Genomic DNA, 919933 nt, shown 5'->3' on the forward strand with positions numbered 1-919933 from the left:
AATAGAAACCAGAACATGTTTGTACACAAATGGAAATGACCCAGCAGAAAAGGAGAAATTGATAAGGTAGGAGCAAGTAAGGATAATTGGTGGAGCAAAGCTCTCAAGGAGAGAAGAAAGGATCTAGAACACAAATGGAGAGATTGCCTTTAATAGTAGCAAGGCCACTTCACCATGAAGAGGAAGATGAGAAACTGAGAAGGCAAAATGCTGGACGGAAAATGTGGATGATATTTTGAAAAAGAAAGTGGCTGAGAAGTGACAAGAAAAGTGGAAGAAAGGCAGACAGTGAGCCAAGAAGGGGGAGTTACAGGGATCAGTAGGTGACAGCACCTTGGTGTAGTGGCAGTTGGCATTAACTATAAAAGAGCTTGGGTTTTTAAAGGATAAAGGAAGGGAAATGATTCGAAGACAACATGAAGAGCAGATTCAAAGATGAGAATATCTGTGAGAGGAAAAATAACCTCCTTACTTGAAAAGTTGCAAAGGGGGTAGTTTTGTCAGGTGATAAACCAGTTTTCAGTTGGAACAGGAAGTTGATGGGAAGATTTAGAGAACAGGTGAAGAATAAAGGGGAAACGGCTGATAACAGATGTTAAAATCTCAAGTGTGGAGTGAAATGGTTAGGATGGTTGGTTAGGATTGTAAAGCATGATGGAATTATCTTTTCATAATCTCTAAGTGGAGGGAGGGATGGTGGGTAAACTGTGTAAGATGAATTGGAGCTACATAAACTGTTCTCGCTTGCAAGTCTGGTGGTGTGGAGGCTACTGGATTAGAATTGCTAATATTTCACTTAGGATTTTTGCATTTACAGTCATGAAATATGGTCTATAGATTTCCTTCTAGTAGTATAATTGTAGGTTTTGATAACAGGATTATGATCCTCTTTGAAAACACCCTGGGATTTTTTCCAAGTATTTTCACACTCTGGAACCATCTGGTCTACTGCATTTTAGTGTAGGGGATATCTATGATTACACTTTTTAATTTAATTGATCTATTCAGATCTACATTTTGAGCTGATTTTGCTTATTTATATTTTTATTCATATAAGGATTTTTTTTTTCTATTTGTATTTCTTGTGTCAATTGTTTGTATGAACATTTTCCCATTCCCATTTCTGTACTAGTATCATTCCATTTGAAAATCTCGAAGGCTGTCTAGGAAAGGGCACACAGGAGAGTTGATGGTGAAGTGGCCAGAAACTGAAAAAGTGAACTTTAAACCGGTTCACTGAAGAACACTTGCCGCTGAGAAGATGCTAACCTGCCACTCTGAGGCTTATTTTAACTCCGTGGAACTCCGTGCAAAGGTTTTAGCGCTTAGATCGTAACCTACCGGGCGAAGAGGGGGGACGATAACCCGATTGTTAGACCACTGGAGAGCTTGGCAGTTTTTGTAAGTTATTTTCCAGTGATAACTGGAAGTACTGCCGCCAGAGAAGTACGATGCTGTACCCAGGGCTCGTCGGAAAAAATGCCACGTTTAACAGAAGCTGAACAGATCTGTTAAGAGTTAGTTAAAATATTCTGAGTCTCCGACATATCTAGTTATGTGAAACGACCCTGCGTAGCTGATGGAAATTCCCCAAGTTTTCTTAACAGCACAAACTGGATCCCCTCCCTCAACTCCCAGTCGGATACATCCCACCCGAATCCAGTTCAAGAGCGCCACGCTTTTTCCAGCCTGTTCACAAACGACCTTCCGAAAGGAGGTTTCCCGCCATTTCACTTCAAGGAAAGGAAGGTCTTTCCCCCCAGATTCTCCACACTCGTGGGAGGCCCGAAGCTACACAGCTTTCCCCGCAAGGCGACCGCGGGACGCCAAGGGCAGCAGGCTGCATTACGATCCCGGGGACTGAGCAAAATGTGACACCAGGTCGCTCGACAAACGCTCAGCATCTACCGAAAACACCCACTGCGAAGGGAAACCGAACACGCCTGAGCGCGGGCGCAGAGCCCGCTCCGAGGGATGAGAGCGCGGCCGTTGTAGGAGGAGCGAGGGTTGGTTTGGAGGGCGGTTCGCTCCAACTCCGCTCCGGATTGGCCAGACCCAGAGAGCCGAGTGACGACAGCGGGGGAGAACGTCTGATTTGTGTGGTGGGCGCGGGCAGGCGGGGGAAGCGTATTGCGCAGGCGCAGCTGCTCGGCTCCTCTCGCCCTAGCGCTCCGGCCCAGCTCTCGCGGACAAGTCCCGACATCGCGCGCCCCCCCCCTCCGGGACCGCCCCCTCCCCGCTCTCGGCGTCGTCGAAGATAAACAATAGTTGGCCGGCAAGCGCCGAGGCTGTCTCCCGCCGCCGGATTCGGCGGGCTGCGTGGGACCGGCGGGACCCCGGCCAGCCGGCCATGGCGGGGCTGTACTCGCTGGGAGTGAGCGTCTTCTCCGACCAGGGCGGGAGGAAGTACATGGAGGACGTTACTCAGATCGTGGTGGAGCCCGAGCCGACAGCCGAAGAAAAGCCGTCGCCGCCGCGGTCGCCTCCGCAGCCGTCACCACCGGCTCTTCCTGGCAGCGAAGTCCCGGGGAAAGGCCCAGCGGGGGCAGCTCGAGAAGCTCGCGACCCTCCGCCGGACGCCGGGGCCTCGCCGGGTCCCGGCCGCTGCTGCCGCCGCCGCTCCTCTGTGGCATTTTTCGCCGTGTGCGACGGGCACGGTGGGCGGGAGGCGGCACAGTTTGCCCGGGAGCACTTATGGGGTTTCATCAAGAAGCAGAAGGGGTTCACCTCGTCGGAGCCGGCGAAGGTTTGCGCTGCCATCCGCAAAGGCTTCCTCGCCTGTCACCTCGCCATGTGGAAGAAACTGGGTGAGTTTCCCGGGTAGTTGGGCGCCCGCCTCTTTTTCGGGCGGTTGGGGGCTTTGATAGCGCCGGCACCGCGTGAGCCCCCGGCGCGGAGAGCGCTATCAAAGTGGTCGTTGATGGCAGTGAAGACTTCTCGGTGTGATAGCGCCTTCCCCAGTGGAGGTCGGGCAAACAAAGTGGCCCTGGGAAAGATAGGATTGCTGTCCCCCTCCAACCGCTCCTCGCTTTATTTCCACCCTCTAAGGATCAATGGGAAGAAGTCTTGTCCATTCGTCGCTTCCCTTTGGTGGCAGCCGGCGAAAATGTCTTTGAAACCTGGCGCCAGATTTGGGTCAAGAGATGAATTGAAGATACGTTGCTACTTGGGCCGCGCAAAGGAAGCGGGAGATGGCAAAAATTAAAGTGTTTCCTTACTGTCAATTTTGCTCTTGAAGGACTTGTCCCTGTCGGTTGCCTCCTACCGGTGATGTCAGTGCTCCACATTGACCCCAGGTGACTGGTAGTTGGAGTAAAGTTGAAGCAAGCTAGTTTAGAAGGGCTAAAATGTAATCATCCAAGACTTAAAGTCTTGGAAGGAATTTGGTCGTGGGGATCATAAAATGTTTTTAGGATTTTAGTGCTTGTACTGCTTACGGAAAACAAATGCGCGGAGTGCGTTACCTCTTAAACTAGCCCCACGTTAGGGTTATGTGTTAAATTCTGTTACGGTTTTTTAAAACCCCCTCTTTTTGGGTATTTGCCTTAGCTAATTGCTGTCGGATAGTTCTCAACAGTTCCTAGTTAAAAGTACTTATGAGTTGTAACTGCCTGTCAGAGTGGCAAGAGATAAGGAATTACTGATATGCTAAAAGAGAATAGAGACTTTAATTTGTAAACATTCAGTGTAGTTGTAGTTTCATCTGAACTTTAAATGTTTTTTAAAGGAGCCAGTGTTTCTGTACCAACATATGTTATCATACAGGATTATAGTTGCTTATCCAGTGCTGTGAATGAATGGCATGAATCTTTTTTAGAGAAGATACTTCTGTCAAAAAAATCCTCTTGTTTATGGTAGCATAATGTTGCTTTATTTCCAGCAAAGGGGCAGAGACATAGAGAAAAGAATGTAAACATTGGTCAAACACAGAACATTTTAAAAAAATATATTGTCATAGAGTTATAGACTAGCATCTTTCAAAGTCTGTTTTCCATTTACTTGGCTTTCTGCCAAGAAGTATTTGATTGACTCATAGAACAACCAGTCTGCCTGTGGGAGGCGTTTCCCCTCCAATCCCAGAGGTCCCTATTATGGATTTGTTTTGTTTTTGTGTGGGCAGAGCAGAACTGAGAGCACTGCAGTATATTCCAGAAATATGTCATTTCATTGCCTGCAGGGCAGCTAGGAGTGGACAGCAAGACAACAAAATAGAGAAAGATAAGACGCAAAGAACTGTTTAGAGTCCTGTTTATTTTGCAGTATACTTGGAGCAATGTGTATTTGGTGTATGTTTGAATTAAAAGGATAAAGTATAAACCCTGTTACTTGAGCATTTTTTAATAAAGCAGGGGTCATCTATTAAATGTGAATATGTATGTTGTTTTACACATACGTACTTGTTGAATCAAACTTGCCCTCCTCTGAGGCGTGGCTTAGAGCCTTACACACAAAATGTTAAAGTTTGCTTTGTTCCACAGCTAAACTTCGTACTTCATCCTCAAAACTTGATTAAAAAAAGTATGCTGAATATATGGAAGTCTTGACACAGGAGATGCAAGTTTTTAAAAAAATTGTACTTCAGACCCAAATTCACTGATGGCTTCTCAATTTCTATAAAATAAACTTCAACCCTGCAGTTTATCTACAGGCCAAGCCCTTCCCAGTCCAACTTCAGACTACCTATTCAATTTTATCTGTTTACCCACATTTCTATCACATTAGTCTACTCACCTTTTTCCAGGGCATATTGAAATATTCCATTTTCTTGAATTCCCCTCCACCCCTCAAAAAGAGAAAACTGAAAAATATTCTCCTCAGTCTCCAAGTCAGTATACTTTCCTCTGTGAAGACTTCTGTTTCTTTTGGAGTTAAGCATCCTTTGTTTCTACTTTTGTAGTCCTTGTTGGGTTATAGCAGTGGTTGTCAACTTTTTGCTTTCGGAACCCTTTGTACTCTTAGATAATTGAGGACCCCAAAGAGCTTTTGTTTATGTGGGCTACATCTATCAATATTTGCTATATGAGAAATTAAAAAAAGTTTATTAATCTATTAAAAATAAACTTATTTGTTAATATATTTTTAAATGAAAAATCACTTTTTTCCAGACTAAATAATGAAATAAGAAATATTCTCATATCTACTTTTGCATCAGTCTGTTGTGCTATGTTGTTTGGTTGAAGTGTATAGAGAAAAGGCAGCCTCGTGCACAAATATACTAGGAAAAAGGAGGAATAGTTTATTAGCCTTTCAGATAATTGTGGATATTCTACAGCAAAGTGGTAGTTTCTTAAGGTTAGTCACAGTGGAATCTGAAACCTTATCAATGTACTTTTTGTATTCTTATATTAAGATGGGTTGGTCTCTCTTGCACTTTTTTTTTGTTTGTGTGAGGAAGATCAGCCCTGAGCTAACATCTGTGCCCATCTTGCTCCACTTTATATGGGATGCCACCACAGCATGGCCTGATAAGCCGTGCATTGGTGCGCGCCTGGGATCCGAACCCGGGCCGCAAGCAGTGGAGTGTGCGCACTTAACTGCTATGCCGCGGCCCCCTCTCTTGCACTTTGAATGAATCTTTTACCCATGTGTGATTTTGTGACACGATGCATTAGCCATTGGGAAAATAATAGTTCACTGAGTTAGGCAGATCTTCCAAATATTGATGCATTTTATTATACAGTATCAAAATATCACGTTTATTATCACTGATCTCATCAGAAAAATCTTAAGATTGGGCAGCTATCGGATTCACTGTAGTGGATACACGTTTTCCAAAATATGAATTTTTAAGCAGCAATTAGAAATTTATCACTGGCAACAAATATTGTCAGTTTTTCTTGAATTGAAAAACTCAGTTTGTTCATTTTGAAGAAAATGTATGCCAAATACCCAAGTCTTATTAGCATAGTTTATCAGTCTTTCACGTGAAAATGATAGTCCATGAAAAATGTGGCTAGTTCAGGGCTGGCCCAGTGGCGTAGCAGTTAAGTTCGTGCGCTCTGCTTTGGCACCCCGGGGGTCCGCAGGTTCGGATCCTGGGCGTGGACCTGACACACTGCTTATCAAGCCATGCCGCGGCAGCGTCCCATGTAAAGTAGAGGAAGATGGGCACAGATGTTAGCCCAGGGCCAATCTTCCTTAGCAAAAAGAGGAGGATTGGCATCAGATGTTAGCTCAGGGCTAATCTTCCTCACACACACACAAAAAATGTGGCTGGTTCATTTCGTAACTTGCGCAATCACAAGTACTTTTCCTCTAGACAGCCAGAGTATGCAACAGAAGCCTGTTGTGCATACTACCCTTTTTGTCATACAGAATAGTAAAAAGATGTGCATTCAGTGGAGGTTTAATAAAATTATCTTTGTTGCATCATCAAGGACATTGTTAAGTGAAACTGACTTGCCTTTTTTTTTTTTAAACTGTAAGTGGGTAGATATGGAGAATACAGTGACTACTACTTTAGTTTGGGGCCACTCCCTTGACTCCTACTAAGGCACCAGCAGTTTTACTCACCACTGCTTTTGAGCCATCAGTGCAAATGTCAACACAGCAAAAAGGGCAAATAAATTCTTAGCATTATTATGAAAAAAGTTTTGGCCTTGTGAAATCCCTGTAAAGATCACACAGACTGTTGTGAGATAACCACTGTTATCTGCCTCTCAGCTAAATCTTGAGCTCTTTAGGGGCAGAGATACTGCCTTACACATCTTATAGTTAATCTCTTAGGGCTGACCATGCAATTCCTTACCCAAAGTAGCTGCTAGTTTAGTTGAATTTCTGTGGGTGTAAAGATTAAATCGGCTTTCTTACATTTTTTTTAATTTAAAAAAATTTCCTCCCTTTAAAAATTGTAAAATATATGTAACATAAAATTTACCATTTTAGCCATTTTTAGGTATACAATTCAGTGGCATGAAGTACGTTCACAATATTGTGCAGTCATCACCACTGTCCATTTTCATAACTTGTTCATCGTTGGTCATCCCCAAATAGAAACTCTGTACCCGTGACACAATAATTACCCATTGCCCTCTTCTCCAGCCCCTGGTAACCTCTATTTTACTTATGTTGCTATGAATTTCCCTGTTCTAGGTACCTCATATAAGTGGAATCATACAATATTTGTCCTTCTGTGTTTGTCTTATTTCACTTAGCATAATATCTTTAAGGTTCATCCAAATTGTAGCAGGTATCAGAATTTCCTTCCTTTTTTGGGGCCGGCCCGGTGGCACAAGCGGTTAAGTGCGCGCGCTCTGCTGTGGTGGCCCAGGGTTTACCGGTTCGGATCCCAGGCGCGCACCGACGCACTGCTTGACAAGCCATGCTGTGGCGGCGTCCCATATAAAGTGGAGGAAGATGGGCATGGATGTTAGCCCAGGGCCAGTCTTCCTCAGCAAAAAGAGGAGGATTGGCAGATGTTAGCACAGGGCTGATCTTCCTCAAAAAAAAAAAAAAAAAAAGAATTTCCTTCCTTTTTAAGACTGAATAATAGTCCATTGTATGTATATATCGCATTTTGTTTATCCGTTCGTCTGTTGATGGACATTTGGGTTTTTTCCACCTTTTGGCTATTGTGAATAATGCTGCTGTGAACAGAGATGTACAACTATCTGTTTGATTCTCTGTTTTCAGTTATTTTGGGTGTAAAGCTAAAAGTGGAATTGCTGGATTACATGTTTAACTTTCTGAGGAATCACCAAATTGTTTCCACAGCAGCTGCACCATTTTAGATTGCCACTAGCAATGCCACAGGGGTTCTCATTTCTCCACATCTTCACCAACACTTGTTGTTTTCCCTTTTTTTAAATAATAGCCGTACAAATGGGTGTGAAGGACTTTGTTATATTTTTGAAGAACATCTCTGTCTTCCTAAGCCCTTCTTGATTCATTTAATTACCATTAAGCTTGACCTCTCTAGCGTCTTTCTAGTGCTTGTGTATCCTTTCCAGATTTACAAAGGAAAAATTAATTTATCTAAAGATTTTTAAGTGACTTATTTTTGTTTTGAGGCAGGAGAATTTGATGAATAGAGCATGGAATGAGAGAGTATATGAATATATCCTTTTTAAAAAGTCATTTTTCTTTTTCATATTACTTTATTTTCATTACTTCTTGATCTTAAGTTATTTATATGTATTCGCATGTATGGATTTACTGTTGTGTTATCCTTGCCTTCTAAGAAATAATGTTTTAAAGTTGGTGTGTGCTTTTTTAGGTTTATTCATATGAAATAATGTTCTTATTACCCCTTTCTTTTGATAGTTCAAAAAAGATAGTGAACAAAGGGCAGTTTTTTTCCTGTGTATCATAGTTCATTGACTTATGTTATGAAGAGAGCCATTAGAAAGATAACAACATTCTGTTGAAATAAGTGAAATGTGAACTATGATGTGATTATGGGAAATTTGCCACGATATTTGTAAAGGAAGGTAACATATGAGAGTTTTGTTTGTTAACTTAATTTGACTGAAGATCAGAGCATTTATTTTAAAGAAGATGACCAAAGGAATTATGAAGAAGCTGGTCTTAACCTAAATTGTTGGTTCTTGGTTTGGCAGATAGTTTTCATTACCTTAAATTTAAAATGGGAAAAAACAGAGATAGAGAGACAGAGACAGACTCAGAAGGAGAGTGGGAGGGGTAGAGGGAAAGTGAGATAGAACTAAATTTGAAGAAAATTTCTCTTAAATCATAGAATTTTATATTGGTATCTTTATTTTAGTTTGGTCTTTCTCAATTTTTACTGTCAAGGACCTTCATCCTCTCACACATCACATATTCTGAAAGAGTTGTTTGCCATATTTATGAAGTACCAATTTTTTCCGTTTTTGTTAATCATTACTTTTGATCAGTATTAGATAATCTCTACTACCACGTGTTATTGCATATATCAATAGTTCATTCCTTTTTATTACTGAGTGGTATTCCATCGTATAGATATACCACAATTTGTTTATCCGATCATCTATTGATGGACATTTGGGTTGTCTGCAGTTTTGGCTGTTACAAATAAAACTGATGTAAAGCTTTTCTTTACAGTACAATCTCCGCTATTAGGTGTAGAAGGAATGATAGAACTAGAAAATCACCTTTGGTAACCATCAGAATAATTGATTCATCCAAGAAACCTCAATGAATGCTAAAACTAGTCAGTGAAAATTTGAGGAATAGAATTATATTAGTTTCCTAGAGGTGCTGTAACAAATTAGCACAAATTGGGTGACTTAAAACAACAGAAATTTATTCTCTCATGGTTCTGGAGACCAGAAGTCTGAAATGAAGGTGTCAGCAGAGTTACTTCCTTTTTGGAGGCTCTGAGGGAGAATCTCTTCCATGCTTTCTCCTAGCTTCTGGTGGCTGCCAGCAATCCTTGACATTTCTTGGCTTGTAGATGCATCACCCGATCTCCACCATCTTTATATCACCTCCTCCGTGCCTTCTCCCCTTCTCTTCTTTTATGGACACTTGTCTTTGTATTTAGAGTCACCTCTAATCCAGGATGATCTCTTCTTGAAATCTGTAACCTGATTACATCTGTAAAGACCCTTTTCTCAAATAAGGTCACATTCACAGGTTCTGGGTGGACATATCTTTTATTGGGTGGGGGGCACCATTCAATCTACTACAAGGATATTTACATTGTCTCAGATTATCTCCCTATGAAATACTTATTAATTGCAAAAGGAAAAAGATTATAGTGGAGGAACCTGGTAGATACCACCTTAATCAAGTGATCAAAGATAGCATCACTTTTAAGGGGACAAACTGAAATTGTATACTGCCTGCAATGAGAAGATCGTATATAACCCTGTGATATTCCTGCGCCAAATGTATCATCTGAATACAGACATGAGGAAACATGAAACAAACCCAAATTGGGAAATGTTCTTGAAATGATTGGCCTAGTACCCCTAAAAAGCATCGAGGAAACACTGAAGAGTTGTTCCAGATTGAAAGACACAGGAGGGGCCGACTCGGTGGCACAGCGGTTAAGTGAGTGCGCTCTGCTGCAGTGGCCCGGGGTTCACAGGTTTGGATCCCGGGCATGCACCGACACACTGCTTGTCAAGCCATGCTGTGGCGGCGTCCCATATAAAGTAGAGGAAGATGGGCACAGATGTTAGCCCAGGGCCAGTCTTCCTCAGCAAAAAAAAAAAAAAAAAAAAAGAGGAGGATTGGCATCCGATGTTAGCTCAGGGCTGGTCTTCCTCACAAAAAAAGGAAAGAGAGAGACATGATAAGTAAATATAACAAGGGATCCTGAATTTTATCCTTTTATTGTAAAGCATGTTATTAGGATTATTGGTGAAATTTGAATGGATCAGATGGTAGTATGGTATCATTGTTAATTTCCTGATTTTGATGGTTGATTGTGGTTATGTAGGAGAATGCCCTTGTTTGTAGGAATTGGATACTATAATAGTATTTGAGAGTGATGGGATATCTTCTTGACAGTTTACTCTGTATTGGTTCAAGAAAAAAATTCTTTGAATTATTTATGCAAAAAAAAAAAAGTAAACCTGAAGAAACAAGTCTCAGAAAGATCGGAAACCTGGGTGCCTCCAGGAATCTAGGTAGCAATTCCATCAGGGCCCCACTGCTGGATGCAAACCAGATAGCCAAGCTGTGTTTGTTTGTTTTAGTAAAGAGAATAAATCAGAAACAGCAGCTGCATTTGGAATCACCATTTGATGATAATCCACTGTCATTGTCCGCGAGCTATCAGACTTTTGCAATGGTCAAACTATAGAATAGAATGTATAGGATCACCACCTGCTTACATCTTTTAATGGGGACACCAATCTTTGTGATTCTTTGAGAGTTGTGATAATGCTTTTAATTTACTCTTTTGGAGGAGATTATCATTGGTGGGGTGCTCCAAAGTCTTGTATTTGGCCTTTTCTACCATAATAGGCTCCCTGACCTGTCAATCAAGAGCTAGCAGGGGAAGCTGTTCGTTGCTGCGGTTATTTGGGGACTAAACTAGCTGTGGGATAGGTTTGGGATTCTTTTGGGTCTGAGGTAGACTGGATTCAAAATCCTGTTAGTGCTTGACCTCCGTGAGCCTTAGCTCTTGACCAGTGGATTGTGGTTGTGCTCTGTAGCTCCAGAATTATCATCTCAGAGCCATCATTCAGTAGTTAGTCAGTGTTGTGGGTGTTTTTCTTTCCTCGGTATACAGCTACATGTGAAAATGGCCACATATCACTTTGAAGAAAGTTGACAGTTCTCCTTTAACTAGACTTGGAAGGTTTTTTTGTTTTGTTTGTTTCTTGTTTTGTTTTATTTTTGGTTCTTTGAATCAAATAAGGCCTTGTGAGTGACCATTCTGGAGATCGAATTTTTCTTCTGCCTTGTTGTCAATTAGGTAACCCTCCCAACTTTGTTTTGGGTAATTAACTGCTCCTATCTGATCTCTGGCACCTCAGGGTTCTCCCAGCTCCACAGAGATTAGGGAAACCCATTTTAGTTGCAGCGTCTTTAATTAGTATTCCTTGCCTAGAGAGAAGAGTCAATAAAATGTTTAAAAGATTTTGGTGTCTACTTAATTGCTTCCTTAAGCATTAAATATGAAGAGAGAATCTTTTGAATCTTTCTTGAGGTGGTAAATGGGATGTATATGCGTATGAAAGATTTCATCTAAGATCCCCATTTCCCCAAATTTTGGGACTGTTTCCTCTATAGCATTGTATTCATTTTCTAGAGCTTCTGTAACAAAGTGCCAAAAATTGGTTGACTTAAAAACAACAGAAATTTATTGTCTCACTGTTCTGGAGGCCAGAAGTCCAAAATTAAGGTGTTGGCAGGGCCATGCTCTATAATCTGAAAGCTCTAAGGGAGAATCCTTCCTCACCTCTTCTAGTTTCTGGTGTTTACTGGCAAATCCCTGGCATTCCCTGGGTTGTATATGCATCACTCCAGTCACGTGGCCATCTTCTTCTGTGTCTTCATATCATCTTCCCTCTGTGTGTTTGTCTGTCTCTGTGTCCAAATTTTCCATTTTTATAAGAACATCAGTCATATTGGATTAGGGCCCACCCTAATGACCTTATTTTAACTTGATTACTTCTGTAAAGACCCTGTTTCCAAATAAGGTTACATTCTGAGGTACTAGGTGTTAGGACTTCAACATATCTTTTTTGGGGGGACACGATTCAAGTGTGACAGTCATATCAAACTATTTGTTGTTTCTCAGAGTCATATGGCACAGGCCAGAGTTGGGTCTATGTTTGCGTTAGCTGACCCAGAAAAGTTTTTCAACCACAGTTTTAAACTAATATGCTGACTACAGACTATCTGCTCACTGTTATATTCAACCCTATGTCATCACTGTATACCATGGGCTGTTTGGTTACCATTTGGAATGTGAATGAGAGTCAGTTGCCTGCAACCTACTCTGTGGTTCTGGTTTTGAATAACAGTTCTTTGAAAGTAGCACAAACTGACTCAGTCTACATTAAGGAGGGACAAGAACATGAGAATGTATTGGAAGGATATTAGGTAGCTCATAGAATCAAACTAAAGACTAAATCAGGTCTCAAAACCGACAGAACCAGGGTACCTCTGGGGCTCTAGGTGACAGGAACTAGTGGACACTCATTGAAAGTTTTTAGTCTTGGAGATGAATCAGCTCCAGCAGTTTTCCGGCTTTATGCCTTTCTGTCTAAGATGCAAATATCTGAAGAGTCTGACCTAGTTTGGGTTATTTGCCTACCCCTAGGCCAGGATCAACCAAGTTTTTCAGTTCTGCTAAAGATTGCATGCAGTGGAGGCTGTGTACTCCTGAACAAAATCAGGATGCTAGTACTTGAAGGGGGCATGGGTGCTGGACAGGTGTGCACTATATTTAATACTATAAATAAGGGCTAAAGTGAAAGCAGCATAGTTTGTTCCTTCATGTGGATTATTTCCTCAGAAAAAAATTCCTCAGAGCTGAATTATTTAGTTACAGAATGTATATCTTTTGATGGTTGTTGATACATGTTTTCAAATTGCTTTCCTGAAGGCTTTTACATCTCCATACTCCTTTGGTATTAGAATTCTGAAAGAACTCTTAGCATAGTGATAGCAGTATGTGCTCTAGAGTTGTATTGCCTGGGTTTGAATCCCACCTTCTCCAGTTACTACCTATGTGACCTTGGGTAAAATCTCTTTGTGCCAGGGTATCTTCATCTCTAAAATAGAAATAATGATAGTACCTACCTCCTGAGAGTTAAATGAGTCAGTACCTACCTCCTGAGAGTTAAATGAGTCAGTATACGTTAATTGGTACATGGTAAGTACATAAGTACCCCAAGTTTTAAATTTATCACAAAGAATGTATACATTCTATACTAATTTATAATAGCTTAGGGCCGGCGCCATGGCTTAGCAGTTAAGTGCGCGCGCTCCGCTGCTGGCGGCCCGGGCCGGATCCCGGGTGCGCACCGACGTACCACTTCTCTGGCCATGCTGAGGCCACGTCCCACATACAGCAACTAGAAGGATGTGCAGCTGTGATGTACAACTATCTAATGGGGCTTTGGGGGAAACAATAAATAAATAAAATTATAAAAAAAAAATTTATAATAGCTTTACTTTAAGAAATTTCATATTTTTATGTTATAAAATTTGTTATTCTTTGTTTTAATGACTCGTGCATATTTTCTTGTTTAAGAATACTTTCCTTAAGTCAGAGTTCATACACTCTGATACTGTCTTTTTTGATATGCTCCTAGTATTAAGTAATTTGTTTTTAAGTCCTTTTTTAAAAATTAAAAGACTAAAATGTAAAGTACAACACAGGAAAGACTGCAATTAAGGAAAACAAATTCTAAAGATGTCAATTCCTTAGTATATAAATTTACTGCAATTTCAGTCAGAACCTCAACAGGATTTGTTTTTTTAATTTTGCAAGTTGCTTCTAAAGTTCATCTGGAAAAATACTTAACAGAATTTTGAAAAAGAAGAATAACTGGAGGATACTAAAACTCCCAATTATTAAAAAATACCATTAGTAGAGTGGTAGGATGAGTCCAGAAATAGATCTGAGGCAAAACGTAGCATGTGATAAAAGGTGACATTTCAGATGAATAGGGAAAGCATGGATTATTCAGTATTTTTAGATCATTGCAGAATATCCCTTTGTACATATTAGTGCATTTGACCAAAATTGTGATTTAAATAATGTTAATATTGTATCTTTGAATACCCATTTATTTTTAGCTCTTTTCCTTCTTTTCCATTTTGTTTTAGGTGCTTTTTGCAGACAGCTGAATTACTTGTGTACTGTAGGTAAATTTTGTTTTCTGAGTATGCTTAAGAACCCTTCTTTCAGGCAGTTCACCTCATTCACATTTATTGTGATATTAGATTTTTTTTTTTTGGGTTCTTAGCTGCAGAAAACAATACATTCTAGCTTGTTTAAAAAGGAAAAATTTGGGGGCCGGCCCTGTGGCTTAGCAGTTAAGTGATCGCGCTCTGCTGCTGGCGGCCCGGGATTCCGGGCACACACCGATGCGCCGCTTGTCAGGCCATGCTGTGGTGGCGTCCCACATAAAGTGGAGGAAGGTGGGCACGGATGTTAGCTCAGGGCCAGTCTTCCTCAGCAAAAAGAGGAGGATTGGCATGGATGTTAGCTCAGGGCTAATCTTCCTCACACACACACACACACACACACACAAAAATTTTAGCAAGAGCTATCGTTGACCCACAAAATAAGTGAAAGGGCTCAAGAAACATACAGCATACTCTAGGCTGAGCTTCTAGGAATGATGTCTGTAACCAAACTGCAGAACTGGATGGGCTAGGGAGCTGTCTACTGTGATATATGCCTGCAAAATTGATGTCTTCTTCTTGCTTTTTTTTTTAAAAAAAACTTGAAAAAAATTGTGAAAGTTAACATAGCATACTTATAGAAAAAGCCATGATACATAAATCTACACTTTAATGAATAATTATAAAATGAACACCATCCAGTTAAGAAAGACAATATTGCCTGCACTCTAGAAGCCTCTGTATGTCCTTTCTGATCGCGTATTTGTGTCTTGCCCCAAGGGGTAATCACCATTTTGACTTTTGTGATGATAGTTCTGTAGTGATTTACTTATTTTTAATGGTTGTACCACTTATCTATAAACATGATAGTTTGTTTTTGAAGAAAATCATGCTGTATGTATTCTTATACTTGTGAGTTTCTTATGCATTATATGTAGTGTAGTCTATTGTCACGTTGAAGGACATTTGGGTTGTTGCTCATTTTTAGCCCATGTGAGCTATGAACATTCATATGTATTCTGTGTACATGTGTACATGTACATTAATTTATGATATGTACCTATGGGTGGTGAGTAGTCAAAGAGTATGTATATCTTCACCTTTAATAGATAATTCTTAGATGTTTTCTGAAGTGGTTTTACCAGTTTATACTCCCACCAATAGTTGATGATAGAACACGTTGCTCCACATTCTTAACCATACTGACTGTTGTCAGACTTTATGCAATCTGATAATTATGTAGTGGCATCTCATTGTGGTTTTTAATTTGTATTTTCCTGATGATTAAAGAAGCTGAGCACATTTGCAAGTTTTTTTGGCTGTTTGGATTTTGTCTTTTGTAAAAGGCCTGTTCAAGTCTTTTGTCCATTTTTCTATTGGGTAGTCTGTCTTAACTGATTTGATTTGTAGGAGCATTTTGTACTGGATACCATTCCTTGGGGGGGGGGGCGTGTATCTATATATATAATGTGTAATGTATATGCTCTTCCATTTTGTGAGTTGTCTTTTGACTCTAGTAATGGTATCTTCTGACAGAAATTGTTAATTTTGATGGTAGGACAACTTTGCAGTCATTTTCTTTATATGGCTAATCCATTGTCTTTAGGAAATCCAGCCCTATCCTGAGGTCATGAATGTACCTTCCTGTATATTTTCTAAGCATTTTAGCTTTGCTTTTTATGTTAGGTCTTTAATGTACTTGGAATTGATTTTTGTGTTTGGCATCGGGGACCCAAAGTTATTATTATTTTTTTTCTATTTTGTCCAGTTCCATTTGTTGAATGTCTGTCCTTTCTTCACTGTTCATATCTCAAGTGTCTAAATATGCATGGGTCTGTTTCTCTGCTCACTATTCTGTTCTCTTGGTCCACTGGTTTATAACTTTTCCATACAGATCTTGTTAGAGATTTGTTAGCATTGTTTCCAGATATAGTATACCCCTTGCTGCTATTGTAAATGGTATCTTTTTTAAAAAGTTACATTTTGTAATTTTTTGTTGGTGGTTTACCTAAATAGAATTGATATTTTATATAATAATATTTATATCCAGTAACCTTACTGAACTTTATCAATGCCAATAATCTGTCTATAGATTCTTTTGATTTTTCCACAAATGTTTTCTTGTGTTTGTTTTGTGTTTCCACAAAAAATTTTCTCTTTGTACACTTCTCGGTGCCTCTCAGGCTGTTTACTTTTCTTAAATAATGGTCATAACAACAAAAACTAACAATTGAGCACTTACTATGTGTCTGGTACTGTTGCAGGTGTTTTTACATATGTATATGTATATGTGTATATGTATGTCTATGAATTTCTACCTTCATCAGTGTTGGTAGCTGTTCTGCTTTCCCTCAGCAGTTGTGGAGGTCATTATTTCATATACTGCAAGCACCCTTCTGCTCTAAGTGACAGGGCACTCGGTAGGGTGGTTTCATCTGTGGGATGGGTTCGGGAAATACACTGTGGGGTTGAAGAGATGTCTTTGCAGTGTATATAATATTGAAAAAGAAAAAGGCCGGCCCGGTGGCTTGGCGGTTGGGTGCGCGTGCTCCGCTGCTGGCGGCCAGGGTTCGGATCCCGGGCATGCACTGACGCGCCGCTTCTCTGGCCATGCTGGGGCCGCGTCCCACATACAGCGGCTGGAAGGATGTGCAACTATGACATACAACTATCTACTGGGGCTTTGGGGGGAAAAAATAATAATAAAAAAAAAAGAAAAAAGAAAAAGAAAAGAAATAGCCTGAATATATTAGAGAAGCCTTGTGGCTATGAAAGTTGTGTGGCACCCTGTCCAGTTTTTTAGGCCCTATTTCTTCTCCCTCATGCCCTTTGAGACCCTGTTGTCCCTATCAACAGATGTACCACTTTCCTTAAAAGAAAGCGTTATAGTTAGTGCAGCTTAGGGAGCTTACTGTGAAGAGTTTAGGCTGTATTAAAACAGCTCCTGCAGTTTTAATAATCCACTAAGGGCTGGCCCTGTGGCTTAGCGGTTAAGTGCGCGTGCTCCTCTGCTAGCGGCCCGGGTTCGGATCCCGGGCGCGCACCGACGCACTGCTTCTCCGGCCATGCTGAGGCTGCGTCCCACATACAGCAACTAGGAGGATGTGCAGCTATGACATACAACTATCTACTGGGGCTTTGGGGGAAAAATAAATAAATAAAATTATTAAAAAAAAAAAAAAATAATAATCCACTAAGCTTCTATCATCCATTCCTGCCTTGAGCCTTTGCCCCTGACTCCGAGTATGAGCTTTTCTGGGGCTCTGTTAACAGGAAAAACTGACATACTGCCTCTTTTACTGACTCTGCTTTTTGCTTATGTTAGATTACAAGTTTTGCATTCTGATTTTTCTCTCAATATAATTCATTTGTTTAAAATACCAGGAATTCCTCAGATTTGCTTGTGACCCTTCTCTGTGTTTCATGACTGCTGTGGACTTTTTCTAATATTTATATTCTGTTTTGTCAGTAGGATTTTGATGAGGAGAATATGTTAGTGCTATCTTGAACTATGAGTTGTAGTTTAATGTTACAGAATATTTCAGAACTTTTAGGTGACAGTGAATTTAATTAGGGTTTGAAATTAAATATGTGGGATCTCTACCACTTAATATTTGAGTTATCTGGAGCAAGTTTCTTAACTAGTCAAAGTATTGATTTCTTTATCTGCAAAATGAAAATAATGGGAATAATCTTACCTATCTCATAGGCTTGTTGCAAGTATTATTTGAAATACATGTAAAGCTCTTAGCACAGAACCTGGTATATGGGGAGTGCTCAATAAATGTTATTTATTAGGTTATGAATATTCAAAATAGTTATTTCAAAAATAAATCAAGTAGCTTTTTCTGAAAATCTTTTCCAAGAGAGATTAATAAGCAGATGCTAAGCTACTGGACATATGGTATCAAAACTCTTAACACATCCCCACCACTAAATGTAGTTAGGACTGAGACTTATGTGGAACTGGTCTATCTATCCTGTAATATTTTTCTCCTAGGATTGGTTTGATGGTTTTAATATAATTGCATTGTTTATAAAATTAATTTATTAATATATTGATGAATGGATTAACACACGTCTTTCTTGAATAGCTTTCAAAGTATTTTTCTTAAATTTTTTCCTATGCTAATTCAAATTTTTCCGTGCTAATCCAGCATATGTTGCCATTTTTATTCTGATACAGTATTAATGTTTATACCTGGAAGAGTAAAATATTTTATTTCTTATTACAGCAGAATGGCCAAAGACTATGACAGGTCTTCCCAGCACGTCAGGGACAACTGCCAGTGTGGTCATCATACGGGGCATGAAGATGTATGTAGCTCACGTGGGTGACTCAGGGGTGGTTCTTGGAATTCAGGATGATCCGAAGGATGATTTTGTGAGAGCTGTGGAGGTGACACAGGACCATAAGCCAGAACTTCCCAAGGAAAGAGAACGAATCGAAGGACTTGGTGGGAGGTAATCATTGTGCTGTTTTGTCTTTCCTCTCTTGGTTCTATATGGTCCTTTTCTGCTTTACTAACCAAATTGACCTACTTCTCACTTTTGCTGAAGTTACTTTCTTAGTATTACAGGTTTTTAGTTTGCCTGATAAAGTACCCATGTGTATTCATAGTTATCTCATTATTTTGAATTGACTGTTTTACTTCTGATAATGGCTCCAAGGGAAATAATATATATATTTTTTTGGTGAGGAAGATCAGCTCTGGGCTAACATGTGTGCCTATCTTCCTCCACTTTATATGGGATGCCGCCACAGCATGGTCTGACAAGCGGAGCCTCGGCGCGCACCCAAGATCCAAACCCAGGCCGCCAGCAGTGGAGCGCGAGCACTTAACCGCTACGCCACGGGGCCGGCCCCAGGAAATAATATTTTGTTGGGACTCAAGTAATAATACATGCAAGGATTTATTGAAAACCTTTTACATAAATACTGATCAACATGACCTTCACAGCCTGGACAGAGCAGCTCTTAGAGTTCAGAGTAGAATAGTTTGAATCTGGCTTTGGGAATAGAATTTTGTTAGAATTAACCTTCAGCTTTTTTGACTTCTAAGTCATATGTGCTGCAAACTTTTCTTATTATTTTCTTTTCTCTGTTTCAACTTGTCTCAGTGTGTAGATAATTTGTAAACTATGAACTGAAATTGACTTCAGCATAATATTTTTATGATACAAACTAAAATGTAAGATTATTATAAAAGTCAGAAGAATGAATAACCTGAGGAAATTTAAAAATTATCGCAATACTAATTTTTAAAAATCACAGGTCCAAGTCAAGTTAAATAGAATCCAGTGGTTTCTAAATAATTATTCTAACTAAAGCCTTACCATGATATTATTACTTGCCTCCTCTTTCTTGCTTTTATTAAATCTAAATTGGTCTTTTTCATAGAAATAATAAACTGGGGAAAAGTATTAACATCCTTAAGCTATAAAGAGTTCAAAAAATCAGTAAGAAAAATGCCAAAACACTGCCACCCTCAGATAGGTGGGTAAAGGAGGAAGTTTGAAGAAGAACAATAATACAAAAGAGTAGTAAACATTTGAAAAAATGTTTAACATTATTGAAATGAAACTCTATTTCCTGCTATTGGGTTAGCAAAGATTAAAAAACCAGAGAGAATACTCCTCAATATTTTTATTGAGATGGATATCCTGTGGTAGGATTATAAATTGGTGTGATCTATATAGAATATAATACATAACACTAGCTTTAAATGTTTATAGACTCAGTAATTTCAGGAATCTACTCTAAAGAAGAAATCTGAAATGTGGACAAAAATGTCTGAACAGAGTTATTGATTGCAGCAATGTTTAATGACTTTCAAAGGGTGGAAGTAACTTGAAGGCCCAACAGCTGGAGAATGGTGAAGTATCTTATAATACATATTCATAACATTGAATATGATGTAGCCATTAAAAATAATGTTTATATAGCCAGCCCAGATGGCTTAGTGGTTAAAGTTTGACGCGCTCCACTTCGGCGGCCCGGGTTTGGTTCCCAGGTGCGAAACCACACCACTCGTCTGTCAGTAGCCATGCTGTGGTGGTGGCTCACATACAAGAACTAGAAGGACTGGGCCGGCCCTGTGGCTTAGCGGTTAAGTACGTGCACTCCGCTACTGGCGGCCCGGGTTTGGATCCCAGGTGCGCACCAACGCACTGCTTGTCCGGCCATGCTGAGGCCACGTCCCACATACAGCAACTAGAAGGATGTGCAACTACAACATACAACTATCTACTGAGGCTTTGGGGAAAAAAAAAGGAGGAAGATTGGCAATAGATGTTAGCTCAGGGCTGATCTTCCTTACAAAAAACAAAAAAAAAGAACTAGAAGAACTTACAACTAGGATATACAACCATGCACTGGGGCTTTGGGGAGGGAAAAAAAAAGAGAGAGGAAGATTGGCAACAGATGTTAGCTCAGGGCGAATCTTTCCCACCAAAAATAATAATAATAATAATAATGTTTATAGATAAATTTTTAAAAATCACAGTGTTGTAAAAATTTTCAAACGTAAGTAAAGATTGAAAGAGTAATATAATGAACTTCCATATATATGGGGAATTTTTAATAATATAGGAGAATGCTTATTGGTCACAAAAAAAAGCAGGGTATAAAATTATATTTGTAGTGTGATCTCAACCATGCAGAGAAATAGGAATAGAAATACACCAAATGTTAACAATTTTCTGAGTGATGATTTTTATGTATATATATATATTTAATGGTAATATTCATTTGGTTAAAAATAAGGTACTATAAAATGACGTACTGTAGACAGTCTCCCAACTACTGTCCCACAGGTTACCCAGTTCCCCTCCACCTACAAGAAACCAGTATTACTGTGTATCCTTCAATAGATATTCATACATGATCAAATATGAAGCTGTTCCATGTATGAATGTACCATCATTTATTTAACTAGTCTCCCTTTGAAGGATATTTATTACTAATTTTTTTGTTGTTATTTAAAATGAAAAATCTTACACATGCATCTTTTTGGTACAGTGCAAGTATATTTGTAGAAATTTCCCAAAAGTGAAATTGCTGGGCCAAAGAGGAGTATGTTTTGAATATTGATAAGGTTTGTATCCATGGAGGTTGTACCAGTTTATGCTTCTGTCAGCAGTGTATGTGGATGCCCTTGATAACACACTTACAGAACTTGCTGATCCTATCCAATTTTAGGTAAAAAAAAGGTATATTGGTGATGTTTTGATATGATTTTATGAGAAAGGTTGAACACCTTTTTATTTGTTTAAGAACTATTTATATTTCCTTTTCTGTGTGTTTCTGTTTATATTCTTTGTTCATTTGGTTAGGGGGAAGATTGTTAGCCTTTTTCGTATTAATGTGTAGAAGCCACTTACACATTAGAGAAATTAATCTAATGTATGTGATGTGAGTTTCAGATGGTTTCACAGTTTGTCTTCTGATTATGCACCTGGAATTTTTTTTTCCACATGGAAGTTTATTTTAATGTAGTTAAATTTATCAATCTCTTCTGTTATGACTTTTGTTTTTTGTACCGTACATACAATTCTCCCACTCTGAGGTTGTTAAAAAGTCTGCTATATTTTCTTCTAGTACAGCAGTTATGAATATTTTTCATCTTTGGAACCCTTTACAGTCTTCGAAATTGAGGACCTCAAAGAGCTTTGTGTTTATATGGGTTATATCTATTGATTTTAGGATTGAAAATGGAGACATTTTCAAATATTTGTTAATTCATTGAAAAAGAACAATATTAAACCCATTATGTGTTAACATAAAGAACTTTTTTTTGTGTGTGTGTGTGAGGAAGACTAGCCCGCTAACGTCCAATGCCAATCCTCCTCTTTTTTGCTGAGAAAGATTGGCCCTGGGCTAACATCTGTGTCCATCTTCCTCTACTTTATATGGGACGCCACCACAGCATGGCCTGACAAGCCGGGCGTCGGTGCGCGCCCAGAATCTGAACCTGCGAACCCTGGACCACCAAAGCAGAGCGCGTGCACTTAACCACTGCGCCACCAGGCAGGCCCCCATAAAGAACATTTTTTATGAAAAAATAGCTGTTTTCCAAAACAAGCATTTAGTGAGAGGATTGGTATTGTTTTATATTTTTGCAAGTCTCTTGATGTCTGGCTTAATTGGTAGCAGCTAGATCCTCATATCTGCTTCTGCGTTCAATCTGTTGTGATATGTTATTTTGGTTGCAGTATCTGAAGTAAAATCTGATCTTACATAGATATATAGTTGGAAAAGGGAGGAGTATTTCAGTAGCTTTCCCGTGTGTGAGGGATATTCTTCTTTGATACTATTCCAAAACTCAAGAAGAATTAGTTTCTTAAAGGTTAATAATAGTGTGGTATCTGAAATCATATCAATGATCTTTTCATACACATACGTTAAGAGCAATAGGTCTATCAATTAAGAGTCATTGGTTAAATGATTTTTTTATCCATGTATTTTTTTTAAATTTATTAATAGACTTTATTTTTTAGAGCAGTTTTAGGTTGACAGCAAAATTGAGCGGAAGTACAGAGAGTTGACAATATACTCCATGCACCCTCCTACTGGCACAGTCTCTCCCACTGTCAATACCCTGCACAAGAGTGGTACATTTGCTAGAGTTGGTGACCCTACGTGACACATCATTATCACCCCAAGTCCCTAGTTTACGTTATGGTTGCTCTAGATATTGTACATTCTGGGGTTTTGACAAGTGTATAATGATATGTATTTACCATAGAATAATTTCACTGACCTAAAAATCTTCTGTGCTTTCCCTATTTCTCCCTTCCTCCTGACAACCATTGGTCTTTTTATTGTCTCCATAGTTTTGCCTTTTCCAGGATGTCATATAGTTGGAATCATATAGTATGTAGCCCTCATGCATGATTTTGTAACATATGCATTGGTCATCTGTAAAATATTGGTTTGCTGAGTTATGTAGGTCATCCGAGTATTGACACATTTTATTATACAATATCATATCAAGTCATATAGCCTCTCAAAAACTCTACTGTATACACATGGTCTTAGTAGTATTATAAAAATAATTTTGACCTCACAGCCCCCCCCCCCCCTCCGAAAAGTTCTGGGAGATTCCCAGGGACTCCTGAACCGTATTTTGAGAACCACTTTTCTAGTACTTGTATGGTTTCATCTTTTACCTTTTAGTCTTCAGTCTCTCTGGAGTTTAAAATCTAAGCTGTGTGGTAGAGATAAAAGTTAATATTTTTTTCTTGATGGCTGTTAGTAGCCACTTGAACAATTATACATCTTTTCCTTACTGATTAGAAGGCTTACCAGGCTTAAAACCCTTCTTCAATGGGAAGATGACCTTGATTTTACCCTCTTCTAGCACTGTTTCTCTGGTTAAGACAATATGGAATGTCAGTTCTGTTTGTTATAAGGCAACATTGCTTATTGTAGAATGACCTTTGACTGGAACTGCATCTGGATAGGGAAGATTTTGAATGGACTGTCAATTTCTGTTGGGTAGCACAGACCTTAGCTGCCCTGTATACGTGCAGTTTGACTTGTGCAGGGACCAAGAACTCATGGGCTGTTATAAGACACTGATTGCTGTGGCATATGAATCTCCCTTGGAGGGGCTAGAAAATGGCTCCTGGATTTCTGTAAGGATCACTGCTGAAGACAACATGACTGAAGCTGCCATGGTGGCATATTGTTTCCTGTCCTGTATCCTACAAAGTTAAATGAGTCTGGTGTCATGGTATAGTCTGTCTGATCCTATGAGTGCGAAGGTCAGGCTATATCTGAGACCACTGCTGGTAGTCTTGCAAAGTGGCCTTTGCAATTATAAACTGAAATCTTGTGTATATTGGGGTCTTTTTCTGGGCTTTCTATTTTTTTATACTGCCCATGTGTCAGTGCTATATTTTTTTAAAATTGAGGCTTTATTATAATTTTTAATATTAGTAGGCCTGATCCCTTCTCATTAGTCTTTTAAAAAATATTTTTCTTGACTGTTCTTTCTTTATTTTTCTATATGAATTTTTAAATTATATTTTCTTTGATTTTAATAACTTTCTTTTAGGGTTTATGTTTTTTGTCTTATCACTTAAAATACCATTTGGATAGCTGGAGAGATGCTCTTTGCCATTTGGGAGCAAGTGTCTTTTTGCACAAATTGAGCTATTTTATTATAAATTATTTCCTTCTTTCCTCCATCTCACCCTAGGCAACTGGCCAGTGCTCTGTTTTTCCAGCCTTCTGTTGCTGCTCAGTCACCTCTCTGCATATCAGGCTGTTCCTTTGTGTATGCCTTTTAATCATACAGGACAATGTCAGAAAGTTCAATAACAGCATCTTTTATAACATCACTTGGGTTTTTTGAAAATGAATTTAAAACTTTGTTTTAACCAGTACCATTATTTTGTCTTTTGCTCCTCAGAAACACAGAGACCATAATCTCCTTGAATATTAAGTTATTAAGAGAGTTCCTAGTAGAGTAATATTGGAAGCAATTTGGGTAGCTACTGTAATTACTTAAGTATTAAGCCTTACTTTTTAGGGAGCAGCTTTAGGAAAGAGCAATAGGGCTTAAGGTGGTATGAAGGCAGAATGTTGTTGGTGTCTTGTCTCCTGTAAGTCTTAAGCTTCATAGATTTTGTGAATGGTAGATTTGGTCTTTATTCTCCTATTTGCTTTTTGAGGATCAGCACTGAAGAAAGCAAAAGATAACAAAAAGAGTGCCTTTGATATTCTAACTCTTGCTATGACTTAGAACAATGTTGCTTTCAGAATTGTGAATTAAACTGGTTTTCTCAAAAGGGATGGTAAACAAGGGAAAAAAAATGAGCAACTCTTGAATTTCTCTTCTATGTTATCGTCGACAGCGTTTTTTCTGATCATTCTGTACTTCATTCCTCCTCTGTGCGGTCCACTATAGTAGCCTCTAGCCGCATATAGCTGTTTAAATTTAAATGTAAATTAAATAAAATAAAAAATTCAATTTGTCATTTGCACTAGCCACGTTTACAATGTTCAGTAGCCACACATGGCTAGTGGCTACTGTACTGGACAGTGCAGAGTGCACATTTCCATCATTGCAGGAAATTTCATGAAACAGAGCTGCTCAAATCTGGCCTACCCTTGTCAGATGAGCTTGTTTTCTATTTTAGAAAGAAGATGGAGGCTATTCTTCTGCCCTCTTCATGTTTTTCTTGGCTCAGAGAAAGATTGGTCTTTTCTCATTTATAAGGTTTATGCCTTTATTTTGCTTATCTTAGCACTTTTATTCCGTTTGTTATCTCTGCTTTCTCTAGGATCTTCGTTCCTTTGAAGTTAGAGCAGAGATAGAAGAGCCATAGATGGAGGTTAACTGGCTGGCTGCTGCTGAGGTATAGGGTATTTTAAATTGACATTCCTTTGGAGGTGGTCACCATTATTGGTCCTCTCTTCAGCTTTCCATATCTTGAAGCCAGTTTAGTTTTAGTGTAGATGTATTCAGTGTTCATCAAATTTAGGGGGATAGAGTCATGCTACTCAGAGTCAACATAGTAAACTAGTAAGAGACTCATGTATACATCAGGATTATATAACAAGAAATAAAATAATGAGAAAACTCAATAATAAGAAAAATAACTGCCAAGAAGACCACATATTATTGTCGGCTGGCCTGCCTTAGATGGAATGAAATTTCAGGTATAATCAGAGGGTTTCTGGGTACATATGGGACCTAATGAGAAAACTTAATTAGATTATCTTTATGTCATCTGTTTTTGAGAGTGTTGAGAATCAACTTCTGTCTTATGCATATATCTGTTAGGTGGACCTAATATCAGGTAGGCTAATATTGTTTCTTGGAAATGTTCTTTGCCACTCTTCCCTCCACCTGTTATAGCCTTCCAGAGGAACATTTGTGTTCTGTTGATTTTTTTTTTTAATTCAGACAGATTATGAGTAAATTGATTTAATAGTCAGTTTCCCATTCCAGCCATACCAGGCAGAGGTTGAGAAACCATCTCTATTGTGTTTTGATTATTATTTTTTTTGCTCAAATGTTTGACCATATTTCCATGTTTTAGGCACCCTGCAGTGTACTAACTCCTCTGTGTACTAATTACAGATTTCTGTTGCTCCTCTGCTAAATTTTTAGGATGGTTTTCTTATTCTGTAACTTCAAATCTACATCTCTGCAGCTGATCTGTTTCTAAAGTCTAGTCTCATACCTCTAATTACGGAAATATCTACATACACAGATACATAGATACGTAGATATTTCTATTGAGATATTTCCTCTTAACTCTTCATATCAGAAATATTAAAACTCAAGTTCTACTGATTTCAGTACCCTCAAATCCTTTAAAAACTGTATAGCCATTCCTTTTCAATTTCTTTTATCACTATTTAATGCCTTTCCATTTATAATCTCTTCTTTCTCCCCTCAATTTTTTTAGTTATCAAGTTATCTTGTTTTTTTCCTTTGACGTAATAGCTACATTTTTCTTCCCATTACTTCCATTCCATTCTGTCTAGCCTACTTCAGTAATCTCCAAATTTTCCTTATTTTAGGCTACGCTATTTTGTCTTTCCTCTTTGAACAGGAACTTTAGTTTATGCATCTTTGTATTTGAAACAAATAAGTCATTATTTTGTGATAATATAGTCTGATTTTGTTATTTAACATATCGAGCTACCTTAGTTGTTATATTTTAATCATTTAGAGTATTTATGTGAACTCTCTTTTTTAGTGTGATGAACAAGTCTGGGGTGAATCGTGTAGTTTGGAAACGACCTCGGCTCACTCACAATGGACCTGTTAGAAGGAGCACAGTTATTGACCAGATTCCTTTTCTGGCAGTAGCAAGAGCGCTTGGTAAGTAGGACTTACATTTGGTGAAATCATACTGGATTTTCTACCATCTATGGTGGTAAAATAAAAGAGACTGAGAACTAAACCCTCATTTGAGCACATAGTGGGGGTAGAAATATGATGATGTTATATTAAATGCTTTAAAACTAATTGAGGGGAAGGTTAAAGTATGGATTTCAGTGCCAATTGCTCTTTGATCATGAATCATGTTCATTATTTTGGTAATTCCTGTTTATACTTAGGGAGGTATATGTATGCCTTGATGTTACCCTTAAAACTATTTCTAAATGTCCTTCTGTACTTCAGCCCTTCATATTTCTCTTAAGAGCCTTCAAAAGTCTTTATTTCTTTAGCTAGTGAAGTAAATTCTCCATGACAAAATAAAAATACTTATTTTCTGGTCTACCTGGTTTTGGAAGGAAGGCTAGAAGATTAAAGCTATAGGAATTTCTTACCTTGAATGTACTAATTAAGTTTTCTTTAGAAGAAAACACCAATTTTTTCCTTCTCTTCTTCTTTCCTCTAACAGACACTTGAGTACTAATTTGGTGCCAAGTACAGCGTTAGGCTTTAGAGAGAGAGTACAGATATACTCTGTCTGCTCTCATGGAGCAAGACTATGTAGTTGGGGAGACAGGCAATAAAGAAGTAAGCTTGTGAATGAAATAATAACAGATTAGGAAATATCATGAAAGAAAGAAATGGGGTCCTGTGATAAAGAATAATTTAGAAGGGAAAAACTATTTTAGATAGTATGATAGCAATGCTCCTTTTAGGAAGTGTTATTTTAGCTGAAATTTGGTGGCTGAGAAGGAGCTATTCTTGTGAAGAGCCTGTTGAAGAATATTCCAGGCATGGATCCTGAATTGGGAAAGAGCTTGGCATGTTCTAGGAATTATCAAAAGGCTGGAGTTAATGAGGAAGACATGGGCCACATCATGGCAGATATTTGCATTCTAATCTAAGTATACTGAGAAACATTGAAGGGTATCAAGCTAAAGAGTAACATCATCTGATTTGCATTTTCAAAACATCATTCTACCTACCATATTTTTCTCTCTTGTTCATCTTTGGTGATCAAATGCACATAGTCCCAATCTTCATGGAGCTTATAATCTAGTAGGGGTAATAGATAAGCAAACAAATGAGAAAATTATTCTAAAAAGTGTCATAAAGGAATTAAACAAGATGATGTGCCAGTATTTGGTGAGAGGGACAGTGGGTAGCAGGAGAGGGCTACTTTAGAGAGGATGATCAAGGACATTCTTTAAGAAGGTGACATTTGAGCAAGACCTGAAAGAGAAGAGTCCAAGGAAAATACTAGTCAAAGCAGAGCCATTGTGTTCACAAAGGCCGTTAGGCAATTAGTGGGCATAGGATTTGGGGGGTACGGGGGTGGGGGGTTATCCAGCATATATTCTCTTTTCCTGCTAAATAACATTCTGATTTCCTTTTGGGAAATTCTGTCTCCCCTAGGTGCAGTCTTAGTTTAGACATTCGTATTCAAGATCCAAAGCATATAAAAGGTCAGGCATGTGACTCTAGCTAGATCAGTCAGATTCTCTATTCCAGGATTTTGTTTTTTTTTTTTTTTTGAGGAAGATCAGCCCTCAGCTAACATCCATGCTAATCCTCCTCTTTTTGCTGAGGAAGACTGGCTCTGAGCTAACATCTATTGCCAGTCTTCCTCCATTTTTTCCCCAAAGCCCCAGCAGATAGTTGTGTGTCATAGTTGCACATCCATCTAGTTGCTGTATGTGGGATGCGGCCTCAGCATGGCCGGAGAAGCGGTGTGTCGGTGCGCGCCCGGATCCAACCCGGGCCGCCAGCAGCGGAGCGCGCGCACTTAACCACTAAGCCACGGGGCCGGCCCCGTATTCCAGGATTTTGAATTGTGAATTAAAAACAAAAAAAAACTGGTCGGAATGAATTTATGTTAGTGATACTGACCTCCTTTGGCAGTGCCCATTGATACGGTTGGGTTTTCCTGCCTGTTTGTTTGGAACTGCCATGTTTACATGCCTTGTTCTTCAGCTTCTTGTCTGTTGTGTGAGCTACTTGATTTTTTTCTGGGTTGCGTTTTTGGCCTAAGTAAATCTGAGCTGGAAATTATGGTTTGCAAACAAAGAATCCTCATGCAGGAAGGAAAGGGCTTGGTGTCTTTAAGGAACAGGAATGAAGCTGGTGTGAGAAAGAGGAGATAGAGATATAAAATGAAGATGGAGATGAGGACGCTTACCCCATTAAGAAGGGACATGCAGGCTAAGGTAAGGAGTTTGGTGAAGACGTGGGTGGTAGGCAAGAACTAAATCCTACACGACTTTGTAGACCATGATAAGGAATTTTATTTTAAATGCTTTTGGGAAGGGATTGAAGAGTAGGAGAGAAAGTATACCATAGTGGTTAAGAGATAGACTTTGGAGCCAAAATTCCTAGGTTCCAGTCCCACTGCTGTTACTTACTATGCAAACTTGGGCAAATTACTTAATATATTGTGACATGGTTTTGTCTGCTGTAAAGTGGGGCTGATAATGGTACTTACCTCATGCTGTTGTGAGTATTAGATGACTTAATATATATAAAGTGCTTAAAATAGCGCCTAGCCCATAGGAAGTGCTCTATAAATGTTAGCTGTTACTATTATTGTTGTTTATTGAAGTAGGGCAGCGACGTGATCCAGTTTGTTTTTCACGGATCATTTTGGCTACTATAATGACTAAAATTGTAGGGTAATAAATCTAGAGGCAAGGATAACATTTAGGGGCCTGTAGCAGTATTCTAGGCACTTTGCATATTTTATAGACTTTTGCAGAACTAGAAGGCTGTCTAAGTTACCTAGGTCATTCATTTATACATTCATAGTATAAGCATATGATACAATTGACCCTCCAGTTGTTAGTAAGGAAAAAGATAGGGGAAGATGATAGTGGCTATTTACATTTCAGGTAGATGGTAAATTTCAGGTTGACTACTGCTGTTTTTAACATTAATGAGCTTTGAAGAAGGGCGTCGGGGGCAAGGAATTAATAGTACTAGAGAATAAAGGGTTTTTTATGGGGAACACAACTCACTAGACTGAGGGCAAGGTCTTACTCCAGGTTCAAAAGTAAGGTGAGGGGTGGGTCCGGTGGCATAGTGGTTAAGTTCGCACGCTCCACTTCGGTGGCCTGGGGTTCACAGATTCGGATCCTGGGCGCAGACCTACACACCGCTCATCAAGCCACGCTGTGGCAGCGTCCCACATACAAAATAGAGAAAGACTGACACAGATATTAGCTCAGGGACAATCTTTCTCAAGCAAAAAGAGGAAAGATTGGCAACAGATGTTAGCTCAGGGCCAATCTTCCTCACCAAAAAAACAAAATTAAGGTGAACCTTCAGTTTGGAAAAGTAGATAGCAAGTTATTTTGTATATATGAATCGTGTGTGCAAAGCATCTCAAGTAAGCCTTGAAATCCTGAAGTAATTGTGTAAAGGAAGAGAAGGAACAAGTGAAGGACTGGCAGAAAGAGCAGGAAAACCAGCTGGTTTTTCTGTTTCAGGCATTCCTGCTGAGTTCAGAGATACCCTCTAGAGTAATTCAGACAAAAAATAATCCAACCCCTGCTTGAATATCTTCAGTAATCTTTACTTAATGTTTTAAAGTACAAACTCTTGCGTTATTGAACAACTCTGTTATTTTATTGTGAGTTAAAAAATCTGCCTTCTTGAATCTTTCAGACGTTGGCTCTAGTTTTGTGTGCTGAGATTAAAACAGGGCAGTGTACTTATTTTGCCTTTTGCATAATGACAGTTATTTACCTATTCAAAATTGGCTAGCTTGTTTCTCTTGTCTTTCCTCTAGACTAATTTCAGACCCATCGTTATTCTTGTCATATTCCTCTAGATGTTTCCTTCAACAAATGTGGTTCCAGAATTGAGGACACTGTGCAAAATGTGATCTGACCAGTTTAAAGTACAATGGAAATGTTCAGTTCCTGCTACCTGAGTGTTGTACTTCTAATAATGGAGTCCTGGAATCCCAACTGTCATTAGCTTTTAGTAATCATATCACGTTTGTTGGCTTATTAAACTCAGATCTCTAGATATTTTTCTTATGAACTACTGTCAGGTCATTTCTCTATTACATACCCTCTGTGTTGGTTTTATTGGGGTGTTGTGAGGGTGGGGAAATAGAGACTGAATAATAGCATTAGATGAGTTTCTTGCAGAATGTATTAATCTACACAAAAGATATTGATTAATAGATTGGTGTGTATTTGAAGAGAGAAAGATCTTGATTGATGTGATGCTGTGTTTTTTCCTCGGCTTGTTTCAACATTTGTTACTATAAGGAGAAGGAAATAGAGCGTATAGTCCTCGATTTTGTATATTGCACAAATGTTCAAAAGTACTTAGGCAGCAGGATATTAGTATTATTTTAAAGTGTCTTCCTACAGACTGCTTTTAATTGCAAGAGAGAAAAAATAGTGATTAGAGAGTAATCAGGCAATACCTGACTGAATGATCAAAATTACCATCATTAATGGGTAGTAGTTGGACAGTGTGTGCTTCCAGATGTGTGATATGCTGAGAGGGACACAATATCCCCTATGTAGTACTCTGGCCAAGAATGCATAACCTCAATCCAGATTAAAGGAGGCTAAAGAAAGGTTACAAGTAAATGCTATTCCTGATCCTAGGCTGGATCCTATAAAGGTTGTTATTAGGCCATCTGATAATTTGGAATATGGATGGTAGATGGTTGGTTATGTAAGAATTATATCAATAGGGGCCAGCCCGGTGGCGCAAGCCGTTAAGTGCGCGTGCTCCGCTGTGGCGGCCCCAGGGTTCGCTGGTTCGGATCCCGGGTGTGCACCAACTCACCGCTTGTCAAGCAATGCTGTGACGGCGTCCCATATAAAGTAGGGGAAGATGGGCGTGGATGTTAGCCCAGGACCAGTCTTCCTCAGCAAAAAGAGGCAGATTGGCAGATGTTAGCTCAGGGCCGATCCTCCTCACAAAAAAAAAAAAAAAAAAAAAGAATTATATCAATGTAAATTTATGAAGCTCATAACTCTGTGTGGTTATATAAGAAAGAGAATATCCATATTTGTAGAAATACAGGTTGAAGTATTTAGGGTAAAGGGCCGTGATTTAAAATATTTTATACATACACACAGAGTGTTTCTGTGTATATATAGATAGATAGAAAACAATAAAGCAAGTGGGGCAAAATGTCATCAATAGGTGAATCTGAGTAAAGAGTAAAAACGTATATGGGTGTTCTTTGTCCTGTTTTTATTTTTATAGCTTTGTACATTTAAAATGATCTCCAAATAAAATGTTTTTAAAAATAGGCTGACAGTAATAATGTGAAATTTAATAAGAAGAAATATAAAGTTCTAAGCTTAAGTTCAGAACATTATTTGGGAGACATCTGCTTTCTTCGCAACATTTCATATGAAAAAGAACTAGGGATATATTTTTTTAGTTGATTACTCATGAGCATAAGATAATCTAACAGTGTTAAGTGTAACTTAGCCATAAGAAATAATGCAGTCTTAGAATGCGATAATAGAATATCCAGAATAAGGGAACAGTTATGCCACTATGTTCTATACTTAAAAATATATCCAGAGGGCCAGCCCCGTGGTGTAGTGGTTAAGTGCGCGTGCTCTGCTGCTGGCGGCCCAGGTTCCGATCCCAGGCACGCACCGACACACCACTTGTCAGCCATGCTGTGGCAGCATCCCACATAAAGTGGAGGAAGATCGGCACAGATGTTAGCTCAGGGCCAGTCTTCCTCAGCAAAAAGAGGAGGATTGGCATGGATGTTAGCTCAGGGCCGATCTTCCTCACAAAAAAATATATATATCCAGAGAAGGGTGATCAAGTGGGAGATGGTTATAAGATCATATTATAATAGGAAGAAAATTAACAAATTGAGTATTTTTTTGTGTGCCAGGTACTATAGAAGTGCTTTACATGTTATTTCATTGTTACACTTTATAAAATGACAGGAAGGTGGGAATTGTTTCCAGTTCATCAGTTAAGAAACTGCCTTAGCAAATCTAGTAAATTGACCAAGTCCACATAGTTGGCATTTTGAGTATAGCTTTGTTCAACTTAAGAGTACAAGCTCTTTCCACTATATCATGCTGCTACTCTCCTAGACTTAAACAGGATAATTTGGCAAGATGTAGCCTGGAATAGAAATACTGAGGACAGTTATAGCTGGTTTAATGTTTGTAAAGTTCTGTCATCTAGAAGAGGAATTAGCCTGATTTAAAAAAAAAATACCTGTGGAGAGCTATAAAAAAGAGAAGCAGATTTTAGCTCAGTGAAACAAAAATCATTACAGCTGATAAAAAAATAAAAAGCATTATTTTGTGAACTGTAGTGAGCCTTTCCTTCACTAGGAGTGTTCAGGTGGCTAAATGGCTACCCATTGTGGTTAGCATGGATTTCTACATTGGCTAGGAAGCTAGAGAGTATAAGACTTTGTGAGTCTTGTATAGTTCTGAGAGTCGTGGTAATGTTAAAATTGTTGATCGTTGGGTAAGCCTTCTATCATAATCAAAAGATCTCTTTTCAGCTAGCAGTTTTCACTGGGCGTTGTTTTCGAGATTTATCCATGTTTCTAAATGTAGTTCTAATTCAATCATGAACTGTTGTATATTTAGTTTCAATAGTGTTTCTGGCTCATGGCCTCTCATATGGTTGCAATCAAGATGTCAGCTATGGCTGTGATCATCTGAAAGCTTGAATGGGGTTGGAGCACCTACTTCTAGGACGGCTTACTCACGTGGCTGTTGGCAGTGCCTTGTGCTGTGGGCCTCTCTGTAGGGCTGCTTGATGTGTTTTCATGACATGGAAGCTGGCTTCCCCAGAGCAAGTGATCCAAGACAGAGCAAGGTAATAGCCACAAATATTTATTAAATGCCTGCTATGTGCCAGGTACTGTTCTAGGTTCTGGGGTTTCCGCAGTGAACAAAAATTCCTAGACTCATGGAACTTACTTTCTGGTAGGGGGAAACAAATGATAAACTAAAATAACTAGAATGTATATTGTGTTATTTAGTGAAAAGTGCTACTAAGAAAAATAAAGCAGGGAATGTTGTGGGAGTGGTAATATAATTTTAAATGAGATAGTCAGAGGAGGTCTGAAAAGATGACATTTGAGTAAAGAGATGAGGCATTGAGACCTATGGATGTCTGGGGCAAGAGAATTTAGGCAGAAGGAACAACAAATGCAAATATCCTTATTACTTAGGTTTTTTTTTTTAACTAAGCAGCTGGAAAGGTAGAGTTGCCATTAACTGATACAGTAAAGACTGAAACATCCGTTTAAGGGGAAGTCACGAGTTCACTTTGGGGTAAGTTACCTTTGAGGTGCTTATCAGACTTGAAAATAGTGAGGTCCAGTTTTCTGGTTACAAGAATTGACTGTAGGTGAGGTCTAGGCTGGAGATATCAATTTGGGAGTCAGTGGCATAGAGATAGTGTTCAAAGGCTTGTGACTGAATGAGGTCACCAAGGGATTGAGCGTAGATAGAAAAGGGGAAAAGTACTCACTGTTAAGAGGTGGGGGTATGAATGGAGAAACAAGGCAAAACGAGACTGAGAAAGAGCTGCAAGTAAAATAGGAGGAAATTCAGGAGAGAGTGTCCTGAAAGCTAAGTGAAGAAAGTATTTCAAGAAGATAAGTATTTCGTTATATGTCAATTATAACTCAGTTAAAAAAAAAGTATTTCGAGTACTGTTGATAGTTCAGGTAAGGGGAAGACTGAGAAATGACCATTGGGTTTAGCAATTTGGAGGTCATTGGTGACCTTGACAAAGTAGCTTCTGGTGGGATACCATAATCATTATTGGAGTTGGTTCAAGAAAGAGTAAGAGGAGGAAAATTTGATAGAGGAAGTTTAGACACTCTTCCTAGGAGTTTTATAATAAGGGGAAGGAGAGAAATGGGGCTTTAGCTGGAGCGGAAAGTATAGGGTCAAAAGAGGGTTTGCTGTTGTTTTAAAAAAGGAAGAAATAGGGGCCGGCCCCATGGCTTAGTGGTTAGGTGTGCGCGCTCCGCTGCTGGTGGCCCGGGTTCGGATTCCAGGCGCGCACCGACGCACCGCTTCTCCGGCCATGCTGAGGCTGCGTCCCACATACAGCAACTAGAAGGATGTGCAGCTATGACGTACAACTATCTACTGGGGCTTTGGGGGAAAAATAAATAAATAAATAAAATTTTTTTAAAAAAAGGGGAAGAAATAATAGCAGTTGATGGGAAATATCCACTAGAACAGCGAAAACTGCATATAGGAGATAAAAGATAATTGCTGTAGTAATGTCAAACAACAGTTACTTTATTTTAACATAATTTTGTAAACAAATATATGGAAATGAGTGAATCTTGTGATATAAGAAGACTTATGTAGAGAGATGTAATTGTTTTAGTAATGAAAAATTTGTCTCTGTTGTTTCTCTTGATTTTCTATCACATATTTTCTCCTCCAAAATAATAGCTTTTTTGATTTGTCGCATTACTTTGCCAGCGCTTATTCTGGCACTTGGAAAAAAAATTTTTTTTAAAGAACTGTGGTCCTAATTTTCTTTTTCAAGTTTAACTTGTTAGATGGTGGTACTTATTGGCCTATAGTAAATTAAATGCTAGTATTTAGCACCATTCCTGTGGTTTATGGCCATTTTTCTTCCAGTTCTTTGGGCAAGAGAGGTTTCCTTATCAAAATTGGTATGATTTAGGTACTGATGATGATTGTAATTACTCGAGTACAAATGTAACAAAGGTGCCTTCTAGTGGCTGCTGATGGAATTGCATGTGAGTCTTGCAAATCATTTATTCATTGATATTTATTGACAGATATTTATTAAGTACAGTATGTGCCATGCATGTGGTCTTTGCCCTCATGGAAGCTTATGGTTTAGAGAAGAGGAGAGGCGTTCATCAAATGATCATAAAAGGAGCTGAAACATTTTAACTCTTGAGTACTTGTATATGTGCTAATGAGAACTTAAAATAGGGGTATTTTTCCTCACTGGAGCAGCCAGAGAAGTGATATTTGAGCTGAGGTCTGAAGAATTACTAGAAGTTGAGAGAGGAAGAAAGTATGTTCTAGGCAAAGGAACTGCATTGCAGATAGCTCTGTGATAGGAGGAAGCATGGTGAATAAAAGACACTCTGACAAAGGCCAGTGTAGCTGAAACAGAGATGTGGGAATAAAAGGCATAGATAAGGTGAGAAAATATTGCATTTTTGTAGGCTGTGGTTAAGAGTTGTGTTTTTGTCTTAAGAACAAGAGTAAACTGTTGCGGAGTTGGAGTGGGAAACATATAACTAGATTTGTGTGTGTGTGTGTGTGTGTGTTTAATTATGGTAAAATACATATAAAATTAACCATCTTAACCATTTTAAGTGTAAAGTTCGCGGGCCGGCTCCGTGGCTTAGCGGTTAAGTGCGCGCGCTCTGATGCTGGCGGCCCGGGTTCAGATCCCGGGCGCGCCCCAAGGCACCACTTCTCCGTCCAGCGCGAGGCCGAGTCCCACATACAGCAACTAGAAGGATGTGAACCTATGACATACAACTATCTGCTGGGACTTTGGGGGGAAAAAAATGAATAAATAAAATCTTTAAAAAAAAAAAGTGTAAAGTTCAGTGGTATTAAGTACATTTACATTGTTTTGCAGCCATCACCACCATCCGTCTTAAATTTGTGTTTTAAAGAGATGATTTTGGTTCAGTTTTGAGAATGGATTAGGTGAGGCAAAAGTTGCTAGAAAGCTCTCCATGGGAAGCCACCCACAGAGTGGGGGGGGTGGTGCTGAAATTCACTGAGGTAAGGACTACTGGGTGTTCTGCGCACTGCTGGCTGCCGTGTACCACAGGAGCAAGCAAGGCCTCTTTTCTCCTCTGGTGTCCCTCCAGTGCCCCTATTGAAGACAAAAGGGAAATGGCCATTGAGCAGGAAACCAACCACATCTGCCACAATGTCCAAGGCCCCTCCCTTCAGTATGTACAGGAATGACATTCTGTGATCCTATTTTGGTGTACCAACATTAAGCCAATAATAAAAACTCTTAGTTCAAGGTCCAGTTCCCATCCTTACTCATTTGATCTCAGGTAAAGCCATGTAGATTCCCTGAACTGGTAAATTAAGGGAACTGGCTATGTCATATGTTCCTAAATCTGGCTATGAATACAAATTGTCTGGCAAGTTTGTTAAAAATTCAAAATCTATGGACTTTTACTGGCAAATTTAAAGCAACTTGAGCATCAAAACAATAATAACAGGAATAAATTATAACACATTGAGGAAAAAAAGAATCTATAAATCCATACTGGTACTAAAAAGATAAAGAGGTAGAGAAAGGAATGGAAAGCTCTTCTTTAGAAAAGACAACTAATAAATGTAGTTAGAATGTTGTAATTCTGTCATCAGTTTATAGCCATTATAGTACCAATTGATTTGTGCAAGCGTCAACAGTGGATGCTAAAATATGGCATATTTTGGTGGAGAACAGGATATTTCACACAATCTCAAACTCACCCTACAGATTACTTAATAATTACAAAAAGAGAAAGGACCCTTTCCAGGTCTGGTAGATAGCACTTTAACCAAATCATCAAGCTTGGCATTGCCAATAATGAGACAGACACTTTGTGCCTCCTAATGTAGTAAACTGAGAAGAATACAACTTCAGCAATGTGGTGTTCTGGCCAAAAGAAGTTTAACCTGAACACAAACCTTTATTTCTAACATGAGAGCATGAGGAAACAATCAGACAAATACAAATTAAGAGTCACTCTGCAAAATAACTAGCTTGGGCTCTTCATAATTGTCAATGTCATAAATGACAAAAAACGAACCAAAAAACCCAGAGAACTGTTCTGGGTTAAAAACAATGAAAAAATATGACAATTTGGGGCTGGCCTGGTGGCGTGGTGGTTAAGTGTGCGCGCTCCGCTGCGGTGGCCTGGGATTTGGATCCCGGGCACATACCGATGCACCGCTTGTCAAGCCATGCTGTGGCAGCGTCCCATATAAAGTAGAAGAAGATGGGCATGGGTGTTAGCCCAGGGCCAATCTTCCTCATCAAAAATGAGGAGGATTGGCATCGGATGTTAGCTCAGGGCTGATTTTCCTCACAAAAAGAAAAACAATGATAATTAAATGCAGTGAATGATCCTTGAGTGGTCCTGGATATTAAAAAAGCATTATTGGGACAACTGGGGAAATTTGAACATGGAATTTATATTACACAATACTGGATAAATATGAAATTTCCTGAGTGTGGTTATATAGAAGAACATCTTTATGCTTAAGAGATAAATGCTGAATTATTAATATTTACAGGTGAAGTGTCTTGATGTCTATAACCTAATCTCAGATGGCTCAGCAAATAAATAAAACCATCTCATGAGGCAGGCCCAGTGGTGTAGTAGTTACTTTTGCACGCTCTGCTTCAGCAGCCTGGGGTTCGCAGGTTTGGATCCTGGGTGCAGACCTACACACCGCTCATTGTGGTGGCGTCCCATATACAAAATGAAGGAAGATTGGCACAGATGTTAGCTCAGGGACAGTCTTCCTCAAGCAAAAAGAGGAGGATTGGCGACACGTGTTAGCTCAGGGCCAATCTTCCTCATACACACGCACAAATAATAATTAAATAAATAAAACCATCTCTATCCAGTAATGGCAACACTGTTTATATAGAAAATCTCAAAGAAGCTCCAAAACAGCTACTAAAATTAGTAAGTGAATTCAGTAAGGTCACAAGATCCAAATTTTAGCATATACTGCCAATCATATTTTTATGTACTAAAAATGAATAATTCAAAATGGAAATTTAATTTAAGTATCATTTACAACTGCACCAAAAACATGAATACTTAGGTATAATTGTAATACAATATGTTTGAGATTTGTATGCTCAAAAGTGTAAAACACTGATGAAAGAAATCAAAGAAGACCTAATGTTCTTGGATTGGGAGAATCCCAATAACAATAACAATCTTGTTATTGTTAACATGGCATTTCTTTCCAAACTGATCTATAGATTCAGTGCAATCTCAATCAAAACCCAGAGTTTTAGAAATTCAGGTTAGGAGAAATAAGCCCTTCTTCTGGAAGGAAATGTATTGAGGTTTAGTGAGAATGAAAGAAATAGAAATTGGGAAGATATTAGGGACTAGTGATTTAGGATTTGTCACTAAAAGAGTAATTCTTACAATTACCAGCTTACCTCGAGAGAATGATTTCGCCAAAGGAGTGTACATATGTGCTTGACGTAGACATAAGAGCAATAGTTGTTCCCCCCCAGTGGAAAACTGGGAAGGAAGGGAGATTTTTTACTGTATATCTTTTTTGTATCTTTTGGTTTTTGTACCACGTCAATGTATTACCTATTCAAATAAACAAATAACTTATTTAAAAATATTTTCAAATTTATATAGATATTCTTTTTTTTTTTTTTCCCCTCCCCAAAGCCCCAGTACGTGGTTGTATATGCTGGTTGTAAGTCGTAGTTCTTCTATGTGAGCCACCACTACAGCATGGCAACTGACAGACAGGTGGTGTGGCTCCGCAACGAGGAAGCAAACCCAGGCCACTGATGCGGTGAATGCCAAACTTGAACCACTTGGCCATCAGGGCTGGCTCCAAATTTATATAGATATTAATGTTAGTTTATATGTGAGAAATTGTGACCCTTCTTCAAGGCCATGTAATCTGTGTTAGATTGAAAATTGTAGTTTCTTTTTTTACCTAGATTTTGAGTTTAGATATACTAGGGATTCTGCTTTCTATAAATTTATGTTCTTACTTGGAGTGTCAATATTAATCCCCAAAATGGGAAAAAAATGCTTTTGAAAGCTTTTAAAATCACTTAACGAATTGTGTAATTGCTACCTTAATATTTATCTTAACTATTTCCTTGTTCATTTTTTTTTTTGATGAATGTGATATATTTTTTTTATTGATGTTTAATAGTTTTTAACATTGTGAAATTTTGGGTTATAAATTTTTGTTTGTCCATCACCATATATATGTCTCCCTTCACCCCTTGTGCCCACCCCCCACCCCCATTGCCCCTGGTAACCACAATACAGTTTTCTCTGTCCATGTGTTGGTTTATATTCCACATATGAGTGAGATCATACAGTGTTTGTCTTTCTCTTTCTGGCTTACTTCACTTAACATAATACCCTCCAGGCCCATCCATGTTGTTGCAAATGGGACGATTTTGTTGTTTTTTATGGCTGAGTAGTATTCCATTGTATATATATATACACCACATTTTCTTGATCCAGTCGTCAGTCGAGGGACACTTAGGTTGCTTCCACTTCTTGGCTATAGTGAATAATGCTGCAATGAACATAGGGGTGCATAAGTCTCTTTGGATTGTTGATTTCAGGTTCGTTGGATAGATTCCCAGTAGTGTGATGGCTGGATCATAGGGCATCTCTATTTTTAGTTCTTTGAGAAATCTCCATACTCCTTGTTCATTTTTGTAATTTCATCAATCAGGGAGCTTTGTTTGGCTGGTATAAAGAAGTAAATTTGTCTTTTTAAGCCGACTTGGATTATGATTAGCTTTTGGTGGTCGATGTGTGTTCTCTTTTGCCACATTGAGGATGAATTGCCCCTTTCAAGGGGCAGATTTAGTGATGAATTTTGCTATTTTAGAGTGGAGTAATTGATTTGAATTATTCTTTCCTTGGACTCTGACCGTATTTGAATTAACCAGTATTTCTGATGGGTGGTAATGGGGAAGTTTAAATAAGGAAGGGAAAGGACAAAAGAGCTTCCTCATGTTGTTTAGCGAAAAGCCAGACCTGCTGAAAAGGGGCAAAAAATATTTGCCCTCTTGTCTGAAAGCTTTTAAAACTTTATTTTATGTTTATTTTTTTCCCCCAAAGCCCCAGTAGACAGTTGTATGTCATAGTTGCACATCCTTCTAGCTGCTGTATGTGGGACGCGGCCTCAGCATGGCCGGAGAAGTGGTGCGTCGGTGTGCACCCGGGATCCGAATCCGGGCCGCCAGTAGCGGAGCACGCGCACTTAACCGCTAAGCCATGGGGCCGGCCCGGAAAGCTTTTAATTTAGCCCTTTCCCCAAAGTACATCACAACAAACAAGAGAGGTAGAAATTAATGTTTTCTCCTTTCTGTCTTCTTCCCCAGTTTTTGGGAGCAAAAAAAGAGTTTATATTGTTCCACTTACTTTGTCTTATGTATCACAGAAGAATGGATGGTTTCAATTTTTTTTTTCTATTTCAGTTTTATTGATCTTTTTGATGGCCTGAGTCAACTAAAAGTTCTGTTGAACATTTTGAGATATATATCTAGTAGATCTAAAAGGCGGAAGTTTAGGCGTTGTTTTATGTGGAGCTAATTAAGGAGGAGGATAAGTATGTAAGAACTTTCTTTTTCTGGCTCTTTGAAAGGGTGAACTATTGATCTCCAAAGACTGGTCAGATGATAGATTAAGAGCATAAAAATACTTATTTTTTTATCTCTAGAATTTTCTTCCAGGTGACTGACACTCATTCTGTAAGTTTTGATGTAGGTAATTTCTTGACCTAGGGGTTAACAGGTTTTCAGATAGCCACTAAGACTCCCATTTGTAGAGCAAGTTCTCTCCCATTTTATCTTTTCTTTGCAATTACCTTGGTTAATCTTGGCTCTTGGCTCTTCCCTGTGCATTTTAGAATCAGCTTGTCAAATTCTACAAAAATCTTTTTGGGATTTTGATTGGAATTACATTGACTTTATAGGTTATTTTTGGAAGAATTAACATCTTTAAAATATTGTCTTCCTATCTATGAATATAGTTTATTTCTCTATTTATTTAGATAGTCTTTTTAATGTTTTGGAATCTAATTGTATAATCTTCTCCGTAAAAGACTTGCACACCTTTTGTTAAATTTATTTCTAAGCACCTTACATTTGGTTCACTGTTGTAAATGGAATTGTTTAAAATTTTAATTTTCTATCTCTTGCTGTTTATATAGAAATATAGTTGACTTATATATGGAGTTTGTATTTATCAACTTTACTAAATGTTCCTATTCTGATAATTTATCTAATTTCTTTTTAGTTTCTTATGTATAAATAAAATTATCTGCAAATAATGATAGTTTTAGTTTCTCCTTTCCAATTCATATATCTGATATATTTTTATTATCTTGCTATGCTGGGAAGGACTTCCAGTATAGTATTGGAAGAGAAGTAGTGATAGAAGGCATACTTTTATCAAGTTAAGGGAGTTACCTTTTATTTCTGGTTTGCTAGGGTTTTTTTTTAAATATATAGCGTGAATGGATTTTGAATGTTATCAAATGCTTTTCTGCGTTTATTAAGTTGAACATGTAGATTTTCTCATTTAATGTGTTCATGTGATATTACTAGCTTGGAAGTAATATTTCTTGCTTCTTCTGCTCCCTGCCCTCCAGGTGATTTGTGGAGCTATGATTTCTTCAGTGGTGAGTTTGTGGTGTCACCTGAACCAGACACAAGTGTTCACACTCTTGACCCCCAGAAGCACAAGTATATTATCCTGGGAAGTGATGGGCTTTGGAATATGATTCCACCTCAAGATGCCATCTCAATGTGCCAGGACCAAGAGGAGAAAAAATACCTGATGGTGAGAAGTGACTCAATAATTTGATATTGTTATCTATCCATCGTTCTAGTACTTTTGTCAGGGGTTTTGAATATGAACTATGGATAGTCACCTTTAGTAGATTTTTGCATTTGCCTGGCTCTAGAAGGAGGTAAAACATGGACTTTGCAGCTCATTAGGGAAATGAGAAAGGAAATAAGTAAATGAAATTAGATAAAAGAAACACAACAGGAAATAAGTAAATGAAATTAGATAACAAAAACACAACCACTGGCTTCATTATGAACAGCTGACTTTACTGACCTGTGAAACCTTGCCAATTCTTTTTTTTTTAAATTGAGATGTAATTCACATACCATAAAATTTAGCCTTTTAAAATTTATAATTTGGTGGTTCTTAAAGTATATTCTCAAAGTTATGCAACCATCACCACTATCTAATTCCAGAACATTTTCATCACTGTCCCTCGACAAAGTCTATAACCATTAGCAGTCCTTCAGTGTCTCCCACTACTGCCAGCTCCTGTCAATCGCTAATCTTTCTGTGTCTATTTATTTGCCTGTTTTGGGTATTTCATATAAATGAGATCATCCAATATGTGGCCTTTTGTGTCTGACTTCTTTCACTTAAGCATAATGTTTTTAAGGTTCATCCATGTTGCTTGTATGAGTACTTTATTCCTTTTTATGACTGAATAATTTTCCATTGATGGATATGCCACATTTTATTTATCTGTCTATTCATCACTTGGTGGATATTTGGCTCGTTTCCACTTTTTGGCTATTATGAATTGACACTACTATGAACATTCATATACAAGTTTTTGTGTGGAAGTATGTTTTCAGTACTCTTAGGTATATACCTAGGAGTGGAATTGCTGGGTCACGTGGTAACCCTATGTCACCTGTCCTTTTTTTTAATCAATTGCACACCTAGAAACAACCATCAGTGAGAAAATCCTTTTTTTTATTTTTTTATTTTTTTAATTTTTTTTGTGAGGAGGACTAGCCCTGAGCTAACATCCGATGCCAATCCTCCCTTTTTTCTTGAGGAAGATTGGCCCTGGGCTAACATCCCTGCCCATCGTCCTCTTCTTTATATGGGACGCCGCCACAGCATGGCTTAACAAGTGGTGCATTGCTGCGCACCTGGGATCCGAACCTGTGAACCCTGGGCTGCCTCAGCAGAGCACACGCACTTAACTGCGGCACTATCAGGCTGGTCCGGAGAAAATCCTTTTCTTTCCTTCCTGATTTGCTTGAAAATTGATTTCCTCTTTATTCTGAGCAATGACAAAGCAAGGAGAATTGGAAGAGTGCAGTGTTGTTGAGGGCAAGGAAGGAGAGTTTTGGGGTAGTACGAGCATAACCTCGTTTTATTGCACTGTGCTTTATTGCACTTCACGGATACTGCGGTTTTTACAAGACCCTCTACCAGCAAAAAGATTACAACTTGCTGAAGGCTCAGGTGATGGTTAACATTTTTAGCAATAAAATATTTTTTTTAATTGATGTCTTAATAGTTTATAACATTGTGATAACATTGTGAAATTTTGGTTGTACATTTTGTTTGTCAGTCACCATATAAATGCCTCCCTTCACCCCTTGTGCCCACCCCGCAACCCCTTGCCCCTGGTAACCACCATATAGTTCTCTCTGTCTGTGTGTTGGTTTATATTCCACATGAGTGAGATCATGCGGTGTTTGTCTTTCTCTCTCTGGCTTATTTTGCGTAACATAATACCCTCCAGGTCCGTCCATGTTGTTGCAAATGGGACAATTTTGTCTTTTTTTATGGCTGAGTAGTATTCCATTGTATATATATACCACATCTTCTTTATCCAATCATCAGTCAAGGGATACTTGGGTTGCTTCCACTTCTTGGCTATAGTGAATAATGCTGCAATAACATAGGGGTGCATAAGCCTCTTTGGATTGTTGATTTCAGGTTCGTTGGATAGTTTCCCTGTAGTGGGATAGCTGGATCATAGGGTATTTCTATTTTTAATTTTTTGAGGAATCTCCCTACTGTTTTCTATAGAGGCTGCACCAGTTTGCATTCCCACCAGCAGAGAATGAGGGTTCCTGTTTCTCCACAACCTCTCCAACCTTTGTTGTTTTTTGTCTTGGTGATTATAGCCATTCTAATGGGTGTAAGGTGATATCTTAGTGTAGTTTTGATGTGCATTTCCCTGATGATTAGTGACGTTGAACATCTTTTCATGTGCCTATTGGCCATCTGTATATCTTCCTTGGGAAAGTATCTTTTCATATCCTCTGCCCATTTTTTGATTGGGTTGTTTGTTTTTTTGTTGTTCGATTGTGTGAGTTCTTTATATATTATGGAGATTAACCCCTTGTCGGATATATGATTTGCATATATTTTTTCCCAGTTGATGGGTTGTCTTTTCATTTTGTTCCTGGTTTCCTTTGCCTTGCAGAAGCTCTTTAGTCTGATGAAATCCCATTTGTTTATTTTTTCTTTTGTTTCCCTTGCCTCAGTAGACATGGTATTTGATAAGAGACTGCTAAGACCCATGTCGAAGAGTGTACTGCCTGTATTTTCTTCTAAGAGTTTTAAGGTTTCAGGTCTTACATTTAAATCTTTAATCCATTTTCAGTTAGTTTTTGTTATGGTGCAAGATAATGGTCTGCTTTCATTCTTTTGCATGTGGCTGTCCGTTTTTCCCAGCACCATTTATTGAAGAGACTTTCCTTTCTCCATTGTATGTTCTTGGCTCCTTTGTCGAAGATTAGCTGTCCGTAGATGTGTGGTTTTATTTCTAGGCTTTCAATTCTGTTCCGTTGATCTGTGTGTCTGTTTTTGTACCAGTACCCTGCTGTTTTGTTTACTATTGCTTTGTAGTATGTTTTGAAGTCAGGGATTGTGATGCCTCAAGCTTTGTTCTTTTTTCTCAGGATTGCTTTAGCTATTCGGGGTCTTTTGCTGCCCCATCTGAATTTTAGTATTTGTTCTATTTCCATGAAGAATGTCATTGGGGTTTTGATTGGGATTGCATTGAATCTGTAAATTGCTTTAGGTAATATAGACATTTTAACTATATTTATTCTTCCAATCCAAGTGTACGGGATATCTTTCCATTTCTTTATGTCGTCATCGATTTCTTTCAATATTGTCTTATAGTTTTCATTGTATAGGTCTTTCACCTCCTTGGTTAGCTTTATTCCTAGATACTTTATTCTTTTTGTTGCGATTGTAAGTGGAATTATCTTTTTGAGTTCTCTTTCTGTTAGTTCGTTATTAGCATATGATTATTAGCATATGCAACTGATTTTTATAAGTTGATTTTGTACCCTGCAACTTTCCTATAGTTGTTGATTATTTCTAATAGTTTTCCAATGGTTTCTTTAGGGTTTTCTATATATAAAATCATATCATCTGCAAATAGTGAGAGTTTCACTTCTTCATTGCCTATTTGGATTCCTTTTACTCCTTTTTCTTGCCTGATTGCTCTGGCGAAAACCTCCAGTACTATGTTGAATAAGAGTGGCGAGGGCCGGCCCCGTGGCTTAGTGGTTAAGTGAGCGTGCTCCACTGCTGGCGACCCGGGTTCGGATCCCGGGCTCGCACCGACGCGCTGCTTCTCGGGCCATGCTGAGGCCGCGTCCCACATACAGCAACTAGAAGGATGTGCAGCTATGACACACAACTATCTACTGGGGCTTTGGGGGGTAAAATAAATAAATAAATAAAATCTTTAAAAAAAAAAAAAAAAGAGTGGCGAGAATGGGCACCCTTGTCTTGTTTTTGTTCTCAGAGGAATGGCTTTCAGATTTTCCCCATTGAGTATGATGTTGGCTATGGGTTTGTCATATATGGCCTTTATTATGTTGAGGTACTTTCCTTCTATACCCACTTTTTTGAGAGTTTTTATCATAAATGGATGTTGGATCTTGTCAAATGCCTTCTCTGCATCTATTGAGATGATCATGTGGTCTTTCTTCCTCGTTTTGTTAATATTGTGTGTCACGTTGATTGATTTGCGGATGTTGAACCATCCCTGCATCCCTGGTATAAATCCTAATTGGTCATGGTGTATGATCTTTTTAACATAGTGCTATATTCAGTTTGCCAGTATTTTGTTGAAGATTTTTGCATCTATGTTCGTTAGCGATATTGGCCTGTAGTTTTCTTTCTTTGTATTGTCCTGTCTGTCTTTGGTATCAGAGTGATGTTGGCCTCGTAGAATGTGTTAGGAAGTGTTCCATCTTCCTTTATTTTTTGGAATAGTTTGAGAAGAATAGGTATCAAATCTTCTTTGACTGTTTGGTAAAATTCTTCAGAGAAGCCATCTGGTCCTGGACTTCTATTTTTTGGGAGGTTTTTTTGATTACTGTTTCAATCTCTGTACTTGTGATTGGTCTATTCAGGTTCTCTATTTCTTCTTGGTTCAGTTTGGGGAGGTTGTATGAGTCTAAGAATTTATCTATTTCTTCCAGATTGTCCAATTTGTTGGCATATAGTATTCTCTTATAATCCTTTGTATTTCTGTGGTATCCATTGTAATTTCTCCTCTTTCATTTCTAATTTTATTTATTTGAGCCTTCTCTGTTTTTTTCTTAGTCTGGCTAAAGGTTTGTCAATTTTGTTTATCTTCTCAAAGAACCAACTCTTTGTTTCATTGATCCTTTTTACTGTTTTTTTGGTTTCAATTTCATTTATTTCTGCTCTAATTTTTATTATTTCTCTCCTTATGCTGACTTTGGGCTTTTTTTGTTCTTTTTCTAGTTCTGTTAGGTGTAGTTTAAAGTTGCTTATTTGGGATTTTTCTTGTTTGTTAAAGTGGGCCTGTATTGCTATGAGTTTCCCTCTCAGGACCGCTTTGGCTGCATCCCTTATGAGTTGTGAGTTTTCATTTTCATTTGTCTCCAGATATTTTTTGATTTCTCCTTAATTTCACTGATGATCCATTGGTTGTTCAGTAGCATGTTGTTTCATCTCTGCATCTTTGTCACTTTCTCAGTTATTTTCTTGTAGTTAATTTCTAGTTTCATTGTGTTATGGTCTGAAATGATGCTTGTTATGATTTCAGTCTTCTTAAATTTATAGAGGCTTGCCTTGTTTCCCAACATATGGTCTGTCCTTGAGAATGTTCCATGAGCGCCCAAGAATTAGTCACCTGTTTTTGGATGGAGTTCTCTGTATACGTCTGTTAAGTCCATCTTGTCTAGTTTTTCATTTAGGTCCACTATTTCCTTGTTGACTTTTTGTCTGGATGATCTATCCATTGATGTAAGTGGGGTATTGAGATCCCCTACTATTATCGTGTTGTTTTAATATCTCCTTTTAGGTTTGTTAATAGTTGCTTTATGTACTTTGGTGCTCCTATGTTGGGTGCATATATATTTATAATTGATATGTCTTCTTGGTGGACTGTCCCTTTTATCATTATATATTGTCCCTCTTTGTCTCTCATTACCTTTTTTATCTTGAAGTCTACTTTGTCTGATATAGGTATGGCAACACCTGCTTTCTTTTGTTTGCCGTTAGCTTTGAGTATTTGTCTTCCATCCTTTCACTCTGAGCCTGTGTTTGTCTTGAGAGCCGAGATGTGTTTCCTGGAGGCAGCATATTGTTGGGTCTTGCTTTTTAATCCATCCTGCCACTCTGTGTCTGTTAGTTGGAGAATTCAAGCCATTTACATTTAGAATGATTATTGATATATGAGGGATTAATGTTGCTATTTTATCACTTATTTTCCGATTCTTTTGCATTTTCTTTGTCATCCCGTGTGTTTTGGACCACCAGTTCATTTTAGTAGTTCTGTATGATGACTCTTTTAGTTTTCTCTTTATTTATCGTATGTGACTCTGTTCTGATTATTTGTTTAGTGGTTACCTTGAGGTTTGTATAAAAAATCTCGTGGATGAGATAGTCCATTTTTGGATGACCTCTTCTTTCCTTAGACTAAGTCAATTTGATCCCTTTCCTCTTCCCCTTCTAAGTTATTATTGTCACAACTTATTCCATCTTGTGTTGTGGGTGTGTGTGTAAAGTGATAAGATTATATTTATTTTTGGTGTTTTCTTTCCTTTCATCTTTGATTTTGGTATTTAAGTGTTTGGTAACCTTTTCTGATAGAGAGCTACTATTGTTCTGATTTTGTCCACCTATTTTTCTCCTTGCTCGAAGCTTTGTATGACCTTTCTCTTTTTTTTTCAGGCCTGAGTGCCTTCTTGAGCATTTCCTGTAGTGGGAGTCTTGTGGCTGTGAACTCCCATAGCTTTTATTTATCTGGGAAAGTTATTATTTCTCCATCATATTTGAAGGATTTTTGCTGGATAGAGTATTCTTGGCTGAAAGTTTTTGTCTTTCAGAATTTTGAATATATCATTCCAGTTTCTCCTAGCCTCTAAAGCTTCTCTTGAGAAATCTGCTGAGACTCGGATGGGAATTCCTTTGTACGTTATTTTTTGTTTTTGTCCAGCTGCCCTCAATGTTGTTTCTTTGTCATTGGCTTTTGCCAGCTTTACTACTATATGCCTTGGAGAGGCCCTTTTCCTGTTGATATATTTAGGTGATCTATTGGCTTCATTTACTGGTATTTCCAGCTCCTTCCCCAGATTTGGGAATTTCTCAGCTGTTATTTCCTTGAACAAGCTCTCTGTTCCTTTTTCCTTCACTTTTCCCTCAGGAATACCTATAATCCTTATGTTGCATTTCCTAATTGAGTGGGATATTTCTCGGAGAATTTCTTCATTTCTTTTTAGTCTTAGTTCTCTCTCCTCCTCCATCTGAAGCATTTCTGCATTCCTATTCTCAATAATGCTAATTCTTTCCTCCATATCATCAGCTCTGTTTTTTAAAGATTACAGATTTTTCTTTATCTCCTCCATTGTGTTTTTCATCTCCAACAATACTGATTGGTTTTTCTTTATGGTTTCAATCTCTTTTGTGAGGAAATTCCTGATATTGTTAAATTATTCATCTGTATTTTCTTTTAATTCATTGAGCTTTTTTATGATAGCTATTTTGAATTCTCTGTCGTTTAGATTATAAATTTCTCTGCTTCAGGGTTGATTTTTGGGTGCTTGTCGTTTTCCTTCTGGTCTGGAGATTTAATATATTTTTGCATCGTGCCTGCTGCAGTTGGCTTGTTTTTCCTCATCCTAACAGTATCTGGTTGCGGTTTCCACCTGCTGCCACTGGGTAAGGTACAAGGGCTGTGTATTCTAAGCCCACTGTGATCTGCGAGCGCTCTGGCCGACCAGCTGAACTGAAGTGCCGGCAAGGAGGGGCTCTCTCTTTTGCCTGCCTGATCCTGGGGGGCTTGTTCTTCCCTTGCTGTCTGCTCTCCTAGGGTGCTCAGATGTTGACAGCACCCCCGCAGCAGTTCAGGCTCCTCCATATGGGAATTTCCCACAGGCTGTGAGAAAACTTGGAGAGTGACAGTTTTCCCACAGAGGGCTGCCCCTCCCCCCTCTCTGGGAGCTGCGCAGACCCGGAGTCACTGATCGGATGGGGAGGGGGAGGGTTTGTCCTTGCCTCTCCCAACTTCCTCCTCTAGCTCCAGCATGTCCACTCTCAGATGTGCGGCTGCATGGGTCCCTCAGACGTCCTTTTGTGTTGTGTGAGTGTCCTTTGTTGGTATGTGAATGTCGTTTTTGTTGTATCTTATCCGGGGAGAGTTTACAGGAAAGCTCACTCGACCATGATGCTGACATCACTCTCCTGTGCCTTGATCTCTAATCTCAAAATTTTTATAAGTGCATCATGTTATTTTTATCCAATAACCAGACTTTCAAAAGATCAGGGGAGATAAATGAAATAATATGTATAAGATTCACTTGATTTCTTCCCTATTCTGGTGGTGATTTTTTTGCTAAGAGTTGACAGTGGGCAGATGATCCATTCAAAGGCAAAAAATAAACCACAGCCAGTCAAGTTGGTGTAATGATTATTACCTTCAAACCTAGGGCTTCGTCTCCCCTGTCGGGCCCAAGCCTGTGTCAAACAGACAAATGGCTGCAGCTCTACAATAAAGTATCTTTTAAGTGAGATATGTACCTTGTTTTTTTAGACATAATACTATTGCATACTTAATAGACTACAGTATAGTGTAAACCTAACTTTTATGTGCCCTGGGAAACCAAAAAATTCGTGTGACTCGGTTTATTATAATACTCGCTTTATTGCAGTTGTCTGGAACGGAACCTGTAATATCTCTGATGTATGTTTGTAGTCAGCAATGTCAAATTCTGCAAACAAGTGGAGGCAGAGGGATGAGAACAGGGGTTTTACAATTAGGACCTTCTCTTAGTGACTTTCAAGGATGAAGAGTTTGGGTAGAAGAGATGAGGGCATTAGTAGGTTGGAAGTGGTGACGGAAGAGTACTTTGTGAGCCCAGGAATAGATGTAGTGAGTGTTCAAGAAAACAAGGGAGTGTGCTATTGTTAGCTTGAAAAGATAGTGAGGGTCTTGAAAGTGGTTTTGTAGTCTTAAGAGAAAGATTGACAGTACAAGAGAAATAAGAGATATTGGTGGAATGAAGGTCCAGAGCACATGGAAGTAACTGGAATCAACAGCTCAAAGGGTAGGCTACCTTTGGAAAAGATGATCTTTCTCTAAGCTGGTAGGAATGGTAAGACTATATTTTGAGGCAAAAAGGAGGCCAAATAAAAGAACTTGTATTAAATTGCCTCCATTCATTCCCTCAACTAACATATTAGGTCCTAGGTACAGGGAATACAAAGGTAAATAGAATATGGTCTTTGCTCTGCATTTACCATATTATTACAAATAGGATATGTAAATCACTATCAATACCATTTGATCATGAGTTGTTTAAAGATAAGAGTTGTGTCTTGATTCATTTTTACAACCTTGAGGCTATTGTGTTGCATTTGGTCAGTGACATCAGATGTAAAAGGAAGATTAAATAAAATAAAGACTATTTTGGGGGCCAGCCTGGCGGTGCAAGCAGTTAAGTGTGCGTGCTCCGCTGTGGCGGGCCAGGGTTTGCCGGTTTGGATCCCAGGCGCTCACCAATACACCGCTTGGCAAGCCATGCTGTGGCGGCGTCTCATATAAAGTGGAGGAAGATGGGCACAGGTGTTAGCCCAGGGCCAGTCTTCTTCAGCAAAAAGAAAAGAGGAGGATTGGCAGATGTTAGCACAGGGCTGATCTTCCTCACACACACACAAAATAAAACCTTGGGCTGGCCCCATGGCTTAGCAGTTAAGTGCGTGCACTCCACTACTGGCGGCCCGGGTTCGGATCCCAGGCGCGCACCGACGCACCGCTTTTCTGGCCATGCTGAGGCCGCGTCCCACATACAGCAACTAGAAGGATGTGCAACTATGACATACAAGTATCTACTGGGGCTTTGGGGGGACAAAAAAAGGAGGAGGATTGGCAATAGATGTTAGCTCAGGGCTGATCTTCCTCACAAAAAAAAAAAAGACTACTTTGTGTATTAGATTTAAAATTCCTTAATGATGAGAAAGAGAAACATTTCAGTGGCAGGATGAGGACGAGGAAAAAAGCCAGTTCCTAGTGGATTGAGAGAATCTGTTCATAAACAGCAAAGTGTTTTTAGCATGTGTTTTTTTGTTGCTGAGGAAGATTTGCCCTGAGCTAACATCTGCTGCCAATCTTCTTCCTTTTGTATGTGAGCTGCCACTACAGCATGGCCACTGACAGACGAGTGGTGTAGGTCCATGCCCAGGAACTGAACCCCGGGCCGCCGAAGCAGAGCATGTTGAGCTTAACCACTAGGCCACCAGGGCTGGCCCTAGAATGAGTATTGAAGGAAGCATCATATAACAATAATTAGAACAAATGTTATGAGAACTGAGAGGGAGAAGTTAGGAAACTTGGGAAGACTGCATAAGGAAGTTTTATGGACAAGAGTGATATTTGAGCAAGTATTAAAGGTGGGATTGCATTTACCAGGTAAATAGATCAAGGGAGGAGAGAGAAACTTTCCAGGCAAAGGAATAGACTGTGTAAAGTCAAAGAGGAGAGACAAATATGACATATTCAGGTTTCACAAGTAGCTTGATGACTGGAAGATAGGATGCTTTGGAAGTGAAGGGAAATGGGGCAAAAAAGTTTTGAATTGTCTGTTAGGAAGTTGGGTCATTATAGCAGGCAGTGGAGCGTTATTGAAAAGCTGCATTTTAGATATGCATTTCAGGAAGCTTACTCATTGCAGGATGGAATATAAAATAGAGGGTAGATGATAATGGATGTGAGGTTATCTATTAGGATGTGTAGGAAAACCATCTATCCCCTTAACAAAAGTAAACTGATGCTAAGTTGGCAGTGAAAGAATGGGTGGCAGCAGTGATTAGTGAAGAATCCCCAAGAGAACGTGAATCTTGATGAGTGGAGTCATAGTTATAAGGTCTGTCTCCACCTCTTTTCACATGTTGATTCTTATTGCCAGTGTAACTGATTTGATTTTTATGAATGGGTCTATTAGGCTTCCTCTTTGGAGGCTGCTGTTATATTCTAAATGAGAAATTTTGTAAGCTTCATCTAAGGCAGCAATGGTAAAAAACAACAACGCACACACACACAAGAGCAAAAGAAATACGTGAGTGGTAGAATTGACAGAACTTGAGTTTTTAAGGAGGGAGAATATGATGACACCCAAATTTCTGACTGGTGACTGGTAGCTCTTATCAAGAGGAAAGAAACACATTATTTTGGGGGTAAGGGGAGGTAATTAGTTCAGATGTAGGCATGTTGAATTGGAGGTGCCTGTGGTTCATCTAGATAGATATTTTCAATAGGCAGTTTTAAATATTTGAGAGAGAAGCCTGGAAATACTAATTTGGGTGTTAACAGTGTTAGGTAAAGCTGTGACAGTTTATGAGATCACCTAGTGAGACTATGGTGGAAGAAAAGGACACAGTATTAGGGGGGCCCAAATCAGCAGAATGAGTGAGCTGAGGGAATAATGCAAGTGAGGCAGTGGAAATGGCTTATATAGATTTCTTTTTCATCGAGCTTTGCTGGGAAGAGAAACAGAGAGAGGCAGAATGAAAAAGTGAAAGGTAAAGGAGTCCTTCTGTGAGGTCTCAGTGAGCTGGTGTTTGGAGAGTGATGAAACATGTGCCTGGGAATGTGATAGATTCATAAATTAGAGATTAATGCTGCCGTTCATCAATTGTGAGGTGCAAATTTTTTCACCTTTTAGCATCTCTGAAATTGGATTGCTTTTTCTGATTGATGGCATAGTGTATTATAATTCAGTTGACAGTATTTTTTCTTTGTTTTGTGGCACATAAAGTGATATTTTCATAACCCAAGGCTTATGGTATTCTACATTAAAAAAAAATTCACTGCTGAAAAGCAAACTACCTAAGTAAATGATCCACTATAAAGAAAATGAGATAAGTGATCCACTCAACAAGTTATAAAAACAACATCAGAGTAAAACCCCAAATTAGGAGGATAAAAATGATAAAGAGCAGAAACTAATGACATAGAGAGATTTACAAAACCCAGAAGGTAGTTCTTTAAAAAGACAAATGAGTCTTAATCTTTCTAGAACAAGCAAAAAAGCACAAAAAGAAGTGGAGTGGCCATAGCTACACTTAAATAGAGATTTCTTTTACATCACAATAGTGTTAGAACAACTTCGTGGTGATTAATTTGATAAATGAGAAAAAAGATCCTTTAGGAAGGTATAAAATACTAATATTGACTCGTGAAGGAATAAAAAACTTTAATTATAAACATAAAATCAATTGAATTGGTTTTAAAATACACCTACAAAAACGAACATTAGGCACATTGTAGCTAACACTGAAGGAACAGATAAACCCCCATGTTATAAAACAGTTTCAGAAAATAGAAGATAGAAAGGCTTCCCCATGCTTTAATATGATTAGTACCTTTGTTTTATGACACTAGTAAATCTTGATAATAAAATTGGACAAAAACGAGAAAGGAAAAAAAAGCAATGCTAAAAAAACCATTACAAAGTGGTACTTGGTAATGCAAGGATGGCTTAATATTAGGGTTTTAAGCATAGCAGCTGAGAGGAGTTGTTTGTAGTTTGCCATCATTAATATGTTGGAATACTGTAATACACCCATGATCAGACAACCCCCAAAAAAGATATTCTCTTTTTTCCCAAGGAAAGGATGAAAAAGCTCCAGTTCTTTCTGCAGTTTGAATATATAAACTTCACAGGTATAGATGACAGCCAAATGGTTTATAGTACATTATGTATTTTGTGTGTGTGTGAGGAAGATCAGCCCTGAGCTAACATCTGTTGCCAATCCTCCTCTTTTTGCTGAGGAAGATTGGCCCTGGGCTAACATCCATGCCCATCTTCCTCTACTTTATATGGGATGCTGCCACAGCATGGCTTGACAAGCAGTGCATTGGTGTGTACCTGGGATCCAAACCTGTGAACCCTGGGCCATCCAACGGAGCACATGCACTTAACTGCTATGCCACCAGACCGGCCCCTATGTATTTTTTTATATAGTGCTTATAGTATTATAGTACGTTATATGTTATGGTTCTAGGTACTTTTGCCATAGACATCTTTCCCAGGTACATTTTTGCCACATAACTAATTGGCTGTAAGGCAATTTTGCAATAAAAATAAAATAACAAAAAATAAAAGAAGGACATTAAAAAGGACGTAATGAAAAATGAATAACAAAATTAAAAAGACTTTATTGTGAAATACAAAATATTTGAATACATTTAAAATGTGTGTAGATTTGTGGCAATACTGCGCAAATAACTGATTTTATTTTGTGAGTTGTGCCTAAGCACTTGTCTTTTTTTTTCCTTTTTGAGGAAGATTGGCCCTGAGCTAACATCTGTTGCCAGTCTTCCTCTTTTTCTTTTTTCTCCCCAAAGCCCCAGTACATAGTTGTATATCCTAGTTGTAGGTCCTTCTAGTTCTTCTGTGTGAGACACTGCCTCAGCATCGCTTGATTAGAGCAGTGCATAGGTCCGCGCCCAGGATGCAAACCGGCTGCCGAAGTGGAATGCACGAATTTAACTGCCATGCCACCTGGCCGGCCCCAGCACTTGTCTTTAACGTCTTTTGTTTATACTTCTTTTTGCTTGTTGATTCTCTCTTCATTTGGCATCCGTCGCACTTTTTTTCCTCCTAAAATTTCTTCCTTCATTAAGAGAGGTATCAGTTTCCAAATACTAGGATGCATATTTGTAACTGAGCTTTGTGTTGTCAAAAGCCTCCTGCACATGGTCCCCAACTCACTATTGTTCGACTTAGGTTTTTTTGACTTTATAATGGTGCGAAAGTGATACACTTTCAGTAGAAACTGTACTTCGAATTTTGAATTTTTATCTTTTCCTGGGCTAGCAATATGCAGTACGATACTGTCTCCTGATGTTGGGCAGCAGCAGCAGCAAGGTGCAACTCCCAGTCAGCTACACAATCACGAGAGTAAACAGTCTGTATGCTTACAACCATTCTGTACCCAGACAGCCATTCTGTTTCTCACTTTCTGTGTGGTATTCAATAAATTTCATGAGATATTCAACACTTTATTATAAAGTAGGCTTTGTGTTAGATGATTTTGCCCAACTGTAGGTTAATGTAAATGTTCTGAGCACATTTAAGGTAGGCTAGGCTGAGCTATGATGTTTGGTATGGTAAGTGTATTAAATGCATTTTTGAGTTACAATATTTTCAACTTACTATGGGTTTATCGGAATGTAACCCCATCATAAGTTGAGGAAGATCTTTATGCTATTGTTTGTTCTTGGCATATTGTCACATGTCTATTGATAGATAATCCAAAGTTCTATGGGAAATGTGGAGCTATGATTTATATACTATAAAAATGGGAGTACTTCATCAATGGAGAAACAAAACCAAACTGTCAACCAGTTATTTTATCTTTTACAGCAGAATTGCTTTATGGCCAATTAGTTATGCAACAAAAATATTTGCAGCAAAAATAGCAGACACGATATTATATAGTACACATTATAGTTCGTTAATATTTTTGTAGTTATAATACATTAGTGTTTTTTATCATATTACATAAAATAACAATTAAAAATTTTTTCCACTTATAGTTCATGATATATTTCTTTTTCAAACATTTCCACTCATTTTCATCATTCATTTATTTCTAGAGGTACTTTTTAAGACATGTAGCCTGTTTTCTGGAGCACATTATTTTCATTTCTGTTCTTTGAAACTTAGCAATTATTGAATCCATGCGTGATACTGAAAGTTCTATTCCAAGCTACATTTATTTGCATAACATGATATCATTTAAGTTTTTTTTTTAATGTTTCTGTTGGTATGTATTTGATATCTCTACCATAACCACTTACTTTTCTACATGTGAGTGACATTGACCATTTTTATATATATGTTTAAGAGCCATTTATATTTCCTTGTCTCTGAATTTTCTTCATATTCTTTGACAATTTTTATGTTGGATCATTGTCTTTGATTTGCAGAAGCTGTTATTTTAGGAGGAAATTGACCTTTTGCAATGAGTTTTTCTGTCATACCTGATTAACTCATTTGTGAATTATTTCTCTATAATAACTTGATGGTTACTTCCCTTTTTAGATAACTTCTATATAACTTTTCCTAATTAAGTGTACAGTGAAGACCAAGTTTCTTGCTATCAAAAAGATAAAAATACAGGTGAAATTTAACCACAGGTCAAGGCCTTGTTTTATTATTTTTTTAAATTTAGAGCAGTGCTATTTTAGCTTAGTTATGGGGACTGTGAATAATGTTAGTAATTTTGGAAATTTAATTTATTTAGGCCATATTAAACACCTGATTTTTAATTTGATACATATAGTAGTGACTTAATCTGAATTGTTACTTTCCTTCTCTTTGTTCTTTTAAATACAGGGTGAACATGGACAATCTTGTGCCAAAATGCTTGTGAATCGAGCACTAGGCCGCTGGAGGCAGCGTATGCTTCGAGCAGATAATACTAGTGCCATAGTAATCTGCATCTCTCCAGGAGTGGACAGTCAGGGAAATTTCACCAATGAAGACGAGCTCTATCTGAACCTGACTGATAGCCCTTCCTATAATAGTCAAGAAACCTGCATGATGACTCCTTCCCCATGTTCTACACCACCAGTCAAGGTATATAGTTCTATAGTATCTCAGTTGTTTTGATAGACAGAATTTCTTTGGTTCGTGTTGCCTGAAAACAGTTTTCAGATTCTTTATATAATAGGATTTTGGACTTGAGCTAGGTTCAAGAAAGTGGTGGATCTTTGTCATGTGATTTATTGTGAGCGAGCCATCCTCACGTTGGTACTAATCTGAATGCCAGCTGTGTGTACAGCACCTAATAGGAAGTTGATTAGATGTGGCTCCTGAAGAATATTAACAGTATTAATATTTGGAACTTACTGATCCTCTTCCAGTGCTATGAATATTTGTAAAGCATTTAAAAGTTTGTGAAGAACTTTCATATATGATATTTCATTTTAACTTCATAACCCGGAAAGGTAAATAGTTCAGATGTTATTCCTTTTTATAGGTAAGACTGAGAGAGTAAGCAGTTTGAACAGGATCATACAGAATCAACATTGAACTGGATCTTAGGATATCAGACCTTAGAACTGGTTGCATATTAGTACGGATAAGAAACATCATTCTTATTTCTTGTCCATGTTAATATTGAATAAGTTTAAGATATGCTTTGAAATAAACAAATTTAAATGGTACCATGTTTCCCTTTTTCTGATTTCATCCCAATTTTTTCCTACTAAAAATTTAGTAATATTGATAACTGCTTTGATATACCTGGCCTTCTGAGAATGTGCTTTCAGAAGACTGAGCATTAGGGCCGGCCCCATGGCTTAGCGGTTAAGTGTGCGCGCTCTGCTACTGGCGGCCCGGGTTCGGATCCCGGGCGCGCACCGACACACTGCTTGTCCGGCCATGCTGAGGCCGCGTCCCACATACAGCAACTAGAAGGCTGTGCAACTATGACATACAACTATCTACTGGGGCTTTTGGGGAGGGGGGGGAAAGGAGGAGGATTGGCAATAGATGTTAGCTCAGAGCCAGTCTTCCTCAGCAAAAAGAGGAGGATTAGCATGGATGTTAGCTCAGGGCTGATCTTCCTCACAAAATAAATAAATAAATAAATAAAACTGTTAAAAAAATAAATAAAATAAAATATAAAAATAAGACTGAGCATTAAAGTGGGAAATACAGTGGAACTTTATGTCATGTAGTCAGGCAATTTTTAAAGGTATTCAAAGTTACCTAGTACAAAGAATTTAATTAATTTTGGGTATTGTGATCCTATACTCAGTACTTGGAAATTTACTGTTTCTGCTTTGCTTTCTTTTACTTCACTTATGGCAACTTAATTTTCCTTACATGGATTCTTCATTTAGAAGTTGACAAATTAATATTTTATACTAATTTTTTAAAAGAATTTCTTATTAAAGCTTTCTTTTCTTTGAAAACTCCTGAATAATAATACAGATTGAAATCTTTTAAAGTCTCTTCATTCTCTTTTGAAAATTGTGAAGGAGCTTATCTTCATTTGAGTATTTGCCTGTTTCTGAATTTGAATGTATTCATTACTTTCATGTCCTAGTTTATTTGTATTTGAATAACTGACCTTTAGGCAGAATAGAGAAGGAGGCATTAGGGTGGAGGTAAGAGTGAGGGTACAGAGAATATTGTGATATGAATAAATACTCTTAATATTGATCCCAAGTAAAAATTACTGCAGTCTGCTGATGGGTGTTAGTAAAACTGTACATAAATTGCACATAAAATATGTTTTAAAATTATTTCTAAAATTCTGAGAAATAATGACCTAATAATAATACTAAAGGACAGATAAGGAGATTTATCTATGTACTAACTTATATGTAGGTATGGTTAATGTAGGTATGTTAACCAATTGGTCCTACCCAAATATGGGGAAATACTTTGAGCCATTCAGAATAATTAGTATTGTTGGCTCTGACCTAACAGATAAATAAAGGCAAATGATATAATGACATTTTGGTTAATTTTGAATGGTTTTTAAGACTTACACCCACATTTAGACTAGGCATTTGAGACGAGGTTTATCTGTCTATAAACATGTCAACTTCTGTTTGAATCCTAATGTAAATCAGTAGTCAGATCTTTGTTTTGGGATGGATAAAGTAGAAATACCTTTGTTTAAGTGATAGATTACTATGGCACACATTTGTTTCTCCATCTTTTCTTTAGGGCAAAACTAAATTTAGCTTTTTATTTTTTTTTATTTTTTTCCCCAAAGCCCCAGTAGATAGTTGCATGTCATAGTTGCACATCCTTCTAGTTGCTGTATGTGGGACGCGGCCTCAGCATGGCCGGAGAAGCGGTGTGTCGGTGTGCGCCTGGGATCCGAACCCGGGCCGCCAGTAGCGGAGCACGCGCACTTAACCGCTAAACCATGGGGCCGGCCCTAAATTTAGCCCTTTTTTTTACAAGCCAAGAGCTATAGGAAGGAGGATTGAGGATGAGAATTCTTTCAGAAAACTACACTTAGTTTCAGTTGTGTTCTAGGCACAATTTGTAATTAGTTATTTAATGTTGTATTGTAAGGTAGATAGAGCGAGAAGGTTGATCTCTGAAGTAGTAAAACTTTTAATGTGTTTTTAGGAGGTAACCTCTCAATATCACAAATATTTTATGAACACAGAAGGCTTACCAATACAAGTAATTAATGTGGATGAGTCTAAGAAGTCCGAGCAGTTGCCTGTGCTAACAGATGCAATGTGTTCTCACAGAATGCCAATAAAAAGAGAAGGAAAAGTTCAAGGAGAAAGTGGGGGAAGAAAAGCCAGCACTCCTGTAGTATCAGAATAATAGTCTGTGAATTTAAAAAGACACAGCACAACAGAAATTACAATAAATTGTGTTAACTCTGAAATTGTTCCATTGTTTTTCTTTTATAAAGGAATTCCATCTAACATCTAACATTGTTATACATACTACAGCAATATGGTCTATTCCTATAAATGGCTTCATTGGTACATTTTTTCTTGTGCCTAAATTAGTGATATGATTGTTTGGCAGTAGGAATCCTTCTGTCTGAGAACGCATCTACTGCCTGGTCTTGTTGTGTATCCTTTTTCTGTATTAAAGCAGGATGAACTCTTGGTCAGCAATTACTTATGACTAGATACAGTTTTCTGTGATCAGCCAGAACATACTTGTGACCAGGGTAGGCATTGGAATCAAGCTGATGCAGAAGGATAAACTCACATACACCTATTGTTGATATTATTGAAAGCCATACGTAAATATTCTAGAACAGAGACTCTTCTGTTATCCCTTCTGAACACTGGTACTGTGAAATAAGGTTGTTGCCCGACATCTAGTCAGTGTTAAAACAGATAAAAATTGGGCTTTCAATAAACCATGCAGTGTAAAATAAATAAATGAATCAATGACCCCAGAAAGAAAGAGTATATTCTTAATAAAAAAGAGAAGCAACCTATTTAGGGCAGTGCCAAATTAGGAACTAGGGTTTCTCATCTCCAGTCTTCACTGGACCTAGTCAATATATCCTTTTCAGTAAAGCATGTTCCTGTTTATGGTTAGACTGAAATACTTTTAGATGGCTTCAATTCCCTTTTCTTTTTACTTCTAGACACATTAAAGGAAACATTATAAATATACTTTATGTAAGACTTTTTTGAAAGGTGTTTATTCCTAGGGGATTTTATGTCAGAAGAAGACCAGATAATATGTCTTCATTTAGCATTTTACAAAAGAGTTTGCTTGGGCTTTCAGAATATATTAATATTTTAATGTTTGATTTAAGAGAGAAAATGATTGAGGGAAATGTTAGACACTTGAGGGAGAGAGGGTATTTATGCTTAAGCTCTGTCCTTGAGAAACTCTTAAGGCAATGATTTTATAAAATATTATTACAATGGAAGATTTGGGTTTAATAGGAAGAGTGTTCTTGCCTGCCTAGAGATGGGAGGGTATTCTGAGTATATGTAGATCTAAAGCACTACATCTCAAGGAGTTGTGCATATCTGAATCACCTGTGAAGCTTTTAAAACCAATACCTGCAAGTTTCCATATGATTCTTATTTGTTTCTTTAATTGAGAGTTGCCCTAGCCATGCTCAGTGTGGTTCCATATGTCCTGCTTTTCTCAAGTCACAGAACAGCATCTAGTATTTGGGAGATGGGTGCAAAGCAACAATCTGGGTTTCCATATGACATAGTTGCTTTAATGTTGCACTTCACATTTTCCATACTACTAAATATTCAGAAATTAGAATTTAGAAAGTAGGAAATGAAAAAAACAATTTTGTCACTTATTCTCATGAAACACCATCATCTCCCCAATGGTTAAGCTGAATTCTAGGATAAATTATTTCTTATTTGGTTTACCTTCTTGTTTTTCAGTCACTGGAGGAGGACCCATGGCCAAGGCTGAACTCTAAGGACCATATACCTGCCCTTGTTCGTAGTAATGCCTTCTCAGAGAATTATTTAGAAGTCCCAGCTGAGGTAGCTAGAGGGAGTGTCCAGGCTGCAGTCATACCCTCAAAAGATCCAGAGCCACTTGAAGAAAATTGCACTAAAGCCCTGACTTTAAGGATACATGATTCTTTGAGTAATAGCCTGTCAGTTGGCCTTGTGCCTACCAATTCAACAAACACCATCATGGACCAAAAAAATTTTAAATTGTCAACTCCAGGTCAAATGAAAGCCCAAGAAGTTGAAAGAACCCCTCCAGCAAATTTTAAAAGGACATTAGAAGAATCCAACTCTGGCCCTCTTGTGAAGAAGCATAGACGAAATGGCTTAAGTCGAGGTAGTGGTGCTCAGCCTGCAAGCCTCCCCTCAACCTCGCAGCGGAAGAATTCTGCTAAACTCACCATGCGACGCAGACTTAGGGGACAGAAGAAAATGGGAAACCCTTTACTTCACCAGCACAGAAAAACTGTTTGCGTTTGCTGAAATGTGTCTGGAAAATGATTTTTTCCCAAACTTAGGTTACAAGAGGGCTTTTTGAAGTTGGTGCCGAAGTTGAACTTTTTTTAAGGGGACAAAATAAAAATAATATACAGTCTAACTTTTTGGAATTCTACAGTTTTATTCTGGCCTTGTACTTGCTTGTATTATAAATGTGAATTTTATAGATATTAGGATATAAGTTGCTGTAAAATGTGTGTAAATTTGTATCCTTTACACAAACTCAGTTCCTTACTCTGATACACAGTAAATGTAACAGCAGGGCTAGATGTTTAAAAAAACTCAAAAGAATCTATTAGATTCTAGAAATACATTTAAACTTTTTAAAATGCTTATTAAGAAATTTGTCTAAGTTACTTGTGAAAACTACACAACTTTTTAAAGTAAATTATTAAGCAAACTGGAAAAGTGCTGTATTTTCATAGTGACCTGTGTTCCACTTAATGTTTCTTAGAGACAACTAGTGTCTTTTAAAAGTTATTTTTTATTTCTAATTTCATAATTCAGAACTAAATTTTTCATAGAAGCAGAAGTGTTGAGCCATGCTAAAGTAGCTGGGTGTTAGTCTTCTTGTCCTAATTAAAATACTTGCAGTATCTCTTATTTCAGTAGCATTTTTTAAAACATTAATCATCAGATATACTCACCAGATTTTTGGAGTAGAAGGAGGTATGTTTGCCTAAAAAGATGCTCTTCTGAATTATCCCAGACATTCAGTGGCATTATTAGTAGTTACCCTCTTCTAGTGTTTGCATAAAATATGTGAAATTTTTCTTGCTATTTCAATAATGGATGGTGCTGCTAATTCCCAACATTTCTTAAATTATTTTATATATCGTACAGTTTTCATTGATTATATGGATATATGTTTGTTCATCTAATAAATCAGTGAACTGTTCCTGATGTTGCTGGATTTTTGTGGTTGGTTTATTTTAATATATATTAACTTTTTGTTGGGCCTTGATCATGCTTTAAAGTATCAACTTAAAATGCATGTAATGTTCCATTTTTGCACTCTTGACTTTTTTTTTTTTTTTTTTTTGGTGAGGAAGATCAGCCCCGAGCTAACATCTGATGCCAATCCTCCTCTTTTTTGCCGATGAAGATTGGCCCTGGGCTAACATCCATGCCCATCTTCCTCTACTTTATATGGGACGCCGCCACAGCATGGCTTGATAAGCGGTGCGTTGGTGCGTGCCCAGGATCCGAACCTGCAAACCCTGGGTCACCAAAGTGGAGTGTGCACACTTAACCACTGTGCCACCCAGCTGGCCCCTTGACTTTTTAATTTTAATTTAGAACACATCAAAACAGGCAAACTGCCCAACAATAAGAATATGGTTGTCAGTTATGGCTTATAAGCATTTGATGAAATATTATGTAGCAATTAAAAATAGAACTGTGTACTTTGGTGATATAGGAAAAAACTAAAAGGAACTAATACTAAAACACTAAGAGTATGTCATTTTGGTGTGGTGAGTTGTTCTACAATGAGAAATTTTCAAAATTTATTCATTTAGAACAAGACCTCTCATTGAGAGATTGAAGAGTTAATTCATGAATTCAACATTTATTATACACCTACAATATGCTAGGAACTGCACGATTGGAAGCATACCAGTTTTCCATTAGAGGATTGAGAATCAGTCCAGGTAAAACATTAATTGTGGATAGTTTTCAAAAAAGCTTTTGGATACTGAAGAGTTTGTTTTTCAGATCTTTCCAAGATAGAAACATAGCAACTAGCAGACACTTTTGGAGTCAATTTATTGTGAAGAGTTTTTCCATCTTTTAGACCTGTGATGTTGTCCTAGCTGTACCAACTGGAAATTCGACATTGGAATGTATATTAAAGAAAAGAAAATCCATTCAGCTACTTTTCACTTTTTCTGTCAGTGGTTATAGAGAAAATAATCTAATCCTATATCTACGTGAAATTAAAATTTCCATTTGATTAATGGATTATGCAGTCTTTATTTTTCACATCAGTTGTATAATGTAAAAATGTCATACATTAATTTTTTCCTAGATCACATTATTTTTAGTGTAATAGAGTCCAGTAGCTGTCTAACACTGGAAACATTTTCGGTTTGAGATACATAAATGCAAATGCTAAAATTAGCTCTTTTCTGTATGTGTTCCTAGGGCTGTGTTTAGGCCTATTCTTTAAGGAGTTGATGTTATGCAATCACAAAAAATGTTTTAATGTTTCTATTGTTTTTATTTAAATTTTATTTGCCTATGCAACATATAGATAATAGTATAATGCATGATGGAAAATTCTTGTATAAAATGGTACATAATGAAAAAGGCCCCACGTCAGTCCCCAAGGGAGCCAACATTTCCCTCCTTTTTTGTGTGTTCTTTTGGTGATAATCTATGCATGGACATGCAGCTGTATATGTGTTTGTCTCTCAATCTTATATCTTGAAGATTTTTCCATATCATTACATCACAAAGCCTCCTCGTTCTTTAGTATTCTAGTCTATGGATATGTCATTTAACTATACCATTACTTAACCATGTCCACTGAAAGGAAAACACTTATTCTTCTACTCTCATACTCACAATACTTCTGACACCAGATGTGTAGATTTTCCTACACCAAGTAATTCTCCAGTTTTCTGCAGACACTGACTGGGTGTCCTACAATACAGTTTAGTTCTGACACTATCTCCCTGCAGTTATCAGATCCCACGAGTTAAGGGCTCAGTCTCACGAAAGAGAGACCACCTCCATTTCCAACACCAATCTCAAGTTCCAGGTTGTCACATATACATCTGACCAACTGGCTATAAATCAGAGTTCCCACAACCCCCTCCTCAGGTTTGATAATTTGCTAGAACAGGTCACAGAACTCAGGGAAACATATTTACTGGTTTATTATATAATAAAGGATATACATGAACAGCTAGATGAAGAGAAATATCAGGCAAGTACCAGAAGGCTCCCAAGCACAGGAGTTTCTGTCTCCATAGGTTTGGGGTGCACCACCCTCCCAACATGTGAGTGTGTTCATCAGCCTGGAAGTTCTCTGAACCCCCATAGTTCAGGGATTTTTGTGGAGGCTTCGTCACGTAGGCATTATCAATTATTAACTCATTCTCCAGCCTCTCCCCTGCTAGGAGGACATACGGGTGAGTCTGAAAGTTTCAAGCTAATCATGGCTTGTTCTTTCTGGTGACTGGCCGCTGTCCTGAAGCTATCCAGGAGCCCACCAAGAGTTGCCTTATTAGAACAGAAGTTGCTCCTATCAGAAAGTTCCAGGGGATTTAGGAGCTCTGTGTCAGGAACAGGGGTCACAGACCAAAAACAAAAGATGTGCTTAGCACCTTGATTGCTTAGGAAATTACAGAGATTTTAGCCAGGAGCCTGGGACAAAGACCAAAATATATATTTCTTGTTATATCACAATATCATGTTCACACACTGTTTCTTTTCAATATTTTGTAGAACAGATAATTCTTGATCTATTTATCTTGTGCCTCAAAGATTAAAATATATTAGTTATATATTGCTGCATAATAATACATCAAAATGTAGCAGCTTAAAACAACAAATGGGCCGGCCCCGTGGCGTAGCAGTTAAGTGCACCAGCTCCGCTGCTGGCGGCCTGGGGTTCAGATCCCAGGCACGCACTGATGCACCGCTTGTCAGGTCATGCTGTGGCGGAGTCCCATATAAAGTGGAGGAAGATAGGCACGGATATGTGCCCAGGGCCAGTCTTCCTCAGCAAAAAAAGAGGAGGATTGGCATGGATGTTAGCTCAGGGCTGATCTTCCTCACAAAAAAAGTATCATATCATCAATTCTGCTGTATTTTATTAGTTCACAGACCAAATCTGGTACAAGGTAAGAGGCAACTACATCTAGGAGTACTAGGAGGTGGGCATTATTAAGGGTCATGTTGGAGGCAGTCCATCACAATCTAGGAATTAAAAGCATTAATCATGTAAAATAAAAGCATTAATCATGTAAAATATAGGCTTTTTAGAATTGCTTTCATAAGCTGTGCACTAGGTTTGTTTTCGTAACATTAATGAACAATGTTATTTTCATCATCTTCCAGATATCAGGAAGATTGCTCTAATGGAGTAAAGCATTTTAGTGTATTTTTTTCCCCTAAAGATACTATGTCACTAGGAAAAGTTGAAAACTTAAATTTTAATCTTTGAGGCAAAATCTTTTGGCAGTATGAATGGTTGCATTAGAGATTACGATACACAAACTTTTATAGTCTACTTAAAATCAATATTTTACCACTTAAAGTGGAATGTTGAAAACACACCACTGTATTACCCACTCCTTTATGTTTTGGTTGTCTTATGCATTTCGACTATATACATTGAAAACCCCAATAGGCAATGTTATAATTTTTGCTATCAAAAATCAAACATTTTGGGGCCAGCCTGGTGGCATAGTGGTTTAAGTTTGTGTGCTCCGCTTTGGTGGCCCGGGGTTTGTGGGTTAGAATCCCAGGCGTGGACTATCGCACCACTTGTCAAGCCATGCTATGGCGGCATCCCATATAAAGTAGAGGAAGACGGGCACGGGATGTTAGCCCAGGGCTAATCTTCCTCAGCAAAAAGGAGGATTGGTGACAGATGTTAGCTCAGGGCTATTCTTCCTCACCAAAAAAAATCAAACATTTTAAAGAACTCAAGAAAAGAACAGTCTATAATATTTATCTAGATATTTACCATTTCTAGTGCTCTTTCTTCATTCCTGATATTCTAAGTTTCCTTCTAGTATTGTTTTCTTTTGTGTGTGTGTGTGTGGAAGATCAGCCCTGAGCTAATATCCATGCCAATCCTCTTCTTTTTGCTACGGAAGACCGGACCTGAGCTAACATCTATTGCCAATCCTCTGCCTTTTTCTCCCCAAAGCCCCAGTAGATAGTTGTATGTCATAGTTGCACATCCTTCTAGTTGCTGTATGTGGGACGCGGCCTAAGCATGGCCGGACAAGCAGTGCATCAGTGTGCGCCCGGGATCTGAAGCCGGGCCACCAGTAGTGGAGTGCGTGCTCTTAACTGCTAAGCCACAGGGCTGGCCCCTAGTATTGTTTTCTTTTAGCACTTTAAAAAATATGTCACTTCCTCTGGCCTCCATGGTTTCTGATGAAAAATCTTCAGTCATTCAAATTGTTCCCCTGTAGGTAATACATTGTTTTTTTCTCTCTTTAGTTTTCAGCAGTATGGTTATGATGTGTTTGCATATGGATTTCTTTGAGGTTTTCCTGCTTGGGGTTTGCTGAGCCTCTTGAATTTGTAGGTTTATGTCTTTCACCAGACTTAGGTTTTTCAGTCATTATTTCTTTTTTTTTGTGAGGAAGATTAGCCCTGAGCTAACATCTGTTGCCAATCCTCCTCTATTTGCTGAGGAAGATTGGCCCTGGGCTAACATCTGTGCCCATCTTCCTCTACTTTATATGTGGGATGCCTGCCACAGCATGGCTTAATAAGCAGTGCATAGGTCTGCACCTGGGATCCAAACCCATGAACGCCGGGCTGCCTAAGCAGAGTGCATGAACTTAACCACTCTGCCACTGGGCTGGCCCCTCAGCCATTATTTCTTTTTTTTTTTTTTTTTTTTAAAGATTTTATTTATTCAGTTTTTTCCCCCAAAGCCCCAGTAGATAGTTGTATGTCATAGGTTCACATCCTTCTAGTTGCTGTACGTGGGACTCGGCCTCACGTTGGACGGAGAAGTGGTGCCTCAGGGCGCTCCCGGGATCCGAACCCGGGCCGCCAGCATCAGAGCGCGTGCACTTAACCGCTAAGCCACGGAGCCGGCCCCATTATTTCTTAAAATATTTTTTCCAGCACCATTCTTTTTCTTCTTTCTTTTTTTTTATTTTTATCTTTTGTGAGGAAGATCAGCCCTGAGCTAACATCCATGCCAATCCTCGTTTTTTGCTGAGGAAGACTGGGCCTGGGCTAACATCCCTGCCCATCTTCCTCCACTTTATATGGGACGCCACCACAGCATGGCCTGGCAAGCGGTGCATCAGTATGTGCCTGGGATCCGAACCCAGGCCGCCAGCAGCAAAACACATGCACTTAACCACTATGCCACAGGGCGGGCCCGTCTTCTTTCTTTTTAATTCTTTGTCCTTTCGTTAGAACTTTTGTTATGTTTTTGAGTTCTAAAATTTCCATTTGGTTCTTCTTTATAACTTCTCCTTGTTGAGGTTTTCTATTTTTCCATTTATGTCAAGAGTGTTCACAATTGCTTGCAGGAGGATTTTTATAATATTGCTTTAAAGTGTTTGTCAGATAATCTGTGTCATTTAGGTATTGGCATCTGTTGATTGTTTTTTCCATGTGAATTCAGATTTTCCTGGTTCTTTGTAGACCATGTAATTTTGGATTATATCCTAGACATTTGAATATTATGTTATGACACTCTGGGTCTTATTTAGCTCTTATGGAGAACATTGATATTTTTGTTTTATTTTATTTATTTATTTATTTTTTGCTGAGGAAGATTAGCCCTGAGCTAACATCTGTTGCCACTCTTCTTCGTTTTTCGCTTAAAGAAGATTAGCCCTGAGCTAATGTCAGTGCCGGCCTTCCTCTACTTTATATGTGGGTCGCTGCCACAGTGTGGCTGATGAGTGGTGTAGGTCCGCACCTGGAATGCGAACCTGCAAACCCAGGTCACCGAAGCAGAACATGCTGAACTTAACCACTACACCACGGGGCTGGCCTCAATATTTTTGTTTTAATAGCCAATGTGTTTAAATCATGCTGCATGTTCCAACCCACCTTCTGTGCACTGTGGTTCCAATGTCAGTTCATTTTCCAAAGGCTCTGTTATTGTGCAATTTGATTTGTCCTGTTGTGCATAACCCAGTGGCTAGTTGGGGACCTGGGCAGTGATCTATCTGCTAGTTAAGTTCTCAAAGTCTTTGGTATGCTGATTAGGATCAGATCCATGCTTAGTGTACTCTGTGGGGTCACTTCCTAATCTCCTCCCTCTCTACAGTCTCCATTGTACTTTCCCCTTCCCCGGGGCTCCCATTTTCAGTTCTCTGGGCAGAAAGCTGGGACTTTAGGGACCATGCACTGCCACCACTGTGCTTGCATTTGGAGCTAAATGGTGCGGGGTATCAGAATTGGCAACCCCATAATATGTCTCTTTGGCTTGACTATTTTTAAAGACAAAAGACTCTGAAACAAACTTTGTCCCCCTAACTGCCTAAAAGAATTTAAGATAGAAAGCCTGTTCCAGGAAGGAGCCAATACCATAAGGTAACTATAGTATAATATAAACTACGTGTGATAGACAGGAGGGCACTAGCAAGCCCATTTTTATCCAAGTTCTGTCTCTCGGGTCACATTGTCTATAGATGGCCCAGCAAACACTTGTTTATCAAACATTTGCATTTCCATCTCCATGTAAATTGTCTTCCTCCCCTTTGAAGTCCCAAACCACCATTCTGGCAAGTTAATCAGTTTTCCTGGGTTTCTCCCATGTATACATGTTATTTATTTATTTATTTTATTTTATTTTTGTGAGGAAGATCAGCCCTGAGCTAACATCCATGCTAATCCTCCTCTTTTTGCTGAGGAAGACCGGCTCTGAGCTAACATCTATTGCCAATCCTCCTCCTTTTTTTCTTCCCCAAAGCCCCAGTAGATAGTTGTATGTCATAGTTGCACATCCTTCTAGTTGCTGTATGTGGGATGTGGCCTCAGCATGGCCAGAGAAGCGGTGCGTCGGTGCGTGCCCGGGATCCGAACCCAGGCTGCCAGTAGCAGAGCATGCGCACTTAACGGCTAAGCCACGGGGCCGGCCCTGTACATGTTATTAAACTTTGATTTTCTCCTGTTATTCTGTCTCATGTCAATTTAATTCTTAGACCAGCCAGAAGGACCTAGAGGGTAAAGGAATAGTTCTTCCTCCCCTACAATGGCTTAACATCTTTGTGTCTTGGTCCTCATCTGTAAAATGTGGATAATAATGCCACAATGACTGGCATATAGAGCACAATGAATATTAACTAATATTATTTTTATTAAATTTTTAGCTACTCAAAACTGTTACTACAGATTCAGTTTTCTCAGGTTTTAAAGCACTTTTTATCCAGGGTAATATATAAATGGGGAGGGCAGAGACAGCCCTCCTGGCCTAGCGGTTAAAGTTCAGTGCACTCCATTTAAGCGGCCCGGGGTTCAGTTCCCAGGCCTGGAACCACACCACTCATCTGTCAGTAGCCATGCTGTAGCAGCAGCTCACATACATACATAAAATATACAACTATGTACTTGGGGGGGTGCTTTGGGGAGGAAAAAAAGAGAGAGGAAGATTGGCAACAGATGTTAGCTCAGGGTGAATCTTTCCCACCCAAAAAAAAAAAAGAATCTTAAAAACAAACAAAGAAAATGGGGACGGTAAATAATGCCCTGGGCATCGTTAAACAGTTGATGAAACTAATTTTGATCTTTGTCAATAGTTTTACTTTCTAGTATCTTTAATTAAAAATACCAGTTCCAGATTGCAGTATAAATTGTTAGGGTTCTGACGTAATTTTTCCTGTTAGTGAATAGAGCATTATGTAGAATAGAAATGAAACAAATAATCCCTTCTGTTAAGGAGCTGACATTTTAGCTAAATAGACAATAGAATTATAATTATATATTATATATATTTTATGTTTTTTAATGTATTATCATATTTTAATGTATAATTATAATGTATGTTATAATTATACATTAATCAACTAGAAAACAGTTATAGACTAGTACTAAGATGTCAGAGATAAAGGGCAATCATATTTCATGGTTTGTCTGGGACAGTCCTCCTTTACCTTTTTTTTTTTGGTGTAATTATGAATAAAGCCTCATTTGGTTTCCTGGTTAGGATGATAAATTATATGGCCACTTTATAGATACTAGTTAGGTTCAAGGGAAGGAAAAAGTAAAGGAAAATAATCACTGTGCCTTCAGAAAGTTTGCTGGGCCTGAGAATAAGCAGAGTGAACTAAAGAGAGTGAGCAGAGTGGACTAAAGAAAGCTGTGGGCTAAGTTAAAGGGAGCCAACATAACAAACAAAGATAGAATTTTAAATAGAAATACGGGAAAATGCTGTTTTAGAAACAGTTATCTAGTAATATGCAGGACACACAAATGGCAGGCATTATTATAATTAAATAGATATGAGATGATATGACCTTGAATTTTGTTTATTTGACTGGAATTATGGGTTTTTTTCTACTTGTTTTTTCTTTTGGTGAGGAAGATTAGCCCTGAGCTAACATCTGTTGCCAATCCTCCTCTTTTTGCTGAGGAAGATTTGGCCCTGGGGTAACATCTGGGCCCATCTTCCTCTACTTTATATGTGGGATGCCTGCCACAGCATGGCTTGATAAGCAGTGTGTATGTCCATGCCCAGGCTCTGAACCTGCGAACCCTGGGCCTCCTTAGTGTCGCGCACGAACTTAACTGCTACACCATCAGGCTGGCCCCTGAAATATGGTTTTGCTAATCTACAAAGTTTGGAATTCTACTTGTTAGGAGATTACTACAAAAGGTAGTGTTCAAAAGTTTCAACCTAATAAATGCACCAAAAAAAGTCTATACCGTGAATAATTAATGTATTTTTATCTCGCAATTGGAGGATGTTAGAGAAATGTGATTTTTAATAGACTATTTTTTAGAGCAGTTTTAGGCTCACAGCAAAACTGAGCAGAAGGTACAGATTTCCTATACACACCCTGCCCCAACACATATATAGTCTCCCTTCATATCAATATCCCCAACCAGAGTGATACAATTGATGAACCTACATTTGATGATGGTTATTTTTTTAACCTCTTTGTTTTTCCTTTTACTTGACTGAAAATTAAAATATTAGTGTCCACCAAAGTTCTATGTGAAATAAGATTATTTCACCACTGCTTAAATCACATGATTATTATCCAAGTGTTTTTGTGGCCAGGGTAAGTGAGGCAATGGCTTGCTTGAGGCTAAAAAAATAATTCTAGAGGCCGGCCTGGTGGTGCAAGTGGTTAAGTGTGCGCGCTCCACTGCGGTGGCCTGGGGTTTGCTGGTTCGGATCCCGGGTGCGCGCCGAAGCACTGCTAGTCGAGCCATGCTGTGGCGGCGTCCCATGTAAAGTGGAGGAAGATGGGCGTGGATGTTAGCCCAGGGCCAGTCTTCCTCAGCAAAAAATAAAAGGGGAGGATTGGCAGATGTTAGCTCAGGGCCGATCCTCCTCACACACACACAAAATAATAATAATAATAATAATAATTCTAATCCTATCAAAACAAACACATAATAAAGTATAAATTGACCTTGAATTTTCATTTGCTTATGGATAGTTCCCTGACAGTTCTCTGGGGACTGTTGTTTTTGATCTGCAGGGCTATAGGAGAGGCAATTTTAGTCATTAGTGATTTATTATAATGGACCATTGTAGCAACTGGAACAATACAGAACTCTGGCTTGAAGTCACTCTTTTACACTAAAAATGAATTTCCTAGCTTGGATTGCTCCATTACAAGAACAGACTGTTGAAAAGTTTCACTATGTCTCAATACTCTGAAATGACTCCTGAGCTGGCAGTATGTACTAACCACCCACAAGTTACTTCTATTCAAAAAATGATCATTACAAATTTTATTTTCTCTCTATTTGAAGGCTCATGAGAGAATCTCACACCATCTTTGTGGAAAAAAAATGGAGTAATTAGAACTCGTTGGTTGATTAGTTAGTCTTTAGAACTAGTTTGGAGAAATTTCCAACTGGTTCTAAGAATTTTAAATGTACTTATTCCTCATAAAAATCCTATGAGGCTTGTATTATTCTTTCTACAACTTAAAAAGTGATACCAGGCTGGCCCCATGGAGTAGCAGTTAAGTGCACTCACTCCGGTGCTGGCAGCCTGGGTTCGGATCCCAGGTGCACACCGACTCACCGCTTGTCAGGCCATGCTGTGGTGGTGTCCCACATAAACTGGAGGAAGATGGGCATGAATGTTAGCTGAGGGCCAGTCTTCCTCGGCAAAAAGAGGAGGATTGGCATGGATGTTAGCTCAGGGCTGATCTTCCTCCAAAAAAAAAAAAGAAAGAAAAGTGATACCGAACCAAGTGGGCTCACCTCCTGGTGAGTTAAATAAGACTCTACACCAGTAGAAATTGTCTCACCAAGTAAAGTGTATTTGCAGCAAATAGGAGGCCATGAGGAATCATTTCCAAAGTCATGGCGTCCCCAAACAAGGGGAAGCAGGAACTTTTATTTCAGTTGGGGAATGAATATTCAAAAGGGAGAGGTGGTACACTGCAGATTATGTTAATGAGGCTTAATCTCCTCCTGAAGAGATCTTCACACTAAAAATAAGGCAAGGTCATGCACCTAGCTCTTGTAGGGAGGCTTGGTTAGCTTCAGGATGGTTGCTGGTTGTGTCTCCCTAACATAAAAAAACAACTTGGAAAAACATTTAAATGCTTCCAAACCTACCATTGAGTTCCTCAGGGCACTAGTTGATGACAAAAGGATGAAACTAAGGCACAGAAATTCACCCCCCTAAAAGATGTGTAACTTCACCAGTGTTCATCCTATCTGTAAATATTATCACTCAGTTGCTCAAGCCCAAAACACAGGCATCATCCTTGATTCTCTTTTCCTTCTATCCCACATCCAACCCATTATCAAGTTCTTTTAATTTTCTCTTTCAAAATATTCTGGAATTGACTACTTTTCACCTCTACGGCTTCTAGGCCCAGGGCTAGACTACATCTCCCAGCTGGTCTACTGAAATAGCCTCCCTACTTGACCCACTGCTTCCACTCTTGTCTCCTCTCTGATAATGGTTTCTTCTCTGTGTAGTAGACAGAATGATATTTTAGAAATGTAAATATGATCATGACTCTTTCTAGCTGAAAGTCTTCCTATAGATTCCTACCCTAGAATAAAATTGAAACTCCTTATGTTACCACATAAAATTGGGGTTCTCTGCCCGATGTGCATAAACAAGCTAATTAATTATGGCATCAGGCTTGGGGGAGAAATCAGCTTTTATTCTGTGAGATCCATTTGCAGGGAGAAAGGGGGCATGTGCCCTCAGATCTGTCTCTCCTCCCAATTCAGGATTTGGGGTGAAACTTAAGAGGTTAGGGAGAACAGGCTGGCAGGCAGAAATGCTGGTGGGACAGGTTTTGTTTGGTGGGCTTCCAGCATTTATGGTAAGGTTTTAAACATTTGAGAGGGTTCTAAAGATTTATGTTGGGGTTCTAAACAATTTTGATAGATGGGAAAGGAATTTTAACACCAGATCTTCCTGAATGAAGGTCCCCTCTCTTCTGATAGGAGTCCAACTTTCAAGTTCTGGTCGTATCCTTGGGTCCTTGGGTTCTATGGGGAGGAGGATCTTTAGTTCCCAGGTTGTTTCAGGTAACGATTTCTTCTTTTATGCATGCCCTGGCTACATGACTTTGCAGATTTTCTGAAAGGCAATTCTTAATCACTCTGTTGACGAGAGATGGGGTCAGTTGAACTGGTCCTGGAGGGCCTGCAGTTACACTTATAATTCTTTTTTTTGTGTGTGTGTATGTGTGTGAGGAAGATCAACCATGCTAATCCTCCTCTTTTTGCTGAGGAAGACCGGCTCTGAGCTAACATCTATTGCCAATCCTCCTCCTTTTTTTCCCCAAAACCCCAGTAGATAGTTGTATGTCATAGCTGCACATCCTTCTAGTTGCTGTATGTGGGACACGGCCTCAGCACGACCAGAGAAGCGGTGCATCGGTGGGCGCCCGGATCCGGACCCAGGGCCGCCAGTAGCGGAGCGGGCGCACTTAACCACTAAGCCACGGGGCCGGCCCTTACACTTATAATTCTATACAAGACCATATTCCATCTGGCCACTGCTTACCTCTCCTAACTAGTTTGCTATCACTTTCTACCTAGTTCACCTTACTTAAACCATACTGCTTTTCTCGTTCCTCCTCAAAATTCATTGCTTTCTTAGGGCCTTTGTATTTGTTGTTCCTTTTGTCTGCACTGCTTTTCTCCTCAGAGCGGCTTTGTCACAAACTCCATTGAGGTCTTTGTCCAAATGTCGTCTCCTGAGAGGCCTTCTCTGAACACACTACCTGAAATAAGCCATCTCCCACCTCTATTTATCTGGCTTATTTTTTTTCATAGCATTTTACACTACTCAAATTTCTCTGTGTATTTATTTCTGTCTTCCCATCAGAATGTAAATTTTCTGGCTGAGGACAAGCACATTGGTTGATTTATTTATTGCCGTATCTCCAGAGCATGGAGAATGCCTGACACTTAATAGGTACTCAGATACTGGTTGAATGAATGAATGAGTGAACTTGTGTACAAGGATATTCTTTATGATTTTTTGTTTCCTTGTTTTTTCCATAACTTTGTAGAGGAATAGTCAAAGAATTATGGAGTTTAACAATGATTATAAAACAACTATTTAAACCAAAAAACCTTACACAAAACTGCTTATCCCATTTGTGATTATTACCTATTGGTCTCTTCTGGATTTCCTCTTTATTCCTGCTCTGGATCCTGAACTGCATGAGAATAACAATTATTTAATTCAAATAAGCCTGAATTTTGAAATAGGTGTTGTGTTCAGGGCTGTTAGGTGTTAAGGGGAATTCAACAGTGTAAAAGCCTTAGTCTGCTAATGCCTAGAAGGAGTTTTAACTTTCTAGTTGGCGAAAATGAGATTCACACAAGAGAAACACCCAAAAAACATTTCAAAGACAAGGAAGGGAGCCAGTGATAGACAGCATAAGAGAGGAAGGAATTCAGAGTATTGGAATGATTTCTTCTTTAGTGGGTTTAATGTAGGAAACAAATCTTTTTTTTTTTTTTTTTTTTTTTAAAGATTTTATTTATTTTTTATTTTTTCCCCCCAAAGCCCCAGTAGATAGTTGTATGTCATAGCTGCACATCCTTCTAGTTGCTGTATGTGGGACTCGGCCTCAGGATGGACGGAGAAGTGGTGCCTGAATGCGCACCCGGGATCCGAACCCGGGCCACCAGCATTGCAGCGTGCGCACTTAACCACCAAGCCACAGGGCCGGCCCATAGGAAACAAATCTTAAAAGGCCGGTAGCGCTGGGAAGTTGTGTAGTGGAAGAAGATGAACGTTCAAAATCTTTTATTAGCCAACGTTCAAACACTAGCCTGATAAATAGCACTTTGGGTGTTCTATTACTGGCAGTGATTGACTGTCAAGAGCAAATGGGTGGTTTCTCGGCTAGATCTATTTTTCTCTAGCACCTGATTAACTGCATATTTCTGGGTAGGTAGTTTCTCTACTAAACTTTTCCCCTCCTCCACTGTGCTAAAACCTTTCTAAATTTTTTACTGCTGTATCAGCGGATTTGTCACAAACCTCATGCCTATGAATAAGCCATATCCTCCTAAGACTGTCGTATTAAATGTGATAATACTTATGAAGTGCTTAGGACTGCGCTGAGAGCTTGTTCAATAAATCAATAAATTATATCACTATTATAAAAGAAATGTAACTGACGGAATACACCGGCAAGACCTCGATCTCTTCCATACCGGAATTGGAAACAGGTAAGGAAGGAATCAGGCGTGGTCCCCAAACCTAGCTCAAATTGACAAGATTACCAGGCGCGCCCTTCATTCAACACCTCCTTGGCTCCAGGGCTGCCCACCAGCTCAAGCCAGTCTAGGCTCCCGGAAGGTAAACACATAGAAAAGGGTAGGGGAGAAGGCGGGTTCGGGAGGGGTGAGTGGCCAGCGAAAAGTGATTGTCAGCTGCCATGTCCACGTGCTCTGAGCTTCAGACTAGCTGTCGCGAGAATTCGATGTAAACAGACCAGTCCCCCTGTCCTCCGACTCCCAGCTGAGACGCTCCGGTGAGGTGGACAGGAGTCAGGGGCATGATGCTTTTTGACAAAGCCACGAAGGTGTTGTCTGCGAAGGAAAATAGACATGTTCCTAACTCCTCTCCACTTGCCTGCGTTCACAACCGAACCTGACACCTCGGCTTCACCCGAACTTACATACTGTTTTTGTTTTCCCTCGAGCCCCAGCGGATTGGATAAATTCAGGAGGCTGGTCCGCCTCTTTTCTACTTGCTGGTTGGAGAAGCTGACCTCCAAGGGCGGTGCCCGGCCGTAGTCATTTGCTGCTGGGATTGGCTAGAACGGTAGTTCCGCTGAGGCGTGGTAGGAAGTGATAGCCGTCAATCACGAGGGGAGACTCCAAACAGTGAGCCTGGAGCCGGAGAGCAGCGTTTACCGGCGGGGCGGCCGGTGAGAGGGCTGGTGGGGCTGTGGCTTTCGGGAGGCTTGGCGGGGACGAGGGGCAAGCAGCGTGAGGGGAGAGGGCATGGCTGGCAGGAATTCGACGGGGGAGAGCTGTCGAGATTGGAGGGGGAGGGGAAGAAGGGCAAGGGGCCAGAGGGCGGCCGGGGGCAGTGGTGGCTCCGCGTTGGAGGTTAAGTGGGTAGCTCTGTGCTAGTGTCTTTTAGGAGATCGGGGCCTCAGGGGCTGGCGAGGGTCGTCTTCAGGAGACGGGGCCCTGAAAGGACAGTTCTTGGGAGGCTGTGTTTCTGGAAATAAAGGGTGGAATGGAAATGAGAGGGCTGAGGGGCTGGAGGTGAAGGTACCCACCGATGAAAGGGTACCTGGGCTAGCTGGGGCAAAGAGTGTTTTGGTTGTAGCACATGGGATTCACCAGTTTGGGAGTTTTCAGATAAGGTGATAGAATGCTCTCTACTTAGAAGTGATGGTTTTAGAGGCTTTCAAGATTAGTTCCAGGCTGTGGGCTTTCCTGAGCCATGTAAGAAATCTTTAATATTGTTTTCAACCCTCTTTTAACCTTAACCAAGTACACTCCGTGCTCTGAAAACCTCCCCAGTGATTCAGATGCTTATTAGACATTCAAGGATCAGGATTTAGTGATGTGACAGGAAAGGATAAGGGGCTTCTAATGTTGTGTCAGTTTTTATTACTTATTGAGACTGTGATGATTAGGTTACAATAGCAGAGGGTTTACAAATGTGATTTAAAAAATCTTGTTAAATTATGATCATGCAGTCTTTTTTTTAAGATATAACTGACATATGACATTGTATTAGTTTCAGCTGTACAGCATAATGATTCAATATTTGTGTATATTATGAAATGATCACCGCAGTAAGTCTAGTTAACATCCATCACCATACATAGTTACAATATGCTGTCTTACTCATAGATTCCCAACAGTCTTAGTTGGAAAGTGTTACTTCATTGTTCCATTTGGTCTTGAAATATTGTACCATGTGTATTTTCACTATCTTAAGATTTCAGTAAGTTCTTTAATTTTGGTTCACAAAGGTAGCACATTTGTTTTTATAAAGTGATCCTGTGCTAGACTTCCCATCCCATGATCTGGTTCTCTGACCTTTCTGGTTTCTGTTAACAGTAGATCAAAGGGTCCAGCAGGAGTCAACTAGTTTTGTGGTTCTGAGGCTTTGTCCAAATACAAAAATCTCATGATAATTGAAAAAATTTTTAATCTACTTCCTCTCTCGCCCTCCCCTTTTCTGTATAATAGGAATTGCTGGGAAAGTTTCCTACATCTTAGGCATTTTTGACAAGGGCTCTCTAGTGAGCAACCATAAACCTTTCTCCTACCCCCAATGATAATCCATTTTTTTTCTATCTTTTTGTTTTGGAAACAGGTTTTGCGAATGAAGCTATGGCTACAGATTCCCCCAGAAGACCCAGTCGTTGTACTGGTGGAGTTGTGGTTCGCCCACAGGCTGTCACGTAAGCAAATTTCAGATACTCCTAATAGCTGAAGAAAAGATTACTCAGGATACTAGTAACTACCATTCAGGTTTCCTTTCTGAACAGTGCTTACTTTTGTAAAATCTATTTAACTTTGGCTTTACAGGATGATAAATATCATTGCCAAGGCCAAATAAAAGGAATAATTGGAGGGTCAAGTTGATGTATTCAGCACATTGCTAAATGAAAAGCACTATGCTAAATCCAAAGGAATAATGTTTTTTCAAACTCAGGATTTAACAGTTAGCGGGTCATTAAATCAGTTTAATGGGTCAGAACCACTATTTAAAAAATGAAATAGAATATAATAGAAAATATAGTTGGGAGTATTGTTTTGTAACACACGCATAGATATATTCATATATATGTATATATTTACTAAATTGTGATGTAAAATGCATCTCTTACTGTAGGTCTCAGTCAGAAAGTTTCGAAGTCAATATCATAAAGAGTACATTTCTATATTTTAAGCATTCTTTGACAAAGCATATCTATACTTTCTAGGAATATAAAATCTAATGTGGTTTTAAGATATGTATACTTCAAATCACTATAATCAATAAAAAAGATGCAGCAAAACATCATGAGAATTTAGAGGGAGTATTTTACATCCAAAAGTTTTTATTTTTTATTTATTTATTTATTTATTTATTTATTTTTTTAAATTTTATTTATTTTTATTTTTTTTCCCCCAAAGCCCCAGTAGATAGTTGTATGTCATAGCTGCACATCCTTCTAGCTGCTGTATGTGGGACGCGGCCTCGGCATGGCTGGAGAAGCAGTGCGTCAGTGCACGCCCAGGATCCGAACCCGGGCCGCCAGCAGTGGAGCGCGCGTACTTAACCGCTAAGCCACGGGGCCGGCCCATTTTTTTTTTTTTTTTAATAAATTTTTTTTTCCCCCAAAGCCCAGTAGATAGTTGTATGTCATAGTTGCACATCCTTCTAGTTGCTGTGTGTGGGACGCAGCCTCAGCATGGCCGGAGAAGCAGTGCATTGGTGCTCGCCCGGGATCCGAACCCGGGCTGCCAGCATTGGAGCACACGCACTTAACCGCTAAGCCATGGGGCCAGCCCAACCAAAAAGGTTTTATTAAGAAGCTAACATTGGGGGCCAGCCTGGTGGGGCAAGTGGTTAGGTGCACGTACTCTGCTTCAGTGGCCCAGGGTTTGCTGGTTTGGATCCCGGGCGTGCACTGACACACTGCTTGTCAAGCCATGCTGTGGTGGTGTCCCATATAAAGTAGAGGAAGATGGGTGCGGGTGTTAGCTCAGGGCCAATCTTCCTCAGCAAAAAAAAAAAAAAAAAGAAGAAGAGGACTGGCATCGGATGTTAGCTCAGGGCCAGTCTTCCTCAGCAAAAAAAAAAAAGAAGAAGATTGGCATCGGATGTTAGCTCAGGGCCAATCTTCCTCAGCAAAATAAAAAAAAAGAAGAGGATTGGCATCAGATGTTAGCTCAGGGCTGATCTTCCTCACAAAAAAAAATAAAAAGAAGCTAACATTTATAGTGTACTTTAAAGGCTGAATAGAGTTTGGGCAATTAGAATCAAGGGTCCATGTTAGGCAAAGGGAACAGAGTGAGCAGATGTGGGAAAGGCAAGCTATTTTCATAAATGAAATATAGGGAAGTTGATCTATTTAAAATAGGTTGGCAGTAACCAATTAAGACTCTTCAGGGGCCGGCCCGGTGGCTTAGCGGTTAAGTGCACTTGCTCTGCTGCTGGCGGCCCAGGTTCGGATCCCGGGCGCGCACTGACAAACCGCTTCTCTGGCCATGCTGAGGCCGCGTCCCACATAGAGCAACTAGAAGGATATGGAGCTATGACATACAACTATCTACTGGGGCTTTGGGGGAAAAAATAAATGAATAAATAAAAAAAAAAAAAAAAAAAAAGACTCTTCAATACCTGGCTAAGGAGATGAAGTTTGTCTTCTGCCTTTTAAAATGTTCATAAGGGAATTATAGCATTTTGGGTTATTCCCTTGGGCAGTTTAGCATGTTCCATAAAGATTGTCGTATATGTATAGTATGATATTTTACCATAATCCTTCCTTTTTCCCCGCTGCATTTCCCAGGGCTATATTTCTTTGCTAACTATGGACCATGTCAACAAGTTAAGCATATTATTAGCTGTGAGTTAGGTACTGTTTCAGTCTTCATTTTACAGATGAGGAATCCAAAGCAGAGAGAAATTAAGTAAATTGTCCTTGGCAACAGGCAAGAAGGGGAACCTGGATCAAACCTAGATAGTTTGTCTCCAGAGTCTGTTCACTTATGCAGTATTCTATGTCCCCTCACCATATGATATTGAACATATATTGCTCTTTTTGTTATGCAGTACGTAATTTCAGTGTTTTTTTAAAGAATCTTTGATTCATTTAGTATTCTTTTAACAGTGCTTGAACATCTACTCCATGCCTAAGTACTGGCTTATAGTAGGGGAAACAGTAAATAAGTAAAGTAATTACAGGGTCTGGTCAGTGCCCAGTAAGCTATGATAGAGGATGACAATGGGGAGTGTGATGTAAGGCTGACAAGGAAGGCCTGCCTGAGGAGGTGACGCGTAGGCTGGAGATCTGAAAGGGAGGCAGGAGTATGGGAAGGAATCCAGGCAGAAAGGAAGCTAGTTTAAAGGTCTTGATTCAAAGAAGAGCTTGGTGTACTCGAGGACTTGAAGATGCGTGTGACTGAAGCAGAGTAAGTTAGGAGAGTGGCGGAGAAATGAGGTTGGAAAGGTAGGCCTAATCAAATTGGTTTCTTTTTTAGGCCTGTTCAGTTTTTGTAGGTATCTAAGGCATATTGCTTTTTTATAGGAGGTAGGATAACTCACATTATTTTCTTCAAATGTAATTTTTCACATCTCTCTGAAATGAATTTGATTTGGTATTTGGAAGAAAACTTCTTTACTTGCTGATATCCCATATACTTCCCATTTAAAATATTGTAGTGTCCTCAACAGTATCATTTTTTCTTCACTTTTATGCATTTTTAATATTTTCCATATTTTGTCTATGCCAAAAGTTCTGTGAGGACTTCTTTTATTTTTTTTTTTGTGAGGAAGATCAGCCCTGAGCTAATATCCGTGCTCATCCTCCTCTTTTTGCTGAGGAAGACCGGCTCTGAGCTAACCTCTATTGCCAATCCTCCTCCTTTTTTTCCCCAAAGCCCCAGTAGATAGTTGTATGTTGTAGTTGTACATCCTTCTAGTTGCTGTATGTGGGACGCGGCCTCAGCATGGCCGGAGAAGTGGTGCATCGGTGCGCGCCCGGGATCCGAACCCGGGCCACCAGTAGCGGAGCGCGCGCACTTAACTGCTAAGCCACGGGGCTGGCCCTGTGAGGACTTCTTAATAACTCCTTCTAATGCCTACACCTGCAGCAAAATACAGATTCATTTTGCTATATACAGGTAAGGAACTAGGTTCATAACCAATTTAAAGAGAAGGTCACTAAATACTGAGTCATCAGCAACAATTTTTCTTGCTCTAACTAGGACATTCTTCTGCTCTGACTCAAGAGGCAGGTCTTGCCTTAGCCCAGTCTTCACTCCTTCAAATATGAGTTAGAAGTTATCTATGTCAAATTAAGAGAGCATGACTTTTAAGGAGATAATGTTTAAAAATGTTAAAATCTTATTTGCATTAAATAACATATACAAAGAAACTATAAAGCAGGTTAGTAGAACTATCGTCTTTTTTTAATATTATGAATGACTTTATTAGGGCTTGCAGAAAGAGGTCTTCCATGTCCTGTCTTAAGCTGTCATGATAAATTTTATCCATTTCACCCTTTTTCAGGGAGCAGTCCTACATGGAAAGTGTTGTGACTTTTCTACAAGATGTTGTGCCACAGGTAAGTGTCTATATGGTTTCAGAAATAGTAGGTTTTACCATTGACCAGGGAAGCTCTGAAATGTTCTGTTTCCTACAGTTGACACCAGTATCATCAACTTCAGAAAGACTTTTGATGTTTTAACATCCTGAGCATTGGTAGGGAAGAACCATACTTATTATTATTAGATATGCCTTAGTTTTGTGCTGACAGTGGGCCAACGATTATTCCTCAGGACTTGCTCTCCTAAGAGGAATCAAGGTGAGGTGTTAGTTGAGAGATGGGACTTGGGACTCTCTAGGTGGGTTCTACTTTCCAAAATCTTGTCTTAGTGAAATGTTGTCTGTCTGAAGTAAGAAAAGCAATATATGCTTTGCATTTCATTAGCTAGATATTATATTAACTAAATACTGTGCTGAGCACAAATCTACATCTCTTTCATATGGAGCAGTATTTTTATGCCAAGTAGAGGATGCCTTGTTACTCTGACTTATGAGAGGGTAAGCCCCTGACTGTTCCCTCTATAAATGTGAGAATAAAGAATGAGCAGCCCTCCTGGGAGCATCTCTAGTGCACAGTTGCCTGGACTTTACATAAGTATCACTTAGCATACTTGTTAAAAATAATAATTTCAAGGCCCCTCTCTAAGACAGTTTGACTCAGTGGAATTGAGGTGGCATCCAGTAACTTGTGTCTGTAGTAAGAATCTCAGATGATTTTTGTGAAACAGTAGCTGTGGGAAGCACTGTTTAGTGGAACTACTGAGGAGAAAGGTTTCTGTATCTTTTCCTTGTGGTGATGTCAGCGTTCCCTGACTGCCAAGGTATCTGAAACTGTGCGGTGCAAAAAGGACATTCATAGATCCAGTGTTCCAGCTTTATGAGAGGGTCTAGAAAAGTCTAAAATCTGGAATTCAATTGTATTAAAGAAATTGTATTCATCCAATAAAGGAAAGTACCAGGAAATGTTGGTATTCCTTTATGTTCAGTCAACTTTAATGAAAATAGGCCACAATGAGAAGGTCTGTGGGGCATGTAAGGAAAAATAAATGCTTTCCTTTCTTAAGGAACTTGGTAAATAAGAGAAGTGAAATTGCTTGAAACAACCAGAGATGATACAACATATCAGTAAGTGTTACACGTGATAGTACAGACTGAATGTTTAATTGCTAGGAGGATGGATAGCAAAGAAAGAGTCAAATTGCAAAGGGCACTGGGAGTAGCATTAGTTGAAATGAATGGAAAGGTTCGGTATTTGATGTTGAAGGAAACTGGCTAGCTGGGTATGGTGGGCTACAGAGTTGCTGTGGCTGTAAAGCATCTAGTACTCTGCACAGGATGCCAGGCTTAGACAGCAATCCGGGCGTGACATGCCACTTGGTCTTCTCAAAATTGCTCCTTTTTCTTAAGCCCTGAGCCCTGGCATGAGGCTACTTCCAAGTAAGGGACATTTAAAATTTTCTGTAATTTGCCTGCCCCTAGAGTGCCTCGTTATCAGATTTTTACAAAGGCACCTTTTGTGCTGGTGGAAACCCTGCATAGCAAGCAGTTTTTGTTGGCTAGAGGAGAGAGGCTGTGGTCAGAAGCTTTGAGGGACTAGTTGGAGAGTTTGCTAGAGAAACAAGAATACTAGATTGAGTAATAGATTGAAAATAGGGGGCTGCTAAAACAGATAGGGTGAAAATGCTGGAAGGTAGAAGATTAATTTAGTTTTTATGAGTATTATACATAAAGGGGATAATCTATGTAATTGTGAAGATTTGGATCAGTGAGGATTAAAGTTATAGTCATGGATCTAAGAATGAGAATATTCATTCAAGACATTTATGTTATGCAAGTCATTATTCTAGTTACTGTGGAAAGAAAGCAAACCTTCAGGCAGCAGATACTTGAGCACCCTCTGTGGATCAGGCACTGTGTTCAGCTGAGAGGATGCTCGGTGCCTGTCCTTGAGGTTTTACGGTCTAGTGCACCAGTTGGCAGACTTTTCCTGTAAAGGGCCAGATAAGCTTTGCAGTTCGTACAATCTCTGTCGCAACTGCTCAGCACTGCTTTTTCTGTAAAGGCAAGTGCGTGGCTGTGTTAAAATAAAACTTTATTTGTGAACACAGGTGGTGGGTCAGATTTGGTGGCCCATGGTCTCTTTTTCCACCCTTAATCCAGAATCCCCCATTGGTACTTTGTGGGCAGCCATTCGGAAAATGATATTTTTTGCTGGTGTTACGTTTCGCCTCCTGCTCTGTTCTGGGAATCATCAAATTCAGAGAGCCTGGAAATTATTCTCTGGGTCTCCAAATACCCCCAAAGGGAGAAAATATGTTGTTAGACTATCAACTTCCTCAGCTATCACAAATAGAGTGAATTCTCATTGTGTTCAGCAGATGTCATTGATGGCTGGTAGAAGTCCTTAACTGTGCCCTCTGATCTAATAATTATACTTAGGAAAATATATTTTAAAAGAATAATTTAACAAAGAAACAAGTTAAAGCTCCTAACTTTTCATTTCAGTGTGTATGAAGTTTTCACATTTTCAGTGAAAATTAGGAAAAAAGTTGTTGTCCTAAATGCAATGTGATAACCTAGATTGGATCCTGGAGCAGAGAAAGGACATTGGTGGAAAAACTGATGAAATCCAAATAAAGTCTGGGGCTCAATTAATAGTAATGTACCAACGTTAGTTTTGTAGTTTTGACAGAGGTACCATGGTAAGGTAAGAATTAGATAGTTAACATTTGGGGAAATGGCTGAGGGGTATATGAGAACTCTGTACTATGTTTAGTAATCTAAAATTATTCCAAAATAAAAAGTTTATTTTAAAAAAAGAGAGTTTTCCAGAATGAAAAGAGCAAGACCAAGGAAGAAGAGGAAGAAGAGATGGATGAGGTGGTTGAAGATAAAGTTGATGAATTAGTTGGTTTTAGTGCAGGTTTTCCTCTTCTCCAAAGGAATTAACTGCCCAGTACACATCTCACTTGTTTTTTTAAAAAAGACAGTTGAAATTGTAAGGATGTATAAGATAATTTTTTTGTATAGTAAACCTTCTATTAAAGTAACCCTGTCTTTTAACAATATTTTCAATGGCCGTTAACCTTGTGCGCTCAGTACGGGGCTGTAAATTGGGATGGGAATTTAAAGCAGGTCATGTATATGGAATTATATATGAGATGGTAGTTTGGTGTGCTTTTGATACAACTTAAACTAAATAGTTGTTCTGTGAACTGAGTACCACCTTATAATTGAAAATGTTGCAGCTCTTTTGTCAGCATTCTAAATGCTTGTAAGCATATACAACCTTTACAAAATTTTAAATAAAAACAATTGCTTTATGGAGAGATGACTCCCTTTGAATACTGATGGGTGCCAATGATACTTTTCCTATGACTTCATGGTAGTTTATGCTTATCTTTGTGACCCTTGCAGGCTTGCAGGAACTAGCTAATAGGGTGGGTCTAGAAGCCAGATAAGAGACTGAAAAAGTAATACTCCCCACCCCCACCCTCTGGCCCTCGCCTGTGCCCTCCACCCAGAACTGGAGGCAAGCAGAAAGTAATACTCTTGAAAGTTCTAGGTAGAGTGTAATTGCCTGATCATAAACACCTGGGAACTAAATAGATACCTGTGGTAGTTTTATTTCTTAAACCTTCTTGTTTGTTGACCAATATGGGGGATGATTTAGTTTTTTGAGTGCCTTTGAATTATAGTGATGCTTCCTAATAGACTATGATCATTGTATTTTAGGTTTCTGCAATTCTTTAATAGGTTAAAAACCCTTTTTTGAACAAGGTTATCAGACTCTTGGGTAACTTTCTTTAGGAGTAAAAATATTACAAAATGTGCTAGTCCTAAGATGTAGGATTGGTGAAGTTGGAGAGGGATAGGGATAGGGTATTTAAGTTATTCTTGGTTTTGAACATCGTTGATATTAGAGCTGTAAAACATTTTTATTCAAACATTTCTGTTTACTATGCAGGCTTACAGTGGAACACCTCTAACAGAAGAAAAGGAGAAAATAGTCTGGGTCAGATTTGAAAATGCAGATTTAAATGGTATGGTTTTAACTTTTTTGGGACATGTTAATTAAATGTTTTTTTGAGATTGACCTGATTCCAAAAAGAGAACCCTTACTTTAGCCAGGTTACTTTCTCTTACAGTAACTTTTTAGTTTTTAAAATAAATTTATTTTTAATATAAAAAGTAACATAACCACACTACAGGAACTTCATTAGAACTAATATTGTATTGTACAAGTCCGAAAGTAACTGTAACATATAGAGCCTAGCCTTAAACTTTAAGTCCAAGTGAGATAAAAATTTCTTAGAAAAGGAGTTATTAATTCAAGTTTGATCAGTTGTATAGAATTTATAACTGCAAAATAATCATTAGTGTTGAACTTTCTAGATTAGTTGGCCCAAAAATAATTAATTTTTAAAAGCATAGGTTCCTGTCAGCAGTAAAAAAGAAAATGATTTTAAAATCACAAAATTATGGGCCGGCCCCATGGCTTAGTGGTTAAGTGCGCGTGCTCTGCTGCCGGCAGCCCGGGTTCGGATCCCGGGCGCGCACCGACACACTGCTTCTCTGGCCATGCTGAGGCCGCGTCCCACATACAGCAACTAGAAGGAAGTGCAGCTATGACATACAACTATCTACTGGGGCTTTGGGGGAAAAAATAAATAAAATTATTTAAAAAATAAAATAAAATAAAATCACAAAATTAATGTTTACAAAATGTCATCAAAATAATCTTTACCTAGTTATGGTTTTCTGTTTGTTCTTTTTTTTAACAGCAAGTAAAAATTGCTGGGGTAATAGTCTATAAAGCCTTTGCTTTATTCAAGTAAAATGCATCTGGAAATGTAGATGGATCCTACTTGAAAATTATTTTAGTACTGTGTGTCCTGTTGAGCTTACAGTGGTTGTCCTTAACTTAGTATCTCATATCCCAGTTGATTTATTAAACTTTGAAATTTATACATCTTCCTCTTCAATACTTTAGCATGCTCACATATCCTTTGGTCTCTCCTTTCTATGTCATATTGATATTGTATGAAATTTTAGCCTGGGTTTTTATAGATATACTTTTTATAATCTCTGGCTCTAGGGGTTTGTGTGTATACTTATATATGTTTTAAGGCAATAATAAATATTACCAACATATTTATCCCCCTTACTTCCCCAGTCTCTTACAGCATTTCTTGAATTTGTCTCTTGTGTTCTTTCTTCAAGAATGTTTTTTGTTTAGGTATTTGTGTGGCAAGCCGTCTGAGATATTTACAATTGAAAGAAAATTTGGCTGTGGGAAAGAAAAAGTGGGATTCATTGGCTGCAAGTCCAGCATCTCCCTGAAGAAGGCTAATAAGGACTAACTTTTTCATTGCATTGGGGTTTCTTCATCAATCTGCCCTTCCCTGGTTGTGCCTGCTGCAGCTGGGATCAGTTCCGTGTTCATTGCCTTTTGTCTTTCATGATACTTAGGGGAGGTAGTGGAGGGGATTCTTCTGATCACAGCCATGCTAGCTTAGCATCTTGCTTCTTTGTAGAGCAGTTAGGGGTACCTGAGATTGTGTTAGGTATTCAGGCTTCTCTGCCAGATTTGGAGTTTTCTTGGCACAATAATTTAGAAGTCTATTAGCTGTCTATAGAGTTAAGTTATTTGATGTTATTAATGAAACTCTGTTAGCTGTTAATCAATTTAAATGTTACAGTGTTTGCCTGAACTCTACTCTGGTGATTGCTTTCTGCTCTGCTTTTCTGCTTGGAATTACAAAGCCGTGCCGGTTGGCCCCTGCCGCCAGGCTGCAGCCCATTGGATTATGGCTTATCATGGTTGAGGGTGGAGTAGGTAGCGACTAACAGGAGATACTTCTAAGGGACCCGGGTTACTGGGAGTCTCCAGTCCTGGATCCTCCTTGCGTCTCCATTCCTAATCAACGTACTGACTTGGCTTGATGTTAGGTGGAGACTGCTACTTTTGGAGCTCATTAGAGGGTGGGATTAAGGCCCTTTGTATCATGGTCACTGTGCTGTTTCTGCTTTCAGGCAGTCTGATTTCTACCTAAACTTGTTTTTCTTGAGGCACTGTACTGAAAAATATGTAAGAAATTGCCAAAGCAGTTTAATATCTTGACATTTGTCTATCAATTTCCCTAAAGGTGAGCATGCAGTTTGTGTTCCAAAACACATCAGGTTAACCCGCTGGTTTGCTAACGTATAACAAGAAGTGTCAACTTTCCAGCCTGTGAGGGGAAATTCTTACCCAAACTGACTTGGTCAATTCTAATATCAGTCTAGTACTATACTTAAGTATCAATTTGTATATTCACCAGGCCTTTTTTTCAGTCGCAAGTGATTAGTTTAGGGGAATGTAAAAAAAATTTTAATTGTGGTAAAATATACATAACATAAAATTTACCATCTTAACCATTTTTAAGTGTACAGTTCAGTAGTGTTAAGTACATTCATATTGTTATGCAACCAATCTCTGGAACTGTTTTCATCTTGTAAAACTGAAATTCTTTATACCCATTAAACAACAACTCCACATTCTCTACTTCCCCCTGGCTCTTGGCAACCACCATTCTACTTTATGTCTCTGTGAATTTGACTACTCAAGTTACGTCATAAGCGGTGTCATACAGCATTTGTCTTTATGTGACTGGCTTATTTCACTTAGCATAATGTCCATAAGGTTCATCTATATTGTAGCATGTGTTGGAATTTCCTTTCTTTTTAAGGCTGTATAATATTCCAATGTATGTGTATACCACATTTTGTTTATCCAGTCATCACTCGTCATTTGGGTTGCTTCCACCTTTTGATTTGTAAATAATGCTGCTATTAACATGCATGTACAGATATCTCTTTGAATCCTTGCTTTCAATTCTTTTTGAGTACATACCTGTAAATGGAATTGTTGGCTGATATGGTGATTTTGTTTTCAATTTTTTGAGGAGCCGTCCTACTGTTTTCCATAGAGGCATTTTTTTTTTTAACCTACTCATATAGGTGGGAAGGATAGTGGCTTGATACTTTTAGTTTTCCACTTCTTGTTACTACTCTCTAAATGCTCGCTTCTCTTCTTTGACTTCTCTATGAGGTTGGAGCAGTGATTGCTCAAAGCTCTCTGTTCATATCTTAATGATCATACTATATGATCAAAAAGGAAAATGTATTCTTTGGGTGATCTAGAACGCTCAGTCTGGATCACCTTCCAGTTACTGGAATGGTTGCAGTGGCTGAAGATGTAGTACTAGAATTGGCTCAGCTGGTCCTGTGCCTATCCCTGTGCTTGATGAGGGGGGGTAGGATCGGTTTCCAGAAAAGGAGGAGGCCTAGTGTAGGAAGTGTGTGAGGTATACCACAGATAGTAGCTGCCGCAGGCCTCTTTTGCTCTAGTGCGCTTGGTCCCTATTTCATCTGCCTTCTAGACGTCTTCACTTAAATGTCAAACTTGTATTCCTTTTCACGTCTAACTATGTCCCTTCAAAAGCTATGCTTCAACCCCACTTGCCTTTCAGGTCATTAAAGGCACAAAACTTTCCATGCCTCAGGATCTTTGCACAGGGGCCCTTATGGCTGAAATCTTCTTTTCTGCCTTCATCCTCATTCATCTATTAGCATCTACTAAAAATGATTTCCCAGTTTTTACACTGGGCATTGAGAGTGTTTTGCTGCTATTAGTACACACGTGGAATACAGAGGAAGCTGGTTTGGGAGGAAAGATTTAATTTCACTTTACACCTCAATTTTTGAGGTGAGCAGAAAACCCAATATTCCCCTCTCCCCTTCCCAGTTACAAACATTTCTTTAAGGAGGGAGAGTGTATTGAGTGCAGCGTTGGGGGAGGTTCACAGATAAGACTGAACAAGGTTTTGAAGGATGGGTGAATCAAAGGAGAACATTGTAGTTGGCTAAAACCACGAAGGAATGCTACCTGTCTCTATCGGAAAGACTGTAAAGTCCATATTTAGGGCTGAAATAAGAAAAAAGAAACCAGTAAAGAAGATAAAGATCAGTTATGGATAGAAGAACCAGTGGTGGTAAGATAGGGGATATAAAGATAAAGAAAAGTCAAAGAATAAGGATTACTTAAAACTATAACAATTCTAAAGAACAACATAAAGTTTTTACAAAATTAAGAGTTTCATTCAATAGTAATGAAGTCTGCTGTACCACCATCCAGAGAAAGAAAAATACCACAAGTGACTAAGCGGAATCTAAAATAAGAGAAAGGAGATTTTGTTCATATAATGACCCCACTGTTTTATATGTGGCGTTTGAGCCCTTCTAAAAGTAACAACCTGTGATCAGGGTGGTAGCTGTAGTAGAAAGATGGCTGAACTGAGTATCAAGAGTCCTGAGATTTCTCTTCAGCTTTGAGTAAATTATACCTCACTTGTTCTTGACAGTGATAACATGAAATTGGCTCATGCTCTGCTTGTAAAACAGGATTGTTGTGTGTCAGATTAGATGGTATATATACCAAAGCACATTGAAAATTATAAAAGACCATTTAAATGTTAGCTATAAAGAGAATTAATTATGCCCTAGGAAAATAAGTGTTATAATTCTGCATTTTGCTGGATATGGAATCATGTGCTATTAACTTTAAGCCAGTGAATTCCTTATAAAAGAAAATCAGGGGCCGGCCCCGTGGCTTAGCGCTTAAGTGCGTGTGCTCCGCTACTGGCGGCCCGGGTTCAGATCCCGGGCGTGCACCGACGCACTGCTTGTCCGGCTGTGGTGAGACAGTGTCCCACATACAGCAACTAGAAGGATGTGCAACTATGACATGCAACTATCTACTGGGGCTTTGGGGAAAAAGAGAAAAAAAGGAGGAGGATTGGCAGTAGATGTTAGCTCAGGGCTGGTCTTCCTCAGCAAAAAAAAAGAGGAGGATTGGCATGGATGTTAGCTCAGGGCTGATCTTCCTCACAAAAAAGAAAGAAAGAAAAAAGAAAATCAGCATTAAAAAATTACTGATTATAAGCTATGTTAAAGATTTTGATCTTTATATTTGAGCAACAGGAAATCACTAATGTAGAGGGTGGAGGTGAGGAGGTATGTCATTATTTGTGTTTTAAAAAGAGCACTCTGACTGTAGTGTGGGGTTTGGCTGGCAGTGGTGGGTGCAGGAAGCCGTTTATGCTTTTGGAGGAGATGTTGTAGTGGACGGTGGTAGTGGTGTAAGAAGAGAGGTGTTTAGGAAGACACAGGGATAGTGATAGGTTTATTGCTAGAGGGAAAGAAGAAGGCGGTTCCTGCCTTTGCCATCTGGATGGATAATCATGCTATTCACCAAAAGAGGGAACGCTGGAAGGGATCGGGTTTGGTGAGGAAATGGCCATCTTTGAATGGAATTTGATCCCCTATTGAGATATCCAAAACCTGTGTTGAGGAAGTCACTAGCAGATACGAACTGAAGCAATGGATGGAATGAGATCACTTGTGGAGGATATACTGTGAGAAGAAAAGGAAGTGTAGAAATTAGCCTTGAGTAACTCCAGTATTTAAAGAGTACGTAGAGGGCCGGCCCTGTGGCTTGGTGGTTAAGTGCGTGCGCTGCAATGCTGGTGGCCTGGGTTCGGATCCCGAGTGCGCATCGAGGCACCACTTCTCCCTCCATTCTGAGGCCGAGTCCCACATACAGCAACTAGAAGGATGTGCAGCTATGACATACAACTATCTACTGGGGCTTTGGGGGGGAAAAATAAAATAAATAAAATCTTTAAAAAAAAAAAAATAGTACGTAGAAAAGGATGAGGCAGCAGAGGAAATGGTGAAGGAGGGACTAGAGAGAAGTCTTACTTATTGTGCAAATATATCATGGTAAATAACCCAAAACAAAGGTATAGATCAATGAATGAACTTTTACAAATCCAACACTCCTGTAACTATCACCTAGGGTAAGAAATAGAATATTGCTACCTAGTGATTTTGAATTTCATATAAATAGAATTATTCAGTGTATAGTCTTTTGTGTCTGGTTTCTTTTGCTCATTATGTCTGCAAGGTTCATCCATTTTATGGTGCATGGTAGTAGTTCATTCTTTTTCTGTGCCAAATAGCATTCCATTATATCAAGATACCACTGTGCTTGTCCATTCTGCTGCTGCTGAACATGTGGATTGATCCTAGCTTTTGGCTCTTTACAAATGATGCTATGAATATTCATATGCATGGCTCTTGGTGTATGTGTGCTCATGCTTCTAGTGAGTATATATCTAGAGTGGAATTACTTGGTCAGAGGGTATGGTATCTTTTCAGGTGGCTAATTCTGATCCCCCACAGGATCCAAAGCACAGATAGAAGGATTTACTTTAGACAGAAGGAAAGACAACTGTTTGTAATAGAATAGAATGAGAGGAGGGTGGTACAGATGCACATAGGTCTTTGGCAACAGGAACTTGAGTATACATATATTTTTTTAATAATTTTATTTATTTATTCTTTTCCCCCAAAGCCCCAGTAGATAGTTGTATGTCATAGCTGCACATCCTTCTAGTTGCTGCATGTGGGACACGGCCTCAGCATGGCCAGAGAAGCGGTGCGTCAGTGCGCGCCCGGGATCCGAACCCGGGCCGCCAGCAGCGGAGCGCATGCACTTAACCGCTAAGCCACGGGGCTGGCCCTTGTGTATACATATATTATCAAACTGTTTTCCAAAGTGATTGTACTGATTACATTCAGTAGCAGTAAGTAACTAATCCCTTTGCTCCACGTTCTGCCAACGCTTGGTTTTGTCATTGTGGTTTTAATTAGCATTTTTTTTTTTAATTTTATTTATTTATTTATTTTTTCCCCCAAAACCCCAGTAGATAGTTGTATGTCACAGCTGCACATCCTTCTAGTTGCTGTATGTGGGACGTGGCCTCAGCATGGCCGGAGAAGCGGTGCATCGGCGCGTGCCCGGGATCCAAACCCGGGCCGCCAGCAGCAGAGCGCGTGCACTTAACCGCTAAGCCACGGGGCCGGCCCTTCATATTGATTTTTAATTGTTACATGTACAAGAAGAACCCCCGTGGGGTTGTAATTGTTGCAAGTCTCTTCTGCCATGCTGTGGCCTGCCTTTCAGTCTTCTGGTAAGGGTGGCTCATGATTAACAGAAGTTCTTCATTTTAATGTAATAAAAGATTGGAAAATTCTATTATATTATTTATGTTAAGAGTTTTTTGTGTCCTATTAAGAAGTCTTTGTCTATACTATGATCATGAAAATACGTTTCTACGTTATTCTCTAGTGTTTTATTAATTTTACCTTTGTCATTTATATCTAAAATTCCCTGTTACTGATTTATTTGAAATTTTCTAAGATAGGAGACACTTCAGCATGTTTAAATGCTCATTGAAAATATCCAGTAGATGGGCTGGCCCTGTGGCTTAGCGGTTAAGTGCACGCGCTCTGCTGCTGGCGGCCCGGGTTCGGATCCCAGGCGCGCACCGACGCACCACTTCTCTGGCCATGCTGAGGCCACGTCCCACATGCAGCAACTAGAAGGATGTGCAGCTATGACATACAACTATCTACTGGGGCTTTGGGGGAAAAATCAATCAATAAATAAAAATTATAAAAAAAAAAAAAAGAAAATATCCAGTAGCATGGAAGAAATGGAAGATATAGGAAAGGAATAATTGGAAAAAGGCTCCTGAGAATGTGGGGGAGGATGGGATTGTAGGGGAGAAAGAACTATTTCTCTGCCCTCTAGGTCCTTCTGGCTGGTCTAATAATTAAATTGCATGACACAGAATAACAGGAGAAAATGAAAGTTTAATAACACGTATACATGGGAGGAACCCAGGAAAATTGAGTAACTCACAAAAATGGCTGAAGCCACCACCTTAAATATCATCTTCAGCTGAAGACAAAGGAGGATCTTGGGGACAGTGGTTTGGGACTTCAAAGGGGAGGAAGGAAATTCACACGGAGGTGAAAAGCAAATATTTGGTAAACAAACGTTTGCTATATCTTGTGAAGACTATGGGTTATGGGGAGGACTTTGATTAAATGGGCCTTGCCTATGTTCCTCCGAGTCTACCACACCTAGTTTATTTTGTATTATAGTCATCTATGGTGATAGCTCCTTCCTGAAACAGGCCTTCTATCTTAAATTCTTTTATTTTATTTTACTTTATTTTTTTTTGGTGAGGGAGATTGGTCCTGAGCTAACATCTGTTGCCAATCCTCCTCTTTTTTGCTGAGGAAGATTGGCTCTGAGCTAACATCTGTGCCCATCTTCCTCTATTTTGTATGTGGGATGCCGCCACAGAATGGCTTGATGAGCAGTGCATCAGTCTGCGCCTGGGATTCAAACTTGGGAACCCTGGGCCGCTGAAGCGGAGCATGTGAACTTAACCACTACACCGACAGGCAGGCCCTATCTATCTTAAATTCTTTTAGACGGGGGAAGGTCAGAGTTTCTTCTTGAGTCCTTCATTCTTAAAAATAATCAAGCCAAAGAGGCACGTTTTGGAGTGGCAAATTCTGATCCCCCACAAGATCCAAAGCACAGATGGAGGGGTTTACTTTAGACAGAAGGAAAGACAACTGTTTGTAATAGGATTGAATGAGAGGAGGGTAGTACAGATGCACATAGGTCTTTGGCAACAGGAAGTTTCTAGTTTCCCTGTGCAGTATGAGACAGATTATTTGCTGAGTAAAGAGAGATTGGGTGGAGTCAGGACTAGGAGGTTTAAGAAAGTCACTGAAGAAACTGTTGAATAAGTTCCAGAAAATAGAGTAAATTTGCTGTGCACTTTTGAGGGTCCAGTTGAGGTTTTTGGAGATAAATTAGTTTATAGTGGTAGCAATTCTGTCTCACTGTATGGTTTTCTATAGCAGTACTTGGTTGCCATAGAACATACTAGGATAGTGGGTAGTTGGGTTCATCTACGATTGAGGTTTACTTGTTAGGTGCCGTGCAAAGATCCCACAAAAAGGGATAAGAGAGTGTAGATTATTGACAGGAGTCACGGAAATGATTGATTAAAGACAGTAAGACGGGAGGAGAGCAAATATAAGATGGGTCTGAGGAATAGGGAGATGGCAGGGCAGTGGATGGAGGTCCTAATGAAGTCCAAGAATGAAGCACAGTAGAAGTAGTTGAGCAGACTTGCTGGAAGATATGGTCGTGATCTGAGAATAGAATGCTTGAATTAGTGATTTTTGAGGTGTAATAGTTTTGTTTAATAAGGATATCTTTTATAATACTGGTATTATATAACAGATACTTAACATTCACTAAAGTGCATTGGAAAAGTTGATTACACAAGTACATCTAATTTTTTTGTAGTGGACCATATGCCCAGTGTCTTCAGATATATCAGGATTTAATTGTATACAGAAAGGAACATAATTTTTCTTCCATTGCTAAATTTACAAATATTAGAAATTCTAGATGATTACACTTCATATTTATATTTAGTTAATTATGGTAAAATATTTTTATTTATCATTTGCAGATGGTTTTATTCCTGTTATTAATATTCCTTAGTTCTCTAGTGAGAGTTTGATTTTTTTGTGTGTGTGAGGAAGATCGGCCCTGAGCTAACATCTGCCAATCCTCCTCTTTTTGCCGAGGAAGACTGGCCGTGGGCTAACATCCATGCCCATCTTCCTCCACTTTATATGGGACGCCGCCACAGCATGGCCTGCCAAGCGGTGCGTTGGTGTGCCCCCGGGATCTGAACCGGGGAACCCCGGGCCGCCTCAGCGGAGCGTGTGCGCTTAACCGCTTGTGCCACTGGGCCGGCCCTGAGAGTTTGATTTTTAAAACCTTACTTGTGCTGATAATTATAGGTATTGGTTTTAAAAAAAACTACTAGTTTTATAATTTCAGCTTCCTGTTCACTTTCTTTTAAATGATGTCTTCCAAATACTTCTGCACTTACTTTTTTTGTGTGTGTGTGAGGAAGACTGGCTCTGAGCTAACATCCATTGCCAATCCTCCTCTTTTTGTTGAGCTAACATCTGTGCCCATCGTCCTCTATTTCATATGTGGGATGCCGCCACATCATGGCTTGATGAGTGGTGTGTCAGTCCACACCTGGGATCCAAACCTGCGAACCCTGGGCTGCCGAAGTGAAGCTCGTGAACTTAACCACTACGCCACCATACTGGCCCCTGCAGTTACATTTTATTGAGAAACAATTTAAACAATAGTTGCACTAATAACATTAAAGAAGTGTAGTTGTTTTCTTGATTGACATTGTGTCTTTTTAATTTGCTTCTTTGTTACTTAATTCTAATGCAGATACATCAAGAAATCTGGAATTTCATGAAATACATAGCACTGGGAATGAACCGCCTTTGCTGATTATGATTGGCTACAGTGATGGAATGCAGGTCTGGAGCATCCCTGTAAGTATGAAGATGACTGAATCCCCAAAATATAATACTTTCCAGCATGCTAGCTGATGTGAAATCTGGCGATAATTTCTATAAGGTCTGATAGATTTATTTCACAAGCAGTTGCCAAGAGGCTGCTATGTGTGCCAAATCATACCAGACACAAGGAATAAGGGGCAAGTGGGAAATCAAAGATGCTGTAAATGATTTGTAATGTGGGTCAGGAATCGTGGGAATGACTTTACTTGCAAGATCTCATTTTTCATCATAGCAACTCTATTAAGTAGGTATTATTATCATCATTATTATTATTCCCCTCCCATTTTACAGAAGGGTAAACAGGCTTACAGAAGGCTTTTAGAAAAAATCAGCAATCATTTAAAAAAAAATTAATGTTTTGAATCAGTTAAAACATTCACAAAAACATTCACATAGTAAAAAATTCACAAAGTCTATGAGGGTAAAAAACTCCCTCCCACCATTCTCCCCCATTTCCCCTGCCTTGAGGCAACCAGGATCTGTAGTTTCTTAAGTATGCTTATAGCAATATTTTACACAAATAAAAAACATATATAATATATTTCTCCAACCTTGTCCTTCCCTAACAGATGGTAGCATATTATACAACTTAATCTATACCTTCATGTTTTTTACTCATAATGTCATATTCGGAGAGCTTCTTCATTGAATTTTTTTTGTGTTTGTGGAAGATCAGCCCTGAGCTAACATCCATGCTAATCCTCCTCTTTCTGCTGAGGAAGACCGGCTCTGAGCTAACATCTATTGCCAATCCTCCTCCTTTTTTTTCCCCAAAGCCCCAGTAGATAGTCGTATGTCATAGTTGCACATCCTTCTAGTTGCTGTGTGTGGGACGTGGCCTCAGCATGGCCGGAGAAGCGGTGCGTCCATGCGCACGCGGGATCTGAACCCGGGCCACCAGTAGCGGAGCGCGCGCACTTAACCGCTAAGCCACGGGGCTGGCCCTCTTCATTGAATTTTATAGCTGCATATAATTCCATTATTTGGATTTTCCTTAATATGTAACTTGTTCTCTATTATTGAAAAAGCTTGAATATCCCTTTATTTTTTGTTTTAGAAACAAAATAGGCTTGGTAGGATCACTGCTCAGTGAAGTGTGGTAGGGACTGCATACTTTGGCTTGTCCTTACATTCCAGTGTTTGTCATGGGATAAATGTTGTATCTCTCCGGTGGATGAGGGGAGGGGGGTAACTTCTACTGTGTGGTTCTTTTGCAGTTGGAGGCTTGGGGCCAATAGAATTTTAATTTGTATCTTTAATAAATGCATTCACCAAATTGTTTGAAGCCCCTGTATGTGTGTTTCAGCTACAATTTTTTCCCCCTTTTTGTGGTTCTTTTGGGTAATATGGTTACTTCTTAGAAGATTTATAAGCAAACATATATTACCTCAAATTTCATGGGGTTCGGGATGTTCTTGAGTATACAATTTGGCTTCAGTGGCGTAAGGATTATTAAGTAGTGAGCACGTGGGTCTTCATAATTCTTTAATAATTTAAAAAATTTATTCTTTGATAAATTACTTATGATGAACTTTGGTCTTCCATCTCATCATATAATTATGTATCATATTATTAGGTATTTAGGATTTGGGGTTTTAAATTTCTTGTTTTTAAAGATTGGCTTTATTTTGTAGATGTGGAAGAAGCCCGCTGGTATGTCATAGAATGAGTGTCCTCTTTCTCGTGCCTTTTGGCATATATAGTTGACATTTTTCACAGCCCTGCAATGTTGTTTGTAATTTAAGTGTCATGCCAAAGCATGGACAGAGGACTTAAAATGTGGCAGTTTTTTTTTTTTTTCCCTACCAAGAGAAATATTTCTAGGTTGTGATCAGTGGAAAGGATTTTGTAAATGTAATCTTTTCTTAATAATAGAGACTTCATTTTGATCCATTATGCTGTTTGTTGACAGGGCTTGAAGGCAAAGAGGAAGCTAGAGCCTTAACAAGGAGGTTGAGCCTTGTGATTAGGGGTGTTGACTGGATGGAGCACATTCCTTTGGTGGGGCTCAGGCTACCTACTTGTTTCGGTTATAATTAGAGGCATCACTTGTAATAGTTTTAAAGTTAACTTATGTTTAGCTCTGAGTAACTTAAAGGTCTTCTGAGTAATTTAAATTACTTCTTTAAAGTAATTCTTGTACCCAGATTGTATTTTGAGAGTTGAATAATCTTTCCTTCATGAAATTTTCATTGACTAGTTGTTTCCTATCACAGAAGTATAGCCCTGTGAAGACTGTTTCAAGAATTAGTGGGCAGTTTGGGAAAATAAGCTTCTTCTGTTGCATTGATTGAGCTCTATGTTCAGAGAGCTTTATGTACACATTATCTCATCTGCTGTATACTGTGAGGTAGGAGTTATCCTGTTTTACAGGTGGTAAGGTCACACTGCTTGTAAGAGAGAATTGGAGTTCAAACCCAGTTCTATCTGACTTCAAATTCAAAGCCCATGATCTAAGAGCTATACTTCATTACTTCCCAAATGTGATAGCAGAAGATATGTCATGTGAGTAGTTTGGCAGTTTAGTTTTAGTTTTCATTGTAAAAGGTTATGATGCACCTTCAAATGTTCATATTTTATAGACTACTGTGACTGTTACCCATTACTCTTACTACACCCTTCTGAAACTTGTTTATCACTAGTCAGTTACTCAATAATAATTTAAGTGTTACCATGTGCTAGACAGTGGGGAGCTTATGTTGGTCAACCTAGAAATAATTCTGGCTCTTGGGGATCTTTGCAGACTATAAATCATATTTGCTTTTGAGTAAGTGCGGGTGGGCATAAAGTCAATCCCTGTCCAAACCATAGCTCGGGTTTTGCTTCAGGTTTGTGCACAGGGTTCCCTTCTGTTGATTTTATATAACTGTTCCACCTGTGAGTCTCAGCTTACGAAAATAAACATAGCCTGGTTAAACGTTTTAAAAAATTGTCTATTTATGAAGTGTACAAATATGAATGAGGCTTAGTTGATGTCTAGGAATATAGTTAGGTAGAGTTAGCTCGAAGCGGAACTGTCGTACTTTCTCTGCTGCCCAATCCCCACCGCTTTGTATGTGAGATGGCTGCAGAAAAACACCAGCATTCCTAGCTTTCCCAAGCTGTCAGACCCCTTCTTTCAACACATCTGATGTAACATAAGAAAGAATGATTATTTGTTACGTTGATGTTCTGGATAAACAGGCCCTTTTCCCACCCATGCCCAGCTATGTCATTGCCTCTTTTTGGTAATGTAAATATAGGCTCTTCTGCATGAAATCCTTAATTTTTAAAAAGAAATTAAAGTTATACATGTACATGGACTAAAAACCAAACAGTTTTATGACATTAATATGAAAAAAAACAGCAGTTCCGTACTCTTCCTTTCTTAATTCCTTCAATTCTGTTAGCTGTTATTATCTTAGTATTTATTTCAGTTATCTTAAAATATCATACTTCCGTCCTTCATATTTTTTTCTCCCAGTGTTACACATAGATTGACTTTGGTGCAATGAGCTATGAGGATTTAAAAGGTGTTCATTTATTCAACACAAGTCTGGGCTAAAATATGTATTTTGAGCAAAATAAGTCTTTGCTGTAATGGGGCTAGTGGGAGAGATGAATTTAAATAAAAATAAATTCATATACAACTTAAATAGTGATATGAAGAAAAGAATAAGAGATTATAATAAGGAAGTGGCATAGAAAATTAATTAAGATTTAGTCAGGGTAAGATTGGAACAGCAAAGAGTGAAGTAAGCAGCTCTGAGGTGGAAATGTTCTTTTCTCTATAGTTGGACATTGATTTAGATTTCTTAAGTTTTTTTCTTCATAAAGAATATTGAGATAAATATCTTTATGATCATGTAATTTGGAGACATCAATAAAAGTAGATATACTAAGGGTCTTTATAGATTTGCCAAATTGCATTCTTGTAAAGCCATGCCATTTATACTTACCCCATTCATTTATTAGTTCATTCAATCAGCAAAGGTTTATTGATTGCCTTTTACATGCCAGACCCTGTTCAAGGTGCTGGGAAAACAACAATGAGCAAAACAAAATCATTCTTCTTGTGGAATGTCCGTGCTAGGTAGATGGGTTGGAGGGTAGGGAAGATGTTAATAAACATGTACCATGCTAGATGGTGATAAGTGTTATGGTGGGGTAGTTGCTGTTACTATGGGTTGCTATATTATGTAGGGTGGACTAGGAAAGCCTTTCTCAAAGACCTTTTGAGCAGAAGTGTGGAGGAGTGATCCTTGTGGGTATTTGAGGGAGGAGCACTCAAAACCAGTACTCTGTGGTAGGATTATATATTTCCTATATTCAAGAATAGCAGGGAGGCTGTTTATCTGGAGCTGAGTGGGCAGGGTGAAGAATGCTAGGAGATGATGTCTGAGAGGTAGTGGTGGGCTAGAGCGTTGTCCCCATTGTAAAGACTTCAAAAATTTTGAATATAGAGCAAAGTTGAAACAATTTCACAGTGAAAACATGTATATACCCACCACCTCAATTGTACCATTAAAATTTTACTCTACTTGCTTTATCTCATATTCATCTGTTATTTGACGCATTTCAAAGTAAATTGCAAACATCAGCATACTTTCCCTTGACTACTTTTGCATGCATATCATTAACTAGATAATAAAGTAAAATTTACACACAATTAAATACACAAATCTTAATATGTAAATTTCCTGAGCTTTGTCAAGAGTGTGCACTTAGGTAACCCAAGTCTCTGAACATGATTATCGTTCAAGAAATTTCCCTCATGCCTATTCCTAGTTAAGTTTTCCTCCACCCCATCCAGAAGCAACCACTATTCTCGTTTTTTTCCACTATAGATTAGTTTTGCCTGTTTTCAAACTTCTTGTGCTATTATGCAGTATGTGCTTTTTTTGTGTAAGGCTTCTTTCACTGAGCATAATGTTTGTGAGATTCACCCACGTTGTTTGTTCTTTTTTATTGCTGAATAGTACTCCAATGTGTGAATATACCATAGTTTATCCCTTCTCTTGATGGATAGCTGGGCTATTTATAGCTTTTGCTTGTTGTGAATAATGCTGCTGTGAAGATTCTTCTGTAGGTCTTTTTGTAAACGTGTGTTCATTTCTCTTAGGTAAATACCTACAAGTGGACTTGCTGCTTCGTAGGGTAGGAATGTGGTTAGTTTCATAAGAAACTTTGGAAAAGGTTGTAAAACCTTTTTCCAAAGTAGTTGTACCATTTTACATTTCCTCCAACAATGTATGAGTTGTTCCACATCGTTGCCAACATTTGGTGTTGTCCATCTTTGTAATTTCAGCCATTCTGATGAGTGATACCTCCTGGTTTTAGTTAGCATTTCCCTGATGACTAATAATGCTGAGCACTTTTTCATGTATTTGTTGGCCATTTGATCTTTTAGGAATTATCTGTACAATTTTTTTGCCCATTAAAAAAATATTGAGTTGTAGAAGCCCTTGGAGGACTTTGAACAAAGGTAGACAGTGATGCCTCTTATGAAAACAGGGAAGATATGATAAGGAGCATATTTGAGTGGAAAGATAGTGAGTTTGGTTTTAAGTTTGTGGACCTTGGACTGATGCTGGTCCACGAACTGGTGATAGTCAGTGAAGTGTTTGTTACTGTATGCAGCAAGATAAGTACAGAGAATGAGAGAAAGCTTTCAGAAACCTATAACTATTTGCTGGTTGCACATCATCCAAAATATATTTGTTGTTTACAGAAGTATCTGTTTGTCCCAGAATGGAAATTAAAAATAGAAAAATAAAAAAAGTAATTGAGTCTTCATAACGTGGTTTGACAAGCACTATCAACAGGGCATCTAGTTGAAGGAGTTTTTTATGAGGATGAGTAACTTTTAGACATTGTTCAATCATGTATTATTTTTTTTAACACAACGTCTCTCTGATTGTTTACGTTCATTTTAGTGGTTGCATGCTCTCCATGGACATGGAATGAGATATAAAAGTTTCAGGGAGGAGATTTGAATTGCAAGATGAAGATTTGGATTTATTAATCTTTCAGCCAGTATGAACTCATTAAAAATCTTTGAGTAACAGAGATGCATTCCAAAATCCATGTTTAATAAAGATTGATCTTGCAGTGACAGTGGGATGAATAGAGAATGAGGAGAAAAGAAAAGGTTAGGAGGCCAGTTAGGAGTCAGTTTCAACATTGTCTAAATGTGAAATGTTGAGGGCCGGCCCCGTGGCTTAGCGGTTAAGTGCGCGCGCTCCACTACTGGCGGCCCGGGTTCGGATCCCAGGCGCGCACTGACGCACTGCTTCTCCGGCCATGCTGAGGCCGCGTCCCACGTACAGCAACTAGAAGGATGTGCAGCTATGACATACAACTATCTACTGGGGCTTTGGGGGAAAAATAAATAAGTAAAATTATAAAAAAAAAAAAATGTGAAATGTTGAGAGCCTGAACTAAGTTTGTTGTTGTGGTAACTGATAAGATATTGAGAAGAGAAGAAAGAGTCAAAGAAGTTTGCAAGATTTGACCTGCCTGGTATGTAAGATGGCATAGTTTTAGAAGAAATAGAATTTGATTATGAGACTTAGACTTACATTATGTTAAAAATATTAGACAAAAATTGCATTATATAGTATAAGTAATAAAGGGTTCTCATTTAAAATTTTCAATGGATAAGAAACTGAAGATAGTATCTTTGTAGAAGTCCTGATAGTTTTCCATACTTTTTTGCTCTCTGTTTAAATGGTGATTTAGTGTTTCGTCCTCTTTTGAAATGCTTAATATCTTAAAAAATCTTGGGAATGTATTCATTACAGCAGCTAGAAGATGACAGTTGCATTGTATGAAGCAGTATGTTTTAGGTTCACGAAGTTAACATTTGGAGTGTTTTCTTGGAGCGTGGACTATACTTCAAAGATGTGACACTAGGTGTCGCTAACACATTGAGCTAAGAAAAGTGCAGCTGTTGGCCTTGAAATATTTGCCCTAAAGCTTTTGGTGTAGCTTTTACACTAAAGCTTTAGAGAAAACATGCAAGGGCATATTTGAGGTAAATACCAATTAGTCTGTTATTTATTAGGAGTTGGGTGCCAATAGACCTTGCCATGTCAAGATTGTTAGCCAGGAAACAATTTTTATGGATTTCACTTGGGAGCAGTATAAAGTCAGCGATTTGGGTAACTTGGCAAGCAGAGAAAGTTTGAATACGGACTCTTAATAAAAAAATTGCCTTTGTTGAGAACGTGGCCTTATTTTGTTTGGTCCAGTCTCTTATTACTGGAAAGAGAAGTTATGGATCAGGCTCTTTAGTCATCTGCGATGGAAGAACATTGGGTGTCGTGGAGTAAATAAAAGCAGAAATGAAGAATAATATTGAAATAACTTCTGAATCTACCTGTATTAATGGAGGAAAATATTTTTTCTTAGAGTATTCTTCTTAAGGTGTCACTTTCGAGAAGTCTTGCATTTGAAGTTTAATCTTTCTTTTTGTTTTAATAGTGGCTTTATGTGACTCATTGATTTGATATAAGCAATTGACTTTGAGTTTGAAATTTATTATTGTAAATTGGAATCTTTGAAATATTTTTGATGCTTTTCTACTCTAAGACGGAAAATATTCTTTGGACATAAGCTGACTTATGAGTTTGTGGAAGGCAATTTTTTTCTTTTGTTATAAATTTTATTGAATATATTAAATACAGTAAAGTACACATATCTTAGGTGTACAGATTGAATTTTTCTCTGTGTATATAACCTTCTGTACATCACTCAGATTAAGATATAGAACATTTCCAGCAGCTCAGAAGAGTCCCATCATGCTACTTCCCTATCATATACTGTCTTCCTTGTACCTCCAAGTAATCACTATTCTGACTTCTATCACCAGAGATTAGTTTCTTTTCTTTGTGAGGAGATCAGCCCTATGCTAACATCTGCCAATCCTCCTCTTTTTTTTTTTTTTTTTTTTTTGCTGAGGAAGACTGGCCCTGGGCTAACTTCTGTGCCCATCTTCCTCCACTTTATATGGGATGCTGCCACAGCATGGCTTGCCAGGCGGTGTGTTGGTGTGTGCCCGGGATCCGAACGGTGAACCACGGGCTGCCACAGCGGAACGCGCGCACTTAACTACTTGCACCACCGGGCCGGCCCAAGAAATTAGCTTTTTCTGTTCTTGAATGTCGTTAAAAGAAATATGGTCATAGATAATACAATCTGTATCCTTTTGTGTCTGGCTTCTTTCTTCTAACAGTTTGACTATGAGATTCTCATGTTATTGTGTGTAGCAGTAATTTGTTCTTATTTTTGCTGTGTAGTATTCTATCTTTAATACGTACAACACGTTTTTAAAAGTCCATTATACAACTGATAGACATTTTTGTTGTTTCCAGTTTTGGGGTATTATGATTAAAGCTGCTTTGAAGGTTCTTGTATATGTTTCTTGGTGGACATATGTTGCACACATTTCTCTTGGATATAGAAGTAGGGTGGATTTGCTGTGTCAAAGTGTAGGTGTATGTTTACCTTTAGGAGATATTGCCAAACAGTTTTCCAGAGTGGTTTTACCAATACATACACCCACCAGCAATGTGTGAAAGTTTAATTTGCTCCACATTCTCATTGTGGTATTATCAGTCTTTTTAATTTTGACCATTCTGGTAGGTATGTGTTGGTATCTCTTGGTGGGGTTTTAAAGATGCTTTTTATTTTGCAATATTTTCAGACTTCCAGAAAATTTTATAACTAGTACAAGGAGCTCCTGTTACCCATTACCCAGATTTACCAGTTATGAACATTGTGCCCCATTTGCTTTATCATTCTCTCAATTTTTTTATTTGTGCAGATTTTTTTTCTGAACCGTTTATGAGTAGGAGAAATCATGCCCCCTTTTCCCATAAATAATTCAGTGTATATTTCCTAAGAATAAGCACATTGTCTTATATAGCCATAGCACTATTATAAAAACCACGACATTTAAATTTGATACAATACTGTTACGTAATCCACAGTCCATTTTCTGATTTCATCATTTGTCCTAATAGTCTCCTTTACAGGTATTCTTACATTTTCACTTTCTAAATGTCTTTTGATGAAAGAAATCCAGGTCAGGATTTAAGTGGTTTACTCTATTGTTAATGCTTTTTGTATCCTTGTTTTCTCTAAGGCCATGAAGATATTCTCCTGTGTTTTGTGTTAGAAAGTTGTTGTTATTACCTTTAGGTTTATGATCCATTTGCAAATTTTTGTGTATGTATGAGATAGGGGTCATGGCTTTTTTTAATTTAAAAATTAAAAAAAAAAAAGATACCTAATTGGCACCATTTCCTGGAAAGACCATTCTTTCTCCACTTGATTGCAATAACACCATATATGTGCAGGTAATTTTTGCTCTCTTTATGTTTTTTGCTTTGGGTTTTTTTTTTCCCCCTTCTATTTTTGAATTGATTTTTAAAATATTTTTATTTTGAAATAATTATAGACTCATAGGAAGTTGGAGAATATTATTTAGAGTCCTGTGTACCCTTTACCCAGCTTCCCGCAAAGGGTGACATCTTATATAAACTGTAGCATAATATCAAAACCAGGAAATAGACATTTACATTGATTTTTTAAAAATCTTGTACTTTTTCTTTTCTAGTTTTACTTAGATGTAATTGACCTACGACATTGATTTTTTTGTGTGTGTGAAGAAGATCAGCCCTGAGCTAACATCCATGCCAATCCTCCTCTTTTTGCTGAGGAAGACTGGCCCTGAGCTAACATCTGTGCCGATCTTCCTCCACTTTATGTGGGACGCCACCACAGCATGGCCTCTGAACCGGCGAACTCCGGGCCACTGCCGCGGGAGTGTGTGCACTTAACCGCTTGCACCACCAGGCCAGCCCCATTTTTGAGAATCTTGATTTTACATTAGCAACTGGGAGAATTCTTTGTAAGCCTCTCTAGAACTGTGATCATGTCTTAATGGTGTTTGGATCTCCGGTGCCAAGTACATTGTCTGGCAGTTAGTAGGATATGTCTATATGTATATGTATATTTATGTTATATATTCATATATACATGTGTATGTGTATATATGTTTAATAAATGTTTCAAGATTTCAACCTTTTGCTGAAAATTTTCTTCAAAGTGTGCTAGAAACTCAGTTTCAGAAAGATCCAAACTAAATTTCATAATCACTTGCTGTTTGCTCTCATTCCATTTCCAATCTATCCCTTCTTCCTAAAGTCTCTCTTCTTATTAATTAATAGCACCGTACTTTTTCCATTCAACCACACTGAAACTTTAGGTTCCATGCCAGGTCTTAGGAGATACAAATGTAACTAAAAGCTGAGCCCTGCCTTGAGGAGATTATATTCTACTTGAGTGAGATGTTGCTACATAATTGCAGTCTGTGTCAGCGCTTCCCAAATGGGAGTGATTTTGCCCCCAAGGAGTCATTTGGCAATGTTTGCAGACATTTTTAATTGTCGCTATTGGGAGTTGCTACTGGCTTCTAGTGGGTAAAAGCCAGAGATGCTGCTAAACAATCCTACGGGTTACAGGACAACGTCCCACAGCAAACTGTCCAGTCCAAAATGTCAGTAGTGCTGAGGCTGAGAAACCCTGGTCTGTGAGATTAGTGTGATGATGGAGGTATGAATATGGTATGGAACACTGAATAGTGATGGGTTGCCGGGGGGAGTTTTGACACTTGTGCTGCCTAGATAAGTTTCATAATATTCATATAAATAATAACATATATAATTTTGAATAATCAGAATGTCCCACACATTATTTTGGGCACGTTGTCTCTATTGTCTATTATCCTGTCAATTTTACTAGTTAGCGTTATTCTCATTTTACAGATGAAAAAATTATAGCTCATATTTAACCAACTCAGCTTCTTTGATAGATACCTTTTTTAAAAGAAATAGACTTTATTTTTTAGAGCAGTTTTAAGGTTCATGGCAAAATTGAAAATACAGAGATTTCCCATATACCTCCTGTTCTCACAAATGCCCACCCTCCCACTGTCAACATTCCACATCAGAGTGGTACATTTGTTACAATCGATGAACCTACACTGATACATCATTGTCACTCAAAGTCTACTTTAGTGTTCACTTTTGGTGTTGTACTTTCTATGGGTTTTGATAAATGTATAATGACATGTATCCACCATTGTAGTATCATAGAGAATAGTCTTACTGCCCTAAAGATACTCTGTGCTCTAACTATTCACTGCTCTAAAGATCCTCTGTACTCCCTGCCTGGCAACCACTGATCTTTTTACTGTCTATATAGTTTTGCCTTTCCAGAATGTTGTAAAGTTGGAATCATACAGTAGGTAGCCATTTCAAATTGGCTTCTTTTGCTTAATATTATGCATTTAAGTTTACCTCATGTCTTTTCATGACTTGAAAGCTCATTTCTTTTTAGTGCTGAATAATATTCCATTGTCTGTATGTATCACATGTATCACAGTTTATTTATGATATCTTTTTAAAAATTGAGATATAACATACATACCATAAAATGTACAAATCTCAATTTTATAGTTTGATGACTGTGTGTGTGCATTTATATGTATTTTGTGTGTGTGTGTGTGTGTGTGTGTGTGTGTGTGTGAGGAAGATTGGCCCTGAGCTAACATCTATTGCCAATCTTCCTCTTTTTGCTTGAAGAAGATTGTCCCTGAGCTAACATCTATGCCAGTCTTCCTCTATTTTTGTATGTGGGATGCCGCCACAGTGTGGCTGATGAGCAGTGTGTAGGTCCGCGCCTGGGGTCTGAACCCAAGAACCCTGGGCTGCCAAAGTGGAACGCACGAACTTAGCCACTACACCACCGGGCCGGCCCCTGTATGTATGTTTATGTAAGTTTGTATATATGTACATGTGTACACACACATAAATAAATGAAACTACCATTGAGAACAAAATGTAGAACATTTTTCTTATTCAGAAAGTTCTTCAGTCAGTATTTCCCTTCCCCCCAGATAAGGTAATCATTATTCTGATCATAGACTAGTTTCACCTGTATTGAACTTAATGTAAATAGAGGTACACAGGATGTATTCCGTTGTCTGTCTTTTTTGCTCAGTATATGTTTTTAGATTCATTCATGTTTTTACCTGTTGCAGTAGTTTGTATTTTTAATTTTTGTTTTATTACTGTTTTATTCCACTGATTAGATATACCACAGTTTACTTAGCTATTAGAAATTACCTAAAGTTTTCCAAAGAGGTTGTATCATTATACACTTCCATCTGCAATACCTGAGAGTTCTCGTTGCTCCACGTCTGGCTCCCATTAGTGTTATCAGTCATTTTTGATCATCTTATCAATCTTACAAGTTCGCATGATAATCTATTTTAAAGAAGAAAAACCTTAGACTTCTGTTCAATATAATCAGTTTCCCCTTGGTTAGATATCTATTGCAAAACTATCTTCAATCCACAGATTATATCAGGATAGGTTTACAATACCAATAAAATACGACAAACTCAGTCTTTTAAAAGTGGAGAAAGGCTATAAGGCAAATTGGCTTATCTGTAGCACTGTTTTCCCTTTCTCTTTTCAATTGGACGTGTATTAAGCACAAAATAAAATAATGAGTTAAAGGGAATCCAGTTTGTGTGTCTGAGTGTTTATGAAGTGTTTATGACAGCTGCTAGGCTGACACTCTCTGTAATGGTGTTACATTGACTTCTGAACACCTTCCAGTCTGCCTCCAGGCTTGTGTGTCTGTGTAGTCTGAGTGGTTTTACATTAACATCTACCCTGAGTAAGATCTTTTGACTACAGAAGTGTTACTTGCAAATGGGAGATACCATTAGGGCTGCTTCAAAGCTCTGGAATGGTATTTGGGTTGGTGGTGCTGAAGTAATGGCTGGGGTTTTGAAGTGTAATGTCTAAATCTGTATTGCATAACTGGAGGAACGTGTGAGTTTAAACTGCTTTTCTTTGATCTTCTTTTCAAAAATCAGGCTGAAGGTGAAAGGTTAAAGTCGCCTTAAAATACCCTCTCTGTGCAGAAATTTGGAAGTAGTATGAAAATATGCTTACAAGTTCCATTCATTATCTGTGTTCTGCGGTTTTCATATTGTTCTTGAAACTCACTTCCCTCTTGCTTCGAGTTTTATATTTTGAATTTAGTGTCAAGACCAAAATAGAGACTCAGTTGCTGTCTGCTTTATGTGGTTAGCAAATATCTGTTCTATAAGTTGTTAGTCCTCACAAATATGCGTTTTAGGTGGTTTTTGTGGTTGGTATTCTTTTTCTTGATGTGTACAGAGTAGTTTACAGGGATACTGGAGCTCTAACATGAACTGAATCATTTGTGGTTAGGTAGTCAAAATAAAACAAGAAACTTGTCCCCTTCTTCCTCCTAATTTTAGGAGCTTTCAAAAGAATTACTTTTTACTATTAGGAATACTTTCCTCAAACTGTGCTATCTTAAGTTTTTGAAATTGTTGGAGCAGAGCTGTAACACATAAAAATAACCTCCTGGCAGTGACTTGGAGAAAAAAGGCCTGAGTTTAAAAACTATTTTGAATACAGTGTATTAATATGAGATTCTGATGCCTGTTTGATCTGGTCCTTTTTTGGGAATATTTTTCTATGTTTCATTATGTCTAAAATGAAACTATATCATCAAATTGGCTCACAGGGTGATTCCAGAGAGAGACTGTCAACTCTTATTAGAGATTGCTTCGTAGCTGTAATAGCCACTCATGTAGCTAGGTGCCGTCTTTTGTCGCTTAGTAGTTGAATACCTTAGAATAAGATGATACCTGCCACTCCTTCCCCCATCTCTCTTTATAGTTTTACCTTTTCTACCTAATTAAAAAAATGTTATTATGACTAAGTTAAAAAAACTGTCATGAAACAATTTCCTTTTTTCTTTCTTTTTTATTTTGTGAGGAAGATCAGCCCTGAGCTAACATCCATGCCAATCCTCCTCTTTTTGCTGAGGAAGACTGGCACTGAGCTAACATCTATTGCCAATCTTCCTCCTTTTTTTTTTTTTTCCCCAAAGCCCCAGTAGATAGTTGTATGTCATAGTTGCACATCCTTCTAGTTGCTGTATGTGGGATGTGGCCTCAGCATGGCTGGAGAAGCGGTGCGTTGGTGCATGCCCGGGATCCGAACCCGGGCCACCAGTAGCAGAGTGCGCACACTTAACCGCTAAGCCACGGGGCCGGCCCAAACAATTTTCTTTTTAAGGAACTTCATCAGGTTATTTGTGTTGTCTGTATGAATAGCACATGTGAAACAATTAGCAAAATGATAAGTATACACCTGTGTATTTAAATAGGCTGAGGTCCTTTTTTTGCTTTAGGAACTGAATTCCTTAGTATAAGACCTCATCACTTCTTTGTTTTCACCATCTCTCTATATTTTTGCCTTTTATCCCTATTTTTTGGGGGGGAGATATCAGGGAAAGTTAAAATTTATTTGTAGAATTTTCACATTTATCCATATGTATAAGTAAAAATTAATAAACTGTATTTTTTTGGAGCAGTTTTAGGTTTATATAAAAATTGAGCAGAAAGTACAGAGAATTCCCGTGTGTCCCCTCACCCTCCCATTTTCCCCTATTAACATCTTGTATTAGTGAGAACTGACATTGACACATTATTAATAACTGAAATAACGTCATTTCAGTTGTGTCCATATGGTTGATATGCGAAAAGATTGATACATTATAAAAGATTGATTACATTAGTATTTTTAAATCGGCTGTTTTTACATTGCTGGTGGTAAGAAAAGCTGTTACAGGTAAAAACATGGTATAAACACATAAAGGTTGTGATGAGTGTGGGATATTTGCGAGAGAGGGTGGAAACTGCCTTAATCTTGAGCTGGAGTGTGAAGACTAGTGTAATAAAAACTGCTGCATAGATGGGGTGCTGCTTACCACGTGTGGGAGTCCTTTTGTCGATAGCTGTAAAGCATAGGAAGTAATTTGCCAGTAGGTTCAAGAGTGAGTTGTATCAAAATGTGTTTTATGATATGGCATTATAACAAATTTCCAGGTATTAAATATTAATAATGTGCTTTGAGAAGAGTGGGGCAAAGTCAAATTATGCTAAATACCATTAAGATTGAATAATGAGGCTGATATAGACTCTGTTATTTATTCATTAATTCATTCATTCAGCAAGCATCTTCTTGAGTTACTATCTTTTTTTTTGGTGAGGAAGATCAGCCCTGAGCTAACATCCAATGCCTATCCTCCTCTTTTTTTTTTTTTTTTTTTTTCCAAGGAAGATTGGCCCTGGGCTAACATCCATGCCCATCTTCCTCTGCTTTATATGGGATGCTGCCACAGCATGGCGTGACACGCGGTGTGTTGGTGCGTGCCTGGGATCCGAACCCGTGAACCCTGGGCTGCTGAAGCAGAGCACCACACTTAACCGCTTGCGCCACCAGGCAGGCCCCTTGAGTTACTATCTTTTGAGAGCTAACTATGTGTTACATATATTAAATACACAATTTAATCATCACAGTTACCTTCTTAGGTAGATATGTCATCACCCTTATTTTAAAGCCAAACTCAGATTTAGTAAGTTTCTATACAGCTAGTAAACACAAGTCTAATTTATCTTCTACTAAAATAAACTGTTGGAATCATTGGTGCTGTTGATGTGTAATATTTGTAATTAATGATCTAGCATATTGTGCATGCTTGGCGTTGTTGCTGTAGGCCATGATTTTGGGGAAAAAATAAAACTTCCAGGATCCCAGCTATTTTCTGCTTTTATTTCCTCAGACTTCCCAGGTGGAACCAGAGCCATTACTTGTCCGGAGAACTCTGACATGAAAGAGATTTTTATTTTTGACTGATAGTCAGGATGTGCTTGAGATAAACACGAGGAATTCTTTTTCTATTGTTTTTCATGTCTGATGGCTTGGTCTTTTAATTAATATTTTCAGCCTAGAAATGATCTGCTATATATGCTGTAGCCATTTTGAAACGTAGGTAAATTAATACCTCTTTTTAATTTTTTTATTTTAAGGATTAAAGCTTGTTAAAGTATTTATGAAGAAAAAGAACTACTAATCGTTACCTTTTGTGTTTGAACTGCTTGAGTTATAGGAAAATATATAGTAATTTTTGTATGTCTGCCATCTTTAGCAGGGACTGAATTTGCTTTGAATATTTCTATGAATTTTTACAAGTCAGCATTTTTCCACTTCAAGGGATGGATATCATGTTGCTATAACCCAACCATTGTACCTTAGTTGAGGGGAAAGATTGCTCATTACTGGATTTGAAATTAAGATATGAATTTGATTAGGTGCAAAAAACTCTTACCTTTTTCCAGAGCTGCTGAAGTGAGTTCTTGAATCTCATTTATATTCTGTCCTGTTTATCGCACATACCTCTGGACATCAAGAGTCCTTCAGGACAAGTCTTAAATCATTTGCCCTGATTTTGCATTTGCAGGGCCACTGTAACAAAGACTGTTTATATATTTACTTTGAGGCAGCATTGCTTTTCCAGAGGAGACTAATTTATGCATTTCATTCACTGTGCATAATAGATTTAAATCTATAATTTCTTAAAATCGGGCACCTGTAGTGGCAAGAGAATTTCACAGTCATTCATGAAATAGTATAACTGAATTCCAGTAAGCATATGAAAAGGTGTTTGATCAACCTCCTCAGTCATGAAGAAAATACAAATTAAAACCACAGTGAGAATCCCACTGAACACCCACCAGAATGGCTGACATAAACTGTTGGCAAGGATGTGGAGCAGGTAAAACTCCCTTACGTTGCTGGTGGAAGTGTAAATTGGTACAATCACTAGAAAACTATTTTGTTAAAATCTACAAAATAGGCATATATGCCTAATATAGAAGCAATTCCACTAGTAAGTATATACCCCAAAGAAATACATGTATATGTTCACTAACAAAATGTGCAGGAATACTCATATCAGTATTCTTTACAACATTATTTTAAAAATGGTAAAATCATGACACTCATGGAACTGTAAAATGGACATGTTTCATAGATTTTAACTCATTAATTAATAAGATATTTGACAAGTTGTTACAGCTGGTTCAAAATAGAATCTCAAGAACAGATATAGGCAGTTAGGAATGCTGAAATGAGCTTAAGACATGTAAACCCGGGTAATGTCCTATTGGGACTAAAATGTACGGCTTGGAATCATCTTTTTTACGGAGTGAAATGCAGTTGTATTTCTACCAGACAAAATTCATTTGCATTTCTGTGGACAAGAGTCACTTGCATTACTATCAGTTTTCTACAACTAACAGTATTGTGAAATAGCCCGGTCAAGACAAAGGGGTAGATCCCAATAGAATCAAATAACCCCAAAGAGTCCGCTAGACAATTCTTGGTAATCCATTGAAAGAACACACTGCAATCATTTTCCCATTTGAAAGTTTTTTGCGATTTTTCTTGATATCTTAAGAGCCCAAAACTAGAAACAACCCAGAATTCCATCAACAGTAGAATGGTTAAGCTGTAATATTTTCATACAGTGCACATCTACATGGCAACAAGAATAAAAAGCTACAGTCATATGCAGCAGCATGAATAAATTTCATAAGCATGTAATATGCGAAAGAAGCCATTCACGAAGAGTACATACCATGTGATTCCATTTACATGAAATTGAACAGGTAAAACTTATTTAAGATATTAGAATTTAGGATAGTGGTTATGGCTATTCTTGAGAATAACCAAGAATGCCCTTCGGGAAGGGGCATGGAGGGACCTTTTGAGTGTCCATAATGTTCTGATTCTTGATGTCTGTGCTGGTAACAGAGGTGTATTAACATTGAAAATTCATTAGGCTGTACATATACATATGATTTATGTATTATTTCTATGTCTGTTATTTTTCAATAAAGTATACTAAAAAGAATGAATTGCAGACCAAAATTCTCCATTTGACCAGTGTCTAAAAGGGAAGTTGGGGGTGTAAATTATGTACTCCTGTCCTAATTCTGTGCCATTGTAGAGCATTATTAATATTGTCCTTGATATTTGATTGAATGTTCTATTTTGTAGTCAGATAGCTTTGAAAAGTCATCAGAATTTCAGAAACAAGTTTGATTCTGAGGGTTAGATGACCTTCATTTGCTTTTAGAATTCTCTAAAAGCGCTTAGAAAGCTCTCCCACAACTTTTATAGCCTTTTCTCTGTGTGTACTATTGTCTCGGCTGTTATAATTTCCTTTTGCCTTAGATTGAGTTGTGAGATTCTAAACTTGTGCTCTCCCCCCTCTTTTTTGGTTTGGTATGTAATTTGCATATTTTCACCATCCGAAAGCTATTTTCTATGGTTGGAAAAGATTTTTTTCCTACAGTGTGAACAAATCATTCTTTGTTCTCCTTATTGTGCCTCCAAACTGGTACGTCCGGTTTATGCCCCAAACAACAAAAGTCTGTCATCAGAAATTAAAATGCCAGGAAGAACAAAGGCAGAGACCCATGAGGAGCGATTGGAGAGGTTTCCTCCTTGTTTGTTCCTCTCCCCAACTTCCCGCAGTTGCCTGGAAGTTGGAACGTTGCTTGCTACACTCCTTCCTTGTAGTTCTATGCTTGTATTTATTGTTATTGTCGGTTTCAAAGTGAACTTAGAGCTCCTGGTAGTTCTTGTTAGGATCTATAAAATCCTCATCTCTGAGATTCTTTGCCATTTGCAATGAGCTCTTTTTAAGAAACGTAAAAATCACTTTGAAATCCTTTAAAAAAACTTCATCAGTTTTGACACTCATTTATTTGAGAGCAAAATTACCAGTGAACATACCGTGTAAGATTATTAGAGGCAACTGAAAATGGCAGCTAAAGCAGAGCCTGTAAGGAGATATCCATCCTATCTATGTCCTTTTTAAAATGTGCACATCTTGGACCGGCCCCGCGGCTTAGCGATTAAGTGCTCGCGCTCCGCTACTGGTGGCCCAGGTTCGGATCCTGGGCGCGCACCGACGCACTGCTTCTCCAGCCATGCTGAGGCCGAGTCCCACATACAGCAACTAGAAGGATGTGCAACTATGACATACAACTATCTACTGGGGCTTTGGGGGGAAAAATAAATAAATGAAGTTAAAAAAAAAGTTAAAATGTGCACATCTTATCTGTATACACTTTGTCAGCGCTGTCTCTGTTCTGAAATAGTATTTCAGTGTAGAATTTGCACATACTTCAGCGAGTTCTCTCCTCTGGGAAGTTTGACATTTGTGGCTCACTTAGGATACTGTGGAATTACGCTTCTAACAGTCTTGATTTCAACATATTCACAAATACCTATAAATAGTGACAGAATGTTTCTCTCCCCTCCCTTCCCTTATGTTATTAGTTAAACAAAGATTCTAGGACCCTAACTTAGAGGTAATGAAGGATGGGTAATGAATGTGGGGATGCATTTTGTAATCAGTCCTAATGTTTTTTCTTACCTGTTGCTGTGCATTTAAAGAGGGATTTACAGTAGAAGCTTAGAATAGAATAGAGCATTTAGGTTTGTTTTGAAAGCCGTTACACTGGAAAACATGGTATGTTCAGATTTCAAAATGTTTTTCTGTGTCAAATTGAGCTCTTGTATGTTAAATCCAGTGATAACAAATGTTTATCATATTGTGAGTATGCCAAGACAGATTTGTTTTATTATTTATTATTTAGTGTAATTTAGTACAGCAGCTCAGTTAAATATGATTAGACTTTCTTTTTTTTTTTAATTTAAGGCTTTATTTGATAGAACCAAAAGCTGAATACTAGACCTATGGCATATGGAAATAATAGTATAGGGCAGTAGGTTTTGTGAGAGAATACTATGATTTGTTATAGGTATAAACCTATATTTGTTATAGTGAGAAGTGTTTTTCATTACTCTGAATTATAATTTCAATGCAAGTTCTACAGTATTGTTTTATAATTTATTTTTCATTTCCTTATTAATAGAAATAGAATATGTGTTGAAAAATATTATTTATCCATTGCCCAATAAACCATTTATTTTCAAAAAATGAATGACTCGGAAGCTTTGGTCGAGACAGCCAATAGTGCATCTATAATATAACTGGATTACATTAGTGATATGCTTTTCAGTGAAAGTGGGCTTATAATTTTTAGGTTTCAGAGAATGTGTGATTACTGCATTGGATGGGAGGTTGAACAAAATGACCTTTTAAGTCTTTTTCTAAATTTTAAATTCCATTTTATAATAATGTACTATGGACTTAAGAGCTGCAGTGTATAATGGCCATGGTTTTCATTTAGAAAATTAGTGTTCCCAAAGGAATTTGTAGAGAGGTAAATTCTTATAGTTTGCTATTCTGAGTTTATGGCTTTTGTGTGTTTAATTGGTGGTAGGTGGTGCTATTGTTGCATAGTTAGTGCAAAGAGCCTGGCGTTCCTTATATCTTCTGCGTAGAGAGAATTGCCATTGCAGCCACTAAATAAGTTGTAATAATTTTTATAAGCAAAATGAATATGATGGCTCTTTAGACATTACCATGATTTAACATGATTTAACATTTATAAGAAATAAAAATATTTATAGTTTGCAGCTCTTAAATTCAGATAGAAGAGAAGCTGAAGATCTAAAAAAGTAGTTAATCTGAAAGGCAGCTCTGCAGATTTATAGTTTAATATTGGAATATTTATGTCATAGTTGCACATCCTTCCAGTTGCTGTATGTGGGACGCCACCTCAGCATGGCCGGACAAGCGGTGCGTTGGTGCGCGCCCGGGATCCGAACCCGGGCCACCAGTAGCGGAGGGCGCGCACTTAACCGCTAAGCCACAGGGCTAGCCCATATTCGAAGATTTATAAGCCTTTATTTTATAATGTATACACTGTTGATATTTTAAACTGCTTGTTTGGCAGGACTATTAAAAGAAAAATCAGCATGTTTCCTCCATTGAATATTTATCATTATTACATCTGTTGTAAGTTCTTGGGTATTTAGAACTAGTTTTATAATGTTTACCATTTTCCGTGTTTGATATTACATATTCCATCAAACACTTGACAGTTATGAAAATGTATTAGGAACTACATCACCACTTAAAGTAGTCTGGAAAGCCTTTCTTAACTAATTGTAATTTAATCTGCCCAGTACTTCAATTAGCAGCAAACTGTTCTCTTGAACCACTAATTTTGAAAAGCATTCATTTTCACACTTGGCATGTATATTGGGATACCCCGTTTACTAACCTTCAGATTAATAGAATACCATACTTTTATATCTGAGGAATAAATTTGATATGACTCAATGAACGAATATTCATACACTGTTTGATCTATATGTATAATAAAAATGATGACATTTAAAGATGCTTACATATTACTTTTTTTATTCATAGAATGTTGAAATTGAAACTATGTTTGAGGTTGTTTAGCACCTTTACCTTCTTAGTTTATAAATGCAAAAGAATATGGGCTTAAAGGAGGTGGGGGGAATGGGAAGATCTTGGTCAAAGGGTACAAAGTTGTAGTTATGTAGGATGAATAAGTCTAGAGAGCTAATGTTCAGGCATGAAGACTCTAGTTAAATATACTGTATTGAATCCTGGAAAAACACTAAGAAAGTAGATTTCAGGGGCTCCCATCACACAAAAAAGGTAACTCTGAGGAGATGGCTGCAGTAATCATTTCACTATGTATATGGATATCAAATCATCACGTTGTACACCTGATTAAATATATACAATTTTGGCCGGCCCCGTGGCTTAGCGGTTAAGTGCGCATGCTCCGCTGCTGGCGGCCTGGGTTTGGATCCCGGGCACGCACCGACACACTGCTTCTCTGCCCATACTGAGGCCAGGTCCCACATACAGCAACTAGAAGGATGTGCAGCTATGACATGCAACTATCTACTGGGGCTTTGGGGGAAAAAAATAAATAAAATTATTAAAAGAAATATATATATATATACAATTTTTATTCAAAATATATTTAAAAAGAAAAAAATTATAGGTTTATAGAGGTTAAATAATTTACTCAGTATGGTTAACAGCTAGTTAGTTGCAGAACTGTAACTGGTACCTGGGTCATTCACATTCCACTTTAGTGTTCTTTGCAGTATGTTTTGCTTTTTCTCATTTACAACATATTTGTGAAAGTTACTGCAACATTTTCGTTGTGCTTTTCAGAATATTATGAATATTTACTTTTTTTCTTACATGGAAAACTGAATACTAATTTAAAAAGTCACAGTTGCTTTGCTCTAAAATGGAAGGCAATCATGCAGAAACTGAGCTGACTTATAGTAGTTTATTAAAGATAAAAATTATAGCCTTCCGGAACAGACCATTTATTTTCCTATTCATATCAAATGCTTGCTCTTATAATTTTCTAAAAATATTTATGATAATTGAGGATATGAATATACTTAATGTGTATGATCAACCATAGATGTATGTGAGTGCGTGTGTGTACATATATTATGTTTCAGATAAAAAATGATGATAAAATTTAGATCTTGTTTTCATATAATAATGTGCTGACCTGTGTTTTCATTTACTGAAATTGTTTCTGTCCTGTCCTGCAGATCAGTGGGGAAGCACAGGAGCTCTTTTCTGTTCGGCATGGCCCAATTCGAGCGGCTAGAATCTTGCCAACTCCACAGTTTGGTGAGTGTAGCCCTTAAGAAGAAACACATCATTCAGAAAGAGTTTCTCTTTTATTGGTCTTGGACTACAGACAGCAAGAATGATAACTGAAGTCTGTTTTCCTCCAAGTGACCATACCCCTTCCCCTCCTCCCCTGAAGATAAACTCTTAGTTCTGTCAGTTGAGATGGAAATAGGTAATCTTAACCAATTCAATATGGCCATTCCCTTTCTCCCATGGTTTTGATTTATCTTCATCCTCTTTGATCTCGATTTAGCCTCTGACTTCGCCGGCTTTCTTGAAGCCCTCTTCTCTCTTGGTTTTCATGACATCTCTCTTCCCAGATCCCTCCCTTGCTGACCGTGCTGCTTTTGTTATGTTTCTGGCTTAGCTTTCTTCTGTGGATATTCCCCAAGTCTCTGTTGTTCTCATGTCTTTGCTCTTCTTCTCAGTTATACTTACTGCCTTGGAGAGCTTGGTTTTCACCATTATCTCGATTGTAGATGAGTCTGCTGTCTGCATTTCCAGCTATGTCAGAAGTACAGTTTCAGGCTTTTGACCGTGGATCTCTGCTTTAATAACAAATACTTCGTAATGTTGTATTTAAATATTATGTATGTTTTATATTTATGTTTAAAAAAATTAAATATATGTTTAAATTAAACCTGCTATTTGGATGCCTAAGTAACTGCTGACTCTTTAATGATCTGAGTTTTCTAAACGTTGTATTTTCTCGTTAACTTGCCTGTGCTCACTCAGTAATATTTTTGCTTGTGCACTAAAAACACAATCATAACAATCTTGTTTGTGTACTTTAAAATCTTTTTTAAAGATGATATTAAAAATATTTTAATTTTATTATATTTTAAAAGTTTATCCAGAAGTTGAGAAATCTTCCTTGTAATGGTTTTTTTTTAGCAGTTAATTCTCTAAATTTGTGAGAATGGTGTTTGTTAAAACTTACTACCATGTGCATTATGCACTTAGCAAATGCATAAGTAATGTTAGGAATTAATTTAGTGATTAAATCTGCTTAATTGTAATGGGAAGTGTGAAGGTAACAAGACAACAATCTCCTGCAGTCATGTGGAGATTTTTCTCTTTGTTTTTGAACTATATGGCATATACGAATTTCAGCTCTGTCTCTCTCTGTATTTCCTTTGTACTCCCTCTCACTCTCTCTTGCTCTGTTGTCTGTTGTGTTTGTGTTTTGGTGAAATCTTTCGACAAAGAATATCGTAGAACATCTTTTTCTGGAAGGTTTTTGGAATAGCCAGCTTTCTCTTTGGATAGTTGGAATCAAGTACCTTATTAGTAAAGGACTCTGCTATGTCTTTGTTTCTTTTGTATATAATTCACAGAGACAGATTTTTCTCCTTTCATTTCATATTTGTGAAGCTCTTTTGTTCATGCCCATTATTAATGTTCAGCTTTTCTCAACTTTTACTTTGGGCAGAAATATTTCATGAGAGAGTATAAAGCTATAAAAGTTAATATTGCTAGTAGAATTTGAGTATGTTTAATTTACTTTGTCTAATTAAAAAAGATTTCTTCATCTACTATAATATACTTACCTTTAAAAATATAATATTAGATTTATTTATTTATTTATTATTATTTTTTTTTTTGTGAGGAAGATCAGCCCTGAGCTAACATCCAGGCCAGTCCTCCTCTTTTTGCTGAGGAAGACCAGCTCTGAGCTAACATCTATTGCCAATCCTCCTTTTTTTTCCCCAAAGCCCCAGTAGATAGTTGTATGTCATAGTTGTACATCCTTCTAGTTGCTGTATGTGGGACGTCGCCTCAGCATGGCTGGAGAAGCGGTGCGTCAGTGCGCGCCCGGGATCCGAACCCGGTCCACCAGCAGCAGAGCACGCACACTTAACTGCTAAGCCACGGGGCTGGCCCCAAATATTAGATTGAAAATGTAATTTCACATAGCTCAATGTTCTGTTATGATTTGCAAAAAATTATGTGTCACTTTTATTGTATTTGATTGATTTTTTAGGTTTGTTTTCATCAAAGTAATACATGCAACTGATCACATAAAATTTGTAATGGAAAATAGATTACCCCATCCCTCTCTTTTGCCCATTTTGTTTTGTGTGCTCAGTTTTTTTTGTTTTCGTTTTTGTTTTTTGCTGAGGAAGATTAGCCCTAAGCTAACATCCATGCCAGTCTTCCTCCATTTTGTATGTGGGTCTCTGCCACAGCATGGCTGATGAGTGGTGTGGTACATGCCCGGGATCCAAACCTGCAAACCTGGGCCACTGAAGCAGAGCATGCTGAACTTAACCACTATGCCATGGGGCTGGCTCCAATTATGTGCTCATTTTGTTGGAATAAGTTCTTTAGTAGCTTCCTGAAAAAGGATGTATGGCAGATCTTGTTTGTCTGAAGATGTCTTTATTCTTCCTTAATCTTGATAGATAATTTGGCTGGGTAACAAATGCTTGTTTGTAAATAATATTACTTTAGAGTTCTGAAGGCATTGGTCTAGTGTTATGGTTGAAGAGTCTGAACACATTTTGATATCTTTTTCTTTGTGTGTGGCTTGTTTTTCTCTCTGGGAGCTAGTAGAATGTTGGCTTTGTTCCCAGTGTTCTGAAACTTTGCAGTGTTGTTTCTTGGTTCATACGTTGTCCTGGGCCCCTTTAATGTGAAAAGACAAGTAGTGTAGCTTTGAGAAAATTTCGTAAATTATTATTTTGCTGATTTCTTTCCTAAGTTTTCTTTGTTCTCTCTTTCTGGTACTTGTATTATTTGGCGATGACACCTCCTAGAATGATTAATTAAAAAAAATAATTTCTTTCCTGTTCTTTTTAGGAGATTCTCTCACTGTCAGTTACTGACTCTCGTATTGAATTATTCTTTCTGCTATCATGTTTTTTTTAATCTCATCTTCTCATACCCTCTCCCTCCCTCCTTCCCTCTTCTTCCCTCCCTTACTCCTCCTCTTTCCCCTCCCTCTCCCCCCCTCTTTCTTTCTTGGTGTAATTTACATTTAAATATTACCAAATAGAATCTAATGATATATAAAAAGAATTATATATTAGGACCAAGAAAGGGATATTTCAGGAATACAAGGTTCGTCAACAAGCAGTGTAATTCACCATATTAATAAAATGAAGAAGAAAACCCATAGGGTCATCTCAGTAGAAGTGGAAAAAAACCTTTGACAAAATTCAGTAGCCATTTATGATAAAAAAAATTTTTTTCCAGCAAATTAAGAGTAAAAAGAAACATCTTCAGTATGATAAAGAAAAAATCTATAGCCAACATCATTCTCAATAGTGATATATTAAATATTCTCCTGCTGAGTTTGGGATGGCTTCTATCACAACTTCTATTTACAGTTGAATACAGGTCCTAGCCATTACAGTAGGGCAAGAAAATTAAATACAAAGTGTAAATATGAGAATGAAAGATGTAAAATTGTCTTTATTCATAGATAAGTTGATTGTGTATGTAGAAAATACACAAGAATCTACAGACTGTTAGAATTGATGAGTGAATTTAGCAAAGCTAAATTCAGGTTCATTAGATGTTTGGTGAACTGATGCCCTCACTCTGTACTTTTCCAGCATCGTTTTTGGCCATCCTTGACCGGTGTGCCCTGTCTCCTCCTTCCTCTTTCCAACAACACTCCTTTGTGATGGTTGTACTGAACTACTTTCCTTTCCTCAAATGATCCATACCCTTTTCTTTCAGGCCTTTTCATTTGCTATTTCCTCTTCTAGAATACTCATGTTCTTTTAACTCGTCTTGCTTCTTGTCCAATGTCAGTGGTATGTACTGATTTTTTATTTTAGTTGCTCAGTTGCGTCTTGCTTGCTAGATTTGTAGGCTGTTTTCATATCTTTAGTACCTCACAGAGCACTTGATACAAGGTGTTAATAAATATTTGTTGAATGTTGCTGCATGGTATAGTCTTTTAAAAGTTATGACCTAGAAGAAAAGCAAGTTCCTTTTCTGCAGGTGTTTCTGTGGAAGGTCTCGTCCCTAACTACAAGTGAAAAACTGAAGGATTTGGATGTCCTCTTATCCCACAGAAGGTCATCATTGTATTTAATAGCCATTTACTTATATTGGCATAGTTTAGGAGCCGGCCCCATGGCGTAGTGGTTGAGTTCCGTGTGCTGTGCTTTGGCGGCCTGCATTTGCAGGTTTGGGTCCCAGGTGCAGACCTACACCACTTGTTGGCCATGCCCTGGCGGTGACCCACATGCAAAGTAGAGGAAGGCTGGCACAGATGTTAGCTCAGGGCTAATCCTCCTCAAGCAGAAAAAGAGGAAGATTGGCAACAGATATTAGCTCAGGGCAAATCTTCCTCAGCAAAACAAAAAACAAAACAACAAAAAAACATAGTTTATGCATCCCTACTTTTTCATGGTCCCTTTTATACTTCCCTACTTTTTCACTTCACTATCAATAATTGATGACTTTCTTAATGAGCCTACACCTGCATTAGAATTTTTTTCAGTACATTGTTCAGAAACCTATGACCAATCAATTGGTTTTCTTATATCAGATAAAAACTGTTATTTATTATCTTTCAAATCTTTCTAGAATTTAATTCCAAGTAAAGTACATAAATTTTTCTTGTTCATTACTCTCAGTAATCATTATGGGTTTTAGTATCTCAATACCTCACTTGTGAAATAAAATATATCAATATGTATGTTTTAATATACAAGTTAAAAATTTTCTAGGGTTATAGACTTTATGCTAATAATGGTTACTTCCAAGGAGTAGGGTCAGAGGACCCTTTTGCAGTAATATGTTTTTAATTTCTTAAAATAAAAACCATATAATTCTAACCAGTTAAAATATTCATTGTAAAAATTCAAGGAATACTGAAATGTAGAAAGTGAAAATTCACAGGATCCTATGTTATCAGAGGTAAACCCAGGTTACCTCTTTCCTTCTTTTTTTCCTTCCCCCAGATACTAAGCATGTATTAACAGCTTAGGGTATACATTTCCTGATTTTTTTTCCCTCAGCTATTCACACATGCATGAAATTAACTTGCAGTAGTATATCCAGGGCCTAATTCAAGTGCTTTACATGTATTACATGTCTTGGCTCTTGGGTTTGTGTATGTAGGTTTTTTCATAATAGCTTATATTGTGAACACCTTTCCATTTCAAAACTATGAATTCCTTTCAGCATTGCTAAAAATTATATATCATTCCACTTTATGAACATTTATATTAATTTTAACTTTCCCCTCTAACAGGTTATGTTGTTATATACTTCTGTATATGTACATTTAAAAAATATACCAGGAATTATTTTCTTAGGATAACTTCTAGAAGAGGAATTACTGGGTCAAAGAATATGTACATGAAAAATTTTGATACATGTAAAATTGCTTCTCAGAGAGAGTATACTGACATCTATATGTGAGAATTCCTTTTTTTCCCAGTTCTGTCCTCTACTGGCTATAATGAATCTTTTCAGTCTTTGCCTATGTGATGGAGGAAAATCCTCTTTACTTGTAATTTTTTGGTCTTTGAGTGTTAGAGAGTATGAGAAATCTTCATATTTTTGCTGTTTATTCTAATTAATACCATGCTTGTTTGTACTCTTTTGCTCTTATTGATTTGAGCTCTTTGCTAGATTGTTATTAGTGGTGTATTATTATGGATATGTGTCCTATATACTTCATATATAGTTTGCCATTTGTCTTGTTATTTGGTGAAATGTATCCGTTTCTTATGTTATATGTCTTTAGTTTCATGCAAAGAAAATCTTTGCATATTTTACCATGTTTAATTTAAATCGTGACTCTCATTGAAAGTTGAATTCAAATTTTTTCATTTTGTTATTTTTCTTTTTCTTTTATATTTTCTTGATTATTCCTTGCTAACCTCTGATTTTCATAGGTTTTTCAGGAAATTTCTCCTTTATTGTGGTCTTTCCCCTCCTATAATATATTTCTTTGGAGTCAGAGGAATAGTGATTTACTACAAATCATTGCATTCTCTGCAGTGTGGAATATGAGTGGTGCCCCAAAATGAATTTATTCAATATTTTACAAAAGAAAAGCTAGAACTCTACTTTTGTAAAGTATTTTTTATCATTTGTCAGTAACCAAATGGATATCACTGTTTTTGACTCTAGTAGAACTTGTAACTCTCTTAGGAATTATATTAGCCTTGTGCTCGTGCTGTTTTCTTATTGCTGATGGCCTTGGACCTGAACCAGATTTCTTAGAAATGTGGATTCAACTTTATTCGTTATCCTTAGGAGTCCAATATACTGAGTACCTGAACTTTCTCCATATAAGAATGTTTTAGAACAAATTCTTATAAGTGAGGACCTTTATTCTGAGAACAGATGGACTCTTTGGGGCTGTAGTTTCCTCAGGTGTCTATGAGCCAAATTTCTGGTACTCGTCCAAAACATCCAGTGGCCAACTTGGCTTATATTTCTTCTAGATTATTCCATTATTACTTACTGCTGAGAAGGTACTATTATTGTTCATTCTGCTATGCGAGGAATTCACAATTTCACATCTCAAAATATTAAAAAGTTTTTTAAAAAAACCTAAGATCCAACCTATTTTTTCCTACTGGCATATAAATGCCAAGTATTTTCTGAAGCTTGTAATATTGTAAACAGGCCACCCATGCAGCCAAAAATACTAATCGTTGCTATTTTTTTATGATATGAATGGGTAAAGTTATTCTTCTAGAAACAAACATGAGCAGAACAACTTTAGAGTTGTTAGTTAAACTTTTTCTCATTTACTTATTTTTTGTAAATTCTCAAATAGAGTGCGCTTTCTAGGTGTCAAGTTTTCATTATTTTTCTTAAGGTACAACTACCTATTTCATCCTTTTCAAACAACTTAAATGTGGTTTTTATCACGTTCAAAGAAGAGCTGTTTGATTTGTTCAGCTGTGTGAATTCAGAAATTCTTATTAACTTCTCCAGAAGGGTTTGCCGTAACTTTGTTGTTGTTGTAAAATTTTAATGATGGGTTAAACAAGTAAATCCTATAAATACACACACACACACACACACAGAGTCTGTTCAACCAAAACATTAGCAACCTTCCAAAAGTAGGCCAACTGACATTTGCTTACAGTCATCACCAGTATTTTGCAAAGAGGAAACAGGCTTATTGACATTTTAAATGGCCAAACTATGAGATTTAGGGCTTCCCTAATGTTTTCTGCTCTAATTACTTCTCAGTTTGCCTTGTGCGTTTTTTCCTTAACACCTAGTCTTTGTCACTGGGGCCTTTGCTACTTGGGATCATTTTGGTTTTTACATAATTTTGCTAAGCCTGTGATTTAGGTAAATTACAACTGGGGAAATTATGTTGTGTTCGTCTTAAATTTCTAATGTTTTTGGTCAAAGAAACAGTGTTTCTAGGGGAGAATGTCTGTTTTAGAAGTGCTGCTTTTTTAGTTTTTTAGTTTTGTGATGCCGTGGGGTTGAATTTGAAAAACTGATCTGAGAGTATTCTCAGTTTATGCCTATTTGAACCCTGTACTTAGGGACTTTTCCTATGAGGGCTACAGTGAGAGGGAAGTATACTGAACAGAAAAGAGGGGAAGCAAGTTTATAAATCAAGTGAATAATAGTGCTTGATACTGTTCAGATGAAATTCTAGGTTATTATATACATTATCACTCCATTACCATTATTCTGCCAGGTGAGTACCATTATCCTATTTTACAGGTGAGGAGACTTAAATCTCAGAGAGTTAAGTGACTGGCATAAAGACATGTAGTTGATAAGTGGTGGGGCTGGAATTTGAACTTTAAAGCTTGCCTCTTAATCACTTAGGCCTCGCTGTCTCCCAGTATATGAATTTTCCATTATTACAGGGAGACACTTTTACCAAATCCAGGTGTTTCTAGGCTGTCTCTCTGACTGCAGAAATCAAACAGTTGTGTATTCATTGGAATATGTAAAATGTAGCTCTGTTTCTCTATATTTTCTTCCATTTTGAAGGTCTAAAATATCTTCAGTTGTCTTAGTGTCCTCATTATGTTTGGAGTTCTTGGTTATTTAGTCTGAGGGTGAAGGGCAATGAAAATAGTCAACATGGGGACCAATATATAGGAAATCCATTATTCTACATAGCTACATTTTAAATTTTAAGCTGTCAGGATAAAGTATGTCACAAAGACAGCTGTAGTCTATTCAAGTTACGTTCACCCTAAATTGAATCAACTCTTTAAAAGAAATGTTGGTTCCCTTTTACAGGACTTGGTATAAACTATTAAAAGTACATCAAAAGGGTTAGTGATGGATATCTCGAATCAGATAAAAACAAAGGTGTAACATGAAGCAACTAAATTACATGTGAGCTTAATGATTCTGACCCAAATAAACAGACTTGTAATGGAGATGCTGATTAGTATCAGTACAGCGTAAATGCTTTTTACTGTAGAACTGTAAAGAAGAATGTGGGTGTCTTAGTGAATTGGACAAGTTATGGTCTTGGAAACCTGTGTTCATTTATCATAACACATTCCTAGGTGTGAAAATAAAAACTTATAATTTTCTAAGTAATAGTTATTTTAAAGTAAGCCTTTAAAAAATTCATCTTTATTGAGAAATAATTTGCACACAATGAAACTCATCAATTTTAATTACACAATTTGATAAGTTTTGATAGATGGAGCCAGTAATGTAACTGCTACCGCAGTCTAAATACCAAGCCTTTCTATCACCGCACAAAGTCCCCTTGTCCACTTCACACTTACTAAAATGGCTTGTTCTAAAATTAATTGTGGTGATAGTTGCACAACTCTGTAAATATACTAGAAACCATTGAATTGTACACGTTAAATTGGTGAAATGTATTTATGGGAATTATATTTTAATAAAGTTGTTTAAAATAAAAGTTCCCTTGTGTCCTTACCTTCTGACGCCTGGAACACCAGCAACCACTAATATGATTTATGTCACTATTGTTTCTGCCTTTCTAGAATTTGAAAAAATGGAATGTATAACATTTCTGTGCACTTGGCTTCTTTTGCTTCACATAATGCTTTTGAGAATCATCTATGTAGTTGTGTGTTTCTGTTGTTCATTCCTTTTTTTTTTTCTTTCTAAGTAGTATTCCGCTGTCTGGATATACTATAATTTGTTTTTCCTTTCACCAATGAATGGACATTTGGATTGTTTCCAGTTTTGTCTCTTATGTATAAAACTGCTCTGAATAGTTGCTTGTGGATATGTTTTCATTTCTCTTGGATCAGTATTTAGGAGTGATATTACTGGGCCATATAATAAGTGTAGATTTAACTTTATAAGAAATTATCAAACTGTTTTCCAAAGTGGCTGTACTGTTTTGCGTTCCCGCCAGCAATGTTCCAACTTCCCTAATGACTAATGATATTGATCATCTTTTCTTGTGCTTGTCATTTTATTGTTTTTATAAACTGTTTAAATCTATTGCCCATTTTTAATAACATTGTTTTATTATTGAGTTGTAAGAGTTCTGTATATATTCTAGATACAAGTCCTTTGTTAGATATATGTAAAATATGTACAAAAATTTGTCCCTTCCTGTGACTTGCCATAATAGCCTTTTTTTCTTTTTAAATAGACTTTACCTTTTAGAGCAGCTTTAGATTCACAGCAAAATTGAGCAGTAGGTACAGAGATTTCCCTTATACCTTCCCAGCCTCACATGTGCATATCCTCCCCTATTATCGACATCCTACCAAAGAGAGTATGTTTAGGCTTTTTAAGAGCAAATGTTTTTAATTTTCAAAAGTTTTTACATTTTAATTTTTAAATTAATTTTTAATTTCCAATTTGCTGAGTTTTTTTTCCTTTTATAGTTTGTGATTTTTGTGTTTCTTTTTTCATTCAGTTCAACACGTTTTCTAGGTTACCTTGTGATTTTTGTCCTTGACTTATGGGTTATTTAAAAGGATGTTATTTTGTTTCTAAATTTTGAGAGATTTTCCTGATAGCTTTCTGTTATTAATTTAATCCCATTGTTATCAGAAGACATAGTTTATATGATTCCAATCCTGTTAAGTGTTTTGAAATTAGTTTTATGGCCCAGAATATGGTCTATCTTGTTCCATTCTTCTGTATCCTACGGGTTGTCTTTCTGCTTATTCTATCGGTTATAGAGACAAGGTTTTTGACGTCTTCCATAATAATTGTTTGTGTATTCTTCTTGTAATTTTATCAGTTTTTGCTTTATGTATTTTGCCACTCTGTTATTGGGAGCAAAAAACATTTAGGATAGTAAAGTCTTCTTCATGAATTAATCCATTTGCTGTTAATGAAATCCCTGGTAATATTCCTTGCTCTGAAACCTACTTTTTCTATTAGTATAGATACTCTTGCTTTCTTTTGACTAGTGTTGGCATGATATATCTTTAGTGATCTTTTTATTTATTGATTTTATTTTTATTTATTTATTTTTTTGCTGAGGAAGATTTGCCCTGAGCTAACATCCACTGCCAGTCTTCCTCTTGTTTGTATGCGAGCCGCCACCACAGCATGGCCACTGACAGGCTGTGTAAATAGAGGACCTGGTGTAGGTCTGTGCCTGGGAACTGAACCCGGGCTGCCGAAGCGGAGCGTGCCACAGTTAACCACTAGGCTACCTGGGCTGGCCCAGATCTTTTTATTTTTAACCTTTTATTTTATTTATGTGTGAAATGCATTTCTTGTAGGCAGCATATAATTGGGTCTTGCTTTTTTTTTTTTTTTTTTCCTTGAGGAAGATTAGTCCTGAGCTAACATCTGTGCCAATCTTCCTCTATTTATATGTGGGTCACTGCCTCAGCATGGCTGACAAGTGGTGTAGGTCCGTGCCTGGGATCCGAACCTGTGAACCCAGGCCACCGAAGCGGAATGTGCTGAACTTAACCACTATGCCTTGGGGCCGGCCCGGGTCTTGCTTTTTTATCCAGTATTTCACTCTGTCTTTTAATTGTGTCTTTAGACCATTTATATTCACTGTGTGTCTTAATGGGAATTGATTTAAATCTACCATTTTACTGTTTTGTTTTTCCCATGTGTTCATTGTTGCCTTTCCCTACTTTTTCTGCCTTCTTTTGGACTGAGTGTTTTTGTGCTTCCACCTTATCTCCTTTATTGTGTCTATTAACTATATCTCTTTGTTTTGTTTTTTAGTGATTCTTTATGATTTACAGTCTATATATTTAACTTAGCACAGCCTACTTTCAATTAATATTATAGCATTTCACATATTGTATAAAAATCTCAAAACACTCAACTGCAAAAACACCCAAACAACCTGATTTAAAAGTGGGCAAAAGACTTGAATAGATATTTCTCCAAAGAAGTTATACAGTTGTCTCATAAGGACATGAAAAGATGCTCAACATCCTTATTAGGGAAATGCAAATCAAAACCTCGATGAGATACCACTGCATACCCATTAGGATGGCTATTATTAAAAAACCAGAAAATAACTAGCTTTGGTGAGAATGTGGAAAAATTGGAGCTTTGCTTTGCTAGTGTAGCAAATAGTGTAGCTAATGTGGAAAGTTGGTATGGTGGTTTCTCAAAAATAGTGGATTTATGAAAAATTTTGGTTGTTATTTATTCAAATATTTTTTAAAAATAGAATATATATATTTAAATAGGCTTTACTTTTTAGAGCTGTTTTAGGTTCACAGAGAAGTTGAGCAGAAAGTACAGAGACTTCCCATATATTCCCTGAAATGAGAGTTCCTGTTGCTCCACATCCTCGTCGGCATTTGATGTTGCCCGTGTTCTGGATTTTGGCCATTCTAGCAGCTGTGTAGTGGTATCTCCTTGTTTCAATTTGTTTTTCCCTAATAACATATGGTGTGGAGCATCTTTTCATATGCTTATTTGCCATTCTGTATATCTTCTTTGGTGAGGTATCTGTCAGGTCCTTAGCTCAGGTTATTTTCTTATTGTTGAGTTTTGAGAGTGCTTTGTATATTTCAGTTAACAGTCCTTTATCAGATGTGTGTGTGTGTATATATATATATATTTTTTTTTTGCAAATATTTTTTCCCAGTCTGTGGCTTGTCTTATTCTCTTGACAGTGTATTTCGTAGAGCATATTCAAATATTTTTTCTTTCCTTCTCTACGTGTATTGTAATCCACTTGATGCTGTTTCACAACTCACTGATGCTCTTTTCAGTTTTTTCAATCTTTTTTCCCCTTTTGTGTTTCTAATAGTTTGTATTGCTGCCTCTTCACGTTTCTAATCTTTTCTTCTGCAGTATCTAATAAATCATTAACCTATCCAGTGTATTTTTCATCTCAGGTGCTGCGTTTTTCATTTTTAGGAGTTTGCTTGTGTCTATGTGTATAGAGAGATTTCCCATGTCTTTTTAACATGCTCACACTCTCCTCTACTTTCTTGAATAAATGGAGTGTTTATCATAGCAGTTTAAATGGCATTCTGTTGTATTGATTATCTCCTTATTATGGATCATATTTTCTTGCTTATTTGCATGCCTTGAAATATTTGTTTGGATGCCACACATTGTGAATTGTATGTTGCTCAGGGCTGGTATTTTGTATTTCTTTAAATATTTTTGGGGTTTGTTCTGGAATACAGTTAAATTACTTGACTTTTTGTTTAGTATGCCTGGAACAGCCTTTAGTCTAAGGCAGGGATGTGCAAACATTTTCTTTAAGGACCAGATAGGAAATACTTCAGGCTTGTGGGACATATAGTATCTGTCACTACGTTCACCTCTGCTATCATAGTGGAAAAGCAGCCATTGACAATACTTAAAAAAATAGATGAGTAGTATGTTGGGGCATTGATAGGGCTCACATCAATTGTTTCCCTTGTCTCAAGTGTCACTGTCCTGTGCTGCCTGTAGTTCAGCGTCTGGAAACTGTCTTTTCATACATTTTATCTATTAAAGTTTTCCAGCAGGAGGGTAAATCCAATCCCTGTTACTCCATTATGGCTGGATGTGGAAGTTCAGCATTTTTTTTTAATTCCAAGTTTTGGCTAATTTACTTTAAGATTGCTTAGAACAGCACCTAGTACATAGTAAAAGTTCTGTATGAAGTTTTATAAATGAAGAAAAGAAATAAATTGGGATTGGATTTTGTTTGTAGGATTATTTAAAATTTAACGTGTCTTTGGAGAAGTTGAGTCTCAGATTCTTTAAAAAGTACAACTGTGCTTTTTTCTCTCTGGTGCTAGATGGAGTAGCAAAAGAAAATGATAAAAACACCAAGGGATTCCTTTATTTCTTTTGATATCATGAATAGGTAAAGGAGGCTTAGACTTTCTCTCCGCTCTTATTATCATCAAGGGACTACTATGGTTCTTGCCTTTCAGAGAATGGCTTTTTTTTTCTTCTTTGCCTGTGATGCTTTTAGTCTTAAAAACAAGAGGCCTGGGCCTCAGTTGTTATCATTTGAAGTGTCTTCTTGGCACCTACTGTTTAACCTAGTTTTCATTGAAATTTTCACTCTTGTTGCTGTTACTGTGCCTTGCCATTTTTATGTATATATGGGTTTACTTTGGGAATATTTTAGAATTTCCATTATTTTCAGTTCTGGAACATGGAAAGAATTTAATTTGAGGCCAACTGAGTTTATATAACTTTATAGTCGACAGCAACAACCAGACACATGAACTAATCAAAACTCTAATTTTAAATGTGAAAAATAAAAATACAACTGTGTGTGTGTGTGTGTCTGTGTGTATGTGTGTCTGCAAAGCACAAAATTTAGGAGAGTGGCTACCTGGTAGTAGGTGGGTGACAGGCTTTAGGATGTATGAGTCTATGTAAGTAAATGGGAGTTATTGGTAATGTTTTACTTCTCATCTTGGGTGATGGGTTTATAGGTGTTTATTATGTTATTAAGATATAAAGAAGAGGTCCAAGCATTCACCATTGAAGAGAAATGAAACAAAGATTATTAATGGTCTGATTCTTTGTACTCAGTGCCCTAGATAGAGAGGAGAAAGACGCAAGCAAGAGAAGCTGAATATAGCAGTCTTTACTGGTCAGAAATGGAAATCAGAAATGAGAATTAGAAGTGTAGAGTGAGGAAATAAAAGGGAGGGACATTTCTCTCTGTATGTATTTTGCCTTGAGAGATTTTTTTGTATAAAGATGTACTCTTTAGTTTGTTAATGTTTTAAATTTAACAGTATTAAATCAGTTCTGCATTTTTAAAGTACTGCATATCTATATATTTTTTCTCTAACTAGAACAATGACTGCATGTATAGAGCTAACATCTGCTCTTGGTATTTTTATTCGTATTATTGAAAGGACCACTATATTATGATCTCTAGTTAGTCATCTAACTTTGTATACCATAGTTTTATGGTTTTTCAAATGTAATTAGTATCATTCTTTAACCTACCTCACAGAACTATCATGAGGACAAATGAAGTAAACTGTAATTTTTTTTTGAAATTTTCTCTGATAAAGTGGCTAAAGTGAGCAGATGTCAAGAGGGAGCTCCATGACCTTCGCTCCACCATGGGCAGGAGGGAAGAAGTGGCTCCAGAATTCTTGCCGCCTCTCTCATCACCGTCTCCCTCTACCCTTCTCACGCTGTCCTCAGAGTGTTGCCGTCACTATTTTGAGACCATGAGGACTAAATTCCTTATGTTCTTTGTCCTTGTTTATCTCAATCACCGTAAGAAGCCCAAAGGTCATCTCTCATCTTTACACTCTCCTCCATATAGCATTCACTTGTCAGACTTTTCAAATCTCTCTATTAATACCCCTATAGTTACCCCAACTCCTGAATCCTTTTGACTGGGCTCTCTGGAAGTCACTGTCTGTCCTCTGCAAAATCCTCTATATCTTCAACCTCTTCTGGAATGTTCTTTTCCTTTCTCCTTCTCCTTCTCTTTCTTAGTTATTACCTTTGAGTTTTTAAAGATTAGATTTTTATCTCATGGTTTTCTGTAGTACCACTCCTTGCACAATTCCTAATAGCTGATGATGTTGAACTTCTTGCATGTGCTGTTTGAAATCCCTGTATCCTCTTTGGTGATATGTCTATTCATGTTTTTGCCAATTACTGTTGAATTTAGAGAGTTTTTTACATATGCTGGATTCAAGTCCTTTGTTGGATATATGATTTGCAAATATTTTTTTTTCTGTCCATGGCTTATCTTTTCATCTCAATTTAAATGAAGTCCAATTAATCATTTTATTTTCAAATAAGAGGGTTATTTCCTCAGAAATATTTTGCCACAAAGTAGTAGAGATCCACTATACATTATTAACTTCGATACTCTGTGTTTGGTTCTTATTTCTCAGATATTGTAATACTTGGGGAAATTGTTGCTTACTCAGTAAGAACTTTGTGTTATTCAGCAAAATTTACTACTCTGCAATCTGTAAATCTTTAAAGGAACTGAACAAATCTCCAAAGTTTACTAGTTGATATAGTTGATCCTTGGGTGTCATAAGAGGTTTTACATCTCTTTATTAGGGGATATAATTACCTATCTTGTAAACAGACCAACCCTAGCATTTGACCACGCAGTAGCGTTCTTTAGGCTAGAATTGAGTGGTTTATGCATGTGTGTCGGGTGTATGCTGTAAGTAGCATATGGTTGTGTGGACTGATAAACTGTGGGTTATGTACATGTTAACACATATTTATTGTAAAATTTCCTAGTGTCTGAAGTAGTTTTTTCCTGGGCAGATACTGAATAAACAGCTAAATATAATTTTTTGCAGTATACTTTTTGGTTAATACAGTATTAATGTTTTTAATTTGTCTTAATGCTGCCTTGATTCTAACCACATTATTCTGCCACTCACTGAGCTTTTCTAAATCATGCAAGGGTGGTGGATTATCTTTAAAAAGTATTCAATTATTGATAGTGACCATGAAAAAGTAGGGAAGCATAAACTATGTTTTTTTGTTGTTTTGTTTTTTTGCTGAGGAAGAGTCTCCCTGAGCTAACATCTGTTGCCAATCTTCCTCTTTTTTACTTGATGAAGATTTGCCCTGAGCTAACATCTGTGCCAGTCCTCCTCTATCTTGTACGTGGGTTGCCCCTGCAGCAAGGCCACCGACAAGCGGTGTAGGTCTGCGCTCGGGAACTGAACCTGGACCGCTGAAGTGGAGCGTGCAGAACTCAACCGCTACACCATGGGGCCGGCCCCTAAAAAGTATTCTTGTTGGCTATTTAATACATAGGCTCTGACATGGTTACTGGAACCTTGTATATTATAGTATTTTTGGAAAAATAACCATATGTTTAAAAAATTTAACATTTGTCATTTCAGCACCTTAGGTAGCTTCTCATACACAGACATTTATTGATGCCAAAAATAGGGCTTTTAATAATAATTTCTGATAATTTATTCAGAATATAGTTCCTCTTAGCCTCTATGTTCTAGAGCTTCCTATTATAAGTTATACTAGCCGCTCAGAGCATTAAAGGATTGTATATAACTGTGATGGGAGTGTATTAGGAGCTTTGTTGCTTCTAATTTCCAGGTTGAGGTCCTTTATATCTTTCTTAGAGTTGTGGCTAATGTAATATTGCATTTTTTGAGATACTCTCCTAAGCTACTTATAGGGTGTCTGTAGACATTTTGTTAGACATAATGGAAATAGTGTAAATGTTGGTTGGCCCTTTAAGATAATTTTACTACCATGTTTTTTTGTTTTTTGTTTTATTTTAAACCACCTTTCTCAAAGAGTTTTCCTTCTTCTCCTTGTTTTTCTTCTTCAATTTAGTCTATCTTATACCTTCTTGGATTATATTTCCTCCTATTTTCTCTGTCTTATTCCCACATTTCTTTTCCTAGTCTTTAAAACAAGTTTTTATAAAAATGAATTATATATATGTGTACAGGTATATTTCTTTTAATATGTTAGCAGTTGGTGTATATTTTCCAGACTTTTTTCTAGGTGTGAATTTGTTTTTATTCTACTAGAGATTCATCAAGTTTCTTGGATCACAGGGTTTCTGTCTTTATATAATTCTAGAAAATTCTCTGCCATTTATCTCTTTGAATATCATATTTTTAATTCTTTCTGTCCTCCTTCTATCATTGCCTTCACCATGCTCCACATAGAACTTTCTGTCAGAAATTCTACACCAGATGAATAACCTAGCTAGCAAACAGACTAACCTTTACAAAAGGAAAAGAAACCCACACCAACTGCTCTGTTTTTTTTTTGTCTTAGATAAGAATTGAAAATTAAGGATGAGCAGCATATGAGAACAACCAATAGTTTAAAGGACAAATACACTGTTATAAGTCTTACATTATACATGAAATACTATATTATTGGAAGATAGTATAATAACTTAGATGCATACTGCAAACTCGAGAGCAACCAATAAAAAAAAAGAAACAAACAACAACAAAACCCAAATAGGTATAGTTCATAAGCCAATACAAGGGATAAAATAGAATATTAAAAAAGACTCAGTTAATCCAAAAGAAGACAAGACCCAATTATATGCTGTCTGTAACAAGTATATGTTCAATATAAAAATACCAATATATTTAAAGTAATAAAATAGTAAATTTACACCATGTAAATACTAATCATAGGAAAGCTGGAATGGCTCTATTAATATTGGGTCAAGACTGTAGAGCAAGTATTACCAGGGTTAAAGAGGGACATTTCATAATGGTAAAAACATCAGTTCATCGGAGGACAGGACAATCCTAAATGTGTATTCATTTAACAACAGAGGTTCCTTTTTATTGAAATCTGTTTTATTTTTTATAAATCACTCATGTGCATAGTTTTAAATGTCAACTAACCTCTCAGGACTTTATGACAAAAATTAGTCATCCTCTATTTTATAGGCAGAGTGCAAAGGCCCGGAGGAGGGAGAACACTTGGCATATTTTTGGTCATGGCAAGGAGGAGGCCAGTGAGGCTGAAGTGAAATGGGTACGGGCGTATTAGAGATAGGTGAGAGAGAACTAAATGATGAGCCAGAGGCTGGAGGGCTTGTAAGCCGTGATAAATATTTTGGCTTTTACTTTCCATCTGTGAATGAGATAGGAAGCCACTGGAGGGTTTTGAGAAGAGGAGAGGTCAGTCAGACTTACATTTTTATAGCATCATGCTGTCTGCTGTGTGGAGAACAGAGGGTGGGGTAGAAGGGCTTGATGTCCTTCAGTTTTGGAAGATTCTTATAAGGTATTATTATTTTATTATTTATAAATTTCCTTCCTTCTATTTTCTTCATTCTCTCTTTTTAGAACTCTTCTCAGTTAGGTATTGGACATCTATAACGTTCTTATTTAGTTTTTTGGTTTTTTTTTTAGATTTTATTTATTTATTTATTTTCCCCCCAAAGCCCCAGTAGATAGTTGTATGTCCTAGCTGCACATCCTTCTAGTTGCTGTATGTGGGACGCGGCCTCAGCACGGCCGGAGAAGTGGTGTGTCGGTGCGCGCCCGGGATCTGAACCCCGGGTCGCCAGCAGCGGAGTGCGCGCACTTAACCGCTAAGGCACGGGGCCGGCCCTTATTTAGTTTTGTTATCTTCCATTTTCTATTTGTTCTGTTTTTGGGAAAATTTCTTAAGTTTATCTTCCATTCTGTCACATTTAACTTACATAGTATTTGGTTTATCATTATTTGTAAATTATAATAGCTTTAGAAAAGTGCATATAACAAATATATATCTTAACAAAGTGTGAAATGAATACCTGTTCAACCACATCTACAATAAGAAATACAATATTGTTGCAATCCAGAAAGCCCCCAAGTGACCTATCCCAAAATATCCCAATCACTGTCTCCTTTCCTTCCCCTAAATGTAATCACCATCCTAATTTTTGTGGTAAATACTTCCTTTCTTTATTAACCTACTGCATAAATATGCATCCCCTCAACACTATAGTTCAGTTTTATCTGTTTCTGAACTTTATTTACATGGAATCATAGTGTATATATTCTTTTGTATATGGCTTCTTATCTAAACATTATGTTTTTTCAAATGCATTCATGTTTTTTGAAGCTGTAGTTTACTAATTTCCATCACTGTGGAGCAGGGATTCCTAGCCTTGGCACTATTGACATATTTACCAGATAATTCTTTGTTGTGGGGGTTTTTCTTGTGTAATTTTAGGTGTCTAGCAGCATCCCTGGCCTCTACCCATTAGATGTTACTACCACCCCCCGCCCCCTCCAGCCCGTTGTGACCGCCACTGTAATATAGACATTGACACTGAGCAGGGGTTGGCAAAGATGGCCACAGCTGGCTCCCTGTTTTTTCAAATACAATTTAGTGGAACACAGCCATGCCTGTTTGTTTACATATTGTTTAAGGCTGCTTTTGTACTAAGTGGGCAAAGTTGAGTAGTTGTATGAGGGATCTTATGACCTGCAAGCCTGAAGTATTTATTATCTGTTCCATTAAGAAAAAATGTGATGACCCTGTAGAGGTTACCCACTGTATGAATATATTGTAATTTGTCTGCTTTACTGTTAATGGGCATTTCAGTTTTTTCTAATTTGAGACTGTAATGAATAATGTTCTCCCTACCCCTAGTCATGACAATCAGAAATGTCTCCAGACATTGACAGAGTGCCCCCAGTTGAGAACCACTGGATTAGAGGCCTCAATATAGTTAACATGTCAGATCTCGCCAAATTAATTTGTCGATTCGGCAAAATCCCAGTCAAAACCCGTTGGAAGAAATTGACAAGTTGATTCTAGAATTTATGTGAAACTGCAGAGGACTTAGAGAAAAATAACTAAGTTTGAGTTCTCCATCCCGCTCCCTAAATATCTCAGGTTTATCTTTGTCAACTATATCCTGAATAATGCTGCTGGTCCATTCCTCTCTAAACAATAGTTTTATTTATTTATATATTTGATAAAGACTTCTTGTTGTTGATCGCCTTTAATTGCAAACTGGCTCTTTTTTAGGATCAAAATTTGGTCCAGCCCGACCTCGTCAACTTTACTTTCTATTAGTTAATTGAATAAGCCCTTCTCCAGTTAGACTACACATACTTTGTCTGGACTTGAATGTTACATTAGTTCATTTGTATTTTCTTGTCTCCATGTTTTATTTTTTTCCTCTCTTTATCCAGATATTCTTATCCTCCATGGACCCCTAATTCCAATTTGACATTCTCCATGAAACCTTTCTGATCAACCAAGCAAAGATGATCTATATGAGCTTTTAGGGTGTTTCAGAAGAGGACCTAATGCCTATCATTTACTTTTCTTCTTCTTGTTTCATGTTTACTAGTTTTCTGAGTAGTTGAGTAGTTCCTACTGAGGAGGGATGACTTTAATACTACTTTTGTTTATCTGTTGTATCCTTTCAAATAGCTCATAGCACTGTGTGAGGCTTATAATTGTTTCTTAATAATTGCCTGCTATGTTTAGTTTATGGTTTAAGATTTGTGTTATTTTACCAACTTTTTAACACTAGTTCTCTTCCAGAATTCCTTCATTTTATCTGAGTTTATTATAATAGCTACCATTTATTAAGCACTTGCTACGTGCAAGTTGGGTAAAATCTCTAGTTTAAAGACGTGGTGACTACAGTTCAGAATTAAGGTTATAAACCAAATAGTTGCAGAAACAAGTTGTGAAGTCCATGTGTGTCTGACTTCAAATGCCATGCTCTTTCTGTTTACTATATTACTCATGTTCAAATGAAATTTTGTGATTAGAAAACGTTAGTTAGTTTTTGAACATTCTAAATTAAAGCATAACACGTTATGCTAATTAAATATCGAGTCCTTAAGTGCATGCATATGTATATATATCTTTTTTTGTGTGAGGAAGACCTGAGCTAACATGTGATGCCAATCCTCCTTTTTTTTTTTTTTTTTTTTTTGCTGAGGAAGATTGGCCCTGGGCTAACATTCGTGCCCATCTTCCTCTACTTTATATGGGACGCCCCCCCAGCATGGCTTGACAAGCGGTGTGTCAGTGTGCACCTGGGTTCTGAACCTGTGAACCCTGGGCCGCTGAAGCGGAATGCATGCACTTAACCGCTGCACCACCGGCCAGCCCCTGCATATGTATATTTACATATTTGTATACATAAATATAGATGATTCCGAAGCATCTTAAGGTTTTTGGTAATACAATTTTGCTTCTTCTATTCTCATAATAGCTAGGTAATAGATTTCTCATCCTGAACGCCCTCTTTTTTTTTTTTTTTTGTGAGGAAGATCAGCCCTGAGCTAACATCCGTGCCGATCTTCCTCCACTTTATGTGGGACACTGCCACAGCATAGTCTGACAAGTGGTGCATCGGTCCGCACCCGGGATCTGAACCCAGGCCGCCAGCAGTGGAGCGCGTGCACTTAACCACTATGCCACAGGGCCGGCCCCTGAACACCCTCTTTACCTGGGCATATTTGTTCTAAACTAAATGTACTTTCTTTTCCTAGTATATATATAGTGTTTTCATATTAATATAAACTGTGAGATAATGCCACATATATGATTTGAGACTAATTCTGCTTTTTAATGCTTCTCATTTTATAATATATGACTTCTCTAGATTTATTTTTGGGCAGCTATATTGTATAATGAGAATTGGGCCGTGTAAAGTTTGCTCAAATATGGGCAAGGTGGAAGAGATGTGACTGCACAAACATAGAAATGGAGTATAATATAAAGTATGACCCTTTTGTAGAATTGGTGTCAGGAATGTATATAAACATCTGGAACACGGTCAGAATTCTATATTATGTAGCACAATCAACATATGTAGTAAGCCTAATTAAAAAACTCATTCCTTGAAGATGTTAAACCTCGTATTTAAAAGGCTGTAGCATTTACAATTTAGGAATATAGTGGAAAGTAAGTATCCACATTATAAGATTACCAATTTTTTTTAAGTAAGTAGTAATACTTAGTATTGGCGAGAGTAAAATAGAGGAAGATTGGCACAGATGTTAGCTCAGGGCTAATCTTCCTCAAGCAAAAAAAGAGAAAGATTGGTAACAGATGTTAGCTTAGAGCGAATCTTCCTCACCAAAAAAAAAAAGCATTTTTGGAAAGTAATAGAGCAAACAATATTTATTAAATTACATGCATATGGCAATCCCACATGTGTCCTTTGACTTAGCCGTTGCATGTTCGAAAGTCTACTTCATAGGAACAGAAGTGTTCGTCTGTAAGAATGTGTTTACAAGAACGTTTATAGCAGCAGCTTGGATGCACGTCAGTAGGAATAGTCAAATAAATTGCGTTGTAGGCACACCAAGGAATATTATGAAGCTATTAAAAAGTGTGTTAGATGTGTATTTGTTGACCTGGAAGTATATACATGATGCGTTGAGTAAGAAAAATAAGATGAAGAATAATTATTATGATCCCATTTTGTAAAACAAATATCTTTAAAAAACATGCTGTTTTTAACTATATATACGTTTTATTTGAAATGTGAAATATAAAATATGTGTATAAGATGAGTGTAAATATGTAAGGATTTCAATATACTCATGAGCAAGACTCACGAACACTTATAAACATTATTTGACTTTGGTATGGGATTGTGCACGATCGTGTTCATGCTTGCAGTTCAGCAATTAGAATGAGAGAGAGATCAGTTATCCCTTATGCTTATGCTGAGGTTGTTTTGTTTTTTTCAGGCAATCTTTCTCTAAAAAGGTTAAGGTAAAACTTGTTGAACCTTTATGTTGTAGTATTGGCAGTCACTTCTAAAGTAATTAACGTTTTGAATGAAATAGATTACTTTTTATTCTAATGCATATATATTTCAACTTCTTATTTTGAAAAACATCAGACCCCCAGAAAGGTAGAAAGAGTAGGATAATAAACTCCTGTATACCTTTCCCTTAGACTAATTATTAATATTTTGGTCACATTTTAGATAAAAAAAAGAGGAAAAAGCTCACCTCTAACCTTACCACTCTAATCAGCCACTATCAGTGTCATGCACATGCACACAGTTTATTTCCTTTGCCACTGAACATCTTGTTTACTTCAATTTTTTAATGCGGGTGTAATTTACAGTAGAGAAATGCAGAGATTTACGTGTTACAGTTTGAGTTTTGACAAATGCATACACTCCTGTAACCCATACTTCTATAAAGATAGAGATCATTTCTGTCACCCCAGAAAGTTTTCACATGCCCTTCGCCAGTCACCCTTCTCTCCTCCGGAAGCATCTACCCTTCTGATTTCTTTCACTTCTGAGGGAGCTGTTTTCCCTGTTCTTCATGATGTTGCATGTATCAATATATATTTTTTATTGTTGAGCAGTATTCCATTGTATGAATATACTAAATTATCCATTTTTCTGTTTATGGAATTTGAGTTGAATATGGTTTTGAGCTATTATAAATAAAGCTGTTGTAAATATTCTTGTATAAATCTTATTGTGTTGTGGAGTTTGAGTCACCATTTGAGTGTGCTGAGACAGATAAATAAATCAATATAACATGTATAATAAGAGCCTCTGTTAAGTGCTTTGAAGAAAAAAAATCATGGTAAGGAGCTAGAGCATGATGGAGGATGATCTTTCTGATTGGAATATATTTTAGTGTCACCCAAAAAAAGGTGTACAAGTGAACTATGCAGATAATTAGGCCATAACTGGGTATTTCCAGGCAGAGAGCACAAAATGCAGCATTCCGGAGGCAGAAGTGTGCTTGGCATATTCCGGTGTGGGTGAGCAAAGTGGAGAGAGTTAAGTCAAAGGGACATTGGCACCATGGTAGAAGAGCGAGAGAGGAGCCAAGGATGTGAACAGTATATATATAGTTTTTTTTACCAGAAAAGTAGATGAATGGATTCACCATACTAGAGTTGCCAGCAACAGTAGTAATTGTGTAAAGTTTATTGAGTTCTTACGTGTTGCAGCACCTTGCTTAGTGCATTGCATTAATTATCATTTTAAATTCTCACAACAGTCCTCCGTGGAGGTATTGGTCCCCACTTATCCCCACTTTACAGACGAGAGAATTAAGCCACAAAGCGAATAAATACATTAGCCTTTATCAGTAATTTTGTTTGTTTTTCAGCTGAGAAATTGATTGTAATTTTCTGACAGTAGCTTTTTTTTTTTTTTTTGACGGTAGCTTCTTTCACTGAGCAAGGGTAGCAGAGGAGAGAGTTCTGGGCTTTCAGGTTCACATGTGGAATCTCGTACCACAACAACTTGGACAAGTTATTTAACCTCTCTTGATATCATTTTACTTGTCTGCCAAACGGATGGTTTGTACTTTGTGCTTGTTCAAGGCTGATGAGTCTAATGTGTGAAAGAGCGCAGGGGGCCTGAGCACCAAGTGAAATAATATGATGCCACTGAATGTTAAGGGATACTTCACATACTGAACATTTATTTTAATTTATGGAGGAAGGTAATAATGCTAGCAATAATGAAAAAATGTTGCCTTTAATATTTTACATTTGTTGAAGTCATTGTGGAGGCTGAACTGTATACGCATATTTTGGATATTTGAGGCAAAGAGCAAAGATGTCTTTGGTGATCATGTTTAGGTAATATGGTTTCTCGCCTGTTTCTTTTTCTTGTGCTTGGTTGATGGTACCTGCAGCCTGTGTATCTATTTTCCTATTTCTCCCTCCTCATTTATCTTACACTTCATCTCTGTCTTAAAAAATTCCTCACATTTTTCTCTGTTTTGGTAAGAAATAAATATGAGGATTATCAAGTTCATAATGGAGATTATTTTGTAAAATAAATAAAAGTAGAAAATAAAAGTAGAAAACTTTGTAAGAAAATAGAGCTTTTTAGTGGGAAAAAATGCCAACAGAATCTAAAATTACACACAATAAATTTATTGACTATAAATTGACAATAGAATCATACTTTCTAGCTAAAATTTAGATCTGCAATGTATGACTACAACTTGAAGCTCACATTGAGAAAATCTATAAGGAAAACTGGACGTGGAAAGGCTGATTGAATTAAATCTTTTCCCAAAGGAGATTATTTTGGTAAAACAAAAAATGAAATGGAAGACTTGGAAATGGTTTAACTGATAAAATGAATTAAATTGTTCAATGAAATCTTTCTACAAAAGACTTTTTCAGTTAAAACTCATTAATATTAGCATACTTTTGTGTAAAATATTTATATTCAAGACATCATCCTCAACATCAAAAGAGTAGTAGTAGTTGGAATATTTCATGATCAGTTGGATTTTTCTTTGCCTCTGATTGTGCTTTGGGATCCTCACAGAAGTGGTTTCTATTTGATATCTTGAAATCTTTAAGGCTGATTTATGAGCTTAAACTTGGTTTAAATGAGTTTACAATAGTGTGTATGGTGGGGGATATTATTTAACATTTTCTGTCATGCAAACTGTCTTGAATTTTGTTGAGGGGGAGAGGAGTTCTGACTTGGTGGGCAAACCCATTTTCATTACTTTAATTGTGTGATTTATTAGGATTTTAAGCTTTTTATAAATGTTTTAGTGTTATAGGACAGAATTAAAAGGATTTAGAATAAAAGGAGTTTAACAAAAGGACTTTGCAACAGGATTGCAATAGTTTTTATATTTGATGGATTTAGCTAGCCGCTTTTCATTTCAATCATCATGCTACATTCTGTTAAATGCTGTAGAACAGGTGTGTATAACGTCATTGTCTCTATTGTACATGCAAATAAACACAATTTTATATATAAAAAGTTAATCCTCTACAATTTGGAGGATTACATTATGGGAGAGTGATGACTCCATTAGGCATCGTGGAGAGTAAATGCTACTGTTTATACTGCATGAAAAATCAGGTTAATAGCTACAGTGTTCATGAGATTTTGTAGAATTTTTATACTAACACTTTAAAAATTGTATTTATTCAAACCATTCACAATGAAATTATTTAAAGCAGAGTTAAGGTTTTGTTACTAGTTTTCCAATTCTGAAATTAGATTTTTTTTTTTTAACTCAAGAGCTTGCCTCAAATCAATTTGGAGGTTTTGTTGTTATTTGCTTGCTTGTTGTAGGCTCTAGTCCTTTCTACTTGCATGGTGTTATTAGTAGGTGCTTCTAGGTGCTTCAGGAATTATGCTGTTCTCAAGTTAGGGCTTTATTTTGCAGTTTAAAATTTTTGCTTGGCTGCCTTCTCTGAATATCTTTGGAGAGTGTAACTCTTTAGCAAGTGTCAGGTGGCTGACCTATAGAGCCAAGTCAGCAGTACTGATGTAACTCATTAGATCAGCTGAAACCAATGGAGTCGTTCAGTTCCGGTTTGAGAAATGCAAAACAATCTAACCATTCTTGTCAGTATTATTTGCATTTTAAAGACATGATGTTTCATTCCTCAAAATATCAAATTGGTATGTATAATACAGGTACAAACCGTGAAGACCTTGTAGACACCAGGAAGCAGAAGGAAAATAGTTATTGTTAAAGGTGAAGGTGAAATATGTAGGAGTGAAAAATTGGGCTTGTATAGATGAAGTTCAGTTTTAATTAATTTGGAACATAAATATTGTGGGCTTTGGACCAGTTAATTTTTAATTTGTGTTTCGTTCAAGTCATATTGTTTATTGTGAAATCTGATTTATTTGTTTAGCAGGGGTAACAGCACACAATCCATAGTAAATTAATGATGTGTAAAGACTTAAACACTGATTGTTATAAGCTCCTGAAAATTTTAAATAGTTATAAAGAACTCTATTCGTAAACATTAATTGTGTTTTTAGTTTTGATCCATGATAATATAGCCTGGCAAGGGATGATAGAACTTGTCTTAATTTATTTTATATAATTATTATATTCACAATTTAAAAGTATCATATTATGTCATGTCACAATCTAAATGTGTAACCATTAGCCTGTCTCCTCTGGATTAAACCTCATTATTTTTGAAGGGATCTGTTAACATGGATTCTTAACATTACAGTTGCCTTTTACCATCCAGTGAAGAAATGAAACGTTAAGAGAGTGCTGATATCCCCTGGCTACCTCTCCCAAACATTATCTCCATCCTAAACCCCTAAGAGGTATATCCCTATCTTTACATTGGTGTTTATCTTTATATGTTTATGCATTTAGTACTTAATGTAACTAAATATCTATGTATGTATGTATATGTCTAATTACACACACCCATGTGCGTGCACACACAACTTATTTCTACCTTTTTCAAAATATTTAATTGTGGTAAAAATCACATAAGATAGCATTTACCATCTTTAAATCTTTACAAAATTTTAAATGTACAGTTTAATAGTGTTAAGTATATTCACAGATCTCTAGAACTTTTTCACCTTGTAAAACTGAAACTCTGTACCCATTGAATAGCAGCTCTCCATTTCTCCCTCCATCCCCAGCACCTGGCAATCAAATTTTACTTTGTTTCTGTGAGTGTGACTATTTTAGATGCCTCATATAGGTGGAATAATGGAGTATTTGTCTTTTTGTGACTGGCTTATTACACTTAGCATAATGTCCTCAAGATTCATCCATGTGTAGCGTGTGACAGGGTTTCCTTCTTTTTAAAAGCTAGATAATATTCCATCATGTGTAAATACCACATTTTCTTGATTTCTTCATCCATCAGTGGGCCTTTGGGTTGCTTCCATATTTTGGCTATTGTGAATAATACTACAATGAACCTGAGTGTTCAAGAGCTTGGTACATCTTTTTTTTTGTTGAGGAAGATTTGCACTGAGCCAACATCCATTGCCAGTCTTCCACTTTTTGCTTGACAAAGATTGGCCCCGAGCTAACATCTGTGCCAGTCTTCCTTTATTTTGTATGTGGGTCCCCGCCATAGCATGGCTGCTGCCAAGTGCTGTAAGTCTGCCCTTAGGAACTGAACCTGGGCTGCCAAAGCGGAACGCACCAAACTTAACCACTAGGCCACAGGGCTGGCCCTGGTACATCTTTTTTAAATTAATATTTTAAGAGCACGTTTGGTTATACAGCGAAATTGAGTGGAAAGCACAGCGGGTTCCCATACACCCCCAGTCCCCACACATACATAACCTCTCCCACTATCCACATCCTTCCCCATTAGTACCTACATTGACACATCATCACCCAAAGTCCATGGTTTACATTACTCTTCCCTATTGGTGTGGTACATTCTATGGGTTTTGACAAATGAATAATGCCATGTACTCACCATTGTAGTATCATACAGAGTAGTGTCACTGCCCTAAACATCATCAGTGTTCTACCTATTAATCCTTCCTTCCCCCCAAACCCCTGACAACCACTGATCTTTTTACTTTCTCCACAGTTTTGCCTTTTCCAGAATGTCTCATAGTCGGAGTCACACAGTGGGTAACTTTTTCAGATTGGCTACTTTCACTGAGCAATGTATTTAAGTTTCCCCCATGTTTTTTCATGGCTTGAAAGCTTATTTGGTTTTAGTCTTGAATAATATTCCATTGCCTGGATGTACTACAGTTTATTTATCCACTCACCTACTGAAGGACGTTTTAATTGCTTCCAAGTTTTGGCAACTATGAACAAAGTTGCTGTAAACATCTGTGTGCAGGTTTTTGTGTGGACAAAAGTTTTCAGCTCCTTTGGGTAAATACCAAGGAGTGTGATTGCTGGATCATATGGTAGGAGTTTGTTTAGTTTTGTAAGAAACTGCCAAACTGTCTTCCACTGTGGCTGTATCATTTTGCATTCCTACTAGCAATGAATGAGAGTTCCTGTTGCTCCAAATCCTTGCCAGCAGTTGGTATTGTCATTGTTTTGGATTTTGGCCATTCTAGTAAGTGTGTAGTGGTATCTCGTTGTTGTAATTTGAACTTCTTTGATGACATATGATGTACAGCATCTTTTCAAGTGTTTATCTGCCATCTGTTTATCATCTGTGGTTAGGTGTCTGTTCAGATCTTTTTCCCATTTTTTAAATTGGTTGTTTGTTTAATTGTTCAGTTTTAAGAGTTCTTTGTATATTTTGGATAGCAGTCCTTTATCAGATGTGTCTTTTGAAATATTTCTCCCAATCTGTGGCTTGTCTTCTCATTCTTTTGACATGTGTACCTTTTTTTTTTTTAATAATTTTATTTATTTTTTTTTCCCCCTAAAGCTCCAGGAGGTAGTTGTATGTTATAGCTGCACGTCCTTCTAGTTGTTGTATGTGGGACGTGGCCTCATCATGGTCGGAGAAGCGGTGCGTCGGTGTGCGCCCGGGATCCGAACCCGGGCCACCAGCAGCGGAGCGCACACACTTAACCACTAAGCCACGGGGCTGGCCTGACGTGTACCTTTTTAAAGAACAAAACTCAAAGTATTTAATGTTATAGAAAAACATTTATAAAGCAGTCCTAGCAAGGAGTAATTTCCTCTTTATTCTATCTGCCATTTTAAAAATACTTGATTCTGAAATATTACACATTTACAGGAAGTTGCAAAAATACTACAGAGAGGTCCTGTGTACCCTTCACCCAGCTTTTCCCAGTGTTTATATCTCATATAAGTTTAGAACAGTATAAAAACTAGGAAATCAGCATTGGTGGAATGTGTGCACATAGTTCTGTGCCATTTTATCACGTGTATGGATTGGTGTAACCACCACCACAATCAAGATACAGATCTATTTCATCACTACAGTGATTCCCTCATGCTGTTTCCTTTCACCATACCTAACTGTTCTCCATCTCTATAATAATTTTGTCGTTTCAAGATTGTTACATAACTGGAATTACGTAGCATATGAAGTTCTGAGACTGGGTTTTTTACTTAGCACATTATTGTTTTGGTATATCCAAGTTGTTTAGTGTATTGGCAGTTCTCTTTTAGTGTTGATTAGTATTACATGGTATGGAGATATCATTTATCTGTTGAAGAACATCTGGGATGATTTCACTTTTTGGCTATTACGAATAAACCTGCTATGAACATCTGTGTACAAGTTTGTGTGCACAGGTTTTTATTTCTCTGGGGTAATTGCCTATTATTGTGATTGCTGGGATGTATGGTAAGTGTATGTTTAGTTTTTTTGTTTGTTTCCTTAAAGAAACTCCCAAACTCTTTTCTAGAGAGGCTGTACTATTTTACATTTCAACCAGGAATGTATGAAAGATCTAGTTTCTCTACATCTTTGCCAGCATTTGCTGTTGTTATGATTTTTTGTTTTTCTGTTTTAATAGGTGTGTAATGATATCTCATTGCAGTCTTAATTTACATTTTCTTGATGGCTAGTCATATTGAAAATCTTTTCATTTGTATATTTGCCATCTATATCTTCTTTTCAGTGAAATATCTCTTCGTGTCCTTTGCCCATTTTCTAATTGGACTGTGTGGGTTTTTTTAGTGTTGAGTTTGAGTTTACTTATATATTGTAGAGATGAGTGCTTTATCAGATATGTATTTTGCAAGTATTTTTCCCCAATGTATAGCTTGTTTTAAATTTTAATTAAACCCAATTTATTGATTTTTTTTTTTGTTGTTTTATGTATCATACTTTTTGGTATCATGTCTGAGACCTCTTCACCAAACCCTAGGTCCTGCAGGTTTTCTTCTAAAAGTTATATAATTTTACATTTAAATCTGTGATCCATTTTGAATTAATTTTGGATAAGGTGTGAGGTTTAGGTCCAATTTTGGTTTTTTTCCTGTGGATATCCAGTTGCTCCACGACCATTTGTTGAAAAGACTACTCTTCTTCCGTTTAATTGCTTTTACATGTTTGTCAAAAATCAGCTGGCCATATTTGTGTGGGTCTATTTGTGGGTTCTCTTCTGTTTCTTTAATCTATGTGTCTTATATCAATTATCTGTCTCCATTTATTTAGATTTTCTTTCATTTTTTTATCAGCATTTTGTAGCTTTCAGTATACAAATCCTGTACATATTTTATTAGGTTTATACCTGAGTTTTTAATTTTCTTTAGAGCAATTATAAATGGTATTGTATTTTTAATCTTGGTTTACATATGTTCATTGCTAGTATATATAACATATGTTCATTGCTAGTATATGTAAATACAATTGATTTTTGTATGTTGAACTTGTCTCCTGTGACCTTGCTCAACTAACTTATCAGCTCTAGGTGTTTTTTTTTTTTTGGTGGTTGTTGATTTCTTGGGATTTCCTATGTGTCAGTCATGTTATCTGCAAATAGGGAGTGATGAGAGGGGCCATCCATATCTTGTGCCTGACCTTAGGGGGAAAGAATTCAGTCTGTATGATGTTAGCTGTAGGTTTTTGTGATAAGTTATGTAATACCTAGAGCAATCACTTGAATTCCGGATGCTGTAAACAGCCAATTTTTTTCTCCATGGAGGCTTGTGGAAACTTCTTGTTCCCACTGTCCTGAAACAATGCACCTTGTGGTTGGTCTGTTGAATCCAAGGTGCTAGACCCTCAAGGAGCTTATAAACTCATATTCTTTTGTTCTGCGAAATTGTTTTGAAATATTTCATGGATGATTTCTTGCTCTCTATTTTCTCTGTTCTCTCATTTTGGAGCTCCTATCTATGTATTGGACCTTTGAGACTGTTCCTTTAACATTTCGTGTGTGTGTGTGTGTGTGTGTGTGTGTGTGTGTGTAGGTGAAAGCTGTTTTTCTCTTTTTTTGTTTTTGCTCTACTCTTTGGGAAATTTTCTTGATTTTACCTCTGACCCTTGCATTGAGTTTATTAAATAATATCTACCTTAGTTTTTAATTTCTAAGAGCTCTCTTTTATTCTGAGTCCATTTTTCATTGCATTCTTATATTGTTCCATGCCTGAAATATCTTCTATCTTGGAAAATATTAATGAATGTTTTTTATTTTTGATGTTTTTCTTCCTGTGTAGAGTTAGCCTCTTTGGCAGATGATTGTTAGTTCTTGGTTGTCTGCACATATTTCTAAGTGGTAAACTAAAAAGCTGATTGAAAGTTCTGTGTTTGTGTTTGTCAACTTTTAACTTTATGGTTTGGTGCTTTGGTTGTGCTGTTTGTTGTAGCCTTCTGATTGACAGTGTCTTTCTTCATGGACTGACTTATTAAATTCTCCAGAGAAGACTTACAAGCTCCTAACTTTACGAAGATAAATCTCAGGAATACCTGGTATCATCAGGTGTCGAGTAGTTTGAGTCTTATGTTTCATTTTTCCCAGGACTGGCTTGAACTTTTACTTAGGGCTCCTAACATAGTCATCATTCATCTGTTTTCAAAATTTGTTGGCATTATTATACATTTTTTAACCCTATTTGATTTAATATATCTATACCGGAATTTTCAGAAGGGATAAAATGAAATGCATATCTTCAATCTACCAGCTTATCTCAGAAGTTGAAACAACCACTTACTTGCGTCTTCTGGCATTGGCCTCCCTTTTAAAAACAAATCAAAATTTTGGAGGAATTAATGTATTCATATGATTTGAAAACTAAGAAGTATAATATATATATGCAATGAAAACTTCGCTCCCATTTTTGTTCCTTATCTTGTGCTTTTTCCATTCTCCCTATCAGAAGTAATCGTTAGTTAAGATTTTGTATGTATCCTCGCAGAGTGTGTGTGGGTAGGTATCTATACAGATAAGCCTCTCTTTCTCCTTGTTACACAAAAGATGGGATATTATTTTGTGTCTTCTTATTATTGTATATCTTCCTTTTTTTCATTCTATATTTTGGATCTCATTCCATGTTTTTATAGAGCATGTCTTCATTCTTTTATAGGTGTAGGAAATACTTATATTTGGATTTTATTAGTCTTTTGCTGTTACAAGCAATAGTATAGTGAATAATCATATATACAGGTTATTTTCCTCATGGCTGAGTATATGTGTAGGATGAAATTTTAGCAGTGATATTTCTCTATTAATGGGTATTTGTGTTTATAATTCTTATTGATATGGCCAGACAATTTTAACAGAACTTTTGGATTTTTTGAGAAACTTTTAGGTAAAGGTCAGTGTATGTCAATATAGTTAAAATTTTTTAAATGGAAAATTTCTAATTTACTCAGAAGTAGTGAAAATAGTATAACGATCTCTAAGAACCCATCACCCATCATTTTCTGGCTATTCTTGTTTCATTAACATCTGCTCCACTCCTTCCAGAATATTTTGAACCACATCCCAGGTATCATATGGGTTTATTGGTTCATATTTCATATTTAATTCTAAGAGATAAGGAATCTTAAAAATGTAACTGTAGTACCATTATCACTTCTAAAAAATGAGCAAGTTTCAATGCAGTTTTTCAATATAGTTTTAAGTGGAATTTCTCTCACATGTTAGGTTGAGCATCTTTTTTTGTGGTTCAGAGCCATTTATATTTCCTGACTCCATTTTTCTGCTTATTGCTGCTCTTATATTGGTTTCATATCGAGTAGTATTGTTGGGTTCACCTATTATTATCTTGACTAGGACTTCCAGTATAGGTTGAATAGGAGCAGTTACACTGGGCGTCCTTGTGTTATTACTGATTTTAATTGGAATGCTCTGAAGCATTACCTATGATATTTGATATAGATCTTTTGTAGGTAACCATTATTGGGATAAGAAAACTTACTTGGCTCAATCCAATTTGGTTATAAGATTTTATTTTTTTCTAATACATTGCTATTCAGTTTAGTAATTTTTTTTTTTTAGGATTTTTGCATTTATGTATATTGAGAATGGTCTATAATTTTATAATTTTCCTGTCCTGACCTACTTTTATTTAATTTTTACATCAAGATTATATACTAGTCTTAGGTAATTAATTGCTGGAGTTGGGGATGGTTTTCTGATCCCATGGAGACTGTGTATAAGATGCAGTTGGTGCCAGTTTTTAAAAAAAGGTATTTTAAATGCTGGTTCAATTTTTAAAAATAGTTATAGGTTTACTTATAGCTTTTCCATTTTTTGTTCAGTCAAGTGTATAAGTTATATCAATTTATAATGAATGTTTGCTATCTTTTCAACTGCAAATTTTTTTGAGAGCATGAAAATAATGGGAAATATACAGGAATACTTCTCAAAGTTTTGTTTTACATTTTATTTTGTTTCCTTGTCAGGTGCTCAAAAGTGTGACAACTTTGCTGAAAAAAGGCCCCTCCTTGGTGTTTGTAAAAGCACTGGATCTTCAGGGTAAGGAAATTAAAAAAATTCTTTTAACCACTATTAAAAATTTGTTTTGTTATTCCAGAGGGGGATCTTTGATTTCTTAAAATCTTTGTTACCATAAGACTATGCTCTTATAAGACAGAAAGGAAAGGAAGAAAAAACATTTAGGGTTTCCTGTGACTCAGGCCTTGTTATTTCTCTGCTGTTTTGTCATATGCAGGGGGATAGCAAGAGAGAAAAGAAAGCCAGTAATAGGTCAGAATTCAGTCTTGAAATAAAAGATTAGCACCATTAAGAAAAATGTTTTTCAGTTTATTTGTTTTTTAATGTTGTCACTTTTATGATGGCCTTCTACAGTGGATTAGAAGTTACTATTAGCTGATAATAATAATAACCATCATTAACTATCACTAACATTTGTTGTTGCTGCAGCATGTGCCTGGTGCTGTTTTAAGGGCATTGCATGAATTTTCTCTTTTATTCCTTACAGCAACACTATGAAATAGAGACCATTCTTTTTTTTTTTTTTTTTTTTGATAATTTTATTTATTTATTTATTTTTTCCCCCAAAGCCCCAGTAGATAGTTGTATGTCATAGCTGCACATCCTTCTAGTTGCTGTATGTGGGACGCAGCCTCAGCGTGGCCGGAGAAGCGGTGCGTCGGTGTGCGCTGGGGATCTGAACCCCGGGCCGCCAGCAGCAGAGCACGCGCACTTAACCGCTAAGCCACGGGGCAGGCCCTAGAGACCATTCTTAATCCTGTTTTACAGTTTAGAAAAACTGAGGCACTGAGTTCACTGAGCAGAGCCATGGATTCGAACCCAAGCAGGCATGCTCTTAATTCCATGTTGGTTACATTTGTAACAAGGAGAAGGCTGTGGATTAATTGTTATTACTCATAAAGTCAGCTGTTTTCTCCACTTTGTCCATATATTAAATGAGAATAATGTTCTTTTCAATGGCTTATAATGATTTAGTTATCAGGTTGTAGTGACCTTTTCAGTATATAATTCCAATTAGGAATTATGTTTAGCTGCTGGTAAAGTTACAGTGGCCTGCACAAATCATGTTATTAAGTGGGTACACAGTCCAGGGCTAGTGAAATGTTTCTATAATGTCATTAGCGACCTAGGTTCTTTCCAGCTTTGCCATCTTTAGAATGTGACCCCTTTCCCTAATGATCTCAAAATGGCTGCTGTCTTTTCAGTTAGTGCATCTTTTCAACTTGAACTCCTAGCTGCAAGGAAAGCTGGGAAATAATTATGGTTTTGTTAGTAAGGAAGATGATCAAAATGGATATTAGACTTGGCAACCAGCAGTCCTTATCACATGCTTTTAGCCCATAGTGTGCACTTTAGGTGATGAGTGCAGTGGAGAAGGAAGAATGTGCTAATGATATAACATGATTACATCTTGGAGTCTTAATTGTTGCTTTCTAGGGATATGGTTTGACAGCATGTGTTACAAGGCAGGTTTCTTCCAGTGTAAATTTCTGGTAGAAGTAGGCAAAAATTTACTGTTTACTCAGCACTGTGCCAGGTGTGGGATAAGGATACAAAAGCATGAAAAACCAATTCCTTGTCCCAAAGACTTGAGGATGTGGCTGAAGAATAAAAAGCATAAACACACAAAATAATTATGAGATAATGATGTATAATAGGAATTCAGAGAAGGTAAAGATCAGTGTGCATGGATTAACGGGAGAAGGCCTCATAAAGAAGGTGCAGTATATGCTGGATCTAAAGGAATGAAAAGTTTTGTAGTACATGTGGAAGAGTAAGGACTTCCAAAGTAGATTATAAAGCTATAGCAGTGGAACAGAACTTGGTATAAATACACTTAGGAATGATGGAGGTTTGTGACTTAGAACTAAGGTCATCTGCAAAACAGGTAAAAACAACCATCTCAGTGCTCTGGAACTCAGTCAGAGGCTTACAACAATCTGAAAAGTGTTTATGTTTGAGAAACTGGTTAACTCTGAGTAATAATAACGGGAATCTGTGGCATTCATGCCTGGAGCTGTTCCCATCACACTCCACCCTTTTCCCCTTCCAGCTTGGTTGATTCTTCTAGGGTGGGGAAGTTTATGAGGAGTAGCACTTTTGTTGCTATGGTTGGAAGATGCTCATTCATCTTGGAAAGGCAGGTTTGCCCATGCCCAGTGGCATTGTCCATGGAAGTTCTGGTCTTGGGGCATATGAGTTGGAGAGCCGGCGGCTCTTTTAGCCTCAAGTCATGGTTAGCTGAGACTTCCTGTATGTGCAGAGGAACCATGAAAGGGTCCAGGGGGAACTAAAATCTGGGGAGACTTGAAAATGTTCTGAATGTTGAATGTGTTCCCCTACCCACACACAGATCCTTTTTGAAAGGATGGCAACTTTTATTGAGTATTTGAGTAAAGGATGACAACCTGTATTGAGTATTTGAGCATATTCTCTATTGTATCATTGGCTAACCACTAAGCTACATAGACACAGGGGCAATCTCCAGGAAACCAGGCTTTAAAATAAAAAAAAGAATTAAAGTAAAACTGAGCAGAGACATTAGTAACTGCACATTGTAGAGGAAGGCAGATTTGCAGAGTTGTTATACCATATTATATTTATAAAATTTTAATGTCTAGTTCTCGATATATGGTTATGACACATGCCAGGAAACAGGAAAGTGTAGCATATTGAGAAAAAAAGGCAGACAATAGAAACTGTTCGTGATTGTTGTCAGGTGTTAAATTTTGCTGACAGAGATTTAAAGCAGCTATTATAAATATGTTCTAAGAACTAAATAAACCATATTTCTAGAATTAAAGGAAAGTATGATAACAATGACTCGACAAATAGAGAGTCTCAATAAGGAGTTAGAAAAACCAAATGGAAAATCTGGAGTTGAAAAGATACAAAAAGTGAAGTACTAAACTTGCTAGAGGAGCTCAGCACTATATTCAAATCACCACCAGAATCAGGGAACAGATGTGTTGACAAGGGTGCTGAAAGATAGGAACCACAGAGAAGAGGGTAAGCTACTATGGTGGTGGGAAACTTTGTTGACTTCACTTTTCCTGATGTTGAGCCCTCTGTAATTCAGGTGCATGCAGACCTGTGGAAGCCCCGTGAAAAGATGTGTTTGTGGAAGGCATTCAGCTACCTGCTGAATTTGGTTTGCAGTTTTTGAAAGATTTTTCATTCATTATCAACTCTGCGAACTATGTGATTAAGGAGATTGTTTTTGTTTTTACTGGATTCATTTCTTGAGGTATCACTTTATCAAGAAATAAGGTAGGGGCCTGCCCGATGGCGTGGTGGTTAAGTTTGCATGCTCCACTTCGGCGGCCTGGGGTTCGCGGCTTTGGGTCCTGGGCATGGACCTGCACACCGCTCATCAAGCCATGCTGTGATGGCATCCCACATACAAAATAGAGGAAGATTGGCACAGATGTTAGCTCAGGGACAGTCTTCCTCCAGTAAAAAGAGGAAGATTGGCAATGGATGTTAGCTCAGGGACAATCTTCCTCACCAAAAAAAAATAATAATAATAAAATTTAAAAAGTAAGGTAAAAAAGGAAGGGTAAGGTGATTATATATAGTTGGTAATAAGATCATTTATTGAGGGATGAATTTGATGGTATGGGGGTATATAGTTGGTAAGAAGATCATTTATTGAGGGATGAATTTGATGGTATGAGGGTTATATGAGTCAGGGTTCTCCATAGAAACAGAACCAGTAGGATCTGGGCTATATGTGTGTATGTGTATGGGGAGAGAGACAGATTTTGAGAAGTTGGCTCAATGATTGTGAAAGCTGGCAAGTCCAAAATCTGGAGACTGAGGGAAGACTTGTAATTCCAGTCTAAAGATAGAATTCCCTCTTCCTCCAAGGAGGTCAATTTTTAATCTTTTTCTGTTATGGCTTTCAACTGATTAGATGAGTCCCACTCAGATAATGGAGCATAATATGCTTTACTCAAACTCTACTGATTTAGGGGGCTAGCTGGGTGGTGTAGTGGTTAAGTTCACGCGCTCCACTTTGGCAGCCTAGGGTTCATGGGTTCGGATCCCGGGCATGGACCTACGCACTGCTTATCAAGCCATGCTGTGGCAGGCATCCCACATAAAATAGAGGAAGATGAGCACAGATGTTAGCTCAGGGCCAATCTTCCTCAGCAAAATAGAGGAAGATTGGCACCGGATGTTAGCTCAGGGCTAACCTTCCTCACCAAAAATTATCTAAACTATACTGATTTAAATGTTAATCTCACCTAAAAAATGCCTTCACAGAAACATCTAGAATAGTATTTGACCAAATCTGGTTATTGTCGCCAACCAAGTTGATACATAAAATTAATCACCACAAGGGCAATGAAGATAGTGCTGATTAAAATAGCATTTGCCTGTTTGAAAAAATCTATTGTAGATATTCATTTTCTGTCTCCCATTTTTGCTCCTTAATTTATTTTATAGCAGAGGAATCATTCTGGTAAGAGCCTCCTTATGTCTGTATCATTTGCTGCATTAAGAATGATTATTGATGAATAAATGCAAAGAAACTTTTGAATTAAGTTCATAAGTCATTTCATGGACTGTAAGGTCTAGGATAATGTATTCTGTTATTACTGTATATAATCTCTCTCTTCCTGCGTGCTCTCTTTTTTCTCTCTTGTTTTATATCTATCTCTCTACTGCAAGAGGCTGGTGAGAAATACTCATTTTGTTTTTACTTAGTTATTTGCTGATCTGATTACAGTAAACTAAACTGTTGGGTGTAGCATCTTTGTCAGAATGTTTATAATCTTAAGAAAGACATGTTGTAATAGGATTGTGTTATGTTTCTTGCAAGTGTTATATTACAGTTGTTGATACATAGAATTTTCTGTCTGTTCTGAGCTAGTGTTTTGTGAGTATGTATATATTTTAAGTGTTAAGTATTTGCGGTAAGTTAGCCGATGGTGATGTTGAATATACTGGACAGTTTCTAGTAACTCCAAAGTTGAGTATAATAACAGAGAAATCTAGTTATAGGTGAGTTCTTTTAGAATCTGTTTCCCAGATTCTGGGATTTTTGAAAGAAGCTGTAACCCAAATTTTTTATAAGGAATATGCTTGTTGACTATGATATTATAGCACGGGGAAATGGAAAGCAAATATTGAATGTGTACTGTGTATCAAATCTGTTGAATATTTTCCATTATGTAACATCATTTAATTTACAGCAAGCCTATGAGGGAGATTGTATTCTCATTTTATACATGAGGAGACTGAAGCTAAGAGAGGTTCAGTCACAGTTAGTTGTGGATGCAGGCCTTTGCCTCACCTGCCAGGTCTGTAGATGGAACATGCCTTTGCATTTAGGGAGCCCTAACCTCATGTTTGTGTATTCCACTTACTTTTCTGTTTTCGGACCAGTTATTTCAGAGGTAGTAAAGAATTTAAAAATGTAGCAAGTAAGTCGCAGTTACGTATTTAAACAGTAACTCCTGAGGAGAGTTTTTGTGTACATATTTTGTCTCAGTATTTCTGCAGAAGTGGAATATATTTTTGTTGTTGTTTTTACTTTTATTGTTTTAATCAGTGTGATGCATACTCCTACATAGCTACTTAGCTGGAATTTTTCAGGGTGTAAAGGGACCTCCCTGATCTGTTTTTTCTTTATTTTAATACATTGTTTAGTAAACACAAAAGGGATATTATCCTTTACGTGATAGCAGTAATATACAAAGGACATGAACTTTGAAAAATAGAAGTAGCTAATTTAAGAAACACTCTTATTTAATGAAGTGCAGTGCCAACTTATGTCAAAGTAATTTCAAGACAGGGCAGATTCTCTCCCCTCCTTCCAATTTTTAAATAAGGTAACAAAATGTGGGAGGCCCTTGAAGGAGTAGTAGAGGATATGAATGCATTCAAAGTAGTTTCAAGTAAAGAGACTCAAGTTCATGGACGTAAAGGTAGGTGATATGAAGAACCGTTGAGGGAGGAAAGGAAAGAACTAAAATAATGGGAAGAGTAGGAGAGTAATTAAAAGAGAAGTGGCTGAGTCAAATGGAGATGGAGAAAGCCACACAATCGTGTGGTGGTGGCTTGGCAATATTGTCTAATGTCACATGTACCTCGAGAACGCTGACTTTATCTTGTTCATCTTGATTTCCTTCTTGATTTTAAGCACAGTGTCTTTTATCTAGTAGGCCCTCAAAAATATTTATTTTTTCTAAATGAATTTTAATGTTTGCTTTACAAACAGTCATACTAGTCCTTTATTTGAATATTAGTAACTCCAAAATATATAAATAATTTTTTTATGATTGAGAAAATCTCTTAATTTGAGGAACCATGTGTACTGAACCTGGATGTTGACATCTTCTTCAAAGCCAGTGGTGCATAAAATCTTAGGACCTTCTTCCCCCTTTGGAGAGGTTCAAAACATCTCTGTTGCCATTCATTTCACTGGCAAATGCTATATTGAGCACTGGGTGCTTTGCACATTGTCGGTTGCTTATATTCATAATTAATACTGCTTATTAAATTATTCTTGGGAAAAGTCAATAAAATTTTCTTTTGATGTACAATTTTTCGTTTTTCTAAGTTTATAGTGCCTTTTCAAATAAGGGGGGGAATTGCTATGGAAATAATCCCAGTCCCTCCTCGTATTTTATCCTTTAGATATAAACACATTGTGCTTAGCCTACAGTTTAAAATACTGGCTCTTATTGCACTCATGACAGTCATTAAAATGCCATTTATTTTGATATTCTAGTGATGTTTTCTTTCTTTTTTGTGTGTGTATGTGTGTGTTTGAGAGACTATTCCATAATCATTCCAGATGAGCCATTTAAGGTCTTGGAGGGAGATAATGTTTATTGTGCTACTGATCCAGGGATTAAGTCAGTGCCTTGTATAATAATGTGAGGGAGGGAGGGGAAGTACGGACAGTATACTAAGGAATATACACTCTTAGGAAACCAAAGTTCATTGTGTATTATATGCTAAACAGTTCCCAGAATGTGGCCGTGTGTGGTTAGGATCTTATTGGGTATTATGAATAATAGCAAAAGAGTAACATTATTCAACAGCTGACTGCAGACTTTGAAGAATTTTTAGTCCAATATACTGTCATCACTTTACACACATTAGGTGGAGTGAAGATGTGACCTTTACATAGAGAGAATCATAGAATATTGGAAGTGGAAAGAACCTTGAAGATCATGTAATTAAAATGCCTCATGATACAGATAAAGAAAGTCTTGTCCAGAGACTCTCATCATATATCCATTTGGTGGTGGGACATTCTTGAAGGAGGGAGAAAATTTCTTTATTTCAGTTGGTTAGGAATCCGTCATCTCTTGTTAAATAGACACTCTATGGCTATATTTCCAAGATTGGATTTTAATAATCAGAAAAATTAAAATTTTGGCAACCAAGGACATATAAAAAACAAAAATGTTATCGTCTTAAATTTACCTTGAAAAAGCAAAGTAATTTTAATAGCTTAGTAGAAATAAAGCCTTCATTTCAGAATTAAGGACTGTTTATTAAATACAGTACAATTAGTTCACACTATTAATATTTTTGCAGTTTTGTTGCAAACTGCCAAAAAGGTCATCTTGGATTGGTGGAATTCCATGGGACTGGTGTTTGGTAGCCACTGCCCTAAAGCAGTAGTTATTTAGGTGGAGATTAAGCACAGTTTATGGTCCTGAAGTGTTACTGAAGAGACTTTATTTCAACTTGTGTCTAAAGTAAATAAGAGTTATGTGACCATCAACAGATGAATGGATGAGAAAGATGTGGTATATATATACAACGGAATACTACTCAGCCATAAAAAAAGACAAAATCCTGCCATTTGTGACAACATGGATGGACCTTGAGGGTATTATGTTAAGCAAAATGTCAGAGAAAGACAAATACCATATGATTTCACTCATATGTGGAAGATAAACAAACAAATGCATAGATAGGGAGAACAGATTGGTGGTTACCAGAGGGGAAAGTGGTAAGGGGAGGGCGAAAGGGATAAAGGGGCACATATGTATAGTGACGGATAAGAACTAGACTATTGGTGGTGAATATGATACCGTCTGCGCAGAAACTGAAATAGAATAACGTACACCTGAAGTTTACACAATGTTATAAGCCAATATGACCTCAATAAAATAATTAAAAAATAAATTAAAAAAGGGTCACGTTAATTAGAACTAAAAGAGAGACGTTTGGGATAATAGGTATGCGATGTTTCTTTTTGTTATGAAATGTCACAGATCCCTTACATATGGTACTAACTATTTTCAATTTTGACTGATTTTCATTCTCTTTTGTTTGTGGGGTCTGATGGAATCGCAGTTGGGGCTGGTATTACTTCTGCAGATACAAAAAAGAGATTTATGCTATTCTTCCAGTCTTCAGTGCTCTAATACATGGGCTGTTCCAGCAGTTCCTTGGCCTTCCTTTAAGCACCAAGTCTTTCACTTGCCGGTGTCTCTGGTATTTTTCACTTGTGTGGGTGTTCTGCATTTTCTTTTAGCTCTCCGCCTGGCTCTCTGGCTCTCTGTACTGCTTTCAAAGAATGGGCTTTCACATCTTTGATATACCGTTTTTGCTGAGAGCTGCCACATTGGCATAGAGGTTTGTTTTTTTTTTTTTTTATAATTTTATTTATTTATGTTTTCCCCAAAGCCCCAGTAGATAGTTGTATGTCATAGTTGCACATCCTTCTAGTTGCTGTATGTGGGACGCGGCCTCAGCATGGCCGGAGAAGCGGTGCGTTGGTGCGCGCCGGGGATCCGAACCCGGGCCGCCAGCAGCGGAATGCGCGCACTTAACCGCTAAGCCACGGGGCCAGCCCTGGCATAGAGGTTTTAATGAGATGAGTCAGCATACTAGGGTATCCAATATCATGGGTGGTTCATGGGCCTCTGGACTTCAGTATTATCTGGAGCATGCCCTGTTCATCTGATTATGGATGTAATGAAATCTTAAGGAAATAAGATGACATTACTGTTACTTCGTAACTGCCTTCTCTCATGTGGCTTAGAGATGTACTTTATATATCTTGAAATGTTACACTGCCTTTAGTAAGCAAGAGTCACTAGCATGAATGTTAATTATGCAACATTTACCAAGTTCACTTACTCACTTAAAGCAAATTTTTAGTTTTCCTTAGAGGTAAGGCAGAAAGCCAGGATATTACACACTTGACTCACGTCTATACAGTTTTAAAACACACGCTGGACAAATCTGTAAACTGGTAACACATATTATGTAAAATTTTAACCAGAGAAAGTTGTATTTTAATGTATTTATTTTAAAAAATGGTATCTAAACTATGGACACTTCCTGGGTGGTGTGTTGAAAGATCATATTTACAGACATTTTTGTATATTTCCTTGTGATCCTGAAATTGGTACAAATCTCAAATGGCCTACCAAATGGTTATATGTAGGTGACCAAACCAAAGGAATGTTGGCTTAATTTTTTAAAGAATTGCCTTACTTGCTATTGTATGATATATGTGTGAATACCTGTGCTGTTAGGGTCTCGGATGAAAACAGATGACATACTCAAACTGGGTAATTTGAGGAGAGTTAAAGTGAAACAAGTGGGAGCTGAGACCCTTTACTGTTTCTAAGCAAGGGGAGAGAGCCATTAGCAGAACCTGCAAAGAGAGCCATATCAAGAGGGTCACCTTACAGGAACTGTGTCCTCTGGTAGAGTGATTCAGTTTACCTGCAATAACCTGACAGCGGAGCAGCCAAGGGTGTTCCAGCCTTACTCTCATTTCTCCATATGGCCCCCTCGGGCTCACCCAGCCAAAAGCCAGAGGCTGGGTTCTGAAGGTTCAAGGAGTCCACTGACGCAATCTGTATGATATGGGTCAGTCTGCCAAGGCAAGGAGCATGGTGCAGAGAATGCAGAGTGTATTTGGAGGGGCAGCACGCTTATATTCTGCAAAATTGCACACTAAAACTGAGATTATGGTGAAAACAGGTGTGGAGGAAATTTATGCAATGTTGTAATCGGAGCAATAATCCTGATTAAAAATAAGAACATTTAAAAAGAAATGTTAATGCTAATAAAAAATTACTAATAAATAAGGAATTTTTCCTAAAAGAGAAGGTGAAGGTACCTTGATGGAATGGGAGCGTAAGGAAGAGTTGAGGCTAAGTTGTGGAGAAAAGAACACAATGGGCAAAGACCAGGTAGAAACAAGCTATAAGTACACGGTAGCCTGAGCATATGGTCAAACTGAGTGTGAAGAACCTGCATCCTCCTGGTTTTCTGCATTCAGTGGAGCTAGTGTAATTTATATTCAATATCTGTAGCACAAAAGATTAAAATGCTGTCAGTTTTATTTTAATACAACTTCTTTGATATACTGACATCACTTCCCATTCAGAATCATAAATTGTAGCAGAAAAGACTGTAATATGTGTGAGTACACACTTTTAACAGCTTTATTGAGGTATAATTGACATACAATAAACTATATACTTGAAGCGTACAATATTATGTGTTTGGCATATGTATACACCTAGGAAACCATGACCACAAAAAAGAGAAGGAACATGTCTATCACCCCCGAAAGATTCCTCATGTCCCTTTATAATTCTTCCCTCCCAGCTCATTTTCCTCAGATAACTACTGATCTACTTTCTGTCACTATACATTAGTTTGCATTTTTGTAGAGTTTTACATAAATGGAATGATACAGTATGCACTTTTTCTTTGGTTTGGCTTCTGTTATGCAGCATATTTAATTTGAGATTCATCCGTGTTGTTGCATTTATCAATAGTTCATTCATTTTTATTGCTGACTATATCATATTACCTCAATTTGATTATCCATTCACCTGTTGATGGATATTTTGGTTGTTTCTGGGTTTTGGCTTTTACAAATAATGCTGCTATGAATATAATGTTCAAGTCTTTGTATAGATATGTGCTTTCTTTTCTCTTGGACAAATACCTATGAGTAGAATGGCTGAACCACATGTTAGATGTATGTTTTTCAAAGTGGTTGTCCCATTTTGCATTCCTACCAGCAATGTGTGAGATTTCCAGTTCGTCTACTTCATCACCAAAACTTGGCTTTATCAGTCTTTTGATTTTAGCCATTCTAATAAATATATCATGATTTCTCATTATGGTTTTAATTTGCACATTCCTAACTTTTTTTTTGATTCTCAGCCCTCAATTCAGTTAACTCCTCTTTTGCATCTTCTTCTTCTTTGACCATTCTGAATTTGTGAATATCTGATTCATAGTGTTGTGTCATATCTGTAATTGCTTCTTTAGTTACAAACTTACCTTACATAATGGCTCTTTAAAAGCCATACAACTTTAGAGGAGTGATGTCAGCATCATGGTGGAGTGAGCTTTCCCGTGAACTCTTCCCCCGATAAGATACAACAAAAGGAACAGTCACAGACCAACAACGGAATCCCAGACAGTGAAAAGCAAGATCAGAAAGATCCACACTGTTGCACGTCTGAGAGTGGAACATGCTGGGCCCCCCGGAGGAAGTGAGGAGAGGTAAGGAGAACTCCTCTCCCTCCCCATCAGATCAGCCATCGCGGTCTGTGTGGCTCCCAGAGAGGGGGGAGGGGCGGCCCTCTGTGGGGAAACTGTAGCTCTTTGGGCTCTCTCAGCCAGTGGGAAACTCCCACACAGAAGACTCAGAAGAGTCACAGGGCTACCATCAGCATCTGAGCACCCCAGAGAGCGGATAACGAGGGGCGAATGAGAAGCCCCCCACACCAGGGACCCAGAGGGCAAAGGAGAGAGCCCCCCCTCCCCGAAAACCAGACCTTGCAGCTCTGCTGACCAGACTAGACCAAGTGATCTGACCCGCAGATCGCAGGGGCTCAGATTACACAGCCCTTTACCACCACACAGTGGCCGCGGGTGGAAATTGCAACCAGAGATTTCCAGGAGGAGGAAAAACAAAGCCAACACAGGAACCACAATGCAAAGATACATGAAATCACCAGACCAGAAGGAAAATGGCAAACACCCAGAAACCAACCCTGAAGACACAGAAATCCATAACCTAAATGACAGAGATTTCAAAATAGCTATGATAAAAACACTCAACGAAATACGAGACAACACAGACAAACAATTCAATGAGATTAGGAGTTTCTTCACAAAAGAGATTGAAATCATAAAGAAAAACCAATCAGTGCTGATGGAGATGAAGAACACAATGGAGGAGATAAAGGAGAATCTGGAATCTTTAAAGAACAGAGCTGACAATATGGAGGAAAGAATTAGCATTTTAGAGTATAGGAATACAGATATGCTCCAGATGGAAGAGGAGAGAGAATTAAGACTAAAAAGAAATGAAGAAAGTCTCCGAGAAATATCTGACTCTATTAGGAAATGTAACATAAGAATTATAGGTATTCCTGAGGGAAAAGAGAGGGAAAGAGGAACAGAGAGCCTATTCAAGGAAATAAAGCTGAGAATTTCCCAAGTCTGGGGAAGGAGCAGGAAATACCACTAAGTGAAGCCAACAGGTCACCTAAATATGTCAACAGGCAAAGGCCCTCTCCACAACACCTAGTGGTAAGGCTAGCCAGAGTCAATGACAAAGAAACAATATTAAGGGCAGCTAGACAAAAACAAAAAATAACGTACAAAGGAACTCCCATCAGGCTCTCAGCGGATTTCTCAACAGAAACTTTACAGGCTAGGAGAGACTGGAATGATATATTCAAAATACTGAAAGACAAAAACTTTCAGCCAAGAATACTCTATCCAGCAAAAATATCCTTCAAATATGATGGAGAAATAGTAACTCTCCCAGGTAAACAAAAGCTAAGGAGTTCATGGCCACGAGACCCCCACTACAAGAAATACTCAAGAAGGCCCTCAGGCCTGAAAAAAAGAAGAGAAAGGGAATACAAAGCTTGGAGTAAGGAGAAAAATAGGTATATAAACTCAGAAAAATAGTAGATCTTTACCGGAATAGGTTAGCAACCACTTAATACTAAAATCAAAGATCAAAGGAAGGAATTCACCAAAAATAAATTTAACCTCATCACTGTAAACACACAGCCACAACACAAGATAGAATAAGGTATAACAAGAATGACTTAGAAGGGGAAGAGGAAAGTGATTGAATTGACTTAGTATAAGGAAATAGGAGGCCATCAGATAATGGACTATCTCATACACAAGATTTTTACACAAACCTCAAGGTAACCACTAAACAAATAATCAAAACAAAATCACATATGATAAACAAAGAGAAAACTAGAAGAGTCATAAGACAGAATAACCAAACTGAATTGGCAGTCCGAAACAAATGGGTCAAGAAACAAAGGAAACGCAAAAGAACCAGAAAATAAGAGACAAAACAGCAACATTAAGCCCTCATATATCAATAATTACCCTAAATGTAAATGGATTAAACTCTCCAATCAAAAGATACAGAGTGGCAGGATGGATTAAAAAGCAAGACCCAACAATATGCTGCCTCCAGGAAACACATCTCAGCACTAAAGACAAGCAGAGGCTCAGAGTGAAAGGATGGAAGACAATACTCCAAACTAATGGCAAACAAAAGAAAGCAGGTGTTGCCATACTCATATCAGACAAAGTAGACTTCAAGATAAAACAGGTTAAGAAAGACAAAGAAGGGAAATATATAATGATAAAAGGGACACTCCACCAAGAAGGCATATCACTTATAAATATATATGCACCCAACATAGGAGCACCAATGTACATAAAGCAACTATTAACAAACCTAAAAGGAGACATTAACAACAACACAATAATAGTAGGGGATCTTAATACCCCACTTACATCAATGGATAGATCATCCAGACAAAAGTCAATAAAGAAATAGTAGACTTAAATGAAAAACTGGACGAAATGGACCTAGTAGACATATACAGAGCACTCCATCCAAAAACAGCTGACTACACATGGAACATTCTCAAGGATAGACCATATGTTGGGAAACAAAGCAAGCCTCAATAAATTTAAGAAGATTGAAATCATAACAAGCATCTTTTCAGACCATAATGCTATGAAACTGGAAATGAACCATGAAAAAAAATCTGGGAAAGTGACAAAAATGTGGAGATTAAACAACATGCTACTGAACAACCATTGGATCATTGATGAAATTAAAGGAGAAATCAAAAACTATCTGGAAACAAACGAAAATGAAGATATGCCATACCAAACCATATGGGATGCAGCAAAAGTGGTCCTGAGAGGGAAATGCATAGCGATACAAGCCCACCTTAACCAACAAGAAAAAGCCCAAATAAGCAACCTTAAATTACACCTAACAGAACTAGAAAAAGAACACACAAAGCCCAAAGTCAGCAGAAGGAGAGAAATAATAAAAATCAGAGCAGAAATAAATGAAATTGAGACCAAAACAACAGTAGAAAGGATTAATGAAACAAAGAGTTGGTTCTTTGAGAAGATAAACAAAATCGAAAAACCCTTAGCCAGACTTACTAAGAAAAAAAGAGAAAAGCCTCAAGTAAATAAAATTAGAAATGAAAGAGGAGAAATTACAACGGATACCACGGAAATACAGAGGATTATAAGAGAATACTATGAGAAATTATACCAACAAATTGGACAATCTAGAAGAAATGGATAAATTCTTAGACTCATGCACCCTCCCAAAACTGAACCAAGAAGAAATGGAGAATCTGAATAGACTCATCACAAGTAAAGAGATTGAAATAGTAATCAAAAACCTCCCAAAAAATAAAAGTCCAGGACCAGATGGCTTCTCCGGTGAATTTTACCAAACATTCAAAGACGATTTAATACCCATCCTTCTCAAACTATTCCAAAAATAGAGGAAGATGGAACACTTCCTAAATCATTCTAGGAGGCCAACATCACCCTGATACCAAAGCCAGACAAAGACAATACAAAGAAAGAAAATTACAGGCCAATATCGCTGATGAACATAGATGCAAAAATCCTCAACAAAATATTGGCAAACCAAATACAGCAATACATTAAAAAGATCATACACCATGATTAAGTGGGGTTTATACCAGGGACACAGGAATGGTTCAACATCCGCAAATCAATCAACGTGATACATCACATCAACAAAACAAAGAATAAAAACCACATGGTCATCTCAATAGACGCAGAGAAGGCATTTGACAAGACACAACATCCATTTATGATAAAAACTCTCAACAAAATGGGAATAGAAGGAAAGTACCTCAACATAATAAAGGCTATTTATGACAAACCCACGGCCAACATCATACTCAATGGGGAAAGGCTGAAAGCCATTTCTCTGAGAACAGGAACAAGGCAGGGCTGCCCACTCTCACCACTCCTGTTCAACATAGTACTGGAGGTTTTGGCCAGAGCAATTAGGCAAGAAAAAGGAATAAAAGGAATGCAAATAGGTAACGAAGAAGTGAAACTCTCACTATTTGCAGATGACATGATTTTATATATAGAAAACCCTAAAGAATCTGTTGGAAAACTATCAGAAATAATCAACAATTGGGCCGGCCCCGTGGCTTACCGGTTAAGTGTGCGCGCTCCACTGCTGGCGGCCTGGGTTCGATCCCGGGCACACACCAAGGCACTGCTTCTCCGGCTATGCTGAGGCTGCATCCCACATACAGCAACTAGAAGGATGTGCAGCTATGACCTACAACTATCTGCTGGGGCTTTGGGGGAAAAAAATAAATAAATAAAATTATAAAAATAAAAAAGAAATAATCATCAACTATAGCAAAGTTGCAGGGTAGAAAATCAGTCTACAAAAATCAGTTGCATGTCTGTATGCTAATAATGAACTAACAGAAAGAGAGCTCAAAAAGATAATACCATTTAAAATTGCATCAAAAAGAATAAAATACCTAGGAATAAATCTTACCAAGGAGGTGAATGACCTATACAATGAGAACTACAAGACATTATTGAAAGAAATCAATGATGACATAAAGAAATGGAAAGATATCCCATGCACGTGGATTGGAAGGATAAACATAGTTAAAATGTCTATATTACCTAAAGCAATCCCAATTGGGGTTCAATGCAATCCCAATCAGAATCCCAATGACATTCTTCACAGAAATAGAAAAAAGAATACTAAAATTTTTATGGAGCAACAAAAGACCCCAAATAGCTAAAGCAATCCTAAGAAAAGAGAACAAAGCGGGAGGCATCACAATACCTGACTTCAAAACATACTACAAAGCAATAGTAATCAAAACAGCATGGTACTGGTACAAAAACAGACACTCAGATCAATGGAATGGAATTGAAAGCCCAGAGATAAAACTACACATATACGGACAGCTAATTTTTGACAAAGGAGCTAAGAACATACAGTGGAGAAAGGAAAGTCTCTTCAATAAATGGTGTTGGGAAAACTGGACAGCCACATGCAAAAGAATGAAAGTGGCCCATCTGCTATCGCCATTCACACAGATTAACTCAAAATGGATCAAAGACCTGAAGGTGATACCTGAAACTATAAAAGTCATAGAAGAAAATATAGGCATCACACTATTTGACATTTGTCATAAAGGAATCTTTTTGGATGACATGCCTACCCAGACTAGGGAAACTAAAGAAAAAATAAACAAGTGGGACTTTATCAGATTAAAGAGCTTGTATAAGACAGACGAAACTAGAATCAAGGTGAACAGACAATCCACCAGCTGGGAGAGAACATTTGCAAAACATACATCTGACAAGGGGTTGATCTCTATAATATATAAAGAACTCACACAACAGAACAACAAAAAAACAAACAACCCAATCAAAAAATGGGCGGAGGAAATGAACAGACACTTCTCCAAAGAAGACGTACAGATGGCCAATAGGCACATGAAAAGATGTTCAACATCATTAATCATCAGGGAAATGCAAATCAAAACAACACTAAGATATCACCTCATGCCTGTTAGAATGGCTATAATCACCAAGACAAAAAACAACAAATGTTGGCGAGGATGTGAAGAAACAGGAACCCTCATACACAGCTGGTGGGAATGCAAACTGGTGCAGCCTCTATGGAAAACGGTATGGAGATTCCTCAAAGAATTAAAAATAAAGATGCCCTATGATCCAGCCATCCCACTATTGGGAATCTATCCAATGAACCTGAAATCAGCAATCCAAAGAGACTTATGCACCCCTATGTTCATTGCAGCATTATTCACTATAGCCAAGAAGTGGAAGCAACCTAAGTGTCCCTCGACTGACGATTGGATCAAGAAGATGTGGTATATATATACAATGAAATACTACTCAGCCATAAAAAAAGACAAAATCGTCCCATTTGCAACAACACGGATGGGCCTGGAATGTATTATGTTAAGTGAAGTAAGCCAGAAGGAGAAAGACAAACACTGTATGATCTCACTCATGTGGAATGTAAACCAACACATGGACAGAGAAAACTGTATTGTGGTTACCAGGGGCAATGGGGGTTGGGGGTGGGCACAAGGGGTGAAGGGAGACATATATATGGTGATGGACAAACAAAAATGTACAACCCAAAATTTCACAATGTTAAAAACTATTAAAACATCAATAAAAAAAAAGCCATACAACTTTATACCTTTTCTTCTTCTTGGTATAATGAAGTTTTCGCAAAAAATACAGTAATAACATATGAATTTAGACTAATATTTCTACATATGATTTCAGGCAAAGTTACCATCGCCAGTTTAATTAAAACAATAGTTTCTAGTCAGAGAATATTATATCAAAGAACTTTGAAATGTACACTACTTCCAGTTATTACACTGATGACTTTTTTTTTCTTTAATCACAGTGCTATCCCCCATTTACTCTGATTCTTCTGAAAGATGCTACCTTTGAGTTTCTTTCTCCATGTACTAGTGAATCACTGAGTGCAGCATACGAGGCCCCCCCCCTTTTTTTTTGAGGAAGATTGGCCCTGAGCTGACATCCGTTGCCAATCCTCCTCTTTTTGCTGAGGAAGACTAGCCTTGAGCTAATGTCTGCGCCCATCTTCCTCCATTTTGTACATGGGATGCTGCCACAGCATGGCTTGATGAGCGGTGTGTAGGTCTGCATCTGGGATCCGAACCCATGAACCCCAGGCTGCCAAAGCAGAGCGCATGAACTTAACCGCTATGCCACTGGGCCGGCCCCTACATTGATGTCTTTCAATGAATCATACTTCCCAATCACATCTCTCAATGTTCTTTGTCATTCCCTCCTACTTGAATCTGAGCTTGTTTGTGTGACTTACTTTAACCAATAATATATCAATAAACATACCACAAATGTAGGCTTGATAAATGTTTGTCTACTGGGGCTTGTTATGTTACGCCACCATCGTCAACATCATGTGAGGGCTAAAGTCCACAGGGAAAGAGAGATCTAACCATCCTCACTTTCCCAACTGAGCCCAACCCTCAGCCAACTCCGTAGAATATGAGCCCAGGAGAGTATAACAGAACCACCACCTACGCAATCCACAGAATCGTGGGAAATAAAGTGGTTATTGTTCTAAACCAGCATGATTTCTAGTGGCTTATCATGTAGCAGTAGGCACATGAACCATATTAACCATTATTTTGTATACCTGGTGAGAAGGATGATGGGGTAGCACCTTCATGACTAGTCTCTTCTTTATAGTCACTACTTCCATGTGTTTCAGAGCACTCTTTTATTTTATTGAGGTCACATTGGTTTATAACGTTATGTAAATTAGAGCACTTTTGATTTTAGCTTTTAATTGATCCCAATCAGCTTTTCTCTGCTGTAACTTTAGTTTAATTTGTGACTTGAGTGCAGGAAATTCATAAGTCCCAAAAAGTTGAAAAATTGGTGAAGAGAATGTTGTACAGACAAGAGAAGTAAAGGAAAAATGCTTTAATCATTAAGCAAAAGATGGTCTTATAAAGAGGATTGAAAATGGACATAGAATAAAAAAAGTGTATTTTCTTTAGAGTTCACTCACTCCACTGAACTAGTTGTATGTTCTAGGAAATTACATCGTGTTGTGAGAAGTGGTAATGATATTTGAGAAACTTAAGATGTTTGTAATACATTAAATGGAGAGTGAAAACGTGATGGATTAATATTGTCAAACTAGGAGAAAGCAGTCTTCCACTTTGTACTTTTTTTCATGCAAAGAGTCCTCTTTTATGGCTATGTCAGGGTTTTTAAGATTTTAGTATTATGGTGTCAAGGAAAAGATCATTCCTATTAAACTTGTCTGAGTCTGATATTGAATGTCACCTGAAAGCAGATTTACCTTCTAAGAAATGACTCCCTGAAACCCTTCTTTATTAACAGCCACTTATAATCAAGTCTGTCCACATTGACTAGTATCATAAACTTCTATTATTTTATATAATTAAATTGCAATCTATATTTACTTTTAAATTAATGTTTGTCATGTAGACTCATTTGTAGTATTCAGTTAACATATTTCTCTCTGTGAAGATATGGATTGACGTAGAACTCATTACAGTTTTTCTCATTAAAATTAAGGGAAGTGATTTTCCATTTAATGCCTTTTCATTTAGCGGCAGAATTTTCAGGAACAAATTAAAGTCCCTAAGTGAGACATGCATGTTTGGGCAATTATATTGTACTATTGTGTTACAGTTTTCCATTTTGTGGGATTTGGGGAGGATATTTTCATTAAGATAAAATTCTGTTTTTTTTCTTGTAGTAGTTTTGTGTGAATGTTATTATTCATTTTTTTGTTCGTCATAAATTCAGTGTGATTTTTCTGGGGCAGCTTTAACAATCAGTTTTATAGAGGTTAGGGGTTGTGGTTGGAGGGGTTTGGGTGCTTTACCTGGTTTCCTAGTGGGGGTGTGTCTTTTTCTGTGTGTGTAGTGAGGTATAGGGTTTCTTTAACAAATGGCACCTTGGGGCAGTGGCTTCAATCCTTCCTCTGGTTTTCTCATAAGACCTTTACCTCCAGCTGCTTTCTTCCATCTTTCCTTTGCCACTAAGTTCCCAAGGACACATACCATGTCTGATGTGATTCCTCTCTGATGCTTTCCTTCTGACTGGCATCTCTGGTCCTGCACGTGTTCTCATTCCCTTTCTTTTGGTTCATTAGTAGCCGAGGCTTTGGTCCAACTGATGTCAGACCTGTTTTCAGCATTTCCCTACTCAGGGTGAGACTCCTTGCTTCTGGGAGTAAATCTGAGGTGATTTTATCTGTGCTCTGCCACTAGTAGAGCCATTACACTCTCCTTGTTTTTCAAGTAATCCCTGCTCAGCTCTGGGCCAGCTCAGGAGAAGGTTCTTTTACTTTGAATATTTCTCATCCCCGCTTGTAAATGTTATTTAAAGTTGTTGGTTTTTCTCTCTCTTAGTTATGCTGTAGTGTGATTTAGGGGTGATTTCATTTGCTGTCTTTGTTGATATGTGTTGTTTGAAGATGTTTGGAGATTCAGAGTTAGGCGACCATATATACATGCACAAACACATTTGTAAACATATTTGGGTTGTATTATTCTTATGTGCACCTTGCTTGTTTTTGCCTCTTATTAATATATAATGGTGTGTTTTTATTTAACAATGAATATTGATGCTACTTTATTATGTACATTATCCCATCATATACATATTCTATTAATGTACCTATTTTAAAATATTGATCATAAGTAGAAAGAGCTTAAAGCTTGAAATAGGCCATCGTGTGATGTCACCAGATCTAAGGATCTCATGTGCAGCTTTGTAAGATTTGGGGTCAGAGCATGCTGGTAAGGCGAAGAAGAAAGCGTTTATGAAAGGTTTGTTTCCTATACTGTCTGACTTGAAACTTGTTGAAAACAAAAATTAGCCACAAATTTTGTTAAAACGGGACCATCTCTCCTGCCATTTTACTACAGTATATGTATGTAGTAGCAGCTTTGCAAAGAGGTATATTTTCTAAGAGCTGCATCTAATTCTTGTCATGTGGTGCTACCTGATTTTAATAGAAGTCCTTGGGGAACAAATCCACACCAGTTTTTGAACCTTTATTCAGAAAATAAGTACTGAAATCCCATCATTAACAAGGAGTTGAGAGAATGTTCTCTCTTTTCTTGGATGTGTTTCATGTGTTACTGCTTTTCCTTGGGATCTGTACACCTAAGTATTAGCTGGCAGGACATTCTCTTCATGTACTGTTCAAGCAGATTGGCCATTGAGCAATCGAAACATGATTGGTGTAAACTGAGATGTTAATATTGTGGATATGTTATGTTAAAATATATTAAAATTAATTGCACCTATTTATTTCTACTTTTGTTTAATGTGGCTACTAGAAAATTTAAAACTACATATGTAGCTCACTTTATCTTTTTATTGAACTGTGATGCTCTAACCCTGCTTTGGTCTATAGGTATACATTTGGACTCTTTCTGACTACCTCTGTGTGGAAAACCATCACAGTTTCTTGTTACATGGACAAATCTATAGATTCATCTCTCCCGAGCTATTAGCCAGGAAAATTTACTAGGCTTTCCTGGAAATCTGACATAAGGAAAGATCGCCAGAAGATAGTTGAAGAAAGAAGCCTTCAAAACAAATCTTGACATTATGATGTTCTGGATGTTATTGGGCTTTCAGTGGCAGCTTTTGTAGTATTAGTCCAACAGGAACTGTACCTATAGTGATATTGATGTTTAAAACATCTGGTTTTCATTTTGGGTTCGATAATTTTCTTGCTGTATGCATTTAGCCTAAGGTTGGTACTCTGTGATATTCATTGATACTCCTTAATCCATGGAAAGAAGTATAGAATAATGGAAAGAACAAAGATTTTAGAGTCACATAGATCTAGATATGAATTATTAGCTGTATAAACTAGAGTAAATTCTTCAACAGTCTCAGGCTCAGTTTCTTATTTGTAGAGTGGTGCTCATATGTAACTACTGTTCTTGGTTCTTGTGGAGATTAAATAAGGTAATGTTTTCAAGTATTTAGTACAGTGTCAGACCCATATTAGGCATACCTCATATTATTTGGGTCAGAAAGATATGAAGGGTAGCCAGGGAACACTCTTTACCAGGAATTTCTTTATATATATATATATGAAGAACAAATGTATACATAAATATGTATTTATAACAAAAATATGTATATAAAATATGTTTTTTGAAAGCTTTGCCTGTATGACTACTGGAGAAACGTGGCTGTGCCCAGCTCATCCACCGCTTCTGCTGCGGGTCTGTTAGGCTTCGTGTCCTAGCCCAGTACTGTATCTAGTTGTACGTCTAATGAATAGGGGCCCTTTACTTTCATTGGAAAATGGTAATTTGCTTATATTCCCCAAAGAAGCTCATGTTATATTTATATATTTATATCTTTATTGAGGCATAATTGAAACACGACAAAATGCACATATTTAAAGTGTACAGTATGATAAATTTTGACATATGTATATACCCATGAAACCATCACTCCAGGCAAGATAATGAGCATATCCATCACCCACAATAGTTTTCTCATGCCGCTTTATAATGCATCCCTGCTGCCTCTCCTGGTGCTCAGAAGAAGCACATTTCCATGTAATAAGATGGAGTATCAGTGAGGTCTTTTTTTGGGAGATACTTGGCTGTCATGTACTTTAAGGTGACTTCAGTATGTAGTTAAAAATATAAAGGTGGGAGTCTTGAATTCAAAGTTGTTTTTTCTTCTGTGGTACATCTTAAAGGCCTTTTAAAAGTAAAACTTTCCGTCTAGCACCAGTTCATAAAACTACTAAAGGGCTTGCAGTTTCTCTGTATAATCATTTCAAAACAACAGTTTTTTCAGCCACCAAAAGGATGCAGTCTTGACATATAAATAGAAAACACATTGAGTTTTTGGCTGATATTGCTATACTGGTTTAAATGTTGGTTCAGTCAACTTCAGGCTTAGATTACAAGATTTGCAAATTAAAGGAAAACCAAAAGGAAAAGAACATCTGCATAGATTTTGACTTTGTGGAATTCCATACAGGCACGCTTACTTTATTTCTGGTGGAACAGGGCATGTGCACAGTGAATAAGCTTGAGAATAGATCACTGTTGCGTTGTGATTATCCTAAAGACAAAACTGATGATGAAAATTAAGTAATTCATTATGGAGAACCATGACAGTTTCCAAATCAAGTTGTATTCCACAATTTTGGGGGGAAAATATTGTGTTGTTATAGCTATATGGTATTTAGCCAGAATAAAATCTTGCTAAATCTCACTAATTGTGTTATTTGATGATTTTATTGAATCAAAGTATTGGGATTTGAGAAAGGTAATTTGCTTTAACTAAGACTTAAATATGTTTTAATCAAAGACTATGTCAATATAATTGACAGTAAATTATGGCATTCTTCAGTGAGATGTAAGGAATCTTTGCTTGCTAGTGGATAAATCATACCCTGTGTGTATGATTTTAAAAATTTTGCTATAGATTACCTATGCTGCCATCTCAAGAAATGCTTTATTTTAATGTTTTTTTCCCCCTGTGTTCTAAGAAGGGACTTCATATTCTTTCAAGAAATATTTATGGGTATCTACTACATTTCAGCTACTCTGATAGTATCTGGGAATTCAGCAGTAGTGTTTTTGTTTTTTTAAAAAAATTTTTTTTTTTTTTTTGAGGAAGATCAGCCCTGAGCTAACATCCATGCCAATCTTCCTATTTTTGCTGAGGAAGACTGGCTCTGAGCTAACACCTATTGCCAATTCTCCTCCGTTTTTTTTTTTTCCCTTTTTCTCCCCAAAGCCCCTGTAGATAGTTGTATGTTATAGTTGCACATCCTGCTAGTTGCTGTATGTGAGATGCCGCCTCAGCATGACCCAACAAGCAGTGCATTGGTGTGCGCCCTGGGATCCGAACCGGGCCGCCAGTAGCAGAGCACGCGCACTTAACCACTAAGCCACGGGGCCAGCCCCCAAGGTAGTGGTTTTTAACTGAGAGGGAGAAGGGAGGGGTGATTTTGATCCACAGGGGACACTTGACAGTGCCTGGTGACAAATTTGGTTGTCACAACTTGGGGCACGGAGGTGCCATTGGTATCTAGGGGGTAGAGTCAAGGATGCTGCTAAATGTCCTATAATGTACAGATTAGCCAACCCCCGACAACAAAGAATTATCCAGCTTATAATGTCCACAGGGCTGAGGCTGAGAAACTTGGATGTAAGGAGACAAAAATTTATGTGCTGATTAAGCTGGCATTCTAGCACAGAGAGAGAAACTAATAAGTAAAATATTATAGTATGGTGATAAGTGAAAAATACTAGAGAAGGTGGTTAGAAAATGTTAGGGCAGTGTTATGTGTTATTGTTGGATATTTGGATAATTTGCTGTTTTGGGCTATTGTGAATAGTGCTGATTCACATCAGCATCACTTATGTATGTGTGTACATTTTTTGGTGTACATTTCTATTCCTAGAAGTAGAACTGCTAAGTCATAAGTTATGCTTTGTGAGATATTACCAGGCGGTTTTCTAAAGTGTTGTACAAGTTTACCTTCCTACCAGTGGTACAGAAGGCTTCCAGTTGCAGACTTCTTGTGAAAACTTGGCATGGACAGTCTTCATTTTAGCCATTCTGGTGTGTATGCATGGGTATCTTATGTGGTTTTAATTTTCATTTTACTGATAGCTAATGAATTTGAATACTTTTCCATATGTTTGTTAGCTATTTCAGTATCCTCTGAAGTGCCTGTCCAAGTCTCTTGCCCGTTTTTCTTTTGTGTTGTGTCTTTTTCTTATTCATTTGTTGGAGTCCTTTTAATGTGAACTCCCTATCTGTGCTTTTATGATTAGTGCTTTTTACATCCTGTTTACTCCAGGGTCATGAAGCTGACTCCAAAATGTATATGATTATCAATACAGAGGTCCAAGAATAGCCAAGATAGTTTTGAAGAGCAAAGTTGGTGGGGTTACACCACTTGATATGGATTTGCAAAGCGACAGAAAATAAGTTGCATTGGCGTGAGGAGGGACCGTTAGATTAGTGCAACACAGAGAGAGTCCAGAAACAGATTCATGTATTTTTATGATAAAGATGGCACTGCAGTACAGAGAGGATTCATGTGTGGTTCTGGGTCATTTGGATATTTATATGAAAAACAAAAAAACTTGTCCCCTATCTCATATCATGCCCAAACCAACTTAAGATGTATTGTAGACCTAAATGTGAGAGAAAAAAACAAAATATTTTGAAGATAAAGAAAATATCTTCATGACTTTAAGACAGGCAGATATACCCTAAACAGAATGTAATATGAACTGACCATAGTGGAAAAGATTTCTGTTCTTTTGGTTCAATATTATATAGAAAATTGCTTCTTTTGGTGGTATATCACTTATATATGTTATGCAAATACAATGAAAAGCTAGGATTTTATTATTCCATGAACATTTATTTAATGTCAGTATATGGAATTATCATATAATCAGAGCAGTATAGTAAATGTGCATCATTTCCTATGTTCGTGATACCATGGGTCCTATAAGGTTGCATTAAAAAATTGAGATTTGAAATCTTGGGTTTGTTTTTTCTCCATTTATAGTCATTAAAAACTTCCTTTATTTAATTTCTCTTCCTAGTATTCCAATTATTGAACACCTTTGAAGAGCATTTCTTTATGTTTGAGAAATGTAAATCCAAATGTAATGGTACAAAAGATGTTGTTGCACAAGTCTATTGGAAAACTTCCCTGAAAGATGGCAGAAATCCTTGATGCCATCCAGATCATGAGGGGGAAAAAAAGACAGATAGGAAGCACTGGATAGTTACTTAGTGGGAAAGGTCACACTAAGTGAAATGGTAGAGGAAATTTGTTGGTTTTTTTCTTAATGCTGTATTCTGTGCAGGATGGTACAGAGGGCCACAGTTTTCTTGTTTATTTCCACATGTAAAGCTGTTAGTCATACCTTAGGATGCAGAGAACCCAATACTTGAAGAGAATTTGTAAAGATATAGAAAAACTCCTTTTGGACTTAACGCTTTGCTGAAAAACTTAAGAAAATTACAAATGATTTGGAGTATTTTTATATTTATAAACAGATTATTGTTGTTTTAAAAATAAACTTTCTGGCATCAATAAGGTAGTTATCACAACCAATGTGGTATCCTAGAGGCAAAATTTTATTTTTATTGTTTTTAAAAAAAAAAAATCTTTTCAGTGTGTTGTATCTTAATGTTAACTGATTTTATCCTTTGTTAGAAACAATTTTTATAGCAAGTGGGTTTTCTTGGCATTCAAATAATTTTATTAACATCTTGTTTTACTAAACACAATATCCAAAGAAGATTAAAACAGTTATTGTGAGATAACTGGCATATTAATTAGCGCCTCCTGGGCTGGCTGTGGGCGTGGGTGTGGGTGTGGATGAATGTGCTTGTGAAGAGGAATGAAGACAGGGATATAGAACAAGAGACAGGACTTTGAGTGCCCCATGGAGTTTTGTTTTTTTTATTTTATTTTTAAACTTGTAAATGCTTAGACATGTGGTGTATTTAGGTTTTATCACTCATCCAAATATAGCAGTTCATATTTCTCTCTGTGGAAACAATGAAATATAATAAATTTGTATGTTGTAACATTTCCTGTTTTGTTTTAAACGCTATGTTCTTATTAGTCTTTTTTATTTCCTTGAAAAATTTCAAAGAACATATTCTGAATGTGTTTTGTCTGTCCATCTTGTCCGTGCACCTTTCTCAAAGAAGGACATAAAATGTAAGACCAGAGAGCTTGATGAAAACAGCTGCAGTGCATACTTCTGAGTCACTTGTCAAATGAAGCAGCCATATAGGAAAAATGATAATGCAGCCCTCCGCTCTTAAAGACAAAACTGCTGCGATTGGGGCCGTTTTAAATTATTAAACACTGTAAACGCTATAACGTTAATTAGAAGAGGAACAAACTCCACAAAGATAAATGTGTTTTCAATATGATTCTTAGGGAGGGTACAGTAGAAACCAGTGAATAGAAAGGAAATTTATTTCTGGCAGGACTCTAGACATGGAACTGTGGCTGAACTTTTTACCCTAATTACCTCCTGCTAATGCCTGCAGCGGTCTGGAATCAAAGTGGTGCTTCGGGCCCTGGAAATTCTCTGATGTGGCAAACGTTTGTTGTGTGAGGAGGGTTTCTTAAGAAAAAGCAGAATATTGTGACAGGATTTTAAAAAAATTTCTCAGTTACCACCCACCTCACTTGTTGCCTACAAAAATAGAGTAATTGTTTGCATCTGTGTGTGCTTTTTTCCCCTTAAGAAATAACTGTTATAAATCAATGTGACATAGATCCAGTGAACTGAGGCTTGCCCGAGGTAGGCTTTTTTTTTTTTTTTGTAAGTTTCTCCTTTATTTTAAAATTTGGGTTCAAAATGTAAAGAAGTTATTTTTGATACGTGAGAAGAAACATTCTACCTATTTCTTAGGAGAATTTGGATGGTAAAGTATGCTTTTCAAGATGAAGTCTAACCACTTTCGTACTATCAAACTGATAACTATTAAATTGTTGAATCCTGGAAGTAGCCATGGGAATTTCCAGCTTCCATTTTTAGCTCTCTGTCTGACTGGGACTAGAACCTTAGAGACGTTTCCCTTTAATTTCTCTGAAACTTGACATCCTCCCGTTTTTCTGTCATGAAATCTCTGGCTTCTCGTACACATTTTTGAAATAAAAAGAAAAAGTTTTCTGAAAACCACCTGCTTTTCATCTTTTGCCTTTAAAGTAAGTGTTTCTATACTACATATAGGGTAAATACATTGACCTTACATTTTATATATTCTAAGACAATCCAAATTTCAGTTAGTCTGCCCTTGTGTCATATGAACTTCTGTGCTAACTTGTCTCTCCAGCTTCAACCCTTTACTAGTCTTCCTAAATACCTTTTAGATAATGCTTGAAGAGCAGTAATCACACTGTTGTTTTGTAATGCAAATAAATTCGTAGTTTCTTTTCGGTAGAAATTTGTTTTGGCGGTGTTTTATTTAGGTGTTATATAGAAATGGCTTTAATTTTTAAAGGTAGTATGTTATTGGTTTTCTTGATCCTGAGCGATCAAGTTTTTATTCCTTATAATACAATCTAAAATTTCTTATAAGGTTTTGTCAGAAATTCACATCTTGCTGTGGTTAGATTGTGGCTACAAATTGCTTCAATATAACCTTAGTATTTTGCGTTTTGTATAGATATACTTTTGCATTGCATCTGTGACCATTCATATAGTAGTTTTATTTGTGAATTTTGAATGAGGGTTATTTCTTTGAATTACCAAGTTTCAAAATGACGTTACAAACAATTTATTTTTATTTTGTTCAGTATATATGTTTATAAAAACTTTATAATAAGTGGAAGGCAAGTATACAGTTCACTTATAATTTGTTGTTTCAAAATTATGAATATCCACATTGGATGTAATATATGTATTTTACACCTTTGCTTTGTTCTTTGATTTCCCTTGATTTTTTTCCTCCCTATTGCCCCTACCTTTATAAGAGCAGCGAGATAAGAAAAACATTTTTCTTCTAACAACTATGAAAAGTAATCTTTTATGGTAATAATACTGTTAAAACTGGAAAACTACTTATGTTTAAACCATATCTGTATCTTTAGGCATTTGGTGCTGTTGCAATTTAATTTATACTTCACTATAAAATAACTTTGTATATTATGAGAAGTATTTAAAGTCTCATCTGCTTTTTTCTAAATCTGATACCACAGGAAAGAGAAATGATAATGATATGGCTTTATCACATATTGTGGAATGTAAAAACATTTGGCCAAACTGAATGTAATAGTCCTCTCAACTTTCAAATATACTTTGTAGTGTACAAATAATGATTTTCTTGTACTTTAAAGTCTAATTAGAAGAATTGATTGAGAATAATATATTTAGTTGTCCTCTGAAAAAATATAAGCAAATATACATATTTTCTATTGTCATTTTAATTATTGAGAAGGGAAATAATAGAAGTAATAGATTTTTACACATATCCTTTTCTAAAACATCTTTTGGTCCATTTTGGTATTCCTTGATTTTGAGAAGTAGATTTCATATAATGTGAACTTCAGCTTTCCTACATTTCTCAGTGTGTCTCAAATGCTGTGAAGATCTGTTGGTTTCTTTGACATGTTTAATAAGTTGCTTTGTATTGATTTCATACATGTACTCAAACTTCATACACATTGGTAAAGTTTTTAGAGTAACACTGAAGTAGTAAAAACACGTATGCTTTTACACAGTATAGTGTATTTGGCCTCTGCTCGCTTGGCAGAAGTTGGTGTAATTAACATCTTATTTGAATTGAGCCAGGCTTCAGTGTTCTCACTTCAAGTATCCCATCTTTTTCAGTTAAACTGTGTTTATACGTATCTGTTGATATGTAAAATGATTCTGTATATACTTGGTTTATCACAACAGATAAGCAGTTATAAATTAACTTGCTTTTTTAGGGAAATAAATCCAAGCAAGATTTTGCTTTGTTTTGTTGGAGTGTTATTGCTTTTACCATAAACAGCACATAAATTCTCCTTAGTATATTCTTTGCTATCAAAATTTCTTTTTAATATGACTCAAAATTAACTGTATATGTTTTTTAGGGAACTTTATTTATGATGTATTTCTTAAGCATTAAGTACAATTTTATTTTTAACTTGTTTTTTGCTTCTGCTCTTCTGCATCCCTCTGACAGTGGTTTCCCTTATTCTGGAGGAAAATGTTGTCCATGAAAAGGAAGTGATAAATAGAAGTTACGATAGAAGTTTCTACAGACTCACTAAATTCATATATCTTCCAAAATTATAAAACAGTGAACAATTTATTAACATTTCTGCTATGTCAATAAAAACTCATTTTTCTTTTACAGAGGGATTTACACAGTGAGATTTTAGTATCCTGAATTATTACTTTCAAAGAATACACTGGTATAACAGTTATAGTATAGTTATGGCTAATTATCGTATTTACTTTGTGAATACCAGAGGCAGATTTGTTAGATTCCTTTTTGATTATTTGGAAACCTGATGCTAGTGAAGGCAAGGTTGCAGCTTTCAATCTTTGTTCTCTTCTATGTCTATAAATCACTTACCTAATCAATCAGTAAATGAATATCAGCAACTGATGATGTTAAATATTCAGTATTTGAAATCTTTGCTTTTGATAGAAGCATTTTCCCATATTTTATTGTTGACTATTAAAAAACTTTTTTTTAAATGAGTCAAATGTTCAAAGAAAAGCTTTTTTCTATAAAATTTTGCATACATCATAGGATCATCATAAAGGTTAAGTGAAATAATAGATGTAAAGTCTTTATAACAATGGCTGGTATTTATGAAATGCACAATAATCATGATTCTCTTGATGAAAGTATAAAGATTATACAACAGCCACAGACATGGACTTATTATTAGAAAAGTAAGATTCACAAAAAGACAGAATGTCAAACATTTTCATATCTTTTTTTCAGAAATAGAATTTTGCCAAGTAGTCTTTAATCCTTTTTTTAAAATAGACTTTATTTTGTAGAGCAGTTTTAGGTTCACAGCAAAGTTGAGCAAAAGCCACAAACATTTTCTGTTTATTCTCTTCTCCATACATACATAGCCTCCGCCATTTTCAACGTCCACCACCAGAGGGGTACATTTGTTACACTTGAACCTGCATTGACATATTGTTATCTCCCGAAGTCCATAGTTTATATTAGGTTTTACTGCTGGTGTTGTACATTCTGCGCATTTGGACAAATGTGTAATGACATGTACTCACCATTATAGTATCATACAGAGTAGTTAATTGATAACAAGCAGTTAACATTGATGAATTAATTCTTAATTCTCACTTGATTGTTTTAACAAATAGTACTATGTTCAACATACAACAATAAACAAGACATAGTCTCTGCCCTCCAGAAGCTTATATAGTTCTTTTGAGTGAAAAAGCTTATAAATCTGTGAAATGTACAGATGACATTAACTAGATTTGTTTAGTTACTTTGTTTGCATTCCTTCATTAATAATATTTTAATATCTCCAAATGATTTTTTAAAATGCATGAAAAGTAGCCTGGGAGGATTGGTAGACAGTTCTTTTCCTTATTTGTTAGAATAAACTCATTGTTTGTTTTAAATTCTACTTTCATTGTCTTTGGAAGTGTTAGAATTTTTTAATAATATGGATCATTAATGTTGTTTACAAATATATTACATGTATATTATTATGAATTGTCATGTATTATTTTTAGATGGAGTTATGTCCTTGTAATAGCTTTGAAATAAAATGTTTCCTATGCGTTGGGGTTTTAGTTATGATAACCTCAACATACTTATGTACTGCTTCAAGTTAGACAGGTAATGTAGAAAAGTAATTAGAATATGTCTCACTTACACCTCATTGGTCTAATTAAAACCAGTTGGGAGATTTTAAAGTGTGCTAATTCTTATTGATAATTGTGGATTAATTTATTTGGGGAGGGCAGATCCCTGGATTTTTAATTTAGGAGAGATATTTGACAGGCTGACAAACTTGTACTTTATGTTGTTGGGAAATGAGACTTGGTAGTTTCTTGGAGACTTGGAACATTTTGCTGTATTCTCAAATGATTGTACTTTAACTTTGGTTTCCTTTTATTTAGTAGAAATTTTACTTTTCTTAGCAAACATCAGAAAAGTTAAACTTAGATTTGGATGGTAAAACTTATATTAGTAGGTATGTATTTAATAAATAGATCTAACGAAAGATTGCAAACTAGCTGTTCCAAATATTCATAACTTTGTTTAAGCCCTTTTACATTCATCAGATTACCATGCCTCCTACTTCACTAGAACTTTAATCCAATCTATTTGGAATTGCCTTAGATTCTTTCTCCTCTACCTTTCAACTTACCTATACCTATATTACAAAGGAATACGTACTCGTGTAGTAACCAAATATTTATTTCTTAAGGGAAGATGATGGGCAAGCATATATTCTTCCTTGAATATCTTCAGTCTTTTTTTAAAAAAATGACCATTCAAATATGTGCTTCAAAGTGTATGAATTTTCAAAACACGTGAAGCAATATTACAGCTGAAAGGAAATTAGAGAAATCAACAATTAAAGTTAGAGACTAATACTCCTCTTTTAGTAACTGATGGAACCAGTAGACAGGAAATCAGTCAGGATATAGAAGACATGAACTGCAATATCAACTTGACTCAACTGATATTTATAGAATACTATATCCACATACTTTTAAGTGCACATAGAACATTCACCAAGGGCCGGCCCTGTGGCTTAGCGGTTAAGTGCGTGCTCTCTGATGCTGGCGGCCCGGGTTCGGATCCCGGGCGCACACCGACGCACCGCTTTTCCGGCCACGCTGAGGCCGTGTCCCACATACGGCAACTAGGAAGCTGTGCAACTATGACATACAACTATCTACTGGGGCTTTGGGGCGAAAATAAATAAATAAATCTTTAAAAAAAAAAAAAAAAAAAAGAACATTCACCAAGACTGATCATGTGCTGGGTGATAAAGCAAGGCTCAATAATAGAGTATGTTTTACAACCACAGTGCAATTAAATTAGAAATCAATAACAAATATCTCTCTGGAAAATCTCTGCAATGTTTGGAAATGGGTCAAGCAGAAATCACGAGAAAATAGATCAGATTTTGAACTGAATGATTAAAAAAACAGCACATCAAAATGTAGGATGCAACTAAAGCAGAGACAGAGCAATACTTATAGCACTAAATGCTCACATGTGAGAAGAAAGATCTAAAACCTTTCACCTTAAGAATCTAAAGAAGAGAAGCAAGTTCACTTAAAATAAGAAAAAGGACGACAATAACAAATGGAAATCAATGAAAGAAAATGGACAAACAACAGAGAAAATCAATTAAGCCAAAAGCTAGTTCTTTGAAAACATCAATAAAATTGATAACCCATTAGTGAGACTGATTGGGACAAACATTACCAATATCAAGAATGAAGGAAGGAGCATCACTACAGATCTTATGGTCATTAAAGGATAATAAGCAATATTAGGAACAACTTTATCTTTGAAAACTTACTGAACTGGACAAGTGGAAAACCTAACTCAGTGAAAAGTTATTGGTAAGTGAAGAATAATCAGAATTGTTTTTCTGTGGAGCAGTTGAAAATGGTAAACTAATATTTCACAATTATCTAATTTAATAAACTAATTTTCTCTAGGAAGGAAGAGCACAAAACAGAAATAAAAGACTCAGAGAAGACAGGGTGAGATAGTAAGAGAGATAATGACCTATAGAAAGAAATAGAAGGGGGAAAAAACCCCACAAATTCACCACAGGATTGATGAAGAAATTGGAAGGCACAGAGGGGAGAAGAGTTAGAAAACTGAATTAAATGAGAGAGAGCTTAAACAAAATGGGAATAAAATTAGAACATTTGCATAGTTCCCAAGTAAGAGAAGCAAAATAATGCAATGGAGGAAATGTCAAATATCAGAATGGTTAATCCCAAGATACATCATTGTAGAGTTCCTGTATTTCAGGAACTTGCGCCCATCTCGTATTCCTCTGCAACAACTGACGCAAATACCATAAGACCTCTGAGACAGACAGTGTAAAGCAGAAATATGCTAGAAATCAAAAACTGTAAATCAGGGGTCAGTAAAGTTTTTCTTTTGCTAGATAGGAAATGTTTTAAAGCTCAGCAGACCATATGGTCTCTGTGGCAACTACTGAACTCAGCCGTAGAAAAGAAAGAAAGAAACGGGTGTGGCTGTGTTCCAGTGAAACTAGCAGTCGGGGTTGGATTTGGGACATACTTTGCTGATCTTTACTATACACTAAATATTTTGAAAATTTTTCCTAAATAAAATTTTAAGTGCTGTACTTAATGGTTTTTAGTGGACAAAGACTGTGTAGGCATAGTGGAAAATAGTATCATACATATATAAATTATATATATGTTTGTATTATTCATATATGGATATATGAAGTAAACTGCAGACTTTTCTTATTCCCTGTAACATCTCTTCCGTAATTTGAATCTCCGTTGCATTTCTTTTCATTGTGGCGTATTAAACATATTTTCTTGTATTATAACTTTCTTTTCTTTTTTTTTTTTCTTTTTGTGAGGAAGATCAGCCCTGAGCTAACATCCATGCTAATCCTCCTCTTTTTGCTGAGGAAGATCGGCTCTCAGCTAACATCTACTGCCAATCCTGCTTCCCCCCTCTCCCCCCAAAGCCTCAGTAGATAGTTGTATGTCATAGTTGCACATCCTTCTAGTTGCTGTATGTGGGACGCCGCCTCAGCATGGCCTGACAAGTGGTGTGTTGATGCGTGCCAGGACCTGAACCCTGGGCCGCCAGTAGTGGAGCACGTGCACTCAACCGCTAAGCCACGGGGCTGGCCCCCTATTTTCTATTTTTTTTTTTTTAAAGAAATAGCTAATTATTTTGACATCTTGAAGGTAGAGTGTTTCCAACTCATCTTTGTATTTAATTGCAATTAATAGAAATTTATTTAAAAAAATATAATGTATTATGTCTTTGGATGCCTCTCATGTAGTACATGAGATGAGAAACCCTATTGAATATCATCTGATTCCAACCCCAATTTTAACATTACCTCGTATTTTTATGTGGAGATTTTACTTACTCCTTCCTGCCTTCTTACCTCCCCATGTAAAAGTATCATTAATACCACTCTCTCAATTTGTGGTAGTGTTGGAAGGTTTAATTACGCAGTGTTTATTCAGAACTTTGTAGAAGAAAAATGTTGTTATTGACTAGGCAAATCACAAATTTAGCTTTTAATATGGTTAAGTTTACATTTTCTTTTTAATTACTTAATAAAAAACGCAACCAACTGGCTTTTGTTCTTTAGGAGCTGAATAAGAATACAAATAATGTAATACTATCAAAAATTTTCCTCTTATATTTAAAGGATTAGATTCAGTAACACATATTGAAGGTTGTGCAGCTTTTTCCTATTTAAAAATAAGTGTTTCCATGCTTCTTGCAATTTGTGGTAGATTTAAAATGTCTTTGCTATTTTGTATTTCACTTGTATGTGCACATTCTTGGAAAATGTCACTTTCTCAAATACTTTGTTCCGCTTTTCCTAATTTTGGTTCAATCTGTTAAATATCATAAGTGAAAATAATAAAAGTCTTTGTAAAAGAAAATGATATTAGTGTTTAGAATTTTCAAATCGTAAAAGTCATATTTCACATTGCTTTAACGTGATGCTCATTGTATTGCATTACAAAAAAACTATTTTGAAAATATTGTCCAGGGTAAGAAATGGCTATGATTCTAATAAAATACATGAATATGAAGAAAAAACATACTGTTATAAAAATAAAAAGTAAACTCTGAGACTCAATTTAAGTGTTTTTGATAGTTATAAATTTGAGGTTAGGAGTTTAATATTGTATTATTTGTAATTCTTGTTTTCCATCAATAATAACAGATAGTGTTGCATCTAATACACCATTTTTAGGCGGTGTTTAAATTTCAAAGATAAAGTGTAAGGTCACCATCATCATTCCTTTATGAATTATCAAAAAAAAAAAAAACCCAACACTAAAGTAGTCAACAATCATACCAAGTCTTCACAAAAACCCCAAGATACCTAGGTCATTTCTCATTCTCTAGATGCTGGTAACCTAGTTTTTGACATAGAAAAGGAATTATTGATTCTTCCATGGAAAGATGTACTTCAACAGGAATACTTAACTGTACTTACCTAAAAATCTTATTTAGTTCCTATTCCAATTCATGCTCCTTTTAGTTGTTCATTTGCCTGGGCCTCACTGTGGTGTTGACTTTTTCCTTAAGAAGTAATTTTTGGATCTGAAACAGACTGTCAGAATATTTTCCCATGTTTACAACATGTATAGTATCATTTGTACATGAAATGATTCTGGAGTAATGGAATGAGAGTTCTGATAGTCACTCCGCCATATGATGGGGTTATGTACATTTCGTCAAATCTTTTAACTGCGTAACTGCAATTCATTAACAACAAATTACCAGTGTGACTTATGAAAACTAAAATAACTTTTTGATTAAAAGTACTTAATGCTCGGGGCTGGCCCCGTGGAGTAGTGGTTAAGTTTGTGCACTCCGCTTTGGCGGCCTAGGGTTCGCAGGTTCGAATCCCGGATGTGGACCGACACACTGCTCATCAAGCCATGTTGAAGTGACTTCCCACATACAAAATAGAGGTAGATGGGCACAGATGTTAGCTTAGAGCCAATCTTCTGCAGCAAAAATAGGAAGATTGGCAACAGATGTTAGCTCAGGGCCAATCTTTCTCACCAAAAAAAAGAAAAAACAAGTCCTTAATGGTCAGTAGTTTTTCAGTGTTATTATTTTGGAAATTGTCTCTATTGTCTTAATAAAAGTAAGTTAGGATACCAACAATGTTAAGTGTGTTACTGAAGAACCCGAGAAGTAGAAACCCACTCAGAGTTGTTTCAGAATAGTTTATATTGGTAAAATTTAAAAATTTTATTTAAAAGTGTATTCGTTTAGGGCCGGCCCCGTGGCTTAGCGGTTAAGTGCGTGCGTGCCGCTGCTGGTGGCCCGGGGTTCGGATCCCGGGCGCGCACCGATGCACCACTTCTCTGGCCACGCTGAGGCCGCGTCCCATATACAGCAACTAGAAGGATGTGCAGCTATGACATACAACTATCTACTGGGGCTTTGGGGGAAAAAATAAACAAATAAAATTGTTAAATAAATAAATAAGTAAAATTAAAAAAAAAAGTGTATTCGTTTAACACAGTTGTCCATATACTACTTTAAGGAAAGAAATTAATTTGATAGATTAAAATAGTAAACAGTAAATCATAACTTTAGTTACAATGCTGAAATTTAATCTTCAAATATAGTAAGTGAAAAGGCAAGTGATATTATTTTGAAGTAGTAAATGTCAGAAGGATTTAAACTTTTATACTTCCATTAGAAAATCCTCCTGGTCTTTGGGATTGCACTGAATCTCAAGATCATTGTGTGCAAAAGAGAGAAAATGTATATTGGTTATCTATTGCTGTGTAATAAATTAGGACAGACTTAAGACAACAGACATTTATTATCTCATAGTTTCTATGGGTAAGCAGTCCAGGCACAGTTTTAACTGGGTCCTTAGCTTAGGATCTTACAAGGTGCTGTCAAGGTGTCAGCCGAATTGTTTTCTGCAGGCTTGACTGAGGGAGGATCCACATGTAAACTTACTCAGGCTCATTTCTTTGTGGATTTAGGGTTGAGGGTTGTGGTGTACTGCTGGCTGTGTGCTGGAGACCGGCTGCAGTGCCTGAATGTGGGGGCATCCTCCACACAGCTGCTTGCTTAATCAGGCCACCAGTCTCTAGGGATGACCTTGAGGGAGGTCGAGGACTAGTGAATGCAAGACGGCATGAGGAGCATTTCTGAGATACTGGAAATGTATTTTTCTATCTGAGTGGAGTTACATATCTACCTTAAAATTCATCAAAGTGTTTACCTTAGATGTGTACACTCTTCTTTATGTATAGTTTACTTCAGTATATCTTTATTTAAAAATAATTACAAAATGTAAAACAACTGCCAATGACTTTTAGATTTTTCAATGTGTACTTTTCTACTTTGGAATTAATTCTCATCAATATCACTCATTAACAGAAGCGAGTGATAGATATATCCTGTCATTGTTCAATCACAGATCATTGGATAATAACCTTTTAAAAAAGGAGATCTTTTGATTACAATGGAATTTCAGTTTCTTGGTAGTGGACAACCATGCTACATTTGGTAAATTCATTAGGAAACTCGTAATCATTGATAATATAAGGCTACTACTTCATAATGCATCATATGTAGTGGTATGGACCTGTATTACTCTGGTGTTAACTTCTGGGGCCGAGATACCACCTGCCTATATGACGATAGAAAATAGAAAATGTGCTAAAACAAAATTTTTAGCTTTCTATTTAGAGCCCTGAGCATAGCTAGTTCCAAGCCCTTTCCTTCTATTTCCCAGTTTTCCACACACTCTGTGGAATTTGATCCTTTGTGACTCCTCATGGTGGGACGTAGTTCCTTCCTCCACTTTTCTGATTTCTCATCTCAGTAGTGTCCTCTTCCTCTCTCTCTTTTTCCTCCCTACTCTGGTATCCAGTTTCTAGGCTCTTTCTTTTATTTCTTTGGATTCCACCCTGGTATTGAAAATAAATTCCCCTTTATCTAAGGCTGGCTTTCTTTCAAAAGACAAAATTTCCTAATAATACTCCCTTAATTTGGTATTTGCATTGTCTTAGCTTTGTTAATTTTTCTGTGCTTTTTTTGATTGTTGTTTTGTTTTATGTAGTATTTGCATATATATATTTTTAAATTGGCTTAAAATATATTACTCCCCTTTCCCTAACATCTATATCACTGTTTGATGAGGTTAAGAGGAAGTCCCATCTCCATGCTCTCTGATCTTCTCCCTGCACTCATAGTCACACTGCCGTTATGTACCTTGTGACCATCGTGACCGATTGTGCACTTCTTATAGGTTTATATCAGTCACCAAAAGAAACCAGTACTCCCGGGTCTTTTCTAATTCGTCCTCTCTCACCCTCGTATGATCTGTGGGCCGTGATGCATGTCCTTTTATCCTCTGCACTTATCCTTTTTCCCTATTGAATTTTTCTTTGTTCATATTATTCACCAATGCCTATTATTTGATTTACTACACTTATTTATGTGTTTATATTTGTCCTCACATTCGAGAATATGCCCAGTGAGGGGAAGAATTTTGGCCTCTTTTGTTCAGAGTGCCCAGCACAGAGAAAACAACTAATAAAAATTTATCAAATGAATAAATCAATGATAAGATAAAAAGCAATAATTTTTTTCCATCATTTTGAGAGTAAAGCTTAATTTTGGCTTTTGATTTTTTCTTCCTTGTTTAGTTCCATATTGCTCTATAATTTTATTGCTCTTTATGTAACCATTTTAGATACGTGATATACGAGGTGTTAGGATATACCAGCATCACCGATAATCTTCTATCCTCCGAATATAGTTAGTTTTTCTTTTCTTTTCTTTTTTTAGTACTTCCTGCCAACATGTAAATTGCTTGTCCTTGCGTCCAGTACCTCCTCTGGTCTGACTAAGGGGAGGGCCTTTGTAGTGAAGAGCATGGCCTTTTAAGACGGCTGATTCATCATGGGATGGTGACTAGGACATTTCTCATTAAGTTGATTATGGCTGGCAGATCCTTTTATTGACTTGATGGGTAAAAGTATCAAGAGATTTCTAAGGAATAAACAAGTACTTGAAGCTGGAGAGATATCATTGTAGTCAGTCTGAAAAATTGTTGAGATTTAGATGTGTGGAGATAGGGGTGGAATAGAGGCAGGCAGATAGAGGGCCGTGAGTGAAAAAGGCCGTGAGTGAAAAAGGCACTAAGAGTGTATGGGCTAGAGTACAAGTTGTATGAAAGAAGAAAATGTAAACTAAATGTTAAAAAAAAAAAATTGAGTTCATTTCACGGAGGGCTTTATTTGCTTAGATGAAAGTTTGAACTTTTTTCTATGGCAATGAGGTGTCATTGATAGTTTCTGAAACAGGAATAAATGATCAAAGCTATCGTTTAGGAATATTACCAACAAGGTAGTACTACTCACTACTAACTGCTAACAAGGTAGATAGATTTTTGTTTGTAACTTTTGAGTGTGATATAATGAAATAGATCACAAGTCCCCACACTTATGATTCTTATAATTCTCAATTTTGGGCACTGCTCATTACACCCTGTTTCTGAAAATATTGTTTTTCCTTCAGCTGCTCTGATTACTCCTTCATTAAAAAATATTTATTGATGCTATACTACTGTGTTCTAGGCACATGCCCAGGGCATGAAAATTGAATGATATGATATGAAAAAATGAGTGATTTTAGTGGCTTACACAAGATCACAGTTTATTGGAGACTTGAAAATAAATACTTTTAATAAAGCATAAAAATATTGTAATATTTTTTAAAATGTCTTTGTTTCCCAAGGTTTCATCCTCTGTTCTGTTCTCTTGGTTACATATTTCCTTTCTACTTATTTATCAGCTTTTTCTATCAGTGATTTGAATATATATACACAGATGCCCTCAGTGACTATTTTGTTTAATAGTATCATCATGTTTCTCAGACTGGATAATGACATGTATTCTTCATTATTGTATCATGCAGAGTATTTTCATTGTCCTAAAAATCCTCTGCGCTTTCCCTATTCATCCCTCACTCTTCCCCTAACCCCTGGCAAGCAATGATTTTTTTATTGTCTCCATAGATTTGTCTTTTCCAGAGTGTCATATAGTTGGAACTTCGTTCCTTTTTAAGGCCAAATAAAATTACATTGTATGTGTATACTACAATTTGTTTATGCATTCATCAGTTGAGAGACATATGGGTTGTTTCCACTTTGTGGTTATTATGAATAATGCTGATATGAATGTTAATGTACATGTTTTTGTGTGGACATATGCTTTCATTTTTCGTGAGTATTCACTTAGGAGTGGAATTGCTGGGTCATATGGTATTTCTATGTTTAGATTTTTGAGAAGCCACCAAGCTGTTTTCCATAGTGGCTGCACCCTTTCCCATTCCCACCAGGGTTCTACTTTTTCTACATCCTTGCCAACACTTTGTCTTCTTTAGTTGTTTTATTATGACCACCTAGTGGGCGTGCAGTGGTATCTCACTGTGGTTTTGATATGCATTTCCCTAATGACTAATGATGTTGAGCGTCTTTTCATATGCTTGTTGGCCATTTGTATATATCCTTTGGAGAAAAGTCTATTTATGTCCTTTGCCCATTTTTTAATTGGGTTGTTTGTCTTCTCGTTGAATAGTAAGAGTTCTTGGTATATTCTGGATACTAGACCCTTATCTGATATATGACTTGCAGATATTTTCTCACATTTTTTAAGGTTGTCTTTCACTTTTTTCATAATGCCCTTGGATGCCTGAAAGTTTTTAATATTGACGGAATCCAGTTTTTCTATTTTTTCTTTTGTTGCTTGTACTTTTGGTGTCATATCTAAGAATATTGCCAAATCCAAGATCATGAAGATTTACCCCTATATTTTCTTCGAAGAGTTTTTTCTTTTTACCTCTTATGTTTAGGTCTTTAATCTATTTTTTTTTTACTTTTTTTTTTAGGAAGATTGGCCCTATGCTAACATCTGTTGCCAATCTTCTTCTTTTTTATTTTTTCTCCCCAAAGCCCCAGTACATAGTTCTGTATCATAGTTGTAGAGTTGTAGCTCTTCTTTGTGGGGTGCTGCCTCAGCATGGCTTGATGAGCGGTGAGTAGGTCCGCAACCAGGATCTGAACCGGTGAACCCCGGGCTGCCGCAGTGGAACGCGAAAACTTAACTACTATGCCACCAGACCGGCCCCCTTTAATCCGTTTTGAGTTAATTTTTATATATGATGTAAGATAAGAGTCCCATTTCATTCTTTTGCATGTGGACTTCCAGTTTTCCCAGCATCATTTGTTGAAGATACTATTCTTTTCCCATTGAATGGACTTGACACCTTTTTCAAAAATTAATTAATCGTAGATGTATGGGTTTATTTCTGGACTCTGAATTCTATTGCATTCATTTATATGTCTAATGTTATGTCAGTATTACAGTGTTTTGATTAATGTAGCTTTGTTGTAAGTTTTGAAATGAGGAAATGTGAGTCCTCCAAGTTTGTATTTTTTCAATATTGTTTGCTTATTTGGGGCCTCTTGGAATTCCATTTACTTGTAGGTTGACTTTTGACTTTTGCAAAAAAAGCCATTGGAATTTTGATAGAGATTGTATTGCTATTTAAATGAAACTGGTTTCTTAATTTCTCTTTTGGATTAATAATTTCTGGTTTATGCATGTTGATCTTATACCCTGCAGCTTTCCTGAATTTATAAGTTCTAGTACTATTTTGTGGATTCTCTGGGATTTCTTTTTTTTTTTTTTTTTTTTTTTTTTTTTTTTAATTTTTGTTTATTGCAGTAACATTGGTTTATAACATTGTAAAAATTTCAGGTGTACATCATTGTACTTCTATTTCTGCATGGACCACATCATGTTCACCACCAAAATACTAATTACAACCCATCACCACACACATGCACCGAATTATCCCTTTCATCCTCCTCCCTCCCCCCTCCCCTCTGGCAACCACCAATCCAATCTCTGTCCCTATGTATCCGTCCATTGTTGTCACTATCTACTACTTAATGAAGGAAATCATACGGTATTTGACCTTCTCCCTCTGACTTATTTCACTTTGCATTATACCCTCAATGTCCATCCATGTTGTCACAAATGGCTGGATTTCGTTGTTTCTTATGGCTGAGTAGTATTCCATTGTGTATATATACCACAGCTTCTTTATCCATTCGTCCCTTGATGGGCACTTAGGTTGCTTCCAAGTCTTGGCTATCGTGAATAAGGCTGCAATGAACACAGGGGTGCATGTACCTTTGCAAATTGGTGTTTTCAAGTTCTTTGGATAAATACCCAACAGTGGAATAGCTGGATCATATGGTAGTTCTATCGTTGATTTTTTGAGGAATCTCCATACTGTTTTCCATAGTGGCTGCACCAGTTTGCACTCCCACCAGCAGTGTATGAGAGTTCCCTTCTCTCCACATCCTCTCCAACACATGATTAACAAGACAGGAAACAACATGTGTTGGGATTTCTATATATAGGATTATGTTATCTGTGAATAGAGATAGTTTTACTTCTTCTTTTCCAATTTAGAAGCTTTTTATTTCTTTTTCTCGCCCAATTGCTTTGGCTAGATCTTTCCATACAATGTTAAATAGCAAGATTGAGCGTGGGCAACCTTGTCTTGTTCTTGATCTTAGGGGGAAAACATTCAGTCTTTTACCATTGAGTATAATGTTAGCTGTGGGTGTTTCATAAAAGCTCTTTCATCATATTTGGAAATTTCTCTTCTATTCTTAGTTTCCTATGTGTTTTTTATCATGAAAGGATGTTGCATTTTGGCAAATGCTTTTTCTGTATCAGTTGAGATGATCTTTCTTTTTCTTTCGCTTCATTCTGTTAATGTGGTGTGGATTTTTTAAGAATTTATTTAATGCCACAAATTTGTGACCTGATGATTGTTTGAGGTTATTGTTTAATTCCACTTGTTTGTGAGTTTCCAATTTTCCTCCTGTTTTTGATTCATAATTTCATTCTAATTTGGTTTAAGAGATTGTTTTCATTGTTTTTAAATTTACTGAGACTTGTTTTCTCGCTAACAATTTGTATATCCTGTAGAATGTTCCATGGGCACTTCAAAAGACTGTGTATTCTGCTGTTGTTAGGTAGAGCCTTCTGTAAGTCGGTTACTTTAGTTGATTTATAGTGTTGATCTTAAGGGCTGGCCCCATGGCTTAGTGGTTAAGTGAGCGTGTACTTTTTAGTTCTATTATTTCTATGTGGTTCCTTTTTCATAATTTCTAAGTTAATTTGTTAATTCATCTTTTTCCTTTAGTTTTTTTCTATAGTTTCTTTTAGCTCTTTGAGCATATTTAAGACAGTTGATCTAAATTCTTTGTATAGTAAGTCCAATGTCTGGGTTTCCTCAGTGTCAGTTTCTGTTGGTTTATTTTTGTTTTATGAACGAGCTATACTTTCCTGTTTCTTGCAATTTTTTGTTGAACAGTGAACATTTTGAATATTATAATGTGGCAACTCTGAACATCAGATTGTCCCCCCTCCCTAGGGTATGCTCTTTTTGCTTGTTGAGGCCTGTAGCCACACATTGTTTAGTGACTTTTCCAAACTTTTTGTAAAGACTATTTGTTGTTTTGTGTGATTATTGATATCTCTGTTATCTCAGCAATCAGCCAGTGACCTAACAGAGATTTTCTTAAACACCAGGAGCCAAAAAGAAAAATGAAATACTCTAACTTTTGCAAATTGGCTCTGAGCTGGGATAGTCCTTGAGTGTGTAGTGGTGACATCTGCAACTCTGCCTTAGCCTTCACCTCCGGCTTGTGTGAAGTCAAAGACTCAGCCAGAGATGCAAGCTTAGTGTCCTCGCAGTTCTTTGTTGAGCAATTGCTTGGCTCTAAGCATGTGTGTTGTACTCTCTGTTCTCCAGTATTTCATTCAGTGTACACATACACCATGCGCACACGCACGCGCACACGCACACTCACACACGATTTTTATTTCAAGGAATTGTCTTATGTGATTGTGGGGCTGGCAGGTAGGAAATAGGGTAGGCTGGCAGGCTAGAAACTATCAGGCTGATACTGCAGTCTTGAGGCAGAATTTCTTCAGTAATATGTATTTTCATAAATTGATTCTCTATGTTCAGTTCTTTTTGTCTGCTGTCTTCCGTTTAATCTCTTTTATTCATTTACTCTTCCTTCTGGAAATGTTTCTGTGATTTGTCCTATACTTCACAGATTCAATTTTCTGAATAAAAGTTGGACTTCATTAAAATTAAATATTTCTGGGGGCCGGCCCTGTGGTGTAATGGTTAAGTGTGTGCGCTCCGCTGCTGGCGGCCCGGGTTTGGATCCCAGGTGCGCACCGACGCACCGCTTGTCAGGCCATGCTGTGGCGGCATCCCATATAAGGTGGAGGAAGATAGGCACAGATGTTAGCCCAGGGCCAGTCTTCCTCAGCAAAAAGAGGAAGATTGGCATGGATATTAGCTCAGGGCTGATCTTCCTCACGAAAAAAACCCCCAAAATTAAGTATTTCTGCTTTTCAAAAATACCCTCAAGAGAATGAGAATACAAGCCACCAATCGGGAGAAAACACTTGCAAAACATATATGTGATAAAAGACTGCTATCCAAAATATACAAAGAGCTTTTCTTAAAACTCAACAATAAGAAAATGAACAACTTGATTAAAAATTGGGCAAAAGACCTCACCCCAGAGACAGTATACAGATATCAAATAAGCATTTGAAAAATTCTGTACATCATATGTCATCAGGGAAATTCAAATTAAAACAACAGTGAGATACCTATATACCTATTAGAATGACCAAAATCCAGAACACTGACATCAAATACTGATAAAGATGTGGAGCAACAGGAACTCTCATTTGTTTCTGGTAGGAATGCAAAATGGTAAAACCACTTTGGAAGACAGTTTGGCAGTTTCATACAAAACTAAACATATTCTTACCATACAATTCAGCAACTCCCCTGCTTGATATTTACCTAGAGGAGTTGAAAACTTACATCTGCACAAGAAACTCCACGTGGTATTTATAGCAGCTTTATTCATAATTGCTAGAACCTGGAAGCAACCAAGATGTCCTTCAGTAGATGAATGGACAAATAAACCGTCGTACATCCAGATAATGGAATATTATTCAGGACTAAAGTTAAATGAGCTATTAAGCCATGAAGAGAAATGGGTGAAACCTAAACACGTTACCAAGTGAAAGAAGCCAGTCAGCAAAGGCTACATACTGTATGGTTCCAACTATACAACATTCTGGAAAAGGCAAAACTATGGAGATAGTAAAACGACCAGTGTTTGCCAAGGGTTAAGGGTGAAGTAGGGATGAATGGGCACAGCACACAGGATTTTTAGGGTAGTGAGACTATTCTGTATGATACTATAACGTTAGATACATGTCATTCTAAGTTTATCCAGACCCATAGAATGTACAACACTGAGTGAACCCCAATATAAACTATGGACTTTGGGTGATCATGATGTTGTCATTGTAGATTCATCGACTGTAGCAAACATTCCACTCTGGGGGGTGATGTTGATAATGGTGTAGACTATGCATGAATGGGGGGAGGGGGTATATGGAAAATCTCTGTACCTTCTGCTCAATTTTGCTGTGAACCTAAAACTGCTCTAAAAAATAAAGTATATTAAAAAAAAGAAATTTAAAATGTGATGCAAAGGCTTACAGAGAAACTAAGAAATGCTGAAAATAGGCAACATATTTAGATGAAAATGTTTAGTGTTTTGTTGGTGGTGTTTATCTTCTATATTTATATTTTCAGTATTTTTCCCTTTAAGAAATTCATTTTAACTATTTTGTTTTATAGTTCATAATTGCTTAATTTAACCATTTAATTTTCAATGATGGAAGCTTTTTAAAAATTTTGCTCTTTAAATAGTTGTAGTCAACCCTCTCCAATGAAATGAATGAACTGTGTAAATTCCAGACCCTTGGCTGTGGGAGGACTTTTCCCTCTATAATAAAAGCTTAATAACTTCCTTTATGGATGTAGGTCACATGTACAGTAGATAACAGATTGTTCCAATATAAAATTTTTCAACATACGTCCTCGGTACTCACTATAAAACAAGTTACTTTGGCAAAGAAAAGGTCAGTTAAGGAGAATTTGCATTTGCTTCTATTTTGTATTTATCATGAAAAGTACAAAATAACTTTATATTATGCATGTTAATATCTTATGTATTGGGAAAACAAAGGTGCCTGGGCACAATTGAGAGTTAACTAACTATTTAATGATACAAATTGCATCATTCTGTCTTTTCTTCCAGCCTCTGGTGTTTGCTTGCAATGGATTCAATTACATTCTAAATTTGGCTCTCAACATTTCTATATGAAACTTTTTTCCCTTCAAGTATTAGGTTTATCTTAAAGCGAAGCTTTATGTTTAGATGTCAGACACAAACCTATAAAAATGTTAACCCATTTGAGCTCTAGAAATCTAATGAAGACTCATTCTATATACAACTTTCTTGTGGCACTGTTTGGTATATACTAGAGTACAAAATAAAAGCTTGTTTCATGTCCGTACCTTTTAGTATAACACGCCTGCTTTCTGTTATGGGGCATGCATGCTGCTGATGTTATGGAAAGCTTTCTCATCAGCCTACCCATGAGGAAAATTAAGATTGTCTTGCTGTGTCTCAGGGAAATGGTCAAGGCTTTTAAAAAGAGAAAAAATAGAGAACAAAAGGATATGTCAGGCGTGTACACAACTGTGTTATATTGGCAGATAGCGTGACTCCTTTATGAATGTGTGACTTTGTGAAAGCGATTATTTTAAAGAATTATCTTTTTCTTTTAGGCATTGAGTAAGGGTTTTTTTCCGTATATAAATAGAAGTTTTAGTTCTAGCAAGTCTTGTTCGGTCAATTCTAAACTGAACCTTCATAGCGTTTGTTTTGTCTACTTCTACTGAAGGCTTTCTTCAGGAAGAATCTCAGTTGTGACATTGTATGGATGCCAGTGAAATGATCAGAATTCAAGTTTCTATTGTACCGTAGCTATAATGAGCTGCTAATTGAAGGTGACAAGCTGTTTTTTCCTTCCCAGTTGGTCTAGCAAAATGTTAGATTTCATTCATTATTAACTCATTGCTTCTCAGCAGAGGACTGGATTAATTAGTTGGGAACATTAAGAAAAAAATTTCTGCCTTGTGTCAGTTTTAGAAATTGAAGTTCAGCTTTTACTAGATTCTCCCCCACTTCTAGTTTTGCCAATTGTATACAGTTGTGTAAGTACCCACCATAATTAAGACACAGCAATGTTTCCATCACCCCCAAAAGTTTCTCATGCCACTGTATACGCTACAGTTTCCCTCCTTCTCTGGCCCCTGGCAACCACTGATCTGCTTCCTATTATTATAGTTTTGCCTTTCTAGCTTTTCATTGAAAGGGACTCATACAGTATGTAGATTTTTATGTTTGGCCTTTTTTTTCACGTCATAATGGTTTTGAGATTCATCTATGTTGTTGTATGGATAATTTGTTCTTTTAAATTGCTGAGTAATATTCCGTTGCATCAATATATCACAATATATTTATCCATTCTCCTATTGATCAACATTTAACTGTTTTTGTTATTATGAATAACAAATTACTTAGGCATGACATATGGTAAGGGTATGTTTACTTTATAAAAGCTGCTAAACTATTTTTCAAATTAACTGTACCATTTTGCATTCTCAACAGCAGTGTATGTGAGTTTCAATTACTTTGCATTCTTGTATTACCAGTCTTTTAAATTTTAGCCATTCTATTGAATATAGTGGTATCCCTTAGTGATTTTAATTTGCATTTCCCTGATGATTAGTGATGTTTAATATCTATTCAAGCGTTTAGTTGCTATTTCTATATCTTTCTTGGTGAATTGTCTTTTAAAATATTATGGCTATTTAAAAAAATATGTTGTATGTATCATTATTATTGAGTGATAAGATTTCTTTTTATATTCCGGATACAAACCCTTTGTCAAATATCTTTTGAAAGTATTTTCTCGCAATATGGGGCTTGCTTTTTCATTTTCTTATATCTGTGTTAAAAAGTAAAAGTTTTAAATTTTGATGAATTCTGTGTTGTCAGTTATATCTATACATTCATGCTTTTTCTTATTTAAGAAATAGATTTTTCTGCTATGTTTTGTTCTAGAAGCTGTATAGATCTGGTTCTTATGTTTTTAGATCCATGAACTATTTTGAGTTAATTTTTGTATGTAATATAAGTTAGGGGGCAACTTAATTTTTTCCGTGCAAATATCTAGTTCTTTTAGCAACATTTGTTCAAAAGACTATCCTTTCATCATTTAATTATATGGTACCTTTGCTGAAAATCAGTTGGCCATGTGTGTGAGTTTATTTATGGACTCTCTATTCTGTTCCCTTGATCTGTATGTGTATGCTCAGGCCATCGTACTATAACATTATATTAGTGATTTGATATTTGTATATATTGCAAAATGATCACTGCATTAAGTCTGGTTAACATCCATCACTACACCCACGCTTAGTTACAATTTTTTTCCTAGTGATGAGGACTTTTAAGATCTCTCTTAGTAACTTTTAAATATGTAATACAGTGTTGTTAACTATAATCACCATGCTGTACATTACATCCCCAGGACTTATTGATCTCATATATATATATATGTATGTACATACACCTCACATTTTCTTTATCCGTTCATCTACTGATGCACAGTTAGGTTGCTTCCACGTCTTGGCTACTGTAAATAAGCCGCAGTGGATGTGGTGGTGTATATATCTTTTTTTGAGTTAGTCCTTTCATTTCTTTTGGATAAATACCCAGAAGTGGAATTGCTGGATCGTACATATGATAGTTCTATTTTTAATTTTTTGAGGAACCCTCATTCTGTTTTCCATAATGGTCGCACCAATTTACATTCCCACAAACAGCGCCTAAGCGTTCTCTTTTCTCCACATCCAACACTTATTTCTTATCTTTTTGGTAATAGCCATTCTAATAGGTGTGAGATCCTATCTCACACTATTCTAATTATTGTAGCTTAATAATAAGTCTCATTTATGTAAAGTCCCCCAATCACATTTTGTAAATTTTCATAAGGATTTTAAAATTAGCTTGTCATTGTTAAATAGGAGTGATAAGAGCAGACAGTTTTACCTTGTTCATGATCTTTTGGGAAAAATGTTTATTCTTACATCTGTGGGGTTTTTTGCAGATGCCCTTCATCAGGTTGAAGAAGTTCTCTTTTATTCAATAACCTTTCGTTCCTGAGCTAAACCTCATCTGGTTTTGTATTGCTGGATTTGACTTGTTAATATTTTGTTGAGAAAGTTTTGATGTATAGTCAGGAGACATAGAGATATATAAGTGTATCTGTAGTTTCTTTTCTTGTGAAGTATGTTTAGTTTTCAGGTGTTACTGGCCCCATAAAATAAGTTGGGAAGTGACTGCTCTTCTACCTTCTGAAAGAATTTGTGTAGGATATCTAAACTTTTTTGTTTAAGTGATTGATAGAATTTACAAATTTTTGAGGATTTCTTTAGGAGAAGTTTTAAATTATGAGTTTAATTTCTTTCATAGATACTGGAATCTTCAAATTATGTTTCTTTTTAGATTGGTTTAGTTTGCTTTCAAAGAACTAGGTTTTAGTTTCATTGATTTTTTTTCTTTTGCTTACTCAAGTTTTATCTCATTGATTTCTTGTTGTATTTTGTTAATTCTGTCATTCTACTTTCATGGGATTTAACTTGCTCTTCTTTTCCTACTTTCTTAAGGTGGAAATGTCGATCTCTTCATCTGTTTTAGTGTCAAGAACAGAATGTCTTGACTACTATACCTTGACAATATAAGTTTTGTCATGTGGAATGTATATCCATATACATTTTAGAATGAAGTCTCATTCCTGGTAGATTTTTTTTTTTAGTGGGGAGCAAGGTTAGCCCTAAGCTAACATCTGTTGCCAATCCTCCTCTTTTTGCCGAGAAAGATTGGCCCTGGGCTAACATCCGTGCCCATCTTCCTCTACTTTATATGGGACGCTGCCACAGCATGGCTTGAGTAAGTCTGCGCCCGGGATCCCAACCTGCAAACCCTGGGCTGCCAAAGTGCAGTGCACAAACTTAACTGCTACGCCACCCCCTGGTAGATATTTCATTAGAGTTGAACTATATCAGTTTAGAAAGTCTCTCAGCTTATGATATATACTTCCATTTATTTTGGTCTTGTTTTATTTTTGTGTAATTATATTGAAATCTTTCCTTAGATTTAATCCAATTTGTTCAATATATTCATATATCCATCATATGATACTGTTTTAAAATTTTACTTTATAATTGTTTGTCCTTAACTTATAAAAATACAGGTGCTGTTATCTAGTGACTTTGGTAAATCCACATATTTATTTCTAATGGTTTGTCTCTATTGTTGGGTTGTCTGTATATATATTGCTACTTAGAGATTTGTATTATTGGGTTTTATACTTATACAGTCAAGTTCTCAGCAAATAATAACAGCTTTATTTCTTCCTTGTAGTAATTTCTTTTCTTGCCTTATGCACAGAATCTTCCATACTCTGTTGAACAGAAGTGGTAATAATGAGTATTCTTGTCTAGTTCCTGATTTTAGGCGAAAACTTTCAGTATTTTACCATTATATGTGATTGCTTGTTTTTGTTTGTTAGTTTTAAGATTGGTATCCTTTATCAGGTTAATGAAATATTTCTTATCATGAATTGGATTTTATTTTATTTTTTTTTTTTTTTTTTTAAAGATTGAAGTGTCTTTTCTTTTTTTTTTTTTTTTTTTTAAAGATTTTATTTATTTATTTTTTCCCCCCAAAGCCCCAGTAGATAGTTGTGTGTCATAGTTGCACATCCTTCTAGTTGCTGTATGTGGGACGCGGCCTCAGCATGGCCGGAGAAGCAGCGCGTCGGTGCGAGCCCGGGATCCGAACCCGGGTCGCCAGCAGTGGAGCGCACTCACCCAACCACCAAGCCACGGGGCCGGCCCCTGGATTTTAATTTTATCAAATTCTTTTCTGCATTTATTGAGATAATCTTATGATTTTTCTTTTGTATATTACTAATTTGATGAATGAGTTTCATTTTTTATTCTTTCCCTAAGTTTGCATTCCTGAAATGAGTTGATCGGGATATGTTATGATCCTTTTTTATAGTTCAAATCAACTTGCTTTTATTATGTTAATAAGGGCTTTTAAGATTATGTTAATAAGAAAATGTAGAGTTTACACGCCCTCCTACCTATTTAAAAATAATGGCTTTTGTCTCTTTTTTAGAACAAGTCCGCCCTACTGTTGTGTGGATCTGTATTCACTTCGTACTGGGGAGATGGTCAAATCTATTCAGTTTAAAACACCTATCTACGATCTCCACTGCAACAAGCGGTAAGCATTTTTTCATGTATTTCTGGTACAGGGTAACATACCTCTTGGCACGTAGAGCTCTACCAATATCATTGACTATCTTTGATTTATTTTAAAAAAAGTCACAAAAACACCTTCTGAATTCTGCCAACTAGAGTAGCCCCCCCCCCTTTTTTTTTTTTTGGTGAGGAAGATCAGCCCTGAACTAACATCCATGCTAATCCTCCTCTTTTTTTAAAGATTTTTATTTATTTATTTTTCCCCCAAAGCCCCAGTACATAGTTGTCTGTCATAGCTGCACATCCTTCTAGTTGCTGTATGTGGGACGCGGCCTCAGCATGGCTGGAGGACTGGTGCCTCAGTGCGCACCCGGGATCCGAACCCGGGCCGCCGGCAGCGAAGCGCACGCACTTAACCGCTAAGCCACGGGGCCGGCCCTAATCCTCCTCTTTTTGCTGAGGAAGACTGGCCCTGAGCTAACATCTATTGCCCATCCTCCTCTTATTTGTTTTTTTCCCCTTTTTCTCCCCAAAGCCCCAGTAAATAGTTGTATGTCATAGTTGCATATCCTTCTAGTTGCTGTATGTGGGACGTGGCCTCAACATGGCCGGACAAGTGGTGCATCGGTATGCGCCCAGATCCGAACCCGGGCTGCCAGTAGCGGAGCGCATGCACTGAACTGCTAAGCCACGGGGCCGGCCCTAGAGTAGCTCTTAAGATTTCTTAATGTTTTCAGACTTCCAGTCTTGAGCCTTTAGTGAATTGTGAGTTAAGTTCATTGAGTCATAACCAGCGTTTAAAAAATGAAATGGAAAAGAATAGAAAGTATCTGAGCAAACATACAAAGGTTAAGTATTGCTTTGAGGAACCTTTTCATATGTATCCTATAACTTTTTAATATATATAATGTATGTACTCCTATGTGGTTACTGATTTATGATGTGAAATGTAATTTTCCTGTTAGCATTCATCAAAACACAGCATATTTCTGAATTGCAAAAAAGGCTTTTAAATATTCTTAATCCTTAAGTCTTCACAGTGGAACTAACATAGGCACTAGAAGATTTTCCTTCTTTGAAATCTATTTTGTTAAAATCTCTAGGAAAATATTCAGACCTGGGTTGAACTTCTACCCGACCTAGTGATAATGAAGAATTAATTTATATAACCACAGAACATTAGAGGAGAAAGGGACCTAAAGAATCTTCTATTACTCAACACTTTCCTTTTACATTTGAGAAAAGTGAAGTCCTACGATGGTAAATGTCTTGATTAAGCTTGTGAATGCAAACTATAAATCCTTTATCTCATCAGAAGGCAGACACATGGAAGATGGAAAATGAAATTTTTTATGCTGTGTCAATATAAAATACATTTTATAATAAAAGACTCTCAGGTTAGATTTTAAAGGGATATTTCAAAAAGTGACTCAGGTAGGTTGAATGTAATCAGAAGGGTGAAGACATAGCTGACAAATACAAACTAAAACTAAAACTAAACACATGGGCTATGATACTAAGGATAAAAGTATTTGAATTCAAGTACAAAAACATTAAACAGGACAAAGAAGAGGATAGTGTGTAATTCATAATGAAGATCTAATTATTATACTTATTTATACTTCAAATAGTATGAAACTCAAAATTATAGAAAATAGGAGAAACACTCATATTATTGCTGGGATAATGTAATTATCCAATGACACATCCAATTATTCAAAGTCAGCATTATCAAATGGATGGATCCAGCAGGTAATATATTTAACTTGGAAAACTGTAATGATAGTTCTCCTTCAAGTGTTTTTTTGTGCTGTCATAAAGTAAATTACATATTATTTAGCCAAAGAGAAACTTTAACACATTTGAAAAGGGAGATAAGTACAAATAGATTTTTAGATCACAATTTACCTGTTTACAAATACATAAATATACTAGAAAACAGAATAACATGTTAAATTTTTTAAAAAGTATTTCTTATTTATTTTTTTGAATTGTTGAACAAAGGCTATGAAGGGAAAAATTGGTTTTTCCCTCAACTTTGCACTTGTTCCAAGTACTGTGTTTCTGGACGATGCACATGAAATATAGTTAGGATTTACTTTTCTTACAACAAATATTTATGTGTTTATTTCTTTTCATTTTGGCCATGAAATAATGAAATTATTCAATATTTTAATAGATATAAATCACCTTGAAAATTGACAGTTTATTTTTTCATAGTCATCAGTGTGCTCATCATAAGTAATTAATGATTATTAAACTTGTGAGTAGGAATAAAAGCAGATAGAAGAGTGATTTATGAATATGAAATGTCATCAATGAAAAGTAGAAATGAAATTCTCTGGATATTTGGTTGATGTAGCAAAGATTCATATTCTGTTTCTATCTTTTTTTTAAAGAAAAACTATGTGAAAATATGTTCCAACAAAAAATCTATTGATTTGGATACATTATATAATTTTTTTTTTTGGAATTGACTTTCCAGTTAGAAATTGTATGAGTTCAAATGTGGCAAACGTTAGAGGGACAGCTATCACGTAGATTTCAGGATACTGCATAGACTTGGCTCTGTAAGATGTCAAGCCTGATTCACTAGGTCTTTCCCTGGTTGATTTTGCATTTGTTTTTGCAAATCAGCCATATGGCATAATTAGTCTTTTGAACCCAGCCCATATTCATAATAAATTAAACCTTCCTTGTGGAAATCATTTTGTGTTACTGTGTTTTTGAGGAGGGACTGCTGCATTATATAAAAACTTCATCTCTGATTTGTCTTTTCTGCATTTGCTCTTATTTGAGTTTGTCATCTTCTTACTATGGATTCCCTAAGCCCTTTAACCTGGGTCTGATGATTGGTTGGTTTCTTATGTTAAGTGCCATGACGGAATCATTTATTATGTGTTGTCAGCTGTGTTAAGGATTTTGTTCTGCATCAGTAAATGAACAAGATTAATAAAGCATGCATGTTAAATACAACGTTTTTTTCCCCTACCCACTATTAACATCTGTTACTCACATTTACCTTCCCCAAATTTTGAAAAATATACGTTAAATATTTAACAACAATTATAATCTTTTATTTATTGTTTAAAATAACTTTGAAACTTGGCTATTTATACTAATGTCCTGGAAGAAGCAGTACTCTAAAATGTAGTTTATAAAATAACTTCATTTCAGATGTGTTTTAGGAATTTGGTTTTTAAGAAATTTCATAACTAAATTATTTTCCTAATTTGTATAAATCTCAGGTTCTAAGAGAAATATAGTTTATACAGATTCTGATTAAATTTTAATATACTGAGTCAATCGGAAACAACTCATTTACACTGAATAATAGTTGTCTGAGTTTTCTTTCTTCCTTTTTTTTTTTTGCTCTCGTGTTGGAAAATTCAGCAATCATTTTAAGTGACAGGTTACATAAATCCATTTTATGTTTAATTCCATGACTTTGAGGCAGCACTGGAAAAACACTTTTAGTAAATAGCCAGCAGTTTATTGATCTCATACAGTCTTAATGAAGATAGATTTATTTGATTTATAATGAATGAAAATAAAATTTTATTTAGAGGAAAATAATTTTTTAAGGTATAATTTGTTCTCCTGTCACTTTTCTTCCTCTATCATTTCTATCTTGATTATATTGTGGATTTTGTGGTTATATTTTTACATTTTAAGAGGCACATGTTTCTAGTCTAAATGTTGTAAGAAATGTTTGATTTTTAAAATTGCATTGGTAGATACTTGTTTAAATCTAGATGATTTAACTTATTTATGATTCAATTTATAGAATTTCACATTCACATTTTCTTTTATTTTTTTTCCCCTCTAATTTTAGGATCCTCGTTGTTGTCTTGCAGGAGAAAATTGCTGCCTTTGATAGCTGTACTTTCACAAAAAAATTTTTTGTCACAAGTATGTACCAACTTGATTTATTTCCTATCATATGCATATGAGTTTATACTATTTACTTGACAGAATCAGCAAACTAATTGTAGTTGTATAACATCAGTATTTCATGGGTATTCAGTTATTAGGACATTCCTGTGTTTCTGTGGATGTCTTATTTAGTACTATAATATGGTATGTATTTTCAATCCACAAAACATTTTCTTCATATTACTGAGCAAGCTTTGTACTATATTGCCTGAGTTTCTCCTTATGTATCCTGCTTGAGTAGTTGTGATTAATTTAGGTTCATATAGCTACGTTATACTTTCAAAGCAGTTGTTAAATTACTTAATTAACATAACATACTTGAGGAAGTAGCTGGATTATCATACACGAAGGATTTGAAACTCAGTGAAATGTGTCAGTCTCTCTCTTTCTCTCCCTCCTCCTTTCCCCCACCTCCGACAATTTCTGCTACTGCCGAGAAGTGCAGAAATAAGCCTAGAATCTGGATGCACACACAAGGAGAAAGAAAGAGATTGATTTTTTTTTTTTTTTTTTAAGGCATTGACTCATGCAATTGTGGGGGCTGGCAAGTCCAAGATTAGTAGGGCAGGCCAGACGGATGGAAATTCCAGCAGGAGCTGAGTCCGAAGGAAGTCTGGAGTCAGAATTTTTTTTTCCACTACAGTCTAGTAAAACAATAATTTTCACTCTTGTCTTCTATGTTTTAAGTTCTACAATTCACCATCCATGCTACAGCTATTTTCCCAGAAAGTCTGATATGTATATGCTGCAGAAATAGTTCTGTTGGAAGAGATCTCAGTTTTGCTATGACTAGGGAATCCCGATCATATTGCTGCATCTCCTGAAATAGCACAACTATTTTCACACTTATTCATCAGATATTTACCTAGTATCTACCATGTATTAAGCAGTGGGTAGTAGACATTATTTCTTGCTGATAAGAGCTCGTGTTCTTGATATAATCAATACATTATAGTCTATATGTAATTGCATATATTATATACTACATGTTATACTATATATAACAGAATATAATAATTAATTCATTTTGTAGACTATGAAGAAGAGAACGATGACTCATCTCCTTGAGCTTATAATGGTTTCACTCAGAGATCTACAAAGATAATAACAGATATCCTGTTCACTGAGATTTTTTTTGTTGTATCACAAAACCTCATGTACACCATTTACAAATTTACATTAGTATATCCAGCACCTAGGGCATTGGCTGGCACAATGTAACTCTCATTAAATATTTCTTGAATGAATGAGTACATGAACCGAGTTATCAGTCATTTATTTTGTGCCAATCAGAAATTTATTGGTGCTTTAATAATTATTAAATGTCGATAACTAGACAAGATCTTTTATTGTTATATCTATATGTTAGATAAATTAAAAGTTTTGGGGAGCATATATTTGTTAATAACATCTTCATTCACAAAGGTAGTATATACATAATATGGGAAGCTTTGGGTATTACATGGCCTGTTTTTCATATTAATTCTTTGTTCTTTTTTTTTTTTTTTTTTGGTGAGGAAGATTAGCCCTGAGGTAACGTCTGTTGCCAATCCTCCTCTTTTTGCTGAGGAAGATTGGCCCTGGGCTAACATCCGTTCCCATCTTCCTTTACTTTATATGTGGGACGCCTGCCACAGCATGGCTTGGTAAGCGGTGTGTAGGTCTGCACCCAGGATCCGAACCTGCAAACCCTGGGCCGCTGAAGCAGAGCTCGTGAACATAACCACTATGCCACTGGGCCCGCCCCTTAATTCTTTGTTCTTATACAGGTCTTTTGCATTAATATATTACATTATATTTCTATTAATTCTTATTATAATTAAAATAATTAGAGAAATAGAGCCTATCTAAGGAACCATGTGTGAATCTATCTGTGTCTTCCAAGTCTGTGGGCTGCGGAGGAGTGAATGAACAGAGGGTGAACATTTCAGCCAGATTCAGATGCTGCATTTCCTGAGCATTTTCTTTGCATCTTATGAATAGTCTTCTGCTCTTCCTCATTAACCACAGAGGTGTGTCTTGGCTTCTGCGAAGTCAGACATCTCTGTCGTGACTCCATTTTCATTTTACACTCAGAGCCTATATTTCTTGGTAGCCACTTTCACTTTTTAAAATCAGGTCAGGAGCATACAGCTACATTTTTTTTCTTCTTCTTCTTCTTCTTTTTTTTTTTTGGTGAGGAAGATTGGCCCTAAGCTAACATCTGTTGCCAATCTTCCTCTTTTTGCTTGAGGAAGATTGTTGCTGAGCTAACATCTGTTCCAGTCTTCCTCTGTTTTGTATGTGGGACGCTGCCACAGCATGGCTTGATGAGTGGTGTGTAGTTCCACGCCCGGGATCTGAACCTGTGAACCCCGGGCTGCTGAAGTGGAGCACGTGAACTTCACCACTACACCACCGGGCCGGCCGCTACTTTTATTTTCTTTTTAAAAAATGAAGATAGTTCTGGCTGCCTCAACTGAGTGTTAAATTGGGGGAAAAAATCCTAAATCATTATTTGTTGAGTTAGTTTATTTAAATTGCAATGTACGTTTTGAAATTTAAACCTTATTTAAATGTTAGGCTCTACTGGACTGTGTATGTTGAAAGTAATATTACACTTGCCAATAGATGTCAGTTTCTTTCTTTGTAATAAATGCTAGGGTATGACTTCAGTTGTCACAGTGACTAAAGAGTAGTTAGTAAATATAAGTTAATAATGGAGATATTGGGGCCGGCCCCGTGGCTTAGCGGTTGAGTGCTCAAGCTCTGCTGCTGGCGGCCCGGGTTCAGATCCCGGGCGTGCACCGACGCACCACTTCTCCGGCCATGCTGAGGCCGCGTCCCACATACAGCAACTAGAAGGATGTGCAACTATGACATACAACTATCTACTGGAGCTTTGGGGGAAAATAAATAAATAAAATTATAAAATAAATAAATAAATAATGGAGATATTGTCTTATAGAGCCTATTTACATTGTAGTTTTTTTAGGGGATAACTAAAAATAGGTTTTCAATAATTCAGTATAGAATTTTAAAACAAAAATTAAACTTAATAGTAATTTTTCAGCTTAGATGGTCTAATAAGATTTTGCATAAAATGATGCAGATATAGCTTATATCTTTAATTGTATACCTCTACATGAGTGAAAGTCGTTTCTAGTAACATGAATGTCTGTCATTTAACTAAGAAGTGATAGAAATGTATTTGTTTCAAATAAAGACCTACATATAAGAAGAATTTTTTTAAAAACCTGCGGTACTGTAGGCTATAAATACAATTTATTTAAAAAATGCTTGTTTTTGTTCCTTGATGATATTTGCAGCTTTCCTGGAGGAGTATTTTGCAATAGAATAATTTGTTTGTGGAATGTCCTGCCTTGCAATCAACTTGCAGATTTTTCTGTCTGGCAGTAAAGAAAAAAAAGTAAATATGTAAAGCTTTTGAATAAATTGGCACAATCAATATAGAAACTGGCACATTTTCAAAAAAAGCAATTAAATTTTATATTTTTCTGTGATTTTACAATAATTTCTCAATGAAGCCATTTATAGTGAAAATACCTTTAAACAGAAGAAGAGAGACTAAAGTATGTATTGTTCTTAGTTTTCATTCTTACTTGAAATTATGAAGTTCTGGCAGAAAGGTGAATTTTTACTTCCTTAAAATGGTTAAATGTACCTTTGATTTTCAGTAATTTTGCTTATTTGATAAACATGTAGTCATTTAGTGGTATAGCTAAAATATTGTATTTTGTTAAATTACTAACTCCACAGAAATACCATTTCATCTCCTATGAATGTCATTTTTTAAAAAAGTTTTATTTTGGGAAATATATATGATTATTTAAAGAAAGTAGTAATAACAAACCACCGTGTACTTATCATCTAGTTTCAGCAATCATCAACTCATGGACAATCTTTTTCATTTATACCCTTCCCCAATTATTTTGAAGCATAACCCAGACGTTATAGAATTTAATCTGCACATACTATTGTCTATATCTAAATGATAAGAACTTACAAAATCATGTTTTATGTATTGCCGAATGATCATATAATTTATCTTCTAAACTGAAGTCTTTTGATTTGAATAAATGTGACATTTGATTTAACTCTGGTCAACAAGTGTAAACTAGAAATGTCCTGGGACAACAGGGCCATGGAGTCGTTTTGTACATTTCCTACCAACTGAACTCCCAAGGTTTTTGGCATACAAAAACTTTCTTTATCAAAATCCAATATCCTTGCTGAATCTTTGTTTCTGTAACTCATTTTCATGCTGCTTGTTTTACATTTCCTTTCAACCACTCGCTATTCTCGCTTCTTTGCAGATGTTGCCTTGTTTTCCTGCTTGAAATGGTCTTTCGCTGGAACCCTCTCTCCCCACAATGTCTTAATTCTGCGTCTTTATAGGCCCAGTGTAGATATTGGTTCTTATATGAAATATTTCCTGACCCCCGTAGCATAAAGCAGCCTCTCCTTTTCTAAATCCCCAAAGATACCAATTCCCAAAGTCTGTCCACAGAACACTAGACCTTCAACAAGCTGTGCAAATCAGGATGGCCTGGCCAAATATACTTAGGAAATGCTGCCTTCTATTGGAGAATGGCAATGGTGATTAGCATTTTAATCTGTTTAATTTTATTTACTACATTTCTATATTGCCCAGATTGATTTGACCTCTTATGTTACCCAACACCTTTTGGGAAGGCTTTTATAACATCAAATCTCTGCCTCTGTTAAAATACTTTCTATCTCGTTGTATGCGTTTTCTGTCTACTTGTTCTGTCTTTCCCACTAGACAATAATCTCTTTGAGATCAAAGTTATTCAGCTTTATTTGGATTAAGGAAGTAAGGTCCATCATGGAAAGTATAATATATCCATTATGTTCTAGCTAACTTAAAAATATCACTGATGTTTATTTTTGCTTCTTGTAATAAGAAAACTCAGTTCACTAAAGATGAAAACATTTATCACGACTATTTTCTGGTTTCAAAGCATCAGTGGTACTTTTCCAAGTCGTTTAGTTAGCCATAATGCTTGAGAATGTAATGCAATTCCATCAAAAGTTATCAGTTGAGGAAAAAAATTATTCATATAGGATCAGTACTGATCTCTAGGGAAAATGATATAGGTCTGAGCTGAAAATTAACAAGTAAGTGTTTGGTGGATATTTAAAGGAATGAATATATGTATGCATATATGAGCGAAGTTTCTCTCTTATGTATCATGTTGGAGTAAATCCAGAAATTTTCTAAAGTGAATTTATTTGAAAATTATATCTTTATAGTCATTAACTCTTGAGTATCTCTCCAGTATCTGAGTATTTTTTCCCCTTTTGGAGTAGGAGCTTCTTTTTTATGAGCTTTTAGCAAGCTCAAAATATCAATTAAGTTTGATAAAAGTGAATGGGAGATTGAGTTATTACTCTTTCTTAATGCCTTTGTTTTTTCTTTTTTTAGTACATATCCTTTTGGAACGTCTTTGCCGTGTATTTTTAAATGCTTCCCTCCACATTACTGGACCCAATGAATAATCAAAACAAATATTATTATTATTATTTTTTTTTTTTTAAAGATTTTATTTATTTATTTTTTCCCCCAAAGCCCCAGTAGATAGTTGTATGTCATAGTTGCACATCCTTCTAGTTGCTGTATGTGGGACGCGGCCTCAGCATGGCCGGAGAAGCAGCGCGTCGGTGCGAGCCCGGGATCCGAACCCGGGTCGCCAGCAGTGGAGCGCGCTCACTTAACCACTAAGCCACGGGGCCGGCCCAAAACAAATATTATTAAAGTATTAGTCTCTCTTGCATTCTGTGAATTGTTCACGATAGGAAGAAGACATCTGGAAGGATCAACAGTGTTTCTGGTATTGCAGTCAGGTGCTTTATAAGTGGCATGCAGCTTATAAGTAAGTCCTGGTCAAGTGGCTTGAGGCCCCCAGTAGTGAATTTTCAGTAATTCCTGATCCATTAGGATTATCACTTATTCTCTCAGAGTAGTGTTTGTAAAATGGCTGTCATGGTTTGGGGATGCCATACAGTCTATTTAGTCTGTATTTCATTAAAGCTGAAATGTATGATACTTAAAATATTGAAAAATGGGGTAGTATAGTCAGTCATGTGTCACTTAACAATAGGGATACATTCTGAGAAATGCGTCATTAGGCGATGTCGTCATTGTGAGAACATCATAGAGTGTTCTAAAGGAGAACAAAATTTGCACCTGAAAATGTGTCTCTTTAACATGAGGATTATTTTAGGCTGATTATTTATTTTTGTGTGTGTGTGATTTATTTATTTTTTTCCCCCCAAAGCCCCAGTAGATAGTTGTATGTCATAGCTGCACATCCTTCTAGTTGCTGTATGTGGGACGCGGCCTCAGCATGGCCGGAGAAGTGGTGCGTCGGTGCGCGCCCGGGATCCGAACCCGGGCCGCCAGCAGCGGAGCGTGCGCACTTAACTGCTAAGCCATGGGGCCAGCGCTAGGCTGATTATTTTTAAGAAACAAAAGACTCAGAAGGTTTTTCTTGTTACTGCCCCCTTAACTGCCTAAAAGAATTCAGGTTAAAAAAACCTGTCTTAGGAAGTGAGCTATTACCTTAGCATAACGTGACCTATGTGGTAGACAGCGAGGAACCTAGAAAACCTGTTTGTTGGGCTCCCCTCTGTGTTCTTGTGTTTCTGTGTGCCCAAACACTTGTTTTCCACATGTTTGCTCCTTTTCACCTACCTGTGAATTGCCTTCCTTCCCTTTGAAGTCCCTGACTCTCCCCACCCCCAACAATTCTTTTGTCTTTAGCTGAGGATGGTATTTAAGGTGAGGGCTTCAGCCGTTTTGGTAAGTTACTTTTTCTGGGTTTCTCCCATGTATACATGTTATTAAACTTTTGTTTATTTTTCTTCTGTTTATCTGTCTCATGTCAATTTAATTCGTAGACCAGCCAGAAGAACGTGGAAGGGTAGAGAAAATTTCTTCCTCCCCTACAGTACTTATGCAAACCTAGATGGTATAGCCTACTACACACCTAGGCTATATGGTGCTAGTCTTATGGGACCACTGTTGTATATGCAGTCTATCATTGACCAAAATGTCATTATGTGGCACATGACTATATAAATGTACAACTGTCGTTTCTGGGGATAAATGATGGAATAAGTGTAATGAACTGTGTATTAAAACCCAGTGATATATTTTGATGACAGATGTTTAGTATAGTTGTCAGAAGGTGGGATAGTGCCTAACCTTGGGAGACTAGGACTGGAAGAGGGTGTGAGAGGGAGCTTTTGGGATTCTGTGATGTTCTATTTTCTGTTTTGGATGCTGCTTATATATGTGTATATGTTTACTTTGTTGATTTGGGTACTTCTATGTGTATGTTGTATTTAAATACATAGTTTACATTTAAAAAGTTCAGAGGAGCTGGCCTCATGGCGTAGTGGTTAAGTTTGGCGCGTTCCGCTTTGGCGGCCCAGGTTTGCAGGTTTGGATCCTGGGTGTGGACCTACACCACTCATCAGCCACACTGTGGCAGCAACCCACATAGAAAGTAGAGGAAGATTGGCAACAGATGTTAGCTCAGGGCTAATCTTCCTCAGCAAAAAAAATACAAAGTTCAGAAAGCATCAACAGCAACAAAAGTTTGTGATTTCTCTCCTCATACTCTGAATACTGTTTATTGTAGAATTTCACAAGTCTGCCCAACCTCTTCATCTGTGAATACCCTGACTAATAATAGTAATATATCTCATTTCATACTTCCATTAAGAAGTGTTTCATTCCTAGTTACATGTTATTTTACTTAACTCCAAAACCCTAGAGAACAGATTTATGTGAGTGATGTTAGGTTGGTAAGATTGACGATATTTGGCAAATATGTGTATGAAGGAATTTAGCTTCTTTTCTTTGAAATACAGCTTCACCTAAAGTAATTTATATCAACATTTCAAACAAAATTTAGCATGACCTAATATTTAAAATCAAGGGAAAAATGGAGCCATTTCCTAACTTGCAAGAAGCTTACTTTCCTCTAATCTCTGGATCTTCTCTCCCATTCCTTTACACAGACTGAAATTTTTGGCTGGTGGAAGGAGGCATGGTATAGATTATATGTGCATCTCTCAATTTGGGTTATTCCATGCATATAAGCCAGTTTTGCCTAGGGCACTGAGAAGATGCAGGATATAGGGATTGGAAGACAGGGGAGCCAGTGGGCATACTGAGAATAGCATTTGTGGTAGTCCATTTTGCCATGCCACATAGTTTTTTTCCATTGATTGATTTCTAGTTCTTAAAGAAGTAGGACCAAATCACACGTAGAATGACAAATTCTTCACCTAATGAGAATATTGTTTTGATCATGCAAGCATTTAATTTCTAAAATAGTTTGAAAAGGTCTTGTATAATACAATTGTGAGTGCCTTAGTTATGTATGAATACAATGATGGGACTGTAAAATAAGTAGAGACAGCTGTGTCCATCAGAGAAAGCGTCATGGGAATTTGTACCAAAGGGTGGAAGGATGAGGTAAAGAGAGCTGACAGAGAACTGGAAAGGGAATGCAGCCAATATGATGAGAAAGGAGACCCCTTTGTATTTGGCTGTACGGAAAAGGTGGCCTTGAGCAGCTGTTTGATGTGGAAATCCAAAACCCATGTATGGTTAAGAAAACAAAAGGCAAAGACTGATAGATGTCATTAACAGTCATTTCCAGTGTGCTTAAATTAAGAGATAGCTATGAAGTCTCCAGAGAGACCAAAGGATTGTATAGAAAGTAACTCTTTCCATTGGCCTCTGTTTTTACTTTGAAAAGGAAAATTTATTGCTTACAATCCTAATGTTATTTCTTAGTGTTAGTATGTGTGTTCTTCATTTATGTTAATGATGAATAACAAATGTAAGGAACGAATTTAAAGAATCTTTAAAATGCAAAATTATTTTCAATTTTGGAAAGAGGAGCTTTCCTTTTTATGTTCAGAAGCAAATTTGTAACAATTATAAGAAGGGATTGGCAGGTTAATGTGAGATCTAAGCCCAGTTCAAGTTAAAAGTCAAATCTATCCCTGTTCTTTTGTGTCCCCATGTGTATATGATGGACTAGGCCACCATGATGTTTTCACAGCTTAGGCAGGTGCCCAGTACATAGCGGACGTTCAGTGAATATGTGTGCAATGAACTAACTTGTGACTTTCCTACTCTCTGCGTGTAATTCCTACCCATTGAATCTTACAATGGCAGTACTCTTAAATTCGTAACGTTTCATATACATGAAAAATAAAGCAAAAACAAATCAGAAGTTTTAAATTCAAAGCTCATGGAACCTTAAGAGTGTCGTTAACCAGCTGTTAGATGGTCAAATAAATCTCTGAAGTGGTATTTAGTATTTTATGTGCTTATGTCTTTCTGGAGAGGGTGTTCATAGATTTTTCTGGACTTCATAGAGTATATGGTCTTTTGTGCCTGGTGTCTTTCTCTGAACATAGATGTAATCATAGTTCATCCATGTTGTAGGATCTATTAGGTTTTATTCTTTTTGTATTCTTTTTCTTTTTTAATGACTTAATTTTTTTAGAGCAGTTTTAGGTTCACAGCAAAATTGAGCAGAAACTACAGAGATTTCCCATATAACTCCATCCCCACACATGCATAGCCTCCTCCATTATTAACGTTATTCACTCGAGTGGTGCATTTGTTACAATGGATGAACCTACATTAACATATCATTATCACCCAGAGTTCATAGTTTACCTTAGGGTTCACTCTTGGTGTTGTACATTATGTGGATTTGGATAAATGTATGATGACATATATCCATCATTGTAATATCATAGAGAGTATTTTCCCTGCCCTAGAAAACCTCTGTGCTCTACCTATTCGTCTCTGCCCTCCCCATTCCCCTTTGTAACTACTGATCTTTTTATTATCTCCATAGTTTTGCGTTTCCTAGAATGTCATATAGTTTGAATCATATAGTATACAGCCTCCTCAGATTAGCTTCTTTCATTTAGTAATATGCATTCAAGTTTCCTCCATGTCACTACCCAGCTTCAAGATTTATTATAAAGCAACAATAATCAAGACAGTATGGTATTGGCAAAAGAATAGAGAAATAGATCAACGGAACAGAATAGAGAGCTCAGAAATAGATCTTTGACAAAGGAACAAAGATAGTACAATGGAGCAAAGATATTCTCTTCAACAAATGGTGCTGGAACAACTGGACATTCACAGGCAAAAAAAATGAATCTAGACATAGCCCATACATCCTTTGCAAAAATTAACTCAAAATGGATTATAAATTTAAATGTAATACACAAAAGTATAAAATTTGTAGAAAATAACATAGGAGAAAACCTAGATGACCTTGGATATGATGATGACTTTTTGGATACAACACCAAAGGCAGAATTTATGAAAGAAATAATTGATAAGATGGACTTCATTAAAATTAGAAAACTTCTGCTCTGCAAAAGACAATGTCAAGAGATTGAGAAGACGAGCCACAGACTGGGAGAAAATATATGTGAGACACATCTAATAAAGCGCTGTTATCCAAAATATACAAAGAACTCTTAAAATTCAACAAGAAGAAAACAACCTGATTAAAAAATTGGCCAAAGACCTTAACAGATACCTCACCAAAGAAGATATACAGATGGCAGATAAGCATATGAAAAGATACTCCACATCATGTGTCATCAGGGAAATTCAAATTAAAACAGCAGTGAGATACCACCACACCCCTATTAGACTGATGAAAATCAAGAACACTGACAGCACCAAATGCTGGCAAAGATGTGTGGAGCAACTAGAACTCTCATACATTGCTGGTGGGAATGCAAAATTGGAGAGTGTTTGGAGAAGAGTTTGGTAGTTTTTTACAAAACTAAATATACTCTTATCATATTATCCATACAATCATACTCCTTGGTATTTACCCAAAGGAACTGAAAACTTATGTCCAATGTAAAAACCTGCCCACAGATGTTGATAGCAGTTTTATTCCCATTGCCAAAACGTGGAAGCAACCAAGATGTTCTTCAGTGGGTAAATGGATGAATAAACTGTGGTATATCAGACAATGGTTATTATAGTCTTCATTTCTTTTTATTGCCGAGTAATATTCCACTGTATGGATAATAGCACATTTTATCTATTCATCAGGTGCTGGACATTTAGTTTGTTTCCATTTTTTGGGCTATTAGGAATAATGCTTTCATGAATGAAAGTTTTTATGATGATATATATTTTCACTTCTCTTAGGTATAGTATTTGTGTGGAAATATGTTTTCATTTCTCACGTGTACGTACCTGGGAGTCAAATTGCTGGGTCACACGATAATTCTATCCTTAACTATTTGAGGAGTTGCTAGGCAGAGTGACTGCACCATTTTACATTCCCACCAGCAGTGTATGAGGGTTCCGGTTTTTCCATCTTCTCGCCAATGATTGTTGTTATCTTTCTTTGATTATAGCCATCCTATTGGTATCTCATGAAGTGGTATCTGATTATAGTTTTGATTTTCATTTCCCTGATGGCTAATGATGTTGAGAATCTTTTCATGTGCTTATTTGTTGTCCAATATCTTCTTTGTCAAATTTTATATTGTTATTTGTCTTTTCATTATTAAGTAGTAATAGTTCTGTTTATATTCTCGATACAAGTCAGTTATCAGATGTATGTTTTGCAAAATTCTCATTCTGTGAGTTGTCTTTTCTGTTTCTTGATGTCCTTTGAAGCACAAAAGTTTTAGTTTTGATGAAGTCCGATTTGTCTGTTTTTTCTTTTATCACTTGTACTTTTGGTGTCATACGTAAGAAAGCATTGCATAATCTAAGGTTATGAAGATTTAACCTCTTTACTTTTAACTTTTTCATTTAAGTTTTTGACTTATTTCATGTTAAGTTTTGTATGCTGTGTGAGGTCAGGGTTTAGTTTCATTCTTTTGCCTATGGATATCCAGTTAACCCTTCATCATTTGTTGAAAAGACTGTTTTTCCTCATTGACTTGTCTTGGTACCCTTGTTGAAAGACAATCCGACCTTAAATGCAGACATCTGTTTTTTTCAAAAAGATCTGAAATCTTTTGAATTGTTCTTACTGAGAAAGATAAGGCAGAATGTTACAAAGAGTAGTTAAATCCTTTATTTTTCAAAATAAGTTCAGGTCACCTCCCCGTTAGGACCAACTTTCTGGGAAGATGACATCTAAAATTGCCTGCATCTCATGTGCCTTTTAAATTACGTCTTTAGAATGGAAGAATCTTCATTCAGTGTGCTTTTCTTGGATTTTACCTTTATTTAAATTTGGAAATCTGAGTTTTTTAATGTCCAGTTGTCTTTTACTTTGTTCACAAACATTATAAACATGTTAGAATTAGTCCTGGTATTATGGAAGTTTGGGTTTTTTTTCCTTCACTTGTTTTCAAAGTTTAGCTGGAGGCAATGGTTAATCTTTAAAGGAGTCATGCTTATAAAGTGGGGATAGTGCTGAGTGGCCAATGTTCTGCTGATTCCAGCTGTAAAATGTTTTTTGAAGAGCAGAAAAACAGTTTGTTTTCATTCCAATACACTGTAATTCTTGAGGTCCACTGAGTTTCTAAAAACATTGACTCAAAAAGTGAAGTGAAGAATTGTAAACTACTTTTTTCTTTAGTATCCTTTAGTATTTGGAAAGGAGAATATACTTATTAGGATCTTTTGCAGCAAAATGGTTATCAGAATTGATTGAGAGTTAGATTATGTGACTTTAAAGTTCAGGAGATTAGCTACCTTAATTTAATGCTGCGTTTCACAGCTATTTATTTCTGTTTTCCAGTTGGTTCCTTTTTTTCATCACTTTTTACAAGGGGGAAACGTTCTTATAGAGTATATTTATACTCATTTCTCCAGCTCTGAAAATATCTATGGAATATGTGTTGCACATATATGAAAGTACATTTTTGTATGAATAAGATTAGTTTACTCAATGGGAGTGTAATAATGAAATCTATTACATAAATATTGCAAAATATATGTTAAAGTGTGTTGTCTTTGTACTATTTTAGTGGGCCTTTCTCCTGTGTATGTATCCATGGTATGGGTTCATAATATGCATTCACTGGATATAATAATGTCACAGTTACCCAGAAGTCAATTTTCCAAAACCCCAAAACATCCCAAACACACCTCTTCAAACGTTGAAGTGAACAAAAAGTTTTTTTAAATGATGAGCAGAAAAAAAAAAGCTTATACCTTTTCTTTCATATGACATATGGGCTTTCTCTTAGGGTCATTATCTTCTTTGTAAGTTCTTTATCTTCTTTAAAAATGAAAACTCAAAGTAGATGGTAGTAGGGCCGGCCCTGTGGCTTAACGGTTAAGTGCGTGCGCTCGGCTGCCGGCGGCCCGGGTTCGGATCCCGGGTGTGAACCGACGCACCGCTCCTCCCACCATGCTGAGGCTGCGTCCCACATACAGCAACTAGAAGGATGTGCAGCTATGACAGACAACTATCTACTGGGGCTTTGGGGGAAAAATAAATAAATAAAATCTTTAAAAAAAAAAAAAAAGTAGATGGTAGTTGAAAGAGCTGAAATGAAAACTATTGTGTAATGGAAGCAACAGCAATGTGTGCTTCTAGTGCTGGTGAAACAGCAACGCTAACATTTCAGAGTGATGACCATTGCTACTCAAAAGGCTTTCTGAATTTAGGGAAGCATGTAATATACATTCAAGAAAGATTTCTATTAAAAAATGGCTTTATTTTTTTTTTCCCCCAAAGCCCCGGTAGATAGGTGTGTGTCATAGTTGCACATCCTTCTAGTTGCTGTATGTGGGACGCGGCCTCAGCATGGCCCGAGAAGCGGTGCGTCGGTGCGTGCCCGGGATCTGAACCCAGGCCACCAGTAGCGGAGTGCGCGCATTTAACCGCTAAGCTACGGGGCCGGCCCTAAAAAATGGCTTTAAAATGAAATCTGGCTCTTAGCCGAACACACTATCTGAATATTTGAAAATTTTTCTTGTGTAGATGACTTTTTTGCCAGTGCCTTATAAGTATGCTTTGATTAATTTAAGTGCATTGTTTAAATTATTTAAACATCTTTATTAAGCTATTTTTCAGATATTATTCTAGGCAGGGGAGATTCAGCAGTGAACAAAACAGACACAAATTCTTGACCTTACATATTCCTCTAGTCAAGAGGGAAGAAGATAGAAAATAAACAAACAAAAAAATAAATAAATATATCACAGAACATATAAGTTTTTATTTTTGACAGTAAATGTCAAAGTAGTTAATTATTGTTCTTTTTCTTATTAATAAGTATGCTTTTGAATAAAAGACTGTCATACATTGATGACAATAACATAGACTGGGACTTTCAGCTGGGTAGGGTATTGTCAGGTGTGCAGTTTACAATTCAGATCATGCTATTTTTTGCTATTATGCTTATGTGTTTCATGTAATTTAGCTATTTTTTGCCATGGCTTCCCATGACAAAGTTTATTGGTTATTGTTATAAAATTTTGTCTGTCTCATGATTGTATAAATTTAGATTCCAAATCTAGACCGAAAGTATGAACTAGATAACCTCAGTTTGATCCTCTTGTGTACATTTTAGAGAAAAACATTTGTGAAAATATTAACCAGATACTTGTGGAGTGATAAACCAGGAGTTCTTTAGGTTAGGCCTTTTGTGTTCTTTGATTCTCCAGTCTTCTTTGAGTAGTCCCTTTAAAGCAGTTTTGTGAGACAGTGGAATTTATTTTGCATAGTTGACAGATGAGGGTGTTAGACTCAGGGACCTTATTGTCATAGCCAAGAGGGGAGAGGCTGTAGGATGACTGACATCTTGACTGAACTGTGTTGTGTCTTGGTTAGTAGAGTTCAGGAAGATGGCCTTGACGTTTCTTTGCATGGATGGTATCCACCACTGTTAGGAATATTTATTCTTGTTGAAAGGAGAGAACTGCAAAATAATCCTTCCTACTAGTTTGTTATTGGCTGGGCTGAAAGTAAGAAAAATGAAGTTGAGTACTTAATGTGAACACATAGGGTTATGTAAATTAGTTCCCCAACATTTTTCTACTGAGGCACACTTTGTGGATTACTTCTCATTGGCTCCATACTTAAGTGCTTGTTTTTTTTTCCTACCATGGTATTGTCATTTCCTTTTAGATGTATGTCTTCTTTATCTTCTGACCTTAAATTCTTGAACCAATTGTATCCTTTCTCTTTCCTCTCTAAACATTCTTGTTTGACTTATGAAGTTGTAGACTTATGAACTTAAAATGTTCCTCTTAGCTTCTTGTTCTAGGAATAACTGCATAAAATGCCCAATTTTTCTAAAAGTGATTACCAGTTCTTCCCAGATTTGTCTCTTATTGGAACAGAGTCAAAACCAAAAGGAAACTGTAGAGGAGAAAAAAATGAACCTCATTTAGCTATTAAAATAATGACTAATATTATGGGAATTTAATGTGAGACTTGAAAAAAGAAAAGCATTTGATTATTTTGTTCTTGTGGCATCAAAATATGATGCACAATGGGAAATTTATTACAAAATTTCTCAATATTGCCATTTGAAATTTTTCAGGCTGCTATCCTTGTCCAGGGCCCAACATGAATCCTGTTGCTCTTGGGAGCCGCTGGCTGGCTTATGCAGAAAACAAGGTAAGGCATGGCCCGTATTTTGATTATTTGTAATGGAGCAAGTGTTGAAGAATTTTCCAAAGGTGATTACTGACCAATAACTTATGGTTTAACTTACTAGTTTGCTTTGTTTGGTTTGGTGTTGGTTTTAATTGGGCACCCAGTAATTGTCCTATCTCCTTTCTTGTATGGAATCAGTATTTGGGCTCAACTATAATTTTCTAGGCTTAGTTTTATATGGAGAACTTTACTCCATTAATCTTAGAGCACAGCATTGATATTACCACAGTAGTTCCTGTGGAGCTAGAAATCAGGAGGCAGGAATGACTTCTGTTTTTATTGGTAGATTGGAAACCTGAGGCATAGAATAATTTAATTGACTTTAGCTATATGCCTACAACTAAATCTAAACAAGGATTCAGCCATTTGTCTTAACAGTTAAATCAAAGATGTTCACATTTTGTTGAATTTTCCAGTTATTTATCAATTTCATTTATCTAGTAAGGTCATCATAGTGAATGAACATATTATGTTTATACACTGAAAGTTTTATTTATGTCCAATTCAAATCAAAAGGCAAATTTGAATTTTCAGAAAGAAAAAGTGAAATCCTTTTTAAGCCATTTAGTGCCCTGCATGTGAATATAGAATGAAATCTAAAAAACACTACAGATCTAAAATAAGATTTTCATTTTTTGTTTCATTTTTGCTTGTTTGTATAGTTATTGTGTATTGAGAATAATTTGAAATAATGTTTAGTGAAGAGTTCTTAGCACAAGTCTGGATATGGTAAGTACAGTTATTATTTGTTGAAACCACAGAGGACGTAAATCCCTAGCCTCTGGAATTCACAAAATCCGGAAACTACTAAAGAAAGTTATTTTTCTAGATGAATTCTTTGATGCTTTTTCCAAAATTCTGTCTGCTACAGGTAGATATTTTGCATCTTACTGAATGCCGTATTGATGCTCCATCCTGTTCTTTCTTTTGATTTCTTGATTCTCTTTTCAAAAAAGACAAGAGGCATACAATTCACTGCGGTGACGTAATGGTATCTTCTAATGTTTACACCTGTAATAGATTTCCTTGAGTACTGGAGACATCCAAGAAGATGCATAAATTGTCCTTTGGCTCTTGTAGATGTATTCTCACGTGGTAAACTACCCATTTAGAATTGTAGGTGTTATACAAATAGTTACATATTGTTTTCTAGCAGAAGGAGCTCCCTTCATAGATGCATAGCCTGGATGTATGCCACTTGTCTTGCCTTTGTGGAGATATGTGTCAATAATATCTAGTGTTACATACAGAGACCAGAAAGTTTAAAGAGTTTACTAATCAGATGGTTGTACCATCCTTTGGAAGAATTATTTCCAGATAAATGTCTTTCCATAGTATTTACATAAGAGCTAGTGTTAATTAACAGTTTCTGATTGTTTTGGCTTTTGGGCGGAGTGTGGAATTGCAAAATTTAAATTTTGAAGTAACAGTCTCTTTAGTGAAAATGCTCTTTAACAAAAATTTTAAGTAAGAGGCCAAATATCTTGATTGGGTTTGTTTTTCAATGCCCCTTTTTAATATACTTTTAACTCGGAAAACTTACAGAAAACTTGCAAGAATCAATATAGTACAAATAGCACAAAGCACACTCATGTACCCTTTACTCAGATTGACCTCTGAACCACTTCAGAGTAAGTTGCATGTATCACATTACCCCTAAATTCTTAAGTTATCGGCCAATTTAATATTGATAAAGTACTTTTATCTAATTTACAATCCATATACCAGTTTTGTTAATTAACCATATCATGTCATTTGTAGAAATTTTTTTTTCCTGTAGTGGAGGATCCAATCTAGGATCAGATATGATATTTTGTTGGAATGTCTCTTTCGACTCTTTTCATATAGAACGTTACACAGTCTTCCTTCGTCTTTTACAACATTGATAATTTTGTACAATGCAACCCCCTATCTCTACCCTCTACTCTTTTTTTTTTAATAGGATGATTTTTGAGTTTTTGATGTTTTCTCTTGATTATATTCAGGTTATGTATTTCTGGCTGGAATACTACATGAGGATTGTTCTGTGCTTCTCACGGCATCACATCTGGAGGCACATGATATACATCTGTCCTTTATTGGTGATGCTAATTTTGTTAAGGTCTTGTCCAATTTCTGCACTGAATAATCACTATTTTTTCCCCTTGTAACTAGTAAGTAATTTGGAAAGACTGTGCACATATCCTGCTTTTCATCAACATTTTAGCCTAATTTTAGCATCCATTGATGATTCTTGCCTAAACCAGTCTTTACTAAGAGGATTGCAAAATAATGATTTTCCACCTTCACTCTCTACTTTTACCAGTAAGCACTTGACTTGCTATTATAATCAAGAACTTTCCCTTCTTTTCTATTTTTCTATATCTACATTTTTGACATGGACTTACGGATTTCTGTTTTTTCAATGGCTTTTCATTTTTTTTCTGTCTTTATTTTGTTTTTAAATTGTCCCAGAGCTGATCAGTGAGAGCCCCTTTAGGCTGGTTCTTGTGATGTTGTGACATGCCTTCCTCAAAATTTTTTTTTTTTTTTTTACTATTTCCGTACTTGCTATCGTAAAACATGTCCAAGTTCATCTTGTACTTGCCCTGTTTCAGCCCTGGAGATCTGCTACTTCTGATTCTCCTGGTTCCTTTTAGTGGGCAATAGTATTAGATAGTAAGCTTTGTCTGGTAGGTGTGCTCATTGTTACTGGGATGTTTTTGCTTCTAGACCCTTTCAATGAAGAAAGTTTGGAAATGTATGCATATTATATATACACATACACTTCTATATACACATAAATACTACACATATATATATATATACACACACACATTATATATATACTTGTGTACCTATATATACACATATACACATACATGTTTTGGAAATGAAGAATTTACATTGATCCTTCCACAGGATTCTTTCTTTTCATCCCCATTTCCTATTTAATATGTACCGTGTTTTTGCATAGGAGGCCCTGACATCAGCACATTCACTTCATTTGTTCAATCCTATAATACAGAAAGTAGTGGCAGAATTGCTTGCTCATACCACTACAAAAATCAAACCAAATAAAAAGAGTTCAGGATTTTCTTGCAATTCTCTTCTGTCCCATCTGTGCCTAAAACTGAAGGTGTGCAGTCAAATGCTGTATTCATACATTATTTTGATTAGTTTGTCCTCATTGCTCTCTTTTTGCCTTCCTTTATTGTTGTTAAAGTTTTCATTTGAAACATAATGCATTTGGTTTTATATTTGTTTTATTTTTATGCATATATATTTCATTATATGTTATATATATTTCCCTTTATTTTCCGAAAGATAATGTAATATATATGCTATTTTATACATTGCTTTTTTCACTTACCAATATTTCCTGGAAATTAGTCCATTTGATAGAGTTTTGCGCTACAGGAATTTTTGATTTATCTTTAATTTTGATGAACTGAGATGCAAATGTCATTTTCTAATGAGTCTAAGTTTTAAACAAAAGTTTCTGTCTTAGTTATGTTTATGTAAAAATGCTGATGCAGTTTTAGTTGAATTGAGAAAGTAATAGTATTGCTTTTTTCACATATTTATCCTTGATTATTTTAATTACCTGAAGCAGTGTAAAGATGATAGTATTTCTAAGATAACATCTTGTCTTGCACGTGCAGCAGAAGGCAGCAGGGGGATAATTTGCATAACTCTTTGAATGTGTGTTTGTGAATGAATGAGTGAGTGAGTGATTGAGAGAGATTATTTTTATTAGTGAAAATGCACTTTTCAAACTCCCTATTTTCCCCTATGTGAAACTACCTTTGTTGATCCTATGCCATTCGGAAAATTCCTCACCACTGACCTTGAAATCTACTTAAGCAACCCTTCAGTGTGGCAGCTTGACATCTCATATCTGACTTACAGATATTCCATTATAGCATATTATCATTATTGGACGGATTGTCTTTTAATTCCATGTCAGTGATGGAAAAAATTTTGATTTTAGAATAAAAAATGAAAGATTTACGTATTAATTTTTATCAAATGACCTGGTTTTAAATTATACAAGGCATTTTTTTTTTATGTTTTGGGAGAGGTAGATTTTTTTTCTGAATTCTATAGGCTTTTAATAGTTTATATCACAATAGAGCTGTTCTAATACTCTACTGACGTTTTATTTTAAAAAAATTTTAAATGTAAAAGTCTGGCTAATGATTTTTTTTTAAACTAAATTTAGGAAATGTAGGAGCAGTGGAGAATTTAATCCTGGTTTCTTGCTCAGCACATGAGAGAATCATGCGTGTCAAACTAGTGACTCACTTTGACAATTGGCAGGTTGATTTATTTATGTCAGGCATGAATAAGGGCATGTCTTTTTCATTCTAATGGTGAAACTAGTAAGCCCTCTGAAGTGGACAGCTACTATATGTGTCATAGTTATTTTATGCATAATTTGTACCACTTTTCCACTGACACAATTGAAAATGGAAATATGGCAAATTCTTTTGTGTATTTTGTTTCCTTTTACAATCTTTATGTAGGAATTAAGAGGACAAAACCTCCAATTTGCTAGCATGTTAAATATTTAATGTTAGGAAGTCATGTCTAAATCCTTTGATTATGTTTTTAAAATTTATTTGTGGAAAGGCTGCCAGATCCCAAATCCTACCATTTCAGAGTTTATGAATTCTTAAAGACTGTTCATCTTGTAATTAAAAATCGTATTTGAGCACGAAACTGCCTGAGTGGCACCAACAGATTATAAAAAGGGGAAAAAGTGTCTCAGCAGGGCTTTTAGCTGTTTGTCTGCAATACACTAATGCAAACATTCCCACCTACCACCATCATTATGCATGGTAAATAAGCTCTATCCTAATAGCCTGTAGAGTTAAACAGTTTAATAGAAATGACTTTCTGGTTTCTCTCTCTCTCTGTCTCTCTTTTTCCAGTTGATTCGATGTCATCAGTCCCGTGGTGGAGCCTGTGGAGACAACATTCAGTCTTATACTGCCACAGTCATTAGTGCGGCTAAAGTGAGTATCCGGTAGTCTCTGAGGCTTGTGATTATGTGCAGTAATTATCAAGTTTCTCTCCTGTATTGTATTGAGATTGTCCCTTCCCTTTCCATTCACAAATGTGGGATAAACTTAAGAAATCAGTCAGAATTATTTTGTCACTCATGAGAATTCGTGACTAAATGATTAGGTATTTAATCTCTTAAGATTCATAAATAATATTTTATATTGTAATGATTATAGGGTTTGTATTTATCCAATTTTAAATATTTAAGTCGGTTATTGAGATTCAAGTCTGTTATCTAATTAATACCACTTTCAAAAGAAGGTTTACATGGTTTAAGTAGTGACTTCTGGTTTCTTTTTCTGTGATTTGCATTGTTCTACCTATACTGACAGCCCTTTGCATCTTTGGACATTTATGAATCTTCTTGACATAAAAAGAATATTATTCCTTAAGAAAACTCGAGTCAAACCCCTGGCACATTCAAAGATTCTTTCATGTCACGGGGCTGCCCCCTGCATGTTTGTCAAGTGAGTTCTTTTTGTGTGTGTGAGAGGGTTATTTTGATGATGGCTGGTAAACTTTATGCTGATTATAAGGTATTCTTATAATCACTATCCTTTTGAATTGTGAAGTATACAACGAAACAATTCCAATAATAGAGATGACATAGTGAATCTAAATGACGCCATGTAATGGAAAGCACAACTATTCAGAAAAGAACAACAGTTTAAAGCAAACCACAGGGAGGGAATCAAAGGTCACATTGTTTTATGTAAAAGAAATACAAAAATACTTCAAGATTGATCACAAATGATGTGCTTTAGAATGTGTTCCTTGGTTTGATGAGCGAAGTATTACATATTTTTCACTCAAGGGAAATACTGAATGTCTTTATGCTTACAACACTATATTTTAGAATTAGAAATCTTTATAAAAATTGCTTAATTTTCTCCATTGTGTATGCAAAAATTATGATGGTTATTTCAGTGAAGAGAAAGCTGAGACAGAGTAATTAGGCAGCATTGTGTTATTATTCAGTTAGTTTATAATAGATCCACAAAATATACCAATGAGACCTAGTTCTCAAGTATTAGATTCCTTTTAGACTTATCTGTGTTATACACTTTCGTCAAGCTAGCTCATTGTATTATCATTTGAATAATTTTCAGATATGTGATGGAGGAAAATTTTTCAGCTCTTCTGTGCTATAATTAATTATGTGTTTGTGTGCCTGCATAAAAGGAAAGTGACCTGCTTCATTCGGTAACTGTTTAGCTGTTTTAACTGATAACTGAAAGTGGACATGCTGGGATGAGGCTCAACTTAATATGCTTTGAAAAGAACAAATCCGAACTCCTCACTTTTCTGTACCACAGTATTGTGAACTGTTAGGAATATACTTGTCTTCCACATTTAAACTCGAAGACATTATGTTGATGACAACCCCCTAATCCAGTCAATTTCCAATAGTCCATTGGTTACCAATGGAATTGGTATTGATTGAAATTCATTGTTAGCTGTGGCAATATATAAAATTCTGCCATTAACTCTGGAATAAAGTGGTTAATGTTTAATTTTTGTTTAATTGTTTTTGCCTGATTTTAATGCTGATTCCTGTTCTTGTTTATAAATTTATAAAATGAAGGAAAAATATAACCATGAATATAAAAGTCACCTGTTTCTTGATAGTTTTAACACGTTTAATCCAATCATATATTGTACCCTGCTCTTTTAACTTATACTTAATTTAAATGTCATGAAGTGTTTTTGAAATACTTTTCTTATATTTATATAATGTTTGTGTACTTATGGACTCCTGAGTTAGAGAGCATGAATATTTTGAGATTCTTTTAAAATACTCTCATTATTTTCCTAAAATCCTTCCAGAAGGAGAATGATCCTTGATCTCACTTCAAAGGTGTGGGTATTTTATATAGAAAAGATTGGAAAGTTGGGATGCTTTTCCTCCCCAAATGATAATTTCTCCTAGTAAGTTATTGGATATTAGAAACTTTGTGGGTAAATTAGCCTTTTGAGGTATAAAGCAGTTGCAGTTTTCCATGGTAAGTACATCAAAATGACTTCTCTAATTAAGTAGGATAATTATGAATATATTCTTTTGTCTTTGTTACTATTGCATTATGGATTATACTCCTATTAGTGTGTTCACTTGTGAAAATTCATTATGATATACACTTATAATTCCTGTACTTTGTTGTATAAGGGAGTATAAAAGTTTACTAAGAAAAGAAAAATCTCATAAAGATATCTTCAGACCTAGAAACCTTCTCCAGAGAATTCTAACATTTAAGAATAAACAATGGCAATATTACAAAGACTCTTCCATAGAATAAAAAAGAGTCAGATTATGCCTAATCTTGTTTTATGATGCAAGATCACCTTGATACTGAAACTTGATAAGAGCTTTATGAAAAAAGAAAACTGTAGTCCTATCTTACTCATGAACGTAGATATGAAAAATCCTAAACAAAATACTGATAGATAAAAATGGAACAATATATAGTAAGGATAATGTGTCACAATCCAGTTGGGATAATTCCACAATATGGCTGGTTTATTACTCAAAATCAGTGAGTGTAATTTGCCACATTAACAGAATAAAGGAGAAAAATGGTATGATTTTCTCGATATATGCACAAAAAAGGTTTGATAAAATTGAACATATATGCATTGATATAATCTTTTAGTAAATAGTGATAGTTTATGGTTCTCTAGAATTCCATTTTTCTCAACTTACCAAACTGTTTAAACACAGTAAAGATAATAGTTTTAAAGTCTGTTTCTGATAACTTCAATATCTGGCTCCCTTTTGGGTCTGTTTTTGTTGTTTGTTGTTTTTTTGTTGTTTGTTGTTTCTGCTGGTTCTCATTTATGATGTTTGACTCCTTTTTGGCCAGAATTTATTTAAAAAATCTTTGGTGGGGCCGGCCTTGTGGCATAGTGGTTGAGTTTGGCACACTCCACTTCAGTGGCCTGGGTTCGTGTGTTCAGATCCCGGGCGCAGACCTACACCACTCATCAGCCATGCTGTGGTGGCACCCGACATACAAAATAGAGGAAGATTGGCACAGATGTTAGCTCAGGGCTAATCTTCCTCAAGCAAAAGAAGAGGAAGATTGACAACCGATATTAGCTCAGGGCAAATCTTCTTCAGCAAAAAAAAAAAATCTTTAGAAATGATTTTGAATTTGAGATGATACCAGAGTTCTGGGGCACTGTCAGTCTTGGATCATTTTAATTCAATTTCAGGAACTGAGATTAAATAATTTAAATAAAGTTCACCTGAAATAGCTGTGAGAGCCTGATTACTACAGGTTCACTCTTATTTCTATTGTCTCTCTCTGTATGTTTCAACTCAAAGCATTGAAGGAAAGTCACCAGGTAGGCCCCCTTAAACATGACCACCTAGTTCCACGAGTCTATCAGAAGCATCGTTCAGGCTCTTAGAAGCCCTCTCTAGGATCATCAAATGCATCTAGGCCTAAATACCCACCTCACATGTCTGAATTTCCTTGTTTTCTTGGATTTGGACCTAGTAATCTTTATTATCATTAAATATTCAATACCTTCAGCAGAATTAAAAAAAAAATTCTCCCCAGTTTTCCCACTTGTTTTCATTGGTAGGATTGATCTGATTTACCTAGCCTGTCACTATTGAAAATAGAAAATAAAATTACTTATTATTTCTTACCATTTTATCATTTCTAGGTAATATATTTTTTGAGATATAACATGGAAAATACTTAAAAAGCCATGTAGTATGTGCTCCTTAAGAAAATACTGATCTTAAAATAAATTCACATGTATTTCATTGCTAAATCATTTTCTCTGAAAGAGTAACATTAATATTTTTCCTTCTCGGGTGATAGCTTACGTGGCTTCATAGAGGTTAACTACTTTGTTATACAGAAGATTAATTATTAAATTTTTTATTCTTTTTCTATCTCAGTATACAGGTTTCAGTATAAATATATTGATTGTGTATGTACTTGGATCTCCTTAGAGGAAATAATCTTTTTTACAATTTCTGGATTTTCAAATAGCACTTAAAATTAATTTCTATACTTTTTCCCCTTGATTTTCCAAATAATTTATTTGGCATTCCTTATAAAGAATATAATAGTGATGAATTCTCTGGTAGTGACAACGGAAAAATTTAACGTTGAAATTGTTCAAATTGGATTATTTTGACACATTTGTAAAATCTTGGTCCATATTTTCTAGTTACCTTATAACTGTCCTATTTGATTCTTCCTTTTAATGTGTTTTAACCCCAGTGTGGTAAATTGATTTAATAAAAATGCCTGTGTTTTCTCTTGTTATCTGATAACTTCTTAATGACAACTAACAGCTTTTGTGAGAGTAGCACCATTAGCACTAATGGATAGGGAGGACAACTGATATGGCATGAGAAAGGTTAAAGATGACTAGTGACCCTTTGGCAAATCTGTCTGCAATAGAACAGAATAAGTACCATGCTCATTTGAATTTTTGGTCATAATGGATTATCAGACACATTTGTTATAGTCTGATGTTCAGCTCTCTTATTGACACAGTTTAGTTCTGTGAATACTCTTGTTAAGATTAGTTGGAAATATAGTGAACTTTTTAATTTAGATATCTCAGATTGTGAGGACAGTCAGTCTAATTTAACATCTCCAATTGGCCAAATTAGATTTTTTTTTCCTAATTTTTGCTTAGCCTTCATCCTTTTTGTATGTATTTGAGGAAATCATCAGGTATGCACATACCCTTTCTACTAAAATCTAGTGAAAGGACTGATTACTGTGAGGTGATTTAGGTATCTAAATGTGGTATGTGAAAACTATTAGATAACACCATTATACATTACTTCTGGACAACTGTGCTCATCAATATGTTTGATTTTAAACGTGGAAACAAATTTCTTCTAGAAGCTTCACTAATGCCGAAAACTTCCAGCTCCCCTACCACCCCCTGCTTAGACCTTATTTTGAAAGTTAATGAGCTGGGATAGATAATATGATCTTGTCACTTATTACACGATCTTGTCACTTATTACACAAAGTACAGATTTGATAATTGTTAAATTTTGGGTTTAGGTTTTTGTCCATCCTAATAAGATGACCCCACCAATAGTCTGAAGGTTTTTTTTACGAGAAATATCACTAACTCTTCATGTAATGTGAACCTTGGACTATGAAATATGCTACTCTGTTTTCCACCTCTTTCTGGAGTTTTTTCCTAGTTCTCTTAGAGTAACTTTCCCCTTTATCTTGTGGTTTGCTTTGGTACATGACTTCCCGCTTTCTGTGTGCTCCAATTATTTCAGTTTTATTCCTATTCATTGGTATAAGAGCATGAAATAATAGGCTCAAGGGCAAATGGGGAGAATATACAACCGAAGACTTTAAACCTGAAAGGCACTCCTGTGATGAAGGGATAGCTCTGTTTAAGTGGGAGCATCTCCATTAGCATTAATGGAGTAAGAACATCAGCTGAGGCATCTCAGAGGTTAATCAGGCTTCCTGGCCAGCTTTTGACATCAATACACTGTGGCGCCTGATTTTGTTGGTCCTTCAGAGGCTTTCTTGACAACACTCTAGCAGACTTGTTGTAAGTCATTTCTTGTGAATTATTGAAACAAATGTTTGGCTGCTAATTGAGGAACGCTAATGTGTTTTATAATCACTGCAGTTTGAGTTTTTAGCACTAAACAAAACAGTTACAATTGATTTGTGGTTTTTTCTTGGTTTCAATCAGCTGTAAGTTACATCTTTTTGCTTGAATTCAGCAAATGACTTTGCTCGTCATTTTATTTATTAGGATACACTATTATGGCCTTCATTTTTCCTCCCCCCCCCCCCCGTATACATCTGTGTTCTGAATTCATGAAGTGTGACATCACAAGTAGTAACAGGAAGAGATTACAAGGCAATACTGGATAGTGGTTAAAATCAGCCTTTGGCGATAGACAGTCCTAGTTTTGAATTCTGGCTTTGTCTCGGCTAGCTGTTTTAGCTGCTGTTTTACTTAACTTCTGTAGCATCAATTTTCTCTTCTATAAACTGCTGAGGTGTTTGAGGACATCTATAGAGATCATTTATGTTAAGATCTTGACCAATCTTGAGTTCATAGTAAAGGTTCCAGGGAACATAGCTACAGTAAAATAATATATGTATCACTAGTGTTAGTTATATGGCATTTTAATGAAAAATTTCTTTGGAAAATACTTTCCTTTTTTAAATTTCAACTTAATTGCTCAAATCACATTTAGGTCTTTATAAACAACATTCTTTGTCTACCATTTATAAATTAATATTTGAAATGCTGTGTATATAATAATTTACATTTTAAAATTTAGCTATAGCATATGCCAGAATATAGGTGAGCATATTTTCCCGTAATTATTTTAAAAAGAGAGAGTCACCTTACTGAAGATTAATTTGAAATATTTTAATAAAAACTTTTCCTCATAGTATGAGAATTCAAAAAAATTATTTCTGAATGTGTGTCTGTTATATTATATATAATTTTTGATGTGTCCATGTAATCTAGACTACTTATTTTGAGGCTCTGATGATTAGATCTTTTTTCAATGTTTATGAATCACATAATTTTCTCTTTGTCTTAAGCTTTCTTCCCTTTCAGACAAAAAAAAGTTACTTTAACATTATTGTTTGTTAATGCAAATGAGAATAATCAGATAATGAGATTCACATAAAAGAAAAAGTACACGTGAGTTAGTTTTATCTATTTGCTTTGAATGAAATGGAACTAAAATGTAATTATAAAATTACATTTAAGTTGTCTTTAATTGAAATAGTATATTAGAAGCATTACATTGAATTGTTTTCTATAACCGAAGAGAAAAGAACCTTTTTAGCTAGTTTTATATGGTATTTCATTCACCTAGTAATAAGTGTCTTGGATGGAGACTGTATTTTCCACATGCCAAATCTTGATGTACAGTATTACATAACAGCATATTATAGATTTACTTTGGAAGCATAGTCTTTTTCACATAGGGATTCTTCCAGTGTCTTGTCTTTTTTTTGTGTGAGGAAGATCAGCCCTGAGCTAACATCTGTGCTAATCCTCCTCTTTTTGCTGAGGAAGACAGGCTCTGAGCTAACATCTATTGCCAGTCCTCCTCCTTTTTTTTTCTCCAAAGCCCCAGTAGGTAGTTGTATGTCATAGTTACACATCCTTCTAGTTGCTGTATGTGGGATGCGGCCTCAGCATGGCCGGAGAAGCGGTGCGTCAGTGCACGCCCAGGATCCGAGCCCGGGCCGCCAGTAGCGGAGCACGTGCACTTAACCGATAAGCCACCAGGGCCGGCCCCAGTGTCTTGTCTTTTTCGTGCTAAAAAACAGATTTAAAATTCGATTTATAATATTTCAAAAAATAGAACATCACATAGTTCCTACTTCTTACTGTCACATATTTTAAGTTATATGCATTAAGGAGAGGGGAAAAAGGAAATATTTTTAATAAAAATATAATCATACCTTCATGTGAAACAAAGATCTTTAATTATTTGTCTATAGCTTTACTCTCATCATGCTGACTTTGAGGACTCTACTGATTCCATTTACACAAACTAATACTGATTTTCTAACTAAAATTTAAGGTCATATGAAAAGTCAGACTGAATTTCTGTGGCAGTTCACTGTTACATATAAGCTTGTAAAAGAATAGAGAATTTAATGGGTAGGAGACTTAACAAAATGCATTATTTCTGTTTAGAATCCGAAAACTAATGTGAAGTCACACATTTTACCTTTCGTTGCATAGACATTGAAAACTGGCCTGACAATGGTTGGGAAAGTGGTGACTCAGCTGACAGGCACGCTGCCCTCAGGTGTGACAGAAGATGATGTTGCTGTGCATAGTAATTCAAGGCGAAGTCCTTTGGTCCCAGGCATCATCACAGTAATCGACACTGAAACAGTTGGAGAGGGCCAGGTAAGAAGAACTTGTGATGCATGTAATGTCCTTTTTCTGCAGAGGATGGGCAGACTAAGAATATATTTGTGATCAAGATCAGCCAAAATGTACTTAGCCTTAGAGGTTGTTAATTTGGAATTCTAGAAATTGAGGTTATTTCAGGTTAATTTTTTTTTTCAAAAAAACAATGAGTAACTTGTTAAAACCTGTTAATTCAAACATTATTCATGTATCAAACCTGAAGGGAAAATTGAGGTTCTAAGGAATTCTCTTGTTATCTCTTAATCAACATGTTTGATAAGTAAATGATATATTTCTTTATACTGTTCTGTTCATAATATGTTTCTTTTTTTAAATGACATTTGTTATAACCTAAATTAGAAGATTAATAATTTCTTTTTAAGGCAGAGGCTTGCTCGTAGAAGGAATCAACAGGACTTTACATATTTGGGGAAATTTAAAAAAATTTATTGACTATGATGGTTACAAGTGACAATAATGTGAATAATATCAAATTTTATTAATATTTTCTTATAAATATGAAAAATACAGGAAATCTCAAAGTATATATTAGAATATATACATGGTAATAGCTTATTATAAAATCCTGTTATCTTCAGATAAATCAGATTTTTAAAAGTCTACATTCATAAACATTTAGAAGGAGTGATTATAAACGTGGAAAAATATGTTACACTTGCATGCAAATCTTGCTGGTAGGAAACCAACTGGGTTTTGGTTTTTTCCCCCATGCATTTATAAATATTATTTTCTTTTGTATTATAGTCTTGAATGTTAAAATATATTTCTGAAAAGAAGGTAATTTTTAAATTTTAGTAGTTTATAATCATTACTATAAAAATACAATCACAAATCAGTTACTAGAATAAGGTAGGAATAGAGCAACATTTGTGGAATAGAAATTATTTTAATTTTATATAAAATATATGTTTCTGTTTTCAGAACATAATGTTTAGAAACTATGTGACCTTTTAAACTATTAACCCTAAATAGTACAATTGTTTTTGGAGAAAATGTGCTTTCAGTGTATGTGGTTCTACATCTTGATGAAAGATGACATTTGGCTGCTACTCGTGTACTAATCCTATAGTAAGATCAAGTGGCATTTCAAAAATGGACTCTACTGCAATTAAAAGACAAAAAAATCTGTGAAATTCTGGGTTATTGAATTCGGCTATTGTGTTTTATTTGAAATCTGAAGAATAATAATTCTCCACCTCTCCTATCTTAACTTGGTGGTTAACTAAATATATTACAGGCTTGTATTCTTGTTTAAAACTCTTTTTAATGAGTGCTAACAAACTTTTCAGTTGATTGTAATGATTTTTTTTAAGTTGTGTTAATGAGCTGAAGTTGATAGACACATACAGATGTGTTCTCTCTTTTAATAGTAATTAAACATATGAACCCTTAGTGTTTTATGAGTGTTAAAAGTAAAAAATATTTTCTTTTATCCTTTGATTCTTAATTAATTCACCTCTAAGGCCACCCACATTTACTGAGTAGTAACAACCCTCCTCAACATTATCTAGTTTGATGAGTATAAGTAAGTCTGTTAAATATCTAGCATTCATTGACAGATAGATTTGTGGTCATTTGAAAGTAGAAAATGTTATCTCTTATTATTTCTGATGAAATAGTGGTGTAACTCATTTTAATTTATTTTATTTACGTATAGGAACATGTAAAAAGAAAAACTTAAAGTAATTATGTAAAAAGTATAGCATTAGGCCTTATGTTTTCAAATACAATTTCCCCCCAACCCTAGTTCTTTATTAACTTTTTATAATTTTAAAATGGAATTCTCAGATTTGGAATATGGAAATAGACTGTAGATTGTGGAATTGTAAAAGTTCATTTTTCTGTAATAAATGCATTGTTAACACTTGAAACAACTAAATTTATTAGAAAATAAGAAACATAGAAATGTTAGCTTTTAAAAGTTAAAAAGTATTGTTCAACCTAAAAATTTTTGTCTTTTCTGTTATTTCTTGGGGGCGTAATCTCTTTTCATTCCCACTTATATTCTGAAATTTTAATTTGATTTAAAAATTCAATTATAAGGCAGGAAATAAATTGATGTTCAATAAATGGTAAGTTGCTATGTCCATTTTGAAAGAATTATAAATATTTTTTAAAGCAACAAGATTTCCCCAGTATAATACTGTCCTTCTTTCTTTTATTACCATGAATCTGTTTTTTGTCAAGAAGACATTTCTGTCTCTGATAAATAGTTCAGTTGGAGTACAGGGCTGTTTTTAGGTTATGCTGGATTGTATTAAAAAGACTGCAGTGGTTAATGTCATAGATTTATCACTTTTAGCCCTTTCCCACTGATGTTTGACCTTAGCTGTAATATTTTTCCTTTTCCATGTACATCTTGGTAACTAAAGCTGACATTTCGTTCACTTTTGCTGTTTACATCCATTGAGCCTTTAATAAAGATATTTTCATGTTTGTAGTGGCAGTGGTATAAAATTTGGTTCACCATCTTTCTGAAGCTAAATTGATTATTTTGATTTTAAGGTGACGAGATCATTGTGTGGTAACTGCACTAAGAAGGAATGAGTTTCATTGACTTTGTCCATTTTTATCTGTGTTACTTTCATGTTTTATTTAAAAGCATTTTGTAGCTAGTATAAGTTAAGTGGTATAATTTGCTTTTACATATTTATATAATTGAAGTTAGCAATGTGCCAAATTGTCTAATCAAAAAAAAATGCCCCAGAATGATGATGTAAACTTGAGCTATTTCTTGCCCTGAGTACAAGTGTTATTCATAATAACTTAATGGTTCCTGGTGTTTTGTCTATCTTTTTATTCATGTGATAAAGCCTTATCTACCTTGTGTCAATTAAAGTGCTTTGCTTTGTTTTAATATGGTCAGGTTGTTACTAACATATACTAAAGGGTTCAGCCTGCTTATTTAAGCGATGAGTAAAAAGTACATGTTTTAGGACAATTTTATTGGGATATCTCTGGTATTATTGATTTGATGTTTTAGGCAAGGTGCTAATGCAATTGAGAGAATCCTTCCAAAAGTATCTGGTTGTTATATTTGTGAAGCTCAAAGAATTTTATATAGTGGTATGAGGTTTTGCTATGCACCAAGATTAATGTGCATTTTTGCTAGGTGGCTTCTGTATTAGAACCATCAAATAGAGTACTCAATACTAATTGTGTTGGAAAGAGAGGTCTAGGGTTATAACATACGAAAGGAAAGAGAATCTTGTAAGATTGAGTTAAAATAGAAAAATAGGCAAAAGACAAATATTTCATAGAAAAAATAAAATATATGCGATTGTATAAAATCTATCTCCATGACTTCACTTGTTATAAGAGAAAGACAAATTAAAACTACACTGAGACACTATTTATCACTTATCAGAATGAGATAAATTCAAAAGCCTGCAGTATACTCTACATTTTTAATTTTTTTTTTTTTTGCAGGGGAAGATTCGCCCTAAGCTAACATCTGTTGCCAATCTTCCTCCTTTTTTTTTTTCCCCTTCCTTCTCACTCCCCGCAAAGCCCCCCAGTACATAGTTGTGCATCGTAATTTCTTCTGGTTCTTCCATGTGAGCCACTGCCACAGCATGGCTACTGATAGACGAGTGGTGTGGTTCCACACCTGGGAACCAAACTCAGGCTGCTGAAGTGGAATGCGCCGAACTTTAACTGCTAGCCCATCAGGGCTGGCTTATTAAACTTTTAATTTTGAAATAGTTGTAAACTGTCAGTAAGTTGCAGATATATCCGTGTGCCTTTCACTCAGGTTCCTGTAACTTCCCCTGAATGGTGACATCTTATATAGCTGTACTCCAGTATCAAAACCAGGAAATTGACAATGGCACATTGCTGTTAACTAGGCTACAGACCTTATTCAGCTCTCACTGTTTTATCTGCATTCATTTGTTTATGTATGTGGGTGTATATACTTCTATGAAATTTTATTCCATGTATAGATTAATATAATCACCACCAAAATTAAGATACAAGACCATTCAACACATACCTCTTTGTAGTCATGTCATCCTTCAGCCTACCCCTATCCCTTACTCTTGACAACCACCACTCTGTTCTCCATCTCTATAATTTTGTGATTTGTGGAATGTTTATAAGTGAAATCACATAGTATGTAACATTTTAAGATTGACTTTTTTCAAGCCAGCCCTGATGGCCTAGTGGTTAAAGTTCGGCACTCACTGCTGTGTCGGCCTGGGTTTGCTTTCTGGTCGCGGAACCACACCACCCGTCTGTCAGTTGCCGTGCTGGAACTGGAACGACTTACAACTAGGATATACAACTACGCACTGTGGCTTTGGGGAGGGGAAAAAAAAAGGAAGACTGTCAAGAGATGTTAGCTCAGCACGAATCTTTCCCTGCAAAAAAAGATTGGCTTTTTCCACTAAATATGATATCCTTGAAGTTTATTTAGTTTGTTGCATGTAATTCATTCTTTATTATTCCTCTGTTGTATTCCTGTGTGTGATGTATCTGTTCGTTCAACCATTCACCCTTTGAATGACATTTGAGTTGTTTCTAGCATTTTGCTGTTGCGCATAGAGCTGCTATGAACATTTGTGTAAAGGCTTTTGTGTGATTTGTATAGAGTTTTCATTTCTGTATATTAAATGCCCAAGAGTGATTGATGAGTTTTGTAAGTGTACATTTAGTTTTGTCAGCAACTGCTCAGTTATTTTCCAGAGGGACTGTACTGTTTTACATTCCCTCCAGTAATGTATGATAGGCAGCAGATTTCTCATCAGAATCTGTGTGATATGGCGGAAGTGGTACAACATCTTTATAATAGTGAAATAAAAGAACTGTTAAACCTAACCTCCATATTTAATGAAAAGATCTTTCAGGAATGAAGGGGAAATAAAGACATTCTTTTAAAAAGGGGAAACTAAGAGAAATTTGTCACTTGCAGATCTACTCTTAAAGAATGGCTAAATAAAGTTTTCTAAAAAAAATTATAACAAAAGAAGGCTTGGAACTTCAGAAAGTGGAGAACAATGGAATGGGTAAAAATAAAAGTATATATATTATTCTTCTCATGAGTTTTATAAACTATAGTGGTTGAGGCAAAAATTATAACATCATCTGATATGATGATCAACATATGTATAAGAAGTATTTAAGATTTATATTTTAAAAAAGGGGGAAGTAAATTAAACTTAATAAAAATTTAACAATTTTGTGCTACATATTGCACCATCAAGAAAGTTTAAAGACAACCCACTAAAGGGGAGAAAATATTTGGAAATTATATTTTTGATAAGAGACTGGTATCAAGGATATAGAAAGAACTCCTACAGCTGAATAATAAAAACATAATTTTAAATTGAGTAAATGATTTGAATAGACATTTTTCCAAAAAAGATATACCAATGGCCAGTAAGCAGAAATGAGAGCCCTCATACACTGCTGGTGGGAATGTAAAATTGTGCAGCTGCTCTGGAAGGAGTTACCATATGACTCAGCGATTTATCTCCTAGGTATATACCCAAAAGAAATGAAAATACGTGTTCACATTAAAACTTGTACGTGAATGTGCATAGCAGCATTATTCATAACAGCCAAAAAGTAGGAGTAACCCAAATATGCATCAACTGATCAATGGATAGATAAATAAAATGAGGTCTATACATACAATGTAATAATATTTAGCAATAAAAAGAAATGAAGTGCTGATTCGTGCTACGATATGGATGAACCTTGAAAATATTATACATAGTGAAAGAAGCCAGAACGAACACATAGTGTATGATTCTATTTATACGAAATGTCCAGAATAGGCAAATCTATAGAAGAGAAAATAGATTATTGATTGCTTAGGGCTGGGAGTTTGGAGAGAATGGGGACATGGAAGATGCCTGTTAATGGTTTTGGAGTTTCTTTTGGGTGATGAAAATCTTCTAAATTTCATTGTGGTGATGGTTGCACAACTCTGTAAATATACCATATATCCTAAAGAAGACCCTTGGTATATTTAGCAAAGTTGGCTTAACACACTTTCCCAGAGACTCCTCCTAAAAGACTTCTTTTCTTTTTCTTGTTTTTCTTACCTAACATTTTTGAAAGTCAAATGGAACAATGAAAAAGAAAGTTGAGAAAAATAACTTATAATGCATGTTTTCCCCCCAAGTGTAGTAAAATATATGTAACATAAAATTTGCCATTTAGCCATTTTCAAGTTTACAATTCAGTGGCATGAAGTACATTCACAGTGTTGTACAGCCATCACTATTATCCATGTCTTTTTCATCATCTATACCCATTATGCAATAACTCCATATCCCCCTTTCCCACAGTCCCTGGTGACCACCATTCTAATTTCTGTCTCCAATAGATTGCCCATAATTAAAGACACACAATACAAACTGTTGGAAAAGATGTGGAGAAATTGGAAATCTTATATTTTACTGATGGAAATATAAAATGATATAGATACTTTGGAAAACAGTTTGTCAGTTTCTTAAAAAGTTCAGCATACATTTACCATATGACTGAGCAAATCCACTTTTAGGTATCTCTCCATGAGAAATAAAAACATGTTCACAAAAAATATGTGTATGTGGATATTCATAACAGCACTGTGCATAGTAACGATCAACTGGAAATAATCCAAATTGCCAAGAATTGGTGGGCAAACTCAGATGTTGTGATACCTCCATACAATGGAATATAACTCAGCAATATAAAGAAATGAATGGTATCTGAAACATGGTTGAACTAAAAAAATTATATAAATGAAAGAAAATAGAAGATAAATTGCATGATTTATTTATTTGAGAAATTTCCAAAATATTTAGAAAAGGTAAAAGCGATAGAATATACATTAGGGATTGCTTGGGGCTTGGGGTTGGAGATCTACTGTAAAGTTATCATGAAGAAATTTATGGAGTAATGGAAGTATTCTAAGTCTAGAATATGGTAATGGTTACACAACTGTATAAATTCACTAAGCTTTATCCACTTACATATTTAAAATGGGTTATTTGTATGTATAAACTTACTGATGATTGGGGAATGACTCTCAACTGTGGTGAAGTGAAGAGGTAAGCAAATCCTCTCCCTAGAAAATAAGTACATTACTGGACAGAATTTTCAAAAATAACTCTTTGGGGACTCTGGAAATTGACCAAAAGCTAAGAATGAAGTGATAAGCATGTATTCATGAAAAGATGCTGGAACTTGGATAACAAGAATAGGAGACCATGACCTTCTTGCCTGAGGCTGCTCTACTTGGTAGGTGATGAATAGAGATAATGTACAGCTCTGGTAGCCTGAGGTTGCAGTTCAGTTTGGGGCCAATTTGAAGAACAGAGAGGAATAATATTGATGAAATATAAACAGAGCCTCAGAGACCTTTGGGACAACATGAGGAATATCAACATATGTGTAATTAGAATCTCAGAAAGAGAGGTGAGGAAGGGGCAGAAAATATTTGAAGAAATAAAATACATAAATATGATCTTTCTCTTCCTTTTAATTTCTTTAAAAGGTAGAAGATTGTTTTAGGGAATATAGCATGTTTCTCAGTTGGTTACACATATGACAACAATAGCACAAAGGAAAGGGGAGGAAAGGCTGCTATATTGGAGCAAGGAGCTATAATTTATTGCAATTAAGTCTGGAATTAACCTGTAATCTTATAATCTATACAGCACCTTGTAACCTATACATCAACCACTAAGAAATTACTCTAAAAAATTAACAGGAATTAAAATAGTAACATTAAAAATAATGGTTTAACACAAAAGAAGAGGATCAGAGGAACAATAAATACCTGAGACATAAAAGTAAATAGCAAAACGGCAGACCTAAATCCAATTATGTGCATAATCATAAACTATAAATGCACTCAAATTAAAAGATAGTGATTGTCAGATCAGAATCACTTTAGATTCAAAGACATAATTCGTTGACGTAAAAGGATGGAAGAAATATACCATGCAAACAATAACCATAATAGAATTGGAGTGGCTATGTTAATATCAGACGAAAGACTTTGTCAAGAAATATTGTCAGAGAAAAGGAGGGACATTTAATAATGATAAGAGGGTCAATGTAATAGGTAGATAAAACAATTCTTTATGTATAAACACATAACAGCATAGCCCAACAAATATTAAGCAAAATCTGACAGATTGAAAGGAGAAATTATAGCTAACATATACAGCTTGGTATTTAAATGCTGTGCTTTCAATAATTGATAGAAAAACTAGACAGAGAATTTGTAAAGATATAGAAGAATTGATTAACACTATCAACCAGCATGATCTAACACTCCCCCAAAAACCTGCAGAATTCACATTCTTTTCAAGAACATCTGTAACATTCTCCAAGATAGACCATATGATTGGCCATAAAACAAATCTAGATAACTTTAAAAGGATTAAAATCATGCAAAGTATGTGAACAATGGAAATCAATAACAGAATGAAATTATGGAAATCTCCAAATATTGGGAAATAAAACAACACAACTCATGGGTCAGAGAAAGAATCTTAAGGAAATTAGAAAATATTTTGAATAGAATGAAATTAAGAATGGAGCATATCAGAATTTATGAAGTACAGTTATGGTATTGCATTGAGGGAAATTTATAGCTTTAAATGCTTATAGTAGTAAAGAAAAGTGGTCTGAAATTAATAATCTTAGCTTTTCTCTTAAGAGATTAGAAAAAGAGCCAATTATAACCAAAGCAAGACAAATGAAGTAAATAATAAAGATATGAACAGAAGTTGACAAAATAGCAAACATTGAAATATTGGGGGAAATCCAAAATTGGTTCTTTGAAGAGATTAACAAAATTGATAAATCTGATCGTATAGCAAATGGAATTGTTTTCTTAATTTTCTTTTTGAATTGGTCATTGTTAGTGTATAGAAATGAAACTGATTTTTGAGTGTTGATTTTGTATCCTGCAACTTTGATGAATTCATTTATTAGTTCTAACTCTTTTTTTGTGTGTGGAATCTTTAGGGTCTTCTGTAAGATCATGTTATCTGTGAACTTAGGTAATTTTGCTTCTTTTCCAATTTGTATGCCTCTTATTTCTTTTTTGTGTGTAGATGCTATGGTTAGACCTTCCAGTACTATGTTGATAGTGCTGAGAGTGGGCATCCTTGCCTTCTTACTGATCCTAGAGGAAAACCTTTGTGTCTTTCCCCATTGTGTATTATGTTAGCTTTGGATTTTGCATATATGATTTTTATTATATTGAGTTAGTTTTCTTGTATTCCTAGTTTGTTGAGTGTTTTTATCATGAAAGTTGTTGAATTTTGTCAAATGCTTTTTCTGCGTTGATTGAGATAATCATGTGGTTTTTGTCCTTCAGTTTGTTAATGTGGTGAATTACATTAATTGATTTTTGTATGTTGAACCATCCTTACATTCCAAGTATAAATCCCACTTGGTCATGGTATATGACCTTTTAAGGTGTTGTTGAATTTAGTTTGCTCTTTTTTTTGTTTTGGATTTTTGCATCAATATTCAACAGGGATATTGATCTGCAGTTTTCATTTTGTGTTTCTGTGGTTTTGTCTCAGGGCAAGGAGGACCTCATAAAATAAATTTGGGAGTGTTTCCTTTTCTTTGTTTATTTGGAGGATTTTGAGGGTTGGTGTTAATTCTTCTTTAAATGTTTGGTAGACTTCTCCAGTGAAGCCATCTAGTCCTTGGCTTTTCTTTATTGAGAGGTTTTTGATTACTGCTTCAATATCCTCACTAGTTATATAGTTCTGTTCAGATTCTTTATTTCTGAATGATTCAGTCTTGGTAGGTTATATGTTTCTAGGAATTTATCCATTTCTTCTAGGTTTTCAAATTTTTTGGTGTGTAATTGTTCATAAAAGTACCTTATAATCCTTTTTATTTCTGTGACATCAATTATAATGGCTCCTCTTTCATTTCTTTTTTTTTTTTAAGATTTGATTTGTTTATTTATTTATTTTCCCCCCCAAAGCCCCAGTAGATAGTTGTATGTCATAGCTGCACATCCTTCTAGTTGCTGTATGTGGGACGCGGCCTCAGCATGGTCGGAGAAGTGCTGCATCGGTGCGTGCCCGGGATCCGAACCCGGGCCGCCAGCAGCAGAGCGCAAGCACTTAACCGCTAAGCCATGGGGCCGACCCTCCTCTTTCATTTCTAATTTTAGCTATTTGAGTTTTCTCTCTTTTTTTGTTAGTCTAATTAAGGGTTTTTGATATTGTTGGTCTTTTTTTTGTAAAACGAACTCTTAGGAATAAATTTAGCCAAGGAGTTGAAAGACTTATACACTGAAAACTATCAAACATTGCTAAGGGAAGTCAAAGAAGGTACAGATAAATGGAAAGACATCTCGTGCTATATTTTAAGACTTAATGTTGTTAAAATAGCCATGCCACTCAAAGTGATGTACACATCAAATGCAATCTCCATCAAAATCCCAATGAAATAGAAAAAACCCATCCTAAAATTCTTAGGGAATCTGCAGGAACCCTGAAAAGCCAAAACAATCTTGAGAAAGAACATGATCAGAGCACTCACACTTCCTGATTTCAAATCACACTACAAAGCAATGGTAATTAAGATGATGTGCATAAATATGTAGACCAATGGAACGAAATAGAGAGTGTAGGAATAAATCCATGCATATATGGCCAAAAGATTGTCGACAAAGGTGCCAACACTACACAATGGGGAAAGGACAATCTCTTCAACAAATAGCATTGGCAAAACTGGATAGCCACATGCAAAAGAATGAAATTAGGCCCTTACCTCACACCATATCCAAAAATTAATTCAAATGGATTGTTGACCTAACCATAAGACCTAAAACTATTAAACTCCTAGAAGAAAACATAGGAGAAAAGCTTCAGGATATTGGATTGGGCAATGATTTCTTGGATATAATGCCAAAAGCACAGGTAACAAAATAAAAAAACAGACCAATGGAACTACATCAAACTTAAAATCTTCTGTGTGTCAAAGGGAACAATCAACAGAGTGAAAAGGCAACCAACAGAGTGGGAAAATATAATTGTAAATAATATATCTGATAAGGAGTTAATATATAGTATATATAAGGAATTTCTACAACTTGACAACAAAAAAATAACTCAATTAACAAATGGGCATAGGACTTGAATAGACATTTCTCCAGAGAAGATGTAGAGATGGCCAATAAGCATTTAAAAAGATGCTGAATATCATTAATCATTAGGGAATTGCAAATCAAAAGCACAATGAGATATCACCTCCCACCTATCAGGGTGACCACTATCAAAAGAACAGAAAATAGTGTGGTGGTGATGATGTGGAGAAGTTGGAACCCTTGTATCTATTTAGTGGGAATGTAAAATGATGCAGCCATTATGGAAACCAGTATGAAAGTTCCTCAAAAAATTAAAAATATAATTACCATGTGATCCAGCAATCCCACTTCTAGGTTTAAATGCAAAAGAATTCAAAGCAGGATCTCAAAGAGATATTTACATACCCATGTTCATTGCAGCATTATTCACAATATCTAGGAGGTGGAAGCAATCTAAATGTCCATCATTAGATGAATGGATAAAGAAAAATGTGGTATATACATACAATGTAATAATAATATATAGCCTTAAAAAAGAGGGAAATTGTGCACATGTTACATCATGGATGAACCTTGAGGACATTGTGCTAAGGGAAATAAGTCAGAAAATGACAAATACTATATTCTTCCACTTATTTTGACTATCGAAAGTAGTCAAAATCATAGAAACAGAAAGTAGAGAGGTGGTTACCAAGGGCTGGGGGGAGGCAAAAGGAAGAATTAATGTTTAGTGGGTATAGAGTTTTAATGTTGCAAGATGAAAAAGTTCTAGAAATCTGTTACACATCAATGTGGATATACTTAATAGTACTGAATTGAACACTTAAAAATGGTGAGATGGTAATAAAAAACAATCTAGGGCCGGCTCCGTGGCTTAGCGGTTAAGGGCGTGCGCTCTGATGCTGGCGGCCCGGGTTCGGATCCCGGGCGCGCCCCAAGGCACCACTTCTCCGTCCAACGCGAGGCCGAGTCCCACGTACAGCAACTAGAAGGATGTGAACCTATGACATACAACTGTCTACTGGGGCTTTGGGGGGAAAAAAATGAATAAATAAAATCTTAAAAAAAAAAAAAAACAAAACAATCTACACACAAGAAAATTGATAAATCTGTAGCTTGACTAAATTACAGGTTCGTGCCAGAGGAATAAGGCAAGAAAATTAAAGCTTTAAGATAGGAAAGGATGACAAATCAGCTATTTTTATAGAGTGAATGGTTGTAACAGTTATAGTACTATATAAAATCATTGAATTGTAAACATAAAATAGGTGACCTGTATGGTATGTAAATTATACCTCTGTAAATCTTTCACACTAAAAGAAAAATTAACATTGCCCATGTAGGACTATTTCCTGGGTTACTTCGGATTAAATTCTTTATGTCTCAATATCGTGATCCAATATTGATGTAGTAGGTTTGGAACATTACGTATGTAAAACTTTTTTGTTTCTTGAGTTAATTACTTGCTTTGTAAAATAAATACATGTTAATTTAAAACTTTTTTCCCCTAAGAATCATTGAACAGTGCACTCACAGTGGGAAAATTGTGTGGAGTGTAAACTATATTTCACTATGCTGATAAGAAAATTAATGGGAATAAATTAGAGATGCAAAACGCCCTGTTCTAATATACTTCTGCTTTTATGACTTGGTAATATTTTCAAAGAAGTGATGTGTCCATCTAAAAACTATGAGTTAAAGACCACAACTTTTTTTTTTTTATTGATGTTTTAATGGTTTTTAACATGGTGAAATTTTGGGTTGTACATTTTTGTTTGTCCATCACCATATATATGACTCCCTTCACCCCTTGTGCCCACCCCCCACCCCCACTGCCCCTGGTAACCGCAGTACAGTTTTAAAGACCACAACTTTTGTACTTCAAGTAAAAACTTTGTGGGTAATTCCTCTAATACATCGCTTTTTATTTGTGTTTAACTTATGTTGTTTTCCCCTGTTCTGTTCTAATCATGGGCAAGAATTTTCCAGCAGGCCATAACACAATAAGAACTGTATGTTCCTGTCATTGGATAAAACTCTACATAGCTGATTTTATAGTTGCTTTTTTTTGTTTCTGAACCTACACTTTAAGAAATTATTATCTCTATCATCTACAGTCAAGTCAACCAACTGTTTTTAGAGTTTATATGATTGATCTGCTGGGGTATATATGTTTGTTTTCCTCATTCCTTACATGGCATTCTCACCTTATATTGACAAGAATAATCTTCCAGTGTAGTGGAAGCATGTTATTTGGTCAGGAATATTGTGGTGTAGCAGTGTATATCTTCAGCTCAGTAATTGGAGAGTAAAGATTTAACTTCCATTTGCCTTCTTTCTTTTTGTAAAGGTGCTTCTGAGCGAGGATTCTGACAGTGATGGTATCGTGGCCCACTTCCCTGCGCATGAAAAACCAGTGTGTTGTATGGCTTTTAATACAAGTGGTACGTCCTTTTTTTTTTTTTTTGCCATTTTTGTCATGGGTTTTCCAACAGATTTTTTTGGAAATGGAGAATAAAAACTATGGAATCTGACCTTTTATATGTGCCAGTGTATATCAGAAAAGTAAGTAGTTTTCAGTAAGTGGTTGTTGAATGAATGAATTTATAAAAATTCGGAAACCCTCTAAATATTAGTTTTACTCTCAATAAAGTGGTGATTGAATAGCAGCAATAGGTAAACAGTGCTGTTGAGTTGCATTAATTTCTGTATTATAATTAAGCCAAGAATTTCAGTATTCCAAACTACATATTAATGTAAGTGAACGCCATTTTCTTTGTAACTTCAAGTTTCTCTTACATTTGTAGCATTTTATAAACTAGTTTACTTGTATTTTTCTCTTTTTTTGGTGGTGGTTTTTGTTTTTTTGGTTGTTCTTAAGGCATTTGATAAGGAGAGACATTATAGCAAGGTGGAATGCCCCATTAGTTTTCATTTTTTCTCCAAACTTTTTATTATGAAAAGTTTCAAACATAAAAGATTTAAGGGCCGGCCTGGTGGCATAGTGGTTAAGTTCACACGTTCCACTTCAGTGGCCCAGGGTTCGCCGGTTCGGATTCTAGGCACGGACCTACTCACTGCTCATCAAGCCATGCTGAGGCAGTGTCCTGCATAGAAGAACTAGAAGGACCTACAACTAGGATATACAATTATGTACTAGGGGTCTTTGGGGAGAAAAAAGGATTAAAAAAAACAAAAAAAAGAGGAAGATTGGCAACAGATGTTAGCTCAGGGCCAATCTGCCTCAAAAAAAAAAAATAAAAAAAATATTTGAAAGATAGTATAGTAATGACTCATATACCACCACCTCAAGCAGGTGTTCACATTTTAATATATATTACATATATATATAGGTATAGGTGTGTGGATTTTGCTGAACCATTTGAATGTAAGTTCCATATGTGATGACATTTCACCCACTACAAATTAACCATCCATTTCCTAAGAATAAAGACCTTCACCTACGTAACCAAATACATTGTAGTAAAGAAAATTAACACATTATATTATCTAATATCCAAGCCATTATTTAAAATTGCCCAATTGCCTCAAAAATGTGTTTTCTAACTGCTTCAAACCATGTCTAATTAAAGTTTCCTTGTTACATTTTATGTCTCTTTAGTTCCTTTTAATCCAACTTATTATGACTTCCAACTTTTCTTTTTTGCAGTGTCCTGACCAGTTATCTTGCACCAAATGCACCAAATTCTGCATTTGTCATATTTTTTCACTATAATAATGTTTTTCTTTATTCCCTAAAGAGGCTTTTAAATACATTCAGGCTAAGGATTTTTTTTTAACTTCATAGGTCTTGCTGTCTACCTCATTTCATCCTAGCAGGAGACACGTTATTTCAGGTTGTCTTGCAATTTATGATACTGTGTTGGATAACCTGGATAAATTAGTGACTCGTCAGTTGTCTACATATTGGAAATAGGTTTTTCTTGTGGAGATTAGCAAGTAATCTGCAGTGTGTTATTTTGGCCTCATTTCTGAAACAAGTTTTTACTTAATGGTTTTATTACATTGAAGGCTGCAGAATGGTGGTTTTCTAGTTCTGTGTTTTCTGCATTGATTAACTGCTATTCTTCTATAAAAAGAGTTTTTCTCTCATGAGCCAGGACTGAGCCACAGTTCTCTTATATGTAAAAGACAGGATAAATGCTTAATTTTTATCTTTAATTACCAATTTTCATAGTTAGGAGTTGGTTTAATACTTCCAGTGGTGGACTTCCACTCCAGTGGAGTTATTTTTAAAATACTTTGTCTCTAAATAAAAGATAAAATTTCTCTTTTGCTTTCAGAGCTGAAATAGTCCTCATAATCTTAGAATCTTTTCAGATCTTATCTCTTTGGTTGATGGGTCTAAAGAGACTGCCATTTTTATCTTACCCTCCAGAAATGATCCTATTAGTTAAAATTGATAGAAAGACCCATCTTTTTTCCCTTTTTTTCATTTCAAATAAAGAATGATGGTAAGAGTATAATATAGAGTACTTTGAATAATCTTCCTTCTAATATCTTAATTAGTCATTTCTTGATAGAGAGGAAGATTTTTATAGTGGCTGTTGATCAGTAGGATTGATTTAATTAATGAAGACAAAGATTTATTGAAATGCTCTGAAAGTTGTGGGAATTAAGTTAAATTTGAAGAAAGAGTCTGGAAGTTATGTCACTTACAGCGCTTCATTTGGAGTAACCAGTATGACTCATTTTGATAGTCCATCTGTTATGTCAAATCTCCTTTGTATTAATGTTTATTTCATATTACCATAGTTAGAGTGCTTCAGACATTGGGAACTGTATTTTTTCCTGTCTATGACTTTCCATTATAATAAGAACAAGTTATATAACTTAAAAAATGTTGTAGTTTTTTCTGTCATTGTCCAGCAATTAGTTCTAGAGAACCATAGTCTTCTATGGTTTCATAATTTTGATCTACATTTGCCATTTGATTTCTGTTTAAACTCCCAAATTTGTTTTTATATTTATACCTACATTTTTGTGTTCCTAGATCACTAGTTATGATATAATTTGTCTTTCAGTAATCATTTCTTTAAATATTTATTTGCTTAGCTAACCTTTGAGTTCCGGTTTACGTTTGAGTTCACTCTTGGTGTTGTACATTCTATGGGTTTTGACAAATGTGTAATGATATATATCTACCATTATAGTACTATACAGAATAGTTTTACTGCCCTAAAAATCCCTTTTGCTCTGCCTGTTCATTCCTTCCTCTTTCAACCCCTGACAACCACTGATCTTGTTACTGTTTCCATAGTTTCAGTTTTTCCAGAATGTTGTATAGTTGGAATCTTATGGTATATAGCCATTTCAGATTGGCTTCTTTCACTTACTAATATGCATTTAAGTCTCCTCCGTTTCTTTTCATGCCTTGACTGCTCTTTTTTTTTTTTATTGCTGAATAATATTCCATTGTATGGACATACCATATTTATTCTCTATCTGTATGTCTTCTTTGTTGAGGTGTCTGTTCAGCTCTTTTGTCTATTTTGTTGTTGTTGAGTTTTAAGATTTTTTTGTATATTTTGGATAACAGTCCTGTATCAGATATGTGTTTTGTAAATATTTTCTCCCAGTCTGTGACTTGTCTTCTCATTCTCTTGAAAGTGTTTCTGAAGTCAGATCAGAAATATTTAATTTTAATGAAGTCCAACTTACCAGTTATTTCTTTAATGGATCTTTCCTTTGGTGTGTATGTAACATATGACATTCTTCTACTGTCATATTCTTAATTCAAACTCATGCTGAATCTTATAATTTCTCAGAGGGAAGATCATTTTATGAGAACTATTTTATGAGTTTTAGAATCCTTTACATTTCTTCTTGAATCTAAGACAAGGCTTCTTAAACTGTGTCCAAGATCTGGGAGGTCCATGGATGGAATTCAGAGAGTATGTGAACTTACAAAGGAAAAAAATTACATTCTTTATTTTTTCTAATCTTTAATGAAAATTTCCTTCTCATGAATATGTACAGTAAACCATTGAAATATTAGCTGTACCTGTGAGTTTGTGAGCAATAAAAATAATAATAATAAAAATAATAATTTTCACATTATTTCTGTTATTTCTAAAATTGTCTAAATATTCTTTTTTTTTAATTTTTTTTGTGAGGAAGATCAGCCCTGAGCTAACATCCATCCTAGTCCTCCTCTTTTTGCTGAGGAAGACTGGCTCTGAGCTCACATCTATTGCCAATCCTCCTCCTTTTTTTTTTTTTCTCCCCAAAGCCCCAGTAGATAGTTGTATGTCATAGTTGCACATCCTGCTAGTTGCTGTATGTGGGATGCGGCCTCAGCGTGGCCGGACAAGCGGTGCGTCGGTGCGCGCCTGGGATCTGAACCCCAGGCCGCCAGTAGCGGAGCATGCGCACTTAACCGCTAAGCCATGGGACCGGCCCTAAATATTCTTATGGTTCAAAATTATGGTAGAGCCCATATTTTAATATATTAACAAAAAGCACATATTTTAATATATTAACAAAAAGTACGTACACTAAAAGACTAAGTATTTTACTTTGTCTTTTAAAAAATGTTATTCTGGGCCGGCCTCGTGGCTTAGCGGTTAAGTGTGCGCGCTCCGCTACTGGTGGCCCGGGTTCGGATCCCTGGCGCACACCGACGCACCGCTTCTCCCACCATGCTGAGGCCGTGTCCCACATACCCCGACTAGAAGGATGTGCAGCTATGACGTACAGCTATCTATTGGGGCTTTGGGGAAAAAAAAAAAAAGGAGGAGGACTGGCAATAGATGTTAGCTCAGAGCCAGTCTTCCTCAGCAAAAAGAGGAGGATTAGCACTGATGTTAGCTCAAGGCTGATCTTCCTCACAAAACAACAGCAAAACAAAACAAAACAAAACAAAATAAAATAAAATAAAATAAAATAAAATAATAAAATAAAATAAAATAAAATGAAGTGAAATAAAAATATTGTTCTGGGGCCCGCCCCGTGGCATAGTGGTTAAGTGCATGCGCTCCGCTGCTGGCAGCCCAGGTTCGGATCCTGGATGTGCACCGACACTGCTTGCCGGGCCATGCTGTGGCAGCGTCCCATATAAAGAGGAGGAAGATGGGCATGGATGTTAGCTCAGGGCCAGTGTTCCTCAGCAAAAAGAGGAGGATTGGCATGAATGTTAGCTCAGAGCTGATCTTCCTCTCGCACACACACACACACACACACACACACACACACGCACACACGCTAAATAAATAAATTCTAAAAAATATTATTCTGAGGGGCGGCCCGGTGGTGCAAGCGGTTAAGTGCGTGCGCTCTGCTGCGGCGGCCCGGGGTTCACTTGTTCGGATCCCGGGCGCACACCGACGGACTGCTTGTCAAGTCATGCTGTGGTGGCGTCTCATATCAAGTAGAGGAAGATGGGCATGGATGTTAGCCCAGGGCCAGTCTTCCCCAGCAAAAAACAGAGGAGGATTGGCAGATGTTAGCTCAGGGCCGATCTTGCTCACAAAAAAAAAAAAAATATATATATATATATATATATATATAATTCTGAGAAAGAGTTTCCTTGGCTTCACCATATTACTAAAAAGGTTCATGGCACTAAAATGTTTAAGAGCCTGTTATCAAAAATGTTGATGCTTGGAATGATTTCACCTGTTTCAACTAAACACATTGGAAGCTAGCTCTGGCACTATTGACTCCATTCACGTTGCCTAGCTCAGTCTTAGTGATTCAGTTAACGAGAGATAGACCCTACTCAGGGAGTGTGTGATAGGGACTTAAAACAAGGAAGGAAAATTGTTTGTGGAGTAAGGACAGAGTACTAGCGAGGTGAATATTGGTCTTCGACCGCTGGGGAAAGTTGTTCAAAAGGATATCAGTTCTAAACTGAAACCTAAAAGATGTTTAGCTAGGAAATAATGATGCAGTGCCTGGTATATAAATAAATAGTAGTTGAATGAATAAGGCAAGAAAAATATGGCACATTTGACATAGATTGTGAAGTAGAGTCTATACAGGAGACTCATCAGTTTATTATGTGACAGATATATTTTTCAATGTGTCATCTTTTCTGCAACATTTTATAAATGCTTTGTACCTGTTTAAATATTTGAATTAAATGAAGGGTTCATAATTCAGCAACCACTCACAAAATTGGTTTGCAAAATCTTTTGCAGAAGCTGGTAGACAGATTTCATGCAGTTGCTTACAGTTTCATCTTGTTTACTATTCAGCTCTGAGTATTTTTGCTATTCACAATATGACTATTATTGCTTGAGTATGAACAAATGTATATATAAAGTATTCGATTCTCAATGCTTTGAAAGTCTTGATTTTTTCTTTTTAGCTGATTAGTAGCTGAAGAGCTTTTTAGAGAAAGGCATTGGGGTCAGCTATGGCTGCTAACTATTATTCAGCTCCTATCATTAGGTGACATTTTATTTTGCTTGTCTAGTTTCTGTGTCATATTTCTTGTTTTACCCTAACTCTCTTGGATTGAGACATACATAGATACATATGAAATGTTTGAGGCAAGAGGCTGCATTGCCATTTGTAAATGCATAGGTACCTTAGTAGTTTGGTTTTTTTTAATTATCTATGTTATAGTTAAAAAAATATTTTGGGGAGATCAAATAATGTATTTTCTATCAATCTTTGTTTATGTCCTCTATAAATTTACTTACGTTGTAAAATGAGTCAGTTTTCTGTTCTCTGGCTGAATTATTTTTGTTAGCTTCTGAACTTTTATTAATTGGTATTTTGTACAAAGGTATGTAATTTAATCAGCCTTAACATAGTACTTGTGATTTTTTATTTAAATTGGCCGTTTTCAAAATATAACTTGTAGATCCTCCAATAACACCCTCCAGCTTTTCTTTACATGTACTCATACATATTTCTAAATTTAGTTATATCAATAAGTTTTAACTTATATCAGTAAGTTTTGACCCTCTAATAATTCTCTATTTGGTTAAAGACTTTTCATGGGGTATGTAGTGTGGCCAATAATAAGAATGGTGCTTGTTAGAATACTTTTTACAAGTTTAGGGAAGTTCATTTTAAAAAAATAAGCAAAACAAAGTGTACAAAAAAAGTTGATTGTGTTTTTTGTTTTTAAACCTGATTTTCCTCTAACCAGTTTACCTGTATATATCACTATTATACTCAAGAATATAAATAAATTTCTTAGTCTTTTTTTTTAGAGAGAGGTATTTTTAGATGACAGAATTATTAAAATGTCCTGGATATCAAAATTCAATAACAGAGGCCAGCCCGGTGGTGTAGTGGTTAAGTTCTCACGTTCCACTTCGGCGGCCCAGGGTTCGCTGGTTCGGATCCTCGGCGGGGACCTACTCCCCACTCATAGAGCCATGCTGTGGTGGCGTTCCACATAGAGGAGCTACACCTCTACAACTATGTTGTGGGACTTTGGGGAGAAAAATTAAAAAAAAAGAAAGGAAGATTGGCAACAGATGTTAGTGCAGGGCCAATCTTCCTCAAAAAAAAAAAAAAGAATTCAAGAACAAACCAGACCTGTTGTCTACCTCCTGAGAAATTTTAGAAACATTGTAAAATGTATGTGATGGAATAACACTGCAAAGTGAATTAAGGAGAAAATGTAGGTTGTTTGACTGGGTGGCATACAGTTGGTCTTATATGGGACCTATTCACTAAAGAAATTAAGGAATGCTGTTAAATAGAGTTGTGAAACTTCTAGTTCAGCAGCTAAATTCAGTTTGTTTTTCAATTTCTCTTTCCTATTCTGGTTTATTAGCTGTGACTCCCAATCCCGAATTAAAACAAATATTTTAATGGCAACATTTATGATTGGGTTAGAAGTGCCAGAGAGCCCTTCATGCTTAGATCTGGGCAGAGTCAATATGGGTGGTGTAAGTTTGTTGCTTTCAATGATTTAGATACACAATGAGTAACATTTTCCAGGAAACTTTTTTTTAATTAATGAATTTTATTTTTTTAGAGCAGTTTTAGGCGTTCACAGCAAAATTGAGTAGAAAGTACAGAGAACTCTTGTATAACACTCCCCTACACACACATAAAACTTCCCACACTATGGACATTCCACGCCACAGTGGTAGTTTTGTTAAATTGATGAACTTTTATTGACACATTATTATCAACCAAAGTTCATAGCTTACATTAGGGTTCACTCTTGGTGGTGTATATTCTATAGTTTTTGACGAATCAATATTTACATGTATCTGCCATTGTTGTATCATACAGAATAGTTTCACTGCCCTAAATGTTTTTCATCAAATTGGGGACTTCTCAGTCATTATTTCTTTAAACATTCTTTCTGCCTCTTTTTCCCTCTTCTCTCCTTGTGGGACTCCCGTTACTTATAGATTCATCTCCTTGATGGTGTTCCACAGGTCTCAGAGGCTCTGTTCATTTTTCTTCATTCTTTTTTTCTCAAGCTGAATAATCTCAATTAATTTTTGCTGCCAGTTCAAATCTTCTATTTGAGCCCCTCTTTTGAAATTTTCATTTCAGTTATTGTACTTTTCAACTCCAGAATTTCTATTTGTTTCTTTTTTATAATGTTATCTCTTTATTGACATCCTGTACTTGGTGTGAGACATTGTTCTCATACTTTCCTTTAATCCTCTAGACACGGTTTCTCTGCATCCTTGCCACTGTTTGGTATTCTCACCATTTTTTATTTTGTATATACTAGATATGGGTCCTCTGTAAGATATGTGATTTGGAAATCTTTTTTTCCCAGTGAGAAGTTTGTCTTTTTATCTTTTTAACAGGATCTTTTGCAGAGCAAAATTTTTTACTTTTTGTCAAATCCAATTTTTTTTTCTTCTATCAGTTGTGTTTTTGTGTTCATGCCTAAGAAATGCTCATTAATCTGGGGCCCCAAGATTTTTTCCTATGTAATTTTCTAACAGTTTTCTAGTTTTACGTTTAAATCTATGATCCATTTTGTGTTAGTTTTTGTATAACATATCAGTTTTAGGTCATGGTTCGTTTTTTTGCTTATGGATCCAATTGCTACTTCATTTTTTCCAATGCTATTCTTCCTCCTTTGAATTCCTTTTGTACTTTTCTCAGTAAAGCAACATCCTTTTGTGGGATATTTCTTGGAGCTCTGATGAAGATGACTTCTTTTAGCTTTTTTCTGTCTGGGAATAACTGTATTTCGCCCATAATTTTGAAGAATGTTTCAACTAGATGTGATAGTTTAGTTTGACAGTCATTTTTTCTTTTAGCAACTGTCAGCTCCCTTTCTTTCTTCTCAGCTTTTGGCATTATTAATGTCAACCCTCTTGATCAGTTGGGTACAGAGTTGCACTTTTCCGAGGGCAGCTTTCTAACCTGTGGTTTCAGCTCAAGTGGAGCCATTGAAAGTTTTTTGAAAGTTGCTGTGTCCTATCGTGGATTCCTCTTCTTCCTGCTGTTCTGCCTGAGGTGAGAGCAAGTTCCTTTTTTTTTAGGTTTTTTTGTATTGAACTTTCAAATAGATTTTTACAAAACTTTGATGTTGTCTATCAGTTTGTTTTTGTTATAGGGCAGGAACAGCAGCCTCTTGTGATTTCACAAGCTCAACCCAAAAGCCTCTTCATTCGTCCTTTGAGCATGTAAAATGTTCTCTGGCACGTTAGGTTTGGACAATAACCTGTCTACGTGTATTGGTCAGCTTGGGCCGCCGTAACAAAATAACGTAGACTTTGGTGGCTTAAACAACAGATATTTATTTTCTTACAGACATGGATATTAGAGGTCCAAGATCCAGGTTCTAGCTGATTCGGTTTGTAGTGAGGTCTTTCTTCACGGCTAACAAATGGCTCCTTTCTCAGTGTATCCTCACATGACCTTTCCTTGGTGCAAGGCAGCAGGGAGAGAGAGAGAGAAAGAGAGCGTGCTTTGTGGTGTTTCTTCTAATAAACATACTAATACTATCAAATCAGGGCCCCACCCTTATGACCTCATTTAAACTTAATTAGTTCCTTAGAGGCCCCATCTCCGGATATAGCCACATTGGGTTTTTAGAATTTCCATATAGGAATTTAGGGGCTACACATTCAATCCATAATGGTACCTCTGAGAATTATTCAGTTACTGTTAATTTTTAAAAAATGTTATTTGATCACAGCCCAATTCTGGGTTATTCTGTTTAAATATGTTGTATCATACTTACTCCACTTGTTTACTTCCATTTTAAAATATTCAAATATTTTGTAAGAAATATTAATGTTAACCATACTTCCATCTTTCTACAACTTCCTTTTTGCTCTGAGTGTATTGTCCAAAAGTACCACAACCTGGCACAAGTTTACTACTTCTACCTGATCTGCATTTTCCCTCCAACATTTAGCCATACTAGATATTTTTCAGCTCCTTAAACATGTTAACATCATTTTCCCTCTGCCTGGAATCCTCTTTTATCTGGCTAACTCTTACTTATCTCTTGAGTCCCATCTTAAGTATCATTTTGGGAAGACTTACCTGACCGTATAAAATGTGATGTCCCCTCCTCACCTTCCACTTTATTGGGCAAGTTACCTAGTCTGTTTGGATCACTCCCAGTACTTCAGTTTCCTCATCGATAAAATGAGCGCTAATAATGGTATCTAAAACAATACCTAAACATAGCTGTTGTTTTCATTATTATTAACCTCCCTCATCCTAGCTTTTAATTTATTTATACCCATCAAGAGTATGCTCTCAACATGTTTTCTGCTAGAGGTAAGCTTTTATCTTGTCTCCAGGTGTTAGCCTGGTAATTTTCACATAGTTGATAGTGAGTAAGTATACATTGAATAATTACCTTAATTCATTTTTTTTTCCTATCGTTATAATCATGGAAGAACTATGGCAGGGCAGAGATAAGGCATTAATTCAATGTAATTAGTCGTTTGTTGAGTAAAACCAACTTATTTCTAATTTGTGGTTTGAATAAGAATTGTCTCCCTCCCTAAATTGTGAGAGTGATCCTTGATGGGAAATTATATTAAATTAAGACACATATCACATATAATTAAGATTGAAATATATAATAGATATTTATTAAAAATATCTTGTGGAAACTACATCATATTTGCATAACTAATTACACTAGATGGACATATTATTAATTATATTGCCTGTGACATCAAAGAAGATAAGTATTTTTTATTAATTAAATTAGAAATTAGAGACAGAAGGAGGAAATTCTCAATTCTTTGCAGTAAACCTGACATTTCTGAAACAGACCTGTTGTCTTTAATTTGGTAAATAATTGATCTGCTTTCCAGAGGCGTTATTTCTGCCAGCTGAGTAGCTGAGAGCTGTGAAGTGCAACACATCTACATTTTAAATAATTACCCTTCCTTGGCAGGGAAATTACTTTTCCATCCATTAATAAGAGGAAAATGAATGTTAGGTCTCTAGTAAAATAGGTTAAACATAGATCCCTTTGGATGCTTGACTGCGTCTTTAACAGACTTGAAATTTTTCTGGTTAGTTAAATGCTGTATATTGAAAGGTGATGGTGGCCTTGGGTTAATCATTAAAAAAGTTTAAGTTGGATATTTTTATTTTTTACAGTTTTTCCTATTGATCACAGCAAGTCATCAGAAAAATACTTTGTCTTGATTTTTGTTAACATCTATAATGCCTCACAGATTTACAGAATTATGTGGCTTCAGATTTTTCCTCTCATCTGACAGCGTCTGGTTTATCACTGTTAGTCACTTATACTATGTCACTAACAATGCAAAGGCAGCTTGAAGAGTTTATTGCTTTTTTTTTTCCCCCCTAAGATGGGGATGTTTCCATTATAGGTTTGTAGTTACCCTCCTCTTTTGCTGCCTTGTAAAATGATGTGTTTTACTCAAGTAATGGATTACTCCCTGAAGAATTCGTTCTCTTTGCTCTATGTTTATTGTGGCCCTGGATTTGGATGAGAGTCAGAGGGAACTTTGCAGGTTTGACTTACCATAAAGTACAGTAGGCACCATGCCTAGGGCCCACAATACTTTTAGGGTCCCACCTAAATGTTTAATTCTTTTAAAGCAAAAAATATATAAAGTTTTAAGTTAATGGAATTCTTTAATATAAGTTTAAAACCAACAGCCATGGTCATAAAGTATAATTTTAAATATTTTTCATGGAGGAGGGGGCCCATGAAGGCAAAAATGTTCAGGGCCTGTGAAAACCCTAATGCAGCCCTGGAACCTGGATGTTTACCAGTAAGGAGGAACCCTGCTCCTTCCCCACCACCACTGCCGCAGCACTCCTAGTTAACTGAAATACTGAAAGAACTAATGAAAGATGCAGATGCATACATTGGCATAGTATGTAAAAATGTGAAGTAACCATATATACCTGTAACTATAGCTATCTATAACAGATATAACTACAATATGTAAACACAGTATTAAATTTTGAAGAAGGTAAAGAAGAATATCTATAACCAAGTATATACGTACGAGGTAGCCAAGATTGAATTAAACTTTTGCTTGCCAGGACAGCCTTCCTGGTTGTTCAACAGTGAAGTACTTGAGTATTAGCTATCTCTTTCCCTTTCCTCGCCTCTAGAATTCTCTGGCTCTCCTCCAGCTTCAGGCGTGTTTCACCGTCTTCATTCAGATTGGTCTCTACTCTTGCCATACGTTAAATATTTTGAACGTTACTCTGAAAATAGTCCAAGTATTTCTTAAAGATAACATGTATTTCAAAGGACATATTACATTCAATGGGGTGGGTGGTACTTATGATAGGAAAGGATGAGAGTGGGAAATGGGTGCAGGAATGGAAGATGAAAAGAAAAATGTAAAAACAGTAGTCCATATTAAGGAGAGTTCAGAATTAATGAATATAATCTTGACAAAGTCTTAAAGTACCAACGGTATAGAAGAAAATAAAATTATTTAATTAAAATGAATGAATCTTTTGGTTTTCTCTTTGTTTCTTTGATTCTTTCATGGGAAGTTTTTGATGGTTTTTGTTGTTTTTGTTGGTCTCTCTCTGTTTTCAAATCATGTTTTTTTGATGGGCTAAGAAGCTATTATATTTATCTATATAAATATAGATATATATACTTTGGTTGTACAAAGAATGCCTACTTGCTCGCTAATCTTTGTTGTATGTCAGCAATTGTTCTTATACATAATCTTTCTGGAACATAATTAAAGAGTCATGCTTTGAAACAGTTCAGATAGGTGATCAAACCTAATTTCCAGAGATACTTGGTAATTTGCTCATATTGGCTACATTTGCAACTATATGCAAAATTAAAGTGCTAAGTGATGAAAAACTTTATCTTCCATCTAATCATTATTTGTTACATAGTTTCTGATCTCCCCTGCTAGAACCCTGATTGAAGTGTGTTGTATTTTCATATATGTACTATGGACTACGTGATTCATGGTGCTTTGACCACCCATTTGGCCAAGCTGCACATCTGAGACTCATTGACCTCTTTCTTGACCCCTCATGTATCTGTATTTCTTATACATCGCTCTCTGACTGCTGTGTTTTTAGGTTTTATTGTGTTTTTTTCTCCCATAGGGATAGGGTTTTAACTTTCTAACTACCCTGTTTAGCATCTTGTCTTTTTCCGTTCTCCATTCACTCTCTATAAAACCACCAATTTTATCTTGTTCCATCACCCTTGTTTTTGTTTTTGTTTGTCTTGATTTTTATTGAACTGTAGTTTACACAATGTAGATTGCACAGATCTTAAGTGTATAGCTTGGTGGATTTTTATGTACACACACAGTTGTATAAGCTTTACCCAGAAAATTTGTAGAAGTTTTATTTCACACATCTCTGAAGTACTTTGGAATGGCATTCCTTTGGAAACTTCTAAATTTCCTAATTTACCTTTGAAATTATATTTTGTAGTCCTAATACATAAAATATCTGTTCCAAGCAGGCTGATCTGCATCATATCCTCTTCTTTATTTCTCCTTCCTGTCTTCTGCTGTTCATGGTATTTCACTTTCTTGTGCCTTCTCTCTGTCTACCAAATTACTGTTAACCTCAATTCAAAATGTATTTTATTATGAACTTTTAGCAATGATTGTGACATTAATTTAGTACTAGTTGTGTGTATGTGTGTGTGTGTATCTGTGTATATAATTTTTCTTCGAGGCCAGTAGCATTGTGTTGCTGCATAATAATAGATAACACAAGCTAACACACTAAAGATTAAGCTAAAGATTTATCTTTAGACTTTTAAATTTAGATTTCTCACTGTCTGTGGGTTTCAGTTATCATATCTGTTAATTGAAATCAGATACATTGTTTCTGAGGCCCTTAGAGTTATAAAACTCTGAAATTGTATGATATGCTCTTTTCAGGAATAGAGTTATGAGTCAAATTAATCTTCCCAAACCATACTTCCTTATCTTCCCAATTCTCCTAGTTTATCTAAAAATTTCACATTTTTGTCATCCTAGTGACCCTCCATGTTGTGATGTTACAATATGATATGGTAAGAAAAATAATTCAATTATGATAGAAAACCATACTTCCATAAAAATGTTTTATCACCTTTATGCCTTGATATCCTATTAGTGTTTTGTGTTAATTCGTTCAGTAATAGTTAACTTCATTAAAAGTGAATGTTTAAACCAAAAGTAATCAACACAAGGTTATTCTAAAATTATGTGGAAATTCAAAGGATCTAAAATAGCCAAATCAATATTGAAAAAGATGCATAAATTTTGAAAACTGAAGCTACCTAAATTTATGACTTACTCTAAATTTACAGTAATCCAAGAAAAGATGGTTTGGAGTAAATATAGCCATAGAGGGATGAAATAGAATCCAGAAATTGATCAAACTCTTATGGTGGTTTGATTTTCCACCAAAGTGTCAAGTAATTCAATAGAGATAGTATAATTGACTCAACAAATGGGGCTGGAACAACTAGGATATCTCTTTGGGAAAAAATAAACTTTTACTTAACACCATACACAAAAATTAACTCTAAATCGATCGTAGATTAAAAAGCTAAAACTGTAAACCTTCAAAAAGCAGGCATAAGGATTACATTATTGTGACCCAGGAGGGATAGAGAAAGATTTCTTAGATAGGACACCAAAAACACACAAACCATAAAATTGGTCTTCATTAAAATTAACAACCTATTGGGAAAGGTATAGTTAAGAAAATGAAATGGGATGCAATACACTGGGAGAAAATCTATCTGATTGATATATATATAAGATAAAAAGAGAAAACAATTTAAAATGGGCAAAAGATTTGAACAATCATGTCACAAAAGAAAATATGCAAATAGCCATTTAGCACATGGAAAGCTGATCAGCATCACTGATCACCAAGGGATATGGCATATTAAAACCATAAGAAGTCACCAAATACTCACTGGCATGATTAAAATTTAAAAAGACTGACAATACCAAATGTTGACGAGATTATATCATGGGAAAGTAAAATGATACAGCCACTTTGGAGAAACATTTTTGCATTTTCTTACAAAGTTAAACATGCATATGACCCAGCAATTCCACTCCTAAATATTCATCTAAGAAAAATAAAAACGTATGTCCACATAGAAACTTGTACTTGAATCTTCATGAGAGTTTGATTCACAGTAGCTAAAAAGTAGAAACAACTGCTGAATGGATACATAAATTGTCATGCTATGTCCATATAGTGGAACAGTACTCAGTAATATAAGTAAATGAATGGACTACTGTTACCCGAAGCAAATAGGTTTAGCAAAATATTGTGTGAATCCATTTACGTGAAATTCTAAAGCAGGTAATATTAATTCATAATGACAGAAAGCCAATCAGTGGTTGCCTGGGGCAGGCGATGGGGAGAGGATGGACTGCAAGTGGACACAAGGGAATTTTTTTGCACATTGTCTACCTTGCTTATGGTAGTAGTTGCATAGGTGTGTATACTTGTCAGAGTCATCAAAGTGTACACTTAAAATGAGTGCATTTATTGTATATAAATTATACATTAATAAAGTTAATAAAGTTTTAAAAAATATTCTGGCACCTGACAAGAATACATTCAACCACTTGGAAAAATAAGAATACACATAGATGGGGCCGGCCTGGTGGCACAGTGGTTAAGTGCTCGAGCTCCACTTTGGTGGCTCGGGGTTTGCAGGTTCGGATCCCAGGCAGACACTGATGCACCTCTTGTCAAGCCATGCTGTGGCAGTGTCTCATATAAAGTAGAGGAAGATGGGCATGGATGTTAGCACAGGGCCAATCTTCCTCAGCAAAAAGAGGGGGACTGGCACTGGATGTTAGCTCAGGGCAGATCTTCCTCACCAAAAAAAAAATAATAATAATAATACACATAGACATTTACCACTTTCCTGTATATCTGTTGGATGAATAGACCGTTAAAAATAATGAATATTAGAATATTTGATATGAAAACCCATTGGATATGGCCAAAGATGTCTTCAGAACCCTAAAAATTTTGTGAAGCTAAGTGAAAAGAAGAAATCAAATTAATTATTCAAATAAAGACAGTAGGACATTTAACTTCAAGCTCCTAAAAATGCAGGAGGATGGAAATAATAAGTTATAAAATAAGTGAGCTAGAAAACCAATTGTTGCTTTTAGACTTTTCCATGTGGAACCAAATGAGTAAGAGCCATATCAGAGATTTTGTTCTAATTTATGTTGGTTATGGATATATGCAGCTTTAGGAAAGGATCAAATGAATCATGTCCTTTGTTTGTTTTATCGTGTTTACTTCAGTGCCTTTAACAGTGTTATCGAGCATCAATTGACCAAAGATTTAATATATCCTGGGCCACAAAAAGGAAGAATACAATGATGAGTTTGATTATCTGCATCTTTTTTTTTTCTTTCTTTCTTTTTTTTTTTGCTGAGGAAGATTAGCCCTGAGCAAACATCCCCTGCCAATCTTCCTCTTTTTTATATGTGAGCCACCACCACAGCATGGCCTCTGACAGACGAGTGGTGTAGGTCCACACCTGGAAACCAAACCTGGGCTGCCAAGCTGAGCATGCCAAACTTAACCACTAGGCCACTGGGCCTGGCCCTGACTATCAGTAACTTTTTTTCTTTTTTTTTTAATTTTTTTTTTGGATTTATTTATTTTTTCCCCCAAAGCCCCAGTAGATAGTTGCATGTCATAGCTGCACATCCTTCCAGCCGCTGTATGTGGGATGCGGCCTCAGCATGGCCGTAGAAGCGGTGTGTTGGTGCGCACCCGGGATCCGAACCCGGGCCACCAGCAGCGGAGCTCCAGCACCTAACCGCTAAGCCACCGGGCCGGCCCTGATTATCAGCATCTTGAAGCACCTTAAGAAATGTGCTAACATTGGTGTTGCCCATAGAGAAACTTTGAGACCGTCGTTTTCACATATTCATATTCAATTGAAAGGTTTTATTAATCAGACTTTAAAAAGCTATGATATTATTATGGTTTTGTGTAATTTAGAGACATACAAGATTTTGGTCGGTTCCAGGATTCTGTTTCTTTGATTTTATGTTTACAAATTTGACTAGTAACTATAAAAAATAATTAATCCATAAGTTTCAGTCTGTACAGGTATTGATGGGGAAGTATTAAATTCACAAGAATTAATACCCAAACATAAAATTATTTTATGAGTTATATAATCTGAATTCCTGTAAAGATTTCTATTTGAACCAGCACGTCAATATTTATGTCTCTTTTTGAAGGAGAGTGTGAATAGCTGGTAATTTGTCTTCCAATTCATATGTATGCACGTGATAAAGAACCATACAATTAGGTAGGTGTTATAAATAGGATATGGCAAAAAAGACATACCTACTCATGTTTCCAAGATTTTATAGCACATGCCCAGTGGAGGTTTGCTACTCTTTAATTTTTCCTTTTGGGCTAACCAGCTGACGCCCAGTTGAAAAGACTTATGTTCTTATGAGGCCACAAAAGCCTTAATGTTCAGTCTCTAGCTGCCTCAGATTTTGGAGAACGCCATGTACCATCGGGAGCTTCAGTCCCTACCCTCTAATGCTAACGCTCATCTATCAAACTTGAGGCTGAGAGTGAGGGAAAGGAAGCTTCCAGATAAACATACAGCAGCGCCTAAACAGCTAATCACTCTAGGCTTCCGCTTCCAGGCCCTATAATTAGAAGTCCTTCTTTTCCTTGTATTCCCAGATGACGCAAATGCTTTTTGTGGCTTGGCACCTCATTTGGGGCGTGGGTTTAGTTTATGGCCAGGCTAGAGTCTGGTTTAGTCTTCTGATGCTGCATAAATAGTTCTCAAGCCACAGTCTTGTACTCTGTACGAGTTTTTCCTTTTATGTATATCTGCTTTTTAACTTGTTTTCTAGAAAAAAAAAAAAAAGCTTGTCATTTCTCCCAGCAGAATGTGTGCAAAAGAGGAAATTATAAATTAAAAGAAAGCACATGATTGTATAGTACTATGCTAGCTATTTCTTCCTTTTCTCTCTCCTCTTTCCATTTTTTTATTATTTTAAAGTTTTGTCAAAAAAAGTAAGCTCATTGCTATATTATAGAAGCCACATTTGCATGGAGAAGTGGAAAAAGAAAACTTTTAAGATAGGATACACAAAAGATAATAATGATACATTTTCAATGGGCTATTTCTCTAAAAATTTGAATTTGTCTTACATATTACAAACTAAAAGATATTAATGTCAGTGTGAAAAGCTAGGAACATATTGAAAACTGTGATTATCACTCATATGCAAAATAGTCTTGATTTGGTAATAGAGACTTTTATTTGAATGCTCATTATGAGTAAAATATTGATATGATTCTAAAAGAAATGAAGTTTATCTTTAGTAGGTGGGTAATATATTTGTGTTATTTAGTAAGTTCATCATATTTCCTGTCAGAGTGATGTTTCCATTGAATTATTTGTCAAGTGCAGAAAATAATTTTGTTATGAGAAGGTAGAATGAGAACATAGTAGTGGAATTGTGATAATTCAGACTTACTATAACTCAGCAAAAAGTAGGAAGAGTGAAGAAACACTGTCCACAAAAGGATAACAAAGCATTCATCCCTACTTTTGAAATTTGTAGTTTGAATAACGGTAACAATAAGGAAAGAATATAAAGTATGTCAAAGACCTCATGACCATAACAAAGAGTGGGAGGCAGTGTTACATAAACTGTTACAGACTTGAAGATCTTAATAAATGACACTTTTCACCATCTAAAATGTGTTCTTTTGGAAATAGCCAGAACACTAGCATCTAGTATGGTACTTTTAATCTAATATAGTGACTAGAGCTATACCTTATATTAGCCAAGTAAATAGCAAACTCAAATATACTTCATCTTTCCATTTAAATGCCTACCTATCTTCCCACAAGTGCTTAATATTCTTTCATATTTTTTCTTTCAACAAAGAAAAGGTTTTTTTTGTGTGTGAGGAAGATCAGCTCTGAGCTAACATCCATGCCAATCCTCCTCTTTTTGCTGAGGAAGACTGGCCCTGGGCTAACATCTGTGCCCATCTTCCTCTACTTTGTATGAGATGCCGCCACAGCATGGCCTGACAAGCGGTGTGTCGGTGCGCGCCTGGGATCTGAACCCGGGCCGCCGCAGTGGAGCACGCACACTTAACTGCTATGCCACAGGCTGGCCCCCAAAGAAAAGTTTTAAGAGTTGAAAAATGTGATTCTGCTTCTGGCATAGTGGGGTAAGCTAATAAACCATTCTTCTCACGGAAAACAAATGTAAATTCTGGACGAAATATAAACACACACAAATTCAGATATGTGTATTATAATCCCTGGAACAACCAATAAAAACACAAAGAGAGATATCCAAAAGGCCAACAGATAAATTAAAATTGGGTGTTAGAAATAATGGAATTATCCAAGAAAGCGAAAGAAGCAAGAGCAGAGAAACAAACAAAAACAAAACAAGGAGATAATCAGAAAAATATTTAAAAAATAGTAAAATAGTAGATGTAAATTCAACCCTACCAATAAGTTATGCTAAATGTGAACACACTACAAACACCAATTAAAAGTGCAAGATTGGATTTAAAAAGCCCCAATACTAGACCCCAATTATTGTCTAAAACAAAGTCATAATAAATACAATCATATTGATTGTAAAAGTAAAAGAATGGAAAAGTATATCCCATGTATGCACCAATTAAAACAAAGCTGGAGTGGTGACATCAATAACAAAAAAAGTAGACTTCAGATCAAGGAAAATACCAGGGATAAAATGGGACATCATGATAAGAAGTGATTCACCAAGAAATCATAACAAGCCTAAAAGTGTATGAACCAAAAAAAATGAGATTTAAAATTTAGGGAGCTTATATAACTGAGAAAAAATAACCATGCTCACTATTATACTTGGAGATGTTAACTTTTCTACTCAGAAATAGAACAAGAAAACAGGCAGTCATTCAGTAAGGATATAGAAGATCCAAATAACACTACCAATTAACTTGAGTTAATTGACATTTATAGAACACTCCAGGTGTTCAAGTGTATGTGGAACAGTTACCAAGATATATCAAATTCTGAGACGTAAAACAAAATTTAACAAATTTCTTGTCAAAGTGGAATTAAACTAGATATTAATATATGAAAAATACCTGGAAAATAGCCAAATATTTGTGAACTAAGCAACATATCTGTAAATATCCCATGAGTAAAAGAGGAAGTCTCTAGAAAACGTTTACAACTGAGTGTAGAAGAAAATGGAGCGTATCAAAATTTGTGGAATTCCTCTGAAGCAGGCTGATGGGGAAATTTATACCAATATATGCTTCCTCTGAAAAAGAAAAATGTTCCTAACACAGTAATCTAAGCTTCTACCTTAAGAAACTTGAAAAAAGAAAGAGCAAATAAAACTAAAGCAAGGAGAATGAAGGAAATAGTAGCAAAAGATAGTAAATAGCAGAAGAAGGAAGATAGTAGGAGAAATCAATGAAATTAAAAAGAGAAAATCAATGACACCAAAATAGTTTCCTTGAAAAGATCTAGCTGACTGACCAATAAAAAAAAATTGAGAAGACACAAATTATTGATATCCTGAATGAAAAAGTAGACATCACTAAAGACCCTACAGATATTAATAAGGGTCATTTCCATGAGTTACAGAAAGTAATTCACCCCAGAAGAAAATTTAGATTAAAAAAATAATAACAAAATTTTACTTTTTTTTTTTTTTTTGGTGAGGAAGATCAGCCCTGAGCTAACATCCATGCTAATCGTCCTCTTTTTGCTGAGGAAGACTGGCTCTGAGCCAACATCCATTGCCAATCCTCCTCCTTTTTTTCCCCCCAAAACCCCAGTAGATAGTTGTACGTCATAGTTGCACATCCTTCTAGTTGCTGTATGTGGGATGTGGCCTCAGCATGGCCAGAGAAGCAGTGCATGGGTGTGCATCCGGGATCCGAACCCAGGCCACCAGTAGCGGAGCGTGCGCACTTAACCACTAAGCCACGGGGCCAGCCCACAAAATTTTACATTTTAAGTTAACAAAATTTAAATTAAAAATAAATTAAAATAAAAAGATTTTTAAAACTTCCAAAAAAGGCCCACATAGTTTTACTGGCAAATTCTACCAAACATTTAAGTAAGAAATAATAGTAGTTTTCCTCAATCTCTACTAAATATATATATATATATATAATATAAGGAACATTTCACAATGAAACCAGCTTTATCCTGATAGCAAAAGCACACAAACACATTGTTAGAAAAGAAAACTACAAACTAATATCCCTCAGGATCACTGTCATGAAAATCTTCAACAAAATATTAGCTAATTGAATCCAGCAGCATATAATAAAGGATTTTGACCAAGTGGAGCTTCTCCCAGGAATGCAAGGTTTGTTCAACGTTTGGTAATCATTCATTATTAAAATTCACCATGTTAATTGACTAAAGAAGAAAAACCACATAATCATTTCATAGGTGCAGAAAAGCACTTGACAAAATTCAACATTTGTTCATCATACAAACTCTCAACAAATTAGGAGTAGAAAGGATGCCCTGAACTTGATAAAGGGCATTTACAAAAAAACCTACAGCTAACATCATACTTAAAGATTGAATACTTTCTCCTAAAACTTGGAACAAGCCATGAATATTGCTTCTCACCACTCCTGTTTACCTGAGCAAATGTAGTAAGTCAAGAAGAAGAAAGAAAAGGCACGGAGTTTGGAAATGAAGAAATCATACTTTATTCATATGCTACATGATTATGAAGAAAATTCCATGTAATCTACATAAAAATTCCTAGAACTTGCAGAATATGTAGTCAATATAAAAAATGTCAATTATGTCTCATTATACCAGCAAGGAAAAATTGATAATTGAAATAAAATAAAGAGTACCATTTGTAATAGATCTAAGAAAATATATTTGTAGTCTATGTGCTGAGCAAAAAGAAAAAGAAGTCAAAGAAGACATATATCAAGAAACACGCTGTGGCCGTCCTGGTGGCATAGCTTAAGTTAAGTTGGCGCGCTCCACTTCGGCAGCCTGGGGTTTGCTGGTTCAGATCCTGGGTGCGGACCTACTCACCACTCATCAAGCCATGCTGAGGTGGTGTCCCACATAGAGCAACTAGAAGCATGTACACCTATGACATACAACCGCCTACTGGGGCTTTGGGGAGAAAAAAAGAAAAAAAGGAGGAAGATTGGCAACAGATGTTAGCTCAGGGCCAATCTTCCTCAAAAAATAAAGTACAGATGTAAAAAAAAAAAAAAAAGAAATATGCTGTATTGTAGATCAGAAGACTCAGTGTTGTTAAACATGTCCGTTATCCCCAAATTGACTTATAAACTTAATACAATCCCCCCCGCAAAAATCCTAGGAATGTTTTTTTGCAGATATCAAAGGCCCGATTCTGTATTTGAAAAGGCAAATAATGTTGAAAAAGGTCAGAAAAAGAGGACTCATTTTACCTGATTTCAGGATTCCTATAAAGTTACAGTAATCAAGAAAGTGTGGTATTAATGAAAGTATAGACACAGAAATGGGTGGAATAGAATAGTACTTCCAGCAAAAGACCTATGCAAATATGGCCAGTTGAGCTTTGGCAAGTTGACAGTGGATAAAGAATTCAATGGATAAAGAATAGTCTGTTCGAGAAATCTTGCTGGAACATTTGGACATCATTTGCAAAAGTGTTAATTTGTCTGATACCTCACACTTTATACAAAAATTAACTCAACGTGGATGTTAGACCTAAATGTAAAATATAAAACTATGAAACTTTGACAAGAAAACATAGAGTTTTTGTGACCTTTGATTAAGCAAAGAATTCTTAGCTATGACATCTCATCCAAACTATAAATTTGCTCCCTGAAAGACACTGTAGGCAGTTTTAATAAATATTATGCCAGGGTAGAGACAAATTTTAAACTGGTAAATTAAGTAGGTATTAGTGGTCGTAATAGTAGATAAATTGGAACTTAGAATTCAGGTTTTGAGAAACAGCAAAAAGTAGGAGTGGGTTTTTGGAGATAAGTTCTTTTCACATTCTTTGTTATCATATTTGCTATTTTAAAATGCTTCTGAGGGGTGGCCCAATGGCATAGTGGTTAAGTTTGGCACGCTCCACTTCGGGGCCCCGGGTTCGTGAGTTCGGATCCTGGGTGTGGACCTCCACCACTCGTCAAGCCACGCTGTGGCGGTGACCCATATATACAGTAGAGGAAGATTGGCACAGATGTTAGTTCAGAGCCAATCTTCCTCACAAAAAGAAAAAAAAAATGCTTGTGAAATCTCTGTAAATTCAGGCATATAAAATTTTCTCTACTAGTTGTATGGGAACATCATAAAACATTTGCATTTTAGGGGGCCAGCCCAGTGGCATAGTGGTTAAGTTGGCCTGCTTCACTTCGGTGGCCTGGGGTTTGCCAGTTTGGATCCTGGGCGTGGGCCCATGCACCGCTCATCAAGCCATACTGAGGCGGCATCCCACATAGAGCAACTAGAAGGATGTACAACTATGACATACAACTATCTACTGGGGCTTTGGGGAGACAAAAGGAAAAAAGGGGGAAGGTGGGCAACAGACGTTAGCTCAGGGCCAATCTTCCTCAAAAAAACAAAAAAACCCTTTGTATTTTAGTCTCCTCGCTATGCTTGAATACTGATGTGGCATTAAAGTTTTGTATTCACATAGGAAAAAGATTCTGTGTTTTTATTTTTGTATTGTGGGAAGTTTCTTATACCTTTGGTAATTTTTTTCCTTTGGTAATATTTTTTCTGTGGTAATATTTTAAAGTATGATGAGTACTTTGTGAAAATATTTCATCCACATACATAATCGTTTTTATTTTTACCCCTTTTTTCCTGTGTCCTTCAGGAATGCTTCTAGTCACAACAGACACTCTTGGCCATGACTTTCATGTCTTCCAAATTCTGACTCATCCTTGGTCCTCATCACAAAGTGCAGTCCATCATCTGTATACTCTTCACAGGGGAGAAACTGAAGCCAAAGTAAGTTGTATATTGTTCATAAGGTGTTTTCTTTGCATAATATGACATCTAATCTAGCTGATTATTTATACCATATTGGAGCTTAATGTTAATGTTAGTGAGAACATATTGTTCTTGGTAATAGAGTGGGTCAGATAATTGATAAAAAATATTTATCCTATTTTGAGCCAATAAATATGTAAGCAGTAGGTGAACGATATAGTGAATGTTGATAAGACGAAAGTTCATTTATCCTTCTCCTCCTACTCTGATACCATTTCTTGCCCCAGAGAAAACCCTGTCATCAATTTGGTATTCATCTCTCCAAACCTTTTTATAGGCATTTTGATTCTATATACATGCATACATACACACACACACACGTACATGTAAACACATACATATTCACATATACACAAAAATAATTGTGTTTTATAATGTATCTGACTATATGGATAATACTCAGTGCTACATACTGGAGCTAGCTCACAATGGCTAGTAAGAATCAGTTATGCACATCTGTCCCCAATCCTGCAGGTAGTCACATTACGTTGGTAGTGTGAAATCATCCACGGTAGGAGTGTTTACATAATGGAAATCATCAAACACTACAAATCAGAGCTATTTTTTTCCTTAAGGAGCCAGTGTTTAACATTTACCAGCACATCACTGCAAGTACATGCATGAGTGCATGATCACACACACACACACACACACACACATATCCATGTATATAACTTACTGAGCATTTGTGTTAGGCACCATGCTAAATGCTTTACATGTATTTAATATTCTTAATATGACTTGGTAGATACTGAGATATTATCTTAATTGCCTAAAATCCCCAATACTCTTTTGTTTCCCAGAGCCTGTGGTTAAGCTCTGTATATACTTTATTCTGAGAGAGAGCTCATTGACCCAACACCATTTATTGACTAATCTATCCTTTCCCAATAGTCTAAAATGTTGTTTATCATAAGTTTCCATTAAAAATTTCTGTAATAGAATGAAACATCTTAAATATATAGAAACCCATAAGTATATAATGATATTAAAAAGGAAGCATTGGGCATTACTGTAGGTTGTTTACTAATATTATTCTGAAAATTAATAATTAAAAGGAAAGTATCCAGCATTTACCCAGCCTTTGTTGTATCAATTTAATAAGATAACCAAGTAGTTGATGAGGGAAAGCTTTTCTTTATTGGAATTCCCCTATAAAAAATTTTAGAATTTAGACTTATTGTGGTGCTCAGTTTGCAGTATATATGATATCGAATCATTATGTTGTACACCTGAAACTAATATAATGTTGTATGTCAATTATACCTCAATTAAAACAAAAGTTAGAATTGCTATCCCTAATGAAACAGTGGACCCAGGCAATAATCATCTGTGTTTCGTTTTAGCATTACAAAGTGGGACAATCAGAGGTCCCAGTGAGTGCTTCCCAATATGATGCAATAGGATGTATACAACATCATGTAGGAAATACTTCTGCCCAGCCCTGTAAATTAAACCTGAGTCTAATTCAGCCCCTAGATAATAGTGACACTTTAAACAAAATACAGAGTTAGAGGGACAAGTTAATACCATGAGAATGCAACTAGCCAACTCTCAAGTGTGGGAAGTTCTTCATTATAAATGTGACCTGCTTTTTACAATAAGTAATTGTAATGGGAAAATAAAAGTGGGTATGTGGCGTGGGTTAAAATTAATTTAAGAGAATAATATCTAAGTAGAAAATGTGGACCTAGTTTGAATCCTGTTTCATACAAATCAAGTATAAAAGCATATTTTTCATACCAATGGTGAGATTAGAACATTTGGCTGGGTAGATATTATTAAAGAATTTAATGTCATTTTTTTGTGATACATACAAAAGTATTTACAGATGTATGGAATTTGCTTTAAAATATTTAGCAGTACAGGAGTGTTGGTTAGATAAAGAACAAATAAATGACGCTGAAAATAGGGGGATGGTTATGTTGATTATGAGAATCTTAAGAGACACATCAAGTAAATGTAATGTGTGAACTTTTTTTGAAGCTTGATTTAAACAAAGAATAAAGAGACATTTTTGAGACAGTTAGAGAAAATTGACCTGAACTGGTATTAATCAGTTGATTTTGCTGGGTCTGTAATTGTGTTGTGGTTATTTTTTTTTTGAAGTCTTTATCTATTAGGCACATATCCTGAAGTCATACTGAAGTAGCTGCGGGTGAAACAGTAAGGTATCTCTAATTTGCTTTTAAATATTCTGGCGAAACAAAACAAACAAACAAAGAGATAGATTTAACGAGATTTGCAACGTGTTAATCATTATTGAAGCAGGGTGATGTCGATGGTGTTGGTTCATTATAGCAATCTCTATACTTTGTGTATGTTCAGAAATTTCTCTAATAGAAAGTAAAAATAAAACAATACCTTTCACCAACATTATGCTGTTTTACTTACTTTAGCTTTATAGCATAATTTATTGTTCATTTTCAAAAACTTTCCCAGCTAATCTTGGGCATTTTCTCATTGAGAAGCATTTTAGAGTGACCCTTTTAAGTTATATAAAGAATCTTTTGGAGGTTTTTATTTGTATTGCATTGAAATTATATTTTAATACAGTTAGAATTGACAGCTTTACAATATGTAAATTTTTCGTCTAGGAATTATTACGTTTTAAAATTAGTTATTGCTGTGGTATGACAAAAACATTGATTGTTTTCTATCAAATTTGTATCTTCCTGCTTTGCTAGACTCTATTGTAAGATGAAATAGTTTTTCAGTCAATTTTCTTGGATTTTGTAAGTAGAACATATGTTCTGAAAATCATGAAAATTTTTACTTTTTTCAGTTTTGTTTGTTTCTTATTGTATTGACTAGGAACTCTCAAACAATATGTAACTGTAGTAGTGATAGCTGTAGTCTTTTCTTTGTTAATAATACGTTCTACTTTCTTGTTTTGCTTTATTTCTAGCATCTGTTTTTTATGCCAATACTATACTCTTTTGATTACTGTAGCTTTGTAATATAGTTTGAAATTAGGAAGCATGATGCCTCCAACTTTATTCTTCTTTCTCAAGATTGTTTTGGCTATTCAAGGTCTTTTGTGGTTCCACGTAAATTTTAGGATTGTTTGTTCTATTTCTGTGAAAAATGCCATTGGAATTTTGATAGGGATTGCATTAACACTGTAGATTGTTTTAGACAGTAGGGACATTTTAACAATATTAATTCTTCCAATTCAGGAGCATGAGATAATCTTTCCCTTTATTTGTATCTTCAATTTCTTTCTCAATGTCTTACAGTTTTGAGTGCATGGGTCTTTCACCTCCTTGGTTAAATTTTCTTAGGTATTTTATTCTTTTTGATGCAGCTGTAAATGGGATTGTTTTCTTAATTTCTCTTTCTGATTTTCATTATTATTGTATAGAAACACAACTGATTTTTGTAACTTTGATTTTGTATCCTGCAGCTTTACTGAGTTCATTTATTAGTTCTAACAGTTTTTTGGTGGTGCCTTTAAGGTTTTCTGTATATAAAATCATGTGATCTTCAAATAGAGACAGTTTGACTTCTTCCTTTCCAATTTGGGTGTCTTTTATTTCATTTTCTTGCCTAATTGCTCTGGCTAGGACTTCTAGTACTATGTTTAATAAAAGAGGTGAGAGTGGGCATCTTTGTCTTGTTCCTGTTCTTAGAGGAAAAGCTTTTAACTTTTCGCCATTGAGTATGATGTTAGGTGTGGGTTGTCATATATGGCCTTTATTATGTTGTGGTGCAGTCCATCTATACCCACTTTGTTGAGAGTTTTTATCATGAATGGATGTTGAATTTTTTCAAATTCTTTTACTGCATCTATTGGTATGATCATATAATTTTTATCCTTCATTTTCTTAATGTGATGTGGATCTCAGTCAGCACCTAGATGCAGGCTGATTGGAAGCTGATCCCTTGGGCATCAGCTTTTACAGTATACACATCTACTTCTCTCAGGGGAAGACTGGAAGATGGGCATTTCAATCTGCTGCCTCTTGTGCTGTGCCCTGGGTAGATAGCAGGTTAAGAGAAGTCATTTTAAACTATGTAAATATCCCATTCCTCATCAAACTTTGTATTACTTCTTTTATTTACATATCATTTGGTTTAATAGGTTCCTATTTTACTCAGTGGGTTATATTCATTCAGTAATTATTTTAATGCTCAAAATATCCCAGGTTTGGCCAGTTTGAGCCTATTAACTTGACCTCTGTGTCCTTTTGACATATCTCTATTATTCTCTGACAATATCCTTACTTTCCAGCACAACTGACTTGCTTACTCTTATGTTTAGTTACCATTTGGTTTTGTTTCTTTTGTATGGAAATTTTCAATTAGATAGCATTTTAGGTAAAGATTTAATATTTCAGTGTGCTGCTGGGCACATTTTATTTCTTAACTCTGGTTTTATAATCCCGGTCCTGCCCTCACTAGTCACTGCTATGCTCTACCTCAGCTGTATCCTCCTAGAATTTGAATATTTTAAACACTTATGCCTTTTTATTTTTACTTGCATCTATTTTTGACATTTCTTTTGCATTAGCATTATTATTAATTTTTTTTTGATAAGGAAGATTCACCCTGAGCTAACATATGTGCCAGTCTTCCTCTATTTTTCATGTAGGATGCCACCACAGCATGGCTTGATGAGTGGTGTGTAGGTCTGTGCCCAGGATCCAAACCCACAAATCCAGGGCTGTGGCAGCGGATCGCATGAACTTAACTGCTACACCCCTGTGCCAGCCCCCACTAACATTATTTGTCATTTAATTTACCTATACATCCAACCTGGAAATAGAGATCATGTTTAAGCTTCTTGGTATCTCATCCTTACAACAGTGCCTTGAACATGGACAAATGTTTGTGGGTGCAAATGTTTGCTACTGCCAGTGCTATTCCTATTTAACAGGTAGGAAAACCAAATAGAAATTATTAATGTTATTTTGTTCTATGTCATATCCTGTAATTTAGTAGATTGGAGGGGCCGACCCCGTGGCGTAGCGGTTAAGTGTGCGTGATCCGCTGCTGGCGGCCCGGGTTCGGATCCCGGGCGTGCACTGGCGCACTGCTTGTCAGGCCATGCTGTGGCGGCATCCCACATAAAGTGGAGGAAGATCGGCATGGATGTTAGCTCAGGGCCAGTCTTCCTCAGCAAAAAGAGGAGATTGGCATGGATGTTAGCTCAGGGCTATCTCACCTTGTGAGAGCAGTGCTGCAAAATGGTATGAATAGTATGTTTAATTCACAAGGGGGAAAGAACCTAGCTATTTAATATTATAAATTGATAGTATTTGATGGTCAGTTCAGCTAAAAACAAGTAATTTTGATATGAGTATGTCCCAAATACTGCCCACTTATGCTTATACCAAAGTTCGAATTTTACTAGACTTTCAATATTTTTATTTGCTAAACTTGGCAACCCTATGCATAACCCTCTGGTCATGATTTTTGTCAATTTTTTCCCCAAAAAACTTCAGCTTTGTTGAGATACAATTCTCATAATATAAAATTCATTTTTGGGCCGGCCCGGTGGTGCAAGAGGTTAAGTGCACGTGCTCAGCTGCGGCGGCCCGGGGTTCACCGGTTCAGATCCCGGGCGCGCACTGACGCACTGTTTGGCAAGCCATGCTGTGGCAGCATCCCATATAAAGTGGAGGAAGATGGGCACGGATGTTAGCACAGGGCCAATCTTCCTCAGCAAAAAAGGAGGAGGATTGGCAGATGTTAGCACCGGGCTGATCTTCCTCACACACACACAAAAATTCATTTTTTAAATGTATAACGCAATGATTTTTTAGTATATTCACACGGTTATGCAACCATCACCAGTATCTACTTTCAGAACATTTTCATAACCCTTAAAATAAAGTCTTTACCCATTAGCAGTCACTCCCCATTCCCCATCTCCTCAGCCTCCATATATACTTGGATGCTGCTTAGTAATTATATAATCCTGGACCAGTTATCTGCTTTTCTTAAGATTCAATTTAGTCATCTGTAAAATGGGGCCAATACTTACTTCATAGGGTTTATTTCAGGAAGTATCAGAAATAATAAATGTAAAATGCTTAGTAAAATACCTGGCTTAGTAAATGACAAGTAAAGAGTCAGTGTTAGGATCTCCACTTTTAGCCGCTATATAGGGACTGGATTTACCCTCCTACCTGCAACAACTAAAGAACAAACAGTGGTTTTCTAAACGCTGTACATTAGGCCGTGAAGGATGGTGTTCCTTGAGAGATGGGAAACAAATGAGAAGAGCCCTATGATTACCCCAGCTTACTGCCTTGAAAGAGTTTCTAGCCCATGGTGCAGGAAGAGGGAACCTAAGTGGAGCCTGGTAGCCTCCCTTTGTTGATGAGCTATTGCTAAGAGTACAGGGACATGAAAGTCATAGAGTTCTCAGGACAGAGTGCCAGCGAGATGAAAGGTGCAAAGAGAGACCCTCCTGTGATCTGTAGAGGAAATCTGAGACTACGGAAAGAACCGCCATCATACCAGAAAGAAAGAAATAAAACAATATTTATTTAAAGATGACATGATTGTCTATGTATAAAATCTAATGGATTCTACAAAAAGTTAGAACTAATAAGTGATTTTTAACAAGGTTTCAGGATACTATATACTGGTAACAAACAATAGGTAATTGATAATTTTTAAAAAATGAATTAAAAGTGAAAAATAGTGACTGTACCATGTGCAAGACCTATACTCTGAAAACTATAAAAACATTGCTGAGAGTAAAGACCTAATAAATGGAGAGTTAAACCCTGTTCTTGGCCTGGAATACTTAATATTGTTAGGATATATTTCTCTCCAAGTTGATCTGTATATTCAATGCAATCTCAAAATCCCAGCAGTATTTTTTTTTTGGTAGAAATCGACAAACTAATTCTAAAATTCACATGGAAATACATAGAACTTATAATGGGCAAAATAACACTGAAAAAGAAAAACAAAAGTTGTAGGGATATCACTACCTGATATCAAGACTTATTAAAGCTACGTAATCAGTAGAGAATCCAGCAACATTACCATACGTATGGACAATTGAATTTTTTTGTGTGTGTGTGTGAGGAAAATCAGCCCTGAGCTAACATCCATGCCAATCCTCCCTTTTGCTGAGGAAGACTGGCCCTGGGCTAATATCTGTGCCCATCTTCCTCCACTTTATATGGGATACCACCACAGCATGGCCTGACAAGCAGTGCATCGGTGCACACCCAGGATCCGAACCCGGGCCGCCAGCAGCGGAGTGCATGTACTTAACCGCTATGCCATGGGGCCGGCCCTGGACAATTGATTTTTGACAAAGGTGAAAAATGGAGAAAGGTTAGTCTTTTCAACAATGGTGATGGACCAGTTGGGTATTTATGTGCAAAAAAAAAAACAACCGTCAATCCATACTTCCCATATTCAAAAATTAACTCAAATTGGATCATAGATTTAAATTAATACCTACAATTATAAAGCTTAAGAAGAAAACGTAGGAGAAACTCTTTGTGACTTGGGTTAGACACAGATTTCTTAGGTGTGATGCTAATAGCAAAGTCCATTAAAGAAAAATTGACAAATTAGAGTTCATTAAAATAAAACACATCTGCTCTTTGAAAAACACTGTTAATAGAATGACAAGGCACAAGTTGTCTTGTATCTGCAACACGTTTTTTTTGTGTGTCTGTGAGGGAGATCAGCCCTGAGCTAACATGCGTGCTAATCCTCCTCTTTTTGCTGAGGAAGACTGGCTCTGAGCAAGCATCTATTGCCAATCCTCCTCCTTTTTTTCTTCCCCAAAACCCCAGTAGATAGTTGTATGTCATAGTTGCACACCCTTCTAGTTGCTGTATATGGGACGCCGCCTCAGCATGGCCGGAGAAGTGGTGCGTTGGTGCACGCCCGGGATCTGAACCCGGGCCGCCAGTACGGAGCGTGAGCACTTAATCGCTAAGCCACCGGGCCGGCCCTGCAACACCTTTTAAGGAACTCGCAAAAGTCAGGGAGTGGAGGAACTGGATCTCATACATTGCTATTGGGAGGGTAAAATTGTACAGTCACTCTGGAAAACAATTTGGCAGTTTTTTAAAATCTTAATATACACTTCCCATACCACCCAGCAACCTCAGTCCTGGGCAGTCCATGACATAAAATTCACATTATTCTGGATGATGTCCAGATTTACTGCTTATTTCTTTACTGTGGTTGTCATAACAAATGACCATGAACTTGGGGGCTTAAAATAATGGAAATTTATTCTCTCACAGTTCTGAAAGACAAAAGTCCAACATCAAGGTGTCGGCAAGGCCACTCTCCCTCTAGATCCTTTAAGGAAGAATTTGTTCTTTGCCTTTTCCAGCTTCTGGCGACTGTCAGCATTCCTTGCCTTATGGCCACATCACTCCAGTCTCTGCCTCTGTGGTCTCATTTCCTCCTCTTCTTTTCTGTGTCTTCTCCTCTTCTCTCTATTATATAAAGTATACATGCATTTAGTACCAACACTGATAATCCAGGATAAATTCTCAAGATCCATAAATTAATCACATATGCAGTCATATAAGATAATAGTTGCTCTTTGGGTCTGTAATGTACTAAATGCAGGTTCAGGGATTAGGATCTGGATACGTCTTTTTTTTGAGCCACTATTTACCTTGCTACAGTCCACCCTCAGGCCCCTCAAATTCAAGATCATCCCACGTGCAAATTACATTTACCCATACCAACATCCCTAAGAGTCTCAATCCATTACAGCAGCAACTCTAACTCTAAATCTCTGTAAAATATCATCAGCCCAAAAGGTCCAATCTCATCAAATCAAGTACGATTGAGACTCTGCATATGATCCATCCTGGGACAAAATTCCTCTCCATCTGTGTAGAAGGAGAAGAGAGAAGGAGGCAGAAAAAAACAGAAAAAATAAAGATAGAAAACCTCCCAAATTTGTTGAAAGACATAAATTTAAATCTTCAAAAAGACAAGCAAACAACAAATACGTTCGAATACGGCAAAACCAAAGTTTAAGAACATCATAGTCAACTTTCTGAAAATCAAAGTAAAGAGCAAATCTTGAAAGTAACCAGAGGAAAATATCATATTACATACAGGGAAATAACATTTCAACAAAGTATTGACTTTTCCTCAGAAACCATGGAAGTCAGAGGGCAGTGGAATAACATGTTTAAAGGATTGAAAGAGGGGCCTGCCCTGTGGCGTAGTGGTTAAGTGCGCGCGCTCCGCTGCTGGTGGCCCGGGTTCGGATCCCTGGCGCTCACCGATGCACCGCTTGTCAGGCCATGCTGTGGCAGCGTCCCATATAAAGTAGAGGAAGATGGGCATGGATGTTAGCCCAGGGCCAGTCTTCCTCAGCAAAAAGAGGAGGATTGGAGTGGATGTTAGCTCAGAGCTGATCTTCTTCACCAAAAAAAAAAAAAAAGGACTGAAAGAAAAAGACACTAATGATTAAAAACTCCCCATCCAGCAATAGTATCATTAAAGAATGAAGCAGCAAGCAATAGAGCCTGCACACTAGAAATCGTGCTAAAGGGAAATGACACCAAAGCAAATGTGGATCTTTTGGAAGTAATGAAATATTGGAGACAATGGTAAATTTCTTATTAGAGACGATGATTTTTTCCCTTTTCCTAATTTGTTTATAATATATAGGAATGTTAAAATTATAATATTTATATATAAGAAATTTTAATGTTATTTTCTGGGGCTTATATTGTGTGTACATGTAATGCATATGATAACTATAGCATCACGGACCAGTGGTGCTGGGGTGGGAGCAGGTGTATGGAGCTATACTATTTCAAGGTTCAACATGTTATACCTAAGAAGGCAATACTTCACTTACAATGAAATTCTAAAAAAATGTTCAGTTAATTCAAAAGTAGGCAGAAAAGAACAAGTAGAAGCATGAGCAACAGAGAGGATAAACAGAAAACAAATATTAAATGGTACACCAAAATTTAACCATGTAAATAATTATATTAAATATCAATGTATTCCAATCAAAAGAACTCCAATCTAAAAGAAGAAATTGCCTATTAGAGATTCACTTTGAATATAGAGACATTAATATGATAGTAAAAGCATGTTAAAAGATATGTAAATAATAAATATAAGACTATTGAAAATTTGGCTGTGTTAATATCAAGTAAAATAGAGGTTAAGAGAAAGCCTATTAACAGAGATATTTCATAATGTTCAAGAGCCAAATTATCAGGAAGGTTTAAATGTGTATGCACCTAAAACTGAGTTTAACAACACTTTCTCAACATTTGATAGAACAAATAGGGGAAAAAAAGACAAGTCTCTGAGCAGCCCTATCAACTACATTGTCCTAATGGTTAAACAGCTAACCCCAACGCCTGTAGTATATTTATGCTTTTCAATTATGACGTCGTATATACGAGTGGATCCACACATTCGATGGATATGAAATAGTGGATAACTGATGGGACTTAAACCCCAGATGAACATTTATTATTGATAGATTTAGATGGAAATCACTGGGCAGTGCAGGCCTGATCAGTAGCTTGATTCCAGTCACTTTCATCAGCACAGGAAATCTTACCTTGGGCATGAGTGGCTCATATTGTTCCGTTACCAACCACGATTTGTTTGTGCTGCTCATGGCCCTTACAGAGGCACCTGCAATCTGCCAGTATGTAGTCTTCCTTATGGCAAACCAGACCTTGGCCAGGCCATTGGCAACTTCCCAAGCGTTGTTATAAATGTAACATTTTCAGTCCTTAGGAGTATTGTCTAAAGCAGGGGTCAGCAAACTTTTTCCATAAAGGGCCAGGTAATAAATATTTTAAACTCTGTATTCTGTATGTTCTCTATATCACCTCTGCCATTGTAGCATAAATATATCCATAGACAATACATAAACGAATGGGCATGTTTGGCACACAGTTATAATGACTCATCAATTAAAGCAGAGGTGACAGCTTTCCATTATCCTGCTGTGCTAATTGGTCCTTACATTTGTCCCTACAGGGTTTTTGTTAGGGTTCTACAGCTGCCTTGGGCCAGGGGACACCATCACCTTTCATCTTAGCCAAGCCATCAGTGAGTCAGGCATTTAAAGGAAGCTCTGTGAATCAAGGGCCTCTTGAGCCAGTGGCATTGCTTCAGGCAGTGGAATAGGTGATAAAGTAACTGTGAAAACAAGATGCTGCTAGGGCCAGGCTGGAACATATCCTGGAACATACCGTTTCCATTTGACTAGCAAGCCCCAGGCTCTACCCACCATGTTCATCATCAAATTGAGTTGACCCATCCCCTTGTGGGTCTGAGAAATCACAAGGCCTCCATAGGTCAGTTGTTCAGTTACAAGAACTTAGTAGCAGGTGAGTAGCTGTGTCTAAAAAAGGGAGTGTACTTGGTTGCTGGATCAGGCAGGTGGCGATGTTGTACTGGGATAACACCTTTGAGTACTTCAGCAGCCATTAAGTCTTTACCTAAACTTTTTCCTACTGGGATTCTGTTGTTTCTATTTTATAACATGGAAAGGAACCAGAAGCCTAGTAGATAGGCTGTTGTGCACTTGTCCCACTATCACCTCTGTCTACGTGGCAGAAGATACCCTCTGACACTTAAAAGCATGTAAGTACAATCAATTAAGCCATTAATACCAGTTATACATTCAACAGAAGCTACAACAATAGTATGCCCACAAGATCACTTCGCTTCTTTTCTCTACTGTGAACTTTGTTTTCACTCCATTCCAGAGTATTTTTCCCTCTATGAGGACGTGAATTATTTACTCCTACATGAGAACATGGACTAATGTGTTTAATGTGCATGTCAGTTGTTCCAGTGACAACTCCCAGGCGATCACATTATCCCCTATCTTGGTGGCAGGGGAAGCTAGCCTGCAGATACCACGGGGGCAGCCAGGAGTGTTGGGCTTTTTTCTCGCTTTGCCCAGTGTTGGTTCCCTAGTGTTGGTGCCACTTATTTCCCCAAGAGCAGTGGTGCTACTTGCTAGTGTCCAGGCACAACAGCCCCTTTCTTTCTGTCCCCACTCCCAACATTGCAACGTTTCACCCTGCAGTCCTTGGCATTTTTGGCCACCCGTCATCCTCGTCTCCACTCAAGTTCAGGCTACTGCAGGAGCCAGCTACATTAGCACTGCTGGCTCTGTGGTGTTTGCAAGGGGTCACATTCCCTTTTTTTTTAGTTCCGATTTTTATTGATAATTGTAGATTCATATGCACTTGTAAGAAATGGTACCGAGAGATCCCCTGTACACTTTACCCAGTTTATCCCAGTGGTAACGTTTTGTAAAACAACAGCATATCGCAAATGGAATATTGACCTTGATACAATCCACCACTGATCTTTCCCAGATTGTGTCTGTGTGTGTGTGTGTGTGTGTGTGTGTATGTGTGTATGTTTAGGTCTATACAATTTAATCACGTGTAGGTTTGTGTGTGTATCCACCACCACTGTCAAGATACTGAACAGTTCTCTCATGTTGCCCTTTTATAAGTGGACCTAGCTCCCACAGTTGATTTAAACATTCACCTGGATTATTTACAGTTGGAGGCTATTATGAATATGTTATGTGAACGTAGTTTTCATTTCTCTGGCGTAGATGACCAAGAGTGTAGTTGTTGGTTCAGATGATAATTGCATGCTGCTTATTTTAGCTCATTTTCAAATTTCTGGCACCTAGAGGAGTGCAAAATATGTCATAGGCTTTCCATAAATATTTATTTAATAAATAAATGAATATGAAGAATTAATAGGGGGAGGGAGTAGGGAGATGGGATAAAGAATATGCATGGAGTATCCATCTTTACCACGTTTCCATTCTAAGTAACTTCTTCCCAAGCAAACTTGTATTGCCATTAACCTTGTTAGGATAGTCAGTTACAGCATTTTTAGTGAAAGTATATTTATCAATTTTGAAGGATAAAAATTATTGAAGTGTTGCATTGAGAATGTCTCTAGAACTTGTATATTAATTATTATGCAAATAGCTTCTTTTTTTATATTTTCCTGTAAGTTTTTATTAAACAGAACCTCATCTGATGGCTTGGACCTTGGCTCGTTAGTTTTGCTCTATGGGACTTGTCTTTATGGCTTTGATTGCCATTCTTACAAGCTTCTCAAAGTATAGTACTCTCAGATTTGAGACTTTTTATCCAAGTACTCTCTGCTTTTTTCTTTTCTTTTCTTTTTTCTTTTCTTTTTTTTTTTTTTGTAAGATTAGCCCTGAGCTAACATCTGTTGCCAATCCTCCTTTTTGTTGAGGAAGATTAGCCCTGGGCTAACATCCATGCCCATCTTCCTCTACTTTATATGGGATGCTGCCACAGCATGGCTTGACAAGTGGTGTGTCGGTCTGTGCCCGGGATCCAAACCCGCAAACCCCGGGCGCAGAAGTGGAATGCTCGAACTTAACTGCTATGCCACTGGGCCGGCCCCAACTCTTTTTTTTTAAGAGAGTTGGAAAGCGGACTTGGTATTTGAATCACTAGACATGTGTTTGGCTACAGAAACAAAATCACATTTAACAATGGTTTTAAAAAATCAGGATTTATTTTTCTCATGTTACAAGAAGGCTGCGCTGGTTTTGGAACAATTGCTCAACGATGTCTTTGTGACTTTTTTGCTCTTTCTCTCATGATTGCTTTATAGTTGCCACTCCCATGGGCATCATTTCTGAATCCAAGGCAGTAAGATGGGGAGTAAGGGCAGCATCAGTGATGTTAATTCCTTTTATCAGGAAAGTGGGTACTTTCCCAGAATCCTGCAATCGCATCCTGCTTTTGTCTGACTGATCATAAATATGTCAACACTTGCTGTGAGAGAGGCTAGGCAAGCACACATGAAACATCTGTAGTGGTGTCAGGTGAGGGAGTGAAGGTTGGAGATGGGTGTTCAATTTGCCATCCACTAGTTACATCTATATAACTATCACCACAATCAAGATAAAGAACCTTTTCATCATCCCAGAAAGTTTCCTCCTGCCCTTTTCAGTCAGTCTTCTGCCCCACTCATGCCATAGGCAATCATTGCTATTACTTTATTTTTTTTTAGGTATCTTTTATATTATTTCTAAGGTTTGGTATGAGGTTAGGGGGACTACCATTTCTCGTCACTTTATTTTCTAACTCTGTGTTACAGACTTTAGGTCAGTATCAGAGTCATTTTCTGAGCATTCTAAAACTGCAGATTTCTTGGTCATATCTCCTCTACTTCCCAGTACCTATTGAATCATAATTCTGAAGGTAGGACCAAAGGATCTGCATTTCTTACAAATCATCTAAGTGCTTCTTGTCACACTAAAGTTTGAGAATCTCTGCTTTAAATTTAGGATGTTAAAATAACCCTAAATTTTTTTTATCACTGTAGCTAGTTAATTGGGTTATTGGGGTGAATTTGCGGCACAAATTTGGAGCCTTATAAGATGCTGATTTTTATATCTTAGATATTTAAATGTAGTAACACTTCATTCTAGTGCTCAAAATACTCATTTTATATGTTATTTGAATTCAACCTGTTTTGTGAATTAAATATACATTTGGGGTTTGGGGTTTTTTTTTGGTTTTCATACAGTGTTGGACATAATTGTTCCATGTGAGTGTATGTCAGCCATATTAGATTTTAGTTGCCCCAAATATTATTGTTTTGGGTTATTAACTCAATGAAATATTTAAAAATGGATAATTCAGATTGCTGAAAAAATATTTGTATAAATTAGAATTACTGAACTATAGCTACAGTATGTTTTTTTTTTTTTATAATTTTATTTATTTATTTGTTTTCCCCCCAAAGCCCCAGTAGATAGTTGTATGTCATAGCTGCACATCCTTCTAGTTGCTGTATGTGGGACGTGGCCTTAGCATGGCCGGAGAAGCGGTGCGTCGGTGCGCGCCCGGGATCCGAACCCGGGCCCAGCGGAGCGCGCACACTTAACCGCTAAGCCACGAGGCCAGCCCTGCTACAGTATGTCTTAAGGAACAAATATATTAGCTTTCTATAGGCCTAATTGATTTCTGATAGCCAAATTTTACATCATTACAATAAAAAACAAATGTGAGATGTTATAAATATACCAAATAATACAGAAACTATTTAAAGAATAAATTATAAACCTAATATAAATTTGCAGAACATTTAATTAAGCACTGTGTACTTTGTATCTTGTTAGTTAAGAATTCTAACATTTGTGTATTTGAAAGCTCTAAATTGATAAGAACGAATGTCCTAATGGGGATTCCCAGACTAAATTAGATACTCTTGGCTTGATTTTTTTTCTATCTTTTTATGCCACTCTTTTATGCTGAATGGAGGGAAACTTAATAAGACCATCTGGTTACATCTTTTACTCACATTATATTGAAGTCATTTGTTTAATCCAACCCCAGATGTGAAGTGATCCAAGATGGGCACAGATAAAATGCTAGCTTAGGCTTCCTAGCAGCTGCTTGTCTTCCTTGGAGCGTAGGAAAACAGAGACATCTCTAAGAACTGAGGGGCAGTTAAATGAAACCACAAACTATAAAAAGAAGCATAGAATTTGCCTTTCAACAAACTAGCTAGTTAGTCCTTTCATTTTTTTTTTGTAACAGCTTTATTGAAACATAATTCACATACATAAAGTTCACCCTTTTAAAGTGTACAATTTATTGGTTTTTAGTATAGTCGCAGAGTTATACATAGATCACTACTGTCTTGTTCCAGAACATTTTTATCACCCCAAAAAGAAACCTGGTACCCGTTAGCAGCCCTCCATTCCCTTCCTCCTGGCCCTTGGCAATTGCTAATCTATTTTCTGTCTCTATGGATTTGCTTATTCTGTACATTTCATGTAAATGGAATCATATAATATGTAGCCTTTCTGTCTAACTTCTTTCATTTTGCATAATGTTTTCAAAGTTCATTCATGTTGTAACATGTATCAGAACTTTATTCCTTTTTATGGCTGAATAATAGTCCCTTGTATGGATATACCACAGTTTGTCCATTCAGTAGTTGAAAGGCATTTGGGTGGTTTCCACTTTTGAGCTCTAAAGAATATTTCTGTGAACATTAGTGTACAGGTTTTTGTTTGAACGTATGTTCTCAGTTCTCTTGGGTATCTAAGAATGAAACTGCTGAGTTATATGGTAAATCTACGTTGAACTTTCAGAGGAATTTTCTAAGTGGCTACACCATTTACATTCCCCCAGGCAATGTATGATGGTTTCAATTTCTCCACATCTTCATCAACACTTGTGATTTTATTTGTCTTTTTATTTATAGCCATTCTTTTCCGTATGAAATGGTATCTCATTGTGGCTTTTATTTGCATTTCCCTAATGACTAATGACATTGAGCATCTTTTCATGTGCTTAGTGGCCATTTGTATGTCTTCTTTGGAAAAATGTCTATTCAAATCCTTTGCTTATTTTTAATTGGATTATTTGTCTTTATGTTGTTGAGTTGAAAGACTTCTTTATATATTCTAGATGCTGGACCTTTATCAGACATATTATTTGCAAATATTTTCTCACATTCTGTGAGTTGTCTTTTTACTTTTTTGATGCACAGCTTTTAATTTTGAAGAAGTACAATTTATCTGCTTTATTGGGCTGGCCCCATGGCTTAGCGGTTAAGTGTGCGCGCTCTGCTGCTGGCAGCCCGGGTTCGGATTCCGGGTGCACACTGACGCACCGCTTCTCCAGCCATGCTGAGGCCACGTTCCACATACAGCAACTAGAAGGATGTGCAGCTGTGACATACAACTATCTACTGGGGCTTTGGGGGGGAAAAATAAATAAATAAAATTTAAGAAACGAATTTTATCTGCTTTGTCTTTTGTTGCTTGTAGGTGGTCTCAATTAAGAGTCCAGTTAAGAGTCTAGTGTAATAACCTGGTGGAGGGATGATAGTGATTGTCTAGATTGGTAGTAGTGAAACAGAGACATTCGGACAGAGTAGGGGTAGGTATATTTTTATGGTAATTATGATAATAATAGCAAACATCTTTTTCAGTGCTTATTATGTGCTAGGCACTGTTCTAAGTGCTTTACATGTTCATTCATTAAACCTTAAATCCTATGAGATTTGCATTATTATTCCCATTTTGCAAATGAAGAACCAGAAGGCACAGAGTTGTTAACTAACTTTTCCATGGCCATGTAGCTAGTAAGTGGTAGATATATTTACTATGATGTTACCTCTAGGTAAAGCCTATAATGACATGTAAAAGCTTTATATCTGTAGTGCTATTTCCGTGTGTTTTCACTACCTTTTATAATATTAAATTTTAAAGATTATTTTACGTTTCAAGTTGGTTACTCATCCAATGTAAAATTATATATGTGTGTGCATGCACATGTGTATATGTATCTGTATTTGTATTTATGTGAATACATATATACACATAAATATATACATAAATACATATCCACTTATGCCTTAAGAGATATCTGGAAGAATGTGTTCCAAGATAATAAGAAATAGTTGTCTCTGGGTTGTGGGATTTATGTGAGTATGTGTGTGTGAATTTTTTTTAACTAAAATGATTTTATCCAATAATTATGTGTTATTATTGAATTGAAACGGCTATATTCACCTTGAAGACAAAACAAAATATCTCCTTGCTATTGAATTTAGAAAAGAACCTTAATCTCATTGGTCTCATGTTCCTAACTCCTATCTTGTATTGCTTTCTCTTATAGGAAGGCTTTCTGTACAGTTTTCCCTCTCTGTACGCTGGAGTATCTTGTAAACTATAGGAATAATACTTACTGACCTGAGGGTCTTACCTTGCTTTTGACTTTGACTTTAGATTTCTGAGGTTCTTTGTGCTTTGAGGTCCATGATGCTCCCACAAGAATACATTTACCACCATGATGGTGGTACAAAACAGGTCAGCAAACGGGTTCATGGGCCATATATGGCCTTCTGTCTGTTTTTGTACATCTCATGAGTTAAGAATTGTTTTTATAGATGAGATTGGAATCTATTTGATGATACTAATACTAGCTTAGAACCCCAAATAAGCAAAATATTGCTTCTGTATAAAAGGATTCCATTCTTCTCATTAGTAGACCTATCTTACAAAAAAGTTATATTCAGTAAAAATTTTGTCAAAATTTGTTTTCTTTCGTGTTGCTATAAGTACCTGCATGGTGTCCTTGGTTTTGCTTCTTTTCCTTCAAAGCCTAAAATGTTATTATCTGACCCTTTACAGAAAATCTTTGCCGAACCCTGTTGTAAAAGAAACCTGCGCTTGTCTCATGTCCGTATTTATTCTCTGCTTCAGTTAATAGCATTTTGAAATGCTACCTTGGAGCCACACAGTGTATCCCTTGCTGTCCAAATCTGATTGGATTGGTCAGTTTCTGAGTTCAGGATAGTGAATAGTCAATGTTTTTAAAAAAATTATCTAAATATGTTTGCTCCCTAAATTTGAGAGTAGGTTTGGATAGTGCTTGTTTGGTGCCTGTACTTGTTTAACTTCTGTTTATAACAGTTGCCTGATCTGTACATGGTAAATGTTATTTGCCATGATATTTAGTACTGTGGAGCTAAATCAGAGATACAGCTCCCATCTAGCTCTCCTGTTTCGTGATGCGAAAATATTAACTAGAAATATCATTCCAAAATTGAGGCCCCCAAATCATGCAGATGATGTCATATTTTTTTTATTACTAGTTTGCCATTATGTAAGGTCTTTCTTTTTTTAAATAATGTATGAAAAACCACCCAATTTGTTTGATAATACCAACAGTTATATCGTTTTGTATTTTGTGGGTAGGCGACTTGTTATCCTCTGTAATGTCATTTAAAGGATTAAACTTTCTCTACTCTCTTGACAGCTAATATCTTTAGCAACTGTTCTCTGCTCATTTGTGTATCCTGATGTGTCTTCAAGGTCACAGAGCAGAATCACTTCTCTAATAGCAGTTTTCTAAGTAAGCATTTAGGTGGAATTCTGTCTTCCTGCCTTGATACTGATTGTTAGCACCACCTCATATCAGAAGTAGTCTTAAAATGAAAGACGGAAACTCCTTTTCATTGACAGACCAGGAAGTGGTCTTGATTATAAGTGTTTTGGAAAAAAGTTTTAGATAACATGGTTTAGTTCCACTGTGGATGGAACATAAATTTCTCAATAAGCCTTGAGATGTTTTTCTTTACATATTTGATTCTGGCATGTGTTAATGCATTTGATATTATGATATTAAATTCATCTGGTCCTGAGTTGGTTTTCTCTTGCTTCTGCTATTTACACATTTCTTTGTCCTGCCCTTTCTCTTTCTCTTGCTTTTCTATAGGTCTGTTTTGCTGAAAGTTATTGTAGGCAGAGTACAGGGGTAAAACACTTGTAGAATGACTTTTTATTCGTAATTCTAGAATCCCTGGGAGTTAAATTTGTCAGCCTTAAGGAGATTCTTTAATTATAACATTAATGTCTTTTGGTTATGTCACAGTAATTGAAATCGGCAGGCATGTGGTTGAATTTTGGGTTTATTCATGTATGGATAATTTTTGTCTAGCAGTATCTAGCAATGATGTGTCTCATCTTGATATAAATTTTTTATTTCAAAGGTTCCAGGCTCCTTTACAGACTTGTACTTTGATGAATACTTATCACTTTTGTTTGTGGAGTGTTTCTGGAATATTAGTCAAGATTTTAATCTGAGTTTAGTCTTATTTGAAGATCTAGTATATTGGAAAGGTTTCTTCTCTGAGTGCTTGAGGAGTTTTACTTAGCTCATGTTGTTATGGTAGCTAATGTGCCTCGTATCCATATATATGTATACACACATATATATACATTTTTCATGTTAAATCGCGCTCAAATATCTTATCTTTAGGGGCTGGCCCAGTGGCGCAAGCGGTTAAGTGTGCGGGCTCTGCTGCAGTGGCCCTGGGTTCACCAGTTCGGATCCCGGGTGCGCGCCGACACACTGCTTGGCAAGCCATGCTGTGGCGATGTCCCACATAAAGTGGAGGAAGATGGGCACGATGTTAGCCCAGGGCCAGTCTTCCTCAGCTAAAAAAGAGGAGGATGGGCAAAAAAAATGTTATCTTTAGTCTACCATACTTTTACCTTGTCTAGATTCCCTTTTTTTAATGCACTGTTAGATGATTGTTTTATATGGTGGAAAATTATTTCATTTAGTCGATGTAGAAAATCTTTCTTAAGTACCTGTGACTTGCCTTCTTTTTAGAGGCTATGCTTAAAAATGGTTAGAACAATGTTGAATTTTACTTGGCTTTCTTTTTTGTTTTTTGTGAGGAAGATCAGCCCTGAGCTAACATCCATGCCAATCTTCCTCTTTTTGCTGAGAAGGACTGGCCCTGAGCTAACATCTATTGCCAATCCACCTCCTTTTTTTCCCTTTGTCTCCCCAGTGCCCCAGTAGATAGTTGTATGTCGTAGTTGCACATCCTTCTAGTTGCTGTATGTGGGATGCCGCCACAGCGTGGCCCGACAAGTGGTGTGTCGGTGCGGGCCCGGGATCCGAACCCGGCTTGCCAGTAGCGGAGCGCACACACTTAACCGCTTAGCCACGGGGGCTGGCCCCTTGGCTTTCTTTTTTAAGTATTAAAGTATTAAAGTAACTGGAGACATTTTTGTTCAAGTCATCACCATTAGACTGATAGCAAGATAAAAGTAGTAAATTCAGTTTGTTAATTTGAAAATACTGGAACGTCTATATTCAGTGCCTAATAAGTGTCCTACAAATTAGTGACTAGCTTTCCCTAGAGCAAATCTGTGGACAGCTACTTGTTTTTGTAAGTAAAGTTTTTTTTTGAATATAGCTGCACTCATTGATTTACATATTTTCCATGGCTACTTTCACACTAGAAGGGCAGAGTTGAGTAGTTGGCAACAGCCAACAGAGACCATATGGCCTGCAATGTTTGCTAACCACAACAGATATGTAAGTTTTTTGTTTTGTTTTCTTGTCATTAGAGTTTTTTTTTAATTGAATAAATTTGATGTGTAACATTGCATAAATTTAAGGTGTATAGCATGTGACTTTATATTGTAACATGATTGCTGTTGTAGTCATAATTTGTCACATTACATAGTTATAGTACAAGATTATTTTCTGTATTCATTATACTGTACATTAGATCTCTATGGCTTATTTACCACTCATTACAAGTTTATACCCTTAAACACTATCTTAGCCCCCAACACCCCATCCCCTGGTAACTACCATTTTACTCTCTGTTTTTTACGTTTGACTTTTTTAGATGCCACATAGAGGTGATATGACACCATACTTGTCTTTCTCTGTCTGACTGTCTCGCTTAGCATAATGTGCTCAAGATCCATCCATGTTGTCACAAATGACAGGGTATCTTCCTTTCTTGTGGCTAAATAATATTCCATTGTGTAAATATTAGCACATCTTCTTAATCCGTTCATCCATTGATGGGCATTTGGGTTGTCATTACAGTGTTTTGAGGCCTTTTCTCCTCTGCATCCCACCTCTTTCAGGGTCCTATATCTCTGACCATTGAAGGAACTTCTACCTAATTTTCCTTCAACTACTCTCATCCCCACTACAAATCTAGTGCCCTACATTTTACTCTCAGAATCATCCTTCCAAAATTGAAATCTCGACTCCACTATGTCTTAAATGAAATCCTAACACCTCTTGCTCTGGCTTTTGCTGACTCTCATGTTGTGTCTAACATACTGAACTACTTGCCCATCATTTCTATCTATCTATGCATTTATATCTAAAATGGAATATTTGAATATATCTAAATTAGAATGTCTTTCTCTTCTTTCTTTGTAAGTATATTCTACTTCAAAACTCAATTCCAGGGCCGGCCCCGTGGCTTAGCGGTTAAGTGCGGGCGCTCCGCAGCTGGCGGCCCCGGGGTTCAGATCCTGGGCGTGCACCGACGCACCGCTTCTCCGGCCATGCTGAGGCCGCGTCCCACATACAGCAACTAGAAGGATGTGCAGCTATGACATACAACTATCTAGTGGGGCTTTGGGGGGAAAAAATAAAAAAATAAATAAAATCTTAAAAAAAAAAACAAAACTCAATTCCAGAATCCGGGCCTATACAGATAATGTTTTTTGGGCCACTCCTAACCCTTCACCTTTACCATCTCCTATTTACCTCTCATAAGAGATTTCATATTTTTCTTCCTTTTTGTTACCACTGTGCCTTATGCATAAGACAGTTATTTCACTTTTATGTATTATGTTTTCACAAATTTCTTACATGTCTTTTCCTCCTGTTAGGCTGTGAGCCCAAGGATTAGTTCTTATTCACCTCTTTGTTCCTAGTGCTTATTAGCATGGTATCCAGTGAATATTTGTTAAGTGAATGATTGGATCAATAACTTCACCTACATTGTATAATGTGTTTTTTATTTTTATTATTCTATGCTTTTTAGAAGGCAAATTCATTTAGAGAAATAAAGCTGACTTATATATCTTCTCTTATAGCTGTATAGGGTGAAACTGCCTAGGTCCCGTTTTCTGACTTGGCATTCTATGCAGCAAGGGACAGAATTCCCTACTCTAAATCTTACCAAATGCCTTATATGGAGTTTTTATCAGTATTCACCATGAAACTCATCTGTAGAATAAAATTTTTTATTTATAACCTGACCTTAGATAAATTTGGTTATGAGGCAAGCATAACCAAATGTGAATTTCTATTCACATTTGGTGATATATGTGTGATGCCCTTAGAGAAATCCAAATAGTATCAATCATTTCTGTGTTTTTCCGTATCTCATTTCTAGGTACAAGACATCTGCTTCAGCCATGACTGTCGCTGGGTTGTGGTCAGTACACTCCGGGGGACTTCCCATGTTTTCCCAATCAATCCTTATGGTGGCCAGCCTTGTGTTCGAACACACTTGTCACCACGAGTCGTGAATCGTATGAGCCGTTTCCAGAAAAGTGCTGGGCTGGAAGAGATTGAACAAGAACTGACGTCTAAGCAAGGAGGTCGCTGTAGCCCTGTTCCAGGTCTATCAAGCAGCCCTTCTGGATCACCTCTACATGGTAAACCTGATTTTCTCTCTCTCCACTGAACTCTATAATCCTTCTTCCCCTTATACTTAACTTTTGAGATCTGGGATAAAATAAAACCATTTTTCTAATCTGTTCATGCAAAGATAAGATCTTAGGCTCATTTGGGGACATTATTAATTTTTTATATTATTTAATAAATTGAAGTCAATATGGTAATGGTGATCTTTACCATGCTACTTTAACTCCCTAACTTTTTCAATATATAAGGGATACTTTGTGTCATATATGAGGAATATGAAGTTCAAGACTATTTTCATAAATTTAGAGATTGAATCTCATATCTATAGGTCTTTTCCAGAAAACTCTGTCTTAAATCAGAGTCAGTACTGTAGTTTATTAAGAAATATTCACTGTTGGAGAAAATAGTCATGAGTCATATGTATTTTAGAGCAGCATTTGCATTTTATTTTAAAATATATCTCTGTGGGATTTCTATGAATATGTTGCAGGAAAAACAAAACAAAATAAACATATAGCTCAATAATTTATCTTAGAGCAAATAGTCGTGTAACCATCACCCTAACCAATAAATGAAACATTACCAGAAGTCCCCTTTCGTTCCCCTTTCCCGTAAAAGTAAACCGTGATTCTGGCTTTTATGGTAATCACTTCCTTACTTTTTAAAAATAGTTTTACTCTTAGGTAAGTTATCCTTAAGCACTGTTGTATGTATATAGATGGAATTATGGAGTATATTGTGGTATATTCAGCTTCTTTAACATTATGTTTGTGAGATTAATTCATGTTCTCTGTAGGTTTACTTCATTTATTTCCATTTCTCTTACATATTCCATTTGACAAATATGCTTCTACTTATTTATCCTTTCTACTACTGTTGATGTATATTTGAGTGATTTCCGGTGTGGGGTTATTGTGTATAATGATGCGATGAAAATTTTTGTAGTTGTTTCTTGGTGCAAATGTGTACTCATTTTTGAGTGGAAATGCTGAGTTATAACATATGCAAATCTTGACCTTGGTGGGTTATACCAGAGTGGTTGTACCATTTCATTCCCATCAGAATGACAGAAAATATTTGTTGACGTCAGATGACACTTCTTCTAGAACATTGCAGATACTCCCTGACAGATGACCAATTTAGGTTTTTAAGCATAGAGAATTTTATAGAGAGAGATTATGGTTACTCCAGAAAACAATCCTTATTTATTTAATTGATCTGAAATTCATATAACATAAAATTAACCATTTAAATGTTAACAATTTAGTGGCATTTAGTACATGCACAATATTGTGCAGCCACCGTTTCTGTCTAGTTCCAAAAACATTTTCTTTACCCCAAAAGACAACTGCATATTCTTTAAGCGGTTACTTCCCATTTCTCTTTCCCCACACCCTTAGCAACCACCAATCTGCTTTCCATCTCTATGGATTTACCTGTTATGGATATATCATATAACTGCAATCATAAAATATGTGACTTTTTGTTTCTGGCTTCTTTTGTGTAGTATAATGTTTTTGAGGTACAGCGTGTATCAGTACTTCATTCCTTTTTATGGCTGAATAATATTCCATTGTATATATATACTACAGTTTTTTATCCCTTCATCCATTGATGGACATTTGGTTGTTTCAACCTTTTAGCTATTGTGAATGGTGCTGTTATGAACATGTATGTACAAGTATTTGCTTGAATACCTCTTTGCAATTCTTTTGGCTATATACCTATCCTTATTTGTTTTAGCTTCTGCTTGAACACATATTATTTTGTAATACCTAATCCATTCTAGATATGTATTTTCTGTAGGAAGTTTTAAGATAGATTGAAAAAATAGATAGGTAAATGGAATCCTGGGGAGAAATTCTGTAACTCAAAAAAATTTGAGGGGCGGCCGCATGGCCTAGTGGTTGGGTTTGGCACACTCCACTTTGGCTGCCGGGGTTCACAGGTTTGGATCCTGGGTGCTGACCTACACCACTCATTGGCCATGCTGTGGTGGTGACCCACATACAAAAAATAGAGGAAGATTGGCAAAGATGTTAGCTCGGGGCGAATCTTCCTTGAGCTAAAGGAGGAAGATTGGCAACAGATGTTAGCTCAGGGTGAATCTTCCTCAGGGGGAAAAAAAAAAATTCAGGACCTCTGTTTTCTCCTTAGATGATGCTTTATGCTTTGGCCCTATTATTTTTATGAGAACAGTTGTTATTCATGTATATTTAACTTAACTAGTGACCCATGATCTTCAAGGATGAAAATCTTTTAGAACTAGTCCTAAGTGAAAACAGTCATTTAAAAAAGTATTTAGAATTAAAAAAAAATGTTTAGAAAGCTATGAGATATTCATATTTTCAGTCATTTGCAAGAAATTTTACTTCAGAAATAAGTACTTACATTTTAGGTGTAAATATTTTGTCATATAATTAGGTGGTGGTATAGGTTCTTTGAGGACCTTTGTGTTTGTGTTGAATATTTTTCTTAACTTAAATTTCACCAAACACTTCATGGAGAGAGATTCAGAGTGCATGTGGGGCAGCTAGGTTGACCAGAGAACTAGATGTACTAGTAGAAAAATTAGGAAGGATTTATAGTCCTTCTGTTTATACATCTTCAGAGAGTATTCTTTTGAGCTTCTTTTTTCTTCTTAGTTTTCCTTCTGTATTAAGTATACCACATATCAGGTTCTGTGCTAGGCTTTGGGCATAATGTGCACAAAATATTAAGGTCATCTCTGCCTTCGTGTGTCTTCTACTCCAAGGAAAGCAACAGATATTAAATGACTGAACAGTTACCTTTCAATATATTTTTGCTAATGGGTGTAAAATGCCAATCAATTAAGGATTTGTCATTTGTAAAACAACAAATAGTTGAAGAGCAATACTTGATTTCTGAGTCAAAATATACTATTTTCTCTCAGCTTCATTGCTTCACAGCTCTCTTCATATTTTTTCACAAAGCTAACAGAAGATATCTGAGAGAGGAGATTATAGACTGTTTAACAATGCTGTTGTACTTAACATTCCCTTTGAAAGCAAGGAATTTCAGGAGGCATTTTCCTCCTGATAACATGTTAAAACTTTATTATGTTGGAATTTCACCCCATTACACTGTGTAGTTTTTCTCATTTTTAAAGCGCGGCCATTAGAGCACTGGTCATTTTTCTTCATCTTCTTTTTGGATCTTACATGTCAAAACAAAATGGGCATTGTTGTTGGTTAGTTCTAAAAATGATGTATTTACAGTTTGTGTGGATAAACAGTCTGATGCTGGTCAAAAACAATGTAAACCTTTGAACAGGGAGGGATTCATCTTGAAAATGAATCATGCTTTGGCGGTATTACCGTTGTTTGTCTGTGCTCTTTTTAGCAAAGTAAAGGAAACTGTTAAATAACAGTTGATATAGGGATATTTCCTTTTTACTCTCTGGAGTCAATCCAGTTTAGGTTAGGATTATTTTATCTATTCGCCTTTTTTTTTTTTTTTAGCTAACAGAGGATGTTTATTTATTTGAAATATATTCTCTGTAAATATCTCTTTCATTTCCGATCTCGTTGCCTGCACCTTAGTCTATGTGAAGGATTCTTAATTTAAGATCCATAAACATGAATAGGAAAAAAATTACATCTTAGGTTTACTATCCTCTAACCAAAAATTTAAGAAATTATAGACGACACACGACAGTAATATTAGCAGTACTTGTGACATTGTCACCAATAAAAATGCATATGTTTTCAGTCACATCTATGTGAAATATATATATCTTGAAGTGTTTTGAATTACTGAAATATATTTTGAAATATTGTTTATATTTGTCATTGCTTTGAAACTATATATTATTATGTAATAATACTGATTTTAGTATTTATTACATATATTACTATAGCAGAACTTAATTTTTAAAATATATTGATAACTATACTTCAAAATATTAGGTTTCCTTTGTAATTCTACGTATTTTATTCCATGCATTTATAAACATTATTCTGAGAAAGAGTCCACAGGCTTTCCCAGACTATTCAAGTAGTGCATGACACAAAAATGATGAAGAACCCCTGATCATCATTTCTTACTTCATCTGTTTCAATAGCCTGCAGCCTTTTTTTTTTTTTACTATCACAAGCATTTCCCTTGTTACCTATAAATATGATTTTCCACTTTTCTACTTAAAATCTTTGTGTCTCGCCATACTTTGAGAATGTTAGAGAAGGTCCCATTTTATTTCCAGCTTCCTGTCTCACCACACCTAGATTTCTGTACCCTTGCCTGCATATGCCACATAAATTCATTTCGTGGTACCTTTCCTTTTTGCATACTTTTCTCTACTTGAAATAATTGTTACCCCCTTGAATGCCTACTAAAACTCTACTTCATTATGATCTAGATAAAAATATCACTTCATCTCTCTCTCTCTTTTCTTTTGTGAGGAAGATTAGCCTTGAGCTAACATCTGTTGCTAATCCTCCTCTTTTTGCTGAGGAAGATTGGCCCTGGGCCAACATATGTGCCAGTCTGCCTCGACTTTATATGTGGGATGCCTGCCACAGCATGGCTCGACAAGCGATGGGTAGGTCTGCGCCCAGGATCCGAACCTGCAATCCCTAGGCCGCTGAAGCGCAGCACACAAACTTAACCACTAGGCCACTGGGCCAGCCCCTCACTTCATCTCTTAAGCCTCTCTTAATCATCTCTTGATGTTGTGTCATCTGTATCAGCCTTGATATTGGCCCTCTGAACATACTTCCATTATAATATGTTAATTGTTCACTGACATGCCTTTGTCTCCCATTAGACTGACCTCCATGAAGACAGAGGCTTTTTGTTATTTCTATTTGTATCTTGGCACCTCACATAGTATTTGGTAAAATATAGACTCTCACGCTTTGAGCCAAAGTTTTCAAACATCTTTAGAAGTTCTTCTAATAAAAACAATTTAGATTTAAATTATTACTTGTCAGAATGAATAGCTTTTCATTCATGGTAACATTGCTTTTCATTTTAACTTCTGTAAGATACATTCATTTATTCAACAACTATTAATTAGTGTTCACTACGTCCAGGCACTGTTCTTGAGCTCTAGGAGTATAGCAGTGAGCAAAAGAGGAAATCCTCCCTGTTCTCATGGAGCTGACTTTCTAGTGGAGTGGTATGAATGATAAACAGGATAGATAGAGAGATAGAGATAGTTTTAGTGCTATGGAGAAAAATAAAGGATGGAAAGGGAATAGAGATTGCCTGGAGAAGATTGCAATTTGAAATTAGAATGCTTCCTGCAGGCCTTACTGAGATGATGACATTTGAACAAAGATCTGATGGAAGTGTGGGAGAAAGTCATGCAGACATCTGAGGAACATGTTCCAGGCAGAAGGAACAGCGAGTGTGAACTCCCTGAGCTAAGAATGTGCCTGGATTTGTTCAGAGAAGGGAAAGGAGGCCAGTGTGGCTGAAGCACGGCTTGCAGGGTACATGGTGGAAGATGAGGTCAGAGAGGACATGTGGCCAGGTCATGTCAGCCTTTGACTTATACTCAGAGTGGGATGGAGAAGCTGCGGAGAGTTTCGAGAATAACAGTGACATGATAAGACTGTGTTTTCAGCAGGAGAGGAATGGAGATCTGTACTGAGAATGCACAGTCTGTAGGTTGACAAGGGTAGAAGCGTAGTGAGTTGTGATTTCAGCAGGAGAGGAATGGAGATCTGTACTGAGAATGCACAGTCTGTAGGTTGACAAGGGTAGAAGCGTAGTGAGACCAGTTAGGAGAATATTGCAGAAATCCAGGTGAGAGAAGACAAGACTTGGACCGAATTGTTTATAGTGGATATGGTGAATAGAAATTGGATTCTTGATACGTTTTCATGGTAGGGATATCAGGATTTCTGGTATATTTTATGTCAAGTATGAGAGAAGAGAGAAGAGAGGAGTCACGGTGACTAGTTAGGCATTTGGCCTGAGCAGCTGGAAGGGTGGGGTCTCCATCAAATGAAATAAGGAGCACAGGGTTAAAGCGGGTTTGGGGATAGGGACAGGATCAGGAGTTTTGGACATGTTTAGTGTAAGATGTGTCTTTGACCTCCTGGTGATATTAAGGAGGAAGTTGGTTTTATGAGTCTGGAGTTCAGTTGAAAGGACTAGGCTGAGGATAGATGTTTGGAAGGCATAGTAAAGCCAAAAGCTGGATGAGATTACCTAGTATTAAAAAAAGAGAAGATGGGGGCCGGCCAGGTGGCATAGCGGTTAAGTGTGCGTGCTCCATTTCGGCGGCTCGGGGTTCACAGGTTCAGATCCTGTGACAGGATCCTGTGACAGTGTGCACTGACACACTGCTTGTCAAGCCATGCTGTGGCAGCGTCACATATAAAGTAGAGGAAGATGGGCACGGATGTTAGCCCAGGGCCAATCTTCCTCAGCAAAAAAGAGGAGGATTGGGGCCAGCCCTGTGGCTTGGCTGTTAAGTGCGCTTGGCGGTTAAGTGCATGCACTCTGCTACTGGCAGCCCGGGTTCGGATCCTGGGCGCAAAGCGACGCACCACTTGTCCGGCCATGCTGAGGCGGCGTCCCACATACAGCAACTAGCAGGATATGCAACTACGACATGCATCTACTGGGGCTTTCGGGAGAAAAAGGGAAAGAAAGGAGGAGGATTGGCAATAGATGTTAGCTCAGGGCCGATCTTCCTCAGCAGAAAGAGGAGGATTGGCCTGGATGTTAGCTCCGAGCTGATCTTCCTCACAACAAAAAAAAAAGAGAGAGAGAAGGTGAACAGGTCCCAGGCCTGAGCCCTGGGGCCCTTCAACATTAAGGAGCCAGTTGACATAGAAGGGAAAAGAAATCCTAGGCAGCCAAATGAAGAAATTTTTTTCTGAGAAAAGGAAGTGATTAATGTGTTAAATTCTGCTGATAGGTCAATTAAGATAAAGCCTGAGAAAAAGATAGAATACCATCAAATTTAATAATGTAGAAGACATGTGACTTTGATAAGAGCAGTTTTGGTGGAATGGTTGGGGCCTGTTAGGAGTGGGTTTTAATAAGAACAGGAAGAGAGAAATTGGAGATTAGTATTGACAAGTCTTTCAAGGATCATTCATGTAAAGGGGAGCAGGGAAATGTGGCAAAGTTAAAGGGGAAAGAGGAGATCGCTTCTGTTTTCTCATGGAAATAGGAATTGAAGATGGTTGCAGGTATTGGGAGCTTTGAGGAGAAAGGCAAAGGTGGGAAAATAGTCCTCTGGGAGAACAGGGATTCCTTTTACCAGTTAGTAAATTTTTGCTGAACAAAGAAACCGTTTCTTCCACTATTATTTATGCCCTAAGCAAATTCAGTTACTTGCCTTCGCTTTCCAGGTTCAACACCTTGTTCCTACGCCTGAATTGCTTTCCGCTTATTTCTTCAGGTACACGTTGAATGCATCCTTCAAGCTCAGCTTCTCTCGGCTTATGATACACTTCCTGCCTCTTAACATATAGTGTCAAACTTTATGTATTTCCTCCCTCTGTGTGCTCTTTGTCTGTACTTACTGCTTACTACTTCCTACCTATTATTTTTGGTGATCTCCATGACTAAGTTGTAACTTGCTTGGAGAGGCTGTTAGAGGACCTGGAGTCCGACTACCTGTGGTAGAATCTATCCTCCATGACTTCCTAACTCTGTAATCTTAGACAAATTACTTAATTTTCCTGTGTGCCTTAATTTTCTATCTGTAAAATGGGGATAATAATATTACCTACCTTAGAGAGTTACTGTGAGGATCAAAGCACTTCGAGTAGAGTTTGGCACATACCAAATAATCTTTGAAAGATTGGCTGCTGTGATTAGTATCATTCTTGATACTGTTTATTATTGAGGAGTTATGTAGGACTGATTCATTTTTCATATTTTTGTATAGTGCTTTTTATCCAGAAACAGAATAAATGAGTAATTCACTGGATAATGAGTGAAGGAAATATAATTGTGAGCTTATTGTGTACCGGGTTTTATAGCATTATTGAACTGAGTATTGATAAATTGACTTCTGAAACGAAGGGAGACAGCAACACAAAACTGAAAGTGAAGGTAGTAGTACTTTTTCATCTGTTTTTGCTCATTTTATTATTGTACACGAGGAAATATAGTTTGGTAAATTAGTCCACCTATTCTTGAGCCTTTGCATTTCTTTATTTTGCAAATTAGTTTTCCAATTTAGGTTCAAGGATATGGCATTCACTGTGTGATAGGGCATTTAAGGAGTTTAGTTTTTTCCTGCTATTTCCATTGAATTAACAGAGGGATTTTGGATTCACTTCTACAGTTCTCCAGAGTTCCTGGAAGTGTCTGCTTTCCCGTTAACTCATTGGTCTTCAGGAAAGGAGTCATCTTTGAGTCACAGCTTTTGGCATCTGAATTCCAGATTCTATTTCTTCCAAATGGAAGTAGTTGATGAGACTCTGAGACCTTTGGAGTGGGCCTCTGATTTCTTGGACTTGAAGCCTCCATAGTTTAGTAAAATGCTTTTAAATAACTGGCAGCATCACTTTTCTTCTTAGCATCTGTGTGATGCATTCTTTTTACCACTCTGAGACTCTGTTTATAGCCGTCATTTGATGGTTTATTGTAATTACTTACTTTTCTTGATCAGTAGTTTTCTTGATACAGACCACATCACAATTGTAAATACAAAGCAACCACACATTTCAGCCTTATATAGTTTCACCTACTTAAGACAATCAATAATAATGTGATGTTTCTTGACTTCTCTTTCCACATCACTGTTTACTTGTGGATTAAAGTTTCCATTTGTATGTTTTAATTTTTGCCAAGAAAAATCAATCGTGCACTGTAGCTCTGCTTTAAATTTTATGCCTCATATGACATAGAGTGTATATATATATATATATAGTATATACATGTTAAATGGATAAAAATCTTCTTTTAGGCTGTCTTAGTTTAGTACCTGGGTTTTTACTGGTTATACGTACTTGATTGTTTTAGTTCAGATGAAGTTTTGTTTCTAATTTGTTATTTTCAAATCTAATAAAGTTTTCCTAGTGAATTTTTTCGTATAAGTTTTTTTTATCATCCTTTTAAAAATGTTGCTATGACATTATGGTAGTTTTGACATTTACCATCCACCAAAATCATACGTATTTTAAATATTTTCATTGTTTCTCAGAGAGAGCCAGATGAGTTCTTTAGGGAGAGTGGATTGAAAAGAGGCTCCTCATAATTAATACCTTCCGGAAAACAAGGTGCTTTCATTTCAGAAGCACTAATTGAAGAAACCATCTATTAACTAAAGATAGCATAATTTTTTAATAGACTTTATTTTATAGAGCAGTTTTAGGTTCACAGCAAAATTGAGAGGAAGTTTCAGATAGCACAGTTTTTGAGGAAAATAAAATTGCCTGTGGAGTGTATTTAAAAATTATTATATTGTCTCTAAATTATACTTTAAAATTTCGTGCTATAAAAACTGATGAAACTGTATTTGAATATTTTATCTTTTTGTCTATTTCATTTGGAATATGCCATATTTTTTTCTCTCTGAAAGTTTTCCCTTAACATAAAGGCCAGATAAGGTAGTTAGCAATTGAAACTCAGAATTTCTTGTTTTGCTTTTTACTGCTCATGAAATATTTTGTATTTTCTCTATATTTTTTACTTTGGCAAATCATAGACCCCTGGTTTCAATAGTTTTGTTTTTAAATGGTTGATAAGAAATGACTCTAGAGGGCGATCTTTTCTAAACTTTCATATGATTGTAATTATGGCAACCCTGGCATGAACTTGGTGTACAATGGATGTTGATGTCTTATAAGATCTTATAATAACCCAGCTTCCTTTTTATTATGTTTTCTATGATTTATTCCTCAAAGTCTTCTTAGAGAATAGGACTTTTTAAATACATTACAATCAATTAATATCCATTTTTAGTACTCCATCCAGATACCTCGCTCCTATGAATGAATTTAGGTAGTTGAATGAAGGCAAATTTTTTAGTTAATCATTTGAGTAAGTAGTGTCTGTATGTTTTAAAAATGCCTTTCTTTGATTCTCTATATATTGCTATTCAAGGACTTATCTCTGTACTTTATGGGACTAGAGTAATTAAACTCCACTATTGAGGCATTAGGGCTTATAGTTCATCTCTGCTTCTCTTTTCTGTTAACATTCATTGGAGCTTTATTGTTTTTGTTTACCTATTTAATATTTTTTTTTAATCAAAGTAATACATGCATTTATTGTAAAAGTCAAATAATACCCCTGAAAAGTGGCACTCTCCTGCCCTGCTCTTCCCCACTCTCAGGTGTCATTCCCCAGAGGCTTCTTCTTTTAGTTCTTCATAGTTTCTTCCTTACTGTTTTCTTTTTTGCCCCTTTCTGGAAATCGTGTTGGATAATGGATCTCTTACATTGAACCCCTAACTTTCTATCTCTTTTGTCTTCTTGTTTTTCTTTATTGAGAGTATCTCCAGCTTTATCTTCTAACCTTCTTATTGCATTTTTATTTCTGCAACGTGTTTTTAATATCCTTTTCTCTGAATGTTTCTTTCATTAGCACATTTTTTCTTATTTTGTAGATGTAATATTGTTTATCTCTTTGAGAGAGAGTTATAATGTTTGAAGAATTTTTTTGCTCCTTGCATTATCTCTATTTCTTCTGAATTCCTCTTTCAGTTTTTTTGTTGTGATCATTATCTTTCATATTAGAGCAGTGGTTCTTGACCCTGATTGCACATTATAATTTACCTGGGTAGATGAAAAAACTGATGCCAAGGCCCAGTCTCAGACTGATTAAACCAAAATACTGACCTGAATGTCTATGAATCTTTGGCTGATCATTCTTATTTTTATTTTGTTTAAAATTTTTATTATTTATTAATTTATTTCATTTTTATTCGCAAATCAACAAACCTGTGCTGAGGAACTGATTGGAAGCTCTTTGCGCATGAGTAGTCATACTAGCTTGTAGGTTCCACTAGTCCATCGGGGGGACTGGACGTTTTATTAGGGTACCCCTAATCGGTACTATTTGTAGATCTTTTCACAGTTTCCCCATAAAGCAATCCTCCGTTCGGAGTGGGGTTGAGGTGTTAGAGACTTTCTGGCAATAAACTTAGAAGTTAGTTTTCAGGGAGTTGAAGAAGTTACGTTATTTTAGTCTAGTGATTAGAATAACAACCAGAGGATTTGGCATTATCTATTTGCATGTTACCATTGCCTTACTTTTCCAGTGAGTAAGTACTTTTATAATTACGGAAGAAAATTCTGGTCAGGTTCCATTGAGATATTTTTTCAAAATTTGGTTTTAGAAAAATTGGAGAGGGAAAAGAGAGTAAGAATTAGGTTTCTTAGGATACATAATGACCAGGATCTGATTGACTGACCCAAATAAACAGATTTACAAATTATCAAACTTGGGAGTAGCAGCCATGAGTAGTCTTAAACTTAAAATCTGAGCAGAAAGTAAAACTCTGGGTGCTGAATCATATTTTGTAAACTACAAAAGAGTTAGGACAGTGGGGTCAGGGCTGTGCCAGGGTTACACTTACTGAGAAATAGAAACGATTATGGTTCTTAGCGTAAGATGACTTTTAAAATTTGGAGGAGGGTGAGAAAAGGAAAGGGATTTAAGGTTCATTGAAAGAGTTATTAACATTGGATGATGTGTTTTTGCAGGTGAGAAAATTGAAGCTAGAATGAGGCACAAGAGTGAAACTATCTCAGAATGGATAGGGTGGAATTAATGTGGGCATTGTTGTTGGCAGCTTCTGAAGAGACAGGTCATTCCATTTGCAGTGTTCAGAACCATCCTTAATAGAGAACGCTTAATAAATGTTCAATAATATTTCACTCTTGTCTAATTTTGGAGTGGATTGAAATGTGTCCACATTTGATAAAATCATGGATGAGAGAAAATATAAAAAGACAGTATTGATAAATGAATATGGTGTTCTGGCAATGATGCAGCTGATTAAGAAAAAGTGTTTCTGCTAAGACAGAAGAATTACAGGGAAGGAAGTAGAGTCATCATTTCCCAGGTGCCCAGATGTGGTCATGGTATCACTCCTCTTTGTGGTTCTCACTTTCAAGGACTTTCTGTCAGAGGAGTTTCTAACATACACAAGTAAATTCATGGTTTTGCTTTTAGAAAAATAAGTTTAGAAGACAAGGACTTGAACTATTTATTAATATTTATATGGTGTGCTTTGATTTCTTTTTTTTGGTGAACAATTCTCTTTCACAAATTGTTGATAATTTAGGCAGCTAAATTGGTTATGGGTTTCCTGTTTTCTACTTGAGCAGAACATGTAAGCATATTTTGATAGAAAGATATTTAAATGTTTTTAAGCTGGAAATAAAATATATGTGAATATAAAAGGTTTTATCTTTCCTGCTGTCAAAAATGCTGATTTGGCCTTTTTGCACTGTACTCCCATCTTTGTATGGTTGTTAAAATCTGTTGCTCTTTCCCATCTGAAGGAAATGCATCTTTGACACTTCTCATGACCTGAGTCATGATGCTGAAATAGAGCCAGAAAATATCCTTAACAGTCATGGGTAAAAAGAAGGAAGGCTTCCGTGGGGTGGGGGTAGGGTAGCGGGAAGGAGGTTGTGGGGAGAAGGGCATCTTTGCTATTGCTATTTTGGTTTATATCTTTTCAATTATTAGGAAAGTTGCTTACATTTTGCTGCTATAGTTGTTATTCAACAGAAAATACTTTGATTTTAATATTTAATTTTTCCTTAAGTATACAATGTTCAATATATTTGAAAAAGACAAGTTCTATAAATGTCAAATTAAATCATTTTGAGTCTTCTAAGTCTAAAAAAAAACACCTTAAATCTTGCAATGTATTTAATATTTTATCTTGTTACAGTGTTTGTTTTTATTTCAAAACCAGCTTCCAATTCTTCCACATCGTATATGTTCAACAGTTTAAGTAATAAAGTTGTATTTGTTGAATGATGCAGATAAGTTTCCATATATTTTTCCTTGAACAGTGAAGTGCTTCTGTTTGCTCTGTTGACATGATACAAAATGCATTGTGAGATAAGCATGGGAGATATGGGTATAGAGTATTTTCAAAAAAGAATTTCAATGAAGATTTATTTATACTTTGGGAAGCTCATTTAATCCCAAATTTGGTCGAAGTGATGCTAGACTATGGGGTTTTTAATTCTGGGGATTTTTCAGTAGGGTTAAAAGTCTTTACTTCTGAGCACTTAGTCCCAAACTTCTGAGCACGATTCCGAATACTGGGAAATTTTGAGGGTGCTTAACTATGTTAGATTTAGGAATAACTTGCATCTTAAAGTAAAAGGCCCAAGATGTTTTTCTTTTATTCTTCTTATTTATATAAAGAATTTGCTTTGTCCCTGCTAGTGTTAAATATGGTCTATTTACTGTTTTGTTTGATTTTAAACAAGAGTGGCAAACTACAATCCTAATATTTAAAATTAATTAAAAATTGCTAAAATTTCTTAAATATTAAGAATTCCAGCTCTTATAAATTTTCTTCATCCCAAATCTTGGAGTGCTCTAAGAATAATAAACTAAGGTAATAAACTTCCCACTTATGGGGGGAGATTTTTTAAGTTTATTTTATAAATTTGGGTTGGCTGTGTGATCGAGACTAAATTATGCCACAAGTATAGTGGAGAGGAAATGTAGCTAAAAGATTTTCCTACAATATATTTCATTGCCTGTCCCCATACACCTTTTATCTCTGAAACTTTTTGGATGTGTTTCTTATGTTTTCCCCCGTTTGTATTCTTGCATCTTACAAATGTTGTTTCTAACTCTTGATCTCATCTCCCTTTCTAGGCTTATTTTTGCATCCCAAGGCTCCTTGTTCTAAGCCCACTTTAGTATCCTTTTAGAGTAATGCAGGCTGCCCTTGCCCTATATATAGTTTTAGCAACAGTTAGTTCCTTTTGACTCTTAATTTTTTTGTGTATAAACTTTCTAAATTTATTGAGTTTATTTTAGATTTAAGGAAAGCAAAATACTCATATTTACATGTAATAGTTGTGAGCACATAAAGTAAAATTAACTAGTGAAAATGTATTCAGACTAGAAAAGAAAATTTTCCTTTTCACCCTGCAAATTGTTTAATTATTTATAAATTTAGTAAATAAATAAATATATAAATTTATAAATAATTACTTAATAATGAGTGCAGTTTCAATTCTCCAGAATGTGAAATTACTATTCAACTGACATTTAATAAGCCCCAGTGCAAAGCTCCATGCAGGCTAGTTGGTGTGTAGTGGAAAGAAGTGATGACAACATCATTAAAAACCTCAATCCCATCTTGCAAAAAAAAGATTGGATTCTTGTTTTCAAGTCGATTTTGTGGGAGATGTCTCTTATCTTCCTACCTTCCTACCCTCCCCAAAGTACCTATAGTAATGTCTATGGTGCCGTGAACTGTTTACTTGAAAAAGCAACAAGTGTTTTTGCTTGAAATGCAGAAAGGTTTGCAGTATTTTTACTTCACCATCTATCGCTTTCAAAAAAAGTTATAGGGAGAAACAAGTCAGTGCTCAGTCAGAATTGTCCTTGAACTCTTTCTGTCTTGAACTTTTGTCACCTAAACTGTTTGGTTGTTGTGTTAACAGTCTTTTAAAAAATATGTATATATTATTCATTTTCGTTTAAATGTGTGTTCTACTCTCCTTGGCTCCTGTGAACAGGCATTGCTTCTGCCAACTTTGGTATGGGGGTCAGAAGGCGCTGTTTCTCACCAGGGTACTGCTGTTTCCTCTTCCTACTTGAGTAGATTACAGATTATACTGGAATACGCCTGAGAAAAGGTCAAAAAGGAGGGTGAAAATCCTGGAACTGCAGCTGGGAAGCTTGTCATTCTCATCTAGGAAAGGGAAAAAAGAGAGAGAGAAAGAAAGAGAGAGAAATAGAGACTCTCATCCCAACCAAAAACAACCCACATTCAGGAAATTTTCTCATTTGCACAGGATACTTTTTATTCTGAAAGGATTTTATTTGGTTTTGATTAAATAATTATCGAGTGTTTGGCTGAGAAAGCTTTAATGTTAAATTAGATGGCAAGCAAGAGCTAAGCAGTGTTTTTAACTTTCAGAGCCCAGATTTCCAGTGATTGTTTCAAAACAAGCTACCATTGTACTCTTTTTGACAGAGTCAAGAAGTCGGGAGCTTTTTAACTCCAGAGTTAACTTAGTTAAACTCATTGGTATATTTTGAATTTTTATTCCTGTCAATTTCACAGCAGGATATTAAAAGCAGACCAAAAGTTTTGGTCTTCTGTGGAAAGCAAAAAGCACAAAAAAAGCCTCATACTAACTCATTACCCGGTTTTTACTTTGGAAAGATACGATGTAGGGAATAGAACGTCTGCATGAGGTCTTAGAGCAGGGAAATTGTTGGAAAGTGGACAAAAATAATGGGATATTTGGGGATAGGACTTTTCCTATAGAATTGGCTTCTCAGGAGTGCCAGGTTGTCACATCAACATTGGCTTTAGGTGGGCCTCGTTAATCCAATTTCAGAATGTAAATGTTCAAAATAGTAGCAGAGCAAGGACACTGACAGGATCCCAGAGTGGATCTTATGGAAACATGTGGGAGAAGTGATGAGAACAGAATTTGATACTATGGTAGGAGTCTAATGTATAGGCAGGTTTCTATTGTAAACCTTCAGAAAAATGGAGTGCCTAAAGTGAATAAGGTCTGCGTCCACGATAAGGATCAAAAAGTAAGAGGATAATGCGGACCTTCTAATAACAGTGCTCCCCTATAGGGCACTGTCAGCACTGCTTGGCGTCCTTTTGGTTTTTTACAAATGAATCTTTGCCGTTTTTTCATTTATCCCTGCATCCGTACTGAAAACAAAAGACAATGCTCCTTTATCCTCTAAACGCTCCATTTGGTCCACCGTATTCCATTTTAGTTGTTAGTTTCTTATACCTTCTGTTCCTAGAATCTTCCTTTGACCCCCGTTAGCAACAATCTGTCGTTTGTGCTTCTAGAAACTTATAATAAAAAATTTTCTCTTTCTCACTGATTAATACTGTTTTAAGATACTTTCTGATCTACAGCTCTGATCCCTTGATTGCTTGATGTTATTTTAATTACTTTTATTCCCCTTGATTCACAGTATAGTAGGATAGGGAAATTTTTTAAAGGGGGAGGAGGAGACATAATTACATTTGTGTCTTATTTTTCCTCTTCTTGTTTGCATTTAAGAAGAAATGCATGCACACACACAGATACACTGATGTTAACTTTAATAGCATAATCTGAAATGATCAACAATTTCAGGATCTTGCTGGCTTCAGAAATTTCTTGTAGCTGGCAGTTTGCCACATTCACATGTTCTCACATCACTGCATTCAGAAGCTAAGAATACCAACCTGGCAGCTTCTGCAGAGAGGGTAAAGATAAAACAGAAAGGAGTCTAGCTTTGCAGCCACATTACCTGGGAGTTGTTGCTGATGTCTTTTCCACAAATGTTCAAGTTTGTCAAAGCCCAGTAAATCTTGGAAAGTTTATTTTCCTTGTAGCATCTGTGTTTTATAATGGGTCTTTTAATTTGTTTTTACTTTGTCTGCAGGGATTTCTTTTGTCCGGAGTTTTCAGACTCTGTCTTTTTTTTTTTTCCTGTGGAAGTGAGTCCGTTAATGATGACTGGTTTGGGAATATGCCTCTGTGCAAAGTGACCTGACAAGCTGTTCCTCCAGTGCAGCAACAAAGCCCATTGTTATTTTCTCTCTTTACTTTTATCCTCAACTTAATCCATTTTTCCTCTGTGTTTTTATAGTATAGAATGTCTGGGAAAACATACTTTGGGACAATACATAAATGATAAGATGCCATTTTGAAGTTAGCAAAACTTTTAGTAAACAGATTGTATCATGTCAACCACTCACACAGACAGTGATACTGTGTTAATATGGAGCTTGAGAGTTCCTTTCCCCCAAAGTATAAGGTACCTGCGGGTATTCTTCATCCAAAAGGTAGAAGAAAAAAAAAGAGCACATGAGGTTGTTTTCATAATTCCTTTTTTCAAAAATGCAAACTAATTCAAGTAAACACAGAAAGTCAGTGGTTAAACCCCAATGTGAACCATTCTGGTTTAGTGCTTTGTATTGTAACATTAAAAACAATAATAACTGTAAACAAATAAGCAACTGAAAACAAAACAAAATATCTTAGCTTTAAACATCAAGGGATGTTTTATAAATGCTGATTTTTAAATGATTTTCTATTCCCAAATAACAATTCCTGCTTGAATTTATTGAGAAAACATTTTATTGGAACTTGGGAATTTTTCCCCCAAGAGAACTCCATCTATCTTGGGGACTGGTAAACCTCTAAAGGATCAAAGCTCTCGTGGATTTGGATAAAGACTCAAAAGCTCGAAGGCTTATGGAAGTTTATCTACATAGAGTAAGCCCAAAAAACTGGGATGAGAGTCTTAGAAGAGCTTATTTTCTCATGAGATTTTTGGGACTTCCTCTGTTTGGATGTGCCAGAAATACTGTGAGAATATCCATTCTCATGGCATTTGTCACTTACAGGTCTTGTCCCAGCTGGAATTTGAAAGTATAGTGGTGTGTGAAATATCACATGTATTTTAAGGTTTTACGAAGCCCACTACCAAAACAGCAATTAAGCAGCCTCTGCTATTTTTATTATGCTCATACAATAAAGAAAAAAGAGAAGAGTAGAGAACAGTTAGTGAAGGTGACATGTAGCATTTATGTAGTGACTCTTCATTGATCTCAGAAATTTTTAATTTTACTGTTACTGTCATATATATGATATCATATGATGTATGATATGTATATGCCTGAGAAGTAGAGAGCAAAGAAATAGTGCTACTGTCCCTCTCCAAAGGGAAATTGAAGCATAAAATAGAGGGACAGAATTAATCCATCTCCAAGACTTGGGATACTGCGTGTCTTCCTGCTGAACCTCGTTATATTAAGAGGCTTCAGGCTTAATGAAAAGTCTGGCTTGGAAATTCAGGCTTAATATGACCAAAAGGAAGTGTCTTAAGATCTATTCTTAGAGTTATCAAGTCTAGTCTCCTGGCCTAGTCAACATGAGACTAAGCAGAATAGTGAAAGCCATGGATTCCAGCATCTGGCTATCTTCTGAAGTACTTTGAGTCCCCTCCAAAATTAATTTTTTTCTATAGATCATAGGGCAATATTTTCCTGTACTTCCTGGATGTGGGAAAAAATATATTTCCTTCATTCATTCAGCAAACATTTATTGAGCTGTCAACGATTAGTAAGACATTACCCCTACTCGAGGACTCTCTAGTTTTTGTGGAGGATAAATCTGGAGGTTTGTTAAATTCTAGCTGCATTTTGAAAGAAAATCCATGACACAAGAGATAGTGAAAAATCATTTTTAACCAAAGACTTTGAACAATAGAAAAGAGAAGAAAGGATCATTATACTATTTTTGTGCATTTGATTTATTGAGTATGAACTTTCATTTTAAAATTTGGTGTTTTTTAATGTATATTTTTTACATGTAGATCATTTGTCAGCTAATGAAATTTCTTGTCTAAGCTAGTTCCCTCATTTTACTAATTCCTGATATAATTGTTCACACATCTCTCATCTTATCCTTTATTTTCTGTTAGAAAAGTAAGGGTAAGAAGATACAAGTTCCTTCCTCTATGCTCAAAATTTGTATACCTTATCTCCCTTTTTACGTTGTCCCTCTCAACAACAGTAATAAAAATGTTTCCTTCCTTTTTGTTCCTGAGACATTTTGCAGATACCTTTATAAGAATGTTTTCTCCCATTTCAAATTGTTTGTTTATATATCTTTCTGTCTCATTATGTTATGAACTCTTTAGGAGTCCCTTGGGCTTATTCATCCAGGACTAGAACGGGGCCTCATACCAGTAAGGCTCAAAAAGTGTGAAGTGAAAGAGTGAATGTTGAATGAAACCTTTGTTTGGTACAGTATCTCATCTTGTTAATGTCTTCTTTTCAGCTCCAAAATCCTTAAATCTGTGTTCTATATCTATTACCTTGATCATTCCCTATCAATGTTCCCTTTACTTATCCCTTTCTATCTGACTTTTCCACCTCTTTACTGAAATTACCCTATTGAAGATTACCAGAGTTAGTAGCTTTCTGTCTGAATTTGTCTTCCTGAGCTGTGTGATTGTTGACCATTTTATTAACACATTTATTCTTTCATTAAAACTATTTTTTTTTTTTTTTGCTGAGGAAGATTTGCCCTGAGCTAATGTCCATTGCCAATTTTCCTCTTTTTTTTTGCTTGACAAAGATTAGCCATGAGCTAACATCTGTGGCAGTCTACCTCTATTTTGTATGTGGGTCGCCACCACAGCATGGCTGATGAGTGGTGTAGGTCCGCATCCGGGATCTGAACTCTCGAACCTGGGCCGCTGAAGCAGAGCCCACTGAACTTAACCACTAGGCCATGGGGCAAGCGCCCTCCTTAAAGCTATTTTTATAAATTGCTTACCATAACCAGTAAAATATAAGACAGACACTACCCCTATTCTTATGAACATAAAATCTACCCAACTTGACTCTTTCAAATGGGGTGGGTTTCAGAGGCTGCATCATCAACACCGACACCAAGAGTAAAAGCCCATAAACACTTGGGTGTTGCTTGATAATACAGTAGCAGGCTGAGAGAGATAGGTCTGAAGTTCCTTGTATGCTATTCTGAGGTGGTCCTTTATCCTGGTGAGCCAGTGAAGGGTTTTAAGTCATGGCTAAACCACAAGAGTTAGAGCTTCTCAGTACATTACTTCATTTTTCTAGGCCACTCATCCTATCTGTAAAGTTCAGTGATCTCAAAATCTGTACGGTTCCCTTACTGAAGAACTTACCTAAGTTCCTACTCCTCTGCCTCATTTGAAAGGTTCTTCTAAAAATGAAATCATTTCATCTTCCTACTGCTTTCAATTATAACCCTGTCCTCTAGTTAGAGATTCTTTTCTGTTGCTCACTTATGTGGCATTCTTTTATACCATCTGCTCTTCATGTTATCCTTCATGCTCAGAATATTTCTTCTCTCGTACTCTTACCCATATTTTGCCCATCTTTCAAAGCCTAGATCATATCCCATCTGCTCCATGATCTCTTCTTCAAATAATTGATCCTATGTGTACTTATCTTTAGTATTAGGCAATTAGCACTTAATTATTCCAGTTTCACGCATATTTGACTATAAACTTCATGATAACAGAGAATTCAGTCCTCACAATGTGTAATCTTAGGCTAAGGCACTCAACAAATATTTGACCACTAGTTATGAAATGTGTGTGTTATACACAGTCCTTGAATTTCATTAGCTTGTGACATATTTAATGTTGTGGTCTGATTTCAGATCCAAATTAGTATTACCATAGTTGTGTAATGGTGAGTCTTGCAACTATTTACATCTAAGTTGGTCTTAAGAGTGTCATAATAAATCACTTTGAATGACTTAACTATAAAACAGTTTTTCTGTTATTCCTCCACAAATATCAAATATTGTAATGGAATTCTACTCTTCATGCTACCTATAAGGTTCTGTGTTGTGTGAGTATAGATATTATTGTATAGTTTATTAAAAGGCCTAATGCATTTTGTGCACATTCTGAATCTTGTCTTTTGTTATCCCTACACTGGATGTGGGTTGCTTCACTTAACTGTAATGTGGATTCTGATTTGGAAATTGGGGGGATAGAAAGATAAATATTTATTTTATTTGTGTGAATTTCTTATCTTTCTCCTTATTTTTCTAAAGAGACATTTATAAGTATTTAACTTGATAATTTCATGGATTTGTATCCAAGAAAGAAGTCGATTTGGTTAAGCCCTGATCCTAATTCTGAAGATACCTTCATCTTGTAATGATTTTTTAAAAGGAACCTCTTACCTTTTCACTACCTCTGAAACTACCGTTAGATATGGTGTGGTAGTTCTCCCTCTCTTCTGAATCCATGCTATTTTAAGAGTGAATGTCTTTCAGGATGTCTTTTAGAAATAAGATATTAGTTAGGACCTTTTTGAGGGGGATTCTTTTGTTTTCTATATAAATTTGTCGTCTTAATTCAAATTAGTAAAAAAAATTATATGTGTGTGTTTACTGTTTCTATTATTTATAAAATACCATATTTATTGCTAACTGTATAACTGGGGCAGATACTTTTTATGAAAATTCAAGAACAATGATTTGAAAATAACACTGAGTAAATAAAGTGTTTTCTGTATGGAAGAGTTGTTGGCTTATAAACACTGGATTTATTTTTATAACATAGAAAATGTGGTGAATTTTTATAAAGTTTCTGTGTAAGTGCATGAATTACTAAGAAAGACTATAAACCTACAGTAATCAAGAAAGTGTGGTATTGGTGAAAGGATAGCCACATGGATCAATGGAACAGAATTTGTAAATAGACCCACACATATATGGTCAATTGATTTTTGACAAAGGTGGAAAGGCAATTCAATGGAGAAAGGATAATCTTTTTAGCAAATGGTGATGAAACAAGTGGACAACCATTTTCAAAGCAATGAGCACAATGAACCTTAACTCATACCTCACTCCATATACAAAAATTAACACAAAATGAATCATAGTCTGCTCTTGCCACTTCTGTTCAATATTGTATTAGAAATTGTAACCAGGGCTATTAGGCAATAAAAGAAATAGAAGGCATCTGGACTGGAAAGGAAGAAGTAAAACTCTCTTCTTTGAGGATGACATCGTGTATATAGAAAATCCTGAGGAATCTAAAAGAAACTATTAGAGGTAAGAAACAAGTTCAACAAGGTTATAGGATACAAGGTCAATGTACAAAAATTAATTGTATTTCTCTACACTAGCAATGAACAATCTGAAAAGTGAAATTAAGAAAACAATTCTATTTACAAGTTGCATCAAAAAGAATAAAATAGGAATAAATGTAACCAAAAATATGTAAAACTTGTACCCTAAAATCTACAAAACAATATTCAAAGAAATTAAAGAATACCTAAATAAGTAGAAAGACATCCCATGTTTTTGGCTTGGAAGACTGAATATTGTTGAGATGGCACTACTACCTAAACTGACCTACAGATTCAGTGCATTCCGTATCAAAATCCCAGCTGGCGTTTTGGCAGATACTGACAAGGTGTAGGTGGAAGCAGCATGTTTTGTTGGCTATAACAACCCATCAAAGAAGGGCAACAAACCACTGACTGTCTTTAGAAAGAAAAGGAATTCAATATGATTTCTCTCTATTATTTTGCTATCTTTTGTCCCTCTGCAAAACTGTTATTTACTGTGACAGAGATGCCTCGCAATTATTATTTTTCCTTGGAAAAAGATGACTAAACGGGTTGTAAGAGTTTTGAAATTTAAAGTATCGTCTTCAGTGAGTTCTGTGTGTATTTGGGCAGGGGTTTGTGTAATGTCTATTTTAGAAGTCATCAACTGTTTAGGAACCTAGTTCTCAATATGACAGCATTTCAAAACATTGTGGAAATTCAGAACCAAGTAAAATGATCAACATTTTCTAATTCCATGTGGCTTATATCTAAAGAGGACTTTGATAATGTAATAATAATTTTCACCTTTATATTTCATACTCTTCTCTCTGTGAGACTTGTAACTTATTTGAATTTTGTAGCTGTAGGCTGCAAGATAGTGACACCAAATAATATAGAAATAATAGGGCCGGCCCCGTGGCTTAGTGGTTAAGTGCGCGCACTCCACTGCTGGCGGCCCGGGCCTGGATCCTGGGCGCACACCGACGCACCGCCTCTCCGGCCATGCTGAGGCTGTGTCCCACATACAGCAACTAGAAGGATGTGCAGCTGTGACATACAACTATCTACTGGGGCTTTGGGGGAAAAATAAATAATAAGTTAAAAAATTAAAAAAAAAAAAAAAAGAAATAAGAAATGTCCAAGTGGGTTCTTCTGCTCCAGAATATAGTATGTTCCCTTCTGATATTCTAGCCTGTTTCTTTTCCGTGACTATATGTGATTTCTGTTTATGTTAAGAAAGCAGACAAATTGGCATAACACTTCAGCTCAACAAAATTTAGCTCAAAATTTGTCATTAGGCCAGTATATCAGTTAAATGGAAAAAATGAAAGAGATCATGGATCTGACCTTGCCTCGGGCTTCAAGTATCACAGTAGTGGAGTAATAGACGTTATAAGTAATATTTTGAGGGCACTGGTTAAAAAACAAACAGAAAATCCTAAACTCGTATTTGTCAGGTTGTGGTAAACTTCAGCTAAACTTTAGAGATTTTTGTTTTATTTGCTTTCATTTGTTTCATTTCATTTCATTATTATATTTTTTAAAAGTCACATCTCATACCTTACAAAAAATTAACTATATCATATCATTTAAATGATACAAACCACGTATATAAATGTAAGATATAAAACTTAAAAATTTTTAGATTGACTTTTTTGTGACCTCAGTTTAGGCAAATAGTTCATCAGTAGTTCATCAGTTCAACACCATGTGTACAAAACAAACGTGGACTTTATGAAAAACAATCTTTGCTTGTTCAAAGATCTGTAAGAGAATATAAAGACAAGTCACAGGATGTTAGAAAGTATTAGAAAATTGTACATCTTACAAAAGACTTATATCTAGATTATATAAAGAACTTTTAAAATTTGAGAATAAGATCCATAAATCCTTACATTTGTAGTCATTTGATTTTCAGCAAGGGGGCTGGGACAATCCATTGACATGGAAAGAATAGTCTTTTCAACAAATGGTGCTGAAACAAGTGGATATCCAACATTCAAAAGAATGAAGTCAAACCCGTACTTTACACCATTTATAAAAATTAATTAAAAATGGATCAGAGACTTAAATGTCAGAGCTAAAAATATAAAACTCTTAGAAGAAAACATAGGCGTAAATCTTTGCGTCCTTGGATTAGGGAATGGTCTCTCAGATATAACAACAAAAGCAGAAGCAACTAATGAAAAAATCAATAAATTCGACTTCATCAAAATTAAAAACTTTTATGCTTCAAAGCACACCATGAAGAAAGTGAAAAGACAGCACGTGGAATGGGAGAAAAGATTTGCAAATCGTGTTTGGTAAGAGACTTGTATCCAGAGAATATAATTAACTCTTATGACTGAACAATAAAAAGACAACCCAATTTTTAAATGGGCAAAGGTTTTGGATAGACATTTCTCCAAAGAAGATATACAAATTACTAAAATGCACATGAAAAAGATGTTTAACATCACTGGTCATTAGGGAAATGCAAATCAAAACTACAGTGAAATACCACTTCACACCCACGAGGATGGCTAAAATAAAAAAGATAGACAATAACAAGTGTTGTTGAGGATGTGGAGAAGTTGGAGCCCTTACATATTGGTGCAGCCATAGTTTGGCAGTTCCTCAAAAGGTTAAATATAGACCCAACAATTCTACTCCTAGGTGTATATACCTCCCAAAATTGAAAATACCTGTGTACATAAAAACCTATGCACTAATGTTCATAGAAGCATTATTCATAATAGTCTGAAAGTGGAAATTACCCAAATATTCATCGACTGATGAACAGATAAATAAAATGCATTATATTCATACAATGGAATATTATTCAGCTATAAAAAGGAATGAACTGATACATGGCACAATGTAGATGAACCTTGAAAACATACTAAGTGAAAGAGGCAGTCACAAAAGGCCATATTGTATGATTCCGTTTATATGAAATATCCAGAATAGGAAAATCCATAGAAACAGAAAGGAGATTCCTGGTTGTCAAAAGCTGTGAGGGGTGGGGCAGAGGAAGAGTGACTGCTAATGTGTATGGTCTTTCTTTTTAGGTGATGAAAATGTTATGAAATTAGATAGTGATCATGATTGTAGTGCCCTGTAGAACATACTAAACACCACAGAACTGTACAGTTTAAAAGGGTGAATTTCATAGTCTATGAATTATATCTCAGCAAAAATATTAACCCAGTTTTTAAAATGGACAAAAGATTCGAAAAGACCGTTTACCAAAGAAGAAATATGGATGACAAATAAGTACATGAACAACAAAAAAAGCTAAACATTGGTCATTAGAGAAATCCAAATAAAAGCCAGAATAGCTAAAATCAAAAAAAGGGACAAGAACAAATTCTGGTGAGAAAGCGGAAGAACTGGAACTGTCATCCTTTGTTGGTGGGAATGTGAAATGGTTCAACTACTTTGTCAAACTGTTTGGCATTTTCTCATAACCTGAAACATACAATTATTATGTCCATGCAAACATTCAATTACTATGACCAGCAATTCCGTTCCTACATTATTTGTCCAAAAAAAAAAGAAACTTACATTCATAACAAAGACCTGTACACAAATGTTTATAGCAGCTTTATTCATAGAAGCCAAAAGCTGGAAACAAACCAAATGTCCTTTTTCTAATAACTGGATAAACAAATTGAAGTAATTCCGTACAATGGGATCATACTCAGGAATAAAAAAGAAAAGAGCTATTGACCCATGCAGGAAAACGTAGAGTGGATGAATCTCAGATGCTTATTGGCAAGTGGAAGAAGCTAGACCCAATAAGCTACATATTTGGTGGTTTCATGTATAGGACATTCTGGAAAATGCAAAACCATGAGGAGGGAGAAAAGATAAGTGCATAAGAAGAGTTTGGCCTACTGGCGAGCTGAGAGTAATTACTCTCTCAGCAGATCAGATTTTATTTCACATATTAAATTTAAAATTTAATAAATTAAAATTTTTTTTATTTATTTATTTTTTTCCTGGTTATTAGTAACTCATAATGACTATTCTTTTTGTTTTTGATATTAATGCCCAGCATAAAATAAAGGGAAACATGTCGATATATTTTTTAATTTTATAGTGGGGAGTGGTAGATATTGGGAGGAAGGCGATGTTTTTGCCTATGACTTTGGTCAGTCTCGTCCTGTGTCTCTGATGCTACTCTCTATGGATACTCATCCTTATGACTCATGTTTCTTGTGCCCTCCGAGCCTTCACAGGCTGCCATGGCTGGAATATTCCCCCTCTTACTCTCAAGCCTGTTTAGGGAAATGCTCCATACTTCCTCCAGACTCATTTAGATCTTTTATTTTCTCTTACTATCCTATATTTCTTTATAATGCTGTAAAATTATAATTAAATTTTATACTAATTATTTGTATAACCATTTAACCTCTATCCAATTCTGTATCCTCCATTCCTCCATCTCCAAAGACTCAAGTCTCTGTTTATAATCAAGTCACACTTGGTATTACCAGTATCTTTTGGTTTTTTCCCCCATCCATATAACCATGATTCTTTTAGAATCAATTCTGTCTTTGATAACTTTCTTAAATGATTAGTAGAGTCACTGCAAACCCTATCACAGAAGGAAACTTCTCTTGGTGATGCTTTTCTTTATTTTTCTCTTTGTAGGGAAACTGAACAGCCAAGACTCCTACAATAATTTTGCCAACAACAACCCTGGGAACCCTCGGCTCTCTCCTCTCCCCAGCTTGATGGTGTTGATGCCTCTTGCACAAATCAAGCAGCCAGTGACACTGGGGACCATCACCAAACGAACAGGGTAAGGCCTCAGGCTTGATACCTTTTTAATAGCAGTTTTAGGGGATTGAATACATAAAAATAAAACATACTTTTTCTTTGGGTGGTTTTGATTATGTTCTTCATTTCCAGCCTCACACACAACCATGTACACACACATTCACAGAAAAAACAAGGCAGTGACAAGTTGTGAAAACTAGTATTGTCTAATAAAAACCAGATCCATCTACTCAGTCTTATACTTGCTACCTTGTGGCTTTGTCTGAAAGTACAGTTTCATTTTCTTGCTTTTTTTGGACACAATTTGGATTTATAATGATTCCCAAATTTTGACTGACACAAATACTAAGGAGAGAACTTTAGACGACAACCATGTTTCTAATACTTTTTAAAAATCTTCTATATTGAGTTATAATTCACATATAATAATCTGTTGTTAGTGTCAGGACAATGTGATATTATGGGTAGTTTTCAAAAGCCAGAGTCCTAAGATTTGGACTTTACTCAATATTCGTCATTAACATCCTCAAAGATTTTTGATGGCTCACTTGATATCTTTATGCTTATTTTAGCTATTTAAAATTTTTTTAGATTCCTACCTATTAGATATATAAAATTATCACTTCTTGGGTTCCTGAAAATAAAGTGCTATGTCTAAGATATCATTAGATATTCAATTGTATAATAACTCTGAAATTCCATTTTGTACCGTAAAATATATATGTCTATAAGCAAATTACCTATTTTTATCAATAAGCAATCCTGAAGTTTAACCTAATTTGAAATGGAACAACTGTCTTAAAATTCTGTAGTCAGGAGAAAACCCCATCTTGGCTTCCAATAGTCTTAAGGATTTTCCCAACAAAACGAATAGATTAAATTATTTGGCTGCTATATCATGTGCCTTAATATTGTTATGCTAGGTGGTGAAGTGTATGCAGAAGTCACTTTTGTGAGAAGAAATACTCATTCTCAAGGAGGAGGCCTTTGAGCTCCAGATTTCACCAAAACACAGAAATTGACCCTCTACCTAGTGGAGTGGTGTTTGTATGCAAAGTGATCCTATTGCTGAATGCAGAAACAAAATTGAGTATCTAGTATATTAAGGGAAAAAAAGAGGAAAAGTTACAGAAAATCTAGGCCCCAAATCAGACGTTTTGTGATAACAGATCATTTGGCCTGCATTTCTTTTAATTGATTTCAGCTTTTTAACTCTTTATGTTCAGTAGTAGTGTAATTTAAATAGAATTTTGACTTCCCTTTCCTCTGTTAGTTTCCTTAAAATAAATGCGTGGCTATGAATAGTAAAGGAGTTGTGAACTTATGTATACTATTAGCTCCTTTTTTTGTTCATATGATGTTATATTTCTGGGATGTAGAATTAAATAAAAATGGGACTAAATCTTGAATCATAATTTTAAAGTTAGTTTTTCACTCACAGAAGTGAGTCAATACATAATTGTACCTTCTTGATTCAACCCAGCACTGTACAGTTCTACAAAGTACTTATCAGTTTTTGTCTGTCTTTCCTAAGTGAAAGAATATTCAAAATTATTCTTCTTATATTTAATTTTAGTTTTGTTTCTGGTGTTTGTTGTTGTTGTTTTTAAGACTTAAGAGCTATGCTGTTTTTTTTTTTTTTTTTTTTTTTTTAAAGATTTTATTTATTTTTGCCCCCAAAGCCCCAGTAGATAGTTGTATGTCACAGCTGCACACCCTTCTAGTTGCTGTATGTGGGACTCGGCCTCAGGATGGACAGAGAAGTGGTGCCTCGATGCGCACCCGGGATCCGAACCCGGGCCGCCAGCATCGCAGCGCGCGCACTTAACCACCAAGCCACAGGGCCGGCCCAGAGCTATGCTGTTTTTATGATGCAAAGAATTAACTCTCTTTTTTGAATAAGCTTCTCCAAATACATCTCTAAGATAGTGACTGAAGTTCTAAGCATGAAATCATATGTTAGAGTTTAATTCAAAATATTTGTGGGGAGGGTTGGAAAGTGAGTCTACTTTTGTATATATTTGACATTTTCCGTAATAAAAAGATAAAATCTCTCCCTCACTCTCTTTCACTCTCTCACTACTCTCTTTCTCTTTGCTCTTAGATGGGTAGAAACTATTAATCATCTGGTGTCTTCCAATGCTACCCTACTTTATGAACTTAGATAAATTCTGTGTTTCCTTTTCTTTTTAAAAACTTGGTCACAAAATCCTAAAATTTTAGAGCATGTATATTATTCTCCCTTATATTATAGACAATTTAATAATTATTTAGTAATGAATTAAGTGATATGATTTTGAATTATATGCTTTGAAATTAATATTAGTTCAAGATACATGCATCATATGTTGACTAGGCTTTTTATCTCAATTGTCCAACCATTTTAGTTTTGCCAAGTTTTAACCTTATTTTTAGCATGTCCTGTATTGAAATGTTTAGAGAGAATAATAAATATTTGTCCCATAATGAGTACTTGGTTTCTAATTTTTTAAATTTTTATATAGATTCAGACTTATAAAAAAAGTTATAAGACCAGTAAAAGGAATTCTTGTATACCCATATTTCCCAAATGTTAACAGTTTTAACATATTTGCCTTAGCATTCGTGTGCACATGCGTGCCCACACACACACAGGTTTTTCCTAAATTGTTTCAGAGTGATTTTTAGACTTAGTAACCCCTTATTCCTACATAATTTCAATATGTAATTTCTAAGACCAGAATATTCTCTTATATAACCATAGTACAATTATCAAAAGAACAGATTTTTTAAGTCATTTTATTAGGTTTTGTTTTGTTTTTGTGAGGAAGATTGTCCTTGAGCTAGTATCTGTGCCAATCTTCTTCTATCTTACATATTTGATGCCGCCACAGCATGGGTTGATGAGCAGTGTGTAGGTCCGCGCCCAGGATCCAAACCTGCAAACCTCAGGCCGCCAAAGTGGAGTGCGCAAACTTAACCACTACACCACTGGGCCAGCCCCTAGTTTTTTTAATATAGTTGTTGTCTGTAACGAATTCTCTACTTGTAGCAAAACTTTAGTGCACCACAAATTACCCCACCTACTGTTTTCTTCCCTCCCTACCTACTATTCTTTTTTTCCCCTCCCCTCCTACTATTTTTTCATTCCCTTCCTATTAACACAGATTACAGTGACCTATCAACACTTTGATGATAGTATTCATAACTTACACTTGGCTCTTGCTAGATGATAAGACTTAACACCCTTAAGCCACCTTCTGGAGGGTTTGTTAATTATGTTCAGAAATTGCTATTATGACTTTCCTTATAATTCTTTTACTATAAGTCACCCAAACATTTGGTCATAGAATTTTCAGAATGTAAGTTGTGGTTTTATTATCTTAAAATTTAGCATTTTCATTGAAATACATGTATTTTGCCTTACCAAAAGTAATATTTATTTTGTGAGAACAAAATATATTCCCTGAATTTCCATTTTTGACGTACACTGAGATTTGAAGCAAATTCTAGACATTTCATATTAGATTCATCCCTTTAGATTTTAAAGGCTATATTTATTTCATTTTTATTTTTAAAATTTTTACTATGACCAATTCTCAAGACTGAAGTTAGCTAATTTGCCTTATATCTATTAGATTTTGTTATATTTACTGAGAATTTTGATTGTCACATTAAGGTCAACAGAGTGATGAGCAAAGGGGCTTTTCATTTTCCAGGTCTCTTTTCATTCTGGAAATTCTAATTTACTCTAACTTTGCTTCTATGAAATGCCTTTCTTAGCATTTTAAAAATAAAATTAACAAGAAATATTTGACATGGATTATAGAAAGAGGACACAGAGCTGGCTCATTTATAGACATGTAAATTCTATGACTACTTCCAATATACCTGATAATATATCTAGTAAAATTATATATTTACTTAGGTTAGAGCAACATTTATTTGTTCCATGTCCTAGATATTTGGCATAAAGGCATAAAATAAACATAAAGAGTTGTATTTCTAGCACACAGATTTCCAAGGATTGCCTAGGATCCTATATTTAAATAACCAAATTGAGATGGAAGCCTCAACTCAAACCTTGAGGGGATAAAACGTGTGCTTACCATATTTCACATCTGCCCTCTTATTTTTGGAAATATATATCCCTGAAAGCCTGTGCAATGTCAGGGACCATCTGTCTTACTCCAAGACATGCACAAGGCCAATAGAACTACAAATGGCAAAAGACAGATGTATTTACACCTTCATGTTCTGTACCTTGAAGCAGCCCTTGGAGGAAATAAGGCCTCTTTTGGCAACAGCTGTTGCTTAACCCTACTACGATATACATTGATGAAGGCAAAAGATGTGCTAGAAATCATTGGGTTCAACAGTCACTCATTCAGACAGCATTTGTTTTTTTCCAGTCTAAGACTAGAGGATTGGAAAGACCTCCATCATGTTTTTATCATATGTAAATAAGAACAGTTCTCTTCATCTATTAAAAGTGAAACTCCTTGCTCCTTGTTTTAGCATGTCAAGTTTTTGTAGTAGGGATTTATTATGTAGCATTTCATAGATGTTTGGTTGAATTAATGAATCAAGTAAGTAATAAAGTTTTTTTAATGCTTTCTATGTAAAAATTTACTAAATAGATAATTTTTCATCAGTGTGCTTAATTTTATGTGCATTAAATCTAAAATTATTAATATGTACACATCATTTTGTGAGCACAAGCAGGAGAACGGTGAATTCCAAAAAGAGATCAGAGGGCTGGCCCGGTGGCGCAAGCGGTTAAGTGCGCACCGCTCCGCTGCAGCGTCCCGGGGTTCGCCGGTTCGGATCCCAGGCGTGCACTGACGCACTGCTTGGCAAGCCATGCTGTGGTGGTGTCCCATATAAAGTGGAGGAAGATGGGCACGGATGTTAGCCCAGGGCCAGTCTTCCTCAGCAAAAAAAAAAAAAAAAAAAGAGGAGGATTGGCAGATGTTAGCACAGGGCTCATCTCCTTACACACACACACACAACAACAAACAAACAAACAAACAAAGAGATGAGAGTAATTTCGTGGGAATAAAAAATATAGAAATTGGGAATGAAATTACTTCCCTGCTCTTAACTGGCCGATCATTTTTCATGAAGTAAACATGAGATGATTTGTTGTCTTTCATAGATTTCCTTTTCCTTAAATGGAGCAGCTTCCTGCTCCTTTCCTCTCCCCCCATCTTGACATTTATTCCTTTCTTTGTGAGCAATTGGAGGTAGGTTTTAGGAACCTTGGCCCCAACCCTGTAGAAGTAGGTTAGGTAATGTAGTGGAAGAATATTGACTTAGGAGTCTGAAGCCCTGGCTTCTCATCTTGGTTCTGCCACCTGGTACCAGTATGTCCTAGGTAAGTTTCTTCATCTGAAAAGTAAAAGTTTATATATATGGATTATAATCTTTCAGCCTTACGTGTATGAGTTCCCACCAGGTTGTTGATCTCATTACCTAATTTATGAGCCTCACTCACTGTTGAGCCCTAGGCCAGTGCTGAGCAAGAGCTCCATTTAGAAGATGTAGATGATTTTTCTTATTTAGAAATGCAAGCATTTATTAACATTTATTTGATTATCTCTAGTTGAAATTTGTAGACCAAATCTGCCATCAGAGCTTGCTAAGTGAGTAGATGACATTGGCATATAGTAGGCTTTGAAGAAAGTCTATTCCTTCTTCTAATTAAATTAGGTCTATCCTTGGCTTATCTAGACAGTTTGGCCTGGCCCCAAACCTTATAGGCGAAGTTCTGAGAATTAAATGGGAAAGATATGGAGAAAGACTCAACAGATACAATAGCAGATGTTAATTCTCCACTTCCCAGTCCTGTCTTATCTAGGTATTAGTTCTTGATAGCTAAGCTATGAATATTGGGTTCCAGATATAAAATAATGGACAATGTATTTTCATTAGAATGGATGTGGATGTATCTACATGTGCATTATACTTACCATAGTTTGAGTTTCCAATTTTGGTGCTAAATCAGTAGAGTACTTAAACCACACCATTGTTTGTTCCATTTTACCGTAAATCTGTGGATTTTTTTTTTTTTGGATGAAATCTACTGTATACTGTATTACAAGTCAGGAGGCATAACTTTCTACAGAAATTTGACAATCTATTTATGCTATTCTAGTCTCTCTTCTGCTACATTTGGCAGAATTTGTACAATATCAAATGTTTTTCTCATGAAAATCTTGAGTTTGTAATTTAAATTTGCATGTTGAATAGATCTCAAATTAGACAGTTTACCTGTCAACGTCAGCTTCAGTTGCCTTACAGATCAATAATTTGAAAGCCTACAGTGCTGTAGGTCTCTTTGGTAGGGAACTGTTAAAATTAAATTAATGAAAAATTAAAAGTAACACTTGAAAATGACATGAGGACTAATTTGCTCATATGCATGTGGGAAATGTGAGTCCATTTCAGTTACTGATTAACTAGGGGCGCACAGAATGTAGCAGAGTCATTAGAGTTCCTAGAATATATTGTTAGAGAATTGGGCTTTACTTTCCAATTTTACACATAATGTTTTTATCTAGCCTTTTCTCTACTTTTTCTCTATTTAGTACATTTAATATTTATATGAGCTCATTCTGCTGTCTAATTGATAATACCTGAATTCTTGTAGGACATGATCGATTGAAAAATAGGACTTTCAGAGTATGTTTATAGAATTTTTCTCTTAGACTCCACCTATGTCTTTAACTGTGGTGATGATTGAACCTAATCATTATTAATACCTTTTAGCACTAGAGTCAAGTTATAGAGAATTTCAGCAAATCAAATCCAGTTTTACTTTTTCCTTACGTTTAAAAAATCTTCACATTTACCTTGTTTTCAGCTAGTAAAACCAAAGCTTTTGTGGTACTATGTAGCATTCAACAAAATGAGCCAGAGTTTAAAGACTTACATAGCATTAATGATATAAAACACAGTTCCTTCCTGTCTTCTGAGAGTCTCCAGAAGAAACCCTTTGAGAACCAAAGGCCAAGTCATTTCACGCTGGACTATAAATAAGTCTATAATAAATATTTCTGGATTTTTAGTCTCTTGGCCAATCTTGATGTTTTTCAATGAGAATTAAGCTTAAAAAGGACATAAGCATGACAAAGTGAATAGGTTTTTTATGGCAGGATTGTTAAACCTTCTGAAACTTCATAGTGTTTGAAAAACACAAATTCTTAATATCTGAATATGATCATTTGAGTTGCATATGTCAGTGCAGACAATTTTAACTCAACATACACTCCCACTCACATGCTCTTTTCCTCCTTCCATCCCCCCCATATAAAACTACAACTGTGGGATTTTGGAGGAGGAGGGGAAGTCATAGGTGAAGACAGCTGGAGCACGGACTTGTCCTTTGTGACTTTATATTTTCATTCTTTTGCTACTGAGGAAAGATGAAGCGGGCACATTTCAAAAGAACAGCTGACGCTACCCGTACAAAGTCAGTAATTACATCAGTCACTCTAATTCTTTGGAGTTTGTGGCTCTACTTCTACACGTATGTGGCAGAGGTCCAGTTTGTGGGAGTGGGTAAGCAGTGGGTGAGTCTAGATTGGAAGCATGCCAAGTGTACATACTAAAGCGGGTCCTCATCCTGTTTCCCTAGCCTGTTTTCTCCTTGAGCTGTGTGAGCCAGTAGATCCTTATTTGATTGAAGAACGATAACTTTTTAACTCACACAACTGGGTTATGTCGTGAGCAGTGAGAACGGTATTGTCTTTAAACTTGACAGTGCTGCTGTTTATATTTAGTACAGGCCGGTTTACTACAGTGTCTGGAGAATTAACACTGCATTTTGGGATTGTGGGGAAGGAACTAGCTGTAGAAATCTTGTTCGTAACACGCTGCTATTGCCTGGAAAGGAAAATCTAGGAGATTTTTTTTTAAGCTTGTGTTTAGTTTATTTGGCTAATATATGTTTTCTTTTTATATATAAGGAAACCTAACCCTGAAAAAAGCTATCTCCTGGCTCTATAGGTGGGGAACATCAGCTGGTTTTTTGAAATGTAGAAACATTAAGGTTTTGTTTCATTTTTGTTTGGTTGGTGTTTGGGGTCAATAGAGAAGCTGTTTAAGACATAAAGGACTAAGATAAAACTTTCAAATTCTTTACAACGAATCAGCTGTATTCTGATATTTGGAATGAGATAGGAGACTGTCCAGAATTGATATAATATACACTAAAGAGCAACTCATGCCTAGATGTTCCAGAATGCAAGCGCTTCTGTTAGAATCATTCGAACTATTTGATTATTTCAGGTGTCCTGTCTAATGAAGAAAATTAAAGGAATTTGAATACTGTGTGCCAACAATAACCTCTTCATTTTGGAAGTGTTTGTGGGCATATGGAAACGTATCAAACCTTCCATTTGCTGATCATTTCTGCATGGCATCACTATGCTGTTGAGAGACTGGAGTCTTTAAGTGGTCTCAGTTATTTAAATCAGTGTTTGTCCAAGTGCAGGGTGACCTCCAGTAACATTTTGTTTCTGATGTAATTAGTGAATCATGAAATCAGATAAGGAGATTGTCACTAATTTTTTCATTAATGAAATAGAATAGAATAACATGCATGTTTGCTACTGGTTCTGCAAACAAGCAGCTTTGACATTGCCTGGGAGCTTGTTAGAAATATAGACCTAGCCAGACCTACCCTGTTAGAATATGCGTTAATTTTTATTGTAACTAAATGCCAACATTAACGTTTACAAAACATTGAAATAGAAAATAATTAAGTTGATTACAAACAAAACCACGTTCATTAAGTGGCTGTTTCAATTTGTATGTTCATGACACACCAGCTTGCACCTTAAAATATATTTCTATGGGTCACAGTCAAAAAAAGTTTAAAATCCACTGTTTTAAATGTAGATGATGACATCATATCTCTGCTTGTGGTCTTATCATTAACTGTGAGATGGAGATTTCCTTGCTTTGCATCGACACCATCTCTAAAGTTTCTTTCCTTTTCTTTCTTTCTTTTTTTCCCCCCAATATCTCTGTTTTTCCATCTTACTCATTCTTCTAATTAGTATCTCTTTTCTGTTCCTTTCTTTGTATCTTCTGTGCTTCAGTCCTCAGAAATGCACTCAGTGTTGTGAAAACATTTTCCTCAAGTTTCAGTTTGTGGTCACATATACTCAATTCACTGGGAGATTAATGCTAGTTAGCAGGATTTTTTTTTTTTTAAATGTTCCTAGCACCAAAGTTGAAGAACAGAATACCCAAGTTTTGCCAGTGTGCTTTCCTTCTAGATTTATTTGTGTCTTGCTTCCAAATGTCAGATGCTACAGTACTATTTGGTTGTGGATATAATGAAATCAGTCAATCTTCTTTGCGTGCAAATATGCATAGCATGTCTTAAATGCTGTGAACAGAACATTAAGAAGCAATGTGTGTAACGTTGAAGTCTGACTGTATCTCCAGTTGTATTTAAAACAAGCAATTGTGGCTTTGTTTACTGTGTTCCAGACTAGCCCAATGCAGGCCAGGTAGAGGAAGCTAGCCTCTTATATTGCTGTTAAGAGAAAGGCTAATTTCCTGGAATATGACCCTACATGGAAATAAATCATACTACTTGTATTTAGTGTTTATTCCTTTGGCCAGCAATGTGCAGTTCAACTTACTGTAAATAAGTAGCTTAGAAAATATATGCTTGCTTTCTATGCTTCTGAGACTGCAACCGGTGAACAGCAAACAATGCTTATCCGATTTTTTATTGAGTTATCTTTGGCTAGTTTTAAACATTTCGTGTCACACAACCACACATCTGTTGCTACTGATCCCACTCTTTTCTCCATCCGATTATTCCATTTAACTTGTACTTTGTTTTAAAGGGCCTCAGTAGTGAACTTTATTTTATTTTACCTTAGGAACCCTAAGGGGTGCTCCAGAAAAGGGGGAGAAAGAGAACATTTTGAAATATCTAACCCTGTGAAAATTAAGGGACTTGTTACCACAGAGCATTCTGTTTATTGCTTATATCAGACTCGTGAGTATCTACAGCAGAATTGCAAATGATTACTAATTTTTTCAGTTATTTTATCCATACTCGATCACAGTATGATATACATGTATTTGTTAATGTTAAATGAGTTTTCTTCTAATTTTTTGTGCATTTTCCCCCCTTTTCCATGAAGGCCTTATCTGTTTGGAGCGGGGTGTTTTTCCATAAAAGCTCCATGGTGAGTCCCAGTTCAGTCCCGCATGCCTACTTCATTTGCTGTACTCTCCAAAAGTAACTCTGTTTTGTACTTTTGTTTTCAATTGCATGGCCTGATCACAGATAGATGCACCAAATTACTGAATAATTTGTAAATGGGACATGAATGTTGTTATTTAAGCTTCAAAAGAGCAGTTTTCTTGGTTTCACTTCATTTCTTGAAAAGTCAAATAAAAAAAAATCACAGATTAATATTTAAAAAAAGAAATTAGAAGAATTCTCTCATACTGCTAGTGTATATTAAAAGACAAGCCTAACACCCAAGTTTAAAGCTTTGAGTATTATAGTGATAGAAGCTCAAATGTTCAAAAGCTGAACATTTGAAGACATCATTTATTTTGAAATACAAATATATTTAAGGTATACTAAAAATACTCTATAAATTTTTGCTGTATTTTATTTGGTGCCAAAGGAATAAGAGTCAGTTCTATTTTGAATTGTTTAGTTATTTAAGGAGCTACATGATGAGGAAATTTGTGTTTCACATAAAAACTCTAAATAATTTATTATTTTGAGTTATTAGTACCTACTCACGTTGTTTGTTTAGTAAATTCTTATATAACAGTACATAAACTACAACTTTGTCAGTCTTAGACATTATGATCATTGAAAAGAAACAGAGTATATTTAATGTAATTTTATGTAAAGATGTGAAGTAGAATGTCTTTAGAACCTGGTATAGTATGTTTAACATAATAGTTTTAAGAGTCGGGGCTCAGAATCAGACTGCCTAGGTCTTAAATCCCAGCTCACACATTTACCACCTGTATGATCTTGGGTAATTTTATAAAACCCTTTTTTTTTCTTGGTTTCCTTACCTATTAAATGGAGTTACCAGTAGCACCTACCTCATAGGTTCATTGTGAGGATTAAATGAACTGACAACATAAATTGCTTAGAACGGTGCCTGGCACATATTCAGAGCTCAGTAAATGCTAACTGCTACTGCTACTATTTCTTTTCTTGTTTAAGGGGAAAATACTATTGTTGAAAAGAAGCTTCTTTAAATCAGATCATGTTTTTTGCTTTTAAGGATAAGTAAGCCAAAAGGAAGTTTTGGAGAATGTATATCAATTTTACAAATTTAGTCAGAATACTTAAAAGAGTTCTGCACATACATGTGTAGTTCTCCTAACTGCTACTGGGAATTGTACATACGGTCCCACTACACTAGAAAAAACCCTTCCAATCTTTTTTCTCTTGGACAAAAAGAAGCTTAAGGTACAGTATAACTTGACACAAACTAATTTCAGCGTTCATATGCCACAGGAACATCTGAAAATTTCATCATCATGTAAGAATAGGGTGACAAATCATTATAAAAACTTCCTCCTTGAAATACAGCATCAAAATTAGGACACAGATTGTGAAACCATTCGAGACAAATTCAGGGTATAAAGGAGTACAAATTCTGTGAAAGTCAATCTGTATTCTTTTTGTTAACCAGATTTCTTCCAAAAACAAGTAAGATACTTGGATCTTCCTTAGGAGCTTATAGTGAGCAGTCAGTTTTTAAATACCAGATTCAACATATGACAACATTTCTTTGTAGCCTAAACTTAGAATTAAATTCCATCTTAGGGTAAATTTCTCATTCTAAGTACAAAGAAAAGAGTTTTAGTATGTTAATAAAGATTGAAGTTTTAGCATAGAAGTAAAAATGGAGTAACAAATATTGTATGTTAAATAAGAAAAGTCCATTCCTTCAACAGCTTATGTGCTCCTCAAATTTAAGCAAAGGCACTTGTCAACCAGAAATGATTTGAGGTTGAAACAAGATTAAAAGAGCCAGATTAAAGAAAGGGATATATGAAATATAGTAGACTTTTAAATCATTGCCTGTCTTTTAGAAGACTGCTTTGTGGTTTGTTTGATGCCATCGTTAGCTCACAAGAAACTCGTTTTTAGTCACTTATACTAGCCTAAAAGATCCTCCTTTAAAATACATTCCTTTACTAGTGGTGCATGTTTTTCCCATTAAGATCTTAATGAAACCTCAAATTAAGGCAGCAAAATGAATATAAATTTGACAACTTCTTCCATGTTCTTTATAAGAGCTTCTTTGTTTTAACAGTTTTTGCTATTTTTCCGTGGTATTTAGCATTCAACCTGAGAATGTTTTTATTTATTATTCGGGAATAAAACATTATGCTAAATAGATATTTTTATAGTACTTCCAGTTGTAGGGTCATATTTGTATTTTGGAAGAATATGAAATTTTTGCAGTTCTTCTTAAAACGTCATGCAAATTTCATACAAATTTTATGCAGTTTCAGATGACTTCGTTTAAAATAATGTCTTTCTCTTTGATGACAAAATGAGCTTGTTGGAGAGTTAACTGTGCAGGCCATCTTCGACATGTTAGCCATTTTATACATTCCAGGGATCACACGTCCTCCAGGATATCTGAGTTTGAATGACTGTATAAAATAATGTAGGCCGGCCCCGTGGCTTGGCGGTTGAGTGCGCGCGCTCTGATGCTGGCGGCCCGGGTTCGGATCCCGGGAGCGCCCCGAGGCACCACTTCTCCGTCCAGCGCGGGGCCGAGTCCCACGTACAGCAACTAGAGGGATGTGAACCTATGGCGTACAACTATCTACTGGGGCTTTGGGGGGAAAAACTGAATAAATAAAATCTTTAAAAAAAAAAAATAAATAAAATAAAATAAAATAATGTAAAAGAATCACACATGATATATTTTTAATACAGAAATTTTAAGAGAAATAAGCATCGTAAATTTTTAAAAATGAATTTTGCTTTCAATATCATAAATAACAAGTATTTATTGAGCTCCTAATGTGCCTGTAGTATTGTGTTTAAGCTACCGGTATTTTTGAATTGCTTATCAAAAGAAAAAGTATATACATAGTGTGCACAAAAGGTAGTCAATTTGAATATATCCCTTAATTATAACCTGTCTTTGTATTATATAAGGTTAATTTTAAAGAAGAATTAAAACTTACGTATCAAATTATGTTTAAAGTTTTAATTGGCACTTGCTGAGAGTATTCAATCTGTATATAAATAGGTCACTTAAACTAATCTTGTTCTTAATATTAAAAAATTTATAATTTCATTTTTGGAAGGAAAGATTTATATGGAGAGGAGAATCTTTTCTCTGCAGAGTTTACATAAATCTATTAGATCTTTAAGAATAATCTATGAGGGCCGGCCCCGTGGCTTAGGGGTTAAGTGCGCACGCTCCGCTGCTGGCAGCCCGGGTTTGGATCCCAGGCGCGCACCAACGTACCGCTTCTCCTGCCGTGCTGAGGCCGCGTCCCTCATACAGCAACTAGAAGGATGTGCAACTATGACATACAGCTATCTACTGGGGCTTTGGGGGAAAAAATAAATAAATAAATAAAATTATTATCATGGTAGTGGTTTTAAAAAAAAAGAAGAATCTATGATAGGATAATTTTAGATATATTATTAATATCTTTATTTAAAATAAAGTTCTTTCAATTTCCCTCTTAGTTCTTATTTTAGAAAAATAAAATTGAGAGTGAGAGAAAACTTCTAAATTCCTTTTAAAAGTTTAATCACAGTGAGGAATATAAAAATTTTTTTTTCTTCTTTAACGCAAAGACATTATACCACTTGTAATTGTTACATTAATATTGTGTCTGACATGTAAACTGCAATGTTGACTCTACCCTTGTGTTTTAGAAAAGGAGAGAAATGGTGCTTCTATCTCAGTTTAGCTCTTTCTATGCTTGTGTCCTGAACAAGGCGCTGGGCTTCACTGCTGCTTTCATCCCATCCACAGACACACCACTCGTATCCTGTTCTGTAGGGTACAGTAAAAGTCTCCAGGTGGACATCATTTTCCTATAATTTTAAAGCAGATATCGTTAGAGTTTTGCTTTTTTTTTTTCTCTTTGCAGTGGAGTGTGGAGAAAAAAAACAGGCAAGAGAAATTCAATATGTTAATCTGACTGGATTACATAATACTGTAAAAGCCAATGGGTAACTTCAGTAGTCTTGTAAATATCTTTAAAGATGTCGTAATCTTGATGTCCCCAGAACTTCTGATGGCAGTAAAAATGATTCTTGTTCTATGGTTAGACGGTTAAGTCTCCCAGAAGAAATGACAAAGTTAAACTCCTGAGTTTTAATTTCGCACCTTGTTTGTTTGTTTTGGTTTTTTGTTTCTTGGTATGTTTATTGTACTTTTGATTATGTTGTTCTCTTGTATCAAGTTTAGTAAATATGATGTTTTATGATCATTATTTTGCCGGATATGGTGAAAGCTGAATTTATTCCATTTTTCCTTTACATTTTGCTCACAAGTTAAGCCAAATTTTTCTTTCTAATTTTTGAACATGGGTTATTTTGGTGGGCTCAAGGGGGTAAAAAGCAGGAGTACTCAGTAGAAAGGAGTCCATCAGCACTGTGTGTTTTGTTCTCATTTATAACCATAATCAACACAATTGAATTTCTGGACACCCATATACATTGATATTTTATTGTTTACATTGTATTATTAATTTAATAAATTAATAAATAAATGAGAGAAGGCCTCCAGACACCCAGCAGTATTATTTTTAACTTGCAAACATTTCGTAATGGGATTTATTAAGTCTCTTTCAGAGAGGAAGAAAGAAAAAAAAGCTAGTATTGGAATGCTTTCCTAAAATGGTTGGGTCACCAATCTGTAAGTGAACATGATTTACAAGGCTAGATCTTTTTTCTTTTATTCCTTTCACATATGTATCATTTTTCAATATTTTATCTTTCTGCCAACAAAAGATCATTTTAGGATTGGAATATTCTGGATCGTTGTGAAGAAGTTCAGTTCTGCTTCCACCCAACGTTCCTGGTCTTGGTCTTTTTAAATATTAGGATGGAGGGCGAATTGAGTCAAAGTTAAATTTTCTCCATTTGGATATATCACATAGAAAATACTTTATTAATAGTAATCTTTTCTTTAGATTATTTCTTTTTATTTTTTTGAAAGTCTTACACACATATTTTTATGTTCTCTTTTGCTTAAATACTAGTCATTCCAATTATAGATTGATGATAGAAGTAACTCGTTATGAATGTGTTCACCAAATATGCTTCATACCCAGTACACAGCACTACGTCACGTAGGAGGTAGCAGATTATTTTCACTGATGAAAACTTTTTTGATTGCTCATTAAACACGAACTTTTACTAATGTGATTTATTAAGGCCCTAGCAGAGGGAAAAGAAGAAATAATGAAGAAAGAATAAAATGACTATTCTTTACATAATTTTAAGGATACTTTTACCGTAAGATCTTTATTCTCTGCAGGAAATAATGAGTTTATGTAAAATGATACTGTGTTGATGCTTTTTAGTTGTATGTTTAGAAGCTGAGTTATGTGTAACATTATAAAAGTATAAGAGACTTTAGCTTTTGACATTGGCTGATTAAACTATAAGCTAATAAACACACAGAATATATTTTTGCATGACCAAAGACTAAGCCAATGTCCTATCTTGTTTCTCCTTTTTATTATTATGTTATAAAGGTAGCTATCCAGCCCAGCAGCAACCATTTTTAAATCTCTTTAGGATGTGTACTTTGGATGTACCATAGTCTCTCTTAAAAAGTGGCATGCTCACTTGTTTTCTATTTTGTTGCTTACCACATGATTTAAAAACAAAAAAAATAGCATTTGGTAATTTGCAAAGAGCTTTGAACTTGTCCCTGTGAAGCTTATTTGTACATTGTGGTCTTATTGTTCCCTGATGGTGATTCTAGTAAAAACGTATAATCACACAATTGGAAACACCTTTCAAAAAATTCCGGAATGGTTTTTTCTCTCTCCTCCTCCCTCCAACCTCCCAAAACTCCTAAGGGTTAAAAATGACCAATGGAACTTAAAAGATGCTGGTTACAGGATAGTAGTTTGGTGATGGAAATAAAGGCATTGAAGGGAAATTTACATTCTAAGGTAGTACAACAGAGAGCATCATAACCTGAAAGAGCAATGCTGATGCCGGTTATCCAGATACCAAGGGAAGGGGCATGTTTGTTCAGGTGTAGGTGGAGGGGAGTCTTCTTTTCTGTCAGTAGGTTATTGCAATTGCGGCAAATGCAACAAGGAGGACGTGAATCTGTTTATAGAACCAGATTCATTTCCTCACAGAAACTTTTTTAAAAACTATGTTTTATTCCCTGTCAGTGAAGGTCTGACTGGGAGGGGTGTTGGTATTTTAGGCATGGATGTGATTTTTATGGGTATTGATATGAAATGTTTAAGAAATGGTAATGATGGAAAGAAGAGGCCTCTTCGTTTAAGCAATGTGCATTACCATGAATTTGGTACAAAAGGAGAGACCAAAAAGACCCATCACGGTGGCCTCTGATCCAGACATTTTGCTCTCCCTAGCGGGAAGTTGTAAAGACAGAAGCCTTGTGACATAGAATGTGTGAGAGACTATTTCAAGTAGCATAAGGACCTGGAAACTGAGAATGCCACAGCAAAGTCTGATTTTTGAAAATTAGGTGAAGGCTGTGTGCTGTATAGAAGAGAGTTGACATTGTTGAGTACTACATGGGAGGGCACAGCCCTGAGAGCCTTATGTACTTTACCTAATACAGTGGTTAAACCTGAGCAGGCACCAGAATCTCCTGGAGGGCTTGTTAAAAAACAGATTGTTAGGCTCCACCCGCAGAGTTTCTGATTTGGTAGGTCTAGGGTGTGGCCTGATAAATATTTGCATGTCTAAGAAGTTCCCAGGTGGTACTACTAACCAGGGACCACGCTTTAAGAACAAATATAATAATCCTTAAAATAACCCTGTGAGGTAGGCATTATTATTTTTATTTTATATATTAGTAGTCTGAGCTCTGAGAGGTTAAATAACTTAACTAAAAGACACACAGCTAATAAGGGGCAGCGTTGGGATTCAGATTAAAGTTTCTTCCTGACTCCAAACACTAATCTTTCTCCATCCAACCACACTTTATTAAAAGATAAAGGGATAAAGGATAGTGAGCAAAAGAAGGTAGAAATAATGTCGTTTGACATTGGAGACTGACTAGCAGAGTAGGAGCGTCAGAGCTCTGTTATTCTTGTGCCCCAGCTGTGCTGTGGTCTTGACCAGTGTACAGTGAGGGTATTTTCTGGTCTATGAATTAGAGCAAATAACACCACCATTTATCTAAGGTCGTTGGCAAAATTGCTCATGAGTTTTGGGGACGCCTTTGACAAATGAAAAGGGAAAAGGGATTTGAAAGAAGATGAAAGGTTGATATTAGAAGTTGATGGTATGAAAGCTGATTTGCAGGAAACAAAGAGGAGAGCAAGTACTTTTTTATGGTAGTTATGTGAAGTAGCAGCAGTTACTTACTGTGTCCTCAAACAGATGAGAAACAGAACAAAAATAGACACATCATTTTCACAGATCCACCAAGAAAAAGTAAACGACAAATAGGAAGATCAGTGAATATAATTGCATTAGATCATTAGATCTTCTCCCCATACATTGTCTAACTCTGCGTAGCATTGCGGCCAAGAGCATTTTCGGGGTTTCATTCTCTATCATCTTGTTATTTCACACATGCTGTCTCCATTCACCTGTATTGTCAATCCCACATCTTATATATCCAAATGAAATGAGAAACTATTTTGTAATTGTAAGATGTTTTTGCTGGTTCTATTGTTCCACTTTGAAATCTCCAGGGAAATGTTATCCATCTGAAAAGAAGTCACTTGGATTTTACCAGCATATCCTTCAGAAAGGAGTTAATTTTTGTTGTCTTATAAGTTGCTATTCTGATAAGACTCTGGAACTTGGAACTAATTTTACTTTCACTGCAGAACACAGTCTCACACCACCGTTATCACTTAAGGCAAAATGCATGTCCACATTGGAGGGTTTGAATACATAGGGGTAGAATTCTAAGGAAAATACATCATTGTCTCGAGGACTGTGATTTCATCATGGTAATTTTTTTACTCTCATTTTATTTTTTAAGCAAAGTTAAACCACCTCCACAAATTTCACCCAGCAAATCGATGGGCGGAGAATTTTGTGTGGCTGCAATGTTTGGGACATCCAGATCATGGTTTGCAAATAATGCAGGTCTGAAAAGGGAAAAAGGTACGTATTTTTACTGAAGCTTAAACTTGCAATTTGTAATTTTTGTTTCTTAAGGAAAATTCCTAGCAATTCTCCTTGAATAATCTTGAACCCAATATTCTAGAAACCAGTTTTTCCATTTAATTAGCATGTCTCTCCTTAACTACTCAAGCCTAGTCAAGAAGGAAGGCTATTCTCTCACTATAAATGTGAAAAAATTGCTCATTGAGGGTTTTTATTTTGTTCTATTGGTGTTCTTAACACTGTCAATGCCTGCCAGTATATGTTGCTTTTAACGTTTTTGGCAAGCTAATTTCATGCCATTTTTAGAGATGAAGAATTTGAGATCAGTGAGTTAAAAGCTAAATAATATCTTAGCTAAAAGCACTAGTTAGTAGGTGATGGTATCAGAGTTTGAACCCAGGTTTTCTAATGCTAAATCTTACCAAAAGCAACAGCTCTGCCATGTTATAAATTCAAAGATAAAAACAAGCTCTTCCTCAGAAATAACGGTCATCTTTTATGGTAACCATTGCTCGTTCAAATTTATATAGTTTTTTTCTTAATCACTGCTTTGATCGCCAGGATCAATATCTAAAATGTTTATGTAATTACTGTTTTAGTATGTGATTCCTTTTTGTTTCTGTGTAGAAGAGAATGCCCACACTCGTGGACCAAGTATTTAATTTTGAATGTTAAGACTTTCTCCTTATTATTTTAGTCTATTAAAGTAGGTCACAAACTGCGTTGTTAGCGAGGCACTTCTCGGACTAGTTCCACAGGCTGTATTGGTCTTGGCAAAATGGCTCTCCTTTACGCTTACTGCTGGCAGTCAGACATCAGCCCTTTCCCTTGTTATCGCCTTTCAGTGAACCTTTCCTTGGAAATAGGATCTCAGGCACAGCAGGTTCCTTACCTAAGTGGGAGAGGATACAGTATAAAGTGTGCAAGCCTTCCATTTTCTTATCTCATCTTTATTTTTTTGTTACCTCCTTAGCTTTAATGATGCTATCGAAATGACTTTTTGTTACTAGTTAAAACCCTCTGTGAAGCTCGATTTCAAATGCATCTCCCTTCTGTTCTAATTACCCTTTTAACTTGCTACTCCTTTATGTTCCACTGCCTGGTCGTTAGCCATTTTCTCAAATCAGCTGTAATTGATTCCTCTGGCACTGAGATAAGGTGACCCACCCAGCATTCATGAGTGGTTTTATATGCTCCTAAGTTTACTGTAAAACCCAAGATAGAGGACTAAACCTGTTTTGGTAGTGAGGACATGTGTACTCCTTATAAAGTCATTTGATTAGATCCATATTCAGCACCTGACCTCAAAGTATTACTGGTCTTCATTTACCATGGGGGCCAGTGATCCCATTGAGAGAAGAGAAGAGGATTTGGGAGAGGAGGATGTGTGTGTTTTTCATTTGTTTGTTTGTTTTAATCTAGAAATTTAGAAGAGAAGGTTTTCTGAGAGAAAATAAATGAGAAGTTAGGCTGATTTAGGCATACAAAGAGCCTGTCATGCAGTTGAGTTGGTCCATCTGGAGTAACTAAATCTTTGTCCATACAGTGTTCCTTTTCAGTCGTTCCTTCCCTGTCCCACCTGATATCACTCATTTTTCATAATGTGGGATGAATTACATTGCACACAAATACAAAAGACTTCGTAAAATATTGTTTCACTGTTTTAGAACTTTGAGTATATTTATATCGTTCTTGAAATACATTGCCTAAGATTTAAAGAAGTTTTGATAGCATAGAGATTTTCACATTCAATAGCATCTACTTATAAGAGGCAACCTTTAGGCAAGGAGCAGGCACCATGTGAAAAAATTCCTGCCTTCTTCTTTTCTCTCAGCAGTCTTGAGACTGAAATAAAAAAGGTCAATAACTTGTAAAAATTATGCTGTGCTCCTTTTAAGCCATTATCACACGTCTAGGTTCTGTTTTTCTGTTTGTAGATCAGTCCAAACAAGTTGTAGTTGAATCTCTCTACATTATTAGCTGCTATGGGACCTTAGTGGAGCACATGATGGAGCCCCGACCGCTCAGCACTGCCCCCAAGATTAGCGATGACACCCCACTGGAAATGGTGACATCACCTCGAGCCAGCTGGACTCTGGTTAGGTAGTACTTCGTTTCATTATTTTTTAACAGCTTTATTGAGGTATAAAATATTAAAAGTATGCGATTTGAATAAGGTTTGACTTACGTAGCTGTGAAGCCATCACCATAATTAACATTATAAATATATCCATCGCCTGCGAGTGTTTTCCTGTGCCTCTTTGTAATCTCTCCCTCCTGTCCCTCTTTATCCCTGCCTCACCCACTGAGCCCCAGGCAACCACTGATCTGCTCTCTGTCACTACAGATTAGTTTACGATTTCTACAATTTTGTATAAATGGCATTGTAGAGTGTATACTCTTTTTTATCTTGCTTCTTTCACCTAGCAAAATTATTTTGCTTCATCACTGTTGTTGTGTGTATCAATAATTAATTTCTTTTTTAACTGAGATATAATTTACATATAATGCAATTCATCCATTTTAAAGTGAATTTCCACTAGGTTGTGCACCCATCACCACAATCCATTTTAATCACCCCCAAAAGAAACCTGTACCCGCTAGCAGTCACTCCCCGTTTTCTCCCAACCCTTCAGTCCTAGGCAAGCGTCAGTTTACTTTCTATCTCTATGGATTTGCCTACTCTGGACATTTTATCTAAATGGAATCATACAAAATGTGACCTTTTGCATCTGACTTCCTTCACTTAGCATAATATTTTCAAGGTCTAGTCACGTTGTAGTATGTATCAGAACTTCATTTTTATGGCCAAATAATAATCCATTGTGTGGATATACCCCATATTGTTTATTCATTCCTCAGTTGGTAGACATTCCCACTTTTTAGCTGTCATGAATTATGTTGCTAAGAACATTCATGTACAAATTTTTGTGTAGTCACATGTTTTCACTTGTCTTCGGTATATGCCTTGGAGAATACCTCTTTTTGAACTCCTTTCTCCTTGCCTCTTTGTGTTACCTTTTCTAGGACCTGGTTTTTTTTCTATCCTATATATAGAACTTTAGTGCTTCCCCTATATCCAAGTCTCATGCTCACTGAAAATAGAGAGTTCATTGAGACAGCCTTTAAGGGGAACAGAAACTGATATAAATAGATTGGAGGGCCGGCCCTGTGGCTTGGTGGTTAAGTGCGCGCGCTGCGATGCTGGTGGCCCGGGTTCGGATCCCGGGTGCGCATCGAGGCACCACTTCTCCGTTCATCCTGAGGCCGAGTCCCACATACAGCAACTAGAAGGATGTGCAGCTACGACGTACAACTACCCACTGGGGCTTTGGGGGGAAAAAATAAAATAAATAAAATCTTTAAAAAAAAAAAAATAGATTGGAAAGTTTCCTTTGATGTAATTCCCCACGATATAATGGTTAAACACAGTAGAAACGCTTATTAAGAATCAGAGGTCTGAAGCCAACCCTGTGGCCTAGAAGTCGAGTTCAGCATGCTCCACATCGGTGGCCTGGGTTTAGTTCCCAAGCGTGGACCTACACCACTTGTTGGTGGCCATGCTGTGGCGGCGACCCACGTACAAAATAGAGGAAGGTTGGCACAAATGTTAGCTCAGAGCAAATCTTCCTCAGCAAAAAGAAGAAAAGAAAAGAATCAGAGATCTTCTCAAAAATACGTAATCATTAGAATATTTATAAGCTAGACAAAGAGGGAGAAATAAACTCTAGAATAAAACCGGTTCAATATAGTAAACAGTGGTACAGGAGAGACAGAAAAAATTAGTCCTGACATGTATGGACAGAAAAAGACAAAAATGGATATGAAAATGATCCCTCTCCTTTTGACATTTTAAAATATTCTTATATTGATTTTTGGAGGCTCCAGCATTCTTTACAACTACTTTACTGTACTGGATTGATCTGATCAATAGCTTATTTATCAAGCTATTTATGAGCAGGCAGATCTAATTAAAATTACAGCACCATCATTGTTGAAATAAGTGGCTTATTTTGGAACTCAGATGCTAATTAGGTCTAGAATAAGTCAATCATTAACACAACTGTGGGTTTTTTTTTTTTTAAACCATTTTTACCTGCTTTATTTTGTTTTAAAATATACACATATTCTAAGAATAGAGAGTACTAACAATTGTTAGAAATTAGGTGAAATTCTAACTGCTTAGTTGTGACATTTGAATTCTGCCCTTCCTCTCTGTCCAGTGTTTTGAATGTCTTGTCTATCCTGTTGGAGGGTCTTCTGCTATTAAACTAATGTTGGCTCTATGTAATCTGTGCAACTCACTGCCACCTTTTGTTCTTTTTAAGAAGATGGCCTTTTGTTTCAGGTTCCAGCACTCTGACAAGTTCATTTTGATGATTACAAAGATAGTGTGAGTTTATATCAATGTCTGTAAGTGGTGACAGTGATAGTGATTTACCACGTATCTTTTAAGCTTAAATATTAATATTCTTCTGCTGTTCCTTAGAACTCCTCAATGGAATGAATTGCAACCACCATTTAATGCAAACCACCCTCTGCTCCTCGCTGCAGATGCAGTACAGTATTATCAGTTCCTGCTTGCTGGCCGTAAGTAGTTCTTATTGTTTTTTTCCTTTGATACAGTATTTTGAGATTTCATCTTGAAATCCTGACTTTTAATGCAACCATGCATATTACCACTGGTCCATAGGCTATAGGCCTTAAACAATCATACTGAGGCAAGTAAGATATTTAATATAAATGTAAGCCATAAACCTTAGCATACATTAAGTCTGCCTCTGGCTGTTCATATTCCCTGGCTGTGAGATATACCCCTGCAATTATATAAGTTAATGGTGAATATCTGGTGGGCTCAAAAGCTTAAAAAAAAATGATACTAGGATATAATAAACTTGCATACAATTTGGTATCTATTTCTGACATGAAAAAAAATTAAGACTTTTCACTGTGAAAGCTGTATCAGCAGGTTTTTCTTTTTGTAGAATTTTGCTTGCAATAATGAAGTAACTCCATTGGGTTTTTGTTTGTTTGTTTGCTTACTGTCATATCTAAGCCCCGACATTTGTAGAGATTGATCTGGGTTTTTTTTTTTTTTTAACTTAAGGAGAAAGTGTGCCCTGAGCTAGAAACAGCCTTTTTTGTAGGGGAGGCATGAAAAGACAATTTAACATTTATTATCCAGTTTATAGTCATAGAATTAGAAATTCTTTACAATTTTGTAGAATTGACTGGATCCTTAATTTAACTTGATGGCTCTGAGCACTGCATGTTTTTAAGAAACTTCCTAAAAATCAACACTGACATGTTTTTAATGGAGTTTTGTTGTATCAAACTTATTATCTTGCCTGGTTGTGTTATATAGCATGAAGTAAAATATTTCTAAAACTGTTTTATTTTATGTTTATAATGTGTTACATATTTTATTGGAAACAGAGAAAATTTATTGACTTTTCTCTAAAGTTATGAAACTCCCTAATTGTAACAAATAGTTGGCAGTCTTGCTCTCTTATGTAATTGAACTCCCTGATTCCTCCAGCTAAGGGACTTCTATGTGTCAGGCGCTTGTGATTTAAATGTGAATAGTCTGCTGCTTCTATCCTCAATGAATTCACTATCTAATTCAGGAGACGGACGTTTAATAAAAAACTAAAATAAAGTGAGATGGGTGCCTCAGTGAAGGATTATGCATTGGACCATGAGAGCAATGACTTAAGTTGCCAAAGCCTTCGCAGAGGGGTAATATAAAAAGGGTTTTCTGGTTCAAGAAGTAGAGAGTTGTTAGATTCTAGGTTATTGAAGCATATATGTAACTCTTATCATATGAATTAGAAAAAACATGGCATTTATATAATATCAAATTAAAATCATGAGAACATTTTCCCCTATCTCTCAACAGGGGTCAAAATAACTGTGGAATTAAGTATAGTTGACTTTTTCATAATTTATATTGTTTTTTTTTGTTTGTTTTGTTATTGTGATAGGTCTGTTTAGTAGACGAACAGTAGTGAGTCCCAAATATGTAAGAAAACGATATGGGCAAAAACGAAATGCAATCTCCATTCTTTATTCCTTAATTTTTTTGTTCTGGTGAATTAAGCTGATTGACATTACTTGATTTTAGCAGCTCTAAATACCTTTGTTCAATTCTTAGAACTACAAAGTTGTTCGGTGGTACAGTTGTACGGTTTAGGAACCATCACTGTAGGCAACAGCAAGCCATCCAGTGTTTTCAAGCATTGGAATGACACCATCAGAATTGCATTTTTAGGAGGATCACTCTAACAGTGTTATGATAGGAGGTTCAGAGGAGGGGGGGGAGTAGAGGCTCGGTGATCCTGGAGCAAGATGAGAGGGCTTTAATTAAGGCTGTATTACGGAGAAGACAGGACAAACCTGTGAAGTGTCACAGAGTTGGAATAGAAAAGAATTAGAGACAATTTGAAAGAAAGTGGTCACTGATGATTCTACAGTTTCTAATTAAAATATGGAATATAATGCATTTCATGTTAGACCTTTTGAATTCCAGATGGACTAGCATTGGAATAAGGAAAAGGCCCGGGTTCCAGTTCCAAACCACCTCTCAATAACTTGATAAATATAAAATATCAATAATAGTACTTGCTTTTATAAAGATGTTATTATGGTCAATGAAGTGATGCTCAAGTCCTTGGAAAATTGTAAAACAATACATACATGTAAGCATCATTCTGTCCTTTTGTTTCTTATCTCAAAAGTGCATATTTTCAAGCAATAGACTTCAGGGATTTAATAATGGAATACCTCTTCTATGTGATTTTGACTATGTTGTAATATCTATATCTAAGTGACAGACATAATTAGTATATTTTCTCTTATCTTGTGAAATGTTACTGTAGATATAATTTAATAGGTAAAAAAATACCTAAGAAACAGGTAATTCTGTAATAATTATTATATTTCTTCTTTACATTGAGAGTAGAGGCACAGGATTAGCCTGGATTTTAAAGTCACGTTTTCTTACATAAAGAAAGGCTATTTGATTGAGAGTCCTGGACATGCCAGTTTATTACATGACTGAAGCAATTAAATATGCACAACACGAACATCTGTGTCAGAGGAGTAAAAGCCTGAAATAGCATTGGTGAGAGCAGTGCTGGAGCCCATTTCGAGGGAATGCCTTTACCTGCCTGTCTGTTGAGCCCTTCATACAAGTTAGAGCCTCACTAAGAAAACTCGCTTATTATCCTCTTGCTTTCTCTCCACTTCTTACTGAAGCCATTCAAAAAGATGTTGTGACCTCTTAAAACACAGGTATACCATACCTGATGCCAGGAAGTTTTTTGTTTTACTTAACCATGTTGATAAATATACTACTAGAAGTTTTTTCACATATAACCATTTGGAGTAAAACTCTAATGCAAACTTCACAAATGTCACAAACATTTGTATTTGGTTGTATTTGGATCTGTGGACCAAGTGAAGCAGACTTGTACAAACTCCGGAAATCATAATAATAGTAGACAAAGAATGATGTAAATGGAAATGGGAAAGAGACTTTGTCTCAGGGAGAAGAGAGTAGGAGAGCAGGATGTTTAGCAAGGAATCCCCACTCGCCTTCCAGCCATGTAATCATAATAAATACACTGCTAGTTGGTAAACAGAGTTCTGCATATGTGGTTAAAGGGTAGCTGGTGGGGGAGGGAAGGAGAAACCTGTCTGGAATACTCAAGACTTCTCACCTAACTTTAAGGTGAAGTCAGTAAAAACTCAATTCTGTATTCTTTTTTTTTTTTTTTAATAATTTTACTTATTTATTTTTTCCCCCAAAGCCCCAGTAGATAGTTGTATGTCATAGTTGCACATCCTTCTAGTTGCTGTATGTGGGACGCGGCTTCAGCATGGCCGGAGAAGCGGTACGTCGGTGCACGCCCGGGATCCGAACCCGGGCCACCAGCAGCGGAGTGCGCACACTTAACTGCTAAGCCACAGGGCCGGCCCTCAATTCTGTATTCTTAACTGTAGTCACATTGCCTACATATATCAATTGAATGGAATGATACAAAATTGAGGAATTTTGGTGTATCATAAATTGAATCATACTAGAATGCTCGTTACAGAGGTCGCTGTGGAGGTGGAAAGGACTCTTTGTTATTAGGTTGAACCATAAAAAATTGCCATTTTGAGTAAGTAAAAACAAGTCAAATATCAGCAAATTTATATGGTTTAATTTAATAGATTGATTAATTTATATGTGCAAAGTATATTCACAGATGGTAATATAATCTTTCTATAAAGCTCAGTAAAAGTAAAAGTCAAGAATCTAATATCAAAAAAATGTTTTGCCTTGATCATAAGAGATCTTGGGAATAGATTATAAAATGATTATCGCAGAGGAGATTAGTGATTTTTGTGTTAACTCTATTTTTTCTTCCTTCAAAAAAAATTACATACTGTAATTACCTTTTCTAAAATAGGTGTTTTATTTCAGTGTGTTGTTTTACCAAAACAAAGATAAACACTAGAAGAGACTAACAAATATCAACCGGCTTTGACTATGATCCCAAAGTAGACAATAATTCTTTAGTCTGCTTCAGAGCTTCCCAATTTGTAAATTAAAAAACAGCGTTTACTGAGTTGACTTGGGAGAGTTTTATTTAGGGAAAAAATAATGTTTCCTCCTTTTCTTTCAGGTAATTTGGCAGCAGCAGTATTTTTAAGTTGCTGACATTAACTAGCTTTGTTGGGGGAGGTTAGACTTTGAACTTCTTCCTAAAATAATCCGTGGGTATGCGAGAAGTTCTTCCATAAGCTTACCGAGTTTTCTTTGTTAAATGGTAACAAAAGACCATTCAGTAGCAATGTAGCTTTTTTTTGTGTGTGTGAGGAAGATCAGCCCTGAGCTAACATCCATGCTAATCCTCCTCTTTTTTTGCTGAGGAAGACTGGCTCTGAGCTAACATCTGTTGCCAATCCTCCTCCTTTTTTTTTTTTCCTCCCACAAAACCCCAGTAGATAGTTGTATGTCATAGTTGCACATCCTTCTAGTTGCTGTATGTGGGACGCGGCCTCAGCATGGCTGGAGAAGTGGTGCATCGATGCGTGCCCGAGATCTGAACCTGGGCCACCAGTAGTGGAGCGCGCGCACTTAACTGCTAAGCCACGGGGCCGGCCCAGAAATGTAGCTTTGATACACAGTAGAAAGGTACCTGGGATCCACAGAACCTCCGTATGTTTAATTGGGAATATAATTGTTTTCCTCTGCCTTTAAAGGCATTATTGGAAAGGTGGGGAGAGCCTTTGATAGCAGATGGAAAGGAGAAAAACACTGAAAATGGTTGAAACATATATGTGTTTGCTTTGGTAGTTATTTGTCTCTTTGAAATAAAATTCACTGTTAACACAAAAATAGTGTCAATGTACTATGGTTTTTAAAACACATGTATATTTATATAATGTCATGTAATGTATGACAACAGTAGCATAAAGGCCAAGGGTGTGGGAAATGGAACTATACTCTTGTAAGGTTTTTCTTTTTTTTTCTGTAAGGTTTTTTATAGTATATGTGAGTGGTATAATATCCCTTGAAGATAAACTGTGATGTTAAAAGATATGTATAATGAAATCAAAAGCAACCTATGCCAAGAAAGGAAATAAAATGGCCAGAAATAGGCAACCTGATGTAACCTAAGCATATCAGTACTCACATTAGTTATAAATGGTCTAAACATCCTAATAAAAAGTGAGAGATTGTCAAATTAGATTAAAAAAATAGGCCCCAACTATATGCTGCTTAGGAGAAACACACTCTAAACCCTGAGTTGCTACATTAATATCAGACTAAGTAGAACACTCTACCCAACAGCAGTAGAATACACATTCTTTTCAAGTGCACAGGGAACATTGACCAGTATAGACCATCTTCTGGGCCATAAAACAAGTCTTAATAAATTTAAAAGCTTTCAAGTCATACAAAGCATATTCTCTGACCACGATGGAATTCAAAAAGAAATGAACAACAGATCTCTGGAAAAATCCACAAATATTTGGAAACTAAACAACATACTTCTAAATAATACATGGGTCACAGAAGAAATCAAGAGGGAAATTAGAAATTATTTTGAACTAAATGAAAATGAAGACAACATACATCCATATCTTAGAATACTATTCAGAAAAAAATTAAAAAGTAGATTGAAGTATACATACATGCACAAGTTGGATGAATCTCAAGGATATGCTGAGTGAAAAAGCCAATCTCAAGTTTGCATACTAGACGTCTCAAAAGCATCAAGAGAAAAAAAGATTCCATTTATATAACGTTCTCAAAATGACAAAATTGTAGAGATGAATAACAGATTAGTATTGCCCAGGGCTTATAGACAGAGTAGGAGGGAGGGTGTTGAATGTGACTATAAAGAGTTAAGTAGATCTTTGTGGTGATGGAAGCGTTCTGTATCTTGATAGTAGCAGAGGTTATACAGATGAACGCATGATAGAATTGAATAGCACTATACACACATACACACAGTCTCTCTCCCACAAAATGAATGTATGTAAAACTGATGAAATCCAAATAGGGTCTGTGGATTGTACCAATTGCTATTTCCGGGTTTTAAAGCTAGATGCAGGCTATACAAGACTTCTCTGTACTATTTGGCAGCTTCTTATGAACCTATAATCATTTCAAAATAAAAAGTTTAAAGAAAAATAGAAAAACTTGTGGGATGGCACTAAATCAGCACCCAAAGGGAAATTTATCGGACTAAATGCCTGTGTTATAAAAGAGAAAGTTCTGAAATCAGGGACCTCAGCTTCCACATTCAGAAACTAGAAAAAGTAGAGCAAATTAAAGCAAAACAAAGGAAATAATAAAGATCAGAGTGGAAATCAGTAAAATAGAAAATATAGGAAAAAATAGAAATAAAATAGAAAAAAATCAATTAAACCATAATGTCATGTGTGGTTTTCTTCTGCTTGGGGTTTGTGAGATTCTTGGATCTGTGGATTTATAGTTTTCATCAAATATGAAAATTTTTATGCAGTTATATCTTCAAATATTTTTTCTGTCACTCTTCTTCTCTCCTTTAGTGACTCCAATTATATGTATGTTGACCACTTGGTATTTTCCCAGCTCACTGATTCTTTTTTCAATTTTTCAATTTCTTTTTTTCTCTATTTGATTTTGTTTAGTTTGTATTTCTACGTATTTAAATATATCAGGTCTTCTGCTCTATCTGCAATTAATTTTATTCAACATATTTTTCCTTTCAGATACTATATTTTTCATCTCTAGAAGTTCCATTTGGATCTTTTTTATATCTGTCATTTCTTTCCTCATCATGTTTGTGTTTGAATGTATGGAACATTTATTTTATAATAGCTGTTTTAGGGTCCCTGCATGCTAATTCTTTTCGCCCTGATATTTCTTGAGGATTTTTCTATTGATTGATTTTTCTTCTTGGTATGGGTTGTGTTTTCCTTCTTCTTTATGTGCCTAGTGATTTTTGATAGGATGCTGGGCATTTTCAATTTCATGTTGGTAAGTGGTAGATTGTTGTGTATTCCTAGGATGCAGTCAAATTACTTGGAATAAATTTGATTGTTTCTATGTTTATTTTTAAGCTTTGTTATGGAGGGTTCAAAACAACCTTTTGCTTACGGCTAATTAATTATTTTAGGAGATAATGTAAATCTAGTCTCTCACATGTGGCCAGTAGTGGAAGTGTGTGATCATAATCTTTTTTTTTTGTTGTTGAGGAAGATCAGCCCTGAGCTAACATCCGTGCCAATCCTCCTCTCCTTGCCAAGGAAGACCAGTTCTGAGCCAACATCCACTGCCAATCCTCCTCCTTTTTTTCTTTTTCCCAAAGCCCCATTAGATAGTTGTATGTCACAGTTGCACATCCTTCTAGTTGCTGTATGTGGGACGCGGCCTCAGCATGGCCGGAGAAGCAGTGCGTCAGTGCGCGCCCAGATCCGAACCTGGGCTGCCAGCAGCGGAGTGCGCGCACCCAACCGCCAAGCTATGGGGCTGGCCCCATAATCATTTTTTAAACTTCAGATGCTTAAATCCTATGTATTATCTTTATCTTATATTAAACCAGTTGTTCTGCTGACTTTACTTTTGACTCATTACCCTAACAGAAATACAAATAAGAAGCATGTATATGAGCATCTATGACACATTGTGATAAGTGCTATGTTAATAGCATGAATTAATTGGTATAGAAATTCAAGGAAGGAAGAAGTTAATTATTAGTGGGGATAATTTCCATGGGGATGGAGAGAAAAGGCTGAGTCGCAGAGAAATTGAGGAGGTTGCATCTGTAGGATTTGGGACTACATGAGGTGACTGAAGAAAGGATGACTGGCTTGGGCAATAGGTTATGCCATTCACTGAAACATTAAGAGAAATATGTTGCCTAGAGTAGGAGACAGAATTGGGGATTGCAGTGTTGCCTCTGTTTTGGTGCAAGTAGTATATGTCCTGGTAGTGTTGTTCAGGAGGCTCTTGGAAATAACCCAAAAACTTCCGTATGTGTATCTACAGTTTTGAGCTCCCTTCTGAGATTTTTTGGTTATGTAATTGGTAATTGATGTAAGCTTTCCATGAAATAATTTTATCCCAGAGAGAATATAGAGAAACAAGATGAGGTTACATTATGATAACCTAGACATCATGACATGTAAGAAGGCAGTATTAATCATTCTAAAAGCTCCAACTGGAACCCTACTTTGAAGTATTAATGCTGCTTTGACAAAAATCTTAGTTTTTCTTGAGGCCTGCTGGTGGCATAGCGGTTAAGTGCATGCGCTCTGCTGCAGCGGCCGGGGGCTCGCAGGTTCGGATCCCAGGCATGCACCGACACACCGCTTGTCGAGCCATGCTGTGGCGGCATCCCATATAAAGTAGAGGAAGATGGGCACAGATGTTAGCCCAGGGCCAGTCTTCCTCAGCAAAAGGAGGAGGATTGGCAACGGATGTTAGCTCAGGGCTAATCTTCCTCACCAAAAAAATAAAAAATAAAAAATAAAAATTAAAAAAAATCTCAGTTTTTATTATACTAAAGAGAGCTAAGTCAATTCTGGATTTCTTTTGAATAGCTGGGCTGTCTATTGATATATCTGCTTTTTAAAAATGTTATTGCTGTAGTAATCTCTTGGACTTCACTAGCACTTTCATTTTAGTCTTTATGTATAATGAAGTAGACAGTACCTAAAGCTAGTATTGAGATTTGTCTTACATATGGAAGTATGAAAATCACGTCAGCAGCATAATGAAAGTTAAATCTAGAGATCTTGATTGCCAACTAAATCTTGTGTTGCTAGCCTACCAGCTACAACCGTGAGAACAGAAGTGGCAATTATTTTTCCTTGTAATATAAAGTCACACTTTTGGATTTAGAATGAAATCATTTTGGAATATTTTGCTATCTTATTGTTTTGTTGGTTTTATAATACAATGGTGATATATTTTGAACATACTGATTCAAAAAGGAAAAAAATTATTGGTCTTCTCTACCATGGTCATTGTCAGTGCCCTGGAAAAGCAATTAAATATGCAGCCATTTTCTGAGCTACTCTTTCTCTAATGTCACATTAGATTTAACCTAACATCCTGGATTGCATCGCTGTTGTGGTATGTACCAAGTATGATGGAGGTACTCAACAATATTTCCTTGCATTGTCCATAATAAATATTTGCCCAAGATTGGGTAGGGTGGAAGGGGAAGAAAGAAATGTTTTTCTCTTGTAAAGGAAACTTGTAATGTAGGACTTATTTAAAGAGTATTTATAGTCCATTGTTGGCCATTGGGTGTGTCACACTGTTCTATCCAGGTCTGAGTATCTGAGGTAGTTAAGAAATCACTTCAGATTGAATTATATTTGATGATGTCTCTTATTTATACTTAGTTTTATCAACTGATATATGTCCTTCCGTAGAGAAATGATTTTAGTGAAATGAGTGGTGTGTCTCTTCAATAAACTAAAAATTTGAAACATATTGACCCTGAATTTAGCCATATGTATGTTGTATAACTTGAGAAACATTAAAGAAATTAAAATACATTTTCTTCTTCAATGAAAAGAGGTAAAATAGGTAAGTGAAAGTACCATCAACAATCTGCAAGCTTTTTAAATGATGGATTGAAAAGTTTGGATTAGATTACCCTTTTTCCCTTCTTTCCCTTTGCGTTTATGGGATACATGCTTCTTATTGATACTCATATCTTTACATAGATCTTCACACCTCTGGAGTAGTTCATTGGGTTTTTCTGTCATTGCTGATTTATTATTGAGATGTTTCAACTTCAGAAGTCCTTTCTATTACAACATAATGACCTATACTCCATTCTGAAGTAAATCTTGGCATTTCTGTCCTTTGCTTTTGTATTTACCATTTGGGGAAAAAAAATAGTTTACATGTCAACCCACCTTCCTGTCATCATTGTTCTTAAAGTTGAAATGAAACAAAAGGAAAATTTTTCTAAGGGGCTGTTTCATCCTTTTCAATGTCTTTATTTTACAAAAGAAAGCTTAATGTTCCTTGAGGTTGCTTTGTGACCTGCTTTTTTTAAGGTATAGTTGAGAGTGTACATTCTTTTCCGTTGATACTATTAATACTTACTGCCATCAGATTGACAGATTTGCCTGGGATAGGACATTGATTCTGATAAATTAAAGAAAAATAATCTGTTGGTTATAAAGCCTCTACCCCATGAGTACCTCTGCTTCTGATGTCTTTTGCTCTATCCAACCAGAGTTTAAGGTTGTTATATTCAGATACTGCTATCCCTGAATGTGCATTTTGTGAGTTGGGTAGTGGGGCTATAGGATGGAGGGTATGGGGATATCTGCCCTTTTCTCCAAAAATAAGGAGCTAAAATAGAATGGTCTGTGTCTGCTTACCTGCGGTAATATAATGGATTGATATTGGCAGGAGCTTGTGGTTTGATGTGCCATCACTTCCATCAGTAAGGTTAATTGCCAACAAATGACTAAATGGGAATTTGGGGGGAATGCTACAGCTGTCTACTGTGTTAGTGGTAACAGGAGTTCTGGCGCCATTTCAGGGTCACTATTTGTATCTGTCTATCAGAGTTAGAATACAGTTGTTTCTCTCAGTTTCAGCCTTCTCTATAGAATTTCTGTCAATTGTTTGACTCCATTAAGTGTGCAGAGGAAATAAAAGCCTGAATGACCAATCCACCAGGGGCTATGGATAGACCCTTTCTTTGTCCATACTCAGAGCACTGCATTAGGTCTCATTATCCATTTATAATAAGTGACCTCTGCCCCCTGGGTCATTGAAAAATATTCAGTGTGCTTTTCTGACACATAGGGCACCTTTCTCAGCAGACACATGAAACAATGAGACGTCTGGTAGTCTGGAGGAGTAGTACACATTGCAGGTTTTTAAATACACAGCCTTGTGCCAAATGACTCTGGCAAATTTTTTTTTCTTTGCTCTTGCATGGTTCATAAATAGGCTGAGGGGAGCCTAATGTCTGGAATATTAATGTAGTGTTCCTTTTCTCTTCTTTCTTTTTCTTCTAATTCAAAAAAAATTTTTTTGCCATGTTTTGCAGTTTTGTTTTCTAGAAAGGATTTGCCTTCATCTCTGCTTTTGCATTTCCTGATAGAGAAAGATAGAAAGATTTGGATATAGTGAATGGAGAGAGCCATCATCTTTGGAAAGTTTTTGCCACATATGCCCAGGGTGGCTCTAGAGGTTATCTATGACATGTTAAAAACGTGTCTTCTAGTCCCCTGCTCTGCGTAAACTGGTAGTGGTTCAATCTTTCACTGAAAAGTTTGGGAAAGGATTTACACTTGCTTGGTCACTATATTTCTTCTGTGATATAAATTTGGACCACTTACCAGAAATCCTGGCACATCTAGTGGTTCTGTCTCCAGCTCCCAGTGCATAGGTAGACTTGGGAAAAGATGGAGATGGCACAGTGGTTAGTGGATGAAATATATTTACAGAGTAAGAAAACTGTCATGTCCAGAACTTCACACTGTGTTAACTGAAGGTCAGCCTTCCAAGAGTCTTGACTACCAGTGACTGTGTGGCCTTAGAATAGGGCCTGTGTGAGGTACTCATAGGAGTCAGTCATTGACCTGAAGTATGTTGGGATAGGAAAAGTGAAAGCACGAGAGAGACTTCTTTAGCAGTTCATATGAAGAAACTTTGAGAATAAGGGAAAATGTTTATAATTAAGTTTAAGATGCATATATTTCATTAGTAAAGCCCTGTTCCTCTCTTAGAAGCTTACTTATTTTGCATTTAGTGTCCCATGTGTTTGTATGCTCACTTTATTAAAATTATTTGAGGCACATCGAGATTCCAAGAAACCCAGTTTATTACAGTGAATTAGCAGCCACACTGTCCAATAGAACCCAGGTCTTTATTTCAGCAAAGTAGTTTTCCTATTAAGTGATGTATTATGGCATGCCCTCAGATATTGGAACACAGAGGTGTTATCTCCGAAGAATGACCATTGAGTCCCAGCACAGATTTTTCTCTCCAAACCAGTAATGGAAAACCATATAGTTGTCAGAACTCTCTCCATGACAAGAATTAATATATTAACTGGATTATAGCACCATTTGACAAATTGCTTACTAAATACATCAAAATTGATTGGACGTTCTGTATTTGAATTGACAAATGGCTGCATTAGGAGAAGGAGGGAAATCCATTAATTATAGCTGCTCTCAACCATAGGAAATATAATCATATAAATATGGATTTTGTTAAAACAAAAATCTCTACTTTATGGTAGTGTTGCTTATATGTGTACCTACACCTCTTTGCCATTAGTAGAAGGGCTGCTCTTAGCCACCGTTCTTTAAATAATAAAAAAATAATAATTTCTGCTGTTATATGTTTCAGGCTTTCCTGACTGCTTAATAGTTTTTAGTTATTATTCCAGAAAAGTAGAAAATGCCAGGGAAACTCTGTAGTTCAGCCTTTCTGCTCAATTCTCAGCTGCACCTCTATTTGTCCATCTTGCACTTGCATTCTCATATTACTAAGACCAAAGCTTTACTTTTGCTTTGATGGTGTATAAGCTTTTTTTTTTTGTCTCCTTTTTAGAAAAAGAAAATTTTCTCATGATCTTACTTGGTAAAGGTAACCAGCCCAGTGACTGAGGCATAAGGGAGGTGGGTGAATGCCGTAGATTGTCTCTCTGCAGTTTGAATCTCCTTATTGTTGTCATATGACAGGAGGCTTTTCGCCACGTGATTCTGTGGAACTTGGTGGAGAGATGAGCAACACTGAATTGCCTTCATTGCTTTTATACCATCAACTTCTTGCCTCTTCTACTATGCTTTCTTTGTATTTTATGACCACATGAAGAGCATCAGAACCACCCAGATATGATGTCAAGTCTGGGTCAGAGCTGAGATTTATAAGGGATATTTTGAGGCTAGTGTTTTTTTTCTGCTTTTGGGCACTCTGCTGCCTTCCAAGGCTATTTTCCAGGTGCCAGTGGTCTTTCCAGGGTTATGTCCTAAATACTTTTAAATATGAAACCAAATCAATATTTTCTAAAATGAAATCTTCTAATTCCTCAGGCGTATTATAGAGAATGTAAAGTTGTGGCCCAAACTACTTTCTTTGTTTCTATCACTACATATAAAGCTTCCTTGCATGTCTGTAACTTCCTTGTGTTGTGACTTCTAGTCAAAGTACTTTTTCTCCAGTGTTGAATAGCTTTATATGATATCTCTGATCAGGACACATGGTGTTTATTAAGAAGAGAAAAATGAGTATCTTAAATAAAGGAGATATGGAATACAGAAATCCTGGAGACTCTAAATCAATGATACAATTAATATTTGGGGGAAAACATCTCTTGCATGCTTCATGTGAGAATTTTGATTTAAAATAATGAACTTACTAGGTAAAGACATGATGAATTGAGGCAGTTTATACTTCAGATTAAGAACATGGTCTTTGGAGTCTGAAGTTCTAAATTCCATTTCTGCTATTTGCTAGCCAGATGACTTGGGGCAAATAACTTAACCTCCCTGGGCTTTAGTTTACCTGCCTCTAAAATGGGAATTAATAATACCTACCTAACAGGATTGTTGTTAGATTAAGTGAGATTATTCGTCCAAAAAGCTTCGTACATTATCTTGGATAGAACAGAACTCACTAAAGACACTGTTGGTTGTAGGTAGTGTTAATAGGAATAGTATCCTTGTTATCCTTTGAGGTCTTTCTTGCCTCTCTCAATTCCAAGTGCTTCATGACTAAGATACTACCAGATGGTACATCTAAAGATGCTTCGTTGTTAACAAACAAGAGTGAAGAGAAGACATTTGGCTAGATCATGTCTCTTCTGTTCTTAAGTGGTCATTGGGCAAGTATGCCTCTGTCCTAATGTGTGCTTTTTCGACACTCTAGAAAGAAATTTTACTTAGCAATTCTAATTTATTGCTGCAAATTGAAAGTTTCTCTTAGACTTATTTGTTTTGAGCATCTTCATTCCCTTTGTAGGGAGTGAGATTTTTCTTAGTGTCCACTGCTTTCTGAAAGATTTTACCCTGGGAGTTCTTTTTATAGTTGCCTTAAGACTCTGAAACTTTTACCTAAAAAAGTAAGACTCTCAACCTTAAGACTTCTGAAATGCCAGAAGAACATTTGATTTTCTGAGGTTATCATTGGAATCATTGTTCACTATTCAAGTGAGCCTTTCATTTTTTACTCCATGTTCTTTGAAGTTTATAATAAACATGCGTTCATATAACATTAATTAGGTGGTTTACAAAACAATGTTTTAGAAAACAATGAGAGAGGAATAAAGAGAAGGGAGGGAGGAAAGAGGACGGAAGGAAAAGAAAGAAGGAAGGGAAAGAAGGGAGGAAGGAAGGATGGACTATTTCAGTTTGTTGTAGAGAATAGAAATTAAATGTTGTACAGTAAACCAGAGCTAAAGATATTTACATGGATGATTCTCAAACATAGTGCTGTGTGAAAACAACATAGTCCTAAAGACTTCACGTATCTCATATCCTAGCTAAGAAAAGAATCAAGATGACTCTGTGTCACTCTGCAGATCGAGGAATGTGTGCTCAGTTTTTTTCAAACACTCATGAAACAGTCTTTTTAAAATATTTATTATGGAAATGTTCAAACATACACAGAAGTACAGTGAATAATATAATGAATGTACCTATTACCTAGCTTCAACAATTAACAACATTCTGCCACTCTTGTTTCTTCCGTTCCTTTAAAATCTTTTTTCTTTAAATGTATGGTGGATAAAGTATTATGAGAAAGCCACTCACTATTGTATCTTTTTACTCATGAATACTTTAGTATATATCTAATGATAAGCACTTTAAAAAAAGAACAACATAACTACCATGCGGTTACATAATACATAGGTGACATAGTGGCAACAATTTGTAGAGATAACTCTTTGGTAGTTTTACATTGTGGAGCAGTAGAGGGGTGAGCAAGCCTTGGAAAATGTTCTCTTGTATTTGGAAAGAGAGAAAACTCTACAGTGCTTCTGGGCTAGTATTCTCTAACTCTTTCTTTCCCTATCCGCTTGGTTCTGTGAATTTTCTGATTTAGAGGTAAAATCTTGAACATTTAGTTTCTCTGTTATGTGGAACACATCATGGATCCTTGATTGTTTCGAAAGATTTTAAATTATGTTCTTAAGTATAGGTTGAAAATGTTGATGTCTTCCACATCTAAAAGCTTTTAACTCTCCATGCCAAGAGAACTTTGCCTCTTTTGCTTAGGCAAGAGAAAATCTGTACTTAATTCTTCCTGCTGTATAATCATCTGGACTTATCTAGTATGTAACTAGATAATAAATAAGTGAAGCATGGAAGAAGCTGCATTAACTCTTTGCAAAAAATGATTTTTGCCATTTTTACATTTACGAACAATTCCCTCCCCTTTATTCTTGTTTGTCATACTTTATTGTGGATGCTGGACTGAGTACATTAGACTCTCTGCTCTTCAACTATGTCATTGCAGATGGAATCAAAAACATTAAGTTTACAATAACTGGCCTGTTACCTACTTGTACAAATTGGTACATTGATGACTGAACGCAGTTTAATGATCAAAAACAGTGATTTCTTACCTTCAAGACATCAATTCACAATAGTTTCTCATATCCTCTACTCATCTTAGTCTTTTATAGAGGATATTATATTTTAAAGTGTTCCCTGCTTTTAGAATGGAGAATTAATTATTCTTGAAAGAAATGCATCTAACATACAGGGTTAGCTGTGAGAATACAGTTGCCACTATTGAAGGATTACAGCTCCTAATTCTACATAGAATTAGCACTAGGAGGGTCTAGCTTCCCTTAACAAAAACACACACTGTCATGTATACTTGAGCAGTTGGTAAAAGCTGGTCCTATATTTGATCTCTCTGTGTATAAATACAGAGATGATGATAAATGGATATTTATGGAGTGAGAGAGAGCGTGTATATAAGCACTTCCACCCCTCCTTTTAAAGAAAATATCACTAAACCTAAGAAAATAGGGGGAAAAAGTGCATGACAGTATGCAGTAAGCTCCACTTTTGTTTCATGCCTCAGTTTCCACCTTTCATTATGTGCATCTGATTTCTTTGTTTTCCTTTCTTGATTTCTTGGATTGACTGCACTAACCGTGTCAATTGTAGTGTGCTTGTTCCACAACTTTTTAAAAATATATATTTTTAAATAGGTATATGGTATACACAATTTAAAAGGTATCAAGGAACATATGGTGGAAAATAAGTCATCACTGTCCCCAGCTATCCTCATAGCTCATGCCTTGTATTCTACACTTCTGGAAAGGTGAGCTTTGATAAGAATGGTTTTGTTGGGCCGGCCCCGTGGCTTAGCAGTTAAGTGCTCGCGCTCCGCTGCTGGCGGCCCAGGTTCGGATCCCGGGCGCACACCAAGGCACCGCTTCTCCGACCATGCTGAGGCCGCGTCCCACATACAGCAACTAGAAGGATGTGCAGCTATGACATACAACTATCTACTGGGGCTTTGGGGGGAAAAAATAAATTTAAAAAATCTTTAAAAAAAAAAAAAGAATGATTTTGTTGTTATTTAGACTTGCGGTAGTTCCCCCTTATCCATGGGGGATACGTTACAAGACCCCCAGTGGATGCCTGGAACTGTAGATAGTACCAAACCCTATGTATACTGTTTTTTCCTATACATACATACCTAGGATAAAGTTTAATTTATATTAGGCACAGTAAGAGATTAACAACAATAACTAATAAAATAGAACAATTATAACAATATACTGTAATAAAAGGTAAGTGAATGTGGTCTCTCTCTTTTACTCTAAACCTATTCCTGAATATGTGTAACCGTCCCTTACTTGCAGTAAATGGCTTGGCATGAGTCGTTTCAGAGGATCCCTTGCTGAAGTCTTCGTATGTGCTCAGTGCTTTCTGGTGCAACATGCTGCCTTCAGTCGGAACATGTTTTCTGTTCGTGTCTTCCACCCAAATTTAGTGCCTTTTTCATGAAAGTGAAATCCCAGATAAGGGGGGACCACTGTATATGTCTGGGTAGATTATATAACCCATGGTGAGATAAAGCTGTTATCCATAAGCTATAAGCAAGATATTATACAGTTATAATATGATCCTTTAAAATAGTAAGGGTGGACTTACTTTTCTAGCTATCCTGCTGTTGTTTTAATGTATATATAATGTAGTTGTGCTATGAATTGAGTTGCCATAATATACATTAAATAGGAATTGTGTACATCTTTCCAGGTAAATAAACTCCAGCTTGACCTCAATTTTGAAGAGATTGTTTCAGTCTATTCAGTTCTCAGAAGTATATTGGGTTAGTTTGAAATTTTTAGTGGAGTAGCTGATCTTGCTAATAGCATGAAGCCATTATGTTTTATTCTTTCTCTTCATTTTATGATATTTAGGGTTACGTTGAAGAGCTAAACTAAGTTGTGAACCCTTTCAGACTACCTCCAGGTATAACTTGTCCAGATGCTAAATGTCAACTGGCCATTATGGCAGCAGGAACAACAAGTGAAAGCTCCTTAGTTTATGCCTTCCGTGGGAATATTATATGATACTTTGGGGGTAGGGAAGAGGAGACAGAGCAGAGCGGGGAGGAGATATATACAGTGTTGTCAGTTATCCGGTCAAATCTATTATCTCATAGGCAATGAGGATATGTCATTTTTCTAATTATATATTGCCTGTGACTGTTCTTCTGGGAACGTGGAATAAAAGGAAAGTGAAACCAGAGATGTACAATGACTGACTGTTAGAAAACTTTAATAATTAATTAGAAAACATCTATGGTACTGCAGGGTCAGGGTGCAAGGAAGATCATTGATCTGTTTAATATATAACGTAGGTAAAGCTGTTCCCTTTCATGTATTGTAACACTTGAACTGTTGTTGCACTGGTACAAGAAATGGCTCCTAATAAACAGAATAGCCAGTAATATATAGTGCTATTGCTTAAGTACTCTGTGAAGAAAATTCAGTGAATTCCTTTACATTTAAGTTGAAACGTTTATAAATCAGAGAGAAAACTTCTTTCTAGACTTCAATAGAAATAGAGTTGCTCCCTTAATAAGAATGCTACCCATTTCTTAAGGTAGTTAGGTGTGTTATTTTTGACCTGAGAGCCTTTTTCCTTTTTAAAAAGTTATTTTTAAAAAGACCAGGGTTTGATTTTTGCCAGTTTGATAGTAGGAAAGCATAACTTGTTTAAATTTGCAAGTCTCTGATTACTACTCTTTACAAATGTTTGGCTGCTGTGTTTCCTCTTTTGTGAATCGTTTGTTCATGGGGAAATGCCTTAGACCATTTTGCTTTTGGATTATTTGTCTTTTGAGCCTTTCTTTTTAAAAGGCGAATTTTATTTTCTGTACTAAGGAACTGCATTTCCAAGAAGAATTTCTTCCTCAGATCCTGAGTGCTTTCTGATCAGAAACAGAGTTTGGTAAAGAGCCCTCTCATTGTATGGCTGTTATATAAACGCTGTTTTTAATAAGTACCAAAAATATATTGAAGTTTGTCCTTGGATGAGAGTTTATCACTGTTGGCCTTTGGGTGAACTTTGAGCCTGAGCTGTTTCATTCAAGGCAGCATGATGTCATTTAACTCACAAATTTCTCTGTTGCTAGAAAAAGGAATGTTGTTCCCCTAAATAACCTAAAGGACTGAATAATGCTGGCACGACATTATTCACCTCTCCGGTCTCCGCTAAAGAGTTCAGCATGGGAAGGGTTTTATTGTTTGTGGAGGATTGGTGGGGATGTGGCAGAGAGCAGGGAAAGCAAAGGCTGTGTGTCTGGTCCTGAATCCGAAGAATATTTTATTCCATTGCCCACTCAGCTGCCAGGGTGACCCAGCTCCCACTCGCCTCTCCAAATAAAAACCTTTGGATGCATCTTTGTTTCTTCATGTTAAACGACTCGAAGTTTCTTTCTAGACCTATATATTCAGCATATGATCATATTTTGGGTTTTTTAATAGAAGCCAAAGCAGAGATCTATGTCTCACATAAAAAACTAGATACCATTTGGATCCGCATTTTCCCCCTTATTTGAGAAGCAGCTTTCCCTGTTTCCAATACCATTGAGATTCATTTCAGGGAGGAGAACAGCTTTTAACATCTCCCAAAGTTGGGAGCATGGAGTTCACTAGCAGCAGAACCTGTGGTTGATTAGCCATGTCCTCTGAAGCTTCCAGAACTCCAGCTAAGAGAATTTATTACTGGGAGTTCAAGAAATGTAGGGAAGAACAGAACAGAACCAAATAGATTTTCCCTTCATTGGTTTCATAAATAAGCACTGCTCATTGTTCGGTATTATGCTTTGTGTAGTTAGTTTATGCAAAAAGGATGCTTATAACCCGTATGTAGTTAGTCTTTTAGCTTAGAAATGCATTGTCAAATCTTTTTTCTTTCATTGCTTTAAAAGCGAACAGGGCTGGGAGCAAATAATTATTCCTTTTATTCTTTCACCTTAAGGGGACACCTAGACCCTATGTACCCTGTTGTAAACTCCATAGATGGAAGATCTGATTTTCTCCCAAATATCTAAACCATGCCCAATACACTTTTTAACCAGTGTTAAAAGAAGATTTCAGAGTGTCACTTTAGATGTCTGTTAATAAAATGTTTATAACTCTTTAATTTACCAATTATTATTTGAAAAGCTTAATACTTTGTACCTGTAGTTTAACAGCATCTAAATCAATACTTTTAACTTTCTCTAACTTATAAATACTTATTTTATATGGGTAATTTGTAAAAATTCTATACCCATTGATCCTTACATTATGGTACAGAAGGCATCTAAAAATTCAAAACCAGAGAACTCATGCAAGCTATTTATAGATTTGAGAAGTTACATTATGAATTGATATTTTCCATTTTGGAATATTGAGAATTTTGTTATGTGGGATTCAGACTTAGAGACATTGTCAAAGGACCATTTAATCTTTCTGTTCATAATTTTACTTATGTTGTTCTACTGACTTGGAACTTTCTTGGGTTTAGATTAACAGGGCTAATTTGCAAAGGTCGGCACTGAAGCAGATTTGTTTTTGTTTGCTTTTCATATAAACACATGTAAAAAATACATATATAGAAACACACACATACGTACACACACACCCCCCCATATATCACTATAAGACAGCAAAATACACTTAGTGATTTTTTTAGCTTTTATTTACTCACTAGAAGCATGATCTGCTTTCCTGAGAACACAATATAAACAAAGTCTGGCTCACAGTTACCTCATAATGATCTGCCTATCCTGCCCTTGCTTGTTGATCTATACTTATCAAATGCCTGTGTGGAGAAGCAGTACTTTTGAAGTTGTATTCTCTAAAGTAAATTGACGGTGTATCCTTTTTAGTTAGATGGATAGACTTGTGTTAAATTACTGTACTAAAGGTAGGGATGGAACATGGCAGAGATTTTTATTTCAAAATTCCATATTCTTTTCCTGTCCAAAGTTTATTAATTATCTAAGAACAGTTGATAAATGTAAAAGATACTGAACATTTTTCTTTAGGTAAAAGATATGTATGTTGGTTCATTAAACTCAGGCTTGCAAGATATGTAACTTAATTTTTCTCTAAATAAACTCTCTTAAGTTCTCTTTGGTGCCTCCATTCTAACAAATGTGGAAAAATTAATACCAATCAATTATAAACCCCTTCAAAATTGCATCTAATTTCTATAGGGTTTACAGAGTGCAAAGGTCTGAAATGGGAGAGTTGGGGACATTTTATTCTCCTTGTTAACCACTGAGATGTTCCAGTCTACTCCCTGATCATTGGTTACTGGTTCATGTAGGTCTCTACAGCATCCATTCTTGTTTCTACTTCAAAGTCTTTTCAAAGCCTGTCAGTTCTCTGGACCTTATCCATATTACTCTTGGACACATAATAAATATCATTGTCATCTGCTCCAGGGGGAACTTGGAGAGGTTGTCACAGACTTGGCTGTGCAGACGCACTATATACACACCTCTTCTACCCTTGTACTATGTGGGATCTCTTGCTACTTCCTTGAACTCTACCCAAGAATGAAGATATGATTTTTCATAGCTGTTCATCTCTAAAACTCCTGGGATTCTGTCATTTCCTACCCTACCCTTCTTTTTTCCTCTTTCTGTTTATGGTTGCTCCAGTCTCGGAATATCTTTCCTAATAATTGGCTGGTTAGAGAGCATGGAAGCTTTGCTCTTAATGATCATACTTTCAAGCCTTTTTTCCTATCCCAGGGTTAAGGTTTTGAATTCTTTTTTCATATAGACCTGGTATGTCATTGCTTCCCCAAAGCAGTGAGCATGGGATGTTCTTCCTACTTGGATTGGGGAAAAATTTTAAATGTAAAGAAATGTGAGGGAGAGGGAAGGATATTTATTCTATGTTGCAAACTATTATCCCACCAGACCTGTATTTTTATATTGTGAATCTTCTGAATGCTTCAAAGCATTCTTAATTGGAAAACTATTTTTTAGTAAACTTAAGGTATAGAAACTCTTCTTACAATCTCTATTTAGGAATTCAGAGTTCAGATTTAATGTTTCATAGATGTATGTTTGGTATTTTTACCACTTTCTTTGGAAAGCAGAGAATGGCTAGGAGGAGGAGGATTCTTTTTTAACTTTTCACTATGGGAAATTCCAAATATACACAAAATTAGAAAACAATAGTATGATGACTCTCCATGTACCTATCATACAGCTTCAACAGTGATCAATCAACTCATGAAACTAATCTTATTTCATCTATAGTGCTATTCCTTACCCCCTCTTTGCCACTGGATTATTTTTAAGTTTATCCCATTTTGATGATGGATAAATAAATGTCCAGCTGTTCTGGTGTTATTGCGTAGTCCAATAGCACCATCAAGTGCTAGTTAGTTACACAAAGGTATAAGTTCTCACTTCTCTTTAATTTTACTTATTTATTTATTTATTTTCCCCCAAAGCCCCAGTAGATAGTTGTATGTCATAGCTGCACATCCTTCTAGTTGCTGTATGTGGGACGCGGCCTCAGCATGGCCAGAGAAGCGGTGTGTCGGTGCGCGCCCGGGATCTGAACCCCGGGCCGTCAGCAGCGGACTGCGAGCACTTAACGGCTAAGCCACGGGGCTGGCCCCTCATTTCTCTTTAAAACTTTCCAGTATCTTTCCATCACATTACCCTAGCTTTGTTTAAAAAAAAAAACAAAAAACAAAAAAACCCTTTCTCAGGAAAGCAGATCATGCTTCTCGTGAGTAAATAAAAGCTAAAAAAAATCACTAAGTGTATTTTGCTGTTTTACAGTGATATATGGGAGGGGTATATGTATGTGTGTGTTTCTGTGTATATATTTTATATGTGTTTATGTGAAGGATCTGCTGGTTTATATGGTTTTTATGTTTTTTATATGGTTTATATGAAGGATCTGTTTATATGAAGGATCTTCTGGTTCTCCCTCCTTGCCTCCTTTGCCTTCCTGACTCATCTTTCACTCTCAACCTGCCTCACCACACCCAACCACACGGGCCTTCTGATATTACTGAAACATTTCCTTTATGTTTCCACTTCGAAATCTTTTTATGTGATACTCTCTTTGTAACATTTTCCCCATAGATATCTGCATGGCCTATTCTCTCATCTCGCTAAAATCTTCTCTGCCCTCGGCTGCTTTCCAAAGTATGTCCTGACCTCTAGATATTTGTCCTTAGTCACCTTCTTGACTTGTATTTAGGGGATGGGGGTTTGAGGGATCATCTTGCTCTGTTCTACATTAAGAATTTAAAGTAAAATTTATTTATTAAAAAGTTAACAAATGGTTTGGGAACAACTCAGCTTTTAGCAAACATAAATTTACTTATCAGTTTTGCAGTATACACCAAAACTATTTCCAAGAGGATGCTTAAGTATTAATTAGATAATTATTATGGTATTCTTTTGTTCATAATATCATTCAAAATCACAGAAAAATTAGGCATTATGCTTTGGTGATCATTTGTGTTTTGTGCCAAATGCCAGCATGCGTCTCAGCTGTAGAACTATGATTTGAAGAACCAGTAGCTAATAATCTTAACCACTGCAAATCTTATACTTTAATGCTATTTATCCCCCTCTGATGAGAAATTGACTGGCTTAGGTACCATTTCTCGTCTCTCAGCGAGTTAAGATAAGGTTTTTGTGAGTTTGTGTCCTTTAAAATCTTGCCCTAGATTCTACTCTGTTTACTTCATTTGTGTATGTTTCATTAAGATTTAGTTCTTCAGAATACGTTGTTCTAGCAAGAGTGCAGTGAGATTAACATTCTCAGTCACTGCTCATGGAAGTCTATAACTCTTCCTGGGAATATGCATTAAGAAATGTAAATATGTTCATATCCTTTGATTTCATTTTTAAGAATGTAGCCTAAGGAAAATGCAGATGTAGAAGTATATACATATATCTCTGGGTGGTGGAAATTATGAGATTATTTTCTGTTTCTCATTCTTTTCTATTTCTTCTGTTTGTTCAGTACCCATCTACTTTTCCTCCTTCTTCTTCTCTCTCTCTCTCTTTTTTTTTTTTTTTGCTGAGGAAGATTCGTCCTGAGCTAACATCTGTGCCAGTCTTCCTCTATTTTGTATGTGGATCACTGCCACAGCATGGCCACCAACGAGTGGTGTAGGTCCACGCCTGGGAACTGAACCCTGGCCGCTGAAGCAGAGTGCACCAAACTTAACCACTAGGCCATGGGGCTGGCCCCTCCTTCTTTTGTCTCTTCTTTTTCTTTTCTCTATTCGCCCCAGTACTTCATTGCTTTGTTTCTCTTAGTATTAAAATGGTATATGGAGGCTAAGAATATATGGGAAATCTCTGTATCTTCTGCTCAGTTTTGCTGTGAACCTAAAATTGTTCTAAAAAGTAAAGGCTATTTTATAATAAAAATAAGCAAATAAATAGTATGGGACTTTAAAAAAAAGAAGCCAAGTTTTTGTTGGGATAATAGTAAGAACTTTTGTTGGTTCATAGTAGGAAGTCAATAAATGTTTGTTGAATCATTTTATTGCTTTGACTAAGCGCAAGTTCTTCTTTGTATGAGAAAGTAGGCCATTTGTATTTTAAGCCTACGTCCTACCACTTAAGAATCAGGGAAACTACTGAAGTATCCAAGAAAATGAAATATTTCTTTGAAGAAATGAAATGTTTCAGGAACTAAAAGTGTTTTTAAATTAAAAATGCATTTTTATGTCTTTCATTTATATGAAACTATTAAATAAATTCTCAAAGAATCTTATTATTTTACACTATTTTAAAAATTCCTTCCCAAATTGTAGGAACTGCATCAAATTAATTTCTTTGTTAATTGGAGGTGATTGGAGTATCCTAAATCCTGAAGACTAGGAAATACACTGGTGCACGTGTAAGGGAATTCTCATTGCTCCTTAGTGTACTCGTGCTGTTAAGATGCAGTTGGTTGTTTCTTTCTTTTTACAGTAATATATGTCATGACTAAATTCCTGTAGATATTTTTTAAAGTGTATTCTTAATTGGAGATCTTTCTTATTCCTAAGAAATTCAGTGTTTCTTATTCATTAATTACTTGAATTGCCTTCGTGCATTAAATGTCATATTTTATCTTATAAAGTACCGCAGTATCCAGGATGGTTGTGCCCACGTTCATTTTTCCACCTCATAGATTGAAGTTGTTTAACTGTGTCTTCTTTCTCCTCTAGTGGTTCCCCCTGGAAGTCCTGGGCCCATTGCTCGGCATGGGTCCTATGACAGTTTAGCTTCTGACCATAGTGGACAGGAAGATGAAGAATGGCTTTCTCAGGTAAAGCTCTGAAATATTTGGCCTATTAAAGTGATAGAAAACAGAAATCCATTTTCTGTTTTTATTCTTAAATTTTAAAAACTTTTTCCTTAGAGGAAAATGGGCAGAATTGGCAACTCTTTTTAGGATCACCAATAATTAATCAGTTGTCTTTCCATATTAAGAATTTCTCGTAAATACTGCTGCAGGGATACATATACATATATTTTATACACACTTTTATATATACAGATACACACGTATATATGTGTGTACATTAGCTTTCATACAGAGGGCATAAAATATGCATATCTTTCAAACAATCCATTGATATCCCTTAGGACTTTGGATTTTAGATGCACTCTTTAAAATAAGAATTGGCCTTGTTAAAACAGTGAAGCCGTTCAACAATCTTTGGGATTTGTTTTGTGGAGCCAACATTTTCTGTAGATTGAGCTTATACTTTGATTAGGAAAGTTCAGCATTCTCGTCCACACAAGTCCTGATTATGCCCGACTGGGTTTCCTTTCCTAAACTCATGCAATGCTGCTTCCAGTGGTCTCTAAACCAGCCCTGTAACAGCTTCAACTGACGCTTCCTCCCCTTGCCAGGTGAAGCTGTTTTCATCTCAAGGGCTTTGAAATAAAAGATACTTGGGCAGATTTCAAAATGATGAGATTACAGATGACTTCATTACACATGCTGTTATGTCTGCCTCAAGTCTGACATCATTTGGTGAAGTTAATGACCTGTCTCAGATTACCAGTCCAGTGGCTTTTCATCAGACAGGTGCCTCAGTGGAGCCCGGCTGCAGTTTCGTTGCTTTCTCAGGGAGGGTAGCTGAAAAACGAAAAGGAATCTGGAAACTGGAGAATCAAATTGTTTCTAGGTGACATACATTTTATCACACCTAAAATACTCACAGGAAGCTCCTTGAAGGAGGGTTGATGCTTCAGTTCCTGGCATATGGAGGTACATCCTTTCTTGAGCATACCACGATATAGGAAAAAAAAAAAAAAAAAAAGAATACTGGCAAAGAGACTATTGTCCTTCACTTTAACTTTTCAATTAGAAAAAGAGGTAATGTGTGCTGTCAGTGTGAAAGTATATACAATATGTTTGTACTGCACACAACAGGAGAGTGACTAGGAACATCTGGCCATCGCCTCAGTGAAATCGCACAGGCATCTGTTTACCTCTCGGCTCTGTGACACTGATGGTTTTGAGCTTAAAATACACAGAATGCTTTATCTGTGGCCTAATTTACATTGCTGAAGACAACTACTTGAATGAGAAATCACTGTCCTAAATCTGAGTAGTTTTCTCCCTGTGATTAGTGGGAATGTGGATATTGTTCCAAGACCATGATGCTTTTGCCCTTTAGGACTTACAAACACAGAGCCGCACTCCACGAACTTTTTCAGTTATGTTTTGTTAAGAATTAATCACTGCAATCAGAGAAATATGATTAAATATAAAAGAACTCAGGGCAAAAATAAGGCACATGGGAAGTCAGTTCCATAAAGTGTGTGTACCAGACGTGGATGTAGCAATTACAAGACATTGAGAAATAGCCTTTCATCAAAGTTTTCCATGTTTAGTCTCTTATTCAAGTTGCTCATTTGTAAAATCATGTAATATGTTTATTTTTAGGTTTTACCCAGTGTCATCTATTCTCTACTTTGTCTCTAACATGTTTAATATAATATTGGCAACATTCTCTACCGCCTCCATAGAGTGTGAAATTAATAAAGCATTTTGGTATTATTGTTTTACATCACTTAAAATACCTGTGTCCATGTTCATGGTAGTTGAGAAAACACTCTAGTTAAGTAATGGTATTTTTAAGACAAATCTAGTTTGAGAGAAAATGTGTAATACTCTCTTCATGTAAAAGTGGATTTTGGGGGACTTTGAGGGCAGTATAGTAAATATTATAATATTTAATTGTGGGAAAAAAACTGGCTTTGGGTGTTGAAAATTATTTCAGACCTTCTCTTTTCCTTGGATAGTTCAAGAACAACTTCAAGTTTGTCATGAGCTTGATCCTCAGTGAAGGAATTACTTTTAATCTGTGGTTTGATAGGTGTAGTATTCCGTGCATGCCTACGAAGTGGTAAGTACCGTCTAGAATGGATGTAAAAGGTAGTCCCTAGGGAGCTGACACTAGTTGTATGAGGCAGACAACTGGTCCGTTCACTCTCATATGGTTTTTGTGTTGTATATGTATGTGTTGTGTATGTTGTGTGTGTTTACATTCATACGCACACACACACAATGAAATTTTTGTTTATTTTGGTGGAAACCAGTAGAGGGATGTAGTGAATGTCTATATCGGTTGTGATTATCATTGCCTTTTGATTGTGGATGCCCTGTCCCTCTCCCACTTGGTTAAGATGGGCTTCTTAGAGAATGTGGGTGTTCAGAGACAGGATGAGAGGATCATGAAAGGCTCTCAAAGGAAGGTCATAATACATTTAAATCATGATTCCTAATCTGTTCCAGGTAGAAATTGTAACGCACACTGGACCCCACAGACGTCTGTGGATGGGTCCACAGTTCCAGTTCAAAACCATCCATCCCTCAGGCCAGACCACAGTCATATCATCCAGTTCATCTGTGTTGCAGTCTCATGGTCCAAGTGATACTCCACAGCCCCTTTTGGATTTTGATACAGATGATCTTGATCTCAACAGTCTCAGGTAAGAAATAAGAGGTAGGGAGTGATTTGACTGGATTAACATGTTCATTTGTAATGAACATTTTAGGTAATATTTACATTTCCCCTTTTGGCACAGCATCATGTTGCAGAATACACGCACTGTAACTTGTGATTCATTATTATTGCTGGAGATCTTATGTGGGATTACATCATATCCAATAAATATTTGTGTTTCGGATTGTATTTCTCTAAATCTAGTATTCAGTAAAATTTTTAAGCCATCTCATTTTATGATGCCCTACTCATCTTTCTAACTGCTTAAAATCTGATGATATTCTCCTTTCTTATCTTTCTGATGTTTCATCTTTCAACTAAACTTCATCTATCCTAATTTGGCATATTCCTTCTTTTAGGCTTTAAAAAGTTTTGGATGAGAAAGTATTGATATAAATTCAATTATAGTTTATCATCTATATAAGGATGAGAATATATAGTTTTTTTAATGATATTCTCTGATCCACACTTATAAGAATCATAATACAAGGTTTACAAAGTATACTTTTTATGATTAGTGTCTTTTTTTAATGCAACTGAGGACTTCTTGAATTTTGCAATCTCGGGTTTGTGTAGTAGTTTAATTTGTTACACTAAGACTTGACACATTAGGGTAGGAGAGACAATGAAGGGCTCAGACTAATGCAATACTGTAATCTCCCTTTCCTTGTCTTCTCTTTTAAAAAGTTATATAATGTGTCTTTATTTGAATCTAAAATAGCCCTCTGACTTTTTTCTTGCATCTCTTTTTAAAAATTGTGGGAAAATATGTCCCAATCATATGGTAGATATATGTTTTTATCTACCTCTTTGTCAACATTAATAAAAAGTCTTTATAACAAAGCAAAAGCTGATGCAGGTTGATGAAGCTTGATGTTTCATCTTTAAGAGTAACTCATAATGAAACATGTCTGTTTTAATACCTTCTGTAGTGTTTTAGTTTTCCGTTTATGTAGTTTGCTTTGTATTTTATTTCTTTCTTCCATGCATTTTTGCTTTTTTTGTCTAACATATTTTCTTCAGCTTTCTAGAAATGGCACTTTTCCTCAAGATGTCAGGCAGTAGTGACAATACAGTGGATGCTAGATCAGTTTTCACTGGTACCACTTGTAAAATATGATCTAGTCAATCCATGTTCAGGAAGTCAAGTTGAGTCAGTCCTCAGCTTAGTGATTCAACACGTAGTCATGCATGTTTATAAGTCACTCAGTTACTTAAATGTTAATAATAAGGCATTTAAAATAGACAACCCATAAAGCTATGTTTATTCTCGTTACTGAACTATTCATAAGACCTTATTTCTTTTTTTTCTGATGACTGTCACTCACTGCTGTAGTAAGAAAGACCCTGTCCCTTTTTTTTTTTTCTTTTTTTTTGTGAGGAAGATCGGCCCTGTGCTAACATCTGCCAATCCTCCTCTTTTTTTGCTGAGGAAGACTGGCCCTGGGCTAACATCCATGCCCATCTTCCCCTTCTTTATATGGGACGCCGCCACAGCATGGCTTGACAAGCAGCGCGTTGGTGTGTGCCCGGGATCCGAACCGGCGAACCCTGGGCCACTGCAGCAGAGCCCGTGCACCTAACCGCTTGCGCCACCAGGCTGGCCCTGACCCTGTCCCTTTTCTTTGGAGGACATCTCTAGCTCCTGTATATACAGCTCTGTTCTTTTGTTTTGTAACCTCTTCCAGCTTTCTTAGTTACTCATTACTTCAGACATAATCCTTTGTCTAAGAGCTCTCTAACTTGCTTCTTCAGACAAAGCTACGTTCCTGAAATCCTTCCAGAATTTTCCTTAGGGACTTTCCTTTTCCTTATACTAAAGAGCTCCTTGTATTTGTTATCTAAGGGACTTTAAATTGTTTACATTTGATTAGAATTTTGTCCTGTTTATTGGACACATATAAACTTTAGAAACCTTTATATTGGGTCTTAGGTTTATAAATTTCTTTTGATTGCACTTGTAATTTATATTTAAAAATTTGAGCATATAGTCACTTGGTTAAGCCCTCGACCCCCATTAGAACACAATTTTGATGGGAAATTCAGATATGACTCACAGCATTTCGATTACAAGTATCCTGTTTAGTACCGATACCCACCCAGCATCCAATTAGAAATCCAACCATTTATATTCCCCTCATTCCTGTTTACCATCACTCTATCCCAGCTCCTCGCCCCTCTTCCTTCTATATTTCTTTAGGCTTATGCACAATGGCACTATGGCTGTTGGCCTTACTTTCTCCTTTAAATTGTGAAGCCTTTGTTTAGATTTTTTTGGCTCAACTGACCCTTTACACCCAGTACCCTGTCCTGTACCCCATAAGAGATTACTCAGAATTGTGTGCTGCTGTGAGAGTCTGGCTCCTTGTATCCTAACCAAAATGAGGAGCAGGCAGGTGTAATGTTGACTGCCATATCCACATGGGAATCAGGCATGGCTTAACCTCATAGGAGCTCCTTACGTGGAGCAGGGTTTAAAAATGTAAAAAAGGTCAATGAAATATTTATTAATAGACCTGAGAAATACATAATGTAAAAGAAACTGAAATTCTTTTTTTTTTTAATTTTTTGTTTATTGCAGTAACATTGGTTTATAACATTGTGTAAATTTCAGATGTACATCATTATACTTCTATTTCTGCATAGATTACATCATGTTCACCACCCAAATACTAATTACAATCCATCACCACACACATGTGCCGAATTATCCCTTTGGCCCTCCTTCCTTCCCCTCTCGTACCCACCAGTCCAATCTCTGTCTCTATGTGTTTGTTTGTTGTTGTTATTATCTACTACTTAATGAGGGAAATCATATGGTATTTGACCTTCTCCCTCTGACTTATTTCACTTTGCATAATACCCTCAATGTCCATCCATGTTGTCACAAATGGCTGGATTTCATCGTTTCTCATGGCTGAGTAGTATTGCATTGTGTATATATACCACATCTTCTTTATCCATTCGTCCCTTGATGGGCACTTAGGTTGCTTCCAGGTCTTGGCTATTGTGAATAACGCTGCAGTGAACACAGGGGTGCATGTATCTTTACACACTGGTGTTTTCAAGTTCTTTGGATAAATACCCAGCAGTGGAATAGCTGAATCATATGGTAGTTCTATCCTTAATCTTTTGAGGAATCTCCATACTGTTTTCCATAGTGGCTGCACCAGTTTGCACTCCCACCAGCTGTGTACGAGAGTTCCCTTCTCTCCACATCCTCTCCAACACATGTTGTTTCCTGTCTTGTTAGTTATAGCCATTCTGACGAGCGTAAGGTGATACCTCATTGTAGTTTTGATTTGCATTTCCCTGATAGTTAATGATTTTGAACATCTTTTCATGTGTCTGTTGGCCATCTGTATATCTTCTTTGGAGAAATGTCTGTTCAGGTCTTTTGCCCATTTTTTAATTGGGTTGTTAGTTTTTTTGTTGTTGAGATGCATCAGTTCTTTATAAATTTTGGAGATTAAGCCCTTATCAGATGTATGGTTTGCAAATATCTTCTCCCAGTTGTTAGGTTGTCTTTTTGTTTTATTGATGGTTTCCTTTGCTGTGCAGAAGCTTTTTAGTTTGATGTAGTCCCACTTGTTTATTTTTTCTATTGTTTCTCTTGCCCGGTCAGACATGGTGCTTGAAAATATGTTGCTAAGACCGATGTCGAAGAGCGTACTGCCTGTTTTCTTCTAGAATTTTCATAGTTTCAGGTCTTACATTCAAGTCTTTAATCCATTTTAATGAGTTAATTTTTGTGTATGGTGTAATGTAAGGGTCTACTTTCATTTTTTTGCATGTGGCTATCCAGTTTTCCCAGCACCATTTGTTGAAGAGACTTTCTTTTCTCCATTGTATGTTCTTGGCTCCTTTGTCAAAGATTAGCTGTCCATAGATGTGTGGGTTTATTTCTGGGCTTTCGATTCTATTCCATTGATCTGTGTGTCTGTTTTTGTGCCAGTACCATGCTGTTTTGGTTACTATAGCTTTGTAGTATATTTTGAAATCAGGGAGTGTGATACCTCCAGCTTTGTTCTTTTTTCTCAGGATTCCTTTAGCTATTCGGGGTCTTCTGTTGTTCCATATAAATTTTAGGATTCTTTGTTCTATTTCTGTGAAAAATGTTGTTGGAACTTTGATAGGGATTGCATTCAATCTATAGATGACTTTAGGAAGTATGGACATCTTAACTATGTTAATTCTTCCAATCCAAGAGCACAGAATATCTTTCCATTTCTTTGTGTCTTCTTCAATTTCTTTCAGCAATGTTTTATAGTTTTCAGTGTACAGATTTTTCACCTATTTGGTTAAGTTTATTCGTAGGTATTTTATTCTTTTTGTTGCAATTGTAAATGGGATGGTATTCTTAATTTCTCTTTCTGCTACTTCGTTGTTAGTGTATAGAAATGCAACTGATTTTTGTATGTTGATTTTGTATCCTGCAACTTTACCATATTCATTTATTACTTCTAAAAGTTTTTTGGTAGATTCTTTAGGGTTTTCTATATATAAAATCATGTTATCTGCAAATAGTGAGAGTTTCACTTCTTCCTTTCCAATTTGGATTCCTTTTATTTCTTTTTCTTGCCTGATTGCTCTGGCTAGGACTTCCAGTACTGTGTTAAATAGGAGTGGTGACAGTGGGCATCCTTGTCTGGTTCCTGTTCTTAGAGGGATAGCTTTCAGTTTTTCACCATTGAGGTTGATATTAGCTGTGGGTTTGTCATATATGGCCTTTATTATGTTGAGGTACTTTCCTTCTATACCCATTTTATTCAGAGTTTTTATCATAAATGGATGCTGTATCTTGTCAAATGCTTTCTCTGCATCTATTGAGATGATCATGTGATTTTTATTCTTCATTTTATTAATGTGGTGTATTACGTTGATTGATTTGCTAGTGTTGAACCATCCCTGCATACCTGGAATAAATCCCACTTGATCATGGTGTATAATCTTTTTAATGTATTGTTGTATGCGATTTGCTAGTATTTTGTTGATGATTTTTGCATCAATGTTCATCAGTGATATTGGCCTTTAATTTTCTTTTTTTGTGTTGTCCTTGTCTGGTTTTGGTATCAGGGTAATGTCAGCTTCGTAGAATGAGTTAGGGAGCTTACCCTCCTCCTCAATTTTTTGGAAGAGTTTGAGAAGGATAGGTATTAAGTCTTCTTTGAATGTTTGGTAGAATTCACCAGGGAAGCCATCTGGTCCTGGACTTTTATTTTTGGGGAGGTTGTTGATTACTGTTTCAGTCTCCTTACTGGTGATTGGTCTGTTCAAATTCTCTATTTCTTCTTGATCCAGTTTTGGAAGGTTATATGATTCTAAGAATTTATCCATTTCTTCCAGATTGTCAAATTCGTTGGCATATAGCTTTTCATAGTATTCTCTTATAATCTTGTGTATTTCTGAGGTGTCTGTTGTAATTTCTCCTCTTTCATTTCTGATTTTACTTATTTGTGCCTTCTCTCTTTTTTTCTTGGTGAGTCTAGCTAAAGGTTTGTCAATTTTGTTTATCTGTTCAAAGAACCAGCTCTTGGTTTTATTAATTTTTTCTATTTTTTTTTTAGTCTATTTGATTTATTTCTGCTCTGATTTTTATTATTTCCCTTCTTCTACTGATTTTGGGCTTTGTTTGTTCTTCCTTTTCCAGTTCCTTTAGGTGCATTGTTAGATTGTTTATTTGAGATTTTTCTTGTTTGTTGAGATAGGCCTGTATTGCTATAAACTTCCCTCTTAGAACCGCTTTTGCTGTATCCCATAAATTCTGGCATGTCGTATTTTCATTTTCATTTGTCTCCAGGTATTTTTTGATTTCTCCTTTGATTTCTTCGTTGACCCAGTCGTTGTTCAGTAGCATTTTGTTTAATCTCCATGTATTTGTGGCTTTTCTGATTTTCTTCCTATAGTTGATTTCTAGTTTCATACCGTTGTGGTCAGAAAAGATGCTTGGTATTATTTCAATCTTCTTAAATTTATGGAGACTTGTTTTGTGGCCTCATTTGTGATCAATCCTGGAGAATGTTCCATGTGCATTTGAAAAGAACGTGTATTCTTCGGTTTTTGGATGGAATGCTCTGTATATATCTACTAGGTCCATCTGTTCTAGTGTGTTATTTAAGGCCAATGTTTCCTTATTGATCTTCTGTTTGGATGATCTATCCGTTGGTGTAAGTGGAGTGTTAAAGTCCCCTACTATTATTGTGTTACTGTCTATTTCTCTTTTTATGTCTGTTAATAATTGCTTTATATATTTAGGTGCACCTACATTGGGTGCGTAGATATTTACAAGTGTTATATCCTCTTGTTGGATTGTTCCCGTGATCATTTTGTAATGCCCTTCTTTGTCTCTTTTTGCAGTTTTTGTTTTAAAGTCTATTTTGTCTGATATGAGTATTGCTACCCCAGCTTTCTTTTCATTGCCATTTGCATGGAGTATCTTTTTCCATCCCTTCACTTTCAGTTTGTGAGTGTCTTTAGGTCTGAAGTGTGTCTCTTGTATGCAGCATATATATGGGTCTTGTTGTTTTATCCAGTCAGCCACCCTATGCCTTTTAATTGGAGCATTTAGTCCATTGACGTTTAAAGTAGCTATTGATAAGTATGTACTTACTGCCATTTTTTAACTTTTTTTTTTTCCTCAGTGTTTTAGTAGTCCCTCTCTGTTTCTTTCTACTTCTATACAGAATTGATGGTCTCTTTAGTTTGACCTCTGTCTGAAAGCTCTACTCTTTAACTCCCCTCCTCCCTCCTTTTATGTTTTTGATATCATATCTAACCTCTTTTTTGTGCATTTGTATCCATTACGTTCTTATCATGGAAATAGATACTTTTTCCTATTTGTGGTCTTCTTTTTTCCCCTTAAATCAGTCCCTTTAACATTTCTTGTAGCACTGATTTCTTGTTGACAAACTCCTTTAATTTTTGCTTGTCTGGGAAAATTTTGATCTCTCCTTCCATTTTGAATGATAACCTTGCTGGGTAGAGTATTCTTGGCTGTAAGTTTTTTCCTTTTAGCACTTTAAATATATCGTGCCACTCTCTTCTAGCCTGTAAGGTTTCTGCTGAGAAGTCAGCTGATAGCCTTATGGGGTTTCCTTTGTATGTAACTTGTCTTTCTCTTGCAGCTTTTAGGATTCTCTCTTTATCTTTAATTCTGGACATTTTCATTATGATGTGTCTTGGTGTGGGCCTCTTTGGGTTTATCTTGTTTGGGGCTCTCTGTGCTTCCTGTACCTGGATGTCTGTTTCCTTCCTTAGGTTAGGGAAGTTTTCATCTATTATTTCTTGAAATAGATTCTCTGCCCCTTTGTCTCGCTCTTCTCCTTCCGGGACACCTATAACACAGATGTTAGTGCGCTTGATGTTGTCCCAGAGGTCCCTCAACTGTCCCCACTCTTTTTAATTCTTTTCTCTTTTACCTGTTCAGCTTGGTTTATTTCTTCTAGTCTTTCGTCCAGCTCGTAGATCCGTTCTTCTGTATCCTCTACTCTGCTTTTGAGTCCATCTAGTCAATTTTTCATTTCCAGTATTGTATTCTTCATTTCTGATTGGTTCTTTTTTCTATCTTCCATTTCTTTGTTGACATTCTCACTGAGTTCATCTATTCTTCTCCCCAGGTCAGTGAGCATCCTTAACACTGTTTGTTTGAACTCTCTGTTGGGTAGGTTGCTCATTTCTGTTTCACTTAGTTCCTTTTCTGAAGTTTTGTCCTGTTCTCTTACTTGGAATGTATTCCTTTGCCTCCTCATTTTGCCTCTTTCCCTGTGCTTGTGTCTACGTATTAGGTAGGTCAGCTACGTCTCCAAACTGAAATTCTAAATCTAGTTTTCCACTCAAGCTTAGCTCCTGAGAAATTGGTTATGTTTTATTTTATTTTATTTTTTCATCTAATTAACACATTCATCAGCTCACATATTTTATATATAATATGTTTTGATTTTTTTATGTGAAAACATTTAAGTTCTACTCTTTTAGCAACTTTCAATTATACAATACAGTGTTATCAACTGTAGTCACCATGTGATACATTAGGTCCTCAGACCTTATTCATGTTGCTTTGTTTTAATTGATATATAATTCATATAACATAAAATTCACTGTACAATTCATCGGTTTTTAGTTTCTTCACTATGTTGTACAACATCCTCACTGTCTAATTCCAAAACGTTTCCATCACTTCTACCAGTTTGTTTTTATTTTACTCTTTTTTAAATTATGGAAAAATTTCAAACATATGCAAATATGTAGTTAAGAGAATAATAGAATAAACCTCCGTGTATCTGTTGCCCAGCTTCAATGCGTCAATTCATGGGCAGCCTTGTTTCATCTATAGCCCCATCCACACCCCACCCACAACTCTGGATTATTTGGAAACCCTAATATACACTGAATTAATAATAGGAAATTTATTAGCCCACATAAGTTGTTTAGACCGGGGGGGGCCTTGACTTTGGATGAACTGACCATATCTCACAGGCTAGCTTCTTGTTTCTCTTAAGCACCAGAAAACATGTTTTCCAGAAACTTCAAATGAAGTACTCCTCTTTTCTCACTGGCCCAAATTTGCCTAGCCCATCCCAGAGCTAATTAATCTCTGCATGAGATGATGGGATTACCATGAGTGGCTTAGAAAAATAAGCTGAGGTAGAATGAATATTGGGTAGTACACCATATTGTCCACTATAGCAGTGATCAGTATTTGTGTATCAGCATTTCCAGGGCCGGCCCCATGGCTTAGCAGGTAAGTGCACGCGCTCTGCTACTGGCGGCCCGAGTTCGGATCCTGGGCGTGCACCGACGCACCGCTTCTCCGGCCATGCTGAGGCCGCGTCCCACATACAGCAACTAGAAGGATGTGCAGCTATGACATACCACTATCTACTGGGGCTTTGGGGAAGGAAAAAAAAAAAAGGAGGAGGATTGGCAATACTTGTTAGCTCAGAGCCGGTCTTCCTCAGCAAAAAGAGGAGGATTAGCATGGATGTTAGCTCAGGGCTGATCTCCTTCACCAAAAAAAAAAAAAAAAAATTTCCAACTTCCAGTACTAGATCAAATGCATCATTGTTCTTCTCCCTCCCGTTTCTTTCTTTCACACAACAAATACACGTACATTCAAAGGTGCTTTCAATAACCGCTCTTTTTCTGCATCCATACTTGGCACTTCAGGCTTCTAAAATCTGTCCCGTGGTGCTTATCAACCTCTTATCTTACACCAATATCCACTATGAGCTCTCTGCTTCAGCCAAATCACGCTTCTTAAGATGTCCTGCGTTTATCATGCTCAGTCACAAATCCAAGTGTTCTCTTGTTCTACTTCTCTGCTTAAAGGGCACTTCTTGCTCCTCTGCTTAATATCCTATTACTGTATACAGATCCAATTCCTGTTCCAGCTCCACAAGATCTTCTCAATCTTCTGTGGACCATGCATTCATTCCTCCATTTCCTCATTCTGAGCTTTTCTTGCCTATTTCATTCATTTTCACACTTAAGTTTTCTTCTGCATCAGTCATGAATGTGCTAAACCATATATCCATACATAGACCTTGTACTTCCATGTTTTTTGTTTCTGCTTGTTCCTAGAATAATACTGACACACGATTAATATTCAGCAAATACTTATTGAATGAATGAATTACCAAAAATGCTTGCTTATATTGTCATAACAAGTTTTTATTTCTTTAAGTTGCCTGGGACTCTCAAATCTTTTAGTCATACAGATATTTTTATGTTAATAGTATTAATTTAATACAGCTGGAAACAGACTCTTGGCATTTATATATTTATCATTCTTAAGCAACTTGAAATTGTATGTGTTAAATTGCAGTTTTGCTCAGACTCTAATTGATTCTTATATGCTAATTGGTAATTTTATAGAAGTAACTTGGTTAGATAGTAGCAATCCTAGCTAAAACCCTGGCAGCTACATCCCAACACAGCTGTGTTATCCCATGCTTGTTGTCAAATATAAAGTAACTTGCATTAAGGATTTTAAGGGAGTTACTCAAAATTTTGTATCTAGTATTGCTGCCTTTTATGGAAGGCATTAGTAGTTATGGTGCTATTCATGAATTTGAAGATTCTGAAAACTTTTCATTTCCGTCCTTTGCAAACGCTAAAGGTTTCAGTATAAAGTATTTTGTTTCCTCTCCTATTTTACTTAATTTATCCCTTTAAATTACCATTAATTTTTCAATCCCTTATTTAAAATCTGTTGAATAACATGCAAAGAGAAGAAGGAGTATGGAGCATAGGGAATGTTGGCTGTGCTTTAGCCTTGTGCAAGAATTAGGGACTACAGCTCCTCTGTTTGCCCTGTTTTAGAATGAATGGTTCTTTAATGGATTGGGCTATTCCAGCATTCCTGATTTAAGGTCTGTTGTAGTGAGCGACAGTTTGGATGCCAGTAACATATGTGAATTAAATTAAATTGCATTGCAGGATCCAACCGGTCCGCTCTGACCCAGTCAGCATGCCAGGGTCATCCCGTCCAGTCTCTGATCGAAGGGGAATTTCCACCGTGATTGATGCTGCCTCAGGTAGAAAACCATCTCCAAAATGTTTCCTGGGTAGTTCTGTGCAGTTTTTGTTTCTTTTCTTGCACAATGTAGAGAACGATTTTTTTTTGCCTTCCTTTTTGTTTTTTGTTTGTCTGTGGATATGTGTGCATGTGTGTGTACGTGTGTGTGTGTGTGTGTGTCTGTGTGGTGTGTGTTAAAACCATGCTGTGCCTGCATTTGTTGCTAAACAATGCCATGCATTTAAATATTGTTAAGGTTGGTGAATGATGCAGTGGAGTTGGCACTTGATTAAATGTAATGAACACAGTATTGAAGGCTACAGGGTTGATGACTGTTTTGCCTTTGATCTCTCAAATGTGGAGAAGCAACCTTGACAGAGAACGTAAATACAATATATGGATTCAATTTACTCAACCTGTTGAGTATCAAAGTGCCTGATGTGTGGAAGTAGAGAGTCCAAATGCTATAGCTTAAATGGTTTTATTATTGAAAGCATAAAGTTTAGAAATTCATTAACTTAACTGTGGTCTATCTGTCACAGTTATTAACTTCCTATCCTTGGAACCAAGCCATGAATATGTATCATTAGTACCTGGAAGTAGATCTTTGCTTTGTAGGTGGTAGTGACTAAATTAGTATTATAGTGTAACTGTTTTCTGCCAGATCTGCCAAATAATAGAACTGTTTATAATAATACATTTTCTCATTTCTAAATGCAGTGATAAAGAAAATAAAGACAGTGATGCTTTATATTATGGTGCAGCTGCGGAGCATCTGAAGATAGCATACAGCAGGGTTTCATCAAAAATAGTATCTTACAAGTAGAATTATTAAATACTTGGCATTAGTCAAACAGTTGAGTCAGACAGGATTTTAATCTATAGCAGTTTCAAAATCCCTAGAGACTACTGATTTGATTGAGGCTTAAACTGTGAAAGAAAATGGAAACAAACACAAAACTGATTTGTGAAGGTCACTTTTAAAAAACCAAAGCTTCTGTTTCTGATTCTGTCGCTGGATGTATTTTGAAGTTTGAAAGCGAACGGGTTTTGTACGTTTTCTTAGCTTTCTGATTTTTTTTTGGCAGTGGATTGTGTCTGGTGTCTGACTGAGCTGTCCACATCTCGGGCCGTGTCTTCATTTTTAATGTAGACTCTTAACTTGAGGACTCATACTCATTCCTCTGCTATGACTTGGCAACCATGGTTGTCCCCTGGAAACAAGCACAGAAATGTGTCGAGTCTCTGTCCTTGCTTCCCTGCATTGAATGAGATATTGAGATAGGTGAATTAAACAGTAAATCTTTTTGGTAGTTTCAATCTGAGAATGCTAACAGATCCTGCTCATATGGAATTATCACTTACAATTGTGAATCCTGGAAATGATGTCTTTTAACCTGAAGTATTTTATTCAAGATTACAATAGTAGGTGGTGTTAGGGATTTTTAACATTTGTAAACTGCCATATTATTGATGTTTTAGAGTCAAGTGACTAGCTACCACTCAAATGAAATGCATGTTACTAAAGCAGTTACCATGTGTGTTATTAAAAGTTGCCATATTCAATGTTATAGTCTGAGGTAATACTCCATGTTTATCATGTAGCAGTTTTACCTCTTTGTAAAGTTATCTCATGAAACCGAGAGGAGCCTCCATGAAATATTGCAACCATAGTTTTGTTTAACTCTGTTACAAGGAGTTTTGAAGTTGATGTTTGAATAAGGAATTAGATCTTTGCTCTTGATTTCCTGGCATTTCCATCAGAGACACATCGTAGGAATTTCTAGGATATTGTTCTACAGCTATGAGCATTTACCTGAAAATACCAGTCTTTTGAGAAGAGAAAGGACTTCTTGGTGACTAAGCTCTATTGTTGTTTTTCTAGGCCTGTTTTCATTCCATAAAGCCCTAGTTTCTTTCTGAAAACAGCCAGAGCAATGAAATGTGTGTGCTGCTGTCTCTTTGAGCTAAAGAAATCCCATAGATGAGGAAATGGACTTTTATGAATAATTCTCTACCTCTCAAATGGTTTGGTTCCCTTTCATTCAATACATTTTTTAAGTGAGTGCCTAATATTTTGTTGGGGAAACTTTATCTAATGGGACCACTGTTGTAACAGACTTATTTATCTATTGATGTTTAACAAGATAGAGGCTAAATGGTTTGGGTTCTTTATGGAAAGAAGTTTATAGGAAAATTCTCTTTTAGAGTCTTCTGTTAAAAAGAGTCTAATAAATTTTTATAATTGCTCCTGAATCAGGAAGTGCTTCTCTGATTATGACCCATGCGTTGAAGTTAGCTGCATATTGTGAAAATGCTTATCTGGAGTATTGATTGCCCTTGCTTAGAGATATGACCAATGTGACGCCTCCTCTTATCGGGCTTTATTGCTTTGTCTTACCTTCAAGCAATTTATACAACTACGTGTGTTGTCTTTTTAATTGTTCCTATGTTATAGCTGTCCCTCTATTTTATTTTTATTTTTTTATTTTATTTTATTTATTTTTCCCCCAAAGCCTCAGTAGATAGTTGTATGTCATAGCTGCACATCCTTCTAGCTTCTGTATGTGGGACGCGGCCTCAGCATGGCCGGAGAAGTGGTGCGTCGGTGCGCGCCCGGGATCCGAACCTGGGCCGCCAGCAATGGAGCGCGCGCACTTAACCAATAAGCCACGGGGCTGGCCCAACTGTCCCTCTATTTTAGTGACAGCTTTTTCTCTGTCTAAACTAGTGGTGGTATAATTATTTTTCATATTATATTTCATTTTCAGAGGCATAGAATTGAAAACTTTAATGTGATATGTTTAAATCTTTTGACGGTTGCTACAGTTTTCAAAGTGAAAATATTTTATGTAAACCTTCGGTCTGCTTGTTATGTTTTAGATATCTACCTATTAATCTGACAGTGTTATTCTGTTGAAACTAAAAGAGGTCAGGAGAGCATTGTGCCACTTTTGCTAGGAAATTTTTTTTTCACAATTTCTTGATCATCTAGTATATCTGTGCTTCACTCCTTTACATAAAAACACATTTCCTAAAATACATGTTTTTTGCTTATTAACTTTGGTGATTTAGGTACAGTGTAATTACATTCTATGCCTTTAAATACCTGTGAACCAGCTTCTTACAGTCTCTATATAAATATGTGTATTTTAGACTCAGCAGATCTATAACTGCTTTATATGTAGTGCTATTCTCATATCATGTTTCGCCTGATCTTTGGTGATTCAAAAGACGTTATTCTACCTAAGATTTTGAGTTTAGATAATTGTCTTCTTGACTAAGGAGAAGACCATTCTGGAAGTGGACTTGATAGGAATTTACCCTTACACACAGGCTACCCAGACCAAAAGGGATTTGAAAGAATTGTTCCATTTTCCCATGTCCAATTAATTAACATAATTGTGTCTGAATCACAGACAGCATTTCCAGACAAAACTCTGCATGGCTTACTTACCTTTTTTTTCCTCTCTGTACATTTCTTCTGGTTAGGTACCTAAGAACTTCTTCCCATTGTTTGTCCTTTATAACATGTGTCCTTCTTTTGATAAAGTTATACGATCTAAAGAAAAAATAGAAAGATAGTCGTCGATGTCCTGTTCAAACTTTGCTTCCCACATTGGTGACTGATGTTCTTGTTCCAAGTCTTGTAGGCTGTACCTGTTGGATAACTTAATAACAACTCTAGTGTGATGCTTTTGAGTCATCCACACAAATCGCCTAGAAAGATCTGGTTCATCCTAAGTTTGTTTGTCCTGGTTTGTAGTTTTACCATGGAAATTGATGTTTACCAAGAAAGAACTCAAAGCAACTGAGATTTAAAGACTAACTAATGTGTGGCTCGTATGAAGAGCAGACATCTTTGTCAAACTCTGCTAAAGTAAACATTTTATAGAGAAAATGTTATTAGAAGTGGTGGGAGCAGCATTTCTGTATATTCTTGAGGAAGATGACAGTAGGAGAAGGAAAATTGTGACAGATAAGTAAGATCAGTTCTTATCCTTTAGAGTAGGCATTGACACATAAGGTATTAGTGTTACATAGAGCATTTCAATAAATAGTGAGAAAGTTGCAGACCTGGTGTTTGTTATTGTTCTTGACTCACAAGCAATATTATTTTTGTTGTACAATTGAAGTAATCTAAATAAATTTCTAGGAAATTAATTAATTCAGGAGACAATTTTTCAGCACCCAGTTTTTCCCAACATCAAAATAATTTGTTTGGGGCTGGCCCCATGGCGCAGTGGTTAAGTGCGCGTGCTCCGCTGCTGGTGGCTGGGGTTCATATCCCAGGCGCGCACTGACACACCGCTTGTCAGGCCATGCTGTGGCGGCGTCCCACATAAAGTGGAGGAAGATGGGCACGGATGTTAGCTCGGGGCCAGTCTTCCTCAGCAAAAAGAGGAGGATTTGCATGGATGTTAGCTCAGGGCTGACCTTCCTCACACACACAAAAATAATAATAATAATAATTTGTTTGCAGCAGAAAATGATACACTTAAAAACCCAAACTTGTTTGATTTCGTTGATTTTATAATCATCCTTTGTATCTGCTTTGTGTATTTGGTATTTGGTGCATCGCCTTTAAAAAAACGAATAATACTTATTAGAGAAGTATGATTGGGTAGGCAACAAGGAGATTATTTGAGCAGTCAAATCTCTGCAGGAGGCACATTCTTATAGAGGATGCTTTTATCTTACAGAGATTTTTCTGATGCTGAGAGAAGAATATTCCTAAGGATTATATTTCATTGTGTCTACCGTTGTCATTGCAGTCTGAGGCAGACAAACTTAGTCATTGTATCTTAAAGCCATCAGAGGCACAAGAAATGCTGGTGGTAAGAAGCAAAGAGATTTGTAAGAAACATCATTCAGTCTACCATGGTGAGGCCACTTAGCTCTGTGATTTTAAAACTAGAGCTGAGTGACAGAAGCCATGACATTATAATCATGCTCTTGAACTTTTCCTGAAACCTTCAACAAGTCATATTTCCTACCTAGCCATTCTTCTCTGCATCTGTAAAAAGACTTTAAGGTTCCCTATGCAAAAATGTTTCGTCTTTTTTGGCAGGGAGGTTTTCAAATTGTTTTCTAAAATAATTCCCAGATATAAAGAATATAACATTCTTTAGAAATATTGAGATATTTCTTTGAATAAATGACGTGGTTTTCATTTAATAGAGTTCCAGATATTCTTTGTGATTATAAGGTGACGAAAACTCCAGGCATGCTTGTTCCTTGGGTATTCAAAGCCTATGTGGGATCAGTAAGAGGATTATGGATGAGGGTGAAATTAAAAGAAGGCTTAGTCCTGACCTGTGAACAGTCCCTCAGAGGGGAAAAAAGAGGTCAGTAAGTTTACTTTGACACTATTTATACTTGAAACAGTTAGTAAATATTCAAACTCAGATATTAAGATTGGCTTTTTTGTTAGAAATGAGGACATTTATGCATTATTTCAACTCTAATCTAATGGTGTACCTGCTGTCTGTATAGAACAAAAGTAAGTTTTAGAGATTAACAACAAAAGGAAAAGACCTGGTTTGCCCATCAGGAAAGTGCTCAGCCGCATCTCTCTCCTTCTGATTTAAATATTCCTCTCGTTCTTCTTTCTAATATTTATAGGATGTTAGAAGATGAAATTCAAGTTAACAGTGTGGAAAAATTCAGCACAATTAAGAAAAAAATGAGTGTCCCACTTGAGGATGAAGAAACTGTAAACAGAAGCAGAAGAAGCTGTTGGGAAAGTTTTTTCTGATGACACATTGCTTCTTTGAATAAATCTTTGTGTCAACTAAAAGCTTGCCTTTGCTTTCTCTACTGCAAGCACCACGTCCTTGACATGACTTTAGGTCTTTCCTAAGCATTTTGAGAAGGAATTGATGGAATTCTCCCTACTGTTGATATATCAGAGTACCACGTATTTACATGAGACTTTTTGGCGAAAAGACCCAACTTTTCTTTTTTGTACCTTTATTACTCCATCTTTAATACAAGGCTGGACTGTTTATGTAGTCTGTTGCCTGAGACTGTGGTGTCAGAGGGACAATATTGGGGGCAGTATTAGAATTTGTTTAAGTCTGAACCGGGAATTCCATTTGTCTTAGTGACATTAGTGTCAAACTGTTAATGCCACACTATTTTAAATTGTGTCCAAGAGCCTGAGAGGCTTATGCTTATAGGTGCCATCTATAAACTTAGAAACAAACAAAAGAGCCTCTCTCCATTGAATATGTAAGCCTACTGAGCAATTAAAAAGCAGCCTGGGACCTCACCCGGGCAACTAGTCGGAACCAGAGCTTGTGATATTCCCCTGGATATTGCTGAAAACTGTCAGAGAAAAGCTAAAGCAAATAATCAAAGTGAAAATAATCGTTCCCCGGGAAAAGTTTTGCTTGAGAAGCTTGGTGTAGTGGAAAGAATAGTGACTAGTAACTTATGAATCTTTGGTTCTAGTCTCAGCTCTGCCGGTAACTACCTGTTTGGCAAACTGCTTCAAAACCCCAGGCTTTCTTCCATAAAATGAGGGAATTAAGGGAGGTTATTTACAAAGTCCCTTCCAGCTTAAAAAAATGATAAATCTGTACTTTGAATCACCTTTGAAGAATTTTTTTAAATTAGAATATAATTTACATATAGAAAAAATGCACATATCTTAATCATGCAGCTTGATGAATTTTTATACCCATGTAATCACCACTCAGATCAAAATTAGAATATTTACATCGTTCCAGAAAGTTCCCTGATGCCCCTTATAGTCAATACTACCTTTGACCTAGAGATTACCACTGTGACTTTTATCATCATTTATTAGCTTTGTCTATATTGAACTTTAGGTAAATGGAATCATTCTGTACCTCCTCTTTTGTGTCTGGCTTCTTTTACTCAACTTCATGTTTTGGAGATTCATCCAGATGTTACATGTGTCACTACTTCCTTCTTTACCTTGTAGTGTAGTATGAATATACCACAGTTTATGTATCCGTTATCCTGTTGTTTTCAGCTTTTGGCTTATTATGAATAAATCAGTTATAAACTTTCCTGTAGAAGTCTTTTTTTTGTTTTGACATACGCATTTTTTGACATATGCATTCATATCTTTTGGGCCTATACCTAAGACTGGAATTGCTGGCTCACTAGGTAGGCGTGCGTTTAACTTTATTAGGAACTGCCAGGAAAGTATTCCAAAACGACTATACTATTTTTCATTCTTAACAGCAATGTATGAGCCATTCTAGTGAATGTAAACTGTGGTTTTAATTTGCTTTTCTCTGATGAATACTCATATTTAGCACCTTGAATATACTTACTGACCATTTGAATATCTTCTTTTGTAATGTACTTGTGAAGACTTTCGCCAGTTTTTATTAGGTCTATTCTCTTTATTGAATTTCAGGAGTTCTTTAAAGATTTTGGATGTAGGTCTTTTGTCAGATATTTTTAAATAAGTTCTTTCAAGTTTATTGCCTTTTCACTTTCTTATTGGTGTTTCTTGACAAGCAGAAATCTAACTTTTCCATTATTTTTATGTTTTGCTCAAAAAATTTTCCCTTTCTGACAGTCTTGAAGTGATGCTCTTCTCTAGTAATTATATAGTTTTGGCCTTTGCATTTAGGTCTTTGATCATTTTCAAATTATTTTTTATTACGTTATGAGTCAAGGATCAGGGTTCAGGTTCTTCCATACAGATACCAGTTGCTCCAGCACTGTTTATCAAAAAGATATGCCTTTCCCCCAATGAATTTCATTGATGCCTTTTTAAGAAATCATATTTTTCCTGTATTCTCTATTCTATTCCATTGATATATATCTTTCTATATATATCTATATATCTGTCTTTACACTGCTATCATACTATCTTAATTCCTGTAGCTTTTTAGTAAGTTTTGAAATCTAACAGTTTGTCTTCACTTTTGTTTTTCATGTATATCTTGGCTCTTCTAGGTTCTTCGCGTTTCCATACACATGCATGTGCACGTAAATACCAGTGGTTCACAGTGTGGTCCGTGGACCTCTGGAAGTCCCCATGACACTTTCATGGTGTCTGTTAGTGAAAACTATTTTTATAATAACATGAAATCATTATTTGCCTTTCGTTTCTATACCGTGTTGACGTTTAGTAGACGTGGTAGAGAAGCAATAGGAGATAAAACTGACGACATTTTAGCGTAGTAAAAGCAGTGTGTGAGACTGTGTTTGAAGCCAATGCTATCCACTCAGTTTTTTTTAAAGAAACGTATAATTACTTAAGAATGTCTTTGATACAGTAAAAATCATTAATTTTATTAAGTTTTGATGCTTGCGCCTTCTTGTTAATACTGTACGTATCACAGTGGAATTAATGCACCATAGTTGTCTTGAGGAGGCGCACTTGTGTGATTGTTGTGAACTGAACTAGCAACTGTTTTCATGGAGTACCATTTTGCTTGAAAGAACAACTGACAACCTGTTTATTCAGACATGAGTATTGGCAGAAATTTTCTCAAAAATAAGCAAAGTAAGCCTGTCATTTCAAAGAAAACACCTGACAATATTTATTACCAATGGTAAAATTTTAGTCTCCAGGTGGACATTTAAAAACCATGTATCCAAGGTTTCCACCACTGTCTGCTTAACAGGCTCTCAATACTTAAAGACATTTCTGATGAGGTAGGTGGTGATATTAACTAGTGTGATATGTTTACATTGTATAATAAAATAAATCAACATTTGGAAGATCTGCAGTATTTTCCAAATGACCGATTTTGTGTTATTACAAAATTATGTATGGATAATGGACTCTTTCCAAGTGTAAGATAGGACAAAGGATTTTTAACAGAGTACAGAAGTTAATTGATATGGTTTCAGATATCATTGCAACTAACTTGTTAAGTGTCGTATTAAAGAAGAATATCCCCAGAATCTGAAAAGGCTCAGAATCTCAACAAGCTCCATCTTTTTCCAATTACATTTTTGAATGAGGCCAACTTGTCTTCATACACTTCAACCAAAACAATATATCATAACAAATTGAATGCATAAGCTAATATGAGAATCCACCTGTTGTCTATTATAAAGGTTTCTCCCCAAAAAAGTAAAAATGTCACTCTTCTCACTATTATTTTTTAGTCTGGAGATTATTTTTAATAAAAATGTCATTTATATTAATACATAAAGGGTTTCTTGTTTTTTAATGAGTTAATACATAAATATTTTCAATGTTGATAGATATAATACACATAAACAAAAGCTCTTTAGAATTCTCAATTTTAAGAGCACAAAGGGGTCCTGATTCGAAAAATGTTTGAAAACCACTGATATATATATGCCTTCACACACATACACATATACATTAAATAGGTATTCATCTCTACAGCAATTTAGATAATATTTGATTGGAATTTCATTGACTGTATGGATCAAATTTGGGAGAATTGACATCTTTTTTTTTTTTTTTTTAATAATTTTATTTATTTATTTATTTTTCCCCAAAGCCCCAGCAGATAGTTGTATGTTGTAGTTGCACATCCTTCTAGTTGCTGTATGTGGGACGCAGCCTCAGCATGGCCGGAGAAGTGGTGGGTCGATGCACGCCCGGGATCCGAACCCAGGCCACCAGCAGCGGAGCGCGCGCACTTAACCGCTAAGCCACGGGGCCAGCCCAAGAATTGACATCTTAAAAATATTGAATCTTCCAATACATGAACCTTTTATAGCTATCCATTTATTTAGGCCTTCTTTAATTACTCTTAATATTTGTTAGATTTCAAAGTAGAAGTCTTACAAATATTTTATGAAATTTACTTCAATTATTTGAGTTTTTGATGCTATTATAAATAGCATGTTTTATTTCATTTTTCAGATTTTTTTCATAGTATATAGAATACAGTAATTCTTTTTGTATGTTGAACTTCTATCCAGAAACCTTTCTAAATTCATGTATTAATTCTAGTAGATTCCTTTGGATTTTCTACTATGCAGTTATGTCATCTGTGAATAAAGATGGTTTTAATTCCTTCCAATCTTTATACCTTTTATTTGTTTTTCCCCCTTATCATACTTGCTTAGACCTCCAGTACAGTGTTGAATAAAAGGGATGATATTGAACATTCTTGTCTTCTTAATCTTAGTGGGAAACGTTTAATATTCCACTATTAATAATATGTTATATGTAGGTGTTTTGTTTTTAATGAAAACCTACATTCTTATATTGTATCATTCCTATATTGGAACGCCTACATTTTTATATTGTATCATTCCTTTATTAGAATGAGGAAAAGATAGACAAAATCCATAAAAGAACCAAACTGACATTCTAAAACTGAAAAATATAATGTCTTAAATAGTTCATTGAATGGGCTTAATAGCTGACTGGATGCAGAAAAGAAGAAAGGATCAGGGAATCAAAATCAAGTCAAAAATGATCAAAACTGAAGCAGAGAGAGAAGAAAATAATGAAATAAAACAGAACTCAGTGTGAGAAATGTGTGGATAATGCTAGACTGTCTAACATAGGAGTAAGTGTTACACATGGATGACAAGAAGGAGAGAATAGGGCAAAGGAAATAAATGAAGGGCTGAGAATTTTCTGAAATTAAAGACATCAGCTCAAAGTTTCAAGAAATTCAGTGTACCCCAAGTAGAATAAATAGAAAGAAAACCAAACCTAGGCGTCAGAGTCAAACTGTTGACATCCAAAAGTCATGAAGCAATTTTAATAAGCCTACTGTGTTTCTTTATTTCTTACGTTCATATTTGGGTGAGGGTTTAGAGTTTTGACAAAATTAGGGTGATTTTTAAGTTTCTTTGGCAGTATGAGGTCCCTGTCTCCCAGTGATCTATGAGGAATCTTCAGGATATTTGCTGTTAGATAGAAGTAAAAGATATGAGAATCCAGTAGTTATTGATAGATAGCCATGTGCCCAACGCTGTGCTAGATGTTTTCACATGACTTATCTCATTTAATCATATTTAATTAGGATCACGGGTCCATTTCAGAAATACGCAAAGAGTGGGACTTAAGACACCTAGCTCCTGATACTTAGAATTACTTGAAGTGCATTATGGTGACACCTCAGATAAGTCCAAACCTCTTTTTACCCTGCCTGATCAAATATTCATTTCAAAACACTGTATGCTGAAATGAGCCATGTGGGAGTTGAAGAGAATCAACTATTCAGGTGGTGAAAATGTGTGAATGCAGCTGGCAGATGAAGTTCCGGTATGATGGACTCCCAGCTTGTCCTTATTGCTTCAGGCAACAACTGACAGAGCTGACTCGTCATTGGCTTTCCATTTCTGGCATTGATAGGACTGAAAATTCTCAGTGTCACAGATACTTAAAAGCTGTCCCTGTTATAGTGGATACAAATAGTGCTGGAGGGTCCTTATTGCATAGAGATGTAATCAATATGGTCTAGAGTTCTTGACCTGAACCTATAATTATCTGGATGTTATAAAGGTAGCTTGTTGTTACAGAATGCTTATATTCAGAACTTTGGGGCTATGTTGTGAATGGAGGGAAGAAAAATAGAGGCTTTGTCCCTCTTTCCATACTTCACAGTATTCAAGAGGCTATCGTAATTATCACTAAACAGGGTATTCTTATAGGATTAGACCATTGTATCTTTGGGATTTGGGGTGCTGAAGTTTAAATCTCACCTCTGATGCGATTGGATACCCTGCAAAAGTTGTGACTTTAATATTATGCAGCTTGTAACTGGTTTTTCGAATACCAAAATAGAATTTTTTTCGTTGATCCAAATACCTGGATTTGAAGTGCAACTTGAAATGATAACACATTTGAGTTTGATCTTTGCCTGCAGCTAAATGTATGCTGAAAAAAGAAATTGGGTAAGCAGATATTGTGGCATCCATGATCCGTGGGCAAGAGGGAGTAGAAGGAGATGACACTGGTAGCAATTCTTAAGTCACTATTTGTACCGGTGCATTTAAGTATATTGTGATTGAGATTACTTTGTCATGTTGGATGGCATTATTATTGGATTACCCCATGGGTAGGAAGCATTGAAAAAGGGGGAGGAAAGTAATGCCTTGTCATAGAGGGCTCTTTGAGAACAGGGGGCTCTTTGTATTTCCACATGCCTGATATTGGTGCCTGCCACAGAGCAGATAATCAATATTTGTTGCATTGTTGATTTCTGATAAAACATAGCACTTTAAATATACCATAAAGTGATTATAATTTAATAATGCTGCATCTTTATACCTCCATTACCTCACGTAAACCTAGAAAATATAATTTTAACCCAGAGCCCTTCATTAGGGTTGCCCTTAGGTTTATGATCATTGTTCCTTTGTCTGGGCCTTTGGTAAACTGTGTGATCAGTTGAAATATTTTGCAGAGCGTTTCAAATTATCTTTTATGTCATTTTTTTAAAGTAGCATTATGTTTAAGTAGTATGTTTCTCATCTTTGATAGCTTTTACATAACCAGATAATAAAAATAAAGGAATTATGGCTGTCAACTCAATTGTGCTTTGGTCTTATTAGGCTAGCATGGAAATTTGTGTTTGAAGGTCATCTTTATAAAGCATTAACTGCGGCAAATTCCTGCTTTCTGGGATCTGTTGTCAAGCCTGGCAAACATCCCCTGAAAGGAATGGATTTGCTTTTGTCTTCTGGTTATATGACGCTAACTTGCAGACATATCACTGTATAGATACGGGGGCTTCTAAGCTAGCCCATCTTAGACGTGGGCCCAGCATATTGGTATGTAGGCCTCTGATCTAAGTTCCATTAAGCCAAAAAGTTTTTTTGAAGAATTGCCACTGTTTTGGCAATGTCGTTGCAGTTCAGTGACTTGTTCTTATGCTTTAGGCAGCCCTATGAGACATGGCATTTTGAGTCTTAAACCTATTTTTATGCTCTAAGAATATTGGAAAGACCATGATTATTCTGTAAATGATCAGTGTTGAGATTGTAGAGAATACCAAAAGTTGTGCTTGCAACTTTAATTGAACTCCCCGGTTAGTAATCTCTTTTCTAGATGAGTTTATATAGTTTTCAAATAAAGAATGTTTGCATGATTGGAAAGAGAAAAGATTCACCCTCCGTTTCTCTCTACCTAAAGCGGACACTTCCAGCATCCACAGTCAACCCTTCGACATTCTCCTATCAAGCTGACTTTTCCTTTGTCAGAAATTGTTAGCCATGAGAGAATACCTCTAAGTAGAGTTTTTATAGCCATGCTTGGGTCCCAATTCCTGAATCAGAGGAGTAAGCCAGAGAGACCTTAGTAAAATTTTGGTACGGTGCCCGAAACTTTTCATTTGCCTTGAAACCTGTTCTTAATTTTACTCTTTATTCCAATTCACCCCTTGATTAAATTAATTACTTTCTCCTCTGTTCTTAAACTTTTACTGTTGTGTTTATCACCTCATATTAAAGTTAGTTGGGAACCATTTCCCATTCTAAACTGTGAGCTCATCTTTGTACTCCCCACAGCACCCTGAATGGTTCTGACACATAATAGGCACTCAGTAAATGTTAATGAATTCAACATTTCAGCATGGAATATTGAAACCAAATTTTTGCATTTGTCTAGACGCAGTAGTTGCCTCCTAGGAGGGGGCTGAGTCGCTAGGGAACAGAAATAAGGAGACTTTCTTTTCACTGTAGTCTTTTAGAACATGTGCATGCAATATCCATGCAAAACACGAATGAAACTCTCCTTTCAATGCCTAACATATTTTCGGAATTTGACAGGTTACCATTGCAAGTTATTATTGTTTGTTTGTTTGTTTATACAAATGAAGAACCTGAGGTTAAGGGATGTTAAATAACTTGTCTATTGTCGCATAGCTAGTAGGTGCTAGAGCAAAGATATGAATCTGTGAAACCTTCATTTTTTCCAGGATATTGAACAGCATCTTGGCCACAATAGCCTACCTTGATTTTCTTCATACAATCAGCAGGTGGCAGGGTGTGTATCTGACCTAGGAACTATCCTTATTTATTCTTTATATCATAAACTATGTGCATCATAGAAGTCGCAGAAATACAGCACCTCCACTTTTGAGTGGCACCTCTATTTTAAGGGGCCATTGGCAAAACCTCTTTGATAAGATTTTGATGATTGAAGACTGTTGTACTCCTGGCTCACCTAGGTATCCCTGCAGCTCACAGAGAGACTCTTACCCTTTAAGCAGTAAACATTTATTTTCAGCTAGGAAAGCTGCTCTCAGTCAGGTAATGTTTTCTCAAGCTGAAAAATGCTTTCACTAAAGAATGGTGATTGCCCAAGGTCACATTTCTTTTTCATCTACTTGTGGGAAAATGCAAACTGAAGGAATACTAGTGTTTGAAACTTACAATTTATTGTATATTTGGAGGCAGGGGAGAGGGAGGCAAAGTGATTATATTTCTCTTAAAAATATTGTTAATTGCTTTTTCAAAATATGGATTAAAGCATAAAAGAAGCCAAAAAAGCTCTAGTTCTAAATGGACGTGACACCTTGATCTTCTATCATGGCATAGCATATGAGTGGGATTCCCAGTGGACCTTTGTACACTACAATATTAATACTATAAACATCTCAGAGTTCTTAGCTGCTTTGAAAGTTGTAAGAGCTGTTCAGATCCCATCCACTGGACTTGTTTGGTCACGTGTTAAAATTATTCTGGTTTGTATAGTTTATTCAGAAATAACCTCCCACCTCAAATTCTCAATAATAATATTTAGCTTTTCAATAAACTTGAAAAGAACAGCTCCTATAGGAAAGTGTACCTGAGAGAGAAATGTTTTTGCTTTGTTTTTCTTGCCCATTAATGCTTAGGAACTACAAGGTCTTTAACTGGCCCATTTCATGCCTCTGTTTTTTCATCTGCAAAATGGCGACTAAATTTTGCCTTCTATTTGTTTGATATGGTCAAAATACTAATAAAGTGACAGGCTCTGGGGTGATACTTCTGTTGGCTTCTGCTATTGATGGTGGAATTTTCACTGTAGTTTGCTTTAACACTGTGGTTTCAAGAATAAACAATATAGTTTATTTATTTTGGTTTATTATGGTTTATTTTTAACAATATGATTTTAAGAACAAAAGAAATTACTTAAAGAACTTCAATAAATATAGTACCATTAACGTTCACAAAAATAGCTATATGCAAATTAGTAGATGTCCTTGGCTGAGATAAAATTATTTTGAGGTTGTAATAATGAAAATTAATGTAAGTTAATGTAATTTTGAATTATGTACTTCCTTCCTTATGAAGGAAACCTGACTGCACTATGTGTTCATGGAAAGTTATGGAATTAAAAGGAAATAAATAGGATATTTAACATCTCTACTTAAATCTTGAGTTATATTTCGCCAATACAGTTTCTGTGCTGCATATTAAATTCTATATATGATGAATAATATAATTTTGATTGCTTAATATACTGTGCTAAGCGTTTCACGTATAATACCTTCTTTATTCTTCACAAAAATCCTGTGAGGTAAAGACATTGTTATACTATCCTTTTTTAGAATAAGGAGCTATGGCTCAGAGAAATGATGTACACTATCTACTTACCACTTTGACAGTGCCATCTGAAGTTCTTTCTAACTGTTTGTTCTCTCCTTGTTACTTTATTTCAATAATAATAAGAATAATAGCTTACACTATATCTCAAAGTGTTTTTTTGCTGTTTATGTATATCTTATTTATTCCTCCTGACCACCCTGTGGAGAATGGTTATACTATTGTCCTCATTCTATAATTGAGGAAACAGACTTAGAGAAGTGGTAGGTCCCAGGTTGGATGCCAGGCAGTCTCATTCCAGAGTTTGTATTCTTAGCTAACAGATGATGTTCTTTGAGGGTATGTTCAATAACGATAGATTAGATTCTGATATTTCAGACAATGGTCTAAATCTCAGAAATTATTATCTCACCCTCCTTCTCCACCATCCAGTTCTTCCATTTTTAGGCTGTGCCAGCATGACAATTCGTTTCCTGACCCTCAGTTGATTCCTACAATAAGTTTGTTAGATTAGATGTTCAAAGACCCTTCTGATTCTAAAATCTGTGATCCTATACTGTTTGGATACATTTGCAGTATTCTGAGGCAGCTCTGACAGTGCTTTAATGGAAAGGTATTCATCACTATGGCTTAGTGAGGAATATATTGACTTCTATACTTAAATGCAATTAACTATTTTAGGGAGTTTTGGTGGGGACTACAAAATGGGAACTAACTCCTCAAGCCTCTTCATCTCCTTAAAAAAGAAGAACCTCAAAATAGTTCTGCCCACATGGATTTGACTCTAGTCATATTTGTTTTTGCGTGTAAATACATTTTGCTCAGCCTACAAAAGATGAAGAAATGGAGCCACTTTTTTTTGCCAGAGGAGCAATCTCTCTCCATGTTAGACCAGCTGTTTACATTGTTTTTGGACTCTCTCTTGGTCTGTCATTGTCTCTCTTTCATTCCTTTTTCCTCCCTTTCTCTATTTCAGTTTGTCTTCTGTCCCTATTTCTCCCTATTAGCTGCTGTCTTCCTATTTTGATAATTCTGTTTTATTTCTGTAAGTGAAAGACTCTCCCAAGGATGCTGAATATGTCATTATTTCTATATCACTCCTTTTAGGCACAGAAGATTTTAGGTTGGCTGTAAAACTTGTTCTTGGCATAAATTTGGCAGAGAGTTTTTAGCCTGAGTGAGACTTTTCACTGGGATCATGAAAGTGTTGGGCCGTCCCTGCCCTCCACTCTTCCTTCTTCAAGTATGACATTAGTGGTTTTAGCTCTTGTTGACCCTTCTTTAAACCAAAGCTTTATAGCCTATTAGGGTACAGTGTGGATTTTTCTTATATGATATGTTGGAGGGAAATAAAAATCTCCTCTAAAGTTACAAATGGTTTCATTTACCAAAATGACTATTTCTCTTGGAAAGTTTTGTCTTTTCTTTAAAATTTCCAGGAGTTGGGTGGGCTTGATGTCGTCTCTCCTCCGCCACCTCCCCACCCACACATTCACGTTGGCAGGGACGCTGAGAACTTTAAACATAATTCCAGGCTTCTAGGAGGCAAATCGTTGACCAAGGAGTAACCAAGACACACTTTTCTGCTGTTATTTTAAAGAAATTTTTTCAGTTAAAGTGGAAATAAGGACAAAATATTACAGGCTTGTTTTTTACTGTTTCATTTGTAGAACATAGGACAAATGCTTTGGAACATCAGTAATTACTATTTCAAGCAATAGGGATTGACATCTATGCTTTTCAAATCTGCATTTAATCTCATCCTTCATCATTTATTGGCTTAGATAACTGTCTCATTTACTTAGGGATCCATGTCAGCACCTTGAGCTCCAAATCAGGTATTACGTGTCACCCCGTGAGAGAATCTCTGCATTGCCCCATCTATTCCTGCTTCATTAAAGGACTTTATGTAAGCATCTTTGTTTTTCCAAGATATCTGAAGGCCTTAATGAAATGAAAAATATTTGCCCTCTGTGTAGAAATAATACTTAAAACTTTTATCTTACGTTTGCTTATCAGAGTAACTTTGCCCAGCCCTGGAGCAGGGCATTCTTAATGTGGGCTGAATAGATCTAAGCCTCTGATGGGTCCACAAAGAACCACTGAAGAAACTTAAAGGTTCCCTAGCTGAAGTCAGTAGTGTCCTTCAGTAGGATACTAGATTATATCATAAATCTAGGCATAGCTGAGAAAAGGAAAAGTTGTGAATTTTTTATCATCACAAGCTGTATAATGCATATTTCAGGTAACCTCCGTGGGTTTCCTCCCTGCTGTTGGCTCAGCTGTGGCTTTTAATGGAGCCATATCTGCACCTCCACTCTTTCATCCCTCCATTTTTATGAGAATTAAAAAGTAAATGGGGTGCTATTTAAATATTCCCTACTTATGTTTATTGAAAACTACCCTGCCACAGGGCATAGCACTTTGAAAAACTGCCTTACACCAGCCCAGTTTTCCACCCACATGGTTTACGCCAAAACCTGGACTTTGCTTGCCTCAGACCTTTAATTTCTTTAAACCAAATGATCACAGAAAAACTTAGGAGGAGCCTAGTTTCATTGGTGAGGTTTTCAATAAAAGTTAAGTGGAGTGTGGCTAGAAAACCAGACCCGTTAAAAGCCATGACTGTGCTGACACTAGAGGAAAAACCTACAGAATTCTTAAAGTTCTTGCTTTCAGTGTTGGAGAGAGAGGAAAAAACAAGGGAAGTGGAAGGGCTGCAGCACTCCACTTCGGGAAAGAAGAGCGAGGGGAGTTCGATTGAGCTCATTTGTCACTTATTGGTGTTTTATTTAAAAGTGTGTCCTGCTTATATGTATATGTTCTTTCTAGAAATTTTTGAAAATATAAAGAATAAAATATAACAGTCATTTCATTCCACAGATATAATTATTTTTAACATTTTGGTGTATAAATTCTTAGTGTCTACTCCTTTTTTACTAATAATATTTTTTAAATTGACAGTATATTCAACAGTGTTTTGTAACTTGCTTCATTTATTATTATCAGCAAATTTCCTTCAAGTCGTGAGATATTTTTCAAAACATAGATATTTTAGTGGTTATATTCTCTGAGTCATTTACTTGTCTAGTCTTCTATCATTAAACTTTTTGGTTTCTAATTTCTTTACCATACTAAAGAAGAGTAAATAAAATTCCTATATATAAGTCTTTGGTTTATGGTTTCCAAACATTTAAAGAAGAATTAATACCAATACTTCTCAAACTCTTCCACAAAATAGAAGAGGGAGGAACACTTCCAAACTCATTTTATGAAGCTGGCATTCCCCTGATACCTAAACCACATAGGTTTAGGACATTACAGGAAAAGAAAATTACAGGCCAATATCCCTGATGAACATAGATACCAAAATTCTCAACAAAATATTAGCAAACCGAATTCAACAATACATTAAAAGGATCATATACCATGATCAAGTGGGATTCATTCCAGGGATGCTAGGATGGTTCACCATCTGCAAATCGATCCCTGTGGTACACCACATTAACAAAATGAAGGATAAAAATCATATGATCATCTCAATAGATGCAGAAAAAGCATTTGAAAAAATTCAACATCCATTCATGATAAAAACTCTCAACAAAGTGGGTATAGAGGGAAACCTCAATATAATAGAGACCATATATGACAAGTGCACAGTTAACATCATATCCAGTGGTGAAAAGCTGAAAGATTTTCCTCCAAGATCAGGAACAAGACAAGGATGCCCAATCTCACCACTTTTATTCAACATAGTACTGGAAGTCCTAGCCAGAGCAATTAGGCAAGACAAAGAAATAAAAGGCATCCAAATCGGAAAGGAAGGAATAAAACTGTCACTATTTACAGATGACATGATCTTATATATAGAAAACCCTAAAGACTCTACCAAAATACTATTGGAACTAATAAATTCAGTAAAGTTGCAGGATCCAAAATTAATATACGAAAGTGAGTTGCATTTCTATACACTAGTAATGAACTATCAGAGAAATTAATAAAACAATCCCATTTACAATTGCATCATAAAGAATAAAATACCTAGGTATAAATTTAACCAGGGAGGTAAAAGACCTGTACACTGAAAACTATAAGACATTAATGAAAGAAATTGAAGAAGATACAAATAAATGGAAAGATATTCCATGCTCATGGATTGGAAGATTTCATATTGTTAAAATGTTCATACTACCCAAATCAATCTACAGATTCAGTGCAATCCCTGTCAAAATCCCAATGGCATTTTTTCACAGAAATAGAGCAAACAATCCCAAAATTTGTATGGAACCACAAAAGACCCAGAATAGCCAAAGCAATCTTGAGAAAGATCCAAACTGGAAGCATTGTGCTTCCTGATTTCAAACCATATTACAAAGCTATAGTAATCAATATAATGTAGTGTTGGCATAAAAATGGAACAGAATAGAGAGCCCAGAAATAATCCCATGCATATATAGTCAATTAATTTATGACAAAGGAGCCAAGAATACACAATGGGGAAAAGATAGTCTCTCTAATAAATGGTGTTGGGAAAACTAGACCACTATCTTACACCATACACAAAAATCAACTCAAAATGGATTTAAGACTTAAACATAAGACCTGAAATCATAAAACTCCTAGAAGAAAACATAGATGGTAAGCTCCTTGACATCAGTCGTGGCGATGATATTTTGGATTTGATACCAAAAGCAAAGGCAACAAAAGCAAAAATAAACATTAGGACTACATCAAACTAAAAAGTTTCTGTACAGCACAAGAAACCATCAACACAATGAAAAGGTAACCTACAGAATGGGTGAAAATATTCGTAAATCATCTATCTGATAAGGGATTAATATCCAAAATATATGAAGAACTCGTACAATTCAACAGAAATTTTTGTGGTTTAACAATTTGATTAAAAAATGGGCAGAGGTTCTGAAGAGACATTTTCCACAGAAGACATACAAATGGCCGACAGGTACATAAAAAGGTGCTCAGCATCACTAATCATCAGAGAAACGCAAATTGAAGCGACAATGAAATATCGCCTCACACCTGTTGGAATGTCTGTTATCAAAAAGACAAGAAATAGCAAGTGTTGGCAAGGATGTAGAGAAAAGGGAACCTTTGTGCACTGTAAATTGGAATTGTGGAATGTAAATTGGTACAGCCAGTTTACATTGTGTAAAACAGTATGGAGGTTCCTGAAAAAATTAAAAATATAACTATCTTATGATCCAACAATTCCACTTTTGGGTATTTATCCAAAGGAAATGAAAACACTAGCTGGAAAAGATATCTATCTGAGATTCTGTTAATTTTTTAGTCTATTTTCTCTTTTTTTTTAAGGAAGATTGGCCCTGTGCTAATGTCTGTTGCCAATCTTCCTCTTTTTCTTTTTTTTTTTTTCTCCCCACAGCCCCAGTACCTAGTTGTATATCATAGTTGTAGAGTTGTAGAGTTGTAGCTCTTCTAGATGGGACGCCCCCTCAGCATGGCTTGATGAGCAGTGAGTAGGTCTGTGCCTAGGATCCGAACTGGCGAACCCCGGACCGCCAAAGCGGAACACGCGAACTCAACCGCTATGCCTCCGGGCCGTCCCCTCTATATTGTTCTGATTGGGTAATTTCTATTGTTCTTTTACCGTTTACTGATTCTTTCCCACAGTCCCTCCGTTCTGCTATTGAATGCATCCACTGAACTTTTAATTTTGTTTATTGTATTTTTAAGTTCTAAAATTTCCAGTTGATTCTTCCTTATATCTTCTACTTCTTTGCTAAGAGTTTCTGTTTCTTTGCTGAGGCTTTCTATTGTTTCATTTGTTCTAGCAGGTTTATAATTGCTCTTTGAAACGTTTTTATCATGGCATTTTAAACACCTTTGTCAGATAATTTTAACAGCTTTGTCATCTTGATGTTGATGTCTATTGATTGTCTTTTCTTCATTCAGTTTGATATCTTCCTAGTTCTTGGTGTGTTGAGTGATTTTCACTTGAAACCTGGACACATTCCTAAGATTTGAATCTTATTTAAATCTTTTGTTTTAACTGGCTTTCTCACACACCACTATGGAAGTGGAATGTTGTGCCTTGCTTTTGCCAGGTGGTGGTAGAAGTCCTGCTTGGGCAGCATTACTGCCCAAGGTCAGGGTTCTGTTGGGCAGAGATGGGAGTTCCAGCTCCCCATGTGGTCTCTGCTGACAATGCAGTAAAGTGGTTTCATTACTGCTGGACGATGACAAAAGTCCTAACTCGCCCCTAGGCCTGTTCTGACAGCACGAGAGTGGAGAGGAGCAGGGGCGCCTCTTTCCTGCCGGGAGGGGGTGGAAGTCCACGCTCCCTATTTGTTCTGCACTGACACTGCGTATGTGTGTTGGGAGGTGGTTCTTGTTAACAGCTGTGGGGAATTAAAGTCCTGACTCCCTACTTAGCCTCTTTTGACACCACCCTGCTGGGGTTGTTGGCATCTTGTTATAGCCTCATGACAGTGGAAAGGGTGGAAATCTAGGCTCCCCACTTGGCCTCTGCTGGCATTAGTGGTGGTAGAGCCACAGTTTTCTCTGCGGTGTTTGGCTAGAGTAAAGCAGTTATTTCCTAAAAGTTTCTATCTTGCGAGACTGCCCCTTCCCTATTCCTTTGGCTAGAGAGCTCAGGCTTTTGTTCAGACTTGTTTTTGTCCTAGTCCGTTGGCATTTGGCTTCTTCAGCTCCAAGGCTGGGATATTTGAGGCAAAAAGAATACCCAGAGACTTATCTTCCCTGTGTCATTTCTTGTGTCCTGAACAAATGTTCTAGCTGGTCTGCCTTCTTTTCTCCACCTTTCAGAGTCTTCTTATGTTTGTTTTGTACATAATGTCCAGGGGTTTGGGTTGTACTTAGCTGGAGAAACATACATCTACTCTATTTTCCCTTAAGTGGAATCAGCTTGTGCAATTAACTCAAATCTTTCAGCAAAAATATATATGTATATATCTGTCTGTCTGTATATGAAAAAATAATACATCTTATAAATGAACAGTTTGTCCCTGATTTGGTCAGTATCAGGAGGCAACACGCTTATTCTCTAAAGAGCCAGGCAGTAAATATTTTAGACTTTGAAGGCCGTACTATAATGGTAGGTACATTTGAATTTTTCATTTCTTCCTTGCTTCCTTTTACTTTACCAGTATTTTAGAGCATCATGTTCAGTATTACACAAATTTAAAACCAAGCTAGACATTTCATGTACATTAAAGTAAGCTAAGGTTTGCCAACACTATTTTTCTTTTTGAGATATGTTGGAAAAAACCGGGAAGGAAAAACGTTGAAACCGTGATGGCCATAGAATGTGCCTTGACTGAGTATGAGATTGGCTTTGTGTGTGGAGTCTTGAGTCTTGCTAAGTATGGCCACAGCTTTGCTTCCTCCCTCCTTTATCTGGCTTCATTTTTTACAAATAGAGTTTGTAGATGAGTCTCTTTTCTGCTAGAGACCTTACTGGTAAACCTGCAGAGATCTCCAACTCAGGTTTCTCTGGAGCTGGTGTCTACGGAAAGAGCTAGAGATGAGCACCTAGCTCAGTAAGCTGGTATTGCCTCTCATATGGTAGGTGGTTTGAGTTACTGTCTGCATTGAGTTATCCATTCCTTTGTACTCTGGATATCTTGCAATTGAAATTTCATTACTCAGGGATGTTTGTAAAATAAAGAATCTATCCCAAAGACCAAAGTATTTTCTTTCTCCAGGTCACTATGTAGATTCTATCATAAATTGGTAGAATCTTGTTGCAAATTAGTACTGAGTCTAAGGACTCCAGTGAACTATAGAAATGTTCGATAACATTTACCAAAGTAGGGACTAATTTCTCAGGATTCTGGTGCTACTATTTGAAATGCATATTGTTTGTTTCTTTCTAACACGGCTTTCTTATTATTCCATATTGACACTGCAAAAAAGAAATGCGTTATAGTTTTTAAATTATCTTCCAAAAAGTTGACCGTTCTTCTGTTTGTCAATTACTTTAATATTCTATATATTTTTAAATGGTTGCTTGGTAGGGAGTCTCTAGACACAACACTTCACACTAAGTGAGGCTGACAGTTAAGTGATGTGGAAGCCATTATCTCACCTTTGTGCTTGCAGGCTGTGGCCTCCTGCCTTTTCCTATTTCATAATAAATAGCATTAGCATTCAGGAACTTTTTAACACCTATTGAGGACAGGATTTTTCTAATCCCCTATAAGAGAGGATTTTAAAAATGAATGACTAAAACCTAACAGACATAACATACAAAAAAGAGAACTATGCATCACTCTTACATTTGAATATAGATTCACAAATCTCAAGTAAAATACCAACAAACCAAGTTGAACATTACAATAAAAGAATAATCTACTGTGACCAAATATGATTTATCACATATTAGAAAATCTTGTGCTGTAATGTATAATATTAATTATTCCAATAAGTAAACCTTGATAATCTCACTAGTTGCTGAAAGGGCATTTGATAAAATTCAGCATTTATTTATGAGATTTATTCTGAGATAACTAGGAATAGATAGATACATTCTTTAAATAATAAAGAACAGCTGTCTTAAACCAAATACCAGCATCATATTTAGTGTGGAATACTATTGACATTCCTTCTAAAATCATGAAAAAGGCAATCATGACCATTACACAATTACTCTGAAAATTCCAGACATTGCAGTAATATATAAAACATAAAGAAGAGATATAATTGCAGAATCATCTTTTACAGACAATATAATTTTTTTGATCTGGAAAGTTCAAGAGCATCAACTTTTAAAGAACTTATACTGATCAGATACTTGGTTAATATGCAAAATATCCATACTATTTTTATAAACCAGTAGAACCTAATTAGATGATCTAATTTTTTAAAAAGATTTCACTCATGATAGTACCAGAAAACATAAAATACTTAGGAAAAACCCTAAGAGTTATGGAAAACCTACATAAAGAAAACCATGAAACTCTTCAGAGTGATATAGATTATTTACATAAATTAATTATCATCTTTCTGAATAAGGAAACTGAGTATTGTAAAAATTGCAGGTATTCCAAAATTAATTCAGAACTTTCATGCGATTCCAATCAAAATACTAGTGGATTTTATTTGAGTCTTGATGAAATTATTGTTTAGTGCATTTGAAAGTATAAACAGGCAAGAATTGCTAAGATAATTTTTTAACTTGGCAATGAGTAGGAACTTCACAACTTTTTATTATGAAAAATTTCTGACTTATAGAAAAATTTTAAATACATAATACAGCAAATATCTAAACACTCTCACTAGATTCAACAATTCCTAACATTTGTGGTATCTCTCTATGCAGAATAGAACTTTAAATAAAAATGGATGAACCATGGGGTCTGTTTTAAAAGCAATATCAACTACAGACCCATTTCTTTCCTTTCCTTTAAAGCATAGCTCCTCAAAAGAATCATCTGTACTTGGTATCATCAGTTTCTGTGTATGTGTGTCTGTACACGTGTACACTCACACACACATGCTCTGTCTTCTCTTTAACTCCTTATTATAAAAAATTTCAAATATATGAAAACATAGAAAGAATAGCATGACGAACCCCTAACAATCAGGTAGCTTCAACAATTAAGAACTCATGGCGAAACTAGTTTTATATCTTACCCCACTGCCCCACCATATTATTTTGGAGCAAATTTCAGACATCATGTTATTTCTTTTTTTTTTCCCCCCCAAAGCCCCAGTAGATAGTTGTATGTCATAGCTGCACATCCTTCTAGTTGCTGTATGTGGGACTCAGCCTCAGCATGGCCGGAGAAGCGGTGCGTTGGTGCGCGCCCGGGGATCCGAACCCGGGCCGCCAGCAACAGAGCGTGCACACTTAACCGCTAAGCCACGGGCCGGCCTAAGACATCATGTTATTTCATCTATAAATATTTCAGCACATATCTCCAAAAAATAAAGACTCTTTTTTTTAAAGCAAAGTATTATCATGCTGAAAAAATTAACAATTCTTTAATATCAAATCTCCAGTCCATGTTAAATTCTCTGATTATCTCATTTAAAAAAATCATGTTCCAAGTAAGACCCAACATTGCAAGTGATTGATATATCTCATAAGACTCTGTTAATATATAGGTTTCTCTTCCATCTCCTTTTGTCAATTCCTTACAGTTTTTTAAGAAACCGGGCCATTTATCCTGTAGTGTTTCCCTTCTCACAAACAGGATTTTGCTGATTGCATCCCCATGGTGTTCTTTTGTCTCTGAAATTTCCCGTAAATTGTTGATTAGATCTAGAAGATTAGATCACATGTTATTTTTTGGCAAAAATACTTATTTTTTGTGAATTTATGTTATGGGCATTTGAAAAAAGGGTATATTCTCCATTTTCAAGATATAAAGTTACATTTTATATCAGTTAGATTTACCTCATTAATTATGTTCATGTGTCTTCTAGTGCCGTATATATCCTGTCATGGACTTAGAAAGCTGAATTAAAATCTCATGCTACTGGGGGGCCAGCCCGGTGGCGCAAGCAGTTAAGTGCGCGTGCTCCGCTGCGGCGGCCTGGGGTTCGCCGGTTCGGATCCTGGGCGTGCACCGGTGCACCACTTGTCGGGCCATGCTGTGGCGGCGTCCCATATAAAGTGGAGGAGGATGGGCACGGATGTTGGCCCAGGGCCAGTCTTCCTCGGCAGAAAAGAGGAGGATTGGCATTGGATGTTAGCTCAGGGCTGGTCCTCCTCACAAAAAAAAAAAAAAAAAAAAAAATCTCATGCTACTGGGGCCAGCCTGGTGGCGCAAGCGGTTAAGTGCGCGAGCTCCGCTGCAGCGGCCTGGGGTTTGCCAGCCGGAACCCGGGCGCGCACCACCGCACCGCTTGGCAAGCCATGCTGTGGCGGCGTCCCATATAAAGTGGAGGAAGATGGACACGAATGTTAGCCCACAGCCAATCTTCCTCAGCAAAAAGAGGAGGAGTGGCAGATGTTAGCTCAGGGCCGATCTTCCTCAAAAAAAAAAAAAAATTTCATGCTACTAATATTTTTCTCTTTATTTCTCCTTATATTTCTGTAGTTTTGCTATATAATGTCACTGTTGTATTGTATGATATGTAGATATTCATAACTGTTAGGGCTTCATTGCACAATATAATATACCTAGGTATCCTTTTTAACATTTGTGTCCTTTTTTTTGTTGTTGTTTAATGCTGTTTTGTCTAATTAAGATTGCAACCACTGCTTTTCTTTTTGCCATTATAAATGTAGAAGGATACAAAACCATATAAAGTTTTATGTAAAAAAAAATGTAGTAGGGGGCCAGGTTGGTGGTGTAGTGGTTAAGTTTGTGTGCACCACTTCAGCAGCCCGGAGTTCGCAGGTTCAGATCCCGGGGGCGGACCTAGTCACTGCTTGTCAAGCCATGCTGTGGCAGGCGTCCCACGTATAAAGTAGAGGAAGATGGGCACAGATGTTAGCCTAGGGCCAATCTTCCTCACCAAAAAAAAAAAAAATGTAGTTATGTATATACACAATGTTATATAGGCATTTGTGTGTGTATATCTATATATATTTGAGAAACTAGAAGGAAACAGACCAAAATGTAGTGTTTAATCTCTGAGTGATGGGATTACGGGCAGTTTAAATTTTCTTCTTTAAAGTTTTTTTACAGTGAGCGTGTGTCATTTTTATAAGGCTTAAAAACTATTATTTTTACAGGAGAAAATCTTAAAGAAAGTATGCAAAGGTGGTTTGATTTTGTTAATGTTTTCAACTTTTTTTTTTATTATTATTGAGTATACATAGTTTTTCGCCACAGCCTAGATAATGAACTAGGGACAGTATTCAACAGATCCCCAGCCCCATTTTAATCACGACTAAAGTCATACACATTGCCTCTTCCAGTGATGAGTTTGAAATGGGAAAATTTGATTGCTAAGAATTGTTACATGAGTGAGGAAAAATTTCCCAGAGTCTTTGATATAACTTGACGACTGGGAGTGGAACGTGGGAGGCCTCCTGAAAATCTGTCTAACATTCGCTGAGGCCCCTCTGGGTTTTGAGCCAAATAACAAACCCTGCAGTTGAATTTTTCTGTCCAGACACTGGCTTAAATGAAGGTATACTTAACTTGGAAACATCGGTTCAGCGTTTGGCTGGAATAGCTGTTGTAGAGGAGCGTCTTGAGATGTGAGGCCGTGAGGGAGTTCTCTGAGTACATGCATTTTCACACATCTGCTAATGCAAAAGCCCCAGTGTGAGCATTAGTACTCAGGAATGTGATGTGGATTTGAGATGATCTCCCCAGGATTTTGGCAGGTCAGGACAAACATTATCTTGCTCCCATATGTTTTTGTAGGCTCTTGAAAGGGAAATCATATACATTTCCTTAAAATGACATGCTGAATTTTCCCACATACACCCAAAAACCCTCTCAGCAAAAATAAATTCAGGAATATGTATATATGACACTCATATAGTTAGCGTCTGTTGTCAATACAACAATAGGAGCTGATGGCTATTGGGAATCACATAGAGTTTGCATTTACTTTGATTTATGTTTACATGGCTTATTTCAGAAAACCTGGCCCAACAGATAAAAACTATGGAGGATCCCACATTTTGAGTAAGTCCTTTTTCTTTCTTTCTACGCTGCTTTTTGTTAGGTGCTACAGTGTACCTGGCTGGGGTCCCTCATTTTCACTGCTTCCCCATTGACGGCTGTTCCTCCACGTGGGCACCTCTCCTGACAGTTTTTTGTATCTGATGTATATCTGACATATTCAGTATAAAAACAACCAGGGAACCCTTGTGAAGCGAAGAAATTCAAATATAATAATAATGATAACATACTGTGTACAAAGACCATGTCTGTTTTTTATCACCCTTGAGCAAACCCAGTCCTGTTTCATATGGGGTTTCACAAACAGTAGGCACTCATTAAATGTTGACTAACCCTTTTCCTAAGTCTTTTCATTCTCCAGTCTTTGGTCCCTCTAGAGAATGATATATAATCTGCCCAGGAGTTTGGCTCCTTTTCTCTGCAAGTATAATATTAAAAGTTAAATAAAGATAGCGTGAGTTTTCGGCTACGTAACGGCCCCATGTGCCAAGGATAGCACGTTGGTTGATTCTCATCGGCACACCAGCTGAGAGATTTGGTCTTATGTCATTCTGTATTACAACTAGGCCCTCCTGTAGGACTGAACCTAATTCTGAGAAAGTAATAATATCTAATCACTATTTGTTTTCACGTTTTGTAAATGAGTTTTGTCGCTGCCGTGTCATGTGCCTAATCAAATCAGGCCTCCAGTTCTTTTATCTGCTGATACCACATAGTTTTCAGGCTATCAAATGTTATTTAAAACTAGCATCTAGGGTAGATTTCTTTTTTTCCCCCCCACATTTGGAGAGGTCAGATATCTTTGACCTCATTTCTTTTACTTTTATTTTGTGTTTATTTACCACCAATGGTTTCATGTTGGATTATTTAGCTGGAAAAATGATTTCTACATGGAAGCAAGACCTGGGATTCTGCTCCACAAAGGGAAACACAGGAAGGCAATATTATCAATTGACTGTATTAACAAATAACTCGTCTTGGGTTCTTTTCCCGGTGTCTTGATGAACTACTGAGGTCATGTAGCTTTACTTGGTCTGAATTTATCAGTCTGAAAAGTAGAGATTGTAATAATGTATTTTGCTTATTTAGTTTGTTGACTACATACTATTCTAGAAGTTATGTTATTTTTAAGATCTTGTGATCCATAGAACTACTGGTATTATTGTATCAGTTTTTATTTCATAGCATGCTGGTACTTTGGCATTAGTTCTTCATCCATTGTTGGTTTTTAGGGGGAAAAACATGGAAAAGTTTCTGTTGGGTTTTTTCCCACTAATTTTCCTTGGTGAGTTATACAGTTAATTATATAAAAATGTTCTTCTGTTCTAAAATATGTGAGATTTTCAGTCCTTTGAAAAAATGGTTATACTCCATTTTCCATATATTACTCAACGTTAGAGATCTGCCTGCCAAATGATCCCAGGTATGGGATTGCAGCAGGTAATTTCCTGAGCTGTATGGTACAGATGATTTTCTGTGTTAGAAGATGCTATCGGCTCACCTGGCCTCTTAGTGACAGAGAAATCCTTTGTTTATTCATTTAGTAGGCAGATTAACCCTAATGAATATTGGCTTCCTGGAAATAGATACAGGTGACAATGGCAAAGTGAGGAGCGGGGAGAAGGAAGACAAATTCCCTTTTCTTTCTTCACTTATAAATAATGGTGGCTTTCATTGGAGAGTGTTTTAAATCGGAAAGGAATGCAAAATATTTTAATTTAAAAGCTAGATTTAAATAATCAACCTTTAATTTTATAGTTTTGAATGTGTATATATGTATACTCTTTTCAGAAGAACTAAAGATTTTCTGATTTTGGCAAACAAGTTAAAAGTTTTGTGCCTTTCAAATTACAGTTAAATGAAAATATTTAATTAAATATTTCATGCTGCTTTGGGTGGAACCAGTCATTTGAACAGGAAAATGCAATCCTAATATGTCCTTGCACTCAGTTAAAATTTTGTGAATTAAAAAAGTATATCATTCATCGGCCTCTCCTAGCACATGAAAGACAATGTGCATTGTGCTGTGTTCATTTCTATAATCTGTTCATACTGTGTTCTATACATTTCTATAATGTGTTCATACGTATTTATTTGTTTTCTTAGGAGCAAAGATGAAGGACTACTATAGCCATTAGAAAATTATTCAGAGAATTATACTATAACTTCTAAGAAACTTATAGAATTAAACTATTTTAAATTCTTTATATTGTTATAACTTTTAGTAATATTGGCAAAAATCATTTTTATGAATCTCATTATGGATATTTGATGTAACTCTCAACAACATATGATGAAATGAAATGTTTTTGATTGCAACTCCTAAGCTTTGCTCACTGAAGGAAGGAGTACTTTACAACATTTTTCTATGAATGGTTTTGGAGATACATTATTCCCAAGACATGAATGTATAGACACAGATGTGAAAATCTCGTAACATTCAACCAGACTTTTCCAGATCTTACAGCTATAATTTATTCTGCACCTCTCCAAAGACTCCCAAAATGTCTTCTTTTACATAACTTTATCCATTGGAGAAAAAGTTAAAATTCTTCCCCTCCACATGCTAAATGTTGAAGATAGGCTTTTCATGATGCATTTTGTAGTTGACTATAAAAGCTCTAGAATTTCCAGGGAGAAGTGAAAAAGCAGAGTTTATCTTTCTATGAAGATTTAAAATTTATGATTTCTCCTAGCTAGGGTTGAGATTCTCCTTGAATTGTGTTACGGAGAGTTCTGAATAATGTGAGATATATATGAATCAGGGGCAGTAATAAATTCTGAATGAATCTTTTGGTTTTTACTTAAGATTGTTTTATCCTTAAAACTAATGTTTCTATAACCTCTGACCGAATACAGAAGATCCAAAGTACTTCCAAGGGCGAGAAATTTTTCCTGGCCTCGTGTGAGTAGTTTAATTCTTTCCAATTGTGTGGTACAGTATGGCATGTGGTGTGAGTACATCAGAGATATATTTGCAGATTCTTAATTTACATATTACTTTGCCAAAATATGAGGTAATCCTTTACTGAATTGTCAGTAATATTTATTTTCAAAGATATTGGAAAAAGAGAAAGCAATGTGTATGTATCATATTATCTTCACATGAACCACTGCCTATGTTAACTGGATTTTTCTTTCCTTTTAGTGAAAAACCAAAGGACAACAGTCATTATACGATTTTGTATTTTAAGTATTTTCATAATCCAACATAAATTGGCCCACCCAAGGATTATGTCTGTCTTATAAAGATGTGTTTACATAGTCATTGGGTGAAAGATTGCAGAAGTTGAACCACTAGTTTTGAAAGTTGAGCCAGACCAGGAAAAATCAGGATACAATTTGGCACTTATGGAGACGAAATGATTTCCTTTTTAGCTGCTGATTTCTACTGGGAAATGTATCCTTGGACTGAAAATTGCATCCGGAAAAATGTTTATGTAGTGTTTTTCAAATGACTGATTATTCTTCTAACCTTTAACATGAACTGTGTCTAATTTTGGTCTATTTTAACTCTTTCACGACTAGGGGATTTTTTTCTTTGTGGGAAAAATATTACCAACAAACATATCTTTACTCCTTTGAATACAAGAATGTCTTCCGTGGCAACAACATAAAATGTGTTAAGATTTCTTCTTGAGTTTTTCTTCCAATCAGGTAGTACAGTGTCCTATGTTCTCCACCCTTTAAGACAGGCACTTAATTTTTTTATATTACGATACATCTTTAGAGAATAGTTTTAGTCTGCCTGAGCAGCTCCATATCCCCCCCTTATTCCATCACCACCTGCACGTGTGAAGTAGGAGCTTCTTAACATTTTCATGGGTAATATTTGACCCATAAAGTCTTCACAAAGATCAATACTTGCTATACATATTTTTTTGTACATTTTGTGACTTTTCTGGCTAAATTATTCTCCATCACAGCTTGCAAGAGTCTCTGTTCCATGCTGTCACCGCTTCACCATTAAATTATTGCAGGTGACCATGGCAGGGAGAAGGAGACACTGGAGGTCTCAAACTGGTCATTTCTGCTCACAATTCATGGGTTAGAACTGTGCTATCCAATATGATAGCCATTAGCAACATTTGGTAATCTAAATTTAAATTAATGAAAATTAAATAAAATTTTTTAATTTGGTTCCTTAGTTGTACTAGCCACATTACAAGTCTACCATATTGGATAACACAAAATACAGAACATTTCCATTATCACAGAAAGTTCTCTTTGAACTTTAAGAGGATGGGAAAGTATAATCCTCTTATGAGCCCAGAGGTGGGGAAGAAGGAAATATTACCAAACTGCAATAATGTCTAACACCATTAGTAAACTATATGCTTGCAAATACTCCTCAGATGCTGTATATCCTTTTTTAGGGGGGCGTGGGGCTAGGTAAAAAGTGAGGAGGATGATATAAATAAATACATACATACATGCAAACATACATACACACATACCGCTTCGAGCTGTGTGAAAAAAAAGACTTAAGAAGCATATACTTGAAACTAACATTTTGCTAAGGAGGAGTCTTTGTGTTAGATATCCTTTTGAAGGAAGCATCTGTACGGCATTCATGTGGCCCTGGAGAAGATACTCAGGAAAGAAACACCACAATTCCCATTGAACTCAGAAAATGTGATTAAGGAATTTGAATGTAATTACCCAAAGTTTGGCTTTTCTTTTAAGGAACCCATTCGTTTTGGAGATTCCTTGATACTGTAAATCTGACAACTAAATCTGGTTTTTTTTGGAAGACTTCCACCAAGAATAGTGTGAGTCAAGGATGAGCACATCAAAAGGAAGCCCATGCGGCAAGGACAGTCTGAGCAATATTATGTTTTGACTTGATTTTATCTATGGCTGATATTCAGAGGGGATATTTAGTGGAATGTGCAGAGATTTGTTCAAGATTCATATCTTATTTGATTGGTGTACAAGGTTATTTAAATGCAAAGTGGGGCAACAATAAATATACATTCAAGCAAATCACACTACAGTTATTCTTGAACACAGTAATAATAATAGATTTGGAAAATTTTCTGTTTTCAAAGACAGAGTCCTTTTTACCCATAGTTGATGGATTAGAATTTGACAAGTGATAGACAAATCTCCGTTTCTTCTCTATCCTAAATGGTTTGACAGCTGTGTAAAACCCCCAGAAAGCAAGTAACCCAGCAGAGTTTGTGACAGAAACTGTGAACCGTCCTTTTTGGTGTTTCTGCCCTGTCTTGTCAAACATCTGGAAATCAGCATGTCTGCAGTCATCTCACAACATGATTTTGCATTTACATCATTGGGCTAGCTGGTAGAAGTTGTTTTTTTCTTTTTTTTAAGGAAAAAAAATCAGCAACTTTTGGTCTGTCACAAGGTCAAGTGATGATTAGTGATGCAGTCTATCCTAAACACATGTTTAGCCCAGAAAAGTTAAATCAGTTTCCAAAAATTTGGTAACCATTAGGGTACTTCCTAAGTCACTTCCGATGTTAAGCTTAAGGTGGAGGGGGGACAGGGCTATATTGAGTTCTCTGCAGTTTTCTACCAAAGGGACTTAATTTGGCAGCTGATCCAGCCAAGGAAACACTCACGCAATGGCAGAACTAGACAGGAAACACTCTTGAAAGCACTGTTTTGATAGAGGATCATGAGATCAGGCAAAGAGCTGTGAACTTTATATGTAGCCCAGGCCCTGTAGCACCAGGTTGGCCACCTGAGGGTATAGAAAAGAAAGGAAATTAAAGGAGGAGGGCCATATAACTTATGTGCAGCTTTCTTTCCTCAAAAGAGGAATGCGAAAAATTATGAAATTCTTTGAAGTAGAGGAACATAATCAATGAATTTTGTTGTTATTGTTTCCTGTTTTGGGTAAAACATTCCACCATCATTATTCACCTTTACATTTTTAACATGATTGTTAGCATAGACTACACACACTAACCTCATCAATTCTAACCCCCTTTTTATAGCTCTCAGAAGAGCTGTCTTCCAAGGAAAACATTGCATTGAGCAAAGGTTGTACTTTTGGAAGATGGACGTTTTATAATGATAAGTTTTGACAACTTGCTCTGGTCGCCATGTGTCTCCCAGGCCTGCCGGTGGGTGGGTATTTGTCAGGAATGAGAATATGTCTGAGAGGGGCGGCTTTATAGCAACGAGACTTCATTCTCAACTTCCAGGGCTTTGAGCCTCCTTAGAGCACTCTGGAAACAGAAGAGGAGCTGCCCTTGTGTGTGACATTGGAGGAGACCTTGAGTGTCCTTTTAAGGGAGGTGCAGATCCTCAGTTTTAGAGCCTTTGTTTGACAGCTTTCATTCTCCCGTGAACTTCTCTGTGTTCTTCTGTGTCAATATTTAGAAACTACAATTTGATTTATTTCTTCTGTCAAGCCACTCTACAGCTCTACAGAAGCCATTTTTGTGTATAAGGCAGACTTACTCATTTCTCACAGCAGATCATTAAATTATATCTGGCTTAATTGCAACATTTAAAAGAAAAATAAAATCCATATCTGTATTTTAAAAATGCTGCCAAGAGGGCCAGCCCAGTGGCATAGTGGGTTAAGTTCACACGCTCTGCTTTGTCGGCCCGGGGTTCGCGGTATCAGATGCTGGGCGCGGACCTACCACCCACTGCTCATCAGGCCATGCTGTGGTGGCATCCCACATACAGAATAGAGGCAGATGGGCACAGATGTTAGCTCAGAAACAATCTTCCTCAAGCGAAAAGAGGAAGATTGGCAACAGATGTTAGCTCAGGGCCACTTTTCCTCAGCTAAAAAAAAATACTGCCAACGCTTTTTTCTAGACCAAGAGTGATTCCTAGTTTGTTGTTGTTTGTAAAGGTAACATTGTATTCCACAGCGTTATCTCCCGCTCTCTGCTTCTGTGGCTCAGACACCTGGCAGGTCCCAGATAGAGCATATGGATGTTGTGCTAATAGCATCTGTCCAGTTGTTCTAATCACGTTTGGTAGACTGCTGAAAGACCCGCGTTCAACTCTACTAAGTTTATATGACTAATTCTAAATTTACTGTAAACACTTCTTTTTCTAAAGCTCTTTCAAATGGTTATTAATACTAAATAATAATTGCATAAGTATTTCTCTCAATTCTAACTTCTAAAGCTCCTTAAAAATCAACAAATAAAATATCTTCCCAATTAATTATGAGAAACTAATCTGCACAATTTCCTTATTATTGTTAATTATCATATCGAAAAGAATAATCATTACAGCCCAAGGAACCCCATTCATCAGAATGACCACAGAACTGATTCTTAACTGCCTCTGGCCCAGAGCACTGCAGCAGTGTCCAAATTGGTCCCACAAACATCAGTCTGTCTGACCCTGCCACCTCCCCCAGTTTATCCTGCCTAACACTGAGAGAATCTTCTTCCTCAAATACTGCTTTTATCGTGTCACTCCTTTTTTCAAGAATGTTTGATTGTGTCCCATTTTACAATGTGAAGTCTAAATATTTTGCATGAAGTCTCAAAGTTCTAACTATGCTTCTTGTATATCCCTTCTATAAGCACCTGCACTCTAGTCAAGTTGACGTTTTTTTTGGTTCATTCGGGCTCCAAGCAGTTCAGACCCTAGCTCCTGAAGTCAGTATCAAGAAATGTTTCTCCTGAGGTCTTATGATACTTTTTCTTCATAAAGTCAGTGACAGACAAGGGTTCTGGTTGAAACGGGAAAAGCAGGAGGCTGTTTTATGCAGTTAAATTCAGGAAGTGTTCATCACTTTGATGGATGCTAGTTCCTTAGTTATATTTTATAGTTATATTTTAATAATATTGGAGTGGAGGAAAACTAGCGTTTTTGGATAGATGTGATTCTGCCTCAGAGGGGGGCTCCTCTGTGTAAGGACAAGGTCCATTTCTGTCAAGCTGTGGTGAGATAACATTATCATGCCATCAACTTTCACAGCCAACAAGCAAGAAAATGCCAACAAAGTCGGAACAGCAGTAGGTCTTGGCTTCTAGGCAGGTGTGTTGCTTTTACTGCCATATAGCATCATATATTTGGCTGTCAACCATGATTTCTTTCTGGAGTCCATGCCATACACACTCTGTCATAGGCAGATAGATATAAAGTAGGTTTTAGGTTTGTCATTAGAAAAGTTAGCGTCAGTTTTTGAAGCCCTGGACTCACCTCTTTGCTTGCTAATTTGCATGCCAGGCTGTGGTCTGATTTTGTATCTCAGGAGTGATTTCATATCTAAGCTTGTATCCAAGAGTCTTGGAAGTATTTGCCGTAATCTGGATCTATCTTCCTATGAAAAGTGAGTTTTCTCTGTTTTATGTGAATCCTGTTAGCTCTTCAGCCCATTAATGTTCTCAGAAAAATTATTTATAATAATACCTTGAAATTATGGGGAGTTGGAGCAACCCTATAATATCTTCAGGAAAGATGTGAACCCCATTTTACAGAAGAGGAAATAGAGACTCATTTAGCCAGGGTAAACCAGTAATTGGTGGACACAGGACTGGAGCCCACATTTCCTGACTCATATTCTGTTGTTCTCTTCACTTTGCTCTCTCTCTGTAAGTGGTGTTATTTCAGTATTTGACTCATGCATGAGATCTCTAGTTGTGTCAGATGTTTGCAATCCTAGGTTCTAGAGTAAACTCTGCTGCTAACTAGCTATGCTGACTTTTAGCAAGTCCATTTAATCTTTCTCTTGGATTATTTCTAAGATCCTTACCAGTGAAAAAATAACGATGTGTTTAAATTTTATGATTGTAATTCCATTTAAGCAAAGTAAGAGTCATATCATAGACATTAGAGAGTTCTCACCTTTTTTATTTCTTAATGACATGTGAAACAAGAGGTGAGAAGAAGAGTTTCTGACTTTGATTGTTTTAATTATTTTAATTTCTTTCCTGTCCCTCTGCTTTGGTCTTACTAAGTTTTGAATTAGGTATCAAAATTGTTAAGCGGGGAGTACAAATTATAATCCATTAAGCAAACTCATAATCTATCTTACATTGTTAAAATGAAATTATATTCCAAACTCATAATTCAGTGTGAACAATTTGTGTTTGAGATTTTAAAATAAATCCTAAACATTGGAATCCTATTCCACCTTCACTAACTTATTATTTCTACATAAAGGCCTTTCTTCCTTGAGGCCTATGAGCCCCCAGGCCCTGTCAACGTAGTGGTCTGCACTTCTCTGTTTTTCTTTCCCTGGGAGTGCTGATTAGTGACTTGCGGTGTGGATTCTGATTTATCGCAGACCAGAGCTGCCCCTTAGGGGCTGAGCAGAAACACTCATGAAGGAGCCCTGATTAAAAAGAGTGGTAATGAAGACAAATGTTTCAGAGGGAGTTGAGAGAAAACCAGTCCTTGGCATTCCCCGTAGCTCCTCTGAGCTTTTGAAAAGGAGGTAGTGGTAGCCAAAGGAAATATTTCTCCTTTGTTGTTTATTTCTCATGGCACTGGAAACATTTTTCTTTTCCTCCTGGGTGTTCTAATTCTCACTTGTTAACTGCTTTTCGTGCAGAGCTGCAATTAACCCCTGGCAGATTCCTCACCAGGTTCCCCTTATAGCCACTCTATCCCCAAATAAGTTTTTAATGCTTTGACCTATAACCATTTTTAAATTCTTCAGACTTGACACTTTTGCCTAATTTCTCAGATCATTAAATCACACTTCTGGGTTTTTTCCCAATGATTTTTACTAAATTTGATGTTAGGTGCCTATAATCACCTTCCCTTCTTCTTTTTACAAGACAGAATGCCAGTAGAAAAAAACAAATTCCCATTCACTTAGTAATTTTAATCACAACTAGGTCAAAAGTTTCAAATCTAGTGTTATGTCCATAACTAAAGACCCCATTTCAGAATTATTTAAGTCTAGGTGGGAACTTTGCAGATAAGTATCATTGCTTGATCTGGGTCTTTGGGCATCTACCAAACCAGTAGTCCCACTGTCTGTGGCCACGTGAGCTATAATTCACTACCCTGGTCAAACCTAACCAAAATTCTGTTTTCTTTCAGAAGATTTCTAACATTGGAATTAATGCTAAAGATATAGATTGTTTGTGACAGGCTTGCACAATGAGTCTCTGAACTACATTGAATGGTCAAAATATGATATCCAGAACACTTAGGGAAGGAGAAAGAAAAAGTACCGTGGAAGCTATGAAGTATTCGGGTGAACAAGAGCAAACCAGTATGCATGTACCTGGTTAGGGTGCTGCATACTTTGTTCAATGCTGACGAGGCAGCGTGGAGAGAAGGAAAGATAAGAAATTGTGGAGCCCACCCCCGCCCCTGTCAATAAGAAGCTCCTTAGCAGATTTACGTGGATTAGCAGGAAAATATCATAGAATCCAAGCAAAGTTCAGAAAATGCCACCACCGCTGATTGATCTGACCTACTGAAACATTTGATTTCCAGAGGCTGGTAGTGGTTTCTGATCCAACCAAGTGGATTCCTTTTTGTGGACAGTGTACTTAGAGAACTGTCATCAAATATGCAAGGTTAAAGGAAAATTTAAATCTAATCCAATCAGATGGACAAAGCTGATAAAAAGACTCATGAGTGTGAGAGGAGCCTTTAAAGTTATCCTTATGGCCTTTCTGGCATTTTTACTTCTGTCTTAAAGCAAAATTAAAACAAACAACAACAATAACAAATTAGGAGCTTAATGTTTCTCAGATATAAGGGAGAATTTGAAGTTATCCCATTCTGATGAACATATGAGATTAAAGATCAACATTAGAGATTAAAGAGCACTCAGTGAGAGAGGACTTGGGTAAAACCTTTCACACTTAGGTTGTTTCTGTTGAGATTTGGTCCCTCTGAACTCTTCCTCCACTATAAAGGCAAGGTCAAGATCTGAGTCTAGGCTAAATGATGTCAAGTACAAGGGCTGTAGGAAAGGCCAAAAATTACTGCAGCTCCTCTGGAAACAGATGAAGATTTAGGCTGCTGGACGAATTGCCAAGTTTGTAGGATTACTGCAGGAGCACGCTTCAGGGTAGTAGAATTCCATGCAAATTTGAGCTGTTTGACATTACTTCCCTGTTAACTGGGAAAGAATGACTCTTTTAGTCATTTCCAAGACTGAACCCAATTCCCCCTCAAATACTGATGGACTCTTCCTGGTCTTAAATATTGGCATACTGTTCTTTGTTTTTTCTGGCTTCAAACATACATATTAAGATTTCATGGATATCTGAATCTTTCTTTGAGTATCTGGGAACACATCAGAGAAACCAGATAGAAAAGAGGGAAAAGGAAATAGGTTATTTCCTTAGCCTTTTGAAGCAAATGAATTGGGAGGGTGCTTTCTGTGAAGTTCACTGGCCCACAACTGCCCAGAATCTCCGAAAATACTGTCTTTTGTTCCTTATTGTGTAATCTTTCACAAAATATTTGTCAAAGACATATTTAGCACGATTTTCACATATGTATTCCCGGGATCCATGGAGCAGAACTGGAGAGATTGAACCATTGGAAGACTATAAAGTAATTTGAGATTGAGGGATATACTAACAAGGGAATCAGACACAGAAAGGAGGAGGTAGAGTTTGCCTGATTTGGAAAATAAATATTTTAAATAGTCTTCTTCAGTCCAGTGTGGCCAGTATGGCTGGCCAGTATGGTTAGATGGGAGTCAAATTCAGAACAAACACAGGAGCAGTTTACACATATTTCTTCCAAAGATGAACAGAGGAAGTATAATTTCATAATAGGAAGATTAAGATCCATAATAATAGTGAACATTTATTGATTTTTAAAAATATCTGTTAGGCACTGTGCTAAGTACTTTATGAGCATTATCTCATTTAATCCCCATTCCATAAATTAGGAAATTGAGGTTTCGGCAGAATTAACTCAGCTGACAGGCTGGTTGAGCCAGGACTCAAAACCAGGCATGTCCAACTCCAGAGCCCTCACTATTTATGCCAAGCTGTACTATCTCCCTGTGTGACTTTGGTCAGTCAGTCCATTTACATAACGTGAGAGTTGGACTGTGCAATTTCCAGATTCTTTTGGTTCTTGAATTTTAGAAACGTATTATAAAGTTGGGAGAACTCTGTCATGCTGAGACATTGAGAAGGAAACTGAAGTAGTGATTATAATGACATTTCAAATTACTGACACCTAACATCGATTTAGCAAATGCTCTATACCATGCACTACGTAATGGCTGGTGGTCTAATGATTAAGATTCGGCGCTCTCACCACCTCGTCTCTGGTTCATTCCCCGGTCATGGAACCACAACACCTGTCTGCCGGTTGTTACACTGTGGCGGCTGCATGTTGCTGTGATGCTGAAAGCTATGCCACCAGTATTTCATATACCAGCAGGACCCCCCTGGTGGACAGTTCCACCAGGAAGTGGAGCTTCTAGGCTAATAGAGACCAGGAAGAAGGACCTGGCCACTTACTTTGGGAGAATTGGCCATGAAAACCCTATGATTAGCAGCAGAGCATTGTCTGATATAGCGCTGGAAGGTGAGAGGATGGCACAAAAAGACCTGGCAGGGTTCAGCTCTGCTTTCGCTAAGAGTTGGAATCAACTCCATGGCACTAAACACAATGTAATTAAATTACAAACAGATCAATTAATCCTCAAAACAGTCTTTTGGCATATGTTTATTGTCCCTAAGAAAGATCATAATTATTCCTAATGAGTCACCACATCAAAAATGTAAGACAGTTGTTTAGATTTCAAAGGGCATTAGTTATAATACTATATACCATTGTGGCTCTTAAAAGTAATAAAAAATTGGAATCATGAAGCAACAAGATTTTTTTGTGTGTGTGAGGAAGATTATCCCTGAGCTAATATCCGTTGCCAATCTTCCTCTTTTCGCTTGAGGAAGATTGTCCCTGAGCTAACATCTGTGCCAGTCTTCCTCTATTTTATATATGGGACACCACCACAGCATGGCTTGATGAGCTGTGTGTATGTCCGTGCCTAGGATCCAAACCCGTGAACCCTGGGCTGCTGAAGCAAAGCGCACAAACTTGACTACTATGCCACCGGGCCAGCCCCAGCAACAAGTTTTTTAAAAGAAATGTTTCTTCAGATTAGTACTCTGTACTTTCTCTTATACAGTTTTTTTTAATAAAACGTTTTAATTTTTTTTAATTTTATTTTTTAAAATTTTTTATTTGGGTCATGCTCAAGAGAAGTCTGCTCCTCCTCTTGTTTCCAGTTTCTAGAAATTTTTTTTGTGTGTGTGAGGAAGATCAGCCCTGAGCTAACATCCATGCCAATCCTCCTCTTTTTGCTGAGGAAGACTGGCCCTTGGCTAACATCTAGTGCCCAACTTCCTCCACTTTATATGGGCCACCACCACAGCATGGCCTGACAAGCAGTGCCTCAGTGCGCGCCTGGGATCCGAACCTGGGCCTCCAGCAGCGGAGTGCACGCACTTAACCACTACACCACAGGGCTAGCCCGTAATAAAATGTTTTTAAAATTTAGTAAAAGTGATATATTGTTTTTATAATTTGGATTCACGTTAGCACACTTCTTTCTTGAAAATAGTTCCAAATTAAAGGTAGGAGGTTTCCAGTAGCTCGAAGTTTCCAGAATCCAACTTGGGATAATATCAGGACTATCTGAGCTAGCGAGAATACCTAACCTATGTGTCCAGCACCCTGTTTCATATGTCTCATATTGACACTATGAGATACTTGGTATTATCTTCATTATAGCACATTATTATAAATACAGAGTTGTTTCTTATTAGCTGTTACTTTTTGTCACTTAGTCCTAACTTGCTTAATTCAAGGCCATACTCTGTTAGTACTGGGGAGCTAGTTTGAGGATAACTTTGCAGCAGTAATCAGATTACATTAGTGTCAAGTGCCCACTAATTATGAAGAAATTTATATCTGCATTAGGTAAATGTCATTTCACAACAGTAGCCTGAAATGAGGCTGTATTCCTTTAGTTAGCATATCATCTCATTTTAAGTATTACAAGCAAGCTCTTGACAAAATTTAGGCCCAAGTCCATTTGTTCTTGAGCAGAAATAGCTAGAAGATGGTCAGTACTTCCAGAGATCTGAAGAGAAATGCCCTGCTTCATTTTTTATCTAACCAGCTAATTTGTCACCTTGAAGTCCTGTGTATTCACTACAGCAGGGCTTGGCAAACTGTCACCACCTGTTTATGTACAGCCCACGGGTGAAGAATTTTTTTCACAGTTTTAAATGGTAGAAAAAAATAAAAAGAAGACTATTCTATTAAACTTGAAAATTATATGAAATTCAAATTTTAGTGTCCATAAATAAAGGTTTAATGGAACCCAGCCATGTTCATTCATTTATGTATTGTCTATGGCTGCTTTCTCCCTATGATCGCAGAGTTGAGTATTTGTAAGAGGCTATGGCCTAAAGATGCTTTCTACCTGGCTCATTACAGAAAATGTTTGCTGACCACTGATTTTAAGATCAAGTCCAAACTCCTTCCCAGTGTGGCATATAAAACCTTTATGATCTGGCTCCTGTGTACCTCTCCCACTTCATCTTCTACACTCCCTTTCTCTCTGATAAGCAGCCTGAGCTCTAACTATTCTGAACTAACCATTCTGAACTACTAGAACATCTTAGACTCCGATATGCTTTCTACGTATCTTCCCATGTTATTCCCTCTACATGAAATCATTCCTTTCCATCTCAAGTACCCTTGGCAGATTCCTGTTTGTCTTCCAGTATTTTGGCTTAAGCATCCCTTCTTCTCTGTAACCCTATTTCCACCTTGCACTCCTTCACCAGACAGTAAGCTCTTAGAAGACAGATACTGTCTCTTGTTCCTCTTTACATCCCTAGAACAAGGTATCTCAACCTAAGCACTATTGGCATTTTGGACATTTTGGATAATTCTTTGTTGTGGGGGCTGTCCTGTGCACTGTAGGATGTTTAGCAGCTTCCCAGGCCTCTATCCATTAAATACTAGTAGCCTCCCCACCATCATGACAATAAAAAAATGTCTCCAAACATTACCAAATGTCCCCCCCAAATGTGCAAAATTATCCCTATTTTAGAACCACTGCCCTATGGGCAGGCCCGATGGCGCAAGCGGTTAAGTGCACGCGCTCTGTTGCAGTGGCCTGGGGTTCGCTGGTTCGGATCCTGGGCGCGCACCGACACACCGCTTGGCAAGCCATGCTGTGGCGGCGTCCCATATAAAGTGGGGGAAGATGGGCACGGCAGTTAGCCCAGGGCCAGTCTTCCTCAGCAAAAAAAGAGGAGGATTGGCAGATGTTAGCACAGGGCTGATCTTCCTCACACATGCAAAAAAGAACCACTGCCTTAGAACCTTGCATACTCACTAGCCTATAGTGGATACTGAGTAAATGTTGAATTACATATTAAAAGACTTAATGATTCACATTGAATTGAACACTTCAAATGGATGATTTGCATGATGTGTTAATTATATCTCAATAAAACTTTTTTTTTTTTTTGGTGAGGAAGATTGGCCCTGAGCTAACATCTGTTGCCAATCTTCCTCTTTTTTTTTTTTTGCTTGAGGAAGATTGTCCCTGAGCTAACGTCCATGCCAATCTTCCTCTGTTTTGTCTATGGGACACCACCACAGCATGGCTTGATGAGCAGTGTGTAAGTCTGCGCCCAGGATCCGAACCTGCGAACCCTGGGCCGCGAAAGCAGACCGCGCGAACTTAACCACTACACCACTAGGCCGGCCCCTCAATAAAACTGTTTTTTAATAAAAAGATTTGGTTTACTAATAGCTATTATTAGTGGCATTATTATTGTGATTGTGTCACATACTGTATTAGTTGATGCCAAATATACATTATCTTATTTAATAGTGACTTCAAGCCTGGGAAGCTGACCTGATATTTACTTCTTTCTTTTCTGGTAAATACAAACACAAAAAGATTGAGTAACTTGCTCACAAGTCACGTAACTAGTGAGTGTGTATGAAGGGATACAGGACTCAGCTCTTGTCTGGTTTCCAAACCTGTGTTCACACCACTTGACCATGTTGCTTCCACAAGTCAGATGTTAGCCACAAGAAGCCTGACTCCTTGGTTAAGTGAAAATGTATGTACCTACCAAAGATAATATATGTATATAGCAGATAGGAGCAATTTCTAAATAATGGGAGCATTATTCTTTTTCAAAATGTGAAACACTGAGTTTCTTATCAGTAGAACAGCCCACAGGCTCTATGGATGATGCTAGGTTTTTGTTTTGATGTAGTTGTAGTTGGTTGGTTGGTTGGTTTTCTTTGAATCTACCAAGGGGCCACTTTTTTTTCTTCCATGTCTTTAGATCTTGAGGTGGTGGGGAATTTATTCTGAAATATCATAAAGATCTAATGTTCAGCTTAAAAAAAAAAGCAAAAGAAAATTAATAGGTGGCATTATCAGTTCTTTGCCTTGAAGCAATGGCACTAAAGCAAATATGACTAAAGCAAATATGACCTGTACAAAAGAACTTTCTGCAATGGTGGAAATGTGCTAGATCTGCACTGTCCAATATGATAGCCACATGTAGCTATTGAGCACTGGAAATGTGACTCATGTAACTGAGGAATTGAATTTTTAATTTAATTTTAATTCATTGAAGTTTAAATAGCCATATGTGTCTAGTGGCTATCATATTGGACAGCACAGCTTTGGAAGTCATAGCTTTGTTAAAACCACAAACCTAAGCTTAACTTCAGCAAATATCTTAGGGGTCAGAAACCCCAGTTTCAGACTGAATAAATTACCAGTGTTGAATACACATGAAGAGTATAGGAATATCTGCTTTCACAGTTTACCTCAAAAGGTTACTGTTATACCTCAGCTATGTGATTTGTAGAAGGACAGAATTACCCTGTAGGGGGTAAACTCACATTGCAGTGTTACTTCAACATTTACGAACATATTCTAGTAAGCAATTTTGCATTTTTCTGTTGACTTGATTGTTATAGAGATAAAATACATTGTTCTTTTAGGGGCAATGTTGAGATGTTGGGGAATAAAATGGATAATGTGATATATTTGATTGTTTTAGGTATTTAAGAATTATCGTTGGAGTAAGAGGCTTTTGCTTTATTGAAATTCTAGAATTTTTTACTAGAACACTTGTATGTTGCTCTTGGTCCAAATGACAGCTACATTTAGGAAACTAACAAAATTTTTCTTCTTTGGGTATATTACTGAGTATTTTCAGAAGATGCAATGTTTTGGAATATTCCTTTCATACCCATAATATTTTAATTATGATGAGAATAAAAATGATATTAAATTGATATATTTTCATCAGCAATACATTCTTAAAAAGGAGAAAAATACTTTGTTTCAAATGCCGTCTTAAATGAGCTGTAATCTTTGGTAAGTTATATTTAAACCCATTTTATGCCTTTGCTTGTGAGTGTTCATTAAATCTATTTGATCTAGGGCTGGCCCCGTGGCTTAGTGGTTAAGTGCGCGTGCTCCACTACTGGCGGCCCGGGTTCGGACCCCAGGTGCGCACCGACGCACCGCTTCTCTGGCCATGCTGAGGCCGCATCCCACATACAACAACTAGAAGGATGTGCAACTGTGACATACCGTCTACTGGGGCTTTGGGGGGGGTGGAACAGGAGGAGGATTGGCAATGAATGTTAGCTCAGAGCCGGTCTTCCTCAACAAAAAGAGGAGGATTAGCACGGATGTTAGCTCAGGGCTGATCTTCCTCACACACACACAAAAAAATCTATTTGATCTAGAAAAAAAACAACTCAATTATAATGGAGAGAGAGATGAGTTTTATTATTCTTGGATTTTCAAGAGTTATTGTTAATTTTTTATTTGTATTTATTTTGCCCCAGCACCTACCTTGTATTCATTGCTGGTGACTGAAGTTTTGAAATATAGATGCATTCTTCACTTGATCTTAGCTAAAAGCCCGAGAAGTGATAAATGTATTCTTAAAGATTATACATTATTCTCCTTAGGGTTAAGGTGATCTAATCTTAAAATTTGGAAAACTTTTAAAAAAAGTAAGTTTAAAGATATTTTTTCCCTTCCCCATTTCCTAACTTGCTCCTTTTAAAGAAGTATGATGAGGTTAAAGATGTCTATGACCTGGCTGAAAGAAGTTCATAAATACTGTTTCCATATTTGTGGTTTTAGTGTTTCCTCTTACACGTGTCTTCTTTCTTCAGTTTCTTACTCTGTCAAGAGAGAATTGGCCTCTCCATTTGTTTACTGTGCATATATCAGATGGGTTCAGTGGAGCCTTTGTCTGTAGCAGAAACCATAATGTCCAGGAATTGGTGAGCTAATTAAGAAATTTCCTTCAAAGGATTCCTTGTGTGGACTGCTTATCAGAAAAGATGTAAATGCTACTACTGACAGTTTCCTAGATCTCAAATATACAGCACAGTTAAAAGTCTCCATGCCCCATGCTCTAAGGGGTACAAAAAAATGAAAAAGGCATGCTCCCTGACCCCCAGAAACTTGGAATTCAGGTGATAAAAATAAAACTCTAGTGACCATAGTACAAGGCAGATCAGTCCTCTTAGAGTACAAAGGAGAGAAAGATTAGTTCTAACTGGGGTGATCTGAGAAAGTTGTGTGGAAGAAAATGCCATTTGAGCTAGAATTTGAGGAATAGGTAGAATTTTGATAAGTGAAGATTGAGGAAAGGGACTCCTATTGGCAAGAAACAAAGGCGCCAGGGCATACATATACTGGACTGATTTGAGGACAAACTGGAATCTGCTTTGAATATATAGGAAAGGATATGTGAAGGGAAGTTGTGGAAGATCCAACTATGTAGGGAGGTCAGGACCAGACTGGGAAAGGAAAGTGCTGTGGAAGAGTTGAAATGGCACAAGGAACCAGAGCTTTTTGAGGTGGGTAAGTGATGAGTTTAGGAAGATTATTCTAGCAGCAGGATTGACTAGATGTGGGAAAAACTAAAGAAAAGTAACCCTGTTATGTGGTTATCACAATCAAACATTTACCGGTTAATCACACCAACAGAGCCTTGATTTTAAAGCCACATAAAAGTTGCTAATCTTTCCTTTTTTTTTTTTTCCTGGAGAAATAGTGCTCTGGCATTTGCCGGCCTTAGCATAACCTTTACATAGCTTTGGAATGCAAAACAAAGAGAGAGAAAAAAATACTCTCATTACAAAGTCAGTGAAAAGCTTCTAGTTTGTGATTTTTAAATTAATAAATAGATAGTTCTTACATAAAACTTTGATGTCAGTTCTTTTCCTTCTGAAATGATGGTATGATACTGGGCACATTACAGATTGTAATGTAGTGGTTTGATAGTGCATGATTTAAGATATGTTTTGTCCTAATCTGCAAGTGTCCTGACAAATATTAAGTAAGCAAAAAGCATGCCTCCCCATGCCCTTTTGTTCATTGGAGTGATTTTTTTTAAATGTATAAAACTGAAATGATGCCAGCATGAAGTGAAGTAAGAGACCCACGGCCGCTGCTGCTGCTGTTCATTCTCAGTGCTATCACTTCTCCTTGCTTTACTCCGGTTCACCTGTACGAATGGACTGGGCTGCTTCACTTAGACAAGGTGGTGAGCGCTCATCCCCCTCTACCCTGAGTCCTTACACCGGTGTATAAACATTACCTTCTTCAACCGAGGCCCTTAAGTTTGTGTATGGGACATTTGATTTTTTTAAGGATCGACAGTTAAAAACAGGTTGAAGGACCTATGTTTTAGATTATGAGCTTACTGAAAGTTCCCATTAAACAATTATACTGAGATACTCAAGTTCTTACAAGAAGTTAGTTGAGGGTACAATTAATAAAAAATGGAGCATTTTTACCCCCATGTCCTCCTTCACTTCCTCCTCTCCACCCTATATATACCCCCTTCTCATTATTGATATTTATCACATGTAAGATTCTCTTGCTTAATTTTTAAAAACGAGCTACCATTTATTATTAAGGTTCTTGGCTAAGCACTCTGTACACATGATTTCATTTAATCTTCTCGACAATTCTGTGACATAGTTATTGTTATTCCAGTTTTAGAGATGAGGAGACGGAGACTCAGAGAGGTTAAGGAACTCGCCCAAGGACACCAAGTTAGTAATTAGCGGGGGCAAATTTAAAACCAGATCTCTATGACTGAAGTGGATGTCTTAACCACTATGCTTCCTTAGCCACTATGCCTTCCTTGGTGCCAGATGATGTGAGCCCAATTTTGGTAATGGAGGAACACTGGTCCAAAGTGGATGTTTGCACTGAGGAGTCATAGACTTTTAAGAATGCAAGGGTATGTGGAAGTCATCAGCCCTCATGTAAAAGAAAAGTCCTGTGTAACTGAGAAGTGCTCTCTATTTAACAAGATTCATATAGTGCCCTGGGTAGTAATAGTACTAGTAACAACATCCTAGTGGGGAGTGGGGGTGGTTATCATTAGAAAAAATTGATTTTTGGGTGGAGGTGAAGACAGAAAGAGGCAGTCAGTGTGGAATAACATACTTGGAGGGTCTCTGTTTTTTCATGTACTGTGTCTGATTTGATGACATCTGGGATTTGCTTCAAAATAATACAGAAGGAGGGAAGTGGATGTGGATGGGGCAGGTTTGGCCATGGTTTGATGGTTGTCAGGTTGTGTGATGGATGCTTGGGTTTCATTATATTTTTCTGTCTATACTGGTGTATGTTCAAAATTCTCCATAATAAAATGTTCTTAAAAAATTAATTTTAAAGCACTGTTTTCATGATTTTGTAGTGGTTAGATTATGTATATGTTTTCTTATCCAAAATTCTCTTGGATGTTTTAGTCAAAAGAAGCATTTTTTTCCTAGCATTGGTTCCCTCTTAGAATCTCCTTCATCTCTTTTTCTAATTATTTGTTAGAGAAGGAACTCAACTTTTCCATTGCTGAAAGTGAAGTGAACTATCAGCTGCCTATATGGCTGCAGTATTCGGATAATTTATCTAATTTCTCTTATGAGGAACTTCTCTTTGACATTATTTCTGAACTCAAAGGCTTGCTTGCATTGTTCTTGTTAGTAAAAAAAAATCGCTAGGATGTACTTAGTAATTGGAGTCAGCTGCACTTAAGACTGTTCAGCCAGACTGTTATTTTAGCCTTCACTAGTAGGGTTTTTAACACCAGTTTGACCTTACTTTGAAACATTCTCAAAATACCATACTTTAATATCAATTTAGATACTTTCATATTAAGGGAGGGCAGGGTCCCTGGGGAAAAAAATAATGAAACGCTTACTTCCCACAAATACAGGAATAAAGGTAGATTTTATGATTTTGTTTTTTAAAGAAAAATAGGGAACGACTTGGGGTAAAGTTTTCCTTTGGTTAGGGCATAATGCTTGCAAATGCATTCTAAGAACACAAGTGACAGAAAGAAAGGATACCTGCAAATCAGGTGGGCTGATTCCTTTGGCCTACATGCCTTACTACTGCTTGCGGATAGAGACTGAATCTTCACAGAGTAGATGCTCAATGAATTTGTTTCTGAATGCTAAATACCACATTCCCATAACTTCATGCCAATTATATTTTAGGCAAATAAAGCTCAAGTTTTATAAAATTTTTCTGAAAATAAGTTCCATGTTTTTGTTCATTCCGGTGGAGGACTGTTTTCTGATTCCTTTCTTCTCTTTGCTTTTTGCCATTGTCCCTATTTTTTGGCCACTGGTAAACTCTCATGTAGTAGCATGTCATAGGCAGAGTAAATTTAGGAGTGTAGATATTCTTTTTTAAAGTAGATTGAGAGGATTATAGTATTCTCAGGACTTTAGTTCTTTCTCTGAAGATACAACTATCAGCAAATCCATATAAGGCAACTGGTCTCCCTCTTCATCTCTTCTGAGCCTTCCATGCATATGTCTAGATACCATGATAGATCCAGTGCTTGTGAAGACCTGGAACATTTCAGACAATAACTCAGACTTATTTTCTTATGCTATATATAGGAGTTGAGCAAGTGCTTTATAATGAAATATCCCTCCAGGCATTCTATATCTTCCGGTGATGCAAAACCCTCGGACACCCAGTAAGCAGTCTTTTTTAAGTTTAAAGTGTTGGCTACTTTATTTCTATTACTTTTCTGAAAGGTTTGGCCCAATATTTTTCATAAAATAATGAAATCTGTGAAAGATTAAAATTTTATAATGGTTGATCCTCAATAGCTAAAAAGCTAGTTATTTAGCAATGCAGCAATTTCTCTGCATTTTCTTGAGCTTTAAGTTCTTGAGCTTTTAAGTTTGATTTCATTAACCCTTTATTTGCTTGATTTCTTCAAGTCAACGAAAGGAATTGTTTCTGAGTTGCTGAGGAAGCTGAAGGTTAAAGATAGTTTCTTAGTAAGTTGATTTATATCAAAGAATTACTTCATATAGATTAACTGAAATAATGATACTAGTAAGGTTTCCAGACCAGGATCATTACAGCATTTTGAGTAGGCCCTCAGTGACAAATTGCTCTAACCTGTTTGGCTCACCACTGTAAGGTTTAAAACACAAAAATATAAAAGTGTTTAAAATTTTCTGTTTCCTTATCAGAAATGTTCATTTAGACCATAACAACTGTTAGAACAAGATAACAACTCCAGGCCAGCTGTCAAATGTTTACCATTATCAAAACTCTCCCTGGAGGGAGATGCAACTTTGGCTCGCCTCACCGGCAGTAATTTAATTTTTCCTTCATTCTGACTCGGAAATGGCAGCATTTTTCAAAGCTTCCTCCCACTGATGGCTGAAATTTTCCTTGTGAAATGATTTCCACCAGTCTTGAATCTTTCTTGTTTCTGCCGTCTTCACCTTTGCTGATGGTTCTGCAACTCATCACCAGCTATGCAAACTGACAGTTCACATCCTGGGGCAGCAGCGGGGTCTGGCCTGCAGAAAGGAGCAGCCTGACCAAATTTACGCTCACAACATCTCTTAATTCACAAAAGCATTTGCTCTAGTTCCTGTTCTCTGCTGCAGGGGCTACAGAGAGGGAGTGGGGGCTGGGGCAGGACCATTGGGAGAATGTTCTGAAGAGAAGAGAGGCTCTCTTCACACTCTACTGAGTACACAGACTTTGGAGATGAAAAACAGACGGAGAGAGGCATTTCCAACCATCTTGCTGATCTGTGCGGGAGTTCATTGAACTGTACAGCATAGCACCAGACCCTCGTGTCATTTAATGTTACTTTTTAAAATTGTTCTTAAATGCTCAGCACAAATATCCCTCCTCCTTTTACTTAAGTTGACAAAGAATATAAAAATTAAAAAGAAATAAAAAGCTAAATATTGCAATGAGAATGACCAGAAATGCTTTCCTCTCAGGAGAGTTCTGTTTAATATGAAAGTCCTCTTAACAAGAGTGGACAGAGGAAGTTTTAGGTTTGATTTGAACTTCATGTACATGACATATTTCATTTTTTTTCTTCCCTCACAAATTTCAACCCAGGCCACTTGTTTGCAGAAAGTGCCGAATCTTCCCTGGCTGCTTCTCAGATACTCCTGGAATCTGAGGTTGCCTTGTATCTTCTTCTTGGTAGAGACATACTTTTGTCCTTTTCCCTGCAGCCCTTCGACTCCTCTGCAGAGGACTCATCCCTCTCTACCCCAGACGGACAGCTGGCACGTTACTGTTTTGTAGTGCAAGGTCAATTATGTACGTGTGTACCAGTTTGGGTCAGTCTGAAAATTGCTTTTGAACACAGATTGTTTAAAATGACCCCCTAGGCGTATTTTCTACCCACTCCCTCCCCAGATGTCTAAAACGACCTAATCAAATTGGTAGGTTGTTTTCATGGCTTTGAAAGTGGAACTGTAATTAAAGTAAAAATGATAGAATCCTGAGCTGGAGAGGCAGATTTGAATTCCAGGCTTTGCTCTTCCGCTGACTGTGTCCTTCAGTTTCTTTTCTTGTAACCCTCACAATCACAGTAAAAGGATGGGATTATGGGTGATAACACAATCAAGTCCCTAATTTGGATCCCCCTAATTCAGAATGTATGATTGTGCTAAACTGAAGGTGATCTTTGAACTGTGAGTGAAGTTTGCTATGCAAATTGGTATGTTAAATAATATTTCAGAGGAGATTATTCACTAGCTGAAGAAAATGAAAACATTTCAAACACTTCTACTCATACAGTTAGTTGTAGACAACAATCCTAATTACAGGTATTTCTTATATCAAAATAGATCTCAGAGACTTCTACCTCTGAACGAGTATGCTTAAGTATAACTCACCTATTTCCTTGTTTGAGACTGGCCATTTCCCTAATTGCCTGAATTAGAGGTATTTTTATATTTTCAACAAGCCTTCCCGAATACTTACTTGAGGAGCTTACAAGTTGGTTGGGGATGCAAATACCAATACAAGATAGTATGTGCTAAATTCCAGAAGCAGTGTTATGAAAAGTAAATGTGTAGGAATTTTAGATCAGTAGAAGTATTTGGAAGGTTTAGAAAACAACATATATATATAAATACATATATATGTTGTTTTCTAAACCTTCCAAATATATATAAACAAACACATGAAAGTTTTTTTATTATTTCCAGAGCTTGATATATTCTCTGCCATATAAAATGTTTAACTGATGTATATATATGAAACCTCCCTCAATTTTGGAATCAACTGATTTTATTTGATGTAGTAGTTCTTCTTATAATAACTACCTTTCGTTGAGTACTTACCATGTACCAAACATTTTGTGCCAGATGCTGTGACAAACTGTGTTTTAAACTATTCATGGAGAATTCAAGAGCTCAGATGCTCCTCTGGCCAGGTTTAAGTGGGGGGGGGGCTATAGCAAATTAGCTGCGTTTAAGTTGCTGCCGCTACTCCACTCCATGCCACCATTGCAGAAATGTGGGCTTGGCGTTGCCAGACCTTCCATTTAGTCAAGAGAGACAGGAAATTCACATTTTTATGGATATTTCCTGATTTTTAAAACAGTACATGCCAAATAAAAGTTTGTGACTTTTACATTGTATATTGAACCCCATTTTATCCTCACAACATGCCTTCAAGATAGGAATAATAATTTGTACTTGCCCGCTTTCAACACAGCTAAGTGGCAAAAGTGGAATTCTACCCCAGGTCTGTCTCACTCCAAAAACTACGGTGTTACTGTGCTTCCTCCTCTCTCCCCTAGACTCCTGGGAGGGGTGCTGCGGATAGTATTGGCAGCAGAAGAGTGCTGTTTGGTTAAAGCCAGGCCCTAAACAAAATTATCACATCGTGTGGTACTGTACTGTAGAGTGTCATCTTCCAGAGAAGAGTTATTTATAGCTTTTGGGGGAATTAACTATAACATAAAGGTATTGGTGATTGTAAATATCAAAGAAACGCTTTTTGCTGCAAATTTATTATTTCAACCTCATGGAACTTCTATAAAAGCTACACAAATACTCAAATCATTTGTAAAGTTCTAAGTTTCACAAAGAGTGGCACAAGTATTACGGCAATTTTACAAGGCCTGACCTTGCCAGAGAGAGAGGAGAAATTCTTAGGGTCTACTAAATATTTAACCACTTTTGTTAAAATTCTAAATGAACTTGGTGTCCTGAAGGAGTTAACACACCTCCACAAACCTGCCTTCAGCTGGTAAGATCAGGCCCATTATTATTATTATATACAGCTGTAAAAAGCTGATTACATAGCATAAATTGCATTGAAACGCTTATGCCACAAGATTACTCAAGAAGAATTGTATTGCTTGTTCAGTCATATATTTTGATCTTTATTGCTAGTAGTTTATTCTCATGAGAGTTGGGGATTAGCCTTGCTTTTAATGTAAAAAGTGTATCTATGAGGGTAAAAATATAAAATGAAAATAGATTTTTAATGGCAACTTTGGTTCTTAACATTAATTTTACATGCATTTTTCATTCTGAACTTTTAAACAGTTTTGAGAAACATATGAGAGATTTGTGAACAGGGGCAAGAGAGGGTCAAATGTATCAAATCCTTGGATTCCAGCAAATGCAGGATTTGTGGAAGTGCAGAGAAGCACACATGTGTTGGGAATGTAAATTAAAATAAAACCTCACTTTGTGCAGACGTTGAGAAGTGAGTGGACCACGTTATGACAAATGTCTGAGGCATCTGTCTCCTTAATAAATTAACCAAATATTAAAATAAACATTAATTTTATCAGTCTGCATTTTTTCCTCTCTGGATGAAAGTGATTCAGGAAAAATCATAAAAGAATCTATGGTAGCTCAGCGAGGTTAAACTCAACAGTTGTTTTCTTTGAAGTCTCTGGCCATGAGGTTAATTGCCAAAACTGCTTGTGGAAAAGGTGGTAACAATTTAACAAGACTGTACAACTGCAGAGACTTAGATGAATATCAGGTGTTTGCAGATGTTTTTTCCTAACAGGAAAGGGGGTGGGGAAGAGAGGAGGACCAGAATGAGAAACAGGGGAAGAGCGAGGCCTGAATAAAGTCCCAACTAAACAGCCAATAATTCTTTGTTTGCTTAGCCAATCATCCTGTAATTGGCCAGGAGGTTAATAGGAGTCTATTGATTGGTCGGGAGGAGTGCTTACCATGGCTGTTTTTACAGTATGCTCCCAGACAGGAGGCTGCAATTACTGGAGCTCTCATTCCCACTCTTTAGGGCCATTGCTGCCCTGATTTATGAAACCCGATCAGGTTGCTGTTGGCAGTTTATGTTTTAAGTGTTGCCTTCTGGGTCTTCGCTGCTTATGGGTCAGTGTGTTATTTCTCATCATTTATTGTGGTCATTTGAATAGGTAAGCTTATTTATGACTTACTGAAGTAAGGATACATTAAAAATAATAGCCACCGCCCACGTGGACTGAAAAGTGGGGACAATCATACAAGATGTGTGATAGAGCCCTACCTGCTCTAGAAATAGAAATTCTGCTACCACCACAGTTTACCATAGATCAAGAAATAAAATAATGTAGTCCTTTATCTGCCTTCGACAGACATGTTTCTCAACTCTCCTCATTAATTCGCACTAACTGATTACACTTAGATTTCCTTTGTATAACTTCTAATAATTAGATTTGGCCGCTGATATTTTAGTTAAGGAAACTGAGGCCATGTTTAAAATGTCTTTAGCCGTCCAGACTGCTTCTGGGGCTTGTGACAGGGCTCGTCTGTCTTAACCCATCCTGACCTGGTCCTGACCTTAGCGTTACTAATAAGGTACTTACCTCATCGTTTCATTTCTCACTTGCTAAACTTGACTATAAATCCTTCCATTACTCAAGATCTTGGTTTTCCACCCTTGCTCAAACCTTCTTTTGTAGTTCAGAGTTCCCTGGGAGCCCAGTTGAAGGGGAGTAAATCTCTACTGATGATAAGGCCCTTGAGCCACAGATTTCTGTGTAGCCACATCTAGACAACTGGATTTCACCTACACTTCCAGCTTGTCACTTAAGGCTATAATGACCACAACTACTGATGCTGCTACTGCTGCTACTATGTCCTCCTGTTTCTCCCACTTCTTTAATTTTACTACTACTACTTCCAAAAAAAACGTATTAAGGACTTCTGCAAATTCTCTCATTGCTTCTTAAGATCTCCATCATTCAGCATCCATGTCTTGAATGACTGCTGTATTCCAGGCACTCTTGGAAGTGCTGTGGATGCAGTGGTGATGTGCTGATAGGCCACAGCTGTCCGTGCTGATTGCGTGCCCGCAAACATGGTGAACGTTCCTAAAACTCTCCAAACTTTCCGTAAGAAGTGTGGCGGGGCCGGCTCGGTGGCACAAGCGGCTAAGTGCGCGCGCTCCGCTGCAGCGGCCCGGGGTTCGCTGGTTCAGATCCCGGGCGTGCACTGACGCACTGCTTGTCAAGCCATGCTGTGGCAGCGTCCCATATAAAGTAGAGGAAGATGGGCACGGATGTTAGCTCAGGGCTGTCTTCCTCACAAAAAAAAAAAAAAAAAAAAGTGTGGCAAGCACCAACTCCACAAAGTGACACAGTACAAGAAGGGCAAGGCTCCTCTGTATGCCCATGGAAAGCAGCATTATAACAGGAAGCAGAGTGGCTGTGGTGGGTAGACTAAGTCAATTTTCCCAAAAAAGGCTAAATCTGCCAAGATGGTGCTGAGGTTTGAATGTCTTGAGCCCAGCTGCAGATCTCAGAGAATGTTGGCTAGTAAGAGATGCAAGCATTTTGAACTGGGAGGAGATAAGAGAAAGGGCCATCTGATCCAGTTCAAAGTTTCATGCTTCATTTTGTTAATGAAGAGTATAAAATCTTGAGGTTGTTTAAAAAAACAAAAAAACCTCACACTTATCCCAGTGCTGCAGACGCCTGGTCATTTTTCTTTTGGCCAGAAAGGGGCCCTCTAGTGTGGTGGGTACACCTCCCTCTACAAAGCAATGTGAGATATGATTGCCCAACCTGGGATAAAGTTTCTACAAACAGCCTCCCAGAGATCATTTTCCTGTAAGGGAACCACTGATTACTGAACTGTTATTTGTGTTCTCTGGACAGTGCAGGAGATAATGCTTTTCCTTATTCCTTCTTTAAAATTTTTTTTTCTATCATCCTATTCTAACTCACAATTTTTCTCATCCTACTGAACTCACTAGAGTTCAAAAGAACCTTAATAGTTTTCTCCCCTGTCAATTGTACATGGAACTCTCTCTCTTCCTGTTGCTTCTGCAAATGAGTGGCCTTTGCCTGCTCTCCCCTCTCATTACCTCACTCTAGAAGTCCGCTCTGACTGTGATTCCATCTTTTCTGAGAGTCTTTCCAACTATTCTGACTAACCTATTGTTACTGTAATGTTATGATGTAGAAGAGTGTTAATCTGACCTGTCCCTCAGTGTGGTAATTATAGTTCAAGTAAAGCATAGTGTTGCTAGGTAAATCTCCTGTAGGGTGGCGTGCCACCAGGTCCACTAGACTCCGAGAATATCACTCTTGCTTTTCTCTCTGTTTCGTATCTAGGCAAGATTACCTTTTCTCTCTGTTGTCTTGCTATGGTGGTGTTTTTGCTGTGAATATCAGAGGGAAGGAGATGAGTCTCCGTGCTTAAAAGATCTGAGCCCCCGAGAAAGGTCCCTGAAATACATTCTCTCCACCACTGTATGCCTTTAGAATCCTTGTATCAGTTTCCTCTTTTCTTGTTTTTTGCTGAGCTTCATTGTTTACCTCATTATCAACTTTTATATCAGAACTCAACAGTACTTATAAGATGCTTTAGGAACACAGCGATGTCTGAACTTTTACCTTCCCATTTGTGGGTAGAATCTGTTACTGTTTTCCAAAGGAATTAACAACCAACCAAGAACAACAAAAATTTGAACAATCCATGTTCTGAAACTAGCCAGTTTAAAGGTCTCATCATTTTAGTATCCTTTTGCTGTCGATAAAGGAATTAAGAGAAAGGAAAATAAACAGACAACAGTCCATTCTTTTAGAGAAGGGAAGCAAGGGCTGAGTAAGTAAGTGTAGTGTTCATGCTCTAGGACCACTTTGTTCTCTTAAAGGACCTTTCCTTTAGGTATTTGTTGCATTGCCTTCCTTCACTTTTGTTTTGTTTTCCTTTGTTTTGTTTTGAGCCAGCCATGCCCTTTGCCCGATGACCATGTACAAAAAGGAGGGAAGGAGGGAAGGAAGGAGAAGAACACAACTCATGTAATAAAGCAGAGATTGTGAACTTGAGAGTTGGAGCAAATGCAATATTTGGAGATATAACTATTTATAAACTTCGGGCACTGACTCAGCCATGACACGTTCACCTCTTTGGGAGAACTCAGGGAGATTTTTGGCAAAATTCTGTGATTTTGTTTTCATAGTTCCGAGACAAAACTGCCACCATAGACTTTCACATTCTTGAGAAACTAAAACAGGACTTTGGTTAATTACCGGAATATTTATTATTTAATGCGTTTAATATAAAAAGGAATAACATTTATTGTGAATGAAAGTACTGGCACTAAAGATAATTTATTTTTAAAATGTAAATTTGAAGTATTCTTTTGATTGAATGCAACTGTTTTTTTTTGTTGTTTTTGGCTTGCAAAAGACAAAAGAAATCATTTCAGCAATGTGTTCCTGTCTGCACTTTTCCTTGAAATTGTCTTTTGAGTATTGAAAAGGGACCAGTAAACAATACAGAGAATTTTTAGTGAGACATTTCAGGCATCATGGAAGGTTTGAGTGCTTCACTCGTGTGAGATGACCTCAATAAGCTCATATGCCTATACAATGAAAAAAAGTGTAAGAAGCTTACATATGATAAAAATGTTTCTCCATCCGAGAGCATGGATTAAAAGAAACTTTGACAGAGTAAAAAATTAATAAACATAATTTGATATGAATTTTGGTGAAAGTTATTAGAGACAAATAGTGGTGGGCCAACGTAATTGATATCTTTATAGGAAAACTTGAATTGAGGCAGTAAATATGTCCTGAGGCTTTGGTGGCATCATAAAATTTTTGTGCTTTATTCTTTGTGACTTAGTGCTTTATCAACAGAAGTGAGTGTTTGTGTTCAGAAATGGATAATTCACACTTCAATCTTGTTTTTCTCTATTTAATCCAGCCTAAATCACAGGTTAAGAGTGGTGGCAAAAAAAAACAAAACCACTACACACTGCAGAAAAAGTGTAATATTCATCTTGAATCTTAATTTAAATTTGCCACCCAGTGCTGAGCATTTACATCTGTCTAGGGGCAAACACCTCTGGTATTTGTCAATAAGCAAAAGAAAAATATTGGCTTTCAGATAACAGGCATTTGGTGAACTGGCGACAGTCATGCAAGCGAGAATGTTCAAATGACTTCAGCTCTTTCTAGCTTCATTGTGTCAGGCTGGCAGATCACATATGGCATTATGGAAATAAGCAAATGAAAACCATATTGATCAGCATTGAGAACAAATGTAAAAAAGGTGGTCTCGAGGAGGAGCCGAGGAGAAGAATGCCTTCCCGGTCAACCTGATAGGCCCTTGTTAAGGCCTTTTAATCATTTATTAACGTAACCCTCCTTCTTCCCTTTCCACTCAGATTACCTCAGCCACAGAGCATCCTGCTCCATTTATCTTTTAATGTTTCCTTTATTTAATTTATTTTTAAGCTCTAAGTTATACTCTTATTTCAGAATTGAGTTTTACTTTTCATGGGATTGTTTTAAGTGACTTAAATGACTTTTCCCAAGCTCACGAGGCATTCAAAGGAAGAGAAGCCTTTGCTGAGATTCACCTATCAGCAAATAATTTACTTGGTATGCACCACAACCAAAGGCAGAGAGACAGAGACAGTCAGCCAGACACATTAAAAAAAAGAGTAAAATCTGAGTTGTTCCTATGCCTAATTCTCTGGTTAAGGTTTGGGTCAATGTTTCAATTTTAGTCTTTTTTCAGAGTTTGGAATTTAGCCTGGTAAAATTACTTCAGGTCTGAAACTGGAATCTCAGTCACCTTTCCTTTCCCTCTTCTCTCTGTGACTTGAGTAGAAAGCTGGAGTTTTCTTTTACTTTGTTGCTTTGGGAAGAAAGAGCAATATTCGGTCTGCCTAACTGAGATAGAGAAATGGAAGACTGTGGTTTGTGGAAGATTTTGTTTTCCTTAAAGTTTCCTCACCTGAAATGCATCTTGGGTTTTGTAGGTTTGCTGCTTTTCCTAAGTGACATTCAAACCCAGGGTTGCACGAGCCTGCTTCTCTCCGCGCCTCCTCCCTCCCTCTCTTGCACCCCCGCCGCCAGCTCCTGCCTCCCCCTTACATTTTTATGCCCAGGTTCATCACTTGGTAAGAAATTTCCGAGGTGTTTTCTTTCATATGGAACTATGTCCTTTTGTAGTTGATGAGTAACCTGTGAATGTGATTCTTTGGAATACTAATTGGCATATGACAATAATTGTTTCTACCCCACTTTGGAGCATATATCACTCCTAAAAAAGATTCATACACACAAAAGAAACCTGGAATATGGATGTAAGTGAATGCCCTTAAACTGCTGCATACAAACCAACTCTGTGATGGACTTTTTCACGTGTTATTTAGCTAATTGACAAAACTGAAAAACTCTTCAATATTGAACAACAGAAGTATCACTTTCCTATAAATTCAGCATTGGATTCTGAAATAGGTATTCATAAAAAAACAAAAAATGTGGTTAATTTCTGGGTGCCGTGGGTGATCAAATTGTTGAACTTTCTTTTTGCTCTGGACTCCTGGTCTGTGGCCGTTTTGTCATGATGATTTTTAACTTTGCTTTCCTGTGCATCTTGGGGGAATATCTCTGATGGATTTGGATATCAAAAGATGCACAGTGTGTAGATCTAATTTATCTAAACAGAATCAGGAATTTTATTTTATTTTGGTTCTCCCTTGGGACTCCAAAGATATATTCAATAATATATTTGAAAAATCCATGTATAAAATCTATTTTATCTTTTCTTCTTGCATCCTCATTGATTTCTAAGTGCTTTTCCTCATAGACTCACATTACTAGCCCACTTTCCTCTCTGGGCTCTACATCAAACAGTGTAGGAATTACAGCAGGAGTGCTATCTGTGCAAGACTTGCTCTCCTTGTTTGTTGCAGAAGAGCAGAACATGAAACAGTGAGTGGACTATGCAGAAACGCTCTCCCTCTCCGGCTCTTTTTTTTCTCCCTCCCTCCCTCCCTTCCTCTTTTTTCCACTCTTCCCTCTCCTTCTCTTCCTCTCTTTCTCTCTCTCTCCCCATTCCCAATGGGAGTGTTGTTTATAGAGCATTATAATTTATAACTGAAGAGAGTGGATTTAATTTCAGTGGAGAGGCTCGCCAGCAGGGCGCCAGCCTGCAATCATATGAATCAGCAAGCTGCAAACTCTATTGAATGGAAAGTATTATCGCTGGCCACAAACGGACACTGTTTCTCCTAAACAACTCCCTTGGTGCAGGAAGACCTTGTCTTCATTCATCTATTTTACATATCTACTTCTGTTTTAATTTTGCCATTTCCTAAAAGTGTTTTCTCTTTAGACTGTGTCTTTTATCTAACTACCTTATTTCCTGACCCAACATTGGAAACTGCTATTGTATATTTTTGGCTGATTTGGTATTTCTTCTATCTCCATCCTTACTATGTATGACTTTAGTTTTCCCTTTGCTTCTCCTTCCTGCATATGAGTCTTTTTTTTTTTTTTAATGGGAGCTGTTAAACATGCAAACAAGACTAGGATGAACCATTAGCATTAATATTGTAAAATGCTAGTCAATTTCAATCACCTAAAGTTTTATTTAATCATGGATATTTTGTTTATACTTGGATATTTTTTCTACATTCATGGAAAGATTTACTTGTCCTTCAGACATCTGGAAGATGATTTCTTATTCTTTACATGACCCATCAAATCTCTTGTAACTTGAGTACCGGTACCTTTATGCCAAGTTTTTTTAGTGTTTCAGTCATTTTTTTAGAAAGAGTGCTAGAATATGTGCAGGACTTTTTGTGGTTGGTATTTGTTTTAATCCAACATTGGCAGCTTTCATGTAGTTAAGCTAAATCTTTGAGTCATTTAAAAAATCAAGTTAGACCTATAAAGCTGGTACCTTTTTCCAAAGTGTTTTACTGAATTCTTGTAGCTATTATAATTGTTGGTAATTTTGGTAGTGAATCTTTAACTGAGATTAGACGGGTAGCATTAATATTGCATTAAATATCAGGCTCTCTTCATCCAGTCTTTTGAATAATTTCAACACTCATGTCTTAATGAAATTCAAGTTGCACAAATAGCTGGTTGACTGATAACTGATATTCACTTAAAGGAAGAGAGGCAGTAAGGACGCTCCAGTTAAGGAATTCTATTTAGACGTCAGTGGAAAAGCCAGAGTAGTCTGACTGCATTGGTTTAAAATAAAGGTCTTATATATTTAAAAAATACTAACAAATACAAAAGTTAGCAAATAACTAAAATGCTAAAAGCTCAGAAATTTGATGCGAAGTACATATCTGTTATTTTCAGAAATGTATTTTACTTGTGTGTGTATAAGGGGAAATTATTTCTATATCAGCTTGCATATTTTCTTGACACAATTTAACATCAACAAATCAAAATATATGTAACCATCATTTTTCTCATTTAAAGCACAAACTTATGAATCCATATGTATTCATAAATTTTCTCCTTTAAAGCCTGAGAATAGAGTTATAGTCTTCACTGTCTCAGCTAGCAATTTTTTTTTGCCTTTGATTACTCAATAAGAATTACACATAGGAACAGAAAATCAATATGTTTACTTCTGCTTATTTTCAAAATTGAATGTGGCTGTGGTTTAATATCAGAGAAGGTATACCCAGTGTCAGCTTAAAGAGGTTTCGTTTGGTTTAGTTTTAAATTCCTTGCAGTGGTAGTTGTTACTTCTAACAGCAATTAACTGTCAACAAAAGTAAAGTTTTTTATCACTCTGTTTTTATTCCAAGAAGTAGTATGTGAAATGAAGAAGAAAATTGTGAGGTGATTGCAGGTGAATGTATTTCTAAATCCTTTTATTTCTGACTTAAAACCAGTTGGTAAGCCTGACTCATGATGCGTGGATTTTTATTGAACTAAGTTTAGAAAAAGTACAGGCAGCTCTGTAATGAATATCTTTGTACAGAAATCTTGAGCATTTTTAATATCCTTGAGGAGGTGGGAATACTATAGTGAAGCGCAAACATTTGAGTAAGGGTGGAATGACTTCACAGTGAAAAGGCCCTCGACTACATCCCTTTCTTTTCGGAGACGGGGAAAGGGAGAGCCTGTGTCTTTTCACTTGAGTTGTGTGGGCTTAGTTATTGTGTTTGGTTTGTTTGTTGTATTTTTACCTGAAAGATGTCTCTTTCTCGACCTGTAATGTAACGTACGGTTCAAGACAAACATGGTTTATTTGTGCCTTATTCTGATTAGTTCCTATTTAAAAAAAATTCTACCATAAGAACTCTCAAAACTCAATCCTGGAACAGATAAGTTCTGTTTGCTTGTATGTGATATGGAAAGGATTAGTTTCTTTAAATTAGTACCCATAGTTAATTCCTTTAAGACTTTTCTGCAATTGAAGTAGAAGAAAAAATGTGGTAGTTATCTTTGATTTAAACAAATATATATATTGAAAATACAATCATCTTTAAATGCGTTTGTCCCAAATCATTGTATGTTACTGGATTCAAAAACATAAATCAAGTGCAAGGAAGTACAGTTCACTAAAATGTTGTTTTTTATCGTCTAAAGCAGAGTGGTTGTTTTTTGTTTTGTTTTTTGCACAACTCATGCATGTTACAGTGACCTGACTTTTAACACAGTATCTGGTTCCTTGATCGGAAAAACTTTATAAATTGTCTGAGTGGATTTTTAAAATGTTACTAGATGACCTTGTAGAAGTCCCTCCCCTGGTTGTGTAGAGAATATGTGGCATTGACACAATTGCCATTGGCTTCCTTGACTGTTCGTGTCCAGAGTTTTCAAGCGCTGCTTTAATAAAACGCGTTCGGGCATCGAGGCTGACAGCTACGTTTCCCCTCCCTGCAGCTCTGCTTCTGGACCGTGTGCTTGGCCGATTTAGCAAAGCTTAGAAGTCAGCTGCATCTGTGTGAGCCAACTCTGCTTTGACTGGGAGCAATTGAGTACACCATTTGTTTTCTTTTCTAAATATCACAAAAGTTTTATTTTCCATTCACTAGGGCTTTCTTTTTTAATTGCCTTGGGCTAAGGGTTTACCAATTTTTCTAACATCTATACTTCCAAAATATAAAAAAGGTCATGGCCTCATCACTGATTGTAGTGGATAACACTGTTCTCGCTCGAGTTAAAACTGTGACCTTGGTGGGGGATGGGGAAAGGCCCTACTGGTGGCTGCTTTCCTCACTTTTTGGAGCTTTGATGTGTTCCTGCAATTGATAGAAATGCAGGGGGGTTCAGGGAGAGGCAGCTGGCTGGCAGCGACAGATTAAAATATTTCTGACCCACAAAAGTAACCAAATGCCCATATTTCTTCATTTAACATAATTAATACCTTGTATTTCCATTGACTTTGATAAAGTGGCCTTCCTCCTCCCACCCCACCCCCCTTCCCTCTGACAACTTTGGGAAGACTGCAAGAGATCTGTAGTTAAAATACTCTGCAGATGATGAAGGATGGCATGTCTTAAAAAAAGCTAACATCAAAAGTCTCAATTAGGTTGCTGCCTAGCAGGAAGCTTATAACCACATTAAAATGGAAAAGTTATTTCATTTTTAGTATACTGTATTTCAGCAACAAAGGATGCAATCTAAGAGCAGTATGAAACATTTTGGTTTAGCTGCCAAGTAAATCCACATTTTGTTATAAATGTGTAATTACAGGAAATATAGGAAAAGAAAAGTGTTAAAACATTTCTTATCAAATATTGTGAAAGAGGAATTTGGTGCATTTGGAATTTAGGAAAAGCCTGGGATGGATTTTGGTCATGTTGCAAGGTCTACTTGTTGCATTTAATTTAAAGAAGTTGTCTTTATTATCACAAAGTTTTTTCAATTTATTCTTTAAAAGACAGGGACAGTGGCACAAAATATGCCTATAGGTTTAGGCGATATTTGATCAGTCACATGATTATATCAGTGTCTTTTTTCTTTCGTTTTGCGCCTCAATGTACACATTTTTGAGTGAAAAGACAGACGATGTCTTTATTTTAAACAACCTAAGTAATGGTTGACCAAGCCATCTGGAAAGATGATGTCAGCCGAGGGCAAGGGTGGTTGGTTGCTGGTTGAGGGTAGTCGTCTGCCCCTTCCCCCTAACACTCTCACCAGCCTCCACAAATCCAGTTTCATGGTGCCTGAGTTGCTGTCTGGTTGGTTGAACTCATTCTCCTCAGCTTATATTTAACTAGTAACTTGTGCTAGAAAAGTATCGGCACTGCCTTCTCTGGACTTTACAAACATGATTGCTGGACAAAGATGAGCAGCACTGATCTGTTATGATGGACAGAATTCAATTATGTTACTCTCGGAGGGGAAAAATGCACAAGTTTAATGTCATAACTAAATTGGATTCCTTCCTCTAAGAAATCCTAAATTTGTGTTTAATAGCCAGATAAATTTAGAGCTAATTTACATTTACAGGCTGATTGTAGATTTGGTTGATAGTCCATCGAGTTTGGTCTGTATGTGGATGGTTTTATTACTCCAAATGATATGTATGTATCCTGGTCCTGCACTATTTTTTTCTTAAGTAAAAATTGAAGATGTCTTATTGGAAAATGCCCTGGGTAAGTACACAGACAGTGACTGCAGTGTGTATGGAGCCACTGTTCTTACAGAAGTGTGTATGGTTCATATAAGAAGGGAAGCCCCATCAATATTCTTACTCTCTGTGGGATGGGGGTAAGGAGAGGATCATTTCACGAGGGAGGGCTCGCGATGGAAGTGCAGAAGTGCTCCTGACAGCTGGGTTTCTTTTTATTTCCAACAAATAGATGTTTCATATGCATTTGCCTCCAAAGGGAGGGGAATTTTTTTCATATTATATGGCCACAGAGAAAGGATAAATACACACACCATATTTTGTTTGGAGACGTCCTGACAGAATTCCTCATTACGTTTTTCCATGCTACACAGTCTGTTGTACAGCAGCAAGACCAAGATGATCCCAGTAATAAACCTTAATGGTATGGTTCACTGATTTTTTTGGACTCTGCATTTATTTTAGCAGACTTCTCTGATAGCTTTTTGCAGTTTTCAGCTTTTTGTTGTTGAAAACAAAAATAATAAGTAAACCAGTTCAGAGATATATTTCTTTTCCTGAAACTGATTCCACGTCATTGTGCCCTCCTTGGGGAGGAGCTATGTTTGTAGCCAAGGCTGGAACCTGAGGAACCACTCCTGATGGAATATGAGAAAGAACAGGGTATTATTTACTTTCTTAATGTTCCTGCCTTTTCTTATTATTTGAGACATTCAAGAGGACCAACACGGTGTTAGAATTTTTTCCTTAAAAAAATATATACTTACATATCTTCTTCAAGTTTTATACATAATTCTATAAGTTTAGTCTTACTTTGTGAAAGATCAGAACAACATTTTATTCACATTTATTCAACAAATTTTTGTTGAACACCTATTGTGTGATATAATAGTGACTACCTAGAATGTATTTACCAGAAGTTGATGTTGTTCCCATTTTATGAGTGAAGCACTACAGCACACATGATAAATATTCTTGAATAAGATGTTTCTTCTACACTAAAATTTAAGGGATCACTCTTCTCAACTATCAGGAGATGGGGTAGTTTCTTTTCTCTTAACACTTGACCAAGATATTTTAGGTTTGAAGGAATAGCTACAATATGTTATTCCAATTCAGAGCTGCCCAGATTCTTTATTGAGTTTAGATTAAAGGTTTCATCCCAGAGTACCTTCTGGAATATAGGTTAAGAAGTGGTAATATTCCATTTATCCAGAAGTCAAAGAAACAAACAAAACTCAAACTGAAGATTTAATTGAAGTGACCATATTGTTAGGCACTGAAATCAATGATAAGGATGTGACTTTTTTTATTTTTGGAGACATCAATACTGGGAAATTTATAAAACCCTTAATAGTTTTTATAGCAATAAAAGTACCATAGAATCGTGTGTAGTCATTCTGAAACAGTGGCACGATATTGAGCTATCTTCTAAATCATCAAAGAAATATGAAATTATATTCAGTATAGTTTTTGTATTAGGCATGTTTCATAATTTTCTAGTTCCTTATAAGTTAGTATCTACATATGATAGATATGATACCTCTTCATTAATAAGAATGTTCTGTTAACCCCAACATGTTATTTCCTGTTTGGACCACTTTCATGGTCTGTTTTGAGAATGCTGAACCGAATAAACCCTACCGTGGGCATTCAGATTGAAAGGTGATGATCCTAGTTGATTCTCCGTAGAAGTGTCTGTCCAAGAAGCAGAGTACTGAGCAGGCCTGCCTGGGAGAATGCGTGCCGTGACAGTTTCTACCCATTAGATTCTTACTCCTTTTGATGCCCTTTTCTCTCCTTCGAGTTTCTTCAGTTATCTGACATGTTTCAAAAGAAGCCCTGTTAGGGCCCAGAGTACTTAGAGACTTTTCTTGCAAAGGAAACCCTGAGATCCAAAGGAATTAGAACGAATTCACCTAAGAACTCGGATGCTCTCCAGGAAATAACTTATGCTTACTGCCCACCATTATTTAGTTTTGCCACATCTACCTTTTTTTTTTTTTAAGTTAAAAAAATTTAATGAAATTCTTTGCAAAAAGAATTAAGGTTTAGTAAAGGAAACAAAGTATATACAGATGAGTAAATACTGTGAATATAATCAAATACAATAAAACTTTAAGTGGTCAAATCCCTAAATTATTTGGCTCTTCTGGCTCACAGTACTTTCGGAATGGTGTATAGGTCCCGGTCTAATGCTCCAATACATGACCAGTGTTCTCAATGTGAAGTGATTTTTGTCCCTCAGCGGACATTTGGCAATGTCTGGAGACACTTCTGGTTGTCACAACTGGGGAGGTGCTACTGGCATCTAGTGGGTAGAGGCCATGGATGCTGCTAAACATCCTACAATGCACAGGACACCCCCTCAAAGAATTATGCAGCTCAGAATGTCAATAGTGCCAAAGTTGAGAAATCCTGGAATAAATGATTAAAATAAGATGGAATTACCCACTGTCCTCATGTTTAAATTAGCATCAAGATGAGAGTAGGAAAAGCCTAGTGACGTGAACTCTGAGGGCATTTATGTGATTTTTGAAAAATTATTCTAATTTATAGATAATTCTTCACTTACATTGCCTCAGTCCTTGAAAGAACTCAGGCAGGAATTATTATTTTATATTTTACAGATGAGTAAACTGAGGCCTAAGGACGTTAAGTAATTTCAGCATAGTGACTAAGTGTTAGAGCTGTGAGTCAAACTGAGGTTCTGTAAATCGGAATACTGTCTTTTCACCATGTAATACTGCCTAATTCTTTGTGATGGTAATGATCGTAGCTAAAGTAGGTAATAGCTACTTTCAGCTTCTCAATGAATAAAGGAAACTAAGTCTTTTGATAAGTTTTCCCCATTATTGCTAGTTTAGGAGATGCCCCTGCTCAGTTCCTTTTCATCCTTGTAAAACAAAACACCTTCTCCAGGAGCTCCTTTTGGCAGATTATCAACAAGCAAAAGCCTTGAATTCTTTTATGGCATATTTTTGTCCTGTAAAGTAGCTTATATAACCAATAGCTTCCTCAGTTCTTCCCTCCCAACTACTTCTAGTTAAAAGGCAATTTGCAATAGGGTCTCAAAATGCTAGGTTTACAGCTCTATGAGCCTTTGCTTATTTTGTGAAATAGGTAGATATTTATTGAATCCTTACTAGGTTCTTAGCAGTTTGGGAGATGAGAAAACGTTGTTCCTTTCTCAATTCAAGGAGCTTTAGTTGGGAAAGATGAGGCATAAATGCATTTGAATTACTTAAAAGATGAAGAAATACCATAAGACATTATATGAGCAATTGCAAAATTAATGGTGTAGATAGTAAATGCTTTGTGTTCGGGGAAGGGAGACCCATAGTTTTAGAACTGTAACACTGATAGAGTCCTTAGCTAGTCCTACCCCTTAAGAGAAGGTAGAACTCAGCAAGATTAATATACAGGCTTACATATATACAGCCAGATATTGCTATATCTGGAATTCATATTCAGATCTTTTCGTTGCCAGTCTCTTGCCTGAACTACACCCTCTCCCTGCCTATAGTCACTTAGATTTTTGAGAGAGAAATGAAATCTTACCATCGGTATTTTTAAGCTTCCGTCAGGTAGTTTTTAAGCAGGTATCTGTTGAGCACCCTGATGTGTCCTGGGCATGAGGTACTAGGTACTATAAAAGATGGTCCCTAACTCAAGTAGTTTACAATCTAATGGGGTAGAAATATATACAGTTAACTGGACTACAAGGTGAACTTAAGTAAGTGCCACAAAAGAGCTTATATATAGAGAGAGCTGTGGGAACCCCGGGATGAGGGGAGAAATCTTATTTATGGGGACTGCAGCTTCTTGTAGGGGATACGTTTGAACGGGTGGCAGTGTTTGGAAGGGCATTCTGTGCAAAGAAGAGTGCTATGATTTACTTTCTGTTTTTAGTGCTTTCACAATGAGCTCCTATTTTCCTTTACTCTTTCAAATCTCATCTCTGGTCCCCATTTTTCACCCTCTTAGCCACCTCCACATGGGGTTTTGCCTTGCTGCTAAAACCTACTTTTTGGCATTTGCTGTCACTATAGGTTTACTTTCTCTCCTCTTAGGTAAAATATGGCACTGCCTGTCTCTTGATTCTAGAAATAATTTGATTTCTCCATTGGTTTTTATCATTCATTGGAAACAACTAAAATTTATGCCCATTGACAAAATTCAACATTAGTTTATTTCATTTACTGGGTCAAGCTTGATTTTTCTTTCTTCTGATCTGTCTCCTTCTTTCTGTCTTTCATTACTCTAACTTGATGCTTTTTTCTATCCCTCCACAGTTTTTCTTTTGTAACTTTTACACTCTGGAAGATCTTCTTGATGACTCTTAGACACCAACTCCTTATCTATTTACACCTATCATATGGAGCTGTTTTATCCCTTGAGCCTTTTATATTTCTCCCTTCTCCTACATTTCGTGTTTAACATTTAACTACCAAGCTGCAAAATGGTTTGACATCATTTTGTGGCGGGGAAAAAAAAGCAAGCAAGCAAATAAAAGTTAATTTTGAATAGCAACTTTGAATCATTAATGACTACATGGAGATTTAGGTCATAATTTTCTCACCTTATTCAAATATTTATCTCTAATTTTTCTTCTGCCAAAGTCTAGAATTCCAAAGTGTCTTTCCTCAGTAATTTAATTGGGCCACAAGTTTGAGGCTTAATGATGGATCAAAAAATGTATGATATGCTTGAGAGATCAAGACAGCAAATTGATTACTGTTGTAGCAAAGGTTGGCAAATGTGGGAGAGGGAGCAGGTACTGCCCTGTGCTGCAGGATCTGAGTCAATGATCAAGGTCAGCCTCAGTTCATTAACTTCTTCTGAAGGCTTATGGTCGTTGTAAATATAACTTCTCATACCTTATATTCTAATTACAATATAGTACGGTTTTGGAATGACTTATGTTTACTTCAGTAACATCCTAGAGTAATATAGGATGTTGAAAGGTCTAGGGTTGTGTAAGCTGATTTCTGGTCATTTTGCCTAGTTTCTTAGTGACCACAAATGGAAAATCTCACCCCTCAAGATATCTGTGGATAAATATGTTCCCATCCATGGGCACATTAGTCAGAGGCCTATTCTTAACCTAATCATCTGAAACCATCATCTGTTTTAAGGAGCAATTTATGGGGATTCTCATTGTGTGCTCAGCTAACACTATTAAAAATTGGAATGTACGTCATGCTAATGTTTAAGACCTCACTGTCAAGAAATATGTTTTCTCAACAATTCTAATACCCATTTCATGCCTATGTTTAGATAGCACCATAAGTTGTTTTGACCATAAATTGCTAATAAGACTACTTTTAGATGACTTTTAAAGTATTTCACTTGGAGAAAATGGTAAATCACTTTAAACTTAACATGTTATCTTCATTCTAGATTTCATAAAAATTGTTACATGTCCAGTCCTTTGCACAGAAGTATAATAACTTGGTTTGGGGTTTTGTACATGGATAACTTAACTGCGTTATGAGACAGGATTCTTTTGTTTAAGGATTCCTCAGTGCATTTAGAAACTCTCAACATCAGCCTTCGTAAATAAACACAAAATCAGAAAAATCGATATACTTTTTCATTTGTTATATAGATGTTAAAGACCATTTGAGAAGCAGACACTGGTGTTGGTGATAAGATAATAAATTGGAGTTTTTTTAAGCTAAGGATATTTGACAATTTTTTACTAATCTCATTTAAAATAGATTTTGTTCCTTTCAATTTCTATAAGTTGATTTTAATAAAGGGAAAATAATTAACATTCATATTCTAAGCATTAATTGGATACTCCATACATAAAATTTTACAAGGCTTTCAATGAATGCAGGCACCAGACTTATCCTTTCACCTGAAACAAAAAAACTGGACAATTATATGATACAGTGGTTTTCAAGGTATTGGGTATCAGGCAGTTAAGGACAGTGATCCATGAGAGATGAGAAACAAATGAAGTGAGTCCTACAATTGTCCTGGCTCATTGCCGGTACATATTGTAGGGAGGTGGAATCCAGGTGGAGCAGAGCAGTCTCTTGGAAGAGGTGAAGCTAGGAGTTTGGGGAGGCCAAGGTGTCTGATGTTCTCAGGGCAGAGTACCAGAGAGGAGAGAGCTGCATGGATAGCTCTAGAGATCTGCACAGGATATCCTGCAAGCCTTCAGCTGAGTACTGAACAGCATACAGAAACTACTCAAGACCCGGGAAAGAACTACCTAAAAAGATTAGAGGGAACATTCACTGGAGCTCCCACAGGGCTGGGAATAGTTTCTGTTCCCATCAGCCAGAGTGGAAAATCTCATAATTTACAGCCAAATGGGGAGAATACTCAGAAGGCCTTTGCCTCCACAACAGGGCAAAATTTCTCCTAGATTATCCTGCTCCAGTCCTGCCTAACAAAGCTTAAAAGCAAGACCCAAGGCACATCATAATCAAATTACTTAAAGCGAGTGATGAAGAGAAAAATATTGTAAGCTTTTTACACTATGCATGAAGTGTTATAATATTCTTTAAGGGTAGACTTTGATAAGTTACAAATATATGATATAAACTCTAAAGCAACCACAAAAATAACAAAGATTTATGTAGCTAATAAGCCAACAAATGAGATAAAATGGAATCCTAAAAATATTCAATTAATTCAAAAGAAGTCAGAGAAGAAAAGGAAAAAAGAGACCAAAAAACATATGGACAAATAAAAAAACATATAGCAAGATGGTAGATTTAAACCCAGCCATTTCAAAAATCATATTAAATGTAAATGGGCTAAACACCCAATTAAGAGAAATTGTCAGATTGGATAAAAAAGGAAGGTTCAAGAAACCCACTTAAATATAAAGACACAAATAGGATAAAAGTAAAGGTATGGAAATAACAATATACTATGTTAACACTAATCAATAGAAAGCAGCAATGGTTATATTAATAGACAAAGTAGACTTCAGAAGAAAGAATATCATTACAGGATAAAGGGACACTCATAATGTTAAGGGTGTTAATTCATAAAGAGGACCTATCAATTATAAATGTTTAAATGCCTGATTACAGAGCTTAAAACATATGAAACAAAAATGAACTGCAACCAGAATTAGGTAAACACACAATTGTAGTTGGAGATTTCAGCATGCCTCTCTCGATAATTGATGGAATAATAGACAAAGAATCATCAAGGATATAGGAGACTTGAATAACACTAATAACCAACTTAATTTCATTGATATTTATATGTACTGTCATGTGTCACTTAACGATGGGGATACATTCTGTGAAACGCGTTGTTAGGCAATTTTGTTGTTGTGCAAATATCATAGAATGTACTTACACAAACCTAGATGGTATAGTCTACTACACACCTAGGCTATATGGTACTAATCTTATGGGACCACCATCATATATATGGTCCATCATTGACTGAAACATTGCAGGGCATGACTGCATATATATACATATAAACCTCCACCACCACCAGCAGACCCACCTTCTTTTCAAGTGCACACAAAATATTTACTATGATAATTCATATTCTGGACCATAATGCAAGCCTCAATAAATTTAAAGGATTTAAATCCTACAAAATGTGTTCTCTGACCACAATGCAGTTAAATTAGAAATAAATAACCAGAAAATAGTTGGAAACTAACACTTCTGAATAACTCATGGATCTAAGAGGAAATAAAAATAAAAATTAGAAATTTTTTTGAACTGAATGAAAATTCAGACACAACATATTAAAATTTGTGGGATGCACTAAAGCAGTACTTAGAGGGAAATTTATAGCACTAAATGCTTATATCAGAAAAGAAGAGGGGCCAGCCCTGTGGCTTGGTGGTTAAGTGCGCGCGCTGCAATGCTGGCGGCCCGGGTTCGGATCCCGGGTGCGCATCGAGGCACCACTTCTCCGTCCATCCTGAGGCCGAGTCCCACATACAGCAACTAGAAGGATGTGCAGCTATGACATGCAACTATCTGCTGGGGCTTTGGGGGGAAAAAATAAAATAAATAAAATCTTTAAAAAAAAGAAAAGAAGAAAGGTCTCAAATCAATGACCTCAGCTCCCATCTTAACAAACTATAATAAGGATTAAAGTGGAAATCAATTAAATAAAAACAGAAAAACAATAAAGAAAATCAATGAAAGTTTAGTTTCTTAGTTTTGACACCAAAAGTGTGGTCCATAAAAGAAAAAATCAATATATTGGACTTCATCAAAATTAAAAATGTCTATTCTTATAATGATACTTCTAATGGAATGCCACACATTGGGAGAAAATATTTCCAAATCACATATCTGATAAAGGACTTGTATCCAGAAGTAAATATATAAAAGCTCAATGATAAGAAAACAAACAGGGCCGGCTCCGTGGCTTAGCGGTTAAGTGCGCGCGCTCTGATGCTGGCGGCCCGGGTTCGGATCCCGGGAGCACCCCGAGGCACCACTTCTCCGTCCAATGTGAGGCCGAGTCCCACGTACAGCAAGTAGAAGGATGTGAACCTATGACATACAACTATCTACTGGGGCTTTGGGGGGAAAAAACTGAATAAATAAAAAATCTTTAAAAAGAAAACAAACAACCAAGTAAAAAATTGGGCAAGTGATTTGAACAGATTTCGAAGAAGAAATACAGATGGCAAATAAGCACATGCAAAGATGTTCAACATCGTTGGTCATTAGGGAATTGCAAATTAAAACCATAATGAGATACTACTACACACTAGGTTGTCTAATATTAAAAATACTGACCGGGGTCAGCCCTGTGGCCTAGTGGTTAAGTTTGGCATGCTCCGCTTTGGCAGCCCAGGTTCGGTTCCTGGGCGTGGACCTACACCACTCGTCAGTGGCCATGCTGTGGCATCCCACATACAAAACAGAGGAAAATTCGCACAGATGTTAGCTCAGGGCGACTCTTCCTCAGCAGAAAAAAAAAAATTCTGACCGTACCAAGTCTTCGCAAGGACATAGAGCACATGGAGTTTTCATACACTGCTGTTGGAAATACAGAATTGTACAAACACTTTGGAAAACAATTTGGCAGTTTCTTAAGACATTAAACATTAATCTACCATATGACCTTGCCATTCTACTCCTAAGTATTTAACCAAGAGAAATGAAAGCATGTGTGCATGCAGAGACTTGTACATCAGAATTTGACTGCAGCTATATTTGTTGTAGCCGAGAACTGGAAACAACTCAAATGACCATCACTAAGAAAATGGATAAACTGGTGTTCATTCATAAAATGGAATACTACTCAGCAATAAAAAGAATAAATTTTTGATAAATGCAATAACGTGTGCATTTCAAAATAATTAAGTGAAAGGAACCAGACCAAACAAATACATACTGTATGGTTTCATTTATATAAAATTCTAGAAAATTTTAGAAAATACATTTAATAAATAAATAAAATTTTAAAAATAGAAAATGCTAACAAATCTATGGTAATAGAAAACCAATGAATGGTTTCCTGGATAAAGATGTGGGGCGAGGGGAGAGATGGATTACAAAGGGGCATGAGGAAACCTTTGGCAGTGATGGATATGTTCATTATCTTGATTGTGGTGATGGTTTCATGAATGTATACATATATCAAGACTACAAATTATACACTTTAAATATGCACAGTTGCTTGTATGTCAAACTATTAAGTTCTCAAGGATAGCAATGTATACCCTCATTCTAAATTCTGTTCAGTAATGCTATTTTGAGATTTTTGGTTTAGTGTTGCAGTTAATCCAGTAGGTCTTTCACCTGGAAGTTAAACATTATCTAGCCATTGTACCTGCCTTGTTTTCAAACCCATCACTATTTAATGAGAACACCAAATCCAGAGCATTTTGATTCTGTACGAAACCAATAGAATGAATATGTTACATGAGAACTCATGTAACAGCTACTAAATGGATAATCTTTTGTCTTATATGTCTATATCATGTAATAAAATGAACATTAGACACTTATGTCTTTGAATGTTTAGGTTAGTGTTTTGCGTTTAGATCCAAAAACAGGCTCAAATCCAAAACTTTTTTTTTTTAATTATCTCCTGGATTCACAGGTTCTGCCTCTTGTATGTTTGGTGGGCTGTACACACCCAGTCTGCCATCTTATTCCATAGAAGTCCTGCTTGGACATTATATTTCGAAATCTGTATTACAAAGTCTTTTATCCTTTATTAGTTTAGTACTTTAAGCCTTAGACATAAGAAAGAAGACTATCAGTGAAAATCAATTGAAATGCAGTTAGATAAAGATCTGTTGTACTAGGCAAAAGGCTTAGTTGCAGCACAATATAATCAATTAGGACCCTCCAGCTGCATACAGAGTTTTACTCAGCCAATCACTTTTCACACGTTTCCTCCATTAGCTTGACTAGAGTCCTTTCTTTTTTTTTTTTTTAATGTGAATTATGATGAATGAGATTGTTGTTATGAATATAGAGATGGGTCATTACCCTACAGAAACCAGACTGTGCTGGCATTTAGTGATTAGGGCTTTCTGCTCCTGCTATCAATAAAGTATAAATTTATCTGTCTCAAACTATAATTGGGAAGCTGTAGTCATTGTTATCTAATTCATTTAACAATGTTATAATCGTAAATTGTTTTTGTTCATCTGGATAATTTACATAACTTTTAAGTTAGTTGTGAGAGTGAAGTAATATAATTTATCAAATAGCGGTGGGAAATTTTTCACGGCTGAAAATCAAATAAATATCCCTCAGGAATTAGTACTTCCAAATTTAACAACCTGGGTCTAGCCCTTCAGGATGTCAAAAAGTAGGAATTATGAAAGAAGCTTACATACACTACATGAAGATGCTGGAGGTTTGCAAAGTAATGAGCATTAGCTTATTACAGAAGTCCTACAGTTGTTAAATTTTAAAAATTATGTGACTTTTTTCTGGGCTTGGGTTGGGGAATTCAAGAGGGAAAAAGGAGTTGTTAGGTTTGGTTTAATGCACTAAGTGACTGAGATGCATGGCTGGTAAATTGGGCCAGTCAGCCTAATGTTAGCATGTTTTATGAAAAAAAATATCAATCCTTAGAACACCTCCACTGGGGTAGTTTAGTAGACTATAAACTATTGAATTATAATCAAATTTGGTCTTTTTTCTTTTCCTCTTAAAATTGTTTTTTTGTTTTGTTTTATTGTTATTTTAAGTTTTTCCTATTCCAGTCTCCTATTGTCACAGAAAAAGGCTTTTTTTTTTTTTTTTTTTTTTGTATCTAGAATATAGTGCCTACAATACTCGGCCCTCACAGATGTCAGTGCATGGATAGAAAATTTCATTGTCTGCAGGCATGAATAATTTTAACGTTACATGGAAAAGCAGGAACTGTTGCCTGATTGTGGTGGATACCAAAGAAAACTCCAATGGAGAAGCTGTTCTTGGAGGTTTAAAGTTAAAGCAGGCCAGCCTTTGGGGTCCATTGATGAAAAGACCTTTGTGTTTTATGACATGAGGATGGGGGAGGAGTGCTCAGCTCTAGAAGAGTTAATAAACGCCAAGGGCTGTGCTCATCTTGTAGCTTTAGTAAGCTTTAATCTGTAAGCTTGATTACCTCTAACCCTCTATCTCTTGCCTCCCCCTTCAAGCACTGCGGGGGCTTTATGGTGGTATTAGTGGCATTTTGCCCAACATTGGCTTTAGTGAAATCATTCTACAAGAAAGAAAAGCAGAAAGACTGGATCTGTCTGCTGTGTGAGGTCATTAAGACAAGAACAACCTCATGAGCTCCAGAGGGCAGGAGAGAATGTCTGTCCTTACTAGAAATTTGCAGGTCCTTTTCTTGCAGCCCAACTTCTTCCAGGCCTAGTGGCATCCATCATCTAGAAGAACCCACTTCAAGTAATTTCAGCAGGATATTTACTTGTATATCATGGAGAGCCCTTTGTGTTTGCTGTGACATTTCATAAAAATGTTTGCAAGCTGTAGCTATCTGGGATTTTTTTTAGACACGTACTTGCACAGAGTTGCTATGTAATTAATTCTCAGTATTGAAAATATTCTAGTGTCTGAGACCAGATTCAGTGCTCCCTATTTTGCCAAACATCATTAAGTCATTAGTGTAGGGGACTTGTTGTGAAGGACCGATTAAAAGCTCAGAGAAGCCCTTGTACATTTTTATATTAATCCCAAGAGCTTTACAATATACTCTTTTCTCTTTCTAATGAGTAGTCTGAGAAGATATATATTATTAAATTTAAAAAATCTTGGAAGATAAACCAAGACAGAAAATGATTATGGCCACAGATAAGAGATTAAACTATTCAGCCAACAAGCTGTAATAAATAAATACTAAGCCAATATACTGTTAAACTGGGAGCCACTGGGTAGAAATAATGTGGCTTAAATTTTGACCTTGTGTTGTCAGAGGATGTGAGAGAAACAGTGAAAGTTGTCACTTGCCCCCAGCATATCCCAGAGTTGGTTGTCAGGTCACCTGAAGAACAGGTGTGCCTTCCAAGTATGAGGAAACAACTCAGGGGAACTGTTATAGCCAGTGATGGGCCTTGAGAGCAAGTGTTGGCTGTTGCTTGCTGCCTTTATCAGAGAGCATTGATTCCATGCTGTGTGTCTGTGCAGTGAGCAAAAAACAGCAGTCCAACCTCATGGATGGTTTTGCCTGCAGTAGGCTTTGTTTTTTAGGCACAGAATAAAATTATCCTAGCCATGCAGCATTTGAACTGAGGGGGCAGTAAGATGACCACATAGAGCCCAAGGTTAGAACACAAGCTCCTTGAGGCCAGGACTTATCTTCTGTCATTGAATTCCCAGCAGTTGGAAGAGTCCCTGGCAGAAAATGGCAATTTGATATAAGATTTTAATTAATTATTTGGGATGACTGGTGAGGGACAAGAGATGATTAGATCCTGGCCTGAGCCCATGCTTATATGGTAAGGCCTGAAATACTGCAGTCCCCTGGATGTGGTCAAATGAAGGATTCTAAGCAGATTGGAACAAAGTATGGAGTTGCCATGAGATAATTCTCATGGCAACTAAGAGAACTGAGAAGCTACTCCTGGGCTGGCCCCGTGGCTTGGCGGTTAAGTGCAAGTGCTCCGCTGCTGGCAGCCCGGGTTCGGATCCCGGGCGCGCACCGACGCACCGCTTCTCCGGCCATGCTGAGGCCACGTCCCACATACAGCAACTAGAAGGATGTGCAACTATGACATACAACTATCTACTGGGGCTTTGGGGGGAAAAAATAAATAAATAAAATCTTTAAAAAAAAAAAAAAAGAAGCTACTCCTTGCTATAGGTGATATTATCTTTGAACCTTTGCTCAACCATGTATGAATCAGTACATCCAGAAACAACCTTTTGTGTACTATCACAGCCCAAAAACTTAAATATTCCAGTCATTTCCTTATGATGGTCTAAAGTAATTTCTTTTCTCTTTGGAAAAAACATTTCCAAATTGCTGTTTCTTTCTGTTTTGCCAAATGATGGTCAAGCTAGGAGTTACAGTATGAGTTCAGTGAAGTCTTCTTATTGCCGGTCTGGGATGCTGGTTGCTTAAGTCATGTTATTTGCTCACTGAGAGGGGACCCACTGTGATAGCAGACTGCTCATCCATAGACTTGAGAAGATGCCAGGAGAGATAACTGAAACATAAAATTTGAAAAAAGTTTCAGGGCATAGGTTGAGAAGGTGAAGGAAAAAATGATATAAAGAGTGAGATATGACTTAGAAGATTGTTAAGAGGGAAAGGACTGATGCTCAATTAATTGGCTTCCCTTATAACCCTTAAGGATGAATCCTGCTCCCACTGCCAACCCTAGGCAGTGAGTGATCTGATTTCTGTCTCTATATATTTGTCTTTTCTGGATGCTTCATATAAATAGAATCATATAATATGTTGTCTTTTGAGTCTGGCTGGTTAGCATAATGTTTTTCAGGTTCATCCATGTTGTAGAATGTATCAGTACTTTGTTCCTTTAACTTTTTAAGATATTTTTCTTGTGGCTGTGGACCCCTTCATTTCAGGTTTATTGTCCTTTATCTTGGCTTGAATTTGTGGGCTCTGTGCTGAACACCAACTTCCACTGTTACTTTCAGTGTCATCTTTGAGGGAAAGGAGGTTGGTTTGTTTTTGTTTTTATTTTAGTGAACTGACCTTTCCTGAGTGTTCATACTGGTTGTAACTTGTTGAAGGAAATGTTTCCTTAATAGAAGAACCTTCTTTCAAGGTCCTCCTACTCCTCTTCTCAACTATTGAATGCCATTTGAAAAATTTTGCTATTATAGTTTTCCATGAGGAAATTCCTTTTCATTTAAAAATTTATAGTTTCTTGTTTTAGAAAAGAAAACAGGACTTTAAAATTTGCTGCTTCACGTGTCAGTTGTCAAAGTGTCCACTATAAGAAAATTCATTGTCAAGAGCTCATAAGAACAAAGACCTAAACCTGGTCTCAAGTGCAGTTTTTAGACCAATGTGTTTTCAATATGTTGTTTCAAGTTAGTAAGAAATTTCTCCTTATCGCCTTAGTTCAAAATAAATATATAATTTTAATTTAATTATTTATATTTATTATATTTAATTAAAATGTTATTTTAATTCATGTGCTTCAAGCTAAATATTGTATAGCAGACTCATAAACATATATTTGTTATTTTTCTACATGAGGTTTGCTAAGATTAATAATTAAAAAGTCATTTGCGCCTAGGAAATCATAAAGTTATACAGAAATTAATTCTAAACGGCATCATAAATCTAAACAGTAAGAGCTAAAACTGTAAAGCTTTAAAAAGGAAAAAAAAATAGGAGCATATCTTTTTGTTCTTAAATTAAGCAGAGATTTTTAAATAGGATTCAAAACCTTAAACCAGTAAAACTTATTGATACATTGGACTAAATCAAAATTTTAAATGTTTTCTTTTGGAAAACCACTGTTAAGAAATTGAAAATGTAAGCCACAGACTGGAAAAAAAAATCTTTGCAGAACGTATACAGTTGATCTTCTTATTCACAGATTCCATATGTGCGAATTCACCTACTCACCCATAATTGATACTTGCTGTGTTTCGTGAGCAGACATGGGCGCAGCTGCAAAAAAATGTCGGTTGCCCATCACGATTTTCCCAACTGACTTCGAACAAGGCAACACTCGCTCTGCCTTGTTTAAGATCTCATTCTGTAAACAAGTGTCCTTTTTGTGATCTATTTAGTGTCACGTTTTTCGCATTTTTGTGCTTTTTGTTGGTGGTTTTGCTGTTTAAAATGGCCCCCAAGCATAGTGCTGAAGTGCTGTCTAGTGTTCCTAAATGCAAGAGGGCTGTGATGTGCTTTATGGAAAAAAATAGGTGTTTTTACATAAGCTTAGTTCACGTATGAGTTTAGTACTGTTGGCCGTGAGTGCAATGATAATGGATCAAGAATACGGTATATACAGAAAAAGGAAGAGGAAACTCGCTGATCAGTACATGAGGTGCTCTGGAAAATGCTAGAGTAACATCTCTAGCGCGTGATAAAGCTATGGAAAAGCAGCTAAATTTGTGGACTTGGGAGATGACAACTGATAAAAATTGTAGTGGGTAGTATTGTTATGAGGCTGCAAGCCAAAAACTTCACAGTCATATTACCCAGGGTCAGGAAAACGTTATACCCTTCTGGCTAGTGCTGGTGGCTTGCACATTTCAAAAGACAATAAAATATGAAAAATGCTAAATTTGCAATCAAGGTAGGTTCTACACATCAGGAGGTTGTGGAAGAATTTTAAAAATATCTGCTAAGTGTTAGGAAAAGAGTTATGTAGATGAGCAGGTTTTCAACGCTTTTGCGATTAGTTTTCAATGCTGATGCGACATTGCCAAATGAACCATATAATGTAAGTGGTGTTTTATTTGACAAAAATGTTATGACCAGAGGTTCACAGGAACCTCACTCTGTTTTTCCCCTAGGAAATTTCAGTATTCACTAATTCAGTGTTCGTGATGACTTTATAGAACATAAAAGTACTGCAAGTAACAGGAATTGACTCTATTTGATAAAAGAATTGTGCAAAATATGTAAAGGACTAACTCAATAATGAGAAAAACAACTCAATTAAAACATGGTCATTCGAATAGAAACTTCACCAAAGAAGACAAAAAAGTGACAAGTATATGAGAAGATGCTCAGACATTAGTCTTTAGGGAAATGATACTATACACTAACAGAATTAAAATTTAAAAGACTAATAATACCAAGTGTTGACGAGGATATGGAGAAACTGCTGAATCCTTATACACTATTGTTGGAAATGCAAGATGGTATAGCCGCTTTTTAAAATAGTTTGGTAGTTTCTTATAAAGTTAAACATACATCTACCATATGATCCTACTATTCCAGTCATAAGTATTTACCCAAGAGAAATGAAAACATATTTTTATACAAAGATTTATACTCGACTGTTCATTGCAACTTCATTCATAATAGCCAAAACCTTGAAACAAACCAAATATTCATCATTTCTTGATGACATAAAAAAATTGTGTTATATCCCTACCTTAGCAATAAAAGGAAAGAAACTACTGATTGATACATGCAGCAACATGGATGCATCGCAAAAGCATTATGCTAAGTGAAAAAAGACAGACGTAAAACACTACATAATGCATGATTCCATTTCTATGAAATTCTATTCTAGAAAAGGCAAAAAACTACAGAGATAGAATACAGATAAGTGATTGCCAGGAGCCAGGAGTTGGGGGAAAGGGATTGATTTCCAAGAGGCATGAGCGGACTTTTTGGAGTGATAGAAATGTTCTATATCTTGATTGTGGTGATGATTATATACTATATACATTAAAAAAAAAAAAGCCTCGTCAAACTCAACACTTAAAATGGGTAGGTTTAATTGAAGGTAAATGAATGCCTCTATAAAGCTAATTAGAACAACATCAACAAAACTCCTTATCAAAACTTATAAGGCCCAGCATAATAAAATTTGTGCCTACATTTTCAACTTAAAAAAATAAGTTTTATTGTATTTGAATTTATAGGCCTTTAGTGCAATAAAAGCTACTAGTGGGGTTATCTCCATATAAACTGGTAATAATTAAAATTTTTCTTTCTTTGAATGGCTAATGGGCTAATACTTTAAATACTTATCTATATTCTAATATGTTCTTCTCTTCCATGACCATGCTGTGACCTCTCAAAACAAAAGTTAGAGATCGGAAGTAACTAACTGACAATTACAGTGGTTGATACACTCCAGTTTAAATAGAAATGTCCTCAGTTAAAATATGGTTCATTCATCGGTCAAACTGTCCTTATTTCCTTTAATTGAATTAAGATGGACAAATGAGAGATGAGTGCAAGACAGGAAAAAAATCCTTTCACAAATCACTGTTATCCTCCTTCTGAGTGTAAAACGAATCAATTAAAAGCATGTCAAAGCATCTTTTACTCTTGAACAACTTTAAAGCAGAAAACATTTTATAAAAGTAAAAATTTGAGGAATGGAGAAACTAGTTACCTTTTACAGTTAAACATAATTTAATTTTCTCCCTGAGAATTGTGGATTATATTATTTTACATGCTCTTGTTTGGCTACAAATTATAGCTTTATGCTAAAAAGCCTTTATTTTTCATTTTATCTTCAAGTTGGAAATACCTAATGAGAAGAAAATACAAAACATAAGAAAATATACAATTCACAATTGTGTATATAGTTTGGTTTCATCTGTACATTTACTACTAAATAGTATTCCTTGGGGAGAGGTGTGGGAGTAGGATGGAAAGTGAAATACAATTTTTCTTTTTCCACCTAATAGCCAGCTACTTTGAAAAATGTAGTGTCCTTTCTCTTTCTACTCCATTAATTTATTATTTTTTTGTACTATATGTTATGTGTGGATTCATACATATTCTATAAAATAATTTTTAACCTGTGTATTAAGGTTTATTTTATTAAAATTAGTTACCTGTCCCTATATCTTACCTCTATTTTCACTGGTAAACACATGAAATTTGTACTGCTTAACTCAGAGCCTGCTTCCTGTTTGTAATTTATATCTTTTCATACTTGAATATGTTTTTTCCTGCTTTCTGAATTTGGTCATAGATAATGCTCATAATTTGTGTTGTGTTGTTTGCATGTTTGTTTTATTTTTAATATTTTTTATTTTTAATAGGTTCAAAATTCAAAACATACAAAAGAGTACATAGTGAACAATCTTTCTTCTACCCCTGCCCCCCAGGCACTCAGTTCCTTTCTTTGGAGGCCAGCAATATTATCAGTCTCTTTATCCTTCCAGAAATGTTTTATGCAGTATATATTTAGAAGGGGAAAAAAAGCTGAAGCAAACCTTATTTATAATTTGGGGTGTTCAAAATTTGAAAAATGTTGAAGTACTATCAGTTTCTACGTGTTGATTTATTTATAGAATCAACTTGCCAACATCAACCAAATCTGAGATTTTAAGTGTTATCAGGGGCATCAAGATAGACCCTTCACTAAGAGATTTTAAGAACTTAACTCAAAATGCTCTATCAGGCTTTTAGAATTTCCTATCTCTGGACTTTATGTCTCTGACATGTGTTCTAGGCTAGAATTCCGGTATGTCTGTGAAACTCCTTTCTTATCATTTGTCTTTTAGTATGGACCATGCCAGTGAAAGACAGCATGGATATGAATTATTGAGTAGTGCTAATCAACAACACATCTACCCATGTGGTTTTTCCCTCATTTTTATAGTCTTCACGTTAAAAAATTTCCTTCTAAAATACCCAGAGCTGAGAATAATAATTTTACCCTCTTTCTTCCATAATAAATAAGTAAATAACAATTTAAAAACACAGAACAGGAAACTAAAGTCCAGAAGAATATTAGGCAGACATGTTTCAGGTTATTTATTGATGGTGTTGCTCACTGGCAGTATAAAGTGTGTGTCACTTGTCATTAGCAGTAACAATTTCAGCACGTTATGTTCTCTTTTTATTTACTCTGGTGGCAACATGTTTCTGAACAGGGCCACTGGCTGTGGGTCAAGAGGTCAGTCTTTGAGGTTAAGAGTGGACGGGGTCATTTGCTATTAACCTGAGATTAACAGCTAAGTTTCTTTTCTTTTTTTTCTTTTAGCAGATTTCTTCCTATTTGTGTAACATGCCAAATTAATCTTGCCCAATTTTAGAAGAATTTCTCCTTTCGGATCTAAATTTTGTTTACATTTTAATAACGGTGTTTTTTGTTCTATTCAGATCTCTTCCTAGCCCCTTTTCCTAGTCCATGAAGCAATATGAACTTTTTCTAAGATTTAAAATATTTCATATCTTGAATATCCATTTCCCAATGTACAAATGCAGCTATTTTCTATGGTTCTGAACTTTTAAGCATTTTTCCCCCACATGTTTACATTCCAAACTAACCAATACACAGGAGAATTTTAGGATTTCAGGGATGCGTTCTCCCCTGAGACAGTCTTTCTCTTAGCTATTCTTGCTATTAAACAATGTCCAACTCCTAAACTAGCAAGTTTTCTTGTTGTTGTTATTATTGTTTAACTTTAGGAATCTATTTAGTTGGTACCCTGATATCTGCAACCTTCTTTTTCTCTCTACTCGTCAGCAAAAAGAATCACCTGTTATAATGTAGTTTCATCAGTCATCATGTAACTAGTGTTCTCTGTGGCGTTTCCCCATGCGCATTTCCACACAATTCCTAGTTTATATTCTGCTGTAAACCACAGCCTGCTCTAGGAGCTAAGATAGTGTTAGGTCTTTTATACCAAAGTTGTTTCTCTTACGTCTTGGCTTATTTGATTACTAGAAGCAGATTTTACTTGCCTTTAAAAAACTTTGTTGCTATTGATGATTTGCTTTCTTTCTCTCCATAATCTTAGCAATAGGTCTTAGCCTGTGAATAAGCACATAATGAGCACACTGTGGGTGCAGGGTACAACAAGAAGGGAAAGGTCCTTAATGCAGACTTCTCAATGCAGTGTGGAGCTTAATGAGTTAAAAAAAAAGGAGAGGAAAGGAAAGATAATATATATTTACTTCAAATATATTAAACCTATGATAAAAGAGAGACTAAAATCAACTGGATTTCTAATAATATTATACTGTAAAGAACAGCAAACTTCAAAGGGTCTGGTCTTTGTTGCTAAGTTCCTTTCCATGCTTGGAATTGATGAAGGTAGAGAATATTTAAGGAAAGCTTTCTAGAGATATGACACCCAGGAGGAGGGAGGAGTTGCTTCGGTAGCAATCCAGATGGAGAATATAGCATAAGTGAAGGTAGAGAGGCAAGAAAAGCCATGGTATGTTCAAATGGTTCATATAAGGAGGTTGATGTCATAATATAAATTCCTAGGCAGGGAGTTGTAAGAGATGAATCCAGAACAGTGTATGTGTTCGTTTAAGGAGTTTAGATTTTATCTTGTAAGGAATGGAGATGGGTTTTAAGCAAAAGAGGAGTAATATAGTCAGACTTGCATTTTATTTTTTTTTTTATTTATTCATTTTTTAAAATTTCATTTATTTATTTTTTTCCCCCAAAGCCCCAGTAGATAGTTGTATGTCATAGCTGCACATCCTTCTAGTTGCTGTATGTGGGACGCGGCCTCAGCATGGCCCGAGAAGCGGTGCGTCGGTGCGCGCCGGGGATCTGGGCCTGGGCCGCCAGCAGCGGGAGCGCACGCACTTAACCGCTACGCAACGGGGCCTGCCCGCAGACTTGCATTTTAAATGCGATTTGGTAGCAGTAGAGAAGGCGGATTTGAAGAAAGATTGAGACTGGAGTCAGGGAGACCTCTTATAGTGTTGCCCTGACCCAGGGCATTGGTAAATGGAAATGAATGGAGAGGAGTAGAAAGTTGAGAAGTGTTTAGGAGTAAAAATTGTCAGGCATGGTGATTGGATATCAGGCATGAGGAAGGGGGAGGAGTTTAATATGCATCCCAGGTGTCTATCTGTGCTAACTGAATGGAAGAGAGGTTATAAGGGGAGAAACAGTTTTATGGGGAACTTAATACTTTTAATTTTAGGAATGTTGAAATTGATGTACCTATGAGACAGCCAAGGCAGACCACCTGGCCCTGAGTAAAAATTTGGAAGTTATCAGTGTAGATGAAAGAGAATGTGTATGAAGTGAGAAAAATAGTGAGTCAAGGGCAGTTCCTAAAAATCAGCAAAATATTACAGGCCTGTAAGGATGATTTGTTCAGAAGGGGCTGTCAAAGAAACAAGACTAGAACCCAAAAGTCATGGGGGTGGGTGGGGTGGCTGGATTTCAGTCAGCAATGTTGTTAAATATAGGATAGCACAATGGTCCTGGATGATAAAGATAGAAATATATATTGAATTTAGCAATTAGCAAATCATTAGAGGCATCGGCAAGAACAGTTTGAGTATAGCAGTCAAGATGAGAGCCGTACTACCACTACCGCAAATTATGGAGTGAATAGAAATGAGTAGGCGGTGAGAAAATAGGATATGGGATGTCTCTTCTTTGATGTCATTTTCAAGGGAGGATTTTTTTTTTTTCTTTTAAAAAACGTGAGCATATTTATGGTCTGAAGGGAAGAATACAGAAATGAGGGATGAACTAGAAATGGAAGAGAGATTGGATGCTTGACAGAGCAAGATCCCAAGCAAGCAGAAGTAGATTGGGTTCGAGGTTTTGTAAAGAAGGAAGGATGGGCCGGCCCGGTGGCTTAGTGGTTAAGTGTGCACACTCCACTACTGGTGGCCTGGGTTCGGATCCCGGGCGTGCACCGACGCACTGCTTCTCCGGCCATGCTGAGGCCGCGTCCCACGTACAGCAACTGGAAGGATGTGCAACTATGACATACAACTATCTACTGGGGTTTTGGGGGAAAAAAGGAGGAGGATTGGCAATCGATGTTAGCTCAGAGCCGGTCTTCCTCAGCAAAAAAAAGAGGAGGATTAGCATGGATGTTAGCTCAGGGCTGATCTTCCTCACACACACAAAAAAAACAATTTGAAAAAAAAAAGAAGGAAGGAAAGCTCAGATTTATGTAATAGGAAGAAATAGCTCTAGGTTGATGGGGATATATTTGCATTTATAGACAGTCAGTTGAGGGATTAAGGTGGTTGGCCTCAAGCTAATATTATCTCCCTTCTCTTGCCTTCTGTGCGTTTAAGAGTAATTAGTCCCCTCACCTCTGCTTAATTTTTACTCTTTACAGAGAAATACCTACATAGTTCTTGTAGCAGTAAGGATTTTAATACCATAACTATAAAAAAAGAAAATATAGTTTACCCATTAACGTACTTCCAGAGTTAACATTTTGGTATAACCTTTCACCTCTCTTCTGTGTATATGGGTGTATTTTTAAAGTGACTATGTAGTATTCTGTAATTTATTTAACCAGTCTCATGTTAATGAATATTTTGTTTGTTCCTTTGCTTTTGTTTTGTTTTGCTATTGTTTGGCTTTTTGTTTTTAGCTTTTATAAACAATGAATTCCTTGAGCATTTTGGTACATTTATGTTATTATTTCCTCGAGATAAATTTCTAGAAGTAGAATTGCTAATCCGTTGAGTACGTGTTCTTTTAGGGCTTTTGATGTATATTGGCCAAATCACTTTCCAAATGGATTGTCAGGTTTGCACTGCCATGTAAGTGTAAGAGAATGATTTCTCTTTATTCTCTTAACTCTGTTAACTCTAGCTGTTTGCTAACCCAGTATGCAAAAGTGGTATCTTTTTTCTTTAAATTTGCATTTCTTTGATGTTAAATATTTTTCATTTGTTTTGATCATTTAAGAGAGTATATTTTAATTTGGATGTTTTTCACTTAGTACTTTCAATTAAGAATGTAAGAAATTAATTACAATTATAAACTATAAATCATTTGAGGGTAGAAATTTTCAGCATGACTTGCATATGTAAGTATCTGTGACATAATAATAAGGCCCTTTTGGCTTAGAGGAAAATCAAAATGTGAATGACTTAGAGAAACCACTAAAAAGTTGGTTGCGGGAACTCTTTCAGTAAAGTTGATATTATAAGTCTATACCTTGGTAATAAACTACTGGAAAGATAAAAGGAAAAAAAAAAACAGGAAAGAAAATTTAGAAGACATGACAAAGCTTAAAAATAAGACAAACATCTCCATAGACCAAAATCATAACAGAAATGCAAGGGGCCGAGAGGTGGAGACTATGGGTGTTAGTGAATGAAAGATGGCTCAAGTGGTAGGAGTTAGGCTTCTGCAGAGTGCTCCATTTGGGGCCATGTAGTGTCTTCAACAGGATACTAATGAAAGCTGCTGCTGACTGCTGCCAAGAGCTGTGGCCTGTTTGAAACTGCATGTCTAGGGAAATAGGAAGACAAAGACAGCCTTAGGAACTAAGCTAAGCTTTCCACTGACTCATTTTCTGGTTTGGATTTTCCCCAATATTGCCAAGGGATCGGATCCCTTAATTGCCCAATATAAGATCACATTCTGGACTGGAGTTCTAAGGCTTCCATGGAGGCAGCCATTAAATTGCAAGATAGGGAGTGGTGCATTCATAGACAAAGTGAAAAGAATTCACTGTAACTCCCACTTAAGATGAGCCTACAGATCGAATGTCAAAATCCATAAAATAAAGTAGTACATTAATACCAAGAAAGATAATAAAGTCAGCAAATAGGAGATAAATTCACTCAGAGGAAAGGAAAATAATAGAACAATCTGATTTATCTTTCAGATCCTCGAAAGTATAAGGAATGGCTTTATAAAATAAGATATTATAAAACAAAAGCCAGCAGAAATGAAATAGGACAAGAACAGGTGGATATAAAAAAGTATCACTTTAAAATATTAGCAATGAAATAATAAAGACATTGAAATTTTAAAACTCAGTAACAATTTTAGACAGTAATTTTGGATAGTAGTTCTCAGAAAGCAGTACAGAGGTATAAAAATGTTAAAGAGTAGTTATGAAACAAGGAGTTTAGAAATGTCGATATATATCTAATAAGCATTCCAAAATAATGATAGAACGGATGACCAAGAAGTGATGTTCATATTATAAAAAGTAAGAATTTTCCAGAATTGAAGAGATTTAGTCCTCAGATTGAAAGTATAAATTGAGTGTTGAGCAGAATATATAAATAAATTCATATCTACATAATTTATAGTAAAATTGAAGACCCTTGATTTTTAAAAAGCTAGCAGAGAGAAAAGACATATTGCCTACACAAGTATGAAAATTAGATAGTAGACTTCTGTTTGGTGACATTAGATGCCAGAAGACAGTGGAGTAACACACCAAAGTACTGAGCAAAAATAATTCTTAAATTACAATTCTATACCCAGCTAAAATTATCATTTAGTACTTTTACACAGTGGTAAGTTTACCATTGTCTTGTTCTTGTTGAAAAAAAAAATCCTTTCACTACGAAAATGTGAATACAGAGGGAAAGAGTAATATGCAAGATACAGAATTATGTTGGTAATTAACTTTGAATGTTATAATAAGAATATGATAATAATACTTTTCATGTTATAATTTATTTGTATGAACTAAAACTCCAGACAGTAATGACAATGAAGATGTAGGGGATGTTCAGTGGCAATTAAAGCAAATATATTTAGGACAAATATTGTGATATTGAGTAACTTAGGGAAATTTATGGTTACATCTAGTATGATAAAATTAAGGGCAAACCATTAATAGAATCTATAGCTTCCAAACATATAGAGAAAAAATGTTTATAGAAAACCAACAGTGTAACGGAAGGCAGAGAACAGATCACACAAAATAATTGGTAAAAATAAGCCCCAATACATCAATAATCAAAATAAATATAAAAGGCAGGGGATATAATATTCAATTTTTAAAAATCTAATTATATTCTGCTTATTAAAAAACGTATATCTGGAGATTGTGCCATTAGTTTGTACCAATGGTGTGAAATTTTCAGTCAGACTCTGCTGTAAGCAACAAATGGCTTCATTTTCTTTTCCTCGTTGTTACAAATACATTTGCATCAGAGAAAGAAAGAAAATATTGCCTTGTAATTTCACAGATTTTGTCATTAGTTAATCAGAGTTCATAGAAGCTTGAAAGATCCCATCAGTTAATTCCCCCAGCACTTGAAATTTTCATTGTGCTAAAGCTGATTGAAATTCTGAGCTGCCTTTAAAGCAATTCCAGACCTCAAGCTTCTGAGGATTTTTAAAAGATATACTAAATATGTGACGCTTAAATTCATAGGCTAAATTTCCTTTTGGATTGTTTTTCTAAGACTGAAAATGCGTATGTCAGGAAATATTTTCTCTTTCCATCTCCTGGCTTCCCTGTTTGTCAACTATTCTATTCTGACCTCTAAGATGGGGTTCACATTTTAATTACAGTTATGTATGGCAGTCTCCATCTGCCATAGCCAGCCAGCCTGCAGGCTTGAAGAGGAGAGAACCTAATATAGGACCTCTTTTTGACAAGCTATCTTGCTACTTTCCCTTTACAATTAGACTCTCTAAATAATAATCTGTTGCAATGACTGAATGATCCTGTAAATTATCAACTATTAGAAATCTTCAGTTTTGGTGGGTGTATAACTTTAAGTATTAACAGTCAATTTCTTGTTAATTAAATTTCTTCATTCTTCACATATGCCATTTGTGCTTATGGCCAGAAGGACTTAATACAATTTATGAAAGTTGCAAAAATTTGCCATTTATTTTCTTATTCCCATTTAACTTCAGGTGAAATAGTGATTGTTCAGGATAAATTGTCCTTAATGGAATATTCTTTCCTCCCATTCCTGTGGGTCCCCCTCCCCCGACTATATTCTCCCTAAGAATATTTTTAAACTTTCTAGTTCACTGTGCCTGCAGTTATCCACAGATTAAACATAGATTTATTGTGCTCAGTAATGAGCATAAGAAATGATCTGATTGGATCTTTAGGAATGATTATTGGTAGGCTGTAGTAATGATCAAGAGCCCAAACTGATTTTTATCTTTTTCTCCTGTTAAGGTACAAGTATATAAATTTGTAAATTTATGGACATTAACATCAGAAGCATATATACATATTTTAAAACTGAAAATATAGCTTCTTTTTACCTGTCCTATAACTGTAGAGACAGTTGCTTCTGCAGATCTATCTAGAGAACTTTTCAGATTCATACATGTACAGGGAAAACTCATTTGTTGCTGCTAATAAGTTCTTGGTCTGACCCTAGCAGAAATGACTGCAGTTTGAATTACTTGAAGAGAAGCTATTCCATAACACAGTGAATCTCAGAATTTATTTTTTCAACTGATACTTCCAGCTCTGGATTCTGTGACATTTGCCCAAAGGGAAACACCGGTCCCTTGGATTACACTGTGCGTCCATTGTCTGAACTGTCACAGCAATAGCGCGTAAAGCTGTTTGCATAGCGTGCTAACTCTATCAGGGTCAGTTCCAGTCTGTGGCCGCTAAAAATGAAAACCATGCCCCAACCGGGACAAGAGCAGGGTCAACAGCTGGCAAAGGATATGGCAATCATTTATATAAATATGCTTTCTCAAGCCCACAAAAACAAAAAACCCCAATCCAACAGCTGGGAAGGGTTGGAAGTAGCCCCAAGGCTGGTTAGTCCCCTTCCAGATGGGGAGGTTAGACTGGGGCTAGCCAGACTGCTCCACATAGACTTCCGATTCGCATTAGAAATGAAAAGAGGAGAGGAAAGGGAAAAGGAAGAAAGGCTACAAGCATGACTGCTCTGTTTTTCACCTAACTTAATCAAATAAGTGAAGACTTTCCGAGACGGAAGGCTTGCATTTATCGGTATTCACGCTCCGTTTTTTCTGTTTATCGTAGTGTCTAATACACTTCTTAACTGCTTAAACAGAAAGCATATATGCTCTAAAATATAGTTTATATATAATGTCATGGTTATTTGTAGACAGATTGAAGAACCGATCTCAGATTTATGCCCTGTTTACATCTTCCAAACACTTATGTAGAACATTCAATGCTAGACAAGATAATAATTGTGGTGTTGGCTCACTCCCAGAACTTTATGCAAGGGATAGGGTTCATTTTTGTAATTTGATTTACTTTATAATACATCGTTATTGCACATCTAATATATCCAACCGAATAACGAATACCATTTTCCTGAGTTCATCTTAAGGTTGCATACCATGAGACAAAGTATTATTTTTATAACCTGTTGATGCTACAAGAGGCAGAGGTGGAGAGTATATGACTTTCAGACTCTTCCAGAGTGACATAGTGAAATAAAAGATACCACAAGGATGATGAAAAATTTGTTCTCATTATCTAGAAATGGGCAGCCTCCTCCTAATAATGGAAAGTTCTGCTGAAGCCAAATTGAATGGCAAACAGCACTTTCCTCCTCTCCAGCCTTGTATTTGCTTAAGGGAAAGCTTACATAATGAATACATTTTTTAGGTGTAGGATGAGCTCATGATAGTGGAATCCATCAAGAGACATAAATTAGGGTCTTTTGCCAAAATTGAAACATTGTCTTAGAGAATGTGCTGGTCTGACACAGAAGTTAAATAATGCTTTTTCCTTCTTGTAATGATCTGCCTGAAGCAAACATTTTAGCTTTACTCGTAGAATGTCGTAACTGGAAAGAACTTAGTGATCATCTCAGATAGCGCCTCTCGTCTTACCGCCAGAGTAGTGGAGATCACAGACGTAGAATGTGCAGCTGGAGGATGCTGTAGACCCCTGATCAGGTGTGTATTTTCCAGCTGCCTACGTACAGAGGACCGTGTCCTGAGCAAGAGTAGCAATAAGCCAAGCTGGACAAAGACCTACAGAAGACTAAAATTATTAGCGCTATCTTCTGATCCCAGATATACCCAGATTTACTATGTAATTGTACTTACTTCCCACTTTACTTTATTCTGTGGCCCTATAGTTATCAAAGCAAGCGTTGCTCAAGCATCAACGTTTTCTTAGGTACTCTGATGGTTTCTAGATTATGTTTTAGTCAGATATTTCCGTGGATAAGTAATAAGGTGTGTGTGTTAGGCGTGTGTTAGGAGTCTATCCCCTCTATCTATGTAATACTAGATTTTAAGCATTTTGAAGGCAAGAAAGCTAGGTCTTACTCATGTTTGTATCCACTGAGTCTTGCACATGAGTATCTAGTCAATGTTTGCTGATGTGAAATTAAAATAAAGTGCAGGAAATGCTGATTTTTAAATCATTCACTCACATAAATGTTTTCTTCTATAATACCTATAGTCATTTTATGCTAAATTTTTCTGGGGAGGGAGGTGCTTTTTATTATTTTAATTTACATAATAGATCAGTTATGTTTTGCAGGAGAGTAAGAGTAGGGCAGAGGTGTTTCTGCCAAGTTGTCATTGCTATCCTGCTGTCTTCTGTTCTGTTACTCAGCCCTTTTTTAGTTTCTGTGCACTTTTGGTTAATCTATTTGATTTGAATACACTGTTCAATTTGTCTCAAAGATTTTCTTAGCGTTTATCTACAAACATTAAGTATAAAAGCAAGACAGAGGCTTAGAGGTGTGCTCAGAATTTAAGAACCAGTGGTTTAATTTCCTGACTCTGAAAGTCTAAATGTTTCCTTAGATTGATGCAGATTAGTTTAACATAATTGGAAGTTTGAAAGGTGCATGTTTCTAAAGCTTTTAAGATAATGATACTTAGAAATCACTGATTCCTCCCTGATGACTAATGTCTTTAATATATGTTTACAAGCTCCAAAGACTTTTAATATATTTTACCATACTCTGATTACTAGTAATATATAACTGAAACAAACATTTTCTCTATTTTGTAATTCTTCGTGAAAAAAAGTATTCGGTAGAGGCTGTCCTTCCTGAATTTTGTTAAAGCAGCTCTGTATCTTATTTTTATGTTTCTTAAAACTCTCCCAATCCGTAATACATTATGGTCTTACTGGGATATACCAGGAAGATATTTCTTCCTTCTATTTCCTTTCCCTCTTTTAGCCATTTGTATACTATGTACAACCACATAATACGTATGTTTTTATCTGATCTATTGGGTGGAATGTATCTGACACCAGCCAGCCTTACACTTTCCTCTCCACATAATACATATGTTTTTATCTGATCTATTGGGTGGAATGTATATGACACCAGCCAGCCTTACACTTTCCTCTCCACACTGCCACAGCTACAACTACTCGCCTTGCAAACAGGAAAACAGAGGGAAGAAACCAGCATGGGGTGTTACATTAATGACATCTTGACATCATACTGACTGCAACTTTCCTCTCTTAGTTTAAAAGCAATAGTACCTATCACAACCAAGTTTAGGATGTGATTGATACCACTGTTTAGATGTGCCTGTGATTCAATATGGTTATCTAATTATACATATTTTTCCTTTGAATTTGTGACCTGACTGTGCTTTGCCAAAGGTTTAGGACTGAGATAGTAACTGTGATGAACAAGTCAAAAGAAAAATACTTTCAGGTTGGACAAATGTTGATTTTAAACAGTGAACGCAAAGGGTAATGAATTACTAATACTATAGCTCCTTTCTCAAACAACAGTGACAGGTTAATTTTGATGGGATCCCTATGATCTTTCTAAGTGTATTCATGCCAGTAATGTTGTCCTAAGCATTAGATCCTATCTCTGTCCCCTTTCAAAAAGCCCCATAGAGTTAGTTGTTTAAAAGTACCTGAAAACATCTTTCTAGACTTGCACCTTGCTTCAGGGCCCTGAGGTCATAACCTCTTAACCTTACAGGTTATAGGTCTTTTGCTTTTTTGATCTTTCTTGGTTCCTTAGTTTTTGCCTACTTCCTCCACAACATTCAAGCCTTGTTATATAAGGAAATTGGAAACACCAATTTGGATGAGATAAGAGTTACCCTCTCTCCCAGAATAATGCAAAAAGATGATTTTAAATAGAAACACGCATGGGAAAAATTTAACAAAACTAACTGTAGTATCCTGTTTAAGCCAGTTTGAAGTAGAGCCCCTTCATTTCTTATCCTCTCTTTCAAAAAAAAGCAACTTAGAACTTACTGTTGTCTTAAGGATAATATTTTTATTTAGGTCACAACAGTTTGCTTGAGACATCAGAGGGAGTCAAAGTGGATTGAGTGAATGAGAAGTGGAGTAATAAAATTAGTTGGTTAGCTTACTATTCTTGCTCTACTGGTTGGTATGCTGTTTGATAATAGTAACAACTAACATCCATATGGCACTTACTGTTGACAAAGCATCATCATGTTTATCATTTTACAGCCATCTCAACTTAGTGAGAGACATTATCTTCATTTCACAGTAGGGGACCCTGAGCTCCAGAAAAGGTCCTTGAATTGCCCAAGGCCAGATAGAAAATAAAAGGCAGAGCTGGTGTGGAATGTTAGCCTCCTCGATCTTGATCCTTTGCAGCCAACCATTGCTATTGGAGAGGTTTTAGAAATGGAGCGAATTTCTTTTAATTCTCGACTGGGGTGGTGGTATGTTATCTTCAGTTGTTTGGCTGACTGGCTGGCTTGCTCATTACATTAATATCTTTTTACTATTATCTTGCTTATGTTTCAGCCAATATTTGGGGTTTGTTTCTTTGCCACACCCATAGGGCCAGGTACGGTTATAATTCACTAAATGAAGAAACTTCTCTGAGCCTAATAATCAAGTACTGAAATTTCAAATAGAATTGGAAAATTTACTTTTTTGATGGAATACCTCTCCCCACCTCTGCCTCAGCCCCAAAATATTCCCATTAGAAAGAAAAAAAAACGCTCATATACGATTTTATAGCCAAGTTAGAAACTTTGAGTCATTTTTAGCAGGACAGGTATTTGTCTTTGATCCTTACACAGGAAGTAAAGATCTGTTACCCATCCGCTAGACAGAGGAAAAGAAGATAAATGGTAAAAAAAATTATAGGTCATTATTCAGTTGTCTTTTAGTCCCATTAAAATTATGAAATTTTGCTTTTAAAACACATTAAGATAGGGGCTGGCCCAGTGGCACAAGAGGTTAAGTGCGCGCACTCCTCTGTGGCGTCCCGGGGTTCGCCAGTTCGGGTCCCAGGCGCGCACCGCTTGCCAGGTCATGCTGTGGCAGCGTCCCATATAAAGTAGAGGAAGATGGGCACAGATGTTAGCCCAGGGCCAGTCTTCCTCAGCAAAAAAAGGAGGAGGATTGGCAGATGTTAGCACAGGGCTGATCTCCTCTCACACACACACACACACACACACACACACACACACACGCACAAAAACACAATAAGATAAATGTTAACCCAAAGCTAAAATGAAACAATGTCAGGAATATTTTTTCTCAAATGCAGACTACCTGACATTCACAAAGGTCCACTAGTAGCAAAATCAGAACTGGGAGGCCTGTGAATGATAATCATACTTTCATTTTGTATTAATCACCTACTTGTCTGACTTCCAATAGCACTGAAGTATGTGTGTGTGTTTGTTCTGAATTTATTTTTATTTTATCTGGCTTGCCAGCTGAATAAGGGGGCAAAGAATGTAATGTGGAAACCATCCATTGCCACTGGAGAAGGGATCCAAGAGGAATTCCTCAAGCTGAGAACATGAGCTGTGAGCAACATGTTTAAATTGCTAACTATCCAAAGTTTGAGTCAAGTCCATTTATTTTGGGGGGGTCACACTTTTCTTTGAGGCTTAAAGGGTCCTTTTGACTTACACTATAACAAATGTGGTTCTCAAGTTGGTGAGAGACTTGAAGCCCTAGAGAGTTTGCCCAGGTTGTGGGGAACGGTGAGGGAGAGTGGTGTGGCTCCTTTCGTGAAGTGCATTATGTGTTCAATCTGAAAAAGCCATGGACTTTTAAAGAAAGACTTTTTCGGGGCCAGCCCCGTGGCTTAGCGGTTAAGTGCGTGCGCTCCGCTGCTGGCAGCCCGGGTTTGGATCCCGGGTGCGCACCGACGCACCGCTTCTCCGGCCATGCTGAGGCTGCGTCCCACATACAGCAACTAGAAGGATGTGCAGCTATGACGTACAACTATCTACTGGGGCTTTGGGGGAAAAAATAAATAAATAAATAAATAAAATTATAAAAAAAAATTTTTTTCGTATACTCCAGTGAAATGAGGGGAAAGGTGGGGGAAAGAAAGCTAACATTTTTGAGTACTTTTTATGTGTCGGATGCCATTCCAGGTACTTGCAGAAATATCACATTTAGTTCTGTTAGCACTCCTAGTAGGTAGTGATTTTTATCCCTATTTTGCAGATGAGGACTGATGATATCTGAGATGACTTGCCCAGTCTAACACGGCTAATAAAGTTGGGGTCAGGATTTGATCCCAGATCTGGCTCCAAAGCCCATGCTTTCCTCAATTGCCTTGAAGCATTACTCAAAGCATTAACTAGAGCTCTCAACAAAGAGTTTACTTTCCTCCTGATTTTCCTTGTTTTTCTGCTGTAAGCTGTCTGAGCTAATTACTCCGTTAGTTAGAGTAAGAATGCACTGGGCCCAAAATCTTGTTTGATCTCTGGATAGGCCAAGTTAATTTTTTACAAAGCAAAGCTGAGAATTATATGGCGTCACTGTTGGCCTGCCATTGTGACAGAAGTGTGAGAGATGAGCTAAGAGTGTGTCTGACTCAAGGCCAACCCAGAAAAACAACTCAAAAGCCCATGCCCTGTTGCTCTCACATGGTCTGAGTATTCAAAGGGAATAAAAGTAATGCATCAGTAGTAGAAATAAACAGGCTAACTTGTACTAAGTCAGTAGCTTTTTACCAGTGAAGCTTGCTCTTATGTATCGGTCCTATTTCAATTTAGGTTATCAAGGGTACTGCATTTTCTCTAAGCAGGCTTATAGTATCAGCATTGTGACTAAGGTGGTCTTAGTCCTCTGTTGTGAATCAGGGCTCATAGTAACTTACATATGATTGCTGGAGAAGTTTGCCAGTGCTTGTGCTTATTACCTCTCTCTTCAAAAAAAATTTTTTTTGTACCTTCTACATCTAAGAGGGAAGAGATTTTCTTACAATTTCAAGACTTCTTTTTCCTGTTTCTTTTGTTTTTAATGTAAGCACCTTACTGTGTCTATCTTTGGTCTCTGCTGGTTGTTATCAGCGGGTACATGCTTTTGTCTGTTCCACCTTTTTTTCATTCAATATTTTAAAAATAAACATTTTCATCTATCACCATACTTCTCATTTTAAGAAAAATTTCAAGCCATTAATAATAATCCTTCATTCATACCAGAGTTTAAGTGCATAGTAACATTCTCTGTGTGGGCAGATTGACTCTGGTGTAGAGAAAGAATATGCAGTTTAAAAAAAATCATTTTTGGAGAGTAAAGATTAATGAAGATAACTAAATGTAAACCCAGTCAGGAAGAACCTTCTGCCTAGAGTAGTTGAGAAGAATGTTCCAAAGTGCATCCTCCCTTCTCTCTACCTTGGCAGTTCTTCATTACTATTTTTATTCTATTTTATTTTTGTCTTCCTGACTTCTGGGGACAGTGGGGCACAGAAGAGACAGTTTATGAAGAACTTAACAGTTTCCATATTGCCATCTGTGTAAAATCAGGAAAAGAATAATTAACAGATGTATCATAGAATAGTTAGGGAGAATAGTGATCAAAAAGGGCTTAAAAAGATATTTCAAAATTCATGGAAACTTCCAGCCACGTATTTTGCCTTCTGTTCATCTTTGTAAACTTTTTTTTTTTTTTTCAGGTTGAGTGTGATTCTTTCTTCCCAGCTGGAACTTTCAGCTTTGTCCCTAGGACCAAAGGCTCAATCAGTATCACTCTACAGAGAACATTTTCAGGGGACTGGTGTCCTCACCTTGGCACTCAATAGGGGATAGTCAGCACTGCCCTGTGGCCCAGAGCTAATTAATTGCATAGCCATCAGAGCTCTAAAGTGACACGAGGGGAAAGGGCAGAGAATAGAACCAAGAGATCATTCAAAATGGGGTTCAAGCTGTGAAGCAGTGCCTGGCCCCCTTCTTTCACAGCTGGGGTTTTGGCTGCATGTCCCTCGAGTTGTTCAGCATGGTGACCCTGGCTGCCTGTGATTTACTAACTGTTTTACAAACATTTCCTCACTCTGGGAGGTTTGATATACTCTTCATCCTCCTCGGCTCACCAGAGTCACTCAGTGTCTGAGCCAAACCTGCCTTTGTTTACAACTTTTCCGGAAATTTTCACAGAGGGGGGAAAAAAGTCCTCCCTCCTCTTCCAGTGTTTTATTTTTAAGTCAACACTTTCCCCCAAGTTTATTTGTGCTAAACCAAATTCTCCTACAAGGTATTGCTCTATATTCAAATGGGAATTGCTGCATTTCTATAAATAGAATGAAGGTCATGTGAACGAGTTCAGAAGAATCTAGATATCACATTTTACTGGACCTTTACATTTAGTTCACTATTTTTTGAAAATAATATTCCATGTTTGGGTTTGTCTTTTTTTCCCACATTCATATTAGACTGACCATTATGTGAAACACTGAATTTGGGAAACACTGAGTGGAATCTTTTTAAACTAAAATACCCATGTTAAAAATAACAAAATTTGTTGTTGTTTCATCACTGTAACTTTCTTAAAAACAGAGTTTACAGCTCTCACGTTAAATATTTCTAGAATACAATTACCTTTGAAAACACAGTGCCAGGGCTTTTTTAAAAAAATCTAATTCTCATTGTATTGTTCAGTCTTTACATTGGCTGAGATTGAAAAAAAATGCCTTGGAACTTATTAAACATCAAGAATAATTTGAAGAGTGATAGGATAAAAATTAGGAAGTCCAATTCCATCTGAAATCAAAGGCTGGAGACCGGCCCCATGGCTTAGCGGTTAAGTGCGTGTGCTCCGCTACTGGCGGCCTGGGTTTGGATCCTGGGCACGCACCGACGCACCGCTTCTCCGGCCATGCTGAGGCCGCGTCCCACATACAGCAACTAGAAGGATGTGCAACTATGACATACAACTATCTACTGGGACTTTGGGGAGAAAAAGAGGACGATTGGCAATAGATGTTAGCTCAGAGCTGGCCTTCCTCAGCAAAAAGAGGAGGATTGGCATGGATGTTAGCTCAGGGCTGATCTTCCTCACAAAAAAAAAAAAAAAGAAATCAAAGGCTAACTTCTGCTTCACGCTAAGAAGAAATTAAGTAGCGAGTTCTGACAAATATGCGATGGATTACCCCTGTTCTGTTAATTTTCTTAGCCCACTGTTAAAATAGAGGTAGAGTTGTAAGACTCTCTTATAAGAAAAAAAAAATGACTTTCTTTGGAACTTTTCTCCCTGGGAAATGCAAGAAGTATTATTTTGGCTTTTCTACCTGTCAAAAAAAGGTTGAAACTGAAAGAAAAAAGCCAAACAGGTATTTCTTTGGTCCTTTTGTGTCTTCTAGAGCCAGAACAGAGTGTATCCTAAGTTGAATACAGCCAGAGACCAGTTTCCTGATAAAATGTGTTTTAGGAAGGAAAAATTGTTTTATTTCAACAAATCCAGCTGGACTTCCTGGTGGGCCTCCCACATTGTCAGCATCAATAGCATTTATTTGTTGACCCGCAGAAGACCACCAGAATGAGATAGTTCCATTTCTGCATGTTTCTAAGTCTACAGGAAAGATAGCTGTTAAGAGAGCTAGTATGAAGGAAATGGCAAACAAACACCATAGGTGATCCTGTGTGACATTCAGGAACTATTGCAGACTTCCAGGGCTCAAGACAGTCTCCTCAGCCATAATGTCATTGACCTTGACATGCTCAGAACAAATTGGTCTTTGTGATTGCTACCACATGCTGTAGTGGTAGCCCTTCTAACCCTGCCATTGGTCTCGAGTGAAGGGGACAGGAGAAAGGGCTACTCATCAGAGAATATGCTTCTTTTATGTTCTTTAGACCCTTGCCCAGCATACTCTTCCCACTCTGGTTAGTCTTAAAATGGCTAATTTAAAGTTGCCTAAGCTTTGTAGGACCTGTGGAGTGTACCTGGTTTCATCCAAGTACTTAATAGATGAATAGTCTTTGTATTCTTAGGGTGTGAACTCTTTCAGGAACAGAGTTTAAGGCAGACACAATCAGAAAGGCAGACTTTATGCTCAGTTAGACAGATAATTTTTGCCCCAAAACTCTACTGTTTGTACACATCAGACCAGTAGAATCTGAGCTTTTAAGGGAAAAACAGTGATATCTTTCTCACCTGAAGAGTCAACTGAGATAAGCATATTCCTGAATTATACTTCTCTTTTACTTCTGTAGGTTTTTCATTTATCTGGGGAACACAGGTTTTAGCCAGTAAAAGTTTGTATAGGCTCCTCTGTTTTGAGCACTGTAGTTATAGGTACTTAATAAATGTTGAATGAATGAATAATGAGTGAATCCTGCACAATTCAAGATGTGTGGGGTAAGTCATAATCTTAGCAAAAGCGTTACTTAACACAAACAAATCATTGCCTTTGAAACAAGACCTTAAACCCTACCTTTGATTTTTAGCCTAAAATTGATACATTAACTTTTGTGATATTGTTTAAATCGGCATATAGACCAGAGTGTGACTGCGTGTCGGAACAGCCAACATGCTCAGGGCATCCTGGAGCGTGCTTTGTTCATCATGTCTGCAGTTTCCCCATATTCTGAATCAGAGCTGTCTAGATGATTCCTGAGTGTTAGAAATAACTTTATATTTTGCAGTAAGTAAGGCCATATTTTATCCTTAGTTTGTGTGTGTGTATGTATATCTGTAAATTATGCTAGCTCTTTGTGGCACTATGAATAACTATAATATTAAGTAAAATTGCATTTTTATATTAGAAAATTGTAGGGAGGTTTTTCCCTGCGAATGTGCCAGTTTTTACTTTGATTCTATCTACTTCTTTTTTTAACTTTAAGAATTCTATATAGGTCTAAAATAATTTTATTTTGAAAGAAGAGAGGTATTAGGGGAACAACTGACATGTAAGCTACAAAAGGAATATGTTTTTTGAGTATCTCTTTATTTGAAGATACAGTATTACTATTTGTTCTTAGCACCTTTTCCAAATTTTCTGTACATAAACTCTTGCAGTGTGCCAAAGATAAGAGAGATGTTCCTTAAACTTTTATCTGCTACGTGTATAAAAGAACAGAAATTCAGATTTTCCTTCCCTGTCCCTGTACTATATCTGCTGTTCTCCAGCCTGTGTTTTTCTCTCACCAATTTATGTAATAGATATCATCTCCCTGTCAGGACATATTGTACATATAGATCTACCTTATTCTTTTTACTGTCTGCATATTAATAATAATGGTAATATTTCTAGAGGCAGATTTGTATTCATTCATTTAATCTTTACCATAACTTTAGGATACAGGTATTGATAGATGAGGAAACTGAATTAAAGAAAGATTTCAAACGTGTCCAAGGTTACAGAGATAGTAAAAGCCAAGGCTGGATTCAAACCAAAATGCTCCATCTCCTTAGCCTGTGCTCCTAGTCACAAAGCTCTTTCCAATAGCATTCTGTTGTATGGAGGAATTATAATTTATTAAACTGCTTCCCTATGGTGGTTGTTTAAAAATTTTTGCTTTTACAAACAAAGCTGCAGTGAACATTTGTACATATTTCCTTGTGCACTGGGCAGCATCTTAAAAGCGTGGGTATAACTGCCTTCTCCACCCAGTCCTACCCCCAGCAATCCCTGTGTTGCTCTAGAACCCAGAAGAGGAGAAAATTTGCCCTCTCACCTGGCTCAAGAAAATTCAGCCGGCAGAGGGGCCATTTTTCAACATTTTTTGGAGCTGTGAGATTTAAACTAAGACAGAAATAATTATACACACATTTGTATCTTTTTTGGTAGGAAGTGGTGAGAGGGATAACGTTTTTGGTTTTGCTGAGATTTTATTAGTAACATGGTTGAAAACATTGGCTTTGTAAAATTCTCTGTTGGATACTTGCACTTAAATGGAATCAGAGAAAGAAAAGTATTATTAGTATTATTAACCTTACTTTCATAGAAGAGCCTGGACGGAGGAAAAAAACTTAGGAGGTAATATTGATCACCTCTTTAAGTTATCTTCAAAGTTTATAGTAGTGATAATAAGTAGGGCTATTTTTTAAAATCCTCTTCGAGAAATATATACAGCCACATATGCAGAAACTTATAAAGACTGGGACATTTAGAAACTCAAAAACAAGTTCAAAGTAATGCCCCTCTGAATCTAGGGTAGGGATAACCTGTTCTCACCTAGTTTTACCTCTTACCCTATTATATCTTGATAAATGACTCTCATTTAATATTTTAGAAAATGGCCTATAAAAAATTTATTGACTTCAACTTACTATTCAAATCTAAATTCAAACTGGGGAGGTTTCGTGGCCTCTCCTACTTTCCAGAGGCTGGTGGCTTCGTATTCCACTTCCCTGTGCTTGGTATTTTAGTTATTGTATCGCCTACTTACGTATATTTGACTTTTCATTGTATTGCACTTTTTTCTAAAGCTGAGCTCTCTTCTTCTTCCAGGAATGAGAGAATTTTCTTCTCGATGCTCTGCTCACGGCTTACTAATGCTCTGACTCAGCCTGACTTTAAATCCATAGTTTCGTTTTCTAACATTATTAATGATTAATATTGGAGTGATCGTTTCTATTAGAGAGCTGAGATAGTAAGTTTCATGAAAAGTTTTTCTGTTTAGGATGTTTTTTATCCTCTGCTTGAGTTTAACTGGAATCTCATTAGCCCAGCTTAACTTGAGGATGTTGTGAAAAGGAAGAGGCAGAGACAAAGTGCCTGGTTATCCTAAATGCTAATTTCAGAGACTCTTCTTTTATAAATCTATTAGGTCTGTGTTTCTATGAGGAAAGCAGGTATCCATGTTGTTGATGCTCCCCAGAGAGGGCCTCAGACACATTTTGTTCCCAAACAGAATTAGAAGGAAAAAGTCTGCTTAGCTGTCTTTTCCTGTTTAAAATACAGCTGCCCCCGAAGCAGAGCCGTCATCAGCTCGCCAGCGCTCTCTGCAACCTTGTGGTATAAGTCTATGATATAAGTGGCGTGGAGTGGTTTTGTCGCTAAGGGAAAAGTGCTAAAAAAAAAAAAGAAAAAGAGGAGGGGGCCGTATCTCTTGTATAGCTCAGATCCTTTGGGTATTTAATGTACAGTTTCAACAAAGTACACTCAGAATTATACCTCTGGTTCAAAATTGCTTAAATGTTGAAACATATGGTCTCATGTTCCATCCGTTAGGAAACAACCAGCTGTTCTCAGCCTGCCAAATCCAAGTAAACATCCACTGTGTGGAAGAGTAAATCTGAAGTGGTTCAGTAAAAACATAAAAGCTGTTTTTGCTGAAGAAGAAAAAAAAAGAAAAGAAAAAAAGGGCCACCCCGAAACAACAGCTAGTGAAGAAAAAAGAAATCCTGTTCTGATAACATATTTTCCCTGGCTTGCTTGTAGTAGACTGTGGAGCGGGAAGGGCTCTGGAGATGTTTCAATTAAAAAAGATTTGTAGGCATCCTTGTTGTCATCTGTTGGTGAAAATCATGTGATTGTCTCAGTTACAGTGATTATTTTAATAAAATGCAATTTTCTGAATAATTAATTCATTTGGCTACTCTACTGTGTCCTCCATTCACAGAGGCCAAAATGTCAAAGATCAAGTAGATTGGGAGAATAGGGAAATTCTCATTATAAAGGCGAAGGGAGGAGGGAAAGGATGAAATATTTGGAATTTCAGTGCAGTGGTTTCTATTTATCCGAAATGTCAAGGGCAGTGTAAAATGTATTTTTAAAATGTGTTTCTGTATGGTTTGTGCCCATTCTTGGCGTGGCTGTGGCTCTACAGAGGCCATTGTTCTTTGAAGAGTATGAGGGGGTGTCTTTGTCCAAAGTGACAAAAAGAAGACTTGGAAGACTGGGCTTCCTTTGTTCCTGTGCGATGCTGTAAAATTTGGTTTGAAATTAGGACCTCAGGGAAGGACCTTCAATAGCGAGCTTTCATTTCCTGCCAGCATTTTAATCACTCTGGGGTTTAAAGTGGATGGCCGGCCAGCATAATGGCCCTATGTTTAATAGAACAGCTCGTATCTTGAAGGCCAGTTAAGAGATCTGTCATCCGCCCAATATTCGTCTTTTCTGTTTCCTGTCCATTTATGAAGATCACCCACCCTTTTAGGTGGCTTCCCTAGACCGTTTTGTAGGATAGCTGTTGCCACTGCTTCTTGAAGAGGCTGAACAGAAACCCGGTTGAATGTTGTCCAGTCTTCAGCCTATACAGGAAAGGTCTGGAGAGTGCTTTAATTAGACATGAAATTCACCAGGTTTGGGGGTTGATTCCATCAGTTGCAGAGAGGAAGTGTCAGTTTTCACAAAAGTATAGAATATGAGGAAGGTTAAAATTGATCCACATCTCCTCAGGAATATTGGCATCTACTTACCTGGTGCGTGATTACAACATCACTGCCCTGGAAGTTAGTGTCGTCCCATCAGGCAGAGGAGTAATTTATCCCTGGGAGGTGAAGTAACCCAATGGATATGATTCTGTTGTATAATAAGGAAATTTGTAGTTTTTGTAATAGAGTGGCTTTTTAACTCTGAAGGCTCCCTTTGGAATCATTTAGAAATTTACCTTTACAGTTTATTAAATCATATCCAGAACTCCTAAAGGAGTGAATATTGGAGTCAAGTCTTGAAAGATAGGGCCAGGATTAAGAAGTAGGGGTTCTAATTTTGTTCCCTGATTCACACCTAGTGGCCAGGAGTAACATAATATCAGTGAAAGCCTCAGATTCACTAAATCCTAATCTAGGACCTATCACTGCAATTGCTCTGTGACTGGGTGCTAAGCATAGAATTCTCCCCATGCAGTGGTAATAATAGTGAACTACTTAGCAGAGGCAATTTCAGGGGTAGCTATTAAATAGGATCACAAAGTGTTTCCCTAACTCTCAGTGATAACATACATGAATGAGGAGTGAAAAGAAAGGGACTTTTTCAGCTACTAACACACTAACCCATCTTGCAGTCAGGAGTACCACAAAAGAAACAGGGAATCCAGTTTTCACGGGCATTTTCTTCTTTGCAGGTAGGTATAGGTTATCGTGGGGAAATAAAGGAAGGCATAAACCTCATTCAGCAGAACCGAAAGGATTTTCTCTCCAATCTTTCTCAGGCCAAGCTTGACCCACACCCCCAGAGATGATGGAAGTGAGCCAAAGTCTTAGCTGCCCACAGCCTTCTCTGAGCCAGAGTCCTGGCCTTGGGTGGAGGATAGGAGAAAAGGCGTGGGTGTGGGGGTGGGGAGACTGTTGTGGAGAGGATTCTCACTTCATCAGAAGAAATAGAATGACCCTAAAGTTCTCCCCCACCAAAAAAAATTGCTAGAACCAGCTCTCCTCTCCTTCACTTTTTCCCTCTATAATCAGTGATCATAGTCTGGTTAGTTCCTGTGATAGCCCCGGTTGGCCACCAAGTGGTTCTGCTTCCTTACTGACTGTACTTGTGCCCTGGAAGACTTTTCCAACAAGGATTTAAACATCCAGAGACTTTCCTGCCTGTTTGAGAGCCACCTTCCCACTGTGTCCCTTCTGACCTCTTTTACCATGTCTCTAGCCACGGATTTCTTAGCTGCCCAATTTGAGCCTTTTTCAGTTGTCCTCCCTTGGATGAATAGCTGTTTGAAAGCTGATTTAAAGTGAGTGTTGCTCCACGTAAGAGCTATTGGCTGAAAAGAGCACTATCCAGAGCATCAGACGTGGCCGCAGAAGGTAGGCAGGCTCTCCTGAGGCTGGTTTTGCAGATGTGCATGGGCCCAGTAGGAATTATGCATCATTAGACTCAGGATCTTTTCTTTGCATCCAGATCGTTTCTCCATCAAAAAATGCCTCTGACATTTCAGCCAAGGAACCATCATTGAACTTATATCAGTCTATTCCCACACATGAAATGACTCAAATCACCACTCAACAGCTCCTCTGAAGGTCTAGAGTCTGCTTATTGGGTAAAGTTTCTCAGGCGTAGATTTGGAGGGAAAGCTGCCCACCAGAGCAGGGCCTTAGCATAAAGTTAATATCGTCAAAGATCTGACTATAATCTCCTTCATTCACTGTTGCTGTTTGCTGTGTGGGTGTATCCACAATGTGGGAACCTCATTTCATTGAAGAATCTGAATATTTTGTAAGGATGTGAAGAGTTGCAAATAATCTTTTCTGTAAGGCTATGAGGTGGAACAAAGCAGCTAATGTTAGAAAGAACTGGTACACTATTGTTTGCTGTCATTTGTAAAACTCAATAAGAATATTCTAGACTTGACGGATTTATATCCTCAACTTGTTGCTCCTTGAAGACTATACATATCCTGTCTACAAAAAGCATACCTGTGAAAAGATCTGTTCCACTGGAAGGATATTTTTGAAGCTCCAGTAGTTTTAAAATATAATGATATATGTAATAAACCCCTAAATTCTGTCTATAGCAAATAATTTGTCTATACCTGCAAAGACCTATCTAAATCTGCTATATTAGCAAAAGACAAGACATAGACAAAGGTTTTTATATACACACACATTTTAGTTTTATATATGCACTTAAATATATAAAAATTATATATAATATAGTACAATAATATATGTATAAATAAAATATTATATATATAAGTTTATAAAATATAAGTTTGTGTATATATTCAAATCAAGGAGTTAGCCAAGAAGCCTTCATTTTTGCTGTGTTTTAGGCAGCGAGACTACACCAGCCTAAACTGTAAAAGGCAATTATTAGACTCACTGGTGCTCACTTCCAATTTCCATTTCTCAGCATCTCTTGGAAATCACACTAGAAAATGAAGTGGCCTTTGTGGATGCCCCATTTTTAGGCAATAGCATTCAGTTAGCAGTTCTTATGGGCTCCCTTGGGAAATTTTGCCTATATCTATGTATCCTTCTGGTCTTGCCTTCCAAAAGCCTTTCCTGAGAGTACATCCCTTATTTTGTTAATGCTTATTTTATTATATTGTGTGAAAATGCTCTTATGTTTTAGAATTGAATCCCAATCAGATAGTTAACTTCTTTGAGGCAGGACCCATGTCACACTTTTTCTGTGTTCCTCAGAACATAGCAAACTGTTCACTGTACAAATAGGTGTTAGTTTCCTTTCCTTGTTTAATTGTTATCCATAAATTTTCCATATGAGAATTTTATTATTTGTATAGTTGACAGGAAATTTAAAGCAAAAGTAGTACAATAACCCACTTGCCTCAAGTTCCTAGAAGGATTATCTCTTTTTGCCGTTCCTCTATGTTGCAGTTCATCTCTTTTTTTGTCTTATATTTGCATGTTTTATAAAAAATCACAATTGTTTTTGAAAGTTGTGAAAGAAAGATGGAGGATAAATGGACAGACAGATGGACAGATAGACATTTGTGGCAGAGACTGGATTAGAACTCTCAAATTTTGAGTTTTCTGGATGTGGTTGAGTACATCATGAATACCAAACCATAGCAGCTCCCAGTGTGTGATTGTAAGGGAGGCAGGCAGGGAAGAATTGAAGGAGATATTAAACTCTACCTTCTGCCCTTTTGTAATTGTCTCAGGATAGCAGAGAAAGGTCTATGGTAATGTAGTGCAAAGGGATGAGGGAGGAATTCTGGCAGCCACATGCCTCCTAAAATGAAAGGCAAGAGAATAATTGCTGCGAGTGATTACTTGATTTAACAGTAGACTAGGGATCCTAACTAACCTCACAGGACTCCTTGCATGACTGATTTCAAAGCTCATTCCAACTACAGGAATATTTTGATGGAACTACTCCTTGGAATTAACAGTAGCTTTTCTGGGAGATACTGAAAGATAACTATTCAAAAGAGTGTGCCCTGGCTATGAATATACTATGCAGATAGTAAACAATATTTAGCAATAACAAGTGTCTTATTGGTTTCATCTCAGAAAATTTACCACTGGCCTATACTTAATGCACAGGCTACCCTCTAAGAAACAGAAATACAGCCTGCTTGTCTCTTACACCCACTAGATAAAATTTAAGGAACGAATCAGGATCTCTTTTGATAGCTGGAGCAGATGATCAGGAAATACAGCTAACTAGAATTAATTTCACATATTACCTATTATTAGAGTTTTTCTCAATCTACTCCTTGGCTGGATATAATTTTTTTCAGTTCAGGAAGCTAGCTTCTTGAAAATGGAGGACAAAGATACGTTACACCTATGTCTAATGCTTTAACTCTTTCGAGAGGGCAACAAATGTCTTTTGAAACCCATTGGTTAGAGAAAATATTTCAGAAGTCACTGGTATCATAGTACCAGAGAAAAGAACTTGCTTAGTTGACTCTCCTTGCTCTGGATGAGGAATCTGGAAGTCTGGGTTTTTACTTGACTCTGCTACTAACTAGCTCTCTGTTTTTTTGACACTTCACTTCTCTGTACTTGAGTTTCATATTTTGTGAAGCATCTAAACTAGATGACTCTTGACCTCTCTTCTAGATCTGTGATAATTCTATTGATATATCACTTGAGATATGCAGGCACCATTTGAATGTAAGTCTCCAAACACCTGCATGTGTTGTTTTCCCTGCATAGAGTGGGAACCAGTGTCCATTATGCTGCTGACTCTAGAATACAGAGGAACATATTTTTATGTGTTTTTAAAGCTACTTAAGCTCAAATTGTTATAATTAAAAGAAGTGTGGAAGATTAACATTATCCTCTCCCAATTTCCATCTCTTTCACATTCACCTCCTTAATTTGGTAACTTTAGTTCACAATGTGCAGGCTCCATTAGATGTGAACACCAACCCCTCTTGGTGTAGTGGTTCTCCACCGTGGCTGCACATTAGAATTCCTTGGGAACCTTTTAAAAATCCCTATGCCCAGGCCACACCGGAGCAGTTGAAGTTGGAGCGCAGGTATCAAATCAGTATTTTTAAACTCCCTGCGTGATTCCAATGTACAGCCAAATTTGAAAGCCTCTGTCTGAGATTGGATTGGTGGTTACCAGAGGGGAAGGGGGGAGGGAGGAGGGTGAAAGGGATAATTGGGTACATGTGTGTGGTGATGGGTTCTAATTAGTATTTTGGTGGTGAACATGATGTAATCTATGCAGAAATAGAAGTACAATGATGTACACCTGAAATTTTTACAATGTTATAAACCAATGTTACTGCAATAAACAAAAAATTTAAAAAAAAATAAAATTGGAAAAAAAAAAAAAAAAAAAAAAGAAAGCCTCTGTCTTAATTGGATCTCTTTGCTTTTCAGAGCATAATGTGTAAGCCCATGTTTCTAATATATTAAAATATATATTTAAAGTGGTTCCCCCAGTAGTAAGTCTCTTATATTCAGAACATTTTGCTGAATATTTTACTGAGTGTATATTTTTATTCCATACTAATCTCTCTGATAGCCATTTCCCTTCCTTTGGAGGTATAGCGTCATTTCAAATTAGCACAATGTGAATTTTCTAGTCCCATTTCCAATGATTAAACTCTAAGCTAAGAGGGAGATTCCTTAGTGTATCATGGGATGTCTAGAAATTGAGCATAGCCTGAGCCACATGAGTGGATTTAGAGTGGTATCGATATGTATTTATTTACAACAGAAGATGCTACTATTGGGATTTATGTCACTGTTTTATCATATTTGCCTTAACTCAAGTATACGAGGTCTTGAAGGGGCAGCTTTTTTCTTCCAGAATTGGCTCTACCCTTAACAGAAGTTTAAAGTAAATAAACTTAAGAGTTCAGAAATGAGATACCAAATTAAAACACCTGTAGGATTATAGCATATATCATGCTACCTGTGAACTAGGCAATTCAATGAATAGTTTTTTATTTTATATGAAGTAAAATAATTTTCAAATACACTGTTTCACCAGGGTACAGAATTTAATGTGCATTTGTTCGCAATGAATCTGTACACTCTCATGCAGATTTTCCTTTGTCTAAATGCCAGGTCCTCAATCTGCAAATTTGTTTGCCTACCACGTATAGTTTAAAGTTAGTGCTGGTTTTAAAGTGTCCTCTGCATTTTGTGATAGTGAAAACAAATCTGGATTCCTGAAAAGAGTAGATTCTTTTCCCACCTCGATGATTTCCAGTCCTTACAATGGTTGGGAAGCATTTGGTAAGCATATTGTGACCCAGAAATCATTGTGGCTTAGTTTGGCTTGCCTTAGTAATGTAAATTATAGGAAATCTTTCTTAAAAAAGATAAACAGGAACTCAGCAGAGTGCTTTTTCCCCTGTTGTGGTTATTTGGTGCTATTGAAGGAATGGACAAATAAATGAAGGATGTATTCCCAGGACCTAGGCACCCTCCAAAATTCCCCCATTTTTATCCCAAGTTAGGTTTTACAGACCTGCTGTCATTAGGCAGAGTCCTCTGACTTGTTGATTTGCTTGAGAAATATTTTTCTTGATCATGTAGCATCCCACACTGCTTAGCCTCTGCTCCTTCTTTCTCCCTTCCTCAAAGCGATTCAAGAAAAAAATTCCTTGTGCCAGGCACAAAATAAACAATACAAGAAAAGTGTCAGACTTCCTCTAAAATAGTCTTGGTTGCTGAGTTATTGCTCCTCTGAGAGGCCTTCATGCTTTTGAATGAACATTGCTATAATTGGCCACTGATAATTTAGGTGAACTAGTGGCTGCCAGAATTCCTGGATTATCTGATCTTCGCCAAGTAGTTCTCCACTTAATATTGCTATGCTTACAATCTGGTTAAGCTGTCACGATCTTGCGCCAGCCATAATGAAGAGAACTGAGATGGTTCAAGGAAGACATGCAAAATATTGGATTGTGAGAAATTAAATTGAGCACCTCCTTACCTGTTCTTCGTGGAGCTGGCTGCCCTGACTTTCTCCATCTGAAGTCTCCTCCCTACTACACATCGCTAGGCTGCTATGAGTCCATTATCACAGTGATTAGAAGCATCCAGAAGGTTAGTTAGTACTCCTTTCCCTAAAAGACTTTCCCTGCAAGACTACAGTCTGAATTCTTCTTAGGTTGTTGGGATTACCTTAAATTTTTCTCTCCTATCGAAGTGGAAAATGCCCAGACTGTGTTCTGTCTGTCCTTAGAGCCAGAGAAAGGGCCCTGAGACCAGCATACTCTTGGCTTCAGGTAATTTTCATGGAAATGTGTTGCCAGCTGTCCTAGGACCCTGCATGTAAAGTTGCAACGGGTAATTGCAACTGCCTTGTAATCACTTTGGTAACGACTCCTTCCTCTCACTAAGGAGTCAGGGCCAGGTCTGCACAGTTGTCTGAGTGAGAACTGTGGATCAAATAGCCTGATGTTTGTTGTTAGGCAAGCAAGACATCCAGCTGGTGGGCTAAGCATCTCCATTCCATCCTGCTGTTAGTTCTGTGAGGAAATAGCCACTTATTCATTTCCTATCTCATCACATAACTTTTCAGGTCTCGGTTTGCTGGGAGGTCTTAGCTAGGGTGACCATAGATCCTGATTTGCCAGGTCCCATTTTCACTTGTACCAGTTTAATCATCAGCGGTGCTCATTTCACCCTCAAAAGTGTACCAATTTGGATGACAGTCACCCTAGTTATCACCCTATGTTAGATTTAGGGGAGCCAAGAGAAAGAGCTACTAAATGGAATGATAACAGGATCTGTGCTTCTAAAACATTAGAATTAGCCTGTATAACCTATTGTTTTCAACCCGAATCCAAAAAAGTCATAAGATATCTTCTTTATGTTTGGCTGAGAAAAGAAGGCGCTCTGAAATTGGAATTCTGGTCTCCGTAACTAATATTTTCGTAGGGAATCAGAAACAGAGCAGTAAAGTATGAAATCAGGCAAGTTCTATAGCCTTTTCAAATTTGACTCTCCTCATGGGGGACACATGTGGATAGACGATGGTGGAGCAAGTTGTCATCTTAATATATAACCTCTGAGAAAGGAATCTTATCCGGAAATCCCATGTCTCAAGTGGTGCCCAGTGGTGCCCTGGAGAGGAACATTCCATTAATTCCTTTCTGGGCAAATTTCCTAGGAGAAGTATTGAGAGTTGAGCAATGTGTAGGTTCAGGACTTTTGGGCCAGATTGGAACATAAAGGCCTTTCTCTCCTCAAGGTGGTCCATTGGCTTGGTCTCTGTGTGCCCACATTACCAGTACTGCCAGCTCAGGGAATTTATGAAATTTTGATGTAGAAATTAGGTTGTTGCTTATCTTCTACCTTCTTGCTCATAGTATTGACAGTACCACTGAATTGCTTGAGGCAGATAGCATCTCAGCTATCACTGTGCTATTTCAGCTCTCTGCTGCTGACAACATCAGAAGTGTTTTAACAGGGTTTTAATGGGCAGCCTCTGTAGCTCCTTGGAGGGTTGCAAATAGCTGCCGTGAGAAACCCTCTCTGCTGCACTGGGCTGACATGCCCTCTTTTCTCATCCAGCTGCTGCTTGTTTAGATGGCCGCCTTCCTGGTGACAAGCACTTCTTATTTGGGCTGAGCAGTACTAGGACTTGAATTCCAGAGATGAGATTGTGTAATATAAAAAAGGAAAGGTCTCCTAAGGACGTTTTCTTCCCATCCTGTTGGGGGCAGGAAAAACAAGACGGGTTGCGGGGGTTAGGCAAGAGAGAGGGTCTAACCAGGAATAAGTCTGCCATTCCCAGAACCTTTCAGAGAAAATTCCTGGTGCGTTGTTAAAACTAGTGTTCTCATTTGATGGAGTCACAAGAATCTATTTGGAGAATGCCATGCCCAAAGTCCCTGTTTTCTAGCTTTCCCACATTTTAGAGTTTTATTTAGTGGCTGACAGGCACACAAAAGAGGAAAACACCTTTCTTCACATGAAGATAATTTTTGACTATTTCATGATACCCTAAGATTTTGTGAAATACATCTCGAGTTAAAGCACAATGAATTAATGCTGTTTCATCTGCTTTGGTTCCATTACTTGATCTTCAGATGCAGCAAAGTGAATGAATTCCCAACTAGTAACTTAAAACCTCAAATCTTAGGATGAAAGGGGATGGATATCCACTCTTCCTAGAATTCTCTTTGCTAAGACAATGAGGTAGTGAAATGAGGTGAAAAATGATGTTACATTGACCTCCGAGCTGTGGTGCCAAAGACAATTGTTGATATCTGTGCCCAGGGTCAGCAGGGTACCCAAAGGCAACTGGTGATAAGAATGGAAGAAAAAAAATGGTGGCTGAAATAATAAAGTTTTTGGTGTGATACAAGAATTCAGTCTAATCAGGAGGACCCCCCTGAAGAAACTGTGTCTGTATGCCATTTAGAAAGTGTAGTTCATACTAGAATCCCAGTGTTTGGAAGTATCAGTGTAGACAGCAGCTGCTATAGTTGTTTCTCTCCATCAATTTCCCTTCTCAGGGACATAGAAACAGTGGTTTGCTCGGGCTCTCTTTAAACGAGATCTAAGAATATATCCTTCTAATGTCAGAGAGAAACTGCCTTCACTTCCAGCTCTGCCTACTTAGAATTGGGTTTTATCATTATCACTCTTCACACTTTTTTCAGGCTGCCTGAGAAAAGTCTCCTATCAGACACTTAAGGCCGTTTCACAGCCTTTTCTTCCCAAACCAAATTGATAGTACTAGGTTATCATCTGTCCTTCAGAGATTTAAGATTCTTAACTTCTTGTCACCAGCAGAGGCATGACTTTAGCTATTAAGGGATGAATCTGATTATCAAGGTTGGAAGAAAAGAAAAGCCAGTACACCTCTGGGACACATTCAGAAATGGATTCTTGGGAAGGCCCAAGCCTATTTACCCTTTGCTTTCTTACAGCTGGGTACCTTTCCTAAAGCTACCGCTGCTCTGCTTTCTGTTGGGACTGTTACCCCAACTAAGATCATAAAACGGCTTTATTAAATATGCCTGTGTTTGTAGTCTTCTGCAAGGCACTGAATAAAGAAAACTGCAGGAGGCTGCATAATATAAAGGAAAACCCACAAAAATATGGCCTGTGGGAGAGTATAATGGTGAAGAGTATAAATCCTAGAATTACGGAGAAAGCTAACCACATCTCTAACTAGTAAGTGGATTTACCTCCCTCTGCCTCAGCTTCCTCATTTATAAAATGAAAATTATAAAGAGAACTATAACCTGCTCATAAGATTGTTGGAGAGTAAATAAGAAAATGCATTATAGCACGTAGTTAAGTGCTTGTTAACAGGGTCTGATATTACTATTTCTGTTAAGATTACACATGCCTGGTGCTCAATAAATGTATATATATAATCCCTCCATGTGTTCAAAGTGCCTAATTGAGGGAATTTATTAGCAGTCCTACTGACACAGATACAAGTATAGAGAAGTACCATGGCAGGATAAAATCAGTTAACCGAGATATGAAAGAATTATGGGGAGCTGTAAATAAAAGATAAAAATAAAGATTTAGCATAAACCTTTGAAAGAAAGAGCATCCCTAGGCTTGTCAAACCACAAATTTCAATTTTGAGAATCTGTACTCTCTTTTACAGTCTAAAATCAAGAAATCTAGGCTTGACTACCTACTTGACCAACTACTGTGTCTTGCATGGTCCTTCCTTTCTTCAAGGCCTCAGTTTTCTCTGTAAAAGGAGGGGGTTGGAGTAGACGTCTCCAGAGTACCTTCTGGTCTAAAATTGTATAAGTCTCTTGGAAAAGAAAACAAGGTAGTAGCATTCCTCTTTTCACAATTGCTCAGCTGTATTTTCCCTGAGGTAAAGAGGTTTTGTGGATCTGTCCTGATATATCTTTCTGTGAAATTTCAGACTCCTGTCTTATGTGCCTATAGCTTACCAGTAAGGTAACTTGGTTAATATATTCTGTTTTAGGGCTGATTGGGTGAGTCACATCATGTGGGGAGTGGGAATTCTTTATTTTCGTGGTCTTTTATCTTTGTTCAGTGACCATGGTCTTGGTCAAGGCGGGCCATGGCTGGTCTGCAACTCCGGGTTGATTTGTGCCTGCTGGCTTTTGGGTTTTGCTCTGAAGTGCCCTTTTGCCTCAGTCAGCTGCCTTGAGTAAAATTTCTTGCTGCTCCCCTGGGCTTGTAGTGGCCTCTACTCTCATGTTTGCTCCCTCTCAGAATGATGGGGGTGTAATTTCTTAGCTGCATAGGAGCTAGCCTTTTAGGCTTCCCTCAGTAATAGTGTTACTCCACACTGAACTTTTCTCATTTCCCACTTTGGTTGTTCCCAAATTCAGTAGTTTAATTCTCCAAATTTGAAGAAACACCAATGCAATAATTCTGTTTCCTGAATCATAACTACAGGTGGTAATTGTGGAATGGATTTCCTACAAATATTAATTTTGCTTTCAATATGTGACACAATTCAGAGCTATTTTTTTTTTTTAAAGATTTTATTTATTCAGTTTTTTCCCCCCAAAGCCCCAGTAGATAGTTGTATGTCATAGGTTCACATCCTTCTAGTTGCTGTACGTGGGACTCGGCCTCGTGTTGGAGGGAGAAGTGGTGCCTTGGGGCGCTCCCGGGATCCGAACCCGGGTCGCCAGCATCAGAGCGCGCGCACTTAACCGCCAAGCCACAGAGCCGGCCCTATTTTTTTTTTTTTTAAAGATTTTATTTATTCATTTTTTTCCCCCCAAAGCCCCAGCAGATAGTTGTATGTCATAGGTTCACATCCTTCTAGTTGCTGTACGTGGGACTCGGCCTCACGTTGGACGGAGAAGTGGTGCCTCGGGGCGCGCCTGGGACCCGAACCCGGGCCGCCAGCATCAGAGCGCGCGCACTTAACCGCTAAGCCACGGAGCCGGCCCTTCAGAGCTATTTTTTATAAATATTCAAAACAATTAAAAAGTTGGTGGAGACACCTCTCATCAGGTCCTGCAAGCCTTGCAAGCTGCCTGATCTAGTCATTTTCCTATCTGCCCTTGGGTCCTGTCTCTCTTCATGCTCATGCATTTCCTCATTTTAGATACCAGCTGCCAATATCTAGCTAAAAGATGTCTTTAACCATGAGTCATTGTAAACGGCTGCATAGTATCTTTTCACGATATAAAGTTTTTAAAATTTAAAACTAGCAATTCGGATACACTTGAGAGGAGGAATATCTTGATTTCTTAGAACACCTGAGCAATTTATATTTGCGTCTCTGAGGGCCTTTGGTGAGGTGGCCATGTAATGAAAGACTCAGCTCAGGTATTTTCAAAACAGCTGATTTCCTAAACCTGGATTCCTGTGGTCTGTAAAGTTGTTGCTACAGATGTCAACCAGGCAGTATAGCTGGAACTCAATTATAGCCTGATCATGTCTGAAGGATGTCTGCTCAGTATCATCATGTGCTAGGATTTGAATAGAAGGAGGTGGGTGAGAGTGAAGTTGTCATTCTTCAATTCTCTTCAACTGCCTCTAAGTGTGGGCAAAAAAGCATTTGCTTTATATCGATTCGATAGTCCATCTTTCCTCCTGTACTGGATTATAAGCCTATTGAGGATAGAAAGCAGTTTTTATTTTTATCTTGTATCTTTATTATTTCCTCATTCATTTATAAAAGAATTTTTGAGCACCTATCTGTGCTAGGAGCCATAGTGATCTAAAGATGTACAAAGCAAAGTTCTTCTTAGCAGGAAGATAGACTAAGTACACCTATGATTATAAAGTAACACCGGAAGTACAGTTGAAGTAGTGGGGACATTCAGAGGAAAGGGAAGTTGGTTTCCACTGAAAGTTCAGGAAAGTCTGCAGGGAAGAGGTATCATTTGAGCTGAGTTTTGTTATGTGGAAATAGGAAAGGGAAGTCATTCCAGGCAGGGAGAACAGTGCTTAGAAATGGTGTACATATGGGGAAAGCAGGTGGTTTCATTTGCCTGTAGGACAGAGTGTGACAAGGAGAGGAGAAGGAGAGAACATCTGAAAAGTAAGTTAGACTAGAGAGTATAGGGCTTTGAGTATGTGATATTTCATATATCTCTGGAGTCAGCTGGTCAGTTGGGATTTGAATCTTGCTTCCATTGCTTCTTACCTCTGTGACCTTGGGCATATTCCTTATCATCTCTGCACTTCAGTTTCCTGGTCTGAAACTAACAGGGGAAATAAATTTTAATATATGTTTTATTTAACCTAGTATATCTAAAATACCATTTCAAGATTTAATCAGTATAAAAATTATTAGTGGAATATTTTACATTGTTTTTTTCCATACTAAGTCTTTGAAATCTGCTGTATATTTTATACTTACAGCACATCTCAGTTCTGACTAGCCGTATTTCAAATGCTCAACAGCTACGTTGGCACATTGGCAGCACAGATCTCCAACAATCAGAGCCCATTCTTCTACTCTACTGCCTTAGGTTTTATGAACACGAAGAGAGAAACATTCGAATTGAACTCAAAAGTCATTCCATGTTGATATCCATAGTACTACTTACAGATTTATTTTTTTATTTTATTTATTTATTTTTTCCCCCAAAGCCCCAGTAGATAGTTGTATGTCATAGTTGCACATCCTTCTAGTTGCTGTATGTGGGACGCAGCCTCAGCATGGCTGGAGAAGCGGTGCGTTGGTGCGCGCCCGGGATCCGAACCTGGGCCGCCAGCAGCGGAGAGTGCGCACTTAACCGCTAAGCCACGGGGCCGACCCCTTACAGATGTTTTTCACATGATAGAAGACATTAATCCAAATAAATTTTGTTCTCAGTTGGCCACAGGAGATTTGTCAGCGATTATCTAGAATAAAAGCAATCATTGGTAGCATCCTGGTGGACTTGTAAGTTTTGCTCTGGTATTTTTTTAGAGAAATAAGACTCATCTCTCCTTTTATTTTTTCGTGACCAAGCCTGCGTTCGTATTCAGGTCTAACAACCTTTGAAGAACACAGATTATGTGCTAAATATAATAGTTACCTTTTTTCACTTAATAAGTGGCCGTCTGAATTCCTGGCACTGATCTAATTCCAATTGCTTCTGAAGTTTACCTTTTACACTTGTGTTGGTTTTAGCCAGTGGCCGCTGTGTCAAAGGTCATGAACTTGTACTTTTTCTCCCCAAAGATTCACTGTATCAGTGCTCAGTTTGTAGGGACCCTTCTAGTTTAGTTTATTTAATTTTGCCCCCATTAATTAATTCGTAAAATCATAAGGCATTTTTTTCTTCTTTCAAGTGGATGGCAAATGGGTGATAAAGAAGGAGAGGGAAAAGGAATGGAATTCATCAGTTTCCTCGGCATCGTAATTATCTTAAAGTTCTTCTATAAGTGTGTCTTTATGGATGTAGTTTTACAGGCTTAAAGCATCTAATTGAAACCAGATCCTTAAATCTCTTTGGATCAAGGAGCAGTAATAAGCCCAGAGCATCTTATCCCTACAATCCAGAAACACTTATATGTGCTTGTACTTGATGCATGTGTAATCAGTTTACTCTCCCAGCTTCTTTTTCCACCTAAGACCTTAGCATGATCTAGGATAGTGATGGAGGGGATATTTATTCCTATTTTAAACAGGTGCAACCAAAGAAGGGAGGATGGGAGCTTAATTATTAGTGATTGTTCAAAGGATCTATTTTCTTATAGGATTATAGCGACTACCCATGTATTTTCAGCTACAGAATATGATTGTACTTTTGCAAATTAAGGTTCACTTTTTTCTCTCACGTGCTAATTCTGATTTGATACTTCTTGTACGTTCAGAAATACAGCATGGTTTCTAAAATGCCTGCTGGCCACAATAGTGTCTATCATATACATTTTAACATTCTTGCTGTTATGTCCAAAATCCTCTCTGTAGCGAATTCTGGAAATATTTGTCCTGTGATACCTACTTTTCAGGTAACTCCAGCTTTTCCGAAAAAAGATTGGCAATATTTGAAGCACTTAGATTAGCACTTTGTCTTTTCCTGCGTAATTGGAGAAGAAAGTGTTCAGATAATTATTTTAAATGTTTTAACCCTTTGTATGGAGATCTTTCTCAAGTGGATTTCATGCCTGCTTACTTCTTGAATACACTTTGATATAGTACAGGGCTTCACCATAATAGGCATGCAGTTCTTATTGGTTGAATTGTGTTGAATGACTCATTGTTATAAGCATACAATATTGTACTGGGTCTTAGATCTTAAAGGTTGAGGTTTTTTTAATGTCATATTCTTTGCTCAGATGCAAAATAGCTCCGGTACTCGTGTATTTCCTGTAACTTATCTTTCTTTTTTGCCATCAAGACTGACAACCTTATCTCTTAGAGAAAGAAAGAGAGAGAGAAAGAGAGCAAGACAGAAATCTTTTATTGACTCTGTAATGTGTACCAGATGCACATACCTTTACATGGGACACTTCATTTAATCCTCACAGCAGCCCTATGAGATAGCTGTTACTGTATCGGTTTTACATGTGAGGGAACTGAGGTTTACAGAGGTGAAGTTTTTTCTTATTGCTATCAGTCCGCCTACCCATATCATCCCTTTCCTTTTTAATTTGTTGCTTCTAGTTCTGAAGACCGGAAGTCTGGATAACTAGTTTATGCATAGAATAAATATGCTCTGGTGGGTCTTCCTGATGTGATTCTCTTGGGAAAGAATGATGAAGACTGGGCGAGGGGTTCCAGGTTGGGTGTGCATAAGATGTTTTATCTCGGGCCGGCCCGGTGGCGCAAGCGGTTAAGTGCGCGCGCTCCACTGCGGCGGCCCGGGGTTCGCTGGTTCGGATCCCGGGCGCGCACCGACGCACTGCTTGGCAAGCCATGCTGTGGCGGCGTCCCATATAAAGTGGAGGAAGATGGGCACAGATGTTAGCCCAGGGCCCTCTTCCTCAGCAAAAAAAAAAAAAAAAAGAGGATGATGGGCGGATGTTAGCACAAGGCTGATCTCCTCACACACACACACAAAAAAGATGTTTTATCTGTGTGCTAATACCCCTTTCATGTAGGTTATGGTTACTCTGTAGTTAAGCTAATGTTATACTGTTAGCCAGGATAGATTTTGGCTAGACCATTTTTTCATCTTGGGATACTGGAATTACCTGAATGAGTTCTCACAGACTGTTCCAGAGGGGTGCATGTTCCATAGCTTAAGTCTGGAAAGGCTAAGTCAGTGGTTCCTAATATTTTGGGGTCACAGACTGCTCTGAGAAGCTAGTGAAATTTATGAATCCTCTGCAGAAAAAATGTGCAGAGACTCACATACACACAACGTTGCATATGCTTTCAGGGATTTCAGGACCCCTCTGAAATCCATCCCTGGACCCCAGATTAAGATAATTCATTTGGCCTCTGAGGGTGGGTGTTAGTCACTAACGCTGTTATAACCTAAACATGTCCCTCAGACCAGAAACTATAATTGAGGACAGAGGAACCCTAGGGACTGTGGGAGATTTGAAACAGAAAAGGGCTTTAGCTTTGGGGGGAATTTGTATTTGCCCTTGAATAAGGTGAGATGAACAAGTAGACAGTAGAGCCAGTCCTGGATGCTGGGGAGACCTTGTGTGCCCTGAGGTCACGTGGCTGAGAGAAGGGCCAGAAGCTAAGAAAGAAGAAATCAGGCAAAGGTCCTGCAGAGTTATGCCAGTGCATCAGGTTAGAGCACACTGGCCTAAACTCAGGAAAGTTCTTGATACTCTGAGGAGAGATTTTCAGAACTAGGAACCTGTACTTAGGAAACATAACTTTTTATGCTGTTTATATTTCCTGTAATTATTTTCTTTTGCTCGCTCCATGGTTTTATGTAAAATTTGCACTAAGGTCAAACACAGAAAGGGAGTTCTGCAAATAAATCCTTGAGCCGTTATGAAGGAAGGAACAGCTCATGCAGTGGTGTTAGCAGCAATTTTCTTCTTTCTTGTAAGTGATCCCCCAGGGAAATAAAGTGCCAAGGCCTGACCACAGGTGTAGCCCTAGCCTCCCGTCCCACCTGGAGACTCTCCTTTCAGATTTTCAACCCTGAAGCCTTTTGCATCTTGTTTAAGTAAGAATGCCCCTTGCTTTACACTCATTTCTGCATATTCTTGCTTCACCCCCCAGGCCCAGTAGAAACAGGCAGTAGGACCTTCCTCATTTTGGCAAGTGTGACTCCTGTTTGTAGGACCAGTCAGCTGGCTCTTAATTGAAGCCTTGAACAGTTTCAGAGATAGGAAAATCCTTTATTATTTTGCTTGAGATTCTTTTAAGTCCCAGTAGTGTTGAGAAATTAAAAGGAGACTGTAGACACATTGAAATCTTTAACCAGAGAAGCTGCCTTAACAGGAAACCATAATTTATGGTGTATTTTAAAAGGATTTAAAAGCACTATAGTAATAGGTCCGATAAGTACAGTATTTTCCAAAATCATTGGATGTTATCCTAAAGAATGAAAGCTGTCACCTTTTAGTCACAGACCAATTTTCTGTGTCTAAATACAATAATTTTTCTTCTAGGCAGACCCAGTCTAAGTTGGTGAACCACATTCTTGTGCTTCCAAAACTTCTTCATTGAAGTACCTAGAATAGCAGAGGAGGGATGCTTATGTCTCCCCTGCCCAATCCCCAATTCTGGAGCCACAACCTTGTCTGCTACCAGTTTAAAATTTTTCTTGAAGCTAGGGTTTTGTCTTAAAATTAGTGTTCATGTTATATTCTCCTCCACAATGTATATGTTTGTTTTAATATATAAATTGTCTGTCAAATTACTTTTTTCCCTAAAATTTTCGAGGAAAACAGCTCTCCTTGGCCCACCAGTACATACCCTCAGAAATACTGCAATAACACAAACATTGGTAGAGGTTATATTTTTTTATTGCTCTCTTTTGTTTCCATTTTATAGATAAGAAACAGGTTTGGTAAAGTTCAGGCACTTGCTCAAGGTCATAGACTCATTAAGTAGCAAAGCTGTTTCTAACCCGTCTTTCTTAAGTTCCTAATCTATAATACAAAACCATGCTGGGTATTAAGGAGTCCTTTCTTCAAAAGATATAAGAAGGTAGGTTTAAAAATATTCCACAAAGTTAATGACTATGTGATATTTATGTACAATGTGCTTTGTTTCCCAGATGGGTTGGAAACAGTTAATTTTGGATAAGCATGCATGTTTTATGTAACTGTAGATACTGGTGGTAATGTTTCATAACTAGATGCATTTTGGCAAGAAAGAGTGGGGGGCTAATTTTCCCCCAAATCGTTATCTGGCAGGGTGGGGAGGGGTTGTTTTTCTTTTATGGACAGAGAAAGAGTCTCAAATAGGAATCTTCATTGCATGTATGGCGGTTTGGTAGACCCTTGAATATAACCAATTTCATCACCCGTTTGCTAGTCCTGCCCTGAAAACTCGCTTGCTTGTGAAGACAAGCTTTAAAAAGCTTAAGTCCCTGAGTTTCATCGTGAGGATCCAGGACCAACTTCCTCTTTTTTTGAAAGGAAAAAGAACCAAACTGGTGGGAAATTCTTTGCAAGTCCTATTTTATTCTCACTTGTTCTCTCTTCTCCCTTGCTGCTTTATTGGCATGTTCAGTCCTGGTGATTATGCATATTGGAAATAATTATTATTAGCATTATTAAAATAACTAGTTTCTTTATTACTGTTTTAAAGTCATATCTATTTAGCAGACCACAGCAGCTAGCCTGAGCTAGTATTGTGAGATGCAAAATTATGTTGCCTACATCAGTTGGGAATTTCATGGAATTTGCTTCTATTTGACTGTATTTCCAGATGGAACCATGTGCCTCAGTGTTTGTTTTAGGCCTCCAAGAAGTCATTCCTTTGTAATGATCTGTAGCCAGACTGCTCTCCCTTGGGACTAACCTGTGTGACTAATTTGAGTAGGAGTGTGATAAACTTTGTCACCACTTAAGAAGAGGCTAAAAATACTTCTTTTGTTTGTTTGTTTGTTTGTTTTTGCTCCATATTATCTAGCAACACTCTTGGAGGGATAATGGAAAGGGGGTGGTGAAGATGAGAGCTGATTGGGAGGGTTCTGAGTGCCCAAGCTTCATTTCGGAAGCTTCACACCTTTGAGCCCCAGGGAAGAGTTTTGACCCCGAGCTTTTACAGGTTTTGTTGTAAAATCTGAGCTGCCCAGAACACTTTGTGGCTAATGGCTTTAGCAGACGTGATTTTTACAACTAAAGATGGCCATCAACCAAGCTTGTCTTAGTTCCTTGTCCAGATCTAAAAATGATTGTTAATTTGACTTATTATGCCAGTTAAATATTTCTAAGAAGTGTTTCTTTTTAGGTTGCAGTCTTGTGATCAAAACACAGTGAATGGAGGGTTTCCCTAAAAGGTGGAGCAGACAGACATGGTTTGGAGATGAAGCGTATAGACAATCTGGAAGGCTGGAGAGGGACTCTTATCTTAACACTGTCTTCGACTCACTGAAGGACCTTGGACAAGTCACAACTTCCCTGTCTTGTGTTTCTTTAGGTTTAAAATGAAAGGATTGGACCAGCTCTTTGGTTTTCAAACCTCCCTCTTAAGCCTTCCTCCCAAACAGCAGAGCCTTTTTTCCTAGTGAAATTTTATGCAGTTTTATATATAAAACAGATACAAATGGAGATGTTTCATTAATGGAGGGTACAGGGAAAATCCCTCTCTGGCCTCAGTTCTGGCCCTGGAGGCACTTCTACTTTATTTGATCTTTCTTTAAGAGCTCTTCCAGCTGTGGCATTCTATAGTTCTAATTAATGTGAATTGAGCATTATTAATATCAGTGGGTTTTTTTTTTTTCACTCAGTACCCACATCAGGGAGAAAAAACAGTCTTAAATTTCAGTATGATTTAAGTTAGTAGAAAATATAATTCATTGATATTAAACATAGAACTATTAGAAGTTGTGGAAATTCACAATAGAAACTCTCTTCGTTTACTCCAGCATGCATGGAGCAAGAATGGAGAGAAGCAGATAGGTGATAAACCTTCAACCATTAGACCTCACTTCCTATACATTTCCCATTAATTACTAGTGTTCAGCTCCCTCTTTTTTCTTCCTTTCCTCTCTCAATCCTGGATTACTGCATGGTTTGGAATTTTGGTTCCAGAAGGGCTTTTCTTGGTTCCCTGTGTCTCTCTCTCCAACTAGAGCCAGGTCTGAAGTATTCTGATTTCTACCTGTCATCTCAGCTAAGACCTTGCGGATTCATTACCAAATTGTCGTATAGGATTAAATTCTGAGCCTTCCAGGAAAAAATTCAGAAAGTGTTCCTTTGCTGTTGTTAACTGCAAAATAAACAGATCTCCCTCCCAGGGAGCAGAGCTTCCTTCTCCTTTGGTGGGCTTCCCTCTAGCAGTTCAGGAGCTGCTGGGACCAGATTTACACCTACAATTTCAGACCAGTTTGGAGCGCCTACTTCAGTTTCCCAGTTTGCAGCATTTCACCAACCCATGTACCAATGGCTAATCATTCCAGTCTTTTCTGAGCCATGGTTTTTCCTAGCCAGCAGTTTTTCCACTGATTGTTAGAACTGTACCTCTGAGTCAAGATTTCTCCCAAAGAATGGTAATAGCAAATACTGTTTAGCATTTTCTGTCAGCCAGGCACTGTCCTAAGCACTTTAAATGTGTTAACTCATTTGGGCTCTCTGAGAATGGCCAGACCAAGGCCCAAGTGACAGGATAGGTGCAGAGTTTCCAGAATCCTTCTTGCCTAGTTATAGCCAAATGACTTGCCAGCAGGCAGGCTGAACAGATCCCAAATGAGTGTCTCTCATTTAAAATGTACAATTTTGGGCCGGCCCTGTGGCTTAGCGGTTAAGTGCGCGCTCTCCGCTGCTGGCGGCCCGGGTTCGGATCCCGGGTGCGCACCGACGCACCACTTCTCCGGCCATGCTGAGGCCGCGTCCCACATACAGCAACTAGAAGGATGTGCAACTATGACATACGACTATCTACTGGGGCTTTGGGGGGAAGATAAATAAATAAATAAAATCTTAAAAAAATAAAATAAAATAATAAAATGTACAATTTTGTGAATTTGGATTTTTTAACAAACAAATGAGCCACTTGAGTTGCTTATGTATGAAATGATTGTTTGGCAGGTGGAGTTATTATTATTCTATTATGTTAAAAATTATTAACAAGGGCTTAATTTCATTCCAAACAGATTGTGTCAAGGCGACTGGGCGCTGCAGAAGTACAGTGAAATATGAGATTCTTGAGCCTTTAGTAGAGGCTGAGCTAAGAGACCCCAGTTAGTCCTACCCCTTTCTAAACAGCCATAGCCATGAAACTTTCTTGACCTTTTCACCTTTAAACTTTGTTTGAACTTGGAAAGAAGACTTGTGAATTATAAAAAAAAAAAGAAGATGAAGAAAAAAGAAAGACAGGAGAAAAAAGGTTGGGGGAGGCTGTGGAAGAGATGTGGAGACTGGGGGAAAAGGGCTGATTATATGTTAGCGTAACAGTAATGCTAGGAAAATAATCCTCCTCTTGTGTATGAGTTTCTGCTACTGGGAGCCACAGGGTAATCAGCTCACATGACATACCCAGAGGCTAATGCTAGCCTGTGCTGTTTTTGAACATATTCAAACAAAGGCTGATTATCCAAACAAGAATTTGGACTGCAGCAGTCGGACCAGTTAAATTATAGTTAGTAAAACTTGGCGCCTTATGAGCTTGGAATGTTACAATTGCAGCTGGATCTTCGTTTGTCAGGCAGCCTCACTAAACAATAAAACCAGAGATTTTTATCTCCTGGGACTCAGTTTAACTCCTTGGATACAAAGAGAAAAGTGCCAGCTATCACAGCTCGGACTCCTGGCGACTTGCATCTCTCAACGGGCCAGAGTTAACGAGGCAGTGGCGTTTTCCTCCTGTTCTGTAGGGGTGGGAGGGTGAAGGCAAGTTATTCATTTTCTTAGATTTATATTGGAGAGATAATAATTGTTATTCGTTTATTCCTTTAACCTACAGTTATTAAGTGCTACTATGGGCAAAGCCCTGTGCTAGATACTCTATTTATATACAAATAGGTATAATAGAGGACATAAAATAGGCAATTGTCAAAAGGTTAGAAAATATTATGAGTAATTTAGTGAAGAGGAGATGGGGAAAGAAAGGCTTTTTGGAGAAGTATCATTTGAACTAATTTGAGGGAAGGTGGGCTTGAATCTTTAAAGGTGGCTCTTAATGTGATTTTATGCAGAAGGAACAGCACATATAAAGGAGTAGTGGCAGGAAAGTTGGATAGTGGACGTGAAGGGAAGTAGTGGAAGTGAAGTCTGAAAAAGTAGATTGAGACTAAAAGTAAATTGAGAATGCCAGATTTAAGAGAGTAGCTTTCATTTGGTAAATCAAGAAGCGGTTAAAAGTTATCTTTTGGGGCCGGCCCCGTGGCTTGGTGGTTAAGTGAGTGCGCTCCACTGCTGGCGACCCGAGTTCGGATCCCGGGCTCCCACCGGCGCGCTGCTTCTCCGGCCATGCTGAGGCCGCGTCCCACATACAGCAACTAGAAGGATGTGCAGCTGTGACACACAACTATCTACTGGGGCTTTGGGGGGAAAAAATAAATAAATAAAATCTTTAAAAGTTATCTTTTGTTTTTACAGAGCTGTCTTAAATAGTAATAAGTTAACGTGTATTGAAAGTTTACCATCTATCGGGACATTGAGTCCTCATAATAATTCTCTGAGAAAACTGAGATTCAGAGAAACTAGGTAACTTTCCCAAGATCACACAGCCCAGAAGTGGCAGAACCAGGATTCAAACCCAGACTGACTATCGACCCCCAGCTCTTAAGCACTTTTCTGTTCTACTCTGCATGTCTTTTAAATTTGCTGACCTTATGATCGTAATGCAGAATGGATTAGGCATATTTTTATATGGAGGCGAGAAGCCTGATTCTAATGGATTTTCACTATTCTTGAATTGGATGGTTATAGTGAAGAGAATTATTTTACATGAATGATTTTTATATTGGAGATCAATATACAGTTACTGTGATCACCACTCAGTTGGTTTACGCATATGTGTTGTAATAAGTTCATGTGAACAAGAGTATTTCTTCTTGACCATTTCCATCATGAAACAATCTGCTCTGCTAGTTACTTGTGACAGTGATTTTATGGTAGTACAGAGCTGACTTTGGCAGTTAAGGTCTTATGCGTTTATGACGTTGCCTTTTCTGAGAAACGCATTTGATAACATTAGTGTATGGCTCCCCACTTCCCGGTTTCCACAGGGCATCTTCACCGTATTCGTATCCTCTGCTGACCCTGCCACTGTCTTGTTTTCTTTCCTGTCCTCTTTGATATACTATGTTATTGTAAGTCATGCTTGTGGCTTCTGGGAGGGGTGATTGGCAGGGTCAGTCAGACAGAAGCCCTGAAACGTGTGTCCCAGAGGTAGAAGCCAGATTTCCTCTCAGGGCCCTGAGGCCAACTCCTGTGATGGCTTCATGGCTAGAAATAGCAAAAATCGAAATGGCTATTGCAGATAGTCCAGACAAGCAAATAAGAAATCCAAATACTTGGATACTTCAGATTTTTTAATTTATTAATGGATATTTTTAACAATAGAAGCAATATAGCATATCTTTGTGTCAGTTTTTCCTATGTATGGCATATAGGTTAAGTTTACAGTTCTTAAGGGAAGATCACTGATTTAGTGAGCTTATTTTTGAAAAGCAAGAGTGAATAAAATAGCAGGTTACCATATTATAGATAGTGGGAGTTAGTCGGTACCAACATCCTTATTTAGCTTGGGTTAAAACAACTTTTCTGCATAGTGAATTTGGAGAGGAGATACTAGCTTGAATGGCATTACCATCAAGGATAGTTACATACCCAAGAGGAAAGTCCGGGTTTCAGATACTGACTGCTGCTGTACATATTTTCAGGGGTTTTTATTTGTTTGCTTTGTTTTGGTTTTTTTAAATTCAGTTTGCAAGGCCTCTAGCAGATAACTGAAACCTTTGGTGAAACTGTTGAAATTCTAGAGATGAGTTTTCTATAACTTATGATGCTTTTGGAAATTAGGGTGGCCTAACGATGAGCAGTTTTTCCCTTCTGATGTTATTAGTTATTTTCATTTTATCAGTCGCTCTAAAATTCATATAAAAAGGGACCCTCATTTACTGTGGGTGATCATGTTTCAATGTGTTAATGTTTCAGGAGTAGCAGAGGATAACATGCTACTGTTAAGATCTAGATCATGCTAAAAGTATTAAACTTGGCTTCTGGAGATTAGGTTTTCCCTACTTAAAATTAAGAACTTAAAGATTTTAATCAAGATAATCTTAAATGTCTTAAGGTGCAACTTATTCTGGGGGTGATATCACTTAGAATAGTAAAGACCAAAGGAAAAATTTTGAGTTAATGTTTACTCTTTTATTACTATTTTAATCAAATGGCTTTACAACTTGACCTTTTAAATGTGAATATGTTTTTTTAAAAGAACACTCAGGTATGTGAAGGCATAACTGCTGTGTTGGAAGTTCACAAGCCTAAAAGTCTTATAGTTGAGTTTTAAATATGTATATGGTAAACATATTTTGATTTGTGTTTTCTATGAGGGCAGTTACATTGTCCTGGTGACAGGTATTTTGGTGTAGGTAAAAGCATCTTTTGGATATTTGGGAACTGTAACCATGTCACCTCAAATAATAATAATGATGATGGTGAAAATAGCAGGAGCTACCATTTATTGAATGCCTGTGCTGTGATAGGCACTCCTGGAGGCACTTTATATGCATAATTTCTTATCCTCACAACTATCCTACCAGATAGAATATTATTTTTATTTCACAGATAAGAGAACTAAGCCTAAGAGAAGAAGACAGGCTTTGAACCCAGGTTTCTCCAACTCCAAAGTCCATATTCTTTCCACTACATCATGATATTAAAAAGGAATGAGTTGTACCTGATGCTCATTTAAAACTTATCAGTTTTAGCACACATACCCTAAGAAGTGCAAAACAGATCTTATCTTATTCAGTAGACCAAATTCATTTACGGATGTCATTGAGCCCTATGACTAAAGGGCTCATTTCTTTTAAATTAACCTCAAACACACTGAAGTATATCTTAACTAAAACTTCCCCCAAAAGAAGCATTCTTAAAAGGTACTTAAAAGGGTTGTTATTCTTGAAATGATTTTGATGAATTCAAGGGCAAAAATAGGTTATGCATTTGATTAGATTTCAATATGCCACTGTTACGTGGGAATTTTCCTTTGTTTGGGCATGAAAGAATTCTTGCCATGAGAAACCTTTTGCTTCCGCCCCCTCAACTCTCACCCTCCATCTCTCACCCTTCGAAAGAATTCAACCCAAAATTACTATCCAATTAGGCTTTCTTTTGGGACCCTCAATCCAGTAGACACACTGAGTCCCTAGATTTGACTTTAGAGGTTTGACTATTTGAAAGTGACTCCAAAAGTCAATGAGGAATTTGCTATTATTACTGATTTGTAGATTGGGGTATAGGAGCAAGTGGCAAAACTGGTGGGTCAGCCGGTTTGACCACCCAGCACCACATCTCCCTTTGGCTCTGTTCTCTACTTGTTCTCTCATGCCATGATTTAACACACACACACACAACTAAGCCATCTCTTTATGCTAATGACAGAAGAGAGGAGAAAGTAAATAAGCCTAATAAAATAATAGTTCTGAGGTAAAAACCAGTTTAAGAATTGTACTTTTTCCCCCTACTGACAATGTTGAACACACAGGTGTTAAAAAAAGTTTGTTGAATAAATGCTTAATTTTTTATCATGAGAGCCCTCATGATAATGGAATAAGATTCAGGGTGTGTATGTGTTCTAATTAAAGGGATTCCAGGGATAAGTGTATCCAGGACCAGAATGGCTGTTGGTATCCAAGAGGAAGAAGCCAAGAACATGAGGAAGACAGTATAAATATCAGAATCTGACCCAAAAGAGACCCTTAGATATGTCCTGGTTAGCCCTTTGACAAATCACTATACCTTAAAACACATAAAGACAGTTATAGTGGTGTTTTAGTAACTTGCACCCCTCTTTTGAACTCAATCCATATTTGGTTAATGTTGCTTGGCCCAGACTCTAGCTCTCCTCTCTTTGTCTTTGATGCTTTAGACATGACAGGAACTTCCTCACTGTCTAACCTGTGATGTTAGACCCTTCTTCCAATTAGAGGGACATCTCTGAATGCAAATTAGTGCAAAGAGCTGTGGCAGAACCTATAGTTACAATCTCATGAGATGCAAAGAGCCTGGAATTCAGGAAGCTAAAGGGAAAATTCACGTTCATATCCTCTCTTCTACCAGTCAACCTGCTTTTTTGCAGAGAGGTTTATCCCACTTTTTCTGAGCCAATGTTGTGTAGAAGGAATAGTGTTGACCACAGTTCTCTACAAATTATTGTGCCCCTCACTGCCTTTACAAACTAACCCCAATTTCTTCCAAACAGATTCTTGAGAACTTCATTTATAATCTCATATAATGGGTACGTACTATTCCATCATTGGATATATGAGGATTCATTTTACCAATTCTTTAGAAAGTAGTGTCTTTAAAAGACAAAGAAGTAGGTTTTCCATAGGTTAAAAAAAAAAAAAGAAAACTTAAGGAAAGTCCATTCACTCTATGGAAATAACATGAGCAAAGGCATGAGTTTGGAAACAGGGGGACTAGAAGTTAGCAAAAATACATGTCATGAAAGAATAACAATAGGTAAAATTCAGAAGATTATTTTGCTTTAGTGTTAAAATTGGCTAGTGCTCACAGACTTCATTTATTCTACATTTTACAAAATGAAATATACAGGGAAGGAGCAAAGTTTTTTAAGACAACTACAATTGCATAGTAGTTTGGGATTTCACTATTCATCTCTAAATGCAGTGTAATAGGCTGTAATTTTAGGCAGTATTTAAGCAAATATTATTGATCTGTATAAAATTGCTTATTTTAAAAAGTGAAAAAGTTGTTCCAAAGAAGCTGATGCTGATCAGTTTTTCTCTCTGGTAGAAAAATTTAATATGTGCAAATCGAAGTTGTAGAAGTACTTCTTTGCCTAGTATTCAGTGGTTTCAGATGATAAGCTTTAACGTAACAACTGTGAGATGTTGGGTGATCATAAATAAATTTATGACCCACAAATTTTTCACGGAATGATGCATGTCAGAAAGTAGCAGTTAAATTAATATACACTATACTTAAAAAATTAAACACTTGGGAAATAACCTTTTGAGCCACTGGAAAATGAAAACGTCTAAAATATTTCAATCAAGTTAATTTCAGTACTAAAGCAACGCATTTTTCCCACTAGAAACTATATGCAAAAACAAATTAACCAAAATTTGTTCCTAAGGGAACACCTAAATTTAGTACTTCTTTTTAATGGTAGTGAAGGTCTCATTGAAAGAAAAAACAAGAGATTGTTAGGTACCTGTTACTGCCTAGTGCAAAGTTATAAGGGCCATGGAGCTGATGGGGCAGCTCTTTAGGGTCTAGAGACCTGTTCTTTGTGGACTCAATGTAATGTTAAAGCTGGAAGGGCTCTTCCTTTGACATGTGAAAAAAATGAAACTGAGAGTACAAGTGATTTACCCAAGTTTCCGTAGTGAATGAGAAGACTGACACTTAGAATACCGGCCTTCTCACACCTGGATTTGGCCTGCCTCACGTGCTGACTAGGGATGCTTTTCTGTCCTGGGAGAGCCCTATACCTATCATGATCCCAGACCTGATCTGTCTAAAGTAGCATTCTGGAGATGATTGAGTCAGGAATAAGTTTAAAATAGATTGAAATTGGTCCTTGGGTCTCTCCCTCTGCTTCCCAAACTATCTAAAGATGTTTGAGGAGCCCCAGTGGTCAAGGGGTAGACTTACACATTGGGATAGCATATCCAATAACATTTTGGACATGGCTCACCTGACATGACCTCGCTGGAGCCTGTGTACCTGAATTATGCCAGTTGTTGCAGTTCAGCTCTCTTAGTTGGTAAGAGAATTTCTTTTTCCTTTTTAAAATGCAAGTCATGCTTTCATTTTAATACAATATCAACCATTCAGCCTTGACATGATTTAAAATGAATGTGGCCACTTTTGCCTTTGAGTGTGTGTGTGTGTAGAATAACCTAATTGACAAGCAATCATGAAGTTCTCTTTGAGCCTGATGTTATCCCATCATTCAGAGACCCATTTTGGTTAATTTGTTTTTTCATATAGTTTCTGGTGGGAAAAATGCATTGCTTTAGTACCGAAATTAACTTGATTGAAATATCTTAGACTTTGTCATTTTCCAGTGGCTTAAAAGGTTATTTCCCAAGTGTTTAATTTTTTAAGTATAGTGTATATTAATTTAACTGCTACTTTCTGACATGCATCATTCCATGAAAAACTATTATAACTGCATGCATTGAACAAATTTTTATTTACACTCCAAATTCCCATTCAATGTAGAGTTATTTAACTTTGAAAGTATCATGCAAATTTGATAAAGATGGGGTTTTTAAAAACTTGAACCATTTATTGATTTGCTAAATATAATTTTCACATTTTCTTTATAGTATTCTATAATATATCTTTCTGAAGGAAACACTTAAAGACTAATGCAATCTACAGGAACTGTTCAATCAGAAATAATGAGTAGAGAGGTCACTTGTCAAGAACATATTGTTTGAAATACTTACATTTAAGGGTTTCCAGTCTTTGAGGTATAAAATTCTGCTGTGAAAAATATGGACTGCCTGGGCTTCTGAATTCTGTACAACATGTCGCGATTTTTGCTCCTGGGCTAAAGATAGAAAGTAAAATAAAATGTTCTTTGTCCATTTAGTTATCCTTGACTCCATGAAATTCTCCAAAGTAATTACTGGTGACCACAATACCACCTACCAGCAAGAGCAGCATTGACCCTGTGCCAATTGCCTTATTGCTGACCACAGCTGCTCTTGACTAGAGCAGATGTTTCTCCTTTTGCCTTGCCAGTAAAATTTTATTGAGCAGTTTTGCAAATGTAGAGCAGTATCCTCTGCCTGATGAGCGGCCGGAGGTCTTAGCCTCCTTGTGCAATACGGTTAATTTCTCCTTTCTACTATGAGGCCCTCACTCCTCGGTTCCACGCATCTTTCCTCCCAGGCCTCAGGACTTGTAAACTGCAGTCCTCTTGGGTTTGCTTCCCTACCCACCCATGTAATTTTCCCAAAGAAAATAATGTTGGAAGAGCAATCACACTTGTGGTTGCAACTTGCTGCTTTAAAAGGCTGTCACATTGGAACTTTGCTCCTACCAGTTGTGGGTTTGCAAAAAGGAGTTAGGGTACTTAGTTGGGATGTTTTGTTAGGATGCTTTTCTGAATTTTTCCACATCTTTTTGGTTTGGATGTTGACTTGGAAATCTCTTTGGAATTGGCTTCTTTTGGAGAGCTTTCTGCGTTCCTGAGCACTTCTTGAATCCTTTCCCCATCAAGGCAGCCAAGGGAACTTCTTCTGATCCCACCTCTTTGTACCTGTCACTGAAATAGTAAATAGTACCTTATTTGAGTCTGAAAATTGAAGCACTTTAAAGGCTTGTTTTTGCTTTTGAGTTGGATTGGATGATTTAATATAATTTTTCTGTGTGTTCCTTGTCCAGACATAAAGGAATAGATTTTCTAGTTATGGCTGATACTACTTTTTTTTTTTTTAATGGAAATCTAAAGGACTACTCACGTCAATGATTACAGCCTATTCCCCAGGACCTTGCAAAGAAAACAACTCATAAAAATAATGGCAATTGAGGGTCTAAGCCCTAGCCTGGCATGAATTCCCACTGAGCTTTGGGCCTGAGGAGGACAGGTAGATCAGAGGGCAAAGGCCATCTGTTGAGAATTTGCCTGCCTTGTGCTTCTTCATCAGGGAGGAAGTAGCAGTCGCCTGAGTCCCTCAATGGTCATTCCAGGAGTATGTCACTGTGGGAATTTATCTAGCCAGCGTTGTGGCAGATGACCAATTCTGATAGCCTGATTTTAAGGCTTCTAACATATATGATACCAGGACTTCATTGACTATTCTATTTAGTCCATACTAGGATACATAGGACAAGGTGAGTGACTACTTTAGATAGGTCAAGGAGTTTGAAGCAGTATATTCACTTTTAATACTTTGAACCACTTGGAGTAGTTTAAAGTAGCAGTGTACTAAAACTTCATTCTTTTTTGATCTTAAAGAGAAGGACTTGTTTAGATTAATGTACATATTCTTTCCCTACTTCCTCTACTACTCCTGCAAAAATTTATTTTTAGTATAAGAACCTTGAAAGCAATAGCAGCACTACTAGACTGGGTATTTGGCTCAGGACCGGGGCCTTTTTTTTTTTTTTTTGATGTTCCCAGAGCAGAGCACTCCTTAAACTAGGATGAGAAAAGTTAATTTTAATCCTCCAAAGGCTTATTTGCTAGCACAAAAGGTCATGAAACACACCCAAAAACTCTATTGCTGAAATCTTAAGGAGAAAGATCTCAGCAGCACAGATGGACTCTGGTGTCCCAACATAGAACTGTGTCCCTGGCGGAGGAAACGGTTTGTTTAGGAGCACCAATTAATACAAAAGCTGCCAAATGGAAGGGCTTTCCCTTAACCTGTCGAAGGGAGAACTCTTTGTTCACGTTGTTTCAGGTACCTCAGAAGAGAATTCTTTCGAAGTGGTTGTAAAATGGTGGCAGAAGGAGTTATTTCCAAGGATGTTTAAGTGGCTGTTCCCTGCCCAATATTTTTATAATTACCACTCCTTAATCTGTGATCTGTCAAAAGGGAGAAAGACTTGCTGTATCTAGCTGATAGGCCAGTGGAATACAAAAATGTGATGACTCAATTCTTTAAAGCTTTCTTGGGAGCTGATTTCTTAGGGTATTAAAGTGTCACCGTCCCCAAAGATTTAAGAATCAGAAATTGAATGAGGCAGGCTTGAAGGAGATCAAATACAAGGTACTGAATAACAGCAGCCATTGTGCTACCAGAGAAGGCTGTGAAATGGACCTGCTTTTCTGTAGGGAAGGTCTTTTCCTTGGGTTTGTTTGGTGGACGTTTTAGGAAATTTCATACCCTGGCCCCAGTAGAGAGCTTTGCCTTATGATTCTCTGTATGCAGTAAGACCCCAATATTCTTAGTTCATTTATCCTCCTCAGCACATAGATGAAGTCAAAGGGAGAGTAGGGAATAAAACCCAATTTAAAATTCAAGTTTTGATAATCTTAAAGGTAAGAAGTAGATTTATAAACAACTACTCCTTCACACAGTGTGAATTCTGAAGTATTGTGAAAGTAGGATCTGCTGAGCCATTGGAAGAATTCTCAATATATTGTGCAAGTTTTGATGGCAAGAAGACTGAGAGAAAGGCTTGTTTTTCTTAAAAAATCGCTTTAGAAACTAAGGTTGTAACTGAGCACCGCTCTGTACTGTATCAGGCCATAAGATCCAGTGAGTCATGAAGGCATTAGGGAAACACTGGAGACGTCGTGAGAAACGACTGAGTTAATGTTTGAGATAAAGAAGATGACTATCTCTGAAAAGAAACTGCAATTAAAGGGCACAGGCTCCCATTTTTGGACAACAAAAGGAACTCCTTTCAGAGATGCTTCCTTTCCTTACTGATGGACATCTTGTAAGTGGTGAAGAGCCAGGGTGGAGAACCAGAAACGAGGCTTCTAAGCTCACCTAGGCCACTGGACCTTGGGCAAGTTACTGTCTATCTCGGCTTCAGTTTCCTCACCTGAAAATGAGCGATGAACCAGATCATCTCTATGGGCCCTTTTGGTCCAAGGAGTCTATGAATCTGGTTTTTGAACATTATCCTACATTGGATAATCCCAGAAAGGTTTTCTCATTTGTGGCTGCCGCTGTGGTGCTTTGTATCACTGTATACTTAATGCTTGGACCACTCAGGAGGCCAATATCCACTTCTGTTTCCTCCTAGACAGTAATCCAGATGACAGAATACCCTCATCCCCCGGCCCTGTCCCAAGAAACCTTTAGCTCAGAAAGGTCATTTCATTTCCTCTGAGCCTGTGATTCAGTCTTATATCACTGATCCAAGAACTGGCCCCTGTTTGCCCAACCAGAAGGTAAGACAGTGGAGGCCTCAGCCCCTGCAGTCTGTCAAGTGACCTGGTCTTCCAGGCATTTGTCAGCCTGATGAAAAGCTGGTGGAGAGTCCAAACCCTCTGTTAACTTCAGGTCTGATTCTAATGAATTTGGGATTCCTTGCTGAAAGAAAGACTGGATCCTGGCGTGTCCAAGACTCTGCCCTTGAAACTCTGGGTTGGTGACTGATATGTTAGTCTCTTGGGACAGGGCTGTACAGTTGAGAAAAGTAGCAAGAGCATCAGATCTCTGTAGGTCATCTGGCCCCCATAAAAAAGCAATAGCAACTGGGAAAAGGCTAGACTGCTAGGTTCCCAGCTATACTGGGTTATGAGACAAAGCCACCCACTCCATCTTTGTTTATAGAACTCATTTTCAGGAACAAGTGTTTTATAGTGAGGTGGAGGTTGTTAAGAAGCTATTTATAATGAAGATCTCAAATATGTAAGCCCTATATCACGCTTGATCTGAAGGAACTTTGCATGGGTGGCAGTTTAGGAGAAAAAGGGAGAAAAGGATAAGGAAAAAAAACTAATAAAAATAGCTGAGATCACTCAACAGTTATCAAGAAACAGATACTACAGTTTTATAACACTAAGTACTAAAAGTATATGCACTCTTAAAAGGCAATTAAAACGTATGCTCTGAAACTATAAAACATTTTCTTTTCATCTGCAACATAGAGGGCAGATTACAACACATTAATAACGTTTTGTTTAGAGTTCAGTTTCTGATGGTTTCCAAATGTAGTCTGTGTAGATTAACCAGAAGGAGTCCAGTTCCCTTTTTTAAGAGCGCTTGTAAAGGAAAGCAATGTGGTAAGATTGTTATGAAAAGAGAGTGTATTTAGGAAATAGCACTTAGCAGGGTCTCTCTGAATGGCTGCCAGGTCAGGAAGCTGAAGTGCAAGGCTTGGCCCTTGTTCAGCCCCCCCAGTTCCAGCTCCTTGACCACACAGTACGTCAGGAACATGTCACACGCCAGCCAGGAAGACTCAGCCCCGCCCATGGGCCAGCTTGGCACGGCTGCTTTCACATAACCCAGGGCTCCAGAGGGGCCGGAGGCAGGCATTCCAGGGCCACGGGAACATGCAATTTTTTAAAATAGAAATGAAGAACTTAAAAAAAAAAAGCCTGGGAATCAAACAGTTGCTGAGTCCTTATGGAACATGGTCCCTCATGGAGAATGTCAGAGCTGAAAAGGGCCTTAAAGGTTATCGCATCCCCTGCCCTTGTCTAACAGGCAGGGAAACTGACCTGCCTACAGCTTAGTGGCAGAGCCAATAGTGGAAGCTGTATCTGTCGGTTCTCAGTCTACTAAATCCACTGGCTTCCACCTCAGTGAACTAATAAGCCTTCTGTCTTAGGAGCTCTGTTCTGTCCTTAGCATCCTACTATTCCGTTTGGGAATTCTGTGGACCCCCTGCCCCTTGGATTTTGGCTATCCAATGATTTGTTGCTATACCATTGGCTCCTACTGCTTCCAACCATTCTAGGTCTCACTCTCAGTTTCTTCAACTGCAAAATGGAGATAATATCAGTGTTAAGTCCTCATAGAATTGTTATAAGGATTGACTGAATAAATACATGTAACAATTACAGTGCCTGGCCCTTAGTAAGGGCTCAATAATGTGAGCCATTATTATCATTAATAATAGCATTTGTTGGCATTATTATTTTCATTTGTGTTGCATTATTATTACTACTATTGTTTCTATCGTTGCTACATCAACAGTCACCCTCAGGAATTTGGGCTGGCGGGATGTGGCATCAGCTCTGTCGCTAGGAGACTGTCACACCCAGGACCGAAGGGCAGAGTAAAGGGGATGATGAGTCACGAACACCTCTGGGCCATTGCCTCCTGCAGTCCTGTCATCAGATTCCAGCTGAGGAGCAGAGGTTTAGAAGTGTTTTTTGTTGTTGTTCCCTTTTGTTTTGAGAGGGGTTTGCTTTTCTAACTTTGTTATGTAATTTTAGTTAAAAGGGACTTTAGAGATGATTGAGTAATTATATATTATAGTTCAGTCTCCTCAGTTCATACGTGGGAAGATGAGGCACAGAAAGATGAAGTGATTTGCCTTCTGTCTTACTGCCCTCACTTCACTGGCTGGAGCTCTTGTCTTCTTTATATGTAAAAGGAGAACCAGAGGAGAAAGAGCCTTAGGATAATACCTACAAGACCTAAGTCTTAGCCTTTCTTCTACATCAGCCCCACTGCGACCCTATTTAAAACCCCCAGTTTCAACCTCATTCTTTTTGTGTGTGTGTGTGTGTGAGGAAGATCAGCCCCGAGCTAACATCCATGCTAATCCTGCTCTTTTTGCTGAGGAAGACCAGCTCTGAGCCAACATCCATTGCCAATCCTCCTCCTTTTTTTTCCCCCAAAGCCCCAGAAGATAGTTGCATGTCATAGTTGCACACCCTTCTAGTTGCTGTATGTGGGACGCGGCCTCAGCATGGCCCGAGAAGCGGTGCGTCGGTGCGCGCCCGGGATCTGAACCTGGGCCGCCAGTAGCGGAGCACGTGCACTCAACCACTAAGCCACGGGGCCGGCCCCAACCTCATTCTTTAGTCAGCATAGAAACAACCATGAGGAAAAATTCAAGAGAGCCAGCCCCTTCCTTAGGTATTATTAGAGAACAACTCCCTGTAAAAGTGGATGTTGTTTTTTATTTAAAACCTTGAAGAGAGTTAACCCTGTTGGGCTGCTCCTGCCTCACCACAGCAGTGTGCTTTGAGGCCTCACATAATACTACTTGAAAGAAGTCTTACCTTCAGGTTGCTTTAAAAGCTATGACAAGCACATTTCTTTGCTTAATATAAGGCTTACTGGTTTAGAAAGTAAAATGACATTCTTAGTTTATGCCTCAATTGTCATTTCTCTGAGCTTTTATTTCTCCTTTGTCCTAGTGTCAAATCAGTTTTCTTGTTTTTTCTAAAATGTTTGATCAAGTAGTTGGTAAGATTAGAAAATTTAACTATTCTGCTTTAAATAGCAGATAAGTATGGTATTTGGTTGCTGGAAAGGTCTTGCATCCTTACCAACAACATCAACCATTATTTACCTAGAAAAATCCACCATAAATTCATCCCAACCTTCAATGAGAACATTTTAGCTTTTCTCTTTCAAGGTTTTTAAGTTCTGGGTTTGCCTAGTTACATTGAAATAGCCATATTATGTCATCCCACTCTCTCTTTCCTGGTACCTTCCTCTTTGGGATTCTCTTTGGTTTCATTAATCTAAATTTGTTCTGAAGGCACTAAAGCAGATTTTCAAAGAGCTGTAGTTGTCACAGAAAGAGCACAATGACTTATTGAAGTTTCAGATTTTGCTCTGTTTGGAAATGCTAAAGATTGGAACAGATTCTCCATTCTCATCTCTACCCCAGAGTTGGATGAAAATATCAAAGTTTTCCTTTCTCTGGTGCTTGTCAAAAATACCCTTCTGAACTATCGTATTCCTAATTTTCCAAAGAGCAAAACCAAAGCTCAAGAAGTAACTACTCATCTCAAGGTCACCTGACAAGGTAAGAAGAGAGCTTGGATGAGTGCACCCAAGTTTCTTTCCCTTACAGCCTCCAAAAGACCTCCAGAATACACTTTCTTTAGTTTCCACATTCCACTTTCCTACATTTCTTCTTAGCTTGACAATATCTGGAAAGCATCATAGGAAACTAGTGGTGACTACCAATGGGCAGAGACTTTTGAACATTATCAGTACCCATAAGTCTTCCCAGCCCTCTCTGGAACCACACTGGGCACATCCTCACACCCTGTGGTGTTAGTGTGAGTCTTGAAATCAGAGTAGACTTGGCTTTGTGCTTCCATCTCAGTAGTTGGCTTAAGTGCCAACTGTATATATTGAGAGAAGCTTTTCCATCAGAATACTCATTCTTTGGAAGACTTTTATAAATACTTTTTTGTTTGACCATAAGGTGTGTAGGATTTGGGGACTAAAACTTTCCTGATAGAGCTGCTCATGTGGAGAACCTTACCACAGCTTTCTTTTCCCCAAGCTATTTGTAGTCAAGTTCTGGCAATTTGTTTAGGTGTTCAGTGAGTAACACCTAATAAAATAATAACTGGTTGGGGTTTGACTCTAAAGAAGTTTGGGGCCTTGATGATTTTCTTGTCACACTACTCTCTGCAACTTTGCTCCTAGACTTTAGGGATGGGAGATGCCAACCTATCCTTTTTCCCCTGAAAAGTGAGTCTCATCAAACTGAGAGATTATTTTCTGAAACTCCAAGTCACAAGTATATCATATTTATTTTCTGACTTTGATCTTTACTTTTTACAGTTAGTAAATGTTTCCTACCCACTGTCAGCCTCTACTGATAGTCATCAAATAAATGGGCCAATGGCTCGTTATATAATTGAGGCTAGGCTTCCTTTTTAATATGAAAGTGCTATGTTTCAAAATGCCTTCAAAGTGAACTTGAGCTGGACCAGACTACATGGGGTCGTCAAGCCTTCCATCTTCAAGCCAAGAGGTAGTTCTTTTTTGTTGATTTTTTAAAAATTTAATGTTTTTGTCCATGGAGTGCTATGCATCCAAGGTTGGTGCCCATTTCTTGCCTTTAAAACTATCGAGTCTTGTGGGGCTGGCCTGGTGGCGTAGTGGTTAAGTTTCGCGCTCCGCTTCAGTGGCCCAGGGTTCGCGGGTTCAAATTCCGGGCACAGACCTATGCACTGCTTATCAAGCCATGCTGTGGCAGGCTTCCCACATATAAAGTAGAGGAAGATAAGCATAGATGTTAGCCTGGGCCAATCTTCCTCAGCAAAAAGAGGAGGATTGGCAACAGATGTTAGCTCAGGGTTAATCTTCCTCACTAAAAACAAACAAACAAATGAAAAAACCCTTAAAAACTATTGAGTCTTGGGGCCAGAGAGGGATGAGTAGGATACGCACGTGAACAGGAGACGGAGCCACACAAAAATAACCATTTCAAAAGGGACCTAAGGGTTTCAGGATTGTTTGTATCCTGTGGCACAGAAACCCAAAGTAATTTCCTCAGCCTCAACCCGAACCCTTGCAGATGGTCTTTGAGCAACCTACTAATAAGGGGTGGACCTTATTACTGCATATAAGTATGTCTCTAAGCAATTCCTGGGGGTGAACTCAGGTTCCATTTGTGGTATTTTCTCTATCAAATCAGGAATTTTGGATTTTTAAAAAATTTATATTATGCTTTATTCTTATAGAACATTTCTACCCATATTATATCTTTTTGAATCTAAGCCTGTGAGATAGATAAGGCATAGAGAAAGAAACTCATCTAAAATCACATTGCTAATAAAAGACAAAACTCTTTGGGGCCAGCCCCGTGGCTTAGCAGTTAAGTGCGTGTGCTCCGCTACTGGCGGCCTGGGTTCAGATCCTGGGCGCACACTGACGCACCGCTTCTCTGGCCATGCTGAGGCCGCATCCCACATACAGCAACTAGAAGGATGTGCAACTATGACATACAACTATCTACCGGGGCTTTGGGGGAAAAAAAAAAAAAGGGAGGAGGATTGGCAATAGATGTTAGCTCAGAGCCGGTCTTCCTCAGCAAAATAGAGGAGGATTAGCAGGGATGTTAGCTCAGGGCTGATCTTCCTCACTAAATAAATAAATAAATAAAAGACAAAACTCTGACATATGACCCATGTCCTCAGTCATTCCTTCAAGAATACTTCTTACCAAATTACCTTCCTTTGAGTGGAATACTTCAGTGGCCCCAGGAGAATCTTTATTTATCCCAAAATAGCAAATGTTTTGATCATGTCAAAATATTTTTTCCTCAAAAAGTTAATGATGTGCTGCTGCCTTCAGATAATAGAAATCCAAATTCATTAATTTTTCGTTTAAGGTAACATAGTGTAGTGGGAGGAACATGGAATTTGGGAGCCACCAAGTAATTCAAAATATGACTCTGTTCTGCAGTAAAAATGTGGGCCCTTCACTTAGCCTGTTTTCTCTTCTATACACATGTGAACAGCAAACCACCGCAGTGGAGTCTGATGAGCCTAACTGAAATGACACAGCACGGTGCCAAGCATTAATAATAACAAACTCAAGTTTCCCTTCCCATTTCCACTTTGGTTCAAACCAATCTTTTCTACTTTACTTCCCACTTCTTCCTTAGATGAACCCTTTGCTTATGCCAAATTTCATCGTTTATCATCTCTTGAGCATGCTTCTAGCTTCCCACCGTCATATTTTTGTGCACACACTCCCCTTTCCTGAAAAGCCCTCCTCATCAGTGTCCCCTCATACACTCCTTTTTAGCCACCTATAGACTTTCTACTCATTTCAAGATTTAGATCAAATACTACTCCTGCCTGTAGCCTTTTCTGATCATTCCAATCAGAAATTGTGTCTCTTTCTCTGACTGTGTCTTTAAGAATCACTGCCCTCATGTGGCACTTATCATGTTTTGTCTTATCTTGATTATCTTTTTCTCAGACTTTAAACTCATTGTGAAAAGGAGTTGAAACTTCTTGCCTCTAGATATCCAACATGATATGTAGCATGGTTCCTGGGAGGTAGCATGGTATGGTGAAAAGCACACAAATTTTAGAGGCAGGCTTATCTGGGTTGAATCCTGGGTCTGCCGCTTCCTTACTACCTGTTGATCTTAGACAAGTTACTTCACCCTCTGAAGCTCTGTAAAAGGTAAATAATCATACCTACTTCATGGTATCATTGTATAGATTAAATGAAATAACATTTAGAGTGTCCAGCCCAAATAGGTACTTAATAAATCTTAGATTCTTTCTCTTGATCATAATAAAAAATGGATTAAGTAGGATGATGCTCACACCTTATGCCATGATTTTCTGAACAGGGGATTTATTGATGATAATTTTAGTAGACTCATCTAATATAATGGGGACTGGCATACACTGTCTGTAGTTTATTTGGGAAGCCAGGTGTTACTCTGTGGAAGAATCACAGAACACTAGCTAAATATTGACAACTGACTATTCCATCCCATTCCAGCATATGGTTTTGTATTTGTAATTCCCCCTAGATAAGATTTTACCATCCCTCTTAATTTTATTAATCCATTCTAAACTGACAGATGTTGTGGTGAGCCTTGAGCTCTTGGGGATTCTTTTTTTTTTTTTTTTTAAAGATTTTATTTATTTATTTTTTCCCCCAAAGCCCCAGTAGATAGTTGTGTGTCATAGCTGCACATCCTTCTAGTTGCTGTATGTGGGACGCGGCCTCAGCATGGCCGGAGAAGCAGCGCGCCGGTGGGAGCCCGGGATCCGAACTCGGGTCGCCAGCAGTGGAGCGCGCTCACTCAACCACCAAGCCACGGGGCCGGCCCTCTTGGGGATTCTTATTTCATTTCTGATTAAAAGATGAGTTTCCTTCTTAAACCCAAGGCTCTAAGTATACACTGCCCTTCTCTCCTAAACAGCTTATTGGAATGTCAGAAGTAAACTTGTTATTCTCTGTTGGATACTAAAGAAGCTTTCTAGTATCTGAGCCCCTTCTAAAATGTTTCCTTCTAGTAGGCAGAAGAGTGGTATGGGGATAGATTAGCAGTAGTACCTGCTACTTTGTAGTTGCTTAGTAAATAGTACTATGATCTTTACTTTCTATTTACTTTTTTATTTTTGGGAGAGGCTGGGGATAGTAAGCAGAACTCACATAACTAATCAATTTTGATCTCTCTTCTTCTCAAGGGCACGTAGAATTTGAGAACACTGAAATTCAGCCAGATAATGACCCAGAGTTATGGTTGATGTTCCAGTATGATTTGTACTTTGTTATTATTAGAGTCCGGCTCTGACTTTAATAGCACGATTGTCAGTTCCTATCCATAGAGGTTGAGAACATCAGATCTGTTTAACACCGGAGAAGCTGAGGTTGCTTAAGTCGTGGTCCATTCTTAGGTTACTGGCTACTATGTGAACTGCTACTCCAGAAAGCAAGTTGGTCTGCATCCGAATTTTAATGAAGCCATTTAAGTTTTCCACCCACGGGAGCTGGTTCTCTTGTTTTTTTCCCTTTCATCAGCCTGCCTCCAAGAAGAGGCTCATGTTCTTTCCCAGGGCACCAGCCTTGGAGTGGGCAGTTGTCCATTACTGGCCTAGAACAATCATGCTGGAGATCTCCCTAGACACCAGACACTTGCTATCACTTCTGCTCTCCTGTTGGCTGATCCTCCTAGTGCTTTTAGGGGCACTGAGGTCATCTTTTTCCTTAGGGGGTGTCACTCTGTGGCATCTTTACTGAATAGAACTGTGGATTTGCTTGCTATCACTTCGGACTGGCAGCAGCTACTATTTATTGAACTTCTGTGTGAGTTAAGCACTGTGCCGATTGTTTACCATAAATTGTCATTAATCCTCCCAACAACCCTTTCAAGTGGATATCAGTACACCCATTTTACAGATATGTATTGGAGAAATTAAGTAACTTGCCCAAATTACTAAATGCCAAAGCCAAGACTTAACTTCAAAGCCTTATTTTTCCACTCTGTTTATAGAAAGCTCGAAATGTTCCTGAAACTCTGAAATCACTGTGGTATTTCACACTAACATTACCAGAAATTCCCAAGACATTAATGCAGTGATCAGAGTTGAATGTGTAGAGGCTTTAGCCAATTTGAAAATAGTAGATTTCCAGTTTTACAAGAAAACCCAGAGAAGCCCAAGTATGTTAGACAAATTGGAATTGAAAAGCTTAAGTAAAAATATTCACTTTAAAGTCATCTGTTTATACTGACACGAGGTCTATGGAAAATGAGGGAGCCGGCATCATGTTTCTGAAATATGCAATTTTACAATGGGAACGTGTTATAAAACGCCCTGCCACTGTTGTTTTCCTTGGGATTTAGAGTGAGAGACATGAAGGCTGACAACTCTCTTCCTGTTATAGGTCAGAGCTTCAAGGAACTCTGTAATCTTCCCACCAGCTTTATTCTCTCCTGGAACTCACGGGTAAAATTAGATGCTGGCTGGACTTCAGTAGTTGAGTTGAAAGCTTTCAGAGGCCAAGTCAGACAACTGTAGCAGACTGCTTTCTCACAGTACCACTTTGAGAGACACTTTGTACAGACTAACATAGTTTGGTAAACTGATGAGTGTCTGACAATTCTGCCATAAAACACCATTAATAACAATGCCCATAGGAGCAGGAGAAAATTATCTTTGTGTGGTTAATCTCCTTGGAAACAGGATAAGGCTTTGTCTTCTTTTTACCAATATGCTGCATTTACCTCTTGATGTTGCTGTACTATATGTGTACTGTTAAAGTTAAAAAAAAAAAAAGAAAAGAAAACCTTTCTATTTGAGGATTTAGATTCTCTCAAGTTGGAATTCTTTTATTATACACATTCTAATTGACTCTGGAAGGCAAACATGGTGAAAAGGGTGTGGGAAGAAATCATTTAGAGAATGAGAGCTCTCCCAAACCAGCATCGAACACATTTATCTAATTTGACACATTTTGCCTGGAAGTCATAGAAAGAGACTGAGGTGCCCCCATCAGAATAGAGAGCCAGAGACTAAAACCAGACTAAAAAGGGCCGACCCATTAGGGAAGTACCTCCCTGGGGAGCGGGTGGGCAGGGAAAGGAGGTTAGATGGCAGTTATTAAACACTGAATCAAGAATATGTTCAGAGAGGCTGCTACCCAGGAAAATCCTCCTTCCCAGACTTAGCTGGGCAGGGGACAGTTAAGGAAAAGGAGTTCTGCTTATTCTCTGCTGCAGGATGCTACCCCCTGACCCTTTATAAGTCAGCCTTGCTTGATTACTTCTTTTAATTCAAGACTCAAAACAGCTTGTAAAGTTTTTTTTATCATTCCTTTCCAGATTGTGTGGGCCACACTGTAGCATGCGCTTTCCCTTTGTCCACATCTGTTTTCCAACCTCATTACTCTTCTGTTATTACATTCATTAAAAAAAAAAAGAAGAGAGAGCTGTTTATTTCTTTTCTGCTTGTTTTCTCCCAGTTTCAAAAGCTAAAATGGTAAATCATGTGATGTTTGATGTGACCATCTCCACGATTTCTAGTATATGAACTGATGGTTGCTTATACAGGAATTGGTTGAACCTTATTGTTTAAATTAGCTATACCCAAAGCCAAAGCTCACAACTCACATAGTGCTGTTTCAGATTGTCACAATTGTGACAATCACAGTCATTGTGACTGTCGTTGTGATGATTGTCGTTCCTATATTAGAATGGGAATTATTAATGATATTGTGATTGTCGTTCCTATATTAGAATGTTACATCATACTCTCCAGGGCACACAGTAGTAACGTGAATTTTTTGGCTAATGTGACTCCTGAGCACTTTAATTTGAATATAATTATTTAATGGCAAATCGAGACTCGGAGGCATAGCTTTAGGATTTACGGTGGTTTTACTTCGTGAAGAGAAAGCTAAGGACCGGCCCTGTGGCTTAGCGGTTAAGTGCGCGCGCTCCGCTGCTGGCGGCCCGGGTTTGGATCCCGGGCGCGCACTGACACACTGCTTCTCCGGCCATGCTGAGGCCGCCTCCCACATACAGCAGCTAGAAGGATGTGCAGCTATGACATACAACTATCTACTGGGGCTTTGGGGGAAAAAATAAATAAGTAAAATTTTAAAAAAATTAAAAAAAAAAAGCTAAGAGAAATGAGACAAGGATGCCCATTAACACCACTCCTATTCAACATTGTATGGAAGTGCTAGCCAATGCAATGAAGTAAGAACAAGAGAGAAGAGATATTAGAATTGGAAAGAAAGAGACATAGCTAACATTATTTGCAGATGATATGGTTTGCTACATAGAAAATCCAGGAGAATCAACAAACTATTAGAATTAATAAAAGAGTTCAGCAAGGTTGCTGGATACAGAAATTGATGGTATTCCTACATACCAGCAATAGCCAATTAGAAGAAAGATCCTATTTGCAATAACAATCAAAAGCACAAAGAAGCCAGGAATAATCCTTAGAAAAGATATGCAAAACATTTACGGAAAATGTATAAAAGTAAATTGAAGGGATGAAAGAAGGCTTAAATAAATGGATATAACATGTTCATTGATAAGACTCAGTATATTAAATTTGTCAATTGTCCTCAAATCAAGAAATTAAATGAAATTCTAATCAAAATCATAATAGGTTTTTAATCAGTCAAAGGCCTGGCAGGAAACCAATGGCACACACAGAAGTCTTTACTGAAGAGGGTGAATGAAGGGCCTATTTACAAAGGTTTGGACAAAGCTTAGGGAAACCAAGAACCCTACAGAGGAAGGCAAAGCACCCTAAGCTATCAAAAGCAAGAAGCCTTTTTCACCCCTGGGCCTGAGACAGCAAGGGGTAGAGCAGCTGTCAGAACCCAGAGAGTGCTGTGGCTGAGGCTTTAGGAAAAGCCCACCTGCCAGGCCTTCAGTAGAAGAACAGCCACTGCTAACCTGGGCCCCGTGGCAAGAAAGCTGAGGGGGGAAGATATCTTGACCTATTTTTCCTCTTACTCTTCGTTTTCCTGCCATTGACTCTCATTGACTGAATCTAGGATGAAGGGACCCAGTTGATGCTGTCCATCTGGAGGACAGCCTCGTGGGATAGAGGAAGGTAGAGGAAAGTGGAAAGCAGATCTGAAGGAGCAATCAGAGAATATCTAGTACAGGTTTTTTTTCCATAAAATTTTTCAAGGTGATCTTGAACTTCATGTGGAAGACCAAAGGGTCAAAAATAGCAAAGAACAATTTTTGGAGAACAACAGACCTATTATGATTTTCATTAGAATCTCATTTAATTTGTCCTACCAGATATTAAAATGTATTATAAACTGTAATAATTAAGACAGGTGGTATTGTTACAGAGATAGATAAACAGTAGAATGGAATCCACGTGTATGTGGAAACTTGAAATATGGTAGAGATGGCATAACAAATCAGTGCTGTGAGATGGACTAAATGGTCAATAAATTATGCTGGGACAAATGGTTATCCATATAGGAAAAAGTTAGTACTTTATATTGGGATACCAAAATTAAAAACTTTGACCACATGCGTTGGCAAGGATGCAGACACTCGTACACTAATGGTGGAAGTATAAATTGATGTAATCCTTTTGGAAGGTAATTTGCAATGTCTAGTCAAGTTGCATAGATTCTAGAGCCAGAGTAAAATAGAGATAATAACAGAATCCTCATAAAGTCATCGTGAAAATTAAATGGGTTAATATATATAAACCACTTAGAACAATGTTTGGCACAAAATAAGCACAATTTAAGTGTCAGTTATTGTCATTGTTATTATTTCTAGGATCCTGCAGTTGCACCCCTAGGTATGTAACCCAGAGAAAGTTCTGACTTTTATAAAAGAAGATTCGTATGATAATGTTCGTTGTAGTTGAACAAAAGGATGGATTTTTTAAAAATCATGATATGATAGATTCCTTATATAGCGTAAGAATCAATGAACTAAAGCTATATGTAGCAACATAGATAAATGTTAAAAACATGTTGAGAAAAAAACAGATTGCAGAGGAATAAGAATAATATGATACTGGGTAGAAGGAGAAATGGGGCTGGGGTAAGGTACACAAAGATTTCAGCTATATCTGTAATATTTTATATCTTTAAAAATATTTTTTAAAATCTGAACCAAAAAGAGAGCTAAGCAGTAAGTTATAGTCAGGTTTTAAAAATATGAAAGGGATATTAGACGTATGATAGAAAGAAACTACCTTGTAGAGGGAAGAGTATAGTCTTTGGAGGCAGATGTCCCTGGGTTCCATTCCACTTCCTTTTTTTAATGAGCTGTGTAACCTTACGTAAGGTTCTTAACTTTAGTTACCTCACTGGGAGATTTTAAGGATTAAACAAGATACTGTATATAACAAAGTATAGTGTCTGATACACAATAGATATTCATTAATTGTTCCATTCTTTTCCCTTTTGTACAAGGAAGAAAAAATCTAATCAACATTTTCCTTGGAAAATATTCTAGACCAAATTTCTGCTTCTGTGGGCCTGGTTTCTACAATCCTGTCTTGGCTTCAATTCATGTTGACTTTAAGTAAGGATTGCCAGTTCATGCCCAAATTTAGTGAAACAAGCTCATTTGATAAAGAAATGAACTTCAGGATCTTACTGCATAAAATCATCAGTCTTTTTTTTCATTAAGTAGTATATTTCCCAGTGTTTGAGTGTGTAGTGCTGTCTTGGGTTTTGTGTAAGAAAGAGCAAATGACCATGGTCCTTACTGTTATCCTAAAAAATCTTTGACTATACTATTTTTGTAATAAGCACTTGTAAACTTTCACCTTCTCTTGCTAACTGAGCTGGGGACTGGTTATTCTTCCCCCCCCCCCATAAAAGATAAGTGTCTTTATTTTGTGAAAACCTAGTGTCGCCTTTTCATGGATACTAAACTGTTTCCCTTCCTCATCTCTAATGGTTGCTGTTTGATCATTGTTTTTATAAAGATATGAAATCCATATGAAAGCCCATGTAGTCAGGGTCAGTTTCTAGATGGGGGAAACTTGTCCTTACTTTCATTAAAATTATATCTATTCTAGGCAGACCCTTTTTGATCATTAATAAGCAATTTGATGTTTTTCGTATGAATACCTCTGTAACAACCAAGATAGAAAATTAATGATTGTGATTTGGGATATAATCTCCTTTTTACTCCAGTATTTGGGGAGTTAGATATGACCTTCAGTGCTAAGAAGAGAAGCTATACAATAGGTATAGGAGACAGATGGCTTTAAAAACAGAGAGAGGGAGAGAGACCTAAGCCCATTAGTGGACAGAGAATATGACTGGTGTGTGGATTTTTAAAGGAGATCTTCCTTCTTGCATGCTTCTCACGAGAAAGCTCACCATGAGCAATGCCATTTAAGGAAAGGTTTGGGAAAGGAGAACTAGTTTCCAAAGGAAAGTGTGAGAAGCACCTTGAGCTTGAATGATTTAACACTAAACTAAGACCTGGTATCTGAGAAGCTATATCTAAGGGTGGAGAGATGAAACAAGAGGCCTAGGAAAATTTTCCTGTCTAGTGTCCCTAGGGTTTACCAAGATGATCTTGCATGTAGATACTGTTTTCTGAAACTGACATATTTAGGAAATCTTTTAAATGATCTAACTACAATAAGTATGACTCATAGCCCTTTGCACCTTCTGTTGTTGTGGAGTCCATCCTGTGCCGTGTCAGAAATTTTCTGTAATCTAAGCCTATTTAGTCTATTTTCTCCCACTTTGTAAACACCCTTTTTGCATAGTTGCAAATGTCTCCACCATTATTTGTTTCGATTTGTAAATTGCAGAAAGGCTAGAATAAACAGTGTCCTCACACACGCACATCATCCATTGCCAGAGATTAACTATCTCCGGCCAGAGATACATTCAAATGGGGACACTCCATATTTTCTTTACAAAGCCAGAATTCCGAAAGCAAGGTTCTTTTCTCCTTGATTCCTCTCTACTAGCATAGGAAAGTTAATTTTTAAATTGCCGCAGTGATTGGTAACTTAAAAGATGGTAAGTAGTGATGTCCAGGCTTTTATTTCTTTGGTAACTTAAACAAGAGATTGACTGGTCCCTCAGAAATGTTCAAGGCCCATACCAACAGCTATAATGGTGGGGACCATGTCTTATTTGTCTTTGAATTCCCAACACTTAGCCGTGGTTGGTGGGTGAGTGAGTGAATAAATGAATGAATGCCATCTTGCCAAAAAGTGTTATCCTTGGCAAGAAGCATGGGCTAGGCACAGGCTTATAGTCTGATTCTGAACTCAAAGAGGGAGGTGGCAAGGAGGAGAAACATGAAATTTTCCAGAGCATAGCCAGGAAGGGCTATGTAAGAAAGGACTGACCTGAAACGTGACCAGAGGGTAAAAGACTCTGCTCTCCTTTCTTTTGTTCTCCTACGTGTCCATGAACCTGTCCTATGTAGGTCTGTGTATGCTCAGAGCTCACTGAAAACCCAACACCCCCACCCCCCAAAAAACTAGGTCATGTATCTCTTGAATATTTAATATCATGTCCTACATTTTGTGCCTGGAGAGAAACTGTTACTCACTTGTAGATGTCACTCAGGCTGCAGATCTTCTGTCATTCGCTGAAGATTCAGTATCCCTAGTCATATTTGATCTTGGGGACTGTTTGCACCTTTGCTTGTTCCATCCTTGCCTGTTTTGCATTCATTCATTCATTCATTCAGTGCTTTTATTAATTAAAGATTCTCTTGACTACTCAGACATGAAAATAAATAAGACATAGACCCTATCTTCAAGGTATAGCCTCATTGCAGTTGGGAAGACAGAATTATATAGTAAACGATAGTGTGTGTGTGTCTGTCTGTCTGTCTATCCCTCTCCTTTTTTATCACCACCACCAAACCCCACCACCACCACATTTTTTAGTTTTCTTTTGCTTTCCCTTTACCAGATTCAAATTATTATTATTATTTTTTTATTGTGAAATTTTTGTTGCACATTATTGTTTATCAGTCACCATATAAGTGCATCCCTCCACCCCTTGTGCCCACCCCCCACTCAAATTATTATTTTTTGTGGTAAAAAACACATAACATAAAATTTATCATCTTAACCATTTTTAAGTGAACAGTACATTAGTGTTGACTTTATGCATATTATTTTGCAATGGTTCTCTAGAAATTTTTCATCTTGCAAAACTGAAACTGTGTACCCATTGAACAACAACTTCCCATGTCCCCCTTTCCCCTAGCCCCTGGTAACCACATTCTACTTTCTATTTCTGAGTTTGACTACTTTAGATACTTCATATAAGTGTAATCATGCAGTATTTATCCTTTTTAAAAATTTTGTTTATATTTTGAATAGATAATTTTTTAGAGCAGTTTTAGGTTCACAGAAAAATTGAGTGGACAGTACAGAGAGCTCTCATATACCCCCTGTTCTGACAAACGTTCAATCTCCCCTCACTATCAACATCCCGCACCAGAGTGGGATCATTTATAATAACATAAATAGCACAGATTTTGATCATAGAAGCAGAATCTCTGGTATAGAATAAGGGATTGATTATAGAGATTAGACCTATGTGTGACCTTCTATGATTGTGGTAGCTGTTGAAGAAGTCTGTTGCCTTTGAATCTCATGGAGGGCCTGGATGTAGATCAGGGCTGATGCTGGGAGGAAAACTCAATGTGAAGTTGAGGCAACCCTTGAGGCAAACTGAAACCCGTGTCTGTTTCTCAGTGCTGTTAGCCTTGATGAAACGGGTGACCTGCAGCAGGCGTTGGCTCTCTTCACTACAGAGCTGCATATGCACTTGGCCCAGGACTCAGAGAATCTGAAGGAGGATATCTGGTGAGAGCTGGGAGAAATGCAGGCCTGGTAGGTTGGCCAGCACATTAGCAGTAGCATGCACAAGCTGCCACACGTCCGTGTGCCCAACATTTAACCTTCAGAGTATAATGATGGCTGCTGCATGTCCACCTTCTGAATCGCACATAAATTTTTCTTATAGCCAACCCTAACTCATGATCATACAGGGAAGGAAATTCTGGGAAATGTAGTTCCAGCTTGGCTAAGTTGATTCAGTAAAAAGTCACCACAATAATTGTTTTTTAAGGGCCTCAGGAACAAAACGTTTAAAAAGGCAACCCCTTCAGCAAGGATGCAGGATATAAGAACAACATACAAAAATCACTTGTATTTCAATACAGTAGTAATTTTGCTCGAGCAAACAAAAAATGAAAGTAATAAAACAATTCCATTTATAATAGCATCAAAAACATTAAAATATTTAGGAATAAATTTAACAAAAGGAATGCAAACTTTATACTCTGAAAAATACAGTGTTGAAAGAAATTACAGAAGACCTAAATAAATGGAAAGACGTCTTATGTTATGGATTGGAAGACAACGTTGTTAAGATGGCAGTATTCCCCAAATTGATCTACGTATTCAATGAAATCCCTATAAAAATTCCAGCTGGCTTCTTTGCAGAAATTAACAAGCAGGTCCTAAAATTCATGTATAAATTCAAGGGATGCAGAATAGCGAAAACAATCTTGAAAAAGGAGAACAAGTTTATAGGCTTCAACTTCCCAATTTCAAAATTTACTACTAAGTTATAGTAATCAAGACAGTGTGGTACTGGCATAAGGATAGATATATAGATCACTGGAATAGGATTGAGAGTCCTTACATTTATGGTCAATTGATTTTCAGCAAGGGCGCCAAGATAATTCTTTGGGAGAAGAATAGTCTTTTCAACAAATGGTAATGGGACGGTTATATATCCACATGCCAAAGAATGAAGTTGGACACCTACCTCACACCGTATACAAAACTTAACTCAAGATGGATCAAAGACTAAATATAAGAGCTAAAGCTATAACACTCTTAGAAGAAAACATAGGTGTATATCTTTGTGACCTTGGTTTAGGCAATGGTTTCTTAGATATGACACCAAAAGCACAAACAAAATAAAAAGTAGATAAGCTGGACAGCATTAGAATTAAAAACTTTTGTGCTTCCAAGGACAGTGTCACAAAAGTGAAAAGACAACAGAATGGAAGAAAATTTTTGCAAATCATATATGTGATAATGGACTTACATATAGACTGTATAAATAACTATTACAACTCAATAATAAAATGACAGATAACCCAATTTAAAAATGGGGACAGGATCTGAATAGACAGTTCTCCAAAGAAGATATACAAATGGCCAATAATCACATGAAAAGATGCTCAGCATTATTAACCATCTGAGAAGTACGACTCAAAACCACGAGATACCACTCTGCACCTATTAGGATGGCTATAACCAAAAAGATGGATGATAATAAGTGTTAATAAGGATGTAGAGAAATTGGAAACCTCATACACTGCCTTTGGGAATGTAAAATAGTGCAGCTCCTTTGGCAAACTGTCTGGCAGTTCCTCAAATGGTTTAACATAGAACTATCATATGATTCAGCAATTCTACACCTAGGTATATACCCAAGAGAAATGAAAACATGTCCACACAAAAACTTCTACACAAATGTTCAATGTAGCGTAAATCCCAAATAATAATTAATAGCCATTAATAGCCAAGAAGTGAAAACAACTATCAACTGATGAATGGATATACCCAAAGTAACTGAAAGCAGAAACTCAGACAGATGCTTGTATGCCAATGTTCATTGCAGCATTATTCATGATAGCTAAAAGATGGAAACAACCCAAGTGTCCATCAACAGATTAATGGATAAACAAAATGTAGTATGTCCATACAATGGAGTATTATTCAACCATAAAAAGAAATGAAGTTCTTATACATGCTACAACATAGGAGAACCTTGAAAACATTTGTGACTGAACGAAGGCAGTCACCAAGGACCACAGATTGTATGGTTCCATTTATATGAAATGTCCAGAATAGGCAAATCTAGAGAGATAGAAAGTAGAGTAGTGGTTGCCCAGGGCTGGGGGGATGGGAAGTTTGGGAAGTAATGACTAAGAGGTACGGGGTTTCTTTTGGAGTAATTAGAATGTTCTAAAATAGATTGTGGTGATGGTTGCACATTCTGTGAATATACTAAAAGCCATTGAATTGTACCCTTTAAATGAGTGAAATGTATAGTAGGTGAATTATATTTCAATATAGCTGTTATTGTTTTAAAAAGGGGGACAACCTAGGACCGACACACTTTACAGAATAGAAACTCTTGCTTATTCTCTTTTCCTCAGTCAGCAATTCATTTTGTGGACAGATGTGTGAGCAGATGGGAAGTTCCATTCCATTCCTTATCATTTGGGTTCTTCTTGAATGGCAGCTTCTGCCTAGCCTGTTGTGGCTAAGAGATTCACTAGGCATTGTTTGTATTTTGAAGACTTTTCCCTGAGACCTTGCAGAGGATATTTTTAGAAAAATTTTAGGTCTAAGGTTGATGTGGCCCAAGGTCTGTTCACTTGGCCCCCTCACTGCCATTGGGATAAGCATATTTACATTCGATCTTAATCCCTTGGAGGACACATAGTTGTTCAATCCATCCTGGTATGGACCACAAACCATGTTTAAAATAGTGTGCCAAGCCATTGGGCCTCCATAGTGAGGTAGCGTTGATTCCTCTGCTTGAGTGAAAGAATGCCAGACAGGTAACCACAAGCCACGTTGGGCTTGGCTGCTCCAGGCTGGCTGGGTGACTATGACCTTGCAAGTTTTGCTAAGCCTCCTTTGGCTCATTTTCTCTCTCCCAGCCTCTCTTTCTACGTTAACTCTTTATTTAGCTTGGCTCCAGAGCTATTAGTACTTTTTTTTTTAAATTAAATGTTCATCCCTGGGGTAATTCTCTCCCCACTGTCAGCAGAACTCAAGAAATCCTCTATTCATTGAAGAGTAAAGTTGTAAGGGATCACAGAATTCTTAAAGTCCAAGCTCCCTACTTTACACTTGAGCACCATGGATGCCCAGAGAAAGGCAGTTATAGTTTGGTAAAGTACAGGAGGGTTTTGGATGCCACTGAATCCAGGGAGTTGTATAGGCAAAATAAATCCTTCATAGATTTTAATTGGCACTCCTTCGGGATGGAGGAGTAGTCACAGATTTATCTTTGGAAGGGAATGTGAGATAATTTGCATGGTAGAAAGAATATCTAATTTGGAATTAGGGATCTAGGTTTGAATCACAGCTCTGCCACTTAAATATTTTGCATCTGGGACGAGTAACTTAAGTTTTCTGAGCTTCAATGTACAGATCTCATAATAGGAAGGAATAAAAGTAACTTCCTTGGAACATGTAAAGATTTGATAAAATGATGGATATAGAAGCTTCTTGTAACTTGGAACAAAAGGTGTCTTCACATGAAAAGATTGGCACTGTTTGTGTGTGTATGTGTGTTTGTGCATGTGCCCAGCAAGAAGTGGCCCCTCAAGTACATTTTTTTGACAGATTAGTGTTCACATGGGCAGTACCAGAGCCCAGGGTTCTGCCAGCTCTCCTCACACATGCCTGCTCATTTGGGCAGCAGAGATGGAGCCATATGGGTATATCTGGACCTTGAACAGATCAAAGGCTTTTTCTAGCAAGTCTCAACTCGTTGGCCTACTTTATTCCCGTGGTGTCTCAGGTTTTTGAATAGGAATTACATATCACATGATTAAAAGAAAATTAGGCGCAAATGGTATATAGTGAAAAGTCTCCCACCCCTGTCTCCCAGTCTTTCCCCAGAGGTAATCACTGCTCCCAGTTTCTTGTGTGTCATTCCAAGAACATTCTGTGCACATACAAACATCCTTTTTCCTTTCATCAAAAGGACACTCTACTATGCACACTCTTCTGTACTTTAGTTTTATCATATGTCAATGTATCTTGGAGATTTTTCCTTTTTTTAGTATTTATGGAATTTCCTTACTATTTTCAAAGACAACATAGTTTTTCATTGCAATGATTTACCATAATTTACTTAAAACCCTTATTGTTAGACATACAGATGGTTTTCAATCTTCTGTCATTATAAACAATGCTAAAGTAAATATCCTTTTATGTCTTTGAGCATTTGTGTAATTGTAGCTGTACAATTAGATCCTAGAGGTAAAATTCCCAAGTTAAAGGGTATATGCATTTGTAATTTTATTATCTAATGCCAAATTTTCCATCACAGTTGCTATACTAACTTATTCTCCCACCAACAACATATGAGAGTGCTTATTACTCTATATAGCATGTTATCAGGTTGAGTTTTGCCTATCAGATAGATTCAATGTGCTATTTCATTGTAATTTTAATTTGCATTTCTCTTAGACTGGCATTGAGCATCTTTTCTCTTATTTAAATTCTATATTTTTTTATTCTCTGTTCATGTTCTTTGCTCATTTTTCCATGGTTATTAGGTTGGTTATTCATCTTATTCGTATTGTTTAGAGAAGCTTTCTCCATACTAAGCAAATTAGCACTTGGTCCTATGTATTATAAATATTTTTCCCAGTTTGTCAATATCTTTTACCATGGTTGTGATACTTTTTGCCAAACAATATTTGAAATTTTTGTGTGTTTAAATTTGTCAGTAATTTTTAATGGTTTCTGGGGTTTGCATCATACTTAGAATATTGATTAAAAAGTTCTCCTATGTTTCCATGGTAACTCTTTAACTTTCTTGTCTCTGTTGCTTCCGTTTTACCAGAAGGTGGCACGCATAATAGATGCTCAAGAACTTTTTTCGTAATCAGTGATTTCAATTTAGACTGTTTCATGTAGTGGAAGAAACACTGAATTTGGATTCGAAGACCTCATTGACTAACTGTAACATATACTTACCAGTTATCTACTGTGTACTTGCCTCTTGGATTTTTGTGAATATTTAATAAGATCAAATGAAATAATATATGGGAAGTGCTTTTAAAACTGTAAAAGAATTATTTGAGATAGTTTCTCACTGAACACATTCATACATGCTTTGGTTGGGGGTGTAGGTCAGGGTAGAGCATTTGACTGCATACATGCTTTTGTTTTCTCCGTAATTAGTCTCAGGTTTGAAATAAAATTTGTCTCTAAGAAAAAGCAAACCTCATAAATGTGAACTTTCCTTTATTGCTTCTTTGAGAATATCTTACCGATGTGAAGTCTTTACTGAGCCTCCTGATTGGGAGCTGAAAAAGGAGGTGGGGGGGATTGGGCCTTTAGTGAGAGGTTCTCCCCAAGTATCCAGACTAGTAACTTCTAAGAGTTGGATGGTTGGAAAAAGTGGACAGTGCCTTTTGGTTAATATGCAAGGACAGAGAACCCAGTTCATTTGGGTTGTGCTGAAAGAATCCAAAGGAAGAATCTTTTGGGAACTAAAGTTGGTTTACTCTTAGACAGATGAGACTTCCTGTGTCAGCAAGGGAAAATTCCCTAGCTTGATCTATGAAGGCTCCAAGGACATGTTAAATGTCCAAGTTATAGAAGATTATGTTTGGATTGGTCCTTGCTAATAAAATAGAAGAGTTGAATGAAAAAGAAAGAAGCCTGTTAACACAGACTACTGTAGACCAAACCCTTCTAGAAGTTTCTATACCTCAGTTTGACAAGAATTGAACACTATTATTTTTGTTTCCATCCTGGTTTAACGAGTTGGTCAGATTATATCGTCCCTTTATCTACATAAAATGTGAATTTTTAAACATTTTTTGTTGAGGTAAATTTCTCATACAGTGAAATGCACAGATCTTAAGTGTGTAATTAAATGAATTTTAACAATTGGAAATATTTATATATATATATATATATATTTGTGATTTTCCTCCTTTAAAAATAAAGCAGTCCATGGCATCTTTTTTCCCCCCCCATAGCCCCAGGAGATAGTTGTATGTCATAGTTGCACATCCTTCTAGTTGCTGTATGTGGGACGCGGCCTCAGCATGGCCTGAGAAGCGGTGCATCGGTGCGCGCCCGGGATCTGAACCCAGGCCACCAGCAGCAGAGCGCGCGCACTTAACCGCTAAGCCACCGGGCTGGCCCCATGGCATCTTATATTTAAATGATACTATGATGTTGTGATGTTGTAATACTAGAAGTTGTGATGGTTACTTCACTCTGTTTTGCTCCTTTATGTGTTGAAAACAATTGGGCCACCAGGACATTCGATGGTGCTGCCCAGTCCTTTCAGAGATTTTACTATTTTATTTATTTTTTAGTACAAATGGTACCATTTGTGCTGGAAAAGTACCAATGAATCTAATTAGTCTTGGTTTCCTACGTTTGATCCACTAGACATTTATTAAGTACCCATTCTGTGCCAGACACTTCATACTGTATTTGTTTCATTCTCCCTCTCTGGCGCTACTTGGGAGGAGGCAGAGGTGACAAAGGGATGGCCAAGTGAATTTAGAAGGGATTTGTACCAAAATAAGTTTCAAAAGTAAATAGATTTTTCAGCAGTTAGAACTTGAGAACTATAGTTCAAGTTAGAACTTGAACTCTCTCACCGGGGCAGCTCTAATCATGCCTTTGGTATTATGATCTGAAGCCTTGTTGACCTCTGCTGCCTCTGGGCTCCTTGCAATTCACAGTGCAGTCCACAGCTGCATTTCTTTTCTCTGCTTTTTTTTTTCTTTCTCCAGCTGAGTTTTAGGGGATGCTGTTTAGTCTTTACTCTACCGGTTGTTCCACCTGCCTGGCCATTTTTGTTCCTATAAGGCCATGCCAGTTGTAAACTGGAGAGGAGGAAGCCTCAGATGAGCCATCAGAGTCTCTGCTGGAGGGCCCTGCATCTCCTTGCTCACCAGTGAAGTGAAGGGATTTGCTCAAGCATGGCAGGGCATTGCACAGTGACCTGAGGCCTCCTCAGAAAGGGCAGCAGAAGCTTCCCCAGCGCCTAGCTTATGCCTATTACCTATTCATTGAATGGACGGGCGAGTGACATTCTCAAGCAGTTGTCACCAAGGCCATCTCCTGGCTGTCTGGTCTATGGGCTCTGGAAGCCTCGTTGCCCTAAATTCCTGTTCTCAGTCCTTACTCAGACTAAGCTGCTCTCTCCTGGCCTCCTGCCTGTCTCTGACCTTGGAGCCTCTTCTGCCCGCTCCTGACTCAAACCAGCTACGGCTGAACCTGCCTCCACCTCAGGAGACCAGGGACCACATGAACCCGAGAAATGAAGAGTATCACCCGAGAGTTGAATTTGGTCCTTTTCTTCCCCATCGTCCTAAGTTGTGGTTTATCTTGCTAAAATACAGAAAAGGGAGAGAAACAAATACGCTATTTAGGGCCTGGCAGAGTAGGTGCTAATAAACGTGTAAAAGAGAGAACGAGGTGCTGCCTGTCCAGCCCAGAGTAGCCCCCAGGTCTGAATACTTATCTTTGTTTTCTGCTGATTTCCAACAGGTGTCAGTTACGCTTTCTTGGCCATAATGTGAGGAGCTCTGTGTGCTTGGTTCAGTTTACCCATAGGCTCTAGACTAGACTGGAGGATTGACTCAGTGAAAATGTTTACTTCTCTAATTAAGCAGAATTAAGGTCTGGACTCAAAACTGTCTTGGGCTGTGCTAGGCATAATTGAGATGCATGGGTTTGTGTAAATAATGTACTTCTAATTGGCTTTGATTAAGTGCAAATTAGGATCACACTTCACTCCAGTGTGATTTACATTCCTAAGCCCTTTTACTAACTGAAGTAGTGTGGGTGGCCGATAAGGCTTGTTTATCCCGGGTGCGGAGAGAGAGCTAAGAGCCGGAGGTCTGCAGTTTTCCAAAGGTAAAGAGCCTGCAGCTGACACACCCGGTTCTGACAGCTCCCTTCCCATTTCTGGTCCCTACTTTGGGCGAATCAGTGTAGTCTAAATTCTAGAGCTCTACTAACTTTTTGATTTTCAAGACTTGGGAAGCTTGTCTTTAAAAAAAAAGTCAAGTGAATATTGCAGTTTGCCTTGTGGAACCTCAGACCAAAAACCAGCACCAGGCTTTGGCTGTCAGAATATTCTGACACCTTTGTTACTTCTTGACCAGAAATGTTTCATAAAAGGAAACAACTGGTGGGAAGTTTTCTCCAAAGAGTTCCCAGTGTGTGGGTGTGAGTCAACAGACTGCTACCAAGCAGCTTAACCCTACACACATCTTCCTCAGGGATTGCTTTGCAGTATTCAAAGAGAAGGGCTTTGCAACCGGCCCTTGCTGAGCCTGGATGGGGTGTTGACACATTTCTTCTTGCTCATAAATTCTCTGAATCTGCATTTGAAAGTCATCATGATGAGATGAAGCAGCAGTATTTGGGTTTGTATTGATGTCAGCAGCTCCTCCTCCTGGGCTGGTGAAGTCTGGCCAGGCCTCTGTGGAAAGGCCTCTGGTTAGTGTGAGCCTAGTAAATGGGCCACCAGAGCAAGACTGTGACATGGTGTTTATGACCCTGTAGACCATGACAATTCGACCTGGAAGGGGTTTCTCCGGATTTTCTCACATTAGCATGCTGCTGCTTGGTGCAGGACCAAAAAATAACATGACAATATAGGGATTTTCACACTAACAGAGAGCACTAACAGTGTGCCAGGATCTGTGGGAATGCTGTTAAGAGGTGCGATGTGTTAAATACTTCACACCCTGGTGAAAGAGTTGCCCAGAGCATCACAGGGACTCCTTGAGCATGTCACCTTCAGAGAAGGTTGGACTATAAATATGTTTGGTATCTAAACTCTGCCCTGGGCCTGCTCAAGTGAGAAGGCAGCATATTTAGACAAGTTACACTCTAGAAATTCTGGCCAGAGTGAGGAAAGACAGAGAAGGCTTTCTAGCCTCTTTAAACTACATTCATTCATTCATTCAGTAAATGTCTGTGGGCCACCTACTGAGCCAGACACTGGAGATGTGACTAGGAATAAGCCATGGACTCTACCCCAAAGGAGCCCTATCTAGTTGGGGAACAGATCGGTATAGAGTTAAATTACAACCAAATGTGGTGTGTGCTGCGGGAGAAATGAAGCATATGGCGGCGGGCTGTCATGGGGAAAATCGCCTGCCGTCCTGCATTGGTTCAGAGCCGCTTGGACTCAGCTTGAGGTCCGTGTGCTGTTCCCAAAAAGTGCACTTGTTATCCTTTTCACTTGAGTGGGACCAACACATGAATTTCTGAAGAAAAAATAGTAACAACAACAACAACAATACGATAATTCAGAACATTTGTTCAGGACGCACTGTGTGCCAGGTACCGTTCTAAGGGCTTTTGCTCATTTTCTCAATCAAATCTTCACAGCATTAGATAGGTACAATTATTATTTCCATTTTAAGAGGAGTAAACTGATGCTTGGAGATTAAGTAACTTGCCAAAGATAGGAACCAGGACTCAAGCGTGGGTCTGACATCTCTATAGCGTGAGCTCCTATCCACTATTACTCTGCATCGAGGGGTAGTGGATGGTGAGTCAAAAGTTGTGGGCTCTGGTGCGTACTTTCTCACCAGCTGTGAGCTCTGAGCAAGTTGCTTTCTGTCTCTGCTTCAATTCCCTCCCCAGCCCTACCATCGAATGAGGCGCTCTACCAGCTTCCTGAATCACAGAAAACACATGGGTGTGGCTGGGGAAAGAGAAAGGTCTTTTGCTGCTGGCTGTTGCCACTATCAGCTGTGAATTTTGTGACCTTGACTTGCCATCTGCCAGCCCTGAAGTAAGTGATATTGATCTTTGTCAGTCTTCTTGACCTGTGTACTTGAATCCAGAAAGCCTCTTCAAGTAGGGCTTTGTATCTTGCTTTGTTAGGAGTGGCCCAGGCAGCAGGGGCCCAAGGTTATCAAGTACAAGGGCTCTGTCCCAGGGCCATCTCTGCTGCGGATTGTCCTAGCTTTAGATTGGCATGTACTGTCTGCTTCAGATCCGCAGTCAGGCATTGTTGGCATATGCGGTGCTCTGATCTTGTAAAAGGTGCAGTTCAGCCCAAGACCTTGACTCAAGTAAGTTCTCCTTTACTCCTGGTGGGTTAGGAGGAGGGCTTCCTTGTCTGAGTGATAGAGACAAGGAACCATGTCTGAGGCAACTACAAAATATGGCCTGACAGAGGGCCGAGAAGTTTCCCTGCCAGTTTTTAAGGCAGAGATGCCTAGAAGGGAGCTATCACCTCACCTGCCAATCTTCTCAAGAGGCATTGTACCCAGCCCTGGGGCGAAGTGCTATGCTGAGAACCACCAAATCCTGCTTAGGCCCAGTTAGTGGCTGGTGTTTTGCAGGTACCTTGGTGATAAAGGGAGCCTTGGACCAGAAGATTTTGGTTTTGGAGGATAGGGGTACAGGGTGAGGAAATATGCTCATAGGGTTTCTCTATCAACCAATAAAATGTTTAAAATTACTAGTGTCAGCTTCATTGCATCAATCCTTCAGTCCCTCCCATTCCAGAAGGACCACACAGACCCAGTTGCCCTGTCTGTGCACATTTCCTCTTGGGCAGGGCCCAGTACAAGTGCACTCTCCTTACCACCCCTTAGTCCATTTGTTGGAACAACTTGCTTCAGACTCTTAATGTTGTCTGATTGTTCTAATCATATTCTGGAACTTTGACTTTGACCTTGAGTTATATTTCCAAGTACATTACATAGAAGAGAATGCAGCCACCGTGACTCAGCTGGCTCACTCAAACTGGTGGGGGTAGGGTGGGGGTACCGACCGACTAAATTCTTATTCGCTCACGAAAAGGGGCTTCTGTTTTGCCACTTCCAGACGTCTTCAAACGAGCCCAATTTGGTTTTTAGCTTCTTTTTTGCTCTTTGCTTATAATTTCCCAGCATCAGACGTAGATGTTTACCTCCATGTGCATTACTGCAATATGAAACCACTCTATCCTCTGAAAGCAAATAAACTGGCTTTAATGGGTGTGCTAACCCTAGCAGCTAAAGGGTTAAAAGTTTTAGCAGGCAGACTGGCCAGCAGGAGTTAGTGGTGTGGAGTAAGAGGGACGCCAGGCTGTCTCTAAACTTTTTGGCCCTCCCCAAGTACAGAGATGAAGGAAGAGCCTCTATAAATCACTGGAGATTAGAGACCCTGTTCTTGCCGACTCCGCAGGGTTGCACTGCTTAATGTCAAAGCCTCACGTATTACTTTAACAGCACTCCTTTTCTTTATTAAATCCACTTGGAAATAAAAAAAAAAAAAATGATGATCTTTCCAGTAAGGGGGAGAAGGCTAAAAGGATTTAGAAAGTATCTGCTATGTTACATTACAGAGACTAATAACTGTTTAGGGAGTAAGTAACATTTTTGCACCATCTTAAGCCATAAAAATGAAAAGATATATAAAGGTCTGTTCCTTAAAATCAATTTGTTCGAGCATTTATTTTGCCCTGCGTCCTTGCCTTCAGGTTCCTTCAAAGTGTGAGCGCAGAAACTGGGAACGGGAGGTGCGAGTGCTAATAACCAAAAGTCTGGGAACGCGGTCTTAACGAAATTGTTCCAAAACGAGGGCATTTACTTGGGGGGGGGTGTGTGTGTGTGTGTGTGTGAAGGGAGCATGGGAGGGAGTGTGGTGGTGGAAAGAGTTCTTTTATACTTAAAAGAAAAAATGCAAACTTTGACTGTGTTCCGTTGGAGGCCGAGACTGAGCGTATCTTTTCATCTGACTTTAATGAAGACATATTTTAAGCAGCTGCACCCATGTCAAATGTCATATTTTGGCTCAAAACTTCCACCTTCTGAGTGGGAGGTTTCTCAAAACTAAAAAGTTGGTAGTCATTATAAACTAATTGGGGAGCTCTGGGCAAAAGTCTGATTGTCACAAAACTTAAATTAAAAATTAATTTATATAGATGAAAGAAAAGTGGCCATGAATTGATAATCGTTAAAGCTGGTGATGGGTATATGGGGTTCATAATATATTTCAGTTTTTTTCATAACAGAAAATGAATAAATCAGTTTTAATAAAATGCTTAGCACTCAGTACAAAACACACAAACCAGTGTGAGCTAAAATGTTATATCACCAATTACAGCATTTTTATTTATGCTTTCAGAGAGATCTCAAGATAAAGAAAAGCTGCACGGAGAATTTGGGCGCCTCTGATTTGTTTACTACCCATTAGAGCTTGAAGCTTCTTTCTGGTTTTTCATCTTTAGTCAAATGGCCATTACTTAAATAGAATTATTTCAAGAAGGTAGAATTCCCTCATTAAAAGCCCAGCAAGAAAGCCTTCAAAATCTTGGAACAAATGTGATCAAGGGACTTTTTCAGTTTGCCTGTTTTAGCCAAGCACCCACAAGCCAAGTCCACTTTGTTTTCAGGGTTTTGTTTATTCAGCAAACGTTTTCTGAACAACTACTATATCCCCAGCACATTTTGCGAGCTGCCGTGATAAAACGCTGAATAACCGGGGCTCCCGCTCTTGAGAAGCTGGCAGTCTTAAATGGGAATATGAAAATGCAGATTAAATATAGTGCAGATTTAAAATATAGATTAAAAACAAAGGCCACTTTTAAGTGTTGCTATACTTGATATGGGAAAAGGAATCGTGCTTTCTTTCTGGGGCTCCCAGGTCATGACGTGGAGAAGGCCTGTGAGATTTGAGATGAGCAAGGAACCCTCTTTGAGCTGATTCCTGGATTGGTATGCGGTGTTTCCATCTTCGTTTTGAAGTTTGGAAGGAGTTCACACCTTGAAAATATGGTTCATATTTGCCAGGAAAAAATGGTTTGTTTTGCAGGGCTTCCCATCCAAAAGCTGACAAGTCACAGCTTTCGATTCTGAAAAACAGCTTGAAGGTGTCACCTCTGCAGGCTCCTGACACAATGAATTGCGGTTCTTCATTTATGGCCGCTTGTGCTTCGCGTATGCTTTCATGTGTTTAGGACGGTTGCCCAGTTTTAAAGTAGCAGCTCTTAAAATAGCTGGAAATGGATGTGGAGTTCAGGTTTGGTTGAAATGGGGTCGGTGGTGCCTGCGTGTAGGTTTGTGTGTGCACATTTTCAAGCCTGTGCATGCCTGTGCCGCTGTAAGTCAGGGCTCAAGCCATTTACACAGGGGTCCATTGTGACCAGAAAAGAAAAGGCATGCAGGGTGAGGAGGAAGAAGGAGGGAGGATTGCATCTAGCGATCCTGGAACAGTTGCTCAGCCCAGCATTTAGTGTTTTATTAGGAGAGAACAACTCTATAAAAGGAACAAGAGGTTCAATCATTATAGAGTGGGGCGACAGGAGGCAGCTGCCAGCATGACTTTGAAAACCCTTTCAGATCCTAAAAGAGTTGCCACATATAACGTGCTGCAGCTGCTGGGATCATTTAGGAGAAATGCAGCTCTTGGCACCCACTCACCTCTCCAGGGGATAGGATTCTAAGATCACCCCAATGTTTTCTTTAGATGAATTCCAACCCCGCTCACCTCCCACTTTCCTTCTTTGCCACTGAACCTTCTCACAGTAGTTCTTGCATTTCTCATTTTTTTAAAGGTAGGTTTGCAGAGAATTAAGGGAAAAGGGTAGTTTCCCAGTTTGACTGAAAAGAAATTGGGGAGGGGGATGTCCTGCATGCTTGGGAATTGGGTAGATGAGGCCAGGTTGGGAGAGTAGAGAGGGTCCCCTAATTGCACACTCAGTATTTCTACTTGATGAACGAGTTACCATAGCCTTGCAAACTATCGCTTACATGATGTCATGTAAGTAACAAAGTATGTGGATTTCATTTTTTAAAATCTGCCTGGGGATGTCTGTTTTTCATCAGTACATACAGAATATTTTCAGAGTTGAACCCTTGGTGATTAAAAATCTACAATTAAATCGTATAAACTTAAGCAATAACCTGTGATCATATGCACCAGAAAAAAATCATTTATGGGAAGTTATTTTTGACAAGTGTATTATTTGATATATGTATAAGATTTTTGATAAAGATTTCTGAAAGTATAAATGCCAGTTACTGCTAAAATTTGGCAACCAGAAGAGTTTCTGTGAACTCACATTCTGTGAGCAAGCTCAGAGACCACCAGTATGTTAGCAAAAAATATTACTGATGTAATCTTGAAAGCAATGTGCCTTCAACCTCACTGGGGAACAAAGGAAGAGAAAATTAGGGGATGGTGGGGTGTGGAGGTAGCCAGAGTTTCATATTTAGAAATCCTTTAGGCTGGAAATCTCACTTATAATTTGAGAAAATCCTCTTGCCCTCCCATCCAAGAGATTTGGATAACTTCTTTTCTTTCTTACCTTCCCCACCCCAATTTAAAAATCGTTCCCACTCTTACTGGGAGAGATGCATATCTCTCAGATATGTTGAGATGGAGAAAAAAAAGTTAAGAACCATTAATTTAAGCTTCCTGACTAATTTTTAAGATGAGAAAACCAAGGTTCAGAGAGCTCCCAAAGAAGAAAACAGAACAAGGTCTTCTTATTCTGTCACAACCCAAACTAGGCATTTCTAAGACATCAAGTCACAACCCTCATGTAGATGCCAGGTGACCAGTGGTCAACAATGGTCAAGTACGAAACAGAAAAAGACCATGTTGCTGGTGAGATGATACGAGGAACTACGTATGCTCATCAGCTTAAATTCCATTAGGTGCAGCAGCATTCAAGCGATCTACTTGAAGTAGCAACTCGTTTTGCTGGAAAGTAGGTTGTTGTGTCTGTGGTCAAAGTAGTTAAGTAATAGATTAGAACATTTCGTTCTTGTATCTTTCAGTCACCAAAATAAGTTATTAAAGAAGAAAATAAATGTATAGAAGAGGTGCCCAACTACTATAGTTAAACTCATAATGGAGTTACTCATTATGAAAAGAGACCTGAAATGTAATATCTTATGTTTTTGTTCTGGGCCCACAGATAGTTAGTAGCACTATCATGTCCCCACACGCACAGGTGCTTCAGCTCTTTATATGAGGGACGTGGAACTTCTCACCAGCCTGAGAAGAATCACCCATCCTAAGTATCTTTAAATGTTTGATTAAGCCATACAAGGAGCAAGCAGAGTTATGCTACCCACAGCATGGTATTTGGAATTCCTTTTGTTATTAAAAAATTCCATACTGGTAGTATGAATTCAGGAAGCCTGAGAAGAGATAAGAAATAGAGAGCTTTTGTCTAGTGCTATTTTAATGCACTGCTTCAGGTGTTGATGAGCAAACTGGCTTTGAAAGGCCTTGAGTCATTAACACTGTTGAATTTCAAGCCTAGGCTGGGTGGCAGAAATGCCTGATCCCGTCGGGTATTCCTCTGCTCAATCTCTCTTGTCCCTATATTTGTCAGAATCCTCAAGACAGTGTTGTCACTTAAACACAATTAGGCAACTCCCTTCCTTTCTGCCAGGCTCCATCCAATTCCAGTCGCTTGGATTTAGCCTGCATTTGATGCAACTGGGCTTGGGGATAAGATCAGTCTTTTCCAAATGTCATAAGACAGTTTCTCTTGGGACTTCTGGTTCATTTCTTACTCTTGAGGTCTTTGCCCCTAGGACAGTTCTCTCTGCTCCTATGGTCCTCTCAGTATGGCAGGTCAGTTAAGCATTTAGCCACCTCAGTAATTCAGAAAACAAAGACTGCCTTCACTCACATGACCAAAGCCTTTGATGACATCACTACTCAAGATTGTGGCTGACGGGAAGGTCTTGGTGTCACTTTATGGAGGAGACAAGCTGAGAAGCCCAGCTTCTAAATAGCCCCTGGTGGGTGATGAAGTCTTGATTGGGGAATGCGCTCCCCCTGAGACTTATCTCTAAACCTTTGGAGGGCACGCTCCCTAATAAGCTTCCTGAGATGGGCAATCCAGACAAGGAACTCCCTTTAAGTGAGTCACAACATCTGGAATGATGGTGCTGGATTACTAGGCAGCCTAGCTAGCAACTCCTTTCTTCCTTCCTAAAACTGAATTCTCAAGTGAAGTGGTTTATAAGGAGCAGGTGATGGCGGCAAGGAGGTGTTGGTGATAGAGACTTCTGTGAGAGCAGTCTGGCTCCTGGGGGAGGAGGGGGTAGAGGACCTCTATCTCTGAGACTAACAATGCCCAGCATTATCCCCACGGCAGAGGACAGACTGAGAGAGTCTTTTCAGAAGAGTAGCTTTCTGTCTCTAAGGTAGCGGAGGGCGTGCATTTTCTGTGAGATTGCTGCCACCAAGAGCCGAGGCAGTGGCTTCTAGGTGAAGGTTTTTTTGTCCAATTCTTTACATGCTTATGGTAAAGCCCGTTTTTGCTACCACTCAGTTCAAGACTAGTTTTATTGAGATGTCTGTTGTTGGCTTTTGAAATTTCCGAAGATCATCACAATGTTGAACATAACAGTTGCTCAGACAGCTCCTACACTGGCCCAAGAGGGTCATGAAAAGTTTCTCTTTCTTCTCTGAAAATGAGTTTTGTTTTGCTGATGATATTTAGTAAAATGTTCCCCCAATTTTTTTCCTAGGGACACAGAGTCTAAATATATATCATCACCATAAGAGGCAGAATATATCTCATTCCTCCAATCGGGTTGAACAGCCTCCACCCAGAGGTCATTGAGGTTCTCTGAATTCCTCGTGGTTCCCTTGACTTAGACTTCATGACAATTTGACAGGATAATTGCTGGTAAAATCAGTAAAGGCGAATAGCGTGATCACTATGATTCGATGGTTCCAAGGCAGGCAATTATGTTATTGTTCCAAGCTTTAGGTCTTCTGTGGAAAGACTGTTCTTTGGGATTCTATCTCACTTTTGAAAAGGCAATTCTGACAAAGATACCTGAAACAGGGTGCTTCTGCCCAAGCCAAGATATTGACATCACCCTCAGCCAAAGTTCACATTCACCATCCCACATTCTTTCCTTTTCCTTTGCAGTTATTACTATGCTTCTATAGGAAAGAGATGTGTTTACTAGAACATGTTTCTACCATATCGTTTGGTTTATTCATTTATTCAACAAATTTATTAAGCACCAACCATGTGCCAGGGGAAGCTTCCTGAAGAAATGATTGCTTGAACCAAGTCTTGAAGACCAAGGTGGAATTAGCCAGGGAGCAGTGGAGATGGAAGAGCATGGACAAAGTCCATAGACGAAAGAGGTCAGAACACAAGCAGAGCGTTATTTAGTTCAGGAGGGCGTGGATATAGGGCATAAGTAAGAGATGAGGTGGGAGAGAGAGAAGGCTGATCAGGAGGAGTTTAGGTGTCATGGTAGATAGCCTGAAGGCTTTGGGGAGCTCCTATGGAATTTTAAGCAAGGTAATATGATCAGATATGTGTTTCAGAAAAACCAGTTGGGCTACAGTGTGGAAAATGCATTGAAATGGCATGAGACTAGATCCAGGAAAACCATCAAATACTAACTCTCTTAATCTAAATGATAAGCGATAAATGCCTGGAGTAAGGTAGTGATAGTAGGAATGGAAAGGAGGTGCAAAATGTGAAAGAAAGTTCGGGAGCTCTAGGAAAGTTAATGGCATATTGCGTCCAGAAGGTAATCAAGAGGGAGGAGTCCAGGATGATACTCAAGGTCTGGGTAGACAACTGAGTAGAAAGCAGTACCATTCATAGAGAAAGAGGGTGGGGACGGAGGAGAGCAGATATGTTTACTTTGTAACAACTGAGTTTAAGGAGCCCAAGGAACAACCAGGAGAAATAGGAGCTAATGCCCTACTCCTTGACTTTCTCTTTCTTGGCCTAGACTGTCTCACTGTCCTTGGTGATTTGTTCGTGTGTGTAAGTATGGGGGAGGAGAGGAGAGGGGGCATGTGGAAACTCTCAACATCCAAGAGAAGTTAGCATAAACCCTCCTGTTGAGATTATTTCCAAAATTTGACCAGATGTTTAAGCAAATTAACAAATGATTAAAGCGGCACTCAGCAAAGACCTAGACCCCTGTAGGGATAGGCAAAGGAGCAAGGCTAGAGAAAGCCAAGCCCAGGTGTTCTTGCTGAAAAGGTCAGTGTGATGTGGGTCCCCAGTGGTTGATGGACAGAGATAAAACAAGGCAAGCCGAGTCTGATGGAGAGGGTGAAATAGGGAGTCTAGAAAAAGTACAGATGTTTGTGTTCATTCTGAGAATAATTTCTGCCCGATGGCTAGGCTTTCAAGAATGTTTTATTCTATCCATTGTTAGTAACACATTCCACTTTTTTCTACAGTCAAGTGTTTCATCCCTTAAAAAGCCTGTTTCTAAATAGTCCAGAGAGAACAGTATCAAACAAGGACCGTTGGGTAGCGTTTTGCCATAGTATGCACACTAGACCAGCAGTCTGGAGACTGCCTTGGGTATGCCCTCCCACTTCATCAGTAGCTCACTATGGAGCCTTGAGCAACTCACTTACCCTCTCTGGACCTTAGCTTTCTCCTCCATAAAGTTAAGGAACATATCTAGCAGGTTTCTAGGATCACTTCTAGCACTATCATTCTATGTCTGTGTCCATTTCTCATTTGAAAAGGCCACAAGTCTTGCTTAGAATGGCAGAGTCTTCTCACCACCAAGGACCCAGGCCTGGACATCAGCAAAAATACTTCAGTAAAGTGTACTTCCCAGACACTTTGTGCCTGGTATGTAGCAGGGCTGGAAAATTGCCACAGAGACACTCACTGCAGCCCTTAACCCATCAAGGGTCATTTAGAATGACAGATTTAAAAATCAACTATCTATGCCACCACCCCCTCGGCCCCACCACAAAAAAAAAGTCAGCTTCCTAAGCTAGCCTCATATAGAGGCTGCATTCCTTATTGGTTGTCAAATAAAAACAAAATAAAACGAAAAAGATGTTAAGCTCTAGTATCTGAAAACTCTCCCAAATGTCCTGATCTTTCCATCCATTGCTGACACTGGCTCTCTTCAGCATCTTCATCCTTCAAGTAAGTTGATTCTCCAGCTCAAATTCTCTATCCTGAGAGTAATGATGAAACAGATCGTTGATGATTATCCCACTGCCTTTCAGAATTACTTCCAAAAAGGAGTCAGATCCAGGCCTCCAAAGGGGGTGTCCCACAACCTAGGAGGTGGCACTCACACTCCTTCCGTTTCTGGGTCTCAGGCTGCATCCTCCCATGTTTCCCCTCATCCCTCTCACCCCTTCTATGGGAACAGAGATTTCAGTGCCCTCAAATGTGGGCTACCTTCCAGTTGAAAGCAGTCACGTATCATAGTTCAACACGTACATTGCAAAAGATGGGATTCTGATTAAACTTGGGATAAGTATTTGAATTAATTAATTCTTGACAATTTCACGGCAATTTCATAGCATTCTTCAGAGGGCTTGGGGTTCTTTGCCGTAAGAATCTTATTAATACTTGCACCACTTATGTTAGGCAGTTAACATGCATCAAAATGTTTATTTCACACACAGATATCAGAGAGCCAGAGAGGTTTAGTTACCTGCCTCTGGTCACAGCAGGTGAGTGATCAGCAAGGATTAGGAACAATCCAGGTGATAATGAAACTGAAATGTTTTGGCTCTGACAGAATAGTTCAGCAAAAGGATGTTGGTCCTAAGATGGGAGTGCAGCTTAGCCTCAAAGTCCCATTGCTATCCCAGGAGAACTGTATTTTCTACTCTCCTGAATTCTATTATGACAGGTTTTTAAAAATGATTTGAAATTTATGTGTATGTATGTGCATGAAAATATGTAGCTGCTCACAGATACATACATATATAGAAGATGAAAGAGAAAAATGGACAACTTATAATTACAGATATTTTTGTTCATCTGGTATCCAGATGATCTCCCTTGATTCTGACAGTTTTGACAAATCAGTTTATTAAAATTGTAAATGTAACCCAGAGCTGTTTAGTATAGTACTAAGCAGAAGGTACTTTCTCCTCACATTTTATTTTGCTGTTGCGTTATTAGAAGTAAATACGGCTTATATTTAAAAGACAAAACAGCCTGTCTTCTATGAGAAAGACGTGACCTGCCACATATATTCCCAGTTTGTTTCACTGTTCCGGGACCCTAAGGATATTTCCATAGAGCTTTGACCTTGATCAGGCACAGACCCCCTGTCCCCTCCTCCCCTTCAATTCCTCCATCCCTTCAACTTCAGGTTTCTGAATCAAACATTCTGAAAAGAAAACTTGCTTCCTAATATCACAGAAGGCCTTATTCAGCTGAGATTTGGGGAAGAAAGTCATCGGAAGGCAAGTTTCAATTTGGAGTATATAAGCCCATTGTCCTTAAGTAACAGATTTGCACTGGAAGCTCTTCAGAAAAATGTGTGGCAGCAAGAAGTAATGGCATGGGAAGGCAAGATGGGAATAGTGAGTGCTGTCGTAAACAAAGAGAGAAGAAATGTACAAAAAGTGGAACTCTCTTTATGCAGTAGCTGAAAATAGGGAAAAGAATTCCTTTTTTCCATGAACTGCCATAGAAAGTCCGGGGAGGTTTGGTGGCCTAGTGGTTAAGTTTGGCACACTCCGCTTGGGTGGCCCGGGTTCAGTTGCTGGGTATGGACCTACACCACTCGCCTATCAGTGGCCATGTGATGGCAGTGGCTCATGTACAAAAAGATCAAAAAGAGGAGGATTGGCAGCGGATGTTAGCTCAGGGCTAATCTCCCTCAGGAAAAAAAAAAAAAAAATCCAGGGAGGTTTTTATTTCATATCTGCTTAGCATCAAGTGACAATGTCTTCTTCCACTCTGATTTTCTTTCTCCAGCTTTCCTCTTCCCCATCACTTCTGGTCTCTGCCCAGAGCCATTTGTAAAAAAGCACGTACATCTGTGACAAGGCATCGTAATCTTTCTGCCGTGGACTATTGGTAATCTGGTAAAGCCTGTGGACTCCTTCTCAGAATACTTTTTAATGCATAAAATAAAATATATAGGAACATCATTATTAAAATATTTTATGTGCCCGCACGTGTATGATACAGTAATACATACTTGTTTTTTCACATTAAATAACCAGAACTAATCACTACTCTAATTTCAAAGTCATCATGTGTGTATACCAGGGTCAGCCAACTGCAGCCCTCAGACTGTTTTTGTAAATAAAGTTTTATTGGAACACAGCCATGTTCGTTCTTTTACATATCATCTCTGCCTGCTTTCTTGCTACAACAGCAGACTTGAAGAGTTGGACTGAGATCATATGGCCCTCAAAGTCTAAAATATTTGCCATCTGGCCCCTAACAGAAAAAGTTTCCCAGTCTCTGGTGTAACTTGCAACAACAGTAATGTGCAATAAAAATGCTGATTTCTCTTTTTTTTTGCTGGGGAAGATTTGCCCTGAGCTAACATCTGTGCCAATCTTCCTCTGTTTTGTATGTGGGTCGCCGCCACAGCATGGCTTGATGAGTGCTGTAGGTCTGCACCTGGGAACCGAACCCACGAACCCCAGGCCGCAAAAGCGGAACATGCCAAACTCAACCGCTACACCATGGGGCTGGCCCCAAAATGCTGATTTCTATTGATGACAGCCACAGGTCCTGCTAACTACTGTTTGTTGCCTACATTCATAATTGATATAAGTGCTAAATTTCAATTCGAGATTAGCAAAAATATAGGTGGAATTTTTTTTCCAGCCAAATCCACAGACCAGCTAAGTTCTATCCATGGATCCCTTGGGGACCTGTGGACCCCAGGTTAGTAACCTCTAAATGGGATTACAATTTAAAGGACCTTTCAGCAGAAAGAAATAATTCTTTTACAGTGTGAAAAATCTGCTCCCTCTCTACCCCTCTCACAAATTTATATATTTCAATTTCACATTTTCATATAAGAGATTTTTAAGTGGTTAATGAAAAAGAAGTCAGATCATCCCTAGAATTAGGTGAATCAGAGCCATTTTGGACTCTTACTACCATCCTACAAAGATCCAGTGTCTTGCTGGGGAAAGGGTAAGTTCTGTCAGCTAATGCTAAGAAAAATTGGAGGTTCTTTACACATACAATCGGCTTATTACCACTGCCTCATACCACTCTTGTCCTGCTAGGAGAAAGAGCCAGAATTTCCCCCTCCTCCACTCTCAGGCTTCTCCTGTCCTCTCTAGTGTATAACTTGACTTTTCTCATCTTGTCTCTTAATGTCAAAGCAAGGCATACCACGGGATCTGACTACCATTTATGTGGCTGTGACGTCTAATTCTCCAGAGACGGCTTCAAGTATTCAGCAATAACTCATGTCCACTTAATGTGAAAATTGGTACCATCTAATAGAATCTTCAACATGCTAACCACACCATTCCAATAATGAAATGCAAATATTTCTGCTTTTTTCAGTATGGTCATTTTTAGACTCTTGAGGAATGGAACATCCTTTTTTATTATGAATTAAGAACTGAAAATAAAGATACAGAATTTTCTTACACTAATTTTAAATAGTCTCTTTACTTAGAGCCTGAGGATATCATGTTTAATCTTTACAACAGATTCAGAAGGTCCATATCATTGTTACTCCCCTTTAACTGCTAAGAAAACTAAGACAGAGAATTTAGGTTACATTGATAAGTGACAGGATTCCAAAATTCATGTATTTTTTTCTAGCTTTGAGAGAAAAGACAACCTTACTTTCTATAACTGTTCGTTTACGGGATCAGCTATAGCCCCTGGGTATGCTTCCATCTAAGAGAATCCTGTAGGAGTTCAAACTTCGTAGAGAAAGATGGTGAAATGGAATAGTTCTGACTGTAGACTCAGGGGATCTAGGATCTGGATCATTTCCCAAGTTTCTCATCTGTGCAGTAAGGGCTTTGAGAGAGAAGACTGTCTGTAAGGCCCCGTCCAGTGCCATCTAACCATCTGAGGTTCTGGAGTATTCAAAGCAAAGGATGGTTGAGGAAGCCCAACTTGTGATGAGCTCCCAGCCCGCCTTTCAGGCTGGCCATTAAAGGCGAAGGCTGGCCCAGCCATGGGAGCTCTGAGATGGATCAGCCAGCACTGCAGCCGTCGTCCTGTGTGCCTAATAGCTCTGCTGATACAGCAAAGCCAGGGATATTATTGATTTTTCAAGTAATATTTAAATGTCATCTTATGGAGACAAAATGAAGAGGATTTATGGGGAACCAGAGTGGCACACTACTTCAGGAGACCCAGTCTATGGGCATCTTCTGAGCTGCCTGAAAAAAAGAAAAAGTCTGTCATCTGTGAGACGGGAAGGAATGTAAACAAGTGCCTATGTGTGGGGACACAGCAGCAGCCTGGAACTTCTGAACTGCCAGAGAAACATCCAGTGGGTGAGAAGGAACACATGGGCTTCACTGAGCAATTAGTGCCATGGGTTTAATAGAGTTTGAACGCTGATCTCGGTTCAGCCCCATCTCTGCTGGGCTTCCGGGATGGAGATTTGAGCTGACAGCCTTACCACCTGTTGTTAATTGGACTTTGGTGTTTTCTCCTCCTGCTGTCATTTCTCATTATTGTCCTTGACTTCTTTTTAGGGGCATAGGTACAGTGGGGAGTAACCAGTCCCAAGGAAGAGGGCCCAGGTACATGTTGGTGCTCACCCTCTCTTCCATTGCCCATCTCTGGCTCTGCATGGCTTCAAGCAGGATCAGTGTTTCCTTGTCCTCTTTATTCCCTCTATATTGAGCACTTATCACACCATGCTGGAGTTCTCTGCTAACATTTCTGACTCCCTTCTGGAGTGTAAGCTCCTGAACAGCAGAGGCTGAAAAGTCATCTCTGTGACCCCAGCACCATGTTCTGTGGCTGGCACTTAGTAGGTGCTCAGATTTGTTGGATGGATGCAATGTAGACATAATTTTGCTCTGCTTCCAACAATGCCATTGTCATTATTTTCTGATCTGAGCTTGTAGCAGCACTGTCCACCCTGTCAGCAAAACTGGAAATATGAGAGTCATCCTCACCAGTGCCTCTTTCTCTTTCACTTCTCCACACAAAGAAATCACCAACTCCTGCTGTTTTCTTCTCTAAATAGTTCTCAAATTTGTCCTTTCTCCTTTTCCTTCCTATTACCACTACCTAGTTCATTGCCTCATTATTGCAATGATCTGGTCTTCTTACCTTCGCCTTGGCTTCCACTTATCTGCGGCATTGCTGCTCTGACCTTGTCACTACCCTGTCTACAGTCTTTCAGAGGCTCCCTGTTTGCTCACAGCAAAAAGCCCAAGCTTCTTAGCATGGTCAACAAAGCCTTTCCTTGGTCTGGCTTCTGCCTGCCTCTATATCTACAGCTCTGACCACTTCCTGCCTTGAATTTTATGTTTCAGCATCATCAGACTTTTTATAGTACATCATATTAGTCATACTGTTTGATACCTAGAATGACCCTCTCAGTTTTGCTTTTTTATTCTCAGTTATGCTATGAGACTCAGCACATATGTCACTTCTTCTAGGAAGCCTCATCTGAAGGAAGGAAGGAAGAGTGGGGGTAGGGAGGGCGAGTAAGTAGATAGGTTACATCTCCTCTGGGCTTTCATAGAACTCTGTACATACCTCAAGGTACCTGACACAAGTAGATACTTCCATAGGTATTGAACTTCTAACATGTCTCTTCCAGTTGCCTAATACCCTCAAATTCTCTCCATTTTCCTTCCCAATCCTTTTCCAAAGTGTTTATTCTATTGGAATAAAAGTAACAGGTGTGTATGACCTTTCTTAGGAGGATTACCATTTTTATAGGGCCATGTTCCTCTAAAGATGGAATACTGGCCTTAGTCAATGAATGAGGAAGCATCTCCTGTGGTTGCTAGATGATGCAGCAGAGCACCATTCACACACTGCGAAGTGGGGCAATGAGCTGAAAGTAGCGCTGTGCCCAGCCAGAAGAACAACCTAGAAAGAGCATGGTGTACTAGACAGAGCATAGGCTTTGAAAGATTGACAAACCTGAGTTCAAATCTATCATTTGCCACTTTACTGTATAAACTTGAGCAAGTTCCTTACACTCCCTCCTCATCTGTTAAACATGCATAATACCTTACACACTGAATTAAATGATGTGATTTATGTAATAGGTTTAGAAGAGTCACTGGCATATTGTTATTTTCCCTGTTTCAATTCCACTAGAAGGAGGTTGTTGTGCAGTGAAAATGAGAAAATCCCTAAGGTCTGTGTGTATCCCTCCTGCTTAACTGTATTTGGCTTATCCCCCAAGTCCACCTCAGTGCCCTAAACCAGAGTTCTGGATGGTTTCTGTCTTAGGAGGCCTCCTATGTGTTTCCGGTTTTTAAACTGTTCCCGAAAGCCTGTATGAGGACCAGCAGTGTGGTATAAAAAAGGTGGTAGACCTGAGTCCTGGTCCTGGTTTCTCTTCTTGGCAGCTGCGTGACCGTAGGTACATACCTTAGAGTCTCTGCACCTGAGTTGTAAAGTCCCGTGAAGTTAACAAATATATGGAACTTTCTATTATTGGATGTGCTTTTTTATTTCCTTATGGACACTTTGCTTACAGTGAATGTACTTTCACACTATTGGTTAGAACTATTTGGTAGTCAGACTTCAGCCTTAAATATAGCTTCTAGCTAGAGGGGCCGGCCCAGTGGATTGCCCAGGCATGGACCTGTGGACTGCTTATCAAGCCATGCTTTGGCAGGTGTCCCTCATATAAAATGGAGGAGGATGGGCAGATGTTAGCCCGGGGCTGGTCTTCCTCAGCAAAAAGAGGAGGATTGGCAACAGATGTTAGCTCAGGGCTAATCTTCCTCACCAAAAAAACAAAAAAAACCCCATATATATATGTATATATAGCTATTAGAGATTAGCAGCCTTTGTTTTATTTTTAGATGAAAACAAAACTTACCTTAAGAATTGGAACCTAATCAGTATCACCAAATATTAATTTTCAAAAATAATTCAAGAAGCTCTTGTCTTTAAAATACTTCTTTGAAAATAAGCCCATAGGTCTTCACTATAATTAATCATTCCTTAATGGAACTTTGGATTTTTCCCCAGGCTTAAGTAGAACAGTTATTTCTAACTCTGTTATTTCCTGGCGTCACACCTTTCTAGGAACAGCTCTGGGTCGCTTGGCCAATTTGGCATCAGAGCCTCTGGGCTCATTTCCTCAGCTTCTGTGATTCTCTCAAAGGTCTAGACAGTGTTCATCAGAGAGTCATTCCCGCTGAGTGCTTGCGGTTTTCTTTTACTTCTTTCCTCGTAAGCCACAGAATTAGAAGAGGAGGGATGGAGCTAAGGGCCTAGCACAGTGGCAGGCTTGGTTGGCACTTGGTGAATGCTGGTTCCCATCCCTACAGTCGTGGAGAGTACACTGCAGTCTTCCTCAGCTGCGAAATTCCTCTGGGACTGCTCGCAGAAGGAAAATTTTCTGTCAGCTTTTAGTTTGCTTTTTGGGGAGCAAAGAATACTACCTGTAATTTTCCCCATATTTTCCTCTACTTTTGCTAGCATTTATTAGAGTTTTACTCAAGTTCCTTGAGAGTAATCTCGGGGAAGAATCTAACCCATCCTTTCTTTCTCCCATTGCATTTCCCACAGCTGTAAGTACAATATATGTTGAATTAACTCTCTTTAGCCTCTGGCCAACATGTAAGCAGCCCCTTTAATTTTATTTCCAGTTTTATTGTGATCTAGTTGACATATAACATTTTTTGTTTAAGATGTACAGCATAATGATTTGATATATGTATATATTGCTAAATTATTACCACAGTTAATTAACATCCATCACCTCACATAGTTACAATTTTTTTCTCTTGTGATGAGAACTTTTAAGATCTACTCTCTTAGCAACTTTCAAATATACAATACAGTATAGTTAACTATAGTCATCATGTGATACATTTAAACTTCATCTTCTGTATTTGGCATCTACCTGTGTAAAATAGGAATAATCCCAATCTTTCTCAATGGGATTTTGTCCAAAAATATTAGTATTCAGAAACAAAAGGATCTAAATAAATCCCAGATACTACAGAAAGGCCTCCAACTAATTTTGTGTCCCAAGTGCTCTACATTGAATTACTTTTTTTCACGTAAACAGTGTTCTAGAAGGGGTTACGTTCCTAACTAAGGACTTAATGTTTGACTTGTTGGGAAATAACCAAACAAAAAGTATTTAATTCCAACTTTTAACTAATTTTTTTGGAACACCTTCTTTAGGCACTTCCATATGACCTATTTGTAAAGTGCAGAGCAAAGCATCTGATACGTAGTCACAAATGTAACAGTTACATGAACAGCTCCACATGACGTACCTTATACTGTTGAGACTTAAATTTTCCAAACTCTAATTAAATAGGGCAGATAATACCTATTTCATCCACTTACCTTCTGTTTTATCTGTTTAGTTGTGTGTGGGCCTCCTAAAAAGGGACCTGGGAACTAGGGTCAGAAAGTAGACTGGCCAGGCGGTGGAGTTGATGCATCACAGTGTTGTAAACAGCAGTGTGGGTACAATTGGTCAAGCGCTGTGAGTGTGGCTGAGTATGTGGGGACTCCCAGTGTTGTTGTTTATGCCATTTGGCAAATATTTCTCCTCAAGCCCTCAGCTAGTTTATAGCATTTCATTTTACAGCCCATCATGATGATAGTAACCAACCCCAGGAAAACATCAACAAGCCGTTAGAAACCATAGTGTGGGGAGATGAATGTGACCCCAGAGACCTCCATTCTAGCCACCCCCCATCCCATCCCACCCCCGCTCGCCCCCTTTAGTGTCCAGTGAATTTCTTTCGCCAAAGTGGTTGCCATGGTTCTTGGGTCAGAAGGAGGATATTTGGAGGAATTTTTCTAAACACATGCATATAAATGTTGAGAAATAGGACTCTAAAAAGTAGGAGTCATACCCAGACCCCCAGCCTCTCTCAGTGAGTAAGACAAAAGGCAGCGTGATCTATAAATACGGTAAATGCCTTCAACCGACGGGCGGTGGGGAGTGCTCTGTGACACCGAGCGTGCCTTCTACTCCCTCCAAACACAGTCTCATAAGACATTTTCCATTTTTGAACAAGGAAACAACAATTACATTTTAAGTTGCATTGGTTAAGAACAGAAAAATATAACTTGGCACGAGTTCCCATACTGGCCTTTTAGAACGGGTTGGTCTGTAACACCATGCTAAGTCTGTTTTCTATCAGTGATTCCTAGCCAGCTTATTAAACAGATTTATACAATGAAAGAATCTAATAACAGAAACATTCACCTCCTTTATTACTTGGCATTATTTATGGTTTGAGTTTTTTCAGCTACTTTTTTTGTGCACCAGAATCTGGCAACATTGTACTTATAAAGTTTATGTACCAAAGTATAAGTAGATGGGGGGAGTAGTTATCCGTATGTGTCCCCTCTATCCGGCCATGTGGACTCCTCCAGCAGAGACCCCGAGGACCTGTCTGTCCCATCCTCCGAGTGTTTTCAGCATGAAATTCTGTTTCCTTTTGGAGTCCATGATTCTTGGCCCAAACTAGGGTTAATTTCTGCCCCCCCCCCCCCAAGGAGAAATGTTCCTTTCAGCCCTGGGTTTAGACAGGCGAAAAAAAGAACCTCAGCCTGTGTGAGAATGTTTATAGGGGAATTAGATAATTCTCTACTGACTTGCAAGCATCTCTCAAAATTTTTAAGATGGAAAAGATATCCAGCGTCTCCTTTTCTCCTCCCCATTCCTTCCAGGATAGTGAGGGAGTATGGAGAAATAGTGGAAATTTTTTGAAGAAACTGATGTGGGGAGGACACTGGAGTACTCGACTCTATAGCATCATTCCCCAGATTGCCCTCTTGCAGGAGAGGTAGCAGGGAGCCACTTAGAGGGACATAACTGGACCTGAAGTGATGTCAGATGGGCTCTGGCTTGGCCAGTGTGGCCCTGACGCTTCCCTGCCTCACTTACCCTCTGCTTTCCAGCTTCATCAGAGCATGAAAGAATATATTGATTTGGTTGTTTTCCCTGAGAAAGAAGAGTTCCCACCTCATATAGGTGTTGCCTCCTCTTCCCGAAGTGCGCCCTCCCTCCGAAAGAAAACATATACGTAAGGCACTCTGGGCAAAGTCTGGAGCTAGAGAGGTGACCGCAGGTGCTTTTGGAATGTGACACAGCCGCTGTGGGAAAGTGGTGGCCTGTTTATGGGCTTACGGGTTGAGGAGGAAGGACATGATGGCAAGGGGGAGACCAGGAGCCTCCCACAAATATACACATCTCCCAAGAAGTGCATTAAGTCAAATGGTAATTTGTAAAAGGAAGCCGTGAACTCTGGCAAATGAGAATGTCGGCGGTTAAAAATGAAGGTATAAAATTAAAGGGAAAGCTTATGCTTAAAGCAATTTTCCTTATAAAAACTACAGCATTTAGGGGCCGGCCCGGTGGCGCAAGCGGTTAAGTGAGCACGCTCCGCTGCTGGCAGCCCGGGGTTCGCCGGTTTGGATCCCAGGCGCGCACCGACGCACCGCTTGGCAAGCCATGCTGTGGCGGCATCGCATATAAAGTGGAGGAAGATGGGCACGGATGTTAGCCCAGGGCCAGTCTTCCTCAGCGAAAAAAGAGGAGGATTGGCAGATGTTAGCACAGGGCTGATCTTCTTCACACACGCACAAAAAAACTACAGCATTTAGGCTACCTCGTGTTTCCTTAACAAGGAAGCCATATTCCAGCCATGTGGCAGGAATTAGTTGTTGCTGTCTATGTGGTTAATAATAATAAATATAAGAATTCAGAACAGGTTAATGAACCTGGTTCTGGTTCTCAATTAACAGTGGGAATTGCCATGGGTTTGCCAGGTGAATGGATCAAAAGAGATCACATTTCTTCCTTCTCCCAGCTTCCAGATTTCCAGCCCTTCCTCCCAGTTATGCATATGAGCTTCCATATCTTTGACCCACTAATCCCTATTTTGAAGAGTTATTTGAATAATTAGGAAGGAGACCATCTAAAGAACTCTCAAATCCTTCTTGCCTGCATGTGAACCATCTCTCAGAAACCAGTATTTCCTCTGACCCCAGTTATTAAGCCAAGCTATGAACCAGAAGTTAGAGGTGTGAGAGGTATGACAAGGAACAGGCCTCCGTGCCCTGCCCTGCAAGGACTCCCAGTCTCCTTCTGTATAAAAAGATCATTCTAGTTGCAAATATTGTGAGAGAAAAAGGACTCCAATTCTGTTGGCCTGTGTGCGAGTGTTTTGGGGGCGGCAGCTGGGAGAAGGTAGAATGCAGAAGAAGGAAAGGTATGTTCCAAATGGCTTCTGAGGATCTTCTAGGACAGTAGTGGCATTTTAGCTCGGTAGATTAGAACATGGACTCTGGAACAGCCCATGTTAACTTCAGTTCCCAGCTCTGCCTCTTACTAGCTGTGTCACATTGGGCAAGTTTCTTAACTCCTCTGTGCCTCATTTCTTCATCCTTAAAATAGTTTACCTACATCCTAGGATTGTTGTGAGGATTCAGTGAGTTAATATGTGCAGAACACTTAAAATACTGCCTGCCCATCACAGAAAAAATACTGCATGACAGTAAATGCTGTGTAAGTATTTGCTGTTATTATTATTTTTTGCTGTTATTATTATTATTTTCATGTATTTTATGTGAATGTATATAAATGTGATATATGTATATCTATCCTTTTTTTCCTATTTGAGCTCATACTAACTTGATTTCCATATCAGCACATACAGGTTTATCTTATGACATTGATTTAAAATCAACTTTCTTTTGAGAAATTTTGTAACTAACCCATTTTGTAACTCCCATCAGAGATTGGAGATTCTGTGTGATGGCACCTCCCCAAGATTGGATCTTGCTTTGGTTGATGGAGTTTCATCCTTCAAATTCCAAGTTTGGGATCTCTATTCAGGCTATTTGGTTTGAGAATATTTTAGATATTTGTTTTTAAAATTTATTTCAGGACACATTATTCACTGTTTAGAGAAATCAGTGTGTACTAATTTCTAGGCTGCTTAAAGAACTCGTAGATAAATTGTTGCTCTTAAATCCCCCTGAAATATAAGGCAGAAGGGAACTTGGCATCCTGTGTTTAAAAGAGACATTTTTAAGTCAAGTGTTAAGGTAAATAGGTCACTTCCCATCTCACCCTCATAAGACTCATACGTCTCCAGATTACTGTGGTTTCTGGGAGTTCCGTTAGAAACAAAGCAGAGGGATCTTTTACTCTCTTGCCCCTTAAATGTGGGCCCTGGGTCATCATTAAGAGGTGCTGGCCCTGGCAAGTGTTCATCCCTAGGAAGAGTGGATCCGAATCAAGTTACGGGTTCTACAATGTGTAGTTATTTGGTGTCTGTGGTGGTATCCATTAGACAGATCTGTCCATGAAAATGGAAGGGAGCAAGGAGAAAGGTGGCGTCAGCCCAGATGGGCAAGCGAGTCTGGTGGATGCCAGTTCTCCCACAAGGCAGATACCCTGTATAATTCACATCTGGTACTGAAGAGGCTGGAGTGTTGCCACACCCCAAAATGACACTGACTTTGGCCATGCTGTTGGGGTAATTGGACTTTCAAGATGAACTCCCTGAACAATCTCACCACTGTGGCTGGCACAAACAGGCTTTTCTTTAGCAGCAGACGTTCATGTCTTCTTGCTCCAACTTTTTTTTCTTGAACAAACATATGTATTGTGGCCAATGCAAGGAAAATCCCACTCATCATTTTGTTCTGAGTTGTTTCTGTCCTGGAACAATAGTCTAGTGTACCAAGAGCCCTCAAAAATCTGGTTTTCATGCCCGGGGCTAGTTTTGTGAATCTCCTTGGAAGACCGTAAGGCCAGGAAGCCATTGGTGTTACTGAAGGCCTCCTACCACCGTCAGTGACATCAGTGGCTTTGTATCTGATTGGCTTCTTTTTCCATTGCTAGAGAGTGAGCTTCAGCAATAGCTTCAAGGTCGGCACTGGTTATATTGGAAAATATGCCCAAATCAAAGAGCTGTCTAAGTGCCTGTCTTTTCTCCCACGAGGTGGCCTCTTCGTTACTTAAATGGACATAACCAAGGACTTGTATTCTTCTTCAAGCACCCACTTCACTCAGGTAGAAGGAATGTGTCTGCAAGCACTGCGGACTAGTGAGTAAGCACTTTCCAAGTGCCAGATCCGAGGGTTGGTGCTTCGCATCTTTAGTCTCGTTGTTCTCCTCAAAATCCTGTGAGGATTTTAATCACTGACTCAGTTTGTCTTAACTGAGAAACCTACTCTGTGTTAGGCATAGACTACATAATGATGAGCAAATCAGACAGTCTTGGTACTCATGGAGGTTACCGCTGAGTAGAGGAAGTGGAGGCTGTTATTTCCATAGAAGAGGAAACTGAGGTTCAAAGAATCAATGCTTTCTCAAGGCCGTATAGCTATAAAGTGTGGAGCCACAATTCAGACGCCTGTCTGGCTCCTTCCACTGTGCCATACTGCCTTCCTACAGGAAGCTTAATCTGTGGTTCCACTTAAAATATGAGGAAACATCTGGAATATTAGTTTTCAACCACATTTCAGACACGGAAAGTGGAGCCTAAGGAATAGCCCAGTTGGCTCCTCACGGAGAGTGGGTAAGAGTAGAAAAGAATTGCTGATCTCAAGCATTTTGTTACCAGAATCACCCCACAGGAGAGGCCCGGCTGAACTGGGATTTGTGTGGGCCAGACAGTGTAGGGGATTTATTTCCAAGTTTGGAGGACAGAACTTGAATTCTAGTCCAGCTCTGCATCCTCCCTCGAGTCTTGCTTGCTGAAGACACGCAGCATCTGGATGAGGACTTGCCGGCTGGGGTAGGGCTCCACAGTGCCGAGGCAGTTAACGATTAAACAAGAAGCAGCCTTTGGCTACAAACCTAATGGTTTGGGTTCCAGGGCGCGGGATAAAAATATACAACTGGAAAGGCAAGCTCCCAATTAAGTGGAAGAGCTCGAGCAAGAGATGTTTCAATACAGTGTCGCCAGTGACCACACGCGGGCCTGCTGTCTCCTCAGACGGCCCCACTCTCCCCGCCCCATACTTAGTGTTGGCTCCAGAATCTTGTGGGGGACGTCAGCTGGCAGCACACAAGCTTTTTCTCTTTTCCATTCAAAGAAAAACTTGCTTGCCTTCAGCCCAACGATTTATCTTATTTGGCGTCTTAGAAGAGGAGAAGGTCAGAACTAGAAAGGCCCTGAGTGATCGTCTAGTCTAGTCCAGCTCCCTGGTTTAATGCCATGGAAACTGAGGCCCAGACAGGGGAAGTGACTGACCAAATTCACTTTGTCAGTTAGGTCAGTGGCAGGGAGGAGATTAAAGTTTAGGTCTTCTGATGTCCATATTAACGCCCTCCCTCCCATGTGTACTAAGCCAGCGCCATTTGGCAAACTGCTGGTCACACTTCTTTCATTTTCTCCCCAAACATAAGAGTGCTCAGCCCTCCTTTTCTTTTACAGGAGAGGATGCTAAGGCAGGGAGTGTAAGCAATGCCCACAGAACTGACAAGAACGGATGCCAGAAAGGCAACCACAGAATCCCAACTAGCAGGCCTGGGCCTTCACCATCTGACCACATTCCCTCTCTAAGAACATGTTGTGGGAGGACCAAATTTGGCCTCCTCTGAGCTCCAAGCCTGCAACAGCCCTCCTAATGGCTCTGCAGTTCCTGGCTTCCTCTTGCCACTGGCTTTTCCCTCTCCTGCTGCCTGGGACAACCTTACAACTACAGTGACTTTGAGTCTTGCCAAGACAAGCCCAATAGTTACTTTCAGACTCCAGTTCTTGCCAAGCCTGAAATAGTAATTGCCTGAAGGATTCCAAAAAGCTGGGCTTTATCTGCAGCAGAGACTCAGTAAATCAAAACACAGGTCTTATCTCTCCATTCTCTCCTCTCTGTTGTGTGGTCTCCTAAATGAAAAATGTTACCTAATTGCCTAAAACAGCTGGCCTGATGTTTGATTATTTCGGCTTGCTAACCTGATATTCTGGGCCAATAAATTGTACATAGGGAGTGGATAATGCTCTTTACAGATCAGACTTGTCCAGGTTTCCTTTGTGAGAAATGTTGATTTCAGCCACCAGAGGGAATTCCGGATTTGAATGCTATTAGCAATAACTGCATTTGTCCGGTGTTGGAACTCCTCTTCACCCATCTGAGGGACAGTTCGCTTAGAAAATGCCTTTAATCCTCTCCCAAACATTCCAGTGGCGTGCCCTTCTGCACTCCTGCACAGCTCAGCCTGCACTCCTTGTTCTGAGGCACTGGAGGGCCTACAGAACAGCCTCAAATCTGACCCTCGGCCTTGGCGCCTTTGCTCTTCCCTCAGAGAGCAGAGAAGCCTGTGGAAGAGGCGGCACAGTGTCGCTGGTTAATGACAGAGTCAGGATTACAAGCCAGTGAACTCCGACAATTCTCCCTAACCCCGAGCACTCTCCAGCCTCACCCCTCAACCCTCCCCTAGGTGGGTCTGGATTCTGACCAGGTCAAGTGGCTTGTAGTTCCCTGACCCCTGTCTCATGCCCCTTTGCCTTTGCTCATACAAGTCCCTGAGATGTCCTCTTACACCTTCACCTCACCTCCTCTTCCCTTCCATCTGCCAGCTGCCAGCTGCTTCTCCTTCAAGAGTCATCTCAAGTGGCAGCGCCTCTGCACAGCCTTCTCCTTCACCCCGTGGTAGGTTTGGAGGTTCCCATGGCTGATAGCTTTACCTCCATTGTTCACATGTCTGTTTCTCCATTTCGCTGAGCTTTTCAGGTCCAGGATTTCGTCTTTTCATCTGTGATTCTCCAGTGCTTAGAATAGTGTCTGCTATATAGCAGGTGCTTAGCAAATATGTGCTGAGTGAGGGATGTATTTTGAGGGAAAACCTAAGATGTCATTCTTAGAGTAGCAGAAGATATGATCATAGCCTGTATGTAATTAGTGTCTGATAAAGAAAGAAAAGGAGGGAAGGATGGAGAAGGAGGAAAAAAATAGAAAGAAGAGGTGAATTCTTCAGAAAAGAAATCCACGCTCTCTGAATGGTGTGGCCCCCTTCTCTTCTTAGTCCAACACCTTCTCAGTCTTGCATGCAAGACTGTGTGTGCTGTGCTAGATTCCTCAGGGTAATATACAACAATTCCTGCCATTTAGGTTTATTAGATTAACAGTTTCAACTTAAATTATGTTTAGCTGTTTTCCCCTAAGGAATTCCTCATGTATTCAATCGATTGGTGCAAGAAGCTAACTCCAGCCACTGCCAGTGCTTTTGTGAAACTGCTACTATTGGGTCCAAAATTCCTTTTTCACCTCAGACACTGATGATACCATTCCAGTTTGGGAAACACATATACAATTCTGAGATGGGGTTAGCATATATAAAAATTGCTTTCACTACTTTATTTTCTTAAAAATTTCAGGTTTCCAAAGTGTAGTGTCTTCTCTCTAAATTTAATATATTTATATATTATATCCATTATATTATATTTAGCTGTTTTCCACCAGGTATTTGATCCCACCAGGTATTTGATCGATTGGTGCATTTTGTTGCCAGGCTTTTAAGAAGCTTCTGCTCCACATCTTCCTGCCACCCTCACCAGCTCAGGACAAATCCAACAAGCCAGTGAGAGAAGGGACTCTTCTCTAGAGCCCCCTCCCGGGATGCCATATATAACAGGATGTAATAAAACAGTGTAAAGGCAACATTTCCTAAATAATAGGTCACATGCTTTTATTCTTTTATTCCTTCGTCTACTGATGGTGTTATTTTCACCATCAGCAAAAAGTCTTTCTCAGAGACCTGCTTGTTTGTGGCCCTCTGCTGAGAGTTGGGCCCAATGAACTAGACAGTTCCTGGTGTTTGGGCCATGGACCAGGGAGGTGCTGTTCCTGGCCTCATGGAATGATGAGGACTCTAGGAAACGGCCCTGTGCAGGCATCTGGGCTGGCAGGGTAGTAGCAGCATTAGGGGCAGCTGGCAACGGGGCCTCAACTGCATGTTGAGAATCCAGCAAGACTCTTTTGGGTGGGGTAGGGAGAGTGGTGGTTGACAAGGTAATGCACGATCTTGTTCCTAGACGACTGAAGCTGATCAAGGCAGGAATTAATGCACAACTTGGGGACTTGTCCCCAGGGATAGGACAAAAGCCTAGTTATTAGAGCGGAGGCACACTATCAGAGTCAGCAGGTAGATGCCATGGGGGACCTGATGCTGAATCTCCTCCCCTCTACCCGCCTAAGGGCTGACTTGGATAAACAACCTGGGTGAGATCTGAGGGTGCAGAGGAGCCAGGCAGAGCATGCCAGAATGCCCTGACTAAGGCCAGAATGCCATGACTGAGTCGGCTCTGCAGGCCTGACGTGTCAAACCACGTGGCACAGGGACAGCAAGGGCAGTGTTTGTGCTGCAGGCGTCCCAGGATGTGCAGGGAGTAGGGGCAGACACTCCTCTGCTGCAGAACTCTGTCCCACCCCTCTGTTCCTCTCCTTCCACGGTCACACTGGGGATCATGCTCCTGGCTAGAAGGGACTAGAACCTACTAAAAAATGTCTAGGAGAATTTCCCTGCTAGGTGGAATTAATCTTTCGTTTAAGATGGTGGCTGTGGCCATAAGTTAGTAAGTGAATTCTACAGGTGAATTCTGCCCCTTTTTTGAGGCAAGGAGTAGAGATTCCAGGATTAACTGACTTTTCGAAATTGGAACCTCCCCTCACAGGCTCCAGGCTCACGTATGCAGTGTCCAGTCTGTGCTCCTTGGTGGCAACCGAACAGCAGCCACCTATCTCCTCTTTTCCTTTCCTGTTTTTGTAGCAAAATACAGTCTTTCTTGAAGCCCGCCAGGGCAGCACCATCTCCCTCTCCTATTGACCACCTGCAGCCACGCCATACTCCCCTCCCCCAAATGGCAAACGTGGCCATGTCTAAGTGTCTTGTAGCATTAACAAGGGATGGATGGCTTAATAACATGTTGAAGCACAAAGAGACGAAAGGTTATTTCCCATATTTCTCCCCACCCTGTGGTGAGGCAGCAGCCTTGTGTGGGGTTTCTGAAGACCACTCCTGCTCTGAAGATGTGTGCTATTTCCAGCTGGAGTTGTCCACCTGCAACTTTCTGCTGGTGTTAGCAGTTTCATCTCCCATTATTAGAGTCCAGCTGGAGTGCCTTTGAAGTTGGTCCCATAATGTTAAATGTTAACTATAATTTCTCTTGGCCCTTGCTGGAGAGTGCATTCCTTCTGTTGGTATGATAATAGCCACAGTTATATTGGCTGTGTTCTAGCTGACCACCCAGCAATTGCTTTCTTTCCTGTAGTGACATAGAGCTTGGTACCATGCATTGTGAAACTTGGGTTTTGACTTCTCCTCCCAAGAAGACATGTGACCTTGAGCAAGTCCATTCTCTTCTCTGATCCTCATTTTCCTGCTCTGTGAAATGATGGGTAAGGGCTACAGGGTCTCTCAAGTCCTTCCACCTCTAAGTCTGAAATTCCAAGATACAGAGAATGCAGTTATTCTCAAGGGCCCACTTCCCTCCCCACAGTGCTTCTCTGTGTACATATCCCAGTGGTTTGCCATGGTCTGGGAATACTAGCAATATGTAGAGAACCTAGGGTCATTCTGAGCATTTGAACCTGAAATCCTCAGAGAGCTTTTTATTCTAATAAAAAGGCATAATATTGGTGAAATGACACCCCCTACATCAAACTCTGTCATATTAAGGAAACCTTAGAACTCAGATCTACAGTCTGGCCTGATAATTTACAATTCTGCTGGGATTAGTATGAGGAATAATTATATTTATTTATTTATTCCACTGTCAGAATGTTGACGCTAGGTTTTCATATTGTCTCTGTCACTAAAGATTATAATTAAATAATATGTCAAATGTATTGATCATATTCTTATAAATTTGCTTGATATGCTGTAGAGGCCTTTTGTTGTTACAGTATATCATAAGATTAAATTCAAAAGTTTGCCAGCCCATCTAGGTCTGTTTAGGAGACCTTTTTTTTTCTTAATAACCACAAAATTTTGATGGCTTGTCATTTGACATTGTCTAAAGTAATTTCTTTTTCCTCTCCAGTGCAGTACTGTATCTCTTTAAGCCTTTAGTCTGACTAAATAGCTATAATTCTATTAAAATGAAAACAAATGTATCTTTGAAGGTGGATTTTAAATGTCTTTTTCTGTATAAACGCATAGTTTTCAGAGAACAGTTTCTTTTTCTATACATTTATTATGAGAAATTTTCCAAAGGAAAAAGTATATCTTTACAATTATTCTAGCCTTCAGTTCCATTCTTTTAATATAGAAATAGCAAATAAGCATACATTTATTAGTCAACTACTATATTTCTAAGAATGCTAAAAAGTAGACCCAGTCCATCTAGGGAGATGAGCTCTAATAGGATGATAAATAAGCAAGATGGGATTTGAGAGGAGAGGCATTTCTGGATTAAATTATGAGAACAGGTATGGCAGCAAAGGTGTGAGCAGAACTGTCCAAGAGTACAGAAGGCCAAGGATGGCAGCAGTAGGAATGGGAAATGAGAGACAGATGGGAAAACATCTGAGATGCACAAGACGCACCTATATCTCTGACGTTTACCTATCCAGAATCATTCTGAAATGCTTGTTATGCCCTTGTTATACTAAAGCTGTCTATTATTTTCACTCCAAGGAAAGATGTTGCCAAAAGAAGGAAAAACCAAGGCGTTTTCTACTTAGTGGGCCAGGAAAAAAAAAATTGGCCTTTTTTGTACATCTATTCTTTGCCTTAGATGCCTAGAGAAACAATTAGCAAATGAAATTTAAAAATCCACGTAATATGCTTACGATACCTGCACAGGGAAATTTCAGACATAGCGAACTGAGAAAAGGGGTAAATTGATTGAGAAAACAAATTGTACCCTATAACTGATATTTATTGATCTTTTATTATATGCCTGGCATTCTAGAGTTTTTCATAGTTTATTTCTTATAGTCTTTAGATAAACTATATATAGTTTAACCTATATATATAGGTTAGATAAACTATATATAGTATACCCAGGAGAGTATAATCTGGGTATAAGATGAGGAAACTTAGGCTGTTACCTACCCGAGGTCTCACAGCTCATAACCCAGGTCTTCAAAACCTGGGTTTTCCAGCTACCATACTATTGTCTTTAGATTGTTTCTCTCCTATCTATTTCAGCAAGCCACTAGAATTTTATGAGATTTTAGAATATATAAGATGTAAGATCACTTACAATGAACATCTGCTATATTGCAGTCGCTTTATATGCATAATCCAAATCCTTATAGCAACTCTGCACAGAAGTTTTCATTCCCATTTTTCAGATATAGAAACTGAGGCTCAAGGAGGTTAGGTAACTTGCTTCAGGTGCATAGCTGGTAACTGGCAGGGTCAGAATTTGAACTCAGGTCTCTTTGACTCTAAAACCCAGTTTTTTCTTCTATATCAGGCAGTCTCTTCCTAGACAGCTGCACTTGGAAAAGACGAGGTTCCTCGCTTCTCCCTGGAACTCTCAGCCGGAAAACACCGGTGAAACAAAATATCGGGCTCCAAGCTCTTTGTCCAGCCCAGTTCGCATTTGCTTTTCTTAAGTCACAAAACATTTACCTGCTTCCGTGACAGGACCAGAGGGTATAATTAGACATTTTCTAATATTTGCTTTGGATGTTTCACATGTTTTCTTAATAGGCAAAGAGGATTTCTTCAGTCTGCCTGAAATATGTGTAATAAGCTCTTCAGTCATAATCATAATAATATATCACGTGTGTATAGTGCTTTAATATTTACAAAGGCCTGTCATATACCTTATCTCAGATGATCCTTAAAGCATGCTGTGATCTAGGCAGGGATTATTACTGATAGTTCATTTTACAGATTTTTAAAAAAGAGGCCCAGAGAATTTAAGATTTTTCCATATTGTGCAATTGGTCAGTTGTAAAGTGGAGACTAGAACTCATGTCTTCTGAATCCTTAATCTAGTGTCTTTTAGCTTCCTATCCTTTTGCTAATGAGCTTTACACACATAAGTAAAAATGTGGTATCTCCAATTTCCCTTCTTTGCTCATTTGTTTAAACTAGGCTCTCAGTTTCCTTCGAGCATCCGGTCTTCTAGATAGGTGGGGCATGAGATAAAATGGCCACACTGTACTAACCTAAGGAAGGACAGAACAGCAGCAGATCAAGAAAGATGCTGGTTATATTTGACTCAGAGAGAGACTCACACCCTTCCCTCCCCACCCTCATCTCCCTGTACCTGTCCATCTTTGGGCTTCTTGGGGAGCTCAGGACCTCCGGTTTCAAAGAGCTTGGTTGTGGTCCTGGGTCAGGAGGAAACACACGAGCAAAAGCAGTGAGAGTGAGTGACTGCTGACCCCCAAGAAGAGGTCATTTGGCCTAGGGGGGTAGGAGGTTGTGGCCAGGAAGCCCTTTTCTCCTTAGGGTCATCTGGATAGCCCTGCAGACCACTAGGCTCCCTGTGTTTTCAAGGAACCTTGCTCTGCTGAGTTTCACTGAGCCTGGTATTTGGGCCTTGTCATCAGGAATTCTTCACACTGGAGCAAGCCCTGGGAAGAACAATGAGCAAATTTTGCTCGTGCTCTAGACTCTGAGAATCAAGCTGGCCTAATGTTCTCCATTCTGGCCCACGTTTTGGCCAGAAGACGAGCGAGAAGTGGGAAAAGCCCTGGAGGGCTGGATTTTAGGCCTTGCGGTCTGTATGACCTTGGGCAAGTTATTTGATCTCTCTGAACTTGAGCTTAGTTTCTTCATTAGTAAGACGTGGATAATAACACCTATTCCCACTTATTTCCTCAGGTTATTATTATGAGGCAAGAATGAGCTCCAGTGTGAAGACACTGCTCATTCTGAAGTGCCCTCAAATGCAAGGGACTCACTCTGAGGGAGGGTGCTAGTCTCTGGAAGATTGTGTTCAGGGGAGCTGCCAAATTGAGCAGTTTTTAAGAACAGAAAGAATTCTTTTCTCTCCCTACTCTTGGTGAGGACCAGTCCTGCCTGCTGGGTTACACTCATCCCTTCAAGTCTTCTGCCATCCTCCTAGGAGTGAAGTTGTCCCTCAACCACCATTCAGCTGGGACATTTCTCAGGCCTGAGGCTTGGCCAAGAACATGGCCTCGCCACGCCTCCCCCTCTTCTTTCCTTTCTCCCCCCTCTCTCCGGCCTCCACTGCATTTCAAACAAGTGAGTTGTGTTGGTTAGTTTTTTAATGAGTTTTTTCCAGCCTCTTGTTTTTTTGTCCTTGACCATAAAGAACTTCCAGTTACTCAAAGCTGAAAATAAAATTTGGCCAGAAGTAAGCTGTGAGTATAGTCTCATTATTGCTGTTGGTATTTTTAAGTCTCTCTCTATTAAAAAAAAAAAAGGCTTTGGGAAAAAGGGGGATTTGTCATGGGATGAATATCTGTTTGAGTACCCTAGAGTGAGGACTTGACATCTTTTCCTGAAAACAAGGCGCCTTCCTTTTTTTCAGGGAGAGTTGTGGCTATTTTGATGCCTTTTGAAAGCACCACAATTAATTTGATTGAGCTGCTAAGCGGTTGGTTTAAAAAAAAGAAAAAGGATAATGGTCACATGGATTTAGCATCACATGGGGAAATTCGCTGTAACCCAGCGGTCTTTTAGACAGCTGATGACCACGGGCCAGATTGTTCATTTCACAAAAGGGAGTCTTTTAAAGATGAGAAGACTTTTGTCTAGAGCCCAAACTTCCCCAGGGGGAAGGACTCATTTATAACCCTCTTAAATTTTTTTTCCTCTTAAATCTCGCTGATTAAATATGAATATATGTGGAGCACTCAGCTACAACATGGAAGTAAGTCGTGCAATGAGAAATTGGCCTAAGGGACTTCTAGCCCTGGGTTCCAGTCTCAGCTCTGACACTCCTTAGAAAGCTGAAGAGTTACAGGAGTGGCCCTCAACTGCCTTGCGGTTTAGTTTTCTACTCTGTAAAATGAAGCAGTACAAGTAATCCTTCCCACCCTGGAGGATTGGTGTGGAAGAGAAAATTAGTGGGTAATGTAAAAGTGCTTTAAGAAATATCCTAGATGTTCTCAAAATTCTAAACTTGAGGATGTGCGGGGAGTGTGAATTTGGGTAGGGAATTGGTGATCAGGCTCTCCAGTTCCTTCCTCCATATGGCATCTCAGTCAAAAGGTGGGTCTCTGTTTCCTTAGGAGGCCCCACCTCCATCCGAGGACTCAGAGACTATTCATCACTGCGGTGCAGAATCCCCGGGAAGCAGCAACCTGTCTGCTGTGCTCCACTGCCTGTAAGCTATCCGGCAGAAGCAGGCAGCCTCACTTATCCTTGGGCCCCTTGGGCTCCTTGGGCCATGTGGGGTTAGTTGGTTCTTTGTTTCTTCTCTTTCCCAGATCACTTCTTCCCTCCTCATTTGTACATTCTTCCTGGAGGAGAATGATAACTCATTGTCAAAGGTTGTGAGGGAGACGAGATCAGAACTGTTAGTGTCTGTGAGGTGTTTGGGGTCTTTTCATCATGTTCACCCTAGCTTCCAGCTGGAATCCTAGTACTTCTTGGCTGGGGCCTCCTTCCTCTGTGTTCCCAGGACACTCTGTGGAAGCCTCTGCTAGAGCATTTAGCACACGGGGCATGCTGGCTCTCTCTTCCTAGCAGGCTGAGGACTCCTCCAGAGGCAGGGACCATGTCTTTCTGTGTCTCTGTATCCCCAGTGCCTGACACATGCTAAGCACTCAAAAATGTTTTGATGAATGAATGAATGAGAGATGAAAGGGACCTTGGAGTACTTACAGCCAAACCTCTTTCATTGTACACATTGAGGAAACTGAAGCCCACAACAGCCATGTGAATTGATCACGCAGAGAAAACTAGAACTGGGATTAAATATATGTATTGTATATATTTATATAGTATGTTTTATATATTTTCATATTATATTATATTATATTATATTATATTATATTATATATAAATAATCCCAGTTCTAGTATATCTTGACTCAATATATCTGTGTATATCCTGACTCAGGGTTACTGTGTGTTAAAAAGCAAACTGAAATAGCCCGGGAAGGAAAGCAGCACCGAATAGTAAGACAAGAGCAGGCTTGGAGTCAGCAGCCTGGCTTCCAGCCCTGTCAGGGACATTTTTAAACTAAGTTAAAGAATTACTGGAAAGGAGGTTTTTTATTAAAGATACTAAAGATACTAAAAATTCTTATCTTCAAAACCATTTCCATGAGGGTCCCATCGTGAGCACTTCACCTGTGCTGGAGAAGCACCCCTGCCCTCCTCCGCAACCGCCAGCTGAGTTAGTGGTTGGGGCTTGTGAGTGTTTGACTGTGTGTCTCCAGGGACCACAGACTAGACACCATGGCAAGGAACTCTCAGCCAGACAAACAGCAACCTGACTTTTTCATATCTCAACCTCCACCCTCTCCCACACATATTCAGGCAGCCTCGCCCTGCCCTGAACAATTCTCAGGCCTCCCAGGGGTGGGAAGAGTGACCCTCTGCCTCAATGTGCTGGGCACTACCCAGAAGGCAGTGAGCTGTTCCTGGGAAGACCTGCGTTGGCTGTCCCTGAGGGCTTTGCAAGCAGCAGAGCTACACACCAATTTGTTCTTGGTCAGTGGCAGGCACATTTCACACTGAATTCCACCCCATGGGGCTGTGTCTAATTGGACAAATTTGAACAGCAGGCAGCATAGCCACTGCAGCAAGGAACATTGATATATGGCCCAAGCAAGTGACTGAAATCTTAAAGTGACAGGGGTTCTTTTTCAAAAAATGACTGGCTGAATTCCAGGAGTAACACGCCTGACTAGCAAGAGATAGATAGGCCACCTTTACAAAGCAGGGGCTCTTTTAAGGAGGTGTTTTTGAAATGAGTGTCTCCATTTCTCCTAGTACTTGTGGCAGGATAAACAGTATAGGGTGGTCCCTGGGGACTGTCATCTGGGAACCAGTTGTGCTGAATGCTTCTCCCAACAAAAAACTCACAGTATCTGATTAAATCTGGCTAAAATATCCAGCAGGGAAGAATTGACAGAAAAAAGTTGAAAAATCTTGTTGTCATACATTACTGAGCACCTACCATTCATTAGTTCAACATCCATCAAATATCTGTTAAATGCTACTATGTGTGCTATTAAATGCACTATGCTTGGTCACAATGGAGCTTGTGAAGTCTATGGTCTAGGGAGGGAAAAAGACATTAATCAAATAATCTCACAAATAAACATAATGACAAATTGTGTGAAGTATTATGAAGGAAAAATTCTACATGGTATGAGAGCACCTGAAAGGAGTATTCAGGGAGAGTTTTCGTGAGGATGTCACGTTTAAGCTCAATTCTAAGGGGTGAGTTAAGTCAGCAAAGGGGGCAGAGGTCAGGGAGGTGAGGGGAATGGTCAAGTTGAAAGGGGGCCTGTGTGGCTGGAGCTCAGTGCCCAAGAGGGAGAAGAGCATGGGGTGAGGCTATGGGGCCTTGCTGCTCACATGAAGGATTTTAGTCTTATCCTAAAAGCAAGGGGAAGCATGTTTTTAGCAGAGAGTGATATGATCATATTTGAGTTTTGAAAAGATCACTCTGGAAGATAGACTGCTCCAGAACGCTAGTAGGAAATGAGGGAATGGATTAGGCTGGTATCTGTAGCAGACAGAATTGGACAGAAACAAGTGATAGTTAGAAGGTAGAATCAACAGGACTTTGTGATGGAATCAATATGGGTAAGAGAGGAAATGCTAAGGATGGTCCCCAGTTTTCTGACTTATTTTACTTCATTCACTGAGAGTTGCCAGTCCTGTGAAGCAGGAGGCGTGGGCACGTTGAGTTTCCATGGTGATGTTAAGATGTTGACTCTACAGTTAGATCTGGGGGTCTTCAGCACAGAAGAGATGGTTGGGCTAACTGTTTCCTTGGAGAAAGATGGAGAGAGAGGAATGAGAGATGATAAAAAGATGGTTAGACACCTTCTCTCCCTTTAGGGATCCCAAAATCTATTTGGAGAAGCAATGAGAACACAGAGTCAATGAGATATTTACAAATGAATATAATAAATGTAAATAGTCATGATTTTATAGACATGTGATGAGACTGTATTGAGAGTTAGATGACAGCCAAGTGTGTGTGGTAAAAGTACTAAGGTATAGGGAAAAGCACTATCGTAAGAACAAAGAAGAAAAAAGAAATAATCCAGTTGTCAATCAGTAGAGGAGTGGGTAACAGTAAATTTTAGTATGTACATATCATGGAATAGCATGTAGCTATGAAAAAGAACATTTTTAAGTTTTTAAAAAAGCAATGTGTATAATATGATTCTGTAGCAAAAAAATAGGTACTTGCATAAGCAGAAAACTCAGTTAATACTGGTTATATCTGGTGAAGTAAAAAAGATAAAAACAGGGAATTCTCACTCTTGTGTGGTTTTATATAGTTAAAATATTTTGCAATTAACATATTACTTTTCTAATCAGAAATAACAATACTTTTAAAAAGAGAACACAAGAGCGGGCAGGAATAGCTACTGGCTGTAGAATAGCTCTTCTGGATGATTGTGAGGAGGAGGGGAAAGGGCTTACACGCGCCTTACTTTCGTCTCCTCCTCCTCCTCCTCCTCCTCCTCCTCCTCTATGCTACGTACGAGACTCAGCCGCACTTACTTATGGTTCCTGCAAGACCATGGTCAAAGGCCATCTCTTCCAGGACACTGTTCCTGATGATCGAATTCAGAGTGTTGCTTTAATGAGCATTTGTTGAGAATTTCCTTTTCTCAGGCATTGTTAGGTACTGGAGATACAAAAGTGAATAAGATATGGTCCCTGCCCCAAAGAAGCTTACTGTTGAGTGGGAGAAATTGCCAAGTAAACAAATGATTGGAGTACAGAGTTTAGTCTAGATGTCTTGAGGTCTCTTCTGAGTTGAAAAGCCTTCAGTTCAATGCAGAATGTCCCTGAAATTTCTGGCTTCTTTTCGCAGGCTGGGAGGAAGGCTCTGCGAGCAGTTCCTTACTTTCCCAAATATTCATCCCTGAATCGGCCTGGGCCCCCAAATGCAGGCCTTAATTCACTGGGCAGCAAGCTATTCTTCTCAGTGGAAGGTTTTATGGAGGAGGCAGACATGTGAGTCTGTGGCCAGTTGGCTAATGTGATGACCTGAGAGCTTCTCAGACCTCAGCCCCCCGAGAGTCCCCCAGCCTACCTGGTGATCCCTCAGCATCACATGCCGGTGAGCACACAGGGGACACCTGAGGTGCACAGAGAACTCTCCAGGAGGGATAGCGCTAATCCCAGCACTGTCACTCTGCTCATGACCTGGGACAAATTACTTTCCCTCTCTGGGCCTCAGTGTCCTCATTTGCAAAGTCAGCAGATGATGCTGAGTGCTCTCCACCAGCTTTGACATCCTACAATCATGGTGAACCAATTCTGCCATCTCCCTGATGGGTCAGGTGAAGCCGCTTCCCAAAGGGCCTCTCTCTGGGTGAGCAGTGTGCACTGTTGTCCTGTCAGGAGTGCCTAGCACAGTGCCAGGCCATAATAGGTGTTCAACACACGTTTGTTGTTGACAGCCTCCTACAGGTGCTGGATGTGGTAGAGGTGAGAGAAGCCTATAAGACTTTGTCCTGCCTTCCAGGAGCTTCCAGTCTTTTCTGAAAGGCAAGAGAAATATTTGTGAAACAGTAGTAACCCCTAGAACTCTCAGGACTAAGGGTGGAGAGATGGAGATGGCAGAGGCTGGGAGTGAGAGGTGGGTCCTTTGGCTGGTCGGTTTCCAAAGGTTCCTGCTGATCTTCAGAGAATTTGCCCTTTTATAAGGCATGTGGCAAGCCCTTTTGGCTTGTTTCACTCCAGACATCCTGTTCTCTGAATCATCTTCTGACAGAGTATGAGCTTCAGCAATTTCCTTAGGAGTGTGGAGGGTTGGAATGCAGCTGGATGCCCCCTCTGTTTATTCTAGAGGACTGCTGCCCACCTGGGCAGAAAGAAAAAGGCCCAAAAAGTGTAACCCTTCTTACATCCCACTCCTGGGGGTAAGGGAAAGTGAAAGGGGGATTCTTGTCCAGAAAACCCATGAACGGAGAACACATTTCAGTGCCATTTCTGTCATTTCCACCTGGTGTGGCCTTGTCGGTGTGTACTCAGCCCATAGCAGGTGTACAACTTGTGCTTGTTGGCCTAAAGTGACTACCCTTCTGAACCCTGAGCCTATCACTGGGGCTGACAAGAGCTTTATCTGCCCATAATTGAGCCCATGATGGGTTTGGGCAGTGTACTTTTTTTGGTTTGTACCAAACCATCCTTTTCCATGTGTCATCCTGTGCTGGTCTGTCTCTTTTGCATGTTGGGCTAATCTTCTCCATATGTGTGTCTGGTTTGGCATGTGCATCCCGACCTCCCATGAGTAGGGCAAAGCTGTCTCAGACAAGTGCGGAGAGTTGCCGCCCAGCCCACCAGGCTCTGGAGCTGGCCCACTGGCTGGCTCTCTGAAGAGGACAGCTCCCCTTGAGGCCTCCTCTGTCTGTAAAGGCTTTGTGGAGAGGCACACAGATGGGCTTCTTTGGGGTTTAGTGGGGCACGTTGTTTGAACAGCTACTGCCTGGTAACCGACCTAGAGTAGAGTCTCACTAGGAAAGTGGGCCTGAGGTGTGCCCAGCTGTTAGCCAAGCAATGTGTGGCTCTCAGGTAAGGAGTCCTCTAGGCCTTGAACTTCCTGCTCTGACTACCAATGTCCTCTTCTCCCCTCCCTTCACCATCCTAGGGATCAGCTTCCTTCCCCAGCAGGATAGAGCCCTTGCCCACCAGGTTTGTGAGGAGCAAATAAATTGATAGGGTTTATGGCTGCAGATTGAAAGGAGGGGAACAACTTGACAGCAAAAAAAGAAAGCTCATGTGAAGAGTATGTTACAATTTTACAAGTTCTTTCAAATTCTTTACTTGTATTAATCCCCACAACCACCCTGTGAAGTAGGAATTATTCTCCCCAAGGCTCAGAGAAGCCATGTTGCAAGTAAGAGGCAGAGAGAGCCAGGACTATATCCTGGCTCCCTGATTCCAAGTTCAGTGCTCTTTCTAGAATACTGCCCTCCCCAAACTTACACTGCTGCTGCCGAGTGGCTCCTCAAGCCCTTTCACATAGACCCCATCAAGGGTCTTTTTCAGGGGCTCTTCTGTCTCCCTGGTGCCACCTCAAACCTATCTCTGGACCTTGGTTGGCATGTGGGTCGGGGGCCTAAGTGAGCATACAAATGAAATCTCTGTGAGAGGAACAATGCAGTGACTGCACAGGGAGCAGCTGGCCCCTCAGACTCTGTGCTCCTGTGGCTGTTGCTCTTGGAAAAGCTCCATCTTCTGAGGGGTTTGTGCACGGCCGCTGAACTTCACCTATCATCTTCAGAGGGCACCAGTTCTCATCATGACCGCAAGCCAGGCCCAGGACAAAATGGAGGCATTTTGTGAGCCAGGCGGGCCTCTGCCTCATTATCACCAATAGCCTACCTTCCTCTCAGCCCACATTCTGCCACCATTAGCCCTAGCCAGTCCCACGCATACCAGACAGTTGTGCCAGCCCTTGCTTCCTCCTGAGCATAAGAGCCCCTTTTTTGCCTACTAGACTAGCTATATACCTTTATCATGTTCCTGAACCTTTCTGGTCCTTTGTTTCTCTGATTAAGAGATGAGGTCAGCATGCATGCATGCATTCATCATTCATTGATTTATATTAATTCAACATATAATTTGAGGAGCCCGCAAGACTGATTCAAGGGCCCAAAGCCCTAGACATTCAGAAAGGTAATCAGACACAATCCTCTGCTCTCCAGATGTTCATAGTCTAGCAAGGGAGACAAATGTGTAAACAGATGATCATGATACAGTAGGAACATCAACTTTGTTGATCTTCCTCAACTAAGTCCCAGCTCATGTCAAAGCTATCTCCATTGAAAGCTGTTAAGGGAAGGAGAATGTGGGGATCATTCCTTAGAAGTCATGGAAAAGCATGTAGGAGGCAAGGATGAGCTGGATGACCTTGGGCAAGTTATGTAACTTCTCTGAGGCTCAATTTCCCTGTCTATAAAATGGGATGATAAAGCCTATGTTACAGAGTTTTATTGTTAGGATAATACAGAATGTATTCAAGCATTGAGCCAATGCCTTACACATAATAGGTCGTAGAGAGCAAAGGCACCACAAAGACTACTGAATTGTAAGTTTTTGGAAAAATAAGTATCATAGGGACAGCTCATTATAACAGCAGCTAGTATTGATTATGGGCCTTGGCCCAGGACCTGAGGCTGAGACCTCTAGTGCAGGCTGGGCTTCCTGGGCAGAAGTTGGTCTCTGGGTAGAAAGAAGCTGAGCCTGCATCAGTGCAAGACCTCAGCCACTCGAGGATAAAGCTCTAATGGCCCTGGCACTATTGTTACCCCAGGGGCACCTAGAACGGGCCAAGGAGTTCTTCCTCAGGCACATCACTGCCCCCTCCCCTCACAGCCTTGCATCATTTTCAGCCCATTTCTTTTTCTCACCAAGTCAACAGAGGCACACCTCTCCGTAGGAGGCCCCATTTTAGTCAAGTCTTCTTCCATGAAAATCCTAAGGCCTTGTATGTGCTCTGTAAATTCAGAGCAGCAGATTCCTTCCAGAGGTGGAGAGGGGTTGCATTCCCTCTGGCCGAGCACGCTGAGTCCTGCTTCCCAGGGCTGATTTACGATATGTCCTTAGTCAAGGCACCTGATTTTTTGGGAATACCTCTTCTACTCCTCTCATCCAAAACAGCTGTTTTTGGCCCACATCCTTAACATAGTAAGAAATGAGCAGAATAGACTCTGCTATTCAGTCATTTGACAGATATTTCTTGAGTTGCTTCTGTGAACCCCTCACTATGAGAAATGCAAAGATGCGAGGTGTAGGGACCATCTGAGCAGCCACGTTCCCACAAATGGAGTTCTTTGGCCAATTAATTAATGTTGACACACTGAAGGAAGTTTAATGAAATGATTATTTGCCCTCTGGGCCTCAGTGTCCTCATCTGGGAAATGGGGGTAGTATTAATAAAGCTTTGTTAAGGATTAAACATTGTGCCTGGATGAGTACCCCAGCACATACTAGGTGCTCAGTTCCTGGTAGTTCTCATTCATTTGCCCTTTCAGCTACCAAATATTTATTGGGGGCCTCCTGTGGACTAGATGCTGCAGTGGGCCCTGGGGATACCAGGGTGGAGAGAGCTAAGCAATCAGAAAGATTTTAGCCCAGTCTAGTAGGGGAAACAGACATGAAACAAATAATCACATAAATAAATACGTAATTACAAATTTCCCTTCTCTTACTCTTCAGGGATTAGGGCATATTGCATCAAGACAGTTTTGGGTGGAGGAGAGAGGAGAGAAATGGCTATATTTCTAGACTAGCTCAGTGCCGAAATAAAGGAGAGGCTGGGGTCTGCTGGGTCTGACCAAAAGGTCTGGCCGCTCTTCTCCAGTTATACGACTCTGAGCAGTGACCACAGGATGCCCCTCTGCCATTGCTCCTTCAGGGCTGCTCCAGACTCAGAAGCAGCAGGGAGGCAGGGTCCCTGTGAGCCTGCTATGCTGGAGAGCATCCACCATGAGAATTCATGGCCCTTCATAGTGACTGGAAAAAAGGGAGGAAAAGCAACTTTGGGCTGGTTTTTCTACTCAGAAATCCACAAACTCCAGTCTGGCCAAAGCCTGGGCTGGAGAGTGGGCACCTGAGAGGGCACAGCTTAGCCTGGCAGCGGTGGCGGCCTACCAGATTGACGACTGTCTCCAGACCCCGCCCCAGAGGGCTGCCCAGACTGCCTGCCTCCTCGGAGAGCCGCTCTGTAGGCCTCCTCTCTGTATTCTGCTCAGATGTAGGGTTTGTCAACTTTCCTGATGTAAGTGAAGCTCCAGAGGCCCTGCCCCAACGGTGCTGCTCTGGATCAAGGCCTTGCTAAACTCCCAGCTCCCTGGTTTGCAAAGCAAACTTCAGCCTTGTACTATTTACCTTGGCAAGTCCAGGACCAGATTGATGATCTGTAAAGTGGATTTGTTATTTGGCTGTTTGCTTTGGCAGCTCTTGAAAGCGCTTTGCTGATTACAGTCCCAGATGTCATTGCATACATTACCCTGCTCTATAACGGGGCTTTGAACACTTTAATTTGAACTACAAATACTATTAAGCTTTTTGCACCTCTTCTGCCTTTAGTTCGTGGATATTAAATATCAGAACAGACAGCCTGCATTCCCTTAGGCTTTTTTCCCATTGTCTTTGTCAGCCTCTTCCCATAGAGAGCTTCTGGCTTTCCTCCTATTCTCTATGGGTCTTTCTAGAAACCTTACCCACCTATGTCCACCCCCAGTGCAGCTACCCTGGTAGCAGCCTTACCAATTTTTCCCTAACAGGTAATCTAGCTTTCCAGTTGGGAGGTGCAACGTGTTCATTCCAAGCCTGGCTTCCCCACACTCCCAGGCCTGAGTACTTTGTCCTACTGCTCTGTCTCACTCACCCACAAAGATTTCTCTCTATCCATTTTTTGTTTGTTTTAATGTTACCAACAGAATTCTTTTGGGGAAGCTAGATTTGGGTCATGAATGAATGTGTCATGTCATTTTGCCCATAGAAGACCAGGGTCTCACAAAAAAGGCAGCGGCAGAACCAAAAATAACTTGATACCTTGCCCAACTCAAAGCCAGGTGTTGCTGCCTGCCCAGGCTCCCCTTCTCATGCTTTATTTAAAATCACCTCACCAGAGTGGAGTGGGGAGGAGAGCGACAGCAGTGTCTTTGAATGGGGGCAGTTGCTGGTTCATATATCTTTGGGGGTTATTGGTGGAGAGTGCCGGTGTTCCTGGCTAATGGTGAGGTATAGACTCAGTGTTCTCTGAGGTAATTGCTTCTTCCTGTTGTAAATAAACCATTAGCAGGGTCCTCGCCTCAGGAAGCAATTTAAGGCCCAAGGGAGGTAGCTGAGGAAGCCAGCTTGTAGCGTCCTGGATGGGAGGCTCAGCTTTGCCTGGTGCCCTCAGCCCCGGGTCTTCCCCTTGGAGCAACAGAATGCTTCTGTCATTGGTCTGCCAAGCTCCTGACAGGTTTCCCTCGGCCTTTGATTTGCCAAACTCCTGTGAACTGCCTGTTTTTGTTATTCTCCAAAGAAAATGACTATTTCTAGTCCACCTAAACTGAATCGGTGGGATTTTGTTGTTGTTGTTATTTTTTCTTTTTTGCTGTCACTCCTTAAGGGTCATTTTTTGTCTATTCCCTCTCCTCTGGCCTTAAATATCCACCAGGTTCTTAACTGAAGCCTTTCAGCATTTCACAGGGCTTTAGAGATGGACAAAGTCTCCTTAGTATCAACAATTGGTGGAGTGCCTATGTATAGTTCTGTTAACTCTTATACCAACCCTGCAAGAAAGATACTTCTATCCCCATTTTATAGTTGAGGAAACCGAGGCTCAGTAAGGGCCTTATCTAGTGTCACACAGCTCCAGCAGGGCTAAGATTTAAGCAGCCAGCTGCTCACCTTCATCCTTCCTTCTAGGGAAGGTCTGATTCTAACTTAGAACTACAGTATCCCTTCTATGGTATAAGCACCTCAAAGGTAGGTTGAATGTCATGCTTAATTTTGTATCCTGGTGACTAGTACTGGACCTGGCCTGTCTTGGGGACCCAATAAATGTTTGTTGAATGAAAAACCACAAATCCACTCAAGTGGTTCTGATTTTAAGCGACCATATCTTCCCTGTGGCCAGTCTCTGTGTTGGGCAGTGTGGGGGACTTTCAACTTTGAAATACTTCAGTTGAAGAAGTTAATTCACTTTGTGAGTTTACTTTAGGAATAGAGATTATTGCAGTATTTTTGGCCACCACTCTCAAATTCTTCTAAACCTTTACTATAATAAGCAAATTGAGCAGATTAAGGACGTGCTTAACTGCCAAATGGTGTTCTGAACTGTGTAAAGTTACCCAGGTTTTTTTTTCCCCCCTATATAAAAGATTGTGTGGGTTCTGTGAACTTCTCTGCTTTTTTTAGCTCTTCCTGTTTTATTGTGTTTGAAGTATCTTTGTGGTGACTTGTTGGGGTAGGATTCTTCCATATGGAAGTGTTTCTTTAACTTTTTAATCATTTCTTTTGGGAAGTGGAGTAGGGGTAGCAGATGTTTTTCTGGCGTTGTTTGCTGAGTGGAGGTAGGGGCCTTTGGAGCTGTGAGTCAGGCTAAACCCAGCCTGGAAGGAGAAGGCCCATCCCAGGGGTAGGAGGCAGCCCCACACCATTGGATCTGGCAGACCAGGCCTGTGTGGGAGTAGATCCTTCTGCCCTCACCCTGACTAATGCCTTTTCCATTTCCCAGGAAGAATACATTTTCCCCTGTGACACTGAGAAAAGTTATTTTTTTCAGTGTCCCAAGGCAAGTCCTTATCAGTCCTCAAATGGGAAGCCTTTCTGGTGCCCTTACCAGAAAAAAAAAGGAAAAATAACAAATAAAATGAACCCTTGTTTCTCTCCTTCATGGCAGTCACGTCCCTCCTCGTACTCTATTTCTCAGTGAGCCAAAGTTGAACATCTCGGTCTAAAAAAAAAAGTTGTGAAAACCCATCTGATTCTCCCATTTTCTCAAGTTCTTTTGGACTGTTAATCAGCCTATTCAAGAGGCGACACGTGACCTTCTGGGAAGATTGTTCTGTGGAGATTATAGGAGCTGATGGTTGTCAATCACATTCCATAGCTCTCAGCCTGATCACTGATTCTGACAGTGGTAGTTGCCCCTCGCCTTTGTTAGGTTTTACCGTCTCACCCTTGGTGTCCACCTCTCCTTCGTCCCCAGGTCACTCCTGAAAAGCCGATGAAGAAAAGGTTTTGGTTCAGTGGTGAGGGCCCCCAGGCACTGGTGCACTTCAGACCCAGGCGATAAAGATAAGGATACAATGGGAGGACAGGAAGGGGGGCCTGAAGGAGCTCAAACAACAACTTCCCTTGGCACTCTAATCCTTTCTTCACCAGACCATGGCTTTGCACGTAAACTTGGGAGTCTGAACATCTAGAGGTTGAGGAGATGAGCAAAAGAGTCAGCCGAAGAGTCTGAGAAGTAGCAGCTAGAAAGATGGGAGCAAAACCAGGTGAGTGTGGAGTCCTGGAAGCCAAGTGAAGAGAGGAGTCACCTGTGTCAGATGCACACTTGACCTGCGGATAGGTCAGGCCAGGTGAATACTGAGAAATGGCCTTGGGATTTAGTAATGTGTAGGTCACTAACTTTGGAAGAACAGTTTCAGTGGAGAGGTGGGTGGACACCCTGACTGGAATGGATTCAAAGAGAGAAAGAGAGAAAGGAAATTGTAGACAGCAAGTCCAGACATCTCTTTCAAGGAGTTTTAAGGGAAGGAGAGAAATGCAGTGGTAGCTAGGGGAGCAAGTGAGGTCAAGAGGTTCTTTTTCTTTTTTTTAATGGAAGAAATACTAGCATAATGATGACAAGAGGGTATGGGATCTAGTGTATGGGTGGAGGGATTGGCCTTGGTCGAGGGAAGGAGAGTGTATGTAGTCAGATGCAGGTGAGGGGGTAGATGCAGCAGTGGGACTTTAAATTCCCTTCTGATTGCTTCAGTTTTCTTGGTGAAGTAACACTCGAAGTCCTCAGCTGAATGTGAGAGTGGAGGAGAAGGTATTGAGAGTTTGAGGATAGAAGAGCAAATATGAAGTCTTCATCTAGGACAGTGGGAGAGCAAATGGACTGAGGAAATGTGATTAGAGGGCAGGATTAGAGGCCCATATGAAGTTAGTGATCATAAATTTAAAGTAAGACCAGTTAGCATGCTGTGCTTTTTTTCCAGCTATAGTAATTGCCTGGGGACAGGGAGTAGGCAGAGAGTTGGATTTAACGAGGTTGTAGTTTCACCAGATGAGTATAGCAAAGGGGAAGAAGGGTGGGGAAGTTGAGGGTGTGATTATTGTAGGAGAAGAGGACACAGGAGTAGGGGGTAAGGGACAATGAAAAGCAGGCAGGATCAACAGATTATAGACGTGTGGAGGGTTGAAGGATTGTTGGAGTTGGGGTACTAGAGGGAGAGAACCAGAAAGATAAGAGGTGGTGGTCAGAGTAGGATATTTCTAAGTGAGATTGTGACAGTGTTTGTGGTGGTGGTTAATTATATCAAGGAATGGCCAAGGCAGTGAGTGGTGGAGGTAAACTAGAAGTGAGGAGGTTCAGGAAGTAAGAAGCCAGGTTGTTGGAAGGATCATCTATGTGACTTAAGACAGGACTCATGTTGGAAAGAGTGACAGTGAATCAGGAGCTAAAATCTTTGAGGAGTGTGGGGGGGGCGGTGACAGGAGGGGGAGTGGACAAGGAAGGGTAGGGGGCAGTATAGTCTATGACACTAGAGTCAAAGCTGGAGCTTTTATGAAACAAAGAGAAGTCTGCAACTGTGAGGAGCAAGAAGGATATCAGCTCCACCCCAAGGTCTAAGGGATGTGGGAGAGAATCAGCCACCACAGGAGAGGACTGCTGGACAGGCAGTGTCCTCAGAGGAGAACCTGGCATTTCTCAAAATACGTCACTTTAGAGTTCACAGAGAGAGTGAATGTATATACACTTCCTATTTTATTTGATTCTTTCAACAGCTCTCCAAGTAGGGAGGGCAGTATCTTATCCTCATTTTATACATGAGGACACTGAGGCTTACAGAGGTGAGGTATTTGTGAGTGACACTTGGCTAGTTGGCAGTGGATCCAGGCCTTCTGATTCCAAGTCCAGTGCTTTTTCCACCACACAATACCGCCTTCCTTTAGGAGACCAGCAGTCCTTCCAAAGAACCCATGAAAACACATTTGATCCAAAGTGGTAACTGTTGTCATGCTGCCTCCATAGCATGAGATTCAGCACCCAAAGACACATTCAGAGAAGTGGTGATCATCTGGCTATTCTCTGCCCTCTCAGATCCACTATGTTAATGACCATTCTCTGTAGTACCCAAAATATCTTAAACTTAGCAGGCAGCAGTGGGACACAAGTGGACATTCCCTTTCAAGGATGACTTGGATAACAATTCTTAAATAGAAATAATATGGTATTTTAGTTTTAAGGAATTTAGGTGTCCTGGAACATGCCTAGATGACAGCTTTCTAGCAATGATTGACAGAAAAGTGATTATGAGATGTAGACAGGCAATTGGCCATGATGGAAATCATGAACTTAGGGTGGTAGTTCAGGGCTCGGTTCTTAAAAATGTTTCCTTGTTGAGTCTCAGGCACAGTGAGTGGGGCAGTATGGCAGTCTGGGAATCTCCTAACTGCCAAATTACCCCATCCCTCCTTCCTCATTGGGCCAGCCACTCACATAGGCAGAGAGCCCAAGCATGAAGATGGGCTCAGTTGTTCATTCACTTAACCAGTATGTGTTGATCACCTGTTACAGTACTGGGCACACAGAGATCGACGCTACAGAAATAGATGCAACGAAGGGCTAGAGGTTTCTATCCATGCACTGCATGAAAAGATTTTCTTTTAAAGGAAAATGAGAATATTCCTGCCTACTCCAGAAAGTAACCTCCTCTTAGCCACCTCATCCTGGTTTCCCAGCTTGCTGGGCCACTGAGGAGGGTCGATTCGTGAAGGGTTGGCACCAGACGCCTCCATCAGTCCTCGCTGCCGTGGTCCTTCATGAGCACATTGGCCAGGGCTGTTGCCACACAGGGTGGCAATGGTAATGTTTCTAGAAATGCCATCTGGCGCAGCAGCACAAGCCCTTCGATTGAGCACCCTGTTGCATATGGTGCCGGCTGGTCTCTGAGTAGAGAGAATTACATAGGTGTGGGCCTGATCGCTAAGTACTAATGGTCTCAGGCAGACACGCTGACCTAGACAGGAGCAGAGCTCTGGTCACGGTTTATAGCAACAGAGAGTGCCTCAGAGTTACCTGGGGAACTTTTTACAGATGCAGATGCCCACGCCTCAATCTTATGCCCCAGAAATTCTGATTATGATCTGGGATGGGACTTGCACCCCCATATATTTGAAAAGCTCCCTAGTGGATTCCGATGGGTAGCCCCAGCTGAGAAGCACTGGTTGAAGAAGAATATGCAGAGGTTTGCACCAAACAGCTGGATGGCAAGATAACCAGCATCCCACTGCCATTCCTCTACCAGGTCTGAGTGTGATCACATATCTCTCCTGACAGTTCTCTTCTCAATATTATCCTCCAAAAACTTGTGATTATTCTCAGTTTAAGTCAAAAGCAGCTTAATTCCTCTGCAAACAGTGTCAGTTGGGCATTTTGCCTGGAACGAGAGAAGCGGATCTATGGCAGGATTTTTTGCTCAGTTCAGCTCTGCAGCCTCCGTGGGGCATCCTCTCTGCACTGTCTCCCCCCTCTCTCTTCCTGCCACAAAGTCCAGTGCTTTGTTAGGTGCTGGTAGGTGAAGTCAGCTCATTCCAGCAGGACTGGGGGCCTGGCTAGATGCAGGCTTCTGTTTAGCTGCCCAGATGAAATCTGGTTGGCAAGAAGGTCCTGGGGGGCTAAGACAGGCAAGTGTCAGTAATAAGATCAGAGAGCAGGAGACTAGGGCCAGGAGCCTAGAGAGCAGGCTGAGGATGCAGGCCAGACCAGCACAAAACTGCAATCCAAGAGAGCACTGCAGTCGAGTCCGCGAGTCTCATTGATACCCATAAGGAGCAGGAACACGTGAACCCTCATTACTTGGAAGAACCTGAGTTCACCTGCCTGCGTCATCCTTGACATTAAATCCCCTTGGTCTTAAAGGACCAACCTCTTAGCATTTGCTTCTACTTTGTCAGAGACACGTGCCTCTGGGTCTTCTTGTCGAGACTGATTCCCTCTTAGGTCCAGCTTCATCTTCAATGGGAGTTCTTCCCTCTGTGCACTGATATTAGTGTTCTGTCCACATCTAAAACGCTTGATTCTCTGGGACCAGTATAGAGACATTAGAGAAGGTGGGTCCTAAGTTTTGAGGATACCGTGGAGAACAAGACAGATGATATCTCTGCCCTCATGGGGCTTATAGTCCAGAAGAGGAAACAGATAAACTAGCAGTAGCCGTGAAGTGGACTGTAGCCGTGAAGTGGACTGTGATGAGTGATAAGGTGGGCTCAGGGGGCTCTGCTGTGGGAGGACACAGCAGGGGCCCCTCACCTAGTCTAGGGGAGGATCAGGGAAAGCTTCCCAGAAGAAGTTCTGTTTAAGCTGTCATCAAGGGATGCGCAAAGCAAAGATGTAAAGGCCCGGAGGTGAAAGGGAGCACAGTACACTGGAGGAACTGAAAGAGGTTCATTATGCTTAATGCAAGGGACCAGGAGGGAGTGGGAGAGATGAGCCTGGAGAAGTGAGTGGGGCCAGGTCATCCGGGAACTTGGCAGCTGTGGGAAGGAGTTGAGGTGTCACTATAGCACCTTGTTGGCCACCTTGGGCAGGTATTTTCTGACTCCTGGGATGACTCTGAAATAGATACACACACACATGCAAATCTCACAGGAGTGATTACTGCTCTGCTCCTTCTCATTTGGAGGCAGCACAGGGTAATCTGGATTATAGACCATCCGCCTGGGGCAGGGGTTCGCTCGCCTGCTATAATCATCTTTTTCTTCCACCTTAGGATACCACTCAGCCTCACACAGCACCCGCTATCTGATGAAGAATAGAAGTGACAAGGGCAAAATCAAAAACTCTCCAGAATGTATTCAGTGGGACACTAAAGGCGGGAAGAGCTGTTCTCTTGTTCCCAGCCGACACCCCTACTCTTGCTTTCTCTTATCAGAGGAGATTCTGCTTCCACCATGCCTGACTGGCTGGCTGGGCGATTCTTCAGGGGCTGTGTTTCGTGCTTGTCACTCCTACACTGGGTCGCTTTTAAGATGCGTGGACTTCTGAATCTTTAAAAGAAAGAACTAAAAAGGAAATCCCAAAGGCAGTTAGTTGGCAGGTCATCGGCTGAGAATGAGGGAGAGAGTTGTGACAGGTTTGGGGAGCTTGAGAAGAGGGGGAAATACAGGAGGGAACTGACCAGGAACAAATGGAAAAAAAAAAGTTGAGTAGCAGGGAGAGCCTGGCTGATAAATTTGTCATGGTGCGGGTTGACACAAGTGTGTGGTTTTCTCCAGCGCAGCTCAGCAGCCCAGGAGCAGGAACAGAGGAATTAGGGTTGGATGGATCATTCTAGATGTGTCTGGCAAAGCAGGAGTGGCAGATAGACCAGGAGGAGCAGTGATGGGGGTTGGTGAGGGTGTCTTGGACCTATGAGCCCTGAACACTGGAATGGACAGTAAAGAAGTGTCACCAGTGGATTGGGTTGACAGGAAGGGCTACAGGGGCTGGCAGGCTCAATGAGGTTAAAGAGCATCATTAGTAAGAATAAGGAAGTGAGAGAGATAGACAAATCGGAAGTTTCATGATCAAAATATGGGATTTCTTGGGGCCAGCCCGGTGGCATAGCGGTTAAGTGCGCGTGCTCTGCTTCGGCGGCCTGGAGGTTCGGATCCCAGACGCACACCGACGCACCGCTTGTCAAGCCATGCTATGGCGGTGTCCCATATAAAGTAGAGGAAGATGGGCACGGATGTTAGCCCAGGGCCGATTTTTCTCGGCAAAAAAAGAGGAGGATTGGCATCGGATGTTAGCTCAGGGCTGATCTTCCTCACACATACACACACACACACAATGTGGGATTTCTTGCTTAAGATACTAGAAGTACCAATTGCAAGATCCAAGTGAGTGAGTTGCTGGAATGAAGGTGCAAGTCCTTGGGGTGTGGAAGTCAGTGAATTGCAAGATCAAGGGTGTTGGTTTGGTCATGCACCTGAATATCACATTTTCTCAGCATTTGACAGGAGTTGTTGTTGAGAAGGTGACAGTGGTGTAGTGCCACAATCCTTTCTGAAGTCAAGGGATTGACTTAGAAGGTCTATAGAGTCCAGTGGCAAGGATGGGGAGCACTGTTCTAGACAGATTTTCTGAGCTCTGAGCTTCTCTTCTGATTGATAAGATAATTCCTTTGGAAGAGGTGATGTAATTCACAAAGAACATTTGTATTCCCTTGGAGAAGAAAGTACTTCCTTTTATTGTCAGACCATTTTAGCATGATGAAAAATCAGGGAGAAAACTATTTTAAAATGCCTGAAAGGAATACTATATGAGATGTTTAAAATCCTGGCCCTGGGGTCCAGCTCCGTGGCCTAATGCAAAGTCTCTTTATACTACAGCTTCTTTCTGAAACAGAAGAACTTCACGGGTCATCCTGAGGATCAATGGGATGGTAGTACATTTAAGCATTTACTAGGTATCAGACACTGTGCTGAGCACATTTGTTTAAGCCTTAATATTTTTTATTATTCCCATTTTATAGATGTATAAATTGAACTAGGAGAGGTAACTAAGTTTGCCCAATGTTATGCAACTATTAAATGACAGAACAAGGGCCCTCAGGAGCCTTTAACCATTTCCTGTACTGCCTCTTTTAGGCTCTGTGAATACAAAAATAAGACAAAACTCTCACAGTGCTAAGCTGAGAAGACATGAAAACAGATCGCTTCATCACAGTCCCTTACCCACCATGTTAGATGGTGTGCGGGTGCTGTGGGGATGCAGCAGGGGACCCGTCCCTGCCCGGGTGACGCCCAGAAGGCCTCATGGAGGGTCTTGAGCTTGAGTCGGCTGTAGGAGACAGCTTGTCGTGTCAGTTGGCGTGTCTTCCCGTGTTGGTCTGAAATGTGGCAGCTCATTGTCTTCTCTCTGTGTGTCCTGTTTTGCCCCTTGGGGCCACACACAAAAAAACCCCATCTATTCCCTTTTCATAAAAGGGACACAGCTCCCTCATTCTCTTCTCCAGGTTAAACAACCTCAGTTTCTTCCCCCTCTTCTTGCCTTCCTGCTAGGTGCCAGGAACTGAGGCACTGTGCTGTGCAGTTAGGATACAGAGATTTACAAAAAAAGGAAAGAAAAAGGAGCAGCAGGTGCTGCCCTCCAGGAATTTACAGTTTAATGAGAAAGGTCGAGCAGAAAATACTTTATTGTTCTTTTTTGTAGTCTGTCTCTTTTACTACAGTTCCCCGCACCCAGCATAGTGGCTGGACCCTAATAGATACCCAAGAAGTGGCTGTTGTTGAATTACCTACACCATGGTGCTGTGCATTCCCAGAAGGGGAATGGCAGTCTTCCCCAGCTGATCTAAGTCTTTCAGGAAGAATAGGACTTAACTAGGGAAGAGAATTCCAAGCAGAGATAACAGCAGATGCAGAGGCACAGGGGGCAAGATGCAAGGGGTGTGGTGTGCAGAGAGCTGGGGCCGGATGAGAGACAGTCATGCTAAGATTGGGCTTTATCCTGAGGACAGATGAGTACAGTGTTCAGATTTGCATTGTAGAAAAGGTCACTCTGGTGGCACTAAGAAGAATTGAATGAAGGGAAGCTATATCAATGGGCAGAAAGACTAGTTTAAAGATTGTTGCGGGGCCGCCCCAGTGGCGCAAGCAGTTAAGTGCGCGCGCTCCGCTGTGGCGGCCCGGGGTTCGCCGGTTCGGATCCCGGGCAGGCACCGACACACTGGCAAGCCATGCTGTGGCGGTGTCCCATATAAAGTGGAGGAAGATGGGCATGGATCTTAGCCCAGGGCCAGTCTTCCTTGGCAAAAAAAAAAGAGGAGGATTGGCAGATGTTAGCACAGGGCTGATCTCCTCACAAAAAAAATAAATAAATAAAGATTGTTGCAATAATCTCATTGAGAACGAATAAGGGCCTAAGCCCAGTGGCTATGGAGAGTAGGAGACAGATCCAAGAGGGCTTAGGAAGTGAAATCCACAGGACTTCCGGATCAGCTGGCTGTGGAGTGAGGAAGGAGAGGAGTGTGGCTGGGGCCGCTGAGAAGCCGGTGTTGCCATTCACTTAGGTCGGGAAGAGAGAAGGAAGAACAGGTTTTGGAGAAGTAAGGTAATGAATTTGTCTTGGACCTGTTGAGTTGGAGGAGCCTGTGGGACATGTTTGGTCTGACAAATGAATTTGGAGGCCAGGAGAGAACTGAGTTGGAAGTGCGGTTTTGGAATAGCACGTTGGTGGTGGTTAACTATGAGAGTGGGTGAGCTCACCCAGGCAAAGTGTACAGAGAAAGAAGAGAAGGCTAAGGGGAGAACCCTTAGAAGCACCAAAATTGGAGGAGCAGAAGGAGCAAAGCGAGGCCTTGGGAGAGAGTTGGGAGTGGTCGGAGAGAGAGGAGTAAAACCAGAGGAAACTAAGGAAGGATGGGAGTAGTCAGTAATAACCCAATGCAGTCAGCTTTCCTTTACAGCATCTGGGTTGCCACAGGGGACCACATGGTTATACCTAAGCTACCATGAACATGAGAGATCAGTTATATGCTTGTTCAATCTTGAGAGATCCTTAAGGCTGGATTTGAGAATCTGCTGCTCTAGAGCAGTAGTTCCCAAAATTCCCAGGTAAGAATCCAATCCTATCCTGAAACCACTGCATGGGAATGTCTTGGAGAAGCGCCTGAGAATCGGTTTGTTCAATAAGCACCCCATGTGATTCTTCTCTTTAGGGAAGTCTGGGAATGATGCTTCAGACCAGCAGTTGTTCCATAATAACCTGGGCGCTCTTGCCCACTACACAAATCATACCCCCACCTGCCCACCCTACACACAGACAGATTCCGACCTAAAGTTCTGGAGAATCCCCATAGCTATAAGCCACTGGTGAGTGGCTGGTGAAACTGCTCAGATGTGTAGAGCTGGAAATGTTAACCCACTGATCTAAAGGAGAGTTTCTGAGCAACTGTCTGAGTATTCGGGAATCCAATGGAAATCCTGCATTTAGATAGATATTTGGTCCAGCACTACCTCTCTGAAAGCATTTAGACTAGAGCACTCTCACTGCCCTCTGGTGTAGACAGTCTGCTTGCCTACTCCATTTTGTGGAATAATGGATCTGAATGTAATCCAGTATTTAAAAAAAAAAACCCACCATATGTTAAAAAGCTGACTATTGAAGAAGTTTGGAAGAGGCACCATGTATAGACAAAGAAGACATTTTTAGGTTATTGCCATGGCAGGAGCTGGCTCTACTTGTTTATATGTTTAAGACCTAACACTGCTTACTGTTCCAGCAGTGAAATTCATGCAGTATGCTTAACACATCTATTCTCAGAGGCAATTATGTAAATAAGGCCTTTGTCTCTACTAAAGTTATTTATTAGGCACAGAAGTGGTTCAGAAGGCGTGTGCCCCTTGTGTGAAATTGCAAATCTATGAAATTCAAACATTGTCATTAATAAATAGTCAAGATAAATAACCTTTCCTAAACAGTTGGCTTTGAGGGCTGGCCCCGTGGGCTTAGCGGTTAAGTGCACGCGCTCTGCTGCTGGCGGCCCGGGTTCAGGTCCCGGGCGCGCACCGACTCACTGCTTCTTCTGCCATGCTGAGGCCGCGTCCCACATACAGCAACTAGAAGGATGTGCAACTACGACATACAACTATCTACTGGGGCTTTGGGGGGAAAAATAAATAAAAAAAAAAACCAAAAAACAAAAAAACAGTCGGCTTTGAGACATTATCTTTCCAGGATAAGTTGAGATATTAGTTAGATTTATTTTAATATTGCAGGGAGAATGTACCTGCTGGGTAGAATACTCAGGAGTCCACCTCTAAGGAGCATAGGGACCTCTCCTTTCTGGAATTATTTTAGAACGAGAGATTTAAGGAGGTGGGAGGGTGGCTGAGAAATGCCTTCATGAGCTCCCTTCAGACCCGTGATACATACTTCAGATCAAAATACTGTGAAGGTTTGTTCTTTCATCCATTCAGTCAGTAAACATTTATTGGGCACCTATTATGTGACAAGGTCTGTGCTGCGGGCTGTTGGTTCTTAGATAGCTTTGGGATATCAGAATACTGGGTGAGCTCCATTTGATCCTGGAGGGCAGCAGTTGAGTTTCTTGTGTAATATTAAAGCTACAGTAAAGTCATTATTGGTGGCTTCACATTCCCAGTTTAGGAATGAGCAGTGTGCTGACCTCTGTGGATATTCCCACTCTTCCAGAAGCCACACAGCTTGGACATTATCCTTACCTCTCAAAGAATCTGGAGGAAAGTGGTGAAGGCACCAACCTAAGGCTCTCTGGCCTCTAAGAGTAAAATCAGTACTTTACATACCAATTACACGTTATAGTCTTGATGGTTCTATCACGTTCATTGTCATTTGAATCTTGCATAATTTTGAGAATTATGAATAACTAGCAGTAGTAACTAGAGGAATTTTATTATTCGGGAGAAAACTGATGTTCCAGGAAGTTAAGTGACTTGCACAAGGTCACACAGCTAGAACCTACCAGAGCATTTCCCACTCTTAACCCAGTGCTCTTTCTACCAACGGAGAGCTCAGTGACCTTATAACCACCTCATCTGTCCCAAGAATCTGCCCCCCACCCTCATCCCACGGTGGTTTAAAAAATGAGATATAAGAAGGTGCTAAATGAAGAGATTGCATCTTGAGTCAGAGGTACAGGCAACTGCTGCTGGGCTTGAAGGTGGACACCGCGGGACGGAGAAGGGATGGTTCACCCAGTAAAGGGTACCACCACCGGTTTTGGATCTTGAGAGCAGGCGAGTCACTTCCTACATTAGAAGATTACGGAGCTCATATTCAGGCCTCTTCTTTTTAAAGGGAGACCCAGAAAGGGTTAGTGACTGCCCAGGAGAGATTTGGTGAATTTGCAAGTTCATTGAGCTGTTTGGTAGATGTTTCTACAACAAACGTGGCTTGTGTTTTATTTATTTACTTTTTTCTTTTTTAATAGTCTGAGGAATATGGGAACGCTATTCTAGCAGCTTTTCAACCCTAAAGGCCTTTCTAAAGCTCAAATGAAGCACAATGAGAAATTAATTCTTTCCTTCAGCTGTTACCCCTAACTCAGGGTTAGATGACAGGTCCGTGTCTGTCTGACATAGTAGCGTAATGTCTCCAGGCCCCATGGCGCCTTGGCTTTTCTCTCTCTCTCTCCGTATGGATGACTCTGATCTTCCTCTAATCCATTATGTACCCTAGGTCCAAAGATAAAAAGATAGGTTTCTGCACACACACAAGCACACTCGTTCTGGGCTGACTCTGTAAACCTTGCATGAGTGTGGGAGAAACAACGTATGTTGTTTCCTCCTCCTGGGAGGGATTGGCACTTCTTACCCAGGGAGGGTAGAGGAGGCTCCACTGGCCTTTTTGAACTTGCTTCTCAGCTCCGGAAATGAGTAACATCCTGATTGGCCTCAGTGGAGTAGAAGTGGGGGCAATCCTGGCCCCAGGCTCCAGCCACGGCCTAGGAATCGCTTTCCCCACAGGCGCTAGATTTGGCACACAGCAAGGCCAATGCGTGGAGGGGAAATCATTACCAGATTAACACACTTATTGGGGCATTTTCACACTTCCTAATGAAGTGAGCATTTTCTGAAGCCTATGTAGAGTCTCCTTCACAGCAAGCAAGGATTCCCCAGCCCTCTCCTGTAGGCAGTACAACCAGAGGCGAAAGGGCAGAGACAACCCTAGCTCCGCAGAGAAGGCCGCCAAGTGCCCCACACTCCGACTGGCTCCTGGGCTGTTAGCAGGAGGTATGAACTTCTCTGTTTGCTTTAATAGAGTGTTAACCCCAAGCCCTAGAACTTTTGTTAACACTTAACGCAAGGCTGGAACTGAGGGGAGAGGCCGAGGGATGGGCAGCTGAGGGCGTTTGAGGGTTGAACCGTGGGGTGGGGAGGGAGGAGGAAAGGGAAGGCAGACAGCCGTTGAATGTCAGCTGGATAAAATCACTGGATGTGATGGACTCAGGACTGATTTGCAAGACCAAGGTTCTGTCCTGCTTCTGTCACAGGCCTGTCCCCTCCCTCGGCCTCAATTTCCTTGTCTTTAAATGAGTCAATAGAACCAGATACATGTACTCTGAGGGACCAACAGCTGAAAAATGCTCTGAAGGACAGGACGGGGTCAGGGGAGTGCCGTGTAAGCAGCACTCTCCGACTTGAGTGTGCACACAGCCCCCTGGTGATCTGATGTACATGCAGATTCTGATTTATTAAGTCTGGGGCCGGCCTGAGAGGCACATTTCTAACAGGCTTCCAGGTGCTGCTGCTGCTGCTGGCCGGCGGCCCACACTTTGAGTAGCGAAGGTGTAGAGCGCAGGATTAGGTTCTCCAATCCAGGCTCTGCCCCTCACTTAACTCCCTGCACTTACTTCCTCAGCAGTGACAGGGGGACTGGTAACAGTTGCCTTGCCTTCCTCCCTAGGGGTGTTGTGAGGATTAAGGGGGAAAGGGCCTGTGAAAGCACCTTATAAAGGGCAAAGCAGTGTTCAGTGAAGGGATTATTGTCATTGTTAAGATTTCTACGCCTCATTGCTCCCCCTGTGTGTTCCTGTAGCTTCTCAGCTTTTCCTTCCATCCTCCCTGGTTTCCATGCCTGGGCTGCTGAGTCAGTGTGACCGGCCAAGGCTGAACAAATACTTCGACATGTCAAGACAGGAAATGACAGTTCCCAGGCACCCCACTGTTTATGTGTGGAACAAGTCCCAAACACACCTTGTGCGATCAATTCAAGATATACCAAGCTGAGCCCCACCCCACCCCCACAGGCTGCAAGACCAGGAAATGAGGCCGAAAGTCAAGGAAGTCCCTGTAGGACAAGGGGCCTGAGCAAGCACTAGTCAAGTTTTCAGCAAGGTAAATCACCACTGCAGCCCGCGATCCCGCTGCCGCGCCCACCTCAGGCGGCCATGATATTTCTGTAGTGTGTTAGTTTGTTCACTGAGGACCTTCACAGATGGTTCCACAACTGCCCTGTGAGGCAAGAAACTAAGGTGGCTGAGGCAAATTGTTTGTCCACCCTGAACCTCAGTATCATCATCTATAAAATGGAGTCAACAGTGTCTGTCGTGCCTATGGTACAAATTGCTGTGATCCCACAATCAAAATGAATTAATTATGTGAAAATACACAGAGATTCTGTGAAACAATGTGAGGTATTATTCTCCGTGAGAGACCTCCTGCTCCAGTGGACTCGACTCACTGTCCCTGCGTGAGGAACATCCCTGCCTTTGTGTTTGTGCTCAGAGCCCCCCACACCCCCATGGAATGTCGCCCACCAACCTCAGACCTCCACGGCTGATGGAAACTGTCCCCAGCCACCCAGCTCCAGTGGGTGTCCCCCATTGTCCAAACTGCTGTTTCTCATCTTGCTCTTCTCAGGCCCTGAGGCCAGGTCTTTGCTGAACAGCTTCGTTGTAAGGGCCTGGAAAGTAGAGATCCTGTTATGTAATATACCCCGTGTCAGAATGGCAGGCCAGGCCCAGATCTTCATCCCAAGACCCCTGCGGCAGAAAATCTGGTTCAGGTTTGCCCCTTGGAGTGAGAGCTGATGGGTTTTGACGGCAGAGAGAGGTGGAAGGCTGACCACACACTACAAATGGAAATGCTTATTGCCCAAGCTGGGAGCACCACTTTAAAGCCCACACAGTTAGGTGACTACCAAAATAACAAAGCCAAAAATAGGCAGGATGTCAATCCAGTCAACTCCAGAACCCCCAGGCACATCCCGGACCCCCCTTCAGTGCAGCATGAGTTTCTCCCTTCCTTTCCCCACAGCTGCTGCCCTGGGGACTTCGAGGAGCGGAAGGCAGTGGGAGCCAGTTTGCCCACCCATCCCTCCCTGGCCTTTGAAATTCCTGAGGCCAGCAGGGGTCCAGGCCTGCAGAGTTGGGCCTCCATACCTCCACCAGCCTGGGAAGCAGTGAGGTCTCATCTGAGGAAATGCAGATCCTCAGGGAGGATCAAAAATAACCCAGAAGGGGGCTGGCCCAGTGGCGTAGTGGTTAAGTTTGCGCGCTCCACTTTGGCGGCCCGGAGTTCGTGGGTTCAGATCCCTGGCGCGGACCTACACACTGCTCATCAAGCCATGCCGTGGTGGCATCCCACATACAAAATAGAGGAAGGCTGGCACAAATGTTAGCTCAGGGACAATCTTCCTGAAGCAAAAAGTGGAAGATTGGCAGCAGATGTTAGCTCAGGGCCAATCTTCCTCACCAAAAAAAAAAAAAAAAAAAGGACAAGCCATGCACATGTCTGTGTGTATATTGGGTTTCACATCTGAAATCCAGTTGCGATAAATCTGATGGTTTTGAAACATCTTCTAATTTTAATTAATAAAAACAGAGGACTTCTTAGCCCCAGGTTTCAGGCTTCAAAGTTCTTAGTTGAAAACCTCAAATTTGGCTTACTTTTGGAGTACTGAAATCTCGTTTAAGACACACACAGGATTTTAGTGGGGTTGTTGCCCCTGCCCCCCGCAATGCCCAAGTGCAAGAACCACTTTAAAATTCTGGAATAGGAAGACTGAGCTGAAAACCCCCCTACTTGTGCTGCAGCCCTATTTTCAAAATACAAATTCAACGTGGATTTTAGTGGGGAAAGTATAGGCTTTGGAGCCCAATGATGTAGAATCAGAATCCTGACTGTGCCCTTGATATTGTCATCTTGAGCTAAAATTTTACTTCTCTCTGCCTCAGTTTCTTGATCTGTAAAATGGGTATATTAGCACCAACCTCATAGACTTGCTGGGGTGATTTCAGTGAGGTAACATATGTAAGGGGCTATGCCTGGCACAAAATAGACACTCTCAAACGTTCTCTTTCCTTTCATGATATCTGATCTGATCACAGAACTAATTATTTGGAATCAGGACTGTCCTAGAAAACCCAGTTTGTGTGCTTACTTGTCTGCGAGATACAGTTCCATGAAGTTTTTCCATCCAAGGAGTTGTTAGGTTTCCGAGGATACAGTTTGTCTCGCTGTATATTCTGAGCCTGGCTGTAGGAATCCGTTAACAAGGTGCTCTGTGTACATTGTCTCTCCACCCTCGGAAGCAGGCGAGAGCATCCTGAAGGGGATATTTTCATTGCAGTCTGGCTGCAAAATGATTCTTCTCTTCCTGCTTGGAGGAGTAGAATTCTTGACGGTGCCCGATTTAAAGCAGAGGAGGAAAGGGTCTCTGGGATCCTGTCTGGGAAATGCCCGTGTCAGCCTGACTTGGAAAGCTCTCTTGTTCTCTGAGGCACTTCCAGGTCTGGTCTGACTGTGGAGCCACCAGATTCTAAGGGATTCTCCTTCCTGGGACCTGCAGTGATGACTGATCTCTTGGGCTCCCAGGCAAAAGGCAGGGGTCCTGCTGAGTGACCTAATGATGTGTGAGGGACTCAGACATTCCTTGACAAGCATGAAAGGGTGTCTCCCAGGGAGCTGTCTCCTGTTTATCCAAAGGATAGTGGGGCTGTGGGGAGGGGTACAGGGTGGGGACAAAGTGACAGGTAAAGGGACTTGATTTAAAAATCTGCTTCTCCCAGAGTTGTTCTTCTGGCCCTGTCTGATCTGATGTGTAAAATCTGTACAGAGGTGGAATTGTTTCTGCCATTTTTCACCCACAAGTTGGTGCACATTTCTGATAACGAATTAAAAAGAAATCTGTCACATGTACACAGGAATGAGTCAACATTGCGTGTAGCCAGCCACGGCCCCTGGGAGAAGAGTCCAACACGAGCCGTGGAGCTGCAGGCTCACCTGCCCCAGCTGAGTCAGGACCAAGCACAGCGTGGAGGCAACTCACCAAAGGCAGGCCCTCCCCTCAAATGCTCCTCACGGACCTACTGTCTAGGTCCCGGCAGGAGTGCTACTGTCACAGGGCGTTTTCTTCTCTCTCAACTTTTTGTTAGTGTTTTTTTGTTTGTTTGTTAGTTTTATACTGATTACAAAAGTTATAGGACACATGTAGAAAGGTATAAAGTAATGGAAGAGTGCCCTATTGCCCAACTACTCAGAGGCAACCATGCTTAACATTTGGTTATGAATCATTTAAAATGTTTTTCTATGCTTCCTTTGCATTGCTTAGTCATACTAACTGTACAATTTTGTTTTTCTTTTTTAATTTAACATTAGCTCTTAAAGAATTTCCCCTGTTATAAACATCATTTTTCATGACTACCTAATATTCTCCTGCAAGAATGAAGTATAATTTATTTAACAAATACCCTGGTGTACGGCTATGTTAAGGTGACAATGAGCATCTTCATGCATGAAGGTTTGTTGACATCTTAGGTTATTGATTTGGGCTAGATTTTTGGAAGTGGTATCTCTAGGTCAGTAGTTAGGCATGTTTTTAAAAGGCTCTTAATACATATTGCCAAATTGCCCTTCATATAGTTTATACTAGTAATACTCCTGTCTCATTTCATCCTTACCCATGTTGAGTATGATTCTGTTTGTTCATTAAACAGTTTAGGGAGCTGAGACGTCCTATCCTCACCCTCAGATGTGGGGAGAGCAGGGGATATAAGGGACCTAACCTCAGAGCTAACAGCCTACTTCCCCTGCTCCCCTGTGCCCCCTGGAGGCATCCTCAGAGAAGTGGGGGACACATACCCCCTTAGATACTGTGACTGCGCATCAAAGGCCCTTGCTGTGTAACGACGCAGAGCCACTCAGCTTTAATAAGGGAGTTGCCCAGACTAGGAGCTGATGTGACTGTTCCTCATCCAGAATTGCTCCTCTAGCTGCTTGTCTAGAGGTGTCCTCAATCACTTTCTTCACTTTCTAAGCCTTTCACAGAATCCCACTGCCCCTCAGAAGAGCTGCTCGCAGAGCCCCGGGGTAGTCCTCTAAGTTTGAGTGGCCCTGTGCAGTTTACAAAGTACTCTTTCATGTGCTATCTGATCTGATGCTCACCACAGCCCTAGAAGGCAAATATTTACTTCCCTATTTCATAGGTGTATTATTTTCCTAGGGCTACTGTAACAAATAACCACAAACTTGGTGACTTAAGACAACAGAAATTTATTCTCTCATATTTCTGGAGGCCAGAAGTTCAAAATCAAGGTGTCAGCAGAGTCACGCTCCCTCCAAAGGCTTCAGGGAAGTATCCTTCCTTGCCTCTTCCAGCTTCTGGTGGCTCCTGGTGTTCTGCAGCTTGTCACAGCATAAGTCTAGTCTGCCTCTGTCTTCACATGGCCTTCTTCCCTCTGTGTCTATGATCCTCCTCTCTTTTCTCTTTTAAGGATACCAGTCATTGGATTTAGGACCCATCCTAAATCTAGGATGCTCACATCTTGAGATCCTTAATTACATCTGCAAAGACCCTGTTTCCAAATAAGGTCACATTCTGAGATGGACATATCTTTTGGGTGGACTAGATTCAGCCCACTACAGAGGGTGAGGAAACCAAGGTTCAGAGAGGCTAAATGACTTTCCCGAGGTCCTACAGTGAGAACATAACAGGAGATGGCATTTGAACCCAGATCTTATGCTTCCCATATGCTTTTAATTAAGTTAAAAAAAAAAGACTCTTATGATGTGACTGCTTGGTTATGTTATCTGGTTCATAGAAAATGAAATTTGGTACCTTTTACCCTAGGATACCTCAAACATCATTTCACCATTACTCTGTTAGTGTATTATTGTTAATTACATTGAAACTATTAGTGCCAATGTCATGTAGCCCTTAAATGGGAGTCAGTCATTTATTCTCCAAGTGGGGAAATTAAGACCCAGAGTAACCAGAATAATTAATTAGAGAATACCACTTATAACCCAGATGTCTTGATTTGTAATCTCTATTCTAACTTTTAAAGTATGAGTTGTGATCATGTATTGCAGTTGTGAAAGTAGCCTCATTGTCAAAACGACTACTCTATGTTACATTGCAAGGAAATTTTTGGTGTCTCAATTACTGTAGAACTCCTCTGCCCTGGCTCAGGACCCTTTGATCTGTTGGCCACATGGCAGTCTGTGCATGGACCTCTGATGAACAATGAATAATCCCTGCCCACCAGTGGCCCCAAGGGCCTCTGAGAACAGATGTGCATGCCATCACCACATCTGGCCCATCAGCATCTCCTGGCTTGCCAACATTAGCTAAGGCATTTCTTTGCTTTGCTGGTACCTTTCCTTTCTCTTGCTCAGTTCACTTCTGAACTGGAGCAGTAGATCCTTTAAAAATGACCTAATCCCCAAATCCAAACCCCACAGCCAAATGGGTGAATATGGGATGAACACGGTACATTGTCACAAGTTTGGTGAGCATTAGATAATCTGAGTCATAAAAGATTGCTGGAGTCTAGGCCTTTTGCTCTGTACCACGTCTGTGGGGTGTGGGATTGAGAGGGATAGATGGGATCCTCATAGTGTCTCACCCTACCTTCCCTCCCACAGTGAACCAATCTCTATTAGTCATGACAGAGTGCATATTGACATAGTAAAATATGCCTGTGGACACATCCAGTGACCAGGTAAACCTAAGTCAGCCTGTGCTTATATGAACCAAACCATAGTGTAGAGAAAGGAGCTCTCTCCACAGCATTAGTCCGAAGCTCAGTCTGGTGAGCCAGTTTGGAGAGTGGGCAAGGAGGCTCTCCAATGGTTGCCTTCATCATGCCCAGGATCATTTGATAGTTATCCTGGGCATCATTAGTATCATAAGCTCTCACTCGGAAGGGCTTATGTCTTGAAGAGCATTGTTTAATGACAGGTTTTGCTGTTGGTGTTCCTGGCTTCCCTGGTGGCTGGAAATCTGATCAACGGGCTCTCAGCAAACTCCAAATCCTGCACCGAACCTAACTGATGCAAAGTAGAGGCTGTGCCACAGTCTCCTAAATAGCAAGGGTGTGATTAGACATTATCAGCTCAGAGGAACATCCCACCTCCCCCCACGCCACCTCCACCCCCGGGGCTTCCTTGCCCCTCAACAATGGTACACGAAAGGCAGAGCACGTGTTCCCCTATCCTCCCCAGGAGCTGCCGGCTTACCAGCTGTCACAGCATGCCGTTAATGGGTTTGTGAAACCCAAGAACCTGACCCATTTCTCCTCTGGGGAGAGAGTGTAACACAGGATGCCAAGCTGGCAAGCAGGGTTCGGGAGGCTCACCTGTATTAGACCAGCTCTCTATGCCATCCCAGGCAGATTGTTTTGGTTCTTCCAGTTCTCAGAATCTCAAATCTGAGTAAGTGCACAGAAGGCAGTAGAGTGATATTGTGACATTGTTTTCTGCTCACTATCTTCTTCCTTCCTCTTATTTAATTTTAGCTCCCTTTTCTGCCTACCTCTATCTCATTCCTCCCAATCCTGGACCTACGTTTAGGCTCTGGGACCCCACCTAAAGGGTTTTGATTCTGAAGTGACTGTCAAATTTCTCAGATGGTTATAATCAGTCAATAAACAAACATGGTTTGAGCAAGCACAATGTGCAAAGTCCTGTGCTATTACTATTATGGAAGAATTCATGCCCTCAAGGAGCTTCTAAACTAGGTTGGAAAGCAGATCATCAGAATATTATAAGGCAGCATAGGAATAATGCTGAGACTGATCTAATTAACCTGGGCTCCAAGGATGGGCTTCAGAGGCATCCATAAATACTCTGAAGTTGCTTACGTAATTTTACGTGTGCAAACACACATTTTTGGGGTAAGTTCATAGCTTTTATCAGCTTCACCCCAAAAGGTGAAGAACCTTCCGTACAATCAGAGTTTATAGAAGACTGCTCATTGTACCTTGGGTAGTCAGTCAAGGTGTCATTGAGCAGGTGAGACTTGAACCGAATCTTAGAAAATGGTGTCCAAAGAATAGCAGGGTGGGAGGCAGCCCAGAGGAAGGGATTCCCAGCAGGTGTCACAGGAAGACTATTACACTGAAAACCAGTGACTTTAAGTTACCTCACCTCCTTCAGCCTCAGTAAAACATAAATCTGTAAAATGGTGACAATTGCTGCTTCCCAAAGTTTTGTGAAGGATCATGAGCATCTTTTTTTTTGGCTCATCCTGTATCCCTGTGCCTCAGTACAGTGCCTGACTCATATCATAGTGGACACTAATCAATATTTGATGAATGTGTGAGTTAACTGAACAACGTGAGAGGGCTTTGTAAACAGCAGAGCATTGCTTCAGTAAGAGATCTTTGTCGCTAAGTACGCATATTTTGTACTTTGCAAACAGCCTGCACTAAGTGTCTTCTCTCCCTTGAAACTGACCCTTTCTCCCGTAATGGGACTCAAAGGGCCAGCCCATCTGATGGAGTGTCTCTGGGCCAGCCAGATGAGTGATAGCTGTGTCGACAACGCTGACAAGATGTGCAGTTTCCTAAGAACCCAGAGGTGACCTCACCCTCCAAGGGCTTGGCCTCCTAACCCCACGCACTGCTGACATGCACACACCTGCAGCCCTTCTCTCCCTCCAGGACTGGGAGACTCCATGAGTTCCTTTGCTGTCCTCATCTGCACTGGGAGAGATGGACGGGAAGGACAAGGAAGGGGGCATTGCAGAGCCTCTGTTGGGACTCCTTCTAGCACGATAAGCAGGACCACTGTTGTATCCTCCCTGTGACTTCTCAGGACTGTAGAAACCATTGAATGCTCCTTTGCTGAACACTGTATCCTCAACCTCCTACCCCCAACTTCCTAGCAGTTCTCATGATGAGAGAACAGATTAGATCTTCCATCAATTTTTTTTTTCTCTTGTGTGCCATCCGATAGCCGGATGACTCATCAGCATTAGCATGATACTCCAAGGAACTTGGGCTGGTTGGGCATGGGAACGATTTTTAAAAGGCATTGTTTGAAGGTGACAGGAGTTCTCAGAACAAGTTAGGAAAGATAAAGGTGATTTCTCCATTTAACAGTTCTCCACTGCAAGATGCAGCTAAGGGAAGCACTGTGTGAGCTGAGAGCATGAGCTCCAAGCTAAGAATTAGGGAGCGGGTGTTCCAGATCTGTCACTTAGAGACTTTGAGCATGTCACTTCATCTCTCTGAGCTCCCAGCTCCTCTCCCATACATTGGAGTGGTACCTGTACTACCTCTCAGGATCATTGTGATCATCAAAATTTATGAGGATGCTTCAAGTGGTGTAAAGTAATACATATCTGTTATTAACATATACATGAGCACACCCATTATGTGCGAGCACTCACTATGTGCCAGGTGCTTTTACATTTATCTAATGCAATCCTCACAACAGCCCTGTAGGATTGTACTGTTTTTCCATTTTCATGGATGAGGAATCAGAGGCTCAGAAAGGTAAAGAACTTGCCCAGAGCCATGCAGGCTAGTATGTGTTGGAGCCGATATTTCATCCAGGCCTATTTCCATTCTCCACTAGTTCATGATTCTTGTTTCCTGAATACTGTTGCTTTGTCACTTAAAATATTGCATACTCCTCTGGCATTTCCCCTCTGTGATGGACGGGCGCTCCCTCTTACCTGCACCCTTCTTGCTATCACATCTTGCTGGGTTGTTTTGTTTTCTTCCTGATTTAGCTTCTGATATTCCTCTTGGCCCTGCTATCAGCTTATCTGCCCTGACCTCTAGGCGCAGTCAGCACAAACACTGACGGAGCGCCTTCCTAGAGGCAGGCACCCTGCTCCTGGGAAGTGAGGAGAATTGTCATTCCCTTCCCCTCCCCAGGCTCTGGGACGTCTCTGTCCATAAGAAAGCTGCCACCCCAGCCCTGAGTGTATGGGGAGGAGGAGTGCCCATGTTTTATTGTTGTTAATCCCTCTTCTGGAAATCACTAAGCATAGATGTCCCAGGCAGACCCTTCAGGGAAACAATGATGCTTTAGCTCTTGATCTTGTCAGCTAAGAGTGGAGCAGCAGAGAGGAGAGCATAGACTCCTGGCAGGAACCTCACTTAATCTCTTCACTCCTTTGACACAGGGAAAAGAGTTATTAGTTCCACTTCAAAGATGGGAAAAGGAGATAGAGGGACTTGCCTAACCTTACTTAGTGAGTGGGTCATAGAATCAAAAATATAACTTATGCATGTCCTTGGGGACTGACACCTTCGGGTTGTTGCTAATGCTGCTTGAGTGTTGGCTCTGGGCTTGGCACTACCAGTGCATGACTCCAACACAGTTCAGGCCCTTGGAGGAATGCTGACACTCAGGGCACCCCACCCCTGCTGTCCAGCGCCTCACTCCCCAGACCCACATCCTGACCCTACTTGATGGAGAGAGAAGGTGGTATAGGGCAGCTCCCCACTCCTGAGTCCTACCCAACAAGCTGATCCCCAACAACCAACTCCCAAGGCGGGCCTCTTCTTGGGGAGATGCATTTATAGATGCTGCCCATTCTCCCAGCACTGGGAATCTAGCCTACAATTAGGCAAGAGATAAATCAAAGCCAAACTTGGCTGATGACATTCAGGAGCCAGTAGTGACCCTTGCCACACATATAAATCCCAGCGGGCTGGCCAGGGGCCTTTGTCTGGTCAGGAGAGCTCAGGATTATCTGGCCCTCTTTGCTGATGTATGGAGTCACCGGCTGTCGGAGTGTTTACTAACGGTTATCACCTCAATGCTTTGGCCATTATCAGAGGCAGGGCCGCCTGCCGGGGCTGGGGCTCGCACCCTCTCTATTACCACCTGTCATTGGCAGAGAGTGTGTGCTGATGCTGCCCAGTCCTGACTGCCTAGAGAAGATAGTTTCTGACGGCTGATCAAAGAGGAGCAGCAAGGCCTGATAAAGAGTGTGTGTTGCGTGTACTTTTAACTTTGGGAAACACTGGCATTTGCATTTTTTCCCCATCTTCCTGGTCCTGGCAGGAACCAAGCCCAATAAATGCAGTGGATTCCGTTACCTAATCGCTGGGGAAATGGTATGTGCTTAAAGCAACAGAGCATGACCATAATCTCCTTCCAAGAGAGTGTGGATGAAATAAGCTTTCACAGAAGACTTGCTGTATAACAAAGTAGAATAATTTAAATTTAGGCTTTGAAGTGATCTTGCATGTAAAATCTAATCTTAGCATTCAGCAGAGCACCATGTACTTTTTGGAATTGAGGAGCAGCTTCAGATTAAGGAAAGATCTTTGCTGAAGATGCTATCGCGCAGCTCTATTGCTGGCATCCCCAAAATGGTGCCCTGGTTGTGCACTTGTCCATGGGCAGCTGGCAGACTGTATGTGGTTGGAGCTAAATGAGTTCTAGACTGAGGCTTCTGGAGATCTGAGTTCTTAAACCAAGTCTGCCACAAACTTGCTGTTGGCTCTTGGGCCATAACTTCTCTCAGCTTCAAATGTAAAATGAAGAGGTTTGGTGTAGATTATAGGATGTAGTGATTTAGAAAGCTTTTTTTAAAAAATGTAAGCTATGTAACCCCTTTCTAAAATGAATTTTTAGGTGAAGCCCTATTGTGTCCAACAGAGAAAAATAGAGATGTTTTGCTTGAACCCGGGAAGGAGGTTCTCTGCCCTTGACTTAGTTCTGGACGCAGTGTCTGAAGCCTTCAGAGGAACCCTGTAGCTCCTCAGAACACAGTTTACAAACCACTAGTCCAAAGACGTGGAGGTCATTTTCCAGAGGTCTACACTCTCTGATCCAGTGGTGTGAGCTGTTTCCTTCTGCCCTGTTTCGTGATGTTGTCTCCCTCATCCATCCTGTAGAAGAGCTAGAATGGACCCTGGGCGGGGAGGAGGTTTGTGGTAGGTGGACAGAAAGAGCGGCCTGCTCTCTGAACGCATGGACTCAATGTCAGATGCCCCATGTGTGCTGCAGGTACCTTTGACCGGAGCGTGACCCTGCTGGAGGTGTGTGGGAGCTGGCCGGAGGGCTTTGGGCTGCGACACATGTCCTCCATGGAGCACACGGAGGAGGGCCTGCGGGAGCGGCTCGCGGACGCCATGGCCGAGTCGCCAAGCCGGGATGTTGTGGGATCCGGAACAGGTAAAGGTGGCGTCACACTTGTAGCCTGACGTGGTTGTGACTGGCACCTGCTGGTGTGGAGCTTCTTTGGTGGGACAGGGTGTTTGTTTGTTTTAACCATTTGTTTCTCTAGTTAGCACTCTGATTGCTGTCCATTTTGGAAGCCTCTGGAATTGAGAAACCCTGTGTAAAGGGGAGTTCCCAGTGGAACTGACCCCTTCTACATGGAATAATGCATACAAAAATGCTGTGATGAACACAGTTGTATTGTATAAGTGGCTCCTAGAAGGACACCTTCCCCAGGGAAGGGACAACTTTGGAGTCCCTAAAGTTTTTTTTTTTTTTTAAAGATTTTATTTATTCATTTTTTTCCCCCCAAAGCCCCAGTAGACAGTTGTATGTCATAGGTTCACATCCTTCTAGTTGCTGTACATGGGACTCGGCCTCGCATTGGACGGAGAAGTGGTGCCTTGGGGCGTGCCCGGGATCCGAACCCGGGCCGCCAGCATCAGAGCGCGCGCACTTAACCGCTAAGCCACGGAGCCGGCCCATGGAGTCCCTAAAGTTTTCAGCAGCCTTTTGGCACTGAGTGTAAGGCAAGGCAGCACTCCTTCTGTCATGTTTGAGGCTTTATAAATTGGCAGGTATCAGTGGGGGCTGCCAGCCTGGGAGGGAGCATGCATGAAGCAGGCAGGGCTGGTTTGAGCTCCCCAGACCACTTTTTCTTATGCTGCCTTTTGCCCTTGAACTATTGCCTCTGAGAGGGCCCAGCAAGTGGGGACGGGGGCAGCTTCTCACGTCCATAGAGCAGTCAGAGAAATCGTTAGATGATGGGTGAGCTCTGCCCTGGCAAGCAGTGTACATATGCATGCACACACACACACACACACACACACACATGCACTTAGGACAGACCACAATCCTTCCAGCTCCACACAATTACAATACACCCTGCTGCTCCTTTTTTCCAAATCACCTCTTCATTCTAGATGTCGGGGCTGTTAGTGACTGCTCTCACCCGGCTTTTCTGCCTGAGAAAAACTGCCCCAGCAGGCCTCTTCCCAGCTCGCTGAGGTCAACAGGAACTTTGTACAGGGTCAAGCAGATCCTGGCTGCAGGCCTTCCCGCTCTTGCTTGCCTGAGTCCTCTCAAGACTATTATTCTTTACTGGGAACTGCTCCTTCCCTACTCCACGTGCCTGCCTGGACAGAGGATCCCCGTGAGGGGAAACTTACAACCCTGGGCCAAGAATCAGGACAGCAAGATTTAGGGCGTCAAAGCATTTCTGGCAGGGCTTGAAATGCCTGACATTATCACACAGTCTCACTTCCCTGCGGTTCCTCCAGGTCTTTTAGATATTTGGGTTTAGCAGTTAAGCTTTTCCCTCTCTTCTTCCTCATCCTGTTCAGTCCTTCTGTTCCTACACTAAGAAGATAGAGACGTATCATGCTCATCTCTACCTCCACAGCCCTAGCTTCCTGCCTGCCCATAGACCTTGCGTAATAATTAGCAAATGAACCAAATAGATGCAAGAGAGGGAGAGAAGGAGTTTGGCTAGAAATAGATCAGTGTCTTATCGGGCCATAGAAGGCAGCCACCTCTGAGGACCAGCCCCCTCCACACCCACTTCTACCCTGGAAAGAAAGGAGATGCAGACCTTGGAAGCTACAGCAAGCCATGTCCCACTCCCTTGTGCACACACATGCACAGACACGTGTACACCACCACTCCACCCCCATCATAGAGCCCTCCATCTCGTGGATGGTAGGCCATCATGCCATTGTTCTCCCACCTGGGTCCGGAGATGAGGAGCAGCTCTGCCATTTAGTGGGGCTCTAACCCTATTTTCCTTGGAAGCTGGCTGAAGAGGGGAAAGCGTTTCCCTTTCTGAACCTCACTCGTAACACAGCTCCCCTCCATCTGTGGGGCCCCTGGGCAGCCCCAGCTCGCATAAACCTGGGCCTCATGTCACCAGACTCACTCCCCAGGAGCTGCCCTTTCAGGGGCTGGAGCACCTCAGCGTCACTCGGCAGGCAGATCTGAAGGTGCATTCGGTCAGAGCTGGGGAACTTGAGCAAACCTGGCAGTGATTCATCTGCCTGACAGCTGAGGGATTCAGGAGAGTCTTTGCGGCCTTAAGCAGGTTCATGAAATTTAAAAAAGAAAAAAATGAGAGAGGAAATTAAAACTGCATGACCCACAGGTCAGAAAATAGGAGATGCCCTCTTTGAGCAGAAGGATTTCATTTTCCTCCCCAAACTGTCACCAAAAAGGATTCATTTGGTTTTCTTTGACCATATTAAATGTATATTTTATTTTTTTAAAAAACTCTGCCTCAATTTTAAAGGCCAATAAATAGATATTATGGAAGTTAACCGTGTCCTTCTGCCGTTGTTGAGAATCACTTTTCACATTTTACAACTCCAGGTAGAGTATCAGCCTGGTGGTGCAGCCCAGGGCCTTGAAAGGGCAGCCGAGCACACCCAGGCCAGAGTCGGCCGGCTGCCCAGAGACAGCCAGGGAAACACGGGGCGATGTGGATGAGAATTTCCAGCAAGTCACCCTTTGCCTGTGGCAGCCTCTCAGTCCCTCTCTCTCTTCCCACAACCCTGCTTCTCTGGGTGGCTCATAGGACATACAGATAGGGTGACATCAGTGTTTGCCTCTGTCAGGTACTCTGAGGCACCAGAGATGATCAGTCCCTGTAATGCCTTCCAGCAGGCACTTGGTTTAGTAGAGCAACCTCCTGATGGCCCCTTTATCAAGGTCTGAGTGGAGTACACTCTCGTGTCCCCTGACCCTGAAGCCCATTATATGGCATGCCTCACTGTTATACAGGTTTCGCTAGTGATATGCTGGTAAATGTTTAACAACCAGCTCTCCAAAGGGAAGCAGGGAAGCCCTGAATTGTAGCATTTGGACATTTCCATAGAATAAAGTGTCCCATTATGGCCAACTTCAGGCTATCAACATGATGTCAGTCGGCTAGCAGAATTCCTGAAAATGTAACAGTCAGGGTCTGGCTCGGCGGCGCAGTGGTTAAGTGCACGCGCTCCGCTTTGGCGGCCTGGGGTTCACAGGTTTGGATCCCGGGCACGCACCGAGGCACCGCTTGTCAAGCCATGCTGTGGCAGCGTCCCATATAAAGTAGAGGAAGATGGGCACAGATGTTAGCCCAGGGCCAATCTTCCTCAGCAAAAAAGAGGAGGATTGGCATCGGATGTTAGCTCAGGGCTGATCTTCCTCACAAAAAAAAAAAAGAAAAAGGAAATGTAACAGTCAGCAAACTCCAGCCCCCCACTGGTAAGCTGTACCATAAGGCAAATCAAAGTAAAACAAAACCTTTTAAAACCTTACTATTCAAAGAGTGATCTGCAAACCAGCCGCACCATCCAAACCTGGGAGCTGATTAGAAATGCAGAATCTCAGGCCCCACCCAGCCCTGCTGAATCAGCACCTGCATTTGAACAAGATCTCTATGCACTTTTGAGAAGGTCTGTTTTAAAACATGGTTAACCTATGAAGCAGGTGTTAGTTCTGTCCTCCATGAGGTCTGCTGACCAATGAGTCCAATTAGATCACATGTGTGATTTGCAAGTCCAGCTCTAAAATAATTGGCTGAATTGCTTTCTTGCTAATATTATCACGCCCCTTGCCCCTGTTACCCTTCCATTGTCCCCATTCAGCAAAACTCCAAGTCCGGGTCAGTCCAACTCTGCTCTTCACTTAGGTTGCTGAAGAAAAATCACCGATTGTTCGGATCAGTGCCTCTACAACTTTATGGACTCCACTCGCCAGTGAGCCCTGGCGGTCTGTCTGTGTTTTCCTAGGGCCCCCTTCTCCTCTTCTCAGTTTGCACTCATCTTCTGCAGCAGAATCCAGGGCCTAGAACAGTGTCTGGCAGGTGATAGGCACACAGTAACTATTTACCGAGTGAATGAATTCTACATTCCGTCTAGATGTTAGCAGTTCTGCTGCACGCCCTGCTTGCTGCTGTGGCTTCTGGCCTGTTTTTATTCTCTTAGAGATTCCACAGATCTCCAGTCCTCTAAGTTTATATTTCATTTTAGGTATTCTCCCCCCATTTTTGCTATGTATTTAGTATGAATTAGTATGCTATTTATTTAGTATGGTACACGTGCTCAGTCCATCATCTTGAAATCAGTCTCCTCCTTTCTTCGTGGAAAGTACTTCAGACTTCCCTATTCTCTTCAAATCTCTTACCCCACCGTCTTATCTCTCACGCTCAGAGAGAAAATGGTGGTCATCATTCCAGAAATCTCTTGACTTCATGCACCCAGACCCTAAACGTCCCTGCAGCAACCTTCCCCTCTCCTCCTGCCGCAGAGGAGGAGCAGTCCCTGCCCGCAGCCTGCCCAACCACAACAACTGTTCTCCCCAAAGTTGCCACTGGACACTCTCTTTACCTCAACACCAGCCCTGTGAACCGCGCCCTGCCATCTTGAAGATCTCCCCTGTGGCTCCTGATTCACCACACTCTCCTGGTTTTTCTCCTGCCTCTGGCTACTTCTCAATCCCTTTTCTGGGTTTTCCTTCTCTGTCGGCCTTAAGTGTATTTCTCAAGGCCCTGTCTTGGCCCTCTTTCTTCTCCCTCAGTCAGTACAGGGCAATCTCCTCTGCTTCTGTGGCCTCAATTACTATCCACAAACTATTTCCAAATAATTTCCACGTTGGCTTTCTCTCTTGATCTCTAGAACCACTTATCTCATCACCTACTGACTTTTCCACATGTCTAAAAACTGAACTCCTCTCTCCTCAACCCTGTCCTTCTCCTGGGTTCACCTTATGTCACTGTGTACAGAACCCCTCATGACCAGCCGCTGCCCTCTCTCCAGACTCCTCTCTGGCTGCTCTGTGCAAGCTCCAGCCAAGCTGAACTCCCCGGAGGGTCCCTAAGCACACGTGCTCTCTCTGCCTGCCAGGCCTCTGCACATATTTCTCCTTCTGCCTGGAATGCTGTCTCCCACAGCCCCCTCCTCTCTCTCTCACCAACCCCCCCCCAAATAACTTGACTAATTCCTGCCTAGCAGACATTCCTTTCAATATTGCCTTTTTGAGAAAAATAGAATTTTTAAAATAAGCAAAACATTTACTTATTCCAATTGTTTTATGTCTAGGTAAAGATACAACCTGATACAAAAAAAAATTTTAATGAACACCTGGATACATATTAAGTACATTTTCTCTTTAGACTTGAACTCTTTCAGTCTTTAGCTAAACCTCGTCTTTCGTTTTTGCTTTCTCCCACATCTAATAGCAAAAACCCAGGCCTAATTCACAGGCACCGATTGGCTGTTTAAAGTATTGTTGACACATCTCTGTTGCAGGCGGCCTGCTTTTGCTGCTGTTGACTCCTAAGAGCTCACTAGGTCAGCTCTCAAGTTCAAGAGGGACTGTCTCTTCCCTGTGACTGTGGCTTCCTGCAGTCCTGGGAACACTGTTTCATTGTCCTTTACAATCACAGCACTAAAGGTAGGAAAGAGGCTTCATCTTTTTCCGTCTACCGTCTCTTTAACAGACTCTGTTCTAGTCTAGAAGCAGTTACTCTTGGGGATCACACTGTGGGCTCAATCTTTGCCTCTTACCTTCTGTCGGAAATAGATTTACTTCCTTACCCAAATATACAAAACTTCCACAAAACAATATTATAGGCAATGCATTCTAGTACTTTCTATTTTATTTCTTTTTTTAAAAATGCGAACATGACCCAGTAAATTGATTTCACAATACATCAGTGAATTGCGATCTACAGTTTGGAAACCAGCGTTCTAGTTTATTCTGTTAAATCCTCTGAGTTTTCCTGTATGTATATTAATTACTTAATAGAAAAGCCCGTAACATTATTTTCATCAGAGATTTCTGTCAGAAACTACTGTTACTTATTGAAAGGGCTATGACTTTTTTCCTTCTTAACATGAAAAGCACATTTTGAACATCATACACAATTTTTAAATGGTCACAGGAAGGTGTCAATATGTTAATTAACAAATATCTGATGACTGCCGACGTTTTGCAAAAGATGAATGAAAAGCACTATTTTTGTGCGTGTGTGCTAATAACATCTTTCATTTCAGGACTGTAGAAATTAAGCTCTCAATAAATGTTAGCTGTTGTTACTGGAATTGCCCAGATGTGTACCCCAAACAAATCACCCAGTATGTCGGACCCTCTATCCTCCCTCTAGGATTAGCTCTTCCAGTGGGCCGTGGAACTCCTGCTTGCCCCACTGCTGAGGACTGGGAACATTTTCTTACTAAGGCTGCATTTCCGATAGGAGCCATATTAGCCCCCTCCCATCTCAAGGTGCCACATGATCAGGTGACAATAATTGCAGGCATGGGTGCAGTAAATTAATTCTCTTATCTTTTAGACATTCCTACTCTCAGACGAACACTATCATTCAAGCAACTTAGCCAGTCACTTAGGTCCTTTCCTCTGCTTTACCTAACCGGGCCATGGAATTTTCCTCCTACCATGCCTTTACAAAATGCTTCTGGTGCCTTCTCTCAACGACCTCCTCAATGGGCCAGCACATTCTCTCCATGGTTGCAGCAGGCAGGTAGGCTCTCTGTGGAAACATCTGCTGGTGTCTCCACACTAGGCTGGGCACTGTAGGGAAGAAAAAATAAGACATGGTTCCTACCCTCAAAGAGATTCAAGCCCTAGAAGAGGCAACAGTGCTGAACTGCGGGTCGGTTCCTCTCTGGCTCCTGTCCCCAGCTACCCACCAGGGCCCACCTAACTGAGCGGCACCAAGCAGAAGTCCAGATTGGTCCCCTGCCCACAGGTCATGGGCTTTCCAGGATGTGAAGACAAAACTTCAAACTCCCCAGTAACAGATGCCATAATTGCTGACGGTGGGGAGAAGACAGTCAGCCCCCAAGGGCACGGGAGCAGCCAGACGTAGAGCCCAGTGCCATGAGCAAGCCACAAGCACCCCTGCTTGGGGTGGAAGGGAGCAGCTGCTGCCAGTGAGACTGGGGGGCAGTGGGTGGCTGCAGCAGGGGTAGCGTTGTTGATGTTGCTATTTGAGTCTCAGTCAGTGTCAGATTGCCTGTTCCTAGCTACTTTCCACTGGTAGGAAAGGTCAAATCTGAGAGTCCTTTTAGTTCCCAGCACCTAGCTACTGCCACTGGGAAGAATGTTTGTTTTCTCTTTTCTGCGGCGTTGGGAAGTCCTCATCAAGAAATGAGGGAAGCCAGTGACCTTGGGCAGGTTCCTTTCCTATTCTTGGTTCAATTTCTTCTCTAACACCATGGGAGAGGGAAACCAGAAATGTAGTAAACATTTGCCTACTGCACCTATTATGTCCTGGCCACTGTACCGCTGTGCTAAGCACTTTGCATATATCAGCTCATTGACTCCTCTCAACAACAGTAACGGCCACCGCCTCCCAAACAGCTTCTTGGCTTCAGACTCTGTTCTAGCCACATCAGTGTCCTCTAATCAGTGTCCTCTAATCGTTGCAGCACTACCAGGGAGATATTCCTCTCTTCCATTTACAAAGGAGGAAAAACGAAGGACTTAAAGGAAGATCATAACTAAAAGATGTGGGATTAAAATGAGGTCTCTAGGAAGAGTTTTCAGTTCTTAAGATCCTGTCAGTCTCACCTGGTCAGAAGGGTATTTCAGTTACTCCCTTTATTCAAAATGAGAGAGCATCCCCAGGAGAGCAAGGGGGGGTCTCACTTTCAGGGCCTGCTCTGTCATTCTCTTTTCCTACTCACAAAGTGCCAGGCAGGCCCACGCATTACAGCCTGGGCTCCTTGCCGTGATATTTCAAGTCTCTTACAGGCCTTCCCCACTTTCCTTTCCAATGTGATCTCCCACTTCCCCTTCCACAATAGCCCCTCATTCATATTTCACCACCGCCACCACCTTCATGCAAACATACTCACCTGTCAAAACGATCCCATCATCCCCAGCGCATGCCCTGCCCTGCTCACCTGGCTGTACAAGGGCCCGCTGCCCTTCCTCTCTGCCCGGTTACCTTTTTAGACCAAGCTCAAACCTCACCTCCTCTGTGACGCTTTCTCTCACCACGTAGCCAAATATCCTTTCTCTCTCCTCTGAACTTCTGCACCACCTACTCACTGGACACGGGGCCCTGGACAAGTAGTATATGTTGCCTTTTCCATTAACTAGCAATGGCCAGTTCCCTTCTACATGCCACTGGGGGAAGGCTCAGCTCTGGTGGTCCCTTCAGCCCCTCCCTCAGCCATACTGCCCATACTGCGTGTCTTAACCCAATTCCAGTTCCTTGGACCGAGTCTAATTCATCTTTGTTACCTCTGACCACCAGCCTTCTCCCTGCCCAGCATCCAGCACTGGGACGAGAGCCAAGCTGAGCCCCAGTTAATGTTTGTTGAATGACTGGATGGGTTTTTGTGGCTCCTGAGAGGTAAATGAAAGCCAGCCAGAGCAAAGGGAAAAATTATTGTGTTTAAAAGACACACTTGTTAGTTTCTGGCCAGTTCTCAAATCTGATTCTAGGTAGATAGTTTCTCTCTCTGTCTCTGTGGCTCTCTCCCCAACTCTTCCTCTCCCTGCCTTCCCCTTTCTCCTCCCCACTCTTTCCCTCTCCCTTCCCCTCCCTTAGGGAGGAGCCTTCTCTGTTAAGGCTGCTGGAAGCCCCAGGCGCAGGCAGAACTGTAATGGAAGTTTAGGGCTGAGAAGTTCCTCTGCACATTTCTCAGTTGCCCAAAGTCTACTTTGAATTCTTCAACCAAAGCACACTGATTCGTATCAACAAGGAGGAGGTGCCAGTGTGACCTCATTGGTGAACCTTCAATGTGCCCTTTCCAGGTGTTGCCCCAACATGGAAGCAGGAACTCCTGTGGAAAACGTACTGGCTTGGACAAGAGGGTGGGGAAGGGCAGTTGGACCCCCAGACAAAGGCCCCCCTCTGGAGATATTAATGTAGGTAAATGGTTAACAAAAGGGAGGATTTCTCTCTGTTCTTCCTCCTCTGCACGAAAATTCACCTTTAACCATTGACCTTTCTGTGAGGTGTGAGATCTGAACAAAGTTAAATACAGTCATGGATGGTTAAATACCTATCTTTCCCTTTTGCCTCTGCCCCTCTGCCTCCTCGGAAGATGGTCTGCGTAAGTGGACCACCCCCTAGGTTTGATGGCTGGTAACAGAGGAAATACACACAGAAAATGCAAGTTGGAAATGACCCTCTGACCCTTTGGGAATCCCGAGCTTCACTGTACCAAGAGGCCAAACCATGCCAATCTGATTGAATTTAACAGAAGGGGGCATTTCCGAGTACCCATACCAGAATCAGCTGTCTAACCTCTAACATTTGGTGATTTCTTCCTGCCCACTTCTCTTTGAACCACCGCCCTGCCCTCAGGGACCTGCAGGCCCACTGCATAAGACGTTTTAAAATTTGCTGGCAGAATCCCCCAGCACCAGGCTTCACAGACCTCCCCCGATTTTCCCCCGACACGTTTTATTTAGTGTAGCTCCATAGCTTGCAATTCCACCCCTCTGTGTACTTAATTGAGTTTGGGGAGAATCAACATGCAGTTGCTTCATTTGTTTAGGATGACTTTTTCCATTCTGTGCCCCCCCCCCCGCCCCGCCCGTGCTCGTTTTACCAGCATGTTCCCATCACCTCCAGGCTCCAGTTGGCCAGGACCAGCGCGCCGTCTCCACTTTGATGTGCGTGACTGGTGCTGGCCTTCGGGGTGGGTTGGGGGAGTGTGGGCTAAGTCTGCCAGGGTTCCGCCTCCATCTGGGCATGGACTGGGTCCTTGGAAGGCTTGGAGATTCTTTGGTTTCATACTTTATTCATCTCCAAGCCACTGAGAGCTGAATATGAGCATCCACTTCATGCATTTGAGCATGTCTCCATGATCCTTCTCTAAGCAGCCCGGCCACACTGCCAGGCAGCTTTGAACTTCAGACCATGGAGCCCGAGAGGAGGAAGAAAACCCTTGAGGGGCTACCCAAGATGCTGCCTTTACCTTCACATCCTTCTCTGCTCTCAGCCCCACACGGCAGGCAGGAATATAGGCACTTAGCAGGCAGGACTGGGGAGGAGGAAAAGATGGAAGGATGATACCAAGTTAGGCTAGTGAGAAATATGTAAAACTCTAGATGTGCTGTGCCTCGGAGCAGACCACGAACACCCCCTGCAAAGCTCTCAGGGGTCAAACCGATTTTGATATCTACTTCCTTTGATCTCAGCTCTTGCCGCTTTCATAAAGGTCCATCTTGTGATCCTCTTTAAAGAAATATTTTATTTTCAATACAGACACAGCCCTTGACGTGGCAGTAAAAACCATCACCCCTGAGAGACACACGGCTGTGAAGTGTGTTGGTATGTAACTTCCTGTCTTTGCCTTCACGCAGGAGTTTGTCCCACTGCACTTCTTGTCCCGCAAGAGGTTGCTCCCCTTCCCCCTGGTGCTCAGGCTTCAGGAGGCATGGGAGTGAGGGCAAGAGGTCAGCTCAGACAGGAGGTACCTTCTGGCAACGGACTGGTTTGGGATGGGGAGTAGTTGCCGTTCTTCACCCAACAAGAGTTTCTTTGAGAACCTCACTCCCTGCCCCCCACTTTTAAGATGGAAGTCAAATTTTCGGATTCTGCTGTGCAGAGCAGAGAGGTCACTAGGCTCTAATGCATTTACCATTGACTGCCCCTCTTGTAGTGCGTCTATTAGTGAGTAATTTGATTTGTACCTATTCATTTGCAGTCCCTGCAGGAGCCTGGAGCTGGCCCCTAGTATAATTGGTGCTGTCTCTATTTTTACATCATTAGATTAGCCCCGACTCCTGGCCACTTGTTGTCTGCGCTTGTCTGTCCATTTATACAACCTAATGTAACACAAAATTCATTACTGATCACATTACTTTCAACTCTGAAGCCAGCCTTGTGATAAACATTTGGTTAACCCCTTCCTACCCTCAGGAGGGCTGACAGAACAAATGCACTTCCACTCGACAGGCAAATCAATATCTTAATACACCAAAGTGGAATTGCATTTCTAGATTTGTTATTCCTCCTGGAGGAGCAAATGGAAAGGCTCGTCTGAGCTAGCTGAATTGAATAATGAATAGAGCTCCGGCACCAGCAGCCAGTCTGTGAACAGAGCACAAAGGCAAACCCGGCATCCGCCCAGCTTTTTCATCTGGACAGGCGGCACCACAGCAATTAATTGAGACTTGTGCTTCTTTCCCAGCCACAGACTGTGGGTTCCAGAGAACGGACCCGACCCTAACGAGGGCAACAAAGACCTTGGCCCCACTGCCATTCTCTTTGCTAGGCTTGGCTTAGGACAACTGGACCAAGAACTGGGTTAGTTGGGGGCCTGCCCAGTGGTGCAAGTGGTTAGGTGCACATGCTCCGCTTCAGCAGCCTGGGGTTCGCGGGTTCAAATCCCGGGCGCACACTGATGCACTGCTTATCAAGCCATGCTGTGGTGGCTTCCCATATAAAGTAGAGGAAGATGGGCACGGATGTTAGCCCAGGGCCAATCTTCCTCAGCAAAAAAAAAAGAGGAGGATTGGCATCAGATGTTAGCTTAGGGCTGATCTTCCTCACAAAAAAAAAAAAAAAAGAAGAACTGGGTTAGTTTCCTTAAAACCTTCTTCACTGATATGAAGGCATCAGACACATGGCTTTGGCACTAATGCTACCAAGAAACTAAATTAAACCCATTACTAAAGTTTACCATTTGGAAACAAATACACAAAATTATTCCTATTTAGAGCCAGGTCAGCGATGCTGGGGTTGGTTGGTTCACACTAACTTTTGTATGTGTGCGCGCCTGTCCCCGGGGTGAGCATTCTTTGGCATGGGAACGCCATGTGCACCTGAGAGTGGTCCTAATTCTCTGATAGGGATGTTGGTGAGCAGCATGGGGGACTCGAGCACAGGAGCTGGCCAAGAGTCTGAAAGAGATCTCCACACAGCTCTATTTAATCTAGAAGATTCTCCCCTACCCCTCCCTGGTTATCCTCTCCCGAGCCCCCATCTGTCTCTGGGTAGCATCCACACCCACTGTAAGTCATTAACTTGCAGGACAATTTGTTTCAAAAGGAAAAATACCCTGACTTATTAAGAAACTCGTAAAGCCTGTAGCACAAAGATTACAAAAATAGGCGTAGAGGAAGTAGAATGGAACCTATTACTGTGAAAGTCATAAATCCCTAAGTAAAAAGAAGCCGTAAACTGAAGATACTCAGTTGGGAAGGGCAGCAGCTCATCTAGGGGACATTCTGCCTGAATTTGGGGAAGTCCTGAATGGGAGGCTGGGGAAAGGCACTGAAGCCTTGAGTTTGTGGGCCTTCTTTCTGTTGAGCAGGCCCCCCTCCTTCTCCGAAGACTGTGCCTTGGACCCTGCTGCCCGTTAACCTGTTCAGAGCCTTGACAGGCCAGAAAGCCTGTGAGCAAAGCTTGTGAGACATGGGGGTCCTGGGGATTCCTTAAGAGGGCTCCTATGCTGCTCTTGCCATTCTCCGTTCCGCCAGCATTTCTCCTGCCTCCCCTCCTTCGTGCGTGGGGGAGCGCAGGGGGCAGGGGGTCTCCTTGCAGCAGTCCCTAGGCTGCAGGGTGAGAGGTGAGGGGCAGGAGGGATGGCCTCACACTACCCTGACTGTGGGAAGCTCCATTTCCCACAGAGGAGCTGTAGACCAGACCAGAGACTCCAGAATCTTAACTCTCAAGTGCTTCCTATTATGAGGAACTACAAAGAAAGGATCCCTTGGCAGAGTATCACAAGGTACCTCACATCTAGGCAGTGGAAGGAGGACACTGGTGTGTCACTGAGGCCAGCCTGGGTGTGGCAGCTGTGTGCTGGGGGCCGCTCACCTCCCCATCCCCACCCAACCCACAGTGCACTGACTTGCTCAGTCTCCAGCCTGCTGCTTTGGCCTCAGCTGTTAATCCTCTCAGGTGGGTAAGTGGGACAGTGGGGGAGGGCGGCTCCTTGTACCCCACACTGGCCCCAGCCCCATTAGCTCTAGAAAACAGATCAGAGCCTGGACCTTGGCCTCTGCAGAATAGGACAGACTGGTGGCAGGGAGGAGAGTGGGTCAGCCAGTGGAATGAGAGACTGTGATTTCTTAACCTTGATGGAAAAGGGGGAAAGCCACATCTTACCAAACTCTTCCGCTGCATCGGAGAGAATTTAATTACGTTTGGACATTTGAATGAGAACCAGATGTGGCTCTAGCCTGTCAGGCCAGCAGCATTCAAGGAGCAGCGTCTCTCCTGTGGTCTGCAGGCCCCTGTGCTGTCTCGTAGCCCTGGAAGGCAGCTCAGGAAGACCCCGCCTGGGCGCTCAGTGGGATCTTCTGAGCTTCGAGGCTGGACTTTAGGAGACAGGCAGGTCCAGGCCAGCTGCCAGACACCTGGTTCCATGGGAGAGTTTCCAAGCCCTGTCTCCTCCTCATAGCCATGCTGAGTGGGCATGTTTGCAGGGCCCTCATGAGCACCCACATCCGCCCCACACGCAGACGCACACCAAGAAGTCACGTCACAGCACCTGGCTGGCCATTCTCTACCACCAAAGACGTGCCGCTGGGCTGCCCAGCCCTGAGTCTACCTTAGATGGCATCTGCCGAGGCTCTGCCCCCGGTGTCGTGCCAAGGACCTGCAGCTAGGAGGGCATTTCAGGCCCTCCTGGGTGAGGAGCACTTCTCCAGGGGCCTCAGCCTGCTGAAACACCAGAGATGGCAACGCTGGTTTTCTAACCAGGACACCACTGCAATAATAGTGGTCTCTCACGTGTTCAGTGTGTGTTCTGCTTCTTAAAGCCCCATCACATCCTTTCTCTTTAGAACCTCGCACGCCCAGGGAGGTTGCCCGAGCAGCCCCTCCCCTCCTGCCTGACAGATGATGAAGCAGATGAGAAGTGAAGTGACTTGCCCAGGTCATTCAGCACGTCTCTGGCAGAACTGGGGCTAGAGGAAGCTCTCAGCCTCCTACTACAGGACCCCTCCTTCCTGCCATCCAAGGGAGTTTCAGCTCAGGGCTGCTCCTACATCTGGCTGATCTTAAGCATGGCTTCAGCCAGATTTATCAAATACCTCAAAACCAGGGAAACATGAGCCAGGTCAGCTCAGCCTCTGCTGTCCCCGTGTATAACATGTTGTGACAGGACATGCTCTGCCTTGGTCAGGATTTAAAGTTATACTAATATAGTGGCACTGAGAGGGTCACTGCACGTGGGGGACTGGTCGAGGTGGCCTGGGTGGGGGATCCTGTGATCTTCTCCTTTGAAGCCAAGACTTGGGAGGGCTTGGGTAACATGGGCTTCCTGGGAGTGGGGTGTAGCAGCATTTTTGGTTCGAGTCTTTCTCTGCCTGGGACTGGTGCTGCATCATAGCTGTTATATGAGGGAGCTGGGGAAAGGCTCCAGCCCCCACCAGGCCAGCATACCTTCTGGCTAAGACCCCATCTACCATCGTTGCTCATCCGCTGTTCAAAGGCTGTGAAGGAATCTGAGGCTGGGCTGTGAGCTGCTCTACCTAGAACTCAAATGCTCTGCTCCCAGCCCAACACACACACACACACACACACATACCTGGCTCCAGCAGAAAGGGGGTGGAGGATGCGGTAAGAAAGAGGCCTTTTGAACATGGGTCCTCCCTCCTGAGTCCTCCTCATTCCTCAGGCCTCCCTCTGCCTTTTGTTTCTACTTCTATTCTCCCTTCCCCAACATTCCAGCATGCTCATCTGCTGTCATTACACCTCTGTCTGAAGGAGGATCTGAGGTCTTCCCTAGGCTCAGGTCTCCCCACAAACGCTGAGGTTATTAGGCACATGCATGGCCCCAGTGGCCAAGGGAGGCAGTTCATGGTACCCTGAGCCAGGAGCACCAGGTATTTACCCTCACTGTGTGGGACTGGGGGCTGGGGGGCAGGGCAGGCCATGTGGCCTTGGCCTCATCCTGTGACATTCTGAGTCTCAGTACCTGCGGGGGTCAGGAACAAGAGCTGGGCCAGGAGGATAGAAGCGCCTTTGTGGGAGCCCTGGGGGTTGAAAGAGACTCCAGCCAGGAAGAAAGGCACGTGCCTACCCAGGGGCTGCAGGCCTCGGGCCAATGGCTCAAGCTCTCAGGAACGTCAGGCTGTGTGTGCACGCTAAGATCACCAGCAGTTATGTGGCGTCAGTGAGCCAGGGCTCTGTGCTCAGACATAGGTGTTAAGCCCGGAGATAAGCAGGCCAGAGTGAGCCCTGCTTCTCATCTATTCCTGGATTCCATCAGCCCAAACCAGGATTCCTATTATCTGAACACAGAGGAGCCTTTTCATCCTCAGCCCCTCAGCTTCGAGAAGCTGCCCTCCCTTCTGCAAGCATGCCTGGGAAGGGAACAAAAATCCCTGCTAGAAGGAAAAGGTGGTCCCTTCTCAGTCTCCCCCAGCCCCCATCCTCCCAAGACCTCCGTGCTAGACAAAGAGTATCCCTGGTCTGTTGGTATCTCTGCAACCTAGCTCTGCAGCCTGAGAGAGGGGCCTGAGGGTGAGAGGAACGGACCCGCAGAGTGGAGCTGGGAGAGGTGCCCGAGGAGAGAAGGTGTAGGGGAGCAGGGCATCCTCGAAGGTGGGCGTGTCTGAGTGTGAAGACAAGCAGGGCCTCCCTACAGGCTGCCTCCTTTAACTGCTGCCCTTTTAACCTCCTAGAAAGTGCTCTGGGGCTGAGGCTGGCTCCAACCCAGAGTGTGGTCTCTGACAGGGCTCTCAGGGTTTCTAGAATCATTCTCAGCCAACTCCATCTCTGTCTCCCTGAAGCGATCTCTGCTTCCCTCAGCCACACTCTGCAGGAGAGAGCAGTAGTTTCCAGGCCCAGGACTGGTGTAAGACAAGCAGCCCATAGCTGTGTCCACTAGGGCCACCTCCTAGTTGGCATCTGGGCCATCTCTGCGGGTTCCAGCAGCAGGAAGCTGCCAATCCAGCTGAGCCCAGGATGCATTCAAGTCCCCCACTTCGTTAGCCCTTTTCTCTCCAAGCCCCAGTTTGCATGGTTGGTCCCAGGCCCTGCTGGCAGGCCCCTTGCTGACAAAGTTGATTGCTTGAGGCAGACCCCATTTGGATCCGTTTGCTAAACTTGCAGCAGTCCTGTGGTCCCCTGGTCTCCTCTCCACATATCCTATCCAGGGAAGATGCTGAAAATCCCTAACCTAGTCAAAGGACACCCCCCTCCACCGACCTCACTCTCCAGCCAAGAACCATCACAGCAGAAGGTGATTGGAACTGTTTCTGTTTGCAGATCTCCTCTGAGCTGGGCACTGGGCAAGATAGGGCAGTTTGGCTGGCTGCTCTGTGCTCTGGGGCCTCCTATTCCCCTGGGCTACCACTAAGCCCGTCCCAGGCCAGGGGCTTCACCACAGGCCCTGCTGATGGGGGAGAACTGGGAGGTGGACGCAGGAGGGAAAAATCGATGCATGTCAACAGAGTTGGAAATTTATTTTCCAGCTTGGAAGAGGGTATTTACAAAGAGGCAAGGAGGGAAATGAAAAGCTGTAAACACATATCTGCCATCTTCCTCCGTGGGCCATTTCTTGATTAAAAAGAAAGAATCCTTCCCAAGCTCCAGCAAGGGGCGAGCTGGTGGGAGCCTGGATGGCAGAGACACCTGCTGGGGAGGGAAGATGGAGAGGGACCCTGAGGTCCCACAGATAATCACAATCACTAATACAATTGCAACAATAATAGTAACTCACATTTGCTGACTGGAAGCTTTAAGCATTCTGTGATGCACTCTACATGCATTATTTAATTTAATTCTTACAACCACGCTATGAAACAGACATTGTTATCCTCATGGCAGGAAACTGAGGCACAGAGCTATTGAGTAACTTGCCCAAAGTCTCCCAGGTTGCAGAGCGCCTGTGCTCTTAACCGCTTTCCTAAACTGCCCTAAACTGGGCAGACCCCGCGCCTCCCCCATCTCAGGTCCTGGAGGCTGTGGGGTAGGGTTGTGGGGAGCATTCTCCCTTCTTACTGCCAGAAAAGGGCAGGCTGTGGGTGCAGGGTAAGAGTGGCCCTGAGGTCTAATCCTACTCCCACCAGGCTGCTTGGGTGGTTAGTTTGGAACTGGGGTGTGTGGCTGCAGCCAGGGCCCAATAAAAGTGCTCTGCTAATCCCTTTAATGAGCAGCATCATGAGGCTCTAAGTGTACAGAGCAGGGCTGGCTGGAGCCTCTGAGCACTGGAGGGGCCGGGCGTAGATGCTGCTCCTTTTGTGGTGGGGGAAGAGCCGGGGCTGCCTGGAGGCTGAACCAGGGGTCCCAGGCATCCTCTTCCCAAACACACACACACACACACACCCCACTGCCCTCCTAGGTCCCAGAAACAGGTCCCAGAAACAGGCCTCCTTCTGAGTCCTGAGACTTGGGTTCTCTACAACACTACCCTCCTCACTACGCTCCTCCACCCCTCAGAAGCCGAAGGGGCTTCCCTCAGGGTCTCTGATTGGCCATCTGCCCCCACTGCCATCCAGCCTAGAAGAGGCCTGGAGAAGGTCAAGCCCAAAGCAGGACTTCACTCCTGACCCTCCGCTGGGGTCCCCACCCACCTGGGCTTCCCCAGCTCTCTCTGAGGCTCCTTAGCCCCTCAGCATTTCAACCCCTCCCCAGGGAATGGGGGAACCGAGACCATGGTGCTTAGTAAAGTGACCAATGTGTGAAAAGAGGCCTCGGTCCAGTCTGTCCCCAGAAGTCCCTGCCTTGCCAGGCATGGGGTGACCTTGAGGGAGGGAAGAGTTTGTACCCAGGGGAGAGGACAGCCTCAGGGAGAACCTTGAGAGTGAAGCAGTCTTGGGGACCAGCACTCCAGAGGGAAAGACCATAGACAGAGGCATCCTCATGCCCTGTCCCCAGATGCCATCTCTGGCGCTGTGTGAGATAGTCATGGGTCTGCCTCCATCCTCTGCCTCTCCCCAGGCGGAGCCCTGAACTGCTCATCAGCACCCACCCACAGCTCCCAGGAGCCAGTCTCTGCTGCTCTGCCTTTGCAAAGGGGCCGCAGTATCCCACTGTGGGATGAGGGGGCAGGGGTCACAGTGGAGTCATGGTGGAGTCATGGTGGAGTGAACTACTGCAAAGAGGCTCCCTCATTCTGCATGGCCCCCAGCTCAGGAGTGGGGCGATGTCTGTGGGCAGCCGTGCTCCTGCCTCCTCCTTGGCAGCTGGGTCTCCCTTGGCATACACGCCCAGGTAACCAGTTGCTTCTCCCTAACAAGGTCAGCCACCTCGCTGCCCCCTCTGACACCTTTGAATTTTGCCAGACTCCATATAGAGTGGGGGCAACAGGAGGATCGAGCTTTCTCTTTCCTTTGCTTATTTCATGAGAGCCGAGGCTCCTCCCTTTCAGTTACGGCTCATTCCAAGTCCCTGTGGCTTGCCCATCCCGGCACATGGCATAGAGGGGCATCTGTGGGTAGCAGGCCCATTTTCCAACAAGAACCAGCAGGGAATGGGTGGACATAGCCAGTGTCCAGGGTTTTGGGAGCCAGTCTTAGTGATGCTGGAGTTGTCAACATCTCCATCCTGGTGCCTGCACCAGCATCAGTTCTCTCTCAAGGGCACTGCCTACCCAGGGCCAGTGACTTCCTACTCTTCCTTGGTTTTGCTATTTGCAAGATGGGGAGACCAGCACCCATCTCCCAGGTGCACAAAGTCGCTGGAGAATGTGAGGTCACAATGAGATTATCGTCTGTCTGAGTCCAGCCACTGACTGGGAGCTCCTCCCCATCCCCCACCTTGCTCTGTAACCTGGAGAACAGCCTCCCTTAGAGCTAGCTTTTCCCCACCAGCCAGAATCTACATACTTCTCCTAAGTGGAGGGCTGCTGCGGATGCTTTCTTAGTTCCCCACCACAGAGCCCCCAGCTCTCTCTCCTATGGCCCTGGCAGGTTGCTGGTGGACTTCCCCACAAGTACCCCTCAGCTGCAGGAGAGCTGTCCAGACCTGGGGGTGTTGGGAGTGGGGGAAGAGGACGGCAGCCGGAAGCTGGGCCACTGAGTCAAAACGTCAGGAGGCATCCCTGAAAACTCTGCAGCCTGTCTCTGTCTCCTCGCCCTCTCCCAGCAACCCGCCTGCATGGGGCACCATCCGGCACTGCATGGGCCAGAGGCCCCTTCTCTCTCCTTCCCACAGCTGCTCCTCATGCTCTGTGTGCGGCCCCTCTCCCCCCACCCCCACACTGAAAAGGGTCTCGGCTCTTGTCACAACAGTTCCATCTCTGGAACCCCCAAGACTGGTTGGTCCCCAACCCCCTACACACGTATGTCACTGTCCTCCTTGACTGCAGAATTCTGCTGCAAGCTTGCCCTCCTCCCAGTGTGACGCCTCCACACCTCCTATGTCCTCTCCACCTGCTTACAGAGATCAGTGTACTTCTCAATCGTTGTCCATATCTTTTCCAAAAAGATTCCTCAATGCTTTTCTTTTCAAAAGGGAAAAAAAAAGGAAAAAAAAAACAATGCCAACAGCCCAGCGTCCGTGAGCAACCCAACAGTAACAAAGCATGTGTTCGGGATGGAGGAAGGTAAGGCCACCCATTTCCATTTGCCGCTTGCTCCTAGGGCTGGGCGGCTGGGGTGACTTGAAGGGGGAACATGTGTGCGCCCCTCCTCCGCTTCCACGTCCCCACACGCTCGTGGTTCTGTCTCAGTGAGGAGAAGAGAGAAGGGGTTTAACAGAAGGCATGTAGAAAAGTGCCCAGGACCAGCCAGGCTCCTGGTTCTTTTACTAGTAATCCGTGCTGAGGAAGAAGCCCTGCCTCCCCTTAACACATCATTCATTTATTTATTCATCGATTCATTCGTTCAAGAAATATTTTTTGAGCACGAGCTATTTTCCAGGCCCTGTGGTTGGCACTAGGGATACAGAGATATCTGGCCCCTGAGGGGCTCTCCACCTGGATGGGGACACACATGTGAGCAGACAGTGCACAGTGTTAGAGGGCCTGGGGCAGGAGTCAATACAGAGCATGGCAGAGCCTGGGTAGGGCAACAGGACAGGCCTATGGAGGAGTGGGCACTTGTGCTAAGCTTTGGAAGATGAGTAGGTGTTCTGGGAGCTGAGAGAGCCTGGGAAGGGCTTTTCAATCAGACCGAGTTGCATGAGCACAGGCCCAGAGGCCTAAAGCAGCCTGGAGAGATCCAAAAACTGCATAAGTTCATCACTTTGGTTCCTCAAGTCCAATAACAGGTGACACTAGTGAGGTAGGGTCTGGGGGCCAGGTCATGGAAGGCCATTTTGTAGTGCTGAGGAGTTGAGACCTTATCCCAAGAACTGTTAGGAGTCAATGAAGGTTTTTAAGCAGAGGAAAAGCAAGATGAGGTTTGTGCTATAGACAGACCACTCTGCTTTGATAGTGGGGTGGGTCAGAGAGGGGGCTCTGGAGATCAGGAGACCAGTAGGGAGCTCTTAAAATTATCCAGGTGGGAAGCTCAGGCCTAACCAGACAGTGGCAGTGGAAAGGGAGAGGAAGAGGCTCGGGGAGGTGTACGGGAGTTAACCTTAGCAAATCCTGGTCACCCTGGGCTGTGGGGGCAAGGGAGAAGCCTGTCCACTCCCATCTTACCCTGGGCCTAATTGCTGAAGAGAAAATATGAGCAAGGCAGCTCAGGCTATACCTGGCCCCCAAGAGCAGCAAACTCATCTTGTAAATCCCTTTGGCAACTGCCCCTGCACTGTCACATGATAGGATGAGGTGCGTCCACTCAGACTCGTGGGGTGGGGTCACTGAGGCTGCTGAGGGGGTTGCTGTGGGCCTGTGCCGAGGGGCAGTGGGGGTGCCGCGCTTGGTCCTGGGCTCCGGTCTCCGCAGCTTCCTTGGCACTGTGGATGTGTTTGCACTTTGCATCAAGAGCATTGGGCCTGTCCCCTAGCTCTGGAAAGGAGCCAGCCTTCCCCAGACTAGTGGCCTTTGCTGCTCCTTCATCTGGGGCTTTCTTCCTTGGGCCTGCTGTCCAGATCCTAAGGAAGCCCCTGCTTTTCTTGCTCCTGCCCGTGCTCCTCTCTCCTGCCCTCCTGGCCCTGCTGTCAGCGCCCCCTAGTGCCGGGACCGCCATGCATGAGGGCAGGGGCCTCTGAAATCAAGTAGGGCCTCAGATCTCCCACAACCTCCTCGGCTTGCTTATGGGGAAAGAAGGGAATTGAAGGAGCTTTCTTGGAATCTGAAGCTTCCATATAGAAATCGCAGGGTCTACTCTTTTGCTTTCCCATCCTCTCCTTCTCTTGGCACAATGGCCTGTACTCTCAAATTAGGCTGAAACTGAGGAACGAGCCCACACCACAGCCTTGTTTTCTGTCCATATCTAGATAACTCGACTTATCCCAGGGTCAGGTCCAACAGGGCAGCCAGTGTCTCTTGGAGACCAGGGACCATTGTCAGGCCCGCAGCTTGTGTTCACAGCCTTCTCCTTCCACTGCCCCCATCCGCTGAGAGATTCTGGTGTCCGGGCATACCCTTTCAGCCTGGGCTCAGGCCCCAGACATGGCTGGTGCAGCTTAAGGGCCCCTCCTGCCTGGGCCCTGGTGCCTGCTGTGAAGGAGGGCAGCACAACTCCCCCAATCCATTCTGTGGCTGCTGCTACTGGGCAGCCTCAGTGCTTTGGGGGTGGCCTGCAGGGAGTGAGGGTCAGTGGTTAGTTCCTGGCTGGCTAGTGATGGTCAGCCCAGGAGTAAAGGCCATGACTCACTCCCTAACCAAAGCCAGCTGTGCTGCATGTGTATGGTGGCAGGGAGCCTGGGAGCGGGTGCAGGCTGGAAATAAAGGTCTCAAGCCAGACCAGATAAGTGTAACATTCGAGTACACCTTGCTGTTTCAGATGACTGCTTTGAGGTCCTGAGCCCCTGAGGTGGACAGGCAAGACCCCCTCAGTTCCAGGCAGGCATACTTGGAGAAGGAGAGATTGCAGGTCACCACATCTTGGCTTAGGGCAGACTCCCAGAGTCTGCCCCGGGATTCATGTGCCCACATCTCAGAGCCCACTATGAGGGACTGAAAGGGGATAGCAACTGGCCACTTTCAAAAAGGAAGAAGTAATTCCTTCTTCCTTGCATTCAGCATGCAAGGAAGTCTATTCCTAACCCACCTACCCCAGTACCTGTTTTGAGTTAAGAGATGGTAGGCAGTTAAGTAAGATGCCTACAGCTGAATGAGATGGGGCCAGGCGCCATATCCAAGATGGCAGCATGGCTGTGCTGGGGCCAGGGAAGGGGTGGAGGAGGTCGATTCTGAGCATGTACATTCTGGGGGCCTCTAGGAGACTTGGGGGCTAAGAGGGAGAAAGGAGGCACTCCAAAAGCAGGGACCCCCTCTCCATTGGAGTAGGCCCCTCTCAAACCAGGCATTCCCTCCTGCAGGGAAACAGCACACTTTCCAGGAGGTGCCAAAGATGAACCAGGGCCTGGCCAGCAGGCGGATTGTGTGGGTGAGAATGAGTGAGCAAGTGAGTGGCTGAGACGGGGTGGAAGCTCCAGGGCAGATGAGGCAGGGGAGGAGAGGTAGGGACAGTTCAGGCAAGGAAGCTGAGGTCCTTCCTGTGTCCTGACTTCTCCCCTCCTGCCTGACCTGTGGATCCAGGACAGGAGCCACTCGTGGAGTTGGGGGAGCATGCTGGCTGAGCTTGAGTATGTGTGCAGATGTGGGCACGTGCCCCACGCATGGCAGTGTGGTCCAGACAAATCATCAGGGTGGCCGTACTTCTGGCCTAAAGGGGTTCCCACAATGAGGGAACAACTGGAGCCTGCCAGCCAAGGGAGCTTCTTCCTCCTCTGGCTGTGCCTCCCTGTGACCCGAGCTGCCCCCTGGCCCAGAAGGATGTAAATGGACCCAGACTGGTGTCTCAAGGCAGGCAGCCCGGCCCAGGATGTGTCCCCACCCCCCAGACCACACTCTGACCCGGCCTGGCCTTCTCCTCTGTCTTACAGAACTACAGCGAGAGGGAAGCATCGAGACTCTGAGTAACAGCTCAGGTTCCACCAGCGGCAGCATCCCAAGAAACTTTGATGGCTACCGATCTCCGCTGCCCACCAATGAGAGTCAGCCCCTCAGCCTCTTCCCTACCGGCCTCCTGTAGGTACCAACAGCCTGCTTCTGACTGGCCGGCCCACTCACCTGCTGGAGGGAGCGGGAGAAGCCCCCCTCTGGTCCTGCCCTTCAGTCTCTGCTCCTCTTTCACCAACCGTCTTCCCCAAGCTTAGTGACAACAGCCACCCACCCTCCTTGGATCGAGAAGAGACCCTTCTCCAAAGCACCGCAGCGCACTCTGACCTCTGCCCCCCATCAGCGGGGCTGTGGCCTAGAGAGACTCTGCAGAAGCTCCGTCCCCTCTTCTGTTTGCACATGATGTCCTGCATTGGATCCGCTTTTGTATTTTCTAACCACACCCACAGGGGGCCTGGGTGGGGAAAGTGTGGATGGCCGGCCGGGGATTTTGGCCCTGAGCGGACAGCCCCAGCCCACTCCTGGCTGTGGCACACATGGTCCATCTTCCCTTGGCCAACTTTCCTCTGGCATGGGGTGAACTGAGGCCCAGAGTATTAGAGAAGGAGGAAGGAAGGAGAAGCCCCCCTTCCTCTTTTCTTTCCCCTTCAGCTCCTGGGAAGGATTTGTCTTTCTTGTCTCTAAGCCCTTTACCCTGGTTCTGTACTGTTCAGTGAAGGAAACTGTGGTTACTGAGGCCCTGTCAAAAAGTGCACGTCTTGTCCAATAAATCATGCTGCAATTGGTGTCCATCCCTGAGTTGCTGGGGTCAGGGTCTTTTCTAAGCGCTGAGCAGAGTCCTGGGGGCCCGACCATGTGCCCCTGCTCCCAACACCCCCCGCCCCGACATGCGCAACTGAGCAGGGAGTCAGTGAGGGGGTAGGAAGGAGAAGGAGAATGTTTGCTCTGGAATTTGGGTGGGGCCTGATTTAAATCCATTCTCTAACCTTCTTGCCTGTTACCAGAGCCAGTGAGTTCTGGGGGCACCACAGGCCCGAACCCTCCCTGGCTGTGGCAGTCAGGGCCAGTCAGGTCCTTGGCGTGTGCTGGTGGGCTACTGTGGGAAGGAGAGCCTGATGAAGACTCTGGCCTAATCTTTAGAACAGGTACCTTGTAATTGCCTCTCTTTTCAAACTCAGAAGGTGGAAGAATGGTCAGGTGAAGGTGGGTCTCTCATGAAACCTGGCTGGAACCTTGGATGACAAATTTCTGATTTTGTTGCCCACCCTCCTCCCAATTCTGGACCTAAAGTGAATGGCAGGAAGGAGACAGGAGCAGCGGGAGCAAAAATGGGTGTTGAGCAGGAAGGAGACTAATGCTAGCCCCAGTCCCCCTTCCCTGAGCCCGGGGGGAGGCCTGGGAGGATTGAAGGAAACCCACTGAGCCAGGTGTGGTTTGGGGTGAAGTTTAATGTAACAGCCACAGAAGAGTTGAGTTCACAAACAAGCAGACCTTCCCATCCACCTGTCTAGCTGGAGCTGGGGCAGCTCCTGGGGTACCTGCCCCCTTCACATGCACCCCATCCAACCCTGGCACATGAGATTTAATCTTCAGTTCCCTCCAACCCATCAGTTGTGCATGTTGGGAGAAGGGGGACCTAAATCACATTAGACTCTGTAGGCTGAGTAGATGGCCCTGCAGAGGGTAGCTGAAGCCAAGTCCTTCCTGCCTGGGAACTTGTAGGGTAAAAAAATCACATGCCAGAGTGAAGCATGCTGGGAACGTGAGGGGACCTGGGCACAGCCAGTGGGGGCTGCCCAACGAGCAGCAACTTTTCTCCATTTTGGCTGAATTGGAGACATTGATGTGCCTGGCACAGCCCCCACATGCAGCCGGAGCAGTGTTTCAGTCAAAAGAGGACAGGGAGGGGGGTGACACCAGGCTGCCTATGCACATTGCCCATGACCTGGCTCCCCGGGAATGGGTTCAGAGCTCTTGGAAGGGTGAGCCCCTCTGAACCCAGACTAGGGCACGTGGATGGGGCAAAGATGGAGAGCCAGGACCTCTCTCCAACCATGCAGGGAACCGGCGGGCAGCTTAGAGTCAAGAGTCCTTCCTGGCTCAGCCCTTTCCCTCCAGGGGGTGCAAAACAGCTGTGGCCACCTCCAGTCGGGGAAAGTGGTGGGTGTAGGGCTGGACTTCCCGGCTGAGCTTGCAGGACAATCTGGTTATTCATCTGCTCACAGCCAGGACAACTCTTTGAGTATGTGGGGGAAGGGGGAGGATAAGAGAGGCCAGATAAGCTGGCCCCATGGCGGCTGCCACTGGAGCTCGGGTTATCAGAGAGGCCTTGGGCCTGGCCCCCGGCTAATTGGGAAGGTTATGGGCCCTGCCACAGCCTGTAATCAGCTGGAAGTGAGAGCTGGGCCACAGGGTGGGAGACCTTACTGCCCACTGGCCCTGGAGCAGCCAGCCTCCTATCCTCTAGAGATAACACCCAGGCAATCTCCGCCTCACCCACTGCGGCCCCAGCAGACTGCCATGATGGCAGCACTCAGGAGACCATCAGAACATGCATCTAATTGGGGCCTGACCGGGTACATTGAGGAAGCCATGTGATCTCCCAGATTCTCATAGCACTACCTGCTCAACAGGCAAATTACTATGGACTTTCAGTTTAACGGAGGAAAAAAATACCTTTACCGTCTGCGAGGAGGCTAATAGGAGCTGGGGCTGCAGCTCAAGGAGGGAGGGCACTGTCTGGGATTGATTTGAGAAAAGGCCCAGTGGTCCCAAGGCAAATTCAGGCGCACAGGCACTCTATCAAACACTGGTGTCAGCTCCTCTGGAAGCAGGCAGAGGCAGAGCAGGCAGCTGCCGGTTGGGGACTGGAAATGGTTTCTCAGTGCTGATTTTTCTGATTTTCACAGATCAGAGAATCTAAACTAGAAGGAAGCTAAGAGTGCACTGTTCGGTCCTCATTTTGCAGATGAAAAGCCTGAGCCCCAGAGGAGGCCAGGGCTTTGCCCAACGTTACAAAGTCACACAGCTAATCTGCTGACCCCTGTCTGCACTTCGCTGCCTCACATGCCCTGGCCAGTTCCATTTGAGGCCCCAATTCTGCCCTGACCTCCCTGTCCTGTGCCCCCACACAATCCAAGACTCTGATCTCCCTCACCCCCATCCCCTACCCCTACGAGCTTCCAGCCCCAGGCCCCCACTGACTCTGAAGCTGCTCCCTTGTCCTTGTGTAACTGAGAAGCCTGCCCCCTCCTGCAGACCTAGAGCTGGAAACTCCAGGGCAAAGGGAGAGAGCATCTTGTAATGCCTTGTATTCAAAGCAAGAGCCCAGCCTTAGGGTGGGGCACTGGAGTCTCATTATTGCCCTTGCTGTATGAGAAGGGGTAGCTAGTGGGACAGCAATGACATCACCACCTTCTAAGGAGTGGATTCCACCTTACTCTCTTTGCAGGTCCCAGGGTCCCATCCCTGCTCTGCCACCGGGTAGCTGTGTGGCCTCGAGTAAATTACTGCACCTCTGGGCTTCAGAGTCCTCATCTCTAAAGTGGGGGGAGGGGAGCACGCCCTGACGAGGGGAGCAAATAGGCTGAAGCAGGCAAAGAGGAAGCTGCAGGTCAAAAGGCAAAAGGTTGGTTCGAGGCCAGGAGGCTGACTGGACAGCCAGGTAGCTCTTCCGCGGGGAGAGGGAGGGCGCGTGCGGAGCAGCTGGGGCCCGGATTGTAGCGCGCTGTCCCCGAAGCTGCTCCAGGGAATCCCGGCCCCGCTCCCTGTGAAAGCGTTTCTAAAAGCGAATCAAGAGTCTGGTGAGCGCGCGCAGGCCAGCCCCGCCCTTCTCTCGCAGGTGGGCCGGTCCTAGGGGTCCTTCCTGCGCTTTTCCCTCACTTTCAAGCCACATAGCTTCGTGGCCTGTTCATGCTGCCGCCATCCTAGGCAGCTACACCCATGATCTCACACCCGTGCACGTCCACGCACACGCAGCTTCACAGATGTGCACCTCACTTTTGCCGAACCCGGGGTCCCAAGTGGACAGCTGTGACTCGCGGACCTCGACGCCAAAGCAGAAAATATTCTGGAGCTTCCGGGGTTACGGGATTCCCAAAACTCTGGGGAAGTCGTCCAAAGTCCGGCGGGGACGCGTCCTTGGTTGCTGGCCGTGTGACTTCGCTCTCAGGTGCAGAGCGACGCCCCTTGAGGGCCAGTTCTGTCCCGGGCCACAGCGGCCAGGCTGGGCCTCGCCTTCGCATCAGCCTGGAAGACTGGGGACTGACCTCAAAAGCCATGGTTGCCCAGGCACTTTGCGGGACCTAACCGGAAGAAGCGGCCCCGCCGCCCGTCCCGGCGCAAGACCGGGGCCACAATGTGGCCGAGAAGAAGTCGCGCCTCCCACTCTCCCCGCGCCCCCCGCCCCATCCCAGCCACTTGGCCCGACCCTGCGCGGGGTAATTGGGTCGGGAGGGAGGCGACGGGCGGGCGGCGACTCCAGAGAGACTGCGTGCCTGTCAGCCGCAATTTGTCTAAGTGGAAGGGACAGGCCGGGCCGCTGCGGGCCGGGGTCATCGAGGCCGCGGCCCCCACCCCAGCCAGACCCGGGACCGCGGGGGAGCCGGGCCCGGCCGCTAAACGGGGCTGGCTGGCGCCAAGGCTCTGGGAGGCGCGGGTCCGGCCGGGAAGCCAGAGATGAGAAGCAACTCTGTCTGTCTGCCCCACCCCCCTGCATACACACACAACACGCCAAGACCGGGACCGACGCACCCAGTTGCACCTCCACTGCTGGTCACACGCGTAGGGCCACACTCGTCACCCGAGCTTAGCCCGGACACACTCATACACGACCGTGCACTTAGTACCAGTATCACGCCAGCGCCCGGTTACCCGGACGTACGTCCCTTCTGCCATACATCCCCAAGCCATGCCCGCGGGCGCACGCAGATCACGCTTAGTCACACCGACCAAAGACACCGGCGGGGACCAACCCAGGAAAGGTCTCAGCAGTGGCTCTTGACCCCGCGAAAGGTTACGGGGCCAAGGACGGACCAGCAGCCCAGCCAGGCTCAGGACGGCGGCCCCACCCGGCCCCCGCCGCCCCCGCCCAATTTCCTTGTTGCGGGAAGCGCGGAGCGTACTGAGCGCGCGCAACGGGCCGGAGGCCGGGAGGCCTGCGCCCGCCCGACGCCCGCGCCCAGGACCGCCTGGGAGAGGGAGGGGCGGCTGAGCGCGCGTCCCCCGCCCGTCTGCGGGGCCCGGCCGATGCGAAGTGACAGGGGCCGGAGCTTTGTTGTGGGGCCTCGGCCGCCTGGCGCCAGCCGCCCCCGCCCGTGCCCTCCCCCTCCAGCTCCCGGCGGCTCGCGAGGCGCCCCCCGGGGCCTCTTAAAGAGACACGCACTCTCAGCCCCGGGGACCCCCCAGGGGCGCCTGTTCCTGCGAAGGGGAAGAGGGGTAGACCCAGGTGGGGGAGGGGCCAAGAGGGAACTAGGCGCCGCACGGCGCCGCTCCGGGGCCGCCTGGGCCTCCCCTGCGCGGGTTTTCCGTGAACCATGGATTTTCCTCGCTGGAGAGTTTGGCTGGGGAGTAGACTCAAAGTCTTGAGAGCAGCTGTTGCAGGACCTTGCGGGACAGCGGCGCAGACGGTGGGGGCCCGGCCCGGAAAGAGCCTGTGGCCACCGGAGGGCAGGTCCGTGGCCCACTGGCTGTGGCCAGGTGGGATCGTGGGCCCCAAATGCAGCCGCTGCACCGTCGCCGCCGGGTTTCTTGGGCAAACAACCCAGGCCCGCGTGTTTCAAACTCTCCGGGCCTTGGACCCCTGGACCAGATACGGACGTTCCCCAGGAAAATATCCAAATTGCACACACACAGGTATACATACATTTTTACTAGTCCGAAAGTATGTGTACACACGACTCTGCAAATATATTCACGGATTCCCAGGCCCGTACCCGGATTCCCGGCTAAGGAACACCGCTCTGGCTATTTTCTGGTCACCTCACAGACTGAGCAAACCTGTCCGCACACGCCCCTCCCCGAGGGGCCACATCCTGCCTAAGATGGAGCCGGCAAGACTTTGCCTGTGCACAGCTGCAACGGATCTTGCCTCGGCCGCGTAGACTGCGCAGCGCGGAGCCGAAAATTCGTTCTGGACAGAGAGGAGGCACTAAGAGAGGAGCGACCCAGTCAAGAGCGAGGTCGCGAAGACCTCGTGGGGGCGGCGCCCATTTGCGCGCTGGGTAGGGGAGTTTCGAGAGCGCCGGGGCGGCTAGGAAAAGTAGAAAAAAGGTCCCGGAGGCCAAACCGCTCCGGCCAGTCCCGAACTCGCACTGCCCGGGGCGATCAGGCTTTACATGCCAGGTCCGAGCGTGCAGCGACAAGGTGCCCTGCGACTGGGTGTACGCAGCGGATGGGCAAGGTTGCCTGGGTCACTGTTGGATGTGGGCTGTACGCGCCCACCACGCGGGCACACGGCCCGCACCGGCCGAACTCACTCGCACTTTATTGGTTGTGCGGGCAAGAGTGCCACCCGTGTCTAGTGCGTGGTCCGTCTTGTCCTTCGGAACGCGACCGCCAGAAATCAGTCCGAGTGTCGGCGCCGGAGCCCGATTCAAGGCAGGTGTGTGGCCGCTTCACTCTAAGGACGTACGCCTTAAGTTGCAGCTCCCGCTGCGCAGAGAGAGCACCACCACACTGGGCACGAAGCACACACGCGCGCGCACACACACACACACTGCGGGGGGTGAAGGGGGTAATAAAGGGGCTGCTGGAGAACCAAGACTGATTGAGGAGAGTGGGGTAGGGGCGTTCAGCTACAGGTGCGCACAGACACTCCGACCCCCACACTCATTACTCGGCAGTACTGAACTTGGAGGACGTGCGCTTCCGAGAGTCGCAAACAAACTCTAGGAAAGTGGCGGAGAGAGGATGCCGCTGTTTAGGATGAGGAAGGCTTATGTCTCCGGTACCGGTACCGGATGCGGCGAAAATTCGTTGGGTCGCGGGTCAAGAATCTGAGGGCCGGGATCAGCCCGCGCCGTGCCGCCCTGTGCTCGGCGGAAGGTGCGCACACCTTCCTAGCCCAAGGACCGGCTCTCCAGACCGTCGGAGGGCTCAGGGCTGGGTCGGGGACGCAGACGGTTACTGGGCTGAATCCAAAGCTTGCCCGGAACTCCAGGTTCCTCCTGAGTCTTCCTGTGAGGGGAGGCGCGGGCTAGGGGGTCCCCGCGTTTCCCGAGTGCAAGGCCGCGTCCCGCTCCCGCCCACGCCGACCCCACAGGGCTCTGTCACGGCTCCACTCACCGGCTCCCGCCACCTGGGTTCCACTCCGGGACCTCGGCCGCCCGCGCCTCCCGACTCGCCAGCCCACCGGCCTCTCTTTCCAGCACCCGCAGCCTCCCTCCGGAGTGCAGGGGCCCCGGGCGGCACCGCGGCCGGGAGCGGGGTCGGAGGCCAAGCTGGGGCGCGGGCCAGAGCGGCCGGGCGGCAAGGCGCGGGAGAGGGAGGGCGCCCCCTCTCCTCTCGGGGCCGTGTCAGTGCTTTGCACTTGGGGCCGGCGTGCGGCTGGGGGTCCTTCCCCAGGGCCCTGGGACCCGGGCGCCCCCGCCTCAGGCCCTTTCGGCGGGTCGGGTCGGCCCGCCGAGCTTTCGCGTCCCGGCGCAGGCAGCCGCGGGCGCGGGCGGCGAGGTGGGGGCCGGGGCAGGGGGAGGGGTCTCGGGGCCCGCTGGCCCGTCATTGGTTAATATTTTATTCTGTTGACATGTTTTCTTACTGCTGAGGCTTCCGACACCTTCTCCCCGGCCCCCCCTCCCGGCCAGAGCTTGGCCTGAGCTGTCAAAACCCCGCCCCCGGAGACCCACAATTGGTCCAAAAAGCGTAAAATCAGCAATCAAGGGGGGCCTGGCTCGTTAGCGCAGGGGATCCGAGCAGGGCAGGACATGTGAGATAGTCACAGTTTTCCAGAGATCACGACAAGATCTAACCAGTCGCGCGTGGTCCCCGGCGCCGGAGCGGGCCAGCCCAGCCCAGCCCAGCCCAGCGCAGAGCCCCCGCCGCCCCCGCGCCCAGAGCCGCGCGCCCCTCGCCGTGCGCCGGACAGGGAGCCGGGAGGAGCCGCCGCCGCGCTCGCCACCCGGGTCGCCCTTCCTCCGCGCGCGCCGCCACCCGGGCCGGGGGTCCGAGCCGCGCGCCCCCGGCCCCGGTCCCCGGGCGCCTGGGCCGGATGTCCCGATGAGAGAGCCGGCGCTGGCGGCCAGCGCCATGGCTTACCACCCCTTCCACGCGCCACGGCCGGCCGACTTCCCCATGTCTGCCTTCCTGGCGGCGGCGCAGCCCTCCTTCTTCCCGGCGCTCGCACTGCCGCCCGGCGCGCTGGCCAAGCCGCTGCCCGACCCGGGCCTGGCGGGGGCGGCGGCCGCGGCGGCGGCGGCGGCGGCGGGCGCGGCCGAGGCGGGGCTGCACGTCTCGGCGCTCGGCCCGCACCCGCCCGCCGCGCATCTGCGCTCGCTTAAGAGCCTGGAGCCCGAGGACGAGGTGGAGGACGACCCCAAGGTGACGCTGGAGGCCAAGGAGCTGTGGGACCAGTTCCACAAGCTGGGCACCGAGATGGTCATCACCAAGTCCGGGAGGTAGGGCGGTCGGCTGGCCGGCGGGCGCGCGGGAGATGGGGAAGCTGGGCTGGGGGACCCAACAGCACCGACCAGCGCCGAGCCCGCCGCTCGCGGCTCCCGGCTCCGGCCCTCGCGCCACGCTTAGATCCCACAGACAACCAAGTTGGTTTTCTCATTTGGCATCGAGTGATTTTTTTTAAAACTAAAACATCAAAATCTCCCGAATGAAGTAAAACGGAAACATGCTCTTAAAGAATAGTCTCAACCGTTGAATGTCCCAAAGCCGAGGAGGCCCCGTGGCTCGGCCCTGGAGGGTCTCGGAGGTTTCCACTGCAACTCCAAAGCCCCGCGGCCTCGCTCCTGCCTCTCGGTCTGACTCGGAGCCCCGGGAAGGATGCAGCGTCCCCGGACTCTCCTCCGAGCCTGGCGCCCAGAATGGGACTCGCACTCTGCTAGGCCCAGGCTGGCCTGCTGCTTCCCGCTGGCCGCTCTGTTCCGGCAGCGAGCCCCGAGCCGGCCCAGCCGCAGCCGGACTGGGCCGGGATCCTTGTCCTGGCCGAGGAGCGAGGAGCTCCGGACGCACATGCCGTTCCAAGCCTTAAAGCCAGAAGAAAACCACAGTCCCCAAACCCTCCATCCTTCGACTCAGCCACTGAGAATCCAGGCCTCAGGCTCACCCTCTTCCCCCGAACTTCATGGTCAGGGTCTTGTTCGGCGCTGTAACCCAGTTCCCCAAACAAATATCCTCCGAATTTTATTTCTGGGAGTCGGTCTTAAGTGGGCATGTCCCCTAAACGATTTTTGGGGAGATTCAAGGGAAGCGGGTGTATTTCTAGAGAGCCTGGATTTCTTTCCTGGACACCGGCTTTCATCTCAGATTAGGGAGAAAGAGGGTCACCAGATCTGAGCATGGAGCCAATGAGAAGCCTTATAATAAGAGAGGGTCTGACAGGCAGAAACGGTATCTCCCAGGAGTAACAACCACGAGTGGGGTCTCCCGGGCAGAAATAAGGGGGCAAAGCAGCAACAACAGGGAAACACAGATGGGGAAGCTCCAGGCAGTGGTGTGTGTCGGGGCAGACCGCGCTCCGATAGAGAGCCAGGTTCCAGGGCGGGGCAGACTGCCCTCCGATACAGAGCCGGGTTCCATGGCGTCTCCGCCTTTCCCTTCCTCGCAGGCGGATGTTTCCTCCCTTCAAGGTGCGAGTCAGCGGCCTGGACAAGAAGGCCAAATACATCCTGCTGATGGACATTGTGGCCGCTGATGATTGCCGGTATAAATTCCATAACTCGCGCTGGATGGTGGCGGGCAAGGCCGACCCCGAGATGCCCAAACGCATGTACATCCACCCAGACAGCCCGGCCACGGGAGAGCAGTGGATGGCTAAGCCTGTGGCCTTCCACAAGCTAAAGCTGACCAACAACATTTCCGACAAGCATGGCTTCGTGAGTGCGGGGCCGGCGTGGGGATGGGAGTGGGAGACACAGCACCTGGCACTGCTGGGGTTGGGGGGGGGCCGGAGAGCAAGGCGGCGGGCATCGCGGGCCAAACCCCCAGAGTGACCCTGGCCAGGTCACTGCCCTGTGGCATATGCCGGCTGGGCCTGGACCCAGAGGGCTCTGCTCTGCAAGCTTGGGGAACGGCGGGGTCGGGGGCTGGTAAGCTCCAGGCTGTTCACAATCTCGGCTTTGAAGGCCTTCGAAGGCCCTTCCTAGAGTCCAGTGGGAGGCAGGTGCGGCCAGGACTCCATCGTGCAGCCACTGGTCTTTAGATGCTGAGCTTGGAAGACCTGCCCACTATGTCAGCTTGTCCTCACCCTTGTGTCCCCATCCGTGTCCCCATCCCTTTTCCCAAACTAGGAGATATAAAAATTAAACTAGCCCCCTCCACACCCTCTCTGAGGCTCCTTTCCCTCCTCCCACAGGCAGATGCCCCACCAGGAGGAGGGAGTTTGGGGGTTCTCTCCCTTTCTGCCTGAGCCAGGGCCCTAAAGAATCTGAGGGGGGAGTTCATGGGGCAAAAGGGACTGCCCATTTGGAGGTAGGGCAGTCGGTGAGCCCCCCTCAGGTCCCAATCATTTCTCCATGGGGTTACTAGGGGCTTAAGCAATGAGCCCAAGCAGAGAGATTAAGAGTGCAGTTGCAGGGGTTTTTATTTTGTCTTATTTCTGTTTTCAACTGGGGTTATTTTTTTTTTAATGGAGAGAGAAACTTTGATTAAAAAAAATTGAGAAAGAAAAATAGAAGAAAAAGAAATATAGGTGAGAAAAAGAGTAGAGAAGACAGGAGAAAATAGCAGAGGGTGGGGGGTGGAGAAGGCAGAAACTGTGAGAGAGATGGAAAGAGGTCAGGTCCCCAGAGAGTAGAAATGCTCGGGCCAAAGGCTGGGGGCTGCCGGCTGACCCACGCCCTCCCCGCAGACCATCCTGAACTCCATGCACAAGTACCAACCGCGCTTCCACATCGTGCGAGCCAACGACATCCTGAAGCTGCCCTACAGCACCTTCCGCACCTACGTGTTCCCCGAGACCGACTTCATCGCGGTCACTGCCTACCAGAACGACAAGGTGCGCGGGGCGGGCGGCGGGCCCAGCCTCTGCACGGACGCCCTCCCACAAGTGCAGGCTCCAACCCCGCACTCACACCCTCCCGCAGCCCCCCGCACGCACTCCGCGCCCTCACAGCCCATCTCGAGCACCAAGTCTCGCATCTGTAAGCTAAGCGCAGCACCCACCGAAATCCCCCAGGCTCCCCCCCGAAGTCTGCGACACGTACACACACGCTCCCCGGGGAGCGCGAACAGCTGGGCGCTCTTTGGGGTGGGGATGTTTACTTAGCAATTAGCAGAGACTCCGGGCCCCGCGCTGACATTTTTACATTTTATTCGTTTATTTCTTGGCTCGGGGATGGGAATTTAAATGAAGACAGGGCGCCCGAGGCAATCTGCCCAGGCTCTCCCGACGCTAGGAACCCACCCTAGGAACCCGGGCCCGGTTTTTACTTTCCTGGGGGAGCCAGAGGGCGGGACAGGTGACACAGCCCCCCAAAGCATCCCCTTCTGGGTCTGTCCAGGCCCGGGACCATTTGGGAGGTGCTTAGAGACTTTTCCTTAAAGCGAAAGGGTTTTTTTTCTGCTTGCTGCCTTTCTACACTCTCCCTAGGGGGTCAGAGCACCACCCCCACTGGGCCTGTGCCCCTGTGTAACACTCTCCGGCGAAGGAGAGTGTCCGAGTGTCCTGACGGTCGTTCTTTCGGTCTTTGTGAACCGATATGTCCGGGCGGGAATGCGTGCACCATTTGGGTGCCTTGGATACGTGTGGAGGCGTGTGAATTCGTTTGGTTCAGTGAGCACTTGTTTGTTTTGTCTGTGTGTACTGGCGTGTGCGCGGGCCCGTGAGTGTGGTTTGTCTTTGCGTGTGTCTGCGGACCTGCGTGTGCTCTGCTGTCTCTGTGCGCGCCTGCTCAGGTGCCGGGTTTGTTTACCCCGAGTGACCGCATGGGCCTGTGTGCACGCTTGGGCAGATTTCGATTCTGTGCGCACAGCTTTGGGCCTGTGTGTACAAGTTGAGGGATTATGCCTCGAATAAAGTTTTTGGAGGAGGAGAGACCCTGTCGCTTTCCGCGAGGCCCGCCCGCCGGCCTCACCTCGCCTTCCGGCTCGGAGCGTCCCATCCCAGGCGGCGGGTACCAAGTGGACACATCCGGGGCTCTCCTCTGGGCCGGCAGCCGCTGACCTCGGGGTGCCCCAGGCCAGGCTGGAAGAGTCTCATCTTGACCTGGCGCCGCCCCCTCGCTCCCCGCAGATCACTCAGCTGAAGATTGACAACAACCCGTTTGCCAAGGGTTTCCGGGACACCGGGAACGGCCGGCGAGAGAAAAGGTGAGGGGCGCGCGGGACCGCCCTGTGGCGGGTGCCTGGGGGAGCAGGACGTGGGGGGGGGTGCGCTCCCCTCTAACCCGCTCCCTCCGTTCATCCTCAGGAAGCAGCTGACGCTGCCGTCTCTGCGCTTGTACGAGGAGCACTGCAAGCCGGAGCGCGACGGCGCCGAGTCGGATGCCTCGTCTTGCGACCCTCCCCCCGCGCGGGAGCCGCCACTCTCCCCCGGGGCAGCGCCTAGTCCCCTGCGCGTGCACCGGACCCGAGGTGAGGGTCGGGCATTCGGACCAAGGGTAGGGGGAAGGGAGAGGGGAGAGTCTGCTCAGGGCGCCGAGCTGGCTTTTTGCTCAGCGTCCGGCAATTCTTAAGGCCTGGGGGAAGCTACAGCAGTGTGTCTGGGACCAGCCTTCCAACCCGGGACCCCCGTGTGAGGGCGGTCCCTGGTAGCCAGAAGACTCGGCTGGACTCCGAGCTAGGTCCCTGGCTCTGTGACTCTGTGGCAGTAGTTTCTTTACAGGGCTCAGTTTCTCCCACTGTAAAAAAGCGGTCTTCGATTAGGCGACCTGCAGCTGACCCTAGCCCGACGAGGATCTAGAAGCTCCTCCGACTTGGGATCCCCGAGAGCAGGCCTTCCCAAGTCTCTCTGACGCGGCGCAGACAGCGGGAGAGGCCTCGCGTCTGTCCCTTCCTGGGCCCCTGTAACTCCGCGCGTCCCCTCTCCCCGCAGCCGAGGAGAAGTCGTGTGCCGCGGACAGCGACCCAGAGCCCGAGAGGCTGAGCGAGGAGCGCGCGGGGCCGGCGCTAGGCCGCAGCCCGGCCCTGGACGGCGGCAGCTCCCCTCGCTTGACCGAACCTGAGCGCGCCCGGGAGCGGCGCAGCCCCGAGAGGGGCAAGGAGCCGGCCGAGAGCAGCGGGGACGGCCCCTTTGGCCTGCGGAGCCTAGAGAAAGAGCGCGCCGAAGGCCGGCGGAAGGACGAGGGGCGCAAGGAGGCGGGCGAGGGCAAGGATCCCGGCCTGGCGCCACTGGTGGTGCAGACAGACAGTGCATCCCCCCTGGGCGCCGGACACCTGCCGGGCCTGGCTTTCTCGGGCCACCTGCATGGGCAGCAGTTCTTCGGGCCGCTGGGGGCCGGCCAGCCGCTCTTTCTGCACCCGGGACAGTTCGCCATGGGCCCCGGAGCGTTCTCCGCCATGGGCATGGGTCACCTGCTGGCCTCGGTGGCGGGCGGCGGCGGCAATGGCGGAGGCGGCGGGCCCGGGACCGCCACCGGGCTGGACGCAGCTGGGCTGGGCCCCGCGGCCAGCGCGGCAACCACCGCCGCGCCTTTCCCGTTCCATCTCTCCCAGCACATGCTGGCATCTCAGGTAAGGCCTGTGATCTGGTGGGAGCACAACGGAGGGAGGAGGAGTGAGGTGGGCGGCTGAGGCGGGCATAGGGTTTGAGGGTGGCATAGGCGCTCAGAGCTTCTAGCGGGGAAAGACTCATCCCAGGGAGACTTGATGGACACTCTACACTACACCTAGGTTCAGGGAGACTAAGACTGTTAAGTCCAAGGTCTGGCCAGAGCGCTGCTTCTGACTGCTGTATGACCTTGGGCAAGTCCGTGACCCTTTTGGGGCCTGTTTCCTTCCCTATAACCCCAGCATAGAGTGAGGCACCCATTAGACTCTTCTGCTCTGACAGATTGGGGCTGCTCCTGGCTTTTGTGAAGTCCACTTTCTTGGCCTTAGGATATTTTTCTTGGGAACACCTTAAAGGCCAAGGTGGCTGGACAAAGGGAGTAGGAAAATTTGCAATATTTTCTGGACAATTGACCACCAAAATGACCCACCTCCCAGATGCATCTGGTCCCTTTTAGGCCCTCCAGGAAGTCATCAGACCTGACAAAGGACAGGACTGTTCCTTCCCCCACCTTAGGTCTCCCAACTCCCCCAGCCAAACATCTCAGGGAAGAGGGGCTCAGTTCCCCAGGCTCAGGCTGAAATTCTGAGCTCTCAGGGGAGAGTTTATGAGACTATGGCCAGCAGCAAAATAAGGAGATCTGACGGGGAGAGTGGCATCTTTGGTTGCTTGGGTGGAATATTCCCTGTGGAAAGATTTGGAATCTCTTCATTCATTTTCTTCCCTCTGAGGTTTCTGGCAAATTGAACCCTTGAGATCTTATCTTAAGGGAAGGAAAATAGGAGTTCAGGTCTCAGAAGCCTCCTTTGGTTTAGAAACAAATATTTTTAAAGTGTGGGAGGGGGTTCTGAAACAAGTTTTAAACAGAGCTCAGTGTCGGGGGTGAGTGGAGTGAGTGTTCGAGGCACTAACATCACATGTCTGGGGCTCTGAGCTGGAAGGAAGCCTCTGGAAGATGGAGTTCAGGGCCTGGAGGCTTAATCTGCACCCTTGATTCTGTGTGTATGTGAATGCCTTCTCCTCAGACAAATTCTGGTAATAAGCAGGGGCATCAGAGAGGTCATGGGGAAGTCAGGGCTTCTAGACACAGCCTGGTCAGCAGGTGCAAGGCCAGAGCGAGAGTACCTAGTGCTCAGGAGGCATCACTTGGTATACTGCTAGTGGTAAAGTTCCCAAGCCAGAGTAGCCCGCCCCTGGCCATCAGGTAGAGCCAAATCCTGGGATATCTGAAGCCTCCCTCCTTCCTCCCGATCTGAGATGCCAGGTCTGAATGCCCAGTAGGGCTTGACCTTCTCAGGAAGGATATTTTCTCATTCCTGACTAAGCTACTTCTTTCCTTCTCCCTGCCTGAGCCAGGCCTGAGGCATGGAAGCCCAGCACAGTCAGTTCCCTGCCCTCCTCCCCATACCCACATACTCTGGGGAGTGAGCCATTATCTCAAAGGTCAGATGATCCAAAAGTCGGGCTTCATGGACTCAGGCGGTGTTTATCCAGGGTTTCCTGGCTACTGTGCTCTCCACAGGCAAAGACTTTGCATTCCTTCCTCAGCTGCCACTGAAGTGCTGCCAGGAGTTCTTTGTAGAATAGTCAGGCCAGTTTATAACTGATTGGCATCTGTGCCCTTCTCCTGGTCCAGGCAGGAGACCGCTGAGCAGGTGGGCAGGTAGAGGGAGAATTTACAAAGCTTCTCCCTCGGCCTGTGCTTCCTCAGTCCTTCTGGGCACCTGTAGAAAGAAGGCCTGGGGAAGACACTGTTCTAAGTGAGCAGAACCTCCCAAGACAGCCAACACTGCCTGCTTGCCACCTGGCCCTATGCCTGCCTGTTTCCTCCCTCTAGTCCTTTGCCCATGCTAGTTCAGCCACCTGGAATGTCCTTTCTTTACTCCTACTGTAATACCTGGCACAGAGCTTGATGGCGCCAGGCCTGTGTATCATAACCTGAAGTGAGCTTCCCTTTTACTGGGTTTGCCCATAGACATACTGGCTTATGCCTATCTCTGCTGCTTGGGGTTATAGTTATGTGAGCTCTGGTCTTATATTCCTAAAACGGTACAGCAAGGATTCCCAGTTATAGCACCACCCCCAGCACCCAGCCCATCCTCAGGAACACCTCAGATGGATGCCTAACCCTGGTCTTGTTCTGTTTCTTCCAGGGAATCCCAATGCCCACTTTCGGAGGCCTCTTCCCCTACCCCTACACCTACATGGCAGCTGCTGCGGCAGCAGCCTCTGCTTTGCCAGCTACCAGTGCTGCGGCTGCAGCCGCTGCCGCTGCTGGCTCCCTATCCCGGAGCCCCTTTCTGGGCAGTGCCCGGCCCCGCCTGCGCTTCAGCCCCTACCAGATCCCGGTCGCCATCCCGCCTAGCACTAGCCTCCTCAGCACTGGGCTGGCGGCCGAGGGCTCCAAGGCTGCAGGCGGCAACAGCCGGGAGCCCAGCCCGCTGCCCGAGCTGGCTCTCCGCAAAGTGGGGGTCCCGCCCCGCGGTGCCCTATCGCCCAGCGGCTCAGCCAAAGAGGCGGCCAGTGAACTGCAGAGCATCCAGAGACTGGTGAGTGGGCTGGAGAGCCAGCGAGCCCTCTCTCCCAGCAGGGAGTCGCCCAAATGAGGGGGCTGCCCAGCTGCTCTGCTGCCACGCAGGCCTCCTGTGCTGCCTGCCTCTGCTGCTTGGGACGTGTACAGCACAGAATGGGTATTTATTTAAACAAAGGAGCAAAAACGGGCTGCAGCAGCCGGAATAGAGCCCAGATCAGCCAGCAGGGGCCTGGGACACTTCCCTGGGCCTCACAAGGAATCCGGCTGCTGGGAACACAGTCGCTTTGGAGCCACTGGACTCGGTCCAGATCTGCTCCAGTGTCAAGGTGTCCTCTCTGGGTCCTGCAGCGCTGTGGGGAGGTCTCACCCCTGGCCCAGCGGTCTCTTCGGGAGCCAGAAGGTGCAGTGGTCAGGGCTGGGAGTTTCGGAGGGAGCCCCAGAGCTCCTAGCCTCGGGCCTGGACCGCTTGAGAATCTGGGGTGAGGGATGCTGGAGTCCGTGAAGACTGGTCAGTGTAGACTTGAGCAGGGAGGGACCTGTTCTTTTAGTCCTCCCACCTCTTCCCCCAAGAGACAGGCGCCCCTCCCACCCCTGGGTCAGTGGAGGGAGTGGCACTTTTGCCTTGAGTCCCCAGGGAAAAAAAGATATTTATGAAATAAATGGTAATTTGTGTAAATAAGCTTTAAGGTTCCCAGAATACGCAAATTGGTATTAATTTATTCAAAGGTGTACATTGCTGTGTACATAATATTTAGAGATTAACTCATAGCATTTAATTTTTTTTTTCATTTTACATGAGCATCTATATTGTACAGGGCTTGGGGGGTTCCTTGGCTGCGGGAGAAGGCCCCGCCCCCCAGAGGAGCTACCACCCTGCCCGCCCCTCGGCCCCTCCGCCCGGGCTTTGCTCGCCCGGCCCGCGGGCTCCACCTCAGGTTTTCACTTTTCGCTTCGGAGCGAGACGAAACGACAAAAACGCGAGAAAACAATAAAACGCTGCAATGCGAAGTGACCCGCGCTGTGCGCTCTGTGGGCTGCGCGGGGCTGGGGCGCAGCAAGCGCGCAAGGAGGACAGGAGGCGGGGACAAAAGGTTGGGCGCCCCCTGCTCGGCGGCAGCCGCACCTCGGGGGTCGCAGCACGGCTCGGGCCGCGGGCGGAGCTGCGAGGCCGGGCGCCGCCGGCGCGGACGGCGGACTGGGCCAGGAGGCGCCGAGCCACCTCGAGTCCCCCGCGCTCCCAACGCGGGCCGCGTCCCAGGCCTGGGGCCGGGCTCCCTCTACTGGCCACTCGGCTCAGGCGGCCGCTCCAGCCACTTCGCGCCTGGACTCCAGGCTCCCTTTCTGGAGCACCATAGTGGAAACGAACCCCCTTTAGCGCCTCTGGGTAGGTGGGGCTGGTAAGATGGGTGCTCCCTGCTCCCTCTCTCCCTTCCGAGGAGCGGTTTGGCCGTCGTCCCCCAAATACCAGGGATCCTAGAATCCTTTTCCATCTCTCTGCCTCCTGGACCTCAAAAAGAAACCTTCTCTCCGTGTCAGGGCTGTTGACTTAGAGTGGCAAAGTCTAGCCTGAAAGTTCTCCGGTGTAACGCATCTAAATCTCTCTTGTGGTTGTGGGGAGTGTGGGTCAATAGGCTATTTCCTTTCCCGCCTCAGTTTCCCCCGTATAATAATGGGCTCGGTTGGAGGGTCTCTCTGGGAGTCCCACTGTGTCAGTCTCCATTAGGCCTGTCTTTCCCCGCGGCCCAGTCCTGTAAGGACAGCTGCTTCCTGCCCCCTTCCTGTGAGTTCTGAGGGGGCATCTCTCTCCTCTTCACCCAGCCAACAGGTGTCTCCAGACCCAAATCCTAGAAGTGGGAAGGGGTGGGAGATGGAGGTCACTCCTTCAATCCTCCTGGGTCTGTGGTCACTGAGCTGCCCACCACCTTCCCAGTTCTCTCCTCTTTATGCCTTGGGGATCCGTGACGCTCCGGGCCATGCATACTGCCCACCTTGGGCACTTTAGGGGGCGGGAGGTGCTGGCCTCCAGTTCACCAGGGATACCAGGAACGGTGAGATGGAGAAAGGGCAAAGGTGGAGGTGGAATTGACAGTATCCGGGCCTCCAAGCGCCCGGAACACATTCTTGGGCCAACTCGTTTGCAAGGAAAGAGAACCATGTCCGCCTGTTCCAGGGAGGGAGCTGGCCCCAGGCCACGCTGAATTCGGCGAGGTGCTCAGCCAGTGAACGAGTGGGAGGGCGCAGAAGACTCTGTCCCAGCCCGGGGAGGTTAGGCTTCGGCTTCCCTGCCTCTGATCTTGGGGCGGGCAGGACAGTGAAGGGGCAGTCCAGGAACCAGGTGGGGCAGCGAGGCCCCTTTCTCAGTTCAAATAGAACACCTCGTGGACAGTATGCTTATTCGAGGTCGCTTTGGGCTAAAAACCCTTCTAAAATTTGAAGAGCAGGGGCGCTTCTCTGGTTTCTCACTGTCAGCACGTCTAGGAAGGAGAGGGGAAGAGGCTGCGGGTTTACGGCAGCCTGCGGAGCGGGCTGCTGACACCAGGGGGCAGCACCGACCTGGGGAGGGGCCGCGGGCAGAGGGGCAACCCGAGGAGGGCAGCTGCAAAGGCCAGGCAGGGTGTTCTTGCTGAAGCACGCCGGGTGGGGTGGAGTGATGCTCCAGGGCCTCGAGATGCCCCGGGCCCTGAGCACATCTCGGAGAGTCGTCCCCCTTTCCCCCGCCTCCTGTCGCACACGTCCCCTCCCGGAGTCGCCCTCGCAGCGCTCCTCTAGGTCCCAGCTGCGAGCCTGAGTTCGGCTGCAGGAACCGCGCGGCCAGCGGCAGGGCCTTGTCCCAGACAAAGGCCAGGCCGTTCCTTGGCCCAATTAAGCCACTGTCCTCCCAGCACTCATTGTTCCCGGGGCCGCCAATTAGCCCAGGCGCCCCGCGTCCCGCCGCTCCGGTGCTCCAAGGCCTCCTTAACCCTTCAGGGCCTGGAATCTGGGGCCCTAGATGCGAGAATCGCCAACGCGCGGACGTGTGTGCAGGGCATGTTTGGGGGTGATGGGGATTGAGGGGTCGCTGAGGCTCGTTGGTGATCTGGCGTGTCGCCGCGGGATCCTGTGCATTGGGACTGTGGGGTCGGACAGGGAATCGTGCATGTCGGTGTGGGATTGTGAGTGTGACTCACAGGGGAGCTTGGAGACGGGGGGGTGGTTTGGGGGGGGCTCCGTGAGACCCCTAGCGGCTAGACAGCATGGATTGCGAGACCTAGGGACCTCATTTCCTCCCCTCAAGTCATTCCTCCCCTTCCTCCCCTCAAAATGCTGCCGGAGAGGAAATCTTGAGCGTTAGTGGCTCTAACTTCCCGTAGGGCGGAGAACTGGGCCCGCCCCCCACCCTGGGTTACTGCAAACGCCCTCGCAAGGCACCCCTGGGCGCTGGAGGGGTGCGTTCAGCTTGATGCTCCCCAGGACGCCTACAGGTGAACGCCCTAGCTCGAGGTCCCCACCCCACCGTCCCCCCATTTCCCGGGTATAGGACGGTTCAAGGGGCACAGTCTCGATGAGACTGAGGTTTAAACAGAGCCTGCCTTTCTCCCTCGCTTTGGGAAGTGCCAAAAATCCAATCCCACTCTGTCTCCTCTTTCGCCATTCTCGACCCCAAAGTTCGGAGCACCAGCCCGGCAGGCAGGGTCAGGCGAGGGGCCGAGCGCTCCGTGCCCTAGGGGTGGGCAGCAGATGGGAGACCCGTGCGCACCCGGGGAAAGGGGCAAAGGGAAAGGAGCCTCAGCTCCGGGTCTTCTCTGGGCACTCCCCGGGGAGAGCCCTGGGGAGTGCAGCCTGGTCACCCCTCACTGAATGCGTTGATGCCTCTGTCCGAACGCGCCTGGGACTCTGATTTGCCCTTGGAACTGCTTTTGGGCTCTCTGGGGGCGCAGATCCGCTCGCCCCACCCCGCACCTACTTCCGAAGCACCGGGTTCCCAGAGCCTATGGCCGCCCGGATCCCGGACCCTCCTCCGGGTACCTTCCGCAGCTCCGGGCCGGGAGCGAACTTGGAGCTTGCCCTGTCCGCGGGCCGCGGCAACTCCCCAAGTGCCCACGAGATGGCGCTCCAGGCCAGGGGCCGGGCTGCAGTCAGACGGTTGGCCCCGGGCTAGAGCCAGAGGTAGACCGACCCGCAGCGAGATGGGCACGGAGACAAGAGCCGCAGACGGACGAAGATCCAGACCCAGAGACGGGCACAGGCAGCCGAGGGACAGAGCTGCTCCGCGGAGCCCGAATAGGGCTCTGGACGGGGCTGTAGGAACATGGGCGGGAGCGCCCGAGGCTCGGAGTGGCGGCTCCTTCCCTTCTCCTTGGGGCCGCTCTCCCGAGCCAGCTCCCCGACCTACGAGACCCCGGCTGCAAACACCGCGCGGCGGCCTTCTGTGTGCCCGAGTGGGCTAGGGCCCTCGCGATCCCTCTTGGGACAGGAGGCCGCCTAACTCCGGCCTCCCGGGCCTCTCAGAAGCGGGGCTATGGGCTGGGGTCCGCCGAGCTCCCCAAGAACGGCTTTGGCCCGCGGGGCCGACGCGACGGTGCAGGGATGGGGGGATAGGAGGTTGAGGCGGCTCCGTGGCCGATGGGCGGGATCCAGTGCTCCTCCCGACGGTGGGTCAGCTTGAGCTCCTTCCTCCAGTTCGCACCTCCCCCACCTCGGTCTTCAAGGTCGAGGTAGGGCTTGCAGGATGGACCCTCCCTGGGGCAGCCCTGCGGAGCTGCTCACCTGGGGTCCTGCCTCCGTAGGCCCCGGGTGCCAGAACCCCCGGGAGGCTTTGGGTCTGCGTTGTCCCAGTGGGAGGTGGTGGGGAATGGGGAGGGCACAGGGGTCAGCCTGAGAATCTCTCCTTTGGGTTAAAAGCCACCAAGGTTCTGGGTCAGGTTTAAATGGGGAAGGGGGAGGTGTGAGGCCCGGTGGCCAGATCACCAGTTTGATTTGGGGGCGAGATTTGGAAGCCTGATTCCAGCGGACCCTTAAGGATCCCACATGGGCTCTGGCACTCCCAGAGATTGTCTCTCTTATTATTAACTAAGGGCACACAGCCCGAAAGCAGCCCAGTGAACACCAGTTTAGCACAGTCACCAGCTTGTTGTGTGACACTAGCCAGGTGTCTTCCCTGCACTAGGCTTCCAGCTCTTTCCCTTTCAGTGTGTAACGCAGGATATGATCAAATCTTTGGTAATGTAGTAGTTATCTACACCTCCATCTACTGCTGAAGCATGGGAGATAGGTACAAGGTCAAGCTTTGGCTCTAGCTGTATGACCTTGAGACATGTGACTCTTTTCTTTGGGTCCCAGAATCCTCCTCCTGAAAATAAGCGGTTTGGACTAAAATCAAGTTGATCTGTGAGTGACCAGTCGACCTTGGTCCAGTTCCCAGTGACCCACAGCCTCAACTTCTCCAAATAAGTGGCAGGGACTACCATTTAATGTTTGAGGAACCTAAGCCTGGGGGACAGGCGCAGTCATCCACAGGCCTGGGCTATTGTTGCTGAGATTCTCGGGGTGAGGGCAGGGCTGGTGGCCAGGATGAAGTTACTGTAGGAAATCACCTCAGGGAACCAGCCAGCTCCAGCTGCCTCCAAACCTTGTGGGGTGTGGTTATCCCCTCACCCCCACTGCTCTCCACCGTGGAGCAAACTGCAGGAGAGGTACAGACTGGTGGGGGGTGACTTTGGCACCTAGCACCACAATTTATTGTTGTTGACTGATTGTGACTTCTTTCCAAAGACAGAAGAGGATACTGATGGAGGACTTTCAGGTGTTTAAGGGTGCCCCCAGACCTGAGGTACCCAATGGGCTAATTCTTTGCCTGTGTGGAAGGCTTTGTAGCATTCAAAGCACTTTCACATATGGGGTCTCACTGAACACTCACTGGCAGGGTGTTGATTATGAATCCCCATTTCATGATGATGACATTGAGGTTCAGAGAAACAAGTGAAGTGCCCCAGGCCATCCGATAAATAAAGGAAGAGCTCTTTCACAATCCCATGGGCCTGGGCCTGGGAAATGTTAGCTGATGGAGTGATAATGGGTGAGAGTCAGCCTCCAGGCTGGGAAAGGACAAAGGGGCTGGGCGAGTGTCCTCTGTGGCCCGCCAGGGGGCATGTCCAAAGGAGAAGCAGCCTGACTCAGAGCCCAAGTCCAGGAGGAGGGAAGAAAGAGGGCCTCCTCGCTTCCTGTCAGCCCAGCAAGGTCCACCAGGGACCCCTGGTGGGTGGAGGGGCTTCTCCTGTGTAAAACAACAGCAAGGGTGTTGACAGGCCACCTGAGATGTCATGTGGCAAGTGCTTAGCTCTGGGGGCTCATGTTTGCTCGCCTTGTTGATTTCCATCCCAAAGAGAACACCATATCCTTTGGCCCCATGGCGCCTTCTCCTCGGCCTGACAGGAGGAGCTGTGGAACACCCACTGCGTGCTTAGCATACATTGTCTTATTTAATTCTCATTAGTGGGCAGTGCTTATGATTATCTCCATTTTACAGAGGAGAAAATCAAGACTTAGACCTGCCCAAGGTTATGCAGCGGTAAGAAGCAGGTCCCAGGTCACACCAAGGTCTGGCCAACCCCAAGCCTGGGCTCTTTCCTGGAGTCCTGAGACTTCCTGCTCTACAGCCCTGGGCCTCCGAGTCCCACTGGCGTTTGGCCCAGCCCCCTGTGGCAGGCTCTTGTGGGACTAGTTCTTATTTAGCTCTAGACTGGCTGGTTGGTTCCTTCACCTTGCCCCAACTTTGGGTCTTATTCCCTTCTCAAAGGGACTGTCCACCTTTCCAGCTTTGGGCCTCCCACAAATGTCCCAGTGTGCCCACAGCCGTTCTAGTTTTAGTATTGATATCTCACGTTCTGAGAAACCCCTAGTTCTGAGCAAGTCACCCAAAGGTTACCCTACTACTCACACACAGATACCCACACACAGAATCCCCCCATAGACACACATGCACACACGCACATGGAGACCCATACACAGCATGCTAACACCCACCCACACACGGACACACAGATATATACATATATGGACCCTCCCACCACACAGAGGCACACTCGCTTAACAACCACATACAAACACACGGACACACATACAAACACACACAGACAGGCAGACACAGAGATGTGCACATACAGAGAAGCACACTTAGACACACAAATGCACACCTATAGACACACACGTGTACCTACCACACAGACACACACATGCAAACACACAGAGACATACCCGCAAGAAGATCCTTGGTGGGGGTGGTATTCCAGGAAGAAACCAGCTCCCCAGCCTCTCCGAGGCGCTGAGGCCCCCCCTGCCCCCCCCCCCCCCCCCCCGTTTGCTGGGGCCAAGCCCTTTCCCACCCCACCCCTTTGCATTGCCACATCTCCTCTGGGAGCAGATGTGTTTGTTTAAGATCTCGGTTTCCTAGGAGATCATTGGCTCCCTCAAAGCGGGGCTGGTGTCTGTTTTGCTCATTGCTGGGTCCCCAGACCTAAAACTGCTTAACGTATGGCAGGGCTGCAAAAAGCATTTGCTGAATGAGTGAGCGAATGAATGAATGAATGAATGAAAGAAATATTCCCTTCAGAAGCAGGGCCTACACCTGGTCCCTCCAGGATATGCTTACCCAGGCCCTGGATCAGAAGCTCCAAGTCCACTTGGAATCAGCCGCAGAGAGCCCCTGACCTCAGTACCGGCCAATGATGGGGCCTCCTCTCCCTCCTGAGAAACCGAGGCTCAGGAGGGTGCATATCTGCCTGAGGACTTGCCTCTACAGGAGAAGGGTCCGGGCTGCTGTGGTCTGAATGTTTGTGTTCCACCCTCTCCCCAAATTCATATGTTGAAACCTAACTCCCAAGATGATGGTGTTAGATAGTGGGACCTTTAGAAGGTGATTAGGTCATTAGGATGGATCCCTCGGTGAATGGGATTAGTACTGTTATAAAAGAGACCTCTTCCCCCTTCTACCACATGAGGATACAAGGAGACAGCTGTGACCTGGAAGAGTATCCTCACCCGACCATGCTGGCACCCTGACTAGGACTTCCGGCCTCCAGAACTGTGAGAAATAAATGTCTGTTGTTTATAAGCTACCCAGTCTGTGGTATTTTGTTATAGCAGCCTGAATGGACTAAGACACAAGCCATCCACACAAGGCCCTCCAGTCCTCAAACCCTGTTTCTCTAGGATTCTCTGTTCCCTAGGGGCTCTGGTGTCCTCTGGCCTCTGGGCCTTTGCTGCTGCCTGGAGCCCCTGCCTGGAGCAACAACCTTGCCTCCTACCCCTCCTCCCGACTCGAGGGCAAGCCTCTCCACCTGGGACCCTTGGGTGCCTCCCAGCATGTCTGCTGGCCTGTCTTTCCTGCCAGCGAGGACTTTCCTGAAATGCAGATGAGATGAGGTCGCTGCCCTGTTTAAAGCCCTCCGAAGTCTCTTGGGGTCAAGTCCAGACTCCTTAACCTGCCATTGGCGACTGTGTGAGTCCTGCCTACTCCCTCCCACCCCCAGGCTCCACTCCCGCTGTCCCCTGCCCAGGTTACTCTTGTTGACCTTGCCTCGGGGCCTTCTCACACTCACGTGCTCTTCTGTTGCCTGGAATCTCTTCCTGTCTTCCTTCAAAACTCAGGCCCATTGGCCCCTTCTCCGGAAGCTTCCCTTCTGCCTACTCCCTTCTGAGTGAGGCGCCCACGCAGATGGTTTCATAGTTAGCATTCGATGAATGTGTGACAGGGGCAAATTATCTTACCCCTCCCCCATCACTTCTTCAAAATGGAGATAACAGTACCTAGTTTATGGAGTTGTTTGAGGATTAAGCGAGATGCCATTTATAACAGTGCCTGGCACAGAGAGTGGCACAGTGGATGGATGCTGTTTTCCTGCCCCTCCTGAAGAGGCCTTGCCCCACAGGAGGAGCCTGAGGATGGGGGCCTGGGGACCGTCTGGGGACAGGGCAAATTCTCCTCTGCCCTGGAAAGCAGCCAGGGTTGAGCCCACCAGAGCTGGGTTATCCCTCCTGCCCTTGAGGCCAGCGCAGGCCAATGAAACCCTGCTGTCTGGGGTGACAGGCTGCCAAGCCCCTGAGCCTGGGGAATCTAGCCTAGATTTGGGGGCTTAGCCTAGGGGGTGGCCTGAGAGGCCTGTGTGTTGGGATTTTGCAGCTGAGGACAGAAAAGGAGACTAGGTTGCTGCAGAGAAATCCTGAGGGCAAGGAACCCCAGTGTGCATGCCCACTCATGGGGCCTCCTCTCTCTTCTGAAGAACGCAGGCCCAGAGAGGCGCGTTTCTTGCTGGAGGGAGTATTGGTGGTGACCTGGGGGCATCAGTGTCCCTATGAGCTGCCCGGGCAGTGTGGCAGTAGCTCCATCTTACCACTAGGTGGGGATCTGGAGTCGTCCAGCCCTGGATCTGGGGCTTCTGCTTGGACCTGGAGCCCCTGCCCCTCCTGCCTCAGGTGTGTTTCAGGTCGTGGGTTCCCAGCCGGCCTGGCTGTCACCTCTGGGGGATCCAGGCCTACTCTCTGTGCCTCCATTCTAATTTCTGGCTAGGTCTTGCTGCCAGGCAGTGACAATGAGGGAAGTGAATACAAGCATGGACTTTGTGCAGCCAGAGACCTGAGTTCAAATCCCAGCTGTGCTTCTATTTCTGGCTTTGACCCCTTGAGCCTCAAGTGTCCTCTAAAATAGACTCATTTCTACTTATTTTGCAAAGGGCAAGAGTAAATGTGGCCACCCTGATCTCCACACAGAGTGGCGGGAATGGGCAGCATTCTGACAGCTCTTGCTCAAGTAGGACAAGCTGACCCAGGAGGAGGAGCTGAAGCTGGGGCAGTGCCATTTGTCCCATCCAACACTCTCCCAGAGCTCCTTGCTCTCAGGGTTCTGTGGGGTCCCGAGGAACTATGGCCCAGTCCCCTCTCTCAGGTTGCCCACAGACAAACATGGGATAGAGCATGATGTGTCCACAGGGAGGTGGGAATAAAGGGCTTTGGGCTGTTCATCCTCTAAGACAGGGTAAACTCCGCCTTCCTTCTGTCAGGAATGCCCTTTTGCCCCTCCTGTGCTGAGTTCAAATCCCAGCTGTGCCTCCGGGAAGTAAATGCTTCATTATTTTCCTAGGCTCCGGTCAAAAGTCCTTTACCTCATCATACCTTGTCTGGCTCCTCCCCGCTCCAATCCTAGGCTCCCACAGTCCTGGTATGTCCCTCTCTGCTGGATCCAGTTCACTGGGTCAGAGATTCGGGGCTGGGTTCGGGCTTCTGGCACAGAGGAGATGCTTAATGCACATACGAGAACGTTGCCAGAAGATGAGGAAGGCTTCCTAGAGAGGTGGCCCAAAAAGATGAGAGGAGCGTTCCAAAGGCCCGGGGGCAGGATACTGGGGTTATGTGGAGAAATAGGGCACCATCCCCAGCTCAGAAAAAGATGTGAGCTCTGCTCAGGGCAAGCAGCTCTGAGAGGAAGGCCCTGAAGGCAGGTCCAGGAGGGTGGAGGTGGCTGGGAGACCAGGTGAGGAGAGGAACTGGCTCCTTAGAGGGTAGACTTGGAGCTCCAAATCCCAAACCTGCAGCTTACCTGGCCACATGGTGGGGCCAGGGCCCGGGACTAGTCCAGCTTCTCCCTGGGGGTCATGGCACCATCCCTATGCCCTCCCCACACCCCACGTCCCATCTCCCCCTCAGCCACCACCTCGGGGGTAATCAGTGGAGCCAAACCCTGTGATGGGGCTGGGAACCCAGGTGGCTCCCTGTGTGCCCTGCTGGGGGCAGTTTTCAAATCTTTCCCTGGCTCGGTTTTCCCAGGGGGCAGAGTAGGAAGAGCTTGGACTGTAGGGTCAGACGGACCTGACTTCCAACTGGGTCTGCTACCTCTCAGCTGGGTCACCTTGGGTGAGTAGCTCCACCTCTCTGAGCAGAGCTGGTTTCCTCACCTATGAAATGGTAATGAGAACACTCCCTCGCCCCGCAGGTTGTTGGGAGGTTTAAGGAGCCAATGTGTTTTACCACAGACGGTTGTGCCCTTTCTCCTCCCTTGAGGGCCTGGGAGTAGACTACATTTGATGCATCTGTGCCCTTGACAGTGCCCCCCACAATGTCTCCCCCAGTGGTCACCAGTTTCCCCTCCACTGTGCCCCTGCATAGCACCATCTGCATGAGAGCAGCTAAGCTGCACGCTAACTTGCTTTTCTCACATGGAGATGGGGCATGGCTCCTGGCCAGCCTGAGTCTCAGGTTGGTTTGTGGCATTGTCTTCAGGACTCCTCCCGTGGCCCTGCACACTGACCTGCTAACTGCCCAGGGCTCCCCTGGCACCTGTCTTTCTGGACAGTGCCCTGTTTTCCAAACCTTCCCCACTTTCCCACCTCACTGGTGGAAACTTACCCTTCCCGGAGCTCCCTCCCTCAGGACCATGCTGGGTGAGGGCCTTACTGTGCTCCCTCCCCCAGGTGCCATGCTTGCAGCTTCCATCAGCACCTGGGGATCAGACTCTGACCTGGGTCCCAGGGCATCATTTCAGAAGCTGAGAAGTCCCCTCCCCATCACACAAAGGGACTGACCCCTCTACCTCCATCAGACCTGGGCCAAGGCCAAGGGTTAATTTCCGTCTTCCCCCATTGACAGGCAGGAAAAGCGAGGTTCAGAGAGCCCCGCGCAGGTTCCACAAGTGGGAAAAAGTGAAGGACGGGCCCAGGAAAGCAGAACATGGAGCTTGGGATTGTTCCTTCGAAGTCACCTGTCTTTCTTGGTTCAGGTGCCTCTCCTCCCCAGAGCTCATCTATCTCTCCCCTGAAGGAGGAGGGATTTGAGTGAGGATCTTCACCTGTTCAGACACCAGAACTAGCCACGCTCGGAGGGAGCTGCTTTCCCCAACTCTCCCACTTTGGCAGCCTGAGGTCTCTTCCCTCTTCCCCACGGTGAAAAGGCAGAGGCTATGAAGGGGTTAATTCTTCTCGCTTTCCCATCCCTTCAATGAATACTGCACTGAGCAATTCTATGCTGTTTTGTGCTGGGCACCCTGACCCCCTCTCTCAGAGGCACTGGTCCCCCTTGTTTGCTTCTTCCCTTTTAAATATTGAGATATAATTCACATGCCATAAAATTCATCCTTCTAAAGTGTACAAGTCAGTGGTTTTTAGCATATTCACAAGGTTGTGCAACCATCACCACTAATTCCAGAAAATTTTCATCACCCTAGAAAGAAACCCTGACCTCTTAACAGTCATTGCCCCTGCCTCCAGCCCTTGGCGCCCACTCATCTATTTTCTGTCTCTATGGATTTGCCTATTCTGGACATTTCCTATAAATGGAATCATACAACATGTGTTTGTTTTGTGACTTGCTTCTTTTACTTAGCATAATATATATATATTTTTTGTGAGGAAGATCAGCCCTGAGCTAACATCCATACTAATCCTCCTCTTTTTGCTGAGGAAGACTGGCTCTAAGCTAACATCTATTGCCAATCCTCCCCCTTTTTCTCCCCAAAGCCCCAGTAGATAGTTGTACGTCATAGTTGCACATCCTTCTAGTTGCTGTATGTGGGACGCAGCCTCAGCATGGCCAGAGAAGCGGTGCGTCGGTGCGCACCCGGGATCCGAACCCGGGCCGCCAGTAGCGGAGTGCCCACTTAACTGCTAAGCCACGGGGCCGGCCCTAGCATAATATTTTTAAGGCTCATCCATGTTGTAGCAGGTATCAGTACTTTTATTCCTTTGTATTGCTGAATAATATTCCACTGTGTGGATATTCCACATTTTGTTCATTCATTCAACTGTTGACGGACATTTGAGTTGTTTCCATTTCTTGACTATTATGAATAATGCTGCTATGGACATTCATGTACAAGTCTTTGTGTGGACATATGTTCTCATTTCTCTTGGGTCTATGCCTAGGAGTGGAATTTCTGGGTCAAATGATAACTGTTTCACTTTCTGAGGACCTGCCAAACTGTTTTCCGAAGTGGCTGTACCAGTTTACATTCCCACCAGCAATTCCTTGCAATTTCCAGAACATGCCAGGCATGCTCCCCCTCGCTCCCCAACTTCTTTTTTGGAGAGGCCATCCTTGGCCACCCTATATACAATAGTAACCTATCTTCACCCTCCCCACTCTCTTCTTCCCGTCCTCTGGTTTTCGTTGGTGGTGTTATTAACATCTGACACACTATGTGTATTTTACTTATTTTGTTTATTGTCTCCCCTCACTAGAGTGTGAGCTTTGTTTTGTTCACTGTTGCACCATTGTTTCTAGAACAGTGCCTGGCACGAGCATCCACTCATTAAATGTTTGTTGAGTGACACATGATGAAGACATGGAGGGCGCTGTGCTGAGTAGAACATGGTGAGTCCACGGGATGATGGAATGAGTGTCGCTGAGGCCATAGGAAGGTGGACTAAGTTTCAAAGAGGCCTCAGAGGGGTGCCTCTAGCATCACCGAGGCCTCGTGCCTGCGTGTTTCTGCACCTGTCAAATCCACCATGGAGGCTCAGCCCAGACCACACATGCTCTCACCCTCACCAACCAGGGGTGAAGGGGAACCAAACCTCCTCCCTAAACCAGGCAGGAGGTGGGGGAGGCAAGTTTGTTAGCTGTACAGTCATTGCAACAGGCCCATCTTTTGGATAGGACACCGTTCATAGACAAGGCAACAGTTTAGTCAAAGGATTTGAAAGGTGGCAGTTGGAGAGGGTGTTTGATTGTGACATCTGTGCCCTGCATCAGCCCTGTCTGTCCCCCTCCAGGACTCGGTCTGCCTCGGACACCGCATGTAAGAGCTTCTTGACAGGAAAGCCTGTTGGCCTTTCCCATGCCAGGAATGAGGGACAGACGTTCCCAGCTGCCGAGCCGACCCACTGGGTCTTTTATGGCTTCACCTCAGCCGGCCTCTAGGCACATTAGTCAGGAATCCTTCAGTGCCAAGGGACAGAAATCCAGCTTACGCTGAAGAAAAAGAGCAGATCGGATCACGTGGTACCTGGAAGTTCAGGGGAGGGGAGAGCTGGCCTTTGGAATGCTGGGGGCCGGGGACACAAATGTCCCCGGGCTCTCTCCCTCTCTGCCTTCTCTCTCATTTTTTTTATTTGTGTGTTGGTGTCATTCTCTTCTACCACAGATGGGCTTCTTCATAGGACAGGGAGCTTGGCTGTAGGCAGCTGTGGGTTACAGAAATCCAGCTCAGTGGCCCAAGAGGAAAGTAAGTTACTCTACTTCTCTCTTCAGAACAACCCAGGGAAACCCTCTGATTGGCCCAGCTGGGATCACATGCTCACTTCCCTCATACGCCCGCTCCCATCAGCCACTGCTGTCTGTTGTGGGTACACCAGAAAACCAGGCTTGCTGGTCTCTCACAAAATGCCTGTTACATGCCATGTACTTCACAACATGATTTCTTTTAATCCACACAGCTGCCCTGCAGAAAGACGTACTGGTCAGGGCTCTTTTGGTTCCTACTGACAGAAGCCCAACTCAAATTAGCTTAAGCCAAAAAGGGAATTGATTGCTCACATAATAGGTAAAAACAGGAGTGGACTTTAGGCATAGCTGAATCCAGGGAGTCAGATTGGTCTGGGCTGTCTGTCATTCTCTCCAGCTCTTAGCCTGACTCCCCTCTGTATTGGCTCAGGTCTCACGCACATTCTCCCCGCACAGCAGGAAAGACACCCAAGGCAGCCAAGGCCCAGGTGGCCTTTAGAGCCCTGGATCCCAGGGAAGAGAGGGCCACTCTCTGTGCATAGAGCAAACTGCCTCAGGAGACTCTGACTGGCTTCTCTGGGGGTCATATATCTACTCAGTGGACAGGGGAAAAGCAATCATAATTGTGGGCCAAGTCACAGGCCCATCCTTGCAGCAAGAGGATGGGACAGAGCTGTGGGGAGTGGTGCCATCAGAACCTGGAGGGAGCAGAGAGATTGCATGTGGGCACCTGTAGTTGGTATAACTTTCCCATTGTACAGATTAGGAAACTGAGGCTTGGAGAGGTTAGGCAACTTGCCAGGGCCATATAGCTAGAGATACAGCTGGGATTCAAACCTACATCTGTCAGCTCTTCCCAGACCATCACCTTATCTCCCTTTAAAGTGATGATAAAACGTCACTTGAAGAAATAGATTCTTGTTGGCAGCCATGTCATTCTCAGCGCCCCTTGCAGCAGCTGGCACAGAGGATGCCCTGGGAAGAGGGAGTAACCACACTGGACAAGATCTTTCACAAACCCTGCTTCATAATTGAGTCTCTGAGGTCATCGACTCCTGTTGTCATACTGAAACGGTGATCCATCCTTGGCCTCTGTTTGGACACTGCCCATGACAGGGGACTCCCCACTCTGTCGAGGTGGTGAGTAGGGAGCTTGTTCCACTTTGAACTGGTCTAATGGTTAGAAACATCAGCAATGGCTAGAAACAGGGCAGTGTGAGCTGGCTGCTGATCATTTGTTTTCATTCATCTGTAGGGAAGCTTTTGCTTTATAAATAGAAGAGAAGAGAGAAAGGTTGGGTAGAGGATGGGGCCATCCAAATATTTGAAAGTTATCATGCACCCCCTTCCTCTAGCTGCACCCAGTCATCCCCCAATTTCCTCAACTAACAAGGTTTATGCACTATATATTATTGCTTCCCTGGGGATAGCATCTATGGCCTCAAGAGCCCTCTAGAAAAATGTGGGCCTCAATGGATAGAGCGTAGGAGACAAGGACCTCTCTCCTCCTTCACCATTTTTTTTTTTTTGGTGAGGAAGATCGGCCCTGAGCTAACATCTGTTGCCAATCTTCTTCTTTTTGCTGAGGAAGATTGGCTCTGATCTAACATCTGTGCCCATCTTCCTCCATTTTATATGTGGGAGGCAGCCACAGCATGGTTTGATGAGCAGTGTGTCAGTCAGTGCCTGGGATTCGAACCTGCGAACCCCAGGCCACCAAAGCAGAGCGTGTGAACTTAACCACTACACCACTGGACTGGCCCATCCTTTACTGGTTTAAACAGAGCCCTACAGCTCTGTTTTCGACAGCTACAAAGCACTGTTGGCTCAAATTGGCTCAACGGAGTCTACTGCTAGCCAGATCCCCTCACCACCGTGGACAGGTTACACTGATTTTTTTTAATCAAAAGTGATGAGTCCATGATGTTTTTTTCAGAAATAGAAAAACCCATTTTAAAATTCATATAGAATTTCAAGGAACCCTAAATAGCCAAAAACAACCTTAAAAAAGAATAAGACACACATTTCTAAATTTAAGACATACTGCAAAACTATAGTAATCAAAACAATGTGGTATTGGCATTAGGATAGATACACAGACCAATGGAATAGAATTGAGAGCCTGGAAATAAACCTTCACATCTATGATCAACTGATTTCCCACAAAGGTGCCAATATCATTCAATGGGGAAAGGACAGTCTTTCAACAAATGGTGCTGGGAAAATTGGATATCTATGTACAAAAAAATGAAGCTAGACTCTTACCTTACACCATATATTAAAATTACTCAAAATGGATGAAAGACCTAAATTTAAGAGCTAAAACTGCAAAACTCTTAGAAGAAATCATAGGGGAAAATCTTCATGACCTTAGACTTGGCAATGGTTTCTTAAGTATGATACCACAGTACAAGTGACAAAAGAGAAAAAACAGGTAAATTGGACTTCACAAAATTAAATACTTTTGTGCATCAAAAGACACTATCAAGAGAGTGAAAAAATAACCACACAATGAAAAAAAATATTTGCAAATCATACATATAATAAGGGTTTATATACAAGGAACTTCTACAACAGAAAGACAAACAACCAGATTAAAAAATGGGCAAATGACCTTGAACAGACATTTCTCCAAAGAAGATATACAAATAACCAATAAGCGTGTGAAAAGATGCTCAATATTATCAGTCATTAAGGAAATACAAATCAAAACAGCAATTAGATACCACTTCACATCCACTAGGATGGCTAGAATTAAAAATCAAAATAAAACAAACAAAATAAAACCAAATGTTGGCAAGGCTGAGGAGAAATTGGAAGTGTTGTACATCCTTTTGGGATCTAAAATGGTGCAGCTGCTGTGGAAAACAGTTTGACAGTTCCTCAAAGAGCTAAACATAGACTTACCATATGACCCAGCAATTCCCCTCCTAGGTTTATAGCCCTGAGAATTGAAAACGGGGACTCAAACAGATACTTGTACACCAATATTTATTGCAGCATTATTCACAGTAGTCAAAAGATGGATACAACCCAAGTGTCCATCAACAGATGAATGGATAAATAAATTGTAGTATATACGTATAAGAGAATATTATTCAGCCGTAAAAAGGAATGATGTTCTGATATATGCTACAACATGGATAAAACTTGAAGACATTATGCGACGTGCAATAAGCTAGACACAAAAGGACAAATATTGTATGATTCTGTTTATATAAAATATCTAGACTAGGCAAATTCTTAGAGAAAGAAAGCAGACTAGAGGTTACCAGGGGCTGAAGGGAGGGGGACATGGGGAGTTATTGCTTAATGGGTATAGTTTCTGTTTAGGGTGATGAAAATGCTTTGAAAATAGATATTGCTGATGGTTGCACAACAATGTTGAATATATTAATGCCACTGAACTGCACAATGAAGTATTATTGAAATGGTAAATTTTATGTTATGTATGTTTTACCACAATTATTATTATTATTTTTTGTGAGGAAGATCAGCCCTGAGCTAACATCCATGCCACTCCTCCTCTTTTTGCTGAGGAAGACTGGCCCTGGGCTAACATCTGTGCCTATATTCCTCTATTTTATATGGGACGCCGCCACAGCATGGCCTAACAAGTGGTGCATTGGTGCATGCCCGGTATCCGAACCCGGGCTGCCAGCAGCGGAGTGTGCACACTTAACTGCTACGCCATGGGGCCGGCCCCGTGTTTTACCACAATTAAAATTTTTTTTTAAAAACTACAATGAGATATCACCTTACACCTGTCAGAATGGCTATAATAAACAAGACAAGAAGTAACAAATGTTGGAGAGGATGTGGAGAAAAGGGAACTCTCATACACTGCTGGTGGGAATGCAAACTGGTGCAGCCACTATAGAAAACAATGTGGAGATTTTTCAAAAAATTAAAAATAGAAATACCATCTGATTCAGGTATTCTGCTGCTGGGTATTTAGCCAAAGAACATGAAATCAACAATTCAAAGAGATTTATGCACCCCTATGTTCACTGCAGCATTATTCACAATAGAGAAGATGTGTAAGCAACCCAAGTGCCCATCAACGGATGAATGGATAGAGAAGATGTGGTCTGTATACAATGGAATACTACTCGAAGCCATTAAAAAAAGACAAAATTGTACCATTTGCAACAACATGGATGGGCCTTGAGGGTATTATGCTAAGTGAAATAAGTCAGACAGAGAAAGAAAAACACCATATGATTTCACTCATATGTGGAAGATTAACAAACACATGGATAAGGAGAACAGATTAGTGGTTACCGGGGAGAAGGGGATGGGGGGAGGGTGAACGTGGTAAAGGGGCACATATGTATGGTGATGAATGAAAACTAGACTATTGATGGTGAGCACGATGCAGTCTATACAGAAACTGATGTATAATAGTGTACACCTGAAATTACACGATGTTATATACCAAGATGACCTTAATAAATTAATTTTAAGAATTTTTTGTTAATGATTAAAATGGCAAATTTTATGTTATATATATTTTACCACAATAAAAAAAAGTAATGGGTTAGCACTGCTGCAAAAACTCCCTTCAATGTGAACTTTATTTTTCTTTTTTTTGTGAGGAAGATCAGCCCTGAACTAACATCCATGCCAATCCTCCTCTTTTTTGCTGAGGAAGACCAGCCCTGAGCTAACATCTATTGCCAATCCTCCTCCTTTTTTTCTCTTTTTCTCCCCAAAGCCCCAGTAGATAGTTGTATGTCATAGTTGCACATCCTTCTTAGTTGCTGTATGTGGGAAGCCGCCTCAACACGGCGGGACCAGCGGTGCGTCCGTGCACCACCAGATCTGAACCCGGGCCGCCAGTAGCGGAGCGCGTGAGCTTAACTGCTAAGCCACAGGGCCGGCCCCTCAATGTGAACTTTAAAACAGCTCCTCTTCTTCTGGGTGGAATTGAGGGGAGTGCCAGCTGAATTTCAGCCTCCTTTGGGCCCTCAACTCAAAAGATGCACTCAGTAGCGAACAGTCTACAGAACCATGCATGGTGACCATGTGCTGGATTTTATATTTATGTCTGTTTCTGCTTGGTCAAAATCATGTTGGGTCCTCATTCTGTTATCCAATGTATTTGCCATCTCCCCAGCTTTGTGATACCTACTGAGCTGATACTATGCCATCTTCCACACCATTGATTCAAAAGTTAAACTGGGCAGAACCCTGTAGCTCCTCAGTGGAGACCTCCTGCCCGATTTGTATTGTCTTGTTAACCAACACTTTTAGGGTGTGACTGTTCAAACTGCCATTGGTCCTACTTGTGCCTCTGGAATGACTCATTGTCATGCCGTGTCCTGCCTCCTTCCTCACCGATCTTCTCCACATTTCCCACATTGTCCTCAAAGATTTCATGAGAACTAGATCAAAGGTTTTACTTAACTCCAGAGAGAGGGTATTTCCTTTGTCTGCCAGTCTGGACATCCTATTATAAAAGAAAATGAGAGTACTTTGACCTGCCTTGATCTTTGAGGGTAGGACAATGCAGAGCAGTGGTTTTCAAGCTTGAGCATGCCTCAGAATCTCTTGCAGTGTGGCTGCTGGTCTCTGCCCAAAGAGCTTCAGATCCAGGACGTCTGGGTGGGGCCCCAGCACTTGCCTTTCTGGTCGGTGGCCAGGCGATGCTGAGGCCACTGGTCCAGGGACCACATTTTAAGAACAACTGATGTATGTGGATAAGAGTGAACACTTTGGAGTCAACCTGTTTGAACCTCAATTTCTTTCAGATAGAGATAATAATCCCACCTCACAGGGTAGCTGTGGATTGAAAAGGTAATGCATAGAAACACTCAGCTCGGTGCGCAGCACTTAAGCAATCAAAAAACATTGACTCTTCTATTAATATGCCTAGTAATGAATCTGTGCTGGCTACTTTTCTAAACTGCTCACAGACCACTGTTGAATAATCCATCTACACTCTGGAGCAGGCCTCAGCTTTTCTTGGGTTGATCTGGGTAATGGGTAGGTTTCAAAATTGATTACCTGAAGAAAGTAGATGGATTAACTAAGAAAGAATGGGGAGAACAAATCCTTCACGTGGGAGGAAGGAGGACCGACTGAATGGGGAGATGACCCCTCTGTCCACTTCTTCCCCTTTGCCTCTTATCAGGTCATCTGTGGTGCTGTCAGAATTTTACTTTCCACAGCCCATTCCTCTACACCAAGCCAAGAAGATGGGTGCCAGGCCCAGCCTGACTCCCAGGCAGGGCAAACCTCTGCCCCAGATGGTTAGGACTCCCTAAGCAGCCCCCAGCTACAGGTCGGCCTCACGCCGAGTACCCTTTTTCCTGCCACTCCTCAGACGCTGGGCATCCTGCCCTACCCTTGAGATACAGTTTTCAAAACTGAGATGTTGCCTCAGCTTCTATTCCCAAGATTCCGTGTTCGTTCCTCCTGGTCCTTCTGCCTCAACGGCTGCCCGAGGCTCAAGGGTTGAAGAGGACTCGTGGACAGAGCCAGCTGGGCAGCAGATTCACCCCCCTACCTCTGCCTCCTTCCCAAGCCCACAGGTCTAGGCTCTGCGAGGTCCCTCCCACCCCTTACACCTCTCCTCAACTCCCCCAGACTCTGAAAGGAGAAAGATGTCCAAGCCTCCAAGAACTCCAGGGGCAGAGCCTGCACTGGAATGCACTCTCCTCAACACCTGCCGCAGGTAAAATGATGCAGTGGTTCTGAGGCTGAACGGCTTGTTTGTTGGCTGTGCAACCTTGGACATGTTAACGAAGCTCCTGGTACCACCATTTCCCCTTTTGTCAAGTTGGAGCTAATGACCTCACCTACCTCAGAACTGCTGAGAGGATTAAATGGGATAATTTGAAATGGGATAATTTTATTACTATTAACTTCTGGGCCAGAGTTTTTTAAACTCATGGTAGTTCACCTTCTGTGGTGAGTTGGATTGTATCCCCCACAAAAGATGTAGCCACGTGCTAACCCCTGGTACCTGTGAACGTGACCGTATTTTGATAGAGTCTTTGCAGATGTAATCAGTTAAGGATCTCAAGGTGACATCATCCTGGATTTAGAGTGGGCCCTAAATCTAATGGCTGGTGTCCTTATAAGAGAAAGGACACAAAGACAGACACACACAGGGAAGACGGCCATGTGAAGACTGAGGCAGGGATTAGAGTTGTCTGCCACAAGCCAAAGAACTCATGGAGCCACCAGAAGCTGGAAGGAGAAAGGAAGGATTCTCCTTAGAACCTTCTGAAGGCCCTACTGGCACCTTGAATCCAAACTCCAGTCTGCAGTTCTGTGAGAGAATCAATGTCTGTTGTGTAAGGTGCCAAGTTTGTGATAATTTGTTAGGGCAGCCCTGGGAAACGAATACACCTTTCTCTCTGATTGTCCAGAGACCCTGCCCAGGCTCACTCTCTCTGGAAGGGTCTGTCCACAGGCCCACATTTCTCTCTTCTCCCCGTGGAAACTCCCATCCCTCGGAAATTTACCTTGGTGTTAAGTGGAAAAAAGTATGATAATTTAGTTAAAAAGTCTTTCCCTCTGAGCCATTAAAAACTTTCCCTCACACATCTGCATTCCAAATGAAGCCTTCTCGGTGGAATGTGGTCTGAAGATTTTTGAGGCCCTCTTGGCCTCTCTGGCCAGGCTGGCCCGCTCCACAGAGGGCACTTCTGCCACGATGCTGACCACACCGAAAGGTCATGAGAGCCCTCTTTGTCCTGGCTTTCTTAGCCTGTAGTGCAGGCTTGGCACATCATTGCCCTAATAAATGTTTATTGACTTCATAGATGAGGGAGGAGTTTTTCTGATGTCCCCACTCCTGGCTACCTCTACCCCCGTCCCAGAAAATTCCATGAGAAACGAAAACATATGTCCACACAAAGACTTGTACATGAATGTTTACAGAGGTTCTATTTACAATAGCCAAATCTGGAAACAATGTAAATGCCCATCAACAGGTTAATGAGTAAACAAACTGTGGTAATATCGATAGAATGGAATACTACTCAGCAATAAAAAGGACTGATCTACCCACCAATATGGATAAATCTCAAAATCATTATGCTAAATGAAAGAAGCCAGACACAAAATACATACTGTACGACGTACAGGTAATTCTAGAGAGTGCAAATTAATCTATAGCGACAGGAAGAAGACCAGAAGTTGCCTAGGGCTGGGGTGGAGGGGAGATTGACTGCAAAGGGACAGGAGAGGACTCTGTATCTTGATCGTAGTTGTGGTTACACTGATGTACACATTTGTCAGAACTCATCCAATTGATACTTTAAATGGGTGCAGTTTATGGTATGTAAGTTATACCCAATAAAGTTGATTAAAAAGAAAATTCTGTGACGCTGTCGACCCTAAATACTGCATCCTCTACTTCAATAACAATAGGATATAAGTCTTGCATGTGGAGACATCTATTTGAGACTTATTTAGTCCACAAATATTTATTGAACACCAACTCAGTGCAGGCACCTGGTTGGCCCTGGGAGGTTGATATGCAGTTTGCACCCTCAGGAGGCCCAGGGCTGGAACAGGGTTCTCAGAGAGAGAGAAGCTGGATGAAAAACATATGCCAAGAGCAAAGAATATGAATTTGCCTCCTCAGTGTTGCCAAACTTGTCTGAGGTGCTTGTTACAAGTATTAAAAACATCTAGGGGGCCCGCGGGTGGCGTAGTGGTTAAGTTCGCGTGCTCCAATTCGGCAGCCCGGGGTTCACAGGTTCCGATCCCAGGCGCAGACCTACACATTGCTTATCAAGCCATGCTATGGTGGCGTCGCGTATATAAAGTAGAGGAAGATGGGCACGAATGTTAGCCCAGGGCCAATCTTCCTCAGCAAAAAGAGGAGGATTGGCAACAATGTTAGCTCAGGGCCGATCTTCCTCACAAAACAACAACAACAACAAAAAACATCTGGGCTCTGTCCCTGACCTACTGAGTCAGAATCACGGAAAGGGCCCAGGAATCTTTATTTTTAACAAGTGCCCCAGGTAAATCTGCAGATCACGTAACTTTAGAGAAAGTGCTTGACTGGATCTCCATTTCGGGCCTGGGTGGGAGTCGCTGTCCACAGCCAGTTAGAGGACTTCGAACTAGAGGGGAGTGTGAAGAGTCACCCGCCCACCCCCTGGTTCTGCCCAGTGAGCATCCACCAGCTCCTCCTTTCCTTCCATTCCTAGAGCCTCACGCCCTGTCTGCAGGAGGTCCCCTGTCTAGTTAACTCCCTTCCCCCTCAGAAGCTCTCGACCTTTTGGTCCATCCTGGGAAAAACAGAAAATCAGATCCCCCTCTCCCAATACCACCATCTTTCAGGAGGGTAAAGGTTTTATTAAGTGGTTCTGCAACTTGGACCAAACATATCAGTGCTTAGATTAAACAGTGTTTCTGCTCCTCTGGCCTGAGAACTCAGTGCTAACCTAGGAAACCTAGTGAACACACTCCCCATGCTGAATGTGGTATGAAGGCGGGTGTGACGGTGGGTGGGGGGGACTTCTGTCCTCTACTTACTCAGGCCACAGGGAGACGCGGTCACCATGCCCAGGAGCACTCTCTACTGCAGGCAGCCATTTTGTTTTCATGGGCAAAGCCCCAGCAACCAAGAGGATGTGTGGTGGCAGTGGAGACACAACATTCAGAAAGGTCTGTATCACAGCCAGAGATCACCCAGGACCTCAGAGTCAGCAGCTAGACCCCTTCCCAAAGCTGGCCACATTCCTCCCCAGAAGGCCAGGGCTTTGGGCAGAGGGCAAGAGTTCAGGTCTTAGCTGCTCTCCTTCCCCCCAGAATAGGATAACTGTCCTCTCTTTGAGAACATGCCATGACGACCATATTTTAAAATCCCAAATCAGGACATCGTGCTTCATAAAATATTTGTGGATTGATAGATGTGAACTCCTTTAAAGGTATACAAATCAAGCCACAGTTGGTTACATATTGAACAAATTATATTTCTGGAAAAGAATGCAGTTAAGGCAGACACTGTCCTGAAAGATCTTGTCCAGTGGTTCTAAACGGGGACAATTTTGACCCCCCAGGGACATATGGTAATGTCTGGAGACATTTTTGGTTTTCTTAGCCTGGAGTGGGGATGCTACTGGCATCTATTGGGTAGAGGCCAGGGATGCTGCTGAACATCCTACAATGCACAGGACAGCCCCATGACAAACAGTTATCCAGCCCAAAATGTGAATAGTGCCAAGGTTGAGAAACCCTGGTCTGGGCTCTTGGTGCTGTACCTGTGGACCCCGCGGTGTCGGCCCCGGCACTGGTTTTTCCTTCTGCCTACTTTGGTCCTGGCCTTGATGCTATTGTCAGAGGGGAGAGGCTTGGGACTGCTCAGCTCTCTGCTGCTTCCTCTTTTGTTGGCAGATGCAAGGCGACAACTGCCTTTGAAGAGGTGCCCAGGCACCAACCCAAGCACAGCGAGAGGCAGGCAAGGCCTTGGGTCAGTATCTCCCACGGAAGCGTGTCCAGAGCAGAGACCAGCTGCAGCAAGGGGATAGGAAGGAACACTGGATTCAGAGGGAGACGCTTGGGTTCTAGCTCTGCCTGAGGCTGCTTCTGACTTGGTCACTTAACCGCGGTTCCTCAGTTCCTGCTCTGGGTGCAGGCTCTTCTCCTTGCCTTCCTCACAGGGTTGTTGTGAAGGTCAGGGGAGATAAAGGACGTGACAGGGTTTTGGAAAGCACAAAGGTCAGGCAGCACCAAACCATGGAGCTCCCGCGGGTGTGTGGATATAGGACTTATTCAGGCAGTCGGCAGGTGTGGGGAGGGTAACTCTGGGCAGAGACCGGCGTGTGCAACCTGTGAGAGTGCAAACCAGAGGTCATGACTGGGCATCGAGGAGGAGGAGGAGGAGGAGGAGAAGGAGAGGATAGGGGAGCGGCCAGCACCATCGTGCTGGGCAGCAAGTGGAACGTTCCTTTGAGGATCCTTCTTTCTCTTGTAGCTCTCAGACAGAGGGAGCAGGAGTCGGGAAGTGGACCTAGGCCGCAAGTGCTGTAGGAGGATAGTGCAGGGACAGAGGCCCTGGGGCAGACGGGCTCCTTGTAGTTGGCCCAAAGCATGGCCTTGGAAGTGATGAACACTTACAAGGACAGCTGTTTTTGAAAGTATTTGCATTTTTAGCTCCTTGTCAAATGGTTTTGCAACCTTTAGATGTCTTTAAGCGCTTCTGTCCATCTTTTCAAGGTATTTTTAAATCTACTTTTTTTTTTTTTTTTTTTTTGGTGAGGAAGATCAGCCCTGAGCTAACATCCAATGCCGATCCTCCTCTTTTTTGCTGACGACGACCAGCCCTGGGCTAACATCCGTGCCCATCTTCCTCCACTTTATACGGGACGCCGCTACAACATGGCTTGACAAGTGGTGCGTCGGTGCGCGCCTGGGATCTGAACCTGTGAACCCCGGGCCGCCGAAGTGGAGCGCACGCACTTAACTGCTGCGCCACAGGGCCAGCCCCTTAAATCTACTTTTTAATTTCTAATTCTTTGGTAGCTAATTCTTTCTTCTCTATGTTGTGTATATTAGCAAAAATTTGGAATAACTGAAATGTCCAACAATAAAGTATTTATTGGAACAAAATTAAATATCTAACAACAAGGATTTGTGGGAACAAACTAGATATTCACACACACACACACACACACACACACACACACACAGAGGCATGAAAATGAAATCATAGCCAAAGATTATGGGTTAAGAGAAATTAGAAAAATTCTGTAAGTAGGGCAAAATTTATCCAAACTCCTAAATTCCTGAAAACATATCTATGCATATGTATTATGCGTGTGTATAATTTTTTTTAGAGAAGACAATGGAGTATAGTGGTCGTACTTGCTGCCCAGAAGATAGAAAGAGGCCCCTATTTACAGCAGTGACCCATGGGCTATTGCTCATCCTCTCTGAACTTCAGTTTTTTCATCTGTAAAAGGTGAATAATAATAATTGTATGTCAAAGAGACACAGGAGCCAGCTGAAAGAGCTCCCCACAGCCAAAACCAGAACAATTTGAGTGACACAATAGCATAGTACTGAATTATAACCCAAAGTATAAAATAAATATGTGTGAGGTTATACTGATACAAATAAGTGATTGAATAAATAAATAAATTGAGGAGAGATAAATCTATCTGAGAATTCCAAATAATTTATGTAGATACTCTTCCCTCAAGGAGGGGAGCGGAACTCCCTGCTCCTGAAGCGTGGGCTGTGCACAGTGACTTCTGCCCAACTACAACAGTATGGAAAGACGGGGGAGAAAGGAGTAACTTTATAGTAGAACATGGCAAACACTACTTCAGCCAGGTGAGCAAGGTCAACATCATTAGTGATAAGTCTTCTTGATAATAGACACCTTTGAAAGGAGGTGATGAGAAGGGCGCTTCACCTATGAGGCCTTCCTCCCCCAAACCCATAATGCCAGTCTAATCATGAGAAAAACGTCAGACAACCCCAATCAAGGGGCATTCTACAAAATACTTTACCAGACTCCTTAAAACTGTCAAGGTCATCAAAAACAAGGAAAGTTGGAGAAACTATCACAGCCAAGAGGAGCCTAAGGAGACATGATGACTAAATGTAATCTAGTATCCTGGCTGGGATCTTGGAGCAGAAAAAGGACGTTAGGTAAAAACTAAGGAAATCTGAATAAAGTATGGATGGACTTTAGTTAATAATATTGTATCCATATTTGTCCACTAGTTGTGACAAACACAACATATTAATGTAAGATGTTACCAATAGAAGAAACTGGATGTGAACTATATGGGAAATCTATGTACCATCTCTGCAACTTTTCTAGAAATCTATTCTGAAATAAAAAGTTTATTTTAAAAAGTAGATAATAGTGTCTATGTTATATTGTTGCATTCAGTAAGGGAATTTATATCAAGCATCTAGCACACTGGCATATGGTAAGTGTTTAAGGTTAGCTATTATTTATCATTATTGTTCCTATTTCTATTTTCCTTATTAAAATAGCAATACATACTCGTTACAGAAAAATTTACAGACAAGCCAAAGAAAAACATAAGCCAAAAAAGAACAAAGAAGAACACCCACAATCTACTGTCTGAGACAACTACCCGTCACCACTTGCTGTGGATCCCCGCAGAGATATAATTAATTTTTTTATAAAACTTGGATCACACCGTACACACAATTTGGTAAGTGGCCATAAATTAATTAAGTAACATTTCCGTGGTTCCAACTCTTTGCTCTTACAAGTAGTCAAGAGCACAAGTAATGGACTAAATATTAATTAGGAAGAAAAAAGAAAATCCTAAAAACCAGACACCAATGCTTAAATATACACAAAGGGTGCTCAATGGTTCATCAAAGTGACCCTCATCTGAAAAGTCAATGACTGACTTTTCAAGATGTATTTTATTTTCTGATTTAAAACATGTTTTTTAAAAATAAAGAAAAAAACAAGAAAAGAAGGGAATCTGGCAAAATGTTGACGGTGCTTATCTCTTTTGTTTCCTTTGCCCCTGTTGTGCTCGCCAGATTCTCTACGAGGAGGAGATTTTGCTCATATGCAGCAGCAACACCTTGGACAACAAGGGACTAGGTCTAGTCCTTTTCAACCAGGCGCAGTTTTGACTAAATCACTGGGTTCACTGATTTGCTTTCAAGTAAATCTATTTACTTTGCTGTGTTCTAAATGCTTCCCAAATATTTAATGGCCTGATGAAGTAAACGAGTATACTTTTCTCATTTTACAGATGAGGAAACTGAGGCCCAGAAAGGCTAAGTTGCCCAAGGTAATACCTAAGCCATATGGATCCAGAGGCCAAGCTCTTAACCACTGCACCATGCTGCCCCCCAAACTCCTCTGGGCCAAATTGCATGTAGCCAATAGCCTGCCCTGTGCTGACGAGCAGGCGACAATTGCACTCAGCTTCACGATTTTGGGGCTTGGCATCTGGAAGCCATCAGACTCCAGAAGTCTGCAGAAGTCACTTCCTAGTTGTGTGGGCTTTGGAAAGTCCCTTTACTTCCCTGAGCCTCAGTTTCCTTATTTGTAAAATAGGCGTAATAATATCACCTGCATCCTTTCCTACTCCTCAGGGCTGTCATGGGCTCAGGTATGTGAAGATGCTTCGGAAACTGTAAAGTGGGAGTGTAGGCAGGAAATCAAAGGAGAGAAGGGGGTGCCGTGTGAACAAAGGTGCAGAAACAGGCCTGTGACGGCCATTGTGAGGAAGCAGTGTGCAAGGGACTTTGGTTCCTGAGACGTGGGATTGGGGTGAAAGAGGTTTTGGTGTTAAATCTTGGAGGCCTTTACTATCAGATGACAGGCCGGATGAGTTTGGACGTTAGTGACAGTGGGGTGGGAAAGGAGGGCTGTGAAGGAGAGTCCACCGCAGGAATCCAGGAGGATGGCGGGGTTGTCTTCTGCCTCTCAGCTGGGGCCCTGGGCTCCTAAATGAGTTTGAGACAGAAGACCCCAGGACAGGCCCTCTGGGTGGGTGAGTCCTCCAGTGGTGCATAGGGATTTGCTGGCAAACTTTAGTCAATGTCCTTCAGAGGGAAGGATGGTACAGGAGGCAAGCACTATTGCTTTTGCCAGAAGCCCAGGGAAATCAGAGTTCGAGCCTCTCTCATTTGGTGGCCCCTCCCAATTTACCAGAGCCAGCTCATTTGATCTTCCAACAGTCTGAGAAGTAGGCAGACTATTCTCTCCCCTGCACTCAATCTGCTCTTCCTAACGTCCCCAGTGACCTCTAATTGTGCCCCTCCCCTAATCATTTACCTTCTCCTCCTTGACATTCTTGTTAGTATTTTACACTGCTGACCTCTCTCTTGCTTTGAAAAAGTTCTTCGTCTGCCAGGACTGCATTTTCTCTTGGTTAGCTCTGTAACTGATTCTCCTTGGGTGGCTTTGCTGGTTTCTTCTTTTCCACATCCTCCAGATTTTCTTCTTGGTCTCCTTCTTTTCTCTTTCTCTGAATTTTCCTTTAGTGGCCTCATCAGCTATCACTATGAACCCCCACCACACACTGATGTGTTCCCAATCATCAGTCCCCATATTTCCAACTGCAGTCTCATCATGACTAAAATTAATTTATCTCTGCCCACACTCACTGCCTCTTCTCTCACTTAATATCATCACCACCAGATAGGGTTCTGTTGTCAAAGCTGTTGAAATGTACCAGGTTGGCTTAAGCAGAGGGATTTATTGGAAGGACGGAGCAACTCACCAACTAGAAGGAAGGGCTGAAGATCCAGGCTCAGAAATGATGGAGGCTGGAGCAGCTCTGGGAGCTGAGCAGTGGGTGCTGGTGAACGGCTCCTTCAGGGCATGAAGACTGAAGAATGTAGTATAAGAATGTTACCTACCATGTAGTGTCTGCTGAATCTTAAATGAACTGTACAGTAAGGAAGCTGAGGCCCAAAGAGGATGATTCAACTCCCTTCATTCTTTCTGCCATTATGTGCAAGGTCAGAATTCTAGGAAGAGAGCATCTAACATGGTCTTGGCTGGGGGTGGGCAGAGCCCTTCACTGACAATCCCACCAAACTGTACCTAATGAGAATGATTCTTTCCCCCAAAACTTAACTGGGATTCTGAACCTGAAAAAGGAGAGTGGACACTGGGGGTACAAAATCACATATGTCTATGATCATATTCCTGCCCAGACACATCCTTAACTCCTGCCTCTTTCCTACTCTACTTCTCCTAAATACCATTCTAATAATTTCCCTGCCTTCAAAACTGGTCTCCTTGCTGCTACTCCTCACCCCAAAATCTTCCTACCTCACCACCAGTCATCTTCTAAAACACAAATCTGATCAGTCCAGCCCTGTTCCTTGCTAAAAACCCTTTATGGCTTCCCAGTGCCCTTTGATAAAGGTTTTTTGTTTTTTGTTTTTTTTTTTCCATCTCAATTCAACATTTATTACCCACGTCATATACAGGGTGTGCAGACAAAAGCTTTTTATCATCTAACTATATGAAAAAATAAACACTGTAATAATTTGCATGATTCAAAATGGGCAAAAGCAAAAGACTAGCTTTCCCTCAAGAAGAAAAATTTCAAACCTGTGAAAAGGACAACAATACTAATAAAAAATTGTATTTACTTGGAAGCATTCAGAATGTCAAAATAGCTGCAACTTTTTTTTTTTTTGCAATTATAGAGTGGTATTCAGTTAACAGAACAATAATTATTTTGTATAAGCTGCACCAGAGACAACTGAAGATGAAAAAACTACCACCCCCACACACAACTAATTTGTGCTGTGCACCAAAAAGAACATGCTTTAAATTTCCACGCCAATTTACGATCCCTATGTTGTACTAGGCAAAGTTAGCGGCTATTGAAAATACCACCAGGACAGGGCTATCTCAAGACATTCGGCAGTGTATTAACTATGCAAAAAAAGACATCATACAGTTTAAAACCAAACCTTACACAGCCTTGCATTTCAAGTTTTTTCTTTGAAAGGAGTGAGTTGCATACAGGGGCGTTAAATGCTTTATAGACAAGAAAAAAACTGCACTCAAACCAACTTATTCAACATCATCTTCTTCACTTTCCTCCTTCTCCTCTTCATCTTCCTCCTTTTTCTTGCTTCTTGCAGCCTTGACGACTGCCTTTTTGCCACATCAGCTCTCCTTTAGGCTGGTATGTAGGAATATCTTTTTCGTATTTTTCCTTCAGCTTAGCAGCCTTCTTTTCGTAAGGCTGCTTGTCATCCGCAGCAGTGTTATTCCACATCTCTCCCAGCTTCTTTGCCACATCACCAATGGGTAGACTGCGATATTATCTGTTGATTTTGGGGCAATACTCAGAACAAAACAAGAAAAAGGTCGAAGGAGGTACATTGGGATCTGTGAACTTCTTTTGTGTTTCTCCTTCAGGAGGGATACAGGTTTTCATGTCTCTTTCATAACAGGCCTTGTCTGCCTTTGCCATGTCTTCAACTTTTCCTTTCTCTTCGCCAGACATGGTCTTCCACCTCTCTGAGCACTTCTTCTTTTCTTTTCTTTTTTTTTTTTTTTGAGGAAGATTGGCCCTCAGCTAACATCTGTTGCCAATCTCCCTCTTTTTTCTCCCCAAAGCCCCAGTACATAGTTGTATATCCTAGTTGTAGGTTCTTCTATGTGGGATGCCACCTCAGCATGGCTTGATAAGCAGTAAGTAGGTCCATACCCGGGATTCGAACTGGCAATCCCCAGGCTGACAAAGCAGAACACTGGAACTTAACCACCAGGCCGACCCCTCTGAGCACTTAGAAAACTCTGAGAAGTTGACTGAAGCATCTGGGTGCTTCTTCTTGTGCTCCTCCCGGCAAGTTTGCACAATGAAAGCATACGATGACATTTTGCCTCTCGGCTTCTTTGGATCTCCTTTGCCCATGTTTAATTATTTTCCTCAGGGAGGCTCAGAATCGCCCAGTGCCTGTCCGGCTCTTGGTTGCCCTGGTGCTGTCTCTATGGAGCTCAATGGACTGCAATGGCTGTCTAGATAAAGTTATTAACATGGTTTACAAGGCTGAGCCCTGCCCAAACTTAAACCTTCCACAAAGCTTTGTTTTCCACCACTGCTGTCCCACTGCTCCTCAAATATGCCCTCTGTGCCTTTGTACATGTTCTTCTATTCTCCTGGGATGCCCTTCTCACATCATCTATCTCTCGGGATCCCATACATATTCCTCTTTCACAAATGGACTCAGGTGTCATCTCCTCATGGAACCTTTCTCAACAAGGCAGGGTGAGTTGGTTATTCCCCCTTTTGTACTGTCATCACACTCAATATGGACTTATATTATAGCCCTGAGCACGTTTTATTACTGCATTTGTTTTCACATTTGTCTCCCCCACTAGACTGGGAGCTCCTTTAAAGTAGGGCCTGAGTTTTCCTTGGCTTCATTCCCCTAGTGCTCAGCACTGCACCTAGCATGTAGTGCCTGGTGAATCTTAGCTACACAGATAAGGAAACTGAAGCCCAGAAGGTTAAGTCACACACCTAGAACAAGTAACCAATATGATGGAAATGGATTTGGAGAGAGATATGATAAATCGGATTGTGCTGTTAACAGTCTAGGCAGTTGCTAAAGATGGTTCCCCAGCACCCCCCACCCCCCCACACCCCCCAAAGGCTGGTAACCACCTATTTATGCTCTTTGGGAAAATAGGGCTCAAACTCAAACAGTCAGGAGAGAGTTAAGTTAAGGAAGAGGAAGGCCTTCTTGTTCCTGGGTTCTTGTAGACAAAAAAGTGAGCTGACTCAGAATGTACGGACTTCGCCTCCAGAGGCTTTTAAAAGCAAGAGACAGTTTATCAAGACCAAGTTAGAAGTCCTGTTAGAGGTAGACAAATGGCTGAGCTGACACCTGAAGAGGCTGCCCCTTGAGGAGGCCCATGAGCAGAGGAACCAGCCAGAGGCCTCCAGTGTCTCCAACCATGTTCCCATAGAGCTCAAGGATGTTTGGGGGAGGGGAGACGCATGAGGGAGCCCTCGCTAATTAAGCCTCTACCCATGAGCGAATGTGAGGCTAATAAGGCGGCCCCATTCCAAGGCACCTCCACACCAAGCCAGCCAGTCTGCCTGTTTATTGCCCGTATGGAGATCATTAATGCCTCCTGACACTGGGGTCACTCTTGGGGTCAATCCCTGAGCCCGTTCTGCAGAACAAGGGGAAATGAACTTCCCAGCACATGTGGCTCAGGCTTGGCAGGGAGGGGGACTCGTGTCACCCCACACCTCAGCTCTGGGAGAGATCAGCACCCCAGGCTGTCGGACCCCCAACACAATCCCCCCTGTCCAAGCTGGACTCTGGGAGAGTGGTCCTGGGGAAGGGCAAAGGGGAGGCCCTCGTCTGGGCTGGGACAACCCCCACTGAGGCTGTCCCAACCGACAGACGGACACTAATCCCCTGGCGACGGGCTGGGGTGGTGTCTGGGAGCTGCAGCTGCAGCTCGACAGGGGCCAGGCTCCAGCCACAGGTGGCGGGAAGGCGCAAGCCCGGCGGCCACGTGGGCACGAGCTGAGGACTGGGCCCCACCCTCATCCGCTTCCCCTTTGGTGATTGGGCCCCTTCCCCTCCGGAATCCAAGATGGCGGAGGGGGGCGGGGTTTCAGGCTAAGCGAAGCTGCGATTGGTGAAACACAGGCTCTTTGAGCTGAAGGATGGTGTCGGTAGCCACTCAGGGAGCTCCTGGCGGTGGTGGCGGACGCTCGGCCGTCTTACCTCACACTTAAGCAACTGAGGCCGCCTCAGGAATCGGTCTGGCAGCTTGGGAAGGGCCAAGGTGGGAACGAGGAACCCCCAGATGGTCCTCTGGACAGGCCCTTACCAGTCTGGGGCCTCTTCGTCGGTAATGACCAGAACCGGGAATCAGCCCCTACCACCCCAGGAAGAAGTCGAGAAAACCTCCAACTAGCTTGGAGGAAATCAATAGGATTATAAGGTTAATGCCAGAGCAGGCTGACTGACAGTTACCAAATAAATGATCCCAGGAGGACATGGCTGAGGTTAAATGAGGCCCAATAAATAAAGGAACGTGTTCAAAGGAGAAACTTCAGAAAACGCAGGGATGTGGGGGTCGGGCCTGGGAACTCCTTCCTGCCCTCCCCTTCTAGGACCTGTTGAATTCTGGAGGAGCCACAGCCTCGGGCCTGCCTCCCAGGAATGCACAGACTGGGGTCTGTGCCCTTTTCAGTGCCAGTGTTGGCATAGTTCCTGGGCTCAGGGCTCCTTCCACAGCCCATCCACCCAGCTTCGAGGGATGAATGAGGGAATGGAAACTCTTACTGCGGAGCGCTGACCAGTTAACTGAGGCCCAGAGTGCCTCTGATTCCTTAGAGACAGAGAAAGGACCAACTACAGCAAGAGGAGTGGGAGCTAGATGTTAGGAGGCACTTCCCAAACATTAGATAGATAGAGGGAGCTTACGGATCTTGGAGAAAAGCCTGTAGAGGATTTTATTCCAGATGAAAGCACATTTATCCTTATCCTCATTTGTGCCTGAGTTAGTCAAGCATTTGCCTTTTCTTTGGCTAAGATGATGTTACCAGCTAGGAAGGGCCATCAGCATTGTCTTTGCGCATGAAAAGCTTGCCGTAGAATCTGTGTATACAGTGTTCTCTATTCCGCCACCAGCATGTTTTGGTGAATGAGCAGCCCACTCCTATGGGTCATGCTGACTCTTCCAGTGGTCACCTTGATGGGGTCAGCCGGAGACTGAGTATGATGTTCTTGGGACCATGAAGGATGTACTATGTCTCTCTTTTGGGAGTTTAAAGAGAGAGATGATGAAGTCTTTGGTCTCTAGGTCGGTATTTTATTTTTTTGTAAAATGAACAATAAGAATAGTTAAGATCTTGGGCTCTGGAGTCTTATGGGTCCAATGACCTCTGTTCTTACTGTGAGACCTGGGGCAAGTCCTGTTTACAATAATGATACTAGTGTTACTCTGTGTCAGGCAGTATTTTACCCTCTTACAACAACCCTGTGGGGGAGGTACTGTTATCCTTGTTTAACAAATGAAACCAGCTTAGGTTAAGTGATCGTACAGCAGTATATTTAAAAGCATGGGCTGAAGATCGAGACTAATTGGGTTCAAATCCTGACTTCATTTCCTGGTTGTATAACCTTGGGCAAATTACCCAATTTCTTCATCTGTGGAATGGGGATTGTGATAGTACCCACCTGATCGGGTGGTAAGGTTGAAATGAGAGAATGCACATAAAGCTCTTAGAATCCTGCCAGGCACATTGTAGGTGCTCAATAAATGTTAGCTATTATTGTGAGCCCTTAAAGCACTTTGGTCTGTGACATCACTCCATCCTTTCTACTACCCTGTGAGGAGGCTGTTATTACTAAATTCATTTTACAGATGAGGAAACAGGCTTAAAGCTGATCACATGCTAGGTTTCTCTGTAAACAGCCTGCTGAGGACCTGAATTCAGGTTTTTCTTTTTTTTGAGGAAGATTGGCCTGGTGCTAACATCTGTTGCCAATCTTCCTCTTTTTCTTTTTTTCTCCCCAAAGCCCCAGTACATAGTTGTGTATCGTAGTTGTAGAGTTGTAGCTCTTCTATGTGGGACGCTGCCTCAGCATGGTTTGGTGAGTGGTGAGTAGGTCCGCGCCCAGGATCCGAACTGGTGAACCCTGGGCTGCTGAAGTAGAACGTGTGAACTTAACTACTACAACACCCAGCAGGCCCCATGAATTCAGGATTTTTAGTTCAAATTCCAAAGGCTTTCTGATAGCCCACAAACTCTCTCATTCTTGAATTCTAATTTGTTTCAGCCCCTCGTTCAAAAAAATCCTTGAGGATCCAAATTAAAAGCCAGTTTTGGATGATCCATGCTTAGGAAAAATGGAGGGGAGAAAGAGGAGGAAAGAAGAGTGGGGTTGGATAATTAAATAATTTCTCTGACTTAGGAATTTTCTTTTTTGTGTGTGTGTGAGGGAGGTCAGCCCTGAGCTAACATCCAGTGCTGAGCCTCCTCCTTTTTTATTTTTTTTTTGGCCGAGGAAGATTGGCCTTGAGCTAACAGCTGTGCCCATCTTCCTCTACTTTGTATGGGACGCTGCGACAGCATGGCTTGACAAGCAGTGCGTCGGTGTGTGCCCGGGATCCGAACCCGCGAACCCCAGGCCACCGAAGCGGAGCTCGCGCACTTAACCGCTTGCGCCACCAGGCTGGCCCCAGGAACTTTTACCTAACAACCCTAGCAGATACACCTGCCTCAGGCAGTAAAATAAGTATGTATTTCGGAGTCATCTTACTGGAGGAAAGGAAAGAAGTGGAAGTTCAGGAGCATGGAATATAATGGGGGAGAAAGTCTGATCTTCTGCAGAGAACCCACCTACAGATAAGGACTCTGGAACAGAAGGTCTAGATTGCTAGTCCTGACTACGCAAAACCCAGATTTGGTCACTCGTTCCCTGTCTCTGTAGTGCCTCAAGAGAGAGTTATAGGAGGGACCCACCTGTGCTGTTGGTGAATCACTGCCTCTGCCCTCAGTCCTGAGGGGGATCAGACCAACCTACCTCACCCAGGTCAGAGAGCAGGCCAGTCCAGTCCTCAGTTCCTTCTAACTGGAAGTTTCCTAATTCTTTTTGTGGGAGAAGGCCTGGGAGGCCATGGTGAGAGGTCAGGTGAGCAGACGTGCACCTGCGTTATGAGGGGAAGCACCTGCAGCAGCAGCTGCCCTCTACTGCCCATCCTCCTTGCTCAATCCTCCAATTTCCAGAATGAGAAAAAGCTCCTGCCCCCACCCCAGTTGTCCTGAGCTTGATAATCCCAATGGGATGTGGGCTGGGGAGTCTGGAACCAAGATTTGGGGCTACTGGGTAAGAATAAAGCCACAGGGGATGGGTAAATTCCCTGCTGCCTCACCCATCCTTTCCCTTTTGGGAGCTTAATAAGGATCCCAGGCCTTAGGTCATAGCACACACAGAATAACATGGTTGAGAAGCTAGTGTGGAGGGATTCTGTTTCCTGGATTTGAATGGGAAGGTATGTGTACATGTACAAGGAGATACACAGACACTCAGATATGTGTCTTTTATTATGGAGTACCTAAGGAGTCAGCACTGAGTGGGGACATTTACATATGTCTCAGGAGTGTATTTGGCTGTAAGTAACGGAGACCCAGACTAACAGTGATGTAAAGAAATAGGGTTTTTCTCACATTACAAGCAGCAGGCTGGCATTGGTTTACCTTCCCAGCGATGCCATCACAAACCCAGGCTCTTTCTTTTTGCTCTGATATCCTTAGCATATTGGCCTTCATGCTTCTTGCCTCAGGTCTCTAGAGGGTGAGAACTCCAAGGATCTCATCCACAGGGGAAAAGACTGTGTTTTCCCCTTTATCAAGAAAGCAAAAAATTCCCCCCAACCTTCCTCCCCTCCAGTCTTCTGCTTAGGCCTCATTGGCCGACACTGGATCACATGACCATTCCTAGCTACAAGGGAGACTGGGAGAGCAGGGAATGGGACTTCCATGATCGGCATAGAGCAGTGGTTCTCAACCTTGGCCCTATTCTCAGGTTTCTGGCTCAGTTGATCTGGGGTGGGGCTTGACATTGGTATTTATTAAATGCTCCAAAAACCTAGGTTTTAAAAAAATTGTAATTGTTTTTCACTACACTATGGTGCCAGCTCAGGTAGTCATCTTCAACCAAACTCACCTGAGGCTCTGGGCAAACCACCTCACTGCACTGGCCGGGATTCTCCAGCTTATCCTGCAGCCCCTGCTCCCTTTGGGATTGAATATTTAGGTGATTAATTAGTTGTTTGCAGGTCATTCATTAGTGAATTTGCAGTTAGTAACTGGTTAGCCAATCAGTTGAGTAAGTAATAGAATGGTTAGTTGGCCTTTCTTCTTGTTTATGTGTCTGGCACATAGTATGCACTTGATAAATATTTCTTTGGATGAACGAATCCATAAAATGAAGTTAATACAGCATCAAACAAGATGGTAGCTGTTAAACCATTTTGTAAATGGTAAGACACTATACACTTATGAGAATAAAAATTTACATGAGAAACTACTTTAAAATTTAGGGCCAGGACAAAGTTCGTTCCCCTGCCCTTCCACATGTCTGACATGGAGAACTACCATTCTCCCCTGCTGCCGCTAAGCCAGATTCTGCTATCAGTTATAGCAACTTTCTCAACACTTAGAAATGGTATTCTTTCTCCTTTTTCCTTGATCCTATTTTGTCTTTCTACTTGCATTTTTATTAGCTTATTTTGGTTATAAACCCAAGCCTTTTTGGGAAAGAGGTGGGATAAAATAAATTTTAAAACTACTTGGGAACTAACCTTTATTAACTACCTACCACATGCCAGGCATTTACGTGCATTCACTTAGCCAAACCTCGCAATAAGCTAGTAGGTTTGTGTGACTGTCCTCATTTTATGTAGGTGTTAAGGGACTTGCCCAAGGTCACACAGCTGCTAAATGGTGAGCCAGAATTCAGAGCCAGGTTTCAAAACCAAGGTCAGTCTGACAGCAAGGCTGACAGCTTTCCCCTAGGCCAACCCAAGTTGGTGTGATAGATGCTTGGTTATGGTCAACTATTTGCTTAGTTAGTTGAGGAGAGTTTTTGTACTTTGAACTTCTCAAATCAGTTTTGAGGGGGAAAAATGGTCTTTTTCTTTTCTCCATAGGCCGTTTATCAGCAAATATAATACTTCATCAATGGTAAGCTACTCTATTATTTTGTGTACCACTAAGAAGAAAAAACACTAATTAAACTATGACACACCATTGATTTTAAGATACATCCCAATTTCAGAGATGTCAAAATGTGAAAAATGTGTATCTTAGAATCAATGAAATAAGGTATTCCATTCTAATAATGGAGAATGTGTGTACATAACCTCCCTTTCTTTCTTACTTGCTTGCTGGTTTGCCCCCTTTTCATCACCAAAACCTTGCCTGTCCCTTCTGTATCTCATTTTTCTATGTCCTCATGAACTAGTTGATATTGATTTGGACTATCTTCCATGAGTCTCCTTGCACTTATAGAGAGGCTCTGCTCTATTTTCTTTAAAGAGCTATACTACATGGTCTCATTATGAACTTCCTCCAATGACTGTCAACAAATTCTTTCCAGAGTCTGTTCTAACTCTAGTCTTCCCATGGTACCTGGTGATTCACTGCCCTCCCTGTTCACCATTCCACACAGTAGTTGGTTGGTTAGTCTATACACTACTTATTTGCAAGGGATTTCCCTACAGGCTGTTGGAGAGGGTATGGGAGGGAGCTTGGGAGCAGAAGCCCAGGCTTGTCATCCAGTTCTCCCTAACACAGGAAACATGACTCCCCAGGCATCTCCTGAAACACCAGGGCCTTCCCTTTCTCCACTCCAGGAGGAGGCAGGATTGGGGGAGGATTAAGCTTCTCCACCTCTCTTAGAGCTTACTTCCTCTTCCTGGTTTGGGCTCCATGAGACAGGTTGTGAAGGGAAGATGGGGTAGTAGGATCTGGTACTGCTGGCCGTGATAGGGATTCTTGAGCAGTGGGCCCATTGTGGAGCCGGGTTACAGGCTCCTGACAGCAGCAGCTGGCTTTTCTGAGTTGGTGTTTTGCTTCATCTTTTGAGTGCAGGGGCATGCGGGAGGTGCTGATGCTGGCTTTCCATTTCCTAGCATTAGAAAGGGACAGATCCATCCAGGGAAGGAATTTTCCTGTCCTGTTCCCTTCAATCTGATTTTGAGGTCAGAATCTGGAAAGGAACAGAGGCTGATTGGAGAGTTTGGGGGTACATCCACTGATTGAGAGTGGAGGAAGGGGTACATCCATGTTGAGAACGGAGGGGCTAATCTGGGAACCCTATTGACAGAGGATTCTGGAGCCTTTGCAGATGGGTGGGCAGGCCTATTCTTGCCCCAGTATTCTGGGCATGTGACAGGCTGTGAGGTGGGCATGGGCTGAGGTCAACAAGGGTCTGTGGGGAGGTATAGACAGACATAGAGAAATAGAGGTAAGAGGAGATAGAGGGAGAAGAGAGTCAGAGGCTGGGCAGGGAGGTCAAGGCGGCTGCCTCACTTGCTGAGGCACAGAGGCCGGCTGGCTCAGAGTGAAGCCGTTTCCTAGACTAGCAGCCTCCTAAACTGGAGCAGACAGTGGGCTTCCTCTTCGGCTCTCCGGGATCTTGGGGAGCTGCTGGCGGAGTCCTGGCCCTCGGCCGCAATTTCCCCAAGAGGCTCTGCCAGGCCCTGGCACCTGGGAGCCTGGGCCTCTGCTCGGATTCAGAGGCCGGCCCAGCACCGACCCGCTGCCGCCGCTCCATCCCCGGCCGCCGGACCTCCTCCCCGCCCGAGCGCAGGGCCTGCCCTCACCCGTGACCTCCCGGCCGACTCTGAGCGCGCCAGGCCAGGGCCAGCGCCCGCTGCCCGCTGGGCCCGGACGAGCAGGGGCCAGGGAGCAGAGGCACAGACAAGGCCGGTGCGGGCGCTGGCAGGAGCGAGCGCGGGCCGGAGCGTGTAGGTGTGCGAGTGTGGTGGGCAAGGTCGGTAGACCGAGTGCGGGACTGCGGGCGCGTGGGCGCCTGGGTCCAGGGCAGTGGGCTCACGAATCAAGTGCGTGCACCGAGCGAGTGGGGCTCGGACAGGCGGGAGCCCGCGGCCTGGGGCCTGGCGGAGAGCAGCCGTCTGGAAGTGGGCCCCGGCCCCGCCAGGCCCGGCCGTGCAGCGCCCCAGCGTGCGGGCCGCTCGGGGCTGCGGGCGTGCCGTCCTGGTTATCGAGCCTCGGGAGGGGCCGCGCGGCGCGGCCAGGCCGCTCGCCCTCTCTTCCCGCCCCTCTAATCTAAACCATGCGGGGCTTCCCAGCCTGGCCCGGCCGGCGGGGCCCGAGGGCCGCGGGGAGGGCACCGGCCGCGCGGCGGGGGAGCGGGCGGCCAGCTCGGGGCTCGGGGTCCTGGGCCCGCGGAGCCAGGGGACCCTAGAGCTCCCCTCCCCGGGGGGCGGCGGGCGCGGACTGATTGACAGCGGCGACGTCAGCGCGGGGGGGGGGGCGGCCCCGGAGGGAAGGAGGGAAGAGGAGGGAGCTGAGGCCCCAAAGTGCAGCCTCGGAGATCAAGGGCCCGCTCCAGAGCCGGGATGTGTCCGGCCCCGAGGGCGCGGCGGGCAGCGGGACGCTGACCCAGCGGCCCCGAGTCGGAGCCCCGGCTGTCCGGTGCTCCTCGGACCCGAGCCTGCAGTGGACCTCGGGTCGCAGGCGCCTCCGCATGCGGCAGCGCAGTTAGGGTGAGTGTGGTTGCGGCGGGGACGGCGGTGAGCCGGGCGTGCGGGACAGGGGCCCCCCGGAGCCCAGGGTTAGGCTGCAGGGTCGAGAAGGATGAGCTGGAAAGGGGGCGAGTAACGGGACCGGGGTAAGAACCTCGGGACGGTCAAGGCGGCAGGAGGGCGGTGCCAAGTGCCTCGGATCCTTCTGCCGCCTCGGCCCCACTCCCAGCAGTAACCACCGAGTAACCGGACGAATTGGGTCTAGGGACCCAAGAGCATAGAAACCACAGCGCCAGCGTCAGAAGAACGAGCTTAAGCCGCGACAGGCGGGGCAGTGGCCTTGAAATTGGTGTTTGCAGAGTAAGATAGGCCAAGGAAGAGGGCCCGGGTACTTGCGGCGAATATCGCTGTAGAGTATGTGTGATCGGAACACTGAACTTCAGAGCCTTTGATGCAACAGGCTCGTCAAAATTAAAGCAAGGAGCATTCTATATAAATAATACTTGATGATCGAGAATTATCAGAATGTGAACAATTACCAAAGAAACAGGGCTAAGCGACATAACTCAAAGAGTACTTGAACTTTAAAACAACAATAAAATAAGTCACTTTTCAGAACCAAGTGAAAATTGTAATCACAAATTTAAAAGGATTGTAGACGAAGTAACTCCAAATATAGGAACAATGTGATAAGAACCATTGTATTAAAATCAATAGCAATAGTATAAGAAATAGTAACAGGGTAACAAATGATAAAACTGTTGGAAAAAGATGAACAATTAAAAATACTATTAAGGGAAATACTAATGTTAGTAGTATTGACAGAATACTATCATATAGTTTATTATTGATACTATAGTGAATTATTAAAATAAATATTAACCAAAATCTTAAGAGCAGTGGTAATATAAATAAAGACAGCAACAAGAATTGCTGGAGTAATATGGCAATTTATGACCAAGGTATTATTAGTCACAACAACATTATAAATAATGATAGAGTAATAAGAAGTATTTTACCAATGTGATGAAAAATAATCACAGTATTAAGAGCTACAGCAATATTACAAATTATGACAGAGTAACAAGAAGTAATGATGTGATGAAAAATAACTAGCAAATTAAGATGGGTAACTTTACAAATAATGACAGAGTAACAAGATATTGTAATGATGTGATGAAGAATACCTGAAGTATAATAAACAATCCTAACAAAACAAATAATGGTAAAATAACAAGAAATATTATAAAGATGTGAAGAAAATTAACATGAATATTGAGAACAATAATATCACAAGTTATAGTAAATAAGTTATTGAAACTGTGACAAAGCACAGAGACTGAGGAGCGAGCAACGGAAACATTTTAGGATACAGAGTAAAAATACAAAAAGATACATTAACATGACCTCTTGGAATACTGTATCTAATAATTACCTAGATATTATTAATAGTATTACAAGTGTGCCAGGAGGCCCCGGGACGGTGGAGCAGTGACAGGAAAGCAACAACAACATATTTAATAATGATGAATTAACAAATCAAGCCAGTAATTTAACCATACAGTATTAAAAGTACTCATATTTTATGACAGGATAAATATTCTTAATGTTATTGAACTGACCAGAATACTCTCTGATAATAGAGATAATTAAAATAGTACAAAATATTAACAATTCCCCCAGTGCAAGAAAAATATCACCAGTAATCGAGAGGGAAAAGAGAAATGCTGTTCTTCGAAAACGAGGCGGCTGAAGGCGACGGACCGAGCGCAAGGGTGCGGAGCCGGCCGGCCGCGCCCGCAGAGGGTCCACCAGGAGGACGAGCGCTGAGGCTGCAGCGGCGAGCGCGGGCCGCGGACCTGGACTGGGTGCGGGGCCTGGTCGTGCTAGTGTCCCAGCGCGCCGGGGCTCGGGGTCCGAGGGGACCGCGGGGACTGCTGCTCTGGGCCAGCCTGGAGGGAAGAAAAGGAAATTAGAGGGGAGCTCCAGCGACAGCGAGCTGTCGCGATGTCAGAATGGCTCCGTGGTCGAGAGAAAAGGAACCCAGAGGAGGGGAAGGAGCGCACGGAGCAGACCCCGTCCCGACTGGAAGCGGCGGGACTGGCGTCAGGGGCCGCGGGCCGCGGACGTGCTGCATCCGCAGGACTGAGAGCGCGGGGCGCGAGTCTGACCGTGTCGCTGCACGGCTCCGGGTGTGACAAGTGACCCGCAGAGGACCTAGTGGCCAAGACAGCATCGCGCCAGGCGGCCTCTCCTGGCCCCGCGGGCCGCTGCACCTGGGACCAGCCGATCGCCGGCGCCCATCCCGGCTGACCCCAGATATAGTCTCAACCCCCGTCTTGGGCCAGAGCGCACAACGACCCTTGTCGCGCAGTGTCCCCTTGCCTGGGGGCTCCTGGGTTTCTGAGGCTCGGCCTCGGAACCTGCACGTGGGCCAAGGTGGGTGCTGGCACTGGCCATGCCAGTGAGCCTTGCTCCCTGCTGTCTGTGGCCGGAGGACCGGCCTGGCTGTCAGCCTTATCTTTATGGGCTTTTCCCAGCCCCAGCTGGCCCCAGCCCCTTTTTATCTCCTCGGTTGCACTTGGCTTGTTTACTTTGTGAGGCCCTGGGAGCAGACGTCTAGGCCCTGGATGAGGAGGCCAGTGGATAGGATGGGTGTGGGGCTTGGGCCTTGGGATGCCCGGGGAGATCCAGGGGAGAACAGAAAGAAGGTAGGAGGAGAAAGGGAGAACACTTAGCTACGAGAGAGGCATCCAGACATATAGAAAGCACCACCAGAACTTGCCCAGATCTAGAAGAAGGGAGAAGAGCGGGGAGGTGGAAAGGAGCAGCAGAGATAATGCAGGGTTGCACCGAGGATGGAGGCAGGGCTGGCAGGTCCTTGCAGGCTGAGCTCCCATCTTGATACCCCAGGATCAGCCTCCAGAAGGGAGCAGGCGCATGGGCAGGCAGGTGAAAAGCCCTGGACACTTGGGGAAGCGTAGCTGTGGCTGTGAACTGGACCCACCCAACTGGCCTGGTCCTTAGCTGGGAAGGGTCTGGGTCCTTTGCCCCAAAGCAGAGCCCTTTGGAGCTAAAATGTGAGTGAGTGAGCGAGTGAGCGAGCCAGCCAATGTGAATGTGTGGGCAAGGCTGGGGCGGCCTCTGGCTGAGTTTAGGGCCTGAATCAGAGCAGCCCTAGGAGAGTGCGGTTGCTTGGATGACTAGGAGGCTGTGTGAGGGTGCTGTGTCTGGATGTGAGGATGTGTGTCCCAGCGTGGGTGACACACAGGGTGGCAGTGGGAATGTGCAGGAGTGAAAGCCTTTGGTTCAGGAAGTCTCCACCTGACTGCTGTCTGAGGGAGTGGGTGAGGGCAGATGGGTGAGCAGGAGCCTGAGGGGCCACCCAGCTCTAGGCCCTCTCTGCAGGTGTGGAGCCCCAGCAGCCTGGGCCCTGCCTTCCTGGCCTGGCTCTCCTCTCCTCCCTGCCCCGGAAGTGTCCTGGCTGCCCTGGGCCAAGAGTGAGGCTGGACCTCAGTTATTAGGGAACAGCTGAAAATGGCCCAGGCCTCAGGCTCCACTGGAGCCCAGCAGGAGGGAGGGACTGGGGGTGCTGCTGGGGCAATGCCGAGAGGGCGGTCCTTCCCCCCGACCTACTCATCACACAACCCCACACGCAGGGGCAGGCAGACCTTGAACCGCATGCAGACCCTCCCGGGTCCAGAACCCAAAGGGAGGAAGCCAGGGTCCTGCCCTCCGAATATTCTCCCTCCCCCAGCTCAGGAGGGGGCGGGGTCCTCGTGCGCCCTCCCGGCTCGGCTCGAGAGGGCTGCGGGACCTCTGGCGAGTGTGGAGCTGGGCAGGTGACGCGGTGTGTGCTGTGCCCGCAGGAGATGCTGCAGGATAAGGGCCTGTCGGAGAGCGAAGAGGCCTTCCGGGCCCCGGGCTCGGCGCTCGGCGAGGCCAGCGCCGCCAACGCCGCCAGCGTCCCCGAGCCCGCGCTGGCCGCGCCGGGCCTCAGCGGAGCCGCGCTCGGCAGCCCCCCGGGCCCGGGCATCGACATCGCCGCCGCCGCCGAGCAGGTAGGGCCACGCCAGCCGTCGGGTAGAGGTCGGGCGTCGGTCTGTCTGCAGGGCCGCCTGTGTCTGTCAATCCACTGCGGGCAGGACTCGCTTCCCGGAGACCGTGGCTGCGTCCTGGACCGTCTGCCTGTCCATGCTTCCCTGGTCAGGGCTCTCTCTCTCTGCCTTTCGTCCCTCTTCGACTTGGAGCCCTCGGGGCTCATCTGGGACAGGCGGGGGAAGGGACCCCTGCGGCAGCGGAGCGAGTCCCGGCCAAGGGTCCAGCTCCGACGACCCTGAGAGGGTAGGGGCGAAAGCCTGGGACCGGGCGGGAAGAGCGGACCCCGGCCAGGTGCGTGCGGGAGCCGCCGCAGAGCTCCGAGGCCACGGAGACGTCACCAAGCGGGTCGCGGTGATAACCTGATGATCACAGTGAACGGAATCCAGCCGTGCACGCACTCGGCCTGGATCTGCAGGCAGTGTCTGCGGGTGCGCGCTTCTGGCCGGAGGTGTGTGTGTCCCTCCTGTGTGTGCGTCTGCCCGCAAGCCTGTGGCCACGTCCGCCCACGAGGAGTGTTGATGTTTGTGGAGGAGTGTGTCATCTGCCCTGGCACGGTCAGTTTATGTGTCCTCTCTGGGCCCATCTATAGGCGCAGCTCCGAAGGAGGGTGTTTCAGCCACTGATTAAATTTTTTAAAATTCATCAATGTTACAGAATAATTTTGAGAAACGAAAACTCGAGGCGTGGGCTCCCGGGGCTGGCAGTGTTCTGCATAGTTCCTTGGGTCTGTGCTCTCCGTTCTGAGGGCTCCACGTGGAGTCGTGGGCCAGGCCGACATAAGTCCCCCTCCCTCCCATCCCTAGACCATCGAGAACATCAAGGTGGGCCTGCATGAGAAGGAGCTCTGGAAGAGGTTCCACGAGGCGGGCACCGAGATGATCATCACCAAGGCGGGCAGGTCAGCGCGGGAGCTTTACTTCTGGGGGATGACGGGTGGGAGCAATGGGGATCCCCAGGGGCTCCCTTAGCAGTCCTCTCGGTCTCCAGCCTGGGGACGACGGAGTCCTTTCCGCCACTCTGGCCTTAGCCCCACTTCTTGCCACAGCTTCCAACAGGCTGGCGAAGCTTGCGGGGAAGCTGCCCAGCACCGAGCCGCGCGGGATGGAAAGAGGGGAGGGGCAGCACTATGCAAATGAAATGCAAATAAGGATTGCGGCGCTGGAGGTCCCAGCTCCAGCACTTTTGGCCCCCTGGGGGGCTGCTTTGTCCTCCTCCTTCTGGGGACCTTCTGGGTTTCTCAGGATTGCATTGACTGGGGCCCCGGGGATGCCCCTCAACAGATAGAGGAAGGGGACAGGACCGTGTTTTCCTATTTTTGTAACTTTTCGGTGGCAGCATGAACCCCAAGTCTCTCATCCCACAGGTGCTGCTTCTCTGTTGCCAGCCCCCTCCCTGGCCGAAGGGAAGGCACCGCTGGGTCCTGTGTGTGTGTTGTTTGGGGAGCAGCTCTCTGGTGGCTGCCAGAGAGGGATGATTTATAAAGTGGAAACATCTTTAAAATGCGCTGGTGTCTGTGGGAGAGAACCGAGAGGAGAGGTTGAGAGGCGGAAGAGGCAGATTGGGCATGAGGGAGAGAGTCTCTGGGGCTGCGCATCTCAGGTGCGGCGGGAATGGCAAGGAGAGCGGTTGTCAGGTGAAGGGAGATTGCTGCAGACAGAGAAGCTGGGAAGTTCAGGTTCAGGAACCCCCCACCCTTGGTCCTCCATGTACTCACACTTGATTTTGGTCCCTAGGGGACAGATTAGGTGTGAAATGTCACTTTGCCTGGCTGTGGTCCCATAATTGGGTTTTCTGAGGAGTAAGATGGTGAAGCATCAAGGACCAGGGATCTGGGAGTCAGACCGCAGGGGCTTCCAGTTCCAGCTCAGCTACTTTCGTCTATGCAACCCACAGGCAAGGTCCTTTAGGGTCTCGCCCTCTCCTCATCTCTGTCTGTAAGCTAACAGGTCCTTCTTCATACAGTTGTATGTAGAGCACTTAGCACAGCTCCTGACACATGTAAGCACAGAATAAATGCTAGCTCATAATAATCATAATTAGAGAAAGGTCTGGCGTCCACTCAGCATTTTTCTCCTACTTTTTAGAGAACTCTGCTGAACTGCTTAGGGAATGGTGGGCTAGTCAAAGGAAACAAAAAGCTGGCGGTTTGCTGTGTGTAGTGTAGGGGTGCTGTGGTCCTTCCTGTCTGCTCACTGGCAAGTCTTGCAAGGTTTCCTTTGTTTTGTTGGGGGTGGGGGTCTGGGCACTTGGCTACCCTCTGCCTAAGTCAGGGAGGTGGCATGGCCACAGGGGACCTCTATCAGCGGAGGGAGCAGGGAGATGTCAGGGCCTGAGTTCACTGCATTTTGGGGCTGGGGAAGGAGGATGCATTAGAGGGCCCTGGCAGAGGGTGCCACATGGAGCGGTCATTGAGGACAATGGTGGGGGGCAGGTGTCACAAGCCCTGCCTTTCACTAGCTGAGTGCACTTGGACAAGTCCCTAAACTTCCTATGGCTCCGTAGTGTTGGGCAAAACAGAGATGATGGCTACAGACCCACCTGCCATCCTTCCTTTTTTGGTTACTGAGACTCAAACGGGGGATCACGTGAGCAGCACTTGGTAAATTGTTGAGTGGATTACAGGTGTGAAGAGGAGGGATTTATTTCTTGTCACTGTTGGGGTGTAGGGAAGGAAAGAAAAAAGAAAGATCCAGAATTTCCATTTTTAGGCGGCAGAAATAACCTTGTCTCTTGAAAATAAGTGGCCAGCATGTTCTTTGGGCATGCCTGGCCTCTGCCATTTTAAACAAAAGGCATTTGTGATTCTCCTCAGTGGGGTTTCCTGCACCTGCGTGGGTCCTCCTCCCTCCCTCCTTCTAACACATACACTACACACACACACACTCACACTCACACACACGCGCTTCCAGAGGTGACCCGCTTCAGGCAGATGTTTGTGCCTGATCCTAGTGGAGGCTTAGGGATGGGCCTCAGGGAATGATGATAATAATTTAAAAATGGCTGTGATGATGTTGGCCAATTATGGATTTATCACAGTCTTTCGTTTCTCTGGCAGAAAGTTATCCTTGCACCGGGTCTAGTCCTTAAGAAAGTCATTAGCCTCATCCTCCCTCCCCAGGGTCTCACAGACCCTTTCTCCTCCTGCAGAGCTGCCCACTGACTTCCGAGACCACTTTCACCACTCCAATCTCTGCGTCTCCCTCCTCCTCACCGGCTCCCTCCCGGCAGCCTTGGGAGGCAGTGTGCTTTGCTTGGGCTTGAGGCTCTTCAGCATCCAGTCCAGCCTCTCTCCCTGTTCTCCTCTTTGTGTCTCTACTAGCACCCTTCCTGGGACACTTCCATTCTCAGCAGATGCATGAACCCTTCTCCTGAACCTTGAATCATAGGTTCCTAGACTGCTAGAGCTGGAGGAGAACCGAAAAAACCTGGACCCAGAGAAGAGAAGGCACTTGGCTCCTGTAGATAGAAGCAGAGTTAGGCAGTTGCCAGATCTACACAAAGCCAAGCAGATGATACTCCACCCCCAGAACAAAACCCCAATTTTGAGAAATTCCCTTGATTGTTTATTTAAGGGGACCCATTCAATGTGGGGTTGTTCCTCTGCCCTAGAGACCCTGGCTAGTTAGGGACATGATAATTGCTGTCTGGTTGAGGGAGGGGCAGGCCCTGGAGAACAGAAGCAAGAATGTTCTCAAGCCAGTTTGAGTCCTTGAGTCACAAGCCTATTGCCTTAAGCCCTTGAAGGTCTGACGGCCAAAGGAGAGACTAGTCCCCTTCATTGGATAGTGACTTTGAATTCTCAAACAATTTGATCTGGTGAATAAAATGCCAACCACAGTGCAAGACATCAGTTTCTGAATGCTCAGAAACCCCTGATGTCAGGTGTAAAATGGAGCCAGACTCTCCCCAGCCAGTCTCTGTCCCTCTCAAGCCCCTGCACCCAGAGAGTTTATGCTGGTAACTGCAGGGAGCAGACCCCTCTCTCCGCCTCCTCACATCCCTGCCAAGCTTGATACATGTGAGAAACTGCATTTTCCCCCAAACACAGATAAAAGTGAGCTCCACAAAAATTTAAATATAAACCTCCCAAAAATGAAAATTTCCTAACTGTCTGACTGCTCTACTTGTAGGTCATGGTTTTGCCACCAGATAAATCTCCACTATCAGCCTTCATAGCCTGTTGAGTTCAATGTTGCTTGTGTTAGTGACAGTGAATTTGCGTTTGAAAAATGAACTACCGATGAGAACTCCTGTTGAACCTGTATTGTTTGTTATTCTGAGGCAAGGATTTGGCCCGGCTTAATCCGGGGCTTCAAAGCCAATTGCCCTCATTCTGTATACAGACCGTCAGAGCCCAGTGGCGTGGGTGATAAGAGAAGTAAGGGTTGAAGACACTGGGAAAGTGGGTTGGGGAGAGAGTGCTTTGATCTCTTTCTAAAGTATTTTCTGAAAGCAAAAGTCTATCAGAAGGAAGTGTCTTAAAAAAAATCTAAGAGAAGCAACTGACCTTCCAAAACAGCATCTATTCCACACACCCTCATTCCTGCCCCCCAGCTCAGGGAAAATATTTCTTAAAAATGCTTTGATTGGATTAGAAACTCTGTGTGTGTGTATGTGTGTGTGTGTGTGTGAGAAAAGTGGAAATAAATTGCGTAGCTTTGTCAGTGCTCTCAGAAATCACTTGGCTACAAAAAGTTAGGTCTCAGCATAGGTGGAAACAGTATCCCACCTCCCACCCCTGCCCTCTAAATTCAGCCTTGGTTTGCTGGGCCCTGGCCTTCTCCCAACATACCCAGAATTCTTTCCTCTAGACCCCCAGACGCTAGGGATAGAAAGACGGGTGGGATTTTCTGTGGACCCCTACCCTTTTCCTGCAGCCGGTTCCTTTCAGACTCCGGGCTCCATGGCCTGTGTGTGTGTGTATATTAATACGTGCACACACATATATAATTTTTAATGTCAGTTTTATTGAAGTGGAACATTCCTGCAGAAAAGTGAACAAATCTTAATTGTACAGCTCTATGGACTTTCATAAAATGAACACACCTGTGTTACCACCCTCCAGATAAAGAAACAGAACATTAGCGGCCCCCAGAATCCCTCTTGTGTGCCCTCCCAATCACCACCACTCCCTCCTTGAAACTCCTCTTCAGACTTCTTATCCCTTCGATTTGGTTTTGCACCTACATTTAAGGAAAGGCACATACAGCTGTTCGTGGGGTCCCTGGGCCCCCTGAGGAAGTCGAGGCGGCTGTGGGTTTGGAGTTTGGGGGCCCCCTAGCTGGAGAGAATCTGGAAAGAAGCTTGCAGGATTGGTGGGGGGCGAGTGGGTTAGCATCTTGAATTTGGCCCCGGAGCTGGAAGCCGGGAGCCCCCTCGGTTCTCTGAGCCCAGCTGTAACTTGCGTGTCCCCTTTCAGCAGCGAGTTCGCATTTATGGGTTTGCTGCTAAAATCAAAATGCCCCAAAACCCTTGCGCCGTGCCCCGCAAGCCTCCCACACCGAGAAACGTCCAAGGAAGCTTATCTTAGCAGTTCATTCTAAAACCATTTCCGAGTATGAAGGAGATAAAGGCTCCAGCCCCGCACCCTTTCAGAGCCTGTTTCATGATCAGAGGAGAAACCCCGGCTTTCATCTCCTCAGGGCCGGCGGGGCAGGCGGCTTGTTTATTCCCCAGGCGGAGCCATTTCCGCGTGTGCCGGGGAGCGCCCCATCTGCCTGGGGGTCCGGGTCCCCAAAGAGGGGCGGGAGCTAGGAGAGCACGGACAAGGCGCCAAGGGCCGCAGAGAGAAGGCAGGCGGAGAGGGTGCGGAGGGGCGCAGGGAGAGGGTGGGGGAGAAGGGAGGGTCCTCACAGGGAGAGGGTGGAGAGAGGGCGCTTGAGGAGAGGGTGGGGAGAGAAGGCTTGCAGGGCGCCGGGAGAGGGTGGGGAGAGAGAGCTGGGCAGGCTGGGGGACCACGGGGTGTCCGGGTGTCCGGAGAGGCAGCCAGGGCTTCGTGGCCAGCACTGGTAGCCGCGCAGAGTCCATTCCCTTCCTTCTTGGCCCTCTCTCCCCATTTCACTGAGCTGTTCATTTCCCCCATAGGTGTTGATTTTCAGGTACCTTTGATGTCCTAAACAATTCACACCTCACTCCAGCATTTTATCGGTTTCAATATAGGACCTTTATAGTGCAGGGTGAGTCCAGAGGAAGTCACAGCTGTCAACCCTAGCCTGGCCTCTGTGGCCTGAGTCATGGCAATCCGCTGAACACTCCCATGCCGGGCCTCTGGGCTCCAACTTTAGCCCGCTCTGCAACCAAGGGCAGATGCCCTCAGCTGGGCAGGAGGCCTATGGGGTAGGTGGAGCGTGGGCTTCACATTCACACTCAGCCTTTCCCCTACACCAGGCCGGCCCTTCCTCCTCCTGGAGCCCCCTAGGTGGGGAAATGATAGTGCCTCAGGTCCCCACAGCATGTGTTCTCCATAGCCCAGAAGCAGTCGCCAATCCACCCTGACAGCCTAATAGAGATGGAGATATCTGTTTCCATGAAGGAAGTGGAGCTCACTGAGCTGGGCCACCTCAGCCCCAAGCAGAGGACTTTCGAACTCTCCATTCAGACCAGATATCTTGTCCTAACTCCTAGCTTCTGAGGGCTTCTGCCCTAGGAAGAGGGGAATCGGTGGGCAGGGGAGGCAGAGGCTAGTAGATACCTTACTTCCTTGCCCCACTCCCGCAAAACCTCCCTGAGGCTCTTATCAGTCAGGAATCTGGTCTACTGTCAGCTTCCAGGAGAGGCCAGATCACAGGGCACTAGCTCCAGCCTTGGGAGGCTGAGCACCAGCTCCTTACAGCCCTTCTCAAAAGCGCGCAATCAGTGTCAGCCTGGCCTCCCTAGCTGCTGAGTTGACGTGTAATAGGGAGGAGAAGGGGAAGGACAGGGCCCCTTACCTCCCTCTCTGCCTAGGTCGTGAAGACTGCCGAAGTGACAGAGAACCATTTTCTCCTGCCCCCCTGTGTGGACACTGGCCTGGGAGGAAGCCATGTCTGCCCTCTGCTGTTGCCACCTGGAGTGATTACAGGGAAACAGGCTAAGTGCAGGGCACTGGTGCCAGGCCAGCCCAAGCACAGCCAGAGCTGCCCCATTTTGTGGCTGTTTCTGTAGCAGTTACAAAATGGTGGCCTGGAGGGGACAGGATTCTTGGCCTTCCCCTAGGGAAGGGGGGAGGTGAGGCAGCTGCTGCCCTCCTCCTCTTCAGCTTTAGGCCACCGAGGGAGAGGATGGGCCAGGAAAGAGGGTGGTGCAGGCTCCAGCTGTGCCCCCAGGCCGGGCAGGGGGCTGGTGAGCAGGAGGCAGGATTGGGTTCCTGAGCCCTCTCACTTCCACCATTCCTGGAGAGGGGGTGGGGTGGACATTTGAAAATGCTTTCAATTGACATCTGAGACAAATTCTTCCACACGGTTTATAAGTCCCTAGACTTGCAGCTAGAACTTCCCTCCTCCCTCCAGGCACGCACACATGCACACATGCGCACTCCACGGTGAACTCATGCACATGCGCTTGTGCGTACACATGGTCACACACCTCCCACATCCCTGGCCCACTGCAGGGGGCCTTTCCTCTAGCAAGAGAGCAAGTGCGCAGACTGGGGCTGGCATGGGGGCTGGGCCAGGTGGAACTGAACCCTCCACCTCAGGGTCCTGGCCTGGGCTTACTGTAGAGTCTGCTGGCTTGTGGAGGCCTTGACCACTTCTGGAAGCTCTGCCCTGTCCAGGTAAGCTGGTACCCAATCATCTGTTTGAGGTGTCTAGGACAGTGTCTCTTGAGGGTCCCGATACTGTCTCTCGGCTTAGTGAGGGGCAGAGGACCACCTGATGGCTTTCCCAGAGTGGGCGGGTTGGGCACTCTCCCAGCTCAGAGGAGCTGGTTTCCGGTGCCCTTAGTGTCTGCTGTTAGGTTTGGATCCTGCTTCTCTCTTCTGTAACATTTGTGGGAGATAAGCTAGGAGGGGGCAGGGGTGTCTAAGGAGGATTGTGAGGGAGTTCTGTCTGTCCCCTCTAGGGAAGTTCAGTGTCAGGGACCTGGTGACCAGGGGAGGGAGCTGTGCCCCTGCAGGTATGTGTACATGGTGTTGTATGTATGTGTGTGTGTGTGTGTGTGTGTGTGTGTGCGCGTGCTGAAGGGTTTAGGGAAGCCCCTCTCTAGACTGTTCCCTGAGCCTCAGAGTGCTGGACAGTCTCAGTATGGGCTGCAGGAACTGGAAGACTTTCTGTTTTTTGGCAAATCCCTTTCATAGAGGTAGGTCATACCACTGGTTTGTGGAGGGAGGAGCTCAGTGGAGGTCAGTGGTAATAGTCATAAATGGACTCGTTTAATGCACACAGCAGCCTATGAGATAGGGCTAAGGTAGTTCCTTGTCCCACTTTAGAGCTAAGGAAGCCAAGGCACAGAAAGATCCAAGCAAGTTGCCCAAGGCCTCACAGTCAGTGGTGGGGCGAGGCTGTGGACCATGGCAGGGTGGTTCTAGAATCCATGCTCTTCTCCACGAGGCTCCTAGACTGAACTCCCCTGATACCCAGTTAGTGTGCGCCGGCCAAGGTGAGGTGTTCACAGGGATAAACATCTCTGCTAATCACACTGAAGGAATCCAAAACCCTAGCAGCACTTTCCTGGTCTCCTATGAGTTGGTTTGAGGCCTGAGGGTTTCCACAGAGACATGACCCAGAGGAGACATCTCATTGATTCTAGAAGCAGCTGAGGACTTCCAGGTCTTCTGCTCTGGCCCCCTGTAATGGCACCCCAGAACTTTAATTGTGTATGGACTAGCAAAGGACAGGAGGGAAATTAATGCAGCCAGGTTGGTGTTGAAATCCCTCACGATCCTTACCAAGGTCTCTGTGCTTTAGCTGCTCACAACCACTAGGCCTCAATCTTAGGGGACTGTGGGGGAGGAATTGAATTTTGGAAATCATGTAAACCCTCTTTCCAGACACACAGACTGACAGCTGCAGGGGCTCTGAGAGAGTAGCTAGTGCAGTCTTCTCCTTGTGCAGAGGGAGGCTGAGGCCAGAGAGGGAGGTGACTTACACAAGGTCACACAGACACCTCTTGCTAAAGGGGGAGTGCCTGTTAAGGCCTTCTGCCCCCTCGCCCACTCTGTGCCATCTCTCATGGTGCTCTGTCCACGCCTCTGCCTCACCCCTTGGCTTCCCCCAGGAGGATGTTCCCCAGCTACAAGGTAAAAGTCACAGGCATGAACCCCAAGACCAAGTACATCCTGCTGATTGACATCGTCCCTGCAGATGACCACCGCTACAAGTTCTGTGACAACAAATGGTAAGAACCTGGGACCCTTGCATCACCTGCCTTCCTTCAGCTGCTCTTTCCACTCACCACACCCATTCCCACCTGATGTTTGGTCTAGGGACTCACCAGTTAGTCCAAGGGATTGCCCAGGTCCACAGCCTGCAGAGTCCAGAGACTGCAGGGTCGGCAGATGTTTGCGCACCGCTGCAGGTGGGGCTGGGGCTCAAAGTGAGCTGCAGTATTTGGGTGTTTAGTGGATTTCAAGGGTCTGTGCTCTCCCCACAACTGTGGACAAACGGGATTGGTGACTGTGCTGTGGAGCGACAGATGAGCACCAACAATGGGCGGATTTAGGCTCTGGCAGTGCTGCACTGGGGAGGAGGACAGGAGCCCTTTTCTTGGGGGACTTTGATATGCCACGGTTAGGATCCAGTTACCTGGTCTGTCGTGTCTCTCTCCTCCTGTTTCTCCACTCACTTCCTCTTTGGCTGGCTGCAGAGCCCTCCCTCTTTAGCTGAGTGTCCACCATCCAGAGTGAGTGGGCAGCTGCCTGGTGGTTGGGTGATAAGGCCTTTTGGCAAGGGGCTGGGGGAAACAGGTGGGTTGAAGGGCAAAACTGAACTTGGACTGGGTAATAAACGCTGGGCTGCTTTTCCTGAGGCCACCTGTACCCTGTCTGCCCCCAAAGCCCAGAACAGTGCTCAAGGAGAGAGGGGGATCGAATGAGTCAGCAGCGGCCAGGACGTGGGCTCTGTGGTGGGTGGGTAATAGGGCGGCAGAGGTTGCGCTGAGGAGGCAGGATTCAGTGGCCAGGTTCTGCCAAGGGCCATGTTTCTATTTCTTTGCTCTCTGGGCTGGATTAGCACTCAGAGCAGGCTCTGACTGAGGGGACAGCTACCAATTAGTTTCTTACCATTGATTTTGGGGCAAGCAAATTGAAAATTGTCTAGGTCCTCTGAGAAGCTCCCTCCAAAACATATAATTTATAACATTTTAAAATTGTAAATATAACACATACACGGAAGATCCTAAATCTCCCCACAATATAGTTGTGATTGGCTCCACTCCTTCAAGTAAATAATCACATTTCTCTGTAATCTCCCTTTCTCTCTCCACTACAGTAAAATAAACGAGGTTCAGAATTGCTCTCCCCTCCTCAACACTCTCTCCTCTGTCCCTCACTCCTACCCCCAAAGTCCTAAACTGACAGTGTTTCAGGACCAGCAGTGATTTTTCCTCAGATCTATGGCAATTGGTTTTCAGAGAGGACAGGGGATCTGGGCTTCCCCAGACCGAGGGTAATCAACTGCTGTGGCTCTGTTGGCAGGATGGTGGCGGGGAAGGCTGAGCCCGCGATGCCAGGAAGGCTCTATGTCCATCCAGATTCTCCTGCCACTGGGGCCCACTGGATGCGGCAGCTGGTCTCTTTCCAGAAGCTGAAGCTGACAAACAACCACCTGGACCCCTTCGGCCATGTAAGAATGGGGCTGCCTGGCCTTGAGGGGAGTCCTGAGGCAGTGTTGGGGTGGAGTGGGTGGGGGGGGGATCTGGAGAATCCACTCTCGGGATCCACCTCCAGGGTTTGGCACTCACAGGGCCAGTTTGTGGAAGGAGCACAGGGTCTGAGTCCCACAGCTGTACATTCTTCCCCCAGCACATACTAGCTGGGTAACTTTGGGCAAGTTTCTTAGTCTTTTTGAGCCTTAGTTTCCTTGTGTAGGAAATGGAGATGACCATATGTACCTTTCATGGTTGTGAAATTAAATGAGACAATATGCATGAAGCACCTTGCACATAGAGGCTCTAAATAAATGGCAACTCTGACGAAGACAACGATGATGGACCAAATCTCTCAGCTTCGGTTTCCCCAAATTTGGCCTTGCTGGAGCATAAGACAAGTAAACCTTCTTAGGAAAGAGTCACTGATGAGTTCTGAAGCCTCTCTTTGGCGTGTACGTCTGCCTGGCCTGGCAGCTGCCTGCCCTCTGGAAGGGAAGGCTTTGCTCTGGCTCCTGTGTCAGCTCCTTCCTGGCCTTGCCTGGGACCTGGCTCTCACAAGAGAGAGCCCCAGGGATGCTGCTGCTGACGCCCCATCCAGGCTGCTGAGGCTCATTCTTTCCCCATCTGGCCCTGGCAGGCCCACTAAAAGCTTTTTATGTGGAAATGTTTAGGTCAAGTATGTGGCAAACAGAAGCCTGGGGACCTGGTATTATCTGCTAGGGCACAGCCCCCACCCTCTAGGCTACCCATGGTTTCCCTGGGGTGGGGTGGAGCGTGGGTGCAGTAGAGGCTCCTGGATGCCGTTCCCAGGGCTGCACACATAGCACTCAGGGTGTGGATGGTGGTGGGGGAAGCAGGGGTGGGGGGTGTGCAGGTATGTGCCTCTTTTATGCCTTACTTCTATTTCTGGGGAGCTGTGGGCAAATCAGAATTCTGTGAATCATAGTTCCTCATGGAAAATGCCAGCGATGCTTCATTTCTGATTGATTGGTATGTAACTGGCAAGCAGCTCTTAGTTCTAATTTTCTGAGTCTGTTCAGTTCTCTTCTGAGTCGTTGGTGATGTATAAACAAGCAACTAGGAGAATGCTTAATTAACATAATTAACTCCTGACTTATCTGTTTTGCAAGCAGCATGGGTTTTCCCATGCAGGGCAGGCAGATGCTGTTGGGTGTGTGGCAGAGACATGTAGGTGTGCACAGTGGCATGTACTCGTGCAGCCCCCACCTCTCATGTGGGCAAAGATTAGTCACCGATCCAGTGGGAAGCGTCAACCAAGCCCCAACCTCCCAGAGCACAGGACCTTTTAACTAAGGGGCAAAGGGGCCTCCTAGGCCTTACTGGGCAACATCCTCAGCAAGACTTTGCTCCCGGTCAGCTCCTACCTGGCCTCCTCTGCTTGGCCAGGCTGTGGCGCCAACCTCGAAAGGTTAGCGAGAGCCTCTGTGGTGGGAGGCGGGGAACCAAGCTGGCAGGCATGTCTCTGCCCACAACTGCACACACAGCAGACCTCATGGGGCAGACCACTGGGGTGAGCACAGAGCTTGGCAGGAGCTGGATGTTTAGGTGAGTGGTCAGATTCCACTCAGAGGAGACGAAAGCTCTGGCAAGAATCTTGGATGCACAGCTTGCTATCATGGTTCTCAGCTGCAGGGCTGCCTCAGAGGACACTTCCACCTCCCTAACTCCTGCAGAAAGTGACATGGGAGGGAGTCAAGTGGTTGAAAAGCTGGGCTTTTTAGGATGTGAGAAAGAGGCCTGGCCTTCATAGCCCAGCAGTAGATTTTCCCAGCCTGGCTTACCTCTTTGTTGGCTCTCCTGGGGTCTGTGAGGGGTTTGCAATAACCCTCCATGTAGTCTTGAGTCTGGGCCAGTGGGCTGCTTGATGAGCTTGTGATGTTGAGGGTTCCCCTGGCTACACTTGCCATCCCAGCCAGGGGCTCACCTCTCCTTGGCAATAGGGGTATTCCCCATACTAACTCTGCTTTCTCCCCGGAGGGTTGGGATGCCAAGCATCTTCCTTCTCCCCTATCCCCACATTTACCCAGCATGTGCAGTTAACTGGTTACAACACCCGCTGTGGGGTGGCAGGGCTCAGGGAGATGAGGTGATGGTCTCAGAAGCTGGGAGTAAAGGAGCAGTGCTTGGACTCATGCCTTCTGATTTCTAGTCAGGCACTCTTTTGGCTTCTCCGCCTGTCTTTCTGTACCCAGGGCTTGAGCTGTCATGTCTTCAGCTATTTGGAGTATCACTGGAGAGGGAGCAGCCTTTGACCATGCAGGCAAGGGCTGTGGAGGATGAGCTAACTTCCTAGACATATCAGGGCAAAGTGGCCCGTTTGGACCTTGGCTTTCTGCCTCCTTTGCCTGTGCCAGTGGGAGTGGTGAGCTCTCCAAGTCACTCTTCTTGGCTTCTCAGTGGAGGAGCCTGGGAAAGAGCCATCTTGTATTGTGAACTTGCCCCCAAGAAACCCTTCCTTCTGTACAACTCACCTCCACATTTCCAATTTCCCTAAAAGCTTCCAGACCTCAAGGAACTTTCTCCAGCCAAATGGACTTGGGACTTTTCCCTTGGGTCTCTCAGTATCTCAGGGACTTTAGCAGCTGCCTCCCATTTGCAGCCTTCCCACAGGAGAAGGGTCCAGGGTCCAGATGAGGGCTTGGGCCTGGCAGCCTGTCCTACATGGCAGGTGGGGCCCTGGAACATGGACCCCTCAGACCACATGGCCACATATTCCGAAAAGACAGGACTGGGTTCTGACTAGAAAACTCCTTGTGGGTTTTTGCTGTGAATCCAGGAAAGCCCTCTATTCTTGAGAGGTAGGTTCAGGGTATGACCACTGGGTTCTGGGAGCAAGCCCAAGGCCAGAGGACGGGCAGGCAGCAGGGAAGAAAGGATCAGGGGGCTAGGGGAGGACGGAGCTGCCTCCTTACAGTCCCAGTTCAACTCCACTCCTGTGGTTCTTCTGGCTACAGAGGCTGCCTGCCCATCTTCCCCTTCTACTTGTCACCTCCGTCCCACCCCCAGGAGGGTCCTGTGCCAGGCGACCATGTGATGGAAAGAGAAGCTGCTTTGGGAAGTTGAGGAGGACCTCAGTGGGGTAGGGCCTGCATCTTGTGGCAGGACACGGAGATGGCCGGCCCATGGTTCTTACTTTTCTCTTGATCTGGAGGCAGAGAGGGGATGGCTGCAGTGGGCCGTGTGTGTGTTTGTGTGTGTGTGTGTGTGTGTGTGTGTGTGTGTGAAAGGGATGGCCATCTTCACTACCTCTTGTGTCTCAGGACTCCAGATTGCTGAGGAGGAAGGTCAGTTTATGATTTCTGACATAGTGTGTCTAACAGTCCCAGAGGCTGCGTGAGCCCCCGGCTGGGGGTGTGGGCTGCAGCTCCTTGGCCACAAAGTGGCACATGCATAGTCCCCTCAATGTGCTACTTCCTCCTCCGGCCACATGCCTCTTCAGCTGGTTAGTTACTCCTGAGCCTTGAGATCCAAGTTCAAATGCCACGTCTTCAGGGAGACAGTTCAGGGTCCCCATTATATGCTCTCAGAGCACCATGCACCTTTCCATCCTAGTATTTACTACAGTTAGAATTTTATACTTATTTGTCAGATTTGTTCTTGAATAGGAAATACGTTCACATAGTTTAAAAATAAATCAATGAATAAATAAAAATGTCAACGAGACGTCTCCCTCCACTGGTTCCCCATTTACCCAGTTTCTTCCAACCCTGGCCACAGGGAACCACTGTTACTAATGTCTTTTTGCATATACATACAAGCAGAGTATAGAATCTCAAATCCCTTCTTTTATATGCAAAAAGATAGCATACTATAAACACTTTTTGCACCTTGCTTGGTAAACTTAGTGTATCATGGAGATCATTCCATTCATGTTGAGCTTCCTTGTTCCTTTTTCATAGCTGCATAGAATTTCGTCGCATGATTGCTCCATAAATTACATAGCCATCCTTATTGAAGGAATTAGATGCTTTCCTATAGTTTGCTCTTTCAATTAAGCTTGTAGGTATGTCGCTTTACACCTGTGCCAGGTCTATCTGTGCAATAAATTGCCTGTTCAAAGGGTATTTGGATTTGTAATCTGTATCTGTGTCCTCCACTGGGGTTGCCCTGATGTATATTCCCACCATCACTGTAGCCTCCCCAATATGATGGGAGAGCAAAGTTTTGGATTTTTGTCAATCTGGTAGGTGAAATATAGCTATCAGTTTAATTTGTATTTCCTATATTATGGGTGAGGTTAAGGATCTTTTTTACGTGTATTTCCTCTTCTGTGAACTGCTGTCCTGATCCTTTGCTCATTTTTCTCTTAGATTTTTGATCACTTATAAATTCTAAGAGCTTCTATAAATTGGGAAGATTTAGCTCCTATCTGTGATATGAATTATACGTGTTTTCCCAGTTTGTCATTTGTCTTTTGATTTTGTCTATAGTGATATTCCTACACAGAAGTTTTTGATTGAATGTATTGGTCTTTTCTTTATGGATTCTGAATTTTGAGTAATTGAAAGCCCTTGTCCACTCCCTAGTTATAAGGGAATTTTCTTATGTTTTCTTCTAGTATTTTATGGATTTATTTTTACATTTAAACCATTGATCCTTTTGGAATTTATTCTGGCATTTGATATGAAGTGTGAATCCAACTTTTTTTTCTTGAGAGCCATCCAGTTGTCCCAATACCAATAATTGACTAGTCCCCTTTCCTCCCTGTTTTAGGATGCCTTGTTTCTGTACACTAAATCCCCACATGAGTTATGGCTGTTCATGGGCCGGGGCTGTAACTGTTGAGACTTCATAATAGGTGTTAGTGTCTGGCAAGGCTGGTCTCCCCCACTGCTCTTCTTTTTCAGGATTTTCTTGGCTGGTCTTGTGTATTTTTTCATATGAACTTTAGAATCAGCTTGTAATGTTGAGAAAGAAACTTATTTGTATTTTTATTAGAATCACTTTAAATTATGAATTTGCTGAGGGAAGATTGATAGGAATGCCTTTCTCTTTGCTGAAGTCTGCTTTTTGTCCTTCAAAAGCATATTCAAGTTTTCTTTGTAAGCTCTTACACATTTCTTGTTCAGTATTTCATCTTGTTTCTCACTATCATAAATGTAGTCTTTCTACCACTACATTTTTTCACCACTATTTTTGCTTGATTTTGGATTACTGTGTGACTTCTCCACTGGATAGGAAACCATGAGGTTTTTCATCACCATTGTGTTTTAGTGCCTGGCCCTGTGTCTGGCAGAACAGTGGGTGCTATTAGCAGTAAGGGGATGAGTGAAGGGGTCGTATTTAGCCAGAGAAGGCACTTCCTCTGCCAGGGGCTGATGTGTCCCCAAAGCCTATGCTGTCAACTTGCCAGTGGGAACCCAGAACTATTGATCTCCCTCTTATGCTCTTTTTCTCCCACATTTTCTGAGTCCTGACATTGTGCCAAGCCCTTGATGGGTGCTTTGGGAGATATAGATGCCCCACAGAACTCTGGATCAGGCCCAGCCCTCCTCAGCTAGGTACAGGTATGAGCTCAGGCTCAGAAATTGGTACCAATTATGGCTGTGTCTCCCAGCGGCTGTCTGAGGTTAGGCGAATGCCTTCACCTCCCTGAGGCTCAGTCCCTCCTCTGTTAAAATGGGGCCAATAATAATGCCTACTTTACAGGGATGCTGTAAAGATTAATTATATGATGTGTGTAGAATACTCAACACAGCGCCTGACACATAAGATATGCTCAGTAAACATTGGCTCTTCTTGTTGTGACTGTGAGAGAAGGCAGGAAGGTTTCTGGGCCCCTGGGTTGCTGCCCGGGGAGTGAGGCCTAAGGCCTATCTGGCCAAGGCCTCTTGAGTCGGCTAATGGGCTGCCTGACTCAGTTCTAGTTTGGATTTTCTTTGGGCCAATCACTTACCTCTCTGGGTCTCAGTTTCTTCATTCTTTTTTTTTTAAGCTGCAGCTCCTATCTCTGTCCTAATCTCTTTGCAGAGCTGGAGAGGGTAAGAAGGATGATGGAGAAGGTAGTCTTGGAAAGTGAAACCATGATGCAGGGGAAAATCTGGTTTTAATATATGATAAAATAGACATTAGGCATGTTTGTTGTATGGCTAGCATCCAGATACACTGTATTCTATGATGGAAAATAGGGCCTAGTGAATCCTTGTCCCTTACAGTGTTTGGTTGACACCTTATCATTAATTACTGAGCTTGTTGTTGAGAGCAGCATGTGCTCTCTCAGAGGCCATCTGGAATCTTCTCAGGGTTCTGTCTCCAACCAGCTGTGCGTCCTTGGGCAAGTCTTGTTCCCACTACAAGCCTCCTGTTCCTCATCTGTAAAATTAGGAGATTGGACTAGAATGATCTCTAAGGTCTGCCTCTCCATGCCCTAATGTTCTGTGATTCTAATGTAGATAAATGTGGGCCTCATTGGCGAAGCACACTATGGTGATCTCTTGAGGAGATGGATGTTTGGCACTATTGCAATCGCTAAAATAGAACAGGCATCTGAATTGTAGCCAGAACATAATGAATCCCGTTTCTGTAAAACAATGACGATGACGGGACCAGTCATGTAGTGGGGTTTGGTGATGTGGCTGGCCTGTTTGGCCCAACATACTCTGCAACAAATATAAATGTGAGACTCTGGCAAAGTAGTTTAATGTAGTGCCTGAGGAACTTCCGAATACAGCCAGGTGTGTGAGTCACTGAGTTGGTTTCACATTCTCCCAGGCCAATGGGACTCAGACTCCAGTTTATATTTGCTTTGGATCAATGGGTGGGACTTTCTTCCAGACACTTGTCCAGGTTTCAGACTATCAGAGTCAGGTGGGATGTTTGGGACTACTTAGTCAAAGGCTTCACTTTACAGATGGGGACCCTAATGACTGGAGAGGAAGAGCTTGCTCAAGACTTGCAGCTGGTGAGCAGAGAGCCATAGAAGCTTTCTGGGTCCTTCTTGACTTCTCTGTGGCTGGGAATGCACTCTCCTAGTGGCTCCTACCTGCCTCTGCAGGTCTGGCAATTTCTCTCTTCCCAGGTTTCCCCGCCAGCCTGTCTGGTTCTCTCCCCTAGAAGGTATGTTTGGCAATCTCTCCACTCCAGTCATCAAGAACCTTGTCTGATGGGCTAAGGAGTTTGGCCTTTATCTCAAGGGGCAAGAGGACCATCAAAGGTGGCATTATGAATATAAGACATTTATTGAGCCCTAAATACTGGCAGGAGTGGTGGGGAAACATGGGAAGCAAGAAAATGAAATATAAAGAACCCTGCTTTCAAGCAGTGTACCATCTTCCTGGATGAACCAGAAGGTTCTAAGCAGGGGAGTGACCTGATCTGATGTGTAGCAGGTGTAAATGGAGAGGAAGGAGATGGTGACAGGGAGGAGGCTGTCTCAAAACCCAGCAAGAGATGGTGGGGCCTGAACAGGGCCCACGGCAGGAATGGAGAGGCTTTTGTTTTACAGATGGAGTCACAGGACTTGGTCACTGGCTGGACTTAGAGGTGGGTGACAGTGAGGAGAAGCAGAGCTGACGATGCCCAGGGCTCTGGCTGGACTATTATGGCCTGTGACTGCCCAGGTGGCAGAAGAGCAGTATGGGTGCTGCTGTTTGTCCTAAAGTGTCCTTAAGGGACAGCACAGCCTCACTGTGCAAGTGCCTGCGGAGTCTGTTTTGGGTCCTGTCAGCCCATTGTCTGTGTTCTCCCATTGTGCCCCCACCCTAGGAGAGCCGGAGTGCCCAGTGCTAGTCCTGCATGCCGGGGAGCTAGAACATGTGAGTGCTCACAGAAAGATTGTCTACACACATATTTAATCACTATTTTTGACCTGAAAAATGCCTTAGAGGTTATCTTGTCTCTAGTGAGTAAAAAAAGACAAGAGAGGAGGGGACAGAGAGTTTGTGGTCATGGCCCAGGTCTTCCCACTCCTGTAACCCTGCCTTGTACTTACTAGTTTCTGTTATGGGGTAAAGGAGCCTGGAGATACAAAAGGAATAAAAGAAATGGCCCTTTCTCTTGAAATAGGAAGAAAAAAATAGGAAGCCACTAGGAAGCAGCACAACAGCCAAGTAGACAGTGCACAGGGAGGAAGTTTCAGAATTGGGAGTTCAGAGCAGGCCCCAGTGATCTGGGAAGGCTTACTGGAAGAGTTGGGCCTTGAGACGATAGGCCTAGAAAGTCAGAGAGAATGGGAAAGGAAGATCAAGACAGCAGAGGGAACTGCATGTGCAAAGATGCAGAGATAGGAATCTTGGAGGCATCTAGGCCACCTCCCAGGTACTCAGTTGCTGGGTCTTCTGGGAACTTAGGTCCTTTGTTGGCTCCTGCAGATTGGGGAACAGTGCAGGGTGACAGAGTAAACTAAAGGGACTGGGAGGTGTTCCACAAGGCCCAGCTCCTCTCCCCAGGCGGCCCTTCCCAGGCTCCTGGAAAAGGATGTCCATTGAGACCTCCCTGGGCAGGACTTGTGTCCTTCAGTCTCACTCTGAGTTTTTTGTCTGGCTGGCCCCCAGTTGGGCAGTGAGTCCCCAGCTGTAGGGCCTGATTTAGAGTTTGGGGAGCTCTGTACTTGCCCCAAGAGGGTCCCGACGTTTATCGCTGAGGGCTGAGCAGGAAGTGGCCAGCGCAGAAAAGATAGTTCCTGCTGGACAGAGCTACCTAGCCAGACTGAGGAGCCCAGGGAAGGCCAGAGCCTGTAGCCCGGCTCCTGACCCGCTCGCTTCCTCAGCAGAGCCTGCTGTCTGGGCCGTCCCTGTCCCCAGAGTGTGATGAGAGCAGAGCCTTTCCAGACCAAGGCTTCTGCCCAGGCTTGCCATGGAAGAGCCTGGCTCTGGCCTTTCGGTTAGCACTCTGGTCACTCAGGGGTTAAATCTTTCACTAAGCTTTAGCACCAGACCTGGTCCCTGGGAACTTAGAAGGGTGGGAGCCAGCAGGGCCAGTCCAGGGATGGGGCACTCCCAGGTGGAGAGAAAGGAGCTCAGAGGGGAACGGGCCCTGAGGGCCAGCCTCACCCAGCCAGGACAGGAGCCAAAGGGTTAACAAAAGCAGCGGTGCTGATAAAATGCCCCAAATTCCTGGTCCTGCCTCCAATGGGGAGGGCGTCTGGCAAATGTCAACAATAAAAAATACATTTTAATGGCACATGATGCAGCCGCTACCGTGGGGTGCAGCCGAATGAAGCAGGTTTGGAGCGGCAACTACTGTGTGTCACTCCCGGGACTCCGGGGCTGGGCCTCCTGGGCGTTTCGTGTAGGCTTTGTCTGTTGGGACGACCTGCTTCCCCAGCCCCAGGCATCCTCAAGGGCCTGTGGGTGCCAGGGGCTTCTGGCCTTCTCTGGCATTATTTTAGGAAATTTGCTTGTTTCCTACCCTCTAGCTCGAACTCTAGCCCATGATGGAGCTTCCCTCCAGGCTGCGAGCTGCCTCTGGCAGGGCTGAGGACAGGAATCGTCTGGGTGCCCTGCTGAGCATCCACTCCCCAGGCCTCTGTGAATGCTAAGGATCAATGAATGAATGAGTGCCTAGATGAAAAGGCTCAGAGTGCTTCGTTTTCCTCAGCATCCCCCCCCCCCCCGCCCCCATTCTGCACACCCCTGGGCTGGGAAGCTGGGAAGCTGCTTTTGTTGCTGACAAATGTGAGAGGAGGGGGCTGAGCACCCACAGCAGGCATTTCTGGGAAAGGCGGTAACACGGAAGTGGTGGGGAGGGAGTGAGCAGGGGGAGAAAAGGTGAGGGAGAAGCAAGAGGAAGAGCCAGCCTGGAGGGAGAAACCTGAGGGAGCTACGTTTGTATTACAATCCCATTTTACAGATATGAAACAGGCTCAGGGAAGTCAGTGACTTGCCTGAGGTCATACAGCGAGTCCGTGGCACCCTGGGCTTTTGTCTGCAACGCAGAATTCCACCTATTACACTGTGCTGCGTTCATGGGGACTTTTAAACTCTTAAGGACTTTTCCTGAGTTCTTTATTACCACAGTGAGACCATCTGTAACCTCAGGGAGGTCCTGGGACCAGGCGTTAGTGCTGGAGCAGAGAGGCTAAGTGGGGACCATGGGGGCTGAGGTTGGGGCCCAGAGGCCTGATTCTTCACGGGGGCGCTTTAGGGCTGTTCTGGGCTCAGTCCTGGTAGTCAGGCCCTGGAGCCTGGGCTTTTAGGAGAATGAAAGCCATCCCAGGGTCAGTTGAATGAGGTCAAGGACCAGAGGGTGGGGACCTGGATCTAGAATGAGACCCTTCTCTTCCAGATCATCCTCAACTCCATGCACAAGTACCAGCCGCGGCTGCACATCGTGAAGGCTGATGAGAACAATGCTTTTGGCTCCAAAAACACAGCCTTCTGCACCCATGTGTTCCCAGAGACTTCCTTCATCTCTGTGACCTCTTACCAGAATCACAAGGTATAGCCTCAACGCCCAGACCCGTCACGACGATTACCACTGGGCATTTCTGTGCCACTACAGAAAGGCAGGAAGCGAAGCCTCAGATGCAGTGAGGCTGAGGCAGGCCCAGCTCAGGGACCTCAGGAACCTGAGATGTCCCTCAGAGCAGTGAAAAATCAAATAACGAGCAGGAAAGGATACCAGATGCTAAATCTCTGACACAAAGTACTTATGGTCTCTGTTTTGGGGAATGGACAAAGTTGGTAACTAAAAACCGGGAGCATGGAGCTTACCCTGTGGCTTGATTGTTAGGTGCCTTCATTCTACAATCTTCTTTTCCCTGGTGGGATTCAAAGGCCAGATTCTGGCCCGCAGAGAGACGGGGAGGGAATGGGGAGAGGAGCCCAGGGGCACTGTCAGCTGTGTGGTAGCAGGGAGACTTCCCAGGTTGCTGTCAGAGGGGCCTGGGATGTCCTGGCTGGCCTCCTGCCCTGCTACTGGCTCTCCCCAGCCCAACTGTCCCAAACTGCCTCCCAGTCCCTGCCCGGACCCCTCTCCCCTGCCTCTCTGCCTTTGCCCACACTACCCTTCTCAGGGCACTTTTCACACTGTGCACACTGGGACTAGTGAGGTGGGTGGGGTCCTCGGGGAAGGGCCATAGGCTGTGGTGGATTTTAGGCAGAAGAGTGACAGAGTCAGGTTTGCATTTAGAATGGTCACTTAGAACCTGATGTGGCAGTTGCATTGGACAGGGGTGATGTGGACAGAAAGCTGTTATGGGTACACAGGAGAGAATGATGAGGGACTGAAGCCGGGTGCACAGTGGGGCAGGAGAGCAGGAGACAGAATTGGAGGGTCTGCAGCAAGTAGAATGGATAAGAGCCAGCCACAAGCCAAATGTGAATGGCAAGGCCAAGGAAGACCCAGCAAGATTCCTGGCTGGCTGTGGGCTGGGGTATGCAACTTCCCCAGACCTTGCCATGAGTTCTTTTAAAAGATTTTATTTATTTATTTTTTCCCCCCAAAGCCCCAGTGGATAGTTGTATGTCGTAGCTGCACATCCTTCTAGTTGCTGTATGCGGGACTCGGCCTCAGGATGAACGGAGAAGTGGTGCCTCGATGCGCACCCGGGATCCGAACCCGGGCCACCAGCATCGCAGCGCACGCACTTAACCACCAAGCCACAGGGCCGGCCCTTGCCATGAGTTCTGAATGTGCTGGGGGTAGGGCAGGAGGGCCGGAGGCCAGCCCAGTCCTCTGCCCCAGCGACTGTACTGTGTGTCCTCTCCTGACAGATCACACAGCTGAAAATTGAGAACAACCCTTTTGCCAAGGGATTCCGGGGCAGTGACGACAGTGACCTGCGTGTGGCCCGACTGCAGAGGTGGGGCTGCCCTGGCCTGGGGGTGGGGTGAGCAGACTGGGTTCAGGCACGTGGACTTGGTAACCCTCAAAGTATGCTCACTCTCTTCCTGTCTCCCTCTGACTGTCCTCCTCACCCCTCCAGCAAAGAATATCCTGTGATCTCCAAAAGCATCATGAGGCAGAGACTTGTCTCCACCCAGCTCTCGGCCAAGCCCGACGTCAGCCCCCTGCATGGTGCCCACCAGGCACTCCAGCACTACCAGTATGAGAATGGGGCTCACATGCAGTTTGCTGCGGCTGAGCCACAGGACCTTCCCCTCAACACCTTCCCAGCCCAGAGGGACTCAAGCCTCTTCTATCACTGCCTGAAAAGACGAGGTAGCTCTCTCCTGGTCTAGAAGCCCTAGAGGGTCAGAAGAAGGGTGAAGCTCTCCCCACAAACACTCCCCACTACACATGTGAGCATGCATGGGCACACATCTGCACACACACACACACACACACACACACACACCCACCCACCCCTGGTTACTTGCATGGCCAGGCAGAGAGAGCCTGAAGGGTTAGGGATCATGCCAGGCCCAGTTCAGGGATGTTGGTTCTTGCTTTTAATGCAGCCTTCAGAATCCTCAGAGCTTGTGGCCTTGGTGTCCCCAGACACTGTACCCCTCCCCAATTCCAGGTGTTGTTTTGCAGCCACTGCTTTGAGAGCCTCCATGGGGTAGGCAGACAACACAAAATCAATGGGCTCTGCCTCTAAGCGTGGGAGGAGGCTGAAGCATCACAGTCCAGAGATTTTTGGATTGGGGCTGTCATTTATCAAAGCAACCTCAATTCTAAAACAGGGATGACCTAGAGTCATGAGTACAGGCTCTCCACATCATCGTATCAGGATCTGCAAAGGCTTCTTGAGAGTCGAAATGAACTTTTCTGGATCTAGATTGGGAGCCAGGAAGACAGGCATCAGAACTGTCTGTGCTGGCTTCTTTGTGAAGAAAAGGAGCCCTGAGCTGGGAACCAGAACATCCATGCTCTGGCACCATGTCTCCATTTCTCCATCTATAAAATAGGGATGATAGTATTATCACACCGGAAGACAGCACAGGGCCACTGAAATTCTCTTGGGAATGAGTTTGGGGACTTTTGCTTGCAATCTAGAATGTTCTCTCAGCCCAGCTCCTAGGGACCAGCCAGACAGAGCTCTGAGTATCCCTTGCACCAATCCCATGAGAACTAATGACCTAGAGCAGGGGTTAGCAAACTGTAGCCCTTGGACCAAATCTGGCCTGCTGCCTGTTTTTGTTTGGCCTGTGAGCCAAACAAAATGGTTTTTACATTTTTAAATAGTTGAAAAAAATCAAAAGAAGACAATTTCATGATATGTGAATATGATATGAAATTCAAATTTTAGTATTCATAAATAAAGTTTTATTGGAACATAGCCATATGCATTTATTTACCTATGGTCTATGGCTGCCTTCATGTGATGATAACAGAGTTGAGTAGTTGTGACAGATACCATATGGCTCACAAAGCCTAAAATGTTTACTATCTGGCCCTTTACAGAAAAGGTTTGCTCACTCCTGGCCTAGAGTGACTGGGCCACTTTCCAAGTCTGAGAACTTAGTGCTCTTGAGAGAAAGGAGGAATTTGGAGAGACGATGGAATGGAGGGATGAGTGAGGGATGAACAGGAGAGCTGGGTAAGAGAGAGGGGGCAAGTTCCTCCTCATCAGGGAAGATACCTCCAGAGGGGGCGAGAGGAGAGGCAAGTGCAGGCCTTTAAATTTGGCCCACTCCTCTCCCAGGCCACCTTGCCCTGTGTACACACACAGCTCTCAGAATGAATCCCTAGAGAACACAGGAGGAGGGAGGCCAAGACAAGCCACTGGACAAGTGTTCTCAAGTTTGTTGAGTGGGCTGCACCCAAGGCCTCAGGCCTGGGTCATCCCCGGATCCCAGGGGAGGATGTGCCACTCCAGAGAGTCAAGCCCTCATGGTTGAGGATGCTAAAAGACACACATACATGGTTTGGGGCAGCCAATGTCATCTTTCTCCAAACAGAGCATCAGCTTAGCTTTAAAAGTACAAGTCACCCTTTACTTATTATCAGCTCCATTTCTTAATTTTGTAAACACTGTTATGTTGGAATCTGTAATAACAAACTGATGGGACTTCTTTGAATACATGTAGGGCTTACTTCCTTTTTCTAAAAGCAACAGGAACATGCCTGTGAGTAACTTTGGCTTGCTAAGGCCTTCCTGGGAGCTGAGGATTGAGGCAGAAACATTGTGGCTTTAATTTTCTGGCTAATTCAGACAGATGTGGCCTCTGGGCCTGGTTTGGCCTGGCAATTGTCTCCACTTTCCTTGGCCAGGGTGGGTCTAGCCTAAGAATGCCAGTGCACATTAAGGCCTCTTACCATCCCCAAGAGTCAGAGTGGCAAAGGATCAAAGCTGTATGCTGCCTGGCTGAACCCATCACTCAGTATCCAGTGATGTAGTGTCCCCCGTGGCCTTTGAGCAATGTCCATAATCTGACCACTTCTTGGCTGCTGCCACCTTATAAAAGCTGTAGTTGATTAAAATGGTTCAGGGAGTGCCATGGCAACATGGGACAAGGGCAGGACCTGAATGACAAGAGTAGGCTGTCCTGGCATCCAACAGGGGTCTTCTGGTCCCTGGGCTGGTGGAAATGGCTCTTCCTGAAAGTTTCTTTGTCTTCCAGCAGACAGTACCCGCCACCTGGACTTACCCTGCAAGCGATCCTATCTGGAAGCTCCCTCTGCAGTGGGAGAGGATCATTATTTCCGTTCTCCCCCTCCCTACGACCAACAGATGCTGAGCCCTTCCTACTGCAGTGAGGTGACCCCAAGAGAAGCCTGCATGTACTCAGGTTCAGGGCCTGAGATTGCTGGGGTGTCTGGGGTGGATGACTTGCCCCCGCCCCCGCTGAGCTGTAACATGTGGACGTCAGTCTCACCATACACAAGCTACAGCGTTCAGACAATGGAGACTGTGCCTTACCAGTCCTTCCCCACGCACTTCACTGCCACCACTATGATGCCTCGGCTGCCTACTATCTCTGCTCAGAGCTCCCAGCCACCAGGAAACACCCACTTCAGTGTCTACAATCAGCTCTCACAGTCTCAGGTCCGAGAGCGGGGGCCCACCACCTCATTCCCAAGGGAGCGCGGCCTCCCTGCAGTGTGTGAGAGGAAGCCGCCCTCTCCACACTTGAATGCTGCCAATGAGTTTCTCTACTCTCAAAGCTTCTCCTTGTCCCGGGAAGCTTCCCTACAGTATCATTCAGGAATGGGGACTGTAGAGAACTGGACTGACGGATGACTCCCATGTCTCCTCAACAGCCCCAGGACCATGTTAATCCAGTATTAACCTCTGTGGGTGGCCTGCACTACCAAGAAACACAGGAAGGTATTTCAAAGGGTGGTGTGTGTTTGTGTGTGTGTGCGTGTGTGTGTTTGTGTATTTGGAGAGCATCTATCTTCTGACATACAGTTGAGGCCATGACACGGAAAAAAACCACAATTATCTAAGAAGTGATTTCAGCTGCAGGACCCGGATCCATTGTTATCTGACATCTCTTGACATGCCCTTGGGTGGGATGGAGTGGAGAGTTCATGTGAGTTATTTAGAGGTTTTTATAATATAATCTTGATTTACTCAGGGGCCAGGTGGTGAGGTCTCTCCCACAGGGAAAGTTGGGGGAAGACTCTCATTGCTGGGGCCGGTGGGCTCTGTGCACATCTTAGAGTTCCTGGCCTTCTGTTTGCAAGGGGAGCTGAGAATCTTGTTATGGGAGCAGGAGGCCCACTCTTTCGGCTTCTGGAGATTCTGTGAGACTACGTGAGAGGTGGGCTCAGCTAAGCCACAAAGCGCTCTCTGAGAGTAGAGCTGACTGCTCAGTGAGTGACCTGGAAATTGATCCCTGGAACTCTGAGTTCTGACTTTCAGAGAGGGTCATGTGCTAAGTGCCACCTGATGGGTATTTAAAAATTTTGTTTTCCTATAAGAGGAGGGAAAATACAACCAATAGCATCTCTCATCATTCAGGTTTTCTTATAAAGTACAAAGCCCTTCCCCGTCAGTCCCCGACATACAATCTCTCACTTTCTCTGGTGTGCAAGACTCGGACTCTCAGGCACCATCTGCATCCTACGACTGGCAATTATGAAATACACTTCACCTGGCAACAACCCCAGGAGAACACATTGGAGCTGCTGCCAGGCATCTCCAGAGCCTGTTCTGCTCCCACAAAATCCTCGCCTCTGGAGCAAGAAAGCCTAACAGAAATAAAAACAAGAATTGAGAAAACATTCATTTCTCCCAGTGAATTCAGCTAGTGAGCTCAGAGGAGCAAGGATAATTCTGCAGTGAGGTAGATCTGGTAGTCCTCAGCTCTTTAGCATTGAACATCACCAGACCATCCATGTTACTGGTGTGAACTCTGTAATCAAATTTGGGAAATCACTAAACTTTGCATGCTGAATAGCTATTTATATATTATAAATAAATAAATAAATAAATATATATATATATATCTCACAAATGCAGGCCACATGTTAAATTCAGCTTTGCTTTTTTACAAATGAATAAACTTAATAAAATGAACGTTGGAGGGGTATTTGGAAAGACATCTATTTAAGTTTTTATTACACGTTTGATGTTAAAAACTAAGAATGGTTTAGATAAGACATATAAATAAATATATATATAAACACACACACTACAGATTAAACTTTATTAGAAGACACATTAGCTAACAGGGGATATGGAACTTCAAGTGTTTTGTTATATAGCATGGACGTTTTATTTTACATATCGGAACATAAAGCCATTTTACAACTGTGAAGTGTGTGGATGCTCTTTACTACTGACTTGCATTTCTTGGCTCAACAATGGTCTCTGCCTCCCGTTTGCTAGTATTTTTTCTCAAGGGCCAGGTGGAGTCCTTAGTGCCTCTGAGCATTTGTACCATGGAGCCTCTGAGCTTAGAGTGAAGTAATTTAGGACCCATGGAGCAATTGTACCTTTGATCTCAAGCTACTCCCCAGATGATGGTCTGGATTTTAGGGCCCACAAAGACCCCAGAAGGGCAGGGCAGGCAGTCTGCAAGAATCTGTCACCTTTTAGTGGTTAACACACAACCTAGTGATTTGGGGGAAGTGGTCTCACGAGTAGGGAATTGTTGGGGATTTGTGTAGCTGCTTCAGAAAAGGAACTGAAGAGCAGCTTCCAGTCAGAGCCCAGCGCTTCCTGGAACAGTAGGATGTGTGAGTGCATCAGCCACTTGCACCCCGGAGAGGAGGAATCAAGGCCTGGCAGAGCCCTCTGCTTGTCTACTCCTCTGCCAGCTCCCTGAAGCTCAGCCACAAGAGGGAGGGGGCAAAAAGGAGATGAAATCCAGTCCAGGTTCACCCACTAGATTAGAAGAGAAGCTGGTGTTGAAAGGTGCTGTTGAGTCTGCCTCCTTACAACCCCTTGCCTCTTGTCCCCTCCCCTAGTGGCTCCTTCTGCAAAGTTACTCACTATCATCCACCATCTCCACTGCAGGCTGGTCTGGGAAGCCAGGAGAAGAGACGGAAAGGGTAAGGGGTGCCCTTTAAATCCTTGTCCTCATCAGGATTAAGATGAGATTTCCTGCTGGGTAAAAAGTCAACCTTGTCTCTTGTTTCCCCAGAGCCTTTCCCTTGTGGCTCTAGGGTTGCTCTCTGGCTGGACTTCTTCCTGCAGAAGGAGGCCAAGCTCCTTCTTCCCTGGGCCATCAGTTCCCACCTTGGGCTTGTTGGTCACAAAGAAAAACTTTAACTGAACTTGGCTCAGGGGACAGGGAAGAGGGCCTCTTCTTAACTCACACCTGCTCCGCTCTTTTCTTTCTGGGTGAAGAATGCATTCTGGGATACTCCACACCTTCTAGAACCCCAGGCAGAGGGCTGGGAGCTAGATGTGGGTTCCCAGGCTCTCTCCAGCGCCCAGTTACCTGAGTCCGAGGTAAAGAAAGCTGCTGCTTAAGGGATATTTTGCCTTTGGGCAGCCCACAGCTTCCTACCAGCTTTCTGGGAAGCCTGAGGTCCTTGGGCTTCCCCACCTGGGCATGGCTTAAGCAGGGCCTGCAGTGGGATTTGTGGAACTTTCCTGCCCCTCTGAATCAACAAGTCAATAAAAAGGGGGCACATGGGATACCTTGGAACAAAGGGCACCATTCAGTAGCGCCAACAGGTCATACATCATCAGGCCAGAAACCTGCCACATGAAAAGTGTGTGCTGCTCCTGTGCCCTGCCTGGGAAGGGAAAAAAAACGATGAACATTCAGCCGCAAGGCCATAGGCAAGCTGCCCCTAGGGCTCTGCTTTCCAGCCCAAGGCCAGGCCACAAGGGGAAGCTGGGCTAGGCTCTCAGCCACAGACAGCTCAGCCACCCAACAACAGAACAACAGCCCTCCAACAACAGAAGAGCCTGGAATAACAAAAGGGAGAAAGAAAAAGAAGCTGGGTCAGACTGACAAATTGTTAAAAAACCAAACCAACTTCCAGCCTCAGCTGGGCCTCAGGGGGTCAAGAGGCCTCGGCTCGCCCCACTAATGGAGCCTGCTGGAGGAGTAGCAGCCCCAGCCTTGCAGTGTCTTATCTTACAACATAAAATTAAAACCCACTTAAAAGGCCGGAGGGCATGTTAACATTCCCCCTGCTGTCTAATTGAAGTAGTTCCCAGTGCAAAGGATTTCACTTGAAAGATGTCTCCCTCCAAGCCCCGGTTCTCCTGCTTAGCGGGCAGGGAGAGGAGGTGGGGAGGGAGAGACTGTCATTTCAAAGACCAGCACAAGCTCAGACCAGAAAAGCGCCGGTTCTGTTTGCTGCCCCACCCAGGTGGCAGGTGGCGACAGCAAAGGTTAGGACAGGCTGGGTTGTTTTGTATTTTTTAAAAATTTACAAATTCATTAGCGGCTATGTCAGCAGAGGCCAGAGTCCTGACAAGAAGCCCTGGTAATGATTCAAATATGGCAAGCCCCACAGCAAACCGGCAGTTCCTTCGGCCAAGAGATTTCTTTCTATTCCGTCCCCTAACAACACCCTCCTCCCTCCTATGCAAATATATTACAGGTCTCCAAGGCATACGGAATCAATCAGGGACATCCTGTAAAGGTGATGAACTTGCACTGGCCATCCTGAGTAATGGGAACCAGTCAGCCTGAAACTGGCTGGGACCGAAAGCCAAGGTGACAGCTATTAAGCAATTGTGTGCAGAACAAAATGGCAAAGGGGCCGGGTAATCAATTCAATTTCTATAGGCAACCCAAGCAACTGCAGCGTCTGTCGCAGCTGATTAGAGAGGGCCCGGCTGGAGCTTTCAATGTGAGCCCATCACAGATCAGAAACAGGCCCGGGATGAAAAGGGAAAGAACTGTCTCCTGAGAAGCAGGCGATGAAGGACTCTGTTTTATGTGACTGCGTTCTTCCTTCTCTCCTTGAAGAAAGAGTAGAAAAAAAGCAAGCAGTTTGGAGATTAGATAGTTTTCTTTTCAGCCATTTATCATTATGAAGGAAAGTAGACAGGGCGGGGGCAGAAAAATCTCCAGTGGGATTTCTGCGAAGTCTCACTGAGAAGGACCAGGTTTACACTTTGCAGCTCAAACAGCCCCTGCTCGTTACCACAGCCTGACGGGGTCTGCAGAGCGTCCAGAGTCCCTCTTCTCTAACAAAGGCAAACAGGCCCCAGTGCTCTGAGGATCACAGAAATTCTCCTGCAGAAACCCCAAACCACCAAATTGTATCATTTGTGAAAATTGAAGCCTGAGTTGGAATAATGGGGAGAGGAGGAAAACGGGAAAGGAAAAGACAAGACAGAGTTGAGCCAAGTCCCAGCAGGTTAGGTCCCAACTGTGGCCCCCCATTTACCTGGGCCCAGCGCAGGGCAGGAAGGGCCCTGCCGTGTCTGCCCACGGTCAGCACTGACCCCAGTCCAATGGCAGACTCTGGCAGCCTGCTTGAAAATTCTAGGTTCCTGTTTGGTTCTCTGGTGCAGGGGGTGGGAGGAGGCAAAGCAAGGGGCACCCACAGGCACAGAAGCTGTGAGAGAGACCCGCTATGGGACTGTGGAGGGAATGGGAGAGGCTTGTGAGTAGAGGGCAAGGGATGCAAAACCAGGAGGGAGAAGGTCGTCTTGGAGCCCAGGATGGGGAATAAATATCTGGGGCAGGGGAGCATAGGCCTGGGGCAGGGCTGGTGGAGAGGGAGGAAGGGCTGATGTAGAAAATGAGAGCAATGGGTGCCCATGATCAGATCATTCTTAAGAGAAGAATTACAAATGGATAATTAACCTGAACACAACTAACCTCACTAATAATCTAAAATGCAAATTAAAGTGATTAAATACCACTTTTGTCTAATATTTCAGAAAAGATATAGGGATCCTCTCTCAGTCATTGCTAGTGGGAGCACAGATTGCTATAGCCTTTCTGGAAAAAGCAATTCGCTAGGGTGGACAAAGACTCTAAAAGTGTTCATATCCTAAAGAAAATAACCAGAAATGTGGACATAGCTTAATGCTCTATAATATTCATTGTGGTATTATTTTTAATAGCCCCAAATTGGCAGAAAATAAATTATGGCTAAGTAAATTATGATATAGTCATATTCTGGAATATGATGTAGTCATTGAAATTATATTTACAAAGTGCATTTAATGACACAGGGAATTGATTTAAAACTAAGTGGAAAAAAAGAGGATCATAATATAGAGTATGATCTCAAGAATATTTGAAAATGAAAAAAAAATTTTTGTAGCCAAACTATAGATCATTCCATAGCAATCAACAAGAAAATGAAATATATAAATACATGTCTCTATGATATATTATGTGAAAAAATTTTTTCTGCGTAATAAGTATGGTCTTCCATTTATATGAAATACAAAACAAAAAACAAACCTCTGTGTGTGTGCATGCACATATGTGTGTGTGGGGTATGTGTGTGATGTGTGAGTCTATGTGTGTGAGCCCATGATGAGTATTTGTGTGTGTGTGTGTATGTGACTGATTGAGTGTGTGTGTGTGTGTGTGTGTGTGTGTTAGGGGCACAGAGAAGATTTAGGAGGAATTATTTCTGATAGTTCCCTCGAACATCTCTGTTTTGTTTGACTTGTTACAATGAGCATGTATTACTTCTGTAACTAAAACATTTAATTTAAGAAAGAAGAAAAACAAGTTGTGATTATAGAAGTGCCTGAAATAAAAGAAGAAAGAGTAAAAGAAACTGTATCTGGGCCGGCTCCGTGGCTTAGCGGTTAAGTGTGCGCGCTCTGATGCTGGCGGCCCGGGTTCGGATCCCGGGAGCGCCCCGAGGCACCACTTCTCCGTCCAACGTGAGGCCGAGTCCCACGTACAGCAACTAGAAGGATGTGAACCTATGACATACAACTATCTACTGGGGCTTTGGGGGGAAAAAACTGAATAAATAAAATCTTTAAAAAAAAAAAAAAAAAAAAGAAACTGTATCTAATTGCTAAGGCAGTAATTTTGGGAAGTGGTTGCGGCTGCTGGTCAAATGGACTGAGACTGACTTCTGGGCCCCCTGGCCCTACTTGTTTTCCTCCTGACTCTCGGGCTCTCCCTCTTAGACCCCTCTTCTTCTGCCCAGGCCTTTAATGCTGCCGCTGTTCAAGGTCTGGGACTTTAGCCTTCTCTTCTCACTCGCTACTCTCGCTAGGTGATGCCCTCTGTTCCCACGGCTTCTTTCACCAATACACACTGATGAATCTCAAGTCTAATCTCATTTCCCTTCCTGAGACTGTCTCCTGGACGTTTCTGCTTAAGAGACGTTCTCCAACTCACCCTGTTCAAACCTGAACCCATCATCCCCCTCCAAAGCTCCCCTTGTGTTCTCTGTTTTGGTAAATGGCACTGCCAGCCAATGCCCCACTGCTCAAGTCAGAAATCTGGGCTTCAGTGCTGACTCCTTCCATTCCCACCCCCAAACACTTGCCAGATCATGCAGATTCGACCTCCTAAAGAGCACTTACATGTGTGCACTTTTTCTCTCTTCCATCAGGCCTGGCAGTGTCTGCCGTAGCAACAAATCCTTGGGTCTGGGCTGCCCACTCTCTAGTGTTAGCTGGGTGAGGCTGCAGAGCTTTAGGCTGTTGTGAGCAGCATTCCTGGGCACTAAAGTGTCACTCATGGGGTGATGGCTGTTCATCACATGGGGTGATGTGGAGCCTGGGAACTGCCCAAGCAGCTGTCACCAGACTGCTCAAGGATAGGAGTGGTGCCTTCACTGCTGACTCTGCTTTCAGCTTGGTGCGGCCTGAGTCCTTGCTCTGGCTACCGCCGTGGGTGTGGCAAGGAAGCAAGGCACTCCAGCAGCGCATCTTCAGGGTCACAGGCGATCCCCCAGGGTCACAAGCTATTTGAGCACCCTCCTACCCTATAGGCCTGCAGCCAGAGTGTGATGCTTACACTGACAGCTCTCTGTTGTCTTATCCAGTTGCTTCCTCAGGGCAAATGAGCCCCAAGAGTACTAGATCAGGGCTGTTTCCAGCATCTGCCCTCCATATCCCTACATCTCTCTCTCCTTCAGGGATTCCAAATTGTCCCCTCCCCCAAACCCTTCCATGGGAGACCACTCAGTCTATGCCAAGACAGGATGGGCATAGTCTCTATCTTAAGAAGAGAAAAACCAAACCAAACCAAAGACAAGAAGCCCCCAAACCTGGTTCCCTACATCAAGCACCTAGGACACGGGGCATGCTTAGGAAATGATGGTGCTCCTTAGTCCTTTGTCACTTCACAGCTTGACCTCTTTCCCCACCAGGTGCCTGTATGAGCTGTGGGACAGCAGCAGATGAGCCACCTGCCTTCCTACATGCACATATGCTGCTGAGCTAGATGAGCTCCTCGGTGTGCTCTAATCTGAAACTTCTTTAGATCTGGGTCTAAGGAATTGGGAGACTCCTCCAATATAATTTAGTGAATAACTTGTGGCACTTACATTTACAATTGCCTCCACCCACCACAACCACCCACCGCAACTGGGCCATGAACTTGGGTTACCTGTTGTCCTCTACCTCACAGAGAGGTAGGTTGATCAAATGAGGGGGGCTGTCATTGTATTAGGTCTCATCCTCTCCATGAGGCTGGGTCAGTTTGCTCCAAACTTGTAGAGTCAGTAAATAATCCAGGTACCTCTAAAACAACTGTTTAAAATGTTTTAGGGATGGCCCCAAGCCCCACTTGGCTTGGGTGGTAGAGACAGGCTGTCTTTTCCTTTCCTTTCCACCGCCTAGTCACAAACGTGCTTCCTTGGGATGACCTGGAAGAGACTTGTTCTGGAGTTGCTTTTCTTTAACACCAAGAATTCTTAGCCAGGGTGCCTGAAGCAAGGGCTGGGTCTATAAAATGACGTGGCTCCATTAGGAATGATGGAAACTATGTGAGCTGCTTTTAATAGCATCAAATATAGCACAGTGCAGCCTTCCTTCTCCTTAGACCCCATGTGTCGATGGCCTCGCTCACATGCTCTGTGGCCTGGACTGAAAAGCCAAGGGAAGTCTCTTCAGGGCAGTTGATGGACTGAATTTACTCCAGACACAGCACCGAAGGCTCAGGCAGTAAGCTCCGGCCTGTCACACTGGAGACGTGAATGTAATTTTCTGGCCCAAGAAAATGAGGTTTTGGCTTCTTTTTGTATCAGTGTAGAGCAGTGAAAACGGCTTGGGACTGGGTGTGAGGAGACATGGGTCCTAGTCCCAGTTCTGTCACATGTTGGCTGTGTGACTTGCCCTCTTTCTGAACCTCCTTTTCCTTCTTCCATGCAGCCCTTCATATCCCTTGCGACACTAAAGTTCTACAAGTCCATGAATAATGTCTGCAATCGTGAATTTCTTAGTTATGTTCAAGACTGAATCTATAGCACGACTCTCTCCAAAGTAGGGTAATGGAAGGAAATACTAGTACTTCTTTTACTATTTATTTTAATTTCATCCTTTTCAAATTCTAATGTCTATATTAGTACAGTAGTACATATGTATAATTTACAAATGAATTTATAAATAACAAATAATATATTTGGAGTATGTGCTTTAAGCTTTTTGCGAAGGAAGGTAAGGTAAAAAAACCATGGAGACTACAGGGTGATAGAGAAGTCGCTGTGAGGCTGTGGGATCTATGTGACCTCCCAGAGATGGGTTCCCAGAGCTTTGGATGGAGAGGCACAGTAAGGTAGTGGAGAGAGAATGGGCCTGGAGCTCCACCACTTATTAGATGAAGGCCTAATCTCTGTGAGCCTCCATCTCCCCATATGTTAGTTAGGGGTAATAAAGTGCTACCTATCTTCCAAGGTTATAGAAAAGATTAAAAGAAATAATACAGATAAAACTGTACTCCATTCAAGTTGCTCCCCTCCCCCTACATGGGATGCCAGTCTGCACAAGTTTCATTTTAGATGCTTAAAAGATGTGAGACTGTTTTTTTTTTTCCTGGGAAATTCCTTTTATTGCTTTTCGGGACTTTATTGCTTCTCCTGTCTCACAGTTAAGCCTCCTTTAACAGATGCCAAAGCCTAGATCTATGCATAGTTAGGTGTACAATGCCAAGGGGGGGCAGGAGGGCGATGCTGGGAAGAATCCTGCTTGGTTTTTCCAGCCCTTTGAGCACCTCATGCTTCTAGGGGTTAGGGTCTCATCCAGGATTCAGGACAACATTCAAAGACATTAGGAAAGGGAGTCCCTCCAACGGAGAAGCCAGCCATCTTCACCACTACCTCCAGGAAGGGATCGCTTGAGTTTTCTGCTCCTTCATTCAAAGCCCATTGCCAAACTCAGTGACACTGGGAATTAATCCATTGCTGAAAGAAAGTCCCAACTCTGCCACTATCTTGCCTTGGACAAGTCCCTCAGTCTTTCTTGGCTTCAATTTCCTCATTTATAAAAAGGGATGAGTAATATCTGTGCTGCCAACCTCCTATGCTTGGTTCATGGGCCGAATGAGATGCTCTGCATGAAAATACTTAGTAAGAAATGAAAGAGATTGCAATTATTAAGCTTCCTGTTGGTCCAATTAGTACCCGTCCATGCTCATTTTTGCATCTTCATGAAAAAACCACCGCTTTTTATAGACTAAGGAGGGGGAATGTTTGGCAAGGTATTGAGCAATCTCATCAGCTCTGAGAGGCGGATGATTTAGCATCATCACTTGCCTTATCATTATCCTTGCCCTGCCTGCATCCTCAGCTTTTGATGAGGTCAATTTCCGGCACACACAGAAAAGCCTGTGGCTATGGTGAGGAACAATCGGCCACAGTGCTCCTCTCATGTTGTTGATCCTTTCATTTCCTCCAGCAGACTCCTGCAGGGGACTAAGTTCTAAGTTTTACGCTACTCTTTTACACTAATCATTTACAACAGCCCTAAGCATCCAGCCCCTCTCTCACTTTTGCTGTCCAGCTCCTGCTCTGAATGGCAAGATTGCTAATTGGGACGTGATCCCAGCCAAATGGCAAGAAAGATTCAAGGAGCCGGTTCACTGGACCTTAAATATCCTGCCCACAACTTTACAGCTCAGGCAGCCATGGAGGAAGCATGAGTCATACCCAAGAGGTGAGGCTGCTGCTTAGAGAAGGCCTCTGCAATGACATTTTTCACGCTTTTCATAAACCACTGTATTATTAGAACTCACCAAAGCTGAATTTAATGAAAGTCTTAGGCCCTAAGGCCTGAATTTTTCTTTTGTATCGGAAAACGAAACCAACTGGTCCAATTCAAATTAACCTCAGAAAATGCATAGACTTTAATTATGTTTCTTTCATTCTTTTTTCCTTTCTCTCTTTCTCCACTCTCTCATTTTCAAATTTTGCTGGTGATTACAATCTATTGGAAGAAAAGGAAATGCACAGGAGGAAGAAGAAATAAAATGAGAAACATATTCAGATACAAGTTTCTCTACAGGATTTTTTTGTGTGTGTGAGGAGGACCAGCCCTGAGATAACATCCAATGCCAATCCTCCTCTCTCTCTCTCTTTTTTTTTTTTGCTGAAGAAGACTGGCCCTGGGCTAACATCCGTGCCCATCTTCCTCTACTTTATATGGGATGCCGCCACAGCATGGCTTAACAAGCGGTGCATTGGTGCGCCCCCGGAGCCAAACCAGCGAACCCCGCCCTCTGCAGTGGAGCGCATGCACTTAACCGCTTGCTCGACTGGCGGCCCATCTACAGGATTCTTTAAGGAAGGTTACTGACCAGTGACAAAAGTTCATATGAGAATTTTTAAAAAGAGAATGAAAAGGTGAAAAATACAAGGTCCTCTCAACTTGTACCAGAGACATAATCCGACTTAAAATGCAATTTTATGAAAGCTCCTTCAATTAGACCTGCTAAGCATCATTTTATAATAGGCAACTCTGCACAATACTGGTGCCCCCAAACAAACAAACAACCACTCCAGAAATAATAAGAAGACAAGTCCTTTATTTTCCAAATCTGGGGCTAAGCCCCCGGGAGCTACCTTGGGGGAGGGGGGTAATGAAATGTGCTGCTGCGCACCTGGCCTTCAACTATCCAGAAGCTTGGGCGGCAGGAAATAGCTCTGCGGCAGCTTCCGTATTTGCAGGAGCTAGTGAAAAGACATCATTTTTCCCCTCACAGCTACGTTCATAAACAAATGCTCACTCTCCAACCCTCACCCCAATTTGGATCATATTTACCCAATAGAGTAGGCCTTCAAATGCCTCCTTGTCCTTTATGGAGCAGAAAGGCACAAGCGCCGCGCTCCTGGATTCGCAGCCACCTTAGGGAGCGTGCGCTCTGCCCTTCGCGAAGGCATGTCAGTAATGCTCCGGGGCGCAAAATCCCCACTTGAGCTACCGGACTGTAAAGTCACCCAAGATGTCGGCAAGGGAAGCTATTTCAAACGCACCGCCTTCAGCATCAAGGGGCAGGCGGCAGAGGGGAAAAAAACCCAGGCGCAGAGCTGCCTTTGTCTTAGCCCATTCTTGCTTCTTCCTTTTGGGGATCAGGCTCAGCTCCGATTCCTGCAGGAAAGTTCCTGCTTGGCATCAAGGCTGGCCTCAGGCATAAGATCCTAATTATTGGAATGGTATTTGTTTTCATAGCTCTTTTTTTTTTTTTTTTTTTAAATGTGTCCAGGTCGATGGCATTTTAATGCCTTATTAAATGGGGGTTTTACAGCAGTCTGTCTGTTCAGTCTCTGGGCCCATGCCTGTACTTTGTGTGCAGGGATTTTATCTTTCCTGCTGGCTGAAAATATTTTCCGAATTCCCTATAAAAGTTTTCGAGATTTCCTAAGACAAATAGAGCTCCACCAGCTCTAAAATGACCTTGATGCAGTCGGGAATTACATTGAGACACATGCTCTCTCCCCTGTTTACACAAAGAACTGAACTTCACTTGTACTCATTAACTGCTGTTATGAGTACACCAAATTTGCTCCACGAATGTGCTGGTGCATAAAAACACAACTCTACCTGGGATGGCTCCCCAGAATCCCATCTTTTACTGGTTTCTTCCATCCTCTCAGATGGCTGCCCTGGCTTTGAAGGCGGCATCAATAAAGCCTGTCCAGGATGAGGGGTTTACATAAGAGCAGGCAGCAACGCACAGCTGAGGGGAGCAGCCAGACCTGCAACAGAAACATGGCTGTCATGAATACCACACAGCCGCCTAAAAGAAAATCAGCTGAGCCCTTTTGTTTACTTGCCAGTGTTTAAAATTTTATGAAAATATGTTTTTCAGAAGGAAGCTGAATGTAGAAAGTATTGAAATAAGCCACCAGTCAGGCAACTTAGTGTTATGGAAAGAACCTAGAACAGACATGGGTTCAAATCTCATTTCCGGCACAATTTAGCAAGTGATCTCGGGCAAATAAAATGGGGGGAAATTGTCTATATGTATATCTATCTCAGGGTTATCATGAAGATTGAAATGAAGCAATACATATAAAATATCTAGTGCAGTGACTGACACAAGTGATTGTAAATAGCTACCATTACTATTTCATGAGGATCCTTAGGACTCAGAGGTAAAAGCACAGTCATCGTGTGTACTCAGGCTTTGTTAAGGGTTCTGGAGGTACGAGGGAAAGGGAGGCCTCAGGGACTGGATGCCCAGCCTGGGCCAGATATAGCAGTAACTGGTGCAAGCAGAATTTAAATCCAGACCTGACTCCAAAACCTGGTTCCACTATCTAGCTTGGGGAAATTAAATATGGAGAATTTGTCATTTGCTTGCAACACAACCTAAGTCCCAATCAGCCAGATGGGGTTTATTTTGCTTAGGTGGCATTTAAAAACTCCTCCAGTACTAACTGTTTAGCCACCAGGAACACTCTCTCTGAAATTCTATCTTGCTGGACCATTTTTGAGCATTACCCTCTCGGTGGTGTTTCACTAAAAATGCCACATTCAACATTTAAGACAGACAAATACCCTGGAGACGAATTGGTAGGGATGCTCAGCCCATTCAGAACATTTCCTGCTTATTCCCTGTCTGCTGGCATTAAGTATGTCACAATCAAAGATGGAAGGTTGCTTGATGTTGCAGTTGGAAAGGACAATAATCAGGGGTCAGGTTTATGCTTCTATGGTTAAAACTTGTCATTTATTTAACTAAGACTTTCCACTTTCATGGAATCAATGAATACTCTCAATTTGAAGGAGTATATGTTTCTTTTTTTGTGTGTGTGAGGAAGACCAGCCTTGAGCTAACATCCGATGCCAATCCTCCTCTTTTTTGCTGAGGAAGACTGGCCCTGGGCTAACATCCGTGCCCGTCTTCCTCCACTTTATATGGGACGCCACCACAGCATGGCTTCACAAGCGGTGTGTGGGTGCACGCCTGGGATTCGAACCGGCGGACCCCGGGCCACTGCAGTGGAGCGCGTGCACTTAACCGCTTGCGCCACCAGGCCGGCCCTGAAGGGGTATATGTTTCATTCCTTGAAATTCTATTTGATTCCTTTTCAAGTCAGTTTTGTCTTTTTAAAAAAATATGGCTTTTTCTATTTGCGTTCTCTTCTTTTTATGTATTTAATTACCTTAAACATATTTTAAAATAATCTCTAGATGATAATTTTGTTATTTGACGTTCTTGGGGGGAGTGTCTGATTCTGCCATTTATGGATCTACTGATGTTTCCAGCAGGTTTTTTTTTCTTCTATTGTTTTACAATTTTGTAAGAACTCCTCCTAAGCCAGGCTTTCTCTCTTGTCGGATCCCTTCAGGACAGTTTTGTTTTTGCTTTTGAAGATTACCTTTTATGTTGATTTTTCAGCTTGGGGTTCTTAGACTATGCAGGGAGCATAAATTCAGACTCCAAACCCAAAGGAGGGCAAATTTGTCTTGTGCTGGATGAAAAGTTTTCAGGGTTTTAGCTGTTCCTGAGTCTCAGTGTCAACTCTACTTTTCTGTCCTTGTATGTCAGTTAAAGCTCAAGGCCCTCGCATTGAAGAAGAATAAAACTGGAGGACTTATATGATAAAATAAGAAGAACTGCCATAAAACTATAGCAATTAAAGCAGTATGATACTGGTGCAAAGATAGATGACTAGGCCAAAGGAACAGAACAGAGTCCAGAAACAGAACTGCACATATATAATACCTGACTTATGAAAAAGAAGGCACTGCACTGGAAAAGGACGGTATTGTGTCAATTGGATATTAATATGGAACAAAATGAAGTTTGACCCCTGACTAACACCATACGGAAAAAATAAATTCCAGATGGATTGTGATCTAAATACAAAATATAGAACAATAAAATGTTTAAAAGAAAACATAGAAGAATATCTCCATGACCTTGGGCAAGCAAAGATTTCTTAAAGAAGACACCAAAAGCACCAACCATAATGGAAAAAACTGATGGATTGATCGATATTGAATTGAAAACTTATATTTATCAAAAGATATCACTAAGACAATGAAAAGCCAAGTTCAGAATAGAAGATATTGAAGATATTTTTTGTATACATGTGGACTCAAATCCAGAACACTGAAAGAACTCCTATAAATCATTAAGAAAAAGGCAAACAACTCAATAGATAAATGAGCAAAAGACTTGTACAGGCTCTATGCAAAAGAGGATATCCAAATTGCCAAGAAACACATGAAAATGTGCTCAACTTCAATAGTGATCAGGAAAATGCAAATTATTACCATAATGCAATACTACTATACCCCCATCAGAATGGCTAAAATGAAAAAAACAATACCGAGTGTGCTGGAACTTTCATATACAGCTGGTGAGAATGTAAATTGGTGTAATCACTTCGGAAAATTATTTGGCAATATCTACTAAACTGCCAGTATCCTACAATTATGTCTAGTAGGAGCATAGGAACATACCCTATGGCCAAGCAATTCCACTCTTAGGTCTGTATGGAAAAGAAATGCACGCATAGGCTAACAAAAAGTTATGTAGAGAATGTTAACAGTAGCACTATTCATTATAACTTAAAAGTGGAAACAACCCAACTGTCCATCTGCAGTAGAAAGGATAAACAAATTATGGTATATTCATACACTGGACTATTATATAGCAATGAGAATGGATAAAGTACAACTTAATGCAAAAGTATAGATAAATCTTACAAATATAATGTTAAGCCAAAAAAGCCAGACTTAAATGAGTACATACCACATGTTTTCATTATACAAAGTCCAAACAGGCAAAACTACTTTGATGTTGTTAGAAGTTAGGATAGAAATTTCCCTTGGAGAAGTGGGTAGTGACTGGTTGGGGCACAAGGGAGGAGTGCTGGTAAAAAAGTCCGTTTCTTAATGTGGGTACTAGTTACATGGAAGTGTTTACTCTGTTAAGATTCATCAAGCTGTACAATTATGATTTGTGCAAATTTCTGTATATGTTATACTTCAAAAAGTTTACTAAAAAAGACAATCCTTAACCAATTAAAAAGAGAAAAATAAAATTCAAGCCTCTGGTTGGTTCTTTACCCCCAGGTAGTCCCAGCATCATCTTAAACTTACAACTCTGTTTTAGTTCTTCTTATGTTTTTCATCTTTGAGGATTTTTCTTACTTTCTTAAAAGTTCAGCTATATATTTAAGTGAAAGTTGCTATGTTTTTTAGTGAGATATAATTGACATATACCATTGTATTAGTTTTAGGTGTACAAGATAATGATTTGAAATATGTATATATTGTGAAATGATTACCACCATAAGTTTAGTTAACATCCATCACCACATGTAGTTACACTTTTTTTTTCTTGTGATGAGACCTTTTAGCAGAAAGTTGCTGTATTTTATCCATCTTTTAAGAGGTTTTTGAGTAGGAGCATTTTCGGTTCTCTAAGTCACAATATTGCTAAAACCAGAAGTCTTCTATGAAAAGGTGCTCAACCACAGTAGTCATCAGGGAAATACAAATTATAACCACATTACAATACTCTTAGAGCCCCATTTGTTTGAATTTCCTTAAGCATTTTTACTTCTCAAGCGACTCTCTTCTAACTGAAGCAGGGATCTAGACTTAGTCAATCATGAGGCAAAAGACACCAATGATTTAGAATAGTCTTAAGTTAACAAATGATTCTTCATACATCCCCTGGTTTCACTGATGTACCAATTATCTTCCTCGTTGTGCCAGGTAATCTGTCTGCCAGCAAGAAGATGAGGAGAGAGAAGTAGCAGGAGAGAGGAAACTCTAGTTTGAAAGAGTTTGCCTTCTTTCCCTTGGCCCTAGTCTGTTTCAGAATGCTGGTTCTTGTGATTATTCCAGAAGATTCATTTTTAAAAGGTCTTCTTATAAAATGTGCTGAGTTGAAGCAAAGAAATTTAACAAGAATGTGAACACTGAATCTTGTCTTGTTAGTTCTCAGGTTGGGGGTAGGGAGTTAGATGAATAATTTTGACATAGTGATATTTTTCCATTAGTTCACAAAGCGGTTATTTCCTTTTGTTAATTCTCTACTTAAAGTTTAAGTCAAATTGAGAAAAATGCACAAAAATAAGACAAATCAGGTAGTTTCCGCTCTCTTCCTCTGTGCTTAGCTCTATAGCAGATTTCAGATGAGAAACAGAAGGGAGGACATGGCCTTGCAGTCTAGGAGCTTGTTATTTAACTGGGGACTCAGAACTAGCACATGTAGAGCAACAGCAAAAATGTAGGTTATGATCACCACCCATGACATGGGCCATAAGAAAGGAGTTCCTTTAACTTCCTTCCTCTGCCTCTCCAAACTTAGCTCTTTCCTTATTTTTGTTTTTATTGTGCATGGTATTTATTTTAATACTTTTCCTTTATACTTTCTAAGTGGTTGTTTCTGAGATATAGTAGGAAAACAGTTTTTATTTTGTAAATAGGTACTATTAGTTTTTATTTGGTTCTCTTGGATTTTCTAGTTAGACAATCTTATCATTTACACTTATTGATAATATTGCTACCTCTCCCCTCCCTCCCTCCCTTTCTATCTTTTTGTCGGATAGACTTGACTTTAACAACAATGATAAATAAGTGTGGTGATAGTGGACCTTCTTGTCTTGACCCTGACTTCTATTGAAATCCTTCTAGTGCTTTATCCTTATCTTTTCTTTCATTATATATTTGATTATTGCATCTGTTCCCATTTGTTTTATTCTTTCTAGGAGCATCATTTATCCATTGACTTCTATATCTATCATGCTCTCGCTCATTACTGTTTTTCTCTTTCCCTTGGCATTCTGAGTGATTTTTCTGTAGCTTAACTGGTGCCGTATACACTACTGATTCCCAAGTCAAGAGACAAATTACTTCTCTCTTGAGTACCAACATCTGTATTCCTATTGCCTTCTGGGTATTGTTATCTGATGTCCTATGGATAGCTCAAGCTTGACATGTTCAAAGTTGAACTCTTTTCCCCACAAAAAAAGCTCCTCCTCCTGAGTGTCCTAAGCAGAAGTCGATGATTTACCAACCACCTGGTCACCTAAACTAGGAACTTTGGAGTCAATGTTGTTTCCTTCCTTTTCCTCCCCTCTCCTTTTTGCATACAATTGAAATGCAAATGTGTTTGTTAACTAAGGCCAAAAGAGTGGCATAGCAAAATTAGACCCTCTCATGTGCAAGGCACTATGAATGATGTGAAATAAGATACTGTGCTCACATTTGTAGTGGTAAGAAAAAATGCTATTTAAGAAAAACACACCTGAGTGCAGCCACTTCTACTAAAGGAAAGTTGCAAAATTGATTTTCAGGGTAGATAACATTATTGTTTAGGAAAACACTTTGATGAAACCTTTCTGCTGAGAAAGGCACAGCCTGGACATGCTAGACAAAGAGAGTTGAATTTCTCTGTGGAAGAAAGGGAGAAGACTTGAGTTTCTGTAGAGAATCACTGTGAAAGAGAGGGGGTGGGACCACAAGAAAGAGATGTCTGGAAATTTGAGGAGGGACCAGGGAGAAGAGGGCCTAAGAAGATGGCAGTAACCTAGAACGGAAAAATTCTCTGTAATGGGGATGGCTTGGGGACTGTAGGACAGTGATGTTCACTTCCACGTTGTTTGCTGTGCTATGTTGTTAGCCCTTCTATGACTCCCGTAAAAATATACTATCCATAACAGCCTTGTGTAAACGATGTTGAAGGAAACTAAGGGTGAGGGCAGTAAAAAGAAATGAAGCCTTCTCCACATAACCCCTCCTCGAGGCCAGTGTGGCTGGTAGGAGCAGTGTGTGAAGAAAGGACAATTCAAGATTGTATCCTTGAAACAAAACCCCTTTTCCTCAAGGATACCAGAATAAAGTGATGTTTGAAAGGGGGCAGGCAGACACTTAGGCTGCACTTACAATCTAGAAGGAGAAATAACATAAATAAAATCATAACTATGATACAAAGTAGTATAAGATACATGCCATATGAGTAGTATATACAAAGAACTATTGTGGTTCAGAATAGGAAAATAGAAACATTGAAAATCACTATGTCAAGGGAAGGCTTTGATATTAATGAAAGCAGAATGATGGTGGCCTGAAAGCCATGGACCATCCTTATCCATGCAATCTCTAGGCCCAACAGGAACGGACATGTGAAGCAGAACTGTCACCCTCTGAAGGCTCAGGGTTGGAGACCAAGGCCTCTCCCCTCATGTCAGTCATTGAATTGGTGGTGGTGTCCTTTTCACACCACCTTGTTTCAGTTCCTGGGAGATGGAGAGAGGCTGAGCCAAGGAAACTGTGAAGGGGATGGTCACGAGGGCTCACGCAGGTTTTTGAAGCAGTGATCTAGTTTCATTAAAAAAAGAAAACAATAAAAAAAAGTAGAATGAGATAGAAGTATCTGAAGGTATATATAATAAAAGCAATGTGCATACCAGCAACACACAGATAAAGGTGCTATGAGTTACTAAAAACTGTAACAATGATTTCTGCAATAGTAAATTTAAGAGCACATTTTTTTTTTTAAATTTTGTTTTTATTTTTTTCCCCCAAAGCCCCAGTAGATAGTTGTATGGTCATAGCTGCACATCCTTCTAGTTGCTGTATGTGGGACGCGGCCTCAGCATGGCCGGAGAAGCGGTGCGTTGGTGCACACCCGGGATCCGAACCCGGGCCGCCAGCAGCGGAGCGCACACACTTAACCGCTAAGCCACGGGGCCGGCCCTAAGAGCACATTTTTAAAAGTAAAACTTAGCACTCAATATTTGTTGATTAAATGAATGAATAAATGAAGACTTTATTAAAGTAATTAAGAACTGGAAAGTGATAAATAAACCAGTGTAACTGATCAAGGAGGAAAGATTGCAAAAAATGGGAATGAATAGCTTACAAAGATTGAGACCCTGAATTGGTATATTTACTAAAAAATAAATTTGACTAAAGAAAGAATGAGCAGCATAGATGCTAGGGCATCTCATTACTTTACCAAGATCACAAATCCTGGTGCTAGCCAGGGTGAGGTCAATTGATGAAAAGATTGATCAAAGAAAAAAGCCTTAGAAACCTTCTTACATTCTGTGATAAAGAGCAGTAAAAGATGGAATTGGAGACTTTTACCACAATACTCCAAGTGCTCCTAATTTATTCTGATGATAGCTGGCTACTCCGAATAGATTATGGCAACTAAGAAATACCTGTGCAGGAGGGTGTATGTGTGTGTGTGTGAGAGAGAAAGACAGAGAGAGAGAGATGGGGAGAGAGAGAGAATATGAATGAAAGTCTATGTGGTATTTGTGAGTGAAATTTTGTGATTGATAAAATGAAAATCAAAATGTCCAATTGTACTTTGTCAAAAGCGATCTTCCCTCAGATTTTGTGCTCGTAAAAATAATATTGGCTTTTCATTTGACAAATATATGGAACTCGGTGAGAGAGTTGAGTTGGAATGGTTAAGCACATGGTGCTAATATTGCTGAGTATTTTAAAAAAAGAAAAAAATCAGAAGCCCTGGCCAAGAATTATTTGTCTACTATAGCCTTCACATATACCAAATGTGCTGATGCAACTTTGAGGAGAGTGGTGAAGGAAAGGTTTTTCGCCAAAGATCACAGACGGGCTGAAAAGGCTGACTACAGTTAAAGGACTACTTTTCCTAAGGTGAAGAGAACAAACATTTGTTGAGAGCTGTGTGTCGTAGAGGCATTTGATCTGTATCATCTTATTGATTCTCACAAGGGAGTAAGGCAAGTGCAATTATCTTCATTTAACAGACAAGAAGACTGAGGGTCTGAGAGCTTACACAGTGGATAAGAATGGGAACTTTGTTTAGATACCAGGCTTGTTAGCTCCCACATTATCACACCACCATGAACCCTAAGTAAGGGTAAGGCTTCCTTTTCACAATTTCTTACTGACTCTCAGGAACAAAAAAATCTTTTTGAGACTCTGATGGTTGTTCAACACTAAGTAGAAGTCCCCCACAACAGGTGAAAGTTATCAACAAAAGCTCGTACTTTTTGAGGGCCTCTAGAGACAGACTCCTGCTTTGGAAAAAAAAAATATATGTGTAAAATAAACCGAATCAACTCCAGATTCATCCCAACCAATACTATCCAAGGGGGACTAGGGGAGCCATTCAGTAAGGGTGAGCTAAGTTCCAGCTTATTCTTCCTCCTGTGAGAAACAATTATGTAAGAAAAGAACAAAGATAGTCATAACAAACTATATTAAAACTTCTGCTTTCAAAAGTCAGCATAAATAAGTGAAAAGACAAGTCAGTAATATATTTGCAACACATCAAGTAACAAAGATATAGCATATATAAAGAATTTCTACAAATTAATAAAAAAAAACAATTCCATAGAAAACCAGACAAAAGACTTGAACATGCACTTCGCAAAAGAACAAATATAACTGACTGATAAACTTATGAAAAGATGCTTACCCTCAATGGAAATTAGGGAAAAGCAAATTAAAACACAAAGGGATAATATTTCATATTCATTAGATTGCCACAACTTAAAATGTCAAATAAAACCAAGAATTAGAAAGGATATGGAGCTACTGGAACAAATATGCACAGCTGGTGGTCTTGTACAACCATTTGGAGAACAATTTGGTAGTATTTGGGATGTTGAAGATGTGCAAACTCTATGACCCGGCAGAAATAAATCCCCAGAGAAACTCTTGCCATGTTTCCCAGGGAGCAGGTACGGTCAAGTTCAAAGCAGAATTTCTTGCAATAGCAAAACATTGGAATCAACCCAAATATCTATCAAGAGGACAATGGTTGAATAAATGTTAGTGGAGTCAAACAATGGAATATTATACAGCAGTGAAAATGAATTTAGCCATGTATATCAATGTGGGTGACTATTGTAAGCATGTTGAATGAAGGAAGTAAGCTGTAGAAGAATACATATAGTATGACACCATTTTTATGAAGCTCAAAACAGAAAACTGAGCAGTATGGTTTAGGGATACATACACATGTAGATGAGCCACATGCTAAAGAGTAGTCAGGGAGTACGAAGCAGGACAGAATTTGAAATGGGGGAGGAGCACACAGGGGTCTTTGGTGGTATGGATGGTGTGCTTTTTCTTAGCCTGTGATTTGGGTACATAAATGTTTATCTTCTTATTCTTCTGCCTAATATATACTTTATATGCATTCTTTTGAACGCATAATTCAAAAATATGAAGAAGGAAATAGTATTAAGGGCTTAGAAATGCATTAAGAAAAACCTCACTAACTTCCCCTCCCTAATCAGTTAGTATTCATCAAAAATTTTACTTTGCCTTAATGACTCCCTTTGGAATGGAGTTTGCAGTGAATAAAAGGATTAGACAGCAGTAGGTACAACCGTGAACTGTTGGTAGATCTGCAGTTTGCTTTTGACATTTAAAAAGTAAAAGTTAAACTTCAGGTTTGACTGACCCCCAAAACTTCAGGTTTGACTGACCCCCAAATGTCCCATGGACATTACAGTAGTGCCTCCATTAATGAAGATGTTTCTGAAAATCCCTTTGTTGATAGAAAGCTTGTTTCCAGAGATAGAAATGATGTTGGCAGCTTGGGATTGGGGCTCAGAGCCATAGAACTCCTCCCTCCCAAACCAGGCACCACAGACAGACATTCCCTTTCTCCCCTGAGATAAGCCTTGACTCCCCAAGTCTCCCAGACTGTTTGGGAACCAGGGGCAACCTCCTGCCCACGGATGAGGAGGTTCCATATGGTGGCTGCCCTGCTCCTGCTCTGCCCTTCCTTCAGCTGAGGCATATGTCTGAGTTACTGTCATTCCTCCTCATTGTTAGCTGCCAAAGTTCCAGGACTTGAGAAGACTAGAATCTTCAAACTTCCCTCGGATCAGGCTGACTGTTATAAGGAGCCGAGTTGCCTGAATATTACTTATCTGAGCTACATCATCTGATTCAAGCTCTCACAACTTTCAGAGACCCCTGCCATACCTGTAAAATTATTAGCTCCTTGTCACTAGTCTGATTTCTCAAACATTGGGATTTATAATGTCACTCCTGGGAGCTTTCTCTTGGGAATTTATTTTTCATTTTACCTAATATTTTGAATGTCTTTATAGTGTCAGTGGCCAGTGAGAGGTATCAGGTGAAGAGTAGAATGGGTGGAAATCTTAAAACGAAGAGGTTAGAGGACTTTTCATGAATGACTACTAGAGATACTTTCACATCTCTGAGTTACCAAGAAGTTGCTACCAGTAAAGGTTAGTCTATTATACATCAGGCTGTGTTGACATATATTATCTTTTCTGTTTGTACCTGCAAAGAAAGTGTAATTGAGGTTTAAATACACATTGGTCAAGGTCCAATAACCTGGAAAAACCTGAATCAGTTGCTGACTCCGACTCTCTACAAAGCTACCTCCAGTTGGAAATTCAAATATCTTTTAGGGCAAGAACAGCTCTAGTCCCTGGTGGTGAGTGGCAGTGAAGGTCACGTGACATGTTATACTGAATATGCAATAACATTAAATTTCACTCACTTCCACTGCCATAGTTCAGTGTGTAGGGAATCCATATTTCTGGTGGAACAATATTACTTTTTCAAAACACATTTTCTGCATATTTACAGAGGTGGCTTTTGCTGTATTATAGACCAACAGCTTATAAACCCATTTTTACCAAATGAAGTTTTGAGGGTGTTTATAGAAGTCCCCCAAATGTCTGAAACTAGAAACGTCTCTATTTTTGAGCACACAGCTTAAGAACAGCTAAAAGACTGGATGCCAAACTTCAGCCTAGAGTGAATTTTTATGACTTGAGCTCTAAGCCTATGAAATTAGGGGTTTAAAATGGAAATGCTGACACAATCTTTGCACTTGGTAGAACGTTGAGTGCTGGTGGGGGTAGTGCTATTCTCTTGCTGCTGCTGGCCTCTGCTGCGCTAGGAGACTTCCTGTCCAGCTTTTTTTACTCTGGGGCCTCTTATTCTCCTCTCAGATCTCCCCAAGAGTCCCTCTGGCCCAGCTAGGAAAGGCAGCTCAGATATAGGCCCATCTGGATATGTTCAATGTCAGACCTGGACTTGCTGCAGAGCCCACGCTGTGGAAGCCTTACTGGTTTCAAAGCTCTCCGGTGCTGCCCTAGACTGCTGTCTACCAGGCCCTCCTAGCCTGAAATCTCCCAAGTGGCCCAGAAAAGTACTGCATCTAGCTATTGTCGTAGGGCTGGCCACCATCACCCTGTGACTCTTTCCCATGACGAAGAAGGGTTCCTGAGGTATTCAGGGCTCCCCCTGGGTTTACCAAAGGCATTTGGCTAGTGCTGATTTGCATCCTCCTGAAAGGAAACCTCTATCAAAAGCTTTTCCTTCATGGCAACAAAGTGACAGGTATTGACAGCTGCTTGAAATTTACCTCAAATTAGCATGGCTTTAAGCATGCAGACTTTGGCAGACAGCCTGGATTCAAATCCTTGCAGTACCTACCTCACAGGATTGTTTTGAAGATTAAATGAGTGCTTGACACTCACTAGGTGAGTATTGGGTGAGGGTAGTGCTCTTTTACCCTGAATCAAGAAGCAGGGTCAGGAACTCAGAGGACTGGCACTGGAAGGATTGCACGTGAATGAACCCAAGGGAGAGAAGAATGGAAATTGACTTCAAAATAAAATTTTACTTGCATGGTGCTTTACAGTTTGTGGTCTCACAATTTAATCAGAGCATCCCTATAAGGTAGGTTATCTCCATTTTACAGACTGAAGCTCAGAGAAGCTAAGTGACTTGGCCAAAGTCATATAGCTTGTAAGTGAAAAGCCAGGGCTTGAACCATGTCCTGATACTAAGTTTGGTGCTTTTTTCACTTTTTCCTGGATTTCATGGCGCTAGAAGGAATGGCTGGTGGTGATGGTAAAGTCCTCATCACCTTATGGGTTCTTAATTTAAAAGACTGATTTAATACCTTTAAAAAGACTCACTACCTGAAGAAAGTGTATCTGCTTTCTTTATCACTGAAAACTCCAGAAGCACTTTGGAATTGTTATAGTCAAGGCTCAAATAAGCATATAAGTTTTTAAATGGAATCAAATTGAGTTGTATAACTTAGTTCCTCTTTCTTTTACACTTTCTCTAGTTTTAGCTCTAGTAATTTTCTTTTCCTCAGAGATTGTCTTACTAAACCTTTCAGTCCATGATCAGAATTTAAATAGAAAACAGTAGAGTGAAACAACATAAAAACAAAGGAAACAGCTAGGAAATTTTGCATAATTCAGTAAAATAAGCTTAGATATTTGATGCCCACATAGATATGGGCCCAAAATAATTAAACGACAAAACTCTAGTTTGCTACAGCCAGAAAGGAAGGTATAGTGTGACATAAGGACTGTTTCTTTTGCACAGTGGGGAAGACTTTTCAGGTTGTTCCAACCTGGAAACTGTTCTCTTCCTTAACAAAAGAAACAGAGAGAGACAGAGAAAGAGAGAGAACACAAACAAGTGAGTGACAGCAAAAGATATCAAAGCTGTGCAAGATAGAGAGCGGATGGTTGTGGCACCCATTTTGCATGCCAATGTGAGTTAAAGAAAATGAAACTTCATATGTTATAGCTTTAAATGGTTCTGTTCAGGAGCAGATGGGGAACAGTTTTGCTAGTGCTATGGAAATACAATTCAAAAGGCCTGTAATTAAAGACTAACCTTTGAGCAATTGCAGACAGAAAAGCTGAAAATTCTCTGCGATTAGCTGAAAGTATTTGGACAAGGTAGAACAGTGAGGACTGTACAGCATGGGACAAACAAGATGGGCAAACAGTGCACTACCAGACAATGAAAGAAAAGGGTCTGAACAGGACCAGGAGAGAGCCATCCCACCAATGCTTAATGTCAGAACTGTATTATTTATTACTATAGTTGTGTTTACAGATTTATGTTTAAATTAACTACTTGATAAAATATAATTCATTCTATAATATATAGTCATTCTCAAAAGATCCTTTTAAAGATCTTTATGAAGTCTTGAGTTCAAACAGACAAAACTCTTTAACTATTGATGATACTTGAACGAACTCAATTCCAGCTCACAACTATAGTCAAGATTTTATGTCAAAAGTTGGCAGAGAAGATAGATAGCTCAGAATAGTGCCTGATGAAGGATGCGCCACACTTGCAACTGCATATGTTGTACTAATGCTTGTGTTATTGACTTTTTATGCTATGGTCTTTACAAAATTTCCTTATCACCTTGGCATTTTTCTTTTATGGGTGAAAAATTATAGCCATACTCCGTCTCTTAGCTTCTCATGGTCTTAGTCTTCTATGGTCTCACTGCTACCCCTTTCCTCACATATTCCAAAATTTATACCATTAGACCATATATCTCACCTGAGCCAGTCAGCAACTTAATCTATCCAGAAACACAGTGAAAAATCAGGAAGAAAGGAAAAATGAAGGGTGAAGTAAAGAAAGAGAATGCAACTTTACATATCACCTACTATGTGTCTAGGTCTCTATTACATACTTTATATATATTTCTTCACTTAATCATTGTAATTCTATGATATAGGTTTTATTTTCTCTATTTTCAAGATGATAAATCTGAGGTTCAGAGAGATCAAGTAACTTGCCCAAGGTCACACAACTAACAAGTAGAGGAGTTAAGATTCAGACTTAGGTCTGTCTAACTCCCAAACTCATATTCTTTCCACTGTACCATACTATTTTCTGAAAATGTCTCTGAATAACCAAGACTTGTGTTACAAAGTATGAGCCCAAAGTATGTGGTTATGTATTCTACTCACATCAGTCATCTAAAACCCTCACATAGAACTTGGGTGCTCTTATTTTACGCATAATTCTAAGTCATGGTTGTCTGGTTTCTAAGTCCAGAGCTGATCGGAAAGAAGTAGCAAATTAAAAGATGGGAGAAGTGTTTTTGTGAGCAAGTACAATGATTACATTAAGAAGAGACAAATGACAACTTGATGATAAGCTAGAAAACCACATTAAGAAGCAGATAAGAGGGCCGGCCCTGTGGCTTGGTGGTTAAGTGTGCGCGCTGCGATGCTGGTGGCCCGGGTTCGGATCCCGGGTGCGCATCGAGGCACCGCTTCTCCGTTCATCCTGAGGCCGAGTCCCACATACAGCAACTAGAATGTGCAGCTACGACATACAACTATCCACTGGGGCTTTGGGGGGAAAAAAAATAAAATAAATAAAATCTTTAAAAAAAAAAAAAAAGAAGCAGATAAGAGAATAAAAGCATAAATATGAATAAGAGCTTCACATTAAGTGATGCTAATAATAAACTACTGTCATTTAAATAGTGTCTACTAAGCGTCAGGCTTTGTGCTAGATGCCATAATTTAAAAAACTCAGAGCATTTCCACTTTTATTTGTTCACAAGGGGGCTCTGCATAAGGTTTCATTTGTGAAAAGAATTTTGGGGCGAAAAATACTTTAAAACCACTGCATTATTTCATTTAATCGTCAAATCATCACCTAAGTTTGATTCTATAATTCCCATTTTATAGATGAAAAATTGTAGCTAAAAAACTTTAAGAAATTTGCCCAAGGTCACATAGCTATTGAGAGTAGGAGCCGGTATTCAAATGTGCGTCTGCCGACGTCAGAGCCTGTGCTTTTTCCCCTGTCATGCTGCCTCCACATTCACTGGCATGGCTCTGAGTCATGAAAAGAAGATTAACTTATAACTGCGTAAAAAGCCAGAGAAACTGCATTGCTTAAACTAATGGAAAAGTATACTTAAATAGCATGCACCCAGCTACCTGGAGAGCTTAGCTCTCCGGAATGATCAGATACATGATAACAGAGGAACTATTATATAATCAGGACACTTACACCTTTCCCAATTTTATCTTTACATTAGTGCAATTTTGTAATTTTCAGGTCTGTCTTTCTTGTAGATGATCTTACATGGTCATCTCAGTGGACATTTTGCAGTGGACATTTTGCAGGTAGGATTTTGTCATAGTAATCATGAGAACTGTACACTTTTCAGTTGGGGTGTGTCTTGTCCTGCCTTTGTGGCAATGACTTTCTTGAACCACCATTCATTAGTAGAATTTGTGCAAACACAAAAATATAATTTATGAATTATTATTAGTAAGAACATATTTTTTGTGAATAATAATCTGTGGGCTACAGATGCAGTATCTTTCATGACATCTTTCTAATGATGTTGTGGGAGGGAAAAGGAGTAGTTATAAATCATCTCTCAAATCCCCTAAAGGTTGAAAGGTAAGTAGTAACTAGTCATCTTCAGAACTCATTGGATTTACAAGTTTATCCTTGAATAGGTTCATGACTGAGAGTAAGCCTCATTAATCTTAATCATATCAATCTGAGTACCCAGTAAAGTTAGGTCAGAAATGGCTGCTATCAGAGACAGTCAGGACATACTTCAGACAAGAATGCACTCACTTCTTAGACACACATACCCAGGCCAGATAACAGCCGGGGATTTAGGAGAGATTCACTGGAGACACAAATAGTCTCAATAACGACAACAGCTAGAGAGAGGGTCTCAGAGCCAAACACACAGCTAATAAAACCACTGAGGTGCAGGGTCAGACCAGAGTTAACCACAGAGTCATCCAGAACATTACTGGCTCTATTAAAAAAAAAAAAAAAGAAAAGCAACAGAAACCTTGTGTGCAAAAAGTGGCCAATTTGGGGCTCCAACGGGTAAACTATGATTGTCCTAAGAGATAGGGCTGGATATCATTAAGGTCAGGAAGAACTCTGTTCTGAGCCCTCCATTTAGATGTGAGGAGATCAACACAAGATGATGAAGAAAAAAAGTGGGGGAGGAAAGGAGAACCACATAACGTAAACAGATTTTTGCATTTGTTGGAAAGTCTAAACTCTAAAAGTTTAGATTGACCTGACCAGAAAAGTGAAAAAGAGTCGTCTATCACACAGTGTAGTGAACAAAACCAGTCTGGTTAGTATTTTTCAATTTTTTAACCTTGTGAAACACGCAAACTTGCCAGGAAACTTCAGGGTAGATATTCTCTCCTCCCTCTGTCTCTCCAGCGCAAATAGCTTGGTCACTTATTCTATCAAATTTCTCCTAGAGTCTATAAGCTTCTTATGAGCAAGGAAATCATATTTTATCTTTGTTTCCCCTACAAAGCCTATTACAAAACATACAGTAGGCTCTCCATAAACCTTTGTGGATTTTAACCACCCTGTCCATGTCCCATCCTCTCCCCACTGAGAAGGCGTTCTCCCTCTTTTCTCATTATTATCACTAACTAAACCCTTTACATCCTGGCCAAAAATTTTAAAAGAAGCGTGAAGAAACACAGGACTTGAAACTGACAATGGAAGCCCTTGCCATATACAAAAAGATCCCAACACATGAGATGAGAACCTACATTAGGTGATCGGATTCTAGCCAGCCTTGATTTTGTGAGCTTTCAGATTTGTACCTCACTTAGCTATTTTTTAGATTTAAGCTTCCTCTTTTTTCTTTATTCTTTTTTAAACATGTGGAGAACTTTGATGCTTCTTTGTTTGGCTTTGTAATAACAGGAGTAAGTGCTCTAATTGTAATACTCTGCCACTGATTAATTTTTTAACAGCTTTGTTAAGATATAATTCACATACCATACAATTCACCTATTTAACGTGAACAACTCAATGATTTTTAGTATATTCACCGAGTTGTGCAACCATTACCATAATCAATTTTAGAACATTTTCATCACCTCAAAAATAAACCCTGTATCCATTAGCTATTGCCCCTTTATTCTCTACATGTCCTAGCCCCTAGGCAACCACTAATTGCTTCCTGTCTCTATAGATTTGCCTCTTTTGGACATTTCATATAATTGAAGTCAGACAATATATGGTCTTTTGTGACTGGCTTCTTTCACTTAGCATAATGTTTTCAAGTTTCATCCATGTTGTAGCATGTATCAGTACTTCATCCTTTCTATGACCAAATAATATTCCATTGTATGCATATACTATTTTTGTTTAACCATTCATCAGTTAACGGACATTTGGGTTGTTTCCACCTTTTGGCTATTATGAATAATATCGTTATAAACATTTGAGTACAAGTTTTTGTGTGGACATATGTTTTCACTTCTCTTGGGTATATACTTAGAAGTAGAATTGCTGGGACATATGGTAACATATAGTTTAAGAAACTTCCAGACAGTTTGCCACAGCTGCTGCACCATTTTACACTCCCATCAGCGGTGTACGAGGTTCCAATTTCTCCACATACCTCACCAACCTAACACTTGTTATTATCTGACTTTTTTGATTCTAGCCATCCTAGTTGATGTGAACTGGTAGCCTATTGTGGTTTTGATTTGCATTTCCCTATGACTAATGATGTTGAGTATCTTTTCATGTGCTTATTGGCCATTTGTATATCTTCTTTGTAGAAATGTCTATTCAGATCCTTTGCCCATTTTTTTTTTTTTTTTTAAGATTTTATTTATTTTATTTTTTGCCCCCAAAGCCCCAGTAGATAGCTGTATGCCATAGCTGCACACCCCTCTAGTTGCTGTATGTGGGACTCGGCCTCAGGATGGACAGAGAAGTGGTGCCTCGATGCGCACCCGGGATCCGAACCCGGGCCGCCAGCATCGCAGCGCGCGCACTTAACCACCAAGCCACAGGGCCGGCCCCCCTTTGCCCATTTTTAATTTGGGTTATTTATCTTTTCATTATTGAGTTGTGAGAATTCTTTATATATTCTAGATACAAGTCCCTTATCAGAAATATGATTACAAGTATATTCTCCCATTCTGTGAGTTAGCTTTTCATTTTCTTGATAGTGTCCTTTGAGGGTCAGCTCCGGTGGCCTAGTGGTTAAGTTCAGTGTGCTCCGCTTCTGTGGCACAGGTTTGGTTCCAGGGCGCACACCTACACCACTCATGTATCAGTGGCCATGCCGTGACGGTGGCTCACATACAAAACAGAGGAAGATTGGCAACAGATCTTAGCTCAGGGCAAATCTGCCTCAGCAAAGAAAAAAAAAGCTTTTCATTTTCTTGGTAGTGTCCTTTGAAGCACAAAGATTTTTAATTTTGATGAAGTCCAATTTATCTATTTTTTCTTTGGTAGCTTGTGTTTTTGGTGCCATATATAAGAATCCATTGCCACATTTGTTACCCCTATGCTTTCTTCTAAGAGTTTTATAGTTTTAGCTCTTACATTTAGGTCTTTAATCCATTTTGAGTTAATTTTTGTATATGGTATGAGGTAAGGGCCCAACCTCATTCTTTTGCATGTGGCTATCATCTGGTTGTGCTAGCATCATTTGTTGAAAAGACAATTCTTTTCCTATTAAATGGTCTTGATACCCTTGTCTATAGATACATGAGTTTATTTCTAGACTTTCAATTTTATTCCATTGATCTATATGTATATCCTTATGCCAGTATCACACTGTCTTGATTACTGTTGCTTTGTAGTAAGTTTTGGAATTGGGAAGTGTGAGTCCTTAAACTTTGTTCTACTTTTTCAAGATTGTTTTAGCTATTTCAGAATCCATCAAATTTGCATATGAATTTTAGAGTTAGTTTGTTGATTTCTACCGTGAAGCCAGCTGAGATTCTGATTGAGACTGCATTGAATCTGTAGATCAGTTTGGGGAGTATTACCATCTTAACTACATGTCTTCTGGCCCATGAACATGAGATATTTTCCCATTTATTTAGGTATTCTTTAATTTCTTTCAACAATTTTTTATAGTTTCCAGAGTGTAAGTTTTGTACTTCTTTTGTTAAATTCATTCCTAAGTATTTTATTCTTTTTGGTGCTATTGTAAAAGTAATTATTTTTTTAATTTTATTTTTGAATTGTTTGCTGCAAATGTATAGAAATACAATTGATTTTTGTGTTATTATATACAAATTATATATACAATTGATTTTTTTTATATTGATCATGTATACTGAAACCTTGGTGAACTCATTTATCAGTTCTAATGTTTTTTAGTGCATTCTTTAGAATTTTCCTCATAGATCATGTAATTAGCAAAAAGATTTACTTCTTCCTTTCTAATCTAGATGTCTTTAATATCTTTTTCTTGCCAATTGCCCTAACTAGAACCACCAATACAATGCTGAAAAGAAGTGGCAAGAGTGGACATTCTTGTCTTGTTCCTGATCTAAGGGGGAAAGCTTTCAATCATTCACCATTAAGTATGGGTGTTAGCTGTGGATTTTCGTAGATGCTCTTTGTCAGGTTGAGGTACTTTCCTTTTTTTTTTTCTTTTGAGGAAGATTGGCCCTGAGCTAACATCTGTTGCCAATCTTCTTCTTTTTCTTTTTTCTCCCCAAAGCCTCAGTACATAGTTGTGCATCATAGTTGTAGAGTTGTAGCTCTTTTACGTGGGATGCTGCCTCAGCATGACTTGATGAGCGGTGAGTAGGTCTGCGCCCAGGATCCAAACTGGTGAACCCTGGGCTGCTGAAGTGGAACGTGTGAACGCAACTGCTATGCCACCGGGCCAGCCTTGAGGTACTTTCCTTTTACTCCTAGTTTGTTGAATGTTTTATCATTAAAGTGTGTTGGATTTTGTCAAATTTTTTTTTGTATCTATTGAGATGGTCATGTGGTTTTGTTTCTTTACTCTTATCAATACGGTGTATTACATTAATTGATTCAAATGTTAAACCAACCTTGCATTCCTTGAGAAAAGTCTCATTTGGCCACAGTGTATAGATTCAGTTTCCTAGTATTTTATTGAGAATTTTTGTGTCCATATGCATAAGATATGTTGGTCTATAGTTTTCTTTTCTTGTGATGTCTTCATCTGGTTGTGGTATCAGGCTAATATGGCCTTATACAATGATTTGGGAAGTGTTCCTTTCTATTCTATTTTTTGGAAGAGTCAGTGAAGAAATCGTACTAATTCTATGTTATATGTTTGGTAGAATTCACCAGAGAAAATACCTGATCTGGGCTTTTCTTTGTGGGTAGTCTTTTGATTACTAATTCAATCTCTTTATTTGTTATAGACCTATTCAGATTGTCTATATCTTCTTGAGTCAGTTTTGGCAATTTGTTTCTAGGAATTTTTCCATTTCATTTAGGTTATTTAATTTAGTGGCATACAATTCATAGTTCACAGCATACATTTATAGTTCTTTTTTTTTCTGTAAGGTTGGTGTAACATCCTCTCTTTCATTTTGGATTCTAGTAATTTGAGTCTTCTCTCTTTTTCCTTGTTCAATCTAGCTAAAGGTTTGTTAATTTTGCTGAACTTTTCAAAGAACAAGTTTTTGGTTTCATTGATTTTCTCTATTGTTTTTCTATTCTTTATTTCATTAATTTTGCCCTAATATTTACTATTTCCTTCTTTCTGCTTGCTTTGGGTTTAGTTTGTTCTTCTTCTTCCTATGTCATAGGATGGAATGTTAGGTTATTGATTTGAGATCTTTCTTTCTTTTTAGCAAAATATAGGCATTTAGAGCTATAAATTTCCCTCTAAGTATTGTTTTAGCTGCTTCCGTAAGTTTTGGTATGTTTTGTCTTCATTTTCATTCATCTCAAAGTATTTTCTAATTTCCCTTTTGATTTCTTCTTGACCCATTGTTATTTAGGAGTGTGTTAATTCCCCATTTTTGTGAGTTCCCCAAATTTCTTTGTGTTATTGATTTCTAATTTCATTTCATTGTGGTAGGAGAATATACTTTGTGTTATTCTTTTTCTTTTAAATTTATTGAAGTTTGTTTTATGGCCTATCATATGGTCTATCTTGGTCCTCTTTTATTAAGCTATAGCTGAAGAGTCCTCAAATAATGGAGAATCCAAATATGATAGAGAAAAGCACCATCCAACTGGGTTCTGACTCCAGCTTTTCTGCTTAACAACAATATAGACTTGGAAAGTCCATGTTCTTTCTCTGGGATTCAGTTTCCCTAGTTGTATAAGAGGACTGGTTTAGACTAGAGGACTTCTAAGGCTATAGGATTGATTTTAAATTCCAGTTCTCTCACTAGCTTGAATAAATCCCTTAATCTCTCTGAAGCAAGTTTCCTTATTTCTAAAATGGGGACAAAATATCTTAATTTGATAAGTTGTGTTAAGAAAAGAATAACATATGCATAACAACTGGAACATGGTAGGCCCTCAATAAATGAGTTTTGTTTTATTTTTTAATGATGATAGTTGTCAATTTTTTCTATGGTCCAAGGGAGAGATCCAGTAGATTCACCCTGGCAGCAGAGAGGCAAGTTCTCCGAAGCTATTTTAGGAGTTGGTTTGGGATCATTTGTCTTTCTCAGTGGTTCAGGCCTACCATAACCCAACAGGCTGAGTTCATCTCACACAAAAACTTCTCTGTTTGGCCTTTGCCATCCCACACCACTAACTGATGTTAGGATCCCATGTGTATAACATACTGGAAATGAGACATCTCATGGTAGCCTCAATTTCAGCCTCAATGAGACTTTTTTACATAGTGACATTTACTATTTTGTACTTGATGTCTACTTTCTTCCTTGGAGATCATGATGTTTCATAATTGTTTGCTTTATACTTACTTAGGTAGAACTTCTCACCCAGAGGCTGTGCAATCAATTTTTCTAAGATATGGAGAAGCAGTCAAAGAAACCTGGAACTCAGAGAAGTATTGGGACATACTAGGCCCTAATCCAGCCAAAAAAAAAACCCCTCTCATTTTAATAGCTGATAGCCAAATTTGTATGAGCTCCTTGTCTTTAGTCAATTCAGCTGAGAATGAGGAAAACAAGGCAGATTTTGAAACCTAGCAGGAAACAAAGGAGAAATTCCTGATCAGACCCTACACTATATATAGATATAAAATCTACCGTACAATACCATATAATATATGCAGATACAAGGGGCTAAACCTAACAATAGAATTTAGAGCACCGGATTAAGAGACCTTATAAATATGGGGAAAAAGGGACAGGTCATTACTCATCTGATGCTTGCTGAGCTTACCCAACTACTGATAACAGAAAAATCAACTCGAGTTTGAATAGGGATTGTAGGTTATACCTCTTGGGTAAAATACCTGAAAACCCCTAGTGTGCGAAACTATGGTAGAGAACGGAGAGGGGAGTGGTAGGTATTACTCCATGCATTTAAAATACGTTTTTCTGAAGAAACCTAGTTCTCAGATGTGCCACAAAGTATGAATTTGCCACAATCTTAATTTGGGTGGGAAAGAGTGAGTAGAAGAAGCTGGAGAAGAAATTATCTCCACACTCTCTCTTTCCAAAGATTGAGTCTGTTGACAATTCCAGGATCTCAATTATTCTAAGTTTTGGCAATACAGGAAAGCAGTCAAGTATAATTTATTACTGGACAAAAATTTATCAGAAGTCTACCAGGTGCCCCATCCCACATCCTAGAGAACAGCAAATTCACTAGAGGAATTGGCAGTTGTTCCAAACCTCTCCACTGAACCAGGCCTCCAAATGTGTAGCAGCCACAATGCTTTCCTTGGACCAGCCTCCGAGCTTTTATTAGCTTTTTGCTGTTTTTCTAGGTTAAACCCATTGGAAATTGGAGTCTCTTTAAAAAGAAGTCTATTTTTGTTGAGAATACAGAGTATGTGGAATAATCAAGTCAGGTAATCTCTGGGGCTTTGGATCAAGAATTCTCTGCCCATGATGTATCATATTTAGCTTTTATTTTTGGCGAAAGGCTAATCTAAGAAATTGTATGGAAAAATAAACAAACAATCACAACCTTTGGAAGAATAGAAATGATATCTGACTTAGCTATTCAGGGAACCTTGAGGATGCTGGCTTTATCCTTTTTGCTTGTTTTAAGTTGACAGGTGTTTCCAGAAAAACAAGTCATGTTTGCTTAAGGCCAGTGTTGGAAGCCAATAAAAAGGCTGGACTTTTTGGCTCTCAGAAACAGTGTGATTTTGAATTTTTCTCTCTACTACATTAACCACGCATTCCTTAAAGAGTACTTAGAGTCCTGGGAAGGATGTAAAATGTCAACACCGAACTAAGATCACAAAATTCCTGGAATCATAGAAAACATGTTGTTAAGGATCAAACTGAAGATGTGCAAATCAAAAACAATACTTTAAACATACTCTCAACTTTTCAGTTCATCCTAAAAACTCAACTATTGCTCCCAATACAGGGTAACATCACCCCCCTCCCCTTTTAGGTACTTCTCTGAAGAGCTCAGAGCACTTTCCAGACATGACTTCATTCACTCTCCCAGTAACTAACAATGCGGGAGAAGAGAGCAAGAGCTATTCTCTCTTTATTACATACTGAGGAAAATGTGGCTTAGAAAAGAAATTAGAGTTGCATAGGGTATCAGGTGGAAGATTCTATGTGTCTCTCACATCCCCTGACTTGCAAAGGCAAAGTCCATAGAATGTGAAAGAGGGGCGAAAACTTAGATACCATCAAGTGCAGTGGTTTCCAATCTTTGGATTCTATATACAAAAAAAATTTCAAAACAGTTTTAAGGATTAACTATAAATTTTGCCAAAAAAGGACATTAGAAAAACAATACCTGTCATCCCATGGAAAAAGGGATATTATAACACACTGAGACCAAAACGTTTGATATCTCCTGGTATAGTGGGAGAAGAAATTTTGGGCTCTAAAGAAGAAAGTAACAGAATTTGGAACAATGGAATTAGAATTAGAAGTAGGGTTGAAGATGGTAGGTACCCAAGTATGAATTAGTATGGTAGAAGAACCACCTCAAAATAAATGATAGTCCTTCTCAATAAAGGACCTTATCCAACTTGATATCAACACACACACACAAACACACTATTTTTCCTAATTTTTCTCATTTTACCATCAAAGACCAGCATTAGTAAAGGGTAGACATATAGAAATTTAGCCCACATCTTCATTTTACTTATGAGGAAATTAAGACCTGGAAAAGGAAGTAGAGCTGCCAGATAAAATACAGGACACCCAGTTAAATTTGAATCTCATGCAATATTTGGGACGTTCTTATAGTAACTAATTATATGGTGTTTATCTGAAATTCAAATTTAACAGAGCGTACTGTATTTTTATTTGCTAAATCTGGCAATGCTAAAAGGAAGTGACTTCTAATTACTTGACCTAAAGTAACTGTTGTTTAATGGTAGAATTAGGAGAAATCAGTTCTGACTCCAGTGATTTTTTTTTTTTAGTACATTGTGCTATCTTTTAATACATCATAGTCTTGCCCTAATTCAACAACCATATTCAACCTAATTCATCAACAATACTCATTCATAACTTGGATGCCTACCATCTTCAACCTCACCTCTAATTCTAACTCTATTATTCTGAATTCTGTTACTTTTTTCTTTAGATCCCCAAATTTCTTCTCCCTGTATACCAGCAGTTATCAAACGTTTTGGTTTCAGGACACTTTGCTCTTAAAAATTATTGAAGACCCCAAAGAGTTCTTATGTATGTGAGTTATGTCTATCAGTATTTACTGTACTAGAAACTAAAATTGAGAAAAATTATACATATATTTATTAATTCATTTAAAAATACTAATAAGCCCATTATATGTTAATATAAATAACATATTTACTTTAAAAAACTATATTTTACAAAACAAAAAAAAATAGCAGGAAGAGAGGCAATGCTTTATATTCTTGCAAATCTCCTTAATGTATGGAGTAATAGAAGACAGAGGATTCTGATATCTGCTTCTGCATTTGATTTGCTGTGAAATATTTTGGTTGAAGTATATAAAGAAAAACAGCCTCGTACAGACATGTGGTTGAAAAAGGGAGACGTATTTCTTAAATGCTAGTTGCAAGGCAGAATCTGAATCCTGAATCTTATCAATCAACTTTTTATACTCTATTACATTAAAATCATTGATCTCTTATACACTTTGAATGGATCATTTACTCATGAATGATTTGTAACATCATTCATTGGTAATCTGGAAAATATTTGTTCACTGAGTTATGTAGATCTTCCAAATGTTGACACATTTCATTATACAATATCAAAAAAATCTCAATTTTAATGTCACTATTGATGTGATAAAAAATAATAGTTTTTCAAAATTCTATTTTTGCACGGAAGCTGGACTTTTATCATTGGCAACAAATACTATATTAGTTGTTGAGGTGACTGGCTCCCTTTCTTCATCATTGAGAAAATTTCTGCCAAATCTGAGGAACCATAACTTGTCTGTCAATAATTTTTTCAAGTAAAAATAAGGTTCTGTGAAAAAAGCTGCTAGTTCCACTTGCAACTCAAACAATTGCACAATAATTTTCCTTGAGATAGCCATTGTACTTTTGTATGCAGCAGAAGTGCTTTATGCACTTTTTGTTACACAGACCGTTAAAAAAGTTCTGTACTCAAGAGTTGAGATTTAATAAAATTAACAATTTTTACTGCATCATCAAAGATATTCTCAAATTGGCTGTTTTTATTTGCTGTGTTTTTGTTTTTCTTTTTACCAACACTTTAGAGAGTGTGTGTTGGTGAAGAATGCAATGACTAGTACAACAGTTTGGTGATAGCTGTTTTATCTGCCATTGCTTTTGAATCTCCAGTGCAAATGTCAACATAGTGAAAAAGGCAAATAATGTCTTAGTATTGTTAAGAAAATAGTTTTGCTCTGTGGATCCCCTGAAAGGATGTTGGGAACTCACAGGGGTCCATCCAAGTTGAGATCCACTGCTCTATACCACCTTTGCTCTAACACACCCACAACCAGTTGAAATGTTTAGCAAGAAACTCAAGTCCAAAACTCATTAAGAAGGCCAATCCCTTTGCCCCATCTCATCACCACAGTACATAACCTGCAGGGAAGTCTCTGGAAGACTTTTTAAAAATTAGTTATCAACAGATAGTTGTGACCTACAAAGAGGCACCTAGATTGTGAACTGCTCCCAAACACCTGTTGTTCCTTGGGCCTAGAATGTTCCTTGGCCCTTCCCTAGCCCTAACTACTACATATTCTCCAAGTTTCAGCTGAGGCATTTATCTCTTCTGGGAAGCTTTCTCAAATCCCCTAAGACTATATTCCCATAGCACTGTGCTTAACATCATGGGGAAGGGTTAGGATGGGGGAAGGGAGAGAATAACATTAAGTGCCTACCATATTTCAGGCATCATGCAGGATACTTAACATTTAATGCTTACAAAAAACCTTGTGAGATAATCTTATACATGAGGAAACCAAAATTTAAAGAGGTTGAATAATGTAGCTTGTAAGAGGAAGAATGCCTGAATTCAAAGCATATGTTCTTTGTACTTGACCATGGCTTAGTTTTCTGTAATTAGAGAAATCTGATTTAGTTAAAAATGTTTTCATCTTTATATCATTTATGAAGGAGTTTAAATCAATAATCTCTTTGATTCCTTTTAGCATTAAAATTTTAAAATAGCATTAAAAGTTTATGAGTCTTGGCTCTTTATAGAGCAACTGATCATTTACTTGGCAATCTATATAGAGATAACTATAATTTTTTACCCTTTTCTGAAAACCAGAGAGGGCAGAAGAAAGGCTGGGATGGAGATGGGGTAGGGGAGGAGCAGAGGCAGGAAAAATATATTTAGCCCGTTTGTGGAAATCATCAGAGGGCTAAAAATTGATATTCAAAGTAAAGTCATACTACTGGAAAAGCCAGGAATAACTACACTTTCAACACCCAAGGGCATAATTTTGAAGAAAAGCAAGGTAGAGAAATTTGTCCCACCAAAAATCAAGATCTATTATAAAGCTATAGTAATTAAGACACAAAAAGAATAAACTACAAAGATAAGATTCATAAATTTGACTATTTTAAATATTAAAACTTCGGTTTATCAAATGCCACACCATTAAAGAGGTGAAAAGACAAGACATCAACTAGAAAAAGAGACTTGCAATGCATAGAATCAACAAAGGATAAGTACTCAGGATATATAAAGAATTTCTACAAATCTGTATGAAAAGACAAATAATCCCCCTGCTCCACAAAAGGACAAAAGATATAAGCTTATATTTCACAGAAGATAAAACATGAATGGCCAATAAACAAATAGATATTAAACTTCACTAAGTAATCAGGGAAATGAGATATTTCACATCCATCCAATTAACAAAAATTAAAAAGTGTTATAATGCTAAGTGTTGGTGAGATAGTGAAGCAGAACCTGCTTGTAGGAGTGTAATTTGTTTCAACCACTTTGGAAAATAAATTGGCAATAAATAGAAAAAGTGAATGTGCATTTACTCTCGGGATATGCTCTAGAAAAATTCTTGCACGTGTGCATAGAAAGATATGCACAAGAATTTTCATAGTAGCAATGCTAGTAATAGCAAGCAATAATAGACAGGCATTGACAGGAAATTCATAAATAGATCGTGGTATAACCATGCAATGTAATACCACACAGCAGTGAAAATTAATGGGTCAGAGCTACAAGTATCAATGTAGACGAATTTTGTGTAGACACAAAATGTTAAGAGAAAAAAGCAAGTTTCATAAGACTATACATAGTATGATAACATTTACGTAAAGTTTTAAAAATGGTTATTAATGCTATATATTGTTTAGGGATACATACATATGTAGTAAAAATATACAGAAATGCCTGGAAATGATAAACAGCAGATTCCCTCATCTAGGGGATTGGAAGGAGGATGCAACTGGAGAGAGGGGCACACAGAGGGCTTCAATTTTATTGCTAATGTTTCATTTCTTAGGTTAGGCAGGAAATAGAGAGGTGTTTGTTGTTTTTTTTACATGGTTTTGTATATTTCATGACAAATTTTTTAAAAAACCAAGGGCAAATGCCTGAAAAAAGTCATCTTCAGATATATTAACAATATATATATATTCTCTAAGCAGCCAAGAACTTTTTTCTATATTCAGAATATTGGATTTTAACAATTGGATTGCTTTAAATAGTTTTGGAAAAATAACACAACACTTCATTCTCATTAGTTAAGTTTCACGTTATGTGCCTTCTGGATTAAAATAGTGCAATGCAGAATGCAGCTTATGTCACATGAGGTCAGGGGAAGGAAAAATAATGATATCTGGAAAATAGCATGGGGAAACAGACTCTGTATGCACACAGTTTATTTGTTCAGGCTTGTAGCAAGGAGTAAGGGAAACATGAAAATACCTTGGTCATAAATTGTCATGTAAAAGACAAAGAGAAACTCTGGAATATTATGAAACTATAAATTACTTCTGCTGAAAGGGTAGAATTTGCAGTATCCCCTTAACCGAGGTTTCACCTCCCCACTTTTGACAGAATAACTCCTGTTCTTTGGAGAAAAACACATGAAATAAATGTAAAACCCGAGAGGGAAATCATCTAATATGTACACCACCTGCCTAATAAAATGAGAATAAATTTGGCTTTTTGGCTAAGTAGATTTGCTTACGTTTTAACTTAGTTAGAGGCACACGCCATCTAAATTATATATATATTTTTCTCATTTCAAAAACACAACATGAAGAGACAAAAAATAATTTCATAATGTTTAAATGGTTTTGCTTTCAAAGGAGACATTGTACAACAGAGTTCATATTTATAAAATAAGCCACAATCAGCTCTTAGGCTAACATGGAGCCATGTCCATTTATTAATAATGCTAATGAGATTCTGAAACATCACAGTTTTGTCTCCAGCTGGGATGGAGACAAAGTCCTGGGATCTCAAATCTGTAGTGCTGGGGTATAGCGCTACACAGACACATACTTTTACTGCAGAGATTGCCAGCAGTTTAGTTACTGAGCTAATGGCTGCAGGTACCAAACAATGACTTCCCAAAGGTAAACATCTCTACTCTTTTAAAACTCTCTTTCTCCCAAATCCTAGAAGGTGGCAGGCCTCATGAAGAGCTACCTGCAAAATCCTTCCTTTGAAGAAGTACACAAATGAGTCAATCCCCCGTTAAAGGATTTGCTAAAAACAAAGGTCCAGGAAGCCACGTAAAAATGATTTGTGAGGCTGCTTGATGCCTGACATTTTTTTGAAAAAACCCTTTCTATACCCCATTTCAAAAAATGCATCTGCAGGCAACTTGACTGCTATTTAAGGCTAAATGCTGGTCTCAGATGTATATTTGAGGCGTCTATTCAATCTAGAGTTTACTATAGCCAAAATCTAAACCATAAAAACGGAGTTGGTAATGAAAACATGGAGAACTTTAACTAGAGTCAGAGCCAGATCCCTATCCTGACTCCTCCCGCACCTTTCACTTATGAGTAGTGACTGCCAAATGGAGCAGTGGGAATTGCAGAGTGAGTCCCCCTTCACTGGCCAATGTGACTCGCACTCTAATGGAACACTGCAGTACCTTAGAGCTGTTGTTTTTTGCAGTTGTGTTGGTAAGATATGAAGCTAGAACTTCAAAAACCCACTCGGAGGATGTTGCTTTGGCTCTATTCCATTCATTACACTGGATGGTAGAAGCAGACATAGATTTTCCAATATTCTGTATTCTGCACAAGAGAAAGAATGGCCAGTATTTGAGTGACAAAATAGGACCTCTTTTTGGTACCAATTAGTCTCTATTTTGATTACTGGGAAGAAAAATTACGAAAAAATTAATTCCATAAGCATTTACTATGAATAATAATAGCTATGATTTTTGAGGGCTTATAAGTTAGCCACTCTGCTTAGTGATTTTCAGACATTGAATTGTGTGATCCTCTTAACATTCCTAATAATATGACTATTATCCTTGTTTTATAAACGAGAAAACTGAGGCTCTGAGAGATTAAGTAAGCTGATCCAGATCATGCATATACTAAGCGGCAAATTTGGGATTTGAATCCACATCTAGTCAAACATTAAAATCCTTTTCACTACACTATGATGCTTCTTCAGAGTTATTTTGTCTGCGAACTACTAAAGATGCTGTGAAATCAAAACATTTGGATACATTAAAACATATTATGTTTCTCCGAGTAACGTCACTGTAGTGGTAGGTACCAAAACCTCCATCTGTAGTGGGAATACTAAAGTATGAAGTGGTTAGTTATTCAGTCTAACATTACACTGTAAGAAAGAGCTGTGGTCTTAACTTGAAACTTTTGACTTTACTACTCTAATAAAGTTATAAAATACTCCTTATATGACTCCTCTTATTCTACTCCTGTGTTTGATCTGACAGCAATAGTTTACAAAATCTCCTTTGTTTCCAAACAATGTTAAATAATAGAAGGGGGAAAATTAGTTTTTTTTTCTTCCCAAGTCAAGCACAAATAAGTTGGCAAAAAAAAAAGAGTATGAGCTCTTTTTGGAATTAATTCATTGAAAGAACCATTACAGTATCTATATCCCTTTCCATCAAACTGCCCATCTGGAATTTATTTTTTAGGCGCTCATTTCTTCTCACAGGTTCAATGTTACCCATTTCACACCATTTAACTATTGAAAGCACTTGAAATTCCGGACCCTAGAAGCAGAGCCAGTGTATTTCCCCGTGATGCAGCTAATGTGTCAGACTTGTAAAATAGCTCTTAGTGGCGGGCCTCCATTTAGAGAAAGACGGAAACTAGCTTTAAATACTTAGAGCTTTAATATCTAGTCCATTATACTGAAGCAGGGTCTTGTAAAGAGTCAATTATGGGATACTTCTGATTTGATCCACATGCAAGGGAAATCCGCTTCTTTGCCTTTAAATCCCTGTTGTAAGTGTCTTGTTTAAATAATTAGTGACACTTTTTCTTTGATCAAATTGATTCATATTGTTATTCTTCTATGCTAATTTAAAACTTAATCCATGTAAAAGTCTAAGGCAGATTTTAATCTCTCATAAAGAAAGCTTTCCCAAAGAAAGCAGTTTTCCAGAAAACATTTTAATTTTTAAATCATTGTTAACTGATTGAAAATAAATTAATTTTTCTATAAGGGAATATGTGATTCAATCACAAGCCAAGATGGTAATGTTATTTTTTGTATGCAGAGTGATGTATTTCATACATACACACAAAGACACAATATATAATACATGCTTAATAGCATGTTTAAGCAATTAATATTGAGATCTCTAAAGGTAATGAAATGCAATCTTAATTTATGGCTTGGGGGCTAAAAAGTTTAAGTGTATTTGCAACATACTGTCAAAAGGTTAATATCCTTAATATTAAACTTTATTCATAATCAAAGACTTGATAAGCATAAATAAAAACAAAATGCCAGACTTGACTTATTAAATTCATATTTAAAAACAAATTACAATATCCAGCGTTGTTCAGGACACTGGGAATCTGGTACTCTCATGCACTTCTGGTGGGTATTAAGTAGTAGTTTACTGAAAGGCTAGTGGAAATAGTAGCAAATGCCTAGAAAATGCACACTACATCTGATCCAGGAATAACACTTCTAGCAAATTAGGAATCTAGTCTGAGGACATAATCACAATAAGAATTTAGTTATAGAGGTATTTTAGCTCTGAGAAATATTGGGAAAAATCTAAACATACAACAGAAGATGGATTAAATACATTATACTTTTACCTAACATTGTATCCCTAGTATTTATTGAACAAATGAAGGAATATATACCTTTTTCAAAAGGATAGTGTACACAAATATTTTTCTGTTGGGGAAGATGGTCACAACATACCATGTCATTTTTATTTAAAAAATGCATATATGTGAATAAAAAGATTTGGCATGTTGTACATCAAAAGGTTAATGGTTATTTCTGGATTACAAGCATATTTTTATTTTCCTACTCTGAATTTTCTAAATTTTCTATAATAAACATGTATTGCTTTTATAATAAGGGTGTCATATCAAAAATTATGTAAATTTTAAATTATTTATACAAGAAATATACTCTCATGAAAGTTAAAAAATACATAAATAGCATAAATATTGAAAAGTTCTTTCTTCCCGTCCCTATCCCGAATTCTACTCCCTTTCCAAGATGTAACTACTATTAACAGTTTCGTATATCCTGGACCATTTTTCTACATATTTATATCTTTTTATTTTGTTTATAAATGGCATTGTATTTCATGAATCTGTAGAACCATAGTCTACTTAGCTCCGTGAATATTCATTATTTCTCTTTTGTTTTTTTGCTGTTATAAACAATGCTCCAATAAACATCCTCATACATATTTCAATCTATATAGGTGCAAGTATGTATCTAGGATAAAAATCAAGAAACTGAAGTGATAGGTTGATGAGAATGGTTGATGAGAACTTAAAATCACCTTTCAAACTCCACCAGTTCTCGGTGATTCATGTGAGGGCCTATTACTTACACTCATCAACAGTGGATATTACCCATCTTTTATTATTTTGGTCAATCAGATGAGCAAAAAGTGGCATGTCACTGTTGCTTATATTGGCCTTTTCCTGATTACTAGCTCATCTTTCCAGATGTTAATTGGTCATTTTTATTTCTTCTGTCAATTGCCCTTTTCATTCGTGATTTATAAGTTCTCGAATTGCTTTGTTCTCTTTATATTTTGAATGTTATCTTTATTTATTATATATGTTACAATTATATTATCCCTGCCATTTTCCCCCCTTTTTAAAAAAATGACATATAATTTACATATGGTAAGTATATGGTTCAAAAGTTTTTATAAAAGCTTACACTCGTGTCATTTTTAAAAACTTATATGTTTTCAGTTGTACAGAAGTTTTCATTTACTGTCAATCTATTTTATGGTTTCTAGATTTTTCATTATGCTTAGGAAGGACTTGTACAGACCAAATTTAGAATATTCTTTTATATTTTTTCTGATTCTTTATTTTTTACATTTAGCTTTCTAATCTACTTAGAATTTAGTTTCGTATTTGATGTGAGATTGTGGAATGATTTTGTTTTATTTTTCTAAATTGACATTTGATTATCTCAGCAGTATTTTCTCACTCATTTGAAATACTATTTTTATCATAAACTACATTTCTTTACATGCATGTGTCTGTTTCTGAGCTCTATATTTGTTCCATAAACCCAACTGTCTATTCTTGTACCAGTGTCACAATGTTTTAATTATTATAGGTTTATAGCATATTTTCTATCTGGTAAGGCAATTTCCCCCTCATTGTTCTGTATCAAATAGTTTTCTTATGGTTTCATTCAGTTTCTCCTCAATAAATAATTAAGAATCAACTTGTCAAGTTCCATAAGAAATACTTACTGGGATTTTGATTGGGATTGCATTAAACTTATGGGCAATTTGAGGAGAACTGACATCTTTACAATGTTGGGTCTGACAATCCAAGAACATAGTATTTATCTCCACTGATTCTTCTTTTATGACTTTCTTCAGTAGTTTACTTTATATAGGTCATCCACATTTCTTGTTAGGTTTATTCCTAGGGATTTATCTATTTCATGTAATTGCTGGGTTATAAGAAATCTATTGATTTTTCTATATTGATCTTTAATTAGCTACTTTGCTAAATTCTCTTAGTTTTTAGAGCTTTTGATTTTTCTAAGTGGACTATCATGTGGTCTGCAAACAATGACACTTTTGTCTCTGTTACCAATATTTATTGTTCTCATTTCTTTTCCTTTTCATATTGCATTGGCTTTCAGTATAACATTAAGCAGTAGTTATAGTGGGCATCCTATGTTGTTCCAGATTTTGAAGGAAATGCTTATATGTTTGCTGTAGATTTCTGATAGACATACTCTGTCAAGTTAAGGAAGTTGACTTCTATTCCTAATTTACTAAAATTGTTGTTTTTCATTTGTTCAATGGGAAGTGGTGCTGAGTTATAGTAAATGTTCTTTTTTCAGGTGGAGATTGTTAGAGATTACCTTTTTTACTTCTGTTAATCTTATAATTTATAGAATATTAAATCGTGTTTGCATTCCTGATATAAATCCTAATTGGACATAATGCATTTATCTTTTAATACATCACTGGATTTTATTTGTGAATATATTATTTAAATTTTTAAATATTTCATAAATGACATTGGCCTATATCTAAGTGTACACTGCCCTTGTCTAGATTTGGTTTCAGGCTGAGTTAGAAAACTGTAGCTCATTCTCTATGTATGTTCTGGAGCATTTTATCTATCGAAAGAAGTAGTTATTTCTTAAGGCTTTGGAGAATTCATCTTCAAAAAACTAGGCTTGATGCTTTCTTAGAGGAAGACTTCTTCCTACTTTTAAAATTTCTTTTATTTTTGATATATTAAATTGTTATCTTGTGTAATAGATTTTGCTAAGTTATACTTTTCTAGAAAGCTTTCCATTTCATTTAGGTTTTCAAATTTTTGGTATGTAAGTACAACTTTAAATCTTTCCCAATGTGTTTATTTATACTTCCTTTTTTTCTGGATCAAATTTGCCAAAGCTTTGTATATTTTATTGGTCTTAAAAAAATCCTCCAATTTTTGGTTTTATGGATTGGATCTACTAGTCTGATCTTCCCATTAATTTATGCTTCCATCTTGATTAATTATTTCCTCCTTTTAGGGCTTATTTTATTGGGTTTTTCCCCCTAGTTTTCTGAGTTGAATGCTTAATTAATTCATTTTTAACCTTTATTATTTTCTAATATATACAGTTAAGGCTCTAAAATTTCCTCCAAATATTACTTTGTCTGAATCCAGTAGATTTTGATATGTTGTGCTTTTATTGGTTTCCATTTCTAAATAGTCTGTGATTTGATACAATAGCATTAAAGACGTTTAATTTTTTTCCACGCAGAGAGATTTGGGAGGGGGTGGTTATCCTTTAACTACTAATTCCTAATCACTATTTTTATTGCATTGTGGTCAGAGATTTGTAAAATATAACATTTTTGCTATTCTGATATTTGTTAAAATTTCCCTTGTAGTTTAATACATGGCTAAATTCTAAGAATCTTCTATGGCTATCTGAAAATAGGTGTATTCTGTCTTTGCTGGGTATAATATTCTATGTATATCATTTAGAACAGGCATTTTATGTGTGTACTTGATTACCTGATTTCTGAGAGAGGGTTGTTAGACTATCCCACTCTAATTGTGGATTTGTCAATTTTCCTTGTATTTCTATCAATTTTTACTTAATATTGTATATTTCAAAGCTACGTTCCTACTTGATAAAATTTCAAAATTCTTATTTCTTCTTGGTAGATTGTACTTTTTATCAATATGAAAAATCCTTCTTGCTCTCTTTTGTTGCTTTTCACTTTTTAGACTGAAACTAATATTTTTTCTGAAATTAATTTTGCTATATCTGCTTTCTTTCAGTTAGCAATTAACGGGATATGTTTTTCCATTTGTTTATTTTAAACTTTTCTTTATAATTTTATATTATATATATTTTTTGTAAATAGCATATGGCAAGATTTTGAAAAGCCCAATGGATTTTCTATCCTTTAATTGGAGAATTTAACCTATTTACATTAACTGTGATTACTGGTATATTTAGACTTAATCCTGCTACCTTATTTTATGTTTTCTATTTACTATAATTTCTTATTGTTTCTTTTCTCTTCTTTATTGCCTTTTGTTGGATTTATTTAGTTATCCTTTTTCCCTTTATTTTCTTGGAAACTATATATTTTATTTTTCTAATGGTTACCTTACATTTTTAACATTGATTTTTAAATTTTTATTTTTCTATCATTTTTTCCTATCAATTAGTCTATATATCAACACACCTCTTGCCCCCAAGAACACAAGAGTCTTAGCAAGTATTCATCCACTTCCCTCTACTTTCATCTTTCCCCTCCTATGGCCCATGCTGAAATTATCTGGTATTTTAGTTTCAGGTTGTTGTTAATTATTTTTCATTATTTATAAACATCATTGGACTTACTTTAGGTTTTGTTTCTTTGCTGATCATTTGTTTCTTATATCTCTTATATCCCTACGAATTCCTTTTAAGAAGGAGAGGTTGTGTTACATCATTTAGTAATTCTCTAAAGGAAAGGTTTGTGGGTGATAAGCTTCCAAGTCTTACCGTGTCTGAAAATGTCTTAATTTTGCACCCCCCTCCCATTTAAATGTTAATTTGACTGAGAATAAGATTTTAGCTTTAAAATAATTTTCCCGTGTTATATTGAGATACTGTTTCATTGTCTTTTGGCATCCAACCTTAGTAATGAAATAATACTGCCAAACTAATATCTATTCCTTTGTAGATTATTTGTCTTTCCTCCCTTCGTCCTTAGTGTTCTGAGATTTCTCTGTATCTTAGGTATTCTGAGGTAGGCCCTTTCAATCTAAAGGCTTCTATTTTCCTTTAGATCTAGGAAACTTTCTTCTATTATTTCTTTGACTATTTCCTTCCTTTTATGTTCTGTGTTCTCTTTCAGAGATTCTTCAAAAAATCTAATCTGATGAAATTTTTCTGCTTTTTAATGTATGTTTTCTTACATTTTATGACTTTTTGGGAGGGGAAGTAGGTACTTACTCAGATCACAATTTTAATCCAATCTCTCTATACATAATTAAGGGAATTTTAAAATAAATTTCATATTATACCTTTGAATGTGATTGAATTTGGGCTCTGGCTGTTTTCTCAAAGAATCATATTTCTCTGCCTTTGGATGGATTTCCTTCAGAGAATCCTATGAAATTTTTCACTCATTGAATCAGTGCCTAATTTTTGCCTGGCTTTGTTCTACATCCTGAGATTCCAAAGTTGACAAAAAGACACAAGCTTACAGTCTGGCAGAGTTTCTCACCCTCGGTATTATTGACATTTTTACACTTGATCTTAGCCAAAAGGCCGAGAAGCAATTATTGACATTTTTGAGTGGATAATTCTTTGTTGTGGGAGGCTGTCCTGGGCATTATAGCTTGTTTAGCAGCATCTCTGGCTTCTACTCACTAGATGCCAGAAGTACTCCCCCACCCCTGTGTGACAATAAAAAATGTCTCCAAACATTGCCAAATGTCCTCCTCCCATTCCTGAGAACCACTGGTCTAGCAGAAGAAATAACTAATATAATACGGGAAGTATGGTAGTGGAAGAATATATACAGCAAAGTATCGGCACAAAAAGGGTAATGGCTAACCTTACCTAGGGTTCAGGAAAGGTTTTACAAAGCAGAAGATACTCGGCCTGGAGCTTAAAGGAAGAGTTAGGTGTTTGTCAGGTACACAAGGAGTGAGAGAAGAAAGAATAGTAATACTAGAGAGAACAACAGCATGTAAAGACAGAAAGGTTGAAACAGTTTGATGCATTTGAAGAACTCTAAGTAGTTCAGTGTATGGTTGGAACAAAGATTTGAGGGCTGTGGTGAAGGGAGAAGGAAGCAATAAAGCTGGAGAGGTAGTTAGGGACACAGTTATAAAAGAACTTGCAAGCTTTGCTAAGAAAATTTGGGTTTTATTGAGTAGTGATGGCAAACCACTGAAAGTATTAAGCAGGGAAATGGCATTTTAGAAAGGCGGTTTTGTAAACATGTAGGGAGTGGTTTAGAAGGAGGTGAGATTGGAAATAGATTAGTTAGAAGACAGTTGCAATAGCTAAGTGACGGGCCTAAACTAGGGCTGTGAGGGTTAAAGAGCTGGGAAATGGCACATGCGATATATAGGAGGTAGACCTGACCAGATTTACCGATTGCTTAACTAATGGAGAGTAAAGAATTGGGAGGAGTTAAGGACAAAATGTCAGATTTTGGTGAAAAGAGAGGACAAGTGAGGATGTTCTTAGTGAATTGCATTTATGGGCAGAAAATGCAAATAAACCCCTGCCCTGGGATGAAAAACAAAACAAAACAAAACAAACCCCACCCCCTCAACGCCCCCAAGTATCTTGTAGATCCATAGTTCTAAACATTAAGAGACAATAAGTAATTTGGCAGTTTTTAGAAAACCGGAACCAACATCCCAGGCCCCCACCGCAAATCATTGTCGTCCTTCATCTCAAGAAATTTTAAAATCTTCTCTAAACAGTTTCTCAAGGTATTTTTATCCCAAAATTTCAGGAAAATGGTTTATATATTTTTTCAAACAGCCCACTGAGTCAACTCATTTTTGACACATTTCAGCTCTTACAAAACATTGTGAAAATTTAAGCCAAGATCAGACAATGAGGACTAAAATTTTTTCACTTATTAATGACACACAAATAGACAATTGTATTCTTAAAATGACTTCAGTTCCACAAGCAACCATAAATGCCAAATAATTCAAGGGTGGGAGAATTTTTCAGCATCTTAGTTGAAGAACTATGGTACTGAGGACCTCTACTGTTGAAAATATGAATGGCTTCAATGTTAGGATTAAACAATCAGAAAAATATCAACCAGGCATGTGCAATCTACAGTGTGCCTACAGTTCAGAAATTATTTTCAGAGGCACATGGATAGTTGTGTCATTGTAGTCTATGCAGAAATGCTTATAAGGTAGAATCTAGGTCTCCTCTCACCTCCCGGAACTACCTCTTCACCTCTTGGTGCCTAGCATCCTATTGTTGTCTTTTGGCCTATGAGTCTGTATTGGGTCTGATTACTACTGTTTTTTTGAGGCTTACAGTTTTTCTGAGACTTTTTTGAGTCACAAGTACAAGCAAATTTAATGTCTGCACAACGTAAATCCTAAGAGTTTCAAGTAATCTATTATCTAATGTCTCCCAGTCTATGCTTAGATCCCTTTAGAAAAGGGAGAGAGTGTTTCTTACATCCATCCTCTGCCTTCTAGACAGAAGAGCTCCATCTAAAATGGTTAGTGCTTAGAAATGCAAAATGGTCAATAGAAATATTCCCCCTTTCAGATAATTTTTCCTTTACTCTACCCAGATGCTGAAATGTTGACTAAAATCACCAGATTCTCCTACAATTTATTCTCCTACAAAGTCTGAATCCAAAACATGTCTGATTCTGCCAAGCCATTGAGCCTATGACACACATTTTCCCTCAGATTTTCTCACAGTTATAAGATTTTAAAACAATACCATTATTTTTTTAAAGTGGGGTTTTTGTGAGAAGATTTTCTCAAATATCACAAGCTATACAGTTGGGAAAGATTTCTTTTGTGTTTATATTTAACATCTGCATGAGTATGGCTCTCTATACAGTGAGTTTGCCCTTTAAGAGAACCTTAAGTTCCATTATTTCCATGATATTCATTGACAGTATTTAAATTAACCCAAGGGCCTCTCCAGGTATAGTTTGGCTAGTAACTATCAGAAACCAGGGGTTGAACTTGGGCTCTGCTATTTATTAGTTTATTACTTAGTAACCTATTCAAGTTACTTAACCTCTCTGACTCAATTTTCTCCTCTGTTACAATGTGAGAAAATAATATTCACCTTGCAGGTTTTATGAGGTTTGAATAAGATAGCATTTATTAAAACATGTATGACAGAGGCTGGCATGAAATTAATGCTCAATGTATCTAAGTTTCCCTTCTCTTCCTTTCCCTTTCCTTTATAAAAAACACATTAACTAATCACTTCAAAGTAAGAGTTATCTGTGTTTAAAAATATGCCTGGGTGAGGTCCTTTCTCAACAACATATTTTTAAGCCTAATGTGAATCAAACCAAGTTCTTCTCTTCATCAGGTTGTGTTTTTATCACAAGAAACGCAGTCAAATTAGGGTTGATGCTGACCAAAGGAATGAGTGTTAGAGAGTCTGGTTGTACACATAAAGTACCAAAGGCATAATTCATTTTGTATATGGAATTTGATAGAATTATAAAAGAGTTAATCAACTCCTACAGTCACATGTGAATATGTGGTTTGGTATAGGGGCTGATGAGGGAAAGAATCCTATGAAAGTTCAGAACAAGAGAAACTGAAGCCCCAAACATAAAGGAGGCTCACACTACCTCTAGCACCACCCAATCACATTCACAATATGCAACATGTGCATTTGGGCAGTTTATACAAAGAAAGTTCAACAGCTCCCATCTCTCACCTTTTCTTTTTGTTTTTTTTTTGTTGAGGAAGATTTCGCCCTGAGCTAACATCTGTTGCCAGTCTTCCTCTTTTTTTGTTTGAGGAATATTAGTCCTGAGCTAACACCTGTGCCAATCTTCCTCTATTTTGTATGTGGGTTGCTGCCACAGCACGGCCGCCAACGAGGGGTATAGGTCCGTGCCCGGGAACTGAACCTGGGCCAGCGAAACAAAGCTTGCCGAACTTAACCATTAGGCCATGGGGCCAGCCCCATCCCATCCCTTAACTTTGATGACTTGGAGTTAGGTAATCCTGTCACAAACTTTTTTGTTAAAAGATATGTCAAGCCATATGCAGAGATCCATATGCTATAAGACAAATTCAAGCTAGTACATAAATGTATTTTCATATTGCCAGGAGATTTATGTTGTTTTCATGCTTGGGGATAAAATATGAAAACTAATGGCTCCTATTGACTTAGAAAAATAAAGAGAGAGAAGCAATCTAGTTGAAGGAATAGTGGGTTAGCAATCAGGAGATCAAGGATCTAAATGTTGTTTATGCCACTGCCTGTCAGTGGGACCTAGGACAAATCCTCTAAATACAGCGCTTCAGTTTCCCCACCAGAATATTCTAAATAACAAGTCTGGCTGGTACCTCAAAGGCAGGAGATAATAAGCATAAAATACTTTGCAATCTTCCTTAAGACAGTATTACATAAATCCCAGTCATTACTGCCACTCATACGCTAGGATGATAGTACCTGCAGGGAGGTAATCATCACCTTGTTGAGAGAGAGAGAGCTATTAATCACCTCAAATCCCTCAAGTTGTGTGTCAAGTCAAGGGCAAGTGAGAGATATGCAAACCATAGTACTGGTGTCAGAATGATTTGGTATAAGCTTCAAGCCTTTGCTGTGAACATTTTGCTTCTAAGAAAATGATTCTGAATTCTAAGTAACCTCATTGCTATCAGAAGATACGGTCTTGACTAGTTTACCTCTCTTGAGACTTTAAATCTTGGCAACAGTGTGGTGATTCCCACTTAAGCTGAAGTACATGTGCCGGATTGTGCTGTCAACATAACCAGGAGGAAAGACGCTTACACTAACCAAGAAAATCATTTCCAACCTAGGATTATAAAATGTCTTCCTAAATTCAAACTGTAACTTTTATCTTAGACTTCACCTCTAAGTAATGTGGTCACGTGCAGATCAAATGTTTAGATTGATAAATGTGGCTTACTTGCGTAAGGGACTCACTCATTGACAGAGCCCAGGATCCAAAGGTGATTAGTTGACTAAAGAGGAAAGATGAGCACCAGACAACCTTGTTTGTCATTTTGTCACTTAATCACATAAATCTCTTAACACGGAGTACATCTGCATGGCAGGAAATTAAACACTGACAAAAATAAAACCAAAGCTCCCAGATCAGTTCAGACACCTGTTTCACAAGAGTGTGATAAGATTGTCTGTGGGTAGCAATTTTTTTTCTGTAGATGTTCTTAACTTTTAAATATTTACACATATACTTCAGGATTCATTTTCATAAGGCTGGCTGCCTCTTCTATAATGTAGATAAATATTATATTCCAGGTAAAAAGCAGGCTAGATTCTAACTGAAAATAAACAGAATATCCTCTAACTGTAGTTATTAATTCGTAAGCAATATATTTCCTATTTCAGAAGGAAGCCGATTTAAAGATTTCCTCTAACTGCACGGAAAAACAATAAAAGTGACTTAACGTTTCTATACACACACTTAACCTATTTGATTCTGATCAAGATTTCCCTCATGAGCATTACACTGTTTAAATAATTCTTTATAAGGCAGACTAACCTTGTAAAATCCTAGTATATGAGAGTATTATTTAAAGATTTTTTTATCCAAATGAAAAATATCTATTTAAAGACTATAAATTTTTTTCTTAAAAAACAACAATACAGCCACAGCCTTGTACCATCAACTGATAACTGTTTTTCTCCTATGTTCCATTTTTTAGTTAAAACCACAGATATAAAAACATGTGCAAATCAGTTAAACATTTGAGAAAGTATTAGCAAAAAAGTAAAGTAGAAAATATTCTCTTCTAAGAAAAATCTACCATTTACAGGCAGTGCTAATTAAAAAAAATTTTTAATTTAAAAATAATTTTAAATAGAAATTCTTTAAACAGAGTGAACTTTAGGCAGAATTCAGTATTCTTTTAACAGTGCAAAGGTACAGAAACTCCCAGAGATGTTCAAATACACCAGGCACCTACAGAGCAACATCCAAGCAGATAAAACTCAGAAAAGATCCATGGAGAGTTTTTACGGCTACTAGTGGGAGTCAGCAGTGAGTGCCACAACTCTTTTCAAAACATACCAAAGTATGGAATAAAGCATTCCAAGCACAAAATGAGCACTCAACAAGAGCTGCAAAAGAGTCTTTTACCTAATTAAAAGCTTAAATTTACAGAACTTCAGAGCGTTGGTGTTTCAGCTTAACTTTGCCAAAATAATCAAGCAGAATGGAGCAAAACAAATAGGGGAACAACAAGCCTACCACTCTGGTTTTGATTTGCTGCCCATTACAGTTGAGCGGTTGGCCTGCTTGGGCTAGACTGCTTTCAAGCGTCTTCCAAATGCCCTATAATGACACCTAATTTTACATTTAACTCTTGGAGAAAAAAGTTGTTTTTCTTGTGATGGTATTTGTTATCTTTGAACATTATCAAACTGTTTGTTATAATCCATTAGAAAAAACCATAATAAGGCTCATCTAGAGGCTTTTTCTAGTTAAGAAGGTGACTGAAAAGATTTAGGTCTTTAGCCTGTCTTTAAATCTTCTAAATGAAAGATGATTTACAATTAAGCTACAAAAATGTGAACACTCTCAAGTCTGGAAAGTTTCAGTCTGAATTTAGGTATCCTAAATCAATTCAAAAGACTCTGTCTCACAGAACCAAATTTTACAAAAATCAGCCTCTATGCTAGAATCTTGTTAATAAATTTTAAAGGGTTCACATACTACGTTTAAGTTCAGCTAGTTTCAACTGAGACACTATCAGTATTTCCCTATAGTGTGCCATGAAAAGAATAATAGGGCTTGCATTTAAAAATAAAATGACATTAAGTCCTAGAAAATTGTCACATGAAGATCATTTTCCTTAAGAAAAAAATGATTACATTTCTAATAATTTGATAAATTGGAATAGGAACATAAGGTTTGCCAGGCTCTTCAGAAGACTTCTCCAGGTTTAGCTGCAAATTAAGACCAATTTTTACAAAGAGAATGCTCAAACTGTTTAAATTTTTAACCAGTTTAAGATTATCAAGTTTGGGGGCCTCATCAGCATAAACTTCCTGCTTTCCCTTCTCTGCACTCAGCCAATGCCCTTGCCCATGTCCAGAGATCTTATTTCCATTAAACAAGAAGTACAAGTAGTAGAAAGACCATGGTTAGAATCCTGGATTTGGATCAAGGCTATATAACTTTAGGTAAGTTTCTTTTCACTGGAGTTCATTTTCCTCATCTGGAAAACAATGGGATTAGCCCAAATAGCTCTAAGAATTCATTCTGGCTTGAAACTCTGAGTTCTCAGCAAAGGAGGCGTACCAAGAAATGGCACCCAGATATCACATCACCCAGGTCTTTCAGCAGACCTTTGGGTAAATGCTATAAAACTACCCAACTATCTGAATATTGAAAACAAGAACTAAAGGCCAAGAAACTAGGAGATTTGAAAAAATGAGAGTTAATAAGCTAGACAGAGAAAATCTACTAGAGAGAGAAAATTGCATAGAAAAAGTTGTTGCTCATGGTGTAGTTATGCGTAAGTTCCATTTCAGATAGTAGAAGGAGAAAAAGAGACTACAAATTCAAGAAGAAGACTATGACAAGAACAATAAGATTTACAACTGTGTCAGAAATGACACTTCCCAAAAATTAATATATAGAATTTCTCAAAAATGAGGGTGACGTACTCAAAACTTTGTCCTAGAGGCAATATAGGTAGTGGCTAAAACATTGAACTAGAACTCAGAAGACAGATTCTATTGCAGTTTAGACTCTTTCATTTATTAAGAACGTATGATCCTGAGAAAAAAGAAGAAACCTGGAGGCATAATAATCCCTGACTTCAAAATATATTACAAAGCTATAGTAATCAAAACAGCATGGTACTGGCACAAAAACAGACACACAGATCAATGGAACAGAATTGAAAGCCCAGAAATAAAATCACACATCTATGGACAGCTATTTTCAACATGGGAGCCAAGAACATACAATGGAGGAAGGAAAGTCTCTTCAATAAACGGTTTTGGGAAAACTGGACAGCCACACGCAAAAGAATGAAAGTAGATCATTATCTTACACTCTACACAAAAATTAACTCAAAATGGATTAAAGACTTGAAGGTAAGACCTGAAACCATGAAACTTCTAGAAGAAAACATAGGCAGTACACTCTTTGACGTTGGTCTTAGCAGCATATTTTCAAGTACCATGTCTGATCAGGCAAGGGAAACAATAGAAAAAAATAAACAAATGTGACTACAGCAAACTGAAAAGCTTCTACACAGCAAAGGAAAACATCCACAAAATGAAAAGACAACCTAACAATTGGGAGAAGATATTTGCAAACCATATATCTGGTAAGGGGTTAATATCCAAAATATATAAAGAACTCACACATTTCAACAACAAAAAACTAATACAATTAAAAACTGGGCAAAAGATCTGAACAGACATTTCTCCAAAGAAGATATACAGGTGGCCAACAGGCACATGAAAGGATGTTCAACATCACCAAGTATCAAGGAAATGCAAATCAAAACTCCAATGAGATCACCTCACACCAGTCAGAACAGCTATAATTAACAAGACAGGAAATAATAAGTGTTGGAGAGGATGTGGAGAAAAGGGAACTCTCATACACTGCTGGTGGGAGTGCAAACTGGTGCAGGCACTATGGAAAACAGTATGGAGAGTCCTCCAAAAATTAAGAATAGAAGTACCATACGATCCAGCTATTCCACTGCTAGGTATTTATCCAAAGAGCATGAAAACACAAATGTGTAAAGAAATATGTACCCCTTTGTTCACTGCAGCATTATTCACAAGAGCCAAGACTTGGAAGCAACCCAGGTGGCCATCAAGGGATGAATGGATAAAGAAGATGTGGTATATATACACAATGGAATACTACTCAGCCATAAAAAGGATGAAATCTGGCCATTTGTGACAACATGGATGGACCTTGAGGATATTATGCTAAGCGAAATAAGCCAGAGGGAGAAAGTCAAATACTGTATGATCTCACTCATAAATAGAAGATAAAAACAACAGCAAACAAACACACAGAGACAGAGGTTGGATTGGTGGTTACCAGAGGGGGAAGGAGGAAGGGAGGAGGGTGAAAGGAGTGATTAGGCGCGTGTGTATGGTGATGTATTGTAATTAGTCTTTGGGTAGTGAACATGATGTAGTCTACACAGAAATACAAATATAATGACGTACACCCCCCCCTCAAAAAAAAAAACACAGAGATACCAATAAAAAATAAATAAATAAATGTGCAATGGCCACACAGCTGGTGGCTGTTGTATCGGACAATGCAGCTACAGAATATTTCCATCATTATCGAAAGTTCTATTGGACAGCGGCATTCTAGAGTGGCTGTGTTCCAGAGAGGATGAGGGTTTTGACTCTCATATTAATAAAATGATACTAACAATCAATGATAACTGGTGCTTATAAAAATCAGTGCAAATGTATGGTTTTGAGATAAGAACTACCATCCTTTGAGAATACCTACTGGTTATGTAATATTATATTATTTTTTAAACAATTTTATTGAGATATAACTTATATACCATAAAACTCCCTTATAAGTGTACAATTTGATAACTTTTGGTAAATTTGTAGAATGATGCAGCCATCACCACAAAACAGTTTTAGAGCACCCATCACACCCAAAATTCCCTTGTGCCTGTTTGCAGCTAAGCCTTGTGCTCCCCTCCCCACCCCCAACCCCCATTCCAGCTATAAGCAACTACCAATTTCCCTTTTTTGGAGATTTTATACAAATGGAACAATACTGTATACAGTCTTTTGTATATGGCTTTTTTCACTTAGCAAAATGTTTTTGAAGTGTATCCATTTATCACATGTATAGGTAATTTTTTCCTTTTTTATTGCTGAATAGTATTCCATTATATGGAGGTACCACATCATAATATTATATTATTATACTATTATTATTATCAACAATTTGCTAATCAATGCCATTAATCCAACATTTAAAATAGACAAGATTTGTTAACTGATGCTTAATTTGCGAACCTCTGAATTGTGCTTTTCCATATCTTTTAAAAAATATCTATATCTAGCGGGGCCGGCCCTGTGGCATAGCAGTTAAGCGCGCGCTGCGCTGCTGGCGGCCCGGGGTTCAGATCCTGGGCGTGCAACGACGCACCACTTGTCAGGCCATGCTGTGGCGGCATCCCGTATAACGTGGAGGAAGATGGGAACGGATGTTAGCCCAGGGCCAGTCTCCCTCAGCAAAAAAAAGAGAAGGATTGGCATGCATGTTAGCTCAGGGCTGACCTTCCTCACCAGAAAAAAATAAAATAAATAAAATAAAAAATAAAAACTATCTATATCTAAATGAATGCAAGGTGCATAAATATTTTTCAAATGCAACAGTGAACTATTTGCACCTTTTGTTAATGCCTCTAATTACTTGCTTTGGCATAAAGAATGAGCCACTGAACCTCTGGGTCCTATGGAAAAATGTATAAATGTTACCTGATATTGCTCTTAGATGTAATGCTAATTAATGTTAAATCACAAATAAACAGTATTTTAAATTGAAAAAAAAGAATATATGTCACTTCACCTGTCCAGATATCGTTTTACTCATCTGTAAGAGGAAGGGGCGGGACTTGACTTTTAAGTTCCCTTAGAGATTTTAAATTTTATAATTAGACATGATTAAACAAAAACAGTCTTCAATAAAGTTAGCTTGGAATCTAAGAAAGGCCTTAAAAGTTGAAATAATAATAATATACACTTCATACATTTTGGAAAATTTAATGAAATGGTGACTGTGAAATGGTGATTTACTGGCTGTAAAATGCTACACAGACGATGGTGGTAGTGAATATTACTATTTATCAACATTTTAGAAAAATGAGGAGTTAATGTTGATGAAAATTTCAGCAATGCCACAATAGGTGGTCAACATATACTTTCTGAATAAATAAACGGATTCAAGTATCATGTCCAATCTCATAACGAGAACAATTAATAAACAGATTTGCATATATAAGGGGAAAAGCTTATGTCCATATTGTGGAGCATGTAGGCAAATAGGAAGCCTAGTTCAATAACAAAGTAGGAGAATGTTTGGAAGGATGCCTTTTTATTTTATTTTTTTGCCCCACAAAGTAGAAGAATTTCTACTTTGAAGATCCTTTAGTTTCAAAAAACATTGTGTCAATCATGTGCAAGACTTTATATTAATTTCTTGAGCATAGAGAGCAGGTGTTCTAGGGCAAACAGGACAGTTCCTGCCATCAAGCAGCTTACAATTATTTTGGGAGAATAACAAATACATACTAACTATGATATAATGTGACAAGTACAGTCCTGTACCACACAACGACACCTCAGTCAACAACCGACTGCATATACGATGGTGGTCTCATAAAATTAGTACCATGTAGCCTAGGTATGTATAGGCTATACCATCTAGGTTTGTGTAAGTACACGCTGTGATGTTCACACAGAGACAAAATCGCCTAAGAACACATTTCTCGGAACATATCCCTGGCGTTAAGCAACACATGACTGTACTGTAACAGAACAGTACTAGATCCTTTGGAAATATAGAGTAGGGGAAATAACTCTGTTTGGGAAGAATGGAGGGTAGGGAATGGAGAATAGTTTCTGCAGGAGATAATATTTAATATTCCTTGAAAGATGAATAGAATTTCATTAAGCTAAAAAGGTGAGAAAGGCATTCCAGGCAGATGACTGAAAGAAAGTGTTCCAGAGTGGAAACATAAGGGAAAATCAAAATCCAAGAGACAAAAATTGAGTATGAGGGTGACCAAGCAATTGTTAAAGTTTTAATTGATTGAGCAATATAAAAGAAGTCATCATTTTCACAATCACAATCTATCTTTTAAGGGTGGTATTCTTGGGCAGATTGTTTCATATAATAGCATTGTTGGGCCGGCCCCGTGGCTTGGCAGTTAAGTGTGCGCTCCGCTACTGGCGGCCCGGGGTTCAAATCCCGGTCGCGCACCGACGCACCGCTTCTCCGGCCATGCTGAAGTCGCGTCCCACATACAGCAACTAGAAGGATGTGCAACTATGACGTACAACTATCTACTGGGGCTTTGGGGAAAAAAAAGAAAGAAAAATTAAAAAAAAAAAAAAGCATTGTTAACTCCAAAAAGTGTCAACACGAATACATGTGCTTTGCTGGGTATTTTATAATGGAAATTAAAAATATAATTAACTGATCCTTTCAGAGCTTAAATTTAGACTAATGCAGTTTTGGGGACATCATATGGCTTTTTTTTTTTTTTTTAAGATTTCATGTCTTAATTTGAACTCTAAAACGAGCTTAAAGGCAATATGGTCTATAAAAAAAATTGCACCAAAAATTATATAGCTAAATACGTATATTTAGGGCTTGGAGTCTTAGTCTAACTCAAATCACGTTTAAGAGCTCTCGCTTCTATTTTTAAACAGTACGAGGCGTGCAATGGAGCTAACTTTTCTCACTATGGCTCCTGCACATAATTCACCTATTTCCATCTTTTCCCAGTGCATTCTTTTAGCTCCCTTCCAGAGAGGTGGCATATATTTTACTCACTTTTCTGTCACATGTGACTGCTTGCTAATTAGCCTGGTTGAAATATCTTTCCAAACCTATCCTCACCACTAATCAACCAAAGTAGTCACTATTGAGTGCTGCAATGTAAGGCATACTATCCCTGCCACATTCCCAGATCCTACTGGCTTAGGTCCAGAGTTTGGGACTGGAAATTCAATCAGAACCATGCTTTTCTATGGAATTTGACCTTATATTATTTTTAACACATACAGTCCAACAGAAACAAACAGCCATGAAAAGGAACTTCACATATTAAGCATGCAGCAAGCTGTTAGGTAAATATGCCATATTATGCCAAGTATATAGCTGCTAGAGACAACATTATCCTGCAGGTCTCTCATGTAGGAGATTCATTTAGCATTTTTGCTGTTAGAAGACATAAATAAGCCTATCCATCCGAGTACAGCTGGATAGGCTGTATTCTGAATACAGCTGGTCTAGGAATACTTTGGAGAAGATGGTTCTGGAGGGATGGGAAAGAAACCCTGGGGCTTTTTGTCAGTCCTTTTACATTTCCCAGGTTCCACAAAGGTCAAAGTTCCTTTATGAAAGGAAATTAAATGTTAAAAACCAGCACTAAAATGAAATCGCTCTATTTTCTCACCTAACCTCACCAAAGTCAGGGTGTTTGGAGTGTATATCTCCCTATTTCTACTAACCAGTGGATCCCAATTAGAATTTTTAAAATATGTCTCTAGCTATTTCATATGCTGTAATTCTTCAGAAGAGGATATAACGCTGGTATTTCTTACTTAAGTAATGAATTATATAATAATGAACTGGATACTTTGATTTCTAAATCATGATTGAATTTTTCGTTGATTTCCTTTACTGATTACAACATATGTGTAAGTATATTTAGAATATGTATGATTCTATCTTTAAACATATGTCTATTAATGAGGCCAGCAGGTTATTCATAGGTGCCAATTCTGAAAGTCTTCACTTGCATGACAAGTATATTTTGCTTTGTAACATTTCCTTTTGGTTCCAAATGGAATAGACCCACTTTGATTAAAGCATATATAGTTCAGATATAAACAATGTAAATGAGAATATTTATGTGACAAAATTCACCTGTAGGGAGCACAGAGCGACTATATTTGTAACAATTAATATTTGAGAGGTAGCATAGCATCGTGGTTAAGCATGCTGGCTGCAGACTCAGACTGCAATGCTTGAATTCAGGCTCTATCACCTACTGCTGTACAATCTTTCTTTGCCTTGACTGTCTTATCTTTAGTGGAAATTACAATAGTACCTAGGATTAAATTAATGAATATGTGTAAATTATTTTACACTATGCACAACACGTACCAGTGCTCCAAAAATGCTAGTTATTATTATTTGCATAATATTATGTGCTTTACAAAGTGTCTTCACTGGCATCTCACTTGGTCCTCCTAATAATCTTGCTCCGGTAATGAAGCATAGTGTAGTAACAACGAAAAGTATGGATTCTGGAATCAGACTGTTTAGGCTAGAAGTCTAGCTTCTCCACTTACTAACTATGCATAATGGTTAAATTTCTTTTCTAATGTTTCAGTTTTCTTATCTGTAAATTAGGGATGATAATATTATCTACCTCATAGCATTATTGTGCACACATGCAAAGTACCTAGAAGAATACCTGTAATGTGTTAGGTGTTTCATAAAATAATAGCAATTATTATCTTCATTTTAAAGATGAAAAAACAGTTTCAAAAAGGCAAGTGCAATTAGCCAAAAAGTAGTAAAGCTATAAACAAGAAAAAAACAACTACTAAACTATTATGTGTTTACCCCAGAAAACACACAAATGTATGCAGTAAGTTTAGTGTTAGGCACTGATGACATAAAAATGAAGACATATCTTCTATATAGAGAGAAACGATTTCAATATAATATGCTAGTAAGAGACTTGGAGAGATCATTATGGGATCACAGAGAGACTTTTAAATTCAACCTAGGACCTCAAGAGAAAATGATGCCTGAATCGGGGTCTTAAAAGAAGAGTAAGAACTAGCCAAGCAAAGATTCAGGGGAAGGGCAATTCAGGTACAGGAACATAATGAGAAAAAAAGCACCAAAGGTATGAAATAGCATGTGTGTATATGTGACAATAAAAAAATCCAGTATTACTAGAGCACAAAGTTCTAGATGGAGAGATGCAGAAGATAAGATTGGGCAACAAGGGACCAGAGGTCTTATATGCATGTTAAAGAACTTGGGCTTTATTCAGTTGACAATGAGGAACTACTGAAGTTTTAAGCAGGAAGTTGTAGGCAGATTGTTCTGGTGCAATATGGATGACAGATTTAGGAGAAGGTAAGATTACAGAGAGGCAGGAAGCCTAGCTAGGAGGCAAGATATGATGCCAGTTTGAATTAGAGTATTAGTAGCAGAGACGGAGAGGTTTGTCCTTAGGCTGTATCTATAGGGCACTGACAAAACTTGGAAAAAAGTGAAACTAGTAAAAACATTTTGCAGTGTGACACCTTCAAAACACGTTAAATATCACCAATTTTACGTTGTTTTGTTTTGTTTTTTTAAATGACTTTTCTAATTGTTGACAGTTTACCTGGTTATTATTTTGGTGTCATGTATATCTTTAATCCTACAATACTATATTAATATATATTAATATCACTCCCTCAACTAGACTGTAAGCTCCTTGAAGGTAGTAACTTTTTCTTATATTTATTTAACATTGTACGTAGCCCAGTCCTAAATATGCAGTATGCATACTATAAATACTTGATTAGTGTACCTTAATTGTTATATTAATATAGTGTAATCTTATAAGGAAAAGTATAATTCTGACTATAGTAAAGCTTAATATCAGTTAACGATATGGCTAATAACAGAAGTTAGTAAATTTATCTAAAAGGAGAAATTCTAAAAGCAAAACAAATGTTCTCAGAATGGCCAATAATTACTTTTATGGAAGTTTTTTTTTTAAACAAAAACTAATGATGATATCAATAAATTTCCATAAAGAGAAGCTATACCTTTAAGAAAAGTTGCTGCAACATATCTGGGAAAGAAAATCTTTTCAGAGACATGATCAAAGGATTACTGTGTTAAGTTTAAAAAGCAAAAGGCACACCTGCTGAAATATTAGTTTTCTATTACTGTTTACGTGGTACTAGATTCTTAAAGCTCTTCTAAAGGATAGTAAGTCGACAAAAGGTTATTTCTTTGTGCCTTTTGAAAATTCTACTTTTGTTTAGAGGCTGAAACTTCTTTTGCTCCTCTCTTTTGTTCTACTGTACACATTGTTGGATTTTAATTTAAGTGACTCACCATTGACACAACTTGTTAAAAGTTCAGCATAACTGGTAGTTAAATGAAAGCATGTTGAAAAACATTACAACTTTTGTGTTAATGGGTGTAACCCAAAAGATAGGCCTAGTGAATATTCTCTTTTATGTATTATGACTCCACCACATTAAAACCAGATGATAAGTAAACACTAAATACGCTTGAAAGTGCAAGGTATTATCAAGCAGAAATCATTGATCTTATACCTAACATGTTAACAATGACCAAACATTATTACCTATGAGTAAGAGAGTAGTGCATTCTATATAAATTGTAAATTGTTTGAGCTCGTTCAAAAATATTTTCAATTTGCCTTGAATTTATTTTCACTGCAAACAATTATTATTAGGAACTAGTCTCTCTATGAAAACTAACAATGAAAATGAAGCAAAAACAAGCTGAAAAGTTCCTTAACAAACACCTATTTTTCTATAGAGCTGGAAGGTTGAATATTTTAAAGCATTTTAAAGCTAAAAAAAGTTTCAACCATCCTAGATTAACATTGAAATTGACTTCACCTGTTTTTATATGTATTTCTATCCAAGACAAGAAGCTGCATGTTAATTAACACGGGTTTCACTTCCACTGTAAGTTCGAAGAAGCACACTTGGAAGATAATTTCTTTTAAGTGTTTCATGTGCATTTTTGTTACTCAAAAGCCAACTTTTACTTTAGATGTCTTGAGCTCTTCATGGGAATCATTCTCCAGCTACCTCCAGCTATCTCCAGTTTTTTTACTTCCAAACTCAATACCCCCCATGAAAATAAGCCAAAAAGAAATATTACAAATGTGCAAGTCATCACTATAAGCACTGAAATTAGAATGTTTCTACAGGTTTAGATTTAGCTCATTTATCTCCTCTGTGTTTACCTAACCAACCACACCTATGTTGACATAATGATTCACAGAGAAAAATAAGAACCCATATTTAAGCATAAAGATTAACAACAAAAAATACCACCCAGGAAAATACTGCTATTGAGTGAGATCATGAGTTAGCCAGAAAGATGTATAAATGAATTGTCAACCTAATGGCTCAGGTGCCAGAGGATGCTAATTGGAGCCAAACCTCTGGTCCATCTTTGAATTCCTGTAGCTGACAACATAAGCACAAAAAAGGGGCAGAGTGGGAGAGCGGAGGAGAGGATCAGGAACTTGCATCAGACTCCAGGCCAGAACAAATGTCTTTCCTGAGTCAAAGAAGGGGTTGCCTTTGTCAGGTACACAAGTTTGAAAAGCAGCCAGACTGGGGTGGGGTGTAGAGGCACCTGAAGGATGTATAAAACCATCAAACACTGAAGTTCACTCCCTGACAAAATTAGTTTCTCAAAGCAAATATGGTTGAAGGCTAAGTATTGGTCAGAGAATATAACTATTGCAAGTTCTGATTTAAAGATACAAACATACAGGGCCATGTGTAGATATTAAATACAGTTAGAATGTAGCCCGTACTTTTCACTTTGTATGGTTATCTACATAGTTTTATTCCCAAATTATTTGAATATTTTGAAGGTACTTGCATTTCTAATAGTGTTAATTTTTATAAAATGCTTGGATTGTGTATATGACCAATGTTCTCCAGAAATTGAAACATAATTAAACAAAGATTCTTGGGTACTTACTGTACCTTTTAACTAGGATTTTCTTTGAATGATTTATGTTTTTATAGCTTAAATTCTGTAATCTCAGTTGCAACAGAAAAGTATGTAGAACACAGTAAGACTATATTTTTGAACTATAGAATTGTCTTTTATTCCATATATTACCTTGATTCATTAGAATTTTCAACTGATGAAACAGTTAAAACAGGACTGCACTGGGGATAGTGGGACACTAAGGGGAGGGAGACTAAGTTAGGAAACATTTGTGACAATCTTTTAATGTCTTAAAATTACATAACAAATTTTACAATATATTTTAAATGTTGAGTGAAAAAAAGCAAAATGCAGCAGGATAGGTATGATACCTTTTATAAAGTTTAAAATTCACATGAAACAATACTACATATTAAGAATACCATCCCATTAACAATTGCAACAAAAAGAATAAAATACCTAGGAATAAACTTAACCAAAGAGGTGAAAGATCTGTACACCGAAAACTATAAAACACTTCTGAAAGAAATTGAAGAAGACACAAAGAAATGGAAAGATATTCCGTGCTCTTGGATTGGAAGAATGAACATAATTAAGATGTCCATACTTCCTAAAGCCATCTATAGATTCAATGCAATCCCTATCAAAGTTCCAACAACATTTTTCACAGAAATAGAACAAAGAATCCTAAAATTTATATGGAACAACAAAAGACCCCGAATAGCTAAAGGAATCCAGAGAAAAAAGAACAAAGCTGGAGGTATCACACTCCCTGATTTCAAAATATACCACAAAGCTGTAGTAACCAAAACAGCATGGTACTGGCACAAAAACAGACACACAGATCAATGGAATAGAATCGAAAGCCCAGAAATAAACCCACACATCTATGGACAGCTAATCTTTGACAAAGGAGCCAAGAATATACAATGGGGAAAAGAAAGTCTCTTCAACAAATGGTGTTGGGAAAACTGGATAGCCATATGCAAAAAAACTCAAGTAGACCCTTACCTTACACCATACACAAAAATTAACTCCAAATGGATTAAAGACTTGAATGTAAGACCTGAAACTGTGAAACTTCTAGAAGAAAACATAGGCAGTACGCTCTTCGACATCAGTCTCAGCAACATCTTCTCAGACACCACGTCTGACCGGGCAAGAGAAACAATAGAAAAAATAAACAAATGGGACTCCATCAAACTAAAAAGCTTCTGCACAGCAAAGGAAACCATCAACAAAACGAAAAGACAACCTAACAATTGGGAGAAGATATTTGCAAACCATACTTCTGATAAGGGCTTAATCTCCAAAATATATAAAGAACTCATGCATCTTACCAAGAAAAAAACTACCAACCCAATTAAAAAATGGGCAAAGGATCTGAACAGACATTTCTCCAAAGAAGATATACAGATGGCCAACAGACACATGAAAAGATGTTCAAAATCATTAACTATCAGGGAAATGCAAATCAAAACTACAATGAGATATCACCTGACGCCCGTCAGAATGGCTATAATTAACAAGACAGGAAACAACATGTGTTGGAGAGGATGTGGAGAGAAGGGAACTCTCATACACTGCTGGTGGGAGTGCAAACTGGTGCAGCCAGTTTGGAAAACAGTATGGAGATTCCTCAAAAAATCAAGGATAGAACTACCATATGATCCAGCCATCCCACTGCTGGGTATTTATCCAAAGAACTTGAAAACACCAATTTGTAAAGGTACATGCACCCATGTGTTCATTGCAGTGTTATTCACAATAGCCAAGACTTGGAAGCAACCTAAGTGCCCCTCAAGGGACGAATACATAAAGAAGCTGTGGTATATATACACAATGGAATACTACTCAGCCATAAGAAACGATGAAATCCAGCCATTTGTGACATCATGGATGGACATTGAGGGTATAATGCAAAGTGAAATAAGTCAGAGGGAGAAGGTCAAATACCGTATGATTTCCTTCATTAAGTAGTAGATAATAACAACAATAAACAAACACATAGGGACAGAGATTGGATTGGTGGTTACCAGAGGGGAAGGGGGGAGGGAGGAGGGTGAAAGGGATAATTCGGTACATGTGTGTGGTGATGGGTTGTGATTAGTATTTTGGTGGTGAACATGTGGTAATCTATGCAGAAATAGAAGTACAATGATGTACACCTGAAATTTTTACAATGTTATAAACCAATGTTACTGCAATAAACAAAAAATTAAAAAAAAAATAAATAAAATAAAATTCACATGAAACAATACTACATATTGTTTTTGGGTTCAACATGTAAAAAATATAAAAAATAAATAGGACAGATTCGCATTCACTAAGTTCAGGATAGTTGCCTCTGGGGGTGGAGGGAGGAAAATGGGATTAAGGAGGGATACAAAAGGGACGTCACCTGTACCTGTAATATTTTATTTCTTGAGAAACAAAACTAAAGCCAATACAGCAAAATGTTAACATTTGTTGAATCCACTCATCAGCTGATAGATATTTGAGTTATTTTCACCTTTTGGCTATTGTGAATAGTGCTGCTGTGACATTTGTATACAAGATTTTGTATGAACACATGTTTTCAATTATTGGGTATATACCTAGGAGTGGAATTGCTGGGTCATGTGGTAATTCTATAACTTTCTGAGGAGCCACCAAACTGCTTTCTGCAGCAGCTGCACAACTTTATATTCACACTAGCAATGCATAAGGGTTCTAATTTCTCTACATCCTCACCAATGCTTGTTATTTTCTTTTTTTTTTTAATTATAACCATCCTCGTGGGTGTGAAGTGGTATTTCATTGTGGTTTTGCTTTGCATTTCCCTAATGACAAATGATATTGAGCATCTTTTCATGTGCTTATTGGCTGTTGTCTATTCAAATCCTTTGCTTATTGTTTAATTTTTGCTGTTGAGTTGTAAGAGTTCTTTATATATTCTGGATACTAGACCCTTATCAGATATATGATTTGCAAATATTTTCTCCCATTCTTTAGGTTGTCTTTTCATTTTCTTGATAGTATCTTTTGATGTACAAAGTTTTAAACTTTGATGAAGTCCAATTTATCTATTCTTTCTTTTGTTACCTGTGCTTTTGGTGTCACATATAAGAATCCATTGCCAAATCCAAGGTCATAAAGATTGACACCTAAATTTTCTTCCAAGAGTTTTATAGTTTTAGTGCTTACATTTAGGTCTTTGACCCATTTTGAGTTAATTTCTGTACATGGTGTGAGCCAACTTCATTCATTTGCATGTGGCTATCCAGTTGTCCCAGGACCATTTGTTGAAGAGATTATTCTTTTCTCATTGAATAGTCTTGGCACTCTTGTCAAAAATCAGTTGACCATGGACACATGGGTTTATTTCTGGACTCTCAATTCTATTCCATTAATCTATAAGTCTATTCTTACACCACCACACTTTCTTAAATGCATTATACAGAATAAATTGTAAATGCTTTCATAATGATATAGGATCATTACTATTAGTATCAATTATATTGTATTGTGTAGTAACAGTGCACCTCAGGGTACACTGAAATAAATTGGATGTTTGACTCCACGGCACATGATCCCAGACTGGTATTTTTAGTTATGTTTTATTTGGTTTTCTATCTTTTCTTTGTTGAGAGTTGTCATTTTTTGCTATAATCAGAATGCTTATCATAACTTGTAATCTCATTTTTCCCTTCCTAATTCGTTATTTTTAATGCCTTTATGAATTCAGATAACTGAGCTTTATTCAATAAACATTATGAGTGTCCACTATGTTAGTTTTTGAGGAACTGCTAATGACTTTCATATTCTAAGGTGAGTACGAACATGCTCACAATTTAATAGGCATATAGGTACACAACTAATTGTAAAATAAAATGCTAAGTTCACTAATAAAGGTAAGAATAGTGTTGTGGAAGTATAAAGAAGGAAGTATTAATTTAACCCAGGGAGCCAGGGGAAGATTTCACACATTTAAATTACGCCTTGAAAGATGAATTGGATTTTGTCAGATTTTATCAGATAGAAAAGGATGGAAAGTACATTTTAGGGGATGTTCAGGGAACAATAAACATTCCAGTGTGACTAGAATCATGGTAAAAGGGAGGAGGATGAGGGAGACAGAGAAGAGACAGAGAGAAAGAGGGATAGAGACAGAGTGAGGGAGAGACAGAGGAAGAGGAAGAAACAGATGGAGAGGGAGATCTAGAGGAAGAGGGAAAGCCAGAGGGAGAGGGAGGACAAGGGAAAGACCGAGGGAAAGGGAGAGGGAGAAGAGGAGAGGAAGAGAGAGGGAGAGAGACAGACAGGCAGACAAACATGGGGCTAAGTGAGTAGCTTGAATACTATGCTAAGGCGTTTGAACTTTAGTATGAAGTTAGTTGGAAGGCAGTAAAGGTTTTTGCTTGGATAAGTGAAGTGACTAATTTTGTTTTAGGAAAATAATTTAAGTGGTATGCAGTGTTGTGGTGGTGGTAAGACTGAGGCAGAGAGAGTCAGAAAGTTAATTTTTAATCTATGTATGAGATGATGAGTAGGCAAAGGGAATGGATTTGTGATTTATAAAAGTAAACCGTCTGAGCCAGAGTTTAAGGAATTTTCATATGGGTAAGGTGCATAAGGAAGTCATAGTGTATAGACTTCTCGATGCTTAACTTCTGGCTTCTATGAAGAAAGAAAGTGACAGGGTTCAGGACACAGTACCCCAAAATATGGTATCTTGGCATACTGAATATTTTAAGCTGAAGGCATTTGAGAAACAGCATGTGCAGGAAGAACTTTCTGACCTTCCCCTGAAACAGGTCATAAGACTCTTACATGAGAGGTGCCCTCCCTATACCCGGAGGAAAGGAGCAACCTTATCTCTGAAGACAGAGAGACACAGAGAGGAATCTGAACGAACAGGCCTTACTAAGTTTCCCTCAGTTTACTACACTTAGCTTATATTCTTTTTGTCCTATTACATTTTCCCATGACTTTCCACCTTTCGTCACATTTAGCATAAAATCACTCAGGTTTAATCACTTATTTGGGTCTTCATTTCCTTATGAAGGCTCCTGTGTCACGTAAAACTTTATATAAGATTGTACACTTTTCTCTTGTCAATCTGTCTTTCTTTCGTTACAGGGATCCCAGCTGAGATCTTCAAAGAGAAGGGGGAAAAGATATTTTTTCCTCCCCTACAAAAGCATAAAAAGAGCACAGGCTTTAGAGTCACTAGAGCCCCAACTCTGGCTCTACCATTTCCTAGCTTGCTATGGGCAAGTTCCTTAATGTTTTTAAGTCTTATCACAAAACAGACACATTAATATTAATATCACAGAGTTAATGTGAAGTATTGACATAACATGAATGCTATTCAATAAATGTCAGTTTTCTTATTTTCCTTCCCTTCCCAGGATCTTAACTCTACATATACGTGTATATATATATATATATATATATATTTTTTTTTTTTTTGCTGAGGAAGATTTGTCTTGAACTAACATCTGTCACCAATCTTACTCTTTTTGCTTGAGGAAAATTTGCCCTGAGCTAACATCCATGCCAATCTTCCTCTATTTTGTATGTGGGTCACTGCCACAGCATGGCTGACGAGTGGTGTAGGTCTGTGCCCAGGATCCAAACCTGAGAACCTGTGCCATCGAAGCGGAGTGCACTGAACTAAACCACCAGGCCATGGGGCCAGCCTCTCAACTATATTTTTGATGATTGAGGTTGTCATATAAGTGTCCTTGAGATTTAGCATTACTATATTTTTTAGGTTATAGCATTACTATATTTTTTAGGTTGATGAGAAAATAGTGATTCTGACTTTTCCCTTTGAACTCAACAAAATTATTTTCTAAATTTTGCACTTTAGTATTAGAGCCAGGTTATATTATTTAATGTGCATACCATGCTGTCTTTGGTCTATGCTGTCCCTCTGTTTGGAATGCCCTCTCTCTATTCCTTCCAATTGCCTAGTCTAGTCTATAAGACTGAATTGAAATATCATTTCCTTCTGGATGGCTATCTTCCCCTCTACCCTAGGTAACGCTTGCCTTCTCTGTGTTCTCATCTTACCACATATTACTACGTACTAAATGGAATGATGGAGCACACTGTGTTATAATTATCTATTTGTGTGTTGGTTCCCCCTATACAGTACAAAAGGGCAAGTACTGTGTATTATAGACTATGTCAGTGTTTCCTCACTTCCTATCCTGGGACTGGTACATACCAAACATTTAATAAATATTTATTGAATGAAAAATCAAACAAATTTTAAAAATCACCCACCATCCATTCCAAGTGCTTGTAAATTATATCCATTTTCCTGTCTTAAATCTTTTGTGTCCTACTTACCAGTCTGTCTTTCTCCTCAGAGAAGCAGTTGTAATGGCTCAGAAGAGACTAATTTCAGAGTTAAAAACCTGCGTTACAGCTTGGCTTCACCACTATTAGCTGTGAATTCTCGGGCAGGTCATTGAACCTCTTTGCCCTTGCTTCTTCACGTGCAAAATAAGAATCACTATGGATCTGTAACAAGGGTTAAATGAAATAAGATATAAAAGAGCCTTACATAGTATCTGTCACATAGTTTTCGTCATTTATTGATTCCTTATTATTTTCTTTTTAAAAAAATTTTACTTAGAATATAGCTGGAAATGAAAAAGGACTTTTCATGAAAAATTTGAGTCTTTCATGCAATTAACTTGATTATTGCAATCACCCAGAGAACTCTATAAAACTGCTTTTATTTTAGGCTCTACTGTTATCACTAGCACCAGAATGAACCTGTTAACAAAAATAAAACAAAGTAAAACATCCCAGCCTCAAAGTCATCGCCAGTCATAAATAACGTGCAAGTTATTTAAATGAAAATATATTGCCTTTTATAATGGGGTGCTGCCTATAAATCAGGAAGAAAAATAAACAAATAAAAGACCCATTAATGTGAAATGCTGACAAATCTGTGTTTTCAAAGGCTCTACAATTAGTATTTTCAGAAGCTCTAATAAAATACACATTCATTGTGTATCCCAAACCTCACAACTAAAGGAACATGCTCAAAGCTTTGAGGATAAGTCTGAATGCAGGGAATTTAGAGGTGGATGCTTGCAGAGTCAAGGAAAGTTTTCACCCTCAACAAAGAAAAATTGTGGCTGTTTTTAGTGAATGAACTGTACTCCAGGCACCAGAGAGCTTTTAGCGTCTTTCTCACAAAGTTGCCATGTGAGGCTTTAGAAAGGATGCACTGATGTGATGCTGCCATCTACAGCCAGAATTTTCCATATGCTTTGATAAAATAATGAAAAATAACAATTCTAGCCCTGTCCAGTCAGCATACACTTTAAATAATCTTTTAGGTTGCTTCATTGAGTAGGGAGGGACTCATTAGCTCCGAAAGAATTTTTGGCTGAGGTTTCTTCTGATTACCAAAGGAACCTATGTTAGTTTCGCTTCAAGAGAAATCTCCTACAGAAGATACTTCCACCTCATGTGAGTTTTCCTGAATTTCCACAGCACACATTTCTATCAGATGGTATCACTACAGAAATCTTTAAAAAAGAATTATGTTTGTGTACTCTAATGATGACGTGAACTCACTTCAGAGTGAAGTTGTAAAACAGTCAGACATGGCAGGCTATTCAGCCCATGGGAGTGTTGACGCCAGAATTTCCCAGGATTGCTCCCTTACCACTTTGCTTGGGTTTTGCCCTTTCCCTCTTGTTTTGACAGCAAGCAGAAGGAAATAAGATGACAGCAGAGGGCATCAGTCTTTTTTCTAGAGAACAATGCTGCCTCAGTAAGTAGCAACCAACTAATAGATAAATCACATTTACGAAATACAGAACATTCCCAAAAATAACCAACTAATTTTACGAAAATGAAAATCATGCCCACTATTTCCAGTCTCTAACTTGTTTCCAAGTTTGTTTTTTCTTAGCTAAGTATTTGATCTCTGCTAACTGTCCCACATTTTTTCTAAATTTTCCTTATATCTCATTATGAATCATCTTACTTTCCTCAAGCTGTTTGCTTCTCGTATATCTCAATGCTCACTTAAAAACAAAATAACAAAAATCAATGTTCATAATCTCTCTAAAATATCATAATATGAGTTAGCTTATTTCAGTGTATTTTAGATTAAGAGTTCAAATAGTTTCCCAAATGTGGATAAAAGTATCAGAAAATTTGTCATATTAAAAATATTAATTTGTTGATGCCTTTCTGAGGGACAGAATATATACAACTACTTGATGTTATACAACTACTTTTGGTCATCATAAGCAACCACATAACTAGACCACTCTTTACGCTCATGTGGCAGATGAGAAAAATAAGGCATGTAAGGGTTAAATGACTTATTCAAGGTCATTTCAAGTAATTTGTATGAATGCTTAGAAAAGAGGTTCTTATCATTAAGGTCTGTACTGAAGTCCTAGCAAGGATGTTAGCCTCCTCTTTTTTATCTCTCTAGTGAGAGGTTTACTTCAAATTTTCCATCTGTAAAATGGGTATCAATTTCTCAAATTGAACAGTGACAGAATAATTTATGACAAACCATTCAATTCCTAAGAGATGGACTGGGGAAGAAAAATGAGACGCTATACTGGAAAGGTTATATTGGAGTGTTAAAGAGAAATGGTTTTATCTAAATTTACAATAGTAGTATTATGTTTTTATAGCTTCAGTAGCACAAGTTACTAAAAAATCATTTGATGCAATAGTAAGTTATTCAGCTTTTTATAAAATAGTTAAGAAAAGATTACTAGCAAGCTTATTGCAAAGTCTTAAGCAGAAAAATCTAGTTAACTCTTTCATAATCAATCTTATGAAATGCTTAGGATAAAATATAAATGTCTCAATTATTATTATTTATCACTGAATCATACCTATGCTTTTTTCAAAATACAAGCAGTTTTTTTTTTCATGGCTTGAAGAGAAAAGATAACTATTATCCCTCTATCACCTTTGGATGTTTTTCCTCTGGGCATGATATTTAATCATCATTAGAATTCTAGGTCAACAGAGGAAGGCAAAATTTTAAAGACTCTGTATATTTAACATAAATTCAGAAACATATGAACTCTTCTCAGCCTTTTACTCATCTTTCATCATATTTCAAAACCATCAAACATATACACTTTTAATTTTTCTACATTATGTACACAAAAGATTTCCAAGTAGGATTTGGTAGATGGTGAATTTCAAATTAAACTGAAAATATGCCCATAATATAGCCAATAATTTTATTAACTCTGAATAGTTTAAATTCTTACAACTGAATAAAGTCTTGAATAAAAAAAGATCTATACCAAATCCAATAAACAGAAGCAAGCAGTTGGTGTATTGTCTACACAATTTCATTTTGTTTTTAAAACACATCTATGGTGATTGTTGTAAAATTCTGTGACTATACTAAAAACCACTGAATTATACACTTTAAAAAAATGAATTTTATGATATGTGAATTAGATCTCAATAAAGCTGTTATTTTAAAAAACACATGTAACTAAATGTTCCATAAGAAAATCCTGCTATGAAATAATATATGATTTTTTCTTTGTTAGCACATATTTAAGAGTATACACAAAAGTGTAATAAACAAAATAAGTGTTCATTGCAGCCCAGATAAGGTGATGCTATCTGTTTAGAGCAGGACATCTGCTGTGCTATAGTTACGAGACCCAAATTCCAATCTCAAAGATTTGTCTGAAATTCCCACCGAAACCAGTGACCATTACACTACAAAGGCTAGGGCATAAGTTGGCACATTCTGCAGTATACTTACATTTTTAAAGGATTCTTTGTTATAACTTTCATCTGTTTTTGTTTAACTGACAAAAGGATCAAGCAAAGGTTATGCTCTCGTAATGATATTTCTTTAAAGTGAATCTGGATAGAAACATGAAAGTTACCCCAGTACAGCAATATAGACTTGAACTCACTGAAAGTTTTTGGAAATAAATATTGTAGGCACTCTCAATTTGGATTTTGGAAGGAGGAGGAGTTAGAAGGGTCATTCTTTTCTGGAAAAATGGTTTTGATAGCATCAAAGAATCTTAGAGTCAGAAGCACTTTAGAGATAATCTGGTTAAATCCACTGCTCTCCTTGATGAAGAAATAGAGACCCAAAGAGGTTAAGTAATTTGTGCAAGGTCACACAGCAAGTTGGTGAAAGAGTAAAATAAAGAATGGGTCTCTTGATTCCCTAACCAAAGCTTTTCACCCTCTCATTCCCTAGACTACTATCACCTGGGGAAAATAAAAATTCGTTAGGTGTTCCCAGTTAAAAAATATATTTGCATGTAGAATAATCCCATGCACAGCAGGTGCTTAAAAAGTATTTTAGATCCTGAGTTATTTTCCATTTCTTTTTACTGTTTTTTCACATAACAGTTTTAGGAGATATTTTGTAATTCATCTTATAAGAAGAAAATTACATATGGAGAGACTAAAGGGGGCTAAGGAAAGGGTCAAACAGCAATCACATCTCTTTCCAAATTCCACTGTGCCTCATGAAATCCCAAGAGAGTTTACAAAATCAGCCATGTGAATGAGCCATGAAATGAATACTATCACACTCCGCTAGAGAGAGTGTAAATTGAAACAACCATTCTGGAAAACAATTTCTATCAAAAGCCTCTAAAAAGTTTTTATAGTTTAACCTAATAATTCTACATCTGGGAACCAATTATATAAATATAAACCAAGATCCAGAGATACAACTCTGCAGAGAAATGTTCATTGCAGCATTACTTATCATGATAAAAAGTGGTAAATATCAATGAGAGAATGGTTAAGAACACCATAGTATACTCATTTGATGCTCATCATTGTGGCTAATAAAAGAAAATTTAGGATTTAATATGAAAAACATTATGTGATATAGTGTTAAGTTTAAAAAGCAGAATACAAAATTTTATATATGGTATATATTTTTTAAATATAAAAACCTGTGCATAGAAAAATACATTGGATGCCTTTGGGTAGTAAAAATATGGGTGGTTTTTCTTATATGATTCAATTTCTTAATGAAAAATATGTATTGCTTTTATAGTAGAAAAATCTTTAATAGATATTATTATTAAAACAAATATAAAATGAGCCAAACAATCGAAAACCAATTGAGAAAATATAACTAGAATCTACAATTGGAATGAAGTATTTATATGCTTTGGGTTCAGATGCCTTTCCACTACATCACATTATCCAATGCCATCATTTCTCATATTGTTGCCAAGTGCTTTCCTTTACAGAATCACGTATGATTAGTATCTAACATAATATATAGTTCTTTGAGATTCTAAAGAATATCATTCACTCTAGAGCTTATAAATACTTCATTCTTTTGATTTGCTTGATCAGACCGCACCAGTTAAAACCAAAATGCACATGTCTCCTAAACTTAGTTCAGGTGGAGAGGCTCCCCTGGCTGCTTCTTGAGAGATTTCCTAAAGTCAGTCCCTCTTTTACAGCACATGGTCAAGTCATGTTTTCTCTTCGTACTATGGCAGCATCCAAACTCACACAAAAGCATGAGAGGCCATAATTCCCCATTGTGAAAAAACCCAAGTTAATCAAAGTTGTCACACACAGATCTGGAAGGATAGCACACACTTTAAAGGTAATAGCAACTGTCTAAAAGGATAATAAAACATTGTTTTAAACGAGAAAACAGGTTCTAGTGAACTATTAAGTGAAAACGTTCTTCATTTAAAGAAGAGAATTTGTTAAAGGGAATTTTGAAATTCCTGAGTCTCACCTTTAGAAAAACTCCCCCTGTTGCTTACACTTTGCAATAACAAGGCCAGATAGAAGAAACTTTTATTCCTCTGTCAGCGTGATTCATGTCCCAACATATGAAATGAAGAGGATCCTTTCCTGACTATATCTCAGTAAGACAACCATGAAGGCAAACTGACAACCTGGGTTTCTGCTGTCAGAGATTTGCACATCAATCAATGAGACTCCATATGGCATCTGTTTTCAGTGATCATGTCACTTACCATCAACATCACATTAAATCCTTGCAGTAAAAATGGGTTCTTTCCCCCATATTCACAAGCAGATGATCTCTGATTTCATCCTCAGGCCTCTCGTGCTGGGAAGAAAACAGTGCAACAGTGTCTCCTGCTGCCTATTAGTGTGGTGACATGTGTGCATGGGAGGGACTCTTCCTAATGAAAAGGAATGAAGACTTAATCCTTGGCAGTATTTGACTTTATTCCAGTGTATACTTTCTCTACATTCAATTAAATTGTTTTGAATCTTGCATCCTTGTTTCAAAGTGTAAGAATACCATTATCTCTGATATCAGAACTCTTCTATTATTAAGTAATATCTTTTAATTTTTCACATGTTCACTCCATTATTTGCCTGCTCAGCACTCCTACCTTAACCTTGCAAAAGCAACAGAAGTTAGCTAGTTAAATTTGGAGAGCAGTTACATCAACAGAAGGATCCGAATTTTAGACGTCAGAGAGAAAATTACTGGTGTCAGGATATATCCTTATTGTTTCACAGGTTTGGCATAACATTTAGTGGGAAATCATTCTGGATGACTGCCACTAAAACCCATACAACTACAAGTTGGCCTTTTCCTATTATTTCAGATCCTTGATGGAGGAAAAATGCATGTCTGGGAGCAATCACACTCAAGCATATATCTTCCTCTGATGTAATTTTGTGAATCCAAAGTGATAAAAAGAAGTTGTGACTTTTGACATTACGGAATAAATTCTGAGGTACTGTTTGAATCAATCAGGTTACTTCTTCCCTTGAAATAAATCCAGTATGTTTACACTCTTACCATATGTTAAAAGAATGCACTAGAAATCTCATGATGAGTTAATTTATTTTTTAAAAAGGCAGTGTCAGGGCTGGGGGAGCTCATGTAGAAAACTGCACAGTGTTGCCCCAACTCTTCTTTTCTCCAAATTTCTGGTCACTTTTCTAATTTTGAAGATCTGCTCCTGGGGAATGGCTAGTTTTTATTGTCTCTTATTTTGGGAAAATTTGACAAGCAAGGTTGCATTCATCTTAGGTGCTAAAGTAACTGTCTTTGAGTGCAAGGGTAGAATGTTCCATATGTGTTCGGAGTTAGCTGAGGAATGGCAATTACCTTCCCCAGTCTCAAAGTAACTTCCGAAGTAGTTAGAGTGTAAGGCAAAATCATGGTATATTAATGCCTCCTGTTCCTAAGGAGCAAAATAGCCCTTTGCTCTAAGATCAACTATGGATCTGGTTTTCTACCTCTCTACTCTGCTCTATAACACTTATTGTCTATTTTGGCACATAATCATGTCCAATCTTGATATTCCCTAATTGTTCCAGAAGTGCATATCTTGCTTCCAAAACAGGACTAACTTACTTAAGGTATTTGAACGTGCTATAGTCCCTCCACCCCAAAGTACACTCATTGAAATGATCTCTTCTCTCTTTGCCTTAGAAATCTCAGTGACAACACTAAAAAACTTTAAAGAGTGTTATGGAATCAATTTGTTAATATTTGTGCAGCACTTCAGAAATATAAAGCACTAAATATTGTAGTGGATATCAGCTTAATAAGATAAGTAACTAACCAACCATTTTTTAACTTGAAACTGTGTAAGTATGGACATGTTTTATTTCTGAATATTTTATTCTTTCTTCCTTTTATTGGCTTAAGCATAATACTGAATGTTCTGATGACTCAATCTGAGTGAAAGAAAAAGAGACATTTTTAGTTTGAATAAGAATTACCTTACCATTTAGCAGCATCGTTTCTCTTAGTATACAGAATGTTTTTTCATTTTAACACGCCATTTTTTATGCCCTGAGTAGAAAGACTGTTAAAAGTAAACACCTGAGCTAATCTCTAGTTAGGAAAGCATTTGATCACCGGCTTTACTTTACATTTGAGCCAGGACACTCTTTAAGAAGACAACCAGCCCCTCCCAGGGTGGAAAGCAACTACTCATCTCTGTTGTATACACAGTTAAACCTTCTATTATGTATCCTATTAATAATTATATTTGCTTTTGTAGTGTGTACTGTCTCCTGATCTCTGAGCTCATATCTATTATAATCCTCTCTAAATAAAAAACATTCAAGTTCCAATCCCCATAGACCTGCCGACAGAGCCCATTTCCCTCCATTTTTGTAGCGCTCTACGACCCAGGCATACGACGAGATTCTAAAATTATTTTAACGCAAAAATTAGAGTGGAATAAAATTAGGAATCATTAAAGACTCATAAAATGATTAAACGCATTTACTGATAATTTTTTTTCTGGCAAGATGTGGTGTTTAAACCATAAATAACTCAGCCTAATCTATATTGAGACATGAAAGCAGAAAATAAATGAAACAACAATTTCAAAGCAATAATAGGAAAAAAATAGAGAAAATCATTAGACATAAAGATTTTTAAAATAAAAAGTTATTGTTTCATTTACCTTGCTGAATATTGGGTTTAGTGGTATCATTACTATGATATTACTCCTTAAGAGAGAGTTCATTCTGTTTTGTATCCTCAGTGCGTGACACAATGAAGGCACTTAAATATTTGACAAATGAGTGAGAGAATGAATGAATGAATGGATAAATGGCCAAAGTACTCTAAATACACACTGCAGTTTATGCATAAGCCTGTACCATACCACTGATGTTCAGTTTACAGATGTATCTGAAACAAACATCTAGAAGGCAAACATAAAGAACTAGAAATGAAACACCTTTAACCTGGACTCCTTGAAACTGATCTTGGACTCATTTGAGAGTTAAGTATTTGAGAGAGGGTTGGGTTGAAGAAGTCATTATGGAAGAGAGGAAAAGGCAGAATCCTAGATATTTGGAAGGCTCTAAGTAGATTCTTAGGTTAAAGTTGGTTAACTTTATTGCCAACAATTCTTCAACTTTTGTTTTAAATAACTTCTAATATTATTTCACAAACCTCATTCAGTCCTATACTATATGCAAATATTTATAGGTAAAAGATCATATTATTTCTCTAATGTATATTTAATTTTTAAAGCCATAACCACAGGGGAAAAAGCACAGAGAAGCTGATCTTCTTGCTGAGAGGGAACACATTTGGAGTTCTCATTGGGATCAGGGTCAAGAATACCCCCAGAAGTGTGTTTATTGAAGGCAATACAGAAAATCTTGGCATATGTTATCAATTTGGGAACAAGTAAATGTATCTACATTGGCATCAGGCAATTTGTTAGACCCACAGGCAGGATTCTAAATGATATACTAACAAGGCAAAAATAAGAAAACCATTTAAAAAGCACATCATTAGATTCAGAATAAAAACACCACGCCAAATAGTTTATACATAAAACACACCACCTTGTGGAATGAAAGATAAATGCTTTACTATGTTCTGCCACTTGTGAATGATGTCATCACTGTGATTACATGAAGAAGAGACTTCTTAGCTCCAGATGGTCACCATTCTCTCTCTCTGGTAGCCCTATCATTCATAAGTTAGTATAATTTTTGTTCAATTCAATTGTATAAAAACACATTGCCTTTTCTCACTGATATGGGTAGATGAGCACACTGTTTTATCTTATTACTCCCTTCAGTCTTTGCTAATGTGTTTTTCTATGTGATTTATTCTTTTAGTATGGTGATCACAAGCTTTTCCTAGATAACCTGAATAGACTTTTAGAAACCTGTTTTCTGTTATTTCTAAGTGGGGTCAGAGATTTTTTAGAAGGTTTATTAAACTCTCTTGCATTCAAGTAAAGATATTGCTTTACTTCCTACTTACATGATGAGAGGTACCCATTAATTAATGTGGAAAGAAAACAGTGGATAATTACTGTTTGTTAACATTTATATACTAAATAATTATCAAAAACCTCACTATTCCCAAGATATTATGGAATTTAGAAACCGTGTAGTTAAGATATTGAGGCCTAGAAAGGTTAAGCAAATCACCCAAAGTTGCACTGTCAGGTAATGGCTAAGCTAAGACCAAATCCCAGGCCTTTTATAATCTCTAGTGCATTTTCTACTATATGATACAATATTGCTTAGAAGTAGAGTGAATTTTAAATGGGCTTTCCAGATGGCAAAATTCATTATGCTTAGCACTAGGCTACTTATTCAAAAGCTATCAATCTCTTGTGATGTTTATATTTCATGTCTTAAAAGTAATGCTAAAGTTTCACTCTGATGAAAATAAAGCTATTTTATGTACTTCCTAATTGCAATTTTTAAAAAACATGAATTTTACTTTGAGATTTGCTTTATTGTATGTGTATTTTTAAAACCAGGATAATGAAAACACTTCTGATTTTTCCATTAGCTATAAAAGCAATGTATTTGCTTCAAGATGAGAAAACATTGTAGGTATTTAATCTATTGCACATATGAATTCTGCCAGATGCTTGGCTGATCCACATTAAATAAGTTTGATGACAGCTATCTTGCAATTTCTAATTGAAGGAGCTTTAAGTAATTGTGCTAAAGCCATGTTCTGTGTGTGTAGCAATGAAAAGCCCAGATACTGAAGAGGAATCTTCCACTGGAGCTGTTAATAGAATTCAAATTCCAGTTTGTAAAGCAGCCAGCTGCAACCCACTTGTGATATACCAGATGAATTTGATAAAAACGATTTATTTGCGAAAGCAGAAATCTGCTATTCAAAATTCACACTAGTTGATTTAAAAAAAAACAAATACATCTTTGCTTTTGGATTATTACTTTGAAATAAGAGCAAGCAACCTAAGTAACAACTTTTTGGCATCCTAAAAATATGCAATGTTGGGCCATATAACTTCTTTGTTTTGAAAAGTCTTTTTTTTAAAAAAATGGAATTAGAATACCATTTGTATCATTTCCTTTTTTAAAAAAAAATGGATATAAAATCCACAAAAGATGTTTCTTGTATGATTCATAGCCGGTAAACAAAATGTTTTACATTCCCAGATGAGTCTTATAATAAAATATGAATTCAAGTACACAAGGTTTCTTTGGAAGAAAATGTACATATTTGTTAGCAAGGGAAAACATGATCATGTTAAATATCTCTTACTAAACTTGACTTGGACTGGCCTATGTCATCATTAATTCAAACTTCGTTTTTTTTTTTTTGGTAGTTGTGGACAATTCAAAGCAGTGATGTTCCAACTGTGGATTTTGACCCATTTATTTGGTCCTGACCAGAGTTTTTAAAAATGAAATAGGAATAGCATCAAAGGTACATTACACACAGTGAGGATAACTACCTTGTGTCTTAAGATAAAATGTATTTCTTACTGTAAATCATTGTTTAAAAACTTTGAAAGACACTGATTTAAAGTAAAACAATTATGAAAATCATTGCTAGTTTTCGTCAACATTTTGTACATGTTTCTCCTCTTTGGTTTCCTTCTTGGTAATCCTTGACTCTTTTATCACTAATTATCATAACCTGGAATTTATTTTCCATACTTAAAGCTTTGCAGAAGGAAGAAATAAGTATACCAACAGAAAACGTATACTAACATACATATAAGTATTCTAACATATACTAATGTGTATACTAACAGATAACGAAGGAACATCTAGCTAAACTGCCCCAGAAATCAACTTATTTTTAGTAAATTACTAACTATAATTCAGGACATCTAAATATATATTTCTATAATTGTCATGAGACCTTGTATAAGGTTGTGACTGTTGTAACTTAGTTCCCTAGTATATTCGGTGAGAATAATTTCTGCTGCTAAATTATTTTCCAGAACCCTTGGAAAATTAGTATTAGCAGACTAATAATACTGTAGGCTGCTCTGAGGAAGATGTAGGATAATACATAGATGGAGAGACTTACTAGAACAGAATTTTAAGATCTCTATTAATTCTCTTCATTCCATATTCTCTTTCTGATTGTTCCTTATATCCTTAAACATATTTCTCTCAGGTAAGATTTTTTTTTCATGTGTTTAATCTTCTCATTACAATCTAAGACACTTTTTGAGAATATAGAGCATGACTTAGAGGGTTCAATATCATTTTAAGGCCCAGAAAAGAGCTCTATGGACAGATGTGACTTCAGAGATGCTTATCATAAATAATTAAATCATGATGAAGGATGAAGGACAGATGAAGAGTTAAAATTTATAAGGAGCTAGAAACAGACTCTACTGACCTTAAAAGAAATGCTGTGAAATCAATCAGAAATATAGACAAGAGGAGAAACACAAAGAGGTGGGGTTAAAGTATGCTACCTTGTAAATAGGCAGAAAAAGACTGATTTATAATTTGGTATATATTTGAATATATTGCTGATTTTTATGACACAAAGCTTTACTAACTCTTTTCTAATTTTCTTTAGTTGTATGTTTCCCTGTCACTGGGCACTAAAGGCTCTTGTATCATAGTACTTTTGCTAGTATTAAGCTAGAAAACAGAGATAATGTGTCAACCTACCTATTCAAGACAAATCATGCTTCCCTCCAAGAACCTCACCAAGGACATCAAGTTAAAAGCAGTAACTGAATTGGGTTCCAACTCAATAATGGCACAATCAAGATGAAGATATGACAAAAATGTTATGACAGCAATGCATTCCCTGGGGGACTGACAGAGTCTGGAGGCAAGGTCCACACACAAACTGGGGTCTGTGCTTGGACAAGGTATAGATATCAGATTTAGTAACTGGAAGTGTTCCATCAACGCACCCCCCACTCCCATATAAGACTCAATATCAAGTGGCAAAAAAAATTCCCCAGAGAGAAGGATTGGTGTACCGCCATTCTATAGGAGGCAAAGATCATGAAAAGTTAGTTTCCATAGTGCAGGTCATCAGAGGCAGGATCTGAGCCTTGCTAACAACTTTTTGGGCAATGAAGTTAGAAGTTAGGCATAATTCTTCAAGGACAGTTGAGAACACAGCCGGAAAACGCTCAACATTATAGTAAAAAGTTGAGAAAAAGATACTCAACAGAAAACTCTTGATGCTTATTTTGAAAAAAGTAAAGCTGCCAGAAGACTGAGACACTAGTGAGAAGATGGGCCATAAAAAGAATTACAACGACAGAGGTGGAATTTAAAATGTACCGTCTTTGTATACGATGATGGCCTGGTTTTAGTTCATTATTATACTTTGAGTAAAATGGAAAGAACTTGGGCTTTGGAATTATGTAGATCATGAGTTCTCAGTCTACCTCTTCCAATTGCTAGATGTATGATAGTGGGAAAATTAATTAACCTCTCAACTTTGGTTTCGGAAATGAAAAAATAATACTTGCATATTTAGTGCTTAGCTTAGCATAATTTCTGGCACATAGTGGGGGATCTAAATGAGATCTATTATTATTGCTGTCAATAAGGAAGATAGATTTATTTCTGTAGTTCTGTTCTTGCCCGTGATTTCCCTCATGACCAATAATACATATTTTTGAGATGTCTGACCAGAGTCTGAAGGCACCATCTGTGGCAGTTGGACTCACTCATTAACTTCAATAAACTGAGCCAACCCAATCTCACAGTGGTTGGTACCCTTGAGAGCTATCTTAGTTGGCAAAAGATTATTCTATATTTCATAACATTTTTGCTGGAGGAGGTATTTAAAGTAGGTGGGCTAAAGTAGCTTTACTTTGTGGTGATATGTGGCCAAATTATGGTGGTGATTAATTTGTAAGTGCTTTGCACATTATTAACTGTTCAAAATAATGATGATGATACACAATTACTAAACATTTCTAGGCTCTATCTACTATATCATGCTCTCCCTAAGCTCATATGTATGTAGAAACTGTGTCTAAAGGAAACAAGAATTATTAAACAAAACAAAACAAAACATTCCTGTCTGTATGCATCTAAATGAGCAGTACCCCCTGCAAAGGAGTTCCCTTGGGAAGCTATACAAACATTCTAACAATCTTGCTATTGCTCAGAACATTTTTGGAACTTCTCTTCTGGAATTGCCTTATGACCCAGTTTATGAGCCATACAAAAAAGTCAGACTCATTAATTTATAGTCACATAATTTTTCACCTCTGATAGTATTACCCAGCTCAAGTACCCATCTTGGCTCTGAGTGATTTTGCTGCTTCCAAATAAAATCCAGCTTCAAAGGGAGAATATTTGCCACTCTCTAGGATATTAGGAGAATATATTACATGTTCTGAAGGCAATCCCCAAAAGAATTCCAGATGCTTAAATAACATTTCCCCTGGCAATGAGCTTGCTAAGGACAACTCCCCTCTGAGTAGAAAGTTATAGTTTATTTTTTTAACAAAGACTATTTCATTCAACAAACAGTTATTGAGTGCTAACTATTGCCAATTTGTTTAGTCATTCATTCACTCAACAAGTGTTTATTGAATATCTACTATGTGATATGCATCGGGCTGTGAATCCAGCAGTGAGTAGGACAGACATGGCCACTACTCGTGTAGAAAATTCATTTAGTCAGGAAGACAAATATTAAACAACTAATTGCAGCAAAGAGAGGTGTAGTGGGAACATGTTTCAGGGATATCTAAGCTAGTCTAGGAATCAGGGTTAACTTTCCTGAGGAAATGACTTTAAAGCTGAGATTTTAAAGATGAGTAGGAGTGTTCCAGGTAGAGGGAATAGCATTTAAAAGCTTGAGGGCAAGGAAGCATGATATTTCAGGAACTGAAAGAAATTCAGTATGGCTAGAGTGTTTGAGGAAACAGCAAGAGAAGACTGGCAGAGGCCAAACCATGCAAGGCCTAATAAGCCATATTAAGGAGTTCAGACTATTTCAGTTGTACATACACTGAAGAATGGATATGCAACTCTGATTGCAAAATGGATTGGTGAGAAGAGAAACTGGAGGTAGGATGACCATTTAGTAGGTTATTACAAAAATTAGGAGAGATGATGGTAGTAGAGATGAAGAGAAGTACATGGATTTGAAAAATGCCCAGGAGGTAAAAGCAATAGGATTTGAATATTTATTGGATGTCACAGATAAGGACAGGAAAGAGTTAATAATGATTATCAAGTTGTTGGTTTGGAAATTAGGGATGTGATGGTGCCATTCACGAGGTGGTGGCACTGAAGAAGAAGCTCTAATCATTCAATGGGGGAGAAGCGATTAGTTCACTTTTAGATATGCTATGTGTGAGGTGCCAGAGGGTTATTCAAATAAAGATGTTAAGTAGGCAGTTGGATATACGAGTGTGTGTCTCAGGACAAAGATTGGACTTAGAATTATAGATTTGTGAGTCATGAGCAACAGGAATGAATCAAATCATTTAAGGTGAGCGTTTAGAATAAAAAGAGCACAAGGCTAGGAAAGACCCCTGAGATAGACCAATATTTAAGAGCTGGGCAGAAAAGGAGATGCCTACAGAGGAAAGTGAGGAATAAGCCAGAGAGGAAAGAAGATCGGGAGAGTGTGGTAGCATGGAGACCAAAGAAAGAGAGCATTTAAAAAGACAAACGTTGATAGGGTCAAATGTTGTCAAGAAGTCAAGTAAGGTTAGAATTGAAAAGTATGTACAAGATTTAGAGAATATAAGTTATAGATGATCCAGAGAACAGCAGAAACCCTCTTATTTAATGTATTGTGAGTGGGACCTGAGAATTGGTCAACGGTTAGTTCACTGAAAAAGCAATTAAATTGAGGAATCATAAACAAAATTTACATTCTTTAACATGTTATTTTAACTTAAAACATACAACTGTACATTTATTTGCCAATCTTTTGATATAGCACCTAAACCTTTCTTTGAGCTTAAACTTTTCTTTGATTTGAGTATCATACTCAATCTTTCTTTGATTTGAGTATCATACTCAAAGAAAGGTTTAGGCCCTATATCAAAGGTGATCAAACAAAGTGAACAAAGGTGATCTGTTTATTGGATTTCTTGGAGTATAATCTGTTATTTGAACCTGTTTATTGGAATCAGCCTCAGTTTTCTTGAATAAATCGTATTCATAAATGCATTGTCTATGATTCCGTTTTGGTTTATTAAAGTAAATCAAGAACTTAAAAGTGCTCATGGAGAGGATTCTGAGAAGATGGTAGAGTAAGAAGCAAAAGGAATCTGTCTCCCCATTTAGGCAACAATTGCACTGGCAGTATCTGTTTGATGTAACTATTTTGGAACTCTGGAGTCTACTGAAAGCTTGCAACTTCCAGAGGAAGGCTCGGATGGTAAAATGTGGCTAATTTTGATCAATTTCAGCTGTTAGCACAGTAGTAGCTACCCATCTCCCACCTCTAAGCCCAGTGGCAAGCAGCTGTGTACACATTCCAGGAGCAATTTTCAATGCAGCTTGTAGGAGCCAGGGTAGTAAAAAGGACCCTGTCCACAAAATATCAGGGATCTGTGCTCTGAGTGTAGATTGCCAGTTCTAATCTCAGGGGTTCAGACCAAAAGGTGGGTGACCATTGTTGTTGCATCTCCCCCAATTGTTGCTAGCTCTACCCCTCCAGTTGAAGTGACTTCCAGGGTATCTAAAAGGCTGGCACCCTTTTATGCCCCATTTGCTTTTCTTTTTCCCCTTTTGGGGGCCAGATACTAAAGACTAGGACATTCCAAAGCAACTGCATATGCAAGAAAAATCAGAAAGTCACTATGCATGCCCAGGGAAAGGCACAGGCTTAGAAAAGACCTGAGAAGACTTTAAGTTGACACCTCTGGCTGATCCTTAACACAGAGACACCTACAATAATAAAATGATGATGATGATGATGATGATGATGATAAACAAAAACAAAATACAGCAAATCCTAGGAAGGAGGAGAATTTGATTTGTTACCACATTGATTTGTTAGGAGAATTTGAGAGTTACCACATTATTAGAGCCAAATGTCCAGTTTTCAACAACAACAACAACAAAACACAGGGATACAAAGAAACATGAAAGTATGGCCCATTCAAAGGAAAAAAAATAAATCAACAGAAACTGTCCCTAAAAAAGACCTGATAGTGGACCTACTAGACAAAGTCTTTAAAACAACTGCGTTAAAGATGCTCAAAGAAGTAAAAAAAGATGTGGAGAAAGTCAAGAAAACAATGTATGGACAAAATGGAAATATCAATAAGGAGATAGAAAAACTAAAAGGAAACCAAAAAGAAATTCTGGAACTGAAAAGTACAATAACTAAAATAAAAAAATTCACTAGAGGAATTCAAAAGCAGATTTGAGCCAGAAGAAGAAAGAATCAGTGAACTTGAAGATAGGACAATGGAAATTATTGAGTCTGAGGAACAGAAACGAAAAAGATTGAAGAAAAGTGAACAGAGCCTGTGGGACAGAAAAAACTGAACCAACATACGTATTGTGAGAGTTCCAGAAACAGATGAGAAAGAGAAGGGGTAGAGAGAATATTTTAAGAAATAACGGCCGAAAACTTCCCAAATTTGATGAAAGACATAAAAATAAACATCCAAGAGGCTCAAGGAACTCCAACAAAGATGAATTCAAAGAAATCCACTCCAAGACATATTATAATTAAACTTTTGAAAGACAAAGACTAAGAAAGAATCTTGAAAGCAGAAAGAATAAAGTGACTCATCACATACAAAAGATCTTCAAAGAGATTATCAGCAGGTTTCTCATCAGAAACTTTGGAGGCCAAAAGTCAGTGGGTTAATAAATTCAAAGTGCTAAAAGAAAACAAAAAAAAGGAAGATCTCAAGTCAACAACCTAGCTTTGCAACTTCAGGAACTAGAAAAAGAAGAACAAATGAAGCCCAAACAATGAATCTAGCAGAAGGAAGGAAATAATAAAGATAAGAGCAGAAATAAATAAAATAAGAATATAAAAACAATAGAGGAAATCAATGAAATCAAAAGTTGGTTCTTTGGGGGCCAGCCCAGTGGTGTAGAGGTTAAGTTCACGTGCTCTGTTTTGGCACGCTGGGGTTCACGGGTTCAGATCCCGGGCGTGGACTGTTGCACCACTTATCAAGCCATGCTATGGCGAGGTCCCATATCAAGTAGAGGAAGATGGGCATGGATGTTAGCCCAGGGCCAATCTTCCTCAGCAAAAAGAGGAGGATTGGCATGGATGTTAGCTCAGGGCTAATCTTCCTCCCCACCCCAAAAAAAGTTTGTTCTTTGAAAAAGATCAACAAAATTGACAAACGTTTGGCTAGATGGACTAAGAAAAACAAACAGAAGACTCAAATTATTAAAATCAGAAGTGAAAGTGGGAACATTACTATTGATTCTACAGAAATAAAAGAGATTATAAGGGAGTACTATGAACAATTGTATACCAACAAATTGGATAACATAGATGACATGGACAAATTCCTAGAAACACAAAACCTACCAAGACTAAATCATGAAGAAATGGAAAATCTGAATAGACTGATAACTAAGAAGGAGATTGAAACAGTAATAAAAAAAAATCTCCCAACAAAGAAAAGCAATGGACTTGATGGCTTCACTGGTGAATTCTACCAAATATTTAAATAAGAACTAACACCAATCCTTCTCAAACTTTTCCAAAAAAATTGAAGAAGAAGGAACACTTTCTAACTTATTCTTTGAGGCCAGCATTACCCTGATACCAAAGCCAGACAAAAACACTACAAGAAAAGCAGCATATTAAAAGGATTATATACTGACCAAGTGGAATTTATTCCTGGAATGCAAGGATATTTCAACATATGAAAATCAATCAATGTAAAACACCGCATTAACAGAATGAAGGAAAAAATCCACAAGATCATATCAATTGATGCAGAAAAAACATTTGACAAAGTTCAGCACTCTTTCATGATAAAAACACCCAACTGGGCTGGCCCAGTGGCACAAGTGGTTAAGTGCGTGTGCTCCACTGCAGCGGCCCAGGGTTTACCGGTTCGGATCCTGGGCGCGCACTGACGCGCTGCTTGTCAGGCCATGCTGTGGCGGCGTCCCATATAAAGTGGAGGAAGATGGGCATGGATGTTAGCCCATGGCCAGTCTTCCTCACACACACACAAAAAAACACTCAACTAACTAGGAAAAGAAGGAAACTACCTCAACATAATAAAAGCCTTATATTAAAAACCCACAGTGAACATCATACTAAATGTTGAAAGACTGAAATCTTTTCCTCTAAATCTTTTTCTCTAAGGCAAGGATGTCCACTTTTGCCACTTCTATTCAACATAGTACTGGAAGTTCTAGCCAGAGCAATTAGGCAAGAAAAGGAAATAAAAAGCATTCAAATTGGAAAAGAAGAAGTAAAATGATTTCTGTTCCCAAATGATATGCTCTTATATGTAGAAAACCCTAAAGATTCCCAAAATATTGTTGGAACTAATAATTGAATTCAGTAAAGTAGCAGGACACAAAGTCAACACACAAAAATCAGTTGCATTTCTACACACTAACAATGAACAACTGAACAGGAAAATTAAGAAAACACTTCATTTATAATAGTATCAGAAAGAATAGGGGCCAGCCAGGTGATGCAGTGGTTAAGTTCATGTGCTCTGCTTCGGCAGCCTCGGGTTCTCGGGTTCAGATCCCGGGCATGGACCTATGCACTGCTCATCAAGCCATGCTGTGGTGGTGTCCCACATACAAAATAGAGGAAGATTGGCAACAGATGTTAGCTCATGGCCAATCTTCCTTACATACACACACACAAAAGTATAAAACACTTAGGAATTAACCAAGGAGGTAAAAGACTTGTACAATAAAAACTACAAAACACTGCTGAAAGAAATTAAAGAAGACATCAATAAATGGAAACACATCCCATGTTCATGGATTGGAAGACTTAATATTGTTAAGATGCCAATACTATCCAAAACGATCTACAGATTCAATGAAATCCCTACCAAAATCCCAATAATAATTTTTGCAGAAATAGAAAAACCCACCATAAAATGAATATGGAATCTGAAGAGATCCCAAATAGCCAAAACAATTTTGAAAAAGAACAAAGCTAGAGGACTCACACTTACCAATTTCAAAACTTTCTACAAAGCTACAATAATCAAAACAGTGTGATACTGGCATAAAGACAGACATATAGATCAATATAATAGAATAGACAGCCCAGAAATAAACCCTTGCATATACAGTAAAATGATTTTTCACAAGGGTGCCAAGATCATTCAGTGGGGAAAAGGACAGTCTTTTCAACAAATGGTGCTTGGAAAACTGAATATCCGTATGCAAAAGAATGAAGTTGGACCCTGATCTAATACCATATATAAAAATTAACTCAAAATGAATCGGGGTGAGCCTTGTGGCCTAGTAGTTAAGCTTGGCACACTCCACTTCGGTGGCCCGGGTTCAGATTCCAGGCGTGGACCTACACCACTCGTCGGTGGCCATGTATGGCAGCAACCCATATACAAAATAGAGGAAGATTGGCCCTAAGTTAGCTCAGGGTGAATCTTCCTCAAACAAAAAGAGGAAGACTGGCAACAGATCTTAGCTCAGAGCTAATCTTCCTCAGCAAAAAATAATAATAATAATCAAAAAGCTAAATGTAAGAGCTAAAACTATAAAACACTTAGAAGAAAACATAGGGAAAAATCTTCATGACATTGGATTTGGCAATGATTTCTTGGGTATGACGCCAAAGGCACAGGCAACAAAAGAAAAAATAGACAAATTGGACTTCATGAAAATTTTAAAATTTTGTGCATCAAAAGACACCATCAACAGAGTAAAAAGGCAACCCACAGAATGGGAGAAAATATTTGCAAATAACATATCTGATAAGAGATTAATATCAAGAATATATAAGAACTCCTAAAACTCAGTAACAAAAAAACCAAACAACCCAATTCAAAAAATGGCAAAGGGCTTAAATAGACATTTATACAAAGAAGATATTCAAATAGCCGATAAGCACATGAAAAGATGCTCAGTATCACTAACCATTAGGGAAATGCAAATCAAAACTACAATGAGATACCACCTAATATCCATTATGATGGCTACTTTAAAAAGAAAAAACAGAAAATAACGTGTTAATGAGGATGTAGAGAAATTGGAATGCTTATTCACTGTTGGTGAGAATGTAAAATGGTACAACCACTGTGGTAAAGCCACAGTTTGACAGTTCCTCAAAAAATTAAAAATAGAATTACCGTATGATCCAGCAATTACACTTCTGGGTATATACTCCAAATATTTGACAGCAGTGTCTCAAAGAGATGTTTGTTCACCCATGTTCATAGCAGTGTTAGTCACAATAGCTAAAACATGGAAGCAACCCAAAGGTCTATTGACAGATGAATGGATAAGTAAATGTGGTATATACATACAATGGAATATTATTCAGACTTAAAAAGGGATAAAATTCTGACATATGCTTCCACAAGGATGAACCTAAAGCATATTATGCTAAGTGAAATAAGCCAGTCCCCAAAAGACAAATACTATATGATTCCACTTAGACTAGTACTGAGATTAGTCAAAGTCATAAAGACAAAGTAGAATAGTGGTTGCCAGGGGCTGGGGGGAAGGAGAAATGGGGAGTTATTATTTTTAATGGGTATACAGTTTCAGTTTTACAAGACGAAAATAGTTCTAGAGATGAATGGTAGTGATGGTAGCACAACAGTACGAATGTATTTAATACCACTGAACTGTACACTTAAAGTGAGTAAGATGGCAAATTTTATGTTATACATATTTTATCACAATAAAAAAAATTGGAAAAAAAGTGCTCATGAAGCTATATGGGTGCAGAATCCTAAATACTTGTGATTTTCCCCAATCTTTTCTTGCTCACCAATCCAATGGAAGAATTTGAAGTCATTTTCCTTTTTTAAATTTTTCCAAAGCATTCAATTTAACTTTCATAGAAACAACCATTTTCTTTTTCCTATTTGTATTTCATGTAACAATTATGTAATGGTTTATATAATAATTGGTTAAATTATGTAATTACATTAACAAATATACCTAGCATAAACAGGTTGAATAAACACAATGGATTCTCGGTAAACCTACCACTATCTAGTAAGAACAAAAATCTATGTGTATACTAGGCAGTAGCATACTACTTATGTGCATTCCGTTGCTGTGGGCATCAGTCAGTATGTTTTATAGAGGTAATGGAGAGTACCAGTTAATTTGTATTATGATAGTTAAATAGAGGTTGTGAGAGTTTCAACTTTAGTTCCAGGGGATAATCAGAAGGAAGTTAGATTGTAGAGGGCTGAAAAGTAGGAGATGAGGGAAAGGAAAGATTGAATTAGACCAACCTTTCAAGAAGTTTGACTGTGAGGAAGAAGACGGTGCAGTAACTGAAGACATAACTATAGTCGATGGGTAGATACATATTTTTCTTAAGATAGAAGAGACTTGAGCAAGTTTAAATACTAGAAGGAGTAGCTAAATATAAAGGAAAGAGAAGATGATCAATAAAGGCTCTGAGAGTTAGGCAGGAATGGATTCCATTGCACACATAGAATAATTAATCCTGAATAACAGGAAAGGCATATTTTTCATTGTAATAAGAGAGAAGAAGGAAAAGATGGATATGGGTGCAGGTAGGTTTTGGGTTGGGTGGCACAAAGTCAAATGAGTTCATATCTGATAACATCTCTTGTTTTCTGAGAAGGTAGAAGAGCCACCTGCTGAAGCGAGGGGAAGGCAAGAGAGTTAAAGGTTTATGGACAAGAGAAAAGATTTGAAATAGGCTTTGCATAGGAGGAAGAAAATGATCACTAAAGAAACACAGTGGGGGGGTGGCCTGGTGGTATAGTGGTTAAGTTCATGCACTCTGCTTTGGCAGCCTGGGGTTCACAGGTTTGGATCCTACACGCTGACCTACACACCACTTATCAAGCCCTGCTGTGGCAGGCGTCCCACATATAAAGTAGAGGAAGATGGGCACGGATGTTAGCCCAGGGCTAATCTTCCTCACCAAAAAGAAAAAAGAAAAAAGAAACACAATAGGATTGTAACTCAGTGTTGAGGTCCTAGTGGAGATAGGTAAGCACTGCATTAGATGTTGGGTTGAACGGAGTTGGAATGGGAGAAAGATGCAAAAATAAATAAGACATAGTTCTGTTAATCAAATGGGGAAGAGAGACATACAAAAAAACAATTTTAAAAGAATAGAATGTATAAATTATGGCATATTGTGAAAATTAGTGAACTAGGGCTACACATAGCAACATAAATGAATCTTAAAAACTTAATGTTGAGTGAAAGATGTCTGGAACAAGAGATACATACAGTAAAATTCCATTTCTACAAAGTTTAAAAACACATAAAACTAACTGTATATTTTAGGAATGCATAAGTACATATGTGAAATATGAGGAATATAAGGAAAAGCAAGGGAGTGATTACCATAAAAGTCAGGTCATGGTTACCTCTGGGAGAAAGGCGATGAGAGTGATCCGGAAGGGACATATGTGGGACTTTTGGAGTGCCAGTGATAGTCTATTTCTTGTCCTGCATAATGGTGTATTTAGTCATAGTTTAATTAGAGAAGCAGAACCACTTTGGGTTATGGAGAGGGATTTATTATAAGAATTAGACCTCAGGTAATTGTGGGAGGAGCTGGGGAAGGGAAGTTCTTCAAGAAGGCGTTGGAGGATCAGAGGAGTTACCAACTGATCTATGTGAGAAGCCAAGCACGTCCAGCTGCTGAAATGTGACTGCAAAGGAATAACTAGTGGAGAAATCTATGAGAAGCTACTGCCTCCGCGGCTCTGTAGCCAAACATATGGTAATGGGCCTGGGACCACTGCTGGGAAGAAGAGCTACATGCGGAGCAGAGAAGAGCAAGGACAAGTTAGAACCAATGACCCTCACCCTCGGAGAGTAAAGAATGCTGCTTCACCTCTGCCTCTCAAATCTCACACAAGCTGCTCTTTTGGCCAACTCTAAACCAGAGTCATGCAGGGAAGGGAATTCTGAGAAACACAGTTCCCAGATTAATCAATTTGAAAATAAAATGATCCAGCACAGGTGGTCTCATGAGTTTCACTGTTTTTTAATAATTATCCATTAAAATATACATTTATGGGGGCTGGCCCTGTGGCGTAGTGGTTAAGTGCACACACTCCACTGCTGGCAGCCTGGGTTCGGATCCCGGGCGCACACTGATGCACTGCTTGTCAGGCCATGCTGTGGTGGCGTCCCATATAAAGTGGAGGAAGATCAGCACAGATGTCAGCTCAGGGCCAGTCTTCCTCAGCAAAAAGAGGAGGATTGGCATAGGATGTTAGCTCAGGGCTGATCTTCCTCACACACACACACACACACAAATATACATTTATGGTTAAATATTTTTCTGAAGTTATTATAATTCAGAATGAAAAGACCATCGATTAGTCAATCAGTCAATAAAAGAATAAGATTGTCGTTTCAAATGCCATGTATGATATGTTTCCATAGTGCTATTAGAGTATGTATAAAAGTGCTATGAACATGATATAGTCTATATGGAAGTTGGAATATAATGATGTATACCTGAAATTTATATAATGTTATAAACCAATGTTATCTGGATAAAAAAATAAGTGTGAAAAAAAAGGGCTATGTTGGGGCCAGCCCAGTGGCATACTGGTTAAGTTTGTGCACTCTGCTTCGGCGCCCTGGGGTTCCCTGGTTCAGATCCTGGGCACGGACCTGCGCGCTGCTCGTCAAATCATGCTGAGGCAGTGTCCCCCATAGAGCAACTAGAAGGATGTACAACTATGACATACAACTATCTACTGGGGCTTTGGGGAGAAAAAAAGAAAAAAGGGGGAAGATTGGCAACAGATGTTAGCTCAGGGCCAATCTTCCTCCAAAAAGTAAAGGGGGAGGCTATGCAGCTAAAGGAACAATTCTGCCTGAAAGTGTCAGGAAAGGTTTCACAGAAAAGGAAATATTTAAAAATAGTAATAAAAATAATTAGCTACCACTTGTTTATATCTGGACTCTCAATTCTGTTCCATTGATCTGTGTGTCTGTTTTTCTGCCAATATCATGCTGTTTTGATTACTACAGCTTTGTAGTATAATTTAAAATCAGGGAGTGTGATTCCCTCAGCTTTATTCTTTTTTTCTCAGGATTGCTTTGGTTATTCAGGGTCTTTTGTGGTTCCAAACAAATTTTAGGATTTTTAATTTTATTTCTGTGAAAATGTCATTGGGATTTTGATGAGGATTGCATTAAATTTGTAGATTGCTTTAGGTAAAAATCATATATCTGATAAGAAGTTAATATCCAAAATATATAAACATACACACAACTCAACAACAAAAAACAAACAACCCAATTAAAAAATGGGCAGAGGATCTGAACAGACATTTTTCCAAAGAAGACATACAGATGGCCAACAGGCACATGAAAAGATGTTCAACATCACTAATTATTAGGGAAATACAAATCAAAACCACAACGAGGGCCTGCCCCGTGGCTTAGCAGTTAAGTGCGCGCGCTCCGCTACTGGCAGCCCCGGTTCGGATCCTGGGCGCGCACCGACGTACTGCTTCTCTGGCCATGCTCAGGCCGCACCCCACATACAGCAACTAGAAGGATGTGCAACTATGACATACAACTATCTACTGGGGCTTTGGGGGGGAAAAAAAAAGGAGGAGGATTGGCAATAGATGTTAGCTCAGAGCCAGTCTTCCTCAGCAAAAAGAGGAGGATTAGCATGGATGTTAGCTCAGGGCTGATCTTCCTCACAAAAAAAAAAAAAAAACCACAATGAGATATCACCTCACAGCCGTCAGAATGTCTATTATCAAAAAGACAAGAAATAATAAGCGTTAGAGAGGATGTGAATAAAAGGGAACACTTGTACACTGTTGGTGGGAATGTAATTGGTGCAGCCATTATGGAAAATAGTATGGGGAGTCCTCTAAAAATTAAGAATAGAACTACCACATGATCCAGCTATTCCACTCTGGGTATTTATCTGAAGAATATGAAAATGCTAATTCTAAAAGATATATGCACCCCTATGTTAATTGCAGCATTATTTACAATAGCCAAGATATGGAAACAACCTAAGTGCCCATCAATGGATGAATGGATAAAGAAGATGTAGTATATATATACACAATGCAATACTACTCAGCCATAAAAAAGACCAAATCTTGGCATTTGCAACAACATGGATGGACCTCGAGGGCATTATGCTAAGTGAAATAAGTCAGATGGAGAAAGACACCATATGATCTCACTCATACATGGAATATTAAAAAAACCAAAATAAACAAAACAAAACAAAAATACATAGATACAGAGAACAGATTGGTGGTTACCAGAGGGGAAGCGGGGCGGAGGGAGGACGAAATGGATAAAAGGGGTCAATTGTATGGTGACGAATGGAAACTAGATTTTGGTGATGAGCACCCTATAGTGTATAGAGAAATTGAATTATAATGTTGTATACTTGAAACTTATATAATGTTATAAACTGATGTTAGCTCAAAAAAAGAAAAAAGAATTGGCAATGTGAAAGAGTATGGTTTGCTTGCAGAACATTGAGAAGGTCAATGTAGCTGATGAATGTCTGTGTGGGGATGGTGAAAGACAAAGCTGTAAAACTTGTTGAAGGTTTTTTTAACGCCATGATAAAGTGTTTTGAACTTATTTTGTGGTCAACAGGGAATCATTGGGATTTAGTGGGGAAATAGCATGATCAGATTTATGTTTTAAAATTCTGGCAGTAATTACTTTATAGTTATATATACATTTGCATATGGGAATAATCCTTTTCATTTGGACACTTCTTTATTCTTTACACAAAACTTTCAATCACATTATTTCTTTTGATTCTCACAACTAGCCTATGAGGTGTTATTATCCCCATTACATGAATTTTAAAACTGAAGCTCAATAAGGTTAAATAATTTGCCCAATGTCACTTTGCTAATAAGCGCCAAACTCTGGACAAGAACCAGGTTTCTCTGACTCTTTGTTTTCTCCCTTTCTTCCTACACCATATTGCCTAACATGACCTAGGCAAATGCAAAAGTAAGGAAAACGAAATGAATCTAAATCCCCAAGCATTTTCCAGTGAGCTGTAGCCAGATCTAGTGAATTTTCTATTTCTCGAATTCTAGGAGCTGAGAACGGATCATCTTTTGAGAAATTAAATTTTAGTCATGGAATTTTTATTTGAACTAAAATTATAGGACTCATAGATATATTTTGATTTAAATCTACTGACAGCAAATGGATTGATTCATAGTGGGAATATAGTAATGCTGGATAAACATAAATGTTGTGTTGCAAAATGGAACATCTTCTAATTGCAATAAACGGGAGAATGTAACTAGTCCCAATTGCCAAATGAGACACTGTGGCAGGAGTTTCAAGAACAGGAAAAAAAATGGAATTGTATTCAACATGAAGGCCAGGGAAAGAATGCTTCCAGGAGGCTCTAAGACTCTCATGGGAAATCAGTTCCTTTAGTTCCCTAAATCTCCATATCCATACTTTTCATCAACACTGAGAATTTCCTCGATTTTCAAGTTCCTGGTTTGGCATTCTGTTTTCCTTTATTAAAACTCCTGTCATTGCTCTGAAATCTCCTCCTCAGTCTATAAAGTCTAAATTACGAAGGTCTTGAGGATTTTGTTTTCTAATAGCATTAAGTTTTTCCTTTTAATGTAACCAGAGAGGAAGAAAATAAACAAAGGCTGAATGCGGGTTGCTGGCATCCAAAGAAGTTGCATCCTTCTCTTTATCAGTTGCTTGTTGTCTTCTGGATCTCTGTCTAAGAAAATGCCAAAGTTTCTGTCCTGGTAACTTGCTGGGTCTGTAAAGTAACTGCTGATGTGAAGCTTCCCCCTATCCCAAGAATGATTACACTGAAATTCAGAATCTCACCAGAAGACAATTTTTCTCAATTCATCACCCTTCCAAGAACATTATGAATGCATCACTTCCCCAGAGAGAGCAACAGCAAAGCAACATGGAAAGATGCCACATCAGGCTTCTGTCCATTCCAACTTATATTACTGGTTTTCTGAATTGGCTTTTTAGCTATTATAAACAAGCATTAATATTGTCTCTCCTTGCCAAACTGCTGAAGTCTGAAGATTTCAAAAACAAAGATATATATCAAAAGAGAACATATACATTCTTCTCCAAAGTTATCAAAGATAAATACATTTTCTTCTCATGCACACAAAAATTGGGGATAGGTAACAAAGCATCATGTGATTCTAGTATCTTATTAAAATTGATATTTTTACCTACAAAAGCTTCCTCTCTTTCATTATTCTCACTTGGCTGGAAAGATGCTGCTTTATACTCAGCCAAAAATATGAAAGATTCAAGTACTAAGCATTTAGGTATTGAGTATATTGCAGTATGTGGTGCTGGCTTCACCAGCTTACTGGCTCCCATCCACCAGAATTCAAAACGGAAAATGTACCTAATGAAGGTTTATACGTAACTTCTGGGAAACCTCTCTGGATTTAATTTTTTAAAATTTAACCCTATTATTCATTTCCTATAAGTGGTCCCAAAGAGATCTCCGTAAGCGCCAGCTTTAGTTTATATACCTCAGGGATTTATAGCACTGTAAAGGGAAGGGCTGGCCCTGTTCTTAAAATGGCCGCTTGCTTGGTTACAGGCAGGAAACAGTAGTTTGAAATTAACCAAAAGTAACAGATCTATGTATTCTACCTCCTGCTCATTTAGCTACCTGAAAGATTATTCTAACTGTGTCTGGTCAAATATACTAACTGAATTATATTTAATCCATTGTTCAATACCAATGCCTTATGTAGCATTAGAAAAATTGTCCAAATATCTTGCCTTCTCTGCATGTGTAGATGGAGATTACGCACTTGGAGTCTGTGACGAAACACTAAACTCCTGCTTCTGCTGCCACCACCGAAGGGCTGAAGGCTTCTCCCTGTGTTCCTGGCTTGGGAAGGTAGTCCTTCCTTTCTTCTGTACTTCTTCTATTAAATTGTCTATAGCAACATACTCTCAAAATACTTATCTCCTTTGAATGGGAAAAAAAATCCCATTTACTTATTGAGATTTATAAAAAGAAAAGAAAGTATAGGTCAACATTATAGTAGGTAAAGTAGCTCCATAATCTAGCTTTTTGTAGCACGGGGAATAAATCTAACAAAAGATCTTGTTTCTGGCTACCTCTATTCAGCCATATGGCCTATTTCTCCAATAAGTCTAATCTAGATCCTTTCCTGGTCAATTTGAGAATGAGATAATATTAGTCCAACTTTTCTTTTTTTACAGATAAGAAGGCCCTTATGAGTTAGGCTTTTGTGCTTTGACTAATGCTCTTCCCTCCATCGGTATATATCAAAACCCTACTTATATCCTTAAAAATGAATTAATACATGTAAAGCACTTAGAACAGTACCTAGTATATGGTACTATATAAACATTTACTCTTATTAATATATTTTTGTTCCAACTTCTCTGTGGAGGAGTTCCTCATCTGGTCTATCCTCCCTATACAACCTATACAGCCATGTGCTCCTCGTGCTTGTTTTCCTATTTAAACTTATATTGAACTTAATTGTTTATATTTCCCTCTCCCTTACTAGACAGTAAGCTATTTGAGGGCAAAAACCATGAATTTTCTTTGTATCATTCTCCTCCCCAGTGCCTAGCATGTTACTTTTAAGGCATTATATCCTTAAAAGAGTGTTCATTGATTTAATTGTAATGATGACATTCAAAATCAGTGGGAAGTTACCAACCAGCATAAGCGTCTCGCTTAGACCTGACTACAAATACTGATAGATACCAAATTGTTTTCACTATGCAGATAAGTTGGAGTTGCAATAAAATTACGCAAGTGGCATGGTCAAACAACAGGGACCATAAAAAGGTAATTGCAAAACAACAACAACAACAAAATGCACAAACAATGGGATTACTTTAGACCAGAACTCACTAAAGCAACAGATAGATTGAGACAAGATTAGGGACAAGGAGAGATTGAGGTAAGTGAAGAGGGCAAGCCAAAGCATGGTTCAGACCTCATTTATAGGTAGGAAAGAGAAGCTGCAATCTTAAGATAGCATCTGAAATGGCTGCCAAGGGTTGCATTAAGGTGATTGTGGTAAAGGAGATTAAAAAAAAAACTATAGTGCCTTAACAACAAAGGATAAGTCTTTCTACATTAGTTCTGCCCACAAGATGTCTGTTAAAGGATCTCAGTTTATTAGAGTGCTTCCCTTTTACTCAGGTTTATCTTCATGACTGTACCTTCCATAGCCGTGTACAGATAGTAGTGCTATTCCTTCAAAGAGGATCAAAGATATAATCATCACTTAGAGACCAATTCCAATTTTCTAAAGACTCCAGGAATTTCCATATGGAATTTGTTCTATAGAACTCCTAATAGCTGGGCTTTTGACTAAAGTACCAATACCGTTCCCCCTCATGCTAAGTAGAATATCAGAGGCATAAATTTCTAGGTATTGTTTGATTGCAGATAGCAGGTCTTCAAGTCTAAAAGTTATCCTTCAGAAGAGTAGTCCTAAGAAATACTAGATGGTTCAGACCTCAAATTCTACAGCATTAATTACTTGAATCAGTGAAGGAAGGAAAAGAAGGGAGGGAGGGAGGACATTGTATAGGAAGGAAAGAAGTTTAACATTGAATTTGGTGGGGCAGAGAAGAGAACAGGAAAACACTATCTAATCTTAAAGGTCACTGTAAAACTAAAGTTAATAGTATTGATAATAGGAGAACTAAATAAAATGTTTATCAGTCTTTAAGAGGGTTAAACAGGACTATAAGTATAGATGGGTAGAAGTACTTGACATCCAAGATGTTAATTGCCTTGGGGACTGCAGTTTATCTATTCCCAAATTTGCTTTTTTTAACATTTGTAGAAAGGTATCCTCTGACAATTTAATTTTTTTTTGTCAGAGAGTCTGCAAAGAGCTAAGGTTCTTAGGTGAAGAGGCCTTTTATGTTTTTATTATTGAGACCCTCTTAACCCTTGAAGGTTAACCAGACATTTGGGGTTTTTTTTTATTGATGTCATAATAGTTTATAACATTGTGAAATTTCAGTTGTACATTATTATTTGTCAGTGCCCCTTCACCCCTTAGACCAACTCCCCAACCCGCTTCCCCTCTAGTAACCACTAATTTGTTCTCTTTGTCCATGTGTTTGTTTATCTTCCATATGTGAGTGAAATCATGCAGTGTTTGTCTTTCTGTCTGGCTTATTTCACTTAACATCACACCCTCAAGGTCCATCCATGCTGTTGCAAATGCGACAAGTTTGTCTTTATTTATGGCTGAGTAGTATTCCATTGTATATATATACCACATCTTCTTTAGCCATACATCAGTTGATGGGCACTTGGGTTGCTTCCACATCTTGGCTATTGTGAATAATGCTGCAATGAACATAGGGGTGCATAAGTCTCTTTGAACTGTTGATTTCAAGTTCTTTGGATAAACACCCAGTAGCAGGATAGCTCAATCGTATGGTATTTCTATTTCTAACTTTTTGAGAAATCTCCATACTGTTTTCCATAGTGGCTGCACCAGTTGGCAATCCCAGCAGCAGTGTAGGAGGGTTCCCTTTTCTCCACATCCTCTCCAACATTTGTTATTTTTTGTCTTGGTGATCATAGCCATTCTAACAGGTATAAGGTGATATCTCATTGTAGTTTTAATTTGCATTTCCCTAATGATTAGTGATGTTGAACATCTTTTCATGTGCCTGTTGGCCATCTGCATGTCTTCTTTGGAAAAATGTCTGTTCAGATCCTCTGCCCATTTTATAATTGGGTTGTTTGCTTTTTTGTTGTTGAGTTGTATGAGTTCATTATATATTTTGGAGATTAACCCTTTGTCAGATATATGATTTGCAAATATTTTCTCCCAGTTGGTGGGTTGTCTTTTCATTTTGTTGATGGTTTCCTTTGCCTTGCAGAAGCTCTTTTAGTCTGATGAAATCCCATTTATTTTTTCTTTTGTTTCCCTTGCCTAAGTAGACATTAGTATTTGAAAATATGCTTCTAAGACTGACGTCAAAGAGTGTACTGCCTATATTTTCTTCTAGGAGTTTTATGATTTCACATCTTACCTTCAAATCTTTAATTCATTTTGAGTTAACTTTTGTGTATGGTGAAAGATAATGGTCTACTTTCATTCTTTTGCATGTGGCTGTCCAGTTTTCCCAACACCGTTTATTGAAGAGACTTTCCTTTCTCCATTGTATGTTCTTGGCTCCTTTTTCGAAGATAGCTGCCCATAGATGTGTGGTTTTATTTCCGGGCTTTCAATTCTGTTCCATTGATCTGTGGGTCTGTTTTTGTACCAGTACCATTCTGTTTTGACTACTATAGCTTTGTAGTATATTTTGAAGTCAAGGATTGTGATGCCTCCAGCTTTGTTCTTTTTTCTCAGGATTGCTTTAGCTATTCAGGGTTTTTTGTTGCACATATGAATTTTAGGATTCTTTGTTCTATTTCTGTGAAGCATGTAACTGGTATTCTGATTGGGATTGCATTGAATCTGTAGATTGCTTTAGGTAGTATAGACATTTTAACTATGTTTTTTCTTCCAATCCATGTGCATGGAATATTATTCCATTTCTTTATGTCATCATTGATTTCTTTCAATAATGTCTTACAGTTTTCATTGTATAGGTCTTTCACCTCCTTGGTTAAATTTATTCCCAGATATTTTATTCTTTTTGTTGAGACTGTAAATGGGGTTGTATTCTTGACTTCTCTTTCTGTTACTTCGTTATTAGACTATAGAAATGCAACTGATTTTTATAAGTTGATTTTGTACGTTGCAACTTTGCTATAGTTGTTGATTATTTCTAATGATTTTCCAATGGATTCTTTAGGGTTTTCTATATCCAAAATCACGTTGTCTGCAAACAGTGAAAGTTTCATTTCTTCCTTGCCAATTCAGATACCTTTTATTTCTTTTTCTTGTCTAATTGCCCTGGCCCAAACCTCCAGTACTATGTTGAATAAGAGTGGCAAGAGTGGGCACCCTTGTCTTGTTCCCATTCTCAGAGGGATGGATTTCAGTTTTTCCCTAATGACTATGATGCTGTGGGTTAGTCATATATGGCCTTTATTATGTTGAGGTACTTTCCTTCTATACTCATTTTATTGAGAGGTTTTTTTTTTTATCATAAATGGATGTTGGAGCATATCAAATGCTTTCTCTAAATCTATTGAGATGATCATGTGGTTTTTATTCCTCATTTTGTCAATGTGGTATATCACATTGATTGATTTGCAGATGTTGAACCGTCCTTGCATCCCTGGTATAAATCCCACTTGATCATGGTGTATGATCCTTTTAATGTACTGCTGTATTTGGTTTGCCAATATTTTGTTGAGGATTTTTGCATTTATGTTCATCAGTGATATTGGCCTGTAATTTTCCTTCTTTGTGTTGTCCTTGTCTGGCTTTGGTATCAGGGTAATGTTGGCCTCATAGAATGAGTAAGGAAGTGTTCCATCTTCTTCAATTTTTTGGAATAGTTTGAGAAGGATAGGTATTAAATATTCTTTGAATGTTTGGTAAAATTCTCCAGAGAAGCCATCTGGTCCTGGACTTTTATTTTTTGGGAGGTCTTGGATTACTGTTTCAATCTCTTTACTTGTGAATGGTCTATTCAGATTCTCTATTTCTTCTTGACTCAGTTTTGGGAGGTTGTGTGAGTCTAAGAATTTATCCATTTCTTCTAGATTGTCCAATTTTTGGCATATAGTTTTTCATAGTATTCTCTTATAATCCTTTGTATTTCTGTGGTATTTGTTGTAATTTCTCCTCTTTCATTTCTAATTTTATTTATTTGGGTCTTCTCTCTTTTTTTCCTAGTGAGTCTGGCTAAGGGTTTGTCAATTTTGTTTATCTCCTCAAGGAAGCAGCTCTTAGTTTCATTGATCCTTTCTACTGTTTTTTTTTTTTTTTTTTTTTTTGGTTTCTATTTAATTTATTTCTGCTCTAATTTTTATTATTTCCCTCCTTCTTCTAACTTTGGGCTTTGTTTGTTCTTTTTCTAGTCATGTTAGCTGTAGTTTAAGACTACCTATTTGAGATTTTTCTTGTTTGTTAAGGTCGGCCTGTATTGCTATGAATTTCCCTCTTAGGACTGCTTTTGCTGCAAAATGAAAATGTGTATTTTCATTTTCCTTTGTTTCCAGATATTTTTTGATTTCTCCTTTAATTTCTTCATTGATCCAATGGTTGTTCAGTAGGCTGTTGTTTAGTTTCCATATATTCGTCACTTTCCCAAATTTTTTCTTGTAGTTGATTTCTAGTTTCATAGCATTATGGTCGGAAAAGATGCTTGATATGATTTCCTTCTTCTTAAATTTATTGAGGCTTGCCTTGTTTCCCAACATATGGTCTATCTTTGAGAATGCTCCATGTGCACTTGAGAAGAATGTGTATTCTGCTGATTTTGGATGGAGTGTTCTATATATATCTATTAAGTCCATCTAGTCTAGTTTTTCATTTAATTTCGCTATTTCCTTGTTGACTTTCTGTCTGGATGATCTATCCATTGATGTAAGTGGAGTATTGAGGTCCCCTACTATTATTGTGTTGCTGTTCATTTCTCCTTTTAGATCTCTTAAGAGTTGCTTTATGTACTTTGGTGCTCCTGTTTTAGGTGCATATATATTCATAAGTATTATGTCCTCTTGGTTGAGTGTCCCTTTTATCATTATGTACTTGCCCTCTTTGTCTCTCATTGCCTTTTTTATTGTGAATCTACTTTGTCTAATATAAGTATGGTAACACCTGTTTTCTTTTTCTTTTTTGTTGAGGAAGATTGGCCCTGAACTAACATCCATTGCCAATCTTCCTCTTTTTCCTTGAAGAAGATGGTCCCTGAGCTAACATCTGTGCCAATCTTTCTCTATTTTGTATGTGGGATGCCACCACAACATGGCTTGATGAGCAGTGTGTAGGTCTGCACCTGGACCCTGGGCCACCAAAGCAGAGCAAGCGACTTAACCACTATGCCACTGGGCTGGCCCCAACACCTACTTTCTTTTGTTTGCTGTTAGCTTGGAGTATTGTCTTCCATCCCTTCAGTCTGAACCTGTGTTTGTCTTTAGAGCTGAGATGTGTTTCCTGGAGGCAGCATATTTTTGGGTCTTGTTTTTTAATCCATCCAGGCACTCTGTGTCTTTTGATTGGAGAATTCAATCCATTTAACATTTAGAGTGATTATTGATATATGAGGGCTTAATACTGCCATTTTATCACTTGTTTTCCAGTTGTTCTGTATTTCCCTTGTGTCTTGTCCCATGTATTTCCAACTGCCAATTCAGTTTGTTGTTTCTCTCTTATGGTTTTCTCATTATTTATGATTTGTGTCTCTGTTCTTATTTTTGGTTTAGTGGTTACTGTGAGGTTTGTATAAAAGATCTTGTAGATGAGATAGTCCACCATCTGATAGGCTCCTATTCCCTTAGCCTAAGCAGGCTATATCCCTTTCCTCTTCCTTGTCTAAGTTATTGTTGTCACAACTTATTCCATTTTGCATTGTGAGTTAGTGATTAAAACAAAGTGACTATAGTTATTTTTTATGCTTTCCTTTCCTTTATCTTTAATATTATAATTAAGTGTTTGCTAACCTGTTCTGATGGAGAGCTACAATTTTCTGATTTTGTCTGTCTATTTATCTCCTTGCTCAAGGCTTTGTAAACTCTTTCTTTTTTTTCAAGTATGAGGGCCTTCTTGATAATTTCTTGTGGGGGGGCCTTGTGGCAACAAACTCCCCCAGCTTTTGTTTATCTGGGAAAGATTTTATTTCTCCATCATATCTGAAGGATATTTTCACTGGATAGAGTATTCTTGGCTGAAAGTTTTTGTCTTTCAAGTTTTGTTTTTTTTTTTTTTTGGTGAGGAAGATTAGCCCTGAGCTAACCTCTGTTGCCAATCCTCCTGTTTCTCCTGAGGAAGATTTGGCCCTGAACTAACAACTGTGCCCATCTTCTTCTATTTTATATGTGGGATGCCTGCCGCAGCATAGCTTGATAAGTGGTGTGTAGGCCCATGCCAAGGATCCAAACCCACGAACCCCAGGCCACCGAAGCAGAGCACACAAACTTAACCACCATGCCACCAGGCCGGCCTCTGTCTTTCAAAAATTTGAATATATCATTCCACTCTCTCCTAGCCTTGTAAGTTTTCTGCTGAGAAATCCACTGAAAGCCTGATAGGGGTTCCATTGTAGGTTATTTTCTTCTGCATTGCTGCCCTTAATATATCTTCTTTGTCATTGACTTTTGCCAGTTTTACTAATATATGCCTTGGAAAGGGTCTTTTTACATTAATGTTAGGAGTTCTATTAGCTTCTTTTACTTTAATTCCAGCTCCTTCCCCAGGTTTGGGAAGTTCTTAGCTATTATTTCTTTGAATAAGTTCTCTGCTCCTTTTTCCCTACCTTCTTCCTCTGGAATATCTATAATCCTTATGTTGCATGTCCTAGTTGAGTTGGATAGTTCTTGGAGAATTTTTCATTTCTTTTTAGTCTCAGTTCTCTCTCCTCCTCCATCTGAAGCATTTCTATATGTCTGTCCCCTACATTGCTAATTCTGTCCTCCATAATTTCAGCTCTGTTATTTAAGGACTCCAGATTTTTCTTTATCTCATTCATTGTGGCTTTTTTTCCCTCTCTCTCTTTTTTTTATTGATGTTTTAATAGTTTATAACATTGTGAAATTTTGGGTTGTACATTTTTGTTTGTCCATCACCATATATATGTCTCCCTTCACCCCTTGTGCCCACCCCCCCACCCCCATTGCCCCTGGTAACCACCATACAGTTTTCTCTGTCCATGTGTTGGTTTATATTCCACATATGAGTGAGATCATACAGTATTTGTCTTTTTCTTTCTGGCTTATTTGACTTAACATAATACCCTCCAGGCCCATCCATGTTGTTGTGAATGGGACGATTTTGTCTTTTTTTATGGCTGAGTAGTATTCCATTGTATATATATACCACATCTTCTTGATCCAATCATCAGTCGAGGGACGCTTAGGTTGCTTCCACTTCTTGGCTATAGTGAATAATGCTGCAATGAACATAGGGGTGCATAAGCCTCTTTGGATTGTTTATTTCATGTTCATTGGATAGATTCCCAGTAGTGGGATGGCTGGATCATAGGGTATTTCTATTTTTAATTCTTTGAGACATCTCCATACCATTTTCCATAGAGGCTGCACCAGTTTGCATTCCCACCAGCTGTGTATGAGGGTTCCTGTTTCTCCACATCCTCTCCAACATTTGTTGTTTTTTGTCTTGGTGATTATAGCCATTCTAGTGGGCGTGAGGTGATATCTTAGTGTTGTTTTGATTTGAATTTCCCTGATGATTAGTGATGTTGAGCATCTTTTCATGTGCGTATTGGCCATCTGTATATCTTCTTTGGAGGAGTGTCTGTTCATTTCCTCTGCCCATTTTTTGATCAGGTTGTTTGGTTTTTTGTTCAGTTGTGTGAGTTCTTTATATATTATGGAGATTAACCCCTTGTCAGATATATGTTTTGCAAATATTTTCACCCAGCTGGTGGGTTGTCTGTTCATCTTGATTCTGGTTTCATTTGTCTTGTAGAAGCTCTTTAATCTGATAAAGTCCCACTTGCTTATTTTTTCTTTAGTTTCTCTAGTCTGGGTAGGCATGTCATCCGAAAAGATTCCTTTATGACCAATGTCAAATAGTGTGTTGCCTATATTTTCTTCTATGAGTTTTATAGTTTTAGGTCTCACGAGTTAATTTTTGTGAATGGCGATAGCAGATGGTCCACTTTCATTCTTTTGCATGTGGCTGTCCAGTTTTCTCAACACCATTTATTGAAGAGACTTTCCTTTCTCCATTGTGTGTGCTTAGCTCCTTTGTCAAAAATTAGCTGTCTGTACATGTGTGGTTTTATTTCTGGGCTTTCAATTCTGTTCCATTGATCTGTGTTTCTGTTTTTGTACCAGTACCATGCTGTTTTGATTACTATTGCTTTGTAGTGTTTTGAAGTCAGGCATTGTGATGCCTCCAGCTTTGTTCTTTTTTCTTAGGATTGCTTTAGCTATTCAGGGTCTTTCGTTGCCCCATATGAATTTTAGTATTCTTTTTTCTATTTCCGTGAGGAATGTCATTGAGATTCTGATTGGGATTGCATTGAATCTGTAGATTGCTTTAGGTAATATAGACATTTTAACTATGTTTATTCTTCCAATCCATGTGCATGGGATGTCTTTCCATTTCTTTATGTCATCATCGATTTCTTTGAATAATGTCTTATAGTTTTCATTGTATAGGTCTTTCACCTCCTTGGTAAGATTTATTCCTAGATATTTTATTCTTTTTGATGCAATTGTAAATGGTATTATCTTTTTGAGCTCTCTTTCTGTTAGTTTGTTATTAGCATACAGAAATGCAACTGATTTTTGTAGATTGATTTTGTACCCTGCCACTTTGCTGTAGTTGTTGATTATTTCTAATAGTTTTCCAACGGATTCTTAAGTCCATTGGAAATCATGTCATCTGCAAATAGTGAGAGTTTCACTTCTTCATTGCCTGTTTGGATTCCTTTTATTCCTTTTTCTCGCCTAATTGCTCTGGCCAAAACTTCCAGTACTATGTTGAATAAGAGTGGTGAGAGTGGGAAGCCCTGCCTCGTTCCCGTTCTCAGAGGAATGGCTTTCAATCTTTCCCCATTGAGTATGATGTTGGCTGTGGGTTTGTCATAAATAGCCTTTATTATGTTGAGGTACTTTCCTTCTATACCCATTTTGTTGAGAGTTTTTATCATAAATGGATGTTGTATCATGTGAAATGCCTTCTCTGCGTCTATTGAGATGACCATGTGGTTTTTATTCTTTGTTTTGTTGATGCGGTGTATCACGTTGATTGATTTGCGGATGTTGAAGCATCCCTGTGTCATCCCTGATATAAATTCCACTTGATCACGGTGTATGATTTTTTAATGTATTGCTGTATTAGATTTGCCAATATTTTGTTGATGATTTTTGCATCTATGTTCATCAGCAATATTGGCCTGTAATTTTCCTTCTTTGTATTGTCTTTGTCTGGCTTTGGTATCAGGGTGATGTTGGCCTTGTAGAATGAGTTAGGAAGTGTTCCATCTTCCTCTGTTTTTTGGAATAGTTTGAGAAGGATGGGTATCAAATCTTCTTTGAATATTTGGTAAAATTCACTGGAGAAGCCATCTGGTCCTGGACTTTTATTTTTTGGGAGGTTTTTGATTAGTATTTCAATCTCTTTACTTGTGATTGGTCTATTCAGATTCTCCATTTCTTCTTGGTTCAGTTTTGCGACGTTGTATGAGTCTAAGAATTTATCCATTCCTTCTAGATTGTCCAATTTGTTGGCATATAATTTCTCATAATATTCTCTTATAATCCTTTGTATTTCCGTGGTATCCATTGTAATTTCTCCTCTTTCATTTCTAATTTTATTTACTTGAGCCTTTTCTCTTTTTTTCTTAGTAAGTCTGGCTAAGGGTTTGTCAATTTTGTTTATCTTCTCAAAGAACCAACTCTTTGTTTCATTAATCCTTTCTACTGTTTTTTTGGTCTCAATTTCATTTATTTCTGCTCTGATTTTTATTATTTCTCTCCTTCTGCTGACTTTGGCCTTTGTTTGTTCTTCTTTTTCTAGTTCTGCTAGGTGTCATTTAAGGGTGCTTATTTGGGCTTTTTCTTGTTTGTTAAGGTGGGCTTGTATCGCTATGAGTTTCCCTCTCAGGACCGCTTTTGCTGCATCCCGTATGATTTAGTATGGCATATTTTCATTTTCCTTTGTTTCCAGATAGTTTTTGATTTCTCCTTTAATTTCATCAATGATCCAATGGTTGTTCAGTAGCATGTTGTTTAATCTCCACATTTTTGTCACTTTCCCAGTTTTTTTTTCGTGGTTGGTTTCCAGTTTCACAGCATTATGGTCTGAAAAGATGCTTGTTATGATTTCAATCTTCTTAAATTTATTGAGGCTTGCTTTGTTTCCCAACATATGGTCTATCCTTGAGAATGTTCCACACATGCTTGAGAAGAATGTGTAGTCAGCTGTTTTTGGATGGAGTGCTCTGTATATGTCTACTAGGTCCATCTCGTCCAGTTTTTCATTTAAGTCCACTGTTTCTTTATTGACTTTTTGTCTGGATGATCTATCCATTGATGTAAGTGGGGTATTAAGATCCTCTACTATTATTGTGTTGTTAATGTCTCCTTTTAGGTTTGTTAATAGTTGCTTTATGTACTTTGGTGCTCCTATGTCGGGTGCATATATATTTATAATTGATATGTCTTCTTGGTGGAGTGTCCCTTTTATCATTATATAGTTCCCTTCTTTGTCTCTCTTAACCTGTTTTATCTTGAAGTCTACTTTGTCTGATATGGGTATGGCAATACCTGCTTCCTTTTGTTTGCCATTAGCTTGGAGTGTTGTCTTCCATCCTTTCACTCTGAGCCTCTGCTTGTCTTTAGAGCTGAGATGTGTTTCCTGGAGGCACCATATTGTTTGGTCTTGCTTTTTAATCCATCCTGCCACTCTGTATCTTTTGATTGGAGAGTTCAATCCGTTTACATTTAGGATAATTATTGATATATGAGGGCTTAATGTTGCTGTTTTGTCACTTATTTTCCAGTTCTTTTGCATTTCCTTTGTTTCTTGTCCCATTTGTTTTGGACTGCCAATTCAGTTTGGTTGTTCTGTCTTATGACTCTTCTATTTTTCTCTTTGCTTATCATATGTGATTTTGTTCTGATTATTTGTTTAGTGGTTACCTTAAGGTTTGTATAAAAAATCTTGTGTATGAGATAGTCCATTATCTGATGGCCTCTTATTTCCTTATACTAAGTCAAGTCAATCTCTTTCCTCTTCCCCTTCTAAGTCGTTCTTGTTATACCTTATTCTATCTTGTGTTGTGGGTGTGTGTTTACAGTGATGAGGTTATATTTATTTTCAGTGAATTCCTTCCTTTGATCTTTGATTTTGGTATTTAAGTGGTTGCTAACCTATTCCAGTAAAGATCTACTATTTTTCTGATTTTCTCTACCTATTTTTCTCCTTGCTCCAAGCTTTGTATTCCTTTTCTCTTCTTTTTTTCAGGCCTGAGGGCCTTCTTGAGTCTTTCTTGTAGTGGGGGTCTCGTGGCCATGAACTCCCTTAGCTTTTGTTTATCTGGGAAAGTTACTATTTCTCCATCATATTTGAAGGATATTTTTGCTGGATAAAGTATTCTTGGCTGAAAGTTTTTGTCTTTCAGTATTTTGAATATATCATTCCAGTCTCTCCTAGCATGTAAAGTTTCTGTTGAGAACTCCACTGAGAGCCTGATGGGAGTTCCTTTGTATGTTATTTTTTGTTTTTTTCTAGCTGCCTTTAATATTGTTTCTTTGTCATTGACTTTAGCCAGCCTTACCACTATATGTCGTAGAGTAGGCCTTTGCCTGTTGACGTATGTAGGCAACCTATTGGCTTCACTTACTGATATTTCCTGCTCCTTCCCCAGATTTGGGAAGTTCTCAGCTATTATTTCCTTGAATAGGCTCTCTGTTCCTCTTTCCCTCTCTTCTCCCTCAGGAATACCTATAATTCTTATGTTACATTTCCTAATAGAGTCAGATATTTCTCGGAGACTTTCTTCATTTCTTTTTGGTCTTAGTTCTCTCTCCTCTTCCATCTGGAGCATATCTGTATTCCTATCCTCTATAATGCTAATTCTTTCCTCCATATTGTCAGCTCTGTTCTTTAGAGATTCCAGATTCTCCTTTATCTCCTCCATTGTGTTCTTCATCTCCAACAGTTCTGATTGGTTTTTCTTTATGATTTCAATCTCTTTTGTGAAGAAACTCCTAATCTCATTGAATTGTTTGTCTGTGTTATCTTGTATTTCCTTGAGTTTTTTTATGATAGTTATTTTGAAATCTCTGTTGTTTAGGTTATGGATTTCTGTGTCTTCAGAGTTGATTTCTGGGTGCTTGTCATTTTCCTTCTGGTCTGGTGATTTCATGTACCTTTGCATTGTGGTTCCTGTATTCGCTTTGTTTTTCCTCATCCCGGAAATATCTGGTTGCAATTTCCACCCACCGCCACCGTGTGGGGGTTAAGGGCTGTGTAATCTGAGCCCCCTGTGCTTTGCCCCAGCTGCTCGCTGTGATTGGCAGGCCGCTTGGTCTGGTCTGGTCTGCTGAGCTGCAGTGTCCAGCATGTGGGGAGGGGGTGGCTCTCTCTTTTGCCCGCTGGGTCCCTGGCGTGGGGCGCTTCTCACCCACCCCTCGTTATCCACTCTCCTGGAGTGCTCAGATGTTGATGGTACCCTGTAGCAGTTCCGAGTCCTCTGTGTGGGAGTTTCCCACTGGCTGAGAGAGCCCGGAAGAGCTACGGTTTCCCTGCAGAGGGCCGCCCCTCCCCCCTCAATCATTGTGTTTTTCATCTCCAACATTTCTGATTGGTTTTTCTTTATAGTTTCAATCTCTTTTGTGAAGAATTCCCTCCGTTCATTAATTTTATTCCTGAGATCACTGAACTGTCTTTCTGAGTTTTCTTGTAACTTGTTGAGTTTATTTATGATAAATGTTTTGACTTCTTTGACATTTACATTGTATATTTCTGTGACTTCAGGATTGACTTTTGGGTACTTGTCATTTTCCTTCTGGTCTGGAGTGTTAATATACTTCTTCATGCTATTTGATGGGGTGGACTTTTGCTGTCACATAGCCATAGTATCTGGTCGCAGATTCCACCTGCCACCACTGGGGGGGGCAGGAGCTGTGTTTTCTGAGCCTGCTGTGACACTTGGCAGTTGGTCTATTTGTTAGAAGCTGTGCTGACAGGGCCTGTCTGTGTTTGCCCACTGGCCACCGCTGCTTTACATACCACAGGCACTCTGGCAGAGATCCCCTACTCTGGCCGACTGGCTGAGCTGGTGCGCCAGCTGGGAGAGGGCGGAGGGATGCTTTCTTTCACGTGCATGATCCTGTGGGCTCCCACTCTGCACTAACTGTCTGCCTGCCTGGGCTGCTCAGCTTGGTGGGGATGCCCCCACGATTGCTTAGCCGCTTCCTTATGGAGCATTCCCTGGGAGGGAACTCTGGGAGTGCAAGCATTCCCACAGAGGGCTGCATTTTCCCCCTTCTCCTCTCAGAGTTGCATGCCAGCCACCGCACAAGGTCCCACACTCTAGATCGCTGCCACTTGGGAGGGAGAGGAGATCTGCTTGCCTCCTTCTACTGCGTTCCAGGGGGGTCCAGCACCCCCACCTTCAGATGTATGGCTGCGTGGATCTCTCAGACATCTAGTGTGTTGGGTGAATGTCCTCTGTTGGTCTATGAATGTCCTTTTTGTTGTATCTTGGGAGGAGAGACTAAGAGAAGAGCTCACTGTGCCACGATGCTGAGGTCACCCCCCAGACATTTGGGTTTTTAAAGTCTGAGAGCTCTATTGTCTGAGAAAGGAAGTCATCCTTGACACTTCCCTCTCTATGGGGAGCATCTGATGTTTCTTTGGCTATTCCAATTCAATCTCCCTTCCTAACATCACTCTAATTTTGTGGGGGTGGGGATTTTCTTTCCTAAATTTGATGCAGTCTTGAGGACTATAAGTCAGGGTTCCTTGCTCTCCCTCTATGAAAGCTGAAGGGGTCCCCAGATGTAATTATAGGTTTCTTCCATAAGATGTTATACTCTTACAGTCTTGGTATATCAAGAGCCTGGCATATGGCTTAAGCTCAGCTAGTTGGAGTGCCTTTTCTGAGACTCTGAGTCACAAGTGAAGTGAGACAAAGATGGAAAAATCAGTCAGACTTCTTTCATTCCAGTGATGGTAGCCTAATGAGACTGTCAGTTAGTTCCTGCTGACCTTGCTCCATAATTTCTAATCCTAATTCTCTAACCTTTTGATCAATTTTGTGAGTTATCCAATGTCCTTATTTTTAAATTCCCTTTTCATTTAAGGTAGCCAGAGTTGGTTTTTATATCTTGGAACCAAGATCTCTGACTAATTCAATATCCTGTTTCCTACACATTTTATTCATCACTCAGTCATGTTAATTCTACTTCCAAAATAAATCTTGGATCTATTCTTTTTTTTTTTTTTTTTTGAGGAAGATCAGCCCTGAGCTAACATCTGCCAATCCTCCTCTTTTTACTGAGGAAGACCGGCCCTGGGCTAACATCCATGCCCATCTTCCTCCACTTTATATGGGATGCTGCCACAGCATGGCTTGACAAGCGGTGTGTCGGTGCACACCCGGGATCTGAACTGGCAAACCCTGGGCTGCCGCAGTGGAGCGCACACACTTAACTGCTTGTGCCACTGGGCCGGCCCCTTGAATCTATTCATTTTTATACAGCTACTCTGACATCACCCCTAATCCAAGTTACCATCTTTTCTTACCCAGATCACTGCAAGAGCTTTCATGCTTCCACTGTTGTCATCTTCATATCTAATCCACTCTCCATATTGTAACCACAGTAATGTTTTAAAACTCAAATTTTTTTTTTTATAATTTTATTTATTTTTTTCCCCCAAAGCCCCATTAGATAGTTGTATGTCATAGCTGCACCTCCTTCTAGTTGCTGTATGTGGGACGCGGCCTCAGCATGGCCGGAGAAGCGGTGCGTCGGTGTGCGCCCGGGATCCGAACCCGGGCCGCCAGCAGCGGAGCGCGTGCACCTAACCGCTAAGCCACCGGGCCGGCCCTAAAACTCAAATTTGATCATGATATTCCTCAGTCTAATACTCTTCAATTGTTTCCCATTGCTCTTAGAAGAAAATGTAAAATCCTAAACAGGGCCTATAGACCTTTTATTATCTGGTCCCTGATGACTTCTCCAATCTTATCTTATAGCATTCTCCCCAATTGTTCACCAAGCTCCAGCAACTCTGGCTTCCTTTTCACTTCTTGAACACACTAAGCTCCTTACTATCTCAGGGAATTCAAATATGGTGTTCCCTTCACCTAAACTACTTCTCCCTGTCAACTATGTGCCTGGCTGGCCTTTCTTTATCTCCTAATCTAAAATAGTTCTTGTTCTCCTTTCAGAGCACTTTGTTCCTTTCTTTCATAGTAGTTATCACAATTTTTACAAATCTATTTATGTAATTATTTGCATAACGTCTGTTTTCCCAGTGCCTGTAAGCTTCATGAGAGTAGGAACCACATCTGTTTTTCTCACCACTGGATCTCTAGCACCCAGTTTTGTGCCTGACTTATAGAAGATCTTTAAGAATTATATTTGGATCCAATGGTTAAATAAATGGATGGGAGACATCACATCACACTCTCTTCTCCTACCCTCACCATTATTTCCCATACTAAATCAATTACTAAACCATTAGTTCCTCTAATTAATCTCTAAAATATGCTTCTATTATCACTACTACTGATTTAGTTCAGGCCATCATCATTTCTAACCAGGGCCTTTGCAATAACTTCATAACTAGCCCTCTTGTCCCTAGTCTTGTCCTTCTCTAACTATCTTCCACACTGCAGCCAGAGTGATCACTCTGAAACACCAGTCTCACCACACTGACTCCCTACTTACAATCCTTTGATAGCTACCTATCACCTTCAGGATGAAGACTAAATTCCTCATACAAAGCCATAAATGATTTGGTTCCTATCTATCTCTAGCTTCATTTCCCAACTACCCTCTACAACTAACTTTAAGCTCTCTTTTCTCTTGATGTTCCCTTGGCCTAAGAAAACTGTGATCCTTTTCTACACCTCACCAACTCTAATATTCCACAGTGCCCTGTGTCTTATGAAAGTTTAACATGTTGCATTGAACTTTATCTATTTATGTCTCTGCATCTGCCATTACAATGAAAGCTCCTTTAGGACATGAACCTTGTGTTATTCATGTTTCTTTTATCTTTGTACAGTCTTTTTGTATAGTCTTTTTCAGCCTGTAATATGTAATCTATTACTTGGTCATTAATCAATGCAGTGGGTTATGACTCATATTAATTTAAAAAATTGTGTAGAAGAAAAGAGAAAATATAAGATTGCATCACATGTAGTAAGAGTTCATTTTTTTGCGTGAAACTTTTTTATATGCACACACATATAATACATAAAATATGTATAAATGAATTGTGTATTGTGTCTCTGTATACAATGTATTTCTTGCTGTAAGATTGTGGTAAAAATTTATTTTTTGAAAAACATTGCTTTACTATCTAGAACATAGTAGGTGCTAAATAAATTCATCTGTCTCAAATCCTTTTTGGAATGAGGTAGAAGGAAAAACAAAGTGTTTGAATAAACCTAATTGCAATGAGCTCATGATTTCTCTTGCTTATCTGACTTCTTACTCTTCAAGGCCCAAATAATTTCAATTCACCAAGAAGACATAACAATCCTAAATGTTTACACATCTACTAACAGAGCTCCAAAATATAAGCAGCAAAAACTGATAAAACTGAAAGAAGAAATAGACAAACCCACAATTATATAGGAGACGTCAAAACCCCTATTCTATTACTCTCTCAATCATTGGTAGAACAAGTAGACAGAAAATCAGTACAGGTATACAACACTTGAATACATTATCAACAAATTTGGATACTCCAACCAACAAAAGCAGGATGCACAGTCTTATCAAGGGCTCATGGAACATTTACCAAGATGGACCATATTCTGGGCCATAAAGTGTCTCAATAAATTTAAAATGATTTAAGTCATACAAAGTATGTTTTCTAACCAGAATATAATTTAATTAGAAATCAATAACAGAAAGACATCTTTAAAATCCCCAGATATTGGGAAACTAAACAATATACTTCTAAATAACCCATTGGTCAAAGAAGAAAGCACAAGGGAAATTAGAAAGTATTTTGACTAGAGAGAAATTTTTGGTACAAATAGCCTATATTAGAAAAGAAGAAAGGTCTCAAATAATTTACCTCAATTTATACCTTAAGAAACTAGAAAAAGAAGAGCAAACTAAACCCAAAGTAAGCAAAAGACAGGAAATAAAGAATAGACTAGAAATCAATAAAGTAAAAGAGAGTAGTAGAAAAAAATCAATAATACCAAAAGCTGGTACTTTATGAAAACCAATATAATTGATAAACTTCTAACCAGACTAATGAGGAAAAAAAAGAGAGGGAGACAAGACATCAGTTACTAATATCAGGAATACAAGAGAGTACATTGCTATAGATCCTACAGATATTGAAAAGATAATAATGGAATATCATATACAATTTTATGCCCATAAATTTGATAGCTTAAATTAAGTGGAAGAAAATCCCTTGACTCAACCTACTAAAGCTCACTTAAGAAGAAATAGATAACCTGAATAGCCCTGTATCTATTAAAGAAATTAAAATTAAAGAAAACAATCAAAGAAAACTCCATTGTGAATTCTACCTACATTTAAGGGAGAAATAATACCAATTCCACACAAACTTCCAGAAAAGTTAAGAGTAGGAACTATTTCTCAACTCATTCTATAAGGCTAGCATTACCTCGATACCAAAGCCATCAAAAATATTATAAGAGGGCCAGCCCAGTGGCGCAGCAGTTAAATTCACATGCTCCGCTTCGGTGGCCCGGGGTTTGCAGGTTTGAATCCCGGGCGCGGACCAATGCACCACTCATCAGGCCATGTGTGGCAGCATCCCATATACAAAGTGGAGGAAGACGGGCACAGATGTTAGCTCAGAGCCAGTCTTCCCCAGCAAAAAGAGGAGGATTGGTTACGGATGTTAGCTCAGAACCAACCTTCCTCACACACAAAAAAAATTATAAGAAAAGAAAACTACAGACTAATATTCCTCACAAACATAGATATAAAAAATTATAGGTAAAATTTTAGCAAATCAAATCCATCAATATATAAAAAGGATAATAAATCACAGTCAAGTTGGGTTTATCCCAAGAAGGCAAGGTAGGTTTAACATTCAAAAATAAATCCATGTGGGAGGATTTCTGAGAAGATGGTGGCGTAGGAGGACTGTGAACTCACCTCCTCCCACAGACACAACAAATTTACAACTACCCTTGGAACAATTACCCCTGAGAGAGAACTGGAAACTGGATAAAAAGAACCCCCAAAACAGGGGACAGTGCCGACTGAGGTGGAAGAGGCAGAAATATCTGTTTGGAGAGGAAAAATGGCACATTCTCACTGTGGTGCTTCATGGCTGGGAGCAATCTTAAGGTAGAAGCTTTCCCTGGAGGAGTGGGGGATCTGAGCAGGAGAGCTATGCCACAGTAAGTAGCTTTTGAACTAAGCACAACTGAGACAAGTGTCATAATATCTGGATCTGCTGGCTATTAACAACAACAGGGAACACTCCCAGAAAAGCTATCGAACATAAAAAAAAGAAAATCCTGCTCTTAAAGGGCCCATGCACAAATTCACCTGTTTCAGACAGCAACACAAAATAACCAGAAAGAAAGGTGCATAGTCCTTTGGTGAAAAGAGACTCACATGATAACCTCTGGGTGCATTTCAGGGAGGCAGAAGGTGGCTGGGACCACCTTCCCAGGGACTGAGACATGGGCGGCAGCCATTATTGTGAGCTAGTGTTGCAGAGCTCAGAGCATGAAGGGCTCTGACAGGGTCCAGAGCCCGAGAGTGGGTTCTTGAGCACCTGCAGGAAAGAATTCAAGTGGGAGCCACAGAATAAGACAAAGAATTTTATTAAGCAATTAAGCAGGACTTAGGTAAGGGAGAGGGACAGGCTATAGAGTGCCTGGGCTGTCTCGGAAAGCAGAGAGAGTAGCCTTGATCTGGGTCGAAGGGGATTCTTTTATAGGATTCTAGAATGGAAGTGGGTGCAGTGGCTGGGGATTGGATCTTGGGACACGTGATCAGCTGGCTGATTGGTTTTGAAGCTACATGTTCAGTTTGTGGTCCCTCAGTCAATTATGTTTTAGCAGGCATGGATGGGCTGCTGATTTGTCCCATGTCACAAGATGTGTGGTTGACTTCAGGTGGATGTGGCTTCCTGTTTGTGCAGGCTTGCTTCACCCTAGGGCCCCAACTAACCTGCCAAGATGACTGTTTCACTAGTACTGGTGTGCTGACACAGACACTGGCAGATGCCATTAGAATTTTTCCCCTGGCCTGTTAGCGCAGGGGTTTGTCCCGCCCACTAGAGCACTGATTTAATCCAGCTTAGCCAGGGCAGGCAGCCCACCCTAGGGATGGGCCTCACCCACCAGCAGGCCCTCGGGCAACTTGTGGGCCTGCATAGGCAGGGTGTGTGGGACCTCTGCAGTGGGGTGAGTGGGTCTGCCTTTGTGGAGCAGGGCATGTGTGAGGGGTGGGCCTGTGTTGGTGGAGTGTGTGGGGCCTCTGCAGCTGGGTGAGTGGGTCTGCTTCAGTGGGGTGGGGCATGTGCATGGGGCAGGACTGTGTGAATGGGTATGTGGGCCTGCTGGCAGTGGGGCTTGTCAGCTGCAGCACACTTATGCTTCTCAAACAGCCATATGGGTGATCTGTCCCACCTTCCAATGCTTGAAACAATTGTGTGCTACCATGCCTGGGGCCAGTCCCACCCAGCTGCACTACTGAGAGAGCTGACAACAGCCTTGCAGGCAGGAGGCCTACCGCGATTGTGAGCTTCTGAGCCTAACAACCAGCCATGCTGGGGGCCTCCTCACTTAACAGAAAAACTGCAGCAGGAATGCGCTGTTAGACCTTACAGCCAACTGTGCTGGGGCTCCCCCCACCCAATAAAATTACTGAAGGGACCATAGCAGCCACACGCAGCTGAGCATTACAACCAACCAGCCAGAGGGCAGCCTAGCCTCCCCATGCACCTGCAGTAAGAAAAATCCCACCACAACAGGACACATGTAGCCCACACAGGGGACACTCCTGGAACACTTGGAACTGGTGACATTGCTGGGCTTCATAAGGCATCTCTTACATAAGGCCTTCTCTCCAAGATTGGGACATGTAGGTGATCTACCTAAAACATAGATATAAGGACCAAGAAACAGGCAAAATGAGGAGATAAAGGAATATATTCCAAATAAAGGAATAGGACAAATATTCAGAAAAAGAACTAAATGAAACAGAGATAAGCAATCTACCTGATAAAGAGGACAAACTAATAGTCCTAAGGATGCTCACTGATCTTGGGAAAAGAATGGATGAACTCAGTGAGAACTTCAACAAAGAACCGGGAAATATAAAAAAGAACCAATCAGAAATGAAGAATACAACAATGGAAATGAAAAATTCACTAGAGGGAATCAATAGCAGAGTAGAAGAACGGATCAGTGAGCTGGATGAAAGACTAGAGGAAATCACACACACTGAACAGGTAAAAGAAAAAAGAATGACGGCAGTGTATGGGACCTCTGGGACAACATCAAGTGCACTAACATCTGTATTATAGGTGTCCCAGAAGGAGAAGAGAGAGACAAGGGGGCAGAGAATCTATTTGAAGAAATAATACCTGAAAACTTTCCTAACCTAAGGAAGGAAACAGACATCAAGGTACAGAAAGCACTGAGAGCACCAAACAAGATGAACCCAAAGAGGCCCACAACTAGACTCATTATAATTAAAATGTCAAGAACTGAAGACAAAGAGAGAATCCTAAAAGCTGCAAGAGAAAGGCAACAAGTTACATACAAAGGAAATCTCATAAGGCTATCAGCTGACTTCTCAGCAGAAACCTTACAGGCTAGAAGGGAGTGGCATGATATATTTAACGTGCTCAAAGGAAAAAGCCTACAGCCAAGAATACTCTACGGCAGCAAGGTTATCATGCAGAATGGAAGGAGAGATAAAGAGTTTTCCAGACAAGCAAAAACTAGAGAAGTTTATCATCAATAAACCAACCTTACAAGAAATGCTAAGGGGACTTATTTAAGTGGAAAAGAAAAGACCACAAACAGGAATAAGAAAATTATCAAAAAATAAAAATAAAATCACTGGTAGGGGCCAGCCTGGTGGCATAGTGGTTAAGTGCACGTGCTCCACTTTGGCAGCCCGGGGTTCGCAGGTTCAGATCCTGGGTGCGCACCGATGCACTGACTGTGAAGCCATGCTGTGGTGGCATCCCATATAGAGTAGAGGAAGATGGGCATAGATGTCAGCTCAGGGCAAATCTTCCTCGGCAAAAAGAGGAGGATTGGCATCAGATGTTAGCTCAGGGGTGATCTTCCTCACAAAAAATAAATAAATAAATAAAATCACTGGTAAAGACAGATATACAGTAAAGGTAGCAGATCAACCACCTATGTGAAGCTAATATGAAGGTCAAAAGACAAAAGTAGTAAAATTATCTGTTTCCAAGATAAGAGGTTAATAGATACACGCACACAAAAAAGAGGTTAAATATGACATCAAAAACATAAAATGTGGGAAGAAGGGAGTAAAGGAGTAGAGCTTTTAGCAAGAGGTCAAACTTAAGAGACCACCAACTTAATATAGATTGCTATTTACATAGGTTATTATATATGAACCTCATGGTAATCACAAACCAGAAACCTATAATAAATACACAAAAAATTAAGAGAAAGGACCCAAACATAATACTAAAGAGAGCTATCAAACCACAAGGGAAGAGAGCAAGAGAAGAAGAAAAGAACAGAGAAGAACTACTAAAACAGCCAGAAAAAAGTAACCAAATGGCAATAAGTACATACTTATCAATAGCTACTTTAAATGTCAATGGACTAAACGCTCCAATCAAAAGACACAGAGTGCTAATTAGATAAAAAACAAGACCCATGTATACGCTACATACAAGAGACACGATCAGACCTAAACACACTCACAAACTGAAAGTAAAGGGATGGAAAAAGATACTCCATGCAAATGGCAATGAAAAGAAAGCTGGAGTAGCAATACTCATATCAGACAAAATAGACTTTAAAACAAAAACTGTAACAAGAGACAAAGAAGGGCACTACATAATGATAAAGGGAACAATCCAATAAGAGGATGTGACACTTGTAAATATCTATGCTCCCAACACAAGAGCACCTAAAGCAATTATTAACAAACATAAAAGGTGAAATAGACAGTAACATAATAATAGTAGGGGACTTTAACACTCCACTTACATCAATGGATAGATCATTCAAACAGAAGATCAATAAGGAAACACTGGCCTTAAATGACACATTAGACCAGATGGACTTAGTAGATATATACAGAACATTCCATCCAAAAACCACAGAATACACATTCTCTTTGAATGCACATGGAACATTCTCCAGGATAGACCACACACTAGACCACAAAACAAGTCTCAATAAATTTAAGAAGATTGAAATAATACAAGCATTTTTCTGGCCACAATGGTATGAAACTAGAAATTAACTGCAGGAAGAAAACAGGAAAAGCCACAAATATGTGGAGATTAAACAAGATGCTACTGAACAACAATTGGGTCAATAAAGAAATCAAAGGAGAAATCAAAAAATACCTGGAGACCAGTGAAAATGAAAATACGACATGCCAAAATTTATGGGATACAGCAAAAGCAGTTCTAAGAGGGAAGTTTATAGCAATACAGGCCTACCTCAACAAATAAGAAAAATCTCAAATAAACCATCTAACAGTGCACCTAAAGGAACCAGAAAAAGAACAAACAAAGCCCAAAATCAGTAGAAGGAAGGAAATAATAAAAATCAGAGCAGAAATAAATGAAATAGAGACTAAAAAACAATAGGAAAAAATCAATGAAACTAAGAGCTGGTTCTTCAAAAACATAAATGAAATTGATAAGCCTTTAGCTAGACTTACGAAGAAAAAAGAGAGAAGGGCCAAATAAATAAAATCAGAAATGAAAGAGGAGAAATACTATGGACACCTCAGAAATACAAACAATTATAAGAAAATACTATGAAAAGCAGTATGCCAACAAATTGGATAATCTAGAAGAAATGGATAGATTCTTGGAATCATACAACCTTCCAAAACTGAATCAAGAAGAAATAGAGAATTTGAATAGACCAATCACCAGTAAGGAGATTGAAACAGTAATCAAAAACCTCCCAAAAAATAAAAGTCCAGGACCAGATGGCTTCCCTGGTGAATTCTACCAAATATTCAAAGAAGACTTAATACCTATCCTTCTCAAACTCTTCCAAAAACTTGAGGAGGAAGGGAAGCTTCCTAACTCATTGCACAAGGCCAACATTACCCTGATAATAAAACCAGACAAGGACAACACAAAAAAAGAAAATTACAGGCCAATATCACTGATGAACATCGATGCAAAAATCCTCAACAGAATACTAGCAAATTGAATGCAATAATACATTAAAAAGATCATACACTGAACCTGAAATCAACAATCCAAAGAGGCTTATGCACCCCTATGTTCATTGCAGCATTATTCACCATAGTCAAGAAGTGGAAGCAACCTAAGTGTCCCTCGACTGACAATTGGATTAAGAAAATGTGGTATATATATACAATGGAATACTACTCAGCCATAAAAAAAGACAAAATCGTCCCATTTGCAACAACATGGATGGGCCTGGAGCATATTATGTTAAGTCAAATAAGCCAGAAAGAGAAAGACAAACACTGTATGATCTCACTCATATGTGGAATATAGACCAACACATGGACAGAGAAAACTGGACTGTGGTTACCAGGAGCAGTGTGGGTGGGTGGTAGGGGGTGGGCACAAGGGGTGAAGGGAGTCATATATATGGTGAGGGACAAACAAAAATGTACACATGGACAGAGAAAACTGTATTGTGGTTACCAGGGGCAAGGGGGTGGGGGGTGGGCACAAGGGGTGAAAGGAGTCATATATATGGTGATGGACAAACAAAAATGTACAACCCAAAATTTCACAATGTTAAAAACTATTAAAACATCAATAAACACACACACACACACACACACAAACAAAAGGCACACAGGTCTGGTGACAGATGGCAATTAGACTTTGGGTAGTGAAGATGATGTAGTCTACACGGAAGTTGAAATATAACAATGTACACCTGAAATTTATATAATGTTATAAACCAGTGGTACCTCAAAAATTAATTAAATAAAAATTATTGTTTAAAAAAGAAAAAAAAAAAAAGATCATACACCATGATCAACAGGGATTTATTCCAGGGATGCAGTGATGGTTCAACATCTGCAAATCAATCAACCTGATACACCACATTAACAAAATGAAGAATAAAAATCACATGATCATCTCAATAGATGCAGAGAAAACATGTGACAAGATACAGCATCCATTTAAGATAAAAACTCTGAGTAAAATGGGTATAGAAGGAAAGTATAATCTGCAATATAATAAAGGCCATATATGACAAACCCACAGTTAATATCATACTCAACAGAGAAAAACTGAAAGCTATCCCTGAAGAAAAGGAACCAAACAAGGATGCCCACTTTCATCACTCTTATTTAACATTGTATTGGAAGTCCTAGCCAGAGCAATCAGGCAAGAAAAAGAAATAAAAGGGATTCAAATTGGAAAGGAAGAAGGGAAACTGTCTATTTGCAGATAACATGATTTTATAAATAGAAAACCCTGAAGAATCCACCAAAAAACTTTTAGAAATAATAAATGAATACAGTAAAGTGGCAGGATACAAAATCAACATACAAAAATCAGTTGTATTTCTGTACACTAACAATGAAGTAGCAGAAAGAGAAATTAAGAATACAATCCCACTTACAATTGCAACAAAAAGAATAAAATACCTGGGAATAAATTTAACAAAAGAGGTGAAAGATCTGTACACTGAAGACTGTAAAACATTGTTGAAAAAATTGAAGAAGACACAAAGAAATGGAAAGATATTCCATGCTCTTGGATTGGAAGAATTAACATAGTTAAAATGTTCATACTTCCTAAAGCAATCTACAGATTCAATGCAATCCCTATCAATTTCCAGTGATATTTTTCACAGAAACAGAAGAATCCTAAAATTTATGTGGAACAACAAAAGACCCCGAATAGCCAAGGGAATCCTGAGAAAAAAGAACAAGGCTTGATGTATCACACTCCCTGATTTCAAAATATACCACAAAGCCATAGTAATCAAAACAGCATGGTATTGGCACAAAAACAGACACACAGATCAATGGCACAGAACAAGAGCCCAGAAATAAACACACACATCTGTGGACAATTCCCTAATTTTTGACAAGGAAACTAAGAACATACTATGGGAAAAGGAAATTCTCTTCAATAAATGAGGTTGGGAAAACCGGACAGCCACATGCAAAAGAATGAAAGTTGACCATTATCTTACACCATACACAAAAATTAACTCAAAATGGATAAAAGACTTGAATGTAAGACTTGAAACCATACAACTTCTAGAAGAAAACATAGGCAGTACACTCTTCAACATCGGTCTTAGCAGCATGTTTTCAAATACCAGGTCTGAACAGGCAAGGGAAACAAAAGAAAAATAAACAAATAGAACTACATCAAACTTAAAAAGCTTCTGCACAGCAAAGGAAACCATCAACAAACCGAAAAGACAACCTAACAATTGGGAGAAGATATTTGCAAACCATAGATCTGACAAGGGGTTAATACCCAAAATATATAAAGAACTCATATATCTCAACAACGAAAAAAAACCCAATTAAAAAATGGGCAATTGGGCCGGCCCTGTGGTTTGGCGGTTAACTGCACGCGCTCTGCTGCTGGCGGCCCGTGTTCGGATCCCGGGTGCGCACCGACACACCGCCTCTCCGGCCATGCTGAGGCCGCATCCCACATACAGCAACTGAAAGGATGTGCAGCTATGACATACAACTATCTACTGGGGCTTTGGGGAAAAATAAATAAATAAAAAAATTAAATTATAAAAAAAGAAAAATGGGTAAAAGTTCTAAACAGATATTTTTCCAAAGAAGATATAGAGATTGCCAACAGGGACATGAAAGGATGTTCATCATCACTAATTATTAGGGAAATGCAAATCAAAACTACAATAAGATATCACTTCATGCCCATCAGAATGGCTATAGTTAACAAGAGAAGAAATAACAAGTGTTGGAGATGATGTGGAGAAAAGAGAACTCTCATACACTGCTGGTGGGAATGCAAACTGGAGTAGCCACTATGGAAAACAGTATGGAGATTCCTCAAAAAATTAAGAATAGAACTACCATATTACCCAGCTATTCCATTGCTGGGTATTTATGCAAAGAACATGAAAACACAAATGTGTAAAGATGTATACACCCCTGTGTTCATTGTGGCATTATTCACAATTGCCAAGACTTGGAAACAACCTAAGTACTCATCAAGGGACAAATGGATAAAGGAGATGTGGTATATATACACGATGGAATACTACTCAGCTATAAAAAAAGATGAAATCTTGCCATCTGCGACAACATGGATGGACCGTGAGGGTGTTATGCTAAGTAACATCAGTCAGATGGAGAAGTCAAATACCATATGATCTCACTCATAAATAGAAGATAAAAACAACAACAACAGCAACAATAAACAAACACATACATACAGAGACTAGATTGCTGGTTACCAGAGGGGAAGGGTGGAGGTAGGAGGGAAACAGGGGTGACTGGGCACATGTGTATGGTGATGGGTGGCAATTAGTTTTTGGGTGGTGAACATGATGAGGTCTACACAGAAATCGAAATATAATGATGTATACCTGAAATTTATGTAATGTTATAAACCAATGTTACCTCAATAAAAAAAAAAGACTAAAACAAACAACAACAACAAAAAAATATTAGCGTAACTAGCAAAAAGTCCAGAGGTAGAGGGAAGAGATTCAAGGAGCTAATGTGAAAAGCCTGCTATTTTCATCTTTCAAAGCAGGAAATCAATTAAAATTATCTAAAATTAAAACATGAGGTTAAAGAAACACATAATAACTCCATTCTCTTATTTGTTTAATAACTTTTTCTTAACCTTAAAGGAATGTATTAGGAAATGGTACATTTTGTGATGAGGAAACATTTATCTGAAATTTAGCAATTGCTCCAGTTTATTCTCCTTATAATTTATGTGAACTTGCATTTAATACAGTTTTACATTTTTTATCAATCAATCAATCAATCAACGTGAATCGTTATATTAACCAACTAAAAAGAAGAACCATAGGGTCATCTTATAGACACATAAAAAGTATTTGACAAAATCTAACATATATTCCTGATAAAAACTCTCAGCAAATAGGAATAGAAGAAAACTTCTTCAACTTGTTAAAAGGCATTTACAAGAAAGTCTACATCTGGGCCTGCCCGGTGGCGTGAGCAGTTAAGTGTGTGCACTCCACTTTGGCGACCCAGGTTGGCAGGTTCGGATCTCGGGCGCGCACCGATGCACCACTTGTCAAGCCATGCTGTGGCGGCATCCCATATAAAGTAGAGGAATTTGGGCACGGATGTTAGCCCAGGGCCAATCTTCCTCAGCAAAAAAAGAGGAGGATTGGCACTGGATGTTAGCTCAGGGCTGATCTTTCTCACACACACACACACACACACACACACACACAAAACCTACATCTAACATCATACTTAATGGGGCATGACTGAATTCTTTCTCCCTAGGATCAATAACAAGACAAATTAGTCTCCTCTCACCATGCCTATTCAATATTGTACTGGGGGTTTTATTCAGTGCAATACACAAGAAGAAGAATTTAAAAGCTCCCAATCGGAGGACAAACGGATGAAGAAGATGTGGTATATATATGTGATGGAATACTACTCAGCCATAAGAAACAATAAAATCCAGCCATTTGTGACCACATGGACGGACATTGAGGGTATTATGCTAAGTGAAATAAGTCAGAGGGAGAAGGTCAAATACTATATGATCTCACTCATAAGTAGAAGATAAAAACAACAACATACACGTAGAGACAGAGATTGGATTGGTGGTTACCAGAGGGGAAGGGGGTAGGAAGGAGGGTGAAAGGGATGATTAGGCACATGTGTGTGGTGATGGACTGTAATTAGTATTTGGGTGGTGAATATGATGTAATCTATGTAGAAATAGAAGTATAATGATGTACACCTGAAATGTATACAATGTTGTAAACCAATGTTACCGCAATAAAAAATAAATAAACAAACAAATAAATAAAAGCTTCCACAATTGGAAAGGAAGTCTTTATGTCTTTATTCACAGATGACATGACCAATTATGTAGAATATCTGATGCAATATACAAAACTCTACTAGAACTAGTAAGTGAGTTTAGTAAGGTTGCAGGACACAAGATAAGTATGCAAAAATCAATTTCATTTTTTTTTCTTTTGTGAGGAAGATCAGCCCTGAGCTAACATCCAATGTCAATCCTCCTCTTTTTTTTTTTTCCTGCTGAGGAAGGTTGGCCCTGAGCTGACATCTGCACACATCTTCCTCAACTTTATACGAGACGCGGTCACAGCACAGCTTTGACAAGCAGTGCGTCGCTGCGTGCCCGGGATCCGAACCTGCGAACCCCGGGCCACCAAAGTGGAGCGCGCGCACTTAAGCACTTGTGCCACTGGGCCAGCCCCCTCAATTTCATTTTTCTACACTAACAACAAACACTCAGAAATTTAAATAAAAAATAAAAGCATAACATATGAAATATTTAGGAATAAATGTGACAAAAGATGTGCAAGACGTGTACATGGAAAACTACAAAACATTGCTAAGAGAAATTAAACAAGTCCCAAATAATGGAGAGCTATACCTTGCTCATTCATGAATGACTCAATATTTTTAAGATGCCAATTCTTCCAATTGCAATCTTAACCAATATTCATGTGAGATTTTTTTGTATAAATTGACCAGCTAATTCTAAAATTCATATGGAAATGCAAAGGACCTAGAATGGCCAACTCAACTTTGATAAAGAAGAACAAAGTTGAAGGATTAACATTACCTGATTTCAAGGTTTATAAAGCTAGAGTAATCAAGACAGTGTGGTATTATAACGACAGACAAATAGACGGAACAGTATAGAGAATTCAGAAACAGAGCCACACATTACAGACAACTTATTTTTGACGAAGGTGCAAAGGCAATCCGGTGGAGAGAAGATATTTGTTTCAACAAAATGTTGCTGGAAAAGTGGATATAAAAGAGTAAACTTGGACTCATATCTTGCACCATACACAAACATTACCCCAAAGTACATCATAGACCTAAACCTCCTAGAAAATGTAGGAGAAAAATCTCTGCAACCTGGGGTTAGGCAAAGATGTCCTAGATATGATACCAAAAGCATGATCCAAAAAAGAAAAATTGACAAATTTGACTTCACCAAATTTTAAAGCTTCTATTCTAGGAAAAACACTGTTAAGAGAATGAAAAGACAAGGCACAGACTGAAAGAAAATATTGAAAAGCGTGTATCTGATAAAGAACTTGAATCCAAAATATATAGAGAACTCTCAAAACTCAATAATAAGAAAACAAACAACCCAATTTTTAAAAAAATGGGCACAAGATTTGAACAGACACTTCACAAAATAAGATACATGGATGGCATGAAAAGACAAAAAGATGCTCAACTTCATTAGTCATTAGAAAAATTCAAATTAAAATCACAATAAAATACCACTATACACCTACTAGGATGGCCAAAATTAAAAAGACTGACCATACCAAGTGTTGGCAAAAACATAGAGGAACTGAAACTTTTATATCCATTGGTAGGAATGTAAAATGGTATAATCACTTTGGAAAACAGTTTGGCAGTTTCTCAAAAAGTTAAACATGCACCTACCATATTATCCAGCCATTCCACTCCTAGGTATTTACCCAAATGAAAGCATATGTCAATACAAAGACTTGTATATGAATGTTCACAGCAGCTTTATTTGTAATAGCCAAAAACTGGAAATAACGCAAATGTCCATTAATATATGAACAAATAAACAAATTTTGGCATATCCACATATTGAACACTACTCAGCAATAAAAGAGAACGAACTACTGTTACATGCAACGACATAAATGAATCTCAAAATAATTATGCTAAATTAAAGAAGCCAGACAAAAAAGAATACACACTGTATGATTCCATTCACATAAAATTCTAGAAAATACAAACTAGTCTACAGTGACAGAAAGCTAATCAGTGGTTGTTTGGGTATTGTGGCGAGGTGTGGGGGAAAAGCAGGTGGGAGGAAAGGACTACAAAGAGGCATGAGACAAGTTTTTGAGGTGATGGATATGTTCCTTATCTTGATTGTGTTGATAGTTTCATGGGTTATAAGTATATTAAATTCATCAAATTGTACCCTTTAAATATGTGCAATTTATTGTATGTTAATTACATATCAATCAAAAATGAATAAAAAATACATAGAACAAAACTATTGACATAGAAGAAAATAAAAGATATTATTTTCCTAATTTGGGTGAGAAAGACCTTCCTTAGCATGCAGTGAAGCTAGAAACTATCAATGAGAAGATGAATAAAAATTGCCACATAATTGACCATAAATTGACACATAACATAAAGTTAAATGATAAACTTTAACATATGATACACAAAGGGTTAATATCCTCACTAAAAGCCTCTTACCAATCAATAAGAAAAAGATGAATACTTAGATTAAAAAAATGGGGAAAAGGCATGCATTTCCTGGTACTTCACAAATGAAGAAATCTAAAATTGTCAATAAATGTATAAGATGTGCTACTCCATCATATCTAATTGGCAAATATTAGAAACATGCATTATACACAGGGTAGGTGAGGGTGTCGAGTACTCGCATATGCTGTTGGTGGCATTGTAAGTTTGTATATTGGCATAACTCTCTCAGAAAGCAATTTGATAAGATATATAAAACCTTAAAATATTTCAACACTTAATCTAATAATTTGAATTTTTAGAAATTTATTCCAAGGAAATCATTAAACAAATGCAACGTTTATAAAAGCCCCAAATTGGAAACAACCTAAATGTCCATCACTAGAGAGATTCATTAAATAAACTATGGTTTACCTATAGGGACCTATATGACCAAAATACCATGTCCTCATTAAAAATTATCATCGAGATCTTTATCTATTGACATGGAAAGATATCCATGATATATTAAGTGAAAAAAGGTAGTTTGCAAAGTACTATGCATAAACACAAATTTAAAACGTATTTTGTAAAAACAAATCCTGGAAGGACATACAGCAAAGTATTAACAATGGTTTTCTCTGAGAGGTAAGATTATAGGTAGAATTTCCAGTTTTGAGATTTTTCTATTGCTTGATTTTTACAAGAAAAGTGTATTATTTTTTAAGTGTGAAAAATCAGTAAAAAGTTTCTATTTTAGAAAAACTTCTGTTCTAATGTTATTCAATGAGAATTTTACAATAAAATTACGAATAAAATTCATTCCTAACTAGGTTTTCAAATGTTCTAATTTGTTCATTGAAAGCTTTTAGAAAGTGTTTCTTCTATTGAAAGATCATGATCAATTTTTTTGAATTGTGATTTTTTGAACATTTATAAAAGCAATGGTTCCTAACCAAACAGTTTTGAGCATGAAAAGTACAAGATGTTGGACTAGTATAACCAGCTCTGAGTAAAATACATCTATCATCACTTTGTGAGATGACTTCCCACTAAACAAACACCTGGGCTGAGAAAATTAATGGATAAACCAATATTGCAAGCCTGGGCTACATTCATATATATTGGATTAGTTTTCATTCACATCATTATTTCTTGTTGAAAAGTATTCCATTTAAACAGTTTAAAAATTTGCTTTCACAATATATTGTCACATTTAAATATACACTGAAAATACTCTGGATAATGTTATACAAAAGCTACAAAACGCTGTAATCATTTTTTAAAAGATAGTGTATAATAATCATCTGTGCTGTATATTTACACATGAAAGCACTATTAGGAACACCAGTCATTAGAATAATATGTCTCAAAATGAACCATCTTCAAATTTAAAAAATTCACATCAGGGAATGTTTGCAAGATCAAGGCATGATTAAAGAAAGTAATAAGTTGTATATCAAATATGAATTGCATCGCTTCTCTTCACCAAATTTTATCAAATTATGCTACCTTTGCCAATTTAAACAAAAAAACCCAAACACTTTATAAATCATGCACTCTCACACACACTCTCTTAGCAAAAACACCTACCAGGTACACAATCAAATTAAAACTGTAGGAGAGATTTATTAGCTTGTAGATGTTCCTAATTATTTGAAAAACTTGTCTTATGTTCAATAGCAACATCATTCAAAAGCATATTTCAATCTTAGGAAAGAGGATCAAATCATCATAAAAGTGATCATACAGAGTGGTTATTAAATCAACATTTCAGGGCAAAACAAATTTTTGGCAGGTATTGTGGGATTTATTCTATAATACACACAATAGTGTTCAGCCTTTGTCACTATCTAGAAAGCTTGCTACGTATAGGAGATACAATAATACAGAAGGTATACTGGGGCAGGGGCAACACAGAGGGAAAGGGGGTAAGATTTATTACCTTCAATTATTTTTGTTAAAAACTCTCCTCAGGGCACAGGCACATAATATATTGTACTTTCCATTACTTAGTGCAAATGTAAAACATATCTAAAAAGCACATTTCATCCTTATAACATATTAAAATAACAAGTAGGATGTCATGACGTTAATTTGACAGATGGACTGTCATTTAGCAATGTTGTACAACATTAGTTAACAGCAAATTAATATCATCATACTCAATTTTTCTTAACATCTAGAAGGCATCAGATTGGGAAAAGTTTCCTAGTAAAGTATCTTTGATTTGTTTACTAATCTAATGAGGCAAAACAGCTAGCTAAAAATATGCAAATGTAATCCACATATAATTGTAAAATAACTGCTTTCAAAAAATTTAAAAATAAATGGTAGAATAATCTAAAAACTCTAATCTTAGCCACTCCCCCCCAACTTTATCTTTCACTAAGGTATTGATTTTTTTTTGACAAGTTCACATGTACATTATGAATTGACTCATAAAAAATTTCAGCATATTGTACTAGGTTTATTATAACCACTCTTACTATATATTAAGACCAGTATCTTTTCATCAACACCAGCTGTTAAGCAAACTCAAGTGACATGGTAGATTCATGATTAGTCCATAGAAAAGAAAGCAAAAATAGAGCGACATAAATTTAATTTCATTACACTTTGGCATCTAAAGCCACATTTTATGCCCCACTGACCACAAACGACTTCTCTATTGTAAAACAGTCTTGATCTATACAATTCTAATAACAACGACATTCACCAAATAGATGTTAATTTTAGTTTAAAGTCTTCATATCAAATAGTGATGTTTTCTGAAATAATTTTAACAGAATTGGAATAACATGAGAAAATTATTTCTTGCAAATCAATCCCCATTGATAATTTCAGTGTTTCCATAAGTACTTTCTGTTAATTTTTTTAAATCTAATGTACAAAGGGGAGGGGCAAAAGAGGAAGGAGAACTTCCAGCCTAATATCAGGGTTTGAACCAAAACATCAGCTTTGTTTTCTATCTGGCTTTTGGAACAGGAACAGGAAGAGTTGCAAAAACATGGCTTTAAATCTGTAACGGCTGCATTCTAAAAAACACAAAACAGTGATAACATTAAAATAGACCTGCTTCTCTGTAAAAGGAATTGGGGTAACTATACCTTCTAGCAAAGAGGTTATAATTTCCTAATGAAAACGAAGAAGACCTAATTTCAGGAATGATTGTATAAAACTTTTGGAAGGAATTTACATGCTTTTTGTTTAAAGCTTGCAAATTCTACCTCCTTTCAGAAGCTAACTCATTCCACACCAATACCATATGATTTATTTCTCTATTTGTCTTATGCACGTTAATTCAGTCCCTCCCATTGGATTTTACATTCTTTGAAAGCAGGGACCCTCTCATAAACTTCCTCTTCATTCCCTTTATTAGCATAATGTTAAGCACATAATATATACTCAATAAATACTTGATTATAAAATTCTAGCAAATTTGTTTAAAAAATCTAGATGTATTTTTTACCCCCAAAGTCCAATTTTATTAGACAAGTCTGTCTGCCTCTTCCGCTCATGACTTATTCTAAGTCTCATTTTTCCTACATTCTATCTATTTATTACTTCCAAACTTTACTTTTTCTTTTTCCTCCCACTCTCAGGATATGTATCTCCAAGTACACACACACACACACACACAATACTAAGTATATAACATTCTTACAAAAATTATTTCCTATAAAATATATTATAATTTTGTATAATTGATGATTAAACTTTTATATATAAATAATAAGTATACTTTATTGCTATCTTATCACTTTAACAGAAACCTAGAAAACTAAATAAAGATGATTTATTTAGGTTATCTTAAATTGATTGTTCCCACTAAAATCACTGGTCCTTTCTTCTAATGGGTGGTCTACATTATCCCAAAACAGCAATAATTTCACTCGAATGTCACATTCACTACTTAAAATATTTAATTTTATTAATTTCTTGAAAACTGTGTTTTGGTGTATTTGCTGATTCTGTTGGAAGAAAGTGATGGTTGTTACTGATAAAAGATGATTTAAAAAAAAATTCTTGATTTCTTCTCAGGATAGTGTTAGCAATCTTATCTCAAGTTCCATACTCAGCCGTTTCTAGATATAAATCCTCCTATCTTTTTGTGATTTATGATTGTTTTAGGCGAAAGAGACACTTTTAGTATAGTTGGTACACAGATCTGGAACTTAGTAGGAAACTTACATTCAATTCCTACTCTTCTAAAAATAAAAACAGCATGGTTGCTCAGTTTCTATGACTGTAAGATTTGAACACTGTCATTCATTCATTATTCATAGGGAAATCTATTATGTCAATTGGAAGTGATAATAAAAGGACAAATAAGATCTAGTAATGTGATATATACATTACAGTCATTATTATATTATGCTATCATTTGAACGTGAAAATATTTTACAGAAAATTGCATTTTAGTAATTTGAATTATATTATGGATAAGCATGTTGAGCATAGGCTCACGGAAAGTCAGTATTCAGATTTGAGTTTCTGGCACTAACAATGGGTGGCTGAAGAAATAAACTGATCTTTTGTGTTAGCAAATTGCCGTGACATGGATATCATAAATACAAGTTGGCTAATGATAAATAAAAACAGTTTTCAGGGGGTAGAAACTGCATATTTCAAGTACCCTGAATAGTGTTTGGCATTTACTTTGTGAAGTTTAAAGTTTTTTAAAATACATAAAACTGGAATCAGAACATTATTTTCATGATTCTGTACCGAATAAGTAACCAGTTATCATGGATCTTTAAACCTACTTTAAACATAGATGTAGAAATAAAAAAATTGCAGCTCCCACAAGACGTATCCAATGTGACTGCCGTTAATTTACTGATTACCTCTGCATGTGAAATTTCATCAGAATTATCTTTTTAAGTATCTCTTTTTGTTTTATCCCAATGATAAATATTTGTAATTAAAATGATTATAATAGGCAACTGTGGTATGATTAAAAACTATATCTGACCTTTGTCCTGGTTCATGGCACAGAGCTTCAAAAACCCTTGGAATTTCCTGAGAGATAGGAATGCCTTTGTTATGCTAATGAGGCGACTCAAGACAGGCCCCTAGATGGCTTCAGGATGAGGGCTAATCACCAGAAAGACCAACCACATGATTAGAGGGTTCTAACTTTGGGCCAGCCCAACCTTCAAGGAAAGGAGGTAGGCTGGAGAATCCAATCACAGTGTCTTTGATTTAATAAATCATGCCTATGTAATGAAACCATCTGGATACCCAGGCCCAGGGGAGCTTCCTGGTTGATGCATATCAATACACTGGTGGCACACCCTGACTCCACAGGGACAGAAGCTCCTGTACTCTGGAACTTTCCAGACCTTGCTCTATGTATCTCTTCATCTGATTGTTCATTTGTATCATTTGTATCATTTATGGCAATCATAAGTATAGCACTTTCCTGAGTCCTGTGAGTCATTCCAGTGAATTATCAAACCTGAGAAGGTTGTGGGAAGCCCTGCCTGAATTTGTAGTAGACCAGGCAGAAGTGTGGGTATTTTGGTGACACCCAAAACTTGCACCTGGCATCTGAAGTGGGAGCAGTCTTATGAAGGACTTTGTACTAAACCTGTGGAGTCTGACTCTCACTTTGGGTAATTGGTGTCAGAATTGAATTGAATTGTAGGACACCCAACTGGTGTCAGAGAATGGGTGTTGGAATACAGCAACAAACACTTTTATCTCAAGAACTGTAAACTTTTGGATTTACTTCCACCCTGCCCACTGCAATATGTAACCAAACAATTTAAACAGTCTTTAAAGAAAATATATCAGAGTGATATCACAGCCATTACTCCAGTTGCTTTTTCTAAATGTTATTTTCTTCTTAAATAACAAACAATAAATAGCAACAAGAATTAAAAAAAAAAACAAGTATTACCTACTAATACATATGCAGAATACAGAGGGCATGAGAATAAAAGCCGTTGTATATTTATTTAATGGTCTTTATTACAATGATTTTTATAGAGGTCAAAACTGAAGCCTAATAAGACTTTGATTTAATGAAAAAGCAAGAGCTAAAGTGTCAAAAGTGCAAAACACTAGAAATTTAAAAATATAAAATATATTGCAGTTGGAATTTTCTGTTTCATTAATGTCTTTGTAAAAGTGCCTTTGTTAACTATACAATCTTAATTCTACTATTTAAAATAGAATTTACATTAAACCCTAGATTAAAAGCATTCTGCTAATTTTTGTTTTTGCAATAAAAGATGCACTGCCATGAAAAAGATTGGATTACAAATTGAGAGCCCTTATATACTGGATTATACTAAGAGTTAAAAATCTTTGTAAACATTGGTGAATGCCACATGATTTAAAGAATTATCAATTTTAAAGACTGATGAGAAACAGATGAAGTACACAGTAAAGTTGCCAGAAAGGCTAAGTAAAAGTCTTGGCCACTATTTTTACCAACATTTAATAGTCAATAGCTCTAAAACGTTTGCTAAATTTACTTACTAGAAACTGAGGGATGTGGAGAGTTACTTATAAAGAAGAAATGCTAAAGATTTAGGAAGAAAATGTCTGTTTCTTTATGATACAATGCATTTCACAATTAAAATAATTCATCTGGTGGTAAAATCTGAAAAAAACATTTTCCAGCACACCTTATCCACTTATCATAGTATAGGAAAATAAGTGGATTTCAATTTGGTGATTTAACCTATAGCTTTAAATCTTTAATAAACAAACTTGAAATTCCAAACTTTAATAATGAAAAGGCCATAACTGAAATGATGTCAACCCTGGATATGAATCTCTTACCAACACGATGAAAGCCCCACTTGTAGAGCTGCACTTCTGGTCAGCAGCTGCATTTTTGTTTTAATAAAAGGAGAAAGGGTGCCAGCACGCCAATGCGATCCAAGACATGGTTGCTACATAAGCAGTAGGATTAATTGCTTTTCCAGAAAGCTGGAGTAAGCTCTCCTTCCACTGTCCCATCAGGATCAGCTTCCATAAAATGAGTGTAATAAGATAATGTATTACATACGCCAGTAACTCCTACCAGCAGTACTCAGCTGAACAAAGCCATCCACATTTATATCAATCAATAAAAACTTCATTGCTACATATATTTCAGACATCACATTTTAGCTATGTCTTTAAGGTGGAGATAAGGTAGGCTATAAAGAAGCAAAAGTTATTTCCTTACTCCCTGAAGGATCTGTCCACCTTTTGTCTAATATCTTCCCTGGCTAATGAGATGAGGAGAAAGAAATATGTATTAGGGATTTTGGAGAAATAGCTTTACCAATATGAAGCATCTGATTCACAAAAATAAGAACTACAGACATTTTAATTGGCACCAAAATGGTCAGACTAATCATAATTAGTATGATTTCGTGATTGATGAGATTTGGAGAGATCATTTGATTATCCCATATGCAGCCATGAGAAGGTACATTTAGGTTGTGATGTACCTTGATGATTTCATAGCCTCATACTATACTTTGGAAGTGAACATAGAGGAGAAAGTTATTTCTAAACTTAAGACTAGCACGGAAAGAAGTATGACAAAGGTCACACTCCAACCAGAAAAAGAACTCTTTTCTTTTGGTTCCACAGTCTGGAGCTTATCCACTAAATCATTTGGATTTTCAGACCGCAACCTAAATGTACCTTCTCAAGGCTATATATGGGATAATCAAGTGATCTCTCCAAAATCCATCAATCATTTTGGAAACTATTGGAGAGCCTAAAAACCCTAGATTTAGGTTTACTTCATAGGTACAAAAGTTCTGAAACTATTTTTTAAATTCTTGCACATTTATGAAAATGACACATTGTACTATATTAGAAAGTGAAGGCTTCCCTTGAAGTTTTTTTTTTTTAATAAAAAAGATGGGTCTTTCTCTTTAGGAGAGCAAATGGATTATTGTCATCTAATGAAATCTAAACCAAACCTAAGAAAACCTCTTTCCTCAAATAGATGCTGTTTGTTGAAATGATATGAATAACTTAGGTCTCTGCTTCAAATTTGAGAAGAAACAAAAAGTTATGATATTAAACAAAAATTTTTTAATCTTGCATGCCTTCTTAACCTGTGTGTGTGTGTGTATAACATTGAAAATAGATAAAAAGCAGAAATCTCTACTTTTATTCAGGAATATTCCATGATAGCTTTAGGAAGAATAATAACTAGAATAATATTTTCAAAGCAAGCCATCAGCTGCTTAAGATGTTTTAACAATATCAACCCATCATTTTCTAAATTCTAATAAAATTACTTTTTGTTGTAGTCTTTACCTACCCTGAGAAAAAACACACAATACTATCATCCTCTATTATGATGTCTCTGATGATTTCCAAATGTTTCTTTGCTATACAGCAGAAGTATATGATTTCTGATCCAGATGCTTTAAAAAGCAATTCTAACAAAGAAACTTAATCTGAGCTGAACTTGGCACAGATTCTAAAACCCTATAGGATGATGTTTTGGAAGCTGCTCAAACAAAAGCTGAAACAGAAATATGCATCCACAATCATATATCCCTGGCTGGTAGTAATAAATGAAGGATACAGACTTTTTCCATAAGAGTGGGTGAATAGAAGTTAATGCTTATAAAATACAGTGTAAGTACCAAATCAGTATTTGAGATTGATGTTTCTTTTTTTAAAGCCAAAACATCCATTTAATTCACAAGAAAGTATAAATCAAAGAGAGAGAGATTATACTTATTCTTTTGAAAGCTATTTAGAAGCTTTGTTGCCATCTTATGTAAGAGATTATTTTAATTATTCTATGCAACAAAATTATAGTATGATAGTCTAAAAGCTATTAACATAGAGAGATGAGGGTATTTTGAGTCAATTTCTTCCAGTGAACATGGAATAAGTTGGGTACAAAAGTTATGAGACTCTTTTTGGAGTCCCATAAGGAGAGGAGAGGGAGAGTGGGACAGAAGAAATATTTGAAGAGATAATGTCTGATAATTTTCCAAAAACTCACAAAGATATCAAGCCACACATTCAAGAAGTGCTAAGACCTCAGGAACAATAAAAACAAAGAAAAGTATACTAGAAGCATCATAGTAAAAGCAGTGAAAACCAAAGACAAAGAGAAAATCTTAGAAGTAGCCAGAGGAAAGGACATATGACATTTAAATGAAAATAATGGAAGTCAGAAGACAATAGATTGTTATTTTCAAAGTGGTTAAAGGAAATAACTCCAATCTAGAATTCTATATCCAGTGAAAATATCCTTTAAAAATGAATGTGAAATAAGAGCATTTTCCATAAAACTCCTAGAAGAAAACATAGGCAGTCAGCCCTTTGACATCAGTCTCAGCAACATTTTTTGGGCCAGTCTCGCAGGCAAGGGCAATAAAAGCAAAAATAAACAAATGGGATTACATCAAACTAAAAAGCCTTGCACAATGAAAGAAACCATCAACAAAATGAAAAGACAATCCACTGAATGGGAGAAGATATTTGCAAATCATACATCCAATATGGGGTTAATATCCAAAATACATAAAAAACTTACATAACATAATACTAAAAAAAAACAACCCAATTAAAAAATGGGCAGAGGACTTGAATAAACATTTTTCCAAAGAAGATATACAGATGGCCAAAAGGCACATGAGAAGATGCTCAGCATCACTAATCAAGGAAATGCAAATCAAAACCACAACAAGATACCACCTCATATCTGTCAGAATGGCTCAAAAAGACAAAAAATAACAAGACTTGGTGAGGATGTAGACAAAAGGAAACCCTTATGCACTGTTAGTGGGAATGTGAATTCGTGCAGCTGCCGTGGAAAACAGTATGGAGGTTCTTCAAAAAAATGAAAAATAGAGCTACCATATGATCCAGCAATTATACTTCTGGGTATTTATTTGAAGAAAACAAAAACACTAATTAGACAAGATATATGCATTTCTATGTTCAATGCAGCATTGCTTACAATAGCCAAGATATGGAAGCAACCTAAGTGTCCATCAATAGAGGAATGGATAAAGAAGATGTGGTATGTATATATGTGTGTATATATATATATATATATATATATATATATATATATATATACACACACACACACAATGTAATATTAGCCATAAAAAAGAATGAAATCTTGCCATTTGTGACAACATAGATGGACTTAGAGGGAATTATGCTAAGTGAAATAAGTCAGACAGAGAAAGACAAATACTGTATGATTTCACTTATATGTGAAATCTGAAAAACAAAGCAAAAGAACAAACAAAACAAAACAGAAACAGACTCATAGATATAGGAAACAAATTGGTGGTTACCAGAGTGAGGAGAGGATGGGAGGCGGGTGAAATAGGTGAAGGGGATTAAGAGGCACAAACTTCTATTTATAAAATAAATAGGTCATGGGGATGTAATGTACAGCATAGGGAATGTAGTCAATAATATTGTAATAACTTTGTATGGTGACAAATAGTAACTAGACTTACTGTGGTGATCATTTAGTAATGTAAATAAATATTGAATCACTATGTATGCACCTGAAACTAATATGATATTGTATGTCAATTATACTTCGATAAAAAATTGATATGCAACTGTTTAAAACAAAAGAGAATTTTCAGACAACCAAATATTGAAAGAATTCATCACTAGCAGACAAACACTACAAGAAATACTACTATATAAAAATATACAATATTATTTTTGTACCTTGATTTTGTATTGTGAGACCTTGTTAAACACACTGATTAGTTCTGGTGGCTTTTCTGTAGATTCTTTATGGTTTTCTACCTAGGTGATCATGTTGTCTGTGAATAAAAACAGTTTTACTTATATCTTTACAATCTATATGCTTTACTTTTCTTTTCTCATTGCACTGGCTAGGGCCTCCAGTACAATATTGAATAGAAGTGGTGAGAGCAGATATCCTTATTTTGTTCCTATCTTGGGGAAAAGTATTTAATCTTTCAACATAATTAAGTATATTGCTTGCTGTAGTTATTATTATTATTTTTAAAGATTATTTTTTTAAGAGCAGTTTTAGGTTCACAGCAAAATTGAAAGGCAGGTAGAGATTTCCCATATACACCCTGCCCTGACATATGTATAGCCTTCCCCATTATTAACGTCACTCATCAGAGTGGTACATTTGCTACCCCTGATGAACCTACAATGACACATCATAATCACTCAAAATCCATAGTTTACCTTAGGGTTCACTCTTGGTGTTGCACATTCTATGAGTTTGAACAATTATATAATGACATACATCCTTCATTATAATATCAACAGAGTATTTTCACTGCCCTAAAAATCCTCTGTGCTTTTCCTATTCACCACCTCCCATACCCACCCTGGCAATCACTGATCTTTTTACTGTCTCCATAGTTTTGCCTTTTCCAGATGTTCCATGACAAATATTTTGCCATGTAGTTGGAATCATACAGTATGTAGTCTTTTCAGACTGGCTTCTTTCACTTAGTAATATGCATTTTCTTCTTAGCACTGAGTAATATTCCATTGACTGGATGTACCACAATTTATTTATCCATTCACCTACTGAAGGACTTCCTTCAGTATCTTTCTTCATTATCTCTTGATTGCTTCCCAGTTTTGGCAATTATGAATAAAGCTGCTATGAACATCCATGTGCAGGTTTTTGTGTGGACATAAGTTTTCAACTCCTTTGAGTAAATACCAAGCAATGCAATTGCTAGATTGTATGCTAAGAGTATGTTTAGTTTTGTGAGAAACTGCCAGAGTGACTTCCAAAGTGTCTGTATCATTTTGCATTCCACCAGCAATGAATGAGTTCCTGTTGCTTCTTATCCTCACCAGCATTAGGTGTTGTCAGAATTCCTGATTTTGGCCATGCTAATAAGTGTGCGGTGGTATCTCATTGTTGATTTAATATGCACTTCCCTGATGACATAAGATTTGGAGCATCTTTTCACATGCTTTTTGGCCACCTGTATATCTTCTTTGGTGAGGTGTCTGTTAAGGTCTTTGGCTCATTTTTAAATTGGATTGATTTCTTCTTGTTGAGTTTTGAGTTCTTTGTATATTTTGGATAACAGTCCTTTATCAGATGTGTCTTTAGCAAATATTTTCTCCCAGGCTATGTCTTGTCTTCTCATTCTCTTGACATTGTCTTTCACAGAGCAGAATTTTTTCATTTCAATGAAGTCCAGCTTATCAATTATTTTTTCATGGTGTTGTATCTAAAAAGTCATCACCAGACCCAAGGTCATCTAGCTTTCCTCCTAGGTTATTCTATGAGTTTTATACTTTTGTGTTACATTTAGGTCTGTGGTCCATTTTGAGCTAATTTTTTGAAGGATGTAAGGTCTCTGTGTAGATTCATTTTTTTTGCATGTGGATGTTGTTGTTTCAGCACCATTTTTGGAGGACTCTATCTTTGCTCCATTGTACTGTTTTTGCTCCTTTGTCAAATATCAGTTGACTATATTTATGGGAGGTCTATTTCTGGGCTCTTTATTCAGTTCCATCAATCTATTTATCTATTATTTCACCAATACCATACTGTCTTGATTACTGTAGCTGTATAGTAAGTCTTGAAGTCGGATAGTGTCAGTCCTCCAACATTGTTCTTCTTCAATGTTGTGTTGGCTATTCTGTGTCTTTTGCCTCTTCTTATAAACTTTACAATCAGTTTGCCAATATCCACAAAATAACTTGCTGAGATTTTGATTGAGATTGCCTTGAATCTGTAGATCAAGTTGGGAAGAACTGACATCTTTTTGTGTGTGTGTGTGTGAGGAAGATTGGCCCTGAGCTGACATCTGCCAATCCTCTTCTTTTTGCTGAGGAAGACTGGCCCTGGGCTAACATCCGTGCCCATCTTCTTCCACTTTATATGGGACGCTGCCACAGCATAGCTTGACAAGCGGCGTGTCGGTGTGTGCCCTAGAGCCCAACCTGCGAACCCCGGGCCACTGCAGCGGAGTGTGCGCACTTAACTGCTTGGACCACTGAGCCAGCCCCATGGAAGAACTGACATCTTAACAATATTGAGTCTTCCTAACCATAAACATGGAATATCTTTCCATTTATTTATTTATTTAGATTTATACCTGTGTTTCATTTTTGGGGGTGCTAATGTAAATGGTATTGTGTTTTTAATTTCAAATTCCACTTGTTCATTGCTGGTATATAGGAAAGCAACTGACTTTTGCATATTAACATCATATCCTTCAACCTTGCTATAATCACTTATTAGTTCCAGGAGGGATTTCTTTGGTTGGTTTTTTTTCCTACATAGACAATCACGTCATCTGTGAATAGAGAGAGTTTTATCTATTCCTTCCCAATTTGTCTACATTTTATTTCCTTTTGTTGTCTTATTGCATTAGCTAGAACTTCCAGTACAATATTAAAAAGGAGCAATGAGAGAGGATATCCTTGCTTTGTACCTGATCTTAGTGGGAAAGCTTTGAGTTTCTCACCGTTAAGTATAATATTCGCTGAAGGCTTTTTTTTTTTTTTTTAATATTCGTAATCAAGTTGAGGAAGTTCCCCTCTCTTCCTAGTCTGTTGAGAGTTTTTATCATGAATGGGTGTTAGAGTCTGTAAAACGTTTCTCTGCATCTATTGATATGATCATGTGATTGTTCTTTTTTAGCCTGTAGACATGATGGATTATGTTAATTGATTTTCAAATGGTGAACCAGGTTCCATGGCTTGGATAAATTCCGCTTGGAAATGGTGTACAATTCTTCTTATATATTGTTGGATTCAATATGGTAATATTTTATTGAGGATTTTTGCCTTCATATTCATGAGAGATATTGGTCTGTAGTTTCTTTTTCTTGTAATGTCTTTATCTGGTTTTGATATTAGGGTAATCTGGCCTCATAGAATGAGTTAGGCAATATTCTTTCTGCTTCTGTCCTCTGAAAGAGATTGTAGAGAATTGGTATAATTTCTTCCTCAAATGTTTGGTAGAATTCACCCATCTGGGCTTGGTGCTTTCTGTTTTGGAAGCTTATCAATTATTGATTCAATTTCTTTAATAGTTATAGGCCTATTCAGATTGTCTATTTCCTGTTGTGTGAGTTTTGGCAGATTACATCTTTCAAGGAATTTGTTCATTTTGTAGGTTTTTCATGGATGCCCTTTCTTGGCTTTTGAGAGTAAGTGGATGGTGGATTTTTCCAAATGTTTTTTCTGTATCCATTGAAATATCAGGAATTTTCTTTTTTAGTCTATAATTAGGGTGATTACATAGACTGAGCTTTTAAAACTTTTTTTTTTTGGAAATAATTATAGATTCACAGGAAGTTGCAAAGATAGTACACAGGGGTCCTGTGTAGCCCAGTTTCCCCTACCAGTTACATTTTATGTAATTATAGTACAATACCAAAACCAGGAAATTGACATTGGTATAATGTGTGTATAGTTCTGTCATTTTATCACATGTGCATATTCTTATAACCAACACCACAATCAAGATACAGCGCTATTCTACCACCACAAAGATCTCCCTCATGATACCTCTTTATAGCCACATTTACTTTCCTCTCTGCCACCATCTCGAACCTCTGAAGATCACTAATTGTTTTCCTTTTCTATATTTTTGTCATTTCAAGACATACATAAAAGGAATCACATGGTTGTGACCTTGGAGATTTTTTTCCACTTAGCATATGCCATCCGAGTCGTGTATGTATCAACAGCTCCTTCCTTTTTACTGCTGAGTAGTATTCCATGGTATGAAAGTACTACACGTTGTTTAACCATTCACCTATTATAGAACATTTTGATTATTTCCAGTTTTTGGCTATTACACATAAAGTTGGCATGAACAATCAAATATAGGCTTTTGTGTGAACACAGACTATCATTTCTCTGAGATAAAGGCCCAGGAGTGCCCATGTTGGGTTGCATGGTAAGTATGTGTTTAGTTTATTAGGAAATTGCCAAAATATTTGCTAGAGTGGCAGTAACATTTTATATTCTCTCCAGCAATGCGTGAATCAGTTTCTCTGTATTCTTGCCAGTATTTGGTATTGTCACTATTTTTTATTTTAGTCATTTTGATAGGTGTGTAGTGATAGCTCATCGTGGTCTTAATTTCATTTCCCTAATGGCTAGTGATGGACATCTTTTCATGTGCTTATTTTCTATTTGCATATTCTCTTTGGTGACGTGTCTCTTCATGTCTTTTTCCTATTTTCTAATTGGATTGTTTGACTTTTTTTTTTTTTACTGGTGAGTTTTGAGAGTTCTTTATTTGTTCTTTTTTTTTTTTTTGTGAGGAAGATCAGCCCTGAGCTAACATCCGTGCTAATCCTCCTCTTTTTGCTGAGGAAGACCGGCTCTGAGCTAACATCTATTGCCAATCTTCCTCCTTTTTTTCCCTCAAAACCCCAGTAGATAGCTGTATGTCATAGTTGCACATCCTTCTAGTTGCTGTATGTGGGACACGGCCTCAGCATGGCCGGAGAAGCGGTGCGTCAGTGCACACCCGGGATCCGAACCTGGGCCACCAGTAGTGGAGCGCGCACACTTAACCGCCAAGCCACAGGGCCGGCCCACTTTATTTATTCTTGATATCACTCCTTTGTAATATTTGGTTTTCAAAATTTTCTCCCATTCTGTAGCTTATCTTTTCATCCTCTTCATATGGGCTTTCAAAGGACAAAAGTTTTAAATTTTGATTTAAGTCAAATGTAAAGAAACAATTTACCAATTTTTCTCTACAGATTGTGCTTTTGGAGTTAAGAACTATTTGTTTAGCACGGGATCCAAAATTATCTCCTATGTTTCTTCCTAAAACTTTTATAGCTTTATGTTTTACATTTAAGTCCATGATCCATTTTGAGTTAATTTTGGTACAATGTGTGAGGCTTAGGTCAAGGTTTGTTTTTTTGCCTATGGATGTCCAATTGCTCCAGCACCATTTGTTGAAGAGGTTATCTTTCCTCCATTGAGTTGCTTTTGCATCTTTGTGAAAAATCAGTTGAGCATATTTATGTGGGTATATTTCTGAATTCTCTATTCTGTTGCATTGATCTATGTGCCTATTCCTCCAGCAATATCACTCTGTCTTGATTATTGTAGTTATATGGTAAGCCTTAACAAAGGCTAGAGCAACTCCTCCCACTTTATTTTCCTGTGTCAAGATTGTTATAGTTATTCTAGTTCTTTTGCCTTTCCATATAAATTTTAGAGTAATCTTGTCTATATTTACAAAAACTCTTGCTGGGATTTTGATAGGAATAACATTAAATCTGTATATCAATTTGGGGAGAACTGACATCTTTACTATGGTGAGTCTTCCAATCTATGAACGTGATGTGTCTCACTGTTTATTTAGATCTTCTTTGATTTCTTTCATTATTATTTTCTACTTTTCAACATACAAGTCCTATATATGTTTTGTTAGATTTGCATCTAGGTATTTCATTTTTAAAGCAATTTTAAATGGTATTGCATTTTTCATACAAACTTTAGAATCAGCTTATTGATATCTATAAAATAGCTTGCTGGGAAATTGATTGGGATTACATTGAATCTGTGGATTAGGTTTGGGAAGGATTGACATCTTAACAATATCGAGTCTTTCCATCCACGAACATGAAATATCTTTCCATTTATTTAGATCTTCTTTGATTTTTTCATCAGAGTTTAGTGGTTTTCTGCATATAGATTCTTTATATATTTTGTTAGATGTATACCTAAGTAATTCATTTTTTGGATACTTCTAAAAATAGTATTATTTTAAATTTCAAATTCCAATTGTACATTGCTGGAATAGGAAAGCAATTGACTATTGTATATTAACTTTGAATCCTTCAATTTTACCATACTCAATTAGTTCCAGGGGAGTTTTTTCAATTCTTGGGATTTCCTACATTAACAACCATGTAATTAGTTACTAAAGACAGTTTTATTTCTTCCTTTCCAATCTGCAAACCTTTTATTTCCTTTTCTTGTCTTATGGTACTAGCTAGGATGTCCAGTACGAACTTGAATAGGAGTGACAAGAGAAGATATCCTTATCTTTCTCCTGATCTTAGTGGGGAAAGCATCCAGTTTCTCACCACTATGTATGATGTTAGCTATAGGTTTTTGGTAGATGTTCTTTGCCAAGTTGAGGAAGTTTGCTGAGAGCTTTTAATCATGAATGAGGATTCAGTTTTGTCAAATGCTTTGTATGCATCAATTGATATGATCATATGATTTTTCTTCCTAAAACTGTTGATATGGTGGATTACATTGATTTTCAGATGTTGACCCAGACTTGCATATCTGGGCATGGTGTATAGTACTTTTGTACATTATTGGATTTGACTTGCTAATATTTTTGTTAAGGATTTTTCCATCTATGTGTGTGAGAGATATTCGTGTATAGTATTCTTTTTTTGTGCTGACTTTGATTTTGGCATTAGGGTAATACTAACTCCATAAAATGAATTGGGAAATGTTCCTTCCTCTTCTGTTTCCTGGAAGAGACTGTATAGACTTGATGCTAATTCTTCTTTAAATGTTTGGTAAAATTCTTCAGCAAAACCATCTGTATCAGCAGATTTCTCTTTCTGGAGTTTTTAAATTATAAATTCAATTTCCTTAATAATTATGGTGATATTCATATTACTTATTCCTTATTGAATGAGTTGCAGTAAATTTTGTTTTTCAAAGAACTCACCCATTTAATTTATCAAATTTATGTGTAGAGTTGTTTGTAGTATTCTCTTATTTTCCTCTGAAAGCTCTTTCCTTATTGACATTGGTAATTTGCATCTTCTCTTTTTTTCTTTGTCAGTATTTCTAGAGGTTTGTCAATTTTGTTGATCTTTTCAAATAACTTTTGGTTTTACTGATATTTTTTCTATCATTTTCTGTTTTCAATTTCATTGAATTCTGCTCGTATGTTTACTATTTATTTCCTCTGCTTGCTTGGGGTTTATTTTGCTCCTCTTTTTCTAGTTTCTTGAGGTGGAGCTTCAATTATTGATTTGAGACTTTTTTTTATTGAGATATAATTGACATATAACATTATATTAGTTTCAGGTGTACAACATAATGATTCGATATTTGTATATATTGTGAAATGATCACCACAATAAGTGTGGTTAACATCCATCACCACACATAGTTACAATTTTTTTTCTTGTAATGAGAACTTTTACAATCTCCTCTTAGCAACTTTCATATATAAAATACAGTATTATTAACTATAGTCATTATGCTCTACATAACATCCTCATTACTTATTTATTTTATAAATGGAAGTTTGTATCTTTTGACCACCTTCACCCATTTCACCCATCCCCACCCCGTGTCTGGCAATCACCAATCTGTTCTCTGTATCTATGAGTTTGCTTTTTTTGTTTGTTAGATTCCACATGTAAATGAGATCACACAGTGTTTGTCTTTCTTTGTCTGACTTATTTCACTTAGCATAATGCCCTCAAGGGCCATCCACGTTGTTGCAAATGGCAAGATTTCCTTCTTTTTTTATGACCAAATAATATTCCATTGTTTGTGTGTGTGTGTGTGTGTATATATATATATGTATCACATTTTCTTTATCCATTCATCCATCAATGGACACTTAGGTTCCATCCATGTCTTGGCTATTGTAAATAGTGCTACAATGAACATGGGGGTGCATATATCTTTTCTACTTAGTGTTTTTGTTTCCTTTGGATAAATATACATAAGTGGAGTTGCTAGATCATATAGTAGTTCTATTTTTAATTTTTTGAGTAACTTCCATACTGTTTTCCATAGTGCAGTTTTCCACTGCACCAATTTACATTCCCACCAACAGTGCACAAGTGTTCCCTTCTCTCTATATCCTCATCAACACTTGTTATTTCTTGTCTTTTTTATAGTAGCAGTTCTAACAGGTGTGAGGTGATATCTCATTGTGGTTTTGATTTGCATTTCTCTGATGATTAGTGACGCTGAACACCTTTTCATGTACCTTTGGCTATCTGTATGTCTACTTTGGAAAAATGTCTATTCAGATCCTCTGCCCATTTTTTAACTGGAGTGTTTGGTTTTTTTTGCTATTGAGTTGTATGAGTATTTTATATATTTTGGATATTAACCCCTTATGAGATATATGATTTGCAAATATTTTCTTCCATTTACTAGGTAGCTTATTCATTTCGATGATGGTTTCCCTTCTTGTGCTATAAGTTTATTAATATATTAGTGTTTAAAAATTAAGTTTTACCTAGTAAATCATTCAAACTATTGTTAAAAGCTATTCATTTTTCTGATAAACTGGGTAACTAACATTCTTTGGACAAATCTATTTGCAACTTTAAAATTTCTAAAAGCTTATTTAATGCCCTTGATATTGAAAAACTCATTACAGAGAAATCAAATAACTCAATGATATAATTTATATAAGTTTATATACATTTATATATAATGTTGGAAACAATCCTTCGATTTGTTTCTGTTGGTTGATGTTTTGCATTCACTCCTACAAAGTCAAATAACATGCCAATAACAAAGAAGTGATCTATACTTTGTTATTCCTGAAAGAGGAGCCAGTGGCAGAACAATCAGTATAAAACACAATCCCACTTCAATGATGAATCTTGATTAGAATAGGCAACAATCCAATCTTTAATTTCTAATTTTAGCAGATGTTCTTGCAGGCTTTAAATATATCCTGATTTCTTGCTTAGGACTACACAGTCTTGAAGTTTCAATTCAGGAAGGCAGAGACACATTAATTTGGAAAATGACAGTATGCAAAAAAAATTTTTTTAAAGCATTCTCACAAGTTGCATGTGACCTTTTAAATCCCATGACAAATTTCTAAAACTAAATGAGATTTCTAACTTAATAATTGCATCATACCATAACTTAAAAGGATATTGTTATATGGAAAAATTCATCAAATTCACAGAAAATTTATGCATAAATGAATTTATAATGGTCGAATCTAAATTGCAGCCCAAAATACAACTTTGTATACATGAGCCAATAAAAAATATAGGCACATTCTTCTGCAAAGTTTTTCAGTCATGTTACAATGATCAAAGAAAAATTGTACATATGTTGTGTTTACAAAAGTTGTTTAATACTCATCTACCTGTTTAGACACACCAAACAAATTGACTATATATAATCATAACTGATTTAAAGTTTAAAGGGCTTTGTTATAATTTTGAATTTTGGCTGAAATTATACTATTTTTGTTTGGAATGTACAGTGTGTATTTTTTTTTTCTTTTGTGAGGAAGATTAGCCCTGAGCTAACATCCAATGCCAATCCTCCTCTTTTTGCTGAGGAAGACCGGCCCTGGGCTAACATCTGTGCCCATCTTCCTCTACTTTATATGGGACGCTGCCACAGAATGGCCTGACAAGCAGTGCGTCACTGTGCACCCGGGGTTCAGAACCTGCGAAGCCAGTGGCCACCAAAGCAGAGCGCGTGCACTTAACCACTATGCCCCCAGGCCGGCCCCTACAGTGTGTATTTTTAGACATTAAGGATTGAAAAACTTGTTATATCAGTGATTTTAATCCTTTAGTTTCAGTTGTAAGTACCTATATAGTGAGAGATAAACTTCTCTAAACTTGGAAAAGTTCTAAGTTTCTTAAAAGGCAGAAAAATTACACAATTTCAAAAAGAAACTAAGTGCAGTAAAATCTTACTTAATTGGTACAGGCCCTCAAAAATAGAATTCTTGAGTAGATAAATACCGCTATTTAAAACCTTCTAAAATTTGTGCTTGAAACATTTTTGATATAAATATTTGTAATATGTCACACTTCCCTAATTTAGTAAGCAGATGATATTTAACATCTCAATATTTCTTATTGACTCAGGAGCATTAATATAGATGATTTAGGACATTGAGTTGAATCTGTGCTAACTCTAGAATGTAGGCTAGAATTGATATTCTTAACTAAATCCTGTATGGTAATTTTTATTTCTTATAATTTGTTTGCTTCTCATAAGCACATAGAAGCACATAGAAAGTACAGCTGCATAATCTTATGGTCAGGGAAATCTGACTGCTACTCTGCAAAGTCATTCTATTGAATCAAAAGTTGAAGCACTTATAAATTTTTCTGCTTTTAACAAAGTAATCTTAATTATCTTCATTTGAATTCTAAATATTTTTCACTTAAGTATGTGTATCTGCATTCACTTTGTTTGCATCCACTTCTTCTCAATGAAGTAACACTAATTAAATTTAGATGGTTCTTCAAATTCAAAGCGCTTCATTTGATTCTTGAAAAATCCTTGTGATGTAGGCAGCACAGATATTATTTCTGATTTACAAATAGAAAAACCCTGAAGTTCTAATAAGTTAAATGACTTGACACACAGTGTATCTAGTAACTCAGATCTGGCAGTGAGATATAATGAAAAATAAACAAATAAATAAAAAGATCCAGAGGCTTTATAGGCAATTAAACTTGAATTTAAATCCTGGTTCCCCTACCTTAAAATTGTCTGACATTAGGCAAATTACTTGGCACTTCTGTGTGTCATATGAAGATAGGTAAAAGTGGCAGTAATGACTATCCAATATTATTGTGAGGAACATTGAAGACAAAGAAACAAGAGATAGCTAAACTGCTCTACATTAGAAATGAGTAGAAATTTGGGGATAAGGATAGTGCAGAAGAATAAATAGAAGAGAGAAGGAGAAGTACTATTAGCAACCTTTAGGGTCACTGAAGTATTTTTAAAGAATAGGAAGGTTTAATACTCAATTTGATGTATATAGTCTTTCAGTTTAAACCTCCCAGTTCAAACCTGCAGTAAAGCCTGCTATGTACATAAATTCCTTAAATAAGGTGATTCTACCTTTTTTTCCATTCTTTTTGCTCTCCTTCCTTCTCTTTTTTCCTCCCTTTCCTCCCTCTTCCTCCTCCTCCTTTTTTCTTTTCTTTTATTAACAATATTTAGGAACAGGGTCCAGTTCTAAATCTGAGTTAGCACAATGTGAGACAAAGACAGCATGTGGAGGAAAAGCAAATAATCCATAACTGAATAAATTCAACAGAAGCTTGGACTTTATGGTAAAAAAGAAAACATACCAATCCCCAGATTCACATAAATCTTGGGTAAAGAAATTAGCCTCCCACATGCTGTTCTTATCAAGATTTTAAGAGAGTTACAGTGGTAAAGCTAAGACTAGTACTCAGATTTTTTATTTTTCATCCAGTATTCTTTCTAATGCCCAAGAGGAGTATTAACTAAGTAGTACAAATACAGACCAAGAGTTAAGGCCTACCGAATTCTGAGATGATTTAGATAATGTAAAGAATAATACAATATACCAATGATGAAAATAATGTAATGGGTTGATATGTAGTAGTCAAGCTAGAAAAAAACAAATAAAACTTGAGTATAGTCTTGACTGTCTTACTGAGCAAGTCATGAAATCTGCTCCTCTGCCTCACCGGAATATCAAGAAGACAGCTCTTGATATGAATCTTGCCATGTAAATCAATACCTTAACACTATTAGGCTGAACTATATGAAATTGCTATTTTTGTAGGTAAAAAAGGCCAAATATCTTTTAGCTTAACTGCTTTATTTCCACCTTCCAATAACAGTTCTGATTACTTCCGTTATGCCTAGTGTAATTCATATTCAAATGCATGGTGGTCACCTAGATTGTTAGATGCTGCTTATAACTAAGCTCTTTCCTTTTTCTTATACTCTAACTAGATCTTTGCTTCTCATGAATTTTAGTCTCTAAAACATATATAAATTTAGCTCCCATCAGAATGCCTTTAGCAAGTCAGAGAAATCAGTGCTTTGCAAAGAAATTCTCTCTATAGGCAAGTAAGCTACCTCTGGGTTGCCTATAACTTGAACACATATACTGTAGCTGCTTGAAAATATACAGTCACACATGCTCAGGCTTGAAAACACACTGATATTATTTCATTATGACATCTCTAAGAGCAAGGCAGAAGCAGAGTTTTTAAATTCCATTTTGAAATAAGAGAAAAAAAGGGCCTGGCCCACTGAAAAATAGATTTAAAAAAATCAGACTCTGTTAATAATAACTGATTATCTGCTAAGTGTTATATTAGGAGTCTTTGCCTTTTGACAAAATTACAATGTTGAGTATTAGGACCAATTCAAATTATATGAATACATTGTACACACAGTACCTACACATTTCCATCTATACTTTGTAGCATATTTATACTTAGGAAAAATTACTTTAAAAGGCAGAAAGAAATAATTGCACCAGGAATGATTGGAGTGAATAGAGGTATGGCTAATTTAGATGAAAGAGAAAAAGAGATGTTGTGGGGATATACAATTCACTTCAACAAACAAAATTTATTGAGTATTTATCTATCTAATCATCCATCCATATACGCTATCTTTGAAAAATATATTTCAAGGGGAATAGAAAACGTACACAAATTAAATAGAGAATCAAAGGTTATACACAGTTAAGTGGTTAAATGTGTAAAATAGACAGGAAGCATTGTCAGAAAAGTGAGGGATGAATGTGGCCACATAGACAAGGGAAGGCTTCACAAAGGGGATGAATCCTAAATTGGAAAGGCAAGATAGTCACATGGATGGAAAGGAGTATTTTAGAGTCAAGAAACAACTTATACAAAAAAATCTGGCACTGAAAGAAAATTGGTCAATTGATCAGCTTTATTGGAGCAATGTTTTATTTAGGTTATATTGACTAATATTTACTATCTTTTAAAAATAGATGGTATTTCACCAAATTTAATATTGTACCCTTTGTCATCTCATAATGAATTCTTTTGGCACTTCAGTAACTAAACCCATTTAGACTAACATGTATTCTATAAGCCAGCTCTGTTCCATGGAGCTGTAGAAAAGTGTGGTTCAGATACTATCCAAATACTTCAGTAAAAAGCGAAGTTTGAAGAAACGACATCCGCAAGATGGAATAGGAGTTCTTTACCATCATCTCCCCACAGAAGCATCAATTTTGACAACCACCCATGGATGAGAGTACCTTTGTGGGAGGCCAAAAGTCCAGTGGAGAAGTTTGAGTACACCACTGGAGCAAAAAATCTGAGAATAGATGCATTGAAGAGCGTAAGAAGAACAACTTCACTTTACCCACATCTCACATCTCCCAAGATGATGTAGCTCAGTATCAAGAGAGATTCCCTCAGCCTATAATTTCTTCCATGGGGGAAAGTGAGGGCATTGTGAGTAAATGCCTGTCTTCCCCAGTCATGCAGAATGCTGCCCAAGAGGCCCACTTTTCTCTTACGTCACTCAGCATACTGAGGTGAAAGGCATGGCTGAGTGATTAGGAGAGGCTAGGAGCAGGGAAGAGAGGCAGGACTCACAGCAACCAAGACTTGGAATTCAACAAAGGGCGGTGGATCCTACTAACCACTTCATGGTCTCCATCAGGAAGCCTGTGCATAAGCCACTTGGGATGCCTCACCTACAGAACCCTCTCCTCCCTGCAACTGGTCCATGGGCTCCCTCAATACTCCATGCATATCTCCCTCTCTCGTCACAGCTGTATCACCATGCATGCTCCCCATGCACAGGTGCAAGCCCCTGCAGACAACTTGCCAGCACATGCAGACAGCTGGCTCAACTTTGTAGGATTGGGAGAAGGCACACAAACTTAAGCATTTTGGGGCACCACCCTAGGAAAAACAAATGGAAGGATCTCAGCATTTGGCTGACTTTGAGGGATCAAGACAAGGCACACAATCTTAAGAATTTTCCTTCTCCCCAAGAGGTTGGGAATGGGTGCATCCATAGAAAAGGTTGGAGAGAGCCTCAGAATCTCTAGCCAGACTGGCTGGTGAAGATATTTCTCTCCGAAAGCGTTAGTAAAGACTGAGTAGGTGACTGTTTCTTCAAATATGAATACATCAGTGTAAGACTTCATGGAACAAAAAAAAAAAAAACAAGGAAATATGACATCACCAAAGGAACACAACAATTTTCCAATAGCCAATCCCAAAGAAAGGGAGATCTATGAATTACATAATAAATAACTCAAAATAATCGGCTTAAGGAAGATCAGGAGCAACAAGAGAACATAGACAACTCAACAAAATCAGGAAAATAATACATGAACAAAACGAGAAATTCAACAAAGAGATAGAAATCATAAAAACCAATCAGACAGAAATTCTGGAGCTGAAGAATAAAATAAATAAAATGAAAAATGCAATAGAGAGTATCAACAGCAGACTTGATAAGGCAGAAGAAAGAATCTGTGAAGTCAAAGATAAATCATTTCAAACGACCGACTCAGAGAGAAAAAAGAATGAAAATGAATGAATCCTACAGGATTTATGGGACACCATCAAAAAAACTAATATATGCATTATGAGAGTTCCAGAAGGAAAAGAGAGAGAAAGGGAGTAGAAAGCTTATTTAAAGAAATAATAGCTGAAAATTTGCCAAATTTTGGGAGATAAATGAACATCCAGGTACATGAAACTTGAAGATTCCCAAACAGGTTTAACCCAAACAGGACTTCACCAAATCTCATTATAATCAAACTGTCAAAAATCAAAAACAAAAAGAGAATTTTTAAAGTAGCAAAAGAAAAGTGACTCATCACATACAAAGGAACCCCATAAGACTATAGGCAGATTTCTCAGCAGAAAACTTGCAGGCCAGGAGAGAGTGAGATACTATATTCAAAGTGCTAAAAGAAAAAAAAAACTGCCAATCAAGAATAATTTGTGTGGCAAATCTGTTCCTCACAAATGAAGGAGAGATAAAAACTTTCCTGGACAAACAGAAACTGAGGAAGTTCATCACCGTTAGACCTGCCTCACAAGAAATGGTAAAGAGAGTTCTCCAAGTTGCAACAAAAGGATGCAAGTTAGTGATATGAAAACAAACGAAAGTACAAAACTCACTTGTAAAGGGAGATATATAGTCAAATTTAGAATACTCTAATACCATAATTGTGCTGTGTTAATCACTTTTAGCTCTAGTATAAAAGTTAAAAGACAAAAGTATTAAAAATAACTATAGTTAAAATAACTTGTTAATGGATACACAATATAAAAAGATGTAAACTGTAACATTAAAAACATAAAATATCGGGAGGTAGGAAAAGTGTAGAGTTTCTCTTTGCAATTGAAGTAAGTTGTTATCACCTTAAAATAGACTGTTATAACTATAAGATGTTTTAGGTAAGACTCATGGTAACTACAAGGCAAAAATCTATAGTGAATACATAAAGATAAAGAGAAAGTAATCACAGCATTCCACTAAGGAAAATCATCAAATCACAATGGAAAACAGGAGTAGAGGAAGAAAGGAAGAAACAAACTACAAAAACAGCCAGAAAACAATTAACAAAATGGCAACAGCCCTTATCTATCAAAAATTACTTTAAATGTAAATGGATCAAATTCTCCAAACATAAGACATAGAGTGACTGAATGGATAAAAAAACAAGATCCGGCTATACGCTACCTACAGAAGATTCAGCTCAGCTTTAAAGACACACATAAGCTGAATGTGAAGGAATGGAAAAAGATATTCATAAAAATGGAAACAAAAAGACATCGAGGTAGCTATACTTAGACAGAATAGACTTTAAGTCCAAAACGGTCACAAGAAATAAAGAAGGTCATCATATAACGATAAAGGGATAAATTCATCAGGAGGCTATAACAGCTGTAAACATATATGCACCCAAAATCAGAGCACTTAAATAGATAAAGCAAATATTAACAGATCTGCAGAGAGAAACAGACAATACAATAAGAGTAGGAGACCTCCATACCTCACTTTCAACAAGGTATAGGTCATCTAGACAGAAAATCAATAAGGAAACATTGGACTTGAACTACACTTCAGACCAAATAGACCTAACAGAACAATCCATCCAACAACAGAATACACATCTTCTTAACTGCAAGTTCACACAGAATATTCCCCAGGATAAATCATATGTAAGGCCAAAAACAAGTCTTAAGAAATTTAAGAAGAATAAATTCATATCAAGTATCTTTTCTGACCAAAATGGTATGAAACCAGAAATTAATAACAGGAGAAAAACAGGAAAATTCACAAATATGTGAAAATTAAACAATATATTCCTGAACAACCAATGGGTAAAAGAAGAAATCAAAAGGGAAATTAAAAACTATCTTGAGACAAACAAAAATGGAAACGCAACATAGCAAAACTTAAACGATACAGCTAAAACAGTTCTTAGAGGGAAATTTACAGCAATAAACACCTACATGTAAAAAAAATGATCTCAACTAAACAACCTAACTTTATACCACAAAGAACTAGAAAAAGAAGAACAAACTAAACTCAAAATTAGCAGAAGAAAGGAAATAACAAAGATGAGAGCATAAATAAATGAAATAGAGACTAGAAAAATAATAGAAAAGGTCAATGAAACTGAGTCAATCTTTTGAAAAGATAAATGAAATTGACAAATCTTTAGCTAGACTAAGAAAAAAAAGACCTAAATAAATAAAATCAGAAATGAAAGTGGGGACATTACTACTGATACCACAGAAATACAAACGATCATAAAAGACTACTATGAACAATAATACACAAACAAATTAGGTAACCTAGAAGAAATGGATAAATTCCTGAAACATACAACTTACCAAGACCGAATCATGAAGATATAGAAAAACTGAACAGACCAATAACAAGTAAGGAGGTTGAAGCAGTAATCAAAAACTTCCCAACCAAGAAAAGCCCAGGACAAGATGGCTTCATGAGTAAAATCTACAAAAAATTTAAAGAAGAATTAATAACAATTCTTCTCAAATTCTTCCTAAATGTTGAAGAGGAAGGAACACTTCCAAACTCATTTTATGAAGCCAGCATTACCCTGATAACAAAGCCAGCCAAGGACACTATAAGAAAAGAAAATTACAGGCCAATATCCCTGATAAACATAGCTGCAAAAATCCTCAAAAAATATTAGGAAATTGAATTCAACAGCACATTACAAGCATCACACACCACAATCAAGTGGGATTTATCTCTGGAATGCAAGAATGGTTCAACATATGCAAATCAATAAATGTGATACATCACATTAACAGAATGAAGGATGAAAATCATATGATCATCTCAATAGATGCAGAAAAAGCATTTGACAAAATTCAATATCCTTTTACGATAAAAAGTCTCAACAAGTTACATATGGAAGGAATATACCTCAACATAATAAAGACCGTATGTGACAAGCCCACAGCTAATATCACACTCAATGGTGAAAAGCTAAGATCAGGAACAAGACAAAGATGCCCACTCTCACCTCTACTATTCAAAAGGGTACTGGAAGCCTTGGCCAGAACAATTAGGCAAGAAAAAGAAATAAAAGGCATCCAAATTGGAAACGAAGAAGTAAAACCGTCTCTGTTTGCAGATGACATGATCTTCTATATAAAAACTCCTAAAGACTCCACCAAAAAACTTTTAGAACTAATAAATAAATTCAGTAAAATTACAGGACACAAAATCAACATACAAAAATCAGTTGTATTTCTATACACTAACAACAAACTACCCAAAAAATAAATTAAGAAAACAATCTCATTTATAATAGCATCAAAAATATAAAATATTTAAGAATAAATTTAACCAAGGAGGTGAAAGATCTTTACACTGAAAACTATAAAACATTGATGAAAGAAATTGAGGAAGACACAAATAAATGGAAAGATATTTGTGTACATGGATTGGAAGAATTATTATTGTTAAAATGTTCATACTACCCAAAGTGATCTACAAATTCATGCAATCCCTATAAAAATTCCAGTGGTATTTTTTTTTTACAGAAATACAAAAAACTATCCTAAAATCTGTATAGAACCACGAAAGACCCAGAATAGCCAAAGCAATCTTGAAAAAAAAAACAAAAAACAAAAAAACATAGCTGGAGGCATCACATTTCCTGATTATAAACTATATTACAAATCTACAGTAATCAAAACAGCATGGTAGTGGCATAAAATCAGACACACAGGCCAATGAAAAAGAATAGGTATCCCAGAAATAAACCCATGCATATGCGGTCAACTAATTCTTCAACAAAGGAGCCAAGAATGCACAATGGGGAAAGCATAGTCTCTTCAGGAAATGGTGGTGGGAAAACTGGATATCCATATGCAAAAGAATGAAATTGGATCCTTATTTTACAGCATACACAAACATCAACTCAAAATGGATTAAAGACTAAATGTATGACCTGAAACTGTAAAACTTCCAGAAAAAAACATAGGGGAAAATCTCCTTGACATTAGTCTTGGCAATGATTTTTTGGATACGACCCCAAAAGCACAGGAAACAAAAGCAAAAACAAACAAGTGAGACTACATCAAACTAAAACGCTTCTGCATAGCAAAGAAACAATCATCAGAGTGTAGAGACAACTAATGGAATGGGAGAAAATATTTGCAAACCATATATCTGATAAGTGGTTAACATCCAAAATATATAAAGAACTCATACAACTAATAACAAAAAACCCCCAAATAACCTGATTAAAAAATAAGCAGAAGACTTGAATAGCCATTTTTCCAAAGAAGACATACAAATGACCAATAGGTATATGAAAAGTGCTCAGCATCACTAATCATGAGGGAAATGCAAAACAGTGAGATATCACCTTCTATCTATTAGAATGGCTGTTATCAAGAAAACAAGAGATAAGTGTTCTTGAGGGTGTGGAGAAAAGGGAACTCTTGTACACTATAGTGGGAATGTAAATTGGTATAGCCATTATGGAAAACAGTATGGAGGTTCTTCAAAAAATTAAAACTGGTTCCACTGGGGCTGGCCTGGTGGTGTAGTGGTTAAGTTTGCACACTCTGCTTTGGCAGCCTGGGGTTTGCAGGTTCGGATCCTGGGACGTGAACCTATGCACCACTTAACAAGCCATGCTGTGGCAGGTGTCCCACATATAAAGTAGAGGAAGATGGGCATGGATGTTAGCCCAGGGCCAATCTTCCTCAGCAAAAAGAAGAGGATTGGCAACAGATGTCAGTTCAGGGCTAATCTTCCTTACTGAAACAAACAAAACAGAACAAAAAATGGTTCTACCAGCAATATGATCCAGCAATCCCACTTCTGGGTATACATATAAAGGGAATGAAATCATTATCTTGAAGAGATGTGTGCACTCCCAAGTTCATTGCAGCATTATTCACAATAGCCAAGATATGAAAACAACATAAGTGTTGTCAATGGATGAATGGCCAAAGAAGATGTGAGATAGATAGATAGATAGATATAATTACCCTTGTCAACACTTGTTATCTCTTGCTTTTTTATAATAGCCACTTATAAATATGTATAAATATATATGGTGGAATATTATTCAGCCTTAAAAAAGAGAAATCTTGCCATTTGCAATAACATGGATGAACCTGGAGGACATTAAGCTAAATGAAATAAGCCAGATACAAAACACAAATACTGCATGATCTCACTTATATGTGGAATCTGAAAAAGTCTAACTCATTGAACCAGAGAGTAGAATGGTGGTTACTAGGGGTAGGGTAGGGGAGAGATGGGGGAAATGGAGAGATGTTGGTCAAGGATACAAACTTTCAGTTATAAAATGAATAAGTTCTAGAGACCTAATGTACAACATAGTGACTAGAGTTAATAATAATGTAGACTTGAAATTTAAATTTGAAATTTGCTAAGAGAGTAGATCTTAATTGTCTCACCACACACACAAAAAGGTAACTATGTGAAGTGATGGATATATTAATTAGATTGATTGTGGTAATTATTTCACAACGTATCAAACATCAAAAAATCATGTTGTACATCTTAAATATATACAATTTTTATTTGTCAATTATACCTCAATAAAGCTGGAAAAAAATCATAGATGTATTGTAAATATAAATGAAAATACTAAAACAATAAAAGTACTAGAGAATTTTTTCTTTTTTTGGTGAGGAAGATCAGCCTGACCTAATGTCTGTTGCCAAGCTTCCTCTTTTTTTCTTTTTTTGCTTGAGGAAGATTGGCCCTGAGCTAACATCTGTGCCCATCTTCTTCTATTTTGTATATGGGTCACCACCACAGCACAGCTTACGAGTGGTAGAGGTCCACCCCTGGGATCTGAACCTATGAACCCGGGCTGCTGAAGCGGAGCACTCTGAACTTAACCACTATGCCACAGGGCCGGACCCTGAGAATTTTTTGAGTGAATATTTTCACTCAAATAGATACTATAGAAATAATTTTTATTGCCTATAATAATTGCTTTATTTATAAAATGACAATAACTCATTCCTGATATCATTTGCAACATATGAATTTGAGAAGATTCAGTTACTTGATAAAATATGAAATAATAAATATTCTTCCCTAAAACTCACTTGTCAGGAAATATGAATGACAATCATCTAATTCCATCTACTCAAAACGTTTAAACCAGATTATAAAGTTAAGTCCACCCGAACCCTTAATGGGTGAGGATTTCATTTCTAAGGCTGCAATAATTTTATTTGCGGCCAAGTCTCAGCTCCAGGAGCAGACAGATTACCAAACATGTTCTGAGATCAGTGTGAAGCACATTCTGCTTAAACCAATTATGATGAAATTGTCAGACTGTAGATGACAGCCAGTTTCATGCATTTCATAGCCACTGAATTTATTTAATCACAACAATAATAGAAATTGAACAAGAAAGGTGTCATTACATACAATTTTTTTGGGAAACCAAAACCTTAGATGGATATTTTACAAATAAAATTCTGTGGGTCAGCAAATATGATTTTAAGAAAAATATGTTGTAGTGAAAATGTGGATTTATAAATATATAGTTTAAAAATTATACTTTCATGATTATTTTCTGCTTATTTCTATCTCACTGATTCATTTTAAGAGAAAACTAACATATAAGTTTAAATAATATATTTAAATTTTTTTCCTCTCTATCGTTTCACCAATAAAAGTGGATGATAAAATATATCAAGGTAGAAGAACAACTCTTACAAATTTCTCACTTTTGTACTACTTTTAGCTTATGAATTCTGAATGGTGCTCTATAATATACACAAAAGGAAATAGTTTAATGAACATAATTAGCAATTATTTCATGCATCCTTCAATATAAAAGCCATTATGAACTAAGAGCAATTCATATAAACTTTTTCTAAGACTGTTCTTAATAGTGTGTTTGCGTAATAATAAGACATAATCTGTTAGAAAACAAGTAAAGGACAAATTAACAGGGTCATCATTTTGGTCTAATGATGCTTAATGCAGTTTTAGCAATCTGCTCAAGACGAAAGGTGGCCACTAAGACATAGCCAATTATGTGTTTGTGTGGCAGATGAAATCTTTAATGATCAATCTGATTAACATTTAATAATAAACATACAGGCTGAGAAAATGACCAAGCTACCTCTGCAAACATCAACTAAGGCTTTGTTCAGATTGAGGTCAGACTGGTATTCCAGAAAGGCACATTAAGATAAAAGTTTATCAAATGTGTTAACATGGATCCCCCTAAAAAAATGCAAAATCCCTATTACACAAAGGTCACCTTATTAACAGCTGACTTGTCTGATCAGTTAGGAAAACAATAGACCAAACTTCTTAATAAGTGGTATGTATTTAATTTTTTGGAGAAGTTTTAAATCAATTTGGTTTGGTCTTCAAACACTGAAAACATGACAAAATCATGCCATGGGAGACTTAGCAGTTCCATTGCTTAAGTTTTTCTACCAATGACCTTTTTTGAGCAACTTGAACTGATTCTGTTTTACTCATACTTATATTCCTAAAATGCCTTGGATCTAATGGGGTCTGAGAATTGCTTCTTATCTAAATAATCTAAATTAACAAAGTATGGAACAAGTTAGATGAGGCTATCACAAAATGTATTTTTAAAATGTTTTATTGAAGAATAGCATACATATAGAAAAGCACACAAATAATAAGCTAAGAGCTCACTGGATTTTCACAAAATGAACACACCCATTAACAAATAACCAGATTGAAAAAACCAGACATCAAGAAACAGCATCCTAGAAGCTCCTTCCAGTCACTAGATTCCTCCCTGACAATCCACTAAGCTGACTTTAAACATTATACATTAGTTTGGCCTGTTTTTGAACTTGTGCCTGGCTTTTTCTTTCAACATTATGTTTGTGAGATTCTTCAATGTTTTTGAGCATGGTTATAGTTCATTCATTATCTTTGTGCAAATATACCACAATATATATATCCACTCTGCTGCTGATGGCAGATTTTGGGTTATTGATCCATTCTACTACAGTTGACACTTTATAGCTATAATGAATTGTCCTGCTACAAACAATCTTGTACATGTCTTTTGGTGAAGATGTGTATGCATTTCTGTTGGGCATATATCCAGGAATATTTCTGGGACTAAGGATATGGATATACTCAGGTTTTGTTTTTTGTGTGTGTGTGAGGAAGATCAGCCCTGAGCTAACATCTGTCGCCAATCCTCCTCTTTTTGCTGAGGAAGACAGGCCCTGGGCTAACATCTGTGCCCATCTTCCTCCACTTTATATGGGATGCTGCCACAGCATGGCTTGACAAGCGGTGCTTTGGTGCATGCCCAGGATCCAAACCCCAGGCTGCCACAGTGGAGTGTGCACTTAACCATTATGTCACTGGACTGGCCCTGCATATACTCAGTTTTATTAGATACTGTGAAACAGTTTTCCAAAATGGTTATACCAATTCACACTCCCATTAACAGCAGAATGAGAATTCTGTCTGTTATACACTCTTGCTAATCCTTAGCATCTTCTGTCTTCTATTTTAGCCATTCTGGTAGGTGTATAGTGGTATTGCATTACTGTTTTAATTTGCATTTCTCAGAAAACTAATGAGGTTGAGCATATATTTATTGGCCATTTGAACACCCTCTTTTTTTGAAGTCTTTGGTTTACTTTTGTCTTTCAAGCCAAACTGTAATGTCTCCTGAATGTGGCTATATTAACCAGCATGTAAATAAAATTCGAGTTTTTATTCTATTTTTAAAGATTTTATTTATTTTATTTTTTCCCCCCAAAGCCCCAGTGGATAGTTGCATGTCGTAGCTGCACATCCTTCTAGCTGCTGTATGCGGGACTCGGCCTCAGGATGAACGGAGAAGCGGTGCCTCGATGCGCACCCGGGATCCGAACCCGGGCCACCAGCATCGCAGCGCGCGCACTTAACCACCAAGCCACAGGGCCGGCCCTATTCTATTTTTAAAATGTGAGGGCCAGCCCCGTGGCTTAGCGGTTAAGTGCGCGCGCTCCACTGCTGGCGGCCTGGGTTCGGATCCCGGGCGCGCACCAATGCACAGCTTCTCCGGCCATGCTGAGGCTGCGTCCCACATACAGCAGCTAGAAGGATGTGCAGCTATGACATACAACTATCTACTGGGGCTTTGGGGGGCAAAAATAAATAAATAAAATCTAAAAAAAATAAAAATAAAAAAATAAAAAAATAAAATGTGAAAGGAATTGAAATATATCAATATGTTTAAGTTTCTGAGCTTACAGTGAAACTAACAAGCAAGCAACCAAAAAAAATCACTATTGTAGGATGCTAGTGAATCAAGTCATTATAATAATTATAGTAAATGAAGATATCAAGTATTTATCCTGACTTTCCTATTTAAACTGTACCTCTGAGTAACCGAATAGAAGATAGGGAGAAGTTCCTCTTCCTAAAAGTGCTCTATACAATAACTGAATAAGGGAGGATAGAATTGGAATATCACTATTTTGCAACCCCTAATGAATTAATGGCCCTGAGTGTTGAACATCAATGGCTCTTAACATCATCAAAAGAGAGATAACCAGACATACACTTCTTGATGGAAGAAGACAATACCACCTATGATGTAGATTTCAAAAAAAAAAAAAAATGACTAGGCATACTAAAAGACAAAAAAAAAAACGGAGATTGAAGAGACAGAGCATCAGAAGTAGACTCAGATATGGCAGAGATGTTGAAATTATCACATTGGGAGCTTAGAACATATATGATAAATATGCTAAAGGCTCTAATGGAAAAAGTGGACAGCATGTAAGAATGGATGGATACTGTAAACTGAGAAATGGAAATTCTAAGAAATCAAAAGAAAATGCTAGAAATGAAGAACACTGTAACAGAAATAAAGAATGCCCTGACGGGTTCATCAATATATTGGAGACACAGCTCAGGAAAGAATCAGCAAACTTGAAGAAATGTCAATAGAAACTTCCAAAAGTGAAATGCAAAGAGAAAAAAGAATGAGACAAAACAGCATATCAAAGAAATGTGCAATTACAATTACAAATACAAAGGGTGTAACATATGTGTTATGAGAATACCAGAAGGAGAAAAAAGAGAGAAAGGAACAGAAGAAATATTTGAAAGAATAATGACTGGCAATTTCACCCAAATTAATGATAAACACCAAACCACACATCCAGGAAGCTCAGAAATCACAAAGGAGAATAAATACCACAAAATCTACACCAAGGCATACTATATTCAAAGTTCAGAAAATCAAACACAAAGAGAAAATCTTGAAAGAATCCAGAGGAAGAAACCACATTACCTATAGAGGAGCAAGGATAATTACGTTGGACTTCTCTTCAGGAAAGATGCAAGCAAGAAGAGAGTGTAGTGAAATATTTAAAGTGTTGAAAGAAAAAAATAACCACCTTAGAATTCTGTATCCAGCTAAATTATCCTTCAAAAGTGAAGACAATATAAATACATTCTCAGACAAACAAAAATTGAGGAAATTTGTTGCCAATAGACAACTTTCATGCTTTTCAGGAAATATTAGAAGAAACTCTTCAGAAAAAAAAGTAAAATTATCTAGATCAGTGTTATGGGTTGAATTCTGTCCCCCCAAAATTCATATGTTGAAGCCCAAGCCCCCACTACCTCAGAATATGGCTATATTTGGAGACAGGGCCATTAAATAAGTAAATAAGTTAAAATGCGGTTGTTAGTGTGGGCCCTACTCTATTATGACTGGTGTCCTTATAAGAATAGGAGATTAAGACTTCTTTTATGTCAAATATTTTAGTGTACTATTTTAACTCCCTTGTTTCTCTTCCCATATTTTGTTTTAGTTATTTGCTTAGTGGTTGCTCTGGAGATTACAACTAGCATCTTAATTTAAAACAATCTAGTTCAGATTAATATTATCTTAATTTCAATAGCATACTTTTCTCTGATATCTTCACTCCCCCCTCCTTTGTACAATTATTGCCACACAATTTCCATCTTTAACATAAGCTCATCAACAGTTTTATAATTATTGCTTTATGTAGTTGTCACTGAAAAGAGGTAGAAGAAGGGGATTATGAACAAACATACATTTATACTGTCTTATATATTTATTTCTGTAGTTACTTTTACTAGTGCTCTTTATTTCTTCATGAGAATTCACGTTACCATCTAATGTCTTTTTATTTAGCCTGAAGGATTCCAGTTAGCATTTCTTTTAGGGCAAGTTTGCTACTGACAAATTCTCTCTTTGTTTATCTGAAAATGTCGGAATTTCTCCTTCATTTTTAAAATTAAACTTTTTATTTTGAATAACTGTAGACTGATATGCAGTTGTAAAATATAATACAGAAATCCCATGACTCTTTACTCAGTTTCCCTAAATGTAATATCTTGCAAAACTAGAGCATGATATCACAATCATGATGTTGACATCGAAACAGTCAATATGCAATATTTCCACCATGGCAAGGATCTCTCATGCTGCCTTGTTTAGTCACACCCACTTTGCTCCCACGTGCACTTCCTTCTTAATCCCTGGCAACCACTAATCTGTTCACCATCTGAATAATTTTGTCATTTCAAAAATTTTGTGTAAATGGAATCACATAGTATGCAATCTTTTGAGATTGGCTTTTTAAACTCATCATGATTTTTCTGGAGATTTGTTCAGGTTGTTGTATGTATCCATAGCTCATTCCTTTTATTGCTTTATAGTATTTCATAGTATATATATACTATAGTTTGTTTACTCACCTGTTTAAGAACAAAAGAAGTTTTCATTTCTTTGGCTATTATGAATAAAACTGCTACAAACATTTGTATACAGATTTCTGTGTGAACACAGTCTTCATTTCTCTGGAATGAATATCCAGGAGTGCAATTGCTGTTCTATGGGGGTTGCCTCCTTAGTTGTTGTTGTTTTCTTTTTTTTTAATTGAGACTTTAATTTTTTAGAGCAGTTTTATGGCCACAGAAAAATTGAGGGGAAGGTCCAGAGATTTCCCATACACCTCCTGACCCCACACACGCATAGTCTCCCTCATTATCAACATCTCCCACTAGAGTGGTACATTTGTTACAACTGATGAACCTATATTGACACATCATAATCATCCAAAGTCCATAGTTTACATTATGGTTCACTCTTCATGTTGCACATTCTATGGGTTTGGACAAAGCATAACATGTATCCATCATTATAGTATCATACAGAGTATTTTCAATGTCCTAAAAATCCTCTGTGCTCTGCCTATTCATCCTTTCCCTCTGTTCCCAACCCTGGAAACCACTGATATTTTTACTGTCTCCATAGTTTTGCCTTTTCCAGAATGTCATATAGTTGGAATCACAGTAAGCAGCCTTTTCAGATTGGCTTCTTTCACGTAGTAATACGCATTTAAGTTTCCTCAATGTCTTTTCACAGCTTGATAACTCATTTCTTTTTAGTGCTTTTTAGATTCCATTGACTGGATGTACCACAGTTTATTTATGCATTCATCTACTAAAGGACATCTTCACTCCCCCCAAGTTTTGGCATTTATGAATAAAGCTGCTATAAACATCCATGTGCAAGTTTTTGTGTGGATGTAAGTTTTCAACTCCTTTGAGTAAATACCAAGCAGTGCAATTGCTGGATTGTATGCCAAGAGTATGTTTAGTTTTGTAAGAAACTGCCCAACTGTCTTCCAAAGTGGCTGTATCACTTTGCATTCCACCAGCAAGGAATGAGTTCCTGTTGTTCCATATCCTCATCAAGCATTTGGTGTTGTCAGTGTTCCTGATTTTGGCCATTCTAATAGTTGTGTGGTGGTATCTCACTGTTGACTTAATACGCATTTCCCTGATGACATAGTATGTGGAAGATCTTTTATATACTTATTTGCCACCTGTATATCTTCTTTGGTGAGGTGTCTGTTAAGATCTTTGGCTCATTTTCTAATTGGATTGATTGTTTTCTTCTTGTTGAGTTTTGAGTTCTTTGTATATTTTGGATAACAGTCTTTTACCAGATGTGTCTTTTGCAAATATTTTCTCCCAAGCTATGGCATGTCTTCCCATAGTCTTTAACAGAGCAGAAGTTTTTAATTTTAATGAAGTCTAGCTTATCAATTATTTCTTTCATGAATTGTTCCTTTGGTGTTGTATCTAAAAAGTCACTGCCATACCCAAGATCATCTAGGTTTTCTCCTATGTATTTTCTAGGAGTTTTATACTTCTGTGTTTTACATTTAGGTTTGTGGTCCACTTTGAGTTAATTTTTGTGAAGGGTGTAAGGTCTGTGTCTAGATCCATTTTTATTGCATGTGGATGTCCAGTTGTCCCAGCACCATTTTTTGAGGACTCTACCTTTGCTCCATTGTACTGTTTTTGCTCCTTTGTCAAATATCAGTTGACTATATTTATGGGGGGTCTGTTTCTGGGCTCTTTATTCAGTTCCATCAATTTGTCTATTATTTCACTAACATCACACTGTCTTGATTACTGTAGCTTTATAGTAAGTCTTGAAGTTGGACAGTGTCAGTCCTTCAATATTGTTTTTCTCCTTCAATATTGTGTCATTTATTCTGGGTCTTTGCCTCTTCATATAAACTTTAGAATCAGTTTGTCAATATCAACAAAATAACTTGCTGGAATTTTTATTGGGATTGCATGGAATTTATAGATCAATTTAGGAAGAATGGACATCTTGACAATATTGAGTCTTCCTATCCATGAACATGGAATATCTCTCCATTCATTTAGTTCTTCTCTAATTTCAATCATCAGTTTCAAATTTTTCCTCATATAGATCTTCTACATATTTTGTTACATTTATACCTAAGTATTTCATTTTTAGAGTGATAATGTAAATGGTATTATTCTTTTTTATCTCGAATTCCACTTGTTCATTGTTTGCTAAGGAAAGCAATTGACTTTTGTACATTAACCTTGTATCCTGCAATCTTTCTATAATCACTTATTAGTTCCATAAGTTTTTTTAATTGATTCTTTCTAATTTTCTACATAGATGATCATGCCATCAGCAAACAAAACAGTTTTACATCTTCCTTCCCAATTTGTAGACTTTATATTTCCCTTTCTTGTCTTATTTCATTAGCAAGAACTTACAGTATAATGTTGAAAAGGAGGGGTGAGAGGGAACATCATTACCTTGTACCTGATTTTAGTGGGAAATCTTCAAGTTTCTCACCATGAAGTATGACGTCAGCTGTAGGTTTTTTGTAGATATTCTTAATGAAGTTGAGGAAGTTCCCCTCTATTCTTAGTTTATTGAGAGTTTTTATCATGAACGAGTGTTGGATTTTGTCAAATGCTTTTTATGCATCTATTGATATGATCATGTGATTTTTCTTTTTTAACCTATTGATGTGATAGATTACATCAATTGATTTTTGAATATTGAACCAGCCTTGTATAGCTACAATAAATCCCACTTGGTCTTGCTGTATATTTCTTTTATTCATTGTTGGATTTGATTTGGTAATATTTTGTTGAGAATTTTTGCATCCATTTTCATGAGAGATATTAGTCTGTATTTTTCTTTTCTTGCAATCTTTGTCTGGTTTTGGTATTAGAATAATGCTGGCTCATAGAATGAGTTAGGCAATATTTCCTCCACTTCTACCCTCTGAAACAGATTGTAGAGAATTGGTATAATTTTTTTCTTAAATGTTTGGTAGAATTCACCAGTGAACCCATTTGGGCCAGGTGCTTTCTATTTTAGAAGGTTGTTATTGACTCAATGTCTTTAATAGATATAGGCCTATTCAGTTTGTCTATTTCTTTGTGTGAATTTTGGCAGATTATGTCTTTCAAGGAATTGGTCTATTTCATCCAGGTTATCAAATATGTGGGCATGGAGTTATTTATAGTATTTCTTTATTATCCTTTAAAGTTCATAGAATCTGTAGTAATGTCCCCTCTTTCATTTCTGATTTTAGTAATTATTGCCCTCTGTTTTTCTTAGTCAGGCTAGAGGCTTATCGATTTTTGATATTTTCCAAGAAGCACCTTTTGGTTTCATTGATTTTCTCTATTGATTTCCTATTTTCAATTTCATTGATTTCTGCTCTAATTATTACTACAGTCATGTGTTGCTTAATGATTGGATATGTTCTGAGATATGCATCATTAGGCGATTTTGTCTTTGTGTGAACATCATAGAGTGTACTTACACAAACCTAGATGGTATAGCCTACTACAAACCTAGGCTTTATGGCACTAATATTATGGGACCGCCATTGTATCTGCAGTCCTCATTGACCAAAATGTCATTATGTGGTGCATGACTATATTTTTCTTCTGCTTACTTTGGATTAATTTGTTCTTCTTTTTCTAGTTTCCTAAGGTGGAAACTTAGATTTTTTTATTTAGATCTTTCTTATTTTCTTATATATGCATTCAACGCTATAAATTTCTTCTAAGCACTAATTTCACTGCATCCCACACATTTTGATAAGTTATGTTTTAATTTTCACTTAGTTCAAAGTATTTTTAAATTTCTCTTGAGATTTCTTCTTTGATCTATGAGTTATTTAGAAGTGTGTTGTTTAATATCCATGTATTTTTGGATTTTCCAGTTATCCTTCTATTATTTATTTCTAGTTTAATTTCATTGTGGTCTGAGAGCAGATATTGTATAATTTCTCTTCTTTTAAATTTGTTAAGGTGTACTTTAAGGTTCAGAAGGTGGTCTATCTTGGTAAATGTGCATTTTTAGTTTTTAAAGAAACTTCCAAATTGTTTTTGAGAGTGACTGTACTATTTTACATTCCCACAGCAATGTATGAGTGATACAATTTCTCTGCATTCTCACCATGATTCAGTGTTGTCACAATTTTTAAATTTTAGTCATTCTGATAGGTATATACTGATATCTCATTGTGGTTTAGTCTGCATTTCCCTAATGGTTAACAGTATAAAATGTCTTTTCATGTACTTCTTTGTTATTTGTATATCTTCGTTGGTGAAATGTATCTTCATGTCTTTTGCCCATATTCTAATTGGACGGCTTGCTTTTCACTGTTTAAAGAGTTCTTTATATATTTGAGATGGTAGTCCTTCGTCAGAAATGTGGTTTCAGATATTTTCTCCCACTCTGTACCTTGAATTTTCATCCTAACAGAGTCTTTTACAGAGCAAAAGTTTTTAATTTGATGAGGACCAATTTATCAATTTTTCCTTTAATGAATCAAGCTTTTGGGGGCAAATCTAAAAACTGTTTCTAGCCCTGAATCCCATTTTCTCCTGATTTTTTTCTAAAAGTTTAATAATTTTACATTTTACACATAAATTCTTGATCAATTTTGAGTTAAAGTTTTATAAGGTATGGTTTATGTCCATGTTCATTTTATTTTGCCTATGCATGTCCAACTGGTCTAGCCTCACTTGTAGAAAAGGTAATCTTTCCTCCATTGAATTTCTTTTGCATCATTGTCAAATATTAACTGGGTATATTTCTGTGGGTCTATTTATTAGTTCTCTGTTTCATTGATCTATGTGTCTATCCCTCCACCAATACCACAGCTATCCCTCCACCAATACAAGAGTCTTGATTACTGTAGGTATAGAAAACGTCTCAAAATCAAGTAAACTGATCCCTCTTTATTCTTCTTTTTCAAAACTGTTTTAGCTATTCTAGTGCCTTTGCCTTTCCATATAAGTTTTAGAATAATTTTGTCTACATCTACAAAATCCTTGCTGGGATTTTGAAAAGAATTCCATTAAACTTTTATATCAATTTGGGGAGAATTGACATCTTGAGTCTTCCAATCAACGAACATACTATGTCTCCCTATTTATTTTATTATTTATTTATTTATTTGATTTACCACCTTAACTATATATTTATTTATTTATTTATTTATTTATTTATTTATTTATTTATTTATGAGGAAGATCAACCCTGAGCTAACATCCATGCCAATCCTCCTCTTTTTGCTGAGGAAGACTGGCCCTGAGCTAACATCTGTGCCCATCTTCCTCCACGTTATGTGGGACGCTGTCACAGCATGGCTTGACAAGCAGTGTATTGGTGCGTGCTCAGGATCCAAACCTGGGCCACCAGCAGCAGAGCGCGTGCACTTAGCTGCTACGTCATGGGGCCGGCCCCTATTTATTTTAGATCTGTGATTTCTTTCATCACTGCTGCATAGCTTTCAGCATACAAGTCTGATACAAGTTTTGTTCGATTTACACTTAAGTATTTCTTTTTTTTTAGTGATTATAAATGGTATTGTATTTTTAACTTTGGTGTCCACATGTTTATTGCCAATATATAGAAAAACAACAGATATTTATATGTTTATCTTGTATATTATAACCTTACTGAACTCATATTAATTTTAGAAGTTGTGTGTGTAAATTGCTTAGACTTCTCATGTACAAAATAATTTAGTCTTCAAATATCTCCATTTTTGATGGAAAGTTTAGCTGCATATAGAATTTTTGGTTGATAATCTTTTCTTTCAACATTTTGAAGACATTATCCCACTGCCTTCTAGCCTCCATGTTTTTCTGATGAAAAACCAACTATTAATTTATTGAGCATACCTTGTACACAATGTCATATTTTTCTTGCTGCTTTCAATATTTTCTCTGTCTTTGACTTTTGTCAATTTGATTATAATGTGTCTACGTGTGGATCTCTCCGAATTTATCCTATTTGGAGTTGGTTGAGCTTCTTGGATCTGTAAATTTTTATCAAATCTTGGAAATTTCAGCCATTATTATTTTAAAATAATTTTTCTGCCCCTTTCTATTTCTCTTCCCCTTCTAGGATTTCTGTTATGCATATGTTGTAATGTTTGATGGTGTCCCACAGGTTTCTGAGGCTCTATTAATTTTCTTCATTTTTTAAATTTGTTTTTTATACTGGATAATCTCTATTGACCCATCTTCAAATTTGCTGATTCTCTCTTCTGCCAGTTCAAATGTGTTATTGAGCCCCTCTGGTAAATTTTTAAATTTTTGTTGAAAATTGAATATTTTAGATAATACATTGCAACAACTCTGGTATTTGGCCCATTCCTCCCTAGAGTTTGTTGTTGTTTGTTTAGCAACTTTCTTTGACTAATTGTGTAGGTTCCGTATTCCCTGTCACTGAATTCTCTTCTAGCTTTTTTTTTTTTTTAATGTTCTTTAAAAAGTTTTTTTAAAGCTTGGGTTCCTAGGGGTCACTTCTGGGCCACTATGAATTTAGTGGTCAGCTAATAACCAGTCAGAAGATTTCCTGAAATATCTGGACTTTGTTTTCTACCCTTTGCCAAGGGAATCTGTGTGGGAAGGCATGACTTCAAACTTCATGCAGTTTATAAAATAGACCTAACCTTCACTTCCTTCTTGTGTAGGGTCTCAAAGTAAGCTAGAGGTGACAGACTGGGGCTTTCTCCTTTCCCAGGTCTTTCATGAACATGCATATAGCCTTGTTCATACAGGCAGCCTTTTCAATCTCTAGGAGTACATTGGAAATTTTCAAAGTTCCCTATGACTTTCTACTTCTCTAGGATTTCCTGTTAAATTCCTGGCCAATCTCTGGTTTGCACCAACTGAAAACAAAGCCTTAGGTAACTCTGAAGTTGCCAGAAGGTTGCTATTGTTTCAGTAATGTCTTGGAGGTACGGCTTTATATATATATATGTATATATAATTTTCACTCTGATTTAAATCAAATAGCTACAACACTGTGGGAATAGAGATTTCTTAGGGAGCTACAAGTTCAGACTAAATAGTCACTGTGCTGTGGGGATGTTGCTTTATTTTTTAAAAATTGTGGTAAAATATACATAACAAAATTTACCATCTTAACCATTTTTAAGTGTACAGTTTAGTAGTGATAAATATATTCACAATGTTGTGCAACCAATCTCCAGAACTTTTTCATCTTGCAAAACTGAAACTCTATACCCATTAAACAAGAATTCCCCATTTCCCCCATCCCCCCAGCCCCTGGCAACCACCCTTCTACTTTCTGTTTCTATGAGTTTGACTATTCTAGATACGTCATATAAGTGGAATCATAAAGCATTTTTCTTTTTGTGACTGGCTTAGCTCACTTAGCATAATGTCCTCAATGTCAAGGTCATAAGAATTTCCTTCATTTTTAAGGCTGAATAATATTCCATTTTATGTATATACCACATTTTCTTTATCCATTCATCTGAAGATGAACATTTACGTTGATACCACCTCTTGGCTATTGTGAGTAATGCTCCTATGATTAAAGAAAGTACAACTATCTCTTCAAGATCTTGTTTTCAATTCTTTGGATATACTCAGAAGTGGTATTGCTGTATCATATAGTAATTCTATTTTTAATTTTTTGAGGAGTGATGTTGTTTTTTAACTGAGTTCCAGAGTGGCCAGTCCCCTCCACTGGCTGTGAGACTGATAGCTTTTAATAGCTACTGTACTATTGAGCTACAGTGGGAGGAGGATGGGAATATCCCCATGTTAAAATGTCACTGACACTGTTGTCTTACTGAGGTACAACAATTTCTCTTGGATAGATGATTTTTCAGTTCATTCTGTGGCTTTGGTTCATTTCCAGAGTTCAGAAATAGCTGTTAGTTGTTTTGCCAGTATTTTCATCGTTTTTGTGGGAGAGTTCACCAACATCCTCATTCCACCATTCCAGAAGTTGATCTCCTACAATGTTTTAATTACAGTAGTCCCCCCTTATTCATGGTTTTGCCCTCCACAGGTTCAGTTACCTGAGGTCAACCATTGTCCAAAAATATTAAACGGAAAATTCAAGAAATAAACAATTCATGAGTTTTAAATTGCGTGCCATTCTGAGTAGCATGATGAAATCTCTCACCATCCTGCTCCATCCCACCTGGGACATGAATAACCCCTTTGTACAGTGTATCCGCGCTGTATATGCTACCGGCCCATTGGTCACTTAGTAGCCATCTGGGTTATCAGATTGGCTGTCATGGTGTCAAGTAACTCTTTGCTTGTGTTGGATATTGTGTTCAAGTAACTCTTATTTTATTTAATAATGGCCCCAAAGTGTAAGTGTAGTGATGCTGGCAATTTGGATACACCAAAGAGAAGCCATAAAGTGCTTCCTTTAAGTGAAAAGGTGCAAGTTCCCAACTTAAAAAGAAACGGAAAAAAATCATATGCTGAGGTTGCTAAGATTTATGGTAACCTTTATTACAGTATATTGTTATGATTGTTCTATTTTATTATTAGTTATTGTTGTTAATCTTTTATTGTGCCTAATTTATAAATTAAACTTTATCATAGGTATGTATGCATAGGAAAAAACATAGTATATATGGGGTTCGGTACTATCTGTGGTTTCAGGCATCCACTGGGGGTCTTGAAACATATCCCCAGCAGGTAAGGGGGGACTACTGTATTTTTAACTTTGCTGTATGTTTTCAACATTTGCTAAGGTGAGATCTCTTCATTAGTCATTACATTTGAATCAGTTAAATCTATACCTTCATTTGTAAAGAACTGACATTTTTACGCTATTTATTTTTCTTATCCTATAAGAGTATCTATCTATTTAAGGCTTTCATTCTCAAACTTCTTCTCAGCTTCCATGTCATTCACATGTGTACACACTTCCATCAGTAGTAGCTCTCATTATGTAGGAATTTTTGAGAGTAAATGTTCATACTCTTGCCTCCACTTGAAAATCACTGCTTAATATCCTTCAGAAAGGTTTTATAATTTTCATCATATAGGTTCTAAACATTTCCTAAATTTCAATGGACTTTTTCACCTTGTATGAGAAATTGATATTCCCAGCATTCTCTAAATACTCTAAAACACTCTTAAATACATACAGGTAAAAGTGAAAATTACCCTGAATATTAGCTATTTCAGTTGTTTCCTCCTCAGATAGAAGTTATTTTAATTATAGCTCTTATCACAAATATATATTGTTTTACAAAAAATCAGAAGTTGCATTCCTAAACAGAGTTACATACTCATTAAGAGAGATTTGAAATGATTAGTTTAAAATTATTGGGTTAGGGCCGGCCCGTGGCTTAGTGGTTAAGAGCGCACGCTCCGCTGCTAGCGGCCCGGGTTCGGATCCCAGGCGCACACTGACGCACCGCTTCTCTGGCCATGCTGAGGCCGAGTCCCACATACAGCAACTAGAAGGATGTGCAGCCATGACATACAACTATCTACTGGGGCTTTGGGGGAAAAATAGATAAATAAATAAAATTATAAAAAAAAACATTATTGGGTTAGTGTGTGAGTTTAAGATTAAAATAGAAATGTACTAAAAGATTTGCACAATAACAAGTAGGTAGAAAATTAACTCACTGGAGAAAATACCCAATAAATTTGAATCATGCAATTATTTAAAATAATTACTGAAAAATTTAGATGATCAACTATAATATAGATGCTTAATCCCTTCACTAATGATCATTAAAAGTGTGTGAATGGTTTCTCAACTATATTAAGGTATCTTCTAAAGAACCTAGAAGCTTATGAAGATAAATTCTAAGGATAACAACAAAATTTCTGAAGCTTTAATGAAATATGAGGGGAGAATGAATTATTAAAAAGAGCATTTTAGGGGCCAGCCTGGTGGCGCAGCGGTTAAGTGCATGCGTTCTGCTGCGGCAGCCAGGGGTTAGGACCCCGGGCACACACTGACGCACCGCTTGTCAGGCCATGCTGTGGCAGCATCCCATATAAAGTGGAGGAAGATGGGCACGGATGTTAACCCAGGGCCAGTCTTCCTCAGCAAAAAGAGGAGGATTGGCAGATGTTAGCTCAGGGCTGATCTTCCTCACGAAAAAGAAAAGAAAAAAAAAAAGAGCATTTTAAAATCATTTATTTAGAACTAACTCATTTTCTTTCATTTATATACACATACAAACCAAACTGGGACATGTGAAAGAAAGGTTTTTTACCAATTCCTATTGGACCATTACTCTTGTTGATCACTGGATGCAACCTGAGATTTTTAGGTCATCCTTCATCCTGCTTTACACATATTGCTATGGCAGTGACAAAATGATCCCAGAGTATGTCTAGTTCTTAAGCAGAAGTGCTGTCTTACTAAGGAGGATTTGTATGTTTTGGATTGACACAATGTTCTCTTTTAATAGTTGCCAAATAGGATGCAAGTGCTTGCTATAATATTTTTGGTTTCTTTCTTTTTTCCAGATTTATGTAAGACTGAACAAGAAAATAAAAAGCAAGTTCTCGCTCAGTAACACAGGTGATGGTTATGTTCAATTAACATATATGGTAAATTATGTAATTTCCTAACTCACTAATATAAGAGAGTGATATGTATGGATATGATATGGGCATAACTATAAAAGAGAAAGTCATATTTGAAAGCTAATTCCCAGTAGTCCCAACCAAAATAAGGTTATGCTTACCCTCCTGTCTAAATTTCCTATCAAGCAAGACAATGGAACAAAACCTTGTTACAAAATCTTTATTACGTTTCCAATTGGGAAGAGTAAATTTTAAAAAATAAAATATATAACCTTGCCAAAACTTTTCAGTGTTCCCATACTGCCAATTTTACCTTCCTTGGAAGAAAGACAAGCTCTATTTTTTTCCCACAGAGAAGTATTAATTGTAAGGCATAATTCACCAGTCCACAAAGGAATAGTACTTAACTATGCTCTTCCTGTGAGCATTCAATTAACTGCATGCTTATAAATGGCATTTCCTCTGAATGTGTATTGAAACTCACCTTATAAAATCCACAGCAGTAGAGCATTTCTTGTTGCTAAGGGACTATAGCACTATTTTATGATGCTAAAACAGGAATATTAGAGTTAAAATTGTTCATATCCCTAGCCATCAACAGATAATTTAAACACTAAAATAATGTTCTAACCTCTAATTACATTATTTAATGTTGGGATAATGAACAATCCTATACTTTTTAATAACTAAAGACTTTTAAAGTAATGTCAATAGTAATAATAATTAATATTGTCATTATGATTATAGTTGCATGGACTCTTACATCACGCCAGGCACTATTCTAAGTGTTTCATAGGAATTAACTCATTTAATCCTTATAACAACCTTATTGGTTAGGTATTATTATTTCCCCAGTTTGCACAGAAATAAACTAAATCACAGAGAAGTTAAGTAACTTGCTCTAGGTCATGGAGCTAATAAAGAGGCAGAAGAAGAATTTGATATTCAACTGGTCTCATTGCTGAGTTCACATTCTTACCTGCCACACTATACTACACTAAAAAAACATTTTTAAAACTCTTACATTTAGTTACCTGGGATTTGATGTTTTTTAAAGTATTGTTATTCATAGTTCTTTAGGAACATATCTACTCTTACTCATAGAACATATTTGCTGAAAGTATTTCCATTTTCTAATGGAACTGTACTTATAACCAGATTGCTTACATTACTATTATAACTTTGAATCTGCTTGGTTTAGGGATGTGCCCTAGCAGTTCACATTGAGTTGGAAATCTGATCCTTATTTTACAAGGCTAATCTTTGGGTCATGTCTTTGTCTCCAATGTATATTTAATCCTGATTAGGCTTAAATGAGCAGATTAAATAACACACAAAGAGATAAGACAGAATTACTTTAACAATGCAAGTTTTTAAAGTGTAATTTCACTGCAACGTGGAAGCACACCGTGTCTAATTTTTCTATGCTGCCATACTAAGTGGCTTTTTAATTTTGGCTTTGATACTTATGGTTTAATGCCAAATTTACTAAAGTACTATATCTAGGAATAGTTCATCTTTAATAATATATCATACTTCATATTTGTTTCTTTTTATTAAAAGAGAGATGGGCCTTATTAATTATATTCATCTGCAGTATAGCAATACTTCATGTATCTTCATCATAACATGTATACTTATGCATAAGTAGCTTCATATTAAATTTCAAGAACAAATGTATATAAACTTACCCTTGATTCAGCAATGTTTCTAGGGTCACTTATTTCAGCACCAATTAAAAGACATGGAAATAGAGACTGGTTGATACAATTTCTACACTGTAAGTATCTGGTTAAAGAACATTCTTTCATATTCCAGATGGCATTTAAAGATAAACCTGTTTCCATGCCTACAAAAAATAAAAAAAGGCTTTTCATAAACCCTAAACTACCAGATTCAACATCTCAATTTCACTTATAAAGGTCTCTTAGAAAGTGGAGTGGATGTGAAGACTGCATAATGTTTTTGAAAACTATTAGCTTAACATATTCAAGGAAAAAAAGAAAATTTTTAACTTTAACAATCTTTAGCCTAACATAGAAGAGTACAGAAAATAAGTTTAAAAAAGAATAGCTTACACTTGCTAATATCTATTATGTAAATTCATTATTTAATTTTATTCTCATAGCAAGTCCATGAGCTAAGTATTATTGTCCTCATTTTATGGATGAGGAAACTGAGTTTCAGGGAGTATAAATTAAAGTTAGAAAGCAGTTGGCTGGGATTTAAAATATCCAAATCCAAAATTCATGTTCCAGTCCCTTTGGCTTAGTGCATTCCTAAGAATCAAGAGAAAAATGTAATTCCTTGTTTTCAAATAAATCTATGTATAATTGAGAATACTATTAACAAATCTCCACATTCTACAAGAAAATCTGTCTACATTAGTTAAATGTGAAATGGTAACTTTAAAAATTTTAACTCCAGTTAGTTTTAAAACAGAAATTTGATTATCATATAAATATATGAGAATGTAATCTTTCCCATAATACAGGCTATAATAGAAATTACATGGAAGATTCATATTCTAAGAGAAGACTATTTTAAAAGAAATTTTTAAAAATGCAAACATTTCCTCAGCAATTAGAAATAGCAAAGCAATTTTGCTCAAGCTTCCATATTGGAATACATCTGTGGAAGGAGCATTCCTTTTACAGAACAACAATAATAGATATCACTGTTACACATCTGTTTTCAGGACCATATTCTTTAGTTAAACAATCCACCAAACAATTCTCAAAGATGCAAGGACAATCTTTGTGTTGGGCTGCCTTTTCTCTAAAGTGAGTAGAACTCCAAGTTTTCATGGAGCAAGTGAGAGCTCCAGGTGTTGAAGGAGCACTTGCTACCTTCTGTAGGAATTAATGGTACTATACAACAGAGGTGTTCAGTTATGGCAGAGAGAAGACAATAGACCAAGCGAAAACCTCTCTTACACACTATACTCCTCCAATCTCTTTTGGGATTGAATTACATTTGTGCCTGGAAGTCACTGTAAAAAGAGGAGTGAAAACTCAGAATGAGGAGACATTGGATGATGTAGCTCATAAAAAAATTAACAACATAGCCTTTTACTTCAAGCTCAAGGGTATTCAGCTGAAATGAGAAGAATTTATGTAATAATAAGACTATGAATGTACGCAAAGTTGTAGTTCTCAAAAAAACTTCTTACAATCTTCCATATTGCACTAAGCCAAAAAGTTCTTAACAACCACATATTCATTTTTTTGATAAATGAGTACATTCCCACAAGAAAGAATTTCCAATTCCAGAAAAAATATTGAAATTGGTCAAAGCTGCAAAGTACTAAAGGGAACATTATTGGAACCATATGATCTGACCATATGTTTCTGCAGACATTTGTAACCAAAGTAAACATTCAGACTTGTCATGAATGGTCCACTTTTGAGGAGGTAGCAGCAGAGAAAATCCCAAGTTATAGTTTTAACTGTCTCTTATACTTAAGTATTGAATGAATGGATATCGTCATAGAACTTACCTTCAGATTTTACATGAGTAGAAAAGAGAATTTAGATGAATCCATTGATTTTGAAAATGGGTAAATAATAGATACTTGATTGTCTGAAGTCAGCATTTTGGAATACAAATAATATTTGTATTCCTTATCTTTAACCATACTGCTTCTAGGAAGAGTGGATTATTTCTAGGATTATTTCTGCGTGAGTGTAGGGCCTGGGGTAAATCATAATGCGTGGCCTAGTCCCTTCTACCCAACATTAGAAACAAGTATTAGCAGAATAAAAATGAACATGATGAGCAGCATGGAAAGTGGCTGGGAAATTGAAAAAGGGCAGTCGGCAACCTGAGACATATTTATGCAAAGGGAAAAAGACTTGAGTTTATGGGTCATTTGTTTGTACCTAAGCACTCATCCCATTGTTTTTTAGGATAGCTGGTGGAACCCAGTCTCTTTTATCCTATAGATTGCTTCCATGAGTTACTGCCATCCTTTACCCAGGTCAAGCCTGCCAAAGCATAAGATCTGGATTATGTGTGCCTTGGGAATGTTTTTTTTTGGATTCATTATCAGACACAGATAGATCAATGCCTCATCTGTCTCAAGGTGACATTTCTTATTTATACATTTCTTTGTTTTGAACAGAGTTTGAGATTTTATTTTTTCTTCCTTTGCAATTTTTAAGACAGTGGAATATTTTTAAAAAGCAATTTAAAAACTGCTTTTCACTTCAGAATTCACATAAAAATGAAAAAGGTGCCTTATTTACATTTGAAGGCTTTAGAAAGTGACAAGGCTGGGGCCAGCCCGGTGGCGCAAGAGGTTAAGTGTGCGCGCTCCGCTGCAGCGGCCCGGTGTTTGCCAGTTCGGATCCCGGGCGCGCACCGATGCACCGCTTAGCAAGCCATGCTGTGGCGGCGTCCCATATACAGTGGAGAAGATGGGGACGGAGGTTAGCCCAGGGCCAGTCTTCCTCAGCAAAAAGAGGAGGATTGGCATGGATGTTAGCTCAGAGCTGATCTCCCTCACAAAAATAAATAAATAAATCAATAAATAGAAAGTGACAAGGAAGCAGTACAGTCATAAGTAAGTTTACCTTCATTCTTCACTGAAGTCTGATAAGCCATTAATGTGGTTTTTAAATGCTTAAGGGCACCACTGTCACTGGTGACATAAAATAAATTTTCTTCTTCTGATCTGTACTCTGACTCAGTTAAGCAATGGCAAAGGGATTTTGTGGAATTTAATTTAACATTCAGGAAGATTCTTTGGATTTTTATCAGCACAGTATTCTTGGAAAAAGCTTGTTTGAAAATTCCTAAGAATAAAATAAGGTGAGAAAGATTTAGGAAAAGCATATCACACAAACAATTATATTAATTTCCTCAAAAAAATACTGCTGGTTATAGTAATTTATTAAGGTTTATTAATTTATTATTATTTATTAATATACATATTTGTATATGTAAGTCTATCAGAAGACAACTCAATGGAGAATTATTGCATATAGTGGTAACAATAAAACAAGTAAGTACATTATCATTAAAATCTATGATCTTCAGTACTGCTTCTCATAAACTCTACAGGTAGAAGCAGTCACAAAGAATGTGACTGAGTGGTTTTTTAATTATTATATTAATTTGTTAACTTCTTGGTTATCTAAAATTGTACCTTTCTCTAAGAATGCCTTAAGAAAGAGGCTAGGTCAAGTTAATACAAACTAAACTACATTAAAAGCAGCGTGGTGTGTTGCTATCAATGACCTTGGTCTAGGTGCTAAATCTCTCTGGGCCTCAGTTACCTCATGTTTAATATAAGGGAAGCAGACAATTTGTAAAGTTCTGGCCTACTCTAAAATACTAAAACAGTAATAAACAATATAATAAACAAATCAAAACAGCACCAAAATAAAAGTAGTTAGTCTCAAGATCGCGTGGTTCAGTTCAGTTTGTGGAACTGAACAGTGCCATAAATTGGGCACTTACTATTTCGAAGCATGTACCAGATGCAAGAGTGACAAAGACAAATAAGGTCTTACTTTGTACAAACGTATAAGTCTGGTACAGAAGACAGAAGCAAAAATAAATAACATAGTGTAGAAAATTCTATGTTAAAGTTATGCGCTGGGGGGCCAAGAAAGTTGGATGAAGTACTCAATGAGTTGGGAGGACACGTAAGTTTTCAGAAGAATAATGCCTTAGTTGAACTTCTCAGGGTGAGTAGGAGTTTGCCAGGTAAAGGAGAGGGAGGGAATGCTGCATGGGTGGAAGAGCATTAGCACAGGCAATGGATCTGAAACAGAAGAGCCTGTTTTTAAAACTATTTTTAAGTATAAACTTAGCAAAAGGTGGCAGGAGATGAAGTTGGAGATGTTGACAAAGACCAGATCACAAAAAGCTTCGTATGTCCTCATGTAGAGTTTTGACTTGATCTGGTATATAGCAAGGTTTTAAAGAGGTGAGTGAAACGGTCAGATTTGCATTTTATTTATTTATTTTTTTTGTGAGGAAGATTGGCCCTGAGCTAACATCTGCCAATCCTCCTCTTTTTTTGCTGAGGAAGACTGGCCCTGGGCTAACATCCATGCCCACCTTCCTTCACTTTATCTGGGACGCCGCCACAGCATGGCTTGACAAGAGGTGCGTGGTGCGCGGTGCGTGGTGCACGCTGCGATCCAAACCGGGGAACCCGGGGCCGCTGCAGCGGAGCACGCGCACTCAACCGCTTGCGCCACTGGGCTGGCCCCCAGATTTGCATTTTAGATCCCCTAATTTTAGGGGTAAGACTGGTGGCAAAGTGACTAGTTAAGAACTATTACACTAGTCTGGAATAGATATTATGAGGGTCTGAATTAACAATCACAGCGAAGACGGAAAATAAGGGAGAGTTGAGCAATATTGCTCAACTCAAAAACTTGAATGACCATGAAGGATGGTGCCACCAGTTGAAACAGCAAAAGCAGGTTTCAGAAAAGAATTATTTTGTATAAATTGAGTTTGAGATGCTATGGGGCATCCAAGATATTGAGCAGACAGCTGGATGATGGGTCAGGAATCATCAGCATATAGTTCAAGAGAGGGTAAGATTATCCAGAGGAAGCATATCAACTGGGAAGGGAACAGGGCTGAGATAAGAAGTAACCCGCAAGTTTAGTCCAGTTGCTGGTGGGTGAGGGGGGAGAGAGGGAACTAGTCAGGGAAAATACATGAGCTGAGAAGCGTGTTGAGAATCCAACTAAGACTAGAAGCCATAACACTGTAGTGGCACTAACCCACACTACTAGACAACCTTCTTCAGTAGTGTTCAACTTTCCAGATGTAGTAACAGCAAAGGCAGACTGTGATATTAAACTAAGTTTGAGGACTTTACAAGACTGGGATAGTAGAATGACAAAGGTGTATAGAAGTTTGGGACACCAGCAAGAGAATAGTTCCAGTGACTGACTATGAAGTCCAAACTTGGAAAGAAGGAAGAGAAGACTGAAGGAGGCTAATAAACTGGGAGAAAACTGAGGGAGTATGTGTAGAAGGAGGAATGGAGTAAAAGCTAGAAGGACAGAGGATCAGAAAGACGATCAGAGAGAGGGATATTAGTGTTCAAAGTTACATGAGTGAGGAAGTTTTAGGGTACAGTCAGAAGTGGATAGATGAAATGGAGGTGAAATCACAAGAGTGAAGTCAAGAAACTGAGGCTTTGGTATTAGGTAAGTTAGTAAGGTGTTAAGAATCTGGAATTTGAAGTTATGACACCAGGATACTAGTTCTGACTCTAATGTCACTAGTTAGCTATGCTACCTAAGGCAATGTTAAGTTTTTTGGGTTGTTTTGAGAAGATTCCTTCTTTTTTTTTTTTTAATTTTTTGTTTATTGCAGTAACATTGGTTTATAACATTGTAAAAATTTCAGGTGTACATCATTGTACTTCTATTTCTGCATAGATTACATCATGTTCACCACCAAAATACTAATTACAACCCATCACCACACACATGTACCGAATTATCCCTTTCACCCTCCTCCCTCCCCCCTTCCCCTCTGGTAACCACCAATCCAATCTCTGTCCCTATGTGTTTGTTTATTGTTGTTATTATCTACTACTTAATGAAGGAAATCATACGGTATTTGACCTTCTCCCCCTGACTTATTTCACTTTGCATTATACCCTCAATGTCCATCCATGTTGTCACAAATGGCTGGATTTCATCAGAGAAGATTCCTTCTTCTCATCAAAAAATATTTACTAAGCACCTACTATGTGTCAAGCAGTATACTATGCTCTAGGACTGTTTCTGCCCTCAAAGAGCTTATACTCCTTAAAGGATGTTACTGTATCTTCATTTATATTATAAAAATGTTAAGATGATCCTGGAATGTACTCCTTTGGAAAAAAGTAAGATAATGAGCCTTGCTTTCAGAATCCCAAGACTATACCTTTCATAAAGATTTTGGGAAACAAAAGTGGACTAAAATCAATATGAAAGTACAAAACTACAGCAAAACAGTGGGAAGAGCACCATGACCTTGACTGTGATCTCATTATAATGTTTCATTTTCCTCATTTATAAAATGAGGATAATACCACATGTGCTGCTAACTTTGGCAGGCTATTTTGAGAACCATATGAGTTAATGGTTGTGAAAGCTCTATGATACACTGAGTGCTACACATCAAAGTATAACAGAAGTGCTTGCTATGTTCTTGTTTTGTTCCCTTTAGGTAAGTTAACACTCAACAATCCAGAGCAGAGAGGCTAAGAGATCTGAAGATGGAAACGTGACAAAAAATAGCATAGCCTGAATTTCTTCAAGAATATATTTCAAAAATATAAGCATTTTTTCATTAAAAATTTAAAGAAAATCTGTCAAGGTGTTTCCTGTGTTAAACAAATTCTGCTGTTAACTTACAGATCCTCTAGCTAGAATCATAATTATGCATACCACTATGCACATACTCAACAAACACCACTGTGTGCTTTCCCTCTATTACAGCTCTTATCACACTGCACCATTAAGTATTTACTTGTATGTGAATTAGGCTATGAATTCTTGGTGGATATGATCCTTGTCTTACTCATGTTTGGTATCACTAGAAAATGGCACAGTTCTTAATGCAAAGCAGGCTCTCAAAATATGTCAGATGAATGAGTGGATGGATGAATAAAGGCCAGGTAATATGGGAAGCTGTCCTTATTCCTAGGGGGTCACAGTGTGCCAGAGAGACAGACTTCTATACAATTAATTGCAATATCATACAATAAACATTACACTGGGATACAAGCAGGAAAAATTAATTTTGTCCCAGGATGGCAATGGGCTTGAAAGGCTTACAAAATTGCTGACATTTTGGCTAATCAGTTAATATGAAATTTAATTCATATTTTAGAATCCAATTGTGTCAGAATAATACTGTCTATGGACATCTCAAAAGAATGTGCAAGAAGTCCAACATTCTTGTAGGTACAATTGGTAAAAATACACCCTTTAGAAGAAAAGAAAGAGAAAAGACAATCTCTGGCCCACAACTGAAGTAAAAGTATTTAATCCTGTTAGGGCAATAAAAATAAAAATTTAGAAAGAGAAAGGTCACTAGAGTCTAGAAATTGCTCAAATGAAATAGGCATTTATGAGAGCCAAGTATCATATGATAAAGTCCTGATAGAAATAAATACATTATCAATAGAATGCTCCATTCAATTCATTTAGTCAGTAAATACAACGTTGGGAGTACAGAAGTAACAACAGACCAAAAAATATATATATATATCCCTGCCCTATGGATCTTACATAGAATGTTCTCAATAGAATTTAGAGATTTCAGTGTTCCTTTGACAACATTTTTTTTTTGTTATTTGCCATGTGCACACATTTTAAGATATAAAATAAAATGTAAAAAATGGAAAATAAATTTTAACAATATTTAAGTCCCACTAACAAAAGAATAACTACATAGAATTTTTTAAAAAGAAGCTCAAAGTGCTTTTCAGCACATGGACCAAATTCTAACAGGTTTATTTGTCCTTTTCAAGGTGCAATATCAGGATACTGAGATAATTTTACTAGATTATTGTTTCAGTTTCCTAATAACTAATATTTGGACAGTGCTTCAGAATTTACAAAGCACTTTCACATATTGCATATCATCTCATTTAATCCTCACAATAATTTTCCTGGGTAGATATTGCTAACTTTTTTTCCCCCAGAAAATAAAGCTGAGGTTCAATGAGGTAAAATAATATGACAAAGGACACGCAGTAAGTAGCAGTGCCAAAACTCATTCCTTTGACCCAAAATTCTGTTATCTTTCTTCCTGCCTAATGTGAAAAAAGCTTTTATGCACTCTACTGCATTTGATACTCATAATGCTTGATCCATTTCTTAAGAAATTATTATTTATCTCCATTTTTAGACGAAAAAACAGAAGTTCAGAGAAGTTAAGTAATTTGTTCAAAATAAGTCAGTAGGTGGAATTGGAACATGTTTCCAAGTCTAATCATAACAAAGTTCATGTATATTGCCAATCAACTTTAAAGACTGAAATACGGAAATATTAATACATCAATCTACTTTATTGTAATTTAGATTAGCCTATACTAAGGATGGCACAAAGTCATTTTTTATATTTCCTACCTCCTTCTGCTTTAGGTAATAATTCAGCTCCACAAGCAATACAATAAACTCCTGACTGGCGAGGCAGGTTACTTGGGCCCTTTTACAACAGATAAGATAAGAGAGATCAATGTTTGAAAAGATGGTTAATATTTAAATATGAATACCATAACACCAGTTTGAAAAAAAGGGCAAATATACCAAGACAATACTTGATCCAAAATAATAACAATCAGTATTAATATCTTTAAATCTTTTCAACTATATATGACGCATACAAAAAAGATGATGGTATCTAACTTAGTTTACATAAATGATATGCCATTTGTACAATTTAGTACTTTGTAACAGCAAGGAGCCAAATGAGACATTTTAATATTGAGTTTTGTAAATTTTGATGTAAAATAATTTCATGTGAAATGATGAAACTTTTTGGAAAAGCATAGGAGAATCAAAATCATATAAACTGCTTTAGATTTTTTTTTTTCCCCCCCAAAGCCCCAGTAGATAGTTGTATGTCACAGCTGCACATCCTTCTAGTTGCTGTATGTGGGACGCGGCCTCAGCATGGTGGGAGAAGTGGCGCGTCAGTGCGCGCCCGGGATCCAAACCCGGGCCGCCAGTAGCGGAGCGCGAGCACTTAACCGCTAAGCCAAGGGGCCGGCCCATAAACTGCTTTAAAAATGAAGATCAAGATAAAAAAATACAAATTTATTATAAACAGTACTAAAGGAGCCAGCCCAGTGGTGTAGTGGTTAAGTTCATGCACTCTGCTTTGGCAGCCCGGGGTTCATGGGTTTGGATCCCAGGCATGGACCTACACACTGCTCATCAAGCCATGCTGTGGCAGTGTCCCACGTACAAGATAGAGGAAGATTGGCACAGATGTTAGCTCAGGGCCAATCCTTCTAAAAAAAAAAAAAAAGAGTACTAAAAATATCTACCTTATTATGCCTTGTTAGCAAATATTCCTTTCAATCAGTATTTAACATTAGATATTCAAAGGTTAATCTCTGAGAATAGTAAGCTTCATATAGCTTTTGTTTTCTTTCCAATATATTGAAGCTTGTTTATTACAGAGTGGAATTTGGTATAAGATGGGTTGTTTTGGACTTTGTCCAAGAGTGTAGCTACTGAAAGCACTTCATTATAAGGTGGTTTCACCAATAGGTGATCCACTGGCTCAGATCCCATGGATATTATAACAAGGCTCCATTGTAGAGTACAGGAAGCCAGGCAGCTAATGGCTCTATCAAATGAAACCTTAAGAAACAAAATTCTTTTTTTTTTTTTTATTAGACGTGAAAATCATTTTAAGGCTAGAGAATCATAATCCTAGGTCATCTGTCTAAATTTCCATTTCCTGAAGTAATGTTCTTTATTCTATGTTTAATAGCTGCACAGATACTTTATGCTATGGTTTTAGCTTCCTTAGACATTCATTGTCTGATGCAGTCTTAAATTTATTTTTTATTATGAAAAAGTTCAGTATTAATATTGCCTTTCTATTTACAAAAGACTTACTGCATTTGTCTATGAAAATAGATAAGAAACTACCAGGAATTCATTAAGGTTAAAGTAAAATCTTGTCTAGCTCATTGATAAATCTGAGGTTAAAAAGGGCATGAACAAGAATAATTGGGTGGTAATCAAATATCAAAAATATGCCATCATTTAGAGATTAAATGACTACAATAACCAGTCTTTCAAGTGATTTTACAACTAGGCACTTTGATTTGATGAAGATTTATAAGCAATCCTAAAGAATTAAATTTTTTGTGTGTGTGAGGAAGATCAGCCCTGTGCTAACATCTGCCAATCCTCCCCTTTTTTTTTTGCTGAGGAAGACTGGCCCTGGACTAACATCCGTGCCCATCTTCCTCCACTTTATATGGGACGCTGCCACAGCATGGCTTGCCAAGTGATGCATTGGTGTGCACCCGGGATCTGAACCGGCGAACCCCGGGCTGTCGCAGCAGAGCGCATGCGCTTAACCGCTTGTACCATGGGGCCGGCCCCTAGAATTAAATATTTTGAATGTGTTTTACTATGGGAAAATAACATGACAGTCATATTGCAGAAAAATACGAGAAAGACTTTTTAAAGAATTAATGTCTTGAATAGAAAGATCATAAAAATAAAAACAAAGCCTTGTGAACTTAGAAACAGTGAAAATTAAAAACCATGTAATAACTAAATGCATAGTAGTAGCATGGTAAGAGTTGTCATGAATTTCCAACATAATTATAATAAGTTTTAAATGATTCATCTAAATTTCACAAGTCAAGTTATGAAACATCTACTCTTTACATTGCACCTTTCTTCCATGAGTAAAGCTCTTTCTCCAACTGGTAGTTTTCCTGGTTTGTGGCCTGATGCTTTATACACTTTCAGCCCTTAAATAAATTCAGTATTACATAATTATTTCATATGTATTGAACAGGTAATACAAATTTTACCTGATAATTTCTATCTTATTTATATACCTTAAAAGCCTTAAAAAATAAGCTAGCCAAATAACTTTTCTTTCCTATTGTATAAAGATTCTTTATTGTTGGTTTATCTATCTATCTATCTATCACTATCATCATCATTAGGGAAGACCTCATATAAAGCAAGGATGTACTCCAGACATACGATTGATTTACTATTAATTAATTGAGAGCTTGCCATGTGCCAGATAACTGTTAAATGCTTTTTACATGTTTTAACTTATTTAATGCTCTAAAACATCTCTTTAAAAAGTATCTTATCACTAACGAAAATGTTCTACCACCTACTCTATTATAAAGGCTAACACTTTACTTCTTGCAATATTATCATGGTCAAAGTTGTGATCTGAGGGGACTATGTACCTGTTTCAACAGTGATATCATTGTACAGAATTTTTGAAATACCTCTTAGAATTACTAAAAGCTTGTGGCACATCTCTACATACTTTCTCAGTAATGGATATTTTTAACCTCGGAGAGAATTAGATTTTGGAAAGAATAAATCAAATCTAGGGAAAGGAGATGGTATTTGAGATCAAGTTTGGATAACAACATTAAGGTATGACTAA

The 919933-nt window shown here is 39.2% G+C and overlaps 4 protein-coding genes and 3 pseudogenes across 11 annotated transcripts; 4 read left to right on the forward strand and 3 right to left on the reverse strand.

The window, feature by feature from the left end:
• Positions 1–1025: 1025 nt before the first annotated feature.
• On the reverse strand, positions 1026–2203 carry LOC147914967 (uncharacterized; annotated as a pseudogene).
• PPM1D (protein phosphatase, Mg2+/Mn2+ dependent 1D) lies at positions 2174–63568 on the forward strand. 2 transcript variants are annotated; one of them, XM_087440867.1, is made up of 6 exons: positions 2174–2807; positions 18495–18720; positions 26977–27101; positions 42545–42735; positions 57564–57806; positions 62093–63568. In XM_087440867.1, exons 1-6 carry the CDS (start codon positions 2351–2353, stop codon positions 62648–62650), a joined length of 1800 nt encoding a protein of 599 aa, XP_087296993.1. In that variant the 5' UTR covers positions 2174–2350; the 3' UTR covers positions 62651–63568. The 2 variants fall into 2 exon arrangements, with proteins under 2 accessions (XP_087296993.1, XP_004434873.1); XM_004434816.3 differs by having other exon boundaries at positions 2176–2807; positions 18492–18720.
• Positions 63569–77827: 14259 nt separating this feature from the next.
• BCAS3 (BCAS3 microtubule associated cell migration factor) lies at positions 77828–640550 on the forward strand. Of its 7 annotated transcripts, none has more exons than XM_014790917.2 (26): positions 77828–77934; positions 79347–79434; positions 83253–83307; positions 87256–87331; positions 97534–97640; positions 120152–120233; positions 154065–154137; positions 205556–205663; positions 209477–209553; positions 225139–225215; positions 230171–230254; positions 238041–238211; positions 251651–251744; positions 275577–275710; positions 298463–298727; positions 325106–325256; positions 335386–335430; positions 343426–343550; positions 345491–345656; positions 348043–348143; positions 372762–372862; positions 375347–375543; positions 385995–386092; positions 616666–616833; positions 636251–636341; positions 639737–640550. In XM_014790917.2, the coding sequence occupies exons 2-26, from the start codon at positions 79364–79366 to the stop codon at positions 639771–639773; spliced, it is 2754 nt and encodes a 917-aa protein (XP_014646403.1). In that variant the 5' UTR covers positions 77828–77934; positions 79347–79363; the 3' UTR covers positions 639774–640550. The 7 variants fall into 7 exon arrangements, with proteins under 7 accessions (XP_014646403.1, XP_004434870.1, XP_014646401.1 ...); XM_087440870.1 differs by lacking the exon at positions 335386–335430 and adding an exon at positions 627101–627166 and having other exon boundaries at positions 77919–77934; XM_004434813.3 differs by lacking the exon at positions 636251–636341.
• LOC147914968 (uncharacterized) lies at positions 629056–630262 on the reverse strand (annotated as a pseudogene).
• A 7355-nt stretch (positions 640551–647905) lies between the features above and the next one.
• Positions 647906–657164, forward strand: TBX2 (T-box transcription factor 2). The gene is made up of 7 exons (XM_004434811.2): positions 647906–648361; positions 649522–649789; positions 650764–650910; positions 652147–652223; positions 652324–652487; positions 652948–653585; positions 655776–657164. The coding sequence occupies exons 1-7, from the start codon at positions 647964–647966 to the stop codon at positions 656226–656228; spliced, it is 2145 nt and encodes a 714-aa protein (XP_004434868.2). The 5' UTR covers positions 647906–647963; the 3' UTR covers positions 656229–657164.
• Positions 657165–686861: 29697 nt separating this feature from the next.
• Positions 686862–687711, reverse strand: LOC101393473 (high mobility group protein B1 pseudogene; annotated as a pseudogene).
• A 13207-nt stretch (positions 687712–700918) lies between these two features.
• Positions 700919–727362, forward strand: TBX4 (T-box transcription factor 4). Its single transcript, XM_004434809.3, has 8 exons — positions 700919–701107; positions 701951–702045; positions 710343–710462; positions 711760–711907; positions 722178–722330; positions 723608–723696; positions 723820–724055; positions 726404–727362. The coding sequence occupies exons 1-8, from the start codon at positions 700919–700921 to the stop codon at positions 727021–727023; spliced, it is 1650 nt and encodes a 549-aa protein (XP_004434866.1). The 3' UTR covers positions 727024–727362.
• Positions 727363–919933: the final 192571 nt, after the last annotated feature.

This window comes from Ceratotherium simum, chromosome 16 (assembly GCF_057802395.1).
Source record: "Ceratotherium simum simum isolate JZ-2026a chromosome 16, ASM5780239v1, whole genome shotgun sequence".
Classification (NCBI taxonomy): domain Eukaryota; kingdom Metazoa; phylum Chordata; class Mammalia; order Perissodactyla; family Rhinocerotidae; genus Ceratotherium; species Ceratotherium simum.

Coding starts and splice junctions, on each gene's coding strand:
- TBX4 (XM_004434809.3), top strand. CDS start 700,919: ATGCTGCAGGATAAGGGCCTGTCGGAGAGCGAAGAGGCCTTCCGGGCC. Junction 723,697..723,819: donor CGTGTGGCCCGACTGCAGAG/GTGGGGCTGCCC, acceptor TCACCCCTCCAG/CAAAGAATATCCTGTGATCT. Junction 724,056..726,403: donor TCACTGCCTGAAAAGACGAG/GTAGCTCTCTCC, acceptor TTTGTCTTCCAG/CAGACAGTACCCGCCACCTG.
- PPM1D (XM_004434816.3), top strand. CDS start 2,351: ATGGCGGGGCTGTACTCGCTGGGAGTGAGCGTCTTCTCCGACCAGGGC. Junction 18,721..26,976: donor ATCGAAGGACTTGGTGGGAG/GTAATCATTGTG, acceptor TCTCTTTTTTAG/TGTGATGAACAAGTCTGGGG. Junction 27,102..42,544: donor GGCAGTAGCAAGAGCGCTTG/GTAAGTAGGACT, acceptor CCTGCCCTCCAG/GTGATTTGTGGAGCTATGAT.
- TBX2 (XM_004434811.2), top strand. CDS start 647,964: ATGAGAGAGCCGGCGCTGGCGGCCAGCGCCATGGCTTACCACCCCTTC. Junction 648,362..649,521: donor GTCATCACCAAGTCCGGGAG/GTAGGGCGGTCG, acceptor CCTTCCTCGCAG/GCGGATGTTTCCTCCCTTCA. Junction 649,790..650,763: donor TTTCCGACAAGCATGGCTTC/GTGAGTGCGGGG, acceptor CCCTCCCCGCAG/ACCATCCTGAACTCCATGCA.
- BCAS3 (XM_014790915.2), top strand. CDS start 79,364: ATGGCTACAGATTCCCCCAGAAGACCCAGTCGTTGTACTGGTGGAGTT. Junction 120,234..154,064: donor CTTGCCAACTCCACAGTTTG/GTGAGTGTAGCC, acceptor TTTCCTTGTCAG/GTGCTCAAAAGTGTGACAAC. Junction 345,657..348,042: donor GCCAGCTGGACTCTGGTTAG/GTAGTACTTCGT, acceptor GCTGTTCCTTAG/AACTCCTCAATGGAATGAAT.